A 1,153,433-nucleotide genomic window follows, 5' to 3' on the forward strand; every position below is an offset into this window, starting at 1 on the left:
AGATTCAATCACTGAGGAGTTGGAAGGTGTATCGTGGTCAGGGTTTATTAATATGGAGGTGCAAGCGGTTTTTTTGCGCCGTTCACGGCGTGCACCAGCTGCATTTGGTAATGGTTTGTTTGTTGCCTTAGAAGAGTCAGGTGTGAAGCATGTCTTATAAGCAGACTTAACGGTGTGCAGGCGACGGCGTTTATCATTTGGAGTGTAAGTAGGACAGTGTTTACGCTTACGTGCAGATTTACCAACGGTTAAAGGAGCTTCAGGCTGCACACATTCTATGAATGGAGACAAAGAAGCTGTATTGTGGGCAGAATCTATGACTGAGGACGTGGAAATATTATGTTTGCAACGTTGAGAGCGTGCAGCAGCAGCTTTATTACTTAATCGATTAGTTTTGTCCTCAAAAGACTCATTAGTCATTAGTAATGCGTTTATTGCAAGCAGCATTAACAGTGTCCAGGCGCTTCTGTCTGTCCTCTGTAGTCTCGTTAGCACGCTGTTTGCGCTTACGTGCGGCATCAGCGGCTTTTCGCTCTGCGTCATTGGTATACTTATTATCAGACCTGATGTTACGTGCGCCATCAGCAGCTTTGGGCTCTGTGTCATTAGTATACTTAACAGTGTCCAGGCGCTTGCATCTATCCTCTGTACTCTTGTTAGCACTCTGTTTGCGCTTACGTGCAGCATCGGTGTCTTTTCGCTGTGCGTCATTGGTATACTTATTATCAGACCTGATGTTACGTGCGCCATCAGCAGCTTTGGGCTCTGTGTCATTAGTATACTTAACAGTGTCCAGGCGCTTGCATCTATCCTCTGTACTCTTGTTAGCACGCTGTTTACACTTACGTGCAGCATCGGCGGCTTTTTGCTCTGCGTCATTGGTATACTTATTATCAGACCTGATGTTACGTGCGCCATCAGCAGCTTTGGGCTCTGTGTCATTAGTATACTTAACAGTGTCCAGGCGCTTGCATCTCTCCTCTGTACTCTTGTTAGCACGCTGTTTGCGCTTACGTGCAGCATCGGCGGCTTTTCGCTCTGCATCATTACCATACTTTATATCAGACCTGATCTTACGTGCGCCATCAGCAGCTTTGGACTCTGTGTCATTAGTATACTTAACAGTATCCAGGCGCTTGCATCTATCCTCTGTACTCTTGTTAACACGCTGTTTGCGCTTACGTGCGGCATCGGCGGCTTTTCGCTCTGCATCATTACCATACTTTATATCAGACCTGATCTTACGTGCGCCATTAGCAGCTTTGGACTCTGTGTCATTAGTATACTTAACAGTATCCAGGCGCTTGCATCTATCCTCTGTACTCTTGTTAACACGCTGTTTGCGCTTACGTGTGGCATCGGCGGCTTTTCGCTCTGCATCATTACCATACTTTATATCAGACCTGATCTTACGTGCGCCATCAGCAGCTTTACACTCTGTGTCATTAGTATACTTAACAGTATCCAGGCGCTTGCATCTATCCTCTGTACTCTTGTTAACACGCTGTTTGCGCTTACGTGCGGCATCGGCGGCTTTTCGCTCTGCATCATTACCATACTTTATATCACACCTGATCTTACATGCGCCATCAGCAGCTTTGGGCTCTGTGTCATTAGTATACTTAACAGTATCCAGGCACTTGCATCTATCCTCTGTACTCTTGTTAACACGCTGTTTGCGCTTACGTGTGGCATCGGCGGCTTTTCGCTCTGCATCATTACCATACTTTATATCAGACCTGATCTTACGTGCGCCATCAGCAGCTTTGGACTCTGTGTCATTACTATACTTAACAGTATCCAGGCGCTTGCATCTATCCTCTGTACTCTTGTTAACACGCTGTTTGCGCTTACGTGCGGCATCGGCGGCTTTTCGCTCTGCATCATTACCATACTTTATATCACACCTGATCTTACATGCGCCATCAGCAGCTTTGGGCTCTGTGTCATTAGTATACTTAACAGTATCCAGGCACTTGCATCTATCCTCTGTACTCTTGTTAACACGCTGTTTACGCTTACGTGCGGCATCGGCGGCTTTTCGCTCTGCATCATTACCATACTTTATATCAGACCTGATCTTACGTGCGCCATCAGCAGCTTTGGACTCTGTGTCATTACTATACTTAACAGTGTCCAGGCGCTTGCATCTATCCTCTGTACTCTTGTTAGCACGCTGTTTATGCTTACGTGCGGCATCGGCGTCTTTTTGCTCTGCATTATTAGTATACTTTATATCAGACCTAATCTTACGTGCGCCATCAGCAGCTTTGGGCTCTGTGTCATTAGTATCCTTACTATTAGAGCTCATGTTGGCTAAGCTAAACAGCTTTAAGTGTGGTGGTGGCAAACAACAGGTTAATAAGAGGCAGTGTCAGGTAGTAGGAAAATAGCCAGTTAATAATAGGCAATAGTTCTTTGCAGGAATACAGATATTAATAAATAGGCAGTTTATATTGCAGAGAAATTGCTGGGCAATAATGGACAATGTCCTTATGTGGCAAATAATAGAGCAATATACCCAGTGTGGCAAAGAAGAGGTTAATAAACGGCAGTCTCTCGGTATAACAGTCAGCGAATAATAGGCAGTATATGGAGAAAACACCAAACAAAAGTTCAAAATTGGTGTGAAAATGTCACTGAACCACTTCACAACTAAATATATATAGTTTTGGTAAATGGTATTATCATTTTTTTGACGAAATTCGGCAGGAGCTTGAAGAGCGACGTCACTGGGACCGCCTCCACGCAGTAGAAACTTGCTGTGAGGTAAAAATTCAAAAATCACACCAAAATGGCGGGCGGAGTGTGTCACAGTCTGGCACATTTCTGATTGGTCGCTCGCGGCAGGCGGCAACCAATCAGAAAAGTGCCGCGCACCACGAAGGCATATATCTTTGTCCACCCTGAGCGGGTGTAGGACGCTGGTGACGTCACTTATCTCCGGACAAAGCCACGGAAGTTGGCACAAATTGCCGGAAGTAGTATTCTAGGCAATTATATATTCGATTTTAACCCCTTAGTGACAGAGCCAATTTGGTACTTAATGACCGAGCCAATTTTTACAATTCTGACCAGTGTCACTTTATGAGGTTATAACTCTGGAACGCTTTATCGGATCCCGCTGATTCTGAGATTGTTTTTTCGTGACATGTTGTACTTCAAGTTAGTGGTAACATTTCTTCGATATTACTTGCGATTATTTATGAAAAAAATGGAAATATGGCGAAAATTTTTAAAATTTTGCAATTTTCAAACTTTGTATTTTTATGCCCTTAAATCAGAGAGATATGTCACAAAAAATAGTTAATAAATAACATTTCTCACATGTCTACTTTACATCAGCACAATTTTGGAAACAATTTTTTTTTTTGTTAGGGAGTTATAAGGGTTAAAAGTTGACCAGCAATTTCTCATTTTTACAACACCATGTTTTTTTTAGGGACCACATCACCTTTGAAGTGATTTTGAGGGGTCTATATGATAGAAAATAACCAAGTGTGACACCATTCTAAAAACTGCACCCCTCAAGCTGCTCAAAACCACATTCAAGAAGTTTATTAACCCTTTACGTACTTCACAGGAACTAAAACAATGTGGAAGAAAAAAATTAACATTTTACTTTTTTTTGCAAACATTTTACTTCAGAACCATTTTTTTTAATTTTCACAAGTGTAAAAACAGAAATTTAACCACAAATTTTGTTGTGCAATTTTTCCTGAGTACGCCGATACCCCATATGTGGAGGTAAACCACTGTTTGGGCGCACCGCAGAGCTTGGAAGTGAAGGAGCATCGTTTGACTGTTTCAATGCAGAATTGGCTGGAATTGAGATCGGACGCCATGTCGCGTTTGGAGAGCCCCTAATGTGCCTAAACAGTGGAAACCCCCCACAAGTGACACCATTTTGGAAACTAGACCCCCCAAGGAACTTATCTAGATGTGTGGTGAGCACTTTGAACCCCCAAGTGCTTCACAGAAGTTTATAACGTAGAGCCGTGAAAATAAAAAATCGCATTTGTTTTCACAAAAATGATTTTTTCGCCCACAAATTCTTATTTTCACAAGGGTAACAGGAGAAATTAGACCACAAAAGTTGTTGTGCAATTTCTCCTGAGTACGTCGATACCCCATATGTGGAGGTAAACCACTGTTTGGGCGCACCGCAGAGCTTGGAAGTGAAGGAGCACCGTTTGACTTTTTCAATGCAGAATTGGCTGGAATTGAGATCGGATGCCATGTCGCGTTTGGAGAGTCCCTGATGTGCCTAAACAGTGGAAACCCCCCACAAGTGACACCATTTTGGAAACTAGACCCCCCAAGGAACTTATCTAGATGTGTGGTGAGCACTTTGAACCCCCAAGTGCTTCACAGAAGTTTATAACGTAGAGCCGTGAAAATAAAAAATCTCATTTTTTCTACAAAAATGATCTTTTTGCCCCAAAATTTTTATTTTCACAAGGGTAACAGGAGAAATTAGACCACAAAAGTTGTTGTGCAATTTCTCCTGAGTACGTCGATACCCCATATGTGGAGGTAAACCACTGTTTGGGCGCACCGCAGAGCTTGGAAGTGAAGGAGCACCGTTTGACTTTTTCAATGCAGAATTGGCTGGAATTGAGATCGGATGCCATGTCGCGTTTGGAGAGTCCCTGATGTGCCTAAACAGTGGAAACCCCCCACAAGTGATACCATTTTGGAAACTAGACCCCCCAAGGAACTTATCTAGATGTGTGGTGAGCACTTTGAACCCCCAAGTGCTTCACAGAAGTTTATAACGTAGAGCCGTGAAAATAAAAAATCTCATTTTTTCTACAAAAATGATCTTTTTGCCCCAAAATTTTTATTTTCACAAGGGTAACAGGAGAAATTAGACCACAAAAGTTGTTGTGCAATTTCTCCTGAGTACGTCGATACCCCATATGTGGAGGTAAACCACTGTTTGGGCGCACCGCAGAGCTTGGAAGTGAAGGAGCACCGTTTGACTTTTTCAATGCAGAATTGGCTGGAATTGAGATCGGATGCCATGTCGCGTTTGGAGAGTCCCTGATGTGCCTAAACAGTGGAAACCCCCCACAAGTGATACCATTTTGGAAACTAGACCCCCCAAGGAACTTATCTAGATGTGTGGTGAGCACTTTGAACCCCCAAGTGCTTCACAGAAGTTTATAACGTAGAGCCGTGAAAATAAAAAATCTCATTTTTTCTACAAAAATGATCTTTTTGCCCCCAAATTTTTATTTTCACAAGGGTAACAGGAGAAATTAGACCACAAAAGTTGTTGTGCAATTTCTCCTGAGTACGTCGATACCCCATATATGGGGGTAAACCACTGTTTGGGCGCACCGCAGAGCTTGGAAGAGAAGGAGTGTCGTTTTACTTTTTCAATGTAGAATTGGCTGGAATTGAGATCGGACGCCATGTCACGTTTGGAGAGCCGCTGATGTGCCTAAACAGTAGAGACCCCCCACATATGACACCATTTTGGAAACTAGACCCCTTAAGGAACTTATCTAGATGTGTGGTGAGCACTTTAAACCCCCAGGTGCTTCACAGAAGTTTATAACGTAGAGCCGTGAAAATAAAAAAATCGCATTTTTTCTACAAAAATGATCTTTTTGCCTCCAAATTTTTATTTTACCAAGGGTAACAGGAGAAAATGGACCCCAGAAGCTGTTGTACAATTTGTCTTGAGTACGCCGACACCCCATATGTGGGGGTAAACCACTGTTTGGGCGCATGGCTGAGCTCGGAAGCAAAGGAGCGCCATTTGACTTTTCAATGCAAAATTGACTGGAATTGAGATCGGACGCCATGTCGCGTTTGGAGAGCCCCTGATGTTCCTAAACAGCAGAAACCCCCCAAAAGTGACCCCATTTTGGAAACTAGACCCCCCATGGAACTTATCTAGATGTGTAGTGAGAACTTTGAATGCCCAAGTGCATCACAGAAGTTTATAATGCAGAGTCGTGAAAATAAAAAATATATATTTTTTAACAATAAAGATTTTTTAGCCCCCAAGTTTTTATTTTCACAAGGGTAACAAGAGAAATTGGACCCCAAAAGTTGTTGTCCAATTTGTCCTGAGTATGCTGGTACCCCATATGTGGGGGTAAACCACTGTTTGGGCGCATGGCAGAGCTCGGAAGGGAAGGAGTGCCATTTTGGAATGCAGACTTTGATAGAATTGTCTGCGGGCGTTATGTTGCCTTTGCAGACCCCTAATGTACCTAAACAGTAGAAACCCCCAACAAGTGACCCCATTTTGGAAAATAGACCCCCCAAGGAACTTATCTAGATATGTGGTGAGAACTTTGAATGCCCAAGTGCTTCACAGAAGTTTATAATGCAGAGTAGTGAAAATAAAAAATATTTTTTTTCCCACAAAAAAGATTTTTTTAGCCCCCAAATTTTTATTTTCACAAGGGTAACAAGAGAAATTGGACCCCAAAAGTTGTTGTCCAATTTGTCCTGAGTATGCTGGTACCCCATATGTGGGGGTAAACCACTGTTTGGGCGCACGGCAGAGCTCGGAAGGGAAGGAGCGCCATTTTGCAATGCAGACTTTGATAGAATTGTCTGCGGGCGTTATGTTGCGTTTGCAGACCCCTAATGTACCTAAACAGTAGAAACCCCCACAAGTGACCAAATTTTGGAAACTAGACCCCCTAAGGAACTTATCTAGATATGTGGTGAGAACTTTGAAAGCTCAAGTGCTTCACAGAAATTTATAATGCAGAGTAGTGAAAATAAAAAAATATATTTTTTTCCAACAAAAAAGATTTTTAGCCCCCAAGTTTTTATTTTCACAAGGGTAACAGGAGAAATTGGACCCCAAAAGTTGTTGTCCAATTTATCCCGAGTACGCTGATGCCCCATATGTGGGGGTAAACCACTGTTTGGGCGCACGGCAGAGCTCAGAAGGGAGGGAGTACCATTTGACTTTTTTAGCGCAAAATTGGCTGTCGTGTTTGGAGACCCCCTGATGTACCTAAACAGTGGAAACCCCCCAATTCTAACTCCAACCCTAACCCCAACACAGCCCTAACCCTAATCTCAACCCGATCCATAATCCTAATCACAACCCTAACGATAATCACAACCCTAACCCCAAAACAGCCCTAATCTCAACCCTAACCATAACCCTAATCAAAACCCTAAATCCAACACACCCCTAACCCTAATCCTAACCCTAATCCCAACCCTAATCCCAAACGTAACACTAATCCCAACCCTAATCCAAACCCTAACCCTAATCCCAACTCTAACCCTAACTTTAGCCCCAACCCTAACTTTAGCCCCAACCCTAACCATAACTTTAGCCCCCGTCGTCACAAAAAAAGTTCAATGTAACCTTTTTTTTGTACGTCGCGTCCGCCATTTCCGCGGATGCGTGGCCGTAACTCTGCCCCCTCCTCCCCAGGACATAGACTGGGCAGCGGATGCGTTGAAAAACTGCATCCGCTGCCCACGTTGTGCACAATTTTCACAACGTGCGTCGGTACATCGGGCCGACGCATTGCGACCGCCCCGTACCGACGCAAGTGTGAAAGAAGCCTTAGGCTACTTTCAGACATAGCGCATTTCTGAGCGCTATTTTGCGGGCGCTTTTCAAAAATGCGCAATGTCATTTTCGTCTGCCGGCAAAGTGAATGAGAAATTCACTTTGCCGTTCAGACACACCGCAAAAAAACGCGGCGCTTTTGTCTGCAAACACGCCGGCGTAAAAAGAATTGACATGTCAATTCTTTACGCAGCGGCGTGTCTGCGTATCCCCCTAGGGCCCCATATTACCTTCCACACACAGCGCCTTTGTCCTGGGTGTCGGCGTCTTTGTACGGAGGGGTTGACACCCAGGACCGGACGTGACGTCGGACAGGAAGAGGGAAGCCCCCGCCCCCCAGTGAAGCAGCATGGAGTCCTTCTGTGTGTGTGTGTGTGCGTGTGTGTGCGTGTGTGTGCGTGTGTGTGTCCCCATGCGACGCTAGTGCCACCATTGTGCTAAGTCGCCGTATGGGACTACTACTCCCATCCGGTATTAGGATGGGAGAGTTGTCCCTGTGTCCGGCGACTTAGCACAATTGTAAAGTTACACAAAACACCTACACACAATACACATACATGACACACAGTACATACAACATATAACACAGAGTATATACTCACCAACAGCACACTTGTAGGCGAAGCCCTCGATCCTCCAGGAAAAAATCCAAAAATAATAAACCAAATTCATACTCCCTGTCCGCAGAATCCATAAAACGAGTTTCCCACGCCGATCGGCTGCTCTCCGGCGATACACTGCCAGGAGCGAAGCTCCTAGCAGTGTATCGCGTACTGTTCCGGAGTTCAATGACTCCGGCGTCTCGGTTAACAGCAGTACAGCTGCGTTGAACTTTCCCACGCAGCACTGCCGTTAAGCGAGAGTGCCGGGGTCAATGACCGCCGGTAAACTCGCTCGCGCATGCGCAGTGACACACCGACAGGAACTATGGCTCCTGTCAGTGTGTTGCTGCAGCCGTGGAGAGCAGACATATCTCTGGATGTGTCTGTTCTCCATGGAAAATCTTGATACGTGGCACTTAAATATGTGGCAATTAAATACGTGACACGTGGCACTTATACGTGATACGTGTCACTTAAATACGTGGCACTGAAATACGTGGCACGTGGCACTTTGATACGTGGCACGTGGCACTTTGATACGTGGCACGTGGCACGTGGCACTTTGATACGTGGCACTGAAATATGTGGCACGTGGCACTTTGATACGTGGCACGTGTCACTTAAATACGTGGCACGTGGCACTTTGATACGTGGCACGTGGCACTGAAATATGTGGCACGTGGCACTTTGATACGTGGCACGTGGCACTTTGATACGTGGCACGTGGCACTTTGATACGTGGCACGTGGCACTTTGATACGTGGCACGTGGCACTTTGATACGTGGCACTGAAATATGTGGCACGTGGCACTTTGATACGTGGCACGTGTCACTTAAATACGTGGCACGTGGCACTGAAATATGTGGGACACGTCGCACAAAAAAGTTACATGTAGTTTTTTTTGTGTCGACGGTCCGCCGAAGCACGACGCATCCGTCGCACGACGGATGCGACATGTGGCAATCCGTCGCAATGCGTCGCTAATGCAAGCCAATGGAGAAAAAACGCATCCTGCAAGCACTTTTGCAGGATGCGTTTTTTCTCCAACGACGCATTGCGACGGAAGCCAAAAAACGCTAGTGTGAAAGTAGCCTAACCCTAACCCTAGCCCTAACCCTAAATTTAGCCCCAACCCTAACCCTAACCCTAACTCTAACCCTAACCCTAACCCTAATTTTAGCCCCAACTTGTCTTCTCCTGCCGGCCGGCAGATGGCAGCAGATGGCGGGCGCACTGCGCATGCGCCCGCCATGATGAAAAAGCCGGCTGGCAGGAGAAGACAGAAGAGGACCCAGGGACCCCGGGTGAGTATGATAGGGTCCCCGAATCCCCCTATTTCTCTGTCCTCTGATGTGCGATCACATCAGAGGACAGAGAAATAACTGATCGCTTTTTTTTTTTTTTTTTTTTTTGCGGTCGCCGGTAAACTGTTAATTACCGGCGATCGCAAAGCAGGGGTCGGTGCAAATCGACCCCGATCATGTTCTTTGGGGTCTCGGCTACCCCCGGCAGCCGAGACCCCAAAGAACATCCGGGTGCCGGGCGGCGGGCGCACTACGCGTGCGCCCGCCATTTTTTCCCGGAAAAAAGATGGCGGCGCCCATGGGGAGACACGAGGAGCACCGGGGGAGGTAGGTAAGTATTGGGGGGCTATTGGGGGCCATCGGGGACCACATTTCTCTGTCCTCCGATGTGCGATCACATCGGAGGACAGAGAAATTAAACGGCAAATCGCGTTTTGTTTTTTTTTGTTGCGACCGCCGGTAAACGGTTAATTACCGGCGATCGCAACTCGGGGGTCGGTAAAAACCCCCCGAATCATGTTCTCTGGGGTCTCGGCTACCCTCGGCAACCGAGACCCCAGAGAAAATCCGACTCTGGGGGGCGCTATTCACTTTTTCCACAGCGCCGTTAATTAACGGCGCTGTGGTTTAAGTACCCTTAGCGGCCGCCGTTAAAAGGCGTATCGGCGGTCGTTAAGGGGTTAATGTTATCAGTGTTTACCTTTGAACGTTTATATTGTATTGTCCTGTCACCAGCCATGTGTACGATTATCGGCCGAAAGCCTCTCTGGAACCAATAATCACCCCATGTAAAGGTATCTTTATAAGTTAAAGATTCAGAATACTATGACTTTTATCATATCCTGAACAGTCAAGTTTTTTATGAACCGTTAAGGTTTTCTGGTTGAAGTAAAAAAAACTCTGAGTGTTTACAGTTTGAAACCATAAAATGTTGAAAAATTATGTCATTCTTGAGTATATCACTCAATGGTGCTCATAAACGTGTCAAATTTGATCTATAATATACTTTAATATACGTTACTTTAATCTTTAATATACTTAAGAACAGGGCCCCAGACATCACACAGGGGGTCTGAAACACCGCACAGTGGTCCAAAATATCGCTGTGCTCTGCCTGGGGCCCCATATGCTGCCTGGGGCCCCTGTGCTCTGCCTGGGCCCCATATGCTGCCTGGGGCCCCTGTGCTCTGCCTGGGGCCCCATGTTCTGCCTGGGGCCCCTGTGCTCTGCCTGGGGCCACTGTGCTCTGCCTGGGGCCCCATATGCTGCCTGGGGCCCCTGTGCTCTGCCTGGGGCCCCATATGCTGCCTGGGGTCCCTGTGCTCTGCCTGGGGCCCCATAGGCTGCCTGGGGCCCTGTGCTCTACCTGGGACCACTGTGCTCTGCCTGGGGCCCCATATGCTGCCTGGGGCCCCTGTGCTCTGCCTGGGGCCCCTGTGCTCTGCCTGGGGCCCTTATGTTCTGCCTGGGGCCACTGTGCTCTGCCTGGGGCCCCATAGGCTGCCTGGGGCCCCTGTGCTCTGCCTGGGACCACTGTGCTCTGCCTGGGGCCCCATATGCTGCCTGGGGCCTCTGTGCTCTGCCTGGGGCCACTGTGCTCTGCCTGGGGCCCCATATGCTGCCTGGGGCCCCTGTGCTCTGCCTGGGGCCCCATATGCTGCCTGGGGCCCCTGTGCTCTGCCTGGGGCCCCTGTGCTCTGCCTGGGGCCCCATGTTCTGCCTGGGGCCCCTGTGCTCTGCCTGGGGCCACTGTGCTCTGCCTGGGGCCCCATATGCTGCCTGGGGCCCCTGTGCTCTGCCTGGGGCCCCATATGCTGCCTGGTGCCCCTGTGCTCTGCCTGGGGCCCCTGTGCTCTGCCTGGGGCCCCATGTTCTGCCTGGGGCCACTGTGCTCTGCCTGGGGCCCCATAAGCTGCCTGGGGCCCCTGTGCTCTGCCTGGGACCACTGTGCTCTGCCTGGGGCCCCATATGCTGCCTGGGGCCCCTGTGCTCTGCCTGGGGCCACTGTGCTCTGCCTGGGGCCCCATATGCTGCCTGGGGCCCCTGTGCTCTGCCTGGGGCCCCATATGCTGCCTGGGGCCCCTGTGCTCTGCCTGGGGCCCCTGTGCTCTGCCTGGGGCCCCATGTTCTGCCTGGGGCCCCTGTGCTCTGCCTGGGGCCACTGTGCTCTGCCTGGGGCCCCATATGCTGCCTGGGGCCCCTGTGCTCTGCCTGGGGCCCCATATGCTGCCTGGGGCCCCTGTGCTCTGCCTGGGGCCCCTGTGCTCTGCCTGGGGCCCCATGTTCTGCCTGGGGCCACTGTGCTCTGCCTGGGGCCCCATAGGCTGCCTGGGGCCCCTGTGCTCTGCCTGGGGCCACTGTGCTCTGCCTGGGCATTAATCTCCGGACATTAGCTCCGGACATTAGCTCCGGACATTAGGTCCGAACATTATCTCCGAACATTAGCTCCGGACAAAGCCACGGAAGTTGGCACAAATTGCAGGAAGTAGTATTCTAGGCAATTATATATTAGATCATTTTACTTTACAATCAATTGTATTTCATAAAAATATTTTTAGCATTTGGAAAATGATTTTTGAGAAGTGAAAAATAGTTAAACTCTCAAAAATTGCTGAAATTGGATTTTTAATGGAAGTAACATAGGATATCGCTGTACTCAGTTATACAATCTCTTATACCCAAAAATGCTGATAAAAAATTAAAAAGCAATTTAAAATATTTAAAAAGTAATATTTTGCTTCCTGCTTACTATTGCTATTTTTCCTTTTACTAATGTAAGGGAGCCTATAAGACGTTAGCATCCTGAGTTACATACTGGAGTTACTGTGTACAAAGATTACATTACTGATCTTGTACTTATCCTGAGTTACATCCTTTATTATACTCCAGAGCTGCACTCACTATTCTGCTGGTGCAGTCACTGTCTACATACATTACTGATCCTGAGTTACATCCTGTATTATACCCCAGAGCTGCACTCACTATTCTGCTGGTGCAGTCACTGTTACATACATTACATTACTGATCCTGAGTTACATCCTGTATTATACTCCAGAGCTGCACTCACTATTTTGCTGGTGCAGTCACGGTGTACATACATTACATTACTGATTCTGAGTTACATCCTGTATTACACTCCAGAGCTGCACTCACTATTCTGCTGGTGCAGTCTGTGTACGTACATTACATTACTGATCCTGAGTTACATCCTGTATTATACTCCAGAGCTGCACTCACTATTCTGCTGCTGCAGTCACTGTGTACATACATTACATTACTGATCCTGAGTTACATCCTGTATTATACCCCAGAGCTGCACTCACTATTCTGCTGGTGCAGTCACTGTGTACATACATTACATTACTGATGCTGAGTTACATCCTGTATTATACTCCAGAGCTGCACTCACTATTCTGCTGGTGCAGTCACTGTGTACATACATTACATTACTGATCCTGAGTTACCTCCTGTATTATACCCCAGAGCTGCACTCACTATTCTGCTGGTGCAGTCTGTGTACGTACATTACATTACTGATCCTGAGTTACATCCTGTATTATACTCCAGAGCTGCACTCACTATTCTGCTGCTGCAGTCACTGTGTACACACATTACATTACTGATCCTGAGTTACATCCTGTATTACACTCCAGAGCTGCACTCACTATTCTGCTGGTGCAGTCACGGTGTGCATACATTACATTACTGATCCTGACTTACATCCTGCATTACACTCCAGAACTGCACTCACTATTCTGCTGGTGCAGTCACTGTGTACATACATTACATTACTGATCCTGAGTTACCTCCTGTATTATACCCCAGAGCTGCACTCACTATTCTGCTGGTGCAGTCACTGTGTACATACATTACATTACTGATCCTGAGTTACATCCTTTATTATACCCCAGAGCTGCACTCACTATTCTGCTGGTGCAGTCACTGTGTACATACATTACATTACTGATGCTGAGTTACATCCTGTATTATACTCCAGAGCTGCACTCACTATTCTGCTGGTGCAGTCACTGTGTACATACAGTGGGGCAAAAAAGTATTTAGTCAGTCAGCAATAGTGCAAGTTCCACCACTTAAAAAGATGAGAGGCGTCTGTAATTTACATCATAGGTAGACCTCAACTATGGGAGACAAACTGAGAAAAAAAAATCCAGAAAATCACATTTTCAGTTTTTTTATCATTTTATTTGCATATTATGGTGGAAAATAAGTCTTTGGTCAGAAAAAAACAATCAAGATTTCTGGCTCTCACAGACCTGTAACTTCTTCTTTAAGAGTCTCCTCTTTCCTCCACTCATTACCTGTAGTAATGGCACCTGTTTAAACTTGTTATCAGTATAAAAAGACACCTGTGCACACCCTCAAACAGTCTGACTCCAAACTCCACTATGGTGAAGACCAAAGAGCTGTCAAAGGACACCAGAAACAAAATTGTAGCCCTGCACCAGGCTGAGAAGACTGAATCTGCAATAGCCAACCAGCTTGGAGTGAAGAAATCAACAGTGGGAGCAATAATTAGAAAATGGAAGACATTCAAGACCACTGATAATCTCCTTCGATCTGGGGCTCCACGCAAAATCCCACCCCGTGGGGTCAGAATGATCACAAGAACGGTGAGCAAAAATCCCAGAACCACGCGGGGGGACCTAGTGAATGAACTGCAGAGAGCTGGGACCAATGTAACAAGGCCAACCATAAGTAACACACTACGCCACCATGGACTCAGATCCTGCAGTGCCAGACGTGTCCCACTGCTTAAGCCAGTACATGTCCGGGCCCGTCTGAAGTTTGCTAGAGAGCATTTGGATGATCCAGAGGAGTTTTGGGAGAATGTCCTATGGTCTGATGAAACCAAACTGGAACTGTTTGGTAGAAACACAACTTGTCGTGTTTGGAGGAAAAAGAATACTGAGTTGCATCCATCGAACACCATACCTACTGTAAAGCATGGTGGTGGAAACATCATGCTTTGGGGCTGTTTCTCTGCAAAGGGGCCAGGACGACTGATCCGGGTACATGAAAGAATGAATGGGGCCATGTATCGTGAGATTTTGAGTGCAAACCTCCTTCCATCAGCAAGGGCATTGAAGATGAAACGTGGCTGGGTCTTTCAACATGACAATGATCCAAAGCACACCGCCAGGGCAACAAAGGAGTGGCTTCGTAAGAAGCATTTCAAGGTCCTGGAGTGGCCTAGCCAGTCTCCAGATCTCAACCCTATAGAAAACCTTTGGAGGGAGTTGAAAGTCCGTGTTGCCAAGCGAAAAGCCAAAAACATCACTGCTCTAGAGGAGATCTGCATGGAGGAATGGGCCAACATACCAACAACAGTGTGTGGCAACCTTATGAAGACTTACAGAAAACGTTTGACCTGTCATTGCCAACAAAGGATATATTACAAAGTATTGAGATGAAATTTTGTTTCTGACCAAATACTTATTTTCTACCATAATATGCAAATAAAATGATAAAAAAACAGAAAATGTGATTTTCTGGATTTTTTTTTCTCAGTTTGTCTCCCATAGTTGAGGTCTACCTATGATGTAAATTACAGACGCCTCTCATCTTTTTAAGTGGTGGAACTTGCACTATTGCTGACTGACAAAATACTTTTTTGCCCCACTGTACATTACATTACTGATCCTGAGTTACCTCCTGTATTATACCCCAGAGCTGCACTCACTATTCTGCTGGTGCAGTCTGTGTACGTACATTACATTACTGATCCTGAGTTACATCCTGTATTATACTCCAGAGCTGCACTCACTATTCTGCTGCTGCAGTCACTGTGTACACACATTACATTACTGATCCTGAGTTACATCCTGTATTACACTCCAGAGCTGCACTCACTATTCTGCTGGTGCAGTCACGGTGTACATACATTACATTACTGATCCTGACTTACATCCTGCATTACACTCCAGAACTGCACTCACTATTCTGCTGGTGCAGTCACTGTGTACATACATTACATTACTGATCCTGAGTTACCTCCTGTATTATACCCCAGAGCTGCTCTCACTATTCTGCTGCTGCAGTCACTGTGTACATACATTACATTACTGATCCTGAGTTACAGCCTGTATTATACTCCAGAGCTGCACTCACTATTCTGCTGGTGCAGTCACTGTGTACATACATTACATTACTGATCCTGAGTTACCTCCTGTATTATACCCCAGAGCTGCACTCACTATTCTGCTGGTGCAGTCTGTGTACGTACATTACATTACTGATCCTGAGTTACATCCTGTATTATACTCCAGAGCTGCACTCACTATTCTGCTGCTGCAGTCACTGTGTACACACATTACATTACTGATCCTGAGTTACATCCTGTATTACACTCCAGAGCTGCACTCACTATTCTGCTGGTGCAGTCACGGTGTACATACATTACATTACTGATCCTGACTTACATCCTGCATTACACTCCAGAACTGCACTCACTATTCTGCTGGTGCAGTCACTGTGTACATACATTACATTACTGATCCTGAGTTACATACTGTATTATACCCCAGAGCTGCACTCACTATTCTGCTGGTGCAGTCACGGTGTACATACATTACATTACTGATCCTGAGTTACATCTTGTATTACACTCCAGAGCTGCACTCACTATTCTGCTGCTGCAGTCACTGTGTACACACATTACATTACTGATCCTGAGTTACATCCTGTATTATACTCCAGAGCTGCACTCACTATTCTGCTGGTGCAGTCACTGTGTACATACATTACATTACTGATCCTGAGTTACAGCCTGTATTATACTCCAGAGCTGCACTCACTATTCTGCTGGTGCAGTCACTGTGTACATACATTACATTACTGATCCTGAGTTACAGCCTGTATTATACTCCAGAGCTGCACTCACTATTCTGCTGGTGCAGTCACTGTGTACATACATTACATTACTGATCCTGAGTTACCTCCTGTATTATACCCCAGAGCTGCTCTCACGATTCTGCTGCTGCAGTCACTGTGTACATACATTACATTACTGATCCTGAGTTACAGCCTGTATTATACTCCAGAGCTGCACTCACTATTCTGCTGGTGCAGTCACTGTGTACATACATTACATTACTGATCCTGAGTTACCTCCTGTATTATACCCCAGAGCTGCACTCACTATTCTACTGGTGCAGTCTGTGTACGTACATTACATTACTGATCCTGAGTTACATCCTGTATTACACTCCAGAGCTGCACTCACTATTCTGCTGGTGCAGTCACGGTGTACATACATTACATTACTGATCCTGACTTACATCCTGCATTATACTCCAGAGCTGCACTCACTATTCTGCTGGTGCAGTCTGTGTACGTACATTACATTACTGATCCTGAGTTACATCCTGTATTACACTCCAGAGCTGCACTCACTATTCTGCTGGTGCAGTCACGGTGTACATACATTACATTACTGATCCTGACTTACATCCTGCATTATACTCCAGAGCTGCACTCACTATTCTGCTGGTGCAGTCACTGTGTACATACATTACATTACTGATCCTGAGTTACATCCTGTATTATACCCCAGAGCTGCTGCAGCGCCCCCACTGCCGCAGGGCCGAGGGGTACCCGGTACCGGGCCTCTGAGTCTCTGCTCTGGGGTTGTCACGATGGCTAGGCCCGGTCCGTGACCCTGCTGAGGGGCGTACAGTGAAAGATGTGAGGGATGATGGTGGTGACGCTGTAGTGGGGCGGTGCAGTAAATAACGAGGACACCAGGTTGCAGTCTCTTTACCTCTTTACTGAAGATCTCTGGGTCCTCAGTCCGGAGTCCAGATAACCAGGCTGCGCAAGTCCGGCCGGTCCGATGGCACCTCCAGAGTTCTCGTTGCAGGTGGAAATCTGTGCCTTCCTGCTTGCGCTATGTGTTGCTGTCCTTCCCTGTTGTGCTTACGGAAAGTCCCCACAACTGTTGTGTCCGTTTCTTAAGTTCCCTCACAACTCGATTAGATGATGTTCTGCTAATCCTCCGTCCCTCCCTGGTGTTCTGGTCGGGACGGCACCCGTTTGACGGGTAGGCTCGGAGCTCTTCCGGGACCCTAGAGTCGCCCCTCTCCACAAGGTGCCCCCCAAGACTGCATAGGTGATTTAGGTGAGACAGCCCGCCTTAGACTGACTGTCCTGCCGTCGGTTTGAAGTATTGCTTGAAGCTGAATATTGTAATACTCCCTCGGCGTTCCGGCCGCCGGTTGTGCGCCTCAGTAGAATGTTGCCTCGGTCTTACAGCACGACTCCTACTGGTATTCTCCTTGTCGCTTCGATCTCGTTTCTCACTCAGCACAATCTATCTCGCTTCCAATCCCTTTCTGTGCACCGCCGCTATACTGAGCAGGCACGGTCCCGTTACGTTCTCTCTAGTTGCCAAGTCTCTGTCAGGATCCCACTCCTGACAGAGACCCTACCGAATCTTCTCCCGCAACACCTTCTGCCACAAGGTGTTGCCTGGTTCCAACCCAGTCAGCTTTCTGTCTAACTTCCTGCCTGACCCCCAGTTTTACCAGTGTGTAGGGAGTGGCCTAATGAATAGAACCCTTAGCTCCCCCTGGAGGCCCGGCGGTGAAATGTATTGGTGTCTGTGATACCTGGTCAGATGAACTCCTTCAGTGCCATCAAACGTACCATAGCTCCCTTTAGTGGCGGAGCCACAGTACTGCAACGACCAGGACTCTGGGGCGCTGCACTGCACTCACTATTCTGCTGGTGCAGTAACGGTGTACATACATTACATTACTGATCCTGAGTTACATCCTGTATTACACTCCAGAGCTGCACTCACTATTCTGCTGGTGCAGTCACTGTGTACATACATTACATTACTGATCCTGAGTTACATCCTGTATTATACCCCAGAGCTGCACTCACTATTCGGCTGGTGCAGTCACTGTGTATATACATTACATTACTGATCCTGAGTTACATCCTGTATTATACCCCAGAGCTGGACTCACTATTCTGCTGGTGCAGTCACTGTGTACATACATTACATTACTGATCCTGAGTTACATCCTGTATTATACCCCAGAGCTGCACTCACTATTCGGCTGGTGCAGTCACTGTGTACACACATTACATTACTGATCCTGAGTTACATCCTGTATTACACTCCAGAGCTGCACTCACTATTCTGCTGGTGCAGTCACGGTGTACATACATGACATTACTGATCCTGACTTACATCCTGCATTACACTCCAGAGCTGCACTCACTATTCTGCTGGTGCAGTCACTGTGTACATACATTACATTACTGATCCTGAGTTACATCCAGTATTATACCCTAGAGCTGCACTCACTATTCTGCTGGTGCAGTCACTGTGTACATACATTACATTACTGATCCTGAGTTACCTCCTGTATTATACCCCAGAGCTGCACTCACTATTCTGCTGGTGCAGTCACGGTGTACATACATCACATTACTGATCCTGAGTTACATCCTGTATTATACCCCAGAGCTGCACTCACTATTCTGCTGGTGCAGTCACTGTGTACATACATTACATTACTGATCCTGAGCTACATCCTGTATTATACTCCAGAGCTGCACTCACTATTCTGCTGGTGCAGTCACTGTGTACATACATTACATTACTGATCCTGAGCTACATCCTGTATTATACTCCAGAGCTGCACTCACTATTCTGCTGGTGCAGTCACTGTGTACATACATTACATTACTGATCCTGAGTTACATCCTGTATTATACTCCAGAGCTGCACTCACTATTCTGCTGGTGCAGTCACTGTGTACATACTTTACATTACTGATCCTGAGTTACATCCTGTATTATACTCCAGAGCTGCACTCACTATTCTGCTGGTGCAGTCACTCTGTACATATATTACATTACTGATCCTGAGTTACATCCTGTATTTATACCCCAGAGCTGCACTCACTATTCTGCTGGTGCAGTCACTGTGTACATACATTACATTACTGATCCTGAGTTACATCCTGTATTATACTCCAGAGCTGCACTCACTATTCTACTGGTGCAGTCACTGTGTACATACATTACATTACTGATCCTGAGTTACCTCCTGTATTATACCCCAGAGCTGCACTCACTATTCTGCTGGTGCAGTCACTGTGTACATACATTACATTACTGATCCTGAGTTACATCCTGTATTATACCCCAGAGCTGCACTCACTATTCGGCTGGTGCAGTCACTGTGTACATACATTACATTACTGATCCTGAGTTACATCCTGTATTATACTCCAGAGCTGCACTCACTATTCTGCTGCTACAGTCACTGTGTACACACATTACATTACTGATCCTGAGTAACATCCTGTATTACACTCCAGAGCTGCACTCACTATTCTGCTGGTGCAGTCTCGGTGTACATACATGACATTTCTGATCCTGACTTACATCCTGCATTACACTCCAGAGCTGCACTCACTATTCTGCTGGTGCAGTCACTGTGTACATACATTACATTACTGATCCTGAGTTACATCCAGTATTATACCCTAGAGCTGCACTCACTATTCTGCTGGTGCAGTCACTGTGTACATACATTACATTACTGATCCTGAGTTACCTCCTGTATTATACCCCAGAGCTGCACTCACTATTCTGCTGGTGCAGTCACGGTGTACATACATCACATTACTGATCCTGAGTTACATCCTGTATTATACCCCAGAGCTGCACTCACTATTCTGCTGGTGCAGTCACTGTGTACATACATTACATTACTGATCCTGAGCTACATCCTGTATTATACTCCAGAGCTGCACTCACTATTCTGCTGGTGCAATCACTGTGTACATACATTACATTACTGATCCTGAGTTACATCCTGTATTATACTCCAGAGCTGCACTCACTATTCTGCTGGTGCAGTCACTGTGTACATACTTTACATTACTGATCCTGAGTTACATCCTGTATTATACTCCAGAGCTGCACTCACTATTCTGCTGGTGCAGTCACTGTGTACATATATTACATTACTGATCCTGAGTTACATCCTGTATTTATACCCCAGAGCTGCACTCACTATTCGGCTGGTGCAGTCACTGTGTACATACATTACATTACTGATCCTGAGTTACCTCCTGTATTATACCCTAGAGCTGCACTCACTATTCTGCTGGTGCAGTCACTGTGTACATACATTACATTACTGATCCTGAGTTACCTCCTGTATTATACCCCAGAGCTGCACTCACTATTCTGCTGGTGCAGTCACGGTGTACATACATCACATTACTGATCCTGAGTTACATCCTGTATTATACCCCAGAGCTGCACTCACTATTCTGCTGGTGCAGTCACTGTGTACATACATTACATTACTGATCCTGAGTTACATCCAGTATTATACCCTAGAGCTGCACTCACTATTCTGCTGGTGCAGTCACTGTGTACATACATTACATTACTGATCCTGAGTTACCTCCTGTATTATACCCCAGAGCTGCACTCACTATTCTGCTGGTGCAGTCACGGTGTACATACATCACATTACTGATCCTGAGTTACATCCTGTATTATACCCCAGAGCTGCACTCACTATTCTGCTGGTGCAGTCACTGTGTACATACATTACATTACTGATCCTGAGCTACATCCTGTATTATACTCCAGAGCTGCACTCACTATTCTGCTGGTGCAGTCACTGTGTACATACATTACATTACTGATCCTGAGTTACATCCTGTATTATACTCCAGAGCTGCACTCACTATTCTGCTGGTGCAGTCACTGTGTACATACTTTACATTACTGATCCTGAGTTACATCCTGTATTATACTCCAGAGCTGCACTCACTATTCTGCTGGTGCAGTCACTGTGTACATATATTACATTACTGATCCTGAGTTACATCCTGTATTTATACCCCAGAGCTGCACTCACTATTCTGCTGGTGCAGTCACTGTGTACATACATTACATTACTGATCCTGAGTTACATCCTGTATTATACTCCAGAGCTGCACTCACTATTCTGCTGGTGCAGTCACTGTGTACATACATTACATTACTGATCCTGAGTTACATCCTGTATTATACTCCAGAGCTGCACTCACTATTCTACTGGTGCAGTCACGGTGTACATACATCACATTACTGATCCTGAGTTACATCCTGTATTATACTCCAGAGCTGCACTCACTATTCTACTGGTGCAGTCACGGTGTACATACATCACATTACTGATCCTGAGTTACATCCTGTATTATACTCCAGAGCTGCACTCACTATTCTGCTGGTGCAGTCACTGTGTACATACATTACATTACTGATCCTGAGTTACCTCCTGTATTATACCCCAGAGCTGCACTCACTATTCTGCTGGTGCAGTCATGGTGTACATACATCACATTACTGATCCTGAGTTACATCCTGTATTATACCCCAGAGCTGCACTCACTATTCTGCTGGTGCAGTCACTGTGTACATACATTACATTACTGATCCTGAGCTACATCCTGTATTATACTCCAGAGCTGCACTCACTATTCTGCTGGTGCAATCACTGTGTACATACATTACATTACTGATCCTGAGTTACATCCTGTATTATACTCCAGAGCTGCACTCACTATTCTGCTGGTGCAGTCACTGTGTACATACTTTACATTACTGATCCTGAGTTACACCCTGTATTATACTCCAGAGCTGCACTCACTATTCTGCTGGTGCAGTCACTGTGTACATATATTACATTACTGATCCTGAGTTACATCCTGTATTTATACCCCAGAGCTGCACTCACTATTCGGCTGGTGCAGTCACTGTGTACATACATTACATTACTGATCCTGAGTTACCTCCTGTATTATACCCTAGAGCTGCACTCACTATTCTGCTGGTGCAGTCACTGTGTACATACATTACATTACTGATCCTGAGTTACCTCCTGTATTATACCCCAGAGCTGCACTCACTATTCTGCTGGTGCAGTCACGGTGTACATACATCACATTACTGATCCTGAGTTACATCCTGTATTATACCCCAGAGCTGCACTCACTATTCTGCTGGTGCAGTCACTGTGTACATACATTACATTACTGATCCTGAGTTACATCCAGTATTATACCCTAGAGCTGCACTCACTATTCTGCTGGTGCAGTCACTGTGTACATACATTACATTACTGATCCTGAGTTACCTCCTGTATTATACCCCAGAGCTGCACTCACTATTCTGCTGGTGCAGTCACGGTGTACATACATCACATTACTGATCCTGAGTTACATCCTGTATTATACCCCAGAGCTGCACTCACTATTCTGCTGGTGCAGTCACTGTGTACATACATTACATTACTGATCCTGAGCTACATCCTGTATTATACTCCAGAGCTGCACTCACTATTCTGCTGGTGCAGTCACTGTGTACATACATTACATTACTGATCCTGAGTTACATCCTGTATTATACTCCAGAGCTGCACTCACTATTCTGCTGGTGCAGTCACTGTGTACATACATTACATTACTGATCCTGAGCTACATCCTGTATTATACTCCAGAGCTGCACTCACTATTCTGCTGGTGCAATCACTGTGTACATACATTACATTACTGATCCTGAGCTACATCCTGTATTATACTCCAGAGCTGCACTCACTATTCTGCTGGTGCAGTCACGGTGTACATACATCACATTACTGATCCTGAGTTACATCCTGTATTATACTCCAGAGCTGCACTCACTATTCTGCTGGTGCAGTCACTGTGTACATACATTACATTACTGATCCTGAGCTACATCCTGTATTATACTCCAGAGCTGCACTCACTATTCTGCTGGTGCAATCACTGTGTACATACATTACATTACTGATCCTGAGTTACATCCTGTATTATACTCCAGAGCTGCACTCACTATTCTGCTGGTGCAGTCACTGTGTACATACTTTACATTACTGATCCTGAGTTACATCCTGTATTATACTCCAGAGCTGCACTCACTATTCTGCTGGTGCAGTCACTGTGTACATATATTACATTACTGATCCTGAGTTACATCCTGTATTTATACCCCAGAGCTGCACTCACTATTCGGCTGGTGCAGTCACTGTGTACATACATTACATTACTGATCCTGAGTTACCTCCTGTATTATACCCTAGAGCTGCACTCACTATTCTGCTGGTGCAGTCACTGTGTACATACATTACATTACTGATCCTGAGTTACCTCCTGTATTATACCCCAGAGCTGCACTCACTATTCTGCTGGTGCAGTCACGGTGTACATACATCACATTACTGATCCTGAGTTACATCCTGTATTATACCCCAGAGCTGCACTCACTATTCTGCTGGTGCAGTCACTGTGTACATACATTACATTACTGATCCTGAGTTACATCCAGTATTATACCCTAGAGCTGCACTCACTATTCTGCTGGTGCAGTCACTGTGTACATACATTACATTACTGATCCTGAGTTACCTCCTGTATTATACCCCAGAGCTGCACTCACTATTCTGCTGGTGCAGTCACGGTGTACATACATCACATTACTGATCCTGAGTTACATCCTGTATTATACCCCAGAGCTGCACTCACTATTCTGCTGGTGCAGTCACTGTGTACATACATTACATTACTGATCCTGAGCTACATCCTGTATTATACTCCAGAGCTGCACTCACTATTCTGCTGGTGCAGTCACTGTGTACATACATTACATTACTGATCCTGAGTTACATCCTGTATTATACTCCAGAGCTGCACTCACTATTCTGCTGGTGCAGTCACTGTGTACATACTTTACATTACTGATCCTGAGTTACATCCTGTATTATACTCCAGAGCTGCACTCACTATTCTGCTGGTGCAGTCACTGTGTACATATATTACATTACTGATCCTGAGTTACATCCTGTATTTATACCCCAGAGCTGCACTCACTATTCTGCTGGTGCAGTCACTGTGTACATACATTACATTACTGATCCTGAGTTACATCCTGTATTATACTCCAGAGCTGCACTCACTATTCTGCTGGTGCAGTCACTGTGTACATACATTACATTACTGATCCTGAGTTACATCCTGTATTATACTCCAGAGCTGCACTCACTATTCTACTGGTGCAGTCACTGTGTACATACATTACATTACTGATCCTGAGTTACCTCCTGTATTATACTCCAAAGCTGCACTCACTATTCTGCTTGTGCAGTCACTGTGTAAGGGATAATAGTAGCTGCATTTCGATACCTGGTAACAGTACAGAGCTTACACTCTTCTTGTGCTGATGTCTCTTTCATAAGTTATATAGATTTTGATATGTAAAATAAACGATGTGCTTGGTAATATCCAAATTAAAGAATTTTGCAGTCCAGAAGCCACAGGGGATTTAGACGAAGTGTAATGAGGGCACTTACCATTCTAACAAATCTCATTGGAGTGAGCAGCAGGATTGTGTTTCATTTGCCATCACCATTACGGGGAATTGCACGTGGGAGTTTTCCGGAGTTCAAGGAGCTTTGTGCTCTCATCAAGAAAGAGAACGTGATTGTCACTAATGCAGCCAGAAATCTGTGAGGAGGAATTATTCCAATTTGTTATGAAAATCCTTCAGATTAGAACTCACTTGGGTCGTTTCAGCATGAATCAAGCTTGCGTTCGGCCGGACTTTGCTTGGATAACTAATTGATTGCATAAACATTTCTTTTTTTTGTTTATTTACTTAAAAATTTATTAAATTTACTAAAAAAAGTTGGTGAGAAACAATATTCAAATATACAAAACCAATATACTAGTAATACGCAAAATGTATAAAAAAAGGCCAAAAATTAAGTACCAGGCGTGCGGCTTATGCTGCTAATGTTTGTCTCCTACTAGAAGGTATAAACAATGTCTCTTCTGTTCCAATGAATTCAGTTTGGATACATTTTCTATTATTTCAGATCATGATTTCCCACATGCACCTCTCCGGGAGTCTTCTTCTATGTAACCTCCAGACCACAAGTGATGTAGACAAACTAGACGCATTAACTACCAGAAAACTCCATGATCATGTTTTTATTAGATTCTAAACTTTCAGGGATATTAATAATAACACTTTAAATAAGAGCAGTATTAGTAGTAGCCCCCTAGACCACCAGGGACAGAAATACCAATACTTTAGACAAAATATACCAGTTGAATTGGATGGTGTGGTATGTAAATTGTATGGATACACTGGTGCTTTTTGGACAATGTTTCCCCCACTTCTTTTTTTCTCTCCTTCCTCCCCCTTCTCTCCCTTTTCTTGCTGTCTCTGTTTCTCATTCTTTTACTCTCTCGCATTCCCTTCTCTATCCCATAGTCTCATCTTATTCCTCTATGTTCCTCTGTTAGATATTTCTCTCAATCTCAGATCTTTGGTCTCTCTTCCCCCTATGTGTCAGTATCCCTCCCTCTCACACTTTTTTATATCTCCCTCTTCCCTCCCGCACTCTTTTCCACCTCTTTCTTTCTTTTACTCTCTTGTTTACTCCTTTAAATTGATCTTTTCATCCCTTTCTCTCTTTATTGCTCTCCTTTCTATTGCTCTGCTCTTTCTATCTCTTCAATGATCACTTGGGTATTTTTTTACTTCTCTCTGTCACATTCTATATTACCTCTCTCTCTCTTTTTCAGTCTCCTGTCACTAATGGGGTTGTGTCAGGATCCTATCTGCAGGAACGCACCACTCCCTGCTTACTTGCTGTGTTCCCAGGCTGGTGCACTCCTGAGTTCTGACGACTGACAGTTCAGACTAGCGACATGGCTGAGCCGCTGGCCGGAGCTGTACTATTAGCAGAGGCAGCTTTGGTTCTGTGGCATTGGAGAAGGGCAGGGTCACTGGAGTTTGCTTGCTGGCTAAGTTTTCAGGGAGGGTCCGACAAGCTATATAGAAAATAGTCTGCAACTGTGCTCCCTTTGCCTCAGAAACTGACCACCTCTGATGATGCTGATACGGAATAAATAATCTTTCCATTCTTGATAAAAGAGGATTTTTAAGAAGTTGCCTAAAAATAGCTTTGCTTTTCCCATTTATGATGATGAGACAATGCCTTTCTTCTATACCTGTCACGAGGGTGTCATGTCCTCCTTGAATACCTGGAGTTAGACAGTCATGTCGGGTAATGAATTGCAGGATTTCCTTAGAGATTTAGTTTCCTCTGGTGCTGAAGAGGTTAACGACCCTTTCTATCCTGGTCAGAAACATGCAGCTCCATTTCACCTGCTTCTGATCTGGTCATTTCCTATAAAAACTAGTCAGACCTTCATGTCCCTGCCAATGAAAGATTTGTCTTCCTGTGCTATGTGTTAAAGCTAAGTAGTTGGAGTACAGTTGTTATAGCAGTGTTCTGTGGTTTGCTGTAGTACTTTTGTGTTTATCTCCTGGTCCCTGTCCCTATCCTCCTCCATAGTGTTGGTTTGTGCTTTTGTATGATATAATTTTTCTGTTATCCCTGTTTGTTTTGTCTTTGTGTCTTGTTTACCTTACATTTCTGTACATTTTCTGCCTCATGGGGTGCGGGGAGGGGTCAGATCAGGGTTTAACAAGAGCATAGTAAGGTCGGAAACTCTGCCTGCTCTACCTTCAAGAGAATGCCCAAGACAGGGTAGTTAGGGTCCAAAGTCCAGAGAGAGTTTGAGGCCCCCCTTCCTTAACGAAGACCTTCACAGCGTGACAATGTTTCAATCCTCTTCTCTCCATGCATCTCCATCCTTTCCTATGTCGTCCTCTCTCATTCTGTTTACATTCGCTCCACCTTTCTCACATTGTCTTGCTCTCTTTCTCCTCTCTGCTTCTCTCTCCCTGCGTTACTCATCTCTCTCACTCCCTTTCCTTTATCCATTTCTCTGACATACTTTCTATCACTTTGCATTAAGTAGCTGTTTTTTTCCACAGTTTTACATTCTGTTTCTTTTTCTTTTTTACATTTTTGCAGAATATTAGACTATAGCTCCCGATACATCATTTTCTGGCTTTTTTAAACCACTTTTTCTAGTTCATCTTGTGATGTTCATCGCTGTTTTTAGCTCTGATTTCTTCAAAATTGTGCACACTAGTTAATTAATTATGTGGAAGATCAAAAACGCTCTGTATTTTTGCCTTCCTTTTTTTGCCCTTTTTTATGGCAAAATGTTGCATTTTCCAATAATATGTTGAATGCAACATTTACACAAAAGTTTCTGCTGTTTAAAGAAATCATTCCTGGGGGTAAGGGGTGGTGGGAGGGAGTGGGATACATTTGATACATTTACGAGAAAAAATTGTATTATTTTAAAAAAGTCACAAAAAATTGTATCGTCTGAATTACTGAAAAAACATGCCCACAATAGTGAGCAGAGAAAAAACAATAGGTATAAAATAGATTTCAAAATAGGCACAACTTAACAAAAGAATTTGGGAAAAAATAGACAAAAAATAAATGTAAATGCACCAATGAATGCACGATCTAGAAATATTTCTTCTGGTTTTCTTGGTGTTGTCTGATACAACAAATGATTGATCCCCAGTCTGATGTAATGGTTGTGTCACCTTGTGGGTCTTATAATAAGGCCATGTATTGGGTTAGATCTCATTTTTATACTTTAAGTCTTGTACTATTTGGTTGAATGTGTTTTTTGGTAAAATCTCAGCATTGTTCTACTTGTATGTGACCTGGATGACATTTGTTACTTTCCATCCTCCATAGTTAATAGGAGACACAGACACGGCCCTAAGAGCTCACAATTCATTCTTTATACAGTTCTTTAATAACTTTACTGTAGTCTACAAAGCAATCCCCATGAGACAATGCCTCGCTCCCGATACAGATGAAAGCTGCAGTGTTGTTCTTCTCATGTCGCTATTTTTCCATGGTAAAATATATGTAAAAATACTAACAATTGTGTTTTTTTATTCTGAGCCGTTTCAATTATCTGTTCCGTAGAAATCATTTTTTGACAGAAATTCTATTACTGCAGAACAACAAGTTACAGAAGGAATCTACATTACTGATTTCTGTCTCCCGCGGCTTTTATCGATAATTCTGGTGTTTTGCAGGGCGCTGAGATAAGAACAATCAGACTCTGTGCTTGATTTACTTTGTTTCTCACAGCCATGAGTTACATTTGGCAATATTGCTACATTTCCACCCAGGGGCTTAGCTTAAAGGTCCCGGAGCAAAATCAGTAACAGCGGACCCCACATATTGTGTGTGAGAGATGGGTGAAGGTTTCCGAGCACAGTCACAAAGCATGTCCATGAACTCTGTACTGGATGGTTATGCAGCGCCCCAGAGTCCTGGTCGTTGCAGTACTGTGGCTCCGCCACTATGGGGAGCTATGGTACGTCTGATTGCACTAAAGGAGTTTCTCTGACCAGGTAACACTCACACTACACTTCACACTCCGGCCACCAGGGGGGGTGGTTCTATCTAGTAGGCCACTCCTCACACTCTGGTAAAACTGGGGGTTGGACAGGAAGACAGAGAGAGAAGTAACTGGGAAGAGCTAGTGAGAGGACCTGTCAGGGATGGGATCCTGGCAGACTCCTAAGAGCAGAACTAACCAGTGAACAACGGGAATACAGTAAAGAGGAATTAGGACCAGAAGGAGTCGTGCTGTTAGACCGAGGCAACATCCTTCTGAGGCGCAAACAGTCGGTGGCCGGAACGCCGAGCAAGTAAGAGACTCTAAGTACTACTGCAAACCACGGCCGGACAGCCAATTATAGGTTGGCTGTCTCACACAAATCACCTAAGCAGACAACGGAGGCAGCTGTGGGAGAGGGGCGACTCTAGGGTCCCGGAAGAACTCCAGGCCTACCCCGTCATACGGGTGCGTCCTAGCCATATCATCTGGGGGACGGAGAGAACGAACATCAGAGACAGGCAGAATCAGTTGTGAGGACTATCCCGGGAGCTCAGCAGGGAAGGACTACAACACACAGCGCTAGAAGGTAGACACTGATTCCCACCTGTAAAGAGAACTCCTGATGTGCCTTTGGACCGGCCGGTCTCTGACAGCCCTGTTGACAGCACTCTGGACTGAGGACTCTAAAACCTTCAGTAAAGAGGTAAAGAGACTGCAACCTGGTGTCCTCGTTATTTACTACGACCTACACTGCACCGCAACATTACCATCGCATCTATCATTGTGCGCCCCTCAGCAGGGTCACGGACCAGGTCTAGCCACCGTGACCACCCCAGAGCAGAGACTCAGAGGCCCGGTACCGGGTACCCCTCGGCCCTGCGGCAGTGGGGGCGCTACAACTTGGCGTCACGAACAGGATCTACTTAAGCCTGAAAAATCAGGTCATGTGTGCCTTGGAACTGTGATTTATTGTGCTTGGACTGTGTATTGCCATTTACCGCCAAAATTCGCCATTGCCGCGCACGGAGGGAGGAGCCTTAGCTTCGTGGGCGGAACCGGCCAAAAGAAGCGCGGAATGGAAAGCGCGGTAAGGCGCAAATCCCGGAAGAGGAACTCCGACCTCCAGCAGGTTAGTGGGAGGAAGGGACAGCCATGTCCGAGTCGGGAGGAGAGGAGGTGGCGGCCGCAGCCGCGGACGCAGGGGCAGCTCCAGTCCCCGCAGCGGGCGAAGCCGCGGCCCTAATACCACCACCGGTTGCCGCAGAACCCGCTGTTCCCCTCAGCCACTCGGACACTGCCGCTAACACAAAAGCCATAATGCCCTTCTCTATGCCGTACCTGCCCGGAGCGGCCTGGCTCCCACGATACTCTGGGGAGTCGCATACATTCACTGACTTTAAGGAAGGGCTCTGCAGCCTGCTCAAGTTCTATCCCCTGACAGAGCCTCAGAAGGTTCATATGATAACCGGCCAACTCTTTGGGGCGGCTCTGAGAGAATTGAAGTCCTGGCCCGCCGAGGATAAGGGAACTGCACAGCAGATTTTTGCAAAGCTTAAAGCCACCTTTGATACTCGCACTGCTACAGAAATTAAACTGACTTTCTATGGATGCAAACAGCGACCGCAGGATAGCTTACGGGACTATGCCCTCAATCTCCAGGAGGCGATGCGGGCCATTAAGCAGAGTGACCCCGGCAGCATGCAGGATGAGGATAAACTCCTGAAGGAGCGGTTCATTGAGGGGCTCCTGTGCAGTCACCAGCAGGGCCAATTGCACTTCCTGGCCATGCAAAATCCAGACTTGACTTTTGCGCAATTCAAAGATAAAGCTATCCAGGCATTGCAGGAGCGACAGCCCAGCCGCGCAATACCACCCAGGCGCCCCGCTCTCACATACCACCAGGAGGTGGCATCGGATACCCCAGTTGCCGCGGAGGCTGATGCCCAGAGCTTCGAGGACGACTCCCCTGCAGGACTCCGTCTTCAGATGCAGGAGCTGACCAAGAGCGTTGCTGCCCTAGCCCGGACGGTGCAGTCCCTACAGGAGGCCCCCAAGGAAAAGATCCGGCTAGCCTCCAGACCAGAAGATGTCCCCTGGACGCGACAGAAGAGGACCCCACCGACCAGAGGCCGGGACAGCGATCGCTTCCATCAGGACGGACGACCCATCTGCCGCCGCTGTCACCAGGTGGGCCACCTTGCAAGGTACTGTCCTTTAAACTAGCAACCCCTGGGGCAAAGGGCCAACCCCCAGGAGTAGGACGGTCAGGCCCGCAGCATTGGAGAACCAAGTACATTGGAGGATGACCAGTTCTCCCTGTAGTGGTTGATGGAATCCCCTTGAACGCTTTGCTGGACACCGGTTCTCAAGTGACGACTATACCTTACGTGCTTTATAAACGGTATTGGGAGGACACTGATATTACTCTTGGCCCTGACGATGATTTCACCATAATAGCCAGTAATGGTCTGCCGTTGCCACAAGTGGGGTATAAGGAGGTCACCATCAAGGTGGGGCGGGTGGAATTGAAAGCCCAAGGGATTGTGATTGTTGATATTGATCGTCGAGAATGTAATCCCATGATGACTCTTGGTACTAATGTTATAGAGTACAGTGAGCAACGTGCCCTGCAGAAGGAAATCAGAGCTCTGATGCAGAGACAGCAGGTAGAGCTGACTGGTGGTGAGATTGGTCGTGTCACTGTGAGTGATTCAAACCCCATCGCGATACCCCCCAGGAGTGAAATGTTAATATGGTGTCGGGCAGCCATAGGCCTCAGGGGAAAGGACTACCAGGCCTTGGTAGAACCCGTATATTCAGACAATAGGCCTACTATTCTGACAGCCCGGGGGTTGGTCGACGTTCGTCAGGGGAGAGTGCCCGTACGTGTCCTCAATTGTGGGGAGGAAGAGGTTCACCTCACCAAGTATGCCACGCTCGCCAAATTGTTCACTGTTAATAATAGTGTGATACAGACACCTGAACCCTTGGTCCCGTCAAACGTGGCGGAGGACAATGGTTCTGCAGAGCACTCAAAAGACTGGTGTCGGGAATTGCATGTGGGCACTGACTCTACCCCATCCCATCAAAAACAGGGGGCCTACAGGGAGGTACACGAGTACGAGCAGGTATTCAGCAAACACCCCTTAGATTTTGGGCAGGTGAAAGGGATCCTACATCATATCCCCACGGGAGATCACCGACCCATAAAAGAGAGATATCGCCCTGTACCCCCAGCTCATTACCAGTGTGCCAAGGACATGTTGCGGGAAATGAAGGAGGCTGGGGTGGTGAGAGACAGCTGTAGCCCCTGGGCAGCTCCGTTAGTCCTTGTTAAAAAGAAAGATGGTACAATGAGGATGTGTGTTGATTACAGGCAGTTGAATCGCATTACACATAAGGACGCATACCCACTGCCCAGGATAGAGGAGTCTCTGGCTGCCTTAAAATCTGCTAATTACTTCTCTACCTTAGATCTCACCAGTGGGTACTGGCAGGTTCCTGTAGCGGAGGCGGACAAAGAGAAGACGGCCTTCACGACGCCAATGGGTCTCTGCGAATTCAATTACATGCCATTCGGATTGTGCAATGCTCCCGGGACGTTCCAGAGGATGATGGAGTGCTGCCTGGGGCACATGAACTTCGAAACTGTGCTGCTGTATTTGGATGATGTCATTGTCTTCTCTAAGACCTACGAAGATCATCTGAAGCACCTGGCCGAGGTGTTTGAAGCCCTGTCCAACTTTGGCTTAAAGGTGAAACCGTCCAAGTGTCATCTGCTGAAACCTAAAGTGCAATACCTGGGCCATGTGGTGAGCGCTGAAGGAGTGGCCCCAGACCCCGACAAGGTCACGGTGATCAAGGACTGGCCAAAGCCCAGTGACCTCCACGAAGTCCGGCAGTTCCTCGGGCTGGTAGGCTATTACCGGAGGTTCATTATGGACTTCACCAGGAAGGCCGCACCCTTGCAAAACCTGTTGGTAGGCCAACCAAAGAAGACCAAGGGGAAGAACACCCCCTTTGATTGGAACGAGGAGCTGGAGGGATCCTTCACTTGTTTGAAGTCGGCACTGACGGGAGAAGAGGTACTGGCTTACCCCGAATACGACCAACCGTTTGTACTGTACACAGATGCCAGCAATGTGGGATTAGGAGCCGTGCTGTCCCAGGTCCAGAAAGGCAAAGAAAGGGTGATCGCTTACGCCAGCAGGAAACTCTGTCCCACGGAAAGGAACCCTGACAACTACAGTTCCTTTAAGCTGGAATTCCTTGCCATCGTCTGGGCAGTGACAGAGAGGTTCAAACACTATCTGGCCTCCGCGAAATTCACCGTCTTTACGGATAACAATCCGCTAACGCATCTGGATACTACCAAACTCGGGGCCTTGGAACAGCGGTGGATGGCCCGGCTGTCCAACTACGATTTCACCATCAAGTACCGGGCAGGACACAAGAATGCCAATGCCGATGCCTTGTCCCGAATGCCCAATTTGCCAGAAACGGGAGAAGACCTGGAGGCACTTGAAGAGGTGGAGCTGCCTGCGTTCCATCGCCCCAAAGCCACTCAGAACTCTCATCATGTGAAGAACAGGCACAGGAACCAACCAGATGCCACGCTGAATCCCCTGCCCCATCACGGGTGGGTGGAGACCCAGGATGGTGACCCCGCGGTCCGTCGGGTGAAAGAGCTCTTGACGCAGGCAGGGTTGCATCCCGGCCCAGATGATCCACAGGAAACCCAACAGCTGTGGAAGGGGAGAAGCAAACTGTTTATCCATGATGGCAAGCTGTGCAGGAGGAGCATCGACCCACGTACTCATGAATTGGTGTGGCAGATAGTGGTGCCAAGGCGAGATGCGCCCATGGTTCTGGGAGCCTACCATGATGGAGCCGGACACTTCGGATGGAGGAAGCTAGAGAGGCTACTCCGAGGGAGGTTCTATTGGATTGGCATGAAGAGAGCCATTGAGAAGTGGTGCCGGGAGTGCGGTCCATGTAGCCTACGCAGGAAGGACCGAGGCAGCCAACGGGCTCCCCTGCAGCCTATCATCACCAAACGGCCGCTCGAACTGGTCGCGCTGGATCATGTGAAGTTGACACCTAGCCGGTCAGGCTATATCTACGCTCTTACCATCGTAGATCACTACTCCAGATTTTTGGTGGTTGTACCTGTCAAGGATCTAACGGCCAGGACTGCCGCCAAGGCCTTCCAGCAGTACTTTTGTAGGCCCCATGGCTACCCGGAGAAGGTACTGACCGATCAGGGACCAGCATTCGAAGCCGAAGTGTTCCAAGAGTTCTGCCAACTGTATGGGTGTAAGAAGATCCGAACCACGCCGTACCATCCTCAAACCAATGGGATGTGCGAAAAGATGAACCAGGTGGTGATCGACTTATTGAAGACCTTGCCCGTAGAGGAACGGAACCTGTGGCCGACGAAGTTGCCTGATTTGGTGGATATCTACAATCACATCCCAGTAAATTCCACTAACTGTACTCCAGCGTACTTAATGAGGGGAAGGCCTAGCCAGTTACCCGTTGATCTGGACATGGGGGTCCTAGTCCCCGAAGATACCTCACCGGATGCGGATTGGGATGCAGAAAGGCAGCGAAGGTACCGCAAAGTACAGGAGTGCGTGGAAAGAAGTCTCGCTCAGGCTAGGCAAAAACAAGTAAGGGACTACAACCAGCACGCTCCGGCGATTCCCCTGTCACCTGGTGAGCAAGTACTTAAACGAAAGAGGAGACTACACAAGCTCGATGACCAATGGGAAGTGGAACCGTATACCATCCTGCCATCCGATTTCGACAACACGAAGGTCTGCCTCATCAGCAAGGACAGAGGGGAGACCTCGACAGCGGTATCCAGGGATCACCTTAAGGTCTGCCCCGATAAGTTGAGAGAGAGGGACACGGCCCCAGGAATCTCCCCGCCGGTGGAAAAGGAGAAGATGATCCATACCGTCCTTGGTGACTTTCCCCAGTCCTGGACTCAGATAAATCAGGCCATCGTGGTACCCGTTCTAATGTTTCAGCAGCCGGACCCACCAGAAACAATGGTGGTACCAGATAATCCGGCCCCGCAACCTCAACAAGCCTTACCTGAAGATGCCATGCCAACCGTTGACCCGGCAAATCCTCCCTCTGCTAGCGGTGAATCTGCTGTACCCACTGTTGATAGCAGCAGCTCTGAGAACTCCAGCCTGCCAGTGCTACCCAGACTCACTAGAAGTGTAGCTAGAAGACAGTGCACTACACCAGCTGTAGCAAGCATAGCGGGCCCTGTTAGGCCAATAGCAACCCCTGCGCTGCGAAGGTCCACACGCAGCACTCAAAACCAAACTCCCCTCCGCTACAAAACTTGGAGGTATTGATAAGGGCTGCTATCTAGTTGAAAATGTTTGTGTACATATCTTTTGTTACAGGTTGTAAAATGGACAATAGAGTAATGGACGGTGAATTGCTCAAAAACTTTCCAAAGGTGGGACCCCTTTGTTTACCCGGGGTCCCCGCCGTTTCAACCACTGGACTGAGAGTCATAAATTGTGCATGACCTAACTTTCGCAACGTTCAAGAGTCCTCACCTCCCATAAAGGGAAGCACTGTTATGTTTACTTGTTTATGCTATTTCGAAATTTTGTGTGTTTTCTGTTAACATGTATTATTGTTCTTGTTTTCCCAGTCCGGGAGTACTGGATTTAACCGGGGGGGAGTGCAGCGCCCCAGAGTCCTGGTCGTTGCAGTACTGTGGCTCCGCCACTAAGGGGAGCTATGGTACGTCTGATTGCACTAAAGGAGTTTCTCTGACCAGGTAACACTCACACTACACTTCACACTCCGGCCACCAGGGGGGGGTGGTTCTATCTAGTAGGCCACTCCTCACACTCTGGTAAAACTGGGGGTTGGACAGGAAGACAGAGAGAGAAGTAACTGGGAAGAGCTAGTGAGAGGACCTGTCAGGGATGGGATCCTGGCAGACTCCTAAGAGCAGAACTAACCAGTGAACAACGGGAATACAGTAAAGAGGAATTAGGACCAGAAGGAGTCGTGCTGTTAGACCGAGGCAACATCCTTCTGAGGCGCAAACAGTCGGTGGCCGGAACGCCGAGCAAGTAAGAGACTCTAAGTACTACTGCAAACCACGGCCGGACAGCCAATTATAGGTTGGCTGTCTCACACAAATCACCTAAGCAGACAACGGAGGCAGCTGTGGGAGAGGGGCGACTCTAGGGTCCCGGAAGAACTCCAGGCCTACCCCGTCATACGGGTGCGTCCTACCATATCACCTGGGGGACGGAGAGAACGAACATCAGAGACAGGCAGAATCAGTTGTGAGGACTATCCCGGGAGCTCAGCAGGGAAGGACTACAATACACAGCGCTAGAAGGTAGACACTGATTCCCACCTGTAAAGAGAACTCCTGATGTGCCTTTGGACCGGCCGGTCTCTGACAGCCCTGTTGACAGCACTCTGGACTGAGGACTCTAAAACCTTCAGTAAAGAGGTAAAGAGACTGCAACCTGGTGTCCTCGTTATTTACTACGACCTACACTGCACCGCAACATTACCATCGCATCTATCATTGTGCGCCCCTCAGCAGGGTCACGGACCGGGTCTAGCCACCGTGACCACCCCAGAGCAGAGACTCAGAGGCCCAGTACCGGGTCCCCCTCGACCCTGCGGCAGTGGGGGCACTACAGTTACATTTCACAAAGAGGCACTGGACTTGGTCGTTGCAACTCACCATGAAGGTGCCTTAGGGGTAGAGGTTACAACTCACAAGTCACTCACTCATTGGGCCCTCATAAACCCTCACTGACCAAGGACTCCCGCCACACGCCTCTTCTGAAATACTCTGTGCTGTGGAAGATCTTCTTACTTCTATTATGCCACTCTCAGCAGTCTCAGCACACTTCTCTCCAGAAATCTCCGCTCAGGCCCCTCATAGACCCAGACTGACACAGGACTCCCACCACACTCTTCTGAAATACTCTGTGCTGTGAAAGACCTTCTAACTTGTATTATACCACTCTCTGCAATCTCAGCACACTCAGTCCCTCCACTCTCCTCTTCTGAAATACTATGTGTTGTGAAAGACCTTCTTACTTCTCTTATGCGATGCTCAGCATTCTCAGCACACTTCTCTCCAGAAATCTCAGCTCAGGCCCCTCATAGACCCAGACTGACACAGGACTGCCACCACACTCCTCTTCTGAAATACTCTGTGCTGTGAAAGACCTTCTAACTTGTATTATACCACTCTCCGCAATCTCAGCACACTCAGTCCCTCCACACTAATCTTCTGAAATACTCTGTGCTGTGAAAGACCGTCTTACTTCTATTATGCCCCTCTCAGCAGTCTCAGCACACGTCTCTCCAGAACTCTCCGCTCAGACCCCTCATAGACTCAGACTGACACAGAACTCCCTCCACACTCCTCATCTGAAATACACTGTGCTGTGGAAAACCTTCTTTCTTCTATTATGCCACTCAGCAATCTCAACACACTTCTCTCCAGAAATCTCTCACGAGTTCAGCACACTCATCTCCTGAAATACTCTGTGCTGCTGGGGTACCTTGTTCTTTTTGCTGTGCATATCTTTTTTATTAAAGGAGCATCCATTGCAAATTTTAGAGCACATAGTTGAAAGAAAAGCTCTGCAATTTATATTTATCTTCTTATCAAATCGGAAAGCACAAATATACCCCTCTGTTATAAATCATGGTACCCGGGGGGGGGGGAGGTAATGGGAGATGTACATCACATCCGTGACCACAGGGTGGCCTCCGTTATTAATGTAAACCAAGATGGAAATGTGTACAGAGCCGAAAAAAACCTTCTCAAGATCATCCAACTAATCTGCTGTAATACTCTGTGCTGCTGTAAAATTCTCAACCCCCTTCCCCTCGAGGCCGCAGGCTGTCATGTTCTTTGCTGCTTGTAACCTGGGTTGGGGACATGAAGAATGAATTATCAGAAGATTTTCTGATACATTCTCATTTTATATACATACGTTAGTAAAGAGAATGTAATAGGTCACATAAAGCAATCCCATAATAAGTGCAATTCAATAACGACACGTTCTTACGTCAATGTTTCCGTGCCTGGATGAATCAGGTCAGGGATCCAGGTTGCGATTTTCAATAGTAGATTGCACTCATATTCCATACCTGGTTGATTGGAGATCTGCCGTTCACCGACGTTAATCTCATTTTCCTCTTGAATGAAGGACGGATGTGTGCAATCATTTAATGGATGGGACGGACTCGAGGCTTCACATGGAAGTCGCCCATTATTTCCACTAGTAAATACATTATCATTCATGTAACAGCAGAAGAATGGATGGATGGATGTGAAGACTACACAGGGCTGCTTATATGCAGGACCAAGGACTCCAGAACATCTACATTATTAATGGACATTAGGAGTGAAAGTGTGATGTGCCTTAATCTCCTGATATCTCCCCAGTCCCCACACATAATCTCCAGTATATAACCTGTCCTCTCCATATATCTCTGCCCTAATCTCTTGATACCTCCACACATAATCTCCAGTATATAACCTGTCCTCTCCATACATCTCTGCCCTAATCTCCTGATATCTCCCACACATAATCTCCAGTATATAACCTGTCCTCCCCATACATGTCTGCCCTAATCTCCTGATACCTCCTACACACATAATCTCCAGTATATAACCTGTCCTCTCCATACATCTCTGCCCTAATCTCCTGATATCTCCCACACATAATCTCCAGTATATAACCTGTCCTCCCCATACATGTCTGCCCTAATCTCCTGATACCTCCTACACACATAATCTCCAGTATATAACCTGTCCTCTCCATACATCTCTGCCCTAATCTCCTGATACCTCCCCACACATAATCTCTAGTATATAACCTGTCCTCTCCATACATCTCTGCCCTAATCTCCTGATATCTCCATACATAATCTCCAGTATATAACCTGTCCTCTCCATACATCTCTGCCCTAATCTCCTCATACCTCCCCACACATAATCTCCAGTACATGACCTGTCCTCTCCATACATCTCTGCCCTAATCTCCTGATACCTCCTACACATAATCTCCAGTATATAACCTGTCTTCTCCATACATCTCTGCCCTAATCTCCTGATACCTCCCACACATAATCTCCAGTATATAACCTGTCCTCCCCATACATCTCTGCCCTAATCTCCTGATACCTCCTACACACATAATCTCCAGTATATAACCTGTCCTCTCCATACATCTCTGCCCTAATCTCCTCATACCTCCCCACACATAATCTCCAGTACATGACCTGTCCTCTCCATACATCTCTGCCCTAATCTCCTGATACCTCCTACACATAATCTCCAGTATATAACCTGTCTTCTCCATACATCTCTGCCCTAATCTCCTGATACCTCCCACACATAATCTCCAGTATATAACCTGTCCTCCCCATACATCTCTGCCCTAATCTCCTGATACCTCCTACACACATAATCTCCAGTATATAACCTGTCCTCTCCATACATCTCTGCCCTAATCTCCTGATACCTCCATACATAATCTCCAGTATATAACCTGTCCTCTCCATACATCTCTGCCCTAATCTCCTGATATCTCCCACACATAATCTCCAGTATATAACCTGTCCTCCCCATACATGTCTGCCCTAATCTCCTGATACCTCCTACACACATAATCTCCAGTATATAACCTGTCCTCTCCATACATCTCTGCCCTAATCTCCTGATACCTCCCCACACATAATCTCTAGTATATAACCTGTCCTCTCCATACATCTCTGCCCTAATCTCCTGATATCTCCATACATAATCTCCAGTATATAACCTGTCCTCTCCATACATCTCTGCCCTAATCTCCTCATACCTCCCCACACATAATCTCCAGTACATGACCTGTCCTCTCCATACATCTCTGCCCTAATCTCCTGATACCTCCTACACATAATCTCCAGTATATAACCTGTCTTCTCCATACATCTCTGCCCTAATCTCCTGATACCTCCCACACATAATCTCCAGTATATAACCTGTCCTCCCCATACATCTCTGCCCTAATCTCCTGATACCTCCTACACACATAATCTCCAGTATATAACCTGTCCTCTCCATACATCTCTGCCCTAATCTCCTCATACCTCCCCACACATAATCTCCAGTACATGACCTGTCCTCTCCATACATCTCTGCCCTAATCTCCTGATACCTCCTACACATAATCTCCAGTATATAACCTGTCTTCTCCATACATCTCTGCCCTAATCTCCTGATACCTCCCACACATAATCTCCAGTATATAACCTGTCCTCCCCATACATCTCTGCCCTAATCTCCTGATACCTCCTACACACATAATCTCCAGTATATAACCTGTCCTCTCCATACATCTCTGCCCTAATCTCCTGATACCTCCATACATAATCTCCAGTATATAACCTGTCCTCTCCATACATCTCTGCCCTAATCTCCTGATATCTCCCACACATAATCTCCAGTATATAACCTGTCCTCCCCATACATGTCTGCCCTAATCTCCTGATACCTCCTACACACATAATCTCCAGTATATAACCTGTCCTCTCCATACATCTCTGCCCTAATCTCCTGATACCTCCCCACACATAATCTCTAGTATATAACCTGTCCTCTCCATACATCTCTGCCCTAATCTCCTGATATCTCCATACATAATCTCCAGTATATAACCTGTCCTCTCCATACATCTCTGCCCTAATCTCCTCATACCTCCCCACACATAATCTCCAGTACATGACCTGTCCTATCCATACATCTCTGCCCTAATCTCCTGATACCTCCTACACATAATCTCCAGTATATAACCTGTCTTCTCCATACATCTCTGCCCTAATCTCCTGATACCTCCCACACATAATCTCCAGTATATAACCTGTCCTCTCCATACATCTCTGCCCTAATCTCCTGATACCTCCCCATACATAATCTCCAGTATATAACCTGTCCTCTCCATACATCTCTGCCCTAATCTCCTAATACCTCCCCATACATAATCTCCAGTATATAACTTGTCCTCTCCATACATCTCTGCCCTAATCTCCTGATACCTGCCACACATAATCTCCAGTATATAACCTGTCCTCTCCATACATCTCTGCCCTAATCTCCTGATACCTCCTACACACATAATCTCCAGCATATAACCTGTCCTCTCCATACATCTCTGCCCTAATCTCCTGATACCTCCTACACACATAATCCCCAGTATATAACCTGTCCACTCCATACATCTCTGCCCTAATCTCCTGATACCTCCCCACACATAATCTCTAGTATATAACCTGTCCTCTCCATACATCTCTGCCCTAATCTCCTGATATCTCCATACATAATCTCCAGTATATAACCTGTCCTCTCCATACATCTCTGCCCTAATCTTCTGATACCTCCTACACATAATCTCCAGTATATAACCTGTCTTCTCCATACATCTCTGCCCTAATCTCCTGATACCTCCCACACATAATCTCCAGTATATAACCTGTCCTCTCCATAGATCTCTGCCCTAATCTCCTGATACCTCCCCATACATAATCTCCAGTATATAACCTGTCCTCTCCATACATCTCTGCCCTAATCTCCTAATACCTCCCCATACATAATCTCCAGTATATAACTTGTCCTCTCCATACATCTCTGCCCTAATCTCCTGATACCTGCCACACATAATCTCCAGTATATAACCTGTCCTCTCCATACATCTCTGCACTTATCTCCTGATACCTCCTACACACATAATCTCCAGCATATAACCTGTCCTCTCCGTACATCTCTGCCCTAATCTCCTGATACCTCCTACACACATAATCCCCAGTATATAACCTGTCCACTCCATACATCTCTGCCCTAATCTCCTCATGCCTCCTACACATAATCTCCAGTATATAACCTGTCCCCTCCATACATCTCTGCCCTAATCTCCTGATACCTCCCCACACATAATCTCCAGTATATAACCTGTCCTCTTCATACATCTCTGCCCTAATCTCCTGATAGCTCCCACACATATTCTCCAGTATATAACCTGTCCTCTTCATACATCTCTGCCCTAATCTCCTGATACCTCCCAACGCATAATCTCCAGTATATAACTTGTCCTCACCATACATCTCTGCCCTAATCTCCTTATACCTCCACACACATATTCTCCAGTATATAACCTGTCCTCTCCATACTTCTCTGCCCTAATCTCCTAATACCTCCCCACACTTAATCTCCAGTATATAACCTGTCCTCTCCATACATCTCTGCCCTAATCTCCTGATACTTCCACACATAATCTCCAGTATATAACCTGTCCTCTCCATACATCTCTGCCCTAATCTCCTGATACCTCCCCACACATAATCTCCATAATATAACCTGTCCTCTCCATACATCTCTGCCATAATCTCCTGATACCTCCATACATAATCTCCAGTATATAACCTGTCCTCTCTATACATCCCTGTCCTAATCTCCTGATACCACCTCCACACATAATCTCCAGTATTTAACCTGTCCTCTCCATACATCTCTACCCTAATCTCCTGATACCTCCCAACACATAATCTCCAGTATATAACCTGTCCTCTCTATACATCTCTGCCCTAATCTCCTGATATCTCCCCACACATAATCTCCAGTATATAACTTGTCCTCTCCATACATCTCTGCCCTAATCTCCTGATAGCTCCTCACACATAATCTCCAGTATATAACCTGCCCTCTCCATACATCTCTGCCCTAATCTCCTGATACCTCCACACATAATCTCCAGTATATAACCTGTCCTCTCCATACATCTCTGCCCTAATCTCCTGTTACCTCCACACATAATCTCCAGTATATAACCTGTCCTCTCCTTACATCTCTGCCCTAATCTCCTGATACCTCCCACACATAATCTCCAGTATATAACCTGTCCTCTCCATACATCTCTGCCCTAATCTCCTGATACCTCCTACACACATAATCCCCAGTATATAACCTGTCCACTCCATACATCTCTGCCCTAATCTCCTGATACCTTCTACACATAATCTCCAGTATATAACCTGTCCCCTCCATACATCTCTGCCCTAATCTCCTGATACCTCCCCACACATAATCTCCAGTATATAACCTGTCCTCTCCATACATCTCTGCCCTAATCTCCTGATACCTCCCCACAGATAATCTCCAGTATATAACCTGTCCTCTTCATACATCTCTGCCCTAATCTCCTGATAGCACCCCACATTATCTCCAGTATATAACCTGTCCTCTCCATACATCTCTGCCCTAATCTCCTGATACCTCCCCACACATAATCTCCAGTATATAACCTGTCCTCTCCATACATCTCTGCCCTAATCTCCTAATACCTCCCCACATTTAATCTCCAGTATATAACCTGTCCTCTCCATAAATCTCTGCCCTAATCTCCTGATACCTCCACACATAATCTCCAGTATATAACCTGTCCTCTCCATACATCTCTGCCCTAATCTCCTGATACCTGCCACACATAATCTCCAGTATATAACCTGTCCTCTCCATACATCTCTGCCCTAATCTCCTGATACCGCCTACACACATAATCTCCAGCATATAACCTGTCCTCTCAATACATCTCTGCCCTAATCTCCTGATACCTCCTACACACATAATCCCCAGTATATAACCTGTCCACTCCATACATCTCTGCCCTAATCTCCTGATACCTTCTACACATAATCTCCAGTATATAACCTGTCCCCTCCATAAATCTCTGCCCTAATCTCCTGATACCTCCCCACACATAATCTCCAGTATATAACCTGTCCTCTCCATACATCTCTGCCCTAATCTCCTGATACCTCCCCACAGATAATCTCCAGTATATAACCTGTCCTCTTCATACATCTCTGCCCTAATCTCCTGATAGCACCCCACATTATCTCCAGTATATAACCTGTCCTCTCCATACATCTCTGCCCTAATCTCCTGATACCTCCCCACACATAATCTCCAGTATATAACCTGTCCTCTCCATACATCTCTGCCCTAATCTCCTAATACCTCTCCACACATAATCTCCAGTATATAACCTGTCCTCTCCATACATCTCTGCCCTAATCTCCTAATACCTCCCCACATTTAATCTCCAGTATATAACCTGTCCTCTCCAAAAATCTCTGCCCTAATCTCCTGATACCTCCACACATAATCTCCAGTATATAACCTGTCCTCTCCATACATCTCTGCCCTAATCTCCTGATACCTGCCACACATAATCTCCAGTATATAACCTGTCCTCTCCATACATCTCTGCCCTAATCTCCTGATACCGCCTACACACATAATCTCCAGCATATAACCTGTCCTCTCAATACATCTCTGCCCTAATCTCCTGATACCTCCTACACACATAATCCCCAGTATATAACCTGTCCACTCCATACATCTCTGCCCTAATCTCCTGATACCTCCCCACACATAATCTCCAGTATATAACCTGTGCTCTCCATACATCTCTGTCCTAATCTCCTGATACCTCCACACATAATCTCCAGTATATAACCTGTCCTCTCCATACATCTCTGCCCTAATCTCCTGTTACCTCCACACATAATCTCCAGTATATAACCTGTCCTCTCCTTACATCTCTGCCCTAATCTCCTTATACCTCCCACACATAATCTCCAGTATATAACCTGTCCTCTCCATACATCTCTGCCCTAATCTCCTGATACCTCCTACACACATAATCCCCAGTATATAACCTGTCCACTCCATACATCTCTGCCCTAATCTCCTGATACCTTCTACACATAATCTCCAGTATATAACCTGTCCCCTCCATAAATCTCTGCCCTAATCTCCTGATACCTCCCCACACATAATCTCCAGTATATAACCTGTCCTCTCCATACATCTCTGCCCTAATCTCCTGATACCTCCCCACAGATAATCTCCAGTATATAACCTGTCCTCTTCATACATCTCTGCCCTAATCTCCTGATAGCACCCCACATTATCTCCAGTATATAACCTGTCCTCTCCATACATCTCTGCCCTAATCTCCTGATACCTCCCCACACATAATCTCCAGTATATAACCTGTCCTCTCCATACATCTCTGCCCTAATCTCCTAATACCTCCCCACATTTAATCTCCAGTATATAACCTGTCCTCTCCATAAATCTCTGCCCTAATCTCCTGATACCTCCACACATAATCTCCAGTATATAACCTGTCCTCTCCATACATCTCTGCCCTAATCTCCTGATACCTGCCACACATAATCTCCAGTATATAACCTGTCCTCTCCATACATCTCTGCTCTTATCTCCTGATACCGCCTACACACATAATCTCCAGCATATAACCTGTCCTCTCAATACATCTCTGCCCTAATCTCCTGATACCTCCTACACACATAATCCCCAGTATATAACCTGTCCACTCCATACATCTCTGCCCTAATCTCCTGATACCTTCTACACATAATCTCCAGTATATAACCTGTCCCCTCCATAAATCTCTGCCCTAATCTCCTGATACCTCCCCACACATAATCTCCAGTATATAACCTGTCCTCTCCATACATCTCTGCCCTAATCTCCTGATACCTCCCCACAGATAATCTCCAGTATATAACCTGTCCTCTTCATACATCTCTGCCCTAATCTCCTGATAGCACCCCACATTATCTCCAGTATATAACCTGTCCTCTCCATACATCTCTGCCCTAATCTCCTGATACCTCCCCACACATAATCTCCAGTATATAAACTGTCCTCTCCATACATCTCTGCCGTAATCTCCTAATACCTCTCCACACATAATCTCCAGTATATAACCTGTCCTCTCCATACATCTCTGCCCTAATCTCCTAATACCTCCCCACATTTAATCTCCAGTATATAACCTGTCCTCTCCATAAATCTCTGCCCTAATCTCCTGATACCTCCACACATAATCTCCAGTATATAACCTGTCCTCTCCATACATCTCTGCCCTAATCTCCTGATACCTGCCACACATAATCTCCAGTATATAACCTGTCCTCTCAATACATCTCTGCCCTAATCTCCTGATACCTCCTACACACATAATCCCCAGTATATAACCTGTCCACTCCATACATCTCTGCCCTAATCTCCTGATACCTCCCCACACATAATCTCCAGTATATAACCTGTCCTCTCCATACATCTCTGTCCTAATCTCCTGATACCTCCCCACACATAATCTCCAGTATATAACCTGTCTTCTCCATACATCTCTGCCCTAATCTCCTAATACCTCCCCATACATAATCTCCAGTATATAACTTGTCCTCTCCATACATCTCTGCCCTAATCTCCTGATACCTGCCACACATAATCTCCAGTATATAACCTGTCCTCTCCATACATCTCTGCCCTAATCTCCTGATACCTCCTACACACATAATCTCCAGCATATAACCTGTCCTCTCCTTACATCTCTGCCCTAATCTCCTCATTCCTCCTACACATAATCTCCAGTATATAACCTGTCCCCTCCATACATCTCTGCCCTAATCTCCAGATACCTCCCCACACATAATCTCCAGTATATAACCTGTCCTCTTCATACATCTCTGCCCTAATCTCCTGATACCTCCCACACATAATCTCCAGTATATAACCTGTCCTCTTCATACATCTCTGCCCTAATCTCCTGATACCTCCCCACACATAATCTCCAGTATATAACCTGTCCTCACCATACATCTCTGCCCTAATCTCCTTATACCTCCACACACATAATCTCCAGTATATAACCTGTCCTCTCCATACATCTCTGCCCTAATCTCCTAATACCTCCCCACACTTAATCTCCAGTATATAACCTGTCCTCTCCATACATCTCTGCCCTAATCTCCTGATACTTCCACACATAATCTCCAGTATATAACCAGTCCTCTCCATACATCTCTGCCCTAATCTCCTGATACCTCCCCACACATAATCTCCAGTATATAACCTGTCCTCTCCATACATCTCTGCCATAATCTCCTGATACCTCCATACATAATCTCCAGTATATAACCTGTCCTCTCTATACATCCCTGTCCTAATCTCCTGATACCACCTCCACACATAATCTCCAGTATATAACCTGTCCTCTCCATACATCTCTGCCCTAACCTCCTGATACCTCCCAACACATAATCTCCAGTATATAACCTGTCCTCTCTATACATCTATGCCCTAATCTCCTGATATCTCCCCACACATAATCTCCAGTATATAACCTGTCCTCTCCATACATCTCTGCCCTAATCTCCTGATAGCTACTCACACATAATCTCCAGTATATAACCTGCCCTCTCCATACATCTCTGCCTTAATCTCCTGATACCTCCACACATAATCTCCAGTATATAACCTGTCCTCTCCATACATCTCTGCCCTAATCTCCTGATACCTCCACAAATAATCTCCAGTATATAACCTGTCCTCTCCTTACATCTCTGCCCTAATCTCCTTATACCTCCCACACATAATCTCCAGTATATAACCTGTCCTCTCCATACATCTCTGCCCTAATCTCCTGTTACCTCCTACACACATAATCCCCAGTATATAACCTGTCCACTCCATACATCTCTGCCCTAATCTCTTGATACCTTCTACACATAATCTCCAGTATATAACCTGTCCCCTCCATAAATCTCTGCCCTAATCTCCTGATACCTCCCCACACATAATCTCCAGTGTATAACCTGTCCTCTCCATACATCTCTGCCCTAATCTCCTGATACCTCCCCACAGATAATCTCCAGTATATAACCTGTCCTCTTCATACATCTCTGCCCTAATCTCCTGATAGCACCCCACATTATCTCCAGTATATAACCTGTCCTCTCCATACATCTCTGCCCTAATCTCCTGATACCTCCCCACACATAATCTCCAGTATATAACCTGTCCTCTCCATACATCTCTGCCCTAATCTCCTAATACCTCCCCACACATAATCTCCAGTATATAACCTGTCCTCTCCATACATCTCTGCCCTAATCTCCTAATACCTCCCCACACTTAATCTCCAGTATATAACCTGTCCTCTCCATAAATCTCTGCCCTAATCTCCTGATACCTCCACACATAATCTCCAGTATATAACCTGTCCTCTCCATACATCTCTGCCCTAATCTCCTGATACCTGCCACACATAATCTCCAGTATATAACCTGTCCTCTCCATACATCTCTGCCCTAATCTCCTGATACCTCCTACACACATAATCTCCAGCATATAACCTGTCCTCTCCATACATCTCTGCCCTAATCTCCTGATACCTCCTACACACATAATCCCCAGTATATAACCTGTCCACTCCATACATCTCTGCCCTAATCCCCTGATACCTCCCCAAACATAATCTCCAGTATATAACCTGTCCTCTCCATACATCTCTGTCCTAATCTCCTGATACCTCCCCACACATAATCTCCAGTATATAACCTGTCCTCTCCATACATCTCTGCCCTAATCTCCTAATACCTCCCCATACATAATCTCCAGTATATAACTTGTCCTCTCCATACATCTCTGCCCTAATCTCCTGATACCTGCCACACATAATCTCCAGTATATAACCTGTCCTCTCCATACATCTCTGCCCTAATCTCCTGATACCTCCTACACACATAATCTCCAGCATATAACCTGTCCTCTCCATACATCTCTGCCCTCATCTCCTGATACCTCCTACACACATAATCCCCAGTATATAACATGTCCACTCCATACATCTCAGCCCTAATCTCCTCATGCCTCCTACACATAATCTCCAGTATATAACCTGTCCCCTCCATACATCTCTGCCCTAATCTCCTGATACCTCCCCACACATAATCTCCAGTATATAACCTGTCCTCTTCATACATCTCTGCCCTAATCTCCTGATACCTCCCACACATAATCTCCAGTATATAACCTGTCCTCTTCATACATCTCTGCCCTAATCTCCTGATACCTCCCCACACATAATCTCCAGTATATAACCTGTCCTCACCATACATCTCTGCCCTAATCTCCTTATACCTCCCAACACATCATCTCTAGTATATAACCTGTCCTCTCCATACATCTCTGCCCTAATCTCCTGATACCTCCCACACATAATCTCCAGTATATAACCTGTCCTCTTCATACATCTCTGCCCTAATCTCCTGATACCTCCCCACACATAATCTCCAGTATATAACCTGTCCTCACCATACATCTCTGCCCTAATCTCCTTATACCTCCCCACACATCATCTCTAGTATATAACCTGTCCTCACCATACATCTCTGCCCTAATCTCCTTATACCTCCCCACACATCATCTCTAGTATATAACCTGTCCTCTCCATACATCTCTGCCCTAATCTCCTGATACCTCCCACACATCATCTCTAGTATATAACCTGTCCTCTCCATACATTTCTGCCCTAATCTCCTGATACCTCCCACACATAATCTCCAGTATATAACCTGTCCTCTCCATACATCTCTGCCCTAATCTCCTAATACCTCCCCACACTTAATCTCCAGTATATAACCTGTCCTCTCCATACATCTCTGCCCTAATCTCCTGATACTTCCACACATAATCTCCAGTATATAACCTGTCCTCTCCATACATCTCTGCCCTAATCTCCTGATACCTCCCCACACATAATCTCCAGTATATAACCTGTCCTCTCCATACATCTCTGCCATAATCTCCTGATACCTCCATACATAATCTCCAGTATATAACCTGTCCTCTCTATACATCCCTGTCCTAATCTCCTGATACCACCTCCACACATAATCTCCAGTATATAACCTGTCCTCTCCATACATCTCTGCCCTAATCTCCTGATACCTCCCAACACATAATCTCCAGTATATAACCTGTCCTCTCTATACATCTCTGCCCTAATCTCCTGATATCTCTCCACACATAATCTCCAGTATATAACCTGTCCTCTCCATACATCTCTGCCCTAATCTCCTGATAGCTCCTCACACATAATCTCCAGTATATAACCTGCCCTCTCCATACATCTCTGCCCTAATCTCCTGATACCTCCACACATAATCTCCAGTATATAACCTGTCCTCTCCATAAATCTCTGCCCTAATCTCCTGATACCTCCACACATAATCTCCAGTATATAACCTGTCCTCTCCTTACATCTCTGCCCTAATCTCCTTATACCTCCCACACATAATCTCCAGTATATAACCTGTCCTCTCCATACATCTCTGCCCTAATCTCCTGATACCTCCTACACACATAATCATCCCCAGTATATAACCTGTCCTCTCCATACATCTCTGCCCTAATCTCCTGATAGCACCCCACATTATCTCCAGTATATAACCTGTCCTCTCCATACATCTCTGCCCTAATCTCCTGATACCTCCTACACACATAATCATCCCCAGTATATAACCTGTCCTCTCCATACATCTCTGCCCTAATCTCCTGATACCTCCCACACATCATCTCTAGTATATAACCTGTCCTCTCCATACATTTCTGCCCTAATCTCCTGATACCTCCCACACATAATCTCCAGTATATAACCTGTCCTCTCCATACATCTCTGCCCTAATCTCCTAATACCTCCCCATACTTAATCTCCAGTATATAACCTGTCCTCTCCATACATCTCTGCCCTAATCTCCTGATACTTCCACACATAATCTCCAGTATATAACCTGTCCTCTCCATACATCTCTGCCCTAATCTCCTGATACCTCCCCACACATAATCTCCAGTATATAACCTGTCCTCTCCATACATCTCTGCCCTAATCTCCTGATACTTCCACACATAATCTCCAGTATATAACCTGTCCTCTCCATACATCTCTGCCATAATCTCCTGATACCTCCATACATAATCTCCAGTATATAACCTGTCCTCTCTATACATCCCTGTCCTAATCTCCTGATACCACCTCCACATATAATCTCCAGTATATAACCTGTCCTCTCCATACATCTCTGCCCTAATCTCCTAATACCTCCCAACACATAATCTCCAGTATATAACCTGTCCTCTCTATACATCTCTGCCCTAATCTCCTGATATCTCTCCACACATAATCTCCAGTATATAACCTGTCCTCTCCATACATCTCTGCCCTAATCTCCTGATAGCTCCTCACACATAATCTCCAGTATATAACCTGCCCTCTCCATACATCTCTGCCCTAATCTCCTGATACCTCCACACATAATCTCCAGTATATAACCTGTCCTCTCCATACATCTCTGCCCTAATCTCCTGATACCTCCACACATAATCTCCAGTATATAACCTGTCCTCTCCTTACATCTCTGCCCTAATCTCCTTATACCTCCCACACATAATCTCCAGTATATAACCTGTCCTCTCCATACATCTCTGCCCTAATCTCCTGATACCTCCTACACACATAATCATCCCCAGTATATAACCTGTCCTCTCCATACATCTCTGCCCTAATCTCCTGATAGCACCCCACATTATCTCCAGTATATAACCTGTCCTCTCCATACATCTCTGCCCTAATCTCCTGATACCTCCCCACACATAATTTCCAGTATATAACCTGTCCTCTCCATACATCTCTGCCCTAATCTCCTAATACCTCCCCACACTTAATCTCCAGTATATAACCTGTCCTCTCCAAAAATCTCTGCCCTAATCTCCTGATACCTCCACACATAATCTCCAGTATATAACCTGTCCTTTCCATACATCTCTGCCCTAATCTCCTCATCCCTCCCACACATAATCTCCAGTATATAACCTGTCCTCTCCATACATCTCTGCCCTAATCTCCTGATACCTCCCCACACATAATCTCCAGTATATAACCTGTCCTCTCCATACATCTCTGCCCTAATCTCCTGATATCTCCCCACATATAATCTCACAGTTGTTTGTTTAGCCTTTACTTGTTATTTTATGGGGAAACCCCCCCAAAAATGACGCAGCGTCCCCCCTATATTTACTAACCAGCAAAGGTTAAGCATACAGCTGTGGGCTGACATTAATAGCGTAGGAATGGGCCATGGATATTGGCCCCCCTCCCAGACTAAGAACTTCAGCTCTCAGCCACCCCAGAAATGGCACATCCATAAGAAGCGCTAATTCTGGTTCTTAGCCTCCGCTCTTCCCACTAGTCCTGGTGCAGTAATAGTTGTGGGGTTGATGTCAGCTGTTTTTTGTTTGTTCCACAACTGTTCATTTAAGAATCAACGTAGGGTTTTAATGACTTAATATACAGATTGCCGTGAGGCAAATAGACCCTAACTAAAGATTCTGTGATGTTAAAATACATCTTTTATTTCCAAAATTAATAAATTGTGCAATTTAAAATCACCGTGTCTGTATTAGTTATTAGATAATTTTCCTAGCTGCTATTTATTTACTTTTTAAAGCCTTTTTTGAAATTGTGATATTGTTAGATTCTTCCCCTCTCAATAGAAATTCTAAATATCCGTTTTCATCCACTAGCTATTATGAGACTAAATAGACTGCCACGGATTTTTAATTATTGGCACTGACCCTGTGGTCGGTCCACTGAGTACTGATTCCTCATTTAGGAATTATTCTCACATTAAAGTATGGCTATCCTGGCTGTCCTCATTTATGGGGATATCATATCTATAAATCCTGGGACACTACCTTCATATTATTCTATTCAATATCACTTGGTAAAGTGTGGCAGTGGACCACTATTTTGCATGTGTGTACCTATAGAGACTGAGTGTTTTTAAAATATATAACTAGCGGCCTCCCCAACATGTTTCACCATTGCTGGCTTCTTCAGGGGAATGAGGCTGCAGGAATGGCGAAACATGTTGGGGAGGCAGCTCTCTCCCAGATCACTCTCTCCTTGATCCTCTACAAACTGATTTCTGCTCTTTACACTCTACTGAAACCACCCTCACTAAAGTCTGTAATGATCTACTAACAGCTAAATCTAATGGTCACCACTCCATGCTGATCTCCTGGATCTCTCTGCAGTATTCGACACTGTGGATCCCCAGTTCCTTCTCACTATGCTCCTCTCCATCGGGCTCAAGGACACCGTTCTCTCCTGGTTCTCCTCCTATCTCTCTGATCGCTCCTTCACTGTATCTTTTGCTGGTTCCTCTCCTCGTACCCTTACTGTCGACTGATGTGTGAATGGGGCCTAAGGCCATGTTCACACGCTGCGGGTTCCTCTGCGGGTTAATCCCGCAGCGGAATTGAAAATCTGCAGGGCAAAACCGCTGTGGTTATCCCTGCAGATTTATCGCGGTTTGTTCCGCGGTTTCCGCTGCGGGATTACTGCTGTACTATTGATGCTGCATATGCAGCAATATGCAGCATCAATAGTAATGTAAAAAATAATAAAAATTGGCTATACTCACCCTCTGACGTCGCGATCTCCCCGGCGCTGCAAGCGGCTGTGCCGACAAGGACCTTCGTGACGTCACGGTCATGTGACCGCGGCGTCATCACGGTCATGTGACCGCGACGTCACCACAGGTCCTGTTCGGCACAGCAACTGAGACCGGACGGCCGCGGGCAGCGCTGAGAGGTGAGTATAGCTTCATTTTTTATTTTAATTCTTTTTTTTACACTATTTTATGGTTCCCAGGGCCTGGAGGAGAGTCTCCTCTCCTCCACCCCGGGTACCACCCGCACATTATCCGCTTACTTCCCGCAATGTGGGCACAATGTGGGAAGTAAGCGGTTCAATGCATTCCTATGGGTGCAGAATCGCAGCGATTCTGCACAAAGAAGTGACATGCTGCGGGTTGTAAACCGCTGCGTTTCTGCGCGGTTTTTCCCGCAGCATGTGCACTGCGGTTTGCGGTTTCCATAGGGTTTACATGTTAATGTAAACGCTATGGAAACTGCTGCGGACCCGTAGCATCAAAATCGCGGCGGTTCCGCGGTAAAAACCGCAGCGTGTGAACATGGCCTAAGAGGACTAAATAAATTAAGCAAAAAACATGTTTTTGAAAATATATAAAGAAAACAAATAAATATAAAGGTTTGATTTCTCAGTGTAAGAAGAAATAAAAAAATTAAAGAAAAAATTTGTATCGCCGTGTCTGTAAAAATCAGATATCTGAAAATGTAAAAATTGATTAACTCTTATGGTAAAGGCCCTAAAGAGACAGAAAATCAAAACATCAGGATTTCTATTTTTTGATAGTTGCATCTCCCTAAATAGTTGGAAAAAAATTGATCAAAGTGGTATCAAGAAAATTGTCATATCGCCACACAAATAAACGAAACGGGTCTTTAAACAGCTCCATTGCTGGAGAAATAAAAACGTTTTTGATCCCAGAAAAGGCCGACATAAACAAAACAATATATTTTATAAAGGTCTAAAAAGACAATTCAGAGACTAAATTAAAAAATAAAGTTTAATATCGCCATATTTGCACAAACCTGAAGAATTCTGTCTCTACAATTCTTGGTTATTTTTCACTATACAATGAAAGCTGTAAGGCTACGTTCACATTTGCGCCTTTGGGCGCAGCGTTGTCGACGCAACGCATGACGCACTGAAAACGCACACAAAACACATGTTTTGACGCATGCGTTGAACACATGCGTCGAAAAACGCAGCGTTTTGTGTGCGTTTTCGTTGCGTTTTTTAGAAAATCCTGCGTTTTTTGACACGTGTTGTCAAACAATGATTCATTCTTTTACACAATTGATGGGAAAAAAAACCCAATTTTGTGTCTAGACACTAGATAAGGACCACCAATGGATAGAGGAGGGTGGGTGTAATGGAATTTGTGTATATATACCCTTGCAGATATGAATTCCTCCCATTTTGCTTGTGTTTACAGCATCATGATGGAGCGTTCCATGGAGAGTATCTACCTGAATATGGAGTTGGAGTTTGCCTTGGCTAATGCTTATGCTATTGCCTGTTACCATCAAAGGAAAAGAGAAAAACAGAGAAGGAGTCTTCATCGGCACTTTTGGCTACACCCTATAGTGGAAGTCCAGGAGAGCCGTGGAGCCTACCATTGCTTGTTTGGCGAGCTAAATGACAACCTTGAAAAATATTTTTAATTTACCAGGATGTCTCGAGACAGCTTCTGATATCTGCTTCGTCTTGTGGAAGGAGCCATTACCAGGCAGGACACACAGCTCCGGCGATCAATTTCTGCTGAGGAACGGCTGCTGGTGACTCTACGGTACGTTATCTTGCAATGCAAAGGCTTGTCATATGTTCAGCAATGTTTTCTTTTTTTAATTCTATTTTTATATTTCAATGTACTTAATTTAATTTTTACATTTATCTTTTTGGCAGTTTCCTGGCTACCGGAGAGACCTTGAGATCCCTGCATTTCCAATTCAGGATTGGAGTCTCCACACTTTCGGGAATTATTGCTGACACATGCCGCGCTTTGTGGGACAATCTCCGGGATGAATTTTTACCCGTCCCTACCACTAAATTATGGGAGGCCAACGCCAAAAAATTTGAACAACTGTGTTCTTTCCCTAATTGTATTGGAGCAGTGGATGGGAAGCACATTAGGATTACAAAGCCTGCAAGAAGTGGATCTCTGTTTTTTAATTATAAAAAATACTTTTCCACCGTGCTCATGGCAATTGCAGGTGCGGACTGCAGGTTTCTCTCCGTGGACATTGGAGCGTTTGGCCGTGCCAATGATTCACGGACATTTAAGGAGTCTGATATGGGCCGAAGATTATATCATAACAATTTCAATTTCCCCCAGCCACGACCTCTTCCCAACACCGAAGGCCCGGCAATGCCATTTGTGGTGGTTGGGGATGAGGCATTTCAAATGTCTGCCAACCTACTGAAACCCTACTCCAGTCGGGGCTTGGACCACACAAAAAGTATTTTTAATTATAGACTGTCCAGGGCCAGAAGAACTGTGGAGTGCGCCTTTGGAATCCTTGTCTCCAAATGGCGGATTTTAGGATCCGCTATAAATCTGAAAATTGAGACAGTTGATCAGGTGGTGAAGGCTTGTGTGGTTCTCCACAATTATATTATTGCTAAAGAGTCAACGTGGAACTAGATGAACCCATATCAAACCCATTGCCCGATTACCAAGATCATCCTCTGAGGACAACTTTGGAAATTGAGCAGATGAGGGATCGATTTGCTTCCTATTTTGTTTCAGATGTTGGCCGTTTGTCATGGCAAGATCAAATAGTTTAATGTTGATACAGTACTTTATCCTGCTGTTAACTTAAAATAAATTTATTGTGATTATTAAAAATCTAAATACTGACATTTAAAGATTTAAACACTATTGAGTCCATAAAATTTTACCAGCCTAATGTAATGTTCTTTCAATGTTGTAATGTACCTAGATTTTCTACTGTGTTGTGTTTTGAATAAACGTACTTTATTGTGCCTTTCCGTTACAAAAAACTGCTGCCTTTTTTTTTTATCAATGTTGTTGTCAATAAAAAAATGTTAAAACAAACGCAATGTTCTATAACCAAATGTGTGTACCACAAAATGTAGTAATGTGAGCACCAGTTCCCAAATAGACTCTGCCAAACCACCCCACTTGTTCACATAGCCGTGTGGTCCATAGTTTTAAGCGAACATGATCGGCTCCCACCTTGTCAAGCAATTAATCCTGCAGACTAGTTGCATATGGAACCTGGCATCATGGAGCGCGTGGGCTGAAGCAGGTTTTCTGCCGCTGCAGCTGCATGTGCCGCGGCTGTGTGACAGGCACTACACATGCATGGCGAGGCCAACAAATAGGCCTGGGTTGTGCATGTGTTCTGCCTGTGTCACAGCCTCTGAACATGCGGCTGCAGATCATAATCTGCACTCCATGAAGCCGGGGCCCATATGCTACTAGTCTGCAAGTGTTTTGCTTGCCAAGGAGGAGGGAGCCGATCATGTTCGCTTAACTCTAGTGAGTTAACACTATTGAACTCAGGATGCTGGAAAACGTCCAGAGTCAAATAGTGGCGACACTTGTCCACGTGACCATTGCTACCACCTCACCTGACCCATAACCTTACAGTAGGTTTGAAAATTGTTATATTTTTGAATCCTCTTTGTGTTTGTAACACCTCATAGTACAATGAGAGACACCCAAAAAAGACAGAAAACAAAATAGATAAAATAGTGTCAGACATTGCAGATATGAGGTGTGAAAAACAAAAGATTAATGTATACGGCGCACGGTGTGAGTTGCTGCAAACTTATTTTAGAACAAGAAACTCCAATTTTGTTAGCAAAATAACAATTTTAATAAGGGGGACACAAAAAGAAAAATGGGGAAAGGTTTAAGGGGTAGGAACGTCCGCAATTAATGGCGAATGATATCCCCCGGTTTAGGAGTGGGTGGAGGGGGAGGAGGAGGAGGAGGAGGAGGAGGAGGAGGAACCGTACTGTAAAATACTAGAAGGTATCTCTGACCACCCTGTGGCCGAGGGTGGTGAGATTGCCAATGCAGGAGGGGAGGGAGGAGGCACGACCAGTCTCCTAGTGACTGCTGACTGGCTCTGGCTACTCCTGCTCCGGCTAGAACCCGGCCGAGAGCTAGGTGTTGGTATTGGAGCAGCCAGAGCCGCCATAGCTGTCCGTGTTTTTTGCGTCTTCTCCTCTCTCCCTCTGGGTGGTGTTCTGCGTGGCGTCTTCTAGAACTGGAAGGCCTGGCAGGAGCAGGACTTGGCGGCTCGTTTCGATGGTGTCGGTGGCGGCGGCCCTCAGCACGCGGACCTCTGTGTGGTTGCTCTGCAGCAGGAGTCGGAGTCATGCTAGCCAGCGATGGTACTACGGGCATTGTAGTCGCTGACTGCATGACCCGAGCCTGCTGCAGAGCACTCACGTAGGCATTGTTGCAGGCCTGCATCACCGAAATCTGGAGTTCCGGCATAAGATGTTCCACCATGCCCTTCGCAATGGCACTAAAAAAATGTTTTGCCGGCCTCATGAGCTCGGATTTCATTGTTTCAAGGCACCGGTCGATATTGGACAGAGCAGTGTCCATTCTATCGCCCAGCGCCTTGAAACAATTCTGGAAGACCGTGCTCAAATGCAAAAATTCGGGCATTAGCGGCCTGTCCGAGGCCCGCTGACGCTGTCGGGAATACCCGAAGGAAGGAGCGCCAGAGGCCTCAGGCAGGGGAACATCTGATGGACCGGCTGCCGGTTCTCCAGATGGTGGTGCAAGCCTACTGTCGCTGTTGGATGGCTGTGACGGGTCAGATGGCGATTCACGAAGGACCGCTCCAGATGGCCGAACAGGCTCGAGGGTGCTGCTGTGTGTTCTGTGAAAACATAAGGAAAAAATTAGTATACAAAATATAACATTTCACATTCGCAACCTCTTGTGTAATAAAAAGTTAACATGGCATCACACAACAGTAAAACAATTTTAAATAATTGTTAAGGGTCAGTTCCGTCTGTCAGTCTGTCTGTCCTGCAGTACCGGTTTTCATTCGCTGATTTTTCTGGCCAGCTGCCAGTCATGGCTGACGCGACCAATCAGCGACGGGCACTGTCCATAATAAAATGGCCACTCCTTACTCCCCGCAGTGAATGCCTTTCGGCCGCATACTCCCCTCTGTCACGATAAACACTTACCAGCGGTAACCGTTTCCGCCGTTACACCATGATGTCACAAACTTTTATTGACGCTGCCTCTACTGCATCAATATTTAACAATATAAACATTTTGATTTTAAAAATTACCAGGCTATACTCAACCATGGTTGCCGTTTGTGACGTCCGCCATGGTTTACGCTTATCGTCGGACCTGCCATGACGTCACGGTCATGTGACCGAGACGTCATCACAGGTCCTGCGATCAGACCAATCCTGGGAATGGAACCTCCCGCGTCCAATTTTTTTTTTACTTTTTTTTTTTGGAAAACTGTGACAAACCAGGATGGGCAATATACAACGCCACTATGAAATATTGTACGTGGCTGGGCAATATACTATGTGTCTCTGTGCTGTACTACGTCACTGGCCAAAATACTAAATGGCTAGGCAATATACTACGTGGCTGGACAATATAGTACGTGAACATGCATTTTGTACAATACCCGAAGTGTTTGAATAGGTAAATACTCTCGGCAGGCAAGGACCGGTCTCAGGAACTGGAGAAGTCTGGTATGCTTGTACGTAGATGTCCTTGCCGCAGCAGCACCACTACGAGCCTGTTCCTCCTCCTTCCGGAGGCCACGATTGAAACGGTCCTTCATGGAACGCCATCTTGTCCTCAATTTTTTGACTGTGAAAAAACAAAACCCCAAAAAATATTTTGAGAAACATTTTCATATGATAACGCAACTGTGTGCGATGCAACAAATTTGCAGGAGTTGATCGCATCACACATGGTTGTGTATCCTGGCCTGATGTGTCAGAGCGGCATTTCAGCAACACTTACCAAAGTTATCTTTGTCCGCAGATGAAGCTGTGTCAAAGCCATCCCACAGCGATTGGGCAACCTCCGTCCACATACGCCTTAAAACAACCTGGTCCACGTGCCGAGGGTCACGGCTGTCCCACAACGGGCCTCGCTCCTGGATAGAGGCGACCATTATATCTATGTCGATCTCCTCATCTTGGTCCCATTGTGAAACCTAGAATAATTGGAAAACATTAATGTTTGCAATCTAAATAAAAATAGCTCTCTCCCCCCCCCCCCACCCCCCCCAAAAAAAAAAAGAATTCGAAATTGTAAAAAAAAAAAAAAAATGATTGTTGGAAAAAATACTTACTCGCCGTCTTGCCACCACTGCTTGGCCCCAAGGTCGCTGCTCCTGCTGGCGCGCTTCCTCCTCCCCACTTGAAGAAGCCTGTAAAATACTTTTACAACAATTGAGTGACACGTCTACAAATGACACCGAATAGTAAGCAACAGTAGATCATGTACTCACCTGACTCCCCTGCGGTGTTGTGTGGCTTGACTCGCTGGCCATGGTAACAAGATAAAAATTCTGCAAGGAAAAACCAAAAAAAAATATTACATTAACAGAATGCACAATTATACACAGCCACATAGAGGAAAATATGAAAAAAACCATACATAAGCATTACGAACACAACAAACAGTGCACTCATAGTACAATGCCAACTGAGCAAGCACTGAGCAAACAACACTGTCATACATTGAAACTACAATGGCAGAGACGACACAATGCCAGAGTACAGCAAAAGCTGAATAGAACAGTCCCAGAAAAGATAACAAAACAAATAAACAACAGACCCTATGTACTAATCCAAAAAATACACATAGCTTTTTTAACAAAAATAAATAGTTTTTTTTCAGAAAGGCACAAGAAAAGGCAAAAAAAAAAAAAAAAAAAAAAGGAAAATAAAAGTCAATCCTGGATAGAACACCATACTTTACAATAAAACCAACAAGGCCGGAGACAATGAAACGCCATCATATAACTCCAGAAATATACATCACAACCAGAATAAAAAAAAACCAATGTCCATTACACAACCACAGTATAGACGGTGAAAGTGCATAACAAAAAAATACACAACTTGCTATAAATTTTAAAAAATCAAACACAAAGAAAATGCGCAGATCCATTCTATACTTACATCTCTTGAAAGCAGATGATGCAGATGATGAGGTCTGTTCTCTGTCCTATGCAGCAGCCAAGTGACAAACAATGCAAACATTTTATTTATATATGTCGGATGTTTTTTCACTGTCTAGACACCGTCTAGACACTGTTTTGTGTTATTTTATTAAACGACGCATGCGTCGCACAACGCAGTACGACGCACGCACTTGCGTCCGTTGCGTTGTCTATTGTGTTCAATGGGGATAAAAACGCAATTACGACGCACGGCCGATGCATGCGTTTTTTCCAAAATTTTCGACGCTACAAAAATGCAACATGTAGCGTCGGCCGCGCCCCCCCAGGTGCGGCCAAACGACGCATGCGTCGTGAAACGCAGCAAAACGCATGACAACGCATGTCCATGCGCCCCCAATGTTAAAGATAGGGGCGCATGACGCATGCGTCGTTATGCGTCGACGACGCTGCGCCCAAGGGCGCAAATATGAACGTAGCCTTACACTAAACCCCCAATTTTTATTTTTTTTCACTATTTGAATCCTCTTCTATTTTATTTTTTCTTCTGATTTTCAGCACATTAAAAGATATAGCTAATGAAATCATTCAAAACTCATTTTTCAAAAACTCAAGCCGTCATTTGACTATGTAGATGGAAAAGTAATAAAGTTATGACTCTTGGTTGAAGGGGATGAAAAAAAAGTGCAAGAATGGAAAATGATGAAGGGGTTACTTATTTCCCTTATTTCCGCTGTAGCTGGAGGCATAGATCACGCATTGCGCTGTCCTCCCTGGAGCTGCCGTGTCCTGCAGGAACGGAGCCGCCTCAGATCCCTAAATCTCATCTCTAAGTATCTCTAATAAAATCCACTCTATTAATTTAACAGCGAAACGGCCGGAGCTGGAACAGCATCGTCCCCTTTATTAAGTGCACGTGCATAATCAGCCGGCATTAAAGGCAGCGGCGGAGATGATTACTTCTCTTGTTCTGTGGAGAATGGGGCTGACAAAAAAAGAAAGAGTAAAAAAAGCCTGGAAATCTGCATATTAATATCCTCCCAGCCTCCGCGCCCGGCCCAGGGTGACGGCAGCAGCCATACCGATAGTCACAGCTTAATAACTTCTGCAGATTAGATATCCCAGTGCCCCCTCCCCCGCTCCGACCTCACAGGGCAGGATTCACTTCACAGCTTAATACTTTTTTTTTATAGAAATATATACGACTAATGCTATTTATTAAAGGTCATGAATAATGAGACATTTCAATATTCATAGTCTCATAGATTCCATAGTTAACCATAAAAATCCGGTATCATCGTCCAAACATCGTCCATATCATGTGGAAAGGGCACGGAAAATTATAAGACGGGTAGATGGATATATAGATAATAGATAGATAGATAATATATAGATAGATAGATAATAGATAGAGATAATAGATAGATAATAGATAAATATTAGATATATAAATAGATAGATAATATATATAGAGAGAGATAATAGATAGATAATAGATAGATAATATATAGATAGATAATATATAGATAGAAAATAGATAGAGAGATAATAGATAATATATAGATGGAGAGATGATAGATAGATAGATAGATAATAGATAGATAGACAGATAGATAGAGAAATAATAGATAGATAGATAGATAGATAGATAGATAGATAGATAGATAGATAGATAGAGTTGCAAGCTGTGGGCTGGAATCTATATCTGCACTTTTTCTTGTGTTGCTCCAAATTTTTGTTTTTCTTTAACATAGGCCGGAGTCACACTACCGTATAATACGGACGAGTACTATGTGATAAAAAATCCCATAGCACTCAGACCAATTTTAATCTATGTGGCAGCTCCTATCATCCGTTGTTTTCTCGGGGTTAAATACTTTACAACCGGGAGCACTGCTAATGCAGCCACTCCCGGCTGTAAATGACTGGGGAATGAATGAAATGCAGGGAACGGAGCTTCGGTGACTAGCGGTGCCTTCACCGAAGCTGCGCCCCCTGGCGGCATGAACTCATATGAACTCTGTAGCGTGGGAAAGTTTCTGAATATTTTCCCACACTACAGAGTTCATGTCCGGTCAGGCGAGGAGGCTGCGCAGGCAGCTTTTCATTCATTCCCCAGTCGTTTACAGCCGGGAGCGGCCGCATTAGCAGTAATCCCGGTTGTAAAGTATTTGACCCTTTGAGATGGGACTTCACTGTACGGTGGACAGGTATGGGATATTGTTGGTTTATTTTGCAATTTTTTACAGGAGAACGAGGACTTCGCTTGGATTGAGAGTGCAATAAAGATATTAAACCTGTGTGTTTCATTATTTCATTAAAATACTTTATTCTTAATGTGTGTGTAATTTTAACCCTTTCATACTATTGGAATAATAATGGATAGGTGTCTTATTGACATCTCTAAATTATTAACCTGGCTTAATGTCACCTTACAATAGCAAGGTGACATTAACCCTTTATTACCCCATATCCCACCGCTACACGGGAGTGGGAGGAGAGAGGCTAAGTGCGAGAATAGGCGCATCTTACACATGTGCCTTTTCTGGGGTGGCTGGGGGCAGATGTTTTTAGCCAGGGGGGCCAATAACCATGGTCCCTCTCTAGGCTATTAATATCTGCCCTCAGTCACTGGCTTTACTACTCTGGCAGAGAAAATTGTGCAGGAGCCCACACCATTTTTTTCCGTCAATTAATCCTTTAATTTAACACATACAGCTCCAAAATTTTACACACACACACACACTACCAACCTTATTAGTGAGGGACATATACAAATCTAACTGTTCTGCAATGGTTTACTGTATGTATACCATGTCTCATATCCTGTCGGGTTCGGTAATGATTTAACAAAACCCGACAATGGAATTACCGGCTTTTCTGCTATATAACTCTGTATGAAATATAAATATATATATATACTAGATGGTGGCCCAATTCTAACGAATCGGGTATTCTAGAATATGCATGTCCACGTAGTATTTTGCCCAGTTACGTAGTATAATGCTTCATGCAGTTATGGCCCCATAGATGTCCCATATAATGCTCCATGCAGTTATGGCCCCATAGATGCTCCATATAATGCCCCATAGACGCCCCATATAATGCTCCGAGCAGTTATGGCCCCATAGACGCTCCATATAATGCTCCATGCAGTTATGGCCCCATAGATGCCCTATATAATGCTCCATGCAGTTATGGCCCCATAGATGCTCCATATAATGCTCCATGCAGTTATGGCCCCATAGATGCTCCATATAATGCCCCATAGACGCCCCATATAATGCTCCGAGCAGTTATGGCCCCATAGACGCTCCATATAATGCTCCATGCAGTTATGGCCCCATAGACGCTCCATATAATGCTCCATGCAGTTATGGCCCCATAGATGCCCCATATAATGCTCCATGCAGTTATGGCCCCATAGATGCTCCATATAATGCTCCATGCAGTTATGGCCCCATAGATGCCCCATATAATGCTCCATGCAGTTATGGCCCCATAGATGCCCCATATAATGCTCCATGCAGTTATGGCCCCATAGATGCCCCATATAATGCTCCATGCAGTTATGGCCCCATAGATGCTCCATATAATGCTCCATGCAGTTATGGCCCCATAGATGCCCCATATAATGCTCCGAGCAGTTATGGCCCCATAGACGCTCCATATAATGCTCCATGCAGTTATGGCCCCATAGATGCCCCATATAATGCTCCGAGCAGTTATGGCCCCATAGATGCCCCATATAATGCTCCGAGCAGTTATGGCCCCATAGACGCTCCATATAATGCTCCGAGCAGTTATGGCCCCATAGACGCTCCATATAATGCTCCATGCAGTTATGGCCCCATAGATGCCCCATATAATGCTCCATGCAGTTATGGCCCCATAGATGCTCCATATAATGCTCCATGCAGTTATGGCCCCATAGATGCCCCATATAATGCTCCATGCAGTTATGGCCCCATAGATGCCCCATATAATGCTCCGAGCAGTTATGGCCCCATAGACGCTCCATATAATGCTCCATGCAGTTATGGCCCCATAGACGCTCCATATAATGCTCCATGCAGTTATGGCCCCATAGATGCCCCATATAATGCTCCATGCAGTTATGGCCCCATAGATGCTCCATATAATGCTCCATGCAGTTATGGCCCCATAGATGCCCCATATAATGCTCCATGCAGTTATGGCCCCATAGATGCCCCATATAATGCTCCATGCAGTTATGGCCCCATAGACGCTCCATATAATGCTCCATGCAGTTATGGCCCCATAGATGCCCCATATAATGCTCCATGCAGTTATGGCCCCATAGATGCTCCATATAATGCTCCATGCAGTTATGGCCCCATAGATGCCCCATATAATGCTCCATGCAGTTATGGCCCCATAGATGCCCCATATAATGCTCCATGCATTTATGGCCCCATAGACGCTCCATATAATGCTCCATGCAGTTATGGCCCCATAGATGCCCCATATAATGCTCCATGCAGTTATGGCCCCATAGATGCTCCATATAATGCTCCATGCAGTTATGGCCCCATAGATGCCCCATATAATGCTCCATGCAGTTATGGCCCCATAGATGCCCCATATAATGCTCCGAGCAGTTATGGCCCCATAGATGCTCCATATAATGCTCCATGCAGTTATGGCCCCATAGATGCCCCATATAATGCTCCATGCAGTTATGGCCCCATAGATGCCCCATATAATGCTCCATGCAGTTATGGCCCCATAGATGCTCCATATAATGCTCCATGCAGTTCTTTATGGCCCCATAGACGCTCCATACAGCATTGTGCCACATGTAATGCTGCTGCTACAATAAAAAAAAAATCACATACTCACCTCTTGTCACTGCCCGCTGCTCCTCAGCGTCCTGTCTCTCCGCACTGACTGTTCAGGCAGAGGGCGGCGCGCACACTAATACGTCATCGCGCCCTCTGACCTGCACAGTCACAGCAAGAGGACGGGAAGACGGAGCGGCACCCGGCGGATGGAACACGGACAGGTGACTATGAAATACTCACCTGGTCCCGGCGCTCCTGACGCGGTCCCTGCCTGTCCCATGGTACCGCAGCTTCTTCCTGTAATGAGCGGTCACTGGTACCGCTCATGACAGTAATGAATATGCGGCTCCACCCCTATGGGAGTGGAGTCCATATTCATTACTTTAATGAGCGGTACCACGTGACCACTGAATAGAGGAAGAGCTGCAGCGCGGGAGACCATGGGACAGGGTGGGACAGCGTTAGGAGCAGCGGGAGCAGGTGAGTATGCGATCTCCCCATCACCCGCCGACCCCGCCGCTGAACATGACTCGAGTATAAGCCGAGAGGGGCACTTTCAGCCCAAAAATTTGGGCTGAAAATCTCGGCTTATACTCGAGTATATACGGTAGTTGGGGACACACAGGGTTAATAGCAGCGGTAACGGAGTGCCTTACACCACGGCCCGTTACCGCTGCCATTAACCTTGTGTGAGCGGTGACTGGAGGGGATTATGGAGCGGGCACTGACTGTAGGGGAGGGACTAATCGGACTGTGCCCGTCGCTAATTGGTCGCGGCAGCCATGACAGGCAGCTGCCGAGACCAATCAGCGACGCGGGATTTCCGTGACGGAAGTTGATGACAGAAAGACGGAAGTACCAGTTAGACAATCTACTATATAATTGTCTAAGGGTCACTTCCGTCTGTCTGTCTGTCCTTCTGTCTGTCACGGATATTCATTGGTCGCGGCCTCTGTCTGTCATGGAATCCAAGTCTCTGATTGGTCGTGGCAAAACGCCCACGACCATTGCCACGACCAATCAGCGATGCGCACAATCCGGAAGAAAATGGCCGCTCCTTACTCCCCGCACTCACTGCCCGGCGCCCACATACACCCCTCCGGTCACCGCTCACACAGGGTTAATGACGGCGGTAACAGACCGCGTTATGCCACGGGTAACGCACTCCGTTACCGCTGCTATTAACCCTGTGTGACCACGTTTTTTACTATTGACGCAGCCTATGCAGCGTCAATAGTAAAAACATCTAATGTTAAAAATAATAAAAAAAATAAAAAATGATTATATACTCACCTACGCCGCCTTTCCCGCTCCTCGCGATGCAAGCGGAACGTTCCGGTGGCAAGGATGGTCTCTCAGAAGGACCTGCCATGATGTCACGGTCATGTGACCGCGACGTCATCACAAGTCCTACGCGCCTGCTTTGAAAGGACCTGCCGTGACGTCACGGTCATGTGACCGCAACACGGTCACGTAACCGCAACGTCATCACACCCTGGGACCAGGAGCTGCTGCCTGCACCCCACACAGGCGACAGAGCTACAACGCGCCTGCGGAAGGTGAGTATATGTTTATTTTTTATTTTTTTAACCTGTGTCATACATGGCTGGGCAATATACTACATGGGCTGTGCAATATACTACGTGGCTCTGTGCTGTATACTACGTCACTGGGCAATATACTACGTCACTGAGCAATATACTATGTGGCTCTGTGCTGTATACTACGTCACTGGGCAATATACTACGTCACTGGGAAATATACTACGTGGCTGGCCAATATACTACGTGGCTGGGCAATATACTACGTCACTGGGCAATATACTACGTCACTGGGCAATATACTACGTGGCTGGGCAATATACTACTAGGCTGGGCAATATACTACGTGACTGGGCAATATACTATGTGGCTGGGCAATAAACTACGTGGGCTGTGCAATATACTACGTGGCTGGGCAATATACTACGTGGCTGGGCAATAAACTACGTGGGCTGTGCAATATACTACGTGGACATACATATTCTAGAATACCCGATGCGTTAGAATCGGGCCACCATCTAGTTATATATATAGATATATGTCTCACTGACATATATATATATATATATATATATATATATATATATATACTGTATATATAGACTGTATATATGTTTTCACGAATATTTGAGCCCATGGATCCATTATATGTCCATTTTGCAAGCCGGCGAGAAAATCTTGGCATACCGGATGTCATATGGATACTTTTTTGAGAAAAAATCGCATCCTCGCGTTGCACACGGATGACATATGGATCAATGTTGGGGAACATTTTTGCGAATCTCGGCGGTGAAAACGGACCGTATTTTTATACGTTATGCGTGACCCCGGCCCAATATCTTGAAAATGGCAGCACTTCTGCAATGAGTGAAAAAACAAGGCGCCTTTATTACTTGGTTAGTGCAGATCCAGTAGCCACATATCATTTCCTCCTGGAACTTTTCTCAGGCTTCACAATGTGCAGGTGATCGACTATAAATAGTGGATCACAGACACCGTCACATAAAGTGATTCATCCATCTTGTCATTAACAAAGCATAAAGTCCACAGTGGTCATTTCCATAAACACGTCGTGTGAGTGCGATAATAAAACATTACATATAAATACATTACAAATCAATATAACGGATCATAAAGAACATGAACATGTGGCTGCAATCATCGGCATGTGATACATTGTAGTCATAGGGGTTGGACTCCACAGAAAATCCAGCTTTGCTGCCTCCATCTATACGTATAATATATACCGCAGATCTGCAGATTCTGTGTGATACATTCAGTGTCTGCAGTGTCAGCGCTTACAGAGGCTGCGGGATTCTATCGTTTGTGGAGGGATAATTATTTCTATGCCACCTATGAACTCTGGATTATGACTTCTGGGAGGTGAATAATGGCGACGTCTCCCACTTATGAACTCTGGATTATGACTTCTGGGAGGTGAACAATGGCGACGTCTCCCACCTATGTAACAATATAGAATACTTGGAATATTCCATTAATTCCGGTAATCATCACTTCGGATTGTGCTTCATCCTGACCGGTGGCCGGGGAGCAGGTTATGATAACTTCCATCTAAACATTTCACGTTTTCTGAAAGTGCCGGATATTCTCCTCTTCATACACCCTTCACTTCAAGAGAGTTTCCCTTCAGTGACCCCGGAGGCTGCGGAGGAATCGCCAACGTACACATGTGAACGGAACAGCAGAGCGTCGCGGCCCTACAGAGCGGGAACCACTGCCGATGTAAGAGCCATCAACTCACTGCAAAGTACAACAGGAGCTGGGAAAACCATGATTGTTTTCCTCCAGAAACAGCGCCACGTCTGTGTATAGGCTGCATGTGGTATAGCAGGTCTGCTCCACTCAAGTACCACACACAACCTGTGGACACATGTGGCGCTATGTTTGGAGGAAGCAGCCATGTCTTTCTAGTTCTGCACAACCCCCTCATTCCTCATGGTCTTTTAGGGCTTGTCTCCTCTAGGAGCCATCTGGGGAATTTCCTTGTTTAGGAGGCCGAGCTGTAGGACCCCACTAATCTAACAGTTATCACTTATTCCGTGCCCTGGAATACTCATTTAAGCCCCACAATGAGTTATAGACCTTCCCTTATACATTCTCAGAACATTATCATTTGCAAATTAGTCACTGACTAGAGGCAGACAAATTCATGAAGGGGGCTATGAATTAGCACCATGGTAGTTGTCAGGTCCAAGTCAGGGGATGGACAGAACTAGGAATAGGACACAGGATACAAAGGAACAAGAACGGGACAATGATATCCAGAAGCAAAGGCCAAAGTCACTTGTCAGGGGCAAACATTACATATATACACTGCTCAAAAAAGTAAAGAGAACACTAAAATCCCACATCCTAGGTATCACTGAATTAAATATTCCAGATGGAAATCTTTATTTGTTACATAGTGGAATGCGTTGAGAACAATAAAACATAAAAATGTTGATTAATATCCCATGGAGGTCTTTATTTGGAATGATACTCAAAATCAAAGTGGAAAATCATATTACAGGCTGATCCAACTTCAGTGGAAATGCCTCAAGACAAGGAAATGATGCTCAGTAGTGTGTGTGGCCTCCACGTGCCTGTATGACCTCCCTACTGTACAACGCCTGGGCATGCTCCTGATGAGGCGGCAGATGGTCTCCTGAGGGATCTCCTCCCAGACCTGGACTAAAGCATCCGCCAACTCCTGGACAGTCTGTGGTGCAATGTGACGTTGGTGGATGGAGCGAGACATGATGTCCCAGATGTGCTCAATCGGATTCAGGTCTGGGGAACGGGCGGGCCAGTCCATAGCTTCAATGCCTTCATCTTGCAGGAACTGCTGACACACTCCAGCCACATGAGGTCTGGCATTGTCCTGCATTAGGAGGAACCCAGGGCCAACCGCACCAGCATATGGTCTCACAAGGGGTCTGAGGATCTCATCTCGGTACCTAATGGCAGTCAGGCTACCTCTGGAGAGCACATGGAGGGCTGTGCGGCCCTCCAAAGAAATGCCACCCCACACCATTACTGACCCACTGCCAAAACCGGTCATGCTGAAGGATGTTGAAGGCAGCAGAACGTTCTCCACGACATCTCCAGACTCTCACGTCAATCACATGTGCTTAGTGTGAACCTGCTCTCATCTGTGAAGAGCACAGGGTGCCAGTGGTGAATTTGCCAATCCTGGTGTTCTGCGGCAAATGCCCATCATGCTGCACGGTGTTGGGCTGCAAGCACAACCCCCATCTGTGGACGTTTGTCCCTTATACCACCCTCATGGAGTCTTTCTGACAGTTTGTGCAGACACATGGATATTAGTGGCCTACTGGAGGTCATTTTGCAGAGTTCTGGCACTACTCCTCCTGTAACTCCTTGAAAAAAGGAGGAGGTAGCGGTATTGCTGCTGAGTTGTTGCCATCCTACGGCCCCCTCCACATCTCCTGGTGTACTGGCCTGTTGCCTGGTATCTGTTCCAAGGTCTCGACACTACGCTGACAGACACAGCAAACCTTATTTCCACAGCTCTCATTGATGTGCCATCCTGGATGAGCTGCACTACCTGAGCAACTTCTGTGGGTTGTAGACACTGCCTCATGCTACAGTACCTCTAGGGGTGAGAGCAATGATAAAATGGAAAAGTGACCAAAACAACAGCCAAAAAGGATGAGAAAAGAGAAATGGTCTGTGGTCACCCCTTGCAGAACCCCTCCTTAATAGGGGCTGTCTTCCTAATTGCCGATCATTTCTACTTGGTGTCTGTTCCATTTGCAGAACAGCAGGAGAAATTGATTCACGATTGATGTTGCTTCATAACACGACAGGTTGTTTTCACAGAAGTGATTGACTTGGAGTTACATTGTGTTGTTTAAGTCTTCCATTTATTTTCTTGAGCAATGTATGTTTATATGTAGCAAGCCCAAACATGTTCACTGGAAGCAAGCATGGTTGGAGACGATCGATAAGCCTCTAATTCTCCTGGAACTAAAACTGTCTGATCTGATACAAAGTTCTGATGTAAAGATACAAACTTCTCTGTATTAAATTGTGGAAAATAAAGTGTAATGTTGCTGGAGATCAGAATCAGCTGCTGTTGATGGATCTGTTATTCATGTTGTTATAGCGAGAGCTTCACTTTACCATGAACTATGAAGACTTGACAAACTGATGTTCTGAGGACAAATGTAGCAAAACAGAAAAAAGAAACATTTCTACATTTGCGACAAGTAACTGATATCGGAAACTTCTGCACAAGTATTTATAACCTTGTGTCCCAAGGTAAATCAGGACTGGACGCGATACATTGTATCCAGTGCCCGGGACAAAGATAAAGGATATCGGCAACATCTGGAAAATGTCAAAGATTTTGATCAATCGTTCGCACTATCTGTCTTAGATTGGCTGATAACAGAGGAAAAAGTCATGAAACCTTCAGTACAGGCAAGACCACCAGGGGGATATAATGAACATCCTACCCTACACCAATAGGGATGACAGCATTAGTACTTACTACCATAGACCACCAGGGATGTTAGAATTAACCCTTTTAGTACCCTAGACCACCATGGATGTTATAATTAACCCTTTTAGTACCCTAGACCACCAGGGATGTTATAATTAATCTTTTTTGTACCCTAGCCCACCATGCATATGTAATGAGCTGGCCGGCTGTGACTGTTCTGTTATCATTGACATAGAATCTGTGACAGACACTGCCCCCGTGTGGCCAGAAGTTATACCTATGCCGAATGTGATTACAGAGAAACAAACTGTATTGGCTAAACTTCCCCCTGTTATGTCATGTGACCAGGAAGGGAAGGGAGAAGAAGAAGAGCCCGGGAAACCAGTTGGTGCAGAGTGAAGTTTGTGTGTGCTGGCCTCCTCCTGTTGATGCGATATAGAGGATTGCCTGGATGATCTCCCTCTCTTGGAAACTGACATCCACATTGTTCCCAGCTCCCACACTGCAGAGCACTCAGCGGTGACATCTTCACAGATCCTGGAGCCCATGAACTGTAAGCGGGTCCTCTGTTGAGAGGCCGAACATTCCACCCTTATCTGCTGAACCCCAAGGATTACAGTGTGGACCTGAGAGACAGAGTTTTGTTCACTCCCTGTTGTTTTCTCCTCGGCTGGAACGTCTCCCTGCAGTGACAGACAGGCCTGCGACGTGGGAAGATAACCTCCTGGAGCAAAGGAACTGGTAACGTGTGGATAGGGACAGTGAGGGAAAGTTTGTTATTACACGTTATTTCTTTGAATAGGCATATTTCGTACTGTCTATTATTGTGTTCCGCTGTGTTAATGAAAATGTATAACAGTAAAGATATGTTTGTTAAGATGGAATCTGAGTGTGGAAGTTTTGCTGGGCCAGATCATGGATATGCATGGGCGGCCTTGCCCTCGTCCACTTCATCTGGCATAGTCGGCAGGATCTGTGCCCAGCAGGATTCCCACCCAGGCCCAGTATACAGTCAGAAACCGCCGCCGGTGTCCATTGTAAACCAGGTCAGGAAATTTGGCGGGCGAAACTACCCCGTACCAGAGTGGGTGGAACAAGTGCGGATACTGGGAGAAATGTATAATATTGACCCTAAGACCTTGGCAGAAATGGCGGTATTGACGCTAGAGGGGGAGGCATGGACGACAGTCAGACTGGAGACGGTCAGGGGGCAGCGTGTGTTGGAAGATTTGGTGCGGGTGCTGGAAAAGACCTATGGACCTACTACGTACCAGGGAACACTGCGATACCTGTTCTTTAGACGGACACAGCTTGAATGGGAAGACATTCCCCAATATGCAAATGCCCTTCAGGTACTCCTTGAACAAGTCTGTGCAAAAGGGGAACAACTGGCTACTATGGTTCCTCGTGACCTGGTACTGAGAGACCAATTCGTTATAGGGCTGAGAGACCAGTATCTTAACCGTACGCTACAGGACTTGATTCAGATGACGCCGACTCTCACCTTCGCTGAAGTCAAGCAGGAAGCCATAGAACGTTCTAGGGGACCCGTCATGGATGTGGGGACTCAGAGCGCTGCGTGCAGATCCATATTGGACAGTAAACAGCCCAACAGTGACACCGAGGAGCTGAAACAGATGGTAGCAGATTTACAGCAACAGGTGTCACAGTTAACACTAGAACGACAGAGAGACCAGCGGATACGACCTAGCCGTCCCGCGGGACCGTGTTGGTAATGTGGTGACCCTCGCCACAGGTCGAATCGTTGTCCTCAACGAACAAACCATCAGTTACCACGACGAACAGAATATCGGCTACATCCACAAGCAGAGCCACCACGCCAGGTCTCACCACAATGGCCGCCATTAAACTAGACACCCCTGCAGCTGAGGTTCGAGCAGCAGGGGGGGACAGAGAACGGGGTGTAGAAAAACAGAACCAGCAACGGAGTACTCTTGCCTCGAGTAGTCCTATACTTGAAGTTATTCTGGAGGGAGTTGCGGTGCAAGGATTGATGGACACTGGGTTGCAAGTGACCACGATCTCTGAACAGTTTTATGAAAAGTACCTCAAACCAAGAACTGCTTGTGATCCAGATACCACCATTAAGATAATTGTGGCTAATAACCTACCCATTCCAGTAACCGGAGTCGCCTGGATGGATACGAAGGCCTGTGGACAAGACCTAGGGAAACGAGGAATCGTCATTGTCAAGGAAGGCTTCGGCTCCGAGACCCCAGTAATAATCGGAATGAATATCTTGAAAGACCTGGATCTTATGCTGTTGACAAGAAAAGGGCCCAAGTACTGGCAGAAAGTTACCAAACATAAACCGACTCGTCTGGCATTCCAGCGCGTAATCCGGACCGTTGGACTTCAACAGATGGCAAAGGAACAACTACCCCTAGCAGCCATTAAAGTGCCCCGCTGTACTCGGATTACTTTGCCCGCTGAAAAAGAGACAGTCATTTCCCTGCCTCTTAACACCAACCGACAACTTGAAGGAGTTGAAGTGTTAATCGAGCCGAGGGCTCCAAGTGGGGGTAAGCTAAACCCACTGGTCGCCCGCACCCTAGCCGTCGTGAGGAACGGAAGAGTCCCTGTCAGGCTAAACAACACCGCAGACGTAGGTGTAGCTCTCGAGGCTGGCACGCAACTTGCCAGAGTATATGCCCTACCCACAGAAGTGAACCCCATGGGACCCTTACAATTCACCCCGTCTACAGAAGATGGCCGGATGGTAACTGTCTCAGCCATAAATGCTCAAGCAGATGATGAAGACATTGGGCGAAAACTACTGGAAAAAGTGCAACTGTACCCATCCCAGTACACCAAACAGGAAGTGTCTCAAGTGGAGAAACTACTGCGAGAACACCAAGACTCCTTTGCAAAGCATGACACCGACTTCGGGTACACCACTAGTATCCAACACGAGATTCCCACGGGCGATGCTGCTCCTATTCACGAGAGGTACCGACAAATACCACCTCAACAATACCAGGAAGGAGGTGAAAAGCCTCTTAGAATCTATGCTACACGCCGGAGTGGTGCGGGAGAGCCAGAGCCCATGGGCTGCACCCGTGGTGATAGTCAAAAAGAAAGATGGATCCCTGAGATTTTGCGTAGACTACCGTCGGCTGAACGCTTGCACGATCCGGGACTCCTATCCACTCCCCCGGATCGAAGAGTCACTGACCGCCCTGAAAAAGGCCAAATATTTTTCGTCTCTAGACTTGGCCAGTGGATATTGGCAGGTCCCCATGAGTGAGAAGGACAGAGAAAAGACCGCCTTCATCCTTCCTATGGGCCTGTACGAGTTTGACCGGATGCCATTCAGCTTGAGTAACGCACCAGGGACCTTTCAGAGACTGATGGAACGCTGTCTGGGAGATTTCAACTTCGAATTCACGCTGATATACCTTGATGACATCGTGGTATACTCCGCCACCTTTGAGGATCATCTTCACAAGCTTGGCAAAGTGTTCCAGCGCTTGAAGAAACACGGCTTGAAGTTGAAGCCCAGCAAGTGCCGTCTATTCCAGCAGGAGATCGATTACCTGGGACACCGGATCTCGGCCGAAGGTGTCCAACCCTCTCCAGAGAAGATAGCAGCTGTCCGAGAGTGGCCACAACCAACTACCATCAAAGAGGTCCAGGCTTTCCTGGGGCTAGCGGGCTATTACCGCCGATTTGTCAAGGACTTTGCCCGGCTTGCGGAACCACTGCATGAGACCCTCCGAGGGACCGCGAACAGTCCCAGAGGACGACGCATCAGCTGGGGGCCCGACCAAGAAAGATCCTTCCGGGCGCTTCAAGCTGCTCTGACATCACCCCCTATTCTGGCATTTGCAGACTACACCTTGCCGTTCCAGTTATACACCGACGCCAGCCTTCAAGGTCTTGGGGCGGCCCTCTCCCAAGTCCAAGATAACAAGGAACGCGTAATAGCCTATGCCTGTAGATCCCTCCGTGACACCAAAAAGAACCCCGTCAACTACAGCTCTTTCCGCCTGGAACTCCTGGCCCTGACCTGGGCTATGACAGAGAAATTTGCTGGCTACCTGACAGGGGCGGAGGTGCTGGTCGTGACAGACAACAATCCTCTTGCCCACCTAGAAAATGCCAAACTAGGGGCAATGGAACAGCGCTGGATGGCAAGGCTCTCTAGATTCCAATACAAAATTAAATACAGAGCGGGGACGGAGAATCAGAATGCTGACAGCCTTTCCAGAGTGACATCATCCCCGCCAGTGGGGGACCGGGATGAAGAGTTGGAGGAAGATGAACTGCCCAACTTTGCCCGGCTAGCTAAACAAATAGAAGATAGCTGCCAGTATGCTGTAGGTGGGATCGAAGCCGTAGTGGGGTCCCCCCTGTCCCAACAAGAATGGGCCAAGCTTCAAGATCGAGACCCTGAACACGTCTTACTGAAACAGTACGTGAAGACACAAGAGAAACCACCCTCCGAAGTAAGAGCCCGACTATCAACCGGGGCCTCTGCCCTACTTGCCCAATGGGATCGGCTGATCGTGAAGGATGGAGTCTTGTATCGCAGGGCCCTTTTATCCCATATGCTGGAAGAATGTTTGCAGATTGTCGTCCCGGTGCAGCTAGCCCATGAGATGGTGGCTGAAGCCCACAGAAGGAACGGCCACTTCGGCATAGACAAGACCCTCCGGTGGACCCAGCAATTCATTTTTTGCCCAGGACTCCGTAAGCTGGTTGAAAACGTCTGCCTAAGATGTACATGTGAACTCCACAAGTCTACTGAGCAGCGTGCACCCGTCCAGACTATTAGCACATCCAGGCCCCTCGAGTTGTTGATGGTGGACTATCTGTTGATCGGAACGGCGAATAGTGGCTACCAGTACTGTCTGGTGATGGTGGACCACTTCACGAAATTCGCCGTCGCTGTTGCTACTAAAGATCAGACTGCCGAATCAGCTGCACAGGCCATCTGTCAACACTTCGTTCGGGTCTACGGGTGTCCGGAGTGGCTGCACTCTGATCAAGGGGCGTGTTTCGAAGGGCGAGTCATTGAAGAACTTCAGCAGATGTATGGAATCAAGAAGTCCAGGACCACCCCGTATCATCCACAAGGGAATGGCGCCTGTGAATGTTTCAACCGGACCCCCTTACAACTGATCCGAACCTTAGCAGAAGACAAAAAGCCCGACTGGCCTCGATTCCTCCCAGAACTGCTGTGGGCCTATAACAATCAAGTCCATTCTGTCACCGGATACACGCCTTACACCCTCCTTTTTGGCCGCCCAGGCAAAAGCATCCATGAGCTACACCTGCCTAACCCTGATGAAGACACCTGTGGTACCTATCCTTCCTGGCTACAAGCACACCGTCAAAGGATGGAAACTGTCTACCGGCTGGTGGAACAGCAGATCCAGGACCAGGTCCACGCTGATCCACTTCCAATACAAGAAGACCTACTGAGTGTGGGTCAACTAGTCCTAGTTCGTATAAAGAAACCACAAGGAAAACTCCAGCCCAAGTGGGAGACCGAAGTTTATCGAATAGTTGGACACCCGTACCCTGGTGGTCCCGTCTACCAAGTACAAGGCGAAGACAGCGGCAGCCTCCGCACCCTGCACCGTAACATGTTGCGCCCCTGTCGTTCTCAGCCTGACTTCCCTCCTATAATGCCTAGAGAGACGGATATCACAAATACTGTGGGAGACACCGATACCGGGGATGTAGAGGTGGAAGACATCCCTACCCCTGCTCGCCTGACTGACTGACGCGTCTGAACCCCTTACCTCCTCGACTGACTTACCGACTGGGGCGGAGAGTGGAGTGACTGATCGGGGAGAGAGACTAGCACCCGTTAGGCGGACAGCGAGGACCACCGCAGGAGTGCCCCCGGGACAGTCCTACAGAGACCAATATGTGTGGCCCTTTTCACAGCCGGGTCCTACAACCTCCACAGCCATCGCCGCCCTGGAGTCAGTCGTTGACAGGGTCTGCCAACCTTCAAGTGGGGGGGGCGTGTAGTGAGCTGGCCGGCTGTGACTGTTCTGTTATCATTGACATAGAAGAATCTGTGACAGACACTGCCCCCGTGTGGCCAGAAGTTATACCTACGCCGAATGTGATTACAGAGAAACAAACTGTATTGGCTAAACTCCCCCCTGTTATGTCATGTGACCAGGAAGGGAAGGGAGAAGAAGAGCCCGGGAAACCAGTCGGTGCAGAGAGAGAAGTTTGTGTGTGCTGACCTCCTCCTGTTGATGCGATATAGAGGATTGCCTGGAGGATCTCTCTCTCTTGGAAACTGACATCCAGATTGTTCCCAGCTCCCACACTGCGGAGCACTCAGCGGTGACATCTTCACAGATCCTGGAGCCCATGAACTGTAAGCGGGTCCTCTGTTGAGAGGCCGAACATTCCACCCTTACCTGCTGAACCCCAAGGACTACAGTCTGGACCTGAGAGACAGAGTTTTGTTTAATCCCTGTTGTTTCCTCTTCGGCTGGAGCGTCTCCCTGCAGTGACAGACAGGCCTGCGACGTGGGAAGATAACCTCCTGGAGCAAAGGAACTGGTAACGTGTGGATAGGGACAGTGAGGGATAGTTTGTTATTACACGTTATTTCTGTGAATAGGCATATTTCGTACTGTCTATTATTGTGTTCCGCTGTGTTAATGAAAATGTATAACAGTAAAGATACGTTTGTTAAGATGGAATCTGAGTGTGGAAGTTTTGCTAGGCCAGATCATGGATATGCATGGGCGGCCTTGCCCTCGTCCACTTCACATAATTAACCCTTTTAGTACCCCAGACCACCAGGGTTGTTATAATTAATCCTTTTTGTACCCTAGACCACCAGGGATGTTATAATTAACCCTTTTAGTATCCTAGACCACCAGGGATGTTATAATTAACCCTTTTAGTACCGTAGACCACCGTGGATGTTGTAATTAACCATTTTAGTAACCTCGACCACCAGGGATGTTATCCATAGCACACTTACAATCCTAGACCACCAGGGATATTATCATTAATCATATTATTATCCTAGACCACAGGGCTGTGATCATTAGACCATTTACTACAATAGACCGCCAGGGATGTTATGATTAACTCTTTCATTACCCTAGACCACCATGGATGTTATAATTCTTTTACTACCTTACACCATCAGTAATGTTATAATTAGCTCTTTTATTACCCTAGACCACCAGGGATGTTAACATTAACCCTTTAACTGCCCTGGACCACCAGGGATGTTATAATGAACCCTTTAATGACTTTAGACCACCAGGGGTGTTTTAATTAACCCTTTTACAACCTTGGACCACTAGGGATGTTTTCATTATCCCTTTACTATCTTGGACCACCAGATACACTAATAGAACCCTTTTATTGCCTTGGACCACCAGTGATGTTATTATTAACTGTTCACTATCCATAGACCATCAGTAATTTAAAAACCATTTCACTGCCTCAGACTGGTAGGAAAGTTGCCCATTTCTACAAATACAAATGACTTGAAGGTTTTCCAGAAATATTTCATCCATTCAGTTATTATTCTTTTGTAGGTTGCAGAGGGCTGACATCAGGGGCCCCCACATGTTTAGTTTTCTGTGTCCCCCACTGTTTCTCTGCCAATATGGAAGCATTGTGGACTAATAATCTCTCTGATGACTTTAGAACTAGAAATGTGCAGAGTGGAGGAACCTGCGCTGTGTGTGACCCCTGTGCCCTCTGTCCCCCATTACAGGGGTCAGATTGGATATACCCATAACCAACCAGAGAAGCCCCCGATTCACGGTATTCAGCGGAAATCTGCTGCAGAGCGATGGCGCTGCGTCGGGTCACGTCTGCTTTCATGATTGACAGGTGCTACGAGAAACGTGAAGTGGAAATAGAATTTCCTTTTTAGCAGCTTGTACTTCACTCAGAAAGTGACAAGAAGGTTTGATGGGAACTCGGGTCGCGTCATCCTGCGATCACCGCAGCTCAGCACCTAAAATATAGATGGAGGAGAGAACGTGCCGTAAATATCGCTCCACACACCGCACATCTCACCAAACATTTCTTCCTCTTCTTAAAGTGACCTTGTCATCACAAAAGCCCAAAATATCCAAATTGCTCTTTCATCCCCCACAGCTGTGTCTGTAGAGCAGAGAACTGCTGCGCTGATGTTGGATCCTTCCCTCTCTGTCCCTCTGTTCTTAGTTCGCAGGGTCTTCTTTTTTTTGGAAAAAAGAGATTCTGCAGCTGCATCCCCCTCCTCCCTGACAACTCTTTACTTTATATCAGTATGTTCACAGGTTGGGCGTAAAGAATGACATTTCTGAAGTCTCATGCACACGCAGCCTTTTACTCCTGCACGTATTTTGAGCTCTGCTGCATTTTGGCTAGCACCCGGCATGTCAATTCTTCTCTGTATTTTTACATTCCGTGGGTAAACATTAACATGAATGCGTGGAAAATGCAAATTAAAACAATGCAAAAACGCAACAAACTAGCGTAGATTGTGTGCAGCATTTTACCTGACACCTCTCTGGCTTTTGGCGTGGAAAAAAATACTGCAAATACGCAATGTGTGAACATACCCCATAGGAGTTTTTTGGTGGTGATGTGGACAGGAGGGTCGGTGTTGTGGAAGGAGTCTGACATCCTCACTTGTGGAATATTGAATATTCTGCTCCAGTTTGTTGTTTGTCCTCCTTGGTGCCCAAGATTATTGCAATCTTTTTAGTTTCCCTAATTGAAAACTTACTTTAAAAAATTGGAAACTTTTATTAACAGAGAAACTCTGCATGTGCTGCATGTTCTCCACTGCTTGCTGTGTCTTTATTCTCCCGTACTACGTAACATAGAATTCCCCGAGTGGTGAATTCCTTGGGCTCAGTGATAAAAAACGATCATACTCTTGGTGGTCTAGAGTGGTTAGATCTGTAATACATAGTATTCCTATCAGTCTGGGGTGGTTAAGGGGTTAATATTGATACCTATTATCCATACTGGGTGTCTATAGGTTAAGGAAAATATCAGGGACTTTGGAAACGTCATGTAGTTGCTAACAGAGGGAACTCCCTGCTTGATGTAGCTGCTGACGATCATGGACCGCTCCTGCCAGAGATTCAGCTGCTCCCTGTCCACAGAGCAGCGGTTTCTCTTCTTGTTGACAGGGCGGGACTACTGAGGAAGAACAACACCTTATCTGAGCACATTTGCTTATGACTAGTCATCATCATTTTCCTAGTTAACCCTTTTAATACTTTTGGTGGTCCAGGGTAGTTTAGTGTGATGAATTTTCTCTTTTGTATTTTTTTTTTTAATTATTAATATTTTTTCATTACTATTTATTTATTTTTTTAATGTAAGTCAATCATTTCTGCAGAACTTTTCAGGCAAGAGTTTTTCAGGTGTCCGGGTCTCCCTCTTTTTTTCAATAGTTGTTTTTTTGACGTCCAGGACCGGAGACTGAAACAGTCCAAATCTCCTTGAAGCGTTAGCAGATCCCCCCCGCCTCTTGGGGCCGCTAACCCTACAAAGCAGATAGCGCCCCCTATGTGATACAGCAGCAGAGATGTATAGCAGCACAGTTTAGATTATATTGTCCCGGAGCATTTATTATAATGGCACAGATAATTATATCGCCAGCTGGTGCAAAACGCCAACTGTCCTCCTGCTAGAGCCCCGCGGGATGGAGACCCGATGTCTGGGAGGAAGGTATTCTCCTGGACCCTCATTAATTAGGGCCTCTTGTACATCGCCTTGTGCAGCCGGTCCCATGGGCAGACGAGATAAATGCTCGGAGCTCACGTCCGTGTTTCTCTGGAATAATGAGGAGCCGCTGTCCCAGAAGAGTTGCAATATGAATGAAATCTGTCTCTACTGCCGGCAAATGAACTGATTAGTTTATACTTAATTAATGCTTTGGCATAAAACAATTTCAACAAGTATCCTTGTAATCCTAGCAGACAGTGTGCGCGGAGGACGCACCACCGCCGTATGTTCTTCTCAGCCGCAGAACGCCAACGCGGAGGAAATGGATTAATGGTGAACTTTATAAGGATCATAATGGAATGTCATTAAATCCCATCTAGACTATTAGATTGTGGCCCCGATGACCCCACCGAGATGTTTCTGCAGCTCAATATCACTAAAAGGATTGACTTAAAAAAAGCGAAATGACCTCCCGCTATACTATGCACTAGCACGATGTGCGCTACAACACTACAGAAAGATACTTTGTTGCATCTGCGCCTTATTTTGCCTCTTTTTCGTGTTCTTCATCTGTAGCTTATTCCTCTATTAATGTGCGCCATTCTAAACTTCTATTTTATATGCTCGCCATTTTTTTATGTTCACCATCATGGGTGAGGCTTGGAGTTTCAGATGATTAATCAATAGGAACTAATTAAAAAGTCACACTATTTTTTGCACAAATGTCCTCTTGTTTCCCCCATAGAATTATTTTATGTACGCCGGCCTGGATTTTTTTTTGCACAAATTTTGGATCATTTTGGCCGAACATTTAACTTTTCTTCATAAAACAATAGTCATAAAGAAAGAAGAGTTTGTCACAAAAAAGAAATGTGACTTTGAAATATTTTTTAAAAAAATGATTAATAGGTCCTAAAATCACTCCTGGGGAACGGTGGGGTCTTGCAGAACATTTGAGCTAAAATTTGTCAATTTTTTTTTTAAATTGCAATTGATGAATCAGCAGAAAACATCTGAATAACTGGAAACCCCAAGCCCTGTTTACAATTGCTAACATAGGAAAAAATAGGAGACGACATATAAAATAAACATTAAAAAGTGAAAATTAAAAAAAGGAAAAAAGTACAAATAGAAAAAAAAACTAAAAAGAAAAATAATAAGCAACAATGAATAGTTTTTTTTTTTTAAATTTGGAACCAGAAATCATGAACCTCATGCGCAATTTTGAATAATTAAAAAACAAAATTAAATAGCACAAAGCAATAAAAAGAACTAGATGGGTATTTCCTGAAGGAACTACAGATAGTGCTTTGGAATGGTGCCCGGGTTGCCCCAGCAAGACTTTCACACTTGGCGGCGCCACTCCGGGTCCGATTTGGCGGGCGGCGTCACTCCGGGTCCGATTTGGTGGGCGGCGCCACTCCGGGTCCGATTTGGCGGGCGGCGCCACTCCGGGTCCGATTTGGCGGGCGGAGTCACTCCGGGTCCGATTTGGCGGGCGGCGCCACTCCGGGTCCGATTTGGCGGGCGGCGCCACTCCGGGTCCGATTTGGTGGGCGGCGCCACTCCGGGTCCGATTTGGTGGGCGGCGCCACTCCGGGTCCGATTTGGCGGGCGGCGCCACTCCGGGTCCGATTTGGCGGGCGGCGCCACTCCGGGTCCGATTTGGCGGGCGGCGCCACTCCGGGTCTGATTTGGCGGGCGGCGCCACCCTGGGTCCGATTTGGCGGGCGGCGCCACCCTGGGTCCGATTTGGCGGGCGGCGCCACTCTGGGTCCGATTTGGCGGGCGGCGCCACTCTGGGTCCGATTTGGCGGGCGGCGCCACTCTGGGTCCGATTTGGCGGGCGGCGCCACTCTGGATCCGATTTGGCGGGCGACGCCACTCTGGGTCCGATTTGGTGGGCCGGGTCACTCTGGGTCCGATTTGGTGGGCCGGGTCACTCTGGGTCCGATTTGGTAGGCCGGATCACTCTGGGTCCGATTTGGTGGGCCGGGTCACTCTGGGTCCGATTTGGTGGGCCGGGTCACTCTGGGTCCGATTTGGTGGGCCGGGCCACTCTGGGTCCGATTTGGTGGGCCGGGTCACTCTGGGTCCGATTTGGTGGGCCGGGTCACTCTGGGTCCGATTTGGTAGGCCGGATCACTCTGGGTCCGATTTGGTGGGCCGGGTCACTCTGGGTCCGATTTGGTGGGCCGGGTCACTCTGGGTCCGATTTGGTGGGCCGGGCCACTCTGGGTCCGATTTGGTGGGCCGGGTCACTCTGGGTCCGATTTGGTGGGCCGGGTCACTCTGGGTCCGATTTGGTGGGCCGGGTCACTCTGGGTCCGATTTGGTTGGCCGGGTCACTCTGGGTCCGATTTGGTGGGCCGGGCCACTCTGGGTCCGATTTGGCGGGCGGCGCCACTCTGGGTCCGATTTGGTGGGCCGGGTCACTCTGGGTCCGATTTGGTAGGCCGGGTCACTCTGGGTCCGATTTGGTGGGCCGGGTCACTCTGGGTCCGATTTGGTGGGCCGGGTCACTCTGGGTCCGATTTGGTGGGCCGGGCCACTCTGGGTCCGATTTGGTGGACCGGGTCACTCTGGGTCCGATTTGGTGGGCCGGGTCACTCTGGGTCCGATTTGGTGGGCCGGGTCACTCTGGGTCCGATTTGGTGGGCCGGGTCACTCTGGGTCCGATTTGGTGGGCCGGGTCACTCTGGGTCCCGATTTGGTGGGCCGGGCCACTCTGGGTCCGATTTGGTGGGCCGGGTCACTCTGGGTCCGATTTGGTGGGCCGGGCCACTCTGGGTCCGATTTGGTGGGCCGGGCCACTCTGGGTCCGATTTGGTGGGCCGGGCCACTCTGGGTCCGATTTGGTGAGGGGGGCCACTCTGGGTCCGATTTGGTGAGGGGGGCCACTCTGGGTCCGATTTGGTGGGCCGGGTCACTTTGGGTCCGATTTGGTGGGCCGGGTCATTCTGGGTCCGATTTGGTGGGCGGGGCCACTCGGGGTCCAATTTGGTGAGGGGGGCCAATCGGGGTCCGATTTGGTGAGGGGGGCCACTCGGGGTCCGATTTGGTGAGGGGGGCCAATCGGGGTCCGATTTGGTGAGGGGGGCCACTCGGGGTCCGATTTGGTGGGCTGGGCCACTCTGGATCCGATTTGGTGGGCTGCGCACCTCAGGGTCTGATTTGGTGGGCGGGTCACTTTAAGAGCTGATATTATCTGTGGTGGTGTCATGTAGAGTTCGTAGGCGTTGGCATAGTAACTGGGTCTGACTGCGCATATCAATTAGCTAATCAGCCAGGTGGCAGTTGGCAGTTATTTTCAGAAATTGCCTCAGAAATCAGGCCCATTATAAACGTATGGGAAAATTTCCCTATTGAAATGCATTTAGACACTTTTTTCAAACGCAAATTGCGCCAAAACTACAAATGCGATCGGCACGAAAAATACTTAGCACACCTCTTGGGGACGCTGGGTTCGAAATGACACCTCACTGGAGTCTGTGAGTGCAGCGGTTCGGGCCCCAGAGGAAGAGGCGTGGCTGTTGAACGGAGGGTCGGCTGTGTGCTTGGCTGTGGACCGTGTGCTCCTGGGAAGGGAGATTTTTCACCTGGGACTCTTTGCCTGCCCCTTCCCAGGAAGCAGAGACTGTTCCTGGGACTGAGCTTCGGGGCTGAGCCCCTGGCTCCCACCCCCCGGTGCAAGCCGGCTGGGGGTGGGAGGCCTGCATATCATCAGGAAGCCCCGTGTACCATCTAGCCAGTCCCGGGACCAAAAAAGCCATGGGAAAAAGTGGTAAAAGCTCGGGGGGCCGCAGGCCCCAGAAGACGGGGACCCCTAAGGCCGTGGCCGTGGCGGTTCCTCCTCCCGGAGGAAGAGAGGCGGCCAGTGGAGGTGCGGCGGTGAGCCCCCAGATATGGGGCTCTAAGGTGGCTGGGGAGCCGATCACCACCTACGGCGCGCACGTCCACGAGTACGAGGAGGCCGCCAAACAGCTGAGGATACTCCGGGAGGAGTTGAAGGGAGCCAGGGCATCTTCTAAGTGCAGGCTCCCTGCCTCAAGGAGAGCAGAGGTCGCCGCCACGGTGAAGAGGCTGAAGGGGTCCATAGCCTCCCTGGAAAATCGCAGAGCGGAGATCCTGGCGGGAAGCGGCCCCTTTGAGGAGAAGCTAAAAAACGACGACCGGTTTAGGGCCATGACCGGTGGGTCTTCTGAGGGGTCAGGAGACCCCGACCAGGTGGAGGAAGAGGAGGAGGAGGAGGATGGCGGTCCATCTGCGCCATACCCACCTGAAGGCCTGGGGAGTAACAGCACCCAGGTATCGTATAGCGGGATAGCCCCTGAGCAAGTGGCCCTCCCGTCGGACTCCAGTAACTCGGAGGAAAGCGGGAGCGAGGGGGAGGATGGTGGTGGTACTAGCAGTCAGGGGGGCTGCCTCATCCTGCAGCAAGTGCGGCAGATTGAGTCCCCAGCACGGTTTGGCGAGCTGTTGTTTGGGGACGAGGTCTGCGAGGATGGGGCAACCGGGAGGGGGAAAAAACGTAAGAAGGCGAAAGTATCCGTGGTAGATAAATTTGTCTACGTCCCCCTTCCCGGGGCTCCCCTGTCCCGTTGTACGGAATCTGCTACCCACCCCGGCTCGGGCCCTGTTGTGGGTCCGCAGCGAGGGAGCGGGGAGAGGAAAGTCTGCCCGGATCGGAGTGCCATGCCTGGTGGTGGTAGTTCTGATTCGGGCAGTGATATGGAGTGCGGTGCCGGCAGAGCCGGTGGTAGTGTTTGTGGTGGTGGTGCTCGGGCCAAGCCCTCTGTGGCAGGGGGGGCTGGCCCGGCACCTGGTGTGCAGGCAGCCGGGGCCGCATCTCCGGCGGCGAGAGCTGGGGTGTCCGGGTCCCCCACATGCGGATCCGCTCATAAGGCTGGATCTTTTTCGGGGACCCGGGGATCAGGAAAGGGCGCGACTAAGTTAAAGGCACAATGCAAGGTACTGGTCGCTCCCCTGCCGGTGTCCGTGGCCAGGTCGGGGACCCCCGTGCGTGGAGCCAGTGATGGGTCTGTGCCGGGGGCCCCGCCGCCACTGGACGCCGAGGGGGAGTGGCCTGTGCTGAGGGGTTCAGCGGTGGTGGCGGCTGGTGCGGGGGCTATGCCTCTTGGCGTCAGTCCCGTGGGGGGCCCTGGGCATACCCCGGGGTCTCCGGTGCGGGTGGCGTCGGGGGGCGTGGCTTCCCCAGCTGCGGCCCCAGTTGTCCCCTCCATGCATGTGTCTGGGGCCCGTGAGGGGGGGTGGCCTCCCCGAGTGTTGCCCGGCCCGCTGTGGTTGTGGCCGGCGGGGGGGGGCACAGCCTCGGTGGTCGCGGGACCCCCCGCTGTGATCGCGGCCAGTGGAGGGGGCGTGGCCTGTGCGGCTGCGGCCCCGCCCACTGGTGCTGTGTCCAGCGGAGGGGGCGTGGCCTCGGCGGGTCTGCCGCGAGTGGCTCCGCCCACTCAAAAAAATAACAGTGCTGCGGCAGTTACAGTTAAAGCCGGCAAAGGGGTGTCGGGGTCCCCTGCCCACTTACGGTCATCTGGTGGTGCGGGGGCTCCGGTGCCTGAAGTTATGGCTGCTCGTGGTCCCGGTGTGGAGCAGGGTCCGGAGGCAGAGTTCGGCCCTGCTCCAGGTAACAAGGAAAAAAAAATGGTTGCTGCAGAGAACTCAGGAGGTGCTGCTGCTTCTGAGCCTGGGCAGAGCGGAATGAGTGTTCGGCTCTGCTCTACGGGCCTTAAAGGGGCAGCGGCACCCCTGGGAAAAGTACACAATAAAGCTGCACCGGGAAGCGTGCAGCAGGGGCCCCCAGCAGGAGAGAAAGTTACGGGAAAAAAAAAACATACTGTTAATAATAATAATAAAAATAATACTGAGGTGAATGTGGCCGCGGCGACTGGGGATATGAATGACGGTATGGATGGTGTGCTATGTGTTGAGGATGTGGGGGTGGGTACGAATGGTGTCACAAATGTTGCTAGTATGAATGGTGCGGATGGTGGTACGGATGGTGGTGCGGATGGTGGTATGGATGTAGGCGGTGGGGGGGAGGCTGGCCCATCTGCCCCCCCAGTCGCTCCCCTCCCCCTTTCTTTTGCGAGGGTGGTGGCTGGGGCTCCAGGGGGTTCACGGGGGGCTCGGGGGGTCTCCTCGCCTCTGGGTTCCGGGGACGGCGTTTTGCAGCGCCGTTTTCTGGAAGCCCTAAAAAATGGAGAGCGGTCGATCTTGGTAGAGGGAAGAGAGGTGGACCTGTCTTTCTGGCTGGAGAGACATGGCCTGGCCGCCTTCCAAGATAGAAGGGAGGGGGAAACCGTATGGTCCCTCCCGACAGCCGGGCAGGGGGTGGCGAGGAGGAATGTAGTCCGTCTTCGCTGGAGGGGCAGTGAAGCTTGCCCACCCAGGAGTAGGGTGGTGGAGCTCCTCATGAAGATGGGCTTTGGGGCGGTTGACATCTTTGCCCTAATTCATCCTGCGGCCACCCTCTTCTTCGACATCAGTTTCGTGCGGCCAGAGGGGCTTGAGCTCTTCTGGTCAAATTACGAGCTGGTGAAGGGGGAGCCCGGCTGGCGAGACTTCGCTGTACAAGCGGTGTCTCGCCAAAATGGCATGAAGAAAGTGACCGTGGTGACCTGTAACGAGTCACTTTCTGGGGTGGACATCCTGACGTGGCTTTCCCGCTATGGGGAAGTCACGGACGTCCCCAAAAAAAATCGGGACGAATTTGGCATTTGGTCAGGGGGCTAGACCTTCATGATGAAGTTGAAGGTCTCAGGGGGTACTGTCACCCACATCCCTTCCTCGGCGTTCATTGGAAGGGACCGGATCCTGATCTTCTACCAGGGGCAGCCGAAGGTCTGTCACAGGTGCGGTGATCCCCGCCACTTCAGCGCAAGCTGCAAGGTGCAGAAATGTGCCTTGTGTGGCGGGGTAGGCCATCTCGCTGCATCCTGTAAGGATATTCGGTGTAACCTGTGTGGTGATCTTGGTCACCCGTACAGCCGCTGCCCTCGCTCTTTCTCCAATACTGCTGCTGGCCGGGTGGGGGGAGGCCGTGAGGGGGAAACCTCTGGCGGTTCAACCTCTGCCGTGGTAGGCGATGGTGGCGGGGGAGGGGCTGAGGGGCCAGTGAGGAGAGACAGAGCCCGGGGTCCTGCCCGCCAAAGGAGGCAGGAAAGGCGCCGTGGGGGTGGGGGGCAGGGAGAGCCTCAGGCAACTGGGGTAATGTCTGCTCCCCCCTCTGAGGCATCGGCTGTTGTCGCTGAGGCCCCGGGGGAGGCGGAAGTGTGCGAGGAGATCAGGAGGATGGAGAGGGAGGACAACAGGGCTGACTCCGACAACTCCTCCCAGTATGAAAGTGTGGATGAGGAGGTCACGGATCAGCTGACATTAAAACAGGGTGGTAACGCAAACCGTACCAAAAAAAGGGGGAAGAAGAAAAGGAAGGTTGTTAAGCCTTCTGGTCCTTCGCCCCCTCCCCTGACCGTGGGTGTGCCAACGGAAGGGCTCACCGGCTCCCCTCTGGTTGCCCTCTCCAACCGGTTCCAAGCCCTTGAGGACTCTGCTGAGTCGGAGGTCGAGGGTGAGGGGCCGGGGGCGGCACCTGGGGGGCTTTCGGGGGGCGGCGCAGTCTGTCCTCCGGAGGACGTTGTTTCCTCTGGGGGGGGGACTGACCCGGAACCCAGAGGCGAGGATACCAATAAAATGGATACCTCATCCTCTTTAAAGAGGAAGAATATGTCTGATCCAGTCCCTTCTTCGGGGGGGAAAAGTAAAGAGGATGGGGTGGGGAAGAAGAAGGCTGTCTAACTTAATCACCCATGATGGCTGAACTCACCCCGTTGACTCTGGCGTCGATTAATGTCGCCAGCATAAAGTCTGATGCGGCTAGATTTGCGGCCTTTGATTTTTTCACCCGAATTGAGGCTGAAATTTTGTTTTTGCAGGAGACCAGACTAACGGACATGGGGGTCATCCACAAAGCTAAAAAGGAGTGGAGGTGTGGGCCCTCATACTGGTCTCTTGCGGCCGAGCCGTATAGCGGGGTGGCGGTCCTTTTTAAGACCGCTGAGGTGGAATGCCGACGGGTTATTGAGATAGAAATGGGGAGGTGCCTGGTCTTAGACGTCTTCATGAGGGGACAGGAGCTTCGGCTCATAAACATCTACGGCCCACAGTCTAAGTGGGACCGTAAATGTCTCTTCAAGAAGATCAAGCCCTTTCTTTTTACGAGCCGGCAGGTGGTCTTCGGTGGGGATTTCAACACCATTACGAGATCCCGTGATAGGGGAGGTCCCGGAGGCCGCCTGGCTTATGATAGCATAGCCCTAAATAGTCTAGCTAGTGAAGCTCGCCTGGTGGATGTCCACATACGGCACACCCCAGGTCACGAGGGTTTCACCTTTCATAGAGGTAGCAGTAGGTCTAGAATAGACAGGTTTTTTTTGAAGGAGGACGCCATCTTTTCTGCAGTGTCCGCCGTTGAGGTGGAGTTCTCCGATCACTGTTTAATTTTCTTTTCTCTGAATGTTACAGAGACCCCCCGGATGGGAAGAGGGCTGTGGAAGCTGAATTCATCCCTTCTGGAAGAGGCGGAGGTGAGACAATCCTTTGAGGCTTTTCTTCAGAGCCAGGTACCGCTTTTGGATCTCTGTAGTACTAAGTCTGAGTGGTGGGAGATCTTCAAGAAAAGGGTGGCGGGGTTCTTCCGTCAGCTCTCGAGCCTCAGAAGTCTGAACAGGCATCGCTTGTATCAAGACCTGAGGAGGAAACTCGAGCAGCTCGTCTCGACTGGAGGTGACCGAGAGGAAATCTCCAGAGTGAAATCTTTGCTCAAGGGGTGTCAGTATGATAGGCACGCATCTTTAGTTTTTGAGAGGGATTTCGGGAAGTACCGCTCGCCCGACCCTTACAGAAACTGTAAGATGTCAGTGAATTGTAAGGTGGTGACAGGACTGATCGACAGTACGGGTTCCCTGAACAGATCCAAATCAGGGATCCTGGAGGTGGTCAGGTCCTTTTACTCACGCCTCTTGAGGAAGAGGGATCTGGATCGAGATGGGATGTCGGCTTTCCTGGCTGAAACTGTTCCTGAGCCAGGAGATGACCCCTCTCTTCATGTTTTGGCCGAGGTAATCAGGGAAGAGGAAGTGAGACTGGCCATTGATGGGCTCCGGCCCAAGAAATCGCCAGGTTCGGATGGCTTAACATCCGAGTTTTACAAGACTTTTAGGGACTCCTTGGTCCCCCTCTTGACTGAGGTGTTTAATGAGTGCCTCTCCTCGGGTGCTCTTCCCAGTTCAATGAGGAAGTCAGCCCTGATTATCTTGTCAAAGGGTAAGGACCCGTCCCGTATCGAGAATTGGCGTCCCATAGCGCTCCTCGATACGGACCGAAAGATTCTGGCAAAGGTGTTGTTTAATCGGCTGGTGAAGTTTGCACCTCGGCTCCTTTCGGGGGCTCAGCACTGTTCTGTTCCAGGCCGCAGTACTTTTAGTGCTGTGCTCGGTGTCCGAGAGGCAGTGGAGCAGGGCATTGCAGGTCGCTGGAAGGGGTACTTGCTGTCCTTAGACCAGGCAAAGGCTTTTGACCGGGTGGATCATGAGTACCTCTGGTCTGTCCTTCTGAGGTATGGTCTGCCGGGGAGGTTTGTAAATTGGTTAAAGACCTTGTATGAGGGGGCTGAGACTTTCCCACTCGTGAACGGTTGGGTTGGTCACTCTTTTGAGGTGAGCTCCGGGGTCCGTCAGGGCTGTCCTCTGAGCCCACTTTTACACGTGTTCACGATCGATCCCTTCTTAAGGAGGGTAGATCGTGGACCGTTGGTGGGAGTCGGGATGGACCGGGTGGAGCCGGGGGCCACTCTGAGGGTGGTAGCGTACGCCGATGTGGAGATCAGACTGAAAGAATCCTTTGTGTCTTTCTCCTGAGACATCTGGCTTATTGCAAGAAACTAGAGCAAAGTTGACATTTCCTTTTATGGAACTAATCACGGGTGCATTTCTTCTTGTAATTGTAACCTTTTACCTACATACCAAGCTGAACCTTATCTCTAGTATAGACTGTTTTTTTAAGGATGTGAAATATGAGCGCTTGTACGCATGTCTGTAAAATGTCTAACTCTTTTTATAAAGGAGGGGTAGAGCTCAGTGGGTCAGACGTGCTCCTGGGCTTTCCCTGTATATGATCACACAACCTTTTGTGCTGCGTGTCATTTCACTCGGATTCCTACAGTTAGGAAGCCAGGGACAGATAAGGACTCAACATTTCTCTGGCGCACCGAACAGGGACCTGAGAAAAGAGTATTTGCTCGAGATTTACCTGCGGATACGGACAACGGAGATCTGGGATAATGGACGGCAAATGAACTGAAAAACCTGGCCAGGTAAGAGACATTATTAGTTCTCTTTTATCTGCCCTGTATTATCCGAAAGATCTCTATGAGCCGTGTCACGCTGGGTTAGTCTAGTAGTGAGTAGATACCTATAAAACTCGGGTTACCATATTGTATAGACTTATGAGTCCTGTCCCTGGCAGTGTGTGAACAGTGTGAAGGTTGTGGTATGTTGTGAAAGATGAGCAAAAGTGCGTAGAAAATAAGCCGAAATAGTTGGGGTATAAGCCTTATACACGGAAGTCAGCCTAACTGGGTCATGTGGTTGCGTTCTTCTTCTCCGCCCATGCTTGACTCTCATTAAGTGCTTAATCTCCTTCATTTCTGGATAAGGTTTGATAGAATGAGCCCAGGACGCGGAATCATGAGCCTGGGACAAGTATGCTAACTGACACAGAAAGTTTTGTGATCTGTATGGTGTTGCTGGGTCTGTTTGCGTGCATAATAGCACTTAAGTACGTCCTGCATATTAGAAGAAATGGAGCAGACAAGCCCTTCAATATTTTAGCTCCCTAGGAGAGAAGGCAACGAGACATCACCATAGAGTAAGTGATTGTCCAAACGTCACCTAGGGTAGTCATAGCTAATATTGAAAAGAAAAATGGGAAATAAACAGACCAAAACTGTCTTAGGACAAGTGGAAGCAGCAGATATCATACAGGAAAGATGTGGAAAGATAGTCAGAAGGCAGATTAGAAGGGTGAGAGAAAAATTGGGAATTTCAGAAGCACTTATGTTCAGTACAGAATGGGAAAGACTGAGTAAAGAACGAGGTGGAATTATCAAAGACAATGGGTGGGAAGAAATCATACACTGTATGATAGAGGTCTCAAAAACAGCTAAAGAGGAGAATTGGAAGTACGATCCAGACACTTCCAAATGGATCATGGGGAAGGGAAAAAGTTGTGACATAATCCCGCCACCTTACCTAGATCCAAAAGCCCAATCATTTGTACCATCTGGAAGAGCAGAAGGAGGAAAACAATTTCCAGCCTTGTATCCCAATCTTGGTGGGGTAGGAGGATGGGAATGTTCACACTGTGGACAACAAAATCCAGATTGGAGAAATGATTGCCTAGCCTGTGGTACACCTAGATATGGCGCTGTACTTGCCCCTGTTAGGGTAGTACCAAGACCCTTTAGGGAACCTGGTGCTGACGGGGTAATGAACACCAGATATCACCAGACCAGACAATACTTTCCTTGGTCCCCTGCTGAGGGTATGTCCCTCCTGCATAATGCGCCTGATCCCACTCAATATCCTATCCGATTTGCGCAGTATATACAACAAATCATGCAGACTCATGCTGGGGTCTGGGCGGACGGGGAAGAATTATGTAGAATGAAAATGTCCCCCGGACTTTTTCAGGAATTATTGACACACCTACAGCCCAATAGACCAGTGGCAGAAGGGGGTGCCTTACAGACAGAAGCATCAGGTACCCAGTTCACAGAGGCATTAATAATTTTCATGAGAGGAAAACAGAGGGAAAGGGGGTCTACAGGTGTGATTATGCAGAAATTTGGGCAAAGTATTGAAGAATATAGTCAAGAACTAGAAAATAGCTTTAGGGATGAAGGATTGGATTTGACTGATGCTTCAGTAAGGAGACTTTTTACAAAACAATTAATAGAGGGGCTAGATCCGAAAATCAGAGAAAAATTTAAATCCTCTACTCCAGATTGGAGAACAATTGAACAACCAAATATTGTGAAACAACGATGTTTAGGAATAGCCATGGATATGAGAGAGAATCGTAAGCCTGTTAGAATAGCACAAGCTAATACAGGAGGAAGAGTGAGACACAATTTTCCTTGCCACTACTGTAAAAAGCCAGGTCATTTCCAAAGAGAGTGCAGGAAGAAGTTGGCAGATATAAAGTCAGGCAAATTTGTTCCCAGAAATAACCCTTCCCAAACGGACAACCAGCAGAAATCTACCATCATAGATGGTCCCATACCAGATTCAGATTGACTCGATGTGTTACAAACTTCCCTACCAGCTAGAAGACCTATGATACAGGTGAATGTGGGGGGGAGAGAGATTCCATTTTTGATAGATACAGGTGCAACTTCCTCAATTTTAAATCAAGATTTTCTTCCGAATCCGGAAGATATTTCAGAACAAACAACTTTTGCTGAGGGTTATGATGGGGTAATTCGAACACTGCCATATACTGTGCCCCTAGAGGTCTCATTAGGACCTAAATGTTTTGCATCCAGATTTTTGTATGCCAGAGGTGCCCCAACATGTCTGTTAGGAACTGATGTACTAAAGAAATTAGAAGCTAACATCAATTTTAGGGAAGATGGCACAGTTATGCTGACTATCCCTGATGATGCAGAAACATTAGAACAATATGTTAGAATTCAGGCTTTTGAGGATTATACTGAAGAAAAAGAGTACACTACAGATCTAGACCTCTCAATGATCCCAGAAACACTGTGGGCACAGGGTGACACTGATGTGGGATTATTGCATATTTCTCCTGTAAAATTATCTGTGCAACCAGGAGCTGTTCTCCCACAGCTCAGACAATACCCTGTGAGTGCCCAGCAGGAACTAGCGATTACAAAACAGATAGAGGGATATAGAGAGAAAGGAGTTTTGGTAGAGATACAATCACCTGCTAACACTCCTCTGTATCCAGTCAAGAAGAGAACTCTTGATAAGGGTTCTATGCCCAAATATCGTATGGTACATGATCTAAGAGAAATAAACAAAGTTCTAGATCCAATCACCCCAGTTGTACCCAATCCTCATACGTTACTATCACAGATACCAGCCAGTTCTCAAGTGTTTACTGTAATAGATCTTTCAAATGCATTTTTCTCGGTTCCTTTACACCAAGATAGTTGGCATTTGTTTGCATTTACATTTAAGGGCAAACAGTTGGCGTGGACACGCCTTCCACAGGGAATGATACACTCCCCTACTCTTTATTCAAATGCCCTACAAACAGTTCTTCAGAGGTTTGAACCCGAACCACAGGTAGTAATTTTGCAGTATGTGGATGACCTACTACTTTGCTGCCCAGATCTAGAAACCGCAGAAAGGTCCACTGTAAGTTTACTATGTTTTCTAGAAAAAGAAGGGTGTAAAGTGAATAGACAAAAGCTACAAGTTTGTCAGATCAAAGTGGTCTTTCTAGGTCATTGCATTTCTCAAGGTAAAAAGCATCTTACACCTCAAAGAACTGAAGCAATAAGACAGATGAATGAGCCTAGAAATCATAAACAGCTACGAGCATTTTTAGGAATAGTGTCTCATTGTAGACAATGGATTATACATGCCAGTCAACTAATGCAACCACTGTATGACTGTGTAAAAAGTGAACCTTATTTGTTGACAAAAGAAGGTCAGATTTCGTTCCAACAATTAAAAGATGCCCTTGTTTCAGCTCCAGCGTTAGGGCTACCAGACTACACCAAGCCATTTCAGCTTATGGCTGCAGAAGTTGATTCTCATGCTACAGGAGTTCTTACCCAGAAGCATGCAGGGAAACAAAGACCAATTGCATATCTTTCAGCAAGGTTAGATCCAGTAGCTAGAGCAGCGCCAACCTGTGTACGTGTAGTTGTTGCTGTCTCACTATTGTTGGACAAAGCATCAGAAATTGTCCTAGAGCATCCACTCACAGTTCAAACTACACATGATGTTTATGGGATATTAAACCAGGTCCAACCAAAACACATTTCCATGGCCAGACACTTGCGGCTGCAGTGTTCTTTGCTGCTTCCCTCTACTATCACATTTGCAAGGCTTCAGACTCTTAATTTAGCAACACTGCTACCTCTCGAGTCTGAAGGGGGGAATAAGGACACTGATCCACACGCAAATTTTTTCCCTACAGACACACATGATTGTACAGAGCTCATTTTACAAGAAACAGCAGGCTTACCCAATGTATCCGAAACACCACTTCAAAATCCAGATTTAGAGCTGTTTATAGACGGTAGTAGGTTTGCAGATGACACAGGTAACTTTCATACAGGGTATGCAGTTGTGTCAGAATCTGAAACTCTCAAAGCAGAACCACTTCCACCAAAACAGTCTGCACAAGAAGCAGAACTAACAGCATTGATTGAAGCGCTAAAAATAGCTGAGAATCAGACAGCTAATATATACACTGATTCTAGGTATGCACATGGTATTGTGTTTGACTTTGGAGTAATCTGGAGAGCTAGAGGTTACATGACAGCGTCAGGACAACCTGTAAAACATGCTTCTCTGATCAAACAGATCTTAGAGGCTGCACAAGAAACAAAAGAAGTAGCAGTAATTAAGGTAGCTGCACATGTGAGACTCGACACTAGGGAATCTAGGGGAAATGATAGGGCTGATAAAGCAGCCAAAGCAGCAGCAGTCAAACCCTTACAGCAGGTTCATACTGTAAACCCCACAGAAAATACTGAAGATAGACTGAGACAAGCACAGGAAGATGCAGGAGAAGAGGAGAGGGACAGGTGGAAAAAGGAAGGGGCAGAAGAACAAGCAGGAATTTGGAAGAAAGATGGACTAATATGTCTACCTAGAGCCTGGTACCCGATTGTAGTTGGTGGACTACACCACCCTACTCATGTGTCTGCAAATGCAATGACACTACTGGCAAAGCAAGTCTGGTTGGCTCCAGGTTTTGGCAACTACGCAAGAGACTATTGTACTGCATGCGCTATATGCCTGGCACATAATCCCGGACAGACAACAAAGACCCCTATGAAGCACCACGTCCGACCTCTCTATCCGTTTCAGCGATTACAAATAGACTTTATCCAGCTGCCAAAAAGTAATGGGTATGAGTATGTGTTGGTGTGTGTGGACATGTTCTCAGGGTGGCCAGAGGCCTATCCAGTTCGGAAGGCTTCAGCTAAAAACACTGCTGTAAAACTAGTTGCCGAACTGATACCCCGTTACGGTCTCCCTGAAGTGATCGAGTCAGATAGGGGTACTCATTTCACTGGAGAAATATTTCAAAATGTACTGAAAATGTTGAGTGTTGAAAGTCAGTTACACACTCCATACCATCCTCAAAGTTCTGGTAAGGTGGAACGCATGAATGGAACTTTAAAATTAAAAATACAGAAAGCCATGGCTGAAACAGGAAAGCCTTGGACAGAATGCCTTCCACTGGCCCTTTACTCAATACGCAATACCCCAAGGGGTAAGACTAAACTGTCTCCATATGAAATTTTGTTTGGCAGGACTGCCAATTTAGGATGTTATTTTCCACAACAACTTGTGTTAAATATTGAGTCATTGACTTCTTATGTGCAAAATCTTCAGAAACAATTAACTAAGGTGCATGCACAAGTTTTTGCTTCCCTTCCAGATCCTGACAACATTGAAGGAAGTCACAAGTTGGAACCAGGTGATCAAGTCTATGTAAAAAGACACACCAGAAAGGCTCTAGAACCAAGGTTTGACGGACCCTTCCAAGTCCTGTTGACAACACCTACATCAGTCAAGCTTGAAGGAAAGGCATCATGGATACATGCAAGCCACTGCAAAAAAGCAGTACAAAACTCATGATATTGATGTTAATAATGTTAATCTCAACGGAGGCATGGGATAGACTAAAATCTCTAGCCCCTTTGAACAATAGATTCGTACAACATCATAGAAAATTAGTGCATGACTTGTTAAATAATACACAACCCCTGGCAGATTGTTGGATCTGTACCCATTCACCGGTATCAGCCACAAGTATACCTTTTCTAGCAGTTCCCGTATCAGCAGAAGAAATATTTGCTTGGCCTAATTGTTCAGACAACCTGGCCAACAACCAAACTGGTAATGCTAGGCTGTGGAATACTACAATCGCCATACCAATTGTGGGATGGGTAGAATTTCCTTGGTGGCAGGGTAATCTCTCAGGGAGTAATACACATCTACAATATTTAGCATTCAGGGGAGGAAAATGGGTACCTAGGAATAAGACTGGATTAACTGATCTAGGACAGGTCCCCACTGAAAATCTACAGCTCAGTTTCAGTACAACCGTCCCTTCCTCTGATGCTTTCAAACCTGTAGTATTGGAAAGATACATACACAATAGAAATTGGGAACATTCTGAGTTGTTCCCTCAAGGTAATGAAAGAGATTGTACAAGCAAACTGGGGAACCTGGTTTGTAATGAATCTGATGAGTATGTCAATGGAATGCCTGTATGTGGAAATCCCGCAGCCGGGTACTGTAGCCCTTTGGGACAAAAACCCTCTTGGTGTATGCTTCAGAATGTATCTAGATTTGTGGATTTGGCTCACAGATTGGTATTGCAGCACTCAGCTTTATGGGATCTGCCTGAAGGTACATTTTGGATATGCGGAGAAGGAGCATATAAATGGCTTCCCGTAGGTATAAAGGGTACTTGTACATTAGGACGCCTAACCCCGGCTACTTTCATAATTTCGAACAAACAAGTGAATATGCAAGCCGTGCCCAAGCACACACTGTATAAAAGAGCTGCAGATAACTCACCACGTCCCTCGGGGAGACCACACATAGTGCAAATGGGTATAGCCAATAAAATTGTCAGTTCTATTTTTATTTACCCTATGATTACACAAATGTGGGATAAACTGGTTAGGGCCACAGACTATCTAGATGATCAAATTTGGGATATATTGGATATACTAAACACTAGTATAGCAGTACAGAATCAGCTTATAATAGTCATCAACCAACATACTCTGGTATTGGATTACCTAACTGCCTCACAAGGAGGTATGTGTCAAATCATCGGACCCACCTGCTGTCATTATATAGACCCGAATAGTACCATGAGTATGACATTTAAATTAAAGGACGTACAACGACTCAGAGATCAGTATGACAAAGATAATGACCAGAATAAGGATAACTGGTGGTCAGATACCTTTTCTTTTCTTAACCCAGCCAACTGGTTCAGAGGAATCGGTGGGTGGGTTGCTGGGATTATGCAGAGCATAATACATATAGTTATGATTATTGTAGTCATATACGTACTATTCCAGATTGTGCTCAAGGGTATCTCAGTATGCACAGATAAACTTTGTGTAATAGATGCAAGAGTATAAATTAATATTACCGTACTAATTTTTGTTTTTATATTTTAGTATACTGCTAAAGAAGAAAATAATTTGCAATAGAAGAATTAATACTAGATTTGATTCTCTTATTAATAATATAAGTGTGTGTATGTGTAATACCAAAAATAAAGGCTTTGTCTTTGGCCCTATGGTAATAAATAAAAGGAATATGTCAAAGGGGGGAATTGTGGAGATCAGACTGAAAGAATCCTTTGTGTCTTTCTCCTGAGACATCTGGCTTATTGCAAGAAACTAGAGCAAAGTTGACATTTCCTTTTATGGAACTAATCACGGGTGCATTTCTTCTTGTAATTGTAACCTTTTACCTACATACCAAGCTGAACCTTATCTCTAGTATAGACTGTTTTTTTAAGGATGTGAAATATGAGCGCTTGTACGCATGTCTGTAAAATGTCTAACTCTTTTTATAAAGGAGGGGTAGAGCTCAGTGGGTCAGACGTGCTCCTGGGCTTTCCCTGTATATGATCACACAACCTTTTGTGCTGCGTGTCATTTCACTCGGATTCCTACAGTTAGGAAGCCAGGGACAGATAAGGACTCAACACCGATGACGTCTCCCTTTTTGTATCCTCGAGAGAGGAGGCGGATTGGGTCATGTCTGAGGTCGTGCGCTACTCGGAGGCATCCGGGTCCATGATCAACCGGGAAAAGTGCGAGAGTCTCTGGCTGGGAGGGGGAGATCCAAGTTTTGATCTCCCGGACACCCTTCCAGGGCCCCAGTCCTCCGCTAAGATCTTAGACATCAATTTTGGCCCAGGGGACTATCCCCAACAAAATTGGGAAGGCAGGCTCAAGATTGCCGCCCAGAAGGTGGACCAGTGGAAGGGTTGGTCTTTAACCCTGAGGGAAAGGGTCAGCTTGGCCAAGGGTTATTTGCTTCCTTTGTTAATTTACCTGGGCAGCGTCTGCATCTTGCCAGAATCTCTCTGGACGCGGGTCTATAGCCTGTTCTTCCAACTGTTATGGGGGAACAGGCTTTACCTAATCAAGAGGGAGGTCACGTACCGCACGAGGAGACTAGGTGGGTTGGGTATGGTCAACCCAGTGGTGTTCTTAGTGAACACCTTTCTTAAGACCAACATTGCCAACCTCTGGACAGAGAGGGCTCCTCCGTGGGTATTCTCCTGCAGGGGATGGTTTCGGCCTTTCTTCCAGGAATGGGAGACAGGAGGGCAGGTGAAGGACCTACGAACACCACATGGACATCTCCCGGCTTATGCTACCCCGGCTCTGAAGGTGATCCGCCGGTGGGGTCTGGGAATGTGGGAAATCAGGACCATGTCGAGGAAATCCCTTGACAGTAGGGTCCTGTTGACCCATTTCCAGAAGCCCCTGGTGCTCAGAGATTGCCCGGGCCGGGATCTCGAGGGGGGGCTCGGGTTGTTAAATTCTTCACGGATCCCCTCGAAGTTTTGGGACTTGGCCTGGCGCTGCTTCCATGGGGGGCTGTATGTGAGGGACAATCTGAAGTACAGGAACTCTGATGATCGGGGTTGTCCCCGTGAAGAGTGTGGCGACATGCTGGAAAGCATGGAGCACTTCCTCCTTCAATGTCCCTTTAATACAGGGGTCTATAACCGGGTGGGTGCTTCCATAGGCTGGCCTAGGCTGGCATCCCTTTCCTATCCGGAGTGGGCTTATGGGGCATTCAGATCCCTTGGTGGCCGAGATCGGGGCACTTTATTCCTAGTTAGTGTAGTTGTTAGGTTCTACACCTGGAATGCACGGTGCCTAGTTTCAATACAGCATAAAACCCTCCCCCGGGATGAGGTGGTTAGTAACATCTTGGGTGACCTGGGTAAGGTGCGCTCTTTGGAGTTTGGGAGGCTGGGTGCGAGGAGGGCCTCTTGGCTTTGGAGGGGTCTCTCCTTTTAATACGTACCCGAGGGAAAGCTTGGCTTGAGTGATTAGGGGCTTCCAAGGAGTGTGGGAGGCTGGGTGGGAAGGGGGCCTCTTCACTTTGGAGGGGTTTCTCTTCTTACTCTAGGGATAGACTGGTTGTGTGATTGGGATAGGGAAAGATAAGGTGGTGTGGTGTGTTGAGGGACAGTAATATAGGGATAGATAGGGATAGGGAGGGACAGTTTAGGGATAGTCAGATAGTTAGCATTGTTAAGATAGGTAGAGTAGGGATAGATAGGGGCAGGTAGGGATAGTTAGGGTCAGCTTTTTGAGGGACAGTCTTAGTTAAGTAGGGACAGGGTGTTTGTGTTGGTGTTAGGGTCAGGGCCTCTTCAGACTCCTTTTTCCTGGTGGTGGGCTGGTGTGTGGCATGATTAGCTTTTTGTTTTGTATAAAAAAGTTAATGGATATTGGGCTTGCAGGTGCTGAACTTGGGCCTTGTATTTTTGTTCATGCTGTGTTATGTAGTTATGATATTGTAGTGTGTTTTGTCTTGTAATGGTAGGTTGTTAAAAAAAAGTGTATAGTATTGTTAAATTACTGTATGTATATGTGTGTATTTTGTTTTTTGTAATAATGTATATAGTCAGTATGATGGGGGGTACAGTTTAGGTTGGGAGGGGGGTGTGGTGTGCTGGGAGGGGTTTTTCTTTATATGGGCACATGGACCCAAGAACTGTGGGCATGAAACTTTCCAAAAAGCATGGACCCAGGGGTAGGTGTGATAAAAAATATATTGGGCATGAACTTACATGGACCCGTGGTATATAGATTAATAAAGGCATGAACTGACATGGACCTAAAAAAGGTGGAGGGAAAAAAAAAAAAAAAAACAACTAAAAAATAATTAAAACAAAGGGTGTGTTTTGCAGTGTAATAATGTGTTAAGCTTTATATGGCCAGGTGGGTCTTTACTTTTCTTTTTGGGCAGTATGGGCCAGTTTTTCTTTTATAGTTTTTTATGTATAACATGATATGAGTGGGGGTATGAGTGAATATGTGTGAGTGTGCTTTATTTTTTCTTTATTTTTTCTTTATTTTATTTAACATATAGTGAGGTGTGGTACTGTTCCTGCTGGGGGTTCTTTAAAACTGTAAAGTTTTAAATAAGAGACTCTGCTGGTTTGATGAAGGATTTCCTTCTGGTTGGTTGTTTTTAAAAAAAAGAAATGCTGATTTATTTTTGTTGTACAGTATGTTTTGTATTTCTCGGTTTCTTTTGTAATGTATGTGTTTTGTATTTTTATAATAAAAGAGTTCCTGAAGGAACTACAGATTCTGCTTTGGAATGGTGCCCGGGCTGCCCCTGCAAGACTTTCAAACTTGGGTGCCCCTCAGGCGCTGGTTTGGTAGTTGTAGCCCCTCAGGGTTGAGGCCACTCTGGGTCCGATTTGGTGGGCGGGGTCACTCTGGGTCCGATTTGGTGGGCGGGGTCACTCTGGGTCCGATTTGGTGGGCGGCACCACTCTGGGTCTGATTTGGCGGGCGGCGCCACTCTGGGTCCGATTTGGCGGGCGGCGCCACTCTGGGTCCGATTTGGCGGGCGGCGCCACACTGGGTCCGATTTGGCGGGCGGCGCCACTCTGGGTCCGATTTGGCGGGCGGCGCCACTCTGGGTCCGATTTGGCGGGCGGCGCCACTCTGGGTCCGATTTGGCGGGCGGCGCCACTCTGGGTCCGATTTGGCGGGCGGCGCCACTCTGGGTCCGATTTGGCGGGCGGCGCCACTCTGGGTCCGATTTGGCGGGCGGCGCCACTCTGGGTCCGATTTGGCGGGCGGCGCCACTCTGGGTAAGATTTGGCGGGCCGGGTCACTCTGGGTCCGATTTGGTGGGCCGGGTCACACTGGGTCCGATTTGGTGGGCCGGGTCACTCTGGGTCCGATTTGGTGGGCCGGGTCACTCTGGGTCCGATTTGGTGGGCCGGGTCACTCTGGGTCCGATTTGGTGGGCCGGGTCACTCTGGGTCCGATTTGGTGGGCCGGGTCACTCTGGGTCCGATTTGGTGGGCCGGGTCACTCTGGGTCCGATTTGGTGGGCCGGGTCACTCTGGGTCCGATTTGGTGGCCCGGGTCACTCTGGATCCGATTTGGTGGGCCGGGTCACTCTGGGTCCGATTTGGTGGCCCGGGTCACTCTGGGTCCGATTTGGTGGCCCGGGTCACTCTGGGTCCGATTTGGTGGCCCGGGTCACTCTGGGTCCGATTTGGTGGCCCGGGTCACTCTGGGTCCGATTTGGTGGGCCGGGTCACTCTGGGTCCGATTTGGTGGGCCGGGTCACTCTGGGTCCGATTTGGTGGGCCGGGTCACTCTGGGTCCGATTTGGTGGGCCGGGTCACTCTGGGTCCGATTTGGTGGCCCGGGTCTCTCTGGGTCCGATTTGGTGGCCCGGGTCACTCTGGGTCCGATTTGGTGGGCCGGGTCACTCTGGGTCCGATTTGGTGGGCCGGGGCACTCTGGGTCCGATTTGGTGGACCGGGTCACTCTGGGTCCGATTTGGTGGCCCGGGTCACTCTGGGTCCGATTTGGTGGCCTGGGTCTCTCTGGGTCCGATTTGGTGGCCCGGGTCACTCTGGGTCCGATTTGGCGGGCGGCGCCACTCTGGGTCCGATTTGGCGGGCGGCGCCACTCTGGGTCCGATTTGGCGGGCGGCGCCACTCTGGGTCCGATTTGGCGGGCGGCGCCACTCTGGGTCCGATTTGGCGGGCGGCGCCACTCTGGGTCCGATTTGGCGGGCGGCGCCACTCTGGGTCCGATTTGGCGGGCGGCGCCACTCTGGGTCCGATTTGGCGGGCGGCGCCACTCTGGGTCCGATTTGGTGAGCGGGGCAATAATTATAATAAGACTACAGATAGTGCTTTGAAATTGTGCTGTGCTATCACTTTAAGAGCTGATATTATCTGGCAAAACTGTGCTGGTGTGGTCATGTACAGTTCGCAGGCGTTGGCATAGTAACTGGGCCTGACTGCGCCTATCAATGAGCTAATCAGCCAGGTGGCAGGTGGCAGGTACATTTCAAATTGCCTCAGAAACCCGGCCATTATAACCTATGGGAAAATTTCCCTATTGAAATGCATTACAATGAGGGGAAAAAACATTTTCAAACGCAAATTGCGCCAAAACTACAAATCCGATCGACACGAAAAATACTTAGCACACCTCTTGGGGACGCTGGCTTCGAAATGACACCTCACTGGAGTCTGTGAGTGAAGCGGAGGCGGAGGTAGGCGGAGTCACTCTGGGTCTGGGTGTTGGCTGCTGCTGTGTGGAAGGAGCTCCTGGGAAGGGAGATTTTTTCATCTGGGACTCTTTGCCTGCCCCTTCCCAGGAAGCAGAGACTGTTCCTGGGACTGAGCTTCGGGGCTGAGCCCCTGGCTCCCACCCCCAGCCGGCTTGCATACCACCAGAGGCCCCGTGTGTCATTCAGCCAGTCCCAGGATCATGGGAAAAAATGGTAAGAACTCGGGGGGCCGCAGGCCCCAGAAGACCGGGGCCCCTAAGGCCGAAACCGTGGCGGTTCCTCCTCCTGGAGGAGAGGCGGCCAGTAGAGGTGTGGCGGTGGGCCCCCTGATATGGGGCTCTAAGGTGGCAGGGGAGCCGATCACCAACTACGGCTCCCGGATACACGCGCACCTCTACGAATACGGGGAGGCTGCCAAGAAGCTGAGGCTACTCTGGGAGGAGTTGAAGGGAGCCAGGGCAACTGCAAATTGCCGGCTCCCTGCCTCAAGAAGAGCTGAGGTCTCCGCCACGGTGGAGAGGCTGAAGGGGTCGATAAACTCCCTGGAACAGCGTAGAGCGGAGATCCTGGCGGGAAGCGGCCCCTTCGAGGAGAAGTTGCGCAACGAAGACCGGTTTAGGGCCATGACCGGTGGGTCTCCTGAGGGGTCAGGAGACCCCTACCAGGTGGAGAAAGAGGAGGAGGAGGAGGAAGATGGCGGTCCATCTGCGCCATATCCACCTGAAGGCCTGGGGAGTAACAGCACCCAGGTATCGTATAGCGGGATAGCCCCTGAGCAAGTGGCCCTCCCGTCGGACTCCAGTAACTCGGAGGAAAGCGGGAGCGAGGGGGAGGATGGTGGTGGTACCAGCAGTCAGGGGGGCTGCCTCATCCTGCAGCAAGTGCGGCAGATCGAGTCCCCTGCACGGTTTGGCGAGCTGTTGTTTGGGGTCGAGGTCTGCGAGGATGGGGCAACCGGGAGGGGGAAAAAACGGAAGAAGGCGAAGGTATCCGTGGTAGATAAATATGTCTACGTCCCCCTTCCCGGGGCTCCCCTGTCCCGTTGTGCGGAACCCGCTACCCACCCCGGCTCGGGCCCTGTTGTGAGTCCGCAGCGAGGGAGCGGGGAGAGGAAAGTCTGCCCGGATCGGAATGCCATGCCTGGTGGTGGTAGCTCTGATTCGGGCAGTGATATGGAGTGCGGTGCCGGCGGAGCCGGTGGTAGTGTTTGTGGTGGAGGTGCTCGGGCCAAGTCCCCTGTGGCAGGGGGGGCTGGCCCGGCACCTGGTGTGCAGGCAGCCGGGGCCGCATCTCCAGCGGTGAGAGCTGGGGTGTCCGGGTCCCCCACATGCGGATCCGCTCATAAGGCTGAATCTTTTTCGGGGACCCGGGGATCAGGAAAGGGCGCGACTAAGTCTAAGACACAGTGCAGGGTGCTGGTCGCTCCCCTGCCGGTGTCCGTGGCCAGGTCGGGGACCCCCGTGCGCGGAGCCAGTGATGGGTCCGTGCCGGGGGCCCCGCCGCCACTGGACGCCGAGGGGGAGTGGCCTGTGCTGAGGGGTTCAGCGGTGGTGGCGGCTGGTGCGGGGGCTATGCCTCTTGGCGTCAGTACCGTGGGGGGCCCTGGGCGTACCCCGGGGTCTCCAGTGCGGGTGGCGTCGGGGGGGCGTGGCTTCCCCAGCTGCGGTCCCAGTTGTCCCCTCCATGCATGTGTCTGGGGCCCGTGAGGGGGGCGTGGCCTCCCCGAGTGTTGCCCGACCCGCTGTGGTTGTGGCATGCGGGGGGGTGTGCCCTCCTCGGCTGCTGTCCCACCCGCCACTGTGGTTGCAGCCGGCGGGGGGGCACAGCCTCAGTGGTCGCGGGACCCCCCGCTGTGATCGCGGGCGGTGGAGGGGGCGTGGCCTGTGCGGCTGCGGCCCCGCCCACTGGTGCTGTGTCCAGCGGAGGGGGCGTGGCCTCGGCAGGTCGGCCGCGAGTGGCTCCGCCCACTCAGGGTAAACAGGTATGCGGCAATACTAAACCGGCGGTACAAGCCGGCAAGGGGGTGCCGGGGTCCCCTGCCCACTTACTGTCATCTGGTGGTGCGGGGGCTCCGGTGCCCGAAGATCCAGCTGCCTGTGGTCCCGGTATGGAGCAGGGTCCGGTGGCAGTGTCCGGCCCTGCTCCAAGTGATAAGAAAGAAAAAAAAAAAATGGAGGTGTCAGCCCAGAGCTCAGGAAGTGCTGCTGCTCCTGAGCCGGAGCAGAGCATACTGACTGGGCTCTGCTCTGTGGCTCTTAAAGGGGCAGCGGCGCTCCTGGGCAAGGACAACAGTGCTGCTGTGCAGCAGGGGCCCCTAGCAGGGGGAAAAGTTAAACAAAAAACCAAAACCAAGAACATCAATAAAACCCGTGTGAATGTGGCCGGGGTGAATGAGGATACAAATGATGGTATGGATGGTGTGCAGTGTGCTGGGGATGTGGCAGAGGGGGTGAATGGCGGTACAAATGTTGCACGTGTGAATGGTGTGGGTGTCAGTGGCGTTGGTAGCGCAGTGGTGGGTGAGGGGGAGGCTGGTCCATCTGCCCCCCCAGCTGCCCCTCCCCCCCCCTTCTTTTTCGGCGGTGGTGGCTGGGGCTCCAGGGGGTTCACGAGGGGCTCGGGGGGTCTCCTCGCCTCTGGGTTCCGGGGACGGCGTTTTGCAGCGCCGTTTTCTGGAAGCCCTAAAAAACGGAGAGCGGTCGATCCTGGTAGAGGGAAGAGAGGTGGACCTGTCTTTCTGGCTGGAGAGACATGGCCTGGCCGCCTTCCAAGATAGAAGGGAGGGGGAAACTGTATGGTCCCTCCCGACAGCCGGGCAGGGGGTGGCGAGGAGGAATGTAGTCCGTCTTCGCTGGAGGGGCAGTGAAGCTTGCCCACCCAGGAGCAGGGTGGTGGAGCTCCTCCTGAAGATGGGCTTTGGGGTAGTTGACATCTTTGCCCTGATTCATCCTGCGGCCACCCTCTTCTTTGACATCAGTTTCGTGCGGCCAGAGGGGCTTGAGCTCTTCTGGTCAAATTACGAGCTGGTGAAGGGGGAGCCCGGCTGGCGAGACTTCGCTGTACAAGCGGTGTCTCGCCAAAATGGCGTGAAGAGGGTGACCGTTGTAACATGTAACGAGTCACTCTCTGGTGTTGACATCCTGACGTGGCTTTCCCGCTATGGGGAAGTCACGGACGTCCCTAAAAAAAATCTGGACGAATTTGGCATTTGGTCAGGGGGCTGGACCTTCATGATGAAGTTGAAGGTCTCAGGGGGTACTGTCACCCACATCCCTTCCTCGGTGTTCATTGGAAGGGACCGGATCCTGATCTTCTACCAGGGGCAGCCGAAGGTCTGTCAAAGGTGCGGTGATCCCCGCCACTTCAGCGCAAGCTGCAAGGTGCAGAAATGTGCCTTGTGTGGCGGGGTAGGCCATCTCGCTGCATCCTGTAAGGATATTTGGTGTAACCTGTGTGGTGACCTAGGTCATCCGTACAGCCGCTGCCCTCGCTCTTTCTCCAATGCTGCTGCTGGCCGGGTGGGGGGAGTCCGTGAGGGGGAAACCTCTGGCGGTTCAACCTCTGCTGTGGTAGGTGGTGGCGGCGGGGGAGGGGCTGAGGGGTCAGTGAGGAGAGACAGAGCCCGGAATCCTGCCTACCAAAGGAGGCAGGAAAGGCGCCGTGGGGGTGGGGGGCAGGGAGAGCCTCAGGCAACTGGGGTAATGTCTGCTCCCCCCTCTGAGGCATCGGCTGTTGTCGCTGAGGCCCCGGGGGAGGCGGAGGTGTGCGAGGAGATCAGGAGGATGGAGAGGGAGGACAACAGGGCTGACTCCGACAACTCCTCCCAGTATGAAAGTGTGGATGAGGAGGTCACGGATCAGCCGACAGTAAAACAGGGTGAAAAACATCATACCAAAAAAAGGGGGAAGAAGAAAAAGAAGGTTGCTAAGCCTTCTGGTCCTTCGCCCCCTCCCCTGACTGTAGATGTGCCAACGGAGGGGCTCACCGGCTCCCCTCTGATTGCCCTCTCCAACCGGTTCCAAGCCCTCGAGGACTCTGCTGAGTCGGAGGTCGAGGGTGAGGGGCCGGGGGCGGCACCTGGGGGGCTTTCGGGGGGCGGCGCAGTCTGTCCTCCAGGGGACGTTGTTTCCTCGGGGGGGGGACTGACCCGGAACCCAGAGGCGAGGACACCTCCAAAATGGATACCTCATCATCCTTAAAGAGAAAAAACATGTCGGAGCCAGACCCTTCTCCGGAGGGGAAAAGTGAGGATGACGGGGTGGGGAAGAAGAAGGCCGTCTAACTTGATCACCCATGATGGCGGAACTCACCCCGTTGACTCTGGCGTCGATTAATGTCGCCAGCATAAAGTCTGATGCGGCTAGATTTGCGGCCTTCGATTTTTTCACCCGATTTGAGGCTGAAATTTTGTTTTTGCAGGAGACCAGACTAACAGACATGGGGGTCATCCACAAAGCTAAAAAGGAGTGGAGGTGTGGGCCCTCATACTGGTCTCTTGCGGCCGAGCCGTATAGCGGGGTGGCGGTCCTTTTTAAGACCGCTGAGGTGGAATGCCGACGGGTTATTGAGATAGAAATGGGGAGGTGCCTGGTCTTAGACGTCTTCATGAGGGGACAGGAGCTTCGGCTCATAAACATCTACGGCCCACAGTCTAAGTAAATAGTCTAGCTAGTGAAGCTCGCCTGGTGGATGTCCACATACGGCACACCCCAGGTCACGGGGGTTTCACCTTTCATAGAGGTAGCAGTAGGTCTAGAATAGACAGGTTTTTTTTGAAGGAGGACGCCATCTTTTCCGCAGTGTCCACCGTTGAGGTGGAGTTCTCCGATCACTGTTTAATTTTCTTTTCTCTGAATGTTACAGAGACACCCCGGATGGGAAGAGGGCTGTGGAAGCTGAATTCATCCCTTCTGGAAGAGGCGGAGGTGAGACAATCCTTTGAGGCTTTTCTTCAGAGCCAGGTACCGCTTTTGGATCTCTGTAGTACTAAGTCTGAGTGGTGGGAGATCTTCAAGAAAAGGGTGGCGGGGTTCTTCCATCAGCTCTCGAGCCTCAGAAGCCTGAACAGGCATCGCTTGTATCAGGACCTGAGGAGGAAACTCGAGCAGCTCGTCTCGACTGGAGGTGACCGAGAGGAAATCTCCAGAGTGAAATCTTTGCTCAAGGGGTGTCAGTATGATAGGCACGCATCTCTAGTTTTTGAGAGGGACTTCGGGAAGTACCGCTCGCCCGACCCTTACAGAAACTGTAAGATGTCAGTGAATTGTAAGGTGGTGACAGGACTGATCGACAGTACGGGTTCCCTGAACAGATCCAAATCAGGGATCCTGGAGGTGGTCAGGTCCTTTTACTCACGCCTCTTGAGGAAGAGGGATCTGGATCGAGATGGGATGTCGGCTTTCCTGGCTGAAACTGTTCCTGAGCCAGGAGATGACCCCTCTCTTCATGTTTTGGCCGAGGTAATCAGGGAAGAGGAAGTGAGACTGGCCATTGATGGGCTCCGGCCCAAAAAATCGCCAGGTCCGGATGGCTTAACATCCGAGTTTTACAAGACTTTTAGGGACTCCTTGGTCCCCTTCTTGACTGAGGTGTTTAATGAGTGCCTCTCCTCGGGTGCTCTTCCCAGTTCAATGAGGAAGTCAGCCCTGATTATCTTGTCAAAGGGTAAGGACCCTTCCCGTATCGAGAATTGGCGTCCCATAGCGCTCCTCGATACGGACCGAAAGATTCTGGCAAAGGTGTTGTTTAATCGGCTGGTGAAGTTTGCACCCCGGCTCCTTTCGGGGGCTCAGCACTGTTCTGTTCCAGGCCGCAGTACTTTTAGTGCTGTGCTCGGTGTCCGAGAGGCAGTGGAGCAGGGCATTGCGGGTCGCTGGAAGGGGTACTTGCTGTCCTTAGACCAGGCAAAGGCTTTTGACCGGGTGGATCATGAGTACCTCTGGTCTGTCCTTCTGAGGTATGGTCTGCCGGGGAGGTTTGTCAATTGGTTAAAGACCTTGTATGAGGGGGCTGAGACTTTCCCACTCGTGAACGGTTGGGTTGGTCACTCTTTTGAGGTGAGCTCCGGGGTCCGTCAGGGCTGTCCTCTGAGCCCACTTTTATACGTGTTCGCGATCGATCCCTTCTTAAGGAGGGTAGATCGTGGACCGTTGGTGGGAGTCGGGATGGACCGGACAGAGCCGGGGGCCACTCTGAGGGTGGTGGCATATGCCGATGACGTCTCCTGTTATGGTTCTCAATGGCAAGAGAACATAGCCCAGCAAACATAAGAACTAGCTCTTGGAAGGATGGAAACTAATCTGACCATGAACTAAACCTGTCGCACAACTAACAGTAGCCGGGTAGCGTAGCCTGCGTTTTATCCCTAGACGCCCAGCGCCGGCCGGAGGACTAACTAATCCTGGCAGAGGAAAATATAGTCCTGGCTCACCTCTAGAGAAATTTCCCCGAAAGGCAGACAGAGGCCCCCACAAATATTGGCGGTGATTTTAGATGAAATGACAAACGTAGTATGAAAATAGGTTTAGCAAAATTGAGGTCCGCTTACTAGATAGCAGGAAGACAGAAAGGGCACTTTCATGGTCAGCTGAAAACCCTATCAAAACACCATCCTGAAATTACTTTAAGACTCTAGTATTAACTCATAACATCAGAGTGGCAATTTCAGATCACAAGAGCTTTCCAGACACAGAAACGAAACTACAGCTGTGAACTGGAACAAAATGCAAAAACAAACAAGGACTAAAGTCCAACTTAGCTGGGAGTTGTCTAGCAGCAGGAACATGCACAGAAAGGCTTCTGATTACAATGTTGACCGGCATGGAAGTGACAGAGGAGCAAGGCTAAATAGCGACTCCCACATCCTGATGGAAACAGGTGAACAGAGAAGATGATGCACACCAGTTCAATTCCACCAGTGGCCACCGGGGGAGCCCAAAATCCAATTTCACAACAGTACCCCCCCCTCAAGGAGGGGGCACCGAACCCTCACCAGAACCACCAGGGCGATCAGGATGAGCCCTATGAAAGGCACGGACCAAATCGGAGGCATGAACATCAGAGGCAGTCACCCAAGAATTATCCTCCTGACCGTATCCCTTCCATTTGACCAGATACTGGAGTTTCCGTCTGGAAACACGGGAGTCCAAGATTTTTTCCACAACGTACTCCAACTCGCCCTCAACCAACACCGGAGCAGGAGGCTCAACGGAAGGCACAACCGGTACCTCATACCTGCGCAATAATGACCGATGAAAAACATTATGAATAGAAAAAGATGCAGGGAGGTCCAAACGGAAAGACACAGGGTTAAGAATCTCCAATATCTTGTACGGGCCGATAAACCGAGGCTTAAACTTGGGAGAAGAAACCCTCATAGGGACAAAACGAGAAGACAACCACACCAAGTCCCCAACACAAAGCCGAGGACCAACCCGACGCCGGCGGTTGGCAAAAAGCTGAGTCTTCTCCTGGGACAACCTCAAATTGTCCACTACCTGCCCCCAAATCTGATGCAACCTCTCCACCACAGCATCCACTCCAGGACAATCCGAAGATTCCACCTGACCAGAAGAAAATCGAGGATGAAACCCCGAATTACAGAAAAAGGGAGACACCAAGGTGGCAGAGCTGGCCCGATTATTGAGGGCAAACTCCGCTAAAGGCAAAAAAGCAACCCAATCATCCTGATCTGCAGACACAAAACACCTCAAATATGTCTCCAAGGTCTGATTCGTCCGCTCGGTCTGGCCATTAGTCTGAGGATGGAAAGCAGACGAGAAAGACAAATCTATGCCCATCCTAGCACAGAATGCTCGCCAAAATCTAGACACAAATTGGGTACCTCTGTCAGAAACGATATTCTCCGGAATACCATGCAAACGGACCACATTTTGAAAAAACAGAGGAACCAACTCGGAAGAAGAAGGCAACTTAGGCAGGGGAACCAAATGGACCATCTTAGAGAAACGATCACACACCACCCAGATGACAGACATCTTCTGAGAAACAGGAAGATCCGAAATAAAATCCATCGAGATGTGCGTCCAGGGCCTCTTCGGGATAGGCAAGGGCAACAACAATCCACTAGCCCGAGAACAACAAGGCTTGGCCCGAGCACAAACGTCACAAGACTGCACGAAGCCTCGCACATCTCGAGACAGGGAAGGCCACCAGAAGGACCTTGCCACCAAATCCCTGGTACCAAAGATTCCAGGATGACCTGCCAACGCAGAAGAATGAACCTCAGAAATGACTTTACTGGTCCAATCATCAGGAACAAACAGTCTACCAGGTGGGCAACGATCAGGTCTATCCGCCTGAAACTCCTGCAAGGCCCGCCGCAGGTCTGGAGAAACGGCAGACAATATCACTCCATCCTTAAGGGTACCTGTAGGTTCAGAATTACCAGGGGAGTCAGGCTCAAAACTCCTAGAAAGGGCATCCGACTTAACATTCTTAGAACCCGGCAGGTAGGACACCACAAAATTAAACCGAGAGAAAAACAACGACCAGCGCGCCTGTCTAGGATTCAGGCGTCTGGCGGACTCAAGATAAATTAGATTTTTGTGGTCAGTCAATACCACGACCTGATGTCTAGCCCCCTCAAGCCAATGACGCCACTCCTCAAAAGCCCACTTCATGGCCAAAAGCTCCCGATTCCCAACATCATAATTCCGCTCGGCGGGCGAAAATTTACGCGAGAAAAAAGCACAAGGTCTCATCACGGAGCAATCGGAACTTCTCTGCGACAAAACCGCCCCAGCTCCGATTTCAGAAGCGTCGACCTCAACCTGAAAAGGAAGAGCAACATCAGGCTGACGCAACACAGGGGCGGAAGAAAAGCGGCGCTTAAGCTCCTGAAAGGCCTCCACAGCAGCAGGGGACCAATCAGCAACATCAGCACCCTTCTTAGTCAAATCAGTCAATGGTTTAACAACATCAGAAAAACCAGCAATAAATCGACGATAAAAGTTAGCAAAGCCCAAAAATTTCTGAAGACTCTTAAGAGAAGAGGGTTGCGTCCAATCACAAATAGCCTGAACCTTGACAGGATCCATCTCGATGGAAGAGGGGGAAAAAATATATCCCAAAAAGGAAATCTTCTGAACCCCAAAAACGCACTTAGAACCCTTCACACACAAGGAATTAGACCGCAAAACCTGAAAAACCCTCCTGACCTGCTGGACATGAGAGTCCCAGTCATCCGAAAAAATCAAAATATCATCCAGATACACAATCATAAATTTATCCAAATAATCACGGAAAATGTCATGCATAAAGGACTGAAAGACTGAAGGGGCATTTGAAAGACCAAAAGGCATCACCAAATACTCAAAGTGGCCCTCGGGCGTATTAAATGCGGTTTTCCACTCATCCCCCTGCTTAATTCGCACCAAATTATACGCCCCACGGAGATCTATCTTAGAGAACCACTTGGCCCCCTTTATGCGAGCAAACAAATCAGTCAGCAGTGGCAACGGATATTGATATTTAACCGTGATTTTATTCAAAAGCCGATAATCAATGCACGGCCTCAAAGAGCCATCTTTCTTAGCCACAAAGAAAAAACCGGCTCCTAAGGGAGATGACGAAGGACGAATATGTCCCTTTTCCAAGGACTCCTTTATATATTCTCGCATAGCAGCATGTTCGGGCACAGACAGATTAAATAAACGACCCTTAGGGTATTTACTACCCGGAATCAAATCTATGGCACAATCGCACTCCCGGTGCGGAGGTAATGAACCAAGCTTAGGTTCTTCAAAAACGTCACGATATTCAGTCAAGAATTCAGGAATCTCAGAGGGAATAGATGATGAAATGGAAACCACAGGTACGTCCCCATGCGTCCCCTTACATCCCCAGCTTAACACAGACATAGCTTTCCAGTCAAGGACTGGGTTATGAGATTGCAGCCATGGCAATCCAAGCACCAACACATCATGTAGGTTATACAGCACAAGAAAGCGAATAATCTCCTGGTGATCCGGATTAATCCGCATAGTTACTTGTGTCCAGTATTGTGGTTTATTGCTAGCCAATGGGGTGGAGTCAATCCCCTTCAGGGGTATAGGAGTTTCAAGAGGCTCCAAATCATACCCACAGCGTTTGGCAAAGGACCAATCCATAAGACTCAAAGCGGCGCCAGAGTCGACATAGGCATCCGCGGTAATAGATGATAAAGAACAAATCAGGGTCACAGATAGAATAAACTTAGACTGTAAAGTGCCAATTGAAACAGACTTATCAAGCTTCTTAGTACGCTTAGAGCATGCTGATATAACATGAGTTGAATCACCGCAATAGAAGCACAACCCATTTTTTCGTCTAAAATTCTGCCGTTCACTTCTGGACAGAATTCTATCACATTGCATATTCTCTGGCGTCTTCTCAGTAGACACCGCCAAATGGTGCACAGGTTTGCGCTCCCGCAGACGCCTATCGATCTGGATAGCCATTGTCATGGACTCATTCAGACCCGCAGGCACAGGGAACCCCACCATAACATCCTTAATGGCATCAGAGAGACCCTCTCTGAAATTCGCCGCCAGGGCGCACTCATTCCACTGAGTAAGCACAGCCCATTTACGGAATTTCTGGCAGTATATTTCAGCTTCGTCTTGCCCCTGAGATAGGGACATCAAGGCCTTTTCCGCCTGAAGTTCTAACTGAGGTTCCTCATAAAGCAACCCCAAGGCCAGAAAAAACGCATCCACATTGAGCAACGCAGGATCCCCTGGAGCCAATGCAAAAGCCCAATCCTGAGGGTCGCCCCGGAGCAAGGAAATCACAATCCTGACCTGCTGAGCAGGATCTCCAGCAGAGCGAGATTTCAGGGACAAAAACAACTTGCAATTATTTTTGAAATTTTGAAAGCAAGATCTATTCCCCGAGAAAAATTCAGGACAAGGAATTCTAGGTTCAGATATAGGAACATGAACAACAAAATCTTGTAAATTTTGAACTTTCGTGGTGAGATTATTCAAACCTGCAGCTAAACTCTGAATATCCATTTTAAACAGGTGAACACAGAGCCATTCCAGGATTAGAAGGAGAGAGAGAGAGAGAGAAAGGCTGCAATATAGGCAGACTTGCAAGAGATTCAATTACAAGCACACTCAGAACTGAAGGAAAAAAAAAAAAAAAAATCTTCAGCAGACTTCTCTTTTCTCTCCTTTCTCTGTCAATTAATTTAACCCTTTCTGGCCGGTCAAACTGTTATGGTTCTCAATGGCAAGAGAACATAGCCCAGCAAACATAAGAACTAGCTCTTGGAAGGATGGAAACTAATCTGACCATGAACTAAACCTGTCGCACAACTAACAGTAGCCGGGTAGCGTAGCCTGCGTTTTATCCCTAGACGCCCAGCGCCGGCCGGAGGACTAACTAATCCTGGCAGAGGAAAATATAGTCCTGGCTCACCTCTAGAGAAATTTCCCCGAAAGGCAGACAGAGGCCCCCACAAATATTGGCGGTGATTTTAGATGAAATGACAAACGTAGTATGAAAATAGGTTTAGCAAAATTGAGGTCCGCTTACTAGATAGCAGGAAGACAGAAAGGGCACTTTCATGGTCAGCTGAAAACCCTATCAAAACACCATCCTGAAATTACTTTAAGACTCTAGTATTAACTCATAACATCAGAGTGGCAATTTCAGATCACAAGAGCTTTCCAGACACAGAAACGAAACTACAGCTGTGAACTGGAACAAAATGCAAAAACAAACAAGGACTAAAGTCCAACTTAGCTGGGAGTTGTCTAGCAGCAGGAACATGCACAGAAAGGCTTCTGATTACAATGTTGACCGGCATGGAAGTGACAGAGGAGCAAGGCTAAATAGCGACTCCCACATCCTGATGGAAACAGGTGAACAGAGAGGATGATGCACACCAGTTCAATTCCACCAGTGGCCACCGGGGGAGCCCAAAATCCAATTTCACAACAGTCTCCCTTTTTGTATCCTCGAGAGAGGAGGCGGATTGGGTCATGTCTGAGGTCGTGCGCTACTCGGAGGCTTCCGGGTCCATGATCAACCGGGAAAAGTGCGAGAGTCTCTGGCTGGGAGGGGGAGATCCAAGTTTTGATCTCCCGGACACCCTTCCAGGGCCCCAGTCCTCCGCTAAGATCTTAGGCATCAATTTTGGCCCAGGGGACTATCCCCAACAAAATTGGGAAGGCAGGCTCAAGATTGCCGCCCAGAAGGTGGACCAGTGGAAGGGTTGGTCTTTAACCCTGAGGGAAAGGGTCAGCTTGGCCAAGGGTTATTTGCTTCCTTTGTTAATTTACTTGGGCAGTGTCTGCATCTTGCCGGAATCTCTCTGGACGCGGGTCTATAGCCTGTTCTTCCAACTGTTATGGGGGAACAGGCTTAACCTAATCAAGAGGGAGGTCACGTACCGCATGAGGAGACTAGGTGGGTTGGGTATGGTCAACCCAGTGGTGTTCTTAGTGAACACCTTTCTTAAGACCAACATTGCCAACCTCTGGAGAGAGAGGGCTCCTCCGTGGGTATTCTCCTGCAGGGGATGGTTTCGGCCTTTCTTCCAGGAATGGGAGACAGGAGGGCAGGTGAAGGACCTACGAACACCACATGGACATCTCCCGGCTTATGCTACCCCGGCTCTGAAGGTGATCCGCCGGTGGGGTCTGGGAATGTGGGAAATCAGGACCATGTCGAGGAAATCCCTTGACAGTAGGGTCCTGTTGATCCATTTCCAGAAGCCCCTGGTGCTCAGAGATTGCCCAGGCCGGGATCAGGTTGTTAAATTCTTCACGGATCCCCTCGAAGTTTTGGGACTTGGCCTGGCGCTGCTTCCATGGGAGGCTGTATGTGAGGGACAATCTGAAGTACAGGAACTCTGATGATCGGGGTTGTCCCCGTGAAGAGTGTGGCGACATGCTGGAAAGCATGGAGCACTTCCTCCTTCAGTGTCCCTTTAATGCAGGGGTCTATAACCGGGTGGGTGCTTCCATAGGCTGGCCTAGGCTGGCATCCCTTTCCTATCCGGAGTGGGCTTATGGGGCATTCAGATCCCTTGGTGGCCGAGATCGGGGCACTTTATTCCTAGTTAGTGTAGTTGTTAGGTTCTACACCTGGAATGCACGGTGCCTAGTTTCAACACAGCATAAAACCCTCCCCCGGGATGAGGTGGTTAGTAACATCTTGGCTGACCTGGGTAAGGTGCGCTCTTTGGAGTTTGGGAGGCTGGGTGCGAGGAGGGCCTCTTGGCTTTGGAGGGGTCTCTCCTTTTAATACGTACCCGAGGGAAAGCTTGGTTTGAGTGATTAGGGGCTTCTTAGGATTCTGGGAGGCTGGATATGAGGAGGGCCTCTTCACTTTGGAGGGGTCTCTCTTCTTACTCTAGGGACAGACTGTTTGTGTGATTGGGATAGGGAAAGATAAGGTGGTGTGGGGTGTTGAGGGACAGTTGTTTAGGGATAGATAGGGACAGGGAGGGACAGTATTAGGGATAGGTAGATAGTTAGCATTGTTAAGTTAGGTAGAGTAGGGTTTAGGTAGGGGCAGGTAGGGATAGTTAGGGTCAGCTTTTTGAAGGACAGTCTTAGTTGAGTAGGGACAGGGTGTTTGTGTTGGTGTTAGGGACAGGGCCTCTTCAGACTCCTTTTCCCGGTGGTGGGCTGGTGTGTGGCACGATTAGCTTTTTGTTTTGTTTTGGGAAAAATTAATGGATATTGGGCTTACAGGCGCCGAGCTTGGGCCTTACAGGTGTGTTTATTGCATTGAAGTTGTAATGTTGTAATGTTGTTGTAATGTTGTTGTAAATTCTGGTTTGTAGGTTATTATTTGTAGTAGTTATTGTTATTATATATTTTTGTTATATTTTTTTTTATTGCAGTATGTTCAGGTATGTTTTTGGGGAAAAATGTAGTTAGTATGATGTGGGTGGGGATAGTTTAGGTTGGGAGGGGGGTGTGATGGGAGGGGTTTAAAATTCTTTAGGAAAAAAAAGGGCATATGGACCCAAAAACTAAAAAGTGGGCATGAAGAAAGAGACTCTCTCATGGACCCGGAAAAATAGTGTGTTTTAGGGCATGAACTTGCATGGACCTGTGGTGGTGTTAAAAAAGAAGGCATGAACTTACATGGACCTAAGGGTGGGGGAAAAAAATAAATAAATAAATAAATAAAAATTTAAAAAAATGTGTAAAATTTAAAAAAAAAAAAAAAAAGGTTTGTGGAGTGTTAAGTTTTGTATGGCCAGGTGGGCCTTTTCTTTTCTTTTGGGCAGCATGGGCCAAGTTTTTCTTTTTTGGTTTTCTTATGTATATATATGTAAATAGTGGGGGTGTGAGTGAATATGTGTGAATGAGTTTTTTCATTTGCTTTATTAATTTAGTATAATGGCTAGTTTCCTGCTGGGGGTTCCCTGAAGCTGCAAAGTTTTTAGGACTCTAAGGGAAGGACTTCCTAAAGAAATGCTGGTTTTTACTTTTGTTGCTAAGTATGTTGTGTATCCTTGGTTTTTGTTTGTAATGTTTGTGTTTTGTATTTTTATAATAAAAAAGAGTTCCTGAAGGAACTACAGATAGTGCTTTGGAATGGTGCCCGGGCTGCCCCTGCAAGACTTTCACACTTGGGTGCCCCTCAGGCGCTGGTTTGGTAGTTGTAGCCCCTCAGGGTTGAGGCCACTCTGGGTCCGATTTGGTGGGCCGGGTCACTCTGGGTCCGATTTGGTGGCCCGGGTCACTCTGGGTCCGACTTGGTGGCCCGGGTCACTCTGGGTCCGATTTGGTGGGCCGGGTCACTCTGGGTCCGATTTGGTGGGCCGGGTCACTCTGGGTCCGATTTGGTGGCGGCACCACTCTGGGTCCGATTTGGCGGGCGCCGCCACTCTGGGTCCGATATGGCGGGCGGCGCCACTCTGGGTCCGATTTGGCGGGCGGCACCACTCTGGGTCCGATTTGGCGGGCGGCGCCACACTGGGTCCGATTTGGCGGGCGGCGCCACTCTGGGTCCAATTTGGCGGGCGGCGCCACTCTGGGTCCGATTTGGCGGGCGGCGCCACTCTGGGTCCGATTTGGCGGGCGGCGCCACTCTGGGTCCGATTTGGTGTCCAGGGTCACTCTGGGTCCGATTTGGTGGCCCGGGTCACTCTGGGTCCGATTTGGTGGCCCAGGTCACTCTGGGTCCGATTTGGTGGCCCGGGTCACTCTGGGTCCGATTTGGTGGCCCGGGTCACTCTGGGTCCGATTTGGTGGCCCGGGTCACTCTGGGTCCGATTTGGTGGCCCGGGTCACTCTGGGTCCGATTTGGTGGCCCGGGTCACTCTGGGTCCGATTTGGTGGCCCGGGTCACTCTGGGTCCGATTTGGTGGGCCGGGTCACTCTGGGTCCGATTTGGTGGGCCGGGTCACTCTGGGTCCGATTTGGTGGGCCGGGTCACTCTGGGTACGATTTGGTGGGCCGGGTCACTCTGGGTCCGATTTGGTGGCCCGGGTCACTCTGGGTCCGATTTGGTGGCCCGGGTCACTCCGGGTCCGATTTGGTTGCCCGGGTCACTCCGGGTCCGATTTGGTGGCCCGGGTCACTCTGGGTCCGATTTGGTGAGCCGGGTCACTCTGGGTCCGATTTGGTGGCCCGGGTCACTCTGGGTCCGATTTGGTGGCCCGGGTCACTCTGGGTCCGATTTGGTGGCCCGGGTCACTCTGGGTCCGATTTGGTGGCCCGGGTCACTCTGGGTCCGATTTGGTGGCCCGGGTCACTCTGGGTCCGATTTGGTGGGCGGCGCCTGTTATGGTTCTCAATGGCAAGAGAACATAGCCCAGCATACATAGGAACTAGCTCTTGGAAGGATGGAAACTTAAACTGACCATGAACTAAACCTGCCGCACAACTAACAGTAGCCGGGTAGCGTAGCCTGCGTTTTATCCCTAGACGCCCAGCGCCGGCCGGAGGACTAACTAATCCTGGCAGAGGAAAATATAGTCCTGGCTCACCTCTAGAGAAATTTCCCCGAAAGGCAGACAGAGGCCCCCACATATATTGGCGGTGATTTAAGATGAAAATGACAAACGTAGTATGAAAATAGGTTTAGCAAAATCGAGGTCCGCTTACTAGATAGCAGGAAGACAGAAAGGGTACTTTCATGGTCAGCTGAAAACCCTATCAATACACCATCCTGAAATTACTTTAAGACTCTAGTATTAACTCATAACATCAGAGTGGCAATTTCAGATCACAAGAGCTTTCCAGACACAGAAACGAAACTGCAGCTGTGAACTGGAACAAAATGCAAAAAACAAACAAGGACAAAAGTCCGACTTAGCTGGAAGTTGTCTGGTAGCAGGAACATGCACAGAAAGGCTTCTGATTACAATGTTGACCGGCATGGAAGTGACAGAGGAGCAAGGTTAAATAGCGACTCCCACATCCTGATGGGAACAGGAGAACAGAGGGGATAATGCACACAAGTTCAATTCCACCAGTGGCCACCGGGGGAGCCCAAAATCCAATTTCACAACAGTACCCCCCCCTCAAGGAGGGGGCACCGAACCCTCACCAGAACCACCAGGGCGATCAGGATGAGCCCTATGAAAGGCACGGACCAGATCGGAGGCATGAACATCAGAGGCAGTCACCCAAGAATTATCCTCCTGACCGTATCCCTTCCATTTGACCAGATACTGGAGTTTCCGTCTGGAAACACGGGAGTCCAAGATTTTTTCCACAACGTACTCCAACTCGCCCTCAACCAACACCGGAGCAGGAGGCTCAACGGAAGGCACAACCGGTACCTCATACCTGCGCAACAATGACCGATGAAAAACATTATGAATAGAAAAAGATGCAGGGAGGTCCAAACGGAAGGACACAGGGTTAAGAATCTCCAATATCTTGTACGGGCCGATGAACCGAGGCTTAAACTTAGGAGAAGAAACCCTCATAGGGACAAAACGAGAAGACAACCACACCAAGTCCCCGACACAAAGCCGAGGACCAACCCGACGCCGGCGGTTGGCAAAAAGCTGAGTCTTCTCCTGGGACAACTTCAAATTGTCCACCACCTGCCCCCAAATCTGATGCAACCTCTCCACCACAGCATCCACTCCAGGACAATCCGAAGATTCCACCTGACCGGAGGAAAATCGAGGATGAAACCCCGAATTACAGAAAAAAGGAGACACCAAGGTGGCAGAGCTGGCCCGATTATTGAGGGCAAACTCCGCTAAAGGCAAAAAAGCAACCCAATCATCCTGATCTGCAGACACAAAACACCTCAAATATGTCTCCAAAGTCTGATTCGTCCGCTCGGTCTGGCCATTAGTCTGAGGATGGAAAGCAGACGAGAAAGACAAATCTATGCCCATCCTAGCACAGAATGCCCGCCAAAATCTAGACACGAATTGGGTTCCTCTGTCAGAAACGATATTCTCCGGAATACCATGCAAACGAACCACATTTTGAAAAAACAGAGGAACCAACTCGGAAGAAGAAGGCAACTTAGGCAGGGGAACCAAATGGACCATCTTAGAGAAACGGTCACACACCACCCAGATGACAGACATCTTCTGAGAAACAGGAAGATCCGAAATAAAATCCATCGAGATGTGCGTCCAAGGCCTCTTCGGGATAGGCAAGGGCAACAACAATCCACTAGCCCGAGAACAACAAGGCTTGGCCCGAGCACAAACGTCACAAGACTGCACAAAGCCTCGTACATCTTGTGACAGGGAAGGCCACCAGAAGGACCTTGCCACCAAATCCCTGGTACCAAAGATTCCAGGATGACCTGCCAACGCAGAAGAATGAACCTCAGAAATGACTTTACTGGTCCAATCATCAGGAACAAACAGTCTACCAGGTGGGCAACGATCAGGTCTATCCGCCTGAAAATCCTGCAAGGCCCGCCGCAGGTCTGGAGAAACGGCAGACAATATCACTCCATCCTTAAGGATACCTGTAGGTTCAGAATTACCAGGGGAGTCAGGCTCAAAACTCCTAGAAAGGGCATCCGCCTTAACATTCTTAGAACCCGGTAGGTATGACACCACAAAATTAAACCGAGAGAAAAACAACGACCAGCGCGCCTGTCTAGGATTCAGGCGTCTGGCGGACTCAAGATAAATTAAATTTTTGTGGTCGGTCAATACCACCACCTGATGTCTAGCCCCCTCAAGCCAATGACGCCACTCCTCAAAAGCCCACTTCATGGCCAAAAGCTCCCGATTCCCAATATCATAATTCCGCTCGGCGGGCGAAAATTTACGAGAAAAAAAAAGCACAAGGTTTCATCACAGAGCAGTCGGAACTTCTTTGCGACAAAACCGCCCCAGCTCCGATTTCAGAAGCGTCGACCTCAACCTGAAAAGGAAGAGCAACATCAGGCTGACGCAACACAGGGGCGGAAGAAAAGCGGCGCTTAAGCTCCCGAAAGGCCTCCACAGCAGCAGGGGACCAATCAGCAACATCAGCACCCTTCTTAGTCAAATCAGTCAATGGTTTAACAACATCAGAAAAACCAGCAATAAATCGACGATAAAAGTTAGCAAAGCCCAAAAATTTCTGAAGACTCTTAAGAGAAGAGGGTTGCGTCCAATCACAAATAGCCCGAACCTTGACAGGATCCATCTCGATGGAAGAGGGGGAAAAAATGTATCCCAAGAAGGAAATCTTTTGAACCCCAAAAACGCACTTAGAACCCTTCACACACAAGGAATTAGACCGCAAAACCTGAAAAACCCTCCTGACCTGCTGGACATGAGAGTCCCAGTCATCCGAAAAAATCAGAATATCATCCAGATACACGATCATAAATTTATCCAAATAATCACGGAAAATGTCATGCATAAAGGACTGAAAGACTGAAGGGGCATTTGAAAGGCCAAAAGGCATCACCAAATACTCAAAGTGGCCCTCGGGCGTATTAAATGCGGTTTTCCACTCATCCCCCTGCTTAATCCGCACCAAATTATACGCCCCACGGAGATCTATCTTAGAGAACCACTTGGCCCCCTTTATGCGAGCAAACAAATCAGTCAGCAGTGGCAACGGATATTGATATTTAACCGTGATTTTATTCAAAAGCCGATAATCAATACACGGCCTCAAAGAGCCATCTTTCTTAGACACAAAGAAAAAACCGGCTCCTAAGGGAGATGACGAAGGACGAATATGTCCCTTTTCCAAGGACTCCTTTATATATTCTCGCATAGCAGCATGTTCAGGCACAGACAGATTAAATAAACGACCCTTAGGGTATTTACTACCCGGAATCAAATCTATGGCACAATCGCACTCCCGGTGCGGAGGTAATGAACCAAGCTTAGGTTCTTCAAAAACGTCACGATAGTCAGACAAGAATTCAGGAATCTAAGAGGGAATAGATGACGAAATGGAAACCAAAGGTACGTCCCCATGCATCCCCTTACATCCCCAGCTTAACACAGACATAGCGTTCCAGTCGAGGACTGGGTTATGAGATTGCAGCCATGGCAATCCAAGCACCAACACATCATGTAGATTATACAGCACAAGAAAGCGAATAATCTCCTGATGATCCGGATTAATTCGCATAGTTACTTGTGTCCAGTATTGTGGTTTATTACTAGCCAATGGGGTGGAGTCAATCCCCTTCAGAGGTATAGGAGTTTCAAGAGGCTCTAAATCATACCCACAGCGTTTGGCAAAGGACCAATCCATAAGACTCAAAGCGGCGCCAGAGTCGACATAGGCATCCGCGGTAATAGATGATAAAGAACAAATCAGGGTCACAGATAGAATAAACTTAGACTGAAAAGTGCCAATTGAAACTGACTTATCAAGCTTCTTAGTACGCTTAGAGCATGCTGATATAACATGAGTTGAATCACCACAATAAAAGCACAACCCATTTTTTCGTCTAAAATTCTGCCGTTCGCTTCTGGACAGAATTCTATCACATTGCATATTCTCTGGCGTCTTCTCAGTAGACACCGCCAAATGGTGCACAGGTTTGCGCTCCCGCAGACGTCTATCGATCTGGATAGCCATTGTCATGGACTCATTCAGACCCGCAGGCACAGGGAACCCCACCATAACATCCTTAACGGCATCAGAGAGACCCTCTCTGAAATTCGCCGCCAGGGCGCACTCATTCCACTGAGTAAGCACAGACCATTTACGGAATTTTTGGCAGTATATTTCAACTTCATCTTGCCCCTGAGATAGGGACATCAAGGCTTTTTCCGCCTGAAGCTCTAAATGAGGTTCCTCATAAAGCAACCCCAAGGCCAGAAAAAACGCATCCACATTGAGCAACGCAGGATCCCCTGGAGCCAATGCAAAAGCCCAATCTTGAGGGTCGCCCCGGAGCAAGGAAATCACAATCCTGACCTGCTGAGCAGGATCTCCAGCAGAGCGAGATTTCAGGGACAAAAACAACTTGCAATTATTTTTGAAATTTTGAAAGCAAGATCTATTCCCCGAGAAAAATTCAGGCAAAGGAATTCTAGGTTCAGATATAGGAACATGAACAACAAAATCTTGTAAATTTTGAACTTTCGTGGTGAGATTATTCAAACCTGCAGCTAAACTCTGAATATCCATTTTAAACAGGTGAACACAGAGCCATTCCAGGATTAGAAGGAGAGAGAGAGAGGAAGGCTGCAATATAGGCAGACTTGCAAGTGATTCAATTGAAAGCACACTCAGAACTGAAGGAAAAAAAAAAAAAATAAATAAAATTTTTCAGCAGACTTCTTTTTTCTCTCCTTTCTCTGCCAATTAATTTAACCCTTTCTGGCCGGTCAAACTGTTATGGTTCTCAATGGCAAGAGAACATAGCCCAGCATACATAGGAACTAGCTCTTGGAAGGATGGAAACTTAAACTGACCATGAACTAAACCTGCCGCACAACTAACAGTAGCCGGGTAGCGTAGCCTGCGTTTTATCCCTAGACGCCCAGCGCCGGCCGGAGGACTAACTAATCCTGGCAGAGGAAAATATAGTCCTGGCTCACCTCTAGAGAAATTTCCCCGAAAGGCAGACAGAGGCCCCCACATATATTGGCGGTGATTTAAGATGAAAATGACAAACGTAGTATGAAAATAGGTTTAGCAAAATCGAGGTCCGCTTACTAGATAGCAGGAAGACAGAAAGGGTACTTTCATGGTCAGCTGAAAACCCTATCAATACACCATCCTGAAATTACTTTAAGACTCTAGTATTAACTCATAACATCAGAGTGGCAATTTCAGATCACAAGAGCTTTCCAGACACAGAAACGAAACTGCAGCTGTGAACTGGAACAAAATGCAAAAAACAAACAAGGACAAAAGTCCGACTTAGCTGGAAGTTGTCTGGTAGCAGGAACATGCACAGAAAGGCTTCTGATTACAATGTTGACCGGCATGGAAGTGACAGAGGAGCAAGGTTAAATAGCGACTCCCACATCCTGATGGGAACAGGAGAACAGAGGGGATAATGCACACAAGTTCAATTCCACCAGTGGCCACCGGGGGAGCCCAAAATCCAATTTCACAACAGGCGCCACTCTGGGTCCGATTTGGCGGGCGGCGCCACTCTGGGTCCGATTTGGCGGGCGGCGCCACACTGGGTCCGATTTGGCGGGCGGCGCCACTCTGGGTCCGATTTGGCGGGCGGCGCCACTCTGGGTCCGATTTGGCGGGCGGCGCCACTCTGGGTCCGATTTGGCAGGCGGCGCCATTCTGGGTCCGATTTGGCGGGCGGCGCCACTTTGGGTCCGATTTGGCGGGCGGTGCCACTCTGGGTCCGATTTGGCGTGCGGCGCCACTCTGGGTCCGATTTGGCGGGCGGCGCCACTCCGGGTCCGATTTGGCAGGCGGCGCCACTCTGAGTCCGATTTGGCGGGCGGCGCCACTCTGGGTCCGATTTGGCGGGCGGCGCCACTCCGGGTCCGATTTGGCGGGCGGCGCCACTCTGGCGGGCGGCACCACTCCAGGTCCGATTTGGCGGGCGGCGCCACTCCGGGTCCGATTTGGCGGGCGGCGCCACTCTGGGTCCGATTTGGCGGTCGGCGCCACACTGGGTCCGATTTGGCGGGCGGCGCCACACTGGGTCCGATTTGGCGGGCGGCGCCACTCTTGGTCCGATTTGGCGGGCGGCGCCACTCTGGATCCGATTTGGCGGGCGGCGCCACACTGGCTCCGATTTGGCGGGCGGTGCCACTCTGGGTCCGATTTGGCGGGCGGCGCCACACTGGGTCCGATTTGTCGGGCGGCGCCACACTGGGTCCGATTTGGCGGGCGGCGCCACTCTGGGTCCGATTTGGCGGGCGGCGCCACTCTGGATCCGATTTGGCGGGCGGCGCCACACTGGCTCCGATTTGGCGGGCGGCGCCACTCTGGGTCCGATTTGGCGGGCGGAGCCACTCTGGGTCCGATTTGGCGGGCGGCGCCACTCTGGGTCCGATTTGGCGGGCGGCGCCACTCTGGGTCCGATTTGGCGGGCGGCGCCACTCTGGGTCCGATTTGGCGGGCGGCGCCACTCTGGGTCCGATTTGGCAGGCGGCGCCACACTGGGTCCGATTTGGCGGGTGGCGCCACTCTGGGTCCGATTTGGCGGGCGGCCCCACTCGGGGTCCGATTTGGCGGGCGGCGCCACTCTGGGTCCGATTTGGCGGGCGGCGCCACTCCGGGTCCGATTTGGCGGGCGGCGCCACTCTGGGTCCGATTTGGCGGGCGGCGCCACTCTGGGTCCGATTTGGCGGGCGGCGCCACTCCGGGTCCAATTTGGCGGGCGGCGCCACTCTGGCGGGCGGCGCCACTCCGGGTCCGATTTGGCGGGCGGCGCCACTCCGGGTCCGATTTGGCGGGAGGCACCACTCTGGGTAAGATTTGGCGGGCGGCGCCACTCTGGGTCCGATTTGGCGGGCGGCGCCACTCTGGGTCCGATTTGGCGGGCGGTGCCACTCTGGGTCCGATTTTGCGGGCGGCGCCACTCTGGGTCCGATTTGGCGGGCGGCGCCAAACTGGGTCCGATTTGGCGGGCGGCGCCACTATGGGTCCGATTTGGCGGGCGGCGCCACACTGGGTCCGATTTGGCAAGCGGCGCCACTCTGGGTCCGATTTGGCGGGCGGCGCCACTCTGGGTCCGATTTGGCGGGCGGCGCCATTCTGGGTCCGATTTGGTGGGCGGCGCCACTCTGGCGGGCGGCGCCACTCCGGGTCCGATTTGGCGGGCGGCGCCACTCCGGGTCCGATTTGGCGGGAGGCACCACTCTGGGTAAGATTTGGCGGGCGGCGCCACTCTGGGTCCGATTTGGCGGGCGGCGCCACTCTGGGTCCAATTTGGCGGGCGGCGCCACTCTGGGTCCGATTTTGCGGGCGGCGCCACTCTGGGTCCGATTTGGCGGGCGGCGCCAAACTGGGTCCGATTTGGCGGGCGGCGCCACACTGGGTCCGATTTGGCGGGCGGCGCCACTCTGGGTCCGATTTGGCGGGCGGCGCCACTCTGGGTCCGATTTGGCGGGCGGCGCCACTCTGGGTCCGATTTGGCGGGCGGCGCCACTCTGGGTCCGATTTGGCGGGCGGCGCCACACTGGGTCCGATTTGGCAAGCGGCGCCACTCTGGGTCCGATTTGGCGGGCGGCGCCACTCTGGGTCCGATTTGGCGGGCGGCGCCATTCTGGGTCCGATTTGGCGGGCGGCGCCACTCTGGGTCCGATTTGGCGGGCGGCGCCACTCTGGGTCCGATTTGGCGGGCGGCGCCACTCTGGGTCCGATTTGGCGGGCGGCGCCACTCTGGGTCCGATTTGGCGGGCGGCGCCACTCTGGGTCCGATTTGGCGGGCGGCGCCACTCTGGGTCCGATTTGGCGGGCGGCGCCACTCCGGGTCCAATTTGGCGGGCGGCGCCACTCTGGCGGGCGGCGCCACTCCGGGTCCGATTTGGCGGGCGGCGCCACTCCGGGTCCGATTTGGCGGGCGGCACCACTCTGGGTAAGATTTGGCGGGCGGCGCCACTCTGGGTCCGATTTGGTGGGCGGCGCCACTCTGGGTCCGATTTGGCGGGCGGCGCCACTCTGGGTCCGATTTTGCGGGCGGCGCCACTCTGGGTCCGATTTGGCGGGCGGCGCCAAACTGGGTCCGAATTGGCGGGCGGCGCCACACTGGGTCCGATTTGGCGGGCGGCGCCACACTGGGTCCGATTTGGCGGGCGGCGCCACTCTGGGTCCGATTTGGCGGGCGGCGCCACTCTGGGTCCGATTTGGCGGGCGGCGCCACTCTGGGTCCGATTTGGCGGGCGGCGCCACTCTGGGTCCGATTTGGCGGGCGGCGCCACTCTGGGTCCGATTTGGCGGGCGGCGCCACTCTGGGTCCGATTTGGCGGGCGGCGCCACTCCGGGTCCAATTTGGCGGGCGGCGCCACTCTGGCGGGCGGCGCCACTCCGGGTCCGATTTGGCGGGCGGCGCCACTCCGGGTCCGATTTGGCGGGCGGCGCCACTCTGGGTAAGATTTGGCGGGCGGCGCCACTCTGGGTCCGATTTGGTGGGCGGCGCCACTCTGGGTCCGATTTGGCGGGCGGCGCCACTCTGGGTCCGATTTTGCGGGCGGCGCCACTCTGGGTCCGATTTGGCGGGCGGCGCCACACTGGGTCCAAATTGGCGGGCGGCGCCACACTGGGTCCGATTTGGCGGGCGGCGCCACACTGGGTCCGATTTGGCGGGCGGCGCCACTCTGGGTCCGATTTGGCGGGCGGCGCCACACTGGGTCCGATTTGGTGGGCGGCGCCACACTGGGTCCGATTTGGCGGGCGGCGCCACTCTGGGTCCGATTTGGCGGGCGGCGCCACTCTGGGTCCGATTTGGCGGGCGGCGCCACTCTGGGTCCGATTTGGCGGGCGGCGGCACTCTGGGTCCGATTTGGCGGGCGGCGCCACACTGGGTCCGATTTGGCGGGCGGCGCCACTCTGGGTCCGATTTGGCGGGCGGAGCCACTCTGGGTCCGATTTGGCGGGCGGCGCCACTCTGGGTCCGATTTGGCGGGCGGCGCCACACTGGGTCCGATTTGGCGGGCGGCGCCACTCTGGGTCCGATTTGGCGGGCGGCGCCACACTGGGTCCGATTTGGCGGGCGGCGCCACTCTGGGTCCGATTTGGCGGGCGGCGCCACTCTGGGTCCGATTTGGCGGGCGGCGCCACTCTGGGTCCGATTTGGCGGGCGGCGCCACTCTGGGTCCGATTTGGCGGGCGGCGCCACACTGGGTCCGATTTGGCGGGCGGCGCCACTCTGGGTCCGATTTGGCGGGCGGCGCCACTCTGGGTCCGATTTGGTGAGCGGGGCAATAATTACACTCACCGGCCACTTTATTAGGTACACCATGCTAGTAACGGGTTGGACCCCCTTTTGCCTTCAGAACTGCCTCAATTCTTCGTGGCATAGATTCAACAAGGTGCTGGAAGCATTCCTCAGAGATTTTGGTCCATATTGACATGATGGCATCACACAGTTGCCGCAGATTTGTCGGCTGCACAACCCAAAGATGCTCCATACAAGGCAGGATGGATCCATGCTTTCATGTTGTTTACGCCAAATTCTGACCCTACCATCCGAATGTCGCAGCAGAAATCGAGACTCATCAGACCAAGCAACGTTTTTCCAATCTTCTACTGTCCAATTTCGATGAGCTTGTACAAATTGTAGCCTCAGTTTCCTGTTCTTAGCTGAAAGGAGTGGTACCCGGTGTGGTCTTCTGCTGCTGTAGCCCATCTACCTCAAAGTTCGACGCACTGTGCGTTCAGAGATGCTCTTAGGCCTACCTTGGTTGTAACGGGTGGCGATTTGAGTCACTGTTGCCTTTCTATCAGCTCGAACCAGTCTGCCCATTCTCCTCTGACCTCTGGCATCAACAAGGCATTTCCGCCCACAGAACTGCCGCTCACTGGATTTTTTTTCTTTTTCGGACCATTCTCTGTAAACCCTAGAGATGGTTGTGCGTGAAAATCCCAGTAGATCAGCAGTTTCTGAAATACTCAGACCAGCCCTTCTGGCACCAACAACCATGCCACGTTCAAAGGCACTCAAATCACCTTTCTTCCCCATACTGATGCTCGGTTTGAACTGCAGGAGATTGTCTTGACCATGTCTACATGCCTAAATGCACTGAGTTGCCGCCATGTGATTGGCTGATTAGAAATTAAGTGTTAACAAGAAGTTGGACAGGTGTACCTAATAAAGTGGCCAGTGAGTGTATAATAAGACTACAGATAGTGCTTTGAAATTGTGCTGTGCTATCACTTTAAGAGCTGATATTATCTGGCAAAACTGTGCTGGTGTGGTCATGTACAGTTCGCAGGCGTTGGCATAGTAACTGGGCCTGACTGCGCCTATCAATGAGCTAATCAGCCAGGTGGCAGGTGGCAGGTACATTTCAAATTGCCTCAGAAACCCGGCCATTATAACCTATGGGAAAATTTCCCTATTGAAATGCATTACAATGAGGGGAAAAAACATTTTCAAACGCAAATTGCGCCAAAACTACAAATCCGATCGACACGAAAAATACTTAGCACACCTCTTGGGGACGCTGGCTTCGAAATGACACCTCACTGGAGTCTGTGAGTTTAGCGGTTCGGGCTCCAGAGGAAGAGGCGTGGCTATTGAACAGAGGGTCGGCTGTGTGCTTGGCTGTGGACCGTGTGCTCCTGGGAAGGGAGATTTTTCATCTGGGACTTTTTGCCTGCCCCTTCCCAGGAAGCAAGGACTGTTCCTGGGACTGAGCTTCGGGGCTGAGCCCCTGGCTCCCACCCCCCGGTGCAAGCCGGCTGGGGGTGGGAGGCCTTGCATATCACCAAGAAGCCCCGTGTACCATCTAGCCAGTCCCAGGACCAAAAAGCCATGGGAAAAAGTGGCAAAAGCTCGGGGGGCCGCAGGCCCCAGAAGACGGGGACCCCTAAGGCCGTGGCCGTGGCGGTTCCTCCTCCCGGAGGAGGAGAGGCGGCCAGTGGAGGTGCGGCGGTGAGCCCCCAGATATGGGGCTCTAAGGCGGCAGGGGAGCCGACTACCACCTACGGCTCCCGAATACGCGCGCACGTCCACGAATACGAGGAGGCCGCCAAACAGCTGAGGATACTCCGGGAGGAGTTGAAGGGAGCCAGGGCAACTGCTAAGTGCAAGCTCCCTGCCTCAAGGAGAGCAGAGGTCGCCGCCACGGTGAAGAGGCTGAGGGGGTCTATAGTCTCCCTGGAAGACCGTAGAGCGGAGATCCTGGCGGGAAGCGGCCCCTTTGAGGAGAAGCTAAGAAATGACGACCGGTTTAGGGCCATGACCGGTGGGTCTCCTGAGGGGTCAGGAGACCCCGACCAGGTGGAGGAAGAGGAGGAAGATGGCGGTCCATCTGCGCCATATCCACCTGAAGGCCTGGGGAATAACAGCACCCAGGTATCGTATAGCGGGATAGCCCCTGAGCAAGTGGCCCTCCCGTCGGACTCCAGTAACTCGGAGGAAAGCGGGAGCGAGGGGGAGGATGGCGGTGGTACTAGCAGTCAGGGGGGCTGCCTCATCCTGCAGCAAGTGCGGCAGATCGAGTCCCCAGCACGGTTTGGCGAGCTGTTGTTTGGGGATGAGGTCTGCGAGGATGAGGCAACCGGGAGGGGGAAAAAGCGTAAGAAGGCAAAAGCATCAGTGGTGGAGAAGTTTGTCTACGCCCCCCTTCCTGGGGCTCCCCTGTCCCGTTGTGCGGAACCCGCTACCCACCCCGGCTCGGGCCCTGTTGTGGGTCCGCAGCGAGGGAGCGGGGAGAGGAAGGTCTGCCCGGATCGGGGCACCATGCCTGGTGGTGGTGTCTCGGATTCGGGCAGTGATATGGAGTGCGGTGCCGGCAGTGCCGGGGTTAATGGTGGTGGTGCTCGGGCTAGGTCCCCTGTGGCAGGGGGGGCTGGCCCGGCACCTGGTGTGTGGGCAGCCGGGGCCGCATCTCCGGCGGCGAGAGCTGGGGTGTCCGGGTCCCCCACATGCGGATCCGCTCAAAAGGCTGGATCTTTTTTGGGGACCCGGAGACCAGGAAAGGGCGCGATTAAAGTAAAGGCACAATGCAAAGTGCTGGTCGCTCCCCTGGCGGTGTCCGTGGCCAGGTCGGGTGCCCCTGTGCGCAGATCCAGCGATGGGTCTGTGCCGGAGGTCCCGCCGCCGCTGGACGCCGAGGGGGAGTGGCCTGTGCTGAGGGGGTCAGCGGTGGTGGCGGCTGGTGCGGGTGCCGTGCCCCTTGGCGTCAGTACCGCGGGGGGCCCTGGGCGAGCCCCGGGGTCTCCGGTGCGGGTGGCGTCGGGGGGCGTGGCTTCCCCAGCTGCGGCCCCAGTTGTCCCCTCCATGCCTGTGCCTGCGGTCCGTGAGGGGGGCGTGGCCTCCCCGTGTGTTGCCCGACCCGCTGTGGTTGTGGCATGCGGGGGGGGTGTGCCCTCCTCGGCTGCTGTCCCACCCGCCGCTGTGGTTGCGGCCGGCGGGGGGGGCGCAGCCTCGGTGGTCGCGGGACCCCCCGCTGTGATCGCGGCCGGCGGTGGGGGCGTGGCCTGTGCGGCTGCGGCCCCGCCTGCTGGTGCTGTGGTCGGCGGGGGGGGCGTGGCCTCGGCGGGTCCGCCGCGAGTGGCTCCGCCCACTCGAAAAAACAACAGTACAGTGGCAGCTAAAGCCGGCAAAGGGGTGCCGGAGTCCCCTGCCCACTTACCGTCATCTGGTGGTGCGGGGGCTCCGGTGCCTGAAGATAAAAGTCCTGACTGTGGTCCCGGTATGGAGCGGGGTCCGGTGGCAGAGTCCGGCCCTGCTCCAAGTAGTAATAAAGTTAAAAAAACGGCTGCCGCAGAGCGCTCAGGGGATGCTGCTGCTCCTGGGCTCAGGCGGGGCGGTGTGACTGTTGAGCACTGCTCTGCGGGCCTTAAAGGGGCAGCGGCACCCCTGGGGACGACAGTATGTGCTGCACCAGGAAGTGTGCAGCAGGAGCCCCCAGCAGGAAGGAAGGTTAGGGAAAAAAAAAAACATCTGATTGTTAATAAAAATGATACTGGGATAAATGTGGCCGTGGCGAATGTGGAAATGAATGACGGTATGGATGGTGTGTTGTGTGCTGGGGATGTGGGGGAGGGTATGAATGGTGTCACAAGTGTTGCAAGTGCGAAAGGTGTGAATGGTGCGGATGGCGGTACGGATGTTGGTGGTATAGATGGCGGTGCGGGGGGTGGGGGGGAGGCTGGTCCATCTGCCCCCCCAGTCGCTCCCCTCCCCCTTTCTTTTGCGAGGGTGGTGGCTGGGGCTCCAGGGGGTTCACGGGGGGATCGGGGGGTCTCCTCGCCTCTGGGTTCCGGGGACGGCGTTTTGCAGCGCCGTTTTCTGGAAGCCCTAAAAAACGGAGAGCGGTCGATCATGGTAGAGGGAAGAGAGGTGGACCTGTCTTTCTGGCTGGAGAGACATGGCCTGGCCGCCTTCCAAGATAAAAGGGAAGGGGAAACTGTATGGTCCCTCCCGACAGCCGGGCAGGGGGTGGCGAGGAGGAATGTAGTCCGTCTTCGCTGGAGGGGCAGTGAGTCACTCTCTGGTGTTGACATTCTGACGTGGCTTTCCCGCTATGGGGAAGTCACGGACGTCCCAAAAAAAAATCTGGACGAATTTGGTATTTGGTCAGGGGGCTGGACCTTCATGATGAAGTTGAAGGTCTCAGGGGGTACGGTCACCCACATCCCTTCCTCTGCGTTCATTGGAAGGGACCGGATCCTGATCTTCTATCAGGGGCAGCCGAAGGTCTGTCACAGGTGCGGTGATCCCCGCCACTTCAGCGCAAGCTGCAAGGTGCAGAAATGTGCCTTGTGTGGCGGGGTAGGCCATCTCGCTGCATCCTGTAAGGATATTCGGTGTAACCTGTGTGGTGATCTGGGTCACCCGTACAGCCGCTGCCCTCGCTCTTTCTCCAATTCTGCTGCTGGCCGGGTGGGGGGAGGCCGTGAGGGGGAAACCTCTGGCGGTTCGACCTCTGCCGCGGTAGGTGGTAGCGGCGGGGGAGGGGCTGAGGGGTCGGTGAAGAGAGACAGAGCCCGGAATCCTGCCTACCAAAGGAGGCAGGAAAGGCGCCGCGGGGGTGGGGGGCAGGGAGAGCCTCAGGCAACTGGGGTAATGTCTGCTCCCCCCTCTGAGGCATCGGCTGTTGTCACTGAGGCCCCGGGGGAGGCGGAAGTGTGCGAGGAGATCAGGAGGATGGAGAGGGAGGATAACAGGGCTGACTCCGACAACTCCTCCCAGTATGAAAGTGTGGATGAGGAGGTCACGGATCAGCCGACAGTAAAACAGGGTGAGAAACATCGTACCAAAAAAGGGGGGAAGAAGAAAAGGAAGGTTACTAAGCCTTCTGGTCCTTCGCCCCCTCCCCTGACCGTGGTTGTGCCAACGGAAGGGCTCACCGGCTCCCCTCTGATTGCCCTCTCCAACCGGTTCCAAGCCCTCGAGGACTCTGCTGAGCCGGAGGTCGGGGGTGAGGGACCGGGGGCGGCACCTGGGGGGCTTTCGGGGGGCGGCGCAGTCTGTCCTCCGGAGGACGTTGTTTCCTCTGGGGGGGGGACTGACCCGGAACCCAGAGGCGAGGATACCAAAAATAAAATGGATACCTCATCCTCTTTAAAGAGGAAGAACATGTCTGACCCAGTCCCTTCTTCGGGGGGGAGAGGTAAAGAGGATGGGGTGGGGAAGAAGAAGGCTGTCTAACTCAATCACCCATGATGGCTGAACTCACCCCGTTGACTCTGGCGTCGATTAATGTCGCCAGCATAAAGTCTGATGCGGCTAGATTTGCGGCCTTTGATTTTTTCACCCGAATTGAGGCTGAAATTTTGTTTTTGCAGGAGACCAGACTAACGGACATGGGGGTCATCCACAAGGCAAAAAAGGAGTGGAGGTGTGGGCCCTCATACTGGTCTCTTGCGGCCGAGCCGTATAGCGGGGTGGCGGTCCTTTTTAAGACCGCTGAGGTGGAATGCCGACGGGTTATTGAGATAGAAATGGGGAGGTGCCTGGTCTTAGACATCTTCATGAGGGGACAGGAGCTTCGGCTCATAAACATCTATGGCCCACAATCTAAGTGGGACCGTAAATGTCTCTTCATGAAGATCAAGCCCTTTCTTTTTACGAGCCGGCAGGTGGTCTTCGGTGGGGATTTCAACACCATTACGAGATCCCGTGATAGGGGAGGTCCCGGAGGCCGCCTGGCTTATGATAGCATAGCCCTAAATAGTCTAGCTAGTGAAGCTCGCCTGGTGGATGTCCACATACGGCACACCCCAGGTCACGAGGGTTTCACCTTTCATAGAGGTAGCAGTAGGTCTAGAATAGACAGGTTTTTTTTGAAGGAGGACGCCATCTTTTCTGCAGTGTCCGCCGTTGAGGTGGAGTTCTCCGATCACTGTTTAATTTTCTTTTCTCTGAATGTTACAGAGACCCCCCGGATGGGAAGAGGGCTGTGGAAGCTGAATTCATCCCTTCTGGAAGAGGCGGAGGTGAGACAATCCTTTGAGGCTTTTCTTCAGAGCCAGGTACCGCTTTTGGATCTCTGTAGTACTAAGTCTGAGTGGTGGGAGATCTTCAAGAAAAGGGTGGCGGGGTTCTTCCGTCAGCTCTCGAGCCTCAGAAGTCTGAACAGGCATCGCTTGTATCAAGACCTGAGGAGGAAACTCGAGCAGCTCGTCTCGACTGGAGGTGACCGAGAGGAAATCTCCAGAGTGAAATCTTTGCTCAAGGGGTGTCAGTATGATAGGCACGCATCTTTGGTTTTTGAGAGGGATTTCGGGAAGTACCGCTCGCCCGACCCTTACAGAAACTGTAAGATGTCAGTGAATTGTAAGGTGGTGACAGGACTGATCGATAGTACGGGTTCCCTGAACAGATCCAAATCAGGGATCCTGGAGGTGGTCAGGTCCTTTTACTCACGCCTCTTGAGGAAGAGGGATCTGGATCGAGATGGGATGTCGGCTTTCCTGGCTGAAACTGTTCCTGAGCCAGGAGATGACCCCTCTCTTTATGTTTTGGCCGAGGTAATCAGGGAAGAGGAAGTGAGACTGGCCATTGATGGGCTCCGGCCCAAAAAATCGCCAGGTCCGGATGGCTTAACATCCGAGTTTTACAAGACTTTTAGGGACTCCTTGGTCCCCCTCTTGACTGAGGTGTTTAATGAGTGCCTCTCCTCGGGTGCTCTTCCCAGTTCAATGAGGAAGTCGGCCCTGATTATTTTGTCAAAGGGTAAGGACTCGTCCCGTATCGAGAATTGGCGTCCCATAGCGCTCCTCGATACGGACCGAAAGATTCTGGCAAAGGTGTTGTTTAATCGGCTGGTGAAGTTTGCACCCCGGCTCCTTTCGGGGGCTCAGCACTGTTCTGTTCCAGGCCGCAGTACTTTTAGTGCTGTGCTCGGTGTCCGAGAGGCAGTGGAGCAGGGCATTGCGGGTCGCTGGAAGGGGTACTTGCTGTCCTTAGACCAGGCAAAGGCTTTTGACCGGGTGGATCATGAGTACCTCTGGTCTGTCCTTCTGAGGTATGGTCTGCCGGGGAGGTTTGTCAATTGGTTAAAGACCTTGTATGAGGGGGCTGAGACTTTCCCGCTCGTGAACGGTTGGGTTGGTCACTCTTTTGAGGTGAGCTCCGGGGTCCGTCAGGGCTGTCCTCTGAGCCCACTTTTATACGTGTTCGCGATCGATCCCTTCTTAAGGAGGGTAGATCGTGGACCGTTGGTGGGAGTCGGGATGGACCGGGCGGAGCCGGGGGCCACTCTGAGGGTGGTAGCGTACGCCGATGATGTCTCCCTTTTTGTATCCTCGAGAGAGGAGGCGGATTGGGTCATGTCTGAGGTCGTGCGCTACTCGGAGGCATCCGGGTCCATGATCAACCGGGAAAAGTGCGAGAGTCTCTGGCTGGGAGGGGGAGATCCAAGTTTTGATCTCCCGGACACCCTTCCAGGGCCCCAGTCCTCCGCTAAGATCTTAGGCATCAATTTTGGCCCAGGGGACTATCCCCAACAAAATTGGGAAGGCAGGCTCAAGATTGCCGCCCAGAAGGTGGACCAGTGGAAGGGTTGGTCTTTAACCCTGAGGGAAAGGGTCAGCTTGGCCAAGGGTTATTTGCTTCCTTTGTTAATTTACTTGGGCAGTGTCTGCATCTTGCCGGAATCTCTCTGGACGCGGGTCTATAGCCTGTTCTTCCAACTGTTATGGGGGAACAGGCTTAACCTAATCAAGAGGGAGGTCACGTACCGCACGAGGAGACTAGGTGGGTTGGGTATGGTCAACCCAGTGGTGTTCTTAGTGAACACCTTTCTTAAGACCAACATTGCCAACCTCTGGACAGAGAGGGCTCCTCCGTGGGTATTCTCCTGCAGGGGATGGTTTCGGCCTTTCTTCCAGGAATGGGAGACAGGAGGGCAGGTGAAGGACCTACGAACACCACATGGACATCTCCCGGCTTATGCTACCCCGGCTCTGAAGGTGATCCGCCGGTGGGGTCTGGGAATGTGGGAAATCAGGACCATGTCGAGGAAATCCCTTGACAGTAGGGTCCTGTTGACCCATTTCCAGAAGCCCCTGGTGCTCAGAGATTGCCCAGGCCGGGATCTGGAGGGGGGGCTCGGGTTGTTAAATTCTCCACGGATCCCCTCGAAGTTTTGGGACTTGGCCTGGCGCTGCTTCCATGGGAGGCTGTATGTGAGGGACAATCTGAAGTTCAGGAACTCTGATGATCGGGGTTGTCCCCGTGAAGAGTGTGGCGACACGCTGGAAAGCATGGAGCACTTCCTCCTTCGGTGTCCCTTTAATACAGGGGTCTATAACCGGGTGGGTGCTTCCATAGGCTGGCCTAGGTTGGCATCCCTTTCCTATCCGGAGTGGGCTTATGGGGCATTCAGATCCCTTGGTGGCCGAGATCGGGGCACTTTATTCCTAGTTAGTGTAGTTGTTAGGTTCTACACCTGGAATGCGCGGTGCCTAGTTTCAATACAGCATAAAACCCTCCCCCGGGATGAGGTGGTTAGTAACATCTTGGGTGACCTGGGTAAGGTGCGCTCTTTGGAGTTCGGGAGGCTGGGTGCGAGGAGGGCCTCTTGGCTTTGGAGGGGTCTCTCCTTTTAATACGTACCCGAGGGAAAGCTTGGTTGAGTGATTAGGGGCTTCCTAGGTGTTTGGGAGGCTGGGTGGGAAGAGGGCCTCTTCACTTTTGGAGGGGTTTCTCTTCTTACTCTAGGGACAGATTGGTTGTGTGACTGGGAGAGGGAAGGATAAGGTGGTGTGGGGTGTTGAGGGACAGTTATATAGGGATAGATAGGGACAGGGAGGGACAGTCTAGGGATAGGTAGATAGTTAGTATTGTTAAGTTAGGTAGAGTAGGGATAGGTAGGGGCATGTAGGGACAGATAGGGTCAGCTTTTTGAGGGGCAGTTTTAGTTGAGTAGGGACAGGGTGTTTGTGTCGGTGTTAGGGTCAGGGCCTCTTTAGACTCCTATTCCCTGGTGGTGGGCTGATGTGTGGCACGCTTAGTCTTTTTGTTTTGTTTCTGGTAGAATTAATGGATATCGGGCTTGAAGGTGCCGAACTTGGGCCTTACAGGTTAAAGCTGTTGTTTTGGTATTGTGGTATTTTGATGTTGTGTTAGTAAAGTTATGATCTGTAAATAAAATTTTGTATGTCTGTATTTTATCTTGTGGTATGTATAGTTAGTATGTTGTGGGGGGTGTAGTTTAGGTTGGGTGGGGGGTGTTTGTTGGGGGGTTGCATAAGGGCATATGGACCCTGGAAACAATATAAGGGCATGGAAACTTTCATGGACCCGGAGGAAAAAGTGTGGTGTATTTTTCAGAGGGCATGAACTTGCATGGACCCGTGGTGGCAGTGTGGGTGGAGGGAAAAAAAAAAAAAAAAAAAAAAAAATAAAAATAAAAAATAAAATAAATTAAAAAAAAAAAAAAATTAATTGCTGTGTTTAGAGTGTTATAGACTGTTTAGAGTGTTAAGTTTGTTTAGCTAGGTTGGCTTTTTCTTTTATTTTTTGGGCAGCATGGGCCAAATTTTCTTTTCTAGTTTTATATGTATATATGTATTAAATAGTGGGGAGTGTGAGTGTATGTGTGAGTGTATGTGCGAATGAATTTTTCTTTACTTTAAATTTTGTCTATTGGATAGGAAAAATGGATGTGATGATTTTCCTGCTGGGGGTTTCCTAAAGCTGCAAAGTTAAGAGACTCTGAGGCGTGGGAAAAAGAATTCTTAAATGCTGGTTTTATTTTTGTAAGATATGTTGTGTATTTCTGTTTTTGTTTGTGTTTTGTATTTTTTATAAATAAAAGAGATCCTGAAGGAACTACAGATAGTGCTTTGGAATGGTGCCCGGGCTGCCCCTGCAAGACTTTCACACTTGGGTGCCCCTCAGATGCTGGTTTGGTAGTTGTAGCCCCTCAGGGTTGAGGATTTGGTGGGCGGGGCCACTCTGGGTCCGATTTGGGGGGTGGAGCCACTCTGGGTCCGATTTGGTGGGCTGGGTCACTCTGGGTCCGATTTGGTGGGCCGGGCCACTATGGGTCCGATTTGGTGGGCCAGGCCACTATGGGTCCGATTTGGTGGCCCGGGTCACTCTGGGTCCGATTTGGTGGCCCGGGTCACTCTGGGTCCGATTTGGTGGCCCGGGTCACTCTGGGTCCGATTTGGTGGCCCGGGTCACTCTGGGTCCGATTTGGTGGCCCGGGTCACTCTGGGTCCGATTTGGTGGCCCGGGTCACTCTGGGTCCGATTTGGTGGCCCGGGTCACTCTGGGTCCGATTTGGTGGCCCGGGTCACTCTGGGTCCGATTTGGTGGCCCGGTTCACTCTGGGTCCGATTTGGTGGCCCGGGTCACTCTGGGTCTGATTTGGTGGCCCGGGTCACTCTGGGTCCCATTTGGTGGGCCGGGTCACTCCGGGTCCGATTTGGTGGGCCAGGCCACTCTGGGTCCGATTTGGTGGCCCGGGTCACTCCGGGTCCGATTTGGTGGCCCGGGTCACTCCGGGTCCGATTTGGTGGCCCGGGTCACTCCGGGTCTGATTTGGTGGCCCAGGTCACTCCGGGTCCGATTTGGTGGGCCGGGCCACTCCGGGTCCGATTTGGTGGGCCGGGCCACTCCGGGTCCGATTTGGTGGCCCGGGCCACTCCGGGTCCGATTTGGTGGCCCGGGCCACTCCGGGTCCGATTTGGTGGCCCGGGTCACTCCGGCTCCGATTTGGTGGCCCGGGTCACTCTGGGTCCGATTTGGTGGCCCGGGTCACTCTGGGTCCGATTTGGTGGCCCGGGTCACTCTGGGTCCTATTTGGTGGCCCGGGTCACTCTGGGTCCGATTTGGTGGCCCGGGTCACTCTGGGTCCGATTTGGTGGCCCGGGTCACTCTGGGTCCGATTTGGTGGCCCGGGTCACTGGGTCCGATTTGGTGGGCCGGGTCACTCTGGGTCCGATTTGGTGGGCCGGGTCACTCTGGGTCCGATTTGGTGGGCCGGGTCACTCTGGGTCCGATTTGGTGGCCCGGGTCACTCTGGGTCCGATTTGGTGGCCCGGGTCACTCTGGGTCCGATTTGGTGGGCCGGGTCACTCTGGGTCCGATTTGGTGGGCCGGGTCACTCTGACTGACAGCAGGATAAGGGAATGGCTGATAACAGAGAATAGACTGACAGCAGGACAAGGGAATGGCTGATAACAGAGAGAATAGACTGACAGCAGGACAGGGGAATTGCTGATAACAGAGAGAAATAGACTGACAGCAGGACGGGGAATGGCTGATAACAGAGAGAATAGACTGACAGCAGGACAGGGGAATGGCTGATAACAGAGAGAATAGACTGACAGCAGGACAGGGGAATGGCTGATAACAGAGAGAATAGACTGACAGCAGGACAGGGGAATGGCTGATAACAGAGAGAATAGACTGACAGCAGGACGGGGAATGGCTGATAACAGAGAGAATAGACTGACAGCAGGACAGGGGAATGGCTGATAACAGAGAGAAATAGACTGACAGCAGTACGGGGAATGGCTGATAACAGAGAGAAATAGATGGGTATTTCCTGAAGGAACTACAGATAGTGCTTTGGAATGGTTCCCGGGTTGCCCCAGCAAGACTTTCACACTTAGGTGCCCCTCAGGCGCTGGTTTGGTAGTTGTAGCCACTCTGGGTCCGATTTTGTGGGTGGGGCCCCTCAGGGGCCGATTTGGTGGGCGCTGTATACTGCGGGGCTCTGCGCTGTATACTGCGGGGCTCTGCGCTGTATACTGCGGGGCTCTGCGCTGTATGCTGCAGGGCTCTGCGCTGTATACTGCGCGGCTCTGCGCTGTATGCTGCGGGGCTCTGCGCTGTATGCTGCGCGGCTCTGCGCTGTATACTGCGGGGCTCTGCGCTGTATGCTGCGGGGCTCTGCGCTGTATGCTGCGGGGCTCTGCGCTGTATAATGCGCGGCTCTGCGCTGTATACTGCGCGGCTCTGCGCTGTATGCTGCGCGGCTCTGCGCTGTATACTGTGGGGCTCTGCGCTGTATGCTGCGCGGCTCCGCGCTGTATGCTGCGTGGCTCCGCGCTGTATAATGCGCGGCTCTGCGCTGTGTACTGTAATAATAATAAGACTACAGATAGTGCTTTGAAATTGTGCTGTACTGTCACTTTAAGAGCTGATATTATCTGGCAAAACTGTGCTGGGGTCATGTACAGTTCGCAGGCGTTGGCATAGTAACTGGGCCTGACTGCACATATCAATGAGCTAATCAGCCAGGTGGCAGGTACATTTCAAATTGCCTCAGAAACCCGGCCATTATAACCTATGGGAAAATTTCCCTATTGAAATGCATTACAATGAGGGGAAAAAACATTTTCAAACGCAAATTGCGCCAAAACTACAAATCCGATCGACACGAAAAATACTTAGCACACCTCTTGGGGACGCTGGCTTCGAAATGACACCTCACTGGAGTCTGTGAGTGAAGCGGTTCGGGCCGCATTACGTGCGGACTGAATAATAATAATAAGAACTAGATGGGTATTTCCTGAAGGAACTACAGATAGTGCTTTGGAATGGTGCCCGGGTTGCCCCAGCAAGACTTTCACACTTGGGTGCCCCTCAGGCGCTGGTTTGGTAGTTGTAGCCCCTCAGGGTTGAGGCCACTCTGAGTCCGATTTGGCGGGCGGCGCCACTCTGGGTCCGATTTGGCGGGCGGCGCCACTCTGAGTCCGATTTGGCGGGCGGCGCCACTCTGGGTCCGATTTGGCGGGCGGCGCCACTCTGGGTCCGATTTGGTGGGCGGCGCAACCCTGGGTCCGATTTGGCGGGCGGCGCCACCCCGGGTCCCATTTGGTGGGCGGCGCCACCCCGGGTCCCATTTGGCGGGCGGCGCCACTCTGGGTCCGATTTGGCGGGTGGCGCCACTCCGGGTCCGATTTGGCGGGCGGCGCCACCCCGGGTCCGATTTGGCGGGCGGCGCCACCCCGGGTCCGATTTGGTGGCCCGGGTCACTCTGGGTCAGATTTGGTGGCCCGGGTCACTCTGGGTCCGATTTGGTGGCCCGGGTCACTCTGGGTCCGATTTGGTGGCCCGGGTCACTCTGGGTCCGATTTGGTGGCCCGGGTCACTCTGGGTCCGATTTGGTGGCCCGGGTCACTCTGGGTCCGATTTGGTGGCCCGGGTCACTCTGGGTTCGATTTGGTGGCCCGGGTCACTCTGGGTCCGATTTGGTGGCCCGGGTCACTCTGGGTCCGATTTGGTGGCCCGGGTCACTCTGGGTCCGATTTGGTGGCCCGGGTCACTCTGGGTCCGATTTGGTGGGCCGGGTCACTCTGGGTCCGATTTGGTGGGCCGGGTCACTCTGGGTCCGATTTGGTGGGCCGGGTCACTCTGGGTCCGATTTGGTGGGCCGGGTCACTCTGGGTCCGATTTGGTGGGCCGGGTCACTCTGGGTCCGATTTGGTGGGCCGGGTCACTCTGGGTCCGATTTGGTGGGCCGGGTCACTCTGGGTCCGATTTGGTGGGCCGGGTCACTCTGGGTCCGATTTGGTGGGCCGGGTCACTCTGGGTCCGGTTTGGTGGGCCGGGTCACTCTGACTGACAGCAGGATAAGGGAATGGCTGATAACAGAGAATAGACTGACAGCAGGACAAGGGAATGGCTGATAACAGAGAGAATAGACTGACAGCAGGACAGGGGAATTGCTGATAGAGAGAAATAGACTGACATCAGGACGGGGAATGGCTGATAACAGAGAAAAATAGACTGACTGCAGTACGGGGAATGGCTGATAACAGAGAGAAATAGACTGACAGCAGGACGGGGAATGGCTGGTAACAGAGAGAATAGACTGACAGCAGGACAGGGAATGGCTGATAACAGAGAGAATAGACTGACAGCAAGACGGGGAATGGCTGATAACAGAGAGAAATAGACTGACAGCAGTACGGGGAATGGCTGATAACAGAGAGAAATAGATGGGTATTTCCTGAAGGAACTACAGATAGTGCTTTGGAATGGTGCCCGGGCTGCCCCAGCAAGACTTTCACACTTGGGTGCCCCTCAGGCGCTGGTTTGGTAGTTGTAGCCACTCTGGGTCCGATTTGGTGGGTGGGGCCCCTCAGGGGCCGATTTGGTGGGCGCTGTATACTGCGCGGCTCTGCGCTGTATACTGCGGGGCTCTGCGCTGTATACTGCGGGGCTCTGCGCTGTATACTGCGCGGCTCTGCGCTGTATGCTGCGCGGCTCTGCGCTGTATGCTGCGGGGCTCTGCGCTGTATGCTGCGGGGCTCTGCGCTGTATGCTGCGGGGCTCCGCGCTGTATGCTGCGGGGCTCCGCGCTGTATGCTGCGCCGCTCCGCGCTGTATGCTTCGGGGCTCCGCGCTGTATAATGCGCGGCTCTGCGCTGTATGCTGCGGGGCTCCGCGCTGTATAATGCGCGGCTCTGCACTGTATGCTGCGGGGCTCTGCGCTGTATACTGTAATAATAATAAGACTACAGATAGTGCTTTGAAATTGTGCTGTGCTGTCACTTTAAGAGCTGATATTATCTGACAAAACTGTGGCCTGGTAGGCGTTGGCATAGTAACTGTGTCTGACTGCGCATATCAATGAGCTAATCAGCCAGGTGGCATTTGGCAGTTAAGTTATTTTTAGAAATTGCCTCAGAAACCAGCCCATTTTAAATGTATAGGAAAATTTCCCTATTGAAATGCATTACAATGAGGGGAAAAAACATTTTCAAACGCAAATTGCGCCAAAACTACGAATCCGATCGACACGAAAAATACTTAGCACACCTCTTGGGGACGCTGGCTTCGAAATGACACCTCACTGGAGTCTGTGAGTGAAGCGGTTCGGGCCCCAGAGGAAGAGGCGTGGCTGTTGAACGGAGGGTCGGCTGTGTGCTTGGCTGTGGACCGTGTGCTCCTGGGAAGGGAGATTTTTCACCTGGGACTCTTTGCCTGCCCCTTCCCAGGAAGCAAGGACTGTTCCTGGGACTGAGCTTCGGGGCTGAGCCCCTGGCTCCCACCCCCCGGTGCAAGCCGGCTGGGGGTGGGAGGCCTTGCATATCATCGGGAGGCCCCGTGTGTCATCCAGCCAGTCCCAGGAGCAGAAAGCCATGGGAAAAAATGGCAAGAGTTCGGGGGGCCGCAGGCCCCAGAAGACAGGGACCCCTAAGGCCGAGGCCGTGGCGGTTCCTCCTCCTGGAGGAGGAGAGGCGGCCAGTAGAGGTGTGGCGGTGGGCCCCCTGATATGGGGCTCTAAGGTGGCGGGAGAGCCGATCACCAACTACGGCTCCCGGATACACGCACACCTCTACGAATACGGGGAGGCCGCCAAGAAGCTGAGGCTACTCCGGGAGGAGTTGAAGGGAGCCAGGGCAACTGCAAAGTGCCGGCTCCCTGCCTCAAGAAGAGCTGAGGTCTCCGCCACGGTGGAGAGGCTGAAGGGGTCGATAAACTCCCTGGAACAGCGTAGAGCGGAGATCCTGGCGGGAAGCGGCCCCTTCGAGGAGAAATTGCGCAACGAAGACCGGTTTAGGGCCATGACCGGTGGGTCTCCTGAGGGGTCAGGAGACCCCTACCAGGTGGAGAAAGAGGAGGAGGAGGAGGAAGATGGCGGTCCATCTGCGCCATATCCACCTGAAGGCCTGGGGAGTAACAGCACCCAGGTATCGTATAGCGGGATAGCCCCTGAGCAAGTGGCCCTCCCGTCGGACTCCAGTAACTCGGAGGAAAGCGGGAGCGAGGGGGAGGATGGTGGTGGTACCAGCAGTCAGGGGGGCTGCCTCATCCTGCAGCAAGTGCGGCAGATCGAGTCCCCAGCACGGTTTGGCGAGCTGTTGTTTGGGGATGAGGTCTGCGAGGATGAGGCAACCGGGAGGGGGAAAAAACGTAAGAAGGCGAAGGAGTCAGTGGTAGACAAATACGTCTACGTCCCCCTTCCCGGGGCTCCCCTGTCCCGTTGTGCGGAACCCGCTACCCACCCCGGCTCGGGCCCTGTTGTGGGTCCGCAGCGAGGGAGCGGGGAGAGGAAAGTCTGCCCGGATCGGAATGCCATGCCTGGTGGTGGTAGTTCTGATTCGGGCAGTGATATGGAGTGCGGTGCCGGCGGAGCCGGTGGTAATGTTTGTGGTGGAGGTGCTCGGGCCAAGTCCCCTGTGGCAGGGGGGGCTGGCCTGGCACCTGGTGTGCAGTCAGCCGGGGCCGCATCTCCGGCGGCGAGAGCTGGGGTGTCCGGGTCCCCCACATGCGGATCCGCTCATAAGGCTGGATCTTTTTCGGGGACCCGGGGACCAGGAAAGGGCGCGACTAAGTTAAAGACACAATGCAAGGTACTGGTCGCTCCCCTGCCGGTGTCCGTGGCCACGTCGGGGACCCCCGTGCGTGGAGCCAGTGATGGGTCCGTGCCGGGGGCCCCGCCGCCACTGGATGCCGAGGGGGAGTGGCCTGTGCTGAGGGGTTCAGCGGTGGTGGCGGCTGGTGCGGGGGCTATGCCTCTTGGCGTCAGTACCGTGGGGGGCCCTGGGCGTACCCCGGGGTCTCCGGTGCGGGTGGCGTCGGGGGGCGTGGCTTCCCCAGCTGCGGCCCCAGTTGTCCCCTCCATGCATGTGTCTGGGGCCCGTGAGGGGGGCGTGGCCTCCCCGAGTGTTGCCCGGCCCGCTGTGGTTGTGGCATGCGGGGGGGGTCTGCCCTCCTCGGCTGCTGTCCCACCCGCCGCTGTGGTTGCGGCCGGCGGGGGGGGCGCAGCCTCGGTGGTCGCGGGACCCCCCGCTGTGATCGCGGGACCCCCCGCTGTGATCGCGGGACCCCCCGCTGTGATCGCGGCCGGCGGTGGGGGCGTGGCCTGTGCGGCTGCGACCCTGCCAGCTGGTGCTGTGTCCAGCAGAGGGGGCGTGGCCTCGGCGGGTTTACCGCGAGTGGCTCCGCCCACTCCAAAAAATGTCAGTGCTGCGGCAGTTAAAACCGGCAAGGGGGTGCCGGGGTCCCCTGCCCTCTTACCGTCATCTGGTGGTGCGGGGGCCCCGGTCCCCAAGAAGAACATACCGGGTTCCTGTGTGGGGCAGGGTCCGGTGGCAGAGTCCGGCCCTGCTCCAAGTGATAGGAAAGGAAAAAAAAAAATGGTGGTGTCAGCCGACAGCTCAGGAAGTGCTGCTGCTGCTCCTGAGCCCGGGCAGAGCATACTGACTGGGCTCTGCTCTGCGGCTCTTAAAGGGGCGGCGGCACTCCTGGGCAAGAAGAATGGTGCTGCTGCGCAGAGCACTGTGCAGCAGGGGCCCCCAGCAGGAGGAATTAAAGTAACGCAAAAAGTAAAACACACTGATAACGCCCATAATGTGAATGTGGCCGGGGCGAATGAGGCTGTGAATGATGGTATGGATGGTGTGCTGTGTGCTGGGGATGTGGCGGAGGGGGTGAATGGCGGTACAAATGTTGCGGGTGTGAATGGTGTGGGTGTCAGTGTTGTTGGTGGCGCGGTGGTGGGTGAGGGGGAGGCTGGTCCATCTGCCCCCCCAGCTGCCCCTCCCCCCCCTTCTTTTTCGGCGGTGGTGGCTGGGGCTCCAGGGGGGTCGAGGGGTGCTCAGGGGGTTCCTCGGGGGGTCTCCTCGCCTCTGGGTTCTGGGGACGGCGTTTTGCAGCGCCGTTTTCTGGAAGCCCTAAAAAACGGAGAGCGGTCGATCCTGGTAGAGGGAAGAGAGGTGGACCTGTCTTTCTGGCTGGAGAGACATGGCCTGGCCGCCTTCCAAGATAGAAGGGAGGGGGAAACCGTATGGTCCCTCCCAACAGCCGGGCAGGGGGTGGCGAGGAGGAATGTAGTCCGTCTTCGCTGGAGGGGCAGTGAAGCTTGCCCACGCAGGAGTAGGGTGGTGGAGCTCCTCATGAAGATGGGCTTTGGGGCAGTTGACATCTTTGCCCTAATTCATCCTGCGGCCACCCTCTTCTTCGACATCAGTTTCGTGCGGCCGGAGGGGCTTGAGCTCTTCTGGTCAAATTACGAGCTGGTGAAGGGGGAGCCCGGCTGGCGAGACTTCGCTGTACAAGCGGTGTCTCGCCAAAATGGCGTGAACAAAGTGACCGTGGTGACCTGTAACGAGTCACTTTCTGGGGTGGATATCCTGACGTGGCTTTCCCGCTATGGGGAAGTCACGGACGTCCCCAAAAAAAATCGGGACGAGTTTGGCATTTGGTCAGGGGGCTGGACCTTCATGATGAAGTTGAAGGTCTCAGGGGGTACTGTCACCCACATCCCTTCCTCGGCATTCATAGGAAGGGACCGGATCCTGATCTTCTACCAGGGGCAGCCGAAGGTCTGTCACAGGTGTGGTGATCCCCGCCACTTCAGCGCAAGCTGCAAGGTGCAGAAATGTGCCTTGTGTGGCGGGGTAGGCCATCTCGCTGCATCCTGTAAGGATATTCGGTGTAACCTGTGTGGTGATCTTGGTCACCCGTACAGCCGCTGCCCTCGCTCTTTCTCCAATTCTGCTGCTGGCCGGGTGGGGGGAGGCCGTGAGGGGGAAACCTCTGGCGGTTCAACCTCTGCCGTGGTAGGCGGTGGTGGCGGGGGAGGGGCTGAGGGGCCAGTGAGGAGAGACAGAGCCCGGGGTCCTGCCCGCCAAAGGAGGCAGGAAAGGCGCCACGGGGGTGGGGGGCAGGGAGAGCCTCAGGCAACTGGGGTAATGTCTGCTCCCCCCTCTGAGGCATCGGCTGTTGTCGCTGAGGCCCCGGGGGAGGCGGAAGTGTGCGAGGAGATCAGGAGGATGGAGAGGGAGGACAACAGGGCTGACTCCGACAACTCCTCCCAGTATGAAAGTGTGGATGAGGAGGTCACGGATCAGCCGACATTAAAACAGGGTGGTAACGCAAACCGTACCAAAAAAAGGGGGAAGAAGAAAAGGAAGGTTGTTAAGCCTTCTGGTCCTTCGCCCCCTCCCCTGACCGTGGGTGTGCCAACGGAAGGGCTCACCGGCTCCCCTCTGGTTGCCCTCTCCAACCGGTTCCAAGCCCTTGAGGACTCTGCTGAGTCGGAGGTCGAGGGTGAGGGGCCGGGGGCGGCACCTGGGGGGCTTTCGGGGGGCGGCGCGGTCTGTCCTCCGGAGGACGTTGTTTCCTCTGGGGGGGGGACTGACCCGGAACCCAGAGGCGAGGATACCAATAAAATGGATACCTCATCCTCTTTAAAGAGGAAGAATATGTCCGATCCAGTCCCTTCTTCGGGGGGGAAAAGTAAAGAGGATGGGGTGGGGAAGAAGAAGGCTGTCTAACTTAATCACCCATGATGGCTGAACTCACCCCGTTGACTCTGGCGTCGATTAATGTCGCCAGCATAAAGTCTGATGCGGCTAGATTTGCGGCCTTCGATTTTTTCACCCGATTTGAGGCTGAAATTTTGTTTTTGCAGGAGACCAGACTAACAGACATGGGGGTCATCCACAAAGCTAAAAAGGAGTGGAGGTGTGGGCCCTCATACTGGTCTCTTGCGGCCGAGCCGTATAGCGGGGTGGCGGTCCTTTTTAAGACCGCTGAGGTGGAATGCCGACGGGTTATTGAGATAGAAATGGGGAGGTGCCTGGTCTTAGACGTCTTCATGAGGGGACAGGAGCTTCGGCTCATAAACATCTACGGCCCACAGTCTAAGTGGGACCGTAAATGTCTCTTCATGAAGATCAAGCCCTTTCTTTTTACGAGCCGGCAGGTGGTCTTCGGTGGGGATTTCAACACCATTACGAGATCCCGTGATAGGGGAGGTCCCGGAGGCCGCCTGGCTTATGATAGCATAGCCCTAAATAGTCTAGCTAGTGAAGCTCGCCTGGTGGATGTCCACATACGGCACACCCCAGGTCACGAGGGTTTCACCTTTCATAGAGGTAGCAGTAGGTCTAGAATAGACAGGTTTTTTTTGAAGGAGGATGCCATCTTTTCTGCAGTGTCCGCCGTTGAGGTGGAGTTCTCCGATCACTGTTTAATTTTCTTTTCTCTGAATGTTACAGAGACCCCCCGGATGGGAAGAGGGCTGTGGAAGCTGAATTCATCCCTTCTGGAAGAGGCGGAGGTGAGACAATCCTTTGAGGCTTTTCTTCAGAGCCAGGTACCGCTTTTGGATCTCTGTAGTACTAAGTCTGAGTGGTGGGAGATCTTCAAGAAAAGGGTGGCGGGGTTCTTCCGTCAGCTCTCGAGCCTCAGAAGTCTGAACAGGCATCGCTTGTATCAAGACCTGAGGAGGAAACTCGAGCAGCTCGTCTCGACTGGAGGTGACCGAGAGGAAATCTCCAGAGTGAAATCTTTGCTCAAGGGGTGTCAGTATGATAGGCACGCATCTTTGGTTTTTGAGAGGGATTTCGGGAAGTACCGCTCGCCCGACCCTTACAGAAACTGTAAGATGTCAGTGAATTGTAAGGTGGTGACAGGACTGATCGACAGTACGGGTTCCCTGAACAGATCCAAATCAGGGATCCTGGAGGTGGTCAGGTCCTTTTACTCACGCCTCTTGAGGAAGAGGGATCTGGATCGAGATGGGATGTCGGCTTTCCTGGCTGAAACTGTTCCTGAGCCAGGAGATGACCCCTCTCTTCATGTTTTGGCCAAGGTAATCAGGGAAGAGGAAGTGAGACTGGCCATTGATGGGCTCCGGCCCAAGAAATCGCCAGGTCCGGATGGCTTAACATCCGAGTTTTACAAGACTTTTAGGGACTCCTTGGTCCCCCTCTTGACTGAGGTGTTTAATGAGTGCCTCTCCTTGGGTGCTCTTCCCAGTTCAATGAGGAAGTCAGCCCTGATTATCTTGTCAAAGGGTAAGGACCCGTCCCGTATCGAGAATTGGCGTCCCATAGCGCTCCTCGATACGGACCGAAAGATTCTGGCAAAGGTGTTGTTTAATCGGCTGGTGAAGTTTGCACCTCGGCTCCTTTCGGGGGCTCAGCACTGTTCTGTTCCAGGCCGCAGTACTTTTAGTGCTGTGCTCGGTGTCCGAGAGGCAGTGGAGCAGGGCATTGCGGGTCGCTGGAAGGGGTACTTGCTGTCCTTAGACCAGGCAAAGGCTTTTGACCGGGTGGATCATGAGTACCTCTGGTCTGTCCTTCTGAGGTATGGTCTGCCGGGGAGGTTTGTAAATTGGTTAAAGACCTTGTATGAGGGGGCTGAGACTTTCCCGCTCGTGAATGGTTGGGTTGGTCACTCTTTTGAGGTGAGCTCCGGGGTCCGTCAGGGCTGTCCTCTGAGCCCACTTTTATACGTGTTCGCGATCGATCCCTTCTTAAGGAGGGTAGATCGTGGACCGTTGGTGGGAGTCGGGATGGACCGGGCGGAGCCGGGGGCCACTCTGAGGGTGGTAGCGTACGCCGACGACGTCTCCTTTTTTGTATCCTCGAGAGAGGAGGCGGATTGGGTCATGTCTGAGGTCGTGCGCTACTCGGAGGCATCCGGGTCCATGATCAACCGGGAAAAGTGCGAGAGTCTCTGGCTGGGAGGGGGAGATCCAAGTTTTGATCTCCCGGACACCCTTCCAGGGCCCCAGTCCTCCGCTAAGATCTTAGGCATCAATTTTGGCCCAGGGGACTATCCCCAACAAAATTGGGAAGGCAGGCTCAAGATTGCCGCCCAGAAGGTGGACCAGTGGAAGGGTTGGTCTTTAACCCTGAGGGAAAGGGTCAGCTTGGCCAAGGGTTATTAGCTTCCTTTGTTAATTTACCTGGGCAGCGTCTGCATCTTGCCAGAGTCTCTCTGGACGCGGGTCTATAGCCTGTTCTTCCAATTGTTATGGGGGAACAGGCTTAACCTAATCAAGAGGGAGGTCACGTACCGCACGAGGAGACTAGGTGGGTTGGGTATGGTCAACCCAGTGGTGTTCTTAGTGAACACCTTTCTTAAGACCAACATTGCCAACCTCTGGACAGAGAGGGCTCCTCCGTGGGTATTCTCCTGCAGGGGATGGTTTCGGCCTTTCTTCCAGGAATGGGAGACAGGAGGGCAGGTGAAGGACCTACGAACACCACATGGACATCTCCCGGCTTATGCTACCCCGGCTCTGAAGGTGATCCGCCGGTGGGGTCTGGGAATGTGGGAAATCAGGACCATGTCGAGGAAATCCCTTGACAGTAGGGTCCTGTTGACCCATTTCCAGAAGCCCCTGGTGCTCAGAGATTGCCCAGGCCGGGATCTGGAGGGGGGGCTCGGGTTGTTAAATTCTTCACGGATCCCCTCGAAGTTTTGGGACTTGGCCTGGCGCTGCTTCCATGGGAGGCTGTATGTGAGGGACAATCTGAAGTACAGGAACTCTGATGATCGGGGTTGTCCCCGTGAAGAGTGTGGCGACATGCTGGAAAGCATGGAGCACTTCCTCCTTCAGTGTCCCTTTAATACAGGGGTCTATAACCGGGTGGGTGCTTCCATAGGCTGGCCTAGGCTGGCATCCCTTTCCTATCCGGAGTGGGCTTATGGGGCATTCAGATCCCTTGGTGGCCGAGATCGGGGCACTTTATTCCTAGTAAGTGTAGTTGTTAGGTTCTACACCTGGAATGCACGGTGCCTAGTTTCAATACAGCATAAAACCCTCCCCCGGGATGAGGTGGTTAGTAACATCTTGGGTGACCTGGGTAAGGTGCGCTCTTTGGAGTTTGGGAGGCTGGGTGCGAGGAGGGCCTCTTGGCTTTGGAGGGGTCTCTCCTTTTAATACGTACCCGAGGGAAAGCTTGGCTTGAGTGATTAGGGGCTTCCAAGGAGTGTGGGAGGCTGGGTGGGAAGGGGGCCTCTTCACTTTGGAGGGGTTTCTCTTCTTACTCTAGGGATAGACTGGTTGTGTGATTGGGATAGGGAAAGATAAGGTGGTGTGGTGTTGAGGGACAGTTATATAGGGATAGATAGGGATAGGGAGGGAAAGTTTAGGGATAGTCAGATAGTTAGCATTGTTAAGATAGGTAGAGTAGGGATAGATAGGGGCAGGTAGGGATAGTTAGGGTCAGCTTTTTGAGGGACAGTCTTAGTTAAGTAGGGACAGGGTGTTTGTGTTGGTGTTAGGGTCAGGGCCTCTTCAGACTCCTATTCCCTGGTGGTGGGCTGATGTGTGGCACGCTTAGCCTTTTTGTTTTGTTCTGGTAGAATTAATGGATATCGGGCTTGAAGGTGCCGAACTTGGGCCTTACAGGTTAAAAGCTGTTGTTTTGGTATTGTGGTATTTTGATGTTGTGTTAGTAAAGTTATGATCTGTAAATAAAATTTTTGTATGTCTGTATTTTATCTTGTGGTATGTATAGTTAGTATGTTGTGGGGGGTGTAGTTTAGGTTGGGTGGGGGGTGTTTGTTGGGGGGTTGCATAAGGGCATATGGACCCTGGAAACAATATAAGGGCATGGAAACTTTCATGGACCCGGGGGAAAAAAGTGTGGTGTATTTTTCAGAGGGCATGAACTTGCATGGACCCGTGGTGGCAGTGTGGGTGGAGGGGAAAAAAAAAAAAATAAATAAATAAAAATAAAATAAAATAAAAAAAAATAAATAAAAATAAATAAATAAAAAATAAATAAATAAATAAATAAAAAAAAGAATTTGCTGTGTTTAGAGTGTTATAGACTGTTATAGAGTGTTAAGTTTGTATAGCTAGGTTGGCCTTTTCTTTTATTTTTTGGGCAGCATGGGCCAGATTTTCTTTTCTAGTTTTATATGTATATATGTAATTAAATAGTGGGGAGTGTGAGTGTATGTGTGAGTGTATGTGCGAATGAGTTTTTTCTTTACTTTATATTTGTCTATTTGTTAGGAAAAATGGATGTGATGATTTTCCTGCTGGGGGTTTCCTAAAGCTGCGAAGTTAAGAGACTCTAAGAGGCGTGGGAAAAGAAAGACTTCTTAAATGCTGGTTTTATTTTTGTAAGATATGTTGTGTATTTCTGTTTTTGTTTGTGTTTTGTATTTTTTATAAATAAAAGAGTTCCTGAAGGAACTACAGATAGTGCTTTGGAATGGTGCCCGGGCTGCCCCTGCAAGACTTTCACACTTGGGTGCCCCTCAGGCGGTCCAATTTGGTGGGTTGGGTCAATCTGGGTCTGATTTTGTGGGCGGGGTAAATCTAGGTCCGATTCGGTGGGCGGGGTCACTTTTGGTCCGATTCTGTGGGCGCGGCCACTCTGGGTCCGATTCGGTGGGCGGAGCCACTCTGGGTCCGATTTGGTGGGCGGGGCACCTTAGGGACCAATTTGGTGGGTGGGGTCACTCGGTCCGATTTGGTGGGCTGGGCACCTCAGGGTCTGATTTGGTGGGCTGGGCACCTCAGGGTCCGATTTGGTGGGTGGGGTCACTCTGGGTCCGATTTGGTGGGCGGGGTCACTCTGGGCCCGATTTGGTGGAAGGGGTCACTCTGGGTCCGATTTGGTGGAAGGGGTCACTCTGGGTCCGATTTGGTGGAAGGGGTCACTCTGGGTCCGATTTGGTGGAAGGGGTCACTCTGGGTCCGATTTGGTGGGCGGAGCCACTCTGGGTCCGATTTGGTGGGCGGGGTCACTCTGGGTCTGATTTAGGGGGCGGGGTCACTCTGGGTCCGATTTGGTGGGCCGGGCCCCTCGGGGTCCGATTTGGTGGGTCGGGCCTCTCGGGTTCCGAATTGGTGAGCGGGGTAATCTACTATCTAATTATCTAAGGGCACTTCCGTCTTTCTGTCTCACAACACCGCTACGTCATCATCTCGTGAGACCGCAATGCACTCTTGGGACCGGAGCGCGCAACAAGCATCGGGTACCGGCCACTCCAGGTGCAACAAGCATCGTGTACCGGCCGCTCTAGGAGGTGCAACAACCATCAGATACCGGCCGCTCCAGGAGGTGAGTATGTAACTTTTTTATTTTAATTCTTTTTTTTTTTAACAGGGATATGCAGTATACTATGTGACTGGACAATATACTACATGACTGGGCAGTATAACTACGTGGCTCTGCGCTGTATACTGCGTGGCTCTGTGCTGTATACTGCGTGGCTCTGCGCTGTATACTACGCGGCTCTGCGCTGTATACTACGCGGCTCTGCGCTGTATACTGCGTGGCTCTGCGCTGTGTACTGCGCGGCTCTGCGCTGTATACTGCGTGGCTCTGCGCTGTGTACTGCGCGGCTCTGCACTGTGTACTGCGCGTTCTGCGCTGTATACTGCGCGGCTCTGCGCTGTATACTGCGCAGCTCTGCGCAGCTCTGCGCTTTGTACTGCGCGGCTCTGCGCTATATACTGCGTGGCTCTTCGCTGTATACTACGCGGCTCTGCGCTGTGTACTGCGCGGCTCTGCGCTGTGTACTGCGCGTGTCCGTGCTGTGTACTGCGCGTGTCTGCGCTGTATACTGCGGGGCTCTGCACTGTATACTGCGGGGCTCTGCGCTGTATACTACGCGGCTCAGCGCTGTATACTGCGCGGCTCTGCACCGTACTGCGTGGCTCTACGCTGCGTACTGCGCGGCTCTGCGCTGTATACTGGGTGGCTCTGCGCTGTGTACTGCGCGGCTCTGCGCTGTGTACTGTGCGGCTCTGCACTGTGTACTGCGCGGCTCTGCGCTGTGTACTGCGCGGCTCTGCGCTGTGTACTGCGCGGCTCTGCGCTTTATACTGTGCGGCTCTGCGCTCTGTACTGCGCGGCTCTGCGCTGTGTACTGCGCAGCTCTGCGCTGTATACTGCGCGGCTCTGCGCTTTATACTGCGCGGCTCTGCGCTGTGTGCTGCGCGGCTCTGCGCTATGTACTGCGCGGCTCTGCGCTGTGTACTGCGCGGCTCTGCGCTGTGTACTGCGCGGCTCTGCGCTGTGTACTGCGCGGCTCTGCGCTGTGTACTGCGCGGCTCTGCGCTGTGTACTGCACGGCTCTGCGCGGTATACTGCGCGGCTCTGCGCTTTATACTGTGCGGCTCTGCACTCTGTACTGCACGGCTCTGCGCTGTCTACTGCGCGGCTCTGCGCTGTGTACTGCTCGGCTCTGCGCTGTGTACTGCGCGGCTCTCCGCTTTATACTGCGCGGCTCTGCGCTTTATACTGCGCGGCTTTGCGCTGTGTACTGCATGGCTCTGCGCTGTGTACTGCGCGGCTCTGCGCTGTGTACTGCACGGCTCTGCGCTGTGTACTGCACGGCTCTGCGCTTTATACTGCGCGGCTCTGCGCTGTGTACTGCACGGCTCTGCGCTGTGTACTGCGCGGCTCTGCGCTGTGTACTGCACGGCTCTGCGCTTTATACTGCGCGGCTCTGCGCTGTGTACTGCACGGCTCTGCGCTGTGTACTGCGCGGCTCTGCGCTGTGTACTGCGCGGCTCTGCGCTTTATACTGCGCGGCTCTGCGCTTTATACTGCGCGGCTCTGCGCTGTGTACTGCGCGGCTCTGCGCTGTGTACTGCGCGGCTCTGCGCTGTGTACTGCACGGCTCTGCGCTTTATACTGCGCGGCTCTGCGCTGTGTACTGCACGGCTGTGCGCTGTGTACTGCACGGCTCTGCGCTTTAAACTGCGCGGCTCTGCGCTGTGTACTGCACGGCTCTGCGCTGTGTACTGCGCGGCTCTGCGCTTTATACTGCGCGGCTCTGCGCTGTGTACTGCGCGGCTCTGCGCTGTGTACTGCGCGGCTCTGCGCTGTGTACTGCACGGCTCTGCGCTTTATACTGCGCGGCTCTGCGCTGTGTACTGCACGGCTCTGCGCTGTGTACTGCGCGGCTCTGCGCTGTGTACTGCACGGCTCTGCGCTTTATACTGCGCGGCTCTGCGCTGTGTACTGCACGGCTCTGCGCTGTGTACTGCGCGGCTCTGCGCTGTGTACTGCGCGGCTCTGCGCTTTATACTGCGCGGCTCTGCGCTGTGTACTGCGCGGCTCTGCGCTGTGTACTGCGCGGCTCTGCGCTGTGTACTGCACGGCTCTGCGCTTTATACTGTGCGGCTCTGCGCTGTGTACTGCACGGCTCTGCGCTGTGTACTGCGCGGCTCTGCGCTGTGTACTGCACGGCTCTGCGCTTTATACTGCGTGGCTCTGCGCTGTGTACTGCACGGCTCTGCGCTGTGTACTGCGCGGCTCTGCGCTGTGTACTGCGCGGCTCTGCGCTTTATACTGCGCGGCTCTGCGCTGTGTACTGCGCGGCTCTGCGCTGTGTACTGCGCGGCTCTGCGCTGTGTACTGCACGGCTCTGCGCGGTATACTGCGCGGCTCTGCGCTTTATACTGTGCGGCTCTGCACTCTGTACTGCACGGCTCTGCGCTGTCTACTGCGCGGCTCTGCGCTGTGTACTGCTCGGCTCTGCGCTGTGTACTGCGCGGCTCTCCGCTTTATACTGCGCGGCTCTGCGCTTTATACTGCGCGGCTTTGCGCTGTGTACTGCATGGCTCTGCGCTGTGTACTGCGCGGCTCTGCGCTGTGTACTGCACGGCTCTGCGCTGTGTACTGCACGGCTCTGCGCTTTATACTGCGCGGCTCTGCGCTGTGTACTGCACGGCTCTGCGCTGTGTACTGCGCGGCTCTGCGCTGTGTACTGCACGGCTCTGCGCTTTATACTGCGCGGCTCTGCGCTGTGTACTGCACGGCTCTGCGCTGTGTACTGCGCGGCTCTGCGCTGTGTACTGCGCGGCTCTGCGCTTTATACTGCGCGGCTCTGCGCTTTATACTGCGCGGCTCTGCGCTGTGTACTGCGCGGCTCTGCGCTGTGTACTGCGCGGCTCTGCGCTGTGTACTGCACGGCTCTGCGCTTTATACTGCGCGGCTCTGCGCTGTGTACTGCACGGCTCTGCGCTGTGTACTGCGCGGCTCTGCGCTGTGTACTGCACGGCTCTGCGCTTTAAACTGCGCGGCTCTGCGCTGTGTACTGCACGGCTCTGCGCTGTGTACTGCGCGGCTCTGCGCTGTGTACTGCGCGGCTCTGCGCTTTATACTGCGCGGCTCTGCGCTGTGTACTGCGCGGCTCTGCGCTGTGTACTGCGCGGCTCTGCGCTGTGTACTGCACGGCTCTGCGCTTTATACTGCGCGGCTCTGCGCTGTGTACTGCACGGCTCTGCGCTGTGTACTGCGCGGCTCTGCGCTGTGTACTGCACGGCTCTGCGCTTTATACTGCGCGGCTCTGCGCTGTGTACTGCACGGCTCTGCGCTGTGTACTGCGCGGCTCTGCGCTGTGTACTGCGCGGCTCTGCGCTTTATACTGCGCGGCTCTGCGCTGTGTACTGCGCGGCTCTGCGCTGTGTACTGCGCGGCTCTGCGCTGTGTACTGCACGGCTCTGCGCTTTATACTGTGCGGCTCTGCGCTGTGTACTGCACGGCTCTGCGCTGTGTACTGCGCGGCTCTGCGCTGTGTACTGCACGGCTCTGCGCTTTATACTGCGCGGCTCTGCGCTGTGTACTGCACGGCTCTGCGCTGTGTACTGCGCGGCTCTGCGCTGTGTACTGCGCGGCTCTGCGCTTTATACTGCGCGGCTCTGCGCTGTGTACTGCGCGGCTCTGCGCTGTGTACTGCACGGCTCTGCGCTTTATACTGCGCGGCTCTGCGCTGTGTACTGCACGGCTCTGCGCTGTGTACTGCGCGGCTCTGCGCTGTGTACTGCGCGGCTCTGCGCTGTGTACTGCGCGGCTCTGCGCTGTGTACTGCGCGGCTCTGCGCTGTGTACTGCGCGGCTCTGCGCTGTGTACTGCGCGGCTCTGCACTGTATACTGCGTGGCTGTGCAATATACTACGTGGACATGCATATTCTAGAATACCCGATGAGTTAGAATCGGGCCACAGTCTAATAATCATAAGACTACGGATAGTGGTTTGGAATTGTGCTGTACTGTCACTTTAAGAGCTGATATTATCTGACAAAACTTGTGACCTGGTGAGCTGATGTAGATTTCATAGGAGTTGGCATAGTAACTGTGTCTGACTGCGCATATCAATGAGCTAATCAGCCAGGTGGCAGTTATTTTTAGAAATTGCCTCAGAAACCAGCCCATTATAAACGTATAGGAAAATTTCTCCATTGAAACGCATTGAAAGACTTTTTTCAAACACAAATTGCGCAAAAACTACAAATCCGATCGACACGAAAAATACTTAGCACACCTCTCAGGAACGCTGGCTTCGAAATGACACCTCACTGGAGTCTGTGAGTTTAGCGGTTCGGGCCGCATTACGTGCGGACTGAATAATAATAATAACTAGATGGGTATTTCCTGAAGGAACTACAGATAGTGCTTTGGAATGGTGCCCGGGCTGCCCCAGCAAGACTTTCACACTTGGGTGCCCCTCAGGCGGTCCGATTTGGTGGGTTGGGTCAATCTGGGTCTGATTTTGTGGGCGGGGTAAATCTAGGTCCGATTCGGTGGGCGGGGTCACTTTTGGTCCGATTCTGTGGGCGCGGCCACTCTGGGTCCGATTCGGTGGGCGGAGCCACTCTGGGTCCGATTTGGTGGGCGGGGCACCTTAGGGACCAATTTGGTGGGTGGGGTCACTCGGTCCGATTTGGTGGGCTGGGCACCTCAGGGTCCGATTTGGTGGGTGGGGTCACTCTGGGTCCGATTTGGTGGAAAGGGTCACTCTGGGTTTGATTTGGTGGAAGGGGTCACTCTGGGTTCGATTTGGTGGGCGGAGCCACTCTGGGTCCGATTTGGTGGGCGGGGTCACTCTGGGTCCGATTTGGTGGGCGGGGTCACTCTGGGTCCGATTTGGTGAGCCGGGCCCCTCGGGGTCCGATTTGGTGAGCGGGGTAATCTACTATATAATTGTCTAAGGGCACTTCCGTCTTTCTGTCTCACAACACCGCTACGTCATCATCTCATGAGACCGCAATGCACTCTTGGGACCGGAGCGCGCAACAAGCATCGGGTACCGGCCACTCCAGGTGCAACAAGCATCGTGTACCGGCCGCTCTAGGAGGTGCAACAACCATCAGATACCGGCCGCTCCAGGAGGTGAGTATGTAACTTTTTTATTTTAATTCTTTTTTTTTTTTTTAACAGGGATATGCAGTATACTATGTGACTGGACAATATACTACGTGACTGGGCAGTATAACTACGTGGCTCTGCGCTGTATACTGCGTGGCTCTGCGCTGTATACTGCGTGGCTCTGCGCTGTATACTACGCGGCTCTGCGCTGTATACTACGCGGCTCTGCGCTGTATACTGCGCGGCTCTGCGCTTTGTACTGCGCGGCTCTGCGCTATATACTGCGTGGCTCTTCGCTGTATACTGCGCGGCTCTGCGCTGTGTACTGCGCGGCTCTGCGCTGTGTACTGCGCGTGTCCGTGCTGTGTACTGCGTGTGTCTGCGCTGTATACTGCGCGGCTCTGCGCTGTGTACTGCGCGGCTCTGCACTGTGTACTGCACGGCTCTGCGCTGTATACTGCGGGGCTCTGCACTGTATACTGCGGGGCTCTGCGCTGTATACTACGCGGCTCTGCGCTGTATACTGCGCGGCTCTGCGCTGTATACTGTGTGGCTCTACGCTGTGTACTGCGCGGCTCTGCGCTGTATACTGCGCGGCTCTGCGCTGTATACTGGGCGGCTCTGCGCTGTGTACTGCGCGGCTCTGCGCTGTATACTGCGCGGCTCTGCGCTGTATACTGCGCGGCTCTGCGCTGTGTACTGCGCGGCTCTGCGCTGTGTACTGCGCGGCTCTGCGCTGTGTACTGCGCGGCTCTGCGCTGTGTACTGCGCGGCTCTGCGCTGTGTACTGCGCGGCTCTGCGCTGTGTACTGCGCGGCTCTGCGCTGTGTACTGCGCGGCTCTGCGCTTTATACTGCGCGGCTCTGCGCTGTGTACTGCGCGGCTCTGCGCTGTGCACTGCGCGGCTCTGCGCGGTATACTGCGCGGCTCTGCGCTTTATACTGCGCGGCTCTGCGCTGTGTACTGCGCGGCTCTGCGCTGTATACTGCGCGGCTCTGCGCTGTGTACTGCGCGGCTCTGCGCTGTGTACTGCGCGGCTCTGCGCTGTGTACTGCGCGGCTCTGCGCTGTGTACTGCGCGGCTCTCCGCTTTATACTGCGCGGCTCTGCGCTGTGTACTGCGCGGCTCTGCGCTGTGTACTGCGCGGCTCTGCACTTTATACTGCGCGGCTCTGCGATTTGTACTGCGCGGCTCTGCGCTGTGTACTGCGCGGCTCTGCGCTGTGTACTGCGCGGCTCTGCGCTGTGTACTGCGCGGCTCTGCGCTGTGTACTGCGCGGCTCTGCGCTGTATACTGCGCGGCTCTGCGCTGTGTACTGCGCGGCTCTGCGCTGTGTACTGCGCGGCTCTGCGCTGTGTACTGCGCGGCTCTGCGCTGTGTACTGCGCGGCTCTGCGCTTTATACTGCGCGACTCTGCGCTTTGTACTGCGCGGCTCTGCGCTGTGTACTGCGCGGCTCTGCGCTGTGTACTGCGCGGCTCTGCGCTGTGTACTGCGCGGCTCTGCGCTGTGTACTGCGCGGCTCTGCGCTGTATACTGCGTGGCTCTGCGCTGTGTACTGCGCGGCTCTGCGCTGTGTACTGCGTGGCTCTGCGCTTTATACTGCGCGACTCTGCGCTTTGTACTGCGCGGCTCTGCGCTGTGTACTGCGCGGCTCTGCGCTGTGTACTGCGCGGCTCTGCGCTGTGTACTGCGCGGCTCTGCGCTGTGTACTGCGCGGCTCTGCGCTTTATACTGCGCGACTCTGCGCTTTGTACTGCGTGGCTCTGCGCTGTGTACTGCGTGGCTCTGCGCTGTGTACTGCGCGGCTCTGCGCTGTGTACTGCGCGGCTCTGCGCTTTATACTGCGCGACTCTGCGCTTTGTTCTGCGCGGCTCTGCGCTGTGTACTGCGCGGCTCTGCGCTGTGTACTGCGCGGCTCTGCGCTGTGTACTGCGCGGCTCTGCGCTGTGTACTGCGCGGCTCTGCACTGTATACTGCGTGGCTGTGCAATATACTACGTGGACATGCATATTCTAGAATACCCGATGAGTTAGAATCGGGCCACAGTCTAATAATCATAAGACTAAGGATAGTGGTTTGGAATTGTGCTGTACTGTCACTTTAAGAGCTGATATTATCTGACAAAACTTGTGACCTGGTGAGCTGATGTAGATTTCATAGGAGTTGGCATAGTAACTGTGTCTGACTGCGCATATCAATGAGCTAATCAGCCAGGTGGCAGTTATTTTTAGAAATTGCCTCAGAAACCAGCCCATTATAAACGTATGGGACAATTTCCCTATTGAAACGCATTGAAAGACTTTTTTCAAACACAAATTGCGCAAAACTACAAATCCGATCGGCACGAAAAATACTTAGCACACCTCTCAGGAACGCTGGCTTCGAAATGACACCTCACTGGAGTCTGTGAGTTTAGCGGTTCGGGCCGCATTACGTGCGGACTGAATAATAAGAATAAGAAGAAGTTTACCACGGTGGAATAACAGTATAGTGCTTTGTTCCAAAGCACTATAATAAGAACTAGATGGGCATTTCCTGAAGGAAATACATGGTGCTTGAACAGCGCTGCCAGCTGCCAATGAACCTCAGGAGCAAGTCTGGCATGCAGGGCCCTGCCCCTGGGTATCCAATTTGGCCCCTTGGTAGCCACTTTGATGTGCGGGGCCCCTTGTTAGCAACTTTGGCCCCTTGGTAGAAACTTTGATGTGCGGGGCCCCTTGTTAGCAACTTTGGCCCCTTGGTAGCCATTTTGGCATGCAGGAATCCTTGGTAGCCATTTTGGCATTTAGGAATCCTAGGTAGCCACTTTAATCGGGGACCTCAGATTTTGTGGCCGGGGACCCTCGGCCTCCGATTTGGAAGCCGGGGACCCTCGGCCTCCGATTTGGAGGCCGGGGACCCTCGGCCTCCGATTCGGTGGCCGGGGACCCTCGGCCTCCGATTCGGTGGCCGGGGACCCTCGGCCTCCGATTCGGTGGCCGGGGACCCTCGGCCTCCGATTCGGTGGCCGGGGACCCTCGGCCTCCGATTCGGTGGCCGGGGACCCTCGGCCTCCGATTCGGTGGGCGGGGCCGGGGGGGGCACTTACTTTTCACACACGGGGCCGGGGGGGCACTTACTTTTCACACACGGGGCCGGGGGGGCACTTACTTTTCACACACGGGGCCGGGGGGGCACTTACTTTTCACACACGGGGCCGGGGGGGCACTTACTTTTCACACACGGGGCCGGGGGGGCACTTACTTTTCACACACGGGGCCGGGGGGCACTTACTTTTCACACACGGGGCCGGGGGGCACTTACTTTTCACACACGGGGCCGGGGGGGGGGCACTTACTTTTCACACACGGGACGAGAGGGTGTCATAGTCACTTTATTCTGATGTTTGACTTTGATAAATGATCATGTCCTAAAATGGACACCGTACATTTGCATAGCTGCCATCTTTGGAAGGTCAAGCTGGGGGTAATGGAAAGTTCGCCATTATTTCCTATGGGAAATTTTTTTTTTTAAATGCGATTTAAATAAAATCTACATATCGGATCGACTATAAAAGTCATAGCACACCTGTCCCAACCGAGGCCTTCGAAACGCCGCCTGAATGGGGTCTCTGCACCGAGCGGTTCGGGCCGCATTAATTGCGGAAAACGCGGAGAAGAAGAAGAATAAAATATAAGAAATCGGATTACAATATGGTGCTTGAACCTAGGAGGGTTCAAGCACCATAATAAGAAGAAGTTTACCACGATGGAATAACAGTATAGTGCTTTGTTCCAAAGCACTATAATAAGAAGAATAAGAAGTTATCCACGATCGGATTACAATATAGTGCTTTGTTCCAAAGCACTATAAAAATGGCTTAACCTCCCCAAATGGGGAATTGTGGCCCAGAGCGCTGTACCGGTGATTGCTAGATCTGAACATCTGTAGATTTGTATTTTCTTTTTTGCTCTTTTAGTTTTTTCTCCCTTTTTCCCAGAGCCATCAGTTTTTTATTTTTCCGTCGCCATATGAGAACTTGTTTTTTATGGGACAAGTTGTAGTTTTAAATGACGTCATTCATTTTTCCACATAACGTAATGAAAAAAGAGTAAAAAGTGCTCCCCTTGGCAGCACATATACAGAGAAGATTAGCATGGCCCCTGCGCAAGGATGACACGCAAATTTGTGAAGCGTTCCATATTTTTCTATAATTTTCTAGAGTTAAGGACTTATATTAGAAATAAATTCTCTTTACCTTCGACCCTTTCTAGAGAACTTGTTACTCTTCTAGAGAATCCTATGAATAACTCCATTTGGAATATGAAGAATATCTACTCAGTTATTAACTCTGATGTCTCTTTTGAAAAACTGAATTATATGTGGAGATGGGAGAAAAATCTAAATAATAATTTCCTCCTAGATTAATGGGAAAAAGCGGTGGAACTAGCGTACAAATAATCTTCTATTAGCGCAAACCTACGTGAAAATTATTTAAAGATGTTATCTAGGTGGTTCTACTTTCCCGCTAGACTTAATAACGCATTTCCCGATCAATTCGATTTCTGCTGGAAGAATTGTGGTCAAAGAGGTAATAATCGTCACATATTCTGGGAATGTCCCAGAGTTTCGATACTTAGGAAAGATGTATCTTTACAATGGAATAAAATAAATGCGTCTCCCGTCAAAATTTCCCCCCAATTTTCTCTCCTTTTTCTGGAAGCTGATGTCCTCCCTCCACAAATTAGACAAGTTTCTTTACACATTTCTTCTGTCATAAAAACTTGTATTGCATCAAAGTTGAAATCGATGGATACTCCCTCTATTTCTGACATAATTGATATTATGTTCTCTCTCCTTGGAAATGTCCTTCGCTTTAAGGAATACCTCTTCTTGGAACACAATTTTTTCTCCTAGCAAGAAAATCCTCTTTATATGAAGTCTTATTACTGTGCCAGAATTCTTTTAATCTATACCTTATTTTATGTTGTTTTTGCACTTGGTATTTTAATTGTTGGGTTAAGATGATCTTCATTTCCCTTCCTTTTCCTTCTCTCCTCTTCCTCCCTAACCCCTTTCCTCTTTTCCTTTCTTTGGTTGACTTCCTTTCCCTTCATTCCTTTCCTGACCCATTATCTTCTGTACTGTAAAAAACTCGCTTAATAAAGAGAATTTTGAGAGAAAAAAGGGGAAAAAAATGAAAAGTGTGTCACTCTGTGTGTCATCTCCCCTGTAAATAGTATATACCTGTATGTCATCTCCTCCTGTATGTAGTATGCACCTGTATGTCATCTCCTCCTCTATATAGTATATACCTGTGTGTCATCTCTCTTGTATATAGTATATATCTGTGTGTCATCTCCTATACATAGCATATACCTGTATGTCATCTCCTCCTGTATATACTATATACCTGTAGGTAATCTGCTCCTGTATATAGTATATACCTGTATGTCATCTCCTCCTGTATGTAGTATGTACCTGTATGTCATCTCCTCTATATAGTATATACCTGTGTGTCATCTCTCCTGTATATAGTATATATCTGTGTGTCATCTCCTCCTGTATATAGTATATACCTGTGTGTCATCTCCCCTGTAAATAGTATATACCTGTGTGTCATCTCCTCCTGTATATAGTATATATCTGTATGTCATCTCCTCCTGTATTAGCCCTCGTTCACACGTTATTTGGTCAGTATTTTTACCTCAGTATTTGTAAGCTAAATTGGCAGCCTGATAAATCCCCAGCCAACAGTAAGCCCACCCCCTGGCAGTATATATTAGCTCACACATACACATAATAGACTGGTCATGTGACTGACAGCTGCCGGATTCCTATATGGTACATTTGTTGCTCTTGTAGTTTGTCAGCTTATTAATCAGATTTTTATTTTTGAAGGATAATACCAGACTTCTGTGTTTTTTAGGGCGAGTTTCGTGTGTCAAGTTGTGTGTGTTGAGTTGCGTGTGGCGACATGCATGTAGCGACTTTTGTGAGATGAGTTTTGTGTGGCGACATGCGTGTAGCAACTTTTTGTGTGTCGAGTTGCATGTGACAGGTTAGTGTAGCAAGTTGTGTGCAGCAAGTTTTGCGCATGGCGAGTTTTGCGCGTGGCGAGTTTTATGTGTGGTGCGTTTTGAGTATGTGCAAGTTTTGTGTGAGGCAACTTTTGCATGTGTTGCAACTTTTGTGCATGTGGCAATTTTTCCACGTGTGCAAGTTTTGCGTGTGGCGAGTTTTCCATGAGGTGAGTTTTGCACGTGTGGCGAGTTTTGCATGTGGAGAGTTTTGCGCGTGGCGAGTTTTGAGCGGCGACTTTTGTGTTTCGACTTTTATGTGGCGAGGTTGGTGTATGTGTGGTGAAATGTGCGCTGAGGGTGATATATGTGTTCAAGCACGTGGTAGTGTGTGGCGCATTTTGTGTGTGTGTTCATATCCCCGTGGTGGTGTGGTGATTATCCCATGTCGGGGCCCCACCTTAGCAACTGTACAGTATATACTCTTTGGCGCCATCGCTGTCATTCTTTAAGTCCCCCTTGATCACATCTGGCAGCTGTTAATTTGCCTCCAACACTTTTCCCTTCACTTTTTCCCCATTATGTAGATAGGGGCAAAATTGTTTGGTGAATTGGAAAGCGCGGGGTTAAAATTTCGCCTCACAACATAGCCTATGACGCTCTCGGGGTCTAGACGTGTGACTGTGCAAAATTTTGTGGCTGTAGCTGCGACGGTGCAGATGCCAATCCCGGACATACATACATACATACATACACACATTCAGCTTTATATATTAGATATACAATAAAAATAGTATCTGAAGACACAAAATAATAGAGGCTCAGCCACGATGACCGTCCTGCTGGCCTCGTGCGGTTTCTAAGGGATGGCTCTTATCAGGCTGCGTTCATTAGAGTTGTCTAACAGTAAAAGTATCTTTGTTCCTCCATTAAAGCTGAGCTCCTAATTCACCAGAGCAATCGTAGCAGTAAAGCCGCCATCTCCTTCCTGCCAGTTGGTAGTTCTTTGTGGTGGGCAGTAGTGTTTTGTGTCCAGCATGTCGCCTTGTGATCGTCGATGTACACACCGGAGCAGTCGCAGAAACATAGGGATGCCCCAGTAATAAGCAGGATACATGTGCCGGTGAGGACATTGCATAATATCATATATACTTTGTATTTACACCTGTCGTTGTTGCAGACGTCCAGGAGATGATTATGAAAAGCCCCATGAAATGGACAGGAAAATAATCCTGAAGAGTACAACATGGCACCGTGTACTGATATCATGTTGGAATGCCCGTCAGGGCAGTGGGTACTCGGTACCGGGTCCGGTACTTAAAGGGATGTGTCACGGTGGTCCTGGGCGCCCATGTAAAAGGGAAGGTCTTTAAAGGGATTTGTGAGATAATAAGAGTTCGTGACGCCACCTGTGGTATTCGGTCAGGGATGACCGATGCTGCTTTAAGGGGTCTACTGGGGTGATGTTATGGCAGCAGGGATGGTATAGCTTCCCACAGGTGAAGCTGGGTCCCCAGGGCTCCCAGGGTAGTAGATGAAGTTGGTGAGTGGTGCGATAAAGAACAGAGGACACAGGTTTGCAGTCTCATTACCTAGTTTACTGATGGTAGCAGGCAGCCACAGTCCAGGGCACCAGATCACAGGGCAGGCAGGGTCTGGCTGGCTTGGAAGTGAGTTCAGAGTCCCCTTTAACCAGGTGGAGTTAAAAGCCTTCCTTTTAGCGCTGTGGTATTGTAGTCCCTTACTGCCTAAGGCTTCTGGCAAGGTCCTCTCAGTTCTCTCTGTCCCCCTTTAGGTAGGACTCAAACCCGTATGACAGGTGACTCGAGCCTTTTTACAGGGTCTCTATCACAACCTGGGCTCTATGTGTCACTGTGTCTCCTGGGTGTTAGGGTGGACAGGTTACGTGTAGTCTAGCTGTCCTACCGGTTTCTGCTGTGCCTCCTAGAGTATGACACAACCTTGGTCTTCCGGTTACCGGTATCTGCGCTCTGTCAGGGAGGTAGCCCAGTCACTGCTATTCTCCCTTGTTGTCACTCTCCTGTGCTTCACTCTCTGGCACGTTCGCTACAAGCTGTTCTTCCTTCTGTACCTCGCTATCTAGGAGCTGCAGCATTTCAGGCTACATGGCCCCTCACTCGTCCTTCTCCCTCAGACTGCTCCCATCTGCTGTCTGGCACCAACTGTCTAACTCTTCCTAACTGCCTAGCAACTGCCTACCAACTGACTCTCCCGACCAGAGAGAGCAGCTCCCCCCTAACGTCAGGTGTAGAGCTCCCCCTTCTAGCCTGGAGTCAGAATGGTGTTGTATGTGCTGATTACCTGTCAAAAGGAATCCTTCATCCCTTCCAAGCATGACATCACTCTCCCTGTGAGGAAAGCAATGCCACTGTGACAACCAGGACCCTGGGGCGTCACAATGTCACCCGCTTCCTGCTGATTGAACCTGAAACGCGTGTCGGATTGTAATTGCCTTCTAGATGTGATGATAGACGGAGATTTGCCCCGTTACATTGTGACTAGAGATGAGCGAGACCAATCGAAGTGTCCTGAAAAGACGTAAGGACTCTCCAGACCCCAACACAAAATACACGGAGGGCAGAAAAGGAGTTAAAAACAATAATTGATTGTACTCGCCTTTAGCCCCTCACTGGTTTGTCGTCACAGCTCCTCGTCTCCAGATCTTCCAGTCTTCCCATCTTTTGGTGCTAAGTCTCATCCTGTCTACGACGTGAGTCTCGAAACCCAAAAACCAGAGATATGAAGATCTCGCAGGGATCTACGACGGCGGATCCGTGATCCTGAAAGGATACAATTAAGTAAAGTTCTGCTTCTTCCCTGATAACAAAGAAACATCATCAGATCCGTGGGTTCAGTTTCGGAGAGTTGTGGAAACATTTTCAGGAGGAGACATGAAAGGGACGTGATGTTTCCTTGGCATTTGCTCGGTCTAATAAGTGGAGCTAATTTTAGGGTCTGGTTAAACCTCCGCTGATTACTGTAAGATGTACAAAATTAATGTTTGTACGTGGAGTAATTACGGCACTGACTTTTAGGTAGACTGACATATGAGGCTGCCATAGCACAAATCATGGCAGGATACTATCAGTACGGGAAGAGGTTAAATCTTTAAAGGAGAGCTCCACTCTCTATTAGTATTGGATCTATGGTGCGTCGATATCCTGTCTAGCTGTGCAGTGACTTTTTATTAATGTATCATTATTTATTTTGCTATTATTACTTCTTACAAGTTGCTTTAATAATTGGTAACCACCAACAAGCAGCTGGACCGATCTGTTCATGCTCATTTGTACCCACTTATGGACAGTAAGTATATACGTTTTCAAGTTCATGTGAAGTTCTTAGGTTTTTGCTATGTAATCTGAGAGCAGCATGATGATGTTTCCATACAATCAAGGTTTTGTCTACAGGAGATTATCACTGCAGGACAACTGACCTCATGCCTCCTAGTGCAACCACACCTCCGCCACTGATTGGCAGCTCTGTCACTATACCTTGTACACAGAAAGCTGAGGTGTGGGTTATACAGCGCCCAGCAGCTGAGCTCTGCTAGATCTGCAGCAGAGAAAACTGATTATATCACACTACTGCACCCAGTAAATCAGGGTCTCAGCCCCTACATCATGTTGCTGTCAGATTGCATAGCGATGTTAGTTAAAGGTAGAGTTTACTTAAAATATGTCCAGGAGGAATGATGAGTGCTGACACATCACAATAACAGCTGGACCACTACAAATGTAAAAAAAAACATACAGAAAACCTTCCCAGCGGCCCCCAGGGTTTACACAGCTAAATGTGGGAGGGGCTGTGTTATGATTGACAGGTCCTCTTTCCATGGTTTTTATTGTTCAAACATTTTTCCCAAAAACATAATATTCTCGTGTAATAAGTTCGGATCTCGTTCATCGGAGGAACAGAAGCCATTAAAAAAATCAGACAAACGTGTCCCCGGGGGCAGACATCAAATTATAACTGCAATGTAACAAGAAATGTTAGAGGTGGAAAAACACTGGAAGACGCCTGCCTCCCGGGGACCACCAGGACCAGCCGGACTGTTCACATTGGGGAGTCAGGTTGTTTTCTGTTCTCAGTTATTCTCTTCTGCCTCAGAGAGTTCTTAATCTAGACTGCAGAGACTGCTCCTCTCTACAGAGACTGCTGTCCTACAGAGACTGCTCCTCTCTACAGAGACTGTTGTCCTACAGAGACTGCTCCCCTCTACTGAGACTGATCTGGAGCGCCCCCACTGCCGCAGGGCCGAGGGGCACCCGGTACCGGGCCTCTGTGTCTTAGTTCTGGGGTTGTCACGGTGGCTAGGCCCGGTCCGTGACCCTGCTGAGGGGCGTCCAGTGAAAGTTGAGAATGTGAGGATGTTGTGGTGCGGTGTAGGCCGCGGTAAATAACGAGGACACCAGGTTGCAGTCTCTTTACCTCTTTACTGAAGGCTTCAGGATCCTCAGTCCGGAATACGGTTAACCGGGCTACCTGAGTCCGGCCGGTCCGATGAGGTGGAAATCTGTGCCTTCCTTCTAGCGCTTGTGTGTTGTGGTCCTCCCCTGCTGGGCTTACGGGATAGTCCTCACAACTGTTGTGTCTGTTTCTGAAGTTCCCTCACAACTGGATTATGATTTTCTTCTTCGTCCCCCCAGATGATATGGCTAGGACGCACCCGTATGACGGGTAGGCTCGGAGGTCTTCCAGGACCCTAGTGTTGCCCTCTCCAAATGTTGCCCCCTGTGTCTGCTTAGGTGATTTTGGGTGAGACAGCCTGCCTATAACTGACTGTCCTGCCGTAGGTTTGAAGTTAGGCCTGGAGCTCAATACTTCCTCGGCGTTTCCGGCCACCGGCTATGCGCCTCAGTAGGATGTTGCCTCGTCTTACAGCACGACTCCTACTGGTGTTTCTCCTTGTTGCGTTGATCTTGTTTCTCACTCAGCACAATAAACCTCGCTTCTTGTCCTTTCTTGGGGTACCGCCGCAATGAAGTGCAGGCGCGGTCCCGTAACGTTCTTCCTGTTCGCTAGGCCTCTGTCAGGATCCCACCCCTGACAGGGACCCCCCTGAATCTTCCCCTGCAACACCCTCTGCCACAGGATGTTGCCTGGTTCCAACCCAGTCAGCTTCTCCCTAACTTCCTATCCAGCCCCCAGTTTTACCAGATTGTGATGAGTGGCCTAATACATAGCGCCCTTAGCTCCCCCTGGAGGCCAGACTGTGAAGTGTATTGGTGTCTGTGATACCTGGTCAGATGAACTCCTTCAGTGCCATCAGACGTACCATAGCCCCCCTTAGCGGCAGAGCATCAGTACTGCAACGGCCAGGACTCTGGGGCGCTGCAGATCCTCTCTACAGAGACTGCTCCCCTCTCCTGAGACGATCCCCTCTACAGAGACTGCTGTCCTACAGAGACTGCTCCCCTCTACAGAGACTTCTCCCCTCTACAGAGACTGCTCCCCTCTACAGAGACTGCTGTCCTACAGAGACTTCTCCCCTCTACAGAAACTGCTCCTCTCTACAGAGTGCCCCCTTTACAGAGACTGCTGCCCTCTACACAGACTCCTGCCCTACAAAGACTGCTCCCCTCTACAGAGTGCCCCCTTTACACAGACTGCTCCCCTCTCTACAGACTGCTCCCCTCTCTACAGACTGCTCCCCTCTTTACAGACTGCTCCCCTCTTTACAGACTGCTCCCCTCTACACAGACTGCTCCCCCCTCTACACAGACTTCTCCCCTCTCATAGACTGCTCCCCTCTCTACACAGACTGCTCCCCTCTCTCACAGACTGTTCCCCTATCACAGACTGCTCCCCTCTCACAGACTGCTCCTCTCTCACAGACTGCTCTCTCTCACAGACTGCTCTCCTCTCTACACAGACTGCTCCCCTCTCTCACAGACTGCTCCCCTCTCACAGACTGCTCTCCTCTCTCACAGACTGCTCCTCTCTCACAGACTGCTCCCCTCTAACAGACTGCTCCTCTCTCACAGACTGCTTCCCTCTACACAGACTGCTCTCCTCTCTCACAGACTGCTCCCCTCTCACAGACTGCTCCCCTCTACACAGACTGCTCCCCTCTCACAGACTGCTCCCCTCTGTACACAGACTTCTCCCCTCTCACACAGACTTCTCTCTACACAGACTGCTCCCCTCTGTACACAGACTTCTCCCCTCTCACACAGACTTCTCTCTACACAGACTGCTCCCCTCTCTCACAGACTGCTCCCCTCTACAAAGACTGCTCCCCTCTCACAGACTGCTCCTCTCTACACAGACTGCTCCCCTCTCTACACAGACTGCTCCCCTCTCATAGACTGCTCCCCTCTCTACACAGACTGCTCCCCTCTCTCACAGACTGTTCCCCTCTCACAGACTGCTCCCCTCTCACAGACTGCTCCTCTCTCACAGACTGCTCCCCTCTCACAGACTGCTCTCCTCTCTCACAGACTGCTCTCCTCTCTCACACACTGCTCCCCTCTCTCACAGACTGCTCCCCTCTACACAGACTGCTCTCCTCTCTCACAGACTGCTCCCCTCTCTCACAGACTGCTCCCCTCTCACAGACTGCTCCTCTCTACACAGACTGCTCCCCTCTCTACACAGACTTCTCCCCTCTCACACAGACTTCTCTCTACACAGACTTCTCTCTACACAGACTGCTCTCCTCTCTACACAGACTGCTTTCCCCTCTCACACACAGCTCCCCTCTCTACACAGACTTCTCTCTACACAGACTTCTCTTCTCTACACAGACTGCTCTCCCCTCTCTCACAGACTGCTCTCCCCTCTCTCACAGACTGCTCTCCCCACACTACACAGACTTCTCCTCTCTACACAGACTGCTCCACTCTCTACACAGACTGCTCCCCTCTACACAGACTGCTCCTCTCTACACAGACTTCTCCTCTCTACACAGACTGCTCTCCTCTCTACACAGACTTCTCTCTACATAGACTGCTCTCCTCTCTACACAGACTGCTTTCCCCTCTCACACACAGCTCCCCTCTCTACACAGACTTCTCTCTACACAGACTTCTCTTCTCTACACAGACTGCTCTCCCCTCTCTCACAGACTGCTCTCCCCTCTCTCACAGACTGCTCTCCCCACACTACACAGACTTCTCCTCTCTACACAGACTGCTCCACTCTCTACACAGACTGCTCCCCTCTACACAGACTGCTCCTCTCTACACAGACTTCTCCTCTCTACACAGACTGCTCTCCCCTCTCTCACAGACTGCTCTCCCCTCAGTACACGGACTTTTCCTCTACATAGACTGCTCCCCTCTCTACACAGACTGCTCCTCTCTACACAAAAAGTTCAAAGTGAAGGACAGCATCCAATCCAGGTGAAGATCATAAACGCTTTATTGTGCCATAAGTGCTGCTCTCTACACAGACTGCTCACCTTTCTACAGACTTCTCTCTACACAGACTTATCCCCTCTCTACACAGACTGCTCCCCTCTCTACACAGACTGCTCAGCTCTACACAGACTTCTCCTCTCTACACAGAATTCTCCTCTCTGCACAGACTGCTCCGTTCTACACAGACTTCTCTCTACACAGACTTCTCTCTACACAGACTTCTCCCCTCTCTACTCAGACTTCTCTCTACACAGACTGCTCTCCTCTCTACACAGACTGCTCTCCCCTCTCATACACCGCTCCCCTCTCTACACAGACTTCTCTCTACACAGACTTCTCTACACAGACTGCTCTCCCCTCTCTCACAGACTGCTCTCCCCTCACTACACAGACTTCTCCTCTCTACAGACTGCTCCACTCTCTACACAGACTGCTCCTCTCTACACAGACTGCTTCCCTCTCTACACAGACTGCTCTCCCCTCTCTCACAGACTGCTCCTCTCTACACAGACTTCTCTCTACACAGACCTCTCCCCTCTCTACACAGACTTCTCTCTACACAGACTGCTCCTCTCTACACAGACTTCTCCTCTCTACACAGACTGCTCCTTTCTACACAGACTGCTCCCCTCTACACAGACTTCTCTCTACACAGACTGCTCCCCTCTCTACAGACTGCTCCCCTCTACACAGACTTCTCTCTACACAGACTGCTCCTCTCTACACAGACTTCTCTCTATACAGACTTCTCCCCTCTCTACACAGACTTCTCTCTACACAAACTTCTCTCTACACAGACTGCTCCCCTCTCTACATAGACTGCTCCTCTCTACACAGACTTCTCTCTACACAGACTTCTTCCCTCTCTACACAGACTTCTCTTTACACAGACTGCTCCCCTCTCTACAGACTGCTCCTCTCTACACAGACTGCTCCTCTCTACACAGACTTCTCTCTACACAGACTGCTCCTCTCTCTACACAGACTGCTCCCCTCTCTCACAGACTGCTCCTCTCTCACAGACTGCTCCCCTCTCACAGACTGCTCCTCTCTCACAGACTACTCTCCTGTCTCACAGACTGCTCCCCTCTCACAGACTGCTCTCCTCTCTCACAGACTGCTCCCCTCACTACACAGACTGCTCCCCTCTCTCACAGACTGCTCCCCTCTCACAGACTGCTCCTCTCTACATAGACTGATCCCCTCTCGCAGACTGCTCCCCTCTCTCACAGACTGCTCCCCTCTACACAGACTGCTCCCCTTTACACAGACTGATCCCCTCTTGCAGACTGCTCCCCTCTCTCACAGACTGCTCCCCTCTCACAGCCTGCTCCCCTCTCTCACAGACTGTTCTCCTCTCTCACAGACTGCTCCTCTCTACACAGACTGCTCTACTCTCTCACAGACTGTTCCCCTCTCTACACAGACTGCTCTCCTCTCTCACAGACTGCTCTCCTCTCTCACAGACTGCTCCCCTCTCACAGACTGCTCCTCTCTCACAGACTGTTCTCCTTTCTCTCAGACTGCTCTCCTCTCTGCACAGGCTGCTCTCCTCTCACAGACTGCTCCCCACTCTACAAAGACTGCTCTCCTCTCTCACAGACTGCTCTCTCACAGACTGCTCTCCTCTCTCACAGACTGTTCCCCTCTCTCACAGACTGCTCTCCTCTCTCACAGACTGCTCTCCTCTCTCACAGACTGTTCCCCTCTCACAGACTGCTCCCCTCTCACATACTGCTCCCCTCTCACAGACTGTTCTCCTTTCTCACAGACTGCTCCCCTCTAACAGACTGTTCTCCTTTCTCACAGACTGCTCCCCTCTCTACACAGACTTCGCCTCTCTCACAGACTGCTCCCCTCTACACATACTGCTAATATCCAAGAAGAAACTCTGAGAAACATTTTGGTTCAGGTCCATAAGTGCCCGATCTGCTTCCATTATTGCCCATCGCTTGTGCTATTTCTGCAGGTTTTTCATATTCTGACACCTACAGAACAATCCTAAGCGAAATGAACCTTGTGCCTCATAAACGGCTCCGAGCGAAAGAGAAATCGCGTAGAACGAATCCGGAGCTAATTAGTAGAACATATTAAAAGTAATTAATAACATAGTGTTCTCATGTAATGAGCTCGGATCTCGTTTATCGGAGGAGCGGACGCCGTAAAAAAAAGGTAAACTTTAAGTGTCCCCGGGGGCGGACATAAAATTATAACTACAATGTAACTAGTGATGGCGGACGAGCCGCTCGAACCGCTCGCGTTATGGAGTCAGGGTTTTTTCTTCTGTTCTCTGTCGTTTTCATTAATATTTGTGTGTTCTGGCTGTAAACTTGCACTGAGGGAAGACATTTCAGAGGTGAGCGCTGGTTCACGCTTGTTTTGCCATAGGAAATGGCTCATTCTGTCAACAGTTCAATCTGTTCCTGTCAGATGCTACATTTTTTTTAATCAAAAAAAGTTAATTTTTTATTCAGTTATGCTTTCTTGTGAATTCTTTCTTTTACTAAAAGGGTTGTGCGAAGTTATACACACATAGCTGAATTCTCCAAGGAACAGCGCCACACCTGTCTAAAGGTTATGTGTGGTATTGCAGTCCAGGCACATTCACATTAACCCCTTCCTACACGTACATCCTACGTCGGACAGGTGCCAGCTGTGTTATACAGTCGTCAGCTGCCTCTAACAGCAGCAACCACAGCGGAGCTCTGAACGCTGCTGTTTATCCATTTATATACTGCAGTCAATATCTGACAGCAGCATTTAAATGGATCTGCTGTGTACTTGGGGACCAATCGGTGGATACCATTGGGTTATCATGCCAACCAGGGACTTATTATAGGACCCCATCGCTGACATCTTTCTACTGCCATGCAGCTAGGCTTCTTTGGAGACCCTCAGTTTTGCTATATTTATACTGTGGCATTACATTATATAGTACAAGCGATCCAATGATCAAGTCTCCTTTGGCGACGAAAAAAAATAAGTGAAAGTTAATGAAAAAAAAGTTTGAAAAAATATTTGAAAATTAAAAAAGAAAAGTTTGAATCACACACAAATTTACAAAAAATAAGACATTAAAAAATGAAAAAAAAATATAGTTGGTATCTGTAGAAGTCTGATCTTTCAAAATATAACTATAAGGTAAATGAGAAAAAAAATGTAAACACCTGAATTGATCTTATTTTGTAACCTTTTATCTCCCAAAAGCCTGGAATAAAAAGCGATCAAAATACTGTGTATGAATGTCTCTGCTTGCCACGCATGAAGGAACCATCACACAGCCCCATCAATTGGAAAATTAAAGATGCAAATAACAAAAAATTGCAACGTGAACATAAGTTTTTAGTAAGTTCTAAACTTTTAATCACTAAAATAAAAATAATAATAAAAAAAGGATAAAGTACATTGTAAAAAAGAACCCAATAAACTATGACAGAACCGCATATTTTCACCACTTGGGATTTTTCTCTTCTCCCTTTCACCAGTACATTATATTGAAAAGTGAATGGGAACATTCAAAATTACAATTTGTTCCATATAATCTCCCATATGGCTATGGGGACAAAAAAATAAAAAATGTTAGGGCTCTTGGAAAAAGAAGAGAAGGAAAATTAATAATAGCTACAATAGGAAGCATTTAATGGAATTGACCTGCAATACCAGACACAACCTATGGACAAGTGTGGCGCTGTTACTGGAAGAAAGCAGCCATTTTTTTCTCTACCATTTATAAACTTGCATTTATCATTATAACAATTCCCTATCTCATCTTAGAAAGCTGTAGATGATTATTATTTATGCCGCAGACAGATGTTTTTGCATGTTTTGAGTGCTTTTTTTCCTGCACATTCCTCTCTTTGCTTGATGATTGGTTTGGCTCTTCTTTGCTCAGATCCAATCACATCCTCTTCTTCAGCTGCTCCTCCTTTCTGCCCTTCATACTGTTTCATGGAAGCTGCAGCTGCATCCCCCTCCTTCCCCTTCTCACTGCCTACTCATTTCTGTATTACACTGGATAGATATATGCTTCATGGTGGAGTCAGTACAAGGTCCTTGTGAGGTTCCTTTTACGGCGAGTAATAAAGAGTGCAGTGCCAAGAAAAAGGTTTAGGCTATGCGCACACGTTCAGGATTTTTCGGGGTTTTTTTCCGCATTTTTTCGGCCGTTTTCTGCTGAAAAAAAGCTTTAAAAATGCATACATATGCATCCCATCATTTTTAATGCATTCTGCAATTTTTGTGCACATGATGCGTTCTTTTCTGCGGATTTTTCGCGTTTTTGCCGCTATTTAATGCATTGGGAAGCTCCGGAAAAAGACAAAAAACGTGAGAAAAACGTATGCGGATTTCCTGCAGAAAAAGTCTGGTTTTGTTCAGAAAAATTCTGCAGAAAATCCTGACGTGTGCACATAGCCTTACGGGTTTGGAAACAGGCAGCTTAGGTGCAACATTGTAACAATGCAGAAATGTACCAATGAACAGATTCACTTCCTCCATATTAGAGGCGATCACTGTGGATGTTCTCGGCTAACAGCGCCCCATATCTCAGCCTTCCGGAGTGTAAAATATTGGGATTGCAACACCGGGATGAGCTGCAGCCGGCGCTTAATGAGAATTTTTATGTTTTGCGTTGGTTAATCTGAAATGGGAGCACGGAATTCGTCTCTATGTACCATGAATCTTTAGTGACTTTGCATTAATGTGGAATCATTTTTGGGGGGCACCCTACACTCGTCAGTGAGGGGGTTAATGGATGCAGCAGAGAATAATATCACATCTGGCAAAGTGCGAGTCATCTAATCAAGGAGCCGTTTGGATGCGGGGACACGTACTCCAGGAGTATCAAATCTAAGAAAAAAAAAAAAAGCTATTGAGCCCTGGACTGTGCGGTGCGTGCAGTGATCTACGCCGAGAGGAGCGGGACGGCGATGACTTAAGATGTGCAGGCGGAGAGGAAGATGCGCCAAGAACAGGAGGGTAAAACAAGGTTTTCTGGAAGAGATATGCACTTTACCGGATCGTATTAAACCTTGCAACCAACAGGAAAACAGAGAGGAGTTCAGAGCGGGCGCATCAAAAACCCAAATTCTACAGGTATCACTGTGCGGCGCGCGCTGGTAGAGCAATCACATGCCTATGTCTTCTGGATTTATACTACCACAAGGAAAAAACACATTTTTTAGTTTTCAGCTGGATTTTTTTTCAAAACTTATTTCCTATTTATTGCATGGTACAATAAGATGCTAATGAAGACGAGGGCTGTGTTGTGGGAATTTGTTACAAATTGAGACGTTAGTGCCAGATCTGTGCAAAATTGGTGCTGTTATTTAAAAAGACTGGTATAAGAAAATGTAAAAAAAAATCTGGAGTATTTCTTACTAAAGAATTCTGCTGCTCTCTCCACTTATGAGCCACTTCTCCCACACCCAACCCACCTAGCCTCTTCAACTTATCATTCATGTAGAAATATTCCTACATTCAATCTTTTTCACTGAGGGATCAGATTACAGTTGCCTATCAGAGTCTATGGAGAGGGGAGGAGGAGGAGAAGCAGAGTGAAAGATAAACATAGATCGATTTTATTGCTCTCTAGTAAGTTTTTATCTCACCACTTTTGATGGGTGTACAGCTACACTGCTCAGTACTGATGAATGATGTCCTTAATTCTGCTGCTACCACTGAAGATGTGATACATAGAGATATGGGAGCAGGAATACCTCATGTCTGTATATGCTGTGGATTGGAGACATTAGAGCAGCTAGTTTTCACCCACTAACTCAGAGACAACTGAAAAATGAGATATAGAGCCTGCGGAGGGGAAAAATTGTGAAAATGCAACATACAAGTCATATGATAGCCAGAAATTGTGTAATTCCTCATATACATGCATGATTGCTTATTCTGAAAAGTTACCTGGGATGAAAGGTACACTTTAAGACTGGAGGAGGGCAAAAGGGAATTACAAATGGTGCCTTTAAGTGGCAGAAGCCCGTGGAACTCCACCACATTGGGGACCTCTTCTTCTGTAATTACTAGTGATGAGCGAACGTGCTGGGATAAGGTGTTATGTGAGCATGCTCATGTGCTAATAGAATATCTTTGCAGTGCTGGAATAATATGTCCAAGTCCCGGCAGCTGCATGTCTTGGGACTATTTAACAGCCGCAACACTTGCAGGGATTGCCTAACAAACAGACAATCCCTGCAGGAGTTGCAGATGTCGAACAGCAACGAGACATGCAGCCGCAAAGACACAAACATATTATTTGAGCACTGGGAAGATACTCTATTAGCACATGAGCATGCTCACATAACACCTTATCCCAGCACGTTCGCTCATCGCTAGTAATTACACCATTGATAGTAACTGTTCTCATGGTTAGGGTGCGAAATGCAATGCTCGCCTCCAGTTCACAAATCTCCTTGAAGAACAGGGATATCAAAAAAGGCTACTTGGCAAATTCTATCCAGATAAGAAGAGGTAGAAACCCCTCCCTATGGCTGCCTTCTAAAGACTGAGGGGTCACTGCATTGACAACCTCCATCAACCCTGTGACTTTAATGAAGAGGACAATATGTAGGCTTGGTCAGGCCTAGTCATCTCTACTGGACATGGCAGAAATAAGGGCAGGGGTCCCATTTGTTACTGGATAACTCAACTGTCCTCCATTCTCAGAGAAGAGGACTCCAGAGCTACACAAGGGTTCATGGAAGCTCTAGAGCAAAAAGATTGGAAGTGATCCATCCCATTAATGTAACCAAGACATCTGATCTGGCTGGAGGATTCCAAGATGGGGAGATTGGTAGAGCTAACCAGTAGAGATGAGCGGTTCGTACTGGACACCTAGTGATCGGTGCTGAACTCTGAACACTGACTTCTCCTGGGTGTCCGTTTTACAGTTTAGGAGTCCGGAGAGGAGAGAAAGAGAGAGGAGAAGAGAGTAGAGAGAGAGAGAGAGGAGAGAGATAGGGGAGAGAGGTGAGATAGAGAGGAGAGAGAAATAGAGGAGAGAGAGAGGAGAGAGAGATAGAGGAGAGAGAGAGGAGAGAGAGATAGAGGAGAGAGAGAGGAGAGAGAGAGGTGAGAGATAGAGAGGAGGGGGAGAGAGAGGAGGGGGAGAGAGAGGAGAGGAGGGGGAGAGAGGAGAGGAGGGGGAGAGAGAGGAGAGGGGAGAGAGAGATAGAGAGAGGAGATGGAGAGGGAAAGAGAGGGAGAGAGAGGTGAGAGATAGAGAGGAGGGGGGAGAGAGGAGAGGGGAGATAGAGGAGAGAGATAGAGGAGAGAGAGGAGAGAGATAGAGGAGGGGATAGAGAGGAGAGAGATAGGGGAGAGAGGGAGAGAGGGGAGATAGAGAGGAGAGAGAGATAGAGGAAAGAGGAGAGGGGAGATAGAGAGATAGGGGAGAGAGAGGAGAGAGAGGAGAGAGATAGGGGAGAGAGAGGAGAGAGAGGAGAAAGATAGAGAGATAGGGGAGAGAGGAGAGAGAGGAGAGAGATATGGGAGAGAGAGATAGGAGAGAGATAGGGGAGATAGAGAGAGGCGATAGAGGAGAGAGAGAGGTGAGAGATAGCGAGGAGGGGGGAGAGAGAGGAGAGGGGAGATAGAGAGGAGAGAGATAGAGAGAGGAGAGAGATAGGGGAGAGAAAGGTGAGAGATAGAGGGGAGAGAGGAGAGAGATAGGGGAGAGAGGGGAGATAGAAAGGAGAGATAGGGGAGAGATAGAGAGGAGAGGGGAAAGAGAGGAGAGGGGAGATAGAGGGGAGGGAGAGGAGAGAGATAGAGGAGAGGAGAGAGATAGAGAGAGGGAGAGAGGGGAGAGAGAGAGGAGAGAGAGATAGGAGAGAGATAGGGGAGATAGAGAGAGGAGATAGAGAGGAGAGAGATAGAGGTGAAAGATAGCGAGGAGGGGAGAGAGAGGAGATAGCGAAGAGACAGGGGAGAGGAGAGAGAGAGGAGAGAGAGAACCAGAACCAAGGGTCCGCTCATCCCTTTTAACCAGTAGTATGCTGAGATTCCCGATCCTTATTGAAAGGTGACCAAGATCTACATTGGTGGAAGCTCCTGAAGAAGCTTTGTAGGACTTCTACCCAATATCTGGGAACCGGACCCCGCTCTGAGACACAGAACCCCTTATTGTGGCGCTCTCCATTGATACCAGTTCCTGGCTCCCCTGAGATACCAGCGGGGAAGGTGACATTCATGCGAGGCCTTTTGGGCCAGGGTTATGGGCTCCCTCTGTAACTTTTCATATTTGCCTGATTTTTCTCAACAACGATATTACTCAATCCCAAAAAAATGGAAGGCGCTTTTGGAAACTCCCCTCAAAATCAATTATTTTGAGGGTGTTCTTATATGTTTTTTTGGGGGGGACTTAGATGTGCTGATTTTGGGCTTTAAACCATGGTAATGTTGCCTTTAATGACACGTTTGCCAGGTTCATCAGAGCCAGAAATAAATATAACCTTCCACTTTACGGCGTTTTTATTATAGGGAGCGTCTCTCCAGAATCCGAGTTTTTATCTATGCAGTTTCTATCCGGCATTAATTTGTTGAATGCTTAATTTTTGTATTAAAAATGCAGCGGCGAGGATTATCTAATGAGCTAAAGTGATCTACGACCCGACGCGTCCAAACAGGAACTCGTAAAACTGCATTCTGTAATTACCCGCTAAATCTAGGTCATCGGCCGTAAATCCAGATTTTATATGGCAATTAGCTAGAAAGTGAGCCCACGCCGACCTCGGCCCAGTGACCGCTCTTCACTTTTGTCTCTTGCTTTACTATTTTTTACCTTAAAGGCAGCAGCTGGCCGATCTCGGCACGGTTTTCTGTTGAAAGCCACCAAAAATAAGGACGGGTTATAAAATGGCTTTTTGGAAAAGTTGTGCATTAAGTGGTAAATAATTACCAATTTTTTTTTTGCAATTTCTCTGTTCTTTTCTTGCTCAGTAAAATAGCGGGCGAGGCCCCTGCTGCGATCACGTTACTCACAAATGGCATGGAGGGAAGTTTACAAGGACGTTGTGGTAAATGGAGAGTTGATTTTTGCAGAATTTATGACCTCTTTTCTTTTACAGTAATTGGCTCATTGTGCAGCTGATGGATTTTACAATGGAAAGCCTGACGTGGGCCACGGGCGTATGGATGTTAATAAAAACATAGAAGGAGAAATAAAAAGATTTATGCAGTGCACAAATTTATGCAAAACCACAAAACACTTAACAGGAGTTTTCCAGGGTGAAAATATTGATGGCTCGTCCTTAGGGCTCATTCAGACACCAGGGCAAATCGGTCCAAGCACAGACTGTGTTGCAGCTTGTTATATTTCTATATGTCATGATTCTGTTGTCAGGTGTCCCCAGGACCAGGGGCTCCTTCCAAGTCCCTAACGCTAGGTGCGTCCTAGTTTGCCCTGTTCCCAGGATTACTTCTGATGGTGAAGATGCCGGGGCCACATACCTTGCCTTAGCTCTTTATCCGCCCTAAGCCTGTACCTTTTACCACTCAGGGAAGAGGGGAGTAGTAGTGTACCGTAATACAGCAATCGAACTATCAAGGTAATCTGAACAGGGATAACGAAAAAGAGCAATCATACAAATATACTCACACATACAACAGAGGAAAATGTCGGTGAGTGGAGGATGGGGAAAAACTAAAGTAGGAGAAGAAAGGGGAATTATCACAGACTCAACATCTAGCAACAGTCTCAGATAAATCCACCAAACACCTTCTCAAATAACAACCACCAACAACCTCCTCCAGCCATGCAGCATAAGCTAGCTCTGACAATGCGTGCTAGCCAGGGCCCAGATTATATAGGAGACGAGAGTGACTATCAGTGCACAGCTGAGAGCCTTAATGCAGGAAAGCTTCCAGGAGCTCTCAATTGAGCAGAATAACCCATGCACTGCTAAAAGAAACCTGAACTGTTTAATTTGAAGGTGAAGTTATTCTAAACAGTACAGAAGTACCAGAAATCAGACGCTGTAGTCTTCTGGCTCCTCTCTGTCATGATAAACCCATGCCACTATGAGGCTGTAGGCTCGAGTCAGGAGATGCTCAGCCAGTCCATGTATTGCGGTTTGATATCAGACCAAAATCCATGGACATCTGCATGAGTCTTCATTGCTGGTCATCAGTGTCAGGTCCTTGAGGGTCCGGCACCTGGTGCTGTCACAAATCAACTGTTCCTAGCTCCTTTCCAGCCAGATGTAAACAATGTATATAACAAAATATTATGGCTCCCGATACTGAGTAGTGGCCAAAACTGGGATCTGCTGCTCATCTCCGTTCACTTTAATAGGAGCTGAGATGCAGTACCTGGGAATGGCCACTACACAGTGAACGGAGCTGTTCTGCTTCACTCTGTTCATTGTCTACATCTGGCTGCAGCTGATCATTGGTGGTGACTAGAAAAGTCCTGGACAACTCTTCTAAAGCAGACCCATCACTGGCTTAAAAGCGTCCAATTTTTGCTGCTATTATATTTATGCAGCTACCCTGAGTATGGCTTTTTTTTTTTTAAATCCACCATATAGTTTCAGAAATATGAGTCTTTTTATTAATGATAATTTTTTATGGAGGTGGGGCTCACACGATCCTCTTGGGCGTGTCCTTAACATGCTTTGCATATTTAGCCAGTGAGCAACGCCCACCTGGCGCAACAATAAAATTAGCCCTCAATAAAATGGATGATTTCTCTGGAACCGTATGGGGAAATAATAAACAAACAAAATAGAATTCTCAGGGAAGTCGGAAAAATAAAATAAATGGAAAAATGGACAATTTTGATCTAGTGGCAAGTTGTTGTTATTTTTTTCTGATGAATTAATATTGAATACATAAAGAAAATAATGGAAAGTTTGGTCTTCACTGAATCTATGTTAAATGAAGACCAACTTTCCATTACTTTCTTTATGTATTAAGGTTTTACATCAGAATTGAGGATTTTGATGATGACTGATCAATTCTGACAGAGAAAGAAGTTACATTTTCTGATAAGATATATCACAAAGTTATTTATTTTCACATTTACTATTGATTTATGTAATAAAAATTAAAGCGACGGTCACTATTTAAAACCTTTTACAGTTTTGTGTATACAGTCACTATACAGCAAAACTCTCTCCTTGTTTGCAGACTACAAACTATTGCCCGTCTCCCTTGTATCAGACTGCACAGGTTTCATTTTCACTCTCTAGGAAAACTAATTCTAAATAGAATTAAAAGAAAAAAAGTGAGTTTCTACTTTTTAATACCATGTAAATTTTACTTGCTGATTAATATCTCAATATCTCTTATAATGGTTGAAGCCCAGTTTTTCTGTTGCAGGTCTCCAAATCCCCTCCATAGACATACATAAAACAGATAACAAAGCACCTGCCTGCATCCACCACTAGAGGGAGCTCCGACTCCTGCATACTGGACTAATATAAAGTCCTATGTGTAATCAGTATACAGTGAGCTCCCTCTAGTGGTGGCTGCAGGCAGTCTGAATACCATTTACAAGTGCTATTCCTACAGACTAAAAATCCAGACTAAAATCTGAGTAGAGTTTATGGTGTGTAGCCATGGAAACACAATTCTGCTGCATAGAAGCTGAATACATTAAACATTGAAAGGTTTTAAATGAACATTATCACTTTATTTCTGCATTTATTTTTAATGCGTTAGAAAATAAAAACCATGACTGCAAAATATACATAAAGGGGTTGTCTAACACGTACATATTGATGGGTTTTCTGTAGGTCAGGGGGTCCAATATTCAGCTGCGGGCAGATGTTTCTGCTGTCGGATGCATAGAGTCTATCGAGCCAGCATAGAACAGCGCCATACACAGAGTAGTGGCTGTTCCTGGTACTGCAGCTGATCTCCTCTTGAAGTGAATATGATCTGAGCTGCAGTACTATGAGTGGCCACTACGCAGTGCACGGCGCTGTGCTGTTCTGACTTTTACACTGTTCACATCTGGCTACTCCTGGATCAGAAAACTGCGGATTGTCGGGGGTGCGGATTGTCGGGGGTGCGGATTGTGGGGGGTGCGGATTGTCGGGGGTGCAGATTGTCGGGGGTGCGGATTGTTGGGGGTGCTGGGTGTCGGAACCTCACTGATCTAATACTGATGACTTAACCTAGGGACAGGCCATCAATATATAAGTATAGAACAAGCCCTTTAAGGCAGTAGTATCCTACTGAAGCAGTAGGAGAATGCTGGGAGGTCCTATATTTATGCATTGGGGGTTTATGATTTTCCCATTTCATTTCTGATGCCGAGCATTTGCGACCCTATGACAGCTCTTCCTGGAAATGTCAGGGCAGCTCAGGCTTTAATCATCTTTCTCCACACTGGGTCACACATTGACTATGAAAGCGACCGGCACCTGACTACGCCTGACCAAGGTCGCCGAGACCCCTGCCCGCAGCCGTGCCTTCGCAGTGGGCTTCCCGGTAATCAGAGCTATTTCCAGTAGCTGCGAGCGGTCTGCGGAAAGTTCTATATATAGATAAAATGATGGATGTCAATCTTTCTAACTGCCCAATCTATCAGGCGGGAACTTGAAAGTCCCAACACGTAAGAGCCCATTAAAGTAATCAGTATTTTTTTTAACACAATTACCCGGCAGCATGAGGAATAACAACAAGAAGCGGGCAGCCCTGGCCACACTCGCCTGTCAGTCCCGCTGCTGTGCCTATAATATGGTGATATCTGGATAATTAGGCAGCACCCGGGAGGAGGAGGGCGCGACGCCGTCCCTGGCGCCCATTAGAACCTAATAAAGCTGCACGATGGCCGCGCACCTCCAGATGCCGGTAATGATGGCCGCCTCAGTACCTGCACATCAGAAGCCCCTGAGCGTCAAATCACTGAGCTGTCCCAACAATGAGTAATGTCTTTATTTATTTAGAGGACCCCTGAAAGAGGCCATTAATAGCAGAACCTCCGGCGGCCGGGAACACACTTCTATGTCTGAGGCAGCGGATCCGAGAGACTGAAGCTTCTCGTGGACTCTGCAGCCGCCACTTGTGTCTGGAGATATAGAGATATGACAGCTGCATGGACTATATATATATATATATATATATATATATATATATATATATATATATGCACAGCATATACAGGTGCATCCCACAAAATTAGAATATCATCAAAAAGTGATCTATTTCACGTGTTTATTTCTGCTAATGTTGATGATTATGGCTTACAGCCAATGAAAACCCAAAAGTCATTATCTCAGTAAACTAGAATAATTAACATAAAACACCTGTAAAGGCTCCTAAGTGTTTATAAAGGTCCCTTAGTTTGTTTCAGTAGCTCCACAATCATGGGGAAGACTGCTGACCTGACAGATGTCCAGAAGGCATCACTGACACACTCCACAAGGAGGGGAAGCCACAAAAGGTCATTGCTGAAGAAGCTGCTGTTCACACAGTGCTGTATCCAAGAATATTAATGGAAAGTGGAGTGGAAGGAAAAAGTGTGGTAGAAAAAGGTGCACAAGCAACCGGGATAACCGCAGCCTGGAAAGGATTGTTAAGAAAAGGCCATTCAGTAATGTGGGGGAGACTCACAAGGAGTGGACTGCTGATGAAATTGTAAGGCGGCCAGGGTGGTAGACGTGGCCACGAGCTGTAGTGTTCTCACATCCTGGTGCCCCACAAAGGAAGCATAATGTCACTTTTTCACTTTTTGTATCGAAGAACTGAAATATATCCACTTTTTGATGATATTCTAACTTTGTGAGAAGCACCTGTATAGTGCACCATTGTATCTGCAAGAAAACAATTGGGAAAATGTATTCCACCTTCGGGGTCCCATCCTTTTACTTTTCTCTACCAACGCAGACAGTAACAGTTTATTTGCAACTCAGCGCAATTGTATGGTGGCCACATCGCAATACACTGCAAGCAAAAGAGGCAGCACACAAGGTACCAGGGCTGCAACAAGCAAGTCACAAAAAGTAGGAATCGCATGGAATTTTTTGCAAATTACTTGTTGCGATAGCTGAACTTTGCAGGTCAAAATATAAAACCCCATTCAGTTGCATTTTGGTGCAATGTTGCTGCGATTGTTGGACGCCCAACTGAATGGTGACCCGAGTCGCTAATGTAAAGGGGTGTTCCCATCAGTAAAAGTTATTATCTATGCAAAGGAGAAATGATAAATTGAGGATTGGTTGGAGTCTGACAAATGGGACATCTAACAATCCAATGGACAGGGCACTGAGATGTCCCATCAACTACACAAGTGCACTGGAACGCCCGCCAGGGCCGTGGGGTACTCGGTACCGGGTCCGGTACTTAAGGGGATCTGTCACGACGGCGGCGACCCAGTCCGTGGCCCTGGGCGCCCATTATTATTATTTATAATTATTATTTATATAGCACCATTAATTCCATGGCGCTGTACATGTTAAAGGGGAAGTCTTTAAAGGGGTTTTATGAATAAAGTTTGTTCCTGACGCCACCTGTGGTATTCGGTCAGAGGGGACTGACGCTACTTTAAGGGGTCCTCTGGGTGATGTTATGGCAGCTAAGATGGTATACCTTCCCACATGTGAAGTTAGGGCTCCCGGTGTGTAGATGGAGATGGTGAGTGATGCAATAAGAATGGAGGACCCAGGTTTGCAGTCTCTTTACCTGGTTTACTGAAGACTTCAGGCAGCCACAGTCCAGGGCACCAGATCACAGGTACAGGCAGGGTCCGGCCGGCTTGGAAGCGAGTTCAGAGTTCCCTTTACTAGGTGGAGTTAGAAGCCTTCCTACTAGCACTGTGGTGTAGTTCCTTGCTGCCTGTGGCTTCTGTTAAGGTCCTCATTGTTCTCTCTGTCCTCCTTAAAGGTGGGACACAAACCAGTATGACAGGTGGCTCGAGCCTTTTTACAGGATCTCTATCATGACCCAGGCTCTATGTGTCAGTGTGTCTCCTGGGTATTAGGGTGAACAGGTGACGTGTAGTCCAGCTGTCCTGCTGGTTTCTGCTGTGAGTCTTGAAGTTCCTCACAACCTCGGTCTTCCGGCTACCGGTGTCTGCGCTTTGCAGGGAGGTAGCTCAGTCGCAGCTATTCTCCCCAGGTATCACTCTCCTGCACTTCAATTCTCCTACATGCTCACTACAATCCATTCATCTTTCTCCAGGAGCTGCAGCACCCTCTTGGCTGCACGGCCCCTCTGCTTCCTTCTCTGCCTCACTCTGCTCCAGTCTGCTGTCTGGCACTCACTGTCTGACTTTCCCTCCAGACCAGAATATATATAGGGGAGCCACCCACAAGCTGTATCAGAGCTCCCCCTTCTGGCCTGGAGTGTGAACATGTTGTATGCTTGTGTTTACCTGATAGAGAAGATCTTCCCTCGCTTCCAAGCGTAACATCACTCTCCCCGTAAGGAAAGCAATGCTACTGTAACAACCAGGACCCTGGGGTGTCACAGCACCACCTCTACATTCACTGTCCATTGCTTAGATTTTTCCAGAATAAATGGATAGCTTTTGTGCAGGGACAGCCATCGTTTCATTCTAGCAGGGAATCTCAGAGCTCAGTTCTCGGCATTATTGGAGATCCCACTAATTAGCAAGTATCTTTTGATTAGCTGATAACTTTTAATAATGAGAATAACAAATGATGCACAAATTCTTTAGATCAAATTGAAGTTGAATTTTGAGAAAATTTTCTGGAACAGATAAATGTAAACACTTTGCACAAATGCAAAAATACCCACCATTATTTAACACAAAGTAGAACATTGCATCAATCAAAGCAGGCTCACATGAGCTCAGTCATGGCTATGTGGGCTTCCCTATAATTCCATGAAGCTATTGGCTATCATATTACATGGAATGGTACAGCAAATCAGAAGGGACTATGATAACCAGTATAAAAGCTGAGGCGAGGAATGCAGCAGCTATTTAAGGGTGTATCTGGACAGGGAGGAAGGTCACAGCTAAGCCTAGCCATAGTGGGGGAGAAAGCCATAAACTACTGAAATAACATTACAGACAGTGTTTGACAGCACCTACTTCTGGTCTAGTTAGTGTATGAGATGACATATAGAGCACAAATAGATAAAAAACAGATTTCAGCAGACAAAATAAATATATATATGTGAATAAGGCTTTCAGGTCAACTTGTTTATAAAAAAAAATACAGTATGGACTCTTGTTTATTAAACTTTCTTGTATTTAACATTTTTTACCCCACATTGTGTTTGATGACAATAATGCTTTGGACTACTTGGTATTTGGAGACATTGCCTTGTAATGTATCATTGACCACTGCCAATAATATCTGCGGCTCCAGCACAGAATAGTAAGTGGATATCCATGGTACTCATGGGGGAGTCTGGTATGGACAGAGGAGTCTGCAAAAGGACCGAGAAGTTGGTAGAGGATTGGTACAACAGAGAGGGGCCAGAAGACCTCTGTGTCTGATTTCACTTACTCTTGTGCTAATTTGAAGCATTTCACCATCATATTAAACAATGCAGGTTTCTGCTAGCAGTGCAAGGGTTAATGTGTTTAGTTGTAGCTTTTGTAGCTTTCCTGGTTTGATAATCTCAGCAGTTCAGTGTTGGCCACTCCCCTCTGCTATACATACTCTTTTTTGGCAATCAGGGATTGCCAGTGTTAGTTTCATACTTCCTGGTTCTGAATTTGGAGGTGTTGGTTGTTTGAAGAGGCGTTTGGAGTGTTATTCTGGAGAACGTGGCTTGGTAATTTGTCTGTATGCATATGCTCATCTCTCCAAGTTTGGTTTTTCCATCCGTTATTTCCCGGTGTTCCACTCTGTCATTGGAGAGTGCATATTTGTATGATTGGTATTTTCATTTATCCCTGTCCATCTTCCCTTGTTTGTATGCTTATACACTACTACTCCCCTCTTCCCTGGGTAGAGGAGGGAACTGATAAGGGCTGATATAGGAGCTCAGCAACGCATGTGACCCTGGTGTCTTCACCATCAGAAGTAATCCGGGGAGCAGGGATAACTAGAACACCCCTAGTTTTAGGAATAGGGAAGGAGCCCCTAGCCCAGGAATATCCTGCAACTGTGCTGTAACAAGGACAGAACAGACCAGAGGAGGAAATAAGAGTCTGATTAGAGAGGAAAAAAAGAGTCTTGGTGAGGATAGAAGAGTCTTGAGGGAACAGAAAAGTATGGCAAACTCTACAGATGAGTCTGCAGGGGACAGAGAAGTCTTAAGGGGATATATATAGATCTGCAGTAGGCCCGATTAGTCTGGAGGAAAAGGAGGACAGAGTAGTCCGGTGAAGGACGGAAGAGTTTGGAGGGGCAGAGGACTCTAGTGGAGGACAGAGTAGTCTAGTGGGGACAGAGTAGTTTATAGGAGCACAGAAGTGTCTTTAAGAAGACAGACAAGTCTAGAGGAGTACAGAAGAGTTTGGAGTTGGCAGTGGAGGCGGTGACTTTCTGATAATGAACAAATGAGGTGTCGACTATGCTCCTGTATATGGGAAATCGGGAGAGATACAGTAAATGTCGGTCAAATGATAATTTGTCCATCAGTTGTTTAACGTGTATGGAGGCTTTAGCTCAATCTATGTGCTACTTCCCAATAGTTCTTTATGTGGCCACATTGTGTCAGTTTTCCGTTATTTCCTCCAGACCAGACCCTGTAACTGGATCTCAGAGAGGCTGAAAATGATGACGATGCGAGTTATACTTTATCCATGTAGTTAAATATGAGAACACAAGTAACTGTGCAAGTAAAGAATATCACCTCCTATGTCCCCTAACATTCGTAGACCTCATCGCTATTACTAGAGGTTCTAAGGAGATTCCAATTTCTTAGACTTTTTCACCAAATCCCTATTAAACAGATTAACTCCAGATCTTTCAATGTAAAGTACCAAAATAAGACAAATTCTCATCTGTAAAACTATAAAAATCCATTATTACTAGTAAAAGTATTAATAGCTGAAGGGGGTGTGAAAGGGAGAAGGAGAAATTCTCAAGAACTGAAGCTGTGAAGACAAAAAAACAAACATCCTATGGAGGCAAAACCAACGATGACATTTAAAAAAAAAATAAGTTTAAGTAATTTTTCAGCCAATGTAGTTTTATGATTTTTGAGGGATGGAATGCAGCTTTTATTGCTACCATTTTGGGACACATATCATTTATTGATCAGTCACTCGCAGGTTAAATAATTAACTTTGTTTATTCAATGTGTTATACAATTACAGAGGTGCCAGGGTGAATTATTAAAGAAAATGATAAGGTTTTATTTTTCTCAGGGGGAAACTGACTTTTTTTTTTTTGTTTATTTGGGAAGTCACAAACTATTAAATAAGATTTTGCACGGACCATTAAGTTACTCTACTGGCGAGGAGAGATCAACGTAATGACAATTCTTAAAATATAACTAAACTTTTAATTTGTTTCTATATGTTTTAGCCCCTGTTGTTAATTATTGAGGATCAGTGTCCTGAGACTGACACTCATGAAGCCACTGAAGAGTGAAGAGTGACCTACAGGCTCCGTCACAGGCAGATGGACTTACCATTGGTGCAACCAGCGAAGATGCCAAGGGGCTAAGAAGAAAGGGCCATTACTGCCTCCAAAACAGGTGGAAATGTGCTTTATGATGAGTTTTTGGACTGCAAAGGGCCCATATATTGTCCCTGCACAGGGGCGTCCTCTGTCTCTGTCCGCCAGTGGGTTTCATAGAAGTCTATGGGACCATGCACCACTCTGAACGCACCGGAGCATTAGCTGAGCCCTTCTCCCCTTTGGTTTCAGATATCTTTTGGGGTGTCACTCACCGGACCTCTGATAATCAGTAGTACTTATCACAGGCTACCGCAACTTTTGCACATTCCTAGACCTCCTAATTCATGCAAATAATGGATCTTACGAAAACTCAGATTTCTGAGACTTTTCATTACATTCGTATTGATTATCCTCAGCTCCTAAACTTACAATGTAAAATATTGAAATAAAACATAATCTCCGCAGCTGAGCCCTAAAGACCCAATTATTTGCTGCCAAACTCAGAGGGGAAGTGAGGGAGGAGAAGGGGTTTGGATTTTCCAGAATTAACGCTGATGCCAGGAGGTTTGTGAAAGGTCCGGAGCATATTATAACTGGGAACTTACAATCTCCGAGTCTAGAAGATTACATGGATGGAGCTTTGGTGGAGTTTGTGAAGACCTGGGGCGTGAGATCCGTCTATCACCAGTTGGGTACCACCTAATTTTACATTTGCTCCATGTATGACACTAAATTAAAATAATTGGAGAGATTGGATCCACCAGAAAAATTTGCACTAATATCTACCCTTTGGGTCATGGACGTGGGGTCCCGTTAAGATCATTTTTCCAGATGTATCCTTCCTTCTCAACGTTCTTGACTCAACATATCATGGGAGGAAAAGAAGAAAGAAACAACATGAATTTGTGATACTCTGTCAGGAGCCGTTTATTCTATGTGTTTATATATGTGGCCACACAGGGGTCGCGATGAGTTTTGCAGCTTGTTAAGGATTGTGATAATTTGTATCAATATTGTATTAATTAGTGTTGAGTGAATCTCCTAATACTTGATTTGGGCTCATTCTCTCTACTCAGGGGGAAAATCTGATTTTCACAGAATAAATTTGATCCAAATTAGAGACATTAAAAAATCCTAAGAATGTTGTTAATTATTCATTTAATTTTGTGATTCCTTGAAGCGCTTAACTATATTTTGGGAAGGAGTGGGTACATATCAGGTTAACCCATGAGAGGGGTATGAAGCAGCAGTGCAGCCCCCATGGTAATCTATGAGCCTATAGTATGAGCCCAAAACGTGTTGTGAGGCAGTGAGGGGGGATCATATGTGAGGGTGATATATGTCCCCCCAGAATGTGGACGGAGTCTTATTAAACCCTCTGGAGTGCCTTGTGTTCACAGCAGAACGCCAGTGAGTCACAACGCAAAATAAAAGAAAGAAATGATTGGATCCAAGTAGTGACCCAGTCAGATTTTTAGGAACACCCAGTCAAGGGCTTTTATTGTTAGAGGGATTTTTGGATTAGTGGGGCAAATCCCTCTCTCCACTCGGGGTTTTAGAAGTAGCTATGGCCACAATTCCATTTAAATCTCTCAGTTTGGCCTTGGGTGTGTCAGTTTTGGAGTTTGCAAGCTGCAGAGCAGGAGGCTCTGTGCAACCCTGGTCTGTGTGGAGTGGAGCCAACACAGAGCCAGGGACTTCAAGGCGGCTGACGCACCCAAGAAACACGGCAACAGGTTTTGAACATGGACTGTATTTGTGGAAACCCGGCTGTGTTCTTGTTATGTGAGTCTGAGAATAAAGACACTGTTTATGGTGAACTTTCTGTGGTCCCTGCCTATCTGTCGCAATGCACCAACCCCGCTGCACTAGTGTCCAGAACCATTGGTCACAGTGCGGAGATCTTCCCACCAAGCATCCCGTGCCATACAGAGACGCCGTACCGTGACCTGAGGAACGTAGTGTGCTGACACTGAGTTGTCGTGCTCTTCAGTGACCAGGATGGTGAAACATTATACACCAGCATAGGTTACTGACACACCAGTGCTGACGGCCGTTCGAGGGGGTGAATGCATTGACCCTAAAATCTGCAATTACTAGAGATGAGCAAATCGAATTAATGTTGAATTCTTGAAAATTTCCTAAGTGCGGCAAAGTCAAAACAACTTGCCATTTAATTCATATAAATCTAAAAAAAAATGCTCATCTCCAATTTAGAGAAGGCTCAAATGACCTCAGGTGTGACCCATAATGCTTAGCAGCTATCACACCACAGGACATTGCACAGCCAATCGAGCGGGACAATCATAGCCTGTATAAAAGCAAAGGCAGGGAATGTAGCAGCCATTGTGTAGTGAATCTGGATCGAGCGGGACAATCATAGCCTGTATAAAAGCAAAGGCAGGGAATGTAGCAGCCATTGTGTAGTGAATCTGGATCGAGCGGGACAATCATAGCCTGTATAAAAGCAAAGGCAGGGAATGTAGCAGCCATTGTGTAGTGAATCTGGATCGAGCGGGACAATCATAGCCTGTATAAAAGCAAAGGCAGGGAATGTAGCAGCCATTGTGTAGTGAATCTGGATCGAACGGGACAATCATAGCCTGTATAAAAGCAAAGGCAGGGAATGCAGTAGCCATTGTGTAGTGAATCTGGATCGAGCGGGACAATCATAGCCTGTATAAAAGCAAAGGCAGGGAATGCAGCAGCCATTGTGTAGTGCATCTGGATAGTGAGAAAATGTCACACTTCAGCAGCAGAGATATGGAGAAAAAGCCACAAAACACTGAATAAACATTACCGATAGTATGTGACAGCACAGCAGTAAAGAAGACCTACCATCCACTTGTTTTAGCCAGTGAGGACATTTGGGTATTACTAAGGCTGTGATTCTATTGAAAAGCGAACTCTGCAGTCCTAGGATGCCTTAGAGTGTTGCAGACAGCTTTTCAGGGAAATTGGGGTACTTACGATTATTGAATTAAACTAATAGAAAAATTCAGGAAAGCTGGTGAATTTACATTAGTAACGCTTCTTTTATCTCTGCCAATTACAATAAGTTTATGTTTTTTTAGGATTATGTAACTTCTTGTGCAAGACTGATTTTTTTAAATGTACAAAAAATTCTAATATAGAATATAAAAATATAAGAAAGGAGTGAGGCCACAGTCAGTGTTGTGGTCCGTCGTCCCACTCTCCGCACAGACCGCTCCTTGTCCGCAGGAATTCCTGACATCAGGAGGGGGGATTCAGCAGACACAGAGGGTGTAAGTGTCGGAGATGGAACTTTTCCTCCCAGCTACTGTGTATAATACTAAACTCCTCACCGTCAATAAAGAGGCAGAGGAGGAATGGTTGTTATTGATAACTGAGACTTCACACGGCTATAATGGGATTTCACTCTCCTACATCCCCTTCTGTGCCCTTCACCACTCACCAGCATCAAGCGCGAGCTCTTACCCATCACAGCAGCCATTAGCTGTTCAATATCCGCGCTCGCACTGACTGGCGGTGCTTAATTATACACATAATGAGCGGCAGGTGAAAAGCATTTATCAAACCCTCTCTACATGGTAATATTGCCCCCTGGTTGTCCACTGGCTCATGCTGAGCGACCGTCACAAGACCGTGCAGCTGCAGAAATGGATTTTAGAGCCGAGGAAAAGCTACAGAGAGAAAATGGGAAGCAAAAATAATGAGCAGCAAAACAACGAGCAAAGAAAAATGTCATACAGTCATGGGCGAAAGTGTTGGCACCCCTGAAACTGCTCCAGAAAATGAAGTATTTCTCCCAGACAAAATATTGCAATTACACATGATTAGTTATACACAGGTTTAGTTCCTTTGTGTGTATCGGAACACCACACACACAAAAAAAAACAGAGGAAAAAAAAGGCAATTGGACATAATTTCACACAAAACTCCAAAAATGGGTTGGACAAAAATGTTGGCACCCTCAAATTAATATTTAGTTGCCCCTTTTGGAATAAATATCTGCAATCAGTCGCTTCCTATAACCATCCACAAGCTTCTTACACCTCTCAAATGGAGTTTTGGACGACTCTTCTTACAAACTTCTCCCGGTCTCTCATATGTGAAGACGCCTTCTCCCAACAACAATTTTATGATCTATCTAGGTGATCAACGGGATTTAGATCCAAACTCATTGCTGCCACTTCAGAACTCTCCAGCACTTTGTTTCCATCCATTTCTAGGGGCTTCTTGAAGTATGTTTGGGGTCATTGTCCTGCTGGACATGACACAAGCTGACACTTCTGACAGTGGACACTACATTGTGATCCAAATTCCTTTGGTAATCTTCACATTTCATGATGCCTTGCACACAGTCATGGCACCAGTGTAAGATGCAGCAAAACAACTCCAAAAGATCTTTGAACCTCCACCATATTTCACTGTAGGTACTGTGCTCTTATCTTCTTAGTCCTCATTCCACTTTCAGTAGACAATAGAATGATGTGCTTTATCAAAAAGATCTATCTTGGTCTCATCTGTCCACAAGATGCTTTCCCAGAATGATTTTCGTAAATATGAGATGGATAAAGAGCCCAATATTCCTATCTAGACAATGGAGACACCATGGGTGGACCCTTCCCTTCTTTTGATGGGAGCAAGAGCTACCTTGTGACAAAAGAGCCCCTGCTTCTTAAATCTGCAAATCTTAGACTGAACGATATCCTGTTTTAATCACCTGGGTATTCAAGGGAGTCTCTGATTCATGCGGGATTTTAATTAGTTTTCCTCAGTTCCTAGCAATACGTAAGTTTTCCTTTCTCCCCCCTATAATTTATTGTGAGATCTTATTTCCAAAAGGGGTTTGGATTGTCAAATCTCTCACCTTCTGGAGATGACTTATGAATTTTAATGTTTGCTATGATAGAGGCAGTATTGCAGTAGATATTTTCTTGTACATAGGGGCAGTATTATAGTAGTTATATTCTTGTACATATGAGCAGTATTATAGTAGTTATATTCTTGTACATAGGGACAGTATTATAGTAGTTATATTCTTGTACATAGGAGCAGTATTATAGTAGTTATATTCTTGTACATAGGAGCAGTATTATAGTAGTTATATTCTTGTACATAGGAGCAGTATTATAGTAGTTATATTCTTGTACATAGGGGCAGTATTATAGTAGTTATATTCTAGTACATAGGGGCAGTATTATAGTAGTTATATTCTTGCACATAGGGGCAGTATTATAGTAGTTATATTCTTGTACATAGGAGCAGTATTATAGTAGTTATATTCTTGTACATAGGGGCAGTATTATAGTAGTTATATTCTTGTACATAGGAGCAGTATTATAGTAGTTATATTCTTGTACATAGGAGCGGTATTACAGTAGTTATATTCTTGTACATAGGGGCAGTATTATAGTAGTTATATTCTTGTACATAGGAGCAGTATTATAGTAGTTATATTCTTGTACATAGGGGCAGTATTATAGTAGTTATATTCTTGTACATATGAGCAGTATTATAGTAGTTATATTCTTGTACATAGGGACAGTATTATAGTAGTTATATTCTTGTACATAGGAGCAGTATTATAGTAGTTATATTCTTGTACATAGGGGCAGTATTATAGTAGTTATATTCTAGTACATAGGGGCAGTATTATAGTAGTTATATTCTTGCACATAGGGGCAGTATTATAGTAGTTATATTCTTGTACATAGAGGCAGTATTATAGTAGTTATATTCCTGTACATAGGGGCAGTATTATAGTAGTTATATTCTTGTATATAGGGGCAGTATTATAGTAGTTATATTCTTGTACATAGGAGCAGTTATTGTAGTAGTTATATTCTTGTACATAGGAGCAGTATTATAGTAGTTATATTCTTGTACATAGGGGCAGTATTATAGTAGTTATATTCTTGTACATAGGAGCAGTATTATAGCAGTTATATTCTTGTACAGAGGAGCAGTATTCTTTCAATCCCGCGGACCTCCAATGAGCTGACGTCCTCAGCTCATTGGAGGTCCGCGGGATTGATATCTGTAATAAGACTTATTATCTGATTACAATTCGACTCATATAGAGCTACGTGGCAACTTGTAAGAGTAGTCACAACTGAGACAGTGTGGTGAGAGGTGTGTGCAGCTCCCAATACGTCATAATTATCAATATCTTTACACAAAAAATGTATCATAGTAGGAATAAATAGGATTTGTGATAGCTTTTCTCTTTACATTGGGCGCTTAGTTGTAATTTATATATCCTTTATGATTTTTTTCTTTGTTAGTTTTCAAAGCTTGTAACTTTCCATCTCAGTGTTTTATTTACATATGTACATATTTCCTTTGTTTCAGATCATGTCTGCTCCTTCTTCCTCTCGTCGTAAATGCCTAAACAACCCTGACTCCTTCTGCTATATTTGTGGTGTTTTCACCATTCTAGTTCAAAGGGCAAACATCAGTGCATTTGTCAAACAAGCATATTTTGCATATTTTAAAGTAAAACTCGGTGATCAAGATAAGCCAAAAAGATTTGAAGGTTATGGAAGACCGTTACCAGGGTAGATGGGATGTACATATGATGGCTGACTATTGCTGGAGCATCAAACGTGATTGTCCTCAAGTTAAACACTCCAGAAAAAGCTATAAATGTACATTTTTACCTTAAATACTTGTGTATATATATATATATATATATATATATATATATATCCTTTGTAAAAAAACATGATAGTGTTAAAAAACATATTTGTCATGCCTATTTCTTGTATATTTCATTTTTTGTTCATATTTGCACTATTTAAAAAAAAAAACCACTTTTTAGGTACAGTAGTTTGCATAGTTTTGAGAAGACAAAAATCCTATAGTTCAAAAACTTGACGTGATAGAGAAAAACTGAGATCATTTCTGGATTCAGCATCCAAAAATTAATTAAGAACAGTTGTCTGACCTAACTCTTAAAAAATTGTGTTCCCCAGTGTGATTTTCTACCATCTTTACCATAGTCATCCTTTGTATAATACGGACATTGTGTAGTCATATGTGTGACGACCAGGTAACCACAGGACGGTGTGGAATCAGACAACACGTACAGCTCCAGGTCTATCTTTGAGGGGATCTGTCCCTTCACAAGTGTAATATTTTGAGTAATGGATATTCGCAGTAAGAGCGTGAATTTTAATTAGAGCTTGATGCTGGGTCTGTACAATCCTCTTGTATTCTGTAAGTGGCTCCATTATTTGATTTATTTTCGCCGGCCTAATTTGTAAAATTGCTTCAAGATAAAGTCAACATCTCTCGCCTCCCGTCTTGCCTTGCTGAATATTAAACCCACGTCTTCGCGGTCGAACATTTCCCAGGAATAAAATATTTAGAAGGCTGCTTATTGTAATTCTTCACTTAAAGGTTCGTTGTAGAAACCCATAAATATTTGTGCATGCCTGGAGATGATTAGAAGTTTCACACAAAGTTTTGCTACAGTGAATTCACAAAAAAAAGAAAAAGATATTTTTCATCCGAGCGGCGGCCAGTTATCATCTCCGCCGTGTTCTGTTCTATCAGAATCTAGGCAAATTGTGCAGCTCTGTAAGTTGCAATCAGCTCTATAATATATTAGACTTGGGGTCATCCCGAGCCCGTTCTTTAATAATAGGATGAAGCCAAATGTCAGCATCATAAACTGTAAAGAAGAAGCTTTGAGCCGGAGTGGATAGAAAATGTAAAATACAAGATTGAAATATACAGTTACGGTTAAAAGTCTGGACACCCCTGTTCTTAAAAAGTGTTATCCTGCTCTTATTGGAATGTGCACATTGTAGATTCAGACTAAAGGCAGCAAAAACCACAAAGGAATACATATAAAAACAAAGAGTAAAGAAACAGGTGAAACAAACACCCTCTTGGTTTCTCTCAAGGAGCTTCATCAGGGGATCACCTTGAATGGTTTCCAGTGGACAGGTCACCTTGTTATCTTGTGGAATAACCAGCCCTCAGAAAGTGTTTGCGACAGTTCATCATCACTTCAACACACCAAAGTAAATACAGAAAATTGCTAGAACTTTAAAGGTATCCTTAAGCAAAGTCAATCAGAAAATAATAAGAGGAAACTTGTGAAAAATGCAGAATATCAGTCATATAATATCCAGAGAAAAAGTTATTTCTCTTGTGCATACATGATCGTCCTGGAAAGTTACTTGAAACATTAGATACATTTTAATTAATTGGTAAATAAATATATTATTTGCAGCCTTCTGTAATAAGACCAATAATAATTCATGTATAAATAAATCCATTTAACGCAGCAATTGCCATATATTCATTAATTATTCACACTTGGGAGAATGTAACTAATTACATGACTTTCTAGCCAGCGTCACCTATACATGTCGCAGTGAGCGGCTGCATTGTTGTGATTTTTGTGCCGTTAATAACCATTTATCCAAATAGTTGCAAATTCCCTTTAGCATTGATGTGCGCAGATTTACTATGTGCGGGATCTTTTGAAGTTAGTTTTTGCTGGAGAAAATATTACTACAGTTTATATAAAATTTCCCACAGGGATTAATAAGTTATTAATTGATAATGATGCATAAGTCTTGAGATGTTTCTTTAATTTTTATTCTGATGAAATCAAATTTGTTACAAATTCCCACAAAACTTTTGATTCTGTCGATTTTGTAAGTGCAGGTGATTGATTCTCAAGAATCCTGCGAAATGTGTGATAGAAGGGGGTGTGAATAATGAATCATGATATGTTCTCCTATCCTAGGCCGCCATTCTTTACACTGCCGCCTCTGTCTGTTCTTCTGTGACGGTCTTCGGATCTTTTGACGCTCTAAAGCCCAATGTGGGGGATCGGGGAGCGGTGTCGGTGTAAGGAGGACAGGTGAGTGTTGGAGGAGGACTGGGGAGTAAATTGTTTTTGTCATATTTTATCCCCTTTGTTTATTTGGGGTCTGGAGAGATGTCGGAGCCTAATAAATGTCTTTTCGGAGCATTTTCTACTCCAAATTTAATCTGGTGACCGAATTAAGCAAAACTGTATCAAGCAATAATTGGAAATCCGCTCACCTTAAAGTTTCCAATAAAATCAATGTCAAGCAGCAGCTGCAAAAGCAAACAATAGTTTAGTGTTTATAAGATGAGACATTAGAACTTGAGATTGAAATATTATATGGCTCCTTTACATTTCTTGTAAGGTCTCATCTGGTTTTTGGGGCAGTTGAATGCTGGAACTTATCCCGCTGCAGGTTTCCCCGGCCACCTGACTCCTTTCTAATGAAGTGTAATTTTTGTGTACACTTCCATTAGTTCAGCATCTGATAGTCCAGAAAGCCCAGTGACCTATTGTTGTTATAGTTCCTGTCCCATTCTTACATTAGGGAATAGTAAGTTGAGCGGTTGCCCTGAATACTCGGCAGCACAGGTTCACAGCTGGGCCACACGTTGGCCTCCTGATTTGTCAGTCCTGGGTGTATTTGTGCGCGGCTCTTCGCGCTGCATTATAAATCGCTTGCTGTGCAGTAATTCTGTCTTGTTAAAATATGTATTAAAACAACATGGCTTGGCAGCGGCTCTGGGCACCGGCTCACACTCCTGACACTGCTCTTCTCTGAATTCTTGGATCGGGTTCTGCTCACTCGCCTCGTCCGCACTTTGTCCCACCTGCGTCGTCCCCGGAGCCCTAATTAATGATGGGGGCGCAGCTTCAGGTCCAAGCTGTGCAGTTGGCAGAGTGGTGATTGTCCAGGAGCGCTCGCCCGTCCGGTGAAGGCTTTACTCCGCCAAGCCAAGATTAGTGCGGAGGGAGGGCAGCGAGGCGACTGTTCCCGGAGACCACCGCCGAGTGGAGAAATCAGACCTGTTCTGTCTTATTGACCTCAGCTCGTATTTAGGATGATCGTGCTGTGGATTATTCAAGGTTTATATGGTGTCTAGACTGGCGGGGCTGGTTATAGCTTGGATGGTTTCATAGCCTTTAAGGATGACGGTAGACTTATCCTCCCTAGAGGTTCAGGCACCAGGATTGTGCTCAGTGGTGAAGGCTCCAGGTCCGGGGGACGTCAGATCCAGTGGTGGCCCTTTTACAAATGACAAGAAGCATCACTCTGCACCAGGAGCCACCGGGGTATCAAGTCCGTCCATTTAAGTGGAATGAACTGCAGCAACTCAGCCACAAATTGGAGACCCCATAACGTTACAGAGCGGGGGGCCGAGTGCTGAGGAGCAGAGGGGAGGAAAGTCTCCACCGCTCTATTGACCACATAACCACAGAGTCCAGACCTCCTCTGGTATAACATCAGCACAAACACGGCCCCCCTGCTGGAAGCTTCATGGCTGAGTAGCTGCATTCAACGGACATCACCAAGCACAAGCATCAGATGGAGTGGTGTAAAGCAGCCACCACTGAACTCTGGAGGAGACGTGTTCTGTGCAGTGACGGATCGCACTTCTCTGTGACTGATGAAAGAGTCTGGGTTTGGTGATTCCAGGAGCATTGTGCCCCCTGTTGTAATAATTATAGGGGATAACTCAGGAGACTCTTTCCATGGAACAAGACAACTACAGGACACAGTTTTATAAGTGGTAAAGTCTATATTATCACACGGTGATTCAAACAGGTGCAGAGAGAAACTCAAGTCCACAACACTTGGTGCAAATAATAAACGCAGCTTAGCAGTCAATAAGAAACTTCAGAGGAGAATGCAATCACGCAGAAAGTCTATGAAGCACAGTTATTATTGAGGATACTTGACACGAATAAGTCCTTGCTTAGTCCAGGCACAGATAGCTATGCTTATAAGGCAGTTCAAATCATATCTTAGCTCAACCAGGGAGGTCTGGGTAATAGTCTCAAGTTTAAGCAGAGCAGCAAACAGCTTACATGTCCAGCAAATGCAGATGGAAGAAAACACAAGCAGCAGATGAAGGAGGATTACTGGAAACTGGTGTATGCAGCAGGAACTCAGAGCAGAGTAGCAGGATCCCTACACAGGTTCACAGGAGCAGGTATATAGCCAGGGAGTAATTAGAGTTCAGGATCTGGATGCAAGGCAGAATACTCTAGCACAGACTGAAGGCTGGGGTGGAGTTTTATAGCAGGAAGACACAGTGCACATGAGACCAAAGATGCCATCTTGGAAAAGGGCAGTAATGCACAAAAGGTAAAAAATGTTCAGAGTCCTGACATTACTCCCTCCTTAGAAGTGGCCTCAGGACGATCCTGGACCTGGTTTCTCAGGGAATCTCTGATGAAAACGAGAAATCTTCTGTTGGGCACTGATGTTTTCCACAGGTTCCCAAGAGTCTTCCTCAGGGGGATATCCCTGCCATCTTATCAGATATTCGAGCCGATTCCTGCGAATCCTGGAATCAATAATTTCCTCCACCACAAATTGTTCTTGCCCATCAATCACCACAGGCTGTGGAGGTGGCACAACACGTCCCTGGAAGGTACTAGGAGATACAGGCTTTAGTAAAGATACATGAAAAACTGGGTGTACCTTCATAGTCCTAGGCAGCTTCAGCCGGCAGGCCACAGAGCTCACAATACCGTTGATCTTGAAAGGGCCAATTAATTTCTGTCCAAGTTTTTGTGAAGGAACATTTAACTTCAGATTCTTAGTTGCTAACCACATGGAATCTCCTACCTTGAACATGGGTGCAGGTTTACGGAATCTATCAGCCGATCTCTTATAACGCTCTTCAGAACCTCCAGATTTTGCCTCATCGCAGTCAGCCTTTTCTCCACTGCCGGAACCAGAGAATTAATTGGAGACCTAGGTAAAATACACGGATGATAACCAAGATTGGCAAAGAAAGGTGTAAATTTAGTGGAGGCGCTCTGAGAATTGTTATATGAAAATTCGGCTAACGGCAGCAACTCCAACCAATCATCCTGGAGATGGCTGACATAGCATCTTAGATATTGTTCCAGCGTCTGGTTGGTACGCTCAGTGTGACCATTTGTCTGGGGATGGTAAGCAGAAAAGAGACAGACATTAATATTGAGTGCAGAGCAAAACCCCTTCCAGAATCTTGAAGTGAACTGTACTCCACGGTCAGAGATGATCTCATCCGGGACCCCATGCAACCGACAGACATTCTGTATAACCAAGTTCACTGTGTCTTTAGCTGAGGGGAGGCCGGTGCACGGAACAAAATGAGCAGCCTTAGTCAGGCGATCAACTACCACCATGATTGCGATGGTCAGTTATTACTATGATCTGTTGTGCAGCTCCTTGCAGATGATGCCTCCATTCTTTGAAAGCCGCAATAATAGCCAGCAATTCCTTGTCTCCCACATCGTAATTCTTCTCTGCTGAGGTTAGTCTACGGGAAAAGAAAGCACAAGGATGTAGCAGATACCCTTCTCTCCAGTTCTTTGGGAGAGAATAGCCCCCAAAGCATTATCAGAAGCGTCCACCTCCACAATGAAAGAAAGTGTTGGATCTGGGTGTATCAACAGCGGTACTGAGGTGAAAAAGATCTTAAGCCGATCAAAAGCTTCTTGAGCCTGTGATGACCACTTAAAGGCTTTTCCTTCTTTGTCAAGGAAGTAATGGGATGGATAACGTTGGACCTCCTTAATGTTCTTGGGTACCGGCCAGTCAAGGATAGCCTGAATCTTACCAGATTCCATGTTCAGCCCCTGGGGAGAGATGATATAACCTAAGAACTGTATCTCAGAACGATGGAACTCGCATTTCTCTGGCTTGATATACAGATGGTTCTCTTTCAGACGTCTTAAAACAGTTTTGACATGTTCTTCATGTTCCTGTAGAGAGTCAGAAAAGATTAGTATATCGTCCAAATAGATCACCACAAACTGGTCCAACAAATCTCTGAAAATGTCATTAGCAAGGTGTTGAAACATTGCAGGGGCATTACAAAGCCCGAAGGTCATCACAAGATATTCAAAGTGTCCATACTGGCATCTGAATGCTGTCTTCCACTCATCCCCTGGACAAATACGCACCAAATTATAAGCCCCACGAAGATCCAGTTTAGAGAACACCTTAGCATGGTGGACTCTTTCCAGTAATTCGGGAATCAGAGGCAAAGGGTAACGGTTTTGTATGGTTACCTTATTGAGTTCCCGATAGTCAACACAGGGTCTCAGGGTCCCATCCTTCTTTTTTACAAAAAATAGAGGTGCCCCTGCTGGTGAGAAAGAAGGATGTATGAAGCCTTTGGCCAGATTTTCATCAATATACTCCTTTAAGGCTTGAAGCTCAGGTGCCGCCAAAGGGTATGCGTTACCAAAAAGAATAGCTGCCCCAGGAAGCAGCTCAATGGGACAGTCATAATGCCTGTGTGGTGGAAGATGATCTGCATTCTTCTTGTCACAGATGTCAGAGAACTCTTTATATGCTGGAGGTAAAGTAAATACCTGTACATGTGGTTCCGTAGCCGTGGACTCAGGGACAGCTTCTGTTAACGCTGAGTTGCTCCTTGTTGGAAAGATAATCTCCTTGGTCTCCCAGTTGATAATTGGGTTCTGAGAACACAACCAAGGAATGCCTAAAATCACAGGAAAATGAGGAGAAGAAATTAGCAAGAAAGAAAGCTGCTCCTGATGATTAGGCTCCAACAAAATGTCAAGGGGTATGGTCTCCTGATCCACAGGCCCAGAAATTAAAGGTGACCCATCCACTGTTTCCATGGTAATTGGAGAGGCTCTTTGCTGAATTTCAATAGCATGTTCCTTGGCAAATGCGATATCCATGAAATTGCCACCTGCACCAGAGTCAATCATAGCTGCACTGGAAATCCACTGTCCCGAACACAGGATCCTAATAGGGAGAGAACAGTGAGAGTTCTTCTCCTTCAGCTCCTTGGGGGGTGAAGTCATAGAAAGTGAATGGAATACAGCGTTTAAAGGCAGGCTACATTCAGAGATGTCAGATTCATCATCACAGTTGTCATACTCCCCTACAGCTGCTAGCACCTTGTTAGGCCATCTAGGACACTTAGGACAATTGATTAGGGTTGAGCGACTTTTGCTTTTTTTAGGATCGAGTCGGGTTTCGTGAAACCCGACTTTCTCGAAAGTCGGATCGTGTGAAATCGGCCGATTATTGTGAAAAGTCGGGTGGCCGACCGAAACACGAAACCCAATGCAAGTCAATGGGGATTTTTTTTCTCTCTCTCTCTCTCTCTCTCTCCTCGGACACAGTGTAAATCAGTACATTCCTCGGACTGTGTAAATCGCTACATCCAAAACGGTAAGATGGCGTTTCTACCCCCACCCCCTGTGACGCCGAAGAAAGCAAGACAAGACCTATGTCATCACGCTGCCCACACTCCTTCATTGGCTGAAAAAATGGCGGTTAAAGCGTCATACGAAACGCGACTTTGGCGCGAAGATCACCGACCGCATGGCCAATCCCACTCTGGGATCGGCTCGGGTTTCACGAAACCCGACTTTGCCGAAAGTCGGCGACTTATGAAATTGACCGATCCGTTTCGCTCAACCCTACAATTGATCTGAAAGTGGTCAGACTGGCTGCAGTAGAAACATAGACTTTCACGAAGGTGATGCTCCAGGCGCTCATTAATCTCGCGCCTCTGAACGGAATCAATTTACATGGGCACCTCCTCCACCTCCCGAGATGTTTTACCTGCAGGCTCTTTGGAAGGAAGGGAAAATTTAGAGATATGGTTAAAGGCAGCAAACTTCTCCTGCCTACGCTCAGTAAGGCGAATGTCTATGCGCACACAATGCTGTATAAACGTTTCTAGCTCTTGTGGTGACTCAGAGCGAGCTAATTCATCTTTTATAATACTAGACAGACCCCTTTTAAAGATAGGCAATTGTGCATAACTGTCCCAATTGTTATCTACCGCTAATCTCCTGAATTCAGTAGCATACTCAATAACAGAACGTTTAGCCTGGCGTAAAGACAATAAAGCAGATTCAGCGGTTGCATGGCGATTAGGATCATCAAATATTAATGCCATAGCGGCCAAGAAATCATCCAAGTTATTTAACCGTGGGTCACAAGATTCAATCATCGGATTCGCCCAGGCGAGCGCTCGTGAGGTCAGCAGCATTATTACACACAATACTTTGGATCTATCAGTAGGAAAACGGTCAACATGCACATCAAAATATAGCATACATTGATTCACAAAGCCACAAATTTTTTCACGATCACCATTAAATCTGAATGGGGGCAACTTAGGTGGGCCAGCTGGTGGCGGTTGCCCAGAGAGTAAAGTCGCTTGTGCAGCTATTTGCGTGCTTATGTCCTGAAAAGCCCGTCCATACTGGGACTCTATGCCAGCAAGTTTGTTTTCCTGGGCTGCCATGCGGGTGCTTACGTCCTGCAAAGTTTGTCCAAACACTTGTTGATTTGTGTTCAAAGCTTCCAAACTTCTTTTGCAGACCTTCCACATCTTTCTGCAGTGATCTAATTATGGAAATCACCTGCTCTAATCTGCTTTTTGCAGTCATTGTTCCAGCAGTCTCCTTTTTTTTTAGGCTAGAGTATCCTGTAATAATTATAGGGGATAACTCAGGAGACTCTTTGCGTGGAACAAGACAACTAAAGGACACAGTTTTATAAGTGGTAAAGTCCATATTATCACACGGTGATTCAAACAGGTGCAGAGAGAAACTCAAGTCCACAACACTTGGTGTAAATATTAAATGCAGATTAACAGTCTATAGGGAACTTCAGTAGAAAATGCAATCACACAGAAAGTCTATGAAACACAATTATTCTTGATGATACCTGACACAAATAAGTCCTTGCTTAGTCCAAACACAGATAGATATGCTTATAAGGCAGTTCAAATAATATCTTAGCTCAACCAGGGAGGCCTGGGTAATAGTCTCAGGTTATTGCAGAGCAGCAACAGCTTACATGTCCAGCAAATGCAGATGGAAGAAAACACAAGCAGCAGATGAAGGAGGGTTACTGTAAACTGGTATAAGCAGCAGGAAACTCAGAGCAGAGTAGCAGGATCACCACACAGGTTCACAGGAGCAGGTGTACAGCCAGGGAGTCACCGGGGTCAGGAGCTGGATGCAAGGCAGAATACTCTAGCACAGACTGAAGGCTGGGGTGGAGTTTTATAGCAGGAAGACACAGTGCACATGAGACCGAAGACGCCATCTTGGAAAAGGGCAGTAATGCACAAAAGGTAATAAAAAATGTTCAGAGTCCTGGCACCTGTACAGATGGTGGAGGAGGATAATGCTATTTGTTGTGTGACAGGGTCACTGGTAAGGTACTGGAGGGGAGAAATGTGTCACTACATTTAATCCATAGAGAGGGTTGGGAGGTCGTCCACCTTATCTCCACCAGCAGAGCCGGGATCGCTGTTTTGTGACAGGACCTGAGTGATGTCACAGTCATGTGATCAGTCACATGGGGGAGGAGTCACATGGTCTGGGGTTTAAATAGCTGGGCTCCAGAGGCAGTCATTGTTCAGCCGAGTTGGAGAGAGGGACTCACCAGTGGTTTGTCAAAGATAAAGCCGTGTGCACTACTACTGGTGGTGCCCAGGTAGGTTCCCACACCATGTGATACTAAAAGAAAGAACCTGGCACTCAACTTAATGCTTGTGAGATTTTAATCGTAGTAGCCAAAACGTTTCGGTCCTATATCTGGACCTTCATCAGTTACGTACTATGATGAAAAAAGTAAATGACTGTAGTGTCATATAAGGCACAGCATGGTCTGCGTCTGGTATTTGCGCAGATAGGTTTAGGCACACAGAATGGACTTATTCACGCTGTTAGGTGCTGTGCTTGTGTCCAGACACGGAATCCCCGCTTGACAAGCACAGCACCTAACACCTCTTAGTAATACTGTTTTTGATCAAAAATAGCATGAAAGCCATCCCACCGTCGTCAAGGTGCCCTGATTGGGACGGTCCTACACTGTCTTAGGCCGGTTTCACACGTCAGTGGCTCCGGTACGTGAGGTGACAGTTTCCTCACGTACCGGAGACACTGACACACGTAGACCCATAAAAATCAATGCATCTGTGCAGATGTCATTGATTTTTTGCGGACCGTGTCTCCGTGTGCCAAACACGGAGACATGTCAGTGTTCGTGGGAGCGCACGTTTTACACGGACCCAATAGAGTCAATGGGTCCGCGTAAAACACGCACCTCACACGGACATTCTCCGTCTGGGGTCCGTGTGGCGTGCCGGAGACAGCGCTACAGTAAGCGCTGTCCCCCCCACATGGTGCTGAAGCCGGTATTCATATCTTCCCTGTAGCAGCGTTTGCTATAGAGAAAATATGAAGAATAGTGTTAAAAATAAAGATTTAGGTGTCCGCCGCCCTCCCACCCCCTGTGCGCCCCCCCGCTGGTCAGAAAATACTTATCCGGGTCCCCCGTCGGCTGTCGCTCCTTCCTGGTCTGGCCGCGCCTCCTACTGTATGCGGTCACGTGGGGCCGATCAATTACAATCATGAATAGTCGGCTCCGCCCCTATGGGAGGTGGAGCCACATATTCATGACTGTAAATGATCGGGCCCACGTGACCGCATGCAGGAGAAGCCGCGGCAAGACCAAGAAGGAGCGACAGCCGACGGGGGACCCGGGTAAGTATTTTCTGACCAGCGGGGGGGCGCACAGGGGGTGGGGGGGCGGCGGACACCTAAATCTTTATTTTTAACACTATTCTTCATATTTTCTCTGCAGCAAACGTTACTGCAGAGAGGATATGAATCGCAGCTTCAGCACCATGCAGAGTGGGTACCACACGCTCCGTGTGGTACCCACTCGCCATACGGGCGGCACACGTGTGCCGCACGTATGGCCTCCGTGAGTTCCCAGGCACACGGACACGGATAACTCCGGTACCGATTTATTCCGGTACCGGAATTATCTGGACGTGTGGGACAGCCCTTACCATGTGTCAGTGTTGACCTCAGTGTGTGAATAAGGGCAGACAAAAGGACTGGGTCCCAATCTATGGACACCAGTCTGGGGAAGCTTATTTATTATAAAAGTTAAAAAAAATGTAGAGAATAAAAGTAGAGAAAAAAAGTAGAGAAAAAAGATGAGAAAATAATAGAAGAAAAAACGTAGAGGAAAAAAGTAGAATAAAAAAGTACAGCAAAAAAGTAGAAAAAAAGGTAGAGAAAAAACTAGAGAAAAAAGTAGATGAAAAAAGTAGTGAAAAAAGTAGAGGAAAAAAGTATAAAAAAGAAGTAGAGGAAAAGAATTAGAGAAAAATAGTAGAGAAAAAAGTAGAAGAAAAAATGTAGAGGAAAAAAGTAGTGAGAAAAGTAGAGGAAAAAAGTAGAGAAAAAAGGTAGAGAAAAAAGTATTGAAAAAATAAAGTAAAAAAAGAGGAAAAAAGTCTAAAAAAGAAGTAGAGAGAAAAGAAGTAGAAGAAAAAGGTAAAGGAAAAAAGTAGAGGAAAAAAGTATTAAAAAGAAGTAGAGAGAAAAGAAGCAGAGAAAAAAGTAGAGAAAAAAGTAGTGGAAAAAAGTAGAGAAAAAATAGAGGAAAAAAGTATAAAAAAGAAGTACCGAGAAAAGAGAGAAAAGAAGTAGAGAAAAAAGTACAGAAAAAAAGTAGAGAAAAAAAATACCGAAGAAAGAAGTAGAGAAAATCAAGCAGAGCAAAAAGAGATAAAAAGAGAAAAAAAGTAAAAAGTAAAAATTAAGAAGAAACATCTAGAGGAAAAAAAATGAAAAGAAAAATCAGTAGAAGTAAAAAAAAAATTGTATAAAACAATTACAGCGGCGTTCACTACACTAATGCGCTCGCTAAGAAGCTGCTGGGCTCTAACTATTTTTTTGTGCAAAAGAAAAATGTCCGTCACTAACACTGCGACAATGTCGGCTCCCCTAACGCGCTGCCGCCCTTCCTAGGAAGCTCCTCTGTACTAACTACTATTATATTTTTCCTTTAACAAAATCGGACATCACTAACTCTGCGACATCCGCTGCTTCTAGCAATAGACGGCGTCCCCTGGCGCAGACTGTGATCATCGGCCATACTGATCAGGGCACTGCGACCGCAGGACGCACACTCGTTAGTGTTGGAAATAAAAGTGCTCCAAAAATTGAGCAGCAAGAAATACAATCGAGGCGTGCACGCAAGAAGCGCACTCGCCAAAAAAAAGCCAAAAGAAGTGCGACAAATATACAATGGGGGGTCGGGGGAGCTGAAACAGGGTTTGGAAACTTCAAAGATCGATCACACAGACAACGCACGTCTAGTTATAGCGATGCTGCCCCTTTAAGAATAAAGTCTCCGCGCTCCTAGAATCAATGTATTATAAGGAACATTAGCTGCAGAATGGGAACACAAGGCGACAAGCGGAGACTCCGCCTCGCGCAATAAACGGAGCCATGAAATGATGAAACGAGATGATACTGTGGTTACAATGTCATTTCTATTCATCAGACCAAATTTAATAATCCCTCAGCCACATGAAAGTCTGATGGAACAGGCTGATTACCGGCGCGTGGACTGGCGGCAGAAACACATTAAAACATCCATATTTACATCTGAAACAGCAGCTTTATTAAATCAGGACGGGGAGAAAAAACAGTTTAGGGGTCACGTCTACGAGCGCAGGGCGTCCTCCGGAGCGGAAGGACGGACATTTAAAGGGAGAGCGCAAATTAGACATTAACCCAGCGTAGAGGCAAATTGGAAATTATTTTCTTCAAGTTACTACCATTAGGTGGCGCTGTTTTATTTTTTTCAGTTTTTTTAATAACTGGGATAGTAGAGACGCTATAAATATTACAGTTTTATTCCAAAAATAATGCCGCACTCGTGCACAGGTTGTGTCTGGTATCGCAGCTCATTCTCATTCAATGTCATGGAACTAAGCTGTAATACCAAACATAACCTAGAGACGAGAGTGGCGCTGTTTCTGGAAAAAAGCCGCCATGTTTTCCAGGAATATCAACAATCTAAGTTGCAGTTCCAGGCACGGCCATAAGTACGAAGGTGTCGCTGTGCTTTTTTAGATTATTGGCTAGTTTTTTTTGAAAAGTTTAAGGGAGCAGCATGGAAAATAAATCAGTTATAAAATTCAATATTTTCTAGAATAGCTTCACTTTATTTTCGATGCCCTCGTCTTTTTCTTAGTGTAAAATTGTGTATAATTACTCTCTGGAAACCATCAACAAGCTGATGTTGACAGATCTGAATTTCTCATCCTTCTTGTTTTCGAGAAATTCATCAAAAAGATCATTTTTACAGGATCTTTATCAGAGATCCGCATTACATTACTGATGTTCACACCACATTCTTAGTTCAAGTCAAGGAAACCATCAGGAAGCTGCCACTGATACTTTTCATTCTTAAATGTATCACTTTACTATTTAATGATTTATTTAGTATCTTTGCTCTCAGGAAACAAACTGAACTGCTGTTGACGGATCTGCAATTATTACTGTATTTTTCTTTTTAGAATCATTAGTTTGATGACCTCTTAAAGGGACGTGCCATAAAGATCTGATAAATGCGGGTCCCATCAATTAACTGGAGAACATGGCGCCCTATAGCAATGCTGGAAATGGATGGAGAGGAGGCCGTGCGTGTTTATCTCCCCATTAATTTGCTTGGACGACGCAAAAATTACCAAGCAGATGTGTTACATTCTTGTTCTCATCCTTCACTCCTTCAAATCTAGGTGGGGTGGAAACCATCAGCAAGCTGCTCTTCACATATATCTTTTTTTTTTCTGGAAATCATTATCGAGCTGCTGTTGACGGATCTTTTTTTTACTCTTTTCGGTGTACAATGGGGTCCTGTGATGAATGGATTAGATATTAGACTATTTGGAGGGTGACATCAGTGCAGCTTTTATTCCGTGGCCCCAGCGGGGGTCTCTGTCTTTGCCCCGGCAGGCGGCGTATGCTGGAATCTGCATTATTGATCCTTGTTTTGCCATGATAGATGACAATGGTGAGAAGCCCCGGCTCCGGCAGAAGGTGATTATGACAGCGCTGCGAGCGTTGCCGGTGCCGCACTCGGTGGATGGAGCCGCTGCCGCCCGCCTGCCGGATATCACAGCCTTCTAATATCAGCAGAATAAATTTAAGGATAAAGGTATAAATCAGGGCTGACAGCGCGACCCAAGAATCCGATGTAGCGAGCGCCGTCCACAAACTCGCGCTGATCCGCTCCCCTGTACCCTGTAAAGGAAATTAACGGCGAGCCCGAGACTCATTCCTCCTCGCGGTTCGGCTCGTCCCTTCCTGACATTTTTTGCCTCCATTGCAGAAGACGCTACATAATTACCTTGATTGGTGGCCAAAGAAGTTGTAATTGGTTCCAGGGGGGATTCGGAGAGACGCAGTGTGACAAACCGCGTCGTTTACATCATGGCTTCTTATCTGCAGTCCTTAACCCTGCACATCCCAGTCAGATCCGCAGGAAGGGTCGTTCCAGATTTCCCCACTTTCGTGAACAAATTTTTCTTTAAATGTATTTTTGGACAATAATCATCTTTGCCATTGGGTTTCTTTAAAAAATTTTGCACCAGCTGTCTTCTATTGCCGCTGTGTCATCTTGTTTATTCTTGTCTGCAGAATGAGTGAACTGAGTGTCTGTCAGCGAGCTCATTCTGATGGGAAAGTTCCTAACTTTTTTATATCCATTTCTGAGCTGAATTATGACCACAGATCATCCCAAAGTTGAATGTTCAGCAAAATAAGGAGCTTGTAAAAGCAAAATGGCGCAACATTGTTATTGAAACCCAATTGCAAAAAATGATTTTTGGGACAAATACATAAATTTAAAAAAAATGTCCCCGGAGGTGGTTAGATGGGATCTTGCAGAAGTCTGCGTTATACATGGTGGCATTTTGTAAATTTGTTGCCTTCGTTCATATTTGCCATCTATTAGAAGGAACATAAGAAAGAATCCAAAGATTTGTGTTTGTGATAGTGCAACATTGTATCTCACACAGGACGCCTGCACAATCCATGGGTCTGAATCACAAATAAGGGACATGGCCCCTTCATAAGAACCCATCAGGACTAAAGACCCCAGACCTGCACCCCTAACCCAGCAGAGACCCCAGACCTAAGCCCCAAAATACAGACCCCTCATATACAAAGCCCAGACCTAATCAAATGCAAGCCACAAATTCCTGAAAAATGCAGACCCCACAGTCCGAACTCTCATAATCCAGACTCCAGCCCAAACCAGTTAACAACTGCAGACCCCAGACCACGACCCCTACATATGCAGCCTAGACCAGGCCCCCTAACAACAGACCCCAGGTCCCATAAATCAAGAGTCCAGACTAAACCCCTAAAGAAATGCAAATCACAAACTCCTTAAAGACAATGCACAAAAAAGACCCCAAGTCAGCCCCCTAAGTACAGACCGAGGGTGCCTAAATACAATGCACGGGTCCCCTTCGGACCAGAGCAGACACAACTCCAGTCTCTTCAAATCTTTTTTAATTCTTTGTACTTGACACTGAGACACATTAAAGGTGCCAGCCACCTCTGCAGTGGATCTGGTCTTCAGCCTCTTGATAATCCAGGCTTTGGTCGCAGGGTGGATTTTTGGCATGTTGTCAGAGCGCAAGTTACAGTTCAAGTGAAGGTCTGGGGTGCTGGGTTTCTTTTTATACACACACACTAATTAACCGATCATTTACTGAGCACAAGTGAGGATGTAAACTAGGATTGGGTGCATTATATGACCAGGCAACAAAACTTTTGTCTTGCCAAAATCTGACCATTCTGTGTCCATTAACTGATCAATATTTCTGCTTTGATGCCAATTTATTTTCTGATCCTAAACCACATTTTGGAGGGTTTCAGCTTTCAAAAGAATAATTTATACAACCAGTGAATGAATTTAACATCAGGTTATAAGCTTTTATTTACATAACAAGGATAAGCAACAAAACTTCTGTCAGGGAGTGTACAGACCCCAGATACCCCAAGAACAGACCCCCTGAAGAAATGCAGACCTCCTACCAGAAGCCCTAATACAGACCCCAGAAACACAATGCACAAAAATGTATTCTAAGAATGAGCTTCTTCTTGTTACCAGGTGAACCCTGGATCCTTATTCCTCCTGATCCCTAATTTAAAAGGCTAAAATATATCCATATTTCCATTATTCAACCTTTTCTCCCATTTTGGTGTATTTTCTATTAGGCTTTTTCTTCAGTGTCTTCTTCTGGGAAAGCTCGGGGACATCCTACATTGCCGCCATTACAGCCGCAGCAGAGCTGGTCATCCGGGTTTTGACCTTTTTGAGTAGCACATGTCCCTCATCTTCCCCTTTATACTTTTTCTGACTGAACTTCCCCAGACTTTTGCTGAAAAGAATAAAAAAGAAACAGTAGTTGTAACAATTCACTATGGATTCTTTTCGGTTGCTTGTTTCCTGGGGTCCATTTTAAGGATTTCACGGGTGAAGGGGACGGGGGATGTTTTGGTAAAATATAATTAAATTAAAGCTCCATAATATTAAAAAATTGCAGAACTGTGAAGGTGCTTACTTTAGGCATCAGATCATTTCTGGAGATCCTTCCCTTGTTTTCTGCACACAGCGATAAAATAATCAGACTGTTCTTAAATTTAGGTATTAGGAGACTTTTTATTATCACTTTTAATCACTTTTGTATAACTGTCTGTTAATCCAGAATATATTCATCCAGCTGTTACTGCTCTTACATCTTACCACCGGCTCCGTGTTCATCAATGCTCCGGGTCGCCATGGCAACCAGGCAGGCACCTTATAAGCCAGGTCAGGGGGCAGCTCACCATTCCCTTAGTATTCAGGTAGTTGGCATCCACCCGAATACTGTAGACACTTTTCCTGCAGTGGCTCTGCCATAGTATGCATTCTGACACACCCAGCTCTGCTACATCACTGGACTCTGATACATTTCTTTGGTGTGCCTAATGATATATCATGCTGTTCAACATCACCCAGCTCTGATACATTGCCACAGTGTAACTCCTGACATACTTAGATCTGCAACATCATTGGGTTCAGCTATGTTGCTACAGTGTATATCCTGACATTCCCAGCTCTGCTAAGTCTCTGGGCTCTGCTACATTACAACAGTGTGCCTCCTGACATACCAAGCTTTCCTTTGTCACTAAATTTTGTGGGGCCCATTATTCTGTATGGAGGACTATGTGAGACTCATTATATTGTATGGGGGACTATGTGAGGCTCATTATACTGTTTGGGGGGACTATGTGGTGCCCATTATGCTGTATGGAGGATTATGTGGGGCCCATTATACTGTATTGAGGACTATGTGGTGCCCATTATACTGTATGAGGATTATGTGGAGCCCATTATACTGTTCGAGGACTATGTAGGCCCATTATTCTGTATGAAAGACTGTATACTGGGGTGCCTACAACTTAGTTTTTCATGTGTTGCTCTGTGTGTTTGAGTTTGACATTCCTGCCGCCTTCGTTGCTCCAATGAATTCACTTTGCAGCATCGATGTCATCTGCATTACTACTGGAAGTGTAGCCCACAGGCCAGATCCCCAAAATACAGACTCCATAAATATAGACACCTCCTACTGTGAATACAGACCCCAGACCAGACCCCTAAATACAGACTCCATGCCCAATAAATAGTCAGTCCACCTACTGTAAATGCGGAACCCAAACTTTCCAAATGAATATGATGCTCATAAATATAAGATTTGTGAGTTCAGCCAATGTCCTGTCCTGCCGGGTGCGTAACAGGGAAGTCTGCAGGGGCAATTGCCCGAGTCCTGGATGTTAAAGTGAACCTGTCACGTGAAAAAACACTATTAAGCTGCAGATCTGAAGTTAATTTGCAGGTTAATAGGGTTTTGAACCTGCCCGGCGCCTGCACTGAGAGCCCCGCTGCCGGGAGGAAATGAACTTCATTCTCCACTTTCAGTTGTTGCCAACAAGTCATTCTAACGTGACTATATTATCCGGAAGATCTTACGGAAGTCTTCAGATTTCTTTTTTGCATGACTGCTCCTCCTTTGTTAGTTTCCAGTTTTCGCTCTACCATTGAATGTGCAACAGACAGCAAAGCTCTATGTGAAGAAGAGAATTGTGTAAGGTGTGTGGAGGCTTCAGTCTAGAAGATTTGCCAACTCCCCTGGGAGTTTGGAAGGTCTCCCAATAATTCCTGGAGACTCTGGGAGGGTTCTATGGCCTTGGCCAAGGTATATAAATAAGCGGCATGGCAGCAAACTGTTAACGAACATCTAGCCATGACTCTGGGTCCCTCAAACAGAAGAAGGAAGGAATTTCTCTGAACAGAAAGTCGGCATAACTTCCTCCAGTACTTTCCGTAGAGACTCGTAATGACTTCTGTCATTTTTTCTCCCTGAGCAATCTAAGAACACAGATTTTTTTTTATTTTGGCTTCTTGTGATCTCAAGACTCTGGATTCTTAAATGGTCCCATTCAAGATGGATTACATCCAGGGGACTGAGGACTCATCCATATGGAGGAGGATTATGGAGTCATGAGACGGCTCTGTCTGATATTATCAAACAATGGGATTGAATATCTGCAGATCAGAGGCCAAAAACTGTCTTATTGTCATCTTCAATGAATACATTTCACTGTCTGGAGACCTCGGGGGAGAAGGAAGAGATAATTATGAGGCATTCAGGCAAAAATTAGGAAAATGTATGAAGAACGAGGACAATAACTTGGCAGAGATTCTACCTTCTAAACCATCGCCTCAGTCCATGAAGCTACGTTTTGCTCTCCACCAGTCCCTGCGTACTTATCTCTTAGATGGTTAGCTCTTCAGATCAGGATTTTATCTGCTTCTGTCCTCCAGATTAACCTTTACCCACACCTAGATGTAAAGACACGGCAGGGTCCTGAGGAAGGAAACTTTGACATCTGGTCATAGTAGGTTTATACATCTAGGTGACCCAAGGGAATTGCCACTCAGTCCACAAGATCATCGGTGGGAGCACAGCCAACATCCCACCATAGCTGGGTGGCCAACTCCTCTGTGCCCCAGAACTCATCTGTTATCTCACCTGGAAAGATGGCTTCTCCAAGCCCTGGTCCAGAAGAGTAGCTGCTATGTGACATGGACAGATGGCGTTGGGGCAGCATGGCGGTCCAGTTATAACAATGGAAGTTGTACAATTGCAACCATAGGAGCAGAACCGGACCCATCAGGAGCTGATCAAGCAGTTCTGAAGCAGCAGCAGGAGTAGCAGAGCTGCAATCTACCGAGATGTGAGATTTAGAGCTGAGGTACTGGTGTAGTAGAGCTGAGTAGCACAGGAGATGCAAAGGCAGAGCTGGTCTTGGGATATAGCAGATTTGACTCAGCGATGTAGCAGAGCTCAGGTTGTAGAATCTTCAATATAGCAGAGTTGGCACAATGATATAGGAGAGTTGACTCAGCGATGTAGCAGAGCTTATTTTGCAGCACATTCCTATATTGCAGAGCTGGAAGCATGGATAAAGCAAAGCTGGCTCTGTGGTATAGAAGATCTGAGTTTGCAGCAGTGTCCAATCTCACGGAGCTGGTACACTGATATAGCAGAGTTGTAAAAAGATGAACTCCATAACAGTGGCATGGATGCCAGTGATATCTGATTTTCTCAGGCAGTGATCGACACCTGAGCCAAGCTACGTGGCCTGGGGGGAAGACGCCGCAGGAGGGTATCAGGTTGCCATGGCACCCCGACTCGCTACATAGAGAAGGAAGATGTAGCTATCAACGCTGGATCAAAAAGGTTGAAAAATAATCATGGATGCATCTAAATACAGTACAGACCAAAAGTTTGGACACACCTTCTCATTTTAAGATTTTTCTGTATTTTCATGATTATGAAAATTGTACATTCACACTGAAGGCATCAAAACTGTGAATTAACACATGTGGAATTATATACATAACAAAAAAGTGTGAAACAACTGAAAATATGTCTTATATTCTAGGTTCTTCAAAGTAGCCACCTTTTGCTTTGATGACTGCTTTGCACACTCTTGGCATTCTCTTGATGAGCTTCAAGAGGTAGTCGCCGATGGGATCGACACAAAAGGGCATAAAAGTTTTCACAAATTCGTTGTCTGACAGTTTTGTAACTTTTTGACACCCGAAAACTTAGAGGATGATGAATCCCCCCAATAGCGCCACATTTACCAGTGTATTTCGGCTCCTGTTACTCTGCAGTAACGATCGGCCATTGGAAACATTATGTCGCCAGAATTCTCCATGCTCATCAGCTGGTAAAACTGGAGTAAAAGCCTCGCAGTTTGGCCAGGATTCAGACACGGGTATGAAATGTGAGTCTTATTAAATGCGGGACAATATTTCCAACCACATCTGAGACAACGTGTCCCGGTGAGGGACGCCACCTCGGCCTCTGTCAAATGTGCTTTTCAGTGAAGAACATGAATACTTTATCAACCAAGCAGAAGTGGCTGCACTGTCACTAAAATCCCAGGAGATCTGCCATCTTTTACAATGAATAATACAAGTAAAGCCGAGTGAATGCTGCCCTCGCTGGTTGTCAGGAATCCTGCGGAGAACACACGGGGAATTGTATCTCTTTACCATGGTCAAACTATAGGGTGAGGTTTAGCTGAGCAGAGGGGAGAGGCTCCTGCTGCAGTAAATGGTCTTACAGCCCAACAGAGAATAGTCAGAAGGAGGATCAAGAAAAGGAGGAGAACAAGGAAGGGACTGCTGGAATGTTTTTAGGTCTCTAGCTTTATTGCTCCACTAATTAATAACTTTAGGGAATCAAGATGATTTCATTAAAAGGGAACGTCACATAAATGTATTTTTGCTACAGCATAGACACAATATGTTCCCCAAAAATTATGATGATAATCAAAGGGATGTTAAGGTGTCATGAACAAAGACCAGATATGTAAATTAGAGTTAGAACCCAGAGCCTGTTCATTCCACATAGAAGATACACAGCTTGGTGGTTCCACATCACCGAGGAGTCGCACAACAAGGCAGTGGCGCATAGCAGAGATGAAGCACACAATTGTGTGGTCATTTATCAGAGATGGAGCAGCGCAGAGCTTGGTGGTCACACATCAGGGATTAAGGAGTTGTCCAGCAAAGTGAAAATGTTATGCGAGAACTTCAACTGGGCGAGTCCAAACAGTGTGTAGTTCACCCATTGTTAGGATTCAGCTCTGCTCATTTTATTGAGAGAAGTGGATAAAAAGCTGGATTGCATGTGACCGCAAGTGTGAAAATGGTATGTTTGCAGTCAGGTGATGATCGCTTGGATTGGTAAGCACAGATGAATCCTGACAGTAAGCAGATTACACGCTGTTAGGCTTTGGAAAGCAGCAGTGCTTTGTATAAATTTGCACAGGGCTGGACAACTGCTTTAAGACGCAAAGCGTAGCAGTTACATATCACAGTTGAGGCTCAAATCTTCTCAGATACAGATCAGACTTCAGGCACAATGGATGATGGATACAGGTCAGAGTTGAGGCACAGAGCTTCATGGATAAAGGCCAGTGTTGAGGCACAGTGGTTGATGGACACAGATCAGAGTTGAGGAACAGTGGATGATAGATACAGGTCAGAGATGAGGCACAGTGGATGATGGATACAGGGCTGTGTTGAGGCACAGTGGATGATGGATACAGATCAAAGTTGAGGCACAGTGGATGATGGATACAGGTCAGAGTTGAGGCACAGTGGATGATGGATACAGGGCTGTGTTGAGGCACAGTGGATGATGGATACAGATCAAAGTTGAGGCACAGTGGATGATGGATACAGGTCAGAGTTGAGGCACAGTGGATGATGGATACAGGTCTGTGTTGAGGCACAGTGGATGATGGATACAGGTCAGAGGTCAGGCACAGTAGATGATGGATACAGATCAAAGTTGAGGCACAGTGGATGATGGATACAGGTCAGAGTTGAGGCACAGTGGATGATGGATACAGATCAAAGTTGAGGCACAGTGGATGATGGATACAGGTCAGATTTGAGGCACAGTGGATAATGGATACAGATCAGAGTTGAGGCAGAGTGGTTGATGGATACAGATCAGAGTTGAAGCACAGTGGATGATGGATACAGGTCAGAGGTCAGGCACAGTAGATGATGGATACAGGTCAGAGTTGAAGCACAGTGGTTGATGGATATGCAACTCCACAGGGGAGCAGTTGTTGCAGTGATGTTGCCTTCCTTTTGTGGAGGGCGATATCATGCTTGGAGGCAATGGGGTTCTCTTTACCAGGTAAGCATACACATGGACCACATTCTGAATCCAGGCCAGAAGGGGGAGCTCTGAACCCGGATTCAGGGGAGCTTCCCTCAGCTTTAAGTGTCCTGGTCTGGAGGAGGAGTCAGGGAGTTGGTCCAGGGAGACCAGAGAGAGCAGATGTCTAGGAGAGACGTGGAGCCAGGAGACAGCCGGAACCGTGCAGCCAGTGAAGTGCTGCAGCTCCTGAAAAGGATAGAGAACCTGAAGGGCAAAGTGCAGTGGAGCACAGAGGAAAGGAGCACGGGAGTGGAACAGGACTCATTAGGGGAACAGCGGCAGGACACCCTCAGAGCCAGAGCGCAGCAGCCGGGTACCGGGAGCCCGAGGCCTTAGTGGAACTGTAGGACACCTGGCAGAACTGGAGGACTAAGAACTTTATGTGATTGTGAAGCGCCCCCACTGCCGCAGGGCCGAGGGGTACCCGGTACCGGGCCTCTGAGTCTCTGCTTCTGGGGTTGTCACGGCGGCTAGGCCCCGGTCCGTGACCCTGCTGTGGGGCGCACAGTGAATGATCGGTGTGGATGTCGGTGCAGTTGTGGGGTGCAGGTCGCGGAAAATAACGAGGACACCAGGTTGCAGTCTCTTTACCTCTTTACTGGAGATCTCTGAGTCCTCAGTCCAGAATACGGTTCACCAGGCTGCGCAAGTCCGGCCGGTCCAAGGGCACTTCCAGAGTTCTCTTCACAGGTGGAAATCGGTGCCTTCCTTCTTAGCGCTATGTGTTGTAGTCCTCCCCTGCTGTGCTTACGGAAAGTACCCCACAACTGTTGTGTCTGTTTCTTAAGTTCCCTCACAACTCGATTAAATGATGTTCTTCTAATCGTCCGTCCCTCCCTGATGTTACGGTTAGAACGGCACCCGTTTGTCGGGTAGGCCTGGAGTTCTTCCGGGACCCTAGAGACGCCCCTCTCCCGCAATTGCCTCCCAAGACTTCATAGGTGATATGTGTTAGACAGCCCGCCTTAAACTGACTGTCCTGCCGCTGTTTGGAGTATTGCTTGAAGCTGAATGTTATTCTACTCCCTCGGCGTTCCGGCCACCAGTAATGCGCCTCAGTAGGGTGTTGCTCCGGTCTTACAGCACGACCCCTACTGGAATTCTCCTATTGCTTGATCTCGTTTCTCACTCAGCACAATCTATCTCGCTTCTAGTCCTTTCTTAGGGCACCGCCGCTATTCTGAGCAGGCACGGTCCCGTTACGTTCTTTCCAATGCCAAGCCTCTGCCAGGATCCCACCCCTGGCAGAGACCCTACTGTCTCTTCCTCCACAACACCCTCTGCCACTGAGTGTTGCTTCGTCCAATCCAGTCAGCTTTCTGATCTAACTTCCTGCCTGACCCCCGGTTTACCCACTATGGTGGGGAGTGGCCTAATGAATAGCACCCTTAGCTCCCCCCGGAGGCCCTGCGGTGAAATGTATTGGTGTCTGTGATACCTGATCAGATGAACTCCTTCAGTGCCATCAAACGCACCATGGCTCCCCATAGTGGCGGAGCCACAGTACTGCAATGACCAGGACTCTGGGGCGCTGCACTCCCCCCTGGTTAAACACAGTACTCCGGGACTGGGAAGAAAACAACAATACAAGTTAGCAAAAAGACATACAATTTTGTTGAGTGCAAAACAGTAAGTATACTTGAACAGGCTTCCCTTTATGGGAGGTGAGGACACTTTAACGTTACAAACATAATTAAATATCATAGCAACATGCTATAATTAGCTTTTCTTACCCAACCGGGTATTCTACTAAGTGCAAACATTATTGACCAATAATTTAACTTTGCCTTTAAGGATATACACTCTTAATCCGCTAAAGACCTTCCTATAATCACATTATAAGGTATTTTAACTTTTACATTCTCCTACTTTGAATCTGCAGGACCGCCTGTCCCTATGGCACCAGACCTACTGCCTCTCCTTTCTTTTACAGGACCGCCCCGTTCAGCCAGGGCCTACTGCCTTTCTCTACTATACATGGTATAGACATAACATTCCTTTCAATTAGAGAACATGGAGCCGGCTCTACTTGGCTCCTATTAGGACTCACTCACTAACCCCTACGGGTCCACTTTCTGTCCTTAGTAACACATTTCTAACTTTCTATGGGGACTCAGGGTTTACCTTCTATCCTCACCTTCATTATTACTTTCTTACTTTCACTTTAAGCAGAACTCTAAATCTACCCCTACGGGCTTTCTGCATCTTTCCTTTTAAAGAACATTATCTAGGTTTCACATCTTAAACAAATTGAACACACATAACTTTCCTATATGCAAAGCAGTTACATTTCTTCCAGAGCATCATCATCAGCATTTCTTCACATTTAACTAGTTAAAACACATACAACTTTTCTCATTCCAACATTACCATGGCATTACTGTTCTTAAAACAGTATTTCTCGTAAGTACGCTGTTGGACATCCCCTTTAAAAGAGGATCAAGTCTTTCTGAGGTAGCTCGTCTTCTCAGCCTACCAGTCTTTGTTCAGCAAAGGTTCCAGAACGGTATCTTCGCAAAGAGTCTTTAAATAAAACCAGTAGGAAGCGCCTTTAATAAGGTGCAAACTATTTACAAGAAAGTTTGGATCATGCACTGTTCATGATTTCTCAGTTTGTAAAACTTGTAGAAAAACAAACAATAAGGATCCCGGGTCAACTAAGGGATCCATAAAGAGTTAACCCTGGACGGGTTTAGCAACAACAATCAGGAACAGTAACTATTTACATTTTCATTTTTCCGAGGTTTATTCTTATTCAGGTGGCCTTGGCTCCTGGGCCCCGTCCACGGTGGCACGGATTCCAGCGGCAAGCCCCGCAGGGGCCACCAGGTCACTCGGTGTCTGGATTTGAAGATTAACCCGGCGGGCAAGCTCGGGAGCTACCACAAAGCGCACAGTGGAGACAGTAACAAGATCCGGCAACTCTGGACCAACCGTAGTTGGGGCCACAGGTGAGACTCTCTCAGACTCACATCGCTGTACCTTCCGGGCACGCCATCCTTGCGCATTCTGGTGACGGGTGTACGTCACCTGATCTCCCTCCCGTAGTGACTCGCCTTCCCGATCACAGCAGGGAGTTTCCACGTCGTAGCCAGCAACGAAGATGCCAGTAGGTAGACCCGACTCCCAAATGGAGCCCCATCCTTTCTTGGGGTGGAAGGCCGACACAATTCCTCGTCTTACCACATCCATTCCACCATATATCAACTTCTTGCTTTGCCGTTCCCGTTTTTCAACTTCGTTGCGCTGCCCCCAGTGCTGGAGCACGCATTGCTTGTACTGGTCCCAGGTAAGTATCGCAATAGTGAGACCGTCCACTGGAACCCCATCCTGCTCGACCCAGGGGGTATCCCACCGAAACATCACTCCACTTGGGTCCATTTCTATGGGCTCTCCCCACTTAGTTGGTAATGGCGGTAACAACTCCCCCATCGCGCTGGGGGTGAGGACCGCCCGCTCAATTGTGAACGAGGAGTTACTGTTGCGGGGAGGGTCGGTCACGGGAGCGGGATCGGGCATGGAGGCAGGGGTGTCTTTCATACCTGCGCCCGATGTGGTTTCACCGATGTCGATCCGTTCCGCTGACAAGGACACTGGAGGCGGCTGCAGCCCGGACCACGGTTCCTCCTCGGCAGCCTCCGGATGCGGCTTCGCTCTCCATGGCTCCTCCTCCGCTGGTTCCGAGGTCGGGTTTGGTAGGTTCAGCTCCTTCACCGGCGGTGGACGCGAGTCCGCCTCTGATGGGTAAGGGCAGGCCGGGATCACCTCGCTGTTGCTCGGGCACTTGCTGCTCATCGTCGCTATCGGGCATTCGGCGGCAACGCATGCAACTGGCTCCGCCATTTCTCCGAAGTCAGGCTCCTTCTTCACCTCGTTCCCGCCGTCGCAAGTCAGGGGGTTGCCCTCTGCTTTGGGGCAGGTCATCTCTTTGCAGCCAGAAGCGCAGGGGGCGGTATCCATTTCTCGCGCCATTCTGGTAGTCTCCTCCCATAGCACGCCCTCCTTCTTCTCCGAAGTAGCAATGGCGGCAGCTTTTGGCGGGAACTTCTCTTGGTCAATGGTAGCACACAGTCTTTGCAATAAAGTACAGTTCAAGCACAACAAATCACAGTCTCTAAGGCACACATGACCCGATTCTTCAGGCTTAAGTAGATCCTGTTCGTGACGCCAAGTTTGTAGCGCCCCCACTGCCGCAGGGCCGAGGGGTACCCGGTACCGGGCCTCTGAGTCTCTGCTTCTGGGGTTGTCACGGTGGCTAGGCCCCGGTCCGTGACCCTGCCGTGGGGCGCACAGTGGATGATCGGTGTGGATGTCGGTGCAGTTGTGGGGTGCAGGTCGCGGTAAGTAACGAGGACACCAGGTTGCAGTCTCTTTACCTCTTTACTGGAGATCTCTGAGTCCTCAGTCCAGAATACGGTTCACCAGGCTGCGCAAGTCCGGCCGGTCCAAGGGCACTTCCAGAGTTCTCTTCACAGGTGGAAATCGGTGCCTTCCTTCTTAGCGCTATGTGTTGTAGTCCTCCCCTGCTGTGCTTACGGAAAGTACCCCACAACTGTTGTGTCTGTTTCTTAAGTTCCCTCACAACTCGATTAAATGATGTTCTTCTAATCGTCCGTCCCTCCCTGATGTTACGGTTAGAACGGCACCCGTTTGTCGGGTAGGCCTGGAGTTCTTCCGGGACCCTAGAGACGCCCCTCTCCCGCAATTGCCTCCCAAGACTTCATAGGTGATATGTGTTAGATAGCCCGCCTTAAACTGACTGTCCTGCCGCTGTTTGGAGTATTGCTTGAAGCTGAATGTTATTCTACTCCCTCGGCGTTCCGGCCACCGGTAGTGCGCCTCAGTAGGGTGTTGCTTCGGTCTTACAGCACGACCCCTACTGGAATTCTCCTATTGCTTGATCTCGTTTCTCACTCAGCACAATCTATCTCGCTTCTAGTCCTTTCTTAGGGCACCGCCGCTATTCTGAGCAGGCACGGTCCCGTTACGTTCTTTCCAATGCCAAGCCTCTGCCAGGATCCCACCCCTGGCAGAGACCCTACTGTCTCTTCCTCCACAACACCCTCTGCCACTGAGTGTTGCTTCGTCCAATCCAGTCAGCTTTCTGATCTAACTTCCTGCCTGACCCCCGGTTTACCCACTATGGTGGGGAGTGGCCTAATGAATAGCACCCTTAGCTCCCCCCGGAGGCCCTGCGGTGAAATGTATTGGTGTCTGTGATACCTGATCAGATGAACTCCTTCAGTGCCATCGAACGCACCATGGCTCCCCATAGTGGCGGAGCCACAGTACTGCAACGACCAGGACTCTGGGGCGCTGCAATTGGCCCACACCACACCTGAGACCCAGCAGCACCTGAAGAGCCCGGGGCATGATAGTCCCTGTAAAATGGCTCAAGCTGCCTGCCATGCAGGTACCTGTCTTAGGACAGGGGGAAAAGAGGACTTTGCTAAACAGGTACAAGCAGCAGGGACCTCATAAGACAGCGCTAGTTGGAAAGGCTTACGGACCTCACCTGGGAGAGGGATTCACAAATCGCTTCCAAGCCGGCCGGATCCTAACTACACCTGTACCTGGTACCTTGGACTGAGGCCTGATACATCTACAGTAAACCAGGTAAAGGTTTATCATACTGTGTCCTCCACTTATTCGTCGGTATACAACAACCTTGCAACATACCTTGGGTGCCCTGGGGACCCCGCTTCACCTGTGGGAAGCGTCACCATCATTGCTGCAGCAACATCCCTTCAGAGGACCCCTTTTAAAGCAGCATCGGTCCCTCTATTGACCGAACACCACATGTCGTGTCACAACAGACTTTACCACAATTCCCCTTTAAAGACCTTTCCCCCTATAATTGGACGCCCAGGGCCATGGACTGGGTCGCAGACACCGTGACATCCCCTTTAATAGCGACTGGACCTGGTACCGAGTACCCCACGGCCCTGGCGGGCGCTCCAGATACAGATCTGAGTTGAGGCACAGTGGATGATGGATACAGATCAGAATTGAAGCACAGAGCTTGGTGGAGGCTGTATCGGTCAGTGTCTCAGGTCACACTATGGCATCTTAGTTTTTACTCCCCCACAATACACTTTTTAGCCTTTTGCTTGGCACGTAGTAATGCATGAGTACAGGATCCTTTCTGATGTGGACGGTACCATATTTCCATTATGTGCATTGATGTCTCATGGCACCGTGCAACCTCCAATATTGGCCCCATAGACTTCTATGTGGATGCACATAGGGGCTTTATTTTCTCAGACTAATAAGGAATCTGACAACCATGTTTCCCCTCGCACCGTGACATCATGGTGTGCAGTAAATGAAACCCCATAGTGTGCAATATGAAGCACGCTCAGTGATACACTGGAGACTAGAGAACTCCCTAAATGTCATATTCCAGCTGGGTCCAACTTTTTTCTAAAATGTTAAATACAAAACAATAGAAAAGTTTGAATATTTTTTCCCCCTTTTTTCCCCTACAGACTCTTCTGATCCCAATGACCAAGAACTGACAGAAAACACAATTCAGAGGAATCAACCAAGTAAAGACTCAATCTGATTGATCTCCCAGCAGAGTAACTGGTGCCAGAAGCGGAGGGGGCGATCATTGCCCGATCATTACCCTTTCCAAGCTCTATGAATGCTCAGAATACTGAGCAGCGCGGGTCATGATCTGACATCCTGCGTGCTGGTGGGAGTCGGGGGTGATGGCTGTCAGCGTGTACTGCGACACCGAGGACAACGGAGAGGCAGCCGGCGCTCCCTGATCACAGCCGCCATGTGCGTCACACAAGAGCTGTGCACGGGGGAAACACGGGGGTCTGCTGGGGTGCAAGGGCCGAAGCCAGACACATGCACATGCAAGCCATATAGCCCCACAGTGACCCGTTTTGGTGCTCATTACAACCCTCACTCTCTGCCTCATAGAAGCTTAGAAATAGCTGGAAAGTTACAATTTGTGTTATGTTATAAGTCACAAAACAATGTAACTGGTCTGAGATTGTGCTACAATGTATCGGACAGCAGACACAGTGCACCATGGTGTATGGAGGGAATAACATCTAGAAGAAATCGTCATCACTATGAAGTAGAAGTGCACAGGAGTAACAAAACCACAACTCCCAGGATTCCATGACGGCCTCTGGACCTAGATTAATAACAACTGGGGAGCCACAGGGCGTAGAATATAGCAAAATCCAATGTGTACGAAAAAGGGAGAATACAAGAAAATCAATTTACACACCTATCATTCACTAAAGACAGGATCTTATCATGTATCTCTGTATACAGGGAGCTCCCCCTAGTGGTGGCTGCAGACAGGATCTTATCATGTATTTCTGTATACAGGGATCTCCCCCTAGTGGTGAATACAGGGATCTCCCCCTAGTGGTGACTGCAGAGAGGATCTTATCATGTATCTCTGTATACAGGGAGCTCCACCTAGTGGTGGCTGCAGACAGGATCTAATCATGTATCTCTGTATACAGGGAGCTCCCCCTAGTGGTGGCTGCAGACAGGATCTTATCATGTATCTCTGTATACAGGGAACTCCCCCTAGTGGTGGCTGCAGACAGGATCTTATCATGTATCTCTGTATACAGGGAGCTCCCCCTAGTGGTGGCTGCAGACAGGATCTTATCATGTATCTCTGTATACAGGGAGCTCCCCCTAGTGGTGGCTGCAGACAGGATCTTATCATGTATGTCTGTATACAGGGAGCTCCCTCTAGTGGTGACTGCAGAGAGAATCTTATCATGTATCTCTGTATACAGGGAGCTCCCCCTAGTGGTGACTGCAGAGAGGATCTTATCATGTATCTCTGTATACAGGGAGCTCCCCCTAGTGCTGACTGCAGACAGAATCTTATCATATATCTCTGTATACAGGGAGCTCCCCCTAGTGGTGGCTGCAGACAGAATCTTATCATGTATCTCTGTATACAGGGAGCTCCCCCTAGTGGTGACTGCAGACAGGATCTTATCATGTATCTCTGTATACAGGGAGCTCCCCCTAGTGGTGACTGCAGACAGGATCTTATCATGTATCTCTGTATACAGGGAGCTCCACCTAGTGGTGGCTGCAGACAGGATCTAATCATGTATCTCTGTATACAGGGAGCTCCCCCTAGTGGTGGCTGCAGACAGGATCTTATCATGTATCTCTGTATACAGGGAACTCCCCCTAGTGGTGCCTGCAGACAGGATCTTATCATGTATCTCTGTATACAGGGAGCTCCCCCTAGTGCTGACTGCAGACAGAATCTTATCATGTATCTCTGTATACAGGGAGCTCCCCCTAGTGGTGGCTGCAGACAGAATCTTATCATGTATCTCTGTATACAGGGAGCTCCCCCTAGTGGTGACTGCAGACAGGATCTTATCATGTATCTCTGTATACAGGGAGCTCCCCCTAGTGGTGACTGCAGACAGGATCTTATCATGTATCTCTGTATACAGAGAGCTCCCCCTAGTGGTGGCTGCAGACAGGATCTTATCATGTATCTCTGTATACAGAGAGCTCCCCCTAGTGGTGACTGCAGACAGGATCTTATCATGTTTCTCTGTATACACGAAGCTGCCCCTAGTGGTAGCTGCAGACAGGATCTTATCATGTATCTCTGTACACAGAGAGCTCCCCCTAGTGGTGACTGCAGACAGGATCTTATCATGTTTCTCTGCATACAGGGAGCTCCCCCTAGTGGTGGCTGCAGACAGGATATCATCATGTATCTCTGTATACAGGGAGCTCCCCCTAGTGCTGACTGCAGACAGAATCTTATCATGTATCTCTGTATACAGGGAGCTCCCCCTAGTGGTGACTGCAGACAGGATCTTATCATGTATTTTTGTATTCAGGGAGCTCCCCCTAGTGGTGACTGCAGACAGGATCTTATCATGTATCTCTGTATACAGAGAGCTCCCCCTAGTGTTGGCTGCAGACAGGATCTTATCATGTATCTCTGTATACAGGGAGCTCCCTCTAGTGGTGGCTGCAGACAGGATCTTATCATGTATCTCTGTATACAGGGAGCTCCCCCTAGTGGTGGCTGCAGACAGGATCTTATCATGTATCTCTGTATACAGGGAGCTCCCTCTAGTGGTGGCTGCAGACAGGATCTTATCATGTATCTCTGTATACAGGGAGCTCCCCCTAGTGGTGACTGCAGACAGGATCTTATCATGTTTCTCTGCATACAGGGAGCTCCCCCTAGTGGTGGCTGCAGACAGGATATCATCATGTATCTCTGTATACAAAGAGCTCCCCCTAGTGGTGACTGCAGACAGGATCTTATCATGTATCTCTGTATACACGAAGCTCCCCCTAGTGGTGGCTGCAGACAGGATCTTATCATGTATCTCTGTATACAGGGAGCTCCCCCTAGTGGTGATTGCAGACAGGATCTTATCATGTATCTCTGTATACAGGGAGCTCCCTCTAGTGGTGGCTGCAGACAGGATCTTATCATGTATCTCTGTATACAGCGAGCTCCCTCTAGTGGTGGCTGCAGACAGGATCTTATCATGTATCTCTGTATACAGGGAGCTTCCCCTAGTGGTGACTGCAGACAGGATCTTATCATGTATCTCTGTATACAGGGAGCTCCCTCTAGTGGTGGCTGCAGACAGGATCTTATCATGTATCTCTGTATACAGCGAGCTCCCTCTAGTGGTGGCTGCAGGCAGGATCTTATCATGTATATCTGTGTACAGGGAGCTCCCCCTAGTGGTGACTGCAGACAGAATCTTATCATGTATCTCTGTATACAGGGAGCTCTCCCTAGTAGTGGCTGCAGACAGGATCTTATCATGTATCTCTGTATACAGGGAGCTCTCCCTAGTGGTGGCTGCAGACAGGATCTTATCATGTATCTCTGTATACAGGGAGCTCCCCCTAGTGGTGGCTGCAGACAGGATATTATCATGTATCTCTGTATACAGGGAGCTCTCCCTAGTGGTGGCTGCAGACAGGATCTTATCATGTATCTCTGTATACAGGGAGCTCTCCCTAGTGGTGACTGCAGACAGGATCTTATCATGTATCTCTGTATACAGGGAGCTGCCCCTAGTGGTGGCTGCAGACAGGATCTTATCATGTGTCTTTGTAAACAGGGAGCTCCCCCTAGTGGTGGCTGCAGACAGGATCTTATCATGTATCTCTGTATACAGGGAGCTCTCCCTAGTGGTGACTGCAGACAGGATTTTATCATGTTTCTCTGTATACAGGGAGCTCCCCCTAGTGGTGGCTACAGACAGGATCTTTTCATGTATCTCTGTATACAGGGAGCTCCCTAGTGCTGACTGCAGACAGGATCTTATCATGTATCTCTGTATACAGGGAGCTCCCCCTAGTGGTGACTGCAGACAGGATCTTATCATGTATCTCTGTATACAGGGAGCTCCCCCTAGTGGTGGCTGCAGACAGGATCTTATCATGTATCTCTGTATACAGGGAGCTCCCCCTAGTGGTGACTGCAGACAGGATCTTATCATGTATCTCTGTATACAGGGAGCTCCCTAGTGCTGACTGCAGACAGGATCTTATCATGTATCTCTGTATACAGGGAGCTCCCCTAGTGCTGACTGCAGACAGGATCTTATCATGTATCTCTGTATACAGGGAGCTCCCTAGTGCTGACTGCAGACAGGATCTTATCATGTATCTCTGTATACAGGGAGCTACCCCTAGTGGTGACTGCAGACAGGATCTTATCATGTATCTCTGTATACAGGGAGCTCCATCTAGTGGTGACTGCAGACAGGATCTTATCATGTATCTCTGTATACAGGAAGCTCCCCCTAGTGGTGACTGCAGACAGGATCTTATCATGTTTCTCTGTATACAGGGAGATCCCCCTAGTGGTGGATGCAGACAGGATCTTATCATGTATCTCTGTATACAGGGAGCTCCCCCTAGTGGTGACTGCAGACAGGATCTTATCACGTATCTCTGTATACAGGGAGCTCCCCCTAGTGGTGACTGCAGACAGAATCTTATCATGTATCTCTGTATACAGGGAGCTCCCCCTAGTGGTGACTGCAGACAGGATCTCATCATGTATCTCTGTATACAGGGAGCTCCCCCTAGTGGTGGCTGCAGACAGGATCTTATCATGTTTCTCTGCATACAGGGATACCCCCTAGTGGTGGCTGCAGACAGGATCTTATCATGTATCTCTGTGTACAGGGAGTTCCCCCTAGTGGTGACTGCAGACAGGATCTTATCATATATCTCTGTATACAGGGAGCTCCCCCTAGTGGTGGCTGCAGACAGGATCGTATCATGTATCTCTGTATACAGGGAGCTCCCCCTAGTGGTGACTGCAGACAGGATCTTATCATGTATCTCTGTATACAAGGAGCTCCCCCTAGTGGTGGCTGCAGACAGAATCTTATCACGTATCTCTGTATACAGGGAGCTCCCCTTAGTGGTGGCTGCAGACAGGATCTTATCATGTATCTCTGTGTACAGGGAGCTCCCCCTAGTGGTGGCTGCAGACAGAATCCTATCACGTATCTCTGTATACAGGAAGCTCCCCCTAGTGGTGGCTGCAGACAGGATCTTATCATGTATCTCTGTATACAGGGAGCTCCCCCTAGTGGTGACTGCAGACAGGATCTTATCATATATCTCTGTATACAGGAAGCTCCCCCTAGTGGTGGCTGCAGACAGAATCTTATCATGTATCTCTGTATACAAGGAGCTCCCCCTAGTGGTGGCTGCAGACAGAATCTTATCACGTATCTCTGTATACAGGGAGCTCCCCTTAGTGGTGGCTGCAGACAGGATCTTATCATGTATCTCTGTGTACAGGGAGCTCCCCCTAGTGGTGGCTGCAGACAGAATCCTATCACGTATCTCTGTATACAGGGAGCTCCCCCTAGTGGTGACTGCAGACAGGATCTTATCATGTATCTCTGTATACAGGGAGCTCTCCCTACTGGTGGCTGCAGACAGGATCTTATCATGTATCTCTGTATACAGGGAGCTCCCCCTAGTGGTGGCTGCAGACAGGATCTTATCATGTATCTCTGTATACAGGGGGCTCCCCCTAGTGGTGGCTGCACACAGGATCTTATCATGTATCTCTGTATACAGGGAGCTCCCCCTAGTTGTGGCTGCAGACAGGATCTTATCATGTATCTCTGTATACAGGGAGCTCCTTCTAGTGGTGGCTGCAGACAGGATCTTATCATGTATCTCTGTATGCAGGGAGCTCCCCCTAGTGGTGGCTGCAGACAGGATCTTATCATGTATCTCTGTATACAGGGAGCTCCCCCTAGTGGTGACTGCAGACAGAATCTTATCATGTATCTCTGTATACAGGGAGCTCCCCCTAGTGGTGGCTGCAGACAGGATCTTATCATGTATCTCTGTATACAGGGAGCTCCCCCTAGTGGTGACTGCAGACAGGATCTTATCATGTATCTCTGTATACAGGGAGCTCCCCCTAGTGGTGGCTGCAGACAGGATCTTATCATGTATCTCTGTATACAGGGAGCTCCCCCTAGTGGTGACTGCAGACAGGATATAATCCTGTATCTTTGTATACAGGGAGCTCCCCCTAGTGGTGGCTGCAGGCAGGATCTTATCATGTATCTCTGTATACAGGGGGCTCCCCCTTGTGGTGGCTGCAGACAGAATCTTATCATGTATCTCTGTATACAGGGAGCTCCCCCTAGTGGTGACTGCAGACAGGATCTTATCATGTATCTCTGTATACAGGGAGCTCCCCCTAGTGGTGACTGCAGAGAGGATCTTATCATGTAACTCTGTATACAGGGAGCTCCCCCTAGTGGTGACTGCAGACAGGATCTTATCATGTATCTCTGTATACAGGGAGCTCCCCCTAGTGGTGGCTGCAGATAGGATGTTATCATTTATCTATGAACATTTATATACAAATTACTTTTTTGCTTCCACTATGATCATAAGTGGAAACATTTTATCTTGAGATCATTTTAACAGCTCACAAATTCATAGCTCGGACCAGTTTGCTGCTCATTCATATTTTAACAATAGAGTCCATGAATCCTTTCATTGTAAAAAGGATGGAAGGACATTTTAGATTGGTCTGTTCAGGCTCCTCTATGACCTGACCCTGTTTTTAGTGTCCATCTATGAGGGGTACAGAGGGGTGTTAGCACCTTACATGCAATTGGTGCTAATTCTCCATAGCCCCTTCACCACATGAGAAGACCCTGCTGATATAGATGTCTGATTGTAGTTGAGGACCCTGTTATAGACACCCTGGAGTTTTATCCTCTGTGTCTCGGTCTCTCCTGCCCGGCCGGCCACAGACTGCGGCTCCTTGTTTTCTCGGGGTATCAGTGCAGTTTCCACAATGTAGCAACTTGTGGCAACAAATCTGTGTCAGGCTGCACCGCCTTGTTGTTTCGTATGGAAGTCAATGGAGGGGTATGTGATAGAAAAAGAAAAGAAAGAAAATGGACAATTGGAAGTGACCAATGAGGGGCCACAACTGATCATCACTGGTCTCCTTAAAGGCGGCCAGAACACTATGTGATTATGGGAGTCTGCCTCAGTAGGAGTGATACCTGAGGTTGGTGGATGATGGGTGCAGCTGTCCTTAATGTATGATCTGCATGTTGTGAGCAGAGATGGTGGAGCGTTATGTGAGGAGGGGTCACCCTGGCCGCCATGGCTGAGGATATCGTCTGAATGCATGATTTCACCGCATGATAGACAGCTGTGTGCGGAGATGTGCGGGCAGCTGGGCGCTGCAGGCATGGCGGCTGCTGCTGGAGAACTTTGCCAACCTCCCGCCTGACATTTAGCCAAAGAAAAAAAGTCACAGACGAGCAAAATGACATCTTGTCTTCACTACGACTGCACCGCCACCAGTGCCATGCCGGGAACAGCGCTGCCAACATGGAGGACGGACGTCACTGGCAGCAGGGCAAGCAGGGGTTAAGAAAGATCCAGATCTAATTACCTATATCTTATCTATTATCTATCTATTTATTGTCTATCCATCTATCTATATATATAATTGTCTAAGGGTTTTTCCGTCTGTCTGTCTGTCTGTCTGTTTTTCTGTCTGTCTGTCTGTCTGTCTGTCTGTCCTGGAAATCCCGCGTCTCTGATTGGTCGAGGCCGCCAGGCCTCGACCAATCAGAGACGGGCACAGCATGGCGACGATGATGTCATAAAGGTTGCCTCGACCAATCAGTGACGGGCACAGTCTGCCGTGAATTCGCCTCGACCAATCAGCGACGGGCACAGTATCGACGTAGATGTCATAATGGTTGCCATGGCGACGATGATGTCATAAAGGTTGCCTCGACCAATCAGCGACGGGCACAGTCTGCCGTGAATTCTGGAATCATCATTGTCCATATACTACGGGGACATGCATATTCTAGAATACCCGATGCATTAGAATCGGGCCACAGTCTAGTTATATATATATCTATCTATCTATCTATTAACTATCTATTATCTATTATTTATCATCTATATATTATCTATCTATCTATCTATCATCTATCATCTATCTATTATCTATCTATGTATTATCTATTATCTATCTGTTTATTATCTATCTATCTATTATCTATCTATTATCTATCTATCTATTGTCTATCTATTTTCTATCTATCTATTATCTATTATCTATCTATTATCTGTCTATCTATCTAGAATAGAAAGTACTGGAGCAGCACCAATTATGTTAATCAAATGAAAGGTGCACGGCCTCCCACCCAAGAATCAGATAAATGTAGTATTATAAAAGCAGGCAGCGCTCCAAAAAAAGTGAAAAAAATGAATTGTATTTGCCCACCGGGTGTGGCGACATTTGGAGCCTTTGTGTTGGTTTGAGAATACATTCAGCTTGTACGGTCTATCTGGTGACAGATTAATCTGAGCGTTGCCGGCCTCGCAGGTTGGTGACCCTGCATTCTATTACTATTTGATTGTAAATCTTCGGCCTGTAATCAGGATTCACACTCACAGATCTTAGATGGGAACTTTCACTAAACTGCAAAATGCAATAGTACAAGTCAATATAAGAAATCTTAACATACATCTTAGCATAGAAATCTGTTTCTGTCTTCACTTATGAGCCTCTTCTCCATCTCCTGCCTCCTGAACTCATCTTTCACTTGGAAGAAAAAAACAGCCAAAGTCCATCTTGTTCAAAACAAGACTGACTGTAAGATGTCAGGGTATACCTCCCATTATGCCTTATGCAGAGGGGAGTGGGGAGGATGAGAGAGCAAATAGGCAAACGGAGACATAGAAAGATTGTGCTGAGCTTTCTAACAAGTCTTTTACCTCTACTGAGAGCTGGATTCACAGTTACGTTGCTCAGTACTGCTGTATAATGCCCTACATGTTGCTTCTGCGGAGTTGCTTCTGCTTCCGCGGTTACTACATTGAGATGGGAGCACAAATTCCTTGTGTCTGTGTGCTGTGTACGGGAGACATCATGGCAGCTCATCCGCACCTGCCAGCTCAGAGTCACTTGCAAATTAAGATACAGAACCTGCAGGAGGGAAACTGGAGAACGATTGAGGATATAAGTCACTTAATGGCCAGAAACAGTGTTATTGCTAGATGAAACAGCGGATCTGTCAGGTGTACCAGTGCTGAGTTTGTCTAACCTAACAGAGTTGAGCTTTTCAATGTAGCAGAGTTGAGTTTGTCAGATGTATATAGGTTGTCAGATGTATAGAGGTTGTCAGATGTATAGAGGTTGTCAGATGCAGCAGAGCAGACAGAAAGATGTAGCAAAAATCTGCTGCATATCAAAGTATTTAATCACTTTATCAGAGAGGAGTTTGCCAGATGCCTTAGTCTCAGCTTACCATATGTAGAAGAGGGGACACTGCTAAGCATGCCAGGAGTAGAAGAGTGGAGGTTGTCAGATGCAGCACTGATATGTTGTCAGACATACAGTAACGGGGTAGGTTCTGATAGATGTAGAAAAGCTGAGATTATCACTGCAGAGAAGCTGGGTCTGTCAGATGTAGCAGAGCTGGGTCTGTCAGATGTAGCAGAGCTGGGTCTGTCAGATGTAGTGCATCTGGGTCTGTCAGATGTAACACAACTGGATCTATCAGATGCAGCAGAGCTGGGTCTGTTAGATGTAGCAGATCTATGTCAGATGTAGCAGAGCTGAATCTTTTATATGTAGCAGAGGTGGGTCTGACAGATGTAACAGAGCTGTATCAGATGTAGCAGGGTTGAGTCTGTCAAATGTAGCAAAGCTGGGTCTGTCAGATGTAGCAGGGCTGAGTCTCTCAGATGTAGCAGAGATGAGTCATTGAACACAATTCATGTATTGTTATCTGAGCTGAGCATAAAGATATAACATTTCCTCAAGTGTCGCATCGCAGCTCACAAACAGCTAAATGACAAATTCAGCACTACTACATCTGTGTTAACTGCAGACATCTTTGGCTCAGATACAGTTAATGATCACATCCAATACTGTGGAGGAGTGTTTAACCTCTGTGTTGCTGCCCCCAGTGGGTGAGAATGGGTTAAGCCATGTGGCTCTGCTCAATCTCTGACCTCTGCAGTTTCTTTCTCATGCCCTCCGTTCTCAGCACAACTTTGTCTCCCCATATGCACTGCTCCTCTCTCCTTTCTCTGGTCCTCTCTCCATCTTCTGCTCCCCTTCCTGTGCTCTTCTTCCTCCTCTCTCCTTCCTCCTCTGCTCTCCTTCCTCTGCTCTTCTTCCTCCTCTCACCTTCCTCTGCCCTCCATTCTCTTCTCTTCTTCCTCCTCTCCCCTTCCTCTGCATTTCTTCCTCCTCTCTCCTTCCTCTGCTCCTTTATCCATCTTCTACTCTCCTTCCTCTGCTCTTCTTCCTCCTCTCTCCTTCCTCCTCTGCTTTCCTTCCTCTGCTCTTCTTCCTCCTCTCACCTTCCTCTGCCCTCCATTCTCTGCTCTTCTTCCTCCTCTCCCCTTCCTCTGCTCTCCATCCTCTGCATTTCTTCCTCCTCTCTCCTTCCTCTACTCCTTTATCCATCTTCTACTCTCCTTCCTCTACTCTTCTTCCTCCTCTCTCCTTCCTCATCTGCTCTCTTTCCTCTGCTCTTCTTCCTCCTCTCCTCTTCCTCTGCTCTCCATCCTCTGCACTTCTTCATCCTCTCTCCTTCCTCTGCTCATATCTTCCTCTTCTCTCCTTCTTCCTCTCTCATTCCTCCTTCCTCTGCTCCTCTCTTCCTCCTCTCTCCTTCCTCTGCTCCTCCCTTCCTCCTCTGCTCTTCTCTCCTTTCTCCTCTCTCCTTCCTCTGATCCTCTCTTCCTCCTCTGCTCTTCTTCCTACTCTCTCCATCCTCTGCTCCTCTCTCCTTCTTCTGCTCTCCATCCTCTGCTCTTCTTCGTACTATCTCCATCCTCTGCTCCTCTCTCCTTCCTCTGCTCTCCATCCTCTGCTCTTCTTCCTCCTCTCTCCATCCTCTGCTGCTCTCTTCCTTTTCTTCTCTTCTTCCTATCTCCATCCTCTGCTCCTCTCTCCTTCCTCTGCTCTCCATCCTTTGCTCTTCCTCTTCCTCTCTCCTTCCTCTGCTCCTCTCTTTCTCCTCTGCTCTTCTTTCTCCTCTTTCCTTCCTCTGCTCTCCATCCTTTGCTTCTCTCCTTCCTTTGCACTCCTTCCTCCCTCTCTCCTTTCTCTGCTCCTCTCTCCTTCCTCTGCTCTCCATCCTTTGCTCTTCTTCCTCTCTCCTTCCTCTGCTCCTCTCTACCTCCTCTGCTCTTCTTCCTACTCTTTCCTGACCCTGCTCCTCTCCTCCTCTTCCTTTGCTATTCTTCCTCTGTTCTCCATTCTGTTTCTCTCTCCTTCCCCTGCTCTTCTTCCTCCTCTTTCCTTCCTCTGCTCCTCTCTTCCTCCTCTGTTCTTCTTCCTCCGCTCTCCATCCTCTGCTCCTCTCTTCCTCTGCTCTACTTCCTCCGCTCTCCATATTCTGCTCATCTCTTCCTCCTCTGCTCTTCTTCCTCCTCTCTCCATCCTCTTCTCCTCTCTTCCTCCTCCTCTTTCCATCCTCTGCTCCTCTCTCCTTCCTCTGCTCCTCTCTACCTCCTCTGCTCTTCTTCCCCCTCTTTCCTGACTCTGCTCCTCTCCTCCAATGCTCTTCCTCTGTTCTCCATCCTCTGCTTCTCTCTCCTTCCTCTGCTCCTATTCCTCCTCTCGCCATCCTCTGCTCCTCTCTACCTCCTCTGCTTTTCTTCATCCTCTTTCCTTCCTCTGCTCATCTCTTTCTCCTCTGCTCTTCTTCCTCCGCTCTCCATCCTCTAATCCTCTCTTCCTCTGTTCTTCTTCCTCCGCTCTCCATACTCTGCATATCTCCTCCTACTCTGCTCTTCTTCCTACTCTCTCCATCCTCTGCTCCTCTTCCTCCTCCTCTCTCCATCCTCTGCTCCTCTATCCTTCCTCTGCTCGCCATCCTTTGCTCTTATTCTTCGTCTCTCCTTCCTCTGCTTCCCTCTTCCTCCTCTGCTCTTCTTCCTCCTCCTCTCTTCTTCCTATCTCCATCCCCTGCTCTTCTTCCTCCTCTCCCTCCTCTTTCCATACTCTGCTCCCCTCTTCATCCTCTCTTCTTCCTCCTCTCCCCTTCCTCTGCTCCTCTCTTCCTCCTCTGCTCTTCACCCTCCTCTCTTCTACCTTTCCCCTTCCTCTGCTCCTCTCTTCCTCCCCCTCTCTCCATCTTCTGCTCCTCTCTCCTTCCTCTGCTCTCCATCCTTAGCTCCTCTTCCTCTCTCCTTCCTCTGCTCCTCTCTTCCTCCTCTGCTCTTCCTCCTCTCTCCATCCTCTGCTCCTCTCTCCATCCTCTCTTCCTCCTCTGCTCTCCTTCCTTTGCTCTTCTTTATCTCTCCTTCCTCTGCTCCTCTCTTCCTACTCTGCTCTCCTTCTTCTGCTCTCCATCCTATGCTCCTCTCTCCTTCCTCTGCTCTCCATCCTCTGCTCCTCTCTCCTTCCTCTGCTCTCCATCCTTTGCTCTTCTTCCTCTCTCCTTCCTCTGCTCCTCTTCCTCCTCTGTTCTTCTTCCTCCACTCTCCATCCTCTGCTCCTCTCTTCCTCTGCTCTACTTCTTCCACTCTCCATATTCTGCTCATCTCTTCCTCCTCTGCTCTTCTTCCTCCTCTCTCCATCCTCTGCTCCTCTCTTCCTCCTCCTCTCTCCATCCTCTGCTCCTCTCTCCTTCCTCTGCTCTCCATCCTTTGCTCTTATTCTTCATCTCTCCTTCCTCTGATCCCCTCTTCCTCCTCTGCTCTTCTTCCTCCTATTTCTTCCTATCTCCATCCCCTGCTCTTCTTCCTCCTCTCTCCTTCCTCCTCTCTCTATCCTCTGTTCCTCTCTTCCTCCTCTCTTCTTCCTCCTCCCCTTCCTCTGCTCCTCTCTTCCTCCTCTGCTCTTCACCCTCCTCTCTTCTACCTTTCTCCTTCCTCTGCTCCTCTCTTCCTCCCCCTCTCTCCATCTTCTTCTCCTCTCTCCTTCCTCTCCATCCTTAGCTCTTCTTCCTCTCTCCTTTCTCTGCTCCTCTCTTCCTCCTCCTATCTCCATCCTCTGCTCCTCTCTCCATCCTCTGCTCCTCTCTTCGTCCTCTGCTCTCCTTCCTTTGCTCTTCTTTCTCTCTCCTTCCTCTGCTCCTCTCTTCCTCCTCTGCTCTCTTTCCTCTGCTCTCCATCCTCTGCTCCTCTCTCCTTCCTCTGCTCTCCATCCTCTGCTCCTCTCTCCTTCCTCTGCTCTCCTTCCTCTGCTCCTCTCTTCCTCCTCCTCTCTCCATCCTCTGCTCCCCTCTTCCTCCTCTGCTCTCCTTCCTTTGCTCTTCTTCCTCTCTCCTTCCTCTGCTCCTCTCTTCCTCCTCTGCTCTTCTTCCTCCTCTCTTCTTCCTCTCTCCTTCCTCTGCTCTTCTCTTCCTCCTCTGCTCTTCCTCCTCCTCCCTCCATCCTCTGCTCCTCTCTCCATCCTCCCCTCCTCTCTTCCTCCTCTGCTCTTCTTCCTTTGCTCTGCTTCCTCTCTCCTTCCTCTGCTCCTTTCTTCCTCCTCTGCTCTCCTTCCTCTGCTCCTCTCTCCTTCTGCTCTGCATCCTTTGCTCTTCTTCCTCTCTCCTTCCTCTGCTCTGCATCCTTTGCTCTTCTTCCTCTCTCTTTCCTCTGCTCCTCTGTCCTTCCTCTGCTTGTCTCTTCCTCCTCTGCTCTTCTTCCTCCTCTCTTCTTCCTCTCTCCTGTATCTGCTCTTCTTCCTCTGCTCCTCTCTTCCTCCTCTGCTCTTCCTCCTCCTCTCTCCATTCTCTGCTCTCTTCTTCCTCTGCTCTCCTTCCTCTGCTCTCCATCCACTGCTCCTCTCTTCTTCCTCTGGTCTCCATCCTCTGCTCCTCTCTCCTTCCTCTGCTCTGCATCCTTTGCTCTTCTTCCTCTCTCCTTCCTCTTTTCTCTCTTCCTCCTCTGCTGTTCCTCCTCCTCTCCATCCTCTCTTCCTCCTCTGCTCTCCTTCGTTTGCTCTCCTTCCTCTGTTCTCCATCCTCTGCTCCTCTCTCCTTCCTCTGCTCTCCATCCTTTGCTCTTCTTCCTCTCTCCTTTCTCTGCTCTGCATCTTTTGCTCTTCTTCCTCTCTCCTTCCTCTGCTCCTCTCTCCTTCCTCTGCTCCTCTCTTCCGCCTCTGCTCTTCTTCCTCCTCTCTTCTTCCTCTCTCCTTCCTCTGCTCTCCATCCTCTGCTCCTCTCTTCCTCCTCTGCTCTTCCTCCTCCTCTCTCCATCCTCTGCTCCTCTCTTCCTCCTCCTCTCTCCTTCCTCTGCTCCTCTCTCCTTCCTCTGCTCTCCTTCCTTTGCTCTTCTTCCTCTCTTCCTGTGCTCCTCTCTTCCTCCTCTGCTTTCCTTCCTCTGCTCTCCATCCTCTGCTCCTCTCTCCTTCCTCTGCTCTCCTTCCTTTGCTCTTCTTCCTCTCTCCTTCCTCTGCTCCTCTCTTCCTCCTCCTCTCTCCTTCCTCTGCTCTCCATCCTCTGCTCCTCTCTTCCTCCTCCTCTCTCTTTCCTCTGCTCTCCATCCTCTGCTCCTCTCTCCTTCCTCTGCTCTCTATCCTTTGCTCTTCTTCCTCTCTCCTTTCTCTGCTCCTCTCTTCCTCCTCTGCTCTTCCTCCTCCTCTCTCCATCCTCTGCTCCTCTCTTTCTCCTCTGCTCTCCTTCCTTTGCTCTTCCTCCTCTGCTCTTCATCCTCTTCTTCCTCTCTACTTCCTCTTCTCCTCTTCCTCCTCCTCTCCTTCCTCTGCTCCTCTCCTCCTCCTCCTCTCTCCTTCCTTTGCTCTTCTTCCTCTCTCCTTCCTCAGCTCTCCATCCACTGCTCCTCTCTTCTTCCTCTGGTCTCCATCCTCTGCTCCTCTCTCCTTCCTCTGCTCTGCATCCTTTGCTCTTCTTCCTCTCTCCTTCCTCTTCTCCTCTCTTCCTCCTCTGCTGTTCCTCCTCCTCTCCATCCTCTCTTCCTCCTCTGCTCTCCTTCGTTTGCTCTCCTTCCTCTGTTCTCCATCCTCTGCTCATCTCTCCTTCCTCTGCTCTCCATCCTTTGCTCTTCTTCCCCTCTCCTTTCTCTGCTCTGCATCCTTTGCTCTTCTTCCTCTCTCCTTCCTCTGCTCCTCTCTCCTTCCTCTGCTCCTCTCTTCCGCCTCTGCTCTTCTTCCTCCTCTCTTCTTCCTCTCTCCTTCCTCTGCTCTCCATCCTCTGCTCCTCTCTCCTTCCTCTGCTCTCTATCCTTTGCTCTTCTTCCTCTCTCCTTTCTCTGCTCCTCTCTTCCTCCTCTGCTCTTCCTCCTCCTCTCTCCATCCTCTGCTCCTCTCTTTCTCCTCTGCTCTCCTTCCTTTGCTCTTCCTCCTCTGCTCTTCATCCTCTTCTTCCTCTCTACTTCCTCTTCTCCTCTTCCTCCTCCTCTCTCCTTCCTCTGCTCCTCTCCTCCTCCTCCTCTCTCCTTCCTTTGCTCTTCTTCCTCTCTCCTTCCTCAGCTCTCCATCCACTGCTCCTCTCTTCTTCCTCTGGTCTCCATCCTCTGCTCCTCTCTCCTTCCTCTGCTCTCCATCCTTTGCTCTTCTTCCTCTCTCCTTCCTCTTCTCCTCTCTTCCTCCTCTGCTGTTCCTCCTCCTCCTCTCCATCCTCTCTTCCTCCTCTGCTCTCCTTCGTTTGCTCTCCTTCCTCTGTTCTCCATCCTCTGCTCCTCTCTCCTTCCTCTGCTCTCCATCCTTTGCTCTTCTTCCCCTCTCCTTTCTCTGCTCTGCATCCTTTGCTCTTCTTCCTCTCTCCTTCCTCTGCTCCTCTCTCCTTCCTCTGCTCCTCTCTTCCGCCTCTGCTCTTCTTCCTCCTCTCTTCTTCCTCTCTCCTTCCTCTGCTCTCCATCCTCTGCTCCTCTCTTCCTCCTCTGCTCTTCCTCCTCCTCTCTCCATCCTCTGCTCCTCTCTTCCTCCTCTCTCCATCCTCTGCTCCTCTCTTCCTCCTCTGCTCTTCCTCCTCCTCTCTCCATCCTCTGCTCCTCTCTTCCTCCTCCTCTCTCCTTCCTCTGCTCCTCTCTCCTTCCTCTGCTCTCCTTCCTTTGCTCTTCTTCCTCTCTTCCTGTGCTCCTCTCTTCCTCCTCTGCTTTCCTTCCTCTGCTCTCCATCCTCTGCTCCTCTCTCCTTCCTCTCCTCTCCTTCCTTTGCTCTTCTTCCTCTCTCCTTCCTCTGCTCCTCTCTTCCTCCTCCTCTCTCCTTCCTCTGCTCTCCATCCTTTGCTCCTCTCTTCCTCCTCCTCTCTCCTTCCTCTGCTCTCCATCCTCTGCTCCTCTCTCCTTTCTCTGCTCTCTATCCTTTTCTCTTCTTCCTCTCTCCTTTCTCTGCTCCTCTCTTCCTCCTCTGCTCTTCCTCCTCCTCTCTCCATCCTCTGCTCCTCTCTTCCTCCTCTGCTCTTCCTCCTCCTCTCTCCAACCTCTGCTCCTCTCTTCCTCCTCTGCTCTCCTTCCTTTGCTCTTCCTCCTCTGCTCTTCATCCTCTTCTTCCTCTCTACTTCCTCTTCTCCTCTTCCTCCTCCTCTCTCCTTCCTCTGCTCCTCTCCTCCTCCTCCTCTCTCCTTCCTTTGCTCTTCTTCCTCTCTCCTTCCTCAGCTCTCCATCCACTGCTCCTCTCTTCTTCCTCTGGTCTCCATCCTCTGCTCCTCTCTCCTTCCTCTGCTCTCCATCCTTTGCTCTTCTTCCTCTCTCCTTCCTCTTCTCCTCTCTTCCTCCTCTGCTGTTCCTCCTCCTCCTCTCCATCCTCTCTTCCTCCTCTGCTCTCCTTCGTTTGCTCTCCTTCCTCTGTTCTCCATCCTCTGCTCCTCTCTCCTTCCTCTGCTCTCCATCCTTTGCTCTTCTTCCCCTCTCCTTTCTCTGCTCTGCATCCTTTGCTCTTCTTCCTCTCTCCTTCCTCTGCTCCTCTCTCCTTCCTCTGCTCCTCTCTTCCGCCTCTGCTCTTCTTCCTCCTCTCTTCTTCCTCTCTCCTTCCTCTGCTCTCCATCCTCTGCTCCTCTCTTCCTCCTCTGCTCTTCCTCCTCCTCTCTCCATCCTCTGCTCCTCTCTTCCTCCTCTCTCCATCCTCTGCTCCTCTCTTCCTCCTCTGCTCTTCCTCCTCCTCTCTCCATCCTCTGCTCCTCTCTTCCTCCTCCTCTCTCCTTCCTCTGCTCCTCTCTCCTTCCTCTGCTCTCCTTCCTTTGCTCTTCTTCCTCTCTTCCTGTGCTCCTCTCTTCCGCCTCTGCTTTCCTTCCTCTGCTCTCCATCCTCTGCTCCTCTCTCCTTCCTCTCCTCTCCTTCCTTTGCTCTTCTTCCTCTCTTCCTCTGCTCCTCTCTTCCTCCTCCTCTCTCCTTCCTCTGCTCTCCATCCTTTGCTCCTCTCTTCCTCCTCCTCTCTCCTTCCTCTGCTCTCCATCCTCTGCTCCTCTCTCCTTTCTCTGCTCTCTATCCTTTTCTCTTCTTCCTCTCTCCTTTCTCTGCTCCTCTCTTCCTCCTCTGCTCTTCCTCCTCCTCTCTCCATCCTCTGCTCCTCTCTTCCTCCTCTGCTCTTCCTCCTCCTCTCTCCAACCTCTGCTCCTCTCTTCCTCCTCCTCTCTGCTTCCTTTGCTCTTATTCCTCTCTCCTTCCTCTGCTCCTCTCTTCCTCCTCTGCTCTCCTTCCTTTGCTCTTCCTCCTCTGCTCTTCATCCTCTTCTTCCTCTCTACTTCCTCTTCTCCTCTTCCTCCTCCTCTCTCCTTCCTCTGCTCCTCTCCTCCTCCTCCTCTCTCCTTCCTTTGCTCTTCTTCCTCTCTCCTTCCTCAGCTCTCCATCCACTGCTCCTCTCTTCTTCCTCTGGTCTCCATCCTCTGCTCCTCTCTCCTTCCTCTGCTCTGCATCCTTTGCTCTTCTTCCTCTCTCCTTCCTCTTCTCCTCTCTTCCTCCTCTGCTGTTCCTCCTCCTCCTCTCCATCCTCTCTTCCTCCTCTGCTCTCCTTCGTTTGCTCTCCTTCCTCTGTTCTCCATCCTCTGCTCCTCTCTCCTTCCTCTGCTCTCCATCCTTTGCTCTTCTTCCCCTCTCCTTTCTCTGCTCTGCATCCTTTGCTCTTCTTCCTCTCTCCTTCCTCTGCTCCTCTCTCCTTCCTCTGCTCCTCTCTTCCGCCTCTGCTCTTCTTCCTCCTCTCTTCTTCCTCTCTCCTTCCTCTGCTCTCCATCCTCTGCTCCTCTCTTCCTCCTCTGCTCTTCCTCCTCCTCTCTCCATCCTCTGCTCCTCTCTTCCTCCTCCTCTCTCCTTCCTCTGCTCCTCTCTCCTTCCTCTGCTCTCCTTCCTTTGCTCTTCTTCCTCTCTTCCTGTGCTCCTCTCTTCCTCCTCTGCTTTCCTTCCTCTGCTCTCCATCCTCTGCTCCTCTCTCCTTCCTCTCCTCTCCTTCCTTTGCTCTTCTTCCTCTCTCCTTCCTCTGCTCCTCTCTTCCTCCTCCTCTCTCCTTCCTCTGCTCTCCATCCTTTGCTCCTCTCTTCCTCCTCCTCTCTCCTTCCTCTGCTCTCCATCCTCTGCTCCTCTCTCCTTTCTCTGCTCTCTATCCTTTTCTCTTCTTCCTCTCTCCTTTCTCTGCTCCTCTCTTCCTCCTCTGCTCTTCCTCCTCCTCTCTCCATCCTCTGCTCCTCTCTTCCTCCTCTGCTCTTCCTCCTCCTCTCTCCAACCTCTGCTCCTCTCTTCCTCCTCCTCTCTGCTTCCTTTGCTCTTATTCCTCTCTCCTTCCTCTGCTCCTCTCTTCCTCCTCTGCTCTCCTTCCTTTGCTCTTCCTCCTCTGCTCTTCATCCTCTTCTTCCTCTCTACTTCCTCTTCTCCTCTTCCTCCTCCTCTCTCCTTCCTCTGCTCCTCTCCTCCTCCTCCTCTCTCCTTCCTTTGCTCTTCTTCCTCTCTCCTTCCTCAGCTCTCCATCCACTGCTCCTCTCTTCTTCCTCTGGTCTCCATCCTCTGCTCCTCTCTCCTTCCTCTGCTCTGCATCCTTTGCTTTTCTTCCTCTCTCCTTCCTCTTCTCCTCTCTTCCTCCTCTGCTGTTCCTCCTCCTCCTCTCCATCCTCTCTTCCTCCTCTGCTCTCCTTCGTTTGCTCTCCTTCCTCTGTTCTCCATCCTCTGCTCCTCTCTCCTTCCTCTGCTCTCCATCCTTTGCTCTTCTTCCCCTCTCCTTTCTCTGCTCTGCATCCTTTGCTCTTCTTCCTCTCTCCTTCCTCTGCTCCTCTCTCCTTCCTCTGCTCCTCTCTTCCGCCTCTGCTCTTCTTCCTCCTCTCTTCTTCCTCTCTCCTTCCTCTGCTCTCCATCCTCTGCTCCTCTCTTCCTCCTCTGCTCTTCCTCCTCCTCTCTCCATCCTCTGCTCCTCTCTTCCTCCTCCTCTCTCCTTCCTCTGCTCCTCTCTCCTTCCTCTGCTCTCCTTCCTTTGCTCTTCTTCCTCTCTTCCTGTGCTCCTCTCTTCCTCCTCTGCTTTCCTTCCTCTGCTCTCCATCCTCTGCTCCTCTCCTTCCTCTCCTCTCCTTCCTTTGCTCTTCTTCCTCTCTCCTTCCTCTGCTCCTCTCTTCCTCCTCCTCTCTCCTTCCTCTGCTCTCCATCCTTTGCTCCTCTCTTCCTCCTCCTCTCTCCTTCCTCTGCTCTCCATCCTCTGCTCCTCTCTCCTTTCTCTGCTCTCTATCCTTTTCTCTTCTTCCTCTCTCCTTTCTCTGCTCCTCTCTTCCTCCTCTGCTCTTCCTCCTCCTCTCTCCATCCTCTGCTCCTCTCTTCCTCCTCTGCTCTTCCTCCTCCTCTCTCCAACCTCTGCTCCTCTCTTCCTCCTCCTCTCTGCTTCCTTTGCTCTTATTCCTCTCTCCTTCCTCTGCTCCTCTCTTCCTCCTCTGCTCTCCTTCCTTTGCTCTTCCTCCTCTGCTCTTCATCCTCTTCTTCCTCTCTACTTCCTCTTCTCCTCTTCCTCCTCCTCTCTCCTTCCTCTGCTCCTCTCCTCCTCCTCCTCTCTCCTTCCTTTGCTCTTCTTCCTCTCTCCTTCCTCAGCTCTCCATCCACTGCTCCTCTCTTCTTCCTCTGGTCTCCATCCTCTGCTCCTCTCTCCTTCCTCTTCTCCTCTCTTCCTCCTCTGCTGTTCCTCCTCCTCCTCTCCATCCTCTCTTCCTCCTCTGCTCTCCTTCGTTTGCTCTCCTTCCTCTGTTCTCCATCCTCTGCTCCTCTCTCCTTCCTCTGCTCTCCATCCTTTGCTCTTCTTCCCCTCTCCTTTCTCTGCTCTGCATCCTTTGCTCTTCTTCCTCTCTCCTTCCTCTGCTCCTCTCTCCTTCCTCTGCTCCTCTCTTCCGCCTCTGCTCTTCTTCCTCCTCTCTTCTTCCTCTCTCCTTCCTCTGCTCTCCATCCTCTGCTCCTCTCTTCCTCCTCTGCTCTTCCTCCTCCTCTCTCCATCCTCTGCTCCTCTCTTCCTCCTCTCTCCATCCTCTGCTCCTCTCTTCCTCCTCTGCTCTTCCTCCTCCTCTCTCCATCCTCTGCTCCTCTCTTCCTCCTCCTCTCTCCTTCCTCTGCTCCTCTCTCCTTCCTCTGCTCTCCTTCCTTTGCTCTTCTTCCTCTCTTCCTGTGCTCCTCTCTTCCTCCTCTGCTTTCCTTCCTCTGCTCTCCATCCTCTGCTCCTCTCTCCTTCCTCTCCTCTCCTTCCTTTGCTCTTCTTCCTCTCTTCCTCTGCTCCTCTCTTCCTCCTCCTCTCTCCTTCCTCTGCTCTCCATCCTTTGCTCCTCTCTTCCTCCTCCTCTCTCCTTCCTCTGCTCTCCATCCTCTGCTCCTCTCTCCTTTCTCTGCTCTCTATCCTTTTCTCTTCTTCCTCTCTCCTTTCTCTGCTCCTCTCTTCCTCCTCTGCTCTTCCTCCTCCTCTCTCCATCCTCTGCTCCTCTCTTCCTCCTCTGCTCTTCCTCCTCCTCTCTCCAACCTCTGCTCCTCTCTTCCTCCTCCTCTCTGCTTCCTTTGCTCTTATTCCTCTCTCCTTCCTCTGCTCCTCTCTTCCTCCTCTGCTCTCCTTCCTTTGCTCTTCCTCCTCTGCTCTTCATCCTCTTCTTCCTCTCTACTTCCTCTTCTCCTCTTCCTCCTCCTCTCTCCTTCCTCTGCTCCTCTCCTCCTCCTCCTCTCTCCTTCCTTTGCTCTTCTTCCTCTCTCCTTCCTCAGCTCTCCATCCACTGCTCCTCTCTTCTTCCTCTGGTCTCCATCCTCTGCTCCTCTCTCCTTCCTCTGCTCTGCATCCTTTGCTCTTCTTCCTCTCTCCTTCCTCTTCTCCTCTCTTCCTCCTCTGCTGTTCCTCCTCCTCCTCTCCATCCTCTCTTCCTCCTCTGCTCTCCTTCGTTTGCTCTCCTTCCTCTGTTCTCCATCCTCTGCTCCTCTCTCCTTCCTCTGCTCTCCATCCTTTGCTCTTCTTCCCCTCTCCTTTCTCTGCTCTGCATCCTTTGCTCTTCTTCCTCTCTCCTTCCTCTGCTCCTCTCTCCTTCCTCTGCTCCTCTCTTCCGCCTCTGCTCTTCTTCCTCCTCTCTTCTTCCTCTCTCCTTCCTCTGCTCTCCATCCTCTGCTCCTCTCTTCCTCCTCTGCTCTTCCTCCTCCTCTCTCCATCCTCTGCTCCTCTCTTCCTCCTCCTCTCTCCTTCCTCTGCTCCTCTCTCCTTCCTCTGCTCTCCTTCCTTTGCTCTTCTTCCTCTCTTCCTGTGCTCCTCTCTTCCTCCTCTGCTTTCCTTCCTCTGCTCTCCATCCTCTGCTCCTCTCTCCTTCCTCTCCTCTCCTTCCTTTGCTCTTCTTCCTCTCTCCTTCCTCTGCTCCTCTCTTCCTCCTCCTCTCTCCTTCCTCTGCTCTCCATCCTTTGCTCCTCTCTTCCTCCTCCTCTCTCCTTCCTCTGCTCTCCATCCTCTGCTCCTCTCTCCTTTCTCTGCTCTCTATCCTTTTCTCTTCTTCCTCTCTCCTTTCTCTGCTCCTCTCTTCCTCCTCTGCTCTTCCTCCTCCTCTCTCCATCCTCTGCTCCTCTCTTCCTCCTCTGCTCTTCCTCCTCCTCTCTCCAACCTCTGCTCCTCTCTTCCTCCTCCTCTCTGCTTCCTTTGCTCTTATTCCTCTCTCCTTCCTCTGCTCCTCTCTTCCTCCTCTGCTCTCCTTCCTTTGCTCTTCCTCCTCTGCTCTTCATCCTCTTCTTCCTCTCTACTTCCTCTTCTCCTCTTCCTCCTCCTCTCTCCTTCCTCTGCTCCTCTCCTCCTCCTCCTCTCTCCTTCCTTTGCTCTTCTTCCTCTCTCCTTCCTCAGCTCTCCATCCACTGCTCCTCTCTTCTTCCTCTGGTCTCCATCCTCTGCTCCTCTCTCCTTCCTCTGCTCTGCATCCTTTGCTTTTCTTCCTCTCTCCTTCCTCTTCTCCTCTCTTCCTCCTCTGCTGTTCCTCCTCCTCCTCTCCATCCTCTCTTCCTCCTCTGCTCTCCTTCGTTTGCTCTCCTTCCTCTGTTCTCCATCCTCTGCTCCTCTCTCCTTCCTCTGCTCTCCATCCTTTGCTCTTCTTCCCCTCTCCTTTCTCTGCTCTGCATCCTTTGCTCTTCTTCCTCTCTCCTTCCTCTGCTCCTCTCTCCTTCCTCTGCTCCTCTCTTCCGCCTCTGCTCTTCTTCCTCCTCTCTTCTTCCTCTCTCCTTCCTCTGCTCTCCATCCTCTGCTCCTCTCTTCCTCCTCTGCTCTTCCTCCTCCTCTCTCCATCCTCTGCTCCTCTCTTCCTCCTCCTCTCTCCTTCCTCTGCTCCTCTCTCCTTCCTCTGCTCTCCTTCCTTTGCTCTTCTTCCTCTCTTCCTGTGCTCCTCTCTTCCTCCTCTGCTTTCCTTCCTCTGCTCTCCATCCTCTGCTCCTCTCTCCTTCCTCTCCTCTCCTTCCTTTGCTCTTCTTCTTCTCTCCTTCCTCTGCTCCTCTCTTCCTCCTCCTCTCTCCTTCCTCTGCTCTCCATCCTCTGCTCCTCTCTTCCTCCTCCTCTCTCCTTCCTCTGCTCTCCATCCTCTGCTCCTCTCTCCTTTCTCTGCTCTCTATCCTTTGCTCTTCTTCCTCTTTCCTTTCTCTGCTCCTCTCTTCCTCCTCTGCTCTTCCTCCTCCTCTCTCCATCCTCTGCTCCTCTTTCTCCTCTGCTCTCCTTCCCTTGCTCTTCCTCCTCTGCTCTTCATCCTCTTCTTCCTCTCTACTTCCTCTTCTCCTCTTCCTCCTCCTCTCTCCTTCCTCTGCTCCTCTCCTCCTCCTCCTCTCTCCTTCCTTTGCTCTTCTTCCTCTCTCCTTCCTCTGCTCTCCATCCTCTGCTCCTCTCTCCTTCCTCTGCTCTCCATCCTCTGCTCCTCTCTCCTTCCTCTGCTCTCCATCCTCTGCTCCTCTCCTCCTCCTCCTCTCTCCTTCCTTTGCTCTTCTTCCTCTCTCCTTCCTCTGCTCTCCATCCTCTGCTCCTCTCTTCCTTATCTGCTCTTCCTCCTCCTCCTCTCTCCTTCCTTTGCTCTTCTTCCTCTCTCCTTCCTCTGCTCTCCATCCTCTGCTCCTCTCTCCTTCCTCTGCTCTTCCTCCTCCTCCTCCTCTCTCCTTCCTTTGCTCTTCTTCCTCTCTCCTTCCTCTGCTCTCCATCCTCTGCTCCTCTCTCCTTCCTCTGCTCCTCTCCTCCTCCTCCTCTCTCCTTCCTTTGCTCTTCTTCCTCTCTCCTTCCTCTGCTCTCCATCCTCTGCTCCTCTCTCCTTCCTCTGCTCTTCCTCCTCCTCCTCCTCTCTCCTTCCTTTGCTCTTCTTCCTCTCTCCTTCCTCTGCTCTCCATCCTCTGCTCCTCTCTCCTTCCTCTGCTCTTCCTCCTCCTCCTCCTCTCTCCTTCCTTTGCTCTTCTTCCTCTCTCCTTCCTCTGCTCTCCATCCTCTGCTCCTCTCTCCTTCCTCTGCTCCTCTCCTCCTCCTCCTCTCTCCTTCCTTTGCTCTTCTTCCTCTCTCCTTCCTCTGCTCTCCATCCTCTGCTCCTCTCTCCTTCCTCTGCTCTTCCTCCTCCTCCTCCTCTCTCCTTCCTTTGCTCTTCTTCCTCTCTCCTTCCTCTGCTCTCCATCCTCTGCTCCTCTCTCCTTCCTCTGCTCCTCTCCTCCTCCTCCTCTCTCCTTCCTTTGCTCTTCTTCCTCTCTCCTTCCTCTGCTCTCCATCCTCTGCTCCTCTCTCCTTCCTCTGCTCTCCATCCTCTGCTCCTCTCTCCTTCCTCTGCTCTCCATCCTCTGCTCCTCTCCTCCTCCTCCTCTCTCCTTCCTTTGCTCTTCTTCCTCTCTCCTTCCTCTGCTCTCCATCCTCTGCTCCTCTCTTCCTTATCTGCTCTTCCTCCTCCTCCTCTCTCCTTCCTTTGCTCTTCTTCCTCTCTCCTTCCTCTGCTCTCCATCCTCTGCTCTTCCTCCTCCTCCTCTCTCCTTCCTTTGCTCTTCTTCCTCTCTCCTTCCTCTGCTCTCCATCCTCTGCTCCTCTCTCCTTCCTCTGCCCTCCTTCCTCCCTCTCTCCCTCCATCCAGCTCCACCCCTGTCTGCCAGATCCTTCATCAAAACCCCGAGCGACACCATCAGCTCTGCACGAAGCTCCTCGTTCCTCCATCCAGACTGAGAGCGGAGAAACTTCTATGGAGTTGGAGTGAGGGGGCGCCTCTGGGAGCTGCTGGCATGGGGGGTCTGGGGGGTCTCCCGGCCTGGGGGCTGCTGCTCCTCCTGACCACGATCCTAGGGATGGCAAAAGAGGGCAAAGGAGACCTGAGCTGCTCCTCCTGTCACCCCCACCTCCGCCTGCGGGGCACAGGTGCCGGGCACAGGAGGGGGCAGGCCGGGGCACCCGGGGACCGGCCAGGGACTGTGGCGGCGAGCGGTGAGACGGAGCCCGGAGCCTGGAGCAGATATTGGGCTGCTGCCCGGGAGCTGACTGGCGGCTATGAGGGGGCTGGGGACCGGGTGCAGGGGGTCGGGGCCAGGTCCCTGGACTTGTGGATTAATCAGGACGGTGAAGTGTCCAATGAAGAGAAGAATGGGGGGCAAGGGGGCCATGTGGGTGCAGAGGAAGCCCTGACCGACCAGACTGGGGACACTGAGAGCTCCGGCCAGTCTGTGGGGGAGGCGCAGTATTGGGGTCCACAGACCGGTGACAAGATGAACACTGAACAATTTGGAGGTGACAGCTGGAGCGGAGCGATGGCCGCCGACCCCCTCACAGGTGCTGCAGTCCCGGCACAGCAGCCGGTGCCAGGTGGGCTCAGTGCCAGCGACCCCCAGGAGGTGCCCGGCAGGGCAGGGAGACGGGCCAGAGGGGCCGAGGGGCACCGGGCGGCCCGAGCACCCCCTGCTGACCCGGACCGGGGGAGCCGCTTTCGGGTGGAGGAGCTGAAGTTAAGCAGCACAACGTTCGCCCTGACCGGAGACTCCGCTCACAACCAAGCCATGGTGCACTGGTCCGGACACAACAGCAGCGTGAGTACCGGGGCCCTGGGCGGGACGGGGGCCTCTGGGTGGGACTGTGGCCCCTGGGTGGGACTGGGGCCCCTGGGTGGGACTGGGGCCCCTGGGTGTGTCTGAGCTCCCGGGTGGGTCTGAGCTCCCGGGTGTGACAGGGCCACCAGCCTGCCCGCTTCTGCTGACCCAGGACTGCTGACTCTCCTGATGGTCTGGGTCGCACTGGTCAGTGGCGGAGTCGCAGCTTCTCTGTATACTGGGGATTGTCGCGTCCTCTGAATGTCTTGTTGGGCCCCGGTGTCCCCCGTCACCCGCTGCCGTTCTGCTACATCCGATCAGGCGGTGATTAGGCGACAATCTGCTTCTTCTGGTATCTGACCAGTGTTCCTCAGAGTCCGCTCCTCTGCTGGTGTCCTCGGCGCTCTACAGTGTGGAGGCAAAATAAGACATCGGCTTCTTCTTCTTCTACCACTTTGTTTCCTTTTTTCCTACTTTCACTTCTACTCCCTTTCCTTATAATCCATTATCCTCCTTTATATATTGTTCTCTGTCCACTTCTTTCCTTCTCTCTTCATCTTTTCCCTTTTCTTCTTTTTCACTTTCTTTTTTCACATTCTACTTTCCTTCTTTCTTTTCCTCTCCTTCATTTATTTGTAATCTTGTGTCCAATTTTCAGCAATTTTACTCTTCTTCTTTTTCTTATTCTTCCTCTTCTTCCCCCTCTTCTTCTTTTTCTTATTCTTTCTCCTTTTCTATTGTTTCTTCTCTTTCTTCTTCTTCTCTTTATTCTTCTATTTCTTCTTATTATTCTTCCTCTTCTCCTTCCTCTTCTTTCTACTCTTCTTTTTCCTCTTCTTTTTCCTACTGTTCTATTTCCTCTTCTTCTTCCTCCTCTTCTTCTTCTTGTTCTTTTTTCTTCTGCTTCCTCTTGTTCTTCTTTTTCTGCTTCTCCTTATTCTTTCTCTTCTCCTTCCTCTTCTTCCTGCTCTTCTTTTTCCTCTTCTTCCTACTGTTCTATTTCCTCTTCTTCCTCCTCCTCCTCTTCTTCCCCTTGTTCTTCTTTTTCTTCTTCTTCTTCTTCTTATTCTTCCTCCTCTTCCTGCTCTTCTTTTTCCTCTTCTTCTCTTCTTTATTTTCATCCTTGTAGTTCCTCTTCTCCTTCTTCCTTCTCTTCTTCCTCCTTTCCTCTTACCTCTCCAGTCTTCTCTCCAGAGGCTGCTTCATTGCTTGTGCCCCCCGTATGTGACATAACCCCCTGCTGTCAGCGGGTGCTCCTATGTCCAGTGCCCTGTACAGTGGAGTCCAGCACTCTCCTCAGTGAATCGTCTCTTTTGAGGGGAGCCCGAGCCCCCCCGTCAGCCGTACTGTAGTCTTCTATCATTGTATAAAATCTGAGTATAATCTGTGTGTCGGGACCTCATGGTGGTAAACAGTGAGAATATTTCCTGCTCTCACATTGACTTTTCTTAATGTTTATTATTATTATGATGATGAAACATTGTATCAAACACAACACAGAGTTCCCCCTGTGCCCAGGACTTCTCTGCTGACCCCTGACCCTGCTGACGGTGGGCACAGAGCTGCTGTCCTGTGTCTGTGTAATATAATACATGGCTGCACCAGGTAAACGTCCCTGAACAGGTTTTATGCTTCTGTTCCTACAAAGTGTCATCGTGTCCACAGAGGACAGAACATGGAGTGTGGACTGCGGCTGCAATGACTGCACAGGACCCCACACTGCAGCTGCACACCATACTGTGAGATACAGAGGGGGTCTATCATGTCTAGTGACTGAGGTGTAAGGGTTAACTGCAGACTTGAACCACTATATATTGTATCTGTGACACTGGACTGACACTGTCAGAGTATCGGGGTCCTCTCCAGGGGTCTGGTCAGTGGCCTCTGTTCTTGTATGTTGTGGTTTCAGCACCTGAGCCAGCGACCCTGCAACCTGGTGTACTCTGTACTATGGGACTACAAGTGCCAGCATGCCATGCTAGAGCTACCGCGTCATATAGTCAGGGCCCTGGACAGTCGGGGGCCACTCACTGACCCTGCATCCACTGATCTGGGGTCTGCTGGAGGTCAGGGGTCTCCTGTCTGTCCTCATCCACACTGACACTGTCCTGGCCGACTCCAGTGTGGGGAGCAGAATATTCCGGCTAATATCCAACAAGACAGGCAGACATGCTGGGACTTGTGGTTGCTGACGTGTAGGTTTGATGCTTGATTTCATGTTTTCACACAAATTGATGTCTGATTCTGAGAAGTAAGAGCTGAAAACTAGTGGGAGCGAGAAACAGAACGACTTCTATCCCTAATCTCTGCTCTGTGGACAGTCAGCAGGGGGAACATAGAAATCCTGGGGAGCAACGTCACAGGGGCCCAGGAGGTCGGGGGCCACATCTACAGACAAAGCAGGAGGACACGTATCCAATCTATGTCATATCTATCTATTATCCATCTATCATATATCTATTATCTATGTATCATCTATATATTATTATCTATTATCTATCTGTTATCTATTATCTATCTATCTATGTATCTATCATCTATCTATTATCTATCTATCTATCATCTATCTATCTATCTATCTATCTATCTATCTATCTATCAGATCTATTATCTGTCTATTATCCATCTATCTATCTATTATATATCTATATCTATTCTCCGTTATCTATCTATCTACTATTATCTATCTATCTATCTATCTATCTATCTATCTATCTATCTATCTATCTATCTATCTATCTATTATCTATCTATCTATTATCTATCTATCTATCTATCTATCTATCTATCTATCTATCACTACAGGTGCTGTACTGTGTGTGGTCTGTACCTCTGGGCATCAATCATCGGTGCCCGGTCACTATATACATTATTTAGGAGCCATCTTACCATCGTCGGCCTGCGATCTTCTTCTGTTACGTTTTCCTCGGTGGATTTTGTAATTCACATTAATTCCTCTCCTGTCGGATTACAGAGGAGAGATTTTCCAATTCCACTTATTTTTGTCACTTCTGTTTAGGGGACAGATTCTATGTGACTTTATTTCTTCCTGTCCTTGATATTCATCACACTTTCATCACACCACACAGTGAGCTGCAGTTATTAGATACTTTGTTTCCACCTCTTTATATAAGATGTATCTGAAGGTTTATACATTTTGTTGTCCTTTGAGCTCTGGAGATTGGCTTCCACGTCCATCCTACTTTACACTGCAGCTCTGTTCCATGTAGTGGAGTGTGATCATGTCTACAATCCACCTCCTCGTTCATCATTAGTGTAGTTGCCGTCTGTCACTCTGTCTCTGTCCACCATGCTTTATATTGCAGCTCAGCAACTCTAGCCTAGAACATTATCTATTCAAGTCTGAGGTTATCTGAAATGCTCCCCCTTGTTTAGTCTGAAATTCATTCTCCTGATATCTAAATCTACTTTGCTTCATTGTCTTTCATTGGACTCTGAGATGGTAAAACCCACATTGTGTCTCACTTTAACGGCCCTTGCTGCTTTAATGCCTTTCCCATATGCTTTACACTGCAGCTCTGCTTGTTCAGACTGGTTACTTTGTAGCCGGCACATTGTCAGCTGATTTCTCCTTACAAAATTATGATACTTTACAAGAAACAAAACCAAAAAGCTCAAGTGTGAGTGTGAGTGGAAGAAGCCTGATTTGCCATTTAAAGGGGTTGTGTGAGAATAGAAGAATATGACCACTTTCTATCAGAAATAGTCTCACCCTGCCCGTGAGTTGTGCGTATTACTGCAGATCATCCCATAAAATCCATTAGTCCTCTTTTTCATCCTTTGAAACTATTCATGATTTGCGTTTTGCTGCAATTTTGCAAAAATTGCATCACAAACTTTGATATAACTATCAACACATATTTAATAATTATCCCAGTTTCTATAGTTTTACATTACCGCCTGCAGCCAGAAGGGGGCGGTACAGTGAAATAAGAATATCTGTGTAGAGTTATTATATGGCTATCATGTGTCCGTCACCGGAGTGACTGCAGCCATTGCATTACCGCCCGTGTGCATATCTGTTGTATTTCCAGTTTCTCCATCATGATGAGATTATCAGGGAATTATTCATGTGCTGCAGAATAACACGCTGCTCATACATATGAAACACGCGGGTACAGGACACATGTAGAGAAACATTTCATCACTAACATGTAAATCGGTCAAATCATCAATTATTGCAGCAGCACGCCTGTATGTGCTCTGCTGTGGAATAATATGGCGATGTAGCAGAGCTGAGAGTGTCAGATGTGGTGAGCTGAGTGTCAGGGATATTCACATACAATGCAGCTGAGATACAGAAGTGCTGAGGAGGTTCAGTATAGCAGAGCCGAGGATACCAGAGGTAGCAGAATAGTGCAGGATGTGGCAGAGCAGAGTGTCTGATGCAGCAGAGCTGAGAATGTCAGGCATTACAGAGCTGGGAGCCTGTTAGCTATAGAAGCACTGAGAGGGTCAAATATACCTGGACTAAAACTAGAGGTCAGTGTCAGAGGTAGCAGAGCTGAGAGCATGGGATGCAGCAGAGTTGAGTATGTCAGATGTGGCTGAGCTGAGAGTGTCAGGTATAGTCAGATATAATACAACTGAGATACAGAAGGGCTGAGGAGGTTCAATATAGCAGAACTGAGATTACCAGGGGTAGCAGAACAGTATATGATGTGGCAGAGCAGGGTTTCTGATACAGCAGAGCTGAGATTGTCAGAAATCACAGAGCTGAGAGTATGTTACCTTTTGAATCACCAAGAAGGTCAAATATTCCAGGACTAAGTCGGTGTCCGAGGTAGCAGAACAGTATCAGGTGTAGCAGAGCTGAGAGCTTGGGATGTAGCCAAACTGAGAGCTGTAGGATATAGTAGCACTGAGAGAGTACAATGTAGTTGGACAGAGATTATCAGATGTAGCAGAGCTGCCTCATGTGTAGCAGATGTATGATAGGTGAGATTGTCAGATGTTTCTGTATTAGGAGTGACAGATATAGCAGAGTTGAGAGTGTCAGGTGTATCGTGTAGAATAAGCGGTTGTATCAGGTCAAATTACGAAGTGCTTCTATAAATTAAGAACTTTGCAATGTATCTCTTATTAAATATCCTTTCTGTTCTCGGGATTTTTCATGCTGCAGTTCGTTGCTTGTTGCCTACGTTACCGGTCACTTCTTCAGTCTTCCAGAGGTGACCGGTTTCCTAGGAAAGCAGCTGTGTCCTGATCCAGTCCGGTGTTTGTTTCTTATTATTCTTTCCCCGGGATGATCATGCGGGGGTTAATCTTCCTTGCCTCGTTTTCGGATCGGCTTGGCTTTTTCAGTCCGCTGTTACCTGCTAGCAGTGTCAGTTATAGTTCCTGTCTCTGGCTTGAGCAGCTGACCTGTTATACCCCGATTTGTCCTCTGCCCGTTTACCTAGGTCCCGTTCCTGTGTTCTCCTGTGACTTTGCTCGTTGTAATACTTGCTCTCCGTGTTATGACCCCTTGGTGTTTGACTCGGCTTGTCCTCTGACCTGTTTGACTGTTTTGCGTCTCTGGCTTTCCTGCCCCCGATCAGCTCTGACTTCTTTTGGCTTGTGTCTGACCACGTGTATTGCTGTGACCTCTGGTACTTCGTTTCCTCTCTGTTGCTGACCCGGCTTTTTCTGACTACTCTTTCGCCACCTAGTGGCTTCTGCCTGCTGCTCTGTGATTTCACTGTGAGTGTACCTGTTTTCTTTTACCCGCACCCCCTGGTGGAGCTGCACTTGCAAGCTTTCAGCTTTACAGGTTGATTGGCTGGATTTGACCAGGTTCTCTGCCCCTGCGCTTCTCTGAAGCTACAGCATTGGAGAGTGCACGGTTGGGACCAGGGCACCACGAAACCGCAGACCGAGCTGTCAATCATCAAGAGCTGCTGTGTGAATTGTTACAAACACAGAGAATAAAAGTGAATGGAAGATAAACAATTAGCTTTCCCTAAAACATGCAAAGAGCCCTCATTATAGCGCATGTGTTATGGAGCAGGAGCACAGTACGAGGAGAGAAAAGTCACAATGATAGAGCACTCACAACACAAGTGATACAGATCCAGCGTCCGCCCACAAGCTGCAGATCCAGCGTCCATAAACAAGCTTCAGATCCAGCGTCCGCCCACGAGATACAGATCCAACGTCCGCCCACAAGCTACAGATCCAGCATCCACCCACGAGCTACAGATCCAACGTCCGCCCACAAGCTACAGATCCAGCATCCGCCCACAAGCTACAGATCCAGCATCCGCCCACAAGCTACAGATCCAGCGTCCGCCCACGAGCTACAGATCCAACGTCCGCCCACAAGCTACAGATCCAGCATCCGCCCACAAGCTACAGATCCAACGTCCGCCCACAAGCTAGAGATCCAGCATCCGCCCACAAGCTACAGATCCAGCGTCCGCCCACGAGCTACAGATCCAACGTCCGCCCACAAGCTACAGATCCAGCATCCACCCACGAGCTACAGATCCAGCGTCCGCCCACAAGCTACAGATCCAGCGTCCGCCCACAAGCTACAGATCCAGCATCCGCCCACAAGCTACAGATCCAGCGTCCACCCACGAGCTACAGATCCAGCGTCCGCCCACAAGCTACAGATCCAGCATCCGCAAACAAGCTACAGATCCAGTGGAGCGCCCCCAGATGCAGGGCCGCGGGGTACTCGATCCCGGGCCTCTCAGTCTCAGTCCTGGGGTTGTCACGGTGGTTAGACCCGGTCCGTGACCCTGCTAAGGGGCGTCCAATGAAAGGTGTGATGATGATGCATGGTGCAAGTGCAGTTCCCCAGAGTCCTGGTCGTTGCAGTACTGGTGCTCCGCCGCTAAGGGGGGCTATGGTACGTCTGATGGCACTGAAGGAGTTCATCTGACCAGGTATCACAGACACCAATACACTTCACAGTCTGGCCTCCAGGGGGAGCTAAGGGTTCTATGTATTAGGCCACTCCTCACAATCTGGTAAAACTGGGGGTTAGGCAGGAAGTTAGATGAGAAAGCTGACTGGGTTGGAACCAGGCAACACCTTGTGGCAGAGGGTGTTGTAGGGGAAGATTCGGAGTGGTCCCTGTCAGGGGTGGGATCCTGACAGAGGCCTAGCAACCAGAGAGATCGTTACGGGACTGCGCCTGCACGATATAGCGGCGGTACTCCAAGAAAGGATAAGAAGGGAGGTTTATTGTGCTGAGTGAGAAACGAGATCAACGCAACAAGGAGAATACCAGTAGGAGTCGTGCTGTAAGACGAGGCAACATCCTACTGAGGCGCATAACCGGTGGCCGGAATGCCGAGGAAGTATAGAGCTCCAGGCCAAACTTCAAACCTATGGCAGGACAGTCAGTTAGAGGCGGGCTGTCTCACCCAATTGACCTAGGAGACACAGGGGGGTAACAACAGGAGTGGGGCGACGCTAGAGTCCCGGAAGAGCTCCGAGCCTCCCCATCATACGGGTGCGTCCTAACCATAAGATCTGGGGGATGTGGAAGAACATCAGAATCGAGTTGTGAGGGAACACGAGAAACAGACACAACAGTTGTGGGGTACTATCCCGTAAGCACAGCAGGGGAGGACCACAACATACAAGCGCTAGAAGGTAGGCACAGATTTCCACCTGCAAAGGGAACTCTGGAGGTGCCATCGGACCGGCCGGACTTGCGTAGCCTGGTTAACCGTATTCCGGACTGAGGACCCTGAAGCCTTCAGTAAAGAGGTAAAGAGACTGCAACCTGGTGTCCTCGTTATTTACTGCGACCGGCACTTCACCGCACCATAACATCATCACCATACATTCATCTTAATTGTACGCCCCTCAGCAGGGTCACGGACCGGGTCTAGCCACCGTGATAACCCCAGACCAGAGACTCAGAGGCCCGGTACCGGGTACCCCTCGGCCCTGCGGCAGTGGGGGCGCTACAACTTGGCGTCACGAACAGGATTTACTTAAGCCTGAAGAATCGGGTCATGTGTGCCTTGGAACTGTGATTTATTATACTTGGACTGTGACTTATTGCAAAGACTGTGTAGTGCCACTTGCCGCCATTACAGCGCTAAGGAGAGCGCAGGAGAAGAAGAGGGGCGTGGAGTAGGCGTGGACCAGCTGAAGAGCGCGAAAGACAATGGCCGCCCAGTCTAAATATTTCTGCACTGTGAGGACGTGTCCGTCAGCAGCCGAGATCCGCCTCCTGATTCTTAATGGTGGGCGGAGACAGAGAAAACGAAATCGCCCACGAAGGAGAGAGCGGGAAAAGGATCAGGAAGCGACCCACGTGGAGGAAGCCATGGCCAGCAGCTCAGGACCCGAATGTGGGGTTGAAGCAGAAGTCTCCCCCAACTACCCGGACGAGCACCGCAGCCCATTCTCCATGGACAGTGCTGATGTCTTGCAAGCTGAGATGGGGGACTTGATACACCAGCTCCTTCAGCTGAACGTGAAGGCCCAGGCTCCGCACCAGGTAGCGCCAGAAGGAAGTCCTCTGGCATCGGATCCTGTACCACTACCGGAGTTGCTGCTGAGGCCCTCGCCGACACCGCCAGCGGAACCCGCCGCAGAGGAAGAGCCTGCATCGGCTGGTGAGTCCGCCGACGCCGTCCCGCTGGCAGAGGGCTTGTTAGTAGGCCCCGTTGCAGCACCCCCTCTCCCTGGGACCCATAGACTCCAGCGCCTGTTACCATGGGAGGAGGCAACGGGTATGGAACGCTTCCTGAAAGCTCCGATCCCACCAACTACCCTGCTGTGTGAGGCCCATGCGGAGCGCACGGTATGCCGCTGGGTGAACCCAGGATCCGACCTCATGGGGTTCCCCGGGGTGAAGACACGGGAAGGGGAGATGGTGCAGGCCCTGAGCTGGGAGGAAAACCAGACCCAGCTGGAACAGCAGTGGGAGGAGAAGGAAAAGGCGTACCGGGCCGGGCTGGAGACCCACCATCAAAAAGACCTGGCGGTCAAGGACCGGGCCCGCAGGGACCCCACCGCTCACCAGGCCCCGCGCAGGCAGGGCACCATTGTCGCCTTCAAGCTCCGCGGAGGCTGGGGCTTTATAAAAGAGCCGGGCCTATACGCCGAAGTATTTGTCAACCGGCGGGATGTGGAGTCGCACCTCAGAGAGGGCCACCCAGACCGGGATCTCTACCCGGGGGACGAAGTCACGTACACTAGGCACCTTGGGGAAAAGGGGTGGTTCGCCCTGAATGTCTATAAGAAGCAGAACCCCGTGACGCCCCCGACTAAGGTGCCAGTGAATCTGTCCCCCATAGCCAAGGTGCTCCCTTGTGGTCAGCCCACGGTCATCACCAAGACCACCGTGGTCACTCCAACGTGCACTATGGTCAAGACCACGACCTGCAGCATCGTCACCTCAACCACCCTTGTGGCCAAAGAGGCGCCCCTTCGGGTGGGCAGTGTCCCTGCTACTCCGGAACAGAAGACAGTGGGTACGCAGACCCCCAGCTGGGACAGTGCTCCCCTTTACGCAGTACCAGGCGGCGGGCAATATCCAAAGGGGTTGCCTCCGCCGGTGCTGCCCCCTGATTGGTTCAAATAAATGTCCTGATCTTCTGAACATGTAAATAGTTAACTGTTTGTCCTTCTGCTGTTATGCTGCTAAAACCCGTCCAGGGTTAACTCTTAAAGGGATCCCTTTGTTGACCCGGGATCCCTATTGCCTTTTGGTTGTTTCTACTTTTTGCCTCAGTTATCAAGAGACTGCCGAATCATGGACGGTGAATGATTCAAATACTGATGTTGTAAATAGTTTGCACCTTCCTAAAGGTGCTCTCTACTGGTTTTATAAAAGAAAGGACTCTTTGTGAAGAAACTGTTCCTGGAAGCAGTACCGGAGTCCTTGCTGCATACGGACTTGCAGCTTAAGAAGTTGCACTACCTCATAGAGACTTGGTCCCCTCTTAAAGGGGATGTTCATCAAAAGCACTTAAAGAATGATGATGTTTTGAAAGAAAGTACTGATAATGCTGATATGTAAAAGTTATATGTAGAAAGCTAGTTAAATTGTAAGAAATGTTTAATGATGTTGATAAAAGAATGAGGACAGAAAGTGAACCCGTACGGGGTTAGTCAGTGAGTCCTCCTAAGAGCCATACAGAGATGGCTCAATAATCCTGAACTGAAAGATGGATGATATGTTCTATACTGTGTATAGTAGTAGAAAGACAGTAGGCCCGGGCAGAAAGGGGCGGTCCTGTAACAGAAAGGAGAGGCAGTAGGCCTGGAGCAGTTAGGACAGGCGGTCCTGCAGATGTAAAGAAGGAGAATGCATAAAAGTTGATTAGCCTTATAATGTTTTATAAGAAGGTCTTTAGTGGATTTAGCGAGTACGTCCTTAAAAGGCAAAGTTAAATTATTGTTCAAAGAATTTGCACTTAGTAGAATACCCGGTTGGGTAAGAAAAGTTATTCATAGCAAGGTTATTTAAAGTATTTAACTATGTTTGTAATGTTCAAGTGTCCTTACCTCCCATAAAGGGAAGCTCTGTTAAAAAGTTTACTTGTACTTGCATTTCAAAAAAATTGTATGTCTTTTTGCTGACATGTATTGTTGTTTTCTTCCCAGTCCAGGAGTACTGGATTTAACCGGGGGGGAGTGCAGCGCCCCAGAGTCCTGGTCGTTGCAGTACTGGTGCTCCGCCGCTAAGGGGGGCTATGGTACGTCTGATGGCACTGAAGGAGTTCATCTGACCAGGTATCACAGACACCAATACACTTCACAGTCTGGCCTCCAGGGGGAGCTAAGGGTTCTATGTATTAGGCCACTCCTTACACTCTGGTAAAACTGGGGGTTAGGCAGGAAGTTAGATCAGAAAGCTGACTGGGTTGGAACCAGGCAACACCTTGTGGCAGAGGGTGTTGTAGGGGAAGATTCGGAGGGGTCCCTGTCAGGGGTGGGATCCTGACAGAGGCCTAGCAACCAGAGAGAACGTTACGGGACCGCGCCTGCACGATATAGCGGCGGTACCCCAAGAAAGGATAAGAAGCGAGGTTTATTGTGCTGAGTGAGAAACGAGATCAACGCAACAAGGAGAATACCAGTAGGAGTCGTGCTGTAAGACGAGGCAACATCCTACTGAGGCGCATAACCGGTGGCCGGAACGCCGAGGAAGTATAGAGCTCCAGGCCAAACTTCAAACCTACGGCAGGACAGTCAGTTAGAGGCGGGCTGTCTCACCCAATTGACCTAGGAAGACACAGGGGGGTAACAACAGGAGTGGGGCGACGCTAGAGTCCCGGAAGAGCTCCGAGCCTCCCCGTCATACGGGTGCGTCCTAACCATAAGATCTGGGGGACGTGGAAGAACATCAGAATCGAGTTGTGAGGGAACACGAGAAACAGACACAACAGTTGTGGGGTACTATCCCGTAAGCACAGCAGGGGAGGACCACAACATACAAGCGCTAGAAGGTAGGCACAGATTTCCACCTGCAAAGGGAACTCTGGAGGTGCCATCGGACCAGCCGGACTTGCGTAGCCTGGTTAACCGTATTCCGGACTGAGGACCCTGAAGCCTTCAGTAAAGAGGTAAAGAGACTGCAACCTGGTGTCCTCGTTATTTACTGCGACCGGCACTTCACCGCACCATAACATCATCACCATACATTCATCTTAATTGTACGCCCCTCAGCAGGGTCACGGACCGGGTCTAGCCACCGTGATAACCCCAGACCAGAGACTCAGAGGCCCGGTACCGGGTACCCCTCGGCCCTGCGGCAGTGGGGGCGCTACACAAGGTGCGATGAATAACGAGGACATAGGGTTGCAGTCTCTTTACCTCTTTACTGAAGGCTTCAGGATCCTCAATCCAGAGTACTGCTAACAGGGCTGTCTGAGACCGGCTGGTCCGAAGGCACATCCAGAGTTTCCTTTGCAGGTGGAAATCAGTGCCTACCTTCTAGCGCCTGTGTGTTGTAGTACCTCCCTGCTGAGCACCACGGGATAGTCCTCACAACTGAAAAAATGAAGAAACTGCAACAGCACTCACCGATCTTCTATACAGGTCACTTTATTAGAACGACATCTTCACGGCACGGGGGTGTATATACAAGGACATGTGCAAGCTGAACGACGGCCGTTTCACACCTAACCGGTGCTTCAACGGGTTCAATCAGTAAGCGGATGTCCGCTTAATGGTTGAAGCACCTGTTAGGTGCGAAACGGCCGTCGTTCAGCTTGCACATGTCCTTGTATATACACCCCGTGCCGTGAAGATGTCGTTCTAATAAAGTGACCTGTATAGAAGATCGGTGAGTGCTGTTGCAGTTTCTTCATTTTTTCAATGTTCATGACAGCACGTTTTTTCTGGCAATAGCACCCGAGATCTGCAGACCAGCTAGGGTTAATCAACCCGGAGGTTCACAGAAGGATTGACCGGTGGTGCGGGTCACTGTGTTTCTTCTTACTTGGACTATTATATGTAGTCCTCACAACTGTTGTGTCTGTTTCTGATGTTCTTTCTCACAACTTGTATCTGTTCTGATGTTCTTCTCCGTCCCCCAGATGATATGGCTAGGACGCACCCGTATGACGGGTAGGCCTGGAGTTCTTCTGGGACCCTAGCGTCGCCCCTCTCCCACAATTGCCCCCTATGTCTTCTTAGGTGATTTAGGTGAGGCAGCCAACCTAAAATTAACTGTCCTGCCACTGTTTGAAGTACTGCTTGGAGCCCAATACTTCCTCGGCGTTCCGGCCACCGGCTACGCGCCTCAGTAGGATGTTGCCACGATCTTAAGGCACGACTCCTACTGGTTCATCTCCTTTTTGCTGCGATCTTGTTTCTCACTTCTCCACAATAAACCACGCTTCGTTTCCTTTCTTGGGATGCCACCGCATTCAAGTGCAGGCGCGGCTCCGTAACGTTCTGTTCTTTTTGCTAGGCCACTGTCAGGATCCCACCCCTGACAGGGACCCCCCTGAATCTTCCCCTGCAACACCCCCTGCCACAGGATGTTGCCTGGATCCAACCCAGTCAGCTTCTCCCTAACTTCCTATCCAGCCCCAGTTTTACCCAAGTGTGAGGAGTGGCCTAATACATAGAACTCTTTGCTCCCCCGGGTGGCCAGAGTGTAAAGTGTAATGTGTGACTGTGATACCTGGTCAGGTGAATTCCTTTAGTGCCATCAGACGTACCATCACTCTCAGTACTGCAATGATCAGGTCTCTGGGGCGCTGCACCAGCGTCCGCCGACGAGCTACAGATCCAGTGTCCGCCCACGAGCTACAGATCCAGCGTCCGCAAACAAGCTACAGATCCAGCGTCCGCCCATGAGCTACAGATCCAGCGTCCGCCCACGAGCTACAGATCCAGCGTCCACAAACAAGCTACAGATCCAGCGTCCGCCCACGGGCTACAGATCCAGCGTCCACCCACAAGCTTCAGATTCAGCATCTGCCCACAAGCTAGAGATCCAGCATACGCCCACAAGCTACAGACCCAGCGTCTGCCCACGAGGTACAGATCCAGCGTCCACACACAATCTACAGATCCAGCTTCCGATCATGAGCTACAGATCCAGTGTCCGCCCATGAGCTACAGATCCAGCGTCCGCCCACGAGCTACAGATCCAGCGTCCACACACAGGCTACAGATCCAGCATCCGCCCACAAGCTTCAGATTCAGCATCAGCCCACAAGCTAGAGATCCAGCATACGCCCACAAGCTACAGACCCAGCGTCTGCCCACGAGCTACAGATCCAGCGTCCACACAATCTACAGATCCTGCTTCCGCCCACGAGCTACAGATCCAGTGTCCGCCTATGAGCTACAGATCCAGCATCTGCCCATGAGCTACAGATCCAGCGTCTGCCCACAAGCTACAGATCCAGTGTCCGCCCACGAGCTACAGATCCAGCGTCAACCCATGAGCTACAGATCCAGCATCCGCCCACGAGCTACGGATCCAGCGACCGCCCACAAGCTACAGATCCAGCGTCCGCCCACAAGCTACATTTCCAGCATCCGCCCACGAGCACTCAGGTGTTCTGGGGTCTCATAGATAGATGTCACCATATAGACCACCATTGGTCGGTGTCTGCTCCTCCATAATACACAGCATCCAGCCCAGTAGCACAAGGTCCATCCAGCCCCAGGGTCAGCTCCTGCTCACCGGATGTCTCCACACCACCCCCTGGAGGAAAGAAATGCTGAAATTAGGCTTTTTCTCCTTCCTTGTGATGGAGTCGGTGAGAAATGTCCCTATAATTATTCTTTAACTGGTGGCAGAGACATTTGTAGCATTGTACACAGTGTTACTGCAGGATATAGTATATATGTAGTGCCTTGAAAAAGTCTTCATACCCCCTGAACTTTTCCATTTTTTTTTTCTTGTGTTAATCTCTCAAACTTAAATGTATTTTATTGGAATTTGATGTGATAAAAACACAGAGTAGCAAGTATTTGTGATGTGTAAAGGAAATAATACTTTTAATTTTAAAAATGTAAATCTGAACATTGGGAAGTGCATTTGTAATAAGCCCCCAAGTCAGTACTTTGTAGGACCACCTTTCTTTGTAATTACTGCTATAGTCTTTTGGGGTCTGTCTCTCCTGATTTGCACATCTAGAGGTGACATTTTGCCCCTTGTTCTTTGCCCCTCGCTCTCGCTCAGTGAGATTGGATGGAGACGTCTGTGATCAGCAATTTTCACATCTTGTCTGGGGTTTGTGAAATTCTCTGGGATTTCAGTTTGGAGTGTGACTGGGCCACTTACTCACAGGAATATGATTAGATCTAAACCCTCCATTGTAGCTCTGGCAGCATTTTGAGGGTGACCCTACACCCCAGTCTCAAGTCTTTTACAACCTATAACAGGTTTTCCTCCAGGATTGCCCTGTATTTAGCTTTGTCCATCTTCCAATCCACTCTGACCAGTTTCCCTGTCCCAGCTAAAAAAAAAGCCTCCTACAGTATGCTTCTGCTACCACCATGTGTGACGGTGGGGATGGTGTTTTCAGGGTGATGTACAGTGTAAGTTTTCCATCACACATAGTGTTTTGCATTTAGATCAAAAAGTTATCCTTTGCTCTCATCTGACCAGAACACCTTCTTTCACGGTGCAATACAGAAGCTGTAGAAGGAAAGGAATGCAACATTTTTAATTAAACCCAACTTTAGCACGGTGGCTCAGTGGAGTCCAGGGTTCAAATCCCACCAAGGACAACATCCTCAAGGAGTTTGTATGTTCTCCCCGTGTTTGCGTGAGTTTCCTCTGGGTTCTCCAGTTTCTTCCTACATTCCAAAGACATACTGATAGGGAATGTAGATTGTGAGCCCCAACGGGGACAGCGATGATAATGTGTGCAAACTGTAAAGAGCTGCGAAATATGTTGGCGCTATATAAATAAAGAGATTATTGTTATAACTTCAAAAATGACTTGTAGTCCAAATTATAGGCATATAATACAATAATGTCCCTGAAGGTGGCCGGCCCCTTAAATGGCAGTGTTTCAAGCTACATTTGATATTAATGATCATTGTCACCTATCTGGTATAATTGGATACTAATAACCTGACTATAATCATACAAAATCCTGGACTGTGTGCAAGAGCCTAGAAGATGGGATTAACATTTCTCTTTTGTTCAGTCACTTTGTATTTGGTTAATTGATTAAGAAAAAATAACATTTCTATTTTTGGAAGCTTTTTACTGTGCAGCATTTTTTCCACATCTGCCTATACATTTTTACAGTACTGTATATACACCATTCAAAGATACAGTGGGAGAAATAAGTATTGAACACGACTCCAATTTTCTAAGTAAATCTTTTTCTAAAGGTGCCACTGACATGAAATTCTCCCCAGATGTCGGTAACAACCCACCTAAACCACACAGGCAAAGAAATCGCCATAGATGTCTATAAATTATGTATAATAATGAGAAATGTCACAGGGGTAAAGTATTGAACACGTTACTGAAATGTATTTAATACTTTGTACAAAAGCCTTTGTTGGGGATGAAGCGTCAAGACGCCTCCTGTATGGAGAAACTAGTCGCAGGCATTGCTCAGATGTGATTATAGTCCATTCTTCCACTCTCCACATCCTGAAGCTCCATGGTCTCCTTCTATCATCTCTGAGCTTTAGTTACTTCCATACATTTTCTCTTGGATTCAGGTCCGGTGATGGGCTCGGCCATTCTAGCAGCTTTATTTTCTCTCTCTGAAGCCAATTGAAAGTTTCCTTGGTTGTGTGTTTTGGATTGTTTGTGCGTTTGGGTGTTAGCTGAAATGTCCACCGTCATTACATCTTCATCATCCTGGTAGATGGCAGCAGAGTTTTATCAGGAATGTCTTGGTACATTTGTCCATTCATTCTTCCTTCAATCAAATGACATTTGCCAGTTCTGTATACTGAAAAACAGCCCCACAGCATGATGGTCCCACCTCCAAACTTCCCTGTTGGTATGGTGTTTTTGGGATGATATGCAGTGCCTTTTGGCCTCCAAACATGGTGTGTATTATGGCATCCAAAGAGTTCAATTTTGGTCTCATCTGACCAGACTATGTTCCCCCAGTATTTCAGACTTGTCTAAATGTTGTTGAGCAAACTGTAAACCCGCTAAAACATGCTTTTTGTTCAGCAATGGACTCTTGCGTGGTGAGCGTGCATCCAGGCCATGGAGGTTGTGTGGTGAGCGTGCATACAGGACATGGAGGTTGTGTGATGAGAGTGCATACAGGCCATGGAGGTTGTGTGGTGAGAGTGCAATACAGGCCATGGAGGTTGTGTGATGAGTGTACATACAGGCCATGGATGTTGCATGGTGAGCGTGCATTCAGGCCATGGAGGTTGTGTGGTGAGCGTGCATACAGGCCATGGAGGTTGTGTGATGAGTGTGCATACAGACCATGGACCATGGAGGTTGTGTAGTTAGCATGCATTCAGGCCATGGAGGTTCTGTGGTAAACAATAATTCCAGACATATAGGTTGAGTGGTGAGCATGAATACAGGCCATGGAGGTTGAGTGCATTACTTATAGTTTTCTGTGAAGCAATTGTACCTGCTTATTCCAGGTCTTTCTGCAGGTTTCCTTGGCTCTTGGACAACTCTTCTGATAATTATTTTTACTCCTCTTTGTGAAATCTTGTGGGGAACACCTGGTCATTGCTGGTTTATGTTGAAATCATATTCTTTCCACTTCCTCATTATGGCCATCAGCAGTACTAACTGGAACCTTCAGTAGTTTAGAAATACTTCTGTAACGAATGCCATCAGTATGTTTTGCAACAATAAGGTTGCGAAGGTCTTGAGAAAACTTACTAGTTTTCTCCATCAGGAGATGGTTCTTGTGTGGCCCCTTGGTAATGAGACGTGTTTTATAGGCCAATCAGGTGAACCAGTTGGTATTATTTGTCACTAAGTTGCAGGATTGCTTTCTAATCACTGATAGATTTCAGCTGGTCTCAGGACTCGCCAGGGCTTTTTGCTCCTCTCTTTCTTCATGTGTTCAATACTTATTTCACCCACTATACAGCTCTGGCAAAAATTAAGAGACCACCACATGAAAACCCTGTCATGGGCAGCCCAATCTCCAGGCCTGAACCCCATTGAAAACCTCTGGAATGTAATCAGGAGGAAGATGGATAGTCACAGCCATCAAACAAAGAAGAACTGCTGACATTATTGTACCAGGAGTGGCATAAGGTCACCCAGAAGCAGTGTGAGAGACTGGGGGAAAGCTGCCAAGACGCATGACAGCTGGAATTAACAATCATGGTTATTCCACAAAATATTGATTTCTGAACTCTTCCTGAGTTAAAACATTAGTATTGTTTTTTTTCTAAATGATTATGAACTTGTTTTCTTTGCATTATTTGAGGTCGGAAAGCACTGGGTTACTGCAGACATTATATATAAGTGTGTGCAGTATATACATATACTGTATATATATATATATATATATATATATATATATATATATATATATATATATATATATATATATTTGCAGTGTATGTTACTGGATTTGTGTGCACAGTGTATAAATATTTGCAGTATATATCTTGTGTGCACAGTGTATAGATACAGTATACGTGTGCTTGTATATACATCACAGTTTCTGTATGTGGGATGTTCTTGATCTTCCCCATGACTATGAGTGATAGTTGATTCCAGATGTTTTTATTCATCATCAGCTGGAGATTGATGTATCTTGATATAGTTAACTTTATGGCATGATCGTCCTCTCTTTGCACCAATGAAGTTCTGCTGTTTTGAATGTCCCTCCGCCATGACACCTGCTCAGTCCATAATCTGCATATTTCGGCCCAGTAGTTGTCACCTTTTCTGCATCAGCTGGAATTTCCGAGTCACTTTCCTATAAACGTGTTTTTGCGTCGCTGAGACTGCGGTGAGGATTTTACACATTTGTGAGATAAAATACAATCATGTCATTAAATAAACACTTAATGGAATAAGTAGCAGTGGCCTAATGGAATTATGGGATATTGTTCCTGGAGGAGCCGGTCGGAGCCGCACGCTGCAGCCAGTGCAGCTTTCCGGCGTCTTGGCACGAGGCTTCCTTCATGACCGAGCTCATCTTTAAATAATGAAGACTATTATTTTCCAGGGCATTTAATAAGTTTGCAGCAGATCCGTCCAGTCAATTATGCAGTAGTTCACAGGACATGGCGTGCACCGACTGATCAGCCACATACTGCGCGGGTCTGAGTGCAGGTGCCATCAGGGTGCCGTCACATCTGACCCCTCTGTCCTTCTGTCCATCCGCACATTACAGCAACACAATCATTTCTTTGCTATATATATATTATTTTACAGTGTCTGGTGATTGTAACACTATATAGAGTAGTAATGTTATGAATATATCATTTCTCACTGTATGGTGGTTTTATTTTCAGAACTATGTGTTGGTATTTACTACTTATCATGTACAGTATATCATTTTGCAATGAAAGGTGTGGCAGCATTATTATTAGATAACGGTATTATTATGTTTTTGGTCACTGTTGGCAGCATTATTTAGGACGTGTGTTGGCATTTACTTACACACTTTTCTATGGCAGTAGTAAGGTACTTAGGTCCTGTGTGATATATTATTTTGCAGTGAATGGTGATGGCGGCACTGTATATCATTGTTATTTAGGTAATGGAACAAATGTGTTTTTGACCACTATATTGCGATATTAATTTGGAAGGGTGTGTTGGTATTTGCTAATGCGTAGTTTGGCAGCACTACTTTTTTCCTCTATAGAGTGTTACTTTACAGTGAATAGCATAAACAGCACTGAATAGAGGTTGTTTTGGCACTGTATGGCGACATTATTTATGATATATGTTGGTATTTTCTTAGGCATAGTGTCACAGTGCTACTTACATCTTGTACTGTACATTGTGTACAGTACTGTATATCAATGTTTTCCAGGTGATGGTATAATTATGTTATTTGGCCACTGTATGACGGTATTATTTAGTAAGTGTATGTTGCCATTTATTTGTGGCATTGCTACTATGGTCATGTGCAGTGATTTTTTTTAAAACAATGTATCATATGGAAAAGGTACTTGGTGATGGCATTATTGTTAGGATAACACAGTGTGTGGCGCTTATAATTAGATATTGTAAGAGATGTTTTGTACAGTGCAGGGTGGAATACTTTGTGAAAAGGGATGTAAGAATGATACAGAATGTAATCCAGTGTATGGTTTACATGACGATCATTACAGAGCTCCAGGTAATGTCACCGGCTGATTACACGATTTTGTGCACCAGGTGGCGGCACGTCTGTCCTGTAAATATCACGGTTTTTGGACAATCTGGTTTTGTTTCTTCCATTGGATTATTGTCTGGAAGGATTATTGGAGGCTGTGGAAATGTAATGCTAAAACTGCCTGAAACACTGAGAGCAGGCGAATCCTGGAAGAGAAGGTCAGCCAAGTGCGGCAGATGGTCGGCGCGGGCAGTGGTGGTGTATATTATACACATGGTGTAAGAACCGCAATATAAGGGAAGCATAAAATACTGATGGATGCCAGGAACATGCAGAAGATCAAGGGGAAACAGTCAGGGGGTGGGGAGCACATGGGAACAGGGAACCCCATTAATACATTCACCGTAGGGAGTTATAAAAAAACATTATTAACTGGAGGAAAACAGAAATGATTTATTAAAAATGTAAAACCTTGTTTGAAACACATGGAGAATAGAAGGAAATTATTGTGATGTTTTTATTATGTATACCCCTCCTCACATGTAGAGCGCCATGGAATAAATGGCGCTATAATAATAATAAATAATAATAATAATTCATGTGATCCTGTAGGTGGATGCTGTCAGCAGGCAGGATGGTGAGTGCCAACAGATAAGCTAAGATTAGAGGGGGTCCTGCTTATGACGTCCCGTCTGCTCCTCCATGCAGGGGCTGGGGACTACAGACCGCCTGTGACATGCGGCATGCTGCTGCACAATGCACGACCTACACCCTCGCTGGCATTTTCCTTAGATCTGTCTCTCCATCATATTAGGATGATTTGTGAATCTATAGCTGGAGATAGAAGCAATTCTGATACTATAATGGTGAAAGCATCATGGGGCTTGTAGATACCAGAGCTTGTGTCCACAGATAGTGGACAGAAGCACGGCTATTCTAAAAATAAGAATTTGTAACAACTAGTTGTAATGTAGCAAAGTGAGAGATGGTGGAGAGATACTTCATGTGTATGATGGAGCGACCTGTTGTTACATTTTATACAATGTTTCCATTGTAGAATTACTGCAGAAATCGGATCATCTATTGGTGTGTTTTTTTTCCAGGTCAATGGCAGATCCTGCGTCTCGCTGAGATCCATACGAATTCTCCGTTCTCAGCTTTATTATTCATTATTCATAATTATATGAAGAAGTAAACTGATTGTTTCTCGGTGTTGGCAGACATTGAGATCATTGAACACTATCCAATTAATTCATGTTCTGGAAAGCCTACACCATAATCACATTAGCCGTACAAGGTCACCCCCTGTTTACAGATCCCTTCATACAGATGGAATCCGGGCAATTTCTCAGGACGAGTCCAACAAGGAGGGTTAATAGAGCGACTGCCGGGAATGGTCCTGTAATTAGACGGAGACCATTTGATGGCTCGGACCACCTCAATCTCTGGAGGTCAGCAGATAGGAAGTCCAAGACTTGGGGATGATTTTTCTATTTTGGTTCTTGAAATGCTTCATTAGAGTCAAGATTATAATTGATGACTAAGATTGTAAATTATTGAGTTTCATTGATGGGGTTGGATTGGATTTCCATTCTTGAGTCTCATTAGACCTGAGTGAAGATGTCTCCAGTGAGATTTACCACTAAGGACATTTTCATTCTGACAATGGTGATCGCCCTGTGGCTGTTGGAAGACTCCGTGTCTCTGCCTTTGGCTGTCGAGACATAATATGGGTAGCAAATGACAACAGCTGGAAAGCTACATGTTGAAGAAACATTTTGCTACCTGTGCATGTTGAGAGTTATAGTTTCCAAAAAAACAGAAAGATACAAGTTAAAAACCATTAAACTAGAGCATTGCAAAAATCTTTCACCTCTTCGAGTTCTAATCAAAAAGCCTCAAAGTAGATTTTCATGGAATTTTCAGGGATCTTGGAAGTATAAAAAGATTGAGGGCAAAAAAATATGAGATTTTAAGCATTTCTATTATTTCAGATGACGGTTCAGAATAAGCAGTCGTTTGTACATGACGAGTAATGCTATTTCTGGCCATTATATTACTTATATCTTGCATTTTACTAGATTTTCCCTCTGCAGGATTTATCTCTGATCTTCAGTTGTCTCTGCGTTCGTAGGTGGAGACAATCTGCTATGATGTCTCCCATACAAAGCACAAACACATGAGGGACTCCTGATCTCTTGCATCTATATATATAACACATGTTTAAATGCCATATGATCACAGAGGACATTATAAAGTGCAGTGTTGCTGTGAATCCAGCACTGGGAAAAGATAAACATTAACTAGAAAGCAGCTGAATGGAAAACATTATAAAGTGATACTGAGCAGTTTTGCTCTGATCCAGCACTTAGGTGCTATAAACATTTACTAGAAAGTAGCTCTAGCATGGGGGACATTCTGTATTGGTACTGAGCAGTGTAGCTGTGAACTTAGCAATAAGGTGAGGTAAATACTTACTAGAAAGCAGCTACATGAAGGAGCTACATGAAGGACAATATTCGTTGGTATTGAGAATTTAACTGTACCCAGCATTGAGGTGAGATAAACACTTGCTAAAAAGCAGCTGTAGCATGGAGGACATTCTACATTGGTACTGAGCAGTGTAACTGTGAACCTAGCAATGAGGTGAGATAAACACTTGCTAGCATGGAAGGCATTAAAAAGCATTTCAGAGCTCTAACTGTAAATCCAGCACTGGGTTGATATAAAACACTTAATAGAAAGCAGAAGCATGCAGGACATGATACATAGTACACAATACTGACGAGTGTAGATACTAGTTCTGTTCAGGGGTGAGATAAAACACAAGATAAAAAGCAGCATGGAGGGTAATATATAATTGCTGAGCAGTGTATGTGTGATTCCAGCTATGAAACAGAGGAGGGGGGAAATAAAAAAAACTATTAGAAATTCCAATACAAAGCCTAGAGGAGAAATCAAAAGTCATATTGCACCTGGCTGTGCATGGATTTGCCAGGTCTTCTGGAGAAAGAAACATACCGCACTTTGTGGGTGGGGAGAGAGGACAACTAAGTGAGGGACCATCGATTAAAAGAAGAGGCTCAATGGAAAACAGTTTACCAGTTAAAAAAGAAAAACAAAGTTTTGTTGCAGATTTTTTTTTTTAGTGTATATTCAATGGGGTCCTACCCTTAAGTAGACAACACCACTAGTGAAGCACCGCTGAACCATCGTCCCCCAACAAGTCAATGCCGTCTAAAACAAAAGATGCTGCCTACAGGAGTTTTCAGGCGCCATTACCTAAACGTTAGCTCTCTTGCTAATTCTGTGCTGAGACCTTACCCATCCAGAACTAATACTGGCTCCAATTTTGCTGTGAAGGTTTAATTAGTAATCTGTATATCCGCAAATCAGCAAAGAACAGATGACGAAGCCAGGATCAGCAGATCGGTGGTAAAGCAGAAGGAGATGGCGATGGTTCTCATAAGTAATGCTAGATAAGAGGTGTGAGCGCAGGGTGGATCATCTGAATTCAGGCTCGCCTGGGTGTTACTGGGACTGCCTCATGCGATTCTCAGTTTTCTTCCACCTGTTTAGGCGTTTAGGTGCTATACAGATACTGCAACTCAATCGGAACTCTCAACCCAGGCAGCATTCCAGCATGTATTAGGCTATGTGCACACATATTCTTGAGGTCTGCGGATTTTTCCGCAGCGGATTTACCGCGGTTTTTGTGCGGATTCCACTGCAGTTTTACACCTGCGGTTTTCTATTATGGTGCAGGTGTAAAACCGCTACGTATTCTGCACAAAGAATTGACATGCTGCGGAATGTAAACCGTTGCGTTTCCGCACGTTTTTTTGCAGTGCCCCAGAGTCCTGGTCGTTGCAGTAATGTCGCTCTTCCACCAGGGGGAGTGATATTACGTCTGATGGTACTAAAGGAGTTCACCTGACCAGGTATCACAGTCACACACTACACTTCACACTCCGGCCACCAGGGGGAGCAAAGGTGCTATCTACTAGGCCACTCCTCACACATGGGTAAAACTGGTGGGTTGGATAGGAAGTTAGAGAGAAGCTGACTGGGTTAGACCCAGAGAGGACCTGTCAGGCAGACAGGGAGAGAAGAAGGAACATCTGAGCTGCAGACAGAGAGTCCCTGTCAGGGGTGGGATCCTGACAGAGACATAGCAAGAGATAGAAAATTATGGAGCTGCGCCTGCACCTCATTGCGGTAGCATCCTAAGGAAGGACACGAAGCGAAGCGAATTGTGGAGAGTGAGAAACGAAGTCACAGCACAAGGAGATAACACCGGGAGGAGTTCTGCCCCAAGATCGGCAGCCTCCTGAGGCGCGTAGCCGGTGGCTGGAACACCGAGGGAGTAATTGACTCTACATATTACTTCAGAGACCGGCAGGACAGTCAATTCCAAGTTGGCTGCACGACCTTAATACCTATGAAGACACGGAGGCAAATTGTGGGAGAGGGGCGTCTCTAGGGTCCCTATAAAATAGCTCCAGGTCTACCCCGTCATACGGGTCGTCCTATCCATCCCATCTGGGGGACGGAGAGAGAACATCAGAAACATCCACGACAGTTGTGAGGACTATGCCGTGGTGCTCAGCAGGGAGGTACTACAACACACAGGCTCTAGTAGGAAGGCTACTGATTTCCACCTGGATAAGGGAACTCTGGATTTGCCTTCGGACCAGCCGGACTCTACCTGCCCTGTGAACAGTACTCTGGACTGTGGACTCTGAAGTCTTCAGTAAAAGGTAAAGAGACTGCAACCTTTGTGTCCTCGTTATTCACTGTGCCTTACATCATCCACCATCACCACCTACACATCTGGGAAGCCCTGGGGATATACTTCACCTGTGGGAAGGTATACCATCTAGCTGCCATTCCATCACCCCAGCGGACCCCTAAGCAGCGTCGGTCACCCTGACCGAATACCACAGGTGGTGTCACGAACACCGTACAAACAACTACACCTTTAAGTGGACGCCCCTCAGAAGGCCCACGGACCGGGTCGGGCCACCGTGACATCCCCAGAACCGAGAGAGATAGACCCGGTACCGAGTACCCCATTGCCCTTAACGTGGGGGCGATCCATCTTTTTCGCAGCATGTGCACTGTGGAATGCGCTTCCCATAGGTTTATATTGTACTGTAAATGCATGGGAAATTGCTGCGGACCCGCACCTGCGGAAACGCTGCGGATCCGCAGCGTGTGAACATAGCCTTACACTTGTCAATGACCAATGTATTGTTTACTCTGAAGTGAAAGCCTCACAGATCTCCATGTATGAAGGTTGTCTTTTTGCTCATGGGTTAGTGTCTGACAAAGATCCACTCTCACTTCCTATAGAGAGACAAAAACCTTCCCTCACTTCTTATAAAGAGACAATGGCCCTACCTTACTTCCTATAGAGAGACAATGGCACTACCTTCCTATAGAGAGAATGGCCCTCCCTCACTTCCTATAGAGAGACAAAGACCTTCCCACACTTCCTATAGAGAGACAATGGCCCTGCCTTACTTGCTATACAGACAATGGCCCTTCCTCACTTCCTGTAGAGAGATGACGTCCTTGACTCACTTCCTATGGACAGACAATGGCCCTCCCTCACTTCCTGTAGAGACAATGGCCCTTCATCACTACCTAGAGAGAGAATGGCCCCCTCTCACTTTCTGTTGAGGCAATGTCCCTCCCTCACTTGCTGTAGAGAGACAATGACCTTCCACTTTCTGTACAGAGACAATGGCCCTCCCTCCCTTTGTGTGGAGACAATGGCCCTCCCTCACTTCCTGCAGAGAGGCAATGGCCCTCCCTCCCCATAAAGATACAATGGCCCTCCCTCAATTCCTGTTGAGACAATGGCCCTCCATCACTTCCTGTAGAGAGAGAATGGCCCTCTCTCACTTTCTGTTGAGGCAATGGCCCTCCCTCACTTTCTGTAAAGAGACAATGCCCTCCCTCACTTCCTGTGGAGACAATGGCCCTTAATCACTTCCTGTTAAAAGACTATGATCCTTCCTCACTTTCTGCAGATAATGGCCCTCCATCACTTCCTGTAGAGAGACAATGGCCTTCCCTCACTTCCTGTTGAGACAATGGCCCTCCCTCACTTGCTGTTGAGAGACAATTGTCCTCCCTCACTTCCTGTAGAGACAATGACCCTCCTTCACTTCCTGTGGAGACAATCACCCTATCTCATTCCTGAAGAGAGACAATGGCCCTCCACTTTCTGTAGAGAGACAATGGCCCTCCCTCACTTCCCGTGGAAACAATGGACCTATCTCATTCCTGTAGAGAGACAATGGCCTGCCCTCACTTACTGTAAAGACAATGGCCCTTCATCACTTCCTGTGGAGACAATTGCCCTCACTTCCTTTAGAGAGACAGTGGCCCTCCCTCACTTTCTGTGGAAACGATGGCCCTCTATAACTTCCTATAAAGAGACAATGGCCCTCCCTCATTTCCTGTAGAGACAATGGCCCCCACTTCCTTTATAGAGACAATGGCCCTTCACTTCATGTAGAGAGACAAGGTCCCTCTCTCACTTCCCGTGGAAACAATCGCCCTATCTCATTCCTGAAGAGAGACAATGGCCCTCCACTTTTTGTATAGAGATAGTGGCCGTCCTTCACTTCCCATGGAAACAATGGCCTTATCTCATTCCTGTAGAGAGACAATGGCCCTCCTTCACTTACTGTAGAGACAATGGCCCTTCATCACTTCCTGTAGAGACAATGGTCCTCCCTCACTTCCTGTAGAGAGACAATTGCTCTCCCTCACTTCCTGTGGAGACAATAGCCCTCTATAACTTCCTGTAAAGAGACAATGGCCCTCCATCACTTCCTGTAGAGAGAGAATGGCCCACTCTCACTTTCTGTTGAGGCAAAGGCCCTCCCTCACTTGCTGTAGAGAGATAATGGCCCTCCACTTTCTGTAGAGAGACAATGGCCCTCCCTCTCTTCCTATGTATACAATGGCCCTCCCTTACTTCCTGCAGAGAGACAATGGCCCTCCCTCACTGTAGAGAGACAATGGCCCTCCCTCACTTTGTGTAGAGACAATGGCCCTCCCTCACTTCCTGTAGAGACATTGGCCTTCCATCATTTACTGTAGAGAGACAATGGCCCTCCCTCACTTCCTGTTGAGACAATGACCCTCCCTCACTTGCTGTGGAGAGATAATGGCCTTCAACTTTCTGTAAAGAGACAATGGCCCTCCCTCTCTTCCTGTGGAGACAATGGCCCTTACTTCCTGTAGAAAGACTATGAACCTCCCTCACTTCCTGTAGAGAGACAATGGCCTTCCCTCACTTCCTGTTGAGACAATGGCCCTTCCTCACTTGCTGTAGAGAGACAATTGTCCTCCCTCACTTCCTGTAGAGACAATGACCCTCCCTCACTTCCTGTACAGACAATCACCCTATCTCATTCCTGAAGAGAAACAATGACCCTCCACTTTCTGTAGAGAGACAATGGCCCTCCCTCAATTCCCATGGAAACAATGGCCCTATCTCATTCCTGTAGAGAGACAATGGCCCTTCATCACTTCCTGTAGAGAGACAATGGCCCTCCACTTTCTGTAGAGAGACAATGGCCCTCCACTTTCTGTAGAGAGATAATGGCCCTCCCTCACTTCCTGTGGAGACAATTGCCCTCTATAACTTCCTGTAAAAAGACAATGGCCCTCCCTCATTTCCTGTAAAGAGACAATGGATCCCACATCCTTTAGAGAGACAATGGCCCTCCACTTTCTGTAGAGAGACAATGTCTTGACATCACTTTCTGTAAAGAGCGTAAAATTTGTGAAATGTAAGATGGATAAATACCATTAGGAGAAGTCACCCCCTTTCAGCTACTAAGCAAATCTGGACCATTTGCAAAGTACATTAGAAGTGCATGTTGTTATTATATATGTACTTAAACAGATAGGACTGTTAGTGGGACTATACACCACACTAGGACCATGAATCATATAACAAAAGGTGCAAAGAGACCAAGTAACAAAAGTGGTGATAAAAGAATAATTCTTTATTAGATACTATTAAAAACAAACAGACCAAAAATAAAGGGCGGCATCCCCAGCAATTGATGATAAATAAATAGCAATGTGTCACTCAAAAAATGTGCACTAATAGAAGAATGTAAAGAACATTCATATCATCATAGGGGAAACAATTAGCTGAGTCCCTATGGTAATATTGGAGTACATCAAGAAGAATCCCACATAGTATGGGAATGAAAACAATAATATTGGAGTACATCAAGAAGTATCCCACATACACCATGTTCCAAATTATTATGCAAATGATATTTTTCTCGGATTTTCCTAAATGGTCAGTGCAAATGACAGTCAGTCTAATAAAAGTCATCACCCGTTAGATTATACATTGGATTTTATTGAAGAAACCTCCCAATGATAACAGTATAATCTCCACAATGAATAAAACCCCACAATGCACTGTTCCAAATTATTAGGCACAGTAGAATTTCCAAACATTTGTTTTAAAGAACTGAAAAGTCTCATTTGTGGAATTTGCAGCATTAGGAGGTCACATTCACTGAACTAAAAAGCTATTTATCTCCAGAACATCCTAACAGGCCAAGTTACATGTTACCATAGGACCCTTCTTTGATGTCACCTTCACAATTCTTGCATCCATTGAACTTGTGAGTTTTTGGAGAGTTTCTGCTTGTATTTCTTTGCATGAAGTCAGAATCGCCTCCCAGAGCTGCTGTTTTGATGTGAACGGCCTCCCACCCTCATAGATCTTTTGCTTGATGATACTCCAAAGGTTCTCCATAGGGTCTACAGGATTGATCAAGGCTTTAGGCATGAATTCAGCACCAAAATCCTCATCAAGTCTGCTGCACGCTCCAGAAAAGAATCCGTGCAGATTTGTATCTGTTCTGCAGAAATTTGCTACAAGAATGAATGACAATGGGGCTAATTCTTGTGCAGATCTCATTTACTATACATCCGCAGCAGCAGAAATACGAGAGTCGGCCTCAGATTTTTGCCGCGGGTCCCCGTGTGAGTGCATGTCACTTTTGCCATAGGCACATCCTGTAACCATGAACATACCCTGGAGTGTTTTTGGAAGTTTTCTGCTGTTTCATTTGGATTTCTCTTTCTCCAGCCCTAAAATTATTAGTTTTCCTTTTTTGAAAAAAAAAATCTCATTGTTTGAAGAAGTCTTTTTAATTAAATTGATTTGCTTGGGACGGTGCGTTCCTAGATAACCGAGCTCCATCTCCAGCTTAGTTTAATTTCTTTAATTATAAAAATCTCATTGAGTACGTTCCAGAAATCAGACGATAGAAGGACGAAGACAAGTTTGGAGCAGCCTGCAGATGTCCTAGATTGGGAATGAGAGGAAAGTTGGAGGAGTTAAGTCGGAATGTGGACAGCTGCGACTATCAATCCTCTTAATATAGGTGTTTGGAAAGCCGGGGAAATGTGTTATATAAAATGTGGAAATCTGGGGCACGAGGAGCCGTGAATCAAAAGATAAATGATCTGTCCAGGTTTTTATTAACATTTTTCAAAATACTTGACTTATAGGATGTAATATTGTTTAGCTGGTCCCACTTCCCTCACGAGAGATCACTCATAAGAGGGGCATCGCCATTAGTGAAAATCATCCTCTATCTATAGGATATGGGATAACTTACTGATTGCTGGTGGTCCGACCCCTGGGACCTCATTTATCTCAAGAACGTTGCCCTGCACAGTTCCTTCTGAATGGAGCAAAATTCTCATTTCTTTTTTTGGCCATCACAAAAAAGTGAAAGCAATGCGTGAAAGCAATGCTCCATTCAAGTGGTGCTCGCTAGTGTTGAGCGATACCTTCCGATATGCAAAGGTATCGGTAGCGGATTGGATCGGCCGATATCCAAAAAATACCGGATATCGCCGATACCGATACCCGATACCAATGCATATCAATGGGACACAAAATATCGGAATGGTTCCCAGGGTCTGAAGGAGAGGAAACTCTCCTTCAGGCCCTGGGATCCATATTCATGTATAAAATAAAGAATAAAAGTAAAAAATATTGATATACTCACCCCTCTGACGGCCCTGGCTCTCACCGGTCCAAGCTTCTGCCTCCGTTCCTAAGAATGCAGAGTGAAGGAGCTTCGATGACGTCGCGGCTTGTGATTGGTCGCGTGACCGCTCATGTGACCACTCACGCGACCAATCACAAGCCACGACGTCATCGAGGGTCCTTCACTCCCTGCATTCTTAGGAACGGAGGCACCGCTAAGAGCCAGGGGCCGTCCGAGGGTGAGTATATCAATATTTTTTATTTTTATTATTTATTTTTTACATGAATATGGATCCCAGGGCCTGAAGGAGATTCTCCTCTCCTCCAGACCCTGGGAACCATACGCACCGCACACTTCTGATTCCGATTTCCGATATCGCAAAAATATCGGAACTCGGTATCGGAATTCCGATACAGCAAATATCGGCCGATACCCGATATTTGCAGTATCGGAATGCTCAACACTAGTGCTCGCCCTATTCCCATAATTGTTGGGGGTCCTGGCAATTGGATACCCCAAAAGAAGTAATAAGTTATCCCTTTACTTATTGACTGTAATAACTCTAACTCCATAGAAAAGGATCTTGGACAGTCAGGACTTCTAGATTGCTCCTTCTGACACATGTGAGAATTTGTGGGACCATATGTGGAGCATCTTCTCTTAGCTGAAGAAGCATGGAGGACTATGGCACATAAGTTCTGGAGATGTCCAACCTTATGCTCACTTTTTCCCATGGAAAAAAAATCATTTAACACTAGAACTAACGATGGAATCATTTTGACTCCTCGCGATTTTTATTTTTCTTCTGTGACTACATTTTTCTGAATTCCGGCTTGAGACTCGGTGACTTTTACTCATTTAGGATGCAAAAAAAGATTTTGTGACAATAAATAATTTTGGAAGAAAAAAAGAGTACCTTTTTTTTCCAAAATGTACCTTTACTTACGAAAAGGAGTCATTTTGACTCCCTACTATATTATGCAAGTCTTTGTCGCTGAATGTTATTATTTCTTTTAGTTTTCATTTACTTGTATGTTAAGAATAAATGTTGGCTTTGACTTAGAATAATTAGCATTTTTGCAAATATACTTGACATAAACAGGACATATACAGGACATCCGTCAGTGAGCCAGTGAACTCTCAAGTGGACTACATAATTTCTGTAGAATATGGCCTGCAGTTTTTCTAATTGCTCATATGGCTAGAAGAACTGCGCTAAAGCCTGACGATATTCTTGCTATTTTGCATTCTATACATTCTATATACATTCTATACATTCTATAAATTAAAGTTACAACAATACCAGGAGCAAGAAACCCTAAAAATAAACGAAAACAAGCGAGGAGTTAAAATGACTCCATTCGGTAGGTCTAGGGGGGGGGTCACCAGTCCGGTAGTCCTAGTGTTAACTGGAAGCAGTTGTCACCAGAGAAATGGGTCCTCTAAAACTCCATCAGTTTGATATTAGGAAGACTTGGGTCTGTAGTCAAAGGAATCGGCACCAAAACCCTCACATGAGGTTTGGATTCTCCCAGTCATTGGTTGGTGGTAGAAATGGAGAAGAAACTGGAGTAGAGTAGGGAACGTAGCTGGGGTCGCCATCAGGGAAGCAATTGAGATGCAACGAAGATGTAATCGGATAATAGGACAAGAGTTCATACAAGAAGTAGAATAAGAAATGCCAAATCCAAGGATCAAGAATAAAATGAAATCGAGAAGACTTAGCAAAGTTGGGATTAAAGTCACAAGAGTAAGCAAGAACCAGAGCCAAGCAATGCATTTACCCAAACACAAGGAAAGTGGAGAGGTCGGAGCCACTTTTAGTTAGACTGCCATGGGGAGCATCACAATGTAGACCTGTGGAGTAGAAGGAATCTTCAATATTACCCCAAGGAGATATAGATTGTAATATGGCGACCTCACACAACCAGTGTCTGAAGATGTGACAATCAACGGGGTCCTGCTGCTGCAACTGGGTGACGTTAGAAGTAGGATTGTTCCAAAAATACGTATTTATAATATATTACTCAAAATGTGTGATCATGGACCCCATGGACAGTGAGAATAGCTGTGGTTTCTATCCATATTCTTATTGTCTTTTGGGTCATTGATCTCATAGTCTAATCGATTTGTTATAAATGCGTTTTATTGTAACAGTCGTGTCACTAATCTCCGGTTCTAATGTCAGGATCATGAGTGAACTCACGCTACAGTACTGGAGATATGGAAACAATGAAGTTCACTCCTTCCATGCCCCCGTGGATGCTCATCTGATCACTACTAAATGGGTGAGATTTGGAAGGCGCCTCATGGCTTCATCCATGGAGGACACTGTTGGAACCTAGAGCGATCTCCTTGTTACCAGCTGGTTCTCATGTTTGGGATCCTGTCTGATGACTACTTCCCCTTATTTTCAGCACTTTGATTCCCACTTTGATACAATTTGTTAAGTTGTTACATTGTAACCATGGCGGAATTGTTTCAGAATTTCCATTTTGTTCATTAAGGAGAAAACGGAAGTCGATGTCGGGTGTGATTTCTTGAAGTCTTTTCCGTCCGTCTGATGATTTCCAAAGTGCCACTGAAGTGCGGGCGTCAAGGCGTCAGGGCCCTTGTATGTGATGACTCTGCAGCATCTTTAAGTAATGTGTTTTTGAAGCCATCGTTCCTGACTTAGCAATGTGCCTGGCGGCCATCAAATCCGCTGGTCCTGTAGAATATTTTAACCTCGGTATTACGAGGGCTGATGGCATAATGTTGGGATGACAGATGCACGGCGAAATATGCAGTCTTTATGGAACTTCTTTTTTTTTTAGTTCTGCTAACTTTGAAAGTGTTTTACTTGGCTCGGAGGCGGCCGCTGCGTAAATGATTCCCTGTAGGATATGAATGAGCCACTTAAGAGGACGGGAGGCAGAATTTCTGGAAATAATAATAATTTATGTTTTATGGGGAGCCATAGATTAGTAGAACACAGGAATAAAGCCGCTCGGTTCATTTTGGTCTTTGTGTTCTCCAGACATCACACAAGTGCATTGATAAATCAGAAGTGATGGCGAGGACACCAGACAACAAGCTCAATGTCACCGCACGAGGACGAGCGCATTACTGTCATTATGGGATCTGGGCCGGGTGTAGGAGGCTGCTTGTATCCTCACTGATGCAGCAGAGAGCAACGTGATAGCATTATGTCAAATCTGTAATTTCCTATCGGAATGAAGCTAAGTTTAGGGCAATATGTTATTGGAAATGTCCAAAACATGAACATAAAGATCAAAATGCTTTATACGGATTGCACTTAAAGGTGTGCAAATTCTCAAGTTTAGAACTTATCTCTATACATGAGATAGGAAATAACTTCCTAATTATTGGGGGTCCCAGTATTTGCATCCTGATAACTTGAGCCCCTTGTGAATGGAGCGGTGGTCTATCATGCATACCTTTGCTCAATTCATTCTTACGGGAGTGCAGAAGATCAGCCTAGTGCTATACAGGTCTATATCCGGTGGTCCCTTGAAGAATGAATTGAGCATCGGCGCAGAATCGCCCTCCGCTCCATTCACACAGGACTCTTAATAACCCCAGATCAGTGGGAGACCCATCAGTCAGATCCCCAGAGATTGTGAAGCTATCTCCTGTATTGTGGATAGGAGATAACTTCCAATCTTGAGGTTACACCTTTAAATTTTAAAGAATTTAAAAAAAATTAGATTTCACAGATCTTGAACTTGTGCAGTAAATTTCATTCACATCAAGTGTATTCAATGTAAACCAAATGTATGTTACTGTACTCTGAGATCTCTCCAGACTCAAGAACATGATGAGCATAAGTTAAAAAAAACTTTAGAAAAAATACTTGCCCGGCTCTCACCTTTCCCACACAACTTCTTGCCCTGTCTTCAAAGTTCTGGTCCAGTTGAAAGACCTTATGCGTCTTCATGACACCGTGGAGTGCAGTAAGCACTAGAGGTTCTGAATACTGAATGTGACTTGTGAAAAAGGCTCAGAACTGGACTGGAACTGTGAGGACTAGACAGGAAGTTGTGCGGTGAAGGTGTGAGCGGGATGAGTCAGTTCCAAAGACGTGACTAGACCCATGAAGAAGACCGAAGACTTGCTGAGACTGAAGACCAGACAGGACCCATGAAGAAGACTGAAGAGCAGCTAAGACTGAAGACAAGACTGGACCTGTGAAGAAGACCAAAGACCAACTGTGACTGAAGACCAGACTGGACCTGTGAGGACCAAGGAGGAAACTGCTTGGGAAAGGTGAGGGATGAGAGAGTCAGTGCCGAAAATCAGACTGAAGACTGGACCGGAACTGTGAGTACTAGATGGGAAGTTGTGCCAAGAAGGTAAGAGCCAAATAAGTTAGTGCCGAAGACCAGGCTGAACCTGTGAAGCAGACCGAAGACCAACTGAGACTGAACACCAAACTGGACCTATGAAGAAGACCAAGGACCAGCTGAGACAGAAGACCAGACTGGACTTGTGAAGCAGACCGAAGACCAGCTAAGACTGAAGGCAAGACTGGGCCTGTGAAGAAGACTGAAGACCAGCTAAGACTGAAGACCAGACTGGACCTGTGAAGAAGACTGAAGACCAGCTAAGACTGAAGGCAAGACTGGGCCTGTGAAGAAGACTGAAGACCAACTGAGACTGAACACCAGACTGGACCTATGAAGAAGACTGAAGACCAGCTAAGACTGAAGACCAGACTGGACCTGTGAAGAAGACTGAAGACCAGCTAAGACTGAAGGCAAGACTGGGCCTGTGAAGAAGACTGAAGACCATCTAAAACTGCATACCAGACTGGACCTGTGAAGAAGACTGAAGACCAGCTAAGACTGAAGATAAGACTGGACCTGTGAAGCAGACCGAAGACCAACTGAGACTGAACACCAGACTGGACCTATGAAGAAGACTGAAGACCAGCTAAGACTGAAGACCAGAGTGGACATGTGAAGAAGACCAAAGACCAGCTAAGACTGAAACCAGACTGTCCCTGCGAGGACTGAAGAGGGAACTGCTTGAGGACGGTGCGGAATGGGTGACTCTTTAGGATTGAGTAAAATAGCAGCCATCTAGCCATTATTTTTGCTGAATTTGGGCAAAGTAAATTGCAAAGAACTACAATTGTGCACACATTTTTTCTGAAATTGGAGGCAAAATAATTTGTTCTAGTTGTACTGTAAATGTAAGGTATCACCTGTCCACACTCATAGGTGATAATTTGGTGCATGTTGGGGCCCCCATTAATTCTGAGTAGGATCTCAGTGGTCCCATGTGTGACCCCCGCGCTCTACTTACATAGTTACCAACATTCCTATTGGACAGAGATGTTTAAGTTCCACTTGGGACATCCTCACCTGGGCAAAGAAGAACCCTCTAAACTAAACAGAACTGACCACTTTGTATAAGACTTACTTAAACTCAGCCCCTTTTCCCCAAATTTGCTTGGATTTTATCCCTTGCAAAATCATAGCTTCCTTCAAATTGGGCTCTCCAGAGCTGCTGTACCAAGACAGGAAGCTAGATGTTTGCTATACTTTCTGGATATAGCGTCATAAGGAGTTAAATGATGCAATTCGTGCTTCCATATCCAAGGATATTGAAAGATCTTTCTGAAACCTAATGCAAATCTGCACCCAAGTTATTGCCCTTGGCAGCCGGGTAGACGTCTAAATATTTTTGTGCATCCAATACACAAGTGTCAAAGTTTATCAGCTCACAAGTAGCCCCATTGTATGTAAATCAGCAGAAGTCACTCCGATCTCTTGCTGCTTCAGTCTTGGGGAAAAAAGAAAGAAGATTGGAAATATAAACTTGCAAACAAAGTCTCGTCTTCCCTGTTTTCAGCTTCACCCGGGGCGAATGACACAGTCTGCTAGGAAGGAGAAGTTACTCAACATGCCCAAGTTATAGGAAGTCACTGAGATAAGATCTGTCTGCCCCTTCACCCATGGCCGAGAAGTGCACTACCGCTCATTGCTGCAGATTGAGGTTATGGCAGGATTGTAATAAAAATGTATAGACCTAAAATGGAATAAAATGTGTCAATCCTCTGTGACAAAGTCACTGGTAAAGTTCTGGAGGGGACATATGTTTCACTGTGCTTGATGGCATCAGTGATGTGAAACCCAGAGAGTTTCCTCCAGCACACAAGTGATGCGAGGGGTTAACAGCTAATTTACTTAATGGACTGGTTTTTTTTGGACAACCATAGAGTGGGTGGGAGGATGTCCACCTTATCTCCACCCCAGGGAGTGGTCTGGGGCTTAAATAGCTGGGCTCCAGAGGCAGTCTTTGTTCAGTAGAGATGGAGAGATGATCTCCAGTGGTTTTGTCCTGAGGAGGGAAGTCTGAACCTGTGTTGCTCTAGAGTGGGATGCTACCTGCAAATGTATGGACTGTGTACAGCATTTTGTTTCTTTTTGTTTTCCTGTTTTGCCTGAAGGGTTGTGTTTACTTTTCCTTTCATGTTGGTTTATGCCGTCCATATAATAAACCAACAGAAGATTTAAAGAGACAGTGTTCCTGTTTTCTACCTCTGTGTACCACTGAGTGAGTTGAGCTGCCACAATTCGCAACGAGATGATATTTTAATTCTAAGAATTGACACAAGTTCCACCCGGAATTTTGATTTGCATCAAATTTACTCACTGCAAATCAAATGTATCATAATATTTTCTGAGGTCTCTCCAAAGCCCCCAAATTATGCTCAACTCACCACTCACCTGTCCCTCCGTGCATCCCAACTCCGGCTCTGTATTCAGTCCTCAACCGTAATCCTGCATTGTTGGCGCCTCTGGCACTGAATAGGTTCTGCCCCATCATGATGTTGCTTGAGGCGCAGTCATTACGTGAGGGCCAGGCTGGGTGACTATAATGTTTATTATTTCATTTAGCCCTTGCCGGTCTTTTACTATCCAGCACAATGATGGCCAACTGACCGGACTCTCGCCTACGTTGCTGGATTTGCATGAAGAGATTCTCCAAAAAATTAGAATTTTGGTGAATCCAATTTTTTGGGCGAAATGTGCAGCAAATTGGTTATTTATAGGGCTCGTGCGGAGATGAGTGCAATCTGTTGTTTTGACGGATACCACTGGTCACGATGTTATGCTATGGGGCCGTGCACATGTAAGATTTTTTACTATGACACAGTCTGGCCGAAGAAAAGATCGCTGCATGCCTGAGCTTGATCTAATATTCAGATCGCACTTGACCATGCAAATCAATGAGTGCGTGGAAATCACCGGCTGCACTCGGACGACATCTGAATGTGGTCCCATTTCCACAAACTGACACAATGGAGAAGATGGAGACATTTTTTCTCCATCTTCTCATTTGAGGATGGAATCACACAATGATCATGTAAGGAGGTGGCGGGGACCCTCACGTGCCTCCTCTCTCCTATACTCCGAGCACATGTGTCACATGCAGCACCCTGATGGGTCACTAATGTTTTATATTGTTATGTCATTTAATAATGTCATTGTCATATGTTGTATCCTAAATGTGCATGTACTTGTATATATTTAGTTTAGGGACAAAATGAGTTAAACTGGGAGGAGTTAAAAGAGAGATGGTGCAAAGCCTCTGCATTTAGAGAAAGGACTTCTGGCTCGGAGAGCAGAGACTGGGCAGGCTTGCCCAGGGCAGGACATGCACCATAGCAAGGAGAAAGGATTCCTTGGACACGGGGATAAAGGCTGCCCTAGCGTGGATGGGCAGTGGCTCTGTGGGATCGACCCCAGGAGAAATACAGGGTTCGGGACAGGACAGGAGCTGGTGTCATGCAGCCCGCTGAATTCACAGGGAAAGTACAGGAAGCATTGTCTTGTTTTCACTGTGTTCAGTAAAGTTTTGCCGTTGGAACAGAACTTTGGCTTGTGGTGTGTTCTGAGACCTCGTCCCCTGCAACAGAAGTGAACGTGTGCTGAAGGTAACTGACTGTACCGCAGGACTGGGACGTCACCTGCCTTTTCATGTGTAAGGTTCTGGTTTGTTCACTGGCTGCGACTCAGTAAACTCGCCTATGACTACCACCCCGTGTCACCTTGTTACAATAACACTCTGATCCAACTCTCATCAGAATCCGATCAGAGTATGATTAGCATTATCTGCCCGATTCTCTTGGATGAGAGATTACACGGTCATCGCCTTAAAATCGATTTGCTCATCTCTAGTCAATTTAATTACATTTTGAGTTTGTCGCGTCCTTCGGGCTGTCCATGCACCAGAATGTAACATTGATTCCGGCCATGGGCAGGTGCAGATTTCAGCTGCATTTTACATCACATTTCTGACAGACGTTATAGTAAATGTGTCACGCTGTAGTTCACAATGACCCATTTTGCTGGTGGGAAAGATGCAGAAGTGCAAAGAGTGGAACCATGCTCCTTTGCAACATTTTAAGAGCAGCGGGGAAAGTTTCATCCTGTATGTTTTAGGTTGTCATTGCTTTCAAGGATGGGAAATTAGTTTACCTTTCCTCCAAGCTCGTTACATGCCGCACTGCCCGACCGCGGCTTCCGTAATCTCACATTGCAAAATTACTTTTAGGAAGCCAGGTCCAGAAAAACAGTCCCACTGATGAACACTCTTAGGCTATGTGCACACTGACTTTTTTGGAGGAGTTTTTGGAACTGAGCAGGAAACATTTCAGATCCTCGTCAAAAGCACAAAACTTGGAGTTTCTGCTCCAGAACTCATCAAAAAGTCTATGTGCACCCATCCTTACTCCTTCACCGACAATCCTCCTCCTTTATTAAAGCAGAAATATCTGTATAACGCCCGTCTGATGCGGTACGTGGCTCATAGTGTTGTGATGTCATCATGATGTCATCATTACATCATGGCCTCCGGATTTGTCCTCGTTCTCGGCAGCTGAACATTCTCATTTCTCCTCTTCCTAATATGCAGAGATTGTTTTTGCTCAATCATTCGCCTTCGTCTTCCTGAAACGCTGAACATCGCATTCATCAGGCATCTCGCGGTTTCACAGAGGCCTATTTGTTTGGAAATGTGTTGTTTCCGTGTGTTTAGTAAGCAAATTAAATATTTTGCTCATTTTTTCATATCAAATTAAATCATTTTTGATAAGACTAATTTAATTTGGCAGAGCGCGGTGAGATAATTAGCTTGTGTTACTTTGGAGCTGCCAAGGAGGCCGTTTTATCACAAAATCCAGTCGCTGTACTTTTGGGATAAACACTTTCTGTTAAGACGCCAAGATAAGGGGCAAAGTAAAGTGACTGGGTGTCGGGCGCCTCTCAAGCTTGTAGGATGAAGAAGCTGCCGTTCTTAAAGGGGTGTCCCAAGGGATCAGTATTTTTAGCAAAAAATCCTCAAACTGGTTACAAATAATAAAATAATCAATACTCAGTTCTGGCAGCGATCTCCTGCAGGTCCCAGAGATAACCAATTCTCTGCTGGTCTCATGGTCCCATCCTCAATGCACCACATTGTGGCCAGTTATTGTCTGTAAACACGTTTTTGGCTATTTATAATATTGTGGATGGGACAAGAAAACCCAGAAGACCCAGAATTGAACCTGCAGGTTGAAGTTCTAACTAGTCTGAGGATTTTAAGAAATTTTTTTTATCACCTGGATCATCCCTTTAAGAGGTCACACAAATAAGTAATAGATAAACAAAAGACCCCTGGAGAGCTGGGGAGCAGTTCTGCTACTTGTAGGAGCACGTAGGGCAGTGCATGGAGTCCTAAACGCCCATCTTTATGGAGGTTTCCTTCCCAAGAAGCGATGTGAGGCAACGCAAACAGAAAGGGCTCATATACTATTTTGTAGGAAGCGCGGTCAGAAAGTCAACAAGAAAGTCAAAAATATCAACAAGGAAAAAAAGAACAATTTGCAAAAATGACTTACTAGACTTATAATGTGTCACCGTTAGTGTCACCAGGAGGTTTTCCCAAACATCTCCCAACTGTCATGGCAGCGTCAGGGTCTGTGGACTCCACAGATTCCTATACTCCTCCTCGTGACTCCCTAGCTATGGTCCAAGAAAAAAAAAAAAGGTATACTTGATAAAGACCATCACTGGTCAGAACGTTGTATGATGGCGGAATAAAATTTTTTCTAATTTTTCACCTGGATTTGATGCTGTTCCTCATTTTACCTTCCGTAGCTATGGTCAGCACAGAGTGACTCGGGTGTCGACTTCTAGAACTGCAGCTATGGGCAGGTTAGAAGGAGTTAAATCTTTGCTGTACCCCTAGCCTATGGCCACATGCGGCAGGAGAACCAGTCCTGTCTGCTCTTGCCATACTTACGCTGTCTCCGGGTAATGCCAGCAATAGTTCTCCATCCTGATCTGGAGAGTTGGACACATCCTGGTTATTAGTGGTGATTTTTAAAGTTGATATCAGCGGTGATTGGTTAACCCTTTCCTTTCCCCATAGATTTCTTTCTATTACTTTGTTGCCTCTTGGGCTGTACACTTTATATTCCTCTGTGTATTTCCCTGAGAGAGTGTTGTGTGATGTGCTTCCGTTTCCATCTTGTCATGTATTCCCCCCATACACTGTACAGACTAGTGCTTCTTAGGAGCATAGGAAGGAACAAGACTCAGGCATTTCCACCATCAGGGGTATTCTTGGGACAAGTATATCCTGGGACCCCTAGCCTCAGGGTCAGTATAGGCGCACATCTATTATCCCACATTCATGGAGTGACAGTTAGTGATGGATGAGAGTGCTTGGTACTGCTCGATCTGCTCTCTATTCCACAAAGTAGGAATCCTCCGGAAAAGTGCTGTACTTTCCCATTCACTTCCATTATACTCAGTACTCGAGTCGAGCTCACCTGAGCATCTTACCTGCTCAATTTGAGCACTCGAGCATTTCAGTGTTTGATTATCACTAGTCACCGTGCATCGGCCGACACAATGGATATTTTACAATTCTTGAAGAAGGCTCCCATGCAGGTCGCCAATTGTTGTCTCTGTGAGTCCAAAACGTCATTTTTGCACTTTTTTTTCTAATCTTTGATGCTGGCAAATATACATATTTATTATTCTTCCTCTCAAACGGAGTCCAGTGGATCAAGCCTCCATCTGTATGGCTCAGTATGAAATCAGAGGAATACGAGGGCTCAGTAGAGGCCCAGAACTTCCATGAAAGTTGTACGACCATGTCCATGCATGCCCTATGGTTGAAGACTTGTCAACGGAGAGAGAGGCGAGAGTCAAGAATCATGTTGTGAAAGATTCACGATATGTTTTCCAAGACTAACGAGTTCATCAAGTCTTGACGAGGTTTCAGTTACATTATAGGGAACCTGAAGAACAGGAAACTCAATTTCCTTGTTTGATAGATAGGCTGTTAGGTTTTTGGGCCATGGACATGGGATGACAGTCGGCTAAAACCACAGATTTTTTCTGAAGCAGCCGACCATGTAATGTGTATGGAGGCCTCGCAACTCTACCTGATGGCAGATATAAGAGCAGGGAGGAATAGGGCATCTTGCATTTTGACATGCCCAGTCCTCCAGCACATAAGCCACCATCATTGGGGTCTGGCAGCCAATTACTTCCCTCTTCTCATTGACTAAATCAGCACTTGGTCAACAGTAATGTAGGGTGTATGGTCGGACTTAGCGCCATTTCCGGTGTGTGTTAAATATCAGGGCGTCCAGATCATTTTCCAAGGTTCCTTATGCCGACACTATTGGAAGTCACTTTAACAGAATGGGACCCCAAGAATACTGTCAGATCAAGTAAAACGGTCATTCCCAAAAGTTATTACTTATCTAATAAATTGCTAATTGCATCACAAAATATTGTGACGTCCAACTCCTGGGACCCAAAAGAGGGGCAATGAATGTTTGCAAGCGCGCACCTCTCCATTCATTGTCTATGGGATTGCAGGGGATATCTGAGTGGTAGACAGTGACACCAGTCCTATAGACAATGAACGAAGCCCCATTCTCAGGATTGTGGGGGGTCTGAGCAATCAGCAAGTTTCCATCTATCTCTATGATTAGGAGAATCTTGGCATTAACCCTTTACGTTTGTAATTCTGCAGAAATCATTGATATCACAGCCGAATGTGCAGGAAATATTTCCAGAAAGTTCTAGAAAGAGATTCATTCTGCTCTGCACATGGATAGATTGCACAGCGAGGATGATGCAGACACTTTACCGTCCGCGGAGCGATGCTGACATTATATTTATAGGAGCCTCGGTAATTGCTTCATCGCTTCTGATTCCAGGCATGGAGTCGCCCGCGTTCTCCATGAGAGGTAACTCAAATTTCCATTACAGGGATCTAGATGATTGAGATATTTTTTTTACTGTCTAGAAAAAATGGTCACAACGTTCCAAATCCATCTTGAAATGACCAGTATTATCCGACTTGAGATTACGGAGACTGATTACCTTCAAGACGGTTCCAAGTTTCATTCAAGAGCTGAAATCTGACATGAGAGGATTGGATATTAAGATGGAATACTTGACGAGAACTTCACCTTAAAGTCAAAAAATGAGAAAACTTTTTTATACTTCAGAGACCCGCCAGCTTCTTGCACCATAATGCGCTGCCAGCCAATCAGAGGCCGGCAGCTGACGACGGAGAGCCTGTCACAGGCAGCGCAGCAGCGATGTCATGTGCCGCCCATAGCAGGCACACCAGCCTCTGTACTGGGTGTAGGAGAGGACGCCGGGTGTCATGGGAGCGCGGGAAAGCGAGAAGAATCGTTTTATTTTTTAAAATGTATTAGCAGTGGCAGAACAGAGAACATTAATACAGGATGGACCCATTGTACCAGGAAGGGGCCCAGGGTGGAGGACATTATACCAGGAAGGGGCCCAGGGTGGGGGACATTATACCAGGAAGGGACCCATGATGGCGGACATTATACCAGGAAGGGACCCAGTATGGTGAAATATATTACTAAAAGGAGTCCAGGGTGGGGGATATTATACCAGGAAGGGGCCCAGGATGGGGAAATATATTACTACAATGAGCCCTTTGTGGGGGACATCATTACAAGAAGGAGCCCAGAAAGGGGGACATTTATTATTGAAAGGGTCCAGGATAGGGACACTTATACCAGGATGGGGACATTATTAGTGGAAGGGGCCCAGGGTGGGGGACATTATTATATTATAGGAAGGGACCCAGGATGGGGACATTATTACTGGAAAAGGCCCAGGATGGGGCATTACACCAGGATGGAGAACATTATTATTGGAAGGGGCCCTGTCATGATTCTCAATGGCGAGAGAACATAGCCCAGCATATATGAGAACTAGCTCTTGGAAGATGGAAACTATACTGACCATGAACTAAACCTGCCGCACAACTAGAAGTGGCCGGGTAGCATGCCTACGTTTTTTATCCCTAGATGCCCAGCGCCAGCCGGAGAACTACCTAATCCTAGCAGAGGAAAAGACAGTCCTGGCTCACCTCTAGAGAAATTTTCCCAAAAGGCAGACAGAGGCCACCACATATATTGGCGGTGATTTTAGATGAAATGACAAACGTAGTATGAAAATAGGTTTAGCAAAAATCGAGGTCCGCTTACTAGATAGCAAGAAGACAGAAAGGGCACTTTCATGGTCAGCAGAAAACCCTATCAAAACACCATCCAGAAATTACTTTAAGACTCTAGCATTAACTCATAACACCAGAGTGGCAATTTCCGCTCACAAGAGCTTTCCAGACACAGTAACGAAACAGCAGCTGTGAACAGGAACAAAATGCAAAAACACACAAGGACAAAAGTCCAACTTAGCTGGGAGTTGTCTAGTAGCAGGAACATGCACAGAAAGGCTTCTGATTACATTGTTGACCGGCATGAAACTGACAGAGGAGCAAGGTTATATAGCGACTCCCACATCCTGATAGGAGCAGGTGAACAGAGGGGATGATGCACACAAGTACAATTCCACAAGTGGCCACCGGGGGAGCCCAGAATCCAATTTCACAACAGTACCCCCCCCTCAAGGAGGGGGCACCGAACCCTCACCAGAACCACCAGGGCGATCAGGATGAGCCCTATGAAAGGCACGGACAAGATCGGAGGCATGAACATCAGAGGCAGTGACCCAAGAATTATCCTCCTGACCGTATCCCTTCCATTTGACCAGATACTGGAGTTTCCGTCTGGAAACACGAGAGTCCAAGATCTTTTCCACAACGTACTCCAACTCACCCTCAACCAACACCGGAGCAGGAGGCTCAACGGAAGGCACAGCCGGTACCTCATACCTGCGCAACAATGACCGATGAAAAACATTATGAATCGAAAAGGATGCAGGGAGGTCCAAACGGAAGGACACAGGGTTAAGAATCTCCAATATCTTGTACGGGCCGATGAACCGAGGCTTAAACTTAGGAGAAGAAACCCTCATAGGGACAAAACGAGAAGACAACCACACCAAGTCCCCAACACAAAGCCGAGGACCAACACGACGACGGCGGTTGGCAAAAAGCTGAGTCTTCTCCTGGGACAACTTCAAATTGTCCACCACCTGCCCCCAAATCTGATGCAACCTCTCCACCACAGCATCCACTCCAGGACAATCCGAAGATTCCACTTGACCGGAGGAAAATCGAGGATGAAACCCCGAATTACAGAAAAACGGGGACACCAAGGTGGCAGAGCTGGCCCGATTATTGAGGGCGAACTCCGCCAAAGGCAAAAAAGCAACCCAATCATCCTGATCCGCAGACACAAAACACCTCAAATATGTCTCCAAGGTCTGATTAGTCCGCTCGGTCTGGCCATTAGTCTGAGGATGGAAAGCAGACGAAAAAGACAAATCTATGCCCATCCTAGCACAGAATGCCCGCCAAAATCTAGACACGAACTGGGTCCCTCTGTCAGAAACGATATTCTCCGGAATACCATGCAAACGAACAACATTTTGAAAAAACAGAGGAACCAACTCGGAAGAAGAAGGCAACTTAGGCAAGGGAACCAGATGGACCATCTTAGAGAAACGGTCACACACCACCCAGATGACAGACATCTTATGAGAAACAGGCAGATCCGAAATAAAATCCATCGAGATGTGCGTCCAAGGCCTCTTCGGGATAGGCAAGGGCAACAACAATCCACTAGCCCGAGAACAACAAGGCTTGGCCCGAGCACAAACGTCACAAGACTGCACAAAGCCTCGCACATCTCGTGACAGGGAAGGCCACCAGAAGGACCTTGCCACCAAATCCCTGGTACCAAAGTTTCCAGGATGACCTGCCAACGCAGAAGAATGAACCTCAGAGATGACTCTACTGGTCCAATCATCAGGAACAAACAGTCTACCAGGTGGGCAACGATCAGGTCTATCCGCCTGAAACTCCTGCAAGGCCCGCCGCAGGTCTGGAGAAACGGCAGACAATATCACTCCATCTCTAAGGATACCTGTGGGCTCAGAATTACCAGGGGAGTCAGGCTCAAAACTCCTAGAAAGGGCATCCGCCTTAACATTCTTAGAACCCGGTAGGTAAGACACCACAAAATTAAACCGAGAGAAAAACAACGACCAGCGCGCCTGTCTAGGATTCAGGCGCCTGGCAGACTCAAGGTAAATTAAATTTTTGTGGTCAGTCAATACCACCACCTGATGTCTGGCCCCCTCAAGCCAGTGACGCCACTCCTCAAAAGCCCACTTCATGGCCAAAAGCTCCCGATTCCCAATATCATAATTCCGCTCGGCGGGCGAAAATTTACGGGAAAAAAAAGCACAAGGTCTCATCACGGAGCAGTCGGAACTTCTCTGCGACAACACCGCCCCAGCTCCGATTTCAGAAGCGTCGACCTCAACCTGAAAAGGAAGAGCAACATCAGGCTGACGCAACACTGGGGCGGAAGAAAAGCGGCGCTTGAGCTCCCGAAAGGCCTCCACAGCATCAGGGGACCAATCAGCAACATCAGCACCCTTCTTAGTCAAATCAGTCAATGGTTTTACAACATCAGAAAAACCAGCAATAAATCGACGATAAAAGTTAGCAAAGCCCAAAAATTTCTGAAGACTCTTAAGAGAAGAGGGTTGCGTCCAATCACCAATAGCCTGAACCTTGACAGGATCCATCTCGATGGAAGAGGGGGAAAAAATGTATCCCAAGAAGGAAATCTTTTGAACCCCAAAAACACACTTAGAACCCTTCACACACAAGGAATTAGACCGCAAAACCTGAAAAACCCTCCTGACCTGCTGGACATGAGAGTCCCAGTCATCCGAAAAAATCAGAATATCATCCAGATACACAATCATAAATTTGTCCAAATAATCGCGGAAAATGTCATGCATAAAGGACTGGAAGACTGAAGGGGCATTTGAAAGACCAAAAGGCATCACCAAATACTCAAAATGGCCCTCGGGCGTATTAAATGCGGTTTTCCACTCATCCCCCTGCTTGATTCGCACCAAATTATACGCCCCACGGAGATCAATCTTAGAGAACCACTTGGCCCCCTTTATACGAGCAAACAAATCAGTAAGCAGTGGTAACGGATATTGATATTTAACCGTGATTTTATTCAAAAGTCGATAATCAATACACGGCCTCAAAGAGCCGTCTTTCTTAGACACAAAGAAAAAACCGGCTCCTAAGGGAGATGACGAAGGACGAATATGTCCCTTTTCCAAGGACTCCTTTATATATTCTCGCATAGCCGCGTGTTCAGGCACAGACAGATTAAATAAACGACCCTTAGGGTATTTACTACCCGGGATCAAGTCTATGGCACAATCGCACTCCCGGTGCGGAGGTAGTGAACCAACCTTGGGTTCTTCAAAAACGTCACGAAAGTCAGACAAGAATTCAGGAATCTCAGAGGGAATAGATGATGAAATGGAAACCAAAGGTACGTCCCCATGAGTTCCTTTACATCCCCAGCTTAACACAGACATAGCTCTCCAGTCGAGGACTGGGTTATGAGATTGCAGCCATGGCAATCCCAGCACCAAAACATCATGTAGATTATACAGCACCAGAAAGCGAATAACCTCCTATCAGGATGTGGGAGTCGCTATATAACCTTGCTCCTCTGTCAGTTTCATGCCGGTCAACAATGTAATCAGAAGCCTTTCTGTGCATGTTCCTGCTACTAGACAACTCCCAGCTAAGTTGGACTTTTGTCCTTGTGTGTTTTTGCATTTTGTTACTGTTGTGAAATTGGATTCTGGGCTCCCCCGGTGGCCACTTGTGGAATTGTACTTGTGTGCATCATCCCCTCTGTTCACCTGCTCCTATCAGGATGTGGGAGTCGCTATATAACCTTGCTCCTCTGTCAGTTTCAGGCCGGTCAAACTGTCATGATTCTCAATGGCGAGAGAACATAGCCCAGCATATATGAGAACTAGCTCTTGGAAGATGGAAACTATACTGACCATGAACTAAACCTGCCGCACAACTAGAAGTGGCCGGGTAGCATGCCTACGTTTTTTATCCCTAGATGCCCAGCGCCAGCCGGAGAACTACCTAATCCTAGCAGAGGAAAAGACAGTCCTGGCTCACCTCTAGAGAAATTTTCCCAAAAGGCAGACAGAGGCCCCCACATATATTGGCGGTGATTTTAGATGAAATGACAAACGTAGTATGAAAATAGGTTTAGCAAAAATCGAGGTCCGCTTACTAGATAGCAAGAAGACAGAAAGGGCACTTTCATGGTCAGCAGAAAACCCTATCAAAACACCATCCAGAAATTACTTTAAGACTCTAGCATTAACTCATAACACCAGAGTGGCAATTTCCGCTCACAAGAGCTTTCCAGACACAGTAACGAAACAGCAGCTGTGAACAGGAACAAAATGCAAAAACACACAAGGACAAAAGTCCAACTTAGCTGGGAGTTGTCTAGTAGCAGGAACATGCACAGAAAGGCTTCTGATTACATTGTTGACCGGCATGAAACTGACAGAGGAGCAAGGTTATATAGCGACTCCCACATCCTGATAGGAGCAGGTGAACAGAGGGGATGATGCACACAAGTACAATTCCACAAGTGGCCACCGGGGGAGCCCAGAATCCAATTTCACAACAGGGCCCAGGGTGGCAGAGATTTTTACTGTTAGTGGCCCAGGATGGGGACATTATTACTGGAAAGGGCCAGGATGGGGAAATTATACAATAAGAGACCAGGATAGGGACATCTTTACAGAAAGGGGCTCAGGATGAGGAACCTTATAGCAGGCAGGGACTCAAGAAGGGGAACATTATAGCAAGATGGAATGCAGAATAGGGGCCATGATACCAGGATTCGGGATATTATTACTGGAAGGGGCACAGGATAAAGGACATTATACCAGGAAGGGTTCAGGATGGGTGACACATTATTACATTATAAGTGGTGGGGGGGTAGCATGTATGTCTTTACAAGATTTAGAATGCTTTAATGGGGGCCTAGATCCAGATTTAGCACTGGGACCCATCAGACTCCAGTTATGCCGCTGCCTGCAAACCTCCTCTCACCTGCCGGAATCTCTGGTGACGTGGTTGTCGTTGTGCTTACTAACCAGGACATGCCGGCTGGTGGGAGGAAGCCAGCAGGCTCCGCCCCAGTGACCACCGACTACTGATGTCACCGCTGCTGCCCCTGGGAGCTGCAAATCTTTTTGACCATCTCTAGACTTTCTTCACTTGTTGGAAACTCTTGAAGTATTTAATATTCTTGCAGCGCCCCCCATAGGAGGGATGAAATATCGCTCAATGCTCAACAAAAAATGAATTTTGCTGAACCTAAAATATTTTTTGTTTCTAGAATTTTCCTTACTTTTCCGGTTTTTTGGGGGGGAGGGTTGTTGTGTCTCTAAACACTTTGATTAATTACGGTAATGCTTCTGTTTCTTTAAAAAATGTAAAGAATGTATTTTTTCTTAAAGCGAGCCCTGTTAGCGCATTCTTTTCCTATTCAATCTATGCGAGGAAGGGAAATAAAATGCCCAGGACTGAGGCCTCATGCATTATTCATCACGATTGAGGCGCCCGGCCCGTTGACCTTTTTACATCTCTCTAGCCTCATTGTAGCTGCAGAAATTGCCCCTTGCGTCCCCCACCCCTGGAGTGGCGCGTCGGCCCCTGGGAGCCTTGTCTATTGTTTCCCCGCACAGCGAGGGACCCTTAACATTTCCGTCGGTTGTTAGAAAACACTGAGGTCATTCTGCGCCTTGCAGACTGCAGGACTGCACACAAGGATAATGCTGTTTATTACTTATGATAACCGCGAAGTGACTGGCGCAATGCCCTCCCTGCAGTGTGGGCCACTCCTGTGCTGCCCGCGGGGTTAACCCTTCACTGTCACACCAGCTCGCCCCCATGGACTGCGCTGATTTTTATCTTCTTGCTATATTTCCATCCAAAAATATTTTTGTAACTTTATGTATTTTATTCGTTGTTATTTGTTTATTTGATACATTGCTGTCATTACTTTATTTTGTCCTTTTGTGCAGAGTTCTGTCTTCTTTTTCTATTTCTGTAATGCAAAAACCATTCATATTGCTTTTATACTTCATTATTCATGCAGTCGTCTGTTTGTTCGTGTGGTCACAGAATATTAATGTACTGGAAAGGTGCAAACAGTAGCAGGAATCACCAATACAAGTGCGCCGTAGAGGTCATGGCTGTATCATGGCCATTTACATCCTCCAGAGGCCTTTGTGGGCACCAGGGCCCATGATTAGGGCCATAACTGCAATGGGTGCAGGGGATGCGGTCACTCCCGGGTCATAGTGCCCAAAAGGTCCCATTGGCCCATATGAAAAGATCATTACTATGAAAGACTTGCAATAATTGGGGGCCCTGTTGAAGCTTTTGCATTGGGGCTCACAAGCTTCAAGTTACACCAGAGGGGAACCTTTCACATTTCCTTATTTTTGGAAGTGTTTGTAATTAGGGATAAGCAGACCCATGGATGTTCGGGTTTGTCAGATTTGGCCAAAATTTTGTCCAAAGTTCGTTTGGGTACCAGAACTGGACCAGAATTTGACCAGAACCCCATTGAAGCCAATGGGGACCTGAATTTTGGTGCTCCAATGTAATCCACTGTGATTCCTATGAATGAAGCGTCATTCTGAGAGCTACACACCATAGGTTGCACGAGAGAATCTCTGGGCATCATGGGAACCACAATGGATTATGTTGGAGCTGCTGGAATTAATTTTTAATAATAAATAGATAAACCAGGGAATATCTGTAGGAGTCTTTATTCAAATACACTTTTTTTCCCTGTGTGTGTCTCTTTTTATTTTTAAATACAAGGTAAGTAATGGTGGTGTCTGATAAACACCTCCCTATTACTAACCGCTGAACCATTGCACAGCTGACATGAACCCCAAAAAGTATTACCCCAATAATTGGGGCCCAATTGTCACCGCACCAGGGCAACCGGGAAGAGCCGAGGCTAAGCGCCACAATTGGTGCATCTAATGGATGCACCATTTCTGGGGCAACTTAGAGCTTGTCTTATGTTGGGAAGGTTCCAGTATCCATGTCCCTTCCCAGCCTAGTAATATCAGCCCCTAGCTGTCTGCTTTGCCTTATCTGGTTATTAAAAATAGGGGGGACGCCTCATCATTTTTTTTAGGGTCACCCCATTTTAATAACCAGCAAAGACAAAGCACACAACTAGGGGCTAATATTAATAGGCTGAGAAGGTCCATGGATATTGGGCTCTTCCCAGCATAATAACACCAGCTCACAGCTGTCTGCTTTCCCTTGGTTACGGTAATTATTATAAATATGTGGGACTTCAAATCATTTTATTAAAATATTTGTTGTACACTGTCCCTCACTCAAGCAGGGTCCTGTCCCTATGCTAGTCAGAGTACAATGGCAGTGCCACCCGTGATGTGGTGGTTATACAGGCCGGATCATGGGTGGCGCCAGATCAATCACAGCCATACCAGCCTTTGTCATGACTGTTTTGGCTGCTGAAGTGCCCACAGCCTAAAGGTTTGTTGATTAACTGCGCTGCAGTCTTTCAACAAGCTTTATTAAGCATTCGGTCTCTGAACCGTAACAAGAACTTCTCACGGACACGGAAAAGTCTGTGCTTGGAGTTCACCACTGGAGACTAGGTGTCTGGTACGAACCCTGAACTTTACAGTAGAGTAAAGCCATGTTATAATAAAGCAGGTGTGAAGCATGCATTGTCTGTGGGGCTGCCTGAGATAGCTGGGGCCAGTCCTATAGTCAATGATGGGAGCATGACAACCACCCCTTTCCCTGTTCTCAGGATCAGTGGAGGTCCCACTAGTTAGACTCTTGCCGACAATACACATTAGATGGCTGTTGGCTGAATGATACTTCGACTGATCGTTCGGCAAACAGTCATCTCACCTTACCCTGCCATTTACAGATTGAGTATTCCTATGTTCTCTATAAGAAAGTCACCAGCTGACATGTTGGCTGCCGGCTAATCTTCAGGAGAACAATGCGATCGGCAGCCCAAAATTGGACATGCGCAATTGACATTTTCCCCGACCATCAGGCGACCGGTGCCTCCATACACATTAGACCGTCAGATGAACCCATCGATATTGGCCAATTCCTGTGGATTGGTTACAAATGGTTAAGAAGGAAACAATCCTTTATCGGACACCTCCGTGGACCTCACATGTTCTGTCTGGTGCTGCACCCGGCCTGGATCTTGGCTCTGTATTAAGATGGGACCAAGGATCCAATGGAAACCCATTATGAAGTCCAAGTCTTTGTTCACATTGGCCACATGGAGTACCAGATGGGGATTCTGAGATGTTATCGATCTGGATGACGACCATTGGCTTCTGATAGGGTCCATTTGGGTTCCATTAAGCGTTCCCTTGTCCTGGCAGTGAGAATAGCGATGGAGGCAGCGTTGCGGTTATTCTTATTTGTGGGGCATATTTTAGAGCCCTGTCTGCAGCTTATATTGTGGTTGAGTAGGATTTGATCTTTTCTCATATTCCACCATTCCCCAGTCCGGAGGTGTTGACGGCTTCCTGGAATTGCATTGACTAAGTGTAGATGTTGCAGAAATCACAAGGCGGCAATGAGCAGGAAGCAGAAGTAATATTTGTAGAAGGGTGTGAAGACCGAGCTTTACCCCGCGCTCCTCGCCGGTCGCCGGCTGGAAATCACCGAGCACAAGTCTCGTTTTATTACTGTTTTTCTCACTTTTCATTGAGATGACGGATAAGTGGAGGATGTTCGGAGCCGGCGCTCCGTGATTATAACATAAGGTGACCAGACCTCCCGCCTGAATCACGGCTCATAAAGTATTCATCCCGCCGGCTGTATTAATATCCGGATAATGGGGATTGTGCACTTGTGTGCCGCGTGAACGCTGTTAAGTGCGCGGTTACTCTCCTCAATCACCATTATTACATTGGCATCTGATTATTCCATTTATCACAAATTACTTGTTTTCATCCCGTTCCCTTTGACTTTTAGAGCCGAATAAACAAAAAGTGAAATATTTCCCTGATCTGCGCTCGATGGGCTGAAAGCGGAAGAACGAGCTCCTGTCCGGAGGCGATGCAGATGGCATCAATAGCGCATCGATACAGTCCGCGCTGGGCTTGTGGTAGATGTGTGCGGAGTCAGCGCATGGTCAGGGCTATGCGGCAGATCGGACTCGTATGGAGGGGTAAGGGCGGCCATAGAGGTCTGTGAGACGCTACGGATTTAGGGCCCGTGCACACAATGCAGATTTGTCGCATGTTTGATCTGCTCAGATTTGTTGCAAAACCTGAAGACTTTCCTGATGCAGAAAAGTGAATGACGTTCCTGACGCCTCGTGCACACGCTGCTTATTTGTGACTAGCAGATTTGGTGCAGATTTCACTAATGAGTGGGGAAAATCTGCACAAAAACGCATCAAAAACATGTCTACTCTATGCAGCTTTTGCCTGTAAGGAGATGCAGAAATGGTGCTGAAATCTCTGCACCAGATACGTAACAGACCCTCATCCAGGTTTCATACACAGGTTTGTCTTCGGCCTGCTCAGTCTGCATCTACAGAGATCCTGTATGAGGACTTATTGCTTCTACGTAGAGAAGTCGTCCTCCGTATACTTGTAGCCCAATGTTACCCGTGTGTCCGTGCACCGAGGCCGTACAGCTCTGTATCACATCTGCACCCAATGATCCCTCCACATCATAGGAATACACAATGGTAATTATTCACATGTCGGTGCATCACAGAAAAATAATATCTCACCCGGATATAGGACCCAGAATTCTGCTTCTACCCTGAGCTGGGATTTCATGCCATTACTCTGCTGTTCCATTCATTGTTGTTCCAGCTCTGCTACATCAGATGCTGCTACAAACACAACATTGCTACTCCGGTCATCAGGCAACAATTCAAACACAACTGTGCTACATCAGAATTCTCCATACCAGCTCTGCTACATCATTATGCATTGTACCCCAGCTCTGCTACATCAGCGTCCTCTGTAACAACTCGGCTATATCAACATTGTCTGTACCAGCTCTGCAACATCAGTATCCTCCGTACCAGTTCTGCTACATCAACATACTCTGTACCAGCTCTGCTACATTAGCATTCTCTGTATCAGCTCTACTCGTCAGTATCTTCCGTATAAGCTCGCCTACATCAGTATCCTCCTTACCACCTCTGCTGAATCAGCATTCTCTGTACCAGCTCTGCTACATCAGTATCCTCCGTACCAGCTCTGCTGCAGCAGTCTTAGTGTTTCAGCTTTTTTATACCTGTCATCACTTTTCCAGCTCTGCTACCTCAGTTTTTGCTGTTCCAGTTCTGTTACACCATTTCAGTATCTCCTCTGCAACCCACTATTTTATTGACACCACTTCACCCCCAGTCAACCATTCTCCTGCACCGACGCCATGTGTCCCTCTTGCTCAAGCACTTCTTTTCCAAACAAGGGGCTCCTAGGATCCACCCCACCCAGTGAGATGTAACCGGAGGGAAGAGAGATGTACAGAGCTGTGTACTATATGTATATACATTGTGTAACTTACAATAATCAACTAAAAAGGCACTTGTTGCTCAGAAGATCTTGGAAATTCTACAAATGGAGCCTTGTGACAGAGTAGAGGATCAGGGATCTGCTCTGGGATTTGAATCAGCTGCCGCCCACACAACTGCTGGAGCTCAGAGTTGCAGTTTGGTTCCTCCAAAAGTGGAATTAGGTTTCAGAAATGTAAGGAGCTGGATTGACTCTGGAAGCCCCAACTGGTTTGACCCTTGAATTGCCCCACATCTTTGTTTTTTTTTTTAATCTCCTGGACTCCAACTTGGCTTCACCCGACGCGTTTTGATCCAATTTTGTTCGTCTTATTTCCCTGTGGCCACTTTGGTCTGTAAGTTTTATTCCTCGGCCTCAGCATGTTCCTCTGGCAGTAGCAAGATGCAACTCAGGAGCCCCGCATCAAAGGGGTGTATAGAGGTTATTGGTGGAAAGCCAGGGAGCTACCGGACCCTGCGCCCAATGGACTGTGGACTTTGAGCTATGAGAGAACTAAGTAAGTGTTTTTCCCGCCATGTCACTACTCCAGGGGCACTGCGCACCTTGGGCTTTTACGCTACCTCTTCTAGCGGCATTGACCAGGAGTCTCCAGGTTGGGTGCAGGTAGATCATGGGCCAAGCTGCATGCACCTAGTGGTTCTGATCCTCGGACTACACACGATCACTGAGGTTCTTCTCACTATTTTTACAAACCTTTGGAGCAGGTTTGCAGAATCATTAATCGTTTCTCATCTCTAGTTAAGATTGACATCTATAAATGCCCAGCGGGATGGTGGCGGCACAAAAACCGCCAGTCATGTGACCAGAACCTGACATTTAGAACATAAAAATACATTGCAGACTTTTCTTTTCTTCGATTCTTAAGATGTCAAGTATGAAAGCATCTTCCCTGAATGTATCCCCTGCCCTGCTGAGACCGAACCCGGAGTTACAGCCGCCTCTTCTAATCTGGAGATGTCGCGTGTGAAACACGTTTGTCCAAGGCTTTGTCTTTGTGCGGTGCGGTGTCGTGGCTGCGAGGCTTCACACTGCTGCGCTTTGCAAAACTGTTCATCTTGAAGATCTACAGACAAAGGAGAAGTCTAGTAAAGAGGAGATCCTCTGTAGTGGAGGACAATGCCTAATGCTAAGCATCCAGAACTAATGGAGGCTGCGTAGATGCCGCATTGGCTTCATCATCATTTATACTCACTTTTTAGTCTTTCCATAATTCTATCCACTGCATAAAGTCACTTGAGATCACTGTTCAATATAAGCTGTCATGTGTGGACTTGAGGAATAATTTTTGCCCGTTATGTTACTTGCGTCCTGCATTTTTCCCCTCTGTTGACACTATCTTCAATTATTTGTTGCGTCTGAGCTTGTGAATGCAGTGGAAATAGGACTTTTTACTTCAGTACTGAGCACAGTAGCTGTGAATCCATCTCTGGTTGAGATAAAAAAAGTACTAGAAATTAGCAGCATGCAGGACATTATAGAGCTATACTGAGCAATGTAGTTGTGAATCCAGCACTGGGTTGAGATAAAAATTTACGAGAAAGCGGCATGGTGCAAGTGGTAAAGTAAGTGGTGCCAAGTCGGTAACTTTTCTTTGCACCATCTGATGGCTGCTGTTGATAATTTGCACCATAAATTGCACTTTTAATTGGTGCATTTTCATCGTTACTTTCATGCACATCTTCTAATAATTTGCTTAGTAATCTTCAGTATTATTTCCTCTTTTTTTTGCTCCCAAGGTCAGTACGGTGACAATAAATGAAGCAAAATGCTGCGTTTGTACCTTATATCGAGCCGTCATTTATTTCCACAGTAACGCTTCTTTGATCTACTTCCCAGAATTCTTTGCTCCCGTTTCGCCCCATTTTGAGTAATGATTCCGTCCCCAGAAAGAGTCTGATAAAACAGCAAGTGGTATAAATACAGGCGGGTGGTTTATAAGGCATTTGTTCAAGTAGCAATTGTTTCCGCTCGTATATCTGAGCGTTTATGGGGATATATCGCCGCTGCGCCTTATCGCCTCCTGTAGACTTGTTTATTGCAAACTCTGAGCCGCAACGAAAGGAATAAAACCCAAGAAGTGATAGAGAAAATATGATGCTCTGATCCCTCTGCCTGGTCTGTGATACGAGAAAGCGCCCAGGTCCCCGGAGCTGATAACTCACTCACATCCTGCAAATGTTTAGTGTCAGAAAGATGGAAGCTCCATTACTGCAATATTCAGACTGATGGATGGAGCGGCCCGGACCGGAGATTCTTTATAAGTCACAGTAATCCATCTACAGAGATTACGCAGCTTTATGTGTGAGCGAGAGTCATGGAGAGCGAGCTGGGCACACAAAATGATAGAAAAGTCAGACGTCGTCACAGTGCTGAATCCTGTGCGACCCCCAGACAAAGCCGGGAAAATGTGCGAAATATCGAATCATCAGGAAACTCGCACATTATCTGACAATAGCAACAATGTAGCATTTATAGAGCTGAATTCTGATTTTTGTTTCATGTGGGAGCCGATGAGCGGCTCGTATGTCAGATAGAGAGGGACTGAGACTGCGAGTCCACACAACTGACTGGGTGAATGGAGGACGCCGGCTCTTTACATGAGACTTCCTGCTACGAGGAGGCAAGAAAGAGCTGCCGGGTTCTGTCTGGACACAGAGACGTTCAACCAAAAGGCCAGGACTTGTAATCTGAATTCTCTAGATACAGCTGTGCTCAAAAGTTTACATACCCCGGCAGAATTTTTGCTTTCTTGGCCTTTTTTCAGAGAATATGAATGATAACACCAAATCTTTTCCTGCACTCATGGTCAGTGGTTGGGTGAAGCCATTTATTGTCAGACTACTGTGTTTTCTCTTTATAAATCATAATGACAACCCAAAACATCCAAATGACCCTGATCCAAAGTTCACATACCCTGGTGATTTTGGCCTGATAACATGCACAGAAGTTGACACAAATGGGTGTGAATGACTACTAAAGGTAACATCCTCACCTGTGACCTGTTTGCTTGTAATCAGTGTGTGTGCATAAAAGCTGAGTGAGTTTCTGGGATCCAGACAGACTCTTGCATCTTTCATCCAGCCACTGACTTTTCTAAATTGTGATTCATGGGGAAAGCAAAAGAATTGTCATCGGATCTACGGGAAAAGGTAGTTGAACTGTATAAAACAGGAAAGGGATACAAAAAGATATCCAAGGTATTGATAATGCCAGTCAGCAGCGTTCGCACTGTGATTAACAAATGGAAAATCAAGGGCTCTGTAAAAACAAAACCACGGTCAGGCAGACCAACAAAAGTGTCATCCACAACTGCCAGGAAATTTTTTTTTTGGGATGCAAAGAAAAACCCACAAATAACATCAGCTGAAATACAGGACTCTCTGAAAACGACTAAGTTGCAATATTTATCCACAAATGTTCTAATATGGGTGGAGTATGGGCGCAGCGTGAGTGGGACAGGTCGTGGCCGTACCTGCCGTCAAATTCATGAAAAGTAATGCAACTTTATTGACATAAGTTATTCCAGAAGATGTGCAGTACATTTCAGGTAGCTTACAAATACTGATGTAAAATACTGATCAAATACAGAATGTGTGAACGTGGCCTTAGTCTCATTCACCCACCAAATATTTTTCTAAAAGCCTTCGGTCTTGTCCATGGGATCGTTAGGAACCTGCATACAGGCCGCAATATTCTTTTTGAAGAGCAGTGGCTTTCTCCTTACAATCCTGCCATGCACACTGTTGTTATTCAGTGACATCCTAATTGTGGACTCACAAACATTAACAGTAACCATTGTGAGAGAGGCCTTTAGTTGCTCAGAGATTTGCTTGGGTCTCTTTGTTGCTTTGCAGACTATTTCACGACTTGCTGTTGGATGATCGTCGTTGGTTGACTTCTTGGGGAGGATAATAATGGTCTTCACTTGTACACAATCTGTCTGGCTAGATTGATGAAATTCAAGCTATTAGTGTCAGTTTTCTAACCTATTCCAGCCTGATGAGCATCGAGAATTCTGCCTCTGAGTTTCTCAGAAATCTCCTTTGTTTTTGCCATGATACAAATCCATAAATGTGTTGATAAGATCAGACTTTGATACATCTCTGCTATTTACCGTAAATGTAACAGGTTGTCCACCCCGGCTTTATTTTCACCTTTAAATGTGCTAATCCAAAAGGTTCACATACTTTTGCCACTCACAGACGTGATATTGGATAATTTTCCTCACTTAAAAACATTACAAAATCTAATATTTTTTATTGCTTTAGGACTTTTCTTTTATGTAGTTTTCGGTCAAATTTATGCAGAAATATGTAAAATTCTGAAGGGTGCACAAACTTTCAAGCACCACTGTAAGTTGCAGTGCATTGTGGGAGCTCATAGGACGATTCCATTTAGAACAGTGATCTGATGTGAAGTCACCATACTGTAGTCTGTTTCCAATAATGTAATTTTTCTGTGCAGCTTTGGATGTGACTGGAGTATAAAGCAGCCTGTAAAATGGAGTGGAGGAGATAACTTGTAATTGTATCACAATTTTTCACATCTTATTTATATTCTCATATATTACAAGTAAAAAAAAAAATTCCAAGACATTTATTCCAAGGTAGAATTGTAGATGAATCTCCTAAACATTGACAGTCCTCCTATCAAACTTCCATTTTTCAGGCTCGGCCTCCACCGCTGCAGTCATTATGGAAATGGAAGAAAAATGATGATTTCAGCGATTTTATTCTCCTTGATCAAAAAATAAATACAAAAATAATTCTCCAGCAGAAGTTTTTAGCTGCATGTGCAGAAATAAATGAGCTTGGCATCTGTTCAGGGGGCCTCAGTCACCGGGGGAGGGGAATAACACCGGGCCGGGGCACGGCAAGAGGCATCTGCGCCATTATAATCCCAGGTAGGATTATTAGCATTGTCTAAAAAGCGCTGTGGAATTATTAATGGCTCTAAATAAGTGAGAAAAAAGAAAGATATAATTTAAGAATGATATTTTTTACTTTTATCGTCCAAACCAATGATGTTGCTATCACTATGAGGGCTCGCTCACACTGGCGTACAATACAGAGGGGTGCAATGTGAGAAAACATCGCACTCATGTGAGTGTTTCCTCAGCTCGGACTGCACGCACCAATGTAAGTCAATTGGTGCAAGAAAAAAGTCACACGGCACAAATCTCAAACAAAACCCGACATTTCATCAGCCAAGTAAAGTAGATTCACAGCCCAAACTGTCAGAATAGAATAGATAGAAATATGTCAATGATATGTATATAATCAGTGTTTGCATGTGTAGTTCTCTGTACTTGTATTTAGATAAATAAAAAAACTACATGGAATCCCCTTTATTTTGAATAACCAGCTAAGAGAAAGCAGACAGCTGTGAGCAGGTCTTATTATGCTGGGAATGGGCCAATATCCATTAACCTTCCCATCCTATTAATATCAACTCACAGCTGCCTCCTCAACCTTTACTAGTTATTAAAAGGAGGATACCTTCCCTAAAAAAATGACATGCAGTCCCCCTTATTTTTAATAACCAGCTAAGGGAAAGCAGACAGCTGTCAGCTAGTCTTATTATGCTTTGAAGGGGCCAATATTCATGGACCTTCCCAGACTATTAATATCAGCTCACAGCTGTCTGCTTAGCCTTTACTGGTTATGAAAATGCAGGGACCCCATCAAAAAAATGACGTGCAGTCCCCCTTATTTTTAATAACCACCTAAGGGAAAGCAGACAACTGTGAGCAGGTCTTATTATGCTGGGAATGGGCCAATATCCATTAACCTTCCCAGCCTTTTAATATCAACTCACAGCTGCGTCCTCAGCCTTTACTGGTTATTAAAAGGAGGAGACCCCCTAAAAAAAATGAAGTGTGGTCCCTCTTATTTTTAATAACCAGCTAAGAGAAAGCAGACAGCTGTCAGCTAGTCTTATTATTTTTTTTTACATAGTTATTAAGGTTGAAGGAAGACTGTAAGTCCATCTAGTTCAACCCATAGCCTAACCTAACATGCCCTAACATGTTGATCCAGGGGAAGGCAAAAAAACCCATGTGGCAAAGAGTAACTCCACCATGGGGAAAAAAATTCCTTCCCGACTCCACATACGGCAATCAGACTAGTTCCCTGGATCAACGCCTTATCAAGGAATCTAGTGTATATACCCTGTAACATTATACTTTTCCAGAAAGGTATCCAGTCCCCTCTTAAATTTAATTAATGAATCACTCATTACAACATCATACGGCAGAGAGTTCCATAGTCTCACTGCTCTTACAGTAAAGAATCCGCGTCTGTTATTATTCTTAAACCTTCTTTCCTCCAGACGTAGAGGATGCCCCCTTGTCCCTGTCTCAGGTCTATGATTAAAAAGATCATCAGAAAGGTCTTTGTACTGTCCCCTCATATATTTATACATTAACATAAGATCACCCCTTAGTCTTCGTTTTTCCAAACTAAATAGCCCCAAGTGTAATAACCTATCTTGGTATTGAAGACCCCTCAGTCCTCTAATAACCTTGGTCGCTCTTCTCTGCACCCGCTCCAGTTCAGCTATGTCTTTCTTATACACCGGAGACCAGAACTGTGCACAGTATTCTAAGTGTGGTCGAACTAGTGACTTGTATAGAGGTAAAATTATGTTCTCCTCATGAGCATCTATGCCTCTTTTAATACATCCCATTATTTTATTTGCCTTTGTAGCAGCTGCCTGACACTGGCCACTGAATATGAGTTTGTCATCCACCCATACACCCAGGTCTTTTTCATTGACGGTTTTGCCCAGAGTTTTAGAATTAAGCACATAGTTATACATCTTATTACTTCTACCCAAGTGCATGACCTTACATTTATCCCCATTAAAGCTCATTTGCCATTTATCAGCCCAAGCTTCTAGTTTACATAAATCATCCTGTAATATAAAATTGTCCTCCCCTGTATTGATTACCCTGCAGAGTTTAGTGTCATCTGCAAATATTGAAATTCTACTCTGAATGCCCCCTACAAGGTCATTAATAAATATGTTAAAAAGAAGAGGGCCCAATACTGACCCCTGTGGTACCCCACTGCTAACCGTGACCCAGTCCGAGTGTGCTCCATTAATAACCACCCTTTGTTTCCTATCCCTGAGCCAGCTCTCAACCCACTTACACATATTTTCCCCTATCCCCATTACTCTCATTTTATGTAACAACCTTTTGTGTGGCACCGTATCAAAAGCTTTGGAAAAGTCCATATATACTACTGGGTTCCCTTGGTCCAGTCCGGAACTTACCTCTTCATAGAAGCTGATCAAATTAGTCTGACATGAACGGTCCCTAGTAAACCCGTGCTGATACTGGGTCATGAGGTTATTCCTCTTCAGATACTCCAGTATAGTATCCCTTAGAATGCCCTCCAGGATTTTACCCACAGTAGAGGTTAAACTTACTGGCCTATAATTACCGAGTTCAGTTTTTGCCCCTTTTTTGAATATTGGCACCACATTTGCTATACGCCAGTCCTGTGGTACAGACCCTGTTATTATGGAGTCTTTAAAGATTAAAAATAATGGTCTATCAATGACTGTACTTAGTTCCTGCAGTACTCGGGGGTGTATCCCATCCGGGCCCGGAGATTTGTCAATTTTAGTTATTTTTAGACGCCGCTGTACTTCCTGCTGGGTTAAGCAGGTGACATTTAATGGGGAATTATTATCACTAGTCATATTGGCTGCCATGGGATTTTCTTTTGTAAATACTGATGAAAAAAAGTCATTTAGCATATTGGCTTTTTCCTCATCCTCATCCACCATTTCACCCAGACTATTTTTAAGGGGGCCAACACTGTCATTTTTTAGTTTCTTACTATTTATATAGTTAAAGAATATTTTGGGATTATTTTTACTCTCTCTGGCAATGAGTCTCTCTGTCTCAATCTTTGCTGCCTTGATTTGCTTTTTACAGAATGTATTTAATTTTCTGTATTTCCTTCCCGACCCATGACGCCTATGCGGCGTCATGGAATGATCGCATCCCTGCAGATCGGGTGAAAGGGTTAATTCCTATTTTACCCGATCTGCCGGGAGAGGGGGAGTTGTACTTCAGCCTAGGGGGGGTGGCTTTGCCCCCACGTGGCTACGATCGCTCTGATTGGCTGTTGAAAGTGCAACAGCCAATCAGAGCAATTTGCAATATTTCACCTATGAAAATGGTGAAATATTGCAATCCAGCCATGGCCGATGCTGCAATAGCATCTGCCATGGCTGGAAATCATGTACTGGCCCCCCCCACCGCCCCCGATCTCCTCCCCAGTCGTCCGTTATGTGGCCCGGTCCTCTCCGTCCTCCTGCCCGCTCCCCCGTCCTCCTGCCCGCTCCCCCGTGCTCCTGTCCGCTCCCCCCGTCCTCCGATCCCCCCCCCTGTGCTCCGATCCACCCCCCCACCACCCCCTCATACTTACCGATCCTCCCGAAGTTGGTCCGTCTTCTCCCTGGGCGCCGCCATCTTCCAAGATGGCGGGCGCATGCTCAGTACGCCCGCCGAATCTGCAGGCTGGCAGATTCGTTACAGGTACATTTTGATCGCTGTGGTAGGTTCTACCACAGCGATCAAATTAAAAAAATAATAAATAAACCCCCCCCTTTATCACCCCCATAGGTAGGGACAATAATAAAATAAAGAAAATATTTTTTTTTCTTTTTCCACTAGGGTTAGGGTTAGAACTAGGGGTAGGGTTAGGGGTAGGGTTAGGGTTACGGGTAGGGTTAGGGTTAGGGGTAGGGTTATGGCATGTGCACACAGAGCGGCTCGGCCGCGGATCCGCAGCGGATCGGCCGCGGATCGGCCGCGGATCCGCAGCGGATCGGCAGCGGATCGGCCGCGGATCGGCCGCGGATCGGCAGCGGATCCGCAGCGGATCGGCCGCGGATCCGCAGCGGATCGGCCGCGGATCCGCAGCGGATCCGCAGCGGATTGGCCGCGGATCCGCAGCGGATTGGCCGCGGATCCGCAGCGGATCGGCAGCGGATTGGCTGCGGATCGGCAGCGGATCGGCAGCGGATTGGCCGCGGATCTGCAGCGGATTGGCAGCGGATTGGCAGCGGATCCGCAGCGGATCGGCAGCGGATCCGCAGCGGATTGGCCGCGGATCTGCAGCGGATTGGCTGCGGATCCGCAGCGGATCCGCAGCGGATTGGCCGCGGATCTGCAGCGGATTGGCCGCGGATCCCCAGCGGATTGGCAGCGGATTGGCCGCGGATCCGCAGCGGATTGGCCGCTGCGAATTCGAAGCAGTTTTCCATCAGGTTTACAGTACCATGTGCACCTAAGGAAAACCAAATCTGCTGTGCCCATGGTGCGGAAAATTCCGTGCAGAAACGCTGCATTGTATTTTCCGCAGCATGTCAATTCTTTGTGCGGATTCCGCAGCGTTTTACACCTGTTCCTCAATAGGAATCTGCAGGTGAAATCCGCACAAAAAAACACTGGAAATCTGCTGTAAATCCGCAGGCAAAACGCAGTGCCTTTTACCTGCAGATTTTTCAAAAATCGTGCGGAAAAATCTCACACGAATCCGCAACGTGGGCACATACCCTTAGGGTTAGGGTTGGAATTAGGGCTAGGGTTGGAAATAGGGTTAAGAATAGGCTTGTGGTTAGGGTTACGGATAGGGTTAGGGGTGTGTTGGGGTTACAGTTGTGGTTAGGGTTGGGATTAGGGTTACTGTTGGGATTAGGGTTAGGATTAGGGTTGGAATTAGGGTTACGGTTGTGTTGCGGTTAGGGTTGTGGTTAGGGGTGTGTTGGGGTTAGGGTTGTGATTAGGGTTATGGCTACAGTTGGGATTAGGATTAGGGGTGTGTTGGGGTTAGTGTTGAAGTTAGAATTGAGGGGTTTCCACTGTTTAGGCACATCAGGGGTCTCCAAACGCAACATGGCGCCACCATTGATTCCAGCCAATCTTGCGTTCAAAAAGTCAAATGGTGCTCCCGCCCTTCCAAGCCCCGACGTGCGCCCAAACAGTGGTTTACCCCCACATTTGGGGTACCAGCGTACTCAGGACAAACTGGGCAACAACTGTTGGGGTCCAATTTCTCCTGTTACCCTTGCAAAAATAAAAAATTACTTGCTAAAACATAATTTTTGAGGAAAGAACAATTATTTTTTATTTTCACAACTCTGCGTTATAAACTTCTGTGAAGCACTTGGGGGTTGAAAGTGCTCACCACACATCTAGATAAGTTCCTTCGGGGGTCTAGTTTCCAAAATGGGGTCACTTGTGGGGTGTTTCTACTGTTTAGGCACATCAGGGGCTCTGCAAATGCAATGTGACGCCCGCAGACCATTCCATCAAAGTCTGCATTTCAAATGTCACTACTTCCCTTCCGAGCCCTGACGTGTGCCCAAACAGTGGTTTACCCCCACATATGGGGTATCAGCGTACTCACAACAAACTGGGCAACAAATATTGGGGTCCAAATTCTCCTGTTACCCTTGTGAAAATAAAAAATTGCTTGCTAAAACATCTTTTTTGAGGAAAGAAAAATGATTTTTTATTTTCACGGCTCTGCGTTGTAAACTTCTGTGAAGCACTTGGGGGTTCAAAGTGCTCACCACACATCTAGATAAGTTCCCTTGGGGGTCTAGTTTCCAAAATGGAGTCACTCGTGGGGAGTTCCTACTGTTTAGGCACATCAGGGGCTCTGCAAACGCAACCTGATGCCCGCAGAGCATTCCATCAAAGTCTGCATTTCAAAACATCACTACTTCCCTTCCGAACCCCGACGTGTGCCAAAACAGTGGTTTACCCCCACATATGGGGTATCAGCGTACTCAGGAGAAACTGGGCAACAACTTTTGGGGTCCAATTTCTCCTGTTACTCTTGCAAAAATAAAAAAATTCTGGGCTAAAAAAATATTTTTGAGGAAAGGAAACACTTTTTATTTTCACGGCTCTGCGTTATAAACTTCTGTGAAGCACTTGGGGGTTCAAAGTGCTCACTACACATCTAGATAAGTTCCCTTGGGGGTCTAGTTTCCAAAATGGAGTCAATTGTGGGGAGTTCCTACTGTTTAGGCACATCAGGGGCTCTGCAAACGCAACCTGACGCCCGCAGAGCATTCCATCAAAGTCTGCATTTCAAAACGTCACTACTTCCCTTCCGAACCCCGACGTGTGCCAAAACAGTGGTTTACCCCCACATATGGGGTATCATCGTACTCAGGAGAAACTGGAAAACAACTTTTGGGGTCCAATTTCTCCTATTACCCTTGGGAAAATAAAAAATTGTGGGCTAAAAAATCATTTTTGAGAAAAGAAAAATTATTTTTTATTTTCATGGCTCTGCGTTATAAACTTCTGTGAAGCACTTGGGGGTTCAAAGTGCTCACCACACATCTAGATTAGTTCCTTGGGAGGTCTAGTTTCCAAAATGGGGTCACTTGTGCGGGAGCTCCAATGTTTAGGCACACAGGGGCTCTCCAAACGCGACATGGTGTCCGCTAATGATTGGAGCTAATTTTCCATTCAAAAAGCCAAATGGCGTGCCTTCCCTTCCGAGCCCTGCCGTGCGCCCAAACAGTGGTTTACCCCCACATATGGGGTATCATCGTACTCAGGACAAACTGGACAACAACATTTGGGGTCCAATTTCTCCTATTACCCTTGGGAAAATAAAAAATTCTGGGCTAAAAATCATTTTTGAGGAAAGAAAAATTATTTTTTTATTTTCATGGCTCTGCGTTATAAACTTCTGTGAAGCACCTGGGGGTTATAAGTGCTCACTATGCATCTAGATAAGTTCCTTGGGGGGTCTAGTTTCCAAAATGGGGTCACTTGTAGGGGAGCTCCAATGTTTAGGCACACAGGGGCTCTCCAAACGCGACATGGTGTCCGCTAACGATTGGAGCTAATTTTCCATTCAAAAAGTCAAATGGCACGCCTCCCCTTCCGAGCCTTGCCGTGCACCCAAACAGTGGTTTACCCCCACATATGAGGTATCGGCATACTCAGGAGAAATTGCCCAACAAATTTTAGGATCCATTTTATCCTGTTGCCCATGTGAAAATGAAAGAATTGAGGCTAAAAGAAATTCTGTGTGAAAAAAAAGTACTTTTTCATTTTTGCGGATCAATTTGTGAAGCACCTGGGGGTTTAAAGTGCTCACTATGCCTCTAGATGAGTTCCTTGGGGGGTCTAGTTTCCAAAATGGGGTCACTTGTGGAGGAGCTCCAATGTTTAGGCACACAGGGGCTTTCCAAACGCGACATGGTGTCCGCTAACGATGGAGATAATTTTTCATTCAAAAAGTCAAATGGCGCTCCTTCCCTTCCGAGCCTTACCATGTGCCCAAACAGTGGTTTACCCCCACATGTGAGGTATTGGTGTACTCAGGAGAAATCGCCCAACAAAATTTAGGATCCATTTTATCCTGTTGCCCATGTGAAAATGAAAAAATTGAGGCTAAAATAATTTTTTTGTGAAAAAAAAGTACTTTTTCATTTTTACGGATCAATTTGTGAAGCACCTGGGGGTTTAAAGTGCTCACTATGCTTCTAGATAAGTTCCTTGGGGGGTCTAGTTTCCAAAATGGGGTCACTTGTGGGGGAGCTCCAATGTTTAGGCACACGGGGGCTCTCCAAACGCGACATGGTGTCCGCTAAAGATTGGAGCCAATTTTTCATTGAAAAAGTCAAATGGCGCTCCTTCCCTTCCGAGCCCTGCCGTGCGCCCAAACAGTGGTTTACCCCCACATATGAGGTATCAGCGTACTCAGGACAAATTGGACAACAACGTCCGTGGTCCAGTTTCTCCTTTTACCCTTGGGAAAATAAAAAAATTTTCGCTAAAATATCATTTTTGTGACTAAAAAGTTAAATGTTCATTTTTTACTTCCATGTTGCTTCTGCTGCTGTGAAACACCTGAAGGGTTAATAAACTTCTTGAATGTGGTTTTGAGCACCTTGAGGGGTGCAGTTTTTAGAATGGTGTCACTTTTGGGTATTTTCAGCCATATAGAACCCTCAAACTGACTTCAAATGTGAGGTGGTCCCTAAAAAAAATGGTTTTGTAAATTTTGTTGTAAAAATGAGAAATCACTGGTCAAATTTTAACCCTTATAACTTCCTAGCAAAAAAAAAATTTGTTTCCAAAATTGTGCTGATGTAAAGTAGACATGTGGGAAATGTTATTTATTAACTATTTTGTGTCACATAACTCTCTGGTTTAACAGAATAAAAATTCAAAATGTGAAAATTGCGAAATTTTCAAAATTTTTGCCAAATTTCCGTTTTTTTCACAAATAAACTCAGAAATTATCGACCTAAATTTACCACTAACATGAAGCCCAATATGTCACGAAAAAACAATCTCAGAATCGCTAGGATCCGTTGAAGCGTTCCTGAGTTATTACCTCATAAAGGGACACTGGTCAGAATTGCAAAAAACGGCAAGGTCATGAAGGGGTTAATGCCTCCTCACTACCTACTTCCTTTAATTCTCTAAATGCTTTCTTTTTGTCCCTTATTGCGCCCCTTACAGCTCTATTTAGCCATATTGGTTTCCTCCTATTTCTAGTATGTTTATTCCCATACGGTATATACTGTGCACAGGTCCTATCCAGGATGCCAATAAACGTCTCCCATTTTCTTTGTGTATTTTTATGTCTCAGGATATCGTCCCAGTTAATTGCTCCAAGATCCTCTCTCATCCGTTGGAAATTTGCCCTCCTGAAGTTTAGTGTCCTTGTCACCCCCCTTCTACCCATCTTATTAAAGGTTACATGAAAACTTATTATTTTGTGATCACTATTCCCCAAGTGACCCCCAACCCTTATATTTGATATGCGGTCTGGCCTGTTGGTTAATATTAGGTCTAGCAGTGCCCCCCTCCTTGTTGGGTCCTGAACCAGTTGTGAAAGGTAATTGTCTCTCATAGTTGTCAAAAACCGATCACCTTTACTGGAACTGCAGGTTTCTGTTCCCCAATCTATTTCAGGGTAGTTGAAGTCCCCCATAATAATGACTTCTCCTTGAGTCGCAGCTTCATCTATTTGCTTTACGAGGATATTCTCCATTGCTTCCATTAGTTTTGGAGATTTATAACAAACCCCTATCAGTAATTTATTATTTTTTCCCCCTCCCCTTATCTCCACCCACAGGGACTCTACATTTTCATTAAATTCACCTATATTATCACGCAGGATGGGTTTTAAGGTCGATTTTACATACAGACACACCCCACCCCCTCGCTTATCTGTACGGTCATTTCTGAACAGGCTATAGCCCTGCAAGTTAACAGCCCAGTCATGGCTCTCATCCAGCCACGTCTCAGATATCCCCACCATGTCATAATTATGCTCCAACAACATTAGTTCTAATTCATCCATTTTGTTGGCGAGGCTTCTGGCATTAGTATACATGCACTTGATGTTACTCTCTGTACCTCTATTCTTTCTTAAATTACTAACTGTTCTAACCCCACCCCCCATGCCTCCGCCACCCCCAACTTCCTTATTTGTGCCCAGGTCTCTATCTGCACTATCTTCCCCTCCTATAAAATGAATACCCTCCCCCCCAATCCCTAGTTTAAACACTCCTCCAACCTTCTAACCATTTTCTCCCCCAGCACAGCTGCACCTTCCCCATTGAGGTGCAGCCCGTCCCTAGCGTAGAGCCTGTAGCCAACTGAGAAGTCGGCCCAGTTCTGCAGGAACCCAAACCCCTCCTTCCTACACCAATTCTTGAGCCACTTATTAACCTCCCTAATCTCCCGTTGCCTCTCTGGCGTGGCACGTGGTACAGGCAGTATTTCGGAAAATACCACGTTGGAGGTCCTTGCTTTCAGCTTGCAGCCTAATTCCCTGAAATCATCTTTAAGGACCTTCCACCTACCTCTAACTTTGTCATTTGTGCCAATGTGCACCATGACTGCTGGGTCCTCACCAGCCCCTCCCAGTAATCTGTCCACCCGATCAGCGATGTGTCGGACTCGAGCGCCAGGTAGGCAGCACACCGTCCGACGATCCCTGTCTTTGTGACAGATTGCCCTATCTGTTCCCCTAATAATTGAGTCATTATGCTTTGAAGGGACCAATATTCATAATATTCATAGACCTTCCCAGCCTATTAATATCAGCTCACAGCTGTCTGCTTAGCCTTTACTGGTTATGAAAGGGACCCCCCCAAAAAAATGACGTGCAATCCCCTCATTTTTAATAACCAGCAAAGGTTAAGCAGACAGTTGGAGGAGGGCTGATAATAATAGGCTGGGAAGGTCCATGGATATTGGCCCCTTCTCAGGCTAATAACATCAGCTCACAGCTGTCTGGTTTCTCTTAATTGGTTATTAAAAATAAGGGGGACCGCACATCATTTTTTTTGGCCCCAGAAATGGCGTATCCATTAGATGTGACAACTCTGGCTCTTCCCGATTTCCCTAGTGCGGTGGAAACCAGGGTAATGGTCTTGGGGCTGATTTCTGCTATTTAATGTCTGCTGACATCAAGCACAGGGGTTAGTAATGGAGAGGCATCTACAAGACAACCCAATTACTAACCCCTCAGTCCAAAGAAATAAACACACACAGAAAAGTCCATTAATTGTAAAAAGCGCTCCTCGACAATTACCCTCTTTTACCCATTTATTACAAAAAAAGGATTCCACAGGGGTCCTGCGTAATCAATAATATGCAGGTCCCACCACGATCCCTGTCTTCTTCTTCCAGTATATGGAGCCCCGATCAGAGAACCCAGCTCCATAGACTGGAGCAGCAGCCACTGCCGGTTCTCACGCTGCACTCCGCGAGAACCCGGCTGCTGTAATCCCGATTACTGAAAGAGAACGTCGCGTCAGGCGCCTCACATTCTACCAAAGGCTGGAAAGGTTCCGTCATATGGTCAAAGTGAAGCAGCACAGAGTATTTCAGGAAAGGAATCTGCTGATCCCGTGGAAGGTCACAGATTGACAGAAGATAGAAGGTGGAGGAGCAGGGTCCCCAAAAATAATAATGGACACTCGGGAGAGATGACAACTGGATGACGGATGTTCCTGCAGTTAGAGCCCTCATGGGGGATGAGTTAATCTCTGACCTGGGACATCAGTGACATTTACTGCCCCGGCCTCCATGACGGTCGCGTGGCTGCGCCGATTCTGGGAAAAGCTTGAAGTTTATAAAATCTAAATCATCGGGTTTAATCTAGAAGGAGGCCGAGCGGCACCTGCAGCCGCCTCCCCTGAGAGCCGTCACATTTACATTTTACTGCCTGACATAAGCGTCCTGGCGGAATGGTCGCACATCTGTGCCGCGTTATTGATCGCCCCGCGCTCGCCACGCATTCGCCCCACAGCTGATAATGAGATGCAGAAATGATGGATGGCATCGCAAACTTGCTTCTCGTTTGGCTTGCAATCTTACATTAGCGGAGCTGTGACACCTCTCAGGATGAATCCTGCAACGCGTTTCTGCAGGATCTGTGGTTGGGGGTCCTCGGGGCTGGTGGAAGGTCAGCTCCATGATTATAACAGGCACAGCATTAAGTCCGCTGGAGCCCCTTCCCTCTATGTAAGGCTCCTCCCATCAGACTCCTGTTATCAACCATCTCCTAATGATCTACCTTCTCTAAAGAGCTACATTTACAGTTATATGAAAAAGTTTGGGCACCCCTATTAATCTTAAGCTTAATGTTTTATAAAAATTGTTTTTTTTGCAGCAGCTATTTCAGTTTCATATATCTAATAACTGTTGGACACAGTAATGTTTCCGCCTTGAAATGAGGTTTATTGTACTAACAGAAAATGTGCAATCTGCATTCAAACAAAAGTTGACAGGTGCATAAGTATGGGCACCCTTATCATTTTCTTGTTTTAAATACTCCTACCTACTTTTTACTGACTTACTAAAGCACTTTTTGGGTTTTGTAACCTCATTGAGCTTTGAACTTCATAGCTAGGTGTATGCAATCATGAGAAAAGCTACGTAAAGTGGCCACTTGCAAGTTGTTCTCCTGTTTGAATCTCCTCTGAAGAGTGGCATCATGGGCTCCTCAAAACAACTGTCAAATGATCTGAAAACAAAGATTATTCAACATAGTTGTTCAGGGGAAGGATACAAAAAGCTGTCTCAGAGGTTTAACCTGTCAATTTCCACTGTGAGGAACATAGTAAGGAAATGGAAGAACACAGGTACAGTTCTTGTTAAGGCCAGAAGTGGCAGGCCAAGAAAAACATCAGAAAGGCAGAGAAGAAGAATGGTGAGATCAGTCAAGGACAATCCTCAGACCACCTCCAGAGAGCTCCAGCATCAACTTGCTGCAGATGGTGTCACTGTGCATCATCGGTCAACTATACATCGCACTTTGCACAAGGAGAAGCTGTATGGGAGAGTGATGCGAAAGAAGCCGTTTCTGCAAGCACGCCACAAACAGAGTCGGCTGAGGTATACAAAAGCACATTTGGAGAAGCCAATTTCTTTTTGGAAGAAGGTCCTGTGGACTGATGAAACCAAGATTGAGTTGTTTGGTCCATCAAAAAGGCGTTATGCATGGCGGCCAAAAAACACAGTGCGTTGTATAGTTGACCGATGCACAGTGACACCATCTGCAGCAAGTTGATGCTGCAGCTCTCTGGAGGTGGTCTGAGGATTGTCCTTGACTGATCTCACCATTCTTCTCTGCCTTTCTGATGTTTTTCTTGTCCTGCCACTTCTGGCCTTAACAAGAACTGTACCTGTGTTCTTCCATTTCCTTACTATGTTCCTCACAGTGGAAGTTGACAGGTTAAATCTCTGAGACAGCTTTTTGTATCCTTCCTCTGAACAACTATGTTGAATAATCTTTGTTTTCTGATCATTTGACAGTTGTTTTGAGGAGCCCATGATGCCACTCTTCAGAGGAGATTCAAACAGGAGAACAACTTGCAAGTGGCCACTCTAAGTAGCTTTTCTCATGATTGCATACACCTAGCTATGAAGTTCAAAGCTCAATGAGGTTACAAAACCAAAAAAAGTGCTTTAGTAAGTCAGTAAAAAGTAGGTAGGAGTATTTAAAACAAGAAAATGATAAGGGTGCCCATACTTATGCACCTGTCAAATTTTGTTTGAATGCAGATTGCACATTTTCTGTTAGTACAATAAACCTCATTTCAAGGCAGAAACATTACTGTGTCCAACAGTTATTAGATATATGAAACTGAAATAGCTGTTGCAAAAAAAAACAATTTTTATAAAACATTAAGCTTGAGATTAATAGGGGTGCCCAAACATTTTCATATAACTGTAGGTCACAATGTTCTGCACATGTTTAATTTGCTGACTTCCTGCTGAGTTTTTGCAGCAACTATACAGAATAGGATAAGCTGCAGTGTAAAGCATGGAGGAAGAGCAGAGCATCAGACTCAGACCTACATTCATCGATCTGTATTTTTTCCAGTGGAAACAGCTTAAAAACACAAAACTTTTGCATGACTCATAATTGCGCCTAAACTTTTTCAACTTTTTGTAAATGAGAGGAGCCCGAGAAGAGACATTAGTGTCATTCCTGCTTTGGTGCATCTTCCTCCAGTGCACAATTCTTCAAAATCGGGTTACAAATCCTCTCTTGGTGAATCAATGCCTTTATTTCTATAAAGACAGGAAGTTAATTTCAAACAAATTGTAAAGTGGATCTAAAGGCCCCGTCACACACAGCGACGCTGCAGCGATACAGACAACGATGCTGATCGCTGCAGCGTCGCTGTTTTGTCGCTGTGTGGTCGCTGGGGAGCTGTCACACAGACCGCTCTCCAGCGACCAACGATGCCGAGGTCCCCAGGTAACCAGGGTAAACATCGGCTTGCTAAGCGCAGGGCCGCGCTTAGTAACCCGATGTTTACCCTGGTTACCAGCGTAAACGTAAAAAAACCAAACAGTACATACTCACATTCCGCTGTCTGTCCCCCGGCGTTCAGCTTCTCTGCACTGTGTAAGCACAGCGGCCGGAAAGCAGAGCGGTGACGTCACCGCTGTGCTGTGTTTTCCGGCTGGCCGGCGCTCACAGTGCAGAGAAGCACAGCGCCGGGGGACAGACAGCGGAATGTGAGTATGTACTGTTTTTTTTTTTTTACTTTTACGCTGGTAACCAGGGTAAACATCGGGTTACTAAGCGCGGCCCTGCGCTTAGTAACCCGATGTTTACCCTGGTTACCAGTGAAGACATCGCTGGATCGGTGTCACACACACCGATTCAGCCATGTCAGCGGGACCTCAACGACCAAAAAAAGGTCCAGGCCATTCCGACACGACCAGCGATCTCACAGCAGGGGCCTGATCGCTGGTACGTGTCACACATAGCGAGATCGCTATGGAGGTCGCTGTTGCGTCACAAAACTAGTGACTCAGCAGCGATCTCGCTATGTGAGACGGGGCCTTAACTCTGGCCGGTGGGGCAGGTTGGCAGGAACAGTCAGGTTTTTGGGTCAATACCAAAAGGGAAGATAAAGGACAAAATCCAAAGTCAGAAGAATCTTCAGTAAATGGACCGAGGTCATAACGAGAATAAAACAGACTGAACAGAAAGAAGCTGAATGACAGAAGTTAACCAGAGCTAGTAAAACTATAACTGGCAACTCCCAAAAAGAAGCTGGGAGATTTGATAGGGTATGATTATGTCCCACTGGCCACAGTAGAGAGCTAATTACTCCAGCTGGACAGCAGATACTCAGACTGCTAAACTGAATGATAAAGGAGGGTGCAACTGTGACGCCCGTGAGACCGAGGTACCCAGCACCAGATCAATGAGGTCCGTCTCTTGAGGGGGATATCACTAGTGGCTTGACCCAGTACTGTGGCCTCAGGCGATGCACAATGTAAGGGATATCATGAAGGAACAGACACTTACTTGGTCAGCAGCAGGTCCTCTCAGCTGTGATGACCCCGATCCTGGACCGATGGCTATTGTCCAAATGAAAGACTGAGGCGCTGAAACGTTTAGCCAGTTTACTTCAACAAAAAGGGATTTGCAACCAATACTGTCACCGGAGTCTGTATAAGAACTCTGAATTACTTTGACCCTGTTAGGATTTCCACCTCTTATTATGCGCAGTTTCTGTATGGCCCTGCTGCTGTATGTGAACTGGCTGCCGACCCAATCTGTCTCTCCTGTGCTCTGGTTCGACGGACAACCCGAGTCCTTTTTGTCGGCTTACCCCCTCTGGGAGTACCGCTGAACTCTGTGTCTGTTGCTGCATCTTACCCTGGTGAAGCTGATATCACCTCACTTCCTTCCGGTTGCTGTATTATATATAATGAATATAGCCACGGATCCGGTATCTGTCTCTGCGCCTATTCTGGGTAGAGGTTATTGCTACCCGGTTCTCACAATGTCCTTTTTCTCTATTCCTCTTTTCCTACTATGGGTATTACGGGCCTATAATCCGTCATAGGGCTGTTAGGAGTTCAGTTATACGACCTCTCACTTTCAGCTCCTCAACCCAACTGCCAGTCCTTTTCTCAGACCAGAATAGATCAAGGGGAGTCTCTGGAGCTCCCCCTTCTGGTCGGAGATGGTAGTGCAGTCTTGGTATTTTAATATTAGTATTTGGTGTCATTAACTATTTTTGTGGCAAATACCCCCAGGGGCGCCACATTACCATACTAGACTCTGCAGATGGACAGCGTTTGTGCCATACCGACTGTCTGCTCCTTCACCAGTCCTGCCCACAGAATGAATACTGTTACACTTGGTGAGCAAGGCAGGATTACGTGTACATCTGACACAAGTAGAGAATGCAGTGAGGTGAATAACTCCACTAAAGGGCTTTGAAGAGCTTACTGTATAATTATGGAGGTGAATGTATAATCTGTATGCAAGGAGCTCCCCCTAGTGGTGGCTGCAGACAGGATCTTATCATGTATCTCTGTACACAGGGAGCTCCCCCTAGTGGTGTCTGCAGACAGGATCTTATCATGTATCTCTGTATACAGGGAGCTCCCCCTAGTGGTGACTGCAGACAGGATCTTATCATGTATCTCTGTATACAGGGAGCTCTCCCTAGTGGTGACTGCAGACAGGATCTTATCATGTATCTCTGTATACAGGGAGCTCCCCCTAGTGGTGGCTGCAGACAGTATCTCATCATGTATCTCTGTATACAGGAAGCTCCCCCTAGTGGTGGCTGCAGACAGGATCTTATCATGTATCTCTGTATACAGGGAGCTCCCCCTAGTGGTGGCTGCAGACAGTATCTCATCATGTATCTCTGTATACAGGGAGCTCCCCCTAGTGGTGGCTGCAGACAGGATCTTATCATGTATCTCTGTATACAGGGAGCTCCCCCTAGTGGTGACTGCAGACAGAATCTTATCATGTATCTCTGTATACAGGGAGCTCCCCCTAGTGGTGGCTGCAGACAGAATCTTATCATGTATCTCTGTATACAGGGAGCTCCCCCTAGTGGTGACTGCAGACAGGATCTTATCATGTATCTCTGTATACAGGGAGCTCCCCCTAGTGGTGACTGCAGACAGGATCTTATCATGAATCTCTGTATACAGGGAGCTCCCCCTAGTGGTGGCTGCAGACAGGATCTTATCATGTATCTCTGTATACAGGGAGCTCCCCCTAGTGGTGACTACAGACAGGATCTTATCATGTATCTCTGTATACAGGGAGCTCCCTCTAGTGGTGACTGCAGACAGGATCTTATCATGTATCTCTGTATACAGGGATGTTGTGAAATTGGATTTTGGGCTCCCCCGGTGGCCACTGGTGGAATTGAACTTGTGTGCATCATCCCCTCTGTTCACCTGTTCCCATCAGGATGTGGGAGTCGCTATTTAACCTTGCTCCTCTGTCACTTCCATGCCGGTCAACATTGTAATCAGAAGCCTTTCTGTGCATGTTCCTGCTACCAGACAACTTCCAGCTAAGTCGGACTTTTGTCCTTGTTTGTTTTTTGCATTTTGTTCCAGTTCACAGCTGCAGTTTCGTTTCTGTGTCTGGAAAGCTCTTGTGATCTGAAATTGCCACTCTGATGTTATGAGTTAATACTAGAGTCTTAAAGTAATTTCAGGATGGTGTATTGATAGGGTTTTCAGCTGACCATGAAAGTACCCTTTCTGTCTTCCTGCTATCTAGTAAGCGGACCTCGATTTTGCTAAACCTATTTTCATACTACGTTTGTCATTTTCATCTTAAATCACCGCCAATATATGTGGGGGCCTCTGTCTGCCTTTCGGGGAAATTTCTCTAGAGGTGAGCCAGGACTATATTTTCCTCTGCCAGGATTAGTTAGTCCTCCGGCCGGCGCTGGGCGTCTAGGGATAAAACGCAGGCTACGCTACCCGGCTACTGTTAGTTGTGCGGCAGGTTTAGTTCATGGTCAGTTTAAGTTTCCATCCTTCCAAGAGCTAGTTCCTATGTATGCTGGGCTATGTTCTCTTGCCATTGAGAACCATAACACAGGGAGCTCCCTCTAGTGGTGACTGCAGACAGGATCTTATCATGTATCGCTGTATACAGGGAGCTCCCCCTAGTGGTGACTGCAGACAGAATCTTATCATGTATCGCTGTATACAGGGAGCTCCCCCTAGTGGTGACTGCAGACAGGATCTTATCATGTATCTCTGTATACAGGGAGCTCCCCCTAGTGGTGGCTGCAGACAGAACCTTATCATGTATCTTTGTATACAGGGAGCTCCCCCTAGTGGTGGCTGCAGACAGGATCTTATTATGTATCTCTGTATACAGGGAGCTCCCCCTAGTGGTGGCTGCAGACAGAACCTTATCATGTATCTCTGTATACAGGGAGCTCCCCCTAGTGGTGGCTGCAGACAGGATCTTATCATGTATCTCTGTATACAGGGAGCTCCCCCTAGTGGTGGCTGTGGGCAGGATCTTACCATGTATCTCTGTATACAGGGAGCTCCCCCTAGTGGTGGCTGTGGGCAGGATCTTACCATGTATCTCTGTATACAGGGAGCTCCCCCTAGTGGTGACTGCAGACAGGATCTTATCATGTATCTCTGTATATAGGGAGCTCCCCTTAGTGGTGACTGCAGACAGGATCTTATCATGTATCGCTGTATACAGGGAGCTCCCCCTAGTGGTGACTGCAGACAGAACCTTATCATGTATCTCTGTATACAGGGAGCTCCCCCTAGTGGTGACTGCAGACAGAACCTTATCATGTATCTCTGTATACAGGGAGCTCCCCCTAGTGGTGACTGCAGACAGAATCTTATCATGTATCTCTGTATACAGGGAGCTCCCCCTAGTGGTGACTGCAGACAGAACCTTATCATGTATCTCTGTATACAGGGAGCTCCCCCTAGTGGTGACTGCAGACAGAACCTTATCATGTATCTCTGTATACAGGGAGCTCCCCCTAGTGGTGGCTGCAGACAGGATCTTATTATGTATCTCTGTATACAGGGAGCTCCCCCTAGTGGTGGCTGCAGACAGGATCTTATCATGTATCTCTGTATACAGGGAGCTCCCCCTAGTGGTGGCTGCAGACAGGATCTTATCATGTATCTCTGTATACAGGGAGCTCCCCCTAGTGGTGGCTGCAGACAGGATCTTATCATGTATCCCTGTATACAGGGAGCTCCCCCTAGTGGTGACTGCAGACAGGATCTTATCATGTATCTCTGTATACAGGGAGCTCCCCTTAGTGGTGACTGCAGACAGGATCTTATCATGTATCGCTGTATACAGGGAGCTCCCCCTAGTGGTGACTGCAGACAGGATCTTATCATGTATCTCTGTATACAGGGAGCTCCCCCTAGTGGTGACTGCAGACAGAACCTTATCATGTATCTCTGTATACAGGGAGCTCCCCCTAGTGGTGACTGCAGACAGAATCTTATCATGTATCTCTGTATACAGGGAGCTCCCCCTAGTGGTGACTGCAGACAGAACCTTATCATGTATCTCTGTATACAGGGAGCTCCCCCTAGTGGTGACTGCAGACAGAACCTTATCATGTATCTCTGTATACAGGGAGCTCCCCCTAGTGGTGGCTGCAGACAGGATCTTATTATGTATCTCTGTATACAGGGAGCTCCCCCTAGTGGTGGCTGCAGACAGGATCTTATCATGTATCTCTGTATACAGGGAGCTCCCCCTAGTGGTGGCTGCAGACAGGATCTTATCATGTATCTCTGTATACAGGGAGCTCCCCCTAGTGGTGGCTGCAGACAGGATCTTATCATGTATCCCTGTATACAGGGAGCTCCCCCTAGTGGTGACTGCAGACAGGATCTTATCATGTATCTCTGTATACAGGGAGCTCCCCTTAGTGGTGACTGCAGACAGGATCTTATCATGTATCGCTGTATACAGGGAGCTCCCCCTAGTGGTGACTGCAGACAGGATCTTATCATGTATCTCTGTATACAGGGAGCTCCCCCTAGTGGTGACTGCAGACAGAACCTTATCATGTATCTCTGTATACAGGGAGCTCCCCCTAGTGGTGACTGCAGACAGAATCTTATCATGTATCTCTGTATACAGGGAGCTCCCCCTAGTGGTGACTGCAGACAGAACCTTATCATGTATCTCTGTATACAGGGAGCTCCCCCTAGTGGTGACTGCAGACAGAACCTTTTAATGTATCTCTGTATACAGGGAGCTCCCCCTAGTGGTGGCTGCAGACAGGATCTTATTATGTATCTCTGTATACAGGGAGCTCCCCCTAGTGGTGGCTGCAGACAGAATCTTATTATATATCGCTTTATACACTGGGCTCCCCCTAGTGGAGGTTGTAAGATGATAGAATTGTGTTATGTTTGTGTCTGTATCTTTAAAGCTTTTATACTAAGCAGTGGATTTTTTGCAATAGTGGAAATGTTCTTTATGCTAATATTTGGCTAACTGGAGATGTATTGATTTGTGTGCGGTGAATGTAAGAGAACTCTGATGGGAATTAGATTTTATACCCTTAATAAATTCTATTGATGGATATCAGGGAGATTTTATATTTCTGCTTCTTTATTTATTCTACATAATATCCTGATTATTCGGATAATGTATGATCATGAATAAATCAGAATAATATATGGAAGAGCTGTTGTAAGACGTCCTAAGATTTCAAAAGACTTTCGATATTTCCTGATCTTGTTTTTTATCATGTTGCTCTTTGTTCACAGTTGACCTTTTCCTGTTCGCTTTCCCTTATTGATGGAGAGTAACCCCTCAGTCCACCATGCTGTTCACTGCAGCTCATCCTGTGCGGTGTCATGGTGCTACACACGTGTGCATGTGTAAAAGCCACACTATGACGCCCTATGCGGGGGGATCGATAAGACCCCGGTTGAGTGGCCGCAGTTTTGGGATCGGGAGCTTGTCCGCTTGTTGCTTTTGCCGCGCTCTTATTGGAACCTTCTCGGACTGATACGTTGGTTCATTAAAGGATTTTACAACAAATGCGGAGGACGTGTGTTCCCAGCACTATAGAGCCGCGCAGACCCCAGTGTACGATCAGTCAATCCAAACCCGAGCCCAGAGGCACGGCCGGGAGATTAATAGAAAACCAGCACGCCCGATATAAATCCTGCTCGTTTGGATTTCAGGGAGAATTTATCGCCCTACAGACAGGAACAATCATTTTACTCTGCAGATCCCCAATAGCCTTGACTTCAGATGACATCCTCCATAGGAACACAACAGAGGATGGAGGGCTGTCACAGGCATGGACCCAGAGACTGCTGAAATACTCTGTGCTGCTGCGCCACCTTCTGTAATATAACTCTGTCTACTTAAAGCGGTAACATTGTAAAGACAAGCAACATTGTAAAACATCCTGTTTGGATACATTTTTACCTTTATGCAGTGCTTTTCATCGCCTTGGTACCGACCACCTCTGCAGTCTATCAGCAGTGGCCGGCATCCTAGGCTGAGAAGCTGTTTGCTATGGATCTGGCAGACTCCAGCTCATTTAGTCGCCTTGCACTCCTTTGTTTCTGCGGTTCAATAATGCCGCTGGTCCAAACTGTCAATCATCAGCGTTGCCTCACATCGCTCCCCTCCCCAGAGAAGCAGGAAGTTGGGAGGTGGGGGACCCCAAAACCCATCAGCAAATGACCCCATAAAACTTTTAAAACACCAGTAAGAGTGTGAGTTTAGCCAGCAGGAAGGCTTTTTGCACACAGTGAGTTTTTGCTGTGTTTTTTCAGTGCAGATTTGTCACAAGACCTGAAGGCTTTCCTGATGAAGTGAATGAGGGTCCTGATGAAGTGAATGAGGGTCCTGAAGCCTTGTGCACACGCTGCTTATTAGTGACCTGCAGATTTGGTGCCGATTTACATATTCAACATCAGTTCTTTCAGTGTTTTTGCTGCAGATTTCACCAATACTAAAATCTGCACCAAAAAAACCCATGAAACATGTGCAGCAAAGACGCACAATTTTGCCGCTGAGTTTTTCCTGCCAAGAGATGCAGAAATGGTGCAAATACTGAACATGTGCACAGACCCTAATAGTCGGCAGAACCAGTGTCTGGGGTCCTGAACTATCCGGACTGCGGACTCGAGGATCCTCCCAGCGCACAGACTGTAGAAATCCTGCACAATTTGGCTTTTACGGGCTCTTGGTTCCCTGCACATTCCGCTCTGATACATAAATCTGCTGCCAGGAGCTCAGAATATAGAGATACAAAGTCTCCCATCAGATCATCAGAACAATCTCACTGACAGATTCCCAGTTTACTCCTTCTGCAGCCAGCAATAGACCGTGCAGCTCTACAGGCAACAGAAGTGCAAAATGTTTAATGATCCCAATAGCAAAAATGAATTTTAGCAAAAAAGGATTAAACCAGAGGAAAGTATCCAGAGCTCCACTAAAGGCAGCAGAGAGCCTGCGCCGTCCGCTGTCCACAGTCCTGAAATGCCAGAACTCGCTGTATAGGGGGGGTTGTTTGTTAGTTTCACCTGTGAACAGTCAGAAACCTTTAGCACTCCAGGTGTGAACTACAACTCCCAGCATTCATTCACAATCACATCCCATCATGGCATGTTGTGAGTTGTAATTTTTTTTGCCCCTTCATCCGGGAACATTTGGGAGATCGGACCCTGATGTTGCTGCTCTGTCATATGGTAGTAATGGCATGGGGGGCCGGGGGTTATACACTGGGGGGATGAGGGGCTGAACGTTATACACCAGGGGCAAGAGGCCAGAAGTTATATATCGGGTAAAGGGGCCAGAGGTTATACACCAAGGACGATGGGCCAGATGTTATACACCATGGGTGAGGGGCCAGAGGTTATACACTGGGTCGAGGGGCTGAAGGTTATACACGAAGGGCAAGGGGCCGGATGTAATACACCGGGGTGAGAGACCCTATGTTTTATACCAAGGGCTGGATGTTATACATTAGCGTGGGGGGCCAGAGATTATACACCAAGGGCGAAGGGCCGGATGCAATATACGGGGGTGAGGGACCAGGTGTTTTACACCAAGGGCAAGGGTCCAGATGTAATACACCGGGGTGAGGGGCCAGAGGTTCTACATCGGGGTGAGGGGCCAGAGGTTATACACCGGGGTGAGGGGCTGGATGTTATAAACTGTGGTGAGGGGCCAGAGGTTATACACCGGGGTGAGGGGCCGGAGGTTCTACATCGGGGTGAGGGGCCAGAGGTTATACACCGGGGTGAGGGGCTGGATGTTATAAACTGTGGTGAGGGGCCAGAGGTTATACACCGGGGTGAGGGGCCGGAGGTTCTACATCGGGGTGAGGGGCCGGAGGTTCTACACCGGGGTGAGGGGCTGGATGTTATAAACTGTGGTGAGGGGCCAGAGGTTCTACATCGGGGTGAGGGGCCGGAGGTTCTACATCGGGGTGAGGGGCCGGAGGTTCTACACCGGGGTGAGGGGCCGGATGTTATAAACTGTGGTGAGGGGCCAGAGGTTCTACATTGGGGTGAGGGGCCGGAGGTTCTACATCGGGGTGAGGGGCCAGAGGTTATACACCGGGGTGAGGGGCCGGAGGTTCTACATCGGGGTGAGGGGCCGGAGGTTCTACACCGGGGTGAGGGGCTGGATGTTATAAACTGTGGTGAGGGGCCAGAGGTTATACACCGGGGTGAGGGGCCGGAGGTTCTACATCGGGGTGAGGGGCCGGAGGTTCTACACCAGGGCGAGGGGCCAGATGTTATAAACTGTGGTGAGGGGCCAGAGGTTCTACATCGGGGTGAGGGGCCGGAGGTTCTACATCGGGGTGAGGGGCCAGAGGTTATACACCGGGGTGAGGGGCCGGAGGTTCTACATCGGGGTGAGGGGCCGGATGTTATAAACTGTGGTGAGGGGCCAGAGGTTATACACCGGGGTGAGGGGCCGGACGTTATACACCGGGGTGAGGGGCCGGATGTTATACACTGTGGTGAGGGGCCGGAGGTTCTACACCGGGGGAAGATAATACACTGTAGAAAACAGCCAGATTTTATACACTGGAGGCAAGGGGTGAAATGTTACACACCAGGAGAGAGGCCGGACTTTATTCACTTAGGGGCTGAGGGGAGTGAATGAGAAAGCGTCCCTCCATATGGTGAATGTTCTTGGGTGGATAATGGATTCTTTTTCTTACTGCTGCCTTTGATTTTCCTGTTTTTGATTTATAAACTTTTTTAAATCTTCAGAAATAAAAAAACAAAACCATGAAATATTAGCTATGATATGCGACATCAATAAAATCAAGAAATATCTTCCCTGCCTTTAGCTTTCAGCTATGAATTTTGCCCATAACGAGCACCCCGGCCGCAGTAACGTAATAACACCGATACAGTTCACATTACGCCTCTCCTCCACCGTGACTTCCATGTTCGGGATGTTCTGACCTTTCCAGGCCGATTACCATTCAGTTCGGCCCAAGTCATTTCCGAGAGCTGTAAAATTGACAGATCTCATTTGAACATTGGTTAATGATGGCGACGCATTAATGAGGAATGGAAGAGGCGTGATGACTGGCGGAGGCTGCTAGGTGGGTGAATAGATTTGCTTTTCTTGAAATGTCTTCCCTGGGATTCATATGCAGAAGCCCTGACATAGAAGGTAACATCTTCAGCTATGAGCCACAGCCTGCACTGTGTAAGAGGATCTTCTCTGCCTAAAAATCTAAATAGTATTCTTCTCAATTACAGGCATATTTTGCTGTTACATAGAGATACATCTCTACATGCCAATACATTTCTATATCCTTGTACATTGTGGGTAAAATAAAGTCACATTTTTTTTTCCTATAGAAATAATTAAAATCAAATGCAATAATCACATTGTTAACACACTTTTTACAAATAATCGTCCCACACCAGTAAATAAAATGGTCATATTTGGTATCCCTGTAATTAGAACAGCCCTCCCCCCAAAAAAAAAAGTGTCAGCCGATCAGAGCAGCATAGTTGGCCATTGACTGCGTTTTGGCACTGGAGAAGGGCTCCTGCTACGTCCAGCCAGACAGATCTGCGATAAGTTTATGAGACGGAGAGTGGAAAGTTGGAACCGCAATGTGGAAGAATTCTTTATATTTTCTCATAGTTCTGATGAGAAGAGTATTGCGGTATATTTCCTGCAGTGTCCGGAGGGACGTCTCCGCGTGAAGATTTGCAGCAGATTAAAGTTGCACCATTTCAATCAGCGTCGACCGCTGACTAGTGTGTACGGTATTATTGTCGTCACCTCCGTATCCGGACGGCAGTTTCTATAGATGGCGGAATAGATTTGATGTCGGCACGACACCACCGGTTCCTTGTCAGTAGCGCAGTATGACTTCCCCAGCAACCTTGTTCACTTCACAATCGTATCCAGAATATATTCACTGTAGGGCTGATATGTAGAATAATTATGTTCTGTGTGCGCCAGACTTCAAACCGCTCTCCTCCGCTACACAAGGATCTTTCTTTCTGCCTTACAGCAGCGAGCCGCAGCCTTTCATTGTATTTACAGCCTTTTCCTCGCTTTTCTGTCACTTTCAACCACAGAACAGTTTTAAACCTGAGTTTTTGACACAGCTATGAAATATTCCGGGCCCCGGAGCCCCAGCCATCTATGAACTTCACTTTTTTGTCTTTTGAGAATCAGCTCTCTACTCTCTTGGCAAAGATAAATATGAATATAAATCATGTATTTTTAGAATGTTTTATAGTTTTATTTTTTTTGTGGGATGTTCTACAATGTTTATGTACTATGGTGAGACACTGGTGAACAATGGTTCCCTGCAACTTGGAGGTCATAGGGTTAAGTCTAGCTGTGGCCAATGGCTGTAAAGAGTTGTTAAGGTCTAAAAATGCTTCTATGAGTTTCACAAAAACTTAAAGGGGTTGTCCAGGTTTTTCACGAAAGTCTGCAGTCAATGTATGTGACTGCAGACTTGTGAAACCCCACGGTACTCGCAACACGCTGTGAGTATTCTCTGGTGTCGACACCGAGACTGAGCAGTGATTTGACCACAAGTATGTGATGTGTGTACTCTTGGCCACTTTTCGACTAGACTTCAGTGAATTGAGCACCACTAGTTGCAATGTAGCTTGGTATATGCATATCACACACTTGCGGTCACATGACCGCTCAGTATTGCCGCCAGCACGGGATAATCCTCACAGCGCACACATACATAAAGAGTTATTGTACTCATGTCTCTATGTCACATATTAGGCCGTGTATTTGTGAATCCAGCTCTATGATTAAACAAAACACTTCCTAGAAATCAGAATGAGCATGCAGGACATTATACAGAAGTACTCAGCAGTGTAGCTGTTAATAAAGCTTTAGAGTGAGATGAAATATTTAATAGTAAGCAAAACGGGCTAACATGATATTATACAGTAGCATGGAGGCCATTTCACAGAAGTAGTGAGCAGAGTATCTGTGAATCTAACTTTACAGTGAGATAATACACTTAATAGAAAACAGCCTGAGCACTTAAGACATTATACAGAAGTACTATGTAGTGCAGCTTTGAATAAAGCTTCAAAGTGAGATGAAACATTTATTAGAAAGCAACAGAGGCATATATGATAACACATAGCAGTATGGAGGCCATTTCGCAGACGTATTAAGCAGAGTAACTGTGAACCTAGTGGTGAGATAATACACATACTAGAGCATGTAGGATGTTATGCAGCAGTACTAAGCTGTGTAGCTATGAGTCCAACTCTGGGGAGGGATGAACACTTGATCTATGCGTTTCTGTCTCTCCCTTTGATTCTGCTCGTTCCTCCTCTCCTCTATAGGTTTTAAAAGAAATGTTGTAATAAGATCCCTCAGTGAGATAGCAGTCTGGCTTGATTTAAGTGTATAAGTGTGCAAGAGGCAAGGGAAGGTAAATCGGAGAAAAAGGTACGATATGTTACAAAGCTTCTTTTACTATTGATTGTTAAAAGAATAGTGACCGTTTAAAACATTTCGATAGTTTTCTCTGGAGCGTTGGTGATGTCTTCATGAGTTGATTCATTCTTTCTGTCCTGATGCTGGGTGTCCTCATTTTCCTTCAACCTTTAATCTTGCTCCATGAAGTTCACAAATATCAGCCATAGAAGCCAGATCTGTATTTATTATATTTCGACAATCAACTGTTACTCCTGACTTGGGTCTCTGTTATTTGGGGATGATGCTTAAAACAAGCAAATATGTAAATATTAAATGCACAAATCTATAAATAATGTAAAAATCTAATATATACTACATATGCAAATATAAAATGGTGGTTCTGTCCTTCACATTTCCTTCCTTATAAATTTTTATCTGACTCCTCCAGTCGACCAGGAGATATAATTTTTCTATGTTGATGTATTTTTCACTATAGAAACGTCCGGATATTGATAATTTCCTTCATCTCTGTCCATTTCTAACTCTTACCTAGGAATATAGCTCCATACTGTTCTTTTGCTTCATTACCAGCTACTTGACCTTTTTATGTTCTGCGAGTCTACAATGCCCATCTCCGTAACTAAGTCTACAAACCTTCTGCTTCACGTGGTGTCCTCCTGCCTGCATCCATCAAATGGCATTAATCTGTATAATATACAGACCTGACTGTCGTGGTTACTATAAATAAATCAGACAATTTTCGAGAAAGCCGGGTAAGAAAGATTAAGCATACCCATGAAGTGAACAGGGCGGTTAGACTGCACCCATGAAGAGAACAGGGAGGTTAGACTAAACCCATAAAGAGAACAGGGTGGTTAGACTCCACCTATGAATAGAACAGGGTGGTTAGACTCCACCCATGAAGAGAACAGGGTGGTTAGACTCCACCTATGAAGAGAACAGGGAGGTTAGACTCCACCCATGAAGAGAACAGGGTGGTTAGACTCCGCCCATGAAGAGAACAGGGAGGTTAGACTCCACCCATGAAGAGAACAGGGCGGTTAGACTAAACTGATAAAGAGAACATAGCGGTTAGACTCCGCCCATGAAGAGAACAGGAAGGTTAGACTCCACCCATAAAGAGAACAGGGTGGTTAGACTCCACCTATGAAGAGAACAGGGTGGTTAGACTCCACCCATGAAGAGAACAGGGTGGTTAGACTCCACCTATGAAGAGAACAGGGCAGTTAGACTCCACCCATGAAGAGAACAGGGTGGTTAGACTCCACCCATAAAGAGAACAGGGTGGTTAGACTCCACCTATGAATAGAACAGGGTGGTTAGACTCCACCCATGAAGAGAACAGGGTGGTTAGACTCCACCTATGAAGAGAACAGGGCAGTTAGACTCCACCCATGAAGAGAACAGGGTGGTTAGACTCTGCCCATGAAGAGAACAGGGAGGTTAGACTCCACCCATGAAGAGAACAGGGCGGTTAGACTAAACTGATAAAGAGAACATAGCGGTTAGACTCCGCCCATGAAGAGAACAGGAAGGTTAGACTCCACCCATAAAGAGAACAGGGTGGTTAGACTCCACCTATGAAGAGAACAGGGTGGTTAGACTCCACCCATGAAGAAAACAGGGTGGTTAGACTCCACCTATGAAGAGAACAGGGCAGTTAGACTCCACCCATGAAGAGAACAGGGTGGTTAGACTCCGCCCATGAAGAGAACAGGGAGGTTAGACTCCACCCATGAAGAGAACAGGGCGGTTAAACTAAACTGATAAAGAGAACATAGCGGTTAGACTCCACCCATGAAGGGAACAGGAAGGTTAGACTCCACCCATAAAGAGAACAGGGTGGTTAGACTCCACCTATGAAGAGAACAGGGTGGTTAGACTCCACCCATGAAGAGAACAGGGTGGTTAGACTCCACCTATGAAGAGAACAGGGCAGTTAGACTCCACCCATGAAGAGAACAGGGTGGTTAGACTCCGCCCATGAAGAGAACAGGGAGGTTAGACTCCACCCATGAAGAGAACAGGGCGGTTAGACTAAACTGATAAAGAGAACATAGCGGTTAGACTCCGCCCATGAAGGGAACAGGAAGGTTAGACTCCACCCATAAAGAGAACAGGGTGGTTAGACTCCACCTATGAAGAGAACAGGGTGGTTAGACTCCACCCATGAAGAGAACAGGATGGTTAGACTCCACCTATGAAGAGAACAGGGCAGTTAGACTCCACCCATGAAGAGAACAGGGTGGTTAGACTCCGCCCATGAAGAGAACAGGGAGGTTAGACTCCACCCATGAAGAGAACAGGGCGGTTAGACTAAACTGATAAAGAGAACATAGCAGTTAGACTCCACCCATGAAGGGAACAGGGTGGTTAGACTCTACCAATGAAGAGAACAGGGTGGATAGAGTCTACCCATGAAGAGAACAGGGAAGTTAGACTCCACCTATGAAGAGAAAAGAGTGGTTAGACTCCACCCATGAAGAGAACAGGGTGGTTAGACTCCACCCATGAAGAGAACAGGGTGGTTAGACTCCACCCATGAAGAGAACAGGGTGGTTAGACTCCACCCATGAGGAGAATAGGGCGGTTAGACTCCACCAATGAAAAGAACAGGGTAGTTAGACTCCACCTATGAAGAGAACAAGGCAGTTAGACTCCACCCATGAAGAGAACAGGGCAGTTAGACCTCACCTATGAAGAGAACAGGGCAGGAAAGCTCTTTCCATGAAGAGAACAGGGCTCCATTACATTTATGGAACTAGGAACAAATGAGGAATAAGGAACATAAACTAGGAAAAAGGAACAAATGAGGAATAAGGAACATAAACTAGTGAGTGTAATGCAGATCACGAAGAGTTTTGAGGCAACATTAGAGATGCATTTTATTGAGTCTTAAAAGGGTTTTTCATTGATATTTTTTCATCTTTCTAGCAGGTAGGGTCCGATCTACTGCCCTATATAAAGTCTCTCCTGTCATCCTATGCACCATTCCACAGTGACCGTTGTGCTGAGCTCTTCTCTTAGAGAATAAGTCAGGTCCAATTATTCCCTGTATTACAGTGAGGAGTAAAGACAATCCTCCCGTCCCTTTTACCCGTAGCCCAATTCTTTTCCTCTGTAACCAGGAACTGGATGGAGTTATGTAGGTCGCACAATGCTGTAACCCACAGGTCACTGGAGGCCGCTCAGCACAGTGATGTAGGGGACACGCCATCCTACCGCGGACTGGGAAATGGCGGAATACCAGAGAGACCCTTTATCACTGAGTAGACGAGACAGTTCTTTATTCACTGCCTTCATCGTCTTCCATCACTGGTTCCTAAAACCTGCTTTTCACAATCGTATTGGAAATCCCAAGTCATCCAGGAAGTTCCCACATTTAGGAGATTGGTATATTATCGCTAATGGGGAGTGACAGCACTGGTCAAGGTGATACGAGGACAGACAGGCTACTGGTTCTGGTGACCACTAGTGATGGAGAAATCTATGAAGATGCAAAATCTCCAATTATTGACAGGAAATTTGATGTTCCTCAAACTGAAAGGTCCACGAGGCTTCCATGTGCCCTAAGAGATGTCTACATGTGATTGATCGCAGCGGTATTACAACCGTACTGACCAAGTAAGGAGCAGTCACCGACTATGTGTCCTTCCCTGGCTTACATACAAAATGGAGTCCTCATTTGATCAAGCGATTTTTACGAAGAGCCTTGTGATCTTAGTTCGCTCCTTGGATCTCCAGTGCTGTCAGACGTGATCTTGAGAGCTGAGAAATGGTTTATTCTGTCCCCAAGTCCTTTGTACCTCCTAAGTGACACATTGCTTGAGATTAGATGCAGGTCGTACGCTCGGTGCCAGCGGGGTACTTGACTTATTCATAGGCTCCTCGATGATTTCACCAGATGTCGGGCTAATATTGGTTTGATCAATAATCCCTAATGCCGCGGAGAATAGAACTAAATGATTGACTGTATCTGGTATGAAAGGTGCGGATCCATCTAGAAGCCGCGGTACATGCACTTTCCATCTGCTCGCTCCATAACACATCTGAGAATCCTTTAATCAAGGTTTTCAGACTTGAAAAGGCTTTTTATCTTCCAAAGGGCTAAACTATTGGGATTCCTGTTTGCAATAGAGGCTGATTCTGTGCCCGACACCGGTCTCATTCACCGGCTGTAGATATCAGCCATTATACAAGAAGTTCAATGCAATTTTCCTTCTCTTGTTCAACTTATTTCCCAGAGAAGAAAGTTGTAAACTAGATTTTTGACATTTTGTGGATACAATGAATTGAAATCTGGCCATGTCCCCGAGGGATCTGCTGGTTCCTCTACTTGCTTCTTGCCATTTGCACGAATTGTGTGTTTGGGAATTAATTGTATAGTCTTAGTCTTGAGAATTTTGCAGAACAAGATTTTCTCTTGTTCGAAAATGATGAATGTGAATGTGCGACCAGGGATGGGGTTTAGATATGCAATAAAAACGCTTTTATTTGCATAATATTCCTTTATGATGGATGTCCTGGATGACACATGTATGCCCACTCTCCTGTGATGCTTCTCTCTTCCCTGATGCTGGCAGAGACACAAGTCGCGCATGCGCAGTGGAGCCGATGGAAGTTTTTAATTAACTGACTGCTTGATGGACCAATCAGAAAGCCTGGAATAATATTTGAACTTCCTACTAAATAGTTTTGTGCCAGTTATTATATCCCTTGATACTTTGTTGCACTTTATATTGGACGGACCAGTGATATCTGCCCCATTGTTTGACTTCTCTCCTGATCTATTGACCTTGGACTATTTGATCCTTTGCAATCCTTATCATTTTGCAATCTTTTTTTGGGGGATTCTGAAATGATTTTGCTCTGAATCTTCTCTTGAAATTTTGTTTTTTTTTTTAAGTCCATCTGTCCTCTGGTTCTGCTCATGGCTCCACTTAATTCTTCTTCTTCTTCTTCGCTCGCTCCACCGGTCAGCGACTTCTCTGCTGATGCAATCTACAGGGGTCCATATTCCTGCACAGAGGGTAAAGGGTAAAAACCAGCGACCAGAGACATTTCACTGCATAAACTACACAGGATTGATAGAATATGGTTCACATCTTGGAAGGCAGACAGAAATATAATGTGGCAGTCAGCTGAGAGTGATTGGATCAAGAGCTGGGAAGGTTGACCCCTACGGAGGTGTCTGAGGTAGGTGGACCAATTACGCAGTGCTGGCTTGTAACAGGCGCCCTGCATTCTTTATTAATGGGTAGGCGGCCATCTAAGACTTCTTACGAGAAAGAATAGACTTAAGTGGGAAAGCTCAACCACCCAGCCGACAGGTGAAGTTGAAAACCAGCGTCTCAGAGTCTTTGAGATTCAGCGGCGTCAGGATAAGAGACGGTTCACGTTCCCAGAGCGGAGGGTGGGGGAATCTTGAAAAGCAGTCGGCGGAATAGGGAGAATTTTTGAAAGTTTATCTAAAGATGCCGAATGCATAAATGCATGTTATAGAGTCCGAAATATTATCGATGATAATAAATAAGCAAATGAAATGGAGCAGTATTCACTGACGGATCAGGAGGCTGGGTGAGCATTTAAAGAGGACCTATCATCATATAAAAGGAAATAATTTTTGGTCTAGTTTCATTCCCTTTGCTCTCCGAGTATTTTTTTTCCACCATAAATTCCAGAGATATGGGGACTTTTCATTTAGCACAAATTTGTATAGTTTTTACTAAAGGGGCGTGGCTCTCAGGGTTCCCTGGGGTCGTGTCTGCATAATTACCCTATGAGCCACGCCTCCTTAGTAAATAATATAAAAATTAGCACAAAAAAAGGCCCAGATCTCTTGGGGCCTTTGGTCGGATTTAAAAAAAAATAAAAAATGGAATACTCAAGAAGAAGTGGGAATAAAACAAAAGCAAAACCAGGACACTTTTGACATCTTTATGCTTCAGAAATCTGATCAAATCTCTCATGTATTGCTGTCCTACTTCTTGTATATGGTAAAAGTTTTATGATCCTATTATTCTTTTAAGTCTTGCAGAGGCCATAAGCTCAAACAGGCTATCCTGGGCAGACTTGGTGCTAGCTTCTCTGTCTAGAAGGTTCCAGGAACCCTGGACTTCACTCTTTAACAGGGGTCTGGACAAGGATCTGCACATCTAGCGGGGTCCCCTGGGTTGTGTTCACAGAGCAGTAGCTGTCTGGAGGGGCGAATCTGATGTAGAGATAACCGGACGAGCTGGGCCAGTAATAAAAGGAACAAAACCGGGGACATGATGAGAAGACAAAACCGCAACCAGGGGAAATAGCCAGAATTGGATCCCGGGAGATCAATCAAAACGTGGTGAGACAGGATGAAGTCAGGATCCAGGGGCGATCACAGAGGCAAACATAGTCAGTCACAAACTGAATTAAAGCAGCAAGTAATATCACAAGTCCAGGGAGTAGTCTGTTGTGAAATTGGATTTTGGGCTCCCCCGGTGGCCACTGGTGGAATTGAACTGGTGTGCATCATCCCCTCTGTTCACCTGTTCCCATCAGGATGTGGGAGTCACTATTTAACCTTGCTCCTCTGTCACTTCCATGCCGGTCAACATTGTAATCAGAAGCCTTTCTGTGCATGTTCCTGCTACCAGACAACTTCCAGCTAAGTCGGACTTTTGTCCTTGTTTGTTTTTTGCATTTTGTTCCAGTTCACAGCTGCAGTTTCGTTTCTGTGTCTGGAAAGCTCTTGTGATCTGAAATTGCCACTCTGATGTTATGAGTTAATACTAGAGTCTTAAAGTAATTTCAGGATGGTGTTTTGATAGGGTTTTCAGCTGACCATGAAAGTACCCTTTCTGTCTTCCTGCTATCTAGTAAGCGGACCTCGATTTTGCTAAACCTATTTTCATACTACGTTTGTCATTTTCATCTAAAATCACCGCCAATATATGTGGGGGCCTCTGTCTGCCTTTCGGGGAAATTTCTCTAGAGGTGAGCCAGGACTGTATTTTCCTCTGCCAGGATTAGTTAGTCCTCCGGCTGGCGCTGAGCGTCTAGGGATAAAACGCAGACACGCTACCCGGCTACTGTTAGTTGTGCGGCAGGTTTAGTTCATGGTCAGTTTAAGTTTCCATCCTTCCAAGAGCTAGTTCTTATGTTTGCTGGGCTATGTTCTCTTGCCATTGAGAACCATAACAGTTTGACCGGCCCAAAAAAGGGTTAAATTAATTGACAGAGAAAGGAGAGTAAGGAGAAGTCTGCTGAAGATTTTTTTTTTTTTTTTTCTCAGTTCTGAGTGTGCTTGTAATTGAATCTCTTGCAAGTCTGCCTATATTGCAGCCTTCCTCTCTCTCTCTCCTTCTAATCCTGGAATGGCTCTGTGTTCACCTGTTTAAAATGGATATTCAGAGTTTAGCTGCAGGTTTGAATAATCTCACCACGAAAGTTCAAAATTTACAAGATTTTGTTGTTCATGTTCCTATATCTGAACCTAGAATTCCTTTGCCTGAATTTTTCTCGGGGAATAGATCTTGCTTTCAAAATTTCAAAAATAATTGCAAGTTGTTTTTGTCCCTGAAATCTCGCTCTGCTGGAGATCCTGCACAGCAGGTCAGGATTGTGATTTCCTTGCTCCGGGGCGACCCTCAAGATTGGGCTTTTGCATTGGCTCCAGGGGATCCTGCGTTGCTCAATGTGGATGCGTTTTTTCTGGCCTTGGGGTTGCTTTATGAGGAACCTCATTTAGAGCTTCAGGCGGAAAAAGCCTTGATGTCCCTATCTCAGGGGCAAGATGAAGTTGAAATATACTGCCAAAAATTCCGTAAATGGTCTGTGCTTACTCAGTGGAATAAGTGCGCCCTGGCGGCGAATTTCAGAGAGGGTCTCTCTGATGCCATTAAGGATGTTATGGTGGGGTTCCCTGTGCCTGCGGGTCTGAATGAGTCCATGACAATGGCTATCCAGATCGATAGACGTCTGCGGGAGCGCAAACCTGTGCACCATTTGGCGGTGTCTACTGAGAAGACGCCAGAGAATATGCAATGTGATAGAATTCTGTCCAGAAGCGAACGGCAGAATTTTAGACGAAAAAATGGGTTGTGCTTTTATTGTGGTGATTCAACTCATGTTATATCAGCATGCTCTAAGCGTACTAAGAAGCTTGATAAGTCAGTTTCAATTGGCACTTTTCAGTCTAAGTTTATTCTATCTGTGACCCTGATTTGTTCTTTATCATCTATTACCGCGGATGCCTATGTCGACTCTGGCGCCGCTTTGAGTCTTATGGATTGGTCCTTTGCCAAACGCTGTGGGTATGATTTAGAGCCTCTTGAAACTCCTATACCTCTTAAGGGGATTGACTCCACCCCATTGGCTAGTAATAAACCACAATACTGGACACAAGTAACTATGCGAATTAATCCGGATCATCAGGAGATTATTCGCTTTCTTGTGCTGTATAATCTACATGATGTGTTGGTGCTTGGATTGCCATGGCTGCAATCTCATAACCCAGTCCTCGACTGGAAAGCTATGTCTGTGTTAAGCTGGGGATGTAAGGGGATGCATGGGGACGTACCTTTGGTTTCCATTTCGTCATCTATTCCCTCTGAGATTCCTGAATTCTTGTCTGACTATCGTGACGTTTTTGAAGAACCTAAGCTTGGTTCATTACCTCCGCACCGGGAGTGCGATTGTGCCATAGATTTGATTCCGGGTAGTAAATACCCTAAGGGTCGTTTATTTAATCTGTCTGTGCCTGAACATGCTGCTATGCGAGAATATATAAAGGAGTCCTTGGAAAAGGGACATATTCGTCCTTCGTCATCTCCCTTAGGAGCCGGTTTTTTCTTTGTGTCTAAGAAAGATGGCTCTTTGAGGCCGTGTATTGATTATCGGCTTTTGAATAAAATCACGGTTAAATATCAATATCCGTTGCCACTGCTGACTGATTTGTTTGCTCGCATAAAGGGGGCCAAGTGGTTCTCTAAGATAGATCTCCGTGGGGCGTATAATTTGGTGCGAATTAAGCAGGGGGATGAGTGGAAAACCGCATTTAATACGCCCGAGGGCCACTTTGAGTATTTGGTGATGCCTTTTGGCCTTTCAAATGCCCCTTCAGTCTTTCAGTCCTTTATGCATGACATTTTCCGTGATTATTTGGATAAATTTATGATCGTGTATCTGGATGATATTCTGATTTTTTCGGATGACTGGGACTCTCATGTCCAGCAGGTCAGGAGGGTTTTTCAGGTTTTGCGGTCTAATTCCTTGTGTGTGAAGGGTTCTAAGTGCGTTTTTGGGGTTCAAAAGATTTCCTTCTTGGGATACATTTTTTCCCCCTCTTCCATCGAGATGGATCCTGTCAAGGTTCAGGCTATTTGTGATTGGACGCAACCCTCTTCTCTTAAGAGTCTTCAGAAATTTTTGGGCTTTGCTAACTTTTATCGTCGATTTATTGCTGGTATTTCTGATGTTGTTAAACCATTGACTGATTTGACTAAGAAGGGTGCTGATGTTGCTGATTGGTCCCCTGCTGCTGTGGAGGCCTTTCGGGAGCTTAAGCGCCGCTTTTCTTCCGCCCCTGTGTTGCGTCAGCCTGATGTTGCTCTTCCTTTTCAGGTTGAGGTCGACGCTTCTGAAATCGGAGCTGGGGCGGTTTTGTCGCAAAGAAGTTCCGACTGCTCCGTGATGAAACCTTGTGCTTTTTTTTCTCGTAAATTTTCGCCCGCCGAGCGGAATTATGATATTGGGAATCGGGAGCTTTTGGCCATGAAGTGGGCTTTTGAGGAGTGGCGTCATTGGCTTGAGGGGGCTAGACATCAGGTGGTGGTATTGACCGACCACAAAAATTTAATTTATCTTGAGTCCGCCAGACGCCTGAATCCTAGACAGGCGCGCTGGTCGTTGTTTTTCTCTCGGTTTAATTTTGTGGTGTCATACCTACCGGGTTCTAAGAATGTTAAGGCGGATGCCCTTTCTAGGAGTTTTGAGCCTGACTCCCCTGGTAATTCTGAACCTACAGGTATCCTTAAGGATGGAGTGATATTGTCTGCCGTTTCTCCAGACCTGCGGCGGGCCTTGCAGGAGTTTCAGGCGGATAGACCTGATCGTTGCCCACCTGGTAGACTGTTTGTTCCTGATGATTGGACCAGTAAAGTCATTTCTGAGGTTCATTCTTCTGCGTTGGCAGGTCATCCTGGAATCTTTGGTACCAGGGATTTGGTGGCAAGGTCCTTCTGGTGGCCTTCCCTGTCACGAGATGTACGAGGCTTTGTGCAGTCTTGTGACGTTTTTGCTCGGGCCAAGCCTTGTTGTTCTCGGGCTAGTGGATTGTTGTTGCCCTTGCCTATCCCGAAGAGGCCTTGGACGCACATCTCGATGGATTTTATTTCGGATCTTCCTGTTTCTCAGAAGATGTCTGTCATCTGGGTGGTGTGTGACCGTTTCTCTAAGATGGTCCATTTGGTTCCCCTGCCTAAGTTGCCTTCTTCTTCCGAGTTGGTTCCTCTGTTTTTTCAAAATGTGGTTCGTTTGCATGGTATTCCGGAGAATATCGTTTCTGACAGAGGAACCCAATTCGTGTCTAGATTTTGGCGGGCATTCTGTGCTAGGATGGGCATAGATTTGTCTTTCTCGTCTGCTTTCCATCCTCAGACTAATGGCCAGACCGAGCGGACGAATCAGACTTTGGAGACATATTTGAGGTGTTTTGTGTCTGCAGATCAGGATGATTGGGTTGCTTTTTTGCCTTTAGCGGAGTTTGCCCTCAATAATCGGGCCAGCTCTGCCACCTTGATGTCTCCTTTTTTCTGTAATTCGGGGTTTCATCCTCGATTTTCCTCCGGTCAGGTGGAATCTTCGGATTGTCCTGGAGTGGATGCTGTGGTGGAGAGGTTGCATCAGATTTGGGGGCAGGTGGTGGACAATTTGAAGTTGTCCCAGGAGAAGACTCAGCTTTTTGCCAACCGCCGGCGTCGGGTTGGTCCTCGGCTTTGTGTCGGGGACTTGGTGTGGTTGTCTTCTCGTTTTGTCCCTATGAGGGTTTCTTCTCCTAAGTTTAAGCCTCGGTTCATCGGCCCGTACAAGATATTGGAGATTCTTAACCCTGTGTCCTTCCGTTTGGACCTCCCTGCATCTTTTTCTATTCATAATGTTTTTCATCGGTCATTGTTGCGCAGGTATGAGGTACCGGTTGTGCCTTCCGTTGAGCCTCCTGCTCCGGTGTTGGTTGAGGGCGAGTTGGAGTACGTTGTGGAAAAAATCTTGGACTCCCGTGTTTCCAGACGGAAACTCCAGTATCTGGTCAAATGGAAGGGATACGGTCAGGAGGATAATTCTTGGGTGACTGCCTCTGATGTTCATGCCTCCGATCTGGTCCGTGCCTTTCATAGGGCTCATCCTGATCGCCCTGGTGGTTCTGGTGAGGGTTCGGTGCCCCCTCCTTGAGGGGGGGGTACTGTTGTGAAATTGGATTTTGGGCTCCCCCGGTGGCCACTGGTGGAATTGAACTTGTGTGCTTCATCCCTTCTGTTCACCTGTTCCCATCAGGATGTGGGAGTCGCTATTTAACCTTGCTCCTCTGTCACTTCCATGCCGGTCAACATTGTAATCAGAAGCCTTTCTGTGCATGTTCCTGCTACCAGACAACTTCCAGCTAAGTCGGACTTTTGTCCTTGTTTGTTTTTTGCATTTTGTTCCAGTTCACAGCTGCAGTTTCGTTTCTGTGTCTGGAAAGCTCTTGTGATCTGAAATTGCCACTCTGATGTTATGAGTTAATACTAGAGTCTTAAAGTAATTTCAGGATGGTGTTTTGATAGGGTTTTCAGCTGACCATGAAAGTACCCTTTCTGTCTTCCTGCTATCTAGTAAGCGGACCTCGATTTTGCTAAACCTATTTTCATACTACGTTTGTCATTTTCATCTAAAATCACCGCCAATATATGTGGGGGCCTCTGTCTGCCTTTCGGGGAAATTTCTCTAGAGGTGAGCCAGGACTGTATTTTCCTCTGCCAGGATTAGTTAGTCCTCCGGCTGGCGCTGAGCGTCTAGGGATAAAACGCAGGCACGCTACCCGGCTACTGTTAGTTCTGCGGCAGGTTTAGTTCATGGTCAGTTTAAGTTTCCATCCTTCCAAGAGCTAGTTCTTATGTTTGCTGGGCTATGTTCTCTTGCCATTGAGAACCATAACAGTAGTCCAAGCAATCCAGATAATATCAGGCAACTCCCAGCATTACCCTGGAAGCTTAAGTAAGATGTGTTACTATCATAGTCGTGAACTGATTATACCTGCTGAGCTGATGAACAGCACACACTGATTAGCATTGAATAGTGACTTTACCGCCCAGAGGTAATGGACAAGACATCTCCACCCTCACCATGGCCGGCCGTAGAGTGAACACGGAGGCACCTGGCCAATGAAGCAGATGTCTCTGGAGCAGGTCCGAAAAGAGATGCAACAGTCATACATTGTGTCAACTTTTACCTACAGAATACTTGATCCCCATCCCAGCAAAAAGCTTCAGGATTTTGCATTATTTTGCTATTGGTAAGTCAACTGTTTCCCTTATTCACAGCCTAAACCACCAGTTCCTTGGAACCAGTGTAAACCACCAGTCCTCTGTGTCCTTTCGAATCCACTAGTCCCTTGGACCAAGTTTAAACCTCAAGTTTCTTAGGCCCAGTGTAGACCACCAGTTCCTTGGGCCCCAACTAAACCACTAGTTTGTTTTGGCACAGACTAGACCACCAGTTCTTTGGGCCAAGTCTAAACTACCAGTTTCCTGGTCCCTGTCTAAACTACTGGTTATTTGGGCCAAGTCTAGACCACCAGTTTTTGGACCCAGTTTAAACCACTAATTTCTTGGGCCCAGTGTAAACGACCAGTTCCTTGGGTCCAGCACAAATGACCAGTTCTTTGTGCCCAGTGTAAAGTATCCGATTCTAGGTCCCCGTCTAAACCATTTTTTGGGGGCTCATTCTAAACCACCAGTTTCTTGGTCCCAGTCTAAACCACCAGTTTCTTGGTCCCAGTCTAAACCACCAGTTCTTTGGGCCCAGTGTAAACAACCAGTTTTTTGGGCCTAGTCTAAACTACCAACTTATTGGTAAACCCCCCAGCTACTTGGGTTCACTCCAAACTATCAGTTTTATGAGCTCACTCCAAACCACCAGTTCTTTGGGCCCACTCGTAACCACCAGTTCCCTTGGCCAAGTGTAAACCAGCAGTTCTTTCTGCCCACTCTAAACCACCAGTCCCTTGGGCGCATTCCTGGTTTTATCCAGATGATGGAATTCTACTTTATTGAGTGAAGATTTATCGCTACATATTTGGTTTTTCTGGGTTTAAAGTTTTGACAGAAGGGGGCACAGGAGGTCCGCCATTATATAAACATTATACCGCAAGCCAATAACAAAACATAAAGCAGCATCTGCCAAGATGAATAGAAGAAAAAGTGACTTGTCTTTTGATGTCAATAATGTGTGGTGTAAGCGGAATAACAATGACATGGTATTTGGGAAATGTTTGGAAACATCGAGGTAACAGTGAAGAATAAGCAGTTAAGAGAAAAATGCTGAGGGTAGATATGAACCTGCGTGCTCCCCTGAGCCGCCCGTAGATTGACAGCTGTGCCATATTGTTCTGCCCAGATTAGATTGAGATCGCCGGAGTAATTGCACTTTGGATATGACCGGAATTTGAAGCACAGAGCTTGGGTTGGAGAAGTGAGCTGGCAGCTTTCCTCCTGCCGCTCAGAGAGCTTCAAACTTTCTGGATAATTAAAACGAGATTGTGAGAAAAATCTGCTGGAGCAAAGGGGAGAAAATGGGTTTTGGACAAGTATTTCCGTGACTTACATGTAGGCAGTGGTGTTGGAAAGGTTTTAAAAGGGCAGGGGAACTAGACCTCAGGGGCATAGCTACTCCTGTACCGAAAAATACCAATAATACGCAGGTCAAGGCAGTGACTCCACCAGATCTCTGGAGGTCAAGTGATATCTGACGTCTTAGATCCTATAAGAAGCAAGGTGCCTCATCCATGGGTCAGACATTGAACGTGAAGCCTTTCCAGAGATGCAGAACTCCAGGCCAGGAGGTGTCCTATAATAGAGACGCCATTGTAAGTGCCTGGACATCACCACTAGAGTGAAAGAACTCTGTACGGAGCAGGTGTGAACGCCATATGTGTGAACAGAAAAACTTAGAGGTTTTTTTTTTTTGAGGGGGGGGGCTTTTTGTTGTCGACTACTCATTTAATCATCCTAACAAAAAATTAAGAAAATAAAAGGGGGCATCCAGTTCAAGACCCTCTTAGTGATGGATCTTATTGGCTTTACAAGGGGACAGATACCCATTAAACAGGCAGACCATTGATTTCCGCAGGCACTGTGCAATACTTCATTTAACCTGTGGTGTCACTGTAGGGAAATTAACCACTTGTTGCCCCTAAAGATTACAGCTGATCACTGGGGTAAGATGATATACATTAGAAAATAACCTTCATGTAAACTCGTGTTGTGTCAAACTTGTCATTTTTTCAAAGTTAACCTGTTCCTCCAGACAAAAGCCTTAAAAAGCAAGGTCTTGCTGGTCTCATCATCGATAACAAGATAAATCTGCTAGTAATGTACATAGTAGTGTAGTATGTCCAGGATGTGTCTCAGTTCTTATGTTCTGAAGGAAGTGTTGATGCATGGTTCCTCTTCATCAGCATTCTGCCAGCCCAATAGGATCTGGAACTTTATTTCCCATTCCAAGCTTGCCTTAGCTGAAAGTTTACCTCTCTATACTGCCTACATGCAATATTACCAACAGGAGATGGGTAGGAGAGAGTCGACACTTGCCCCCCATTCCTCTAGGGAGACATAGACTTGTCTGTAAAAAAAGACCTATCTGATCTTCCCATAAAGAAAAAGACCAGCGCCCACTTTCTGTTGATATGCAGACCCTTCAATTTCCTGTAGAGAAGACCCATCATGAATTTCTGTAAATAGAGGAAGACCCGCACTACTTCCTATAGATGGACATAAATCCCCGCCCTTAATTCCTGTAAAGAGAAATCCCCACCCCACTTCCTGTTGAAGGACACAAATCCCCGCCCTCACTTCCTGTAGAGAGAAAACCCCACCCCACTTCCTGTTGAAGGACACAAATCCCCGCTCTCACTTCCTGTAGAGAGAAATCCCCGCCCCCCACTTCCTGCAGAGAAACTAAACCCCGCCCCCACTTCCTGTAATCTGTCTCATAGTCTCTGCAGCTATAAATGGATTACACTGGACAACAGGCAGTGGACAGAAAAGTAAAAAACGGTGACCCCTAGTGGCCGGAGGTGATTATCTAAAAGCTGTAAATCCTCTGTGCTAAGGAAAAAATTTAAACAGTCATTCCCCTTTAAGCATCATTTCCAAATATATCTAAACATTGCTTGTGCGGAGAATGACTTTTCTGTTTTCCCAGAATAGAAGTGAATAAAATTGAAGCTTTTTTTTTCATTTATGTAAACTGTGTTTGTAACAGAAAATACTGTAAAAAGATGATTGTTCTCTTTCTAAATGTGAAAATGTTAACTGGGAGCGCACGGCTCAGTTTAGCACTGGGAACCTGTCAGTGCCGCTCGTGTCCTGACTCATGCACACATAAGGGTCTTTTGTTATTTTTCTACCAATTAAGTCGTTGAACAATGTTGTGTTATTTTTTTTTAGCAATTAAGCATTTTACTGTCACAGAAAAACAAGATTCTGTAAGGGAAGGTGGCGGCTAGGTCTTATGGAGCCGCCATAATGAGCCCTGCGGTCCCCGTGATGCGCGGCTGTCGCTCATGTGCACACCCTCTCATTTCACAAGCCCACTACCAGGGGCAGAGGTGACGGGGTCATCATCATACATAATGCACACGTAGGAGAAACAGTAAGACTCATTTGTTCCCTTAAAGTGAACATCCATTTTTTTATCATCCTGTCACTTTTGCACACAGGATTCTCTTCTGATTTACTGCATAAATGCCCTGTCATATCTCATAACACAAACTACAGCAGAGGCTTGCAGCACTCATGCCATGCAACGAGTCAAAACAAGTTTTGGTTCATGTACTCTCTCATTTGGTTAGAATCTGATCCGGATATATTCTGTCCAGTCAATATCCGTGGGCAGTAACTCGAGTTCAGCCTTCTGTCAGCACTATATGTACTGAAATGTTTTCCACTTCCTGTAGAGAAATTCAGACCCATCCCATGTCTTGTAAAGAGGTAAAGACCCACTCCACTTCCTGTAGAAACACACAGACTTGCCTCAACTTTCTTGAGACACAAAGTTCTGCTTCCATTTCCCTTAAAGCCCCAAAAATATGCCTGCACTTCCAGTAGAAACACAGACACGCCCCCACTTCATGTAGAGACACAGACACCCCCCCACTTCCTGTAGAGACAGAAACACGCCCCCACTTCCTGTAGAGATCCAGACATGCTCCCACTTCCTGTAGAGATACAGACACACACACACTTCCTGTAGAGACACAGACACTATCCCACTTCCTGTAGAGACACAGACACGCCCCCACTTCCTGTAGAGACACAGATACTATCCTACTTCCTGTAGAGATACAGACACACCCCACTTCCTGTAGAGACACAAACATGCCCCCACTTCCTGTAGAGATACAGACACACTCCCACTTCCTGTAGAGACAGACACACTTCAACTTTCTGTAGAGACACAGGCATGCCCCCACTTTCTGTAGAGACACAGATATACCCCCTCTACCTGTAGAAACACAGACACTGTCCTACTTCCTGTATAGATACAGACACGCTCCAACTTCCTGTAGACACAGATGTGCCCCCACTTCCTGTAGAGACACAGACACTATCATACTTCCTGTAGAGATACAGACACGCTCCCACTTCCTGTAGAGACACAAACACGCTCCCACTTCCTATAGAGATACAGACATGCCCTCAATTCCTGTAGAAAAACAGACATGCCCCACTTACTGTAGAGACACAGACACCCTTCCACTTCTTGTAGAGACACAGACACACACCCACGTCCTGTAGAGACACAGACACCCTCCCACTTCATGTAGAGATGGACACGCCTCCACTTCCTGTAGAGACACAGGCACCCAGGCACCCTCCCACTTCCTGTAGAGACACAGGTGCGCCGCTACTTCCTGTAGAGACACAGACACCCCCCCACTTCCTGTAGAGACACAGACATGCCCCCACTTCCAGTAGAGGCACAGACACCCACTTCCTGTAGAGACACAGACACACACCCACTTTCTGTAGAGACACAGACATGCTCCCACTTCCAGTAGAGGCACAGACACCCTCCCACTTCCTGTAGAGATGCAGACACACACCCACTTTCTGTAGAGACACAGGCACCCTCCCACTTCCTGTAGAGACAAAGACACACCCACTTCCTGTAGAGATACAGACACCCTCCCAACTTCCTGTAGAGACACAGGCACCCTCCCACTTCCTGTAGAGACACAGACACACACCGACTTCCTGCAGAGGCACAGACACCCTCCCACTTCCTGTAGAGACACAGACACATACCCACTTTCTGTAGAGACACAGACACCTTCCCACTTCCTGTAGAGACACAGACACACACCCACTTCCTATAGAGATACAGACACCCTCCCACTTCCTGTAGAGACAGACACACCCCCACTTCCTGTAGAGACACAGACATGCCCCCACTTCCTGTAGAAGCACAGACACCCTCCCACTTCCTGTAGAGATACAAACACTCACCCACTTCCTGTAGAGACACAGACACACCCCCACTTCCTGTAGAGACACAAATATGCCCCCACTTCCTGTAGAGACACAGATGTACCCCCTCTACCTGTAGAGACAGACACTTTCCTACTTCCTGTATAGATACAGACACACTCCAACTTCCTGTAGAGACACAGATGCACCCCCACTTCCTGTAGAGACACACACTATCATACTTCCTGTAGAGATACAGACATGCTCTCACTTCCTATAGAGATACAGACACGCCCTCAATTCCTGTAGAGAAACAGACATGCCCCCATTTCCTGTAGAGACACAGACACCCTCCCACTTCCTGTAGAGACACAGACACCCTTCCACTTCCTGTAGAGACACATACATGCCTCCACTTCCTGTAGAGACACAGACATGCCTCCACTTCCTGTAGAAGCACAGACACCCTCCCACTTCCTGTAGAGACACAGGCACACACCCACTTTCTGTAGAGACACAGACACGCTCCCACTTCCTGTAGAGACACCGAAATCCTCCCACTTCCTGTAGAGACACAGATACACACACTTCCTGTAGAGATAAAGACACCCTCCCACTTCCTGTAGGGACACAGGCACCCTCCCACTTCCTGTAGAGACACAGACACCCTCCCACTTCCTGTAGAGACACAGACACACCCACTTCCTGTAGAGACACAGACACCCACTTCCTGTAGAAACACAGGCACCCTCCCACTTCCTGTTTTCCATTCTAACATCTATTTTGATAAAGATTAAAGAGCAAGTTAGACACAAGAGAGATGGCTAGTGGCCGACACTATGGAGGGCTGTTTTTTTCTCTGAAATTGACAGATTTTTTTGAAAATGTAGGTATTTGTATTTTGTTATTTATTGCAGTGGCTTTCAGATAAGAAATACTTGAAGCAACAATGCAAAAACCATTTCAAATATCTTTTCGTGGCAAGTGAGCTGTTTTTCTAAAAAAGCACTGCTCCAAATACACTTCATAGAAAAATGTTTAAGTTGCAAAATTTGGCACAAGCGACAGCTGTGCAAAAATTGTACTACTTTTACCTTTTTTTCTCTAGGTCTTTCAATTTTTCCAAAGTGTATGGGGCTTAGGAAATGGTTGTGATACATTTCTGTAAAAAAAAAACAAATACTATAATACATTTCTAAATAACTGGCATAAAGTAGCTGAAAGCAACTCAACTCATAGCTACCATAGCGCTGCATTCTTAAAGGGTTAAGGAACATGTTTTCCCTACAGGGTAATGATATTTATTTCCCATTTTTTAATAAAAACCCAAATGAGAGAGATCATACAATGAAATACAATAACGTTAAGCGCAGTTGTGTCAAATTTGCTTTCCATGAGTAGGAAATTACAGCCATAAATTGATAATATCCCATGATAATGACCGGCGTCCTCCCACACTGGAGCTTCCAGGTTAATGAACGTAATGACAAAAAATGACATTGACTTGTGACAAACAGATGCAGCCCGAGGCAGAGGGGTAACCTCAGAATCTATTAGGGTCTACAACCTCTTATGTGCAAAATGAATGTAATGTTACAATAGCTATTACAAAATAAACCTTACATTATGTAATATTGATTTTCCACATCTCTCTAACCTATGGACATAAGGAGAGAAAAACAGCTCCATACTACCGGAGCGGACCGACAAGGGGTGACTAGGACTACCCATGAATGCACTGTAAAAGGAGGAGTTGTCTTCTTTCCTGTAGAGGAAGAGTATGATCACTGGTATTATATATACTGGGTGTGTAATTATCATGTACAGCTGGCTGCAATGGGACTGGTCTAGAAATGGCTCCAGAACTTCATGGCCATGAGTGGTCTATAGGACACCTGCCAACCAGAGATTGATCTAATCCTCATTAGCACGATAGTAGATATGGTGAATAGCAAACTTAAATGGTGTAAGGATGCTGCTGGAAAGGTCCTGGATGGGAGATATGTGTCACCAAGATGATTAACCGCAGTGATGTGAAACTCTGAAAGAAAGCTCCCACGACAATAAGTTGTGGAAAGCATTTGTAATGGATTCAGAATTTTGGGTCCGGGTTTTAGGAGCGGCCAGAAGAACTGGGTGGGTCTGACAACTCCCTTCCTTTCCACATTTTGGTGGGGCTAGTTAAGGCAGCTCAGACGCATCAGTAAGGGTCTGTGTGGAGAGCTGGAAAGACTTGTGTGTGCTAGCCAGTCATGGTCAGTCTCTAACAAACTCTGTGAAAAGCTGTTCATTTTCCTGGAGGGGTGAGCCCGTACTGCTGTGTGGACTGTTTTTCTTTATTTCTACCTTTATGCAGGAGAAAGGCTGTCTGTTTTGTTTTATCTAGAAGTTTTATGATCTTCAATAAAACCTCCTGTTTTTCACAAGAGACCTTGCTGCCTGTGTGAACAATACATGCTGCCAAAGAGTAAAATCCCTGCAAGACGTTGTTCAAAAGAAATGGCCAAACTTATCAACAGGTTTGTGTGAGACATTGTAACACAGCCCCATTCACTTAAATAGAGCCGAGCTGTAAAAGCTATACATAACCAATGGGCAGGAGTAGAATAGGTCCTGGAATAAAGAATTAATATCGGTGGACCCATATAAAAGGCAAGTAAAGAGCACATCTCACATGATATAGCAAGCAAAAAAGAGCAGAGAAAAAACCTAGAGTACATAAACCCATAAATTAAATTTTATTGATTAAAACAAACAGAGACTATCAGAGGCGGCTAAGCGGTAATACAAAGAGAAATATACAGGTGGTGAATATATGCACATGTTTACATAAATAAATATAATATACGCCCTCATTTGTAGCAGTAATATTGGGTACACCTCTCCCAAATATATATGAAACAAGAAGAGCTAAAATACAATGTTACTCTTACATGCATATGATACCGTCTGCTGTAGTGTTTCCCACGTTTGAAGCTATAACAAAAAGAAAGTAAGTAAATAAAAACTCACTTTTTCGTTATAAACTTCATCACGCGTCTTCATAAAGATATGACGGAACCTGCGTTGGGGCTGTGGGAGCAATACAGCAGACGGTGTCATATGTATGTAAGTGTAACATTGTTTTTAAGCCATTCTTGTTTCATATACAGGTTCTTCTCACAAAATTAGAATATCATCAAAAAGTGAATTTATTTCAGTTCTTCAATACAAAAAGTGAATCTCCTATATTATATAGTAATTACACACAGAGTGATCTATTTCACGTGTTTATTTCTGTTAATGTTGATGATTATGGCTCACAGCCAATGAAAACCCAAAAGTCATTATCTCAGTAAAATAGAATACTTTATAACACCAGCTTGAAAAATGATTTTAAAATCCAAAATGTTCCCCTACTGAAGTGTATGTTCAATAAATAATGCACTCAATACTTGGTCGGTGCTCCTTGTGCATCAATTACTGCATCAGTGCGGCGTGGCATGGAGGCGATCAGCCTGTGGCGCAGCTGAGGGGTTATGGAAGCCCAGGTTGCTTTGATAGCAGCCTTCAGCTCATCTGCATTGTTGGGTCTGGTGTCTTTCATCTTCCTCTTGACAATACTCCATAGATTCTCTATGGGGTTAAGGTCAGGCGCGGTTGCTGCCAATCAAGCACAGTGATACTGTTGTTTTTACACCAGGTATTGGTACTTTTGGCAGTGTGGACAGGGGCCAAGTCCTGCTGGAGAATGACATTTCCATCTCCAGAAAGCTTGTCGGCAGAGGGAAGCATGAAGTGCTCTAACATGTCCTGGTAGACAGCTGCGCTGACTATGGTCTTGATAAAACACAGTGGACCTACACCAGCAGATGACATGGCTCCCCGAACCATCACTGATTGCGGAAACTTCACACTAGACCTCCAGCAGCTTGGATTGTGGCCTCTCCACTCTTCCTCCAGACTCTGAAATACAACATTTATTTTCATATGAACACAACACCTTGGACCACTGACAACAGTCCGGTTCTTCTTCTCCTTGGCCCAGGTAAGACGCTTCTGGCGTTATCTATTGGTCATGAGTGGCTGACACAAGGAATCCGACACTTGTAGCCCATGTCCTGGACACGTCTGTGTGTGGTGAAGCAATGACTCCAGCAGCAGTCCACTCCTTGTGAATCTCCCGCACATTACTGAATGGCCTTTTCTTAGCAATCCTTTCCAGGCTGCGGTTATCCCGGTTGCTTGTGCACGTTTTTCTACCACACTTTTTCCTTCCACTCCACTTTCCATTAATATTCTTGGATACAGCACTCTGTGAACAGCCGGCTTCTTTACCAATGACCTTTTGTGGCTTCCCCTCCTTGTGGAGTGTGTCAGTGATGCCTTCTGTACATCTGTCAGGTCAGCAGTCTTCCCCATGATTGTGGAGCTACTGAAACAGACTAAGGGACCTTTATAAACGCTTAGGAGCCTTTACAGGTGTTTTTTGTTAATTATTCTAATTTACTGAGATAATGACTTTTGGGTTTTCATTGGCTGTAAGCCATAATCATCAACATTAACAGAAATAAACACGTGAAATAGATCACTCTGTGTGTAATGACTCTATATAACAGACCTGGGCAAGATGCGGCCCGCGGGCCGCATCCGGCCCGCCTGATGATTTTAAACGGCCCGCCAGCTAGCTGTCACTTCTGACAGCCACCCCCGGCACCGCTTGGCCAGCTGCCAGCCCCGAGCTCATCCAGGATTCCACACGCTGTCAGAACTGTATGCGCTTGCAGCGCATACAGTAACTCCAGTGGCCAGGGTCAGGATGTGATTGACACAGCATCAGGAGCCATTGGCTCCCGGCTGTGTCAATCATTCTTGTGACCGGAGGCAGAATTATGCCACCAGTCACAAGAGGCAGAGCCGGGTTGATTACCTGTTTATCGTTGGCGGCGGCCATCTTCCCGAGGCCGATGGAGTGCTGTGCTTCCCGGGGCTTCAGGAAAATGGCCGCGGGAGGCCGCACGTGCGCATATGGACATCGCGGCGGCCATTTTCCTGAAGCTGAATTTGCAGATTTAGAGCTCGGCTTCAGGAAAATGGCCACCGCGATCTCCATCTGCTTACGCGCAGCCTCCCGCGGCCATTTTCCTGAAGCCCCCCTCGAGAAGATGGCCGCCACCACCGATATTCAACCCGGCTCTGCTGCTCACAGTGCATTCCGGGCCGCTGCGTCACCTCAACGGTGGAAGGGACCCTGCGGACGCCATACCGCACCTCTGCCGTCGCCACACCACTGCTGCAACCCCCCCCATGGACACCAGGCCGTGGCGTCGCCCACCTAAGCAGGAAGGGACCCTGCTCAGGTGCACGCCACACCGCATCACCCCACCTCTGCCGACACCTTGCCTCCTGTGACCCTGCTCTGCCACCGCCAGCCTTCAGGTAAGGCCTCTTTCACACTAGCGTCGTGCACTGCACGTCGCAATGCGTCGTTCTGTAGAAAAAACGCATCCTGCAAAATTGCTTGCAGGATGCGTTTTTTCTCCATAGACTTAAATTAGCGATGCAGTGCGACTGTTGCGTCGGACCGTCGGCACAAAAAAAGTTACATGTAACTTTTTTTGTGCGTCGTGAGCGTCGTGAACTCCGCCTCCCCGCACCTCACAATGGGGCAGCGGATGCGATGTAAAACAGCATCCGCTGCCCCCACTGTGCGGCGCTCCCACACTATGCATCGGTGCACTGCAACGTCGCATAGCGACGTGCAGTGCACGACGCTAGTGTGAAAGTAGCCTAAGATACTGTAAATTCGGACAATAAGACGGACCCCCATCTTATAAAAAATATTTTTTTCTGCAATTTTCACCCTAAATTTGGGGTGCACCTTATGGTCCGGTGCGTCTTATAGTCCGAAAAATACGGTAATTATATTAGTCCGGCCCTCTAAAACCATCCCAATTTCTCATGCGGCCCCATGGCAAAATTAGTTGCCCACCCCTGCTATAGAATATATGAGGTTCACTATTTGTATTGAAGAACTGAAATAAATTCACGACATTCTAATTTAGTGAGAAGCTCCTGTATATTTGGGAGAGGTGTATCCAATATTACTGCTACACATGAGGGCGTATGTTTTATTTATTTACTTAAACCTGTGCATATATTCACCCCCTGTATATGTTGGTGTCGTTTTGTATTAGCGCTTAGCTGCCTCTGATTTATTGTATAGTCTGTAATTCTTTATGTTTCAATCAATAACATTTATTTTATGTTTTTATATACTCTGTAGGTTTCTCCCTGCTCTTTTTTTGCTTCCTGGATTAAAGAAGCCATGTTTTTTTTTTCTAATCCTGGAGAATCCCTTTAATTTTGATGTTCACAACATACACTCCTAATGGTCTACCCTTCCTACTTCCAGACCACTCTCTGGCTGGGAGGCATCTGATTCCTCCCCTACCAGAAACCTTTCTCCGCTGGTTTGATGAATGCTGGATGTAATTTTTTCTTTAAAAAAAATGCAGAAATATTTTTCCATTTTTCTTTCTTCTGATGGTCTACCCCTTGATACTTATAGATTTGAGATTAGTTCCTGCTCTATCAGAAACCTTCCTTCATTTCCCACCCAATCATAGACTTAGTCGTGCCCCAGAGACCAAACTTTACTCCTTTACTCCTTTTCGGAGCGGATGGATCGCGGTGATTAGGGGCGCTCCTGCTTTCCGCCTTCCTCTCTATTCGCTGTATTATTTTTGATATTCCTGGAAGGTGTTAAATAAACCATAAACTTCATTTTCCGGAGTTCTTCCGATTTAATTATTACTGTCAACCTGAAAAAAAAAGGAAAGGTTTTCTCACTCTCCCAATTTTCAATAAAGGCAATGAAGAAGAATTATGAAAGGTTCATCAGCGGGGGCAATTAGATTGTCAGCTCTTGGGCCATTAATCTTTCGGAAAGTGGAAGTGATCCGGATGAAATATGAGCTTACCATACACTTCCTATACTTCCAGATTCTGGGTAAGTGGCGTCTGAAGGTAATAACTGTTAATGGGAGCATTCACCTATATTTAATTAAAACTGTGGATAGCCCGGTAATTAAAGGTAATTGAGAACTCGGTGTATTAAAGAAAAAAAAATCAATGAAAGATTGGCAAAGATAAGCGGCGAAGAGAGAGAATGATTGTGGCTTCATCAAATCTGACCTTGGGGAGCACCACGATGAGAGGCTTGGAGAGAGAAGAGCTTCTGCGTTCATTGTGAAGGTGGTAATGGACACGAAAGTCTTCAAAGGAACTGGATGACCTCAATAAAGTATTATACTCTGCATATACTAATCACAAATGGGATCTGACCAAAAGTGGAGGTCTGAAGGGCGTGTGAAGGAGCCTTCACCATGCTGATCCCAAGGGAAGTAGTGAACAAGTCCTCAAAGTTCTTGAAATCTCCTTAAAGAGATGTAGCAGTCACAGTTGGGTAGGTGTTTTTTTTTTTGTAGATTACTTATTATGTTGGTGTATCAAGCTGTGTAAAACTTTTTCTTTTAATTTAATTATTCTCTAAGTTAGTGCAAAGTTAGGATGTTACTATTTTGCTTCCTTCTCTCTTAAACACTATGTTGCTGTACTGTTTCATTATCCAGTTTGCGCTCCTTTAGAAGCTGCTTTCATCTGCTACTCAGTAAAATCTGTACACTGTCTGTGTATGGGACATTCCCTGTCTGAGGTTCTCAGCTCCCATCCCCCATGCTGAGACAGAGGAATGCTTGTACGAAGATTAATGGTATGCAATGTATAGATCTTGCTGAGCAGCATCTGAAAGCAGCCTATAAAGGAGCATGAAACACCACTACAGCATGGTCTTTGGTAGAAAAGGAAGAAAAATAAGTGAATGAAGTGTATTACAACTTTGAAATGCCAGTAGAATAATAAAATTTAAAAAAATGTGGAGTTACTCTTGAACTTTTAGCTCTGTCCCTTAATGGAGTACCAAGTAAGACACCCAATCCTGACTTTTGGGATCAGTGGGGACCGAGCACTTGAACCCCCCAGAGATTAGCATATTATTATTACATGAGTTGAGAAATTTGCATGTTGCAATATTATTTACTAAGTTTAGGAAACTTTTATAATCCGCCAATATACAGTATGTAGGGTGTATACGGCATTATTCTTTGTGCGTTGTGTTGTTGGGGATGCAGCTTTGTTACCTCTGTACACTGGTATTTCAGAAGTATTATGTGCCACCTCTATTTCATCTGCTCATGGCATTGTCATTGGAAGCGGTTTGGCAGTATTATTTCACAATGCGTTAAACTGTTATTTGGGCACATTTTACCCTTTAGGGAACTATTATCTGGCAACTAGATGTCAAAAGAAAAGAGCACAATTGGCAACTGTTTAACACTATTATTACATGGTTGTTTCAGGTGAACACTGCAGCACTATTATTACAGATTGTAAGACAGAGTATAGCACCGTTATGGAGAAAGTGGAAGCACTATTAGGCAGTGACTTGTAATATTGATGATATTTCTCAGCCCTGTATAGAACTATTATTCCAAACTGTTGGAAATTAATATTTAGTTGCATTATTTAACGATGGAGAAAAATAGGAAGAAGTTGTTGCCAGGTTGTTTTGGATACTATGTAATCTTTTTCTTAACATCTTGTATCTCTTATTTCCAGCACTGCATGCCTTTACTTATGTGCCCACGTCTTCTGTATGAACAGCTATAAGCTTTCGTTTATTTATGAAGTCGCCTCATTCTTACTTCTTGCAAAATGCCATAATTGAGGTTTCCTGGTGCAATGAATCTGTGACTAAATGACAATGAAATGAGGTTCCCGCAGGCTCATAATTAGATATATGGGTGTTTGGAGTGTCAGGTGGAATTAGCCCACAAAGATAAAGATGCCTTCATTATGGAGGAGATTGTACGACCAACAGAGACAGCTTCATCATCTGGGAAAGCGACGAGCATGGGATTGCCTTCAAGAATCAGAACGTTCCCCGAGGCTGTTAGATCCCGGTGTAACATCGCTTAGATCGGTGGGCTCCAAACTGCGGCTCAGCGGGCGGCCGGGCCGTACTGGGAGCTGTAACATCGCAACAGTTGGAAATAACTGCACAGCGTGGGTGTACGCCCCGTGAGTGGTTCTTCGGCCATGAAGACAGTCAGCCAATGTGCGCCAAACATTGTGAGCACCACTGCAGAACATTGCCATTACTAGTGATTCACCGAATCTTGGTGGCATCAAGACACACAAGGTGCAACAGTCACTGATCAAACTGTGAAGAAAGGTGTAACCTTCTATACCTGGTCCTGGGTCTCCCTAATGGCCGTCCCACTTCACACGGGCCTTTAACTGTCAATCATCTGCTCTATCTTGAGTGGTCTGTCTTCGCTTGGTCCAGGTCCTGTCCTATAAATCCCCATTTTTGCATCCCATCCTCCATCCCTGCTTCTCTGACACAACTCTACCTACAAGGGTCCCAAGTGTCCACAACCAAGGGTCCCAATGGCCCTAACCTCCTCCAGGCCACCATTCTTCATCCTGAACTCCTATTCCTATTTGTTTGGACCCCAACATCAAGGCTCCTAGTTCATACAGTCTCATACCCTTCTCTCTTTATTGTTATTTGTCCAGACCTTAACCTCACAAGCTTCTCTCGCTCCACCCAAATGGTGTCTCTAAGAGCTTTACTCCTAATTCGTTAGACCCTGTGCCAAAACCGTGCTTTGCCAAACCAGAATACTTAGGAACCTGGGCCCTTACTACTACAGCTTCACTTTCTCACATATGTGGTCTTTATCACTGACACAGCTGTAACCTCCCTCGAATTTGAGACCAGCACCAATAACCTCTTCCTTGTACCCTCCAGGAGGACATTATCTCTACATCCATGGCAAACATCCTTCCAGGGCTAACACCATCCAGGATGATAGAACTTTTCAGTGGCAACCTGCATTGAATCAAATATTAACTACAGGATAACGTGTTGGACCTGATGAAGGAAACTTATTGTTCTCCTGGAACAAATATCTGATGCACCTTACTTTACCCGGACGCTTCGGACTCTGCTGGCAGCGCATCTTACTGATTTTATGTTGCGCAAATTTGATTGACTGAGAACTGGAGGATTGTGGCACTCCTACCACACACCCGTACTAGTGTTGTGCCTAATTATGGACAAGACGTACTGATGAGCAGACACCTCTCCACTATGAACATTCTCTACTCTTCCTACCGCACTGCCCAATGGCGCACCTTGTGTCTTCTCTACAGAGATTATATCCATCTTTCCAATTACCTACGTAGATTTATCACCTTCATTGACATTGGAAAAATCCAATACCAGGAGATGAGCAAATTAAATTTGTGTTGAATTGTTAGAAATTTGCTGAACTCGTCAAAATGTAACAATTTACGATTCAATTAGTTAAAATTGACTAAAATGATCATCTTCATTGTACATGTTTGTATCAGCTAGAGAAGGATGGCAGGACCTCGTGCATGACCGGTTGGGCTACTCCATAATGCCTTTCAGCTATTACATCACATGGAATAGCATAGCCAATCAAAAGTGACTTTTATAGTCTCAATAAAAGCCGGGGCAGGGAATGCAGCAGCCATTATTTGGTGAATGTGGAAAATGAGAAGACGTCACAGCTCACAGCTTATCAATAGAGGTAGAGAGAGACTAAAACACTAAATAAACATTACGGATAGTGTGTGACAGCTCAGCAGTGAAGAACATGTACCCTTTATTTACCCACAGCCATATCAGATTAAATTTAGGCAGAGAATTAATCTTAAACTGTTAAAGGGGTTGTCCACTGCTAGGACAACCTCGTCTTGATCTATGTTTGGTTCAGATAAAATCCAAAAGTTTATACTCTGCTCCAGCGCCATTCCAGCCGTGTCAGCACTCGTGGTCCTGGGGCTGCCGTGTGGTTGTTGTGACACGTAACACGAGGAAGTCGGAGATCAGACCGAATTTCCACGTCATGTTCAAAATGTCTGAAGGCGGAGTCAGTGACGCCAGTGCTGATTGGGTGTCGGGGTCACATGTCACAACACTGCGCGAAAGCCCCAATAATGCGAGTGCTGACACCGATGGAATGGCGCCTTCACAGGAGGGGAGGATAGGCTTTTTCATTTTATCAGGTCAAACATTTAGATTAGGAAGGGGCTGTCCTACTAGTGGACAACCCCTTTACCACAAGAATATTCCAATTGTTACTTATAGTTCTTTATGTATTCTTGCTGTTGCTGCTTTAGTAGTTATAGTTTTGGTTTATTTGGTTTTATTTCATGCTCACTTTTCGCTGCCCTGTGGGGGTTTACACATTTGTTATCTTTAAGGAGGTCCCTGACTCCTGAGCACTTTTTTCATATAATTATGCATGGGAATGGAATTTGGAAAAAGGGTGAATACTAATTAAACATTTATAACTTTGTACCAAGAACATGTTGATGGGAAGTTGGGGATGATGATTTGTACAGCTGTATTCTCCTTTAACACTTTTTAACATCTCTAAACAAACGCTGGACTTAAAGAAGCATGTGCGGGAGCTGGACCGAAACTTATACTGTATATTTAGCTAGGCAGCAATATTCACTGTAAATTAGAGGTGAATTGTAAGGCCCTGTACAGGAAATGCATAAAAATGATGTAATGATTAATGTATTAGCTTACAATTCTGCTTTAAACACTAGTTTTATGCTGATTGTTGGCATAAATATATTCCCATTACTACAAGACATAAGTCCTCTAAAAACAGAGTTCTGAATCCTCTCTATAAAAAATGAAGTTTACTGATAGAAATCTGATTGCTTTCTGTCACCACTAGGGGGAGCACAGGAGCTAACTGCATACTGTTTATGATCACAGTTTACAGTGAGCTCCCTCTAGTGGTGGCTGTAGGGAGACAGAACGTTATAAAAAAAAACTAATATATTGGAAATTTGAGACTGTATGAAAAAACAGTGAAAAACAGTGCTGATGCCTATCACTATATCAATAAATCAATCAATATATATACATATTTTAGAGGATATATAACCAAATCCATTTATAATGAAATATAATATTTATGCTTAAAATATATATTTGAGTGAGTTCTTGCAGGAAAGGACTCATTATACATTTTTAAAAAAGAAAGTTTTAGATTCGGGGATTCTTTATTGGTAAACACAAAATGAAAATGTGCATGAGGCGATGTCTGGTACACGGCTCCTCTGAGACTGGACAAGAAACACAAGCGTTATCATATTTATTCCCGTGTCTGGCTGCTCATTTATTCAGGTCAGATCGTCAGGTTGATAGATGCGACACTTTGTGCTGTGAATGAAAAAGGGGAATTCATTATAAGATATTATTATTTTCATTTAAGCTTCATATAATTTACATATCACCATCCAGCAGCAGGTGTCACATAGATCGCTGATCTCTAATGCTGTCTCGTACAGAAGGAGGATCAAATTAGAGAATTGTCATGAGAAAATTCATGGAGATTATCTAAGACAGAAGATTCAGAATATTGTATGGTGCTTTCACTGAAGAAAAACTACTATAAGACCGTCCCTAAACACACAAAAATAGACATTTACAAGACAATCTCCTATTGCATATACAAAAATATAGCTAAAAGATTATAATAACCATGTTACTGAATACTAAGTAAAAGAATATAAATACTATAATACTGCCCCTAAGTATAAGAATATAACTACTATAATACTGCTCCTATGTACAAGAATATAACTACTATAATACTGCTCCTATGTACAAGAATATAACTACTATAATACTGCCCCTATGAACAAGAATATAACTACTATAATACTGCTCCTGTGTACAAGAATATAACTACTATAATACTGCTCATATGTACAAGAATATAACTACTATAATACTGCTCCTATGTACAAGAATATAACTACTATAATACTGCTCCTGTGTACAAGAATATAACTACTATAATACTGCTCCTATGTACAAGAATATAACTACTATAATACTGCCCCTATGAACAAGAATATAACTACTATAATACTGCTCCCTATATACAAGAATATAACTACTATAATACTGCTCCTATGTACAAGAATATAACTACTATAACACTGCCCCCAATGTACAAGAATACAACTACTATAATACTGTCCATATGTACAAGAATATCACTACTATAATACTGCCCCCTATGTACAAGAATACAACTACTATAATACTGCTCCTATGTACAAGAATATAACTACTATAATACTGCTCCTATGTACAAGAATATAACTACTATAATACTGCTCCTATGTACAAGAATATAACTACTATAATACTGTCCATATGTACAAGAATATAACTACTATAATACTGTCCCTATGTACAAGAATATAACTACTATAATACAACTCCTATGTATAAGAATATAACTAGTATAATACTGCACCTATGTACAAGAATATAACTACTATAATACTGCTCCTATGTACTATAAGACCGTCCCTAAACACACAAAAATAGACATTTACAAGACAATCTCCTATTGCATATACAAAAATATAGCTAAAAGATTATAATAACCATGTTACTGAATACTAAGTAAAAGAATATAAATACTATAATACTGCCCCTATGTGTAAGAATATAACTAGTATAATACTGCACCTATGTATAAGAATGTAACTAGTATAATACTGCACCTATGTACTAGAATATAACTACTATAATACTGCTCCTATGTACAAGAATATAACTACTATAATACTGTCCCTATGTACAAGAATATAACTACTATAATACTGCTCCTATGTACAGGAATATAACTACTATAATACTGCCCCTATGTACAAGAATATAACTACTATAATACTGCTCCTATGTACAAGAATATAACTACTATAATATTGCTCCTATGTACAAGAATATAACTACTATAATACTGCCCCTATGTACAAGAATATAACTACTATAATACTGCTCCTATGTACAAGAATATAACTACTATAATACTGCCTCTATGTACAAGAATATAACTGCTATAATACTGCTCCTATGTACAAGACTATAACTGCTATAATACTGCTCCTATGTACAAGAATATAACTACTATAATACTGCTTCTATGTACAAGAATATAACTACTATAATACTGCTCTTACATACAAGAACATAAGTTCTCCTGTACTAAAGTTGGTACTATACATACATTAAACTCTGCTACTGTATATATACCATTTCCAATATGACATTCAACAAGACGGATTATATATGATGTTATTGAGGAATAAATTAAAATCCATAAAGATATGTTCAGGGAGGGGACATATCACCCTCACATATGGGATTAATTATAACTGGGGAAGTGAGAGAGCTGACACTTCATCCTCCATTAAAGGGCACCTGTCACCCCATTTTTTTCGGTATGAGATAAAAATACTGTTAAATAGGGCCTGAGCTGTGCATTACAATAGTGTAGTTTGTGGACCCCGATTCCCCACCTATGCTGCCGAAATACGTTACCAAAGTAGTCGTTTTCGCCTGTCAATCAGGCTGGTCAGGTCAGATGGGCGTGGTGTCTTCCCCCAGATATTGCGTAGTTTTCCGTTGGTGGCGTAGTGGTGTGCGCATGTCCAAGGTCCCGAATCCTGCACAGGGGTGTGAAAATAGCAGCGATGTCCGTTATTCCATTGGTGGTCGGTGGGCGCGGCCATCTTGCTTTGACCGCGCGTGCGCAGAAGCGGCGCTCTGCTGGCCGCGGCTTCACGAAAATGGCCGCGGGCATCCGCGCGTGCGCAGATGGCTATCGCGGCGGCCATTTTCGTGAAGCCGCGGCCAGCAGAGCGCCGCTTCTGCGCACGCGCGGTCAAAGCAAGATGGCCGCGCCCACCGACCACCAATGGAATAACGGACATCGCTGCTATTTTCACACCCCTGTGCAGGATTCGGGACCTTGGACATGCGCACACCACTACGCCACCAACGGAAAACATCGCAATATCTGGGGGAAGACACCACGCCCATCTGACCTGACCAGCCTGATTGACAGGCGAAAACGACTACTTTGGTAACGTATTTCGGCAGCATAGGTGGGGAATCCGGGTCCACAAACTACACTATTGTAATGCACAGCTCAGGCCATATTTAACAGTATTGTTATCTCATACCGAAAAAAACGGGGTGATAGGTTCCCTTTAAAGTATGACTTCCTGCAGTGACAGGGGAATTACAACAGGAAATCTGCTCAAAGAACAAGACACCAATGATTTGTATACTCAGAGGTGGAGAAGTACACTTCCCAGGCAAGAGCTTCCTCTGTTCAAAGGACTGGTCGCATACTTTCTGGATCCACTGGTATGTGATGAATATTGAGGTTTGCACTGCTCCGATATTTAGGAGAGATATATTTTCGGCATTATACTGAAGGGACAACATAATGCATTCACTCACAGCACTCAAAGGCCAGTAAAATGCCTACAACTTAATATCTTCAGATGGATGATGCTATCCATGCCATGTTTCGTCTCAATAGAGAAGTAAAATTGTGACAGGAAACATGACAACAATATCTCCAGCCTGGGACCTCCAGGGGCAAAGATATCCTGAATGTTGTGGATCTCATAAACTATTAAAAGACATAGCACATCCCACAACCAGCCCCCATATGTACTCACCAAGGGGAGGTATGTTGGTGTAACCCTGATCTAACAAAAATCAGAGATTGTGTTTTAGTCTTTTGTCAGTCTTGGAAGGTTGTATCTGGCGATTACATGCAGCAGAGTTGTGTCCCCAGATGAATTGGTAGCAGCGGTAGGATCTGCGCGATTCCCACGGCTGTTATCCGTGACACATTATATCAATACAATCTTTCTTTGAGAGACTTTGTTGAACAATAGTTATTTAGCAATGATAAGAATTTGTTTTCTTGGCTGGAGCCGTGATAATGGAGACATAGTTTCCTTTGTCCACCATTAATAAGATGTCAGTGTGGTGCAGTGATGCAGGGCACAGGATTATTTTGGGTCGATTCACATGGATTCAGCACTCAGAGATGACAAGAGCTTCATGCAGAGCACAATTTTATCATTAACTTAAAGTTGAATATGAAAAATGGATGTGGTCATCCCGGATCTGTCACAAAATCTCATGTATCATTTGAAGATTACTGACAATGTTATCATCTAGACATTGAAGACTAAAAGGAGTTCAGAATGTAAAGTAAAAAATAAGGTCACAAATTCATCAACGCTAACATTATTATGTACACTGTGTTCCAAATTATTATGCAACTGACATTTTTATCGGATTTTCCTAAATGGTCAGTGCAAATGACAGTCAGTCTAATAAAAGTCATCACCCGTTAGAGTATACATCGAATTTTATTGAAGAAACCTCCCAATGATAACAGTATAATCTCCAAAATAAATAAAACCCCACAATGCACTGTTCCAAATTATTAGGCACAGTAGAATTTCTAAACATTTGATATGTTTTAAAGAACTGAAAATGCTCATTTGTGGAATTTGCAGCATTAGGAGGTCACATTCACTGAACTAAAAAGCTATTTATCTCCAGAACATCCTAACAGGCCAAGTTACATGTTAACATAGGACCCTTCATTGATGTCACCTTCACAATTCTTGCATCCATTGAACTTGTGAGTTTTTGGAGAGTTTCTGCTTGTATTTCTTTGCCTCCCAGAGCTGCTGTTTTGATGTGAACGGCCTCCCACCCTCATAGATCTTTTGATTGATGATACTCCAAAGGTTCTCTATAGGGTTGAGGTCAGGGGAAGATGGTGGCCACACCATGAGTTTATCTCCTTTTATGCCCATAGCAGCCAATGACTCAGAGGTTTTCTTTGCAGCATGAGATGGGGCATTGTCAGCATGAAGATGATTTTGTTCCTGAAGGCACATTTCTGTTTTTTATACCATGTAGGAAAGTTGTCAGTCAGAAACTCTATATACTTTGCAGAGGTCATTTTCACACCTTTGGGAACCTTAAAGGGCCCTACCATGATTCCGGCCCAAAACATGACTCCTCCACCTCCTCCCTGACGTTGCAGCCTTGTTGGGACATGGTGGCCATCCACCAACCATCCACTACTCCATCCATCTGGACCATCCAGGGTTGCTCAACGCTTATCAGTAAACAAGACTGTTTGGAAATTAGTCTTCATGTATGTGTGGGCCCAATGCAACCATTTCTGTTTGTGAACACTGTTTAAGGGTGGCCGAATAGTAGGTTTATGCACCACAGCAAGCCTTTGAAGGATCCTACACCTTGAGGTTCGAGGGACTCCAGAGGCATCAGCAGCTTCAAATATCTGGTTGCTGCTTTGTAATGGCTTTTTAGCAGCTGCTCTCTTAATCCGATGAACTTGCCTTGCAGAAATCTTCCTCATTATGCCTTTATCAGCATAAACACATCTGTGCTCAGATACAGCCACAAATCTCTTAACACTACGATGATCACACTTAAGTTTTCGGGAAATTTCTAATGTTTTCATCCCTTCACCAAGACATTGCACTATTTGATGCTTTTCGGCAGCAGAGAGATCATTTTTCTTTCCCATGTTACTTGAAAACTGTGACCTGCTTAATAATGTGGAACATCATTTTTAAGTAGTTTTCCTTTAATTAGAATCATCTGGAAAAGCAATTATCCCATGTGTTTAAGATTGATTTCTGTGATACATTGAGCCCTGAGACACAATACCATCCACGAGTTTATTTGAAAAACAAAACAATTAAATCTTTATGACACTTAAATCCAATTTGCATAATAATTTGGAACACAGTGTAATTATAGAGAAGATGCCCAGGTTATACCAGCTGTACATATATAATTATATACAGGAGATGCCCAGGTTATACCGGCTGTACATATATAATTATATACAGGAGATGCCCAGGTTATGCCAGCTGTACATATATAATTATATGCAAGAGATGCCCAGGTTATACCAGCTGTACATATATAATTATATACTGGAGATGCCCAGGTTATACCGGCTGTACATATATAATTATATGCAGGAGATGCCCAGGTTATACCAGCTGTACATATATAATTATATACTGGAGATGCCCAGGTTATACCGGCTGTACATATATAATTATATACAGGAGATGCCCAGGTTATACCGGCTGTACATAGATAATTATATACAGGAGATGCCCAGGTTATACCAGCTGTACATATATAATTATGTACAGGAGATGCCAAGGTTACACCAGCTGTACATATATAATTATATACAGGAGAGACCCAGGTTATACCAGCTGTACATATATAATTATACCATATATATTATACCAGCTGTACACTGTAATGCCGGTGGGTTTATACCTTGATACTTCGGCGTTACTCTGCATGTCTCTGCTTTAACCCTTTCTCCTCTCCCCCTAATGTGCAGGGATACTGTTGTCTGTTACCTGTATGGATGCGGCTCAGTTTCCTGCTCTGCTGCGTAGCTGCACATGTGCTGTGATATCTTTGCTCTGCTGCATGACCATCCGCATGTTCGGTCCCTGGCTGCCGCTGTGGAAGCTATCCGCTATCCGCGGGTTTAGAGGTCCTCTGCAGCTGGTGCACGACTTTCCACGTGTGTTCAGGCTAGCAGTCGCTGCTAGGTGCCCTAAGTCACAGTTCCTGTGCTGTCTGTGCTCTGTCTGGTTTGTGTGAGCACTTCAACGGTTCCCTAAAACAGATGCTACACATGCTGGATGAGACCCAACGTCGTGACTGGGAGCAGTACCTCCCACACCTGCTATTTGCTTACCGAGAGGTTCTGCAGGAATCGACGGGGTTCTCCCCCTTCGAGCTCCTGTATGGCAGGTGAGTCCTGGGACCCCTTGAGTTGGTAAGGCAATCCTGGGAAGAAGAGCCCAACCCTTCTGAAGTGTCCATAGTGGAGTATGTCATGTGTTTCCGTGACAAAATGCAGACCTTGATGCAGTTGGTGCATGACAACATGGCGCAGGCCCAGGCTGATCAGAAGCACTGGTACGACCAGAATGCCTGGGAGCGGACCTACCAGGTGGGTCAAAAGGTGTGGGTGCTGGTCCCCATACCAAAGGATAAGCTTTTGGCAGCCTGGAAAGGCCCGTACGTCATCCACCAACAGCTCGACCCAGTCAACTACGTGGTCACGCTTGACCACGCTCAGCGTAGACGAAAGGCCTTTCAAGTCAGTGTGATGAAGGCTCATCACGAACGTGACACCTGCATCCTACCGGTCTGCAACCTGCCCTAAGACGGGGAGGAAGACTCTCTCCTGGACATGCTGGCTCAAGTCAAAGCCGGTGGGTCCACCGAGGACGTAGAGGTAAGTGCTTTACTAACTGAACCCCAGCGGTCGCAGCTGCGAACCAGGCTGGCACCCTACCGGGCCGTGTTCTCCAACCAATTTGGAAGGACTGAGTTAGTGGTCCACTGAGGTGGACACCGGGAATTATGCCCCACTATGTCAAACACCTTATCGGATCTCTGACGAGGTGCAGCAGGTTATGCGCCAGGAGATCAATGAGATGTTACAGCTGGGAGTGATTCAACAGTCCAAAAGTGCATGGGCCTCACCTGTAGTACTCATGCCAAAGAAGGATCGGACCACCTCGTTCTGCATGGACTACAGGGGGCTCAAAGCCATCACAGCCTCTGACGCGCACCCAATGCCGCGCATGGAGGAGCTGTTTGAGCAGTTAGCTGGTGCAGAATATCTGTCCATTATGGATTTGAGTCAGGGATACTGGCAGATTCCCCTGAGCCCCGAGGGGCAGGAGAAGTCAACCTTTATCACACCCTTCGGACTGTACGAATCCACAGTCATGCCATTCGGCATGAAGAATGCCCCTGCCACTTTCCAGTGGTTGGTCAACCACCTGCTTCAGGGACTGGAGAAGTATGCGGTGGCTTACTTGGATGACTCCTAGGAGGAACACCTGCAGCATCTACAGGAGGTGCTCAGGCAAATTTACCAAGCAGGCCTGACCGTCAAGCCAGGAAAGTGCCAGATGGGCATGAGTGAGGTACACTACCTGGGGCACCGGGTAGGCAGGGTCTCTATAAGGCCATAACCTGGGAAATTGGACGCAATCACGTCCTGACCCACCCCAGGACCAAAAAACAGTTGATGTCCTTCCTGGGCACTGCAGGGTACTATAGGCGCTTCGTACAGCACTATAGTAGTCTGGAAAAACCCTTGACAAACCTCACGAGGAAGAGGCTACCCCAAACAGTCTACTGGACAGATGGCTGTGAGGTGGCTTTCCAGGCTTTGAAAACAGCCCTGAGCAGTTCTCCGGTGCTAAAAGCTGTCAACAGCAGCCAGCCGATCCCGGTACAGATCGACGCCATCGAGTTTGGCCTCGGTGCTGTGCTCAGCCACGTCATCTCGGAACCAAGAGCACCCCGTGTTGTACCTGAGCCGGAAACATCTGCCGAGGGAAGTGGCCTATTCCGCCATCGAGAAGGAGTGCCTGGCCATGGTCTGGGCCCTGTAATGGTTTCAACCATACCTGTATGGTTGCACCATCACTGTGGTGACTGACCACAACCCTCTGCGCTGGCTACAATCTGTATCTGGTACCAATGGAAGGTTTCTGCGCTGGAGCCTTGCCCTCCAGCAGTATGACTTTACAGTCAAACACAAAGCAGGCAGCAAACATGTCAATGCAGATGGGTTGTCCTGCCAGGGCGATCCTGCCAAGGTGCGCATGGAGGAGTACCGAGAGGACCTGCCTCTGTAGCGCAATCCAAAAGGGGGAGGTGTCATGAATATACACCGCTATACTATATCCATTAGGTACAAAAACACGCTGTGGGCTTTTCACCCCCCTCCCAGCTCCTTCTCCCTGCTGAAAATACAGCTGTAACATTAAACTCCAGTGTGTGACTCTGTTCCCCCCCTCAAGAATGCGGGAGCGAGCAGAAAACCAGTTCTTTTGTCTGCAGCCATGCACTTTCTGGTTTGTGTGAGAGTTATTCAAGATGAATAATTCATCCCCAAGTGGTGATAGAGATATAAAAAGTTACATATTCCGAATGTCCACGGACAGATCTATAACCCACTGTAATCTCTAGGATCCAGGCCCAATGAAATCCTAGGAATGGATTTCTCCATAAGCAGGTCAGGTATCTACTTTGTGTTTATACTTAAATGAACCCCCGTGTCATGCTGAGCAAAATAAGTGTGTCGTTCTTCGAGGTTTATACGGCGAGATATGTCTAGAGATGGTCTTTCATATCTTTAAGAAAAGGGAGTATTCAGCCACCCAATGAGGTCACCACAGGGGAGGTGCCTTGGTTTTGGGCACAAGTATAAGATAGTGAGACCTCATTTTGCTCTAATCTTTGTCCAGTTAGTCAACTGAGAGAGAGGCTCTGCAAATCTGCCTGATGCATTGGGAAATATGCTCCCCTTCCCCCAGCCGCATGGTCAGCCATGATATGAAGCAACTGTAAGTGTTTTTCTTCCTTTAATCCCTTTTTATTTTGTAATTTGCTGCATATACATAATTGTTTCATTTTTATAATATCTTTTGATACTTTTGTAAACACTGCCTACCTTTTGGAGTAAAATATATAAAATTACTAGCTTCGTTTCTCCTTGCTCTATAACGTACTTTCACGTCCTTTGAAGTAAATTACACTACTAATTTGATTGGCTCCTGACCCGTTATTAATTAAGGAATAGGAGCTGGTGGCAGCAGACCGTACTGAGCTTGTTGGGTAAAGCTGGCGGCGACGGAACAGGTTTTATAAGTGTATTGCTCGGCTGAGGCTGGGAATAATTATATCACCCTCACCTCAAGTGTTTGGCCAATAGCCAGTACATAACAGGCAACCTTTCTGGCAACTAATTATCCTAGGTGCAGTTCCCTGTCTGACCTGAGGGTAAAGGGGGGCACCAGAGAGCTGCAAATTCCAAACCGGAACCGGGAAGTGGGATATAGATAGAGAAAAGAACCGGGGGCAACCAAACAACCCCGGTTCATGACACCCAGGTTATACCAGCTCTACAGATATAATTATATGCAGCAGATGCCCAGGTTATACCAGCTGTACATATATAGTTATATACAGGAGATGCCCAGGTTATACCAGCTGTACATATATAGTTATATACAGGAGATACCCAGGTTATACCAGCTGTATATATATATAATTATATACAGGATATGCCCAGGTTATACCAGCACTCTTCATATCACTGTATACAAGAAGTTATTTCAGTTTTTGATGAGAGGTGTTTATATTTGGTCACAGTTATTATAATGTATCATGGATTTGTAATAAAACGTAATAAAACATTTACATGGACTTTGATACAAGTTTTGTGTATTCTCTGCAGAGTATTTTGCTCCCGGCTGGCTGAGTTAATAATTTTGGAGCCAGGAATGTCCTAATAAAGCGCTGCTCAGAGGCGATCCCTATGTTATACCATTTCTTAATCTTTATGTTTCATATATTTGGATGTGGACATTTGTTGTTACCCAGGACCGCATATGAGTCACGTTATTGAATTAAGTCTCCTCATCCGTCTACATTCGCGTCAAATGTAATTGTTTTATCGTCCACAATAATGACTCCTTGCAATGTTTAACGTCTTCCTTGGATAATAACCGCCACGCAGATCCATTCTGCCGCATAATAAAACAATAGCGACCTAGATATCTGCGCCCTTAAAAGCTTGTAGCTTAATTCTACTGCAGGAGTCAATAAGTGGCCCAAAGACACAGGCGCCGAATATTGAGAAAATTCTCATGAAATAAAGGAAATCTCGAAACAGCAATTTCCGATACTTCCCAGTAGTATTCTGCAGAAAATGTTACATGGCTTTTTACCTAATTCCTTGCTTTTCTGACCTAAAGTTATGCTTTCTATTCTACACGCAGAGCTGCACTCAGAATTCTGCCTGTTTATTTTACCACAGATCATCGCCTCAAGTGACAGAGCTCAGTTTTTAAGGTCACATGTCTGTCAATGGGTTAACGCATTTTTCTAAGGGCAGCAGAAGAATTTTGAAAGTAGTTTTGGATAGAAATTGAAATTTGCAATGTTACATGTCCTTCTTCACACTAAAAAATGCAGAGTAGACATCCAATATCAAACTCCTAAACAAACACGTTCTCTAGACCAAACATCCTAATTACACACCCAGACTCGATCCCCTAAAGACACACCAAGACCCTTTAATAGATACCAACCCCAGATCGGACAGCACTAGATTTCTAAAACCAATACATGCCCTTTATATATAGTATATAGATGGGTAGGTCCAGAAATATTTGGCCAGTGACGAGTCCTCGTGATTTCAGCTCTGCAGGCTGAAACATTTAGGAATTTTTTTACAAAGCCTCCTCATTTCAGAGGCTCAAAAGTAATTGGACAAATTAAGTTTCCCATAAATAAAATGGTAATTTTTAACCGTTTATATAGAATCCTTTGCAGCCATGATGGCCTGAACTCTGGAGGCCATGGATGCCACCATCGCTGGTCTCCTCCTTTGTGAGGCTGTGTAGCAATGACAGCCTGCAGTCTGGAGGCCATGGATGCCACTGCTGCTTGCTAGTGAGTGTTATAACTCACTCCAGAGCTGGATTAACAGCATCATTGCCCAGTACTATATATTATGTTATCCATACATCTGCTACTTTCTAGTAAGTGTTATATCGTTCTAAAAGATCTGGATTAACATCTGCACTGCTCAGTACTGCTGGATAATATAATACATGCTGCTTCTGAATCTAAACAGTGTTACATGGTGATAAGAAAGTAAGAATGTGTGCGGAGTATGGGAAAACCCATAGCAGCTATTTTCGACTCACTAGCTCAGAGGAAACTAGAAATTAGAGATGGAGCCCAAGGAGTAGAAAAATGGTGAAACACTGCAGGATGCTAGTTACATAATGTCCAGAAATAATGTTATTCCTTATATAACAAACATCAGCTTATTGTAAAAGTCACCTGAGATGATATCACATGCCTCGACATCTTCAACAATAACATTTGCAATTACTTCCTGCCCCGTATAAAAGAGCAGTTCACTTCTTACTTTCTTGGGCCGGATCATACCCACGCCAATTTACATTTAGTTTAATGCAATTACTTCTGAATATTTTTTCACCTCTCTTTGGGGTCTTCTCAGGACCCTCCATGCATTGTGCCTTTTTGCTTTGCCCATTGTGACCCATAAGTTAAAATCAGATCCCAGGAGTGAGTGCTGATGAAGAAGTGGAGGACCGAGGTCAATGTAAATGACCCCTATGAGGGGAAGGGGCAGATAATTAATGCTGCGTGGATGACTAACGGTAACTGTGGTTAAAGAAGCTGCATGGAAGGTGAGGAGCGGAGGAGACTGTGACATTTATGGCGGCCATGGCGCTCAGCAGCCGCACGCATTTTCAATCAATAACTTTACACATCATTGATCCAGTGAAATGCACAATAAAATTCCACCAAGATTGTCTTCAATCTCCTCTCCCGGCTGCTCAATAGCTGGAGAGAAGAAGAGTGACAACCATCCGCCATGCCATAAAGCATAACGAGAGGCGCTGCTGCAGACATTACGTTGCGGTGGATGACTTCGCTATTCACACCGACACTTGTTTAAATTAATGTCTCCTTTACAGAAGCATTAAATGCACATAACAGGCGACACTGACGACCGTAAGGCTATCATAGGTAGATCCCGCCATGGCTCGGCTTAGCCTTATGTACCGTTATGGAAGGCGGGTATTTTGGGTTATTGTCGGATGATTCAGGCAGTTTGGCAAAGTTTCGACTCCGTCAATGCAAAGGGAGAAGATAAAACTAGTGGATAAGGTTTTTGCATTTTGCAGTGTTTAGTCCATCGAATATAACATTGGCTTCCCCTTCAGATAGGCAAAGTGCGGTCACGAACTAAACGCCCCCCATACACTTCTGATCCATTTTGTTGGAACCCCTAAGTATGACCATCTATTGTGTACCGAGACCTTGGGGTCAAACATGGGTATCGTCAACCCTCCATCATGGGAGATAAGAGGCGCCTACTAGCAGCTTGTATCATGCTCCCCATTAAAAACACAACAAATTGAGTGCACTGTCAATCAAACTATTTGGGGTCAAAGTAATTTGTATGTGGACCTCCTGACCAAGTCTCTGCTTACGACGATATGCATGAAAACTTCATTTGATAAGTCTTCGAAAGGTAATGAGAACTCTAGAGGCCATGACACTTTTTGGGGGAGCTGAGACTCCACAGCACCATCCATGTCTATGTGGCTGTGTCTGGTACTGCACCTAAAAGACAGGAAAAGTTCTTATGGTCCAAATGAATTTCCAGAACGCACTAACTAGACCCTGCTGCTTACTACAAATTTAGCACCTTGGTCAGAGTCTTCCCATACAGGATGGAAGCTGAGCCTGCAACTTTGCTGGAAGATGATGGCTGTGATAATCAGCCATCATCTGCCTCTAACAGCCTCTGGAGTAGCGGACCTCCATCGCTGTTAACCTTTGCAAGGCCTGTGTCAATCTGTGACAGTTGGAATTACATTGCGCAGGTTTAAGGAGCGCCGTGTGGTGTGATCACGGGGTGCTGAATGGTTGCCGGTCATGATCGTACTCCTGTGAAAGCCAGGCAATAGCAGGTTCAAGTCCCAAAGTGACGTCAGCGCAGGGCGCAAAAAATAAGCCTTCACAAGGCGCACGGCTCCGTATCCCTAAAATTGAAAACGTTACGTCTGTCGGACGATGGAGTCACAAAGAGTTTTCTTTACAAGTTCTGAATTTTTTTTCACAACTTAAATAAAACAAAACCTATGCACGTTTGGTATCTCCGTAGTCGTACTGAGCTAGAGAATCATATTGACGGGTCATTTTTACCATTAAATTAACGCCATAAATTTAAAAAAAAAACAATTGCGGACTTTTGTTGGGTTTTTTTGCTATTATTTATACACATGGATTTTTTTTCCCACTTTCCAGTACATTACATGATAAAATGCATTGCGCCATTCAAAAGTCATTCAAACTCGTCCTCAAAAAACAAGAGACAGGAGAATTAAAAAAAAGTTACAACCCTTGGAGTAATAGGAGGAAAAAACAAAAGTGCAAAACGAAAAAAAAAAAACATCCGGTCATTAAGATGTTCATCTTTGCACTACGGCCAAGTTTTCTTTTTAATAACAATACCTCAAATTGAATGACTTTTTGATTTGTGACAATTTAATCAAGCAATTTGCACCTCTTTCAAAGTTGTTATTTAGTTAGTTTTCAATGTGGTTTTTCAAGATATTTTATGCTTCATCATCATCATCAATTGAAAATCTTTTAAGAAGTGTCAAAACAGGGACCAAATGTAATCCAGTTTACCCCTTGGAGTGATCTTATGTTCACCAGTTATTTTGGCGCAACTTTTGCACCTTTTTGCTAAAATTATGACTTTTGCAGTAATCCGCAAAAAAAAATCAGAGACAAAAAATTGAGCACTTTTGATTCTGTGCAAAATTTGTGACGCATGTGCACAATATTGAAGACTTTAGCAGAAAAAAGATGGAAACGAGTACCACAAGACAAAAAAGAAATGTGACTTAAAAGTTAAAATTTCCCGCAAATGATGAAATGGGGCCGTACGAGTAATGTGGTTTTTTTTCTTTCATTTTTGGAGTTTAAAAAAAAATTCCTCTGCATTGTGTCTATTTTACGGCAGAGCGGGCAGCAGTGGCGCTCGTCACATGCGCTCGTTCCATACGTTTTGGCTGACGTGGCTTTGTGCCTGACTCCCTTCTCCATATACAATAGAGGGATGATTAATTAATCATTACTTCTCTGTAAATAATTGATACAGGATGACCGCCAGAAAACTTAATGGAAAAAACTCTCTAACCTACTTTTATGTATTTAGAACGGCGTTCTGTCTGAGTTTATAACTTCCTGGGGACTTCGTGATGAGATTTATCATTTTATTTTAAATTACATTATTTTAACCAGCTCATGTTCAGGCACATTTTTTTGCATATCTGTTTTTAGGAGTACTACATTTTTTCAAATAATGTTTGCCTCTTTTTTTAATACTTGGGTCTTACTTTTTAAAGGATAAAAGTGTCTATTTTTAAAAAAAGATAATATGTTTCTATTTATACAGTGCAAAGTGTCTTCAATATGCACTTTAAATTGTGTTCACCTTTCATTAAAATTACTTTTAAGTATACAATATATGTTTATGTTTCACAGCAAAGAGACTAGAAACAACAGAGGGGGTGACTTTAGCTTCCTTCCCTTCCTGTCCCTTCCCTTTCCTTGCCCTCCCGCTCCATCCTTAATTCCTTCCCTCCCTTCTGTTCCATCCTTCATTCCCTTCCCTTTCCATCCCCTCCTGTTCCATCCTTTATTCCTTCACTCCTCCCGTTCCATCCTTCATTCCTTCCCTCGCTTTCCATCCTTCATTCCTTCCCTTCCATTTCTTTCCTTTCCCTTTCCTTCCCTTCCTTTCCATCCTTCCCTCCCTCCCTTTCCATCCTTTATTCCTTCCCTTTTCTTCCCTTCCCTTCCCTCCCTCCCTTTCTATCCTTCATTCCTTCCTTCCCTTCCCTTTCTTTCCTTTCCCTTCCATTTCCTTCCCTTTTCTTTCCTTCCCTTCCCTCCCTTCCTTTCCATCCTTCTCTTCCTCCCTCCCTCCCTTTCCACCCTTCATTCCTTCCCTCCCTCCCTTTCCATCCTTTATTCCGTCCCTTTTCTTCCCTTCCCTCCCTCCCTCCCTTTCTATCCTTCATTCCTTCCTTCCCTTTCTTTCCTTTCCCTTCCCTTTCCTTCCCTTTTCTTTCCTTCCCTTCCGTCCCTTCCTTTCCATCCTTCTCTTCCTCCCTCCCTCCCTTTCCACCCTTCATTCCTTCCCTTCCCTCCCTTTCCATCCTTCATTCCTTCCTTTCCTTCCCTTTCTTTCCTTTCCCTTCCCTTTCCTTCCCTTTTCTTTCCTTCCCTTCCCTCCCTTCCTTTCCATCCTTCTCTCCTTCCCTCCCTCCCTTCCTTTCCATCCTTCATTCCTTCCCTTCCTTTTCCTCCTCTTTCCTTCCCTTTCTTTCCCTTTCCTTCCATCCTTCATTCCTTCCCCATTAGCTCCTGCTCCCAGCGCCCGGCAATCACACAATTGCTTGTACAGGAGGAGGAAGCCCTTTTCTTGCTCCCTGAGATGTATGTACAGGACTCATTCAGCTCTGTGTATACAGCAATTAGGAAGGCAGAGACGGCTTCAACAATGTCTGCCTTCTGTACGGAGAGTCCAGCCATCTCTGCTGCTGGCACAACACCCCTGCTGCTTCATGATGCAGCCGCTGACTTTCTGTGAATATTTATAAAGTACTTGCAGAGTTGTGTGCGGATCAGACTGACATTTTTAGTTTGCTGTGCAATCTGCAATTAGTTAGATTTAATAAACAAAAAACAGCTCTAAACACGTATCTCACTTCTCCAAAGTGGACCTCGCCTCTAATTTAAAGGGCCAGCAGCCAAGCAGCTGATCAGTGTTTCCTTTATGGGAATATTGCACAATTTCTCTGCAGCGCCTCCACAGGACAAATAAAGCATTTTCACAGCTCCCATTGAAATCAAAAGGTTCTTTGTATATTTTACTGATGTGTCCTGTCCTCCGGAGTGAAAGATTCTCCTTTTAACTGCTCTTCAATCTAGCTGATATATGGCATCCATACATACATACTTACTGTACATAATGCATGGGGATCCCCTCTAATATATGGGAACTAGGAGCAGAACTGAACTATTACCCCCTCCTCCAATTAGGTCATGTCCAGAACAATGCCAGCTTGTGTTTGTTATTACAGCTTAGCATCATTAGATTGATAGGGCTAAGCTGCAGTGCCACACATAACCTGTGGACAGATGTGGCGCTGTTTAACAAAAAACAGCCAAGTTTTTCTGTTTCTCCAATATTAGTCTTTCAAAAGCAGCATGGGACTAACAGGCAAAATCAGAAAGCCTCTAATTCTCCGAAAACCAAAGAACAGTCCAAGGAGCTCAACACTCCAACGACCATTTCTGCCCCTTGTTTTAGCAGTTGATAAAGTCCTTGTTCTTGGTTCTCTACCTATGAAAAAGAAGTTTTCCAAAATGATATTCAACTCTTAATATTGGAGATGTGCCAGTTCCCAAATCTAGCAGCTGTCCGTTTTGAACCATTCCCACCGATGGCTCCAGGTACGAGAGTCCAACCTTAGTGGGAAGATTGTCTTGCTGTGATTGACAGCCAGGAACAAACCTTCTGGAAGACTGGATGACCAAAGAAGAGAAGCCAACATGGCCGACAATCCTATACGTCATAGAGCAGCTTCCTGTCCCAGATACTGAGGAGAAAGGAAGTTTGGGACTTATTTCTCCGAGCTTAGACGAGGAGACTTCATATAAGGATACAGGAGCTCAGGCAAGTTTTCATTTTTAGCCAGAGGTGCGTGCCAAGTTTAATCTTCTTTATTCCCTCCCGTGTTCTCTCGATTCCTAATTAATTGGAGAAGTGTTCTCGTCATGTACCTGTCAGTCACAGCTTCTGTGTGGGACTTTGTAATTTGCTGCTGGAAATAGGAAAAACATTTTATTGACGGCTTCTTCAAAGGTTAATGAGAAAATTGCAGATCTTTTTGATCCAGTTGAATCCGTGTAAACAGCTTGTTCTGCAGCTGCTGTTGAACTCTGCTCGGAGGGGGCTTCCTCATATCGGCGAGGTGGAAAAAGAAGAAGTAAAACAACTTTGCCCTCTTTGAGGATAACAGGATGAAAGACATAATGTATCGGTATTCTGTGAGATTGGACTTCAATGGCGGCTGGTTGTAGGGCAGTAAGACTTGTGCTTGTCATCCCTCGCTTTGTCTTCTCTAGGATGACTATAAAATTATTCTTACCCACTAATAGGGCTCCTTCAGACATCCATTATCACCGGTCCAATCTCGGATCACAACATTCAGACTGTCCACGCGACCTGTGCACTCATTGCAAGATTGGACTGATGGTCACGGACATCTGAAGGAGCTCTCATGAAAAACCACCTTGTCCCTTTTCAGAATTGGACTCCTTACAGATGCCTGTAGGTTAATTTGTGTCTTAAAAAGAGCCACTGATGGGCACATACAGATGTGTCCTTATTTACCTTTTATCTTCTCTCCACAAATCGCCATTTTTAGAAAAAAATAACAACCTAATTTTGTGATACTCTGTTGGGAGATGTTTATGCTCTATGCGTCCATAGATTTCTCCACCAAGTGGTTGTTACATCAGCAATATTAGTAGAGTTGAGTTTATCTCTGAACACTTGATTCAGGCAGATTCATTCAATTCAAGGGATGGTTTGATTTGCGTCAAGTAAATTTGACAGGGAAGGGGTTAAAAAAGGAGTTATTCTGCCCTCTTCTCAGTCTTTATTATACCTGTCCCATCTCCACCTGGTCCTCCGATGGACTGCTCTTCATCTTTCTTCTCCTTCCAGCCACTTCAGGGTCGTCTCTCTTCTAGAGCTGCCGTTGACTTGATCCCTGGCGGTCATATATCTTTAATGTCAATGACATGTGACTACATGGGGCAATGATAATGACTGCCAGAAAAAATGGAAAGACAAGAAGGCAGAAGAGCAGGAATCAAATGATTTGGTAATCGGAAGACTTGGTGATTAATGGAGGCAAAATTCTGACACTCAGAATCCAGCAAAATGACGTCTATCATTTGTTTGCTGGAAATGCAAATGTAATTTCCCCCAAAAATTGAATTAACTAAAATCTGAATTTTGGGGGAAAGTTCATTGAAAAAAACGATTTGACAAGAATCAATCTCTAAGCAGGAAATATTGGGGTGTTTAGTTACCTATGTAAGCATGGCCAACATGTTTCTGTACGCAAAGCCCCTAATTCTCTGCAATAGTGGAGGTCCCAGATTTGGAAAAAAAAACCTATAAGTGATGACCTTGCATTATATATAGTAAATTTGGTCCCAGGATATATAATTCTCTGGAACAGTTTAGTCATTTAGTGACCATGTTCCTTCAACAGGTGATTTGCTAAAAAAAAAAGGAAATTATGGAGACTGTCCAAAATCAGGAAAACATGGCTGCGTCAGAAACAGTCCATGAACTGTGTCTGACATTGACATGTAGGCTGAGCTGCAATACCCTACACAAGCTGTGGACAGGGGTGGCGCTATTCCTGGAAGAAAGCAGCCATGTTTTTATAATGTAGACAATGTAACACAGAAGAGGTTGCAAATATAAGGAAAAACCAGAAACAGTGTTTTTTATTTTCTCCTTTGAGTCACATTGTAACTTGAATGTCAATGACCTGCATTAATGTGAGGTTGTCGTCGCCGCCGCTTTCGCCGCAGCGATTCGAGATGAGATAGATATTTACCATGTAAACTATAGGTTTGTGTAGGCTGAGGATGGCAAACAAAGGACGCATTAGAATTGCAAAGCTTCCTATTGTAATATGGAGACGAGTCCCGGGCAATCATCTGCTCGATGCCGTTCATGGGATGAGACAATCTGATCAAATCAAGGTGACTACGTGTCCCGCTCTCATCAGATGGGACGCAATCATCCCACTGACTCTTGTTTATTTGATTTTCTCAGCGCTCGGCGGCTCAATAACATGAGACCTCCGTCTGGAGGAGGAGGAGGACTGCTGGGGACGCACACTTATTATAATTACTGTATATTGTCTATGCAGACTGCATTCAAGGCTAGTATGTGCGGCATGTGTCAGGAAAATGACTCCGATCTATGCTGCTACCAGGCATTCCGGGGCACACAGAATGATCATAATGAATACTTACATTACCTGGTATATCATTCCTTGGGCAATGGCCAACAGAAAAAGTCTGCTGTGCTTTCCTCCAGAGTAAAAAAAAACATACTGAATTGACGGCCAAAACGCAACACTTAACATTGTTTTATCAACCAAGGCAACGTTTCCAGTCGTTCATCTGGTTGTTGTCATCACTGATGGCCTCATCTAACGTGGTGACAAGGTGTAAATCATGGCACTCATCTTCAGCCTCGTGGTATCAGCCATGGCAATATCTAACGTTAGATGTCAACCGTGGCACAATTCTTCAGCCTCATGGTATCAGCTATGGCAATATCTAACGTTAGATGTCAACCGTGGCACAATTCTTCAGCCTCATGGTATCAGCCATGGCAATATCTAATGCTAGATGTCAACCATGGCACTATTCTTCAGCCTCATGGTATCAGCCATGGCAGTATCTAACGTTAGATGTCAACCGTGGCACTATTCTTCAGCCTCATGGTATCAGCCATGGCAATATCTAATGCTAGATGTCAACCGTGGCACTATTCTTCAGCCTCATGGTATCAGCCATGGCAATATCTAACGTTAGATGTCAACCGTGGCACTATTCTTCAGCCTCATGGTATCAGCCATGGCAATATCTAACGTTAGATGTCAACCGTGGCACAATTCTTCAGCCTCATGGTATCAGCTATGGCAATATCTAACGTTAGATGTCAACCGTGGCACAATTATTCAGCCTCATGGTATCAGCTATGGCAATATCTAACGTTAGATGTCAACCGTGGCACAATTCTTCAGCCTCATGGTATCAGCCATGGCAATATCTAATGCTAGATGTCAACTGTGGCACTATTCTTCAGCCTCATGGTATCAGCCATGGCAATATCTAACGTTATATGTCAACCGAGGCACAATTCTTCAACATTATGGTATCAGCTATGGCAATATCTAACGTTAGATGTCAACCGAGGCACAATTCTTCAACATTATGGTATCAGCTATGGCAATATCTAACGTTAGATGTCAACCGTGGCACAAGTCTTCAGCCTCATGGTATCAGCCATGGCAATATCTAACGTTAGATGTCAACCGTGGCACAATTCTTCAGCCTCATGGTATCAGCTATGGCAATATCTAACATTAGATGTCAACCGTGGCATAATTCTTCAGCCTCATGGTATCAGCCATGGCAATATCTAATGCTAGATGTCAACCATGGCACTATTCTTCAGCCTCATGGTATCAGCCATGGCAATATCTAACGTTAGATGTCAACCGTGGCACTATTCTTCAGCCTCATGGTATCAGCTATGTCAATATCTAACGTTAGATGTCAACTGTGGCACTATTCTTCAGCCTCATGGTATCAGCCATGGCAATATCTAACGTTATATGTCAACCGAGGCACAATTCTTCAACATTATGGTATCAGCTATGGCAATATCTAACGTTAGATGTCAACCGTGGCACAAGTCTTCAGCCTCATGGTATCAGCCATGGCAATATCTAACGTTAGATGTCAACCGTGGCACAATTCTTCAGCCTCATGGTATCAGCTATGGCAATATCTAACGTTAGATGTCAACCGTGGCACAATTTTTCAGCCTCATGGTATCAGCCATGGCAATATCTAATGCTAGATGTCAACCATGGCACTATTCTTCAGCCTCATGGTATCAGCCATGGCAATATCTAACGTTAGATGTCAACCGTGGCACTATTCTTCAGCCTCATGGTATCAGCCATGGCAATATCTAATGCTAGATGTCAACTGTGGCACTATTCTTCAGCCTCATGGTATCAGCTATGGCAATATCTAACGTTAGATGTCAACCATGGCACTATTCTTCAGCCTCATGGTATCAGCTATGTCAATATCTAACGTTAGATGTCAACTGTGGCACTAGTCTTCAGCCTCATGGTATCAGCTATGGCAATATCTAACGTTAGATGTCAACCATGGCACTATTCTTCAGCTTCATGGTATCAGCCATGGCAATATCTAACATTAGAAGTCAACCGTGGCACTATTCTTCAGCCTCGTGGTATCATCCATGGCAATATCTAACATTAGATGTCAACCGTGGCACTATTCTTCAGCTTCGTGGTATCAGCCATGGCAATATTTAACATTAGATGTCAACCGTGGCAATAGTCTTCAGCCTCATGGTATCAGCCATGGCAATATCTAATGTTAGAAGTCAACCATGACACTCATCTTCATCCTCCTGGTTTCAGCCATGGCAATATCTAACGTTAGATGTCAACCGTGGCACTCATCTTCAGCCTCATGGTATCAGCCATGGCAATATCTAACGTTAGATGTAAACCGTGGCACTATTCTTCAGCCTCATGGTATCAGCCATGGCAATATCTAATGTTAGGTGTCAACCATGGCACTATTCTTCAGCCTCATGATATCAGCCATGGCAATATCTAACGTTAGATGTCAACCATGGCACTAGTCTTCAGCCTCATGATATCAGCCATGGCAATATCTAACGTTAGATGTCAACCATGGCACTAGTCTTCAGCCTCATGATATCAGCCATGGCAATATCTAACGTTAGATGTCAACCATGGTACTAGTCTTCAGCCTCATGGTATCAGCCATGGCAATATCTAATGTTAGGTGTCAACCATGGCACTAGTCTTCAGCCTCATGGTATCAGCCATGGCAATATCTAACGTTAGATGTCAACCATGGCACTAGTCTTCAGCCTCATAATATCAGCTATGGCAATATGTAACGTTAGATGTCAACCGTGGCACAATTCTTCAGCCTCATGGTATCAGCCATGGCAATATCTAACATTACATGTCAACCGTGGCACAATTCTTCAGCCCCGTGGTATCAGCCATGGCAATATCTAACGTTATTAGTCAACCGTGGCACTATTCTTCAACCTCGTGGTATCAGCCATGGCAATATCTAATGTTAGATGTCAACCGTGGCACTAGTCTTCAGCCTCATGGTATCAGCCATGGCAATATCTAACGTTAGATGACTAATCTTCAGTGTTACCCTTGGTTTACGGTATGAGCCATGGCACTCCTCTGACTAGATACTTAGATGTCATCTGTGGCTTTCAGGTCCAGTTTTTTTCCTTGTGCTGATGGCAATATCTAACCTTGTACTACGATGTCAATCAGTTTTTGCTTTGTTAGATGATATCCACCATGGCACTCATCAGACTTGATACTTTAGATGATAATCATGACACTCCTGTCCAGTTGTTCCTTTGGCAGATGCTTTTTTATACATGCAGCTGTAAGAGCTCTAAAGTTTTCTTCTTGTTCTCTTATTAACATCATTTTTACACTCGTCTCTCATGGTACTTAGCTGTCACATCACGGCACTAATGATCTGATTACTCAGGGCACCATCTAACATTGTACTTACGTGTCAATTATGGCACTTATGTTCAGTTTCTAGTCTCAATCTTTCCTCATTTTATCATCCATGGCAATCACATAATTTTGGTATTAGTTGTCATCCAGGACAAAAATGCAGAGAACATAAAACTCATTTCTCATTTTTCCTTTCTTCCGTGGCAGCAAATATCTCATGTGGTACTTAGGTGTCAGCCATGGCACTCATGTCCACTGTTTCTTCTGGTTGATGATATCATCAATGGCACCTTCCTTCCTTGTTACTTAGGTGTCAGCCATGGCACTCATGTCCACTGTTTTTTCTGGTTAATGACATCACCAGTGGCACCTATCTTTCTTTCTACTTAGGTGTCAGCCATGGCACTCATGTCCACTTTTTCTTCGGGTTGATGACATCATCCATGGTGCCTATCTTCCTTGTTACTTAGGTGTCAGCCATGGCACTCATGTCCACTTTTTCTTCGGGTTGATGACATCATCCATGGCGCCTATCTTCCTTGTTACTTAGGCGTCAACCATGGCACCACTCATGTTCAATTTTTCCTTTCGTTAATACCTGGCACTCATGTTACTTGGTACTCAGACGGCAATCATGACACTCATGCCCGTTTTTTTCCTTCGGATGATCATATTAATCATAGCACTCACCTTATTTGATACTTAGGTGTCCACCATGGCACTCATGTCCAGTTTTTTTGCTTTCTTGTTAGGTATAAACCATGGCAATTATGTCTAGTTTTTTGTTTGGTTTTTCGTGTCATCAATGGCACCATTCTCTCTTGGCATGTAAATACCAACCATATCACTCATGTCTAATTTTTCCTTTGTCTGTTGGTATCATCCATGGCACCCATTCCTCTTGGTAAGTAAGTTAATACCAACCATGCCATTCATGTCCAGTTTTTCTTATTGCTGATGGTATCATCTACGGGGTAATATTTAGTCAACCATGGCAATCTTGTCCAGTCCTTTTGTGCTCTTGTATCATGGTATCAGCCATGGCAGCCGTTTCACTAGATACTTAGGAGTAAACCATGGCACTTGTCATGGGGATACCACAACAGAGTGGAGTCAGATGATAGAACGGCTTCCCCATCCCATTAGCAGTTCTGGCTTTCTTTGCTCTGGTGCTGCAAGGGTTAAATTGCTTAGATGAACTCCTGGAGTTCTCTGTCTTGGATGGTATCAGCTGTTCTGAGTTGGTTACTCCTAGCAGGTATAAGAGCCCTCCAACTTGCTTCTGACCTTGCCAGTGATAGTTACCACTACCTGGTCTGGACTTCAAGGAGAGAGTTCAGTGTTTGGAAGTTGGAGAGTTTTTCAGGAGATTGCTGAGTGGTATTGTTTTGCATGTTTATCCTTATACTCATCTATTTGGTTTATTATTTCCTATTCCTCCCCCGTTTCCTACTCTGTTGTTTTGTGAGTGTATTTATATGATTATAGTTTTCTGTTTACCCCTGTCTGTCTGGTTAGTCTAATCCTATAAACTTTGGCCTCACACCACCGTGGGTGGGGGAGGGGACAGATATGGGTAAGATAGGAACATAGCAAGGTATGAGACCCTGGCATCTCCACCATCCGGGGTAATTCAGGGACAGGGATAGCGTAGGGCACCCCTAGTTCAAGGGAGCAGGTAGGTGCACACAGTCCCTTGTCGCCACGTGACATTATCACTGGCCAGGTCAGAAGCAAGAAAGAGGGTTCTTATACTTTCTGGGAGTAATGAACTCAGAACAGTTGACACAACCCAAGACACAGAACTCCAGGAGTCCAAGTAAGCGATTTAACCCGGGCAGCACCAGAGCAAAGAAATCCAGAATTGCTAAAAGGAAGGTGAAGCTGTTCCAACTATCGCAGGTGTAAGTGTCAGACACTATATTGTGGTATCCCCGGACAGTACTCGTCTAGTTTTCCCTTTGGCTGTTGATATCATCCATAGCATTAATCTCTTTTGTTTGGTAGATGCCAACTATGGCACTTATGTCCGTTTTTTTGTTTTTGCTTTCTTGTCTCACGGTATCAGCCATTTCACTTGATACTTGGGTGACAAGTGCCATAATCATGTCCAGTTTTTCTTTAGCTGCTGGTATCATCCATGTCACCCATCTCTCTTAATAGGTAGATGCCAACCATGGCACTCATGTCTAGTTTTCATTTGGTTGTTGGTATCATCCATGGCATTCATCTCTCTTAATAGGTAGATGCCAACCATGGCAATCATGTCTAGTTTTCATTTGGCTTTTGGTATCACGCATGGCACTCATCTCTCTTGGTAGGTAGATGCCAACCATGGCACTCATGTCCAGTTTTCATTTGGTGTTGGTATCATCCATGGCATCCATCTCTCTTGTTAGGTAGCTGCCAACCATGGCACTCATGTCTAGTTTTCATTTGGCTTTTGGTATCACGCATGGCACTCATCTCTCTTGGTAGGTAGATGCCAACCATGGCACTCATGTCTAGTTTTCATTTGGTTGTTGGTATCATCCATGGAATCCATCTCTCTTGGTAGGTAGATGCCAACCATGGCACCTATGTCTAGTTTTCATTTGGCTGTTGGTATCATCCATGGCATCCATCTCTATTGGTAGGTAGATGCCAACCATGTCACTAATGTCTAGTTTTCATTTGGCTGTTGGTATCATCCATGGCATCCATCTCTCTTGGTAGGTAGATGCCAACCATGGCACCTATGTCTAGTTTTCATTTGGCTTTTGGTATCACGCATGGCACTCATCTCTCTTGGTAGGTAGATGCCAACCATGGCACTCATGTCTTGTTTTTTCTTTGATTGATGATATTGGCCAATAGAATCCAATGGATTAATCAAATTCTCTGTTTTTGCTTTATAACATAGTAGTTGACCTTGAGTTTGTTCCTCAAATAGTGCAATGTCCGGACGTGTTGTGTATGACCTAGTCCTCGCCTGGAGCACAATATGAGGCAGGTAGCTTTCATTAATAAATAAGTCCCTCAATCCATTTCTGGGAAGTTTCTTATTCTAAATCTCTTCTATTTGAGGTGAAACAATGACCTCTGAAAAGTCAATTTGTCACATCGCGAATTCTATACACAACTAAGCATGACACCGCTTGACAGACCGAAGACCAAACCCAGACGGCTACATAAAGGAAGCAAACACAACTCTCAAGAGTGCGGCTGCAAACAAACATACAAGTTGAAATCATGCCCAAAAACTATTTAATTGCTCGCTGAAAAGGTTAAACGCATCTCCTTGACCTTTCCGGTTGCAGCTTTCTGTTGGCGGCTTAACTTCTGCTGCGTATGTCAAACGCTAGAGCCTTGTTCTTAAAAGGGCCTCAGAATAGCCAATATCTTGATAAAACTCAAAGAGCAATCAATGGCCAGTCAGTCAGTTCACCTTCAGCATTATATTAACCAGGAACAAAGGCCATCCATTGACTTTTATAATGGGATGAAAGATGCTTGAGAGCATCGATGGCGGAGATTCTGGGGTCACACTTTGGAACGTGAGAAATTCTAAGACTCACATTGAAGTTGTTTATTCACTGACCTTCTATCTGGAATAGAAATGTATCAAGTATTAACAGTTTAACACTTTTTTTTAACCAAATGTACGACTATTAGATAGATGGCCTCTGTTGGTACAATGTGGCTCATGTTGGCCTTCATTCTCCTTCATCATTGTGGTGGGCACTAATTCCGAGCTTTCCTCTTCAACAAAGGAAAAAAAGATAATGAAATCCAACAACGGGGGTATTAGTGGTCTGTTCTGCCATAAATGTAGGGAGCAACCCTCCGCTCTTCAGTCCCAAAGCAGGATTGCACCAGTGACTTTATGTATGACCTTGCCCTTAACCCGTTAATGACCACCAAGCCTGAGATATAAGAGAATACCCTCCCCTGATAACCCCTTAGATGCTGCTGTCAATGGTGACTACGGCATCTAGATGGCTAACAGAGTATTGGGGCTCCCTCTTGAACCCTATCGGCACTCTGAGTTCACGATTGAGCGGTAAGGTGGTAAAAATAATCTTTTTCTTTCCAGTCATGCCTATTTCCATCAATTCCTAAAAAGCACAAAATATCTCACATATGTTGAGGGGTGCTGTTTTTAATATGGTATCACTTTTGTTTTTTTTTCCAATATATAGGTTCCCCAAAGTCAAACTGAATAGGTTCCCAAAAACCAAAAAATAAGTTTTGTAAACTTCCTTGGAAAAATGAAAAATCACAACTTTCAAACCTCTAAAATTCTAAAAAATAAATAAGAACATTTTACAGATGATGTAAATCAGAGATGAGGGAAATGTAATTTATTAACTATTTTACTCTATGGGCTATGACTATCTGGTAGAAAAGAAATCATTCAAAATGTGAAAATTGCTGATTTTTAGAAATTGTCAAATTTCTGATAATTTTATAAATAAATGTTAACATATCATCCTAAATTTACCATGGACATAAGGTGTAATGTGTCACAAAAAACAATCTCAAAATCACTGGAATATAATGAAACATTCCACAGTTATTGCCACATAAAGTGATACATGTCAGATAGAATGTAAGTCCGCAAGGACAGGGTCCGCTCCCCTCTGTACCAGTCTGTCACTGTAAATTTGTTTTCTGTAAATGATATCTATAACCCTGTATGTAACCTCTTTCTTATGTACAGCACCATGGAATTAATGGTGCTATATAAATAAATCATAATAATAATAATAATTTGAAACATTTGGCAAAGTCAGTAAGGGGTAAAAACAATTTCACTGTGTCCATGTGCAGACACGGTATAGGTATAGGTATATACCCTGTAGATGTCACAGGTCTCAGCTCATGTAAGGATAAAGGTACCTTCACACTCAGCAACTTTCCAACGAGAACGACAACGATCCGTGACGTTGCAGCGTCCTGGATAGCGATCTCGTTGTGTTTGATACGCAGCAGCGATCTGGATCCCGCTGTGATATCGCTGGTCAGAGCTAGAAGTCCAGAACTTTATTTGATCGTCAGATCGGCGTGTATCGTCGTGTTTGACAGCAAAAGCAACGATGCCAGCAATGTTTTACATGGAGCTAACGACCTGTGACAACGATAAGTGAGTCTCCGTTACGTCACAGGATCGCTCCTGCATCGTTCTGGAGCTGCTGTGTTTGACGTCTCTACAGCGACCTAAACAGCGACGCTGCAGGGATCGGCTCGTTGTCTATATCGCTGCAGCGTCGCTGAGTGTGACGGTGCCTTAAGACGTAAGATGCTCACTGACAGATTCTTTGGTAAGGGGTCTTTGTACCGTGATACATAGAGGATGTAGAAGACAAGTTCTGTAAAAGCTTTCATTTATCAAACCATCCTGCAATTTTTTTTAAAGCAAAAATACATGCATTTAGGTGAAAAAAAAGTTTCCATATTCTTTAATGTTATTTATTTATTTTTTTTTTAAATGTAAAAGATTATTTTCGGAAGAACAATGTAGGAGGCCATAGACAGAGGAGAACAATTCTAATTGTCCATCTTCGGTAGTATAAATACAAAACGCATTGTGTTCGAGCATTGATTCCCCTTAAGGTTGGTCTTTTCAATTTATCCATTTAATCACCAATTGACCAATAATTAAATCTTATTTGTTGCTGATTTTTATTTCTGCCATATAAATGAGATTTGAATCTCATATTTACCATAATTAACAGAAATGGGAGCTCAGCTGCAGTACCAAGAGCGGCCACTAGGCAGGGTGCACAGTGTGATTCTAGGGCTATTGATTCACAGTGAGTTGTATACAGTATATATATATATATACAGTGGGGCAAAAAAGTATTTAGTCAGTCAGCAATAGTGCAAGTTCCACCACTTAAAAAGATGAGAGGCGTCTGTAATTTACATCATAGGTAGACCTCAACTATGGGAGACAAACTGAAAAAAAAAATCCAGAAAATCACACTGTCTGTTTTTTTATCATTTTATTTGCATATTCTGGTGGAAAATAAGTATTTGGTCAGAAACAAAATTTCATCTCAATACTTTGTAATATATCCTTTGTTGGCAATGACAGAGGTCAAACGTTTTCTGTAAGTCTTCACAAGGTTGCCACACACTGTTGTTGGTATGTTGGCCCATTCCTCCATGCAGATCTCCTCTAGAGCAGTGATGTTTTTGGCTTTTTGCTTGGCAACACGGACTTTCAACTCCCTCCAAAGGTTTTCTATAGGGTTGAGATCTGGAGACTGGCTAGGCCACTCCAGGACCTTGAAATGCTTCTTACGAAGCCACTCCTTCGTTGCCCTGGCGGTGTGCTTTGGATCATTGTCATGTTGAAAGACCCAGCCACGTTTCATCTTCAATGCCCTTGCTGATGGAAGGAGGTTTGCACTCAAAATCTCACGATACATGGCCCCATTCATTCTTTCATGTACCCGGATCAGTCGTCCTGGCCCCTTTGCAGAGAAACAGCCCCAAAGCATGATGTTTCCACCACCATGCTTTACAGTAGGTATGGTGTTTGATGGATGCAACTCAGTATTCTTTTTCCTCCAAACACGACAAGTTGTGTTTCTACCAAACTGTTCCAGTTTGGTTTCATCAGACCATAGGACATTCTCCCAAAACTCCTCTGGATCATCCAAATGCTCTCTAGCAAACTTCAGACGGGCCCAGACATGCACTGGCTTAAGCAGTGGGACACGTCTGGCACTGCAGGATCTGAGTCCATGGTGGCGTAGTGTGTTACTTATGGTAGGCCTTGTTACATTGGTCCCAGCTCTCTGCAGTTCATTCACTAGGTCCCCCCGCGTGGTTCTGGGATTTTTGCTCACCGTTCTTGTGATCATTCTGACCCCATGAGGTGGGATTTTGCGTGGAGCCCCAGATCGAGGGAGATTATCAGTGGTCTTGAATGTCTTCCATTTTCTAATTATTGCTCCCACTGTTGATTTCTTCACTCCAAGCTGGTTGGCTATTGCAGATTCAGTCTTCCCAGCCTGGTGCAGGGCTACAGTTTTGTTTCTGGTGTCCTTTGACAGCTCTTTGGTCTTCACCATAGTGGAGTTTGGAGTCAGACTGTTTGAGGGTGTGCACAGGTGTCTTTTTATACTGATAACAAGTTTAAACAGGTGCCATTACTACAGGTAATGAGTGGAGGACAGAGGAGCCTCTTAAAGAAGAAGTTACAGGTCTGTGAGAGACAGAAATCTTGATTGTTTGTTTCTGACCAAATACTTATTTTCCACCATAATATGCAAATAAAATGATAAAAAAACAGACAATGTGATTTTCTGGATTTTTTTTTCTCAGTTTGTCTCCCATAGTTGAGGTCTACCTATGATGTAAATTACAGACGCCTCTCATCTTTTTAAGTGGTGGAACTTGCACTATTGCTGACTGACTAAATACTTTTTTGCCCCACTGTATATATATATATATATATATATATATATATATATATATATATATATATAATGATACTCTCCTTGCTCTGGCCCACACCTGTCCCGGGGTATAGAGTCTGTATAAAATACACTTTTACGGCTTCCATTTTGCAGTAACTAAATAGGGTGTTCAGTGCCCCCTGAGTGTCATCAAGAGGCTCAGTGCACCGTTCTGCCCATTGGCTTTGCACGCTCCGCCCTCCTCGCTGTTGATTGACAGTGCTTTCCCGCCTGTAGTATGCACTGCCTGCAGAGAAAGCTCAGGCAGCCAGCCCTGTCAATCACCAGTTAGGGAGGAGGGACATGTAAAGCCAAGTGGGTGGGACAGAGCACCGAACCTCTTGGTCACACCCAGGGGGCACCGAGCACCGGGGCATAGCCAATTAAATTTCAGGTTCTGTAAAATTGAAGCGGCGATTAGAACAGTATGGTGGATGAAGAGTTACTCCAAGAAGTCCACTGGTTACAGGAGACTGCTCTGAGTCCTTAATATTCCCGTCAGTTCTTGCATCGGTCGTCTTTCTTGGTAACTGATGATAAATTGGGTGGGAGATAAATTATATAAAATTGCCTTAATCCATCAATGAGCACAAAGCGACCTCCGAATATCAGGAGCGAAATTGTATCATCGTCAGCACAGATAACATCTATGCGCCAGGCGGGGGGGCGGGGGGCATTGTGCACATGAAAGGGGTCCCGTCCCCATCGAGGATGACCCCGATTATGTGATGTCCTGTGCGACAATTGCATTACAATCAGCTGGAAAATAATGCGGTTATAGGTAATAATAAACCGGCGGCGATTGATAAGGCTGATCATCATTCCTGCTTGGTGTGCACGTTCTGCAATGCTCACCGCCGTTGTTTTCTAACTCCAGATGGAAACGTTGTAATTACTGAGATTGATGGGTTCATGTTAAAAGGGTTTCACAGATTTAGAAAAACATGGCTGCGTCCTTCCAAAATACAGCACCGCATGTGTCTATGTACACCAGGACACAGGTGTGACGCTGTAACTAGAAGAAAGCTTATTCTGTACCATCTGTTTAAAAGTGGTATTGCAATGTTAGTCATCTATAGCATATACACATGAATCTAATAAATATATCACAGGAGTCTATAGCGCTCACTTCTGCGTATCATTCTCCATGCATCTGCTTTAGTAAATGTTTTATCTCACGTCAGAGCTGGATTCACAGCTGTACTGCTCAGTGCTGCTTTATAATGTTCTGCATTCTCCATCATTCTAGTGTTTGTCTAACCTAGAGCTGGATTTATGGCTACACTGTTTAGTACTGCTATATAACATCCTCCGTGCCGCATCATTCTAATGCTTGTATCAACTAGAGCTGGATTTAGAGCTGCACTGTTCAGTAGTGCTATATAACATCCTCCATGGTGCAGCATTTTAGTAGGTATTTTATATTACCCCAAATAGTGTTTTCACATTTTCACTGCTCAGATTTGTGCATAATGTCTTCCTTGCTGCTTCATTCTAGTAAGTGTTTTATCTCACTCTGGAGCTGGATTCACAGCTGCACTGCTCAGTGTAATTTTATAATGCTCTACATAATTCCAGTGTTTATCTTACCTAGAGCTTGATCTTTAGCAGCACTCTTTGGTACTTCTATATGAAAAAATGCAATATATAACATCCTCCATACTGCTGCTTTCTAGTAGGTGTTTTATAATATTACAGCGATGGATTCACAGTTTCACTGCTCAGTATTGCTGAATGTGCTCCTTGCAGCGTCATTCTAGTAAGAGTTTTGTAACCCTAGAGTTGCATTCAAAACTGCACTGCTCAGTGATGCTTTATAATGCTCTGCAAGCTGCATCATTCTTGATTTATACCTGCACTGTTCAATACTGCTATATAACATCTTCCATGCTGCATCATTCTAGTATTTGTCTCACCTAGAACTAGATCTATAGCTGCACTGTTCAGGACTGCTATATAATATCATCCACGCTACTGCATCCTAGTAGGTGTTTTATATTACCCCAGTGCTGGATTTGCAGTTTCACTGCTCGGTATTGCTACATAATTCCTGCAGCATCATTCTACCAAGAGTTTTATCTCACTCCAGTGCTGGATGCACAGCTACACTACACTGCTCAGTACTGATGTATTATTGTCCTCCATTCAGTTGATTTCTAGCAAGTGCTTTATTTCACTCCAGAGCTGGATTCACAGCTACTGTGTTCTACTCTAATGTACTGTTGCTGGTTTTGAACATTTGTGTGTGTGTGTGTGTGCAGTTTTATGCAAATTGTCTCTTCAGAGAGGAAGAGAACTAGAACTCTAGTGCCAACTATTAGAAGTAGCACACCTTAAAGTCAATGTTGACCCTTTAACGAGCCTTGTCACATGACTTAGGATAAAAGCCAAACCAGAATCTCAATTTGCAGACACTGTGTTTCAGGGTACTGCCCCTCATCAGTGCAGTTTTATGGCATGCATCATAGCAGTTAGCTTATCCTCACTAGTTCAAAAACAACTAAAAATTAGAGCTAGAGCCTGGTTAAAGGAAAAAACTGGTGATAAATTCTGGTGCAAGATACAAGTCGTACAAAGATGAGAAATAGTGTTATTTTCCATAGACACACAATAGATTATTCTGAACGGACACCTGAAGATACATACACTTATAATGGGAAATAAATACATTTTCTACTTATTCACCGATTTATTTAGTCCATATACTCCCCGGCTATACAGGTCATGACGATACGATGCAATGTGTTCTCTGGAATTGTAGGAAACACTCGGATAGAAACTGATACAATTCAATTGCAGAAGTAAATGTATTAAATGCGCTGAATAATTTGTTACATTTCGGATGATGAGGAGGTTTTAAAACTAACCGAACCGGCAATAGGGTAATTGAACAAATGGCGGCGGAAAGAGGTTTTGTGTGGCCGCCTGCCGATAGGGGGGGAGAGATGATTGACATCTGGGTGATTTTAATGATAAGGTTTTATGCACTGAGGATCGTCCTCGATGCCCGCTCATCCACACGCACTCACATGTGTGCGTCTGTGGAGATGGAAGACGCGTCAGGCCGTCGCCTATTTCAGGATCCGCGTTTAATGAACAGTTTGGATGAAATGAGTCGCGCAATTTAAATTCCATTTTAGTACGAAACAAAGTAGCGGAGAACTGGGATGAAATCATCTGGAAGGACAGATGCCGCTCAGATGAATGTCACGCTGCCATTTGCCGAGAGAAAAGGAAAGGCAGGAGGCTGCGTTTTATGTTAAGAGATCTCATAATTATTCGGCGCAATTGATTTTTTTCTTCTCTGTCTTTTTCCTTCCGTAAGAACAGAAGTTTGAGGTTTTGTTGGTTTATTCACCAGATGTGGAGAACAGGAGCAGCTGCATTTATTAGAAATCCTACATGTATGTGAGCAGGTTGCGGGATGTAGTAAAGGACCGGAGGCAGAGCAAGGGTTAACAGGTTTAATAACAGGGGAATACGCTGCGCAGGGAGGTAAAGGGTTAAACAGTGAATTAAACAGTATAGATGGCAAAGGATATTGGGAGGTAATGAATAACGGTTCTAGTAACGGCAGTTTCTGTGAAGAACTTGTGTCAGAAGTTCCTTAAACTGTAACCCCTGCTGGGAACTCAATAGCGCCGGCAACGGCTGACGCGGTGTCTTCTCCAGGAAGGTCCTGTGGGCATCAATGTTTCGTCTTCTGTCTCCGGTACCTTCCGCTGAGCCTAGTCCATATACTACAGTGGCTGACAAGGGTACGGGCCACAGTCCTGTACGAGCCCAGCGTGGCTCAGTAAATATACACTTGTTAGGCTGTGTGCACACGTCGCCTTTTTTTCGCGTTTTTTTGCTGTAAAAACGCTATAAAACGCTCACATTAAGCATCTTATTTAATAGAATGCAATCCGCATTTTTTGTGCACATGCTGCGTTGTTTTCCTGAGCGGAAAGGCATTCCAGAAAAAAACGCAGCATGTTCATTAATTTGAACATCTAGGAATGCATTGATCCGCTTACTTCCCACATGTGGCTGTGCCCACCATGCGGGAAGTAAGCAGATCATGTGCGGTTGGCACCCAGGGTGGAGGAGAGGAGACTCTCCTCCACGGACTGGGCACCATATAATTCGAAAAAAAAAGAATTAAAATAAAAAATAGTGATATACTCACCTTCTGTTGGCCCCCGGAGTCTTCCCGCCTCTCAGCGGTGCACGCGGCCGCTTTCGTTCCCTTGGATGCTTTGTGTGAATGACCTGCGACGACGTCGCGGTCACGTGACCGTGATGCCATCGCAGGTTCTGAACACAAAGCATCCAAGGGAACGGAAGCCCCCGCGTGCACCGCTGAGGAGATTGGGGGCCTTCGGAAGGTGAGAATAACCATTTTTTTATTATTTTTAACATTATATCTTTTTACTATTGATGCTGCATAGGCAGCATCAGTAGTAAAAAGTTGGTAACACTTGTCAAACACTATGTTTGACAAGTGTGACCAACCTGTCAATCAGTTTTCCAAGCGATGCTACAGATCGCTTGGAAAACGCTACCATTCTGCAAGCTAATTAGCTTTTAGCAGGAATATGCATGCCAATTCCGCATGCGATATACCCGCGGCAGGAGTTGCAGAATTGCCGCAGATATTTCCGCGGCAGTTCTGCGATGTGTGCACTTAGTCTTACAGTCAGGGTCTCCCGTGAGCGGGAAAGTATGAGCTGGAAAGGTGGGTTACACAAGCCTATCCAGTACTCGGTTCTCTGCGCTTTACTCACGGTCATGAAGCACACGGCACCACGATCTGTCAGCTATGGGGCACGCTGCACTCCTCTCTCTATGCTGCGTGCTGCCTGCTCCTGCCAAGACTGAAGCGCCGACAACCACTGGTGCGCTGCTTCTCCGGCGGGGTGCTGCACATGATCTCTCTGGCAGCACGCACTCAGTTCTCACCTCGCTCCGTGGTGACCAACAGACACCCTGCACGTGTCTCCTCACAGTCTCTGTCAGTGGTGGTGGTGCTTGGGCGCGCGCCTGCGCTGTACGGATGCTCTGGGGCCACAGCACTCACTGGTTCTAGCTGCGCACTACCTGGCTCTGCACTCTCTGCAGCAGTCCCTCGCTCTGGATTGCTGCTGAGCACACTGCTCCCCTCAGCGCGGCGGTCCTTTTCAGACAAAGGGGCCCTGCCGCAGCGCCAGTACTCTGTGGTGGGGAGGAGAAGTGGAGCGCGCCACTCGCCTCACTGCGTGCTGCCCTCCGTTCGCGCCAAACTGCTCTGCTACATGCGCTTTCCCCTTATATATCCCTGCCCCCTTGGTCAGGTGGCAGGTCCCGCTTGCTATTGCCTCCCCTCGGGAACAGAGGACGCAGCCTCAACACTTCCTGACCCGGCTTAATACAGGTACTTGCAGCCTGGTTTTCCTCTTCCTTACATGCACATAAGGTAGAGCCATAGCTGCAGGTGAGAGGGAGTGTGCAGATGTAGCTGCAAATCAGAATGACTAATTCCAGCCCCATCTTTGGGATATTTCATCATTTTATAATTAATTGGCCCCCACCCTTCTGGAGAACGAAGGGAGTGTAGTCCTGATTCAGAACTGTTTCCTCGTTACTCTCTTTCCTCATAGGGGACATTGTCCTGGCCCTCGCTAAGCATGGGAGCCGCTGCCCGCCTAAATTCAAGAGAATTGGGCCCAGCAACAGTCTGTTCCTTTAGGACATGGAAATAACACTTTAAAGCCAAAGTCACCACAAAACTTCCTTTTTCAGTTGTAGCACTGCTTATCATGGCATAAAAGGACAGGCGTTCCTTATGTCCTCTGCCGAGCGTTCCTGCCAGACTCCTCTGACCTCCTCCTCCAGACACTTGGGTTCTCTTTCTCCAGACCCCTCAGTCCTCTTTTCTCCAGACCCCTCTGTCCTCCTCCAGAATCTTCTGTCCTCCTCCAGAATCTTCTGTCCTCCTCCTCCAGACTCTTGTGTATTCCTGCTTCAGACTCCTCTATCCTCCTCCTCCAGACTCCTCTGTCCTCCTCCTCCAGACCCCTCTTTACTCCTGCTTCAGACTCCTCTGTCCTCCTCCTCCAGACTACTCTGTCCTCCTCCACACTCCTCTGTCCTCCTTCCTCCAGTCTTTTCTGTCCTTCTCCAGATTCCTCTGATAGATTAAAGATAATAGATAATATAGAGATAATAGATAGGTACGGTATATAATACGGTTTCGCCCGTAATTAATTCTGATCACATCCGGTGATAATTGCTCTGTGATTCATATTCGCTGTCGCTATAAATGAAATTTATTTGACCGTTAGAAATTTCCATCACCCGCCCCTTATACTAGAAACCTAATAATAAATGGCGGTACCCCGACCCTCCATGCCCATGTAAACCAATCTGTGGAAGATTGTGAGCGATCATCCAGATAAATGACGCTAAGCTCTGCTGACATAAGGGCATCTCTCATACCGCCTGCTGCCGTCCGGCGTCCCCCCCGCCCGCTCCAACCTTTGCCCTTTAATTACAAACACTATCGACTCTTTAACAAGAATATTGACGTCTCCGTGTAATTCATAGCAATTTACAGAACGTCCTAGAATAAGAGCCCTGCCGCGTGATGGAGAATGCCGGGGTCATACAGAGACATCCACCACCTGTAATAGGCTCTTAGAGGGATTGCAAGCTCTTGGGTCCGTCCTACATTATCAGAGAGGTGGCCGAGTGCCATACGGCGGTCCGATCCCCCCGACTAGGGAGTTATCGCCAGTGGATATGTGATATTCCTCAGTGCCGGCCATAATGTGCTCACAGGTGGTAGAGATACATGGATTATATACCAGTCATAATGATCTATTATTGTCCACAAGGTGGCCACATCCGGCATAAACGTCTCCCGGCAGAGTATCACAAAATCAGGATTTTTTTTAAATCTCGGGATATTTTAAGTCAGGACCAGAGAAATTCATTTTGGACAGGACCAATCGGGTCTGGTTAAATTCAGTCCAAATCAAAAGTGCTCCAAAAAGTTGATTATTGTGCTCTGAGGTCTCTAAGGATCACAAATCACTCCCCTGTCCTGGCTCGTTTCTCGCCTGATTTGGTGCCGAACTCTGCTCAATCTTTCAGCTCTTTGGAGGAGAGGAGCACTGGGAGGGAGTGCTGGGAAACACATGAAGAATCTGATTAGCTCCCAATCGATGTGCTCTTCTCTAGCCGGGAGCACAGGTAGGGGAGGACGCATCTCTACCTCCTAACGTCAGCGGCTGTGCCTCCGCCATAGCTCTAGATGTAGTTTATGGCACTGATATTGGGTGGATGGTCCTGATAATGAGGGTGTTCTTTCTGCTATTAAAAGGACTTTCCCTATTTATATAAAGTTTTCCAAAAGTGGTTTTAGAACGTTGCTAAATGGGATGGAGCACAATGGCCCCATTCTCAGGATTGGTGTTTGGACCCCCAGCAATCAGCCTGGTCTTCTTTATTTACTTGCTCATATAGCGCCATGAATTCCACCATGCTTTACCGTATGTGGAAACCAGAGAACTCGGAGTAAACCCATGCAAACACAGGGAGAACATACAAACGCCTTGCAGATGTTGTCCTTGGTGGGATTAGAACCCAGGACCCCAGCTCTGCAAGGCTAACCACTGAGCCACCGTATTGCCCTGGGTGTTTTGCTATGATTGCAGATGATGATGGCAGGTGTCCAGGTCATCGGTCAGCCTTTAGTACACGTGTGGGTTATTCTGCCACCATGCATAGTTGGTGATTGAGGCACCTGGAGAAAAGGTGGTGGATCTAGAACATGAGTTGGATCAGAGGAGGAGAATGGAGCTGTCGAGCAAAGCAGGGCATAAAAAGGCAGGACTGGATGCAAGCTACAGTATTACTTAGATAGTGAGTGCCTTGAGACACTGACCATCCCTTGTGTCCCACGTCTAGACCACCGGTATCCACCTTCTCGGGGTCCCATAGTGTCATTGACTTTTGATCAATGATGGTGCATAACAGTGAAAGCTAAAAGTGAGAGAGGGCCGTTGTAAAGTTCTGTTTTATCAGCAAGAGTAACAAAAAAAACAGCACGCACCCGATCCTTCTTTCAGGATGTGGTTTTAATCCATAAAATTGGCAACATTGATATTTTGTGGAAGTGCAGGTGTCAGGGGAGTTTTTCCGTGAAAAGTGAGACCTGCCGTACCGGCACCTGACACCTGCACCTTCGCAAATATCAATGTAACCAATTTTATGGATTAAAACCACATCTTAAAAGAAAGGTCGGGTGCGTGCTGTTTTTCTTCTTGCTTTTGCTGGTATAATATATGCACCACCCAGAAGAGATCCGTCAAGGCTATTTATGAGGATTTGGGTGAAACAACACACAGAATAAAGTGACTTGGTGCCTGGAATAAGCCTTCTTTCTTTAAGTAAGTGAAGTTGTGTTTGTTGCCACCGTCCGGCTACTGTTTTGCTTGTGACACCATCACCTCGATGGATCACGGCTCTCCTCCTCCTCCCGGTGATCGTGGGCGACCCCAGATCAGTAAAGCTTTCCCAGTCTGGAGAATAGAGTGAGTTCCCTTCTCAGGATTGATTTCTCGTCTTCAGTGTGAAATATCAGCGAACGTAAAATAGCGTTTTTTAGATAAATGCGGACATTTATTTTTAAAGACCTTGAAAAGTAAAGTAAAAGAGCATTATTTAATAGTAAGAGAGTCAAACGAGGGTTTTACGCTTCTCGCAGACTCCTTTACATAATTCACCGCTCGGTGCAGAGTGCTGACAGCTCATAAACCTGCAGTCAATTTGCAGATGGAGCAGAATCGCTGGAAGTTCGGAGCCGGCAGATGTTCCCTTATATTTTTTAGTGAATTCAGCCTTGTCCTCGAAAATAATAGCAATTATAAAAAAGGATCTTAGAATACGAGCTCCGGCCCCAATACGCCATAAAGTCCCCGGTGACATCCACGGGCAGCGCTCTGTATGTGGGTAATAATCAGGACTATGGGCGACACAGGGTCAGGGCAGGATGTCGCCCAGGGGCTTCTGTTCTCCGTCCGTACAGACCCTGACGTCCATACTGTTAATTCTCCTGGTACAGGTACGGTGACCAACTATGGGCTGGCATCAGTGCAAACCAACCTTGAGGGCATCCGTCGCATGGTCCATGGTGGCTGCTCTCTCAGCTTTTATAGACTTCAATGGGACACGCCAAGACTTTATAGGAGATGAATCAACTTCAATCAAAGACTCACAACTGCAGTGCTAGAAGGGGTTAATAATCAATGGCTTCCCCTGTCCTATACTTGCCCCTCACCTGTCCTGCTGCAGCTCCATGCTTTCCTCCACTTGCTTCTTTTCTTCTGAACAGCCGGCCGACATTTTGCTGGATTGATAACCGATCGATTCCCGGTCACACAGTTATGTCCCATATCATCAGTGTCAGACTGAAGGACATTGGGCCCACCAGAAGATTTGACTCTGAGGACTCAACTTTCTCCCCCACTGAAGAGACCCTTAGCAACTGCAATGTTTGCACTGTGAACTCTCCTGAAGGAGAAGCCAGGGCCCACCGGAGGATTCTCCGCTTCTCTGGTGGGCCAGTCCAACCCTGCATATCATCATATATGGCCTATCTCCAACCGGTTACACTAAATAAGGGCAGAATGAGAAGACAGGTTTCCATGTTGATAGATGCCAGTGGGGTAAATTTATGAAAACTGGCTTATATTTAGAAAGCATAAACTTAGGCTAAGACAGTGTTGCTATTTTTTTCCGTAAGTTTCATCTTTAGTCTGACTAGGGCAACTTTCTACAGCACCGCCTATTCGTTGGCTCACCTTGTGCCTAAACTTTGAGCCAAAATCTTGGAGCGTTTTTTGAAGGAAAGTGTTGCCTAGTAGACCGTCTACCTTGTCCACAAAGTCGTCCCCCTTGCTGCAAAGCCATGTCCCTTGTCCGGCAAGGCATAGAAGGTGTCCAACACATGGAGGTGGAGGATGGATTCTCGGAATTGTTGCCCCTGGAGGTTCAAAGAAACGGCAGTCCAATACAAAAGAAGGGAAAAGCAAAAGAGTCGGAGGACAGCAGCTGAAAAATCATTCTAAAGACAATATGAGGGATGCAAAGAAACAATCCCAAGACAGGAAAAAACAAGAAGCTGAGTCCCCTCTTGTACATCCGCCGCCATTTATTTTGCTGGTTATCTCATAATAGAGGATCCGTTTATTGGAACAATGGGTGTTCAGACCGGGCTCATCGAATTGGTGCAAACATTTACATTGTTGGAGAGAGAAAATGGTAAGAAGGAAGAATGCCGAGACTCCCTGTGATCAGCTTGGAAGAGGGGGAAATCTGCAAAATAAGAAGTTGTCCAAACTTTTCCAAGCATCAGCTGAAGAGCTGGGTGCATAACGACCCTCAGTACTTGTTACACTTTATGCTTCTCCTGCAAATTTGCAAACTATTTAATTATGACAATGTAACAAATTGTATCTGATGCTCCTAACAAGGACAATGATCCCACAGTCTTCATTCCTTCAGAAGGGTCTCGGTAGATACATCGGGGGAGTCCTGCGTTGTGTTCGGACCCTCAGCGTGGACTGTGCAGATATAACACAAAGCGCTTGACGATTGCTTCACTGTAAAGTGCTGAGCAAAATGTGCCTGTAATGGACATCAAGGGAGGAAAGGGAGAAGATACAGATTAGACATTAGAAAAAACATTTTGACAATGAGGGTGATCAATGAGTGGTGGTGAGTTCTCCATCAATGGAAGGCTGGACAGACATCTGTCTGAGATGGTTTAGTGACTCCTGCATTGAGCAGGGGGTTGGACATGACGACCCAGGCGGTCTCTTCTAAGCCTAACATTCTAGAATTCTATGATTCCATGATCAAATCTAATTGTCGATCGTTTAAAGGGAAATTTACCAAGCTTTCATTTTTATGTCTACTTTGTTATCGATGTGTAATATGGAGGGGGATCGGATGAAAAATTGACCTCTGCACCATCTGTGGGGTTCAGAGCCGCTGTCATTCCATAACAAGTGAATATATTAGAAATCACATTGGACCTTTAAAGAGTTTACAGAGCTCAGCCACAATTAAAGGAGCACTGACAAACCGGAGGTCCCTTAATAATTAATTATCATTGGGGGTCCTCCAGTTTGGACAGAGCTATACAATTACTAAATAATGTAGTATTACAATTGTTGGTCATGAGCCTCAGGTCATAAGTGGAGCCCCTCTGGATGGACACCCCTGGGCTCAGCGCTGGGTATGAGCACTTAACAGATGCTTCATTCTTCTTGGGCCTCGTGTCGTACACTTTAGTATTTCACGTTAATGACTATGTAAGGAATGTTCTCAGCATTTCTGTAGAATAACCTTAATAATATAATCCTATAGCAATTATCTCCGTATACAGCCAGGTATAAGCTTCTTATGGAAGCACTCGCTCTATAGATCAGACGATGGCGTTCATTACCACTATTGTGTTTGCGCTGAAAATATCCAAGTCTATGAGAATAAAGGTTCAATCTTGAGATCGCCGCGTTGTTACCATCATATATGACCTTAGTGGTAGAAGTATCCATAAACTCATGCAGAAATCTGATAGAGGAAAAATAGAAAAAGCATCTCTGGCATAGTCTTTTTAGGAGGTTTTTAGCCCATTAAGTACATTAATTCCACCATATTTCTAGCTTATTAGCTACTTTTTCCTACACAAAAGCTCATTGGCTGAGGCACAGTCATGTGACCATTAAGTCCCTCCCATGAGGGGAAAATACATCAAAGCTTTTCTATACATTGGAGCAATTTGTGATTTTTGCATCAATGTTAGTTTGGTTAATGCATTGTAACAGTCAATATCTGGTCATGCAAAAGTCAAACTGCCAATCTTAGGGCGAACAGCTGCTGGGGTGGGGGCTCCGATCATTATACGTGTCCATCAGGAAGCTGTGTGATAGGAAGATACTTCTGGAGGAAAGGCCTCCAGACAAAATAAAATGGGATCCACCTCTTTGTGTCGGCTTTTGGACAGTCACATCAATATCCCAAAGCTTTTCTCTCCTAAGTTATTATTTCATCCATGGGTGGTAATGTAACATTTATAACAGTATCCCCATTTTAAAATATACAATTTTTTATATTTTGCTGACACCGGTTGAAAATTGAAAGAAAAGGACATTTTTTATGACCACAAAGGGATATTAAAATACATTTCAAATAGCGTTATCTTTTTGTAGCAATTGTTTTTGTGTATAGGATACATGTTCTTTTCGATGTTGGCATGGCTAGAAACAGCAGTTCGCTATGACCACAGCTTTCTTTTTTTAATTTTCAAAATTGTGTTTATTTTTTATTGCTTTTCTTTATTTATTTTGGGTGGGTTGTATATCAATATTTAAATACATTTTTTATTATTAATGATTTTCCCTGTAACTTGGGATGCTATATTAGCCCCAGTTACAGAGTAAATTCAACCTCCTGGCTGTATAGCAGACATAATCTGGGGCTGTATAGCAGACATGATCTGGGGCTGTATAGCAGACGTGATCTGGGGCTGTATAGCAGACATGATCTGGGGCTGTATAGCAGACATGATCTGGGGCTGTATAGCAGACATGATCTGGGGCTGTATAGCAGACATGATCTGGGGCTGTATAGCAGACATGATCTGGGGCTGTATAGCAGACGTGATCTGGGGCTGTATAGCAGACGTGATCTGGGGCTGTATAGCAGACATGATCTGGGGCTGTATAGCAGACATGATCTGGGGCTGTATAGCAGACGTGATCTGGGGCTGTATAGCAGACGTGATCTGGGGCTGTATAGCAGACGTGATCTGGGGCTGTATAGCAGACGTGATCTGGGGCTGTATAGCAGACGTGATCTGGGGCTGTATAGCAGACGTGATCTGGGGCTGTATAGCAGACGTGATCTGGGGCTGTATAGCAGATGTGATCTGGGGCTGTATAGCAGACATGATCTGGGGCTGTATAGCAGACATGATCTGGGTCTGCTATGACCCTGCAGCTTTTGCTCCCTCTTAACACCAGGAATTGGGAGGATAAAGTGATATTCCTCTTCCTGGACTGTATACACAGCGATCATTCAGCACTGTGTATACAGCAATCAAGAAGATAGAGATGGTGGACTATCTCAACTCCCAGCTCCGTGCAGCTGCTGACTCTGCAGAGACGCTCTAAAGCATCACTACAGAGACACTCTAAAGCATCACAGCAGAGACACTCTAAAGCATCACTGCAGAGACACTCTAAAGCATCACTGCAGACACTCTAAAGCATCACAGCAGAGACACTCTAAAGCATCACTACAGACACTCTAAAGCATCACAGCAGAGACACTCTAAAGCATCACTGCTGAGACACTCTAAAGCATCACTACAGACACTCTAAAGCATCACAGCAGAGACACTCTAAAGCATCACTGCTGAGACACTCTAAAGCATCAGTGCAGAGACACTCTAAAGCATCACTGCAGACACTCTAAAGCATCACTACAGAGACACTCTAAAGCATCACTGCAGAGACACTCTAAAGCATCACTGCAGACACTCTAAAGCATCACAGCAGAGACACTCTAAAGCATCACTGCAGAGACACTCTAAAGCATCACTACAGAGACACTCTAAAGCATCACTGCCGAGACACTCTAAAGCATCACTGCAGACACTCTAAAGCATCACAGCAGAGACACTCTAAAGCATCACTGCTGAGACACTCTAAAGCATCACTGCTGAGACACTCTAAAGCATCACTGCTGAGACACTCTAAAGCATCACTGCTGAGACACTCTAAAGCATCACTACAGAGACACTCTAAAGCATCACTGCTGAGACACTCTAAAGCATCACTGCTGAAACACTCTAAAGCATCACTACAGAGACACTCTAAAGCATCACTGCTGAGACACTCTAAAGCATCACTACAGAGACACTCTAAAGCATCACTACAGAGACACTCTAAAGCATCACTGCAGAGACACTCTAAAGCATCACTGCTGAGACACTCTAAAGCATCACTGCTGAGACACTCTAAAGCATCACTACAGAGACACTCTAAAGCATCACTGCTGAGACACTCTAAAGCATCACTGCAGAGACACTCTAAAGCATCACTACAGAGACACTCTAAAGCATCACTGCAGAGACACTCTAAAGCATCACTGCTGAGACACTCTAAAGCATCACTGCAGAGACACTCTAAAGCATCACTGCTGAGACACTCTAAAGCATCACTGCAGAGACACTCTAAAGCATCACTACAGAGACACTCTAAAGCATCACTACAGAGACACTCTAAAGCATCACTGCAGAGACACTCTAAAGCATCACTGCTGAGACACTCTAAAGCATCACTGCTGAGACACTCTAAAGCATCACTACAGAGACACTCTAAAGCATCACTGCAGAGACACTCTAAAGCATCACTGCAGAGACACTCTAAAGCATCACTGCAGAGACACTCTAAAGCATCACTGCTGAGACACTCTAAAGCATCACTGCTGAGACACTCTAAAGCATCACTGCTGAGACACTCTAAAGCATCACTACAGAGACACTCTAAAGCATCACTGCTGAGACACTCTAAAGCATCACTACAGAGACACTCTAAAGCATCACTACAGAGACACTCTAAATCATCACTACAGAGACACTCTAAAGTATCACTGCAGAGACACTCTAAAGCATCACTGCTGAGACACTCTAAAGCATCACTACAGAGACACTCTAAAGCATCACTGCTGAGACACTCTAAAGCATCACTACAGAGACACTCTAAAGCATCACTACAGAGACACTCTAAAGCATCACTGCAGAGACACTCTAAAGCATCACTGCTGAGACACTCTAAAGCATCACTGCAGAGACACTCTAAAGCATCACTGCTGAGACACTCTAAAGCATCACTGCAGAGACACTCTAAAGCATCACTCCAGAGACACTCTAAAGCATCACTGCTGAGACACTCTAAAGCATCACTACAGAGACACTCTAAAGCATCACTACAGAGACACTCTAAAGCATCACAGCAGAGACACTCTAAAGCATCACTGCAGAGACACTCTAAAGCATCACTGCAGACACTCTAAAGCATCACTACAGAGACACTCTAAAGCATCACTACTGAGACACTCTAAAGCATCACTGCCCAGACACTCTAAAGCATCACTGTCATGATCCGTTCCAGGGTTTTTGTCCTGTCTGCCCTTTTTCTGGGCGGATCATGTCAAGGGTTAACTTTGCTCTGCCTCGTTCTGGGTTCAGGTTTGCTATTTAGCTCCGATTCATCCTGCTGACGGTGTCAGCTATAGTTCTGCCTTCAGCATGTGTACCTGACTCTGGTGGATCTTGATTTGTCCTGCTATGATCCCTGACTTGCCCCGTGTCTGTTGACTCCCTCTGTCTGTTCTTTCCCAGTGTTTCCCTGTTGGTTGGTTTGATTCTCTGGTTTTTGGCTTGGCTTGTATTTGGACTCGCTTCTGCCTTCTGTCTTTGCATTTTCCACGTTCTACTGTTGCTGAACCCCCTGGCTTGTTCCTGACCACGTGTACTGCTGCACCTTCTGGTACTTCTGCTTCTGTTTTTTGACTCGGCTTGTCTGACCACTCTCTCGCCACTTGGTGGCACCTGTGCTGCTGCTCTGCTGATTGCAAACTAGCCAATGTTTTAAGTCATAGAGCGGTCCACAAGCAAATAAAATGACTTAGACATTGATAACCTATGGTCATTAATAGCAGATGGGTTTGGGATTTGCCACCCAAAACTGTTGCTATGTAGTTGATACCTGGAGCAAAGGCTGATTAAAATATCCGGAACACCACAACTCCATCCAGAATGTAGAGGCCGTTCTCGGTTACTGTAAGTCAGATCACAATAACTTCAATGGAAGCTGAGCTGCAGTACCTGGGAACGGCCACTACACTGTGCATGGAGCTGTGGCACTCTGACTTTTTCCATTGGCCCCTGCTCCAGGTATCAACTAAGTGGGGAGTTCTAGGTGACAGACCCCCACTAATCCTATATCTCCTAGAGATAAGGTCACCAACTTTGTCCAGGAAAACCCTATTAGATGTTTGTGATAGCACCATGCACTATGGAGCAGCAGATGTATTGTTCCTTACGTTTCCTCTTAACTTGACATATCCCAAGATGATGACGCTTTAAAAATAAATTTTGCGATACTCTGATGGGAGATGTTTATTCTATAAGTGTCTCTATGAGGACACCCAAAGGTTATGATGTGTATTACAGGCTGTCGTAGGGCTTTTCCTTCCCGTTGAGATATTGAATTGCATTTGTTCTGCAAAACAGTGGAGTCCTTAACAAAATTCACTGGAACTAAAGGTGGGGGATGGTCATATCTTGCTGGATATATCCCAATGCAGTGTAATTCTAGTGCCACCTATTGGATGCATCAATCCTAAAAGTCAATATCGATCCTTTAAGGAGCCTGGCCACATGACTCTGGAAACAAATCCAAACCAGAAACTCCATTTGCAGACACATGTTTTGGGGCGTTTGTCCATCATTAGTTCAAAGGTGGGGATTTCATTTTGCTGGGTGAGAGGCTTCAGACAAGGATCTAAGGGATAACATTTAGGTATGTGCACACGTCCGGATTTCTTGCAGAAATTTCCTGAAGAAAACCGGAAATTTTCTGCAAGAAATCCGCATTTTTTTTTGCGGTTTTTTTCCGTTTTTTTCGCGGTTTTTTTAGCATTCTGCAAGCGTAATTAGCTTGCAGAATGCTAAAGTTTTCCAAGCGATCTGTAGCATCGCTTGGAAAACTGACTGACAGGTTGGTCACACTTGTCAAACATAGCGTTTGACAAGTGTGACCAACTTTTTACTATAGATGCAGCTTATGCAGCATCTATAGTAAAAGATAGAATGTTTAAAAAAAATAAAAAAAATGCTTATACTCACCCGCAGACAGCTGATCTCCTCACCGGCGTCCGTTCCGTATAGATGGTGTGCGCGCAGGACCTTCCATGACGTCACGGTCACGTGAGCGGTCACATGACCGGTCTCGACCAATCACAGGACCGTGACGTCATCGGCAGGGTCCTTCACCGCACACCAGCTACAGGAACCGAACGGCAGCGTGCAGCTGAGAGGCGGGAAGACATCGAGGGTGAGTATAGGACTATTTTTTATTTTAATTCTTTTATTTTTGACCAATTATATGGTGCCCAGTCCGTGGAGGAGAGTCTCCTCTCCTCCACCCTGGGTACCAACCGCACATAATCTGCTTACTTCCCGCATGGTGTGCACAGCCCCGTGCGGGAAGTAAGCAGATCAATGGACTCCCAGGTGTGCGGAATCCCTGCAATTCCGCATTTTTAATGAACATGTTGCTTTTTTTTCCGCAATGCGATTTTTTCGCGGAAAAAATCGCAACATTTGCACAAAAAATGCGGAATACACTGTAAATAATAGGAGGCATATGTTAGCGTTTTTTTCGCGTTTTTATCACGTTTTTATAGCGAAAAAACGTGAAAAAAACGCTAAAAATCCTGAACGTGTGCACATGGCCTAAAGTTGGCGTAAGGAGACTTACAGGCCATGTCACACTCCTCTGTGAACTTAAATATGCAAGTAGCAAACATGAAATGTAATATTGACCCCTTACTGAGCTTTGCCACATGACTTAGGATAAGAAGCCAAACCAGACACTCCATTTGCAGTCAAGGTGTTTGTGGGTGTTTGCTGCTCATCAGTGCAAATCAAGATATCTGATTTGGTTGGATGAGAGACCTCTGATAGGTGATCCAAGGGGTAACAAGGGGTTTCTTTGTAGAGTGTCAAGTTGGGATAACGAGACTTATAGGCCATGCAATGCTACTCTGTGAATTTGAATATTCAAATTGTCTGGAGGGCTGGAACTCTAGTGCCGCCTATTGCCACTTTAGTAGCAATCATGAAATTTAATATCAACCCATTATTGAGCTTAGATACGTGACTTAGGATAAGATTACAAAGCAGACACTCCATTTTCAGACACATGTTCCTGAGTGTCTGCCGCTCATCAGTGCAAAGCAAGAGAATTGATTTAGCTGGGTGAGAGACATCGGATATGGAATCAAGGGGGAACGGTTCTCCTTGTGGAGGGTGCCAAGCAGCATACGGTGGCACTAGAGTTCCAGTCCTCAATTTTCACAGAGGAGCATGCCATGGTCTATATGTCTCCTTACACTGACTTGGCACTCTCTTACACCCCCTGTAAATATCCACAAAATTGAGTATTCACATTCGGTTCTGCTATTCTCATATGTAGCACGGAGGTCCCATGGTTTCACCAGTAGTAAGAGCTTGATTGCGACGTCTTACTTGTGTCTACACCAGCGACAGCCTTCAGCTCGGGGGTGACGGCGCTCTGCACTGCAGCGCTGATACGCTTCATGTATTTGTACTGGGAATGGGATCCCATAGGGTGAAAATCGGGAATGATAAAGGAGTTGAATGGCAGCTACCGTGGAGATAAGGGAACCCAGAGCCCGGTCCTCCAACTATAACTGATGCCATTAATTATGTTTCTAATACGCTATGATTAGAGCCCCTCGCTGTTCCCGGTGTCAGCGTGACTTCCAGTGGGGAAGGATTAAGCCTCTTACAGTCGCGGTAATCATGAGCCATGTGGGTGTTGAATAACATTTTGTATGAATGCCGAGCTGCCTACATCGCCTTATGTTCTCCCAGATAATGTCTTACACTGTATGGAAATACGGAACGAGGAGCCGTCACTTAACAAACGCCCCTTCATGGATTGACATCCGAGATCCAAAACACAAGATGCTCAGTATCGTCTCGTGCGAGAATATGAAGGATTTAGTCTGGTGACATCGATTATCCCACCGGGGGCCGAAGGGCGAGAAATTCCTGCAACGGCCGTAGTCACGCACCAATATTCTCATGTTATAGAAAACAATTGAAATATATCCAATCACAAAACATATTTTATTCTCATTTACCCTTCTTACTACTAGAAGTAATTAAAGGGATCTGCAGACAGAAAGCTCAATTGGTGATAAAGAGCGTCTCTTGCTCTGGAGGACCTGTCCTGTCCTGCAATACAGCGGCAACCCACTGATTTCTATGGACATTGTGTTATACTTAATCTCTCCTGTGGGGGCGCTGCAGAGGAATTGAACACTCTCTGTCAGATTCCATCGCAGATTGTAGCTGATTGATGGAGGTCTGAGTAGGGGGACACTATATGATTTGCTTATCGTCAGAGGATCCTTCTAATAAGTAGGGATTGTCCAAGTGCCCTTGATGATTGGGAAATGCACAGTGTAGGAAAGGCTAAGTGCAACACGAAGGGATAAGGAGAAAAGAATCCAATACTAGGGAAGGGGAAGTGGAGACCCCTAGGCAGATCTAGCGTCACCCTGTCTGCCCTATCGTCCCTATATAGGTTCCGCACCTATCGCCGAGCAGAATTCCTAATCCCTGCCTGACCCCGGAGAGAATGTTACAGTAGAATGATGGAGCTGGAATCCATGTTGTATACGATGGAAGAGAGGTGGAAGTAGAGTTCAGGGTGGACATGTTGCTACTTGAGTGTTTAGTGAAAGGTTAAAAAATGGGTTTGGGTTGCAACAAACACATTATTAAATATGGAGATGAGGTTGGAATGTGTTTGGTTCAAGTGAACAAGTAGTCAGGTGATGAAGAGCTTCCAGTCAGTAATGGTGGAGATAGAAGTCACGGGTGGAGATGACTTAGCAGTTACAAAAAGGTGAGGTCCACCTGTGGGGTAGCGTGGGTTGGGTTATTAGGAAACGGTCCAAAGCAAGTATATTGCACCCTGTAGACTGCAAACCATTAACACTCCATGAATCCCTTCCACCAGTATCTAAACTTGCTGGGGTATGCCATCACTGTATGACCAGTGCAGGTCTGATTTTTGGAAGAGAAGGGGGGGGGGGTGATGCTTTGATTTTCCAGTTCATTTAGACTCCCGAAAGCTGAACGATAAAGTGGTGATATATCCTACTAATAGGACATGCCCTCATAATGCCCCTTTAAGATCAAGAGGATCCCTTTTAGAAATGATGTTTTCATGCCGGCCAAAAATCTAGTTATTGACCCGTTACAGAGGTGACAGTGTAGCGCTTCCCAAAAGCCTCGTGCACGGACCCCTGACCCCTCGTACAGAGGGCACCGGTTGGGGACAGAGGGGCAGGACTTTCTGTCTGTCCTTTCTGCAGCGCTACGCTAAGTGCTTCACCAGCATTATTATCCCGCTGGGCTATTCTGCTGACTCTCCGAATATTATCTCTGCAGGTCACATACTGGCGGAGCCAATAAACTGATTATCTTGGCGCGGGATTGATTGTAAACACGGCCATTTATGCACAGATTTTTATTTTTTTTTTGCAGATTGGAAAACCTGACAGACTGGGCTCCAGTACAAAAAAACACAGAAATAAAATCTGATTTATGAAATATTTAGAACTGATGACTAATTGATTTTACTTTGAAGGTTGAATGAAGAGAAATTACAAGCTCCCTTCTCCGGCTCTCGTACAATATGAAAGACTAATGGCACTTAAACTTTGATAATACTTAGTCAAATAATTCATCTTGTTTACCCGGAGCTGTCGCTCCTGCCGTACGGGGCTGCAGAAAAGAAGCGGCTGATTATTGTAAGTCTCTGTAATGGAGCTCTTAGGGGAGGTTTTGTCATTACTCAAGTTCTTATAATTATCACCTAAGATGAAAATGATTTCTAATCTGCAAAGTTTTCTTTTGATGATTGCACTTTAGGAATGAATGTGACACTGACTGAACACATATGCTTAGTTCCATCCATTCAGCTCCCCCACAGATCGACTGATTAAATGGGGCCAGCGAGTGTCTTGGAATATTCATTAAAACACCACATTTCATTTTGTATTAAAGTCATTGATTATATAATCAATATTTACTAATACAAAAGTATAGACAGGTACAGCGCCATGCTTTTACTAGTGGCTGTTACTGGTATTACAGCTCATTTCCATTCTAGTGTATGAGACTAAGCTGTAATACCAGGATCTGCCACTATCAAACGTATGGCGCTGTGCCTGATACAGAATGAAACTGATGGAAGGTGCAGCTCCCAAAAGTTGGAAACTAAGGATGGCCATAAAATTTTGTAGTCTTGAGAACCCTTTTAAAGAAAAACTCTATCCGTGACATCTCCTAACCGTAGTTTCTGACACTTATCACCCCCACCAATTAGCAGATTGGAGGGGCAATGGCCACTTAGTGAGTTCCCACGGTCTTGATTGAAGTGAACAATGAAGATGACGGATGTTATGATCTGGTGGTTTAGGAGCAACATGGGACGTGCTCTGGAGGAGGTGGTACCTGTACTGACCGCAGTTCCTGAGCTTAACACAACACTAGAAGTAGCCGTGGGATGTTCCTGTCACTCCCTAGACACCTCGTCACAGCCGGAGGACTAACTACCCCTAAAGATAGAAACAGGAAAGCTATCTTGCCTCAGAGAAAATCCCCAAAGGATAGGACAGCCCCCCACAAATATTGACTGTGAGTGGAGAGGGAAATGACATACGCAGAATGAAACCAGGATGTAGCAAAGAAGGCCACTCTAGCTAGATAAATAGAACAGGAAAGAACACTGTGCGGTCAGTATTAAAAACTAGAAAAATCCACCACAGAGTTTACAAAAATCTCCACACCTGACTAAAGGTGTGGAGGGTGCATCTGCTTCCCAGAGCTTCCAGCTTAACTGAATAAATCCATACTGACAAGCTGGACTAGAAAAAACATAGAAAGTGCAGAAAGATTAAGTCCACAACAAGTGGACTGCAAAAGAACAAAGCAAGGACTTATCTTTGCTGAACTGGTCAGAATATCAGGGAAATCCAAGCAGAAATGTGAATCCAACAAGGAACCATTGACAACTGGCACAGGCTGAAGGATAGAACCAGGCTAAATAGCCGAGCCAGAAAGACAATCAGTGGAAGCAGCTGCTGACTACTAAATCCAAGGAGCAGCAGTACCACTTAAAACCACCGGAGGGAGCCCAAGAGCAGAACTCGCAAAAGTGCCACTTACAACCACCGGAGGGAGCCCAAGAGCGGAATTCACAACAGACGGAATAATGAAGCTGACGGAACAATGAAGATGATGACAGAACAATGAAGATGACGGAACAATGAAGATGACGGAACAATGAAGATGACGGAACAAAGAAGATGGCGGAACAATGAAGATGACGGAGGAATGAAGATGACGGAACCATGAAGATGACGGAACCATGAAGATGACGGAACCGTGAAGATGACGGAACCATGAAGATGACGGAACAGTGAAGATGACGGAACAATGAAGATGACGGAAGAATGAAGATGACGGAACCATGAAGATGACGGAACCATGAAGATGACGGAACCGTGAAGATGACGTAACCATGAAGATGAGGGAACAGTGAAGATGACGGAACCATGAAGATGACGGAACCATGAAGATGACGGAACCATGAAGATAGCGGAACCATGAAGATGACGGAACAATGAAGATGTCGGAACAATGAAGATGATGATACTTTTGTTCCACTGCCCCCTCGGTCGGCGATATGGTTGCAAACTAAGGATAGGACGTGAATTTTTTAGTTCTAGAGAACTCCGATAAAAAAGAACTGCACCTATGAAATCTGATAATCGGTGACCATTGATAATAGTGGTTAAAAAGTGCAAAATGGAAACCAAGTTAATCAATCCCCTAAGTGTGGCAAATGCCCAGGAAGAGTGTCATCATTACATTGTATCAGGTTGATGATGAGCCACCTGATGATGAAGGGTCTTGGTCGGGTTGATGATGCGACGCTCCTGCGCGGAGACAAGTTTGTAGCGTCCAGACAAGCTTTACTTTGACTCTGAGAGGCATTTAGACGTGATGGTTCCTCTTCAGTGAGGCTCATACATTGCATTACTCACGGGGAGGCTCTGCGCTTCAACCGTCTCAGTAGGAACTTCCTGTACAAGAGCAAATAACTGAAGTGCCCATTTGTTTCCTCTTTCTTTACAGCAGTCAGATGGTTAATTCCAATCTCAAGATCAAATCTTGGGGATGCTTGAAGCCCCATGTCTTAGGCTGTGTGCACACATGGAGCATTTGCAGCAGATTTTTCTGCACCAAGAACCTGAATAATGCCAGGAAAAATACAGGTTTTTTTTTACACACTTTTGATGTACTTTACATCCGTTTTTTATGTATTTTACATCCGTTTTTGATGTACTTTACATCCGTTTTTGCCCAGTTTTTTGAATGGGTGAACAACTGCAAAATCTGAAAAAATTGTCATGCTGTGGATTTGAAAAAAAAAAAGACTCATGGAGAAAATGCACAAGGATGTGTATGGGATTTCAGAAATCTCATTCACTTTGCTGGTATCGTAAAGTGCAGTGTTTCATTAAAAAAGCACAGAAAACTGCAGTGTGTGAACAAGCCCTTATGGCACGAGTAGACGCCTATCTCCTCCGGTCTGGCCTCTCTATGTGGGTGCACGGAGACTCCCCTCTCTACCTGCCAGGACTGCGCCCACCGGGAGCCACTTGTTCCTGACCTGCTCCTTCTAGTTATAATGTCTAAGTCACCATTGTTGTCGGGTTTTGCAGTGAGGAGTTGATCCCTCTGATCCATTTGATCTACTCTTTTCAGCAAAACTATAGGAAATCTCCTGTTAGTTGGGTAAAATGTCTCTCTGGGAAGGGCGGCACAGACCCCATGTCGCTGGAAGCTGCTGTCGGAGTCGTGGCGGCGCCATCTTAGTGGACGGTTGGGTTTACAATGAGCCTCAGCGGCCACAGAAAACGTGGGTCAGAAATTCCGAAATGTGAGACGTTTTCTTTGAAGGCGACATCTCATCGTCACGTGTAAATCAGAATGTGACAACGCGGGTGGCATCCTTGAAGGTTCTCCAGAAATAGAAGGCCAGCATCCCTGAGTGTGTCACACCGGTGAAGTCTCATTATTTATATCTTTCTGATGACTCATTTGCGGGCGGCCTTGACTCTGCGCGGTCGCGTTGAGCATTAGCAGCTTTTATTGAAGCTCCTTTTTATAAGAATAGAGCGGAGGACGGAGATTCTGCCGGTGTCGGCTCCATGAATGAGATGTTCCGAGCCTCGGGATGACCCCATAATGTAGAAACGTGACCCCGACTTTTGTATTGTCACCGGGTGCATGCTGAGGGATGTGACCCTGTAATATGAGCGGAGAGGCGTTCAGCCGGGGAGGCGACACTCTGCGTTTCCAGGGAATTTCATCATAAAGATATGATTGCTGAAAACCACGGCTGTAAGCTTCTCCCCAGGGTAGAAATTAACTCCTTAACCACCTAGCGAGCCTCGAGAAGTAACCCCTCAATCACCGCAGGTTACCTGGCAGAGGGCACGAGAGGGGTAATAGGAAGCGACTGCGCAGAGACGAGGTTGGGCTCCTGCTTTCTGCGCGATGTACAGAGGATTTGGAATGGTGCTCAGAACTCAAGAGTAAATATGTTTCTTTGCAAGGGAAAAAAAAAGTTAATTTCTGCCTTAAATGTTTTTACCACTGGGGGGCGCTGTATAGAACTGCAGTCAGTGCCTATAACTGATCTCCTACGTCACAGCGCACCGTGTGGTCGCGAAAGGGATTGCAAGTAAAATTCCTCGAAGATTTTAATTCCATTTTTTAGATGATTTTTCTTCTGTTCTTCTGCAGCTATTCTCTTGATTGTGTTAATGCATCTAAAATAAAAATGAAACTACTTTGATTAAAAATGTTCTATGATTTATTTGTAGCAAATCTTGGCATCCTCATGGTAACAGACAAAAAAAAACAATCCCTGCATAATTCTCCTTTTGTAAAAATGTATTTGTCGGCCATGTTTACAGTCATATATCTGTCTCCTTGAAGTTTGTCATCACGAGATTGTGTACGGCTTTCCTGAGGGGTAATAATGGGTCAACTGGGAACCCGACAGCAACATTTGTATTTCCTCAGATCGGTTTATAAAAATAAGAGAAGTGATACCCGTGTCGTTTCTTGCTCCTTGTCCCATCTCAGAACATAACAAATGCCTGTTCAGCCAATCCTGGTCTGAGGCGGGACATTGGCGCAGTCTGTGATTGGCTGACTGACCGCTTCCTGGCATTTCCTGTGTGTTTAGACACAAACAGGAAGAAGAGAGAAAAGGATCAGCGGTGGACCTGGTAAGAGTCAGAAAAGGATCAGCGGTGGACCTGGCAAGAGTCAGAAAAGGATCAGCGGTGGACCTGGTAAGAGTCAGAAAAGGATCAGCGGTGGACCTGGTAAGAGTCAGAAAAGGATCAGCAGTGGACCTGGTAAGAGTCAGAAAAGGATCAGCGGTGGACCTGGTAAGAGTCAGAAAAGGATCAGCGGTGGACCTGGTAAGAGTCAGAAAAGGATCAGCAGTGGACCTGGTAAGAGTCAGAAAAGGATCAGCGGTGGACCTGGTAAGAGTCAGAAAAGGATCAGCGGTGGACCTGGTAAGAGTCAGAAAAGGATCAGCGGTGGACCTGGTAAGAGTCAGAAAAGGATCAGCGGTGGACCTGGTAAGAGTCAGAAAAGGATCAGCGGTGGACCTGGTAAGAGTCAGAAAAGGATCAGCGGTGGACCTGGTAAGAGTCAGAAAAGGATCAGCAGTGGATCGGTGATCGGGAGAATAATCACTTATTTTTATTATTTAAGCCACTCTGATCCTTTTACATTAAAATATGTCTGTGATGGTGAATCCCTTTAATTTAACCTTCTTATTGTCAAGACTATCAATCCGCATTGTCAAAAGCACAGAAAAAATAATTAAATTGTTGAAGTGTCAGATCCCTTCCCTGACGTGTGGCCTGTCGGGCTGTTTCATGGTGGGCCTCCCTCTGATGGGCAGAACAATGCCGCACGCTGTGCTATTCCCATCAAAAGTGATATAGTTTGCTAAACAAGCTCAAATAGTGCCTGAAAAGGGCTATCCCTAAAAAATCTTACTCTCTGAACCAATGGGACCTGCTTTGAGGACGAGATGGGGATTCTGGAACCACAACAATGGAGATCTGAATGTGGGGCGCTGCGGCTATATCTGCCGATGCACCCCTAACCGCCGGGCCTGTTCTGGTCATGCTGGGGTTAACTCATTGTAGTGACGTGTGTGTGTGTGTGTGTGTGCCTGGTGTGCTTCCCCTTCCCAGTATGGGACCCTCCCCTTCCTTGTAAAGGTGCGGCAACCTGGCTTCCGGTCTTTCTCGTCATCTGAAATCTGGAGCAGGTTCAACCACCCTCCCATCCTAGTTGTTCCTTTGTTTGCATAAGTTAAACGTCACATCAGGTTGATGGTGCCAAGTATCCTTTCGAAGGCAATCTTGCCCCCAGGGGCCAAAGTGCTTCATGGTTGTGTCAGTCATTGAATGGGAGCTTCTAGTAGTTGGTTCGAGTCTTGGCGGTCTGGAGCGGAAAAACACCCGTGTGTTGTACTCAGCAGTCCCATAGACAATGAATGGAGCAGAGCTGTGCATTCTTGGCCTCCAATCCATTCATAATCTATGAGACTGCTGGAAATACCCATGTGTTGTACTCAGCAGTCCCATAGACAATGAATGGAGCGGAGGTGTGCATTCTTGGCCTCCGATCCATTCATAATCTGTGAGACTGCTGGAAATACCCATATGTTGTACTCAGCAGTCCCATAGACAATGAATGGAGAGGAGGTGTGCATTCTTGGCCTCCGATCCATTCATAATCTGTGAGACTGCTGGAAATACCCATATGTTGTACTCAGCAGTCCCATACACAATGAGTGGAGAGGAGGTGTGCATTCTTGGCCTCCGATCCATTCATAATCTGTGAGACTGCTGGAAATACCCATGTGTTGTACTCAGCAGTCCCATAGACAATGAATGGAGAGGAGGTGTGCATTCTTGGCCTCCAATCCATTCATAATCTGTGAGACTGCTGGAAATACCCATGTGTTGTACTCAGCAGTCCCATAGACAATGAATGGAGCGAGGCTGAGCATGTGCACCCCTCCTACATTCTAGACAGGGCTGCAGAGCCCCAATCTCAGGATGACAAGAGGTCCCAGAGATTAGCACACTATTCTTCACCCAACAGATGGGAGATAACTTGATTTTTTGGGAATACGGTTAGTTTAAAGGACTCAAAGCAAAGTTCATAGTAGCAAATAGTATCAATTAGTGAAAAGATACTTTTGCGACAATTCACAGCGAGTCGTGGAAATATCCCGGAGCTTCGCTGACATTTCGCTTCAAGAAGCTTCTTGCTCTTATTTATCAGATCTTCCTTCTGAATAATGCACTGTTATTACGGGCGGATAATTACACGCGGACCCTGAGCACACAGATGACAATTATTTATGTGGTTTCCACCCCGAGGCTGTGGATAACCCATTCTGCCCCACGTTTTATTCAGAGATTGATTTCATCCGTCCCTGAGTTTAATAGTTTACTCACCATAAATACTTCATGATCACCTTGATCTCCTGACACCATCATCGTGTGATGAGCCGGAGACAAGAAGTGCGGGAATGGCTGCACTCTGCAGGTGCGAGGGTCTCCGCAGCGGAGGTGATGGGGCCAAAAACTCTCAATACACAGTTACCTGTTAGGCTCTGTACACACAGAGGCAGCAAAAAGCGAGGAGCTTGTAAGGGGGTCATAAAAACGGTCTTGTGCCCCAAACACATCCTGGTTAACTGTACGTATATTGTTGCCTTATAATGCCGTTAAACAGTATATTTATTGTTGTATATAATGTTCCTAATTCTCCTATGTACATATAATTTATATGTTGTGTAGATAGGGAAAGTGCAGTACCTCTAGGTGGACACTAGATGGGGTACAACAGTGTATATAGTTTACATAGGAAGCAGCCAACCATGGATAAGATAGAGGGTTTTCCTGTTCCTTGTCAGTAGGGGCCATAGAGCCCAGTCAAGGCAGTCAGCTCCATAATGTTATAAGGAAAGAGCCCAGCCGTCCAGGGCCAGTGGGTCAGAAGTGCAGCAGAATAAGTGAGCAGGGCGCTCCAAAATGCAAAATGTGGCAGCTTTCTACATGGGCAGATGCCCTCATGTCTGGTGCAAAACGGACAGGGGAATCCTGATTGTAGTGAAGTTGAACAGGGAGGACGCTGCAGTACCGGTCGAGACGGTACGACCCGGGTACTAACTGAAGGACATAGGGAAGAGCACAGGGAAAGCGAAGGATGTGAACTGTGCAGAACTCTGTGTTGATGCTGTAACTGCTGTGGACGTGCTGCGAATGAAAACGAGTAAAGTTCTAAGTTTAAAGTTGGAATTGGACTCTGTCTCTTTATGTGCCAGATCAAAGGAAGGAGCGTCTCTGTGTCTAAAGGAGGCTTTGGAGAACCAGGCAAGTGAGACAGTGGGACTGTATATATGTGATGCCGGTGGTCAGGGCAACACCTGTGAGGGCCATGACTACACCCCTGGCTGCCGCTCACAAGCTTTCTAGTGGAAACCTCTTCAGGAATCGCTACTTATCTGTGGAGTTTTTGGAGGAGTGTTTCATTTTCTGACAGATTTTTCCTGGTGCGTTTTTTTACGGTCCTTTTTGGATACCACCTTGTCTGGAGTGGATTCAATCAGGAAATATTTCAAAGCAGTGACGTGCACTTTTTTCTTTTTTTTTTACTCACCAGGGATTTTTCAAAATCAGAAGAGGAAAAAAAATGCTCAGAAGACTGAAAATAAGAACAGTAAAATGGTTTTAAAAATGAATAGAAAGAGTCTCAAGAGCCTTTGAGTTATATTTCAGATGGAGTTCCTCAAAAAAACTCCTCAGAAAACTGTGTGAGCAAAACTCTTTTGGGTGTGTTCATGTCAAGTCTGAGTTTTTGGAGCAAAAAATTCCAACTTTTTTAGGACTTTTGAGCTTCTGAGGAAGATGGTAGAGAGTTTCCATTCCAGAAACTTAGCGAATAGACTGAATGTGAAGAGACCCAATGTGTCTCTTTAACAGTAGAACCACAAACTGAATAATGGAGCTGATGCGTTTTGGCATTTTTAAAGAGCGACCCCAGACCAATAAGTGGCTCACTAACTCCACAGTCTCTTAGGGAAAATCAGCCTTCTTTGATGTTGCAGGAACCGTATACCTAGAATGTGCATGGTCTTTGTCGTCACCTCTGCTTCTTCTGTCTTAACCCAAGGACGACTCTTACTCTCTCTGAACTCAGAACTGAACTTGACTTGGGCTAAAAGTTGTTCCCCTGGTTCTGTGCATCCACCGACTTCACTCTCAGTCGCTCTCACTCTGGTAATCCCATCAGGTTCCTCAGTTTCATAGGCTCCGTCTTGGTCTCTAGATCCATCCACCACCTCGTATGGCAGTTACAAGGGCATCTCTCTCAGTCTTGATCATTTTTGGACCTCACCACAGCTTACTGTTTCTCTTCCTTGGATGGGACTGGTGTAAGAATGGAAAAATTCACAACATAAAAGTAAGGAGAGGGAAAAAGGAAAGTGAGCTCACCGAATTGTTGTGCACCTTGTTTGTAGGAATCATCTGCACGGAGACACCATGATTAAAGCTTGTTACTGAAGCGCGTCGGTTTCATTTATGTGGACTATCTGTACTGTTGCCTACACTGGTTATATGATTTTAATGGAATCATTAAAACTTAAGTTTTTTTATTCTGCCTTTGAAGTTGAGCTATTCATCGCTGGAAACCACCTTTTTTCTTTGCTTTGCAAATTCACAAAAATGTTGCAACATTTTAAGTAGTTTTACTTTGGAATGAGGAGGAAAATCTGAACCTGTCTATCTGAATGCAACATACATATAATTTATCTGGACATTATCTGGATGTTATATACCTCTTGAATCACTATTTATCTGAACATTATTGATCTGGATGTTATATACCTCATCATGTATCTGAACACAATGTACATTAGTCACAGTAACTAGACTTTAAATACAAATACCTTAATTACCTGGATGCTATAAATACTATCTAGACACTTAATATCTGAACATTATTTAGCTGAATGCTACATGTGTTATTTTTCACAATGTTGCATACATTATTTATCTGGACCTTACTTATCTGGATGTTATATACATCATTTATCTGGATACTGCATACACTATATACTGTATCTGGACACTATTTATCTGGACAGTGGTAAACTATTTATTTGGACATTTTTCAGGATACTATTTATCTGGACATCACGTATCTGGATGTGGTATACATGATCTGGACACATATACACTATTTAACTATGCATTATTTATCTGGACTTTATTAATCTGGACACATACAATATTCATCTAGACATTATTTATCTCAATAATATTAATCTGGACATTATTATTATGGATATTATTTATCTGGACACTTGACTTGTACACTATCTGGACATTTATAGAATATTTATCTGGACATTATTTATGTGGATCCTGTACAGTTCATTTATCGGGACACTATTACACTACTTATCTGGATGCTGTGTATGTTCTTTATCTGGACATTATTTATCTGGACACTTGTAGACTATTATCTGGACACTTGTAGAATATTAATCTGGACATTATTTATCTGTATCCTGTACAGTTTATTTATCTGGACGCTATCACACTATTTATCTGGACGCTGTATATGTTCTTTATCTGGACATTATTTATCTGGACACTTGTACACTATTTATCTGGACACTTGTAGAATATTAATCTGGATATTATTTATCTGTATCCTGTACAGTTTATTTATCTGAAAGCTGTCACACTATTTATCTGGACACAGTATATGTTCTTTATCTGGACATCATTAATCTAGATATTATAAACTTCCTTTTTCTGGTTGCGGTACACACTATTTATATGGGTGGTCTATAATACTTTTTAACAGGGCACCAAGTGGTTTTGCTTGTTTGTGTCCTGACATTCCACCATTTGTTATTTTTGCGTCCTTTTGTACTGTACATTTATTGGACTTTGAAAATGATAGACGTGCCTGAATGTAAGCGGAGCGTCTAATCCTTGTGAGATGCCAGTCAGTAATTGTGTGGTGTCTGGTACTACGAGCTCACTAAATAAAGACTCTGATCCTTTACGTTTAGCACAATTATCCCCTCCGCACCGCACCGCTGCTAATTTGCAGAGACGAGCCGCATTCTTGACACTTGATCTTTAAATCCAGTGGCGGACGACAGGTAGCTTTATATGTAGATGCGCTGGTAACGTTCAGCACTTATACATGACCGGACCCTCTGGACGTCATTTACATTCCTGGCATCCGGCAGAGACACTCGTGTGCATTAATGGAGCCAGGACTAAATGTAAACTCAAACATATGACTGTGGATAGATGGGATCAATATGTACGGTGCAAATTCTCCACAGATTCAATGAAACATTCAGCTTTATCCAACCTTACAATAAGTGCTATTGATTTGAGGCGACCTGTGACGGAGCCGATCACGACTTTGTGGCGAGTCGTTGACTTTGGGAATTGTTTGCCCGCTATTTACAGGATGATTTCCAGCCTCGATCAGTGACTCCAGCTGAACTCTGTTTTCGGGCTCCCTCTTGTGGTCACAGGTGGTATTGTGTGAGTTTTGTTTTTGGGCTCCCCCTGGTGGCTTTGTTTGTTATCCTGCGGGTCTGTGGCTGGATCAGCTGCCTCGTTATTCACTAGGGAGGTTCCTATTTAGCTCTGCTTCACCTCCACTTGTTGCCGGCTGTCGATGTATTCAGTGCTATTCTGATTACTCCTGACTATCTTCGTTTTCTGTCTCTTCATGAGAAGCTAAGTTCTGTTTGATTATTTTTTTGCTCATCTGTCTGCAATATGATTTCTGTGTATGATGAGTTTAGTCCAGCTTGCTAATATTTGATTTCTTGCTGCTGGTAAGCTCTGGGGTACGGAGTTGCTTCCCCCGCACCGTTAGTTGGTGCGGGGGCTCGAGCAATCTCTGCGTGGATATTTTGAATAGGGTTTTTAATTGACCGCACAGTCCCCTTCCTATTTTTCTGCTATCTAGTGTTAGCGGGCCTCATTTGCTAAATCTATTTCATCTCTGCGTTTGTGCTTTCCCCTTAACTCACCGTTAATATTTGTGGGGGGCTTTTCTATATCTTTGGGGTCATTTCTCTGAGGCAAGTGAGGACTTACTTTCCCTCTAGGAATAGTCAGTTTCTCAGGCCGTGAAGAGACGTCTAGGATTTCCAGGTAACGTTCCACGGCTACCTATAGTTGTGTGCGGATAGGATCAGGTTGCGGTCAATCCAGTTACCACTTCCCCAGAGCTAGTCGTCGGTTTAGTTTCTTAGCTAGTCAGATTTGCGATCCTTGCCACTAGGATCATAACAGGCTGCATTGTCTGTTGGTGGTGTCTTTGGTAGTCTGAAATCTCCTTTCTGGTTCATCATTCTGCTTCTGGCATCTACTCCATTCTTTACACTGCAGCACAGCTTCTTTAGGTAAACCGGTGTGAGTAAGCACAAACGCATCATTAAATCTGTGCACAGAGAGCAGATTTCTGTAGTAAAAGTGGGCTCCGAAATTGGCCAACATTTTAAGGCCCGGTCGTGTAAACGTCAGCACCAATAAATTAGATCACACCCAAATTTAAAGGGGAAATCCAATCGCAATCTACCTTCATTAAACCAGGACTAAGATATTTATGAAATAGTAATACACCCCCGACCACTAGCAATTACACTATGTTCCAAATTATTATGCAAATTACATTTTTATCAGATTTTCCTAAATGTTTAGTGCAAATGACAGTCAGTCTAATAAAAGTCATCACCCGTTAGATTATACATCGAATTTTATTGAAGAAACCTCCCAATGATAACAGTATAATCTCCAAAATGAATAAAACCCCACAATGCACTGTTCCAAATTATTAGGCACAGTAGAATTTCTAAACATTTGATATGTTTTAAAGAACTGAAAATGCTCATTTGTGGAATTTGCAGCATTAGGAGGTCACATTCACTGAACAAAAAAGCTATTTAATGCCAAAACATCCCAACAGGCCAAGTTACATGTTAACATAGGACCCTTTCTTTGATATCACCTTCACAATTCTTGCATCCATTGAACTTGTGAGTTTTTGGAGAGTTTCTGCTTGTATTTCTTTGCATGAAGTCATAATAGCCTCCCAGAGCTGCTGTTTGGATGTGAACTGCCTCCCACCCTCATAGATCTTTTGCTTGATGATAATCCAAAGGTTCTCTATAGGGTTGAGGTCAGGGGAAGATGGTGGCCACACCATGAGTTTATCTCCTTTTATGCCCATAACAGCCAATGAATCAGAGGTTTTCTTTGCAGCATGAGATGGTGCATTGTCATGTATGAAGATGATTTTGCTCCTGAAGGCACGTTTCTGCTTTTTAGACCATAGAAGAAAGTTGTCATTCAGAAACTCAATATACTTTGCAGAGGTCATTTTCACACCTTCAGGAACCTTAAAGGGCCTTACCAGCTGTTTCCCATGATTCTGGCCCAAAACATGACTCCTCCACCTCCTTGCTGACGTTGCAGCCGTGTTGGGACATGGTGGCCATCCACCAACCATCCACTACTCCATCCATCTGGACCATCCAGGGTTGCTCAACACTTATCAGTAAACAAGACTGTTTGGAAATTAGTCTTCATGTATGTGTGTGCCCAATACAACCATTTCTGCTTGTGAACACTGTTTAGGGGTGGCCGAATAGTAGGTTTATGCACCACAGCAAGCCTTTGAAGGAGCCTACACCTTGAGGTTCGAGGGACTCCAGAGGCACCAGCAGCTTCAAATATCTGGTTGCTGCTTTGTAATGGCTTTTTAGTAGCTGCTCTCTTAATCCGATGAACTTGCCTGGCAGAAATCTTCCTCATTATGCCTTTATCAGCATAAACACATCTGTGCTCAGATACAGCCACAAATCTCTTAACAGTACGATGATCACGCTTATGTTTTTGGAAAATTTCTAATGTTTTCATTCCTTCACCAAGGCAGTGCACTATTTGATGCTTTTCAGCAGCAGAGAGATCCTTTTTCTTTCCCATGTTACTTGAAAACTGTGACCTGCTTAATAATGTGGAACATCATTTTTAAGTAGTTTTCCTTTAATTAGAATCACCTGGAAAACCAATTATCCCATGTGTTTAAGATTGATTTCAGTGATCCATTGAGCCCTGAGACACAATACCATCCACGAGTTTATTTGAAAAACAAAACAATTAAATCTTTATGACACTTAAATCCAATTTGCATAATAATTTGGAACACAGTGTATATGTTACCAGTAAAGTAATCGAAGTCATTGAGAATTTGCCAAAATGTTTGGATTTAGAAAAACTGAATTTTGGGTGTTTAACTTCTCTTAAATCCAGCAAATTGGTAGCCGGCGAAAATGTCGATGGATTCTAAAGGGCCTGGAAGGGAAAAAAGAAAATGTAAAAAAATATTATACTGACCTCATCCTTGCCCTCACATGTACAGCCGGGAATTCCTTTTCTGCTCCGGTCCATGTTCGGCTTCTGTCTTCTGTCATGACAAGGCCCTCTGTGGTCTCTTGACATCCAGTCAGCACAAGTCACGATGTCGCGGGGAAACGCCATGTCATTTGGAGATATAGTCAGGAATCAGGATATATAGGGCTAAAGCTGCCAGAAGAGCAGAGTAGATCACGCACCAGAGCAGAGCGCGAACCAGTGCAGAGCACACACCAGAGAAGAGCGCTGGCCAGAGGTAGTGATGAGCGAGTGTACTCATTGCTCAGGTTTTCCGGAGCATACTCGGGTGATCTCCGAGTATTTGTTAGTGTTCGGAGATTTAGTTTTCTTGCCACAGCTGAATGATTTACAGCTATTAGCCAGCTTGAGTACATGTGGAGGTTGCCTGGTTGCTAGGGAATCCCCACATGTAATCAAGCTGTCTAGTAGCTGTAAATCATTCAGCTGAGGCGATGAAAACTAAATCTCCGAACACTAACAAATACTCAGAGACCACCCGAGCGTGCTCTGGAAAACCCGAGCAATGAGTACACTCGCTCATCACTAGCCAGAGCAGAGCATGGACCAGAGCAGAGCACGAACCAGAGGAGAGCACGAACCAGAGGAGAGCACAGACCAGAGGAGAGCATGAACCAGAGGAGAGCACAGATCAGAGGAGAGCACGAACCAGAGGAGAGCATGAACCAGAGGAGAGCACAGATCAGAGGAGAGCACGGACCAAAGCGAAGACCAGAACAAAGCACGGACCAGAGCAGAGCACGAACTAGAGGAGAGCATGAACCAGAGTAGAGCATGGACCAGAGAGCACGAGCCAGAGTATGGCATGGACCAGAGAAGAGCACGAACCAGAGGAGAGCACGGACCAGAGGAGAGCACGGACCAGAGGAGAGCACGGACCAGAGGAGAGCACAAACCAGAGGAGAGCATGGACCAGAGGAGAGCACGAACCAGAGGAGAGCACGGACCAGAGAAGAGCACGGACCAGAGGAGAGCACGGACCAGAGGAGAGCACGGACCAGAGGAGAGCACGAACCAGAGGAGAGCATGGACCAGAGGAGAGGAAGAACCAGAGGAGAGCACGGACCAGAGGAGAGCACGGACCAGAGGAGAGCACGGACCAGAGGAGAGCACGGACCAGAGGAGAGCACGAACCAGAGGAGAGCACGGACCAGAGGAGAGGAAGAACCAGAGGAGAGCACGGGCCAGAGCAGAGCGCGGACCAGAGAAGAGCATGAGGGTCGAGGTAATGTGAGTTAAAATTATTTGATCTTGCATTCATGATGATTTGGGGGCCGTAGAGACCTCAGACAATATTGAGGCTCATTGTAAAGAGAAAAATGGAGTTGGAGTTTACGGCGCTTGTGGAATTAGGATCCATGGGAGGTATGTCTCGATAGGAGGGTTCCAGGTCTCCAGATGGTGTAGCACAGCGACAGTAGAAGAAGATTCTACATTGAGGCTGAGTCCAAGTGTAATGAATATATTGGACACGTCCAATATTGTGGCCAAATTTGAGTGAAAATGCAGATTCAAATGTCAACAGGTTCAGTCATTACTAGATCCCAGATCCCACTGGTGCCAGAAGTGCACGATGTAAGAAGCTCCATACTTAAGTATCTGTTCTCGGATCAGCTGCCATTCACTTTAGGAGGAGCGGTGCTGCCGTACCCAACATCGACCACTTCACAGTGTTTGGTGTACCCCCATCCGCAGGACTTGGAGACAGCTGATCGGTGGGGTGGCAGGTGGCAGACTTGCACTAATCTGATACTAATGACCTATCCGTAGGATAGCTGAGCAATATCTAAGTCCTGGACGGCTTTCTTTACATAAGGATCTATCAGGAATAAACCCTGTGATTCTCAAAATAAGAGGTCTCCAATTCTGAAGGAAAGGAGGTGGAAATTTTCAAGAATTAGTAGGTGGAAATTTCCAAAATGATTCACTAATATTGGACTTCAGAAAAATGTTGTAACATGAGAACCTTATCTGAGATTTTCAGTGAAGTTCTGGAAGGGTTAAAGGTTGTCCACACCTGGTGAGGGGTGAAATCTTTGGCAGCATTTCCCAAATCAAAACGGTGAACAGTGCACACAACTTTAGGATTTGTTTGATCTTGCCGATTTGCGTCATGATGAATTCTGCAAGTTGAATACTTGTGGTCAAAGGACGACCATTGGAACCAGCAAACAGAGCTGAATCTTAGCGGTGTGTGTATTACACAACATTAGGATCTGGTAAACTGCAGTGCTTACCAAAGATTTCACCAGGGGTGGACAACCCCTTTAATGCACTAGATTACAAATCCTGATGGTCCTCACCCTTCCTGCTCCATATTGTCTCCTTATACTAAAGAAACAACAGCATGGTGCTTCCACAGCCTGAATGTGTGTTAATAACCCCGCTTTGTACTTTCGGCTGATGAGCGGATGCCATGAATGCGACCCTGTGAGAAGCATTTAAAACATTTATTTATACATATTAATATTTTACCTCTTTCCATTGATGAAAGATTAATGATATTCACTGGAACATCCCCTCTCACAGCGGGAAATCCCAGCACGTTCCCAAGAAGCGAGCAGCAGGCGCAGGATAACAGCCAGTAATTATCAGCAGCCTCTGAACAAAGCCTTCTGTCTGTGAAGCCGAGGAATCCCCTCCTAATATATTAGACCCTCGTCTCCTGCAATAATCAATTCGCAGAAGACAGAACAAATGCTCAGCAGATCTTTTTCTTGTTTTTGTTTCGTCATCTGCTGAGAGTCAAAATCTTATTTTAAGAAGTCCTCAATACTAAAAAAGTTATTCTAGAAGCATTTTCAAAATTCATTCCTATTAATTGAACATTTACACTGATAGGTCTTCTAGTGACTGGTCTAGGGACCGCCGCATAAATGGAGATACGTCTTCTACTGACTGGTCTAGGGACCGCCGCATAAATGAAGATAGGTCGACTGACTGGTCTAGGGACCGTCGCATAAATGGACATACATCTTCTACTGACTGGTCTAGGGACCGCCACATAAATGGAGATAGGTCTTCTACTGACTGGTCTAGGGACCGTCGCATAAATGGACATACATCTTCTACTGACTGGTCTAGGGACCGCCGCATAAATGGAGATACGTCTTCTACTGACTGGTCTGGGGACCGCCGCATAAATGGAGATACATCTTCTACTGACTGGTCTAGGGACTCTGCATATATGGAGATAGGTCTTCTACGGACTAGTCTAGGGACCACCGCATAAATGGAGACAGGTCTTCTACTGACTGGTCTAGGGACCCCTGCATAAATGGAGATACGTCTTCTACTGACTGGTCTAGGGACCCTGCATAAATTGAGATACGTCTTCTACTGACTGGTCTAGGAACCCCCGCATAAATGGAGATAGGTCTTCTACGGACTAGTCTAGGGACCACCGCATAAATGGAGACAGGTCTTCTACTGACTGGTCTAGGGACCGCCGCATAAATGGAGATGGGTCTTATACTGACTGGTCCAGGGACACCTGCATAAATCGAGATAGGTCTTCTACTGACTGGTCTAGGGACCACTGCATAAATGGAGAGAAGTCTTCTACTGACTAGTCTAGGGACCCCTGCATAAATGGAGATAGGTCTTCTACTGACTAGTCTAGGGACCACCGCATAAATGGAGATGGGTCTTATACTGACTGGTCCAGGGACCCCTGCATAAATCGAGATAGGTCTTCTACTGACTGGTCTAGGGACCACCGCATAAATGGAGATAGGTCTTCTACTGACTAGTCCAGGGACCCCCCACATAAATCGAGATAGGTCTTCTACTGACTGGTCTAGGGACCGCCACACAAATGGAGACAGGTCTTCTACTGACTGGTCTAGGGACCCCTGCATAAATGGAGATACGTCTTCTACTGACTGGTCTAGGGACCCTGCATAAATTGAGATACGTCTTCTACTGACTGGTCTAGGAACCCCCGCATAAATGGAGATAGGTCTTCTACGGACTAGTCTAGGGACCACAGCATAAATGGAGACAGGTCTTCTACTGACTGGTCTAGGGACCGCCGCATAAATGGAGATGGGTCTTATACTGACTGGTCCAGGGACACCTGCATAAATCGAGATAGGTCTTCTACTGACTGGTCTAGGGACCACTGCATAAATGGAGAGAAGTCTTCTACTGACTAGTCTAGGGACCCCTGCATAAATGGAGATAGGTCTTCTACTGACTAGTCTAGGGACCACCGCATAAATGGAGATGGGTCTTATACTGACTGGTCCAGGGACCCCTGCATAAATCGAGATAGGTCTTCTACTGACTGGTCTAGGGACCACCGCATAAATGGAGATAGGTCTTCTACTGACTAGTCCAGGGACCCCCCACATAAATCGAGATAGGTCTTCTAGGGACCGCCACACAAATGGAGATAGGTCTTATACTGACTGGTCTAGGGACCACCGCATAAATGGAGATAGGTCTCATACTAACTGGTCTAGGGACCACATAAATGGAGATAGATCTTCTACTGACTGGTTCAGGAACCCCCACATAAATCGAGATAAGTCTTCTACTGACTGTTCTAAGGACCACCGCATAAATGGAGATAGGTCTTCTACTGACTGGTCTAAGGACCCCTGCATAAATGGAGATAGGTCTTCTACTGACTGGTCTAGGGACCACCACATAAATGGAGACAGGTCTTCTACTGACTGGTCTAGGGACCCTGTATAAATGGAGATAGGTCTTATACTGACTGGTCTATGGACCACCGCATAAATGGAGATGGGTCTTATACTGACTGGTCTAGGGACCACCACATAAATGGAGACAGGTCTTCTACTGACTGGTCTAGGGACCCTGTATAAATGGAGATAGGTCTCATACTAACTGGTCTATGGACCACCTTATAAATGGAGATGGGTCTTATACTGACTGGTCCAGGGACCCCTGGATAAATCGAGATAGGTCTTCTACTGACTGGTCTAGGGACCCCCCACATAAATCGAGATAGGTCTTATACTGACTGGTCTATGGACCACCGCATAAATGGAGATAGGTCTCATACTAACTGGTCTATGGACCACCTTATAAATGGAGATAGGTCTCATACTAACTGGTCTATGGACCACCTTATAAATGGAGATAGGTCTCATACTAACTGGTCTAGGGACCACATAAATGGAGATAGATCTTCTACTGACTGGTCCAGGAACCCCCACATAAATCGAGATAAGTCTTCTACTGACTGGTCTAGGGACCACCGCATAAATGGACATAGGTCTTCTACTGACTGGTCTAGGGACCACCGCATAAATGGACATAGGTCTTCTACTGACTGGTCTAAGGACCCCCTGCATAAATGGAGATAGGTCTTCTACTGACTGGTCCAGGGATGTCATACATGGAGGAGATCTCATTCCAAGGTGTAAGCTTTTAGTGGGCAACGTTCGATTTGAAGGACCCCCACTGACCATGTCCTATTTATAACACTGCTGTGGCTAAGAAGAATAGATTTATATATAGAGAAGATAGGACTATATCTCAGGAATGGTGAGGCAGAGGAACAGAAGAAAATTAAGAACTAGGAGAAGAGCGGTATTTATACCAGGTAAAAAAAAATGTATGGCAAGAGACAGATCCTTGTTACTTCTACACTCCGTATAGATACACCCATCACCATTCATGGGGGATCCATGTTTAAAGTGACCTGTCAGCAGGATTGTGCTCAGTAACTACAGACAGTGTCAGCTCGGCGCCGTTATACTGATTACAATGATAACTGGTGGTGAAATCCGTCTTGTGGTTGTTGTTTAATCTATATTTTCAGTTTTGCGTTAATGATATGCTTGTGCTGCGGGGCGGCCTGTGGGGGGGTCTTCATGTGCTGCTCTGATTATATATTCATAATGCAGACTGCTGACAGGTCACCGATCCCTCAGTGACCTGCCCCTTAGTTTACATAATGAAAATTATATGTTCACATAACTGTTATGGTTGAGGTTATCCTGATATTAAAAAACAAAATCTTGGAGGAGGATTTTTTTTTTCTCCAGCAGATGGCTCCGCCGGCGCATGTGCAGTAGCAGCTATTGGATCACCTCTATATACACCGATAGCGGGCGCCATTTTCAAATGGATTTGTTTATTTTTATTATCAGGATAACCTCAACCGCTCACCTCTGCGCACGTTCCCAGCAGCCACAGCACACCCTGACAGCTTCCTCTCTGAAACAGCCACGCTGACTGATGACGTCATCCAACCACGCTGAGTCAGACAGGAAGTTCTGGGCAGGCGGGCAGGAAGGAGGACGGCGTCAGATCCCTGCAGCTCCGCTCCGGTCCCAAGCTGCAGGGATCGCAGGGGATCCCCACCTCTTGGGCCCCGATTCAGCAGCAGCGGCGGTCAGTGTTAGCCTCAGCGTGCTGCTATTGCTGCCCGCTATTAAAGTGAAATGGTATTCACTGCTCTCCACGCCCATAGGGGGAAGCGTGAATATTCATTTCTCTTTAGTGGGGACAGGCTCCTGTCTCCAGCTGCTGCTCTCTGGCACCGGGAGGGCCCCCCTTGACTCAGGGGCCCCATAGCAGCTGGGTGTGCCGCTATTAGCGACACACCACTGGCTGGGGGGCCCCTGGAGCTGTGGGGCCCTAGGCAGCCGCTGACCAATATGCCAGCAGGTGTCAGTGCCTGGGCCCACCAGAGAATCCTCCGGTTCTCCAGTGGGCCAGTCCGACCCTGCCCTCATTATACTGGTTTGGTTAGAATGTTATTAGGTTAAATAATGTGATACATTTCTATAAACACAGAAACAAATAGATACAAATCTCTGTTTATATAAATTGTGAAGTCGTTTCTGTTAGATGTCCCAGTTATCCATCTGGAAGGAATCTATGGGTTGTGATGTGATAGCACAACGGCTTCCCCCGCGGCCGGGTCACTTACCAACTGCACCCTCCATCAGCACGGACCCTCGCTGGTCACCAAGGGTCTCAGCTGCAGCTCTCAGACTTCTCGGGACAGATGTAGAAGGGTCTCCAGACCCTGTGATCAGAGATGGAGGAAGGAAGGCTTGCACCAATGAGGGGCACGTGGAACATGGAGGGTGCGGATGGGTGTTACTATATCAGCAATATGACACATGGTGGATAACCTGGGTGTGACACAATTGTATCCAATCTAGACAATTCTATATAAGAAGAATAGGCTGGAGATGGGATTCTGCCACCGGAAATATCTCAGTCAGCACATAAAATGTCGCACCAGATGGAGAGTCCAAAAATAATAAAACTCATCAATTACACTTTAGATGTGACCCAGATGCCATCAAGACCAGAGATCAGCTGCTATTGGGGGTCTTGGAAAGTCAGATTAAAGTTTTATGCAACAGGGTCTTTCCTCATGGTGGGGCTGATTCTGAGGGTTGTCCTCCATCTATGCATGGAGATCATCTAGTAAGTGATTGTGAACGATCCTGTAAGCAATAGATCCTAGGGATATGTGATTGCCTCTAGAGTGACCTTCACGTGAGGCTGACTTCTGCTGCAACTTTGGGATCCTTTAAGTAGGGAAGTAGACCCCTTAAATCACTAACGGACACAGACAGAAGAGGACGCCTGTAAAAGAGCAGTAGATGGGCTGTTTGCAGTTGAAGAGCTCATCATAATGTACAATTCCGCCTCCTTTGGAGGTAGAGTGGCCCCTTTACCTCTCGGGCCCCTGTTTGGCCACACTGTATGTATAAATGATCCTCTGGTTTTTGGAAGGGCAAGGCTGCACAGTTACTTGCTCTTTCTTACTGATGATCCTGTGTAAGTCTATGCTGGGGTGGAGAAAAACACTTACTAGAAAGCAGCAGCATGGAGGACATTATGCAGTTGCACTGAGCAATGTTGCTGTGAATCCAGCCCCAGTTTAAGTTAAAACATAATATAAAATAGCAACATTTAGAAGAACATACAAAATTACTGTGCAGTCGATCTGTGAATCAGGTACTGGAATGATATAAACATTTACTAGGAAGTGGAAACAATATAGAGGACATTGCACAACAGTACTAAGCGGTTTAGCTGTGAGTCCAGCTCAGGAGGGAAATAAACATGTATTGGAAATCCCTAGAACTGCCAAGGTGTACTAATGACACTCTGACTCTCTCACTTTGCTTCCCCATAGTTTCAATTGGTAGCTGTAATCTGATCTCTCAGTGAGTAAGATGAATTAATTGTGGCAGTTTTTCAGAGGGATGGATGAGTCCAGGAGGTAGAAGGGGCGAGCAGAGGATTGTAAGTGGAGGAAGAAGCCGATATCTCTGATTAGATATATTAGGACTGTATTTGTACTGAGATTTCTGCAAATTTTGCAGAAATGAGAGTGAGCATATACATTTCAGGGCCTCCTGATGATGTGCACTCTGACGTGACACTTTGTATATACCGTATGATGCTGTTCTGATCCTTCTGTGATGTTACCTATATTGGATGCACGAAGAGCTACAGGTTCAGCTATTTCATATATTTCTTCTATATAAACTTCTTCCCTCTTCTTATTCCGAGAATCAATCCAGTTTCTTACAGCTCGAGGCAAATAACAATAAAACTACAGACCGAAGAATCAGGTTCCGAGCTGTCAATCACAGCAATCTCATCACTGTCAGGGCAATGTTGTATTATTGATTGCGGAGCGTCTCGGGGGAGATATTACTATTAATATATCAGGAGAATACACTTCAGCTCTGAGCGGCCGGTGCGGAACGGATCCAAGTGGAGCCGCGTCCAAAATCAGACTCTCAGCTGAAGTGAAGAAGCGCAAAGTACTGTGAAAAAGTTCTAGGCAGGTGAGAAAAATAGGGCAGTATTAGAATCCTGTAAAAAGTAGAAGTGTTAGTAGTTTATTTTTATGAAATAATAAAATGCAAAGAGAATGAACCAAAGAGAAATGTAAATCCCAACAGTATCTGGTGACTGCCCATCTCCTCCATCATTAGTATCTGGTGACTGCCCATCTCCTCCATCATTAGTATCTGGTGACTGCCCATCTCCTCCATCATCAGTATCTCGTGACCGCCTGTCGCCTCCATCATTAGTATCTGGTGACTGCCCATCTCCTCCATCATCAGTATCTGGTGACTGCCCATCACCTCCATCATCAGTATCTGGTGACAGCCCATCTCCTCCATCATCAGTATCTGGTGACTGCCCATCTCCTCCATCATCAGTATCTGGTGACTGCCCATCTCCTCCATCATCAGTATCTGGTGACCGCCCATCTCCTCCATCATCAGTATTTGGTGACCGCCTGTCACCTCCATCATCAGGCGATGGGCGGTCTCCAGATACTGATGATGGAGGTGACGGGCGGTCACCAGATACTGATGATGGAGCTGACGGGCGGTCACCAGATGCTGATGATGGAGGTGACGGGCGATCACCAGATACTGATGATGGAGGTGACGGGCGGTCACCAGATACTGATGATGGAGGTGACGGGCGGTCACCAGATACTGATGATGGAGCTGATGGGCGGTCATCAGATACTGATGATGGAGGTGACGGGCAGTCACCAGATACTGATGATGGAGGTGACGGGCAGTCACCAGATACTGATGATGGAGGTGACAGGGGGTCACCAGATACTGATGATGGAGGCGACGGGCGGTCACCAGATATTGATAGGATTTACATTTCTCTTTTGTTCATCCACTGAAATCTTATAAATCCTTCTTACATCGCAGCATAGTTTCTGCACCTGCCTACAACTTTAGCACAGCACTGTATGCAGTAATGGACGTTGAGGAGGAGAGGACCTGAGACTTGTTGCTCGTCTAATGGACTCAGATAATGAGCTCCGCACACAATAGGAGCAGCTCAGAAAATGTCTCCCAAACAAAAGTGAAGAGTTGTAAAAAGTGAGGACGAGAGTTGAGAGTGTGAGGTCAGGGCCCGAGCGAAGAACTTGAGCAGTTCAAAGATGAGACTGATGAACTTTCTAGACTAGAGTGCTGAATATCGAAGACACAAAAGAGCACAGTAAAACCAAAAACACTCCGATGCAAAAAAATCACAGTAATCAGCAAGTGCTAGTAAAAAGATGTAAAAAACAGGGTATTTGGTTGATAAGTTTTTTGCAAAAAATGTATACTAAGCTGCTCCACCAAACGTCAAGGTATAGACGTCCTGAATATCATTGTGCAAGAAAAAAAGAACCAATATTACAGAGTAGTGGAGATCAGCGGCGTCAGTAACCAGTGTGATAAGTGATAGAGATCAGCGGCGTCAGTAACCAGTGTGATAAGTGATAGAGATCAGCGGTGTCAGTAACCACTGTGATAAGTGATAGAGATCAGCGGCGTCAGTAATCAGTGTGATAAGTGATAGAGATCAGCGGTGTCAGTAATCAGTGTGATAAGTGATAGAGATCAGCAGTGTCAGTAACCAGTGTGATCAGTGATAGAGATCAGCGGTGTCAGTAACCAGTGTGATAAGTGATAGAGATCAGCGGTGTCAGTAACCAGTGTGATAAGTGATAGAGATCAGCGGCGTCAGTAACCAATGTGATAAGTGATAGAGATCAGCGGCGTCAGTAACCAGTGTGATGAGTGATAGAGATCAGCGGCGTCAGTAACCAGTGTGATGAGTGACAGCGATCAGCGGCGTCAGTAATCAGTGTAATTAATGACGTCAGACAAGGGAAGCCTTCACACATACAAGTCCTTGAACGATGATGCTCATCCTCTGTGTGTCTGGTGTCAGACATTATGGCCCCTATTACAGCTTTGCACTTTGCTTTTCCGCTGTTTATGGTGGTAACATTTTCCCACGGTGCTCACACTGACGTCAGAAAGGTGAAGTGAGTTCATTGGCTGTGAAATCGCAGACCTGTCAGACGGCACCGCTATCAGGAGAACTTTCTCGCGCCCCCGGTGCCCTCAGACAGGTGATAGTAATTCACAGGCAGACACTGAGCACACGGTGTCTCCTGGAGGACAGGCTGTATGGTCGCATCATACAACCATGCAGCCTGCCGTCTAGATGTAGCAGAGCTGGACCCGTTGTGGGACAAATGGATTAGCAGCATCTCTGCAGAAAGGTGAGGAATACTGTTGTTTGTTTCTTTTACCTCTTTTGCAGATGACGAGGGCATCGGCGGAATGGGCGAGGTCGTAAGTATGGTTTAATTAAGATTTATTAAAGGAACCTGTGTCATTCTTTCAATTAAAGGACTTTTTTCTGGGTGTCTGTGTTTTCTTACAATGTGACTATGGGGTTAGTAATGGGGGTGTCTTATTGACACATTTCCATTACTAACCTCAGGGTTTGATGTCCCCTGACAATACAATGGTGACATCAACCCCCCAACTATCACCCCACTTGCCACCGCTACAGGGCAAGTGGGAAGAGCAAGGCTAAGTGCCAGAAATGACGCATCTTAGAGATGCGCCTTTTCTGGGGTGGCTGAGAGCTGATGTTTTTAGCCTCTGGGACTAATATCCATGGTCCCTTTCCTAGGCTATTAATATCAGCCAGCAGCTGTCTGCATAGCCTTTGCTGGTTATTAATTATAAGGGGACCCTACGTCATTTTTAATAGCCAGTGAAGGCTAATTATCCAGCTGTGAGCTGATATTTATAGCTTGGGAATCTCCATGATATTACCCCCTTCCCAAGCTATAAATATCTGCCACAGCCGTCGGCTTTCCCTCTGCTGGTAACAAAAATTGTGCGGGAGCTCACTACATTTTTTTCCGAAAAATAATCTTTTATTTAAATACATGTACAGTAAGCTGCTTGCACACTGTACTAATTGTACTCGTCACTGACATCTGTATATCTACCGATTCTGTGTTTTTACTGTATGTAACCCATCACTTCTATCCTGTCGGCTCCTGCTGTGATTTTACAGTACGTGGCAGATGAATTGCTGGCTTTTCTTCTATCTATGTAATATAAATACACATATATGTGTGTGTGTCACTGACATCTATATATCTATGTATTCTACATGTATGTATCTATTCTATCTATTCTATTCTAACCTGTCAGGGTGATTTTACTGAACGCGGCACGTGAATTACCAGCTTTTATTCTATCTTTTACCGAATGTTACCCACTTATTCCAATTTTAAGTACCATATGTACCATATTTGTGCCGAATTTATGTTTGTCAATTGTTTTCCAAACATATTCGCTCATCTCTGATCGTTAGATTCATTTCTCTACACATTAAAAAAAAAAACCCAGACAAATAAAAAAGGCAAAAAATAAACAAAAACATAAATCCCATTCCCGCGTTGTGCGCAGAATTCCCCGGCCTCTTGTTATGGAGTTACATGAAGTGACCACCTGAGCTCAGCGCTGCGAACAAATGAAACCTTCTCCCTTCAAAGTTCAGCCAGTCATAGAGGAATGATACAAGCCCCCCGGCCACATGGGACCCCGAGCTCCTGCAGAAGGCTCCGAACAGCTGTGTTCCAGCTTTCAATTATCCACAATGTGCAACATCCAAATCCTACAAATTGCAACATATAAAAAAACATTATAAAACATGACCTTTCCCGAACCCCTAATTAATCCCCAGTCACTGGTGACTGATGCGGAACGGCTGTGTAACAAGTGTGGAGGATGTCAGGGATGCTCTGCGGACCCGATGCTCTGCGGAACCGCTCCACTGCTGCTCTGTCATTACAGCCTGTTGTGTTCTGGAGACAATGCTCTTTCACAATGGATCTTTTTTTTACATCTTTTATTTTTATTGTATCTGCTTTTTCTTTTTAGTTTAATTTTCTTACAGGATAACTATACATTCAGGAGACGTTTCAGAATGAGCCGTCCTGTGTGTACATGAGGAATAACACTATGTCTGGCTGTTACATGACTTGAATTCTGCATTTTCATCAGTTTCCCCCTCGCCTGGCTCTATCTCTAATCTTCAGTTTTCTCTGAACTGCTGAATGTACATAGGCTGCTGTGATATTAGTAGTTATATTCTTGTACATAGGAGCAGTATTATAGTAGTTATATTCTTGTATATAGAGGCAGTATTATAGTAGTTATATTCTTGTACATAGGGGCAGTATTATAGTAGTTATATCCTAGTACATAGGGGCAGTATTATAGTAGTTATATCCTAGTACATAGGGGCAGTATTATAGTAGTTATATTCTTGTACATAGGGGGCAGTATTATAGTAGTTATATCCTAGTACATAGGGGCAGTATTATAGTAGTTATATCCTAGTACATAGGGGCAGTATTATAGTAGTTATATTCTTGTACATAGGGGGCAGTATTATAGTAGTTATATTCTTGTACATAGGGGGCAGTATTATAGTAGTTATATCCTAGTACATAGGGGCAGTATTATAGTAGTTATATTCTTGTACATAGGGGGCAGTATTATAGTAGTTATATTCTTGTACATAGAGGCAGTATTATAGTAGTTATATTCTTGCACATAGGGAGCAGTATTATAGTAGTTATATTCTTGTACATAGGAGCAGTATTATAGTAGTTATATTCTTGTACATAGGAGCAGTATTATAGTAGTTATATTCTTGTACATAGGAGCAGTATTATAGTAGTTATATTCTTGTATATAGAGGCAGTATTATAGTAGTTATATTCTTGTACATAGGGGCAGTATTATAGTAGTTATATCCTAGTACATAGGGGCAGTATTATAGTAGTTATATCCTAGTACATAGGGGCAGTATTATAGTAGTTATATTCTTGTACATAGGGGGCAGTATTATAGTAGTTATATCCTAGTACATAGGGGCAGTATTATAGTAGTTATATCCTAGTACATAGGGGCAGTATTATAGTAGTTATATTCTTGTACATAGGGGGCAGTATTATAGTAGTTATATTCTTGTACATAGGGGGCAGTATTATAGTAGTTATATCCTAGTACATAGGGGCAGTATTATAGTAGTTATATTCTTGTACATAGGGGGCAGTATTATAGTAGTTATATTCTTGTACATAGAGGCAGTATTATAGTAGTTATATTCTTGCACATAGGGAGCAGTATTATAGTAGTTATATTCTTGTACATAGGAGCAGTATTATAGTAGTTATATTCTTGTACATAGGAGCAGTATTATAGTAGTTATATTCTTGTACATAGGAGCAGTATTATAGTAGTTATATTCTTGTACATAGGGGCAGTATTATAGTAGTTATATTCTTGTACATAGGGGCAGTATTATAGTAGTTATATTCTTGTACATAGGGGCAGTATTAAAGTAGTTATATTCTTGTACATAGGGGCAGTATTATAGTAGTTATATTCTTGTACATAGGGGCAGTATTATAGTAGTTATATTCTTGTACATAGGAGCAGTATTATAGTAGTTATATTCTTGTACATAGGGGCAGTATTATAGTAGTTATATTCTTGTACATAGGGGCAGTATTATAGTAGTTATATTCTTGTACATATGAGAAGTATTATAGTAGATATATTCTTGTACATAGGAGCAGTATTAAAGTAGTTATATTCTTGTACATAGGGGCAGTATTATAGTAGTTATATTCTTGTACATATGAGAAGTATTATAGTAGATATATTCTTGTACATAGGAGACAGTATTATAGTAGTTATATTCTTGTACATAGGGGCAGTATTATAGTAGTTATATTCTTGTACATAGGAGCAGTATTATAGTACTTATATTCTTGTACATAGGGGCAGTATTATAGTAGTTATATTCTTGTACATAGGGGCAGTATTATAGTAGTTATATTCTTGTACATAGGGGCAGTATTATAGTAGTTATATTCTTGTACATAGGGGCAGTATTATAGTAGTTATATTCTTGTACATAGGAGCAGTATTATAGTAGTTATATTCTTGTACATAAGGGCAGTATTATAGTAGTTATATTCTTGTACATAGGAGACAGTATTATAGTAGTTATATTCTTGTACATAGGGGCAGTATTATAGTAGTTATATTCTTGTACATAGGGGCAGTATTATAGTAGTTATATTCTTGTACATAGGAGACAGTATTATAGTAGTTATATTCCTCTACATAGGAGCAGTATTATAGTAGTTATATTATTGTACATAGGGGCAGTATTATAGTAGTTATATTCTTGTACATAGGAGACAGTATTATAGTAGTTATATTCTTGTACATAGGGGCAGTATTATAGTAGTTGTATTCTTGTACATTGGAACAATATTATAGTAGTTATATTCTTGTACATAGGAGGCAGTATTATAGTAGTTATAGTCTTGTACATAGGAGCAGTATTATAGTAGTTATATTCTTATACGTAGGAGCAGTATTATAGTAGTTATATTATTGTACATAGGAGCAGTATTATAGTAGCTATATTCTTGTACATAGGGGCAGTATTAAAGTAGTCATATTCTTGTACATAGGAGCAGTATTATAGTAGTTATATTCTTGTACATAGGGGCAGTATTATAGTAGTTATATTCTTGTACATAGGGGCAGTATTAAAGTAGTTATATTCTTGTACATAGGGGCAGTATTATAGTAGTTATATTCTTGTACATAGGAGAAGTATTATAGTAGATATATTCTTGTACATAGGAGCAGTATTAAAGTAGTTATATTCTTGTACATAGGGGCAGTATTATAGTAGTTATATTCTTGTACATAGGGGCAGTATTATAGTAGTTATATTCTTGTACATTGGAGCAATATTATAGTAGTTATATTCTTGTACATAGGGGCAGTATTATAGTAGTTATATTCTTGTACATAGAGGCAGTATTATAGTAGTTATATTCTTGTATATAGGGGCAGTATTATAGTAGTTATATTCTTGTATATAGGGGCAGTATTATAGTAGTTATATTCTTGTACATAGGAGCAGTATTATAGTAGTTATATTCTTGTACATAGGGGCAGTATTATAGTAGTTATATTCTTGTACATAGGGGCAGTATTATAGTAGTTATATTCTTGTACATAGGGGCAGTATTATAGTAGTTATATTCTTGTACATAGGGGCAGTATTATAGTAGTTATATTCTTGTACATAGGGGCAGTATTATAGTAGTTATATTCTTGTACATATGAGAAGTATTATAGTAGATATATTCTTGTACATAGGAGCAGTATTAAAGTAGTTATATTCTTGTACATAGGGGCAGTATTATCAGTATTATAGTAGTTATATTCTTGTACATATGAGAAGTATTATAGTAGATATATTCTTGTACATAGGAGACAGTATTATAGTAGTTATATTCTTGTACATAGGGGCAGTATTATAGTAGTTATATTCTTGTACATAGGAGCAGTATTATAGTAGTTATATTCTTGTACATAGGGGCAGTATTATAGTAGTTATATTCTTGTACATAGGGGCAGTATTATAGTAGTTATATTCTTGTACATAGGGGCAGTATTATAGTAGTTATATTCTTGTACATAGGGGCAGTATTATAGTAGTTATATTCTTGTACATAGGAGCAGTATTATAGTAGTTATATTCTTGTACATAAGGGCAGTATTATAGTAGTTATATTCTTGTACATAGGAGACAGTATTATAGTAGTTATATTCTTGTACATAGGGGCAGTATTATAGTAGTTATATTCTTGTACATAGGGGCAGTATTATAGTAGTTATATTCTTGTACATAGGGGCAGTATTATAGTAGTTATATTCTTGTACATAGGAGACAGTATTATAGTAGTTATATTCTTGTACATAGGGGCAGTATTATAGTAGTTATATTCTTGTACATAGGGACAGTATTATAGTAGTTATATTCTTGTACATAGGAGACAGTATTATAGTAGTTATATTCTTGTACATAGGGGCAGTATTATAGTAGTTGTATTCTTGTACATTGGAACAATATTATAGTAGTTATATTCTTGTACATAGGGGCAGTATTATAGTAGTTATATTCTTGTACATAGGAGGCAGTATTATAGTAGTAATAGTCTTGTACATAGGAGCAGTATTATAGTAGTTATATTCTTATACGTAGGAGCAGTATTATAGTAGTTATATTATTGTACATAGTAGCTATATTCTTGTACATAGGGGCAGTATTAAAGTAGTTATATTCTTGTACATAGGAGCAGTATTATAGTAGTTATATTCTTGTACATAGGGGCAGTATTATAGTAGTTATATTCTTGTACATAGGGGCAGTATTAAAGTAGTTATATTCTTGTACATAGGGGCAGTATTATAGTAGTTATATTCTTGTACATAGGAGAAGTATTATAGTAGATATATTCTTGTACATAGGAGCAGTATTAAAGTAGTTATATTCTTGTACATAGGGGCAGTATTATAGTAGTTATATTCTTGTACATAGGGGCAGTATTATAGTAGTTATATTCTTGTGCATTGGAGCAATATTATAGTAGTTATATTCTTGTACATAGGGGCAGTATTATAGTAGTTATATTCTTGTACATAGAGGCAGTATTATAGTAGTTATATTCTTGTATATAGGGGCAGTATTATAGTAGTTATATTCTTGTATATAGGGGCAGTATTATAGTAGTTATATTCTTGTACATAGGAGCAGTATTATAGTAGTTATATTCTTGTACATAGGGGCAGTATTATAGTAGTTATATTCTTGTACATAGGGGCAGTATTATAGTAGTTATATTCTTGTACATAGGGGCAGTATTATAGTAGTTATATTCTTGTACATAGGAGCAGTATTATAGTAGTTATATTCTTGTACATAGGGGCAGTATTATAGTAGTTATATTCTTGTACATAGGGGCAGTATTATAGTAGTTATATTCTTGTACATATGAGAAGTATTATAGTAGATATATTCTTGTACATAGGAGCAGTATTAAAGTAGTTATATTCTTGTACATAGGGGCAGTATTATCAGTATTATAGTAGTTATATTCTTGTACATATGAGAAGTATTATAGTAGATATATTCTTGTACATAGGAGACAGTATTATAGTAGTTATATTCTTGTACATAGGGGCAGTATTATAGTAGTTATATTCTTGTACATAGGAGCAGTATTATAGTAGTTATATTCTTGTACATAGGGGCAGTATTATAGTAGTTATATTCTTGTACATAGGGGCAGTATTATAGTAGTTATATTCTTGTACATAGGGGCAGTATTATAGTAGTTATATTCTTGTACATAGGGGCAGTATTATAGTAGTTATATTCTTGTACATAGGAGCAGTATTATAGTAGTTATATTCTTGTACATAAGGGCAGTATTATAGTAGTTATATTCTTGTACATAGGAGACAGTATTATAGTAGTTATATTCTTGTACATAGGGGCAGTATTATAGTAGTTATATTCTTGTACATAGGGGCAGTATTATAGTAGTTATATTCTTGTACATAGGAGACAGTATTATAGTAGTTATATTCCTCTACATAGGAGCAGTATTATAGTAGTTATATTCTTGTACATAGGGACAGTATTATAGTAGTTATATTCTTGTACATAGGAGACAGTATTATAGTAGTTATATTCTTGTACATAGGGGCAGTATTATAGTAGTTGTATTCTTGTACATTGGAACAATATTATAGTAGTTATATTCTTGTACATAGGGGCAGTATTATAGTAGTTATATTCTTGTACATAGGAGGCAGTATTATAGTAGTTATAGTGTTGTACATAGGAGCAGTATTATAGTAGTTATATTCTTATACGTAGGAGCAGTATTATAGTAGTTATATTATTGTACATAGGAGCAGTATTATAGTAGCTATATTCTTGTACATAGGGGCAGTATTAAAGTAGTTATATTCTTGTACATAGGAGCAGTATTATAGTAGTTATATTCTTGTACATAGGGGCAGTATTATAGTAGTTATATTCTTGTACATAGGGGCAGTATTAAAGTAGTTATATTCTTGTACATAGGGGCAGTATTATAGTAGTTATATTCTTGTACATAGGAGAAGTATTATAGTAGATATATTCTTGTACATAGGAGCAGTATTAAAGTAGTTATATTCTTGTACATAGGGGCAGTATTATAGTAGTTATATTCTTGTACATAGGGGCAGTATTATAGTAGTTATATTCTTGTACATTGGAGCAATATTATAGTAGTTATATTCTTGTACATAGGGGCAGTATTATAGTAGTTATATTCTTGTACATAGAGGCAGTATTATAGTAGTTATATTCTTGTATATAGGGGCAGTATTATAGTAGTTATATTCTTGTATATAGGGGCAGTATTATAGTAGTTATATTCTTGTACATAGGAGCAGTATTATAGTAGTTATATTCTTGTACATAGGGGCAGTATTATAGTAGTTATATTCTTGTACATAGGGGCAGTATTATAGTAGTTATATTCTTGTACATAGGGGCAGTATTATAGTAGTTATATTCTTGTACATAGGAGCAGTATTATAGTAGTTATATTCTTGTACATAAGGGCAGTATTATAGTAGTTATATTCTTGTACATAGGAGACAGTATTATAGTAGTTATATTCTTGTACATAGGGGCAGTATTATAGTAGTTATATTCTTGTACATAGGGGCAGTATTATAGTAGTTATATTCTTGTACATAGGGGCAGTATTATAGTAGTTATATTCTTGTACATAGGAGCAGTATTATAGTAGTTATATTCTTGTACATAGGGGCAGTATTATAGTAGTTATATTCTTGTACATAGAGGCAGTATTATAGTAGTTATATTCTTGTATATAGGGGCAGTATTATAGTAGTTATATTCTTGTATATAGGGGCAGTATTATAGTAGTTATATTCTTGTACATAGGAGCAGTATTATAGTAGTTATATTCTTGTACATAGGGGCAGTATTATAGTAGTTATATTCTTGTACATAGGGGCAGTATTATAGTAGTTATATTCTTGTACATAGGGGCAGTATTATAGTAGTTATATTCTTGTACATAGGGGCAGTATTATAGTAGTTATATTCTTGTACATAGGAGACAGTATTATAGTAGTTATATTCCTCTACATAGGAGCAGTATTATAGTAGTTATATTCTTGTACATAGGGGCAGTATTATAGTAGTTATATTCTTGTACATAGGGGACAGTATTATAGTAGTTATATTCTTGTACATAGGGGCAGTATTATAGTAGTTGTATTCTTGTACATTGGAACAATATTATAGTAGTTATATTCTTGTACATAGGGGCAGTATGATAGTAGTTATATTCTTGTACATAGGAGGCAGTATTATAGTAGTTATAGTCTTGTACGTAGGAGCAGTATTATAGTAGTTATATTCTTATACGTAGGAACAGTATTATAGTAGTTATATTATTGTACATAGGAGCAGTATTATAGTAGCTATATTCTTGTACATAGGGGCAGTATTAAAGTAGTTATATTCTTGTACATAGGAGCAGTATTATAGTAGTTATATTCTTGTACATAGGGGCAGTATTATAGTAGTTATATTCTTGTACATAGGGGCAGTATTAAAGTAGTTATATTCTTGTACATAGGGGCAGTATTATAGTAGTTATATTCTTGTACATAGGGGCAGTATTATAGTAGATATATTCTTGTACATAGGAGCAGTATTAAAGTAGTTATATTCTTGTACATAGGGGCAGTATTATAGTAGTTATATTCTTGTACATAGGGGCAGTATTATAGTAGTTATATTCTTGTACATTGGAGCAATATTATAGTAGTTATATTCTTGTACATAGGGGCAGTATTATAGTAGTTATATTCTTGTACATAGAGGCAGTATTATAGTAGTTATATTCTTGTATATAGGGGCAGTATTATAGTAGTTATATTCTTGTATATAGGGGCAGTATTATAGTCGTTATATTCTTGTACATAAGGGCAGTATTATAGTAGTTATATTCTTATACATAGGAGACAGTATTATAGTAGTTATATTCTTGTACATAGGGGCAGTATTATAGTAGTTATATTCTTGTAAATAGGAGACAGTATTATAGTAGTTATATTACTCTACATAGGAGCAGTATTATAGCAGTTATATTCTTGTACATAGGGGCAGTATTATAGTAGTTATATTCTTGTACATAGGAGACAGTATTATAGTAGTTATATTCTTGTACATAGGGGCAGTATTATAGTAGTTATATTCTTGTACATAGAGGCAGTATTATAGTAGTTATATTCTTGTACATAGGAGCAATATTATAGTAGTTATATTCTTGTATATAGGGGCAGTATTATAGTAGTTATATTCTTGTACATAGAGGCAGTATTATAGTAGTTATATTCTTGTACATAGGAGCAATATTATAGTAGTTATATTCTTGTACATAGGAGCAGTATTATAGTAGTTATATTCTTGTACATAGGGGGCAGTATTATAGTAGTTATATTCTTGTACATAGGAGACAGTATTATAGTAGTTATATTCTTGTACATAGGGGCAGTATTATAGTAGTTATATTCTTGTACATAGGAGACAGTATTATAGTAGTTATAGTCCTCTACATAGGAGCAGTATTATAGCAGTTATATTCTTGTACATAGGGGCAGTATTATAGTAGTTATATTCTTGTACATAGGAGACAGTATTATAGTAGTTATATTCTTGTACATAGGGGCAGTATTATAGTAGTTATATTCTTGTACATAGAGGCAGTATTATAGAAGTTATATTCTTGTACATAGGAGCAATATTATAGTAGTGATATTCTTGTATATAGGGGCAGTATTATAGTAGTTATATTCTTGTACATAGAGGCAGTATTATAGTAGTTATATTCTTGTACATAGGGGCAGTATTATAGTAGTTATATTCTTGTACATAGGGGCAGTATTATAGTAGTTATATTCTTGTACATAGGAGACAGTATTATAGTAGTTATATTCTTGTACATAGGGGCAGTATTATAGTAGTTATATTCTTGTACATAGAGGAAGTATTATAGAAGTTATATTCTTGTACATAGGAGCAATATTATAGTAGTTATATTCTTGTATATAGGGGCAGTATTATAGTAGTTATATTCTTGTACATAGAGGCAGTATTATAGTAGTTATATTCTTGTACATAGGGGCAGTATTATAGTAGTTATATTCTTGTACATAGGAGCAGTATTATAGTAGTTATATTCTTGTACATAAGAGCAGTATTATAGTAGTTATATTCTTGTACATAGGAGGCAGTATTATAGTAGTTATATTCTTGTACATAGGGGGCAGTATTATAGTAGTTAGGCCATGTGCACACGTTCAGGATTTTTAGCGTTTTTTCGCGTTTTTTCGCTATAAAAACGTGATAAAAACGCGAAAAAAACGCATACATATGCCTCCCATTATTTTCAGTGTATTCCGCATTTTTTGTGCAAATGTTGCGATTTTTTCCGCGAAAAAATCGCATAGCGGAAAAAAAAGCAACATGTTCATTAAAAATGCGGAATTGCAGGGATTCCGCACACCTAGGGGTCCATTGATCTGCTTACGTCCCGCACGGGGCTGTGCACACCATGCGGGAAGTAAGCAGATTATGTGCGGTTGGTACCCAGGGTGGAGGAGAGGAGACTCTCCTCCACGCACTGGGCACCATATAAGTGGTCAAAAAATAAGAAATAAAATAAAAAATAGTCCTATACTCACCCTCGATGTCCCGCGCAGTGTTCCCGCCTCACCGCTGCACGCTGCCGTTCGGTTCCTGTAGCTGGTGTGCGGCGAAGGACCTTGCCGATGACGTCACTGTCCTGTGATTGGTCGTGAGCGGTCATGTGACCGCTCACGTGACCGTGACGTCACGGAAGGCCCTGTGCGCACAGACCAGCTATAGGAAGACGAACGGACGCCGGTGAGGAGATGTCTGGGTGAGTATAAGCATTTTTTTATTTTTTTATTATTTTTAAACATTCTATCTTTTACTATAGATGCTGCATAAGCTGCATCTATAGTAAAAAGTTGGTCACACTTGTCAAACAGTATGTTTGACAAGTGTGACCAACTTGTCAGTCAGTTTTCCAAGCGATGCTACAGATCGCTTGGAAAACTTTAGCATTCTGCAAGCTAATTACGCTTGCAGAATGCTAAAAAAACGCGAAAAAAACGGAAAAAAACCGCAAAAAAAAAAAATGCGGATTTCTTGCAGAAAATTTCCGGTTTTCTTCAGGAAATTTCTGCAAGAAATCCGCAACGTGTGCACATGGCCTTATATTCTTGTACATAGGGGCAGTATTATAGTCTTTATATTCTTGTACATAGGGGCAGTATTATAGAAGTTATATTCTTGTACATAGGGGCAGTATTATAGTAGTTATATTCCTGTACATAGGGGGCAGTATTATAGTAGTTATATTCTTGTACATAGGGGCAGTATTATAGTAGTTATATTCTTGTACATAGGGGCAGTATTATAGTAGTTATATTCTTGTACATAGGAGCAGTATTATAGTAGTTATATTCTTGTACATAGGGGCAGTATTATAGAAGTTATATTCTTGTACATAGGGGCAGTATTATAGTAGTTATATTCCTGTACATAGGAGCAGTATTATAGCAGTTATATTTTTGTACATGGGGGCAGTATTATTATACTTGGATCATTGTTGAGATGCAGCATTCACAGTATGTTAGTGGTACCAGACACACTCATTATATATAGTGAATGTGCCTTATATATCTACACCAGTATTTTTTAGTAGTTAGATATAGTCCATGCCTCCCGCTTGTTCTTTTTTCCGCGGATTTGACATGTCTCATTTGCTGTGTTTTTCCTCCTGCATGTTTCTTCTTGCTTGGGTTGGCAGTGAGGTGGTTGAGCGCTCTGAGCACGTACTTCGGATGTTTTCTGATCTCAAACTTGCTCCTTCTTCGCTTTTCTCTTCCGCTGGTTTTGAAAACATCAAATTTAAACCCACATCAACCATCGCTCTGACACAGACACAAACTCTCGCTCTCATATATTGGCTCTTTAACCCTCTCTGTTCTCCCTGAGAAAGCAAAAAAGAGAATTTTTCATGAAAGGTGTGAAATATAGAAGATCATTCGGCAGCGCTTACTTTTCAGCAGTGTGTACCTGGTGGCGGTAATAAAATGGCTCTATAATGATTGCTCTTTTTTACCTCCTTATGTCTCTGACAACCACAATTGGGTGACAATAGTTCATCATTAATGCACTCGGCTTTGACACTTTCATTGTCACAAGAAATGACATGTCCCATCACTAATAGTAGAGTAATGTCCTATCTCTATTGTCAGCCTTAGGGCTTGTTTCCACATGCGAGAAACACGTCCGTGTCTCGCATGTGGGAACCAAGTTCTGGCGTCGGCACATTGGAGCGGAGCTGTGCACCTCCATGTGTTCCTATGCGGCCGCACGCTCCGCTCTGGAGTGCCGACGCCAGAACTTGGTTCCCACATGCGAGACACGGACGTGTTTCTCGCATGTGGAAACAAGCCCTTATACTTTCACTCTGCAAGGAGGATTTTATCTTTTCCTATGCTTTATCCATAATATGTATCTGACAACTCCAGCGATTTCATAGGGCTGGGGGTAGATGACTTTTATCTCATAGTTATGGCGGGCCTTATAATCACACAGTTTTGATGTCATTAAACAGTTTAACAAACATTTCCCAATTTGCCCTATAAAGTTCAAGGAATGTGATTATTTTTGGTTCTCTTACTAATCCAGGACAATAATCATTAGTACTGAGCAGTGTAGCTGTGAATCCAGCTCTGCGGGTGAGATACACAATTACTAGAAAGTAGCGCCACTGTTTGTGTTTGTCTCTGATAGACTTTTGATAGGTTTGAGCAGATGATGAGTTTGGGAGGCGGGGAGAGGAACGAGTGAGTAAGATTGATTAGATATTGATAAAATGTATTACAAAATGTGTTATGCTTTATGGGATATTCAATGAATTGATATAAAAGGTGCTGAAATGACGGTGACCATTGCAGAATGGCTGCCATGTAAACGAGGTCTGCAAAAATCTGCCGTAGCCCACAATCTACAAAGGGTCCTCAGATTATAGACAGGGAGGATTCTCCAGGAGACGTCTGTGCACCTCCAGGTTGTGGGAAGGATTCACATCTTGCCTTAGGGTCAAATAATTATTAATTGGAGCCCGGCTGCTTATATCCAGAGAAGACGTCATCATCTCCAGTACATAGTTCCATCTTCCACGCCGCACACATTTCCTGAAAGTTTTTGGAAGAATTGTCTTACTTTTCCCTTAAATTCCGTAGAGTTGTCTTAAATTGGGTCGTTTCTTCCTCAGCCGCTCAACGTCTCAGACTTCAGGGTCTTTATGGGATTGAGGTTACTGAGCTCCGTCCTCATCTCCAAATCTTACCACCATGGTCCCATTTTTTTTTTGACAGGGGCTCACAGGAGAGGAAGACAATCAGTTACCCGCCATTAATCTCCGCTGATTGGATCGTTAATGTTACGGTCCACAGATGCTTTAAAGAGGCTGATACCAGAACAAGAAAGTGGGAAACAGAGCAAATCGGAGTGTATCCCAATCGTCTGCTTCTTAAAGGCACCCATGTGCCCACCACCTACGTCTCTCTGAATGGGGGGGGGTCTCTGAGCGGGTAATGAATGGATATCTGCTGTGTATCTATTGTAAGATATCGGAGCAGGAGTGTAATGTCATTATTATGTACTAGTCCCTCGGGGGCGGGGTAAATACTCAGACAGGCGTGGCCAGTGCGTTCCTCTCCTCACCATTGCCCACCATTGTCTCCTTAGCTGCTCAACCCTATAATTGCCGTCTGACCTCGTGGACTGAGAATTCAGCAGACTTCGCCTTAGCACATAGAATGGGGGGACTACCTGCATTAGTTATAAGGTACAGGTGTGCAGAACTTTAACACTTTAAGGTGCGGTCACATTTAATTTTTGTCTTTTTTGCATCTTCATTTTTAACTTTTAACTCCATTTATTTCACCTTATCATCGATTGGAAAAATGGGAACAAAACTCCCAAGTGCAAATAAATATATAAAAAAAAAACTACACAATTCCTCCAATGTTTTTTAGATGCAATGTTTATGACATTCACTATGAAGTAAGAACAACCTGACGATATAATTACGATTGTGGCGACACTACATTTATAAAGCTTTTATTACATTTTAGTGGTTAAAGAAAATCAGAACTTTTAAAAATAAAAAAAAGTTTTGTGTCGATATCTTCTGTCATTTGTAACTTTATTTTTCCATAAGTGGAGCCAATTCAGGGCTCGTTGTTTGTGCGCCGAAGTGACGACTTTTGTTTATACCATCTTGGGGTACATACAGTTTCCTATTTTTTGCATGTTTGTCATTTAACTCTTTCCGATCAGCAAACAAATGTAAATATTAGACAAAGATAACACAAGAAATCACAAAATGCGATTTATAAATGAAGGTCTTTATTATTAAGGAAAAAAGAAATCCAAACCTCCAGGGTCCTGCGTGAAAAAGCTTGCTGAGATACTTTGTGTTTACCTATGTACATGGCCGGCGGCCGCGGTGCACGGCTCGTCCTGCTCTATGAGACGTGGATACAATTGTATCAGTTTGAGGCTTCCACAATGTATCAGTCCTGGTTGCGGCTCCTGTAGGATCCTGTGCAGACGTTGCTCCATAACTCAGCGCCCGCACTCTTATCTCTGCTGTACCGGTTTGGCGGTCGTGCTCTCGATTCTATCATCCTGTCAGGCGCTACCTGTGGCCGTGGACGGGGCTGGGACCTGATTTATGACGCCGCACACTTCGCTTTCAGAGCAGCAATTGGTTTTTACAATATAAAAGTCCTGGAATAAATGATGGGTCCTGCGTAAGTGAAGGATTTTATGTGGTCACAGGAGGACGCGGGGGCCAGGGACGCAGAAATCCCACCTCATATAAAAGCTCCGGGGTATAATGTATCACCATAACCTGAGCTCTGCCACATGGTACCCCACAGGGTGAAAAGGGATCACATCTGTGTATCTAAGCCTGTCATATGTGATACTGTCTTCTGAGCTGCTGTATCTAAGCCTATCATGTATGATACTGACTGCGGAGCTGCTGTATCTAATCCTCTCCTGTGTGATACTGACTGCGGAGCTGTGTATCTAATCCTGTCCTGTGTGATACTGACTGCGGAGCTGTGTATCTAATCCTGTCCTGTGTGATACTGACTGCGGAGCTGTGTATCTAATCCTCTCCTGTGATACTGTCTGCTGAGCTGTGTATCTAAGCCTATCTTGTATGATACTGACTGCGGAGCTGTGTATCTAATCCTGTCCTGTGTGATAGTCTGCTGAGCTGTGTATCTAATCCTGTCCTGTGTGATACTGTCTGCTGAGCTGTGTATCTAACCCTATCCTGTGTGATACTGACTGCTGAGCTGTGCATCTAATCCTAACCTGTGTCATCTGCTGAGCTGCTGTATCTAAGCTTGTGATATGTGATACGTGATACTGAAATGTGTATCTAATCTTACCCTATGTAATACTGTCTGCTCAACTGCTGTATCTCATACTGGCATGGTTGATACTGTCAGCTGAGATCCTGTATCTAATCATATCACGTGTGACACTATCTGCTCAGCTCACGTATCTAATTCAATTATGTGGGATACTGACTATTGAGTTACTGTATCTAAGGTGATCATATCATGTGTGATACCTTTTGTTGGACTTTCACATCTGAGTCACTTTGGCTTCCATAGCTAAGCCTGCCTTGTATGATACTGCCTTCTGGACTGCTGTATCTAAGCCATGTATAATATTGTTTGCTAAATTTGCTGTAGCTAAGCCAGTCACATAGGATACTGTTTTAATGACCTCTGTATCTAAGTCTATGATGTTTGATATTGTCTCCTGGACTGTCCCACCTGCTGTAACTCTATATGCTGAGCTGATGTATCTAAGCCAATCAGGTGTGATACTGTCTTCTTGGCAGCTGTATTTAAGTCTATCATACATTATACTGTCTGATGATTTAGTGTATCTCAGCATGTGTGATTCTGTCTGCTGAATCTCAGCCGGAATCTCCCCGTCCTTTATACACTGCTCACTAAAATAAAGGGAACACTTAAACAACACAATGTAAGTCCAAGTCAATCACTCCTGTGAAATCAACCTGTCCAGTTATGAAGCAACACCAGGTAGAAATGATCGGCAATTAGCAAGACGACAAATATATAGGAGAGGTTCTGCAGGGGGTGACCACAGACCATTTCTCTGCTCTTATACTTTTTGGCTGTTGTTTTGGTCACTTTTGCATTTTGTCATTGCTCTCACCCTAGAGGTAGTGTAAAGTCACATGAGGCAGTGTCTACAACCAACAGAGGTTACTCAGGTAGTGCAGCTCATCCAGGATGGCACATCAATGCGAGCTGTGGCAAGAAAGTTTGCTGTGTCTGTCAGCGTAGTGTCCAGAGGCTGGAGGTGCTACCAGGAGACATGCCAGTACACCAGGAGACGTGGAGAGGGACGTAGGAGGGCAAGAACCCAGCAGCAGGACCGCTACATCAGCCTTTGTGTAAGGAGGAACAGGAGGAGCACTGCCAGAGCCCTGCAAAATGACCTCCAGCAGGCCACAAATGTGCATGTGTCTGCACAAACGGTTAGAAACCGACTCCATGAGGATGGTCTGATGGTCCGACGTCCACAGATGAGGGTTGTGCTCACAGCCCAACACCATGCAGGATGCTTGACATTTGCCACAGAACACCAGAATTGACAAATTCACCACTGGCGCCCTGTGCTCTTCACAGATGAAAGCAGGTTCACACTGAGCACATGTGACAGACGTGACAGAGTCTGGAGATGCCGTGGAGAGCGATCTGCTGCCTGCAACATCCTTCAGCATGACCGGTTTGGCAGTGGGTCAGTAATGGTGTGGGGTGGCATTTCTTTGAATGGCCGCACAGCCCTCCATGTGCTCGCCAGAGGTAGCCTGACTGCCATTAGGTACCGAGATGAGATTCTCAGACCCCTTGTGAGACCATATGCTGGTGCAGTTGGCCCTGGGTTCCTCCTAATGCAGGACAATGCCAGACCTCATGTGGCTGGAGTGTGTCAGCAGTTCCTGCAAGATGAAGGCATTGAAGCTATGGACTGGCCTGCCTATTCCCCAGACCTGAATCCGATTGAACACATCTGGGACATCATGTCTCGCACCATCCACCAACGTCACGTTGCACCACAGACTGTCCAGGAGTTGGCAGATGCCTTAGTCCAGATCTGGGAGGAGAACCCTCAGTAGACCATCCGCCACCTTATCAGGAGAATGCCCAAGCATTGTAGAGAGGTCATACAGACACGTGGAGGCCACACACACTACTGAGCATCTTTTCCTTGTCATGTGGCATTTCCACTGAAGTTGGATCAGCCTGTAATATTTTCCACTTTGATGTTCAGTATCATTCCAACTCCAGACCTCCGTGGGATATTATTTTTAATTTACATTGATCATTTTTATGTTTTATTGTTCTCAACACATTCCACTATATAATGAATAAAGATTTACAACTGGAATATTTCATTCAGTGCTATCTAGGATGTGGTATAGAACTGATCCCTTTTTTGGAACAGTTTATCTTGGTTCTGATTCTGTCCTGGGCCGGTTCTTTCTTCCCTTGGACTCTGAGAATTTTTAAATCAGCACCAGGATTATAATCCATCAGCAGATGATATATCTGTAGAGCAAAGACCTGATCTCCAGCCGCCAGGATTGTAAAGTCAAGCTGCTAATGGGCTGCGTCTGGCACAAGGCTGGCACATGGTGCCCGGGCATGAGACACAACACCAGGGGATGAGATGATGGATGTAGACAATGCGGAAATACAGACTCTCACCCTGTTAATAAATCAATTACTCCATAGTTGCCAAAGAATCATAGATTGTAATTGTGTCCTGAGCTCAAATGTCCATCCACAGGAACCCGGAGCACCAGCATCACCTGCAACCCTACACATAGAAAGATAGATAGATAGATAGATAGATAGATAGATAGATACATAGATAGATAGATACATAGATAATAGATAGATAATAGATAGATAGATAGATAATCGATACATAGATACATAGACAATAGATAATAGATAGATAATAGATAGTTTATATAGTCTAACATATAAGGAAGGAACCATTCGTAGCGACATCTCTACACGTCTGAACCCTCTGACAACCACTCCTGTCATTTAGGCACAGTGCTGTTTCGGGTTACCTTCCATGGAGCACGTACACTGTACCCGTCTTCTCTCTTTTATTGCCCTGCTGTCAAAATGTAAAAAATAAGGAAGTTTGAGCCAAATCCAATTCATTATTTATTCCTGGCTCCGGCGCCGTGTTGCGGAGATCCTGAGTACACAAGACATAGATCAAGCTGTCCGATTTTACGGGTGCTGTTTCTCATCTCATCCGAAATATCATAGAGATAATAAATATCATCAACTTATAATGAGTAAAAGTAAACGGAGGAGAATGGCCGCTGTGTGGATTGTATGTATTATTGGTGTATATAGCTGCGAACACATGGATGAAATATGCTTTTTCTATCTTTTATTTATTTGCTTCTCTGTAGTCTTATTAAGGTACAATGGGTAATGAGCAAGCGACAGATTGTATGGTGACCATGGGTAATGAGCAAGTGACAGATTGTGTGGTGACCATGGGTAATGAGCAAGTGACAGATTGTGTGGTGACCTTCCAGTGGGGCAGCCCCTATTATGAGCAAGTGACAGATGCGCAGTTTATTAATGATACCTGAAAAATACTGGCTGTGAGATAAAGTAGCAGTTTCTGTTGATTTGTAACAGTGACAATCTCTGTAGTAATATATGTATCTGATGTGACGCTGCTGCTTCCCGCTAGACCGGAGTATTTCTAGGAAATGTGACAAATGTCTCTTTCACACAATGGAGAATTAGACTCTTTTCATGTGTAAAATTTCCACAATGTCCCTTAAATCGGTCACAATGGGAAGTTTGTATCATTTATTTCACCTGAATGTTCAATGCAGGAAATCAGTGTTAAACCCGCCACTAATCAGGTCTGTATTCACCTCTGACATTGAGGGGCATTTAGCGGGAAATTCCTTTTCTCAAAGTATTTGATACCATTAAAGTGGCTGAGGAGCTGCTGGAAGGTCCGGTCCTCACTGAGGTCCTGGTGTAATGTCAGCAGGTCCTCAGAAATGGAGGAGGAGGAAGTCCGGACACAAGACTGAGGCGGCCGATCTGTAGAGGACTAGCCGAGTCTCTGACGAAATATAGAGAAGTTTGATGTTAACAATTCTCCAAGTTTGGTAAAATCTCAAGCAGCGAAACAAATCTCCTCAGTATCAGAGTCTGCAGAGAGACCGCAGGACGGGAGCAGAATACGAGACGCTCATTGGGGCATAGGACAATGGGCCTCCACCACCCTTCCCACTTGCCTTCAAAATTTGTTTTCTTATTATTTCTTCACTCTTTCCTTCCATTTAGTCTTCAATTTTTCTAAAAGTTTCCTTTCCATTCTCCCTATTTCATTAATTTCCATTTTTTCTTTACTTCCTTCTTTCATCCTTCCTTTCTCCCTTCTTTCTTTCCTTCCTATTACTTCCTTCTTTTTCCATTCTTCCTTTCTTCCTTACATTTCCATTCTTGCTTCCTTCCTTTTTCTTGTCATTCCTTCGTTTTCCTTCTTTCCTTCCTTTCTCCATTCTTTTCTCTTCCTTCTTTGATTCCTTCTGCTCTTTCTCTCTTCTTTCCTTCCGTTTCCATTCTTTCCTCCTCCCTTCCTTCCTTCCTTACTCCCTTCCTTCCTCCCTTGTTTTTTTTCTAGGTTCCTTCAATGCTTTCTTCTTTTTCCATTCTTCCTTCCTTACTCCTGCCTCTGTCCTTCCTCCCTTCTTTTTCCTTCCTTCTTTCCCCCCTCTCTCTTTCTTTCTTTCATTTCCTCCTTCTTTCTTTTTTCCTTCCTTACTCCCTTCATTCCTTCCTTCATTTTACCACCTCCTTTTCCTTTTCTGTTTCCTTCCTAAGTTCCTTCATCCCTTCTGTCTTTTTCCATTTTTTCTTCCTTCCTTACTCCTTTATTTTCCTCCTTTCTTTTTCTTCCTCCCTTCTTTTTCCTTCATTCTTTCTTCTTTCTTCCCTTCCTTCCTTCCTTTCTTTATTTCTTTTTCCTTCATTCCATGGTACCTTCCTTTCTTACTCCCCTCTTTCCTTGGCCTTCCTTCACATTCCTACCTTTTTTCTTTCTTTCTTTCTTTCTTTCTTTCTTTCTTTCTTTCTTTCTATCCTTCCTTTCATACTCCCCTCTTTCCTTGCCCTTCTTTCGCATTTCTACCTTCCTGCTTACCTTCCTTCTTTCTCTCTGGCCCAGGGATCTCATAGAAAGCTCTGTCTGCTATACAATGTACTGCCTCTCATACTACACACTATTCCACACAAGGAAAGGCCGGAATATTGGAGCACAGGGTAAACTTCAGCTACGGATCTTTTCTAGAAGGGTCATGTCAATCCCACCATCTCTCTTGTACCTCTACTCGAGGAGGCGGCTACAATCATACGACAAAGCGTAATAATCATATGTAAAGGATAAATAATGCTAATGATTGTCACTCGCCCGTCATCCATTCTCCGGTGTGGCCCCCTTCTCGCCTGGTCTTCGCTGAACCTTCTTTGGCGTCCTCTGCGCTGATGTGACGGGACGTGTGTTATGGCGCAGGAGGCGCCGGAGATGGCGCAGTGGAAACCACACTGGTGATTGGACCAAATCAGGTGACCGCCGGCTGCCGTTTTACTTCAATCATACCAATTAAATCAAAATTCCGATTTTAGAGAATATTATTTTTTGGGCACATTTGGATACAAAGTATTTTGCCTCAAAGCGATTCACTTGAATAATTAGCCATTGTTACTTTACTGATCATTTTTGGTATTCATGAAATCCATCCGTTTTGCATATTATTTTACTTCTCTACCCATAATGCCGCTGCGTTCTTGCGGTTGCTCCCGGCTTTTGGAGCCTTTGCATGATTCGTGCTCGGTATCTGACACCTCCACGTTGACAGTTGCCCGGCAGAGGCGCAGCGCCGGCTCCCTGCGAACTTCCCCGTCGCTCTCTGTTAGCTTTATAAGTCCTATTCATTTGTATTACGCGCCCATTATAACAAATGCTAACGCTCCCCTGGGGTCGGCTCCATTTTGCTCTTACCAGACGGTAATTGTTTCAGACTAAACTGAGCTTGTCTTTCCCTCTCTGTCTCCTTCTCGCCTGCAGGTGATACTAATTCTGACAAAGCTGTATGACTACAATCTGGGAAGCATCACGGAGAGCTCTCTCTGGAGGTACGTGCATACGCCCCGCTTCTAATTGCTGAGATACTTACACATGGATTTGGAGGTCTTTATACTCGGAGTAATTGGACATGTGGGATTTCCGATGACAGATGTCCCCAGGCTATACTCATTGTCTTTTCTCATATTTTCAATGGGTTCACCCAGCAATGAGATCTTTCATAACCAGATATGTCATTACAGGAAACGCTGATCTCGTTTCATTTCCTTTCGTTAGTTTGTAGCGACTTGACGGCATTTGATACAAAAGTTCTCATCAATTTTATAGGAGTATCTTTATCTTCATAGGACACCAAGCTCTAAATTTCTGAAACACAGCTCGAAATCGTCTGCCTTTCCTTTATAGTGGCAAAAAGTTACATAGATACCCCACTAATAAGCCATGGGGCCTATTGAATGTAGATTTTAAGGGAAACCTATGAGAATGATTTTAGTGCCGTGGCTGTATAGTTCTGGGAATAACAATAAAAATGACACCTCACTTGTAGAAATCCGATGTGCCAGTGCTGAGAAATTAAGCTTTAAAACAACAGGCAAATTAACCAGGAAGTGCTATGGCTTGGGCATGCCCATGCACTGCAAATGACACGCCCACGAGGAGCTCAAATACTACATGTACATTCAAACCTTGATTTCTCAGCACTGGCTCATCAGATTGCTACAAGACCTATATCATTTTCATTCTCGTTCCATGGCCTATACAGCCACACCAATAATTTAAGTAATACAAGCACTCTTACAGGTTTAAAGGATTTTTTCTTGAAGTTGAGAAACCCCAACCAAAATGTAACATAATTGTTTTAAAAAACTATCACATGCTTGTGTGAGTCGACCTATACTAAGTTCCCAATATTGCCTTGCATCTGTTCTTTTAGGATATACACTATAAATAACTATGTAATTAATCAGCACATAAAGTAAAAAGGTCACATGATTAAAATGATATTCAGCGGGTTAACATTGACTTCAAGGAGTAAAATGGGAGCAAACAAAAATCATCATGTTCACCTTAGCAAATCAGGCCGTACCCTGTTCTTTTCAGAGGACGCAAGACTGGATGTCAACTGCTTCCTCTGAGACTGGTGTGCACAGGAACGTAAAATGCAATATTCCACTTACCGTATATACCCGAGTATAAGCCGACCCGAGTATAAGCCGACCCCCCTAATTTGGCCACAAAAAACTGGGAAAACTTATTGACTCGAGTATAAGCCTAGGGTGGAAAATGCAGCAGGTACCGGTGAATTTCAAAATTAAAAATAGATACTCCATACCGTTCATTATGGCCCCATAGATGCTCCACATAAAGCTGTGCCACATATAATGCTCTGCACCGTTCATTATGGCCCCATAGATGCTCCACATAAAGCTGTGCCATATATACAATGCTCTGCACCATTGCCCCATAGATACTCCACATAAAGCTGTGCCATATATATATAATGCTCTGCACCGTTGCCCCATAGCTGTGCCATATAGTGCTCTGCACCATTGCCCCATAGCTGTGCCATATAGTGCTCTGCACCATTGCCCCATAGCTGTGCCATACAATGCTCTGCACCATTGCCCCATAGCTGTGCCATATAGTGCTCTGCACCATTGCCCCATAGCTGTGCCATATAGTGCTCTGCACCGTTGCCCCATAGCTGTGCCATACAGTGCTCTGCACCATTATTGCCCAATAGCTGTGCCATATAGTGCTCTGCACCATTGCCCCATAGCTGTGCCATACAGTGCTCTGCACCGTTGCCCCATAGCTGTGCCATATAGTGCTCTGCACCATTGCCCCATAGCTGTGCCATATAGTGCTCTGCACCATTGCCCCATAGCTGTGCCATATAGTGCTCTGCACCATTGCCCCATAGCTGTGCCATATAGTGCTCTGCACCATTGCCCCATAGCTGTGCCATATAGTGCTCTGCACCGTTGCCCCATAGCTGTGCCATATAGTGCTCTGCACCATTGCCCCATAGCTGTGCCATATAGTGCTCTGCACCGTTGCCCCATAGCTGTGCCATATAGTGCTCTGCACCATTGCCCCATAGCTCTGCCATATAGTGCTCTGCACCATTGCCCCATAGCTCTGCCATATAGTGCTCTGCACCGTTGCCCCATAACTGTGCCATATAGTGCTCTGCACCATTGCCCCATAGCTGTGCCATATAGTGCTCTGCACCATTGCCCCATAGCTGTGCCATATAGTGCTCTGCACCATTACCCCATAGCTGTGCCATATAGTGCTCTGAACCGTTGCCCCATAGCTGTGCCATATAGTGCTCTGCACCATTGCCCCATAGCTGTGCCATATAGTGCTCTGCACCATTGCCCCATAGCTGTGCCATATAGTGCTCTGCACCGTTGCCCCATAACTGTGCCATATAGTGCTCTGCACCGTTGCCCCATAGCTGTGCCATATAGTGCTCTGCACCATTGCCCCATAGCTGTGCCATATAGTGCTCTGCACCATTACCCCATAGCTGTGCCATATAGTGCTCTGCACCGTTGCCCCATAGCTGTGCCATATAGTGCTCTGCACCATTGCCCCATAGCTGTGCCATATAGTGCTCTGCACCATTGCCCCATAGCTGTGCCATATAGTGCTCTGCACCATTGCCCCATAGCTGTGCCATATAGTGCTCTGAACCGTTGCCCCATAGCTGTGCCATATAGTGCTCTGCACCATTGCCCCATAGCTGTGCCATATAGTGCTCTGCACCGTTGCCCCATAACTGTGCCATATAGTGCTCTGTACCATTGCCCCATAGCTGTGCCATATAGTGCTCTGCACCGTCCATTATTGCCCCATAGCTGCTGCTGCTGCAATAAAAAAAAAAACACACATACTCACCTGTCTTGCCGCAGCTCCTCGGCGCCATCTTCCCGGCGTCTCTCCACACTGACTGATCAGGCAGAGGGCGGCGCGCACACTATATGCGTCATCGCGCCCTCTGCCTGCACAGTCAGTGCAGAGAGAGAGACGCCGGGAAGATGGCGCGGCGCCCGGAACGCGGACAGGTGAATATGTCATACTTACCTGCTCCCGGCGTCCCGCTCCTTCCCCCTGCCTGTCTTCGGTGCCGCAGCCTCTTCCTCTGTCAGCGGTCACCGGCACCGCTGATTAGAGAAATGAATAGGCGGCTCCGCCCCTATGGGAGGTGGAGCAGCCTATTCATTTCTCTAATGAGCGGTCCCACGTGACCGTTCAGGGGAAGAGGCTGTGGCACCGAAGACAGTGTGACTGCAGGGACAGCGCCAGGAGCCCCGGAAGCAGGTAAGTATATGACAGTGCTCACCCGCCGACCCCACCACCGATCATGACTCGAGTATAAGCCGAGAGGGGCACTTTCAGCCCAAAAATTTGGGCTGAAAATCTCGGCTTATACTCGAGTATATACGGTAGTTTTTTTGTTTTATTAGATGAAGTGGGAACATGATGAGAGTTGCACAGAGCAAAGCCATAGTCATGTGTCAGGTCCATCACTCAACGGATAAAATGGCGCCTGATGGCTGATGTTTCCCTTTCACTCATAATGAGGTCCATTGGGGTTCTGTTGTGGTTTCCGCCATTGAGAAAGCAAGAATAGTGCTGTATGCTGTGCTATTCCAGTAAAAAATGATGGAGACTCCGATGGGGCAGCCCAAATAACAGGCTAACCGCCCATCCTGCCCTCCTGATACTTTCCTCTCTAAACTTCTATCAAGTGGCTTTGGTAAAATAAGACCTATCAATAATACTATCAGATGGCGGAATTATTTAGCTATTATTGCTGTTGTTTTGGCAAAACCTGGCCATGGCATTATGTGTTTATTATACATGTGCTAATTACACGGCACTATTATTTACGTACAATATGGCGGTATTATTTACCTATAACTTGGGTAAAATGTGACCATTCGATAACACTATTATATCAGGTTTATTTTACATGGCGCAGTAATTTAGACACTGTATGGCAGCATTATTGAGCTATGAAAGCTGTAGCTTTGGTAAAATACGGACATGCAATAATACTATTATATGGAAATGATACTGCTGATATACAGCAGTATCATGTACATGTGGCGGCACTATTTAGTTATGATAACTGTGGTTTTAGTATAAGAAGGCCATGCAGTGGCACTAGGTGTTTAGTCTATAGGATTAATATGTGTACAGTATATGGTACTATTATTTGTGCATTGTATGGCGACATTATTTTTCAATTTTAGACTATATTTCTTTTCTTTTTTGTTCTCTTCCATAAATTAATTTTCCGGCGACTCCACAGTCTTTCATCCAGTCCTGGGGATGGCTCCATACAACTAGCGCTGCATTAACTAATTTGCACAGTCTCATAAAGCATGGCTGTAGATATTGCTGACGATCCGTTCTCCGCGATGCTGGAAGTACTAATGACACTTAGGTGACCGATATCCCGCGCAGTCCTATATATAGCAGGATATGTTATCAGGAGGTAATTACATCGCCACTACCTGGCGGATAATGAGAGTCTGTAATTAAATCTGCCGCTTTTTAAGGCAGAGAAAATAATCCTTGAGAGTGTAAATCCACTCAGTGCAGCTGTCGAGGGTGAACCTCACACATCGGAGCTGAAGAGGAGTCTTGTAAGAAGTCGTATCAGCAGATTACAGCTCATACAGGGGGTATAATGGAGAGGGGTGTGATGGGGGGCCGGGGGCAGTGCCCATAGGAGCACAATTAGCACCTCGTCCATTAAGGACTAGTGAGAGGGGAAGTTTCTAATCCTGACCAGCAGGACCCCACTTATCCTGTAATGTCAGGTCCCCTGATTTATTATGGGACACGACCTTGATCTGAGATGAGTGAACGTCCCAAAATTTGATCAAATTTAGACAACAGATATGAAGATTTGATCTGAATAAATTTTGCCCAAATGGTCGTGTGGAAGGGGTTAAAATGTTAAGTAATATCTCTTTCTACTCACTGTACTTCACCTGTTCTCATGCTGCCTCCATTGCTTGTCCATCTCCTGCGCCATCCTCCTGGTCTTGTAGGAGGAAAAAGGGAATCCCGGAGCGGAGGGTCGAGGACCTGTGTAGGGTCGAGGACCTGAGGAGGGTCAAGTACCTGTGGAGGGTCGAGGACTTGTGGAGGGTCGAGGACCTGTGTAGGGTCGAGGACCTGTGTAGGGTCGAGGACCTGAGGAGGGTCGAGTACCTGTGGAGGGTCGAGGACTTGTGGAGGGTCGAGGACCTGTGGAGGGTCGAGGACCTGAGGAGGGTCGAGGACCTGTGGAGGGTCGAGGACCTGTGGAGGGTCGAGGACCTGAGGAGGGTGGAGGACCTGTGAAGGGTCGAGGACCTGTGTAGGGTCGAGGACCTGTGTAGGGTCGAGGACCTGTTGAGGGTTGAGGACCTGTGGAGGGTCGAGAACCTGTGGAGGGTCGAGGACCTGTGGTGGCAGCAGAGGCGGCAGAACAGGAGATGAGAAGATGAACAGAAAGTTTTTGTTTTATTTTAACCTTTTTCCAGTCAAAAACAGTTAGAGCGAATTGATTTCCAAAAATTTGAGATTCACCAGAAATTAACATTTCTTGGAATATCCCAGAAAAATCTATTTATTTATAATCAATTCACTCCTCTCTAATTGGCCCTTTAAGTAATCACTGCCCTCATAATTTGTTTTCCTTATAATGGGGAGTAGGAGGGGGTCTCTACTTTTGACAATTACTACTTTTCAGAACAGTTCACAATAAGCAGATCACAAAGTTTCCTCATTGCTTGGATCCCCAGAGATGATTTCTTATCCATTGGGAAATCTAGTTCAATTTTCCTGCAGCTCACCCACAGGGGAATTGAAGTACTACATGATGCCAATCACATCAGTAAGCTGTGTCTGTAATGTGGGTCAGGACTGGTCCTCCAGGCAGAGAGGTTCTCTTTATAACTGCTCCCCACAATGGCCAAGAGATGATGAACCTAAATAGAAGACCCTCTAACAACCCGGAATTATCTAAGATGTTACATAAAAATGGGTTTTCCTACAGTCAACATTTATCACCTATGGACAGAAAAAGGGATAAATGAGTGATCGCTGGAGGTCCTAACCATAACTAGAATTGAGATTCCTTGCCACTAGATCTTGGGACCCCCATAATGTGCCCGACCGGTTCTCGGGGCCGGTGGGGTGATGTCATGATGAGGGTCAAGGCCTCCAGTTCTGGAGCTTATGGAGCAAGTGAAGAACCAGCGCGCAGCTGTGCCCATAGGAACAGATGAGGAGATAAGTGAGTAAAGCATTATTGTTGTATCAACCCCTTTCATAAATCATCCATTTATTTGGGGAACTGCCGGGTATAATTAGGACAATCAGAGCACATTCCATTAATTCAATATGAGTCAAATTTCCGTGCCAAATTTGAGCAAATCTGCTGAATGTGAATTACGGCTGTTTTCATCATCTCTACCCAGCAGTGATCAGATCGCTAGTTACAGATTTAGCAATTCCCAACCTAATCTCTATGGCACACGATGGCGTTACCCTGCTCCCTGCTAAATATAAGTCATAGACAGAGAAAACACGTGAGGATTAGACGCTGCACCAAAAAGGACGCAGGATCAGTTTTGCATCAGTATTTTTGGGGGTCCCGATTAGATGTAGAAAGAGCAGAATAATGTGAGCAGTGACCAGGAATGTAGCAAGCGGAGGAAGCCGTGCAAACGGTGTGATTCTACTAGGCACCAATTGCTTTGGCGACTGAAAATGTCTGCCTTAGTGCTAGGGATAGGGCTGGAGCTAGAATTAGCGTTATATTTATTTCTAGGGTAATATAATAGTTACATAAAAAACACAAAAAATTGAAAAGAAAAATCAAAAGATATATCAATGTATAAATTGTCATTTTATTAACGTTATGTTCAAAATGCAACAAAAACACTAGAGGGGTAAAGAGAAAATTATAATTATAAGTATTTTTTTAAAATACAAAACATGTTTATGGAATAAGGGGTTCAATGCCGGACTAGTGGAAGGAACTCAGAGAGAGCTGATGGTTAATGATGGAGGTCACAAACTAAATGTGTAACCCACGCTCCACAGCGACATCACAAATATTCCCTAAGGAATCCATGAAAAGTTCATTCCTCTATTCCAGCAGAATTGATGATGAGTTAGTATAAAACAACAATAATTCAATTTTATTCAATTTTATTGACTACAATCAAATTTCTTGCCCGAATGTCAATTTTCCATTTCCCAAAAAGATTCGGCTAAGATTCGTCTCTTGTAAATCTGCGCTCCCTGTGTAATCAGGTTTATGTCGCTGATGGATTTGGTGCAGTTTGCTCTGCAATATTTGTTTAACATCCGGCAGTAAAACTCTGAACCAAACTCCGGTCACCGGGAATCTCCTGCGATTCTGTTCATGAAATATAGATAGAGCGGAGGGCGAGTGATCCTGACCAGAGGAAACAGCCGGGAAAGAAAGGAGCCGACGGAGGAGGAAATGTAACCATCCACTGAGTCTACAGATACATCTAATATATAAAGCTGAATGTATGTATGTATGTGTGTATGTCCGGGATTGGCATCTGAACCGTCGCAGCTACAGCCACAAAATTTTGCACAGTCACACGTCTGGACCCCGAGAGCGTCATAGGCTATGTTGTGAGGTGAAATTTTAACCCCGCGCTTTCCAATTCACCAAACTATTTTGCCCCTATCTACACAATGGGGAAAAAATGAAAGGAAAAGTGTTGGAGGCAAATTAACAGCTGCCAGATGTGAACAAGGGGGACTTAAAGAATGAGAGCGATGGCGCCAAAGAGTATATACTGTACAGTTGCTAAGGTGGGGCCCCGACATGGGATACTCACCACACACGGGGATATGAACACACACACAAAATGCGCCACACACTACCACGTGCTCGAACACATATACCACCCTCAGCGCACATTTCACCACACATACACCAACCTCGCCACAGAAAAGTTGAAACACAAAAGTCGCCGCTCAAAACTCGCCACGCGCAAAACTCTCCACATGCAAAACTCGCCACACGTGCAAAACTCACCTCATGGAAAACTCGCCACACGCAAAACTTACACACGTGGAAAAATTGCCACATGCACAAAAGTTGCAACACATGCAAAAGTTGCCTCACACAAAACTTGCACATACTCAAAAGGCACCACACATAAAACTCGCCACGCGCAAAACTCGCCATGCGCAAAACTTGCTGCACACAACTTGCTACACTAACCTGTCACATGCAACTCGACACACAAAAAGTTGCTACACGCATGTCGCCACACAAAACTCATCTCACAAAAGTCGCTACATGCATGTCGCCACACGCAACTCAACACACACAACTTGACACACGAAACTCGCCCTAAAACACACACAAGTCTGGTATTATCCTTCAAAAATAAAAATCTGATTAATAAGCAGACAAACTACAAGAGCAACAAATGTACCATATAGGAATCCGGCAGCTGTCAGTCACATGACCAGTCTATTATGTGTATGTGTGAGCTAATATATACTGCCAGGGGGTGGGCTTACTGTTGGCTGGGGATTTATCAGGCCGCCAATTTAGCTTACAAATACTGAGGTAAAAATACTGACCAAATAACGTGTGAACGAGGTCTAATACAGGAGGAGATGACATACAGATATATACTATATACAGGAGGAGATGACACACAGGTATATACTATTTACAGGGGAGATGACACACAGGTATATACTATATACAGGAGGAGATGACACACAGATATATACTATATACAGGAGAGATGACACACAGGTATATACTATATACAGGGGAGATGACATACAGGTATATACTATATACAGGAGGAGATGACATACAGGTATATACTATATACAGGAGGAGATGACACACAGGTATATACTATATCCAGGAGGAGATGACACACAGATATATACTATATACAGGAGAGATGACACACAGGTATATACTATATAGAGGAGGAGATGACATACAGGTACATACTACATACAGCAGGAGATGACACACAGATATATACTATATACAGGAGGAGATGACACACAGATATATACTATATACAGGAGGAGATGACACACAGGTATATACTATATAGAGGAGGAGATGACACACAGGTATATACTATATACAGAAGGAGATGACACACAGGTATATACTATATACAGGAGCAGATTACCTACAGGTATATAGTATATACAGGAGGAGATGACATACAGGTATATGCTATGTATAGGAGGAGATGACATACAGGTATATACTATATACAGGAGGAGATTACACAGAGATATATACTATATATAGGTGAGATGACACAGGTATATACTATATACAGGAGAAGATTAAATACAGGTATATACTATATATAGGAGGAGATGACATACAGGTATATACTATATACAGGGGAGATGACACACAGCAGGTATATACTATATACAGGGGAGATGACATACAGGTATATACTATATACAGGAGATGACATACAGGTGTATACTATATATAAGGGAGATGACAAACGTATATACTGAGGTGAAAATGAGAGGTGTGAGGTGAAAATGAAAAGGTGTGAGTGCAAAATTAGAGGAGTGAGGGAAAATAGTGGAGTGATCGGAAAATGACAGATGTGAGGTCGAAATGACAAGTGTTAGGGGGGAATGAGAGGAGTGAGGGGAAAAATAAGAGGAGTGAGGGGAAAATGAGAGGTGTGAGGGAGAAAATGAGAGATGTGAGGGGGAAAATGAAAGATGTGATGGGGAAAATGAGAGGCGTGATGAGAGAATAAGAGAAGTGAGGTGCTATAACTAACCACAGATATTTACTATGCCCAGGCAACGCCGGGATCTTCAGCTAGCTTAGATTTACAATCTCCATGCTTTTCTCATGGTCAACTTTATGTGGCCTGTTCAAGAGTTGGAACAGCCAAAAATCTGTTTGTCTTTGCACCTGAAGGAAAAACTAAGAATGTCGTTTATCAAAAGGCTCTCGAATAAGTAATAGAAGATTACTTCACATTACTTGGCCAATTTAGTTAAATCTGTGTGGAATATCTCTGGTGTTGAAATATATGTTGTAAAATGCTTCTATTAGCTTAGTTTTTGCCTTTTAATAATTACATTTCTATCTATTTGTTTTGTGTTTTTTTTGTGCAGAATAAATTTTTGTTAACACATTCTATTTTGCTAACAGCAGTTATTACCCCGGGCGAAGCCGGGTAGTACAGCTAGTTGTATATAAAAGTAATGGATCATGTCTGCTGGATGTGAACCATGCTGGAATAACCTGTGTATCTCCTGTATATAATTATATATGTACAGCCGTTATAACCTGGGCATCTCCTGTATATAATTATATATGTACAGCCGGTAAAACCTGGGCATCTCCTGTATATAATTATATATGTACAGCCGGAATAACCTGGGCATCTCCTGTATATAATTATATATGTACAGCCGGTATAACCTGGGTATCTCCTATATATAATTATATATGTACAGCTGGTATAACCTGGGCATCTCCTGTATATAATTATATATGTACAGCTGGTATAACCTGGGTATCTCCTGTATATAATTATATATGTACAGCTGGTATAACCTGGGCATCTCCTGTATATAATTATATATGTACAGCTGGTATAACCTGGGTATCTCCTGTATATAATTATTTATGTACAGCTGGTATAACCTGGGCATCTCCTGTATATAATTATATATGTACAGCTGGAATAACCTGGGCATCTCCTGTATATAATTATATATGTACAGCTGGTATAACCTTGGTATCTCCTGTATATAATTACGGTATATATGCACAGCTGGAATAACCTGGGCATCTCCTGTATATAATTGTATATGTACAGCTTGTATAACCTGGGTATCTCCTGTATATAATTTTATATGTACAGCTGGAATAACCTGTGTATCTCCTGTATATAATTATATATGTACAGCCGGTATAACCTGGGCATCTCCTGTATATAATTATATATGTACAGCTGACATAACCTGAGCATCTCCTGTATATAATTATATATGTACAGCCGGTATAACCTGGGTATCTCCTGTATATAATTATATATGCACAGCTAGTATAACTTGGGCATCTCCTGTATATAATTATATATGTACAGCTGGTATAACCTGGGCATCTCCTGTATATAATTATATATGTACAGCCGGTATAACCTGGGCATCTCCTGTATATAATTATATATGTACAGCTGGTATAATCTGGGCATCTCCTGTATATAATTATATATGTACAGCTGGTATAACCTTGACTTCTCTTGTATATAATTATATATGTACAGCTGGTATAACCTGGGCATCTCCGGCATATAGTGATATATGCACAGCTAGTATAACCTGGGCATCTCTTGTATATAACGATATATGTACAGCTGGTATAATCTGGGCATCTCCTGTATATAATTATATATGTACAGCTGGTATAACCTGGGCATCTCCTGTATATAATTATATATGTACAGCTGGTATAACCTGGGCATCTCCTGTATATAATTATATATGTACAGCTGGTATAACCTGGGCATCTTCTCTATATAATTATATATGTACAGCCGGTATAACCTGGGCATCTCCTGTATATAATTATATATGTACAGCTGACATAACCTGAGCATCTCCTGTATATAATTATATATGTACAGCCGGTATAACCTGGGTATCTCCTGTATATAATTATATATGCACAGCTAGTATAACTTGGGCATCTCCTGTATATAATTATATATGTACAGCTGGTATAACCTGGGCATCTCCTGTATATAATTATATATGTACAGCCGGTATAACCTGGGCATCTCCTGTATATAATTATATATGTACAGCTGGTATAATCTGGGCATCTCCTGTATATAATTATATATGTACAGCTGGTATAACCTTGACTTCTCTTGTATATAATTATATATGTACAGCTGGTATAACCTGGGCATCTCCGGCATATAGTGATATATGCACAGCTAGTATAACCTGGGCATCTCTTGTATATAACGATATATGTACAGCTGGTATAATCTGGGCATCTCCTGTATATAATTATATATGTACAGCTGGTATAACCTGGGCATCTCCTGTATATAATTATATATGTACAGCTGGTATAACCTGGGCATCTCCTGTATATAATTATATATGTACAGCTGGTATAACCTGGGCATCTTCTCTATATAATTATATATGTACAGCCGGTATAACCTGGGCATCTCCTGTATATAATTATATATGTACAGCTGGTATAACCTTAACTTCTCTTGTATATAATTACATATGTACAGCTGGTATAACCTGGGCATCTCCTGTATATAACTATATATGTACAGCTGGTATAACCTGGGCATCTCCTGTATATAATTATATATGTACAGCTGGTATAACCTGGGCATCTCCTGTATATAATTATATATGTACAGCTGGTATAACCTTAACTTCTCTTGTATATAATTACATATGTACAGCTGGTATAACCTGGGCATCTCCTGTATATAACTATATATGTACAGCTGGTATAACCTGGGCATCTCCTGTATATAATTATATATGTACAGCTGGTATAACCTGGGCATCTCCTGTATATAATTATATATGTGCAGCTGGTATAACCTGGGCATCTCCTATATATAATTATATATGTACAGCTGGTATAACCTTGACTTCTCTTGTATATAATTATATATGTACAGCTTGTATAACCTGGGCATCTCCTGTCTAAAATTATATATGTACAGCTGGTATAACCTGGGTATCTCCTGTGTATAATTATATATGTACAGCTGGTATAACCTGGGCTTCTCCTGTATATAATTATATATGTACAACTGGTATAACCTGGGCGTCTCCTGTATATAATTATATATGTACAGCTGGAATAACCTGGGTATCTCCTGTTTATAATTATATACGTACAGCTGGTATAACCTGGGTATCTCCTGTATATAATTATATATGTACAGCTGGTATAACCTGGGCATCTCCTGTATATAATTATATATGTACAGCTGGTATAACCTGGACATCTCCTGTATATAATTATATATGTACAGCTGGTATAACCTGGGTATCTCCTGTATATAATAAGATATGTACGTACAGCTGGTATAACCTGGGCATCTCCTGTATATAATTATATATGTACAGCTGGTATAACCTGGGCATCTCCTGTAAATAATTATATATGTACAGCTGGTATAACCTGGGTATCTCCTGTATATAATTATATATGTACAGCCGGTATAACCTGGGCATATCCTGTATATAATTATATATGTACAGCAGGTATAACCTGGGCATCTCCTGTATATAATTATATATGTACATCTGGAATAACCTGGGCATCTTTTGTCTATGATTATATATGTACAGCTGGTATAACCTGGGTATCTCCTGTATATACTGTAATTATATATGTACTAGATGGTGGCCCGATTCTAACGCATCGGGTATTCTAGAATATGTATGTATGTATATAGCAGCCACATAGTATATAGCACAGGCCACGTAGTATATAGGAGCCATGTAGTATATAGTAGACAAATACTATGTGGCCTGTGCTATATACTATGTGGCTGCTATATACATACATACATATTCTAGAATACCCGATGCGTTAATGCAGGCCACGCAGTATATAACACAGCCCACGTACTATATAACACAGCCCACGCAGTATATAGCAGCCACGCAGTATATAACACAGGTGACGTAGTATATAACACTGGCCACGTAATATATAGCACAGCCCAGGCAGTATATAGCAGCCACGCAGTATATAGCACAGCCCCCGCAGTATATAACACTGGCCATATATTATATAGCACAGCCCACGCAGTACATAGCAGCCACGCAGTATATAGCACAGCCCCCGCAGTATATAACACTGGCCACGTAATATATATCACAACCCATGCAGTATATAGCAGCCACGCAGTATATAGCACAGCCCCCACAGTATATAACATAGCCACGTTAGTATATAGCACAGAGCTGTAGTATATAACAGAGCCCTCGTAGTATGTAACCCAGCCCACGTAGTATATAGCAATGTGGGCACTATATTCGTGGTTAAAAAAGACTTTAAATAAAAAATAAACATATACTCACCTTCCGAAGGCCCCTTGAAGTCCTGGCGCCTGTGTGCGGTGCACGCGGCAGCTTCCGGTCCCAGGGTTGGTATGAGCGCAGGACCTGTGATGACGTCGCAGTCACATGGCCGTGACGTCATGGAAGGTCCTTCTCGCATAGCATCCTTGGCACCGACACCTGCCGCTTGCAGTGCCGAGGACAGCGTGCGACGTCAGAGGGTGAAAATAACCTTTTTTTTAATTCTTATTTGTAACATTAGATCTTTTTACTATTGATGCTGCGTATGTTGGTCACACAGTTTCACACAGGGTTAATAGCTGCGTAACCGGAGTGCGTTACACCGCGCTCTGGTAACGCTGGCATTAACCCTGTTTGAGCGCTGACTGGAGGGGTGTATGGAGCGGGCACTGACTGCGGGGAGGAAAGAGCGGCCATTTTGCCGCCGGACTGTGCCCGTCGCTGATTGGTCATGGCAATGGTCGTGGGCGTTTTGCCAAGACCAATCAGCGACTTGGATTCCATGACAGACAGAGGCCGCGACCAATGAATATCCGTGACAGACAGAAAGACAGACAGAAGGACAGACAGACGGAAGTGACCCTTAGACAATTATATAGTAGACAGCTGGTATAACCTGGGCATCTCCTGTATATACTGTAATTATATATGTACAGCTGGTATAACCTGGGGATCTCCTGTATATAATTATATATGTACAGCTGGTATAACCTGGGCATCTCCTGTATATAATTATATATGTAAAGCTGGTATAACCTGGGGATCTCCTGTATATAATTATATATGTACAGCTGGTATAACCTGGGTATCTCCTGTGTATAATTATATATGTACAGCTGGTATAACCTGGGTATCTCCTATATATAATTATATATGTACAGCTGGTATAACCTGGGCATCTCCTGTATATAATTATATATGTACAGCTGGTATAACCTGGGCATCTCCTGTATATAATTATATATGTACAGCTGGTATAACCTGGGTATCTCCTATATATAATTATATATGTACAGCTGGTATAACCTGGGCATCTCCTGTATATAATTATATATGTACAGCTGGTATAACCTGGGCATCTCCTGTGTATAATATTATTTTTACGCTTCAGTTGCACTTGTGTTTCTTCTGACTGGTGAGATACATATTACTTTAGAGATACATATATTCTAATTCTCTACAGTCTCTAGCAGCGCCAAATTATTCTGTTTTGAGAGTGAATCTGAAAGAAGAAGTATCTGCTATAAGTCAGGGATTATCGGCTGCAGCTTTATTACTAGAATATCTCAGATATAGTCGGCTTTAGGACGAAGAAAGGAAGGTTAGCGCAGATTGGGTCTTTATTGCATAAGTAAGATTAGCTGAAGGTTATAGTACATGAAATACCACGCTGATAACTCTAATAGAATCCATCTATATTTCTACTGTTTGAGAACTTCACAGCGGCTCAAATATGGATGCTGAACAGCAAAACAGAGGTCAGAGTCACGGGCTAAGCTGGTAATTCTCTGAAGAACTAGGAAAAGTCTATCTATTATCTATCTATCTATTAATTATCTATTATCAATATATTATCTATCTCTCTATTATATATTATTTATCTATTATCTATTATCTATCTATTATTTATTATCTATCTATTATTTATCTATCTATTATTTATCTATCTATCTATCTATTATCTATCTATCTATCTATTATTATCATTATTATTATTATTTATTTATATAGCACCATTAATTCCATGGTGCTGTACATGAGAAAGAGGTTACATACAGAGTTATAGATATCGTTTACAGTAAATGAATTTACAATGACAGACTGGTACAGAGGGGAGAGGACCCTGTCCTTATCGACTTATATTCTATGGGATAAAGGGAAAGAGACAGAAGGTCGGGGGTGCAGCAGCTCTGGTGGTGGTGAGGCAGCAGTTCTGGTGGTGGTGAGGTGGCAGCACTGGTGGTGGTGAGGCGGTAGCTCGGGTGGTGGTGAGGCGGCAGCTCTGGTAGTGGTGAGGTGGCAGCTCTCATGGTGGTGAGGCAGCAGCTCTGGTGGTGGTGAGGTGGCAGCTCTGGTGATGGTGAGGCGGTAGCTCGGGTGGTGTTGAGGTGGCAGCTTGGGTGGTGGTGAGGCGGCAGCTCTGGTAGTGGTGAGGTGGCAGCTCTGGTGATGGTGAGGCAGCAGCTCAGGTGGTGGTGAGGCAGCAGCTCTGGTGGTGGTGAGGCGGTAGCTCGGGTGGTGTTGAGGTGGCAGCTTGGGTGGTGGTGAGGCGGCAGCTCTGGTGGTGAAGCGGCATCTCGAGTGGTGGTGAGGCAGCAGCTCTGGTGGTCGGGTGGTGGTGAGGCGGCAGAATGTTTATTGCAGGCTATAGGCTTTCCTGAAGAGATGGGTTTTCAGGTTCCGTATGAAGGATCCAAGGGTGGTGGATAATAGGACGTGTTGCAGCGTGGAATTCCAGAAGATGAAGGATATTCGTGAGAAATCTTGGCGGCAGTTGTGTGAGGAACGAATAAGTGTGGAGGAGAGTAGGAGGTCTTGGGAGAATCGGAGATTACATGAGGGAAGATAGTGGGAGATTAGTTCAGAGATATAGGGAGGGGACAGGTTGTGGATGGCTTTGTAGATGAGTGTTAGTAGTTTGAACTGGATTCGTTGGGGAATTGGGAGCCAGTGGAGGGATTTGCAGAGGGGAGAAGCAGGGGAGTAGCGAAGAGAGAGGTGGATTAGCCGGGCGGCAGAGTTGAGGACAGACTGGAGTGGTGCAAGGGAGTTAGCGGGGAGTCCACAGAGGAGGGTGTTGCAGTAATCGAGGCGGGAGATGATGAGAGCATGCACAAGAGTTTTGGTAGATTGTGGGGTGAGGAAGGGACGGATTCTGGCAATATTTTTGAGTTGGAGGTGGCAAGAGTTTGGACGTGCGGTTTGAAGGACAAGGCAGGGTCGAGAGTTACCCCGAGGCAGCGGATTTCAGGTGCGGGAGAGAGCGTGATGCTGTTTACCATAATAGATAGATCGTGTAGGGGAGATACGCATGATGGGGAAAGATGAGTTTGGTTTTGTGTACATTGAGTTTTAGGAAGCGAGAGGTGAAGAAGGAGGATATGGCTGACAGACACTCCGGGATTCTGATCAGCAGAGAGGTGACATCTGGGCCAGAGAGGTAGATCTGAGTGTCATCCGCATATAGGTGGTACTGGAAGCCATGGGACTTTATGAGCTGTCCTAGGCCAAGGGTATAGATGGAAAAAAGTAGGGGCCCTAGGACAGAGCCTTGAGGGACTTCAACAGAGAGAGAGCGGGATGAGGAGGTGGTGTGGGAGTGGGAAACGCTAAATGTGCGGTTGGAAAGGTGTGAGGCAATCCAGGACAGGGCGAGGTCTTTGATGCTGTCATGCGGGTACTGGGTAGACTACCGCTGATTACCCGGGCCCCTGTGATATCCCTCAGACTAGGGAAAACTACACAAAAGCACAGACAGGGAAAACTAAAAATGCACCACGCCGCAGACACACAGGAAAACACTATAATGTGCATAAGGGCAAAACAAATACAAATAAGAAGGAGAAATATGACAAAGGATAATACACCACCAGATACGATATTTCTTCTCCTAGACCACCACTCCAGACCGGAATCACTAGGCACGAGGCACAAGCTATAATCGGCGACGCCCAAAGTCCAGAATGACTATTTAAAGGCCACGGGCATGACCCAGCCTCCAACCCGATTACCAGCTAGATTAACCCCGGACAGCCTGGATAAAGTCTAGCCGGCGCCACTGAGTGTATAGTGGACGAATGCGGAATTACCGCTGTCTGTCGGATGCCCTAGTGTGAATAGCGTCCGACATGACAGTACCCCGCCCCAGGGCCCTCACGACTTATAGGACCCGGCTTGTCAGGATGGCGGCGCTGAAACATGCTGACCAGCCGGTCCGCATGTATGTCCGAAGTTGGTACCCAAGACCTCTCCTCCGGCCCATAACTACGCCAGTGTACAAGGTACTGTAATGTGCGGTGCACTATACGAGAGTCAACCACCTTGGAGACTTCAAACTCCAAATTGCCATCCACCAAGACTGGAGGTGGCATCGGCGCCGTGTCCATGGAACCCACCACCTTCTTTAAAAGAGACCTGTGAAACACGTTGTGTATCTTATATACCGTAGGAAGCTCCAATCGGTAGGCTACCGGGTTAATGATGGCTGCGATTCTAAATGGACCAATAAACCTTGGACCCAATTTCAGGGATGGTACTTTGATTTTTATTTTTTTTGTGGACAACCCTACCCAATCACCCACACTCAGGTCCGGACCTGGCATACGTCTACTGTCAGCCACTCGTTTGTACCTTGCACCCACGCTCAGCAAGCGCTGTTTCACTCTCCTCCAAACGGATGACAGTTGTGCTCCTCCGGGACGCCAGCAGAGCCACCCTGACGCAGAGTACTTAATTGAGGATGGTACCTGTAAACGCAAAAGAATGGGGACTCCCCAGACGATTCCTGGCGGTGATTATTAATGGCAAACTCAGCCAAAAGAAGGAACGTCGACAACTCCTCCTGGTTGTCAACTTTGCCACAAACTGAGTACCCCTATCCGACACTATGTCAGATGGGACCCCGTGAAGTCTGACCACCTCCTGCACAAAAACCTGAGCCAGAGTCTTCACGTTAAGCAACGAAGGCAAGGACACAAAGTGCAACATCCTTGAGAACCGATCAACAACCACCAAGATGACGGTGTTCCCAGCTGAGGAGGGTAGGTCTGTAATAAAATCCATGGAGATCTCCGTCCATGGCCTACTGGGTACCCCTAGAGCCAGCAGGATGGGAGTGAGGCATTTTAGCCCTAGCACACGTGGTACATGCTGATACGTACGAGACCACGTCCTGTCGGATTTTGGGCCACCAAAACCGATGTGACACCAACTCCAAGGTACCCCTAACCCCTGGATGGCCAGCCAGGACAGCATCATGATGCTCACCCAACACCTTTAGGTGAAGATGGAGCGGTACAAATGATTTGTTAATGGGAAGCTCTGGTGGTACTTCCTCCTGAGCCTTGGCAATCTCAGCCTCAACCTCTGTCGTGAGAGCCGAGACCACTACACCCTTTTGGAGGATGGGTACCGGATCTTCCCGAGGTCCTCCCCCCCCCGGAAAACACCTGGATAAAGCATCTGCCTTAGTGTTCTTAGACCCCGGTCGGTACGTAACAAAAAAGTTGAATCGCGTGAAAAACAATGCCCAGCGAGCCTGCCTAGGGGACAGAGGCTTGGCTGACTCTAAATAAAGTAGATTTTTATGGTCGGTGATAACTGTAACCTGGTGGACCGACCCCTCCAAGAAGTGTCGCCATTCCTCAAAAGCCAACTTGATAGCCAACAACTCCCTGTTGCCGATATTGTAGTTACGTTCGGTGGGCGACAGCTTCTTGAAAAAGAAGGCGCAAGGACGCAACTCACCCAAGGATGAGCCTTGTGACAGCACCGCCCCCACTCCAACCTCAGATGCATCGACTTCCACGGTAAATGGTTTTGATACGTCCGGTTGCACCAGAATGGGGGCTGAAGCAAAACTGTACTGAACTGAAATTCGAATGCGCGCACAGCAGCCTGAGGCCAGGCAGAGAAATGGGTACCCTTTTTCGTCATGTCAGTAAGCGGTTTAGCAATGGTAGAAAAATCTTTGATAAATTTTCTATAATAGTTAGAAAACCCAAGGAACCGCTGAAGTGCTTTCAGGTTATCAGGACGTTCCCAATGCAGCACCGCTTGCACCTTAGCGGCGTCCATTTTAAACCCTGAAGTGGACACAATATAACCCAAGAAAGGCAACTCCTGAACCGAAAAAACACATTTCTCCAGTTTTGCATACAGCTTATTCTCTCTAAATGAGAATGTAATCTAGGTACACAATAACGAATTTCCCCAGTACATGCGAGAACACATCATTTATGAAATGTTTAAATACAGCAGGTGCGTTTGTCAACCCAAATGGCATCACCAAATTTTCAAAATGACCCTCAGGAGTATTAAAAGCCGTCTTCCACTCATCACCTTGACGGACTCTTATGAGGTTGTACGCCCCCCTGAGGTCAAGCTTGGTAAACCACTTAGCACCAGCCACCTGGTTGAACAAATCAGGTATCAGAGGCATAGGGTATGGATCACGAACCGTAATCTGGTTTAACTCCCTGAAATCCAGACACGGGCGTAGTCCGCCATCTTTCTTCTTAAAGCTTGCCTCTCAGGACCAGAGATGTTAAACATCCTAGCTTTCGGCAATTTGGCCCCTGGTTTTAACCTAATAGTACAGTCATAGGGGCGATGTGGTGGCAATTCTGAGCAACCCTTCCTAGAGAACACATCTGCGAAATCCAGCAGTGACTCAGGAATGCTAGGAGTCACAGCGGACACACACGTGGCCAGGCAATTCTCCTGGCAGAATCCGCTCCACTGAATTGTCCTGAGTTTTCCAGTCAATCACCGGGTTGTGCATAGACAAACATGGAAAACCCAGAACCATTTGTGCAGGAAGATTACTGAGCACCCTACATGTAACTTGCTCAGAATGTAGGACCCCAATGTGGAGTTTAACCTCAGCCACAAACTCAGTAATCTCCCCCTGTGGGAGTGGAGAAGCATTGATGGTGACCACCCGGATAGGATGAGGCAGTTTTTTGACCGTGAACCCGGCCGTGCGCGTAAACTCCTCATCAATGAGATTAGTGTCCGACCCACTATCCACAAAAACAGTGATTGGCAGCTCTCTGCCATCGACCATAACTCTGTCAGGAAGCATACATTGAGAGACCACCATGGAGGATATGCATAAGCTCAGATTGGCCTCCTCCACACCCTCTGAGCTTAGTAGTTTACCGCCGTTGCGTTTTTCTTAGAAAACAGAGGACAAGCATTAACATAATGCCCTTTTTCACCACAGCAAAAACAGGCTCCTTGCTTCCTGAGTGAGGGGGCTCAATGATGTGACACCCCTGCGATTTGCATAGGCTCCGTGGGCTCACCTGCAGCAACCTCACGTGCACCTACGCCCTCTCCCATAGGCGGCGACTCTTGCACCCCCTGACGCAATCGGCGATCAATGCGGACAACAAGACTCATGGCAGACTCTAGAGAAGCAGGAGTCTCATACATCAGGAGGGCTTGTTTAACCCTTCTCGCTCGAAACCCCATGTACAAACTGACTCCGCAGCGCCGGGTCATTCCATTGTGTGTCCACCGCCCAGCGGCGAAATTCAGAACAGTAATCCTCCGCCATTCGCTCCCTCTGGCGGAGAGCGCGTATTTTAGATTCTGCTAGAGCCAATCTGTCAGGATCATCATATATGAGCCCAAGAGCAGAAAAAAAAATCTCAACTGAGTTAAATGCAGCTGAATCAGATGATAATGAAAACGCCCATGCTTGGGGGTCTCTGTTCAGTAATGACAATACCAGGTCCACACGCTGAGCCTCATTACCTGAGGAAATCGGGCGCATACGAAAATATAATTTGCAAGCTTCACGAAAAACATCAAATTTACTGCGTTCCCCAGCAAACCTCTCAGGTAAAGGGATCTTTGGCTCTGCAACTCTACCTGCAGTTTCAGCTTGCACATTAGATACTACAAGACCTTGTTGCTGAACTGCCCCCTTCAACTCAGTGACCTGTAAAGACAGCGCCTCCAACTGGCGGGTTATGGAAGTCATGGGATCTATGGCATCCAAAATTTATTTAGGCCGATTATAATATCTGCGATATCCCTCAGACTAGGGAAAACCCTGTCTGTCCCACTCCCAGAATTTACACTGATGGTGTGCTTGTCTGGGCCCCCAGGCCTGACCCTGACTCCTGTTTCAGTCCTAAGCTGAAACCTCCACCCGCCACCCAGTGATAAGACCACACACCAACCCCTACAGAAAGCACAGACAGGGAAAACTAAAAACGCACCACGCCGCAGACACACAGGAAAACACTATAATGTGCACAGGGCAAAACAAATACAAATATAGGAAGGAGAAACATGACAAAGGATAATACACCACCAGATACGATATTTCTTCTCCTAGACCACCACTCCAGACCGAGATCACCAGACACAAGCTATAATCGGTGACGCCCGAATTACCGCTGTCTGTCGGACGCCCTAGTGTGAATAGCGTCCGACATGACAGATGCCAGGGGAAGAAAGAGTCTGTAGCAGTAGAGAGTGGTCGACTATGTCTAAGGCAGAGGACAGGTCGAGAAGGAGGAGGATGGAGAACTGTCTGTTAGCTTTGGCTGTAAGTCATTAGTAATTTTGGCCAGGGCAGTTTCGGTGGAGTGGTGGGGGCGGGAGCCAGATTGGAGATTGTCAAGGAGAGAGTTAGATGAGAGGTGGGAGGAAAGTTGAGCATGGACATGCTGCTCAAGGAGTTTTGAAGGAAGCGGGAACAGTGATATGGGGCGATAGCTGGGCATAGCAGTTGGGTCAAGGTTAGGTTTTTTGAGGATGGGTGTGATGGTGGCATGTTTAAAGGCAGAGGGGAAGGTACCAGAACATAGCGATAGGTTGAAGAGATGGGTTAGGGCTGAAATGAGCATGTTAGTGAGGTTGGGGAGCAGGTGGGAGGGGATGGGGTCAAGTGCACAGGTGGTGAGGTGTGATTTGGAAAGGAGGCTAGTAAGCTCTCCTTCAGTGATGTTGGAGAGGGAGGTTATTAGGGAAGGGCAGAGGTCTGATATATGGAGTGGTTGGGGTGGTGGAACAGTAAGGGTTTGCCTTGTTTGGTCGATCTTATCTATCTATTATCTATATATTATCTGTCTATTATCCATCTATTATTTATTATCTTTCAATCAATCAATTAATCTATCTATCTATTTATCTATCTATTTATGTATCTATCTATCTATTATCTATTAATTATCTATTATTTATCTATGTATTATCTATCTATCTATCTATCTATCTATTATCTATATATTATTTATCTATTATCTATTATCTATTATCTATTATCTATTATCTATCTATATCTATCTATTATTTATCTATCTACTATCTATCTATTATCTATCTATCTATCTATCTATCTGTTATCTATCTATCCATCATTTTTCCCTCTGATATCTAAACATGTTTTCTATCAATCTTATATCTGTCTGTCCATCTGAAGACTTTTCCTTGTTTTAGAAGAATGATGCTCATTAACTCTTAATGTTCTACACCTTTTTAGCAGACTTTATACATAAATCCCTCAAGATATTTTTAGAATTGACTCATTGGCAGCAGTTGCATTAATCTCTTCTCTAATTTGCTACATTGGGGGAGATTTAACATTTGTTGTCTATCTTTTAGGCAGTGTAAACTTAAACTAGACAGTGATTTGTAAATGTGGTGGATTACTAGACTTTGTTTTCATAACTTATCAGTTGGCTTAGTTTTTGCCAGGAGAGTATGTTTTGATGCACAGTTTCACATATTAGGACATGATCCTTCCCAATATAATACATTAATTTCATAACTGTTGATTTGCTCCATGGATCTTTCTTTTGCTGCAATCTCTGGTGCAGCAGAAGAACTGGATCCGTAATTGCTTGTTCTCCTCTTGTTCTGTGTCACATTTTTAAGTTACATTTGGGTAATTTGCAATTGTGTTTGTATAGACAGTGACCACTGCTAAGGAGTGAGTGACCACACAATAAAAAGATATTAAGAAGCCCAGACATATCTGGATACAATTGTATCCAGTCCTCACCACCAGCGTTCTCATTCACTGACACCAAATCGATATATTCGTAGGTTTCACGCGGTTCTGTGGTCTCTTCAAGTTTCTAGCATTTTCAGTCCTGTTAAGAACCAAACTATAGTAGGAAAATGTTGCCTGTTTTGCTTCCGCGCTGCCACTAGTCATTAGCTCAGACATTTTTATTCCTAAGTGGATGTTTTTCCTATTGCAACCCTATTGATGTAATGGATATTTCAGCAAGCAAGGCAGTGGTTACAATGTTGCAGGACGTTTCCCACTTTATTAATAAACAGTGAATCTGAGACGTGTGATGCCACAGTGATATTGTCTTCTCCATCTGACACATTGTAGCACATCTGCAGATTCTGATACATCAGCTCCCATGATCCGCTCTCCCCACTACAGACACATATCCCCTTTTCCTGTCCCTGAATGTTAGACTGTGTGCGCTCTCCATCCTCTCCACACTCTGATACAATGTCCTCTGCTATGTTATCTGCTTTTCTTCTGCAACTATCTGAAACACTATGAGGACCCAGAGGTAGAACAGTAAGAGCAGACTCTCTCTTCATTAGATAGATGTTGTCAGCCCTGAGCTGATGGGAGTCAGGAGAAATCTGCTGCTACATCTACACCTGAAGAAGCCGTGCAGCCGGCTATGTATAAGAGCTGCACAGACCCTACATCACAAGATGTTGTTGTTGTGCAATTTTAAATAAACACTTAGAATTTTTGCATTTAGAGAAAAAAACATATCTGTGATTGGTGTTGTTAGATCCTAAGATCTATGTACTATCGTTGTTTTATCCCGAAGCATTGTATCCACCTTGCTCTTCTTGTTGACCATGCCTGATCATTGCTCAACCACACATCAGTTTCTCTTTGTTTAACTCCTCATTGGATGGTCTGATACTTTTTATCTGTACCTTCCCTTTGGTCCGACTCTCCTCCAGGTGGGCATTGTCCTGGTTATTGATCACCAGACCAGATAAAGGCATGTGGAGCAAGACGTGCACCATGATCATGGTAAAATAGGGGACTGAGGGTGCAATAGGTGAAATTGGTTGGTTGGTTCTTTCCCAAGATGTTCCCTAAAATCAGATGAGAATGCCAACCAAAGACTTGCACAACATGGCCCTGATTATGTAATCGGGCACTCCATCCACATTAATAGCAACACACGAACAATTCATGGACTCTTCTAGACTATACATTTTAGCTTCTGGAGTTGGCGATGTGTCTTATAGGGGAGGACTAGAGTAAGTCTACGACTGTGTTTTCAGAACTTCTATGTTTTGTTCGGTGTTCTTTCTCGGTTTTCTCAGCCATAACTCTGGAGCCTCACCACCGGGGAGATGAGCCGGTGGCACGTCTCCTACCTGCTGTTATGCATTTAGCTATCGTACTCTTTGACATCACAATCTGCCTCTGCAGAGGATTAAAGCTTCCGAGCCTCAATGGGCAGAAGATAGAAAATTAGATCAGCCGGCAGAGACATTTACACATCTTAAATAGCAATTTGTAAAAAGAGAAAATGTGTTGAAAGACACCGACGATTTACAAAGATGAATTCTGAAAGGTTACATGGCTGAGGATAAATGTAAGCCCGAGAGGTCACAAAAGAAGAGGAGAAGATGACCCCACAGAACCGAGAAACAGCCCAGAGGATTTTATATAAGCTGAGGAAATCTAGTCAAAGTTAACTTTAGGAAGTGCAGAATCTCATATCTCCACCACATGCGGGGTCTTTCTTTAAGATCAATATATAAATTTGTAGGAAAGACATTAAAGGAACTGGAAGCTTAAAATACAATATGAATGACTCTGAAAAGCCAGGAGAAGGTTGGGGAGATATCCGAGCAGAGATTAGGCTGAGCGAGGGGTGAAAACAAACTTAGCAAAACTTTTACAAGAGATAAAACTTTTCTTGAGTTCATTTTGGGAAGGAAGATTCCAGCTGAGATGGGAAGTTACTTCTATTGTTGCCCAACCAGGAGACCGAATGTTGGCCAACCCAACCAGGAGACCAGTAACAGTGGACATTTCCCTTCGTTTCTCTCCATTGCTGTCCATGGGTACATTGCTCCTATGGTCATCATGGCATGACATCTTCTGTGTTTGCCAAGGCACTTCCTCTATAAAGAAGAATTGACAGAAAACGAGCAAAGTGTCAACAAGTAGTACAAACTCTCCCCAATTATTTCACTCGACTTTACAACCAAAGACAAGACCTATAAAAGCTATGAATTCGCAACGCAAACTCTACCGATTAGTGTTTCCATTAATTACCCACCCTTTAATGAGGCAGGTGTAAAGCTACAAGAAAAATCAATTAACCTCCAGTACAAGGATAAACCATTGGTGTAACTTGCGTAGCCGCTCCGGGGGCCACTTCCGCCTCCAAAGGAGCACATAAAGGGACACATTATGATGAACTATTGGACTGTAAAGGGCCCACATGCGTTTTTGCAAAGGAAACCCTTCTTTCTGTTTCTTCCCTCGCCCCAATACATCCTCCACTTGTCTTCTATTCACCTTTTCCTAAGTTTTCCTTAGTTTTATCCAAGGTGATGACCCGCATGGAGGTGACTGCCTGTAAACGTTCCCAGATACCAGACTGGTGTATGTGCCCCGGTTATTGGATGATAGACAAGGTTTCGCCATCATGGGTTTATCATTTAGTAGGGACGCTTGGCTTGGGCAGGACGGTGACTCAGTGGTCAGCGCTACATGTAGCTTCACAGCGCTGGGGTCCTGGGTTCTATTCCCACCATGGATGACAACTGCAAGGAGTTTGCATGTTATCCCCTTGTTTGTGTTGATTTCTTCTGGTGTCTTCCCAAACTTCAAAGCCATACTGATAGGGAACTTAGGCCTGTTTTACATGAAAAAATGATACCGGAGATATCAGTGTCCGTGTGTGTAATACTTGCAGCACACATGTTGCAACCGTGTGTCGCCCGTGTGCAGCATCAGTACCACACACACCGGTGCCTGAGAAGCAGCGGTACAGTCAGCGCTGTTCCCCGGGGCTGGGTGCTGAAGACGCTCTCATCATTCTCCCCTGCTCTGCAGGCAATCAGCGCAAGCAGGAGAGAATGATGTTGTATTCAACTGATAACAGCGACAGCAGGCGGCAGCTGATGGGTCTATTACTCCTGTCAGTGTCCTCCTGCTGCTGCTAATACCAGTGAAAGCAGGCGGCTGATGTATTCATCACCCACCGCCTGCGTTATAAATAAATAAATAATCCATCGTGGGTTCCCCTGTATTTTCTATAACCAGCCAGACAAAACTGACAGCAGTGGGCTGCAACCCTCAGTTGTCAGCTTCAACAAGACTGGTTATCAAGAATAGAGGGGTCCCCACGATTTTTTTTAAATTATTTAAATAAATACAAAATAATGGCATGGGGGTTCCCATTTACCAGCCTGAGAATACCAGCCCCGAGCTGTCCGCTTTAGCTTGGCTGGTTGTCAAAAATGGGGGGAACTCCACTGTTTTTTTTAAATTATATATTTAAATAATTTAAAAAACAGCATGGAGACCCCTCTATTCTTGATCACCAGCCTTGCTAACGTAGACAGCTGAGGCTGTCAGTTTTGCCTGCCTTGTTATAGAAAATACAGGGGAACCCATGCTGAATATTTTATTAATTTATTTAGAGCATTGGAGGCGGGTGATGAATACTCCCATCAGCCTCCATCTGCTCTCACTGTTATTAGTGGCAGGAGGTGTAGGCTGATGGGAGTAATAGTCCCATCAGCTGTTGCTGTTATCGGTTGAATATAACCCTCCTCACGCCGATCGCCTGCAGAGCAAGGGATAATGATGAGAGCCGTCTTCAGCGCACGACGCCGGGGAACAGCGCTTACTGTACGGCTGCTTCTCAGGCGCTGGTACGTGTCACATGCATGACATCTCTGTGTGCACTTGTGCAGGACATTTTGTGGCCCGTGCTGCTGTTAAAAAACAGACATGACAGCGTATTTTGCCCACGGAAAACATGGTCCATGGAAACGCAATGACATGCACAGGCCCATTACCTTGAATTGATCTACATGTGTAAGTGTCTACGGTATGTGTGAAAACTGTCACCACACGTACCGGAGACACTGACTTGTGAAAGAGGCTTTAGATTGTGAGCCCCAATGGGGACAGCGTCTGTAATGCTCTGTGGAATATGATGGCGCTATACAAACAAGGCATAATAATAATGAACCCTACGAGGGCAACATGACTTCTCCCTTTGTTTAGGCCATTGCCCATCTTGGACTAGGACAAAGTTTTTTGCAACACTCATTAACTGGACTAATTGCCTGTAAGTTGTCTGGATGTAATGAGCTACCCCCCCCCCCCCCCACAGTGAGAACTTTTCCATACTCTCCCTGTGTAGATATCATTAGCGGCTCTTTTGTACGAGCGTAACTTGCATTAAAGGTTTACTGATCCTTTAATGACTATTTACTTAATACCCAAGTTCGGATTTTTAATTTTTTTTCCAATGTTTTTCTTGCCCATGTTCAAAGTCTCCGGTAAGTTGGTGCAGGGTCTCGTTTATGGGCATCGTTTGCTAATGAGGATGCAGATTTTTAAGCTTTAACAACACGAATATAACGAGTTTCAGTTGCACAGTTCCGGGAGCTAATGAACCTGCCATGTAAATCACCCATTCATTCCTTTAACATCTTAAAGCAAATATGTAAATGAGGCCTGCGCATTTTAATGCTGATTAATATTATCAATATTTGCTGCTGTAACTACTGGATAATACGGGCTGCGCAGAAAGCGGGGTAATTATTCAATAAATCAAAAGTGCAAGCTTTGTCGTTACTTTCCGCCTGTGAAAGGGGAAAAAAATGACTTTATAATTTCCCATTAAAAATGTATCTGTTTTCCTCAGTTTATAATCAGAAGACACGCACGTGAGCAAGCGTGCGCCGGCTTTTCTTATCAATATTAAAGGGCGAGCGAGCAGCTTAGAGCTGGAACCAGTATAATGGCTTCTTTCTTCGCTTGCTCGAGCGTGACGACTTATCTGGGTAGGTGCATGTTAGTAACTGAACAGTGCAGCTAAAATAGGAAATGTAGCAACTTTGCAAGTAGTTTTGTTTCATAATGTCCAGCCGTTCTGTGTATGCAGCTCCTGTGCAGACTGATGTGTCTCAATGGTTAGAGACTATAGCCAGCTCCTGCAGTCAGGTGCCCCCTATTCTACCATCTGTAAGAAAAGGATGGAGCGACATAACACATGACCACGGGAGGTCCTGACTACACAGGCTTTGTTTGTAGTCTGTTACCATAGAAACACATAGGTTACATAGGTGCTGTATACAAGGGCACAACTGTCTCACTGTGATTCCACCAGAGGCAGATGAAGTTACAGAAAGTGACCATCTTCTGCCTGCAGAACTGAGAATGGTAAGACTCTGCGGCACTGGATTTGGTGTCTCTCTCTGGTTATGGCATCATCAGCAGATTTGGCTTTCAGTACCATCTTTATGCTGATGACACACAACTATACACGTCAGCCCCTGACATTACCCCTGCTGTGCTACAGAACGGCACTGACTGTCCACAGTCTCCGACATCATGTCCGCCCTCTATCTGAAACTCAACCTCTCCAAAAATGAACTTCTTCTGCTCCCGCCATCTACCATCCTCCCTAAATCTGACGTTTCCATCTCCGTGGGTGGCATCATAATAACACCCCGGCAGCAGGCGCGCTGTCTGGGTGTTATGTTTTACTCCGATCTCTCCTTCACCAATCCGCCCTTTTCTCACCATGGAAACAACAAAAACTCTCACTGTCGCCCTGATCCACTCCCACCTGGACTACTGCAACGCTCTATTAATTGGCCTCCCCCTCACGCGACTTTCCCCTCTCCAGTCCATCCTTAATGCAGCAGCCAGGGTTGTCTATCTAGCTAATCGTTACTCAGATGCATCTGCTCTTCGCCAGTCGTTACACTGGCTGCCCATTCATTACAGGATACAATTCAAAGTACTTGTTCTCACCCACAAAGCTCTCCACAGTGCGGCACCCCCTTACATCTCCTCCCTCATTTCTGTCTATCGGCCTAGCCGACCGCTGCGCTCTGCAAACGACTTTCGACTAACCTCTGCACTAATCCGTACCTCCCACTCCCGACTCCAAGACTTCTCCCGTGCTGCGCCAATCCTCTGGAATGCTCTACCCCAAGATATTAGGACCATCCACAACTTGCATAGTTTTAGGCGCTCGCTCAAAATACATTTGTTCAGAGCAGCGTATCACGTTCCCTAATAAGTCATTTTATATTTGTGTGTGTGTGTAGACCATTCACTATCTCCATCTACCCCCCACTCCCTGAAGATGGCTGGACCATCATTGTAAAGACATCATTGTAAATACACACCTGTACTTTGTATCTCCCCCACCTCATTGTAGATTGTAAGCTCTCACGAGCAGGGTCGTCTTATTGTGCTTTATTATTGTATTGTTAACGTTGCTACTTGTGACTGTTGTGTTTGATACTGTTAAACTGTAAAGCGCTGCGGAATATGTTGGCGCAATATAAACAGTGTATCAGGTATCGGCCGATATTTGCTGTATCGGAATTCCGATACCGAGTTCCGATATTTTTGTGATATCGGAAAATGGCAATCGGAAGTTCCCAGTGTATGGTTCCCAGGGTCTGGAGGAGAGGAGACTCTCCTTCAGGCCCTGGGATCCATATTCATTTAAAAAATAAAGAATTAAAATAAAAAATATGGATATACTCACCCGTCCGGCGGCCCCTGGACCTTACCGATGTAACCGGCAGCCTCCGTTCCTAAGAATGCAGTGAGTTTAGGACCTGCGATGACGTCGCGGCTTGTGATTGGTCGCGTGAGCGGTCACATGAGCGGTCATGCGACCAATCACAAGCCGCGACGTCATGGAAGGTCCTTCACTGCTCATTCTTAGGAACGGAGGGTGCCGGTTACATCGGTAAGGTCCAGGGGCCGCCGGAGGGGTGAGTATATCCATATTTTTTATTTTAATTCTTTATTTTTTACATGAATATGGATCCCAGGGCCTGAAGGAGAGTTTCCTCTCCTTCAGACCCTGGGAACCATCCAGGATACCTTCCCATACTTGTGTCCCATTGACTTGCATTGGTATCGGGTATCGGTATCGGCGATATCCGATATTTTTTGGATATTGGCCGATACCATCCGATACCTTTGAGTATCGGAAGGTATCGCTCAACACTATATATAAATAAAGATTATTATCATTATTATTATTATAGATTATTATTATGGTACTGTATCCGGAGGCACACTCCAGTTAGAGCACTTCATAGTTTCTGGCTGTGGTCCTGTTTATTGCAATTCTCTGAAACTTGGGCTCTATATGTGAGGGCACTCTCTGGTTAGGGCCCTATATGTGAGGGCACTCTCTGGTTAGGGCTCTATATGTGAGGGCACTCTCTGGTTAGGGCCCCATATGTGAGGGCACTCTCTGGTTAGGGCCCTATATGTGAGGGCACTCTCTGGTTAGGGCACTATATGTGAGGGCACTCTCTGGTTAGGGCACTATATGTGAGGGCACTCTCTGCTTAGGGTACTATATGTGAGGGCACTCTCTCGTTAGGGCACTATATGTGAGGGCGCTCTCTGGTTAGGGCACTATATGTGAGGGCACTCTCTGCTTAGGGCACTATATGTGAGGGCACTCTCTAGTTAGGGCACTATATGTGAGGACACTCTCTGGTTAGGGCACTATATATGAGGGCGCTCTCTGGTTAGGGCACTATATGTGAGGGCACTCTCTGCTTAGGGCACTCTCTAGTTAGGGCACTATATGTGAGGACACTCTCTGGTTAGGGCACTATATGTGAGGGCGCTCTCTGGATAGGGCCTTATATGTGAGGGCACTCTCTGGTTAGGGCACTATATTTAAGGGCACACTCTGGTTAGGGCACTATATGTGAGGGCGCTCTCTGGTTAGGGCCTTATATGTGAGGGCACTCTCTGGTTAGGGCACTATATTTAAGGGCACACTCTGGTTAGGGCCCTATATGTGAGGGCACTCTCTGGTTAGGGCCCCATATGTGAGGGCACTCTCTGGTTAGGGCCCTATATGTGAGGGCACTCTCTGGTTAGGGCACTATATGTGAGGGCACACTCTAGTTAGGGCCCTATATGTGAGGGCACTCTCTGGTTAGGGCACTATATGTGAGGGCACTCTCTGGTTAGGGAACTATATGTGAGGGCACACACTGGTTAGGGCCCTATATGTGAGGGCACTCTCTGGTTAGGGCACTATATGTGATGGCACTCTCTGGTTAGGGCACTATAAGTGAGGGCAGTCTCTGGTTAGGGCACTATATGTGAGGGCAGTCTCTGGTTAGGACACTATATGTGAGGGCAGTCTCTGGTTAGGGCCCTATATGTGAGGGCACTCTCTAGTTAGGGCCCTATATGTGAGGGCACTCTCTGGTTAGGGCACTATATGTGAGGGCAATCTCTAGTTAGGGCCCTATATGTGAGGGCAGCCTCTGGTTTGAACACTATATGTGAGGGCACTCTCTGGTTAGAGTACTATATGTGAGGGCACTCTCTGGTTAGGGCACTATATGTGATGGCAGTCTTTAATTAGGGCACTATATGTGAGGGAAATCTCTGGTTAGGGCACTATATGTGAGTGCACTCTCTGGTTAGGGCTCTATATGTGAGGGCACTCTGGTTAAGGCACTATATGTGAGGGCACTCTCTGGTTAGGGCACTATATGTGAGGGCAGTCTCTGGTTAGGGCACTTTATGTGAGGGCACTCTCTGGTTAGGGCTCTATATGTGAGGGCACTCTCTGGTTAGGGCACTATATGTGAGGGCACTCTCTGGTTAGGGTACTATATGTGAGGGCACTCTCTGGTTAGGGTACTATATGTGAGGGCACTCTCTGGTTAGGGCACTATATGTGAGGACAGTCTCTGGTTAGGGCACTATATGTAAGGGCACTCTCTGGTTAGGGCTCTATATGTAAGGGCACACTCTGGTTAGGGCACTATATGTGAGGGCACACTCTGGTTAGGGCCCTATATGTGAGGGCACTCTCTGGTTAGGGCACTATATGTGAGGGCACTCTCTGGTTAGGGCACTATATGTGAGGGCACTCTCTGGTTAGGGCACTATATGTGAGGGCACTCTCTGCTTAGGGTACTATATGTGAGGGCACTCTCTCGTTAGGGCACTATATGTGAGGGCGCTCTCTGGTTAGGGCACTATATGTGAGGGCACTCTCTGCTTAGGGCACTATATGTGAGGGCACTCTCTAGTTAGGGCACTATATGTGAGGACACTCTCTGGTTAGGGCACTATATATGAGGGCGCTCTCTGGTTAGGGCACTATATGTGAGGGCACTCTCTGCTTAGGGCACTCTCTAGTTAGGGCACTATATGTGAGGACACTCTGGTTAGGGCACTATATGTGAGGGCGCTCTCTGGTTAGGGCCTTATATGTGAGGGCGCTCTCTGGTTAGGGCACTATATGTGAGGGCACACTCTGGTTAGGGCACTATATGTGAGGGCACACTCTGGTTAGGGCACTATATGTGAGGACACTCTCTGGTTAGGGCACTATATGTGAGGGCGCTCTCTGGTTAGGGCACTATATGTGAGGGCACTCTCTGCTTAGGGCACTATATGTGAGGGCACTCTCTAGTTAGGGCACTATATGTGAGGACACTCTCTGGTTAGGGCACTATATATGAGGGCGCTCTCTGGTTAGGGCACTATATGTGAGGGCACTCTCTGCTTAGGGCACTCTCTAGTTAGGGCACTATATGTGAGGACACTCTCTGGTTAGGGCACTATATGTGAGGGCGCTCTCTGGTTAGGGCCTTATATGTGAGGGCACTCTCTGGTTAGGGCACTATATTTAAGGGCACACTCTGGTTAGGGCACTATATGTGAGGGCACACTCTGGTTAGGGCACTATGTAAGGGCACACTCTGGTTAGGGCACTATATGTGAGGGCACTCTCTGCTTAGGGCACTATATGTGAGGGCACTCTCTAGTTAGGGCACTATATGTGAGGACACTCTGGTTAGGGCACTATATGTGAGGGCGCTCTCTGGTTCGGGCACTATATGTGAGGGCACTATCTGGTTAGGGCACTATATGTGAGGGCACTCTCTGCTTAGGGCACTATATGTGAGGGCACTCTCTAGTTAGGGCACTATATGTGAGGACACTCTCTGGTTAGGGCACTATATGTGAGGGCACTCTCTGGTTTAGGCACTATATGTGAGGGCGCTCTCTGGTTAGGGCACTGTGTGTGGAGGCGGAATCTATTTGGGGAATTTTCTGGGTGGAGACTATATATCAAGGCACTCTTTGGTTGGGGCACTGAAGACACACTCTTGTTGAACATTCTATATTCAGATACAGTGCCTTGCGAAAGTATTTGGCCCCCTGGAACTTTTCAACCTTTTCCCACATATCATGCTTCAAACATAAAGATACCAAATGTAAATTTTTTGTGAAGAATCAACAACAAGTGGAACACAATTGTGAAGCTGAACGAAATTTATTGGTTATTTTTCATTTTTGTGGAAATTCAAAAACTGAAAAGTGAGGCGTGCAATAGTATTCGGCCCCTGTAACTTAATACTTTGTTGCCCACATTTTGCTGCGATTACAAGTCCCTTGGGGTCTGTCTCTATCAGTTTTGTACATGGAGAGACTGAAATTCTCGCCCATTCTTCCTTGGCAAACAGCTCGAGCTCAGTGAGGTTTGATGGAGATCGTTTGTGAACAGCAGTTTTCAGCTCTTTCCACAGATTCTCGATTGGATTGAGGTCTGGACTATGACTTGGCCATTCTAACACCTGGATACGTTTATTTGTGAACCATTCCATTGTAGATTTTGCTTTCTGTTTGGGATCATTGTCTTGTTGGAAGACAAATCTCCGTCCCAGTCTCAGGTCTTTTGCAGACTCCAACAGGTTTTCTTCAAGAATAGTCCTGTATTTGGCTCCATCCATCTTCCATGTCCCTGCTGAAGAAAAGCAGGCCCAAACCATGATGCTGCCACTACCATGTTTGACAGTGGGGATGGTGTTCAGGGTGATGAGCTGTGTTGCCTTTACGCCAAACATATTGTTTGGTATTGTTGCCAAAACGTTCGATTTTGGTTTCATCTGACCAGAGCACCTTCTTCCACATGTTTGGTGTCTCCCAGGTGGCTTGTTGGAAATTTTAAACAACACTTTTTATGGATATCTTTGAGAAATGGTTTTCTTCTTGCCACTCTTCCATAAAGGCCAGATTTGTGCAGTGTACGACTGATTATGGACAAACTATCCCACCTCAGCTGTAGATCTCTGCAGTTCATCCAGAGTGATCATGGGCCTCTTGGCTGCATATCTGATCAGTCTTCTCCTTGTTTGAGATGAAAGTTTAGAGGGACGGCCGGGTCTTGGTAGATTTGCAGTGGTATGATACTCCTTCCATTTCAATATGATCGCTTGCACAGTGCTCCTTGGGATGTTTAAAGCTTTGGAAATCATTTTGTATCCAAATCCGGCTTTAAACTTCTCCACAACAGTATCACGGACCTGCCTGTTGTGTTCCTTGGTCCTCATGATGCTCTCTGTGCTTCAAACAGAACCCTGAGACTATCACAGAGCAGGTGCATTTATACGGAGACTTGATTACACACAGGTGGATTATATTTATGATCATTAGGCATTTAGGACAACCATGGATCATTCAGAGATCCACAATGAACTTCTGGAGGGAGTTTGCTGCACTGAAAGTAAAGGGGCCGAATAATATAATATTGCACGCCCCACTTTTCAGTTTATGAATTTCCACAAAAATTTAAAATAACCATAAATTTCATTCAACTTCACAATTGTGTTCCACTTGTTGTTGATTCTTCACCAAAAATTTACATTTGGTATCTTTATGTTTGAAGCATGATATGTGGGAAAAGGCTGAAAAGTTCCAGGGGGCCGAATACTTTCACAAGGCAGTGCACTTTCTGGCTGGTGGACTGTTTTTGGTAATATTCAGAGGTTAGGGCACTATATGTGAGGGCACTAGATCCCAATGTGTCTGTTACATTTGCACCCACAGTAGCTACATCACTGGCTGTTGCCCTAATTATGTTCTGGAAGAAAATGAACGGAGAGGAAAGAACTTAAAGGGGTGGCTCAGTGGTTAGCACTGTGGTCTTGGAGTCCCGGGATGAAAAGCAACATCTTCAAGGAGTTTTCTGGGTTTCCTCCTAGTTCTCCGTTTTCCTCCCAAATACTGATGGGGAATTTAGATTGTGAGCCCCAATGGGGACAGAGAGTATAGAATATGATAGGGTTATATAAATAAGCAGAAATAAATCCTGACAATCTACGTAGTCAGGTATAAGATTACTTGGCCGACTTCTTGGCGCCTCTCACTGCTGGCAGCCATTGATGTCCTCGTAAGACGCACAACTTTTTTGCAGCCTCTATTCATTTCTTGTGATTTTTCAATCTGCCGTTCTGTTAACTGAAACGTTGATTTCTGCAGCTTTATTTTGAAAGTTTTTGAGACATTTGCATTTTTTTCACTCGATGTTACAGACAACCTGTTCGCGGAGACTCATCGGGTCGATTAGCGCCGCTCAACCTGACAAGGAGTCTCCGAAAGCTCGTCTGTAAATGATCTGTTACCGGAAGAGAAATAAAGCTGCAAAAAATGTAAATGACGTGGGGAGTAAAAATGCAAAGAGTGATTTAACTGCGTCGTTAGTAATTTAACACCCGCCTCCGTGATAAACGCAGCCGCTCCGGCTCTGTTCATACAAGGTCAGTACAATGGATTGCAGTCATTAATATGCACACCGAGGTTTAATTACACTCATGATTCTAAACTACCTAAAATGTCTTCATTACTGTTCAGGCGACTCTGCCTCCACCCTCAAATTTATGGGAAATATAGATCAAGTTGTAAAGAGTTCAGCCGAGATGGATGAGGACAGAAATGGCCGCTGACTCCTGAAGGATGAATTGGATTAACCCTTGCATTACTGTATGTAAACAGTATGCGACCGGCTCCTCAGCTCCCCCTGGTGGCTGCGCTCTGTATAGGGATAACAGACTTGTGGCCCCTGTGGACAATATATGACCACAATATAATAAGACATCATACGAGATTCACAGATGTGTCCATCGGGGAACGATCCTGAACTTGTTTACGTTGCTACAACATTTACCATGATATCGGCCCCACACAATAATCCCGACATCCAGTAAAGTGAATGGTTTACTGTGGTCTCCATGTGAGTTTTCCTGAAGAAGAAGTTATATACTTCGAAACGCGTTGAAATAAACCCCCACCTTACTGCACCATGCTGGGGTAGACGTCTCAATTCTGTCGGCCACCGACTCCCTTTACGGTCTGAGCTACTGTACATAGTGGTGTTGTCAGTCACTAAGAAGGTTAATATGAAAAAAAAAAATGCTAAAGATTTTTTAATAGCTACATGTAACACATACAAAACATGTAAACAATCTGTTGGTGACTTCTCCATGTTAGTAGAGGGTGACGTGATGTCGTAGTGCTCCTCATTCCCATTCGGAGCTTTCTTGAAGGCTATGGATCTACTAGATGAGGTTTAAGGAAATGCCTACTACACGGTCAATGCTTATCCTGGACTTATCCTCATTATTAGTGGAAATCTCCTTATTTCTCTGTTTTCTTTATCAGTAATCTGCTTCTAGTTGCAGATTCTTCTTTGTAAAGTTTTCGAGAACTTCTCCAAGCTTGACGCATTTCTGTGCTCAGCAGCAAAGTTCCCCGTAAAGTTCTTTATTCAGCAATTGGTAACGTTGTAAAATTGTAACGTGAAGACAATTAGAGCCGGTGGGTATCCGTCCCGCTCCAGAACTATAACCAGCCATTGATATCCAGTGCCCAGGATCAGCATTATCAGTGATCCCTCTCTGGGAAGTCACCAGCCAGCAGATAGACTTTGATCATTTAATGGGAGAAGATGAAGCCTGAAAAGTAAGAACCTTGTAGTAAAAAGACCCTCGCAGTCATCACGGCAGATCAGACCTCTACTGGAGAGGAGGAGGAGGTCAGGACAAGCCTTCATATTGTCCAAGTCTAAGGACCTCTGGCCCCTGCACAGAGGACAATCATCTCTATTATATCGGAAATGCAGCACGAAACCCAGAAAACCCAGAAAATCATCAGCCACTGATGAAGGGGTTGTCCACTACTATAATTTATTTTACCTGTGGGTCCGTGGTGGTTCTAAAATGCAAAAAGAACCTCACCTACTGGACCTGTATCATTCCTCTGCATGTCCCCAACTGATTTCCTTTATTCTACTTCTGGCATGACTACTGCAGCCAATCAGTGGCCACTGATTGGCTGCAGCAGTAACTTTCCATCTGAGCTGGAAGAAAGAGCTAGGAGACCAATAAAATTTGCTGATTGGCTGCAGTGGTCTCATAACCTCCCCTGCCAAAATAAGAAGCCAGCAATGTAAATGTACATTGGGTCACAGGTACTGCATTTTCTAATTTAAAGGCATTGTCCTGGAGAAACTTATTTTAATTGAAGAAGTCTCCAAAATGCAAAATAAAAGTATCATGTACCCAACTCCAATACTAGTATCGTTTTAGTGATGTCGGTGGTGGGTCTCCAGTACTTGCTTGATATTATTATGTCATGTGAGCCCTGCAGCCAATCAGCGGGCTGCTGAACTCTCCCTTTAAACGAACCCACAAACAAGTGAAATAAGTGAGCAGAGTAGCCTAATAGTGACCACTGAATGGCTGCAGGGCTCTCATATCATAATAATGTCATGTGAGCCCTGGAAGACCCAGACCTGTGTGTGAGGTGAGTATATGGTATCTTTATTTTATAAGTGGTACTACTTTCTTTAAAAAAGAGGTAGTGTACAACCCCTTTAAGGACCAAAATGGGCCCATTAAGAAAATAGAATAAATATATATATATATATATATATATATATATATATATATATATATATATATATATATATATATATATATATATATATATATAATTAGGCAATTTTGCTGGTGGATTAGGAAGGTGTCTAGTCTGCCTAACCCTTTCTGCCCTGGAGGGGCCCCAGCCCTGATTAGTCCAATCTCATTAGCAGTTTGAATGCCAAAATTGCATTGTTGAAAAGCAAAGGTTGTAGCAATTTTTCTTAAAAAAAAAAAATCTCAAGTATCTGACAAAAAGAATAAAAAAACGAAAAAAAGTGATTGGATGATTTTTATTGTTTCAGACATTTTGTTACATTTATCATTTTATCTAATTCTTTTATCTTCATTTTTTTTCTTTACATAAGAAATTCTCGGCCGGTAATGTAAAAAATAAATGTTGCAACCAAATATTAAAATCTCTGCCCTGGGAGAAATAACATTTTGCTTGTCACCTGCGGAGTTCATAAACAGGAGCCTTTAAACCTGGGGTTTATGTTTCAGCAGTGACTTTTCTACACTGTCAGCGCCCAATTACAGAACTCTCTGTACACTGCGATCATCTGCGCCGTGCATCGTTATACCGTATCCACTCACAGCGTGTTTTCGCTTTAGTTTATTTTTTTTTCGAACACTTTGCTAAAAACTTCATTGAATTTCTATTTTTTTTTTAGTGGCTTTTACCCGATAAGCAGAATTACATTTCAAACGTTCTCCTCCATCTGTATTTTTTTTCCTGGGTTCAGGAGATTTCTGCATATTTTATCAGAGGAATGATCTCGGTTCCAAGTCACACTTCAAATAGATTGTTATAATGACGTTTTATGTGTGAACTTTTTATTTTCTAATCCCAAAGGGTACGTACGTGTTCTGGGCGAGCGTGAAAGAGAATAGCTGATATAAACAGAGGTTGGGAGAGTTTGTATCAGAACGACGGAAAATCCCAGCACAAAAATAATAAAAAAAAGTTACTTATGTTTCCCAAAATGCATTTAACTCCCTGAAGGTAATTTTTGTTTTTTGCGCTTTCATCTTTTATTCCTCTTCTCCTAAGAGCCACATTTTTTCTCACCATTTTTCTGCCTGTTATGTACCTTTTTTTTTTTTTTTTTATTGTTGCTTAAAAAATTTTTTAAATTCTTGAAAAAACTTTGTAACTTTTTTACTTTTTTAAAATAATGTTTCTGTCAGTGGAGCAGTAGAGGCTTGTTTTTTTTTATTGCTGACCTTTGCTTGTTACCATTTTTACGATTACTCTAGTTGCACCATTTTGGGGTACAACTTTGAATTGTATTTCTTGTTGGGCATTATGGGTGTTTTTCTTTATGGCGTTAACCTTCTAGGTTAAATCATTTGATAGATTGCACTTTTACGGTTACTATACCGGATATTATTTTGTTTATTTTATTTTTTTGATAAGGAAAACTTATTGATTTATTTTTTCATTTTATAAAAACTGTATTTTTAATGAATTAATATTTTTTTCTTTATATTTTATTTTTTAATCTCTTCGCTTTTGATAGTTTGTTGTCTGGTATACTGCAGTACCCCAGCACTGCACTTTTATAGTAAAAATCACGGTCTCCTGTGAAGCCTGGACTGTGGCTTAGCTTCACCGGAACAGCAGCGGCCAGGCAGAACATTCAGTCCTGATGGCCTGAAAGTATGGAACTATATTCACCCAATATTCCCTGTGGTGTCTGTGTACCGCACCATATCAATGAGAATTTATGACTAGTAAAAGAATTGTATTTCAATCAGGTTTTATTATAAACATTTATTTTATTGAGTGTCTACTTTGCTGTGTAGACTGGGGCAGAACAAGCAAAGTCAATTTGTGATTATTGAAGAGTGGGGCGATAATATAATAATAATAATAATAATAATTTTTATTTATATAGTGCCAACATATTCCGCAGCGCTTTACAACTTATAGAGGGGACTTGTACAGACAATAGACATTACAGCATAACAGAAATCACAGTTCAAAACAGATACCAGGAGGAATGAGGGCCCTGCTGCTCGCAAGCTTACAACCTATGAGGAAAAGGGGAGACACGAGAGGTGGATGGTAACAATTGCTTTAGTTATTTGGACCAGCCATAGTGTAAGGCTCGGGTGTTCATGTAAAGCTGCATGATCCAGTTAACTGCCTAAGTATGTAGCAGTACAGACACAGAGGGCTATTAACTGCATAAAGTGTATGAGAACATGATGCGAGGAACCTGATTGTTTTTTTTTTCTATTTTTAATAGGGCACACAGGGATAGTTAGGTTAATGCGTTGAGGCGGTAGGCCAATCTGAACAGATGAGTTTTTAGGGCACGCTTAAAACTGTGGGGATTGGGGATTAATCATATTAACCTAGGTAATGCATTCCATAGAATCGGCGCAGCACGTGTAAAGTCTTGGAGATGGGAGTGGGAGGTTCTGATTATTGAGGATGCTAACCTGAGGTCATTAGCGGAGCGGAGGGCACGGGTAGGGTGGTAGACTGAGACCAGAGAGGAGATGTAGGGTGGTGCTGAGCCATGGAGTGCTTTGTGGATGAGGGTAGTAGTTTTGTACTGGATTCTGGAGCGGATGGGTAGCCAGTGCAATGACTGGCACAAGGTAGAGGCATCGGTGTAACGGTTGGTGAGGAATATGATCCTGGCTGCAGCATTCAGGACAGATTGGAGCGGGGAGAGTTTGGTAAGAGGGAGGCCGATTAGTAGAGAGTTACAATAGTCCAGACGAGAATGAATAAGTGAGACAGTAAGAGTTTCTGCAGAGTCGAAAGTAAGAAAAGGGCGAATTCTAGAAATGTTTTTGAGATGCAGATAAGAAGAGCGAGCCAGTGATCGGATGTGGGGGGTGAATGAAAGCTCGGAATCAAGGATGACCCCAAGGCAGCGGGCATGTTGCTTTGGAGTAATGATTGAACCGCACACGGAGATGGCAATGTCAGGCAAAGGTAGGTTAGTAGAGGGAGAGAACACGAGGAGTTCAGTTTTTGACAGGTTCAGTTTCAGATAGAGGGAGGACATGATGTTAGAGACAGCGGTAAGACAATCACTGGTGTTTTCTAAGAAGGTCGGCGTGAGAACAGGAGAAGAGGTGTATAATTGGGTGTCGTCAGCATAGAAATGGTACTGGAAACCAAATCTACTGATTGTTTGTCCAATAGGGGCAGTATACAAAGAGAAGAGGAGGGGGCCTAGGACTGATCCATGAGGAACCACAACAGTAAGGGGAAGGTGAGAGGAGGAGGAACCAGCAAAACATACAGTGAAGGATCGGTCAGAGAGATAGGAGAACCAAGAGAGAACGGTGTCCTTGAGGCCGATGGTGCGAAGCATAGTGAGGAGGAGCTGATGATCCACAGTGTCGAATGCTGCGGAGAGATCCAAGAGAATTAGCATGGAATAGTGACCATTAGATTTAGCTGTTAGTAGGTCATTAGAGACTTTAGTGAGGGCAGTTTCAGTAGAGTGTAAAGAGCGGAAGCCAGATTGAAGAGGGTCGAGAAGTGAGTTATCTGAGAGATAGCGGGTAAGACGGGAGTGGACCAGGCATTCCAGGAGTTCAGAGATGAAGGGAAGGTTAGAGACAGGTCTATAATTAGCGGTTCAGTTTTAGTCGAGGGAGGGTTTTTTAAAGTAATGGATGTAGGATGGCATGCTTAAATGAGGAGGGAAAAATACCGGAAGTGAGGGAAAGGTTGAATATTTTTGTTATGTGAGAGGTGACAGCCGGGGAAAGGGACTGGAGGAGATGTGACGGAATGGGGTCACTGGTGCAAGTGGTCGGGCGAGAAGATGCAAGGAGCCTGCTTACTTCTTCTTCAGTAACTGGTTCAAAGTCAGAGAGTGAACTAGATGCAGTGGGGGAGGGAGGACAGTGCCTGGTATGAAGAGATTGGGAGATGATTTCCTGTCGAATGTGGTCAATTTTTTCTTTGAAGTAATTGGCCAGATCGTCAGCGTGGAGATCTGTGGTTGGGGCCTGCACTCTTGGGTTGAGTAGGGACTGGAAAGTGTGAAAGACGTTTAGGGTTATTGGACAGTGAGGTGATGAGGGTGTTGAAATAGGTTTGTTTGGAGAGGTGAAGGGCAGAGTTGTATGTTTTTAGCATGAACTTATAATGGATGAAATCTTCGGGTAGATTAGATTTTCTCCACAGACATTCGGCGCACCTGGAGCACCACTGCAGGAAACATGTTTGCAGCGTGTGCTACGGCTGTCGCCGTCTGTGTCGAGTTGCTCTATGTGTAGGAGGAGCAGCTTCATCCAGGGCACGTTGCAGGGTTTCATTGTAATGGTTCAGAGCAGAATCAGGACATGAGATGGAGGAGATAGGGGCCAATGAGGACTGCAAGTTCTTCATAAGTTTCTGGGTGTTAATGGCCTGTATGTTTCTATAAGTGTGGAAAGTGCGGGTGACCTGAGCGGGATGGCAGTTCTTGATAGAGAATGAAAGAAGGTTGTGGTCAGAGAGCGGGAGAGGGGTGTTTGTGAAATCATCCACTGAGCAAAGTCGGGAGAAGACCAAGTCAAGGGAGTTTCCATCTTCATGCATTGGAGAGTTAGTATGCTGCGAGAGGCCGAAAGAGGAGGTTAGAGATAAAAGGTGAGAAGCAGACGGGGAGAGGGGAGAAGCAATGGGGATGTTGAAATCACTTATGATAAGGGTGGGGGTGTCACAGGAGAGAAAGTGTGGAAGCCAGGTGGCAAAATGATCCAGGAACTGATGAGAGGGGCCAGGAGGACGATACACCACCGCCACTCGCATGGAGAAGGTGACGTAGAGTCTGACAGCATGGACCTCAAAGGAAGGGAATACAGGTGAGGGTACATGGGGGATAACTTGGAAGGTACATTTGGGTGAAAGGAGCAGCCCAACGCCTCCACCTGCTCTGTTGTCTGATCTTGGGGTATGAGAAAAGTGTAGTCCACCATAGGAGAGAGCAGCAGCAGCGGTGGTGTCTGACTGCTGGATCCAGGTTTCAGTAAGAGCCAGGAGATTAAGAGCCTTAGAAAGGAAGTAATCATGGATGAAGGAGAGTTTATTACACACAGAGCGAGAATTCCAAAGAGCACAAATGAAAGAGACAGGAGGAATGCATGGAATATTAATAAGGTTAGAGGGGTTTCTGGGTGTAGCAGTTGGGAGGTTTGACTGGCTATAACATGGTGGGCCGGGGTTGGGAGAGATGTCTCCAGCGACTAGGAGAAGGAGGATAGAAAGAGTGAGCAGATGGTTAAGTGATTTGTGAGAGCGTCTCTTGTGTTGGATGGTGGGACTGAATGGATCTGCGCTGTTAAGCAATGTGAACAGAGCATGAGTGCTATACATAGGAGAGGCAAGAACAGAGGGGCCGATATGGATGGAGTTTAAAGAGTTTATGCAAGGGTGGTGAGTGAATGCAGCAGCCAGGATATAGATTATACAGATACATATGGTGAGTATTTGTTCTGTTTCAAGTGAATAGGGAATTGTTTTAGATTGTCTTACCTGTCTCCTGCCCTGTCTAACTGCCATGTTATAACTGCCGCATACTTAGAAAAAAAAAAATACTTTGAAAAAAACTACACGAATAATAGTGCACGAATGCACCCCTGCATGAATGCATCCCCAAGCTATGTCTACATTTATAGAAGGCTGGCTCTTAGATCTCACTTTTTTTTTTTGGAAAAGGGTGTTTCTCCCCCTCTTGTTACCAATCAATCTAAAGGTACCGTCACACAGTGGCATTTTTATCGCTACGACGGCACGATTCGTGACGTTCTAGCGATATCGTTACGATCTCGCAGTGTCTGACACGCTACTGCGATCAGACACCCTGCTGAGAATCGTACGTCGTAGCAGATCGTTTGAAACTTTCTTTCGTCGCTGGATCTCCCGCTGTCATCGCTGGATCGTTGTGTGTGACAGCGATCCAGCGATGCGATCGCTTGTAACCAGGGTAAACATCGGGTTACTAAGCGCAGGGCCGCGCTTAGTAACCCGATGTTTACCCTGGTTACCAGCGTAAAAGTAAAAAAAACAAACAGTACATACTGACCATCTGATGTCCGTCAGGTCCCTTGCCATCTGCTTCCCGCTCTGTCTGTCTGCCGGCCGGAAAGTGAGAGCAGATCACAGCGGTGACGTCACTGCTGCGCTCTGCTCTCACTGTACGGCTGCACTCAGTCAGAGCGGGAAGCGGACGGCAAGGGACCTGACGGACATCAGATGGTCAGTATGTACTGTTTGTTTTTTTTTACTTTTACGCTGGTAACCACGGTAAACATCGGGTTACTAAGCGCAGCCCTGCGCTTAGTAACCCAATGTTTACCCTGGTTACCAGCGAACCTCGGCATCGTTGGTCGCTGGAGAGTGGTCTGTGTGACAGCTCTCCAGCGACCACACAACGACTTACCAACGATCACGGCCAGGTCGTATCGCAGGTCGTGATCGTTGGTAAATCGTATAGTGAGACGGTACCCTAACTCATTTGAGACAGCAGGACACAATAAATGTAGTGATCAGATAAACAAATGTCCAGGTCAGGGCTGCCACTACAGATTTCGGGGCCCCATACTGGCAACATTTTCAGGGCCCCCTTAAGACTCCGCCCAGGCTCCACCCCAGCCCCGCCTCCAACCCTCGAACTGTCTACAGCACCACCGCTGACTCTTGGAAAAACTCCACTTCTCACCAATCACACATTAACAGTTCCCATCACCAGATCACACACATAGCCAGCAGATTTTGTTTTGGCCAAAAGGTTTTTTTAATCTGCCATGATGACAAGGTAGACTCTTTTGGCCGGGCCCTACTCTACTCTAACTTATTAAACATTTGTTAAAATATGCAATACAATTTAGGTATATTTTTATTTATTTTTCAATTTTTCAAATGACCAATAATTCCACATACAAGGGACAAATAACACAACACCATGACCAGACACCACATTATCACCACATAGTGACCTATAATACTATCTACAAGGAATAAATACTGCCACACCATGTGCAGATCACATATTACCACCACAGTGACCGAAGAATATCGCATACAAAGGACAAATACCACAGCAGCATGTACAGACCACATATTACCACCACATGGTGACCAACTACATACAAGGAACAAATACCACCACACCATGACCAGACCACATATTACCACCACAAAGTGACCAAATAATAGCACATACAAGGAACAAATACCTTGAAAGAAAGAGTACCAGCAGAGCCAAAGAGTAATGCAAAAAATATATATAAGTGTTTATTAATTTACAAGCAAAAAGATGCATAAATACATAATATACAAAATAGAAAAGGGAAGGTTGAAACAGAGTGAGTCACTTGCCCAGATCACACCGCAAAGACCCCGCACATGTAATGTTGCTAGGGAAGCACATAAATATGCAGGCCGTGTCACCACTGTGGGAGACAGATGCACACACCACGCTAAATTTATAAAGGTAACAAGACACAGCTTACCACTAAAATGCAGGGGAGCGGTGTGGACCAGGCAGGGACCGATCTGTGGAGGACCCCAACGCGCGTTTCGCAACGCGAATGTTTGGCTTTCTCAAGGGGAGGTGCCCCAACGCCAATCAGCACTCTTCATATAGTGCACAATCTTACCCATGTGATGATATCACATGGGATACCTGGACCAATAACCGCCGGTGATGCGGCGCATGCGCACCCGCGGCGCCCCATCCCACGTCAGAGCTGGCGTCAGGCGTCACCACAGACATCGCCGGAGGACCCAGCGGCGCCTGCGTGAGACCAAGGAGACGCCGCTCCGAACAGGAACAGTGGAGCCGCAAGCAGCGCATGCGCACCGCGGCGGTGCCGGGCCATATTGGGAGAATGTAAGCGGTACCTGTACATACATATACATGCATCTACAGACCCGTGTGCATCTGCAACATAAAGCGCCAGACATAATACTGTACATACAAGAACAAGACAGAACCAATGTGTTATACAAATGTACAGGTGTCCAAGCAGCGAGACACAGGAAGTTTTTCTGTATAATACGTAAATGCCCATATCACATTAATGTCAAGAATGCTTGCAAAGATAGTAGCGCATATATATGTTGCCACGTATGATGAAATTCCCATAAACGAGATGTCCTGAGAGCCGAAATGGGACAGAGTACAGGGACAGAGTACAGGGTAAACTAAAAAGTAAAAAGTAACAAAAGAAGAAATACAAAAATTAAAAACAATTTAAAAAAACACAGAAATGGTCCCAAATAAGAGACCCACATTATTGGGAACCCAGATATATAGGCTGGGCAGGGGCACAACAGGAAATAATAAAACCACAGATAATCTAGGGGGGAACAGTAACAAAGCTGAGATAAAATACCTAACCCAGGAAAGAAGAAAAGCTGAGGGATTCGTTGAGTCCATTAGGGGTCAGTGTATTTAGGCGGACAATCCAGGCCGCCTCCCGTTGTGCTAGTACTTTCTTATAATTGCCACCTCTGACCCCGAGATGGACACACTCAATCCCTCTAACCTGAAGGGACCCCGCATCACAATTGTGGAATTGTTTGAAATGGCAGGGAAGTGTCTTTAGGTCAGAATCATCATCAGTGGTCCGTGCCGCACCTATTTCTCTAACATGTTCACGTACACGTATGCGGAGCTCTCTGGATGTGAGTCCCACATAAATCAGAGAGCATCCGCACGTAGCATAGTACACGACATTAGACGTACCACATGTAATGTGTTGTCTGATGTCGTATACCTTAGATCCATCAGAGGATTTAAAGGATGCAATTCTTATCATATTGGCACATGCAAGGCAATGGCCGCACTTAAAAGATCCCAACAGTGGGCCCCTGGTGCCAAATGGATTCGAAGGCGGGGGGATATAATGACTCCGAACTAAAGAATTCCCAAGGTTAGGGGATCTTCTGGCGGTCATTGATGGAAACTCTCCCAAAGCGGAAACCAGTGCCGGTTCTGTCAACAGAACAGGCCAGTGCTTATTTAAAATTTGTCGGACGTTTGACCATTCATGGTTGTACGTCGTGATGAAACGGACTCGATCTACTTTAGTACACATACCCCGTGTACCCCGTGAACAAATACTGCCACACCATGGCCGGACAACATATTACCACCACATTGTGACTGAATAGTACAATACTGATCATTAATAAAAAAAAAATACTATCACCATAAGTGCTATTATACATAGGAGATCTGTACTTAGTATGCAGTGTCTGTGTACAGGTAATACAGTGGTCACCGATGCCATTATACACAGTAGCTCTATATATAGTGTCAGTGTACAGGTAATACAGGGATCACCAGTGACATTATACACAGGAGCTCTATATATAGTGTCAGTGTACATGTAATACAGTGATCACTAGTGACATTATACACAGGAGCTCTGTATATAGTGTTTAGTGTACAGATAATATAGTGATCACCGGTGACATTATACACAGGAGCTCTGTATACAGTATACAGTGTATGGTGTCAGTGTATAGGTAATACAGGGATCACTAGTGACATGATACACAGGAGCTCTGTATACAGTATATAGTGTATGGTGTCAGTGTACAGGTAACATACTGACTCGCCAGTGATCTCTCGAGCTGAAGTCCTTCATCTTTGCGTTTCTTTTTAATCCAGCGCAGACCGCCATCACTTCTTTCAGCCAGGACTCGTCTCTGCATAAAATAACACAGTTATCTAGAGCACCGCTTTCACATTCCCCACTTTTTTCCTTTCTTCTACACTACACATCTGAATACAGACATTCACCCACCATTAATATATACTGTAATTGGTTATTGTGCAACCCACCATTCCAAATATAAATTATAATCTGCCACTGAGCCCCTTCTAGCTATACATAGCCACTTTCCCCATTTAATATATATTAATTAGCACCTGTACTCTTTCTCCCAATTTATTTCCAGTCACTTTATCCTCAACGATCCCACTATGCACCTCTCGCTCTAACCCTAACTCCGATTCATTATAGCTACATGCCCCTTCTGCCTCAATTCATTGTCATGTCTTCTCTCTCTCCCACCCTCTATTCATTATCAACTGCTCTTCCCCACCCTCAAAATTCATTATTTGCTCTCCCTACCTTCAATATACCATTGGCTCTCCCCACCCCCACCTACAATTCAATTGCTGTCCACCGTCCCTCACACTCATGCACAGTGCCCTCTCAAACACACTTCATCATCTGCAGCCCCCGATCATTTCATCATGCGCAGTGCCCCCTCAACCACACTTCATCATCTGCAGCCCCCTATCATTTCATCATGCGCAGTGCCCCCTTAAACACACTTCAACTGCAGCCCACTATCATTTCATCATGCGCAGTGCCCCCTCAAGCACACTTCATCATCTGCAGCCCCCTATCATTTCATCATGCGCAGTGCCCCCTCAACCACACTTCATCATCTGCAGCCCCCTATCATTTCATCATGCGCAGTGCCCCCTCAACCACACTTCATCATCTGCAGCCCACTATCATTTCATCATGCGCAGTGCACCCTCAACCACACTTCATCATCTGCAGCCCCCTATCATTTCATCATGCGCAGTGCCCCCTCAACCACACTTCATCATCTGCAGCCCCCTATCATTTCATCATGCGCAGCGCCCCCTCAACCACACTTCATCATCTGCAGCCCCCTATCATTTCATCATGCGCAGTGCCCCCTCAAACACACTTCATCATCTGCAGCCCCCTATCATTTCATCATGCACAGTGCCCTCTCAATCACACTTCATCATCTGCAGCCCCCTATCATTTCATCATGCGCAGCGCCCCCTCAACCACACTTCATCATCTGCAGCCCCCTATCACTTCATCATGTGCAGTGCACCCTCAACCACACTTCATCATCTGCAGCCCCCTATCATTTCATCATGTGCAGTGCACCCTCAACCACACTTCATCATCTGCAGCCCCCTATCATTTCATCATGCGCAGTGCCCCCTCAACCACACTTCATCATCTGCAGCCCCCTATCATTTCATCATGTGCAGTGCCCCCTCAACCACACTTCATCATCTGCAGCCCCCTATCATTTCATCATGCGCAGTGCCCCCTCAACCACACTTCTTCATCTGCAGCCCCCCATCATTTCATCATGCGCAGCGCCCTCTCAACCACACTTCATCATCTGCAGCCCCGTATCATTTCATCATGCGCAGTGCCCCCTCAACCACACTTCATCATCTGCAGCCCACTATCATTTCATCATGCGCAGTGCCCCCTCAACCACACATCATCATCTGCAGTCTCACTCTCACCCACATCACCCATTTAAAAAAACAAAAATAAAAATGTTTTTTATACTTATCTCAGTCGTTCCGGGGCGTCTAGTGTTTCCAGCAGTGAAGCAGCAGCTAGAATGGATGGGCTGCTGAGAGGACCTGACAGGAGCCCATACATTCTAGCACATTCACTACTGAGACTGCTAGAATCACAGGCGTAGCTAGGGTTTCAACTTAGGGGGGGGGCGAAACATCTGAGTGGGCCCCTAACCAGCTAACCCTGATTACAGCGACGGTTGCGCACTCTAATTGTGAATATAGGGGAACCTCAGAATATGACCCTACTGTTATTGAAAATAAATCTATATACAAAAACAAACATTGACTTTACCGCCATATTGTGTCCATATGCAACTTTGATGGTCACAATACTCTGAGTGCCCCTATAACAATGATGCTTAAGTGCCCACTTAACATTTAATAATGTCCCCTAAGTTCCCCCATGTACTGCACCATTATACACAGTATAAGGCCCCCACAGCTCCCCCTATACACAGTATGATGATTCTATAACTCCCCGATACACTGTATGATGTTCTCACTGCTCCCCTATAGATAATGAGCCCAATGCTCCCCTATAGATAATGAGCCCAATGCTCCCCTATAGATAATGAGCCCAATGCTCCCCTATACACAGTATAATGCTGACAGAACTCCACTATAGAAAGTATAATGCCCCCCAGAGCTCCCCTATATACGGTGTAATGGGCCAACAGCTCCCATATGCACAATATGTCTTCACAGTTTTCTATACCCAGTATGATGGGCCGGCAGCTCCCGTCAAACAGTATGATGTCCCTCACAGTTTCCCTGTACACAGTATGATGGGCCCACAGCTTCCTTATACACAGTATGATGGGCCCACAGCTTCCTTATACACAGTATGATGGGCCCGCAGCTCCCTTATACACAGTATGATGGACCCGCAGCTCCCGCATACACAGTATGATGTGTGCACAGCTCCCTTATACACAGTATGATGGACCCGCAGCTCCCTTATACACAGTATGATGGACCCGCAGCTCCCGTATACACAGTATGATGGGCCCGCAGCTCCCTTATATATAGTGTGATGGGCCCGCAGCTCCCTTAACCACAGTATGATGGGCCCGCAGCTCCCGTATACACAGTATGATGTGTGCACAGTTCCCTTATACACAGTATGATGGACCCGCAGCTCCCTTATACACAGTATGATGGACCCGCAGCTCCCTTATACACAGTATGATGGATTCACAGCTCCCGTATACACAGTACGATGGACCCCCAGCTCCCTTATACACAGTATGATGTCCCCGCAGCTCCCTTATACACAGTATGATGTGTGCACAGCTACCTTATACACAGTATGATGGACCCGCAGCTCCCTTATACACAGTATGATGTGTGCACAGCTACCTTATACACAGTATGATGGACCCGCAGCTCCCTTATACACAGCATGATGGGCCCGCAGCTCCCTTATACACAGTATGATGGACCCGCAGCTCCCGTATACACAGTATGATGGACCCGCAGCTCCCTTATGCACAGTATGATGGACCCGCAGCTCCCTTATACACAGTATGATGGACCCGCAGCTCCCGTATACACAGTATGATGGACCCGCAGCTCCCTTATACATAGTATGATGGACCCGCAGCTCCCTTATACACAGTATGATGGGCCCACAGCTCCCGTATACACAGTATGATGTCCCCGCAGCTCCCTTATACACAGTATGATGAGCCCGCAGCTCCCTTATACACAGTATGATGGGCCCGCAGCTCCCTTATACACAGTATGATGAGCCCGCAGCTCCCTTATACACAGTATGATGGGCCCGCAGCTTCCTTATACACAGTATGATGGGCCCGCAGCTCCCGTATACACAGTATGATGTGTGCACAGCTCCCTTATACACAGTATGATGGGCCCGCAGCTCCCTTATACACAGTATGATTGGCCCGCAGCTCCTTATACACAGTATGATGGGCCCGCAGCTCCCTTATACACAGTATGATGGGCCCGCAGCTCCCTTATACACAGTATGATGGGCCCGCAGCTCCCTTATACACAGTATGATGGACTCACAGCTCCCGTATACACAGTGTGATGGACTCACAGCTCCCTTATACACAGTATGATGGACCCGCAGCTCCCTTATACACAGTATGATGGACCCGCAGCTCCCGTATACACAGTATGATGGACATTTATTCATCCTCCGGGGTATTCAGTATTTTGGGGCACTGCTGCAGTGCCGCTGCTCAAACTTGTGAGCGCAGCTTCTGACAGGCCAGAAGTTAGAAGCTATGTCACAAGCGCTCAATGTAAGACTATGAGGCTATGTGCACTTTGTTGCGGATTTACTGCGGATTTCCTGTGTTTTTTGTGCAGATTTCACCTGCGTTTTACCACCTGCGGAATCCTATACAGGAGAAGGTGTAAAATGCTGCGGAATCTGCAAATAGAATTGACATGCTACGGAAAATACAATGCAGTGTTTCCGCACCATGTGCACTGTGGATTTGGTCTTCCATAGGTTTAAATGGTACTGTAAACCAGATGGAAAACTGCTGCAGATCCGCAGCGGCCAATCCGCACCGTGTGCACACAGCCTGAGAGTGAGGAAGAGGCTCCCAGAGACTCGCACTGATTAGTGACCTCTGCGCTGCTCCGTGAAACACTGGAGCCTCGGACAGGCCACAAACTGCAGGAGACGGAGCCAAGCAGAGACTAAGGCTACGTTCACATTTGCGTTTGGCGCCGTAGCGTCGCCGCATGCGTCATGCGCCCCTATATTTAAAATGGGGGCGCATGGACATGCGTTGCACTTGCGTTTTGTGACGCATGCATCGCTGTGGTGCATGTGTCAGGGCGCAGAGGACGCAGCAAGTTGCAGTTTTTTCTGCGCCCAAAACCATGCAAAAGTGGACGCATGCGTCACAAAATGCTGCGTTGTGCATGCGTTCACATTTGCGTTGTGCGTTGCGTCGCCGACGCTGCGGCGCACAACGCAAATGTGAACGTAGCCTAAAACAGATGAAGACGCCAGAAGGTATCAGACAGAGGGCAGGGGACGGGGATTGTCAGCACCTGGAAGTGGTGCTGTAAATGTGAGGCAGCTCTTGGTTACTGTATGCCGGCTCCTTATACCAACACTCATAAAATACCCAGGTGGTTCGTATCAAAGGCCCCCGACCCCCATCTCCAGCCTCCCCGTACATATACTATCATAACATTATAATATTCAGCCCCCAGTGACCTGTCCCCCTCCCCCACAATACCCTCATCGTCTCACATCCACCCCTCAGTGCCGTCTCCCCTCACTCGCTTTCAGCCCCCACAATACCCCAAGGGTCTCACAGTGACATCCCTGAATTTAATAAACCTAATAAGTCCCATCCCCAGCACTTACTGATGAAGTTTGCAGGCAGGACCAGGAAGTGTGAGTGAAATGCAAGGTGTGGGCACTAGGACCCCGCGTGCCTGAGCCAATCCCAGCGTGCACAGAGTGAGGAAATAAAACTGCAGCCGGGAAAAGCTTCATGATCAGGTCAGACGGGCGAAACCATTCACTGCAGGGGGGAGACTGCAGCCGGCCACTGTGCTGCTAATAGCCAGCGTGCAGCTTGTCAGACGGGAGCAGACATTATACTGCTCCCCTCCTATGCGGTGTTCTGCCTCCTCACAGAAGTGGCCCTGCCCTGGATCCCGGGGGGCCCCTTCATGTGACAGGGCCCGGGGCGATGGCCCCCTCTGCCCCCCACGCTACTGGCTAGAATGGATGGGCTGTAGTTAGGACCTGCAGGGAGCCCATACATTCTAGCTAGCTACAGCCGAGCAGGAGCTGTGCAGCCGACTAGGTAAGACGCCGTGCACTAGTGATGGGCAGTCCGGCTCTTTTTGGTGATCCGGCTCTTTCGGCTCCGCTCACTATAAAGAGCCGGCTCTTTTTTTAAATAAAACTAGATTTCACTCTGTCATCGTTCCCGCCCAGTCTTTGCCTGTAAAGTGACGGCCTCATGATACACCTGTATATGTATCTAGTGAAGCAGTAAAGACTGTTTTTTAGCGTTGCTGTTTCTGCAGATTGTTGGCTCTTGTGAACAGAGCCCGCGCTACTCGGTTGTAGTCCTAAGGCCGGGTTCACACTGCGTTAGCAGCAGCCCGCTCAGCACATACGGTAACGGGCTGCTGTTAATGCAAGTGCCGACGTTACATCGCGCTAGCGCAGATAGAGCATCTTCTAGCTCTATCTGCGATAGCAGTGACGGACCCGGAAACGCTGCAGCCCGCGGCTCCGGGTCCGTCACTCAATGATGGCATATCCCTAGCGCTCGCCCATTGTGGGTGTGCGCTACTGATGCGTCCGACAATGGAGTCAATGGTGGCCGTAACGGACTGCGTTACACCGCGTTTATGCCGCTCTGTAACGTAGTCCGTCTAACAGACGCCACTAACGCAATGTGAACCCAGCCTAACCTGTATTACTGTGTAATATGTGCCGTTTTTTGAACACGTCCTTTCTGAATTAGTAAGTGCTGTGCTATATGTTGGTGCTGTATAAGATTGTAATTCATAAAAATAAGGGCATGCTGCAAGCACTGTGCTAAGGCTACTTTCACACTAGCGTCGGTACGGGGCCATCGCTATGCGTCAGCCCGATGTACCGACGCACGTTGTGAAAGAAATGAACAACGGGGGCAGCGGATGCAGTTTTTCAACGCATCCGCTGCCCCATTGTAAGGTCCGGGGAGGAGGGGGCGCAGTCGAAAATGGCAGACGTGACGCACAAAAAAAGTTACATGGAACTTTTTTTGTGCCGTCGGTCCACCAAAACACAACGCATCCGTCGCACGACCATACATCGCAATGCGTCGCTAATGAAAGTCTATGGAGAAAAAAAGCATCATGCAGATAATTCTGCAGGATGTTTTTTCTCCAAAACAACGCATTGCGACGTACACCAAACGCTAGTGTGAAAGTAGCCTTACAAGCACACTGTATACGCACACTGTACACACACATACACAATGTATACACTGTACACACACACACACACACACACTGTGCAAAGCATACGGAATAGTAAACTCAGTTTATTTCAACACAACGTGGAACAGAAATGTATAAATGCTACTATACCATGGTATCAACTTCTCCTGCTGGTGGTGCACAGCACTACAAATCCCAGCAAGTCAAACAGAATATGGCACTGCAACCCTAGTTACATACCAACTTTATTAACAGTTAAGTTACAGTAAATATGATTGAGGTAGTATTACAGATAGAACAAGTTTAAAGAGATTGTCCATGACTAACATTGATGGCCTGGCCTTAGGGTACCGTTACACTAAACGATTTACCAACGATCACGACCAGCGATACGACCTGGCCGTGATCGTTGGTAAGTCGTTGTGTGGTCGCTGGAGAGCTGTCACACAGACAGCTCTCCAGCGACCAACGATGCCGAAGGCCCCGGGTAACCAGGGTAAACATCGGGTTACTAAGCGCAGGGCCGTGCTTAGTAACCCGATATTTACCCTGGTTACCATCGTAAAAGTAAAAAAAAACCAAATACTACATACTCACATTCTGATGTCTGTCACGTCCCCCGCCGGCGGCTTCCCGCACTGACTGTGTCAGTGCCAGCCGTAAAGCACAGCAGTGACGTCACCGCTGTGCTCTGCTTTTACTTTACGGCCGGCGCTCACAGTCAGTGCGGGAAGCCGCCAGCGGGGGATGTGACAGACATCAGAATGTGAGTATGTGGTATTTGTTTTTTTTACATTTACAATGGTAACCAGGGTAAACATCGGGTTACTAAGCGCGGCCCTGTGCTTAGTAACCCGATGTTTACCCTGGTTACAAGCGAACACATCGCTGGATCGGTGTCACACACGCCGATCCAGCGATGACAGCGGGAGATCCAGCGACGAAAGAAAGTTTCAAATGATCTGCTACGATGTATGATTCTCAGCGGGGTCCCTGATCGCTGCTGCGTGTCAGACACAGCGATATCGTATGGATATCGCTGGAACGTTACGGATCGTGCCGTCGTAGCGACCAAAGTGCCACTGTGAGACGGTACCCTTACTGTAGGTGATCAATGTGGCGAGACGCTGCAGAGAAGCGAGTGCAGCCCCAGCCTCCTGTGATGCCACGTGTGAGACCACCTCAAATGAAACCGTGCACTCTGAACTACGCAAAACAAATCCCCCAAACTATACGGTGGAATTGCTTCCCCACCTTCATTTTACCTCACTGTGAACTTTTTTTTTCCTGGTTTTTCAGGATATTATATGGTAAAATGGGCTCATTCAGAACTAAAACTTGTCCTGCAAAAAAAGAAACACAAAACCCCAAGCCCTTACAAAGGCTCCTGAAAGGTGTGGCAGAAAAAGAACAATAGCTGCAACATGAAGGGGTTAATCACCATGGTTTGCAGATATTTTGGGTGCATTAAAAAGGTTGCAAAAGTGTAAAGACAAGAAGAGCTGCAGAGTGTCAGATAATTGGAGATGGCACAGAACCGCAGCCCTTATTAGAGGGAGCTGATAATAACAGCATGGCCACCTCTCCAGCACAAGCCTGGCCTGATGGGAGGCTGCAGGCTGCACAGCTGCGGTACCTGTGTGAGGGGAATGCCCGGGTGCTGAGGGGAACAATACAGCGACACTTCAACCGCACCGGCTGTGCCTTCCTGGGGACTGATTCTGTGATCACATCACTGGACTCCCATGCATTTCTTTACAGTCCACAGACTCACATCTCCCTCTCTGCTGTCTGCTCCTCCCACATGAGTCACAGTCACACTCACTGAGCTCGCTGAATCTGATAGGCTGCAGGCGCCAGACAAGGAAGGAAAAAAAAAAAAAGAGTCGGTTCACTCACGCTGCAGAGCCGGCTCCCATCGTTCACAGCAGGGGGCCGGCTCTTTGTGTCGGCTCGTTCACGAACGACACATCACTACCGTGCACAGCTCCAAGACGGCTCCCGGGCCCCAGCACCGACATGTGCGCCGCAGTGCACAGTATTTTACTGCACGATGGGGCCCGATCAGTAGAAGCACAACAGTGGGGCCCCGGATCTGCGGGCCCCTCTGTGCACTGCTGCTGACCGGGCCCCATACAGCAGTAATGGCTGTAATGCCCTGATGGCGGCCCTGGTCCAGGTCTGCATGGATCATAAACCCCTTTGAAAAAGTTATGTGATCTCTCTGCATAGGGACAAGCAAAACACCAAGGTTACTTACGGGTAGCCGGTTTTTCCGGAGCCCATGACGGCACACCTGAGAGAGGGGATCCACCCAGTCAGGACAGGAACCCTACTGAAAATAAAAGGGCGGTACCTCTCCCTCGCTTCAGTTGGTTTTCAGAGCATGAGAGGCCCCCCTGGTTAGTATACATGGCAATCCAACACCACATTATATTAACTAAACACACCCAAAACAATAGTGCACACCGAAAGGGTGAAAAAAAGGGGGGGAATATACGGGTGCCGTCATGGGCTCCGGAAAAACCGGCTACCCGTAAGTAACCTTGGTGTTTTCCCTTCCCCCATGACGGCACACCTGAGAGAATTTTGTAGAATGAAACCTTAGGGAGGGACCACCGCTTGGAGCACCCTTCTACCAAAGGTTAGGTCAGCAGAGGAGGAAAGGTCTAGCCGGTAGTGTTTGAAAAAAGTTGAGGGTGAGGACCAGGTAGCGGCCTTGCAAATTTGGTCAATTGATACCTCAGCTTTCTCTGCCCAGGAGGTAGCCACGGCTCTGGTGGAGTGAGCCTTGATGCCGTCAGGAACCGGAGTGCCACTTGCAGAATAGGATAAACTAATGGCCTCCCTGATCCATCTAGCAATGGTACTTTTAGCTACCCCGCACCCTCTTTTGCTACCCTGAAAGGCTACGAATAGGGTTTGGTCTTTCCTCCACTGATTAGTCACAGACATGTATTGTAACATAGATCTTCTCACATCTAACATGTGGAACCTTTGTTCCCCTGGATTTTTAGGATTACTACAGAAAGATGGTAAAGTAATCTCCTGACTCCTATGGAACTTTTGAACCACCTTGGGGAGATAAGCCGGGTCTGGTCTTAGAACAATCCTGTCATCAAAAACCTGAGTATAAGGAGGGCATATTGACAGGGCCTGTAAATCACTTACCCTACGTGCCGATGTTAAGGCTACTAGTAAAACTGTTTTAAGGGTAAGTAACTTAGGTGATAACTCCTGCAAAGGCTCAAAGGGCTGTTTAGTCAGGGCTTCTAAGACCAAATTTAGATCCCAAGGAGGGATTTTTGGGATAATAACTGGCCGAGATCTACTACAAGATTTTATGAATCGTGAGACCCATTTATTTGAGGCAAGATTACAATTATATAGGGCCCCCAAGGCAGAAACCTGAACTTTAAGGGTGCTGGTTGCTAACCCAAGATGTAATCCTGCTTGCAGAAACTCTAGGATAGGACCTATTGGAGCCACCTCCCCCAATGGTTCCCCCAGGAAGTCGAGAAATTTTTTCCATGTCCTACCATAGATTCTAGAGGTTATGGGTTTTCTGCTTTTCAACAGGGTGGAGACTAACCCTGGAGAGAATCCTTGGCGACTTAGTAACGCCTTCTCAAATTCCAGGCTGCGAGATGGAAGCCCTTCACCTGAGAGTGGGTCACTGGGCCCTGGGTTAGCAGGTCCGGAACCTCTGGCAGGATCCATGGGTCTGTTACCGACATCTGCCTTAGAAGGGAGAACCAAGGTCTCCTTGGCCAAAAAGGAGCTATGAAGATGATATTCGCCTGATCCTCTCTGATCTTCCGGATCACAGCTGGAATCATCACTATCGGGGGGAATGCATAGGCCAGAGAAAACTTCCAAGGTATCAGTAGGGCATCTACTGCGAAGGGATGTTCTCTCGGATTCAAGGAGCAGAACCTCCTGACTTTTCTGTTGTGGGAGTTGGCGAACAAGTCTATCTCTGGTGTGCCCCAGGCTTGGACTATTTGTTGAAATATCTGGGGGTTTAATGACCATTCCCCCTGCCTTAAGCCTCTGCGACTCAGGAAGTCCGCTTGAGTGTTTTCTGTGCCTTTGATGTGCAATGCCGACAGAGATGACAGGTGTTGTTCTGCTAGTTGAAAGAGTATGTTTGATGCCTGCATGAGGCCTTTGGACCTCGTTCCCCCCTGATGATTGACATACGCCACCACTGCTCGATTGTCCGTCAGGATTCGAGTATGGCGACCCCGGAGTAAAGGAAGAAAATGTCTTAGGGATTTCTCCACTGCCCACAGCTCTTTTTCGTTTGATCCATAGTTCTTTTCTCGTATGGACCAGGTCCCTTGTACAAAGTGAGACCTCAGGTGAGCCCCCCAACCTGTACCGCTTGCGTCGGTCGTGATAATGTCTATGACCAGATTTTGCCACCGGACCCCCATTGTCAGGTGGTTTCTCACAGTCCACCAAACTAGGGAATCCCTTACGCCCAGGGAGAGACATAGATTTCCTTCTAAATGCCCTTTTAGCAGTCTTTGGGCTGAGAGAACTTCCCACTGTAGTTGTCTTAGGTGGAATTGTGCCCATTCTACTGCCGGAATACACGATGTTAACGAGCCTAGAAGGGACATTGCCTTTCTCAGAGTCATTGTCGGCTGGCGTATTGCTGTACCGGTCAGATTTATTATTTTGTCTACCTTGTTTTCTGGAAGAAGGCAGAGCTGACGTTCGGAGTCCAGTATTAACCCCAGGAAGGACTGTAATTTTACTGGCAGCAGTCTGGACTTGGGGATATTTATTATCCAACCCAGCTCCCTTAGAGTTGATGTTACCACTGATACTTGATGAGTGCAGTGGGACTCTGATCTTCCTATTACCAGGAAATCGTCCAGATATGGGACAATGACTACATCCCGGGACCGGAGGTATGACATTACTTCCACCATCACCTTGGTGAACACCCTGGGAGCTGTAGACAAACCGAACGGAAGGGCTGTGTATTGATAATGTTTCATCTGGTTCTGGACATAGAGAGCTACTCTCAAGTATTTCTGATATTCCGGATGCATTGGTATATGATAATACGCATCTTTCAAGTCTATTACTGCCATGAAGCAGTGTTGGAAAAGGAGTTTTATGGTCGTATTTATAGACTCCATCTTGAAAGAGTAGTTCTCTATGGATTGGTTGAGTTTTTTTAAGTTTATAATAGTTCTCCAAGAACCATCCGGTTTTTGGATTAAGAAGAGGGGGGAGTAAAACCCGTCTCCCTCCTCCTGAACCGGAACCTCCAGAAGAACCTTTTTGTGGATAAGTCCCAGGACTTCGGCTTCTAGGGCAGATTGTTCCTGCTGGGACTTTCTTCGGGGAGTTATAATAAAGTTTCGTCTGGGTGGACAGGTGAATTTTATTTTGAGGCCGTCTCTGATTATATTTATGACCCAGGTACTGGGGGAGATGTTTACCCAGGCCGGAAAGAAGAGGGAGAGTCTTCCTCCCACTTCTGGCGTAATGTCATTGGGGGGATTTCTTTGCCGATGTAGAGGGCCCTTTGAACATGTAGCCTGAGCCTCTCTTATCCCTAAAGTCCCAGTTTTTTCTTTCTCCTGGGGGGCGACCTCTATTAAATCTTCTCCTCCGAAAAAAGGGTTTTTTGGACTCTTTAGGGATATTGGGAAAGCCTTTCTTTTTATCTCCTGCATGTTCCAGGATTTCTTCAAGTTTTTTCCCAAAGAGGAGTTGGCCATCACATGGGATGGAGCACAGCTTGTGTTTAGATGGTAAATCCCCCGGACAACCTTTGAGCCAGAGGGCTCTTCTTGCCGCATTAGACAAGCTCGCTGCTCTGGCCGTTAGTCTTGCGGAATCCGCAGAAGAGTCTGCTAAAAAGGCTGCTGCCCCTTGCACCAAGGATATATTGGCAAGGATGTCGGATCTGGGTACCTTGTCCCTTAGCTGATCCTCTATCTGCTGTAGCCAGACCATCAGAGCGCGGGCCGTACAAGTTCCAGCGATTGCTGGCTTCAGGCCCCCCGCTGAGGCTTCCCAGATATGTCTGAGAAAACCATCTGCTTTTTTGTCAAGCGGGTCTTTAAGAACACCCGAGTCTTCTAATGGAAGGGATGATTTTTTTAAGCATTTGGCTACCGCTCCGTCAATTTTGGGGATCTTTTCCCAAGGTTCAGAGTCTTTATTTTCAAAGGGATATCTCCTTTTGGATGAAGAGGGCAAAGAACCCATTTTTTCAGGTCTTTTCCACTCTTTCTCAATTAATGCTTTTATTTTTGCATTAACTGGAAACGTGCGTTTCCTCCTCTCTTCTAAGCCACCAAACATGACATCCTCTAGTGACCTAGGTGTCTTCTCCTCTTTAAGGCCCATTGCAGACCTAACTGCTTTGACTAATTTGTCCACGTCCTCCGTGGGAAGGCACGGACGACCTCCTGAATCACTGTCCGAGGAGGAATCTGAAGAGTGGACCGAGGCTGGGGAAGTAGAGGGAGATCGGGATGTTTTATGACTCCCTTGTCTCTGAGAGGTATCCGACTCTGTAGATGCCCTACGGCTTCCCCCTCTTGGTTCGCTAAGGGCCAATTTTAAGGAGTCTTTTATTTCAGCCTGTATTATGGCTTTAAGGCTAGTGGTGAAATTAGGGGTTTCTTCTTGAATAGTCTTATTTATGCAGTCAGCACAGAGATCCTTCCGATACTGCACTGCGAGCGGGTTTTTACAAAGGGCACACTCTCGGTTCTTTGTTTTACCGGTAGCTTTCCTGGACCCCTAGTGATCAAAACAGAAAAATGGACCCTGTTACCATAAGGGATACATTCACGTAGATCACTCACCACCGCCGACAATCAAGGGTACCGATTTTTGAGGCTGGACAGATGCACGTGAAGCGTCCCTCCTGGACGTTGACGAATCTTGCCGGACGGAACGACCACTGTTTTTACCACTTGAGCGGCTGCTCCTGGTATGTTGGTGGCTCGGCAAGGCATCTGGTGAGAGCTCCGGCTGCTGCTGCTGTGAAGAAGACTGCTGCAGCTGCTCTTGTTGTCCTACCTCCATGGCGAAGTTTTTGGACATGAGCGCGTCTTCTGTGGTCCAGCACCCTTTTATGGGGCGACCACTGCACTCCCCGCCTCTCCGGTGCCCAATAGTGATCCCTCCCCCTCTCTGCCATGCCGCCGGAGTCTTCATTCACCGGCCGGCGTTTTCTTCATGGGCGCCGCCATCTTGGATCCGGCGCCTGCCTCCGACGTCACACGGGCACGCCCATTCACAGCGGGCCTGACGTGCGACGTCAGAAGAGCGACCCGGAAGCGGCCGCCGCGCCGGCAGAGAGGGGTGGGCGGCGTGGCAGCCATGGAAGGAACCCGGTCCTCCAACCATGCTGCACAACGCCCGCACGGACGCAGTGACCCGGGGGGACCTGCGGACGGCGCCTCCAGGACCCGAACCTCCGACGCACAGGCGCTGCCTGTTCTTCCACGCCGGGACGGGACCTGGGTAAGTCGAACCGCCGTGTTCAGCACAAGGGTCCCTGTCAGGACAGGAAACCCAACTGAAGCGAGGGAGAGGTACCGCCCTTTTATTTTCAGTAGGGTTCCTGTCCTGACTGGGCGGATCCCCTCTCTCAGGTGTGCCGTCATGGGGGAAGGGAAAAGTGAGTTAAATATCTATAAACACAAACAAATGCATAATAAGATGACTAACCTATATAGATATATACAGGATTCAATGCCGAAGATAGAATGACTCAGATACCATCCAAGCCGCTTGCTGTCAGGGAATGGAGCAATAGACATGCAGGATAGTTCAGTTCATAACAGCTCTCTGTTACTAACTAAAGATACAGTAGTGCCGCCAAATAACTGATACTGGCAGGTTTGTCCAACCTGTATCTAATGTGTAGGGGGGTCTTATCCTGGACGCTGTCCCTGATCCTGAACACTGCTCCTGTCCATTATTTTTTCAGCAAGTTGGCTTGTGTTTAACCCAGTTTCGGTCTTTACCTTCCATTTTGTCCCTTGGATTTTTACCTTTCTCCTCTGTTCCTCCTGACTAGTCTTTTGTATATACATTTATGTATTGTTAATTCCCAACAGTGACTGTGTGAAGAGCATGAACTGGGGATCCAAATAGTAAAGTCAACACTTGTGGGAGTCACTGGTGAAAAATGAGAGAATATGCTTGACTTTTCATCTCACTTTGCTCAGGGTGAGACCCAAGGATAAGTGATGAGGGACATGCTCGGATAAGATGTTATCTGAGCATGCTCGAAAGATTGTTTGAGTCCCCGCGTCTGCATGTTTTGTGGTTGTTGGGCAATCCCTTCATGTCTTGTGGCTGTTGAACAGCCGCAGGGACTGGAACATATTTTACGATCACGCCGATGTCACTCAGCACCGTAGCATGCATCTTGTCTGAGCCCATTCGCTCATCACTACCAATGATCCGTTTCTCACCATCAATAATTAATTCTAGGTGTCCAATATTTGGAAAGTCCGCCAATCAGCACAATGAACGGTGCGAGCTGTAGTACCAGGCCCAGCCGCTAGGATGGCTGAACTGCCGCGCCATGGATACAATGAAGAGCAGGACATAATGGCGAGAGCTCCTTCAGGGGCTTACACAATGCAGAATATACAAAGCCAAATATAGGTTTCGCCCATAACACCTCATAATGTGTTATCTGAGATGAGAAATAAAAGGAGAAATCTCTTCACCTCCCACTTCTTTTCAGATTAATTTTTGCTAAAGCTTTTCAGAAGTTACTTTGTATCAATCAATGATCTTCTTACAAATAGCCATAATCGAGGGAATATCAGTGTCCGCCCTTTATTAATAAGATTTCGGGAGTTTTGTGCCCCGAGCACTTACAGAAATAGCAGCCGAGACCGGAGATGTGGCCCGAGCCCTTCTGTAGGGATTTTTTTACCGTCCTGTATTCCAGCTCTTCAGGGACACATCTCTGCCATACCGACGACGTGAAGGTTTAGGTCAGGCACCGTTACTCAGCTCATTAATGGCGGCTGATTGGAAGTGTTCAGACAGCAGAGAAGCTCATTAACCCCTTGGCTGTCTATGCGGAAGGCAATTAAGCCTCAAAAATTAGTCACCGTGACATCAAGACAGGGTGAATCTGCCATACACTTTAAGAGGGAGAGAAAGACGACGGAATATCAAGGAAAGTAAGACTTTCCAGCCAAGTCGTGACGGTCTCCAGACCCCTGAACAATAGGAACATATGGTGATTCGTTACATTGTATGTGAAGCAATGTTTAAATAAGAGATACATTAATAATAAAAAATAAAAAGATACATATTAAATAAAAGACAAAAAAAGAAACACTTTTAAGTCCACGTTTATTAGTTTTACTTGCAGTACTCCGCCTCACCACTTGGTGTGCTGTTCCAAAAGTCAGTGATCAAAGGATTTTCCAGCAGATGTCCTAAAGCTCCAACTAGTGGCAGGAATAGGTAGCACAGCCGTGCAGACTTTTCGGCCATATAAAGCATTAATGGCACAGTGTGAAGTGTTCTCTGATGTGTCACCAAGCAGAAAATAAGAACATCCAGTCAGATGACGGCTTGTCAGTGAAGAAGAATGTTTGTGCATCTCAGCCTCCTACCGCAGCGGGCAGTGAAGTTATAAAAGTGAGATCCATAATAATCTTGTCTACATGTGACAATTCCATTATACTACTGGGAAGAGCTGTGAGTGACCGTATATACAGTATGTGTATATATATATATATATATATATATATATATATATATATATATATATATATATACAGTTGGTACGGAAAGTATTCAGACCCCTTTACGTTTTTCACTCTTTGTTTCATTGCAGCCATTTGGTAAATTCTAAAAAAGTTCATTTTTTTCTCATTAATGTACACTCTGCACCCCATCTTGGCTGAAAAAAGCAGAAATGTAGAAATTTTTGCAAATTTATTAAAAAAGAAAAACTGAAATCTCCCATGGTCATAAGTCTTCAGACCCTTTGCTCAGTATTGAGGAGAAGCACCCTTTGAGCTAGTACAGCCATGAGTCTTCTTGGGAATGATGATACAAGTTCCCCCCCTGGATTTGGGGATCCTCGGCCATTCTTCCTTGCAGATCCTCTCCAGTTCCATCAGGTTGGATGGTGAACGTTATCAGTCAGGATGTGGTGCAGAGTGAACATTAATGAGAAAAAAATGAACTTTTTAGAATTTACCAAATGGCTGCAATGAAACAAAGAGTGAAAAATGTGAGGGTATGTGTCCACTTTCAGGATGGCCGGCGGTTTGGACGGAGCTGCAAACCCGCCTCGCCCCAATCTCTGCCCCCTTCTGTGACGCGATGATGCCGATGTGTTCATTGCACACATCCGGCATCATCGCACCCCACACATAGGGCCCTGTGATTTACCTTGCAGCGGCGCCGAAAGGTACACGGACATGCTGCGATCTAAAAAGACGCGCCACATGTCCGGAATCGCAGGGCTGCCGGGTGCGTGTTACCACGCATAGTGGAGATGGGATTTAATAAAATCCCCTCCACTATGCTGTAACATCTGGACGCTGCGTGTTTGACACTGCGGCTCTGCACAGCGTCAAACACGCAGCATTTCCTGCACGGGTTCTATTCATTAGGCCACTCCCTACACACTGGTAAAACTGGGGGTCAGGCAGGAAGTTAGACAGAAAGCTGACTGGGTTGGAACCAGGCAACACCTTGTGGCAGAAGGTGTTGCGGGAGAAGATTCGGTAGGGTCCCTGTCAGGGGTGGGATCCTGACAGAGGCTTGGCAACTTGAGCGAACGTAACGGGACCGTGCCTGCTCAGGATAGCGGCGGTGCCCTAAGAAAGGATCAGAAGCGAGATAGATTGTGCTGAGTGAGAAACGAGATCAAAGCAACAAGGAGAATACCAGTAGGGGTCGTGCTGTAAGACCGAGGCAACATCCTACTGAGGCGCACAACCGGCGGCCGGAACGCCGAGGGAGCATTACAATATCTAGCTTCAAGCAATACTCTAAACCAACGGCAGGACAGTCAGTCTAAGGCGGGCTGTCTCATCAAAATCACCTATGCAGTCTTGGGGGGCAATTTGTGGAGAGGGGCGACTCTAGGGTCCCGGAAGAGCTCCGAGCCTACCCGTCAAACGGGTGCCGTCCCAACCGTAACATCAGGGAGGGACGGAGGATTAGCAGAACATCATCTAATCGAGTTGTGAGGGAACTTAAGAAATGGACACAACAGTTGTGGGGACTTTCCGTAAGCACAGCAGGGAAGGACCGCAACACATAGCGCTAGAAGGAAGGCACAGATTTCCACCTGTTAAGAGAACTCTGGAGGTGCCATTGGACCGGCCGGACTTGCGCAGCCTGGTTATCCGGATTCCGGACTGAGGACCCAGAGATCTTCAGTAAAGAGGTAAAGAGACTGCAACCTGGTGTCCTCGTTATTTACTGCACCGCACCACCACAGCCTCACCATCACCATCATTCATCATATCTATCACTGTACGCCCCTCAGCAGGGTCACGGACCAGGCCTAGCCACCGTGACAACCCCAGAGCAGAGACTCAGAGGCTCGGTACCGGGTACCCCTCGGCCCTGCGGCAGTGGGGGCGCTACAACTTGGCGTCACGAACAGGATCTACTTAAGCCTGAAGAATCAGGTCATGTGTGCCTTGGAACCGTGATTTATTGTGCTTGGACTGTACTTTGTTGTAAAGACTGTGCTGCGCCATTTACCGCCAAAATCCGCCGCCATTACAGCGCTGAGGAGAGCGCAGGAAGAGAAGAGGGGCGTGGAATAGGCGTAGACAAACTAAAGAGCGAAGGACAATGGCCGCCCAGTCTAAGTATTGTTGCATCCTAAGGGCGGGCCCGTCGACAGGAGAGATCCGCCTCTTGATCTTCTATGGCGGGCGGAGACCGAAGAAACGAAACTATGACTCAGATGAGGTGGGACTGGAGACCAGGGCAGGCCTGCAGAAAAGAATGGCCCCGCATCGACCCCCGTCACCAGTGGATTATTCCGATATGCCCCCGCTGGAAGACTTGTATCCTTGGGAGCTGCCGATGGGGCATCCCGTGCCTGAACGGTCCCCGGTTCATACGCCTTCCACAGGAGAGGGGAGCGGCGCAGGAGGAGCTACCGCAAGTGAAGGTACCCAGTGCCGCGATCCCCGGGGCGGCTACTTCACCCCTGCCCACGACCCGGCCACCGCTGCGACCAGTGACGCCCCGGTGTCCCCGCTGTCTGGCACCAATGCACCGGGGGGGCATGACCTCGGGCCCTTCCCCTGGGGGGAATATCGAAACCACCTGATCGCAGAGTTCCAGCGAGAAGTGGAGCGGGAGGCGCGCAGAGAGCTGCTGGAGGGCTCCCTGCCGAAGTGGGGCGTCGTGATCGTTTACCTGCCCCAGACGGGAAAGGGCTTCGTGCAGGAGATCGGGACAACCCTGAGAGTCCGCCTCACCCAAGATGAAGTGGAGCCCTGCCTGTGCGGAGACGGCACCAAGTCCTTCCTGAAGCCGGGGGATGTGGTCACGTACCGCCGGCACCTAAAAGGGAGCAGCTGGTGGGCCCGGGATATGCAGCGCTGCACGGCTGTTCTGGCGGTATCCCGAACCGAGGGGGAGGAGCTGGCTGCTGAAGCCGCTGCTGCTGCTGCCGCCGCTGCCAGCATCATCCATCGACCCACGCAGACACTCATTGCAGCGCACGACCTGGTCGTGCAGGAGACCCGAACCCACGGGGTGCACCTGGCCGCGGGAGTGAACTTGGAGTCCGACCTGCCTGAGCCGCAGAGGGCCACCTGCCAGGTGAAGCCTCGGTGGGGTCTACCGAAAAATGAGTAAGATACTGCATTATTTGTAAATAGTTTTTCAAACTGTTTGTTTCTGCTATGCTGCTGCTAAACCCATCCAGGGTTAACTCTTAAAGGGATCCCTTTGTTGACATGGGGTCCCTATTGTTTTGTTTGTTTTTTTTTCTAAGTTTTGCACAAGTTTCCAGAACTGCCGCAATCATGAACAGTGCATGATACAAACGCTCTGTAAATAGTTTGCACCTTCTTAAAGGTGCTCCCTACTGGTTTTACTTAAAGAAGGACTCTTTGTGAAGATACCGCACCGGAGCCTTTGCTGAGTACGGACTGGTAGCTGGAGAAGATGTGCTACCTCATAAAGACTTGGTCCTCTCTTAAAGGGGATGTTCACTTGTTGCATTTAAAGAATGGTATTGCTTTAAGACTGAGAGATAGCGATAATGTCTTGACAAAAAGAAAGTGATGATGATGCTTACATGTAAAAGTTATGTGTATTTAACAAGTTAATTGTGAAAAATGTTTAATAATGTTGATGGAAGAACGAGGGCAGAAAGTGAACCCGTCTGGGGTTAGTTAGTGAGTCCTCCTAAGAGCCATATAGAGATGGCCCATTGGTTCTCAACAGAAGGGAAAATGTTATGTTCTATACTGTTTATAGTAGTTGAAAAGACAGAAGGCTCGGGCTGAAAGGAGCGGTCCTGTAAGAAAGGAGAGGCAGTAGGTCTGGTGCCGTTAGGACAGGCGGTCCTGCAGATTTAAAGAAGGAGAATGTAAAAGTTAAATTGCCTTATAATGTGATTATAAGAAGGTCTTTAGCGGATTCAGAGTGTACGTCCTTAAAGGCAATGTTAAATTATTGTTCAAGAATTTGTACTAAGTAGAATACCCGGTTGGGTAAGAAAAGTTACTTATAGCATGTTGCTATGATATTTAACCATGTTTGTAACGTTCAAGTGTCCTCACCTCCCATAAAGGGAAGCTCTGTTTAAATATGCTTATTGTTATTGCACTCAACAAATTGTATGTCTTTTTGCTAACCTGTATTGTTGTTTTCTTCCCAGTCCCGGAGTACTGGATTTAACCGGGGGGGAGTGCAGCGCCCCAGAGTCCTGGTCGTTGCAGTACTGTGGCTCCGCCACTAAGGGGAGCTATGGTACGTCTGATGGCACTGAAGGAGTTCATCTGACCAGGTATCACAGACACCAATACATTTCACCGCCGGGCCTCCAGGGGGAGCTAAGGGTTCTATTCATTAGGCCACTCCCTACACACTGGTAAAACTGGTGGTCAGGCAGGAAGTTAGACAGAAAGCTGACTGGGTTGGAACCAGGCAACACCTTGTGGCAGAGGGTGTTGCGGGAGAAGATTCGGTAGGGTCCCTGTCAGGGGTGGGATCCTGACAGAGGCTTGGCAACTTGAGCGAACGTAACGGGACCGTGCCTGCTCAGTATAGCGGCGGTGCCCAAGGAGGGATTGGAAGCGAGATAGATTGTGCTGAGTGAGAAACGAGATCAAAGCAACAAGGAGAATACCAGTAGGGGTCGTGCTGTAAGACCGAGGCAACATCCTACTGAGGCGCACAACCGGCGGCCGGAACTCCGAGGGAGTATTACAATATCTAGCTTCAAGCAATACTCTAAACCAACGGCAGGACAGTCAGTCAAAGGCGGGCTGTCTCATCAAAATCACCTATGCAGTCTTGGGGGGCAACTTGTGGAGAGGGGCGACTCTAGGGTCCCGGAAGAGCTCCGAGCCTACCCGTCAAACGGGTGCCGTCCCAACCGTAACATCAGGGAGGGACGGAGGATTAGCAGAACATCATCTAATCGAGTTGTGAGGGAACTTAAGAAACAGACACAACAGTTGTGGGGACTTTCCGTAAGCACAGCAGGGAAGGACCGCAACACATAGCGCTAGAAGGAAGGCACAGATTTCCACCTGCTAAGAGAACTCTGGAGGTGCCATTGGACCGGCCGGACTTGCGCAGCCTGGTTATCCGGATTCCGGACTGAGGACCCAGAGATCTTCAGTAAAGAGGTAAAGAGACTGCAACCTGGTGTCCTCGTTATTTACTGCACCGCACCACTACAGCATCACCACCACCATCACCCATCATATCTATCACTGTACGCCCCTCAGCAGGGTCACGGACCGGGCCTAGCCACCGTGACAACCCCAGAGCAGAGACTCAGAGGCCCGGTACCGGGTACCCCTCGGCCCTGCGGCAGTGGGGGCGCTATATGGACACATACCCTAAAGAGTCTGAATACTTTCTGTACCCACTGTATGTGCCCATCATGAGCAACACAACTGGAGGACACAGTGGGAAACATCCGAACCGCTGCTATAGGGGGCTCCAGACTGCAAACTGCTGCTATAGGGGGCTCCAGACTACACATCCAGACGGCTGTTATAGGGGGCTCCAGACGGCTGTTATAGGGGGCTCCAGACTGCTGTTATAGGAGGGCTCCAGACTTCACATCCAGACTTCTATTAGGGTATGTGTCCATGTTCAGGAAACGCTGTGTTTTTGACGCAGCGCTGAGCCACAGCGTCAAAAACGCAGCGTCCAGATGTTACAGCATAGTGGAGGTGATTTAATGAAATCTCGTCTCCACTGTGCATTAAAAAACGCATGCGTTTTTCCCGCAAAAACGCACATGCGTTGCGTTTTTTTCAGAACGCAGCATGTTGCTACAATGAGCAAAACACGCAGGAACACCGCAGGTGACCTGCCAGTGACCTCAGGGGCATTTTTGGTCAGGATTTTACCTGCATAAAATCCTGACCAAAGCCTGAAGCAAACCTGAACGTGGACACATACCCTTATAGGGGGCTGCAGACTTCTGATCCTGCAGTGGTGCAGGGGTTAAACCTTGGGCTTTCCCTCCATTACTCCTATTGCTAGCTCTCAGTAATAATATTTTGTCTGCTCGGCCTGTACGTCGGATGTGTCTGCTCGTCTGTAAGGCTTCGTGGTGTTCTCGCTGTGATTTGCTCACCACTGTAATTAATTAGCGCTGTGAGCTACAAAGGCGTGATATTAATTTCATCATTAGATTCGCTCTTCCGTGAAATTTCCGCTTGGGTGAAGTGTTTTATTGAACACATAATTTGCGGCCTTCTTTCTCTGGGTCTTTGCGCTAAACGTTTCTTATTCGCTGACTAATGGAGTAAAGTTGCTGACGCTCCCTGGAACGTCCCCAAATCTGAGCAGGTTCCTCTTCCTCGCACCTCTCGTCTCTTCTGATGTCTTACACTCTTGTTTCCGCTCATAGTGGGCCGTGTACGGGGTCCCGACCCATCGCTTGGTGCCACTCATTGATGGCAGTTATGGGCAGTGCCCGGGTTAATCTTCTGTATGGGGCGCGATGGACGCGGTCAGATTAACGTAACTTCTGCCGCTCACAGGAGTTTGTCTAAATTAATACATCAATGCTTCATTTCATCTACATCGGCACATATCTGGGAAAATGAGCCATGGGAACGGGCAATTACACGTGAATGGACCTCATTTATTAATCCTCCTCATATACAGAAGATTCAGCCTGCTGCAAGTGCAGACGCTTCCCATAGATCTACAGAGCTGCGAGAGAGATCCACAAAATCCAGTGATCACATAATGCCAAAATCATGACACCCCCATCACCCAAAGAAGACAAATAGAAGCTGGGACTGGAAATTGCAAAGTGGAAAACTAAAATACAGCGGGGGGAAATAAGTATTTGACCCCTTGCTGATTTTGGAAGTTTGCCCACTGACAAAGACATGAACAGTCTACAATTTTAACATTGAGAGATGGAATATCCAAAATAAAATCCAGAAAATCACATTGTATAAATTATATAAAAACGTAACTCTGGCGTTTTGAATTTTTTTGACTTTTTTTTTATCACTACGCCATTTAGCGATCAGGTTAATTCTTTTTATATATTGATAGATCGGGCGATTCTGAACGCGGCTATACCAAATATGTGTAGGCTTGATTTTTTTTATAGTTTTATTTTGAATGGGGCGAATGGGGGGTGATTTGAACTTTTACATATTTTTTATATTTTTAAAAACTTGTTTTTTTACTTTTAGCATGATTCAATAGTGTCCATGGGAGGCTAGAACCTGCCGTAACCCGATCGGCTCTGCTACATAGAGTACGTTTTTCTGGTCGCCGCGACATTGCATTAAAATGAAATAGCGGGCGATCAAAAGAACGTATCTGCACCAAAATGGTATCATTAAAAACGTCAGCTCACCACGCAAAAAATAAGCCCTCACCCAACCCGAGATCATGAAAATGGAGACGCTACGGATATCGGAAAATGGCACCATTTTTTTTTTTTAACAAAATTTGGAATTTTTTTTCACCACTTAGATAAAAGAGAACCTAGCCATGTTAGGTGTCTATGAACTCATAATGACCTGGAGAATCAAAATAGCAGGTCAGTTGTAGCATTTAGTGAACCTAGTAATAAAGCCAAACAAAAAACAAGTATGCAATTGCACTTTGTTTTACAATTTCACCACACTTGGAATTTTTTTCCCATTTTCTAGTACAAAACATGGCAAAACCAACTCGTCCTGCAAATAACAAGCCCTCACATGGCCATATCGATGGAAAAATAAAAAAAAAGTTATGGCTCTGAGAAGGAGGGCAAGAAACGAAACCACAAAATCGAAAAAAGCTCTGGGGGTTGAGGGGTTAACAATCCTTTCCAGGCTGCGGTTATCCCGGTTGCTTGTGCACCTTTTTCTACCACACTGTTTCCTTCCTCTCCACTTTCCATTAATATGCTTGGATACAGCACTGTGTGAACAGCCGGCTTCTTTAGCAATGACCTTTTGTGGCTTCCCCTCCTTGTGGAGTGTGTCAGTGATGCCTTCTGGACATCTGTCAGGTCAGGAGTCTTCCCCATGATTGTGGAGCTACTGAAACAAACTAAGGGACCTTTACAAATGCTTAGGAGCCTTTGCAGGAGTTTCTTGTTAATTATTCTAATTTACTGAGATAATGACTTTTGGGTTTTCATTGGCTGTAAGCCATAATCATCAACATTAACTGAAATAAACACGTGAAATAGATCACTGTGTGTGTAATGACTCTATAGAATATATGAGATTCAGTTTTTGTATTGAAGAACTGAAATAAATTAACTTTTTGATGATATTCTAATTTTGTGAGAAGCACCTGTATGTAATAATTGTGTGGCACTATTTATCTGAGTCATGAATTGCACTTCTTATCTGATGTCTGTGTGGGACTAAATATCTAGGCAGGGTTTTGCAATAATAATTTATAGACCTGTGTGATACTGTTTATCTTGTGTTATGATCCGGTGGTAGGATCACCAAACTGACCTGATAGGTAAACCAGAATAATAGGACGAGCTCTGGGGATGTGGAAACTATACTGACCGCAACACTGAACCTATCCAATACACACTAAAGGCAGCCGTGGAGCGTAACCTAAAAACCTAGACGCCTCGTCACAGCCTGAGAAACTGACTACCCCTAGAGAGAAAGCCAAGCCTCACTTGCCTCAGAGAAATGACCCCAAAGTTTAGACAGCCCCCACAAATAATAACGGTGAGTTAAGGGGAAAATACAAACGTAGTAATGAAAAACAGGTTTAAGCAAATGAGGCCCGCTAATGCTAAATAGACAGAAGATAGCAGGGATCTGTGCGGTCAGTACAAAAACTATCAAAAACTATCCACGCAGAAAATACAAGAACCCCCACACCGACTCACGATGTGAGGGGCGCACTCTGCACCCCAGAACTTCCAGCAAGCAAAAAATCACATATAAGCAAGCTGGACTGAACTCATCATATAATGAAACATATTTCCAAGAGAAAAATGAGCAAACATGAACTAGCAAGACTTAGCTTCTCCGGATGGAGACAGGTCACAAGGAAGTCCAGAGAGATCAGAACCAGTACTGAATACAACGACAGCAGGCAACAAACAAAGGTGCAGGTGGAGTTAAATAGGACCCAGCAAAGCAGGAAATGAGGCAGCTGAGTCCATCTCCAGACCCGCAGTATCGCTAAAGGCCACCAGAGGGAGCCCAGACGGAATTCACAACAATCTTGGCAATGTATGACGGACTTATCTGGCAATTGTCTGACACTAGTTATCTGGTAATTGGACTGTATGGCACTAGTTATCTAGTTATTGGCCTGCATGTTACTTAATATTTTCTAACTGTATGGAAATATTTATCTGTGAAATGTATGACACACGTGTCTGATGTCTGTATGAGACTATTTATCTGGGAAATATATTGCACTTCTTATCTGGTGACTGTCTATCACTATTTACCTGGGCAATGTATGACACACGTATCTGGTGTCTGTATGGGATTATTTATCTGGGAAATATATTGCACTACTTATCTGGTGACTGTCTACCACTATTTATCTGGGCAATGTGTGACACACTTATCTAGTGTCTGTATGGGACTATTTATTTGGGAAATATATTGCAATCTATGGCACTACTTATCTCGTGGCTGTATGTCGCTATTTTCTTGTGAGTGAATGGCAATATTCTTCTGTCCATAGTTTGATACAATTTATCTGGACACTTTATATCTCCACCTATGTATTTCTTACTTTGTTAAGTTGCTGTTTATTTGTGAATATGTGATGTACACTCACCCGCCACTTTATTAGGTACACCATGCTAGTAACGGGTTGGACCCCCTTTTGCCTTCAGAACTGCCTCAATTCTTCGTGGCATAGATTCAACAAGGTGCTGGAAGCATTCCTCAGAGATTTTGGTCCATATTGACATGATGGCATCACACAGTTGCCGCAGATTTGTCGGCTGCACATCCCAAAGATGCTCCATACAAGGCAGGATGGATCCATGCTTTCATGTTGTTTACGCCAAATTCTGACCCTACCATCCGAATGTTGCAGCAGAAATCGAGACTCATCAGACCAAGCAACGTTTTTCCAATCTTCTACTGTCCAATTTCGATGAGCTTGTACAAATTGTAGCCTCAGTTTCCTGTTCTTAGCTGAAAGGAGTGGTACCCGGTGTGGTCTTCTGCTGCTGTAGCCCATCTGCCTCAAAGTTCGACGCACTGTGCGTTCAGAGATGCTCTTAGGCCTACCTTGGTTGTAACGGGTGGCGATTTGAGTCACTGTTGCCTTTCTATCAGCTCGAACCAGTCTGCCCATTCTCCTCTGACCTCTGGCATCAACAAGGCATTTCCGCCCACAGAACTGCCGCTCACTGGATTTTTTTTCTTTTTCGGACCATTCTCTGTAAACCCTAGAGATGGTTGTGCGTGAAAATCCCAGTAGATCAGCAGTTTCTGAAATACTCAGACCAGCCCTTCTGGCACCAACAACCATGCCACGTTCAAAGGCACTCAAATCACCTTTCTTCCCCATACTGATGCTCGGTTTGAACTGCAGGAGATTGTCTTGACCATGTCTACATGCCTAAATGCACTGAGTTGCCGCCATGTGATTGGCTGATTAGAAATTAAGTGTTAACAAGAAGTTGGACAGGTGTACCTAATAAAGTGGCCAGTGAGTGTATTTATGTGTCTGTTGGCTGGAGACTGTATCCTTATATTCTCTGCTACCGTGATTAAGGAGCCCCCCATTTTCTAGCTATGCATGTGCCGTTACACTTCTCCTTTTACAGCTCGTTTTTGGCGCTTTTCAGCAAATTTCATTCATTTTCATTACCTAAGTAAAATGTATATTGAACAACTGAAAGACAGAAGATGTCATCGCCGGCACTTGACACCTTCTTGAGTATATGAGACGTCTCCCCCATCTCCACACTTGCCAAGTAATATTGAAACAATTCATCTTTTTTGCAGAAATTAAGTGCAGCGACGCTCCTTACGGAGCCCTCCCATAAAGTCAGCATCACTAATTTACAGATTATGCTTCCCCAAAGAATACATTGATTTTCCGTTTTAAGATTTAAAAAGCAACTCGAAATTACAAGTGTAACATATTCCCTTTCACACATTGTTCTGGCTGGAGGACGGCTCGCTAATGTGTAAGATACCCATATCATTGACATTTAACACTCTCCGCAGTAATGGAATTTGCTGCAAACCAAAGTAAAGTACCGAGATTAGAATGTCTGATCCAAAGTGCGATGAGAGAGGAGCGCGGAGAGTCTCAGTCTAATGGTCAAATATTGAAGGACACGGCGCTGAGTGACGAGGCGCCATAGATAACGCTGGGGAAAACTCATTACGGTCCAGTCCTGATATACAAAGCACAGAGCTGCGGACTCCAGCCAATACGGCTATGCCATGGAACAAATGGATTATTTTTCGATAAACCAGCTTTTGCTATGCGGAATTAAATGAGACCATTAAATATAATATCGATTTTTCCCGCTGGGTTCTCTTCTTCCATCTGGCAGATGGGAGGACACATGACCAGAATTTGGGTTTAAAGGGAACCATTATATACCTTCGGCTACAGGGTTATTAAGCTCATAATATTGTTATAATTCTGCCCACTGCTGTATTAAAAGTGCGACTACTGGGAGAAAATTATCTTTTTTATTCCCGCGAACCGCCGGCTTTCAGTCATGGAGTCGTACACGCAACGGCTACAGTTGCACTGCCCGCTATACTATGAGCAGTAGCCATAACCATGCTCCAGCACTTTGATTAACAGCTCTCTTTGCACAGACCTGCTGACTGGTACTTGTAGTTGCTCCTTGCAAGGCCCCCACGACTGAAAGCCGGCGGCTCCCAGGAGGAAGAAAGTTCATGTTATACCAGCAGCTGCACTTTTAGTAATATGGCCGGATAGCATTGTAAAGCTGTAAACCAGCAGTTGAACCCTAAATTCTCAGGATTTAGTGTTTTCCAAGGAGACAGGTTTCCTTTAAATAAAAATGATGGACAAAAAGTTTATAAAGTTGTTCAATGATTCTTCTACAGAAAACTATGGGTGCCATAAGCAGAGTCATGATTGTGTTGGAGGCTGGAGTCGTTCTGTTACAGACAGTTTTAGGATATTTGACAAAGGGTTTTTAGGTTGACTGTCTACAGTCCAAAACATTCATTTTTCTGCACTCCCTGTGAATGCGGAGCATTCCTTCGTTTGTGCTGAGATTTCTCGCTTTTTTGTGCGGAAAATCCGCTACATTTAACCGTTGAAGCAAAGTGGAAGTGATTTCATGAAGACTCCTGCCCGCTGTGCGTTCCAAGATGATGTTGCTCTGTGCATTTTTCTTTTTAAGGGCAGAATCCCAGCATTTATACACTAACAATATATCAAGAACAAGCAGCGTCAACTGTGCACTAAAAACGCATAAAAGGAGGGAAAATGTATCAAAAACTCAATAATCTGAGCCTATTGCTATTGTGGGCTTTCGTACTGACAGCTGCAAAAAATAAAACACAATACGAAAAAAAGTAGCACTTGGGAAAATTGCCTAAAAGTTTAGTTTAAAGAGAAAAACCAGGGGACAAGAAAAACGCAATAGGGTGTTATCCAAAATGATGTGACGATGGAATGGCAGCTCCGCTCAGCTGTCAGGGATCTGCGAGACTCAACTTTGATATGGTAATAAATCAGGTTCCAGCTGCTGCAGCCCCTCGGGTTGGTAAATCCAACGTAGTAATGTAGGAAAGGAGATAGCGGGTGTTTGGCAGTGCTGGGGGGAAATCAGTAGGGGGGTCGGAATAAAGATGTTGACAGTGCGCTCTTTAATCTCGATACATTTTGGAATGTTACACCTTCTTCTCCAGAAGATCTTTGCAGACCAGCAGCGCAGAATACCCGCTATCTCCTGTCCTATGTTTATAAAGGAGCATTTTTTTGCCTAAATCCTCCACCTACTTGGACACTGTTCACACCCAGATGTAGCGTTTTTTATTAGTACGGACATACCACAGCACCGCAGGATATCTAGATGACAAAAAAATGGAGCTCCACACCTAACCTCACATGTTCAGTGGCTTGTGGTAAATTAGGGCTTATTTAGCCGGATCAAACTCGTACCCACTATAGTCTATGGGACCACTCCTGGTTTCGACATGAAGTATCATCAACCAATGGTCCAACATTTGGTGAATCAATGGTTATAAATCAGGTGGAAGAAGGAAAGTAACATCTGGACTGATGGGAAACTTTTACTTATTCCACAAGTGATACTCAACAGAGACTATAATTCATGAGTTTATTGGATACATTGATATTAAAAGGAAAGTAACTTATTCTGCGTCTTCACAGACATCTCTGAGACTTTCCAAATTTTTGCTCTTCAGATTATTCCCCTGCCGTCGCTTATCCGCACTCTCGGCTCTCGTCTTCCGCACACTTATTAGACGGTAGCTGCAGCTCTGTGGGTTTTTATAGAAGCCATTTCCTATAATTGACCATTGTCAGACTCCTTCGTGTTTAATAGATGATTGTGGCTGATGTTGGGGAGTCTCAGAGCCGGTTATTAAGTCATCAGTAATATATAACGGTCACCTCCTCCGTCCGGCCTCTCATTAACCCACCGGCAGCAGGTTGTCGGGTAATTAGATGTAATTTCCTCGAGAGCGGACTCATAATCCATAGTAGTAATTGTATTACCATGGTCTTCCCACCTATGAAAAAAAATTCAGAAATAAGTCACCAAGTCATCCAGTACTTGTGGGATAGAAGAGGAGGAAACATCAGAGCTCCAGGGACACAGGGACACACTTGCCACGTGCCTTCTAGAATCCTGGAGTCTTCAGAAGAGCCAGCAGGGTCTCTGGGTCTTGTGCCCCTTCAATAGATAAGACTATGAGCAAAATTAACCTATAAAAGGTCCCTCATCATCACACGACTCACAGTAAAGGAGGCAACAGAGCTGGACGCAAATCAAGCTGCCTGGTGTACGGATTGTTATCAATGGATACAGTAGAATTTCTTTCTAAAGTTCAGAAGAGGAAATAACTCAGTTCATTTTTTTTTTACTTGTTCCTTCTTTTGTGGCAAATTGCCAATCAGGGACCAACCGAAGAAGAGGGGAACATGACCAAGTGTAAAGGCATCCTCCTCTCCTAGATTTGGGGAAGGGAACACAAGAAGCTCGGAACAAAAAGCCATTGTTATTCTTGATATTGACAGCCTAAGGTTTATGTATTGTCATAGAAAAAAATAAAATCCATAAGACATCTCCAGAGAAGGGAGAAGAGCTTATAATTCAAACTCCTATTGGCAGCAGGACCTCACATTCAACATGTGGGGAAGAAGGAAAAACAATTAAAATATAGGAAGCGCAAGTTTCAAGCTTCTTTGAAGCAGTGATCCCCTGCAGTGTCTAGGTAATTAAATTGGAAATATCTTTTCTGGGAGCCCGATATCAAAATGAGATCTGTTTTCACAGAGGTAACTTTTGTTCTCATCAAAGCATCTTTCACAGATGCTCCATCTGTGGGGTGCAGATAGGAATATCTGGGTTTGTATTGATCCGATATTTATGGAGTATAGAATTTTGGCGTTGTAAAGAAGGGATGGATGAGATACATTCACTCACATCACCTAGGGGCCATTAGAAACCCTCCAACTTAGTATCGATCTAATTGATGAGGAGAACCAGGTCATATTTGGTCTCTATATAAAGGTAAAATCACAATAGAAAATATTACGTCAATATCTAATTCCTGGGACCTTCAGAGGTGAAGATATCTTGTAAGTTGGGGATCTCATAAAATCCTGAAGGGCTGAGAACGTTCCACAATCCACCCCCACATGCAGTCATCAAGGGGAGGTGTGTGGGTATAACTTAGAGATGATAAAAAGCAGCATCTGGGTTTGGATCATTGTCAGCCCTTGGAAGACATAGTTCCCTGTGGAGGTTCTGTCCATTTTCTCAATTGAAGAGCCTCCCTTCACTAAGCTCTGAGACATTTCTGTGACCACAGTTTGTAAGTTTCTTTCGTTATTCCTTTTTATTTTATATAGATGTATATATCGTGTTGTTTTGTTCCGATTCTCTATCATCTTGTACATTTTTTATAAACCCTGCCTATCTTTCTGGATTAAATATATGCTCGCTGTGAGTTCCCCAATAACCGGCCTAGTAGTGGAAGCAGCTGCGGCCGCGTCCATCACTCGTCAGTCAATTACCTAATTGTCTTAATGATTGGAGGCAGCGGAGTTGCGGTCCCTAGACAACTGGTGGCAGTGGTGGGATCTGTGGGATTTCTCAGGTGTCATCTGTGACACTGTAACAGTGGTGGGTTCAGCCTGACCCCAGGGCTGTAAATCTGTGACACCTGATCTTATTTCTTTTTCTCGAATCTGATTTTTTTTTTCTAACACACCATATATTTGGCAGGAAGTCGGGTGATACATAAGTGCAGAGTTCTGCCCTGTTAAAGTAACACTGCAAACAGAAGAAAAGTAAAAATACTCTATCTTGAATGTGGTGGAATATGGTGGCCCCTCAGAGGAGCAGGACTTGTTCCCTCAGCATCCTTGGTATCTGCTAATTTGACACTATGCCCTAAAGACCCTCTCTATTATAACATCATATTTTTACATCACTCCTTGGACATGACCTTTTTTCAACACTACACCCTTAGCAAGCCACTTTTTTTTTACATCATACCCTACAGTAGTCTAATTGCTTTTACTTTTCTGTGAAACAATTGTACCTGCTTGTCGGGACCACACTCAGTCGGAGCAGCCTTTGGAAGTGGGGAATCACCAGAAATAATACACAAGACACGTCTCGTATAGTACATCACTGGGAAGCCTCTGAAGCACGCCTGCCTTCAAGGTGCTATCCCCTCTTTATATAGTTGTACAGGTAGTTTCAGTGGTTATACAAGTTTTGCTTGTTTAAACAAAGAGAGAAAAGAGAAGACAAAAAAACAGTTTCGGCTATGTGATAGTTTCACAACAAACAAAACAGTACAGTTTCGCCTAAGTGGCAGTTTCACAAACAAAAAATAGGATTTCACACTATAGCTAAAATGTCCTTGAATGGACAGGTCAATATTGATCACAAATTCTTTTTGGTTCATTGAGGTAACCATTTTTGTTCCGCTCTTCACACTGCTGATTCCAGGTCTTTCTGTAGCTCTACCCAGGTGGTCCTTGGCTCTTGGACAACTCTTTTGATAATTATTTTCACTCTTCTGTCTGACATCTTGCGGGGAGCACCTGGTCATGGCCGGTTTATGGTGAAATGATGTTCTTTCCACTTCCTGATTATGGCCCCAACAGTGCTTACTGGAACCCTCAGTACTTTAGAAATTCTTCTGCATCCAATGCCATCAGTATGTTTTGCAACAATAAGGTTGCAAAGGTTTTGAGACAAGATGTTTCTTGTGTGACACCGTGGTAATGAGACACCTTTTTAAAGGCCATCAATTGAACTAGCTGATATTATTTACCACTAACTGGCAGGATTGCTTTCTAATTACTGATAGATCTCAACCGGTGTCAGGACATTCCAGATCTTTTTCCCCCACTCTTTCTTCATGTGTTCAATATTTTTTCCCTGTACCATTTCTCATTATTACACATAATTTCTGGACATCTATGGTGATTTCTTTGCCTGCGTGGATTGGATGGGTTGTTACCTACATCTGGTGAGAATTTCATGTCAATAGCACCTTTACTTAGAAAATTGGTGACGTGTTCAATACTTATTTCACACACTGCATGTCTTTATATAATAGCTTATTACTAGTGCGTTAGGAGATTTACTAAGTATCACATAATTACTGGAGCATATGGAGAACCTTGAAGCTGTACAGTTCCTGCTTGTGAGTACTAAGTGATAAGAAGTGATGTCACCAGGTCGTGTGATGTCACACTACGAAAAATAATACAAAATAGTTATTTTGTGGATGACACAGTTCCTGCAACTTCTGCGTTCCCTCCATATTTCCCAATAGAGGAAAAAGTTGGCGGCAAGAATTTTGGCCGTGTTGTCATTTTTGTGATTGGCTTTAATTTCCGTAACAAAAGGGGTAATTAGTATCAGCAATAAGGGGCGCAGAGGCAGCAGGTGGGAGGCCGCTCGTCCATGTAATTTGGGCTGTGGTGCAAATTTTACATTGATGTCCAGGACCTTCTGGGCATTTGCTCCTTTGGACCCATGATGTATTACCAGATACCTACTGAGGACCTGCTGATGAATTTAGTGAATTTTTAATATTTTGATCACTATTACGCCATGGCCATAAATACAGGAATGGAATATGATATGAAATCATTACCTTCTCATTAAGAACGCGCTGGTTTGTGTAATTAGTGCTTAAACTTCAATTAGCCGAGCTCAACTTCACGGCGCCATAAAGAATGTGAACATCGCGTGGAAATCCGGAGCCATAGCCGTCAGACGATGCCAGGATTTATCATGGAGAGGGCGTTTTTAGGACACAATTTACAACATGTAAAGGAATAGAAGGACATTGTCCTTAAAGGGCCAGTAACCCTACAGTTCAGAGAAAGATAATTGTACTGAAGTGTTATAAGAGGAGCGTCTCAGCCATGGAGATATATGATGTAAAGTAGGCAGTGGGTGGGCGCGAAAGTTTTCTGCACTTTGTCACTCATCCTATTTTTTGAGCACAACATTTAGGCACTACCTAATATAAAACGGCTGATAACAGGTAACAACAGATTGAATTTTATTAGCGTGAATTACTTTATATCAGATGGCAATAAATCACTCTACTGTACAGCAGAATTCACAGTCAAGATCCAGCAGGGCGGCATTGCTACATTAACCCTTTAGAAACCATGGTTAATAGCAGCCATGGCATCTGGTTTTCTCGGTCACCCTATTGGCAATCAGGCAAAAAAAAAAAAACACGTAAAAATTACTGGGGGGAACAAAAAAATCCTTCAAAACCATACAAAGCAAAAATTAAATAGTCATGGCTTTCTATATGCAGTCACACAAAAAAAATGAATAAAGGAGGGTTAATCATCTGGTACTGAAATAGTTAATAATGCTGGCTATATGTGAATGGGAGAGCGTTGCAGTACCATTTATGGCCACTATGTGGTGTTCAGAGTCATACCTCTTCAAGTGCAGAGGACCCCTTGTGATTGGACCGGACCCCACAACTACTAATGGCCTTTATTACATTAATTAAAAAATAAATTAAATAATTAACTTCTCATTAAAAATGCAATACTATGTATTAAAGTCTACAGAGAAAACTATTTTCTGCCTTGAATGTAAACAAGTGTGTTCCTATTAATTGATAACAAGCAAAGTAGAACCCTGGGTCTTGACTGTGAGCTCCAAAACCTGGACTGGAAAATGATACATTGTAGCAAAGTAGCAGAGGTTTGTTTGGCTCACAGAGCACGGGCTGCACTGGATACAATTGTGCAGGGTTCTCTCCTTTCCTGGCAACAAACAGATCTGAAAAATGGGCAGAAATTGTAAGAAAAAGCAGATTAGAAAGTTAGAGAACTTTTTCTTTCCAGAAGTGTGGAAGGCCCCTGTAAAGTCCCCATCCATCCTACCCCAGACGGAGCTGAGCTGTGCTGTTTGTGCACATGTCATGGACATCAAGCGTCTGGAGAGTGATGTGGAGCGATGAGGACGGATCACTAATGATTAGATTACAATCCAGCTCTCTTAAAGTTAATTAAATCTGTCAAATGCCCATTGAATAAGCAAAACGCTGCGGCGCACCGATAGCGAGGATCCTGAGTATCAGACATTGAAGGGAAGGACAGAGTGCCAGCCGCCAGGTGACAGCGCCATTAATCACAGCCTGTTTACTTTGCTACAAGTAAGCAGAAAAAGAAAAAAGACATGGCTTCAACTTTTCCAGCTTTAAAGAAAGAACAAAGTTGTAAAACAAAATTTTTGACTCGGCGACGTAAATCAGTCACATTCTCCCAGTGATATATATATACATATAATGCCAATGAATCTGGCGGAGCGGAATCTGGCAGAGATCATGTATTGTCTTTGGAAGGAAATTCTGTGTCAGAAGAGAATTAATCTTCCCAGGTTTAGCTTCATGCCTATTAGTCAGATTAGTCTAACTATTAGGGTCCCTTTCCACTTGCGAGGAAAACGGACGCGTGCAATCCGATAAAAAATCGGATTGCACTCGGACCAATGTTAGTTAATAGGTGTCTTTTGATTTGCGATTTTTTTCTCAGCCGAAATCGGACTGAGAAAAATCTGGATCGGCTGAGAAAAAAATCGCAGCATGCTGCGTATTGCTGCGATTCTCGGACGAGACTCGCCAATGCAAGTCAATGGGTGCGAGAAAAAAATCGCACAGCACTCGCACCATGCGAGTTCTGTCCGATTTTTACGCACCGGTGTCCTTTGAAAAGCCGGTAATTCAGCGCGGTGTACAGTAAAATCACACTGACAGGTTAGAATAGAGTAGATATATACACATAGAATGTGTATATATACATATATATATGTCAGTGAGACACCTATATATGTATATTTATATTTAATGCAGCACTAGATAGCATTAAAGCCGCTAATTCAATTGCCGGCTTCTCATTTCTCCTGCACAAACCCGACAGGATATGAGACATGGTTTACATACAGTAAACCATCTCATATCCCCCTTTTTTTTGCATATTCCACACTACTAATGTTAGTAGTGTGTATGTGCAAAATTTCAGCGCTGTAGCTGCTGAAATAAAGGGTTAAATGGCGGAAAAAATTGGCGTGGGCTCCCGCGCAATTTTCTCCGCCAGAGCGGTAAAGCCAGTGACTGAGGGCAGATATTAATAGCCAGGAGAGGGTCCATGGTTATTGCCCCCCCCCCCCTGGCTACAAACATCTGCCCCCAGCCACCCCAGAAAAGGCACATCTGGAAGATGCGCCTATTCTGGCACTTGGCCACTCTCTTCCCACTCCCTGTAGCGGTGGGATATGGGGTAATGAAGGGTTAATGCCACCTTGCTATTGGAAGGTGACATTAAGCCAGATTAATAATGGAGAGGCGTCAATTATTACACCTATCCATTATTAATCCAATTGTTGGAAAGGGTTAAAAAACACACACACACATGATTAAAAAGTATTTTAATGAAATAAACACAGCGGTTGTTTTAATAATTTATTGCTCTCTCATTCCATTTTCATACCCTCGCTTGGCAAAACAATAAACACACAAGATACATACCCTCTCTGATGAACTGTCACGTCCCACGAAGTAATCCATCTGAAGGGGTTAACTAATATTACAGGCAGAGCTGCGATAATCCACTCGCTCGTACCTGTAATCCCCGGGTGCTGAAAGGAAAGCAGTGATCTGTACTTACATTCAGTCGCGGTGATGCGCCCCTGCTGGATGTTCTCATGAACTGCAGCCTGGGAACTTTTTCCCACGCTCCAGGTCATATGAGGACATCCACCAGGGGGCGCATCACCGCGATTGAAGGTAACTATAGGTCATTGACCTACATTTCCTTCAGTCGCGTTGATGCGCCCCCTGGTGGATGTCCTCATATGACCTGGAGCGTGGGAAAAAGTTCCCAGGCTGCAGTTCATGAGAACATCCAGCAGGGGCGCATCACCGCGACTGAATGTAAGTACAGATCACTGCTTTCCTTTCAGCACCCGGGGGATTACAGGTACGAGCGAGTGGATTATCGCAGCTCTGCCTGTAATATTAGTTAACCCCTTCAGATGGATTACATCGTTGGACCTGACAGTACATCAGAATGTATGTATCTTGTGTGTTTATTGTTTTGCCAAGCGAGGGTATGAAAATGGAATGAGAGAGCAATAAATTATTAAAACAACCGCTGTGTTTATTTCATTAAAATACTTTTTAATCATGTGTGTGTGTGTGTGTGTGTGTTTTTTTACCCTTTCAAACAATTGGATTAATAATGGATAGGTGTAATAATTGACGCCTCTCCATTATTAATCTGGCTTAATGTCACCTTCCAATAGCAAGGTGGCATTAACCCTTCATTACCCCATATCCCACCGCTACAGGGAGTGGGAAGAGAGTGGCCAAGTGCCAGAATAGGCGCATCTTCCAGATGTGCCTTTTCTGGGGTGGCTGGGGGCAGATGTTTTTAGCCACGGGGGGGCCAATAACCATGGACCCTCTCCTGGCTATTAATATCTGCCCTCAGTCACTGGCTTTACCATTCTGGCGGAGAAAATTGCGCGGGAGCCCACGCCAATTTTTCCCGCCATTTAACCCTTTATTTTAGCAGCTACAGCGGCCAAATTTTGCACATACACACTACTAACATTAGTAGTGTGGAATATGCAAAAAAAATGGGGATATGAGAAGGTTTACTGTATGTAAACCATGTCTCATATCCTGTCGGGTTTGTGAAGGAGAAGGAAAAAGCCGGCAATTGAATTAGAGGCTTTTATGCTATCTAGCGCTGCATTAAATATAAATATACATATATAGGTGTCTCACTGACATGTATATATGTATATATACACATTCTATGTGCATATATCTACTCTATTCTAACCTGTCAGTGTGATTTTACTGTACACAGCGCTGAATTGCCGGCTTTTCAAAGGACACTGGTGCGTAAAAATCGGACAGCAATACGGATGTCATACTGATGTCATACGGATGGTGCGATTAAAAAATCGCATGGCACTCGCATAACACTCGCATGACACTCGCATGACAATCGCATACGTTCCATCCGTTTTTTCGGTCCAGATTACGGACCGTTTTTTATCTCGCAAGTGGAAAGGGACCCTTAGGGTCCCTTTCCACTTGCGAGGAAAACGGACGCGTGCAATCCGATAAAAAATCGGATTGCACTCGGACCAATGTTAGTTAATAGGTGTCTTTTGATTTGCGATTTTTTTCTCAGCCGAAATCGGACTGAGAAAAATCTGGATCGGCTGAGAAAAAAATCGCAGCATGCTGCGTATTGCTGCGATTCTCGGACGAGACTCGCCAATGCAAGTCAATGGGTGCAAGAAAAAAATCGCACAGCACTCGCACCATGCGAGTTCTGTCCGATTTTTACGCACCGGTGACCTTTGAAAAGCCGGTAATTCAGCGCGGTGTACAGTAAAATCACACTGACAGGTTAGAATAGACTAGATATATACACATAGAATGTGTCTATATACATATATATATGTCAGTGAGACATCTATATATGTATATTTATATTTAATGCAGCACTAGATAGCATTAAAGCCGCTAATTCAATTGCCGGCTTCTCATTTCTCCTGCACAAACCCGACAGGATATGAGACATGATTACATACAGTAAACCATCTCATATCCCCCTTTTTTTTGCATATTCCACACTACTAATGTTAGTAGTGTGTATGTGCAAAATTTCAGCGCTGTAGCTGCTGAAATAAAGGGTTAAATGGCGGAAAAAATTGGCGTGGGCTCCCGCGCAATTTTCTCCGCCAGAGTGGTAAAGCCAGTGACTGACGGCAGATATTAATAGCCAGGAGAGGGTCCATGGTTATTGGCCCCCCCGTGGCTAAAAACATCTGCCCCCAGCCACCCCAGAAAAGGCACATCTGGAAGATGCGCCAATTCTGGCACTTGGCCACTGTCTTCCCACTCCCTGTAGCGGTGGGATATGGGGTAATGAAGGGTTAATGCCACCTTGGTATTGTAAGGTGACATTAAGCCAGATTAATAATGGAGAGGCGTCAATTATGACATCTATCCATTATTAATCCAATTGTAGGAAAGGGTTAAAAAACACACACACATGATTTAAAAGTAGTTTAATGAAATAAACACAACGGTTGTTGTAATAATTTATTGTTCTCTCAATCCATCAGGAAACCCTCGCTTGGCAAAATAATAACCGCACAATATACATACCCTCAGATGTCAGATCACGTCCCACGAGGTAATCCATCTGAAGGGGTTAACTAATATTACAGGCACGAGCTGCGATAAACCACTCGCTGGTGCCTGTAATCCCCCGGGTGCTGAAAGGAAAGCAGGATCTGTACTTACATTGAGTCGCGGTGATGCGCCCTCTGGTGGATGTTCTCATAAACTGCAGCCTGGGAACTTTTTCCCACGCTCCAGGTCATATGAGGACATCCACCAGGGGGCGCATCACCGCGACTGAGGGAAATGTAGGTCAATGACCTACATTTCATTCATTCGCAGGGGAATTACAAGCACGGAGCACAGCTGCATTTGCAGGGCTCCTGCCTGTAATATTAGTTAACCCCTTCAGATGGATTACATCGTGGGACATGATCGGACATCTGAGGGTATGTATCTTGTGCGTTTATTATGTTGCCAAGCGAGGGTGTTCCTGATGGATTGAGAGAGCAATAAATTATTACAACAACCGCTGTCTTTATTTCATTAAACTACTTTGTAATCATGTGTGTGTGTGTTTTTTAACCCTTTCCTACAATTGGATTAATAATGGATAGGTGTCATAATTGACGCCTCTCCATTATTAATCTGGCTTAATGTCACCTTCCAATAGCAAGGTGGCATTAACCCTTCATTACCCCATATCCCACCGCTACAGGGAGTGGGAAGAGAGTGGCCAAGTGCCAGAATAGGCGCATCTTCCAGATGTGCCTTTTCTGGGGTGGCTGGGGGCAGATGTTTTTAGCCACGGGGGGGCCAATAACCATGGACCCTCTCCTGGCTATTAATATCTGCCCTCAGTCACTGGCTTTACCGCTCTGGCGGAGAAAATTGCGCGGGAGCCCACGCCAATTTTTTCCGCGAGTTAACCCTTAAATTTAATAGCTACAGCGCTGAAATTTTGCACATACACACTACTAACATTAGTAGTGTGGAATATGCAAAAAAAAGGGGGATATGAGATGGTTTACTGTATGTAAACCATGTCTCATATCCTGTCGGGTTTGGGAAGGAGAAATTAAAAGCCGGCAATTGAATTAGCGGCTTTTATGCTATCTTGCGCTGCATTAAATATAAATATACATATATAGGTGTCTCACTGACATATATATATGTATATATACCTATTCTATGTGTATATATCTAGTCTATTCTAACCTGTCAGTGTGATTTTACTGTACACTGCGCTGAATTGCCGGCTTTTCAAAGGACACCGGTGCGTACAAATCGGACAGTAATACGGATGTCATACGGATGATGCGATTATAAAAAACGGATGATGCGATTAAAAATCGCATTGTACTCGCATGACACTCGCATGAAAATCGCATACGTTCCATCCGTTTTTTCGGTCCAGATTACGGACCGTTTTTTATCTCGCAAGTGGAAAGGGACCCTTAGTCTAACTATCTCTCTATTATCTATCTATCTATCTATCTATCTATCTATCTATCTATCTATCATCTATTATCTAACTATATGTGTATCTATCTATTCTATTATGTATCTACTATCTATCTATTATCTATTATCTGTGTATCTATCTATTATCTATCTATTATCTATCTATCTATCTATCCATACTTGCCAACATATAGTAGTAAAAAATGGAAGGCAGCACTCCAAAAAGTAGTTTCAAAATAAGGTGGACTTTATTAGGTCCACAAGACGTGGCGACATTTCGGCTATAAGCCTTTTTCAAGGCTTGAAAATGGCTTATAGCCGAAACCTCATCACGCCTTGTGGACCTACTAAAGTCCACCTTATTTTGAATCTACTTTTTGGAGTGCTGCCTTCCGTTTTTCACTACTATCTATTTATCTATCTATTATCTATCTATCTATTATCTATCTATCATCTATCTATTATCTATCTATCTTTCTATCTATCTAGGAAAAACAAGATAAAGAACAGCATCTGAAAAATGGCAAAAAGTTGGGTGCAGAACTTCATAGGTACATATCAGTCCTTATAGTACAGTAAAAAAATAAGGAAGCAGCACACCATAAATTTAGTGCAAAAAAGCTGGTTTAATGGCCCATTTATGCAACATTTCAGCTCTGTGTGAGCCTTCTTCAAGCCTAACTATCTATTTATGTGTATCATCTATCTATTATCTATCTATTATCTATGTATTGTCTATCTATTATCTATGTATTGTTTATCTATTATCTATCTATTATTTATCTAATAGATATATTATCTATATATTATATATCTATTATCTACTGTATCTATTATCTATCATTTATTATCCATTATATATCTATCTATTATCTATATATTATATATCTATTATATGTCATTTATTATCTAACTATTATCTATCTATCACACTGATTAGCTGCAGTGCTGATGACGTAACATCAGCACTGCAGACAATACCAGACACCAGGGGCAGTGGTAGGATCCTGGAAAGGGGTGTAATGAACTTTGGACTGACTCCAATGGCCGATGCAGATAAGTTGGATCATAGTTGGGGTGATTTATAGAAAGTTGAGGAAAGTGCACTTTTTCTTTAAAATGATCACTGAGCAGATCCGATCCGACCTGCCTTACACTGACAGCTTTACAGGGCGACTGCCGAACAGTAAACGCTGTAAAATAATGCAGGGGGTGTAGGGCCTCCCAGAGCGAAACAATCTGTGCTGTAGATCAGCGCACGTCTTACATGTTCTTGTACTTCTGAAAGATTTATAAATGAAACAGTTTCAGAAACCAGAACTCAAAAGCTGTCAGAAATATCCAGAGTCAAAGCAATAGTGTGCTGCCCGTCCCTGGAGATGGTGGGGAGGACGATGAGGTGTTCACGTGGGGGGTAACTATGAACGTGTCAACTTTGATTACCTTGAAAAAAAAAAATCTGTATATAAATATATCTATTATTCGAATATGCGGTCGTGGAGGCAACAGTCTGTCATTGTCAGGTTCACAATGACTTCTTACGTAAATTATGTGCATCAAGGTCAAGAAAAGAGTTTTTGAGGACCCTCCGATATGAGGTTCACTGTGACCTTATTGAGCAGCAAGGCAAAACATTGCATTTAGATAAGCAGGTAACATAGTCAGGAATAGCCAGAGGTCGGTACACGGAGCCACAGTATAGTCGGGAGGATAAGCAGGTTGCAAAGTCAGAATAGAGCCATAGGTTGGTACACTGAGCAGCAGTATAGTTGGGAAGATAAGCAGGTAACGTAGTCAGGAATAGCCAGAGGTCGGTACACGAAGCAACAGGGAAGATAAGCAGGTAACATAGTCAGGAATATCCAGAGGTCGGTACATGGAGCAGCAGGGAAGATGAGCAGGTAACGTAGTCAGGAATATCCAGAGGTCGGTACACGGAGCAGCAGGGAAGATAAGCAGGTAACGTAGTCAGGAATATCCAGAGGTCGGTACACGGTGAAGCAGTATAGGTTGGAGGATAAACAGGAATTATAGTCAGGATATAGCTAGAGGTTGCTACACGGAGCAGCAATATAGTTGGGAGGATAAGGAGGATCGTAGTCAGGAACAGCCAGAGGTCGGTACACGGAGCCGCAGTATAGTTGGGAAGATAAGCAGGTAACGTAGTCAGGAATTGCCAGAGGTCGGTACACGGAGCAGCAGGGAGGATAAGCAGGTAACGTAGTCAGGAATAGCCAGAGGTCAGTACACGGTGAAGCAGTATAGGTTGGAGGATAAACAGGAATCATAGTCAGGATATAGCCAGAGGTCGGTACACGGAGCAGCAGTATAGTTGGGAGGATAAGGAGGATCGTAGTCAGGAATAGCCAGAGGTCAGTACACGGAGCAGCAGTATAGTTGGGAGGATAAGCAGGAATCGTAGTCAGGAATAGCCAGAGGTCGGTACACGGAGCAGCAGTATAGTTAGGAGGATAAGCAGGAATCGTAGTCAGGAATAGCCAGAGGTCAGTACGGGGAGCAGCAGCAGTATAGTTGGGAGGATAAGCAGAAATCGTAGTCAGGAATAGCCAGAGGTCAGTACACGGAGCAGCAGTATAGTTGGGAGGATAAGCAGGTAACGTAGTTGGGAATATCCAGAGGTCGGTACACGGTAAAGCAGTATAGGTTGGAGGATAAACAGGAATCATAGTCAGGATATAGCCAGAGGTCGGTACACGGAGCAGCAGTATAGTTGGGAAGATAAGCAGGAATCGTAGTCAGAATATAGCCAGGGGTCGGTACATGAAGCAGCAGTAGAATCTTGAGGATAAACAGCAGGTGAAAAGAAGATAGACTAAAGGCTGGGAGCTCAATATTGTTGCAAGGTGTTCAATCAGGAATTCGGGGTGGAGACCATCAGGAACAACACAGGTACTAGTATCTGGTTTAGCAAGGAACTCTCCAGCAAGCTAAATAGCTCAGAGGGAAGAGCTGCCAGGATTGAGTCCTGACACTGTGTTCCTGGAGCTCGTCAGTTCTATGTTAGAGGATGATTTCTATGTTATCTTGTTCTATCTGTGGCTTACCTGTTTGTAGAGCTCCAAGTTCTGACATTACTGGATGTTTCCTGATTGAGGAGATGCAGATTGTGAGGAGTTTACTGGATGTTTCTACCTGTGAAGCTGTAGGTTCTAGGCTTACTGGGTGTTTTCTGCCTGAAAAGCTGCAGGTTGTGACTTTAGTCAGTGCTATCTACTTATTGAGCTGCAGGTTCAGAGCTCAGTGGGTGTTTCCTGCTTGTGGAGTTGCAAGTTTTTAGTTTAGTGGGTGTTTTCTGTCTATGGAGCTGTAAGTTCAGAGCTCAGTTGGTATTTCTTGTCCATGAAGCTGTAGGTTTTGAGCTTACTGAGTGTTTTCTGCTTGTGGAGTTTCAATTTCAGAGCTCAGTGTTTGTTTTCTATTTGTGGAATTGCAGGTTGTGAACGTAATTGATCCTACAGCACCACAGGCAGAAAACACCAATTACATTCATAACCTGCAATCCTACAAACAAGAAACACCCACTGAGCTCTGAACTTGCAGCCCCACAAGCAGGAAACACTGAGTAACTTCAGAAAGCACAGCTCCATAGATATAAAACACCCACTAAGGTCAGAACCTACAGCTCCGTAGGCATAAAACACCAATCTTGAGTGGGTGTTTTATGCTTTTAGACCTGCAGGTTCAGAGCTTAGTTGGTGTTTCCTGCTTGTGAAACTGCAAGTTCAGAGCGTACTGGGTGTTTCTTGCCTGTGCAGCTGCAGGTTTGAAGTTTAGTGGTTTACTCTTGTGAAGGTGAACTCTTTCCCCTCTCTCAATGAACTAATTTTTGTTCTTGTGTATACCTCCCACTCTCCCCAAAATTTATATTTTGGGTAAAAGTTAAGCTTCTATGGTGTGGCTTACGGAAAAGCCAGATCACTAGAAGAAGTTAAAAGGTATCATACAAGATTTAAGTACATACATTGGTTAAACAGTTAAAGGAACATAAAAAATGATAGGATTTCCCAAAGATCAATTCATCTGATGGGGCTTTCAATCAGGGTCACCCAATGGAACAATTTGTCCATACAGAAGGACCCCTCAAAGTCGCTTGTTGTGAACGGACCGGCTGCATCCTGTGTATTACACAATGTTGGTTAGGGGCATAATTATTAGGGTACAGAGGTAACATCCACTGTCACATGAAAAGACCCCAGTATTGTAAATAGCACTTGGTATGTGGGGTCCTGTTTTACTTTTTGCGTTGGAGCTTCGGAGTTATAAATACAAAGCGTTCCTCACGATACATGGACTCTGTGCTATTAAGTGCAGGGAATACATCAGCGCTCGTTTGTGCCGCGAACATCATAGTAATTAAAATGTGATTATAAACGCATTTGTCATGCAGCCGCCTGGAGAAGTTGCGCTACCTTTTATTTCTCAGGGTCCCGCTGAGCAAGTCAGCCCCAAAGAAAAGCAAACAGTAGACTCAAGATTAATTATTTCAAGTTGTTGCAGACTTTTCCTGTTGTTTAATTATTACTGTGCAGCATTCGGCGCTGACAGAAGAAAAATAATTAAGGGAGAACACAGGGACGCTTGTGGTTTAGAAACGGCAGGGAGGCGACTATTAGCTCCAGAGTTGGTTGTATTTCAGCAAGAAAGTGGAACATGGCCATTGCCAGGCGGACACACATTGTGCAATGGAAGACTGAAAATCCTGCTGTCAGGAAAGAATGGAAAGTTACGGTGGAGGCCATGGTCTACTTCTAGTGTCTGCCACCATGCTCCACTGGAGGTCTAATGACTCTGCTTCTGAAGGGGACGCATGGGCGGACAAACCATGAATGCAACTTATGCAGCCGCACAGGGGCCCAAGAGGTAAGGGGGCCCCTTCCACCTCCAAAGTAGCAAGCAGCTTCTGTCATAGACACGTTTCTGGACAAATGGCCCAGATACTGGTGTTACACAGGTGCGCTCTCCTCTCTGTGTCCGCCCTATACATATCGGTCAGAGTTTGTATGCACATGGTCATAATAAACACTCATAATCAGGTAGCAGAGTTGGGCTGACATGGCGATTTAGCAAAGCTGGGTCTATAAAGAAGTCTAATAGCAGAGCCCCACGCAGTGATGTAGTAGAGCAGGTTTTGCATTGAATTCTAATAGCAGAGCTGGGTCAATGATGTAGCAGAGCTGGTTTTGTAATGAAATCCACTAGCAGTGATGTAACAGAGCTGGAACAGTGATGTAGTAGAGCTGATTTTATAATAAAAACCAATAGCAGTGCTACCAGTGATATAACAAAGCTGAAACAGTGATGTAGCAGAACAGGTTTTGTTTTAAAATCCAATAGCAGTGCTAGCATTTATGTATAAGAGAAGGAACAGTGATGTGGCAGAGTTGGTTTTGTAATGAAGTCCAATAGCGGTGCTAACATTGATGTAACAGAGCCTGGAACAGTTGTGTAGCAGAGCAGGTTATGTAATAAAATCCATCAGCAGATCTAGCAGCGATGTAGCAGAGCTGGCACAGTAAGGTAGCAGAGTTGGTTTTGTAACAAAATCCAATAGCTGAGCTAGCAGTGATGTATCAGATGTGAGTTTGTAAAAAATTCCACAGATGAACAGTGAGGGAAGTATTTGATCCCTCGCTGATTTTGTAAGTTTGCCAACTGACAAAGACATGAACAGTCTATAATTTTAAGTGTAGGCTCATTTTAATATTGAGAGATAGAATATCAAAAATAAAATCCAGAAAATCACATTGTATAAATTATATAAATTTATTTGCATTTTCAGTTAGAAATAAGTATCTGATCTGCAGCGCCCCAGAGTCCTGGTCATTGCAGTAATGTCGCTTTTCCACCAGGGGGAGTGATATTACGTCTGATGGTACTAAAGGAGTTCACCTGATCAGGTATCACAGTCACACACTACACCTCACACTCCAGTCCACCAGGGGGAGCCTGGCTTCTATCTATTAGGCCACTCCTCACGCACGGGTAAAACTGGTGGGTTGGATAGGAAGTTAGTGAGAAGCTACCTGGGTTTGACCCAGAGAGGACCTGTCAGGCAGACAGGGGGAGAAGGAGGAACATCTGAGCTGCAGATAGAGGGTCTCTGTCAGGGGTGGGATCCTGGCAGAGGGCAAGCACGAGATAGAACGTTACGGAGCTGCGCCTGCACCTCATTGCGGCAGCATCCTAAGAAAGGACACGAAGCGAAGCGTATGGTGGAGAGTGAGAAACAAAGTCACAGCACAAGGAGATAATACCGGGAGGAGTTCTGCCCCAAGATCGGCAGCCTCCTTCTGAGGCGCGTAGCCGGTGGCCGGAACACCGAGGGAGTAATTGACTCTACATATTACTTCAGAGACCGGCAGGACAGTCAATTCCAAGTTGGTTGCCCGACCTTAATACCTATGAAGACACGGACGCAAATTGTGGGAGAGGGGCGTCTCTAGGGTCCCTATAAATATGCTCCAGGCCTACCCCGTCATACGGGTTGTCCTATCCATATCATCTGGGGGACGGAGAGAGAGAAATAGAAACATACATAACAGTTGTGAGGACTATCCCGTGGTGCTCAGCAGGGAAGTACTACAACACACAGGCGCTAGTAGGAAGGCTACTGATTTCCACCTGCAAAGGGAACTCTGGATGTGCCTTCGGACCGGCTGGACTCTGCCTGTCCTGTGAACGGTACTCTGGACTGTGGACGCTGAAGTCCTCAGTAAAAGGTAAAGAGACTGCAACCTTTGTGTCCTCGTTAATCATTGTGCCTTACGACGTCCGCCATCACCACCTACACATCAGGGAAGCCCTGGGGATACACTTCACCTGTGGGAAGGTATACCATCTAGCTGCCATTCCATCACCCCAGCGGACCCCTAGCAGCGTCGGTCACCCTGACCGAGTACCACAGGTGGCATCACGAACACCGTACAAACAACTACACCTTTAATTGGGCGCCCCTCAGAAGGGCCACGGACCGGGTCGGGCCACTGTGACATTCCCAGAACCGAGAGAGATAGACCCGGTACCGAGTACCCCACTGCCCTACACGTGGGGGCGCTCCAAATCCCTCCGGCAAACAAGACATAATACTTGATGGCAAAACCCTCGTTGGCAAGCACAGCAGTCAGACATTTCTTGTAGTTGATGATGAGGTTTGCGCCCATGTCAGGAGGAATTTTGCTCCACTCCTCTTTGCAGATCATCTCTAAATCATTAAGATTTTGGGGCTGTCACTTCGCAACTCGGAGCTTTTACTCCCTCCATAAGTTTTCTATGGGATTAGGGTCTGGAGACTGGCTAGGCCACTCCATGACCTTAATGTGCTCCTTTTTGAGCCTCTCCTTGTTGCCTTGGCTGTATGTTTTGGGTCATTGTCTTGCTGGAAGATCCAGCCACGACCCATTTTTAATGTCCTGGCGGAGGGAAGGAGGTTGTCACTCAGGATTTTATGGTACATGGCATTAATCCATTCTCCCAGTGATGTGGTGAAGTAGTCCTGTACCCTTAGCAGAGAAACACCCCCAAAACATAATGTTTCCACCTCCATGCTTGACAGTGTGGATGGTGTTCTTTGAGTCATTTCACTTCCTCCAAACACGGTGAGTTGAGTTACTGCCAAAGACCTCAATTTTGGTCTCATCTGACCACAGCACCTTCTCCCAATCACTCACAGAATCATCCAGGTGTCCTGGTGACATTTCTGTGGTTGCGCTTCGATCTCTCTGCAGCTTCCCCCGATGCCTCCGGTGACGACACAGATGACACGAGCCATGCATTGCTCCTGACCACATACAACACGGGTTTATTACTGATGCTTGACGCATCTCTGCTTTTCTTTTTTGCCACCTTTTAACCCAGCATGAAAAACCAGACTCGGAGATAGCGGAGGCGAGGAGATTCATTGTGAACTGTAAATCAAGTTTTTATGTCTCCGATCCTCCTCTGCTTACCGGATAGGAAATGCAAAAGCAGCACGAGGCAGAAGAACAGCTGGGATTTAATGAAATTTACATGGTTCTGCCGGAGCCGCAGAGCAGCAGATGCTCCATAACTGGATCTAAGATACCGAATATTTCTACTGATTTCAATTTAAAGAGAAACTTGAAGAGAATCCATTGTAATCATCACCGAGTCGTCTAGATTTGCAATCATTTCTTTTGCTTTCTGTTAAGCGGAGGCCGGCCTACGGCAGGAATTACAATATAGACACAAGTTCACATTCATTCACTAACGTGTGTGAACACCGCCATGTGACGGCCCCAATTCCGCTCCATTACGTGAGGATCTTGGTATCTTTAGACCATGACTGAGGGCCAGAAATACGTCTATTTTACTAACTGAATCGATCCGTATTCACAAACATTTTTGCAAGAATAAAGAACACTATATATTTTCTTCACATTTGGAAACACTGTTTCAACTCGTTCCTATACTTATCATAGTTGCACATGGTAGGGGGTGGTCTATCACAGATTTTGCCTTGGGGTCCAGCCCAGGGTCTTCACGTTACCCCTCAGCTTTGCCAGTTTGTTGCTACTTGTCACATTTCTTGAAGACATGAACATTTCTTTAAAGTGACTCCAAGCAGGATCCCTCCTATAAAATCCCCCTTTTAATTCCCCTTTTTGTATACACTGAAGCCCAACATGCTTCTTACGTAAATACATGATAAGAGCGCGGCAGAGCGTAGGACGCACATGTGCAATATTCTTTGTGTCAATTAACCTAATTTTTGCTCAATTTCTCTCCTTTCAAGATGTCAAAAAAATTGAAACAGATGAAATGTTAGAAAGGTTCGATCACTTCTCTTGACATCCGCCTGAAAGACGATATTAAAATACTCTGAGCGGAGGCGGAATGAGTCTCTCACGATGGTACAAACTCCGCTCTCATCCTTCCAAGACTTAAGACTACAGAATTGCTTTACTTAAGATGAGACGGAGTAAATTGGGCCGGGATGAATTGCAGAGTGAAATGTTAGAAGATGACATTTTCTGCAGAACTCTGAGTGAGGCGGCGTCTCGAGCCGGCGCTGTCCGTAAGACGTGATTAAATTCACTTAAATGCGCATCAGCGGCAGTTAGTATTAATGAAAATTGAAATTGGACATAATGGGGCTCGTAAATCTGAGAAAAGGGAGAAAAAAAAAGCAGGAGAAGGATAAGGTGCCTTATATCCTCAACGTGAGAGCCTCGGGAGAGGGGAGCAGAAGAATCGGTTTGTTTTACGCCTTAACCCTTTACACTCTACAAATCTTGAGATATTGCAAAAGCAAAATTCTCTTCTTCCGACACTTTATGGTCCGAGAATCCAAATGTTCCATCATGTAGCATCGCCTACGCTGGTTACTCGGGAGCTTGTCCGACAGTCCAGTACTTGGTGGTTCCACTACAGGTCTAGAACTTTCCAAGATGTCCTCCTGATGGCTCCTCAAGAAGAGGATGAAGTCTATATAGTGTAGGATGGGATGCCAGTGCCCAGGCAAGGCGAGTATTGTGCCCATAAGCCATCATCTTCTTTGAGTTCCTTGATTAGAGTTCTTTATTGATTACTTAGCTCCCCTTCGTACTTTATTAGTGCCCCCCCTTCAAAAGTAATAATGCCAGCTCCATTTCACCCCCTGCAAAAAAGAGTAATGTAAAGAATTGTCTGGTGAGAAGCTATTATGTATCGACAGGTAAGGTGATGCCTTCTTGATTACTGGGGGAGCCGACCAGTGGGATCTGCAGGACTTTTATCTCCATCAGAATGGAGCGGCACCGCACAGGCTACATTCATTCTGTATGAGGCTACCGAGCGCTGAGCTCCAATTTTTCTGGCAGCCACACAGTAAATGGCGTTATGTTCGCCACTTCATTACCACGCCAGAAAAAATGCCTCCCATAAGACCCTCACTACTCACAAAAACTCCAATATTCACAACTGGAATCTGGTGCTATCCCATCCGCCTGTAATTAAAGACAGGAAGAATTATCTCCACACGATGAATAAAATCACAGCTCCCAACCTCCTGCACAGATTTGTGTCTGCTCTCCATCAGATAACCCACTTCAATCACCTGTTCACAGTGGGGGGAGTTGTAGCCGAACAGGGGTCAGATGGGGTGTCGGAGTGCGAGCTCTTGTTCCCTCTACGAGGTATGATTAAGTCATGCTTTAGCCAGAACTTGCTTTCACTGGACAACCCCTTTGTGTCTAGACTTATTAGAAACTCACCTAATCCAAGCAATGGAGTCCTCTTCTCCAAGTGTCCCTCTCCATAAATTTGGGAAAATTAAGCCAGAAGTGTGGGTCATGTGCACTGCCCTGGATCTTTGGCAATGCCAATGCCACTTAGGGGCGCAAAATGAAAATAAAAATTCAGCACTTTTTTTCCTCTTTAAATTTTGCTCCTCTAAGAATGTAACATATAGAGCAACTACCCCTGTGCCCTCTATTCCGTCCCCATGCTATGCCCCTTCATCACACTTTTCTATTTCTTGAGGTTTCAAGCACTTCTTTTAAGGTTATGGGCTCAGCGCTCCCACTCCCTTGCTTGCCATCCTGTCCTTCAGCAAACCTCTGCACAGTCTCCCTCAGTCACAGCTTCTGCTACCCTTCTGCAGGCACTTGACAACGTTTTTGTGGGACTCCTTCACCTTTCATCAAGCTCATAGGGTGGCAATAATTCTCCACTCAATGGTGGCCAGTCTCTCCGCCAGTGATGTAGCCTAAGGCAGCACACTGCTCTTACATTAGTCCATCACCTACACGTCGCAGTGTCAGTATTCAAACCCAGCAGCTCCTGTGCACCAGGCGGCAGCTCTTCCCCCTGAGCTATTCAGCTCGCTGGACAGTTCCCTGCTAACCCAAATACTTGTACCTATGTTGTTGCTGATGTCTCCACCCTGAGTTCCTGTTGGTCACCACTCTGAGTTTCTGATTGGCTCCATCCTGATTGAAAACCCTATTTAGACCTAGCCTTGCTCACCTTTCCTTGCGTGATTGAGCTACCAGCCTCTAGTCAAGCTTCCTGCCACCTGCTGCTTCAAACTACATTGCTGCTCCTGGTAACGACCTCAGGCTTTGCTAACTATGATCCCTGCTTATTCCTTCAAACTACATTGCTGTTCCTGTGTACCGGCTCCTTCGCTATCCTTGATTACGCTACCCACCGCTGCTGCCCCTAGTGGTTGCAATATCACTACTCCAAACCAGGTCAGTCCATAACACGCAGGCTACATCAGGCAGCTTAACTGCTATCTGCTTTATGTGTTCTCTGCAACTGACTCCGTATGATGGGAAACAAACTGGGAGTCTTCTAACACTTCCGAAATGTGCAGCGCTCTGCAATTGACCCTAGCTCGTGGGAAACAGAGGCCTATATACCCCCTGGCACATTGATGCTTCCGGCATGCACAGTCCTTGGCAACTGACCCCGACTAGTGAGAAACTGAACTTACGCTTTGGCACGCTGTTAGTGTACTGACGCTTCCCATCTTGTGCAGCCATGTGCAACTGACCCCAGCTTGGTGGGAGACAGAGGTCTATAAACCTTCAGGCACACTGGAAGTCTACTGATGATTCCCCACATGCGAGGCAACTGACCCCGACTGGTGGTAAACAGGGGTCTTTATACCCTCTGGCTCACTGGAGTGTAATGACGCTTTACCATATGCACAGTCCTCTGCAACTGACCCCCACTGCCCCACTGTTGGGAAACAGAGGCCTCTGGCACACTGGGAGTCTACTGATACTTCTCAACATGCGAGGCAATTGACCCTAGCTGGTGGGAAACAGAGGCCTATATATCCTCTGGCACACTGGAAGTGTACTGACGCTTCCCCCATTGTACAACCCTCAACAACTGACCCCCACTAGTGGGAAACAGAGGCCTGTATTCTCTCCTGCACACTGGCAGTGCACTGATGCTTCCCGACACGCGCAGTCTTACCCATCCTAGGCACTTTCAAGCCATACAAGCATCCCATAACTACAACCCCCTGGGGTACTACTTCGGACGTACACAGAGTTACTTTTGCACTCACACAGGAACATGGGGGTAGCTGAGTGACGACCAGCGTAAGCTGCCGACTCTGTAACCGCCCAGTAAAGTCTCAGTTCTGTGGTTGCTTCCCCGGTGTCGTTTCCTCCTGTGTGGTACCTTTATGTGACCGTTGACACCAGACCTCTTACCTTCACCCCTATCCGCTGCTCAGTGACATTACATGGCAGACTATCAGGATTTCCAGATTACTGGATGTATACAGAGGTGTCCTTTGATCTCACGTGATGAGTTTCCGTTCAGCCCTTTTTTGGTGTTTGTACCTTAAGTCCACGGTCACATATTGCGCCCCCTTCGCTGCTCCCTCCACGACACGTGACCTGAGGTCAAACGTCAGAGGAACAAATGACCGGATCTCACGGTTATTGTGGATACAGTATAAATCGGTTATTTTATGGTGGCGAGATCCCCAGATGTGCGGTGATAAATACATCTCTTTCGCGCGGGTGCACGGCGGCGCAGAGTTCTCTGCTTCCATTGATATGAAAAAGCGATGAAACGACGTTCTGCTGAATTATTCATCTGAAGATCCTGAAATGCCACAGGTACGGGGTGCGAGGCTGCAGCACCGGATTATCCCTCATTTTAAGCCGCTGACAGTTAATTTGTTTCCAGTAGTAAAACTGCTGCTGTCGGCAATGGGGAAGGTGACTGCAGCAGAGCTGGATCCTGACACAATGTAACGATGCACCGATGAGGAGGGGGGCCTTTAGAATCCTTACAGCCTTTAGTTTATGGGGTAGACAGCTTCTGCTGTAGTTTGGTAAAGATGTAGCACAGCCGAATTTGTCATTAAACGCTTTACGCATATACGGTATATACAGTTGTGTGAAAAAGTGTTCACCCCCTTCCTGATTTCCTATTCTTTTGCATGTTTGTCACACTTACATGTTTCCGATCACCAAACAAATGTAAATATTAGACAAAGATAACACAAGTAATCACAAAATGCAGTTTATAAATGAAGATCTTTATTATTAAGGGAAAAAGAAATCCAAACCTACAGGGCCCTGTGTGAAAAGTGATTGCCCCCTAAGCCTAATAACTGGTTGGAAGACCCTTACCAGCAACAACTGCAATCACTGCCTGTGATAACTGGCAATGAGTCTACTACAACTCACCGGAGGAATTTTGGCCACTCATCTTTGCAGAATTGTTGTAATTCAGCCACATTGGAGGTTTCCGAGCATGAACCGCCTTTTTACGGTCCTGCCAACAGCATCGCAATCCGATTAATGTCAGGACTTTGACTAGGACTCTCCGAAGTCTTAATTTTGTTTTCCTTAAGCCATCCAGAGGTGGACTTGCTGGTGTTTTTTGGATCATTGTCCTGCTGCATAACCCAAGTGCACTTCTGCTTGAGGTCACAAACAGATGGCCAGACATTCTCCTTCAGGATTATTTGGTGGACAGCAGAATTCATGGTTGCATTTACCACAGCAAGTCTTCCAGGTCCTGAAGCAGTAAAACAGCCCCAGACCATCACAATACCACCACCATATTTTACTGTTGGTATGATGTTCCTTTTCTGAAAGGATGTGTTACTTCTACACCAAATGTAATGGGACATGCACCATACACCAACTTTTGCCTCATCAGTCCAGTTTTGTGGCAAGACCGAGATGAGCCCTTATTGCTGAGCAGTAGTGTTGAGCGATACCGTCCGATACTTGAAAGTATCGGTATCGGAAAGTATCGGCCGATACCGGCAAAGTATCGGATCCAATCCGATACCGATACCCGATACCAATACAAGTCAATGGGACTCAGGTATCGGACGGTATTCCTGATGGTTCCCAGGGTCTGAAGGAGAGGAAACTCTCCTTCAGGCCCTGGGAACCATATTAATGTGTAAAAGAAAGAATTAAAATAAAAAATATCGCTATACTCACCTGTCCGACGCAGCCGGGACCTCAGCGAGGGAACCGGCAGCGTTGTTTGTTTAAAATTCGCGCTTTTACTTGGTTACGTGAGGTCCCGGCTTGTGATTGGTCAGGGCGGCCATGTTGCCGGGACGCGGACCAATCACAGCAAGCCGTGACGAAATTACGTCACGGCTTGCTGTGATTGGTCCGCGTCCCGGCAACATGGCCGCCATTAACCAATCACAAGCCGTGACGTCACGGGAGGCTGGACATGCGCGCATTTTGAAAAGCGCGCGTGTCCAGCCTCCAGTGACGTCCCGGCTTATGATTGGTCACGGCGCCATGTTGCCGGGACGCGGACCAATCACAGCAAGCCGTGACGAAATTACGTCACGGCTTGCTGTGATTGGTCCGCGTCCCGGCAACATGGCCGCCATTAACCAATCACAAGCCGTGACGTCACGGGAGGCTGGACACGCGCGCTTTTCAAAATACGCGCATGTCCAGCCTCCCGTGACGTCCCGGCTTGTGATTGGTTAATGGCGGCCATGTTGCCGGGACGTCACGGGAGGCTGGACACGCGCGCTTTTCAAAATACGCGCATGTCCAGCCTCCCGTGACGTCACGGCTTGTGATTGGTTAATGGCGGCCATGTTGCCGGGACGCAGACCAATCACAGCAAGCCGTGACGTAATTTCGTCACGGCTTGCTGTGATTGGTCCGCGTCCCGGCAACATGGCCGCCCTGACCAATCACAAGCCGGGACTTCACGTAATCAAGTAAAAGCGCGAAATTTAAACAAACAACGCTGCCGGTTCCCTCGCTGAGATCCCGGCTGCGTCGGACAGGTGAGTATAGCGATATTTTTTATTTTAATTCTCTTTTTTACACATTATTACATTAATGTTGTTGCGATACCCGATACCCGATACCACAAAAGTATCGGATCTCGGTATCGGAAATTCCGATACAGCAAGTATCGGCCGATACCCGATACTTGCAGTATCGGAATGCTCAACACTACTGAGCAGTTGTTTTCATCTTGGAAATTTGCCGTGAATGCGATTTTTGCCCAGTCTCTTTCTTTTGGTTGAGTCATGAAGGCTGACCTTAACTGAGGCAAATGAGACCTGCAGTTCTTTGGATGTTGTGGGGTCTTTTGGGACCTCTTGGATGAGTCATCCCTGCGCTCTTGGGGTAATTTTTGTTGTCCAGCCACTCTTGGGGAGATTCACCACTGTTCCATGCTTTCGACATTTGTGAATAACGTTTCTTACTGTGGTTCGCTGGAGTCCCAAAGCTTTAGAAATGGCCGTATAACCTTTTCCAGAGTGACAGATCTCAATTACTTTGTTTCTCATTTCTTCCAGAATTTCTTTGATGGCTAGCTTTTGAGGAGCTTTTGGTCTACTTCACTTTGTCAGGCAGGTCCTATTTAAGTGATTTCTTGATGGAGAACAGGTGTGGCAGCAATCCGGCCTGGATGTGGCTAGGGAATATGAACTCAGCTACCCAAAGATGTGATAAACCACAGTTAATTTGTTTTAAGGGGGTACACTCACTTTTTCACACAAGGGCCAGTAGGTTTGGTTTCTTTTTCCCTTAATAATAAAGACCTTCATTTAAAAACTTCACTTTGTGTTACTTGTGTTATCTTTGTCTAATATTTACATTTGTTTGGTGATGTGAAACATTTACGTGTGACAAACACGCAAAAGAATAGGAAATCAGGAAGGGGGCAAACACTTTTTCACACCACTGTATGTATAATAAACATAAAGCAAGACGCAATAGAGACATGACATGACAAATAATACTAAGCAATGTATTAACGGTAAGATGTTTGTACTGCTGGCACAAATAAATAAGCGATGTAAGTATGTAGAGGGTAAGGCATATGAAGGAGACAGATGAGGAACACCCCATGTGTTTCGCCACTAAAGATGCGGCTTCATCAGGGGCAACAATGCAAATGCCTATGGCCTGTAAAGTCATAGAAATATGTTCATAAATTACCTGGAGTGATATCAGCCATGGGAGGCGGCACTTTATATCGCGTGTATATGGGATAAATCACATATGCGCGTCCACATTTCGGAAGTAATGGCAAGACACCAATAATGAGTGCAACGCAAGTGCAAGCCCTGCGGTCTGACCCGGGTATCGAGTGGCTTAGTGCTTGCAGGCAGCAATCCAGAAATAAATTGCACAAGCGTGGGACAGCACAATGATTGATCACACACATGCGTGTAAGAAGTGTAGCATGGGAAGGGCAGCAGCTATGACCGCGCCTGCGCAGACAAAGTGGGTCTAAATAACGCGTCATTGTAAAGGCCCAGTGTACAAGTAGAGAGCGGAGCAATGGTCCGCAAAATGAAAATGACGTGCACAGATATAACTCCGCGTATACACCGAACGTTACAAAACATGGCAAGTAAGTGTGCAGGACTTTAATATCTTATACTTCTGAGCTCCTGCCAAGCAGAAGTGCGATGATGTGAGTAAACCAAGAAATATAAAACATGCAACATACAAAAATAAAACAAAAGCAAAAATGAAAAGAATGTCAGCAAACCTGATAGCACCAGCGCTAATAAAAAAAGTTATCAAGAACAATAGAACAATATATGGACCCTTTAAAGTCCAATAGCTCCTCATAATGCAGAATTGTACCTGCTTCGGGGCTGACTGCGGCCCCCCGACCTCCCCAGGTTGCTCCAGTGATACGTCCGCCCCTGGTATGGAGCAATGCATCTTGGTATCTTTAGGCACTGAGTACTCGGATTATTTGGGCAGATATTTGGCGCCTGTGTTAGTATTATGTGGCCATTGTACATTATATGGACACTATGTATCAGCATTTTGCGAGCTCTGTATATTGGTACTTTGTGGACACTATGTATTGGTATTATTATTGGCTCTATATTGGTATTACATGGGCAGGATAGTTTGGTATAATACATTTGGAAACGTACGGTTGTTATATTCGGGCTCTGTATGTTGATATATTTACAATATGCGGCATTAATTAATGTTTACATGGTCATTGCATTAATTGCATTTGGCCAATATATAGCACTGTTATCTGGGCACCATCCTGTGTGGTGGTCCGTATCGCTGGACACCACAGTTTATAGATGCCATACACTATATAGGGGGCATCGGCAGAACATCCTGCAGGGGGCATCATCCAGTATGAGGCTGATGGACATATAAGATTGGTTGCAGGACTTTATAAAACTGTGATTTAGCCGTAAATTGCCTTCGATGAATGATTGGGCTGAGCGGCTCTACTAGTATTGGAATCAGCATTCATCTGTGCACAGGTGGGGCAGAGCGAAATATGGTGTTGATCTGAACCACTTTTGGGCGCTTTGACCTCACACTTGCTGAGAGTCAAGAACTGTGCAAAAGCCTCATAAATAGTTGGTGCAAATACAGGTCCTTCTCAACAAATTAGCATATAGTGTTAAATTTCATTATTTACCATAATGTAATGATTACAATTAAACTTTCATATATTATAGATTCATTATCCACCAACTGAAATTTGTCAGGTCTTTTATTGTTTTAATACTGATGATTTTGGCATACAACTCCTGATAACCCAAAAAACCTGTCTCAATAAATTAGCATATTTCACCCGTCCAATCAAATAAAAGTGTTTTTTAATAACAAACAAAAAAACCATCAAATAATAATGTTCAGTTATGCACTCAATACTTGGTCGGGAATCCTTTGGCAGAAATGACTGCTTCAATGCGGCGTGGCATGGAGGCAATCAGCCTGTGACACTGCTGAGATGTTATGGAGGCCCAGGATGCTTCAATAGCGGCCTTAAGCTCATCCAGAGTGTTGGGTCTTGCGTCTCTCAACTTTCTCTTCACAATATCCCACAGATTCTCTATGGGGTTCAGGTCAGGAGAGTTGGCAGGCCAATTGAGCACAGTAATACCATGGTCAGTAAACCATTTACCAGTGGTTTTGGCACTGTGAGCAGGTGCCAGGTCGTGCTGAAAAATGAAATCTTCATCTCCATAAAGCATTTCAGCCGATGGAAGCATGAAGTGCTCCAAAATCTCCTGATAGCTAGCTGCATTGACCCTGCCCTTGATGAAACACAGTGGACCAACACCAGCAGCTGACATGGCACCCCACACCATCACTGACTGTGGGTACTTGACACTGGACTTCAGGCATTTTGGCATTTCCTTCTCCCCAGTCTTCCTCCAGACTCTGGCACCTTGATTTCCGAATGACATGCAAAATTTGCTTTCATCAGAAAAAAGTACTTGGGACCACTTAGCAACAGTCCAGTGCTGCTTCTCTGTAGCCCAGGTCAGGCGCTTCTGCCGCTGTTTACCTGGGGAATGCGGCACCTGTAGCCCATTTCCTGCACACGCCTGTGCACGGTGGCTCTGGATGTTTCCACACCAGACTCAGTCCACTGCTTCCTCAGGTTCCCCAAGGTCTGGAATCGGTCCTTCTCCACAATCTTCCTCAGGTTCCGGTCACCTCTTCTCGTTGTACAGCGTTTTCTGCCACATTGTTTCCTTCCAACAGACTTACCATTGAGGTGCCTTGATACAGCACTCTGGGAACAGCCTATTTGTTGAGAAATTTCTTTCTGGGTCTTACCCTCTTGCTTGAGGGTGTCAATGATGGCCTTCTTGACATCTGTCAGGTCGCTAGTCTTAGGGTACTGTCACACAGTACCATTTTGATCGCTACGACGGCACGATCCGTGACTTCGCAGCGATCGTATGAATATCGCTCCAGCGTCGTAGACTGCGGTCACACGTTGCAATCACGGCGCTGGAGCGATGCCGAAGTCCCCGGTAACCAGGGTAAACATCGGGTAACTAAGCGCAGGGCCGCGCTTAGTAACCCGATGTTTACCCTGGTTACCAGCGTAAAAGTAATAAAAAAAACAAACAGTACATACTTACATTCCGGTGTCTGTCCCCGGCGTTCTGCTTCTCTCCACTGTGTAAGCGCCATAGCCGGCAAGCACAGCGGTGACGTCAGACGTCACCGCTGTGCTCGCTTTCCGGCTGGCAGACGCTCACACAGTGGAGAGAAGCTGAGACGCTGGAGGACAGACACCGGAATGTGAGTATGTACTGTTTGTTTTTTTTACGTTTACGCTGGTAACCACGGTAAACATCGGGTTACTAAGCGCGGCCCTGCGCTTAGTTACCCGATGTTTACCCTGGTTACAAGCGAACACATCGCTGGATCGCTGTCACACACAACGATCCAGCGATGTCAGCGGGTGATCAAGCGACGAAAGAAAGTTCCACACGATCTGCTACGACGTACGATTCTCAGCAGGATCCCTGATCGCTGCTGCGTGTCAGACACTGCGATATCGTAACGATATCGCTAGAACGTCACGAATCGTAACGTCGTAGCGATCAAAATGGTACTGTGTGACAGTACCCTTACCCATGATGGGGGTTTTGAGTAATGAACCAGGCAGGGAGTTTTTAAAAGCCTCAGGTATCTTTTGCATGTGTTTAGAGTTAATTAGTTGATTCAGAAGATTAGGGTAATAGGTCATTTAGAGAACCTTTTCTTGATATGCTAATTTATTGAGACAGGTTTTTTGGGTTTTCAGGAGTTGTAGGCCAAAATCATCAGTATTAAAACAATAAAAGACCTGACAAATTTCAGTTGGTGGATAATGAATCTATAATATATGAAAGTTTAATTGTAATCATTACATTATGGTAAATAATGAAATTTAACACTATATGCTAATTTTTTGAGAAGGACCTGTAGCTGCACAAGGTATAGACTGCACCTGAGTCACAGATTTATTTAGACCAATTAATGACAAAGCAAATTAATAAACTTGGATGATATCAGTGGTCTGTACCCTGCGGCTCCCCCGCTACTGGATGACTACAACTCCCAGCCTGGCCCAATCTGTCTCCATGCTTGTTTCTTGGATAATACTTCTGAGTATTGTTGTATGACCTATTTTTCATGACAGTTGAAAATATTGTGATAGTTCAGGTAATAAAATATTAATAAACCCCGAACAATAGAGGAAGGAAATGCTCTCAGCGTTCGGAGAAGCAGGAAATCTTCCCATTGAGCCGATGATATGATCCATCCAGATTACAGACGCTCAGGACTAATCAGGACTAATCAAGGCTTTGGAAAGGAGTTTTCTGGTTTTATGCAAATAAAACTTAATCACTTTAAAGACAGAAACTTCTACAATGTTCTAATATCCATCATATCCAATTGTTCTACATTTTCAAGATCTCTGCTTGCTGTCAGATAAGGTGTAACCTTTGCGTATGTGGTCCTGCTCTTACTGAGGAGCGGATACATCTGTATCAAGTGTCTACAATGTTCAGGGATCTTTCATACATATACAGGTTTGATACACCCCCAGGAAGAGGCAGCACGCGAAACGCGCGTCGGGGCTTGCGAGCACAGCACGCCATTTGGCTGAGCACGTTGGGAGAGACACGGAGCAGGTAATGTATGTGGGGCACAGGGTATACCACTAAATATGCCAGGATTGTGTAAATGTTGCTGGCATTAGAGTACAAACAGTGGAGCACCCTATAATTGTTTCTCGTGATTGGTGCATATGCAGTGGGAATATTGCAATGAACTATATGTATGACCTGACAATTTCAGACCCAACCACACCCCTACTCCTGCTTTAAAAATGAAAAGTGTCCTGCTCATGCTGACTGCATTTATTTTTGTTGGTTGTATGGAGGCACCTTATTGTCTGTTCATATTTGCGTTTGTATTTTAACTATTTTGTAAATAAAGTGAGTTTGTTTTAAATATATTTTTGTGACACTTCTTGGAACACAGTTCATTTATCTGTGTTTTCAGTATGTTCTAGGTTTGATACATTGTATCAAACTAGCAGAGACATTGAAGAAGCTGCTGCTATGTTTAGCTCACAGAGCATTGTATCCACTCCACCTTGAAACATCTGCTGCTGTGTTTAGCTCACAGAGCATTGTATCCACTCCACCTCGAAGCAGCTGCGGCTGTGTTTAGCTCACAGAGCATTGTATCCACTCCACCTCGAAGCAGCTGCGGCTGTGTTTAGCTCACAGAGCATTGTATCCACTCCACCTCGAAGCAGCTGCGGCTGTGTTTAGCTCACAGAGCATTGTATCCACTCCACCTCGAAGCAGCTGCGGCTGTGTTTAGCTCACAGAGCATTGTATCCACTCCACCTCGAAGCAGCTGCGGCTGTGTTTAGCTCACAGAGCATTGTATCCACTCCACCTCGAAGCATATGCGGCTGTGTTTAGCTCACAGAGCATTGTATTTACTCCACTTAAGGCCTTATTTCAATGTCCGTGTTGCACGTACATGTTCTGTCTGTATTTTTGATGGCTACAACATGTACCCATTATAATCTATGGTGCTATCCTCATGTCTGTTTTTTCATGGGCAGTGTGTCTGTGTCTGTTTATCTCTAGTATCACAGATTAAAAGTGCACATACAAGTTTGTGCCATCCATATTTAACATTGCAAAGGACAGAAGAAGCTTTGTCATTTATTTAGCCATCCGTTAAAAACACTGACGACTGATGGTAAAAACTGACACTAGGACCAAACACTGATCCAAACCACTAATGTCACTGGCATCTGTGGAGACACAGGGGTCAGCGGATGCATTAGTCCACTAACTGAAACCGCATGCATCAAGGATCGTCCCATCAAACGCCCGCTCTCCTTTCCCTGTGGGCATAATACTACTCAGACAACACAGGGTGAGGGTAGAACAGTGTGGCAATACTTTATTGAACCACAAAATCAGGCAAATAACACACAGAACAGTCCCCACAAATACCCAAGAAGGTGCACATTACAGAGTCTCACCCTTCCACTCACCCACCAGGATATGAGCAGCTGTGACTTCAGAGCTTTCAGGGTGGACTACCCCACATGTGGCACACACAAAGAGAGGAGGTAATGACAAGCTTAGAAAGATGACAGTCCATTAAGGTACAAGGCCAGTTGACCGGAGGGTCACAACTTGGCTTCTCCGAACATCTCCTTGGAGCCAGGTGACTGGTGGGTCCCATTCCTTGCTTTCACAAACGTATACATGGGGCTCAGGTGACTGGTGGGTCCAAATCCCAACTGCCCTAAACGTATCCATGGTTCAGCAATGATCTACTTATACAGATCTGTCTTCTTTCAGCTGGGTCCATGGTCCCCTAAGCTGACATCCTGTAGAATGTCAAATCTGTGTCCCTCGTGATGGAGCCATGATGTCTTGGCTGCTGTCTTGTAAAGAGTCTCTGGTTCTTTTGATGTTTGGATGTCTGGATGTATATCTGTATATGGAGGTATCTCTTACAGAGGTACATATATATCCTCTTTTTATAGGTAACAACTGTCCTTCAAACCAGCATTCAGAGGTAAAGTTAAAGAATGGTGATGATATCAACTTGCATTGTTTAATTATTTAATCTATTTGCATAGCTTTTCCTCCTCTGTTTTGCAAGTCAACAAGCTAGCTGATGTGGACAATGTGTAATACTAATCAACATATCAGCAAACATAATTGTTCAATTATCCTGCGACTCTAGTCAACCAAGATAACAGTACAATATATTACATCAAATGTCAACTTAATAGTCAATATTAAAGGCTTGTATAAACAAAAGTCTGTATTTTCTTGACCAAGCAGAAAGAAATCCATAAATTCAAAAGTCAACATATAGATAACAGTCTATTCCTCAAGGTTTATTGTAAATAGACGTCTGGTTAATTAAGATAAAATGCTATGCCGTCACAGTAAAATTTTTCACATAATGTGTGAATGAGGCCCACGGGTAAGTGCACACATTAACAAGTATCTACAGAATAGTCCTCAGAGCCATACATAAAATTATCAATTTTTTAAGAAAGTGTCATTACCGGAGGCCAGGAAGAACTGAGACCTGCGAGAAAGCTCAAATGTCATCAGTGAGTTTTATCAGAGTTTGATCAGTTTTTTTCACTAATGAGAAGAAAAAAACCTTACACCTTCTATCAGTGAGTGAAAAAGGAACAGCAGGCGGATGTCATCCAAGGGCCATCTGAATGTTTTCTTTGACCCATAGACATTCATTGCCAAAATTAATCCACTATCGGACAATTTTGCATGCACCAGTGCAATAAATCACTGACATATGAAGAGCCCCAAAGACGATCATAGGTACAAGTTCGATCCGTGAAAAACATGGGCATAACACGTATGTGAAAAACTTATGTCTGAATGAGCCCTATGGCTGTTTAGGTGACAAGTGTTTAAAAAAAAAAAAAGTTGCAATACTTTTCCAATACTTTGACTTCCGTACACCTCCACCCTCACACTCCTCCAATCCTCTCCTCCTCCTTCTTCACAGCTTCACACCGTTCATTTTGAGCTCAATGACTCGATCATGGTGATTTCTAATCAACATTCTGAAGATCTCACACAGAAACAACGTTAAACAGGTTATTGAAAAAAACTCACCACTGAAGTTTTCCGTATACTGCGGGGGGAAGGGAGAGGAGAAATTAATAGGATTCCTTGACTTTGCCTGAGCAGAACAAGTAAGATTACCGTCTTAGAAATGTCATTTACACCAGGAATAGTAAGAGCTGTCAGCGTCTCATAATGAAGTAATTTAAATACCGGCGGGTCTTACAAACATTTGATAAAATTGTGTCTCTGGCGGCTGTAATGTTACATATGCCAGCGTTATCCGGAAGGTTAGCCTCGGCGAGGTTTCCGCTCTGGCATTAATAGAAGATTTTATTCACAAAAGAACTCCCATTAATGATTTTCTAATAAAAGTTTGTGTTTTGGGCTCTCGCTAATACCTTCCACGCTTAATACGGTCGGATTCTTTCTGGCTTTGAATTATACGCTCGAGTTATACACCTTGGACTTAGCGAGGACATTTTAATAAAGGTGTTATGAAGTTGTGAGAACATCGATAAGTTATATACAGGGCCATAAAAGTGAATTTGTTTCAAGAAGTTTCTGGACCCGATTGATTACTGTTTTTGTAGAGTTTTTGATGTTTTGTGCCTTTTTTAATTAATCTTTCTATTTGCGCCTTTTCCAAAGTTTATTTTATGAGAGTTCACCATTTGCATTTTTTTTTTTTTAGTTCGTCACCGTGGCGGTAGTTTAAGGTTTTCTAGACTTTCATTTGATTCACCCTTTGCCACTTTTAGAAAAATCACACAATTTGTTGCAAATGTAACGCCAGTCCTACCGTCGAGTCATTTCACGTACACCAGAAATGTTTGCTACTCTTTGTGAAAAAAATGGCTGACAATAGAAAAAGAACAAACAGTTTTGACTTCACGCGAAATTCATAAAACATGCGCCATTTTGGGGATTATAGAGCTAAGAAAGTCAACAATACCATAAAAAAAGACAAGTGACTTCAACAATCCTCGAATGATGAATCGGTTCTTACATTCCCAAAACTTGTTTAAAAGTAACAAATAAAAAGTCATAAACTTTCAAAAAGAATAAGATTAAATTTCCAAACTATTTCATAGTCCGAGTTCACACTAGCATGCTCCGCTTTCACTCAATGGTTCTTGTACTTTTAGCAGCAAAAGTAAATCAGTTTGTAGCAATGTTTGCACCATCCAAAATGCTAGAACCTTACAGAAAACTGACAAAAAAAATATTTTAGAAATCAGATTTCAATAAATATTTAGCATTATTTGCTTTTAGAGGTTTCTTTGTTTTCTGCACATTTCGAGCTGCAGAATGAGTTAATGGAGATCTGTCAGTGAACACACCTCCATCACACGTCTATTTAATTATGTCCATATGTGGTCCCTTCTTTAAGGACCACAAATACGGACATACGCGCACCCATTGTATTTAATGTTGGTGCACATGTCCGGTTTTTCACATTTACTGTGTGTCCATGTGAAAAACCCGCAGACTTTTTTTAAACGCAGCATGGACAAAATGCGCGCTGCGCACATGCACACTGATGACACATGGAGGACACATATAGGTGCCAGGCAAAAAGTGGTACAGTTCGCACTGTTCCCAGGCGCCGAGTACTGAATCCTACTGTCATCACTGTCACCTGGTCTCCCTGCGATCAGCGAGACCAGGCAAGTCTGATGACAGTTGTAGTCAGCTGCCGCTGTGTAGCACATATTAAATAAATATTTAAATTAAAAAAAGGCGTGGGGTCCCCCCCTAATTTTCATAACCAGCTGAGGAAAAGCCGATAGCTGGGGGCTGATCTTAATGTTCTGGAAGGGGCCAATAGCCATGAAGGTTCCCAGGCTATTAATATCAGCTCACAGCTGTTTGTTTAGCCTTTACTGGTTATTACAGGGGAGACCCCCCAAAAAATGACATAGGTTCCCCCCTATAATTACTAATCGGCAAAGGCTAAACAAAACCACTGCGGGCTAATATTAATAGCCTGGAAAGGGGCCATGGATATTGGCCCCCTCCCAGACTATGAACATCATCCCTCAGCTGCCCCAGAAATGGTACATCAATAAGAGTCACCAGTAGGGTTGAGCGACTTTCATTTTTTTAAGATCGAGTAGGGTTTTGGGAAACCCGATTTTGTCCAGAGTCGAGTCGAGTGCAGTCGGCCGATTATCGCTAAAAGTCGGGGATCGACCGAAACACGAAACCCAATGCAAGTCAATGGGGAAGCATAGTCGGCAGTGAGTGGAGGCCAGGAAAACACCTACAGTGCCCATTTTAATGCCAAAAACATCCATTCTTGTTTCTGAAGCTTGCCAATCTTAATTAACTGTATAATAATAGTTGGGCATAGGGAATTGGGGGAAAGTTGTGGGGGGAGTAGGGCTGGCTCAAGTTTTTCGTGGGCCCAGGAAATGCGGACTACGTCACGGCGGTGTTGCAGGGAAAGGTAAGTATTTAAAAGTTGCAAGTGCTGTGATCCTGAGCAAGCAGGGGGGGCCCACTCGTTCGCATTGCCACTGGCACAGGGCCCCTCAAAGTACGGCGGTGTGTTTGCATGGCGGGGGCGCCTCCCACCAGCAGCGACACTTTTGCGTACTCTGAGGGGCCCTGTGCCAGTGACGTCGCCAACGAGTATGCCCCCCCACCTGATGAAGGAACCTGCACTTTCATCTGCACCTTCCTCTTTGTCCCTGTGTAAGGTGGTATAACATGCGGGAAGGGGAACCTTACTTTCAGCAGGGACAGATTCTGGCTGTGTAGAGTACAAGGGGAATGTAGTGGTCTAGGTCAATGTACCAGCAGACTCATTTAGCAGTGGCTGGGCAATGGGCAGGATGAGGAGGAAACAGATATAGGGCCAAAGAATAAAGTAGGCTACATGCAGTTCAAAATTGGTAACAGGACTAAACAGGCGGCATTGCTTTGTTCAGTGGAGTAGCAAACCCAAGAGCAGCAGACACTGTTTCAAGGGCCTAACCACACTAGTAGGCCAAATGCAGTTTAATATCTGATAGTATAGGGCGAAAGCCAGAATGTGGAAGCTCAGCTTTGTTCAGTTGAGGACAACACCAGGGAGGGGCAGACACCTTTAGTAGGCCGGAAAAGCCTATTGCATTTTTTAAAATGGTAATTTGGAGCAGAAGGTTGAAGCTCAGCTTTATTTAGTTGAGGGCAACACCAGGGAGGGGCAGAAGCCGTTAGTAGGCCCTAACCACCATTTTTTTTTTTTTTAAAACCACTTAATGAGAGCCGGAAGGTTGAAGCTCAGCTTTATTTAGTTGAGGACAACACCAGGGAGGGGCAGAAGCCGTTAGTAGGCCCTAACCACCATTTTTTTTTTAAAACCACATAATGAGAGCCGGAAGGTTGAAGCTCAGCTTTATTTAGTTGAGGACAACACCAGGGAGGGGCAGAAGCCGTTAGTAGGCCCTAACCACCATTTTTTTTTTAAAACCACTTAATGAGAGCCGGAAGGTTGAAGCTCAGCTTTATTTAGTTGAGGACAACACCAGGGAGGGGCAGAAGCCGTTAGTAGGCCCTAACCACCATTTTTTTTTTTTTTAAAACCACATAATGAGAGCCGGAAGGTTGAAGCTCAGCTTTATTTAGTTGAGGACAACACCAGGGAGGGGCAGAAGCCGTTAGTAGGCCCTAACCACCATTTTTTTTTTTAAAACCACATAATGAGAGCCGGAAGGTTGAAGCTCAGCTTTATTTAGTTGAGGACAACACCAGGGAGGGGCAGAAGCCGTTAGTAGGCCCTAACCACCATTTTTTTTTTAAAACCACATAATGAGAGCCGGAAGGTTGAAGCTCAGCTTTATTTAGTTGAGGACAACACCAGGGAGGGGCAGAAGCCGTTAGTAGGCCCTAACCACCATTTTTTTTTTAAAACCACTTAATGAGAGCCGGAAGGTTGAAGCTCAGCTTTATTTAGTTGAGGACAACACCAGGGAGGGGCAGAAGCCGTTAGTAGGCCCTAACCACCATTTTTTTTTTTTTTAAAACCACATAATGAGAGCCGGAAGGTTGAAGCTCAGCTTTATTTAGTTGAGGACAACACCAGGGAGGGGCAGAAGCCGTTAGTAGGCCCTAACCACCATTTTTTTTTTTAAAACCACATAATGAGAGCCGGAAGGTTGAAGCTCAGCTTTATTTAGTTGAGGACAACACCAGGGAGGGGCAGAAGCCGTTAGTAGGCCCTAACCACCATTTTTTTTTTTAAAACCACATAATGAGAGCCGGAAGGTTGAAGCTCAGCTTTATTTAGTTGAGGACAACACCAGGGAGGGGCAGAAGCCGTTAGTAGGCCCTAACCACCATTTTTTTTTTAAAACCACTTAATGAGAGCCGGAAGGTTGAAGCTCAGCTTTATTTAGTTGAGGACAACACCAGGGAGGGGCAGAAGCCGTTAGTAGGCCCTAACCACCATTTTTTTTTTTAAAACCACATAATGAGAGCCGGAAGGTTGAAGCTCAGCTTTATTTAGTTGAGGACAACACCAGGGAGGGGCAGAAGCCGTTAGTAGGCCCTAACCACCATTTTTTTTTTTAAAACCACATAATGAGAGCCGGAAGGTTGAAGCTCAGCTTTATTTAGTTGAGGACAACACCAGGGAGGGGCAGAAGCCGTTAGTAGGCCCTAACCACCATTTTTTTTTTTAAAACCACATAATGAGAGCCGGAAGGTTGAAGCTCAGCTTTATTTAGTTGAGGGCAACACCAGGGAGGGGCAGAAGCCGTTAGTAGGCCCTAACCACCATTTTTTTTTTTAAAACCACATAATGAGAGCCGGAAGGTTGAAGCTCAGCTTTATTTAGTTGAGGGCAACACCAGGGAGGGGCAGAAGCCGTTAGTAGGCCCTAACCAAAGTTGAAGGCCAAATGCAGTTTAATTTCTGATACTATAGGCCGAAAGCCAGAAGGTGGAAGTTCCGATTTAGACAGTGGAGGACAATTTGAATTAGGGACTGCAGACAGACTTAGTAGGCTGTCCCCTGTGGACCATGCATCCACCACATTAACCCATTGCGCCGTAATGGACACGTAATCTTCCGTGGCCATGCCTACAGGTCCATGCGTCTGTTGTCAGGTGCACCTTTGTACTCACAGATTGCCAGAGTGCATGGACAATGCGGTCTTCTACATGCTGGTGGAGGGTTGGGATGGCTTTTCTCGCAAAAGAAGTGTCGACTGGTTAGCTTGTAGCGTGGTACAGCGTAGTCCATCATGGCCTTATTAATAGTAAATAAAATATATAACTAGGCTCTATGAACTTTTAAATAGGTTCCAGGGGTACACGGGCAGCATTGGTGTGGTCAGTGGAGGAGTATTGCAAGTAGGGGCTGCAGACAGGCTATCAAAGGCCTAAAATAACAAACAGTAGGCAGTCATGGCAGTTTTACATCGGTTACATGGATACACAGGCAGGCACTCCAGGCAGCATTGTGCTCAGTGGAGGAGTATTGCAAGTAGGGGCCGCAGACAGGCTATCAAAGGCCTAAAATAACAAACAGTAGGCAGTCATGGCAGTTTTACATCGGTTACATGGATACACAGGCAGGCACTCCAGGCAGCATTGTGGTCAGTGGAGGAGTATTGCAAGTAGGGGCCGCAGACAGGCTATCAAAGGCCTAAAATAACAAACAGTAGGCAGTCATGGCAGTTTTACATCGGTTACATGGATACACAGGCAGCTAGGTGGTGAGTGGAGGAGTATTTAAAGTAAGGACCGCAGACAGGCTATCAAAGGCCTAACATAACAAACAATAGGCTCATGGCAGTTTTACAGCGGTTACATGGATACACGGGCAGGCAGCTTGGTGGTGAGTGGAGGAGTATTTAAAGTATGGACCGCAGACAGGCTTCGAAGGCCTAACACAATAAAATGGGCTGGCTGTAGGCACTTTAAAATTGGTTCCAGGGGTACACGGGCAGCAGTGGTCTGGTCAGTGGAGGCCTAGTGGAAGTATGGACCGCAGACAGGCTTCGAAGGCCTAACACAATAAAATGGGCTGGCTGTAGGCACTTTAAAATTGGTTCCAGGGGTACACGGGCAGCAGTGGTCTGGTCAGTGGAGGCCTAGTGGAAGTATGGACCGCAGACAGGCTTCGAAGGCCTAACACAATAAAATGGGCTGGCTGTAGGCACTTTAAAATTGGTTCCAGGGGTACACGGGCAGCAGTGGTCTGGTCAGTGGAGGACTAGTGGAAGTATGGACCGCAGACAGGCTTCGAAGGCCTAACACAATAAAATGGGCTGGCTGTAGGCACTTTAAAATTGGTTCCAGGGGTACACGGGCAGCAGTGGTCTGGTCAGTGGAGGCCTAGTGGAAGTATGGACCGCAGACAGGCTTCGAAGGCCTAACACAATAAAATGGGCTGGCTGTAGGCACTTTAAAATTGGTTCCAGGGGTACACGGGCAGCAGTGGTCTGGTCAGTGGAGGACTAGTGGAAGTATGGACCGCAGACAGGCTTCGAAGGCCTAACACAATAAAATGGGCTGGCTGTAGGCACTTTAAAATTGGTTCCAGGGGTACACGGGCAGCAGTGGTCTGGTCAGTGGAGGCCTAGTGGAAGTATGGACCGCAGACAGGCTTCGAAGGCCTAACACAATAAAATGGGCTGGCTGTAGGCACTTTAAAATTGGTTCCAGGGGTACACGGGCAGCAGTGGTCTGGTCAGTGGAGGACTAGTGGAAGTATGGACCGCAGACAGGCTTCGAAGGCCTAACACAATAAAATGGGCTGGCTGTAGGCACTTTAAAATTGGTTCCAGGGGTACACGGGCAGCAGTGGTCTGGTCAGTGGAGGCCTAGTGGAAGGAGGGACCGCAGACAGGCTTCGAAGGCCTAACACAATAAAATGGGCTGGCTGTAGGCACTTTAAAATTGGTTCCAGGGGTACACGGGCAGCAGTGGTCTGGTCAGTGGAGGCCTAGTGGAAGTATGGACCGCAGACAGGCTTCGAAGGCCTAACACAATAAAATGGGCTGGCTGTAGGCACTTTAAAATTGGTTCCAGGGGTACACGGGCAGCAGTGGTCTGGTCAGTGGAGGACTAGTGGAAGTATGGACCGCAGACAGGCTTCGAAGGCCTAACACAATAAAATGGGCTGGCTGTAGGCACTTTAAAATTGGTTCCAGGGGTACACGGGCAGCAGTGGTCTGGTCAGTGGAGGCCTAGTGGAAGTATGGACCGCAGACAGGCTTCGAAGGCCTAACACAATAAAATGGGCTGGCTGTAGGCACTTTAAAATTGGTTCCAGGGGTACACGGGCAGCAGTGGTCTGGTCAGTGGAGGACTAGTGGAAGTATGGACCGCAGACAGGCTTCGAAGGCCTAACACAATAAAATGGGCTGGCTGTAGGCACTTTAAAATTGGTTCCAGGGGTACACGGGCAGCAGTGGTCTGGTCAGTGGAGGCCTAGTGGAAGGAGGGACCGCAGACAGGCTTCGAAGGCCTAACACAATAAAATGGGCTGGCTGTAGGCACTTTAAAATTGGTTCCAGGGGTACACGGGCAGCAGTGGTCTGGTCAGTGGAGGACTAGTGGAAGGAGGGAGCGCAGAAAGGCTTCAAAGGCCTAAAATAACAAACAATAGGCTCATGGCAGTTTTACAGCGGTTACATGGATACACGGGCAGGCAGCTTGGTGGTCAGTGGAGGAGTAGGGACCGCAGACAGGCTATCAAAGGCCTAAAATAACAAACAATAGGCTCATGGCAGTTTTACAGCGGTTACATGGATACACGGGCAGGCAGCTTGGTGCTGAGTGGAGGAGTAGTGCAAGGAGTGTCTGTCCCAGTACTCCCAAAATATAAATAGATGTTAATGTCTCGCAAAACAACCAAAACAAAAAAAAAGATGGCATACTTAGGTACAGGGGTGGGCTCATCTGCTGTGTTTCTGACATAGTAATTTGGCAGTAACTATTTAATGGTGCCAATATAGGACACAGACACAGACTACTTTAAGTTGCATCATAGATGTCTACAAATTTGTATTGTCAGTGCCAGACATTGAATGATGTCAGCGAATAGACTAAAGATTGGTGGAGCTGTGCGACATAATTTTGCACGTAGTAGAGCCCAGTTTGAGCTGGGGTAGGGGGGAACTCTCTTGAGGCCGGCGGGACCGCCCCAGGGCCACTCATGTTACAACGGTGTGTCTGACGTTGGGTGCGCACCACCACCGCCAGAGACACTACATTGTACTATGAGGGACCCAGTAGCAATGCCGTCAACCAAAAGCGAGCACACCCACCTCTTCAGACAAACAGCAGTCTCACGGGTGCTTGCGCCAAGTCGCGATACCACGGCCCCGTGTGGGGAGTTTGGCCATTTAGGGAGGTGTAAACATGTCGTATGCTGTACAATCTGCAGCAGCAAATTAGACATTAGAAAAGTAATTCACAGGCAAGAGCTTTTCATAGGAAAGCTAGGTGTCGGCCGGGCAAGGTGGGGCAAAAGATTTTGAAATCCAGTTGTGGTTCATTTTAATGAATGTTAGATCGTCAACATTTTGGGTAGCCAGACGAGTCCTTTTTTCGGTTAATATTGACCCTGCAGCACTGAATACTCTTTCTGATAGGACACTTGCTGCCGGGCAAGCAAGCTCCTGCAATGCATATTCTGCCAATTCTGGCCAGGTGTCTAATTTGGAGGCCCAGTAATCAAATGGGAATGACGGTTGAGGGAGAACATCGATAAGGGATGAAAAATAGTTAGTAACCATACTGGACAAATGTTGTCTCCTGTCACTTTCAATTGATGCAGCAGTACCTGTCCTGTCTGCGGTCATAGCAAAATCACTCCACAACCTGGTCAGAAAACCCCTCTGTCCAACGCCACTTCTGATGTGTGCACCCCTAACACTCCTAGTCTGCTGCCCCCTGGAGCTCGTGTGAGAACGATCACGTGCGCTGTGTGCTGGGAATGCCTGAAGCAAACGGTCAACAAGAGTTGATTGTTTGGTTGCTAATATTAGTTCCAAGTTCTCATGTGGCATAATATTTTGCAATTTGCCTTTATAGCGTGGATCAAGGAGGCAGGCCAACCAGTAATCGTCATCGTTCATCATTTTCGTAATGCGTGTGTCCCTTTGTAGGATACGTAAGGCATAATCCGCCATGTGGGCCAAAGTTCCACTTGTCAAATCTCCGGTTGTGATTGGTTGAGGGGCAGTTGCAGGCAAATCTACGTCACTTGTGTCCCTCAAAAAACCAGAACCCGGCCGTGACACGCAACCAATTTCCTGTGCCCCCGTGAAAGTTTCCGCATTAAAAATATACTCATCCCCATCATCCTCCTCGTCCTCCACCTCCTCTTCGCCCGCTACCTCGTCCTGTACACTGCCCTGACCAGACAATGGCTGACTGTCATCAAGGCTTCCCTCTTCCTCTGGTGCAGACGCCTGCTCCTTTATGTGCGTCAAACTTTGCATCAGCAGACGCATTAGGGGGATGCTCATGCTTATTACGGCGTTGTCTGCACTAACCAGCCGTGTGCATTCCTCAAAACACTGAAGGACTTGACACATGTCTTGTATCTTCGACCACTGCACACCTGACAACTCCATGTCTGCCATCCTACTGCCTGCCCGTGTATCCTCCCACAAATAAATAACAGCACGCCTCTGTTCGCACAGTCTCTGAAGCATGTGCAGTGTTGAGTTCCACCTTGTTGCAACGTCTATGATTAGGCGATGCTGGGGAAGGTTCAAAGACCGCTGATAGGTCTGCATACGGCTGGCGTGTACAGGCGAACGTCGGATATGTGAGCAAAGTGCACGCACTTTGAGGAGCAGGTCGGAGAACCCAGGATAAGTTTTCAATAAGCACTGCACCACCAGGTTTAAGGTGTGAGCCAGGCAAGGAATGTGTTTCAGTTGGGAAAGGGAGATGGCAGCCATGAAATTCCTTCCGTTATCACTCACTACCTTGCCTGCCTCAAGATCTACTGTGCCCAGCCACGACTGCGTTTCTTGTTGCAAGAACTCGGACAGAACTTCCGCGGTGTGTCTGTTGTCGCCCAAACACTTCATAGCCAATACAGCCTGCTGACGCTTGGCAGTAGCTGGCCCATAATGGGACAACTGGTGTGCAACAGTGTCATCTGCCGATGGAGTGGTTGGCCGACTGCGTTCTGTGGAAGAGCTGTAGCTTCTGCAGGAGGACGAGGAGGAGGAGGAGGGGGTGCGAACGCCTACAGCCAACTGTTTCCTAGACCGTGGGCTAGGCACAACTGTCCCTAAATTGATGTCGCCTGTGGACCCTGCATCCACCACATTCACCCAGTGTGCCGTGATGGACACATAACGTCCCTGGCCATGCCTACTGGTCCATGCATCTGTAGTCAGGTGCACCTTTGTACTCACAGATTGCCTGAGTGCATGGACGATGCGCTGTTTAACATGCTGGTGCAGGGCTGGGATGGCTTTTCTGGAAAAAAAGTGTCGACTGGGTAGCTCGTATCGTGGTTCAGCGTACTCCATCAGGGCTTTGAAAGCTTCGCTTTCAACTAACCGGTAGGGCATCATCTCTAACGAGATTAGTCTAGCTATGTGGGCGTTAAAACCCTGTGTACGCGGATGCGAGGATAAGTACTTCCTTTTTCTAACCAGAGTCTCATGTAGGGTGAGCTGGACTGGAGAGCTGTAGATCGTGGAACTTTCGGGTGTGCCGGTGGACATGGCAGACTGAGAGACGGTTGGAGACGGTATTGTTTCCGCCGGTGCCCTACATGCAATATTTCCTCCTACAAAACTGGTGATTCCCTGACCCTGACTGCTTTTGGCTGGCAAAGAAACCTGCACAGATACTGCCGGTGGTGCGGAAAATGGTGGCCTTACAGTGACGGAAGGGATGTTGCGTTGCTGACTAGCTTCATTGGCCGAGGGTGCTACAACCTTGAGGGACGTTTGGTAGTTAGTCCAGGCTTGAGAATGCATGGTGGTTAAGTGTCTATGCATGCAACTAGTATTTAGACTTTTCAGATTCTGACCTCTGCTTAAGCTAGTTGAACATTTTTGACAGATGACTTTGCGCTGATCAGTTGGATGTTGTTTAAAAAAATGCCAGACTGCACTCTTCCTAGACTCTGATCCCTTTTCAGGGATTGCAGACTGAGCTTTAACCGGATGGCAACGCTGTGCTCCAACAGGTTTTGGCTTTGACACGCGTTTTGGTCCAGATACGGGCCCGGCAGATGGAACCTGTTGCGATGTTGATGCCTGCTGCGGCCCCTCCTCCACCTCCGCTTCTGAACTACTGCCGCCTGCACCCTGTTCCCCCAATGGCTGCCAATCGGGGTCAATAACTGGGTCATCTATTACCTCCTCTTCGAGCTCGTGTGCAACTTCGTCTGTGTCACTGTGTCGGTCGGTGGTATAGCGTTCGTGGCGGGGCAACATAGTCTCATCAGGGTCTGATTGTGGATCTGTACCCTGAGAGGGCAATGTGGTGGTCTGAGTCAAAGGAGCAGCATAGTACTCTGGCTGTGGCTGTGCATCAGTGCACTCCATGTCAGAATATACTTGTAATGGGCATGGCCTGTTAAATGTTTCACTTTCTAAGCCAGGGACGGTATGTGTAAAGAGCTCCATGGAGTGACCCGTTGTGTCGCCTGCTGCATCCTTCTCTCTTGTTGTAGTTTTTGCTGAGGAGGACAAGGAAGCGACTTGTCCCTGACCGTGAACATCCACAAGCGACGCGCTGCTTTTACATTTACCAGTTTCGGAAGAGGAGGCAAAAGAGCTAGAGGCTGAGTCTGCAATGTAAGCCAAAACTTGCTGTTGCTGCTCCGCCTTTAAAAGCGGTTTTCCTACTCCCAGAAAAGAGAGCGTTCGAGGCCTTGTGTAGCCTGACGACGAAACTGGCTCCACAGCTCCAGACTTAGGTGGAATATTTTTATCCCCACGACCACCTGATGCTCCACTACCACTACCATCATTACCAGCTGACAATGAACGCCCACGACGACCTCTTGCACCAGACTTCCTCATTGTTTTAAAATCTTAACCAAAGTAACTTTATTTGTTGCTATCAAACAACTTACACGGTGAGCTATAACTTCAGTATGATTTCAATATCCCTTAACAGGTTGGTGAGACCACAAGGAAAATCAGGCACAATGTTACACACTCTGTTTTCTGTGGCACAAAATCACAGAGATGACACACACGCAGGACTGTCACTCAAGCACTAATGTCAATATTAATCTCCCACCTAATTTATTTATTTTTTTTTCTCAGGGAGACTTTAGAAACCAAATAATATTAAAAAAAAAAAAAAAAAAAGGCTTTCTATGGCCCACAATTAGAGAGAGAGAGGTGGCACAACCAGGAGTCAAGACTGGCGCACAAGCTGAAAGGGCAATATTACTCTCCCACTGTTTTTTATGTTTTTTTTGTTTTTTTCAGGGAGACTTTAGAAACCAAATAATATTAAAAAAACCAAAAAAAAAAAAAGGCTTTCTATGGCCCACTGAATGAGAGGGAGAGAGGTGGCACACCCAGGAGTCAAGACTGGCACACAAGCTGAAAGGGCAATATTACTCTCCCACTGTTTTTTTATGTATTTTTTGTTTTTTCAGGGAGACTTTAGAAACCCAATAATATTTAAAAAAAAAAATAAATAGGCTTTCTATGGCCCACTGAATGAGAGGGAGAGAGGTGACACACCCAGGAGTCAAGACTGGCACACAAGCTGAAAGGGCAATATTACTCTCCCACTGTTTTTTTATGTATTTTTTGTTTTTTCAGGGAGACTTTAGAAACCCAATAATATTTAAAAAAAAAAATAAATAGGCTTTCTATGGCCCACTGAATGAGAGGGAGAGAGGTGACACACCCAGGAGTCAAGACTGGCACACAAGCTGAAAGGGCAATATTACTCTCCCACTGTTTTTTTAGGTTTTTTTTTTTTTTTCAGGGAGAATTAGAAACCAAATAATATTAAAAAAAAAAAAAAAATAGGCTTTCTATGGCCCACTGAATGAAAGGGAGAGAGGTGGCACACCCAGGAGTCAAGACTGGCACACAAGCTGAAAGGGCAATATTACTCTCCCACTGTTTTTTTATGTATTTTTTGTTTTTTCAGGGAGACTTTAGAAACCCAATAATATTTAAAAAAAAAAATAAATAGGCTTTCTATGGCCCACTGAATGAGAGGGAGAGAGGTGGCACACCCAGGAGTCAAGACTGGCACACAAGCTGAAAGGGCAATATTACTCTCCCACTGTTTTTTTAGGTTTTTTTTTTTTTTTCAGGGAGAATTAGAAACCAAATAATATTAAAAAAAAAAAAAATAGGCTTTCTATGGCCCACTGAATGAAAGGGAGAGAGGTGGCACACCCAGGAGTCAAGACTGGCACACAAGCTGAAAGGGCAATATTACTCTCCCACTGTTTTTTTATGTATTTTTTGTTTTTTCAGGGAGACTTTAGAAACCCAATAATATTTAAAAAAAAAAATAAATAGGCTTTCTATGGCCCACTGAATGAGAGGGAGAGAGGTGGCACACCCAGGAGTCAAGACTGGCACACAAGCTGAAAGGGCAATATTACTCTCCCACTGTTTTTTTAGGTTTTTTTTTTTTTTCAGGGAGACTTTAGAAACCAAATAATATTAAAAAAAAAAAAAAAAAAAAAAAAATAGGCTTGCTATAGCCCACTGAATGAGAGATAGCACACACAGCAGTGGCACACAAGCCCTGACTGAGGCCAATATTTTTCTCCCACTGATTGATGTAGTGTTTTTGTGTTGAGGTAGAATTTAGAACACAAATCACGGAAAAAATAAATAGGCTTTCTATGGCCCACTGAATGAAAGGGAGAGAGGTGGCACACCCAGGAGTCAAGACTGGCACACAAGCTGAAAGGGCAATATTACTCTCCCACTGTTTTTTTATGTATTTTTTGTTTTTTCAGGGAGACTTTAGAAACCCAATAATATTTAAAAAAAAAAAAAAGGCTTTCTATGGCCCACAATTAGAGAGAGAGAGGTGGCACAACCAGGAGTCAAGACTGGCGCACAAGCTGAAAGGGCAATATTACTCTCCCACTGTTTTTTATGTTTTTTTTGTTTTTTTCAGGGAGACTTTAGAAACCAAATAATATTAAAAAAACCAAAAAAAAAAAAGGCTTTCTATGGCCCACTGAATGAGAGGGAGAGAGGTGGCACACCCAGGAGTCAAGACTGGCACACAAGCTGAAAGGGCAATATTACTCTCCCACTGTTTTTTTATGTATTTTTTGTTTTTTTCAGGGAGACTTTAGAAACCCAATAATATTTAAAAAAAAAAATAAATAGGCTTTCTATGGCCCACTGAATGAGAGGGAGAGAGGTGGCACACCCAGGAGTCAAGACTGGCACACAAGCTGAAAGGGCAATATTACTCTCCCACTGTTTTTTTAGGTTTTTTTTTTTTTTCAGGGAGACTTTTGAAACCAAATAATATTAAAAAAAAAAAAAAAAAAAAAATATAGGCTTGCTATAGCCCACTGAATGAGAGATAGCGCACACACAGCAGTGGCACACAAGCCCTGACTGAGGCCAATATTTTTCTCCCACTGATTGATGTAGTGTTTCTGTGTTGAGGTAGATTTTAGAACACAAATCACGGAAAAAATAAATAGGCTTTCTATGGCCCACTCAGTGAGAGATGGCACACACAGGGATGGCACTGTAGCAGAAATGCCAATCTTAATCTCCCACAAAAAACAAACAAAAAAAAAAAAAAAACTGTCCTACAATTACTATCTCCCTGCAGTAATGTAAGCCAGGTATGGCAGGCAGCAATAGGAGTGGACTGATGCACAAATTAAATAAAAAGTGTGGACAAACAAAAAAGATAGCTGTGCAGAAAGGAAGGAACAAGAGGATATGTGCTTTGAAAAAAGCAGTTGGTTTCCACAGTGGCGTACACACAGCAATACAGCTATCACGGAGCCTTCTAGGGCAGCCCAATGAGCTACAGCGCTGAGGGGAAAAAAAAAAAAAAATAGCTTCCACTGTTCCTGCACACCGAAGGTGGTGTTGGACAGTGGAAATCGCTGCAGCACAAGCGGTTTGGTGGTTAGTGGACCCTGCCTAACGCTCTCCCTGCTTCTGATGAAGCGGCAGCAACCTGTCCCTAAGCTCAGATCAGCAGCAGTAAGATGGCGGTCGGCGGGAACGCCCCTTTATAGCCCCTGTGACGCCGCAGACAGCAAGCCAATCACTGCAATGCCCTTCTCTAAGATGGTGGGGACCAGGATCTATGTCATCACGCTGCCCACACTCTGCGTTCACCTTCATTGGCTGAGAAATGGCGCTTTTCGCGTCATTGAAACGCGACTTTGGCGCGAAAGTCGCGTACCGCATGGCCGACAAGCACAGGGGTCGGATCGGGTTTCATGAGACGCCGACTTAGCCAAAAGTCGGCGACTTTTGAAAATGATCGACCCGTTTCGCTCAACCCTAGTCACCAGTTCTGGCACTTAGCCTCACTCTTCCCACTTGCCCTGGTGCGGTGGCAAGTGGCATAATAGTTGTGGAGTTAATCTCACCTGTTTTATGGCCACAGACATCAAGCCCACAGGTTAGTAATGGAGAGGTCTATAAGACACCCCCATTACTGACCCCATTGTCAAATGTAATAGAGACAGAGATAAAGTTCTTTATTTAAAATAAAAACTCCCTGACCCTCTTTCCACCTATTCCTAAAAAATAAAAAAGCCAAGTTATATTCACCTGTCTGTCTAGAATCCATTAATGACCATGTCCCACAAGGATCTGGATGGTTTGGTGAGCGGTAACATAACATTAGTGATGCGACCTCTCACCACGCCAGTTAGATCACACTGAGCAGAGCGTGAGAAGCTTTGCCTGTGACCAGCGGTAACCTTGATGACATCATCGCCGGTCACACGCAGCTGCGTCCTCACGCTCTGCTCAGTGTGAGCCGGCTGGCGTGGTGAGAACTCGCATCACTGATGTGACAGCTCACCAAACCATCCGGAACATTGTGGGACATCGTCACTAATGGATTATCGACAGAGAGGTTAGTATAACTTTGCTTTTTTATTATTATTATTATTATTATTATTATTATTATTACTTTTGTGAAATAAATGGCTAAAATAAGGTCAGGGATTTTTTTATTTACTTTGCAACCTGTGACATCCTGTGACAGTCTCAAATGTTTCCAAATGAGTGTGGTTTTCTTTTCAAAGTCACAAGTCATTCATTCTCCATAGACTTTAATGCAAGTTGCAAATAGCATGTGACAAGTTGAAAGTGACATGTGGCTTGTTGCTTCTTCGCTGCTTTTTTTTTTAGTAAAATCAGAGCTCTAAAACACTTTTCTGAGAATTACTGTCATAGAGCAAATGGCACCATTTAACCCTATCATAAAAAAAGCTTTTATTAAGGTTCTGTTACTGCAGTGCAACTCAGAAGAATGAATTCATAGTCACACTGACTCTGCAGGGCCAATTACCTCCCTACTCATCATCACACTGACTCCGCAGGTTCAGCACCACCTTATTCACCTTCACATTGACTCCGTATGTTCAGCACCTTCCTATTCTCCTTATTCAGCATCACACTAACTCTGCAGGTTCAGCCCCTCTTTATTCATTTACACACTGACTCTGAATGTTAATCACCTCCCTATTCTCAATATTTACTGTCACACTGACTCTGCAGGTTAAAAACCTCCCTATACCCTCTGCAGGGCCAGAACTTCCTTAAGGTACCTTCACATGAAACGACGCTGCAGCGATAGCGACAACGATGCCGATCGCTGCAGCGTCGCTGTTTGATCGCTGGAGAGCTGTCACACAGACCGCTCTCCAGCAACCAACGATGCCGAGGTCCCCGGGTAACCAGGGTAAACATCGGGTTACTAAGCGCAGGGCCGCGCTTAGTAACCCGATGTTTACCCTGGTTACCGGTGTAAAATGTAAAAAAAACAAACAGCACATACTTACATTCGCGTCCCCCGGCGTCTGCTTCCTGCACTGACTGACTGACTGAGCGCCGTCAGTAGCAGGGCACAGCGGTGACGTCACCGCTGTGCTGTGCTTTCACTTTCACTTTGCGGCGCTCAGTCAGTGTGGGAAGCAGACGGCGGGGGATGCGAATGTGAGTATGTACTGTTTGTTTTTTTTACATTTTACACTGGTAACCAGGGTAAACATCGGGTTACTAAGCGCGGCCCTGCGCTTAGTAACCCGATGTTTACCCTGGTTACCAGTGTAAAATATCGCTGGTATCGTTGCTTTTGCTGTCAAACACAACGATACACGGCGATCGGACGACCAAATAAAGTTCTGAACTTTATTCAGCGACCAGCGACATCACAGCAGGATCCTGATCGCTGCTGCGTGTCAAACACAACGATATCGCTAGCCAGGACGCTGCAACGTCACGGATCGCTAGCGATATCGTTACAAAGTCGTTTCGTGTGAAGGTACCTTTATTCACCTTCATACTGACTCTGCAGGTTCCGTACTTCCCTATTCAATATCACACTGAATCTGCACATCTTGGCACCTCCCTGTTTGCCTTCTCACTGACTCTGCAGGGTCAGCACTTCCTTATTTACCTTTATACTGACTCTAAATCTGCCCCCTATGTACAAGAATATAACTACTATAATACTGCCCCTATGTGCAAGAATATAACTAATATAATTCTGCCCCCTATGTACAAGAATATAACTACTATAATACTGCCCCTATGTACAAGAATATATCTACTATAATACTGCTCCTATGTACAAGAATATAACTACTATAATAATGCCCCTATGTACAAGAATATAACTACTATAATACTGCTCCTATGTACAAGAATATAACTACTATAATACTGCTCCTATGTACAGGAATATAAGTACTATAATACTGCTCCTACGTACAAGAATATAACTACTATAATACTGCCCCTACGTACAAGAATATAACTACTATAATACTGCCCCTATGTACAAGAATATAACTACTATAATGCTGTCACTATGTACAAGAATATAACTACTATAATACTGCCCCTATGTACAAGAATATAACTACTATAATACTGCCCATATGTACAGGAATATAACTACTATAATACTGCTCCTATGTACAAGAATATAATTACTATAATACTGCCCCCTATGTACAAGAATATAACTACTATAATACTGCCCCTATGTATAAGAATATAACTAATATAATACTGCTCCTATGTACAAGAATATAACTACTATAATACTGCTCCTATATGCAAGAATAGAACTACTATAATACTGTCCCTATGTATAAGAATGTAACTAATATAATACTGCTCCTATGTACAAGAATATAACTACTATAATACTGCTCCTATATGCAAGAATATAACTACTATAATACTGCCCCTATGTACAAGAATATATCTACTATAATAATGCCCCTATGTACAAGAATATAACTACTATAATAATGCCCCTATGTACAAGAATATAACTACTATAATACTGCTCCTATGTACAAGAATATAACTACTATAATACTGCTCCTATGTACAGGAATATAAGTACTATAATACTGCTCCTACGTACAAGAATATAACTACTATAATACTGCCCCTACGTACAAGAATATAACTACTATAATACTGCCCCTATGTACAAGAATATAACTACTATAATGCTGTCACTATGTACAAGAATATAACTACTATAATACTGCCCCTATGTACAAGAATATAACTACTATAATACTGCCCCTACGTACAAGAATATAACTACTATAATACTGCCCCTATATACAAGAATATAAGTACTATAATACTGCCCCTATATACAAGAATATAACTACTATAATACTGCCCCTACGTACAAGAATATAACTACTATAATACTGCCCCTATATACAAGAATATAACTACTATAATACTGCCCCTATGTACAAGAATATAACTACTATAATGCTGTCACTATGTACAAGAATATAGCTACTATAATACTGCCCCTACGTACAAGAATATAACTACTATAATACTGCCCCTATATACAAGATTATAACTACTATAATACTGCCCCTATATACAAGAATATAACTACTATAATACTGCCCCTACGTACAAGAATATAACTACTATAATACTGCCCCTATATACAAGAATATAACTACTATAATACTGCCCCTATATACAAGAATATAACTACTATAATACTGCCCCTACGTACAAGAATATAACTACTATAATACTGCCCCTATATACAAGAATATAACTACTATAATACTGCCCCTATGTACAAGAATATAACTACTATAATACTGCACCCAATGTACAAGAATATAACTACTATAATACTGCCCCTACGTACAAGAATATAACTACTATAATACTGCCCCTATGTACAGGAATATAACTACTATAATACTGCCCCTATGTACAAGAATATAACTACTATAATACTGCTCCTATGTACAAGAATATAACTACTATAATACTGCCCCTATATACAAGAATATAACTACTATAATACTGCCCCCTATGTACAAGAATATAACTACTATAATACTGCCTCTATGTACAAGAATATAACTACTATAATACTGCTCCTATGTACAAGAATATAACTACTATAATACTGCCTCTATGTACAAGAATATAACTACTATAATACTGCCCCTATGTACAAGAATATAACTACTATAATACTGCCCCTATGTACAAGAATATAACTACTATAATACTGCTCCTATGTACAAGAATATAACTACTATAATACTGCTCCTACGTACAAGAATATAACTACTATAATACTGCCCCTATATACAAGAATATAAGTACTATAATACTGCCCCTATATACAAGAATATAACTACTATAATACTGCCCCTACGTACAAGAATATAACTACTATAATACTGCCCCTATATACAAGAATATAACTACTATAATACTGCCCCTATGTACAAGAATATAACTACTATAATGCTGTCACTATGTACAAGAATATAGCTACTATAATACTGCCCCTACGTACAAGAATATAACTACTATAATACTGCCCCTATATACAAGAATATAACTACTATAATACTGCCCCTATATACAAGAATATAACTACTATAATACTGCCCCTACGTACAAGAATATAACTACTATAATACTGCCCCTATATACAAGAATATAACTACTATAATACTGCCCCTATATACAAGAATATAACTACTATAATACTGCCCCTACGTACAAGAATATAACTACTATAATACTGCCCCTATATACAAGAATATAACTACTATAATACTGCCCCTATGTACAAGAATATAACTACTATAATACTGCACCCAATGTACAAGAATATAACTACTATAATACTGCCCCTACGTACAAGAATATAACCACTATAATACTGCCCCTATGTACAGGAATATAACTACTATAATACTGCCCCTATGTACAAGAATATAACTACTATAATACTGCTCCTATGTACAAGAATATAACTACTATAATACTGCCCCTATATACAAGAATATAACTACTATAATACTGCCCCCTATGTACAAGAATATAACTACTATAATACTGCCTCTATGTACAAGAATATAACTACTATAATACTGCTCCTATGTACAAGAATATAACTACTATAATACTGCTCCTATGTACAAGAATATAACTACTATAATACTGCTCCTATGTACAAGAATATAACTACTATAATACTGCCCCTATATACAAGAATATAACTACTATAATACTGCCCCTACGTACAAGAATATAACTACTATAATACTGCCCCTATATACAAGAATATAACTACTATAATACTGCCCCTATATACAAGAATATAACTACTATAATACTGCCCCTACGTACAAGAATATAACTACTATAATACTGCCCCTATATACAAGAATATAACTACTATAATACTGCCCCTATATACAAGAATATAACTACTATAATACTGCCCCTACGTACAAGAATATAACTACTATAATACTGCCCCTATATACAAGAATATAACTACTATAATACTGCCCCTATGTACAAGAATATAACTACTATAATACTGCACCCAATGTACAAGAATATAACTACTATAATACTGCCCCTACGTACAAGAATATAACTACTATAATACTGCCCCTATGTACAGGAATATAACTACTATAATACTGCCCCTATGTACAAGAATATAACTACTATAATACTGCTCCTATGTACAAGAATATAACTACTATAATACTGCCCCTATATACAAGAATATAACTACTATAATACTGCCCCCTATGTACAAGAATATAACTACTATAATACTGCCTCTATGTACAAGAATATAACTACTATAATACTGCTCCTATGTACAAGAATATAACTACTATAATACTGCTCCTATGTACAAGAATATAACTACTATAATACTGCCTCTATGTACAAGAATATAACTACTATAATACTGCCCCTATGTACAATAATATAACTACTATAATACTGCTCCTATGTACAGGAATATAACTACTATAATACTGCCCCTATGTACAAGAATATAACTACTATAATACTGCTCCTATGTACAAGAATATAACTACTATAATACTGCCCCCTATGTACAAGAATATAACTACTATAACACGTGTTCCTATTGACCGCAGTGTGAATATAATCCAGTGGAATGCTTTATATTCTGAGTTTTTCATCTATAGAATAATGTGCAAGTCAATTATGTTTTCTGATTTCTCAGCTCCTTGAACACATTTTCGGTAACACTTTCGCTGGTTGTAATTTCCTTGTGCTTTTGGTTTCAGGTCGACAGACTACGGGACGACTTATGAGAAGTTGAATGATAAAGTCGGATTAAAGACCATTCTGAGCTATCTTTATGTCTGCCCTACAAACAAGCGTAAGGTGAGAATATCCCTTAAATATCCCGTTATTTAGGGTGACTTTGCTTGAATAACCTTCTCTGCTCACAGAGTCTATTACTGTTGACACAAACCTTATGACTGCAGGGAAAAAACAGGCTGTAGAAAAAAACAAATGGAGGTGGAAGTAATTCTCCGTGCGCCCAGCCACTGCTGATGGAACGGCTCGTTAAGGTTTCGGAAGCGGTGCCATAAATAGATGTTTCCGGAGGTTTACGCATTTACTCTGACACTCTATTACCGGGAAAATGGCCCTTTAGGTTTTCCTTTTGATGAAAATGTTACTTTGTTTCTTCTTTTATTCTTCTTGCAGTTTCCTTAATATTAGTTCGATGATACGAGCCTCGCTCCACTTCTGATTGGTTTTGATACTAAATCTCCAGTTTCTGATTGTTACTACCTCGGATTTTCATGTTTTGTGATACTTAGTTTACATTTAAAGACTTTGTTATACTGTATCAAAAATCTAAGCCCCCGATTAGTTAAGACTGAGCGTATTAATGAAGGGTCCGCTGGAGTAAGAAGTGCCAAATTCATTAATATGCCATGTGCCACCGCCAGAAATGTTGTTCCAGTCCTGTCTTAATTTTGCCACTTTTGTGGCTCAGATTGTGCCAATTTTCTCGCTTGATTGGTCACACCCTGCCTCGCTCAATTTTTGCAATCTTTTCAAAAGTGATGGCGCTGGCCGAGAGTCTGGTGTAAAAGCAGCAAAAGTTGCAAAATTTTTGCGTTTCTTTAATTTGGAGGAAAAATTAGAAACAACTCAAGTTGTTTTATGCTAATTTTCTAGCGAAAAACGACATAACGAATCCACGCCTAAGAATCTAAAAGGAAACTAACGTCAAGTAGAGTAGCTGCCACTGTCAGTCCAGATTTCGGCTCGGGTAAGAATTGACTTTAAAGGAGTTTTCTCATCATCATAAATGGGTAAAATTGCAGAGTGTTTATAATAGTGTAATAAAAGCAACTTTGCAATCTACCGCTTATTAAAAGTTCTTTCCTTTCTCAAAAACAAAGTTCTAAATTCTAAAGTTTTCTTCCCGTTGTCTAAGTTACCGGCCACTTTTGCAGTCTGGCAGTGGTGGCCGGTCTCCTCGCCAAGGCGTGCATTGCATACACAGTTTTTGCTATACAGCTTGTAAGTAATGATATGAAGTTGCCTGGATCTGCTAGCAACTTTGGACGACGCACATTTTGGGCAGCGGTGTGACAATATTGGTGGTCCCAGTATGGTTTGTCAATCAGGAGCACCCAGCCTCAGCCCGAGGATGGGGAGCGACGCACTTCTGAAAAACACTCACGAGAACAACTCTTTAAACAGCAATAGAAGCGGTAAAAAAAATTGATGAAATGAAGCCCATAGTGTATCCACAGTGGCCAGATATTAGGGATCAAAGGTCCAGGTGGTGGGATTCCTCTATAAAGGAGGGGAACGCCATGTTGTCTAATTTCAAAATGACTCGTATAAGAACTGTAATATCTTTCTGAAAGAAGGAAACTTGTAAATATTTTTAAAACTTAGCTTTTAATTAAGCCATATAAAAAGCTCCATTTAAGAACCAGTAGACAGTACAAAGAAGGAGGTCACAGACCTATGCGTTTCCACAGAGTGTCTTAATATTTTACAAACAGCCCCCCCCAAAAAAAAACAGGTATTCACACAATATATAACACACAAAATAAAAATAATAAAATAAATAACAATGAAATTCTATATATGTAAAAAAAAGATAGCTATTGACGAATCAGATCCTGTCTCAAATTTAACCCCTTAGGGGATCTAGTTTCCAACATAAAAATCCAAAATGCCTCTCTATTGAGTAACTTACATTTGTTACCTCCCCCCCATTAGGGTTTGTAAACTTTTTTGATCCCCATGAATTTTAAACCAGAGACATCTCCGCCATGGAACCGGCAGAAGTGTTTAGATTATCCTTCCAATCTGTTGGGGATCTCCTATGAGTGGTGGCATATCATTAACAGGCATGTAAAATGTTGCCCCCATTAACGAGCAGAACCCCCTTCCCGTGTCTGACAACTCACAGATAGTGTCTAACTAAAAAAAAAAATAAGAATATTAGCTACTTTTTTTATCATCATATTAATATGTCGGGGACTCCCAATTTCCTCAAAATGTGACCACATTTCCTTGGTGATTTTTATAATTTTTTTTTATTATTTTTTTTTTTTACTAAATTTGAAATGATTTTTGGGATTGGAACATTTCAAGTTACTTTAGCTAACATTCTGCAGAGTGTAATAATATATGACCACTTATAATGGGGATTTAGGGTACATTTGGATCATATGGAATCCTTAGGGGTTCCGAGTCACACAGTCATGTATCCATTTGAAGTCTTCCCTAACTTTTGAGGATTTTTTTGCATTTTCTTATGAAAATGTGATCACCACAAAAAGTTTTGACTTGGAAGCTCCCCAAATCCTTCTTGGTGATCTGGTTATGACAATTAAAGCTGGTGCAGGTGCAACTTTAATTTACCTCTAGAATGGCCAAAGAAATGTAGCAACAATCTTTATCTTTCTTTACCGCCACCCTGCGCTGTACAAGCACGTTGCCACTAGACCCTCAACCACGATACCAACCTTACTGGTGCATCACGACCTTTCTTACTGGTAATGGGGAGGTATTTCTGGTGCAGGGGCTTCAAGGATAAAATGTCACCACCATTGAAAGCCGACGTCCTTGATCTCCTTGATCTGTGTGGAATGACCTCCATCACAAACGTGCACTTCGCCAAAAAAAAAAAAAAAAAAAAAAGGAAAAATCAGCTTTACCTTTTATTGCTGAACGTTGTGTCCTCCAGCGAAGAAAAAGCCAACAGTATAAAAGGACGCTAAAAGCAAATAAATTAAAGCAGAAGCCTCTGAAGCTGCAGAGTCAATCAACAAGGAGGAAATATAAAGAGCAACATTTATTATAAAGATGAGAACATCTGACAGCGAACGTCTGCCTCCGGGTGTAAAGAGCGAAAACGCATCTCCGTAAATTCTCCATGTATCGGTCTGCTAGAGAAAAACACATATCTGTCACCATGATACATAGGACAATATCCGGCCAATACCTGTCTGTTCATACTGTCAATATTTATCCATTTAGATACAATTGTATCGACCTGTGACATTCAAATTAAGAGAAACTTTATCGGCAATTAGGGGATCGGAGACCTGGAATCTAGGTATCTATTACATAACTGATGTCTATCTATTGGATATCCTTCTACTATTTATCTACCTCTCGATTCAGTCTCCTATTTAGTGGACAAGGAGCAGGAACCCAATCATGGATTTTACCTAAAGATCTAATCCAACCATTATCCAGTCCTTGCCTTAAAAAAATATCATTATAGAGTCTGGCAAGTTTATTTGGGATAGGCCAATAATGAGTAATGGACTTTCCAAAAGTCAAAGAGTGTGGTACAGGGGTCCTGACTTCTTGCATTGGCACAGCTGCTTCTCCATAAGGGCCACTGTACCTGGTGCTGATGCTTAGTCTCATACAAGTCCTGGAGACCCCATTAAGGAAAAATAACATCCATACGCTATTAATGTTACATATCAGTCATCAAAGTGCAGAGAAATCAGTTTGTTTCTAACAAAAAATAAAAATTAAATGCTGCTTTGGATGGGACTAGAGTAGAAGGAAAGATGTATCTGGAGAGTAAATAAGTGAAGCGAAGTGTCTGCGAAGTATCAAAACGTGTCGGTAGCATCAACCTGTGAATGTCAACCAGAAATGTCTTAAGAAAAATTTCTGAATGCAGCTTTGGATGTGACCAGAGCATAGGGTAAGATGTATTTGGCGAGCAAATACAGTACAGACCAAAAGTTTGGACACACCTTCTCATTTAAAGATTTTTCTGTATTTTCATGACTATGAAAATTGTACATTCACACTGAAGGCATCAAAACTATGAATTAACACATGTGGAATTATATACTTAACAAAAAAGTGTGAAACAACTGAAAATATGTCTTATATTCTAGGTTCTTCAAAGTAGCCACCTTTTGCTTTGATGCCTGCTTTGCACACTCTTGGCATTCTCTTGATGAGCTTCAAGAGGTAGTCACCGGGAATGGTCTTCCAACAATCTTGAAGGAGTTCCCAGAGATGCTTCGCACTTGTTGGCTCTTTTGCCTTCACTCTGCTGTCCAGCTCACCCCAAACCATCTCGACTGGGTTCAGGTCTGGTGACTGTGGAGGCCAGGTCATCTGGCGTAGCACCCCATCACTCTCTTTCTTGGTCAAATAGCCCTTACACAGCCTGGAGGTGTGTTTGGGGTCATTGTCCTGTTGAAAAATAAATGATGGTCCAACTAAACGCAAACCGGATGGAATAGCATGCCGCTGCAAGATGCTGTGGTAGCCATGCTGGTTCAGTATGCCTGCAATTTTGAATAAATCCCCAACAGTGTCACCAGCAAAGCCCCCCCACACCATCACACCTCCTCCTCCATGCTTCATGGTGGGAACCAGGCATGTAGAGTCCATCCATTCACCTTTTCTGCATTGCACAAAGACACGGTGGTTGGAACCAAAGATCTCAGATTTGGACTCATCAGACCAAAGCACAGATTTCCACTGGTCTAATGTCCATTCCTTGTGTTCTTTAGCCCAAACACGTCTCTTCTGCTTGTTGCCTGTCCTTAGCAGTGGTTTCCTAGCAGCTCTTTTACCATGAAGGCCTGCTGCACAATGTCTCCTCTTAACAGTTGTTATAGAGATGTGTCTGCTGCTAGAACTCTGTGTGGCATTGACCTGGTCTCTAATCTGAGCTGCTGTTAACCTGCGATTTCTGAGGCTGGTGACTCGGATAAACAGATCCTCAGAAGCAGATGTGACTCTTGGTCTTCCTTTCCTGGGGCGGTCCTCATGTGAGCCAGTTTCTTTGTAGCGCTTGATGGTTTTTGCTCTTGGGGACACTTTCAAAGTTTTCCCAATTTTTTGGACTGACTGACCTTCATTTCTTAAAGTAATGATGGCCACTCATTTTTCTTTACTTAGCTGCTTTTGGTCCCAACCCCATTTATTAGGCAAGAAATCCCACTTATTAAACCTGACAGGGCAGAACTGTGAAGTGAAAACCATTCCCGGTGACTACCTCTTGAAGCTCATCAAGAGAATGCCAAGAGTGTGCAAAGCAGTCATCAAAACAAAAGGTGGCTACTTTAAGGAACCTAGAATATAAGACATAATTTCAGCTGTTTCACACTTTTTTGTTAAGCATATAATTCCACGTGTGTTAATTCATAGTTTTGATGCCTTCAGTGTGATTGTACAATTTTCATAGTCATGAAAATACAGAAAAATCTTTAAATGAGAAGGTGTGTCCAAACTTTTGGTCTGTACTGTAAGTGACGTAAAAGTAACTGAACATTAACCTGTGAATGTCGTTCATAAATGCAGATAAACTAGTGTTTTCTCAAGATAAAAATGTAAATTGCAGCTCTGGATGTGACTAGAGCATATAGGGTAAGCTGTGTCTGGATAGTTTAAGTAAAGGAAAGTAACTCAACATTTTACCTAAGATTAACTTGTGAATGTTGTTCAGATATGCGGATAAACTAGTGTTTTCTTAAGCAAAACATCTGAATGCAGCTTTAGATGTGGCTAGAGCATAGGGTAGGATGTGCTTGGCTACTAGTTAATAAGTGAAGTAAAAGTAACTGAACAATCTGTGTAACGTAGGTTAATGTTCCTAATGTTGTGAAGTGTGGCTCAAAGATGCAGATAAAGTAGAGTTTCCATAAGAATTTTTTTTAATGCAGCTCTTGATGTGACCAGAGCATAGCGTAAGATGTGTCTGGAGAGTAAATATAGAGTAGTTATAAGTAACTGAACATTCTATGTAAAATTAACCTGTGAAGAGTCCTAGAAAAATCCAGATAAATTAGTGTTTATTTCATAAAAAATGTTGAATGCAGCTCTGGATGTGACTAGAGCATAGATTAAGATGTGTCTGGAGAGTAGTAAATAAGTGAAGCAAAGTAACTGAACATTTTACGTAACATTAATTACCGGTGAATGTCACTCAAAAATTCAGATAAATTAGTGTCTTCATAGGGAATAAAAATCTAATAACAGCTTTGGTTGTGACTAGAGTAAAATGCGAGATGTATCTGAGAAGTAAATAAGTAAAGCTAAGTAAGTTTACGTTTTAGTTTTTCTTCTCTAGGTCTTTGCGCTCCGTAACCTTTAATGCAGAAATGTCAGCGTCCGCCTCTGTTCTCCTGCACATTTAGTGACGATGGCGCCGAGGACGACACTTTTATTCTCTGTAAATCACCATTTTCAGCCTCATTGCCAGCGGACGAGGACAATTAAGCCCAGAGATGTGTCGGCACGGCGGGATGACCACGCAGCGCCATTGTTTTCGCGCGGCGTCTCTCAGATGTGCAGATGAATGGACCTATAAAGGTCGTCTCTAAAATGCCGCTTGACAGCGAAATTCCAAACTTCACTTCAAAATGCAGCATGACAGGAGAGCGAGCGTCCCGCAAATGTTACATCCTGCAATAATCCAATCACGCCGGGCGATCGGCCATTAGCGCGGAGCGCGGCTGATCCTCAGACCGAAAGGTCACATCATCACAATGGAGGGGGGAGGAGAGATTTATTTTTTTTGTAAATGGTGAATGTTAAGCAGAATCTCGTTATTCTGGGAATTATTGGATTAAGTGGCACCACAAATACTAATGACACGCGGGGAATGTCGTGGCTTATTCACAGGTAGCGATGGCGCAGCGCTCAGTGGCTCGTGTACCATTTACTGTGTAAACTTAAAGGGTCTTTAGCAGGTCAAGATCGTTCCACTTGATAAGCTCAGATGCATTGCTCAACCTTGCAATGGCCGAGCCAGTGGCGTAACTAGAGTGCCATGGGCCCTGGCCCAAAATTTGGGCCTGGGCCCCACCTCCATGTTGGTCAGATGCAGCATTCTAGATCTTATAAAGATATATGTGCAATAGTGTCCCCATACTGGCACTTTCAGTAATAACATCTTCCATCCTGTGTCCCTTCCTGGTATAATGTCCCCTATCCTAGTGTAATGTCCTCCATCCTGGGCTCCTTCCTGGTATAATGTCCCCTATCCTAGTGTAATGTCCTCCATCCTGGGCTCCTTCCTGCTCTAATGTCCTCCATCCTGGGCCCCTTCCTGGTATAATGGCCCCTGTTCTGGTATAATATCCTCCATCCTGGGCCCCTTCCTGGTATAATGTCCCCTATGCTGGTATAATATCCTCAATCCTGGGCCCCTTCCTGGTATAATGTCCCCTATTCTGGTATAATATCCTCCATCCTGGGCCCCTTCATGGTATAATGTCCCCTATGCTGGTGTAATGTCCTCCATCCTGGGCTCTTTCCTGGTATAATGTCCCCTGTTCTACGCCCCTTCCTGGTATAATGTCCCCTATCCTGATGTAGTGTCCTCCATCATGGTTTCCTTCCTGGTATAATGTCCCCTATCCTGGTGTAATGTCCTCCATCCTGGGCTCCTTCCTGGTGTAATGTCCTCCATCCGGTGCCCTTTCCTGGTATAATGTCCTCCATCCGGAACCCCTTCCTGGTATAATGTCCCCTATCCTGTTATATTGTCCTCCATCCTGAGCCCCTTCCTGGTATAATGTCCCCAATCCTGGTATAATGTCCTCCATCCTGAGCCCCTTCCTGGTATAATGTCCCCTATCCTGTTATATTGTCCTCCATCCTGAACCCCTTCCTGGTATAATGTCCCCAATCCTGGTATAATGTCCTCCATCCTGAGCCCCTTCCTGGTATAATGTCCCCTATCCTGTTATATTGTCCTCCATCCTGAGCCCCTTCCTGGTATAATGTCCCCAATCCTGGTATAATGTCCTCCATCCTGAGCCCCTTCCTGGTATAATGTCCCCTATCCTGGTGTAATGTCCTCCATCCTGAGCCCCTTCCTGGTATAATGTCCCCTATCCTGGTGTATTGTCCTCCATCCTGAGCCCATACCTGGTATAATGTCCTCTATCTTGGTGTAATGTCCTCCATCCTGAGCCCCTTCCTGGTATATTGTCCTCTATCCTGGTGTAATGTCCTCCATCCTGAGCCCATACCTGGTATAATGTCCCCTATCTTGGTGTAATGTCCTCCATCCTTGGCTCCTTCCTGATATAATGTTCGCTATCCTGGTATAATGTCCTCCATCCTGAGTCCCTTCCTGGTATAATGTTCTCCATCCTGGGCTCCTTCCTGGTATAATGTCCCCTATCCTGCTGTAATGTCTGTTCTGTTTTCCAAAAAATACAAATAATGAAACAATTCTTCTTCTCACCTTCCTCTGTTCCCACAATGTGCAGTGTCCTCTTCTGTAGCCGGTAGCTGACGTCAGTGTGTCGGCACGGGCAATTCATGAGGTTGCTGGCATTCGCCTCTTGTGACTGACACATCGACGTCAACTGCTGACGATGTCAAAAAAGGACTCGTATAAATTAGATACAGGAAAGATACATATCTTGGTACCGTGTTAGCCAGTAGATAGAAAAATATTTAGAATTGAGAGTCCTCAGTGGTTGATACCTTTTAATGGCTAACTGAAAAGATGGTAACAAATTGCAGCTTTCGAGACTACACAGGTCCCTTCATCAGGCAAAGACTAAAACAAATTCTGAAGAATCACATATTTATGCACAACATAGTATTGGAAAAAAAAAAAAGGAAAAAACCATGGATAAGACAGGTGACATGAAGCAGAATTACCATGAGTGATAAACAGTTATGTCCATAAATATTGGGACAGTTCTTAGATAAGGAATGTTTTATTGTCCTCTGACTGGGGTCTGGTTCTGTTGTGATGATCCCACATGGTCTGAGGGGCAAGTTCATTAGTTGATGTAAAAAGACATAAATCCATGCGACACATTCATTCCTGCAGTGAGTATCAAAGGTCGTCATCAGTTTATATTCCCAGACTCTTCTGTCTCTCTTAGATTTGAAGCTAACGCTTCGCAGCTGAATGTACCTGGTATCTTGTAGTGGTGATGTGAATTGGGGATCTTTATCTTCTCCGTGGTCATTATAAATGGACAGGTTTTACATTTTTTCTGATTGCAAGGAAAGGTTCCTGCAGCTGTTGGAGAGGACAGGGGGCTTCTGACAATGATGCTTTTTAGATTTGGGGGCTGCCTAAAACACAGTAGTGGGGGGACTGGAAAAATGGATTGTAATCGGGCATCTTTTGCAGTAAAGGTTGGAATTTCCGTGCAGCTCCCCTTAGCGCCTCCAGATTTGGATTGTAGGTGACTACTAGAGGTACCCGGTTATTTTCTTCTTTAGCCTTGTAATGTAGCAGGTGATTCCTTGATATTCTGGTGGCTCTTGTGATCTGGTTTTCAATTGTTCTTGGATGGTAGCCCTGATTCAAAAAGATCTTTCTGAGGCGACCAAGGTGTTCATCTCTATCCATTGGGTTGGAACATATACGATTGTATCTGATTTCCTGGCTGTAGACAATGGATTTTTTTATGTGTTTTGGATGCAAACTGTCCCATTTAAGGTATGTTGGACGGTCGATTGGCTTCTGATACAGGGATGTCTCTATTTTATTGTTCTGCAGCTTAATGATGGTGTCCAGAAAGTTAATTTCAGTACAGGAGTAGATGAGTGTTAAGTTGATGGTTGGCAGCCCCCAAATCTAAGAAGCATCACTGTCAAGAGCTCCCTGTCCTCTCCAACAGCTGCAGGAACCTTTCCTTGCAATCAGAAAAAATGTAAAACCTGTCCATTTATAATGACCACGGACAAGATAAGGATTCCCAACTCACATCACCACTACAAGATCCCAGGTACCTTCAGCGGTAGCTTTAAATCTAAGAGAGACAGAAGAGTATGGGAATATAAACTGATGACGACCTTTGACTGTCTCACTGCAGGAATGAATGTGTCGCATGGATTTATGTCTTTTTACATCAACTAAGGAACTTGCCCCTCAGACCATTTGAGGTCATCACAACAGAACTAGACCCCAATCAGAGGACAATAAAACATTCCTTATCTAAGAACTGGCCCTATATTTATGGACATAACTGTTTATCACTCATGGTAATTCTGCTTCATGTCACCTGGCTTATCCATGGTTTTTCCTTTTTTTTCTTCCCTATACTATGTTGTGCATAAATATGTGATTCTTCAGAATTTCTCTTAGTCTTTGCCTGATGAAGAGACCTGTGTAGTCTCGAAAGCTTGCAATTTGTTACCATCTTTTCAGTTAGCCATTAAAAGGTATCAACCACTAAGGACTCTCAATTCTAAATATTTTCCTATAAATTAGTAAATTCTTAGGTTATGAGGATGTGTGAAGATTGGTGTGATGCCCCAAATAATACTTTCAGGATGGGCTAAGACCCCCAACCTTTGCCCAACTCTTCAGATTTATTTGAGATATGACATAATCAGGTCATTATAGTCAAGACTACTACAAGTCTAAAATCTCCGACCAATAGGAAGAACCCGGAGGGAAAAAGAAAGGACGTTCTTACCGCAAACTAGCAGCAAACGTTCATGAAGACGTTGTGTTCTCCTCTTCTTAAAACTACTCTGCATCGCGGTTACATTTGCCTTGTCAGTGTATAATCCTTCCTGCAGTCCCTGTATCTGCCTCCTCCTGAGATCAGAATATCTAAGCAGTAAATCTTGGAGAAAGAAACCAAACCTCAGACTTTAGTGCTGTCACTCAGTCCATCCTCAGCTCTGACTGTAATTGTTAGTCCTGGGTCTGTAACGAAAAATAAAATATCTGCGCTTCCTTCCATTATAATCTAGAACAAGGTCACGCATCTTTTTAGGACAAGAATACCTAAACCACTTATAGAAACCTCAACATAAAGGCACATAACAGACCGTAGGGCCAGCCCTGGTGGCATCGCGCTGGGGGCATCGCACTGGAGCATCGCACTGGGGGCATCGCACTGGTGGCATCGCACTGGTGGCATCGCACTGGGGGCATCGCACTGGGGGCATCGCACTGGAGCATCACACTGGAGCATCGCACTGGGGGCATCGCACTGGGGGCATCGCACTGGAGCATCGCACTGGGGGCATCGCACTGGTGGCATCGCACTGGTGGCATCGCACTGGGGGCATCGCACTGGGGGCATCGCACTGGAGCATCACACTGGAGCATCGCACTGGGGGCATCGCACTGGGGGCATCGCACTGGGGGCATCGCACTGGGGCATCACACTGGAGCATCACACTGGAGCATCGCACTGGGGGCATCGCACTGGGGGCATCGCACTGGAGCATCGCACTGGGGGCATCGCACTGGGGGCATCGCACTGGGGGTATTGCACTGGGGGCATCGCACTGGGGGCATCACACTGGGGGCATCACACTGGGGGCTACAATTGGCCAAGTATAAATTACACCACAATCGAATGCACTAGTTATGTTCATATCCTTCCATGAGCCCCTCAGACACACTCATAAGACCACTACATTAATTCCGACCTTAGCTAAATCCTTAAAAAAAAATAAGACACCAAAATGTATTCTGGCCCCAAACTGCATATCCCAAAACAGACCTCAACAGAAGGAAGTACAGAGCTGCATGAGCTGGAGAAACACCTACACATCTACCTTTCTTCAGTCCATCGCTCCCTGTCTTTCCCATCCCTTCCATTTACTTCTACCCTTCCCTCGTTCCTCATTCTCATCTATATTTCCACCCTTCCTTCCACTTCTTCCTTCTTTTCTTTCCTTCCATCTTTGTTTTTACTTGCCCCTCCATTTCCCTTCCTTCTTTGTTTTTACTTCTCCCTCCCTTTTCTTTCCTTTCTTCCTCTTCTTAGTGCTTTTCCTTCCATCCTTCTTTGCTTCCTCTTCCTCCTTTTCCTTCCTTCCTCTTCTTCCTCCTTTTTCTTCCTACCTTTGCTTCCTTCCTTTCTTCATCCTGTTCCTTCCCCTTCTTCCTCTGTCTTCTTCCTCCCTCTTCTTCCTCATTTTCCTTCCTTCCTCCATTTGCTTCCTTCCTTCCTCTTCTTCCTCCTCCTTTTCCATCTTTCCTTCCTCCTTTTCCTTCGTTCCTTCTTTTCCTTCCTCTTCTTTTTTGATTCCTTCCTTTCTTCCTTCCTGCCTCCCTTCCTCATTCCTTTCTTATCTTTCTCCTTTCCTTCCTTGCCTCCATCCTTCCTCGTCTTCCTCCTTTTCTTTCCTTCCTCCTTTTGCTTCTGTCCTCCTCTTCCTCCTTTCCTTTTCTTCGTTCCTTCTTTTTCTTACTTCCTTTTTTCTTCCTTCCTTCCTCCCTTCCTCATTCCTTTCTTATCTTACTACCTTACCCTTTTGCTTCCTTCCACTTCATCCTTTTTTTCCTTCCTTCCTTCTTTTCCTTCCTTCCTTCTTTTCCTTCCTTGCTTCCTTGTTCCCTTCCTCATTCCTTCTTTATCTTACTAGCTTCCTCCCTCCCTTTTTTCTTTCCTCATTACCTTTTTTCTTTCTTTCTTTCCTTTTTTCCTTCCTTCCTTTCATCCTCCCCTCCCTGGACAATATCTACTAGTTAGAATACAATTTGCTTATCCAGGAGCCAAAGATTTTCCAGTGGGATCATCTGTGATAACCTGTAACCTATGGAGAAACCTTCATCTTCTCTGCAGCGCCCCCACAGGGGGTATTAGGTATTACACAGTGTCCATTCACTTTGCTGGGTCCTCCTGTATGAGAGATGCCCTTTGTTTCCATTTCTTGGCTGCTACAGGACAATCGGCCATTTTTAGCTGTCCCTTGCCCCCCTGGTCTCCCTATACAATGAATAGAAGCATCAGGTTGTAATATAATGTGGATTATCCGGGGAGCTCGATCCTCCACAATATGAAGCCCCCAATACTATTCTTCTCTCAGTTAATGGCCCCTGATGCTGCGCTGCGCAGCGACACGTCACACAATAATTCCCATCTGAGTTAATGGGGTAAAACCTTCGGCGGCAGCCGTCTCTCCCATAGTCTACGCTCCTCTCACACCTGATGGGAGACGATCAATTTACTGGTGCAGCTAATGGGACATAAAAATTCATTTGAGCGATGGAAGCGAATAGATTGATCTCGCTTTAAATGAAATGACACAGATGAATGGCCGCCGGCTGCACTCAATGAGGCCGCACAAAGCACTTACATAACTTTACCTAAGGCTGAAAATCAAATATTCCCCGAGGCGTCCCGGCAGCGCACACACTCTGATCACAGGAGTTTCAAGGGACCCTTCTAATAAAACAAAACAAAACACGGAGAATAGTTAAAAAGATTTATCATAAGCCTGCACTGAAGCTGCATACACAAAACGGTGGAGAAATGATCAAGGGTTCAGGCAAAGTGGCTTCATCGTTGTTTTGTTCTGTTGCAAAAGTCGTTACAAAGTTGGAACATTTTTTACAAAGGGAAATAATCCACTCATTTGCCGCCGCAGGTTCTTTGTGGATGTGATGTAACCAGAAATTGTACAATATGTGTAAACTGAAGTTTGTTTTTTGTTCTCTGATATGTATAAATGTCCAGTTTCTCTCCCAATCCCTCTAATCTTGGGTAGTGTGACCGTTGCCCCCTCCCATGCAGTTCTCAGTGATTATCTGCAGCTGCATCCCCCTCCTGCATCCCCATCCCCCTCCTCTCTCTAATGTGACCGTTGCCCCCTCCCATGCAGTTCTGAGTGATAATCTGCAGCTGCATCCCCCTCCTCTCCCTAAACTATATGCAGCTTTACATTAGATGGATTTTTTGAGACTGAGGTTTCAGAGCATTTAAAGGAATCTTGCTGGCAGAGAAAGGTGATCTTCATGCTGTTGGAAGGTAAGAGTGGTGTCACTTTCCCTTAAAGGGATTTTTATCTTTCTTTTAAAGTTTATAGACTAGGGTCTTTGTCGCACTAAGTGGTTAAATTCCTCCTCATCTTTAGCTTTTAAGCAGAGGCCGGAAGGTTTTGATGCAAAATTAACTGATATTTGGCCTGTTCATAATTCTTTCCCCTTGATTAAAGCCCAAGTTCCAGCTTCAAAAAAGAGCCCCAGAGCACAGTGCTGCCCCCATCATGCCGCACTGTGTGTATGGTAATTGTCTGGGAATGAGCAGTGTCGACATTGCGACATTTGGAAATATTGCCAAAAAGTTCCCCCCAATCTCATCTGACATAACTCGTTCCCCTCAATGATTAAGCCTGTTGGAAATTTGCTTCTCCTTATTGATATACAGGAAGGCAATAAGAAAAAAGTGACAAGACATATTACAAGTCTGCATTGTGTCATGAGAAGAGATGAGCAAATTGTTTTGTTACAAATCTAATTCGATACAAATTTCCAAAAACTCAGGATTCTATTGAAATAAATCCGACTTCTACTCTCCAACAAGTCTTCATGATGTGGTTACATGGGGAGTGACACACAGGTGGACGTGCCTCTCCCCTCCACACGGGACCGGGCCGCGAGGACCAAAGACCAGAAACAAGCGGGGGGCTACAGGATCAGGACACGGTCATTGGACAAAGTCAAAGTTGTTCTCTGATGTGAATAAATCTGCCTGGAACAATTTTGTGGAAATTTGCTCATTTTTAATCATTACCTTCTCTTTTCAGGAATCTTTAAGACAGACCAGGAGAGCTCAGCTTTCCGTGCCACCCTTTCCGTTGTTCACCATGATAAAATAACCAAGCACTTAGCAGTACAATGGAAAAAAAAATTCTGATATTTCTGGACTCCAATTTCTCACAAAATTCAATACATTCTAACAAAATCTGGGACAGGCTGCAATTCCCATCACAGCCACTGGGTGGCCACATAGAGACACTTGTAGCAGAAACATCTCCCAACAGAGTATCACAAACTCATTTTTTTCTCCAAAATTGTCCATGTCGCGCCACATCTATGCTATAAGCTATACAGCTTGATAACTCATGTAACAGAGCTCAGACATGGCCTCCACAACATGTTATTGCTGTAACGCTTAGTGTGAACAGGACCAACAACCCATTCACCCCCTTACAATATCTTTTACGGTAAAATATGACAGCCAGGTTGCTATAGTGCTGTAATAAGGGCACAGTGTCTGGAACAGATTTGTTGTTTCTTTTTGCTCATTATTGTTGTAATTTACTTTATATAAATAATTACTTTTATTATTTCTTTGTGCAAAATAAGTTCAGAGAAGAGAACGCTCGGGATTTTATATTCCTTATCTGCAGGTGCTGGAATATAATATATTGGTTCAAACGTCTTGGACAAATGTTAGTATGAAGATAATTAAGTCAACAAAAGCGAGCGGTAATGCATTCGTTACCCGGCCCGGGCTCAGATCTCGCAGGAATCAGATCTATAAGAGCCGGACGCATTGAAGGTTAATTAAAGCAACATTGTATCCGTGAGGTTTAAGTCCCATTTCTTAACCGTGTGGTTTCTGCAAATGTTGACAGATTGCGTTCATGCCGAGATTACGCCGCTTTCCGCATCCCATCAGCCGGGCTTAACTCACTCTTCCCCTCCGAGTGTTTTGCTTATATCCATAGAGATGGAAAATTATTCTGCGGCACCGTGACTTCCAATCTTCCGAAAATACAGAGAGAACGATACAAAGTCATCGAGAGCGGAGGATGGGAAAGTTGTAAAACAATTACCTAAGAGATCATCTGCGTTCTGCTACTTTCCGCACATGTGATGTGGAACTAATTCAGATGAATAAGGGACAAAAGACAATGGGAACCATACAGATCAGGATACATATTGGGGTGGAGTATCCAGAGACCAGGGATGAGCCCTTCTCATAAAGACCACCACCTCCGTCTCTCTCTGGAGGACCCGACATGTTCATGCAGATGTGATGCCCGGGAGACCGAGGTACCCAGCACTAGACCAATGAAATCTGTCTCTTGAGGGGGATGTCACGAATGGCTTGACCCAGTGCTGTGGTCTCAGGCAATGCACAGTGTAAGGGATATCGTGAAGGAACAGGCACTTACTTGATCAGCAGCAGATCCTCCCAGTAGTGATGATCCCGATCTTGAGTAGATGATTATTGTCCAAATGAAAGACTAAGGCGTTGAAACGTTTATCCAGTTTACTTCAACATGAAGGGATTTGCAGTCAGTACTGTCACCGGAGTCTGTATGAGCACTCTGAATTACTCTGACCTTGTCAAGATTTCTATCTCTTATTATGCGCAGTTTCCATGTGGCCCTGCTGCTGTATGTGAACTGGCTGCCGACTCAATCTGTCCCTCCCGGGTCCTGGTTCGACGGGCAACCCCGAGTCCTTTTTGTCAGTTTATCCCCTCTGGGAGTACCGCTGAACTCTGTGTCTATTGCTGCGCCTGACCCTAGTGAGGCTGATATCACCTCACGTCTTTCCGGTTGCTGTATTATATATAATGAATATAGCCGCGGATCCGGTATCCGTCTCTGCGCCTATTCTGGGTAGACGTTATTGCTACCCGGTTCTCACAATGTCCTGTCCTTTTTACTTGGACTCCCATGACAGCACGACGAGAGAGGGGATCCGCCCATTAGGAACAGGAAACCTACAGATACAAAAGGGCGGCACCTCTCCCCTGCATCAGTTGGTTTCCTGTTCCTAAAGGGACGGGTGCCTACAGATTGACTAAAGGAGCCCAGGCCGGCCGGACCGAATCTGGTAGCGGGGGGGTCTCCTACCTCGGCCGGTGCGGAGAACCCTGGAGACGCCACGGTGGTCCTGGCTGGACTGCACGCGGTGGCATTCGCAGCAGGGAGCGGAGTCCGGAGGATTTTCCTGCCTCCATCAGCGCCGGTAAGTATATCCCATTGGTGGTGCAGCGGTGCGGCGAATATGGGGTGCCGGCGCCAGGACTGTGTGGGTGAACACCCGGAGCGCTGTGGTCCGTCCCCGGCGTCCTGCACCGCTCTCAGCATGTGCTGGAGCATTTCCGGGTGCGGTGACGTGAGGGGGCGGAGTTAGTAGCCGCTTTCGGGTCGCCGGGTGTCTGCGCATGCGCAGTCAATCCAAGATGGCGGCGCCCATCGCATCCTGAATGCCGGTTTTTCCCACATGGTTTCCTGCCCTCCCTGCTGTATCCTGAGCCAATAGGGTGACGCTGGCCTATCTGCTGACCGGATCCAAGGGGGATTTAAGCAGGCAGAGCCCTGCTTTTGGTCGCAAGTCATCATGGAGAGTGGTGGTGAGCAGCAGCAGCAGCAGCAGCAACAGCTACTGGATGAGGTGCGTCAGAAGCCCAAGGACAAGGACAGAAGCGACCAGTCCAGTCGAAGAAGCTCATCCGCAAAAGGATCCAGAGCTTCGGCTAGGAAAGAACCCCCTCGTATTCCGGTATTTACTTTGGCGCACGGGTAAGTGATCTACGTGAAAGTTCACTCTGTGACGCAGGTCCCCTAAACTTTATCATTCTAGGGGAAGAAAAGCACAGACAAGTCAAGGAATGTGCCCTCTGTGGGGTCCCCTTACCTGATTCTTGTCCCAAAAAATTATGTGCCCCCTGTATACAACAGACGGTGAGGTCTACAGGAGTGGTTGGGTGGAAGTGACATTAGGCAGATAGTAGTTATCACCTATATTGTCCTCCCCTAGGTAGCGGAAGAATCTGTGAGTGCGGCTAACCTGAAGGAAATGATCCGTTTGGAAGTAAGGGAATCCCTACGGTCCCTATCCCAAGCGGGAGGTTCAAAACATAGGACCCCCCTGGACTCTAATTCTTCGGAGGAAGAAACAGAAGAGGGTGCCTATCACTCAAGTCCTTCCTCCTCTTCTTCAGATGAGGAGTCTGGACGATTCTGTCTACCCCTGGATAGAATTGACAAAGTCGTCAAGTCTGTTAGAGGCACAATGGGTATAGAAGAGCCCAAGCCGCAGCCCTCAAAACAGGATATGATGTTCAGCGGATTGGATCGTAAAAAACATAGATCTTTTCCGGTGAACGAAAAGATCCAAGACTTGATTCTCCGAGAATGGAAGAAACCCGAGAAAAAGGGTTCCTTACCACCAGCATTGAAACGCAGGTACCCTTTTGATGATCCGGTTGTGGAAACATGGGATAAAGCCCCTAAGCTGGATGCGGCGGTGGCAAAAGCGTCAAAGAAAGCCTCATTGCCATTTGAGGATATAGGGACCCTCAAGGACCCCCTTGACAGAAAGGCAGATACTTTCCTTAAAGGAACCTGGGAGACGGCGGCGGGATCTCTAAGACCAGCAGATGCCGCGACATGTACAGCCAGGTCTTTAATGGTCTGGCTGGATCAGTTAGAGTCCCAGCTCAAGGACGGCGCTTCCAGAGATTCCATTCTGAAGGCTTTACCAACAATGCAGAATGCTGCGGCCTTTCTGTCAGACGCATCTGTGGACTCAGTCAGGATGGCGGCTAGAGCGGCAGGACTCTCCAACGCGGCTCGTAGGGCTTTATGGTTGAAGTGCTGGTCAGGCGACATTTAATCCAGAACTAAGCTCTGCGCCATCCCGTGTAAAGGAGAATATCTCTTTGGACCAACTCTGGATGAGTTGCTGGAAAAGGCGGGGGATGATAAGAAGAAATTTCCTAATCCGTCTTCAGCATCCTACCGCCGGCCCTTCAATAAGAGGAGATTTGGTCGCGGGAAAAGACGCGGATCCTCACCCTCTAGAGAGAGTTTTAGATGGGAGGATAGACGCGGAAGAGGTACGGGCTATATGTTTCGCCGTTCCTCGAAAGAACAGAAAAAACCGGACCAATGACTAGCAATCCCTGTGGGGGGTAGACTGTCAGCATTCTCCTCAACTTGGTTTGACATTACGAACAGTAAATGGGTCCGAGGCATCATAGCAAAAGGTCTAAGACTTGACTTCGATCACTGGCCTCGAGATAAATTTAAATTAACCCCTTTACGTTCCTCCCCCCTTGAGCAAGCAGCCTTGGAAGCAGAGGTCACGAACTTATGCTCAAAGAATGTTTTGATTGAAATCCCAGTATCAGAAAGAGGGAGGGGATTTTACTTTCCTCTTTTTCTGATCAAGAAGCCAGACGGATCATTTAGAACGATCATAAATCTTAAAGGCCTTAATAATTTTCTGACCAATGAATCGTTCAAAATGGAATCAATTGGTTCAGCAATAAAAATGTTGTTTAAACACTGCTTCATGGTAGTTGTAGATCTAAAGGACGTGTACTATCATGTCCCAATACATGAAGACTTCCAGAGATTCCTGAGGGTAGCTGTGTCAATGGGGGGACAAATTCGTCATTTCCAGTGTAGAGTTCTTCCCTTTGGCTTATCAGCGGATCCTAGGGTGTTTACCAAGTTAGTGGCCGAAGTCATGGCGCACTTACGAGAGTCTGACATCTTGATTGTCCCCTATTTGGATGATTTCCTTATAGTTGGGAGTTCGGCAGACCATTGCCTCTCTCAGCTAAAGGTAACCACAACCAAACTTGAGCTTCTGGGGTGGATTGTAAATTATGAAAAATCCCGATTACAGCCCCAGAAGATACAGAGATTCTTAGGGCTGTTGCTAAATTCAGAAACCCAACAGTGTTGTCTTCTGCCCGACAAGTTGTTACACATCCAACAACAGGTGTCTAGAGCAACTGATAATCCATCCATGACACTTAGACGGGCTATGTCACTGTTAGGATCTCTAACCTCGTGCATTCCTGCTGTCCGGTGGGCCCAATTTCACACCAGACCTTTACAATCCGAGGTACTGGTTAATGATAGAATCTTACAAGGGTCCTTGCAAAGTCAGATTACTTTGGGTCCAGAAGCACTAACATCTCTTAGATGGTGGCTAATCAATGACAATTTATTGGCAGGAGTTCCCTGGGTGACACAGGCGACACGTATTGTAATGACAGACGCTAGCCCTTCAGGTTGGGGAGCACACATGGATGACATGATAGTTCAGGGTCTATGGGACCCCCTAACATCAGCCTCCTCCAACCAAAAAGAGTTAATGGCAATTGAACTTTCGGTTAAAAAATTACTCATATATCTGCAGGGTCACCACGTCAAGATCCTCTCGGACAACCAGGTGGCGGTCGCATACATAAATCACCAGGGTGGAACTCATTCCGAATCACTGATGAGAGTGACAGATCGTCTATTCCAGACTGCGGAAAACCATTTTCTATCTTTAACCGCACTGCATATATGAGGAAAAGAAAATGTGAAAGCGGACTTTCTAAGCCGCAACACCCTGAGACAAGGGGAGTGGTCTCTAAACGGTCTCGTGTTCAACCAGATTGTCCACAAATGGGGACATCCAGAGGTGGATTTATTTGCCACCAGGGACAATCGAAAGACAATAAAATTCTGTTCCCTAAATCCCAGGGAGAATCCTCTGGCGGTAGACGCCTTTCTGATCAGTTGGAACTTTCGGCTGGCTTATGCGTTCCCCCCCGCTAGCCCTGATACCTCTGGTAATCAGGAAGATAAGAGAGGATCGGGCAAGAGTTATTTTGATTGCCCCATTCTGGCCCAGAAGGGCCTGGTTCACCTGGCTCAGGATCATGTCAGTGGAGGACCCCTGGGTGCTTCCGGACAGTCCAGATTTACTCTACCAGGGTCCGATCAGCCATCCTCAAGTAAAGAATCTCCATTTAACGGCATGGAGTTTGAGAGGGCGTTACTGAGGGACAAAGGGTTCTCCCCAAATTTGATTGAAACCCTTATGAAAAGTAGAAAGCAGATTACGACAACAATCTACGCTAGAACCTGGCGGAAATTCCTGACCTCTTCTGACTTTAATTTAGAAGAGGGAATTCCTATAAAACAGATCTTAGAATTCCTGCAAAGGGGCTTAGAGCTAGATCTATCCACTAGTACCCTAAAGGTACAAGTCTCGGCCCTAGGGGCCTTGTTTTCCTGTAACATTGCCAATAATTATTGGATCTCAAGGTTCATTAAAGATTCTAGTAGGGCTAGACCCAGACATAAGGATAGATCTATGCCTTGGGATTTTAATCTAGTCCTGTCAGCATTGACTAGAGAGCCGTTTGAACCATTACAATCAGCTTCAATTAAGGCATTATCCCTTAAGACAGCATTTCTGGTAGCGATAACATCTGCCCGTAGGGTAGGAGACATACAAGCTCTCTCCAGAATTTCCCCTTATACAGAGTTTCTGCCAGATAGGGTAGTCCTCAGACCGGACCCGGCCTATTTACCAAAAGTATCATCTCGGTTTCACAGGTCACAGGAGATAGTGTTACCATCTTTCCTTCCTAATCCCTCCAACCCTAAAGAAGAGCTACTCCATACACTAGACGTTAGGAGATGCCTGTTAGAATACATCTCTGTTACTGATACATGGAAGAAAGATAATGCCTTATTTTTATCTTTCCAAAATCCTAGAAAGGGACTCAGGGTATCAAAGTACACACTAGCGAAGTGGATTAGGGAGGCTATCTCTTTGGCTTATACTGCAGGTGGGGGTCCGACTCCGCAGAATCTGAGGGCGCATTCCACCAGAGCCATGGCTACATCCTGGGTGGAAAAATCTGGAGTATCAATCGACCAGATATGTAAGGCGGCCACATGGTCATCCCCGTCCACCTTCTTTAAACACTATAGGTTGGATTTAGGGGCCTCCTCTGATCTCACCTTCGGGTTATGGGTGCTGCAAGCTATAGTCCCTCCCTAAGGTAGTGTTACATCTCTGTAAATCTCTCGTCGTGCTGTCATGGGAGTCCGAGTAAAGCATTAAGCTACTTACGGGTAGCGGCATTTCTCGGAGGCCCATGACAGCACCCTTAGTTCCCTCCCTATTTCACGTGGGGGTTGCACCTCCTATAATGTATATACGGTATCTCACGTATGATACCCAGTTCCAATATATTGGCTAAAATTTTGTATATAAACTGTATATAATGTATATTTTTGTGTGCCACTAACCGCGGTAGTCCTCTCAAGGCTCTGAAATACAACTGATGCAAGGGAGAGGTGCCGCCCTTTTGTATCTGTAGGTTTCCTGTTCCTAATGGGCGGATCCCCTCTCTCGTCGTGCTGTCATGGGCCTCCGAGAAATGCCGCTACCCGTAAGTAGCTTAATGCTTTCTCTATTCCTCTTTTCCTACTATGGGTATTAAGGGCCTATAATCCGTCATAGGGCTGTTAGGAGTTCAGTTATACGACCTCTCACTTTCAGCTCCTCAACCCAACTGCCCGTCCTTTTCTCAGACCAGAATAGATCAAGGGGAGTCTCTGGAGCTCCCCCTTCTGGCCGGAGATGGTAGTGCAGTCTTGCTATTTTAATATTTGTATTTGGTGTCAATAACTATTTTTGTAGCAAATACCCCCAGGGGCGCCACATTCCCCCTTAGTTAAGAACAGTACTCCGGGACTGTGGGACGATAACATTTTGAAATAACAATTGATATGTACAGAGTCTTAAAAATTTAAAGTTACAAAAACCACTCAAAGAAACAAAAAAAAATGGAATTCTGTAAAAAGTCGCTTCAAATAGCGTCCATTAATACAGTTCTATCCTTGAAGGCACTAGGAAGCAAAGTTCACAAAGCAGTCTTTCTGGAGCTTTGATTTAGTGTTTCCGGGCTGATAAAAAGTTCAAGAATATGCAAGAAGTTCATACAGGTAAGTCTCTGTAGGTACTGGGCTTAAACGTTACAGAATGATAACAATGACTATAGTCTTATAGTTGGTAATCCGCATACCTGGCCGGTAATTGACCCTGGGTACTACGCTGGGATCTACGTAATAGCGGTGTCTCTTTATGTGGTGTACTTCTGTCTACTGCGGATATAGTATCTGCCCTCTCTGCTAAAGATAATTCCACCACTAAGGGGTTGGCAAGTCCACCGTGAATGGGATCACTCTGATCAGGAATCTGTTCTTCCTGACCTGGAACCTCTTGTAGTACGGGGTCAGCCTCTTCCTGTCTTGGGACTTCTAATATTGGATTCGGTGTTGGATAAAAGGCCACCATGGGAACCACTACTGCACCATGGTATGTTAGTAGTGTTTTGGGAAAGTCTCCTATACAGGTGTGATGCATTTCCTCCTCTTTTTCCTTTACTGGTTGAACCTGTATAGGTTGAATAACTTCTGATTCTGGCTGGACAACTTCTGGCTCTTTCAACGTTTCCGGACATAATTTAAGATTGTCTCTTGACACTAGTACAGATGTTAAACCTCCGTTTTTGCTAATGAGACACATTTTAGGATTATCCATTCTTGTTGGTAAAACTGTGTAGGGTACGGCTTCCCATTGATTATCCAGTTTATTGGTTCGACGATTCCTCTTGAGTACTTGGTCACCCGGTCTTAATGGAGTTGCTAGAGCATTCTGGTTGAAAGTTCGCTCTTGTCTTTCTCTGGTTTGCTGGAGGCTTCTTTCCACACTCTCTTGTACTTGGCGATACTGCTTTTGCCGTACGACATCCCAATTGGAGTCTTGAACTTCTGCGTCTGGTTTCAGAATTCCCATTTCTAGATCGATTGGCAATTGGCCGGGTCTTGCACGCATAAGATAAGCTGGGGTACAGTTGGTAGAGCTCACCGGGACATGATTATACAGATCCACCAAGTCAGGCAATTTCTCTGGCCATTGATTCCTTTCTGTTTCAGGTAAAGTCTTTAGTAGGTCTATCACAATATGGTTCATCTTCTCACATAAGCCGTTTGTTTGCGGATGATAGGCCGTCGTCCGGATCTTTTTGCAACCATACATATTACAGAATTCTCTGAAGATCTCTGATTCAAAGGCTGTACCCTGGTCAGTGAGAACCTGTTCCGGATATCCATGGGGTCTACAAAAGTACGTTTGGAACGCTTTGGCCGCTGTTTTTGCAGTCAGATCTTTTACAGGTACTACTACCAAGAAGCGCAAATAATGGTCCACGATGGTCAAGGCATAGACATAACCGGACCGGCTCGGTGTCAACTTCACGTGGTCCATGGCTACAAGTTCAAGTGGTTGTGTGGTGATTATGGGCTGCAGTGGTGCTCTTTGGCTCTTTTGATCGTTCCTTCTGAGGTTGCACGGGCCACAGTTTCTACACCACTGTTCGATTGATTTTCTCATCCCGACCCAATAAAATCTCTCTCTCAGAAGTACTTCTAGCTTTTTCCAGCCAAAGTGACCAGCACCATTGTGGTAAGCCTCGAGGACCATCCTCACATCTTGTTTAGGCACGATAATCTGCCAGACCAATTCATGTGTCTTCGGATTGGTGTATCTTCTACAGAGTTTCCCTTGATACAGGAACATTTTGCCTCTCTCTTTCCAGAGTTGATGCGTCTCTTCTGGGGCATCCTCATCGGGATATGCACTTTGCTCAATCAATAGTTCCTTCACTATCTTCACAGCCGGATTGCTATCTTGGGTGTCAGCCCATCTATGGTGTGCTAACGGATTAAAATTCACTTCTTGTTGTTTCTGATAGGTATTTGACTGACAATGTTTTGTCTTGGGCTGATGAAAGGCTGGTAGTTCAATTTCTTCAAGCTCCCCCGTTTCTTCTTCTACATCTCTCAAGTGTGGCATCCGGGATAGGGCATCGGCATTTCCATTCTTGCGACCTGCTCGATACTTGATCACGAAGTTGTAATTAGATAACCAGGCTATCCATCGCTGTTCTAACGCACCTAATTTAGCCGTGTCTAGATGGGTCAACGGATTGTTGTCAGTATAGACAATAAATTCAGCATCGGTCAAATAGTGTTTGAAATGTTCAGTCACAGCCCAAACTACTGCCAGTAGCTCCAATTTGAAGGAGCTATAATTTTCTGAATTTCTTTCAGTAGGCCGGAGTTTTCTACTTGCAAAGGCGATGACTTTCTCCCGACCTTCTTGCTTTTGTGACAGCACCGCTCCCAATCCTACATTACTGGCATCGGTGTAGAGGATGAAAGGTTGATGGTAATCCGGGTACGCCAGAACTTCTTCTCCGGTTAGTGCCTTCTTTAGTTGCTCAAAGGAGTCTTCTCTTTCGTCGCCCCACTGAAAAGGAGGGTTTCGGTTCGAAGGTTTCTTTGTCTGCCCTACCAAAGCGTCTTGCAAGGGTGCTGCCAACTTGGTAAATCCTTTTATAAATCTGCGATAGTAACCCACCAATCCCAAGAATTGCCTCACTTCTTTTGCGTAGGTAGGTCTTGGCCAATCCCTTATGGCAGTTATTTTCTCGGGATCCGGTGCTACTCCCTCCGAACTCACGATGTGCCCTAAGTATTGTACCTTTGGCTTGAGAAGGTGACATTTGGATGGTTTGATTTTCATACCATACTTGGATAAGGCTTCGAACACCTCTGCCAGGTCTATTAAGTGCTGTTCGTAAGTCTTTGAGTAGACGATCACATCATCTAGGTACAGGAAGACGGTCTCGAAGTTCTTGTGTCCGAGGCAACATTCCATCAGTCGCTGGAAAGTACCGGATGCGTTACAGAGTCCGAACGGCATGCGATTAAATTCGCTTAGACCCATTGGTGTGGTGAATGCCGTTTTTTCTTTATCCCTCTCAGCCACAGGGACTTGCCAATACCCGCTTGTTAAGTCTAAGGTGGAAAAATAGTTAGCAGATTTCAAAGCAGTCAAGGACTCTTCTATCCTAGGCAAGGGATAGGCATCTTTATGGGTGATGTTATTAATCCGCCGGTAGTCTACGCACATTCTCATGGTTCCATCCTTTTTTTTGACAATCACCAGAGGGGCCGCCCAAGGGCTACAACTATCTCTTATTACCCCGGCCTGTTTCATTTCTCTCAGCATGTCCTTTGCGCATTGATAGTGAGCGGGCGGTATGGGCCTATATCTTTCTTTTATTGGGGGATGGTCACCGGTGGGGATTGTATGTTCCACCCCTTCTATCCGTCCGAAGTCCAATGGGTGTTTACTGAAGACCGGTTCATATTCCGTCACTAATCTATACACCCCTTGTCTTTGATGGGTAGGTGTTGAATCTACGCCCACGTCTAGCTGTTGGCACCAATCCTCCGATTCTCCATCTGAGCCGTTATTTTCCACCTGACAGGTCGATTCTAAGGGCTCAACGGTTGTGATGGCATTGTTGTCAACAGTATATAACTTTGCCACTGTAGCGTACCTTGGCAAAGTGACCTCTTCCTCTCCACAGTTCAAAAGTCGTACCGGCACCCGTCCCCGGTGTACCTCGACCACCCCTCGTGCCGTGAGTATAGTGGGCCTGCTGTCGGTGTACGCTGGTTCTATTAAGGCTTGATAGTCTCGTCCTTTAGTACCAATGGCCGCTCTACACCATACCAGCATTTCTGTTTTTGGTGGGATTACAATAGACGTTGGATCACTCACCCTCACACTGCCTATTTCTCCACCTGCAACTTCTACCTGTTGCCTTAACATTAATATTTTTATTTCCCTCCGGAGAACTCTCTGCTGGCAGGATCGGGCCGTTTCAGCAATTTGTTGTAAGACAGAAATAACTTCGGAAAAGCAGTTCTCTAACACATTCATTCCTATCAATACAGTTGGTTCACAGTTCTGCCGGTCAACATCAACGACAATTATACCCTGTTTCTTCAATTCTGCTTTACCAATCTTTATGGTCATCTCCCTGAACCCTAGTTTGGGTACCAACTTACCATTACTGGCCCATATATCTAGTTCAACATCAGAGGGCCCTTTATCAATATCTACCTCAGCCCAGTACCTCTTATAAAGGATATATGGTATAGATGAAATCTGGGAACCTGTATCCAGCAAAGCGTTGAGGGGAATTCCGTCCAGCACGATAGGGATGATGGGTTGTCCTCCGATGTACCTGTCGTGCCAGGGTGTTGGGCCTTGAAAATTCATTCCTGCGAAGCGGCCCGCATTCCCAGGGGATTCCCGTTTAAACCACAATCTCGTGCAAAGTGGCCTGGCTGCTGGCAACGGCGGCAAATAGGCTGTCCATCCGGTTGGAAACGGTCGCGGGGTCGCCCTCTCCAAGTCGGGTATCTCCGGGGTCTCATCCATGGGACATCCTCTCTACGGTTTGCCAACTCTATCTTGAGTCCTCTCATCTCCTGCATGGTTTTAGCCATTGAAGCAACAACATCAGTTAAAGAGTCAAGCTTTTGTTGAAGAGTCTCATTAGTACTAGGCCCCAGGGGCTTAGCAATGGCCCCAGATATAGCTGATGTCACTGGCACTTCCTGTTGTTGAGATGCACCTGCCATGGGTTGCGCAAAATCCTGATCCCGAGGTGCCTCTGCCAGCTGGAGACTTATAGCGCTCTCTTTTAATTGGGCAAATGTCAATTCAGGGTTCTTAAAAACAAGCATACTCACATGCCCCCGGTGAGAAGGGGTGTAGAGTCCCTCAATAAATTGATCTCTTAGCAGTTTATCGGCTCCTGTGTTAAAAATGGGTTCAGCCAGTGTAAGTGATTTAAGGGCTTCCTGCAGGTTTAAGGCAAAATCTCTCACGCCCTCATTAGCTTTTTGTTTGCAATTAAAGAATCGTACTTTAGCTTTGCTGCTGGCAGTGGTTTCAAATGTAGCTTTTAATCCAGCAAATATGCGTTCAACAGTACCTTTTAGATCAGTTGCCCATGCCGTGACTTCTCGCTTAGCATGGCCACTTATCTGCATCATCAGGAGACTAACACGCTGAGCTTCACCCACGGGGAACATATCAAAATGAGCCAGCATCTTTTCCCTGAAACCGTCAAGGGTATTAGGTTCACCTCCATACATTGGAAGCCACGGGCCACCCGGGGTATATGGCATCAACACCGGCATGATGGGCACCACTCCTTGCACTGCTGCGCTGCCAGGCTCTCTATCGACACTCTGTCTTTCAGCTGCATTAGCGTCGCCGGGTGCTGCGGCGTCTCCGTGCTGCGACATACTGTACCCCCTTAGTTAATCCAGACCCCTCCGGTCCCAGCTTCCGTCTAGATAATGTAGATTCGTTCCTCTGTGCAGCAGGATGACAATGACATGCCCCCTGCTGCCTCTAACTGCCGCACGCTCTGTGATGGTGGATTTTGAAGTTTTTCAGTTAGACTGGGGCTTGGGTAATGACGTAGCTCGATTAACAGTTTTGTGCCTAACGGTTATGAGATGATTACATCAGGGGATGGCGGCCATTTTTACCCCATTATAACCAATGGAGAAAAGTCACTTTCAATAGTTTTCAATGGGGAACGGGATTTTCTTTAATAAAGTCAATTTTCAAAACTTTTCATCCAAGTTTTCACAGTTTTAGGCTCCAATACCCGGTGTACGGGCTGGCCCAATCCTGTTCGTGATGCCAGTTGTGACGCCCAGGAGACCGAGGTACCCAGCACCAGATCAATGAGGTCCGTCTCTTGAGGGGGATGTCACTAGTGGCTTGACCCGGTGCTGTGGCCTCAGGCGATGCACAATGTAAGGGATATCATGAAGGAACAGACACTTACTTGATCAGCAGCAGGTCCTCCCAGCTGTGATGATCCCGATCTTGAGTAGATGATTATTGTCCAAATGAAAGACTGAGGCGCTGAAACGTTTAACCAGTTTACTTCAACATGAAGGGATTTGCAATCAGTACTGTCACCGGAGTCTGTTTAAGAACTCTGAATTACTTTGACCCTGTCAGGATTTCCACCTCTTATTATGCGCAGTTTCTGTATGGCCCTGCTGCTGTATGTGAACTGGCTGCCGACTCAATCTGTCCCTCCCGGGTCCTGGTTCGACGGACAACCCGAGTCCTTTTTTCGTCGGCTTACCCCCTCTGGGAGTACCGCTCAACTCTGTGTCTGTTGCTGCGTCTTACCCTGGTGAAGCTGATATCACCTCACTTCCTTCCGGTTGCTGTATTATATATAATGAATATAGCCACGGATCCGGTATCCGTCTCTGCGCCTGTTCTGGGTAGAGGTTATTGCTACCCGGTTCTCACAATGTCCTTTTTCTCTATTCCTCTTTTCCTACTATGGGTATTACGGGCCTATAATCCGTCATAGGGCTGTTAGGAGTTCAGTTATACGACCTCTCACTTTCAGCTCCTTGACCCAACTGCCAGTCCTTTTCTCAGACTAGAATAGATCAAGGGGAGTCTCTGGAGCTCCCCCTTCTGGCCGGAGATGGTAGTGCAGTCTTGCTATTTTAATATTTGTATTTGGTGTCAATAACTATTTTTGTGGCAAATACCCCCAGGGGCGTCACACAATCAACAGAAAATGCTGTAACACTTCATTCCCCCTGCGGGAGCACTGCAGGAAATTCCACCCAAATTCCTCCACATATTGCAGTTAATTCGCTGGGGGTCCTAACAAAGAAACATTTGGCACAAAGGCAAAGTGGCGCAAATGCAGGATTTGTGCAAAAGCTAATGGGAAGGCTTAGGCCTTTGTGGTATTCTTCCTTTAGAATCCCTGGTGGTCTGGAGCGGCTTAGCAGTTAGTATCTAGGATTGCTGGTGGTCTGTAGAGATGAAGGGGTTAATATAGATATCCAAAATTCATTATTGATTATTATTTCTTACCCCTGGAAGTCTAAGGGACAAAGATGTCAGGGACTGAGAGCTACGTAGGTGGAGGAGCAGGGTCTCCAGCAGCACAGAGTATTTCAGCAGGGTGCGCACAGGCTGCCGTAGTACTCAGCAGTGCAAGTTTCATTTATACAGGACAATGTGCTGCCGAGAACAATGTTCTTTTGTGCTGCAGAAAAGATTATTTCACTCAATGAACGAGCGGTTTGCTCTATAATCTTTCAGTGCAAATGCATCTTAAATAATTGAAGCAAGGTGGCTCAGTGGATAGCACTACATAGTGACTCATTGGTTAGCACTGTACAATGGCTAAGTGGTAAGCAGTGTATTGTGGCTCAGTGGTTAGCACTATACAGTGGCTAAATGGTTAACACTACAGCGACTCAGTGGTTAGCACTTTAAAGTTGGTCAGTGGTTAGCCCTGTACAGTGGCTCAGTGGTAAACTCTGTACAGTGGCTCAGTAGTTAGCACTGTACAGGGCTCAGTGGTTAGAGTGCACAGTGCATTGATTGTTAACATTGTACAGTGGCTCAGTAATTAGCACTGTACAGTGGCTCAGTGATTTGCACTCTACAGTGGCTCAGTGGGTAGCACTATATGATGGCTCAATGGTTAGCACTGTACAGTGGCTCTGGTTAGCAGTGGTTAGTGACTCAGTGATTATCACTGTACAGTGGCTCAGTGGTTAGCACTGTATGGTGGCTCAGTGATCAGCACTGTACAGTGGCTCAGTGGTTAGCACTGTTTCTTTGCAGCACTGTGGTCCTGGGTTCAAATCCCTCCATGGACAGCATCTACAAGGACATGGCATGTTCTCCCAGTATTTGTGTGGGTTTCCTGTAAAGCTGTGGTATATGATGGCGCTATATGAGCGAGTAAAATACATACTGAGTAAGACAGATTCTCATCGGCACAGAGTATTTCAGGGAGGGATTGTGTTAATTTGGTAAAAATTCAAAGACAGATTTAAGAAGTGATTGAAAAGGTGTTTGAGGAGGATAATTTGAGGAGGATAATTTGTTTGAGGAGGATAATTTGCATATTCCAGGTGCCTTCTGGGAAAAGCAAAGAGTCTCCCTCAGCAAGAAGATCGTTGGGTACAGCCGGGACCAGCTGCTTGGAAAGCATCACCAAACCAGGGATTCAAGCTTGAGGAGGATAATTTGCATATTCCAGGTGCCTTCTGGGAAAAGCAAAGAGTCTCCCTCAGCAAGAAGATCGTTGGGTACAGCCGGGACCAGCTGCTTGGAAAGCATCACCAAACCAGGGATTCAAGCTTGAGGAGGATAATTTGCATATTCCAGGTGCCTTCTGGGAAAAGCAAAGAGTCTCCCTCAGCAAGAAGATCGTTGGGTACAGCCGGGACCAGCTGCTTGGAAAGCATCACCAAACCAGGGATTCAAGCTTGAGGAGGATAATTTGCATATTCCAGGTGCCTTCTGGGAAAAGCAAAGAGTCTCCCTCAGCAAGAAGATCGTTGGGTACAGCCGGGACCAGCTGCTTGGAAAGCATCACCAAACCGCGCGCCTTACGGCGCGCAAATTTTTGCCTGTAGGACATTATTGCAAGAAAGCTTGGCTGAGTAGATTACACAAGAAGGAAAACACACAGCAAGTCAGCAGGATCTAGGAGCAACATGGCAGATGTGACAACCTACATGGTGAGCTGCAGCATGTGCTACATGTTCACAGATCGACCAGAAGAAGAATCCAATTTCACCTGTCAGAAGTGTAGACTAGTGGCCCTTTTAGAAGAAAAGGTGCGAGGTCTGGAAGAAAGAATAGCAACTTTGAAACTCATCAAAGAGAATGAAGACTTCCTAGACAGAACAGAAGCATCTCCACTGGTCACAGAAGGTGAAAAAAGTGTCAGAGAACCTCCAAAAGCAGATGAGTGGAAGCATGTGACCAAAAGAAGCAAGAAGACCATGGAGAAATCACCAACCACACAACTGAAGAACCGATATCAAATCTTTGTAGAGGATGAAGATGGCACACCTAAGGATGAAGCACTACCAGCAAGCAAAAAAGAAAAGGGTACGCAGCAACAAGTGACAGCAAAAAGTACAGCCAAGAAGCAACGAAGAGTGGTGGTGGTGGGAGACTCACTTCTGAGAGGCACAGAAGCAGCCATCTGCAGACCGGACATAACCGCAAGAGACGTATGCTGTCTTCCAGGTGCGATGATCAAGGATGTGACCGATAGGATACCAAAGCTCTTCAGCTCCAAGGACGTCCACCCATTTCTGCTGATACATGTTGGCACCAATGACACGGCAAGGAAGGACCTACCGACAATCTGCAAGGACTTTGAAGAGTTGGGGAAGAAAGTAAAGGAACTGGATGCACAGGTAGTTTTTTCTTCTATCCTTCCAGTAGACGGGCATGGCACCAGGAGATGGAACAGGATCCTTGATGCGAACAACTGGCTAAGACGATGGTGCAGACAACAAGGATTCGGATTCCTGGACCACGGTGTAAATTACTTGTACGATGGACTCCTCGCCAGAGACGGACTACACCTCAACAAACCTGGGAAACACACATTCACCAGAAGACTCGCTACACTCATCAGGAGGGCGTTAAACTAGAAGAAGAGGGGACAGGAAGAAAAACATTAGACTCGAACAAAGAAGACCCAGGAAAACATACTCAGAAGGGAGGTAAGAACATTTCTAAAACAATCCACAGCGAGGAGATTGGAACAAAACAAAATCCTCTAAACTGCATACTCGCAAACGCCAGAAGCCTGACAAACAAGATGGAAGAACTAGAAGCAGAAATATCTACAGGTAACTTTGACATAGTGGGAATAACCGAGACATGGTTAGATGAAAGCTATGACTGGGCAGTTAACTTACAGGGTTACAGTCTGTTTAGAAAGGATCGTAACAATCGGAGAGGGGGAGGGGTTTGTCTCTATGTAAAGTCTTGTCTAAAGTCCACTTTAATGGAGGATATTAGCGAAGGGAATGAGGATGTCGAGTCCATATGGGTCGAAATTCATGGAGGGAAAAATGGTAACAAAATTCTCATTGGGGTCTGCTACAAACCCCCAAATATAACAGAAATCATGGAAAGTCTACTTCTAAAGCAGATAGATGAAGCTGCAACCCATAATGAGGTCCTGGTTATGGGGGATTTTAACTACCCGGATAATTAACTGGGAAACAGAAACCTGTGAAACCCATAAAGGCAACAGGTTTCTGCTAATAACCAAGAAAAATGATCTTTCACAAATGGTGCAGAATCCAACCAGAGGAGCAGCACTTTTACACCTAATACTATCTAATAGACCTGACAGAATAACAAATCTGCATTTGGTCGGGCATCTAGGAAATAGCGACCACAATATTGTACAGTTTCACCTGTCTTTCACTAGGGGGACTTGTCAGGGAGTCACAAAAACACTGAACTTTAGGAAGGCAAAGTTTGACCGGCTTAGAGATGCCCTTAATCTGGTAGACTGGGACAATATCCTCAGAAATAAGAATACAGATAATAAATGGAAAATGTTTAAGAACATCCTAAATAGGCACTGTAAGCGGTTTATACCTTGTGGGAATAAAAGGACTAGAAATAGGAAAAACCCAATGTGGCTAAACAAAGAAGTAAGACAGGCAATTAACAGTAAAAAGAAAGCATTTGCACTACTAAAGCAGGATGGCACCATTGAAGCTCTAAAAAACTATAGGGAGAAAAATACTTTATCTAAAAAACTAATTAAAGCTGCCAAAAAGGAAACAGAGAAGCACATTGCTAAGGAGAGCAAAACTAATCCCAAACTCTTCTTCAACTATATCAATAGTAAAAGAATAAAAACTGAAAATGTAGGCCCCTTAAAAAATAGTGAGGAAAGAATGGTTGTAGATGACGAGGAAAAGGCTAACATATTAAACACCTTCTTCTCCACGGTATTCACGGTGGAAAATGAAATGCTAGGTGAAATCCCAAGAAACAATGAAAACCCTATATTAAGGGTCACCAATCTAACCCAAGAAGAGGTGCGAAACCGGCTAAATAAGATTAAAATAGATAAATCTCCGGGTCCGGATGGCATACACCCACGAGTACTAAGAGAACTAAGTAATGTAATAGATAAGCCATTATTTCTTACTTTTAGGGACTCTATAGCGATGGGGTCTGTTCCGCAGGACTGGCGCATAGCAAATGTGGTGCCAATATTCAAAAAGGGCTCTAAAAGTGAACCTGGAAATTATAGGCCAGTAAGTCTAACCTCTACTGTTGGTAAAATATTTGAAGGGTTTCTGAAGGATGTTATTCTGGATTATCTCAATGAGAATAACTGTTTAACTCCATATCAGCATGGGTTTATGAGAAATCGCTCCTGTCAAACCAATCTAATCAGTTTTTATGAAGAGGTAATCTATAGGCTGGACCACGGTGAGTCATTGGACGAGGTATACCTCGATTTTTCCAAAGCGTTTGATACCGTGCCGCACAAGAGGTTGGTACACCAAATGAGAATGCTTGGTCTGGGGGAAAATGTGTGTAAATGGGTAAGTAACTGGCTTAGTGATAGAAAGCAGAGGGTGGTTATAAATGGTATAGTCTCTAACTGGGTCGCTGTGACCAGTGGGGACCGCAGGGGTCGGTGTTGGGACCTGTTCTCTTCAACATATTCATTAATGATCTGGTAGAAGGTTTACACAGTAAAATATTGATATTTGCAGATGATACAAAACTATGTAAAGCAGTCAATACAAGAGACGATAGTATTCTGCTACAGATGGATCTGGATAAGTTGGAAACTTGGGCTGAAAGGTGGCAGATGAGGTTTAACAATGATAAATGTAAGGTTATACACATGGGAAGAAGGAATCAATATCACCATTACACACTGAACGGGAAACCACTGGGTAAATCTGACAGGGAGAAGGACTTGGGGATCCTAGCTAATGATAAACTTACCTGGAGCAGCCAGTGCCAGGCAGCAGCTGCCAAGGCAAACAGGATCATGGGGTGCATTAACATAGGTCTGGATACACATGATGAGAGCATTATACTGCCTCTGTACAAATCCCTAGTTAGACCGCACATGGCGTACTGTGTCCAGTTTTGGGCACCGGTGCTCAAGAAGGATATAATGGAACTAGAGAGAGTACAAAGGAGGGCAACAAAATTAATAAAGGGGATGGGAGAACTACAATACCCAGATAGATTAGCGAAATTAGGATTATTTAGTCTAGAAAAAAGACGACTGAGGGGCGATCTAATAACCATGTATAAGTATATAAGGGGACAATACAAATATCTCGCTGAGGATCTGTTTATACCAAGGAAGGTGACGGGCACAAGGGGGCATTCTTTGCGTCTGGAGGAGAGAAGGTTTTTCCACCAACATAGAAGAGGATTCTTTACTGTTAGGGCAGTGAGAATCTGGAATTGCTGCCTGAGGAGGTGGTGATGGCGAACTCAGTTGAGGGGTTCAAGAGAGGCCTGGATGTCTTCCTGGAGCAGAACAATATTGTATCATACAATTATTAGGTTCTGTAGAAGGACGTAGATCTGGGGATTTATTATGATGGAATATAGGCTGAACTGGATGGACAAATGTCTTTTTTCGGCCTTACTAACTATGTGTTTCTAGCAGCACAGAGTATTTCAGGGGAGATGTGGACTATTCTGGTGGGAGGTCACAGACTAAGGGTATGTGTCCACGTTCAGGATTGCATCAGGATTTGGTCAGGATTTTTCATCCGTATTTGTAAGCCAAAACCAGGAGTGGAACAATTAGAGGAAAAGTATAATAGAAACATATGCTCCACTTCTGCATTTATCACCCACTCCTGGTTTTGGCTACAAATACTGATGAAAAATCCTGACCAAATCCTGATGCAATCCTGAACGTGGACACATACCCTAAGAGTGTAATAACTGAAGCCCCCAGCAGCGCAGAGTGTTTCAGCACAATACTGTTGTACATTGTCACAGGCCGAGCAGCACGTCTCGCTCAGATGAACATATTAATCGTCCGTGTGTGACACTGAGATCAGACGGACGGAGGCGAGTGAATGGGAGACTTCACGTGATCCTTTCTACACAAATAATCGCAGTGAGCGCCAATGACACCGGATTTTGGATCAGACCCATCGCGGACCTGATACAAGTTACCGTCCAAGTATAAAGCCTTTTTCACGGATACAATATATCCATAAACATAACCAAGATCAAATGCAGTTTCTGTAAAAAATGTTCTATGGACCCATGGATGATAAATCGTCAGTTTCCTCTGGATGGGTTTGCAGATGCTTCGTGGACCCAGCTGTGCAGAGTATTTCAGGACAGGATTGCGCTGATCTTCTCATGTGATTAGTCAGCGAGGACAGGGCAGAGCACGGAAAGTGTCGAGAAGTCACTGACGGAAAAGTTAAAAAAAAACTGCCAAAAATCGATATGTTTGTATCTGGTCATATATAAGCAAAAATGCCAAAAACTGTTAATTGTGTGGAATAGCAGCCCGAGTGTTGGGGCGCTGACGTACGTCTGACATTGGGCTGTGCGCTTCCTCCCCTCCCCCGCGGGATGATTCAGAGGTGGGGAGCGGCAGCCTGACCCCTGCATTCGTGCCGGCGTGTAGTCCTCCTGTTGTCAGGACGATTCATCGAGGAAAATGAAGTGATTGCATGCAGCTCCACGCCACGTATTAGCGCTAATGCACCGGCCGCATACACGGCGGCGCCTTCTCCAGCCATCCCGAGCCCAAAGCAAATACCTGAGATTCTCCCACCTGAATATTAATATTATCATCCCGGCTTGTGAGTCGTGGACTCGTGGAACTTTCTCTTCTCCTGGTAAAAACTTCCCCTCCAATTAATGAGGACGGCGGTCGTGGTCCGCAGCAGATTACTGATATAATTGGGGCCAAAAGTCAAAGATCAACGTTGGAAGAGCAAAGACGTCTTTAGAAGGAATTGACTTAAATGTCTGCAGGGAGATTATAAATGTCAGGGAGCCGCTTCTATCGCTCCACTGCACATAATAATAGCGCTCCAGTCTGTTAGGAAATATATGGGGGATGCAGGTAGAGAAGAGGCGTCATACGTTCCCCCTCACAGGCGATGCTCATGTGCACGATGCTCAGAGGGATCCTGTCCATAGACGGCTCATGTGCACGATGATCCAAGGGATCCTGTCCATAGACAGCTCATGTGCACGATGATCCAAGGGATCCTGTCCATAGACGACTCATGTACAAGATGCTCAGAGGGATCCTGTCCATAGACGGCTCATGTGCACGATTCTCCGAGGGATCCTGTCCATAGACGGCTCATGTGCACGATGCTCAGAGGGATCCTGTCCATAGACGGCTCATGTGCACAATGCTCCGAGGGATCCTGTCCATAGACGGCTCATGTGCACGATGATCCAAGTGATCCTGTCCATAGACGGCTCATGTGCACGATGATCCAAGGGATCCTGTCCATAGACGACTCATGTACAAGATGCTCAGAGGGATCCTGTCCATAGACGGCTCATGTGCACGATTCTCCGAGGGATCCTGTCCATAGACGGCTCATGTGCACGATGCTCCGAGGGATCCTGTCCATAGACAGCTCATGTGCACGATGCTCCGAGGGATCCTGTCCATAGACAGCTCATGTGCACGATGCTCCGAGGGATCCTATCCATAGACGGCTCATGTGCACGATGATCCAAGGGATCCTGTCCATAGATGGCTCATGTGCACGATGATCCAAGGGATCCTGTCCATAGACGACTCATGTACAAGATGCTCAGAGGGATCCTGTCCATAGACGGCTCATGTGCACGATTCTCCGAGGGATCCTGTCCATAGACGGCTCATGTGCACGATGCTCAGAGGGATCCTGTCCATAGACAGCTCATGTGCACAATGCTCCGAGGGATCCTGTCCATAGACGGCTCATGTGCACGATGCTCAGAGGGATCCTGTCCATAGACAGCTCATGTGCACGATGCTCAGAGGGATCCTGTCCATAGACGGCTCATGTGCTTGATGCTCAGAGGGATCCTGTCCATAGACAGCTCATGTGCACGATGTTCCGAGGGATCCTGTCCATAGACGGTTCATGTGCACGATGCTCAGAGGGATCCGGTCCATAGACGGCTCATGTGTACAATGCTCAAAGGGATCCTGTCCATAGACGGCTCATGTATACGATTCTCTGAGGGATCCTGTCCATAGACGGCTCATGTGTACGATGCTCTGAGGGATCCTGTCCATAGACGGCTCATGTGTACGATGCTCAGAGGGATCCGGTCCATACACGGCTCATGTATACGATGATCCAAGGGATCCTGTCCATAGACGGCTCATGTGCACGATGCTCTGAGGGATCCTGTCCATAGACATCTCGTGTGTACGATGCTCAGAGGGATCCGGTCCATACACGGCTCATGTATACGATGCTCCGAGGGATCCTGTCCATAGATGGCTCATGTGCACGATGATCCGAGGGATGCTGTCCATAGACGGCTCATGTGTTCGATAATCCGAGGGATCCGGTCCATAGACGGCTCATGTGCACGATGCTCAGAGGGATCCTGTCCATAGACGGCTAATGTGCACGATGCTTAGAGGGATCCTGTCCATAGACGGCTCATGTGCACGATGCTCTGAGGGATCCTGTCCATAGATGGCTCATGTGTACGATGCTCTGAGGGATCCTGTCCATAGATGGCTCATGTGTACGATGCTCTGAGGGATCCTGTCCATAGATGGCTCATGTGTACGATGCTCAAAGGGATCCTGTCCATAGACGGCTCATGTGCATGGTGCTCTGAGGGATCCTGTCCATAGACGGCTCATGTATACGATTCTCTGAGGGATCCTGTCCATAGATGGCTCATGTGTACGATGCTCAGAGGGATCCTGTCCATAGACGGCTCATGTGTACGATGCTCAGAGGGATCCTGTCCATAGACAGCGCATGTGCACGATGCTCTGAAGGATCCTGTCCATAGACGGCTCATGTATACGATGCTCTGAGGGATCCTGTCCATAGACGGCTCATGTGCACGATGCTCAGAGGGATCTTGTTAATAGATGGCTCATGTACACGATGATCCGAGGGATCCTGTCCATAGATGGCTCATGTGCATGATGCTCAGAGGGATCCTGTCCATAGACGGCTCATTTTTGCATCATGCTCTGAGGGATCCTGTCCAAAGACGGCTCATGTGCATGATGCTCAGAGGGATCCTGTCCATAGGCGGCTCATGTGCAAAATGCTCAGAGGGATCCTGTCCATAGAAGGCTCATTTGCACGATGTTCCTAGGGATCCTGTCCATAGATGGCTCATGTGCATGGTGCTTAGAGGGATCCTGTCCATAGACGGCTTATGTGCAAGATGCTCCGAGGGATCCTGTCCATAGACGGCTCATGTGCACGATGCTCTGAGGGATCCTGTCCATAGACGGCTCATGTGCACGATGCTCAGAGGGATCCTGTCCATAGACGGCTCATGTGCACGATGCTCCGAGGGATCCTGTCCATAGACGGCTCATGTGCATGATGCTCCGAGGGATCCTGTCCATAGACGGCTCATGTGCACGATGCTCAGAGGGATCCTGTCCATAGACGGCTCATGTGCACGATGCTCCGAGGGAGCCTATCCATAGACGGCTTATGTGCAAGATGCTCTGAGGGATCCTGTCCATAGACGGCTCATGTGCACGATGCTCTGAGGGATCCTGTCCATAGATGGCTCATGTGCACGATGCTCAGAGGGATCCTGCCCATAGACAGCTCATGTGCACGATGCTCAGAGGGATCCTGTCCATAGACAGCTCATGTGCACGATGCTCCGAGGGATCCTGTCCATAGACGGGTCATGTGCACGATGCTCTGAGGGATCCTGTCCATAGACGGCTCATGTGCACGATGCTCAGAGGGATCCTGGCCATAGACGGCTCTTGTGTACGATGCTCAGAGGGATCCTGTCCATAGACGGATCATGTGCACGATGCTCCGAGGGATCCTGTCCATAGACGGCTCATGTGCTCGATGCTCTGAGGGATCCTGTCCATAGACAGCTCATGTGCACGATGCTCTGAGGGATCCTGTCCATAGACGGCTCATGTGCACGATGCTCAGAGGGATCCTGCCCATAGACAGCTCATGTGCACAATGCTCTGAGGGATCCTGTCCATAGACGGCTCATATGCTCGATGCTCTAAGGGATCCTGTCCATAGACAGCTCATGTGCACGATGCTCCGAGGGATCCTGTCCATAGACAGCTCATGTGCACGATGCTCAGAGGGATCCTGTCCATAGACAGCTCATGTGCACGATGCTCCGAGGGATCCTGTCCATAGACGGGTCATGTGCACGATGCTCTGAGGGATCCTGTCCATAGACGGCTCATGTGTACGATGCTCAGAGGGATCCTGGCCATAGACGGCTCTTGTGTACGATGCTCAGAGGGATCCTGTCCATAGACGGATCATGTGCACGATGCTCCGAGGGATCCTGTCCATAGACGGCTCATGTGCTCGATGCTCCGAGGGATCCTGTCCATAGACAGCTCATGTGCACGATGCTCCGAGGGATCCTGTCCATAGACGGCTCATGTGCACGATGCTCAGAGGGATCCTGTCCATAGACATCTCATGTGCACGTTGCTCAGAGGGATCCTGTCCATAGACGGCCCATATGCTCGATGCTCTGGGGGATCCTGCCCATAGACGGCTCATGTGCACGATGCTCCGAGGGATCCTGTCCATAGACGGCTCATGTGCACGATGCTCAGAGGGATCCTGTCCATAGACATCTCATGTGCACGTTGCTCAGAGGGATCCTGTCCATAGACGGCTCATATGCTCGATGCTCTGAGGGATCCTGTCCATAGACGGCTCATGTGCACGATGCTCCGAGGGATCCTGTCCATAGACAGCTCATGTGCACGATGCTCCGAGGGATCCTGTACATAGATGGCTCATGTGCATGATGCTCCAAGGGATCCTGTACATAGAGGCGGCTGCCCGCAGTTAGCAGTAGAAATACCGGCTAGTTCAATCCTTACACAGAATCATGTCATATTCTGATACACCAGAGAAACCACAAAGCGGACGTGTCACCGGGTCACCAGTGTGGGCTCTGATTCTATTCCTAAAGGTTTGTTCACACTGAGTCTCCAAGAACTCTCCAAAATCCTCCTCAAAATGTTGGATTTTTTGCTCTAAAAACTCAGTAAATAGACTGAATGCAAACACAGCCTAATGCCCCCTGTAACTCTGCAACCATATAGGAAAGGCCGGAGCAGGGCCGATCTCCTCACGGCGTGGGATGGAGGGGGTGGGGGCATCAGTCAGTGGGGTGGTACTGTGTGGGGGTCATGGGAGGGGCCCCCTCAGTTCCCGCTCACAGGGGTGAAGATCAGTCCCGCTCGCTCGCCCTTTGTGGTTATTTGATATGTTTCGGTGCAGATTTTAGGGAATTATTGGGTCATGATGGCTCTTTTTAGGTTGTGGGGATCCTTGAAGTTGGTTATAAGGTGATCTGGGGGATCCATTGGGATATGAATTCCTCTATTTGGAATTATAATATGGTTCTGGATCTGGTGAATTTTTGGGGGATTTGCAGCAAGGGATTGTCGGATCCCTAGGTAGCTCAAGTGAACAATGGAACCCTCGTGGTTGTGGTGCTCCCGGCCCAGTGGGGGAACGGCTGGGAGCCATTGATGGTATATTTTATGTTCACATTTTATGTTTGGTAATCGCCAGATTTTGAGAGCTTCACGGACCCCTCCCAGCGTGTTATACAGTATATATTATTTTGTGTTTTATCATTGTATGTTTTGTTTAAATAAAGGCTGCAGTGGCCAAAGAATTTATGGTGTCACTGTTTTATGTTAAGGGGTAGTAAGTAGAGAGGTATAGCTAATTGGTATAAACGAATACGGGTTATCCCACTGGAGAAACACTGACAATACCAATGTCAGGCCCAAGCCCATGCTGGCTGCGTGGCCTGCCACTACTACACCTCTGCTTTCACAACATGCCTGATCTACTGTAGAACTACAAATCCCAGCACACCACATGTCAGCACAGGTCCAAAGCTGCTGCAACATGGACCCCGTACCTAAAGATCAGGGCAAAAGGGCCAATATAAGTTATATACATTTATATCTAAAGTTGCTGCAGGTTTTTATTTTCCTAGAAAACCTTAATGTTCTGTGTATGGGAGATTTATATGTCTGCGTCACAGAGACGACACTCCAACCTCGCGGCATTAGGGGCGAACATCGTCAGTCAGGAGCACTGGACTATATTGGAAGCACTTCTCAGTAGGTCCCAGGATCTGATCACATCATTTGTTGAGTGTTTCCCTTTTGCAATGCTCCATATTGTTACCTTGTATCTACCGCCATATTGTTACCTTGTATCTGGAGCTCTCCCAAGGGCTAGGTACCGGGCCCTTTGGTTCTCAGGGGGATGTCACGGTGGCTGACCCGGTCCGTGGCCCACGGGATGTCTGTGGTTAAAGGGTAAGGTCTTTAAAGGGGAAATGTTCGTGACGTCACCTGTGGTATTCGGTCAGGGTGACCGACTCTGCTTAGGGGTCCGCTGGGGTGATGTTATGGCAGAGAGATGGTATACCTTCCCACAGGTGAAGTATGACCCCAGGGCTTCCCGGTGTGTAGATGGTGGATGGTAAGAGGCGCAGTGAAGAACGAGGACACAAGGTTGCAGTCTCTTTACCTTTACTGAAGACTTCGGCATCCACAGTCCAGAGCACCAGATCACAGGGCAGGCAGAGTCCGGCCGGTCCGAAGGCAAATCCAGAGTCCCCTTATCCAGGTGTAAATCAGTAGCCTTCCTCTAGCGCCTGGTGTTGTAGTACCTCCCTGCTGAGCTTCTCATAAGGTCCTCACAACTGTGGTAGATGTTCTAGATGTTATGTCTCTCTCTGTCCCCCAGATGGATAGGAACAAACCCGTATGACTGATGGCCTGAGGCTTTTTACAGGGACTCTATCATGCCCCGGCCCCCACAAGTTGCCACCGTGCCTCCTGGGTATAGGGCAGGCAGGTAATATGGAATTAGCTGTCCTGTTGGTCTCTGGAGCAAGGCATAAAGGACTGTTGCTCCCTCGGTGTTCCGGCTACCGGATCCTGCGCCTCATAAGGAGGCAGCCTGTGCAGGGCAGAACTCTTTGGTCTAAGCTGCACTCCGTACTCACTTGCCGGGGGTTACGGTCACGTGACGATCGCGTCACTTAGGTCCTGCGCACCGCTCTAACACACCGCCGCGGCGGCTCACAGCGGCGACTCTAAAGGATCCCGTTTCCACCTGGAGAACTTTTTGGGGGGGCTTGCCGCCGGCCGGGGCAGCCACCCATCTATTCTACATCTTGCTTGCCGAAAAACTTCTGGCGGAACTAACCTGGAAAACTGATATCCAGCAACGGAGGGAATAAGGTACTTTCTAACGTCTATTTCGTTTACTGAAACGTATGCATTGCACCTCCATTAGGACCTATTTGTATGTGAGATCTATCTCAGGGATATGTGGCATTCCTAGTGATTTTAGATAATAGTTTCTTAATTTTAACCTTTCCACAACACCATTTTAGACTTTACCAGCAGTCTCGTTATCTGTACCAGCGCATACCCATACACGAGTTTGTGTATATACAATTATATTAGAACTCTTTCTGGTATCCACTCCTTTGCTATGACTTCTTCACCCTCTCTACAATACAATTCTCTTTTCGTGTCCTTTCTTAGGAACTGCCACACTTAGGGCAGGCACAGCTCCGTATCCTTCTGTCTAGGCCTCTGATAGGCTCCCACCCCTGTCAGGGACCAACTACCTGAGCCAAGCCCAGCCAACAGCTGCCTAAATTCCTCTCCAGGCCACCAGTTTTACCTAATTGTGAAGAGTGCCCTAATAAATAGGAGCATAGCTCCCCCTTGTGGACTGGAGTATGAAATGTGTTGTATGTTTGTGATACCTGGTAAAGAGATCTCCTTTATTGCCTCCAAACGTAACATCACTCCCCCCTAGAGGAAAATGACATTACTGCAACGACCAGGACCCTGGGGCGCTGCTTATCTACTGCCATATTGTTACCTTGTATCTGCCGTGGAGCTGACACTGAGGATGATGGAGGATGATGGAGGCTGAGCACCTGGCACATCAGGTGGCCACGTCGTCCAAGGTCCAACAATGAGATACAATGTGACGATAGACTAGTGAGGATGAAGCCTGATTTCTCATCACTATTGTGCCGTGAGTCATCCTACAGCATCCTACAGGCAGCGCCAACCCCGATGATTACCCACGCAGATTACACCCAGAGCCTCAGTATATAATGTCACAGACGGACAGTGATCACAGATGGATGTAATTAATATACTAAAACAAAAGGACAGCAAAACACCATAATAAATTAACTAAAAATTTGGGGTTGGATACTTTTACTCACGTATTTACTGTATATGTATGATGCATCAACATAAAAAGGAAAATTGACTCAAACTCAGTCCTCTGCGGATCGATCTGCTCATCTCCAGCTTCCATTATCGGGGAGGCCATGGGCAGTAGTGGACCCCTGTCAGTGGCAGACAGACAAGGGCCCCTGTGCAAGAACAGTATAGGGGCCCCTCTTTGTGGCTGTTCCTCGTTCCCACCATGAGATTTTGTTGAGTTTTTCATGTTGCTGATTTTCTGTAAGCAATAAGTTACTTGCATGTTTTTATATAAGCAGTGTAAAAAACTCACCAAAATCTCATTGTGGGAACCGAGCCTGAACCCCCCTCCTCAGTATAATAATAATAATAATAATTTTATTTATATAGCGCCAACATATTCCGCAGCGCTTTACAACTTATAGAGGGGACTTGTACAGACAATAGACATTACAGCATAACGGAAATCACAGTTCAAAACAGATACCAGGAGGAATGAGGGCCCTGCTGCTCGCAAGCTTACAAACTATAGGAAAAGAGGAGACACGAGAGGTGGATGGTAACAATTGCTTTAGTTATTTGGACCAGCCATAGTGTAAGGCTCGGGTGTTCATGTAAAGCTGCATGAACCAGGTAACAGCCTAAGTATGTAGCAGTACAGACACAGAGGCTATTAACTGCATAAAGTGTATGAGAACACGATGCGAGGAACCTGATTATGTTTTTTTTTTTTTTATTAGGCCACACAGGGATAGTTAGATTAATGCGTTGAGGCGGTAGGCCAATCTGAACAAATGAGTTTTTAGGGCGCGCTTAAAACTGTGGGGATTGGGGATTAATCGTATTAACCTAGGTAGTGCATTCCAAAGAATCGGCGCAGCACGTGTAAAGTCTTGGAGACGGGAATGGGAGGTTCTGATTATTGAGGATGCTAACTTGAGGTCATTAGCGGAGCGGAGGGCACGGGTAGGGTGGTAGACTGAGACCAGAGAGGAGATGTAGGGTGGTGCTGAGCCATGGAGTGCTTTGTGGATGAGGGTAGTAGTTTTGTACTGGATTCTGGAGTGGATGGGTAGCCAGTGTAATGACTGGCACAAGGTAGAGGCATCGGTGTAACGGTTGGTGAGGAATATGATCCTGGCTGCAGCATTCAGGACAGATTGGAGCGGGGAGAGTTTGGTAAGAGGGAGGCCGATTAGTAGAGAGTTACAATAGTCCAGACGAGAATGAATAAGTGAGACAGTAAGAGTTTTTGCAGAGTTGAAAGTAAGAAAAGGGCGAATTCTAGAAATATTTTTGAGATGCAGATAAGAAGAGCGAGCCAGTGATCGGATGTGGGGGGTGAATGAAAGCTCGGAATCAAGGATGACCCCAAGGCAGCGGGCATGTTGCTTTGGAGTAATGGTGGAACCGCACACGGAGATGGCAATGTCAGGCAAAGGTAGGTTAGTAGAGGGAGAGAACACGAGGAGTTCAGTTTTTGACAGGTTCAGTTTCAGATAGAGGGAGGACATGATGTTAGAGACAGCGGTAAGACAATCACTGGTGTTTTCTAAGAAGGTCGGAGTGAAAGCAGGAGAAGAGGTGTATAATTGGGTGTCGTCAGCATAGAGATGGTACTGGAAACCAAATCTGCTGATTGTTTGTCCAATAGGGGCGGTATACAAAGAGAAGAGGAGGGGGCCTAGGACTGATCCTTGAGGAACCCCAACAGTAAGGGGAAGGTGAGAGGAGGAGGAACCAGCAAAACAAACAGTGAAGGATCGGCCAGAGAGATAGGAGGAGAACCAAGAGAGAACGGTGTACTTGATGCCGATGGAGCGGAGCATAGTGAGGAGGAGCTGATGATCCACAGTGTCGAATGCTGCGGAGAGATCCAAGAGAATTAGCATGGAGTAGTGACCATTAGATTTAGCTGTTAGTAGGTCATTAGAGACTTTAGTGAGGGCAGTTTCAGTAGAGTGTAAAGAGCGGAAGCCAGATTGAAGAGGGTCGAGAAGAGAGTTATCTGAGAGATAGCGGGTAAGACGGGAGTGGACCAGGTGTTCCAGGAGTTTAGAGATGAAGGGAAGATTAGAGACAGGTCTATAATTAGCGGCACAGTTTTGGTCGAGGGAGGGTTTTTTAAGTAATGGATGTATGATGGCATGCTTAAATGAGGAGGGAAAAATACCGGAAGTGAGGGAAAGGTTGAATATTTTTGTTATGTGAGAGGTGACAGCCGGGGAAAGGGACTGGAGGAGATGTGACGGAATGGGGTCACTGGTGCAAGTGGTCGGACGAGAAGATGCAAGGAGCCTGCTTACTTCTTCTTCAGTAACTGGTTCAAAGTCAGAGAGTGAACTAGATGCAGTGGGAGAGGGAGGACAGTGCCTGGTATGAAGAGATTGGGAGATGATTTCCTGTCGAATGTGGTCAATTTTTTCTTTGAAGTAATTGGCCAGATCGTCAGCGTGGAGATCCGTGGTGGGGGCCTCCTCTCTTGGGTTGAGTAGGGACTGGAAAGTGTCAAAGACGTTTAGGGTTATTGGACAGCGAGGTGATGAGGGTGTTGAAATAGGTTTGTTTGGAGAGGTGAAGGGCAGAGTTGTATGTTTTTAGCATGAACTTATAATGGATGAAATCTTCGGGTAGATTAGATTTTCTCCACAGACGTTCGGCGCACCTGAAGCACCGCTGCAGGAAACGTGTTTGCAGTGTGTGCCACGGCTGTCGCCGTCTGTGTCGAGTTGCTCTATGTATAGGAGGAGCAGCTTCATCCAGGGCACTTTGCAGGGTTTCATTGTAATGCTTCAGAGCAGAATCAGGACATGAGATGGAGGAGATTGGGGCCAATGAGGACTGCAAGTTCGTCATAAGTTTCTGGGTGTTAATGGCCTGTATGTTTCTATAAGTGTGGAAAGTGGGGGTGACCTGAGCGGGATGGCAGTTCTTGATAGAGAATGAAAGAAGGTTATGGTCAGAGAGCGGGAGAGGGGTGTTTGTGAAATCATCCACTGAGCAGAGTCGGGAGAAGACCAAGTCAAGGGAGTTTCCATCTTCATGCGTTGGAGAGTTAGTATGCTGCGAGAGGCCGAAAGTGGAGGTTAGAGATAAAAGGTGAGAAGCAGATGGGGAGAGGGGAGAAGCAATGGGGATGTTGAAATCACCCATGATAAGGGTGGGGGTGTCACAGGAGAGAAAGTGTGGAAGCCAGGTGGCAAAATGATCCAGGAACTGATGAGAGGGGCCAGGAGGACGATACACCACCGCCACTCGCATGGAGAAGGGGACGTAGAGTCTGACAGCATGGACTTCAAAGGAAGGGAATACAAGTGAGGGTACTTGGGGGATAACTTGGAAGGTACATTTGGGTGAAAGGAGCAGACCAACGCCTCCACCTGCTCTGTTGTCTGATCTTGGGGTATGAGAAAAGTGTAGTCCACCATATGAGAGAGCAGCAGCAGCGGTTGTGTCTGACTGCTGGATCCAGGTTTCAGTAAGAGCCAGGAGATTAAGAGAATTAGAAAGGAAGAAGTCATGAATGAAGGAGAGTTTATTACACACAGAGCGAGAATTCCAAAGAGCACAATTGAAAGAGTATATATATGGACCCCATTATCTGCGGGGCCCCTTTGCAGTTTGCTAATATGAGATTTTTCATCACCATGTCTGTAGCAGTACAAGGATTAATGGAGGTGAGCACTTACCCTCTCCCATAGCGAGGCCAGCACAGCGCAGGTTTACGGCTGGAGGTCTGGAGGTTTTAGTGGAAGTGACATTATGTGAGGAGGGCGATGTCTGTAAGTTGTTGGCTGCCTGGAAAGCTAATGAGCCAGAAATGACGTCTCCTAATGGAACGGTGGATGACTCCGCTCCGCCGGGGGCTCCGGGATGAACCGCGGCAATGTCTGGTTATACTGATTAACTCGATGTTAGTAGGGTAACGACTGAGGGACGTATCGGAAACCTCCAGTGATTCCCCGCGTCCCACTATTATTGTATCTGTTATTTACTATCACTGTATAATGTAACAATGCTGAACGCTATGATACACTGATACTATTGTATCCGGCGGCTGCCCAGCATTATATGAGTACAACCCACAGGGACAGACACCCCAGGGACAGACACCCCACAGGGACAGACACCGCAGAGACAGACACCCCACAGGGACAGACACCGCAGAGACAGACACCCCCACAGGGACAGACACCTGAGGGACAGACACCTGAGGGACAGACACCCCACAGGGACAGACACCCCACAGGGACAGACACCCCAGGGACAAACACCCCACAGGGACAGACACCCCAGGGACAGACACCCCACAGGGACAGACACCGCAGAGACAGACACACCGCAGGGACAGACACCCCACAGGGACAGACACCCCACAGGGACAGACACCCCACAGGGACAGACACCCCACAGACAGACACCCCACAGGGACAGCGAAACACCCCACAGACAGACACCCCACAGGGACAGCCAAACACCCCACAGGGACAGACACCCCAGGGACAAACACCCCACAGACAGACACCCCAGGGACAGACACCCCAGGGATACACACCCCACAGGGACAGACACCCCAGGGACCGACACCCCACAGGGACAGACACCCCAGGGACAGACACCCCACAGGGACAGACACCCCACAGGGACAGACACCCCACAGGGACAGACACCCCACAGGGACAGACACCCCAGGGACAGACAACCCAGGGACAGACACCCCACAGGGACAGACACCACAGGGACAGACACCGCAGGGGCAGACACCCCACAGGGACAGACACCCCACAGGGACAGACACCTCAGGGGCAAACACCCCACAGGACAGACACCCCTCGGACAGACACCTCACAGGGACAGACACTAGACACTCCAGGATTTATTTCCTTTTCAGTGAATTGCTTTTAATTTGAGTGTAGGGACTCGGAAGACAAAAAAAGATCCCTGAATGGCTGCTCATTGTATTGTGAGTCACTACAATGAAATTCGACTCTAGACCACCAGGGATGTATGCGGTCATTAACCATACTACTACTCTAGACCACCAGGGGAGTATATGGTCATTAACCATACTACTACTCTAGACCACCAGGGGAGTATATGGTCATTAACCATACTACTACTCTAGACCACCAGGGGAGTATATGGTCATTAACCCCACTACTACTCTAGGCCACCAGGGATGTATATGGTTATCATCCCCACTATTACTCTAACCCACCAGGGATGTATATGGTTATCATCCCCACTATTACTCTAACCCACCAGAGATCACATCCAAGGATCTGATTTTGCAATTAAACCGAGGGACAGCCTTGGATTTCACCCAGGAAATTACATGTTGGATTGTAATTTTGGATATAATGTCAATGTGATCTCTAAATGTAATTTACATCAAACAAAATGGAGATACAAATAAAGAAGGTTTACTGGCCACATTACTGGGCCATAATGCCCTCGATGGCGCAGCAAAGCTCATCTGTTCTACAAAGGGAAATCATGTCCGCCCTAAATTCTGCCATCTATATCTGCTCAGCAAGAGCTGTAGTGGAGCGGCACGCGTGACGGCTGAGGAAACGGCCATTCCGCCTGAATTATGGCTCCTAATTTGTCCACAGTTATCTGGAAACCATGAAACCTGTGTCTCCCTGGCAGAAATATATGGAGTGTTTAGTGCGAGATGAGTTTAATGGGGTTTTTATAACCTTCCATTTACTAAGTTTAGGAATTGTCTTCCATGAAGCAGGAGATAACAGGAGGTATTAAAGACCGGAACGAGGGCGTTCTTCATCATTTACTGATGGCTGGCTGCCCCTATACTCCAGTGCCTGTCGGTGGAGCGAGCTTCCGGCCAACAACGTTTCCTCCCGGACCCCCATGAGGACCAAGCTTGTCTGAGCTACACGTGTTTACCGATGGAGAGAGGAATAAGCCGTTCCCACCACCGCTCATCTCCTCCGGGGATTAAGGATTAGCCATGGTGACCTCCAGAATGGCCGATCCTTGTTTCCCCAGATGTGACGTTCCGCTCAATGGGGTCAGTCATGATGGAGCCAAACAATAGGGTGACTACTTACACCGAACTTATACATACAGTGTGTCGGGCTTTAGGACAGGTAGTTTGGGAAATATTCCTCTTGGACTCAAGAAAGCCCATGATCCAAAGGGCAGCTGCAAAGTCGGGGTGATCCACGGCTAATGTCCCATTGAGTGGCTCATTATGTGTAATATCATCCATCGGTCCCTGTCTGACCTTAGGTCTGTAGGTGTCACTTTAACCGAAAATATCTATTAAAACCGCATATTCCCCGGAGTGTAACTGTCATGGGTGCAGGGTATCCAGTCGCTTCCGAGCCGGGTCACTTTTACCCGTATGAGAAGACCAGTGCTACACTCCCCAAGTCAAGGAGCTATGGAAATCACAGGATCAATAGAATTTTATCAATAGAAGTTAATTATGTAAATGATGAAAAAATGGGGGGAAAAAATTGAAAACAACTTGATTTATTAAATCTGGAATATGATGCCACATGCGGAAATCTCAGCGTGTCCGATCTTTAATAGATCATTGGAGATCGCGTAAAAATGATTAACGTAATTTGTTACACATGAGTTTTAGTTTTTGGATACAGTAAAACTTTTTGGATAAAGGGAGAAAAAACTTGCAAAATAGAAAAGAAAACATAGAAATGTAGAAAAGCTTCATCTTGAATATAAAAGTGTTTTTTGACTAAAACAACCAATCAGGAAGAATCTTCTATTGTTTAACCTTCCATGGAAAATGGACACGGACTCTAATTGGTGGATAAGGAAAGATCCCCGATCCCAGGGCTGAACTCACATCGATGCAGATATACATGCAATCAGTCTGATTTGGGTAATAATAATAATAGCAAAAATAACTAAAAAAACAATGAAAATAAAATATCTATTTTGTATATTTAATTTGTTTTAAACTTGAAACATTTTAAAAATGTATAAAGAAAGAACAAAAAAAAATCTCTTCCTGGGAAGAGGAAATTCTCTTCCCAACAATGTTCAGTCACCAGTGCCATCCACCATCTGCGGCGGGCACTTGTGCTGCGGATCTGCCGGGCAGCAGTGACAACAATGAGAGATGACAGCCTGGTAGACATGCGGGTCTCCTGCCGGGGCCGGTAGACAAGGGGCTGAACATTAGTGTCATTGAGTTCCCGGAATGAGCCGAGACCTTCTGTGCAATGAATGTGACTCTTACCTGTCCCTCATGTGAAATAAAGGCCAATATTTGGGCAGTTTTGGAAAATGCATTTTGGTTACAAATAATATAAATATTTCCTTTCCCATCATTTCACATGACACTTCGATGCCTTTTCTCCATTTATCCCATTTCAAATACAGTCCTTGTATTTCATCCTTTTTTTTAAACAATTGAGCCGTCCTAACCACTACTTGGTAAAGCTGGAGGAGTAGAATTTTTAGAGAATCCCATTGACTTTAAGGCCGGCTGCAGACATGCTCATGAGAAAACTTGGCCAATTTCTTTCTAATTGTCATCTGATTTTCATCCCTGTGCAATTTGTGTGCCCGTTTTGCCATCCTTGTGCAATCCATTCTCCTACATCTACACTAATAGATATAAATGATCACATACAGTTTCCAAGGATTATAATAGAAATGTATATGTAAAAATCCATACGAAACAGTATTATAGTAGTTATATTCTTGTACATAGGAGCAGTATTATAGTAGTTATATTCTTGTATATAGGGGGCAGTATTATAGTAGTTATATTCTTGTACATAGGAGCAGTATTATAGTAGTTATATTCTTGTATATAGGGGGCAGTATTATAGTAGTTATATTCTTGTACATAGGAGTAGTATTATAGTAGTTATATTCTTGTACATAGGGACAGTATTATAGTAGTTATATTCTTGTACATAGGAGCAGTATTATAGTAGTTATATTCTTGTATATAGGGGGCAGTATTATAGTAGTTATATTCTTGTACATAGGAGCAGTATTATAGTAGTTATATTCTTGTATATAGGGGGCAGTATTATAGTAGTTATATTCTTGTACATAGGAGTAGTATTATAGTAGTTATATTCTTGTACATAGGGACAGTATTATAGTAGTTATATTCTTGTACATAGGAGCAGTATTATAGTAGTTATATTCTTGTACATAGGGGGCAGTATTATAGTAGTTATATTCTTGTAAATGGGAGCAGTATTATAGTAGTTATATTCTTGTACATAGGAGCAGTATTATAGTAGTTATATTCCTGTACATAGGGGCAGTATTATAGTAGTTATATTCTTGTACATAGGGGCAGTATTATAGTAGTTATATTCTTGTACATAGGAGCAGTATTATAGTAGATATATTCCTGTACATAGGGGGAAGTATTATAGTAGTTATATTCTTGTACATAGGAGCAGTATTATAGTAGTTATATTCTTGTACATAGGAGCAGTATTATAGTAGTTATATTCTTGTACACAGGAGCAGTATTATAGTAGTTATATTCTTGTACATAGGGGCAGTATTATAGTAGTTATATTCTTGTACATAGGAGCAGTATTATAGTAGATATATTCCTGTACATAGGGGGAAGTATTATAGTAGTTATATTCTTGTACATAGGAGCAGTATTATAGTAGTTATATTCTTGTACATAGGAGCAGTATTATAGTAGTTATATTCTTGTATATAGGGGCAGTATTATAGTAGTTATATTCTTGTATATAGGAGTAGTATTATAGTAGTTATATTCTTGTATATAGGGGCAGTATTATAGTAGTTATATTCTTGTATATAGGAGCAGTATTATAGTAGATATATTCCTGTACATAGGGGGAAGTATTATAGTAGTTATATTCTTGTACATAGGAGCAGTATTATAGTAGTTATATTCTTGTATATAGGGGGCAGTATTATAGTAGTTATATTCTTGTACATAGGAGTAGTATTATAGTAGTTATATTCTTGTACATAGGGACAGTATTATAGTAGTTATATTCTTGTACATAGGAGCAGTATTATAGTAGTTATATTCTTGTACATAGGGGGCAGTATTATAGTAGTTATATTCTTGTAAATGGGAGCAGTATTATAGTAGTTATATTCTTGTACATAGGAGCAGTATTATAGTAGTTATATTCCTGTACATAGGGGCAGTATTATAGTAGTTATATTCTTGTACATAGGGGCAGTATTATAGTAGTTATATTCTTGTACATAGGAGCAGTATTATAGTAGATATATTCCTGTACATAGGGGGAAGTATTATAGTAGTTATATTCTTGTACATAGGAGCAGTATTATAGTAGTTATATTCTTGTACATAGGAGCAGTATTATAGTAGTTATATTCTTGTACACAGGAGCAGTATTATAGTAGTTATATTCTTGTACATAGGGGCAGTATTATAGTAGTTATATTCTTGTACATAGGAGCAGTATTATAGTAGATATATTCCTGTACATAGGGGGAAGTATTATAGTAGTTATATTCTTGTACATAGGAGCAGTATTATAGTAGTTATATTCTTGTACATAGGAGCAGTATTATAGTAGTTATATTCTTGTATATAGGGGCAGTATTATAGTAGTTATATTCTTGTATATAGGAGTAGTATTATAGTAGTTATATTCTTGTATATAGGGGCAGTATTATAGTAGTTATATTCTTGTATATAGGAGCAGTATTATAGTAGATATATTCCTGTACATAGGGGGAAGTATTATAGTAGTTATATTCTTGTACATAGGAGCAGTATTATAGTAGTTATATTCTTGTACATAGGAGCAGTATTATTGTAGTTATATTCTTGTATATAGGGGCAGTATTATAGTAGTTATATTCTTGTATATAGGAGTAGTATTATAGTAGTTATATTCTTGTATATAGGGGCAGTATTATAGTAGTTATATTCTTGTATATAGGAGCAGTATTATAGTAGATATATTCCTGTACATAGGGGGAAGTATTATAGTAGTTATATTCTTGTACATAGGAGCAGTATTATAGTAGTTATATTCTTGTACATAGGAGCAGTATTATAGTAGTTATATTCTTGTATATAGGAGTAGTATTATAGTAGTTATATTCTTGTACATAGGGGCAGTATTATAGTAGTTATATTCTTGTACATAGGAGCAGTATTATAGTAGATATATTCCTGTACATAGGGGGAAGTATTATAGTAGTTATATTCTTGTACATAGGAGCAGTATTATAGTAGTTATATTCTTGTACATAGGAGCAGTATTATAGTAGTTATATTCTTGTACATAGGAGCAGTATTATAGTAGTTATATTCTTGTACATAGGGCCATATTATAGTAGTTATATTCTTGTACAAAGGGCAGTATTATAGTAGTGATATTCTTGTACATAGGAGCAGTATTATACTAGTTATTTTCTTGTACATAGGGGCAGTATTATAGTACGGTAGTTATATGCTTGTACATAGGAGCAGTATTATAGTAGTTATATTCTTGTACATAGGGGCAGTATTATAGTAGTTATATTCTTGTACATAGGAGCAGTATTATAGTAGTTATATTCTTGTACATAGGGGCAGTATTATAGTAGTTATATTCTTGTACATAGGGGCAGTATTATAGTAGTTATATTCTTGTACATAGGAGCAGTATTATAGTAGTTATATTCTTGTACATAGGGGCAGTATTATAGTAGTTATATTCTTGTACATAGGAGCAGTATTATAGTAGTTATATTCTTGTACATAGGGGCAGTATTATAGTAGTTATATTCTTGTACATAGGAGCAGTATTATAGTAGTTATATTCTTGTACATAGGAGCAGTATTATAGTAGTTATATTCTTTTACATAGGAGCAGTATTATAGTAGTTATATTCTTGTACATAGGGGCAGTATTATAGTAGTTTTATTATTGGACTGCTCAGTATTATAGTATTGACTCAGTGGTTAGCACTGTAACTTTGCAGCGCTGCGGTCCTGGATTCAAATTCCACCAAGCACAACATCTGCAAAAAGTCTCTATGTTCTGTTGGTTTCCTGCGGTTTTATTAATTTCTTCCCAATGCTCCAAAGACATACTGATAGATAATCTTCATTGTGAGCCCCAATGGGGATAGTGATGTTGTCTGTAAACTTCCTTAGAGTTTATGATGCTAGAAAGTGAGTAAAATAACAAAATAGTAGTTATATTATTGTGTGTATATGGTCAGTATTTTAGTAGTTTCTGTATAGTAAAGCAGCTCTGTGTTTCCCTTCTTGTCCATGCTGCAGATACAGCACATTGTACAGTAAGATGTCACAAAACAAACAGGAAAGCTTTTTTCATTTTAAAATTAGGAATATACTACCTAGGATGGAAATAGACATATTATGCATTCTATATGTTTACCCTTGATCTATTATTGATTATTGCTCAGGTTTAGTTTGTCAGGTTGGTGCTGATCTTACAACTTTTCACTTTAAAAAGTTTCTAAAAGTTTATCCTTCTTTTAAATACATTTTTTGCTACATTTCGGAAGCACTATGGGGAATAACACAATTCCGTCTTCTGTGGATCAACATTTAAAACCTATCATTTTTTCTGTCTCATAACATGCAGAAAATACATTGTTTTTGCGCCTCGTCTTTGCTGAAGAAACATTGTGTGACAGTTTTGCTTCTAACCACCTACTCTAAGTGTCAGTTTGATGCACGCCATTGTCTTCAGATATCTTGATTTACAAGGATTTTGTGAAGTATTTCAGAGTAAACACAGTTCCAAAACCGCCAGTCTTGTAGCCAATGAATATACTTGCTGCAGAAGATTACGGAATATCGAAGTCCCCAGAAGACCAGTAGTGAAAACGCTGATCCAGGCCCAACATCAGCAGAAGGAATTGCTGATGACCGTAACGGAATTGCTAATGACTGATCCCTGGCGGCAGATCCTGGGACAGCTGCCTCTGCCGACACCTTGACTCCGACGCTGAATCTCAAAGCTTGGCATTGCACTTTGCCATAAAAAATGGAAATCTTATTGAAAGTCACAGTGAATAAATATCGTTGTGACCGTGGCATTAGACAGTGATGTAGTTTTCTTTAGTCTGATTTATATTTTAGCTCTCCGTTAGATCAAGATTCCGCCAGTTGAGCGAGAATTTTATCATCAACAGAAAATAAAATAAATATTTTCCCTAAAGTGGTTCCTCTGAAAATTAACATTGATTGTTTGGGGTTCAACTTTAAGGGACCTTGTTTTTTTGTTTTGTGCTGGGCAGGGTTAAAATTCTCATACAGCATTTTATAGCAGCACTGAGAATTGTAACTGTGACTCCAGCTCTAGGTGACTAGAGGACATTACACAGAAGTACTGAGCAACGTAACTGTGAATCCTGCACTGGGGATAAGATTAGTTACTTTGAAGTAGCAACATAGAGGATATTATTACTCCTAAAAAGCCCAAATAAAGCATTAATCACTTCCTATAAAGGATTAGATTAAATGATGACATGTCACTGTAAGAATCAGAGCGGTGAAGATTAATGTCAATTACTTATGGTGTAATACAAATCTTATTATCTTAATTCAATATTTAAATACATACGCAATAGATAAAGGCAACAACTGAATCCTGCTCAGTACTGCTGTTTATGGTAAGTGTTTTATCTCAACCCAGAGCTGCTTTCACTGCTTCACTGCTCAATATTGCCATATAATGTCCTCCATACTTATGGTTTCTAGTAAGTAACTAACAAAATTTTGAAGAAGCTGTGTGCCGTCACCATCTGCTGCAATTCTCTTGTGAGTAATGGATCGTAGGAGAGCCAGACATCCGGGGTCCTTCGCTGTTGATGCGCTTTTAAGGGATGATGAATGTGATTTTTCCTTCTACTCCCGCTTTCTAGTAAGTGTTTAATCTCACTCTATCCCTGGCTCCACAGTTAAACTGTTCGGTACTGTTATATCATGCCTTCCATACTTCTCTTTTCACACTCTGGTATAAAAGATAGAACCATTGTACTCTGCTTGTCAGAAGAGGGTTGAGGTGGGTTCCCAGTCCCGTGTTTAATGCAATGCTCTGTGTATTCAGCTAAAATTGATCATCATTCTTTTATTCACAAATGACTGCATGGGAATTGTAAATAATAAAAATACTGAGTGATGAAAATAAAAGGATATAGATGCATTGTATATTATCTCTCCCAAGGGCTGGATTCACATCTACACTGCTTATTGCTGCTGCATAATATCTGATATGCTGCAGCTGCTTCTGAATATGTGCTAGCGACAAGAAAACAGGATCTCAATTTTCTGTATGTGCTGTCTATTTGGGACATCATCTAGTTTCCACCCAGGAGCTCAGAGGCAACTGAAAATTAGAGAAAGAATTTAAGGTGGGGAGATAGACACTGGTGAAAATTGAGGACACGAGTCATATAACGGCCAAAAATAGCGTTATCCCTCATGTACACATGCACGACAGCTTATACTGAACAGTTAGCAGAAATAACCGATACTTTAATATTACGGCATAATGAGCATAGACCGTCCCTTTAAGCAGCTGTCTAAAGTCGCAAGCAACAAATAAGAATATTAATGTTCTTTTTTTCTGTCTTATGACTTTCTCCATCTGACCTCCAGGATAACACAGAAAGCAGCGCGGAGTCGGATCCGTGACAGGACTTACTTAATAACCACGGCCGTGGGTAATGGCCAAGCAGGACTCGGTGCTACTGGTCGCGCTCGGTAAACCCTATTAACTAGAAACATCGCAGCGGAGAGCAGTGAATCTCCATTTCCCATTGATTTGTAGTTCTGCATTCGGCGTTCCTATAAAACGGTATAAAAAAGCAGCATAGATATCAGCGTCAGATAAATAAGACGGTAATTGAAGGAAAATGCAACGGCTCGCAATTAAAAATAAATCAGGCGGCCGTCACACCCCGCTATGGATTATGCAATGCTCAGTGAATTCCTCCGAGACTTAATTGCATTTATTTCCCTGCGTGGAGGCAGTTTGTCAAAAGAGCTAATATCCATTTAGATGAAATACAATATGGAGCCTTATCCGTGACATGTACGGAGCCGCCATTGTATCTATTGCGTCGGAACAAGGACGGCACCAGAGATGACTCTATTAATGGGGGTGCATGAATTAGCCAGTTCTATCCGGCCGCCGCTCTGCAGATTGATACTGGTATTCCTTGGGAAATAAGTATATATATTTATTATCTCCTATACAGTATTTATCAGTGTCTCACAAATGAAGGGGTTTCTATTACTAGTTTTCAGGTCATGTGGGCACTCTATAGCCCTGATTCCGCAAGACTATTGTTTAAAATGCCAGTCTGGATAGAGATGGGCAAACTCAAATGGTAAAGTTCGGGGCCCATGCGTGGACCCCAAACATGGACTTCTATTGAAAGTCTGTGCTATTGTTCAGGTTCTGCAGCCCGAACAAAGCTTGTTGAAAGGTTGAAGAGTAGCCAATCAACAAACTTCCTGTGTGGGCACTTGCGACCCCATCACAGCCATATCAAGTATTGGCATGCCTGTGCCTGGCCGGTGCACCGTTTTAAAAAATAAATAAATAAATAAATAAAAAATAAATAAAATATATGTAGAGTCCCATCTCTTCTTAATAACTTGCGCAGGTAAAGCTGACAGATGGGGCTGCAGCCCTCAGCTTTACCTTAGCTGGTTATCAAAAATAGAGGGGTTAATTATTTAAATAAATAATATTAAAAAAAAAACGGTGGATCCCCGTTGCTTTTCTCAAATAATTTCCAATAATTGCAAATAAATAACCATTTAGATTCTGCCACCAATAACTGACAGCAGCCTTTAAATGGCATGGTCACTCTCTCCGAACACCACCACCCATGCCATGTGATTGCAGGGGCTGCTAAGGACCTCCGTCACTGCCATCCTAGTCCTCCTGCAAAGCTCAGCCAGAGGCAATTACATTATATACCTCTAGATGACTAATTCAAGTATCCTAGATAGGCTGAAAAATAAAGTGCAAATAAAAAAAGGTTGGAAAACTTATTGAAAGTTTGAAAAAGTTCTAAGCACTCAGTGTCTCACAATGTTAAAATAAAGAAAATGTAATTGTAAATACATTGTGATTTGTGCCACCTATTGGGTGTAAAGTAAGTTGAATTTGGTAGGCGCACTCACCCATGTCATATCCTGCCTAAGCTTTGCCCACTTTTCAAAAAGCTGTCAGGATTTGCCGGAACTGGAGTAAGAACAACTTTTCCATAAGCATGCTGCCGATTGCTTATCTCACAATGATATCTGATCCTTTTCTATCCAGTGTGGGTGCCAGCTGTGATACACAGCTTACAACTGCCTCCACCTGCAGTGACCGGAGCTAGTTCTGATCTCTTCCTTTTAATCATGATGTTACTGCCAGTCTCTGACTGCGTCACTCAAATGATGGCAAAGTTCAGGAGCCCCTTGTCGTCTTTCACATTATTGGATTTTCACACCATGACAGGTTCAGTTGCCTGAGGGGGATTTAAAAAAATAGCCAAATCTAATAGAAAATTTGTTTTTAAAAATCTAAACAAAAATAAGTTTGAAACATCATCTTTTTTACCCAACCAAAGTAAATAAACAAACAAAACATATTTAGTGTCACTGAGTCCATAAATCTCTATTGATGGAATTATATAATGTTGAACATTTATTTGCCGATTATTATCATTGAGATATAATTAGTGATGACGAGTGAATATACTCGTTACTCGAGATTTCCCGAGCATGCTTGGGTGTCCTCCGAGTATTTTTTAGTGCTCAGAGATTTAGTTTTCCTCACCGCAGCTGATTGATTTACATCTGTTAGCCAGCATAAGTACATGTGGGGGTTGCCTTGTTGCTAGTGAATCCCCACATGTAATCAAGCTGGCTAACAGATGTAAATTATTCAGCTGCGGCGAGGAAGACTAAATCTCCGAGCACTAGAAAATACTCGGAGGTCACCCAAGCATGCTCGGGAAATCTCGAGTAACGAGTATATTCGCTCATCACTAGTTATAATAGATATCTACAAGAAAATGACATGACAGGCTCTGGGTTACCAAATTGTCCTAACAAATTCTAGATATTGGAGAAAATTACAAGAAGATGTTCTACAATAATAGATAAAAACAACACATTTCAAAATTAAGAGTTTCACTTTGTGCATATTGCCCAATATATTCACCGCCATTTCACACACTGCAGGAGATTGCCTGAGTCAGAGAAGGCTGACATGACCTCTGGAACAGCTGTGCGGGCTTACCCATAATGACCTGAAGCCACCACATGACATACTCCTGCACAGCCGATCAGGAGTGACTATCATAGCCTGTATAAAAGCAGAGGCTGGGAATGCAGCAGCCCTTTGGCTCGAACGTGGATAGTAGGGGACGTCATATCTCACAGTTTATCCATAGTGAGAAAAGCCATAAAACACTGAAAAAACTGTACAGGTAGTGTGTCTCGGTGAGGCAGGAAAGTCACTGTGTCGGCGAGGCAGGAGAGTCATTGTAACTGTGAGGCAGGAGAGTATCTGTATCTCTGAGAAAGGAGAGTTACTGTATCTGTAAGGCAGGAGAGTCGCTGTGTCTGTGAGTCAGGAGATTCACAGTGTCTGTGAGGCAGTAGAGTCACTGTATCTGTGAGGCAGGAGATGAACTGTGTCTGTGAGGAAGAAAATTCACAGTGTCTGTGAGACAGGAGAGTCACTGTGTTTGAGGCAGGAGATTAACTTTGTCTGTGAGGCAGGAGAGTCACTGTACCTGTGTGGCAGGAGAGTTGCTGTGTCTGTGAGGCAGGAGATTCACAGTGTCTGTGAGGCAGGTGAGTCACTGTATCTGTGAGGCAGGAGAGTTGCTGTGCCTGTGAGGCAGGAGAGTCACTGTGTCTGTTAGGCAGGAGATTCACTGTGTCTGTGAGGCAGGAGATTCACAGTGTCTGTGAGGCATGAGAGTCATTGTATCTGTGAGGCAAGAGAGTCACTTTATCTGTGCAGCAGGAGATTCACTGTGCCTGTGAGGCAAGAGAGTCACTATATCTGTGTGACAGGAGAGTTGCTGTGCCTGTGAGGCAGGAGAGTCACTGTGTCTGTGAGGCAGGAGAGTAACAGTGTCTGTGAGGCATGAGAGTCGTTGTATCTGTGAGGCAAGAGAGTCACTTTATCTGTGCAGCAGGAGATTAACTGTGTCTGAGGCAAGAGAGTCACTATATCTGTGTGACAGGAGAGTTGCTGTGTCTGTGAGGCAGGAGATTCACAGTGTCCGTGAAGCAGGAGAGTCACTGTATCTGTGAGGCAGGAGAGTCATTGTGTCGGTGAGTCAGAAGAGTCGCTGTGTCTGTGAGGCATGGAAGTTCACTGAGTCTTTGAGGCAGGAGAGTCACTGTATCTCTGAGGCAGGAGATTCACTGTGTCTGTGAGGCAGGAGATTCACTGTGTCTTTGAGGCAGGAGATTCACAGTGTCTGTGAGGCAGGATAGTCACTGTATCTGTGAGGCAAGAGAGTCACTGTATCTGTGTGGCAGAAAATTCACTGTATCAGTGAGGCAAGAGAGTCAATGTATCTGTGAGGCAAGAGAGGCTCTATGTCGGTGAGGCAGGAGAGTAATTGTCTGTGAGGCAGGAGATTCACTGTGCCTGTGAGGCAATAGAGTCACTGTCTCCATGAAGCAGGAGAGTCACTGTATCTGTGAGGCAGGAGATTCACTGTATCTGTGAGGCAGAAGATTCACTGTGTCAGTGAGGCAAGAGAGTCAATGTATCTGTGAGGCAGGAGAGTCACTCTGTCAGTGAGGCAGGAGAGTAACTACGTCTGTGAGGCAGGAGAATCACTGTGCCTGTGAGGCAAGAGAGTCACTGTGTCCATGAAGCAGGAGAGTCACTGTATCTGTGAGGCAAGAGAGTCACTGTCCGTGAAGCAGAAGAGTCACTGTATCTGTGAGGCAAGAGAGTCACTGTGTCGGTGAGACAGGAGAGTCACTGTATCTCTGAGGCAGAAGATTCACTGTGTCAGTGAGGCAAGAGAGTCAATGTATCTGTGAGGCAGGAGAGTCACTCTGTCAGTGAGGCAGGAGAGAAACTATGTCTGTGAGGCAGGAGATTCACTGTGCCTGTGAGGCAAGAGAGTCACTGTGTCCGTGAAGCAGGAGAGTCACTGTATCTGTGAGGCAGGAGAGTCACTGTATCTGTGAGGCAAGAGAGTCACTGTGTCTGTGAGGCAGGAGAGTCACTGTATCTGTGAGGCAAGAGAGTCACTGTGTCGGTGAGACAGGAGAGTCACTATCTCTGAGGCAGAAGATTCACTGTGTCAGTGAGGCAAGAGAGTCACTGTATCTGTGAGGCAGGAGATTCACTGCTTCTGTGAGGCAGGAGAGTCACTGTATCTGTCAGGCAGGAGAGTCACTGTCTCTCAGAGGCAGGAGATTCACTGTATCTGTCAGGCAGGAGGGTTACTGTGTCTGTGAGGCAGGAGAGTCACTGTGTCTGTGAGGCAGGAGAGTCACTGTATCTGTGAGGCAGGAGAGTCATTGTGTCTGTGAGGCAGGAGAGTGACTGTGAGGCAGGAGAGTCACTGTATCTGTGAGGCAAGAGATTCACTGTATCTGTGAGGCAGGAGAGTCACTGTGTCTGTGAGGCAGGAGAGTCACTGTATCTGTGAGGCAAGAGAGTCACTATCTCTGAGGCAGAAGATTCACTGTGTCTGTGAGGCAGGAGAGTCACTGTATCTCTGAGGCAGGAGAGTCACTGTGTCTGTGAGGCAGGAGAGTCACTGTGTCTGTGAGGCAGGAGAGTCACTGTATCTGTGAGGCAGGAGAGTCACTGTGTTGTGAGGCAGGAGAGTCACTGTGTCCGTGAGGTAGGAGAGTCACTGTATCTCTGAAGCATTAGAGTCGCTGTGTCTGTGTGGCAGGTCTCGGTGAAGCGTAGCTGGCAGCTGCTGCAGGTTGTGTGATCAGTGCAGCTATTTTGATGCTGCCATTCAATCGGATGTACATGTGTTTTCAAGGCAATTGGAGAATTTGGACAATTTTTTTTATTCAAAGCAAATCTATTTGCTGTAAATTGAATTTCTTGGCAAAATTTGTGAAAGCTTTTGAATTTGATTTTGAAAAGATTGGCTAATTACGAGTGCTGAACGACAGGATGATGGATTAAAGAAATGTCTCTCAATATCACCCAATGCTCCTGTCTAAGAGAAACAGACAAAATATAAAAATCAGTAACCCACATTTGATCGGTAATTGATCTCCAATAATATCTCATAAATGTTGTTACAGGATTGATCGATTGTGGCTCGCTGGTGGTTGAGATGAAATGTTAATCACGTGTATAGGTTGTGTGTGGTGCAGAGATCAGGAGTTATGGCAGCTCAGAGAACCTCACCCCGGTGGGTAATGAGAAGCTGGAAACCGAAATCCATGGTGCTGCAGAGTCAGAACGTGATCCTCTTTCTGATTATTTAGTTTACTCACATATATAGCGCCATGAATTCTCAGCTTTATAGACATCATCGCTGTCCCAATTGGGGCTCACAATGTAAATTCCCCATCAATGTGTTTTGCAAGGAGGTGAAAGGCAAACAAAACCCAGGTCCTTCATCTGTGTTATATGTAACATTACATAGGACTGCAGTTGATATCTACTACATTATTTGTACTCAGAGTTATCACTGTCGTACATAGGACTGCAGGCGACATCTACCAGTGGCGTAACTAGACATTGATGGGCCATGGTGCAAAATTTTTATCTGAGCCCCTGCCTGCATGTTGGTCAGATGTTAGAGCCCTTGTAACTTTTTGGAGCCTATAAAATCATTTACATTGGCCCCCTACAGTAATAATGTCCCCCTCCTGACACCTTCATGAATAATTGTCCCTGTACTGAGCCCGTTCCTGTAATAATGTCCCCCCATCCTATAACAATATTCCCAATTCTGGGCCCCTTCCCGCCCTAATGTCCTCCATCCTTGGACACTTCCAGTAATAATGTCCAAAGACTTGGTTATACTAATAGATCACAGACTGCACATGAGTCAACCGTGTGATGCAGCAGCAAAGAAGGCAAACACCGTTCTAGGATGTATTAAGAGAAGCATAGAGTCTCGATCACGTGGAGTAATTATATCCTCTACTCCTCCTTGGTCAGGCCTCATCTAGAATACTGGCTCCAGTTCTGGGCACCACATATTAGAAAAGACATTGAAAAACTGGAAAAGAGCGACCAGGATGGTGAGAGGACTGCAAAGTATGTCCTACGAGGAACGGTTAAAGGATCTGGGAATGTTTAGCTGCAAAAAAGAAGACTAAGAGGAGAGTTAATAGCTGTCTACAAATATCTGAGGGGCTGTCACAGTGTAGAGGGATCATCATTATTCTCATTTACACATGGAAACACGAGAAGCAATGGGATGAAACTGAAAGGGAAAAGATACAGATTAGATAGTAGAAAAAACTTTTTGACAGTGAGGGTGATCAATGAGTGGAACAGGCGACCACGAGAGGTGGAGAGTTAAATATAAGAAAAGACAGATAATATTGTAATAGACAGGAGCACGATTGTACCATATAGAATTGGATCATATCAGTATTACAATATACGTCAATCCAATGCATAGTTGCATAAGTGTCCATAATAGTGGTATAATCCTCAGGCGAAGTAGATAGTCCAACGAAAAGTTAATCTGTCGTTCAGATACCAATTGCAGACAGAAAAAGACCACAATAAGTGTCCTTCTGTAAAGATTAGAAAGATAAAAAAAAATAAAAAATTAAGAATTAAAAAACAATAAAAACATAAATAATAAAAACAAACACCCAGACAAAGGGGTGTGGGGAGATAGCAAGAACACTACAAAAAACAGGGACGCATTATATATACAGACAAAAGGACACTACGCCAAGTAAATCACAAGAAGGATAAAAAGGACAGTGATTCGTTTAAACCCCTAGGGGTATTAGTATCTAACGTCACATTCCAATTTGCTTCTACTTGGGCCAAAGTCTTTTTGTAATCACGCCCTCTAATCCCTTAGTGAATAATATCAATGCCTCTCACCATAAAAGAAGAGGGTTCACTACCATGGTATTGTTTAAAATGGCGCGGGATTGTTTTGAGAAGGGAAAGATCAGTCACTGTCTTGGCCGCATAAATGTCCCGCACATGCTCCCGTATGCGCATTCTCAATTCTCTCGACGTCAAGCCTATATAGATTTTGGAACAGCCACATGTGGCGTAATAGATAACATTCGCGCTACTGCATGATGGCCAATGTCTAATGTCAAATTGTTTTTTGCCATCGGAAGAGCAGAATGTGGTGCAGGCAAGACAGTGACTGCATGGTGTAGAACCAGGTGTGGGGCCTCTAGAGCCAAACGGGTTATTAAGAGTGGGAATATAGTGACTGTTCACCAGGAGATCCTTAAGATTTTTAGATCTCCTGGAGTTCATGGAAGGACAGTCACCGAGGGTTTTTCCCAGGGAGGGCTCAGCACCCAGAATAGACCATTGTTTTTTAAGGATCTGCCTCATATCCTCCCATTCATGGTTGAACGTGGAAATTAATCTTATGGGCCCATTATTGGCAGTACATGGTTGATCCGTGGATGGTTTAAGGAGATCACTGTGTGGAGTAGCCCTGGCTCTCTGATATCCCTGCCTAATGCAACGGTTGGAATAGCATTAAGCTACTTACGGGTAGCGGCATTTTTCGGAGGCCCATGACAGCACCACGAGAGAGGGGATCCGCCCTTAAGGAACAGGAAACCTACAGATACAAAAGGGCGGCACCTCTCCCATGCATCAGTTGTATTTCAGAGCCTTGAGAGGACTACCGCGGTTAGTGGCATACAAATATACATTATATACATTTTGAAACAGAAATATTTTATTAACTTTATAACTAGACACCATACGTGAGATCTATATATCACACTATATACATATCAGGAAGTGCAACCCCCAAGTGAATAGGGCGGGAACTAAGGGTGCTGTCATGGGCCTCCGAAAAATGCCGCTACCCATAAGTAGCTTAATGCTTTATTCGGACTCCCATGACAGCACCACGAGAGATTTACAGAGATGTAAGCTACCTTAGGGAGGGACTATAGCCTGCAGCACCCTTAACCCGAAGGTGAGATCAGAGGAGGACCCCAAATCCAACCGATAGTGCTTAAAGAACGTGGAAGGGGATGACCAAGTGGCCGCCTTACATATTTGTTCCACCGACACTCCAGATCTTTCTGCCCAGGATGACGCCATGGCTCGGGTGGAATGTGCCTTTAGATTCTGCGGAGCTGGTCCCCCACCCGCCCTTGCCGCAGCTGTGGGGGACCCTCCGGCGTTCTGAGGGAGAGCGGCATGAAATCCCGGTGGGCGCCGCCATCTTGGAGCCCCCGCGCATGCGCAGGAGCTCCGCGACCCGGAAGTCGTCGTTGGCTCCGCCTACCGACGTCACCACAGCTTACAGCGCTTCCTGTCAGCGCTGCAGCCATCGTGGGACACCGAGGCCGGCCAGCTGAACTCCGGTCAGCGCCTCCAGGACACTGCCCCCGCCCCCACACGCAGGGAGACCCACAGCACACGAGGGGATTTATACTTACCATATGCTGGCACCTGGAGCCCGGACACCCCCTGGCGACCGCTTCCCTGCTGTTTTAGTCACTGCCGTGCCGCCCTGCCAGGGCCACCGTGACCACATCAGGTACTCGCACCGGCCGAGGTAGGAGACCCCCTCGCTACCAGATTCGGTCCGGCCGGCCTGGAAACCGTAGAAAAAACTTCTGTAGGAATCCAGTCCCTTCAGGAACAGGAAACCAACTGATGCATGGGAGAGGTGCCGCCCTTTTGTATCTGTAGGTTTCCTGTTCCTTAAGGGCGGATCCCCTCTCTCGTGGTGCTGTCATGGGAGTCCGAATAAAACCGCGTTCAGCAAATCAGGATTTTAAATCAGAGGCCTTTATTTCAAATTTGGCATCGGATGAGCAGATCCGCCTCATCCGTAGGAACTGTCCAACCGGGACAGCCCTAACTGTAGATGGATTGTGAGCAGAGGACTCAAGATTATATGTATATGTGAGATGAATATTTAAGAAATTCTGATTCAGCGTCCCCATAAAATCCTCGAGCTGCTGCACCGTCCCGTCCCACAAGAAGAAAATATCGTCTATGTATCTATGCCAGCACAGCACATGGGAAGTGGCCGGTGGGCCCTCGTCGCCAAAGAGGGATCTCTCCCAAGACCCCAGGAAGAGATTAGCATATGATGGCGCACAGGCCGCGTCCATGGCTGTCCGCGTTTCTGTAGATAAAAATGATAAGGGGCCATCGTGGTCGGAAACCCCCAGGAAGAGGCGGACCACATCAATACCATGGCGATGATCGATGCAGGTATAAAGGCTCTCCACGTCAGCTGTCACCAACAATGTATCACGATCCACAAGAATGCCATCGACCCTAGCCAGGGAGTCCGTAGTGTCACGGACATAAGATGGTAGAGTTTCTACCATGGGTTTTAAATAAAAGTTAATAAATTGGCAAATTGGGTCACAGAGGCCCCCAGTGCCAGACACAATAGGGCACCCAGGAGGGTCGAGGGCATTCTTGTGCATCTCGGGCAACAGATAGAAAGTCGGAATCCTAGGAGATTTTGTAGTAAAACCATCAAGAACCTGTTTAGTGATCACACCATTATCCAGAGCTCTGACCAGAATGCTTTGGAGATCGAGAGAGAAAGAAGTCAAAGGATTAAAGGACAGTCTACAATATGTGTCAGGATCTTTATACCATGTGCCTTACCACATGACCATAAAAGGTCCTTACTGCTGTATTCTCACATTCCCCTTGAGAAAGCGGTGCATTAGACACGAGAAACGCGCGTCAGGTTCATCCACACCTGGCCCAGGGTCCTTCAATTTCTGCCCGTGGTAAGTTTTTGTCCCTCCTTTGGCTCCACTTTGGACTAAATTACCTGACATTCATCCTGTGAGGGTCGGGCTTACCATTCTTACAGACTATTGCACTGGCACTTTATGCTATATACCTTTCTATGCACAGTCGGGCAGTGACAATTGCTGGTTCCATGGTTTCTCTGTTTCTTCCCTGCATATGTTTTATTGTATACAATTTTGGTGGTGATTTGTGGTACATACGTTTTACTTTGAACTATCAATAAAATATATATTTTTAACTTGCTATACCTGAACGCTCTTGTTTCTCCTTTCATATATCTGTCTGAGATGGTTTAGTGACTCCTGCATTGAGCTGGTGGTTGGACTCGAAGATCCTGGAGGTCCCTTCCAACTCTAGTATTCTAGTATTCTATGATCTGTGGGGTTACATAGGACTGCAGCTGGCATCTACTACATTGCTTGTACTCAGATTGTTATCACTGTTATCTGTGGTGTTACATAGGACTGCAGGTGACTTTTACTACATTATTTTCACGGTTATGTCAGAAGCTGCAGACAGTCGCACTGCATCTGGCTGCAGAAGGTCTCTGAGTTTGACTTTGCAGACACCTTCTTAACCCTTCTGACTCTATGACCTAGTGGCAACCTTTCTCTGGCTCTAACTGACACACTTGGACCTGGGATGTTTTACTCCTGCTGCTGGGAGTTGCCGGTACTATTTCCATTTCCCCCTGTTGATGCTTGGAGCTATAGCAGTCGGCTATCTTCCTCTTTGGTGTTGCATTGGTAGTGGGGATCGACTAGTGCTCACCCCGTCATTCCCTAAGTAGGGATTATTGCCAGGGTAAGGCAGGGATTTGGTTCCTGATCGGCGATAGGTGCAGAACCTATATAGGGACGTTTAGGGCAGACAGGGTCTGCCCTAGGGGTCTCCGCTCACCCCTTCCCTAGGGGCTCCCTTCCCCTCATCCCTTCATGTTGCACTTAGTGTTTCCTAAACTATGCATAACAATTATCTGTACTCAGTAGTGATGAGCGAGTGTACTCGTTGCTCGAGTTTTCCGGGTGACCTCCGAGTATTTATGACTGCTCGGAGATTTAGTTTTCATCATGGCAGCTGAATGATTTACAGCTACTAGCCAGGCTGAGTAGATGTGGGAGTTGCCTGGTTGCTAGGGAATCCCCACATGTAATCAAGCAGGCTACTAGCTGTAAATCATTCAGCTGCCGGGATGAAAACTAAATCTCCGAGCAGTCATAAATATTCGGAGGTCACCCGAGCATGCTTGGAAAACCCGAGCAACGAGTACACTCGCTCATCACTAGTACTCAGATTGTTATCTGTGGTGTTACATAGGACTGCAGGCGACATCTACTACATTACTTGCACTCAGAGCATTCATGTATTATCTGTGGTGTTATATAGGACTGCAGGTGACTTCTACTACATTATCTGAAGGTTTATCTATACTTTTTCTTTAGACGTTGTGACATCTTTTCCATCACCCTCTTGTTATGTTATCAGTTTTCTTGTAACAGTGTAACAGTAAAGAATCATCCGCGTGTACGGTAGATTCTGGGTAGTCGGCCGCTCACTGTTTTCTATGCCCTGAGACATTGCTCAGACTGACATGTGCGGTGGCAGAGTGAGTTATCACAGGTTTAGAAGGGACGGAGACAAATAGAGAAAGAACTGCGGGGCCGAAGCTCTTGTCATCCGATAGAGAACCTTCTTCACCGAGAACGCTGCAGTGAAAAATGAATGCGAAGACGATACTATGTCGAGCGGGAAAGATTTACAAAAAGGAGTTTTATCTCTGCTGCGTTTGTAACTTCACTTGTATATGAGGGATTTGCATAAATAGCAATTCCCTATTGTCCTTGTTTAGTTGCTTTCTTCAGCAACTAACATAGAGCGATCACATCCATCAGGGCTATAGAGGCCTGCAGAGAGCAGCAGCTACAGGAGAGATGCAGATTTGTGACTTCTGTCTCTCAGTGTTTTTCCTGCAGAAGCTGCAATATATAACACCTCTTTAAAATATGGTTCATCGCCAAAGATTATACCAGTTCTTTCCCCTCACACTACTTATTGGAGTCACTGGAGGCTGTACAGGAATAGTAGAGATGACACTAACATGCAGTTATTGGAAAAGAGGGTGATGGCATAAAGTAAAGTTCCTGTATAGATCCCTGGAGATACTGGAAGGCTCTATAGGAACAGAAGTAAGAGTAAAGGACTATCATTAGTAAGTGGGTTGATAACTGTTATGGACTGGTAATTTAGGAGCGACAAGCGACTAGCTCTGAGCAGGTGGTAACTATACAGACCGCAGTTCCTGATCTTAACACAACACTAGCAGTAGCCGTGGGATGTTCCTGTCACTCCCTGGACACCTCGTCACAGCCGGAGAACTAGCTACCCCTAAAGGTAGGAATAGGAAAGCTATCTTGCCTCAGAGAAGATCCCCAAAGGATAGGACAGGCCCCCAAAAATATTGACTGTGAGAGGAGAAGGAAATGACATACGTAGTATGAAACAAGATTTAGCAAAGGAGGCCACTTCTAGCTAGATAGATAGTACAGGAAAGAACACTGTGCGGTCAGTAATAAAAACTAGAAAAAGTCCACCGCAGAGATATGCAAAAATCTCCACACCTGACTAAAGGTGTGGAGGGCAAAATCTGCAGCCCAGAGCTTCCAGCTTAGCTGAATAGATCCATACTGATAAGCTGGACAAATGAGCAAAACATAGAATGTGCTGAACAATAAAGTCCACAACAAGTGGACTGCAAAAGGACAAGCAAGGACTTATCTTTGCTGAACTGGACAGAGTGTCAGGGAAATCCAAAAGAGCAGTGGCTCCAAGCAGGAACAATTGACAACTGGCATTGATTGAGGGATAAGGCCAGACTAAAATAGCAGAGCCAGAAAGACGATCAGTGGAAGCAGCTGCTGATGCTAAATCCAAGAAGCAGCTATACCACTCAAAACCACAGGAGGGAGCCCAAGAGCAGAATTCACAAAAGTGCTACTTACAACCACCGGAGGGAGCCCAAGAGCGGAATTCACAACAGATAACATGATGAAAAGTATCTTAATGTGTCCACTTTGGGGTCACTAGAAGGCAATTCAGTGGGAATGACAATAACCAAAAGTAAAAAGGATGATAACATGAAGAAAAGTTCTTGTCTCCTCCCCTGGAGTCACTGGAGGCTGACATTAACATGGAGTCATTGGAAAGGAGGGTGATAGTATAAAGTAAAGTTCCTGAATCCATCCCTGGAGTTACTGGCAGGCTCTACAGGAATAGAAGTAACAGTAAAGGACTGTCATTAGTAAGTGGGATGATAACATGAAGAAAAGCTCCTGAATCCACTCCTGGGGGTCAGTGAAGGACTGTATATATTAAGATACAGTTGTTCTCAAAAGTTTACATACCCTGGAGGAATTTTTGCTTTCTTGGCCTTTTTTCAGAGAATATGAATGATAACACCAAACCTTTTCCTCCACTCATGGTCAGTGGTTGGGTGAAGCCATTTATTGTCAAACTACTGTGTTTTCTCTTTTTAACTCATAATGACAACCCAAAACATCCAAATGATCCTGATCAAAAGTTCACATACCCCATTTCTTAATACCGTATATTGCCCCCTCTAACATCAATGACAGCTTGAAGTCTTTTGTGGTAGTTGTGGATGAGGTTCTTTATTTTCTCAGATGGTAAAGCTGCTCATTCTTCTTGGCAAAAAGCCTCCAGTTCCTGTAAATGCCTGGGCTGTCTAGCATGAACTGTGCAGTTGAGATCTCCCCAGAGTGGCTCAATGATATTGAGGTCAGGAGACTGAGATGGCCACTCCAGAACCTTCACTTTGTTCTGCTGTAGCCAATGACTGGTTGACTTGGCCTTGTGTTTTGGATTGTTGTCATGTTGGATCGTCCAAGTACATCCCATGCGCAGCTTCCGGACTGATGATTACAAATTTGCCTCCAGTATTTGCTAATAATGTGCTGCATTCATCTTTCTTTCAAGTTTGACCAAGTTTCCTATTCTTTTGTAGCTCACACATCCCCAAAGCATCAACGATCCACCTCCGTGCTTTACAGTAGGAATGGTGTTCCTTTCATCATTGACCTCTCACCAAATGTTCTTGTGAAAAGTGCCTCCTTATTGTGCATCTTGAAACAGCCACAACGCTAGAGTCCTGTATTTCAGCTGATGTTATCTGTGGGTTTTTCTTTGCATCCCGAACAATTTTCCTAGCAGTTGTGGATGACATTTTTGTTGGTCTACCTGACCTTGGTTTTGTTTTTACAGAGCCCTGATTTTCCATTTGTTAATTACAGGTTGAACGCTGCTGACTGGCATTATTAATTTCTTGGATATCTTTTTGTATCCCTTTCCTGTTTTATGCAGTTCAACTACCTCTTCCCGTAGATCCCTTGACAATTCTTTTGCTTTCCCCATGACTCACAATCCAGAAACGTCAGTGGCTGGATGAAAGATGCAAAAGTCTGTCTGGATCCCAGAACCTCACTCAGCTTTTATGCACACACTGATTACAAGCAAACAGGTCACAGGTGAGGATGTTACCTTTAGTAGCCATTTAAACCCATTTATGTCAACTTCTGTGCATGTCATGAGGCCAAAATCACCAGGGGATGTGAACTTTTGATCAGGGTCATTTGGATGTTTTGGGTTGTCATTATGATTTAAAAAGAGAAAACACAGTAGTCTGACAATAAATGGCTTCACCCAACCACTAACCATGAGTGGAGGAAAAGTTTTGGTGTTATTATTCATATTTTCTGAAAAAAGGACAAGAAAGCAAAAATTCTGCCGGGGTATGTAAACTTTTGAGCACAACTGTATTACAGTAAAAGGCTGATATTTGTAAGAGGAATTATAACATGAAGAAAAGCTCATGTAATTCACCCTGTGGAAGACTGTAAAGTGAGAAAAATGATGACAACAGGCTGAGCTTATTAAAAAGGTGATAACTCAAAGACATTTTCCTAAATACCGCTGTAAGGCTATTCAGTGGGGAGAGGATAGTAACAGGGGTTGAATGGTAAGGGGGTGATAACCAGAAGAAATGTATCAGTATTCCTTTTGTAGTCACTGCTGGAGAGATGATAGGAACAGGTTGTGTTCCAATATATCCCGCACTGGGGACATAGCCAGGGCCGGTGTTAGGGGCAAGCAGACTAGGCAGCTGCCTAGGGCTCCCGCACCCTCAGGGACCCCCAGTCAGTGACATGCCACTACACAGATGCTATGGGGCCCCATAGGAAGGCTGTACACCTGGAAGATTATAGTAACAGGCTGTGATTGGTAAATATATATTCCTACTCGCAATGACTGGTGGAAACACAGCTCCATAAAAAAGAGTTGTCTTATCAGTAGAAGCAATGACCATATAATCCCTGCTAGGACATGTCGGTGTCACACTGGAAGATGCGCCTATTCTGGCACTTGGCCACTCTCTTCCCACTCCCGTGTAGCGGTGGGATATGGGGTAATGAAGGGTTAATGTCACCTTGCTATTGTAAGGTGACATTAAGCCAGATTAATAATGGAGAGGCGTCAATTATTCATCCAATAGTACGAAATGGTTAATAAAACACACACACATTTTTTACAAGTATTTTAATGAAATAAAGACACATGGTGTTGTAATATTTTATTATACTGGTAATCCACCTGATGACCCTCGTCCTGTAACAAAGGAAAAATAAAAACTCAACAATATCTCATACCTTCCGATGCTCAGGTTAAGTCCCACGAAGTAAATCCATCTGAAGGGGTTAAATCATTTTACAGCCAGGAGCTGTGCTAAATCAGTGCTCCTGGCTGTAAAACCCCCGGGAATGAATGGATTGCAGGGGAATGACCTGTAGTTACCTTGAGTTGTGGTGAGGCGTCCTCTGCTGGATGTCCTCATGAACTGAAGCCTGGTAAAAGTTCCCACGCTTGATTTCATATGAGGACATCCAGCAGAGGGCGCATCTCCGCAACTCAAGGTAACTACAGGTCACCCTGCTTTCCATTCATTCCCGGGGTTTTTACGGGCACGAGCACTGCTTTAGCACAGCTCCTGGCTGTAAAATGATTTAACCCCTTCAGATGGATTTACTTCGTGGGACTTGACCTGAGCGTCGGAAGGTATGGGATATTGTTGATTTTTAATTTTTCCTTTGTTACAGAACGAGGGTCATCAGGTGGATTACCAGTATAATAAAATATTACAACACCCTGTGTCTTTATTTCATTAAAATACTTGTAAAAAATGTGTGTGTGTTTTATTAACCATTTCGTACTATTGGATTAATAATGGATAGGTGTCATAATTGACGCCTCTCCATTATTAATCTGGCTTAATGTCACCTTACAATAGCAAGGTGGCATTAACCCTTCATTACCCCATATCCCACCGCTACAGGGAGTGGGAAGAGAGTGGCCAAGTGCCAGAATAGGCGCATCTTCCAGATGTGCCTTTTCTGGGGTGGCTGGGGGCAGATGTTTGTAGCCAGGGGGGGCCAATAACCATGGACCCTCTCCTGGCTATTAATATCTGCCCTCAGTCACTGGCTTTACCACTCTGGCAGAGAAAATTGCGCGGGAGCCCACGCCAATTTTTTCCGCGATTTAACCCTTTATTTTACAAGCTACAGTGCCCACATTTTGCACATACACACTACTAACATTAGTAGTGTGGAATATGCAAAAAAAAAAAAGGGATATGAGATGGTTTACTGTATGTAATCATGTGTCATATCCTGTCGGGTTTGTGAAGGAGAAATGAGAAGCCGGCAATTGAATTACCGACTTTTCACTAACACCGCTGCGTATTTCTCGCAAGTCACACTGCTGGTCCGTGTGGAATCCGTATTTTTCTCGCCCCCATAGACTTTCATTGGCGATTTTTTTGCGCATTACGGTGACAAACGCAGCATGCTGCCATTTTGTACGGCCGTAGAAGACCGTATAATACGGATCCGTAAAATACGGCTGATAGGAGCTGGGCCATAGAGAATCATTGGGCCGTGTGTTATGCGTATTTTACGGGTGTATTTTCTGCGCTCATACGTCCGTAAAACTCGCCAGTGTGACGCCGGCCTTATACTGAATGGTCCCTGACGTTGCCATATTGTTGCTAACTGAAGCACTAATTGCATGTGATTACAATTACCTTCTATTAATCTAGTGGCCGGTGTGAATGAGGTGGAGGTGAGGGCGCTGCTGTTAGGACAAGTCTCTAATATGGCAGCCGGGCGGCCCCAGCTGGTAGGACGGGCGCGCTGGATACATAAATTGAGTTCTGTGCTCGTTTATCAAAAAGAGGCAAAGCAAATAAAGTTTCTTCCTCTTCCTGAAGCGGATGATGAATGGCCGCCTGCAGTTGGGTTTCAGGGGTCTGTGTCGAATTTATTGACTTGCTATGAAAAGCGATTAATCAATGGCACATAGCGTGCATGCCAGGATAGCGGCAGTGTGTACACGACGTGGACGGCCCTGGAAGGATAGAAATGCTCCCTGCATAACATTTATAGTCAAGAGCTGTTGTATTACAGTCCTGGCTCCGAGCTGCCACAGAATGTGCAGTAATATGTGGCGGAAAGAGACAATGGATCGGTTTATAAAGGGTCAACGTAGGGGAGGGTGGTCCGCCCTGGGGGTCAACCTGTCTCAGCATGAAGGCCGCTGACACAGAGCCCCACTTTACACACAGCAAGGGTGTAGACAAGTTACATAAAATAATCTATATGTGTGTGCAAAGGCCAATTGGATCATAAGCATGGTGGCTCAGTAGTTAGCACAGTGGCTCACTCAGTCACTGGTTAACCTGGTGGCTCACTGGTTAGCACGGTGGCTCACTGAGTCACTGGTTAGCCTGGTGGATGACTGGTTAGCACAATGGATCACTGGTTAGCATGGTGGCTCACTGACTCACTGGTTAGCCTGGTGGATGACTGGTTAGCACGGTGAATCACTGGTTATTATTGTGGCTCACTGGTTAGCACAGTGGCTCACTGAGTCACTGGTTAGCCTGGAGGCTGTCTGGTTAGCACAATGGATCACTGGTTAGCATGCTGGCTCACTGAGTCACTGGTTAGCCTGGTGGATGACTGGTTAGCACGATGAATCACTGGTTATTATGGTGGCTCACTGGTTAGCACGGTGGCTCACTGAGTCACTGGTTAACCTGGTGGCTGACTGGTTAGCACAATTGATCACTGGTTAGCATGCTGGCTCACTGAGTCACTGGTTAGGCTGGTGGATGACTGGTTAGCACGGTGGATCACTGGTTATCATGGTGGCTCACTGGTTAGCATGGTGGCTCACTGAGTCACTGGTTAGCCTGGTGGCTGACTGGTTAGCACGATGGATCACTGGTTAGCATAGTGGCTCACTGAGTCACTGGTTAGCCTGGTGGATGACTGATTAGCATGGTAGCTCATTGGTTATAACTGTGGCTCAGTGGTTAGCACTTTGCCTCAATGGTTAGCACGGCAGCTCAGTGGGTAGCATGGTGGCTCCTTGGTTAGCATGTAGCCTTGCAGCGCTGGGGTACTGGGCTAAAATCCCACTAAGGACATAGTCTGCAAAGAGTTTGTATTTTCTCCCTGTGTTTCAGTGGGTTTCCTTTGTTTTCCTCTCACATGAAAAAGGGTCCTTCCACACTGTGTTCTGGCACCCGTACGGTGGTCTCGTCAGGGCTTATGTCTGAACCATCTGCAAAATGGGATTTGGACCTATGAACCGACGGGCCCATAGACTATAATGGTGTCGGAAGAGCAAACATGCGTTCTGGAGGCGGACACTCGGACCCAGGCTACTATGTCTGAGTGTCCGTCTTCAGTAGACGTGCACATTCGAATATTATTCACCCATCGGCGCATACGGTATACTAAACGGGGTGCAGGAATGCAATCTGAAAGCACCTAAAGACATACTGATAGGAAATATAGATTGTGAGCCCCAATGGGGACAGTGATGATGTCTGTAAACAAATAAAGCAGCCATAGTTGCTTCATAATAGATGCAGGTGTAGCGCCCCCAGAGTATGGGGGGAGTCATTACATACCATATAACTGACTCAGCCAGAGACCACCAGACTGATAAAATCAGCCTTCTGCAGTCGCCATTGCACTGGGCAGTCTGCTTAGCAAAGTCTTTCCTCTACGGGGATCTGGACATCACTCCAGAGGTTTCTAGAATAGGCGCTGACTGGGGGAGAGAGCTGCGGGAAAAAAAAAGACTTTCCAGGGTCAGAAATAGAGAGTAACAAACTAGGAAAGAAACAGATCTAGAGATCAGTCAGTCTGCCAAAATTGGTTTTAGGTGAATGCTCTGGAGTCAGCCATTATATGCGATGTGGTTCCAACAGGTCCAAATCAAAATTGACCATTTAACATATATAGTAGACCAAGATGAAATCAGAATGGTCATCCAGGGGTTAAGTAAGGAGAATAGTCCATAGATAGCTGGGTCAGAGCACTAATTAGTCTGAATATGGCACGAGGTTTTATGGCAAAGTGCTGCACACTGGACGTTAGATGAGACATTTGGACCTTAAATTGGCCTTCAAACCCATCATATGATTGATCCACTGACCAGTTTTTCCTATAAGATAAAATATAAGTGCAGGAGGCAGATGTGATGCTCGTCTCTGCTCGGTCTCTCCACACACTAGCTGATGGCTCTTTCAAATTCTGTATAGAGCAGCTCCTCGGGGGCGTGGCACTGCATGCAAATTATAGGCAGTTCTTATTGCCAGTGACAATTCTAGTGGCCACATTTAAAGCTATGAAGCTAGGCAGTCAATGATTATTGATTTGGTGGTCAAAAAGAAATAAGCTACTCAGCTTTGGTTGCATATTTGTAGTTAGAAAATCTGGTATTATTGGATGAGATATTCATAACAATTCTTCGTCATTCCATTGATCATTTGCCGCCTCCGAGGACCGCTGGCTGCCTTGTCAGAGCTGACTTCCTCATGTAGAATGAAGCGTGACGATGTAACAACGGGTTTACAGCTGTGTTCATTCCCGGACTCCGCACTGTACATCATCTTGACTTCCAATTTCTTGTTTATTGTGGTGCTCACCGGTTGAGCGTTGGCAGCTCTTCTCAGCAGTCCTGGCCGCCACGCTTGTCATGCTACAGTACTCCGGCTAAAAGGTATTTTTATCACCCTGCTAAAAGCTCTTGAAAGTTTTAATGAAGCCCTGTGTGTATACAGACAATGTAACCTGCGAGGCATGGGTTGCCCAGCACATAATGAACGGCGGTTTTAATGCACTCAGACGAGTCGCTTTCTTCTGGTTTATGGCCGGGGCATTGAGAAGCAGCGGAATAGCGTACCCAGCGAGGATCATTTGGGGATATAACAACCTTTGGCCCATCCCTTGTGTATACATTTATAGAGGTTTTTGCTTGACGCCTGTGAAATAGAGGAAGTGAAAGATCTGGATTAGGTATATTTCACCGGAGTTAATTCTGAGTTTATTGAGTTGGGTCACCTGTTCAGGATCTTGCAGAGAGTGGTTACAAAGACTTGTCCTGTACCGGGAGGACTTGTCCTTTATCGGGAAGATGTGTCCTGTATCGGTATAACTTGTCCTGTATCGGGGGAACTTGTTCTGTATCAGGAGCACTTGTCCTGTATTGGGAGGACTTGTCATGTATCGGGAGCACTTGTCCTGTATCGGGGGAACTTGTCCTGTATCGGGAAGACTTGTCCTGTATCAGGAGCACTTGTCCTGTATCGGGAGGACTTGTTCTGTATCGGGAGCACTTGTCTTGTATCGGGGCTCGGGAGCACTTGTCCTGTATGAGGAGGAGTTGTCCTGTATGAGGAGAACTTGTCTTGTATCAGGAGCACTTGCCCTGTATCAGGAGCACTTGTCCGGTATCGGGAACACTTGTCTTGTATCGGGAGCACTTGTCCTGTATCCGGAGGACTTGTTCTGTATCGAGAGGACTTGTCCTGTATCGGGAGGACTTGTCTTGTATCGGGAGGACTTGTCTTGTATCGAGAGGGCTTGTCCTGTAATGGAAATACTTGTCCTGTATCAGGAGTACTTGTCCTGTATCGGGAGGACTTGTCCTGTATTGGGAGCACTTGTCCTGTATCGGGAGCACTTGTCCTGTATCGGAAGCACTTATCCTGTATCAGAAGCGCTTGTCCTGTATTGGGAGCACTTGTCCTGTATCGGGAGCACTTGTCCTGTATCGGAAGCACTTATCCTGTATCGGGAGGACTTGTCCTGTATCAGGAGAACATTTCCTGTATCAAGAGGACTTGTCCTGTATCGGGAGCACTTGTCCTGTATCAGGGGGACTTGCCCTGTATCGGGAGGACTTGTCCAGTATCAGGAGCACTTGCCCTGTATTGGGGGGACTTGTCCTGTATCGGGAGGACTTGTCCTGTATCGTAAGCACTTGCCCTGTATCAGGGGGACTTTCCCTGTATCGGGAGGACTTGTCCTGTATCGGGAGCACTTGTCCTCTATCGAGAGAGCTTGTCCTGAATTGGGAGGACTTGTCCTGTATCGGGAGCACTTGCCCTGTATCAGGGGGACTTGTCCTGTATCGGGAGCACTTGCCCTGTATCAGGGGGACTTGTCCTGTATCGGGAGCACTTGCCCTCTATCAGGGGGACTTGTCCTGTATCGGGAGCACTTGCCCTGTATCAGGAGGACTTGTCCTGTATCGGGAGCACTTGCCCTGTATCAGGGGGACTTGCCCTGTGTCTGGAGGACTTGTCCTGTATCGGGAGCACTTGCCCTGTATCGGGGGGACTTTCCCTGTATCAGGAGGACTTGTCCTGTATCGGGAGCACTTGTCCTGTATCGAGAGAGCTTGTCCTGAATCGGGAGGACGTGTCCTGTACTGCACGGATAACCCATTCATATGCATGAGCACTAGAGAGGAGAGGATCTGCTGAAACTGTATTGGTTGGATTTGCTCGAATGCAGCCAAGAAATTCAATTTACTTTGATTTTATTCTTCGTCAGTGGAATTGCTGGTAAAAAACATTTACTACACACCCTGAGAGGTCTCTCCAGAGCCAAGGGCATAATAAATGAAGCTATAAAAAAAATTAAGTTAAAAAAAAAACCAACTTGCTGCTCAACTACTTGTCCTTACAGCTCCCCCCAGTCCTTCTCCACTGGATTGTTTCTGATCTCCCTTCTGTTTTCAGTCTTTTTCACTCTTCAGAGCGCACAGTGCTCATTAGGTCTCACGCAATGTCATGGCTCGTTCTCCCATGCAACGTCATGGCACCACTTGAGGCTTAGTAAATGCTGGAGGTGCTGAAGGGTAAAAATGGAAGAGAAGAGACTGGGAAAGGAAAAGAGCCAGCGGAGGTCCAGGTGTGGGTGAAGGATGGGCCTTCAAATATTTTTGATTTTGATTTGTAAAACCGATTTTCGCCCTAAAAAAAGATTTAAGCAAAATCGTCCTCTTTTTTGCTTGAGCAAATCAAATTGCAAAATTTTGTTAAGGTTCGATTTACTCATTCCTTATGGGCACCACAGTGTTATACCTAACTTCCCCTGTAGGAGTGCTGCTTGGAAATGAGACACCACCAAATTTCTCTACAGATGACAGCTAATCGCTGGGGTCTCAGTAGGGGGACACTTTGTGTTTCGGTTATTATCAAGGATCATCATTACAAGTGGATTTATAAAGCAGAGAGGACTCTATACCCACAACGTGTAAAGCTCTGAGCGATAGATACATGGTCACAGACGCAGACATAAGACATTAGCGTTCTCCTTCCTCCCTCCCGTTCACTATTCCTCTGCCCCTGTCATCAGAGTCTCTGACGTCCGCACATCCTCCTGTCCTTGGTCTTTCGCTCTTTGATGTGGAAGATCAAATAACATTGACTTCTATGGAGGCCCCACCAAACAGAGCAGCCATGAGGCACAGTGCTGTGGGCAGCTGCTGTGACTACAAGTCTCAGCATGTTCTTGTCTGATCTCTTCTTGATATTAAAGATGAAATGGTGGCGACTTCTGTAGTCTCATGAGGGACCGGACGTGGCATCACCTATGCTTATATTTAGTCTGCCTATTTTGGGGGGAATGCTTGTATTTTTTGAAGGTGCCATTTTTGGGTATGTATCACTTAGAGAAAAACTTTCATTAACTTTTTTATTTAGAGAGTGTTCTGTAGGTTTTGCGGGATAAGTGACGCGTTTCTGTAACTGGTCGGTACAATCACAGAAAAAAAGAAATGTCAGTTTCCTTATTTTTTTCAATAAAATCCATTCTTTAAGAAAAATGAATAAATAAATGTATACACCTCTGTCTCCATATTCAGAGAGTCAGAACTTTATCTCTCCTTCGTCTGTGTAAGAGATTGTTTATTGTGGGACGAGTTGTCGTGTTTATTTTCACTAATTTGAGATCAGTTTTTTGTTCCCTTTTAATTGCAGTTTTTGGGAGATGGATGAATAAAAGAGCCGCTAATTTTTTTCCTTTAAGACCAACATGGCAGCCATGGGGGCATTGTTAGGCGCTCGGCTGGCTGCTATCACAGCGCCTCGACTCTCCTGCCGGCCGGGTTTAAACAAAGTGGAGCCCTGGACAAAAGTTTAACGTGAGGCTTAAATGCTCACTTATTGCACTATCACACAGAAACATTTCGGTTGCATCTACATTCAGTTCAGACGGTTAAATGAGCGTGATCGACAATAGTGAGGTCGTCTGAACTCTTGTTCTCACTGACAACATTTATAAATGTGGATTTTACACACACGCCGTATGTGACACATATATATGTATACACATATAGCACACACATGTATACACACATATATGTATACACAGAGCAGATACATGCAAACACAGAGCACATACATACTGATATATGCATACACAGAGCACATACTGTATATATATATATATATATACATACACAGAGCACATACATACTGATATATGCATACACGGAGCACATTCATAGATGCATGCATAGGCTAAGCACCTACATACAGACCCATGCATACACAGAGCACATACATACAGGCTCATGCATACACAGAGCACATACATACAGATATATGCATACACGGAGCACATTCATAGATGCATGCATAGGCTAAGCACCTACATATAGATGCATGCATACACAGAGCACCTACATACAGACGCATGCATACACAGAGCACATACATACAGATGCATGCATACACAGAGCACATACATACAGATGCATGCATACACAGAGCACATACATACAGACCCATGTATACACAGAACACATACATACAGGCTCATGCATACACAGAGCACATACATACAGATATATGCATACACGGAGCACATTCATAGATGCATGCATAGGCTAAGCACCTACATAAAGATGCATGCATACACAGAGCACCTACATACAGACGCATGCATACACAGAGCACATACATACAGACGCATGCATACACAGAGCACATACATACAGACTCATGCAAAAACACAGAGCACATACATACAGATATGCATACACGGAGCACATTCATAGATGCATGCATAGACTAAGCACCTACATATAGACGCATGCATACACAGAACACATACATACAGGCACATGCATACACAGAGCACATACATACAGATGCATGCATACACAGAGCTGATAACCCGGGCCCCTGCAATTTCCCTCAGACTAGGGAAACCCTGACTGACCCTCTCCCAGAGTTTACACTGATGGTGTGCATGTCTGGGCCTCCACCCTCGCCCTATCTCCTGTTTCAACCCGAGGCTGAAACCACCACCCCCCCACCAGTGAAGAGACCACACTCCAATACCCACAGTTAGCACAGACAAGGATAACGGAAAAATAAGCACCACGCCGCAGTCACTCAGGAATACACTATAAATGCAAAGGGCAAAACAAATACAAATATGAGAAGGAGAAAATAAGACAAAGGGAAATACACCACCAGCAACGAATCTCCAACTACTTAGCTCACCACTCCAGACCGAGATAACAACGCACAAGACAGAAGCTATAATCGGCGACACCCAATGTTCAGGAGAACTATTTAAAGGCAGTAGGTGTGGCCCAGCTTCCAATCCGAGCACCAGGTAAATTAACCCCGGACCAGCTAGATAAAATCTAGCCGACGCCAATGAGCGCATAGTGGACAAAAGCGGAATTACCGCTGTCTGTCGGACGACCTGGTCTGAACAGCGTCCGACATGACAGTACCCCGCCTTCTACGAAGGACCCCAGGGCCCTCACGGCTTATAGGACCCGGCTTGTCTGGATGGCGGCGGTGAAACAACCTGACCAGCCGATCCGCATGAACGTCCGAGGCTGGTACCCAGGACCTCTCCTCAGACCCATAACCACGCCAGTGTACCAAGTACTGTAAAGTGCGGCACACTACACGAGAGTCAACCACCTTGGAGACTTCAAATTCCAAATTACCATCCACCAAGACTGGAGAAGGCATTGGTGTCGCGTCCACAAGACCCACAACCTTCTTTAACAATGATCTGTGGAACACGTTGTGTATTTTATACACCGTAGGAAGCTCCAACCGGTACGCTACTGGGTTAATGACGGCGGTGACCCTAAATGGACCAATAAACCGTGGACCCAATTTAAGGGACGGTATTTTGAGTCTTATGTTTTTTGTGGATAACCACACCCAGTCATCCACACTCAGGTCCGGACCTGGCACACGCCTACTGTCAGCCACACGTTTGTACCTAGCACCCACACTCAACAGGCGTTGTTTAACTCTCCTCCAGACTGATGATAATTGTGCTCCTATCTGGTCTTCCTCCGGGACGCCGGAAGAGCCCCCCTGACTCAAAGTACAAAATTGAGGATGTAGCCCGTAAACACAAAAAAACGGAGACTCCCCAGACGACTCCTGACGGTGTTTATTGATGGCAAACTCAGCCAAGGGAAGGAACGTTGACCACTCCTCCTGGTTATCCGAAACAAAGCAGCGTAAGTACTGTTCCAAATTTTGGTTCATACGCTCGGTCTGACCATTTGACTGAGGATGAAACGCAGACGAATGAGACAACTTGATCCCCAGCCGTGAACAAAATGCTTTCCAAAATTTTGCCACAAACTGAGACCCCCTATCAGAAACGATGTCAGACGGAACCCCATGAAGTCTGACCACCTCCTGCACAAATACCTGAGCCAGAGTCTTAGCGTTAGGCAACGAAGGCAAAGACACAAAGTGCGACATTTTTGAGAACCGATCAACAATCACCAAGATGACCGTGTTCCCAGCTGATGAGGGCAAATCAGTGATGAAATCCATGGAGATTTCCGTCCATGGTTTACTAGGTACCTCAAGAGGAAGTAGAGTGCCAACAGGACGGGAGCGGGGCGTCTTAGTCCTAGCGCACGTGGTGCAAGCTGACACGTATGAGACCACGTCCAGTCAGATCTTGGGCCACCAAAACTGACGTGACACCAACTCCAAGGTACCTCTAACACCTGGGTGACCAGCCAGGACAGCATCATGATGCTCCGCCAAAACCTTTAAGCGGAGATGAAGCGGTACAAACGTTTTGTTAATGGGAAGCTCTGGTGGTACCTCCTCCTGGGCCTCGGCAATCTCAGCCTCAACCTCGGTAGTGAGAGCCGAAACCACAACACCCTTTTGGAGGATGGGTACTGGATCTTCCCGAGGCTCTCCCCCCGGAAAACACCTGGACAAAGCATCCGCCTTAGTGTTTTTAGAACCAGGTCTGTAAGTGACAACAAAGTTGAACCGCGTGAAAAACAATGCCCAGCGAGCCTGCCTGGGAGACAGACGCTTGGCTGACTCCAAATACAGAAGATTCTTATGATCGGTAATAACAGTAACCCGATGTACCGACGCCTCCAAGAAGTGTCGCCATTCCTCAAAGGCCAATTTGATTGCCAACGACTCTCTGTTGCCGATATCGTAGTTACGTTCGGCGGGCGACAGTTTCTTGGAAAAATAGGCGCATGGACGCAAACCGCTCAAGGATGAGCCTTGTGACAGCACCGCCCCCACACTAACCTCAGATGCATCGACTTCTACAAAAAAAGGTTTCGATACATCTGGCTGCACAAGAATGGGGGCTGAAACAAAACTGTTCTTAAGAAATTCAAATGCGCGCACAGCAGCCTCAGGCCAAACGGAGAAATTGGTACCCTTTTTAGTCATGTCAGTTAGCGGTTTAGCAATGATAGAAAAATCCTTGATAAATTTCCTATAGTAGTTAGAAAACCCAAGGAACCGCTGAAGTGCTTTTAGGTTATCAGGACGTTCCCAATGCAACACTGCTTGCACCTTAGCGGCGTCCATTTTAAAACCAGAAGCAGACACAATATAGCCCAAGAAAGGCAACTCCTGTACCGAAAACACACATTTCTCCAGTTTTGCATATAGCTTATTCTCTCTGAGAAGCTGTAACACCTGCCTGACATGATCTAAATGAGTATCACGGTCGCAAGAATATATGAGGATGTCATCTAGGTACACGATAACGAATTTCCCCATAACATGCGAGAACACATCATTTATGAAATGTTGAAACACTGCAGGTGCGTTAGTCAACCCAAATGGCATCATCAAAATGACCCTCAGGGGTATTAAAAGCCGTCTTCCACTCATCACCTTGACGGACTCTTATGAGGTTGTACGCCCCCCTGAGGTCAAGCTTGGTAAACCACTTAGCACCTGCCACCTGGTTGAACAAATCCGGTATCAATGGCATAGGGTATGGATCATGAACCGTAATCTGGTTCAACTCCCTGAAATCCAGACACGGCCGTAGTCCACCATCTTTCTTCTTCACGAAGAAGAACCCTGCTGCCACCGGCGAGGATGACAGCCTGATGTGCCCTTTGCTCAAACTTTCAGCAATGTAATCCTTTAGCGCTTGTCTCTCCGGACCGGAGATGTTAAACATCCTTGCTATAGGCAATTTGGCCCCTGGTTTAAACCTGATAGAACAGTCATAGGAGCGATGTGGTGGTAACTCCGAACAACCTTTCTCAGAGAACACATCCACAAAATCCAGAAGTGACTCAGGAACGCTTGAAGTCACAGCAGAGACACATGTGGCCAAGCAATTCTCCTGACAGAAATCACTCCACTGAATTATGTCCTGAGTTTTCCAGTCAATAACCGGGTTGTGTGTAGACAACCATGGAAAACCCAGAACCAATTGTGCCGGAAGACTCTTGAGCACCTTACATGTAACCTGCTCAAAATGAAGAACCCCAATGTGGAGTTTAACCTCAGCCACGAACTCAGTAATCTCCCCCTGTGGGAGAGGGGCAGAATTGATGGTGATCACGCGGATAGGATGGGGCAGTTTTTCGATCCTAAAACCAGCAGTGCGTGCAAACTCCTCATCAATGAGATTTGTGGGGGAACCACTATCCACAAAAATAGTGATTGGTATCTCTCTGCCGGCGACAACAACTTTGGCAGGGAGCATGCACTGAGAAACCATCATGGAGGATATACATAAGCTCAGATTGGACTCCTCCACACCCTCTGAGCTTAGAAGTTTTCCGCTGTTGCGTTTTTCTTTGACAGCAGAGGACAGATATTAATAAAATGACCAGTTTTACCGCAGTAAAAACAGGCTCCCTGCTTCCTGAGTACAGGGGCTCGATGCTTAACATGTGACACCCCTGCGATTTGCATAGGTTCCGTGAGCTCACCTGCAGCAACCTCACGTGAACCTACACCTTCTCCCACAGGCGGCGTCTCATGATCCCCCTGATGCAAACGGCGATCAATGCGGACAACAAGACTCATAGCGGAATCTAGTGAAGCAGGAGTCTTGTACACCAGGAGGGCTTTTTTAACCCTAACAGAAACTCCATGAATAAAGTGACTCCGCAGCGGGGAATCATTCCACTGAGTGTTGACCGCCCAGTGACGAAATTCAGAACAGTAATCCTCTGCAACACGCTCCCCCTAGCGAATAGTGTGTATCTTAGATTCTGCTAGAGCCATTCTGTCAGGATCATCGTAAATGTTTCCAAGAACAGAAAAAAAACTCTCCACAGAGTTAAATGCAGCAGAATCAGATGGCAAAGAAAACGCCCATGCTTGGGGATCCCCGCTTAATAATGACAACACCAGACCCACACGCTGAGCCTCATTACCGGAGGAGATCGGGCACATACGGAAATACAGTTTGCAAGCTTCATGAAAAGAAACAAATTTACTGCGTTCCCCAGCAAACTTTTCAGGCAAAGGAAACTTAGGCTCAGCAATTTTACCTGTAACTCTGGCTTGCACATTAGATACTGATAGTCCCTGTTGCTGCACTGCCCCCCTCATCTCAGTGACCTGTAGGGACAGCGCCTCCAACTGGCGGGTTATGGAAATCATGGGATCCATGGAAATAATGTTGGCCGATTATAATGTCATGGGAGACCTAGGTAGGAAATAGCTAATAACCCGGGCCCCTGCGATTTCCCTCAGACTAGGGAAACCCTGACTGACCCTCTCCCAGAGTTTACACTGATGGTGTGCATGTCTGGGAATCCACCCTCGCCAAATCTCCTGTTTCAACCCTAGGCTGAAACCACCCCCCACCACCAGTGAAGAGACCACACTCCAATACCCACAGTTAGCACAGACAAAGATAACGGAAAAATAAGCACCACGCCGCAGTCACTCAGGAGTACACTATAAATGCAAAGGGCAAAACAAATACAAATATGGGAAGGAGAAAATAAGACAAAGGGAAATACACCACCAGATACGATACTCCAACTACTAGCTCACCACTCCAGACCGAGATAACCAAGCACAAGACAGAAGCTATAATCGGCGACGCCCAATGTTCAGGAGAACTATTTAAAGGCAGTGGGCATGGCCCAGCTTCCAATCTGAGCACCAGGTAAATTAACCCCAGACCAGCTAGATAAAATCTAGCCAACGCCAATGAGCGCATAGTGGACAAAAGCGGAATTACCGCTGTCTGTCGGACGACCTGGTCTGAACAGCGTCCGACATGACAAATACTTACCTTTTCTTTAGTTCTTCCATACTCCCACACGGTACAGGGCCTTTGGTGACATCTCGGACACATGATCATGATGCCACCAAAGGTTCTGAAGCCCCACAGCGTACAAGACCTGTGGTGACATCATGGTCACTTGAGTTTCTCAACATTGTGAACTAGATGCAGAGCTATCATCAATGTAAGGCCGGCGTCACACTGGCGAGTTTTACGGACGTAAGAGCGCAGAAACTACGTCCGTAAAACTCGCATAACATACGGCACAATTATTCTCAATGGGGCTGCTCCTATCAGCCGTATATTACGGTTCAGTATTATACGGCTTTCTACGGCCGTACAAAATTGCAGCATGCTGCGTTTGTCAGCGTATTGCGCAAAAAAATCGCCAATGAAAGTCTATGGGTGCGAGAAAAATACGGATTCCACACGGACCAGCAGTGTGACTTGCGAGAAATACGCAGCGGTGTTATTGAAAAGCCGGTAATTCAATTGCCGGCTTTTCATTTCTCCTGCACAAACCCCACATGATATGAGACATGATTACATACAGTAAACCATCTCATATCCCCCTTTTTTTTGCATATTCCACACTATTAATGTTAGTAGTGTGTATGTGCAAAATTTCAGCGCTGTAGCTGCTGAAATAAAGGGTTAAATGGCGGAAAAAATTGGCGTGGGCTCCCGCGCAATTTTCTCCGCCAGAATGGTAAAGCCAGTGACTGAGGGCAGATATTAATAGCCAGGAGAGGGTCCATGGTTATTGGCCCCCCCGTGGCTAAAAACATCTGCCCCCAGCCACCCCAGAAAAGGCACATCTGGAAGATGCGCCTATTCTGGCACTTGGCCACTCTCTTCCCACTCCCTGTAGCAGTGGGATATGGGGTAATGAAGGGTTAATGCCACCTTGCTATTGTAAGGTGACATTAAGCCGGATTAATAGTGGAGAGGCGTCAATTATGTCACCTATCCATTATTAATCCAATTGTTTGAAATGGTTAAAAAACACACACACACATGATTTTAAAGTATTTTAATGAAATAAACACAGCGGTTGTTGTAATAATTTATTGCTCTCGCAATCCATTTCCAGGCCCTCGCTTGGCAAAATAATAAACGCACAAGATACATACCTTCTGATGTCCGATCACGTCCCACGATGTAATCCATCTGAAGGGGTTAAAATAATTTACAAGCAGGAGCCCTGCTAATGCAGCGGTGTGCTCGTGCTTGTAATTCCCCGGCGAATGAATGAAATGTAGGTCATTGACCTACATTTCCTTCAGTCGCGGTGATGCGCCCCCTGGTGGATGTCCTCATATGACCTGGAGCGTGGGAAAAAGTTCCCAGGCTGCAGTTCATGAGAACATCCAGCAGGGGCGCATCACCGCGACTCAATGTAAGTACAGATCCAGCTTTCCTTTCAGCACCCGGGGATTACAGGCACGAGCGAGTGGTTTATCGCAGCTCTGCCTGTAATATTAGTTAACCCCTTCAGATGGATTACCTCGTGGGACGTGATCTGACATCAGAAGGTATGTATATTGTGTGTTTATTATTTTGCCAAGCGAAGGCCTGGAAATGGATTGAGAGAGCAATAAATTATTACAACAACCGCTGTGTTTATTTCATTAAAATAATTTTTAATAATGTGTGTGTGTGTGTTTTAACCCTTTCAAACAATTGGATTAATAATGGATAGGTGACATAATTGACGCCTCTCCATTATTAATCTGGCTTAATGTCACCTTACAATAGCAAGGTGACATTAACCCTTCATTACCCCATATCCCACCGCTACAGGGAGTGGGAAGAGAGTGGCCAAGTGCCAGAATAGGCGCATCTTCCAGATGTGCCTTTTCTGGGGTGGCTGGGGGCAGATGTTTTTAGCCACGGGGGGGGCCAATAACCATGGACCCTCTCCTGGCTATTAATATCTGCCCTCAGTCACTGGCTTTACCATTCTTGTGGAGAAAATTGCGCGGGAGCCCACGCCAATTTTTTCCGCCATTTAACCCTTTATTTTAGTAGCTACAGCGCTGAAATTTTGCACATACACACTACTAACATTAGTAGTGTGGAATATGCAAAAAAAAAAGGGATATGAGATGGTTTACTGTATGTAATCATGTCTCATATCCTGTCGGCTTTGTGCAGGAGAAATGAAAAGCCGGCGATTAAATTACCAGCTGTTCACAGATATCGCGCTGAATGAAATCTAAAAACAGAATATATATATATGTGTCTCAATGACATATATATATATATATATATATATATATATATATATATATATATATATATACTGTATATATGTTTTCCCGAACATTTGAGCACATAAATCCATTAGATGTCGGTTTTGCAAGCCTGCGCGAAAATCTCGCAGTACGGATGCCATACGGATTACATACGGAGGATGCCATGCGCAAAATACGCTGACACACCCTGACTACGGATCAATATTTTGGGAACATTTCTCCGTATTACGGCCGTAGTACGGACGTATAATACGTGGCGTATTGTCTTATGCCAAGTGTGACGCCGGCCTAATGCTGTGGACACTGGAGCCCAGAGGGGGAGCGGAGACTCTGGGCAATTGCCCCTTCTGCCCTCCCAATAACACTGCCCTGGTTGTAGGAAGTGGAGGGGGGTGATTTACTACGTGCCACCTCTCTCCGTGTAACCCCTTAGATGCCACTGTCAATATGCATTAGACAGTGATCCTTTGGATTATATGAGCACAACCTAAACTCTTGCGCTTGAACACACGGGTACAATGGCCGCCCCCCGACATTACAGATGTAAAGACAGCGAAACCCGGAGCATGTTTCCCCTTCTGGGTCAGTGATAGGGGTCCGGGGCCCCCAGCACAGCACTCTTTCATTGCATTAGTCATCCTTGTGTGTCACCCAGCTTTTCTAGGAACATGCTGGGACTTTTAGTTCTCCAAGCCCGATTTTGCTGTGAATGGTTCCATTTGTTTATTTTCTGGTTGCTTTGCCCCCTGTATAAGATAATTAATTGCCTGATTAGTCCTGTGCGACTGCTGTGTGCAGCCATTAATATCCGCTATTGACTTCTCACCGCTTCTCACTTTCCCTCCAGCCTTTATTTGCTGCACACTTTTCTAGCGAGCGTCTTGGGACAGGTTACATTGTCGTTAGCAGCAATGAACTCACCCGATCGTTAAAATGACGATGACCACAAAAAATTTAAAGCGACGGCGCACAATATCGCCAAGTTAAGTAGCGCCTACCCCGACGGAGCAGAAATGGGTGAGATTTCATTAATATGCGCAATCTGAATTGGACTTAGAGGCTAATTCTCTTTTATTACTTTTTCTATTCTTAACACAATACAAAAGGCAAACTGCGGAGCACAATGCCATAAATAATGCAGCGCCAGATTATCCCGTAATTCTCGCTCGGCTCTGATTAGAATTTTAATGTTAGGAACAGTCGCTATAAATTAGTTATTGTGTCGCTAGGTCTTTGGAGAAGGGATAGAAACATTGTATCAGCGGTTTACAATGAGGGAACTGGCTCGAAAAAAAATAACTATAGAAGTGGAAAAATTTACAATCCAACTAAACATGGAAAATATTAGGAAATCTCCTTCCGTTTTGTGTACACAGCTCCTATGCAGACCTATGTGTCTACACAATAACTCTCTGAATGCCAGTGACAGACTGAAGGACGCATGTATTTGACTACGTAGGGTTTGTCGTAGTCTGTTGCCAGGAGAACACATAAAGCTGCATTGGAGCTGTATACATTAAATATTAAGAAACTTTCATTGTGTATCAGACCATTGAAAAACACGTACAATGTTGTATACGCCATCTTCTTCTTCTTCCTTTCTGCAGATCATGCTCCTGACTGACCCAGAGATTGAGAGCAGTCTGATGATCAGCTCGGATGAAGGGGCCACCTATCAGAAATACAGACTCAACTTCTACATCCAGAGCCTGCTGTTTCATCCCAAGCAGGAGGACTGGATCCTAGCCTACAGCCAAGACCAGAAGGTAATGGAGTCCAAGACTGAAAGCACAAGAAACCTTCGATGATTTCCCATTGAGAGTTATGCATTGAAAGGGTCAAAGTTTGCCGAAGCACAGAGTATTTCAGGAAAGCAGCGCTTCGATCTTGTGGGAGATCCGGTTAAGTAGCTGAAGGAGTAAGGACCCCGGAGTCACAGAGTAATTCAGGACAGGAATGAGTCAGAGTTATAGTTACAATGTACAAGTCGCAGGGAACACAGCAGCACAGAGTATTTCAGTGCCCAGATCCTCAGATGTGCAGCGATCATCTGTCCATACAAGTTTACCAGCGGCTGCTGTGTCAAATGTGAGAATGCTAATGGAGGTAAAATATCATGTAATGCTTCATTTCCCCTGTGGTGGCACTGTGGAAGAATTGAACACTTATTGGCAGGGATCCACTAGCGATCACATGTGATCTCTGGGAGTTTTAGCTGCAAGACACCAGGTGATCATCTGCTGATCATCATTTTGGGATATTCCAGTCCAGGAGGACCGTCCTGGACCCCTTCTCAGCGTTGAGGCCACGTAGAGCAGAGACGTCCTCTGCTGCGGTGAGACTTGTCAGCCATAATTGGCTAATTATGACTTTTTTCCTCTTTTTCTCCCCCAGTTGTACAGCTCATCAGAGTTTGGAAGACGTTGGCTGCTTCTAAGTGAATCGGTGGCGCCAAATCGATTTTATTGGTAAGATCTTGATACATAGAATTTTAGCTTTGCTTTGGTTGGGTCTCCTGGTCTCTGTATTCCAGGAGGGTTTTGGAAACACTCATAGATGTAAATGGTAGTCATTGCTGATAATGTCACTTTAAATTACCTGTTAACATTTTCAACGCTTTATTTTTTTTCTGGTGCCAATTTTAGCTACAAATCTACTGAAAAGACATAAAGCAAAAGAAGAAATACTGTCTTCCTACAGCCGCCACTAGGGGGAGCTCAGTAGCTTTCTGCATACAACCTATACATCGAACTCAATGATAAATCTGTATGCAGTGAGCTCCCTCTAGTGGTGACTGCATGAATTTTATCATTTATTTTTTATGCAGCAGATTTGGAGCTCTGTACCATTAAAATATCTGCATCTGATTATGTAAAAAAAGAAAGGATGCTATAAGGTGGACATTCCCTGTAAAGTTCTAATTACCCAATTCATCAAGTAATAATTGCACTGGGCCCCACAGACAATTTTCCAATCTAAGGTAGTAATAAATTTGGGGTAAATTTCCCTAGACTCCTCCTGCATAACATATGGTTTTCTAGTCCTGAGGGTTACGTCTCATTATGTGACTACAGGGAATCCATTTAGTGTTTGGAAAAGGCTTTTAGATTATTAATCCAATATAAAAGCCAGAAACGCAGACTATTCATATCAGTGTTTACTAGAACGCGTGGCCCCCAGTGACGAGCGGCGTGGGCAGCCCCTAATTAATGTACGCCGCCAGTGAGAGTGAGCATTGTGCCGCAGAATGGGAACGTGCTGATTACTGACGCGCTATTGATTCACATTGTATGTGTATACATTGTAGTCAGAAAAGAATACAATGTAACGTTTCATTGTTATTATATGGGGAAAGTTTTAGAAAGGGAACTAAGGTTTCGCCCCCGCGTTCGATGGCGAGATTGTAATTATGGAAATATGGAGAAGAGAAAGGCGTATTCTCTCCAGGAAGAAATGTAAATGATCTGTCGGAAAAAAAATTAAAAAATTCGCCATCGTATCAATATACGGTAAATAGAACGGCGTGAGAATATCAATGTGTGGGATCCGTTTTCTGATGGTCAGAAAATGCTTTAATCCTTGGCGTTTTATAAACCTGAAGCATTTTTTTAGTGTTTTTGGCTAATTCCTGAGCACTTTTTTTTTTTCAATGTTTTTCCAGTAAATTTGTAGAGCATTTTTTTACAGGCATTTTCTGGAAGTTTTTTTTTTTTTTTTAAAGTTTTTCAAAGGTTATGTTCACACTGAGTATTTTGAGACTGTCAAAAACGATGAGTAATTAGATGGAAACAGCTTCAGAAAATGTTTTTTTTTTCTTTGGGGAGTATTTTGTTTCTTGAAGTGGCTGGGAAGAATTTTGAAGAGTTTTTTTTTGTTCCTAAATTGTTTTTTTTTTTTTTTTTGCAGCATTTTTTTTAGTCAATAAATAGTTTGGAGTGGATTCTATCAGAAGAAACGTCCGCAGAGTAACCTGCATTTTTTTTTTTCTTTGCATCAGTCATTTTTTAGAACCTGCATGTTTTTTTTGTTTTGTTTTTTTTAAAACACCGGGCATTTTTTAGAACCTGTAGCAGAAAAAAAATGTTCAAAAGTCTGAACATGTGATCAGCAAAGCGGATGTACAATACAAATGACTAAGAAGAGTTTTCTAAGTATTTTTTTTAGCAGCCATGTTTCAGAATTTTTTTTTAGCCAAACCTTCCCCAAAAATATTCTTATAAAAACAGACATGATTGACTGAGAGAATTCCGCACCTGGAATGCAGAGCAAATTGTGATACATTTTGTAGGAAATGTAGCAGAAAATTTCCGCAATGTAAAATGAGCCGTCATGATGGCGGCCGCTCCACGTTAATAGCATAGTCCTCCTCGACATGTTGTGTTGTCTTCATAGCGCTGGCCTTCTCCTGTAATAACCGGAGGGCTATCCTGTCACCGATGTGTGCTGCAGGTCTGCGGTGGACATATTCAGCCGTGGTCAGACGGCCTTGCTCACTCCTGTCCTTTCCAGCATCCATCCCACGGTTGCAGCTTCTCTACTTTGAGACCCCATTAGGTCAGCACAATATCAGGCGCACTCTGATGACGTTATGTCCGGTGACATATCTCGGTGGTTACATGGCCTCGCACCACTTTTTGAGTAACTAGTTTTTTTGGCTCCAGATCTACTGGGTGGGGCAGAATTTAAGAGTCCTGCAAGATGGGAAGTTGAAGTGCAGAAATGAGTTTCCACCTTTAACTCAGGCAAAGCGTCTAGACTTCACTGGTCGGATTCCCAAGTCGTGGTCCACAGAGTAGTCACTGAATGTGGTGGGAACACTGCAAGAAAAGTCTGTAGTAAAGGAAAAGTAAGGAGCAAAGAACCAAACCATCACTGGTAGAACGGTCAGCATCCGAGAAATCATAACATAAGGCAGAGCTCAAATCGGAAGACGAGCAAGGGATCAAAATCAGGAGGTCGGACTACAAGTACCAGGCGAGAAGACCTTGCTTCTGGATTCTGCCAAAGTTTTGTTCAAGATTTACAATAAGTCAGCAACCACCTCTCCTGCTTACAAACTCTTGATAAATATGTGGAGGTTCGTTACGGCACATAGCTAGATATTGAGAGGGATAGAGCGGGTCACGTAAAATCAGAACGGTCAAGTGTTTCCCTTCAATCCCTCCCCAGAAACAAACAAGACCAGACAAGAACATTCTCGGCTCAGAACATTGGGATTGTTGGGAAAAAACATGACCCTCCTGCCAAATTTGGGACTGTTGTTAATTATTAGATGGTTCTTTTATAGTGATTGACTGCCGGGGAGAACTAACGTAGGAATTGGCGAAAGCCTACAGATGACCACGGGCCAGAAAGCAGCTTTGTGGGCGATAACATGGAAGATAATGGTAAAGAGCTGCTCAGAAGAAATCTTACCAACAAAGACAGCCCACAGCACCCGGATGTTGGAGTCAGGACCAGCCATGCCTCGGAAAGGGGATGTCCAACACCTTCCATTGCTACCTCGAGAGCTGAGAGATGCAGCTGACTGACGCTTTGTCTGGTATTGGGCATGATGAGTAGGTGTCACATATGTGCCCTGTCCTGATGAGAAGGAGAGGTGCGTGATACCTGGACAACCATCCAAGTAGCAGCACATCTCCAGCACCTCTTTGCTACCTCATAGCTGGCAGGTATTGTGCATGATACGTGGTGAACATGCATGCTGCAACATGTAGCAACTGATGAGTTCCTACTTCACCCTCCCATAAGTTAAATGAATGATACCTGACCCAAGTGTCCATCAGGTGCCCCATCACCAGCACCTTTCAGCTGTCCAGCAACTATTGTGCATGAAACTTGCTGGGTGTGCACACCACCTGGTCAAACATCTGATGGGCCACATCACCAGCATCTCCCAACTACCCAACAGGCATTGCTCACACTACCTTCTGGGCATGCACGCTGCCCCATCATGCACCCGATGAGTGCCACAGCAGGGTCTCTCAGCTACCTGGAAATTATTGGGCAAAAAACGTTCTGACAAGTGTCTGATGGACATTCAGCTACCTGGCCGGTATTGGACACCAATGTTCTTAATAGGAAAAAGAAATGTGTGCAATACCTGCTGGGGGTGCATAGTACTTGACCAAGCTTCTGACTGGTGCTATAACATCAGCGCTTCTCGGATATTGTGCAGGTCTTATATATGACACCTACTGGGTGTGCACAATACCTGGCCGAGCATCCGATGGACGACGCATCCTCAGCGCCTCACAGATACCTTGGTGGTCTTATATATGATATCTGCTGGGTGTGCACAATACCTGGCCGAGCATCCGATGGACGACGCATCCTCAGCGCCTCTCAGGTACCTTGGTGGTTTTACATATGATACCTGTTGGGTGCACAATACCTGGCCGAGCAACCGATGGACGCCGCATCCTCAGCGCCTCTCAGGTACCTTGGTGGTCTTATATATGATACTTGCTGGGTGTGCACAGTACCTGGCCGAGCATCTGATGGACGACGCATCCTCAGCGCCTCACAGATACCTTGGTGGTCTTATATATGATATCTGCTGGGTGTGCACAATACCTGGCCGAGCATCCGATGGACGTCGCATCCTCAGCGCCTCTCAGGTACCTTGGTGGTTTTACATATGATACCTGTTGGGTGCACAATACCTGGCCGAGCAACCGATGGACGCCGCATCCTCAGCGCCTCTCAGGTACCTTGGTGGTCTTATATATGATACTTGCTGGGTGTGCACAATACCTGGCCGAGCATCCAATGGACGACGCATCCTCAGCGCCTCACAGATACCTTGGTGGTCTTATATATGATACTTGCTGGGTGTGCACAGTACCTGGCCGAGCATCCGATGGACGACGCATCCTCAGCGCCTCACAGATACCTTGGTGGTTTTATATATGACACCTGCTGGGTGCACAGTACCTGGCCGAGCATCCGATGGACGGCGCATCCTCAGAGCCTCACAGATACCTTGGTCGTTTTATATATGATACCTGCTGGGTGCACAATACCTGGCCGAGCATCCGATGGACGACGCATCCTCAGCGCCTCACAGATGCCTTGGTGGTCTTATATATGATACCTGCTGGGTGTGCACAATACCTGGCCGAGCATCCGATGGACCCATCCTCAGCGCCTCTCAGGTACCTTGGTGGTCTTATATATGATACCTGCTGGGTGTGCACAATACCTGGCCGAGCATCCGATGGACGACGCATCCTCAGCGCCTCTCAGGTACCTTGGTGGTCTTATATATGACACCTTTTGGGTGCGCACAGTACCTGGCCGAGCATCCGATGGACGACGCATCCTCAGCGCCTCTCAGGTACCTTGGTGGTCTTATATGTGATACCTGTTGGGTGCGCACAATACCTGGCCAAGCATCCGATGGACGACGCATCCTCAGCGCCTCTCAGGTACCTTGGTGGTCTTATATATGATACCTGCTGGGTGTGCACAATACCTGGCCGAGCATCCGATGGATGACGCATCCTCAGCGCCTCTCAGGTACCTTGGTGGTCTTATATGTGATACCTGTTGGGTGCGCACAATACCTGGCCGAGCATCCGATGGACGACGCATCCTCAGCGCCTCTCAGGTACCTTGGTGGTCTTATATATGATACCTGCTGGGTGCGCACAATACCTGGCCGAGCATCCGATGGACGACGCATCCTCAGCGCCTTCCAGATACCTTGGTGGTCTTATATATGATACCTGCTGGGTGTGCACAATACCTGGCCGAGCATCCGATGGACGACGCATCCTCAGCGCCTCTCAGGTACCTTGGTGGTTTTATATATGATACCTGCTGGGTGTGCACAATACCTGGCCGAGCATCCGATGGACGACGCATCCTCAGTGCCTCTCAGGTACCTTGGTGGTCTTATATATCATACTTTTTGGGTGCGCACAGTACCTGGCCGAGCATCCGATGGACGACGCATCCTCAGCGCCTCTCAGGTACCTTGGTGGTTTTATATATGATACCTGCTGGGTGTGCACAATACCTGGCCGAGCATCCGATGGACGACGCATCCTCAGAGCCTCTCAGGTACCTTGGTGGTTTTATATATGATACCTGCTGGGTGTGCACAATACCTGGCCGAGCATCCGATGGACGACGCATCCTCAGCGCCTCTCAGGTACCTTGGTGGTCTTATATGTGATACCTGTTGGGTGCGCACAATACCTGGCCGAGAATCCGATGGACGACGCATCCTCAGCGCCTCTCAGGTACCTTGGTGGTCTTATATATGATACCTGCTGGGTGTGCACAATACCTGGCCGAGCATCCGATGGACGACGCATCCTCAGCGCCTCTCAGGTACCTTGGTGGTCTTATATGTGATACCTGTTGGGTGCGCACAATACCTGGCCGAGCATCCGATGGACGACGCATCCTCAGCGCCTCTCAGGTACCTTGGTGGTCTTATATATGATACCTGCTGGGTGTGCACAGTACCTGGCCGAGCATCCGATGGACGACGCATCCTCAGTGCCTCTCAGGTACCTTGGTGGTCTTATATATCATACCTGTTGGGTGCGCACAGTACCTGGCCGAGCATCCGATGGACGACGCATCCTCAGCGCCTCTCAGGTACCTTGGTGGTTTTATATATGATACCTGCTGGGTGTGCACAATACCTGGCCGAGCATCCGATGGACGACGCATCCTCAGCGCCTCTCAGGTACCTTGGTGGTCTTATGTATCATACCTGTTGGGTGCGCACAATACCTGGCCGAGCATCCGATGGACGACGCATCCTCAGCGCCTCTCAGGTACCTTGGTGGTCTTATATATGATACCTGCTGGGTGCGCACAATACCTGGCCGAGCATCCGATGGACGATGCATCCTCAGCGCTTCTCAGGTACCTTGGTGGTCTTATATATGATACCTACTGCGTGTGCACAGTACCTGGCCGAGCATCCGATGGACGACGCATCCTCAGCGCCTCTCAGGTACCTTGGTGGTTTTATATATGATACCTACTGCGTGTGCACAGTACCTGGCCGAGCATCCGATGGACGACGCATCCTCAGAGCCTCTCAGGTACCTTGGTGGTTTTATATATGATACCTGCTGGGTGTGCACAATACCTGGCCGAGCATCCGATGGACGACGCATCCTCAGAGCCTCTCAGGTACCTTGGTGGTTTTATATATGATACCTGCTGGGTGTGCACAATACCTGGCCGAGCATCCGATGGACGACGCATCCTCAGCGCCTCTCAGGTACCTTGGTGGTCTTATATATCATACCTGTTGGGTGGGCACAGCACTTTTCCAAGCGTCCGGTGGATGCCACATCCTCAGCGCCTCTCAGCTTCTGGTGCAGCATTATTAGTACTGGTTTTATGGCTTGTTTCGAATCTCTGGATCTGTTGTCATAGAATCACGTAAGTCTTTGATTTTAAATGATCTTGCCTAAGCATCTCAGCTCAGCATCTTCTTATCGTGCCCGATAATGCCGCCACATCCTCCTCTCCGCTATGGCTTATATGAACTTATACACCTCACAACTAAGAATATTGTGCTGGGACGCCGTAGGGCCATTCATCTGCTGAAACAACCCTATAATGGCTCTTCTAAAACTTTCCAAATGTGGGAAATGTTTTTCTCCTAAAACTTGCAAGCTCCCCGGAGCTCGGGCCTTGTAGCCATTCTGTCAGTTCCCTTCATTTGTAGGACGGTTCGATTACCCCGAGCCGCTCCGTATACATTATGACAGAAGAGTGCGGCTACTAACTGGAACGTTCAGCGGAATAATCTCGTTCGGCGCTGAAGATTTATGGTCGCAGATTCGCACCAATGCAGATATTTGCAGAAGATAAATCCCTCAATACAAATAGCAGCTATAATTGAATTACAAAGCCATTATCATGTGCGGAGTGGAGAGACGTAATGGCTGTATTTTGACAAGATAATGTTTGCTAAAGTATTTCTGCTCATCCAGTCATCCCGCTGTAGGTACCTAGCAAAACATGTTCTCATTCCGCTTATTTTTATGGGATATTACCTCTGTAGATAGTGTCAGGCACTGCCTAAATGATGGCGGCTTCGGCAGTTTTGGTTTCTCTCTTCAGGTTGATTTCCGCATTATGTAGAAAGTAGAAAATAAACTTTAAAAGGGTTATATGAGATAAGAAAAACTCAGCTGCTCTTTACAGGAATGGGCAAGAGCTGCAATACCAGGTGCAGCCACAGGAACCGGAGTGGCACTGTTTGTTCGGAAACTGGTAGACCATTGTCTTTTCTGATATCCACATTATAGTGTGAAGGTAAAATAAATGAAACACCAACCCTAAATGCTGGAGCAAATGTGCCAAGACCACGAAGTACTGCCCTACTAAGATTCTACAACCACCAGGCACTGCCTTAATAAGGCTAATGCACTGTACTAGCCAACAATAGGCCCTGATACACGAGGCTCCGCACTACTGAAATCTATCCCTCTGCATTACTAAAAGTGCTACACTGAGCCACCTCCATGAGTCACCGAAATGCTAAGATGTCTCCATTGTACCACATTCACCAGCCACTTCCCAACTGAGACTGCATGAAGACTCCCAGGCACTGCCCCGCTGAGACTGCACGAAGACTCCCAGGCACTGCTCCGCTGAGACTGCACGAAGACTCCCAGGCACTGCCCCGCTGAGACTGCACAAAGACTCCCAGGCACTGCCCCGCTGAGACTGCACAAAGACTCCCAGGCACTGCCCCGCTGAGACTGCACGAAGACTCCCAGGCACTGCCCCGCTGAGACTGCACAAAGACTCCCAGGCACTGCCCCGCTGAGACTGCACGAAGACTCCCAGGCACTGCCCCGCTGAGACTGCACGAAGACTCCCAGGCACTGCCCCATTGAGACTGCACAAAGACTCCCAGGCACTGCCCCGCTGAGACTGCACGAAGATTCCCAGGCACTGCCCCGCTAAGACTGCATGAAATCTCCCAGGCACTGCCCTGCTGAGACTGCACGAAGACTCCCAGGCACTGCCCAACTGAGACTGCATGAAGATTCCCAGGCACTGCCCCGCTGAGACTGCACGAAGATTCCCAAGCACTGCCCCGCTGAGACTGCACAAAGACTCCCAGGCACTGCCCTGCTGAAACTGCACAAAGTCTCTCAGGCACTGCCCAACTGAGACTGCACGAAGATTCCCAGGCACTGCCCAACTGAGACTGCATGAAGATTCCCAGGCACTGCCCCGCTGAGACTGCATGAAGATTCCCAGGCACTGCCCCGCTGAGACTGCATGAAGATTCCCAGGCACTGCCCAACTGAGACTGCACAAAGACTCCCAGGCACTGCCCTGCTGAGACTGCATGAAGATTCCCAGGCACTGCCCAACTGAGACTGCACAAAGACTCCCAGGTACTGCCCCGCTGAAACTGCACTTATATTCCCAGGTACTGCCCCGCTGAGATTGCAAGAAGACTCCCAGGCACTGCCCTGCTAAGACTGCACTATACTTCAAAACGTGATCATAGGACTGACCAGGAAATGATAAGTGCAGCAGTCCCACACGAAAGAGGACACACAAAACAATGGTGACAGCAGAGTGGAATAAAAGGATTTTCTTAATTATCCTCTACCATAACAAACTCCGCTATAACAAACTCTGCTGTAAAAACCTCTGCGATAATAACTTTCACAGTACAACCATCTCAGTAGCAATCTCAGCTGTAACAATCTCCGCTATAATGACCTCTGCTATAATAACATTCATTGTAAAACCATTGCAGTAACAACCTCCTCTGCAGTAACTTCTGCTGTAACAACCTCCGCTGTAACAACCTCCGCTGTAACAACCTCTGCTGTAACAACTTCTGTTGTAACCACCTCCAATGTACCAACTCCTGCTGTAACAACCTCCTCTGTAGCAACCTCCGCTGTAGTAATCTCCATTGTAACAACTTGCAATGTAACAACCTTCACTGTTACAATCTTTGTTGTAATAACCTCCAATGTACCAGCCCTGCTGTAACAACCTCCTCTATAGTAACCTCCACTGCAGTAACCTTCACTGTACAACCATCTCAGTAACAATCTCAGCTGTAGCAACTTGCACTATAATGACCTCTGCTATAATAGCCACTTCTGTAACAAGTTCCACAATACAAACGTCTCAGTAACAAACTTCTCTGTAGTAACCTCTGCTGTAACAACCTCCACTATAACAACCTCCACTGTAGTAACCTCTGATGTAACAACCTCCACTGTACAGCCATCTCAGTAACATCCTTCGTTGTATTCTCCACCACTGTACTACCACATTTGTAACATTTCCTGATTTTTCCATTATAAATCATTTACAAACACGCAGTTTCTGATCTTTTCATCCACAAAACGTCTTGCGGCTCATACCCAAAGAATTATTTCTCTTCGGTCAAGTAAATGATTTTTCCAGCAATGAAACGACTTTCTATTTGAAAGCGATTTTTGTAATTTTTTGCATTGTATTGTGGTGCCCCCCCCCCCCTGTTGTTCTATTTGAATATTCCAGTACTTAGTGCCGCAATCAAACACAAATCCGCTTCTCTGCTCGTGATTTTCTCTGTGGGAGATACTTGTTCTAAGCGAAGTGCACAATCTGCAGCGGAGATAATAGCGAATGTCTTATTAATGACACATGTTGCGTAGTGTGTCTGCTGCAATTACCAGGACTGGGTCCTGGGTCTTCACTGTCCTGGAGGATTCCTGCGCCACTTAATGTCATTCATAAGAAAGCCCAAGAAATGAATAACAAGATGGGATTTCTGGCCACCTTTGTGGTTCTTGACAGCGCTGTCCACGGTGCTGAAATGGGTGATGGGACTACTGCCAAGGATTTGCACAACTCTTATACTTTAATATTAATGGTGACAGTTTTTGTCAGCCCACAGACATAGGAAAAATATTCTGAGACTTGTAGTCCCACATAATGTAACATACAGCAATGAGTAACAAACCCAAGATCTATAAAACATCCTTATCATATCATCCACAAAGCATCATCAATCCCTCGAATATCTAAGAAGCAGCAAAATATCTTCCTTCCTTATAGAAGTTAGAAAAGGAAGTTTGTACAAATATCCCCATGATAACACTTCCTGATCTCAGGCAGTTTAGCTCTTTTTTTAGAGACATCGTATCTGATTGCAATTAGTTTGACCACATTTTTTTCTCTGTGATTGAGACAAATGCTATATTTTAATTGGAAGTATTTCACACCCAGAAATCCGATTATATAATGTATATGGCACTGTATCGGGAAGTGTTATCATAGGGACATTAACATCGGAGCTACTTTTTTGTTCTCTTAATTAAGTAAAACAGTACTAACACTCCATGGTGAAAGTGACAGACTGCTGTGCCTGGAAGTGTAATCTTATGGACACAGGTGCAGAAACTTTTTTTTGTTAAATCAGTCTGTAATTTTGAATTGTATTTCAAAAGTAAACAATGATATTTTGTAATTTGCACAAAAATGTTGCAGTCATGACGGGAGAGTCTCCGTGACACTCATGGCACAAGCGGTGGATCAGATGATCTGGTGTCTCCTCCAGCAATTGTTGCAAATTATCAGGCAAAGCGGTGATACATTGTAACTTGGAAGAGAAGGCGCAGGCAATAAGTAGGGAATGGTGTGACCATGGCCAAATAATTGAAAAGTGCCGTGCCGCCTGCTGACTGACCCCTGTAAGTCGATGTCCAACCATTGGAAAGAGAACTTGGAATTTCGGTCAAACCATGAGCCCCCCATCTATAGACCATCAGATTGGGGATCGATGCTCCTCAGTATAAAGTAGGGTTGCCACCGGCAGATGTCAGGGCCACGGGGATTAGGTGGCCGTTAGTGATCTGTAGAAAGACTCTCAAGCCCAATGTAGGGTAGATTGACCCCACTTTCATCTACTGACTTTAGCTATGAACTTAACGTCGACCAATTTTGTCCTTTCTTCCCTCAAATTTCAGACGAATTAACTGCATCTCAAGTAGAAATGTTAATTTTCTGCAATTTTCCGACTGACCTTTTAGCATTTTGTAAGAATAAAGTGAACCGCTTTCAGCATCCAGATGAATCAGCACCAGCCCATGTCTCCTGGGGATAGGAGTCGGCGCTGCCCAGCTGTGCCGTGCCAGAGCCAGCTGGATTCTTGTACGGAGGAGAGAAGCATCTGCGGCTCCGTCTGCACTCGCCAAATAGCGTCACACACAACTCGCGCCTCACACTCTCCCAATACCCAGGAGACGAGGGCTTCGTCTGGTGCAGATCTGGACCCGCTCATTCCGGGAGCTCCCAGCTCGGATTTCTGTCTCTGCTCCTCTGCTTGTTGTACGACATCTCCTCCGGGCTGTAATATTAATCACACCGTAATCTGATTTATGGACGTGCAATGCAGACAGATGTGCCCACATGGAAAGAGATGGGGAACACAGTGAAGAGGATTGTGTTTTTATTTCGCTTTTATCTTCATTATAACGTCTTTGGTTATTTCAAGTGATTGGTAAAGCGCATGTTGCAATAGTATTAGCACCCCGTTACTAGATCCTCATGCACAGGACTGTACTATGGCTATGACTATAAGCAAAAAGAACAGCAACGCAATGTTACAGTAGTAGGTTTCCATATCTGTGTATACACCATAGAAAAGCACATGGACCTCTTGTGGCACCCATACCACGGAATACCACGGAAAAATAGATGGGTCTCATGTGACACCCATGCAGGAAACCATGGAAAAGTACATGGGACTCATGTGGCACCCATACAGGACACCATGTAAAAGTAGATGGGACTCATGTGGCACCCATACAGGACATCATGTAAAACTTGATGGGACTCATGTGGCACCCATACAGGACACCATGTACAAGTTGATGGGACTCATGTGGCACCCATACAGGACACCATGTAAAAGTAAATTGAATTAGTGTGATACCCAAATTGGACATCATGTAAAAGTAGATGGGACTCATGTGGCACCCATACAGGACACCATGTAAAAGTATATGGGACTTATGTGGCACCCATACAGGACATCATGTAAAACTTGATGGGACTCATGTGGCACCCATACAGGACACCATGTAAAAGTAGATGGGACTCATGGGGCACCCATACAGAACATCATGAAAAGCAGATGTAATTAGTGTGGCACCCATACAGGACACGACGAAAAAGTAGATGGGACTCAGGTTTAGAGATAAGCGAATGGGTTCGAAAAACGTTCACCAATCTCAAATTCGGCACAAATGTTGCACATTATGATTCGTGTCTGGATTCCCAAGCTTTTTCCCTAAAAGTCGGCCAATGTTTGGTAAATGATCGTGTTCACTAAGGGCTCTTTCAGCCGTCAGTGTTTCCGGTAGCAGCATGGGCCGCAAAACGTCACCTTTGTGACATCAAGGCCGAGGCTTAGTAATGGAGAGACGTCTATAACACACCAATCCATTACTAATCCTATAGTTATATGGCAAAAAAACACACACCCAGAATAAAGTACTTTAATTGAAAGAAAGACACAGACTCCTTTAGCGCATCTAAATGTAACAATATTCACGACATCGCCCATTCCAGTGAAGCCATAGTCTCCTGTAACAGAATTAAAATAATAAACAACAATATTCCTCACCTTTCCGCAGAGAAGATAATCCATTTGTCCCACGACGGTTCTAGCTCTGCTACATCTTGATGGCAGGTGCATGATGCGTATATACAGCCTGCCATCCAACAGCATGTGCTAGCATTGCTCAGTATCTTGCAGACCTGTCTGACGTCTCCGTGAGCGTGAGAAAGATATTACGCTCACGGTGCCATCAGAAAGGACCTGGGAGTTCACAGCCAATTACATTAACAGGTGACGCATGATTGACAGCTCTCAGTAGACATGACATCACTGACCCTGCTGTAATACCCCCTCCAGCCACAGGAGGCAGGCTTGTTTTCCAGTTCTGTTATGTAGCCTTTTGCCCTGTTGCTTGGTAATGCTGTGGTGTACAGTATGGGGATAGAGACGGCCAAAGATTTAATTAGTGCTGCAGATAGTGTGCGTCACTCATTGTCAGGCACCAGTGAGGTTCCAGTCCATAATATAGCAATATGAAAGAACTCTGCACTGCAAGGTATGCCGGTAAAAAGACAAAAGTTTATGCGCGCAATCCAAAAATGTGCAAAGCAATATTCACATTTCGGTCCAACACCCGGACCTTGGTTGCAGATTGCTGAGAGATAGGTATGAAGGAGACGCTATGGGGCATGTGACGACCACGGCTCGAGAGCCACGCCATCAGCGACCAAGCACCTCCATCATACTTCTGATGAAGGTCCGAGTGTTGGACCGAAACGTGAATATGGCTTTGCACATTTTTGGATGGCATTGTTTTCTTACTTGGAATGCTAAGTTCTTTCACGACGTATTTTGTGCCATGATGTGAAATTGGTGAATTTGTTTGTAGGAAGAATAAACTGGTCTTGAATGATAACTCACTAAGTTCTTAGTGTGCGAATCAACTAACCGGAAGAAGGTGATCCCGAGAGCCAATTAATCCCAAGTTACGCCAATACCTTCAGTGCTGCTTTTATCATCTCCAGCACATGTGCCGCTCATTATCGGCAGACCTGCAGTATCGCAGCTCGCTCCGCTCTTGGGACCTTGGACTACTCGACCATTGCTCATTCCACCCTTGAGCGCCAGCATTGCTCGCCCCGTACTCCTAAAATTCAGGTGATTACCTTCTCGCTACACATTCTCGACCCTATACATGTGCATTTGTGACATTATTGGGTCTCTATATGGCATATCTATGGCTGCACACACGGTCAGTTCATACAGCGCATGCGCTATAAGACCTTTATGTCAGCACTGACATGTAAGAAACAAGGAAAGATCATATATCGGATGCATAGAATGTGATCTGCGGTACATTAGGAAACGAATAAATGAGGTCACCAATCGCCGGATGTGAAAGTTTACTAAAAAAGTTGTATAAAAGTGAAATAAAAGGTGCTTTGTGCAAAAAAAAAAAAAAAAGTTCCGCAAAACTTTTTTAAGATTCGGACGACCCTTTTAATAGAGTGTGGCTACGCGGGGGTTAATGAGATTTAGCGAGCCTGCGGAGGGCTGTATAATGAATGAACAGAGATGCTGTATATAATACAAGCTTTAGATTTGGCTCCAGTCGTTCGAATGGTTTCCACTAGTCAGATGAAAATGCCGGCTGGTGAGGCACTCCAGGGATCTTCCCGCTGCCAAGAGAAGTCGTTCTGTTCGGATGCCGAAATACATCTGTAATCTTGTCTTTTGTGATCAACAATGGGCATGTGAGTCTGACGAGCTCCTTATTATTTATTGTGTATCTCCAACCTCAGTGGGGACCGAGCCTGAGAAAGAACAGAGCTCGATGCTCCGCCGCACCGCGCAGAACTGCCACAACTGCATTTTTAAAGAACTTGCAACTCACAGACTAAGTGCAGATTTACAGACATGGGGGAGGGGGGAATTGGGTCATAAGAAGTAAGAATCAAGATGTAAATTGTGTGCCCAGTACTGAGGAAAAAAATAAAAAACTCATCAAAGTGCGGAATTAGCTGCAGAGAGAAGAGCGGAAGCGGTGGAATGTGTGAACTGCGCCGAAGAGGTTAGAAGATTGACACTCATTATATTATTATCAGGCAATATCAGAGAATTGTGATACAATAAAACAATGTAACTGCAGATAAATGACAAGTAATAAAAGTCTGGAGGGTTATACGGGTGCGAGGAGAGGGGAGCCGAGAGGTCTGTGCTCAGTAACGGAAGATACAACGCCTCTCGCTACAGAAGGCCGCCATGGGAGAAAGTCGTATACAGCATGTGTGGGCATGGGGCTGTGCTTGTTGTTTTTTCGCCTGTGACTTTTCTTTGTTTTTCTTTTGTGCCTTTAGGACTGTGACGGTGTCTAACAGAGACGCTGACCTTGTCCACCTAGAGACTAAGACTCCAGAAGGACGTAAGTGTCAACGGCATTAAACACTATTACATGTGCGGCATATGGCTTTTCTGTATTCTGCATAACCCATATTACCCCTCCTACTACTAGCCCTCCTACTACTAGCCCTCCTACTACTAGCCCTCCTACTACTATCCCTCCTACTACTATCCCTCCTACTACTAACCCTCCTACTACTAACCCTCATACTACTAACCCTCATACTACTAGCCCTCATACTACTAACCCTCCTACTACTAACCCTCCTACTACTAACCCTCCTACTACTAACCCTCATACTACTAACCCTCCTACTACTAACCCTCCTACTACTAACCCTCCTACTACTAACCCTCCTACTACTAACCCTCCTACTACTAACCCTCATACTACTAACCCTCATACTACTAACCCTCCTACTACTAACCCTCATACTACTAAGCCTCCTACTACTAGCTCTCCTACTACTAACCCTCATACTACTAACCCTCCTACTACTAACCCTCATACTACTAACCCTCCTACTACTAACCCTCCTACTACTAACCCTCATACTACTAACCCTCATACTACTAACCCTCCTACTACTAACCCTCATACTACTAACCCTCCTACTACTAACCCTCCTACTACTAACCCTCATACTACTAACCCTCATACTACTAACCCTCCTACTACTATCCCTCATACTACTAAGCCTCCTATTACTAACCCTCCTACTACTAACCCTCCTACCACTAACCCTCCTACCACTAACCCTCATACTACTAACCCTCCTACTACTAACCCTCCTACTACTAACCCTCATACTACTAACCCTCATACTACTAACCCTCCTACTACTAACCCTCATACTACTAACCCTCATACTACTAACCCTCATACTACTAACCCTCCTACTACTAACCCTCCTACTACTAACCCTCCTACTACTAACCCTCCTACTACTAACCCTCATACTACTAACCCTCATACTACTAACCCTCCTACTACTAACCCTCATACTACTAAGCCTCCTACTACTAGCTCTCCTACTACTAACCCTCATACTACTAACCCTCCTACTACTAACCCTCCTACTACTAACCCTCATACTACTAACCCTCCTACTACTAACCCTCCTACTACTAACCCTCCTACTACTAACCCTCCTACTACTAACCCTCATACTACTAACCCTCATACTACTAACCCTCCTACTACTAACCCTCATACTACTAAGCCTCCTACTACTAGCTCTCCTACTACTAACCCTCATACTACTAACCCTCCTACTACTAACCCTCATACTACTAACCCTCCTACTACTAACCCTCCTACTACTAACCCTCATACTACTAACCCTCATACTACTAACCCTCCTACTACTAACCCTCATACTACTAACCCTCCTACTACTAACCCTCCTACTACTAACCCTCATACTACTAACCCTCATACTACTAACCCTCCTACTACTATCCCTCATACTACTAAGCCTCCTATTACTAACCCTCCTACTACTAACCCTCCTACCACTAACCCTCCTACCACTAACCCTCATACTACTAACCCTCCTACTACTAACCCTCCTACTACTAACCCTCATACTACTAACCCTCATACTACTAACCCTCCTACTACTAACCCTCATACTACTAACCCTCCTACTACTAACCCTCCTACTACTAACCCTCATACTACTAACCCTCCTACTACTAACCCTCCTACTACTATCCCTCATACTACTAAGCCTCCTATTACTAACCCTCCTACTACTAACCCTCCTACCACTAACCCTCCTACCACTAACCCTCATACTACTAACCCTCATACTACTAACCCTCCTACTACAAGCCCTCCTACTACTAACCCTCATACTACTAAGCCTCCTACTACTAACCCTCCTACTACTAACCCTCCTACTACTAACCCTCATACTACTAACCCTCATACTACTAACCCTCATACTACTAACCCTCCTACTACTAACCCTCCTACTACTAACCCTCCTACTACTAACCCTCATACTACTAACCCTCATACTACTAACCCTCATACTACTAACCCTCCTACTACTATCCCTCATACTACTAAGCCTCCTATTACTAGCCCTCCTACTACTTACCCTCCTACTACTAACCCTCCTACCACTAACCCTCATACTACTAACCCTCATACTACTAACCCTCCTACTACAAGCCCTCCTACTACTAACCCTCATACTACTAAGCCTCCTACTACTAACCCTCCTACTACTATCCCTCATACTACTAAGCCTCCTACTACTCTCTAATACTACTTTTTTACGCTGTGATGGTCTTTGGTAAGGAAGTGAGGCCTCCACTGTCCTTGGAACTGGGACCCTAACTATCCCTATCCCGTGGGTGCTCTTGAAGGTAGAGAGGCTCGAGTCTCCGACTTTACAATGCTGCTGTTAAACCCTGATCTGTCCGCTCCCCACACCCGCAAGGTAAACAAGAAACAAAGACAAAACAGGGTTAACAGAAAACCTCTGTCATACAAAAGCACTAACCATCAATTGGGAGGAGGATAGGGACAGGGCAAAATAAATTAAATGGGAACAGGGACCAGCAGATAAACACACAAATACTACAGCAAACCACAGAACACCACAACAACTCTACTCCAACTGCTTAGCTTTAGCACACTGCACAGGAAGACAAATCTTTCACCTGCAGGGACAAGCGGTTTGAACAGTTTTTATAGGAAGAAGTAATGACCAGATCAGAAGCAGCTGAAATGGAGCTGCATGTTTCTGACCAGCATAGTAAGAGTCATTAACGTCTTCAGCACCAGAGGACACTAAATCCATTTAATATGGGACACAAATCACACATCTCTAAAGAAGACTCATTCCAGCTCTTCCAGAGGGATCTGACACACTTGTGACAACGATATCTCATACTATTATCCCTCATACTACTATCTTTCATAATACTAACCCTCATACGACTATCTCTCATACTGTTAACCCTCATACTAGTAACCCTTGCTCTACTAAGACTCAATCTGCCAACCCAACTAACCTTCATACACAGTGGCGTAACTACAAAGTTATGGGCCCCGGTGCGAACTTCCAAATGGGGCCCCCCCCCCTACCTCCGTGACGCCCCCCCACCCCCTTCCCCTAGATACGCCTCGGACTGTTGCAGGAATCTCCTGCACTGCAACATGGTGTTGGGTGCCAGCACAGCCCGCACAGTGGTATATCCAGCACAGCCCGCACAGTGGTATATCCAGCACAGCCCGCACAGTGGTATATCCAGCACAGCCCGCACAGTGGTATATCCAGCACAGCCCGCACAGTGGTATATCCAGCACAGCCCGCACAGTGGTATATACAGCACAGCCCGCACAGTGGTATGTACAGCACAGCCCGCACAGTGGTATATACAGCACAGCCCGCACAGTGGTATATACAGCACAGCCCGCACAGGGGTAAATACAGCACAGCCCGCACAGGGGTATATACAGCACAGCCCGCACAGGGGTATATACAGCACAGCCCGCACAGGGGTATATACAGCACAGCCCGCACAGGGGTATATACAGCACAGCCCGCACAGGGGTATATACAGCACAGCCCGCACAGGTGTATATACAGCACAGCCCGCACAGGGGTATATACAGCAGAGCCCGCACAGTGGTATATACAGCACAGCCCGCACACTGGTATATCCAGCACAGCCCGCACAGGGGTATATACAGCAGAGCCCGCACAGGGGTATATACAGCACAGCCCGCACAGGGGTATATACAGCACAGCCCGCACAGGGGTATATACAGCACAGCCCGCACAGGGGTATATACAGCAGAGCCAGCACAGGGGTATATAGAGCACAGCCCGCACAGGGGTATATACAGCACAGCCCGCACAGGGGTATATACAGCACAGCCCGCACAGTGGTATATACAGCACAGCCCGCACAGGGGTATATGCAGCACAGCCAGCACAGGGGTATATGCAGCACAGCCAGCACAGGGGTATATAGAGCACAGCCAGCACAGGGGTATATAGAGCACAGCCCGCACAGGGGTATATAGAGCACAGCCAGCACAGGGGTATATAGAGCACAGCCAGCACAGGGGTATATAGAGCACAGCCCGCATCTCATCCCCCCCCCCCCGATAATGGCCCCACAGTCCGGTGAAAAAGAAAAAAAAAACTCTCCTCACCTTTCCTTTTGCCCGCGCTGCTCCTGGCGGCTGCAGTCTGCCCAGGACACTGCAGGTGCGCGATGATATGACATCATCGCGCACCCGCAGTGTACTGTCAGAGGCAGAGCGGGGAATGATGGGAGAGGAAGCGTCAGGTGACGCTCTCCTCCATCATTGCATTGAACTATACCGGTGTCATAGACGCCGGTATAGTTAAATGCGGCGGCGGCGGCGGCGGAACAGTGCAGCGGCCCACTACTGGCATCGGCTCTTCTGGCATTTGCCAGAAGTGCCCGATGTCCAGCCCGGCCCTGCCCTGACCTGCCGGCCCGGGGCCCCTGACCTGCGGGGCCCGGTCGCAATGGCGACCGCTGCGACCGCGGTCGTTACGCCCCTGTTCATACAACTAACCATCAAACTACTATCATACTACTGTCCCTCATGCTACTATCATACTACTATCCATCGTACTACTAACCCTCATATGAGTGTGAGTGCAGGTACATGGTAGAAATGTATACTTACTACCTGAATACTCTGATGGTGCCATGCTGTGGGGCCTCAAACTGTCCCTAGAAACTAGGACCTTAACTATCCCTGTCCCGGGGGTACTCTTGATGGTAGAGAGGCCCAAGTCTCTGACCTTACTAGGCTCCTGATATGCCCTAAGCTGTCATCCCCCAGGAGACCTGGGACAGATATGTTAGTATATAAACACGCAAAACAAACGCGGATAAGAAAAAGCAACTTACATACAAAAAACTCTCACCTAGGGTATAGAGGAATATAGGGAAGGAAAGGCAGTTACTAACCAAATGGGAATATGATAATGGAGACAGCATGCATCAATGTCCAGCAGCTACTGCGTACTCCAACTTCAGCAAGCCAGGAAGTAAACTTTCCCAGGTAGGGATGAGAAGGTCTGGCCAGGTTTTATAGAAGGGAGAAAATGAGCAGATTAGGAGCAGCTGTGAGATGGAGCTGCATGTCTGGTTGGACTACCTGGCAGCAGGTTTACCAGTCATCTAATAATCTCCTGCTGATAAAACTACAGCAAGCAGCCCAGTAAGTGATACATAGCGGGAATCAGGGTCTCTGTCTCTACCTTGTGCTGCTCCTAGATTAGGTGGCAAAAATCTGGTGATAGATTCCCTTTAAACTCTTTTATGGTGATTTACATATGACCAGGTATCACTATGTTAGCCTAGCCCCAAAATCACAGAGGTTCTACAGCTATAAAATCCTCTTTCTGAACCAGGAGGCTCAGGATGAAAGTAACATGTCATCCTCCAATATGGGAATCTAGCAGATTGTTACATTATGGCACAATAGTTCACAGAATATTTTCCACCTTGCATTTGGGTCTTTCTCTAGAGTCTTCATGGTTTCATTGATCGTCTACATTAATTTTCTTGGCGGTCTTCCTCTTCCCCTTCCTTCTTCCAATGAGCTGTGTCTCCCGACAATATGTCTAGGATTGTATCAAATAAAATAGAAAAGAAGAAGAACATCCTCAGGTGTAAAGTACCTGGAATGAACCAGGAAGGAGGAATTTACCAAATCCTTTAAATTAATGTCAAAGAATAAATTTTGTGCAGAGGAATCACCACCAGTGAAGAGGAGGAAGGAGGATGAAACGAGCTTCCAACCATAGAGAATTTAGATCAATCCTTCTAAATCAGAAAGACATCAACAAGTCAAAGCGTATTTGGAGGGTGATGCTTTAGAATCAAGAGGGAAAAGTCAAGATGTTCTCCCATTAGTGCAAATTTTACAAATATGTCTTATTGAAGAAATAATCCCTTACAAAACGAGGAGATGTCATAAAGTCTAGCTCTTAGTGACCCATAAGTGGCCATTACTGGAAAAATGTGGGGTAATTAATGTCGTCTACCAGCTGATCACCGGTAAATTTAATTTTTGCAGAGAAGATGTAGAGGAAAACCACAAGAAGTTTCATCTACTTCATCTGAAGTCCTGGGTTCAGAAAGGTCGGACAAGGCTCCCAAACGGTCACTTGTTCTTTGTAACGTAAAGCTTTATTATTGGAGATGAGCGGATCTTTTGAATCTCGAATTTGCTGTCTCGAATTGCTCGTATAATACACATGTGGAGAGGAGAGAGGAAGAGGACACCGCTAATCATAAGAGCTTACACTCTACAGGGAAGAGAGAGAGGACCTCACTGACCATAAGAGCTTACACTATACAGGAGAGAGAGGACCTCACTGACCATAAGAGCTTACACTCTACAGGAGAGAGAGGACCCCACTGACCATAAGAGCTTACACTCTACAGGAGAGAGAGAGGACCCTACTGACCATAAGAGCGTACACTCTACAGGAGAGGACCCCGCTGACCATAAGAGCTTACACTCTACAGGAGAGAGAGGACCCCACTGACCATAAGAGCTTACACTCTACAGGAGTGAGAGAGGACCTCACTGACCATAAGAGCTTACACTCTACAGGAGAGAGAGGACCCCACTGACCATAAGAGCTTACACTCTACAGGAGTGAGAGAGGACCTCACTGACCATAAGAGCTTACACTCTACAGGAGAGAGAGGACCCCACTGACCATAAGAGCTTACACTCTACAGGAGAGAGAGGACCCCACTGACCATAAGAGCTTACACTCTACAGGAGAGAGGACCCCACAGACCATAAGAGCTTACACTCTACAGGAGTGAGAGAGGACCTCACTGACCATAAGAGCTTACACTCTACAGGAGAGAGAAGACCCCACTGATCATAAGAGCTTACACTCTACAGGAGAGAGAGGACCTCACTGACCATAAGAGCTTACACTCTACAGGAGAGAGAGGACCCCACTGATCATAAGAGCTTACACTCTACAGGAGAGAGAGAGGACCCCACTGACCATAAGAGCTTACACTCTACAGGAGAGAGAGGACCCCACTGACCATAAGAGCTTACACTCTACAGGAGAGAGAGGACCCCACTGACCATAAGAGCTTACACTCTACAGGAGAGAGAGAGAACCCCACTGACCATAAGAGCTTACACTCTACAGGAGAGAGAGGACCCCACTAACCATAAGAGCTTACACTCTACAGGAGAGAGAGGACCCCACTGACCATAAGAGCTTACACTCTACAGGAGAGAGAGGACCCCACTTACCATAAGAGCTTACACTCTACAGGAGAGAGAGGACCCCACTGACCATAAGAGCTTACACTCTACAGGAGAGAGAGGACCCCACTGATCATAAGAACTTACACTCTACAGGAGAGAGAGGACCCCACTGACCATAAGAGCTTACACTCTACAGGAGAGAGAGAGGACCACACTGACCATAAGAGCTTACACTCTACAGGAGTGAGAGGACCTCACTGACCATAAGAGCTTACACTCTACAGGAGAGAGAGGACCCTACTGACCATAAGAGCGGACACTCTACAGGAGAGAGAGAGGACCCCACTGACCATAAGAGCTTACACTCTACAGGAGAGAGAGAGGACCCCACTGACCATAAGAGCTTACACTCTACAGGAGAGAGGACCCCACTGACCATAAGAGCTTACACTCTACAGGAGAGAGAGGACCCCACTGACCATAAGAGCTTACACTCTACAGGAGAGAGAGAGGACCCCACTGACCATAAGAGCTTACACTCTACAGGAGAGAGAGAGGACCCTACTGACCATAAGAGCGGACACTCTACAGGAGAGAGAGAGGACCCCACTGACCATAAGAGCTTACACTCTACAGGAGAGAGAGGACCCCACTGAACATAAGAGCTTACACTCTACAGGAGAGAGAGGACCCCACTGACCATAAGAGCTTACACTCTACAGGAGAGAGAGAGAACCCCACTGACCATAAGAGCTTACACTCTACAGGAGAGAGAGGACCCCACTAACCATAAGAGCTTACACTCTACAGGAGAGAGAGGACCCCACTGACCATAAGAGCTTACACTCTACAGGAGAGAGAGGACCCCACTTACCATAAGAGCTTACACTCTACAGGAGAGAGGACCCCACTGACCATAAGAGCTTACACTCTACAGGAGAGAGAGGACCCCACTGACCATAAGAGCTTACACTCTATAGGAGAGAGAGGACCCCACTGACCATAAGAGCTTACACTCTACAGGAGAGAGAGGACCCCACTGACCATAAGAGCTTACACTCTACAGGAGAGAGAGGACCCCACTGACCATAAGAGTTTACACTCTACAGGAGAGAGAGAACCCCACTGACCATAAGAGCTTACACTCTACAGGAGAGAGAGGACCCCACTGACCATAAGAGCTTACACTCTACAGGAGAGAGAGGACCCCACTAACCATAAGAGCTTACACTCTACAGGAGAGAGAGGACCCCACTGACCATAAGAGCTTACACTCTACAGGAGAGAGAGGACCCCACTTACCATAAGAGCTTACACTCTACAGGAGATAGGACCCCACTGACCATAAGAGCTTACACTCTACAGGAGAGAGAGGACCCCACTGACCATAAGAGCTTACACTCTACAGGAGAGAGAGGACCCCACTGACCATAAGAGCTTACACTCTACAGGAGAGAGAGGACCCCACTGACCATAAGAGCTTACAATCTACAGAAGAGAGAAGACCCCACTGACCATAAGAGCTTACACTCTACAGGAGAGGGAGGACCCCACTGACCATAAGAGCTTACACTCTACAGGAGAGAGAGAGGACCCCACTGACCATAAGAGCTTACACTCTACAGGAGAGAGAGAGGACGCCACTGACCATAAGAGCTTACACTCTACAGGAGAGAGAGGACCCCACTGACTATAAGAGCTTACACTCTACAGGAGAGAGAGGACCTCACTGACCATAAGAGCTTACACTCTACAGGAGAGAGAGGACCCCACTGACCATAAGAGCTTACACTCTAAAGGAGAGAGAGGACCCCACTGACCATAAGAGCTTACACTCTACAGGAGAGAGAGGACCCCACTGACCATAAGAGCTTACACTCTATAGGAGAGAGAGGACCCCACTGACCATAAGAGCTTACACTCTACAGGAGAGAGAGAGAACCCCACTGACCATAAGAGCTTACACTCTACAGGAGAGAGAGGACCCCACTGACCATAAGAGCTTACACTCTACAGGAGAGAGAGAGAACCCCACTGACCATAAGAGCTTACACTCTACAGGAGAGAGAGGACCCCACTAACCATAAGAGCTTACACTCTACAGGAGAGAGAGGACCCCACTGACCATAAGAGCTTACACTCTACAGGAGAGAGAGGACCCCACTTACCATAAGAGCTTACACTCTACAGGAGAGAGGACCCCACTGACCATAAGAGCTTACACTCTACAGGAGAGAGAGGACCCCACTGACCATAAGAACTTACACTCTACAGGAGAGAGAGGACCCCACTGACCATAAGAGCTTACACTCTACAGGAGAGAGAGGACCCCACTGACCATAAGAACTTACACTCTACAGGAGAGAGAGGACCCCACTGACCATAAGAGCTTACACTCTACAGGAGATAGGACCCCACTGACCATAAGAGCTTACACTCTACAGGAGAGAGAGGACCCCACTGATCATAAGAGCTTACACTCTACAGGAGAGAGAGGACCCCACTGACCATAAGAGCTTACACTCTACAGGAGAGAGAGGACCCCACTGACCATAAGAGCTTACACTCTACAGGAGAGAGAGGACCCCACTGACCATAAGAGCTTACACTCTACAGGAGAGAGAGGACCCCACTGACCATAAGAGCTTACACTCTACAGGAGAGAGAGGACCCCACTGACCATAAGAGCTTACACTCTACAGGAGAGAGAGAACCCCACTGACCATAAGAGCTTACACTCTACAGGAGAGAGGACAAAACTGACAATAAGAGCTTACACTCTACAGGAGAGAGAGGACCCCACTGATCATAAGAGCTTACACTCTACAGGAGAGAGGACAAAACTGACCATAAGAGCTTACACTCTACAGGAGAGAGAGGACCCCACTGACCATAAGAGCTTACACTCTACAGGAGAGGACCCCGCTGACCATAAGAGCTTACACTCTACAGGAGAGAGAGGACCCCGCTGACCATAAGAGCTCACACTTTACAGGAGATATAGACTTACCCAGTAACTCTGTAGATGGAAAATGACTGCTGTACAAACTATGATCCACTGAGAACCGCTGATCTGTGATGGCCCCGGTATTGACCACCACTGTACACGGTGTGATAATGTCACCTCGCTTGATGTAAGAGCTTCAGAGCATTGTGGTGACGCCGTGCAGCAACGTTAAATTACATTTCCCCGTGGTCTGATGCTTCAACAGTGTGGGAAATAGTGTTGGCGAAGATTTGTGAATCAAATGTCAAAATGTTTGAGTTCACTTGAAACCGCAAATTTCAGGAAATTCGACTCAAACACGATCCTCGATGAATCCGTCCAGTGATTTTTACTAATTATAGTTCCATGCAGACAAGACGCAGGAGACAAGTTGGTGTCTACTATATTTGTACTGTATATGAGGACAATAATTCAGCACTTTATGACTCAGAAACCCGTATGCAACAAAATTACCGTACTCCCACTGAAGAACCAATCTTACAATTCATCACTTGGTGGCTGCACAACAGAAGGGTCATGGTAACTCAGTGGTGGAACCAGGGCATCTTCTACGAGGATCGGGCTAATGTAGCAATGATCACTGATGTGCCAACTCTGATATGTTATCATCAATTGTCTTGTTACCTTCGGTCTTGATTGATAACACTTCACGGCAAACCTTGACCTGCCGAAATACCAAGATATGACTTGGATGTAACGTTGAGCAAAAATGCAGTAATCCGGTACCTCAATGGTCCTAAAATCTATAGAGTATGGGAATTATGATACCTAGTTGGATATGATGGAAGAAAGTTGCTGCTCTCACCTCCTGACCCACGTGAGCCACATCTAATTGGATTTAACTGTGGAAATGCCTTCAGTTATGGAACACCGAAACTGACACTAATGAGGCTCAAATGTAATAAATGAGGCAAAGGGATAAGTGAATTTATCTCGTGTGCCTCAGCATCTCATAAAATGATTATGATTCTGCTGTCTACCGTTCCTTCTTTGCCGATGGCTGCAAATGAGGCAAGAATGGAGGGGCAGCCGGAGTAAGGAATCAGCAGACACCTACAGACAATTAGCGCTCATAGGCAGCAGTGTCGAGATGCCAGCCACTGCCACACTGAATTGTCGTATCTTGTCTCGCTCACTCGCAGATTCCTCCATGACACAAGCCGTTTTGTTTCATCTCCCCCGGAAATTGACTGATTTGGTTAATATACATGATCGCTGTCATTTCCACGTCAATTACCTGGATGAAGATCTTAGCATGTTTGCAAATGTCACATCATGAGGAAAGTTACTGGGAAAAGTTTTGTCACTTTTTTCTATTAAATAATTTTTTTCCTATTCTAGGTCACTTTTTTTGTTTCAGACACACAATTTAAGTCTCGGAAACAGATGGTGCGGAGCTGGTGACGATGCTGTGCTGAGTGAAGCTCGAAATAGCGAAAAAACGCACTTTAAATAAACTAAAGTCAATAGAAATGTGTAATACGGAATTAATTGAAAAAAAGTTATTAAAAGTTTGGATATTTGTTTTTTTAAATCAATTGCCTCAATTAGTTTCCACTGTTACTATCCATAGCCACAATGAACATTATTGATCTCCGGGGGCTGAAACTAGTTCTTATTTCACAATTTGCAAAAGTCATTCACAAATGAAGTTATGGTACTTTTTTTACAACCCGGAGCTGGACACTTTATGGGTCTACAGAAATTTGCCAATTTTTGATTTTTGGTTCGTTCACCAGATTAATAAATGTCATTGTCAGGAATGGAGACCAATTCATTGGTGCAACCGATGCAGACACATAGGGGCCCAGGAATAAAGGGGGCCACTGCTATATCCAAACCAGGATGGGATTGTTTATTATGGTGAGCTGTTGGACTACAAAGGGCCCATATACTGTTTTTGTACAGGGGACCTTTTCTGTTTGTGTTCACCAGCGGACTTAGTCATTTGGAGATTTTGCAGTCTCCAAAGAATCCTAGAATGTTAGAGTTGGAAGAGACCTCAAGGTTCATCATGTCCAACCTGCTCAATGCAGGATTCACTGAACCATTTCAAACCGATGTCTGTCCAGCCTCTGTGTGAAGACTTCCATTGAAGGAGAACTCACCACCTCTCGTGGCAGCCTGTTCCACTCATTGATCACCCTCACTGTCAAAAAGTCTTTTCTAATATCTAATCTGTGTCTCCTCCCATTCAGTTTCCTCCCATTGCTTCTCGTGTTTCCATGTGCAAATGAGAATAACGATGATCCCTCTACACTGTGACAGCCCTTCAGATATTTGTAGAGGGCTATTGTCTCCTCTTAGTCTTCTTTTTTGCAAGCTAAACATTCCCAGATTCTGTAACCGTTCCTCGTAGGACATACTTTGCAGCCCAGTCACCATCCTGGTAGCTCTTCTCTGAACTTGCTCCAGTTTTTCAATGTCTTTTTTAAAATGTTCCCAGGACTGGACCCAGTATTCCAGATGAGGTCTGACAAAGGAAGAGTAGAGGGTAATAATTACTACATGTGACTGTATGCTTCTCTTAATACATCCTAGAACTGTGTTTGCCTTTTTTGCTGCTGCATCACACTGTTGACTCACGTGCGTCTGTGATCTATTACTATACCCGTCTCTTTCACACGTGCTGTTGCTTAGTTCTATTCCTCCAATTCTGTAGATGTAATTTTCACTTTTCTTGACCAGATGTAGAATCTTGCATTTTTCCCTGTGAAATACCATTCTACCATTCTCAGTCTCTGCCCATTGTTCAAGCTTATCTAGATCCTTCTGAATACTTTCTCTGTCTTCTCTAGTGTAAAGGTACCGTCACATTAAGCGACGCTGCAGCGATGGCGACAGCGATACCGATCGCTGCAGCGTCGCTGTTTGGTCGCTGGAGAGCTGTCACACAGACCGCTCTCCAGCGACCAACGATGCCGAGGTCCCCGGGTAACCAGGGTAAGCATCGGGTTGCTAAGCGCAGGGCCGCGCTTAGTAACCCGATGTTTACCCTGGTTACCAGCGTAAAAGTTAAAAAAACAAACAGCACATACTCACCAGCGCGTCCCCCAGCGTCTGCTTCCTGACACTGACTGAGCTCCGGCCCTAACAGCAGAGCGGTGACGTCACCGCTGTGCTTTCACTTTCAGTTTAGGGCCGGCGCTCAGTCAGTGTCAGGAAGCAGAGGCTGGGGGACGCGCTGGTGAGTATGTGCTGTTTGTTTTTTTAACTTTTACGCTGGTAACCAGGGTAAACATCGGGTTACTAAGCGCGGCCCTGCGCTTAGTAACCCGATGTTTACCCTGGTTACCAGTGTAAAATATCGCTGGTATCCTTGCTTTTGCTGTCAAACACGGCGATACACGGCGACCTAGCGACCAAATAAAGTGCAGACCTTCTAGCAGCGACCAGCAATTTCACAGCGGGATCCAGATCGCTGCTGCGTGTCAAATACAGCGATATCGCTATCCAGGTCGCTGCAACGTCACGGATCGCTGGCGATATCGCCTAGTGTGACGGTACCTTTAGCTATCCCTTCTAGCTTTGCATCGTCTGCAAATTTGATTAGTTTACCTTCAGTTCCCTTATCTAGATCATTTACAAAAATGTTGAACAACACTGGAGCCAGCACAGAGCCTTGTGATACCCCACTTGTAACACTCTTCCAATTGGATGGGCAACCATTTATTACCACTCTGAGTACAGTCACGGAGCCAGTTATGTTCCATCTTGAATTGCTTTTCATGGGTGCATGAACTTTTGTTCATGAAATCAACGGGTCCCACCAGAAGAAAATGCTGGGAGAGGATAGGAGGAGCCAAACAAAACTTATTGTTTTGTTATTGAGATCCTTTCCTGGATCTCATCATATCTGACAGATCGGACATTCAGTGTCTCCCTCCGCCACACCACCTCCTCACCTCGCCCCTTGTCAGTCGGTGTTCCTCAAGGCTCTGTTCTAGGACCCCTACTCTTCTCCATCTACACCTTCGGTCTGGGACAGCTCATAGAATCCCACGGTATGCAGTACCATCTCTATGCTGATGACACGCAGATCTACCTATCCGGACCTGACCTCACCTCCTTACTTACCAAAATCCCGCACTGTCTGTCTGCTATTTCAGCCTTCTTTTCTGCTCGCTTTCTACAACTGAACATGGACAAAACAGAATTCATCATCTTTCCCCCATCTCACTCTACCCCTCCACCAGACCTATCCATCAATGTCAATGGCTGCTCACTTTCCCCAGTCCCACACGCCCGGTGCCTCGGGGTGATCCTCGACTCTGCCCTCTCTTTCAAGCCACATATCCAAGCCCTTGCCTCCTCCTGCCGCCTCAAACTCAAAAACATTTCCCGGATCCGCGCATTCCTTGACCGTGACACCACAAAAACACTAGTGCATGCCCTTATCATCTCCCGCCTCGACTACTGCAACATCCTATTCTCTGGACTCCCCTCTAGCACTCTGGCACCACTCCAATCCATCCTACACTCTGCTGCTCGACTAATATACCTGTCTCCCCGCTATTCCCCAGCCTCTCCCCTATGCCAAGCCCTTCACTGGCTTCCTATTGCCCAGAGACTCCAGTTCAAAACCCTCACAATGACCTACAAAGCCATCCACAACCTATCTCCTCCATACATCTGTGACATGATCAACCGGTACCTACCAACACGCAACCTCCGATCCTCTCAAGATCTCCTTCTCTACTCCCCTCTCATCTCTTCTTCCCACAACCGCATCCAAGACTTCTCCCGTGCTTCCCCCATACTCTGGAACTCTCTACCCCAGCACATCAGACTCTCGCCTACCATAGAAACTTTCAAAAAGAACCTGAAGACTCACCTCTTCCGACAAGCCTACAGCCTGCAGTGATCCTCAACCTACTGAACCGCCGCACAACCAGCTCTGCCCTCTCCTAGTGTATCATCACCCATCCCCTGCAGATTGTGAGCCCTCGCGGGCAGGGTCCTCCCTCCTTATGTACCCGTGTGCCTTGTTTTTTTTTTTTGCTCATGTCTAATGTATTTGTCTATATTTGCCCCGTATTTCACATGTAAAGCGCCATGGAATAAATGGCGCTATAAAAATGAATAATAATAATAATAATAATAAATAATTCCCACCTACTACTCAGCCAAATGGACCAATTTGGAGGGTTTTTTTTAGCAAAATCTGGAAATTCAATTACAGTAACTACATTTATTTTGGTTTTAGCTTTGTTTGGACTTTACGGAAGACAAATTAGGAATCGCCAAACAACCTCTGAAAGTAAAGTGTCCTCAGCTGTGGAACTTCAGATACATTTTCGCCGTAACTTTACAAATTATTATTGGACACTGTTCATCTTCTGATTTATCAGAGAAGCATTTTTTGACAGTCATCATTTTAGCGTTATTTCTCACCTGGTGAGGTGGATCCTCGAAGCCCTTGGTCCGTATGAGCAGATATTGTTCAGCCTGGGCAGATGATGGTGGTAAAGCTGGGAAATCCAGATGGAAAATTAGAACATCGATGGCAGAAAACTGGACTCACGGAATGAAATGCAACTGAACTGAGTGACACAGGAGGATCTATTGATGGGCTGGGCTAGCGGCGTAGCAGAGTTACTGTGGGTCAGTGGTGAAACGGACCTGACACCAGATCTCCAAGGAAATGGGCCACCAGGGAAATAAGCGTTCACCTCTCCACTACCAAAGACCATCATGGAAGCATTAATTCACCCTCCTCCATCCTACACCACTATGGAATCACCATGAATGGTCCATTGCTCGAGACAAAGGAGAAGAAACATTTCCTTGGGCATTGTTTCCTTTCTGTATGTTTTCCCTGTTACCAATGGTCTTTATTGCACCGTGGAACTACAGGAAAGAACCAACGAACCAAACTAGCAGAGCGGTCATACAGCACAGTGTAGGGAAACGACGGCCGTTAACACCGCGCCATCTGCCGTCCCCCGCATAAGCCTGCAGCTGTTGTCTACCCCAACATACCCTAAACCTCAATGATATTTTTACCCCTTTTTTTTATAATCCTACGACTCATTATCTAAGGTCATTACTTATAGCAAATAGAATGAGCAAATCTCATGAAAAATAGTTAGGTCTCCACAATGTTTAATCTGAGTTTAGCAGCCGGAGTAATAGATGACTGGAATTTTAGAAAGGTCTTAATTTGTCGTGACATTTTCATGCTGATGACATTTTTGAAGCTCGGTTATTATTGTATATTCTGAGTTCTTGCTCAAACAATGTACACTGATGTCAACTTCCATCATTATTGATGGCAAAAAAAGAGAAAGGTTCATCAGCCTGCTATTCATCTAAGATGACATCAGTCCAGGGGATAAGGAGCCGATGACATCAGATTTAAAGGGGTTTTACAGGATTAGAAAAACAGATCTACTTTATCCAAAAAATAATAGCGCCACCCCTGTCTGCAGGTTTAGTGTGGTATTGCAGCTCAGTGCTCTTTACTCTTAAGTCTCAATTTTGAAACCGCCTCTGTGCAACACCTTAAAACACAGAAACATCTTCTTTTTGAATGCACCTTATAGTCTAATTTACAAGGGACAAATGTAAATTATGTAATATGTGTCCTTTCAAAACCTTGCAGAAAAGCATGACCTCGCCGTCCTCCATAACAAGTTGAAACTGCTTTTATGTTCACCTGCCAATCTGAACTGTCCAGATACTTATTCTCTGTAATGTGCCATCTAGGGTGGGTGGTTCTTCTTTATCATAATTCTACCAGCACTATAGGTGCTGGAAATTCATCTGTGTCACATCACGCCATGCATTGCTCCTATCACTGTGCAGTGGCTTACATCGAACTAACCTGATGATCTAACCCTATTTCTGATCTACCACCCCGTGGAATTTCTTCTACTTCCCATTTTTTGTCACTTTTAGTTTGCCAACTTTTTGCAGATTCGTTTTTGTAGCTACCAACCAGACTGTCCGATATGTGTGATCAGAAGAATCGGATTGGGCAGTGTCGGCAGAGCTCGCCTCATCCCCAGCCGTCGAGAGATCTCCATTGGGAAGTTTCTAAATTCTGCAACTGTTGCAACTTTGGCATCAAGCCGTTCCAAGCTCGCACCACGATGCATCCGCTTCTTTTACCTTCTTCACGCCGTACTGATCTTTCACACGTTTTGGCCCCACTATATTCACAAACTAACAGACATGAAGGGTAATCAATGATGACGATCACCTTCCACAAAACCTTTTCCATTCACTCTGCGCAGAGTTAGACCCAAGAGCGAAAACATTGTCGCCTGAATCGAGGGAAGTCCGCATCATTTTGGGTCATCTTTTCCCCATCAATCGAATCTTTGATACAAATAATGATTCCAGCCACACAGATGTTACTTTCCCCAGGTTGGGGATTCTTGTGGATTCTGTAGTCAGATTAGACCCTTAATTTCCTCTTCCAGTTGGCTTTGGGTTCGATGGTCTTATCTCTCCGTTACCGCGACTATAAAGTGCAGAATTTATAGTAACATTTGTGTCTAGTGATTTGGTTGTGGAGCTGCGAGGCTCGAGCCTTGTGTTTTCTGCCGGAGTAGAACACCGAGGTGTTAGCGGGTCTGTCTGCAGCAGATGCTAGAACATTTGTCTTGTCTGCATCCCTAGCTGGGAGGTCGTGGCTTGAATCTCTCCATCTGTCTCCGGAGCTGATCCCAGATTTAGTTCTTTAAGGAGCCATTGGCACCTGGACTGCAGAACAACTGAGCGCCAGTTCACCTGCAATGATTGCTCCTTTATGCAGAGAACGCTCTTTGTTCTGTTGATGGAAGGGAGTGTGAGGGGAATTCTGGTAGTAGCTGTTTTACCGTTTGATTCATTTCTTGAGTCCTCTGATTGATATCTTGAAGTGTACAGAGTCTGGGAATTCACTATGTACCAGCATTAGTATGGGGGCAGATTGGCTTTTCTTAAAGCGCACCTGTCATCCCAGTGACCAATCATAAAAAGCTCTTGTGTGGACATGAGAAATGACACTAGTTCATGCCCTTCTGCAACTTGTATCCTGTGTTTTTCACCACTCCCACCCTCCCTGCAGGCTCTATCTCTAGTTTTCAGCTTAGCCTGAGATACTGTCTGCCAGCATACACCGACATGAGGGATTCCTGCTCTCATATTTCTATGTAGCTCATGTTCAGAGACATTAGCAGCATGGGGGTATTATACAGCAGTACTGAGCAGTGTAACTGTGAATCCAGTGCTCCAATGAGATAAAATACTTACTAGAAAGCAACAAGGAGGAAATTATACATCAGTGCTGGGCAGTGTAACTGCGAACCTAGTAATCTAATGAGTTAAAACATTTACTAGAAAGCAACATGAAGGAAATTATACAGCAGTACTGAGCAGTGTAACTGTGAATCCAGTATTCTAATGAGATAAAGCACTTACTAGAAAGTAACATGGAGGAAATTATCCATCATGGCTGAGTAGTATAACTGTGAATCTAGTACTTCAGTGAGATAAAATACTTACTAGCAAGCAACTTGAAGTAAATTATACATCAGTACTGAGCAGTGAAACTGTGAATGTAGTACTCCAAAGAGATAAAATTCTTACTAGAAAGCAACATTAAGGAAATTATACAGTAGTACTGAGAAGTGTAACTGTAATTCTGGTACTCTAATGAGGTAAAATATTTACTAGAAAGCAACTTGTAGGAATTTATACATCAGAGATGAGCAGCAAAACTGTGAATCGAGATCTACAATGAGATAAAACACTTACTAGAAAGCAACATGAAAGAAATTATGCATCAAGACTGAGCAGCGTAACTGTGAATCTAGCACTGGATTGAGAAGTCTGGGTTATGTGCTTGGTTCTCCAGAATGGGACATGCTCAGTTTGACCAGTAGATGAGGATCCAGAAGTGGTGACCTACAATTACTCCTCATTATTAACTCTAACTCTCTGATAATATAAGTAAAATAAGTTTTTATACAAGATAGTTGTTTTAGCCCTGCAATAAGAGTTGTATTTTGCGGTTTCTATATAATGAAGACACGGTAACAGCAGAATGGTGGGTGTACAGTAGTTCTGAGAGTATCGGGGTCATGATGGGGAACCAATAGAGACTGTTTGGACGTGCAAAGTTAGAGAAATAGCCAGAAAGTGGGTATGTGGAGATGCCAGAAGATATAGTAATAACCCAGAGGTCTGACTGGTATGAAACCAGTAATCCCATGATACATTGAAGAACCAGCAGTCAAAAGAATTTCTGGAGTAAATTGTAACGGAGGAGTCATAGACCTTATATAAAGTAGCTGTCTGCCTAATGCTCGCTTAGCTGCAAACTATTCCTCCTTAGCCCCCATTCACAAGAACAATGGCTGGAAAAGGGAATATATCGATCGAAGACACCTCCCTTAAAAAAAAAAAGAAAAGATAATCGACATTTGAAATCCAACGTACCCAACTCTTCCTTCTTTCCCCTGACATCTGCCTTCAGGTGAGAGACACATTAGGTGGTCTTCCACAAATTGGTCGGTTGTCCATGTTTCATCATGGAGACCTCTATGGGTCTCTAGGGTGTTTCTACAGCACAGATACTTTTCATTTATTATTTTTTATTCTGATTTTTTCTGTAAATCTTGCCTTTTAAATGTAACAATTTCACAACTTTTTTTTATCTAGTTCTAAATTCTTTCAGAACTCGATGACACTCAGCAAGCGGTATTGATAATTCTGCCAGCAGGGATAATAATAGCATCTGAATGATACCTTGTGCCAGGATTGACTGTATGAGGCAGGATGTATATTCTGGGGGCGATGGCAGAGACTCTTACATGCGGAACGCACTTCTGTACTCTGATTTCGTCTTGCACAGTGATGTGTTTGACAATTTAACTCATTTTCAGCAACAGTAAAATGCTTTGATTGCAACAAAATGTAATGACGGCAAAGAAATGTGGTGTTCGATTGACTCTTGTTCTGGATTTCAGATGCTCAGTACATCGTCTGTAAGATGAACAATTGCTCGGAGACGGTGAGGATGAAACCCTTCGCAGGATACATTGACACCAACTCCCTCATCGTCCAAGATGAATATGTCTTTGTCCAGGTAAGTCAATACCAGCCTTCCCTACAGGATGTCTCCTTCTTCATATAAGCTACAAAAGATCTCTCAAAATATTGAAAAGTCGCCTTATTATTTGAGCAAAAAGTCATATTTTCTTACTGGTGATTTATAGTTTGTGTTGGACTTGTGGAAATATTCAGAAACTCCTCAGTATCGGCAGAGGTTCGGTATAAGGCTCGAGAAATGGGCTGAGGAACCTAATTCTTCTCTCCCTAATTCGGGAGACAAGGTGGATCTGTAGACTACAGGAGACCCCAATGGACAATCCAGATGATCAGAACTGAGCCCCGATAAGACAAAGCTAAAATACATCCCAGCCTCCAAAAATGGAGGAATGCACTGCACGATTAGTCCGGTGCCGCACAATACGGCGGTTTTACCGCAGAATGCAGTCATGGCGGCTTTACGTAGACGGCATGGTCGTCCCAGCACTACGCAACGGTGAGCTTGGACTTTTAAAGATTTCTCTAGTCCTTGTCCAACTACACCATGACCCAACCGTAGCCATGATATGTTGGCTATGTCTACACAGCGACAAGTAGCCATGCAAAACTAAGATTGTCGAGCTTCCAGTAGCAACTAATTATAGTGAATGTAGTTGCACAGAAATCCAGTAGGGTTGGATTTGTTAGGTCGCAGGTCTCAATGTAGCATTTGTAGCTCTAGTCTAAACTGGCCCTATCAATTAGATAGATGTTGGCCGGGCTATCATTTGGCTGACTGCCAGTATCAAACTGGGGAGGTAGGAGCCGTCCAGTAACTGATTCAGCTACATGTAATATTACCTGTCCCTCATTCACAAATTCTCCTATGGGTCTATATAATAGGAAACTAGTTAGGTTTGTTAAATTAATGTGGAACATATGCTCATATAGACTGGTGGTGGCCCAATCCAGTACAGCGGCCCACCAGGAGATTCTCCTGCTCTCCCGTCGGCCAGTCCATGCCGGCTGACAGCTGCCTCTCCTGACTCACCCATACAGGAGTGTTTGACTCTGTGTCCTCTATAAGAGACTGTCTGACTTATCTCCCCACTGAGCAAAAGCATCAGGGCAATTGTCTGCATTCCTCCCATAGGTGAATATAGAGTAATATGCTACCTTACAGCCTATTCGATCAAACAGACTGCTATTTTTTTTTTTTTTTTGGCCAAAATACTTAAAATCATCGTTACTATGCTTACTCATATTTTAGGGAGTCACATGAAACCCATTTATTTTTGTGATTTTTGCAGGTTTACCATCTTGTCTAGGTCACCTGAGATGGCAGTTTGGATTAGTACAGTTTAATTACAATAGTGTACAAAGTAAACATTGGCCAACAAAGGTGTGAAATTGAACAATGCCTGTGGCTAACCAAGGTGTGAGATTGCACAATGCCTGTGGCCAACCAAGGTGTGAGATTGCACAATGCCTGTGGCTGACCAAGGTGTGAAGGTGCACAATGCATGAGCAACTCAATGGCTGACCAAAGTGTGAAAGTTAAACATTGTCCTACAACCTCAATGCACTACCAATGTCTTTAGTAAATTATTCCAGACCAATTCACCTCCCTCATCTTTTACATGCACAGTATGTGTATTTTTTGATGAACCTATCCCTTGTATTGGTGACCTGTGTTCATGCTTCTGTGGTGGAAACCAAGCTGAGCTTTGGGATTCTAAAAAAAGCACCAAAAAATGCACCAAAACATACGTTTTTATATGCTGCTTCTTTTCTGCCAAGAGTGCAGGTTTTGCTGCAGAAAACAATGCAGCAAAAATGCCTAATGTGAACTTAACCTAAGGTGTCACAGGAGGGAACACTATTACTGAGGGCTTGTATGCTTTAAAAAGTGCCAGGACTGAATTTGAGTCCCTGTCCAGCTTTGCTTTAGGATATATGGCTATGGGCAAATGAAGTTAAGGACTTTTATTAAGCGGGTCCATGAAAAAATAGCTTGAAAAATCACTGAAAAAAATGCTTCAAAGACTCTCCTTATTATATGGTCTTATCTCCATTGTAAAACCACTTTGCTGTTCATAAGTTCAGTTTTGAGAAGCTTTTCAGCACCAGAGTTTGAAGAAAAACCTATTGGGAATGAATGAGAACGGCCATCACTTCTTTGTATCTGCTCCTGATGGAATCCGCTCCAAACAAGGCTGCACAATAAGCTTCAGGGGGAAAAACTTGGCCAAAATGCTTCAGGAAATGAAAAACTCTAAGTTTATGTTCACCCATGGCTTTTTTAGCAGTGCTGGAACTTCTCGCGGCACCAAACTCTGCCGGACCCCGCTCTTCATAGGAGGTTAGTTAGTGGTGGCTTGCTGCCGGCCGGGGCAGCCACCTGTTCTCACTACGATATCTGCTGGACTCTGGAACGAAAGCAGAAACACTACGGACCTTCATCCATCCATGGAGGTAGGAAGATTCTGCTATTAACTAAAAAGGTCAAGCCTGTTTTATCATTGTGCTATTCTTTGCGCGTACCTGTATACACGTGGTATACTATTACGTTTATTTTACAGTAACAGCAAAAGCCCCAAGATATTTTTTTCTTTTCCCTGCAGTGTTATGAAATCTGTATCATGTCAATAGTTTCATCCTTTTTGCAAAGTTTTCACCCATAGAGAGTTCAAAAGCAATGCAAAAAATGCAGTAAACAGCACAGTTTTTTGTTGTTTTTTGATGATTAATACTAACTTTTTAAAACATTTCCTCCACTCTCAAAATTTTTTTTCTTTTAAACATGTACTCTTGGCAAATCACACATGTAAAATGCAGTAACAATGCAGTAAATAGTGAGGATTTAGATTAAGCATTTTTCAGATCAAGAGGAAAGGATTTGGTTGCAGAAAACAAATGCTGCAAAAACACAATGTGTGAACACAGCCTATAACTCCCCAAAGAAGGAGTGGGATTCACCAGAAAACTCATCACAAAAAGTCTCAGTGTGCACAAAGCCTAAGACGTACAGATCTGTGCCGCAGAAGGGAAGTACTGAGTGATGAAGACGATATTGTGGTGAAACAGTCACATAATATCGGTTCACTTTGTAGCATTTTACCATCTTGGGGCCACATTTGTAACACAAAGGACAACATTGTCTAAAATCCAGAAACTCCTCCTCCATTATCTTATGGGAGGGAAACACAACTCCGTAGTATCAGCTTTACTTCTTCTTAGCTCAGGAATGTATCAAGCGAATCGATTGTAAACAAACTGAATTTGTTTAGAATTTCACCAGAATTTGTAAATTGTAACAAATCTGAATTCCGGGGAATTCTATTAGCATTAATCCATTAATCCAGCATTATCATTTTCTTAGGCACCTGATCCGGATGTGCCCTGTTGAGCCATATTGATCTTTCAGCTCGGAGATTACTTCCTATTGTTTTGCACTATTTATTTTCCAATGTATTACCCATTTGTATCTGATTCCTGCAGATTGCATCCATTGCTTACATATCCACTAGGGGCCACTTGCAGGTTTCTGACTGCTCTTCCCAAGTCTTTCCCCAGCAGCCGCAGTGGGCTCCTTCCCTTTGTCTTGCCTCTCTGTAGACACTTGATTGGCATATGGCCTATCCGTCTGAATGCCGCCTGATCATGCACCGACCTGGATCCTCGGCAGTGTGATAATTCACTGAAGGGTTCTCAGGCTCGATCCATGACTTGGTTTCTCAATGTCGCCTACACCAAGTAATTAGGTTTTCTTGCAGTAAATGAGCAATATGCTTATCTCTTCTCTTCTAATTGTATCCCCTGAGCTTAATTGTTTGCTTCACGCTGGAGAATGTTTTGGAAGGCGCTTTTGGCTGCGGAATGATTGGATCCATCAGAAACCATTCATTCCTGAGTTTTCATGGTGTTTCTTTCCTTTAAGTCTCAGCGAACAGATGTACGAGGCTTTAAATAGCTTGAAGGCATCAATATTAGGTCACTTTGTGTTATTTATTAATGACGACATTTATAATCAATGGCTCCTATTTATCAAAACTATGCACAAATGTTGCAACTTTTGTGTTTTTCATGACATTTTTTCCCAACTCTGCCAATGTGTACAGAGCCTTGATGAAACGGGTTGTGATGAGGCATGGAGACCCCAGCTCTTCAAAACCAGGATGAGCGGTGGCATTACCGGTTGGAGTAAGATTTGTGGTTAGGCGCACGCCAGATTGCACATCGCCTGATTCATTAAGATTTTTAAAAAAATGAGCTAAACATGGTTACATTTTTGTATATTTCTATTACATCTGAGTATTTTTATTATCCTGGTTATTAAAGTTCACCCTAACCCTAGTAGCTCTTCAGCCTCTGTCATCTTGGTTGTTGCCTATGCAGAGCACAGCAGTCGAGAGGATTTTGTTATCGGCTGCTTTGCTCTGCATGGATGACAAAGATCTTTCCATTATACTGAGGGTTCTGATGACAAACTCATCTCAACGGCAAACCAAGATGACGAAGCAGCTGTAATGCAGGAAATGGGATGCAGCGACACAGATACACAGAGCAAGGGCTAACACAGGTTTGATTTAATGATTACAGGAAGGAATCTCATGAAAGGGAGCAACAGTGGGGTAAATCAGATTTAAGCTAAAATCACAAAAGAACTGAGTAACTTAAGGCGACAGTTTGAGTATTTCTGTTCCACTTATCGTGAATCTGATGCTTGTCATGTGTTCAGGTGTCAAAGCTGGTACTGAAGTCTTTAGGCTTTCCCACCTAAAAGATTAGTCTTTCCTCTTTTGGCCGCAATGGGCGGTCACCGGTTCGACCCGTTGAGCCCCTAACCCATCACAATTCTCTGCACCCGGGAGCTTCTCACAACAATCACTGTTGTGAATTCCGTTCTCGAACTCCCTCCTGTGGTCATGAATGGTACTTCGGTGAGTTCTGTCTGTGAACTTCCTCTGGTGGCTGTGAGGGGAGCTGCTGGTTCTGAGATTCCTTCCCCAGCAGCCCTCGTTTAGGGCTAGGCTGGATTCTCTATTTAACTCCACTCAGATCGTTACTCCATGCCAGCTGTCAATGTTCTAGTACTGGTTCAGATCTCTCCTGGATCTTTCTGAGGACCTGTCTACTCCAGCAAAAGCTAAGTTCCGGCTTGTTCATTTGTTACTTATGGTTTTTCTTGCTAAGTTCTAGTCCAGCTTGCTATCATGAAACTGCCTGGCTAGCTGGAAGCTCTGGGGGTGCAGAGTGGCACCACCGCACCGTGAGTCGGTGCGGGGGTATTTTTTGCACACTCTGCGTGGTTTTTGTAGTTTGTTGTGTTGACCGCAAAGATCCCTTTTCTATCCTCAATCTGTTTAGTTAGACTGGCCTTTCTTTGCTAAAGCCTATTTCATCCTGTGTTTGTGATTTCCTCTTAACTCACAGTCAATACTTGTGGGGGGCTGCTTTTACCTTTGGGGAAATTTCTCTGAGGCAAGTGAGGCTTTGTTTCCTTTCTTTAGGGGTAGTTAGCTCTTAGGCTGTGAAGAGGCGTCTAGGCAGAGTCAGGCACGCTCCACGGCTGTTTCTAGTTGTGTTGATAGGAGTAGGGTTTGCGGTCAGCAGAGTTCCCATTTCCCCAGAGCTCGTCCCGATTCCGTGTTTAACTATCAGGTCATTCCTGGTGCACCTAACCACCAGGTCCATAACAGTACAGCTGGCCCACAAAGTGTTAATGCATCTAAATAGAGGGAAAAGAGAAGTTCTGAGACCATTTTTTTTTTCTCTGCAGTGTGTTTTGCCTTTCTTTTCCCCTTAAACTCTGGGTGGTTCAGAACTCAGGTGTGGATATGGACATTCAAGGTCTGTCCTCTAGTGTAGATCAACTCGCTGCAAGAGTACAAAACATTCAAGATTATGTAGTTCCGAATTCTATGTTAGAGCCTAGAATTCCAATTCCTGATTTGTTTTCTGGGGATAGATCTAAATTTCTGAATTTCAAAAACAATTGTAAACTGTTTCTTGCTCTGAAACCCCGCTCTTCTGGTCACCCTATTCAGCAAGTGAGAATCATTATTTCTTTGTTGCGTGGCGACCCTCAAGACTGGGCATTCGCCCTGGCGCCAGGAGATCCTGCATTGCGTAATGTAGATGCGTTTTTTCTGGCGCTGGGATTGCTTTATGATGAACTGAATTCTGTGGATCAGGCAGAGAAAATTTTGCTGGCTTTGTGGCAGGGTCAGGATGAAGCGGAGGTATATTGCCAGAAGTTCAGAAAGTGGTCTGTGCTTACTCAGTGGAATGAGTGTGCCCTGGCAGCAATTTTCAGAAAGGGTCTTTCTGAAGCCCTTAAGGATGTTATGGTGGGGTTCCCCACGCCTGCTGGTCTGAATGAATCAATGTCTTTGGCCATACAGATCGATCGGCGCTTACGTGAGCGCAAAACTGTGCACCATTTGGCGGTATCCTCTGAGCAGAGGCCTGAGCCTATGCAATGTGATAGGACTTTGACCAGAGCTGAACGGCAAGAACACAGACGTCAGAATGGGCTGTGTTTTTACTGTGGTGACTCCACTCATGCTATCTCTGATTGTCCTAAGCACACTAAGCGGTTCGCTAGGTCCGTCACCATTGGCACTGTACAGCCTAAATTTCTTCTGTCCGTTACTCTGATTTGCTCGTTGTCATCCTATTCTGTTATGGCATTTGTGGATTCAGGCGCTGCCCTGAATTTGATGGACTTAGAGTTTGCCAGGCGCTGTGGTTTTTTCTTGGAGCCCTTGCAGCATCCCATTCCTTTGAGGGGAATTGATGCTACGCCTTTGGCCAAGAATAAGCCTCAGTACTGGACCCAGTTGACCATGTGCATGGCTCCTGCGCATCAGGAGGATATTCGCTTTTTGGTGTTGCATAATCTGCATGATGTGGTCGTGTTGGGTTTGCCATGGCTGCAGGTCCATAATCCAGTATTGGATTGGAAATCAATGTCGGTGTCCAGTTGGGGCTGTCAAGGGGTACATGGGGATGTTTCATTGTTGTCAATTTCTTCCTCCACTCCTTCTGAAGTCCCTGAGTTTTTGTCGGATTACCGGGATGTATTTGATGAGCCCAAATCCAGTGCCCTACCTCCTCATAGGGATTGCGATTGTGCTATTAATTTGATTCCTGGTAGTAAGTTCCCTAAGGGACGACTTTTCAATTCGTCTGTGCCAGAACACGCCGCTATGCGGAGTTATATAAATGAGTCCTTGGAGAAAGGGCATATCCGCCCGTCGTCATCACCATTGGGAGCAGGGTTCTTTTTCGTGGCCAAGAAGGATGGTTCTCTGAGACCTTGTATAGATTACCGCCTTCTTAATAAAATCACGGTCAAATTTCAGTACCCTTTGCCTCTGCTGTCTGATTTATTTGCTCGGATTAAGGGGGCTAGTTGGTTTACCAAGATAGACCTTCGAGGGGCGTATAATCTCGTGCGTATTAAACAGGGCGATGAATGGAAAACAGCATTTAATACGCTCGAGGGCCATTTTGAGTACCTGGTGATGCCATTCGGCCTTTCTAATGCTCCCTCTGTGTTTCAGTCCTTTATGCATGACATCTTCCGAAAGTACCTGGATAGATTCATGATCGTATATTTGGATGATATTTTGGTCTTTTCGGATGATTGGGAGTCTCATGTGAAGCAGGTCAGAATGGTATTCCAGGTCCTTCGTGCTAATTCCTTGTTTGTGAAGGGATCTAAGTGTCTCTTTGGAGTTCAGAAGGTTTCCTTTTTGGGCTTCATTTTTTCCCCTTCTACTATCGAGATGGATCCTGTTAAAGTCCAAGCTATTTATGATTGGACTCGGCCTACATCTGTGAAGAGCCTTCAGAAATTTCTGGGCTTTGCCAATTTTTACCGTCGCTTCATCTCTAATTTTTCTAGTGTTGTTAAACCATTGACTGATTTGATCAAGAAGGGTGCTGATGTGAATTGGTCCTCTGCGGCCGTTGAGGCTTTTCAGGAGTTGAAAAGTCGTTTCTCTTCGGCTCCTGTATTGTGTCAGCCAGATGTTCATGAAACTGCCTGGTTAGCTGGAAGCTCTGGGGGTGCAGAGTGGCACCACCGCACCGTGAGTCGGTGAGGGGGTATTTTTTGCACACTCTGCGTGGTTTTTGTAGTTTGTTGTGTTGACCGCAAAGATCCCTTTTCTATCCTCAATCTGTTTAGTTAGACTGGCCTCTCTTTGCTAAAGCCTATTTCATCCTGTGTTTGTGATTTCCTCTTAACTCACAGTCAATACTTGTGGGGGGCTGCTTTTACCTTTGGGGAAATTTCTCTGAGGCAAGTGAGGCTTTGTTTCCTTTCTTTAGGGGTAGTTAGCTCTTAGGCTGTGAAGAGGCGTCTAGGCAGAGTCAGGCACGCTCCACGGCTGTTTCTAGTTGTGTTGATAGGAGTAGGGTTTGCGGTCAGCAGAGTTCCCATTTCCCCAGAGCTCGTCCCGATTCCGTGTTTAACTATCAGGTCATTCCTGGTGCACCTAACCACCAGGTCCATAACAAATCACCTGTTCAGCGCACTCTGTGGTCAGGAGCCTTGCACAAAAATCTTCCACTCAACGTGCTCTGCAATCGGGAGTCTCGCACAACAATCTTCCACTCAACGTGCTCTGCAATCGGGAGTCTCGCACAACAACCTTCCACTCAACGTGCTCTGCAATCGGGAGTCTCACACAACAACCTCCCGCTCAATGTGCTCTGTAATCGGGAGTCTCACACAACAACCTCCCGCTCAATGTGCTCTGTAATCGGGAGTCTCGCACAACAACCTCCCGCTCAATGTGCTCTGCAATCGGGAGTCTCGCACAACAACCTCCCGCTCAATGTGCTCTGTAATCGGGAGTCTCGCACAACAACCTCCCGCTCAACGTGCTCTGCAATCGGGAGTCTCGCACAACAACCTCCCGCTCAACGTGCTCTGTAATCGAGAGTCTCGCACAACAATCTTCCACTCAACGTGCTCAGCAATCGGGAATCTCGCACAACAACCTCCCGCTCAACGTGCTCTGCAATCGGGAGTCTCGCACAACAACCTCCCGCTCAACGTGCTCTGCAATCGGGAGTCTCGCACAACAACCTCCCGCTCAATGTGCTCTGTAATCGGGAGTCTCGCACAACAACCTCCAGCTCAACGCGCTCTGCAATCGGGAGTCTCGCACAGCAATCTCCCGCTCAACGTGCTCTGCAATCGGGAGTCTCACACAACAACCTCCCGCTCAACGTGCTTTGCAAGCGGGAGTTTCACACAATTCCATGCTCGGTCTTCTCTGCCCTCGTGTCCTCTCACTGCCACGTGGACTATTTCTCCCCGCAGCGTGCCACAGGTCTGCCCTCTGAATTCCCTCCCTCTGTCTTCCCGAGCATAGCTCCTGGTCCCTGCTACTCTTACCACGACCCCTCTCCGCAGGTCATGTGTCCCCTCCATCTCAAATTTCTTTCCCCCCTGCAACAATGGGCGCAGCTCAGGCAGTTCCAGACCTGGTGCTCTGTCGGGACCCGGTGCTCTGTCGGCACCCGCAGCCCGGTCTTCTTCCTTACACAGCTACCGGCTTCTTTACACATCGAGCTTACGAGACGGGAAGACAAACTAGTGATGGGCGAACGGGATAACGTCTTATCCGATCATGCTTGAGTGTTTTCTTCAACGTGCTCGTATATTATATTCAAGTTCCCACAGCTGCATGTCTCTAAGCTGTTAGACAGCCTGAACACATGCGAGGAATGCCAGTTTGTTAAGGAATCCCCACGTGTTGTGTCTGTCTAACAGCCGCAAATCATGCAGCCGCAGGGACTCGAACATAATATACGAGCGCGCCCAGATACTCGGATAACACTCGAGCATGATTGGATAAGAGCACGTTCGCTCATCACTAGACGACATCCATAGAGCTTGGCACCGGAGACGACTTTCCATGTGTTTCCCCCTCGCTACTCAATGGAACCACCAATCCAGAAATCAGCACCATGTCCCTGAATTCACTGCAGCGTCTGCACCTTCTATTGCTGAACTCTTACAGTAATCTACGTGGTCATTCCCATTGCAGGCTGCGCTCATCTTCACCCCCATGTTTTGTGTTGCATTACTTTTGCGAGCTGTATTTCTAGCGTCCACTGGCCAGAGCGAGCTTCTCCGCACTAATGGCCGATACATCTGTATGCGGCTTGTGTCCTGTACAGCAGCAGTTAGCGGTTCACTAGAGATGACTTGTTTCGGGGAATTGGTGCTAAGCTCGGTCCTGACATCTGTCTCCACATTTCCTGCATCCTTGTATTAAGATATCAACATTTCTTTGCATATTCTTTCATTTCTCTAATTGTTTTTATTATTAATATTTAACCATTTGTCTTCCTAAGTGAATTACAACTAGAGATGAGAAAAAAATTGTTTTGAATTCAATTCATCCGAATCATCTATAAAGTTTGACTCGTCATGAATCAATTCATTGCAAGTTCAGAGTGCCCCCCAAAAAGATGCTTCAATGTCTCTCCACACCCTAAAGCATAATAATCAGGGGACTGTGGAGGGGTTATTAGATAGTGAAGGATGATAGTCACCTGCTCCGGTCTTGAGTTAGGATCCTCCTGCCTCCAGTTTTCAGATCTTTTGTCCTCCTCTGTATTTGGATCTTTTGGCTCTGACTGGACCTCACATGGTCACATAGAGCTCGGCACATGCATTGGTGTCCGCTGCATCCTACAAATGCTGGAAGATGCGAAGACTAGAGGATCGGACAGGAAGCTGCAGGACAGGTGAAGGGTGAGCCTAGGACAGGTGACTAGGATTCATTATTTTTTCTTAACCTCTTCCCAGAACGCAAAAGATTCAGAAATCCCTCTAGCTAGGTGGGGCTGGAAGCCTTCCTCTCTGCACTGTGTTGTAGTCCCTTGCAGCCTTAGACCTCTCACAAGGTCCTCACTTTCTCTCTGCCCCCCTTTAGGTAGGACACTAACCTGCATGACCGGTAACTCGAGCCTTTCTACAGGATCTCAATCACGACCCAGGCTCTATGCGTTGCTGTGCCTTCAGGTGTTTATGGTGGACAGGTGACTTGAAATCCAGCTGTCCCGCCGGTTTCTGCCGTGGGGCATGAAGTTACTCCCACAACCTTGGTCTTCCGGCTACCGGTATCTGCGCTTCAGCATGGAGGAAGCCCAGTCACAGCTCCTCTCCGGCTCGTTACTCTCCTTTGCTTCTTTTCCTCCTTCACGCTCTCTACAACTTGTTCCGTTCTTTCCCTTTGCAGGAGCTGCAGCACCTCACATGGATGCACATCCCCACTCCTCCGTACTTTCCTTTCCGTCTGCCTCCACTCTGTTCTGTCCCTCTGTCAGACTCCTCTCTCACTCATCGACTACTTTCCCTCCAGCTAGAATATATATAGGGGAGCCACCAAGAACTTGTTCCATACAACTTCTTCCATTCTTTCCTTTTGCAGGAGCTGCAGCACCTCACGTGGCTGCACAGCCCCACTCCTCCTTACTTTCTTTTCCAAGTGCCTCCACTCTGCTCTGTCCCTCTGACAGACTCCTCTCTCACTCATCGACTACTTTCCCTCCAGCCAGAATATATATAGGGAAGCCACCCACAAACTGGATCAGAGCTCCCCCTTCTGGCCTGGAGTAAGAACATGTTGCATGTGTATGAACACCTGATAAAGGGATCCTTCCTCACTTCCAAGCATGGCATCACCTCCCCATGAGGAAAGCAATGCCACTGTAACAACCAGGAACCTGGGGTATTACATTATTTGATCTGTTATGATCAGGATTGAGCTTACATTATGTTCAGGAGATTTTTGAGGTTGACACTGAACAGCATTGAGCAGCTTGCAATGTTGTAATACATATAATCTGCAGAAGCCAAACAGTTAAATATTTCTAACTAAACCAGTTAATGGAACGTCTTTTTCATTTTCACATAATACGTGCAGCGCAATAAATAGATATAAAGGACTCAACGTTTTCACCAAGACAACATATTAATAAAGACATGCAGCAAGCGTGGAGACAGGTGTCAGGACTAAGCGAAGTGCAAATGCCCTTAAACAAGTCGTCTCTCGTGAACCGCTAACTGCTTTACTACAGAAAATAAGCAGCATACATATGTATGAGCACATTAATACAGAGGCGCACGATCCGTCCAGTGCGCACAGCTCTGCTAGGCATACAGCTTTTCAACAAGACAAATCTTGCACTTCTTACAGCTTTATATGAAGGAACACTATTTTTCTTCTGGCTTGTGGAAAGTCCTGAAGATTGAGCCATTAGCCATCAATATTCACTAACTAGCTGCAAGTGACTGTGCTCTTCTCCTAACATCACATCCTTCATGGACGAGCGGGGGAGCCAGAGATCTCCCAACTCAAAGCAACTTCTGCAAGTGGACCCCATCAACCATGACCATTCATAATACTTGTGTATGCAGCAGAGGGTCTGTGGACCCAGGTTCCTGCCCCCTAAACACCCCCCTATACCTACACACCTACTGTCAAATACTTATTTTCCCCACTGTATACACCACCCCACCTGCAGTACATTGCTCCTCTACTGTATATTCAGTTTCATAAGTTTCATACTTAAGTATATCACTCCTTTCTTCTATATATATAGTCCCATTCTGCAATATATAACTCCTCTCAGCTCCTCTATATACAGCCCCATCCTACAGTACATCACTGCTTTCATCTATATACTTTCCCATCTTGCAGTACATCACTTCTCTGCTATATATACAGCCCCATCCTACAGTACATCACTAGTCTCCTCTATATACAGCCCCACCCTTCAGTACATCACTCCTTTCTATATACAACCCTATCCTACAGTAAATTATTCCTCTCCTCTATATACAGCCCCATCCTATAGTACATAACGTTTCTTCTGTATATACAGCCCCATCCTACACTGTATCACTCCTCTCTATATACAGCCCCATCCTTCTCTCTTCTATATACAGCCCCATCCTAGAATACATCACTTCTCTCCTCAATACAGCCCCATTATACAATGCATCACTCCTCTCCTCTATGTACAGCCCCATCACACAGTACATTACTTCTTGCCTCTATACACAGCTCCATCCTGCAATAGTTCCCTTCTATCATGTTTATATATCCTCATTGTGCAATATATCAATCCTTATACATTCATCCCCATCCTGCAGTATATCATCAACCCCTCTATATACAGCTCCTTCCTTCATCTCTGCTCTACTTTATATACAATCTCATTATGCAGTACATCACTTCTTTCATTTATAATTCCTTTCCTCTGTATACAGCTTCTTCCTGCAGTATTTTGTTCCCCTATACACGGCCACATTCTGCACTCCACCACTCCTTCACCCCCTTCATATGCAGCCCCATCCGGTAGTTAATTTCTCCTCTATATACAGCCCCATTCTGCAGTACAGCACTCCTTTGTACACAGACTCTTTCCAAACATCACTGTTCACAGACGCAGTGACCATGCACCATCAGCATCCCAGCGCAGGCAGCATGGCTCGGTGATATCATTGCGATACTTGTGCCGGAGTGTTGTTGTCTTGTGTGTTACCCTACCCTTCTGTAGGCCGTCAGCCTAAATTGTCCTGTGGCCTACTGAGCAAGCAGTGTTATAGCAGGGAAGCCATGGATTCTGGCTCTTCTGCAAAGGTTGGATGATATCACGATATATAATATGTCAATATATTTAAGGGTGGCAGTCGCTTCAGGGTGGCCCCACCATATGAGTTGGCTCTTAGTGACCACCACCTCTGCCCCCCAGTAGCAATAGGTACTGATTGTGGGGCACTGCAGATGTAGTGCTTGCACCAGGCGCTATGACATGATCTGTGGTACAGCACCGAGTCATCACTGGCGTTTTCTGAAACCACTTTACTTTTATTTCTGTGCTATTAGTTGCCATTTTTGCAGACAAATTTTCAGGAAATTAGCACAAAGTCAAAAATGGTCTTTCTTTCTGTCTTTAAACTGTTTTTGCAATTTTTGACTCCAAAAGTCACAAACATTGCTCCAAAACGTACTAAAAAAACACTAGAAGGAACTGCAATTAAGTTGCGCCAAGTTTTGCGACTTTGTAAAAAGTCACAGTTGAATCAGGCAAAAATATCTGGAATTGCTTGACTCTGCCCATGACTAGTAAAAAGAAATAAGAAAACAGGCGAACAGCTATAAGTTAGACTTCATAAAAGGCGCAAGTAAAATAATCAATTTTGTGCAAAAAAGAGTAAAAAAAAACAGGGGAAGAAACAATGATGAATCGGCCGTAGTGTTTATAGGAGGCGAGATAGAACATATTGTAATGGGTGCTGAGGATAATCCCATTACATCGCCAAAAGAAACATGTCAAAAACAAACTCGGCTCTGCTACTTCCGTATGCAGCTTTAGGCCCCTTCACACATCCTGGTGATTCCTGTACTGTAAAAACCAGTACTGGTGAGATCTGTGGTCCGTGTCATCCATATGTACGTATGTGACATCCGTGTGACATCCGTGTATCCATTTGCCCTTTGTGTCCATGAGCCTGCAAGACGTATGCCGGCACCTTGGAAAAGCAATACAGTTAGCTGTTCCCAGGTGCTGGATGCTGAAGGCAGCTCTCATGATTGTCGCCTGGACAAGATGACAATGATAGGAGTCATATTCAATACCTGCTGTGTACATCGTGTATAATGCTAATAAAAAAAAATAACGTAGGCTTCCGCATAATTTTTTGAAACAGCAGAGGGAAAGCAGACAGCCGGGGGCTCTTGTTAATATTTTAGGAAAAGGGCCAATAGCCATAAATCTACCCAGGGTCTCAATATCAGCTCATAGCTGTTTGTTTAGCCTTTACTGGTTATTATAGAAGAGACACAAAAAAAATGATGTAGGGTCCCCACGATAATTAAAAACCAGCAAAGACTAAACAGACAGCTGTCGACTGATATTAATAGCCTGGAAAGAGGCTAGGGTTATTGGCCCCCTCCCAGACTAAAAACATCAGCTCTCAGCCACCACAAAATTAGCACATTCATAAGGTATGCCAATTCTGGTGCTGGGCCTCCTTTTTTCCCACTTGTCCTGTGGCGGTAGGAAGTGGGGTAATAGAGTTGCGGTTGATGTCAGCTTTGCAGTGTCAGCTGACATCAAGCCCAGTAGTTATTAATGGAGAGGCATCTATAAGATGCCCCCGTCACTAACCCCATAGTAGGTATTAAAGTAGATACACAACAAGAATAAAATTCTTTATTTGAAATAAATACTCCGACCCTCTTTTTCCCATTTATTACAGTGTAAATTAAAAATAAAAAAACACCATATTCCTCACCTGTTCGACGGTAATCCATCTGTCCCATGCCGTAATCCACCTCTGCTTCATCTGGATACCTTGCTGAATGGTGACATGATTCAACCTGACATGCAGGAGACACGGAGCGTCTCAGCGCAGCTATAGTGACCTGGGGTGACGTCATTGATGTTACTGCAGGTCACTGAAGCTGCGGTTCCCACGGACAGCTCATTGTGAGCGGCCTGATGAACTGCGGTGACCTCAATGAGAATTTTCTCATGGTGCTAGCAGTGATGTCATGAAGGTCACCGCAGTTCATCGGCCGCCTCACACTGAACTGAGCGTGGCAACAGCTGGCAGTGACTGGCGGTAACCTATGACGTTATCGCTCATCAATGAAGCTGCGTCCTAAGCTCAGCTCAGTGTCTACTGGGTTCATGGCTGAGTGGTCGCATCATGCCACTGGTCAGCCATATAAACCAGATGCAGCAGAGATGGAGTTCTTTGTGGGACAAATGGATTGTTGTCAGACAAGTGAGGATTGGGAATATGTTTTTTTTATTTTTACACTAATAAATGTGAAATTGAGGGTTAGAGTGTGTTTATTTCAATTAAAGGACTTTATTCTGGAGGTGTATTTTTTACAATATGACTATGGGGTTAGTAACGGGGATGTCTTATAGACACCTCTCCATTACTAACCTCTGGGCTTGATGTCGGCTGACATCAACCCCAACCCTATTACCGCACTTGCCAATGCACCAGGACAAGTGGGAAGAGTGGAGGCTAAGTGCCAGACTTGGCGGGCTTATTTCTTGGGCGGTGAACAGTGAAGAGCGTGAACTGTACCGCTTCTTCTCAGACGCCGCTGCGGGTCTCGCTGATGACACACAGATGTCATCCATATGTCATTAGTGTGCATGTGTGCAGCACACATTTTGTCCATGGTGCATGTTAAAAACCTGACATGTGGGCACCACCATAGAATATAATGGGTGTCTGTGTGTCTGTATTCGCGGTCCTGAAAAAATGGACCCATACAGACACAAAAACCAAACGTGTAAAAGTGCCTAATTCTACAACCTGATGCCGTTCACACAAATATCACTGTTGTTTTAATTCTCAAGTTGCCGGTGATGATTTACAGGAAATGATTCTTAAAATACACGGCCCAGTTTCATAGGTTGATATTGCAACGTCTTCCCGCTGGGAGTTCAAGCATCTTTTAAATAATTACCGGATAGAGATAATCCCGTAATCTCCCGATTTAGAGATTGTGGAAATATATTGCTGTCTAATCTAATGGTTCTATGTTGCTCACCTCTTACTGGCTGCTAATCTACGGTAATTCTGAGTAATCCTCAAACCTGCCGGTCTAGCAGAGCCGGTGACCTGGTTTATTGGAGACTGAGATCGCCATGAACTACTTCTCCAAGGCACATGAAGCCCGAGATTATCTGCAGTCTTCTGTGACCTCCAATTCAGCTCGATGACATTTACTGATGTGTGCAACACTGGACTGTTTCCTAGTGATACAGATGTAGCAGAGCTGAGTTTGTCACTACACTGCTACTCTTACATACTGCCTCAATCAAGCAGGACATTTGTCTATGTAAAGCCTCATTCTTACACTGTGTCTCGCTCTACATTGCAGCTCACTTCCGGAGGACGTCCGCATTATTATGTTTCTTACAGACGAGAACCATTTGCACAAATGAAGCTGCCAAAATACGCATTACCCAAGGTACAGTTTCCTTAGATCATTTCAATAATGACTGCTTAAATTAATTGTTTATTTGGTGCAAAGTCTTTCCATTTTTAAAGATTTCTATACTGACTAGCTCCTCGGGGGCGGAGCCAGCAGATGGACCACCCCTGATTATCTTTTATTGATGAAGCCACCACTCTTTATTAATAGATATTCATTGTAAGCCTGAGGATTTTTTATTAAATTCTTCTTTCCAGGGGTGGTGGTCATGGTATGAAGCAGGGCCCTCACACTGTGATTTATTCTAAGGGGCCCCTGTGATGTACGATTTTTCTTACTGTATCATGTGATGGAGGCATGACATTACTTATGTATAGGCGAGTTTTTCATCTTCATCTATAATAAGGTTATATGATCTTACCCATAGCACCTGCGGGGATGAGTCACATGTAATAATCTCATTTCCACCGCCTCGCACCTGCCGGGTCGCGGCTCGCCGCTCCGTGTGACCTCCTTGTTCTGTCATTTATCAGAAGCAGAACCTGCATCTGTGTCTGCATCATTTATCACTAAACATCATAGTAAAATATTTTCAGATTCAGCTATTTTTCTAAAGCCTTTTTCTCCAGGGATCGAGACGTGTGATTATTCTCCCTCTTAAAGCGACACGAGACTGAGAGGTTCGTAGGTAGGAAATTCCCAACTCACAATGTTATCTTCACATCTTATATTTTGCATATTACGGCTGTTTTCTGCCTGGTTGCGTCCTCCATTGCAATGAATGGACATACTAGAAGGATACATTTTCATTGCTTACACATAGGGGACATCTAGCTATCATGTGGGTTGTCATGTGGACTGGCCCCACTGTATTAGACACAGATGCCAAAAATGAAGCGACCCTAACTTCCAGAACAACATGCGCACTATTACATTTCATACAGATGTAAAATGAGGCTGCCAGTATGCGCTACACAAAGTACATGTCCTCCAATTATTTCAGTAATGGCTACTTAAATTATTTGTTCATCTTGCACCAACATTGTCCATAGAAAAGATTTTCACAATAAATAGGTCCTCGGAGGTGGAGCCAGCAGTGCGACCACCCCTGATTAGCTATCACTGGTGGAGGCGCCTTTCTATAACAATGGATATTCGTACGTTCAGAACGGTCACATAACATGCATGTAAGTCACTGGCCACAGAAAAAGGTCTCAGTTAGTGCCCATAAACTTATTGCCATGATTACAACAGTATCTAAATGACATATAAATCTGTAAAGTTCTCCTCCTTTACTTCTTTTTCTTTGTTTCTCAGTCTTTTCTTTGGTAGTTCTTAATCAGGAGAATTCAGAAACAATGTTGCAACAAATATAATATTAATATATATAATTATATACCCAAGAGGCTCAGAATCATACAGTAAGTTATATTATGCAATAATACAGTGGCATGGAAAAGTTTGTGCACCCCTGGTCAAAACAACTTATTGTGAAAAGTTAAGCAAGTATCACAGCTTGTAAACACTTTTAGTAGCCCGACAAGAGTCTTTCAATTCTTGTTTGAAAGATTTTCATCCAGTTCTGTGAGATTCCTGGATCGTCTTGCATCCTCTGCTATTTTGAGGTCTAGCCACAGATTTTCAATGATGTTCAGGTCAGGGGACTGTGAGGGCCATTGTAAAATCTTCAGCTTGCGCCTTTTGAGGTCGTCTATTGTGGATTGGGACGTGTGTTTAGGGTCATTATCGATTTGTAGAGGCCATCTTCTTCCTCTTTTCACCTTCAACGTTTTACAGATGGTGTTATGCTTGCATCAAGAATTTGTTGAAATTTCATTGTATCTATTCTTCCCTCTACCCGTGAAATTTTCCACATGCCATTGGCTGAAAAACAACCCCAAAGCATGATTGATCCATACCCAACTTAATGGATGTTGAGATGTTATTTTCCTGAAATTCTGTGCCCTTTTATCTCCACACATACCTTGATCATTATAGTCAAAGAGTTCTATTTTAACCTCATCGGTCCACAGGACTTGTTTTCGAAATGCATCAGACCTGTTTACATGTTATTTTGCATACTTCTGACACTGAGTTTTATGGTGAAGACGCAGGAGAGGTTTTCTTCTGATGACTCTTCTATGAAGGCCATATCTGTCCAGGTGTCTCTGAATAGTAGAATAATGTACCACAACTCCAGAGTCTGCTAGATCTTTCTGAAGATCTTTTGCAATCAAGTGGAGGTTCTGATTTGCCTCTCTAGCAATCCTACGAGCAGCTCTCACTGAAAGTTTGCTTGGTCTTCCAGACTTTGTCTTGACCTCCACTGTTCCTGGTAACCGTCAGTTCTTAATTACATTTCGAACTGATAAAAGGGAAACTTGAAAATGCTTTGCTTATAGTCTTCTCCTGCTTTGTGGGCCTCCACCATTTTAATTTTCAGGGTGCTAGGCAGCTGCTTAGAAGAACCCATGGCTGCTATTTTTGGCTCAAGGATAAAGGAGGCTGGATTTTTAGAAAGATGGGAAATTTGCATCACCTGGCCTTTCCTAATGATGATGGTGAACAAGCCTTAACACTAACAGGCTAATTAAGGTTTGAAACTTTGGTCATGTTATCTGAGCACACAAATCTCCAAGGGTGCCCATACTTTTGCATCACCCCATTTTTGTTTTTGGAATTTTTAAAATGTAAAAAATGAGGATATATATGTTTGCCTAAAATACAAAGGAAATGTGTCATTTGAACTTTAACCCTTTTAGAGATCATTTCATCTTCAACTTGCTTAACTGTTCACAATAGAAGTGATTTTCACTTGGGGTGCCCAAACTTCTACATGCCACTGTATATACAGTACAGACCAAAAGTTTGGACACACCTTCTCATTTAAAGATTTTTCTGTATTTTCATGACTGTGAAAATTGTACATTCACACTGAAGGCATCAAAACTATGAATTAACACATGTGGAATTATATACATAACAAAAAAGTGTGAAACAACTGAAATTATGTCTTATATTCTAGGGTCTTCAAAGTAGCCACCTTTTGCTTTGATGACTGCTTTGCACACTCTTGGCATTCTCTTGATGCCAAGAGGTAGTCACCAGCAATGGTTTTCATATCACAGGGGTGCCCTGTCAGGTTTAATAAGTGGGATTTCTTGCGTTATAAATGGGGTTGGGACCATCAGTTGTGTTCAGCTGAAGTCTGGTGGATACACAGCTGAAAGTCCTACTGAATAGACTGTTAGAATTTGTATTATGGCAAGAAAAAGCAGCTAAGTAAAGAAAAACGAGTGGCCATCATTACTTTAAGAAATGAAGGTCAGTCAGTCCGAAAAATTGGGAAAACTTTGAGAGTGTCCCCAAGTGCAGTGGCAAAAACCATCAAGTGCTACAAAGAAACTGGCCACATGAGGACCGCCCCAGGAAAGGAAGACCAAGAGTCACCTCTGCTTCTGAGGATAAGTTTATCCGAGTCACCAGCCTCAGAAATCGCAGGTTAACAGCAGCTCAGATTAGAGACCAGGTCAATGCCACACAGAGTTCTAGCAGCAGACACATCTCTACAACAACTGTTAAGAGGAGACTTTGTGCAGCAGGCCTTCATGGTAAAATAGCTGCTAGGAAACCACTGCTAATGACAAGCAACAAGCAGAAGAGACTTGTTTGGGCTAAAGAACACAAGGAATGGACATTAGACCAGTGGAAATCTGTGCTTTGGTCTGATGAGTCCAAATTTGAGTTCTTTGGTTCCAACCACCGTGTCTTTGTGCAACGCAGAAAAGGTGAACGGATGGACTCTACATGCCTGGTTCCCACCGTGAAGCATGGAGGAGGAGGTGTGATGGTGTGCGGATGCTTTGCTGGTGACACTGTTGGGGATTTATTCAAAATTGAAGGCATACTGAACCAGCATCTTGCAGCGGCATGCTATTCCATCCGGTTTGCGTTTAGTTGGACCATCATTTATTTTTCAACAGGACAATGACCCCAAACACACCTCCAGGCTGTGTAAGCGCTATGTGACCAAGAAGGAGAGTGATGGGGTGCTACGCCAGATGACCTGGCCTCCACAGTCACCAGACCTGAACCCAATCGAGATGGTTTGGGGGGAGCTGGACCGCAGAGTGAAGGCAAAAGGGCCAACAAGTGCTAAGCATCTCTGGGAACTCCTTCAAGATTGTTAGAAGACCATTCCCGGTGACTACCTCTTGGAGCTCATCAAGAGAACGCCAAGAGTGTGCAAAGCAGTCATGAAAGCAAAAGGTGGCTACTTTGAAGAACCTAGAATAAAAGACATAATTTCAGTTGTTTCACACTTTTTTGTTAAGTATATAATTCCACATGTGATAATTCATAGTTTTGATGCCTTCAGTGTGAATGTACAATTTTCATAGTCATGAAAATACACAAAAATCTTTAAATGAGAAGGTGTGTCCAAACTTTTGGTCTGTACTGTACATATAAATATAGAAATGCAACTTTGAAACATTATTAATATTATTATTATCTTTATGTGTTTTCAGTTTTTGGACCGCTCAGAATTCAGTAATGAATTTGTCTTGAGAGCTTGCACTTGTGCAGATTCCCGTAGCCGGTCATCTCCTTTTTCTGAGGAATCGTCCGGGAAGTAACACCATCTTCATGTCCCATTTGTTTCCTATTTATTTTGAGAAGCCCAGCTTGATACTTGTGAATTTATAGAAGCCGACACAATTATTTGCTCATTTCTGCTCCTTGTAGAATCCGAGCACCTGAATTTCATTACATCTCTCCGAGTGTTTGTATAATTTCACCTTCAAGGAATCTCGCTAATGTTCTGGGATCGGAGCCAACATTCGCCGATACAAAATATATTGATATATTTACTTTAATTGTATTTCATCTTGGGGGATCGGGGAACAGGAGATGTACATATAAAGTAAGTATGGGTGTACGTATGTGAGCGCCGCCATAAATGGGATAGACAAGGCTAAAAACTACAACATTAGGGATGAACTAAAATATCATAGTATATATAAAATGATGAAAGGTGTGCAGCTAATACCGAGTCAACTAAAGGAATTCTCAACAGAAAATCTCTGGTTTATGAGCAGGTTTAGAATGGAATACAGCAATGTAATCCTGTCTGCAACTAGCCACCACTAGAGGGAGCTGTCTGCAGTAATCAGTATGCAGTAAGCTCCGGAGCGCCCCCTAGTGGTGGCAGCAGGTAACCAGAATTGTATAGTTTTACTGTTTGTCTATGCAGAAAGTTTGGATCTCTATTAGAAAAATGAAGTTCTTACTACTAGAAATAGTGCCATGAATATTTAAGAATAATCTAAATTAATTGTCAAAGAGTTTAACAGTGAAGATTATTTGTAGACTTAAAGCAGAATAGAAAATGCTTTCTGACAAACTTAATAAAAAAGCTCTGCTAATTTGGCAAAACTTAAGATTAAAGCCAAACCAGAATCTTAATTTGTAGACACGTGTTTCGGGGTCTTGCTCCTCTTCAGTGCAAAGCATGATATCTTATTTGGCTGCACCAAAGACCTCTGACTGGGGTCCAAGGAGTCACGTTTATCCTTGTGGAGAGTGATATGCCAGTGTAAGGAGACGTATAGGACATGCAATGCTCTCCTGGGAAATAAAATATGCATATTACTGCTTACAATAGATGGCACTAGAGTTCAAGTTTTCTTCCTTTCTAAAGAGATAGTTTTAATATTTAATTTCCCAGAGATGCATTGCGTGGCTTATAAGTCTCCTTACACTGACAAATCAGGAATGTCAGTCTCCACAAGGAGAGACGTTAGCCCTTCAGAGGCCTCTCTTGTATCCATATCAGATCTCATGCTTTGTGCTGAGGAGGAACAAAACCCAGGAACATGTTTCTGCTATTTAAGCTTCTGGTTTGGCTTTTATCTAAAATTATTAATGGATAGAAAGTGACTTTTCGGCTATGTTCCCACCATGAGCTTTTGATGTTGTAGATTTTCTTGCATTTTTTCAAAAATACGCAGCGTAAACCCTGGGAACCCTGACCTTTTTTGGTAGTCAGAGAACGACTCTCCTTAAACAATCTGTGTTACTGGAGACCTTTGCAGGCAGCTTTTATATAGTAATCGGTTTACAATATCCAAAATGGGTAACTAACTCTTCTACTTAAACACTCTGCACTGCTTAAAATGAAAGAACAATAATAAATGCAGTAAACAATAACCCTGGATATAGGAGTTCCCATTGTCAGGCGTGGCGTGCAATGAGGGGGTTATTCACTGTATTTCCCCCAGTGTACAGCGCTCAGACTCTGCCAGCAGTGAAACGCTGCAGCAAGAGAAGTTAATTGCTCCAAAATAACGAAAAAAAATAGGTTTTTTTCAACTCTTAAAATAAACCAGGTCTCATAATGAGCGGCCGGATGCGTCGTTCTCGCGGTTTTCAGCTGGGCTTGATACATGGGAGATGTGAGAGAGCGCAGCCAAAAACAAATTTAATTGCGTTGCTGACATTTACATGCGTTGTCAAGAAAATGAGTTCTGCTCGTACAGGAAATGGCTCGTGATTGATGTCTCGTTAATCTATAAACAGATTACCATAAGGTTACATTATTATCCCCGTTCCCACTGAGTGATGTGCCGCGCTCCGCAATGTGACTGCGCATTAATAGAAACCTCCAGTAATCATTTATAATCAACTCCATGCAAATCTAACAGGTAATAATAACATTTCCACCTTTAAGGAGAAGTCCCGCAACTATTTCACTTACGTCCTACAGTGGATAACGAGGCGTCTGCAGGAAGCTGAGATACAAGGAGCTGAATGCAGAGATCGCACTCTGAATGGCTGAGATACTTCCCTCCTGTATCTGAATTGATGGGCTGCGAAGAAAAGAGCAGAAAGGAAGAGCGACTGCAAGAAAAAGAATATAACTACTATAATACTGCCCCTATGTACAAGAATATAACTACTATAATACTACTCCTATGTACAAGAATATAACTACTATAATACTGCCTCTATGTACAAGAATATAACTACTATAATACTGCTCCTATGTACAAGAATATAACTACTATAATACTGTCCCTATGTACAAGAATATAACTACTATAATACTGCTCCTATGTACAAGAATATAACTACTATAATACTGCTCCTATGTACAAGAATATAACTACTATAATACTGCTCCTATGTACAAGAATATAACTACTATAATACTGCCCCCTATGTACAAGACTATAACTACTATAATACTGCCACTATGTACAAGAATATAACTACTATAATACTGCTCCTATGTACAAGAATATAACTACTATAATACTGCTCCTATGTACAAGAATATAACTACCTTAATACTGCCCCTATATATAAGAATATAACTACTATAATACTGCCCCTATGTACAAGAATATAACTACTATAATACTGCCCCTATGTAAAAGAATATAACTACTATAATACTGCCCTTATGTATAAGAATATAACTACTATAATACTGCTCCTATGTACAAGAATATAACTACTATAATACTGCCCCTATGTACAAGAATATAACTACTATAATACTGCTCCTATGTACAAGAATATAACTACTATAATACTGCCCCCTATGTACAAGAATATAACTACTATAATACTGCTCCCTGTGTGCAAGAATATAACTACTATAATACTGCGCCTATGTACAAGAATATAACTACTATAATACTGCTCCCTATGTACAAGAATATAACTATGATAATACTGCTCCCTATGTGCAAGAATATAACTACTATAATACTAACTCCTATGTACAAGAATATAACTATTATAATACTGCTCCCTATGTGCAAGAATATAACTACTATAATACTGCTCCTATGTACAAGAATATCACTACTATAATACTGCTCCTATGTACAAGAATATAACTACTATAATACTGCCCCCTATGTACACGGATATAACTACTATAATGCTGCTCATATGTACAAGAATATAACTACTATAATACTGCTCCTATGTACAAGAATATAACTATTACAATACTGCTCCTATGTACAAGAATATAACTATTATAATACTGCTCCCTATGTGCAAGAATATAACTACTATAATACTGCTCCTATGTACAAGAATATAACTACTATAATACTGACCGCTATGTACACGGATATAACTACTATAATGCTGCTCCTATGTACAAGAATATAACTACTATAATACTGCCCCTATGTACAAGAATATAACTACTATAATACTGCTCCTATGTACAAGAATATAACTACTATAATACTGCTCCTATTTACAAGAATATAACTGCTATAATACTGCCCCTTTGTACAGGAATATAAGTACAGTAATACTGCTTCAATGTACAAGAATATAACTACTATAATACTGCTCCTATGTACAAGAATATAACTACTATAATACTGACCGCTATGTACACGGATATAACTACTATAATACTGCTCCTATGTACAAGAATATAACTATTATAATACTGCTCCTATGTACAAGAATATAACTATTATAATACTGCTCCCTATGTGCGAGAATATAACTACTATAATACTGCTCCTATGTACAAGAATATAACTATTATAATACTGCTCCTATGTACAAGAATATAACTATTATAATACTGCTCCCTATGTGCAAGAATATAACTACTATAATACTGCTCCTATGTACAAGAATATAACTACTATAATACTGCCCCCTATGTACACAGATATAACTACTATAATGCTGCTCCTATGTACAAGAATATAACTACTATAATACTGCTCCTATGTACAATAATATAACTACTATAATACTGCTCATATGTACAAGAATATAACTACTATAATACTGCTCCTATTTACAAGAATATAACTACTGTAATACTGCCCCCATGTACAAAAATATAACTACTATAATACTGCCCCTTTGTACAGGAATATAAGTACAGTAATACTGCTTCAATGTACAAGAATATAACTAATATAATACCGCCCCTATGTACAAGAATATAACTACTATAATACTGCTCCTATGTAGAAGTATATAACTACTATAATACTGCCCCATATGTACAAGAATATAACTACTATAATACTGCCCCCTATGTACAAGAATATAAGTACTATAATGCTGCTCCTATGTTCAACAATGTAACTACTATAATACTGCCCTCTATGTACAAGGATATAACTACTATAATGCTGCTCCTATGTACAAGAATATAACTACTTTAATACTGCTCCTATGTATAAGAATATAACTACTATAATACTGCCCCCTATGTACAAGAATATAACTGCTATAATACTGCTCCTATGTACAATATTATTACTACTGTAATACTGTCCCTATGTACAAGAATATAACTGCTATAATACTGCCCCTATGTACAAGAATAATAACTACTATAATACTGCTCCTATTTACAAGAATATAACTGCTATAATACTGCCACTTTGTACAGGAATATAAGAACAGTAATACTGCTTCAATGTACAAGAATATAACTACTATAATACTGCTCTATGTACAAGAATATAACTATTATAATACTGCCCCTATGTATAAGAATAATAACTACTATAATACTGCTCCTATTTACAAGAATATAACTGCTATAATACTGCCCCTTTGTACAGGAATATAAGCACAGTAATACTGCTTCAATGTATAAGAATATAACTACTATAATACTGCTCTATGTACAAGAATATAACTATTATAATACTGCTCCTATGTACAAGAATATAACTATTATAATACTGCTCCCTATATACAAGAATATAACTACTATAATACTGCTCATATGTACAAGAATATAACTACTATAATACTGCCCCCTATGTACACAGATATAACTACTATAATACTGCTCCTATGTACAAGAATATAACTACTATAATACTGCTCCTATTTACAAGAATATAACTGCTATAATACTGCCCCTTTGTACAGGAATATAAGTACAGTAATACTGCTTCAATGTTCAAGAATATAACTACTATAATACTGCTCCTATGTACAAAAATATAACTATTATAATACTGCTCCCTATGTGCGAGAATATAACTACTATAATACTGCTCCTATGTACAAGAATATAACTACTTTAATACTGCTCCTATGTACAAGAATATAACTACTATAATTCTGTCCCTATGTACAAGAATATAACTACTATAATACTGCTCCTATGTACAAGAATATAACTACTATAATACTGCACCTATGTACAAGAATATAACTACTATAATACTGCCCCTATGTACAAGAATATAACTACTATAATACTGCCCCCTATGTACACAGATATAACTACTATAATGCTGCTCCTATGTACAAGAATATAACTACTATAATACTGCTCCTATGTACAATAATATAACTACAATACTGCTCATATGTACAAGAATATAACTACTATAATACTGCCCCTATGTACAAGAATATAACTACTATAATACTGCTTCTATGTACAAGAATATAACTACTGTAATACTGCCCCCATGTACAAGAATATAACTACTATAATACTGCCCCTTTGTACAGGAATATAAGTACAGTAATACTGCTTCAATGTACAAGAATATAACTAATATAATACCGCCCCTATGTACAAGAATATAACTACTATAATACTGCTCCTATGTAGAAGTATATAACTACTATAATACTGCCCCATATGTACAAGAATATAACTACTATAATACTGCCCCCTATGTACAAGAATATAAGTACTATAATGCTGCTCCTATGTTCAACAATGTAACTACTATAATACTGCCCCTATGTACAAGAATATAACTACTATAATACTGTCCCCTATGTACAAGAATATAACTACTATAATACTGCCCCTATGTCCAAGAATATAACTACTATAATAATCCCCTCTATGTACAAGGATATAACTACTATAATGCTGCTCCTATGTACAAGAATATAACTACTTTAATACTGCTCCTATGTATAAGAATATAACTACTATAATACTGCCCCCTGTGTACAAGAATATAACTGCTATAATACTGCTCCTATGTACAATATTATTACTACTGTAATACTGTCCCTATGTACAAGAATATAACTGCTATAATGCTGCCCCTATGTACAAGAATAATAACTACTATAATACTGCTCCTATTTACAAGAATATAACTGCTATAATACTGCCCCTTTGTACAGGAATATAAGTACAGTAATACTGCTTCAATGTACAAGAATATAACTACTATAATACTGCTCTATGTACAAGAATATAACTACTATAATACGCCCCTATGTACAAGAATAATAACTACTATAATACTGCTCCTATTTACAAGAATATAACTGCTATAATACTGCCCCTTTGTACAGGAATATAAGTACAGTAATACTGCTTCAATGTACAAGAATATAACTACTATAATACTGCTCTATGTACAAGAATATAACTATTATAATACTGCTCCTATGTACAAGAATATAACTATTATAATACTGCTCCCTATATACAAGAATATAACTACTATAATGCTGCTCATATGTACAAGAATATAACTACTATAATACTGCTCCTATGTACAAGAATATAACTATTACAATACTGCTCCTATGTACAAGAATATAACTATTATAATACTGCTCCCTATGTGCAAGAATATAACTACTATAATACTGCTCCTATGTACAAGAATATAACTACTATAATACTGACCGCTATGTACACGGATATAACTACTATAATGCTGCTCCTATGTACAAGAATATAACTACTATAATACTGCCCCTATGTACAAGAATATAACTACTATAATACTGCTCCTATGTACAAGAATATAACTACTATAATACTGCTCCTATTTACAAGAATATAACTGCTATAATACTGCCCCTTTGTACAGGAATATAAGTACAGTAATACTGCTTCAATGTACAAGAATATAACTACTATAATACTGCTCCTATGTACAAGAATATAACTACTATAATACTGACCGCTATGTACACGGATATAACTACTATAATACTGCTCCTATGTACAAGAATATAACTATTATAATACTGCTCCTATGTACAAGAATATAACTATTATAATACTGCTCCCTATGTGCGAGAATATAACTACTATAATACTGCTCCTATGTACAAGAATATAACTATTATAATACTGCTCCTATGTACAAGAATATAACTATTATAATACTGCTCCCTATGTGCAAGAATATAACTACTATAATACTGCTCCTATGTACAAGAATATAACTACTATAATACTGCCCCCTATGTACACAGATATAACTACTATAATGCTGCTCCTATGTACAAGAATATAACTACTATAATACTGCTCCTATGTACAATAATATAACTACTATAATACTGCTCATATGTACAAGAATATAACTACTATAATACTGCTCCTATTTACAAGAATATAACTACTGTAATACTGCCCCCATGTACAAAAATATAACTACTATAATACTGCCCCTTTGTACAGGAATATAAGTACAGTAATACTGCTTCAATGTACAAGAATATAACTAATATAATACCGCCCCTATGTACAAGAATATAACTACTATAATACTGCTCCTATGTAGAAGTATATAACTACTATAATACTGCCCCATATGTACAAGAATATAACTACTATAATACTGCCCCCTATGTACAAGAATATAAGTACTATAATGCTGCTCCTATGTTCAACAATGTAACTACTATAATACTGCCCTCTATGTACAAGGATATAACTACTATAATGCTGCTCCTATGTACAAGAATATAACTACTTTAATACTGCTCCTATGTATAAGAATATAACTACTATAATACTGCCCCCTATGTACAAGAATATAACTGCTATAATACTGCTCCTATGTACAATATTATTACTACTGTAATACTGTCCCTATGTACAAGAATATAACTGCTATAATACTGCCCCTATGTACAAGAATAATAACTACTATAATACTGCTCCTATTTACAAGAATATAACTGCTATAATACTGCCACTTTGTACAGGAATATAAGTACAGTAATACTGCTTCAATGTACAAGAATATAACTACTATAATACTGCTCTATGTACAAGAATATAACTACTATAATACGCCCCTATGTACAAGAATAATAACTACTATAATACTGCTCCTATTTACAAGAATATAACTGCTATAATACTGCCCCTTTGTACAGGAATATAAGTACAGTAATACTGCTTCAATGTACAAGAATATAACTACTATAATACTGCTATATGTACAAGAATATAACTATTATAATACTGCTCCTATGTACAAGAATATAACTATTATAATACTGCTCCCTATATACAAGAATATAACTACTATAATGCTGCTCATATGTACAAGAATATAACTACTATAATACTGCTCCTATGTACAAGAATATAACTATTACAATACTGCTCCTATGTACAAGAATATAACTATTATAATACTGCTCCCTATGTGCAAGAATATAACTACTATAATACTGCTCCTATGTACAAGAATATAACTACTATAATACTGACCGCTATGTACACGGATATAACTACTATAATGCTGCTCCTATGTACAAGAATATAACTACTATAATACTGCCCCTATGTACAAGAATATAACTACTATAATACTGCTCCTATGTACAAGAATATAACTACTATAATACTGCTCCTATTTACAAGAATATAACTGCTATAATACTGCCCCTTTGTACAGGAATATAAGTACAGTAATACTGCTTCAATGTACAAGAATATAACTACTATAATACTGCTCCTATGTACAAGAATATAACTACTATAATACTGACCGCTATGTACACGGATATAACTACTATAATACTGCTCCTATGTACAAGAATATAACTATTATAATACTGCTCCTATGTACAAGAATATAACTACTATAATACTGCTCTATGTACAAGAATATAACTACTATAATACGCCCCTATGTACAAGAATAATAACTACTATAATACTGCTCCTATTTACAAGAATATAACTGCTATAATACTGCCCCTTTGTACAGGAATATAAGTACAGTAATACTGCTTCAATGTACAAGAATATAACTACTATAATACTGCTCTATGTACAAGAATATAACTATTATAATACTGCTCCTATGTACAAGAATATAACTATTATAATACTGCTCCCTATATACAAGAATATAACTACTATAATGCTGCTCATATGTACAAGAATATAACTACTATAATACTGCTCCTATGTACAAGAATATAACTATTACAATACTGCTCCTATGTACAAGAATATAACTATTATAATACTGCTCCCTATGTGCAAGAATATAACTACTATAATACTGCTCCTATGTACAAGAATATAACTACTATAATACTGACCGCTATGTACACGGATATAACTACTATAATGCTGCTCCTATGTACAAGAATATAACTACTATAATACTGCCCCTATGTACAAGAATATAACTACTATAATACTGCTCCTATGTACAAGAATATAACTACTATAATACTGCTCCTATTTACAAGAATATAACTGCTATAATACTGCCCCTTTGTACAGGAATATAAGTACAGTAATACTGCTTCAATGTACAAGAATATAACTACTATAACACTGCTCCTATGTACAAGAATATAACTACTATAATACTGACCGCTATGTACACGGATATAACTACTATAATACTGCTCCTATGTACAAGAATATAACTATTATAATACTGCTCCTATGTACAAGAATATAACTATTATAATACTGCTCCCTATGTGCGAGAATATAACTACTATAATACTGCTCCTATGTACAAGAATATAACTATTATAATACTGCTCCTATGTACAAGAATATAACTATTATAATACTGCTCCCTATGTGCAAGAATATAACTACTATAATACTGCTCCTATGTACAAGAATATAACTACTATAATACTGCCCCCTATGTACACAGATATAACTACTATAATGCTGCTCCTATGTACAAGAATATAACTACTATAATACTGCTCCTATGTACAATAATATAACTACAATACTGCTCATATGTACAAGAATATAACTACTATAATACTGCCCCTATGTACAAGAATATAACTACTATAATACTGCTTCTATGTACAAGAATATAACTACTGTAATACTGCCCCCATGTACAAGAATATAACTACTATAATACTGCCCCTTTGTACAGGAATATAAGTACAGTAATACTGCTTCAATGTACAAGAATATAACTAATATAATACCGCCCCTATGTACAAGAATATAACTACTATAATACTGCTCCTATGTAGAAGTATATAACTACTATAATACTGCCCCATATGTACAAGAATATAACTACTATAATACTGCCCCCTATGTACAAGAATATAAGTACTATAATGCTGCTCCTATGTTCAACAATGTAACTACTATAATACTGCCCCTATGTACAAGAATATAACTACTATAATACTGTCCCCTATGTACAAGAATATAACTACTATAATACTGCCCCTATGTCCAAGAATATAACTACTATAATAATCCCCTCTATGTACAAGGATATAACTACTATAATGCTGCTCCTATGTACAAGAATATAACTACTTTAATACTGCTCCTATGTATAAGAATATAACTACTATAATACTGCCCCCTGTGTACAAGAATATAACTGCTATAATACTGCTCCTATGTACAATATTATTACTACTGTAATACTGTCCCTATGTACAAGAATATAACTGCTATAATGCTGCCCCTATGTACAAGAATAATAACTACTATAATACTGCTCCTATTTACAAGAATATAACTGCTATAATACTGCCCCTTTGTACAGGAATATAAGTACAGTAATACTGCTTCAATGTACAAGAATATAACTACTATAATACTGCTCTATGTACAAGAATATAACTACTATAATACGCCCCTATGTACAAGAATAATAACTACTATAATACTGCTCCTATGTACAAGAATATAACTATTATAATACTGCTCCCTATGTGCGAGAATATAACTACTATAATACTGCTCCTATGTACAAGAATATAACTATTATAATACTGCTCCTATGTACAAGAATATAACTATTATAATACTGCTCCCTATGTGCAAGAATATAACTACTATAATACTGCTCCTATGTACAAGAATATAACTACTATAATACTGCCCCCTATGTACACAGATATAACTACTATAATGCTGCTCCTATGTACAAGAATATAACTACTATAATACTGCTCCTATGTACAATAATATAACTACAATACTGCTCATATGTACAAGAATATAACTACTATAATACTGCCCCTATGTACAAGAATATAACTACTATAATACTGCTTCTATGTACAAGAATATAACTACTGTAATACTGCCCCCATGTACAAGAATATAACTACTATAATACTGCCCCTTTGTACAGGAATATAAGTACAGTAATACTGCTTCAATGTACAAGAATATAACTAATATAATACCGCCCCTATGTACAAGAATATAACTACTATAATACTGCTCCTATGTAGAAGTATATAACTACTATAATACTGCCCCATATGTACAAGAATATAACTACTATAATACTGCCCCCTATGTACAAGAATATAAGTACTATAATGCTGCTCCTATGTTCAACAATGTAACTACTATAATACTGCCCCTATGTACAAGAATATAACTACTATAATACTGTCCCCTATGTACAAGAATATAACTACTATAATACTGCCCCTATGTCCAAGAATATAACTACTATAATAATCCCCTCTATGTACAAGGATATAACTACTATAATGCTGCTCCTATGTACAAGAATATAACTACTTTAATACTGCTCCTATGTATAAGAATATAACTACTATAATACTGCCCCCTGTGTACAAGAATATAACTGCTATAATACTGCTCCTATGTACAATATTATTACTACTGTAATACTGTCCCTATGTACAAGAATATAACTGCTATAATGCTGCCCCTATGTACAAGAATAATAACTACTATAATACTGCTCCTATTTACAAGAATATAACTGCTATAATACTGCCCCTTTGTACAGGAATATAAGTACAGTAATACTGCTTCAATGTACAAGAATATAACTACTATAATACTGCTCTATGTACAAGAATATAACTACTATAATACGCCCCTATGTACAAGAATAATAACTACTATAATACTGCTCCTATTTACAAGAATATAACTGCTATAATACTGCCCCTTTGTACAGGAATATAAGTACAGTAATACTGCTTCAATGTACAAGAATATAACTACTATAATACTGCTCTATGTACAAGAATATAACTATTATAATACTGCTCCTATGTACAAGAATATAACTATTATAATACTGCTCCCTATATACAAGAATATAACTACTATAATGCTGCTCATATGTACAAGAATATAACTACTATAATACTGCTCCTATGTACAAGAATATAACTATTACAATACTGCTCCTATGTACAAGAATATAACTATTATAATACTGCTCCCTATGTGCAAGAATATAACTACTATAATACTGCTCCTATGTACAAGAATATAACTACTATAATACTGACCGCTATGTACACGGATATAACTACTATAATGCTGCTCCTATGTACAAGAATATAACTACTATAATACTGCCCCTATGTACAAGAATATAACTACTATAATACTGCTCCTATGTACAAGAATATAACTACTATAATACTGCTCCTATTTACAAGAATATAACTGCTATAATACTGCCCCTTTGTACAGGAATATAAGTACAGTAATACTGCTTCAATGTACAAGAATATAACTACTATAATACTGCTCCTATGTACAAGAATATAACTACTATAATACTGACCGCTATGTACACGGATATAACTACTATAATACTGCTCCTATGTACAAGAATATAACTATTATAATACTGCTCCTATGTACAAGAATATAACTATTATAATACTGCTCCCTATGTGCGAGAATATAACTACTATAATACTGCTCCTATGTACAAGAATATAACTATTATAATACTGCTCCTATGTACAAGAATATAACTATTATAATACTGCTCCCTATGTGCAAGAATATAACTACTATAATACTGCTCCTATGTACAAGAATATAACTACTATAATACTGCCCCCTATGTACACAGATATAACTACTATAATGCTGCTCCTATGTACAAGAATATAACTACTATAATACTGCTCCTATGTACAATAATATAACTACTATAATACTGCTCATATGTACAAGAATATAACTACTATAATACTGCTCCTATTTACAAGAATATAACTACTGTAATACTGCCCCCATGTACAAAAATATAACTACTATAATACTGCCCCTTTGTACAGGAATATAAGTACAGTAATACTGCTTCAATGTACAAGAATATAACTAATATAATACCGCCCCTATGTACAAGAATATAACTACTATAATACTGCTCCTATGTAGAAGTATATAACTACTATAATACTGCCCCATATGTACAAGAATATAACTACTATAATACTGCCCCCTATGTACAAGAATATAAGTACTATAATGCTGCTCCTATGTTCAACAATGTAACTACTATTATACTGCCCTCTATGTACAAGGATATAACTACTATAATGCTGCTCCTATGTACAAGAATATAACTACTTTAATACTGCTCCTATGTATAAGAATATAACTACTATAATACTGCCCCCTATGTACAAGAATATAACTGCTATAATACTGCTCCTATGTACAATATTATTACTACTGTAATACTGTCCCTATGTACAAGAATATAACTGCTATAATACTGCCCCTATGTACAAGAATAATAACTACTATAATACTGCTCCTATTTACAAGAATATAACTGCTATAATACTGCCACTTTGTACAGGAATATAAGAACAGTAATACTGCTTCAATGTACAAGAATATAACTACTATAATACTGCTCTATGTACAAGAATATAACTATTATAATACTGCCCCTATGTATAAGAATAATAACTACTATAATACTGCTCCTATTTACAAGAATATAACTGCTATAATACTGCCCCTTTGTACAGGAATATAAGTACAGTAATACTGCTTCAATGTATAAGAATATAACTACTATAATACTGCTCTATGTACAAGAATATAACTATTATAATACTGCTCCTATGTACAAGAATATAACTATTATAATACTGCTCCCTATATACAAGAATATAACTACTATAATACTGCTCATATGTACAAGAATATAACTACTATAATACTGCCCCCTATGTACACAGATATAACTACTATAATACTGCTCCTATGTACAAGAATATAACTACTATAATACTGCTCCTATTTACAAGAATATAACTGCTATAATACTGCCCCTTTGTACAGGAATATAAGTACAGTAATACTGCTTCAATGTTCAAGAATATAACTACTATAATACTGCTCCTATGTACAAAAATATAACTATTATAATACTGCTCCCTATGTGCGAGAATATAACTACTATAATACTGCTCCTATGTACAAGAATATAACTACTTTAATACTGCTCCTATGTACAAGAATATAACTACTATAATTCTGTCCCTATGTACAAGAATATAACTACTATAATACTGCTCCTATGTACAAGAATATAACTACTATAATACTGCACCTATGTACAAGAATATAACTACTATAATACTGCCCCTATGTACAAGAATATAACTACTATAATACTGCCCCCTATGTACACAGATATAACTACTATAATGCTGCTCCTATGTACAAGAATATAACTACTATAATACTGCTCCTATGTACAATAATATAACTACAATACTGCTCATATGTACAAGAATATAACTACTATAATACTGCCCCTATGTACAAGAATATAACTACTATAATACTGCTTCTATGTACAAGAATATAACTACTGTAATACTGCCCCCATGTACAAGAATATAACTACTATAATACTGCCCCTTTGTACAGGAATATAAGTACAGTAATACTGCTTCAATGTACAAGAATATAACTAATATAATACCGCCCCTATGTACAAGAATATAACTACTATAATACTGCTCCTATGTAGAAGTATATAACTACTATAATACTGCCCCATATGTACAAGAATATAACTACTATAATACTGCCCCCTATGTACAAGAATATAAGTACTATAATGCTGCTCCTATGTTCAACAATGTAACTACTATAATACTGCCCCTATGTACAAGAATATAACTACTATAATACTGTCCCCTATGTACAAGAATATAACTACTATAATACTGCCCCTATGTCCAAGAATATAACTACTATAATAATCCCCTCTATGTACAAGGATATAACTACTATAATGCTGCTCCTATGTACAAGAATATAACTACTTTAATACTGCTCCTATGTATAAGAATATAACTACTATAATACTGCCCCCTGTGTACAAGAATATAACTGCTATAATACTGCTCCTATGTACAATATTATTACTACTGTAATACTGTCCCTATGTACAAGAATATAACTGCTATAATGCTGCCCCTATGTACAAGAATAATAACTACTATAATACTGCTCCTATTTACAAGAATATAACTGCTATAATACTGCCCCTTTGTACAGGAATATAAGTACAGTAATACTGCTTCAATGTACAAGAATATAACTACTATAATACTGCTCTATGTACAAGAATATAACTACTATAATACGCCCCTATGTACAAGAATAATAACTACTATAATACTGCTCCTATTTACAAGAATATAACTGCTATAATACTGCCCCTTTGTACAGGAATATAAGTACAGTAATACTGCTTCAATGTACAAGAATATAACTACTATAATACTGCTCTATGTACAAGAATATAACTATTATAATACTGCTCCTATGTACAAGAATATAACTATTATAATACTGCTCCCTATATACAAGAATATAACTACTATAATGCTGCTCATATGTACAAGAATATAACTACTATAATACTGCTCCTATGTACAAGAATATAACTACTATAATACTGCTCCTATGTACACGAATATAACTACTATAATACTGCTCCTATGTACAAGAATATAACTACTATAATACTGCTCATATGTACAAGAATATAACTACTATAATACTGCCCCCTATGTACAAGAATATAACTACTATAATATTGCCCTCTATGTACAAGGATATAACTACTATAATGCTGCTCCTATGTACAAGAATATAACTACTTTAATACTGCTCATATGTACAAGAATATAACTACTATAATACTGCCCCCTATGTACACAGATATAACCACTATAATGCTGCTCCTATGTACAAGAATAATAACTACTATAATACTGCCCCGTTGTACAGCAATATAAGTACAGTAATACTGCTTCAATGTACAAGAATATAACTACAATAATACTGCTCCTATGGACAAGAATATAACTACTATAATACTGCCCCCTATGTACAAGAATATAACTACTATAATACTGCTCCTATGGACAAGAATATAACTACTATAATACTGCCCCTATGTACAAGAATATAACTGCTATAATACTGCCTCTATGTACAAGAATATAACTACTATAATACTGCTCCTATGTACAAGAATATAACTACTATAATACTGCCCCTATGTACAAGAATATAACTACTATAATTCTGTCCCTGTGTACAAGAATATAACTACTATAATACTGCTCCTATGTACAAGAATATAACTACTATAATACTGCACCTATGTACAAGAATATAACTACTATAATACTGCCCCTATGTACAAGAATATATCTACTATAATACTGCCCCCTATGTACACAGATATAACTACTATAATGCTGCTCCTATGTACAAGAATATAACTACTATAATACTGCTCCTATGGACAAGAATATAACTACTATAATACTGCCCCTATGTACAAGAATATAACTACCATAATACTGCTCCTATGTACAAGAATATAACTACTATAATACTGCTCCTATGTACAAGAATATAACTACTATAATACTGCCCCTATGTACAAGAATATAACTACTATAATACTGCTCCCTATGTACAAGAATATAACAACTATAATACTGCCCCTATGTACAAGAATATAACTACTATAATACTGCTCCTATGTACAAGAATATAACTACTATAATACTGCCCCCTATGTACAAGAATATAACTACTATAATACTGCTCCTATGTACAAGAATATAACTACTATAATACTGCTCCTATGTACAAGAATATAACTACTATAATACTGCTCCTATGGACAAGAATATAACTACTATAATACTGCCCCTATGTACAAGAATATAACTACCATAATACTGCTCCTATGTACAAGAATATAACTACTATAATACTGCTCCTATGTACAAGAATATAACTACTATAATACTGCCCCTATGTACAAGAATATAACTACTATAATACTGCTCCTATGTACAAGAATATAACTACTATAATACTGCCCCCTATGTACAAGAATATAACTACTATAATACTGCTCCTATGTACAAGAATATAACTACTATAATGCTGCTCCTATGTACAAGAATATAACTACTATAATACTGCCCCTATGTACAAGAATATAACTACTATAATACTGCTTCTATATATAAGAATATAACTACTATAATACTGCTCCTATGTACAAGAATATAACTACTATAATACTGCCCCTATGTACAAGAATATAACTACTATAATACTGCTCCCTATGTACAAGAATATAACTACTATAATACTGCCCCTATGTACAAGAATATAACTACTATAATACTGCTCCTATGTACAAGAATATAACTACTATAATACTGCCCCCTATGTACAAGAATATAACTACTATAATACTGCTCCTATGTACAAGAATATAACTACTATAATACTGCTCCTATGTACAAGAATATAACTACTATAATACTGCTCCTATGGACAAGAATATAACTACTATAATACTGCCCCTATGTACAAGAATATAACTACCATAATACTGCTCCTATGTACAAGAATATAACTACTATAATACTGCTCCTATGTACAAGAATATAACTACTATAATACTGCCCCTATGTACAAGAGTATAACTACTATAATACTGCCCCTATGTACAAGAATATAACTACTATAATACTGCTCCTATATACAAGAATATAACTACTATAATACTGCCCCCTATGTACAAGAATATAACTACTATAGTACTGCTCCTATATACAAGAATATAACTACTATAATACTGCCCCTATGTACAAGAATATAACTACTATAATACTGCTCCTATGTACAAGAATATAACTACTATAATACTGCCCCCTATGTACAAGAATATAACTACTATAATACTGCTCCTATATACAATAATATAACTACTATAATACTGCCTCTATGTACAAGAATATAACTACTATAATACTGCCTATGTACAATAATATAACTACTATAATACTGCTCCTATATACAATAATATAACTACTATAATACTGCTCCTATGTACAAGAATATAACTACTATAATACTGCTCCTATGTACAAGAATATAACTACTATAATACTGCCCCTATGTACAAGAATATAACTACTATAATACTGCCCATTATTTCTACAAGTCATTACTTTTATACCACATCCACCTGTTTATGTAATAATAAAAGTGCAAAGTACTTGTAATTATAAGATGGAAATTAATATTGAATATTTTTAAATTATTTCTTTATTCCTTTAATTGTCACAAGACAAACAACCTTAAATTAAAACATCCAAAAGTTTCTGCTCAGCGCCATATAGTACTGTGAGAGTTAAGCTGTTAGGACTCACATGGGGGAGGGGTGATGGAATTACATTTATATCTATCACTTTGTTAATCCTGTTTTGAATTTCGTAAACTTTTCTTTTTAGAGACATTACACAGATTCTCTGATTACATAGTGTTTGTTTCCCTTTAAGGAATATGTAATATATGAAGGCAGGATTTCTATGTATGTGGTGGAATTTGTAAGATTCTTGTTTTCTTTTTTTTCACTCTTCTGATAAATCTTTTGATGCTCTTCAGATATTTTTCTTGAAAGAATTTAATATGACAAAAGAATTCGGTGTCGGAAGAAAGTTGTCTAAAGCTGTTTCATCCTATTAGAGGAGGAGAGGATCGGCTGTAAATGAAGTCGCAGCATCTACCAACAATTCTCTTTAATCTGTCTCCACTGAAGCCACGCCGGCGCTCGCCTAACAGTCGTGTCAGAAATAAATTGTAACACAAGAGACAAACATTGATTGCAGAAGAAGCGGAGGACGTGAAAAGAAATAGGTCACAGGGAAAACAAGGCTAAAATTAAAGATCTCATTAGTATTTGCTTATAAATCAAATATCGATACAATGTTTCAGCCGAACTTACATGAACTATGGAATCTTGAAGACCCCAATGCATGGGCTGTATTAATGACCTAAATTTGCAATTGTGATATTGCTGTCCCTCTATGATGTAGAGGGGTATACCAAAACCAGAACCTAGATAAAACCTGCTCGTAAAGATAGCAACCAAATGTAACAAAATCTAACTTTTGAAAAGTCACAGCATTAACTGTTGAATCGAGAACACTTCACAACTTTGGCCCTGGATTTGCTGCTGGAAACATGGACATTTTTTAGAAATCAGGATCTTGGGTAGACAAGTTGTGCCCCTCCGTTTAGCAAATTTGAAAAAGTTTTTAACATTATTTCAATAGTTCAGAACATATCTTTTCGACTCCCAAGACCCTCAGAACATGGTCAGAGATGAAAGGACAACTGGACTGGCAGTGAACGTTGTGTATTAGTGGCACTTTAAGGTGCCCTAGTTTTGAAGTAAGGTGCTTCTCACAAAATTAGAATATTCATCAACAAGTGAATTTATTTCAGTTCTTCAATTCAAAAAGTGAATCTCATATATTCTATAGAGTCATTACACACAGAGTGATCTATTTCACGTGTTTATTTCTGTTAATGTTGATGATTATGGCTTACAGCCAGTGAAAACCCAAAAGTCATTATCTCAGTAAATTAGAATAATTAACATAAAACACCTGCAAAAGCATCCTAAGTGTTTATAAAGGTCCCATAGTCTGTTTCAGTAGCTCCGTAATCATGGGGAAGACTGCTGACCTGACAGATGTACAGAAGGCATCACTGACACACTCCACAAGGAGGGGAAGCCACAAAAGGTCATTGGTAAAGAAGCCGGCTGTTCACACAGACATATCCAAGAATATTAATGGAAAGTGGAGAGGAAGGAAAAAGTGTGGTAGAAAAAGCTGCACAAGCAACCGGCATAACCACAGACTTGAAAGGATTGTTAAGAAAAGGACATTCAAAAATTTGGGGAGACTCACAAGGAGCGGACTGCTGCTGGAGTCATTGCTTCACCACACACAGACGTGTCCAGGACATGGGCTACAAGTGTCACATTCCTTGTGTCAGCCACTCATGACCAATAGACAAGGTCAGAAGCGTCTTACCTGGGCCAAGGAGAAGAAGAACTGGACTGTTGTCAGTGGTCCAAGGTGTTGTGTTCAGATGAAGGTAAATTTTGCATTTAATTTGGAAATCAAGGTCTCAGAGTCTGGAGGAAGAGTGGAGGCCACAATCCAAGCTGCTTGAGGTCTAGTGTGAAGTCTCCACAATCAGTGATGGTTTGGGGAGCCATGTCATCTGCTGGTGTAGGTCCACTGTGTGTTATCAAGACCAAAGTCAGCGCAGCCATCTACCAAAAATCACTGTGCTTGATTGGCAGCAAACTCGCCTGACCTTAACCCCATAGAGAATTTATGGAGTATTGTCAAGATGAAGATGGGAGACACCAGACCCAACAATGCAGACGAGCTGAAGGCTGCTATCAAAGCAACCTGGGCTTCCATAACCCCTCAGCAGTGCCACAGGCTGATCGCCTCCATGCCACGCCGCATTGATGCAGTAATTGATGCTAAAGGAGTCCCGACCAAGTACTGAGTGCATTTACTGAACATACATTTCAGTAGGCCAACATTTTGGATATTAAAATAATTTTTTCAAGCTGGTGTTATAAAGTATTCTAATTTACTGAGATAATGACTTTTGGGTTTTTATTTGCTGTAAGCCATAATCATCAACATTAACAGAAATAAACACATGAAATAGATCACTCTGTGTGTAATGACTCTATAGAATATAGGAGATTCACTTTTTGTATTGAAGAACTGAAATAAATTCACTTTTGGATGATATTCTAATTTTGTTGGAAGCACATGTATGTTCACTAATGAATATTATTTTGAGTTCTTTAATGCTAATGTTCAAAATTCTGTGTTAATTGCCTTCTTAATATACTCCACAACATTGTAAATGGAACACCAAGAAGGAAAGTCATGGAATATTGGAAATCACAGGATGAATAGACATGGTAATGGAAAGAAAATGATCAAAACATATTTCCAAAATATCTTGATTTATTCAGTCTGGAGTATGAGCGTCAGGAGTGCATCAAGATCCGCTGCTGACAGCTCCTTTGTAATCACCAAGTATTGAGGTTTCAGATAACTTGATTTTGGGGAGTAATCCTCTAGAAAGATTGGACTGCGGTAACTTCAGAATAGTTAAAGTTTTTAAAGAAAATAACCAATATTTTCCCGTTCAATCCCCATCAATATTACTCCGGTGGTCTCCAATGGTCTGTTTTTTTTCCTGTATTAATCATATATACATATAATGCATGCACTGACCTCAGTGGTGGTGCTAGCATGTCCAGAATTTGAACAGTGAGGCTAGTGATTGGCTGCAGCGGTCAAGTGGATGCAGTAACGACTTTTCTTCAAGAAAGTATTCAGAACTGGTGAGAACTACAGGAGCATTAGTGCTAGGACTGCAGGGGTATGAACTGGGAGGGTTTTTAATTTATTTTTTTCCTTTAAGTTATATTATGTAAAGTTTTCTTCTGTTGCCTTTTGTTTAAATCTGGACAAACTCTTTACATTTAGGGACCTCTTGCAAGCCACAGATGTTTTGCTATATAGGGGGACGCGCTCTATGCGGCCCCTATAAATACGCACCAGCACTGGCTACAAATAATTTTAATACCTGATCTTTTGCTTTATTCTCCATGCTTAGAAATAAAATCCTCTGAACCTCGAGTCTCTTTGTAATCTTAAATGCAAATTAAATGGAAATGAAACATAATTGCTCACTTAATATTCTGACTAAACGGGGGGAAAGAAACCACTGAAAGATTTGCTTTAAAGCTGCTAAATAATGAATCCGGTCGCCCAGAAGGTGATGTGGTTTTTGCTTGTTTTGTTTTACAAGCTACAATTTAAAAAGAAATGTTTAATTCAAAAACTAATCATCAAAGCCACTGTGTGAACCCCAAAAGTCTTCATTGTGTTACGACCCGTAATTAGACGCCATTAATAACCCCCGCCGATCCTGGATATTCACTGGATGAAACATTCAGCACCTGGATACAGTTCGATTAGGCTCTTTCCCTGTGCCGCTCCTCATACAAATCAGATCAATTTGGAAACACGTTGCTGCCTTTTAATGTTCGTTGTTTTTCTACTTCGTCTCATTCTTGTCTTTATTATCGTAGTGCAACCTGTTGGTTTTTTGCCTCGCAATTGCTCTTCATAAGGAGCCACTGATCAGCCGCACGTTACTGGACACATGGCGGTTATCCGAGCTCAGAGGTATTATAGGATAATTTAAAGGTGTTTCTCCCCTTTTTTGTACTTTAAATAAAGCCCTCAATAGCGAATACCTACCTTCTTATTCACTACCCCTACTCCAACTCATTGACCCCCGAGGGTCTTCTCCTCTGGCACAGCTGGCACTTAAAAAAATGCGTCCAAAAATTGTGGCCACTGACTGGCTATTTCATGTATTTACCGTAGATACATTGTATCCATTTATATTGTATCTTTGTAATGGGTACATCGGTATATGCACATCTTCAGGCCGTAGGACCCATCCCTGTCACGGGGTCCACCTCCGGTACCACACAATCAACAGAGCAAGAGAATAGTGAACAATTCCAGAACCTTTATTTTGGCAAAAACACGAAAGGTCCATATAATCCACCACACAAAGGATAAAATAGTCCAGAACACAAATGCAGTTCAGTAACAGGATAAAACTCCAACAATCCAGCAGACAGAGGATAAAAAATGCCAGAAAAAAGTGATGAAGGACAGCATCCAATCCAGGTGAAAAAAACTTCTTTTATTGTGCCAAGTGCAACGTTTCAACCATCAAAGGTCTTTTTCAAGCTTCATCACTTTTTTGGGTATGTACACTTCCACTTTGGTCCGTGGGACTAGGACGGGCATCCCATTGCCATTGGTGCTGTCAGCTACTCTCTGAATTTCAAGAGGATAAAAAATGGTCCATATGCTTTCCCTTCTCTCTGACGTGCTGTGTTCACCTCATTCCACACAAAAACTGATCTGTGTCTCACCTCCCTGATATTTACAAGTCCCTCTCATTCACAGGTCAGGAGGGGGAAGGTCTCAGGGGCTCATTGTTTCATCAAGCTAGGTCAACATGTCATTAGCATATTAGCAAACAACATTATTCACTGACCCTGTGGAGATATAACAATACAGAACTGTGGGGAGAATATCAGATGGCAAATAACAACTCATCCTACAAGAGAACACCATGAAAATAAGTAAAATAGAAAAATACACAAAATGATACCCACATAACATATCCCACCATCACAATCCCCAAATACCTAATGATATCTCTGATATTGCCAGTTGACATTATGGTATTTCACATTGCTCAAAATCTGGTAACTAAGCAGCTGGAGGACATTGAGGTCCTGTTTTTAGAACCAGCTTGCAATGATGTTTGCAAACAATAAGAAGACGGGGAGACTGTAGTCAACACTAATGGCTGTAACATTTTCAGGATGGCCATGTGGTATCAAGAGGCTTAATGTGCATCAGAAATGTATGTTCTGCCATGATCCTGAGCAATTAAAACAAGGCAGGTTGGGTCCATAAGTTCTTGGGGTCTTTGACAAACTCTTACCCTGCAATTTAAAATTCACCAAACTGCATGAGGTTCTTCTACTCCTCAGTTTGCTAGTTTGGGTCACTGCATGGCACTCTAGTCTGGGTTTCTCCTTTCTTAGCCAACACGAGTGGAACCAATGTGGACATTTTTTACCATAACCCATTATCCTCCAAGTTTCAGCTCCGTTGCATCTGACGTTTCATAAAAACATGGCATTTTTTTCTCAATATATGCCACATTTTTGTTCATTCCCCCTCCCTCTATAATGTTGCACCTTCCTGTGAAATATGCAGTGTCCCAATGAATCCCTCTCATGTCACCATATAAATTGGCCTACTTGGTAAAATGCATTGGGGTTCCAAGGTCATAATGGTCCCAATGTCTTTATTTATTTGTTTCGCCAATCGTGTCCACAGTCATAGGATAAGGGATTATTCTCTGTCCTGCACTAATCCAATTGGTCTTAACATTTGCGTACATTTTTGGATAATTTTTGGTTAATATCTGTGAAAATGTTATTGTTGGCCACAGAAGAAATTCTAACCGGGACGGTAAGTATCGAGTGAACATCAAGACTGCTCTTCTATGTTACAATCGAATTCACCAGCGTAACCTAGAGTAGGACACATGGGGTACATGCAAAGAACTGATGAAGCAAGTGGTGTTAAAGCCATTGGGGGCATTTCATAAAACTACTTGGGATTCACCAGAAAACAGTAAGAAATACCGATATTTAGAAATGTTTCCACCGGTGGACTATCCGGTTCTTTCCCCTAAGATTTTTAACCTTGGGTTTCATGGGTGTTCGCTAATACACCATCTTATTTGTGACCTTGCTCGGCTTAATGGATTTCCATATAAACCATTGATATTTTAACATTTTTGCAATTATTTCCAGTTTTATATAAGTGATAACTTTTTTCAAATTACACCAAAAACTAATTCCAGAAATATTTTACAAGCCTTCTGCTTCGCCTTTCCCCTTTCAAGTCATCTTCATAGTAAATAACACACTGAGACAAAAGCTGTTTCAGTTTTTGAAGTTGAGACTTTGATAAATGTGAGACCTTTTCCTATGGATTAAAATGAAGACAACATGGACCGTGGCGACTTCAAATTACCGTTCGCGCTTTCATCAAGGCGGGAAAAAAAAAGCTTCTCTCCATTGCCCTCTGACCCAGACTATGATTATGGGGGTCAGCGCCTCTGTGTTCCGTCTTACCAAACATTTCATCAAGAAACTTAGGTCTCACCCACCAGCTCATTAATTTCCCAACCGATTAGAATGACTGGCGGCTCATTTATACTTCACAGATCCGCGGCCCATTAACCTGCTGCCAAGTCAGAGCTATGATCACTGGTTATAAAGAAATAGGATTCGGCATAGAAATGGTCATAACACAAGAAATCCGCACTTTGCTCACTATATGCTGTAAGGCGCTTCCATAATATGAGATGGATGGTAAATATAAAAAAAATGAACATGACGGATGGATCAATATCAGCATTTAAGGCATATAACTGATATAACAGAAGCCCTCCACACACTACCCCCTCTGTAACCGGGGTGTCCTATTTATCTTCTATAGGACTGCCAGTCACCCACAAGAGTTGTGACTTCTCCAAAGTAACTTTACCGAGAACTTCACAAGTTATTAGTCTTAATTACACTATAAAGGGACTGACCTAGCAAAGGCTGAGTGTCATAAATGTAGATCAGAATGTAAAAATTGTATACTAGTTATATCCTAGTACATAGGTGCAGTATTATAGTAGTTATATTCCTGTACATAGGGGCAGTATTATAGTAGTTATATTCCTGTACATAGGGGCAGTATTATAGTAGTTATATTCTTGTACATAGGAGCAGTATTATAGTAGTTATATTCTTGTACATAGGAGCAGTATTATAGTAGTTATATTCTTGTACATAGGAGCAGTATTATAGTAGTTATATTCCTGTACATAGGGGCAGTATTATAGTAGTTATATTCCTGTACATAGGGGCAGTATTATAGTAGTTATATTCTTGTACATAGGAGCAGTATTATAGTAGTTATATTCTTGTACATAGGAGCAGTATTATAGTAGTTATATTCTTGTACATAGGAGCAGTATTATAGTAGTTATATTCTTGTACATAGGGGCAGTATTATAGTAGTTATATTCTTGTACATAGGGGACAGTATTATAGTAGTTATATTCTTGTACATAGGGGCAGTATTATAGTAGTTATATTCTTGTACATATGAGCAGTATTATAGTAGCTATATTCTTGTACATAGGGGCGTATTATAGTAGTTATATTCTTGTACATAGGGGCAGTATTATAGTAGTTATATTCTTGTCCATGGGGGCAGTATTATAGTAGTTATATTCTTGTACATAGGGGACAGTATTATAGTAGTTATATTCTTGTACATAGGAGCAGTATTATAGTAGTTATATTCTTGTACATAGGGGCAGTATTATAGTAGTTATATTCTTGTCCATGGGGGCAGTATTATAGTAGTTATATTCTTGTACATAGGGGCAGTATTATAGTAGTTATATTCTTGTACATAGGGGCAGTATTATAGTAGTTATATTCTTGCACATAGGAGCAGTATTATAGTAGTTATATTCTTGTACATAGGGGCAGTATTATAGTAGTTATATTCTTGTCCATGGGGGCAGTATTATAGTAGTTATATTCTTGTACATAGGAGCAATATTATAGTAGTTATATTCTTGTACATAGGAGCAGTATTATAGTAGTTATATTCTTGTACATAGGGGCAGTATTATAGTAGTTATATTCTTGTACATAGGAGCAGTATTATAGTAGTTATTTTCTTGTACATAGGGGCAGTATTATATTAGTTATATTCTTGTACATAGGAGCAGTATTATAGTAGTTATATTCTTGTCCATGGGGGCAGTATTATAGTAGTTATATTCTTGTACATAGGGGCAGTATTATAGTAGTTATATTCTTGTCCATGGGGGCAGTATTATAGTAGTTATATTCTTGTCCATGGGGGCAGTATTATAGTAGTTATATTCTTGTACATAGGGGCAGTATTATAGTAGTTATATTCTTGTCCATGGGGGCAGTATTATAGTAGTTATATTCTTGTACATAGGAGCAATATTATAGTAGTTATATTCTTGTACATAGGAGCAGTATTATAGTAGTTATATTCTTGTACATAGGGGCAGTATTATAGTAGTTATATTCTTGTACATAGGAGCAGTATTATAGTAGTTATTTTCTTGTACATAGGGGCAGTATTATATTAGTTATATTCTTGTACATAGGAGCAGTATTATAGTAGTTATATTCTTGTACATAGGAGCAGTATTATAGTAGTTATATTCTTGTACATAGGAGGCAGTATTATAGTAGTTATATTCTTATACATAAGGGCAGTATTATAGTAGTTGTATTCTTGTCCATAGGGGCAGTATTATACTAGTTATATTCTTGTCCATAGGGGCAGTATTACAGTAGTTATATTCTTGTACATAGGGACAGTATTATAGTAGTTATATTCTTGTACATAGGAGCAGTATTATAGTAGTTATATTCTTGTACATAGGGAGCAGTATTATAGTAGTTATATTCTTGTACATAGGGGCAGTATTATAGTAGTTATATTCCTGTACATAGGGGCAGTATTATAGTAGTTCAATTCTTGTACATAGGGAGCAGTATTATAGTAGTTATATTCTTGTACATAGGGAGCAGTATTATAGTAGTTATATTCTTGTACATAGGAGCAGTATTATAGTAGTTATATTCTTATACATAGGGGCAGTATTATAGTAGTTATATTCTTGTACATAGGGAGCAGTATTATAGTAGTTATATTCTTGTACATAGGAGCAGTATTATAGTAGTTATATTCTTGTACATAGGGAGCAGTATTATAGTAGTTATATTCTTGTACATAGGAGCAGTATTATAGTAGTTATATTCTTATACATAGCGGCAGTATTATAGTAATTATATTCTTGTCCATAGGGGCAGTATTATAGTAATTATATTCTTTTCCATAGGGGCAGTATTATAGTAGTTATATTCTTGTCCATTGGGGCAGTATTACAGTAGTTATATTCTTGTACATAGGAGCAGTATTATAGTAGTTATATTCTTGTACATAGGTGCAGTATTATAGTAGTTATATTCCTGTACATAGGGGCAGTATTATAGTAGTTATATTCTTGTACATAGGAGCAGTATTATAGTAGTTATATTCTTATACATAGGGGCAGTATTATAGTAGTTATATTCTTGTACATAGAGGGCAGTATTATAGCAGTTATATTCTTGTACATATGGACAGTATTATGGTAGTTATATTCTTATACAAAGGAGCAGTATTATAGTAGTTATATTCTTACACATAGGGGCAGTGTTATAGTAGTTATATTCTTGTACATAGGGGCAGTATTGTAGTAGTTATATTCTTGTCCATGGGGGCAGTATTATAATAGTTATATTCTTTTCCATAGGGGCAGTATTATAGTAGTTATATTCTTGTCCATAGGGGCAGTATTACAGTAGTTATATTCTTGTACATAGGAGCAGTATTATAGTAGTTATATTCTTGTACATAGGTGCAGTATTATAGTAGTTATATTCCTGTACATAGGGGCAGTATTATAGTAGTTATATTCTTGTACATAGGAGCAGTATTATAGTAGTTATATTCTTATACATAGGGGCAGTATTATAGTAGTTATATTCTTGTACATAGAGGGCAGTATTATAGCAGTTATATTCTTGTACATATGGACAGTATTATGGTAGTTATATTCTTATACAAAGGAGCAGTATTATAGTAGTTATATTCTTACACATAGGGGCAGTGTTATAGTAGTTATATTCTTGTACATAGGGGCAGTATTGTAGTAGTTATATTCTTGTCCATGGGGGCAGTATTATAATAGTTATATTCTTTTCCATAGGGGCAGTATTATAGTAGTTATATTCTTGTCCATAGGGGCAGTATTACAGTAGTTATATTCTTGTACATAGGAGCAGTATTATAGTAATTATATTCTTGTACATAGGGGCAGTATTGTAGCATTTATATTCTTGAACATAGGGGCAGTATTATAGTAGTTATATTCTTGTACATAGGAGCAGTATTATAGTAGTTATATTCCTCTACATAGGAGCAGTATTATAGTAGTCATATTCTTGTACATAGGAGCAGTATTATAGTAGTTATATTCTTGTACATAGGAGCAGTATTATAGTAGTTCTATTCTGGTACATAGGAGCAGTATTATAGTAGTTATATTCCTCTACATAGGAGCAGTATTATAGTAGTTCTATTCTTGTACATAGGAGCAGTATTATAGTACGGTAGTTATATTCTTGTACATAGGGGCAGTTTTATAGTAATTATATTATTGTACATAGGGGCAGTATTATAGTAGTTATATTCTTGTACATAGGAACAGTATTATAATAGTTATATTCTTGTACATAGGAGCAGTATTATAGTAGTTATATTCTTGTACATAGGAGCAGTATTATAGTAGTTATATTCTTGTACATAGGAGCAGTATTATAGTAGTTATATTCTTGTACATAGGGGCAGTATTATAGTAATTATATTCTTGTCCATAGGGGCAGTATTATAGTAATTATATTCTTTTCCATAGGGGCAGTATTATAGTAGTTATATTCTTGTCCATAGGGGCAGTATTACAGTAGTTATATTCTTGTACATAGGAGCAGTATTATAGTAGTTATATTCTTGTACATAGGTGCAGTATTATAGTAGTTATATTCCTGTACATAGGGGCAGTATTATAGTAGTTATATTCTTGTACATAGGAGCAGTATTATAGTAGTTATATTCTTATACATAGGGGCAGTATTATAGTAGTTCTATTCTTGTACATAGAGGGCAGTATTATAGCAGTTATATTCTTGTACATAGGAGCAGTATTATAGTAGTTATATTCTTGTACATAGGGCAGTATTATAGTAATTATATTCTTGTCCATAGGGGCAGTATTATAGTAATTATATTCTTTTCCATAGGGGCAGTATTATAGTAGTTATATTCTTGTCCATAGGGGCAGTATTACAGTAGTTATATTCTTGTACATAGGAGCAGTATTATAGTAGTTATATTCTTGTACATAGGAGCAGTATTATAGTAGTTATATTCTTGTACATAGCAGTATTATAGTAGTTATATTCTTGTACATAGGGGCAGTATTATAGTAGTTATATTCTTGTACATAGGAGCAGTATTATAGTAGTTATATTCCTCTACATAGGAGCAGTATTATAGTAGTTCTATTCTTGTACATAGGAGCAGTATTATAGTAGTTATATTCTTGTACATAGGAGCAGTATTATAGTAGTTATATTCTTGTACATGGGGGTAGTATTATAGTAGATATATTCTTGTACATAGGAGCAGTATTATAGTAGTTATATTCTTGTACATAGGAGCAGTATTATAGTAGTTATATTCTTGTACATAGGAACAGTATTATAATAGTTATATTCTTGTACATAGGGGCAGTATTATAGTAGTTATATTCTTGTACATAGGGGCAGTATTATAGTAGATGTATTCTTGTCCATAGGAGCAGTATTACAGTAGTTATATTCTTGTACATAGGAGCAGTATTATAGTAGTTATATTCTTGTACATAAGGGCAGTATTATAGTAGTTATATTCTTGTACATAGGGGCAGTATTGTAGTAGTTATATTCTTGTACATAGGAGCAGTATTATAGTAGTTATATTCTTGTACATAGGGGCAGTATTATAGTAGTTCTATTCTTGTACATAGGAGCAGTATTATAGTAGTTCTATTCTTGTACATAGGAGCAGTATTATAGTAGTTCTATTCTTGTACATAGGAGCAGTATTATAGTAGTTATATTCTTGTACATAGGGGCAGTATTATAGTAGTTATATTCTTGTACATAGGGGCAGTATTATAGTAGTTATATTCTTGTCCATAGGGGCAGTATTACAGAAGTTATATTCTTGTCCATAGGGGCAGTATTATAGTAGTTATATTCTTGTCCATAGGGGCAGTATTACAGTAGTTATATTCTTGTACATAGGAGCAGTATTATAGTAGTTATATTCTTGTACATAGGGGCAGTATTATAGTAGTTATATTCTTGTACATAGGGGCAGTATTGTAGTAGTATATTCTTGTACATAGGAGCAGTATTATAGTAGTTATATTCTTGTACATAGGGGCAGTATTATAGTAGTTCTATTCTTGTACATAGGAGCAGTATTATAGTAGTTATATTCTTGTACAAAGGAGCAGTATTATAGTAGTTCTATTCTTGTACATAGGAGCAGTATTATAGTAGTTATATTCTTGTACATAGGGGCAGTATTATAGTAGTTATATTCTTGTACATAGGGGCAGTATTATAGTAGTTATATTCTTGTCCATTGGGGCAGTATTACAGTAGTTATATTCTTGTCCATAGGGGCAGTATTACAGTAGTTATATTCGTGTACATAGGGTCAGTATTATGGTAGCTATATTCTTATACATAGGAGCAGTATTATAGTAGTTATATTCTTGTACATAGAGGGCAGTATTATAGTAGTTATACTCTTGTACATAGGGGCAGTATTATAGTAGTTATACTCTTGTACATAGGGGCAGTATTATAGTAGTTATATTCTTGTCCATGGGGGCAGTATTATAGTAGTTATATTCTTGTCCATAGGGGCAGTATTATAGTAGTTATATTCTTGTCCATAGGGGCAGTATTATAGTAGTTATATTCTTGTCCATAGGGGCAGTATTACAGTAGTTATATTCTTGTACATACGAGCAGTATTATAGTAGTTATATTCTTGTACATAGGGGCAGTATTGTAGTAGTTATATTCTTGTACATAGGGGCAGTATTGTAGCAGTTATATTCTTGTACATAGGAGCAGTATTATAGTAGTTCTATTCTTGTACATAGGAGCAGTATTATAGTAGTTCTATTCTTGTACATAGGAGCAGTATTATAGTAGTTATATTCTTGTACATAGCAGTATTATAGTAGTTATATTCTTGTACATAGGGGCAGTATTATAGTAGTTATATTCTTGTACATAGGAGCAGTATTATAGTAGTTCTATTCTTGTACATAGGAGCAGTATTATAGTAGTTATATTCTTGTACATAGGAGCAGTATTATAGTAGTTATATTCTTGTACATAGGAGCAGTATTATAGTAGTTATATTCTTGTACATATGGACAGTATTGTAGTAGTTATATTCTTGTACATAGGGAGAAGTATTATAGTAGTTATATTCTTGTACATAGGAGCAGTATTATAGTAGTTATATTCTTGTACATATGGGGCAGTATTATAGTAGATATATTCTTGTACATAGGAGCAGTATTATAGTAGTTATATTCTTGTACATAGGAGCAGTATTATAGTAGTTATATTCTTGTACATAGGGGCAGTATTATAGTAGTTATATTCTTGTACATAGGGACAGTATTGTAGTAGTTATATTCTTGTACATAGGGGCAGTATTATAGTACTTATAATCTTGTACATAGAGGCAGTATTATAGTAGTTATATTCTTGTACGTAGGGGCAGTATTATAGTAGTTATATTCTTGTACATAGGAGTCAGTATTATAGTAGTTATATTCTTGTACGTAGGGGCAGTATTATAGTAGTTATATTCTTGTACATAGGGGCAGTACTATAGTAGTTATATTCTTGTACATAGGGGCAGTATTATAGTAGTTATATTCTTGTACATAGAGGGCAGTATTATAGTAGTTATACTCTTGTACATAGGGGCAGTATTATAGTAGTTATATTCTTGCCCATGGGGGCAGTATTGTAGTAGTTATATTCTTGTACATAGGATCAGTATTATAGTAGTTATATTCTTGTACATAGGAACAGTATTATAGTAGTTATATTCTTGTACATAGGAGCAGTATTATAGTAGTTATATTCTTGTACATAGGAGCAGTATTATAGTAGTTATATTCTTGTACATAGGAGCAGTATTATAGTAGTTATATTCTTGTACATAGGAACAGTATTATAGTAGTTATATTCTTGTAGATAGGGGCAGTATTATAGTAGTTATATTCATGTACATAGGGGCAGTATTATAGTAGTTATATTCTTGTCCATAGGGGCAGTATTACAGTAGTTATATTCTTGTACATAGGAGCAGTATTATAGTAGTTATATTCTTGTACATAGGGGCAGTATTATAGTAGTTATATTCTTGTACATAGGGACAGTATTGTAGTAGTTATATTCTTGTACATAGGGGCAGTATTATAGTACTTATAATCTTGTACATAGAGGCAGTATTATAGTAGTTATATTCTTGTACGTAGGGGCAGGATTATAGTAGTTATATTCTTGTACATAGGAGTCAGTATTATAGTAGTTATATTCTTGTACATAGGGAGCAGTATTATAGTAGTTATATTCTTGTACATAGGAGCAGTATTATAGTAGTTATATTCTTGTACATAGGGGCAGTATTGTAGCAGTTATATTCTTGTACATAGGAGCGGTATTATAGTGGTTATATTCTTGTACATAGGAGCAGTATTATAGTAGTTATATTCTTGTACATAGGGGCAGTATTATAGTAGTTATATTCTTGTATATAGGAGCAGTATTATAGTAGTTATATTCTTGTGCACAGGAGCAGTATTATAGTAGTTATATTCTTGTGCACAGGAGCAGTATTATAGTAGTTATATTCTTGTACATAGGGGCAGTATTGTAGTTGTTATATTCTTGTACATAGGAGCAGTATTATAGTAGTTATATTCTTTTACATAGGGGCAGTATTGTAGTAGTTATATTCTTTTACATAGGGGCAGTATTGTAGTAGTTATATTCTTGTACATAGGATCAGTATTATAGTAGTTATATTCTTGTACATAGGAGCAGTATTATAGTAGTTATATTCTTGTACATGGGGACAGTATTATAGTAGTTAAATTCTTTTTTATAGTGTGAAGAATAAAGTAATATGTTCCATCCAATTCTTTGTGTTACGTTATTACATGGCTGCGTAGATTCATTTCTGGATCTTATGTAACATTCTTGGTGTCTTTTTTATCTTTACAATCTGTTACTGTCATAGTTGTTTCCCTCTTTCTGGTGGGTGGGAAATTGATGAATACACCTCGCTGATTCAGCCTCCTCTTGTAAAGGTTACTCTTTTGCTGATTTTGCTCTCTGTTATTGTCTTGGCCCCATGAATGTTCTGTCACTGATGAGAATGTGAAGGGATCATAAGTATCAATGCTGCATCACACATCAAATACCGGAGTCCACAGACATACTGTAATTTCATCCCTCCTTTCTCCCATTGTGTTGCCATTGGGGAAGATACAATGTATCAGATGTTTCCGGAGTATTCCTTTAATCAACAGTTTAATGAACTTCATTCCAATTGTTCATCACTGAGAATAATCCCACCTTATGATACGCAGCTTATATTAATTCCGCCGGCCTCTCTCCGCAGGACATGCACGTGATCAGCACTGATGAAAACCAAGTGTTTGTTGCTATTCAAGAATGGAACCAAAACGAGACGTATAACCTCTACATCTCCGACACTCGGGGGATTTTCTTCACGCTCGCTCTGGAAAATGTGAAGAGCATCAAGGGTCCGGAGGGAAATGTCATGATCGACCTCTATGAGGTATGTCACCGTGGCTCATAGATAAGTCTCCCTTGTTTTGGAATTGATTGGGAAATTCCACAGGTAGAGATGGAGACCTTAAAATAAGAGGACACCCCTGTTCATGCAGTAATTTTACTTGTTAGGGTATGTGTCCACGTTCAGGATTGCATCAGGATTTGGTCAGGATTTTTCATCAGTATTTGTAAGCCAAAACCAGGAGTGGGTGATAAATACAGAAGTGGAGCATATGTTTCTATTATACTTATCCTCTAATTGTTCCACTCCTGGTTTTGGCTTACAAATACTGATGGAAAATCCTGACCAAATCCTGATGCAATCCTGAACGTGGACACATACCCTTACTGTTAGTATATGTATTGTATTGCGAAGGTGTTCACACCGTGCTATAATGAGGCAGTGACCCAGTAAAGTTCAACGCAAATGTCTTTATTTTCCAAAACTCACAAATTAAAGGCAAACGGTATCCTCTGCATCGCAGCCGGGGCGTCAAAGCAGTCTGTCTCCGAAACCCGTTACCGTGGGCGACTGCAGCACCGTGTAACGCTGAGGGAGCGCCAGGCATTTTGCTTCACTTGGCTCTGTGTTAGCTTCACACAAGCTGTATGTTCCAGAGTCACCTGCTCTGCAGCTTGCAAACAAAACAATGACACACCCAACCCTTTGCTGCAGCTTTTTAATGGAATCTGTGGCCATGATCCACTGGTAAGATGCAGCTGGAGGGAGTGATCCGCCTCACTACTATCCTGTAGTTCACTCCAAAAACAAAAGCCCATGCAGGGTTTTCTGAAATCTGCCTTGGTCAAATAGCGTGACCAAGTCCAAACTTACTTTTATTCTGCACTGCAATCACAGCTATACCTGTGACTGCAATGCACTCCAGAGGCCTCAATACACTTCTATGCGCATCCTGGGGGACAGAAACCATCCCTCCAATATAAATTTCCCTCACTGCCTCACAGTATATTGTAGATCCAGGCTGAAGGTAGCAAAACCACGAAAGAAGGAAGGAACACCTATGAAAAGAAGACGGAAAGTTACACCTGTGAAACAAACCAGAATATGCGTTACATTTTAGGCTAACCCTCTTCCTACTCTGATGACAGCTGAACACCCCCCTTGGCATTATCTCACCTCCTCCATCATTTTTCAACTGAAATTATCTTCTACTGAGCAGTTATGCCTCAAGTGGTCGTATATCGAATAATTTGCCTTCAGAAAGGTGTGATTTACAAAGTTAGTGTTGGTACACAGCTCCATGCAGTACTGAGCCCTATTCCACAATTGTTCTAACCCAGAATATGGCAAGAACCACCCAACTAAGTAAGGAGAAACCATGGTCCATCATTACTTAAAGACATGAAGGTCAATTAATCCGAAAAATTGCTAGAACCTTGAAGGCATCCTCAAGTGCTGTCATGAAAATAATCAAACACTATGGTTAAACTAGCTCTCACGAGGACTGCTTAAGGAAAGAAAGACCTAGAATTACTTCTGCTGCAGACGATAAGTTCATCAAAGTTGCCAGCCGTGGAAAAGCAAATTAACAGCTCCTGAGATAACGTCCCCATAAATCATGATCAGACATCAAGTAGTAGACACAACTCAACATCAACTGTCAAGAGCACACTGTGAGTAGATGCTTTTAGAGTAGAATTGCTACAAAGAAGCCACTACTGAGAACTGTAAATAAGAAGAGACATGTTTGGGCCAACCAACACAAGGACTGGACACAAAGTTAGTGGAATTTGAAATTTCTTGTACCAACTGCCTTCTCCTTATAAGGTGAGAAGATTGTTTCTACATGTGTGATGCCCACTGTGAAGCATGAAGGGAAGGCGTGATGGTGGTGGGACTCTACTGGTGAAAGTGATTTTTCTAAATTTAAGGCACTTTTCCAGCATGGCTACCACAGCGTTCTGCAGCGATCACCATCCCATCTGGTCTATACTTAACGGGACCATCATTTGTTTTACAGCACTGCAATGATCCAAAACTCATCCAAACTATGTATGGACTTTGTGACCAAGAAGAAAAGGGACGGAGGCTGTGTCAGATGACATGGCCTCCACTATCACCGACCTCAACCCAGTTGTGATGGTTTGGAATGAGTAGGACGCAGAGTGAAGGCAAAGCAGCCAACAAGTGCTCTGCACCTCTGGAATCTCCTATATGTTTGTTGTAAGCCATTCCAGGTGAGGACCTGATGAAACGTCAGAGAGCAGCCCAGGAGGTGTAAAGGCATCATCAGAGTGAATGAGGAGAAACGTGCGGACTCTAATGTGGAGCACACCTTCTGGCTTGTTACATATGTATTTCTGCACTCATTCTTTCCTCACGTGTTTCATTCTTTCCTTACGTGTTCCTTTACGGTTTTGCTGCTTTCAGTCTGAATCTACGATGTGCACGTTCCAATAAGAAGAAGGAAAATCACTGCAGGAACAGATTTTTCAGAACTTTTGACTGGGACAAAGTTCTCGGGAGATTGATGTCTGACATTATTTTTCTGCTGTTATTTGAAGGATGTGATCTTCAAGCTCATACCCACATGATGCAAAAAAAGAGAGGGAAGGAGCAAAGCGAGAAAGAAAAAGACACACAAACATTCTCACACAAATATGTAACCAAAAAGGAAAGTTCTGATCCGATACAATCACAATAAATAGTGAGATACTAATAGATAAAAATATGTAACCAATCGGACAGAAAAAGGGAAACCCAGAAAGAGTAAGGAGTGTTTAGAAAGAATGAAAGTGTTTTATTAATATAAACATTATGATAATATACGAAAGAGTAATAACATGGACAAGGAAGAGAAGTACGAGAAAAAAGTGGGAAAGAAAGGAACAGTCCCTCATGAGATGTTCATGAAAGATACAAGGCTCAACTTAAATTCTAGGAGAAATCCTAATAATCAGTATGTGTAAATATAATGATGAAATCTACTGCTTGAAATAAGTAACCAAAGTTTTTTTTACTATGAGTATATACACAGTAGATAATAGGGCATTGTGTCTGCAGATCAATAGGGCTCAGTATAAATATATATACAAAGTATGCACACTTAGTATAATAACCGATAGACAAGGGGGTCATACATTAGAGACTGGTGCAGGTCCTCAAAGATCAGATAATCGCACCACCTCAACCCACCAAGTAATACACAGATCCCAGTAATGCCGCATCATTAAAAAAGGAAATTACCTTGAGATATGATGTTTGGCAGCACAGGAGCACACAAGGGAGTGTATCGGAAGCTTCAACGTGCGTTTCACCTGCACGACTTCCTCACAAGTACTGCAGCTTTTTTGTAAGTGTTTTATCTCACCCCATAGCTGGATTCACAGCTGTATTATTCAGTACTGATATATAATGTTCTCTATGCTGCTTTCTCATTAGTGCTCATCTAACCCCATATTTGGATACATTTCTAGTAACTGCTGTATAATGTCCTCCATGTTGCTGCTTATTTCTAGTAGAGATTTTATCTCACCTCAGAGCTGGATTCACAGCTGTCCTGTTCAGTAATGATATATACTGTTCTCCATGATGCTGCTTTCTAGTAAGTCTTCATCTCACCCCAGAGCTGGCTTCACAGCTACATTTCTCATTACTGCCGTATAATGTCCTCCATGATGTTGCTTCTTTCTAGTAAGTGTTTATATAACGCCAAAGGTGGATTCACAGAAACACTTCTCATTACCGCTACATAATGTCCTCCATGCTGCTGCTGCATGTGTTTTGTAGAGACAGGAGAGTAGGAATCCTTTGAGTCTTTGTGTGCTGTGTATGGGAGACATCAAAGTTGCTAAATTGTATCCACTAGCTAAGAGGCAACTGAAAATCAATTATTGAGCCTGCAGAGGATGAAGTGTTGAAAATGCAGGATACAAGTGATATAATGGCCCCAAATAATATTGTTCCTCGTGTACACACGGCAGCCAATTCTGTGGTAATTAGTAATGCTACTGTCGTGCAGTATTTATTTACAAATCACGATCATGTGTCGGATTTTGATAAAATATTTACAAATATTGCAAAAAAAAAAGAAAGACAAATAGATGAACGTTCTCCTGATAAAATCGTGTTCTCGGCATCTTCCACATTACACGGTGAGCAGTCTGCGTGTCTGTAGGCAGCATGAACTTTCCTTCTCGTCCTCTGGCATTCATCGCGTCCACACTCTGCTGCTATATTGACATCCGACCAATTCTTCCAGAACAGCCTCCCCGCCGGCCTGACGAGCTTAAAAGCCTGTCTCAGATTGATCTGTTTTTCAGCTGCATCAATTTTTCCTAGGTAGCAGGGATAAAGGGGATGTTCCTGGCAAACAAGAAGACTGACAGCCAGGTAAAGACTTTCATCACGTACAATAAAGGGAGAGACTGGCACCTGCTGCAGGCACCGGACGCTGATCTGCGAGGAAACCCCGTCAACTGCCTACTGGTGAGTGTTACCGGATCAGGGCAGAAGCAAACATCATCATTTGCCTAATTGTGCATGAAACACAAATTGCAATAAAATAAATCTCAAATTATAGGGCTTAAATAATACCGTTATATGGTGCCCAGATGACACTGCTTTCAGATGTCAATGAGGCACCTACTGTACATATTGGTGACTACATAAGATGCTTACATAACTGTAAAATACAAGACATATAATACCACCATATAGTGCCCATATACGACTGCTATTAGATACTTATATAATAGTACAATACAGTGCCTACATAATGCCACCATATAGTGCCCATATAACACTTCTATTAGACACTTACCTAATAGTACAATACAGTGCCTACATAATGCCACCATATAGTGCCCATATATGACTGCTATTACTTATATATCAGTACAATACAGTGCCTACATAATGCCACCATATAGTGCCCATATATGACTGCTATTACTTATATATTAGTACAATACAGTGCCTACATAATGCCACCATATAATGCCCACATAATACTGCTATTGGACACTTACCTAATAGTACAATACAGTGCCTACATAATGCCACCATATAGTGCCCATATATGACTGATATTACTTATATATTAGTACAATACAGTGAATACATAATGCCACCATATAATGCCCATATATGACTGCTATTAGATGCTTAAATAATAGTACAATACAGTGCCTACATAATACCACCATATAGTGCCCATATAACACTTGTATTAGACACTAACCTATTGGACACTTACATAATAGTATAATACAGTGCATACATAATGCCGCCATGCATTGCTGACATTAGATACCTACCTAATACCAACATATAGTGCCCATATAACACTGATATTAGACGCTTACCTAATAGTACAATACATTGCCTACTTAATGCTGCCATCCAGTGCTCATATAAGACTGCTTTTTGATGCTTACACATAATTGTGCCAGCACATTGCCTACATAAAACCACCATGTAGTGCCCACATTAGATGGCTTCCTATTACCACCATATAGTGCCCATATACGACCGCTATTAGACGCTTACATAATAGTACAATACAGTACCTACATAATGCTGCCATGTAGTGCTCATATAAGAGGTCTTCCAAATACCACCTTATAGTGTTCACATAAGTCCTTCTCTTCTGTGTTTTGCATTCTCGGGCCGGCATCCTGGGCGTCTCTTGTGCTTTCCATACCCTGTGACGTCATGCGGTTGCAGGGTCTAGTAGTAAACATAATTGTACAATACCAATCACAACTTACTACAACCATACAGTGTCCTTATAGAACGGCTATAAGATGCTGACATAGTTGTACATTATAGCACTGATATAACAGCATCATAAAGTGGCCGCGTGAGACTACTATAAGAAGCCTACATAGTTGCCTTATAATACACCATATGCCAATAGATGACATAACATGTCATAATGATATAATACCTCCATATAGCATCCATATAGCGCCACTATACTGCACCATGATGTTTGTTCATGACAAGCCACTAAGGAAGAGATTGAGATCCGCGTATGATTGCGGGTGATGTAATGGCAGAGATCCGTACACGCTGGCAGACATTTGCCCCTTTCCCCCCGAGCTATAACCTCTCTCCAAACACCAAAGTGACTTCTTCTGTAAAACTTCTGCTGTCCTTTGCTAATTATCTGTCTGTCTGCAGACTAATGAGGCATTTACAAATGATGTATTCTGCACAAATTACAAGTATCCTTACAAATATCTTATCAAACTGAGAGATGGAGTGTTGTGCTGTTACAGGTCTGGATGGTAATTCTAGGGATTATCTTTACAATTCATCTCCATTTTCCAAAATTTCCAAAATTCTGTCATAATAAATGTCTTATTATTATTTCATTATAACGTTCTGAACTCTGTCTATCTGATGCACAGATCCATATCTCCTGCATAGGCATAAAAGAAATCACACAATTCTGTCTGCCTCCACTAGGTCGCACAGGACCCACCATTGACAATAAGGGATGTCACAGCTCACCTCCTCCTCCTGTACATGATAATAGCTCTATATACAGTAGATAACATAGGATCCACCATTCACAATAGGTGATGTCACAGCTCACCTCCTCCTCCTGTACAATGACTAATAACACCTCTATATACAGTAGATAACACAGGATCCACCATTCACAATAGGTGATATCACAGCTCTCCTCCTCCTCCTGTACAATGACTAATAACACCTCTATATACAGTAGATAACACAGGATCCACCATTCACAATAGGTGATGTCACAGCTCACCTCCTCCTCCTGTACAATGACTAATAACACCTCTATATACAGTAGATAACACAGGATCCACCATTCACAATAGGTGATATCACAGCTCACCTCCTCCTCCTCTCTTCTCAATGAATTTCATCACGAGTAAGGGCGGTTTCCCCATAAATGCATCTTTTTTTTCCATGCTTTCCATGTGTCCTTTCATGTTTTAATGGATTTCCAATAAAAATAACATGTTTTAGACAATTTCCGTATGATGTGATGTATTTTCCTTTTTTCTATGAATTATCTTGTTTCACACATGGCCACTAGATGGCGCAGGGGAGCTGCAGATGATGCCAGCGCGTTAATAGGCCGCTATGATGGCTGCGCTGGTATTACTATTTTTACTATTTTTAGTCTAATGATGAAAATGAAATCCAGGTCATAAAGGTAACTTCCCACTGAGAAAATAATAACAAAAAGCAGAAACGGCTTCAAAAACGACTTTCTGCTTAATAGTAAATATACACAAAGCCGAGAAAAAAATTAAAAAAAAATCACTGTAGATAATTTAGAAATTGTCTCATTATATAGGAAGAGCAAAAGCAAAGGCCGAGTCTGGAAATGCAAAACTGGAATATAGAGGAAAATACTGGGACAGTAAGCACAGACGATGCACGGGCACAGCGCCCCCTCTTATTATATTTCCCTGCAGCTGACCCGTGGCACAGCGCCCCCTCTCATTATATGGCTCTACAGCTGACCCATGGCACAGCGCCCCCTCTTATTATATTTCCCTGCAGCTGACCCGTGGCACAGCGCCCCCTCTCATTATATGGCCCTACAGCTGACCCATGGCACAGCGCCCCCTCTTATTATATTTCCCTGCAGCTGACCCATGGCACAGCGCCCCCTCTCATTAACCCTAGAACGCGCAACCATAGAAATCTACACTTTCACGTACCTGGGGCCTTTTAGGCCTGTGTGCAAATAACATGGAATAACTCAAATAAAAATACTTTTCAAAGTTTATTTGAAATTGCAAAGTAAGGATGCATTCCCACTAGCGGTGCTGGGGTCCGCCAGGAGGGGATCCGTAATGGATCTGACCTCCTGGTGACCCCAGCTAAGGAGCGTACAGATACACTCAGATTTCCTTTCCTGGACAAATATAACAACGCTTTATTTTTTTTTCTCTTGGCTCTGGATGTTCCTGAAAATCTATACCACATCGGATCATAGCTTCCGTAGTTTGCCTTGGCAAGCATTTTGTGTTGCTTCGCTCCATCATGGTAGGCATTAAAAGTACATAGCAAAGTTCCATCAAGAATAGACATCTCTTGTCCTTCCTGTTGGCATGGAATTCTGTATGAGTTTCACTATAAGGGCAATATAAGTATACAGTTCCTCGTTTGTTATATTTTTCCATGTTTTTTTATTTTACTGAAGCGATACGTTTTCCTTCTAAGCTAGTACACAAAACTACCTCATCTACAATATAATTTAAAAAAATATTTACAGAAACCATTTCTTGTAATCACATGTAAACCTAGTACAGGCCTAAAAGGCCCCAGGTATGTGAATATGGGGTATTCCCAAAAAAGAGTTGTTATACCGAAATGCCTGTAACATAAAAATATATGAACAACTGGAAATTACTAACAACTATATACCTGAGGAATACCGAGAGTTTCAGAATTCTAACTAAAGTAATCTTCCAGAAAATAGGAATCAATTAACCTAGCAGGCCTGCGAGGTCCCAGGTACGCGTTCTAGGGTTAAATAGCCCTGCAGCTGACCCATGGCACAGAGCCCCCTCTCATTAAATAGCCCTGCAGCTGACCCATGGCACAGAGCCCCCTCTCATTAAATAGCCCTGCAGCTGACCCATGGCACAGAGCCCCCTCTCATTAAATAACCCTGCAGCTGACCCATGGCACAGAGTCCCCTCTCATTAAATAACCCTGCAGCTGACCCATGGCACAGAGCCCCCTCTCATTAAATAACCCTGCAGCTGACCCATGGCACAGAGCCCCCTCTCATTAGATAGCCCTGCAGCTGACCCATGGCACAGAGCCCCCTCTCATTAGATAGCCCTGCAGCTGACCCATGGCACAGAGCCCCCTCTCATTAAATAGCCCTGCAGCTGACCCATGGCACAGAGCCCCCTCTCATTAAATAGCCCTGCAGCTGACCCATGGCACAGAGCCCCCTCTCATTAAATAACCCTGCAGCTGACCCATGGCACAGCGTCCCCTCTCATTAAATAACCCTGCAGCTGACCCATGGCACAGCGTCCCCTCTCATTAAATAACCCTGCAGCTGACCCATGGCACAGAGCCCCCTCTCATTAAATAGCCCTGCAGCTGACCCATGGCACAGCGTCCCTCTTATTAAATGGCCTGCAGCTGACCCATGGCACAGCGCCCCTCGTGTCCCTTCTGTAGACTCCCACTGTCTGTATACAGTGCAGGCAGCTGGATGTCAGACAGCGCTCTCTTATTTGTCTTACTGGAGCTAAGCTGCCATCTCACACACAATCTATGGATCGCTCCTCTCTTCTACATTAGCAAACACTGGTGCCATAGGCAGACCCCCTTTCCATCACTGTAAACCTAGCCCACCTAATAATAAGTCTTTTTCTTCGTATCACAAAGTAAGTATAAAATAATGCCGCAACACAGTGCACAGTAATAGAAGTGATTCATCTGTCATTACTAGACATTAATATTTCAGGCCACTAGATGGTGCTGTGCCGAGGAGGCAGCTCAGTGGTAGGTTCTGTGCGGCACAAGTTACCGCTATGATGGCTTCTTTTCAGGGAAATCTCTGCGCAGTGATACTTTGTCATTATGGCATCACTTATGTTTGTGTTCTTACCGCATAGTTCTGAATCTCAATGATTTCTGCATAAAACAATATGATGCCACTCATCGGTGATGTCAGAGAGCTTGTAAATGTTGGGAGTTCTGAGTATTCTTATACATGTGATACAGGACAAGTCTTATGTATCATGTGATTAAAAATGGAAATCTGCGCGGCTGATATAATTCTTCCAAGATGGCCGTATATGTCAACTATCGGAGCGCCACCTAGTGGCCGAATCTATACATGACCCTAGTCCAGGATTGCTCATTTTCATGTCTGATATTCTGCATTTTGCTTCTTTTCAGCCATATTGTTCTTTACACCTACACCTGAAGGTGTCCGAGAATCCCTACACCACGGGTAACATCGCCAGCCGAGACACCGCTCCAGGCATCATCGTGGCTTCAGGTACCTGTCACATAGGAATATACTGCAGCAGAGCTGAGTTTGCATTGGGCGCAGTTCATAAACCTCCTGCCTTGTTTCAATCATTTCGCTCCACGCACAAATGAACCTCTTATCCCGATAAATTGTAATTCAGCCGGTGAGGAGGAGTCGCTAAGTCATAGAACAGCAGAGCCGAGTTATGAGACAGGCACCTAAATACAGCAGAGCCGAGCAGGATTTTTAGGAGCACAATTTGGAGGATGTATAGCAGAGCTTAGTGATTAAGCAGAGCTCGGTTAGCCTTGTGTCGATAGAATGTAGCAACCTGCAAGGATGAGAAACGTCCTGAATATTGATGTTCCATTTCTTCACCTGACCTGGCCAAAAAAGGGTGAGGGAAATAGCATCAGTGGAGAAGTCTTGGTGCTAAGGAAGGAGGAAGCAGAGCCCAGCGCTGGAGTCGGGACAGGGGGGAAATATACACACATATACTTCATATCCATTATAAATCTTTGTCTTGGGTGCTAGTATGTTAATTACGATCACAATAATGTCTGTAAAGCGCTGTGGAATTAATGGCGCTATATAAATGAGTAAAATAAATAAAATAAATACAAAAATAAATTATGCATTATTATATCATTCTGGGTGCTGATAGCATTAATGATGCCTACATCCTTTCACACAGAAATAGAAGCACATAAAAAACAACTATCTACGGCCACCACTAGGGGGAGCTCCCTGTATAGAGAGATACATGATAAGATCCTGTCTGCAGCCACCACTAGGGGGAGCTCCCTGTATACAGAGATACATGATAAGATTCTGTCTGCAGCCACCACTAGGGGGAGCTCCCTGTATACAGAGATACATGATAAGATCCTGTCTGCAGCCACCACTAGGGGGAGCTCCCTGTATACAGAGATACATGATAAGATCCTGTCTGCAGACACCACTAGGGGGAGCTCCCTGTATACAGAGATACATGATAAGATCCTGTCTGCAGTCACCACTAGGGAGAGCTCCCTGTATACAGAGAAACATGATAAGATCCTGTCTGCAGCCACCACTAGGGGGAGCTCCCTGTATACAGAGATACATCATAAGATCCTGTCTGCAGCCACCACTAGGGGGAGCTCCCTGTACACAGAGATACATGATAAGATTCTGTCTGCAGTCACCACTAGGGGGAGCTCCCTGTATACAGAGATACATGATAAGATTCTGTCTGCAGCCACCAGTAGGAGGAGCTCCCTGTATACAGAGATACATGATAAGATCCTGTCTGCAGACACCACTAGGGGGAGCTCCCTGTATACAGAGATACATGATAAGCTCCTGTCTGCAGCCACCACTAGGGAGAGCTCCCTGTATACAGAGATACATGATAAGATCCTGTCTGCAGCCACCACTAGGGGGAGCTCCCTGTATACAGAGATACATGATAAGATCCTGTCTGCAGTCACCACTAGGGGGAGCTCCCTGTATACAGAGATACATGATAAGATCTGTTGTGAGTTCCGTTCTCGAACTCCCTCCTGTGGTCATGAATGGTACTTCGGCGAGTTCTGTCTGTGAACTCCCTCTGGTGGCTGTGAGTGGAGCTACCAGCCATTGAGGTGCCTTCCTCACCTGCTCCTCATTTGTTGCTAGACTGGCTGCTCTATTTAACTCCACTCAGATCGTTAGTGTATGCCAGCTGTCGATGTCTTAGAATTGGTTCAGATCTCTCTGGGACCTTTCTGAGGACCTGTCTATTCCAGCAGAAGCTAAGTTCCTGCTAGTTTATTAGTTTCTTATTGTTTTCTTGCTAAATTTCTAATCCAGCTTGTTACCATGATATTGTCTTGCTAGCTGGAAGCTCTGGGGGTGCAAAGTGGCACCACCGCACCGTGAGTCGGTGCGGGGGTCTTTTTGCACACTCTGTGTGGTTATTTGTAGTTTTTTGTGTTGACCGCAAAGATTCCTTTTCTGTCCTCAATCTGTTTAGTTAGACTGGCCTCCTTTGCTGAAACTTATTTCATTCCTGTGTTTGTGTATTCCTCTTAACTCACAGTCAATACTTGTGGAGGGCTGCCTTTACATTTGGGGAATTTCTCTGAGGCAAGGTGAGGCTTTGTTTCCTATCTTTAGGGGTAGTTACCTCTTAGGCTGTGAAGAGACATCTAGGCAGAGTCAGGCACGCTCCACGGCTATTTCTAGTGTGTGTGATAGGAGTAGGGTTTGCGGCCAGCAGAGTTCCCACTTCCCCAGAGCTAGTCCCGATTCCATGTATAACTATCAGGTCATTCCGGGTGCACCTAACCACCAGGTCCATAACAAAGATCCTGTCTGCAGTCACCACTAGGAGGAGCTCCCTGTATACAGAGATACATGATAAGATCCTGTCTGCAGCTATCACTAGGGGGAGCTCCCTGTATACAGAGATACATTATAAGATCCTGTCTGCAGCTATCACTAGGGGGAGCTCCCTGTATACAGAGATACATGATAAGATCCTGTCTGCAGTCACCACTAGGGGGAGCTCCCTGTATACAGAGATACATGATAAGATTCTGTCTGCAGCCACCAGTAGGGGGAGCTCCCTGTATACAGAGATACATGATAAGATCCTGTCTGCAGCCACCAATAGGGGGAGCTCCCTGTATACAGAGATACATGATAAGATCCTGTCTGCAGCCACCACTAGGGGGAGCTCCCTGTATACAGAGATACATGATAAGATTCTGTCTGCAGCCACCACTAGGGGAGCTCCCTGTATACAGAGATACATGATAAGATTCTGTTTGCAGCCACCACTAGGGGGAGCTCCCTGTATACAGAGATACATGATAAGATTCTGTCTGCAGCCACTACTAGGGGGAGCTCCCTGTATACAGAGATACATGGTAAGATTCTGTCTGCAGTCACCACTAGGGGGAGCTCCCTGTATACAGAGATACATGATATAATTCTGTCTGCAGCCACCACTAGGGGGAGCTCCCTGTATACAGAGATTCATGATAAGATCCTGTCTGCAGCCACCACTAGGGGAGCTCCCTGTATACAAAGATACATGATAAGATCCTGTCTGCAGCCACCACTAGGAGGAGCTCCCTGTATACAGAGATACATGATAAGATCCTGACTGCAGTCACCACTAGGGGGAGGTCCCTGTATACAGAGATGCATGATAAGATCCTGTCTGCAGTCACCACTAGGGGGAGCTCCCTGTATACAGAGATACATGATAACATCCTGTCTGCAGTCACCACTAGGGGAAGCTCCCTGCATACAGAGATACATGATAAGATCCTGTCTGCAGTCACCACTAGAGGGAGCTCCCTGTATTCAGCGATACATGATAAGATTCTCTCTGCAGACACCACTAGGGGGAGTTCCCTGCATACAGAGATACATGATAAGATCCTGTCTGCAGCCACCACTAGGGGGAGCTCCCTGTATACAGAGATACATGATAAGATCCTGTCTACAGCCACCACTAGGGGGAGCACCCTGTATACAGAGATACATGATAAGATTCTGTCTGCAGCCACCACTAGGGGGAGCTCCCTGTATACAGAGATACATGATAAGATTCTGTCTGCAGCCACCACTAGGGGGAGCTCCCTGTATTCAGAGATACATGATAAGATCCTGTCTGCAGTCACCACTAGGGGGAGCTCCCTGTATACATAGATACATGATTAGATCCTGTCTGCAGCCACCACTAGGTTGAGCTCCCTGTATACAGAGATACATGATAAGATCCTGTCTGCAGCCACCACTAGGGGAGATCCCTGTATACAGCGATACATGATAAGATCCTCTCTGCAGACACCACTAGGGGGAGCTCCCTGTATACAGAGATACATGATGAGATCCTATCTGCAGACACCACTAGGGGAGCTCCCTGTATACAGAGATACATAAGATCCTGTCTGCAGCCACCACTAGGGGGAGCTCCCTGTATATAGAGATACATGATAAGATTCTGTCTGCAGCCACCACTAGGGGGAGCTCCCTGTATACAGAGATACATTATAAGATCCTGTCTGCAGCCACCACTAGGGGGTGCTCCCTGTATACAGAGATACATGATAAGATCCTGTCTGCAGACACCACTAGGGGAGCTCCCTGTATACAGAGATACATAAGATCCTGTCTGCAGCCACCACTAGGGGGAGCTCCCTGTATACAGAGATACATTATAAGATCCTGTCTGCAGCCACCACTAGGGGGTGCTCCCTGTATACAGAGATACATGATAAGATTCTGTCTGCAGCCACCACTAGGGGGAGCTCCCTGTATACAGAGATACATGATAAGATTCTGTCTGCAGCCACCACTAGGGGGAGCTCCCTGTACACAGAGATACATGATAAGATCCTGTCTGCAGCCACCAATAGGGGGAGCTCCCTGTATACAGAGATACATGATAAGATCCTGTCTGCAGTCACCACTAGGGGGAGCTCCCTGTATACAGAGATACATGATAAGATCCTGTCTGCAGCCACCAATAGGGGGAGCTCCCTGTATACAGAGATACATGATAAGATCCTGTCTGCAGTCACCACTAGGGGGAGCTCCCTGTATACAGAGATACATGATAAGACCCTGCCTGCAGCCACCACTAGGGGGAGCTCCTTGTATACAGAGATACATGATAAGATTCTGTCTGCAGTCACCACTAGGGGGAGCTCCCTGTATACAGAGATACATGATAAGACCCTGCCTGCAGCCACCACTAGGGGGAGCTCCCTGTATACAGAGATACATGATAAGATTCTGTCTGCAGTCACCACTAGGGGGAGCTCCCTGTATACAGAGATACATGATGGGATCCTGTCTGCAGCCACCACTAGGGGGAGTTCCCTGTATGCAGAGATACATGATAAGATCCTGTCTGCAGTCACCACTAGGGGGAGCTCCCTGTATACAGAGATACATGATAAGATTCTGTCTGCAGCCACCACTAGGGGGAGCTCCCTGTATGCAGAGATACATGATAAGATCCTGTCTGCAGTCACCACTAGGGTGAGCTCCCTGTATACAGAGATACATGATAAGATCCTGTCTGCAGTCACCACTAGGGGGAGCTCCCTGTATACAGAGATACATGATAAGATCCTGTCTGCAGTCACCACTAGGGGGAGCTCCCTGTATACAAAGATACATGATAAGATCCTATCTGCAGTCTGAACTAGCGGGAGCTCCCTGTATACAGAGATACATGATAAGATTCTGTCTGCAGTCACCACTAGGGGGAGCTCCCTGTATACAGAGATACATGATAAGATTCTGTCTGCAGTCACCACTAGGGGGAGCTCCCTGTATACAGAGATACATGATAAGATCCTGTCTGCAGCCACCAATAGGGGGAGCTCCCTGTATACAGAGATACATGATAAGATCCTGTCTGCAGTCACCACTAGGGGGAGCTCCCTGTATACAGAGATACATGATAAGACCCTGCCTGCAGCCACCACTAGGGGGAGCTCCCTGTATACAGAGATACATGATAAGATTCTGTCTGCAGTCACCACTAGGGGGAGCTCCCTGTATACAGAGATACATGATAAGACCCTGCCTGCAGCCACCACTAGGGGGAGCTCCCTGTATACAGAGATACATGATAAGATTCTGTCTGCAGTCACCACTAGGGGGAGCTCCCTGTATACAGAGATACATGATGGGATCCTGTCTGCAGCCACCACTAGGGGGAGTTCCCTGTATGCAGAGATACATGATAAGATCCTGTCTGCAGTCACCACTAGGGGGAGCTCCCTGTATACAGAGATACATGATAAGATTCTGTCTGCAGCCACCACTAGGGGGAGCTCCCTGTATACAGAGATACATGATAAGATTCTGTCTGCAGCCACCACTAGGGGAGCTCCCTGTATACAGAGATACATGATAAGATCCTGTCTGCAGTCACCACTAGGGGGAGCTCCCTGTATACAGAGATACATGATAAGATTCTGTCTGCAGTCACCACTAGGGGGAGCTCCCTGTATACAGAGATACATGATAAGATTCTGTCTGCAGCCACCACTAGGGGAGCTCCCTGTATACAGAGATACATGATAAGATCCTGTCTGCAGTCACCACTAGGGGGAGCTCCCTGTATACAGAGATACATGATAAGATTCTGTCTGCAGCCACCACTAGGGGGAGCTCCCTGTATACAGAGATACATGATAATATTCTGTCTGCAGCCACCACTAGGGGGAGCTCCCTGTATACAGAGATACATGATAAGATCCTGTCTGCAGCCACCACTAGGGGGAGCTCCCTGTATACAGAGATACATGATAATATTCTGTCTGCAGCCACCACTAGGGGGAGCTCCCTGTATACAGAGATACATGATAAGATCCTGTCTGCAGCCACCACTAGGGGGAGCTCCCTGTATACAGAGATACATGATAATATTCTGTCTGCAGCCACCACTAGGGGGAGCTCCCTGTATACAGAGATACATGATAAGATCCTGTCTGCAGCCACCACTAGGGGGAGCTCCCTGTATACAGAGACACATGATAAGATCCTGTCTGCAGTCACCACTAGGGGGAGCTCCCTGTATACAGAGATACATGATAAGATCCTGTCTGCAGTCACCACTAGGGGGAGCTCCCTGTATACAGAGACACATGATAAGATCCTGTCTGCAGTCACCACTAGGGGGAGCTCCCTTTACAGGGATTCGATCTGTATTCTGAATTTATATGTGGTGGATATTAATAGTTATACAAATAATCTGCGGTTTGTTTCAGAGAGGCTCAGTATTTGCACTTTTTCAGAGTTAACCTATAATCCATATACGTCCTATCCACATATTCAGATTTACCATGGGATAATATAGTTGTATCTGATGTTGTGGTCCTCTCTTTGTCACACACCGCTCCTTCTCCTAAAATCTTCATGTCTTGTCTCTCCAGGGAACATTGGATCAGAGTTAACCGAGAGTGATGTCAGCATGTTTATTTCCTCGGATGCCGGCAATACGTGGAGACAGGTAAATATAATTGTGACATATGTTGTCTGTAACAAACAGTTCTCCTGTGCTGACCCGGTGAATGACAAGAACTCCGCAGGGCAAGTGATGGCTGTCACCAGCTCCAGACGGAAGCCGCAGAATAATGCCGGGCTGGCGGAAAACTAAACCTAATGAAGACATAGCTGATGTGCAGCCGGGGAATACCAGGGGAAGCGGGGCGGCACTGCGGGGCATCTGTGCATAATATAAGATAACCGAATATATAGAATCCCAACACAATGAGGAGAAAGATGTGACAATCCGAAACTGTTAGTGGGGAAATCACAAATAAATTCTAGGAAAGGTGGAGATAGAAGATAGATAGATAGATAGATAGATAGATAGATAGATAGATAGATAGATAGATAGATAGATAGATAGATAGATAGATAGATAGATAGATAATAGATGGATACAGTTGTGCTCAAAAGTTTACATACCCCGGCAGAATTTTTGCTTTCTTGGCCTTTTTTCAGAGAATATGAATGATAACAACAAAACTTTTCCTGCACTTATGGTTAGTGGTTGGGTGAAGCCATTTATTGTCAAACTACTGTGTTTTATCTTTTTAAATCATAATGACAACTCAAAACATCCAAATGACCCTGATCAAAAGTTCACATCCCCTGGTGATTTTGGCCTGATAACATGCACAGAAGTTGACACTAATGGGTGTGAATGGCTACTAAAGGTAACGTCCTCACCGGTGACCTGTCTGCTTGTAATCAGTGTGTGCATAAAAGCTGAGTGAGTTTCTGGGATCCAGACAGACTCTTGCATCTTTCATCCAGCCACTATTGTTTCTGGATTGTGAGTCATGGAGAAAGCAAAACAATTGTCAGCGGATCTACGGGAAAAGGTAGTTGAAATGTATAAAACAGGAAAGGGATACAAAAAGATATCCAAGGAATTGATAATGCCAGTCAGCAGTGTTCACACTGTGATTAACAAATGGAAAATCAGGGGCTCTGTAAAAACAAAACCACGGTCAGGTAGACTAACAAAAAGTTGTGTCGTCCACAACTGCCAGGAAAATTGTCCGGGATGCAAAGAAAAACCCACAAATAACATCAGCTGAAATACAGGACTCTCTGATAACTAACGGTGTGGCTGTTTCAAGATGCACATTAAGGAGGCACTTGAAGAAAAATGGGCTGCATGGTCAAGTCGCCAGAAGAAAGCCATTACTGCACAAATGCCACAAAGTATCTCGCCTACACTACACAAAACAGCACAGAGACAAGCCTCAAAACTTCTGGAACAAGGTAATTTAGACTGATGAGACCAAAATTGAACTTTTTGGCCACAACCATAAATGTTACATTTGGAGAGAGGTCAACAAGGCCTATGATAAAAGGAACACCATTCCTACTGTAAAGCACAGAGGTGGATCACTGATGTTTTAGGGATGTGTGAGCTACAAGGCACAGGAAACTTGGTCAAAGTTGAAGGAATGATGAATGCAGCACATTATCAGCAAATACTGGAGGCAAATTTACACTCATCAGCCCAGAAGCTGCGCATGGGACGTACTTGGACGTTCCAAAATGATAATGATCCAAAACACAAGGACAAGTCGACCTGTCATTGGCTACAGCAGAACAAAGTGAAGGTTCTGGAGTGGCCATCACAGTCTCCTGACCTCAATATCATTGAGCCCCTCTGGGGAGATTTCAAGCGCGCAGTTCATGCTAGACAGCCCAGGAATTTACAGGAACTGGAGGCTTTTTGCCAAGAAAAGTGGGCAGCTTTACCATCCGAGAAAATAAGGAACCTCATCCATAACTACCACAAAAGACTTCAAGCTGTCATTGATGTTAGAGAGGGCAATACACGGTATTAAGAAATGGGGTATGTGAACTTTTGATCAGGGTCATTTGGATGTTTTGGGTTGTCATTATGATTTAAAAAGATAAAACACAGTAGTTTGACAATAAATGGCTTCACCCAACCACTGACCATGAGTGGTGAAAAAGTTTTGGTGTTATCATTCATATTCTCTGAAAAAAGGCCAAGAAAGCCAAAATTCTGCCGGGGTATGTAAACTTTTGAGCAGAACTGTAGATAGATAGATAAATAGATAATAGATAAATGATAGATGGGTAGATAATTGATAGATAGATAGATAAATACTCTTCCATATTTCATCTCAATTACTTAGGGTCCTCAGCAGAGGATCGTACACTGATTTGCCATAAATGGTTTTTTATTTTTCCACTTTTTTGCCTGCGGCTTCTCCCAGATTCCACCTGATAGTCTTCTGAGCGTCTGCAGATCACATGAACGGTGAAGCCTCGCGCTGCGTCTCTTTGAACTTTGCAGAGAACATGAATTGTTTGATATCGATGCTGTCTGCTACAATGTATCTCCTCTGTTTACTCTTTTTGAAACTTATTGTATCATTTAGATCTTTGAAGAGGAGCACAGTGTCTTGTACCTGGATCAAGGAGGAGTTCTGGTGGCCATGAAGCACACCTCTCTCCCCATCCGCCATCTCTGGTAGGGAGAAATGTGGGAAATCTAATGTCAAAATAGTGATGAGTAACTCCGCTGCCAGACACCTATGTGCATACAACATGACCTATGTTACAAATACTGCAAGTTATGTATCTTGCATTGATATTCAGTTACATTGTGGCTCCGATCACTTCCAAAGCTGCATCCCCAATACCACTATTTGCAATACCCCTCAGAGTTTTGCTGAGCAATATTCCGTTTAGAGGGTTATCGAGTTACCACAATGCAATATACTCATTTTCATAAACGTTTGCAGAAGTTCCATTTGCAGGATCGTCATATACAATACTGAACTGGTGGAAGTTTTGCGCTCATGTCATAATGAGATTCATCTCTTCTGTTCTACATAAAGGAAATAAACCATCATTTTAATATTTTAAATTCTGCACCTTTCCAAATACTTTGCCTGACTTTTCTTGATCCCAGCTCGATACCTTGCACAATAACTGATCGTTTCCAGAACTGCATTAATCACTGCTTTAAGATTCACTGTTTGTACTTAACATTTGACTAAAACAAAATATGAAAAACAATGTGCAAAATCTGCAAATTATAAACTTACCTACAGATCAGGATTGTTTAGCATTGTACTGATAGATTTACAGTCACTAAACATGCCAGTCCTCCTCTGACCAGTTACTGTGGCCAGCTGATCCGCTGTGCATGATGTGGGTGCCCAGTGTTTCAGCTCCCCTGGCTGCTTGGCTCCTCTTGTCTGTGTTGCTTCACACAGGAGTTCTGCAGAGCCAACTGCTCTGCCCCCTAGCATACACCAGACTGATACTGACTCTGACCCTGACACACCCAAACCCTATACTGCAAGAATTTTAACTGGGATCTGTGGCCTTCAACCACATGGCATCAAACGGACTGCACGACTACCATCCTGCAGTCTGTTTCAAAATACAAAAACCCCAGAGCAGGTTTTCCCAACCCTGCCTTGGACACTAACATGCCCAAAACTAACACTTATTTTTAGTCTGCATTGCCATCACAGCTACGCCTGTGTCTGCAAAGCACTCTCATGGTGTCCATACTCCTCTGTGCACATCCTGGGGGGGAACACACAGCGACCCCTACCTGTGACAATGCACCCCCAAGGCCTCAATACACCTCCGTGCGCATCCTGGAGAGAACATACAGCGACCCCTACCTGTAACACCGGTAAGTGGCTCACACATGGTACTAATAAGAGTGGAGCCACTGCCTGATCCAGGAGGGCTATGGCAGAGCACAGGAGGCTTTGTAGAAGCTGGAGCGGCATCTTATTGACTATTGGACAGGGCCAAAAGATGGGGCCACGACTCAACATTGGAACTTGAAGAGGAAGGTAACCGAGGCCTTTATAATCAAAGTTATACTTAGTCTTTCCTTCGCCCAGGGCAAAGATTAATTTTTCTTGCATAGTCCTGTTTCTAAATACTGTGACCAAGGCAGAGTGACTTGTTGGGACCTTTGCCGGCACATAACTCAGACGCCCATAGTTATGCCATGCGCTATTGAATTCTTGTCAACAGATGTGACCTGTAGAAATGGAGAAGTCCGCACTGCAGAACGCCGTGCAACATGTCAATTGTCTGCAGGTGGCAGGTGCAAGTTAAACTTTTAATTAGTTAGGAGACCTAAGACTCCATCATCCGTTTCCTTTCTTTTCGGTTAAGCATTCAACACAAAAGTGTCAATCAAACCATGCAGAAAAGTTCTGGTAGGAGCTCTCATCTTCTTCCGCCCGCTCCTCTTTGTGCCGAGTTCCTCGACTACCTTATGTTTGGAAAGAAACCTTATTAGTTTTTTTTATTTCTGGCATAAAAGAAAAGCAATACAGATCTCGTAGGGAGACGAGAGAAGCCTCCAGGGTTCTTGTACGCACCACGTAATCTAATCAAATACCTCATCCATTATATGCACATAATAAGGCGAGGACTTGCCGCTTGATGTAGTTTTTGCTTTTTTTTCATATTTGACACCAGGAGAATTTTCTGAACGTGTTGGCACAAAACTCAAGAAGCCGTCACTTTTAGAGTAGGTCAACAGTCAACTTTTTCAATAAAATCCTTCCGTGCCTTTCATCAATCATTTCTCTCGGAGGCTCCTAACTTTTTGTAGGAAGAAGCATCTTTAATAGTGAGGAACTAGAAACTTCTTTACAAAGTATGTGACTCACTTACTAAAAGAGGACAGAGTCATGGTGAGATTAAGGGGAGGGTGCACTCATTTTTCCACTGGGTTGATGTAGTCATTGAAAAAAAGCAATTATGTGTATTAGCGACTGTTGTGTACATACCAGTCTGGCATGGTTAGCAACAGATGAGATACAATGTATTCGTCCTCCTGTAAAACATGAGTTTGGGGTGGACTAGGGGGCTTCCTAATGAGTGCCACATGCCAGCGCTTTGGTCGCCCCATTCTCCTACACTGGTATTTTCACCAGGTGGTACATAGTCTGTAGATAGTAGATGGGGGCTCAATTCTGTCCTGGGTGTCCAACAGCAGCTCCAAGAAACAACCGTCAGTTACAACCAGATGGTCGGCCTGACCTGAGGACCAGGAACCGCATCCAGCCCTCCAAGGGAAGAGTCACAAAAACTGCAAATATTGTAGAGGAGGCAGAGGATGCTTGAAGGTAGGGAAGACTTGTCATAGAGCAGGCAGAATAGGACAGAGGGAAGCACATTGGGGGAAGAAGGTGACACTTGGTCATGATTGTAGTGAAACGTTGTTCAAGATGTGGAGTAAAGACCCAAAGGATTGGAAGAGCAAAAAGATCGAGGGATTGTAGAAAAATGCTGAAAAATGGTGCAAGAAAGCAGAGCTGTTGCAGAGATTCTAGATTTTCATGGATTGCTGAGGAGCCAGAGTAGACATAAGACCTCCAAGAAGGTGCAGATAAATACTTAAAGATACTGAGGGTCTCGTGGCTGGTGGGCTTTCACAGTTACCAAACCTACTGAGCTAACATGGCTAGAGAACTGGTGGAGGAGCCACTGCTGAAAATTGGAAGGAGGAAGAAACACAACTGGAGAGACGGGAAGATGGAGATTATAGAAGGTCACTTGGGGCAGTGGGTCAGGTGGATGCTTCCCAGTCCAAGATTTGAACAGATATACATCTGCAACTTCTCCATGTGGAGCTGAGGAATCAGTGGAAACCCCAAGGATGGGATTGTCATCCATAAAGTCGTCAGATCACTTTGGTGTCCTGGTCAATTGATCCTGATTAACGGCTGGTTAGTCTTGAGTTGTCAGATAATGTACGGAGGGACATCTACATCCTGAGTACTCAGTAGCTGCTCTGTTTATTAAGCAACATGCAGGTAGACATAAGTATTAAGGTAAAAAACAGGTGTCTGAGTGTTTTACCTCCACAACATCCATGGGCCGCAAGTGCTTTCCACTGAGGGACACACCGCACTGCAACATGTTAGTTAGCCATAACATTAAAACCACCTACCTAGTGTGTAGGTCCATTCATGCCCCCAAAACAGCTCTGAACTTTCAAAGCCTGGATTCAACAAGCCCTCTGAAGGTGGATGATTGAAGCCCTTAAAGTTGTTGGTTCGGCATCAATGGATCGCTTTGAAACCTGGGGAATTTGGAGACAAGTCATTGCCCTTGCACCAACACTGTAATGGTGCCTGTCATTACCATCAAAAACATAACAAGCCATTGAAAAGTCTACAATACGAAACATACCCAAGATCCATAAAGCCCTAAAGTAGGGCGACTTACAGAAGCGTAATACCTGAGAAAGCCTCATGTTTACAGCAGAAGTAATAAAGACCAGACTACGGTTCTCGATACGGCCGAAAAGCCCTTCTGACAGATAAGTAGTCACCAGTATTATAACTGGCACATGGTTGGAGGCGGTCAGAGATGATGATGGATCCACCATCGGTTACCGTCATCTGCATGTATAGTAGATAACCGTAGGCCACTGGTGCTAGATGTCCAACCGGATTTTAGATTTTAGAAAAAACTTTTTGACAATGAAGGTGATGAATGAGTGGAACAGGCAGCCACAAGAGGTAGTTTTAATTTTCAGAGTGCTAGGCAGCTGTTTAGAAGAACCCATGGCTGCATTTTTTGCACAAGTTTACAGGAGGCTGAGCTTTTCTAAATCTGGGAAATTTGCATCACCTGGCCTTTCCTAATGATGATGGTGAATAAGCCATAACCCTAACAGACTAATTTAGGTCTGAAACCTTGGTCAAAGTTATCTGAGCACATAAAAAATATTTATATACAGTATGTACAGTATATTGTAAGAAGGCCACATAGGCGATGGGAGGTATGTGTCACAGGCTGCTCTCGGTGATATAACCCGGAGTATTTTCTCTGGTGCATGAAAACACTAAGAGGTTCGTTTGGTGCACCTGGGACTGGGACATACCTCACTTCTGGGTGTGGTTAACAGCCTACGTAATGGAGGCTGTTGTTTGGCACATGGTTTGTGTGTTGGGAGGGAGAAGGCCTCCTGTGAGTTTTTCTAGTACTGGACACTAACCAAGCCTGTGTGCCCACAGGCCAGGCGGAACAGAGCCCTGCTATGGACAAATGTATTTTGTTTGTCTGGCTGTTTATTTTCTGTTTTGCTACTGGGTTTATGAAGTAATAAACCCACATGAACTTTTAAAGAAACAAGCCTCCCGTTTTCCAAAGTGAGTAAAACCCGTATAATATATATATACAGCTCTGGCAAAAAATTAAGACACCACCACATCCAAACCCTGTCATGGGCAGCCCAATCTCCAGACCTGAACCCCATTGAAAACCTCCGGAATGTAGTCAAGAGGATGATGGATAGTCACAAGCCATCAAACAAAGAGGAACGGCTGACATTTTTGCGCCAGGAGCGGTGTGAAAGACTGGTGGAAAGCATGCCAAGAAAGCATGAAAGCTGTGATTAAAAATCATGGTTATTCCACAAAATATTGATTTCTGAACTCTTCCTGAGTTACAACATTAGTATTGTTTCTAAATGATTATGAACTTGTTTTCTTTGCATTATTTGAGATCAGAAAGCACTGTTTTGTTTTGTTTTATTTTGACCATTTTTCTTTGTCATACAAAAAAACTAATTATATTGCTTGGAAATCCAGAGACATGTTGTCAGAAGTTTATAGAACTAAAGAACAATTTACATTTTACTATAAAGAGAACAATCAGACAAACTGGACATTTTGCAGTGGTCTCTTATTTTGTGCCAGAGCTGTATATTGTAGGGGGTTTACTCAATTTGGGTGCAATGGGAGGAAAACAGGAGGCTTGTTCCTTTTAAAAAAAGAAAATATACAGTGCTCAAAAAAATAAAGGGAACACTTAAAGAACAGAATATAACTCCAAGTAAATCAAACTTCTGTGAAATCAAACTGTCCACTTAGGAAGCAACACTGACTGACAATCAATCTCACATGCTGTTGAGCAAATGGAATAGAAAACAGATGGAAATTATTGGCAATTATCAAGACCCCCTCAATAAAGGAGTGGTTCTGCAGGTGGGGACCACAGACCACATCTCAGTACCAATGCTTTCTGGCTGATGTTTTGGTCACCTTTGAATGTTGGTTGTGCTTTCACAGTCATGGTAGTATGAGACGGACTCTACAACCCACACAAGTGGCTCAGGTAGTGCAGCTCATCCAGGATGGCACATCAATGCGAGCTGTGGCAAGAAGGTTTGCTGTGTCTGTCAGTGTAGTGTCCAGAGGCTGGAGGCGCTACCAGGAGACAGGCCAGTACACCAGGAGACGTGGAGGGGGCCGTAGGAGGGCAACAACCCAGCAGCAGGACCGCTACCTCAGCCTTAGTGCAAGGAGGAACAGGAGGAGCACTGCCAGAGCCCTGCAAAATGACCTCCAGCAGGCCACAAATGTGCATGTGTCTGCACAAATGGTTAGAAACTGACTCCATGAGGATGGTCTGAGTGCCCGACGTCCACAGATGGGGGTTGTGCTCACAGCCCAACACCGTGCAGGATGCTTGGCATTTGCCACAGAACACCAGGATTGGCAGATTCGCCACTGGCACCCTGTGCTCTTCACAGATGAAAGCAGGTTCACACTGAGCACATGTGACAGACGTGACAGAGTCTGGAGACTCCGTGGAGAGCGATCTGCTGCCTGCAACATCCTTCAGCATGACCGGTTTGGCAGTGGGTCAGTAATGGTGTGGGGAGGCATTTCTTTGGAGGGCCGCACAGCCCTCCATGTGCTCGCCAGAGGTAGCCTGACTGCCATTAGGTACCGAGATGAGATCCTCAGACCCCTTGTGAGACCATATGCTGGTGCGGTTGGCCCTGGGTTCCTCCTAATGCAGGACAATGCCAGACCTCATGTTGCTGGAGAATGTCAGCAGTTCCTGCAGGATGAAGACATTGAAGCTATGGACTGGCCGCCCGTTGGCGGATGCTTTAGTCCAGGTCTGGGAGGAGATCCCTCAGGAGACCATCCGCCGCCTCATCAGAAGCATGCCCAGGCATTGTAGGGAGGTCATACAGGCATGTGAATGTCACACACACTACTGAGAATCTTTTCCTTGTCAAGAGGCATTTCCACTGAAGTTGGATCAGCCTGTAATTTGATTTTCCACTTTGATTTTGAGTATCATTCCAAATCCAGACCTCCATGGGATATTCATTTTGATTTTCATTGAAAATTGTTATGTTTTATTGTTCTGATCACATTCCACTATGCAATGAAAAAAAATTTGCAACTGGAATATTTCATTCAGAGATACCTAGGATGTGGTATTTTAGTGTTCCCTTTATTTGTTTGAGCAGTGTATATATAATTTCTTAAAATGCAAATAAATTCTGCAATTTGTAACTTCCTTAAGTGTTCATAATAACAGTAATTTTGACCAGAGGTCCCCACACTTTTACATGCCACTGTATATACTTTACATCTGGTTATTATGTTACATATTGATATATTACATCCTTCATATTACTTATACTCTGTCCTGAAAGTTGAACAATACTTTTCAAAATGCAAAAACATTGGACATCACATCACCAAGTTTTTTTTTACCACTTTCGGGTTTAGCGCTTATACAGAAATATCTATTTTGATGACGTAACGCCATGTTTCCTTTTAAACCTTAAACCGATATTTTAGATTCTTTGTTTTGCTTGTTTCCTATTTCAGGCTAAGTTTTGATGAAGGTAGATCCTGGAGTAAATATACCTTCACATCCAATCCTCTGTTTGTGGACGGTGTTCTGGGAGAACCGGGAGAAGAGACATTAATTATGACGTATGTTTAGAATTTCAAGTAGATTTTTTTTTTATTCTATTTTCATGGTATCACTGTTTTTTGTTTTTTTTTAATCTCCATGTTGAGTGCACAAAGATCCTTTCTGTATTATCTGCACAGACTGCGAGTTTCACGGCAGCTGCAGTGATTTAATGGGCAGTAAAGTGTCCATAAACTATTGCAGTCTCTAGTAATAAACGGAACACAGTGCCCTCCAAACACCTGGAAATGAGAAGAGAGCAGCATGCAGAGCCTGATGTGTGAATGTATTATAAGTGTATGTATTACTATCCGGACTTATCTAAATCTCCAGCATTTCACCAGACCAGTCATTAGCATCTAACAATAGTGAGGTGACTCTGTGCATTCTGCCCCAGGATGCACAGCAAAGTTGGCAAGTGACCTACAGAAAGCAGGAAGCAGTCTAGTGTGTGTCCTCTAGTGGCCAGTATGAAAACTGCATTATCTATTGATTGTTATATGGAAACAAGTTCCGCATAAATAAAATGAAAAATAAAAATCTTTAAAAGAATATATAATTTTCTGATTGTTATGGTGGCTGTAACCTGGATCCAAAAAGGGGCCCAATTTTTATTTATTCTATATTTGAAAAAATAAATAAAAATTGGGCCCCTTATTTGATCGAGGTTACAACCACCATAACAATTAGAAAATTATATATTCTTTTAATGTTTATAAAGATTTTTATTTTTCATTCTATTTATACTTGTTTCCACATAAAAATCAATACATAATGTAGTTTTCATACTGTCTACTAGAGGACACACACTAGACTGCTTCCTGCTTTCTGTAGGCCACTTGCCAACTTTGCTGTGTATCCTGGGGCAGAATGCACAGAGTCACCTCACTATCGTTAGATGCTAATACTGGTCTGGTGAAGTGCTGGAGATTTAGATAAGTCCGGATAGTAATACATACACTAATAATACATTCACACATCAGGCTCTGTATGCTGCTCTCTTCTCATTTCCAGGTGTTATTAGGTTCATACTAAGAAATTCCAAGAATCTAATAATGTCTATACTATGTTAGTGCCTTTGATAAGGGTGGATCTTTCCTGAGCTACACAATATGTATTACTATAAATTACAAGAAAAATATTTGGAATTGTGAGTCCTCAGTGGTTGATACCTTTTAATGGCTAACTGAAAAGATGGTAACAAATTGCAAGCTTTCGAGACTACTCAGGCCTCTTCATCAGGCATAGACTAAAGCAAATTCTGAATAATCACATATGTATACACAACACAGCACATAACTGTCACTATGGGAGAGTGATAAACAGTTGTGTCCATAAATATTGGAACAGTTCGTAGATAAGGAGTGAATGTTTTATTGTCCTCTGATTGGGGTCTGGTTCTGTGTTGTGATGCCCCCACAAGATCTAAAGTGCAAATTCCTTAATTGATGTAAAAAGACATAAATCCATGAGACACATTCATTCCTGCACTGAGAGTGTCAAAGGTTGTCATAAGTTTATGCTCCCAGATTCTCCTATAAAGTTTTAAGTAGCATAATAACAGAGTGGACTATGAGTTCCTTTAAAAGGAAATCCAGTAATTTCACCACCCCTGAAAATGCCTTTTTTCATGGGGGAAACAATTTAACTTGATCACAGACTCATTTCACATAGGAATAGACAACCCCAAGTCCAAAAAAGTTGGCCCATCTGTGTAAAATATAAAGAAAACTAGAATACAATGGTCTTATCGCCATATTTTATTCACAGCGTAATACTGAACAGATCAGAAGTTGAATTTTGGCCTTTTTTAATTTGTTAAAAATTAACTTTTAATTTAAAATTAAATTTAAATTTAAAAAAACTTTTGTCATCAGCTCCTGTCAAAACATTTGCTATCAAGATGAGGATGGACATGTAAGTGTTATTAATTAAAAAGAGCTGGAGGATCGGTTTTCAGCTAAGTCACATGACTAAATAAAAAAGAATGTGTGAGAGAGAGGCAGAGTCTCAGATGTAAAGACGTAAAGATGGTAAAAATCATCTGTGATCACAGGTCTCCATGCAATTCACAAATGTAAGTGACAAATCTATCATGTAAAGAAGAAGCCAAATATCAACACAATCCAGAAATGCTGCTGTTTTCTCTGGGCCAAAGATCACTGCAAATGGAAGGGAGCAAAATGGAGAACTGTCCTGTGGTCGGATGATCGAAAATGTGATTTTTTTTTAATGGAAACCATGGATGCTGTGTCCTGTAGACTCAAGAACAAAGGGACCATCCCACTTGTTATCAAGGAGAGGGACCATCCAGCTTGTTACCAGCGCACAGTTCTGCATCTCTGATGTATGGGGGCAGATGACACATGAAAGTCGCCATCAATGCAGCTCATTATATAGAGGTGTTACAACAACATCTGCTCCATGCAGACAAAGTCTATTTTAGGGAAGGCTGTAAATATTTCAGCAAGACAATGGTAAACCACAGCCTGCATCCATCACAGTAGCACAGAAAAAAAGTTCAGGTGATGAAGTAGCTATCTGCAGTGGGCTTACCCGTGGAGGAGAATGGCTAAGTGGCCACCTGGTTTCCGCTAGAGCTCTTGATGGTGGAGTCGAGCTTGAGCTGCCAGGTACCACTACAATGGTAGTCTTCAGTACTTCGGCAGCTGACAGTCAGTATTGCAGACACAGACTTGGAGAACAATGTAGGAATGGATATTAATGCAGGTTCATACAGTGCGAATCCTGGAACACTTGAAAGGATGGTCACTGGTTCAGGCTCAGACACTGCCGGAGCGGCTTCAGGCTCAGACAGCGCCGGAGCGGCTTCAGGCTCAGACACCGCCGGAGTGGCTTCAGGCTCAGACATCGCCGGAGCGGCTTCAGGCTCAGACACCGCCGGAGCGGCTTCAGGCTCAGACATCGCCGGAGCGGCTTCAGGCATAGACATCGCCGGAGCGGCTTCAGGCATAGACACCGCCGGAGTGGCTTCAGGCATAGACATCGCCGGAGCGGCTTCAGGCATAGACACCGCCGGAGCGGCTTCAGGCTCAGACTATAACCAAAGTGGTTTCAAGCTCAGGTAACGCCGAAGCGGTTTCAGGTTTCGGTAACATGAATATCAGAAACAGGTTTGGGTTCAGACTAGGCGAGTTCAGCAACAGGTTCAGCTTCTAACAGAATAGGTTCAGGAACAGGATCATCAGGAATAGGTTTAGGGACCTGATAACTAACTAGGAAGGACCAACTTTAACTAACACTAAAGATGGAGTTGTAAAGGCACCTCCCTCCAGGGAAGCTTTCCTTAAATTCCGCCAGGGACTTGTGCAAGAGCTGAAAACTGCAACAGAACAAAGAGACACAGCCGTGGCAGGGGGTATGTCGACGTCCCTGCTGGAAGAAGGTAGAGGGAACATGCAGGGACGCCGGCATCAGCGTTACAGGTGTACTCGGGCACAAATTTTTTAAGATTTGTTGCTGCCAATTTCTAAACAATTTAATATTTTTAAATGAAATGGAAAAATGTCCAACGTTCAACTTTTGCTCTCTGTCCTATGTTCTGTGTGAGTAAAATGTAGAAGTTTTCCTGATTATTGCATTCTTCCTTTCTTTACACAACGGCCCTACGTTTTGGGAATTGAGTTTGTAGATAATTTTCAAACAAGAACAAAAAAGCCACTACCAATGGTTTAAAAAATAGAAGTGCATATGTAGCTGCCCTTTAGGAAGATTTGATCATGTCAATATCTATAGGTTTGTCCTAGTGAGAGTTTCCCTTTAAGTTTAGATATGTTTTTTGTGCTTTACACTTGATGTGTTTTCGCTCTTTCCTCTTTTTAGCTCCAGTATTTCTGTTCCTGTCACTCGTTCCTTACATCACCCATCATCCTATTTTAGTAGGATAAATGAATGTGTCACAAGGAGAAAGAACTTATTGTCTCCTCTGTAAATATTTCTCCAGCTTTACATTACATATTGTATACTTTTATTTTCCTTTTCCGCAGAGTCTTTGGGCATTTTGGTCACAGGTCGGAGTGGCAGCTTGTAAAAGTGGACTACAAGTCAATATTCGACAGACGTTGTAACCCTGAAGATTATCTTCCCTGGCAACTCCACAGTCAGGTATGGAAAATCCTTATGGACCGGATATATGGGTGTAGCCTTAGGGGGTGTGGAGGTAGCGGTCACACTGGGCCCCGGTGCCTGAGTGGGGCCAAACGATCCTCTGTCTAAACTTGGAGGAGTTAAAGGTGTTGCCTGATAAGGACAACCCCAGTTCATGGTCCTAGAGGATTCTCTGCCCAGGACCCCTAATTTTGAGCCAAACTGAGAAGCTTCTGCAGAAAGGACCAGTTATGGGGGCCTCGAGACAACTTTGCATTACACGGTGACCATTCATCTAAGAGCTGCCATATGACATTACATTTTTCCATCATTCCTCGGGGTTTGTCAAGGGGGCTGGGAATAGGACCAGGAGCAATCAACCATCTTATTACTCCAGTGTTTTTTCTATTGAGACAAGTGTCCTAAATATCGCTATATTTGGTACCATTTGTGGTAGAGTTTAGCTTCATGGTGGTCTTTGGTGGAAGAGTGTATATATAAGTTTTCTCTAGTGGTCCTTGGTAGAAGATAGAGTTAAGACATGTTGGTCCTGTTGAGGAGATGAAAGTCAATGTTTATTTCTGAATGGTCTAACATAACAGTAGAGTATTATATCTGGTGGTCTAGGGTGAAGTTTGGAAGGCGTCTATAATCTTCCCTGGTGGGTACGTGTTAAAGAGGCTTATTGATAATGATTTTGGATATTTTAAGGAATTTTTTTAAGATTGGGTGTGTTAAGAAGTTATTATTTGTGTAGTAATCCCTGGTGGTCCAGAGTAAATGCACGGTTTATACCTGGGGGGCTTCTTAAAGTCCAATGCAATGTGCACTTCATCTTCAGCTTCCTCTCCTGCCCTTCAGTGATCATTCGGATCAGTGCCAGGAAGGAAGAACAGACAATGTGACTGTAAATTATTAATTTTGATGATATTTTTCCCCCAAAACTATGATTTATAGTCTGGAAAGCACAATAATTGTAATTTTAGTGTCTTAAAACAGTTTCATCTCTCGCTGCCTCCATGAGTTGAGTCTTCATCATTCTAATAGTGTAATAGTCTAATAATCCCCCATTCTCTCTCCTCACCCACTAACTACCTGCATTAATGGTGCCGGAGTCTCTACCAATCCTCCGGGGAGGTAGACGCATCGCCGAAGAGGAGGAATCCAGGAGAATATAGCAATAGTGTCATGATGAGAAATACTAACCCTACAGGAGGACTCCCGGAGGAGGCAGAAGATTAAACCACTCCGATTAGGGCCTTCAGGTGTAGTTACGGGGGTTAGCAAAAGATCCCATAGGACTGTGGCTGCGGAAAGTAAACCAGCTAGTGTACTGAACTGGTAATGGAGAAGTGATCCCTGCTGGAATGTGATCATGAGCTGTGATTGACAGCCACCCCGTGAAGTGAGGATCAGAGAAAACTCTGATCCCGACAGTTTATTCCCCAATTCACATGGTATGGGGATATTCCTTGTAATGGGTCTGTGGGATGACAAAGAAATAAGAAAAACGCCATTCACAGCCAGATAGATTCACCTCTCAGTGAATGAGAAAACATGCATGCTCGACTGAGATGAGCATGCATGTTTATGGAGGAATCCTTAGGAGAACAGTTCTCCTAAAGGGATTTTCCAGGATGATGACCCCAGCCAATATGTTAATATACAGTAGGCCATGCATTTTGCAGCTGGAAAGTTTATGGTCACTCTCTTCAGATACCTCGTATGGTTGCCATTTGTCTTCCATCCATTACATATGTATATACAGATGTATATACAGTGGGTACGGAAAGGATTCAGACCCCTTTACATTTTTCACTCTTGGTTTCATTGCAGCCATTTGGTAAATTCAAAAAAGTTCATTTTTTTTTCTCATTAATGTTTACTCTGCACCCCATCTTGAGTGGAAAATTTAGAAAGTTAGAAATTTTTGCAAATTTATTAGAAAAGAAAAACTGAAATATCCCATGGTCATAAGTCTTCAGCCCCTTTGCTCAGTATTGAGTAGAAGCAGCTTTTGAGCTAGTACAGCCATGAGTCTTCTTGGGAATGATGCAACAAGTTTTTCACCCCTGGATTTGGGATCCTCGGCCAATCTTCCTCGCAGATCCTCTCCAGTTCCGTCAGGTTGGATGGTGAACATTGGTATGATCTATTTCAAGTCTATATTTCTGTTAATGTTGATGATTCTGGCTTACAGCCAATGAAAACCCGAAAGTCATTATCTCAGTAAATTAGAATAATTAACAAAAAACACCTGTAAAGGCTTCCTAAGCATTTATAAAGGTCCCTTAGTCTGTTTCAGTAGCTCCACAATCATGGGGAAGACTGCTGAATTGACAGATGTCTAGAAGGTGTCACTGACACACTCCACAAGGAGGGGAAGCCACAAAAGGTCATTGGTAAAGAAGTTGGCTGTTCACAGAGTGCTGTATCCAAGCAGATTAACAGAAAGCTGAGTGGAAGGAAAAGTGTGGTAGAGAAAGGTGCACAAGCAACCGGGATAACCGCAGCCTGGAAAGGATTGTTAAGAAAAGGCCATTCAGTAATGTGGGGAGATTCACACGGAGAGGACTGCTGCTGGAGTCATTGCTTCACCACACACAGACGTCTCCAGGACATGGGCTACAAGTGTCACATTCCTTGTGTCAGCCGCTCATGACCAATAAACAACACCAGAAGCCTCTTACCTGGGCCAAGGAGAAGAAGAACTGGACTGTTGTCAGTGGTCCAAGGTGTTGTGTTCAGATGAAGGTAAATTTTGCATTTCATTTGGAAATCAAGGTCCCAGAGTCTGGAGGAAGTGGAGAGGCCACAATCCAAGCTGCTGGAGGTCTAGTGTGAAGTCTCCACCATCAGTGATGGTTTGGGGAGCCATGTCATCTGCTGGTGTAGGTCCACTGTGTTTTATCAAGACCAAAGTCAGCGCAGCCGTCTACCAAGAGATTTTAGAGCACTTCATGCTTCCCTCTGCCGACGAGGTTTATGCAGATGGAAATGTCATTCTCCAGCAGGACTTGGCCCCTGTCCACACTGCCAAAAGTACCAATACCTGGTGTACAAACAACAGTATCACTGTGCTTGATTGGCCGCAACCTCGCCTGACCTTAACCCTATAGAGAATCTATGGAGTATTGTCAAGAGGAAGATGAGAGACACCAGACCCAACAATGCAGACGAGCTGAAGGCTGCTATCAAAGCAACCTGGGCTTCCATAACCCCTCAGCAGCGCCACTGGCTGATCGCCTCCATGCCACGCGGCATTGATGCAGTAATTGATGCAAAATGAGCTCCGACCAAGTATTGAGAGCATTTACTGACCATACATTTCAGTAGGGAACATTTCTGATGTTAAAATTATTTTTCAAGCTGGTGTTATAAAGTATTCTAATTTACTGAAAATCAATGGAAACAATCACATAGTTACAATGTGAAATTAAGAAATAAAGTTTGACAAAACTTAGAATTTGATAACATTAAAAACAAACAAACAAAAAAAAAACAAGTCAAGAATGTGCACACGATACTTGTCTGCTGAGGAGTTACTTCACTAAAGTCTGTGGATTCATTGCAGCTTGTACTTTTTATATTGTAAAGGGTAAAATTTGCAATGGAAATCCGTAACGTAAATTGACATGTTGCGGATATCAAATCCACAGTCCATCAGCTCATGCTGCGATACCCACGATGTCGCCACTGTATTAAAATAGATAACGTGTATTACATGTATTATTAGAAAAATCCATGGCATATCAGCCCCTTATGAATTAATTTGTGAAAAAAAATCCACAAAAAGTGTTTTTATTTTGTAAAAGTCATAGAAAAATGCTCAGATACAGAACTGCTGCATTTGTAACAATCAGTAAAAAAGACCAATAAAATAAAGCCGAATCGCCAATGACATAAAAATGCAAAAAAACATCTGAATTACATTGTTTTCCCCAGATATAAAATAACATTTACACAATAATCTATATGTAATCAAAAAATAATTCCATAAAAAAAATATGATGCATCCTGCAAAAATCAAACCCTCATATAGCTAGATCGACGGGAACATAAAAAAGTTATAGCTCTTGTAGTGTAGCCCAATAAATGAATTAATATTATGTAAAAGTAGGAAGCAAACAAACATATTCTGTATCTCCAAAATTATATTAACTCATCGAGTAAAGCCTGCAAATTATTCATTTTTACACAATGAAGAGCAAAAGCGGAAAAAAAGATGATTGATTCCAGTGTTTTTAAAAAAAATTAAATAAGTAAAATATAATTAATAAATAGTAATAATAAAAAAAGATGATTCTGTCCTAAAAAGAAGTTAATAAAAGTTATGCAGAAAAGAGCTTGTTACAGGCTCCTATGTAGCCCCCAATAATTATCTGGGGTGGCACACCAATTGACAAGTGTTGCTCACCTCTTTACTTGCTAGATTTCTATCTAGGTCTTTGTAAACTTCAAGTGGTACTTGACAAATATACTAATACTAATACTACACTGCCCAAGACTCAGCATTTAGCACAGCAGCTCAGTGTGGTAACTCTTTATGCCCTGTATCCATCACTCATGCTGATCAGTGGCTCATCTCTTGGCATCACTGACTTGGCCCTATCCTGGATCTCATCATATCTGACAGTCCGGACATTCAGTGTCTCCCTCCGCCACACCACCTCTTCACCTCGCCCCTTGTCAGTCGGTGTTCCTCAAGGCTCTGTTCTAGGACCGCTACTCTTCTCCATCTACACCTTCGGCCTTCGGACAGCTCATAGAATCCCACGGTATGCAGTATCATCTCTACACCGATGACACGCAGATCTACCTATCCCGGTCTGACCTCACCTCCTTACTTACCAAAATCCCACACTGTCTGTCTACTATTTCAGCCTTCTTTTCTGCTCGCTTTCTACAACTGAACATGGACAAAACAGAATTCATCATCTTTCCCCATCTCACTCTACCCCTCAACCAGACTTATCCATCGATGTCAATAGCTGCTCACTTTCCCCAGTCCCACACGCCCGGTGCCTCGGGGTGATCCTCGACTCTGCTCTCTCTTTCAAGCCACATATCCAAGCCCTTGCCTCTTCCTGCCGTCTCAAACTCAAAAATATTTCCCGGATCCGCGCATTCCTTGACTGCGACACCACAAAAACACTAGTGCATGCCCTTATCATCTCCCGCCTTGACTACTGCAATCTCCTACTCTCTGGATTCCCCTCTAGCACTCTGGCACCACTCCAATCCATCCTACACTCTGCTGCCCGACTAATCCACCTGCCTCACCGTTATTCCCCGGCCTCTCCCCTATGCCAAGCCCTTCACTGGCTTCCTATCGCCCAGAGACTCCAGTTCAAAACCCTCACAATGACCTACAAAGCCATCCACAACCTATCTCCTCCATACATCTGTGACATGGTCTCCTGGTACCTACACGCAACCTTCGATCCTCTCAAGACCTCCTTCTCTACTCCCCTCTCATCTCTTCCTCCCACAACTGCATCCAAGACTTCTCCCGTGCTTCCCCCATACTCTGGAACTCTCTACCACAACACATCAGACTCTCGCCTACCATAGAAACCTTCAAAAAGAACCTGAAGTCCTACCTCTTCTGACAAGCCTACAACCTGCAGTGATCCTCAACCTACTGAACCGCTGCACAACCAGCTCTACCCTCTCCTAGTGTATCCTCCCCATCCCCTGCAGAGTGTGAGCCCTCGCGGGCAGGGTCCTCCCTCCATATGTACCTGTGTGCCTTGTTTTTTGCTCATGTTTAATGTATTTGTCTATATTTGCCCTGTATTCACATGTAAATGGTGCTATAAAGATGTATAATAATAATAATTCACGGGTTCGCTCATCCCTAGTAATGACCAAGGTCACGTTTACTTTTATTTACCGTAGTGTTCATGTTGAGTACAATGGATTCTAATGTTTATCCGATACTATTGACTTAGTGGTTGGCCACCGGGCAGAACATGTTCATGTCTTTAAAAATGAAATGGGAACCTAATTGTATGAAACTCTGCTAACTCAGATATTTCCAAAAATATCGTATAACAAACCAACAAAACATGCACAGTAAACTTCACGTGGCTCTTCAAAAATGTGCTAACAACAACATTCTTCACATGGCTTAGCATTTCACACAGCAGCTCAGTGTGGTAACTTTTTATGCGCTCTATTCATCTATTCATCCCCTCTTCTACTCAGAAGTAACACTGCATGATCGTGTTACACATGGGGCATTTTCGTTTATATTGATACACAAGAACATAACTTGCATCGTGGCATTGATGCCAAATCCACCTTCTGAAGGACGCCATTGAACCTCAGTGTATCCAATTGACTTTAATGTAGTTCATCTGGGTTTCATCAATGTCATTGCGCTTTTGACAACAAAAGTTATTGTGGATTATTGTGATAAAGAAATAACAAAAAGAACAAGACTACCCTCAAGTAGTTGCATAAATTACATGAACAAAGCCATTCCGGCACCGTTTTGAGCTTTCTTGGGGCAGCCTTCATTCACTTTTATCTTCCCAAATGTTAAACCCATCATTATTATTGCCCTGCACCAATTCTCAACTTCCCGCATACGATAAAATCCAGCACGCACTGGTTTTTTTTTACCTTATTTCCCATTTCATTTTATGTCCCAGGATTGTAACCAGTACAACGAGCGCCCAAATGATCATCCTTTATGGCTCTATAAAAGCTATAACAAGAGGAAGAAATTGCAAAAACAAAAAAAAAGAAGAATATATTAAAGTTATACAGATACTAAACCTACGGGTGTATCCCCGTCGTCGACATGTAAACCAGTTGGGTTCCCTTTGATTACGCTTAGTGACGTTCTATTTTTACGGTCAGTGATAAAGTTTAAAAAGTTTGTGGCCTCGTCGATGCTGTTGATGGCGGCGGATTTTAGGCTCCCAACATTCGCTCTGATTATTGTATTTTGTATCTCTTCATGGAAGCCGGGAGAAGATGATTTCTCTTCTCCCTCGCGTCCTATTTTTGCCTCGTGTTCGCTCTAGCAATCGCTGACATGAACATGCTGAAGAGGAGCAGGACTCGTCAGCGTTTGATTGCGAGTTGTCAGCTGCCAGAGGCTAGCGTCAGAGCGAATATTGTAGCGGCTGGCATTGATGGATTGGAGCCGCGTCTTATAAATAACAAAGTGGATTCATGTCACATTTTGAAGATTTTTTAATGGGAAACTTTTACATGTAAAATTGTGTCTAACTCACCGGGGGCTCGGCGGTGCACCGGATCGCCTGTCTCGTTAACCTCAACTATTTAAAAAAAAAAAAAAAAAAAAGTTGAAAGTTATTTACAGTTTTTAAAAGTCCAAACAAGTGAGAGGAGTCTGCGGATATTGCAGCTTTTCGCGGACAGTCGGGGAGGAGAATATGGGGCGTAAATCAGTCCTGCACAAAAATCACGGTAATTTCAAAGACAAATTCCAGCTGGGAAGGACGAGGAGGAAATATGAGGCGGGTGGCAATTCAGATCCTGCAAGAATTATTGCGCCAAGCTGAAGTCCATTATTGCACGGCTGGTAGAATCGGTGAACTATGGCGTCCTGATCAGTGGCTGCCCGCGTGATTTACGGTCAGTGTATGCACAACGCAGCCTCCATTGCTGCAATAAATCACGCTCCATCTGATTAACTCATCTAATGAATGGGGGAACTTAAAAACAAGGACATCGTCTGTCCATCAGAAGATGCTCACAGCTTCATTCTCAGACTGCACAGTATGCTGCTAAGCTCTTATAGTTGGGGGTGTAGTTGTGGGGTCTCCCGGGGGAGTTTGCCCAAACCGGGGCACGAACAAACTGAGCCTTCGCCCTGGGTAAAAGAAAACCGATCTACAACTCTGCTCAAGGCAACCAACTAAACTGGTCAGGTCACAATAAAGAAATGTTCATACCTGGCCAAAAAGAAGCAAGCCCCTCCTACCAGACTCTTGAGAAATAGGACTAGTCCTAGGTGTCTGGATAGTACATTTATAATGTGACCCCCTCATTGCTCCACTGTAAGGCTAAAAGAGGTGATGAAGGGTCTTGGAGGATATTCTCGTGCTCTTCCATACACCATTTTAGGGAAGCAATAGCGCCCTCTAGTTTAGAGCTTTAATAACATCTATAAAATGTATTAAATTCTTTCTTTCAGCCCTCTGACGAGTTTAGTAATATTGTCATTGTACATAAACCTGCAATACTCGGGCTTCATTTAATCTCTGCATTGTGTTTTTCTTCTATAATAACACTAGCGCCACTTCTATCCACAGGTTGTGTCTGGTATTGCAGCTTTAGTCTGAGCATAAGTTGCAATACCACTCACAACCTGTGGACAACTGTGGCGCTGTTTTTGGAAGAAAGCAGCCATGTTGTTCCGATATTTTACAACCCCTTTAAGTACAAATACTGGCCATCATTTATCATGTTGGCCCGATAATGGCTTTAGCGATTATATCTATTATTTATAGAGTTAAGATGTGGTCATCATAACTTAGCAACATGGCGGAACAATACAGTATGTGTGAAATTATGAGGTGGCGCTTTTCCAATCTGACATTCTATTTCCTCCTCCAGGGTGAGGCCTGTATCATGGGAGCTAAGAGAACCTACATGAAACGAAGATCAGAAAGGAAATGCATGCAGGGGAGATACGCCGGGGCCATGTCATCCGAGCCCTGTGTCTGCACGGAGGCCGACTTCGAATGGTGAGTAGACACAGAAAATGGGAAGAGGGGACAACACCGGGGGAAGACGTGACTCACAACCGCAGCACCGCAGGACAAAAACGTCAACCATTGAGCCAACAGAAAATATTATTTCTCACATTTACTGCTAAAAACTGATCATTTACTGATGAAAGTGTAGAATCCACCAATTATACTGTATCTAAATGATGCTGCTACACTGCGCCATTTATTGTCTGGATACTACTGCGTGTCTACATAGAAGTGTAGTGTTCCTATAGTACTTGTATACAATATATACAAACTAGCCCAATATAGTGCCAACATACTACCGTTATACAAAGTATTATACTGCTCCCCTAATATTTTTATGCAATGCCTACATACTAGAACCATATACTGCCTACTTCTATACAGTGCTTTTTTAGTAGTGCAATATGGTGCTCCCATAATGTTTTATATACAATGCATACACACTAGTACCATAATGTGACCACATAATACTTCCATATAGTGGTTACATCTATATAGTGACTACACAAAAGTCTCATAATGCGCCCACCTACTACTGATATACAATAATAGTACCATACATTATAGATATAATACTGATATACAGTGACTATATGGTAGCACCACAAAGTGCTCCCATATAATACTGTTACTATACAATTTCTACATACTATTACCATGTGTTGTCCACATTCTACAGCTAAATAATGCCCGAAGTCGTACCGTACAGTGCACACATGCTACTTCTTATAATGACTATATAATACCACCATGCAGTGCCCTCATAGTACTTCCATATAATGGTTATATGAAAAAGTTTGATAATGTGACTAAGTAAAGGTCTCATGCAGTACTCAAATACTACTGCTATACAAAGCCTATACATAATACCGTCATTAGTGCCTATTTATTAGTGATAAACTGAAAATACTTGAAAGTATGATGTATTCAGTGATAGACATAACAATGCAATATAGTGCCAACATGGTGGTGCCATGCATGTGGGGCGGTGGAGACCATTGGAGCCTCGTCTAATTTTGCCCCTCTTCAAACTCTTGGATGGAGGAAAATCTGTCCCGGTCACTGACTACCGAAGTCCGTAATCCTTCATTGTGAGTAGACCAACTGCTGTACCTTCATTTACCTATTGGTGGCGCTACAGGATACGTACGATTAAGAAGTATCCATCATCCAAGTGGAGAAGTTGGAGACAGAGGATTTGTGTGTGATATATGTCGGGATACAGACTGTTCGATTCTGGAGATGAATGGCCCCCGAGCCTCGGTCCCATCCGCCGGGCCAGTCTCTGACTATGCTCCACATATAACACTGCGGTATAAATCTCTGCAGGAAGAGTAAAACAAGAACACGAGCTCCAAAAGTGTCTATAAATCCCACCATGACGCCATGTCTGGCCATCTCCTGTTTCTATCTGCTCTGATAAATCCCCCTAAATCAAAGCCGTAGAGCGGAGATCTCATCCAGACCAAACACCAGATGCAGCAGGAAAGTGATGGACGTTCAGGGCATTCGATACAAGAAAGAAGAGACTTGTTTCAGCGCGGAGCATCTCGCCCGTGTGTCAGGAGATGTCGTCCTTAAAGAAGAGGAACTGGACTGGAAGCTGGAGGGCGCCGCTCAGATGTATGGGGGGTAAGTAATGTACAGTCTTCACTCTTCAGAATGCAGTCTGCTCAGGAAAGAGGCTCGCCATTACCAAAACTGATTGATGGAGTCAAACTCTACACCTGAAGGCACGGGCACATGTGTAAATCCTGAAGGCACGGGCTCATGTGTAAATCCTGAAGGCACGGGCATATGTGTAAATCCTGAAGGCATGGGCTCATGTGTAAATCCTGAAGGCACGGGCACATGTGTAAATCATGAAGGCACGGGCACATGTGTAAATCCTGAAGGTACGGGCACATGTGTAAATCCTGAAGGCGCGGGCTCATGTGTAAATCCTGAAGGCACGGGCACATGTGTAAATCCTGAAGGCACGGGCACATGTGTAAATCCTGAAGGCACGGGCACATGTGTAAATCCTGAAGGCGCAGGCATATGTGTAAATCCTGAAGGCATGGGCTCATGTGTAAATCCTGAAGGCACGGGCACATGTGTAAATCCTGAAGGCACGGGCACATGTGTAAATCCTGAAGGCGCAGGCATATGTGTAAATCCTGAAGGCATGGGCTCATGTGTAAATCCTGAAGGCACGGGCACATGTGTAAATCATGAAGGCACGGGCTCATGTGTAAATCCTGAAGGCACGGGCACATGTGTAAATCATGAAGGCACGGGCACATGTGTAAATCCTGAAGGTACGGGCACATGTGTAAATCCTGAAGGCACGGGCACATGTGTAAATCCTGAAGGTACGGGCACATGTGTAAATCCTGAAGGCACGGGCACATGTGTAAATCCTGAAGGTACGGGCACATGTGTAAATCCTGAAGGCACGGGCACATGTGTAAATCCTGAAGGCACGGGCATATGTGTAAATCCTGAAGGCACGGGCATATGTGTAAATCCTGAAGGCACGGGCACATGTGTAAGTACTGAAGTCACGGGCACATGTGTAAATCCTGAAGGCACGGGGTCATGTGTAAATCATGAACAGTATCTAGGTTAAGCAATGGAGAGGATGTGAATCTCAATCTTTTGTATGTCGTCTTGGACCTAACCAGTATTATGGACGTCCAGGTGCCATTTCCATGGACTGCAGGAGGCTCTCGCGTCAGTTGAGGGAATCTGCCTGAATCAAATTGGGAAATTAACCCAACTCTAGAGTTTGAATGCTGGATGTCCTGCGCTGTTGGCTTCTCCAGTGCTCACTTGACCAATGTTTGTTGGTTACTCCAACCCCAAATACCGATGGCTTAGTCCAAAAGATTGAACACTGAAGTTACAATACTGCGTCCAATGCCATTGTGTCCCTGGCACTCACTGGCCCCTACACACGGTTCCACTGTGGTCGTCTTCAGCAGCCTATAAACTGGAGACTACCACAGCCAAGGTGTGTGTAATATATAATGAGGGTGCAACATCAGTAAAGACATCTGACCAAAGAGAAAAAAAGAAAGAAAAACAAGACTTAAGCGATGTGTACATGTAAAAAGATATGTTTATTAGGATAAAAAATCCATAAAATCAAATAAAATCCTAAAACATTCCCAATGCTGATATCCAGACATACAAATACCCATATATAAATATAACAGTATATACATTCCAGACTTGAAAACACCAGCAAAATGTAAAGGGATATAAACCTTGAAAAATATGAGTATATGTAGCAATTTATATAAAGACGTAGATCATATGCATAAATATGCACCAAATGTGCAAAAATTGAATAAAGTGCAATAGTGTATGAAAATATAAGTATACGAGCGGCCAATATAAATGCAATAAAAAGAACTAAGAAACGGCAATATATTTAGTGTACAAAACACCGATATTGACACAATAAAAACAGTAATAATAAAGAACCCGGTTAATGATCAATAATATAATAATATAATGCTATATACTCTGCAGGGTAAAGTATAACTTTGCTATTAAATATATAAAACCCATAATGTGGGATCCTAGTCAGTATAAGAGAATGCCAATCTCGTTACTCGAGATTTCCTGAGAATGCTCGGCGGTCCTCCGAGTATTTTTTATTGCTCGGAGATTTCGTTTTCCTCACCTCAGCTGAATGATTTACATCTGTTAGCCAGCTTGATTGCATGTGGGGATTCCCCTAGCAACCAGGCAACCCCCACATGTACTGATGCTGCTAGAAGATGTAAATCATTCAGCTGCGGCGATGAAAACTAAATCTCCGAGTACTAAAAACACTCGGAGACCACCCGAGCGTGCTCGGGAAATCTCGAGTACCGAGTATATTCGCTCATCACTAATCATCATACGTATCGCTGGTAAAGTCAGCTTCATCAGGGGAGAATCTTCTTCCATCTGTAGCTGTCATGGGCTGCACTGGGCCATCTGCAGCCAGGGCATTCACAGCATCTCCTGACTCCCTGCAGTTTTAATGTCTTTAACTCTGCCTAGTCTGTGACGTTGTGATATCACATGATGCTCCTCTTGATGTCACACAATGTTCCTCTTGATGTCACACAATGCTGCTCTTGATGTCACACGATGCTCATCCTGATGTCACACGATACTTCCCTTGAAGTCACATGATGCTCCTCTTGATGTCACACGATGTTTCTCTTGATGTCACACCATGCTCCTCTTGATGTCACACCATGCTCCTCTTGATGTCACACCATGCTCCTCTTGATGTTACATGATGCTTCTCTTGATGTCACACGATGTTCCTCTTGATGTCACACGATGCTCCTCTTGATGTCACACGATGCTCCTCTTGATGTCACACGATGCTCCTCTTGATGTCACACGATGCTCCTCTTGATGTCACACGATGCTCATCCTGATGTCACACGATGCTCCTCTCGATGTCACACGATGCTCATCCTGATGTCACACCATGCTCCTCTTGATGTCACATAATGCTCCTCTTGATGTTACACGATGCTTCTCTTGATGTCACACAATGTTGCTCTTGATGTCACACAATGTTGCTCTTGATGTCACACGATGCTCCTCTTGATGTCACACGATGCTCCTCTTGATGTCACACGATGCTCCTCTTGATGTCACACGATGCTCCTCTTGATGGTGGCGGAGCATGTGCTGTGGCATGATAACATGGCTAATGTGCATCTATGCATTTATGATTTAGTCAAATTGTATTGTGGGGAGAAAAATAAATATTATCTTGATCAAAATGGTGCAGGCGGTGGTGCCTGTGCAGTAGCATCTATTGCATCTATTGCATTCCTTTTCTGGAGAAAAAAAAAATTGGATCCATCAAAATTATGCCAGCAGCGGCACCTGTGCAGAAGCATCTATTGTTGATGGATAGTAATGTACAGGCGCTGCCGCTGGCACCATTTTGATGGAGTCAATTATTTTTTTCTCCAGAAAAATGTTTTAATGAACATAATTTTTATTTATTTTTCCCCACAATAGTATAGGACTAAATCATTAATGCATATATGCATATTAGCCATTTCATCATGCTACAGCCCAGGCACCAGTGGGGCCATTTCGATGAATATTATTTATTTTTGTTTCAGCACAATATTCTATGCAGTATTTAAAATAGGGGGCAGGTCAATGAGGGATCAGTCACCTGTCATAAGACCAGAAGAATCAATATGTAACCAGAGCATAAAGCCACGCCCATAGCCCTGGCCGCATACCACCCACAGCCACGCCCACAGGCCACCCACAGCCCTGCCCAGAGGCTGCCCCAGAGCATGAGAATCTCATTAACTGAAAACTACCAATAAAGATTAAACAACAACCACAAGACGGATTTCATCACCAGGTAGCTGTTATGATCCCAGTGGCTGGGGATCACAGAAATACTAGCTAAGTAACTAAGCAAAGGACAAGCTCTAGGGAGGTGGTAACTGGACTGACCGCAAACCTGATCCTAACCAAACACACTAAAGGTAGCCGGTGAACGTGCCTAAAATCCTGGACGTCTTGACGCAGCCTGAGGAACTAACTACCCCTAAAGAGAAAGCAAAACCTCACTTGCCTCAAGAGAAATAACCCCAAAGATATAGGAAGCCCCCAACAAATAATAACGGTGAGGTAAGGGGAAAAGACACACGTAGAAATGAAAACAGGTTCAGCAAATGAGGCCCGCTAAAACTAGATAGCAGAAGACAGATAGAGAACTGTGCGGTCAGCAGAAAACCCTACAAAAATATCCACGCTGAGAATTCAAGAACCCCCACACCAACTAATGGTGTGGGGGGAGAAACTCAGCCCCCTAGAGCTACCAGCAAGCAAGGAATCACATATTAGCAAGCTGGACAAGAAACATATTGAACACTGAAGATCAAAAAATGCACAAACGGAATCTTAGCATCTCTTGAAGAGACTGGGAGCAAGGTAGTCAGAAGGAATCAGAATAGCACTGAATACATTGACAGCAGGCATTGAACTGAGAGTTCCAGTGAGTTAAATAGGAAACCAACCCACATATAACGAGACAGCTGAAGCCAGCCACAAACCTGCAGAAAGACAGCACTCACACAGTACCACCTGTGACCACAAGAGGGAGCCCAGAAATAGAGTTCACAACAGGTAGCATTGTAATCAGTATAGCGACGCCGACCGGACACTGTCTGTAGTCACTGTGCACAATCCTGCTGACTGGTCACTATGACGTTCTCAAGGCTGCACACAGATGTGTCTTCCCTAACTTCTCTCTACAGATCGGTTCACATAGAAAACAAAAGGGTTGAATCAAAGAAAATAGGGGTATCCACATGTCAAAAATGACAATCTAATTAAACCAAGTGGTACCTCAACCTATTTTAACCATTTAATGGACATAGTAATAGTTCAGTACAAAATAACATGAAAATCCGATGAAAAAAATGTACTCAAGAACCCAATATATAAAAAACAATTTTTATTAAAGAAAAACAAAGACATAATACCAAAATTACAAAAACATGATAAGCATTAAAAAGTGGGAAACCAAAATGCGGCATAAGAACCCACCATGTTGTAAAGAGGCACTACAAAAAAGCCTAAATAGCCCAATGGGATGCACATAGTAAATCTACACTCAATTACAAAGCATGTCAAAACCTTAAAGGTTCTAAAAGCAGATTATTAATAACGATGTGCAAGTAGTTACCTCTGGTGGGTGCTAATCGCCTGCCCCATGTATGTGCATCCCATTGGGCTATTTAGGCTTTTTTGTAGTGCCTCTTTACAACATGGTGGGTTCTTATGCCGCATTTTGGTTTCCCACTTTTTAATGCTTATCATGTTTTTGTAATTTTGGTATTATGTCTTTGTTTTTCTTTAATAAAAATTGTTTTTTATATATTGGGTTCTTGAGTACATTTTTTTCATCGGATTTTCAGATCGGTTCACATCTATAGAAACAATTCTGTTTCTCGTCTACTTAATTGGAACAGAAAAATGGAATTCATGCAAGTGACGGATCCTTCACGTAGATGGCACAAATGGTGGCTGGTGGTCCCCCACATTGCATATGACCTTCCTGTGATGTACTTTTAAATGGAATGTGTAATCACAAAATGACGTATTATTTAAATAAGGTTTTTGTGCTTAATGTATTTTTTAGATTTTTTTGCCATTTTTTCACAATAGGTGATGTCACAGCTCACCTCCTCCTGTACAATGACTGATAACACCTCTATATACAGTAGATAACACAGGATCCACCATTCACAATAGGTGATGTCACAGCTCACCTCCTCCTGTACAATGACTGATAACACCTCTTTATACAGTAGATAACACAGGATCCACCATTCACAATAGGTGATGTCACAGCTCACCTCCTCCTCCTGTACAATGACTGATAACACCTCTATATACAGTAGATAACACAGGATCCACCATTCACAATAGGTGATGTCACAGCTCACCTCCTCCTGTACAATGACTGATAACACCTCTATATACAGTAGATAACTCAGGATCCACCATTCACAATAGGTGATGTCACAGCTCACCTCCTCCTCCTGTACAATGACTAATAACACCTTTATATACAGTAGATAACACAGGATCCACCATTCACAATAGGTGATGTCACAGCTCACCTCCTCCTCCTGTACAATGACTAATAACACCTTTATATACAGTAGATAACACAGGATCCACCATTCACAATAGGTGATGTCACAGCTCACCTCCTCCTCCTGTACAATGAATGATAACACCTCTATATACAGTAGATAACACAGGATCCACCATTCACAATAGGTGATGTCACAGCTCACCTCCTCCTCCTGTACAATGACTGATAACTCCTCTATACACAGTAGATAACACAGGATCCACCATACACAATAGGTGATGTCACAGCTCACCTCCTCCTGTACAATGACTGATAACACCTCTTTATACAGTAGATAACACAGGATCCACCATTCACAATAGGTGATGTCACAGCTCTCATCCTCCTCCTGTACAATGACTGATAACACCTCTATATACAGTACATAACAGGATCCACCATACACAATAGGTGATGTCACAGCTCACCTCCTCCTGTACAATGACTGATAACACCTCTATATACAGTAGATAACACAGGATCCACCATTCACAATAGGTGATGTCACAGCTCACCTCCTCCTCCTGTACAATGACTGATAACACCTCTTTATACAGTAGATAACACAGGATCCACCATTCACAATAGGTGATGTCACAGCTCACCTCCTGTACAATGACTGATAACACCTCTATATACAGTAGATAACACAGGATCCACCATTCACAATAGGTGATGTCACAGCTCACCTCCTCCTCCTGTACAATGACTGATAACACCTCTATATACAGTAGATAACACAGGATCCACCATTCACATTAGGTGATGTCACAGCTCACCTCCTCCTGTACAATGACTGATAACACTCCTATATACAGCTGATAACACAGGATCACCATTCACAATAGGTGATGTCACAGCTCACCTCCTCCTCCTGTACAATGACAGATAACACCTCTATATACAGTAGATAACACAGGATCCACCATTCACAATAGGTGATGTCACAGCTCACCTCCTCCTCCTGTACAATGACTGATAACACCTCTATATACAGTAGATAACACAGGATCCACCATACACAATAGGTGATGTCACAGCTCACCTCCTCCTCCTGTACAATGACTGATAACACCTTTATATACAGTAGATAACACAGGATCCACCATACACAATAGGTGATGTCACAGCTCACCTCCTCCTCCTCTTGTACCTTTACATATGTTCTTAGATTTTTTAGTACGTTACATGGGGTCTAATTGAGTCTTTTGATACTAATATATATGTGGATTTCCTGAAACACCAGGAAGTTTGAGTCTAGAATAAGCCCCAGTGTCCAGTGTGAGAATGCAAGATTTCCAAATGTATTTATTTTTTTATATAAATTTTCTGATTGGAGTATAAAAATGTTGGTAAAATTTTCTAAAAATTAATTTAACACAAAATTCATATTTGAGCAATAATTCATTTTCGATGACACATTTCCTTTGATGATGAGTCTGTAAAGTGAAATATGAAGAGGCGACGTTTAGCATAAGTCGCTTCCGTTCCATTGTTTCTCCATCATCTGCAGTCGATCTAATCAATGCTGAATTAGAGTCATCCTGAATGCGCCGCTCTCTGGTGCTGAATGTAATTTAAGAAATAAAATATTATGTTAGGATCCCTCCAGCGGTCCGCAGACGGTTCCTAGTAAAAAGCTCTTTTACAATGAGATTATTAAGCCCCCCGGGCTCCGTGTTACTGAGCGCGAGATTCCTGCCTTAGTAATTTGTCGATAAATGCTATTATGCCGACTGAGGAGCTGAACGCTTGGATTCACTCGGCCTCACAACTTTAAGGCACACTAGAAAAACTTTTGTGCAAGTTTTGTCAGAAGATTGAATCTTAAAGGTTATATATAAGTTGTATATAAAAATCCGACGCCGGGATCCCGGACAGCGGAGGGCAGCGCTAACACCGAACCCGGGGTGATCGTGATTAGAGGAGGCAGCGGAGGTCAGCGCTAAAACCCAACCTGGGGTGATCGTGATTGGAGGAGACAGCGGAGGTCAGCTCTAAAACCCATCCTGTGGTGATCGTGATTTGAGGAGGCAGCGAAGGTCAGCGCTAACACCCAACCCGAGGTGATCATGATTGGAGGAGGCAGCGGAGGTCAGCTCTAACACCCAACCCGGGGTGATCCTGATTGGAGGAAACAGCAGAGACAGCGGAGGGCAGCGCTAACACCCAACCCAGGGTGATCCTGATTGGAGGAGACAGCGGAGGGCAGCGCTAACACCCAACCCAGGGTGATCCTGATTGGAGGAGACAGCGGAGGGCAGCGCTAACACCCAACTCTGGGCGGTCTTGATTGGAGGAGACAGCGGAGGTCAGCGCTAACACCCAACCCGGGGTGGTCTTGATTGGAGGAGACAGCGGAGGTCAGCGCTAACACCCAACCTGGGGTGGTCTTGATTGGAGGAGACAGTGGAGGTCAGCGCTAACACCCAACCCAGGGTGATCGTGATTGGAGGAGGCAGCGAAGGTCAGCTCTAACACCCAACCCGGGGTGATCGTGATTGGAGGAGACAGCAGCAACAGCGGAGGGCAGCGCTAACACCCAACCCAGGGTGATCCTGATTGGAGGAGATAGCAGAGACAGCAGAGGGCAGTGCTAACACCCAACCCGAGGTGATCATGACTGGAGGAGGCAGCGGAGGTCAGCTCTAACACCCAACCTGGGGTGATCATGTTTGGAGGAAACAGCAGAGACAGCGGAGGGCAGCACTAACACCCAACCCGGGGTGGTCCTGATTGGAAGAGACAGCAGAGACAGCGGAGGTCAGTGCTAACACCCAACCCGGGGTGGTCCTGATTGGAGGAGACAGCAGAGACAGCGGAGGTCAGTGCTAACACCCAACCCGGGGTGGTCCTGATTGGAGGAGACAGCAGAGACAGCGGAGGTCAGTGCTAACACCCAACTCGGGGCGGTCTTGATTGGAGGAGACAGCGGAGGTCAGCGCTAACACCCAACCCGGGTTGGTCTTGATTGGAGGAGACAGTGGAGGTCAGCGCTAACACCCAACCCGGGGTGGTCTTGATTGGAGGAGACAGTGGAGGTCAGCGCTAACACCCAACCCGGGGTGGTCTTGATTGGAGGAGACAGTGGAGGTCAGCGCTAACACCCAACCCGGGGTGATCCTGATTAGAGGAAACCTCTACATGTCCAACTTGATCCCACATTTAGATATTCGGAAGCCTCCAGTACAGATCTGGCTGTAGCGTAATGCGACTCATTGAGCCACAGGGATCACAGGACTGACTAGAAGGCAACAGTGTTTTGAGGAGGACCCGAATAATGGCGTGTCCTTATGTTCTGAAAGCTAGGTCTTTGTCTCTTCCTACAGATGAGCCGTTCCTCTCCGGCATTTCCAATTTACTGACATTAACAGAATGGCTCCAACTTCACTCTTCTCTGTTTTTCCATGTACTGGTTCCCGATTACTGAGAGAATATAATTGAAAATAGTCTACTGGTCGGGTCCCAGTGATCTACTGGGAAAGAAGAAAAGGGATTGCACAATGAACTAATAGGCCTTCATTTCCCCATGGGTTTGATTAGATTGGATCATAATTTGGTAAGTGATTCCCTGAACAATGTTTAGGAGGAGAGGGATCGGAAGTAATGGAGATGGGAAATGGAGACAGAAAGCCATTATTAGTAGATAATAGTTGGGGAACAACGATAGCCGGATGAGCGGAGTGTAGCTCACAGGTTGGGGGTAATGGAGTGCAAGCAAAATGGGCTTTGGAACAGTCATGGAGTTATCCGGGGAAGTTGGGTCCCAAAGCATTTGGTTAATATTTTGTATCAAGTCAGTGTGTAACCTGAAGCTCATGGGCCCTAATGTCATATCTCCCCCAGGGCCCCCAATAATCATAGGTCTTAAAAGTATTGGGGTTTCCATATGGACCAATGAGATCTTTAAAGCCCCCATTAGGCTCCAGGGTGCGACAGCAAGCCCTGCACCCACTATACTTACATCCTGCATAAAGGTACAAGTATGTAGTTCTACAATATTTAGTTACTCAGCCCCGTTTCCACCATCTTTTACTGTCAGTGACTAAAAATGCAGAAACAATCTATATCATACGGTTTTCTAATGGGGGCACCTGGTTCTTACCTCTTGTTTGATCCAGTTACCCCATGTGAGAGCCTGATGAAGGGTCATTCATGCGAAACGTTGACCAACTCCGAGCTATGGTTAATGACATCACTTTTGTTTGCAGCGTTTATATTTGCATTTAGAATATTACTAAGGCTCAATAAAGTCCTACTAACCATCCTGTACTGGAGTGCTAATCCTTCTCTCTATACATCTGGACGATATTGGAGGAGCAAGTGGTCGGCTCCCTAGGAAAGCACACATATACCGTACATACACACACACACACACACATACCGTACATACACACAAATACACACACACACACATATATACAGAACACACACACATGCACACATACACACACACATGCAGACACACGCATACATACAGAACACACACATGCACACACAGTCACACGCATACATACAAAACACACACATGCAGACACAGTCATGCATACATACAGAACACACACACATACACACACACACACACATGCAGACACACGCATACATACAGAACACACACACATGCACACACTTACACACACACACACACACATCCATACACACATACAGACAGACATACAGACACACACACACACACACGCATACATACAGAACGCACACACATGCACACATACACACACATGCAGACAGACATACAGACACACACATGCACACCACACATACACACACACATACAGACACATCCATACACACACATACAGACAAACACACACATGCACACACACACACATACATACAGAACACACACACATGCACACACATACACACACACACACACACACACACATGCAGACACATCCATACACACATACAGACAGACATACAGACACACACACACGCATACATACAGAACGCACACACATGCACACATACACACACATACACACACATATACATACAGAACACACACACATGCACACACATACACACACACATACACACGCAGACACATCCATACACACACATACAGACAGACATACAGACACACACACATGCACACACACACATACATACAGAACACACACATACACACACCCCACTTTATGGGATCAAAGGTGCCTGAAATGTTGCACACCACAGTGAGCTGAACACACCAGCTACTGCTGCACGAGTCTCTTGACTGTTACAACTTCTGAGCTCACAGAGCATTGTCTACACTGGATACAATTGTGTCCACTTCTCAGCAGAGAGCAGAGCCAGATTACTGACAGAATACTAATATCTTACACTTTGTTTTTCCATTCCTCATCATTACCATTGGAAAGTTGCAGAACGTTTTCATTTATACAGAGATTAAGCTTCATTTACATAAAACCAGAAAACTGATTAAATTGATGCACATCAATCCAGACTCATCAATTAAAGAGATCAACCTGGGAATGTGCAGTACGAATATCATAAAAATGAAAGAAAATGATTAATATTATAAAATCAATAAAAGTTAAAATTGGATTATTATTATTAACCATCACTTTGTCCTAATGATCTCCGCTCTCCCCTTAGTGATTATGGCTACGAGCGACACAGTAACGGTCAGTGCCTGCCTGCGTTTTGGTACAACCCTTCATCCTTGTCCAAAGATTGCAGCCTGGGGCAAAGTTACCTGAACAGCACCGGGTAGGTGACACGCTCCACATACACCTGATCCCAGATATATTCAATGGGTGGGGTATTGTTTCCTTTTTTTTTTTTTTTTTAAGTTTATGGATAATTAATCTAGCAGAAATACCTTAACCCTTCAGACCCTGGTGATTATTATCATTAATGTTTTACATTCATGTAAACCTACCCAGGAGCTCTGTAATCACTGATAACTCTGGTGATGTTTATGTTTATTAAAATTAAGTTATTAAATGGCATTTTGTCCAAGTACAGTTGTGCTCAGAAGTTTACATACTCCAGCAGAATTTTTGCTTTCTTGGCCTTTTTTCAGAGAATATGAATGATAACACCAACACTTTTTCGCCACTCATGGTCAGTGGTTGGGTGAAGCCATCTATTGTCAGACTACTGTGTTTTATCTTTTTAAATCATAATGACAACCCAAAACATCCAAATGACCCTGATCAAAAGTTGACATACCCCATTTCTAAGTACTGTGTGTTGCCCCCTCTAACACCAATGACAGCTTGAAGTCTTTCTCCCCAGAGTGGCTCAATGATATTGAGGTCAGGAGACTGAGATGGCAACTCCAGAACCTTCACTTTGTTCTGCTGTAGCCAATGACAGGTCGACTTGGCCTTGAGTTTTGGATCATTGTGATGTTGGAACGTCCAAGTACATCCCATGCGCAGCTTCCGTGCTGATGATTGAACATTTGCCTCCAGTATTTGCTGATAACGTGCTGCATTCATCTTTCCTTCAACTTTGACCAAGTTTACTGTGCCTTTGTAGCTCACACATCCCCAAAACATCAGCGATCTACCTCTGTGCTTTACAATAGGAATGTTGTTCCCTTCGTCATAGAGAATTACGTCACGGCTTGTGATTGGTCGCTGAGCGGTCACGTGGGCCGCTGCGACCAATCACAAAGCCGTGACATCTTCTAAGGCCCTGAACGCGCTCATTCTTAGGAACGGAAGATGCCGATTACTACCAGGGCTCGTCGGAGAGGTGAGTATAGCAATATTTTTTATTTTAATTCTTTATTTTACACTTAAATATGGATCCCAGGGCCTGAAGGAGAGGAACCATAGTATCCCATTGCACTGCATTGGGTTTCGAGTTTCGGCCGACCCCGACTTTTTTATAGGATCGACCGATTTCACTCGACCCGACTTTTGAGAAAGTCGGGTTTCGTGAAACCCGACCCGATCCTATAAAACTAAAAGTCGCTCAACCCTATTTAGTAGCCATTCACACCCATTTGTGTCAACTTCTGTGCATGTCATCAGGCCAAAATCTCCAGGGGATATGAACTTTTGATCAGGGTCATTTGGATGCTTTGGGTTGTCATTATGATTTACAAAGAGAAAACACAGTAGTCTGACAATAAATTGCTTCACCCAACCACTAACCATGAGTGGAGAAATGTTTTGGTGTTATCATTCATATTCTCTGAAAAAAAGGCCAAGAAAGCAAAAATTCTGCCAGGGTATGTCAACTTTTGAGCACAACTGTACATAGGATACAATGCTGATGGACGAGCAATCAATCGGTCATCAGCTATTTCTTCCAACATCACCAAACATATGAACGTTGGGCTCGGCAGAGCGTTCATCTAAGGGAATAGTGCACTCTGACAGCAGCTTATCTCCTAAAGAACAAAATGGCAGGAATTAAAATCCAGATTAAGGGGTCTTCATACACATTAGACTGTCGGCCGATCCCTCTGATATTAGCAGGTACGGCCAGACTTTGTCTAATGTATATGGAGACCTTTAGGTATTTATGACGTATCGTCTTTATCAGATGGGCGCGAGTACACCCCCTGCAATCTCATTGGTCAGCTATTGTAGCTCCGGCTGTGTTTAGATGTGCACGTTATAGAATCTTTACATTGTGCAGACACGCAGATCGTATTCTACACGTCATGCAGCTATTTAGGGTGCACTGCAGCGTCCTAGAGTAAAAATCAACATTACTGAAGTCTGTGCACTATCCCAATGTGTCCAAAATAGTAAATGTAACTACTTTGCAGTAGCTGCTGATTGTCTCCATGGTAACAGACTACAAACAAACTCTGAGTAGTCGGATTCTGTAGTCAGATTCCAATGTGTCTTAATTTCTCCGGGAAAATCTCCTCTATATATAAAAGATTTTTTCATGTTTGGGACATTGTAGAGAGTCTTCTTCTCTGCTCAATAGATGGAAATGTATTGTGAGTTTCTTCACGTATCATTCCGTACTGTATGGATCTTCTTGTGTCGTTCTGCATGGAATTTATACAGATAATATCTCAGTTATAGAAAGGTTGTATCCAACAACTGCACGGACGGTGTAAGAGAACAGTACACGGCCAAACCTCAGCAGTGTCCGGGGAAAGCTCCGCACGGGCTCCGAGTCACTACGATGGACGGGAAGCTGACTGCAGAACAAGGACACAATGTCACATTTGTACTGCAGTTAGAGGAGGTATGGGTTCACATGTACACTGCTGAGTATACTGTGTGTCTCCACCACAACAGCGCCACTCATGTCCGTGTGGCTGTCTCTGGTACTGCGTGCGGCTCATACACATTCGTTTTATTATTAGACAAGTCTATGGGGCAAGGTTTGCCCCTTTAATTGGGATTCAGAGAGGTAGAGATTTTATTCTACAGTCGATTTCCCAGGATGCTTTGCATTTTTCGCAGCGTTCTACTGATTACAATTTAATAATGCCAGTGTCCCTGCAATTATTAACCATTACCGGCCGATGACGGAGAGTTCATTTACAGCAGTTTATCGTCGTGGTCATCGGCAATATAAAAATGGATGGATCCAGAATTGCATGAGACAAGTGAAATAAGGCGCTGAGCCCGGCGGTCCGTGCTGTGCCGAGAGGGGGCTTCATTGTCCTCACAGCTGTTATTTATGCCGCCAGACTCACTAATCAATGACCAATTACTGTACCGAGAAATAGTAGTCTGAGATAACCAATTATGTAGCGGAGGGAATGAAGATTAATGGGAATACAGAAACAGATTAATATTTGTGTAAGGAGCGCTGAGTCCGCAGTGTCCAAAAGAGAAAAATTAGGACACATAAGGCGGAAATATGCAGGCCAGCTGCAGATTCGGTTGCTGTATACATTATCAGATAGATCTCTTAGACCTGATGGGGCAGATGTACTTACTGTAAAAATCCATGTCAGAATGGCTGAATAATCCTGATATTAGAGGGCAGCGTCGGACTGGGGCACCTTGGGCCCACCAGAGAAAATCATTCTTGGGGCCCACTATGTAGCTACATAGAAATAGATACAAGACCACCAATTGTGCGGTAAAAAGCGCTAATATCAGGGTATAATATAAGGTAGTTCACGTCTTAATTATGTAGCAAGGGTTGGGGTAGCCCCCTCACAGAATATAATGTAGCCCCCTCATAAAATATAATGCGGTCCCCTCTCATAGAATATAATGCAGCACCCCACAAAATATAATGCAACCCCCTATGACGCAGTCCCCACCATAGAATATAATGTAGCACCCCCATAGGGTATAATGCAGCCCCCCTCATATAGTATAATGCAACCCACCACAGAATATAATGTAGTCCCCTGAGAGAATGCAGTTCCACCACAGAATATAAGGCAGCCCACCCATAGAGTATACTGTAGCCCCCTGATATAGTATGATGTAGCCCCCCATAATATAATGTAGTACCCTGAGTATAATACAGTCCCCCCACAGAATATAATGTAGCCCCCCCAGGGCCGTATTTAGAGTTTCTGCTGCCCTAGGCACTTTTAGTGCTTCCTGAGTATGACACTATCGGCAGTGACTTTGGCAAGAATCGCTGATGTGAAAGTCGCCTTTTGCAGCAGATCCGGCAGTTTTTCTGCATGTGCCGCGTAACGGATCTCTTACAGCAACACTGCGTTCGGCCTCATTCATTCCCTATGGGATTTGTGGCACTTGCTGTGATCTGGCAAATGCGGTACCATACCTCCCAACTTTTGAAGGGAAGGAGGTATAAAGTTTGCGCGCGCGTAGTGCGCCGTGGCAAATTTTAGGCCACGCCTCTGACCACACCCATTTCACAACTAGTCACATCCATATCCACGTCCCAACCACACCCATTTAGCACTGCTGATCACACTGTTTTATATACAATAATTATAAACAAAAAAAAAGTGGCCACACAGTGCTCCATACTGTATAATGGCCACACATGATACTCAATACTGTATAACGGCCACCACACATGATGCTCCATACTGTATAATGGCCACACACAGTTCTCCATACTGTATAATGGCCACACATAGTGCCCCATACTGTATAACGGCCACACATGATGCTCCATAATGTATAATGATCCCAAATGATGCTCAATACTGTATAATGGCCACAAGAAATGCTCCATACTGCATACCGGCCACACATGATGCTCCATACTGTATGATGTCCATTGGCCACACTGTTGTGAATTCTGCTTTTGGGCTCCCTCCGGTGGTTGTAGGTGGTAATGCAGTTGTCCCTGAGTTGCAGTCCTGGTCAGGTGTATCTGCTGATTGCAGTTCTGACTGGGGTATTTAGGCGTGCAGGATTCATTAGTCCTTGCCAGTTGTCCATGGTTGTTGGGAGGTTTTGTGTTATGGACTGGTGATTTAGGAGCGACATGCGACGAGCTCTGAGCAGGTGGTAACTATACTGACCGCAGTTCCTGATCTCAACACAACACTAGAAGTAACCGTGGGATGTTCCTGTCACTCCCTAGACACCTCGTCACAGCCTAAGAGCTAACTACCCCTAAAAGGTAGAAACAGGAAAGCTATCTTGCCTCAGAGAAAATCCCCAAAGGATAGGACAGCCCCCCACAAATAATGACTGTGAGTGGAGAGGGAAATGACATACGTAGAATGAAACAAGATGTAGCAAAGGAGGCCACTTCTAGCTAGATAGATAGTACAGGACAGAACACTGTGCGGTCAGTAATAAAAACTAGAAAAAGTCCACCACAGAGAATGTAAAAATCTCCACACCTGACTAAAGGTGTGGAGGGCAAAATCTGCTGCCCAGAGCTTCCAGCTTAGCTGAATACATACATACTGATAAGCTGGACTAAAGAGAAAAAACATACAATGTGCTGAACAATAAGTCCACAACAAGTGGACTGCAAAAGGACAAGCAAGGACTTATCTTTGCTGAACTGGTCAGAGTGTCAAAGAATTCCAAAAGAGCTGTGACTCCAAGCAGGAACAATTGGCAACTGGCATTGACTGAGGGATAAGGCCAGACTAAAATAGCCGAGCCAGAAAGACGATCAGTGGAAGCAGCTGCTGATGCTAAATCCAAGAAGCAGCCATTCCACTCAAAACCACTGGAGGGAGCCCAAGAGCAGAACTCACAAAAGTGCCACTTACAACCACCGGAGGGAGCCCAAGAGCGGAATTCACAACAGTTTTGGTCCTGGTTTGGTTCCTTCTGCCTTCTGCCAAATCAGCAAAGATAAGTGTCTGGTTTTGTTTCTGTGGCACACATGCTGTGTGCTTAATAATTCTGTACTATTCAGTGTTTTTTTGTCCAGCTTAGATTGTGTCAGTATTTTCTCAGTCTTGTTGGATTCTCTGGAGTGGCAGATATACATTCCATGTCTTTAGTTAGATTGTGGAACTTTTTGTATTATCTGCTGTGGATATTTTTGGAAGGGTTTTAATACTGACCGCTTAGTATTCTGTCCTATCTTTCCCTATTTAGCTAGAGTGGCCTCTTTTGCTGAATCCTGTTTTCTGCCTGCGTGTGTCTTTCCTCTCCTACTCACAGTCAATATTCGTGGGGAGCTGCCTATCCTTTGGGGTTCTGCTGTGAGGCAAGGTAGTATTCCTATTTCCATCTATAGGGGTATTTAGTCTTCCGGCTGTGTAGAGGTGTCTAGGGTTTGTTAAGCACACCCCACGGCTACTTCTAGTTGCGGTGTTAGTTCAGGTTTTGCGGTCAGTACAGTTTCCACCTACTCCAGAGAAAGTTCATGTGGCTCCAAAGTCACCGGATCATAACAGTACAACTGGCCAAACCGAGCGAACTAATCAGACCTTGGAGACTTATTTGAGATGCTTTGTGTCTGCTGATCAGGATGATTGGGTGGCCTTTTTGCCATTGGCCGAGTTTGCCCTTAATAATCGGGCTAGTTCGGCTACTTTGGTTTCGCCTTTTTTTTGTAATTTTGGTTTTCATCCTCGTTTTTCTTCTGGGCAGGTTGAGCCTTCTGACTGTCCTGGTGTGGATTCGGTGGTTGACAGGTTGCAGCAGATTTGGGCTCATGTGGTGGACAATTTGGTGTTGTCTCAGGAGGAGGCTCAACGTTTTGCTAACCGTCGTCGGTGTGTTGGTTCCCGGCTTCAGGTTGGGGATCTGGTCTGGTTGTCTTCCCGTCATGTTCCTATGAAGGTTTCTTCTCCTAAGTTTAAGCCTCGGTTTATTGGTCCTTATAGGATTTCTGGGATTATTAATCCGGTGTCTTTTCGATTGGGGCTTCCGGCCTCTTTTGCTATCCATAATGTCTTCCATAGATCTTTATTGCGGAAATATGTAGTACCCGTTGTTCCCTCTGTTGATCCTCCGGCCCCTGTGTTGGTTGATGGGGAGTTGGAGTATGTGGTTGAGAAGATTTTGGATTCTCGTTTTTGGAGGCGGAGGCTTCAGTATCTTGTCAAATGGAAGGGTTATGGCCAGGAGGATAATTCTTGGGTTTTTGCCTCTGATGTCCATGCTGCTGATTTGGTTCATGCTTTTCATCTGGCTCGTCCTGATCGGCCTGGGGGCTCTGGTGAGGGTTCAGTGACCCCTCCTCAAGAGGGGGGGGTACTGTTGTGAATTCTGCTTTTGGGCTCCCTCCGGTGGTTGTAGGTGGTAATGCAGTTGTCCCTGAGTTGCAGTCCTGGTCAGGTGTATATGCTGATTGCAGTTCTGACTGGGGTATTTAGGCGTGCAGGATTCATTAGTCCTTGCCAGTTGTCCATGGTTGTTGGGAGGTTTTGGTCCTGGTTTGGTTCCTTCTGCCTTCTGCCAAATCAGCAAAGATAAGTGTCTGGTTTTGTTTCTGTGGCACACATGCTGTGTGCTTAATAATTCTGTACTATTCAGTGTTTTTTTTGTCCAGCTTAGATTGTGTCAGTATTTTCTCAGTCTTGTTGGATTCTCTGGAGTGGCAGATATACATTCCATGTCTTTAGTTAGATTGTGGAACTTTTTGTATTATCTGCTGTGGATATTTTTGGAAGGGTTTTAATACTGACCGCTTAGTATTCTGTCCTATCTTTCCCTATTTAGCTAGAGTGGCCTCTTTTGCTGAATCCTGTTTTCTGCCTGCGTGTGTCTTTCCTCTCCTACTCACAGTCAATATTCATGGGGGGCTGCCTATCCTTTGGGGTTCTGCTCTGAGGCAAGGTAGTATTCCTATTTCCATCTATAGGGATATTTAGTCCTCCGGCTGTGTCGAGGTGTCTAGGGTTTGTTAGGCACACCCCACGGCTACTTCTAGTTGCGGTGTTAGTTCAGGTTTTGCGGTCAGTACAGTTTCCACCTACTCCAGAGAAAGTTCATGCGGCTCCAAAGTCACCGGATCATAACACCACACATGATGCTCCATACTGTATAATGGCCACACAGTTCTCCATACTGTATAATGCCCCTCCCCCTCCTGTATGCATGGCTCATCTCCCTTCCATCCCATATGCACGGCTCATATTCCCCCTTGCATGCATGGCTCATATTCCCCCTTGTATGCATGGCTCATATTCCCCCTCCTGTATGCATGGCTCATATTCCCCCTCCTGTATGCATGGCTCATAGTCCCATCCCATATGCATGGCTCATAGTCCCCCCTGTATGCATGGCTCATCTCTCCACCCCCGCCCCCACTCCTGCTCCCATCTTGCATGGCGCGCCAGCTTAAGTCCTCCTTCATCCCCCCCTGTCCCCCATACTCACCTGTCCCACACTGCACGGCCTCGCCGACATCCCTCGCGCTATGTCCCGACTCCCGGCGCAGCACCTTCTTCCTGCCTGAGCGGTCCTGTGATGCCGCTCATTAAGGTCATGAATATGCGCATATTCATGACCTTAATGAACGGTACCACGTGACCGATTCAGGACGAGCTGCAGACGCCGAGACCATCGCTGGACCAGGGCAAGTATCATCTTCAAGGAGGGTGGGAGCCAGTCTGAGCCTGTTAGAGGGCATCTGCCAGCAGGTTTTTTCTGTGTATTATACCACCATGATGTGGGAGCTGAGACTCTGATCCCAACGTTGCTTTGCTTACTGGGTTATTTGTTGCAGCTTCAATTAAATCAGTGTTTTATCAGCAGGGGATTATCACTCCAGGACTAGGTATCACGAGCCTCATAGTGAACTGCTTTGTATAATTCTCTAATCCCTCCCACAACAAGTGCAGCTTTCTGCCTATGCACAGTGTACAATGAAAGCTGCCAATCAGGGGTATGGACAGAGTTATACACAGCTCAGCATTCAGAGAACTGAAGATAAAACAGGAATCAAAAATGCAGCAAGCATCACAGTAAGTTACACATTGCTGGAATCAGTGTCTCTGCCCTATATCATGCTGCGGTAAAATTGTATAGTAAAAATCTGCTGACAGATTCAAACATTAAACAGTGACACTTGGGGTACAGGATAATGACACTGACACTCGGGGTACAGGATGATGACGCTGACACTCGGGGTACAGGATAATGACGCTGACACTGGGGGTACAGGATAATGACGCTGACACTCGGGGTACAGGATAATGACGCTGACACTCGGGGTACAGGATAATGACGCTGACACTCGGGGTACAGGATAATGACGCTGACACTCGGGGTACAGGATAATAACACTGACACTCGGGGTACAGGATAATGACACTGACACTCGGGGTACAGGATAATGACGCTGACACTGGGGGTACAGGATAATGACACTGACACTCGGGGTACAGGATAATGACACTGACACTGGAGGTACAGGATAATGACACTGACACTGGGGGTACAGGATAATGACACTGACACTGGGGGTACAGGATAATGACACTGACGCTGGGGGTACAGGATAATGACACTGACACTGGGGGTACAGGATAATGACAGTGACACTCGGGGTACAGGATAATGACACTGACACTGGGGGTACAGGACAATGACACTGACGCTGGGGTGCAGGATAATGACACTGACACTCGGGGTACAGGATAATGACACTGACACTGGGGGTACAGGATAATGACACTGACACTGGGGGTACAGGATAATGACACTGACACTTGGGGTACAGGATAATGACACTGACACTCGGGGTACAGGATAATGACACTGACACTGGGGGTACAGGATAATGACACTGACGCTGGGGTGCAGGATAATGACACTGACACTCGGGGTACAGGATAATGACACTGACGCTGGGGTGCAGGATAATGACACTGACACTCGGGGTACAGGATAATGACACTGACACTGGGGGTACAGGATAATGACACTGACACTGGGGGTACAGGATAATGACACTGACACTTGGGGTACAGGATAATGACACTGGGGGTACAGGATAATGACACTGACACTGGGGTACAGGATAATGACACTGACACTGGGGGTACAGGATAATGACACTGACACTGGGGGTACAGGATAATGACACTGACACTGGGGGTACAGGATAATGACACTGACACTGGGGGTACAGGATAATGACACTGACACTCGGGGTACAGGATAATGACACTGACACTGGGGGTACAGGATAATGACACTGACACTGGGGGTACAGGATAATGACACTGACACTGGGGGTACAGGATAATGACACTGACACTGGGGGTACAGGATAATGACACTGACACTCGGGGTACAGGGTGATGACACTGACACTCGGGGTACAGGGTGATGACACTGACACTGGGGGTACAGGATAATGACGCTGACACTCGGGGTACAGGATAATGACACTGACACTGGGGGTACAGGATAATGACACTGACACTGGGGGTACAGGATGATGACACTGACACTTGGGGTACAGGATAATGACGCTGACACTGGGGGTACAGGATAATGACACTGACACTCGGGGTACAGGATAATGACACTGACACTGGGGGTACAGGATAATGACACTGACACTGGGGGTACAGGATAATGACACTGACAGTTGGGGTACAGGATAATGACACTGACGCTGGGGTACAGGATAATGACACTGACGCTGGGGTACAGGATAATGACACTGACACTCGGGGTACAGGATAATGACACTGACACTGGGGGTACAGGATAATGACACTGACACTGGGGGTACAGGATAATGACACTGACACTGGGGGTACAGGATAATGACACTGACAGTTGGGGGTACAGGATAATGACACTGACACTCGGGGTACAGGATAATGACGCTGACACTGGGGGTACAGGATGATGACACTGACACTCGGGGTACAGGATAATGACACTGACACTGGGGGTACAGGATAATAACACTGACACTGGGGGTACAGGATAATAACACTGACACTGGGGGTACAGGATAATGACACTGACACTCGGGGAACAGGATAATGACACTGACACTTGGGGTACAGGATAATGACACTCGGGGTACAGGATAATGACACTGACACTGGGGGTACAGGATGATGACACTGACACTGGGGGTACAGGATAATGACACTGACACTGGGGTACAGGATAATGACACTGACACTCGGGGTACAGGATAATAACACTGACACTGGGGGTACAGGATAATGACACTGACACTTGGGGTACAGGATAATGGCACTGACACTCGGGGTACAGGATAATAACACTGACACTGGGGGTACAGGATAATGACACTGACACTCGGGGTACAGGATAATAACACTGACACTGGGGGTACAGGATAATGACACTGACACTGGGGGTACAGGATAATGACACTGACACTGGGGGTACAGGATAATGACACTGACACTCGGGGTACAGGATAATGACACTGACGCTGGGGTACAGGATAATGACACTGACACTGGGGGTACAGGATAATGACACTGACAGTTGGGGGTACAGGATAATGACACTGACACTCGGGGTACAGGATAATGACGCTGACACTGGGGGTACAGGATGATGACACTGACACTCGGGGTACAGGATAATGACACTGACACTGGGGGTACAGGATAATAACACTGACACTGGGGGTACAGGATAATAACACTGACACTGGGGGTACAGGATAATGACACTGACACTCGGGGAACAGGATAATGACACTGACACTTGGGGTACAGGATAATGACACTCGGGGTACAGGATAATGACACTGACACTGGGGGTACAGGATGATGACACTGACACTGGGGGTACAGGATAATGACACTGACACTGGGGTACAGGATAATGACACTGACACTCGGGGTACAGGATAATGACACTGACACTGGGGGTACAGGATAATGACACTGACACTGGGGGTACAGGATAATGACACTGAGGGTACAGGATAATGACACTGACACTGGGGGTACAGGATAATGACACTGACACTCGGGGTACAGGGTGATGACACTGACACTGGTTGTACAGGATAATGACACTGACACTCGGGGTACAGGATAATGACACTGACACTGGGGGTACAGGATAATGACACTGACACTCGGGGTACAGGATAATGACACTGACACTCGGGGTACAGGATAATGACACTGACACTGGGGGTAGAGGATAATGACGCTGACACTCAGACAGCATTATATTGTGATGAGTGTCTCCCATTACTGTTAGTGTATAGCGGGGATTGTCCATGTGTAGTGGAGATTGTTGGTGTGTAGCTGGGATTGTCGATGTGTAGCGGGGATTGTTTGTGTGTAATGGGGATTGTCAGTGTGTAGAGGGGATTGTCGGTGTGTAACGGAGATTGTCTCTGTGTAGCAGGGATTGTCAGTGTGTTGCAGGGTTTGTTATGTGTTGCGGGGATTATCGGTGTGTAACGGGAATTGTTGTTGTGTAAGGAGAACTGTCTCTGTGTAGCGGGGATTTTCGGTAAGTAGCGGAGATTGTCAGTGTGTAGCGGAGATTGACGTGTGTAGCGGGGATGGTCGGTGTGTAGCGGGGATTGTCTGTGTATAGCGGGGATTATTGGTGTGTAGTGGAGATTGTCGTGTGTAGCAGGGATTGTCGGTAAGTAGTGGAGATTGTCGGTGTGTGTGTAGTGGGGATTGTCTGTTTGCAGTACAGGTGTCACGGAGTGACTGACTCGGTATAAAATGACCCAACTGTAGGTCTGTCACGAACAGCACAACACAAGGGAACACCGGGGACACAATTACAACGGTGGGCCCTGTCTGTAGGGACTGGGGGAATGGGCACCTCCTGCACTGGCCTGCAGATGTGCCCTGATCTTGCTACTGTCCCTATATGGGTTCTTTCAACCCGTCGCCGACCAGGATACCTAGTCCCTCACTTGCCCTGCACCTATCCCTAAGTAGGGAACTGGCAGGTGACAGTACTGGTCCCACCGCTGCACTAATACAACACGGGGTAAGGAAATACAGACAAGGTAAAGGAAAACCACACTTAGCTTAATGCTGCAAGGCACCACAGGAAGAAACACCAGATTCACTGGACACAGCGGTAGAACAACAGTTCCCAGCAAGCTCCTACTCCCAGCTTGGTCGCTGAAGAATGAACTAACACCAACAGTCAGCTGATGAACCAGGTGACCTCTTAAAGGATGGAGGGAGTGGTCACCACAAACATCAGCTGACCCAGCAGCAATGCAATAACACCAGCGGCCACGGGAGGGGGAAAACTGCATTAACCCCTGATGACCAAAAAGGAAAAAAGATCTTAAACTGAGGTAAACCAGATCTGCCACAAATCCAAGATTGGATCGTGACAGTACCCCCCTTTCAATGAGGGGCCTCTGAACCCTCAAGCTCACAACCTACAATGAGAACGTCTCGATTCACCAGAGTTCACCTCCTCAGTCACCTGACACTCAGGTTTACGTTTGACACAGCACAATAGAGATGACAACGTAGGCAGCACAAATCTCCAGAGCGCCACCCTGTGGAATGAGTTGTGTATGGGCATTACTGAGGGTAACTCCAACTGGTGTTAGGGGTCAAGTTCCCTCCTCTGCACAGGGGGAATCTCAGGCAATCTCTGCTGCGGTCTCCCATTCTTCTCCTGCCGCAGTGGAGCCTGCTCAGCAGAGACATCGGTCCCAGCGTCTCGCTCAGTCTGACTCTGTGCTAAGAGTTACTGCTGCCTTTCCTGCTTCTGCCATTGAAGTCGGTGTTGGGCAGCGGCGAGCAGACGCTTCTGGGTCTAAGTCCTGCTTTGCTCATTCTGAGCATGCCCAGAGTAAGATCTCTCAGTGGAGATCGCGGGTCACATGATCAGATACTGCAGCTGGGGCCATTGGTCCTTCAGGAAGGTCCTGTAGGTGCTCACGCTCTGGTGTAGCTTCTCATTGGTCCTTCTAGGAAGGTCCTGTACGTGCTGCAGCTATTTAAGGTTCGCATGACTGCACGGCCATGCGCTAGTATTGTTCTTTGTTAAGTGCTTTGCGCCAGTGTGGTCACGTGAGAGTGTGTTCAGGGACCCGGCTGAAATAAGCCCCTAGAATGCTGGCACCTCCGGCGAGGAGTTTGTGTTTGAATGTGTTCAGGGACCCGGCTGAAATAAGCCCCTAGAATGCTGGCACCTCCGGCGAGGAGTTTTGTGTGCATGCGTGACCACTGACTGCTCTCTGTGTGGGCAGTTAGCCTGTGCCTCTGTGAGAGTCTAACAGGGCACAGTGCTTTTCTTTCATGACTACTCGGTGAAGTAACTGAGTTAGTCCATACCGCCATATCGTGCCGCCGTTGCTAGCAGCAGGTACTCCTGCACGGTGGACCCCGAGCTGCGAACGCACCAATATCAATAAAACATCTCTATTTATTCGATGCGTTCCGCTAGCCCTAACATTAAGTCTTCGGACTGACAATGGCTGACACCCGATATGGCCCGATTACCCTTGAACTCCAGATTCCAGTTCCACACTTCCACCTGATATTTTTGGTGGACACCCACATGTAATCATTCACACACAGGTCCGGACCTGAACGTTTATTTTCATGCATGCGTCTGCCACAAGATGGTGAACTCTTTACAGAACCGACAACAGAGGCGTCCCCCTGTGTCACCAAACTCACTTCCCCACTAAGCATCGAGGGACCCACCACCCTCCTCTGACCCCTCCTCCTAAGAGGTCTCTGACATACTGGGTTAGAATGTAGTGAGGGTAGAGTCTTGCCCCTACTCCCTTCAAGCACCTCTACTGCCCCCACTGGAGAAGAAGGGGTAGGTTGTAGAAGGACGGCAGAGATCGTAGTTCCGGGCCAGCAGTCCTCACACGACTGACCCCAGCTGACTACTTCTCTGGACTGCCAGTCTATGACCGGGTTGTGTCTTTTCAACCAAGGGAGACCTAAGACCTTGGGAGTTGGTATGCCCTCCAAGACGTAGCATGACAGGGACTCTTCATGACAAGCCCCTATACGCAGATGTATATTGTCTACGACTTGGGTAATGCTCCCCTGGCTGAGCGGGGCAGAGTCAATGGCCTGGACGTTTAGGGGTCTAGCTAGCGACCTACTCATCAGGCCATGGGTCTGGACAAAATGAGCATCCACCAAATTGACTCCTGCTCCACTGTCCACAAGAACCGGAACATTCTCAGTTACCCCACCAACAACCACCTCAGCAGGTAAGGTACCCTGAGACGAGAAAATGGAGGAAATATACACTCCCTGGTCGCTTCCTTCCACACATCCAGGGGGACGCGGCTTTTTAGATGGAACAGGAATTTTGGCGTGAGCTGGGCAGACATTGATAAAATGACCAGTCTGCCCACAGTAAAAACATGCCCCCACACCACGGCGAACCTCAGACAACCCCGTTTGGGAACCAACTCCTCCCACCTGCATGGGTTCGTCCGCCTGGTCAGGTGTGTCCTCCTCCATAGCAAGGACTACAGGGGGCACATTTGGTGTATGCCTCTCCCTCAAGCGTCTATCCACCCAGATGGCAAGGGACATGGCGGCCTTCAACGACTTGGGGGCGGCGTACTGCACAAGAGTATCCTGCAACCTAGGGGACAGACCCTGCACAAAATGGCTCCTAAGGGCCGGGTCATTCCACTGTGTGTCAGTGGCCCACCTCCTGAACTCTGAACAGTACTCCTCAGCCAGCCGACCCCCCTGCTTGATCTTACGGAGTCGGGATTCCGCCAAGGAGACGCCGTCTGGGTCACCATACACCAGCGCCAGAGCTGCAAAAAACTCGTCCACTGACCGTAGAGATGGCGAAGCAGTCGGCAGGGAGAAGGCCCAGGATTGGGGATCACCTTTAAGAAGGGAAACGATGATTCCCACCCGTTGTTCCTCACTCCCTGATGAACGAGGGCGGAGCCTGAAGTATAACTTGCAGGCCTCCTTAAAAAACAAAAATGTATCTCTCCCTCCAGAAAACCTGTCAGGGAGAGATATCTTGGGTTCTGGTAGAGCCTGTACCTGAGCCGAGGCCCAGAATCCCAAAAAGTGCTGCAGCTGCTGCACCACCTCACCACGCAGCACCTTACACTCATCGGTGAGAGTCTGCAGTAATTGGGCAAAGGCCTGCATTTGGGCCATGGCTCACCAGAAAAAATGTGACGGTCGGTGTTAATGTCACTGAGTGACTGACCCGGTATAAAACGACCCAACCGTAGGTCTGTCACGAACAGCACAACACACAAGGGAACACCAGGGACACAATTACAACGGTGGGCCCTGTCGGTAGGGACTGGGGGAATGGGCACCTCCTGCACTGGCCTGCAGATGTGCCCTGATCTCGCTACCGTCCCTATACGGGTTCTTTCAACCCGTCGCCGACCAGGATACCTAGTCCCTCACTTGCCCTGCACCTATTCCTAGGTAGGGAACTGGCAGGTGAGAGCACTGGTCCCACCGCTGCACTAATGCAACACGGGGTAAGGAAATACAGACAAGGTAAAGGTAAACAACACTTAGCTTAATGCTGCAAGGTACCGCGCAGCAGGAAGAAACACCAGATTCACTGGACACAGCAGTAGAACAACAGTTCCCAGCAAGCTCCTACTCCCAGCTTGGTCGCTGAAGAATGAACTAACACCGAGAGTCAGCTGATGAACCAGGTGACCTCTTAAAAGATGGAGGGAGTGGTCACTACAAGCATCAGCTGACCTAGCAGCAATGCAATAACACCAGCGGCCACTGGAGGGGGAAAACTGCATTAAAGGGCACCTGTCACCCCGTTTTTTCGGTATGAGATAAAAATACCGTTAAATAGGGCCTGAGCTGTGCATTACAATAGTGTATTTTGTGGACCCCGATTCCCCACCTATGCTGCCGAAATACATTACCGAAGTAGTCGTTTTCGCCTGTCAATCAGGATGGTCAGGTCAAAAAGGTGTGGTGTCCTCCCCCAGATCTTGCGTAGTGTTCCGTTGGTGGCGTAGTGGTGTGCGCATGCCCAAGGTCCCGAATCCTCTGCCAGGGGTGTGAAAACAACAGCGATGTCCGTTATTCCATTGGTGGTCGGTGGGCGCGGCCATCTTGCTTTGGCCGCAGAATCGGCGCTCTGCTGGCCGCGGCTTCAGGAAAATGGCCGCGGGCATCCGCGCGTGCGCAGATGGCTATCGCGGCGGCCATTTTCGTGAAGCTGAGATGCGAATTCTGCTTCACGAAAATGGCCGCCGCGATAGCCATCTGCGCACGCGCGGATGCCCGCGGCCATTTTCCTGAAGCCGCGGCCAGCAGAGCGCCGATTCTGCGGCCAAAGCAAGATGGCCGCGCCCACCGACCACCAATGGAATAACGGACATCGCTGTTGTTTTCACACACCTGGCAGTGGCAGATGATTCGGGACCTTGGGCATGCGCACACCACTACGCCACCAACGGAACACTACGCAAGATCTGGGGGAGGACACCACACCCTTTTGACCTGACCAGCCTGATTGACAGGCGAAAACGACTACTTCGGTAACGTATTTCGGCAGCATAGGTGGGGAATCGGGGTCCACAAAATACACTATTGTAATGCACAGCTCAGGCCCTATTTAACGGTATTTTTATCTCATACCGAAAAAATGGGGTGACAGGTGCCATTTAACCTCCGATGACCAAAAAGGAAAAAAGGTCTAATTAAACTGAGGAAAACCAGATCTGCCACAAATCCAAAATTATAATAGATGAATGTGGATAAAATCTGCGCTGCTGTGACAAATAATGGATCCAGATATAGTTGTAAGGTGTTCGGGTGGTTTATTCAACGCGTTTCGAAGCTCATGGCTTCTTCTTCAGGAAGTTTCCACACAAAGATATGCCTTTGTGTGGAAACTTCCTGAAGAAGAAGCCATGAGCTTCGAAACGCGTTGAATAAACCACCCGAACACCTTACAACTATATCTGGATCCATTATTTGTCACAGCAGCGCGGATTTTATCCACACTCATCTATTATAACGTCTCTAAGAGGTCGCAGCGCCGACCTGTGGATCTGCAGCAGCTGACAACTACACGCTTTTACTGTGTACCACCAGGTGAGCAGTTCTCTCATAATTGATTAGAAGCAATCCTGGGGATAAGACCCTATTTGCGCTTTTTTTGTCTCCTACTTTTCTATACTAACAAATCCAAAATTGGATCGTGACAACAGGTAGGAGTTATAGGGGGAGGCCAGAAATAAAGAAGATGGGTGGGAGTCATAGGTGGTGGCCGGAAACAAAGAAGAGGGGTTGGAGTCATGGGGGATGGCCAGAAATAAAGAAGATTGCCTGTGTGTAGCAGAGATTGTCAGTGTGTAGCAGGGATTGTCGGTGTGTACCGGAGGTTGTCGGTGTGTAGCGGGGATTGTCAGTGTGTAGTGGGGATTGTCAGGGAACACTATTTCAGTACCTCATGCTCTCGTGTCCCGGTTCTCGGAATATTACATGGATTTTACTCCCCGGTTCATGGAATATTACATGGATTTTACTCCCCGCTATGAACGTTTTCTGACCTTTCACGATTTTAAGATTTGGCTCTTTTAAGACTAAAGAAACATAAAGGTTAGTTCCGAAAATATGATTTGGCTTTTTCACGGATATTTCAGGTGCTGCGATAATCAATGATGTTCCCGGAGAAGAAATCCATAATTTTTATTATCAATAAAGATTTCTTTTTCCCATATCTGCTCTCCAATTAATATACGCGGCGCCGGGGGAAGAATAGTCAGTTTTATTCTTGGCAACTCGTGTGCATAACCAATAATAAAAGCGGGAACTTCTTATTTCACATTGACATTCATGCACAGAAATCCTTTATTATTTCTGCTGCAAACATATAAAATGTCTCTCTGCATTGCTGCAACATTAACATAGCTGGGTCCAGGCGTGACAACGTATCTGTGCAACACTGTATCCTGGGTGCAACATAGCACGATAATAAAGAAGAGGGGTGGGAGTCATAAAGGAGTAGCCGGAAATAAAGAAGAGGGGTGGGAGTCATAAAGGAGTAGCTGGAAATAAAGAAGAGGGGTGGGAGTCATAAAGGAGTGGCCGGAAATAAAGAAGAGGGGTGGGAGTCATAAAGGAATGGCCGGAAATAAAGAAGAGGGGTGGGAGTCATAAAGGAGTAGCTGGAAATAAAGAAGAGGGGTGGGAATCATGGGGAGTGTCCGGAAATAAAGAAGAGGGGTGGGAGTCATAAAGGAGTGGCCGGAAATAAAGAAGAGCGATGGGAATCATGGGGAGTGTCCGGAAATAAAGAAGAGGGGTGGGAGTCATGAGGGGTGACCAGAAATAAATAAGAGGGGTAGGAGTCATAGGGGGGTGGCCAGAAATAAATAAGAGGGGTGGGAGTCATGGGGGGTGGCCAGAAATAAATAAGAGGGGTGGTAGCCATAGTTGGGTGGCTGGAAATAAAGAAGAGGGATGGGAGTCATAGGGGGGTTGCCAGAAATAAAGAAGGCGGGGTCACATGACGCCTGAAAATTTAATCCATCTATTTTCTAAAGTAAATACGCAAAGAAGAAAAAAGAGCAAACCCAGATAAAAAAATGTCAAAAGTTTATTCACAAAATATATTTTTAACACAAAAAAATTGCAAAAATCACATTAAAGGACAAAGTGGATGGTGGAATTACACCGGTGTAAAGCATAAGGTCCACAGTTAATATAGTGGATGGGAAGACCAAAAAATAGCAGCAAATCTCATCAGGTGCCAGCGCCTATGAAGTTGATGCTCCCATAAGGAAAAAAGAATTCTTGTTGAAAAACATGTGAAAGAGATCAACATTAAGGCTATGTGCACACGTCAGGATTCTTTGCAGAAATTTCCTGAACAAAACCAGACTTTTTCTGCAGGAAATCCGCATGTGTTTTTTTCGTGGAAAAAAACGCAACATGTGCACAAAAATTGCAGATTGCATTCTATTAATAGGATTCTTAATGGATGCGTTTTTTTCTCGGTTTTATAGCGAAAAAACGCGAAAAATCCAGAAGGTGTGCACACAGCCTAAAGAGGTGTATGTCACTAACTTAGTAATAAGGTGTATACCGCTTTAAGAGAGCCAAAACTACATTAAACAGTGCTCTCACCCATAGTTTCCACCTGGGACCAAATGCTGTCGGCCCCAACGCGCGTTTTCTAAACTAATCCTGCCCCTGACTGCATTGATTGCAGCGCTGGCTTCCTTTCGGTCACTGCTGCCCCCTTAGAAATCCTGCGCATGTCGCATTCTCTTTGAGAAGACCACCGTCGCCTCTTGTCTTCTTTCTTAATCCTTTCTCTGTTTATAGGGAGACATCCAGAGAACTAACATTCAGGTAGACTTTGGTGATGGCATAGCGGCTTCCTATGCCAACCTCAGTGCCACAGAAGACGGGGTCAAGCATATCTATCAGAGCGTGGGCATCTTCAGAGTTCTGGTGCAAGTAGACAACAGCCTGGGCTCGGAGAGTTCTGTGCTTTATCTGCATATAACAGGTAAGTGCTCAGTCATGTGCGGGAGCAATCAGAAGGACTGACTCCATTCTAAATTCCCTGTTATTTGAAAAATGTAGAAACGTTCTGCTGTTTGCAACAAACTAGTCCAACAAGAACCGTATAGGAAGCCAACATGGCAACACAGCAAGTGGTGAGCTGAGCACAAAATGCCACTTGTCTGACTCCAGCTGTCTCAGGATTCTTCACCCCTTCATCACCAGTGTGTTAGCGCCCAATGAAGCCCCTCTGGCTGTTATGACCTGCTGTACATGTGATGGTGGATAGTCAGACACCAGATTCTGGCAGTGTTCCTCAGGAATCTCAGCCTAAGGCTGAAGGATACAAGTTATAGGAGGTGACGAGTGCACGGGGCAGCGGCGGCCCTTGTGTGGTGCGAGGAGTCGCCCGATTGCCCTGCTTTCATATTACAGGACACGAGTATTTGGAATATTACATAGTGAAGATATGACGCGCGGATACACTGTAAGACTGGTGGGGAAGCTATTTCCTCCGAAAGGCCATTTGGATATTTCTACCGTCCTGCAGAGGCCGTACAGACGGCACAATAATTCCACCCACAAAGTCCTGACGCTGGACCTGGTGTCAGGACTAACATGTTTCATTACACGAGTCTCAGAGTTCAATAGTGAACACTGCTCATAGAGCAAGAGGAAGTCAATGGGCCAGCGGCCATCAAAATACAGCCACCAGCCCAAGTACCACAGTCAGGGCCGTATTTTGAGTTTCTGCTGCCCTAGGCACTTTTAGTGCTGCTTCCCCCATTGGTGAGTATGACACTATCGGCAGTGACTTAAGCAAGAATCGCTGTTGTGAAAGTCGCCTTTTGCAGCAGATCCGTCAGTTTTTCTGCATCTGCCGCGTAACGGATCACTTATGGCCCACCCATATCCACGCTCCAACCACACCCATTTAGCACTGCTGATCACACTGTTTGATAAACAATAATTATAAGCAAAAAAAATATATGGCCACACAGTGCTCCATACTGTATAATGGCCACACAGTGCTCCATACTGTATAACGACCCCACATGATGCTGCGTACAGTATAATGGCCACACATGATGCTCCATACTGTATAATGGCCACACATGATGCTCCATACTCTATAATGGGCCCACATGATGCTCAATACTGCATAATGGCCACACAGTGCTCCATACTGTATAACGACCCCACATGATGCTGCGTACAGTATAATGGCCACACAGTGCTCTATACTGTATAATGGCCACACATGATGCTCCATACTGTATAATGGCCACACATGATGCTCCATACTCTATAATGGGCCCACATGATGCTCAATACTGCATAATGGCCACACAGTGCTCCATACTGTATAATGGCCACACAGTGCTCCATACTGTATAATGGCCCCACATGATGCTCAATACTGTATAATGGCCACACAGTGCTCTATACTGTATAATGGCCACACAGTGCTCCATACTGTATAATGGCCACACATGATGCTCCATACTCTATAATGGGCCCACATGATGCTCAATACTGCATAATGGCCACACAGTGCTCTATACTGTATAATGGCCACAAATGATGCTCCATACTGTATAATGGCCACACAGTGCATTTTACTGTTATACTGTATAATGGCCACACATGATGCTCCATACTGTATAATGCCCCCCCCTCCCATCTTGTATGCATTGCTCATCTCCCCCCTCCCATCTTGTATGCATGGCTCATCTCCCCCCTCCCATCTTGTATGCATGGCTCATGTCTGTTGTGGATTCTATTTTTGGGCTCCCTCTGGTGGTTACGGCTGGTACTGGGTGACTTTGGTGGGTTGCGGTCTCTGGTTTCCACCTGTCCATCAGAGGCTGGGTGTTTCCTATTTAACCTGGCTTTCCTGTCATTCCCTTGCCGGCTATCAATGTACTCAGATGTGCTCTGTTTGGTTCCTGACTACCTGCTCCCAGATCTCTCAGGATAAGCTAAGTTTTGTTTTTCAGTTGTTTGGTTTTTTGTCCAGCTTGCTAATTATGACTCTATGCTAGCTGGTAGCTCTAGTGGACTGAGGTTCTCCCCATGTGCCATGAGTTGGCACATGGGTTCTTGTAATCTCAGGATGGTTTTTGATTAGGGTTTTTTGCTGACCGCTCAGACCCCTTTTGTATCATTCTGCTTTCTAGTTATAGCGGGCCTCATTTTGCTAAAATCTATTTTCATCTCTATGTGCGTGCCTTCCTCTCATTTCACCGTCAATACATGTGGGGGGCAACTATACCTTTTGGGGTTCATTCCTCTGGAGGCAAGCTAGGTCTTTATTTCCTCTGCAGTGCTAGTTAGCTCTTAGGCTGGCGCGTGGCGTCTAGAATCAATGTAGGCACGCTCCCTGGCTATTTCTAGTTGTGTTTGTCAGGAGTAGGGCAGCGGTCAGCCCAGGTTCCATCACCCTAGAGCTCGTCCGTTATTTATGTTATTTTGCTTGTCCAGTGTGATCCCCAGCCATTGGGATCCATGACACATCTCCCCCCCTCCCATCCTGTATGCATGGCTCATCTCACCCCCTCCCATCCTGCATGCATGGCTCATCTCACCCCCCCATCCTGTATGCACAGCTCATCTCCCACCCATACTGTATGCATGGCTCATCTCACCGCCCTCCCATCCTGTATGCATGACTCATCTCACCCCCCATCCTATATGCATGGCTCATCTCACCCCCCTCCCATCCTGTATGCATGGCTCATCTCACCCCCCTCCCATCCTGTATGCATGGCTCATCAGCCCCCCTCCCATCCTGTATGCATGGCTCATCAGCCCCCCTCCCATCCTTTATGCATGGCTTATCTCACCCCCCCATCCTGTATGCATGGCTCATCTCACCCCCCTCCCATCCTGTATGCATGGCTCATCTCACCCCCCCTCCCATCCTGTATGCATGGCTCATCAGCCCCCCTCCCATCCTTTATGCATGGCTCATCTCACCCCCCTCCCATCCTATATGCATGGCTCATCTCACCCCCCTCCCATCCTGTATGCATGGCTCATCTCACCCCCCTCCCATCCTGTATGCATGGCTCATCAGCCCCCCTCCCATCCTGTATGCATGGCTCATCAGCCCCCCTCCCATCCTGTATGCATGGCTCATCTCACCCCCCTCCCATCCTGTATGCATGGCTCATCTCACCCCCCCTCCCATCCTGTATGCATGGCTCATCTCACCACCCCTCCCATCCTGTATGCATGGCTCATCTTCCCTCCTGTATGCATGGCTCGGCTCCCTGCTCCCATCTTGCATGGCTTAGCTCCCCGTCCTCCTTCATCCTCCCCCCGTCCTCCCTGGCTGTCATACTCACCTTTCCCACACCGCGCCGACCATCCCTCCATATCTGTCCCGGCGCAGCACCTTCTTCCTGCGTGAGCGGTCACGTGGTATCGCTCATTAAGGCCATGAATATGTGTCCATATTCATCACCTTAATGAGTGGTACCATGTGACTGCTCACACAGGATGAGATGCCGGCGCTGAGACCAAGCATCGCTGGAGTAGGGTGAGTATGAAGTTTTCAAGGAAGTGGGCAGGCGGCAGGTGGGCGGGCGGCCGGGGGGGGGGGGTGGTCGGTCGGGAGGTGACCCCGGACTTTAATTAAAAAAACAAAACGGAAAAAATCGCTTGTTAAGGGAAGACCCCCCCCCCCCATCGTCCCGCCCTAGGCACGTACCCTCAAGTGCCTAGTGGCAAATACGGCCCCACAGTCCCTGGAAAAAGTCCAGTAAGAGACATAAACAGCCCATGGACCTGAGGTTCCCCTCCCCTGCTGTAAGATAAAGATCGGCATGTATGTTGTGAAATAGAGCACGCTGGAATAACCTAGGCTGGTCTACTACAGCCAGTATAACCTGGGCATCTCCTGTATATAATTATATATGTACAGCTGGTATAACATGGGCATCTCCTGTATATAATTATATATGTACAACTGGTATAACCCAGGTATCTCCTGTATATAATTATATATGTACAGCTAGTATAACCTGGGCATCTCCTGTATATAATTATATATGTACAGCTGGAATAGCCTGGGCATCTCTTATATATAATTATATATGTACAGCTGGTATAACCTGGGTATCTCCTGTATATAATTATATATGTACAGCTGGTATAACCTGGACATCTCCTGTATATATTTATATATGTACAGCTGGTATAACCTGGGTATCTCCTGTATATAATTATATATGTACAGCTGGTATAACCTGGGTATCTCCTGTATATAATTATATATGTACAGCTGGTATAACCTGGGTATCTTCTGTATATAATTATATATGTACAGCTGGTATAACCTGGACATCTCCTGTATATATTTATATATGTACAGCTGGTATAACCTGGGTATCTCCTGTATATAATTATATATGTACAGCTGGTATAACCTGGGTATCTCCTGTATATAATTATATATGTACAGCTGCTATAACCTGGGCATCTCTTATATATAATTATATATGTACAGCTGGTATAACCTGGGCATCTCCTGTATATAATTATATATGTGCAGCTGGTATAACCTGAGCATCTCCTGTATATAATTATATATGTACAGCTGGTATAACATGGGCATCTTCTGTATATAATTATATATGTACAGCTGGTATAACCTGGACATCTCCTGTATGTAATTATATATGTACAGCTGGTATAACCCGGGTATCTCCTGTATATAATTATATATGTACAGCTGGTATAACCCGGGCATCTCCTGTATATAATTATATATCTACAGCTGGTATAACCCGGGTATCTCCTGTATATAATTATATATGTACAGCCGGTATAACCTGACTATCTCCTGTATATAATTATATATGTACAGCTGGTATAACCTGGGTATCTCCTGTATATAATTATATATGTACAGCCGGTATAACCTGGGCATCTCCTGTATATAATTATATATGTACAGCTGGTATAACCCGGGCATCTCCTGTATATAATTATATATGTACAGCTGGTATAACCTGGGCATCTCCTGTATATAATTATATATGTACAACTGGTATAACCCAGGTATCTCCTGTATATAATTATATATGTACAGCTAGTATAACCTGGGCATCTCCTGTATATAATTATATATGTACAGCTGGAATAGCCTGGGCATCTCTTATATATAATTATATATGTACAGCTGGTATAACCTGGGTATCTCCTGTATATAATTATATATGTACAGCTGGTATAACCTGGACATCTCCTGTATATATTTATATATGTACAGCTGGTATAACCTGGGTATCTCCTGTATATAATTATATATGTACAGCTGGTATAACCTGGGTATCTCCTGTATATAATTATATATGTACAGCTGGTATAACCTGGGTATCTTCTGTATATAATTATATATGTACAGCTGGTATAACCTGGACATCTCCTGTATATATTTATATATGTACAGCTGGTATAACCTGGGTATCTCCTGTATATAATTATATATGTACAGCTGGTATAACCTGGGTATCTCCTGTATATAATTATATATGTACAGCTGCTATAACCTGGGCATCTCTTATATATAATTATATATGTACAGCTGGTATAACCTGGGCATCTCCTGTATATAATTATATATGTGCAGCTGGTATAACCTGAGCATCTCCTGTATATAATTATATATGTACAGCTGGTATAACATGGGCATCTTCTGTATATAATTATATATGTACAGCTGGTATAACCTGGACATCTCCTGTATGTAATTATATATGTACAGCTGGTATAACCCGGGTATCTCCTGTATATAATTATATATGTACAGCTGGTATAACCCGGGCATCTCCTGTATATAATTATATATCTACAGCTGGTATAACCCGGGTATCTCCTGTATATAATTATATATGTACAGCCGGTATAACCTGACTATCTCCTGTATATAATTATATATGTACAGCTGGTATAACCTGGGTATCTCCTGTATATAATTATATATGTACAGCTGGTATAACCCGGGCATCTCCTGTATATAATTATATATGTACAGCTGGTATAACCTGGGCATCTCCTGTATATAATTATATATGTACAGCTGGTATAACCCGGGCATCTCCTGTATATAATTATATATGTACAGCTGGTATAACCTGGGTATCTCCTGTATATAATTATATATGTACAGCTGGTATAACCTGGGCATCTCCTGTATATAATTATATATGTACAGCTGGTATAACCTGGCCATCTCCTGTATATAATTATATATGTATAGCCGGTATAACCTGGGTATCTCCTGTATATAATTATATATGTACAGCTGGTATAACCTGGGCATCTCCTGTATATAATTATATATGTACAGCCGGTATAACCTGGGTATCTCCTGTATATAATTATATATGTACAGCCGGAATAACCTGGGCATCTCCTGTATATAATTATATATGTACAGCCGGTATAACCTGGGCATCTCCTGTATATAATTATATATGTACAGCTGGTATAACCCGGGCATGTCCTGTATATAATTATATATGTACAGCTGGTATAACCTGGGCATCTCCTGTATATAATTATATATGTACAGCTGGTATAACCTGGGCATCTCCTGTATATAATTATATACGTACAGCTGGTATAACCTGGGCATCTCCTGTATATAATTATATATGGACAGCTGGTATAACCTGGGCATCTCCTGTATATAATTATATATGTACAGCCGGAATAACCTGGGCATCTCCTGTATATAATTATATATGTACAGCTGGTATAACCCGGGCATGTCCTGTATATAATTATATATGTACAGCTGGTATAACCTGGGCATCTCCTGTATATAATTATATATGTACAGCTGGTATAACCTGGTCATCTCCTGTATATAATTATATACGTACAGCTGGTATAACCTGGCCATCTCCTGTATATAATTATATATGGACAGCTGGTATAACCTGGGCATCTCCTGTATATAATTATATATGTACAGCCGGAACAACCTGGGCATCTCCTGTATATAATTATATATGTACAGCTGGTATAACCCGGGCATGTCCTGTATATAATTATATATGTACAGCTGGTATAACCTGGGCATCTCCTGTATATAATTATATATGTACAGCTGGTATAACCTGGTCATCTCCTGTATATAATTATATACGTACAGCTGGTATAACCTGGGCATCTCCTGTATATAATTATATATGGACAGCTGGTATAACCTGGGCATCTCCTGTATATAATTATATATGTACAGCCGGAATAACCTGGGCATCTCCTGTATATAATTATATATGTACAGCTGGTATAACCCGGGCATGTCCTGTACATAATTATATATGTACAGCTGGTATAACCTGGGCATCTCCTGTATATAATTATATATGTACAGCTGGTATAACCTGGTCATCTCCTGTATATAATTATATACGTACAGCTGGTATAACCTGGGCATCTCCTGTATATAATTATATATGGACAGCTGGTATAACCTGGGCATCTCCTGTATATAATTATATATGTACAGCCGGAATAACCTGGGCATCTCCTGTATATAATTATATATGTACAGCCGGTATAACCTGGGCATCTCCTGTATATAATTATATATGTACAGCTGGTATAACCCAGGCATGTCCTGTATATAATTATATATGTACAGCTGGTATAACCTGGTCATCTCCTGTATATAATTATATACGTACAGCTGGTATAACCTGGGCATCTCCTGTATATAATTATATATGGACAGCTGGTATAACCTGGGCATCTCCTGTATATAATTATATATGTACAGCCGGAATAACCTGGGCATCTCCTGTATATAATTATATATGTACAGCCGGTATAACCTGGGCATCTCCTGTATATAATTATATATGTACAGCTGGTATAACCCGGGCATGTCCTGTATATAATTATATATGTACAGCTGGTATAACCTGGGCATCTCCTGTATATAATTATATATGTACAGCTGGTATAACCCGGGCATCTCCTGTATATAATTATATATGTACAGCTGGTATAACCCGGGCATGTCCTGTATATAATTATATATGTACAGCTGGTATAACCTGGGCATCTCCTGTATATAAGTATATATGTACAGCTGGTATAACCTGGGCATCTCCTGTATATAATTATATATGTACAGCCGGTATAACCTGGGCATCTCCTGTATATAATTATATATGTACAGCTGGTATAACCCGGGCATCTCCTGTATATAATTATATATGTACAGCCGGTAAAACCTGGGCATCTCCTGTATATAATTATATATGTACAGCTGGTATAACCTGGGCATCTCCTGTATATAATTATATATGTACAGCCGGTATAACCTGGGCATCTCCTGTATATAATTATATATGTACAGCCGGTATAACCTGGGCATCTCCTGTATATAATTATATATGTACAGCTGGTATAACCCGGGCATGTCCTGTATATAATTATATATGTACAGCTGGTATAACCTGGGCATCTCCTGTATATAATTATATATGTACAGCTGGTATAACCTGGGCATCTCCTGTATATAATTATTTATGTACAGCCGGAATAACCTGGGCATCTCCTGTATATAATTATATATGTACAGCCGGTATAATCTGGGCATCTCCTGTATATAATTATATATGTACAGCCGGTATAACCCGGGCATGTCCTGTATATAATTATATATGTACAGCTGGTATAACCTGGGCATCTCCTGTATATAATTATATATGTACAGCTGGTATAACCTGGGTATCTCCTATATATAATTATATATGTACAGCTGGTATAACCTGGGTATCTCCTGTATATAATTATATATGTACAGCTGGTATAACCTGGGCATCTCCTGTATATAATTATATATGTACAGCCGGTATAACCCGGGCATGTCCTGTATATAATTATATATGTACAGCTGGTATAACCTGGGCATCTCCTGTATATAATTATATATGTACAGCTGGTATAACCTGGGTATCTCCTATATATAATTATATATGTACAGCTGGTATAACCTGGGCATCTCCTGTATATAATTATATATGTAGAGCTGGTATAACCTGGGCATCTCCTGTATATAATTATATATGTACAGCTGGTATAACCTGGGTATCTCCTGTATATAATGATATATGTACAGCTGGTATAACCTGGGCATCTCCTGTATATAATTATATATGTAGAGCTGGTATAACCTGGGCATCTCCTGTATATAATTATATATGTACAGCTGGTATAACCTGGGCATCTCCTGTATATAATTATATATGTACAGCTGGTATAACCTGGGCATCTCCTGTATATAATTATATATGTAGAGCTGGTATAACCTGGGCATCTCCTGTATATAATTATATATGTACAGCCGGTATAACCTGGTCATCTCCTGTACATAGTTATATATGTACAGCTGGTATAACCTGGGCATCTCCTGTATATAATTATATATGTAGAGCTGGTATAACCTGGGCATCTCCTGTATATAATTATATATGTACAGCCGGTATAACCTGGGTATCTCCTGTATATAATGATATATGTACAGCTGGTATAACCTGGGCATCTCCGGTGTTATTATGGTATAGGTTGTGCCTCTCCCTCAGATCTCACCATATTCCGCATTATTCGTGTATTCGGAGCGAGGCAGCGCCACCTACTGTTGAATGAATAATTCATCTCGTGCTCCAGTCCTGACATGCTCTTGCACTGAGCGCTTTGTGTGCTTGGCTGTGTTAATCGGAGCACTGTGGGGGTCTCTGCCATTCACTGCGGGGTCTTTGCTGCTCACTGCGGGGGTCTCTGCCGTTCATCCTTTAATACCCTGATGCGCCACGCTTTTCTGAGGTTTATAAATGCCGAGAGACGCTACAGTTCACTGCGGTGACGTTTTTCTCTTTCGCTGGTTCAGCTTCTGATTGGCAATCACAGATCTGACTGCAGCAGTAAGTAACTTTACTGACAGCTTCACAAAGCCCCATTCATTCTCCCTGATGATGGCAATGGACAGGCGGAGTAAGTCATTGTTAGCGGATGCCCCGTCTGACATATTGGAGGGTCCGAAGCGCCGACTGATCCTCTGTGATAGTATGAACTGTGCGATAAAGACAGTAAATACTCAATATCAGCCATACCCGGCCCAGGTAAGTAGCGCCCCCTAATGCCCATCAGGTGACACAGGCCCAAGTCAAACATTTTACTCACAAGTAATTGTATATGTGTCCAATATTTTCACACACTTTTTTTTATATTTTGCAAAACGGGCAACTTTATTTGCTGGATGTGTGGCATCATTCATATGGACCGGATGTGTGGCATCATTCATGTGGACCGGATGTGTGGCATCATTCATGTGGACCGGATGTGTGGCATCATTCATATGGACCGGATGTGTGGCATCATTCATGTGGACCGGATGTGTGGCATCATTCATGTGGACCGGATGTGTGGCATCATTCATATGGATCGGATGTGTGGCATCATTCATGTGGACCGGATGTGTGGCATCATTCATGTGGACCGGATGTGTGGCATCATTCATATGGACCGGATGTGTGGCATCATTCATATGGACCGGATGTGTTGCATCATTCATATGGACCGTTTGTGTGGCATCATTCATATGGACCGGATGTGTGGCATCATTCATATGGACCGGATGTGTTGCATCATTCATATGGACCGTTTGTGTGGCATCATTCATATGGACCGGATGTGTGGCATCATTCATGTGGACCGGATGTGTGGCATCATTCATATGGACCGTTTGTGTGGCATCATTCATATGGATCGGATGTGTGGCATCATTCATATGGATCGGATGTGTGGCATCATTCATATGGATCGGATGTGTGGCATCATTCATATGGATCGGATGTGTGGCATCATTCATATGGACCGGATGTGTGGCATCATTCATATGGACCGGATGTGTGGCATCATTCATATCGGTCGGATGTGTGGCATCATTCATATGGATCGGATGTGTGGCATCATTCATGTGGACCGGATGTGTGGCATCATTCATATGGATCGGATGTGTGGCATCATTCATATGGACTGGATGTGTGGCATCATTCATATGGACCGTTTGTGTGGCATCATTCATATCGGTCGGATGTGGGGCATCATTCATGTGGACCGGATGTGTGGCATCATTCATATGGATCGGATGTGTGGCATCATTCATATGGACTGGATGTGTGGCATCATTCATATGGACCGTTTGTGTGGCATCATTCATATGGATCGGATGTGTGGCATCATTCATATGGATCGGATGTGTGGCATCATTCATATGGATCGGATGTGTGGCATCATATCGATCGGATGTGTGGCATCATTCATATGGACCGTTTGTGTGGCATCATTCATATCGGTCAGATGTGTGGCATCATTCATATGGACCGGATGTGGGGCATCATTCATGTGGACCGGATGTGTGGCATCATTCATATGGATCGGATGTGTGGCATCATTCATATGGACCGGATGTGTGGCATCATTCATATGGATCGGATGTGTGGCATCATTCATATGGATCGGATGTGTGGCATCATTCATATGGATCGGATGTGTGGCATCATTCATATGGATCGGATGTGTGGCATCATTCATATGGATCGGATGTGTGGCATCATTCATATGGACCGGATGTGTGGCATCATTCATATGGATCGGATGTGTGGCATCAATCATATGGACCGGATGTGTGGCATCATTCATATGGACCGGATGTGTGGCATCATTCATATGGACTGGATGTGTGGCATCATTCATATGGACCGGATGTGTGGCATCATTCATATGGACCGGATGTGTGGCATCATTCATATGGATCGGATGTGTGGCATCATTCATGTGGACCGGATGTGTGGCATCAATCATATGGACCGTTTGTGTGGCATCATTCATATGGACTGGATGTGTGGCATCATTCATATGGACCGGATGTGTGGCATCATTCATATGGACCGGATGTGTGGCATCATTCATATGGACCGGATGTGTGGCATCATTCATATGGATCGGATGTGTGGCATCATTCATATGGATCGGATGTGTGGCATCATTCATATGGCCTGGATGTGTGGCATCATTCTTATGGCCTGGATGTGTGGCATCATTCATATGGACTGGATGTGTGGCATCAATCATATGGACCGGATGTGTGGCATCATTCATATGGACTGGATGTGTGGCATCATTCATATCGATCGGATGTGTGGCATAATTCATATGGACCGGATGTGTGGCATCATTCATATCGATCGGATGTGTGGCATCATTCATATGGACCGGATGTGTGGCATCATTCATATGGACCGGATGTGTGGCATCATTCATATCGATCGGATGTGTGGCATCATTCATATGGACTGGATGTGTGGCATCATTCATATGGACCGCGTGTGTGGCATCATTCATATGGACCGCGTGTGTGGCATCATTCATATGGATCGGATGTGTGGCATCATTCACATGGACCGGATGTGTGGCATCATTCATATGGGTCGGATGTGTGGCATCATTCATATGGACCGGATGTGTGGCATCATTCATATGGACTGGATGTGTGGCATCATTCATATGGACCGGATGTGTGGCATCATTCATATGGACCGGATGTGGGGCATCATTCATATGGACCGAATGTGTGGCATCATTCATATCGATCGGATGTGTGGCATAATTCATATGGACCGGATGTGTGGCATCATTCATATCGATCGGATGTGTGGCATCATTCATATGGACCGGATGTGTGGCATCATTCATATGGACCGGATGTGTGGCATCATTCATATGGACTGGATGTGTGGCATCATTCATATGGACCGCATGTGTGGCATCATTCATATGGACCGCGTGTGTGGCATCATTCATATGGATCGGATGTGTGGCATCATTCACATGGACCGGATGTGTGGCATCATTCATATGGATCGGATGTGTGGCATCATTCATATGGATCGGATGTGTGGCATCATTCATATGGATCGGATGTGTGGCATCATTCATATGGCCTGGATGTGTGGCATCATTCTTATGGCCTGGATGTGTGGCATCATTCATATGGCCTGGATGTGTGGCATCATTCTTATGGCCTGGATGTGTGGCATCATTCATATGGACTGGATGTGTGGCATCATTCATATGGACTGGATGTGTGGCATCATTCATATCGATCGGATGTGTGGCATAATTCATATGGACCGGATGTGTGGCATCATTCATATCGATCGGATGTGTGGCATCATTCATATGGACCGGATGTGTGGCATCATTCATATGGACCGGATGTGTGGCATCATTCATATCGATCGGATGTGTGGCATCATTCATATGGACTGGATGTGTGGCATCATTCATATGGACCGCGTGTGTGGCATCATTCATATGGACCGCGTGTGTGGCATCATTCATATGGATCGGATGTGTGGCATCATTCACATGGACCGGATGTGTGGCATCATTCATATGGGTCGGATGTGTGGCATCATTCATATGGACCGGATGTGTGGCATCATTCATATGGACTTTATGTGTGGCATCATTCATATGGCCACTGTATAGGACTAGTCATATGGGTGAGTCGCCCGCCAGGGCCATGGGGTACCCGGTACCGGGTCCGGTGTTCACAGGGGGATGTCACGGTGGCGGCGACCCGGTCCGTGGCCCTGGGCGCCTATGTAAATGGGGAAAGACTTTAAAGGGATTTGGTGAAAAGAGTTTATGTTTGTGACGCCACCTGTGGTATTTGGTCCTCTGGGGTGATGTTATGGCAGCTAGATGGTATAACTTCCACAGGTGAAGTGTAGCCCCAGGGCTCCCGGTGTGTAGATGGAAGATGGTGAGGAGTGCAGTAAAGAACGAGGACACAGGTTTGCAGTCTCTTTACCTGGTTTACTGAAGACTTCAGGCAGCCACAGTCCAGGGCACCAGATCACAGGGCAGGCAGGGTCCGGGCGGCTTGGAAGCAAATCCAGAGTCCCTGCTACAGAACCCCACAGCACCCAGAATATGTTGTGCAGTTATATGTAGGTTTAATAGGTTCCATGTGAGATGCATGTCCCTAATGCGTCAGCCCACAGGCTGCGCCCCTGGGCAGAGGGGACAAGATATCCCCCTTCTGACCTCCCCCACCTTTGTAATTCCCACAGTAAATATCGGCAGGCTCCGGCCACCTGCGGCTATTGTAATGTATGTCTGGCCTGCCGCTTTTCAATTGGCCTGCCCTCTGTATCTGTGTGATATATTTTGTGTCCTGTGAGTAAAGTGTTGTCACACTGGAAATACGTGGAGAAGCAGTGATCTTTTATATGCGCCCATGTAATCAAGCAATTCCAGCCAGTGTCCTTCATTCAGACTGCAGCCAAAGCAGAGTGGACCTCCTGAAACACGGGGTGGTACTGAAAGAGGTACTCCAGCACGGTAGTACCCGTTACACTGGTGGCAGACAGCGGGATGTGATACCCCGTCTACAGGAGGAAAGGAATGAATGGAAAACAACTACCAGAAGTTAAAGAGGACTACATTAAAAGATCTGGTGGAAGCCCGAGGGTTAATCGGCAGCAACAAAACAAATGCGGATTTGATAGCAGCCATCATGGATCGCGACAGTGCAGCACCCCCCAATGTGAACGTGGAGGAGACTGAATTCCAGAGGGAGGTAAAGAACAGACTGGCGTTCTATGGCCCAAACCCTGCAGTAGAGTTCATACGAGAGGTGGTGGCTGATGTGCGTACTGATCTGAAGGAAAAGATGGCCGAGCGGACCAGGATAGAGCTAGCCAAGATGGAGATGGCAGAGCGGACCAAAGTGGAGCTGGCCAAGATGGAGATGGCAGAGCGGAGAGAGAGGAGAGTCAGCGAGCAGGGGGAGCTCTGGCCTCCTACCAGGTACCTTCAACAGTAAGCCACAAAAAGATCCAGTATAATGCCTTCCGACAGTTGGGGGAGGCAGAGGAAGACATTGATGGCTTTCTGCAGGACTTTGAGCGGCAGTGTGCCCTTCATCAAGTGAAGCCAGATGAACGGGTTCAGATTCTGGCCAGCAAGCTGACAGGCCGGGCAGCGGACGCCTATCGCACGGTACCTGATGAGGACTGTATGGACTATGAGTGGATCAAAGAAGTGATCTTGGCCCGGTATGCGCTGACACCAGAGGCATACCGCCAAAAGTTCCGCGGACTTATAAAACGCGTAACCGATACCCACGCTGAATGGGCCTGTAAATTACGGCGGTCACTGCTACAGTGGGTACAAGGGAGCCAAGCAACCACTCCAGCTGTTCTTGTTAGAACGATTCTTTAATGGACTAACCCCCGAGACACAGAAATGGCTTCGGGACAGGTGGCCAACGACTCTTGAGGAGGCCGCTTGTCTGGCCGAGGCCGCTTGTCTGGCCGATGAACATCATGATGCCAGGAGACCTTAGTTGTCCGGATCAAAGATGGTCACTAGGGGTCCGCCCATGGACCTGGAGGCCCCCAAACCACAGAAGATGGTAGGGGGACCAGCTAAAAACCCGGCCTACCACAGTCCCCTTGGGGCGCGATGCCACACCTGCCATCAGCTGGGCCACCTGCAAAGACAATGTCCCAACCGGACTCAGCATACCCTGTGGCCAGAGGCGGGAACAGCTACCTTCAGCCAGGCCGCTGTACACTGCTACCAAGGCGAAGCTGACCCGACATTGGGGGCTACGACTAACCAGGGGGTGGAAGAGATGGAGGAAGTGCTGCATGAAGTAGACCCCATGCAGGCAGCCCGGGCAGATAATCGACAACACCATTGACAGGTTGTGTGGGTTAATGGGAAACGTATGCAGGGACTAAGAGATTCCAGGGCAACTTTGACCCTTGTGAAGCCACATCTCGTCCGGGACCAAGAGAAGACGGACCGGACAGTGGCAGTCTGTGTAGCAGGGGAAGCCATACATCGACTGCCCACTGCCAGGATTCACCTGAACTGGGGAGTCGGGGATGGCGTTGTTGAGGTCGGCTTGATGATTTGCCTGCAGACGTCTTGCTGGGAAATGACTTGGGGCCCATGTTGTCTGCCTTCTCGGTTGCCCCTCTGGCTGAGACATATCCTGTGACCACGCGGAGACAAGCTCGAGCTGCGGAGGCGGAATCACACTCAGAGGAGGCCCAGGTAAGACATCCCAGCCCTACACGTATTCCCATAGCCAGACACATTTCTTGGGCCACCCCAGCTGAATTTAAGAGGGAGTTACTTGAGGATCCTTCATTGGAGGGATATCGTGGGAAGGCACAGGAGGGGAGAGGAGTAATGGAAGGGGAGCAGTTTGTATGGAAGCAGGGACTCCTCTACCGGATCACAGAGCAGCACCACACAGGGACGAGCCCCACTATAAAACGACAGCTGGTAGTTCCCAAGAAGTATAGGCAGGAGTTACTGCGAATCTCTCATGACATACCCTTGGCTGGGCACTTCGGCGTCAGTCGCACCAGGCATCGTCTGACACAAAACTTCTTTTGGCCGGGGGTAACCTATGATGTTCGTCAGTACTGCCAGACCTGTGACAGTTGCCAACGCATTGGCAAGAGGGGAGATCGATGCAAAGCCAAATTACGCCCCCTCCCGATTGTGGAGGAACCATTTAGCCGAGTAGCGGTCGATCTGATAGGGCCGTTAGCCAAACCCAGTCCGTCAGGGAAAAGGTATATATTGACAGTGGTAGATTATGTCACACGGTATCCAGAGGCGGTTGCGTTACCTGACATATTGGCAGAGACGGTGGCAGCTGCCCTGCTCCAGGTTTTCTCATGGGTTGGATTTCCCCAGGAGATTATCTCGGACCAGGGTACCCAGTTTACAGCTGAGGTGACCAACCAACTGTGGAAGCTGTGCGGCGTAAAGTCCATTAGAAGTGCCCCGTACCACCCGCAAACCAATGGGTTGTGTGAACGCTTTAACGGGACGTTAAAACAACTCATTGGGACTTTTACCAGGACCTACAGGGACTGGGAGAAATTCTTGCCACACCTCCTGTTTGCCTATCGGGAGGTGCCCCAAGAATCCACGGGGTTCTCCCCGTTCGAACTGGTATTCGGGAGGCGGGTAAGGGGACCCCTAGACTTAGTGCTAGAACACTGGGAAGGGGAGGGCATCATAGAAGGGGTACTTATTGTACCCTATGTGCTGGAATTCCGGGACTGCCTACAGGAGATGACCCAGGCTGTACGTGGGAACATGCAGGTGGCTCAGCGGCGCCAGCGCGTATGGTGCGATCAGAAGGCCAGAGAACGCACCTTTGAGGTAGGACAGAAGGTCCTGGTGTTAGAGCCCACTAGGCAGAACAAGTTCCAAGCTGCATGGCAGGGGCCCTACCAGGTAGTGGGGAAAATAGCCGACACCACCTATAATGTCGCCGATTGTGACGACCCCAGGGTTATCCGCACGTTCCACGTGAATATGCTGAAGCCCTACCAGGAGCGCCCTGAAACAGTAGTGGCCATCTGTGCACCTGAAGCAGAGGATTTAGCCGGACTTCCCTTGCCTGATGTCTTAGGGGAAAGGACTCAGTCTAAAACATGGGACCAGGTACACTTGGTTGAAGACCTAGGTCCCCGGGAGAGACAGCAGGCGGAGGCGTTGTTGAGGCAGTGACAGAGGATGTTTTCGGGGAGACCAGGGTACATTCGCCTGGCACAACACAAGGTTGAGACCCAGGATCAGACCCCCCTGCGACAACCCCCCTTCCGCGTCCCTGAGTCTGTACGAGAAGGGATGCGACAAGAGATACAAGAGATGTTGCGTTTAGAGGTCATTCAAGAGTCAGATAGTCTTTGGGCATCCCCCGTAGTGTTAGTGCCCAAGAAGGATGGGACTACACGGTTTGGTTTTGTGTAGACTATCGTAAGCTCAATGAGAAAACGGTGACGGATGCGTATCCCATGCCGCGTGTGGATGAGTTGTTAGACCGGCTGGCGGGGGCAAAGTATTTGACCACCATCGATCTATGCAAAGGCTACTGGCAGATTCCCCTTAGTCCTGACGCTATTCCCAAGTTGGCATTTGTCACCCCGTTCGGCTTATTCCAGTTTTGAGTTATGCCATTCAGGATGAAGACTGCCCGGCGACCTTCCAGAGGCTGGCTGACCGGCTTCTGGATGGTCTCCAGGACTATGCGTGTGCCTACCTGGATGACATCGCCATCTACAGTGTGACATGGGAAGAGCATCTAAATCACCAAGAGACAGTATTAGACAAGATCCACAAGGCCGGAATCACCCTGAACCCAAACAAGTGTCACGTGGGCAAAGCAGAGGTTCAGTATTTAGGGCATTGGGTGGGAAGTGGGAAACAGCAACCAGAACCAGCCAAGATTGAGGCCATAGCCAAATGGCCCACCCCACGCACTAAAACCCAGGTCATGGCGTTTCTAGGTACAGCGGGGTATTACAGTAAATTTGTTCCTAATTACAGCAGCGTAGCCAAGCCCCTCACTGATCTGAGCCGTAAGAACCAACCCTGCCAGGTAACCTGGACCCCAGAGTGTGAGGAAGCCTTCCGCCAGGCTAAAGGACGCCCTCACCAATACCCCTGTATTGGCCGCACCTGGTCCAACTAAACATTTCCTTGTTCACACAGACGCTTCTATGTTTGGATTGGTGGCAGTACTGAGCCAAGTCAGACCGGATGGCCAAGAACACCCGGTAGCTTACCTGAGTCGGAAACTACTGCCCCGTGAAGTAAGCTATGCGGCCATCGAGAAGGAGTGCCTGGCGGTAGTCTGGGCACTCAAAAAGTTGCAACCATATTTGTATGGACGACAGTTTTCCCTCCTAACGGACCATAATCCCCTAGTCTGGCTTAATCGGGTTTCCGGAGACAACGCCAGATTACTGCGGTGGAGTTTAGCCCTACAACCTCTGGACTTCACCATCCACTACAGACCCGGCAAACAAAACGGTAATGCCGATGGACCAAGTCGACAAACGGAACTTGTACCAACCCCATAAACTTCGGTCATCCCCAAACCGATCCGTTAAGGATCAGACTGTGTATGCCGATCGCGTCGCTGAAAAGGGGAGCTGTGTTACGGAACCCCCCAGCACCCAGAATGTGTTGTGCAGTTATATGTATGTATAATAGGTTCCATGTGAGATGCATGTCCCTAATGCATCAGCCCACAGGCTGCGCCCCTGGGCAGAGGGGACAAGATATCCCCCTTCTGACCTCCCCCACCTTTGTAATTCCCACAGTAAATATCGGCAGGCTCCAGCCACCTGCGGCTATTGTAATGTATGTGTGGCCTGCCGCTTTTCAATTGGCCTGCTCTCTGTATCTGTGTCATATATTCTGTGTCCTGTGAGGAAAGTGTTGTCACACTGGAAATATGTGGAGAAGCAGTGATCTTTTATATGTGCCCATGTAACCAAGCAATTCCAGCCAGCGTCCTTCATTCAGACTCCAGCCAAAGCAGAGTGGACTTCCTGAAACACGGGGTGGTACTGCCACCAAGTGTAACAGGGTCTACTGTGCTGGAGTACCTCTTTCAGTACCACCCTGTGTTTCAGGAGGTCCACTCTGCTTTGGCAGGAGTCTGTCCTGCCGGTCTCTGATGTAAGTCGTAGAGTCTGTTACAACCTTGGTGTTCGGGCTACCGGTTATCTGCCTCAGAGGGAGGCAGCTTGCTCTTAGCTGGTCTCCCCTGATGTTACTCTCCTGTGCTTCGCTCCCCTTCACGCTCACTGAACAATGTTCGGCTTTCTGTATGCCTCTTCCCAGGAGCTGTAGTACTTCAGACTACACGGCCCCTTCAGACCTTCTGCTCTATGTTGGTCTGCTCTCTCCTCTGTCTCTGTAACTTTCTAATCTCCCTTTCCCTCCAAACCACAATATATATAGGGGAGTCACCTAGTAAATAGGATCAAAAGCTCCCCCTTGTGGCCTGTGGTGTGAACATGTTGTGTGTATGGTGATTACTTGATAAAAGACATCCTTCATTGCTTCCAAACGTAACATCACCCTCCCCGTGAGGAAAGCAATGCTACTGTGCCGACCGGGACCCTGGGGCGCCACATGGGCATTGCGTGGCACCATTCATTTTAGCACTATACATAAGTAAATATTTAGACCCATGTATTTCCTTGACACTGTTGGTATTAACTATATTGACAAGTGCAGCACTTTTTAAATGGATGATATGTGCACTATGTGGCATCATTTGGGCACTATATGTCACTTCTCACCAGGGCACAGTCTCATACTATTCATATTAGAATTGTATTAAATGTTTATCAAGGCAGTCTGTATTTTTTTTCTTTGGGCTCATACTCACTTGTGAGAAACTCGGATGAGTCTCGCATGGCAATACCCGGCTCTGCTGCCGGCACTCAGATCGGAGCTTGCGGCCGCATAGGAATGCATGCAGCCGTAGGCTCCACTCCTGAGTGCCGGGTGCAGTGCCGAATATTGCCGTGCGAGACTCATCCGAGTTTCTCGCAAGTGAGTATGAGGCACTATCCGCCAGAGTCAGGGTATATGCACACGTTGCGGATTTTGCTGCAGATCCGCAGCGGTTATGACGCTGCGGATTGGCAGCAGCTTTCCCTGAGTTTACAGTACAATGTAACCCTATGGAAAACAAAATCCGCAGTGCACATGCTGCAGAAAAAAACGTGCGGAAACGCTGCATTGTTTATTCCCCAGCATGTCAATTCGTTGTGTGGATTCCGTAGCAGTTTACACCTGCTCCATAATAGGAATCAGCAGGTGTAAAACCACAGGTGGAATCCGCACAAAAACCACGGTAAATCTGCAGTAAATCTGCAGGTAAAATGCAGTGCTTTTTTACCTGCGGATTTCTAAAAACAGGTGCGGAAAAATCTGCAGAGGTTCCATCTACGTGTGCACATACCCTCAGAGGTACAGCAGGCGATACAGGGTCCCTACACTGAGCATTTAGGTGGTCCGAGGTATCCACGTGCTGCTGCTCTCATGTGTTATCATTTTGTTACAATGTATTGACATAAAGAGACAACATGTACCTGTCACATTGTATCCAGCGGTTCTGTACCGTGACCCTAATCCTAACCTTCATCCTGAAATAGAATCCTAATCTTAGACCCCACCATAACCACTGTAATCCTAGTCCTACCTCTCGCACCTTCCACATAATTGTGCCCAATAATATCAACCATCCATCAACTAAAAAATCCGCAGTCTTTGTCCTGAACAATAAAACTTGTAACAAGCCCTAAGCCTAATGCTAACCCTAGAAGCTGTAATCCTCTAAGCCCTAATTCTGGCCTTAACCTTAACCCTAGTAGGTGTGACCCTATCCTCATTCCACCCCCTATGATCAGCTCTGACCCTGCTATACCATTAACCCCTTCATTCTAAGCCTAGCTCTGATATATTGTGCTGTCACTTCACGGTGATGGCTCGTTATCAGCACAGATGTGTATAAAGCACTGAGGAATGGTCACATGGGATGTTTGGTTAACCAGTATCACTTTATAAATTGGATTAAATGGCCACATCAGCCCCACTACATCTGGCGACTCACTGGCGGGCTGCAGTTTCCCATACTTTCAGCAGAGGGCAGCATTGCTTCACCCTAGTGCTGGCGGCTGGATTATTTCTTGTGGTGCTGCTCATTCCCTCATACTTCTGCAGATTCGTTGCTTTCCCTCTTCTCCTCCTCAGCTGAGATCTCTTTCCTTTTAATCATGTCCAGATCACTTTGATGAATGCGATGTCTTCTTTTCCTCCACAGCTCCCCTGGAGCACATACACTTGATTTTACCTTTTGTCACCACAAAGAACAAGGAGGTCAACGCTTCGGTGGTCCTGTGGCCAAGTAACGTGGGGACCCTCACCTACGTCTGGTGGCTGGGAAATAACAGCGAGGTGACCGCAGAATGCTGGTGCTGGAGAATTAACATAAATGCTGCAAACTGATCAAAAATAAGGTCGACTAATGATCTAATGTCATTGTCAGCCCCATCCAATAATGGCAATTCTGACATTAGTCTATCTATTATCTATCTATGATATATTATCTATCTATCTATCATTTATCTATTATCTATCTATCTATCTATCTATTATCTATTTATTATCTATCTATCTATCTATCTATCTATCTATCTATCTATCTATCTATCTATTATCTATCTATCTATCTATCTATCTATCTATCTATCTATTATCTATCTATTATCTGTCTATTATCTATCTATCTATCTATTATCTATCTATGATATATTATCTATCTATCTATCATCTATCTATTATCTATCTATCTATCTATCTATGTATCTATCTATCTATCTATCTATCTATCTATCTATCTATCTATCTATCTATCTATTATCTGTCTATTATCTATTATCTATCTATTATCTATCTATGATATATTATCTATCTATTATCTATCTATCTATCTATCTATCTATCTATCTATCTATTATCTATTTATTATCTATCTATCTATCTATCTATTATCTATCTATCTATCTATCTATCTATCTATCTATCTATCTATCTATCTATTATCTATCTATTATCTGTCTATTATCTATTATCTATCTATTATCTATCTATGATATATTATCTATCTATCTATCATCTATCTATTATCTATCTATCTATCTATGTATCTATCTATCTATCTATCTATCTATCTATCTATCTATCTATCTATCTATTATCTGTCTATTATCTATTATCTATCTATTATCTATCTATGATATATTATCTATCTATTATCTATCTATCTATCTATCTATCTATCTATCTATCTATTATCTATTTATTATCTATCTATCTATCTATCTATCTATCTATCTATTATCTATTTATTATCTATCTATCTATCTATCTATCTATCTATCTATCTATCTATCTATCTATCATCTATCTATTATTTATCTATTATCTATCTACCTATCATTTATCTATCTATTATCTATCTATTATCTGTCTATTATCTATTATCTATCATTTATCTATCTATCTATCTATCTATTTATTATCTATCTATCTATCTATCTATCTATCTACCTATCATTTATCTATCTATTATCTATCTATTATCTGTCTATTATCTATCATTTATCTATCTATCTATCTATCTATCTATTATTTATCAATCTATTATCTATCTATCTATCTATCTATCTATCTATCTATCTATCTATTATCTATCTATCATTTATCTATTATCTATCTATCTATCATGTATCTATTATCTATCATTTATCTATTATCTATCTATTATCTATCTATCTATTATCTATCATCTATTATCTATCTATCTATTATCATCTATCTATTATCTATCTATCTATTATCTATCTATTATCTATCTATTATCTACCTATCTATTATCTATTATCTATCTATTATCTATCTATTATCTATCTATCTATTATCTATCTACCTATCTATCTATCTATCATCTATCTATCTATTATCTATTATCTATCTATTATCTATCTATTATCTGTCTATTAACCATTTATCTGTATTATCTGTATTTCTATTATTTATGTGTTTTTCATCAGATTTATTGCATGGTTTTGACACTTTTTGTGTCCTATTAGAAAGTTTCGTAAAAAAATGTTTTTGTAAAGGTCAGCGGCTGAGACAAGTGGTAAATGATGCACATGTGCAGATTGTAGATGATAGCAGATATTTGGCGCAGCACGGTGCTGTGACGTCAGACACCGAGAGGTGATGGAAAGAGAAGTGTCCGCCCCGTCTGCGGTGCTGCAGTGACTGTATCGCGGGCCACACCACCGCTCGTCTCCGCACCACCGCTCGTCTCCGCACCACCGCTCGTCTCCGCACCACCGCTCGTCTCTGCACCACCGCTCGTCTCTGCACCACCGCTCGTCTCCGCACCACCGCTCGTCTCTGCACCACCGCTCATCTCCGCACCACCGCTCGTCTCCGCACCACCGCTCGTCTCCGCACCACCGCTAGTCTCCGCACCACCGCTCCTCTCCGCACCACCGCTCGTCTCCGCACCACCGCTCGTCTCCGCACCACCGCTCGTCTCTGCACCACCGCTCGTCTCTGCACCACCGCTCGTCTCCGCACCACCGCTCGTCTCCGCACCACCGCTCGTCTCCGCACCACCGCTCGTCTCTGCACCACCGCTCGTCTCCGCACCACCGCTCGTCTCCGCACCACCGCTCGTCTCCGCACCACCGCTCGTCTCCGCACCACCGCTCGTCTCCGCACCACCGCTCGTCTCATCCAGCTTTATTCTCTCTATAATTGGGACCAGGATAATAAATCCACCCCACAGACATTTTGTTCTGGGCATCAGGACCTAAATCACCTCTGATCAGGAGAGGAGTAAAACTTACTAAATTTACTAATATTTATTTTGTCCGTTTTTCATCACTTTTTCGTACAGTTTTCGTCAGCTAGCTTTGACGTTTGACTTGTTGCCTCCCTCTAATCTCTGCTTTCATCCTCTTGCCCTCATTGCTCCGCTCTGAACCCCGGGGAGGCAAATGCTCAAACTAAAACTGATTAGGATTAAAAAGTAACATTAAAAAAAATCTATCTAAATAATTCCACATTTTCATTTCTGTGAGGTCCCAGATTGCGATCCTTTATTTTCTGGAGATGGATCCGGCTGCTCGTTATCTCTGCCATGATGAGCGGCAAATCCTCCCTCCAACAAACAGGCCCAGGCCGGACTCTGCCAAAAAGACAAGTCTGCAGCATCACTTCTTCTCCTCAGTCCAATGTTTTTATGGAACATAAGAGCAGACGTCCCTGCAGGCGATCCTCCGAGCCTCGGCAGGAGATGCCTGTGAGGACAATGTCATCCTCAGCTTCTCTTCTTCTTCCCTCCCGCAGCCGCTCATCACTCTGGACAGGAGCATCTCCTTCACCTTTGCCGTGGAAGGAATGAACAGTATCACGGTGCAGGTGTCTGCAGGGAGCAGCATCCTGCAGGACACGAAGACCATAGCGGTGTACGGTAAGTGCTGCTGTCGGCTCGCCCCATGGACAAGACATGACCAAGCTTCCAGTGCTAACATACACATCAATCACCTTCAACCTATAACCTAACATGTGGCTCCAGGGGTAAACTAAAACCCCATGGGGCAGATGCTAATTGCCCCATACTAGTGGGAAAATTCCTTCCCGACTCCACAAAGGACTAACATCCCATAACCTATAATATCAATATGTTATTTTTAGAAGCAGTGAGACTATGGATTCTTTACTGTGCGAGCAGTGAGATTATGGAATTCTCCTACACAGAATGGATAGTTTCCCTACTCGCACAGTAAAGAATTAAGTCTTAATGCTAATAAAGTAAAGAATCCATAGTCTCACAGCTTGTATAGTAAAGAATCCATAGTCTCAATGCTCACACAGTAAAGAATCCATAGTTTCACTGCTCGCACAGTAAAGAATCCATAGTTTCACTGCTCGCACAGTAAAGAATCCATAGTTTCACTGCTCGCACAGTAAAGAATCCACAGTCTCACAGCTTTTATAGTAAAGAATGCATAGTCTGACTGCTCGCACAGCAAATAATCCATAGTCTCACTGCTCGCACAGTAATGAATCCACAGTCTCACTGCTTGTATAGTAAAGAATCAATAGTCTCACTGCTCGTACAGAAAAGAATCCACAGTCTCACTGCTCACACAGTAAAGAATCCATAGTCTCACTGCTCGTACAGAAAAGAATCCACAGTCTCACTGCTCACACAGTAAAGAATCCATAGTCTCACTGCTCACACAGTAAAGAATCCATAGTCTCACAGCTTTTATAGTAAAGAATCGATAGTCTCACTGCTCGTACAGTAAAGAATCCATAGTCGCACTGCTTGCACAGTAAAACATCTGTAGTCTCACTGCTCACACAGTAAAGAATCCATAGTCTCACTGCTCACACAGTAAAGAATCCATAGTCTCACTGCTCACACAGTAAAGAATCCATAGTCTCACTGCTCACACAGTAAAGAACCCATAGTCTCACTGCTCAGACAGTAAAGAATCCACAGTCTCACTGCTCATACAGTAAGGAATCCATAGTCTCACTGCTCACACAGTAAAGAATCCATAGTCTCTCTGCTCGCACAGTAAAGAATCCACAGTCTCACTGCTCGTACAGTAAAGAATCAATAGTCTCACTGCTCATACTGTAAAGAATCCATAGTCTCACTGCTCACACAGTAAATAATCCATAGTCTCACTGCTCATACAGAAAAGAATCCATAGTCTCACTGCTCGTACAGTAAAGAATACACAGTCTCACTGCTCACACAGGAAAGAATCCATAGTCTCACTGCTCGCACAGGAAAGAATCCATAGTCTCACTGCTCGCACAGAAAAGAATCCATAGTCTCACTGCTCACACAGGAAAGAATACACAGTCTCACTGCTCACACAGGAAAGAATACACAGTCTCACTGCTCACACAGGAAAGAATCCATAGTCTCACTGCTCGTACAGTAAAGAATCCATAGTCTCACTGCTCGCACAGTAAAGAATCCATAGTCTCACTGCTTGTATAGTAAAGAATCCCTAATCTCGCTGCTCATATAGTAAAGAATTTGTAATCTCACTGCTTGCACAGTACGTAATCCCTAATCTCACTGCTCATGTAGTATATAATCCATAGTCTCACTGCTCGTACAGTGAAAAATCCATAATCTCACTGCTTGCAGAGTAAAGAATCCATAGTCTCACTTCTGCAATAAAGAATCGTCGTCTATTTTGGCAATGACTCCTTCTTTCCTCTAGACGTAGCGGAGGCCTCCTCTCTGTATCGTCCCCTTATATATTTGTACATTGTTAGAAGCTCGCCCCTAAACCTGCTTTTTTCCAAACTGAATAACCCCCAGTTTAATATCAGGTCTCCTGCAGTCATTCCTTCCCTTAGTCTCCTTGGTCGCTCTTCTTCACCCGCTTTAGTTCTGCTCTGTCCTTCACTGGAGCCAGACACCATACCCAGGATCTACATGTGGCCGCACTAGTGACCTCTGCACATGAGCGGCTGCCTCCTTTAATGCACCCATTATGTATTTGCCTCGGCAGCAGCCGCCTGGCACTGGGCACCACAGTGGAGTTTGTCGTCCACACACTCGCGTCTCATTTCCTCCAGTGTTTTACCATTTAGTACATAATTTTACATTTCATCTCCTCCGTGTGCTCGGCCTCACATTTATCACTTATCCTGTCCCATCCCAGGACTCCGGTCTGCACAAGTCCCTGTAATAATAAGTGATCCTCGCTGTGATCACTACTAGGGTTGAGCGAAACGGGTCGATCATTTTCAAAAGTCGCCGACTTTTGGCTAAGTCGGCGTCTCATGAAACCCGATCCGACCCCTGTGCTTGTCGGCCATGCGGTACGCGACTTTCGCGCCAAAGTCGCGTTTCAATGACGCGAAAAGCGCCATTTCTCAGCCAATGAAGGTGAACGCAGAGTGTGGGCAGCGTGATGACATAGATCCTGGTCCCCACCATCTTAGAGAAGGGCATTGCAGTGATTGGCTTGCTGTCTGCGGCGTCACAGGGGCTATAAAGGGGCGTTCCCGCCGACCGCCATCTTACTGCTGCTGATCTGAGCTTAGGGACAGGTTGCTGCCGCTTCATCAGAAGCAGGGAGAGCGTTAGGCAGGGTCCACTAACCACCAAACCGCTTGTGCTGCAGCGATTTCCACTGTCCAACACCACCTTCGGTGTGCAGGAACAGTGGAAGCTATTTTTTTTTTTTTTTCCCCTCAGCGCTGTAGCTCATTGGGCTGCCCTAGAAGGCTCCGTGATAGCTGTATTGCTGTGTGTACGCCACTGTGGAAACCAACTGCTTTTTTCAAAGCACATATCCTCTTGTTCCTTCCTTTCTGCACAGCTATCTTTTTTGTTTGTCCACACTTTTTATTTAATTTGTGCATCAGTCCACTCCTATTGCTGCCTGCCATACCTGGCTTACATTACTGCAGGGAGATAGTAATTGTAGGACAGTTTTTTTTTTTTTTTTGTTTTTTTTTTGTGGGAGATTAAGATTGGCATTTCTGCTACAGTGCCATCCCTGTGTGTGCCATCTCTCACTGAGTGGGCCATAGAAAGCCTATTTATTTTTTCCGTGATTTGTGTTCTAAAATCTACCTCAACACAGAAACACTACATCAATCAGTGGGAGAAAAATATTGGCCTCAGTCAGGGCTTGTGTGCCACTGCTGTGTGTGCGCTATCTCTCATTCAGTGGGCTATAGCAAGCCTATATTTTTTTTTTTTTTTTTTTTTAATATTATTTGGTTTCTAATTCTCCCTGAAAAAAAAAAAAAAACCTAAAAAAACAGTGGGAGAGTAATATTGCCCTTTCAGCTTGTGTGCCAGTCTTGACTCCTGGGTGTGCCACCTCTCTCCCTCTCATTCAGTGGGCCATAGAAAGCCTATTTATTTTTTTTTTTAAATATTATTGGGTTTCTAAAGTCTCCCTGAAAAAAACAAAAAATACATAAAAAAACAGTGGGAGAGTAATATTGCCCTTTCAGCTTGTGTGCCAGTCTTGACTCCTGGGTGTGCCACCTCTCTCCCTTTCATTCAGTGGGCCATAGAAAGCCTATTTATTTTTTTTTTTAAATATTATTGGGTTTCTAAAGTCTCCCTGAAAAAACAAAAAAAACCTAAAAAAACAGTGGGAGAGTAATATTGCCCTTTCAGCTTGTGTGCCAGTCTTGACTCCTGGGTGTGCCACCTCTCTCCCTCTCATTCAGTGGGCCATAGAAAGCCTATTTATTTTTTTTTTTAAATATTATTGGGTTTCTAAAGTCTCCCTGAAAAAAACAAAAAATACATAAAAAAACAGTGGGAGAGTAATATTGCCCTTTCAGCTTGTGTGCCAGTCTTGACTCCTGGGTGTGCCACCTCTCTCCCTCTCATTCAGTGGGCCATAGAAAGCCTTTTTTTTTTTTGGTTTTTTTAATATTATTTGGTTTCTAAAGTCTCCCTGAAAAAAACAAAAAAAACATAAAAAACAGTGGGAGAGTAATATTGCCCTTTCAGCTTGTGCGCCAGTCTTGACTCCTGGTTGTGCCACCTCTCTCTCTCTAATTGTGGGCCATAGAAAGCCTTTTTTTTTTTTTAAAATATTATTGGGTTTCTAAAGTCTCCCTGAAAAAACAAAAAATACATAAAAAAACAGTGGGAGAGTAATATTGCCCTTTCAGCTTGTGTGCCAGGCTTGACTCCTGGGTGTGCCACCTCTCTCTCTCATTCAGTGGGCCATAGAAAGCCTTTTTTTTTTTTGGTTTTTTTAATATTATTTGGTTTCTAAAGTCTCCCTGAAAAAAACAAAAAAAACATAAAAAACAGTGGGAGAGTAATATTGCCCTTTCAGCTTGTGCGCCAGTCTTGACTCCTGGTTGTGCCACCTCTCTCTCTCTAATTGTGGGCCATAGAAAGCCTTTTTTTTTTTTTTTTTTAATATTATTTGGTTTCTAAAGTCTCCCTGAGAAAAAAAAATAAATAAATTAGGTGGGAGATTAATATTGACATTAGTGCTTGAGTGACAGTCCTGCGTGTGTGTCATCTCTGTGATTTTGTGCCACAGAAAACAGAGTGTGTAACATTGTGCCTGATTTTCCTTGTGGTCTCACCAACCTGTTAAGGGATATTGAAATCATACTGAAGTTATAGCTCACCGTGTAAGTTGTTTGATAGCAACAAATAAAGTTACTTTGGTTAAGATTTTAAAACAATGAGGAAGTCTGGTGCAAGAGGTCGTCGTGGGCGTTCATTGTCAGCTGGTAATGATGGTAGTGGTAGTGGAGCATCAGGTGGTCGTGGGGATAAAAATATTCCACCTAAGTCTGGAGCTGTGGAGCCAGTTTCGTCGTCAGGCTACACAAGGCCTCGAACGCTCTCTTTTCTGGGAGTAGGAAAACCGCTTTTAAAGGCGGAGCAGCAACAGCAAGTTTTGGCTTACATTGCAGACTCAGCCTCTAGCTCTTTTGCCTCCTCTTCCGAAACTGGTAAATGTAAAAGCAGCGCGTCGCTTGTGGATGTTCACGGTCAGGGACAAGTCGCTTCCTTGTCCTCCTCAGCAAAAACTACAACAAGAGAGAAGGATGCAGCAGGCGACACAACGGGTCACTCCATGGAGCTCTTTACACATACCGTCCCTGGCTTAGAAAGTGAAACATTTAACAGGCCATGCCCATTACAAGTATATTCTGACATGGAGTGCACTGATGCACAGCCACAGCCAGAGTACTATGCTGCTCCTTTGACTCAGACCACCACATTGCCCTCTCAGGGTACAGATCCACAATCAGACCCTGATGAGACTATGTTGCCCCGCCACGAACGCTATACCACCGACCGACACAGTGACACAGACGAAGTTGCACACGAGCTCGAAGAGGAGGTAATAGATGACCCAGTTATTGACCCCGATTGGCAGCCATTGGGGGAACAGGGTGCAGGCGGCAGTAGTTCAGAAGCGGAGGTGGAGGAGGGGCCGCAGCAGGCATCAACATCGCAACAGGTTCCATCTGCCGGGCCCGTATCTGGACCAAAACGCGTGTCAAAGCCAAAACCTGTTGGAGCACAGCGTTGCCATCCGGTTAAAGCTCAGTCTGCAATCCCTGAAAAGGGATCAGAGTCTAGGAAGAGTGCAGTCTGGCATTTTTTTAAACAACATCCAACTGATCAGCGCAAAGTCATCTGTCAAAAATGTTCAACTAGCTTAAGCAGAGGTCAGAATCTGAAAAGTCTAAATACTAGTTGCATGCATAGACACTTAACCACCATGCATTCTCAAGCCTGGACTAACTACCAAACGTCCCTCAAGGTTGTAGCACCCTCGGCCAATGAAGCTAGTCAGCAACGCAACATCCCTTCCGTCACTGTAAGGCCACCATTTTCCGCACCACCGGCAGTATCTGTGCAGGTTTCTTTGCCAGCCAAAAGCAGTCAGGGTCAGGGAATCACCAGTTTTGTAGGAGGAAATATTGCATGTAGGGCACCGGCGGAAACAATACCGTCTCCAACCGTCTCTCAGTCTGCCATGTCCACCGGCACACCCGAAAGTTCCACGATCTACAGCTCTCCAGTCCAGCTCACCCTACATGAGACTCTGGTTAGAAAAAGGAAGTACTTATCCTCGCATCCGCGTACACAGGGTTTTAACGCCCACATAGCTAGACTAATCTCGTTAGAGATGATGCCCTACCGGTTAGTTGAAAGCGAAGCTTTCAAAGCCCTGATGGAGTACGCTGAACCACGATACGAGCTACCCAGTCGACACTTTTTTTCCAGAAAAGCCATCCCAGCCCTGCACCAGCATGTTAAACAGCGCATCGTCCATGCACTCAGGCAATCTGTGAGTACAAAGGTGCACCTGACTACAGATGCATGGACCAGTAGGCATGGCCAGGGACGTTATGTGTCCATCACGGCACACTGGGTGAATGTGGTGGATGCAGGGTCCACAGGCGACATCAATTTAGGGACAGTTGTGCCTAGCCCACGGTCTAGGAAACAGTTGGCTGTAGGCGTTCGCACCCCCTCCTCCTCCTCCTCGTCCTCCTGCAGAAGCTACAGCTCTTCCACAGAACGCAGTCGGCCAACCACTCCATCGGCAGATGACACTGTTGCACACCAGTTGTCCCATTATGGGCCAGCTACTGCCAAGCGTCAGCAGGCTGTATTGGCTATGAAGTGTTTGGGCGACAACAGACACACCGCGGAAGTTCTGTCCGAGTTCTTGCAACAAGAAACGCAGTCGTGGCTGGGCACAGTAGATCTTGAGGCAGGCAAGGTAGTGAGTGATAACGGAAGGAATTTCATGGCTGCCATCTCCCTTTCCCAACTGAAACACATTCCTTGCCTGGCTCACACCTTAAACCTGGTGGTGCAGTGCTTATTGAAAACTTATCCTGGGTTCTCCGACCTGCTCCTCAAAGTGCGTGCACTTTGCTCACATATCCGACGTTCGCCTGTACACGCCAGCCGTATGCAGACCTATCAGCGGTCTTTGAACCTTCCCCAGCATCGCCTAATCATAGACGTTGCAACAAGGTGGAACTCAACACTGCACATGCTTCAGAGACTGTGCGAACAGAGGCGTGCTGTTATTTATTTGTGGGAGGATACACGGGCAGGCAGTAGGATGGCAGACATGGAGTTGTCAGGTGTGCAGTGGTCGAAGATACAAGACATGTGTCAAGTCCTTCAGTGTTTTGAGGAATGCACACGGCTGGTTAGTGCAGACAACGCCGTAATAAGCATGAGCATCCCCCTAATGCGTCTGCTGATGCAAAGTTTGACGCACATAAAGGAGCAGGCGTCTGCACCAGAGGAAGAGGGAAGCCTTGATGACAGTCAGCCATTGTCTGGTCAGGGCAGTGTACAGGACGAGGTAGCGGGCGAAGAGGAGGTGGAGGACGAGGAGGATGATGGGGATGAGTATATTTTTAATGCGGAAACTTTCACGGGGGCACAGGAAATTGGTTGCGTGTCACGGCCGGGTTCTGGTTTTTTGAGGGACACAAGTGACGTAGATTTGCCTGCAACTGCCCCTCAACCAATCACAACCGGAGATTTGACAAGTGGAACTTTGGCCCACATGGCGGATTATGCCTTACGTATCCTACAAAGGGACACACGCATTACGAAAATGATGAACGATGACGATTACTGGTTGGCCTGCCTCCTTGATCCACGCTATAAAGGCAAATTGCAAAATATTATGCCACATGAGAACTTGGAACTAATATTAGCAACCAAACAATCAACTCTTGTTGACCGTTTGCTTCAGGCATTCCCAGCACACAGCGCACGTGATCGTTCTCACACGAGCTCCAGGGGGCAGCAGACTAGGAGTGTTAGGGGTGCACACATCAGAAGTGGCGTTGGACAGAGGGGTTTTCTGACCAGGTTGTGGAGTGATTTTGCTATGACCGCAGACAGGACAGGTACTGCTGCATCAATTGAAAGTGACAGGAGACAACATTTGTCCAGTATGGTTACTAACTATTTTTCATCCCTTATCGATGTTCTCCCTCAACCGTCATTCCCATTTGATTACTGGGCCTCCAAATTAGACACCTGGCCAGAATTGGCAGAATATGCATTGCAGGAGCTTGCTTGCCCGGCAGCAAGTGTCCTATCAGAAAGAGTATTCAGTGCTGCAGGGTCAATATTAACCGAAAAAAGGACTCGTCTGGCTACCCAAAATGTTGACGATCTAACATTCATTAAAATGAACCACAACTGGATTTCAAAATCTTTTGCCCCACCTTGCCCGGCCGACACCTAGCTTTCCTATGAAAAGCTCTTGCCTGTGAATTACTTTTCTAATGTCTAATTTGCTGCTGCAGATTGTACAGCATACGACATGTTTACACCTCCCTAAATGGCCAAACTCCCCACACGGGGCCGTGGTATCGCGACTTGGCGCAAGCACCCGTGAGACTGCTGTTTGTCTGAAGAGGTGGGTGTGCTCGCTTTTGGTTGACGGCATTGCTACTGGGTCCCTCATAGTACAATGTAGTGTCTCTGGCGGTGGTGGTGCGCACCCAACGTCAGACACACCGTTGTAACATGAGTGGCCCTGGGGCGGTCCCGCCGGCCTCAAGAGAGTTCCCCCCTACCCCAGCTCAAACTGGGCTCTACTACGTGCAAAATTATGTCGCACAGCTCCACCAATCTTTAGTCTATTCGCTGACATCATTCAATGTCTGGCACTGACAATACAAATTTGTAGACATCTATGATGCAACTTAAAGTAGTCTGTGTCTGTGTCCTATATTGGCACCATTAAATAGTTACTGCCAAATTACTATGTCAGAAACACAGCAGATGAGCCCACCCCTGTACCTAAGTATGCCATCTTTTTTTTTGTTTTGGTTGTTTTGCGAGACATTAACATCTATTTATATTTTGGGAGTACTGGGACAGACACTCCTTGCACTACTCCTCCACTCAGCACCAAGCTGCCTGCCCGTGTATCCATGTAACCGCTGTAAAACTGCCATGAGCCTATTGTTTGTTATTTTAGGCCTTTGATAGCCTGTCTGCGGTCCCTACTCCTCCACTGACCACCAAGCTGCCTGCCCGTGTATCCATGTAACCGCTGTAAAACTGCCATGAGCCTATTGTTTGTTATTTTAGGCCTTTGAAGCCTTTCTGCGCTCCCTCCTTCCACTAGTCCTCCACTGACCAGACCACTGCTGCCCGTGTACCCCTGGAACCAATTTTAAAGTGCCTACAGCCAGCCCATTTTATTGTGTTAGGCCTTCGAAGCCTGTCTGCGGTCCCTCCTTCCACTAGGCCTCCACTGACCAGACCACTGCTGCCCGTGTACCCCTGGAACCAATTTTAAAGTGCCTACAGCCAGCCCATTTTATTGTGTTAGGCCTTCGAAGCCTGTCTGCGGTCCATACTTCCACTAGTCCTCCACTGACCAGACCACTGCTGCCCGTGTACCCCTGGAACCAATTTTAAAGTGCCTACAGCCAGCCCATTTTATTGTGTTAGGCCTTCGAAGCCTGTCTGCGGTCCATACTTCCACTAGGCCTCCACTGACCAGACCACTGCTGCCCGTGTACCCCTGGAACCAATTTTAAAGTGCCTACAGCCAGCCCATTTTATTGTGTTAGGCCTTCGAAGCCTGTCTGCGGTCCCTCCTTCCACTAGGCCTCCACTGACCAGACCACTGCTGCCCGTGTACCCCTGGAACCAATTTTAAAGTGCCTACAGCCAGCCCATTTTATTGTGTTAGGCCTTCGAAGCCTGTCTGCGGTCCCTCCTTCCACTAGGCCTCCACTGACCAGACCACTGCTGCCCGTGTACCCCTGGAACCAATTTTAAAGTGCCTACAGCCAGCCCATTTTATTGTGTTAGGCCTTCGAAGCCTGTCTGCGGTCCATACTTCCACTAGTCCTCCACTGACCAGACCACTGCTGCCCGTGTACCCCTGGAACCAATTTTAAAGTGCCTACAGCCAGCCCATTTTATTGTGTTAGGCCTTCGAAGCCTGTCTGCGGTCCATACTTCCACTAGGCCTCCACTGACCAGACCACTGCTGCCCGTGTACCCCTGGAACCAATTTTAAAGTGCCTACAGCCAGCCCATTTTATTGTGTTAGGCCTTCGAAGCCTGTCTGCGGTCCCTCCTTCCACTAGGCCTCCACTGACCAGACCACTGCTGCCCGTGTACCCCTGGAACCAATTTTAAAGTGCCTACAGCCAGCCCATTTTATTGTGTTAGGCCTTCGAAGCCTGTCTGCGGTCCCTCCTTCCACTAGGCCTCCACTGACCAGACCACTGCTGCCCGTGTACCCCTGGAACCAATTTTAAAGTGCCTACAGCCAGCCCATTTTATTGTGTTAGGCCTTCGAAGCCTGTCTGCGGTCCATACTTCCACTAGTCCTCCACTGACCAGACCACTGCTGCCCGTGTACCCCTGGAACCAATTTTAAAGTGCCTACAGCCAGCCCATTTTATTGTGTTAGGCCTTCGAAGCCTGTCTGCGGTCCATACTTCCACTAGGCCTCCACTGACCAGACCACTGCTGCCCGTGTACCCCTGGAACCAATTTTAAAGTGCCTACAGCCAGCCCATTTTATTGTGTTAGGCCTTCGAAGCCTGTCTGCGGTCCCTCCTTCCACTAGGCCTCCACTGACCAGACCACTGCTGCCCGTGTACCCCTGGAACCAATTTTAAAGTGCCTACAGCCAGCCCATTTTATTGTGTTAGGCCTTCGAAGCCTGTCTGCGGTCCATACTTTAAATACTCCTCCACTCAGCACCAAGCTGCCTGCCCGTGTATCCATGTAACCGCTGTAAAACTGCCATGAGCCTATTGTTTGTTATGTTAGGCCTTTGATAGCCTGTCTGCGGTCCCTACTTTAAATACTCCTCCACTCACCACCACCAAGCTGCCTGCCCGTGTATCCATGTAACCGCTGTGAAACTGCCATGAGCCTATTGTTTTTTTATGTTAGGCCTTTGATAGCCTGTCTGCGGTCCCTACTTTAAATACTCCTCCACTCACCACCACCAAGCTGCCTGCCCGTGTATCCATGTAACCGCTGTAAAACTGCCATGAGCCTATTGTTTGTTATGTTAGGCCTTTGAAGCCTTTCTGCGCTCCCTCCTTCCACTAGTCCTCCACTGACCAGACCACTGCTGCCCGTGTACCCCTGGAACCAATTTTAAAGTGCCTACAGCCAGCCCATTTTATTGTGTTAGGCCTTCGAAGCCTGTCTGCGGTCCATACTTCCACTAGTCCTCCACTGACCAGACCACTGCTGCCCGTGTACCCCTGGAACCAATTTTAAAGTGCCTACAGTCAGCCCATTTTATTGTGTTAGGCCTTCGAAGCCTGTCTGCGGTCCATACTTCCACTAGGCCTCCACTGACCAGACCACTGCTGCCCGTGTACCCCTGGAACCAATTTTAAAGTGCCTACAGCCAGCCCATTTTATTGTGTTAGGCCTTCGAAGCCTGTCTGCGGTCCATACTTCCACTAGTCCTCCACTGACCAGACCACTGCTGCCCGTGTACCCCTGGAACCAATTTTAAAGTGCCTACAGCCAGCCCATTTTATTGTGTTAGGCCTTCGAAGCCTGTCTGCGGTCCATACTTCCACTAGGCCTCCACTGACCAGACCACTGCTGCCCGTGTACCCCTGGAACCAATTTTAAAGTGCCTACAGCCAGCCCATTTTATTGTGTTAGGCCTTCGAAGCCTGTCTGCGGTCCATACTTCCACTAGGCCTCCACTGACCAGACCACTGCTGCCCGTGTACCCCTGGAACCAATTTTAAAGTGCCTACAGCCAGCCCATTTTATTGTGTTAGGCCTTCGAAGCCTGTCTGCGGTCCATACTTTAAATACTCCTCCACTCACCACCAAGCTGCCTGCCCGTGTATCCATGTAACCGCTGTAAAACTGCCATGAGCCTATTGTTTGTTATGTTAGGCCTTTGATAGCCTGTCTGCGGTCCTTACTTTAAATACTCCTCCACTCACCACCTAGCTGCCTGTGTATCCATGTAACCGATGTAAAACTGCCATGACTGCCTACTGTTTGTTATTTTAGGCCTTTGATAGCCTGTCTGCGGCCCCTACTTGCAATACTCCTCCACTGACCACAATGCTGCCTGGAGTGCCTGCCTGTGTATCCATGTAACCGATGTAAAACTGCCATGACTGCCTACTGTTTGTTATTTTAGGCCTTTGATAGCCTGTCTGCGGCCCCTACTTGCAATACTCCTCCACTGAGCACAATGCTGCCTGGAGTGCCTGCCTGTGTATCCATGTAACCGATGTAAAACTGCCATGACTGCCTACTGTTTGTTATTTTAGGCCTTTGATAGCCTGTCTGCAGCCCCTACTTGCAATACTCCTCCACTGACCACACCAATGCTGCCCGTGTACCCCTGGAACCTATTTAAAAGTTCATAGAGCCTAGTTATATATTTTATTTACTATTAATAAGGCCATGATGGACTACGCTGTACCACGCTACAAGCTAACCAGTCGACACTTCTTTTGCGAGAAAAGCCATCCCAACCCTCCACCAGCATGTAGAAGACCGCATTGTCCATGCACTCTGGCAATCTGTGAGTACAAAGGTGCACCTGACAACAGACGCATGGACCTGTAGGCATGGCCACGGAAGATTACGTGTCCATTACGGCGCAATGGGTTAATGTGGTGGATGCATGGTCCACAGGGGACAGCCTACTAAGTCTGTCTGCAGTCCCTAATTCAAATTGTCCTCCACTGTCTAAATCGGAACTTCCACCTTCTGGCTTTCGGCCTATAGTATCAGAAATTAAACTGCATTTGGCCTTCAACTTTGGTTAGGGCCTACTAACGGCTTCTGCCCCTCCCTGGTGTTGCCCTCAACTAAATAAAGCTGAGCTTCAACCTTCCGGCTCTCATTATGTGGTTTTAAAAAAAAAAATGGTGGTTAGGGCCTACTAACGGCTTCTGCCCCTCCCTGGTGTTGTCCTCAACTAAATAAAGCTGAGCTTCAACCTTCCGGCTCTCATTATGTGGTTTAAAAAAAAAAAATGGTGGTTAGGGCCTACTAACGGCTTCTGCCCCTCCCTGGTGTTGTCCTCAACTAAATAAAGCTGAGCTTCAACCTTCCGGCTCTCATTAAGTGGTTTTAAAAAAAAAATGGTGGTTAGGGCCTACTAACGGCTTCTGCCCCTCCCTGGTGTTGTCCTCAACTAAATAAAGCTGAGCTTCAACCTTCCGGCTCTCATTAAGTGGTTTTAAAAAAAAAATGGTGGTTAGGGCCTACTAACGGCTTCTGCCCCTCCCTGGTGTTGTCCTCAACTAAATAAAGCTGAGCTTCAACCTTCCGGCTCTCATTAAGTGGTTTTAAAAAAAAAATGGTGGTTAGGGCCTACTAACGGCTTCTGCCCCTCCCTGGTGTTGTCCTCAACTAAATAAAGCTGAGCTTCAACCTTCCGGCTCTCATTAAGTGGTTTTAAAAAAAAAATGGTGGTTAGGGCCTACTAACGGCTTCTGCCCCTCCCTGGTGTTGTCCTCAACTAAATAAAGCTGAGCTTCAACCTTCCGGCTCTCATTAAGTGGTTTTAAAAAAAAAATGGTGGTTAGGGCCTACTAACGGCTTCTGCCCCTCCCTGGTGTTGTCCTCAACTAAATAAAGCTGAGCTTCAACCTTCCGGCTCTCATTAAGTGGTTTTAAAAAAAAAATGGTGGTTAGGGCCTACTAACGGCTTCTGCCCCTCCCTGGTGTTGTCCTCAACTAAATAAAGCTGAGCTTCAACCTTCCGGCTCTCATTAAGTGGTTTTAAAAAAAAAATGGTGGTTAGGGCCTACTAACGGCTTCTGCCCCTCCCTGGTGTTGTCCTCAACTAAATAAAGCTGAGCTTCAACCTTCCGGCTCTCATTAAGTGGTTTTAAAAAAAAAATGGTGGTTAGGGCCTACTAACGGCTTCTGCCCCTCCCTGGTGTTGTCCTCAACTAAATAAAGCTGAGCTTCAACCTTCCGGCTCTCATTAAGTGGTTTTAAAAAAAAAATGGTGGTTAGGGCCTACTAACGGCTTCTGCCCCTCCCTGGTGTTGTCCTCAACTAAATAAAGCTGAGCTTCAACCTTCCGGCTCTCATTAAGTGGTTTTAAAAAAAAAAAAAATGGTGGTTTGGGCCTACTAACGGCTTCTGCCCCTCCCTGGTGTTGTCCTCAACTAAATAAAGCTGAGCTTCAACCTTCCGGCTCTCATTAAGTGGTTTTAAAAAAAAAATGGTGGTTAGGGCCTACTAACGGCTTCTGCCCCTCCCTGGTGTTGTCCTCAACTAAATAAAGCTGAGCTTCAACCTTCCGGCTCTCATTAAGTGGTTTTAAAAAAAAAAAAAATGGTGGTTAGGGCCTACTAACGGCTTCTGCCCCTCCCTGGTGTTGCCCTCAACTAAATAAAGCTGAGCTTCAACCTTCTGCTCCAAATTACCATTTTAAAAAATGCAATAGGCTTTTCCGGCCTACTAAAGGTGTCTGCCCCTCCCTGGTGTTGTCCTCAACTGAACAAAGCTGAGCTTCCACATTCTGGCTTTCGCCCTATACTATCAGATATTAAACTGCATTTGGCCTACTAGTGTGGTTAGGCCCTTGAAACAGTGTCTGCTGCTCTTGGGTTTGCTACTCCACTGAACAAAGCAATGCCGCCTGTTTAGTCCTGTTACCAATTTTGAACTGCATGTAGCCTACTTTATTCTTTGGCCCTATATCTGTTTCCTCCTCATCCTGCCCATTGCCCAGCCACTGCTAAATGAGTCTGCTGGTACATTGACCTAGACCACTACATTCCCCTTGTACTCTACACAGCCAGAATCTGTCCCTGCTGAAAGTAAGGTTCCCCTTCCCGCATGTTATACCACCTTACACAGGGACAAAGAGGAAGGTGCAGATGAAAGTGCAGGTTCCTTCATCAGGTGGGGGGGCATACTCGTTGGCGACGTCACTGGCACAGGGCCCCTCAGAGTACGCAAAAGTGTCGCTGCTGGTGGGAGGCGCCCCCGCCATGCAAACACACCGCCGTACTTTGAGGGGCCCTGTGCCAGTGGCAATGCGAACGAGTGGGCCCCCCCTGCTTGCTCAGGATCACAGCACTTGCAACTTTTAAATACTTACCTTTCCCTGCAACACCGCCGTGACGTAGTCCGCATTTCCTGGGCCCACGAAAAACTTGAGCCAGCCCTACTCCCCCCACAACTTTCCCCCAATTCCCTATGCCCAACTATTATTATACAGTTAATTAAGATTGGCAAGCTTCAGAAACAAGAATGGATGTTTTTGGCATTAAAATGGGCACTGTAGGTGTTTTCCTGGCCTCCACTCACTGCCGACTATGCTTCCCCATTGACTTGCATTGGGTTTCGTGTTTCGGTCGATCCCCGACTTTTAGCGATAATCGGCCGACTGCACTCGACTCGACTCTGGACAAAATCGGGTTTCCCAAAACCCTACTCGATCTTAAAAAAATGAAAGTCGCTCAACCCTAATCACTACTTTAGAGATAAGTTGTCCTAAAAACAGATCAGAATCAGTATTCATCTTCTGCCTCTTATTTTCTCCTCTTCTTCTTTCATTTTTTCATCTTTCATTCTCCCATAACTTTTTCTACTTCTCCTAATTTCTCCTTCTTCTCCCTTTTTTCTCGTCCTTTTCTCCATTTTTCTCCCTTGCCTCTACATCCTCTTCTTTTTGCACTACTTCTTCCCCTTTCTCTCCTTCTTTTTTCTTCTTCTTCTTACTCCTCTTCCTTTTAGAGTAATCATTCCTATTCCTTCTTTTCTTCCTATTCCTCTTCCTCTTTCTCTCTTTTTATATACGTATTTCTCTTCTTTCACTTCTTTATCTTCTATCTCTTCATCTTCTTATTTATTTTCTTCTTATACTACATCCTCTTTCTCTTCTTTTATCTCTTACTTCTTATTCCTCTCCACTTTATCTTCATAGTTTACATCTTCCTTTTCTCCTTCTTCTTTTTTCCTTTCTTCTTCTTCCTCCACTTCTTTTTACCTCTTCTGTTTTCTTATCCTTTGTTTCTGTTTCTATATTTTCATTTTCCATTTCTCATTTTCCCTTTCACTTCTACTTCCTTTCCTTGACTCATTCTTCTTCCTCCTCCCATCCCTCTTCTTTTGCTTCTTTTCTTTGACTTCCTCTTGTCCCTATTCCTATTCCTTATCTTTTTTTCCTTTCACCCTTTATTCCTTTCCTTCATTTTTTTCTTGCACTTCTTCATTATCTTATTCGTCTTTTTCGACTTCTTTTTACAATGTCTTCTACATTTTCTTCTTCTTTACATGAAATTTCTTTTTGTTTTGTTCTCTGTCTTCTTTATCTTTCTTTCTTTATCTTCTCCCACTTTCTCCTTTCCTTATTCTCATTTTTCGTCTTTCACTTCTACTTTTCCTCTGCTTCCCAATAGTTTGACCTTGCTTCTCCATCTATCCATTCATCTTTTCCTTCTTCCTTTTCTCCTTCTACCTTTTTTTCTTCCTTATTATTTTTTTATTTTCCCATCTCCTTCCTTCTTTGACTTCCTATTATCTGTTTTCTGTATTCTCCTTTTTTTCTCCACTACCCACTTTTCTTTCTCTTCCCTTCAATATCATCTTCATTTTCTACTCCTCATGGATATGTCTTCATCTTTCCATTGTATATATAAATATATATATTTTTTTTACTTCACAGATTAAAAAATATTTAAAGAAAATAAAAATGTGAGCATTGTCCAGTCTTCTCCACACTATTTTAGTGCAGTTTTGGTTAGAAAGCTATTTTTTGTACAAAGTTCCAAATTTCCTGCACCAGCAGACTGATCCACAATTATGTCTACCTGCAGCCACCACTAGAGGGAGCTCACACCTTACTGTCTATGAATTGCACTCAGTAATAGCAATGTATGCAGTTTGCACCTGAGCTCCCCCTAGTGGTAGAAGCAGACAGACATTATTTTATCATTCAATTCTTTATCAGTGAAGGGGTTTTGGTGCTCTGTATCAGAAAACAAAGCTGTGACTGATAATAAAGATACAAAATTGGTACAAAATTTCTGAACTAAAATTGATATGATGACAAAAGATGAACAATTACTCATGCTGTAACTTTTCTTCTTTTTTCCTTCTCCAGTCACACTTATTTTTCATAAAGCTATTATGAAATGTAACAAGTTTTTTAAAGGGTAATTACAGCATATATCCTGAAATTAACTACTACCTTACAATAACTGTACCAGGATCCGCACCTGCTTCCAAAACAACCACAGCGCTCCATCTGCTCTTCTTTGTTTGTCTGTTCACTTAAACCCAACATTACCTCCTTAATAATAATAATTGTAGTAAACTCAGTGCACATTCCCGGAAGATGCTAATTTTACAAACCAACTTTCCATTAAATGTGACTGCATCTACAATTTACCCTATTTGCCTGACTAATTGGATAATTATCTACCTGCAGAGAATAATACCACAGAGCGGGAGAGTTGGGGCTGAAATTACTTGTTTTATGTCAAATCTCCATTTACAGGCAGAAAATAATTCACTTTGTTTAAAGTTGGGTTCACATTATGTCGAGATGCATCCAAAGCCCAAAACCTCAGCGATCTGTAGATCCGCAGGTTGCACATGACTGTAGCTGTACGGGAAACTGTCGTATCAGTGCAGAATTGTGTCTCTTTCCTCCTTTATTTCTTCCATACATATACAATTCTTAATATAATTATAGCAGTGAACTGAAGATAAAACCATAGAAAGATGTCAACGTACATAGATGCTGTATATTGCTGATTTGTTTGCATTTTTCCTTCTTTCTTTCCTCCTCTGCTTTCGTGCTTTCATTACCTTCCCTTTCCATTTCCCTCCCTTCCTTCCTTTCATTTTTTTCTTTCTTTTGCTTCGTTCCTATCCTTTTCCTTCCTTCTGTCCTTCCTTCTTTCTTTCCTTTTTCCTTCATTCCCTTTCTTTTCCTTTTCATTCTGTCTGTCCGTCATCTCCTTTCTTTTTCTTTCCATCCTTCCTCCCTCCCTTCCTTTCCTTCTTTTTGCTTCCTTCCTTGTTTCCTTTCCTTCCTTCTTTACTTGCATACTTTCCTTACCTTCCCTTTCCCTTTTCCCTCCCTTCCTTTTTTCTTTTTTTATTCCTTTCATTTCCCTTCTTCCTTCTTTCCTTTCCTTTTCATTTATTCATCTTCCATCCTTCCTTTTCCTTCCTTCCATCCTTCCTTGCTTCATTCCTTCCTAACTCCCTCCCTTCCTTTACTTCTTTTCCTTTCCTTCCTTGTTTGCTTGCATGCTTTCTTTACATTCCCTTTCCTTTTTACCTCCCTCCCTTGCTTTCTTTTTTCTTTCCTTTTCTTCCTTTCATATTCCTTTCCTTTCCTTTCTCTTCCATCCTTCATTTCCTCTTTCTTCCTTACTTCATTCCCTTCTCTTTCTTTTCCTTTCCCTTCCTTTCCCTTCATTCCTTTCCTTCCTTTCTAACTCCCTCCCTTCCTTCCTTAATTCCTTTCCTTCCTTCCTCCCTCTCTTCCTTTTTCTTCCTTCCATGCTTGCTTTCCTTCCTTTCCCTACCTTCCTTCTTTTGTTCCTTCCCGTTGCTTTGTTCCTTTCCTTCCTTCCTCTCTCCATACCTTCCTTTCTTCCTTGTTTACTTTCCTTCATTTCCTTTTCCTTCCTCCCTTCCCCTCCTTCTTCTTTCTTTCCCCTTTATGAGAGGGGATGAGATGTAATTTCTGTATTTCTTGTATTATTTCTTTCTTCTGTTTCAGAGCATTTATTCACCTACAATCCACAATGTTATGCACACTTTCCTTTTACTTCCTTTCCTTTCTCTTCCATCCTTCATTTCCTGTTTCTTCCTTCCTTCAGTCCCTTCCCTTTCTTTTCCTTTACCTTCGTTCCATTCCTTTCTATTCCTTCATTCCTTTCCTCCCTCTCTTCCTTTTTCTTCCTTCCATGTTTCCTTTCCTTCCTTTCCCTCTCCTCCTTCCTTTGTTCCTTACCTTCACTTCCCCTCCTTCCTTTGTTCCTTCCCTTCGCTTCCCTTCCTTCCTTTGTTCCTTTCTTTTCCTTCCTTCCTTTCCTTTCCCTTCCCTCCCTCCCTTCCTTCCTTGTTTCCTTTCCTTCTATTCCTCTTCCTTCATTTCCTCTTCCTTCTTTCTTCTTCTTTCCCCTTTATGAGAGGGGATGAGATGACAACAGGATGTCATTTTTGTATTTCTTGTGTTATTTGTTTCTGTTGTTTTAGAGCGTTTATTCACATACAATCCACAATATTATGCACACTTTCGTTTTCCTTCCTTTCCTTTCTCTTCCATCCTTCATTTCCTCTTTCTTCTTTCCTTCAATCCCTTCCCATTCTTTTCCTTTCCCTTCCTTCCCTTCCTTTCTCTTCCTTCCTTCATTCCTTTCCTTCCTTCCTAATTCCCTCCTATCCTTCCTTAATTCCTTTCCTTCCTTCCTCCCTCTCTTCCTTCCATGTTTCCTTTCCTTCCTTTCCCTCCCTTCCTTCCTTTGTTCCTTCCCTTCGCTTCCCTTCCTTCCTTTCTTTGTTCCTTTCCTTCCTTCTCTTTCCCTTCCTTCCCTCCCTCTCTCCTTTCCTTCATATGCTTTTCCTTCCTCCCTTCTTCCTTCTTTCTTCCCCCTTTATGAGAGGGGATGAGATGACACCAGGTTGTTGTCGCTGTCTTTCTTGTATTATCTCTTTCTGTTGTTTTATTCACCCACAGTCCACACTATTGCGCACACTTTCCCATGCCTCCTCTCGTCAGCACTATTAACCCTTACTGTTCACTGATTACAGAGCAGTTTCAGTCTCTGCGATTGTCGTTTTCACCGAACCTTGACGATTTTAACCCCGACATTCCGGAGTGGAGGCGAGACATCAGCCGTGTGATTAAGAGAGCGCTCATGTATGTAAGTGACACCATCATTTCCTCCGTCACCCCCCGGGTTTATGCCCTGTAGGTACAGAGCCCCCCGTACAGTATGTGCCCACCTGCAGAGCAGGCATGTGTCCGGTCTGGCCTCCAGATGGCGATGCGGATCATGAAAGTGTCCCACCTGGCGGTACAAACATTGCAAACAAAACGGTAAGGAAGAGCGATATGTCTATACATGAATGCGGATCAGTGCCAGTAATCCGGAGTCTGACAGACCGGAGCGTGATTCCAGCTAAGAAGTGAGACAAAATGGAAAATATTACTGATCAAAGATAACTAAAAGGAAATTACCGAACAACTAGGAAACTAAATAAAAAATACATGTGTTGGATGATATGATGAATAATTCGGGGTTTTCTTAGGATGAGTTCACACATTGCAGATTCGCTAAATAAATAGCTAGATAAGTAATAGATAATAGAAAGATAGAAAGATAATAGATGATAGATAGATAATAGATAGATAATAGATAATAGATAGATAATAGATAGATAACAGATAGATAGATAATAGATAGATAATAGATATATAATAGATAGATAGATAATAGACAGATGATAGATAGATAATAGATAGATAGATAATAGATAATAGATAGATAGATAATAGATAGATAATAGATACATGATAGATAATAGAGAGATAATAGACAGATGATAGATAGATAATAGATAGATAATAGATAATAGATAGATAATAGATAGATATCAGATAGATAGATAATAGATAGATAGATAATAGATAATAGATGATAGGTAAAATAGATAGATAATAGATATATAATAGATAGATGATAGATAATAGATAGATAATAGACAGATGATAGATAGATAATAGATAATAGATAGATAATAGATAGATAGATGATAGATAATAGATAGATAATAGATAGATAATAGATAGATAATAGATAGATAATAGATTGGTTATAGATAGAAAGATGAGGTAGATGATGGATGGATAGATGGAAATAAGGATAGATAACAGATGACACGTTGCCCTCGGTGGTCCCGGTGACATAACCTTACGGCTCCTCTAGGGATCAGGTCGCCCCTCTCTCGCTGTCTGCCGGTTACAGCCGCACATCACGTGTCTCTTGGTTCCGGACGGTTTGGGTCTCACTTCTCTTTACACATTTTTTTTTTTTGTGACCACTTTGCTGTTCGGATTGACCACAAACCTCCGGTCCCAGGGGACGTTCTAATCTTCGGTGTCAGGTCCCTTCCTGCCACCGTCCACCTGTCACCCGCTGATTTGCACTTTTCACAATGTTTTTGTTTGTTGTTTTCTACATTATTAAACACTTGTGGGATTAGTTTCTGGAGCAGAATGTCGCTTTCTCAGTGCTGAGTTTTTCTTTAATTTTCTTGCAATTACTAAAGAGCCATGGAGTCACCAGCCCCAGAGCCGGGAGCTACGGAGCCTGTTCTGCAGCGATGCCCGGAGGCGGCCGGATGCTCAGCCCAGCTAGCAATGGCAATTAATCAAGCAGTGCCAGGCAAAGTCTGCAGCGAGCGCCCGGCTCCTGCCCCCAGCGAGGCTCCTCGGGGGCCAGGCTCTCCGCATGGCGCGGCGCTGCCAGCTGTGTCTGTACCTGGATCCTGGCTGTAATTATACCAGTGAAGGTTTAATCCTGCAGTCAGCACATGGCGCAGTCAGGAGGCTGCTGATTCCCAGCTGATTCTTCACTGCCTCCACCTGCAGAAAAGTGCTGTACAATGTTCTCTAGTGCTCTCTGTTATCCCCCAGGTCAGCCTGGACAGCGCATGACTTAATGAGATGATTAACAGAAAAAACAGAAAACTCTCAGCCCCCAAATCACTACTCTATGTCACATATCTAAGACCCTTCAGAAAATAAAATGTCACTATTTATTTTTTGTATATGCCATGTTCTATATAATTAACAATTAATTTATTAATAAATATAAATAATTACTTATTTTTAATTAATGAATTACTTAATTTGAACATGTGCAAAATATTTTTTTTTACATTTTCAGATTCTTTAGAATTCTATTTTTATCTGATACAAGGTCACAAATCCTCATATTAGAAATAGAGATTAATGATAAAATCCTGGCTGCTTGTAGCCACCACTAGGGGGAGCTCAAGAGCTTACGGTATATGTCTCCCATCCATCAGAGCTCCCCCTAGTGGTGGTTGAAGGCAGTCAGAATTTTATCATGTAAATTTCTGCCTGTGTGGAAGGAATGCTTTGGTTTTGGAGCTCTGTATCAGAAAAGCAGAACTGCGATTGTTAAGAAAGATAAATTAAGAATCAGCTTCTTGTTTTTTGGGGGCATAATACTTGAATCTATCAGCTTTCCTAATAAAAATGGCTAAGTAAAGGCCTGCATGGTGGGGGTCCAACTACTAGGATCATGTGGAGCCATCTGGAGGCAAAGTGACAATGTTTTTTTGCGAGTGCAGTCCATTGGGGGGTCACAGTGGTCAGACCCCCATTACTGGACATTGATGACCTAAGTGCAGAACCCAAGTTACGATGCATGAGTCAGTGCTCCAGGACCCCAAGCTAACATTTAAGATGAAGTCCAGCAAATATCAGGTGCCATGTCCAGCCTGCAACCGGGCATGCAGGTGTATGGGAGGGGTCTTCATGGAATAGTGCGGTGCACCTCTACACCATCTACAAGCTGTCATAAGTATTTTCCCGAGTTATTTTTCCATGTCTGGATTATTTGAGGCTAAACCTGTTATGTGTCCACACAGGCCACGGGCGTGAGCAGCAGACAGATCTTAGTGGCGGTTCTCCCCGGACTCCCAACATCCGCCGAGCTCTTCATTCTCCCCTATCAGGATGGCACCGAGGAGAATAAGAAGAAAACAGAAGATCTATCCCAGGTAATAGACATGTCCTGGAGAATTAGGCTGAGAAGCTTTAGATTACCCCCGAGAACAGACAGCGCAGTAGAAGGACGCAGCAGAGCTGAATTTGTTGCAGAACTGTTTCTTGTCTTCACTGGTTTCACCCTACGGAGCATTTATTGGCTCATAGTCACGTCATCGTGATGGAGAGTCTAGGGCGTCCATTCTCCGGGGGAAAGGTATTGATTGCCCTGGAATCTGCCCAAGGGAACATTGATTTGTATTTGTCACCCCGCTCTCTACTATGTTTGTGCTATTTGCATTTACTTTTCATGATGAACGCCCACACTCCAAGAACTGCAGGCACCGGTGCATGATGATGGAGTAGCGCCATCTGTGTAGGCAATATACAGTCCTGGCCAAAAGTGCCGGCACCAATGCACGATGATCGAGTAGTGCCATCTGTGTAGGCAATATACCATCATGGCTGAAAGTGCTGTCACCGGTCCACGATTATCGAGTAGCGTCTGCTGTGTAGGCAATATACCATCATGGCTGAAAGTGCCGGCACCAATGCATGATTATCGAGTAGCGTCTGCTGTGTAGGCAATATACAGTCATGGCTGAAAGTGCCAGCACCGGTGCACGATTATCGAGTAGCGTCTGCTGTGTAGGCAATATACCATCATGGCTGAAAGTGCCGGCACCAATGCATGATTATCGAGTAGCATCTGCTGTGTAGGCAATATACAGTCATGGCTGAAAGTGCCGGCACCAATGCATGATTATCGAGTAGCGTCTGCTGTGTAGGCAATATACAGTCATGGCTGAAAGTGCCGGCACCGATGCATGATTATCGAGTAGCGTCTGCTGTGTAGGCAATATACAGTCATGGCTGAAAGTGCCGGCACCAATGCATGATTATCGAGTAGCGTCTGCTGTGTAGGCAATATACAGTCATGGCTGAAAGTGCCGGCACCGATGCATGATTATCGAGTAGCATCTGCTGTGTAGGCAATATACAGTCATGGCTGAAAGTGCCAGCACCGGTGCACGATTATCGAGTAGCGTCTGCTGTGTAGGCAATATACCATCATGGCTGAAAGTGCCGGCACCAATGCATGATTATCGAGTAGCATCTGCTGTGTAGGCAATATACAGTCATGGCTGAAAGTGCCGGCACCAATGCATGATTATCGAGTAGCGTCTGCTGTGTAGGCAATATACAGTCATGGCTGAAAGTGCCGGCACCGATGCATGATTATCGAGTAGCGTCTGCTGTGTAGGCAATATACAGTCATGGCTGAAAGTGCCGGCACCTATGCATGATTATCGAGTAGCGTCTGCTGTGTAGGCAATATACAGTCATGGCTGAAAGTGCCGGCACCGATGCATGATTATCGAGTAGCGTCTGCTGTGTAGGCAATATACAGTCATGGCTGAAAGTGCCGGCACCAATGCATGATTATCGAGTAGCGTCTGCTGTGTAGGCAATATACAGTCATGGCTGAAAGTGCCGGCACCGATGCATGATTATCGAGTAGCGTCTGCTGTGTAGGCAATATACAGTCATGGCTGAAAGTGCCGGCACCAATGCATGATTATCGAGTAGCGTCTGCTGTGTAGGCAATATACAGTCATGGCTGAAAGTGCCGGCACCGATGCATGATTATCGAGTAGCGTCTGCTGTGTAGGCAATATACAGTCATAGCTGAAAGTGCCGGCACTGGTGCACAATTATCGAGTAGCGTCTGCTGTGTAGGCAATATACAGTCATGGCTGAAAGTGCCAGCACCGGTGCACGATTATCGAGTAGCATCTGCTGTGTAGGCAATATACCATCATGGCTGAAAGTGCCGGCACCAATGCATGATTATCGAGTAGCGTCTGCTGTGTAGGCAATATACAGTCATAGCTGAAAGTGCCGGCACCGGTGCACGATTATCGAGTAGCGTCTGCTGTGTAGGCAATATACAGTCATGGCTGAAAGTGCCGGCACCGGTGCACGATTATCGAGTAGCGTCTGCTGTGTAGGCAATATACAGTCATGGCTGAAAGTGCCGGCACCGGTCCACGATTATCGAGTAGCGCCATCTGTGTAGGCAATATACAGTCATGGCTGAAAGTGCCGGCACCGGTCCACGATTATTGAGTAGCGCCATCTGTGTGGGCAATATACCATCATGGCTGAAAGTGCCGGCACCAATGCATGATTATCGAGTAGCGTCTGCTGTGTAGGCAATATACAGTCATGGCTGAAAGTGCCGGCACCAGTGCACGATTATCGAGTAGCGTCTGCTGTGTAGGCAATATACAGTCATGGCTGAAAGTGCCGGCACCGGTGCACGATTATCGAGTAGCGGCTCCTTCTGTCACTATAGAGCAGCACATATGTGACTTCATGATCCCATCAATGACATGTCGGCCCCGACACCAGCAGTTCATGAGCCACCACATAAGGAGACTGCAACCACCAGGTCTCACTGGAGGCACCAGGCAGTTTTCTTTGTAGTCCTCAACTTTTTGACACCATCCCTCCAGAGTACAGGGTCCCAGTATCTTCATATTTTCAGCTTGGGCCCTGACACATTATAGGCGGCTTTTTTTATCCATGAGCTTTAGGAGCAGCTTCCTATGTGGATGACCCCATTCTGCCGTTCCTCTGCAGTGCGCCCTGGATTGTGTCCCCGGTTCACCTTTCTACTTTTGTAGATAACTACAGGATACTTACATGTGGATTTTCTTCCCCCTTCTCATCAGTAGACGTTCCTCCTTAGGTGGTCACTTCCATGGTTACTGGACGACTCTATGATATACTGCAGCTCCATCTTTGTTACATTTTTGTATCACTTTTGCTCCAGACCGATGAGAAAAGCTTTGCTGATCTTCTTGTGGCCTTCACCTTTCTGGTGTAAAGAAATTATTATCTTTCTGAGATTTTGTGACATTTCTCTTCCATGTGGTGCCATTGCTGACAACATGAAAAGTGAATGGGTTTTCTTTGCTAAGTATCACCCTTTATTAGTCACACTACTGTACACTGGTGTAATGATTAATTAGACTTACCAGTAGCTGAATAATTGTTAGAATTTTGTAGTCTAAGTTTCAGTTTTGCTCCTAAGACTTCCATTGGGGTGTACTCATTTTGCACCATGGTCTTGAAAGAATTTGATAGGAACATTTCTTTATTGGGTGAGCAAAATAACAAACCTTGTTTGCAATCAATGGCCGGCATTTTGTAGTATGGTATCCAATAGAAAATGTGAATTCTATTTCATTATTTTTCTGCAAAGTTGTTCATCTTGTGCTGCTGTTCTCCGGATATGTTGCTCTCTTTAGTGACTGCTTCCTCGGAGACATCATTTGATGTCCCTTTTTTGATGTGTATAACCCCAAGAATGTAAATTAGAAGTCTAACCTTCGTTCCTTTGAAAAAAAAAACAGCTGACATGTCAATATAGTATTCCAAATTGAGATATTCCATCTGACACCATCAGTGTCGCCTTCCATAAGGTCTTGTTGCTAAAGCTTCATGAGCACGCGTCCCTTATGTGGAGCTGTGATGACTTGGGTCGGTCACGTTAGTTCCTGATGTCTCTTGTTCTTCGTGTAACAGAAGGTTTTATGATCCCTAAGTTGCTGACTTGCTGCTGTCATCCTCCTTACCTGCAGCAAACGCCATCCTCCTTAACTAAGATCTCGGCCTCGACTGTATTTTAAATCAGGTCTTGAGAAATAATTGATAAGACTTTTCACTGGAAGATCAAAACATAGCTTGCATTTTCGTGATGACTAGGGCTGAGGTGCCATGTTCTCTGATGGATGTGCCGGGGGAACGGTGCTAACTCCACAGATTTGAAAATATTGTGGCCATAGGTGCACAACAAAGAGGCGAATTCCTGGAAATGAAGCACAGTTGTTCACAGGCATAAAGTCCTTCTCGGGCATTATGGACACCGGATCTTATCACGGAAATGTTTTTTACTGAACTGGCAAAAGTAATTATAATTCTTAAGGTGCCAACAAACATTACATAAATGTCAGCTAAACCTGCTGATTTTAAAGAAAAATGTCAACCCTCCAGACACTAGGTATTGGGCGCTTACCTCCTCTATTCCCCTCTGGACTTCTCTGTACTTTCTAGCCACTTCTGTCCACTCTAGACACCTCTCTCTTCTTCCAGACCCCTCTGTCTCCTCCAGACTCTTCAATCATCCTCCACATTCCTCTATCCCTTTTCAGACTCCTATGTTCTTCACTAGACGGTTCTGTCCTCTCCAGACTCCTCCAAATTCCTCCTCCAGACTCCTCTGATCTCCTCCAGACCCATCTGTCCTTCTCTAGACCCCTCAATCCTCCTACATATCCATCTGTCCTTCACTAGACCCCTCTGTTCTCTTCCAGACCCCTCTGTCCTCCTCTAAACCCCTCTGTCCTCCTCCAAACCCCTCTATTCTCCTTCTGGCCCATCTGTATTCTTCGAGACTCCTTTTTCCTCTAAACCCTTCTGTCCACCAGAACCCTTTCTCCTCCTCCAGACTGTTCCGTCCTTCCCTAGACCCTTCTGTCCTCTTCCAGACCCTTCTGTCCTCTTCCAGGCCCTTCTGTCCTCTTCCAGACCCCTCTGTCCTTTTCCAGACCATTCTGTCCTCCTCCAGACTCCTCTGTCATCTTCCAGAATCCTCTTTTGCCTCCATACCCCTCTGTCTTACCCTAGACCCATCTGTCTTCTTTTAGACTTGTCTGTCCTCCTCCAGACTCCTCTGTCATTTTCCAGACTCTTCTGTTGCCTCCAGACCCCTCTGTCCTTCTCTAAACCCCTCTGTCCCCCTCCAGACCCCTCTGTCCTCCTTAAAGGGAACCTGTCACCTGAATTTGGCAGGACCAGTTTTGGGTCATATGGGCGGGGTTTTCGGGTGTTTGATTCACCCTTTCCTTACCCGCTGGCTGCATGCTGGCCGCAATATTGGATTGAAGTTCATTCCCTGTCCTCCGGAGTACACGCCAGCGCAAGGCAATATTGCCTTGTGCAGGTGTGTACTACGGAGGACACAGCATGAACTTCAATCCAATATTGCGGCCAGCATGGAGCCAGCGGGTAAGGAAAGGGTGAATCAAACACCCGAAAACCCCGCCCATATGACCCAAAACTGGTCCCGCCAAATTCAGGTGACAGGTTCCCTTTAACACCCCTCCTCCAGACCCGTTTCCCCACACGCCTCCTCCAGACCCATTTCTCCTCCTCCAGACTCCTTTATCTTTCTTTTGATCCCTGATTCCTGTATCCTTCTCTAGACCCCTCTATCCTCCTCCAGGTTGCTCTCCCCTTCTCTAGATCCCTCTGTTCTCCTCCATACCCCTTTCTCCTCCTCCACACACCTCCTCCAGACCCCTTTTTCCTCCTCCAGACTCCTTTATCCTATTGATCCCTGTATCCTTCTCTAGACCCCTCTGTCCTCCTCTAGGCTGCTCTCACCTTCTCTAGACCTCTCTGTCCTCCTCCACACCCCTCCTCCAGACCCCTATCTCCTCCTCCACACCCCTCCTCCAGACCCCTTTTTCCTCCTCCAGACTCCTTTATCCTTCTATGACCCTCCAATATATTCTGATGCAGAATAAAAGAATGTTATCAATGAATTATAACTGAGGTAGTGCCATAATTAAACATTTTTATAAGGACATTTTGGGCCTCTCAGGACTTGGCAGTAGTTATTCTACACAGGCTCCTGCAGTTGCTTCTGAAGCTTGAGCTCTTTCGCCTCCTTTGCTCTGGTTCCCTGCACGCCGCCTATAGAGCTGAATATCAACTGTAGGGTTTCATGCTTTCAAGTAGGCATTATTTAGTGTTCAGAAATGCAATGTGGTTTGGTCCAAACAGGTGCAGTTTTATTACCTGGGCACAAAAGTATAATAGCAAATAAATGGTTCATTAAGCAGGCGCATATATGTCAGTGCAGGGTCACCCAAACAGATTACAGTACTTTCTCTTGGAGCAAACTTTATTCAAATAAGAGGTATAATCCCACCATATCTCGGTTCCACCTTCAGCCTGAGTTCCAGCGCCAATCCAATCAGAAGTGTTCAACTCCAGGCACAATTCACACTGAACAGGCTGCCACTTCCACACAATTCTCTGCAGCTCCAACACACAGACTGCTCAGCTTTCCTAGCTAACCCATGCAGTCTCCATTCAGAGAGACTCTGGCTTGTCTCTCTCCTAGCTATAGCTCACATTTTGGCTGGTCACTCACCAGCAGCACACTCGATTCTGCTCAACATCCAGCAGACCGACAAACCTCTAGTGAACACAGGCCCTGGTTCTTAGTCAAAGCTAGTCAGGTGCATCTAGCCAAGACCTGGAGTGCTACGATTTAACCCTAGCCTATCTGGCTTTGCTACATGTCCTATTCATTTCAATACAACCAGGCAGCTATACCCAACACAAACTGCACAACCCTTTCAACGCTCTGTATAATCTAGAAATTATCATCTTATCGTCCAGTGCATTCTGCAGGATTAGCCCCCATACGATCACACTGCCTCCGCACCTCGGTTCCTCCAGAATGAATAGTCTGAATTCTCAGGACGATCGGCTCAGACGTCAACGTGGCAGTGATTATTTTCCAGCATCTTATCGCTTTGGTAAAATGCAATTCTGAACTCCAGACATTTGGAGGAGGACGGTCCCTCCTGGCTCCAGCTTGAATATTATGTTCCGAGAGAAGTCTTTTCCTTATGTGATCCCCAAGTCTCAGTTGTCATAAAGCGAGAACAGATAGCGAGGGAGGAAACAGAGACAGAAAATACTCAAATGTGTTGTCTGGCCATCGACTCCACTCAGTCGTCTCTTTAGTGCTGCAGAATTCATGGATGCTGTCATATAACAGATCTGTGCACTAATATGGCGGTTGTAGAATTATTAGGGCTCCTGCTGTATCTGAGACTCCTCACATTTAGTTGCACTTTGAATTTTTCTTACAATGCTTTCCTAAAAAAAAACGTTTGGCATGACCAACATTCTCATCTGATCACATTCCGTGTTTTCGAGCAAAGTGGTAATGTGTTGCTCCTAATCACCAAAACTGTTACAAGGGACCTTTAGGCTCCAGATCTCAGATGATTGCAAACTCTGTGCCCCCAATAGCTGCACTCATGTAGCCTGACTGCCGGTCCATTCATTCCAGGGCAGAAGAGACCTTCCTGTGTCATTGCACATGCAGTCTGATTTGTGGACATCACGATATAGAAGAGACGCTGTGCAGAGTGATGTACGAGTTTATTGGAAATATTCAGCATACGTTGTAATTTATTCCTTGAAGTCCCAGGTGTTTGTATGTATATGAGTTCAGTGGGCGGTCCTTCTAGGGATTGACAGCTACCCGTGCATGCCGTCATAAAGGGAGAACTGTCAATCACTGGACTCGTATACCTACAAGTAACAGGGAATTCAATGAATAAAATGCAAGTTTTACTGAAAATTTTCCCAGAAAGTGTTGATCAATCTGATCGTCCTAGTGTGGCCAGTCCTGTATCTGTAGTCTCCTGGTTCTGGTGTGGTCAGTCCTATATCATTGTCCCCTGGTCCCGGAGTGGCCAGTGCCTGAACCTCGTATCCCGGTCCCAGAGCGGCCAGTGCCTCATCCATGTCCCCTGGTCCTGGAGCAGCCAGGGCCTGAACTTCGTCCCCTGGTCCCAGAGCTGCTAGTGCCTGAACCTCATCCCCTGGTCTCATAGTGACCAGTGCCTGAACCTTGTCCTTTGGTTCCGGAACAACCAGTGCCTGAACTTCATCCCCTGCTCCCAGAGCGGCCAGTGTCTGAACCTCATCCTCTGGTCCCTGAGCGGCCATGCCTGAACCTCATCCCCTAGTCCCAGAGTGGCCACTGCTTGGACTCTGTCCCTGGTCCGTGAGTGGTCAGTGCCTGAACCTCATCCTCTGGTCCCGGAGCGGCCATGCCTGAACCTCATCCCCTAGTCCCAGAGTGGCCACTGCTTGGACTCTGTCCCTGGTCCGTGATTGGTCAGTGCCTGAACCTCTTTCTCTGGTCCCAGAGCAGCCATGCCTGAACCTCATCCCCTAGTCCCAAAGTGGCCACTGCTTGGACTCTGTCCCCTGTTCCCTGAGTGATCAGTGCCTGAACCTCATCCTCTGGTTTCGGAGCAGCCATTGCCTTAACTTCATCCCATGGTTCCTGAGCAGCCAGTGCCTGGTCCTCGTCACCTGGTCCCGGAACGACCAATGCCTGGACCCAGGAGTAGTCAGTGCCTAAACATTGTCCCCTGGTCCTAGTGCGCCCAGTGCTGTTCCCAAAATCCCTTAGTCCCAGTGTGGCCAGTGTATGAACATTATTTCCCGGTCCATGAGTGGCCTAACCCTGATCCAGTATCTTAGAGCGGCATGTCTGAACTAAGCCCTAATCAGTGTCAGTGTACCTGACCCCTGGGGACAGCAGCTGCAGTACCGGGTTCTGCCCTGGACTGGTATCTGGCGGCAACCTGCCGCACAAGCCTGACCTCACCACTAGAGGCTCCAGTGAACACCAAGGTAGCTGCTTAGTTATGTCCCTTCCTGGGTAGGTCTGGCCCTGAGGGACAGTGGGTCCACAAATCCATGTGGGCCATGGCTTGGCGTAACATTCGTCTCCTCCTGCCCTATAACATCCTGCCTGCAGATCAGATACCATTTTCCACATGACAGGTTCCTTTTAATGACTGATTTTTCGGGAATGTTGACAAGTATGTGCTCTAATATGAATCCATATTCTCCATGTGCCATTATCAGGGGTCTGTCCGTTGCTCTGATGCTACATAATACAGCAGACATACGAGCCTTTAATCCCATGGGAAACCATCCATAGCAGATTAGGAGGTATGTCTTCTATGGATTGGGGACCTTTGAGCTTCCTTGGCCTATAGGATTCGGGTGCGACTTTCCCCAATAGCTACAACCCGTACTAATCATTCTGTAAAGCAGCAAATTTACCTTTTCTATATGTAAAAAATGCAGCGCAAGAAGCTCTTTCCCCCTCGAAATAGGTACTTGCGATGAAGGACAAATCTTGGATGGTTTCTCCGAGCTCTGAAATAATTACTCCCGAAATTGGACACGTTCCACCTCTGCAATAAAACATTATCTAATTTGTTATGCTGCTTTTAATATCTTCGACCTAGATCCTGCTTAATAAGAAAATCCAAATGCACTAGTGAGTCAGGTGTGGGACCGTGGATTAGGGTCTCTCTGGGCCCGTTCTGCAAAAATCACCGAAGGTTTAAATGCTGAGTTGGCTTCTGTAAGTTGACTCCGCTGCAACCACTGACCTAAATCAAACTCTTAAGTGTCTATCACTAATCACAGGAATATTAATCTTTCTGGCTAATTAGATGTTTCTATTCATTTCTTGTCCTTGGTGAAAAATGACTCATGAAAAATGAGCCCCATTACAGGATTATTCCTTCTCCTGACAACACATTTAATTCTGAAGATGAAGAAGAGTTAGCGGTGGAACCAAAAATAGTCCCAAGCGCTAATTATTTTTATAGGACTTCAACTGTAAGAGAAGATCCAAAGTTCAAGTGCGGAGCCGAGCGGGTTTTTTTTTCTGCCTAATGGTTCCTATAAAATGTTCACTGGGTGGAAAACCAAAAAGAGAATAAGGATTACGAGGCAAGTCAGGAAATAAAAACTTTTTAGCTTCAGAGAATAAAAGCTCTTTCAATATATTTTTTTTTATCAAGACAGTCAAAAAAATGTACCCCACCCTCGATCTCAACCCACACCTCTTTCTGCCCCTTATAAAAAAAATAGTTCTAGTACATTATCTAGACATCACTCATCGCTTTTACACTCTTTCACCTTGGACCCTTGGACACATCTCTAGATGCCCCCAATAACCCCCGAGGGGATAGGAAATATCAGCGCCTTCCATCTGGACATGAGGAAACACAGCCAGAGGCTATTGAGGTGGGACAAGAACTGGCAATGCGGCTGACGTACTGGTAGCCAGAGCAGTGTGGACTGGAGATGTAGTGCTATAGACTGGAGATGTAGTGCCATAGACTGGTGATATAGTGCCATAGGCTGGAGATGTAGTGCTATAGACTGGAGATGTAGTGCCATAGACTGGAGATGTAGTGCCATAGACTGGAGATGTAGTGCTATAGACTGGAGATGTAGTGCTATAGACTGGAGATGTAGTGCTATAGACTGGAGATGTAGTGCTATAGACTGGAGATGTAGTGCCATAGACTGGAGATGTAGTGCTATAGACTGGAGATGTAGTGCTATAGACTGGAGATGTAGTGCCATAGACTGGAGATGTAGTGCTATAGACTGGAGATGTAGTGCTATAGACTGGAGATGTAGTGCTATAGACTGGAGATGTAGTGCCATAGACTGGAGATGTAGTGCTATAGACTGGAGATGTAGTGCTATAGACTGGAGATGCAGTGCTATAGACTGGAGATGTAGTGCTATAGACTGGAGATGTAGTGCTATACACTGGAGATGTAGTGCCATAGACTGGAGATGCAGTGCCATAGACTGGAGATGTAGTGCCATAGACTGGAGATGTAGTGCTATAGACTGGAGATGTAGTGCTATAGACTGGAGATGTAGTGCCATAGACTGGAGATGTAGTTCTATAGACTGGAGATGTAGTGCTATAGACTGGAGATGTAGTTCCATAGACTGGAGATGTAGTGCCATAGACTGGAGATGTAGTGCTATAGACTGGAGATGTAGTGCTATAGACTGGAGATGTAGTGCTATAGACTGGAGATGTAGTTCCATAGACTGGAGATGTAGTGCCATAGACTGGAGATGTAGTGCCATAGACTGGAGATGTAGTGCTATAGACTGGAGATGTAGTGCTATAGACTGGAGATGTGGTGCCATAGACTGGAGATGTAGTGCCATAGACTGGAGATGTAGTGCTATAGACTGGAGATGTAGTGCTATAGACTGGAGATGTAGTGCCATAGACTGGAGATGTAGTGCCATAGACTGGAGATGTAGTGCTATAGACTGGAGATGCAGTGCCATAGACTGGTGATATAGTGCTATAGACTGGAGATGTAGTGCCATAGACTGGTGATATAGTGCTATAGACTGGAGATGTAGTGCCATAGACTGGAGATGTAGTGCCATAGACTGGAGATGTAGTGCCAAAGACTGGAGATGTAGTGCTATAGACTGGAGATGTAGTGCCATAGACTGGAGATGTAGTGCTATAGACTGGAGATGTAGTGCCATAGACTGGAGATGTAGTGCCATAGACTGGAGATGTAGTGCCATAGACTGGAGATGTAGTGTTATAGACTGGAGATGTAGTGCCATAGAATGGAGATGTAGTGCTATAGACTGGAGATGTAGTGCCATAGACTGGAGATGTAGTGCTATAGACTGGAGATGTAGTGCTATAGACTGGAGATGTAGTGCCATAGACTGGAGATGTAGTGCTATAGACTGGAGATGTAGTGCCATAGACTGGAGATGTAGTGCCATAGACTGGAGATGTAGTGCTATAAACTGGAGATGTAGTGCCATAGACTGGAGATGTAGTGCTATACACTGGAAATGTAGTGCCATAGACTGGAGATGTAGTGCTATAGACTGGTGATATAGTGCTATAGACTGGAGATGTAGTGCCATAGACTGGAGATGTAGTGCCATAGACTGGTGATATAGTGCTATAGACTGGAGATGTAGTGCCATAGACTGGTGATATAGTGCTATAGACTGGAGATGTAGTGCCATAGACTGGAGATGTAGTGCCATAGACTGGAGATGTAGTGCTATACACTGGAAATGTAGTGCCATAGACTGTAGATGTAGTGCCATAGACTGGAGATGTAGTGCCATAGACTGGAGATGTAGTGCCATAGACTGGAGATGTAGTGCCATAGACTGGAGATGTAGTGCCATAGAATGGAGATGTAGTGCTATAGACTGAAGATGTAGTGCCATAGACTGGAGATGTAGTGCCATAGACTGGAGATGTAGTGCTATACACTGGAGATGTAGTGCTATAGACTGGAGATGTAGTGCTATACACTGGAGATGTAGTGCTATAGACTGGAGATGTAGTGCTATAGACTGGAGATGTAGTGCCATAGACTGGAGATGTAGTGCTATACACTGGAGATGTAGTGCTATAGACTGGAGATGTAGTGCTATACTCTGGAGATGTAGTGCTATAGACTGGAGATGTAGTGCTATAGACTGGAGATGTAGTGCCATAGACTGTAGATGTAGTGCCATAGACTGGAGATGTAGTGCTATACACTGGAGATGTAGTGCCATAGACTGGAGATGCAGTGCCATAGACTGGAGATGTAGTGCCAAAGACTGGAGATGTAGTGCTATAGAATGGAGATGTAGTGCCATAGACTGGAGATGTAGTGCTATAGACTGGAGATGTAGTGCCATAGGCTGGAGATGTAGTGCTATAGACTGGAGATGTAGTGCCATAGACTGGAGATGTAGTGCTATAGACTGGAGATGTAGTGCCATAGAATGGAGATGTAGTGCCATAGACTGGAGATGTAGTGCCATAGGCTGGAGATGTAGTGCTAGAGATTGGAGATGTAGTGCCATAGACTGGAGATGTAGTGCCATAGACTGGAGATGTAGTGCCATAGAATGGAGATGTAGTGCCATAGAATGGAGATGTAGTGCCATAGACTGGAGATGTGGTGCCATAGACTGGAGATGTAGTGTTATAGACTGGAGATGTAGTGCCATAGAATGGAGATGTAGTGCCATAGACTGGAGATGTAGTGCTATAGACTGGAGATGTGGTGCCATAGACTGGAGATGTAGTGCTATACACTGGAGATGTAGTGCTATAGACTGGAGATGTAGTGCTATAGACTGGAGATGTAGTGCTAGAGATTGGAGATGTAGTGCCATAGAATGGAGATGTAGTGCCATAGACTGGAGATGTAGTGCCATAGAATGGAGATGTAGTGCCATAGACTGGAGATGTGGTGCCATAGACTGGAGATGTAGTGTTATAGACTGGAGATGTAGTGCCATAGAATGGAGATGTAGTGCTAGAGATTGGAGATGTAGTGCCATAGAATGGAGATGTAGTGCCATAGACTGGAGATGTAGTGCCATAGAATGGAGATGTAGTGCCATAGACTGGAGATGTAGTGCTATAGACTGGAGATGTGGTGCCATAGACTGGAGATGTAGTGCTATACACTGGAGATGTAGTGCTATAGACTGGAGATGTGGTGCCATAGACTGGAGATGTAGTGCTCTAGACTGGAGATGTAGTGCTATAGACTGGAGATGTAGTGCTCTAGACTGGAGATGTAGTGCTATAGACTGGAGATGTAGTGCTAGAGATTGGAGATGTAGTGCCATAGACTGGAGATGTAGTGCCATAGACTGGAGATGTGGTGCCATAGACTGGAGATGTGGTGCCATAGACTGGAGATGTAGTGCCATAGAATGGAGATGTAGTGCCATAGACTGGAGATGTGGTGCCATAGACTGGAGATGTAGTGCTATACACTGGAGATGTAGTGCCATAGACTGGAGATGTGGTGCCATAGACTGGAGATGTAGTGCTATACACTGGAGATGTAGTGCCATAGAATGGAGATGTAGTGCCATAGACTGGAGATGTAGTGCCATAGGCTGGAGATGTAGTGCTAGAGATTGGAGATGTAGTGCCATAGAATGGAGATGTAGTGCCATAGACTGGAGATGTAGTGCCATAGACTGGAGATGTAGTGCTATAGACTGGAGATGTGGTGCCATAGACTGGAGATGTAGTGCTGTACACTGGAGATGTAGTGCTATAGACTGGAGATGTGGTGCCATAGACTGGAGATGTAGTGCTATACACTGGAGATGTAGTGCTATAGACTGGAGATGTAGTGCTATAGACTGGAGATGTAGTGCTATAGACTGGAGATGTGGTGCTAGAGATTGGAGATGTAGTGCCATAGACTGGAGATGTAGTGCCATAGACTGGAGATGTGGTGCCATAGACTGGAGATGTAGTGCCATAGAATGGAGATGTAGTGCCATAGACTGGAGATGTGGTGCCATAGACTGGAGATGTAGTGCCATAGACTGGAGATGTGGTGCCATAGAATGGAGATGTAGTGCCATAGACTGGAGATGTGGTGCCATAGACTGGAGATGTGGTGCCATAGACTGGAGATGTAGTGCCATAGAATGGAGATGTAGTGCCATAGACTGGAGATGTAGTGCCATAGACTGGAGATGTGGTGCCATAGAATGGAGATGTAGTGCCATAGACTGGAGATGTGGTGCCATAGACTGGAGATGTGGTGCCATAGACTGGAGATGTAGTGCTATAGACTGGAGATGTGGTGCCATAGACTGGAGATGTAGTGCTATAGATTGGAGATGTAGTGCCATAGACTGGAGATGTAGTGCCATAGACTGGAGATGTGGTGCCATAGACTGGAGATGTGGTGCCATAGACTGGAGATGTAGTGCCATAGACTGGAGATGTGGTGCCATAGACTGGAGATGTAGTGTTATAGACTGGAGATGTAGTGCCATAGACTGGAGATGTGGTGCCATAGAATGGAGATGTAGTGCCATAGACTGGAGATGTGGTGCCATAGACTGGAGATGTGGTGCCATAGACTGGAGATGTGGTGCCATAGACTGGAGATGTAGTGCCATAGACTGGAGATGTAGTGCCATAGACTGGAGATGTGGTGCCATAGACTGGAGATGTAGTGCCATAGACTGGAGATGTGGTGCCATAGAATGGAGATGTAGTGCCATAGACTGGAGATGTGGTGCCATAGACTGGAGATGTGGTGCCATAGACTGGAGATGTAGTGCCATAGACTGGAGATGTAGTGCCATAGACTGGAGATGTAGTGCCATAGACTGGAGATGCTGTTCCGTAGACTGGAGATGAAGCTGACCAAGTAGCGAGAGGAGGAGATTCTGTGATTTGCGGCTGAGGACGACCAGCAACCGGAGAATTAACATTTTCCAACAATTGTGAGAGTTTTCAAGGTTGTGTGGGGCTTTTTGAGTGAGGGGCCCAGTCCTTGTTGGTTTTATACCCTTCACCATTGGTGGGTGAGAAGCTAACCAGGATTCTCATCTACAGAGTAAGATTGTTCACAACCTAAGGGATGAGAAATTTGCCCCCAAGGAATAGACGGACAGACGAATGACAGAATGTTCTCACTGGAAGGCAAGACCTGACACCAGAGTAAATTCTGTGTTATTTTGTCTCATGCCCCAGGATGGAGCACATGTCATTGTCTCCTTACCTCCACAGTAGCTTTCTCATGGTGCCCCCTGCTGGGTAATACCCTTTGCTATAGGGGAATTTGCATTTCTAGTTTACAAAATCGTATGTCATTTTTTAAGCTCGTTAAGTCGTTATATGGATATACCACCAATCTAAGCACAAGTGTCCTCCCCAGCAGTCCTGTAATGCTGCCCCCTGTGTGGAAGAGGGACTGCTGTAATTCTGCAGTTTTGAAGACAATTTTTTTGTCCCAAGTTGATGACCTTTTAATTGGTTTAGTTCTCTTAAATAATGAGGTATCAGAAAAACTCAATGCTGGCTCCCCACTCCCATCCTCATCGCTGCTAACCAAAATATTCATAGGGGTCCACCTGGCAGAGAACCCCTCCAATGTAAAAGGCGAAGCGATTCATGAGATCCCTGGTAAAGAACCGACTGGGGGAACACTCAGTCGGCCTCTGATTATATCAACAGAACAAATGTATCACTGGATGGAAGATGGGGTCAACAGGAGGATGGGGCTGCTGCTCATCAATGGGCCTCATAGGGGAAGGTTCATAATGTGAGACCCCCCTCTACAGTGCCCGTATACCCCCTCCACAATGCTGTATACCCCCTCCACAATACCCATATACTCCCCTCCACAATGCCCATATACCACCTGTCACGGGGTCCTTCTCCGGTACCACACAATCAACAGAGCTAGAGTATAGTAAACAATTCCAAGACCTTTATTTAGGCAAAAATACAAAAGGTCCATATATGATCCACCACACAAAGGATAAAATAGTCCAGAACACGAATGCAGTTCAGTAACAGGATAAAAGTTCAAAAATCCAGCAGAGGATAGCATAGTCCATATACTCTTCTTTCTCTCTGAGGTGCTGTGAACTCATCATCATTCCACACAGGGCTGATCTGTGTCTCTCCTCCCTGATATTTACAAGTCTCCCTCCTCATTCACAGGTCATGAGGGGGAAGGTCTCAGGGGCTCATTGTTTCAACAAGCTAGGTCAACATGTCATTAGCATATTAGCAAACAATACAGTGCTGTGGGGACTGATATCAGATGGCAGCAACAGCCATTCATCATTTAGCAAATAATTCATCCTACAAGAGAACACCATGAAAATAAGTAAAATAGAAATATACACAAAAATTATACCCACATAGCATATCACACCATCACACCCCCCTCCACAATGCCCGTATACCCCTCTCCACAATACCCGTACACCCCCCTCCACAATGCCCGTATACCCCTCTCCACAATACCCGTACACCCCCCTCCACAATGCCTATATACCCCTCCACAATACCCATATACCCCCCTCCACAATGCCCATATACCCCCCTCTACAATGCCCGTATACCCCCTCCACAATGCCCGTATACCCCCTCCACAATGCCCGTATACCTCCTCCACAATGCCCGTATACCCCCCTCCAGAATGCCCATATACCCCCTCCGCAATGCCCGTATACCCCCCACAATGCCCGTATACCCCCCTCCACAATGCCCGTATACCCCCTCCACAATGCCCGTATACCCCCCTCCACAATGCCCGTATACCCCCCTCCACAATGCCCGTATACCCTCTCCACAATACCCGTATACCCCCCTCCACAATGCCCGTATACCCCCCTACACAATGCCCGTATACCCCCCTCCACAATGCCCGTATACCCCCCTCCACAATGCCCGTATACCCTCTCCACAATACCCGTATACCCCCCTCCACAATGCCCCTATACCCCCCTCCACAATGCCCGTATACCCCCCTCCACAATGCCCATATACCCCTCCACAATGCCCGTATGCTGTGTCTCATAGTAAGTCCGTAAACCCCCTGATGCAATTACCCCGTCTCCATTTCTAGAGGTTGGCAGCCATCATGCTACGTGTCTTGGAATTATCCTTTAGCTGCTACAATGTGGAAACCTTACTGTGACACAGAATACAGGAGGCACAGAGCCTTTGTGATGTGCAGGAAAGGGATATTAGCAAAGTCTCTATTTTTTCTTAGCTTTTTTCATATTTTACAGGTACTTTCCTAGTTACTTGGATTTGCACTTTTCTCCACAATTTATTTTACTGAATTTTCTAAAAAAATAAATAAATAAATAAAAGAAAAGCTGAAACTGCTGTCGTTCTTCCTCCAATTCCCCATGGATGTGTTCAGGCAGATGGATGGATTTGTCTCACACAAGACAAATAAAATCATGCTTGTGAGTTTGCATAATCACATTTAACATTTCATGCCATTTGCAGAACATCGTAATCCTCGGATGTCATAGAACAACTCTGCTTCATGTTAGACAGATGTTCTGCAAACCCCCTCAACCTGCAGGAACGCTCAGGTCAAGGTTCCCATTGTATTTCCTTTAATCTGTTTATTCAGGAGGTCAAAGGTTTTATCGAGGTCGGCATCTCCAGTGGATTACTCTCTTCTGCTCACTTGTAAGCTTTACTGTATAGACTGTGACAAAATGAGCAGAGTCATTTCACTGTCATTTAGGCATATGTGACTTCTGTTGTACTGCTGGAGTCCTATATAGGCAGGATAGTAATACTATAAACTATATATACACAGGTAAGGCTCCTAAGTCTCTTATTTTTCCATTTTGAAACATTTTTTGTATTTTTTTCTCATTTTCATCACATAATAAAATTAATAAAGTTGATAATCTTCCCCACTGTTCGGTCCTTACTCGATTTGCCAATAAACCTCAAGTGTATTGAAAAATAAAATTAGTAGCTTAAATTAGTCCAAAACTCTGTTTAGTGTTCAGTCTCTGTTTCTCTGATACATAGCGCCAAAGCTCCTGCATAGAAGAAAAAGGTAATTGATACAATTCTGTCTACCTGCTGCCACCACTAGAGGGAGCTCTGGAGCTTGCTAGATACTGTTTATACAGGTTACTGTATGCTGTAGGCTCCCAAGCTCCCCCTAGTGGAGGCAGGAGGTAGTCATTAATTTATTTCTACATATCATTTTATTTTATCTGCATTATTTATAGAATCCACTGCTTTTAGGACAGATATAATATGACAAATAGTATGTATAGGGAAAATAATATCGGACTATGCAGTAAAGGAAAAAGAAAAAGTTGGACAATGTTTCTAAAGGTCATTAGTTATTTGAAACTAAAAATTGCATATTCAATTTCCTGGAAGAAAAAGGAGTTTTACCTTCCGGTCTCATCGGATCTTATTATAATATTTTCATAGATCTGTGATGTTTTCATCAGCAAGCTCAATCAAGAGATGGTTCATTTCGAGCTGAAGCCCGGAGTCCGCGTTATGGTTCACGCCGCTCATCTAACAGCAGGTAACAGGAAAGTGTCGAGAAGAAGCTTTTAATCATAAAGATTATTATTATTACGTGAGGAATAAAATGTAATTATATTATCTTATCATTTATGTATCTCCGTATTGTGTAATGAGCTATTATGGCCGACTGCATAGTGATAGATCACTTTTATTAATAGTTTTAGAGGGAAATTTAGAAAAAAACAGCAATTTGACATTTATTTTTATTCATTTATTCCTGGCTCTCATGTTGTGGTATGATCATGTATATAGTTAAATATAACTGGTGACATACTTGCCAGGACTCCCGGACTCTATCGCCTGTATGTTTTATATTGCTATCATTTTTAGGGAGACTCGTTAATAAAGATTTCTGTACCTGCATCATTTAAAGGAAGAGACAGGGAGGCAGCACTATCTGTGCCGGCATCAGTCACAGGGATTTCCACTTGTCTACATGTCTGAAGATATTCTGGCCAAGTTTGTCATCGACTTTTGCTAAGGACAAGTAGGACCGTGAGAAATGTTTTCCTGACATTGAAAGCGGCGTGCGTCTCCCCATGGAAATCCTCGGTCTGCAGCGAAGCCTCGATGCTTAGATTTCTGCTTTCATGTGTGTTTAATGGCGATACACAATGCCGTCCGCCATGCTACGTGCTGCGGGAACCGGCGGTATTCAGCCCGGAGCAGCGCTCGGTATTCTACCATTCTCAGGTCAAGGGCAGGGGACGGCAGACTGGCGGTTTGTTGGATGCATTATTTTCCAGATGTAAAGGTTATTATCTGAAATGTCATGAAATAGAGATATCATAAATCCACACAGATGTGTCGTGGCCGCAGACGGACGGGATCGTGACTAATGGTGTAAAAGGGAATAAGGCAGCGAGGAGGCTGAGGTTCATGACTGCGTACATGTGTATTAGCGCCTCGCCCAGAACATTGCCGTATATAATCATAACACAGCAGACGCCTCCAGACCCCAAATATCCACTGTACTGCAGTGCCCACTACACATGCCCCTATACAGCCCTCAGCCTTAGATACTAACTACAGATGCATTATATGAACAAAGAATATCATACCGAAAAAGATCACCAAGTAGAAACACAAGAATATCAGAGGTAACGGAGGGGCAGCTCCTAAATACAAACCTACAGAGAACACCCCCGATACAGTCAATATACGTACTCAAATAACTAGCTAAATAAACTAGACAGCACTGTATAGAAACATATCAAAAAAGTTTATTGATTACAAAAATGGACATGGACATGTAACACACTTAAAAAGTTCCTCTAGATGGGTAAGTGAAATGACAAAGACGATGCCGGAGTACTGAGCCTCAAAAGGATCGCTCTTGGTATGCACAATAGGATGTGCTAATATAAAAGGAAGAATCATGCTATCCCTTGCAGCCAGACATATCAAAAAGTGCATGGAAACATTCCTAATCAAACACCATACCTTCCAGATATAGTTAATCTATTAGTCCTAAAGTGCCGCAAACAGTGCTCCCAATTGCAAAGTGCTTACCCATGTGGGGACGAAGTACCTTCCTGCCGTCGCCCCGACATGCATTTCGCGTGATGGGCTTCCTCGGGGTGTCGGTGCCTTATACTGTATCTCAGCCACAGACACCCATAGCGTGTCCCCTACAGATGCCCTTATACTGTTTCTCAGTCACAGATACCCGTAGCGTACCTCCTACTATGCCTTATACTGTATGACTTCCAAAGATCCCCATAGCGTGCCTCCTACAGATGTTTCCCATAGTAAAGGAATTGTTCCATCCACTGGCCCCCTCCCAAAGCGTCATCCACTGCCCATACACATTGTGCCATCCACTGGCCCCCTCCCAAAGCGTCATCCACTGCCCATACACATTGTGCCATCCACTGGCCCCCTCCCAAAACGTCATCCACTGCCCATACACATTGTGCCATCCACTGGCCCCCTCCCAAAATGTCATCCACTACCCATACACATTGTGCCATCCACTGGCCCCCTCCCAAAGCGTCATCCACTGCCCATACACATTGTGCCATCCTTTGGCCCCCTCCCAAAGCATCATCCACTGCTCATACACATTGTGCCATCCACTGGCCCCCTCCCAAAATGTCATCCACTGCCCATATACATTGTGCCATCCACTGGCCCCCTCCCAAAGCATCATCCACTGCTCATACACATTGTGCCATCCACTGGCCCCCTCCCAAAGCGTCATCCACTGTCCATACACATTGTGCCATCCACTGGCCCCCTCCCAAAGCGTCATTCACTGCCCATACACATTGTGCCATCCACTGGCACCCTCCCAAAGCATCATCCACTGCCCATACATATTGTGCCATTCACTGGCCCCCTCCCAAAGCATCATCCACTGTCCATACACATTGTGCCATCCACTGGCCCCCTCCCAAAGCATCATCCACTGCCCATACACATTGTGCCATCCACTGGCCCCCTCCCAAAGCGTCATCCACTGCCCATACATATTGTGCCATCCACTGGCCCCCTCCCAAAGCATCATCCACTGCCCATACACATTGTGCCATCCACTGGCCCCCTCCCAAAGCGTCATCCACTGCCCATACATATTGTGCCATCCACTGGCCCCCTCCCAAAGCATCATCCACTGCCAATACACATTGTGCCATCCACTGGCCCCCTCCCAAAGTGTCATCCGCTGCACCTACATATTGTGCCATCCACTGGCCCCCTCCCAAAATGTCATCCACTACCCCTTCACATTGTGCCATCCATCGGCCCCCTCCCAAAGCATCATCCACTGCCCATACACATTGTGCCATCCACTGGCCCACTCCCAAAGCGTCATCCACTGCCCATACATATTGTGCCATCCACTGGCCCCCTCCCAAAGCATCATCCACTGCCCATACACATTGTGCCATCCACTGGCCCCCTCCCAAAGTGTCATCGACTGCACCTACACATTGTGCCATCCACTGGCCCTCTCCCAAAATGTCATCCACTACCCCTTCACATTGTGCCATCCCCTGCCCCCCGCCCACATTGTGCCATCCAATGCTCCTTCTTAGAATGTCATGCACTGCACCCTCCCAGAGTGCGATCCACTTCCCAATTTCCAGAGTGTCACCCACTGCTCCGTCCACAGCTCCACCCACTGCCCCTATCCCAGAGTGCTATTCATTGCTATCCCCCTCACTGCCATCCACTGCCCCCGTCCCAGAGTGCCAGAAAAGTTACTGTATAAAAATATTTACCAAAATTGAAGTTACTCTTTAAATGTTTAATATTGCTACTGCCTGTATCTCATCTGTACCGTGATTCCTGCATGGCCGTAGTCTGATGATCTCTGGTAACAATAACACCAGTAATCTCCTTACCATTTTTAAGGTCATAGTGGGAGTTGCATTTTTATGCAGTACAATTGTACACTGGGGGAAATAATTATTTGATCCCTTGCTGAATTTCGGTCAGTTAATTTTAACATCGAGAGATAGAATATCAAAAATAAATCCAGAAAATCACATTGTAAAAATTATATAAATGTATTTGCATTTTACAGTGAGAAATAAGTATTTGATCCCTCTGGCAAACAAGACTTAATACTTGGTGGCAAAACCCTTGTTGGCAAGCCTAGCAGTCAGACGTTTGTTGTAGTTTAATGATGAGGTTTGCGCACATGTCAGGAGGAATTTTGGTCCACTCCTCTTTGCAGATCATCTCTAAATCATTAAGATTTTGAGGCTGTCGCTTGTCAACTCGGAGCTACAACTCCCTCCATAAGTTTTCTATGGGATTAGGGTCTGGAGACTGACTCGGCCACTCCATGACCTTAATGTGCTTCTGTTTGAGCCACTCCTTTGTTGCCTTGGCTGTATGTTTTGGGTCATTGTCTTGCTGGAAAACCCAGCCATTACCCATTTTTAATGTTCTGGTGGAGGGAACATTACGGTACATGGCTCCATCCATTCTCCCATTGATGCGGTGAAGTGGTCCTGGGCCCTTAGCAGAGAAACACCCCAAAACATAATGTTTCCACCTCCATGCTTAACAGTGGGGATGGTGTTCTTTGGGTGATAGGCAGCATTTCTCTTTCTCCAAGCACGGCGAGTTGAGTTAATGCCAAAAACCTAATTTTTTGTCTCATCTGACTACAGCACCTTCTCACAATCATTCACAGAATCATCCAGGTGTTCATTGACAAACTTCAGATGGGCCTGCTAATGTGCCTTCTTGAGCAGAGAGACCTTGTGGGCACTGCAGGATTTTAAACCTTTACGGTGTAATGTGTTACCAATGGTTTTCTTGGTGACTGTGGTCCCAGCTGCCTTGATATCATTAACAAGTTCCCCCCGTGTAGTTTTAGGCTGATGTCTCACCTTCCTCATGATCAAGGATACCCCACGAGGTGCGATTTTGCATGGTGCCCCAGATCGATGTCGATTGACAGTCATTTTGTATTTCTTCCATTTTCTTACTATTGCATCAACAGTTGCCTCCTTCTCACCCAGCGTCTTACTTCTGGTTTTGTAGCCCATTCCAGCATTGCGCAGGTCTATGATCTTGTCCTTAACATCTTTATAAAGCTCTTTGGTCTTGCCCATGGTGTAGAGGTTAGAGTCTGACTGATTAATTGAGTCTGTGGACAGGAGTCTTTTATAAAGGTGACTATGTAAGACAGCTGTCTGCAGGTCATGAGTTGATTAGGAGCGTCTAACTGGTCTGTAGGAGCCGGATCTCTTAATGGTTGGTAGGGGATCAAACACTTATTTCTCACTGCAAAACGCACATAAATTTATATAATGTATACAAGATGATTTTCGGGATTTTATTTTTGATAATATATCTCTCAATGTTAAAATTAACCTACCCTTAAAATTATAGACTGTTCATGTCTTTGTCAGTGGGCTAACTTACAAAATCAGCAAGGGATCAAATAATTATTTCCCCCCTTGTTAATGGCAATTATTGACCAGACATTGCAATTGATCGCTGTTTTAGGCTTGGTGATTAGTGATGAGCGAGTAGACACGTTGCTCGGGTTTTCCTGAGCACGCTCGGGTGGTCTCCGAGTATTTGGTAGTGCTCGGAGATTTAGTTTTTGCCAAAGCAGCAGCATGATTTACGGCTGTTAGACAGCTTGAATACATGTGGGGATTCCCTAGCAACCAGGCAACCCTCACATGTACTCAGGCTGGCTAGCAGCCATAAATCATGCAGCTGTGCCAACAAAAACTTTATCTCCGAGCACTAACAAATACTCGAAGACCACCCGAGCGTGCTCGGAAAAACCCGAGCAACGAGTATACTCGCTTATCACTATTAGTGATGTATTTATGAACTGATGGCTAATGGAGTGATGTATTCATGTACTGATAGTTACTGGAGTGATGTATTCATGTACTGATGGTTACTGGGGTGATGTATTCATGTACTATTGGTACTGGAGTGATGTATTCTTGTTCTGATGGTTACTGAAGTGATGTATTCATGTAATGATGTTACTGGGTTGATGTATTAATGCACTGATTGGTACTGAGGTGATGTATTCATGTACTGATAGTTACTGGGGTGATGTATTCATGTTCTGCTGGTTACTGGAGTGATGTATTCATGTTCTAATGGTTTCTGTGCTGATGTATTCATGTACTGATTGGTACTGGAGTGATGTATTCATGTACTGATGGCTACAGGGGGATGTATTCATGTAATGAGGTGATGTATTCATGTACTGATAGTTACAGGGGTGATATATTCATGTACTGATGGTTACTGGGGTGATGTATTCATGTCCTGATGGTTACTGGATTGATCTATTCATCTACTGATGGTTACTGGAGTGATGTATTCATGTGTTGATGGTTACTGGAGTGATGTATTTATGTAATGATGGTTACTGGGGTGATGTATTCATGTACTGAGGTGATGTAGTCATGTACTGACAGTTACAGGGGGTGATGTATTCATGTACTGATTATCACTGGGGTGATGTATTCATGTGTTGATAGTTACTGGAGTGATGTATTCATATAACGATGCTTAGGTCATGTACACTGCTCAAAAAATAAAGGGAACACTTAAACAACAGAATATAACTCCAAGTAAATCAAACTTCTGTGAAATCAAACTGTTCACTTAGGAAGCAACACTGTTTGACAATCTATTTTACATGCTATTGTGCAAATGAAATAGACAACAGATGGAAATTATTGGCAATTATCAAGACCCCCTCAATAAAGGAGTGTTTCTGCAGTTGGGGACCACAGACCACATCTCAGTACCAATGCTTTCTGGCTGATGTTTTGGTCACTTTTGAATGTTGGTTGTGCTTTCACACTCGTAGTAGCATGAGACAACTCTACAACCCACACAAGTGGCTCAGGTAGTGCAGCTCATCCAGGATGGCACAGCTGTGGCAAGAAGGTTTGCTGTGTCTGTCAGTGTAGTGTCCAGAGGCTGGAGGTGCTACCAGTAGACAGGCCAGTACACCAGGAGACGTGGAGAGGGACGTAGGATGGCAACAACCCAGCAGCAGGACTGCTACCTCAGCCTTTGTGCAAGGAGGAACAGGAGGAGCAGTGCCAGAGCCCTGCAAAATGACCTCCAGCAGGCCACAAACGTGCATGTGTCTGCACAAACGGTTAGAAACCGACTCCATGAGGATGGTCTGAGTGCCCAACGTCCACAGATGGGGGTTGTGCTCACAGCCCAACACCGTGCAGGATGCTTGGCATTTGCCACAGAACACCAGGATTGGAAAATTTGCCACTGGCGTCCTGTGCTCTTCACAGATGAAAGCAGGTTCACACTGAGCACATGTGACAGACGTGACAGAGTCTGGAGATGCCGTGGAGAGCGATCTGCCTGCAACATCCTTCAGCATGACCGGTTTGGCAGTGGATCAGTAATGGTGTGGGGTGGCATTTCTTTGGAGGGCCGCACAGCCCTCCATGTGCTCTCCAGAGGTAGCCTGACTGCCATTAGGTACCGAGATGAGATCCTCAGACCCCTTGTGAGACCATATGCTGGTGCGGTTGGCCCTGGGTTCCTCCTAATGCAGGACAATGCCAGACCTAATGTGGCTGGAGTGTGTCAGCAGTTCCTGCAAGATGAAGTCATTGAAGCTATGGACTGGCCAGCCGTTCCCCAGACCTGAATCCGATTGAGCACATCTGGGACATCATGTCTCTCTCCATCCACCAACGTCATGTTGCACCACAGACTGTCCAGGAGTTGGCGGATGCTTTAGTCCAGGTCTGTGAGGAGATCCCTCAGGAGACCATCCGCCTCCTCATCAGGAGTATGCACAGGTATTGTAGGGAGGTCATACAGGCACGTGGAGGCCACACACACTACTGAGCATCATTTCCTTGTTTTGAGGCATTTCCACTGAAGTTGGAACAGCCTGTAATTTGATTTTCCACTTTGATTTTGAGTATCGTTCCAAATCCAGACCTCCATTGGTTAATAAATTTGATTTCCATTGATGATTTTTGTGTGATTTTGTTGTCAGCACATTCATCTTTGTACAGCACAAAGTATTCAATGAGAATATTTCATTCATTCTGATCTAGGATGTGTTATTTGAGTGTTCCCTTTATTTTTTTGAGCAGTGTATTTTTGTACTGATGATAACTGGGTAATGTATTCATGTTCTTTAATGGCTTCATAGCTCAGAGGTTAGAGCACTGGTCTTGTAAACCAAGGGTCGTGAGTTTGACTGTCACTGAAGCCTGAGAAACTCTTTGAGTCTCTCATATGAAAAATACATATCTGTTTTGTCAGTGGTATAAAGTTGGCGTGATTCAATATTGACTTAATGGTTATTTTTTCGGCCTTGCTAACTATGTTACTATCAGTTATTAGGTTCTTTAGAAGGACTTAGATCTGGGGTTACTATGATGGTTACTGTAGTGATATATTCATGTACTGATTAGTACTGGGGTGATATATTCATGTACTGATTAGTACTGAGGTGATGTATTCATGTACCGATAGTTACAGGGGTGATGTATTCATGTACTGATAGTTACAGGGGTGATGTATTCATGTACTGATGGTTACTGGAGTGATGTATTCATGCACTGATGCTTACTGGAGTGATGTATTAATGTATTGATGGTTACTGGAGTGATATATTTATATACTGATGCTTACTGGGGTAATGTATTCATGTACTGATGGTGGTTCTGATCCTTAATTTTTCAGATCCTTAATTTGTCAGACTTGACAATAGATTATATTTATTATAAGATCAGTGTGCTGTCTGTTGTACAAGGACAAAATAAAGACTAAAATGACAGTTGTGTGAACAAGGCCATATGCAGTATGAGAACATGTGTCAGACTAAAGCCCCATACACTTTAGAAAGCTGACAGACGAATGATGGTTCACCCACCTGTCTCGCCCGAGTCTCCCATACACAGGAGCGATGGCTTCTCCGAGTTCTTCTGTGTTCTGTATGAGAGACCCGCTGTCAGACATCTCTGGTGATGGCTTATCTCTTAGACAACAAAAGCATCAGCAGCCTGATAGTAGACATGCCAGGTCCTTACCTCCCCTGACAATCATCTTCTAGGGGCCCCTTACATTTTAGGCTAGGTTCCTCAGGTGAGCATTTGATGTATGGGACTTACAGAAATCTCAGCCTAATGTGCTATTTTTACTTTACTGAAACTGAAGTGTGGTAAAATTTTGAAATCTGCAAAATGTCAATTTTTCTTGCAGTAAATATCTTTTATTGCAGATTTTACCCATAGAATTGAATGCTTTTCTGGTTTTCCATAGCAGAAAAAATAAATAATAAAAAAAAAATAAACAAAAAAATAAAAGCGTACATAATCCGCACAGGACTTTATCAATGAAGTCTTAGCAAAGCTAAGTAGCAAGAAGTTTCCAAAACAAAGTAGTTTTATTTTTAACATGACATATGAAAAAGAGACAAAAACCGCAGCTCAAAAAATGCAAAAATGGTCGGTTTTTCTTGGAATTTAACACTCAGACGGATGTGTGAATGTTACCTTAGGGCTCATGCGGACGAGCGTTTACATCGTCCATGTGTTGTCTGATTTTTGATCACATAGCACACGGACAACGCACTGATCAGTCTTATTCAGTAGGGCTGTTCAAGTGGCATTCGATTTTTACGGATGGATTTCTATTATAAACAATGTCTAAAGTAGTTGTATGAATACGGATCGCACGCGGATGAAAATCAGATGAAAATGAGAAAAACATACCTCCAATTAAAAATGTAGTATAGTTCTTCTGATAAGCTATGTCGCTTTCCCCATGTGCAGGTCATTGCAGTAGCTTAGGTATCCATGGTTATGACCACTATCAGATAACTGTCACTATATGAGTGGTCATAACTATGGATACCTAAGCTACTGCAATGCCCTGCACATGTGGTAAGCAACATAGCGAATCAGAAGAACTATACTACATTTCTAATTGGAGGTATTTTCCAATATTGTTATCAACACCTACAACATATTGGGATAGGATCTTGGAGAAGGGAATACCCTTTTAACGACTATCTAGAGTGTATGGGCACTTTTAGTCTGACTTACCAGTAGGGGGCGTCACCACATAGAGTGCCTATGTCAGTATGAAGACGTATTACGGTTTTATACTGTATCTCTGCCTCAGATTCTCACTGTCCTCCACAGATATCTGCAGGCAGTATTTGTTGCCCAGTAGACAGAGTGCCTGCCACAGGTCTTCTCATTGGGCCACTAGAGTGCCATCCATGGTTCCCCCAAAGTGGAAGCTAGAGATGCCACCATACAGTGCACCTCCCTCACTACTGTGCTATCTCCCTGAGATACCGTTACGGATACCCACATATTGGGCTTCAGCCATTGATTCCCACCTAAGAATGTGGACATGTTGGAAAGCAGGACCATCCATGGCTCCGACACCAGCTAAACCTCCATCCACTTCTCCTCGTAACCGGAGCGAGCAGGGAACGTCTGATTCCTCATCTGTAAGAGAATCTGATCCTGATCCATGTCAGATATGTCCACGCCTCGGCGTTATTTACTACGATTGTGCTGCCTTTGATCAGATGAGGGCTCCTTGATGGTATAACAGATGTGGTGGAGTCTACAAATAAGAGGAGTATTGCCCAGGGACGTCGTCTCTGAAGAAGGACGGATGCTGATAAGAAGGTCCTCCGTGTGTAGCTGCTTCTGTGCTACCAGCTCGCTTCTTAATAAGATCCTAGGGAATAGCAATTCATGTTTTTGCATCCCATTAGCTGCTGAGCAGATGTTCCGCTCGCCCTGTTTGCACATGTGCTCTACATGCCAATTGAGTTTTCCTCGGGCTACTGTGGGATCTATTAGTCGGCAGGTAAATGTTTCTGAAGCTTAATTAATGAACTCCTCTTCATCATTCTCACTTCCAACAATAGTTTCCACTGAGGACAAAACATTCATGTGACTGGTTTTCAGAGATCTGGTCAATTTTTCACTTTTAATTGGGTTCTCAGACCTCTAACGGGGTTGTCTCGAATTCTTGTGAGGTTAAAATTGCAAAGTTCGGGGAAAAACTATCAATTTAGCAATTTATTTCTTATTAAATATCTTGTATGTTCTCAAGAATGGAAAGATTTTTAATTCCATAGTGTACATCTCGTTGGCTAGGTTACCAGCCACCCTGGCGTCTCAGAGTAGCCGGTTCCCTAGGTGAGAGCTTGTTCCGCTAGAAAGCTCTGATTTAAAGCCTGCAGAATCGCTGTGGAGCAGGCAGCAAGAAGTGACCAGCTCCAGGGGGCCAGGGGCTATGTTCTTCTCCCATTATGCACTTGCAATGCTGCCTCCATTAGCAGTCTGGACCAGCGACACAACTGGTCAGAGCTGTCAATCATCAGGAATGCACAATCACCTGCAGAGCAGGAAGCCTTTGGCCATGAGTGGTGGAGTCCTGAAGAAGAGAAGGTGAGACAATCCCTTTGACTCCATGCACCATTAAGTGTTATTAATGGGGCACTTTCCTCCGACACCACTACTGAGGCAGCAGGACCATGGACAGTCCCTTACTGAGCACTGATCATAGTAGGTTCTGGAGGATAGATCACTAATGATCAAAAACTGATGACTTGTGCCAATTTTCCACATCTAAAGGAGTTCTCCTGAGCTAGGATAGACTATCAATGTTCGATTGTTAGATGTCTGACCTGGTTTGTCTATACCGATGGCCTCCTATATGGGTGAAGCTTGGAATAATTGCATCCATGGTATGTCACCAATCTAATCGCTAGTCCTGACAAGGCAGGAACCACAGTCCTGATTAAAAATGTTGTCCACATCTAAGTGTTTTCTGGACAGTGGTGGTCCCCCAGTGGTGCAGTTCTCTCCACATTGGTTGAATAGTAATAATGGAGAGATTCCTCAACCGATGTAGTGGTCAATGGCTGGATTTTCGATAATTATTGGTGGTACATCCAAAATATAAGCCATCAATGTAAATTCTCAGAGAACTCCATTATATCTGAGTTATTTCTGTCCAAAGGATAAATGATAACTGGATAATTGCTGGGAGCCTAACTGATCTTGAGGACGGGGCTCTGAAGTGCTCAGTGTGCCCACCATTGCTCCATTTATTGCCGAAGGGACTCCCTGAGGTGGCCGAATACTGCACTCCACTATCTCCGGCAATCACTTGGACAATGGATGGAGTGCAGACGTGGATGCTCGGCCACAGCTTCATTCTAATGGTAATTTCCAAGCCTCCTACTTGAGATTAGTAAGGGACCCTTCTGGTGGTTGGACCCCCATCGATCAGCAAGGGTTGGACACTTGGACCCCCATCGATCAGCAAATTATCACTTATTCACCATGTAGTAATAATAACCTTTTACATTTTCACTTCTTTTTTTATATCTAGGTGAGTTCTTTAGTGTTTTATACTAATGGCGTAATTTGAAACTCCAAAAGACAGTACATCTCTTATTATGGAGATACCATATGGACCCACCGACCTCTATGGATTCTGTAACATTGCTTTCTATAAATCTGTAATATGCATGTATAGATCCCTGGAAAAGTAACTTCCATATATTGAGATACTGATTTGGCTTTTATCCTAAGTCATATTGCACGACTCGTTAAAGGGTTGATTGTGACTTGTAGGATCGCTACTTCCAATAGATGGCGCTATAGAGTTTAAGTCCTCTTTTTCTCAGAAGAGGCAATTTGCATATTTAACTTCCATATAGTCATTGAAGACATCTTATGATTAGTAAACGAAATGATAAAGCGTCATCAGAGAATCCAATGACCTGGAGGAAACCAAAAATAATAATCCAGATCAGTTGTCTTCCATGAAGTCTCCAAATGGTCATGTTTCCAAGGTTCTCCTAGTAAAGCCCAGCTGTTATTTTCAGCAGAAGGTGTCCCTCCTGGTGTCCTCTCTATGGGATATCCTCAAATAATGACTTACTTGGGGACACTTGATGGCTGAATGTCTAGGACCTGAACTTTTATGATCTGATGGTTTTGAGAACCTCAACACTTTGTGGACAATTTGCGATGTGTCTCAGTTCTGTGTTGCACTCACTAGATAGATAATCTCCGCTCCTTTGATCTTTCCAGCTCCCTTGGTGGACCTGACTCCGAGTCACAGCGGCTCCGCCATGCTGATGCTCTTATCGGTGGTCTTCGTCGGACTTGCTGTCTTCGTCATCTATAAATTTAAAAGGTAACCCCAGTCCTGTTCCTCATCAGCGGTGTTTACAACAATGGCCGCCCAAAGCAATGACGTCTCTGTTAATGTTTTTAGGAAAATTCCTGGAATTAATGTATATGCACAGATGCAGAATGAGAAAGAGCGAGAGATGGTCAGTCCAGGCAGTCAAAATGAGAGCTTGTCACCTAATGACCCTCACTCTCAGCCGATGGGCCCTGAGCAGCTGTTAGAGGGCAAGTTGGAAACACAGCCCATAGGTAAATAAGTAGCTAGTTCTAACTGGCTGTCCGGGAACCCAAGTGACCAGTCTTGCCTGTCTGAATGACCGAGCACTCTGTATAACCCTTCCTTCCGCTCTGAGACATTGTGTCATCTTTATTACTTATTCCTTCTGTCGTATCCCTGTCTTCCGTAACTAACCCTGAGAAGTGCAGGTGATTGATCCTCCCGGCACCTCCACTGCTGGGTGCACCTGAAGAAGGAGATGAACTCCTAACCGGGGCTGATGGTCATAATTCCAGCAGTCACTACTGATCCTGAATTAATGAATGAATCACATTAAACAGAATCAGCAGCGGGAGGTGCCGGCGCCGGCTACATGAAAGGGCTTAATAAAGGTTCATTCCACATTCCCTTTCAATACTTGGAGCTAAAATACCTGGTTTTGCCTTTTGTACTTTCTGTGCAAGACGAAGATTGGATTTTGAGCTAGAAAGCAATTTCAGAGCAGAATGAGGGGAACGTTAATAATAAAATGATCAGGAGGAAAAACAGATAATAAATCACAATATGTATAAGGCTCTGTTCATATAGGTCAAAACTGTGCCTGCTGCGCAGGATGCCAGGAAAGAAGACCCCACATGACGAGGATGGGGATCAGACTGGATCACGTGGAATCACATTAGATCTTATAGATACATGAATGTATCCATGTAACCCAGGTGCGGACTGGGGCTGAAATTCAGTCCTGGCATTTGAAACCACACAGGTCCATGTTGTCCCCGTCCCCATGAACCAGGTGGGATATATCACTAATATTACCCTGAATGGAGGAAAGGAAGATTTTCTACAAGACCAATATTTCTAATAATGCCCGTGGCTGCTGGGGTAAGTGACGGAGTCAGCGACTTTGCGCTCCATCACAACTCTTAACAGTATGGGGGTCTTGAGCACACCGGTTCTGTTAACAACGTAGCAGACAAGGCTGCCCATGACCAGACAGGCCCTTCTGGCATTTGCCAGAGTTGCCAGATGGCCAGTCCGGCCCTGATGTAACCTCATAAATCACACGTCTCCTATAACACCACCTCCTGCAATATATCATCAAGGGATAGAAATATACAAAGTAACAAAAAAAGTCCAAGCAAAAGTATCCGATAACAGGCAAGAAATTGGTAACGACATACACATTGCAGATATGGATTCTTCTTCTCCGATTCTCCAGATCCTCATACTTCAGTGCTAGATAAATTTACATTATTAATAGCAAAGAGTAAAAGAGCTAAAAATACAAACAAATCTGAAAGGGCACATCCATCTTATAAGACAGGAGATGGAGTTACATTGTAAACAATTGGATTAGGTATTTAATAACTATGCAATATAATTCAGAGCTGTAAAATTAAGTGTCCATAATACTACCTGAGGTTTGTTCTGTCTGCACCAGCAGAATAGTGAGTGCAGCTCTGGGGTATAATACAGGAGGTAACTCAGGATCAGTAATGTAATGTATGTACACAGTGACTGCACCAGCAGAATAGTGAGTGCAGCTCTGGAGGATAATACAGGATGTAACTCAGGATCAGTAATGTAATGTATGTACACAGTGACTGCAGCAGCAGAATAGTGAGTGCAGCTCTGGGGTATAATACAGGATGTAACTCAGGATCAGTAATGTATGTACACAGTGACTGCACCAGCAGAATAGTGAGTGCAGCTCTGGGGTATAATACAGGATGTAACTCAGGAACAGTAATGTAATGTATGTACACAATAACTGCACCAGCAGAATAGTGAGTGCAGCTCTGGAGTATAATACAGGATGTAACTCCAGATCAGTAATGTATGTACACAGTGACTGCACCAGCAGAATAGTGAGTGCAGCTCTGGAGTATAATACAGGATGTAACTCCGGATCAGTAATGTATGTACACAGTGACTGCACCAGCAGAATAGTGAGTGCAGCTCTGGAGTATAATACAGGAGGTAACTCAGGATCAGTAATGTAATGTATGTACACAGTGACTGCACCAGCAGAATAGTGAGTGCAGCTCTGGGGTATAATACAGGATGTAACTCAGGATCAGTAATATAATGTATGTACACAGTGACTGCACCAGCAGAATAGTGAGTGCAGCTCTGGAGTATATTACAGGATGTAACTCAGGATCAGTAATGTAATGTATGTACACAGTGACTGCACCAGCAGAATAGTGAGTGCAGCTCTGGGGTATAATACAGGATGTAACTCAGGATCAGTAATGTAATGTATGTACACAGTGACTGCACCAGCAGAATAGTGAGTGCAGCTCTGGAGTATATTACAGGATGTAACTCAGGATCAGTAATGTAATGTATGTACACAGTTACTGCACCAGCAGAATAGTGAGTGCAGCTCTGGGGTATAATACAGGATGTAACTCAGGATCAGTAATGTAATGTATGTACACAGTGACCGTATCAACAGAGCAGTGAGTGCAGCTCTGGAGCATAATACAGGGTGTAACTCAGGATCAGTAATGTAATGTATGTACACAGTGACTGCACCAGCAGAATAGTGAGTGCAGCTCTGGAGTATAATACAGGATGTAACTCAGGATCAGTAATGTAATGTATGTACACAGTGACTGCACCAGCAGAATTGTGAGCGCAGCTCTGGAGTACAATACAGGGTGTAACTCAGGATCAGTAATGTAATGTATGTACACAGTGACTGCACCAGCAAAATAGTGAGTGCAGCTCTGGGGTATAATACAGGATGTAACTCAGGATCAGTAATGTAATGTATGTACACAGTGACTGCACCAGCAAAATAGTGAGTGCAACTCTGGAGTATAATACAGGATGTAACTCAGGATCAGTAATGTAATGTATGTACACAGTGACTGCACCAGCAGAATAGTGAGTGCAGCTCTGGGGTATAATACAGGATGTAACTCAGGATCAGTAATGTAACGTATGTACACAGTGACTGCACCAGCAGAATAGTGAGTGCAGCTCTGGGGTATAATACAGGATGTAACTCAGGATCAGTAATGTATGTACACAGTGACTGCACCAGCAGAATAGTGAGTGCAGCTCTGGGGTATAATACAGGATGTAACTCAGGATCAGTAATGTAACGTATGTACACAGTGACTGCACCAGCAGAATAGTGAGTGCAGCTCTGGGGTATAATACAGGATGTAACTCAGGATCAGTAATGTAACGTATGTACACAGTGACTGCTCCAGCAGAATAGTGAGTGCAGCTCTGGGGTATAGTATGAAATGTAACTCATATATAGAAGAAGACTCGTGTTCAGTATAATATAAGTAATGTAGTGTGTGTTGCTCCTCTGAAGGATGTGTGATACCGTTGTAGATACTGTACGGCTTTTTAGATCTTGATCTTTTTTTAGCTGAATATTACGCTGAGCTCAGTCTGGCCGCTGCTATTTGTCCTTTATGATGTCCACACTTTTGACAATGTTAACGCCTTGGATTGATATAAAATGTAATATTCTCACCGTTTCAAAGTTACAATGTTCTCTGCGTTGCACATTTAAACCCTTTTTAAGCCTTTTCAGCAAGAAATTAGAGGATCAGCACCACGGACAGCAGCTGAAACAGCCAAATGCAGACTCATTCCTTCTGAATTTTATGAGGCTGAGATTAAAGGACTCTTTAATAGGATGGCAAGTAAAACAGACTACAAAAGGATGGCTGGAGAGGGGGCTCATCACAGGAAGACTGAGTAACCTGACAATGGCCAGAAGCCTCGGACCTCTGATAGAAGAGGAAGACGTCTGATGGGAAGACTGTGCGCATCCCATGCTCGCGACCGGGCACCGACCCTCTGCCATGGCCCCAGAGCTGGGAGAGTGACCTGGCACCGACCCTCTGACATGGCCCCAGAGCTGGGAGAGTGACCGGGCACCGACCCTCTGCCATGGCCCCAGAGCTGGGAGAGTGACCGGGCACCGACCCTCTGCCATGGCCCCAGAGCTGGGAAGGCAACCGGGCACCGACCCTCTGCCATGGCCCCAGAGCTGGGAGAGTGACCGGGCACCGACCCTCTGCCATGGCCCCAGAGCTGGGAGGGCAACCGGGCACCGACCCTCTGCCATGGCCCCAGAGCTGGGAGAGTGACCGGGCACCGACCCTCTGCCATGGCCCCAGAGCTGGGAGGGCAACCGGGCACCGACCCTCTGCCATGGCCCCAGAGCTGGGAGAGTGACCGGGCACCGACCCTCTGCAATGGCCGCAGAGCTGGGAGGGCGACCGGGCACCGACCCTCTGCCATGGCCCCAGAGCTGGGAAGGTGACCGGGCACCGACCCTCTGCCATGGCCCCAGAGCTGGGAAGGTGACCGGGCACCGACCCTCTGCCATGGCCCCAGAACTGGGAGGGTGACCGGGCACCGACCCTCTGCCATGGCCCCAGAGCTGGGAGGGCGACTGGGCACCGACCCTCTGCCATGGCCCCCGAGCTGGGAGAGTGACCGGGCACCGACCCTCTGCCATGGCCCCCGAGCTGGGAGGGCGACCGTGCACCGACCCTCTGCCATGGCCCCAGAACTGGGAGGGTGACCGGGCACCGACCCTCTGCCATGGCCCCCGAGCTGGGAGGGCGACCGTGCACCGACCCTCTGCCATGGCCCCCGAGCTGGGAGGGCGACCGTGCACTGACCCTCTGCAATGGCCGCAGAGCTGGGAGGGTGACCGGGCACTGAGCCTCTGCCATGGCCCCAGAGCTGGGAGGGTGACCGGGCACCGACCCTCTGCCATGGCCCCCGAGCTGGAAGGGTGACCGGGCACCGACCCTCTGCCATGGCCCCCGAGCTGGGAGAGTGACCGGGCACCGACCCTCTGCCATGGCCCCCGAGCTGGGAGGGCGACCGTGCACCGACCCTCTGCCATGGCCCCAGAACTGGGAGGGTGACCGGGCACCGACCCTCTGCCATGGCCCCCGAGCTGGGAGGGCGACCGTGCACCGACCCTCTGCCATGGCCCCCGAGCTGGGAGGGCGGCCGTGCACTGACCCTCTGCAATGGCCGCAGAGCTGGGAGGGTGACCGGGCACTGAGCCTCTGCCATGGCCCCAGAGCTGGGAGGGTGACCGGGCACCGACCCTCTGCCATGGCCCCCGAGCTGGAAGGGTGACCGGGCACCGACCCTCTGCCATGGCCCCAGAGCTGGGAGGGTGACTGGGCACCGACCCTCTGCCATGGCCCCAGAGCTGGGAGGGCGACCGGGCACTGACCCTCTGCCATGGCCCCAGAGCTAGGAGGGCGACCAGGCACCGACCCTCTGCCATGGCCCCAGAGCTGGGAGGGTGACTGGGCACCGACCCTCTGCCATGGCCCCCGAGCTGAGAGGGCGACCGTGCACTGACCCTCTGCCATGGCCCCAGAGCTAGGAGGGCGACCGGGCACTGACCCTCTGCCATGGCCCCAGAGCTGGGAGGGCGACCGGGCACCGACCTTCTGCCTCGGCCCCAGAGCTGGGAGGGCGACATCACACCGATCCTCTGCAATGGCCCCAGAGCTGGGAGGGCAACCGGGCACTGACCCTCTGCCATGGCCCCAGAGCTGGGAGGGCGACCGGGCACTGACCCTCTGCCATGGCCCCAGAGCTGGGGTGGGTGTGTTGTCAGGACAGTGGAAAGTACAGCAATGGGTTACACATTGGGGGGTGAAGAATGTTAATGGACGGCCAGATGGAGAGGGAAGGGCTGGATCAAGTAAAGACTTTATTAAAACTAATTTTTGTAGTTTTGGAATTTTTACCAAGGACAGAAGCAGCGGATGGATCTTCTACTACTCCTGTAATAACACTCTGTGTTAACATCAGTTCAAACATAAAGATTCAAAATGGAGATTGTTTTTTAGTGACAAAACCAAAGAACATTACATCTTGTGTTTTTCTGTGAGCTTGAAAGATGATGGTCATGGGCCAAATGGAAGTAGGGAATGTAAGAAGATAAAGAAGTACCCATGACACATTCAATCCACTCCCGATCCAGCGCTGCCAGTCCTGTGCTCCTTACGGTGTAGGTCCTCCGTCCTCAGCCGTCATGTGCTGTCCATAGACATGTCAGAACTAAGACGAGTGATTGGCAGCAGCGGTCACTTAAATAATAGATAGGGAGTCATTATTATAAAACCTCAAGCATCAAAGTGATGACATTGGAGTTTCATAGTGTGACGGATCTTACAATAAAAATTCTTCTAGATGTCTGTATTTGATGACATATCTGTTTATCTATTGTCTATATATTATCTATTATCCATCTATTATCTATCTCTCCATTATCTATCTATTATCTATCTATCTATTATCTATCTATCCATTATCTATCTGTTTAACTATTATCTATCTATTATCTATTATCTATCTAACATCTATCTATTATCTATCTATCCATTATCTATCTGTTTAGCTATTATCTATCTATTATCTATTATCTATCTAACATCTATCCATTATCTATCTGTTTAGCTATTATCTATGCTTTATCTATTATCTGTTTATCACTCTCATGATTATCCATCTACCTAATGTACTCTTGATATCACAGTTCAAGAAAATTCTTAAGGCTATGTTCACACTGGACTTTTTTGCTGTGTTTTTTTTAATGCTAATTTTCAGCTGCTTTTTTCAGCACCAGCAAAGCCTATGAGGTTTCAGAAATCTCATGCACACTCATTGGTTTTTTGTTTCATCAGGATTTTGTGCTTTGCTGCTTTTTTTGGACATAGAGCATGTCACTTCTTTCAGCGTTTTTGCAGATCCGCACCAAAAGCTCACCTAAACCTGAGTTTTTGCCGCAGCTTCTTTCCTGCCAAGAAATCAGGTTTTTCTGCAGAAAAAAAAGCAAAAACACCCCGGGTGAAGTTACCCTAAAGGGAATCTGTCAGCAGGCTTTTGCTCCCCACACATTTGAGAGTACCATAATATAGGTGCAGAGACCCTGATTCTGGCGATGTGTCACTTACTGGGCTGTTTGCCGTAGTTTTGATACATTCACTGTTTTCTCTGCTGCAGATGTAGCCTCTGATTGCTGAGCTGTGTATAACCCCGCCCACACAGCTGATTGGCAACTTTCTGTGTACACTGTGCATAGGCAAAAAGCAGCCAATCAGCGGTGGGGCGGGGTTGGATTACCAAGAAGCAGGTTTACTAGTCCTCTTATGATGATCTCCTGCTGAAAAACAGTGATTTTATGAAAACTACAGCAAGCAGCCGAGTAAGTGACACATCGCTGGAATCAGGATATCGGCCTGTACATTATGCTGTTCCCAGTTTAGGTGGCAAAAAAACTAGTGAGAAATTCCCTTTTACAGCCAATAGCACAGTGTATGTTATAAAAAAAGAGAATTTTTGAATATTACAACTACCTAACAGTGAGCCAAACCCCCCCCCCCCGCTGCGATAATCTCCTGGTTTTATGCTCATTGAAACACCCAAAATGTAAAATATCTGCCCAGAATTATGCATCAAAAACTCAAGTAGTGCAGGTCCTGCTCGACTTCTTGGATAATTAGTATGGAGGGGTGAGAAGAAGGCAATTACCTCACACGGGGAAAGAGTTTGCCATAAACCAAGAGAAGGAGCGCGGAGGGGAACGGCAGCCATGCCAAGTACTCACGTGATTAACAGAACAGTTCGTGCCTCGCTGTAGTGTAACGGCGGAAAACCTCGAGCCGCACGAGATCGGAAAGACGATAATTACTGCACTGAAATCCTCCACCTCCTCGATAGCAAGGAAGAAGAAGAACCATAGTACCGCCACGTCTGAAGACCAAGTCCTTAGCATTGGAACAAGTTTTTTGAAGGCTACATAGTTACATAGGTTGAAAAAAGCCCCCGGTCCATCAAGTTCAACCTTTCCCCACCAATTGTACTTTTAGTCACTAGTCTTCCTATAACCCGTAATGTTCTGTGCAATGAGGAAATCATCCAGCACTTGTACAAAGGCTGTTCTAGTGTCGGCCATTACTGCCTCCTGTGGTCGCCATTACACAGTCTGACGGCTCTAACTGTAAAGAACCCTTTCCTGTACAGCTCCCGGAATCACCTCTCTTCCACTGGTAATGAGTGGTCCTCAGTATGGTCCTTGGAAGGAATAAGTCATGTTCCGTCCTCTGTACTGACCACACATATTTATAATGAGATCTCCTCTGAGACGCCTTTTTTCTAAGATAAATAAGCCCAAGCTTTCATCATATGAGAGGTCTCCACCCCATATAATATGGATGAGGCCTCCACCCCGTGTAATATAGTAGTTCCAGACTCGGTGATGCACTGGAAACAGACTTCACATGAATCAGTAAGGACCAGGATAGCAGGGTGTTCAGGATGGCAAGCAATGCAGGAGGCAGTACATGCAGCTGGAGGGAAGTTACATACAGGAACTTGTAGCAGGGAAACAGTTAACCACAGGTTTCCTAGAAACATATATATGCAACCATTAACTTGTGTCAGGGAGACCACTGAGTTATTAGAGACGTATAAAGGGAATCAAGAACTTGCCGTAATCAAATAGTTAACCACTGGGTTATTATAGACATTTAAAATCAATCAGGAACTTTCAGTACAAGAATAGTTAACCACTGGGTTATTATAGACATTTAAAATCGATCAGGAACTTTCAGTACAAGAATGGTTAACCACTGGGTTATTATAGACATTTAAAATAAATCAGGAACTTTCAGTACAAGAATGGTTAACCACTGGGTTATTATAGACATTTAAAATCATTCAGGAACTTTCAGTACAAGAATGGTTAACCACTGGGTTATTGTAGACATTTAAAATCATTCAGGAACTTTCAGTACAAGAATGGTTAACCACTGGGTTATTATAGACATTTAAAATCGATCAGGAACTTTCAGTACAAGAATGGTTAACCACTGGGTTATTGTAGACATTTAGAATCATTCAGGAACTTTCAGTACAAGAATGGTTAACCACTGGGTTATTATAGACATTTAAAATCAATCAGGAACTTTCAGTACAAGAATGGTTAACCACTGGGTTATTGTAGACATTTAAAATTAATCAGGAACTTTCAGTACAAGAATGGTTAACCACTGGGTTATTATAGACATTTAAAATTAATCAGGAACTTTCAGTACTAGAATGGTTAACCACTGGGTTATTGTAGACATTTAAAATCATTCAGGAACTTTCAGTACAAGAATGGTTAACCACTGGGTTATTATAGACATTTAAAATCGATCAGGAACTTTCAGTACAAGAATGGTTAACCACTGGGCTGTTAGAGAAGTATATAGGCAATCAGGAACTTGCAGTAGGGAGATGGTCAACCACAGGGTTAGTAGAGAGGTTTATATACAATGAAGAATTTGCAGCATGGAAATGGTTAACAACTGGATTATTATAAACTTGTATATGCAATCAAGTACTTCCAGCATGGACATGGTTAACCACAGAATAAGCAGAGACTTATATGCAATCAGGTCAATCTTGCCACAGGATTCACTGGACAGAATGTAGAATGCTGGAAAACAGAGGAAAGTTGTAAGAAGGATAATTAGACATCTGGATGGAGCAAAGTCTGGAGGGAGCTGAGGTTAAATCCTGCAAAATCATGCGGTAGAAAAGTGTTCTATTATTCCGAATACTCAGGCATTTATGGATATGCGAGGCATCCTTAAAGGACCTTGGATGATGATGATGTCAGAGATGCTTGGAGGGTTACCAGATTAATACCAGACTAGAAGAGAGCAAGGTCCGGCACTGGAGCCGGGACAGATGAGTATCAAGTAGATCTGGTCTACCATTAATCAATGGATTGGTGGTGCATTATCTGCTAGGATAGAAGTAAACCCCTTCATAACCGGGTCTTTTTGCATTTTTATTATTTCCTCTTTTTCCAAGAGTAATAGCTTTTTTTTTATTTTTGCATCATACAGAGGCTTAGACTTTTGTGGAAAGAGTTGTTGTTTTAGAATAACTCCATTTACTTTACTGTAAAACGTCTTGGAAAATAGAAAAAAAAATCCAAGTGCAGTGAATTGGTGTATAAAATTCTGCCAATGTGTCATAGTCTTGAGTTTTGTTTTGTGCGAGTTTTCATTGTACAATAACCATGCACTGATAACGTGATTCCTCAAGTCAGTATGATTATCGCAATACTAAACTTGATGCTCAATGCAAATCTGGTTGTTTTTAATTGTATGGGTTATTATATTATTATTATTTGATGGATCAGATATTTTTGGGCGCAGTCAAAAATTGACTCATTTTTTAAAGCTTTTTTTTAATTTTTTATTCTACTTTTTAGTTCCGTTAGGGGCCTTAAACCTTATGACGCCCAGCCACATAATTCATAGGGAGACTCAGACTGTGACCAAACGTTACCTTTTTGTCACATTTTTTTGCATAGATTTGTTACAAAGCCTTAAGGATCTCCTAGTGCCAGCTAAGTGAATGAGATTCCAGTGGGTATGTGCAAACATTAAAGAAGCACTCGTCCTCCTCCTCATCTTCCTCTTCCTCCTATCCAAGTTTTATCCTCCTAATATATTGCAATCATAATTTTATTTAGCACTGTGCAATTACAATTGCTCATTCTGCCTTTCTTCCCAGCTAATTCTTCTCTTGTCTCTGCTTTATGTAGAAACAGGAAGTTTTGTGTCCCTGCATTTATCATTCCCCGCTTCACCTCCTGACCCATCTGCTCCCTCCTCCCACTGCCAGGAACTTTTGCAGCGATTCATGACTCATGCAGGAAAAATTGACCTCCTGTTTCTACATAGAGCTTAGAAGGATTCAGCTAGTCAGTTTTTAATCACGTGATGTCATAGACCTAATGGAAAAGAGAAGAATTATCTGGGTAGAAAGGCAAAATGAGCAATTGTAAGTACACAGTGCTGTATAATATAAAGACTGCAATATATTAAGAGAATAAAATTGATAGCAAGTAGGAGGAGGGTTTCTTTAAGATCCGTAGCAGACTTTTTTTTTTCACCAAAGTATGTTGCTTGGCAGGAAAAACGCTACATAAGCTATGGGGGATTTTTCATTAGTTTTTGATGTTTTTATTTTTTTCTCTTTTATTTGATTGTTTTAAAAATTTCGCAGAAACAAAGAGTTGACATGCTGCAGATCTTTAAAATTCTTCCAATCTGCAAGGAAAAAATAAGCAGCATGCGCATGACACTTGAGAAATCTCATTCACTTTTCATGGTGAAAAAAAAACACGTGGAAAAAAAAAAGGCAACATGTGAACAAGCCCTAAGGTGGCCGTGATGGGTATTCTCATTTCTGCAGTATTTGGGCACAGCACAATGAAAAGAGCTACGAAGTGCGGCTTCCTTGAGTATTTACAACTGGCTGCCCCTAGATCGGTGGGGGCGCCATTAGTCGAATCCCGACTGATCTGAGCTAACATGGGGCAAGTTCTAGTTGTTCTTAAAGGAGTTCTCGGGGCACTTGATGTTAATGAATATCCATAGGATAGGTCAACAATGTCATATGCTCAGGGAACTCCTTAGGGTTAGAGTTAGGGTTAAGGAGAACCAGTATGGAGAACCAGGGTTAGGGTTAAGAAGAACCAATATGGAGAACCAGGGTTAGGGTTAAGGAGAACCAGTATAAAGAACCAGGGTTAGGGTTAAGGAGAACAAGTATGGAGAACCAGGGTTAGGGTAAGGTTTAAGTAGAACCAGTATGGAGAACTAGGGTTAAGGAGAACAAATATGGAGAACCAGGATAAGTTTAATGGAGAGCTAGGGTTAGTGTTAAGGAGAACCAATATGGAGAACCAGGGTTAGGGTTAGGGTTAAGGAGAACCAGTATAAAGAACCAGGGTTAGGGTAAGGTTTAAGTAGAACCAGTATGGGGAACTAGGGTTAGGGTTAAGGAGAACGAATATGGAGAACCAGGGTTAGGGTTAAGGAGAACCAGTAAGGAGAACCAGGGTTAGGGTTAAGGAGAACCAGTACTTTACCATGTTGCATCACGGGCATTGCAGTCAGTCAGCTAAACTCTACTCTGATGAAGAGCAAAGACCCCAAAGCAGGTCATGTCACATGTATATGAATTTCTGGCTTATCATCTATCTCTGGCCATGTTGCAAAACTCAACAAAGGCTCAGACTTTGAGAGATAGAGTAGGCACCTCTCCTAGGCTAATTTGTATCTCTTGGGTTCATGGTCCCGGTCTCTTGCTTTGAGCAGGCAGTGATCATTGCTGAGGGGGTTTTTGGGTTTGGATCTATGTTCCGGTATATGTTTTGATGAGCAGTTTAACTTGAGCCTTCAAGACTCCTCCGAGAAGTGGGTGACACAGCCTCGCTTTCATTAAAATGGTGGCACATATCAGCCACAACTTCAGCTCCATTTCCAAAAAGACGAACTGGAGCAAACTTCTTGGTAAGTATAAGTATCCATTTTCCTTACCTTGATGGTAACCTGGAAGAAAACTTATCTTCCTGCCAAAGTTCCTCCTTGACCCAAGAAAGTCTGAGAACATGAGAATATTATGTCATTACCGCTACATAAAGGTCTCCATAGCCACTAACCAAACTTCTGACCTGACAAAATGTTGCCGAGAGATAAGTAATGATGTGTTAGATGGAAGCCTCTCCCCATCCTACAACTTCTCTCCGTGTGGTCTTTGGTGTCATCTCCTTGTGGTCCTCATGTCTGTTTTCAGTGTCGGCAGTAATAACGTTCTAGATATATGAAATCCAAGTTCATTGTTTTCTTGCAACATTTTGCAAAAATAAAAAAATGAAATGTGTAACATTTTCTTTCCATTCCTCCCAGGAAGTATTTCAATGGTTGCTGAAAATCAAAGCACAAACGAAAACCCGACTTATGTTAACGTGTGAAGGAAGAAAGGAGGGCGAGAAAGAACGAAGGACAGAAGCCCACCGGGGATCGGACTGCTCCCAAATTCTGAATAAATCTGAGGTTTTTAGCTTTATCGCCGATGAAGAGGACGAGTCGTCACCTCGTGTAAAGACTACGAACTGTGGGACACATCTACCCTCTTTTAAACTCACTCGTGTTTGTACATGATCAATGAACTGACGTACACCAGAAATTTGCATGCTTTAACCCTTTCGCTGATCGAGAGGACTTGCAAAAATATCACCTGTCTTTAAGCAGTGAACGGGTTAAGAGAGCATTTCCCCCTAAAATAATAACTAAAAGGTAAATATAAATCCTTAAAGGGGCTGTCCAGGACTGTCAGGGTTGTCTGGCATTGCAGCTCATCACTTGTTACTTGAATTGGATGAGTTGCAATACCAGACATGACCTGTGATGCAGAGCGGCACTGTTCCATGTTTTGTACAATTCCTTTAACTTGTCTTCTTTTGTAATGAGACATTCTGCAAAAGCTGGGGGACGACTATTTTGCCATCATTACAACTCCTGCAGGGGCTTCTCATCTGCCATTTCCAGACAGTAGGGCTGCCAATCCAATAGGGAGATAGGGCACAATAATGAAATCCCTGCCACGCGGGCATTAGTATCAGTTACAATGTTGTGGGGCATTAAAGTGAATGAAGAGGGCCATGCCACACAAGCCGCGCCTTGGTATTAATATATCGTGGAAGCCATCAAGTTAGTGGTTGCTACATCTGTAACAGATTTGTACACCGGCTGTGCTCTGCCCTACAGGGTCGTCCCTGTGCACCACATACCCAACTCTGCTACATCGCAGTTACTCAGCCTTGGCTTATCTGACTACCCGGTGGACTACATCCACTATACCGCATACTGAACTCATAGCAACTGTACCAAAAACTTTCTCCTGTTTTTGGTCTAGTTCAATTTATCTCTGGGAACTAGTCAGGAAAATCCGGGAAGATAATGTAAAAAAAAGGGAGACCTCCTGACATGGAGGGAAAGCGCGTAAGCATGGAGGGCAGGGAATAAATCTTGAGGGCTCAGATTGTGCAATGATGATGGAGAATCAGCACAGAGGGTGGAGAATCAGCATGGAGGGCGGAGAATCAGCAGTGAGGCTGGAGAATCAGCATGGAGGCTGGAGAATCAGCATGGGCAGTGAGGCTGGAGAATCAGCATGGAGGCTGGAGAATCAGCAGTGACGATGGAGAATCAGCACAGAGGGTGGAGAATCAGCATGGAGGCTGGAGAATCAGCAGTGACGATGGAGAATCAGCATAGAGGGTGGACTGTTATGACCCCAATGGCGAGGGTCTCAGAGGAACGTGGAAGTCTGCAGAATACAAAAATCCAGCTCATAGGGCAGTGGTAACTGGGTTGACCATATATCTACTCCTAACGCCAACACTAGAAGTAGCCGGGGATCATTCCTACGTTGATTCTAGATGACACGCGCCAGCCGGAGAATCTAGCTACCCCTAGTAGAGGAAAACAAAGACCTTTCTTGCCTCCAGAGAAGGGGACCCCAAAGCTGGATAGAAGCCCCCCACAAATAATGACGGTGAGGTAAGAGGAAATGACAAACACAGAAATGAACCAGGTTTAGCACAGAGAGGCCCGCTTACTGATAGCAGAATAAAGAAAGGTAACTTATATGGTCAACAAAAACCCTATCAAAATCCACACTGGAAATTCAAGAACCCCCGAACCGTCTAACGGTCCGGGGGGAGAACACCAGCCCCTCTAGAGCTTCCAGCAAAGGTCAGGATATAGTTTTGGAACAAGCTGGACAAAAATACAAAACCAAAACAAATAGCAAAAAGCAAAAGGCAGACTTAGCTGATATAACTGGAACCAGGATCAGTAGACAAGAGCACAGCAGACTAGCTCTGATAACTACGTTGCCAGGCATTGAACTGAAGGTCCAGGGAGCTTATATAGCAACACCCCTAACTAACGACCCAGGTGCGGATAAAAGGAATGACAGAAAAAACAGAGTATAAAAAACTAGTAACCACTAGAGGGAGCAAAAAGCAAATTCACAACAGTGGACCCGATGCAGTGAGGGTGGAGAATCAGAGTGGAGAATCAGCAGTGAGGATGGAGAATCAGCACAGAGGATGAAGAATCAGCACAGAGGGTGGACATTGTGCAGTGAGTGTGGAGAATCAGCACAGAGGGGGTGGAGAATCAGCATGGAGGCTGGAGAATCAGCATGGAGGCTGGAGAATCAGCAGTGACGATGGAGAATCAGCATGGAGGGTGGACCCGGTGCAGTGAGGGTGGAGAATCAGAGTGGAGAATCAGCAATGAGGGTGGAGATTCAGCACAGAGGGTGGAGATTCAGCACAGAGGGTGGAGATTCAGCACAGAGGGTGGAGATTCAGCACAGAGGGTGGATATTGTGCAATGAGGGTGGAGAATCAACAGTGATGGTGGAGCCTGTGCAGTGAGGGTGGAGAATCAGCATGGAGGGTGGAGAATCAGCACGGAGGGTGGAGAATCAGCACGGAGGGTGGAGAATCAGCACGGAGGGTGGAGAATCAGCATGGAGGGTGGAGAATCAGCATGGAGGGAGGGTGGAGATTGAGCAATGATGGATGTGTCCTCAAATGGCCTGGTTTATTGCAGAAAAACATTTCCGATGCCGTGCTCTGCAGCTAGAGAATCGCCTACTTCCGGATGCCAAACTCTTAACAATTGGCAAAAAAGTTTTATCTAATAAAATCCAGAAAATTAATCATCGGACAGGCGGGAAAGGAATAAGTCCTGGCACCCGCTTAGTACCTAACCAAAGTAATTGGAAGAGAGGTGCTATAGATCAAATTGTGCTGTCCGGTTCACCATTTTCTCGACAATCAGCTACACTGTATCACTGCGGCAGAATTGTGTTTTCTAGTGGATCTCTACATTGGGCAGATCCTCCGCTAGGAGTCTGGAATCAGCGGGTGATAAATCCCAGGAGCGCTGTAGTGGCGGCCATGTTTGCAGCCGTTACCCAATTTTTCCAGCTGACTGAAGAGGACGACGTCAGGGATTTACACTTACATGTGACCTTTTTTCTTTCTTTTTTTTAATTTTTGGGGTAAATGCTCTTTGAATATTTTTTTAAAACTTTCCATCGGATAAACTTTGCTGTAATTTAACAAGACGATTATGTAAATAAGGGCGATTAAAGGAGAACTATCATTCTTTTTAACGATATGTATTGTATTTTACTTCAGTTCTTTCCAATCAATCGACATCGCTCCGAAACATTGCATCACCCAAAAGTTATGCACAAAACTAGAAGTACTCTTTTTTTAATTTTATTTGGTGCAGGAAGTTCTTGTCATCTATTGTTATATCAGTGGAGCGTCGGCGACCTTAACCTCTTGATGACAGTGAAGAATACTTCAGAGCCGTCCATCCGGTCACATTATATTTCCTATGTATCCTATATAAATTATTCTCGGACATCCTTTTATATGAAATGATAGTTCGTCTTTGAACCGTGAACCTTGGAATGTTCTTTATCCTTTCGCAGGGAAGAATCGTTACATACAGTAATGTCCAACTTATCTGGTGATCTTTGTTTACTCCCCGCGTGGGGAGAGGACAGACGAAACTTGTATATAATCCTTTATAAATAAAGTCTACAAAACTTTTAGACGATTCTGTTCATTTGTTGGTCCAGGATGATATCAAAGGTTCTAGTTCGAGAAAGTGAAATGAATAAATGGATTACTAATGAAAAACTGTTGCTGAGATGTTTAGCATCATATTAAGCACAATCCATTCACATCCAGAGCTGAACTCAAAATTCTGCTGATTTCTACATGGCTTTGAATATTAATGCTTCTTTCTCATATAGCGCTTTCACTGCGGGAGATGTGATCAGCGCGATCATTATGCTCACCATCGATCAGTCTGGTTTCCATCAAATTTGATTGTTTTTTAGAGACCGACTTTATAAATCGGTGAAATGTTTTGGGCTTCGGGCAAAGTCTTTCCCTGATTTCGCAGGGCAGCGTCTGCCATTTGTTTAGCGCTTGTTCTTTCCAGCAGGACGTTGTTTTCTTGTGGCGTGGTTTGGCTATCGGTCACATGTGAATTCCTGGTTATAGGGATTGGTAAGTGTGTTGCGGTTTACTAAAGAAGCGTCCGTGGTGGTGACTGTGGGACTGGACGAGCTGCTGGAAGACGACCAGGATTGTCCTTAGAAATATTCATGATACATTGTATTTCTGTTGTATCTTTATGGATGCCTTTATCTGAAACTGCATATGCAAAAACGTGTGTGCAGTAATACGGGAGCATATGGCGCAATCCTTATATGTAAGTGAGGCTACGGCCGGCGGGGCGACAAGTCGGGGAGACCACACGGCGGGAGGATGGTTCTAGTCGCCGCCGCTGAGGTTCATTACACTCTCATTTCTCATCAATCAAAGTATGTACAGTCCAAATTTCAGTTTGGTCGACGGTCTCTTTTAGAAGTTACAGCAATTTTACCGTATAAAATAGTGAGTGAATCATTCTTTATAATCCCTTCAGATTAAAAAGTGCGCAACCAACTGTAAGTGTTTTTTTTTTGTTAGAACCACCCACACCTTCCCGACAGAGTGACTATACCGCCCCTTTAAGTGATACAATATTGTGTCCACATGGAGCGTCCTAATACATTCTATTCAGTTTTTTCACAGAATCGCCTCCAGGATCTTCTCCGGAATGCTGAAATAATTGATCTTCCTAATCTGTTACTTGATTTCCCATCCTCCGTCTGCCTCTTGTACCGGTAGCAGCGATCGCACTGATGTCATTTACTCTTCTTCATCCCTTCATCTCTGTATTTGTAACAGAAGATCCTAATTGTGCAGTTTGGGTGTCAGTCTTGGAGATAAGTGGCTGGTAGCTCGCTCCAGAGTCTATCACGCAGCAGGACAACATTTAAAAGGGATAGAAAATAATTTAATCATATAAAAATTAGTTTTCTCTTTTGTTAAATGTTTCTCATCTGGGGCTATAAGGTGATGTGTGATCTCCCATGAGCTGCAGTAAAATTGCTGCATTACAACAACCATGGTGCAGTTGCAGATTTAGGGCGAATTCCCACATTGTAGATTTTGTTGCAGATACACAACACAAATAACTTGAACTTTTAATTTCCATATTATCTTATTTATTCCTCTCTATAGCCCAGTTCTGCAGTAGTACCTGTGCCTTCACCTGCTCAATGTAGTTGTCACTCTGCAGCTATGCAGGTAGCTGCAAGCTGCACTAGATGGCAGTGGAGTGGAGGGAGGACAGCACGTCTGCAAGAGCAGACCTGCAGTGAGGCTACCACCAGGTGGCAGCAGAATAGTCAAACAAGCCGAGTCAAAACCTAGACTAAACCGTCACGCGGTACAAAGGGAAAAAACAAACACAGAGTCAGAGGAGAGCCAGAGGGTCAAAACCAGTTCAAAGCAACAGCACCAGAAACAAGAGGCAAAGTCAGGTCAATGTCAAGGCCGAGTAAAAAACACCAGAAAATCCAAAAACAAGGGGAAACACTAAGACAGAAGGAACAGACATGGTCAGAAGTCAGAAAACACAGCAGGACAAATCAGGGTACTACCAGAGTAAGATACTCACGCCACAGGCACAAAATATAACTGACATCATCTGCAGGACGAAGCAGGAAGAAATAGCAGACCTAAACCCAAAACGAGGCCAGGCAAAGTTAACTCTTGCCATGATCAGACCAGGAAAGGGCATACAGGGCTCAAACCCTGGACTGGATCATGACCGTAGTCTTCTTCCTATGCTTCCAGGACCAGTTCACACGTTGCCTCTTCAGCCCCACTCCTCACTAGCTGCCTTGGGCCCACAGCTCACATTTCTGCTGCACTGACTACAGCAGGCTCCCTTCTGTCAGGCTCACCGCTCAGTCTCCATGATCTTCATGCCATGTCTCTACCACTTCTTTTCCAGTGAAGTTACTTTCAGGGCTCGGTATCTCAGCACTCTTCCTATTACCAACACCCCAGTAATGTGACCCACATCCTTCTCCTACCAGAGCTACTCTCTAACTGCTGACTCATTGTAACCAGAAAGTAACTCTACTAACTCCTAAATACTCCTCCCATCTGCCGGACAGCTGTATATACTTCTGTGTATATCTATATATCACCGTTGTATCTTCCTCTGCCATACTCTTACATGGCCACAGATTTTTCCATCGCAGATTAGAAACATTGAAGCCATTTCATTGTGGATTCCGCCCAGAATCCATGGAGGATAGACACAATGATGACAGGTGGACCAGCGTCTGCTCGAATAGCAATCTACAATAAGTATCTGATCCAGCTCTGGATTCTAGTGTGAACATCCTCCAAGACGAGAGATGTGGAGACCTCAGCTGAAGAAATCTTTCCTCCCTTTCATCTTCCTTCCTATTGTTTTTTTTTCTGGTACATTTCGATTTTGAGACATTTCTGGAGATGGGATCTTTGGATTAATTACCATGAGTTACATTTACAGCGTTTATTGCAGCAGCTTCAATTATGAAGCGATAATGTTTGGAATATATGTAATAACGATGTAATTGGCGCCGAGTGGTTTATACTCGTTGTTCTATGAAAAGCTCAAGGAGCAGAAAATGTGTAACATGGAGGTTATCAGGTTTTCTTAAAGGGAACCTGTCACCCCGTTTTTTCAGTATGAGATAAAAATACAGTTAAATAGGGCCTGAGCTGTGCATTACAATAGTGTATTTTTTGTCCCCTGATTCCCCACCTATGCTGCCGAAATACCTTACAAAAGGCGCCGTTTTCGCCTGTCAATCACGCTGGTCTGGTTAAAAGGGCGTGGTGAAATGGCTGTTTCTCCCCCACCTCTTGCTTATCTTCCCGGCGTTGGCGTAGTGGTTCTCGCATGCGCAACAGCCGAAAAAGAGCGCGATCTGTGCTATTCCCCTGGTTATCAGTGGCGGTGGCCATCTTCCTGAGGCCGCACGTGCGCAGATGGAGTGCTCTGCTTGCCGGGGCTTCAGGAAAATGGCCGCGGGATGCCGCGCGTGCGCAGATGGAGATCGCGGCGGCCATTTTCCTGAAGCCGAGTTCAGCACAAGTGTTATTTCCTTATAGAAACCAACAACTATCATTTTATGGGCTACAGATAACCACAAAGTGACATAACGAGAACTTCCAGAAGGAGAAACTGTAGGGACTCACATGGGTATAACGTAGGGACTCACATGGGTGTAATGTAGGGACTCACATGGGTGTAATGTAGGGACTCACATGGGTATAACGTAGGGACTCACATGGGTATAATGTAGGGACTCACATGGGTATAATGTAGGGACTCACATGGGTGTAATGTAGGGACTCACATGGGTATAATGTAGGGACTCACATGGGTGTAATGTAGGGACTCACATGGGTATAATGTAGGGACTCACATGGGTGTAATGTAGGGACTCACATGGGTGTAATGTAGGGACTCACATGGTATAATGTAGGGACTCACATGGGTATAATGTAGGGACTCACATGGGTGTAACGTAGGGACTCATATGGGTATAAAGTAGGGACTCACATGGTATAATGTAGGGACTCACATGGGTGTAATGTAGGGACTCACATGGGTATAATGTAGGGACTCACATGGGTGTAACGTAGGGACTCATATGGGTATAAAGTAGGGACTCACATGGTATAATGTAGGGACTCACATGGGTGTAATGTAGGGACTCACATGGGTGTAATGTAGGGACTCACATGGGTGTAATGTAGGGACTCACATGGGTATAATGTAGGGACTCGCATGGGTATAATGTAGGGACTCACATAGGTGTAATGTAGGGACTCGCATGGGTGTAATGTAGGGACTCGCATGGGTGTAATGTAGGGACTCACATGGGTGTAACGTAGGGACTCACATGGGTGTAACGTAGGGACTCACATGGGTGTAACGTAGGGACTCACATGGGTGTAACGTAGGGACTCACATGGGTGTAACGTAGGGACTCACATGGGTGTAATGTAGGGACTCACATGGGTATAATGTAGGGACTCACATGGGTATAATGTAGGGACTCGCATGGGTATAATGTAGGGACTCACATAGGTGTAATGTAGGGACTCGCATGGGTGTAATGTATGGACTCACATGGGTGTAATGTAGGGACTCACACGGGTGTAATGTATGGACTCGCATGGGTATAATGTAGGGACTCACATAGGTGTAATGTAGGGACTCGCATGGGTGTAATGTAGGGACTCGCATGGGTGTAATGTAGGGACTCACATGGGTGTAACGTAGGGACTCACATGGGTGTAACGTAGGGACTCACATGGGTGTAACGTAGGGACTCACATGGGTGTAACGTAGGGACTCACTCTGGGTGTAACGTAGGGACTCACATGGGTGTAATGTAGGGACTCACATGGGTATAATGTAGGGACTCACATGGGTATAATGTAGGGACTCGCATGGGTATAATGTAGGGACTCACATGGGTGTAATGTAGGGACTCGCATGGGTGTAATGTAGGGACTCGCATGGGTATAATGTAGGGACTCACATGGGTGTAATGTAGGGACTCACATGGTATAATGTAGGGACTCACATGGGTGTAACGTAGGGACTCACATGGTATAATGTAGGGACTCACATGGGTATAATGTAGGGGCTCACATGGTATAATGTAGGGACTCACATGGGTGTAATGTAGGGACTCATATGGGTATAAAGTAGGGACTCACATGGTATAATGTAGGGACTCACATGGGTGTAATGTAGGGACTCATATGGGTATAAAGTAGGGACTCACATGGTATAATGTAGGGACTCACATGGGTGTAATGTAGGGACTCACATGGGTGTAATGTAGGGACTCACATGGGTGTAATGTAGGGACTCACATGGGTATAATGTAGGGACTCACATGGGTATAATGTAGGGACTCACATGGGTGTAATGTAGGGACTCACATGGGTATAATGTAGGGACTCACATGGGTATAAAGTAGGGACTCACATGGTATAATGTAGGGACTCACATGGGTGTAATGTAGGGACTCACATGGGTATAATGTAGGGACTCACATGGGTATAATGTAGGGACTCACATGGGTGTAATGTAGGGACTCACATGGGTGTAACGTAGGGACTCATATGGGTATAAAGTAGGGACTCATATGGGTATAAAGTAGGGACTCACATGGTATAATGTAGGGACTCACATGGGTATAATGTAGGGGCTCACATGGGTATAATGTAGGGACTCACATGGGTGTAATGTAGGGACTCACATGGGTGTAATGTAGGGACTCACATGGGTGTAATGTAGGGACTCACATGGGTGTAATGTAGGGACTCATATGGGTATAATGTAGGGACTCACATGGGTATAATGTAGGGACTCACATGGGTGTAATGTAGGGACTCACATGGGTGTAACGTAGCGACTCACATGGGTATAAAGTAGGGACTCACATGGTATAATGTAGGGACTCACATGGGTATAAAGTAGGGACTCACATGGTATAATGTAGGGACTCACATGGGTGTAATGTAGGGACTCACATGGGTATAAAGTAGGGACTCACATGGTATAATGTAGGGACTCACATGGGTGTAATGTAGGGACTCACATGGGTATAAAGTAGGGACTCACATGGTATAATGTAGGGACTCACATGGGTATAATGTAGGGACTCACATGTGTGTAATGTAGGGACTCACATGGGTGTAATGTAGGGACTCACATGGGTATAATGTAGGGACTCACATGGGTGTAATGTAGGGACTCACATGTGTATAATGTAGGGACTCACATGGGTGTAATGTACGGACTCACATGGGTGTAATGTAGGGACTCACATGTGTGTAATGTAGGGACTCACATGGGTGTAATGTAGGGACTCACATGGGTATAATGTAGGGACTCACATGGGTATAATGTAGGGACTCACATGGGTATAATGTAGGGACTCACATGGGTATAATGTAGGGACTCACATGGGTATAATGTAGGGACTCACATGGGTATAATGTAGGGACTCACATGGGTGTAATGTAGGGACTCACATGGGTTTAATGTAGGGACTCACATGGGTGTAATGTAGGGACTCACATGGGTGTAATGTAGGGACTCACATGGGTGTAATGTAGGGACTCACACGGGTGTAACGTAGGGACTCACATGTGTATAATGTATGGACTCACATGGGTATAATGTAGGGACTCACATGGGTGTAATGTATGGACTCACATGGGTGTAATGTATGGACTCACATGGGTGTAATGTATGGACTCACATGGGTATAATGTAGGGACTCACATGGGTGTAATGTAGGGACTCACATGGGTATAATGTAGGGACTCACATGGGTGTAATGTAGGGACTCACATGGGTGTAATGTAGGGACTCACATGGGTGTAATGTATGGACTCACATGGGTGTAATGTATGGACTCACATGGGTGTAATGTATGGACTCACATGGGTATAATGTAGGGACTCACATGGGTGTAATGTAGGGACTCACATGGGTGTAATGTAGGGACTCACATGGGTGTAATGTAGGGACTCACATGGGTGTAATGTAGGGACTCACATGGGTGTAATGTAGGGACTCACATGGGTATAATGTAGGGACTCACATGGGTGTAATGTATGGACTCACATGGGTGTAATGTATGGACTCACATGGGTGTAATGTATGGACTCACATGGGTGTAATGTAGGGACTCACATGGGTGTAATGTATGGACTCACACGGGTGTAATGTAGGGACTCACATGGGTGTAATGTATGGACTCACATGGGTGTAATGTATGGACTCACATGGGTGTAATGTATGGACTCACATGGGTATAATGTAGGGACTCACATGGGTGTAATGTAGGGACTCACACGGGTGTAATGTATGGACTCACATGGGTGTAATGAAGGGACTCACATGGGTATTATGTAGGGACTCACATGGGTGTAATGTAGGGACTCACATGGGTATAATGTAGGGACTCACATGGGTGTAATGTAGGGACTCACATGGGTGTAATGTATGGACTCACATGGGTGTAATGAAGGGACTCACATGGGTATTATGTAGGGACTCACATGGGTGTAATGTAGGGACTCACATGTGTATAATGTATGGACTCACATGGGTGTAATGTAGGGACTCACATGGGTGTAATGTATGGACTCACATGGGTGTAATGTAGGGACTCACATGGGTATAATGTAGGGACTCACACGGGTATAATGTAGGGACTCCCATGGGTGTAATGTAGGGACTCACACGGGTATAATGTATGGACTCACATGTGTATAATGTAGGGACTCACACGGGTATAATGTAGGGACTCCCATGGGTGTAATGTAGGGACTCACACGGGTATAATGTAGGGACTCCCATGGGTATAATGTAGGGACTCCCATGGGTGTAATGTAGGGACTCACATGGGTATAATGTACGGACTCCCATGGGTGTAATGTATGGACTCACATGTGTATAATGTAGGGACTCACACGGGTATAATGTAGGGACTCCCATGGGTGTAATGTAGGGACTCACACGGGTATAATGTAGGGACTCCCATGGGTGTAATGTAGGGACTCACATGGGTGTAATGTATGGACTCACATGGGTGTAATGTATGGACTCACATGGGTGTAATGTAGGGACTCACATGGGTATAATGTAGGGACTCACACGGGTATAATGTAGGGACTCCCATGGGTGTAATGTAGGGACTCACATGGGTATAATGTAGGGACTCACACGGGTATAATGTAGGGACTCCCATGGGTGTAATGTAGGGACTCACATGGGTGTAATGTATGGACTCACATGGGTGTAATGTAGGGACTCACATGGGTATAATGTAGGGACTCACACGGGTATAATGTAGGGACTCCCATGGGTGTAATGTAGGGACTCACACGGGTATAATGTAGGGACTCCCATGGGTGTAATGTAGGGACTCACACGGGTATAATGTAGGGACTCACACGGGTATAATGTAGGGACTCACACGGGTATAATGTAGGGACTCCCATTGGTGTAGCCTGGTGACCTACATCTGTAGAGCATAGGAATCAGTGTAATGTAGTAACCCACAAGTGTATAACATAGGGGCTCATATGTGTTTAACCCAGGGATTCAAATGGGTATAAAATACATACATGGATGTAACATTGGGACTGAGATGGATATAACCAAATAAGTAATATGGGTGTAGCCTGGTGACCTACTTGGACAGAGTATAGGGACTCACATGGGCATAACCTAGGAACCCACATGGGTATAGCATAGGGACTCACATGGGCATACCCTAGGGCAACTCACATGGGTATAACATAGGGACTCACATGGGTATAACCTAGGAACCCACATAGGTATAGCATAGGGACTCACATGGGCATAACCTAGGGGAACTCACATGGGCATAACCTAGGGGAATCGCATGGGTATAACATAAGGATTAACATGGGTATAACCTAGGGGAATCGCATGGGTATAGTATAGGGATTCACATGAGTATAACCGAGGAACCTATGTTTGCTAATTTACTGAGACAATGACTTTTGGGTTTTCATTGGCAGTAAGCCATAATCATCAACATTAACAGAAATAAACACGTGAAATAGATCACTCTGTGTGTTTCACTTTTTGTATTGAAGAACTGAAATAAATTCACTTTTTTATGATATTCTAATTTTCTGAGATGCTCCTGTATATCGAATTTCAAATCTTAATTCAACCCCATTTCCCTATAGAGAAAAAAACAACCCTGAACTATCCTTTGAGGACCAAAGGTTTGATATAACTGTCTTTAATCAACACATCTTAATAAATTCAATAAAGCTGTAATAAGAAGCGGTTATGACAAAAAAAAAATACAGTATACCCCAAAGTGTTGAGAATAAAAACTACAATATGCATTTGCCCCACACAGAAGAAGCCTTTACAGAGCTTGATTAATAGTAATAATAATAATAGTAATAATAGTAAGTTCCATCTCAGAAATGGCAACACAAACCAAATATTTCTTCCAAAGTTCTGAAAAGTTTTAAAACTAATAATAAGTAAAAATGGATTATTGGTATTGCCACTCACGTTGCCAGGTTACACTACATGCTGCTAAAGGAAAACTGAAAAAGCCGTAGAAGAATTGTTTTTTCCCCCCATTTTCAATATGTTATAGTAAAATGAATGCTGTCCTGCAGAACGTCATCTCATCCCACACAAAAATAAGCTCTGATGAAAAGTTATGGCTGCTAAATAAAGAAGAGGGAAAAAAAATCTAAAAATGACACCTGGCCGCGGAGCGAAGAGGTCGATCTGTGTACGACCACGAGATTCCGGTAACGCTCCCCTATCTGCGCTGACTTCAGCTCCAGGTACATGTTACTTTCCTATTATTTCGCCTTTTTTCCTTTTATCACAAATCTATTCCAGCGAATTAACCTGGTTTTAATCACATAATTGATGTTGGAAATGCTTTTGAAATCAATTATTTAATTAAGCCCAAGTTAATTACATTTTAGAGTATCTCGGAAAAAAGGAGCAGCTTAAAAAGCAGAGGTTTGTAATGTGAGTTTATGGCTTGGGTTAGAAAAGTCGTACTATCTGTGCTGTTCTCATCTTAAAGGGAATGTGAGGCTTAGAAAAACATAGCTTAAATATCTTTCAGGAAATCCTCTCTACTTAACAGAGCGGCGAGTGGCTCCCTCCCTGGAAAACACTACAAACGGTTGACTTCTATGTTAACGTTGCAATACTAAATTTTTCCTGCGGGAGTGCTGTAAGGAAATGAAACACTTACTGCCACGATCTGTGATTGTCTTGCTGTTTCTAATGTTTCACCATTCTATTGTCATGCTGCAGCTATGCATGGTGGTGCAAGCTCCACTAGATGGCAAAAGGGTGGAGGGAGGACAGCAAGTCTGCCAGAACAGACCTGCAGCACTGCAGCGAGGCTACCACCAGGTGGCAGCAGAGAAGTCAAACAAGCCGGGTCAAAACCTAGAGAGTAACGCAATACAAAGGGAGAACACAAAATACAGAGTCAGAGAGGAGCCAGGGGGTCAATACCAGTAAGAAGCCGAAGTATCAGAAGCAAGAGATGAAATCAGGTCAGAATCAAAGCTGAGACAAACACCGGGAAATCCAAATACTAAGGAGAACACTAAATCAGGACGGGTTGGGAGGAGGGTACAGACACAAGCAAAGTCATCTAAAACATGACCTGGGCTTAAATGTGCAATCTCAGCCCTGGTCTTAATGCTGGTAGCTCCTGGCTGTCCCTCCCTCCCTCCCTTCCTTCCTTCCTGCCATGCATTTAGTATATTATGATACAAAAAATAAATGACTGCCACTATAAGTAATTAATCCGACGGCTTGATTAATTATTGCCAAGTCCAATTAGCGGCAGTGACAGCCATTAAAGATGTGAGACTCTATCAAGCAAATAACAAATGACACAAGATAAATTATTGGCTGCTCTGCTTAAATCTCCTGTCCAGATTCAAGACCCACAAACCCGCAGACTGATGCTCCCAGAGATCTGTGCTCTGCCACCCATGGACGCGACGCAGCACTCACTGCCAGCGTTTTGTTTTCTTTTTGCTCTTTTCTGGAATATCACTCACCAGACAGGATCCTTAGGAAGATAACGCTCACTAAATCTGGGAGCACGAACACTTTTCATACACTTCAAGAAATGCTCAGAGACCAAAGGACTCCTTCCCCTTTTTATACATTTACACTCTTAGATCTCATCAGACCTCATCCCTGTTGGATACTGTGAATAAATACATTGATTCTATTGGTTACATACTGTGTGCACGGTTCCCGACTCTTTAATGGAAAACATGTGGTTACAGCTATTATTTTGGCCACTGCACAAACTTTCTTTGTCTTTTCAAAATGAATATGTACATATTGGCTTCTTGCTTAAAAGATCCTCCTCCACTTTTGCTATATGCCAGAGCCTTATACCCTATACCTTGAGAAAGTGGTCTTATGGCAGCACAAGCGGCATAGAATCTGACTCTCTACTTTAGCTCTCTTACTCTTTTTATATGAAAATTGCACAATACCATGTCCAGTGATGTCTGTGCTGATAGTTACGCTGAACCTGTGCCATATATATATTTATACATATATATGCCCTCCACCTTGGTTTATAAGTCCCCCATCCTGGCCCCCAGTGTATAACATAGAAGTCATGGGGCCCCATAGTGGAAGTATAAAGCTCAAACCATGGTCCTCCATAAAGTATAATGCACAGTCCATAGTCATTGCAGCTAAGTGAGTACAAATCTCTACAATACGAACATTGCCCAGTGCAGTACCAATCACCCCTATCTCATTGCTTGATTCAAATTTCACCACTGATATTCTGTGACAGCAGTTTTATAGTAGTTATACTCTTGTACATAGGGGCAGTATTATAGTAGTTATATTCTTGTACATAGGGGCAGTATTATAGTAGGTATATTCTTGTACATAGGAGCAGTATTATAGTAGTTATATTCTTGTACATAGGAGCAGTATTATAGTAGTTATATTCTTGTACATAGGAGCAGTATTATAGTAGTTATATTCTTCTACATAGGGGCAGTATTATAGTAGTTATATTCTTCTACATAGGGGCAGTATTATAGTAGTTATATTCTTGTACATAGGGGGCAGTATTATAGTAGTTATATTCTTGTACATAGGAGGCAGTATTATAGTAGTTATATTCTTGTACATAGGGGCAGTATTATAGTAGTTATATTCTTCTACATAGGGGCAGTATTATAGTAGTTATATTCTTGTATATAGGGGCAGTATTATAGTAGTTATATTCTTATACATAGGGGCAGTATTATAGTAGTTATATTCTTGTACATAGGGGCAGTGTTATAGTAGTTATATTCTTGTACATAGGGGCAGTATTATAGTAGTTATATTCTTGTACATAGGAGCAGTATTATAGTAGTTATATTCTTGTACATAGGGGCAGTATTATAGTAGTTATATTCTTGTACATAGGGGGAAGTAATATAGTAGTTATATTCTTTTACATAGGAGCAGTATTATAGTAGTTATATTCTTGTACATAGGAGCAGTATTATAGAAGTTATATTCTTGTACATAGGGGGCAGTATTATAGTAGTTATATTCTTGTACATAGGATCAGTATTATAGTAGTTATATTCTTGTAAATAGGGGCAGTATTATAGTAGTTATATTCTTGTACATAGAGGCAGTACTATAGTAGTTATATTCTTGTACATAGGAGCAGAATTATAGTAGTTATATTCTTGTACATCAGAGCAGTATTATAGTAGTTATATTCTTGTACATTAGAGCAGTATTATAGTAGTTATATTCTTGTACATAGGGACAGTATTATAGTAGTTATATTCTTGTACATAGGAGCAGTATTATAGTAGTTATATTATTGTACATAGGAGCAGTATTATAGTAGTTATATTATTGTACATAGGAGTACATAGGAGCAGTATTATAGTAGTTATATTCTTGTACATAGGAGCAGTATTATAGTAGTTATATTCTTGTACATAGGGGCAGTATTATAGTAGTTATATTGTACATAGGGACAGTATTATAGTAGTTATATTCTTGTACATAGAAGCAGTATTATAGTAGTTATATTCTTGTACATAGGGGCAGTATTATAGTAGTTATATTCTTGTACATAGGAGCAGTATTATAGTAGTTATATTCTTGTACATATGGGGCAGTATTATAGTAGGTATATTCTTGCACATAGGGACAGTATTATAGTAGTTATATTCTGGTACATAGGAGCAGTATTATAGTAGATATACTCTTGTACATAGGAGCAGTATTATAGTAGTTATATTCCTGTACATAGGAGCAGTATTATAGTAGTTATATTCTTGTAAATAAGAGCAGTATTATAGTAGTTATATTCTTGTACATAGGAGCAGTATTATAGTAGTTATATTCTTATACATAGGGGTAGTATTATAGTAGTTATATTCTTGTATATAGGGGCAGTAATATAGTAGTTATATTCTTGTACATAGGTGCAGTATAATAGTAGTTATATTCTTGTACAAAGGAGCAGTATTATAGTAGTTATATTCTTGTATATAGGGGTCAGTATTTTAGTAGTTATATTCTTGTACATAGGAGCAGTATTATAGTAGTTATATTCTTGTACATAGGTGCAGTATTATAGTAGTTATATTCTTGTACATAGGGGGCAGTATTATAGTAGTTATATTCTTGTACATAGGAGCAGTATTATAGTAGTTATATTCTTGTACATAGGAGCAGTATTATAGTAGTTATATTCTTGTACATATGGGGCAGTATTATAGTAGTTATATTCTTGTACATAAGAGCAGTATTATAGTAGTTATATTCTTGTACATAGGAGCAGTATTATAGTAGTTATATTCTTGTACATAAGAGCAGTATTATAGTAGTTATATTCTTGTACATAGAGGGGGCAGTATTATAGTAGTTATATTCTTGTACATAACAGCAGTATTATAGTAGTTATATTCTTGTACATCAGAGCAGTATTATAGTAGTTATATTCTTGTACATTAGAGCAGTATTATAGTAGTTATATTCTTGTACATTAAAGCAGTATTATAGTAGTTATATTCTTGTACATTAGAGCAGTATTATACTAGTTATATTCTTGTACATAGGGGCAGTATTATAGTAATTATATTCTTGTACATAGGTGCAGTATTATAGTAGTTATATTCTTGTACATAGGGGCAGTATTATAGTACTTTTATTCTTGTACATAGGGACAGTATTATAGTAGTAATATTCTTGTACATAGGAGCAGTATTATAGTAGTTATATTCTTGTACATAGGGGCAGTATTATAGTAGTTATATTCCTGTACATAGGAGCATTATTATAGTAGTTATATTCTTGTACATAGGAGCAGTATTATAGTAGTTATATTCTTGTACATAGGGACAGTATTATAGTAGTTATATTCTTGTACATAGGGGCAGTATTATAGTAGTTATATTATTGTACATAGGAGTACATAGGAGCAGTATTATAGTAGTTTTATTCTTGTACATAGGAGCAGTATTATAGTAGTTATATTCTTGTACATAGGGGCAGTATTATAGTAGTTATATTGTACATAGGGACAGTATTATAGTAGTTATATTCTTGTACATAGAAGCAGTATTATAGTAGTTATATTCTTGTACATAGGGGCAGTATTATAGTAGTTATATTCTTGTACATAGGAGCAGTATTATAGTAGTTATATTCTTGTACATATGGGGCAGTATTATAGTAGGTATATTCTTGCACATAGGGGCAGTATTATAGTAGTTATATTCTGGTACATAGGAGCAGTATTATAGTAGATATACACTTGTACATAGGAGCAGTATTATAGTAGTTATATTCTTGTACATAGGAGCAGTATTATAGTAGTTATATTCTTGTAAATAAGAGAAGTATTATAGTAGTTATATTCTTGTACATAGGAGCAGTATTATATTAGTTATATTCTTATACATAGGGGTAGTATTATAGTAGTTATATTCTTGTATATAGGGGCAGTAATATAGTAGTTATATTCTTGTACATAGGTGCAGTATTATAGTAGTTATATTCTTGTACATAGGGGCAGTATTATAGTAGTTATATTCTTGTACATAGGTGCAGTATTATAGTAGTTATATTCTTGTACATAGGAGCAGTATTATAGTAGTTATATTCTTGTATATAGGGGTCAGTATTTTAGTAGTTATATTCTTGTACATAGGAGCAGTATTATAGTAGTTATATTCTTGTACATAGGTGCAGTATTATAGTAGTTATATTCTTGTACATAGGGGGCAGTATTATAGTAGTTATATTCTGGTACATAGGAGCAGTATTATAGTAGTTATATTCTTGTACAAGGAGCAGTATTATAGTAGTTATATTCTTGTACATATGGGGCAGTATTATAGTAGTTATATTCTTGTACATAAGAGCAGTATTATAGTAGTTATATTCTTGTACATAGGAGCAGTATTATAGTAGTTATATTCTTCTACATAGGAGCAGTATTACAGTAGTTATATTCTTATACATAAGAGCAGTATTATAGTAGTTATATTCTTGTACATAGAGGGGGCAGTATTATAGTAGTTATATTCTTGTACATAAGAGCAGTATTATAGTAGTTATATTCTTGTACATAGGAGCAGTATTATAGTAGTTATATTCTTGTACATAGGGAGCAGTATGATAGTAGTTATATTCTTGTACATAGGGGCAGTATTATAGTAGTTTTATTCTTGTACATAGGGACAGTATTACAGTAGTAATATTCTTGTACATAGGAGCAGTATTATAGTAGTTATATTCTTGTACATAGGGGCAGTATTATAGTAGTTATATTCCTGTACATAGGAGCATTATTATAGTAGTTATATTCTTGTACATAGGAGCAGTATTATAGTAGTTATATTCTTGTACATAGGGACAGTATTATAGTAGTTATATTCTTGTACATCAGAGCAGTATTATAGTAGTTATATTCTTGTACATTAGAGCAGTATTATAGTAGTTATATTCTTGTACATAGGAGCAGTATTATAGTAGTTATATTCTTGTACATAGGGACAGTATTATAGTAGTTATATTCTTGTACATTAGAGCAGTATTATAGTAGTTATATTCTTGTACATTAGAGCAGTATTATAGTAGTTATATTCTTGTACATAGGGGCAGTATTATAGTAATTATATTCTTGTACATAGGAGCAGTATTATAGTAGTTATATTCTTGTACATAGGGGCAGTATTATAGTAGTTTTATTCTTGTACATATGGACAGTATTATAGTAGTAATATTCTTGTACATAGGAGCAGTATTATAGTAGTTATATTCTTGTACATAGGGGCAGTATTATAGTAGTTATATTCCTGTACATAGGAGCGTTATTATAGTAGTTATATTCTTGTACATAGGAGCAGTATTATAGTAGTTATATTCTTGTACATAGGGACAGTATTATAGTAGTTATATTCTTGTACATCAGAGCAGTATTATAGTAGTTATATTCTTGTACATTAGAGCAGTATTATAGTAGTTATATTCTTGTACAGAGGGACAGTATTATAGTAGTTATATTCTTTTACATAGGAGCAGTATTATAGTAGTTATATTCTTGTACATAGGGGCAGTATTATAGTAGTTATATTCTTGTACATAGGAGCAGTATTATAGTAGTTATATTCTTGAACATAGGGGCAGTATTATAGTAGTTATATTCTTGTACATAGGGACAGTATTATAGTAGTAATATTCTTGTACATAGGAGCAGTATTATAGTAGTTATATTCTTGTACATAGGGGCAGTATTATAGTAGTTATATTCCTGTACATAGGAGCAGTATTAAAGTAGTTATATTCTTGTACATAGGAGCAGTATTATAGTAGTTATATTCTTGTACATAGGGACAGTATTATAGTAGTTACATTCTTGTACATTAGAGCAGTATTATAGTAGTTATATTCTTGTACATTAGAGCAGTATTATAGTAGTTATATTCTTGTACATAGGGACAGTATTATAGTAGTTATATTCTTGTACATAGGAGCAGTATTATAATAGTTATATTATTGTACATAGGGGCAATATTATAGTAGTTATTTTCTTGTACATAGGGACAGTATTATAGTAGTAATATTCTTGTACATAGGAGCAGTATTATAGTAGTTATATTCTTGTACATAAGAGCAGTATTATAGTAGTTATATTCTTGTACATAGGGACAGTATTATAGTAGTTATATTCTTGTACATAGGAGCAGTATTATAATAGTTATATTCTTGTACATAGGGGCAGTATTATAGTAGTTATATTCTTGTACATAGGGACAGTATTATAGTAGTAATATTCTTGAACATAGGAGCAGTATTATAGTAGTTATATTCTTGTACATGGGAGCAGTATTATAGTAGTTATATTATTGTACATAGGAGCAGTATTATAGTAGTTATATTATTGTACATAGGAGTACATAGGAGCAGTATTATAGTAGTTATATTCTTGTACATAGGAGCAGTATTATAGTAGTTATATTCTTGTACATAGGGGCAGTATTATAGTAGTTATATTGTACATAGGGACAGTATTATAGTAGTTATATTCTTGTACATAGAAGCAGTATTATAGTAGTTATATTCTTGTACATATGGGGCAGTATTATAGTAGGTATATTCTTGCACATAGGGGCAGTATTATAGTAGTTATATACTGGTACATAGGAGCAGTATTATAGTAGATATACTCTTGTACATAGGAGCAGTATTATAGTAGTTATATTCTTGTACATAGGAGCAGTATTATAGTAGTTATATTCTTGTAAATAAGAGCAGTATTATAGTAGTTATATTCTTGTACATAGGAGCAGTATTATAGTAGTTATATTCTTATACATAGGGGTAGTATTATAGTAGTTATATTCTTGTATATAGGGGCAGTAATATAGTAGTTATATTCTTGTACATAGGTGCAGTATTATAGTAGTTATATTCTTGTACATATGGGGCAGTATTATAGTAGGTGTATTCTTGCACATAGGGGCAGTATTATAGTAGTTATATTCTGGTACATAGGAGCAGTATTATAGTAGATATACTCTTGTACATAGGAGCAGTATTATAGTAGTTATATTCTTGTACATAGGAGCAGTATTATAGTAGTTATACTCTTGTAAATAAGAGCAGTATTGTAGTAGTTATATTCTTGTACATAGGAGCAGTTTTATAGTAGTTATATTCTTATAAATAGGGGTAGTATTATAGTAGTTATATTCTTGTATATAGGGGCAGTAATAAAGTAGTTATATTCTTGTACATAGGTGCAGTATTATAGTAGTTATATTCTTGTACATAGGGGCAGTATTATAGTAGTTATATTCTTGTACATAGGTGCAGTATTATAGTAGATATACTCTTGTACATAGGAGCAGTATTATAGTAGTTATATTCTTGTACATAGGAGCAGTATTATAGTAGTTATATTCTTGTAAATAAGAGCAGTATTATAGTAGTTATATTCTTGTACATAGGAGCAGTATTATAGTAGTTATATTCTTATACATAGGGGTAGTATTATAGTAGTTATATTCTTGTATATAGGGGCAGTAATATAGTAGTTATATTCTTGTACATAGGTGCAGTATTATAGTAGTTATATTCTTGTACATATGGGGCAGTATTATAGTAGGTATATTCTTGCACATAGGGGCAGTATTATAGTAGTTATATTCTGGTACATAGGAGCAGTATTATAGTAGATATACTCTTGTACATAGGAGCAGTATTATAGTAGTTATATTCTTGTACATAGGAGCAGTATTATAGTAGTTATATTCTTGTAAATAAGAGCAGTATTATAGTAGTTATATTCTTGTACATAGGAGCAGTATTATAGTAGTTATATTCTTATACATAGGGGTAGTATTATAGTAGTTATATTCTTGTATATAGGGGCAGTAATATAGTAGTTATATTCTTGTACATAGGTGCAGTATTATAGTAGTTATATTCTTGTACATAGGGGCAGTATTATAGTAGTTATATTCTTGTACATAGGTGCAGTATTTTAGTAGTTATATTCTTGTACATAGGAGCAGTATTATAGTAGTTATATTCTTGTATATAGGGGTCAGTATTTTAGTAGTTATATTCTTGTACATAGGAGCAGTATTATAGTAGTTATATTCTTGTACATAGGTGCAGTATTATAGTAGTTATATTCTTGTACATAGGGGGCAGTATTATAGTAGTTATATTCTTGTACATAGGAGCAGTATTATAGTAGTTATATTCTTGTACATAGGAGCAGTACTATAGTAGTAATATTCTTGTACATATGGGGCAGTATTATAGTAGTTATATTCTTGTACATAAGAGCAGTATTATAGTAGTTATATTCTTGTACATAGGAGCAGTATTATAGTAGTTATATTCTTGTACATAGGAGCAGTATTATAGTAGTTATATTCTTGTACATAAGAGCAGTATTATAGTAGTTATATTCTTATACATAGAGGGGGCAGTATTATAGTAGTTATATTCTTGTACATAAGAGCAGTATTATAGTAGTTATATTCTTGTACATAGGAGCAGTATTATAGTAGTTATATTCTTGTACATAGGGAGCAGTATTATAGTAGTTATATTCTTGTACATAGGAGCAGTATTATAGTAGTTATATTCTTGTACATAGGAGCAGTATTATAGTAGTTATATTCTTGTACATAGGAGCAGTATTATAGTAGTTATATTCTTGTACATAGGGAGCAGTATTATAGTAGTTATATTCTTGTACATAGGAGCAGTATTATAGTAGTTATATTCTTGTACATAGGAGCAGTATTATAGTAGTTATATTCTTGTACATAGTGGCAGTATTATAGTTGTTATATTCTTGTACATAGGAGCAGTATTATAGTAGTTATATTCTTGTACATAGGGGCAGTATTATAGTAGATTTATTCTTGTACATAGGGACAGTATTACAGTAGTAATATTCTTGTACATAGGAGCAGTATTATAGTAGTTATATTCTTGTACATAGGAGCAGTATTATAGTAGTTATATTCTTGTACATAGGGACAGTATTATAGTAGTTATATTCTTGTACATTAAAGCAGTATTATAGTAGTTATATTCTTGTACATTAGAGCAGTATTATAGTAGTTATATTCTTGTACATTAGAGCAGTATTATAGTAGTTATATTCTTGTACATAGGAGCAGTATTATAGTAGTTATATTCTTGTACATAGGGACAGTATTATCGTAGTTATATTCTTGTACATTAAAGCAGTATTATAGTAGTTATATTCTTGTACATTAGAGCAGTATTATAGTAGTTATATTCTTGTACATAGGGGCAGTATTATAGTAATTATATTCTTGTACATAGGAGCAGTATTATAGTAGTTATATTCTTGTACATAGGGGCAGTATTATAGTACTTTTATTCTTGTACATAGGGACAGTATTATAGTAGTAATATTCTTGTACATAGGAGCAGTATTATAGTAGTTATATTCTTGTACATAGGGGCAGTATTATAGTAGTTATATTCCTGTAAATAGGAGCGTTATTATAGTAGTTATATTCTTGTACATAGGAGCAGTATTATAGTAGTTATATTCTTGTACATAGGGACAGTATTATAGTAGTTATATTCTTGTACATAGGAGCAGTATTATAGTAGTTATATTCTTGTACATAGGAGCAGTATTATAGTAGTTATATTCTTGTACATAGGTGCAGTATTATAGTAGTTATATTCTTGTACATAGGGGGCAGTATTATAGTAGTTATATTCTTGTACATAGGAGCAGTATTATAGTAGTTATATTCTTGTACATAGGAGCAGTACTATAGTAGTAATATTCTTGTACATATGGGGCAGTATTATAGTAGTTATATTCTTGTACATAAGAGCAGTATTATAGTAGTTATATTCTTGTACATAGGAGCAGTATTATAGTAGTTATATTCTTGTACATAGGAGCAGTATTATAGTAGTTATATTCTTGTACATAAGAGCAGTATTATAGTAGTTATATTCTTGTACATAGGAGCAGTATTATAGTAGTTATATTCTTGTACATAGGGAGCAGTATTATAGTAGTTATATTCTTGTACATAGGAGCAGTATTATAGTAGTTATATTCTTGTATATAGGAGCAGTATTATAGTAGTTATATTCTTGTACATAGGAGCAGTATTATAGTAGTTATATTCTTGTACATAGGGAGCAGTATTATAGTAGTTATATTCTTGTACATAGGAGCAGTATTATAGTAGTTATATTCTTGTACATAGGAGCAGTATTATAGTAGTTATATTCTTGTACATAGTGGCAGTATTATAGTAGTTATATTCTTGTACATAGGAGCAGTATTATAGTAGTTATATTCTTGTACATAGGGGCAGTATTATAGTAGATTTATTCTTGTACATAGGGACAGTATTACAGTAGTAATATTCTTGTACATAGGAGCAGTATTATAGTAGTTATATTCTTGTACATAGGAGCAGTATTATAGTAGTTATATTCTTGTACATAGGGACAGTATTATAGTAGTTATATTCTTGTACATTAAAGCAGTATTATAGTAGTTATATTCTTGTACATTAGAGCAGTATTATAGTAGTTATATTCTTGTACATAGGGGCAGTATTATAGTAATTATATTCTTGTACATAGGAGCAGTATTATAGTAGTTATATTCTTGTACATAGGGGCAGTATTATAGTACTTTTATTCTTGTACATAGGGACAGTATTATAGTAGTAATATTCTTGTACATAGGAGCAGTATTATAGTAGTTATATTCTTGTACATAGGGGCAGTATTATAGTAGTTATATTCCTGTACATAGGAGCGTTATTATAGTAGTTATATTCTTGTACATAGGAGCAGTATTATAGTAGTTATATTCTTGTACATAGGGACAGTATTATAGTAGTTATATTCTTGTACATAGGGGCAGTATTATAGTAGTTATATTATTGTACATAGGAGTACATAGGAGCAGTATTATAGTAGTTATATTCTTGTACATAGGAGCAGTATTATAGTAGTTATATTCTTGTACATAGGGGCAGTATTATAGTAGTTATATTGTACATAGGGACAGTATTATAATAGTTATTTTCTTGTACATAGAAGCAGTATTATAGTAGTTATATTCTTGTACATAGGGGCAGTATTATAGTAGTTATATTCTTGTACATAGGAGCAGTATTATAGTAGTTATATTCTTGTAAATATGGGGCAGTATTATAGTAGGTATATTCTTGCACATAGGGGCAGTATTATAGTAGTTATATTCTGGTACATAGGAGCAGTATTATAGTAGATATACACTTGTACATAGGAGCAGTATTATAGTAGTTATATTCTTGTACATAGGAGCAGTATTATAGTAGTTATATTCTTGTAAATAAGAGAAGTATTATAGTAGTTATATTCTTCTACATAGGAGCAGTATTATATTAGTTATATTCTTGTACATAGGTGCAGTATTATAGTAGTTATATTCTTGTACATAGGGGCAGTATTATAGTAGTTATATTCTTGTACATAGGTGCAGTATTATAGTAGTTATATTCTTGTACATAGGAGCAGTATTATAGTAGTTATATTCTTGTATATAGGGGTCAGTATTTTAGTAGTTATATTCTTGTACATAGGAGCAGTATTATAGTAGTTATATTCTTGTACATAGGTGCAGTATTATAGTAGTTATATTCTTGTACATAGGGGGCAGTATTATAGTAGTTATATTCTTGTACATAGGAGCAGTATTATAGTAGTTATATTCTTGTACAAGGAGCAGTATTATAGTAGTTATATTCTTGTACATATGGGGCAGTATTATAGTAGTTATATTCTTGTACATAAGAGCAGTATTATAGTAGTTATATTCTTGTACATAGGAGCAGTATTATAGTAGTTATATTCTTGTACATAGGAGCAGTATTACAGTAGTTATATTCTTATACATAAGAGCAGTATTATAGTAGTTATATTCTTGTACATAAGAGCAGTATTATAGTAGTTATATTCTTGTACATAGAGGGGGCAGTATTATAGTAGTTATATTCTTGTACATAGGAGCAGTATTATAGTAGTTATATTCTTGTACATAGGGGCAGTATTATAGTAGTTATATTCTTGTACATAGGAGCAGTATTATAGTAATATTCTTGTACATAGGGGCAGTATTATAGTAGTTTTATTCTTGTACATAGGGACAGTATTACAGTAGTAATATTCTTGTACATAGGAGCAGTATTATAGTAGTTATATTCTTGTACATAGGGGCAGTATTATAGTAGTTATATTCCTGTACATAGGAGCATTATTATAGTAGTTATATTCTTGTACATAGGAGCAGTATTATAGTAGTTATATTCTTGTACATAGGGACAGTATTATAGTAGTTATATTCTTGTACATCAGAGCAGTATTATAGTAGTTATATTCTTGTACATTAGAGCAGTATTATAGTAGTTATATTCTTGTACATAGGAGCAGTATTATAGTAGTTATATTCTTGTACATAGGGACAGTATTATAGTAGTTATATTCTTGTACATTAGAGCAGTATTATAGTAGTTATATTCTTGTACATTAGAGCAGTATTATAGTAGTTATATTCTTGTACATAGGGGCAGTATTATAGTAATTATATTCTTGTACATAGGAGCAGTATTATAGTAGTTATATTCTTGTACATAGGGGCAGTATTATAGTAGTTTTATTCTTGTACATATGGACAGTATTATAGTAGTAATATTCTTGTACATAGGAGCAGTATTATAGTAGTTATATTCTTGTACATAGGGGCAGTATTATAGTAGTTATATTCCTGTACATAGGAGCGTTATTATAGTAGTTATATTCTTGAACATAGGAGCAGTATTATAGTAGTTATATTCTTGTACAAGGGGACAGTATTATAGTAGTTATATTCTTGTACATCAGAGCAGTATTATAGTAGTTATATTCTTGTACATTAGAGCAGTATTATAGTAGTTATATTCTTGTACAGAGGGACAGTATTATAGTAGTTATATTCTTTTACATAGGAGCAGTATTATAGTAGTTATATTCTTGTACATAGGGGCAGTATTATAGTAGTTATATTCTTGTACATAGGAGCAGTATTATAGTAGTTATATTCTTGAACATAGGGGCAGTATTATAGTAGTTATATTCTTGTACATAGGGACAGTATTATAGTAGTAATATTCTTGTACATAGGAGCAGTATTATAGTAGTTATATTCTTGTACATAGGGGCAGTATTATAGTAGTTATATTCCTGTACATAGGAGCAGTATTAAAGTAGTTATATTCTTGTACATAGGAGCAGTATTATAGTAGTTATATTCTTGTACATAGGGACAGTATTATAGTAGTTACATTCTTGTACATTAGAGCAGTATTATAGTAGTTATATTCTTGTACATTAGAGCAGTATTATAGTAGTTATATTCTTGTACATAGGGACAGTATTATAGTAGTTATATTCTTGTACATAGGAGCAGTATTATAATAGTTATATTATTGTACATAGGGGCAATATTATAGTAGTTATTTTCTTGTACATAGGGACAGTATTATAGTAGTAATATTCTTGTACATAGGAGCAGTATTATAGTAGTTATATTCTTGTACATAAGAGCAGTATTATAGTAGTTATATTCTTGTACATAGGGACAGTATTATAGTAGTTATATTCTTGTACATAGGAGCAGTATTATAATAGTTATATTCTTGTACATAGGGGCAGTATTATAGTAGTTATATTCTTGTACATAGGGACAGTATTATAGTAGTAATATTCTTGAACATAGGAGCAGTATTATAGTAGTTATATTCTTGTACATGGGAGCAGTATTATAGTAGTTATATTATTGTACATAGGAGCAGTATTATAGTAGTTATATTATTGTACATAGGAGTACATAGGAGCAGTATTATAGTAGTTATATTCTTGTACATAGGAGCAGTATTATAGTAGTTATATTCTTGTACATAGGGGCAGTATTATAGTAGTTATATTGTACATAGGGACAGTATTATAGTAGTTATATTCTTGTACATAGAAGCAGTATTATAGTAGTTATATTCTTGTACATATGGGGCAGTATTATAGTAGGTATATTCTTGCACATAGGGGCAGTATTATAGTAGTTATATACTGGTACATAGGAGCAGTATTATAGTAGATATACTCTTGTACATAGGAGCAGTATTATAGTAGTTATATTCTTGTACATAGGAGCAGTATTATAGTAGTTATATTCTTGTAAATAAGAGCAGTATTATAGTAGTTATATTCTTGTACATAGGAGCAGTATTATAGTAGTTATATTCTTATACATAGGGGTAGTATTATAGTAGTTATATTCTTGTATATAGGGGCAGTAATATAGTAGTTATATTCTTGTACATAGGTGCAGTATTATAGTAGTTATATTCTTGTACATATGGGGCAGTATTATAGTAGGTGTATTCTTGCACATAGGGGCAGTATTATAGTAGTTATATTCTGGTACATAGGAGCAGTATTATAGTAGATATACTCTTGTACATAGGAGCAGTATTATAGTAGTTATATTCTTGTACATAGGAGCAGTATTATAGTAGTTATACTCTTGTAAATAAGAGCAGTATTGTAGTAGTTATATTCTTGTACATAGGAGCAGTATTATAGTAGTTATATTCTTATAAATAGGGGTAGTATTATAGTAGTTATATTCTTGTATATAGGGGCAGTAATAAAGTAGTTATATTCTTGTACATAGGTGCAGTATTATAGTAGTTATATTCTTGTACATAGGGGCAGTATTATAGTAGTTATATTCTTGTACATAGGTGCAGTATTATAGTAGATATACTCTTGTACATAGGAGCAGTATTATAGTAGTTATATTCTTGTACATAGGAGCAGTATTATAGTAGTTATATTCTTGTAAATAAGAGCAGTATTATAGTAGTTATATTCTTGTACATAGGAGCAGTATTATAGTAGTTATATTCTTATACATAGGGGTAGTATTATAGTAGTTATATTCTTGTATATAGGGGCAGTAATATAGTAGTTATATTCTTGTACATAGGTGCAGTATTATAGTAGTTATATTCTTGTACATATGGGGCAGTATTATAGTAGGTATATTCTTGCACATAGGGGCAGTATTATAGTAGTTATATTCTGGTACATAGGAGCAGTATTATAGTAGATATACTCTTGTACATAGGAGCAGTATTATAGTAGTTATATTCTTGTACATAGGAGCAGTATTATAGTAGTTATATTCTTGTAAATAAGAGCAGTATTATAGTAGTTATATTCTTGTACATAGGAGCAGTATTATAGTAGTTATATTCTTATACATAGGGGTAGTATTATAGTAGTTATATTCTTGTATATAGGGGCAGTAATATAGTAGTTATATTCTTGTACATAGGTGCAGTATTATAGTAGTTATATTCTTGTACATAGGGGCAGTATTATAGTAGTTATATTCTTGTACATAGGTGCAGTATTTTAGTAGTTATATTCTTGTACATAGGAGCAGTATTATAGTAGTTATATTCTTGTATATAGGTGTCAGTATTTTAGTAGTTATATTCTTGTACATAGGAGCAGTATTATAGTAGTTACATTCTTGTACATAGGTGCAGTATTATAGTAGTTATACTCTTGTACATAGGGGGCAGTATTATAGTAGTTATATTCTTGTACATAGGAGCAGTATTATAGTAGTTATATTCTTGTACATAGGAGCAGTACTATAGTAGTAATATTCTTGTACATATGGGGCAGTATTATAGTAGTTATATTCTTGTACATAAGAGCAGTATTATAGTAGTTATATTCTTGTACATAGGAGCAGTATTATAGTAGTTATATTCTTGTACATAGGAGCAGTATTATAGTAGTTATATTCTTGTACATAGGAGCTGTATTATAGTAGTTATATTCTTGTACATAGAGGGGGCAGTATTATAGTAGTTATATTCTTGTACATAAGAGCAGTATTATAGTAGTTATATTCTTGTACATAGGAGCAGTATTATAGTAGTTATATTCTTATACATAGGGGTAGTATTATAGTAGTTATATTCTTGTATATAGGGGCAGTAATATAGTAGTTATATTCTTGTACATAGGTGCAGTATTATAGTAGTTATATTCTTGTACATATGGGGCAGTATTATAGTAGGTATATTCTTGCACATAGGGGCAGTATTATAGTAGTTATATTCTGGTACATAGGAGCAGTATTATAGTAGATATACTCTTGTACATAGGAGCAGTATTATAGTAGTTATATTCTTGTACATAGGAGCAGTATTATAGTAGTTATATTCTTGTAAATAAGAGCAGTATTATAGTAGTTATATTCTTGTACATAGGAGCAGTATTATAGTAGTTATATTCTTATACATAGGGGTAGTATTATAGTAGTTATATTCTTGTATATAGGGGCAGTAATAAAGTAGTTATATTCTTGTACATAGGTGCAGTATTATAGTAGTTATATTCTTGTACATAGGGGCAGTATTATAGTAGTTATATTCTTGTACATAGGTGCAGTATTATAGTAGATATACTCTTGTACATAGGAGCAGTATTATAGTAGTTATATTCTTGTACATAGGAGCAGTATTATAGTAGTTATATTCTTGTAAATAAGAGCAGTATTATAGTAGTTATATTCTTGTACATAGGAGCAGTATTATAGTAGTTATATTCTTATACATAGGGGTAGTATTATAGTAGTTATATTCTTGTATATAGGGGCAGTAATATAGTAGTTATATTCTTGTACATAGGTGCAGTATTATAGTAGTTATATTCTTGTACATATGGGGCAGTATTATAGTAGGTATATTCTTGCACATAGGGGCAGTATTATAGTAGTTATATTCTGGTACATAGGAGCAGTATTATAGTAGATATACTCTTGTACATAGGAGCAGTATTATAGTAGTTATATTCTTGTACATAGGAGCAGTATTATAGTAGTTATATTCTTGTAAATAAGAGCAGTATTATAGTAGTTATATTCTTGTACATAGGAGCAGTATTATAGTAGTTATATTCTTATACATAGGGGTAGTATTATAGTAGTTATATTCTTGTATATAGGGGCAGTAATATAGTAGTTATATTCTTGTACATAGGTGCAGTATTATAGTAGTTATATTCTTGTACATAGGGGCAGTATTATAGTAGTTATATTCTTGTACATAGGTGCAGTATTTTAGTAGTTATATTCTTGTACATAGGAGCAGTATTATAGTAGTTATATTCTTGTATATAGGTGTCAGTATTTTAGTAGTTATATTCTTGTACATAGGAGCAGTATTATAGTAGTTACATTCTTGTACATAGGTGCAGTATTATAGTAGTTATACTCTTGTACATAGGGGGCAGTATTATAGTAGTTATATTCTTGTACATAGGAGCAGTATTATAGTAGTTATATTCTTGTACATAGGAGCAGTACTATAGTAGTAATATTCTTGTACATATGGGGCAGTATTATAGTAGTTATATTCTTGTACATAAGAGCAGTATTATAGTAGTTATATTCTTGTACATAGGAGCAGTATTATAGTAGTTATATTCTTGTACATAGGAGCAGTATTATAGTAGTTATATTCTTGTACATAGGAGCAGTATTATAGTAGTTATATTCTTGTACATAGAGGGGGCAGTATTATAGTAGTTATATTCTTGTACATAAGAGCAGTATTATAGTAGTTATATTCTTGTACATAGGAGCAGTATTATAGTAGTTATATTCTTGTACATAGGGAGCAGTATTATAGTAGTTATATTCTTGTACATAGGAGCAGTATTATAGTAGTTATATTCTTGTACATAGGAGCAGTATTATAGTAGTTATATTCTTGTACATAGGAGCAGTATTATAGTAGTTATATTCTTGTACATAGGGAGCAGTATTATAGTAGTTATATTCTTGTACATAGGAGCAGTATTATAGTAGTTATATTCTTGTACATAGGAGCAGTATTATAGTAGTTATATTCTTGTACATAGTGGCAGTATTATAGTAGTTATATTCTTGTACATAGGAGCAGTATTATAGTAGTTATATTCTTGTACATAGGGGCAGTATTATAGTAGATTTATTCTTGTACATAGGGACAGTATTACAGTAGTAATATTCTTGTACATAGGAGCAGTATTATAGTAGTTATATTCTTGTACATAGGGGCAGTATTATAGTAGTTATATTCCTGTACATAGGAGCATTATTATAGTAGTTATATTCTTGTACATAGGAGCAGTATTATAGTAGTTATATTCTTGTACATAGGTGCAGTATTATAGTAGTTATATTCTTGTACATTAGAGCAGTATTATAGTAGTTATATTCTTGTACAGAGGGACAGTATTATAGTAGTTATATTCTTGTACATAGGAGCAGTATTATAGTAGTTATATTCTTGTACATAGGGGCAGTATTATAGTAGTTATATTCCTGTACATAGGAGCGTTATTATAGTAGTTATATTCTTGTACATAGGAGCAGTATTATAGTAGTTATATTCTTGTACATAGGGGCAGTATTATAGTAGTTATATTCCTGTACATAGGAGCGTTATTATAGTAGTTATATTCTTGTACATAGGAGCAGTATTATAGTAGTTATATTCTTGTAGATAGGGACAGTATTATAGTAGTTATATTCTTGTACATCAGAACAGTATTATAGTAGTTATATTCTTGTACATTAGAGCAGTATTATAGTAGTTATATTCTTGTACAGAGGGACAGTATTATAGTAGTTATATTCTTGTACATAGGAGCAGTATTATAGTAGTTATATTCTTGTACATAGGGGCAGTATTATAGTAGTTATATTCTTGTACATAGGAGCAGTATTATAGTAGTTATATTCTTGAACATAGGGGCAGTATTATAGTAGTTATTTTCTTGTACATAGGGACAGTATTATAGTAGTAATATTCTTGTACATAGGAGCAGTATTATAGTAGTTATATTCTTGTACATAGGGGCAGTATTATAGTAGTTATATTCCTGTACATAGGAGCAGTATTATAGTAGTTATATTCTTGTACATAGGAGCAGTATTATAGTAGTTATATTCTTGTACATAGGGACAGTATTATAGTAGTTACATTCTTGTACATTAGAGCAGTATTATAGTAGTTATATTCTTGTACATTAGAGCAGTATTATAGTAGTTATATTCTTGTACATAGGGACAGTATTATAGTAGTTATATTCTTGTACATAGGAGCAGTATTATAATAGTTATATTCTTGTACATAGGGGCAATATTATAGTAGTTATTTTCTTGTACATAGGGACAGTATTATAGTAGTAATATTCTTGTACATAGGAGCAGTATTATAGTAGTTATATTCTTGTACATAGGAGCAGTTATGTCACGATTCACACCGTGACTGTCACCAATTGTCAAGATCCCTTAGCCGCTGCCTACAATATGTCACGGATTGGGGTGACTTTAGACCAACAGACGGCTATCACATGTGCAGGGGGGTTATCCTAGTTATCCCTCCACTGCCACAATGTGATGAAAAAAAAACACACACGAGGTTATTGCCCTCTTAGTTTACAGCAGGGGCTTATTTTAGGTATCCCACTGCTCTTCAGTATACCATGAACTGCAGGGATTTGTGTCTATCCCGCTTACAGTTCCACTTAACACTTGCAGCTCTCTGGCGCCCCCCTTACCTCAGGTCAGATTAGGTACTGCACCTGGGGTAATTAGTCGCCAGAAAGGCTGCCTGCTATGTACTGGCTATTGGGCGCACTGCAGCATCGCGATAACTACTCCCACTCAGGCAGGAACAATAATTATCAAGCCGCAGTCGCTACAGTGACCCCCCCAAAAGCCGGCACACGGTCGCTGCCACCAGCTCCAATTGAACGGGTCTGGAGCAAACCCCAAAAAAACAGTAGCGTAATTCCCTTCAGAGACAGGGTACGGTTTAGGGCAGGAAGAACGAACTAGTATTAAATAATATACCCCATAAATGATTTTTAGGCAGTGTTTATAAAAATATTTTACAAAGATGTTACAAATGAGACAATTGCAAATATGTACAAGGTAATTATGAAAATAAAAGGATTAAAGGAAGAAAAAGATAACTCACATGTTCTCAGATCATTGCATTGCAGGCAACCACACGTCCCAGCTCATTGGGTGTGCTCAGGTCTGTCCAGGAAAAACTCCAAATCTGCCTCCTGAAAGTCTCCCAGCAACTTAAAACCTGCAGGCTGTGACCTCACAGAAAGGGCTGGCTCTTCCAACCCCTCCTACCTCTTCAGTATCACTCACTGGGCATTAAATATATCTGATGCCCGTAACTTCGCCACAGAACATAAAATAATCGCACCATACCCATCACTCATCTCGCAGTACCGTGGGCACTCCGACGAGACCAAACAAGTGTCACGCACACTGACTGAGAAATCCCTACTTCTTCACCAGATGGAGCTACATGCCTGTGATTATAGTGATGCGTAGATCCTCCGAGTGTGATTATGACGATATATTTTGGTGTTCGTAACTTAAACGGTTTGCATAATATCTTTCAAAAACAGAACAAAGGATTTTCATGATTCTAGAAGTTTCTCTAACAGTTCCTGCTAACGCAAATTTCTCTTGCAGCTATGCTAGTCGTAAATACCTTTCGTCAATAAAACTCCCCCACAAGGCAAGCTCTTCTACACAGACAGATAGAAACACAGGGAAGGAAAGAGAACCAGAGAGAGGGGGGGGGGGGGGTTTAGCCCCCGCATGCTAGCAAGAAAACTAACTTATGATATTTCATACCATATCGTGACACCTCCCCCTTTTGGCGTGCGCTACGGCGGCAGGACCTCTCGGTATGCCTCCATGCGCACCTCCGTGGGTTCACCCTGGCGGGAGAGTCCATCTGCATTACCATGCTCTTTGCCCGCTTTGTGTTTAACGGTGAAGTCAAATTGCTGAAGGGCAAGGCTCCAGCGTAGCAACCTGCCATTGGTTCCACACATGGTGCTTAGCCAGCGCAGAGGGTTGTGGTCGGTCACCACGGTGAAGGTGCGACCGTACAAGTAGGGCTGCAAACGCTGCAGGGCCCAGACTATGGCCAGGCACTCCTTCTCGATGGTGGAGTAGGCCACTTCCCTCGGCAAAAGTTTCCGGCTCAGGTACAACACGGGGTGCTCTTGGTCCTCCGAGTCAACCTGGCTGAGCACAGCACCAAGGCCAAACTCACTGGCGTCAGTCTGTACCAAGAACGGTCGACTGCTGTCGACGGCTTTCAACACAGGGGCGTTGCACAGTGCTGTTTTCAACGCCTGGAAGGCCCCCTCACAGCCATCTGTCCAGTTGACGATGTGGGGTAGCTTCTTCCTGGTGAGGTCCGTCAAAGGTTTTGCCAGGCTACTATAGTGCTGCACGAAGCGCCTATAGTACCCTGCAGTGCCCAGGAAGGACATCACCTGTTTCTTGTTCCTGGGAGTGGGCCAGTTCACGATCACGCCCACTTTGTCAGGCTCCGGTTTTAGGGTGTTTCCGCCTACCCGGTGCCCCAGGTAGTGAACCTCCCTCATGCCCATCTGGCACTTTCCCGGCTTGATAGTCAGGCCTGCTTGGTGAATTCGCCCGAGCACCTCCTCGAGATGCTGCAGGTGTTCATCCCAGGAGGGACTGAAGATGTCAATGTCATCTAAGTACGCCACTGCGTACTTCTCCAGTCCCTGAAGCAGGAGATTGACCATCCGCTGGAAAGTGGCAGGGGCATTCTTCATGCCGAAGGGCATGACCGTGGACTCGTACAGTCCAAAGGGTGTGATAAAGGCGGACTTCTCCTGCGCCTCGGGGCTCAGGGGAATCTGCCAGTATCCGCGACTCAGATCCATTATTGTCAGGTATTCTGCGCCAGCTAACTTCTCAAGCAGTTCCTCGATGCGCGGCATTGGGTGCGCGTCAGAGGCTGTAATGGCGTTGAGCCCCCTGTAGTCCACACAGAACCGGGTGGTCCGGTCCTTCTTTGGCACGAGAACTACAGGTGAGGCCCACGCGCTCTTTGACCGTCGAATCACCCCGAGCTGTAACATCTCATCGATCTCCTGGCGCATAATCTGCTGCACCTGGTCAGAGATTCGATAGGGTGTTCGCCGTAGTGGGGCGTGATTCCCGGTGTCCACCTCGTGGACGGCTAACTCAGTCCTTCCAGGCCGGTTGGAGAACACGACCCGGAAGGGTTCCAGTGTGGTTTGCAACTGCAACCGCTGTGGTTCATCTAGTGAGGCGCTTACCTCCACGTCCTCAATGGACCCACGGGCCTTGGCTTGGGCCAGCATGTCCAGGAGGGTGTCCTCCTCCCCGTCTTCGGGTGCGCTGCAGACCGGTAGGACGAAAGGTTCACGTTCGTGATGAGCTTTCATCATGTTGACGTGAAAGGCCTTTCGCCTACCCCGAGTGTGGTCAAGCGTGACCACATAGGTGACCGGGTTGAGCTGTTGGTGGACGACGTACGGGCCCTCCCAGGCTGCCTGAAGCTTATCCGTTGGTACAGGAACCAGCACCCACACCTTTTGACCCACGTGGTAGGTCCGCTCCCGGGCGTTCTGGTCATACCAGTGCTTCTGATCAGCCTGAGCCTGCGTCATGTTGTCATGCACCAACTGCGTCAAGGTCTGCATCTTGTCACGGAAGCGCATGACATACTCCACTATGGACACTTCCGAAGGGTTCGGCTCCTCTTCCCAGGATTCTCTTACCAACCCAAGGGGTCCCCGGACTCGCCTGCCGTACAGGAGCTCGAAGGGGGAGAACCCCGTCGAGGCCTGCGGAACCTCTCTGTAAGCGAATAGCAGGTGTGGGAGGTACCGCTCCCAGTCGCGCCCTTGTGTCTCAACCAGCATGCGTAGCATCTGTTTGAGGGTACCATTGAAGCGTTCACACAAGCCATTGGTCTGTGGGTGATACGCACTCGATACCAGGTGCTTCACCTGCATTTTCTTACAGAGAGCCTCCATTAGGTGAGACATAAATTGGGTCCCTCGATCAGTAAGCATTTCCCTGGGAAATCCTACACGTGAAAAGATGGCCAACAGGGCATCCGCCACCTTATCTGCCCTAATTGACGACAGAGCTACTGCCTCTGGGTACCGGGTAGCGTAGTCTACCACAGTAAGAATATATTGCTTTCCAGAGCTGCTGGTGACGGCCAGTGGGCCCACAATGTCCACCGCAATCCTCTGGAAAGGCTCCTCTATCACTGGCAAAGGGATCAGGGGAGCCTTAAGAGCAGGCCCCGCCTTCCCCACTCTTTGACAGGTGACACAGGAGCGGCAGTAGTTTGACACATCTGTCCCCATCTTAGGCCAATAGAAGTGTTGAGACAGCCGGGCCTTAGTTTTGCTGATCCCCAAGTGTCCAGCTAGTGGGATCTCATGGGCAATCCGCAACAACTCACCCCGGAATTGCTGCGGGACGACCAGCTGTCTTTCCCTCAACCACTCCTTTTGTGATTCTCCGGGTACTGTCTCCCGGTACAACCTTCCTCCTTCCCAGAACACCTTCTCCTTATCAGTCTCGGAGAATGACGTCCCGGCGAGTTGTCTCAAACTCTCTAGGCTCGCATCTGTGTGCAGAGCGGCCTGAAACTCCTGGCTAGGGGAAGCCAGAAGCGACGTCAGGGTCCCTTGCCCACGGGAGCCCTCTGGGACCTGCACTGGTCCACCTCTGGTTCAGTCACACTGATGACTGAGGAGGGTCCGGAAGGCAGACAGGTATCTGCGTTCCGGGCACTCTGACTGCGGGTGACAGCAGCTACGTAGGCTGTCTCCCCGGGGGTTTCTACAGACCCATCAGCTGACGCTGCTATGGGCTCTACCTCCCCATCCTCCCCCATTACCTCAGGAGCATTGCTACTTAGGGGCCAGTTACCTTCCTCGGTGGCACTGGTCAATTTCATGGCGTCACCTGTCTCACAGTTCCCATGTATCTCCCCATTTCTTGTAGCACCGACACTTGCCCCTGCTAGGGGTTCCTCAGCCGTCTCACTCCGCAGAGCAACGTGGCTGAGCACTCCTGTACCTATGGACACATCAACTTTTACAGAAACATCATTATCAGATACAGTTGGCACAGGTACAACATTTTCACCATCAATCCTAGGGAAAAATTGGTTAGCAGATGCATCACTACAAGATAAAGCATGGTCAGGTAACACATGCGATTTCCCATCATCATCATCATCATCATCATCATCAGGGTTAACGTTACCCTTATTAGCAGATTGGGGAGGGGTGTCAGGGACGTAGTATGCAAACAACCTCCCCAAATCAGTCCCCAACAAAACATCAGTGGGCAAATTATCGGACAGCCCCACTTCTTTCACCCCGCTCCCGGCACCCCAATCAATAAAAACCCGGGCCATCGGTAAGGGACAGCTGATGCCCCCAATCCCAGTGACAGTTAGGGTTTTCCCCGGAATGATTTCTTCAGGGGCCGCCAGTTCGGGTCGGATGAGGGTTCGTTCAGCCCCGGTGTCCTTGAGGCCGGTAGCAACACGACCTCCCACAGTGACGGGCTGTACGTTGTCACACACCCTCCCAACCACACCACCCACCAAAAGAACGGCTGCATTAGGCCCTGGGGCCTGGGATGAGGGGTTCTTCTGCTTGGCTTGACATTGGTGACTGAGGTGTCCAGTCTGCCTGCAGTGGTAACACTGGCGAAGTTCGGTGGTAGGCCTGGTGCTGTTGGCCACGGGGACAGGACCTCTGGTGTGTTGGCTGGCAGGCGTACCGGCGTTGGCTGCAGGCTTACCCCCTCTCCAGCTGGTGGTGACTGGCTTCCGCACTTCCGATCTACGGTTGGCCTCATAGGCATCGGCAATCTGCGCTGCTTTCGTCACATCGTTGGGTTCTCTGTCCATCACGAACTGTCGCACTTCAGTTGGGCAAAGACGGAAGAACTGGTCTTTGATCATCAGGTCTCGCAGCTGTGCAAAGGTGGTCACTGACAGTCCTTGGGTCCACTGGTCAAAGTGGGTCCCCAGTCTATGCACCACATCACTGTAACTGTCGTGTGGGCCACGTAGGAGGGTCCGAAACTTTTTACGGTACACCTCGGGTGTAAGCTGGTACTTGGCTATCAGAGCCTGCTTGATGGCCTCATAGTCACCATCTTGTTCTTGAGGGAGGACAGCAAACGCCTCCAGAGCTTTTCCTCTCAGCCCTGGTGTCAGGTACCGTGCCCATTCTTGTGTAGGCAGCTGGTACTGTCTGCAGGCCTTCTCAAAGGCCCGCAGAAACGTGTCCAAGTCCCCATCCTTTTCCATAACAGGAAAGTGGTCGGGCCGGGGCTTTGGTGTCTGAGCGCTGCTGGATTCACGGCTCTGGGACGACCCCTGCATTTGCAGTTGGGCCATCTGCAGCTGGTACTCCCGCTGCGCTTGGGCCTCTCGCTCGGCTCGCTGGGCCTGGGCCTCTCGCTCGGCTCTCTCAGCCTCTCGCTCGGCTCTCTCTTGGTATTGCTGGATCAGCTGCAGACGTCGGTCCAGGTCATCTGCGGGGCATTGTTGCAGAGCCAGCTGCAGGAGGAGGTCTGCACCCCCCTGGTTGCCAGTAGGGCCCGTATTCAGTGGTTGGACCTCTGCTGCAGCACCATGTTCGCTTGTGCCGGCTTCTGCGGCCTCTGGGCTCTGTGGCCTGGCTTGGTCTGCTTCACATTGCACCAGTTCAGCGACCATTTGAGCCTTGGTTTTGTTTGTACAGTCAATCTGCTGTGACATGCACAACGCCATAAGAGTGTCCTTGGACTGCTTCTTATAAAAGGTTTCTCCCAGCACAACCATGGTTGCCAAATAAAAGATAGGATAGAAAAACGAAGAAAAAGGGAGGGGATAATTACCAGTACACAATTGTCTCACAACTAATAAACACTGAGTTCGTTCTCCAAACTTATTTGCGCAGAGTTCTCGCAAGAAGTTTCTGCAAGTTTTTAGTGAGAGGAATGATTGCTCAAACCAAATCACTAATGCTCTAATATCCCACCGCCTTGCCACCAATATGTCACGATTCACACCGTGACTGTCACCAATTGTCAAGATCCCTTAGCCGCTGCCTACAATATGTCACGGATTGGGGTGACTTTAGACCAACAGACGGCTATCACATGTGCAGGGGGGTTATCCTAGTTATCCCTCCACTGCCACAATGTGATGAAAAAAAAACACACACGAGGTTATTGCCCTCTTAGTTTACAGCAGGGGCTTATTTTAGGTATCCCACTGCTCTTCAGTATACCATGAACTGCAGGGATTTGTGTCTATCCCGCTTACAGTTCCACTTAACACTTGCAGCTCTCTGGCGCCCCCCTTACCTCAGGTCAGATTAGGTACTGCACCTGGGGTAATTAGTCGCCAGAAAGGCTGCCTGCTATGTACTGGCTATTGGGCGCACTGCAGCAACGCGATAACTACTCCCACTCAGGCAGGAACAATAATTATCAAGCCGCAGTCGCTACAGTGACCCCCCCAAAAGCCGGCACACGGTCGCTGCCACCAGCTCCAATTGAACGGGTCTGGAGCAAACCCCAAAAAAACAGTAGCGTAATTCCCTTCAGAGACAGGGTACGGTTTAGGGCAGGAAGAACGAACTAGTATTAAATAATATACCCCATAAATGATTTTTAGGCAGTGTTTATAAAAATATTTTACAAAGATGTTACAAATGAGACAATTGCAAATATGTACAAGGTAATTATGAAAATAAAAGGATTAAAGGAAGAAAAAGATAACTCACATGTTCTCAGATCATTGCATTGCAGGCAACCACACGTCCCAGCTCATTGGGTGTGCTCAGGTCTGTCCAGGAAAAACTCCAAATCTGCCTCCTGAAAGTCTCCCAGCAACTTAAAACCTGCAGGCTGTGACCTCACAGAAAGGGCTGGCTCTTCCAACCCCTCCTACCTCTTCAGTATCACTCACTGGGCATTAAATATATCTGATGCCCGTAACTTCGCCACAGAACATAAAATAATCGCACCATACCCATCACTCATCTCGCAGTACCGTGGGCACTCCGACGAGACCAAACAAGTGTCACGCACACTGACTGAGAAATCCCTACTTCTTCACCAGATGGAGCTACATGCCTGTGATTATAGTGATGCGTAGATCCTCCGAGTGTGATTATGACGATATATTTTGGTGTTCGTAACTTAAACGGTTTGCATAATATCTTTCAAAAACAGAACAAAGGATTTTCATGATTCTAGAAGTTTCTCTAACAGTTCCTGCTAACACAAATTTCTCTTGCAGCTATGCTAGTCGTAAATACCTTTCGTCAATAAAACTCCCCCACAAGGCAAGCTCTTCTACACAGACAGATAGAAACACAGGGAAGGAAAGAGAACCAGAGAGAGGGGGGGGGGGTTTTTAGCCCCCGCATGCTAGCAAGAAAACTAACTTATGATATTTCATACCATATCGTGACAAGTATTATAGTAGTTATATTCTTGTACATAGGGACAGTATTATAGTAGTTATATTCTTGTACATAGGAGCAGTATTATAATAGTTATATTCTTGTACATAGGGGCAGTATTATAGTAGTTATATTCTTGTACATAGGGACAGTATTATAGTAGTAATATTCTTGAACATAGGAGCAGTATTATAGTAGTTATATTCTTGTACATGGGGGCAGTATTATAGTAGTTACATTCTTGTACATTAGAGCAGTATTGTAGTAGTTATATTCTTGTACATAAGAGCAGTATTATAGTAGTTATATTCTTGTACATAGGGACAGTATTATAGTACTTATATTCTTGTACATAAGGGCAGTATTATAGTAGTCATATTCTTGTACATAGGGGCAGTATTATAGTAGTTATATTCTTGTACATAGGGGCAGTATTATAGTAGTTATATTCTTGTACATAAGGGCAGTATTATAGTAGTCATATTCTTGTACATAGGGGCAGTATTATAGTAGTTATATTCTTGTACATAGGAGCAGTATTATAATAGTTATATTCTTGAACATAGGGGCAATATTATAGTAGTTATATTCTTGTACATGGGGGCAGTATTATAGTAGGTATATTCTTGCACATAGGGGCAGTATTATAGTAGTTATATTCTGGTACATAGGAGCAGTATTATAGTAGATATACTCTTGTACATAGGAGCAGTATTATAGTAGTTATATTCTTGTACATAGGAGCAGTATTATAGTAGTTATATTCTTGTACATAGGAGCAGTATTATAGTATGTATAACAGTTATCTTTTTCTACCTAGTGGGTGGCGACATAGTAATTTTTCTTTCTGCTTTGTGTTGACATGCCTTGAAGCCACATACTTTGTACATTCACCAGCACTCTCATTATATTGTCATGAGCTGTTCTGGTCTGGGTTTAGCTTGACACCGCTGTCCAATTGTTCAACACCCATCTGTTGAAAAAAAGAAAAGAAAAAAGAGCTATTTGTTTTACTGTTTGAAAATACACGTATCAATTTCCATCATGAAAATCCATTACCCACCAAGCTGTTTGCGCTGCTGCAGAAAATGTGGAGGGAAACCTGTCATTCTCCCTACGTGTTTTGACAGCATAATTTGAATTTTCCTATCGCATTGGCGGCATCTTGTGGAATAGTGAGAGTCGCGTCTCCCAAGAATTCTATTAAAAATGTAACAGAACCTTCAGTCGCCACTTTGTAAGCTGAACTGAGAAGAGCACTCCCCTAGGGACGTGAAGTCGGCAATAAACAATTCATACTGTACCCTGGAGAACCACTGAGTCTATCAGTAATGGCAGCTTCTCCATTCACCACGAGCCTCGGTAATGATCAGGATGCAGGAGACGCCTTTCATTGGGTCGTAAACAGTAAACCTTAATGTTCTCAACCTATATAATACTCAGTGACCTGGGTAAACCCTCAGGAGGCAGAGAAGCCTTAGTCCCACTCATCAGCGGACAGAAGATTCTTCAGGAGCAAATCGTTTAAGGAAAAATAATGGAGAATAATTAGTCAATGGGAATGAGAATTTCCATCTAGAGCAATAAATTGAAGCTCGGGGGCCGTCAACTTGTCTAATTGGTTGTATTTCTAAGAAATATCAATAACAGCCAATAAGGGAACCCGAACATTCCCCACAGAGGCTCCTGCTCCTTTCTGTCCCAAACTCCTGGTCTCCAATTCATCCAAATAAGAGTTGATGCCAATTAATGTTTCCTATTTTTGTTTTTCACATTTTTTATTTTAGAAAATCTTCCAGACAACCTTTCATCCACAAGAATCTCAAAATTAGTTATCGATAGTGTTGACCAAAACATTGACATCTCGATAGAAAAATTAGATTTTTTGGCCATTATTAGGATGTTTAGGTCTACAGAATTTTGGCACTGGTAATATTCCAATAATACGGCACTCTACGGGAGAACCAGGGTGCAAGGTGAATTCAGGACTTTCCCAACGTCAGTTGATCATGTCGCTACTCCATGGCCAAAGCTGATGATCCCACCCAATACTAACTCTCACCTCAGTGGCCGGGTTTGGGTTCTAAATTGGAATCATCCACCAATTTTTTTAATAAAAAATGAGATTAAGGGGTTTTGTCGAAAGATGTCTCTTAAAATGGGAGATGCTTTGTGTAACATAGTTTACTTATGACTGTATAATGCTGTGTAATACTGCCACATCTGCTCACAGGTTGTCTGTGGTATTGCAGCTCCATCTCATTAGCCTAAAGGTACCTTCACACGAAGCGACGCTGCAGCGATAGCGACAACGATGTCGATCGCTGCAGCGTCGCTGTTTGGTCGCTGGAGAGCTGTCACACAGACCGCTCTCCAGCGATCAACTATGCCGAGGTCCCCTGGTAACCAGGGTAAACATCGGGTAACTAAGCGCAGGGCCGCGCTTAGTAACCCGATGTTTACCCTGGTTACCAGCGTAAAATCTAAAAAAAACAAACAGCACATACTTACATTCACGTCCCCCTGCGTCCACTTCCTGACTGACTGAGCGCCGTACAGTGAGAGCAGAGCGGTGACGTCACCGCTGTGCTGCTTTCACTTTCACTTTGCGGCGCTGAGTCAGAGGAGGAAGCAGACTGCAGGGGACGCAATGTGAGTATGTGCTGTTTGTTTTTTTTACATTTTACGCTAGTAACCAGGGTAAACATCGGGTAACTAAGCGCGGCCCTGCGCTTAGTAACCCGATGTTTACCCTGGTTACCAGTGTAAAATATCGCTGGTATCGTTGCTTTTGCTTTCAAACACAACGATACACAGCGATCGGACGACCAAATAAAGTTCTGGACTTTATTCAGCGACCAGCGACATCACAGCAGGATCCTGATCGCTGCTGCGTGTCAAACGAAACGATATCGCTAGCGAGGACGCTGCAACGTCACGGATTGCTAGCGATATCGTTATAATGTCGTTTCGTGTGAAGGTACCTTTAGTGAAGCTGCAGAACCTGACACAAGGTTCAACCCATGGATCGGTGTGTTGCTACATTTTAAAGACAGCAATCATGTGTTTCTAATTCTTCACAACTCCTTTAAGTCAACTCTTTATTCTGAAAGTAAAGTCCAATGAAAAAGGCTATTTTTTTTTTTATTATTGGTCATTCATTAGTGATGCTTAAGGATGCTCTGCAAGGAAAAAAGGCACAGTTTCCCAGAAATTAGGATGTTTTTGAATTCTGGAACATATCCCATAGATAGAAATTTGACCAAATAGGAAAATTTGTCAAAAGTCTTAAAAAAAAAGAAAAGTAAATATATATATATATATATATATATATATATATATATATATATATATATATATATATATATATATATATATATACAAATTAATAACTCTCTGGGAAGAAGTTCATTTGACTTTTTTTTCCTCCTCTCAACTATAACGAATGGCAACGCTGTGCGATCTATCAGGAAAGAACAGCGGAATTGATTTTTTTACTAAAATCAAAACCAATCCTCAGTATTAAAAGAAGAATTACGGTAATCTTTTAAGGATTTGTGAAATGAGAAATAACCTAAAGTTCTGATAATGCAATTATAGTTCTACTTTTTGAATCCCAAAAAACTATTGACTTATTGAAATAAATATATTTAGATATCTACATCTTGAAGGGGTTTTTACACTTTAGGACAAGTGGTCCCCAAGAGCTTTTGTACTTGTAAAATAACATAAGGTCGTGAGGACCACCCTGTTAAGGCTTCTTAGGAATTAGATTACAGTTGGCCGAACTTGCCCATTTTATGGTACCAGACGCTATCTGATGTGTATGAGGGTCTCCCAACTCTACCCTGTCAAACAATGTTGCAAAAGATTTGAATTGGGTGGTTTTGTGGCCAAATATCGGAATCTTTTGTTTTCCTGACTCCGTTGGAAACATTTAAGTGCTTGTGGGAGCCTCGATTTAGTCATAATCCTCATCTTCTGCTGCATCCTACCTACCTGCGGTCTGATTTCCATCCTCTATCATTACTAAGTTCCCAAAATGCTCTGGGGTGTAAATGTGTAAGGATTTTTCCAAGGCTCAAAAATGCTACCACGGTCAGCCTGGACATGAGCCACTCCAGGGTCAGGCATGTGTGTTATAGCATGGACACTTGGACAGTGAAGAAATATGGTGATTTATCTTAAGGAAGGAAACACTGGAGTAACATGTACCAGATCCATTAGACTTGCCCCGTTTAATGAATTCGTTCCACCTGTCAGCTGTGTTCCGGTACCAGAAATGTACATTACTCAGTGGCTGGCGTACACTTCTGCTGTTATTTACGCCACCTTTGTGTTTTTAAATTATGATGACTTTGTCCCAAGATACACCCACATTATAAAAATGTTGCTGGTACTGGAGTAAAAGTGGCAAAAGTTGCAATTTTGTTTGCGGAAAGTTTTGCTCTCCTTCAAGAAATTTTATACTAGAAAACTGTTGAAAATGGCATGATGAATTGGGAACCATAATGTCAGACATGTCTCATCTAACAGTTATCCAGAATTTCTGTAAGTCCTTTTACATTTCAATAAAGATTCTTAGACCCTACACGTTTTCTTTTGCTGGGAGGTTTGGGTGCATTGCTGTACAGGCTTGGCTGCCTGTACAGGCTTGAAGCTCAAATCCCCACTCTGCATATTTCCAGGGATTAATGGTGTCCAGTGGTTCTGATTTTATTGATGTGTAAAAATAGCTCCAGTCCAATGTTGTTCTACAACTAAATCACATTGAGACATAAAGGTCCTTTACTGGGAGTTCATCACTTTTATTAGCATATCAACCACCATGTAAAAAATTATGGAGAAAACTCAACGTAGGAAGCCTTGGTGACCCCACATAGTCATGCACTTCAGACCTAATGTTGGGAACAGCAAAACTACCCTAGGTCAGAGCATGGATATTTTGGGGCAAGAAGCCTCACATTTTCCTACCTCAGTTCATGCTCACTGGCATTACCAGATACAGAACATTTGTATTTGTAGAGCCTCGGTACCAGAATATCTTCAATAAAATTTGGGTTGTCTGCGACAAACTGTCAAACTTGTTCCTAAGCCACAGTGGATCTTGGCCATTCTTAAATTATGTTCCTTCCATTATCTCAAGATTTGGAGTTTGTGAAATTCTCCACTCTTTGGAATTCTTCTCTTTGGGAATCTCCCTCTATTTTAGGCTCCCAGTTCCTATATGTCTCCAAAACCATTGAAAGAGCTTTTAAGCCTGATATACTTTATATATTTTACAACAGTTCTGCTCAGTTCTAGGAGATTGCTCTGCTCAGTTATTCAGATTATCGGACACACAAAGTTTTCACAAATGTTCTTCAGATAAAAAACGTATCTTCTGCTCCGATAAATGCAGGACATCTCACACTATACCACTTTGATGGTGGCATCTGATAATTAGACAAGCAATGTTGAAGTATATAATTCAGATGACGGAGAGTCGGCAGACGTCACTGCTCCTGTCCGGCTCGTCTGTCATCTCTAATCCCGCAGTTATTGAGAACCATGCGAATGTCCGGACGTTTGTCACATTTGAGTCTGATGAATGCATGGATAACACAGTGATATTGGAGGGGTGTTAGGGTCCATACAAAGAGGGTAAGACTTTCGCACAGTAAGTGGTCAATCAGGGGTGAAAGCTCAACCCCATACATTTTAATGCCATTTTTATTAATAGATTTAAAATTCCAAGGCAAAGAATCCAGAAAAGTGACCAGAAATGGATGAAAAACCATAGTAAACCCTGGTAGTTCAGCGCTACAACAACAAGGTCCGTGTGGTCGGCCCAGCTCTGTATTCTGAGAAGTGGCATTACTAGAATTTGGCATCGGGGTACAATATTGTGTCTGTGACTGGTTACTTGTATGACAGCAGAATAACCCAATTGTTATGATTCAGAACTTGGTATAGGTGTAAAACATGTAGTTCACGTGTTTCTAGATCCTGCAAACTATTTTTAATTCTGCTGTATGTTTATAAACAGCTTTAATTAAAAATTAGGATAGAAAAACAAGGGTTCTTGTTGGCGGACGATGGAACTCTTACACTTACCTGCTGTATGTACTGCTTGAAACGCACCTGGGAATCAAAATTAATCAGATTCAGACACTGATGAGCTGGTAAACTCTATTCTGTTACTTTTCGTAACATTCAATCGTATGTGTGTCTTTCCCCTCTACCAGCGCCCGAGGTTTCTTCAAAGTCCATAAGGAACCCAATTCTGAGCACAGGCTGGCATAGAAAGCTATGGAAACTGCCAACTAGAAGTCTGGGCATAAACAAATGGATACAAAATGCTCAAAAGCTGAAAAGATATTTATTTTATGTATTTATTTTTTGGGGTAAATAGAAAGAGTCAATTTTCTGCTAATTAAAACCATCAGTCATGGAATAGTCTCAGGCCGGAGCTGTGTGCATGGTACGTGCAGTCTCTATGGCTTTACATCATGGAGCCTCCATACGGCATTGTGCTTCATATATTCTCCTCTAGAAGCAAAGTTTGGATTGAAAAATGCATGTGAAATTAAGGATCCAATGGAACGCAGCCAGATTATTAGAATCACAAAAAAGAAACAGCAAACACACGACACGGATGTGCCCCTTTTTTCATCTTTGCTCAACATTTTCCAAAATAAAAGATGAGATGACCAATTTTGGGGAAAAAAAAACCTGCTAAAATGTGTGTTGGTCCAAAACAAAACTCAATGTGGGTTCACTGAGGGATCAGATTACAGCGGTGTCTTGAAGTCTATAAAGTTGTTATCAAGGGGTAGGAGAGTGGAGAAGGACAAGACAAAGATTCAGAAACACAGATGATGTCGGTTTTTAGTAAGTGTTCTTGTTTCATACCACTGCTGCTACACTGCTCAGTACTGTTGTATAAGGTCCTCCATCCTACTGCTTCTTTATTGTCGGTGTTCTGTCTCATCTTAATGCTGGATTAACAGCTACACTGCACAGTAGTGCAGTATAATGTCCTCCATGCTGCTCCCTTCTAAATGTTATTTCTCATCCTAATGCTGATTTCATAGATACTGCTCAGTACTGTTGTATAATGTCATTCATGCTGCTGCTTCCTTGTAAATTTTTTGTCTCACGTCTACAGTATTGTGGGATAATGTCCTCAGTGCTGCTATTGCTTGCTTTTAAGTCTTTCTCTTCATCCCAGTGCTGGATTCACAGTTACACTGCTGAATACTGCTACATAATTTCCTCCATCCTGCTACTGCTTCCTTTTAATTGTTTTGTCTCATCCTAATACTAGATTCATAGCTACACTGCTCAGTTTTGCAGAATAATATTTTCCATACTGCTGTTGTGTCCTTGTAAGTGTTATGTTTCAACATAGTGCTGGATTCACAGCTACATTGCTAATTTCTGCTGTCAAATTTTCTCTATGCATCCACTGCTTCCTTGTGTTATGTTGTATGCTAATGCTGGATTCACAGTTACACTGCTCAGTATTATGGAATAATGTCCTCCATGTTGCTGTTGCTTCCTTGTAAGTGTTATGTTTCATTCTTGTTCTGGATTCACAGCTATATTGCTCAGTACTGCTGTATAATTTTCTCCATGCTGCTACTGCTTCCATGTACATGTTCTTTCTCATTCTAGTTCTGGATTCACAGTTACATTGCTCAGTACTGCTGTATAATTTTCTCCATGCTGTTCCTGCTTCCATTTAAGTGTTCTTTTTTCTTTCTAGTGCTGGATTCACAGCTATATTGCCAAGTACTGCAGTATAGTATCTTCCATGCTACTGCTGTTTCTGAACATGCGCTACATAGAGACAGGCGAGCAGGAATTTCTCATGTCTGTGTGCTGTGTATGGGAGATATTATAGCAGCAGATCTCTGCCCTGTGCTTCAGAGACCACTGGAAATTAAAGATCAAACCTGTAGAGGATAAAGTGAAAATAATGACTGTGAGAAATGTTATTATTCCTCGGGTAAATGCAGGACAGTTAATTCTGAACAGTCACCTAAAATGACAGGTACACTTTAAATATTTTTCCTTTTTTCATTTTTTAAGGTATAATTTGTTTTCACAGTTTACTTTTACTGCAGGTGCATCGATTGCGCTAATACTGTCCAGACTGGATAGTCTAATTAATTACAGCAGTACACCCGGAGCCGACGCGCGGCGGCCCCTGATTTACAGCACAATTTGATGCAGATAGGAAGTTTTTCTTGATCAGAGTTTGGTTGGAAGGCATGTACGCTAAAAGCTGAAATATAAAATATAAAAGGGCGATAAATTCTGCTTTAAAATCAAGACACATTTCTAAAACCTCCAGAATGAATTCAGACCTCTCTCTGCAAATTTGAATTTGCGCCAACCTTTATCTTTATTAACCTGCAGGTATTTTAATTAACATTGGAAATGTCTGCAGGTTAATGCTGGAGCGTTGCCAGCGAGAATACAGTCGGTAATTAAATTTCACTGAATATTCCCCTCACATGAAGATCTGCAGTACAAATAGATTTTGATTCGTCAAATCCCTTTCAGCCAAATGGCCACTTAACTAATCTCACTCGGAATTTTTTATATTCCTGATTATAAAATATAGATTCTGTATAATTTTCAAGTACTTTCAGAAAAAAAAAGTGGTGTTCAAGGGGATATGAGACATCTGTCGTCCGGATAACCCCCTGGATGCGCTTTCCAGAAGACCCCTCCCCCACTTTTGCAGCAAGCGACTATGCATTCACTTTCATGGTGTCCGTTTGGCTTCTATTTGGTTTTCCATCAACGTCGATGGTAAGAATGTATCTATACGCAAAACAACCGTATTCCGGCACTCAAGAGTGATGGAAACCTCTACAAGGGTAAATTCTTTTCGAGACCCTTTCCCCCAGGTTATCACAGCCGGACACATTACTGCTTCTTCTCCCACTTTCCAATCTCTTAGGTTCTATGAAGTTTGCAAAAGAATAACCTTTCTGTAATTTGCACAGATTTCCTTCTTGGGGACAGTTTGTCAGACATTGTAGTCCCCGGCCCGGGACAAGATCAGCGCCCGTCATGCTGTTCGGCACCGGCTGCAGAATACCCGTCCTTGGATACAGTATCATTCTGTAGATGAGATTCTCGTCTTTTCCTTTTTGTACTTCTGTATATATTTTGCAATCAGTCTTGAAATTGGATTTTCAGTGTACGAATCCGGACATAATCCTTCATTCTTGTCTTATTATTCCAAATTTGGACCCTTTATCTCCAACTCCAACATAGTCCCAGCTCTAAAGCTGAGTCCTGATAATATGTTCAATCCCTGACTGGGGAATCCACATGGTAACGTTCACACCTCGTTATGGGGGATAAAGCTAAGGATTGTGTAAAGCGCGCCCCACCGCAGACCAGCCCATATTATCCCCATACCCACCACCTTTCTCTACTCTAGGTTAGAGGCCCCACTGATACTTTGCCTCGGGACCCTTCCTCCTTTTTTGTAATCTCATATTGTCTTGGTTGATTTAGGATTCCGCCATTGTCACATTTTTGCGTTTTTATTTCCAGATGTACGTAAAAGATTATTATTAACGTGTGCAGGAAGTAAAACCTGATTATGAGTTTGCTACAATGATGCCAATTTTCTGCAATCACTGCAGCAATAGGGGCTTCAATACACCCCCCATACTGGAATGAAAAATGGGCAATGGGTGTAATTATCACAAACAGACCGGCCCTGTGCAGTAAATAACAGCATGGAGGGATGGACGGCGGCCATGTAAGAGCAGATGCCGGGAACAGACTAAATGCAAATACTGCCAGATAGTGTATACTTATGGTTTCTAATGTAGGATACTAAACTGTCCGTATAATATGTAGAGTGACTGATTTATTATCTATTATCCATAATCTATCTATTATCTGTTTATTATTGATCTATTATCTATTATCTATCATCTATCTATTATCTATCTATTATCTGTCTATCTATCTATCTATTATCTATCTATCTATTATCTATCATCTATCTATTATCTATCTATTATCTGTCTATCTATCATCTATCTATCTATCTATCTATCTATCTATCTATTATCTATCTATCTATTATCCATAACACAGGTCAACAAAAAAAAATTTTTTTTCTGGTGTCCAAAATATTTTAATGAATTTGGGGTATTTTTGGGGTGCTGATTCTGAATATGTCATCAGTTTTGCCAGATTGGCTCAAGTTTTTGACATTTTTGGTATCTTATTTATAGCACTTGTTGGTAAATGCGACTCATCATCTCATTAATTTCTTTGGATTAGTACTTGAACTGAGCAGTTCTCAATATAGTTTTGTGTTAATTAGTGTTCTAAAAGTTTGTTCATAGCTTGATTTTTGCACTAACTTTATGTTGTTGTCTGTTTTCCAGTGAAAAGCATGAACTCATCAAGAAGAAGTTGTCTTAACGATCCAGACTCATTCTGTTACATTTGTGGTGAATACACACTGCCAAAACATAGAAGAAACATAACAGACTTCGTAAAAAAAGTGTATTTTGCCTATTTTGGGGTTATGCTTGGGGACCAAGACAAGTTTTGGGCACCACACATAGTGTGCAAAGCATGTATCGAATTATTACGAAAATGGAGCAAAGGACAAAGAAAAGGCTTCAAATTTGGTGTTCCAATGGTGTGGAGAGAGCCAAAAAATCATCATGATGACTGTTATTTCTGTGCAGTGCAAGTGCAAGGATTCAATAAGCATAAGAAACGAAAATGGGAGTAAAATGGAATCTGCAAGAAGGCCTGTCCCTCATTGTGAAGATGTGCCTGTACCTGTGTTTACCATAAATAACAGTCATCATGATGATTTTTTGGCTCTCTCCACACCATTGGAACACCAAATTTGAAGCTTTTTCTTTGTCCTTTGCTCCATTTTCGTAATAATTCGATACATACTTTGCACACTATGTGTGGTGCCCAAAACTTGTCTTGGTCCCCAAGCATAACCCCAAAATAGGCAAAATACACTTTTTTTTACGAAGTCTGTTATGTTTCTTCTATGTTTTGGCAGTGTGTATTCACCACAAATATAACAGAATGAGTCTGGATCGTTAAGACAACTTCTTCTTGATGAGTTCATGCTTTTCACTGGAAAACAGACAACAACATAAAGTTAGTGCAAAAATCAAGCTATGAACAAACTTTTTGAACACTAATTAACACAAAACTATATTGAGAGCTGCTCAGTTCAAGTACTAATCCAAAGAAATTAATGAGATGATGCGTCGCATTTACCAACAAGTGCTATAAATAAGATACCAAAAATCTCAAAAACTTGAGCCAATCTGGCAAAACTGATGACATATTCAGAATCAGCACCCCAAAAATACCCTAAATTCGATGAAATATCTTTGGCACCAAAAATGCTGTTGACCAGTGTAATCTATCTATTATCTATTATCTATCTATTATCTATTATCTATATATACAGTTAGGTCCATATATATTTGGACAGAGACAACATTTTTCTAATTTTGGTTATAGACATTACCACAATGAATTTTAAACATAACAGTTCAGATGCAGTTGAAGTTCAGACTTTCAGCTTTCATTTGAGGGGATCCACATTAAAATCGGATGAAGGGTTTAGGAGTTTCAACTCCTTAACATGTGCCACCCTGTTTTTAAAGGGACCAAAAGTAATTGGACAATTGACTCCAAGGCTATTTCATGGACAGGTGTGGGCAATCCCTTCATTATGTCATTCTCAATTAAGCAGATAAAAGGCCTGGAGATGATTTGAGGTGTGGTGCTTGCATTTGGAAGGTTTTGCTGTGAAGTAAACATGTGGTCAAAGGAGCTCTCCATGCAGGTGAAACAAGCCATCCTTAAGCTGCGAAAACAGAAAAAAACCCATCCGAGAAATTGCTACAATATTAGAAGTGGCAAAATCTACAGTTTGGTACATCCTGAGAAAGAAAGAAAGCACTGGTGACTCCCCCGGAAGAAGGCACGCACGCCGAAACGCGCGTAGGGGTGGCGCCGCAGGTCGGAGGTTTCTATGCTTCATTTTCGTAAGTTATTCCCTTATATTTAATGAGTTTGTGCTGAACTGGATATTCGTTACCAGCCGGGCTCTTTATATCCCGTGTTACATCAGCACATATGTCTCTTTTTGGTATGATTCTTATCATTGTAGTTTACTAGCATATCCTCTGGCCTGCGGCCAAGGTGCAGCGTCACCTTCATAGCATCCTTTTCTATAGATTTTCCTTGTTTGTTGTTGGTATTTTAAATTTCAATAAAGATGATCATTTGATAGAATAGTTGTCCAATTGTGCATAATTTTCTTTGTAGGTTCTAAATATTAGAAGTGGCAAAATCTACAGTTTGGTCCATCGTGAGAAAGAAAGAAAGCACTGGTGAACTCAACAATGCAAAAAGACCTGGGCACCCACGGAAGACAACAGTGGTGGATGATCGCAGAATAATCTCCATGGTGAAGAGAAACCCCTTCACAACAGCCAACCAAGTGACCAACACTCTCCAGGAGGTCGGCGTATCAATATCCAAATCTACCATAAAGAGAAGACTGCATGAAAGTAACTACAGAGGGTTCACTGCACGGTGCAAGCCACTCATAAGCATCAAGAATAAAAAGGCTAGACTGGACTTTGCTAAAAAACGTCTAAAAAAGCCAGCACAGTTCTGGAAGAACATTCTTTGGACAGATGAAACCATGATCAACCTCTACCAGAATGATGGAAAGAGAAAAGTATGGCGAAGGCTTGGTACAGCTCATGATCCAAAGCATACCGCATCATCTGTAAAACACGGCGGAGGCAGTGTGATGGCTTGGGCATGCATGGCTGCCAGTGGCACTGGGTCACTAGTGTTTATGGATGATGTGACACAGGAATGAATTCTCAGGTCTTCAGAGCCGCCATACTGTGTGCTCAGATCCAGCCAAATGCAGCCAAACTGATTGGTCGTCGTTTCATACTACAGATGGACAATGACCCAAAACATAAAGACAAAGCAACCCAGGAGTTTATTAAAGCAAAGAAGTGGAATATTCTTGAATGGCCAAGTCAGTCACCTGATCTCAACCCAATTGAGCAGCATTTCACTTGTTAAAGACTAAACTTCAGACAGAAAGGCCACAAACAAACAGCAACTGAAAACCACCGCAGTGAAGGCCTGGCCGAGCATCAACAAGGAGGAAACACAGCGTCTGGTGATGTCCGTGAGTTCAAGACTTCAGGCAGTCATTGCCAACAAAGGGTTTTCAACCAAGTACTAGAAATGAACATTTTATTTAAAATTATTGAATCTGTCCAATTACTTTTGGTCCCTTTAAAAACAGGGTGGCACATTTTAAGGAGCTGAAACTCCTAAACCCTTCATCCAATTTTAATGTGGATACCCTCAAATGAAAGCTGAAAGTCTGAACTTCAACTGCATCTGAATTGTTTTGTTTAAAATTCATTGTGGTAATGTCTATAACCAAAATTAGAAAAATGTTGTCTCTGTCCAAATATATATGGACCTAACTGTATCTATCATCTATCTATCTATCTATCTATTATCTGTCTATCTATCTATCTTCTGTCTATTATCTATCATCTATTATCTATCTATCTATCTATTAATTACATATCTATGATCTATTATCTTTCTATCAATCTATTATCTACCTATCGACCTATTATCTATTAATTATCTATCTATTATCCATCTATTATCTATTTATCTATCTATCATCTATCTATCTATCATCTATATATTATCTATCTATTTATTTATCTATTATCTATCTATCTATCTTCTATCCATTATCTATCATCTATTATCTATCTATCGTCTATCTATCTATTATCTATTATCTACCTATCTACCTATTACCTATTAATTATCTATCTATTATCTATCTACAGTTAGCTCCATATATATTTGGACAGAGACAACATTTTTCTAATTTTGGTTATAGATATTACGACAATGAATTTTAAACAAAACAATTCCGATGCAGTTGAAGTTCAGACTTTCAGCTTTCATTTGAGGGTTTCCACATTAACATTGGATGAAGGGTTTAGGAGTTTCAGTGTTATGACCCCAATGGCAGAGGGTCTCAGGAATCAATACCAAGTCTGCAAACACAAAAAACCAGCTCATAGGGCAGTGGTAACTGGGCTGACCATATATCTAATCCTAGCACCACAAATAGAAGTAGCCGGGGAACGTGCCTACGTTGGTTCTAGATGTCCCGCGCCAGCCGGAGAACTAACTAACCCTAGAAGGGAAAAGAAAGACCTTTCTTGCCTCCAGAGAAAAGACCCCAAAAGTTGGATACAAGCCCCCAACAAATAATAACGGTGAGGTAAGAGGAAAAGACAAACATAAGAATGAGCTAAGTATTTAGCAAAGAGAGGCCCACTAGCTAATAGCAGAATAAGTAAGATGACTTATATGGTCAGCAAAAACCCTATTAAAATATCCACGCTGGATATTCAAGAACACCCGAACCGTCTAACAGCCGGGGGGAGAACACCAGCCCCCTAGAGCTTCCAGCAAGGTCAGAAATCACATTTAGTACAAGCTGGACAAAAATAGTAGCAAAGCAAGTAACTCAAAAAACAAAGAAGCAAGACTTAGCTTAATTTTGCAAGAGCCAGGACCAGCAGACAGGAGCAACAGAAGGATCTGATTACAACGATGCCAGGCACTGGACTAAGGATCCAGGAAGTTAATATAGCGACACCCCTGGACTAACGACCCAGGTGAGTGCCAAACAGAAAAAAGACAATCCCAGAGTCATATCACTAGTGACCACAAGAGGGAGCCAAAAAGTCTAATTCTCAACAGTACCCCCCCCTTAAGGAGGGGTCACCGAACCCTCACCAAGACCACCAGGGCGATCAGGATGAGCAGCGTGAAAGGCACGAACTAAATCGGCCGCATGCACATCAGAGGCAACCACCCAGGAATTATCCTCCTGACCATAGCCCTTCCACTTGACCAGATACTGAAGCCTCCGCCTGGAGAGACGAGAATCCAAGATCTTCTCCACCACGTACTCCAACTCGCCCTCAACCAACACCGGAGCAGGAGGCTCAACAGAAGGAACCACAGGTACAACGTACCGCCGCAACAAAGACCTATGGAACACGTTGTGAATGGCAAACGACACAGGAAGATCCAAGCGAAAGGACACAGGATTAAGGATTTCCAATATCTTGTAAGGACCGATGAAGCGAGGCTTAAATTTAGGAGAGGAGACCTTCATAGGAACAAATCGAGAAGACAGCCATACCAAATCTCCAACACGAAGTCGGGGACGCACACCGCGGCGGCGGTTGGCAAAGCGCTGAGCCTTCTCTTGTGACAACTTTAAGTTGTCCACCACATGATTCCAGATCTGCTGCAACCTATCCACCACAGAATCTACCCCAGGACAGTCAGAAGGCTCCACATGTCCCGAGGAAAAACGAGGATGGAAACCAGAGTTGCAGAAAAATGGCGAAACCAATGTAGCGGAACTAGCCCGATTATTAAGGGCAAACTCAGCCAACGGCAAGAAGGTCACCCAATCATCCTGATCCGCAGAAACAAAACACCTCAAATAAGCCTCCAGAGTCTGATTAGTTCGCTCCGTTTGTCCATTAGTCTGAGGATGAAAGGCAGACGAAAACGACAACTCAATGCCCATCCTAGCACAAAAGGATCGCCAGAACCTGGAAACAAACTGGGATCCTCTGTCAGACACAATATTCTCAGGAATGCCGTGTAAACGAACCACATTCTGAAAGAACACAGGAACCAGATCGGAAGAGGAAGGCAGCTTAGGCAAAGGTACCAAATGAACCATCTTAGAAAAGCGATCACATACCACCCAGATGACAGACATGCCCTGAGACACCGGGAGATCTGAAATGAAATCCATGGAAATGTGTGTCCAAGGCCTCTTCGGGACAGGCAAGGGCAAGAGCAACCCGCTGGCACGCGAACAGCAAGGCTTAGCTCGAGCACAAGTCCCACAGGACTGCACAAACGACCGCACATCCCGTGACAAGGAAGGCCACCAAAAGGACCTAGCCACCAGATCTCTGGTGCCAAAAATTCCCGGATGCCCTGCCAACACCGAGGAATGAACCTCGGAAATGACTCTGCTGGTCCACTTATCAGGAACAAACAGTCTGTCAGGTGGACAAGAGTCAGGTCTACCAGCCTGAAATCTCTGCAACACACGTCGCAAATCCGGAGAAATGGCTGACAAGATAACTCCCTCTTTAAGAATACCAACTGGTTCTGCGACTCCCGGAGAGTCAGGCACAAAGCTCCTTGAAAGAGCATCCGCCTTCACATTCTTTGAACCTGGTAAATACGAGACCACAAAGTCAAAACGGGAGAAAAACAATGACCAGCAGGCCTGTCTAGGATTCAGGCGTTTAGCAGACTCGAGATACATCAAATTTTTGTGATCAGTCAAGACCACCACACGATGCTTAGCACCCTCGAGCCAATGACGCCACTCCTCAAATGCCCACTTCATGGCCAACAACTCCCGATTGCCAACATCATAATTCCGCTCAGCAGGCGAAAACTTCCTCGAGAAAAAGGCACAAGGTCTCATCACAGAGCAACCAGGGCCTCTCTGCGACAAAACGGCCCCTGCCCCAATCTCAGAAGCATCCACTTCAACCTGAAAGGGAAGTGAGACATCAGGCTGGCACAAAACAGGCGCCGAAGTAAACCGGCGCTTCAACTCCTGGAAAGCCTCCACGGCTGCAGGAGCCCAGTTAGCAACATCAGAACCTTTCTTGGTCATATCCGTCAAAGGTTTAGCAATGCTAGAAAAATTAGCAATAAAACGACGGTAGAAGTTAGCAAAACCCAAGAACTTCTGAAGACTCTTAACTGACGTGGGTTGAGTTCAATCATGAATAGCACGGACCTTGACTGGGTCCATCTCCACGGCAGAAGGGGAAAAAATAAACCCCAAAAAGGGAACCTTCTGTACTCCAAAGAGACACTTTGAGCCCTTAACAAATAAGAAAAAAACAGAATATCATCCAGATAAACGAACATAAATTTATCCAGATACTTCCGGAAAATATCATGCATTAAGGACTGAAACACTGAAGGAGCATTAGAGAGCCCAAAAGGCATCACCAAGTACTCAAAATGACCTTCGGGCGTATTAAACGCGGTTTATTTTCCGCCAATGGCGTAGCATCAATACCCCTCAGAGGGATAGGATTAACCAACGGCTCAAGAACAAAACCACAGCGCTTGGCAAATGACAGATCCATAAGACTCAGGGCAGCACCTGAATCCACAAACGCCATAACAGGGTAAGAGGACAATGAGCAAATTAAAGTCACAGACAAAATAAATTTAGGTTGCAAATTACCAATGGCGACAGGACTAACAACCCTTGTTAGGCGTTTAGAGCATGCTGATATAACATGTGTAGAATCACCACAGTAAAAACACAACCCATTCTGACGTCTATGATTTTTCCGCTCATTTCTAGTCTGAATTCTATCACATTGCATCAAATCAGGTGTTTGTCTAGACAACACCACCAGAGGATTAGCGGTTTTGCGCTCCCGCAAACGCCAGTCAATTTGAATAGCCAGCGCCATGGAATCATTCAGACTTGTAGGAATGGAGAAACCCACCATCACATTCTTAATGGCTTCAGAAAGGCCATTTCTGAAGTTTGCGGCCAGAGCACACTCATTCCACTGAGTAAGCACGGACCATTTCCGAAATTTTTGGCAATACACTTCAGCTTCATTCTGGCCCTGAGAAATAGCCAGCAAGGCTTTTTCTGCCTGAACCTCAAGATTGGGTTCCTCGTAAAGCAATCCGAGCGCCAGAAAAAACGCATCAATATTTGCCAATGCCGGATCTCCTGGCGCTAGCGAGAAAGCCCAATCCTGAGGGTCGCCGCGTAAAAAAGAGATAACAATTTTAACTTGCTGAGCTGAGTCTCCAGATGAACGGGGTCTCAGAGATAGAAACAATTTACAATTATCCCTGAAATTCCTAAACTTAAATCGGTCTCCAGAAAACTGTTCAGGAATAGGTATTTTAGGTTCAGACATAGGACTACTGGTAACAAAATCTTGTATGCTTTGCACACGAGCAGCAAGCTGGTCCACACTTGTAATCAAGGTCTGGACATTCATGTCTGCAGCAAGCACAAGCCACTCAGAGGTAAAGGGGAGGAAGAAAGAGAGGGAAAAAAAAAATTCAGAATTTCCTTTCTTATAATCCCACTTCAGCAATGCATTAAACATTCAATGTTGGCCTGGCATACTGTTATGACCCCAATGGCAGAGGGTCTCAGGAATCAATACCAAGTCTGCAAACACAAAAAACCAGCTCATAGGGCAGTGGTAACTGGGCTGACCATATATCTAATCCTAGCACCACAAATAGAAGTAGCCGGGGAACGTGCCTACGTTGGTTCTAGACGTCTCGCGCCAGCCAGGGAACTAACTAACCCTAGAAGGGAAAAGAAAGACCTTTCTTGCCTCCAGAGAAAAGACCCCAAAAGTTGGATACAAGCCCCCAACAAATAATAACGGTGAGGTAAGAGGAAAAGACAAACATAAGAATGAGCTAGGTATTTAGCAAAGAGAGGCCCACTAGCTAATAGCAGAATAAGTAAGATGACTTATATGGTCAGCAAAAACCCTATTAAAATATCCACGCTGGATATTCAAGAACCCCCGAACCGGCCGGGGGGAGAACACCAGCCCCCTAGAGCTTCCAGCAAGGTCAGAAATCACATTTAGTACAAGCTGGACAAAAATAGTAGCAAAGCAAGTAACTCAAAAAACAAAGAAGCAAGACTTAGCTTAATTTTGCAAGAGCCAGGACCAGCAGACAGGAGCAACAGAAGGATCTGATTACAACGATGCCAGGCACTGGACTAAGGATCCAGGAAGTTAATATAGCGACACCCCCGGACTAACAACCCAGGTGAGTGCCAAACAGAAAAAAGACAATCCCAGAGTCATACCACTAGTGACCACAAGAGGGAGCCAAAAAGTCTAATTCACAACATTCAGCTCCTTAACATGTGCCACCCTGTTTTTGAAGGGACCACAAATAATTGGACAATTGACTCCAAGGCTATTTCATGGACAGGTGTGGGCAATCCCTTCGTTATGTCATTCCCAATTAAGCAGATAAAAGTCCTGGAGTTGATTTGAGGTGTGGTGCTGCATTTGGAAGGTTTTGCTGTGAAGTAAACATGCGGTAAAGGAGCTCTCCATGCAGGTGAAACAAGCCATCCTTAAGCTGCAAAAACAGAAAAAACCCATCCGAGAAAATGCTACAATATTAGGAGTGGCAAAATCTACAGTTTGGTACATCCTGAGAAAGAAAGAAAGCACTGGTGAACTCATCAATGCAAAAAGACCTGGGCGCCCACGGAAGACAACAGTGGTGGATGATCGCAGAATAATCTCCATGGTGAAGAGAAACCCCTTCATAACAGCCAACCAAGTGACCAACACTCTCCAGGAGGTCGGCGTATCAATATCCAAATCTACCATAGAGAGAAGACTGCATGAAAGTAAATACAGAGGGTTCACTGCACGGTGCAAGACACTCATAAGCATCAAGAATAAAAAGGCTAAAAACATCTAAAAAAGCCGGCACAGTTCTGGAAGAACATTCTTTGGACAGATGAAACCAAGATCAACCTCTACCAGAATGATGGAAAGAGAAAAGTATGGCGAAGGCTTGGTACAGCTCATGATCCAAAGCATACCACATCATCTGTAAGACACGGCGGAGGCAGTGTGATGGCTTGGGCATGCATGGCTGCCAGTGGCACTGGGTCACTAGTGTTTATTGATGATGTGACACAGGAATGAATTCTGAGGTCTTCAGAGCCGCCATACTGTGTGCTCAGATCCAGCCACATGCAGCCAAACTGATTGGTCGTCGTTTCATACTACAGATGGACAATGACCCAAAACATAAAGCCAAAGCAACCCAGGAGTTTATTAAAGCAAAGAAGTGGAATATTCCTGAATGGCCAAGTCAGTCACCTGATCTCAACCCAACTGAGCAGCATTTCACTTGTTAAAGACTAAACTTCAGACAGAAAGGCCCACAAACAAACAGCAACTGAAAACCACCGCAGTGAAGGCCTGGCCGAGCATCAAAAAGGAGGAAACACAGCGTCTGGTGATGTCCATGAGTTCAAGACTTCAGGCAGTCATTGCCAACAAAGGGTTTTCAACCAAGTACTAGAAATGAACATTTTATTTAAAATTATTGAATCTGTCCAATTACTTTTGGTCCCTTTAAAAACAGGGTCGCACATGTTAAGGAGCTGAAACTCCTAAACCCTTCATCCAATGTTAATGTGGATACCCTCAAATGAAAGCTGAAAGTCTGAACTTCAACTGCATCTGAAGTGTTTTGTTTAAAATTCATGTTGTCTCTGTCCAAATATATATGGTTTATGATGGCAAAAACACAGGTGCAAAAAATACCGATGAAACAACCACTTTCAATCCAGTATTGGTTGTTTGGCATTAGTGCACAAAAAGATAAGAGATAATAGTCTGCATGTGGCATTGTTCACACAGCTAATGCAGAGCATCTGGTTTACAGCCTATTACTGACGCACATATATGCGGGACGCCCAGTGGCACAAAATGCATGCTGTGTGAACAGAGGCCTACAGTTTAAATGGCAGTAAATGGCAGTTTTTTTGGCAGCCGCAACATTACAATAATATGCAATAAAAGGTGATCAAAACATTGTATCTTCCCCAAAATAATATCAGTAAAAATATCAGCTCAGGGCACAAAAAATAAACGCTCGCCAGCCCCTGAAAAATGAAAACGTTATGGCTCTCAGAAAATGGCGACTCAAGCAAAGGTTTTATTTCTTACAAATGTACCAATATTTTTTCGCTACTAATGAAAAAAAGCTCTACGTTTGGTATCTGTGTTCTCATAGTGACCTGGACAATCATAATGGCAGGTGAGTTTTACCTTTTTAATTGTGAAATTGCCCTTATTTTGCAATCTCAACACACTTGGAACTTTTTTCCTGCTTTCCAGTACGTGACATGATAATCAAATGGTGTTATTCAAAAGCAAAAAAATGAAAACAGAAAAATGGAAAATCGAGTGAGTATAAGGAGTTAAAAAAGAAAAAAAAAAAGAGGAGAAAAAGTAAAGTTGGTTTGTGTAATTCCCGTACAATCCCTGTAGGGGGAGCTGTAGTGTGAGTCAGATCATTTCTACTGCCGGCAGACGAGGGAACGGTTAATGTGGGAGATTGGACTGTTGAGAAGCAGCGCAGTGCCGGTGAAAGCCTTTGATCCGCGTTCTGCACTCCTGCTTCCATCACCAGTAAAGCGTTCACCCTGACACAGGATTTACAGAGCGCTGGAATATGCAGATACCGGAGGCAGCGGGCGGAGGCGAGCACAGATCTATGGCACCCGCTGTATTGGCGGCTTACACTGTATATGCCTCTAATAGCCGCGCTGACACTTACTCTGCCGCCTCCATGTGACGAGAGCTGCCAGGGTGATCTGCCGGTGCCGGGACCAGGGTGTGGTAGAGATCGGTGCGTCCGGGCAGATCGGGAGCAGGAATAGCAGAACATTGTTGGCACAGTCACCCACATTGGTGCCAGCTATACAGGGTCCATATTCATTGTTAAGCTCAGGCCATGCACACGATATAGAGAAATCCACTACTGGGATTTGCTTCTTTAAATGTCTGGTCAGAAAATGAAATATTGTTTACATCTGATTTATTTTACATTTATTTAAAAAAAAAAAAAAAAATACAACAAAAGGTATAAACTGAGATACCATCTGGTGGTATACAGCGTGTAAGCGCACGTTCACACCGGCCACTGAACAGAAAAAAAAAACAAAGAGACATAATGATTATAAACCTGCAATAAATAACTAACTAAAGTAACTAGCATAGTGCTGTTGATCAAAAAACATGTTCACTAAGTACCATATATAACACAGAACAGACACACAATTCACAAGAGGTGATGTCACAGCTCACCTCCTCCTCCTGTACAATGACTGATAACACCTCTACATACAGTAGATAACACAGGATCCACCATTCACAATAGATGATGTCACAGCTCACCTCCTCCTCCTGTACAATGACTGATAACACCTCTATATACAGTAGATAACACAGGATCCATCATTCACAATAGGTAATGTCACAGCTCACCTCCTCCTCCTGTACAATGACTGATAACACCTCTACATACAGTAGATAACACAGGATCCACCATTCACAATAGATGATGTCACAGCTCACCTCCTCCTCCTGTACAATGACTGATAACAGCTCTATATACAGTAGATAACACAGGATTAGTGTTGAGCATTCCGATACCGCAAGTATCGGGTATCGGCCGATATTTGCTGTATCGGAATTCCGATACCGAGATCCGATACTTTTGTGGTATCGGGAATCGGAATCGGAAGTTCCCAGTGTATGGTTCCCAGGGTCTGAAGGAGAGGAAACTCTCCTTCAGGCCCTGGGATCCATATCCATGTAAAAAATAAAGAATTAAAATAAAAAATAGGGATATACTCACCCTCGGACGCGCCCTGGTAGTAACCGGCAGCCTTCTTTGTTTAAAATGAGCGCGTTCAGCACCTTCTATGACGTCACGGCTTCTGATTGGTCGCGTGCCGCTCATGTGACCGCCACGCGACCAATCACAAGCCGCGACGTCATCCCTCAGGTCCTAAATTCCCTTCTAGGAATTTAGGACCTGAGGGATGACGTCACAGCTTCTGATTGGTCGCGTGGCGGTCACATGAGCGGCACGCGACCAATCAGAAGCCGTGACGTCATGGAAGGTACTGAACGCGCTCATTTTAAGCAAAGAAGGCTGCCGGTTCACAGCGGTAAGGTCCAGGCTGCGTCAGAGAGGTGAGTATATCAATATTTTGTATTTTAATTCTTTATTTTACACATTAATATGGATCCCAGGGCCTGAAGGAGAGTTTCCTCTCCTTCAGACCCTGGGAACCATCAGGGATACCTTCCGATACTTGTGTCCCATTGACTTGTATTGGTATCGGGTATCGGTATCGGCGATATCCGATACTTTTCGGGTATCGGCCGATACTATCCGATACCGATACTTTCAAGTATCGGACGGTATCGCTCAACACTACACAGGATCCACCATTCACAATAGGTGATGTCACAGCTCACCCCCTCCTCCTGTATAAAGACTGATAACATCTCTGTGTACAGTAGATAACACAGGATCCACCATTCACAATAGAATCATAGAATCATAGAATAGTAGAGTTGGAAGGGACCTCCTGGGTCATCTGGTCCAACCCCCTGCTCAATACAGGATTCACTAAATCATCCCAGACAGATGTCTGTCCAGCCTCTGTTTGAAGACTTCCATTGAAGGATAATTCACCACCTCTCGTGGCCGCCTGTTCCACTCATTGATCACCCTAACTATCAAAAACTTTTTCCTAATATCTAATCTGTATCTTCTCCCTTTCAGTTTCATCCCATTGCTTCTAGTCTCCTTGTGCAAAGGAGAATAATGATGATCCCTCTACACTGTGACAGACCCTCAGATATTTGTAGACAGCTATTATGTCTCCTCTCAGTCTTCTATTTTGCAAGCTAAACATTCCTCAATCCTGTAACTGTTCCTCATAGGACATGGCTTGCAGACCGGTCACCATTCTGGTCGCTCTTCTCTGAACTTGCTCCAGTTTGTTGATGTCTTTTTTATTAATGTGCCCAAAACTAGACCCAGTATTCCAGGTGACGTCTGACCAAAGAGGAGTAGAGGGCAATAATGACTTCATGTGATCTAGACTGTATGCTTCTGTTAATACATCCCAGACTTGCATTTACCTTTTTTGCTGCTGCATCACACTGTTGACTCATGTTCAGTCTGTGATCTATTAGTGTCGGGGTCGTAAACGACAATTTACCCTCATTCACCAGTCATTCCAAATTAATATGTGTGCAAGGCATCTGGTACCGGATAAGAATGAGTCAGACAGGTAGCTGGTTCAATCTTAGTGCATGCTCGTGGATCCACACACATGTGTGTAACGGTCACAGCAACTGGCTTTATTCTAAAAAATACACAATACTATATTGAGTGTTAGGGGAAGGCGTGCATTAGGCGGGGTTTGAGCTAACATTCAGTCTTTCTGATTTGTTCTGACATCTTCTGGTGGATCCTCCTTTTCTTCACATTCCTTAAGTTTCGTTTCTAAAGAAATGAATCTTATGCCTTCGGACACTAAAGGGAAACGAAACTGAACACTGGCAGCCATCTTTAAATACAATTACATTTGCATTAGCAGGGGAAAACTTATTGTTTCACAGTATAAGATATATAAAAGTACAAAGGTATAAAGATATATATTTTCACCTTGACATTAGTATACCTGAGTCTTTTTCACATGTGCTGTTGCTTACCCCTATTCCTCCCATTCTGTATATGCTTTTTTCATTTTTATTGCCCAGATGTAGTACTTTGCATTTTTACTTGTTAAACACCAGTCTGTTAGTTGCTGCCCACTGCTCCAGTTTATTTATATATTTTTGTATCCTCTCTCTCTTCTCTAGTATTAGCTATCCCTCCTAGCTTTGTGTCATCAGCAAATTTAATCAGTCTACCCTCAATTGCTTCATCTAAATCATTGATAAAGATGTTGAACAACACAGGGCCCAGGACAGAACCCTGTGGTACCCCACTTGAGACATTCTTCCAACTGGATGTGCAGCCATTTGGGTCCACTCTTTGGGTCCGATCACTAAGCCAGTTATGAATTCACCTAACAGTTGCCTTGTCCATTCCATGCTTAGTCATTTTTTCAATAAGGATTGTGTGAGACACGTTGTCAAATGCTTTGCTGAAGTCAAGATATACTATATCTACAGCATTTCCCTGATCCACCCAGTCAGTGATTCTGTCATAGAAGGAAATTAAGTTAGTCTGACATGACTTATTAGTTACAAACCCATGCTGACTCTGGTTAATCACTTCATTCTTATCCAGGTACTTACATACATGTTATTTAATAATTTGTTCAAAGATCTTTCCTGGTATAGATGTCAGACTCACCTGCCTATAGTTCCCTGGGTCCACTTTCTTCCCCTTTTTGAAGATAGGAACAACATTTGCTCTTCTCCAGTCTTCTTGGACTTCTCCTGTTCTCCAAGAATTTTTAGGTGATGTCACAGCTCACCTCCTCCTCCTGTACAATGACTGATAACACCTCTATATACAGTAGATAACACAGGATCCACCATTCACAATAGGTGATGTCACAGCTCACCTCCTCCTCCTGTACAATGACTGACAACACCTCTATATACAGTAGATAACACAGGATCCAACATTCACAATAGGTGATGTCACAGCTCACCTCCTCCTGTACAATGACTGATAACACCTCTATATACAGTAGATAACACAGGATCCAACATTCACAATAGGTGATGTCACAGCTCACCTCCTCCTCCTGTACAATGACTGATAACATCTCTATTTACAGTAGATAACACAGGATTGAGTTTTCAGCAGCCTGATTATCAGCAGAGGCAGAACTACACTCAAAGGTAACCTCTATACATAGCATAACACATGATCCACCAATCACAATAGGATATGTCAAAAATAATCTCACCACACTCCCTTGCACATGCACTTTAGATGTATCAATGCAATATTGCTGTAAAGTACATGTGTTATTTCCTGAAACTCCTGAAAAGTTAAAAGAAAGCCCAAGTGTCAAGAGAGAAAATGTCAAAATTTGTATTTTTAATAAAGATTATGATATGGAAAAAAACACTGTATATTCTAATAATAGTATCGATAATTTTCTAATGACTATAATGCATATGAGATAATCGTTGATACTTTATTTCATTCTTCGTTTACACTTTCATACTGTTCCTCCATAACAAGGAAGAGGTTAATTCATCGCCTCTCTGACTCTCAATTTAAATTTCATTCACCGGGGACACATCATAATACGACTGCAATTAAAATTCTAACGTGGAGTAAAGTCATTAATAACATATTGGATTAATAATGTCATACTAAACTTCATTAGCAGACGCCATCGGTTACAGAATTCGCTTTTAATGTCACACAAATGTATCATTAGACAATGCTACACTCAGCCGCCGGCATATAAACTACTTTATCTTCTAGTGTCTACATTATGCATCACTGGAGGAAAGCTACAGTGATTTCAGACCCCAGAGTAACTGATACTTTACTTACGTGATAGCGAGCTCAGTTCTGTTCTCGTAGGCTCCTTAAACGGGTTGTTGACACTAAAACAATTTTACGGGGCATAAATGGTTTTTGAATAATAAATGATGGCCCGAGGATCCAGTAAAGGCCGCTCTGAAGTTCTGCAATGAACTTTATAGGTCTAGTCTGTACAGCAGGAATGAAGATTACTATAACTCATGTACTCAGTGGTTACATATGTCTTGACGCACACAGTGGCTGCTTTATTTTTTGATGTGCAGGAATATGGAGCACCCGCCAGGACCGTGGGGTACTCGGGCCGGGTCCGACGGTTCTTCGGGGGTTGACACGGCAGCAGTCACACGGTCCGTGGCCCTGGGCGTCCAATAAAATGGGAATGAAGGGGGAATAAAGTTTATAGGGGATTAGTTTGTGATGCCACCCGTGGTGTTCGGCAATAAGGAAATGGCCGTCTCTGCGGTTCAGGTCCACAGGGGCAGTTGGTGATGCAGCATAGATGTTACAGCTCTCCACGGGCAGAGCTAGGCCCCAGGGCAGTTAAAGTCAATGATGGTGAAAGTTGTGGTGCACAGCAGGTGACACAGTAAATAATTCTGAGGACACAGCCGGGTGCAGTTTCCACACTTTATTCACAGTTCTTAGGTACAGTCCGCAGCCGGGTGATGTGTCCTTCGGGTCTGTGGTCCAGCCAGCTCTCAGGTAAATTAGGTGCACTTGTCCGAGTCTCCCTTCCTTGTGTACCTTCCCTGGCCATCTCTCTGTGCTGGCTTCACCCTCCTGCCCCGCGCCTCACACACAGTGTCCCAAGCCAGCAGCCTTGGATCCTGTTGGGCGACATCCTCCTGGTCCCCTTGATCCTATGTGGCTGCCTTTTTGGTGAATATGTGTGGATGTGACTGTGGCACATACAGATACCACAGCCAGTTTGTTAGCTGAGTCTTGTAGTTCCTCCACTAGTCTGGGGGCTGGTCCCCCCCCCCCCACTGCAACCTGGTCCTTCCACCTGACTCCAGTTAGCGTGGATTCGGCGCCCCGGCTGGATTCCTCACTTCCCTGGCCTCTAGGACCCCTTCTCTCAGGAGCTCCCTCCTTCATGTCTGCTCTCCTCAAATTCTCCTCACCAACTCCCTACTGACTCACTAACTCCTTTCTCTTGTTTCCATGAAAGCTCCTCAAACTGTCACTCTCTCCACCCACACCCTCTACCTAGTTCCCCCCTCCAGCCTGAGATGGGGCCCTCTCTCAATAGAGTCCGCCAAGATCCCCTGGCCTGGAGTGGTGTGGTGGATGCTAGTTCGGGTCTCAGTTAGTGCCCCCTCCTTACCCGAGAGCAGAGTACCACACCTCTGGCTAAGTTGCAGTACCTCTGTGGCGACTGGACCCTCAGGGGCGCCACATATACAGCATGTAAACATGTCAAAAGCTGAAAAGAAACATTGTGAAAGAAACATTACACATATGTCCGAGTCTAACCTAACTCAGTGTCCCTCCTCCCTGCTGCTGATTCTTCACCTTCACTTTGATTGACAAGTTCCTTAGTGATTCCCCTCCCTGATGCTTCTAAATTTCTGCTCAACTAACCTGATTGCAGCTTCTCAGTTACCTTCCTCTGTCACAGTTGCTTAATTCGCTTAATTAAAAAAAAATCCTCAGTGTCATGCTTCCCTGCTGCCGTCCCTCCTCCCTGCGGCTCACCAACCTGATTGACAGCTTCTCAGTGTTTCTCCTCTGTGTTATTGCTGAAATCTCTTCCCATGTAGTTTGATTGTCAGCTCCTCAGTGTCCCTCCTTCCTACTGCTGTAGAATCTCTGTTTGCCTATTCTGACATACATGATCTTCAGGGTCCCTCCTTCCTGCTGCTGTGGCATCTCTGTTTGCCTAGTCCGATAGACATGATCCTCAGTGTTATTCCTTCCTGCTGCTGTAGCATCTCGGTTCACCTAGTCCAATGGACAGGATCCTCAGTGTCCCTCCTTCCTGCTGCTGTAGCATCTCTGTTCACCTAGTCCAATGGACAGGATCCTCAGTGTTCCTCCTTCCTGCTGCGGCATCTCTGTTCACCTAGTCCAATGGACAGGATCTTCAGGGTCCCTCCTTCCTGCTGCTGTAGCATCTCTGATCACCTAGTCCAATGGACAGGATCCTCAGTGTACCTCCTTCCTGCTGCTGCAGCATCTCTGTTCACCTAGTCCAATGGACATGATCCTCAGTGTTCCCCCTCCCTGCTGCGTCATCTCTGTTCACCTAGTCCAATGGACAGGATCCTCAGTGTTCCTCCTTCCTGCTGCTGTATCATCTCTGTTCACCTAGTGCAATGGACAGGATCTTCAGGGTCCCTCCCTCCTGCTGCTGTAGCATCTCTGTTCACCTAGTCCAATGGACAGGATCCTCAGTGTACCTCCTTCCTGCTGCTGCGGCATCTCCGTTCACCTAGTCCAATGGACATGATCCTCAGTGTTCGTCCTTCCTGCTGCTGCGGCATCTCTGTTCGCCTAGTCCAATGGAGAGGATCCTCAGTGTTCCTCCTTCCTGCTGCGGCATCTCTGTTCACCTAGTCCAATGGACAGGGTCCTCAGTGTACCTCCTTCCTGCTGCTGCGGCATCTCTGTTCACCTAGTCCAATGGACATGATCCTCAGTGTTCCTCCTTCCTGCTGCTGTGGTATCTCTGTTCACCAAGTCCAATGGACAGGATTCTCAGTGTACCTCCTTCCTGGTGCTGTGGCATCTCTGTTTGCCTCGTCCAATGGACAGGATCCTCAGTGTCCCTCCTTCCTGCTGCTGTAGCATCTCTGTTCACCTAGTCCAATGGACAGGATCCTCAGTGTCCCTCCTTCCTGCTGCTGCGGCATCTCTGTTCACCTAGTCCAATGGACAAGATCCTCAGGTTCCCTCCTTCCTGCTGCTGCAGCATCTCTTTTCCTAGTCCAACATACATGATCCTCAGTGTACCTCCTTCCTACTGCTGTAGCATCTCTGTTTGCCTAGTCCGATAGATATGATCTTCAGGGTCCCTCCTTCCTGCTGCTGTAGCATCTCTGTTCACCTAGTCCAATGGACAGAATCCCCAGTGTTCCTCCTTCCTGCTGCTGTAGCATCTCTCTTTGCCTAGTCCAATGGACAGGATCCTCAGTGTACCTCTTTCCTGGTGCTGTGGCATCTCTGTTCACCTAGTCCAATGGACAGGATCCTCAGTGTCCCTCCTTCCTGCTGCTGCGGCATCTCTGTTCACCTAGTCCAATGGACAGGATCCTCATTGTTCCTCCTTCCTTCTGCTGTAGCATCTCTGTTCACCTAGTCCAATGGACAGGATCCTCAGTGTTCCTCCTTCCTGCTGCTGTAGCATCTCTGTTCACCTAGTCCAATGGCAGGATCCTCAGTGTTCCTCCTTCCTGCTGCTGTAGCATCTCTGTTCACCTAGTCCAATGGACAGGATCCTCAGTGTTCCTCCTTCCTGCTGCTGTAGCATCTCTGTTCACCCAGTCCAATGGACAGGATCCTCAGTGTTCCTCCTTCCTGCTGCTGCAGCATCTCTGTTTGCCTAGTCCGTCATACATGATCCTCAGTGTACCTCCTTCCTACTGCTGTAGCATCTCTGTTTGCCTAGTCCGATAGACATGATCTTCAGGGTCCCTCCTTCCTGTTGCTGTAGCATCTCTGTTCACCTAGTCCAATGGACAGGATACTCAGTGTACCTCCTTCCTGCTGCTGCAACATCTCTGTCCACCTAGTCCAATGGACAGGATCCTCAGTGTTCCTCCTTCCTGCTGCTGCAGCATCTCTGTTTGCCTAGTCCGTCATACATGATCCTCAGTGTACCTCCTTCCTACTGCTGTAGCATCTCTGTTTGCCTAGTCCGATAGACATGATCTTCAGGGTCCCTCCTTCCTGTTGCTGTAGCATCTCTGTTCACCTAGTCCAATGGACAGGATACTCAGTGTACCTCCTTCCTGCTGCTGCAACATCTCTGTCCACCTAGTCTAATGTACAGGATCCTCAGTGTTCCTCCTTCCTGCTGCTGTGGCATCTCTCTTCACCTAGTCCAATGGACAAGATCCTCAGGGTCCCTCCTTCCTGTTGCTATAGCATCTCTGTTCACCTAGTCCAATGGACAAGATCCTCAGGTTCCCTCCTTCCTGCTGCTGTAGCATCTCTGTTTTCCTAGTCCAACATACATGATCCTCAGTGTACCTCCTTCCTACTGCTGTAGAATCTCTGTTTGCCTAGTCTGATAGATATGATCTTCAGGGTCCCTCCTTCCTGCTGCTGTAGCATCTCTGTTTGCCTACTCCAATGGACAGGATCCTCAGTGTACCTCTTTCCTGGTGCTGTGGCATCTCTGTTCACCTAGTCCAATGGACAGGATCCTCAGTGTTCCTCCTTCCTGGTGCTGTGGCATCTCTGTTCACCTAGTCCAATGGACAGGATCCTCAGTGTCCCTCCTTCCTGCTGCTGCGGCATCTCTGTTCACCTAGTCCAATGGACAGGATCCTCATTGTTCCTCCTTCCTTCTGCTGTAGCATCTCTGTTCACCTAGTCCAATGGACAGGATCCTCAGTGTTCCTCCTTCCTGCTGCTGTAGCATCTCTGTTCACCTAGTCCAATGGACAGGATCCTCAGTGTTCCTCCTTCCTGCTGCTGTAGCATCTCTGTTCACCTAGTCCAATGGACAGGATCCTCAGTGTTCCTCCTTCCTGCTGCTGTAGCATCTCTGTTTGCCTAGTCCGACATACATGATCCTCAGTGTACCTCCTTCCTACTGCTGTAGCATCTCTGTTTGCCTAATCGGATAGACATGATCTTCAGGGTCCCTCCTTCCTGTTGCTGTAGCATCTCTGTTCACCTAGTCCAATGGACAGGATACTCAGTGTACCTCCTTTCTGGTGCTGTGACATCTCTGTCCACCTAGTCCAATGGACAGGATCCTCAGTGTTCCTCCTTCCTGCTGCTGCGGCATCTCTGTTCACCTAGTCCAATGGACAGGATCCTCAGTGTTCCTCCTTCCTGCTGCTGCGGCATCTCTGTTCACCTAGTCCAATGGACAGGATCCTCAGTGTTCCTCCTTCCTGCTGCTGCAGCATCTCTGTTCACCTAGTCCAATGGACAGGATCCTCAGTGTTCCTCCTTCCTGCTGCTGTAGCATCTCTGTTCACCTAGTCCAATGGACAGGATACTCAGTGTACCTCCTTTCTGGTGCTGTGACATCTCTGTCCACCTAGTCCAATGGACAGGATCCTCAGTGTTCCTCCTTCCTGCTGCTGCGGCATCTCTGTTCACCTAGTCCAATGGACAAGATCCTCAGGGTCCCTCCACCCTGAACAGAACTAAATATATGCACGGTTATTTCCTCTGAGAGTTGTCTCTTCTCATATCTCCTGTGAAATTAATGCCCAGACTGCAGACATTTCCATTCTACAGCACTTACCAGAATCACGTTGTCTGGAGGCGAAGGTTCGGCTAAAACAAGCTGTGCTTTACGTACTCTTCCATTTTTCAGACACCTGTGTCTCTGATCAGCTGCAGCGCTGCTGACGTGACAAAGATGATCAAAGACCAGAGATTGACGAGAAAGTGAAGTAAAAAGTTTTTTACACTGACCTGTGCCTGGAAGAATAGTTTATTGAAGCCAGAAAACCCCTGTAAGATTTATTTATATAAATTGGGAAGACGACGCTTTAGGAATTTTACCGTATTTTAAGTATACATTTTCTTTTTTGAGCGTTCTCCAACCAATGGTTAATTCCGCCTAGATGTCTGGTAAACCCCGCTCCTGACCTTACGGTGTACAGTTTGCCCCCCCCGTCCGTGCATTAATATCCCGCGTATGTGCAGGATTCTCTACCTGCAGGATGGAAGCGCGGCGGCAGCAGATAATCCCGGATCTTTATCCCCTGGAATTGATTATCCTCTACACTCCGAATTCTGTCCTTGCATAAATCCCGGTAAGAACATGACACTGTTACCGCTGCTTCCTCCGCCATCCCGCTCCATAAACAAGCACCAGTACTGTTAATTTACAGAGGATAATAGATCCCTTGAAATTGGTTGATACTTAGAAGACATCATAACTCAGCCCTAATCCACCTCATTAACATGGAGCTCCGGCTTTATGAAGCCGCGCTAATTAATCCTGCAGAAATATTCCCGGGATTCGCTCTTAAGCTCATAGGAAAGAAATTGTCAGATCTGTTATCTAGAAATGCAACTTCTGTGACTAGATAGAAGCGGAAAATTGGAACCTTTAGCGCCACCCTATAGTGTAGGTTGTATGTGGTACTGCAGATGCAGCACAGGCGTGCCCATATTGTCGAACGTCGATACTTAGCCCCTCTATGACCTAAGATGGATGTATCAGTCCTACTGATATAAAGAGGCTACAACTAATACCCATGAGACTCGCTGAGAAATTTGCTTTGTGTCGCCGTTTTCTGATTCCTTTCTCTTTTGTATTTTTCCATTGATGGAGCAATGTGATATCTTGTATCCGCGTGATCTGTCATTTTTTTGTTTTGGAGTATATATACCATGTTTTCATTGCATTTTTTGAGAGAGGTGCATTGACGAAAAACTAGAATTATAGCTCTTCGTCTTAGAGTCTGTGCACATGTTGCGTTTTTGGTGCGTTTTTTTTTTTTCCACACAGATTTGTCACAAAACTTGAAGGATTTCCTAGTCCCGGCAAAGTGAATGAGATTCCTGACGTCTTATGCACACGTTGCTTATTTTTTCTTTTTAAAATCTGCGTTTTTGCTGCAGATTTCACTAGAGAATGTGAAAAACAAATGCAAAAAAAAGTTGCAAAACTACATGTATTTTGTAGTGTGTTTTTTCTTCCAACGCATCCGTTTTTGCAGCAGATTTTTCAGAATGTGCGCACACACACTTACAGCAGTTGCAATCACAGGCCGTAAGGAAGACTAAAACGTCACTGTCAGCAATAGACAGCGGAATATAAATGGTTAACCAGCAGCGATCGGCACAGGCTCCAGTCGCTGCTGATAGAGGCAGGTGCCAGCTGTATAGCACGGTGCACATCGTCCTCACCCTGCCTGTCGTACTTGCATGTCAGGTTGAGGCAGTGGGTTAAAAGGTTTTTTTTACTTGGATTCATGTATTTTAGGGCTAAAAAAGTAATTGTTACAATGGATTTAATTAAACATTTTGCACCATTCACCTTCTCCAGTCTCAGTTTACTTCTCATTATGATGGTTCAATAGGAGCAAATGTAACTCGCCTATCTGTTTTTTTTTCTGACCTGCTCTCAGATGATTTATGACCATCATAGCATAAAAATCGAATGTTTAGGAAAACAAAAAGCCTGTAGAAGACAAATGGTGCAAAAATGTTATCAGCTAAGAACCTGTAGACTGAGGAGTGTATAGAGCAGGCTCAGGACCTGAGATGTGCTACAGATCCAGCACCTGTAACCACAGTGGCTGGAGATTGCTCTGATTGCTGCTGTCAACCATTTAGATGCTGCTGTGAATCACAGCCGGGGGCTTATGAAGGTCACAGTATTGCAGGATCAAATCATCTGGTGGGACTGAAAAATAAATCAAAAATTGTTAAAATAAAGATGGAAATATATATATTAAGTTTTAAATGACTTCCTCTTTCCAATTTAAATATAAAAAATATATTAAACTTAAATATAAAAAAAGAACACAACACAACACGGTGGATAGAAAAATAAAGCTGCAGTACAAACCACTATTTTTTGGATGGTCTGGAATCTATGTTAACCATTAATATATTTATTAATATATTTATAAACATAAAAACCTTATAGGGTTGATATATTATTGCACTGACTGGGAGAATTTTGTTGCCAGGTCACTTTGTACTGCACAGTAAGTTCTGTTAACATAAACCCCACAAAAAAACTGAAAAATAAGAGCGGAGTTACATTGCTTTCTCACTGTTTCTTTTTGCAAATTTTAATATTTTTAGTATAATATTTAATAAATCCCATCCCGCGAGATATACAACACAACATACGGCTATATCAATAGCAAAATAAAAAAAGTTTGTACAAAGATGAGGATTAAAAAAAAAAGTGCAAAACAAAAAAAAAGTGGCAGGGTTCTTAAGGGGGTAGAGAAACCTTACATGGGTTTAAGTAAGAGAGAAAGTCTCCAAAGATGGATAATCCCTTTAAAGTTGCAGATAACATGCTGGCAGTGTGCACGGTCTTTTTTCTTTTTTGCGCATAGCGCACTTCAGTCTCTATGCTACCCCAGATCTGCACCGCACACGCTCACCACAGTGACCCCTCTGCACGCTTCGTCCGTACAGCCAGGTTTGTCTTCTCCTTCTTAAAGGTCACAGTTGCTCCAGAATTGGTGCTTCTGTTGTATCTCTATGACCTCTTTGGCCTCACAGGTATGGCACTATCCTCGCTTCATCAGGTGCTCTGTGTTTTGCTTGCTTCCCCTTCATCAGGTGCTCTGTGTTTCGCTTGCTTCCCCTTGATCAGGTGCTCTGTGTTTCGCTGGCTTACCCTTCATCAGATGCTCTGTGTTTTGCTTGCTTCCCCTTCATCAGGTGCTCTGTGTTTCGCTTGCTTCCTTTTCATCAGGTGCTCTGTGTTTCGCTTGCTTCCTCTTCTGGAGGTAAAGGCGCATTCACTTCTTATGGAGCAGGTCACATCACTCTCATCCGCATGGACACACTATTCGGTGGGATGTCTATGACCTACGACCTCGTCTGTGGGCGATCTGCCCCCTGCAACATGTGCCAACCCTCCACAACAAGAAGTGAGACTGTCCCCATTTATTAGTGGCAGGCTGTTTCGGGTAGGGTCAGGGGTGGAGATACAGTTAGGTCCATTTATATTTGGACAGAGACAACATTTTTCTAATTTTGGTTATAGACATTACCACAATGAAATTTAAACAAAACAATTCAGATGCAGTTGAAGTTCAGACTTTCAGCTTTCATTTGAGGGTATCCACATTAAAATTGGATGAAGGGTTTAGGCACTGGAACTATCAAGCGGAGCGCTGCGTGGACAAGGAGAGGGAAGGGGAGAGGGGAGTACTATATGTATCTTTTTAATTGCATCTATGAAAACACATGGGAATCTAATCTCCTAACCAAATTTGAGTAAATATTGACAGATTCCACCATCACTACTTACTGGCTTCATTTGGAGAGCGCAGTGGGCATGCTTGGGACCTGTGCAGAGGTCACAGTGCTGAGAGGGAGGAGGAGCTGAGCCGTCCCTGTTATTTATATCTGGGCTCTCTCTGTGTATTTAGACATTTTGACATAAAATCCTCACTTTCCAACTCCTCCGTACTCACACACTCCAACAGCACAATATTGCGCCCATGCTCAGGCCCCGGCTGGGAGGCATAAAAGCGTTTAATGGCAAATATTGATGCAAAAATCTACTTTTTAGGTAAGAAAAAAATACCTTTATTTTGTAAAACAATGAAGTTAGGCAAAGCGATACAAATAATTTCGGAACTAAAATCTTGTTTCTGAGTCATTTGGGTGTGGTCTGGTCAAATAGGTGTGGCCTGGTAGACATATGGGTGTGGTCTTAAGGTGCAGAGGTGGTTTCAGAGAGTTACATTTGGAGATATGCAAAAAAAAAAAAATCGCTAAAAATCTAAGTCTTTTCCCTTTTGCAGAGAACTTTTTGTGTGTTTGATCGCAGCGCGGTTAATGCCCCATGAGTGATTTTCACCCCGGTCAATGGTCTATAAATCTGAGCCGACGCTGCAGCTACGCCGTACATTCCTCATCCGCTTGTGTATGTTTTGGAATTTGCTTTCTTTCCAGTCTTTAGCCTAACATATTGGACAGAGCGAGACAGAGCGGAGTGCAGTTTACTTTGTGTCAACAGCGATTTCATTTAACACAGTTAATGTTGCAGGAACTTTCTACGTAACTGCGCGGAAGTCGCCGCCTTATTAAACATTTCAGCAAACTGATAAAGAGCTTGCATATATAACATAAATCATTCTGCTCCGCCGGCAGCGCCTGCATCAGATAGCGCGGCCTCAGACTTAAATATACACAAAATCTCTCTTTACAGGGAATGTATCGCCTTCTTATTTACTAGTAATTGAAGTCTGTGATGAAACATTTCTCCATTTTTTGTACATTCTATTTCTATTGGTGCAAGAGCAGCTCCTGGAAATAAGGAAGGTAAGACATAAAGGACTGATTGGTTTTCTTGGGTGAGTGTAGTGGGCATGCTCTGTGATATGTGCAGGGGTTACAGCGCAGGGACATGGAGGAGGGAGCGGAAGCTAAATGGGGCTCATTACAGATGGGCCAATCGGTTGTACATGAATCAAATTTGCAATTAATTTTTCCTATAATGCAGATTCAAACAAATCAAAAATTTGGGATGGTTTGATTTGCATGGACGGTCCCGTAGACAATCAGCTGCAAATAATACACAATACAACTGGAATTACTTTCCAACAATAAACCGCCAATAAAGACGGAAATATTCCTTTAGAGTTACATCATTGCACAAACAGAAGAAATAAGAATCTTCTTATGTCTAAAAAATATACCAAGGAGGAGCACCGACCCTCTAATGCTGTGTGCCAACCATGCCTTACTACCGTACAAGCAGGAGTCGCAATCTTATCCTTTGCCCAATTTTGTTAAATGCTCGCTCTAATTTCAAGAAAATGTTACAATATATCTTAGCAAAGAAATCCACTCTTCTCTCTAATTATAGGCCACGTCTTCTCCTCCCTCTGCCTCCTCACCTCATCATTCATCTCAAGACATAAAATATGCTCAAGACATTATAAACTGCCGGCACACTGAAAGAGCTGATTGCAACTGCCTATTAAAGTCTAAGGAGCAGAGGGACAGAGAGACACAAAGACATCCTGCTTTCCTGTTTCAGCTTTCCAGCCACAGAGCTGGATTCACATATACACTGTTCAGTATCTATGTGGTTGTCACACTTCGGTCAGGAGAGCCGCCGTCCAGTCCAAACATTGTGATGAGATCGTCATCCGTGTTATACGGCCATCTGACTGCGCCCTCAAGGTCGTTGACCTCAATTCTAAATATGTAATAAGACCCCCTTTCTACTAATGAGTGTCATTTATACCTAAGTCTTGTCAGGTTGCAAGAAGCCAGGTTCATCCATTGTGATGCCCTGGATCCCCGATATGTACATCATTGCAGAGTTTAACCAAAAATTCTGGAATAAACTTTTACCAAGTTTTTTTGTTAAATTCCTTGAAAATGACAAGTCACTTAGCCACCACATTACATAACAATTGTTCTGTTTTAACGCAATTGTAATCTGACAGTATAATTGCCAAAAGGTGTCCAATTAAAGCGCCAATTAAAACATCATCGCTAAGTGAATCACTTCTTGTGGGACTAAAAAAAGACTAAAAGCCGATGAATAATGTTCCAAAAGACAAAAATTAAATTAGTAAAAAATATCAGTTTTTAAATATATTTCACACTAGTTTTCTCTATGAGTGAAGGAAGGGTTAACGCCGTGCGAAGAGCAAATGATAAGATCGCTAATGGAAGCTGCTATTCCCTTCTTCTCAAAACAGAAGCCTCATCCCTGACATTTCATGGTATTTAATGAACATCGCTAATGGAAATCTAATTAAACCTCCCAGTCCTTTGGGTGGGGGGGGAGAATTTTTTTTAAATAATGTTTTCATGGTTTTCCACCCTGTATTTGTGTAATTCTGGCTAAAGCTTTGCGTCTTTATTTCCTGGAGACAAGAACTCATTTAACAGAGGGTGACGTCAAGCGTTTGCACCTGGGGACGCAGCGCCAGAGCGAGCCAAGAAAAAAAAAAAGTGAAAAAATGCCGGTGTTTTGAGATATCTCGCCCCCTGTTTACAGAGCAGCGCACTTCGAAGTGTTGTTGAGTGGAAAGTCTTGAAGAACAGATTGTCCGTATTGCCTAACGTGCTCCTCCTTCCCTCCCTTTACCAATTAACTCCGTCCCGCAGTGTTTACAAACATAATTAGACCATCTTTCATAACTGGATCAGATCCATTTTCTGCTAAATGTTGGGAATTTTTTATTTTTTTTTAATGAGGGAAATAAAAAGTTTTGTTGCGCTTGCGACAATGTGGCTGAAGTTCACGGTGAAGAGAAGAGGAAGCCATTAAATGATAGCAATTAAGTCCTGCTGCGGACAATGGAGAGGACAATGATGACCCTTGTATTAGTAGAATGAACCCTCGTGTGAGGAAACACCAACATATGATTAGTGTTTTCAGCATTTATTTCTCTTCTTCCACTTAGATCAAGGCGTCTGAAATCTTCACCTCTCCCGAAAACATAAACACCTGTCCATGGGTGGCATTGCTGATCAGCCTAAGGGTATGTGCACACGTAGTTTTGAGGGCTGTGGATTTTTCCGCAGCGGATTTCACAAATCGGCAGGTAAAAGGCACTGCGTTTTACCTGCGGATTTACTGCGGATTTTGTGCGGATTCCACCTGCGGTTTTACACCTGTGGATTCCTGTTATGGAGCAGGTGTAAACAGCTGCGGAATCCGCACAAAGAATTGACATGCTGCGGTTCCGCGCGTTTTTTTCCGCAGCATAGGCACTGCGGATTGCATTTTCCATAGGTTTACAGCAAAATCCGCAACGTGTGCACATAGCCTTAGGATACGCGCACACAATGTCCTTTAGGCGCAGGCGTACCTGTTGAATTTTTGAAGCAGAAGACACTTCCAAAAACGCTGGTGATGTTTTTCTTGGAGTGACTTCTTAGATGTCTTTTTGGCCACTATTCGGCCTGGCTTTTTTTTTTTTTTAAACCCTATATTTATAAATTAGTGAGTGGAAGCTGCCATAAGAATGCTCGGTGTTACACATGTGTCCCAGATCTGTGCCATGTTTCCCTCTCCCCGATCTGCTGGACTTTGCTGTGCTCAACATTAGACTTTGCAGATGGCCCAGCATGGTCCCATGCAAGCATCAGCCCGGGCCTATATAAGACTCCCTGAGACACAACACTTGCTCCTTGCTATTACATTAAGACTTCTTTGTTGTTAAAACCTTGGTTTGCTACACACTTTTTTTTGCACTCCAACTACCTGCCTATGATCTTCTGACATCCTCCCCCTGCCTGTGGTTTCCTGCTCTCCACCTGCCTGCCTGCCTGCGGTCTCCTAACATCTTCCACCTGCCTGCGGTTTCCTGCACTCTTCCTGCCTGCAGTTTCCTGCACTCCACCTACCTGCCTGCAGTCTGCTAACATTCTACACCTGCCTGTGGTTTCCTGCACTCTGCCTGCCTGTGATTTCCTGCACTCCGCCAGTCTGCGGTTTCCTGCTCTCCACCTGCCTACCATCTTCTGATGTCTTTCGCCTGCCTGCGGTTTCCTGCACTCTTCATGCCTGCAGTTTCTTGCACTCCACCTACCTGCCTGCAGCCTGCTAACATTCTACACCTGCCTGTGGTTTCCTGCACTCTGCCTGCCTGTGATTTCCTGCACTCTGCCAGTCTGCGGTTTCCTGCTTTCCACCTGCCTACCATCTTCTGATGTCTTTCGCCTGCCTGCGGTTTCCTGCACTCTTCCTGCCTGCAGTTTCCTGCACTCCACCTACCTGCCTGCAGTCTGCTAACATTCTGCACCTACCTGTGGTTTTAGGCACTCTGCCTGCCTGTGATTTCCTACACTCCACCAGTCTGCGGTTTCCTGCTCTCCACCTGCCTACCATCTTCTGATGTATTTTGCCTGCCTGCGGTTTCCTGCACTCTGCCTGCATGTTGTTTCCTGCGCTTCACCTGCCTACGGTTTCCCGATGCCCTCCACCTGCCTGCGGTTTCCTCATGCCTGCTGCTTCCTGACATCCTCTGCCTGCCTGCGGATTCCTGACATCTTCCGCCTGTCTGCGGTGTCCTGCACTCAACCTGCCTGCAGTTTTCTGATGTCCTCAACCTACCTGCGGTGTCCTGCACTCAACCTGCCTGCAGTTTTCTGATGTCCTCCACCTACCTGCGGTGTACTGCACTCAACCTGCCTGCCTGAAGTTTTTTGATGTTTCCACCTGCCTGCAGTTTCCCGCACACCGCCTGCCTGCAAGTTCCTGACATTGTCCACCTACAGTATCTTCGGTTTCCAAATACAATAATGTGGCCCTTCTAAGGAGATGTGGAATGTCTTTTTTTGCTGAAGATAGACTTCTTCTTAATGCCGCACAGACTTGTTTTAGGTCGATGCAAATCAGATGTATCGTCACACAACTTTAGGATGGAAAACAAGATGAGTAGGAAAAATTAAATATGTTTTCTGCTTAGTTAAGGAGAGGTGTGAGACAACCAATGTGTATGTATCCAGAATGTGACCACTTTTACCTTTTCATGAATTTTATTAAAAAATCCAAATAATCAATACAATTCAACACATTATGTTAGCAAAATCCTCGACAGGCCGCAGCGCACATCACAACCATGGGTGGCCATAGATGACACATAAACATCGCCCGATAGAGTATCTCAATGTCCAGGTTTTTCCCATCCGGTCGTCTCAGCTCGGGATCAAAGGCAGCCAAGTTGGAAGTAATTGCTGCCATCAGACACACTGGGAAACGTCTGAGGAGCATATTACGAGGCATCGGGTATTTTGTAATTTTTTTTAATGCACATTATTAGTGTTTCTCGTGTTCTCTGCAGACTCAGGTTCTGCTGGCCTGACAATGTCTCAGCATTAGGCAGCTTTATAACAAGTCCTCTTCTGAAAGCAAAGTCTTCCCTTTGGTCTCGTTAAATGTCATGTTGTTCCCCGGTAAATGCCTTCTCGTACCCTGCGGAGAAGATCCCGATATGCACAAGATTTTTTTTTCTCTCTGTTAAGAATAAGGAGCAATTTCTAAGTACATGTGAGAGCATTAATGTCTGTCCCAGGTGAGCGCACTAAGTCTCCACATCAAATGTATCCTCAGAAGGCAAATTATCCCGTCCTCCTGCTCCAGGAGGCAGTAAAAGCCACGGTTGACCTATTTTCTCCAGATTCTCAAATTGCAGTTAAATTAGTTCGTATCGAGTCGTCCTCCTGCCGGAGCCACATGTGGCATTGTAACAGTCCCGGCGCTAATTACTATTATTTTACAACTGGGCCGGAACGCGAACATTAGAGCCGCGGATATATTAGTAGCACATATTCACTTCTACCGATGTCGCGGAGATCAGGTGCCATGATATTATGGTGGGTTTCCTATAGACTTGTCATGGTCAGCGGTGTATGGCCAATGGCGGCACTCCATGCAGCTGCTCTGTGGCACAGAATGTGCCGAATCTCCCCTCTCTACCTTCCATCCACCCATTTTACCCATCACCTCCTGCGTATGTGCGGTACACGTCAGATATTGTATAGAGGGGACGTTTGCTCTCCGTACTCAACGGATGATGGCTCTTTTGCACAACAGACCTGGTAATTTCTGCAATATAAGCTTGTTCTCATTGCAGCAGATGCTTAGATGCTAAGATGAACAGAGACCGCTGCATCTAACTGGTTGGAAAAAGGGAGTCTCCACTTTGTCCTCACCATTGGGCCATTGCAAAACTGTGGTAGAAACCCAGTTTATTGTCATTGCAGCTGGGGCTCTTAGGGGGGTCCGAATCGAATCAGACCTTAATCATGGGGGCTCGAGATTTCTAGATATCCACCTGGTCACAGCACAGGAAAATTCAGCTCCAATACACATCTGTGTAGGTCTACAAGAACACGTAAAGCATTGATAAATTCTCTTTGATGAAACTCCATGGATTTCACCACTCTCAATGTAGCAGCAAAATCCCCACATGGACTTTCTCCAAATCTCCAAACCCTCATTCACATGTTTGTTAATGTTGTATAAATTTTTTTTAATGGACACACTATAATCTGTTTCTTTTGATATATCCTCAAATAAAAATAAAAAGGCACGTCTGCATCTGGTCCCATTTCCAGATGAAATTTGCCCATTCAAGTAAATGAGTCCTCAAAAGAAATTGTGCATGGTTGCAAAGAGAAACTCGAAAAACCCTCGATTTTTTTTGTATACAAGAAAATCAGATGGTAAAAATAATCACACGGATGTGAAAAGCGGATCCAGCACGCTGATGAAAATTATTCCATTTTTTTATATGATAAAAATCAGTGATGTGAATCCAACCTAACGGCCAGTTGTAATTTTGGTTTCACCGAAAGCCCAATGACCAATGGAAGTCAGTTTGCTGGTGCCCAGGAGCAACTTTTGGCATTGACCATGATAGGACTTGCTTCTATGGTACCAATGGCCCAAAAATGTTAATCTGAACTGTGTCGTGTGCCATTTATTGTGCGCACAGACAAAACGCAAACATTCGTCTGAAATAAGCTTATGAGAGTGGAAAAGTTGGCCTTTTGAGGATGAAGAGTCCATCTACCACAACTTACTATAACTACATAGTAACCGGCACACCATCCGAGACGTAGGGGCAGAATATGCAGATGGAGGGGGATCCATTATTCCTACACCTCCATATACGTCTACGCATGTGGTTTTCCTCAGTGCCACTATAAAGCTCCCTCATGATTCGCGCTCTCATTGTGTTACCAGCTTGGTGACATAGATTTAGACTTTATGTTCCTTGAAAACTAATTTTATGGGCTGTTAATTAGAACTGGATGTGGAAGATTAAAATTCAGCAGGTAAACAGCGACAGAAATAAATCGGTCAATGGAACCTAAATGACTAACGACAAGGTCTACCGGGTCTTAATTTATATGATATCTCACAGTTATAGAGCCCAAATCAGGAGAAGATTCTGGAGGAGTTTTCTCCATTAACAATATAATGTACAGAAGATGCAAGGCCGGTGTGAGGTGGAGGGTAAAAAGCACTTGATCCAAGAAGAAGCCTACCCTTACTAGCAAAGATTTGGTCTCCATCGTTGGCGTTGAAAGCCATACCTCGAAGCTTCTGAAAATCCATATTAAAGTAACCACCATCAATAATTCTACTGTATTTCTGGGGCACAGGACCTTTTTTTTTACTGTAAAATACCTTTGTATCTCCTCATTTACATGGGTCATGTTACTATTGCTATCTGTAGCTAATTCCAAGGATAACTTGGTTTTTTTTTTAAGTCTTAATGCAGATGTATAAGGGTAGAATTCTACCTATAGCAAGTATTAATTGATGTAACCAAGTCGTTCATGCAAATGTTACACAATGAAGACTGGATTAGTATAGTGAAGTTTGACCCACATACAGTTTGCAAGTGAAGACAAGATGATGGAGGACAATTACAGAGGAAGGAGACGTCAAGTTCATCATCACGTGGTTTAATTTGGATTAAATGTAGCAAGAGTCAAAGAGAAATGTTCAATCCAACCGAAGTGTCAGACTAAGAATAGCAGAAAAGTGGAGTCAACAAAGGCAAGATGCGGAGCCTATAGGAAGCAAGAACTTATTATACACATATTTAGAAGATGATGATATTACTTGATCAGAAGACATATGCAGTGTCAATAAATCCATTGCCATGTCACTCACCAGTCCTGGGCTTTGCTTTTTATGGCTTGTTCACTTTGATGTACAATATACGAAAAAGGTTGCACTCAATCGTGTTAAAGCATGTCAATATGAAATATATGAAATGTGAATGGCAAAATGGCTAGTGAATATTCTAAAAAAATATGAGACGCTTTGCACAAAATTTGGCCAAATAATGTCTGCCCTTCAACCAACGTCAATGTGGCCTCAAAAACTGATGGGTCCCTTTCCAGTTTCTCTTTTTTAAAATGTGGTGCCCAAAACTGGACCCGGTATTCCAGATGAGGCCTGACCAAGGAGGAGTAGAGGGGGATAATGACTTCACGTGATCTAGATTCTATGCTTCTCTTAATACATCCTAGAACTGTGTTTGCCTTTTTTGCTGCTGCATCACACTGTTGACTCCTGTGCAGTCTGTGATCTCTTCATATACACAATCTTGTTCACACATCTGAATGTGCTAACAAAAGAAAGTACACCTTGTTCTTACGCTTGTAGCAGATTACTCTGAGGAAGCACCTCTCAGTTCCTCCAGAAGTAACTACATCAGTCCCTTACACACAATTTACTAAACAGTTGGAGCAGATTTTATTGTGCCCCTTTCCATAATGACCAGGTTGTGCATTTGCACCTTACAAGAAAACAGTAGACTATGATAGCGATAAAGGGGTTGATCCAACTGTATTAAGGACACGTTTCAAGACAGTTTAATGATTTTTTTTTTCTGAATCGAAAGTAGAAACTTTGAAAGAAAGTTAGTGAAATGGGAGCACCGTCTGCCTTCAGCTCTCGCTGCTGACTGTTCATTCCTGTAACTGAATTATTAATCCAAGCAGAATGTGTGACGGAGCGTGCAGTCATGTTTCCCAATTCACAAATCTGAAATGACAAATAGGTGCACTTACAAAGAATGCTACCTCAGCCGGGATTTCACCGGGGGCTAAATATATCTCACCAAATCAGGCAGCATCAGAAAGTCATCTATTTCTTCTGCTGCAGAATCATCTTTGTGATGCAGAAATTCCCTCGGGGGCGTAACAGGAGGAGCTGGGGGGAATGATCGACTGTTTCTTGCAGGCAAGAAAAAAAAAAACATCTTGGAGCTCATTGATGCTTCTCTTCTGCAGTTTATTCTCGATAGTTCTTCTCTGGGATAATCACACCCGAGAGTAACAAGTCCACGAGTGTCACTTATGGTGATGGTGTCTGCTCGGCACACAAGCTGTGTGGCCAATATGGCACCAGGACCTGGGTGTGACTCTGCACCCTCTATAGAAAGATACCTATATCCACTGCTTAAAGGGGTTGTCCAAGATTAGAAACACAAGGGAAACACAGGCTGCTCAGCCTCGTTCAAAACCATCTGGCTCAGCTGCAACCTCACAAAACATTTTTGGCAGAGAGCAGCCATCTCAAAGAGCAGTTGGGTAGACCAGCCATCTATAGGTTCCCAACGTCCACATTTCTGATACACAAAGAGCTTGCTGCTTTCTTTACATATAGAAATAGGTAACAACTCTGGAAATGAGGCGGAGTTACATCCAAAATGTATCAGGAGTCCAGGGCTCAGATATGAAGATTTTGGTAACGGAGATCCATGCCATGCCAAAGGGTCCAAAGACCCATCAGCTACATTTGAAAGATTCGAGTGCTTGTGGATCAGATGCAGCGGTGACATCGCATTGATGCTCTGCGGCTCAATCATTGTATATGGCATGTGCCACTGTGCTCAGTGATTGCCTGCAGTGCTGGTGATGTGATGTCATTGCTGCAGCTGATCAACAAAGACTTAAAGGTGGATCAGGACCCCGGGAGGGTGAGTAACGGTTTAGTTTGTTTTGTTTTCTTGGCTTTTTGAGCCTTTGGAGCAATAGCTGAACTGTATTGTGGTGCAAAGACCTGTCCAGTCCGTGCGCAGCAATCCATGCTGCCGGCCAATCAGAGGCCAGCAGCTGACGTTGCTGGATTCAGAAGAGGACACCACACTGTAGGAGAGCGGCGGGAAGGTGAGTATAATGTTTTGTTTTGAGACAGAATGAAGACTTATATACCAGGATGGTGAACATATATACCAGGATAGGGAACATATATGCCAGGAAGGAACCCAATATGAGGGACATTACTACATAATGGGGGAGGGTGTGCAACTTGTATGTCCTTATATGATTTAGAACACTACAAGGGCTCATACATCTGACCAACATGCGGGGTAGTTGGAGCCCAGGTCCAAATCTTGCACCGGGGCCGATCGGACTGCAGTTGACAGGCTAAGCACCATAAGACATTATCATTTGGCGTTTATGCTCCATTTCCCAGGGGTCAATTTCCGACCCCTTTGATTGATTTCCTTGGGAAATAAGAGGGATAAGAAGTTTGACAAGGACCTTTTGTTCCTGTTGTAAATCTGTATGACGGCTTTCACCCATCATGCGCCATTAATTATGGTGGTAAATGAATCCTTGGATCCTCCGGGCACCAAGCGGCTCCCTCTGCACCCATAGGTCACAGTACAGAGAGGAAGGGGCGTGAATACTTTCTGTAGGTGATATATATATATACATGTCTTAGATCGGGTAATACGTCGGACTTGTCAGCAGGGACCAGTGATACGCGGAGAAATGAGACAATATCCTGCTGAATACTGTTATCTACGTACAGAAGCTTCATATGTATGAGGGCTGCACTCGGAGGACGGGCGCTTATCCCACCGCTGGATCTCGCCAGCATCCCTGCGCCTCCTTTATCCTTCTCCATCTCCTTGAGAAGGAGCTAGTCCAGTAAATTGAATTGTAATGACGTGCAATCTATTTCAATTTAAAAGCAATATAACAAAATGGGAAGCATTATCTTACATGGAGGAGCAGCGCCTGGGCCTTCTGAGGAGGGAGCAGGAGGCCGGTCACCAAGCAGACGTCTCCTCATCTCCATTTATCTCCCTCACAGACTGGTTTGTGACATGAGGAAATACTACAAACTCCTTAATAATTCACGGCGGGAGCAATGATTCTCAGCATTTTATACGCCGGTTGTCTGGAGGAGCCGGCGGACACAACCACGGTGACACTCAGGGTCCACGACGACTCCACACAGGGAGCTGACAAGGAATGGAGGTCACGGCAGTCATCATCTCGGAAGGTCTCCATGCTCAGGCCGGAGAGGTCAATGCAACCAAATCTGACTTATGGTCACTTCTCCCAAAGTAAAGAGCGGGGACGCAAACCGGGATTGACTAAATAGTGTCAAAAATACTTGTCATTATTGTCCCCAGACGGGATTGTCATAGTATATTTTGTCTGAAATGATAGTGTAAACCATACACGGCTACTGTCAGGATCCCTTTAAGTTGGCCATATAGTCCCCACGCACATGCATGTGCAGCACCCCAGAGTCCTGGTTGTTGCAGTGCTGTGGCTCCGCCACTACGGGGAGCTATGGTGCGTCTGATTGCACTAGGGAGCTTCTCTGATCAGGTACACTCACACCACACTTCACACTCCGGCCACCAGGGGGGGTGGTCCTATCTAGTAGGCCACTCCTCACAACTCTGGTAAAACTGGGGGTTGGACAGGAAGACAGGGAGAAGTAGCTGGGAAGAGCTAGTGAGAGGACCTGTCAGGGATGGGATCCTGGCAGACTCCTCAGAGCAGAACTAACCAGTAAACAACGGGAATACAGAAAAGGAGAAATACCAGAAGGGGTCCTGCTGTTAGACCGAGGCAACATCCTTCTGAGGCGCAAATAGTCGGTGGCCGAAACGCCGAGCAAGTAAGAGACTTTAAGTACATTGCAAACCACGGCCGGACAGCTAATTACAGGTTGGCTGTCTCACTTAACACCTAAGCAGACAACGGAGGCAGCTGTGGGAGAGGGGCGACTCTAGGGTCCCGGAAGAACTCCAGGCCTACCCCGTCATACGGGTGCGTCCTACCATATCATCTGGAGGACGGAGAAAGAACAGTAGAGACAGAAAGAAACAGTTGTGAGGACTATCCCGGGAGCTCAGCAGGGAAGAACTACAACACACAGCGCTAGAAGGTAGATACTGATTCCCACCTGTAAGGAGGAACTCCTGATGTGTCGTTGGACCGGCCGGTCTCTGAAAACCCAGTTAACAGCGCTCTGGACTGAGGTCTCCAACATCTTCAGTAAAGAGGTAAAGAGACTGCAACCTGGTGTCCTCATTATTTACCGCGACCTGCACCGTTACAACACCACTTATTGCACCGGACGTCCCCCACTGACAGACAGGGCCACGGACCGGGTCTAGCCACCGTGACAACCCCAGGACTGAGATCTCAGAGGCCCGGCTCCGGGTACCCCTCGGCCCTGCGGCGGTGTGGGGGCGCGCCGCAGACTTGGCGTCACGAACAGGATCTACTTAAGCCTGAAGAATCAGGTCATGTGTGCCTTGGAACTGTGATTTATCGTGCTTGGACTGTACTTTATTGAGAGAACTGTGTGCTACTGCTTGCCGCGGAGAGTTACCGCCAAAATTCGCCATTGCCGCGCGCGGAGGGAGGCGCCTTAGCTACGTGGGCGGGATCAGCCAAAAGAAGCGCGGAACGGAAAGCGCGGTAAGGCGCCAATCCCGGAAGAGGAACTCCGACCCCCAGCAGGTTAGTGGGAGGAAGGGACAGCCATGTCTGAGTCGGGAGGAGAGGAGGTGGCGGTCGCAGCCGCGGATGCAGGGGCAGCTCCGGTCCCCGCAGCGGGCGAAGCCGCAGCCCTAATACCGCCACTGGCTGCCGCAGAGCCCGCTGCCCCCATCAGCCAGTCGGACACCGCCGCTAACGCAAAAGCCATAATGCCCTTCTCCATGCCCTACCTGCCCGGAGCGACCTGGCTCCCACGATACTCTGGGGAGGCGCATACATTCACTGACTTTAAAGAAGGGCTCTGCAGCCTGCTCGAGTTCTATCCCCTAACCGAGCCCCAGAAAGTCCATATGATAACCGGCCAACTCTTTGGGGCGGCTCTTAGAGAATTGAAATCCTGGCCCGCTGAGGATAAAGGAACTGCACAACAGATTTTTGCCAAGCTTAAAGCCACCTTTGATACTCGCACTGCTACAGAAATTAAACTGATTTTTTATGGATGCAAACAAAGGTCACAGGATAGCTTGCGGGACTATGCCCTTAATCTCCAGGAAGCGATGCGGGCCATTAAGCAGAGTGACCCCGGCAGCATGCAGGATGAAGATAAAATCCTGAAGGAGCGGTTCATTGAGGGGCTCCTGTGCAGTCACCAGCGGGGCCAATTGCACTTCCTGGCTATGCAAAATCCAGACTTGACTTTTGTGCAGTTTAAAGATAAAGCTATCCAGGCATTGCAGGAGCGACAGCCCAGCCGCGCAGTAACACCCAGGCGCCCCGCTCTCACCTACCACCAGGAGGTGGCATCGGATACCCCAGTTGCCGCAGAGGCCGACGCCCAGAGCTTCGAGGACGACTCCCCCGCAGGACTTCGGCTCCAGATGCAAGAGCTAACTAAGAGCGTCGCTGCCCTGGCCCGGACAGTGCAGTCCCTACAGGAGGCCCCCAAAGAGAAGATCCAGTTGGCTTCCAGCCCGGAGGATGTCCCTTGGATGCGACAGAGGAGGACTCCGCCGACCAGGAGCCGGCCCGACGACCGCTTCCACCAGGATGGACGACCCATCTGCCGCCGCTGTCATCAGGTGGGCCATCTTGCAAGGTACTGTCCTTTAAACGAGCAACCCCTGGGGCAAAGGGCCAACCCCCAGGAGTAGGACGGTCAGGCCCGCAGCATTGGAGAACCAAGTATATTGGAGGACGACCAGTTCTCCCTGTAGTGATTGATGGAATCCCCTTGAATGCTTTGCTGGACACCGGTTCTCAGGTGACGACTATACCTTACGTGCTCTACAAACGGTATTGGGAGGACGCTGATATTACTCGTGGCCCTGACGATGATTTCACCATAATCGCCAGTAATGGTCAGCCGTTGCCACAAGTGGGGTATAAGGAGGTCACCATCAAAGTGGGGCGGGTGGAATTGAAAGCCCAAGGGATTGTGATTGTAGATATTGATCGTCGAGAATGTAATCCCATGATGACTCTTGGTACTAATGTTATAGAAAATTGTCTTGCAGAAGTGATTGTTTTGTTGCAACAGGTGGCAGAAAACGCTGGCCACAGTGAGCAACGTGCCCTGCAGAAGGAAATCAGAGCTCTGATGCAGAGACAGCAGGTAGAGCTGACTGGTGGTGAGATTGGTCGTGTCACTGTAAGTGATTCAAACCCCATCGCGATACCTCCCAAGAGTGAAATGTTAATATGGTGTCGAGCAGCCATAGGCCTCAGGGGTAAGGACTACCAGGCCTTGGTGGAACCTGTATATTCAGACAATAGGCCTACTGTTCTGACATCCCGGGGGGTGGTTGACGTCCGACAGGGGAGAGTGCCCGTACGTGTCCTCAATTGTGGGGAGGAAGAGGTCCACCTAACCAAGTATACCACGCTCGCCAAATTGTTCACTGTCAATAATAGTGTAATACAGACACCTGAACCCTTGGTCCCATCAAACGTGGCGGAGAACAAAGGTTCTGCAGAGCACTCGAAAGACTGGTGTCGGGAACTGCATGTGGGCACTGACTCCACCCCGTCTCATCAAATACAGGGGGCTTACAGGGTGGTACACGAGTACGAGCAGGTATTCAGCAAACACCCCTCAGATTTTGGGCAGGTGAAAGGGATCCAACATCACATCCCCACGGGAGATCATCGACCCATAAAAGAGAGATATCGCCCTGTACCCCCAGCTCATTACCAGTGTGCCAAGGACATGTTGCGGGAAATGAAGGAGGCTGGGGTGGTGAGAGACAGCTGTAGCCCCTGGGCAGCTCCGTTAGTCCTCGTTAAAAAGAAAGATGGTACAATGAGGATGTGTGTTGATTACAGGCAGTTGAATCGCATTACACATAAGGACGCATACCCACTGCCCAGGATAGAGGAATCTCTGGCTGCTTTAAAATCTGCTAACTACTTCTCTACCTTAGATCTCACCAGTGGGTACTGGCAGGTTCCTGTAGCGGAGGCGGACAAGGAGAAGACGGCCTTCACGACACCAATGGGTCTCTGCGAGTTCAACTACATGCCCTTCGGACTGTGCAATGCTCCAGGAACGTTCCAGAGGATGATGGAGTGCTGCCTAGGACACATGAACTTTGAAACTGTGCTGCTGTATTTGGATGATGTCATTGTCTTCTCTAAGACCTACGAAGACCATCTGAAGCACCTGGCCGAGGTGTTCGAAGCCCTGTCCAAATTCGGCTTAAAGGTGAAACCGTCCAAGTGTCATCTGCTCAAACCTAAAGTGCAGTACCTGGGCCATGTGGTGAGCGCTGAAGGAGTGGCCCCAGACCCCGACAAGGTCACAGTGATCAAGGACTGGCCAAAGCCTAGTGACCTCCACGAAGTCCGGCAGTTCCTCGGGTTGGTAGGTTACTATCGGAGATTCATTAAGGATTTCACCAAGAAGGCCGCACCCTTGCAAAATCTGCTGGTGGGCCAACCAAAGAAGACCAAGGGGAGGAAAACCACCTTTGATTGGAATGAAGAGCTGGAGGAATCCTTCACCTGTTTGAAGTCGGCACTGACGGGAGAAGAGATACTGGCTTACCCCGAATACGATCAACCGTTTGTGCTGTACACAGATGCCAGTAATGTGGGATTAGGAGCCGTGCTGTCCCAGGTTCAGAACGGCAAAGAAAGGGTGATCGCTTACGCCAGCAGGAAACTCCGTCCCACGGAAAGGAACCCTGACAACTATAGTTCCTTTAAGCTGGAATTCCTGGCCCTCGTCTGGGCAGTGACAGAGAGGTTTAAGCACTACCTGGCCTCCGCGAAATTCACCGTCTTCACGGACAACAATCCGCTAACGCATCTGGGTACTGCCAAACTCGGGGCTTTGGAACAGCGGTGGATGGCCCGGCTGTCCAACTATGATTTCACCATCAAATATCGGGCAGGACACCAGAATGCCAATGCCGATGCTCTGTCCCGAATGCCCAATCTACCAGAAGTGGGAGAAGACCCGGAGGCACTTGAAGAGGTGGAGCTGCCTGCCTTCCATCGCCCCAAAGCCACTCAGAACTCTCACCATGTGAAGAACAGGCACAAGAACCAACCGGATGCCACGCTGAATCCCCTGCCCCACCACGGATGGGCAGAAACCCAGGATAGTGACCCCGCGGTCCGTCAGGTGAAGGAACTCTTGACGCAGGCTGGGTTGCACCCTGGCCCAGATGATCCACAAGTGTTGTGAATTTGGATTCTGGGCTCCCCCGGTGGCCGCTTGTGGAATTGGACTTGTCATCCTCTTTCCTGTTTCACCTGGTTCCATCAGTAGTGGGTGTCGCTATTTAAGCTCATTTCTCTGGTGGTTTCTTGCCGGTCAACAATGTTATCTGATGCCTCTCAGTGCTTGTTCCTGCTTCTAGACAACTACTAGATAAGTTGGACTTTTGTCCATGTTTCGTTTTGCCTATTTGTTCCAGTTCACAGCTGAAGTTTTGTTACTGTGTCTGGAAAGCTCTCGTTGATCAGGGATTGCTACTCTGGCGTTATGAGTTAATGCCAGAGTTTAAGGTAATCTCTGGATGGTGTTTTGTTAGTGTTTTTCTGCTGACCATGAAAGTATACTATCTGTCTTCTGCTATCTAGTAAGCGGACCTCAAATTTGCTAAGACTATTTTCCTGCTGCGTTTGTTGTTTCATCTGAACTCACCGTCATTATATGTGGGGGGCTACTGTCTTCTTTGGAATATTTCTCTAGAGGTGAGCCAGGTCTTATATTTCCCTCTGCTAGCTATTTAGGTCTTAGGCCAGAGCTGGGCATCTAGCGATAAATAGGAAATGCTACCTGGCTATTTCTAGTTGCGCGGCAGGCTTAGTTCATGGTCAGTATAGTTCCATCTTCCGAGAGCTTGTCCCTCTATAGGCTTGCTATGATCTCTGCCTGCAGAGATCATGACAGTTTGACCGGCCAATAAAGTGTTAAAGACCCAGGTTGAGAAAGGAGAGTTATAAGAAGTCTGCTGGAAATTTTTTTTTTTTTTTTTTTTTCCCTCCAGTCTGCCTTGCTGCAGTCTTTTTTCTCTCTCTCCTCCTAATCTCTGTATGGCTCTGTGTGCACCTGACAATAATGGATCTCCAGAGTGTAACTGCGGGTTTGAATAATCTCATCACGAAAGTACAAAATTTACAAGATTTTGTGGTACATGCTCCGGTATCTGACCCGAGAATTCCTTTGCCGGAGTTCTTCACAGGGAATAGAGCTAGCTTCCAGAATTTCCGAAATAATTGTAAGCTTTATTTGTCCCTGAAGTCTCGTTCAGCTGGAGACCCTGCTCAGCAGGTTAGGATTGTGATTTCCTTGCTCAGGGGTGACCCTCAAGATTGGGCCTTCTCATTGCCAGCAGGGGATCCTGCGTTACGCGATGTGGATGCGTTTTTTCTGGCCTTGGGCTTGCTTTATGAGGAACCTCATTTGGAACTTCAGGCAGAAAAAACTTTGATGGCACTATCTCAGGGGCAAGACGAAGCTGAAGTTTTCTGCCAAAAATTCCGTAAATGGTCTGTGCTTACTCAGTGGAATGAGTGCGCCTTGGCGGCAACTTTCAGAGAAGGTCTCTCTGATGCCGTTAAGGATGTTATGGTGGGGTTCCCTGTGCCTGCAGGTCTGAATGAGTCCATGACAATGGCTATTCAGATTGATAGGCGTCTGCGGGAGCGCAAACCGGTGCACCATCTGGCGGTGTCTATGGAAAAGACGCCAGAAAGTATGCAGTGTGATAGAATTCTGTCCAGGAGCGAGCGACAGAATTTTAGACGGAAGAATGGATTGTGTTTCTATTGTGGGGATTCTACTCATGTTATATCAGCATGCTCTAGGCGTACAAAGAAGCTTGATAAGTCTGTTTCCATTGGCACCATTCAGTCTAAGTTTATTTTGTCTGTAACCCTGATTTGCTCTTTGTCATCCATTGCCACGGACGCCTATGTTGACTCTGGCGCCGCTCTGAGTCTTATGGATTGGTCCTTTGCCAATCGTTGTGGTTTTGATTTAGAGCCTTTGGAGACTCTTATTCCTCTGAAGGGGATTGACTCCACCCCATTGGCTAATAATAAACCACAATACTGGACACAAGTAACCATGCGTATCAATCCGGATCACCAGGAGATTATTCGTTTCCTGGTGCTGTATAATTTACATGACGATTTGGTACTGGGATTGCCATGGTTGCAGTCTCACAACCCAGTCTTGGACTGGAGAGCAATGTCTGTGTTGAGCTGGGGATGTAAGGGTATTCATGGGGACTTACCTTTGGTTTCTATTTCGTCGTCCATTCCCTCTGAAGTCCCTGAGTTCCTCTCTGATTATCAAGACGTCTTTGACGAACCCAAGCTTGGGTCGTTACCTCCGCACCGTGAGTGCGATTGTGCCATAGATTTGATACCGGGTTGTAAATATCCAAAGGGTCGTTTGTTTAATCTGTCTGTGCCGGAACATGCTGCTATGCGGGAATATATAAAGGAGTCTTTGGAAAAGGGACATATTCGTCCATCTTCTTCTCCCTTGGGAGCTGGGTTTTTCTTTGTCTCAAAAAAAGACGGCTCTTTGAGACCATGTATTGATTATCGGCTTCTGAATAAGATCACTGTTAAGTATCAATACCCATTGCCATTGCTTACTGATTTGTTTGCTCGTATAGAGGGTGCTAAGTGGTTCTCTAAAATTGATCTTCGTGGGGCGTATAATTTGGTGCGGATCAGGCAGGGGGATGAGTGGAAGACCGCATTTAATACGCCCGAGGGCCACTTTGAGTATTTGGTCATGCCTTTTGGTCTTTCTAATGCCCCTTCAGTTTTCCAGTCTTTTATGCATGATATTTTCCGCGATTTTCTGGATAAATTTATGATAATATATCTGGATGATATTCTGATTTTTTCTGATGACTGGGACTCTCATGTCCAGCAGGTCAGGAGAGTTTTTCAGGTTCTGCGGTCTAATTCTTTATGTGTGAAGGGGTCTAAGTGCGTTTTTGGGGTCCAGAAAATTTCCTTTTTGGGGTATATTTTTTCTCCCTCTTCCATTGAGATGGATCCCGTCAAGGTGCAAGCTATTTGTGACTGGACTCAGCCCTCCTCTCTTAAGGGTCTTCAGAGATTTTTGGGCTTTGCCAACTTTTACCGCCGATTTATTGCTGGTTTTTCGGATGTCGTTAAACCACTGACTGATTTGACCAGACAAGGCGCTGATGTTGCTAATTGGTCCCCTCATGCTGTGGAGGCCTTTCAGGAGCTTAAGCGCCGTTTTGCCTCTGCCCCTGTGTTGCGTCAGCCTGATGTGAATCTGCCTTTTCAGGTTGAGGTTGACGCTTCGGAGATCGGAGCTGGGGCAGTGTTGTCGCAGAAAGGTTCCGACTGCTCCGTCATTAGGCCTTGTGCCTTCTTTTCTCGCAAATTTTCGCCCGCAGAGCGGAATTATGATGTTGGGAATCGGGAGCTTTTGGCCATGAAGTGGGCGTTTGAGGAGTGGCGCCATTGGCTCGAGGGGGCTAGGCATCAGGTGGTGGTATTGACTGACCACAAAAATTTGATTTATCTTGAGACTGCCAGACGCCTGAATCCTAGACAGGCGCGCTGGTCTTTATTTTTTTCTCGCTTTAATTTTGTGGTGTCATACCTACCGGGTTCTAAGAATGTTAAGGCAGATGCCCTTTCTAGGAGTTTTGACCCGGACTCTCCTGGTAATTCTGAACCCACAGGTATCCTTAGGGAGGGAGTAATTTTGTCGGCCGTTTCTCCTGATCTGCGGCGGTCCTTGCAAGAGTTTCAGGCGGATAGACCGGATCGTTGTCCGCCTGATAGACTGTTTGTTCCGGATGATTGGACCAGCAGAGTCATCTCTGAGGTACATTCTTCTGCATTGGCAGGTCATCCCGGAATTTTTGGTACCAGGGATTTGGTGGCAAGATCCTTCTGGTGGCCTTCCCTGTCACGAGATGTGCGAGTCTTTGTGCAGTCATGTGACGTTTGTGCTCGGGCCAAGTCTTGTAGTTCTCGGGCTAGCGGACTGCTGTTGCCCTTGCCTATTCCTAAGAGGCCTTGGACACACATCTCGATGGATTTTATTTCAGATCTGCCTGTTTCCCAGAAGATGTCTGTCATCTGGGTGGTCTGTGACCGTTTCTCTAAAATGGTCCATTTGGTTCCTCTGCCCAAGTTGCCTTCTTCTTCTGAGTTGGTTCCTCTGTTTTTTCAGAATGTTGTCCGATTGCACGGTATTCCTGAGAATATTGTTTCTGACAGAGGTACCCAATTTGTGTCTAGATTTTGGCGGGCATTCTGTGCTAGGATGGGCATAGATTTGTCTTTTTCATCTGCTTTTCACCCTCAGACTAATGGCCAGACCGAGCGGACTAATCAGACCCTGGAGACATATCTGAGGTGTTTTGTCTCTGCTGACCAGGATGATTGGGTTGCTTTTTTGCCATTGGCAGAGTTCGCCCTCAATAATCGGGCCAGCTCTTCCACCTTGGTGTCCCCGTTTTTCTGTAATTCGGGGTTTCACCCTCGATTTTCCTCCGGTCAGGTGGAATCCTCGGATTGTCCTGGAGTGGATGCGGTGGTGGAGAGATTGCATCACATCTGGGGGCAGGTTATGGACAATTTGAAGTTGTCCCAGGAGAAGACTCAGCGTTTTGCCAACCGTCATCGTCGTGTTGGTTCTCGGCTTTGTGTTGGAGATTTGGTGTGGTTGTCTTCTCGTTTTGTCCCTATGAGGGTCTCTTCTCCTAAGTTTAAACCTCGGTTCATCGGCCCTTATAGAATATTGGAGATTCTTAATCCTGTTTCTTTCCGTTTGGACCTCCCTGCGTCCTTTTCCATTCATAACGTTTTTCATCGGTCGTTATTGCGCAGGTATGAGGTACCTGTTGTGCCTTCAGTTGAGCCTCCTGCTCCGGTGTTGGTTGAGGGTGAGTTGGAGTACGTTGTGGAGAAAATTTTGGACTCTCGTGTTTCCAGACGGAGACTCCAGTATCTGGTCAACTGGAAGGGTTACGGCCAGGAGGATAATTCTTGGGTCAATGCATCTGATGTTCATGCTTCTGATCTTGTTCGTGCCTTCCATAGGGCTCATCCTGGTCGCCCTGGTGGATCTGGTGAGGGTTCGGTGCCCCCTCCTTGAGGGGGGGGTACTGTTGTGAATTTGGATTCTGGGCTCCCCCGGTGGCCGCTTGTGGAATTGGACTTGTCATCCTCTTTCCTGTTTCACCTGGTTCCATCAGTAGTGGGTGTCGCTATTTAAGCTCATTTCTCTGGTGGTTTCTTGCCGGTCAACAATGTTATCTGATGCCTCTCAGTGCTTGTTCCTGCTTCTAGACAACTACTAGATAAGTTGGACTTTTGTCCATGTTTCGTTTTGCCTATTTGTTCCAGTTCACAGCTGAAGTTTTGTTACTGTGTCTGGAAAGCTCTCGTTGATCAGGGATTGCTACTCTGGCGTTATGAGTTAATGCCAGAGTTTAAGGTAATCTCTGGATGGTGTTTTGTTAGTGTTTTTCTGCTGACCATGAAAGTATACTATCTGTCTTCTGCTATCTAGTAAGCGGACCTCAAATTTGCTAAGACTATTTTCCTGCTGCGTTTGTTGTTTCATCTGAACTCACCGTCATTATATGTGGGGGGCTACTGTCTTCTTTGGAATATTTCTCTAGAGGTGAGCCAGGTCTTATATTTCCCTCTGCTAGCTATTTAGGTCTTAGGCCAGAGCTGGGCATCTAGCGATAAATAGGAAATGCTACCTGGCTATTTCTAGTTGCGCGGCAGGCTTAGTTCATGGTCAGTATAGTTCCATCTTCCGAGAGCTTGTCCCTCTATAGGCTTGCTATGATCTCTGCCTGCAGAGATCATGACACACAAGAAACTCAACAGCTGTGGAAGGGGAGAAGCAAACTGTTTATCCATGATGGCAAGTTGTGCAGGAGGAGCATCGACCCACGTACTCATGAATTGGTGTGGCAGATAGTGGTGCCAAGGCGAGATGCGCCCATGGTTCTGGGAGCCTACCATGATGGAGCCGGACACTTCGGATGGAGGAAGCTGGAGAAGCTGCTCCGAGGGAGGTTCTATTGGATTGGCATGAAGAGAACCATTGAGAAGTGGTGTCGAGAGTGTGGTCCGTGTAGTCTGCGAAGGAAGGACCGTGACAGTCAACGGGCTCCCCTGCGGCCTATCATCACCAAACGGCCGCTCGAACTGGTCGCGCTGGATCATGTGAAGCTGACGCCTAGCCGGTCGGGCTACATCTACGCCCTTACCATCGTGGACCACTACTCCAGGTTTTTGGTGGTTGTGCCTGTCAAGGATCTAACAGCTAGGACTGCCGCCAGGGCCTTCCAGCAGCACTTTTGTAGACCCCATGGCTACCCAGAGAAAGTACTGACCGATCAGGGGCCTGCATTCGAAGCGGAAGTGTTCCAAGAATTCTGCCAGTTGTACGGGTGTAAGAAGATCAGAACTACACCGTACCACCCCCAAACCAACGGGATGTGCGAGAAGATGAACCAGGTAGTAATCGATTTATTGAAGACCTTGCCTGTGGAGGAACGGAACCTGTGGCCGACAAAGTTGCCTGACTTGGTGGATATGTACAACCACATCCCAGTAAGTTCCACCAACTGTACTCCAGCGTACCTGATGCGAGGAAGGTCTAGTCGGTTACCCGTTGATCTGGACATGGGGGTCCTAGTACCCGAAGATACCTCGCCGGAGGCAGATTGGGATACAGAAAGGCAGCGAAGATACCGCGAAGTACAGGAGTGTGTGGAGAGAAGTCTCGCCCAGGCTAGGCAGAAACAAGAAAGGGACTACAATCAACACGCTCCTGCAATTCCCCTGTCACCTGGTGAGCAAGTGCTTAAACGAAAGAGGAGGTTACACAAGCTTGATGACCAATGGGAAGCGGAACCGTATACCATCTTGCCATCCGACTTCGACAACACTAAGGTCTGTCTCATCAGCAAGGACAGAGGGGAGACCTCGACAGCGGTATCCAGGGATCACCTTAAGGTCTGCCCCGATAAGTTGAAAGAGAGGGGCACGGCCCCAGAAATCTCCCCGCCGGTGGAAAAGGAGAAGATGTTCCATACTGTCCTTGGTGACTTTCCCCAGTCCTGGACTCAGATAAATCAGGCCATCGCGGTACCTGTTCTAACGTTTCCACAGCCGGACCCACCAGAAACAATGGTGGTACCAGATCATCCGGTCCCGCAACCTCAACAAGCCTTGCCTGAAGAAGCCATGCCAACCGTTGAACCGGCAAATCCTCCCTCTGCTATCAGTGAGCCTGCCGTACCCACTGTTGATAGCAGCAGCTCTGAGAGCCCCAACCTGCCAGTGCTACCCAGACTCACTAGAAGTGTAGTTAGAAAACAGCGCACTACACCAGCGGTAGCAAGCATAGCGGGCCCTGTTAGACCAATTGCAACCCCTGCGCTGCGAAGGTCCACACGCAGCACTCAAAATCAAACTCCCCTCCGCTACAAAACTTGGAGGTATTGATAGGGCTGCTATGTAATTGAAAATGTTTGTATGCATATCCTTTTGTTACAGGTTTTTAAATGGACACTAGAGTAATGGACGGTGAATTGCTCAAAAAACTTCCACAAGGGGGGCCCCTTTGTTTACCCGGGGTCCCCGCTGTTTCAACCACTGAACTGAGAGTCATAAACTGTGCATGACCAAACTTTCGCAACGTTCAAGAATCCTCACCTCCCGTAAAGGGAAGCTCTGTTATGTTCAATTGTTATGCTATTTCAAAAAAATTTGTGTGTTTTCTGTTAACATGTATTATTGTTCTTGTTTTCCCAGTCCCGGAGTACTGGATTTAACCGGGGGGGAGTGCAGCACCCCAGAGTCCTGGTTGTTGCAGTGCTGTGGCTCCGCCACTACGGGGAGCTATGGTGCGTCTGATTGCACTAGGGAGTTTCTCTGATCAGGTACACTCACACCACACTTCACACTCCGGCCACCAGGGGGGGTGGTCCTATCTAGTAGGCCACTCCTCACAACTCTGGTAAAACTGGGGGTTGGACAGGAAGACAGGGAGAAGTAGCTGGGAAGAGCTAGTGAGAGGACCTGTCAGGGATGGGATCCTGGCAGACTCCTCAGAGCAGAACTAACCAGTAAACAACGGGAATACAGAAAAGGAGAAATACCAGAAGGGGTCCTGCTGTTAGACCGAGGCAACATCCTTCTGAGGCGCAAATAGTCGGTGGCCGGAACGCCGAGCAAGTAAGAGACTTTAAGTACATTGCAAACCACGGCCGGACAGCTAATTACAGGTTGGCTGTCTCACTTAACACCTAAGCAGACAACGGAGGCAGCTGTGGGAGAGGGGCGACTCTAGGGTCCCGGAAGAACTCCAGGCCTACCCCGTCATACGGGTGCGTCCTACCATATCATCTGGAGGACGGAGAAAGAACAGTAGAGACAGAAAGAAACAGTTGTGAGGACTATCCCGGGAGCTCAGCAGGGAAGAACTACAACACACAGCGCTAGAAGGTAGATACTGATTCCCACCTGTAAGGAGGAACTCCTGATGTGTCGTTGGACCGGCCGGTCTCTGAAAACCCAGTTAACAGCGCTCTGGACTGAGGTCTCCAACATCTTCAGTAAAGAGGTAAAGAGACTGCAACCTGGTGTCCTCATTATTTACCGCGACCTGCACCGTTACAACACCACTTATTGCACCGGACGTCCCCCACTGACAGACAGGGCCACGGACCGGGTCTAGCCACCGTGACAACCCCAGGACTGAGATCTCAGAGGCCCGGCTCCGGGTACCCCTCGGCCCTGCGGCGGTGTGGGGGCGCGCCGCACATGCTCATTTCAGCCAAGTGTGCATGTTATGGCGCCTCTGGAAGAAGCTTACTGGTGTAGTGATATGGAGCAGTGTGAGAGCTTTTTATGTGGTTTGTGTATCTCTTTTTTTTACATATTTTGGGGGATGTCTGACTACCGAAAAACAGGGCAATATAACTCTTCGATTCTTTTTCTTTACGAGTTTATTTTTTTATTGGACTTGGTTTGCTTTACTAAATAAGTGTATTTTTTATTCATTCTTTTAACCCTGCTGTTCTGTTCGCATTTACTATACACTAGTTCTGTTCGGGTCACTATGACCCGGCTTATTAAACCTTGATTTTAGACACTCTAACTCATTTTATTTTATAACTTTTTGCTTACTAGACTGTTTGTGAACATGTTTGGTAGTAAAAAAAAGAAAAATGAAACAGAAATCTTTTTTTTTTGTTTTTATTCTGAAAAAACAGATCAATGAGCAAAACGAAAATAGAAAAATACACATTTTTGTAAAAAAAAAAAAAAATCAAAACAATCAAATCAAACATTTTGAAAACTTCTGAAAACAAGCAGATAAGCCAGGAAGACAGACTTACTTAGCCAAAAAAATTATTTGCAAGACTTTACAGCTCAGATTTACAAACAAAAACCGTCTTAGACAGCGCGTTCTGAGCAGTCCGTTCTGCGCAAAATATACATGTGTAGTGCACACCTAGTGATCTCTCCGGATGCACTCTACATTTTAGAATAGACTGCGCACCAAAAATAATCAATATAAAGCCATTTTTATGGTGCGCAGATCTCAATGCATACCCCCGGTAGAGCGCGCGTACGACCCCATTGAAATAATTTAGGAAAAAAATCAATTGATATACAATAGTAGATGCAATAAATAGACCCAACTGAGGTTATAAGTCCTTTATTTCACTGAAAATATGGCCTCACAGCTGTAAAAAACGATGCCGGGTCACTATGACCCGAACAGAACTAGTGTAACTTTTTTCGTGTAGCAAAAAGTAAACGAAAAAAAAAATATATATATATACTCATATATAGGTCCCCCCAAATGAGGAAAAGTCAAGGAGTCTCAAGTTTTAGAGACTTACAGAAAAAAATCTACAGGGCCGCAAAAAGTCTGTTCGGGTCACTATGACCCGAACAGAACAGCAGGGTTAATCATTTAAAACGGGGTGTTTGGATCTTTTTTTTTAGATTTTTTTTAGGATTTTTAAAACATTTTATTTTTCAATTTTTCATTTCTTTTAGTATCTTTAGACAACTTGAACCTGCGATTATTTTATTGCTTGCAGTTATTTTTTACATTGCATGCTGCCCTATGAAGCCTGGTCCATGGCTGAGCTTCATAGGAGTGCAAAGATGGCAGCAACCGTTACTTTCAGCAGGTCATTGAATGCCAGGACATCCCAGTGACAGCCTGCCTACTAATATGTCATGTAGCTGGAAGGCTTTAATATAAGTTTGTTCCTGGACATCCCCTCTAACAAGCCAACTGTAAAGGGAATATGTCAGCAGATTTTTGCTATGTAATCTGATGTAGGGGCTGAAACCCTGATTCCAGCGATGTGTCAGTTTACTGGCTGCAGCAGTTGTTTTAAAATAACAGTTTTCTCTGCTGCAGATCTAGCAGGGCTCGGAATGTTGAGCTGTACATAGCCCCGCCCACATCACTGATTGGCTGCTTCCTTGTTACAATGTATATTGATGGAAAACTGCCAATCAGTGGTGGAGATGTGGTTTGACCAGGTGGCTCGAGACACCTAGTCCCCTAGTGATAATCTCTTGCTGATAAAACACTGCTTCAATATTTCGGTATCTGAAAATGTAACTTGTGACCTGTTTGTACGTGGAAAGGTAAAAGATAAAATATACAGATTTTGACCAACATTTAACATAGAGCAAGGATCTTTATAATGGGGGCAAATCTGCCGCTCTCCATTGTCCTGAAATTTTTCCGTGAGCTTTCAATAATTGTCGGCTGCACTTTATCATAAAAAGCAATTGAGAAGCTGGGAAAGAAACCTCCCAGGATCCTCCATTGTGCAGCGGAATAATGAAGCTGCAGAAATCCCCAATTGAAAGCATTTTTATCCTTTTTCAGAAACTCCCATTTCCAGGCTGTAATTGCTTTTCGGCCGAGCTCCCTGCTTGGTGGGAAGAAAGAGGAGCGGGAAATGACAAGTCGGTGGGACGCAGGGTTTGTATGTCAGCACAAATGCAGCTACACAGCTAAAAGGATTTTCTTATGTACTTAGCATCTGGATTCTGCTGAGTCCGAGGCGAAACTGAGACCGCGGCTCCTCGACATCAACCGCTACGTCCTAGATCAATGGAAAGATGGGGAGGCGAAACCTTTCTGGGCAATAAAAGCTCATCCTGCATTTTACACATGAGCGAATTATTTGTCAGAAGTGATTATAAATGTGGGATGTAAGCTTTGTCATAATCTACAATTAACGGCCAATTAGAATGTGCTCCTCAGCTTCTGCAGAACCTCTTTGAGAAATGGAGACGAGCACTGATATCAATCGATGCTCCACTGCACGAAGAGGACAAGAAGCGCAGCTTCTGTAAAACAAAAAATCTGAGTATACAATGGTTCTGTACACGACACGGCTTCTGCAGAACCTCTTTATAAAGTACTTGTTATTTAAGGACACTTTGCAGAAAACGCTGTTTTGTGGATATGAGGAATAACACTATATCTGACCATGATATAACTTGTATCCTGTATTTTTTTATCTCTTTTTCACTCTCTTATTTCTTACACGCAGTTGTCTCTGAGCTAGTGGCTGCAGAACAGCGGCTATTTTGTCTCCTATACGGAGCACACACAGACGTGAGGGAATCCTGCTCTCCATGTTCTTTGTAGCAGACGTTCAGGAGCAGCATATATAAAGTATATCTATATATATTATAGAGGGCATTATGCAGCAGAGATGAGCAGTGTAGATGTGAATCCAGCTCTGGAGTGAGATAAAGCAGTTACTAAAATGTAGCACCTTCAGTGTATGTCTGTATCATTTACTCTTCTTTCTCTTCCTCTTTCCCTACATAGATTTCAATAGGCAGCTGTTATCTGGCATCATAATGAGTTGGAAGTCTTTCTTATTTAGACTATTATTATTTAATGAATAAACAGTGAGAAAAGAAGTGGCTCATAAGTGCAGAGAGCAAACATTTATTTGATAAAAAAAAAACAATATGTCTAGGTTGTTTTTTATTTACCATATATACTTGAGTATAAGCTGAGATTTTCAGCCCAAATTTTTGGGCTGAAAGTGCCCCTCTCGGCTTATACTCGAGTCACGGTCGGCGGTGGGGTCGGCGGGTGAGGGGGAGAGGGCGCTGAGGTATACTCACCTAGTCCCGGCGCTCCTGGCGCTCCCCCAGCCTGTCACACTGTCTTCGGGTGCTGCAGCTCTTCCCCTGTTCAGCGGTCACGTGGGACCGCTCATTAGAGAAATGATTATGGACTCCACTCCCATAGGGGTGGAGCCGCATATTCATTTCTCTAATCAGTGGTGCCAGTGACCGCTGACAGAGGATGAGCTGCGGCACCCGGAGACAGTGTGACAGGCTGGGGGAGCGTCAGGAGCGCCGGGACTAGGTGAGTATTTTATATTCACCTGTCCACGTTCCAACCGCCGGGCGCCGCTCTGTCTTCCCGTACTCTGGCTCTGACTGTTCAGGTCAGAGGGCGCGATGACGCATATAGTGCGCGCCGCCCTCTGCCTGATCAGTCAGTGCGGAGAGACGCCGGGACCGGATGCTGAGGAGCTGCAAGCAAGAGAGGTGAGTATGTGTTTGTTTTTTTTATTGCAGCAGCAGCGTTATATATGGCACAGCTTTATATGGCACATCTATGAGGCAATGGTGCAGAGCATTATATATATGGCACAGCTTTATAAGGAGCATCTATGGGGCCATAATGAACGGTGCAGAGCATATATGGCACTGCTTTATATGGAGCATCTATGGGGCCATAATGAACGGTGCAGAGCATATATGGCACAGCTTTATATGGAGCATCTATGGGGCCATAATGAACGGTGCAGAGCATATAGGGCACAGCTTTATAAGGAGCATCTATGGGGCCATAATGAACGGTGCAGAGCATATATGGCACAGCTTTATATGGAGCATCTATGGGGCCATAATGAACGGTGCAGAGCATATAGGGCACAGCTTTATAAGGAGCATCTATGGGGCCATAATGAACGGTGCAGAGCATATATGGCACTGCTTTATATGGAGCATCTATGGGGCCATAATGAACGGTGCAGAGCATATATGGCACAGCTTTATATGGAGCATCTATGGGGCCATAATGAACGGTGCAGAGCATATAGGGCACAGCTTTATAAGGAGCATCTATGGGGCCATAATGAACGGTGCAGAGCATATATGGCACAGCTTTATATGGAGCATCTATGGGGCCATAATGAACGGTGCAGAGCATATAGGGCACAGCTTTATAAGGAGCATCTATGGGGCCATAATGAACGGTGCAGAGCATATATGGCACTGCTTTATATGGAGCATCTATGGGGCCATAATGAACGGTGCAGAGCATATATGGCACAGCTTTATATGGAGCATCTATGGGGCCATAATGAACGGTGCAGAGCATATAGGGCACAGCTTTATATGGAGCATCTATGGGGCCATAATGAATGGTGCAGAGCATTGTATATGGCACAGCTATATATGGAGCATCTATGGGGCAATAATCAACGGTATGGAGCATTATATATGGCACAGCTTTATATGGAACCTCCTTTGGGGCAATAATGAACGGTATGGAGCATCTATTTTTATTTTTGAAATTCACCGGTAGCTGCTGTATTTTCCATCCTAGGCTTATACTCGAGTCAATAAGTTTTCCCAGTTTTTTGTGGCAAAATTAGGGGGGTCGGCTTATACTCGGGTCGGCTTATACTCGAGTATATACGGTAAGTGGTGAAAAAAAAATCCAAAGTTTGTTTAAAAAATAAAAAGTTGCATCATTTTCCTAGACCCATAGTGTCTCCATTTTTTGTGATCTCGGGTTGGGTGAGGGCTTATTTTTTGCATGCTGAGGTGATATTTTTAATTATATAATTTTCCTGTGGATACGATCTTTTGATCACCCGTTATTGCATTTTAATGCAATGTTGTGGCCAAAAAAAAACACATAATTCTGGCTTTTTTACTTTATTTTCGCTACAATGTTTACCAGTGAATGGGGGGTGATTTGAACTTTTATTTATTTTTTTATATTTTTAAAACATTTTTTTTTAACTTTTTGCATGCTTCAATGGTCTCCATGGGAGCTTAGAAGCTGCAGTTGTCCGATCGGCTCTGCTACATAGAGGCGATGTTCAGATCACCTGTATGTAGCAGAAAAGCTCCCTTGCTATGAGCACAGACCGCTGGGTGGCGCTCATAGCAATCCGGCACTGTGAACCCATCGGTGTTCTGCAGTCATGTGACACATGTGCCGATGAGCGGGATTAGTGACGCGCTTCCGGTGCGATCACATTAAATGCCGCTGTCAGAGATTGACAGCGGCATTTAACAGTTTAACAGCCATGGGTGGATCGTGATTCCACCCGCGGCTGTTAGGGGCACATGCCAGTTGTTCAGAACAGCTGACATGTGCCAGGAAAAATGTCAGCTCAGTGCCAGAGCCCACATCAAAGGGAGAGACATGACATACACTGTACACGTACACTGCATGTTGTGAAGGGGTTAATATATATATTTTTTTAATTTTAATAATAATTATTTTAATCTTAGCAGCACTTTGGTCCCATTTTAAAAAGTATGTTTAAAGATGCAGCTGTGATCTTTAACTTGTGGAAAAACGTGTACTCCAACAACTATATGTAACTATGGCTGTACGTGCTGCCCTGCCCCCCACCAGTGTTTTATTCTAAAAATATTACAGATGTGTCCACTTCTATTCTACTTCTTATGTTACTAAATTCATAAATGATTGTGACATACTGGAACAACAAAACACATACAGTCATGGTGGAAAGTGTTGGCACCCCTGAAATTGTTCCAGAAAATGAAGTATTTCTCCCAGATAATTTTTGCAATTATTCCACAATTTTCAATGTTCAACAATTTTGGTTCTAAAGTTCTCAGACCGTTCTCTTCTCCTCTCTCCGTCCTCCATGCTTAGCGTGGCACACACAGACACACAATGCAAAGATTATATCAACTTCCCTCCTTTTTTTTCTGGTGTGAGGTGTGATTGTCATATTGCCCACACCTGTTTCTTGCCACAGGTGAGTTTGAACCAGCATCACAGGCTAGAAACAAAGTTGTTTATCCCTCACATTTTTACATGAAATTATATCCAATTTGCCTTTTTTTAACCTGTTTTTATTCTGTTGTTCCAATGAACACAAAAGGAAATAAACATGTCTATAACAAAACATGCAATTGCAATATTTTTCAGGGAGAAATACTTCATTTTTTGGAACAATTTCAAGGGCGCCAACACTTTCAGCCATGGAGGAGAAATTGGTGTGCACTAAGGTGTAATAGGGCGAGGTGCAGGTGTAGAGGACTGGAATGTCCTGATACACTAGAATTAAATTAAATACACCGCACACTCTGCGTGTATCATTTGTGAAAAACTTGAAATTTATTGAAGTGCTATGAAGTGCTAAGGATTGACACCTTCACCCATAGGATGGGGATATTTTCTCTAATTTTTTCCTTTGCGAGACAGGATCAAGTACCTGTACTATGCTATGTCTTATATGTATATTTGTATATATTATGTTTTTTTCTTTCTCGGGTTGCTATGTGCTACCACTTTGTATGTAAATTATGTATATATTTGATGTACAGTCACTTACATTTGTTCTATTCCTTCCAGCGACCATTTTGATAAAGACTCGGGAAGAGTCGAAACGTTGTCAGTTTGACTTCTGGTCGCATTCTGCATTGTTGAATGATATGTCTATAGCACTTCAATAAATTTCAAGTTTTTCACAAATGATACACGCAGAGTGTGCGGTGTATTTAATTTAATTCTAACACTTTCAGCCATGACTGTATATAACCAAAACATCTCTCAGCAGAGTATCACAAAATAATGCTTTTATTTGCAGCTTGTCATTCCGCAACACTCGTCTCGGGAAACAAGACGACACGCTGTGCGTAAAATGGAACCATGACTTCTTTAAAAATATTACTATCTAGACCCAAGGAGCCTCCCAGGTCGTCCGCTAACCGTGGTGATCGTCCAGCAAAAAGAAAAAAGAGAAAAAGCTTGTTTTTTCTTCAATTTGAGCTCATTTTTTATTATAAGATTATAAAATCTGACAAATAACGAGAAGGACGCGGCCTCGCTTTCCAGATTCAAACAACTCGTTATTGACTGGAGCTCCAAATGTGGCGACCACAGCGAGTGGCCGTAATACATGACGTACAATGGCTGGCGGGACTGAGCCTTTCTTCTAAAAATCTCTCTGACCTTCCTGACTTGTTTCCTGTGGTTCTTTTTATCCAAATTAAAAAATGTACATTTTATGTCTGCAACATTCAGAACATCTATAGATGAGCACCAACTATAGTAGCTGCAATACCAAAGTGTATATGCAGGAAGGAATCTGCCAACATTTTATGCATGAGCTCTACTATTGTGTGTGTGAACCGATCTGCCAGTGATCACTTCTAGATGGGATACTAAACCCTCTATGGGGGGAACATATCAAGGCTGGGCTTTTTTTAAAATTTGTTTAAACAGTTAGAAATGTTGATTAGATCTGTTTTTGTGCAAAAAAAAGTGCAATGTTTTGCTATTAAATTAATGATAAATTGCACCTTTTCTTTTAAGTTGCAAACTCACTTATGTAGGAGGATGAGTAAAAACGTAGAACTCAGCTGCACAAGGAGGGGTTATATTTAAAGATGCACTAAATGTACCAAACATCCTGCAACACTTTTGGTGCAAATAAAGGCAACAAAGCCAAAAGTAAAGCCAAAGACTTAAAAAAATGTCCTCATTATGAATCTATAATATTTCTGCAGAGGTCGGAAGCATCACATTCTAGAGTCAACGGACACCAAATATAACACATACAGTGGTGTGAAAAAGTGTTCGCCCCCTTCCCGATTTCCTATTCTTTTGCATGTTTGTCACACTTACATGTTTCCGATCAAACTAATGTAAATATTAGACAAAGATAACACAAGTAATCACAAAATGCAGTTTATAAATGACTAGATGGTGGCCCGGTTCTAAAGCATCGGTATTGTAGAATATGTATGTACGTCGCGCTGCGAGTGGGGGTTAAATTCCGCCCCAATATCGCTGATTGGTCGCGGGCAGCCGGGCGCGACCAATCAGCGAAGCGTGGTTGAAATCCCGCGGCAATATCGCTGATTGGTCGCGGCCGGCCGCGTAGTATATAGCACAGCCACGTAGTATATTTCAGCCAGGTAGTATATAGCACAGCCATGTAGTATATAGCAGCCACGTAATATATAGCACAGCCACATAGTATATAGCAGCCACGTAGTATATAGCACAGCCAAGTAGTATATAACACAGCCATGTAGTATATAGCACAGCCCCATAGTATATAGCACAGCCACGTAGTATATAGCACAGCCACATAGTATATAGCAGCCACGTAGTATATAGCACAGCCAAGTAGTATATAACACAGCCATGTAGTATATAGCACAGCCCCATAGTATATAGCACAGCCCATGTAGTATATAGCACAGCCACGTAGTATATAGCACAGCCACGTAGTATATAGCACAGCCCACGTAGTATATAGCACAGCCACGTAGTATATAGCACAGCCACATAGTATATAGCACAGCCACGTAGCATATAACACAGCCCACGCAGTAGGTAGCACAGCCATGTAGTATATAGCACAGCTAAGTAGTATATAGCACAGCCATGTAGTATATAGCACAGCCACGTAGTATATAGCACAGCCATGTAGTATATAGCACAGCCGTGTAGTGAATAGCACAGCGATGTAGTATATAGCAGCCACGTAGTAAATGACACAGCCCACGTAGTATATAGCACAGCCACGTAGTATATAGCACAGCGATGTAGTATACAACACAGCCCATGCAGTAGATAGCACAGCCATGTAGTATATAGCACAGCCAAGAAGTATATAGCACAGCCATGTAGTATATAGCACAGCCACGTAGTATATAGCACAGCCACGTAGTAAATAGCACAGCAATGTAGTATATAACACAGCCCACGCAGTAGATAGCACAGCCATGTAGTATATAGCACAGCCCACGAAGTATATAGCAGCTACATAGTATATAGCAGCCACATAGTATATAGCACAGCCCACGTATATAGCAGCCACATAGTATATAGCAAAGCCCACATGATATATAGCACAGCCACATAGTATATAACAGCCATGTAGTATATAGCACAGCCCACGTAAAATATAGCACAGCCCATGCAGTATATAACACAGGCCACGTAGTATATAACACAGCCCAACGCAGTATATAGCACAGCCCACGTAAAATATAGCACAGCCCACGCAGTATATAACACAGGCCACGTAGTATATAACACAGCCCAATGCAGTATATAGCACAGCCCACGTAGTCTATAACATAGGCCACATAGTATATAGTACAGCTCACACAGTATATAACACAGGCCACATAGTATATAACACAACCCACGCAGTATATAACACAGCCCACATAGTATATAGCAGTGTGGGCACCATATTCCGGTTAAAAAAAGAATTAAAACAAAAAATAGTTATATACTCACCCTCCGGCGTCCAGCAAAGCTGTCCCGACGCGCGCGATGCGGCCGCCAGCTTCCGTTCCCAGAGATGCATTGCTAAATTACCACATGACTTAGCGGTTTCGCGAGACCGCTAAGTCATCTGGGTAACTTTGCAATGCATCTCTGGGAACGATAGCTGGCGGCCGCATCGCACGCATCGGTGGACGTCGGAAGGTGAGAATAGCACATTTTTTATTTTTTAAATTATTTTTAACATTATATCTTTTCACTATTGATGCTGCATGTGCAGCATCAATAGTAAAAAGTTGGTCCGGGATGGGGCGACACTGGCACCGACTGGAGGGGAGTAGGGAGGGGGCACTGACTGGAGGAGAGTAGGGAGGGGCCAATTCACGGCCGGACTAAGCCTGTCGCTGATTGTTTGTGGCCTGCCAGCAGGATGCGGGATTTCCGTTACAGACAGACAAACAGACAGACAGACAAACAGATGGAAGTACCCCTTAGACGATTATATAGATAGAAGGTCTTTAATATTAAGGGGAAAAGAAATCCAAACCTACAGGATCCTGTGTGAAAATGCATTTGCCCCCTCTTAAAACATAAATTAACTGTGGTCTATCACATCTTTGGGAAGCAGAGTTCACATTCCCTAGCCACACCCAGGCCTGATTACTGCCACACCTGTTCTCAATCAAGAAATCACTTAAATAGAACCTGCCAGACAAAGTGAAGTAGACCAGAATATCCTCAAAAGCTAGACAGCATGCCACGATCTAAATAAATTCTGAAACAAAGTAATTGAGATCTATCAAACCCTGCATGTGTTGCGGCTGTTGAACATGCTATTGAGACATGCAACCGCGAGGACTCAAACATATTTTTTGAGCCCTCGGTTAGCAGCACCCAAGCAAGCTTGGATAATACCTTATCTGAGCATATTCGCTCATTACTACTGTATATGTGTTTATACTGCAGTGTTAGTGTGGTAATATCCTCACCTACCGCTGCTTTCTCCGGCGCCGTTCTGCTCCTCTTCTTAGTGACATCACCGCTCTGCAGACTCTGCGGCTCACGCTGCGCTCTGTGTAAGCCAGAAGCGACTGTTACAATATAAGTCTGTGGGGCATCAGAACGAGGCTCAGGACGAGGCTCCATAGACTCACATTGTAAAGGAGACTTTTCGGCTCATGCGTAGAGCATAGAGTGAGCTGGAGAGTCGGAAGAGTGGTGACGTCACAGAGAAGAGGAGCTGAAGAGCGCTGGACACTGGGGAAGATGGTGAGTGTATTAACACACGACAGTACATGCACATATACAGATTTATGGGGAAAACGTTCATGGGAGGCTTCTTAGATTTCATAGTGTCTAACGCCTTCAGCTTTTACAAATGGATGAGAAAAAATGGGAGAAGAGACAAATGACACATGAGAGAGATATGGTCCGTTCCCACAGATATAGAACTAGAGACTAAGGCTCTGTGCACACAAAGGAGTAGTGACTGATGACCTGTGGAAGTCCAGGTTCCAAAGTATTCCAGAACTGGCCCTGAATGTGATCCAGGACCTGAACCCCATAGAGAACTCCGGGAGAAGTCCGTGTTCGTCATTTCGCACCGGTACGAACCCCAGACTTTTAAGTTCAGGTTTGCTCACCTCTACACAGGAGGTAAACAAAGGAGTTTTCAAGCTGAAATAACTTCAAGAAATTGAGTTTTTTAGAGGAGTTTTCTTGCTTCCTGATTTTCAAGCATTTTTTTTGAGAGATTTTATTTTTCCTAAACTTTTTTTTTGCAGCCTTTTGATTGGTCACTGACTAGAGCGAATTCCATCAGGAGTCACTGGAAAGAAATGAAGAGCGCTTTCTATTCTTCCATCAACCTGAAGAAAGAAAAATACTCAAAGACCGAACAGATGAGCAGCAAATTGTTTTACAGCAGAAATGAAGAGAAACAATGTTTTGTGTATTTTATTTTTTGAGCGTCCTGTTCCAAGAGACTCCTCAGAAAACCTCAGTGTGCACAAACCCTTGGGAGATTCCCTTCTTGGCCAATATTGGGTTGTGTGCTGATTTCGGCCCCTTCACCAGTACCACGTTCCGCTGCTGATATTAGCCGTACAGGATTTGTTCTGTAATCAGTTCACATTTATGATCACCGCCTTAAGCTGATGAAACCCGTGTAGCGCCCACCATCTATAATGCATGGCTCCGAAATCAATTATAGAGCTCAATACGGAGATTTATTAGAGGAGGAACCGGCGAGCTGATGAGACCCGCGCAGCCTTTCACCTTCACAGTCCAATCTGGAAGAAAACAACATTACTATTCCATGTCCATCCGGACGGGAGGGAGGAGGGCGGTGTCGGTGCTCAGCGCTGGCGGAATTGTCAGATATTACTGCCGTTAATAAATAAAACATCCGTATGGATCGCTGAATCATCGGCTTTTACCAGAGATTAGGAAAGCCTCACTCCGGACAGGGATGTAATTAGTAATGCCGCCATCAGTAGTGTCTCATCACTGACCAGTCCGGAGTATTCATGCTTGTTTCCAGTAATGCCCCATCTCATGCAGCAGTAATGCCCCATCTAATGTAGCAGTTATGCCCCATCTCATGCAGCAGTAATGCCCCATCTCATGTAGCAGTAATGCCCCATCTCATGCAGCAGTAATGCCCCATCTCATGTAGCAGTAATGCCCCATCTCATGTAGCAGAAATGCCCCATCTCATATAGCAGTAATGCCCCATCTCATGCAGCAGCAATGTCCCATCTCATGTAGCAGTAATGCCCCATCTCATGTAGTAGTAATGCCCCATCTCATGTAGCAGTAATGTCCCATCTCATGTAGCAGTAATGCCCCATCTCATGCAGCAGTAATGCCCCATCTCATGCAGCAGTAATGCCCCATCTCATGCAGCAGTAATGCCCCATCTCATGTAGCAGTAATGCCCCATCTCATGTAGCAGAAATGCCCCATCTCATGTAGCAGTAATGCCCCATCTCATGTAGCAGTAATGCCCCATCTCATGCAGCAGTAATGCCCCATCTCATGCAGCAGTAATGCCCCATCTCATGTAGCAGTAATGCCCCATCTTATGTAGCAGAAATGCCCCATCTCACATAGCAGTAATGTCCCATCTCATGTAGCAGTAATGCCCCATCTCATGTAGCAGTTATGCCCCATCTCGTGTAGCAGTAATGCCTCATCACATGCAGCAGTAATGCCCAATCTCATGCAGCAGTGATGCCCCATCGCATGTAGCAGTAATACCCCATCTCTTGTAGCAGTTATGCCGCATCTCATGTAGCAGTAATGACCCATCTCATGCAGCGGTAATGCCCCATCTCATGTAGCGGTAATGCCCCATCTCATGTAGCAGTAATGCCCCATCTCATGTAGCAGTAATGCCCCATCTCATGTAGCAGTAATGACCCATCTCATGCAGCGGTAATGCCCCATCTCATGTAGCGGTAATGCCCCATCTCATGTAGCAGTAATGCCCCATCTCATGTAGCAGTAATGCCCCATCTCATGCAGCAGTAATGCCCCATCTCATGTTGCAGTAATGCCCCATCTCATGCAGCAGTAATGCCCCATCTCATGTAGCACTAATACCCCATCTCATGTAGCAGTAATGCCCCATCTCATGTAGCAGTAATGCCTCATCACATCACTTAGTTTTCCATATATTGCATAGCACAAGTCTGCATGACTTAGTCTGCTGTGCGATTTCTAGAAGTGTGTTCTAAAAGTGTGGATTACATTAGAATTAAAACCTGAAAGATGTATACAGACTGTGCCCTGCTACCTGCCACCATCGCACTCTAACAAGCATCTCTATTCTTCCAACAGGTATGTTCATCCACCCAGCTCTCCTGCTATGAAGTGCACATAGTACATCACCCAGCTTTGCACATAGACTTTCCTCTGCTCCTAGCATTCTCATGGTATGCCTTTCAGCTAACCCCAGCTTATCCTGTGATATTTATGACCTTGTTTACTTAGGCCTGATTGTATGCATCTGGTCCACCCTTAATTCTCTGACCAAGATGAGCAGAGACCACTCCTCTCTGCTTCACACCTGAACGCACTTAGTTTTACATATATTGCATAGTACAAGTCTGCATGACTTAGTCTGCAGTGTGATTTCTAGAAGTGTGTTCTAAAAGTGTGGATTACATTAGAATTAAAACCTGAATTGGAACTGAAGGTAACTGGCCAGTCACGGTAAACAATGTTTCTGTTTATTTTCACTCTCACCCCTATAATCCGTCACTTTATGCTACCTCCCCCAATCCCCACACCAAGTAAGGAACTGTTCATCTCCTCTTCAATCCTCCCCATCCATCTCACCTCCTCCTCAGAACTGTTCCTCAACATACAATCCTCAGTCTCCAAACACAGACAGCCACCTCATGCCCTCTCCTGCTCCCACCTGCTAACACTTTCTCTGCTCCTTCTCACTGCTGGTGATATCTCTCCAAATCCTGGTCCTCCTCACCACATCCCCACAGTCATTTCTACCTCCCATCCACGCTCTATCACAAACTTCCGTAACCTCTCTAACCTTATACCCATTCACCCAGCCCCCGCTTCCCCAGTCCCACTAACAGGAGCTCTGTGGAACGCTCGCTCTGTCTGCAACAAGCTTTCCTACATCCATGATCTTTTTGTTACTACCAAACTTTCCTTCCTCGCCATCACCGAAACCTGGCTCACCCCTTCTGACACAGCCTCCCCTGCTGCACTCTCTTACGGTGGCTTCCACCTTTCTCACACACCCCGCCCCAGCAGCAAGGATGGCGGAGGAGTTGGTTTTCTCCTGTCAGATAACTGCTCCTTCACCCCAATCCCACTGCCACCCTCTATTACCCTCCCTTCCTTTGAGGTGCACTCTGTGCGCATCTACTCCCCCTCCAACCTCCAACTGGCTGCCATTTACTGCCCCCCAGGGCCAGCCACCACCTTCTTTGACCACTTCACCACCTGGCTACTTCATTTCCTTTCTGCGGACATCCCCACTATCATCATGGGCGATTTCAACATCCCCATTGACACTTCCCTCTCAGCTGCCACTAAACTTCTATCTCTCACTTCCTCCTTTGGCCTCACTCAATGGTCTTCTGCAGCCACTCACAAAGATGGTCACACACACTGGACCTCATCTTCACCCGCCTCTGCTCCCTATCTAACCTCTCTAACTCACCTCTTCCACTCTCTGACCACAACCTTCTCACATTCTCATCTCTCTCCACTCCATGTCTACAATCCCCACCCCACAAACTTTCACACCCTCGCAGAAATCTTAAACATCTTGACCTACATTCATTCTCTGAATCCCTCCTCCCTCTCACAGACATAAGTTCCATACACAATGCGGATGACGCTGCCGCTCTATATAACACCACAATAGCTGTAGCTTTGGAATCTGCTGCCCCACTTACACATACCAAAGCTCGCAAAATCAACAGACAGCCCTGGCACACCAGCCTGACCAAAGAACTGAGGCGAGCTTCCAAGGCTGCTGAGCGCAGATGGAAAAGATTCCACTCCAACGACCACTTAATCGCATTCAAACAGTCCCTCACTACTTTCAAGACCGCACTCGCCACAGCTAAACAAACCTACTTCTCATCTCTCATATCCTCCCTGTCTCACAACCCTAAACAGTTATTCAGCACCTTCAATTCTCTCCTCCGTCCCCCAGCACCTCCTCCCTCCCCACTTATCTCCGCTGAAGACTTTGCCTCATTCTTCAAGCAGAAGATTGATAGCATCAGAGACAGTTTTGGTCAACAAGCCCCAGAGCCCTTCCTCCCAACTTCCCTGCCCTCCACCTCCAAAACCAACTTCTCCACCATTACAGAAGATCAACTCTCCACTCTACTCTCAAGATCGCATCTCACCACCTGTGTGCTTGACCTGCTCCCATCCCACCTCATCCCAAACCTCACCACAGTCTTCATCCCAACCCTAACCCATCTCTTCAACCTATCACTAACAACTGGTGTTTTCCCCTCAAGCTTTAAACATGCCTCCATCACACCTATCCTCAAAAAGCCCTCTCTTGACCCATCCTCTGTATCTAGCTATCGCCCTATATCACTTCTCCCTTATGCCTCCAAACTACTGGAACAACACGTCTACCTTGAACTGTCCTCCCATCTCTCTTCTTGCTCCCTCTTTGACCGCTTACAATCTGGCTTCCGGTCACACCATTCCACTGAAACTGCCCTAACTAAGGTCACCAACGACCTCTTAACCGCCAAGAGCAAGCGACACTACTCTGTTCTCCTCCTCCTCGACCTGTCGGCTGCCTTTGACACAGTGGACCATTCCCTATTATTACAGATCCTCTCATCCCTTGGCATCACAGACTTGGCCCTATCCTGGATCTCCTCATACCTAACAGACCGGACATTCAGCGTCTCCCACTCACACACCACCTCCTCACCTCGCCCCCTATCTGTCGGAGTCCCACAAGGGTCAGTTCTTGGGCCCCTGCTCTTCTCCATTTACACCTTTGGCCTGGGACAGCTCATAGAATCTCATGGCTTTCAGTATCACCTCTATGCTGATGACACACAGATCTACATCTCTGGACCAGATATCACCTCCCTACTAACCAGAATCCCTCAATGTCTGTCCACTATTTCATCCTTCTTCTCCACTAGATTTCTGAAACTTAACATGGACAAAACAGAACTCATCATCTTTCCCCCATCTCACGCGACCCCCCCAACGAACCTATCCATTACAGTAAATGGCTGCCCACTCTCCCCAGTCCCACAAGCTCGCTGCCTCAGGGTAATCCTTGACGCTGATCTCTCCTTCAAACCACATATCCAAGCCCTTTCCACTTCCTGCCGACTTCAACTCAAAAATATTTCACGAATCCGTTCATTCCTCAACCAAGAATCTGCAAAAACCCTAGTCCATGCCCTCATCATCTCCCGCCTTGACTACTGCAACCTCTTGCTCTGTGGCCTCCCCTCTAACACTCTCGCACCCCTCCAATCTATTCTAAACTCTGCTGCCCGACTAATCCACCTGTCCCCCCGCTATTCCCCTGCCTCTCCCCTCTGTCAATCCCTTCATTGGCTCCCCATTACCCAGAGACTCCAGTACAAAACCCTAACCATGACGTACAAAGCCATCCACAACCTGTCTCCTCCATACATCTGTGACCTCGTCTCCCGGTACTTACCTACACGCAACCTCCGATCCTCACAAGATCTCCTTCTCTACTCCCCTCTTATCTCCTCTTCCCACAATCGCATACAAGATTTCTCTCGCGTATCACCCCTACTCTGGAACCCTCTACCGCAACATATCAGACTCTCACCTACCATCGAAACCTTCAAAAAGAATCTGAAGACCCACCTCTTCCGACAAGCCTACAACCTGCAGTAACCACCGATCCACCAAACCGCTGCACGACCAGCTCTATCCTCACCTACTGTATTCTCACCCATCCCTTGTAGATTGTGAGCCTTCGCGGGCAGGGTCCTCTCTCCTCCTGTACCAGTTATAACTTGTATTGTTTAAGGTTATTGTACTTGTTTTTATTATGTATACCCCTCCTCACATGTAAAGCGCCATGGAAAAAATGGCGCTATAACAATAAATAATAATAAATAATAATAATCACATGCAGCAGTAATGCCCAATCTCCTGCAGCAGTAATGCCCCATCGCATGTAGCAGTTATGCCCCATCTCATGTAGCAGTAATGCCCCATCTCATGTAGCAGTAATGGGGAACAGCCCCTTTATTCGCATATACGTCAAAAGTCGTGTCGCTGTCTTTGATGCATGCGTGTCTGCTTCTTTCCCGGCATATGATGGCTGATTTAATTAACCATCACCTGCCTCTAACATCCAAGGGTGGATCCGTGCTCCATCCGCTACTGTTATATGCCACTGTCATACTCTGACAGAGGCATGTAGCATACGACAGTGGGGGTGCATGTCATTCCACAATCACATCGGCAGGCCCGGGAGCATGTGACGTGATCACGGGGCACCGATGGGTTACGACGACAGCAAAGGGTCTGCTGATGACCCCTGTGACTGTCATTACATGCCTCCTGTGAGGCTTCATAAGAGATCGTGTTTTTCACTATAATATCAGTGCTGAAGCCCTGCTGTGTACAGTACAAGCGATCAGACAATCGTGGCTTCAAGTCCCCTAACGGGACTATTAAAAACAGTAAAAAAGTGAAAAAAAAGGTCTAAAAATAATTTAAAAAACACACAAAAATTCAAATCATCCCTATGTTGTCCCATTAAAATAAAACAATAAAAAATTTGTTATCACTGTGTTCAGAAAATCTAGCAAAATCTAAAGTTCATTAATCAGTAAACGGTGTAACGAGAAAAAAATAAAACTGCATGAATTACCGTGCAATAAAATGTGATCAAAACATCATCAGTAAAATCATCGGCTCAGGTAAAAAAAAAAAAAAAAAAAAAAAAAAGTCCTCTCCCAGCACCAGATAACGAAAAATTACAAAGTTACGGTATTGGAAACTGGCGACAAAAGCAAATTTCCAATTTTTTTTTTCACCAGTTAAATAAAAATATTATACATGTTTGGTATCTGCGTACTCATACTGACCTGGAGAAGCATAATGCGGGGTCAGCTGTACTATATAATGAACATGGTAAACAAAAAATAAAAAAATAGTTGTGGAATTGGACTCTTTTTGAAATTTCACAGCATTTAGTATTATTTTTCTGCTCCCTAGTGCATCACATGATAAAATGAATGTCTATACCGACAAAAAAATGAAATAGTTATGGCTCTTGGAAGAAGGGGAGGAAAAAAATGGAAAATCGCCCAATGTTAAAAAATGGTGGTAGAGCAGGTCGGCGAAATTCTGCATATCGGACTTTACCAGGAAGTCGGTCTCTTTTTGTCAGTGAACCAAGAGGTTTCAAGTAGAAAGTGAATCCTTGCCCAGAATAAAGGAAAAGAGATCTTCTGAGATCAGAGGAGGACAGAGACAATTAGGAAGCTATTCCGTCCCCTGATACAAAAATTACAGCCTGTGGAATGTCCAGCAACGTCTGTAAGTTTTTCTTGGACCCAAAACTGACTTTTATGTTTGAACAAGAAGCAACAAAATGTCATGTTAATTAGTCTCCTGTATATTATGCATCTGCTCTGCAGAAACTGTCTAGAGACATACGGTGGCAGTAATAGTGGATCTCAGGTCAGTAGATCTTCCTGGAGTGGCACCACTGTAGACTTTATACTAGTAGTATACGTGTGTTACTATTAGCTTTAGGGTAGGTGCAGAAAAGTGTATATTCTCTCACAAGAGAACAGACCACAATCTGGTCGCACTTGGACCAAAAATATAGTTTTTTGCACCTGCCTTTATATTGTTAGTTTATAGTGTTGAGCATTCCGATACCGCAAGTATCGAGTATCGGCCGATACTTGAGGGTATCGGAATTCCGATACCGAGATCCGATACTTTTGTGGTATTTTAAAATGCGCGCGTCTCCTGTCTCCCGTGACGTCCCGGCTTGTGATTGGTCGCGTCGCCCATGTGACCGCGACGCGACCAATCACAAGCCAGAACGTAATTTTAAAATCCTGAAGGACCTAAAATTACGTCACGGCTTGCTGTGATTGGTCGCGTGCGGCCACATGGGCGGCACGCGACCAATCACAAGCCGGGACTTCACGTAAGGAAGGAAAAGCGCGAATTTTAAGCAAACAACGCTGCCGGTTCCCTCGGAGAGGTGAGTATAGCAATATTTTTTATTTTAATTCTTTCTTTTACACATTAATATGGATCCCAGGGCCTGAAGGAGAGTTTCCTCTCCTTCAGACCCTGGGAACCATACAGGATACCGTCCGATACTTGGTGTCCCATTGACTTGTATTGGTATCGGGTATCGGTATCGGATTAGATCCGATACTTTGCCGGTATCGGCCGATACTTTCCGATACCGATACTTTCAAGTATCGGACGGTATCGCTCAACACTATTAGTTTATCTTAACTGTTATTTTAGATGACTGTTGAGAATAAGATGTCCCCTGATTACATGACAGATAACACTATTGCCAGCCATTACAGTACTTGTATTCTAATTCCCCACTCCCAGTTTTTCTGTCTGCATGCGCTAGCTCTGATTTTCAGTTGTCTCTGAGCACTAAGTGCTGACTAACTGCTATGATGTGTTCCTCACATAGCACACACAGACATTAGAGATTCCTGCACTCCTGTATCTTAGTAATACCTTTTCAGATGCAGCATCAGTATGAAGGAAATTATACAGCTGTACCAACCAACGTAGCTGTGAATCCAGCTCTGCTGATAATATGCAACAGCATGGATGCTATTATACAGCAGTACTGAGGAGTGTAGCTATGAATCCAGCTCTACTGACAACATAGAACAGCACGGAGGACATTATACAGCAGTACTGAGCAGTGTAACTGTGAATCCAGCTCTACTGATCACATGCAACAGTGTGGCGGATGTTATACAGCAGTACTGAGCAGTGTAGCTATGAATCCAGCTCTACTGATAACATACAACAGCACGGAGGACATTATACAGCAGTACTGAACAATGTAGCTGTGAATCCAGCTCTACTGATAAGATTCAACAGCACAGAGGATATTATACAGCAGTACAGAGCTATGTAGCTGAGAAAAAAGCTCTGCAGTGAGGAAAAACAACTTACTAGAACGTACCTATACAAGGCATGATGCTATAAATCAGTGCCGAGCAGTGGAACTGTGAATTTCGCTATATGTGACATAAATTACTTACTAGAAAGGTGCAACAGCATGGAGAATATAAAACAGCAATACTAACCTGTGAATCCAGCTCTAGAGTGAGAGAATACAGCTCGCTAGAAAGTATTCATGAAGTGCATAACATTATATAGAGGCTAACATACTCAGCAGTGCAACTGTGAGTACAGCTCTGTGGTTAGCTAAAATACTTACTAGAAAGCATCCACAGAATCCATGGTAATATGCAACATTACTGTGCAGTGTGGCAGTGAATCCAGCTCTGTTGTGAAATAACATACTTTCTAGATAATTGGTATGTTTGCATTATTGATCAGGTCAGGATATTTGAGAGGATTGCAATGATTATTACTGTAACACATGGGTACTCTTAACAAATGGGAAGAAAAATGGCTTAATGTATGTGATCAAAAATCAAAGTTGGAAAATCCTCAGGAAAAAAACCTCTCCAGTGATATTATTAGAATGGATGGAAGGTGGTCATTCTAGGCCGAAGATGAAAAAAAGCTGAAAAGCCTGGGAAGCTTTAATTAAGGTTATGATGAGACAGCTGAAAGGTTTGCTGAGCGTGCACACTGTGCCTTGTCTACAAGCCCATTACATAGATGGATAATTCTGCATAAGGCGAGATTCTAATAGATCAGAAGGTGAAGCGGGAACGAGGGTCTCCGAGTTCCCTTATCTGTTTCCTGCCTTCTTTTTCCATTTGTTTCCCCCCAGGTAAAGAACACGTTGGTGGAAGGATCATTGTGATTTCATCATTGAGGGTTATTTCAGATTGCAATTCTTCTTTAATGCCCCGGATCGCTCTGCCGGGTGCCTCTGCCCTTTTCATATTGCTTCAATGTTCCACTTGACATGAGTTAATAAAATAACACTTTAATGCCCGAGGTTCTCTTCTTCCATCCTCAGATGTCTGAGTCACTGTTGCATCAAACTTTAGCTGAAAAATGGAAAAGAAAGAAATCTATACCTGACATGATGGAAGGACGTGCAAAGCACCAGGATGGTCCGACAATAGCATAAACCAGAGGAAAAATGATCATATAATGATAATGACAAAATATTAACTTTTCCTTAGAGACTAGAGAGGATAAGGAGAGAGAAATCTGTGCAAAACATCGTATTTACTACATGAAATGCACTAAACTATTGTCTACAGGGAGCAGTATTATAGCAGTTATATTCTTGTACATAGGAGCAGTATTATAGCAGTTATATTCTTGTACATAGGAGGCAGTATTATAGTAGTTATATTCTTGTACATAGGAGCAGTATTATAGTAGTTATATTCTTGTACATAGGGAGCAGTATTATAGTAGTTATATTCTTGTACATAGGAGCAGTATTAAAGTAGTAATATTCTTGTACATAGGGAGCAGTATTATAGTAGTTATAGTCTTGTACATAGGTGGCAGTATTATAGCAGTTATATTCTTGTACATAGGGGCAGTATTATAGTAGTTATATTCTTTTATATATGATCAGTATTATAGTACTTATATTCTTGTACATAGTTGCTGTATTATAGTAGTTATATTCTTGTACATAGCGGCAGTATTATAGCAGTTATATTCTTGTACATAGGGGCAGTATTATAGTAGTTATATTCTTGTACATAGGGGCAGTATTATAGTAGTTATATTCTTGTACATAGGGGCAGTATTATAGTAGTTATATTCTTGTACATAGGGGGCAGTATTATAGTAGTTATATCTTGTACGTAGGGGCAGTATTATAGTAGTTATATTCTTGTACATAGGAGCAGTATTATAGTAGTTATATTCTTGTACATAGGGGCAGTATTATAGTAGCTATATTCTTGTACATAGAGGCAGTATTATAGTAGTTATATTCTTGTACATAGGGGGCAGTATTATAGTAGTTATATTCTTGTACATAGGGGGCAGTATTATAGTAGTTATATACTTGTACATAGGGGCAGTATTATAGTAGTTATATTCTTGTACATAGGGGGCAGCATTATAGTAGTTATATCTTGTACGTAGGGGCAGTATTATAGTAGTTATATTCTTGTACATAGGAGCAGTATTATAGTAGTTATATTCTTGTACTTAGGAGCAGTATTATAGTAGCTATATTCTTGTACATAGAGGCAGTATTATAGTAGTTATATTCTTGTACATAGGTGCAGTATTATAGTAGTTATATGCTTGTACATAGAGGCAGTATTATAGTAGTTATATTCTTATACATAGAGGCAGTATTATAGTAGTTATATTCTTGTACATAGGGGCAGTATTATAGTAGTTATATTCTTGTACATAGGGAGCAGTATTATAGTAGTTATATTCTTGTACATAGGGGCAGTATTATAGTAGTTATATTCTTGTACATAGGAGCAGTATTATAGTAGTTATATTCTTGTACATAGGAGCAGTATTATAGTAGTTATATTCTTGTACATAGAGGCAGTATTATAGTAGTTATATTCTTATACATAGAGGCAGTATTATAGTAGTTATATTCTTGTACATAGGGGCAGTATTATAGTAGTTATATGGATATCCGATGAGGCTGAATTATTAAAAGACAGGGAGGCTTATTCATAAAGTAATGGTGGATAATGTTAATGATCATCCTGGTGGCAAATTTGGGTAAAAAGAAAAAGACATGGTTAGATGAAGTTGTCTGGTCCTCACTGTCATGGCTGCAGCAGATTTATGAGTTTTGTCGGTTTTGCTCCTTTTGATTAGTTTTTACCCTTTTCCATGTAGATATTCTGTATGATTCTCAGTAACAGATGGAGACCTGTCTCCTCCGCACGGATGATGGATGCACTAGCCGCACACTTCCATTCACTTATCCGGCCTCTTCATTTGTAACTATGTAACAAGTGTCCTATCCAGGAGTAATATGAAGGATGATGTTTTTCTGAAAAAAAAATTACTTACATTTCTTCATCCTTCTGGCTCAATCTATTCGCCTTTGCATTTTGCAGTCTTCATTATGAAATAAATGAAGGTTATTGTGTTTCTCCCCCCATAAGGCTGCCTATATTGCGGGATCTCTTTATTTCCTTCTCCTATGACTGTATGAAGATTGAGTTAATGTAGCGGAATAATTGGAAAGATCTGTCAGGAGAGCTGCACCGTATAGCAATTTTGCTTTATCTAAAAGAAAATTCTACAATTGCATAAAAAGAAAGGCGCATACGCTGATTCAGTAATACGCGGCTCTAGGATTAGGTGTGATAACTGCATTCCGGCTCTTCACCTCTCATTGTTTGTGTTTTATCAGAGAATGCAGATTTCAGCTCTTACCCCCAATACAATGAACTGGATACATTATATGTACAAACCAAAGGTTCATTTATAAGAGTTATTTGTAAATATTTATCAGGAATGTATCTGCATATGAGATGTTAGCAATCACCCTTAAGTTGTAGCCGTCGGGACTACTGGTGTCATGTTGATTGACAGCCTGTTCTCTGCTGCCTAATTGGGGGAGGCCGTCTGTCAATCAGCATAACGCCAGTAGTCCCGCCCTTTCAACAGGAAGAGAAACTTCTGCTCTGCTGACAGGGAGTAGCTGAATCTCTGGCAGGAGCGGTCAATGATTGTCAGCAGCGGTCAATGAATGTCAGCAGGTACATCAAGCAGGGAGTTCCCTCTGTTAGAAACTACATGCCTTTTTTATTTAAAGTCTCGAATGTCCCCTTTAAGTTGCACCAAATTTAGGAAAGATTGTGCAGTAAAAAATGGAAGCACAAGAACAAATTACTACAAAAATGATACCGGCCCATTGAGACTTTACAACATTTATTTTGATCGTTCTCTTGTTCACCTTCTTAGTTGCTATAACTCAGGGGTCAGGAACCTTAACTGATGTTGACATCAACTTCATCTCTGCTCTAGACCACCAGGAATGTTATTATTATCCATCAATTTATCTACATGACCATGGATGTTATTATTCGCCCATTGCGCTCGACCACCAGAAATGTTATTATTTACCCATTGCGCTAGACCACCAGGGATGTTACTAGTATCCACTGATTGACCTGGGCTTCCAGAAAAGTTACTATTATCAACTCATTGACCCACACCACTATGGATTTTATTATTATCTATCCATTGTCCTAGACCACCATGGATGTTATTATTATACACATGACAAGCCCACCAGGGCCGTGGGGTACTCAGAAGCCGGTAGGACAGTTCTTTGGGGAAGTCACGGGGCCATGATCCGACTCCGTGGCCCTGGCTGTGCCGTAAAATGGGGAATATGTATATGGGATTTAACGTGATGCCACTTGTGGTGTTCGGCAACAGATGGCCGACGCTGCTAAAGGAGACCGCTGGGGCTGTCAGTGACGCAGCTGGGATGGTTCTGCTCCCCACAGGTGGAGCGGGGCCCCAGGGATACCGGTTCTGTTTATGTTAGGTTTCGTTTGCCTTGTGGTGCAGGACTCAAGGCGCAAGAGATCACTGGAGGACACAAAGGCTGTAATTTGCTTTTCCTTTACTTGATGGTAGATAGTACAGACGGGGGCACTGGTAACAGATCATAATGGAGAGCCGGGCAGCCTGGAAGCAATTTTTGGATACACCTGGCCAGATAGGTATGGAGGCCTTCCTTCTGCGCTGTCCCCCTTTTGCTGCCTCACAGCTCACGCCCCTGCTGCTAACTGTCTCTCTCTGGTTTTAAAAGCTCACCGTTGCCCACATGGCAGGCAGCTCGAGCCTATCACAGGTGCAGCTCCTATGTGTCGGCTCCAGACTCTGGCATGTTGCTGTGCTGCTGGGTATTAGATTGGGCCAGGAGACCTGCAGTTCCCTGCCCTCCGGATTTAACTGGCGGGACTTCAGTACCCACCCAACCACCGGTATCCGGTTTCTAGCGCTCAGCTCTGGGGCGAGTTTAATCACAGCTGCACTCCCCAGTTTCTGGTCTACTTCTCTCCTACTGACACCTGGTAAAGGGACCCCTCCTTGCTTCCAGGCATGACATTACTCCCTGTGAGGGAGGCAATGCCTTGGTGGCAACTGGACTCCTGGGGTGCCACACACCCATTGCCCATTGTTGGTCAGAGAAGAAGCTGGACTCCAATTCATCATTTTTACCCCCCCCTTCATTTTTATAAATGATATCTACTTTTGGTAAAGAGGCATTTTGGACCCCGTGGGCTCCTGTCCTTGGGTGTTACTACTCCAATACACCTGCAATCATGACATGAGAGTTTGCTTACTTTTTTCTGCACTTTAGTCAAAGCAGATTTGTCGGCGCTCTCTCATTTTTTGCTCGCCATAATTGTTTTCAAGGGCATCAGTGTAGCACCAAGAGAAAATATCTACCTGCTGTATACACCAGCGAGTGCATGATCACCACATTGCAAAGGTATCCAAGAGTCAAGTGATTGCTGATGGAGATCGTTCTAATGAGTCGTCCTCCTAATGAGGGAGACACCTCCGACCTATCGGGACACCTTGTCCTAATAAATAATCTGCTCAGGGAGGATTGTATGGAGAGGCTGTGGGTCTGAATCAGTAATAAGCTGGTGTAAGTCAGGGACGCCAGGTTCCCAGAGCTGAATACATGGGAAAACAAGTCATTATCTCCACGGTCAGCGCTGACTTTGAAGCAGAAGGCTGTGTATGTAATTCATCAAGAATTCATTAGTGCACAGGTCTCCGCACTGGGATGCTGCAATGTAACACTGCGGAGGCTGTACAAACCTCCAGGTACGGAAGCAATGCACGGCCTACAGATTACCCTGCATGTTCACATATGTCCACATGAGCGAGCAATGAAATCTGCTGGAAACACAATTTGCTACACCAGACATGTCATAAGGGTTCTTTTAAAGAGACAATCCATATTTACAAAAGTTACTGTATGTTCAATGCAACTGGCAACATTGTATCACTGCAGAGATTAAAAAGAAAAACTTACTATATATTCTTGCAAATGGGAGACTTCTATCTAGCTTAAGTTAGAGGGTGGTCTGGCTTACTAAATCCTGAATAAATTAAGGGGATGTACTATCAAGAACAGAGAAAAGCTGTATAATGAATCCGGAGGACCCAACACACCCAAGTGTGGCACAGACAGCCCATTGATTGCAATTAACAATGTGTAATACTTCATTTCCCCTGTGGAGGTGCTGCAGGGAAATCAATCACTTCACTCCAGATTAAAGCGGAGCTTCCGGGGCGACACTTTACAGTCTATATTTCTCACTCATTAAAACCAGATATTGATAAATATTAATTTTTCTAATAACCTTAATAGAAGAGTGTTACAGAAGAAAAGGACGTAAGAAGCTATAGACAGTAAATTTCATAGAATCATAGAATGTTAGAGTTGGAAGGGACCTCCGTGGTCCTTGTATCCAACCTGCTCAATGGAGAATAGCCACACAGATAAAATATCATTTAAAGGGGAGGTGCTACAAAGGTGTGAGATACTTAGATCTCCTAGAGTGAACCCGCAGATCCACGGCAACAAACCTCCCATGGGTGAGCTAGCCAGATAGACCACCCCCTATACAGGGAGTGTTAGGGGCAGGCCCGAGGGAAACTATCGCCACGGAAGCTGGCACCTGGGGACAAGCAGTACGAGATCCCAAAGAAAGGAACGATGGGTAAGACAGACTAGAGGTAACAGGACGCAGGATGGATTGGTATGGTAGAGACACGAGGAAAACAGGAGAAGCAGGGAGGAAAGCGATAACGGGGTAGGAAGGCAACACTAGATAGAGAAGGGATGGAGTGGTAACAGGACGGACTGAGCAGGATGGCGAGGCAAGGAAAGCTAGGAACGGAGAGGAAGCTAGGCTGGCTGGGCTGAAAGAGACACAGGACAGACCGAGCAGAGACAAAGGAGGACCTGGGTCAAAAGAGCACAAATGACAGACAGGCAGGGGATAGAGGAAGGAGTAACCTTAAATACCAGATGTGCAAGGGGACTTCCGGGTCAGGATCCAGGTGTGGAGGCACGGAACGCCTGTAAAACAAAAGGAGGAAGTGCGCGTGCGCAGAGGGAGCAGGAGCATGAGGTGCTCACACGCATCCGACATGAACCAGGAAGAAGCGGGTACTCAGGAAGAGGGAGGATGCGAGGCTGCAGGGAGAGTGTGACAGATCCAGTGAGTATACCAGCGAGCGGAGACAGAAGCGACAGGCATGGCGGCAGATACAGCGGACGTGACAGTACCCCTCCCCTTACTCCCCTTCTTTCGAAGACCAGAAAGAAACCTAGCTAAGATCTTAGGAGCCTGTATATTCTCACGGGGCTCCCAAGACATCTCCTCGGGACCAAAACCCTTCCAATCAACCATAAAGAGAGTTTTACCGCTAGATTTTTTCATGGCAAGAATATCTTTAATCTCAAAGACATCCGAATCGGAAACAGGTAAAGGAGTTTGAGCGGGAGAAACATGGTACTGATTGAAAATGACAGGTTTTAGAAAGGAGACATGAAAAGAGTTGGGAATGCGAAGTGAGGCGGGCAATTTCAATTTGTAGGCAACATCATTGATACGAGACAAAACCTCGAAAGGACCTACGTAGCATGGACCCAGTTTATACGAGGGGATTTTAAGACGAATAAACTTGGAAGACAACCACACCTTATCACCTGGCTGAAATAACGGAGGATCCAAACGTCTCCTATCGCCATATCTCTTAATCCTGACCTGTGCCAGTTCTAACGTGATTTTGGTCTCCCACCAGACCCTGGAGAACTCCTCGGACAGAAGATCAGCCGTCGGCACACCCGAGACAGGAAGTACCAGCAGAGGAATACCAGGATGTTATCCGTAGACGATAAAGAAGGGAGACTTGGAAGAAGAAACATTGAGATGGTTATTGCACGCGAACTCGGCCCATGGAAGCAAACCTGAACAGTCATTTTAATGACCGTTGGAAAAATGCCGAAGATAAGTCATTAGAATTTGGTTTGTACGCTCTGCTTGTTCGTTGGTCTGTGGATGGTAAGCTGTAGAGAAATCTAGAGTAACATTCATTAGTTTGCAAAGAGCCTGCCAGAATCGAGAGGTGAACAGGACTCCTCTATCAGAGACAATGTGTAGCGGGAAACCGTGAATCCGGAAGATATGAGCAAAGAAGATTCTTGCCAATTCTGGAGCAGAAGGTAAGCCTGGTAAAGGGACGAAGTGAGCCATCTTGGAGAATCGATCTACGACTAGAAATATGACTGTATGACCAGAAGACCGAGGTAAATCGGTAATGAAATCCATTGCAATATGTTTCCAGGGGGCCGAGGGAACTGGAAGCGGACGCAGGAGACCGGAGGGCAGACGTCTAGGAACCTTGCTGCTTGCACAAGAGGGGCATGCAGCGACAAAACCTCAGACTTCAGGAGGAAGAGATGGCCACCAATAGTAGCGCGAGATGAGAGCGAGTATCTTCTTGTATCCCACATAGCCTGCCAGTTTAGAGGCATGACCCCAGCGAAGAACTTGAGTCCTCTTGTTCTCCTGGACAAAGGTTTTACCAGGGGGCAAGGAAGACGTACTAACCAGAGCCACAAGAATTACTTTACTTGGATCCACGATGTGTGAAGGAAGGCTCTTCCTCCACATCGGATGCGAAAAAAGACCTGGATAAAGCATCAGCCTTGAGGTTCTTGTCGTCGGGACGGAAATGTAATTCAAAGTCAAAGCGGGCAAAGAATAACGACCATCTGGCTTCTCGGGGGTTTAGTCTTTGCGCTGAGCGGATATATTCCAGATTCTTGTGGTCAGTATAGATCTTGAAAGGATGAACAGCTCCTTCTAACAGATACTGTCACTCCTCCAACACCAACTTGATGGCCAATAGTTCCTTGTCGCCAATGGCGTAATTTCTCTCTGAGATGGAGAAGATCTTGGAAAAGAAACCACAGGTAGCCATTTGTCTGACAGAAGATCTCTGGGAAAGTACTGCGCCGGCGCCAATGGCAGAGGCATCTACTTCTAAAATGAAGGGCTTATTGACCTCAGGACGATGGAGTACAGGAGCCGAGGCAAAGGCTTGTTTTAGAGAGCGAAAAGCATCTTCAGCTTCCGAAGACCAAAAGTGAGGGTTGGATCCTTTACTAGTCAAGGCTGAAATTGAGGCGACCAGAGAGGAAAAATGTGGGATAAACTGCCGATAATAATTTGCAAATCCGAGGAAGCGTTGAATTTCCTTTACTCCCTGCGGACGCGTCCAGTTAAGCACAGCAGACACTTTATCCAGGTCCATCCGCAAACCAGAATCAGAAATGATATAGCCAAGAAAAGTTAGCGAAGTTTGTTCAAAAATGCACTTTTCGAGTTTGGCGTAAAGATGGTTTTGTCTTAGTCGTGACAGGACTTGGCGGACGTGTCTTCGGTGGGAAGCTAGATCCGAAGAAAACACAAGAATGTCATCCAAATATACCGCCACACTGGAGTAGAGTAAATCCCGGAAAACATCATTCACAAACTCTTGAAACACCGCTGGAGCATTACACAGGCCGAAAGGCATTACTAAATATTCATAGTTGCTAACTCGAGTGTTGAAGGCGGTTTTCCATTCGTCACCAGAGCGAATATGGATGAGGTTGTAGACTCCACGAAGATCCAGTTTCGTAAAAATACGCGCTCCCCTAAGATGATCAAACAACTCAGGAATGTGTGGAAGTGGATACTTGCTCTTGATCGTGAGATTGTTGAGACATCGGTAGTCTACACAAGGACGGAGGGTTCCATCCTTCTTAGCGAAGAAAAAACCTGCGCCTGCAGGGGAGGAGGATTTGCAGATAAAGCCTTTAGCTAGATTCTCCTGAACATATTCAGTCATGGCTTGTGTGCTTGTTTCTCGGTAGGCAACAATGGGTAGATTCGACCTCGAGGTGGAGTAGAGCCTGGAACAAGATCGATTGAGCAGTCGTATGGTCGATGCGGAGGCAAGGTCTCTGCTTCTCTTATTGAAGACATCCAAAAAAGCCTGATATGAGAAAGGTAAATTAGAGGACTCAGAAATAGGACGAGAAGGTTTTCTTGGCTGAACCGGAAGAAGACAGTTCTTCTGACAGAAGAGACCCCAACGCATATTTTCACCACACCGCCAGTCAAGAGTAGGCTCATGGATCCTCAACCAAGGAAGACCAAGCAAAACAGTATGGGACAAGGAAGGCAGCACTAGAAGGCGATCTTTTCCCGGTGCAGAATTCCAATTTGGAGCTCCAATTCTTTGGTTACTAAAGTAATGGACTCCCGCAGAGGTTGACTGTTGACCGACAAAATCTGTTGAGGAGTCTCCAGGGATCTGACCAGAATCCGCAATCTCCTAACAGCCTCAAGATGGATGAAATTCCCAGCGACCCAAGAATCTATATAGGCAAAATCAGAAAAATGCTTATCACCCAAATGCAAAAGAACAGAAAGAGTAAGGGGGTGAGAGGGTTCAGAGATACCTAGGGAGACCACTCTTACCTGCCCTAGGTGGAGGCGTTTCGCGGCCTGACTGGACAAGAACTCAAAAGATGTGACGCACTGCCCCAATAGAAACAAAGACCTTGGGTTAGCCTTTCCTTCGGACGCTGTTCTACAGGCTTTAGGCAATCCACCTGCATAGGTTCCAGAGCAGTACTAGCAGAAGTCAAATCTGAACGAGGACGGGAAGAACTAGGAGTAGCCGGAAGAAGACGAGGAGACCTTCTCTCTCTAGTGGATTCCCGAGAATGTTCTTGAAAACGTAAATCGATGTGGATCGCCAAAGAAATAAGATCCTCCAGGGAGATCGGATTATCATTACCCGCTAACTCGTCCTTGATCCGAGGAGAAAGCCCCCCCCAAGAAAGCTCCCACCAAAGCCTCATTATTCCATCCTAATTCGGATGAAAGAGTGCGAAACCGAATGGCGTATTGACCCACCGAAAGCGTACCTTGATGGAGGTTAAAAAGAGACTCGGTGGTAGAGGCCAAATGACCCGGTTCGTCAAATAACTTGTGGAAAGTATCAAGAAAGATGGAAAGTTGAGAAACAAGAGGATCATCCCACTCCCAGAGTTGAGAAACAAGAGGATCATCCCGCTCCCAGAGAGGATTAACCCACACCAAAGCCTCACCCTCCAGGTGTGAGATTACAAAAGCTACCTTAGCACGGTCAGTGGGATACTGCAAGGGAAGTAACTCAAAGTGGAGCTGGCATTGGTTTAAAAACTCTCTACATAATTTGGGATCCCCACTATAGCGAGGAGGTTTAGCCAGACGAGGAGGTGGGTGAGGGACCGAGGCCGGAGAGGAAACGGGAGCAGAAGCCTGAAGAGCATGAAGGCGATTGTCCACTGAAGCCATAAAATTAAGTATATGGCTTGAGTGTCTCGCTGTTGAGCTAGCTCCTGTTGGAGAGTTGCCAACTGCGAAGCACTACCTGGATCAGAAGCCTGTGGTGCCGAGAGACGGGACACCATGGACTTCAAAAAGGACAAAATCCTGGACTGGTTCTCCTGTAGGAACAATAACTCCTTCTGAGTTGGAGTCGAGGTACCAGTGGGGTCCATGGCCTGTCTGTACTGTGAGATACTTAGAACTCCCAGAGTGAACCCGCAGAACCACGGCAAAGAACCTCCCACGGGTGAGCTAGCCAGATAGACCACCCCCTATACAGGGAGCGTTAGGGGCAGGCCCGAGGGAGACTATCGCCACGGAAGCTGGCACATGGGGACAAGCAGTAGGAGATCCCAAAGAAAGGAGCGATGGTTGTGACAGACTAGAGGTAACAGGACGCAGGATGGATTGGTATGGTAGAGACACGAGGAAAACAGGAGAAGCAGGGAGGAAAGCGATAACGGGATAGGAAGGCGACACTAGATAGAGACGGGATGGAGTGGTAACAGGACGGACTGAGCAGGACGGGGAGGCAAGGAAAGCTAGGAACGGAGAGGAAGCTAGGCTGTCTGGGCTGAAAGAGACACAGGACAGACCGAGCAGAGACAAAGGAGGACCTGGGTCAAAAGAGCACAAGTGACAGACAGGCAAGGGATAAAGGAAGGAGTAACCTTAAATACCAGACGTGCAAGGGGACTTCCGGGTCAGGATCCAGGAGTGGAGGCATGGAACACCTGTAAAACAAAAGGAAGACGTGCGCATGCGCAGAGGGAGCCGGAGCATGAGGTGTGCACGTGCACCTGAAGTGAACCAGGAAGAAGCGGGTTCTCAGGAAAAGGGAGGACGCGAGGCTGCAGGGAGAGTGCGACGGAGTCAGTGAGTATACCGGCGAGCACACACAGAAGCAACAGGCACGGCGTCAGGTACAGCGGACGTGACAAAAGGTAGTAAAAATAGTCCATGAAGGCAAGGAGGCAAGGAGAAAAAGACTACCCAATGGGAGTGCACACTCCAGTATAAAGAGATAACACTTTTTATTAATACTTAATAACACACAAGCGAATTAAAAGCAGTTGAAAGTAACAAAAGCAGTGGGGTCCCAGAACCGGATAACCAGAAAGTACAGCATATCACTTACATAATAAGCAAGCAAAATCTTACAAGTAAAGCAGTACCAAGCAATATAGACATCATTCTACAGACATCAGTATACAATATAGCAGCTCAATCTGAAAACAGACAAAAAATGTCCCGTGTACTGAAATCCAGCGAGTAAGGATGCATAGGTCAAGGCTCTATACCATTATGGGTTAAACAAATGCAAAATAATTTATTACCAGTGTCCCAAGAGTGGGGAAATACAGTAGATGATACTGCGATCTATGTATCTCAGGCTGCACCCAGATGGACTAGGCGGATGGTACAAAAATTTTTTACTGCCACCAAATAAAAGGATCTATAATAAGGACTGTAGACATGCCTGCGCATGAGAACTGTTGCTGGCAGTGATCACAAAGGTTAATGTACCTAAAAAGCAGGATGTATGCTGCCCAGAGAGGTGCGCCTAAGGGCCTCAGGGTGCAGGCATGGAATAACAAAAAGTTTTGAAACCGATCAAGGGACCCACCTCACGCGTATCACCGCGTAACTTGCAGCTTCATCAAAGCTGTGTTTTTTCATTTTTTCAATAAAGATAGTATGAGACATTTTATCAAATACTTTGCTGAAGTTGAGATACTATATCTACCGCATTTCCCTGATCAACCCAGTCAGTGATTCCATCATAGAAGGAAATTAGATTAGTCTGGCATGACTTGTTTGCTACAAACCTGCTGGCTCTAGTTAATAACTGTATTGTTGTCCAAGTACTTACATGCATGCTGTTTAATAGTTTGTTCAAATATCTTTCCTGGTATGGAAGTAAGGTTTACTGCCTTGTAATTTCCTGGCTCCGTCTTCTTTTTTGCTTTTTTGAAGATAGGGACAACATTTTGCCCTTCTCCAATTTTCAGGGACTTCTGTTCTCCAGGATTTTTCAAAGATTCTGGCCTGTGGTTCTGCAATTTCCTCAACTATCTCTTTCAGTACCCTACGATGTTATTCATCTGGACCAAGAGATGTAAAATCATGGAAATTATCTCAGTGTTCCTTCACCATCTCTCTGTTCATAGGTAGAGTGGATTATTTTATTTACTTTCTGAGAGAACACAGATGCAAAACAGGAATTTAGTTCGGGCTTCTCAACATCATTTTTGAACAGTTCACCCTTTTCATCCTGTAAAAATCCTATAGCATCTTTGACTTTTCTTTAACTTTTGACATATCCCTAAAATCCTTTTCTGACACTTTTGGTTTTCCTTGCAAGCCTCACTTCATTACTGGCTTTAGCTCTTCTAACTCTTGCCCTGCATTCCCTGCAGACAGCATTACATTCTTATTCAGATATACCCCCTCTTTCCATTTATTATATATTTTCCTTTTTAGCAAGTGATTATGTTATGTGTTCATCTGTACTGGTCTCTTTAAATGCTTCCAATTCTTCCTTTATTCGGGATTGTTACCGATTGTGTGGTGAGAATTTAATTTAGAGAGAAATTCTCATCCTTCTTGGACATTTCTGTCCTTTAGAACATCCAGCCATTGGACTTTTCCTACTGTCTTTCTGAGCCCATTAAAATCTTCCTTTCTGAAGTACAACCTTAAAGTCTGAGTCCTCGCTGGTCTTCCTCCTCTTGTAATACAAAATTTGAGGATGGCGTGACTGCTGCCTCCTAAATTCCCAGCCATGTTTACTTCCTCAACCATTTCCCCCCTGTTGGTAAGAATTAGGTCCAATATTACAGATCCTCTTGTTCTGTCTTCTACCTTTTGAAAGATAAAGTTATCAGTGAGAGAAGATAAGAATTTTCTTGACCCATTACTTTTTCCTGAGAGAAATTCCCAACAAATATCTGGATAGATAAAATCTCCCACTCTCACTATGTTGTACTTTTTTGAGAACAGAGACATCTCATGTAAAAAGAGTTCATCCATATCTTCAGTCTGTCCAGGTGGCTGATAGTAAGCACCTACAATAGTGTCCTCCATGTTCTTCTCTCCTTGTATTTTTACCCAAACAGTTTCTGCAGAGCTACACTTAAGTGTGGGAGAGTGTTGTGGGCATGCTCTAATATATGCAGTCATCAATGTGCAGGGAGGGGGAGGACTATTGTAACAATCTTTAATTAAACTGATAGGGCTTGATTTGGAAAGGCTCACACCTGTCTATATAAGACCTCACAGCTCACAGTGCATGTCAGACCAAATGAGAATCATGAGGTCAAAGGAACTGGCCAAGGAGCTCAGAGACAGAATTGTGGCAAGGCACAGATCTGGCCAAGGTTACAACAGAATGTCTGCAGTACTCAAGATTCCTAAGAGCACAGTGGCCTCCATAATCCTTAAATGGAAGAAGTTTAGGACCACCGGAAGTCTTCCTAGACCTGGCCGTCCAGCCAAACTGAGCAATCGTGGGAGAAGAGCCTTGGTGAGAGAGGTAAAGGAGAACCCCACAATCACTGTGGCTAAGCTCCAGAGATACAGTAGGGAGATGGGAGAAAGTTCCACAAAGTCACCTATCACTGCAGCCCTCCACCAGTCAGGCCTTTATGGCAGAGTGGCCCGACGGAAGCCTCTTCCCAGTGCAAGACATATGAAAGCCCGCATAGAGTTTGCTAACAAATGGATGAAGGACTCCCAGACTATGAGAAATAAGATTCTCTGGTCTGAAGAGACGAAGATAGACCTTTTTGGTGATAATTCTAAGCAGTATGTGAGGAGAAAACCAGGCACTGCTCATCACCTGCCCAATACAATTCCAACAGTAAAACATGGTGGTGGCAGCATCATGCTATGGGGGTGTTTTCAGCTGCAAGGACAGGATGACTGGTTGTCATTGAAGGAAACATGAATGCGGCCAAGTACAGAGATATCCTGGATGAAAACCTCTTCCAGAGTGCTCTGGACCTCAGACTTGGCCAAAGGTTCACCTTCCAACAAGACAGTAACCCTAAGCACACAGCTAAAATATCAAAGGAGCGGCTTCAGAACAACTCTGTTACCATTATTGACTGGCCCAGCCAGAGCCCTGACCTAAACCCAATGGAGCATCTCTGGAGAGACCTGAAAATGGCATCCACCAACGTTCACCATCCAACCTGACGGAACTGGAGAGGATCTGCAAGGAAGAATGGCCGAGGATCCCCAAATCCAGGGGTGAAAAACTTGTTACATCATTCCCAAGAAGACTCATGGCTGCACTAGCTCAAAAGGTGCTTCTACTCAATACTGAGCCAAGGGTCTGAAGACTTATGACCATGTGATATTTCAGGTTTTCTTTTTAAAAAATTTGCAAAAATTACTACATTTCTGTTTTTTTAATCAGCCAAGATAAGGTGCAGAGTGTACATTAATGAAAAAAAAAGAACTTCACAGAATTCACCAAATGGCTGCAATGAAACAAAGAGTGAAAAATTTAAAGGAGTATGAACACTTTCTGTACCCACTGTATACACTGCTTTGGGCATCCTATATTAACAGTGTAGAATTTTTTGTGAAGGGAGGAGGAGGATGTGAGCTGTGACATCACCTCTTGTGAATGGAGGATCCTGTGTTATCTACTGTATATAGAGGTGTTATCAGTCATTGAACAGGAGGAGGAGGTGAGCTGTGACATCACCTCTTGTAAATTGTGGATCCTGTGTTATCTGCTTTATATAGAGATGCTATCAGTCATTGTACAGGAGGAGGAGGTGAGCTGTGACATCACCTATTGTGAATGGTGGATCCTGTGTTATCTACTGTTCATAGAGGTGTTATCAGTAATTGTACAGGAGGAGGAGGTGAGCTGTGACATCACCTCTTGTAAATTGTGGATCCTGTGTTATCTGCTTTATATAGAGATGTTATCAGTCATTGTACAGGAGGAGGAGGAGGTGAGCTGTGACATCACCTATTGTGAATGGTGGGTCCTGTGTTATCTACTGTATATAGAGGTGTTATCAGTCATTGTACAGGAGGAGGAAGTGAGCTGTGACATCACCTATTATGAATGGTGGATCCTGTGTTACCTACTGTATATAGAGGTGTTATCAGTCATTGTACAGGAGGAGGAGGAGGTGAGCTGTGACATCACCTATTGTGAATGGTGGATCCTGTGTTATCTACTGTATATAGAGGTGTTATCAGTCATTGTACAGGAGGGGGAGGAGGTGAGCTGTGACATCACCTCTTGTGAATTGTGGATCCTGTGTTATCTACTGTATATAGAGGTGTTATCAGTCATTGTACAGGAGGGGGAGGAGGTGAGCTGTGACATCACCTATTGTGAATAGTGGATCCTGTGTTATCTACTGTATATAGAGGTGTTATCAGTCATTGTACAGGAGGAGGAGGTGAGCTGTAACATCAAATGGGAAGATTTTAAATTTTTTGGTGTGGAGCTTATTGCCTAGATAACCGACCACCCTGCAGTTTGTGACGCTCTCAGTCCTTATGCGCTTTACCCATGTTGCAGCGGTAAAGCCACCTCTGTGAGCTTCACTGGAGAGTGCACAGTTTGGGCCAGCGGTGCGACTGTAGCGTGGGCCAAATTGTCAATCTTCATGAGCACATCATCCCTTGCAAATCAGGAAGCTGTGAGGCTTTTCCTGAGGAAAAAATAACAATCCTTTAAGAAAGAGAACAGGAGCACAGTGTAACTCCAATTTTTAGTGAATTACACTCCTCCAGCAGACACTCTCTAGAGATTAGAGGCCCTTTATGGGTTACTGTTCTTCTTTTGTATCCCCCCTGATCTTATACATTTGTATCCTCTGCTAATTGTCCTTTTGTTTCGCTCCCATCTCCCATCTCACTTAACACTATATAATAACACTATATAATAATGTGGCACCCCAGGAGTTTGAGTACCACGGTAATGCTGCCTTCCTCTCGGGGAAGGCAGCATCACTATTAACATATTCTAACTCCAGGGAAGAAGGGGAGCTCAAAACCCTGTTTTAGGGAAACTTCCCTGATATCCATCCTGGTCTAGAGGAGGAATCAGTTCAGTCTTGAGCAGACAGTAAAGGGAGAGGAGTGATTAGGAGCTCAGGGAGGCTGCGATGGGGCCTCCTGTGAGCCAGAGCGCAGAAACTGGGCACCGGGAGCCCGAGATTGTGGATAACTGCAAGGTCCACAGTAGAACTGGAGGACATAGGACTGTATGTTAATTGCCTGTACCATACCTGAGGTTCAGCAGCAGATAGAGCCTGGAGTCACCGTGTCAGAGACCCCCAAGAGAACAGCTCAAGCTGCCTGCCATGCAGGTACTGTCCCAGGACAGGAGCGAGAAAGGGGTACCTTGCCAGCGAACTACAGGTAGCAAGGGACCAGAAAACCAGCGCAAAGAGGAAGGCTCCCAACCTGACCTGCCAAGGGAGTTACTACTTGTTTTCAGGCTGCCAGGACTCCTTCTGCACCTGTTGCCGATACCCTGGACTGAGGCCTGTTACCATCAGTAAACCAGGTAAAGACTGCAACTCTGTGTCATCCGCTATTTACCGGCAACCCAACATCCGTGCCATATGCAGCGCCCCAGAGTCCTGGTCGTTGCAGTAATGTCGCTCTGCCACTAAGGAGAGTGATGTTGCGACTGATTGCACTAAAGGAGTTTCTCTGACCAGGTATCACAGACACACAGTACACTCCCCACTCCGGCCACCAGGGGGGGTTGTTCTATCTATTAGGCCACTCCTCACACTCTGGTAAAACTGGGGGTTGGACAGGAAGTTAGGGAGAAAGTAGCTGGGGAGAGCTGGAGAGAGGACCTGTCAGGGGTGGGATCCTGGCAGAGCCCTAGGACAGACAGAACGTTACGGAGCCGTGCTTCAGTGTTACAGCGGCAGACTCCTAAGAAAGGACACGAAAGCAGAGTATATTGCGGAGAAGTGAGAAGCGAGATCACAGCGCAGAGGAGATAGAACCAGAAGGAGTCGTGCCCTTAAGACCGTGGCAAAATCCTTCTGAGGTGCGTAGCTGGTGGCCGGAGCACCGAGGAAGTAAGAGACTTTACGTACGACTTCAAACAGCGGCAGGACAGTTAATTATACGTTGGCTGTCTCACCTTAAACACCTAACAAAGACAAAGGAGGCAATTGTGGGAGAGGGGCGTCTCTAGGGTCCCAGAATAACTCCAGGCCTACCCCGTCATACGGGTGCGTCCTATCCATATCATCTGGGGGACGGAGAGAGAGAAATAGAAACATACATACATGACAGTTGTGAGGACTATCCCGTGGTGCTCAGCAGGGAAGTACTACAACACACAGGCGCTAGAAGGAAGGCACTGATTTCCACCTGCAAAGGGAACTCTGGTGGTGCCTTCGGACCGGCCGGTCTCAGCCAGCCCTGTTAGCAGTGCTCTGGAATGTGGATCCTGAAGCCTTCAGTAAAAGGTAAAGAGACTGCAACCTGGTGTCCTCGTTATTCATCGTGACGTGCACCACGCATCATCATCTAATCTTTCATTGGACGCCCCTTAGCAGGGTCACGGACCGGGTCTGGCCACCGTGACATCCCCAGGACCGAGACAGAGAGGCCCGGTACCGAGTACCCCGCGGCCCTGCATCTTGGGGCGCTCCACATACACCTTGGGAGCCCTGGGGACCCCGCTTCACCTGTGGGATGCATCACCATCTTGCTGCAACAACATCACCCCAGAGGACCCTTTTAAGCAGCGTCGGTCCCTCTGACCGAGAGCCACAGGTGGCGTCATGAATAGACTCTATTACCAAATTCCCTTTATGGACTTTTTTCCCCGTGTTATTGAGTGCCCAGGGCCACGGACCAGGTCGCAGCCACGTGACATCCCCTTTAAGAGCGACCGGACCCGGTGCTGATTATCCCCATTGCCCTGGTGGGCGACTCAATAACAGTATATAATAACACTATAGACTTACAGTATATAACACAATGGACCCCAGATAATCTCCTACAGGACCCGGCTGTATTCTTTTACTATTTAGGGATCGATAGGAGTTTTTACAATCATTAGACACATTCATAAAGTGATCAATAGAAATATAATAACCCGGGCGTACATATTTATTGGAGGACGGCCTAGGAGACGTGGAATTTACAGAGTTGTCTAGTAAATTAGATTTCACTTTAAACGATCTTTTCTGATTCACTTCCCTGGAAATCTTATATCTTTATTTTGCTTCTGAAAGTGAAGTTTTATTATAAAAACTAGAGAATTTCAGGAGTCCCGAGGATTGCGGGGCCGGACTGATATTAAAATTCATTTATTTATATAACATTTTTTTTTTTTCTCCTTCTAATGTTTTTCTCTGCTGAGCACTGATAGCAAGTCATATCGAAGCATAAAATAATAACAATCCCTAATTTACCAGTGTATGAGAGGATGATACAATGGCCCAGACGCTAACACAGTAATGCCCCCTCAGTACAAAAGGGCCCCCAAGGACGATTTTACTTGGAGGTGAGTTTGGAGCAACCACTTGACTGTAGGGACATAACACATAATGTAGATTACTATGGATCTCACTGATGAGATGTCCGCTGTGTGTAATGATTATGCAGCACGGCGCAGGGTGGTTGCGAGGCAATCGTCTTCTCTAGAGATGGGCACACCGGAACAATAAAGTTCGGTGTCCGTACTGAACACCTACTATTCAGGAATGGACCCCGAACACAGACTTCTCCAGGAAGTCCATGTTATTATTTGGGTTTGGCACTCCGAACACCTGCTGTTTCCCACACTTTCATCTGCATGACAATGCGAGAAACACCGGCGGCTCTGATCAGAGCTAAGATCATTACCGGCGGTCAGAGATTAGCTGTGACTGGTGGTAACAAGCATCGACTGATGAGAGAGTACTACTCTCATCAGCCTATGCCTGCTGTTGCTGATAACAGCGAGGGTAGATGCTAGCTGCTATTTCTAGGCTGGGTACGGCCAATATCCATGGCCCCTTACCAGTTTGAAAATACCAGACCCCAGCTCTCAGCTTCATCATGGCCGGTTGTTAAGAAGAGAGGGGTCCAACTCTGTTTTTTTTTAATTGTTTAAATAATTTAAAAAAACGGCATGGGTTCCCCCCCCCTCATTTTTGACAACCAGCCAAGCTAAAGCAAACAGCTGGTGGCTTGTATTCTCAGACTGGTAAGGGACCATGGATTTTGCCCTCTCCCAGCCTAGACATAGCAGCTGCCTCAGAAAATATGCATCTTGAGCTCATGGTGTGGGCTGGCCAGGTCCACGAATTTCACAGATTAATAAAGGAGACTTCCATTACAACATGGGGACTTTACTGAATTTGATAAGGGTTATGTAAAAGGGATAGTGGGTACACAGCCTTAAGCACATTTCCTTCACAGTAATAAGCCTTTTCATTATCACTCTATCCATCTTCTGTAGGCTACTACAGGGCTCTGTAACTTGTCTGTTTCATCTCTAGGTCAACATAATTCATCTTCTAAAACACAGTCCTGATTGGCAGATTTCTGTACACTCGCTCAGCAGTTCCGCATCCTATCACTATGGACACCCTGGATCTACTGCTTTGGACCCCCCACTATTTTCCCATGCTCTCAGTCCTCTTTAGGTCCCTTACCTTCGACACTATCAAGCTCTCCAGCTTCTCATGACTTGTTGTCTTATATGACATCTGCTGGTAGGTCTAACTGTCTCGTCCGTAACTCTCTTTAGGATTATGCTATCCCTTGCTTCAGTCTTTTCTAGCTGTGGATCACCCCTTAGCAGCATTGCACACTTGTTACTCTCCAAAAGCTATCTAACTCTATCCACCAGGACACACAGTCCTGTCCTTATCATTAAGCCTTCCCCTGTGGGCTAGTCCCAACACTTAACTACTTCTGACTCTGCTGTGTGTTGCTGGGCAGAACTTCCTTACACTACACACTATGGATATTATACTAACGATACTTATCACACTCTTTACATCACATGGGAAAACACCACAATGCAATACAATTCACATGACACAATATATGCAAAGACACATGACATAATACACATGACACGATTGATGTCTTCAGGGACAGGATTGCAATAGCATGGTCCACCACCCTGACATATACAGCAAAGTTTATCATGCACATAAAAGTGGATGAAACATATTCTATATGGACGCAGGGAGACCCTTAGAGTAATTCCCACTGATGAGTGCAGGGGGCTCCCACTGATATTACACTTATGAAAGTACAATTTTTGTATAATGAAATTCTGCACATTTTTTTTAATAGAATTTGTGTTTTAATTTTTTGCATTATGTCAAATCTTTGCTTGCTGTCCGTAGACGAAAACATTCTGAATCCTGTTCTTGACTCCTGCTCACAGTTTAGTATTGGATACAATTATTGAGACATTCCTCTATTACAGCAGCCGAAACGCGCGTCGGGGTGGACGTATCCGGGAACAGTTCTACATCCCTTATCCCACAGTTAATTGTAGTTTTTGCACATTTATCCTTACTTGGCCATTTATATATGGGGCTCATGCATACCACTCGGTTATCATTTGTATCAATTGGCCCATATAGACATATATTCATATGTATATGCACTTTGCATAGGATATCCTCTTATATGGGGCATCTGCATACCACTAGGTTACCCTTTCTATCAACTAGCCCATAGAAATATATCTGCTTATGCACATGCACTGTACATTGGATACTTACTTACATGGGACTCGAGCATACCACTTGGTTATTTTTTATTATTTTTTTTTTATTAATTAGCCCAATTTTGCAGTAGCAGCAAAATAAATGAGATTTCTAAAATCTCATCCACAGTGCCTTTTTTTCCTTGTGTTCTTTGAGTTCCTGTATGTTTTTTTCTACCATAACATGTCAAATCTTTCAGCATTTTTGCTGCATTTTTTAATCCTTTCAAATGCATAAATGCATAAAAAAACACATCAAAATAAAAAACGCAATCAATATATCCAGCATTTTCCCTGTCTACATTCTGTGCTTTTAATGCAGAAAAAAATGCTGTAAAAACGCACTGTGTGAACATACACACAGGACAGAAATGCTTTTCAGTCTCTAGATGTAAACACAAATGTTAATGACAGCAATAATACATGGAAACATAAAGGGCCTGATTAATTACTGCATTTGTCCCTATATTTCCTCCATTTTCTCCTGTTTAAAGGCTGTTTTTGTTTTGGGCCATAATCTTCTTTCAACTCGTGCCTATTCGGAAGTCTATTTTCTACTTATTTCTCTGCTTTTTCCGCTATTCGCCATAGTGGGCATGGTTTTTTGGAAACTAGATGTTTTCGGACAATTCATTATTCGCAACTTTATAAAAAGTCACCATTTTCTGTGTTCCATTTGTCCCCTGGAGTGATTTTATACACAACACTTTTGCTTGGGTGCTACATTTTAATGAATTATGCAATTTATTTTTTTTTTGCTCTAAAAAGGCACAAGTAGGGAATAGATGAACTATTGATATATTTTTTTTAATTTTGTGCAAAGTTCATGATCCTGTGTGTGTCATATTTTAAGGATTTATGTGCAAATTATGGTATTAAATAAAGGCAAAAATGAAGTGACATAAAAGAGCTGCAGATGATGAATCGGAACCTCGGTAGTTTATAAAGTTGCAGACTTTTTTTTTAATAAAAACTGAAAATCTCCATTAACAAGAAGGAAAAATCTAAAATGTTACTACTTTGTAGTGGAATTCAAACAATAGTTATCAGCCCTTTCTAGGCTACGGGAAGATAACTGTAACAGTATTACTGCTACGTGCATGATAACATTAATAAATATCATTTTCAGTCCTGATAAACTCCTGAGCTTGTTACATTAGATGCAGATTGTGATTAAAACCTCTTATAAAAGCCAAATGTATCATATTGATTCTTTGTAGCGAGTTGCGTTCTCTCTTCCCGAGCATTCCTATCATTCCGTTCTCTTCTCCTTTCATCATCGACGCTTTGTTAAAAGATGGAAGATACATAATTATACAGGATGACTTTTTGATCTCCGCTCGGTCAATGTACCCAGTCCAGAGAAGAAAGTGATATCTGCATCTCAAGGCGACCAGGGAAGAGCAGACACAAAGGGGACATCTGCCACAAACATCTTCATACTGATAAGACGTAGAATCCTTTCAAGGAGGGAACCCAAAGTATTAATGGAAGTGTGTCCTCAGGAGCAGCCTCTTGGCTTGGTAAGGAATGTAGAAAGCGACTCATCCCGATAATGTTTTGCTTCCTTAATGGAACGTTTATGAAAGTCAAACATCAAGGCCGAGCGAGTCTGTCCGGTGCGGCCCTTTACAGCAAGCGGTTTGTGCACTGACCTTTCAAAAATCAGCCAAGTCTGGCGACGACTTACTGAATGGAGTCATGGAAACATCGACACATTATTTCGCAACCTTGGAAGCATCTGCTTCAAAGCCGAGACCCTGGCAAAAGGTTAAGGGCACAAGGCCCCCTGAAGAGCGCTGGTCTTCGCATCGGAGGCTCAGTGGGAGATAGTGGAGCCCAGAAGCTCATTTCTAAACCTTCTTTCTTCAACCTTATCATTGGCTTGAAAGGCTCCAAGACAAGCTCTGCCCGGCTTTCATATGAATCTTTCTTCTCCCTCTTCTCAGATGTTCCCTCGTTCTCAGCAAATGACTTTTGGTCTCAATTTTATTTTTGTGCATAAAGGAAATATATATTTTTATGCAAAGCATCTTTTTTTTTTCTCTTTCTGTTTTTTTTTATATTTAGTTCACAGTTTGCAAGAAAAACGGAGCAATTAAAACTTTGTTTCCATAGATACTGCCGGGTCTGTGGTGCCATGGATGGTTGTAGTGCAAAGTCTTGTAAATGCAGAATAAACTCCTGATCTGAGCTCATCAAGCTTTACCTTTGGGTGGGAGACTAGTCCATATTCACAGGGCAGCTGATAAATGTAAAATCTCTGGGAGACCCCAGTAGAGCCTAGAATGATGGTCTCCTATATGAATGGAGCCATAGTGGAAGACCACAACCCTATAGACATAAAAAGGAACTTTGGTCTCACATGCTCACTATTTATTAATTCCTATATGGGGCTTTGGGACTCCCATTCTTGTAATCTTTCAGAAAAACATATGAGACAACCTCTTTAATCACATTTGGAGGTTAGTACTAGTACTGTGTGGAGCATATAGGGAGGCACTAGTACTGTGTGGAGTATGTAGGGAGGCACTAGTACTGTGTGGAGCACATAGGGAGGCACTATGTCATGGTTCCCAATGGCAAGGGAACGTCAGAGAACATAAATAACAGAACAGCTCTTGGGTGATGGAATCTCGAGCTGACCGTGAGCTAAACCTATCACACAACTAACAGTGGCCGGGTGGCGTACCTACGTTTTATCCCTAGACGCCTAGCGCCAGCCGGAGGACTAACTAACCCTAATAGAGGAAAAGACAGACCTGGCTTACCTCTAGGGAAATTCCCCCAAAAAGGAGACAGAAGCCCCCCACATATATTGACGGTGAGTTCAGAGGAAAAGACATACGCAGTATGAAGGTAGGTTCAGCAAAGCGAGGTCCGCTTACTAGATAGCAAGAAGATACAATAGGGAACTTCACGGTCAGCTGAAAACCCTATTAAAATACCATCCCGAAATTACTTTAAGACTCATGTGTCAACTCATGACACCGGAGTGGCAATTTCGGCCCACAAGAGCTTCCAGCTACAGAAAAATAACATAACTGTGAACTGGAACAAAAATGCAAAACAAACTTAGGACTAAGAGTCCAACTTAGCTGATAGTAGTCTAGAAGCAGGAACATGCAACAGAAAGGCTCTGGTTACATTGATGGCCGGCACTAGAATAACTGAGCAGCAAGGCTAAATAGGATACACCCATATCCAGATGGAAACAGGTGAACAGAGAAAGTGAAGCACACAAGTCCAGTACCACCAGTGACCACAGGGGGAGCCCAAAAACCAAATTCACAACAGTACCCCCCCCTCAAGGAGGGGGCACCGAACCCTCACAAGAACCACCAGGGCGATCCGGATGAGCCCTATGAAAGGCACGGACCAAATCAGAGGCATGAACATCAGAGGCTGTCACCCAAGAATTATCCTCTTGACCGTAGCCCTTCCACTTGACCAGATACTGAAGTTTCCGTCTGGAAACACGGGAGTTCAAGATCTTCTCCACAACGTACTCCAATTCACCCTCAACCAACACCGGAGCGGGAGGCTCAACGGAAGGCACAACCGGTACCTCATACCTGCGCAATAATGACCGATGGAAGACATTATGGATAGAAAAAGATGCTGGGAGGTCCAATCGAAAGGACACGGGGTTAAGAATCTCCAAAATCTTATACGGGCCGATGAACCGAGGCTTAAACTTAGGAGAAGAAACCCCCATAGGGACAAAACGAGAAGACAACCACACCAAGTCCCCAAGACGAAGACGAGGACCAACACGACGACGGCGGTTAGCAAAATGCCGAGTCTTCTCCTGGGACAACTCCAAACTGTCCACCACATGTCCCCAAATCCAATGCAACCTATCCACCACAGTATCCACTCCAGGACAATCCGAAGACTCCACCTGACCGGAAGAAAAACGAGGATGAAACCCCGCATTGCAAAAGAAAGGAGAAACCAAAGTGGCAGAACTAGCCTGATTATTGAGGGCAAACTCCGCCAACGGCAAAAAGGCAACCCAGTCATCCTGATCCGCAGACACAAAACACCTCAAATAAGTCTCCAAGGTCTGATTAGTTCGCTCAGTCTGGCCATTAGTCTGAGGATGGAACGCAGACGAAAAAGACAAATCAATGCCCATCCTAGCACAGAACGCCCGCCAAAATCTAGACACGAACTGGGTCCCCCTGTCAGAAACGATATTCTCCGGAATACCATGCAAGCGAACCACATTCTGAAAAAACAGAGGAACCAACTCGGATGAGGAAGGCAACTTAGGCAAGGGCACCAAATGGACCATCTTTGAAACACGGTCACACACCACCCAGATGACAGACATTTTCTGAGAAACAGGGAGATCAGAAATAAAATCCATAGAGATGTGAGTCCAAGGCCTCTTCGGAATAGGCAAAGATAACAACAATCCGCTGGCCCGAGAACAACAAGGTTTGGCCCGAGCACAAACATCACAAGACTGCACAAAAACTCGCACATCTCGAGACAGGGAAGGCCACCAGAAGGACCTAGCCACCAAATCCCTGGTACCAAAGATCCCGGGATGACCTGCCAACACAGAAGAATGAACCTCCGAGATGACTCTACTGGTCCAATCATCAGGAACAAACAGTCTACCAGGCGGGCAACGATCAGGTCTATCCGCCTGAAACTCCTGCAAAGCCCGTCGCAGGTCTGGGGAAACAGCAGATAATATCACCCCATCCTTAAGGATACCTGTAGGTTCAGAATCACCAGGGGAATCAGGCTCAAAACTCCTAGAAAGGGCATCCGCCTTCACATTTTTAGAACCTGGTAAGTATGAGACCACAAAATTAAACCGAGAGAAAAACAACGACCAGCGCGCCTGTCTAGGATTCAGGCGCCTGGCAGACTCAAGATAAATCAAATTCTTGTGATCGGTCAATACCACCACTTGATGTCTAGCCCCCTCAAGCCAATGACGCCACTCCTCAAAAGCCCACTTTATAGCCAAAAGCTCCCGATTACCAATATCATAATTTCGCTCGGCGGGCGAAAATTTTCGAGAAAAGAACGCACAAGGTCTCATCACGGAGCAGTCGGAACTTTTCGGCGACAAGACCGCCCCAGCTCCGATCTCGGAAGCATCGACCTCAACCTGAAAAGGAAGAGTAACATCAGGCTGACGCAACACAGGGGCGGAAGAAAAGCGGCGCTTAAGCTCCTGAAAGGCCTCCACAGCAGCAGGGGACCAATCAGCAACATCAGCACCCTTTTTGGTCAAATCAGTCAAAGGTTTAGCAACATCAGAAAAAACAGTTAAAAAATCGACGATAAAAATTAGCAAAGCCCAAAAATTTCTGAAGGCTCTTAAGAGAAGAAGGCTGCGTCCAATCACAAATAGCACGAACCTTGACAGGATCCATCTCAATGGAAGAGGGGGAAAAAATGTACCCCAAAAAAGAAATCTTTTGAACCCCAAAAATACACTTAAAACCCTTCACACACAAGGAATTAGCCCGCAAAACCTGAAAAACCCTCCTGACCTGTTGGACATGAGAATCCCAGTCATCCGAAAAAATCAAAATATCATCCAGATACACGATCATAAATTTATCCAAATATTCACGGAAAATGTCATGCATAAAGGACTGAAAGACTGAAGGGGCATTTGAAAGACCAAAAGGCATTACTAAATACTCAAAATGGCCCTCAGGCGTATTAAATGCGGTTTTCCACTCATCCCCCTGCTTAATTCGCACCAAATTATACGCCCCACGGAGATCAATCTTAGAGAACCACTTAGCCCCCTTTATTCGAGCAAACAAATCAGTCAGCAGTGGCAGAGGATACTGATATTTGACTGTAATTTTATTCAAGAGTCGATAATCAATACACGGCCTCAAAGAGCCATCTTTTTTAGATACAAAGAAAAAAACGGCTCCTAAGGGAGATGAAGAAGGACGAATATGTCCCTTTTCCAGGGACTCCTTAATATATTCTCGCATAGCAGCATGATCAGGTACAGATAGATTAAATAAACGACCCTTTGGAAATTTACTGCCCGGAATCAGATCTATGGTACAATCGCAATCTCTGTGAGGAGGTAGTGAACCAAGCTTAGGCTCCTCAAAAACATCACGATAATCAGACAAAAATTCCGGAATCTCAGAGGGAATAGATGACGAAATGGAAACCAAAGGTACGTCCCCATGAGCCCCCTGACATCCCCAGCTTAACACAGACATAGCTTTCCAGTCAAGGACTGGGTTATGAGATTGTAACCATGGTAATCCGAGCACCAAAACGTCATGTAGATTGTACAACACAAGGAAGCGAATCATCTCCTGATGGTCTGGATTCATACGCATAGTCACTTGTGTCCAGTATTGTGGTTTATTACTAGCCAATGGTGTAGAGTCAATACCCTTCAGAGGTATAGGAACTTCCAGAGGCTCTAGATCAAACCCACAGCGCCTGGCAAAGGACCAATCCATTAGACTCAAAGCGGCGCCAGAGTCGACATAGGCATCCGCGGTAATTGACGATAATGAACAAATCAAGGTCACAGACAGAATAAACTTAGACTGTAAAGTGCAAATTGAAATAGACTTATCAACCTTTTTTGTACGTTTAGAGCATGCTGATATAACATGAGTTGAATCACCACAATAGAAGCACAACCCATTCTTTCGCCTAAAATTCTGCCGTTCGCTTCTGGACAGAATTCTATCACATTGCATATTTTCTGGAGCCTTCTCAGAAGACACCGCCAAATGGTGCACAGGTTTGCGCTCCCGCAAACGCCGATCAATCCGAATAGCCATTGTCATGGACTCATTCAGACCTGTAGGTGCAGGGAACCCCACCATAACATCTTTAATGGCATCAGAGAGACCCTCTCTGAAATTCGCCGCCAGGGCGCACTCATTCCACTGAGTAAGCACAGACCATTTACGAAATTTTTGGCAGTATATTTCAGCTTCATCTTGCCCTTGAGATAGGGCCATCAAGGCTTTTTCAGCCTGAATCTCTAAGTTAGGTTCCTCATAAAGCAACCCCAAAGCCAGAAAAAACGCATCCACATTGAGCAACGCAGGATCCCCGGGTGCCAATGCAAATGCCCAGTTTTGAGGGTCACCCCGCAGCAAGGAAATTACTATCTTAACCTGCTGTGCGGGATCTCCAGCGGAGCGAGATCTCAGGGAAAGAAATAATTTACAATTATTTTTGAAATTCAGGAAACGAGATCTATCCCCGGAGAAAAATTCTGGTATAGGAATTCTAGGTTCAGATATAGGAGCATGAATAACAAAATCCTGTAAATTTTGAACCTTCATAGCAAGATTATTCAAACCTGTAGCCAAACTCTGAGGATCCATTTTAATCAGGTGAGATCAGAGCCATTCAAGGATTAGAAGGAGAGAGAGAGAGACAAAGGCTGCAATTAGAGCAGAAATGCAACTGAGTCAACTAAAAAGCAAGCTCAGGAGAAAAAAAAATAAAAAATCTGCAGACTTCTTTTTCTCTCCTTTCTTCTGCCAACGGTTTTAACCCTTGGCCGGCCATACTGTCATGGTTCCCAATGGCAAGGAAACGTCAGAGAACTTAAACTACAGACTAGCTCCTGGGTGATGGAATCTCGAGCTGACCGTGAGCTAAACCTATCACACAACTAACAGTGGCCGGGTGGCGTACCTACGTTTTATCCCTAGACGCCTAGCGCCAGCCGGAGGACTAACTAACCCTAATAGAGGAAAAGACAGACCTGGCTTACCTCTAGGGAAATTCCCCCAAAAAGGAGACAGAAGCCCCCCACATATATTGACGGTGAGTTCAGAGGAAAAGACATACGCAGTATGAAGGTAGGTTCAGCAAAGCGAGGTCCGCTTACTAGATAGCAAGAAGATACAATAGGGAACTTCATGGTCAGCTGAAAACCCTATTAAAATACCATCCCGAAATTACTTTAAGACTCATGTGTCAACTCATGACACCGGAGTGGCAATTTCGGCCCACAAGAGCTTCCAGCTACAGAAAAATAACATAACTGTGAACTGGAACAAAAATGCAAAACAAACTTAGGACTAAGAGTCCAACTTAGCTGATAGTAGTCTAGAAGCAGGAACATGCAACAGAAAGGCTCTGGTTACATTGATGGCCGGCACTAGAATAACTGAGCAGCAAGGCTAAATAGGATACACCCATATCCTGATGGAAACAGGTGAACAGAGAAAGTGAAGCATACAAGTCCAGTACCACCAGTGACCACAGGGGGAGCCCAAAAACCAAATTCACAACAGCACTAGTACTTTGTGGAGCACATAGGGAAGCAAAATACTGTGTAGAGCACATAGGGAGACACTAGTACTGTGTGGAGCACATAGGGAGGCACTAGTACTGTGTGGAGAACATAGGGACTCACTAGTACTGTGTAGAGCACATAGGGAGGCACTAATACTGTGTGGAGAACATAGGGAGGCACTAGTACTGTGTGGAGCATATAGGGATGCACTAGTACTGTGTGGAGCACATAGGGAGGCAAATGTACTGTGTAGAGCACATAGGGAGGCACTAGTACTGTGTGGGGCACATAGGGAGGCACTAATACTGTGTGGAGCACATAGGGAGGCACTATTACTGTGTGGAGCACATAGGGATGCACTAGTACTGAGTGGGGCACATAGGGATGCACTAGTACTGTGTGGAGCACATAGGGAGGCAAATTTACTGTGTAGAGCACATAGGGAGGCACTATTACTGTGTGGAGTATATAGGGAGGCACTAGTACTGTGTGGAGCATATAGGGAGGCACTAGTACTGTGTGGAGCATATAGGGAGGCAGTAGTACTTTGGGGAGCACATAGGGAGGCACTAGTATTGTGTGGAGCACATAGAGAGGCACTAGTACTGTGTGGAGCACATAGGGAGGCACTAGTACTGTGTGGAGCACATAGGGAGGCACTAGTTCTGTGTGGAGCACATAAGGAGGCGCTAGTACTGTGTGGAGAACATAGGGACTCACTAGAACTGTGTAGAGCACATAGGGAGGCACTAATACTGTGTGGAGCATATAGGGATGCACTAGTACTGTGTGGAGAACATAGGGACTCACTAGTACTGTGTAGAGCACATAGGGAGGCACTAGTCCTGTGTAGAGCACATAGGGAGGCACTAGTGCTGTGTGGAGCACATAGGGAGGCACTAGTACTGTGTGGAGCACATAAGGAGGTGCTAGTACTGTGTGGAGAACATACGGACTCACTAGAACTGTGTGGAGCACATAGGGAGGCATTAGTACTGTGTGGAGCATATAGGGAGGCACTAGTACTGTGTGGAGCACATAGGGAGGCACTAGTACTGTGTGGAGCACATAAGGAGGCACTAGTACTGTGTGGAGCACATAAGGAGGCACTAGTACTGTGTGGAGCACATAGGGAGGCACTAGTACTGTGTGGGGAACATAGGGAGGCACTAGTACTGTGTAGAGCACATAGGGAGGCACTAGTACTGTGTGGAGTACATAGGGATGCACTAGTACTGTGTAGAGCACATAAGGAGGCACTAGTACTGTGTGGAGAACATAGGGACTCACTAGTACTGTGTAGAGCACATAGGGAGGCACTAGAACTGTGTGGAGCACATAGGGATGCACTAGTACTGTGTGGAGCACATAGAGAGGCACTATTACTGTGTGGCGTACATAGGGATGGACTAGTACTGTGTGGGGCACATAGGGAGGCACTAGTACTGTGTGGAGCATATAGAGATGCACTAGTACTGTGTTGAGCACATAGGGATGCACTAGTACTGTGTGGAGCACATAGGGAGGCATTAGTACTGTGTGGGGCACATAGGGATGCACTAGTACTGTGTTGAGCACATAGGGATGCACTAGTACTGTGTGGAGCACATAGGGAGGCACTATTACTGTGTGGAGTGTTATGATCCTATTGGCTGAGGATCACAAAACGGACTAGCTAAGTATATGAACATAGACACGAGCTCTAGGGAGGTGGTAACTGGACTGACCGCAAACCTGATCCTAACCAACACACTAAAGGCAGCCGGTGAACGTGCCTAAAATCCTGGACATCTCGACGCAGCCTGAGAAACTATCTACTCCTGGAGGGAAAGTAAGACCTCACTTGCCTCAAGAGAAATCACCCCAAAGATATAGGAAGCCCCCAACAAATAATAACGGTGAGGTGAGGGGAAAACACAAACGTAGAAATGAAAACAGATTCAGCAAATGAGGCCCGCTAATACTAGATAGCAGAAGACAGATAGGGAACTGTGCGGTCAGTAAAAAACCCTATGCAAAATATCCACGCTGAGAATATAAGAACCCTCACACCAACTAACGGTGTGAGGGGAGAAACTCAGCCCCCTAGAGCTACCAGCAAGCAAGGAAATCACATATTTAGCAAGCTGGACAAGAAACATAAATAAACCAAGAAACATATGACCACTGATGGTCAAAAAATGAACCAAGCAAAACTTAGCTTCTCTTGAAGAGACAGATAACGAAGGACTGCAGGAGAGCTCCAAAATAGCACTGAAGACATTGACAGCAGGCAACAACTGAGAGTCCAGGTGAACTAAATAGGAACCAGCTAACAGATAACGAGACAGCTGATCAGCCTCAGACCTGCAGAATGACCCAAAGAACCACCAGAGGGAGCCCAAAGACAGCACTCACACAGTACCAGTTGTGACCACAAGAGGGAGCCCAAAAACAGAGTTCACAACAGTACCCCCCCTTGAGGAGGGGTCACCGAACCCTCATCAAAACCTCCAGGGCGATCAGGATGAGCCACATGGAAGGCATGAACCAAATCGGCCGCATGAACATCAGAGGCGACTACCCAGGAATTATCCTCCTGACCATAGCCCTTCCACTTAACCAAATACTGAAGCCTCCGTCTAGAAATACGAGAATCCAAGATCTTCTCCACCACGTACTCCAATTCGCCCTCAACCAGCACCGGAGCAGGAGGTTCAACAGAAGGAACCACAGGCACCACATACCTCCGCAACAAAGACCTATGGAACACGTTATGAATGGCAAACGACGCTGGGAGGTCCAAACGAAATGACACCGGGTTAAGGATTTCCAAAACCTTATAAGGACCGATGAAGCGAGGCTTGAATTTAGCAGAGGAAACCTTCATAGGAACATACCGAGAAGACAGCCATACCAAATCCCCAACAAGAAGTCGGGGACCCACACCGTGACGGCGGTTGGCAAAGCGCTGAGCCTTCTCCTGTGACAACTTCAAATTGTCCACCACATGGTTCCAAATCTGTTGCAACCTATCCACCACAGAATCCACCCCAGGACAGTCAGAAGGCTCAACCTGACCCGAGGAAAAACGAGGATGAAAACCAGAATTGCAGAAAAAAGGCGAAACCAAAGGAGCCGAACTAGCCCGATTATTAAGGGCAAACTCGGCCAATGGCAAAAAAGTTACCCAATCATCCTGATCAGCAGAAACAAAACATCTTAAATAAGTTTCCAAGGTCTGATTAGTTTGCTCGGTTTGGCCATTCGTCTGAGGATGGAAGGCCGACGAAAAAGACAAATCAATGCCCATCTTAGCACAAAAGATCCGCCAAAATCTGGACACAAACTGGGATCCTCTGTCAGACACAATATTTTCAGGGATGCCGTGCAAGCGAACCACATTCTGAAAGAGTAGAGGAACCAAATCGGAGGAGGAAGGCAACTTAGGCAAGGGCACCAAATGGACCATTTTGGAAAAACGATCACACACCACCCAGATGACAGACATTCTCTGAGAGACTGGAAGATCCAAAATAAAATCCATGGAAATGTGCGTCCAAGGCCTCTTCGGGACAGGCAAAGGCAAAAGCAAACCGCTGGCACGAGAACAGCAAGGCTTAGCTCGAGCACAAATCCCACAGGACTGCACAAAGGAACGCACATCCCGCGACAAGGAAGGCCACCAGAAGGACCTAGCCACCAAATCTCTGGTACCAAAAATCCCAGGATGGCCTGCCAACACCGAAGAATGAACCTCGGAAATAACTCTGCTGGTCCATCTATCTGGGACAAACAGTCTCTCTGGTGGGCAACGGTCAGGTCTATCCGCTGGAAATTTCTGCAGCACTCGTCGCTAGAGTTGAGCGACTTTCATTTTTTTAAGATCGAGTCGGGTTTTGTGAAACCCGATTTTGTCCAGAGTCGAGTCGAGTGCAGTCGGCCGATTATCGCTAAGAGTCGGGGATCGACCGAAACACGAAACCCAATGCAAGTCAATGGGGAAGCATAGTCGGCAGTGAGTGGAGGCCAGGAAAACATCTACAGTGCCCATTTTAATGCCAAAAACATCCATTCTTGTTTCTGAAGCTTGTCAATCTTAATTAACTTTATAATAATAGTTGGGCATAGGGAATTGGGGGTCATTTGGCAAAAGTTGTGGGGGGAGTAGGGCTGGCTCAAGTTTTTCGTGGGCCCAGGAAATGCGGACTACGTCATGGCGGTGTTGCAGGGAAAGGTAAGTATTTCAACGTTGCAAGTGCTGTGATCCTGAGCAAGCAGGGGGGGCCCACTCGTTCGCATTGGCACTGGCACAGGGCCCCTCAAAGTACAGCGGTGTGTTTGCATGGCGGGGGCGCCTCCCACCAGCAGCGACACTTTTGCGTACTCTGAGGGGCCCTGTGCCAGTGACGTCGCCAACGAGTATGCCCCCCCACCTGATGAAGGAACCTGCACTTTCATCTGCACCTTCCTCTCTGTCCCTGTGTAAGGTGGTATAACATGCGGGAAGGGGAACCTTACTTTCAGCAGGGTCAGATTCTGGCTGTGTAGAGTATAAGGGGAATGTAGTGGTCTAGGTCAATGTACCAGCAGACTCATCTAGCAGTGGCTGGGCAATGGGCAGGATGAGGAGGAAACAGATATAGGGCCAAAGAATAAAGTAGGCTAAATGCAGTTCAAAATTGGTAACAGGACTAAACAGGCGGCATTGCTTTGTTCAGTGGAGTAGCAAACCCAAGAGCAGCAGACACTGTTTCAAGGGCCTAACCACACTAGTAGGCCAAATGCAGTTTAATATCTGATAGTATAGGGCGAAAGCCAGAATGTGGAAGCTCAGCTTTGTTCAGTTGAGGACAACACCAGGCAGGGGCAGACAGACACCTTTAGTAGGCCGGAACAGCCAATTTTTTAAAAAAACAGCAGTTAGTAAGAGGCAGAAGGTAGAAGCTCAGCTTTATTCAGTTGAGGACAACACCAGGCAGGGGCAGACCCCTTTAGTAGGCCGGAACAGCCAATTGCATTTTTAAAAATGGTAATTTGGAACTGAAGGTTGAAGCTCAGCTTTATTCAGTTGAGGACAACACCAGGCAGGGGCAGACAGACACCTTTAGTAGGCCGGAACAGCCAATTGCATTTTTAAAAATGGTAATTTGGAACTGAAGGTTGAAGCTCAGCTTTATTCAGTTGAGGACAACACCAGGCAGGGGCAGACAGACACCTTTAGTAGGCCGGAACAGCCAATGGCATTTTTAAAAATGGTAATTTGGAACAGAAGGTTGAAGCACAGCTTTGTTCAGTTGAGGACAACACCAGGCAGGGGCAGACAGACACCTTTAGTAGGCCGGAACAGCCAATGGCATTTTTAAAAATGGTAATTTGGAACAGAAGGTTGAAGCACAGCTTTGTTCAGTTGAGGACAACACCAGGCAGGGGCAGGCAGACACCTTTAGTAGGCCGGAACAGCCAATTGCATTTTTAAAAATGGTAATTTGGAACTGAAGGTTGAAGCACAGCTTTATTCAGTTGAGGACAACACCAGGCAGGGGCAGACAGACACCTTTAGTAGGCCGGAACAGCCAATGGCATTTTTAAAAATGGTAATTTGGAACAGAAGGTTGAAGCACAGCTTTGTTCAGTTGAGGACAACACCAGGCAGGGGCAGACAGACACCTTTAGTAGGCCGGAACAGCCAATTTTTTTTAAAAAACAGCAGTTAGTAAGAGGCAGAAGGTAGAAGCTCAGCTTTATTCAGTTGAGGACAACACCAGGCAGGGGCAGACATTCACCTTTAGTAGGCCGGAACAGCCAATGGCATTTTTAAAAATGGTAATTTGGAACTGAAGGTTGAAGCTCAGCTTTATTCAGTTGCAGCTTCTTGGCAATAATATAAAGAAGACGAGACAGGACAACACTCGTTGGATGCCATATCTGTGTTTTCACTGGAAAAAAAACTGTCATTTAACTACTTGTAGGAGAAAGTTTTTGTAGCTGGAGGCCACTTTTTGTATTGTACCAGTTTTTGGTTGTATGTTTGGAACTGAAGGTTGAAGCTCAGCTTTATTCAGTTGAGGACAACACCAGGCAGGGGCAGACAGACACCTTTAGTAGGCCGGAACAGCCAATTGCATTTTTAAAAATGGTAATTTGGAACTGAAGGTTGAAGCTCAGCTTTATTCAGTTGAGGACAACACCAGGCAGGGGCAGACAGACACCTTTAGTAGGCCGGAACAGCCAATGGCATTTTTAAAAATGGTAATTTGGAACAGAAGGTTGAAGCACAGCTTTGTTCAGTTGAGGACAACACCAGGCAGGGGCAGACAGACACCTTTAGTAGGCCGGAACAGCCAATGGCATTTTTAAAAATGGTAATTTGGAACAGAAGGTTGAAGCACAGCTTTGTTCAGTTGAGGACAACACCAGGCAGGGGCAGACATTCACCTTTAGTAGGCCGGAACAGCCAATTGCATTTTTAAAAATGGTAATTTGGAACTGAAGGTTGAAGCTCAGCTTTATTCAGTTGCAGCTTCTTGGCAATAATATAAAGAAGACGAGACAGGACAACACTCGTTGGATGCCATATCTGTGTTTTCACTGGAAAAAAAACTGTCATTTAACTACTTGTAGGAGAAAGTTTTTGTAGCTGGAGGCCACTTTTTGTATTGTACCAGTTTTTGGTTGTATGTTTGGAACTGAAGGTTGAAGCTCAGCTTTATTCAGTTGAGGACAACACCAGGCAGGGGCAGACAGACACCTTTAGTAGGCCGGAACAGCCAATTGCATTTTTAAAATTCGTAATTTGGAACAGAAGGTTGAAGCTCAGCTTTATTCAGTTGCAGCTTCTTGGCAATAATATAAAGAAGACGCGACAGGACAACACTCGGTGGATGCCATATCTGTGTTTTCAATGGAAAAAAACCTTTCAGTTAACTACTTGCAGGAGAAAGTTTTTGTAGCTGGTGGCCAATTTTTGTACTGTACCAGTTTTTTGTTGTACGTGTTTTTGTTTTTAATGTTAAAATGTCTGCATTTGATATCTCTCCAGTATTTTCTTTTTTATAAGCAAAATACTGCAGTTTTACATCGGTTACATGGATACACGGGCAGGCAGCTTGGTGGTCAGTGGAGGAGTATTTAAAGTAGGGACGGCAGACAGGCTATCAAAGGCCTAAAATAACAAACAATAGGCTCATGGCTGTTTTACATCGGTTACATGGATACACAGGCAGCTTGGTGGTCAGTGGAGGAGTATTTAAAGTAGGGACCGCAGACAGGCTATCAAAGGCCTAAAATAACAAACAATAGGCTCATGGCTGGTTTACATCGGTTACATGGATACACGGGCAGGCAGCTTGGTGGTCAGTGGAGGAGTATTTAAAGTAGGGACCGCAGACAGGCTATCAAAGGCCTAAAATAACAAACAATAGGCTCATGGCAGTTTTACATCGGTTACATGGATACACAGGCAGCTTGGTGGTCAGTGGAGGAGTATTTAAAGTAGGGACCGCAGACAGGCTATAAAAGGCCTAAAATAACAAACAATAGGCTCATGGCTGTTTTACATCGGTTACATGGATACACGGGCAGGCAGCTTGGTGGTCAGTGGAGGAGTATTTAAAGTAGGGACCGCAGACAGGCTATCAAAGGCCTAAAATAACAAACAATAGGCTCATGGCTGTTTTACATCGGTTACATGGATACACGGGCAGGCAGCTTGGTGGTCAGTGGAGGAGTATTTAAAGTAGGGACCGCAGACAGGCTATCAAAGGCCTAAAATAACAAACAATAGGCTCATGGCTGGTTTACATTGGTTACATGGATACACGGGCAGGCAGACAGGTGGTCAGTGGAGGAGTATTTAAAGTAGGGACCGCAGACAGGCTATCAAAGGCCTAAAATAACAAACAATAGGCTCATGGCTGGTTTACATTGGTTACATGGATACACGGGCAGGCAGACAGGTGGTCAGTGGAGGAGTATTTAAAGTAGGGACCGCAGACAGGCTATCAAAGGCCTAAAATAACAAACAATAGGCTCATGGCAGTTTTACATCGGTTATATGGATACACAGGCAGCTTGGTGGTCAGTGGAGGAGTATTTAAAGTAGGGACCGCAGACAGGCTATCAAAGGCCTAAAATAACAAACAATAGGCTCATGGCTGTTTTACATCGGTTACATGGATACACGGGCAGGCAGCTTGGTGGTCAGTAGAGGAGTATTTAAAGTAGGGACCGCAGACAGGCTATCAAAGGCCTAAAATAACAAACAATAGGCTTATGGCAGTTTTACATCGGTTACATGGATACACAGGCAGCTTGGTGGTCAGTGGAGGAGTATTGCAAGGAGTGTCTGTCCCAGTACTCCCAAAATATAAATAGATGTTAATGTCTCGCAAAACAACCAAAAAAAAAAAAAAGGTGGCATACTTAGGTACAGGGGTGGGCTCATCTGCTGAGTTTCTGACATAGTAATTTGGCAGTAACTATTTAATGGTGCCAATATAGGACACAGACACAGACTACTTTAAGTTGCATCATAGATGTCTACAAATTTGTATTGTCAGTGCCAGACATTGAATGATGTCAGCGAATAGACTAAAGATTGGTGGAGCTGTGCGACATAATTTTGCACGTGGTAGAGCACAGTTTGAGCTGGGGGAGGGGGGAACTCTCTTGAGGCCGGCGGGACCGCCCCAGGGCCCCTCATGTTACAACGGTGTGTCTGACGTTGGGTGCGCACCACCACCGCCAGAGACACTACATTGTACTATGAGGGACCCAGTAGCAATGCCGTCAACCAAAAGCGAGCACACCCACCTCTTCAGACAAGCAGCAGTCTCACGGGTGCTTGCGCCAAGTCGCGATACCACGGCCCCGTGTGGGGAGTTTGGCCATTTAGGGAGGTGTAAACATGTCGTATGCTGTACAATCAGCTGCAGCAAATTAGACATTAGAAAAGTAATTCACAGGCAAGAGCTTTTCATAGGAAAGCTAGGTGTCGGCCGGGCAAGGTGGGGCAAAAGATTTCGAAATCCAGTTGTGGTTCATTTTAATGAATGTTAGATCGTCAACATTTTGGGTAGCCAGACGAGTCCTTTTTTCGGTTAATATTGAACCTGCAGCACTGAATACTCTTTCTGATAGGACACTTGCTGCCGGGCAAGCAAGCTCCTGCAATGCATATTCTGCCAATTCTGGCCAGGTGTCTAATTTTGATGCCCAGTAATCAAATGGGAATGACGGTTGAGGGAGAACATCGATAAGGGATGAAAAATAGTTAGTAACCATACTGGACAAATGTTGTCTCCTGTCACTTTCAATTGATGCAGCAGTACCTGTCCTGTCTGCGGTCATAGCAAAATCACTCCACAACCTTGTCAGAAAACCCCTCTGTCCAACGCCACTTCTGATGTGTGCACCCCTAACACTCCTAGTCTGTTGCCCCCTTGAGCTCGTGTGAGAACGATCACGTGCGCTGTGTGCTGGGAATGCCTGAAGCAAACGGTCAACAAGAGTTGATTGTTTGGTTGCTAATATTAGTTCCAAGTTCTCATGTGGCATAATATTTTGCAATTTGCCTTTATAGCGTGGATCAAGGAGGCAGGCCAACCAGTAATCGTCATCGTTCATCATTTTCGTAATGCGTGTGTCCATTTTTAGGATACGTAAGGCATAATCCGCCATGTGGGCCAAAGTTCCAGTTGTCAAATCTCCGGTTGTGATTGGGTGAGGGGCAGTTGCAGGCAAATCTACATCACTTGTGTCCCTCAAAAAACCAGAACCCGGCCTTGACACGCAACCAATTTCCAGTGCCCCCGGGAAAGGTTCCGCATTAAAAATATACTCATCCCTATCATCCTCCTCGTCCTCCACCTCCTCTTCGCCCGCTACCTCGTCCTGTACACTGCCCTGACCAGACAATGGCTGACTGTCATCAAGGCTTTCCTCTTCCTCTGGTGCAGACGCCTGCTCCTTTATGTGCGTCAAACTTTGCATCAGCAGACGCATTAGGGGGATGCTCATGCTTATTACGGCGTTGTCTGCACTAACCAGCCGTGTGCATTCCTCAAAACACTGAAGGACTTGACACATGTCTTGTATCTTCGACCACTGCACACCTGACAACTCCATGTCTGCCATCCTACTGCCTGCCCGTGTATGTGTATCCTCCCACAAAAACATAACAGCCCGCCTCTGTTGGCACAGTCTCTGAAGCATGTGCAGTGTTGAGTTCCACCTTGTTGCAACGTCTATGATTAGGCGATGCTGGGGAAGGTTCAAAGACCGCTGATAGGTCTGCATACGGCTGGCGTGTACAGGCGAACGTCGGATATGTGAGCAAAGTCCACGCACTTTGAGGAGCAGGTCGGAGAACCCAGGATAAGTTTTCAATAAGCACTGCACCACCAGGTTTAAGGTGTGAGCCAGGCAAGGAATGTGTTTCAGTTGGGAAAGGGAGATGGCAGCCATGAAATTCCTTCCGTTATCACTAACAACCTTGCCTGCCTCAAGATCTACTGTGCCCAGCCACGACTGCGTTTTTTTGTTGCAAGAACTCGGACAGAACTTCCGCGGTGTGTCTGTTGTCGCCCAAACACTTCATAGCCAATACAGCCTGCTGACGCTTGCCAGTAGCTGGCCCATAATGGGACAACTGGTGTGCAACAGTGTCATCTGCCGATGGAGTGGTTGGCCGACTGCGGTCTGTGGAAGAGCTGTAGCTTCTGCAGGAGGACGAGGAGGAGGAGGAGGAGGGGGTGCGAACGCCTACAGCCAACTGTTTCCTAGACCGTGGGCTAGGCACAACTGTCCCGAAATTGATGTCCCCTGAGGACCCTGCATCCACCACATTCACCCAGTGTGCCGTGATGGACACATAACGTCCCTGGCCATGCCTACTGGTCCATGCATCTGTAGTCAGGTGCACCTTTGTACTCACAGATTGCCTGAGTGCATGGACGATGCGCTGTTTAACATGCTGGTGCAGGGCCGGGATGGCTTTTCTGGAAAAAAAGTGTCGACTGGGTAGCTCGTATCGTGGTTCAGCGTACTCCATCAGGGCTTTGAAAGCTTCGCTTTCAACTAACCGGTAGGGCATCATCTCTAACGATATTAGTCTAGCTATGTGGGCGTTAAAACCCTGTGTACGCGGATGCGAGGATAAGTACTTCCTTTTTCTAACCAGAGTCTCATGTAGTGTGAGCTGAACTGGAGAGATGGAGATCGTGGAACTTGCGGGTGTGCCGGTGGACATGGCAGACTGCGAGACGGTTGGAGATGGTATTGTTTCCGCCGGTGACCTAGATGCAATATTTCCTCCTACAAAACTGGTGATTCCCTGACCCTGAGTGCTTTTGGCTGGCAAAGAAACCTGCACAGATACTGCCGGTGGTGCGGAAAATGGTGGCCTTACAGTGACGGAAGGGATGTTGCGTTGCTGACTAGCTTCATTGGCCGAGGGTGCTACAACCTTAAGGGACGTTTGGTAGTTAGTCCAGGCTTGAAAATGCATGGTGGTTAAGTGTCTATGCATGCAACTAGTATTGAGACTTTTCAGATTCTGACCTCTGCTTAAGCTAGTTGAACATTTTTGACAGATGACTTTGCGCTGATCAATTGGATGTTGTTTAAAAAAATGCCAGACTGCACTCTTCCTAGCATCGGATCCCTTTTCAGGGATTGCAGACTGAGCTTTAACCGGATGGCCACGCTGTCCTCCAACAGGTTTTGGCTTTGACACGCGTTTTGGGCCAGATACGGGCCCGGCAGATGGAACCTGTTGCGATGTTGATGCCTGCTGTGGCCCCTCCTCCACCTCCGCTTCTGAACTACTGCCGCCTGCACCCTGTTCCCCCAATGGCTGCCAATCGGGGTCAATAACTGGTCATCTATTAACTCCTCTTCGAGCTCGTGTGCAACTTCGTCTGTGTCACTGTGTCGGTCGGTGGTATAGCGTTCGTGGCGGGGCAACATAGTCTCATCAGAGTCTGATTGTGGATCAGTACCCTGAGAGGGCAATGTGGTGGTCTGAGTCAAAGGAGCAGCATAGTACTCTGGCTGTGGCTGTGCATCAGTGCACTCCATGTCAGAATCAACTTGTAATGGGCATGGCCTGTTAAGTGTTTCACTTTGTAAGCCAGGGACGGTATGTGTAAAGAGCTCCATGGAGTAACCCGTTGTGTCGCCTGCTGCATCCTTCTCTCTTGTTGTAGTTTTTGCTGAAGAGGACAAGGAAGCGACTTGTCCCTGACCGTGGACATCCACAAGTGACGCGCTGCTTTTACATTTACCAGTTTCAGAAGAGGAGGCAAAAGAGCTAGAGGCTGAGTCTGCAATGTAAGCCAAAACTTGCTGTTGCTGCTCCGCCTTTAAAAGCGGTTTTCCTACTCCCAGAAAAGAGAGCGTTCGAGGCCTTGTGTAGCCAGACGACGAAACTGGCTCCACAGCTCCAGACTTAGGTGGAATATTTTTATCCCCACGACCACCTGATGCTCCACTACCACTACCATCATTACCAGCTGACAATGAACGCCCACGACGACCTCTTGCACCAGACTTCCTCATTGTTTTAAAAACTTAACCAAAGTAACTTTATTTGTTGCTGTCAAACAACTTACACGGTGCGCTATAACTTCAGTATGATTTCAATATCCCTTAACAGGTTGGTGAGACCACAAGGAAAATCAGGCACAATGTTACACACTCTGTTTTCTGTGGCACCAAATTACAGAGATGCCACACACGCAGGAATGTCACTCAAACACAAATGTCAATATTAATCTCCCACCTATTTTTTTTTTTTTTCCCTCAGGGAGACTTTAGAAACCAAATAAGATAAATTGTTTTTTTCAGGGACAATTTAGAAACCAAATAATAATAATAAAAAAAAAAAAGCTTTCTATGGCCCAGTGCCCACTGAGTGAGAGATGGCGCGCACAGGAGTCAGGATCAGGAGTGGCACACAAGCCCTGAGGACAGTATTAATCTCCCACTGATGGATGTAGTGTTTTTTTTTTCAGGTAGATTTTAGAACCCAAATCAAGCAAAAAAATAAATATGCTTTCTATGGCCCACTGAGTGAGAGATGGCGCGCACAGGAGTCAGGATCAGGAGTGGCACACAAGCCCTGAGGACAGTATTAATCTCCCACTGATGGATGTAGTGTTTTTATTTTCAGGTAGATTTTAGAACCCAAATCAAGCAAAAAAATAAATAGGCTTTCTATGGCCCACTGAGTGAGAGATGGCGCGCACAGGAGTCAGGATCAGGAGTGGCACACAAGCCCTGAGGACAGTATTAATCTCCCACTGATGGATGTAGTGTTTTTTTTTTCAGGTAGATTTTAGAACCCAAATCAAGCAAAAAAATAAATAGGCTTTCTATGGCCCACTGAGTGAGAGATGGCGCTCACAGGAGTCAGGATCAGGAGTGGCACACAAGCCCTGAGGACAGTATTAATCTCCCACTGATGGATGTAGTGATTTTTTTTTCAGTTAGATTTTAGAACCCAAATCAAGCAAAAAAATAAATAGGCTTTCTATGGCCCACTGAGTGAGAGATGGCGCTCACAGGAGTCAGGATCAGGAGTGGCACACAAGCCCTGAGGACAGCATTAATCTCCCACTGATTGATGTAGTGTTTTTTTTTCAGGTAGATTTTAGAACCCAAATCAAGCAAAAAAATAAATAGGCTTTCTATGGCCCACTGAGTGAGAGATGGCGCGCACAGGAGTCAGGATCAGGAGTGGCACACAAGCCCTGAGGACAGCATTAATCTCCCACTGATGGATGTAGTGTTTTTTTTTCAGGTAGATTTTAGAACCCAAATCAAGCAAAAAAATAAATAGGCTTTCTATGGCCCACTGAGTGAGAGATGGCGCTCACAGGAGTCAGGATCAGGAGTGGCACACAAGCCCTGAGGACAGTATTAATCTCCCACTGATGGATGTAGTGTTTTTTTTTCAGGTAGATTTTGGAACCCAAATCAAGCAAAAAAATAAATAGGCTTTCTATGGCCCACTGAGTGAGAGATGGCGCGCACAGGAGTCAGGATCAGGAGTGGCACCCAAGCCCTGAGGACAGTATTAATCTCCCACTGATGGATGTAGTGATTTTTTTTTCAGTTAGATTTTAGAACCCAAATCAAGCAAAAAAATAAATAGGCTTTCTATGGCCCACTGAGTGAGAGATGGCGCGCACAGGAGTCAGGATCAGGAGTGGCACACAAGCCCTGAGGACAGCATTAATCTCCCACTGATGGATGTAGTGTTTTTTTTTTCAGGTAGATTTTAGAACCCAAATCAAGCAAAAAAATAAATAGGCTTTCTATGGCCCACTGAGTGAGAGATGGCGCGCACAGGAGTCAGGATCAGGAGTGGCACACAAGCCCTGAGGACAGTATTAATCTCCCACTGATGGATGTAGTGATTTTTTTTTCAGTTAGATTTTAGAACCCAAATCAAGCAAAAAAATAAATAGGCTTTCTATGGCCCACTGAGTGAGAGATGGCGCGCACAGGAGTCAGGATCAGGAGTGGCACACAAGCCCTGAGGACAGCATTAATCTCCCACTGATGGATGTAGTGTTTTTTTTTTCAGGTAGATTTTAGAACCCAAATCAAGCAAAAAAATAAATAGGCTTTCTATGGCCCACTGAGTGAGAGATGGCGCTCACAGGAGTCAGGATCAGGAGTGGCACACAAGCCCTGAGGACAGTATTAATCTCCCACTGATGGATGTAGTGTTTTTTTTTCAGGTAGATTTTAGAACCCAAATCAAGCAAAAAAATAAATAGGCTTTCTATGGCCCACTGAGTGAGAGATGGCGCTCACAGGAGTCAGGATCAGGAGTGGCACACAAGCCCTGAGGACAGTATTAATCTCCCACTGATGGATGTAGTGATTTTTTTTTCAGTTAGATTTTAGAACCCAAATCAAGCAAAAAAATAAATAGGCTTTCTATGGCCCACTGAGTGAGAGATGGCGCGCACAGGAGTCAGGATCAGGAGTGGCACACAAGCCCTGAGGACAGTATTAATCTCCCACTGATGGATGTAGTGTTTTTTTTTCAGGTAGATTTTAGAACCCAAATCAAGCAAAAAAATAAATAGGCTTTCTATGGCCCACTGAGTGAGAGATGGCGCTCACAGGAGTCAGGATCAGGAGTGGCACACAAGCCCTGAGGACAGTATTAATCTCCCACTGATGGATGTAGTGATTTTTTTTTCAGGTAGATTTTAGAACCCAAATCAAGCAAAAAAATAAATAGGCTTTCTATGGCCCACTGAGTGAGAGATGGCGCTCACAGGAGTCAGGATCAGGAGTGGCACACAAGCCCTGAGGACAGTATTAATCTCCCACTGATGGATGTAGTGATTTTTTTTTCAGGTAGATTTTAGAACCCAAATCAAGCAAAAAAATAAATAGGCTTTCTATGGCCCACTGAGTGAGAGATGGCGCGCACAGGAGTCAGGATCAGGAGTGGCACACAAGCCCTAAGGACAGTATTAATCTCCCACTGATGGATGTAGTGATTTTTTTTTCAGTTAGATTTTAGAACCCAAATCAAGCAAAAAAATAAATAGGCTTTCTATGGCCCACTGAGTGAGAGATGGCGCTCACAGGAGTCAGGATCAGGAGTGGCACACAAGCCCTGAGGACAGTATTAATCTCCCACTGATGGATGTAGTGTTTTTTTTTCAGGTAGATTTTAGAACCCAAATCAAGCAAAAAAATAAATAGGCTTTCTATGGCCCACTGAGTGAGAGATGGCGCGCACAGGAGTCAGGATCAGGAGTGGCACACAAGCCCTGAGGACAGTATTAATCTCCCACTGATGGATGTAGTGTTTTTATTTTCAGGTAGATTTTAGAACCCAAATCAAGCAAAAAAATAAATAGGCTTTCTATGGCCCACTGAGTGAGAGATGGCGCGCACAGGAGTCAGGATCAGGAGTGGCACACAAGCCCTGAGGACAGTATTAATCTCCCACTGATGGATGTAGTGTTTTTTTTTCAGGTAGATTTTAGAACCCAAATCAAGCAAAAAAATAAATAGGCTTTCTATGGCCCACTGAGTGAGAGATGGCGCGCACAGGAGTCAGGATCAGGAGTGGCACACAAGCCCTGAGGACAGTATTAATCTCCCACTGATGGATGTAGTGTTTTTTTTTTCAGGTAGATTTTAGAACCCAAATCAAGCAAAAAAATAAATAGGCTTTCTATGGCCCACTGAGTGAGAGATGGCGCTCACAGTAGTCAGGATCAGGAGTGGCACACAAGCCCTGAGGACAGTATTAATCTCCCACTGATGGATGTAGTGATTTTTTTTTCAGTTAGATTTTAGAACCCAAATCAAGCAAAAAAATAAATAGGCTTTCTATGGCCCACTGAGTGAGAGATGGCGCGCACAGGAGTCAGGATCAGGAGTGGCACACAAGCCCTGAGGACAGCATTAATCTCCCACTGATTGATGTAGTGTTTTTTTTTCAGGTAGATTTTAGAACCCAAATCAAGCAAAAAAATAAATAGGCTTTCTATGGCCCACTGAGTGAGAGATGGCGCGCACAGGAGTCAGGATCAGGAGTGGCACACAAGCCCTGAGGACAGCATTAATCTCCCACTGATGGATGTAGTGTTTTTTTTTTCAGGTAGATTTTAGAACCCAAATCAAGCAAAAAAATAAATAGGCTTTCTATGGCCCACTGAGTGAGAGATGGCGCTCACAGGAGTCAGGATCAGGAGTGGCACACAAGCCCTGAGGACAGTATTAATCTCCCACTGATGGATGTAGTGTTTTTTTTTCAGGTAGATTTTGGAACCCAAATCAAGCAAAAAAATAAATAGGCTTTCTATGGCCCACTGAGTGAGAGATGGCGCGCACAGGAGTCAGGATCAGGAGTGGCACACAAGCCCTGAGGACAGTATTAATCTCCCACTGATGGATGTAGTGATTTTTTTTTCAGTTAGATTTTAGAACCCAAATCAAGCAAAAAAATAAATAGGCTTTCTATGGCCCACTGAGTGAGAGATGGCGCGCACAGGAGTCAGGATCAGGAGTGGCACACAAGCCCTGAGGACAGCATTAATCTCCCACTGATGGATGTAGTGTTTTTTTTTTCAGGTAGATTTTAGAACCCAAATCAAGCAAAAAAATAAATAGGCTTTCTATGGCCCACTGAGTGAGAGATGGCGCTCACAGGAGTCAGGATCAGGAGTGGCACACAAGCCCTGAGGACAGTATTAATCTCCCACTGATGGATGTAGTGTTTTTTTTTCAGGTAGATTTTAGAACCCAAATCAAGCAAAAAAATAAATAGGCTTTCTATGGCCCACTGAGTGAGAGATGGCGCTCACAGGAGTCAGGATCAGGAGTGGCACACAAGCCCTGAGGACAGTATTAATCTCCCACTGATGGATGTAGTGATTTTTTTTTTCAGTTAGATTTTAGAACCCAAATCAAGCAAAAAAATAAATAGGCTTTCTATGGCCCACTGAGTGAGAGATGGCGCGCACAGGAGTCAGGATCAGGAGTGGCACACAAGCCCTGAGGACAGTATTAATCTCCCACTGATGGATGTAGTGTTTTTTTTTCAGGTAGATTTTAGAACCCAAATCAAGCAAAAAAATAAATAGGCTTTCTATGGCCCACTGAGTGAGAGATGGCGCTCACAGGAGTTAGGATCAGGAGTGGCACACAAGCCCTGAGGACAGTATTAATCTCCCACTGATGGATGTAGTGATTTTTTTTTCAGGTAGATTTTAGAACCCAAATCAAGCAAAAAAATAAATAGGCTTTCTATGGCCCACTGAGTGAGAGATGGCGCTCACAGGAGTCAGGATCAGGAGTGGCACACAAGCCCTGAGGACAGTATTAATCTCCCACTGATGGATGTAGTGATTTTTTTTTCAGGTAGATTTTAGAACCCAAATCAAGCAAAAAAATAAATAGGCTTTCTATGGCCCACTGAGTGAGAGATGGCGCGCACAGGAGTCAGGATCAGGAGTGGCACACAAGCCCTAAGGACAGTATTAATCTCCCACTGATGGATGTAGTGATTTTTTTTTCAGTTAGATTTTAGAACCCAAATCAAGCAAAAAAATAAATAGGCTTTCTATGGCCCACTGAGTGAGAGATGGCGCTCACAGGAGTCAGGATCAGGAGTGGCACACAAGCCCTGAGGACAGTATTAATCTCCCACTGATGGATGTAGTGTTTTTTTTTCAGGTAGATTTTAGAACCCAAATCAAGCAAAAAAATAAATAGGCTTTCTATGGCCCACTGAGTGAGAGATGGCGCTCACAGGAGTCAGGATCAGGAGTGGCACACAAGCCCTGAGGACAGTATTAATCTCCCACTGATGGATGTAGTGATTTTTTTTTCAGTTAGATTTTAGAACCCAAATCAAGCAAAAAAATAAATAGGCTTTCTATGGCCCACTGAGTGAGAGATGGCGCGCACAGGAGTCAGGATCAGGAGTGGCACACAAGCCCTGAGGACAGTATTAATCTCCCACTGATGGATGTAGTGTTTTTTTTTCAGGTAGATTTTAGAACCCAAATCAAGCAAAAAAATAAATAGGCTTTCTATGGCCCACTGAGTGAGAGATGGCGCTCACAGGAGTCAGGATCAGGAGTGGCACACAAGCCCTGAGGACAGTATTAATCTCCCACTGATGGATGTAGTGTTTTTTTTTTCAGGTAGATTTTAGAACCCAAATCAAGCAAAAAAATAAATAGGCTTTCTATGGCCCACTGAGTGAGAGATGGCGCTCACAGGAGTCAGGATCAGGAGTGGCACACAAGCCCTGAGGACAGTATTAATCTCCCACTGATGGATGTAGTGATTTTTTTTTCAGGTAGATTTTAGAACCCAAATCAAGCAAAAAAATAAATAGGCTTTCTATGGCCCACTGAGTGAGAGATGGCGCTCACAGGAGTCAGGAGTGGCACACAAGCCCTGAGGACAGTATTAATCTCCCACTGATGGATGTAGTGTTTTTTTTTTCAGGTAGATTTTAGAACCCAAATCAAGCAAAAAAATAAATAGGCTTTCTATGGCCCACAATTAGAGAGAGAGAGGTGGCACACCCAGGAGTCAAGACTGGCACACAAGCTGAAAGGGCAATATTACTCTCCCACTGTTTTTTTATGTATTTTTTTTTTTTCAGGGAGACTTTAGAAACCAAATAATATTAAAAAAAGCAAAAAAATAAATAGGCTTTCTATGGCCCACAATTAGAGAGAGAGAGGTGGCACACCCAGGAGTCAAGACTGGCACACAAGCTGAAAGGGCAATATTACTCTCCCACTGTTTTTTTATGTATTTTTTTTTTTCAGGGAGACTTTAGAAACCAAATAATATTAAACAAAGCAAAAAAATAAATAGGCTTTCTATGGCCCACAATTAGAGAGAGAGAGGTGGCACACCCAGGAGTCAAGACTGGCACACAAGCTGAAAGAGCAATATTACTCTCCCACTGTTTTTTTATGTATTTTTTTTTTTTCAGGGAGACTTTAGAAACCAAATAATATTAAAAAAAGCAAAAAAATAAATAGGCTTTCTATGGCCCACAATTAGAGAGAGAGAGGTGGCACACCCAGGAGTCAAGACTGGCACACAAGCTGAAAGGGCAATATTACTCTCCCACTGTTTTTTTATGTATTTTTTTTTTTTCAGGGAGACTTTAGAAACCAAATAATATTAAACAAAGCAAAAAAATAAATAGGCTTTCTATGGCCCACAATTAGAGAGAGAGAGAGGTGGCACACCCAGGAGTCAAGACTGGCACACAAGCTGAAAGGGCAATATTACTCTCCCACTGTTTTTTTATGTATTTTTTTTTTTTCAGGGAGACTTTAGAAACCAAATAATATTAAACAAAGCAAAAAAATAAATAGGCTTTCTATGGCCCACAATTAGAGAGAGAGAGGTGGCACACCCAGGAGTCAAGACTGGCACACAAGCTGAAAGGGCAATATTACTCTCCCACTGTTTTTTTATGTACTTTTTTTTTTTTCAGGGAGACTTTAGAAACCAAATAATATTAAAAAAAGCAAAAAAATAAATAGGCTTTCTATGGCCCACAATTAGAGAGAGAGAGGTGGCACACCCAGGAGTCAAGACTGGCACACAAGCTGAAAGGGCAATATTACTCTCCCACTGTTTTTTTATGTATTTTTTTTTTTCACGGAGACTTTAGAAACCCAATAATATTAAAAAAACAAAAAAATAAATAGGCTTTGTATGGCCCACTGAATGAGAGATGGCACACACAGGAGTGGCACACAAGCCCTGACTGAGGCCAATATTTTTCTCCCACTGATTGATGTAGTGTTTTTGTGTTGAGGTAGATTTTAGAACACAAATCAAGAAAAAAAATAAATAGGCTTTCTATGGCCCACTCAGTGAGAGATGGCACACACAGGGATGGCACTGTAGCAGAAATGCCAATCTTAATCTTCCACAAAAAAAACAAAACAGGGACTGTCCTACAATTACTATCTCCCTGCAGTAATGTAAGCCAGGTATGGCAGGCAGCAATAGGAGTGGACTGATGCACAAATTAAATAAAAAGTGTGGACAAACAAAAAAGATAGCTGTGCAGAAAGGAAGGAACAAGAGGATATGTGCTTTGAAAAAAGCAGTTGGTTTGCACAGTGGCGTACACACAGCAATACAGCTATCACGGAGCCTTCTAGGGCAGCCCAATGAGCTACAGCGCTGAGGGAAAAAAAAAAAATGTAGCTTCCAGTGTCCCTGCACACCGAAGGTGGTGTTGGACAGTGGAAATCGCTACAGCACAAGCGGTTTGGTGGTTAGTGGACCCTGCCTAACGCTATCCCTGCTTCTGACGAAGCGGCAGCAACCTCTCCCTAAGCTCAGATCAGCAGCAGTAAGATGGCGGTCGGCGGGAACGCCCCTTTATAGCCCCTGTGACGCCGCAGACAGCAAGCCAATCACTGCAATGCCCTTCTCTAAGATGGTGGGGACCAGGACCTATGTCATCACGCTGCCCACACTCTGCGTTCACCTTCATTGGCTGAGAAATGGCGCTTTTCGCGTCATTGAAACGCGACTTTGGCGCGAAAGTCGCGTACCGCATGGCCGACAAGCACAGGGGTCGGATCGGGTTTCATGAGACGCCGACTTAGCCAAAAGTCGGCGACTTTTGAAAATGAACGACCCGTTTCGCTCAACCCTACTCGTCGCAAATCTGGGGAAATGGCAGACAAAATCACTCCCTCTCTGAGGATACCAGCCGGCTCTGAAACTCCCGGAGAGTCAGGCACAAAACTCCTAGAAAGAGCATCAGCCTTCACGTTCTTTGAACCAGGCAGGTACGAGACCACAAAATCGAAACGGGAGAAAAATAACGACCAACGAGCCTGTCTAGGATTCAGCCGCTTGGCAGACTCGAGATAAATCAGATTTTTGTGATCAGTTAAGACCACTACACGATGCTTAGCTCCCTCGAGCCAATGTCGCCACTCCTCAAATGCCCACTTCATAGCCCACAACTCCCAATTCCCAACATCATAATTCCGCTCGGCAGGTGAAAACTTTCTTGAAAAGAAAGCACAAGGCTTCCTCACAGAGCAATCAGAGCTTCTCTGCGACAAAACAGCCCCTGCTCCAATCTCAGAAGCATCAACCTCGACCTGAAAAGGAAGAGAGACATCAGGCTGACACAAAACTGGAGCCGAAGAAAAACGGCGCTTCAGCTCCCGAAAGGCTTCCACAGCCGCAGGAGACCAATTAGTCACATCAGAACCCTTCTTGGTCAAATCCGTCAAGGGTTTAACCACGCCAGAAAAATTAGCAATGAAGTGACGGTAAAAATTAGCAAAACCCAAGAACTTCTGAAGACTCTTAACAGATGTAGGCTGAGTCCAGTCATGAATAGCCTGGACCTTGACTGGGTCCATCTCAATAGTAGAAGGAGAAAAAATAAAACCCAAAAAGGAAACCTTCTGTACTCCGAAGAGACATTTTGAGCCCTTCACAAATAAGGCATTAGCACGCAGGACTTGAAATACCATCCTGACCTGCTTCACATGGGACTCCCAGTCCTCAGAAAAGACCAAAATGTCATCCAGATACACAATCATAAATTTATCCAGATATTCTCGGAAGATGTCATGCATGAAGGACTGGAACACAGAAGGAGCATTAGAGAGTCCAAAAGGCATCACCAAGTACTCAAAATGGCCTTCGGGCGTATTAAATGCTGTTTTCCATTCATCCCCCTGCTTAATGCGCACAAGGTTATACGCACCACGAAGATCTATCTTGGTGAACTAACTGGACCCTTTAATCCGAGCAAACAGATCAGACAACAATGGCAAAGGATACTGAAATTTGACCGTGATTTTATTTAGAAGACAATAATCTATACAAGGTCTCAGAGACCCATCCTTCTTGGCCACAAAAAAGAATCCTGCACCAAGAGGGGAGGAGGACGGACGAATATGTCCCTTCTCCAAAGACTCCTTTATATAGCTCTGCATTGCGGCATGCTCTGGTACAGACAAATTAAAAAGTCGTCCCTTAGGGAACTTACTACCAGGAATCAAATTTATAGCACAATCACAATCCCTGTGAGGAGGCAGGGCACCGGATCTGGGCTCATCAAATACATCCTGGTAGTCCGACAAAAACTCAGGGACCTCAGAAGGAGTGGAAGAAGCAATTGATACCAAAGGAGCATCGCCATGAATCCCCTGGCAACCCCAACTTGACACAGACATAGCTTTCCAATCCAGAACTGGATTATGGGCCTGCAGCCATGGCAGACCCAACACGACAACATCATGCAAATTATGCAGCACAAGAAAGCGGATCACCTCCTGATGCACAGGAGTCATGCACATGGTCACTTGAGTCCAATATTGAGGCTTATTCTCAGCCAATGGTGTAGCATCAATTCCCCTCAGTGGAATAGGGAATTCCAAAGGCTCCAGGACAAAACCACAGCGCCTGGCAAACGACAAATCCATCAGATTCAGGGCAGCACCTGAATCCACAAAAGCCATAACCGAGTAGGACGACAAAGAACAAATTAAAGTAACAGACAAAATGGATTTAGGCTGTATAGTACCAATGGTGACAGGTTTAGCGATTTTTTTAACGCGCTTAGAGCATGCTGAGATAACATGAGTTGAATCACTACAGTAAAAGCACAACCCATTTTGACGTCTATGATTTTGCCGCTCAACTCTGGTCAGAACTCGGTCACATTGCATAGACTCAGGTCTCTGTTCAGAAAACACCGCCAGATGGTGCGCAGATTTGCGCTCCCGCAAACGCCGATCAATCTGAATGGCCAAAGCCATTGAGTCATTCAGACTTGCAGGCGTGGGGAACCCCACCATAACATTCTTAATGGCTTCAGAAAGACTTTCTCTGAAATTTGCAGCCAGTGCACACTCATTCCATTGAGTAAGCACCGACCATTTCCGAAATTTTTGACAATACACCTCAGCTTCATCCTGGCCCTGAGAAAGAGCCAGCAAGGCCTTTTCTGCCTGGTTCTCAAGATTAGGTTCCTCATAAAGCAGTCCAAGCGCCAGAAAAAACGCATCCACATTCAGCAATGCAGGATCTCCTGGCACCAGAGAGAAAGCCCAATCTTGAGGGTCGCCACGTAACAAGGAGATAACAATTTTAACTTGCTGAGCGGAATCACCAGAGGAACGAGGTCTCAAAGATAGAAATAATTTACATTTATTCTTAAAATTCAGAAATCTAGATCTATCTCCAGAAAACAACTCAGGAATAGGTATTTTTGGCTCTGACATAGGGCTATGAACAAAATCCTGAATGCTTTGCACCCTTGCAGCAAGATGATCCACACTAGAAGTCAGACTCTGAATATCCATGTCTGCAGCTGAACACAAAACCACCCAGAGATTAAGGGGATGAGAGAAACTGGACAGACTGCAGCAAAGATAGAGAGGAAAAAAAAAAAAATTGTACTCAGGGCTTCTCTTATCCCACTTCTGCGATGCATTAAACACTTTTTTGGCCTGCTGTACTGTTATGATCCTAGTGGCTGAGGATCACAAAACGGACTAGCTAAGTTTATGAACATAGACACGAGCTCTAGGGAGGTGGTAACTGGACTGACCGCAAACCTGATCCTAACCAACACACTAAAGGAAGCCGGTGAACGTGCCTAAAATCCTGGACGTCTCGACGCAGCCTGAGACACTATCTACTCCTGGAGGGAAAGTAAGACCTCATTTGCCTCAAGAGAAATCACCCCAAAGATATAGGAAGCCCCCAACAAATAATAACGGTGAGGTAAGGGGAAAACACAAACGTAGAAATGAAAATAGATTAAGCAATTGAGTCCCGCTAATACTAGATAGCAGAAGACAGATAGGGAACTGTGCGGTCAGTAAAAAACCCTATGCAAAATATCCACGCTGAGAATACAAGAACCCTCACACCAACTAATGGTGTGGGGGGAGAAACTCAGCCCCCTAGAGCTACCAGCAAGCAAGGAAATCACATATTAGCAAGCTGGACAAGAAAACAAAAATAAACCAAGAAACATATGACCACTGATGGTCAAAAAATGAACCAAGCAAAACTTAGCTTCTCTTGAAGAGACTGATAATGAAGGACTGCAGAGAGCTCCAAAATAGCACTGAAGACATTGACAGCAGGCAACAACTGAGAGTCCAGGTGAACTAAATAGGAAACCAGCTAAGAGATAATGAGACAGCTGATCCTGCCTCAGACCTGCAGAATGACCCAAAGAACCACCAGAGGGAGCCCAAAGACAGCACTCACACAGTACCAGTTGTGACCACAAGAGGGAGCCCAAAAACAGAGTTCACAACAGTGGAGTACATAGGGATGGACTAGTACTGTGTGGGGCACATAGGGATGCACTAGTACTGTGTTAAGCACATATGGAGGCACTATTACTGTGTGGAGCACATAGGGAGGCACTATTGCTGTATGGCGCACATAGGGAGGGACTGCTACTGTGTGGAGCAGAAAGGGAGGCACTATTACTGTGTGGAGCATATAGGGAGGCAATATTACTGTGTTTATCACAAAGGGAAGAATTATTACTGTGTGGAGCACATAGGGAGGCATTATTACTGAGTGGAGCACATAGGGAGGCGTGCCCTGAAGATGTGTAGACGAAACGCGCGTCGGGGCTGAGGGACACAGGACAAACCCCTGTACTCTGTTAGTTTATTATACTTATTCTTTGCATTCTATTGACACCTTGTGGCTTTTTATTGATCCTTGGCAAAAAATTCATACTTACCCTCACCAGCATAGCTCAACAATCCTTTGGCACGCCAACATTTTTCTTATACTACTCATGATTACTCATGTGACTTGTCAAGCACTTTTATTCTATGCACTGGCACTTTAGATTACTATACAGTGACTTTAATACAGTAACTGATTAATCATAGTAACTTAGATTCCATCATTACTTTTTCTATTATCTTGAGCTATGAAGGCACATACATTTTTATGAATGTTTCTATGACATTTCCCCCATTTATTTATTTATGATTGAGTGCTTAATATTACTAATGTAATTACAGGGGGGGGGGAGGAGGGGGGCCTTGGTTTGTACCATTCAAGTGTCCCTCACACTAGAGTCATCTGGTTTTTAATATTTTGTTTCATGTTTAATTTGTTATATTAAATTGATTGAATATGATTGGTGGGTCACCGACCTCCACCAATTTCATACTGATGATCTTACAGAGAGCTCGTCATCACCAATGTATAAGTCATGGACAATCTTAATAATAAACTTAATAAGAGTTTTCTAATGTCAGGCACCTATATGAAGATCTTCCCACATCTTCAGAGAAGTCAGATCTCCGTGAAGTGTAAAACATTTCCAAAAGCTAGAAGATAATGTCTGTTTCTTGCCAACACTGAAAACTATGACCGGGAGCATCTGAGACGTCGGGACGTATCAAGAGGCCACTTGAAGAAGTTTTTGTGAACGATGTAGCGGTGTTTTAGACAAGTGCACTTAAGTTGGCGATGGATTTGATATTCAGAGCAAGGGGTCATTTTCTGGAGTAGTTTCTAAGGTTCTTGTACTTTTGTATAAATAACTCACTTAACCATTTAATCACCAGACACTATATCAATGCTGAGACAACCAAGATGTTTATTCCAGTCTTTTCAAATAATTTGTTTTCTATCTTGGATGTTTAAGAAATATTCCCATCTTAGTAAGTGGTGGCATGATACTAGGATACTCTATCAATTAATGAGTGGCGGGAGTTCAGACTATGCACCTCGAATGATCCTGATAATGAGGAGACCTTAATAGGAGCCTTCCAGAACATCTTGCATGTAGTGATGTGATGCTGAAGTGTTTGTTTTTAAAAAGCCATGATGATCGCGGTTCTTGACTCCTGGAAGCCATGTTGATGGTGCTACTTGACTCCAGGAAGTCATGACAGAAGTAGTTCTTGACTTTAGGTAGCCATGATAATGCAACCTCTTAAATGTAACAAGCCATGTTGATGTAGTTTCTTGACCTAGAAAAGTCAAAATGATTGAATTTGTTGACTTAAAAAAATCCATATTTATGGAGCTCTTGCAGCAGTTGACTCTAGGAAACAATGGCCAAGGCTACCCTTGATCTCAGGAAACCATGATGAAGGAATCTCTTGACTTTAGGAAATGATAATGATGAAACTTCAAAAACTGCTCAGCTTCAAGAATCCATGATCATAGACGTTCGTAAAGGACATGGCTTTAGAAAGTAATAATAATGCAAACTTTTGAAGCACTTGGCCCAAAGAAGCCATGAGGGATGCAGCCCTTGACTGTAGGCAACCTTGACTGTAGAAACCTATGATGATGGAAACTCTTGAAGCAGATGATTCTCAGAGGACATTGTAAAAGCAGACCTTGATTTTAGGGATCAATGATCGTGGAAGCTCACAAATCTTTTTATCTTATGAAAGTATAATCATGGAAGCTCTTGATGAATTTGACAATAGATAGTCATAATTATGGAAACTTTTGAAGCAGTTGATTCTTGGAAGCCACAAGGGATTCAGCTGTTGAGTATAGAAAGCCATAATAATGGAAAGTTTGGGAATTGTTGAACCTAAGAAACCATGAGGAACTTTAGGAAGTCATGGTAGTGAAAGGTATTAATTGCAGGAACCCATTAGTTTTGAAACACTTGAAGAACTTAACTGTAAATAGGCATAATATGGGCAGGCCTTGATTGCAGGAAATCATAATTATAGAATATCATAACCCTCTTGATCAGAGCAAACCATAGTTGCGGGAAATGTTGAAGAACTTGACAATAGAAAGCAATGATAATGGAAACTTTTTAAGCAGTTGACCCTGTGATGCTATAAGTGATGCAGCTCTTTTCTTTAGGAAGCCTTGATAATGGAAGCTCTTTACTGTAAGAAGCCATTAGAGTGCAAACTCTTGAAGCATTTACTCTAGGAAGCCATGGTAAAGGCAGACCTTCACTTTAGGAAGCCATGATGATTGAAGATCATAAACTTCTTAGCCATAGCAAGCCATAATAATGGAAGCTCTTGAGTGATTTCACTATAGAAAGCCATGATAATGGGAACTTTTGAAGCAATAGACCTTAGGAAGCCATAATGTATGCATCTCTTAAATTTAGGAAGCCATGATGATGGAAGCTTTTGAAGTTGTTGAATATAGGAAGAAATTATGGTGAAAAGTATTAAACCACTTGACTAGCATACAAGGTAGACCATGGCTCAAGGAATCTGTGGTGAAGGCAATCCTTGACTACAGGAAGCAACTATAGTCAAAACTCTTGAAGCACTCGATTCAAGGAAGCCATGATCAATCTGGACCTTGACTATAGCAATTCATGATGAGGAAACCTCTTGAACCTTCTGTCTCCTGGAAGCAATAACAATGTCCGCTTTTGACTCTAAGAAGCCATGATATAAGCAGCTGCCGTATAGCTAATAGCGGTGCATCCCAAGAAAGGAATCTCTATTAGCTTTCAAACGATGACCATACGGGGAGCAAGATATAAATTGGACACGACCCTTGAGAGTACACCTATAATTTGTCATCACCGTCTCATTCTGTCACACATGAAAATCTATTTTCCTTGGCATCTCATAATTTAAAATATTAAGATTGCAATTTTTGAGGCCAATTACTATGTACAATTTTAAAAGGCAGAGCTGGGAACAACGTCCTTGTCCCTGTGACAGAAATAGCCGCTCTGGTTTCCAGACAGAGACGGCAGCATTAGTGTGTAGCCTGGGGAGTATAGCTGTTATATGTAATGTTCTCAGCTGTCTGCTGGTCCTGATACGACTCCCCTCCGGTGTCACCGGTGGAGCAGCCCCCTCCAATAAACTCTACGGTGCCTGAGTCCTATGATCTGTGATAGGATTTCCCATCCGGCGGGCAGCGGGAGCAAATCACAAACCACCGTGTAGTGTTGGGGAAATGGACGTTACGGGCGTCTTCTGATCACAAATAATTGCATAATTCATTAAATACCGCTTTTCATTCAATTTCCACTTCTCATCCTCAAATAATTGCTGAAGGCTGAGAATTATAAAATATGAAACATTCACGTGACTTGTCATATTTACGAGCTAATATGATGTCTACGAAACATCACTTTCTTTAGCATCGACATAGAGCATCCATACCTGAATCCATCGTCCGCATCTATATCTGAACCTATACACAGTATCCATGCACAGCATCCATACCTGATCCATACACAACATTCATACCTGCATCCATACCCAGTATTCATACTCAGTATCCATACCTACATCTATACTCAGCATCCATACTCAGCATCCATGCCTGAATCCATCGTCCGCATCTATATCTGAACCTATACACAGTATCCATACACAGCATCCATACCTGATCCATATTCACCATCCACACCTGCATCCATACACAGTATCCATACTCAGCATCCACACCTGCGCCTATACCTGAATACATACTGGAATCCATATTCAGCATCCATACTCCCAACCTTTGAAGATGGGAAAGAGTGACAGAGTTTGCGGCGCGCGAAGCGCGCCGTGGCAAATTTTAGGCCACGCCTCTGACCACACCCATTCATAATTAGTCACAGCCATATCCACGTCCCAACCACACCCATTTAGCACTGCTGATCACACTGTTTCATATACAATAATTATAAACAAAAAAATATGGCCACACAGTGCTCCATACTGTATAATGACCACACATGATGTCCCATACTGTATAATGGCCACACATGACACTCCATACTGTATAATGACCGCATGCATACTGTATAATGGCTGCACATGATGCTCCATACTGTTTAATGACCACACATGATGCCCCATACTGTATAATGGCCACACATGACGCTCCACACTGTATAATGACCGCATGCATACTGTATAATGGCCGCACATGATGCTCCATACTGTATAATGACCACACATGATGCTCCATACTGTATAATGACCGCACATGAGGCTGCATACTGTATAATGACCGCATATGATGCTCCATACTGAATAATGGCCCCACATGATTCTTCATACTGTATAATGACCACACATGATTCTCCATACTGTATAATGACCGCACATGATGCTCCATACTGTATAATGACCACACATGATGCCCCATACTGTATAATGGCCACACATGACGCTCCATACTGTATAATGACCGCATGCATACTGTATAATGGCCGCACATGATGCTCCATACTGTATAATGACCGCACATGATGCTCCATACTGTATAATGACCGCACATGAGGCTGCATACTGTATAATGACCGCACATGATGCTCAATACTGTATAATGACCGCACATGATGCTCCATACTGTATAATGGCCCCACATGATTCTTCATACTGTCTAATGACCGCACATGATGCTCCATACTGTCTAATGACCGCACATGATGCTCCATACTGTATAATGACCGCACATGATGCTCCATACTGTATAATGACCGCACATGATGCTCCATACTGTATACTGGCCGCACATGATGCTCCATACTGTATAATGGCCGCACATGATGCTGCATACTGTATAATGACAGCACATGATGCTGCATACTGTATACTGGCTGCACATGATGCTCCATACTGTATAATGACCGCACATGATGCTCCATACTGTATAATGACCGCACATGATGCTGCATACTGTATACTGGCTGCACATGATGCTCCATACTGTATAATGACTGCACATGATGCTCCATACTGTATAATGGCCGCACATGATGCTGCATACTGTATAATGACCGCACATGATGCTGCATACTGTATACTGGCTGCACATGATGCTCCATACTGTATAATGACTGCACATGATGCTCCATACTGTATAATGACTGCACATGATGCTCCATACTGTATAATGACTGCACATGATGCTCCATGCTGTATAATGGCCACAGTTCTCCATACTGTATAATGACATACAGGCAAGCAGCTCACACACACGCTCACACACACGCACACAGCTCACACACACAGCTCACACACACCTCACACACATGCAGCATCATACACACACACGCAGCATCACACACACACACGCAGTATCACACATACACACGCAGCATCACAAACGCAGCTCACAAACACATGCAGCTTTGACACAAATGCATCACACACGCAGCTATCACACACATGCAGCCATCACACACACACACGCAGCTATCACACACACACGCAGCCATCACACACACACGCAGCCATCACACACACGCACCCATCACATACACACCAGATACCTCATACACACATGACACACACACACACACATGCAGCATCTCACACACACATGCAGCAAAAGACCACACATACACACACACAGCATCAGACACACACACATGCAGCATCTCACACACACACACACACACACACACACATGTGATAACGTGCAGGTACTGAGTATGTCACCACGGAACAGACAGACCAACAGTTGAGGGGTTTAATAACAGGAATTAGGTTCTCCTCGCAGGGAGGAAGCAATGGAAAATAACTAGCAATAAAACAATGCAAGAATACGGGAGTTAAACAATAACACAGAATTAAGCAGGATTTCTTGAGAAAAGAACACTGATCAGTCTCATGAGGACTTGCTTGGAGGGTCGTCTTCTCCAACGTAGGTGCCGAAAATCAGTGGCACTTGTCGTCCCTCTGTGGTCCGTGAGCAGAGTAGTCTCTGAGAGCCTGCTGCCTGGGGTTTCGGGAGTTAATGTGGTATGCACAGGCTCTGAGTCTTTAACTTTTATAGCACAGCCAGAAAATCAGGGCTCCGCACGGTTGTCTCTGTACCAGGAAAACAAGGGGCTCTACACTGTTAAGTCTCTGTACCAGGAGTCAGGGGCCAGGGTGTAGTAGTCTCTCAACGGGCCTCAAAGTGCCCCCCTAAAGTCACAGCAGAGGCCGCTTTAAGTACTCACTGGATGCAGTCTTTCTGGGCAGTCTCTACAAGATGCAGTCTTTCTGGGCAGTCTCTACAAGATGCAGTCTTTCTGGGCAGTCTCTTTCTCTCTCTCTTCTGGAGCGCAGCTGCACCCGGCTCTGCACGCTGCTCTGCAAGCTGCTCTCTCCCCTGCATGCGTCCCTTTCCCGCTCTCAGGCTGCTTCTTTCCTCCTGTCCCAGTCTACACGTCTCTCCCCTAGGGAACCTGCGGCACAGCTCAAAGGTTCCGGGCACAGAGCCGAGAAGGTAACCGCCCCCAGACTCTTCTGGTGCTTTTAACTCCTTACATTCCCCCCCTCTTTCTGCTCACCATTCCACGGGCGAGATCTTCAGGAGCTCCTGTTGGCAATCTTCTAGTCCTTGCACAATCTGCTGCCAGATGAACTCATCCTGATTGTAGCGAACAGGGGGTACACCAGCCGTTGAACATTCAGAGCATCTAAAACCAGCAGGAGCGGTGGTGTCAGCTGCTGTGGGAGGAGTCGAGGCTTCCTCCGATACGTTGGTAGAATCTGGCACCAGCCCTGTTCCTGGGTTCACTGGAGGAGATTCGAAGTCTTCCTCATCTTCCACATCTACATTGATCACTGGCGCAGCCGGTGGGGGTGCTGGAGCCAATTGGACTGATTCAGGATCTCGAGACAAACATGGACGCAACATATTCCTGTGCAGCGTGTGGGTGGGAGTCCCTTCTTCCGTTTCGGGCTGGACCTCATAAACGGGACCCCCGTTGCCGAGCCGCCGCTTCACTCGGTACGGCCTTTTCTCCCATCGGTACTCCAGTTTGTTGTGTGGGCGCTTTTCCCTCACTAAGACTCAGTCTCCAGGCCACAGGGCTGTCCCCTTTTTAGGAGCTACCTGGGGATGCTTCAATTCTTGTAGCCAGTCCTGCACTAGACGTTGAATTGTCCGCAGCCGACGACGATGTTCTTGAACCCAGGAGTACACCCCCGTCCGTGGGTAGTCCTCCTCGGGTTCCAGCGCCAGCTCTGCCAGTTCCTTCCCGGGTCGGCCAAAGAACAGAGAGTAGGGGGTGAATCCGGTAGTGCTGTGTTTACGATTGTTATATGCCCACACCAATTCAGGGACGGACTCAGTCCACTTTGCCTTCTGGTCCTCCTCCAGAGTCCTCAGCATTTGAATCAGAGTGCGGTTAAATCTTTCACAAGCCCCATTCCCCTGTGGATGATAAGGGGTGGTCCGGGACTTATCTATTTTGTACAGCTGGTGCAGCTCCTCCATCACTCTTCCGAGGAAGCAGGCCCCTTGATCAGAATGGATGCGCTTGGGACACCCGTACACCTGAATGAAGTGTTTGCAGATTGCGTGAGCCGCAGACTCGGCAGTTTGGTCCCGCGTGGGCGTCACTACGGCAAATTTAGTAAAGTGGTCTATCATCACTAAACAATGCTCATAGCCTTGATGTGCTGGTCCAATTGTCAAGTAATCTATTGCCAGTAGGTCCATGGGGCCAGAAGACCTCACCGTCTCTGTGGGAGCTCTTTGTTCTGGTGGTTTGACCAGCTCACAACTTCTGCATTGCCGACATACTTTATCCACAGTGTTCCTTAAGTGGGGGTGATAAAATAGGCGCTGTAACCACTGGAAAGTCTTTTCTGGCCCAAAGTGTGGGTTCTTTTCTCATGTGCTTCCTTAGCCACCTGGTCTATCATGGACGAGGGAATCACTGTCTGCCATACAAGACTGAGTTCTGTTTGCAGGAATACCTTCCGGTACAGGATACCATCCCGCAACTCGAGCCTCTCCCACTGGCGTAGCATCTTCAGTACTTCAGGTGACATGGACCTCCTCTCACGTCGATTGGGCATTTGTTCAGACACGACCCACCTTCTCAACTGAGCTAGCTCCGGATCCTCCTGTTGTACTCGGACCCACTCATCGCGGGGCTGCTCCAAATTCACACAGGCCTCTTCCTGTTCAATTTCCTGCGCCACTGCCACCGTCCTGGCAGTCTTTCCAAAACCTGGAACCTCTACATCTTCCAGTTCTTCATCCTGGCTGGGTGCTGGTTTGCGATAGTTTACTTGAGAGAGGGCATCCGCATGTACATTCTCAGCTCCTCTTTTATACGAAATTCTGTATCGGAACTTGGCCATTCGGGCTACCCAACGTTGTTCTAGGGCGCCTAACTTGGCATTCTCGAGATGGGCCAACGGATTGTTATCGGTGCGTACATGAACTTCTGAGCCAGCCAGATATTCCGCGAACTTCTCAGTCATTGCCCACACCAGCGCCAACAACTCCAGCTTGAATGAACTGTAATTTTCTGGATTCCTTTCTGAGTCATGCAGAGACCGACTGGCGTATGCGATGACGCGCTCTTTCCCGTCCTGCATCTGCGACAGTACAGCCCCGAGGCCCTGCAGGCTCCCGTCAGTGTGCAAGATGAACGGTTGTGTGAAGTCAGCGTAGGCCAGCACGGGGGCCTCCGTCAATGCCTTCTTCAAAGCCAAGAATGCCTCCTCCTGATGCTTCCCCCACTGTATGTTCCTGTTTTTGGCGCAAGAGGGCACTCCCCTCAACAACTCCTGGAGTGGATTAGCAAGGCGGGTAAAGTCTTTTACAAAGCGTCTGAAGTATCCCGTGAGTCCCAGGAATGCACGCACATCTTTCACCGTTTTTGGAGTTGGCCACTCTTGTACCGCAGCGATCTTCTCCTGGGAAGGCCTCACCACTTCAGCGGAGACAACATGTCCCAAGTATTCAATCTCGGTACGGAAGAGGTGACATTTCTGGGGTTTCACTTTCAAGCCATACTTCTGTAGCCGACTCAGAACTTGCTCTAATCTCTGCAGATGCTCCTCAAAGGTGGGGGCAAAGACGATGATATCATCCAAGTAGATCAAAGTGGCTTCAAAGTTCAGGTCTCCCAGACATCTCTCCATGAGTCGCTGAAATGTTCCTGGGGCGTTTGCTAGGCCGAAGGGCATCCGGTCAAACTCATACAGTCCCATCGGAAGGATGAAGGCCGTCTTGGCTCGGTCTTGCTCAGACATGGGCACCTGCCAGTAGCCGCTGGCCAAGTCTAACGTGGAGAAATATCTGGCATTCCCTAGTGCCGTCAGGGACTCCTCTGTTGTGAATTTGGATTCTGGGCTCCCCCGGTGGCTACTGGTGGAATTGAACTGGTGTTGTCATCTTCTCTGTTCACCTGTTCCCATCAAGATGTGGGAGTCGCTATATAACCTTGCTGCTCTGTTAGTTGCTTGCCGGTCAACAATGTTATCAGAAGCCTCTCTGTGCTTGTTCCTGCTCCTAGACAACTACTAGATAAGTTGGACTCTTGTCCATGTTTGTTTTTGCATTTTTGTTCCAGTTCACAGCTGAAGTTTCGTTACTGTGTCTGGAAAGCTCTTGTGAACAGGAATTGCCACTCTGGTGTTATGAGTTAATGCCAGAGTTTTAAAGTAATTTCTGGATGGTGTTTTGATAGGGTTTTCAGCTGACCATGAAAGTGTCCTTTCTGTCTTCTGCTATGTAGTAAGTGGACCTCAAATTTGCTAAACCTATTTTCATACTACGTTTGTTATTTCATCTTAATTCACCGCCAATACATGTGGGGGGCCTCTGTCTCCTTTCGGGGTATTTCTCTAGAGGTGAGCTAGGACTAATATTTTCCTCTGCTAGCATTATTTAGTCCTCCGGCTGGTGCTGGGCATCTAGAATCAACGTAGGCATGCTACCCGGCCACTGCTAGTTGTGTGTTAGGTTTAGTTCATGGTCAGCTTAGTTCCCATCTTCCAAGAGCTAGTTCCTATATATGCTTATGCTATGTTCTCTTGCCATTGAGAACATGACAGTTTGACCGGCCCACTAAAGGGTTAAAATCCTTGGCTGAGAAAGGAGAGAAATAAGAAGTCTGCTGAGAATTTTTTTTTTTTTTCTCCTTCTAATCTTTGAATGGCTCTGTGTCCACCTGTTTGTAATGGATCTTCAGAGTGTAACTGCAGGTTTGAATAATCTCGCCACGAAGGTACAAAATTTGCAAGACTTTGTTTGTCATGCACCTGTATCTGAGCCGAGAATTCCTTTGCCGGAATTTTTCTCGGGGAATAGATCTGGGTTTCAGAATTTTCGAAATAATTGCAAATTATTTTTGTCCCTGAAATTTCGCTCTGCCGGAGACCCTGCACAGCAGGTCAGGATTGTGATTTCCTTGCTCCGGGGCGAACCTCAAGACTGGGCTTTTTCATTGACACCAGGGGATCCTGCGTTGCTCAATGTGGATGCGTTTTTTCTGGCCTTGGGGTTGCTTTATGACAAACCTCATTTGGAGCTTCAGGCAGAAAAAACTTTGATGTCCCTATCTCAGGGGCAAGATGAAGCGGAAATTTACTGTCAAAGATTCCGTAAATGGTCTGTGCTTACTCAGTGGAATGAGTGCGCCCTGGCGGCGACTTTCAGAGAGGGTCTCTCTGATGCCATTAAGGATGTTATGGTGGGGTTCCCTGTGCCTGCGGGTCTGAATGAGTCCATGACAATGGCTATTCAGATCGATAGGCGTTTGCGGGAGCGCAAACCAGTGCACCATCTGGCGGTGTCCACTGAGAAGTCGCCAGAGAGTATGCAGTGTGATAGAATTCTGTCCCGAAGCGAGCGGCAGAATTTTAGACGGAAAAATGGGTTGTGTTTCTATTGTGGTGATTCTACTCATGTTATATCAGCATGCTCTAAGCGCACTAAAAAGCTTGATAAATCTGTTTCCATTTGCACCTTACCATCTAAGTTTATTCTAACTGTGACCCTGATTTGCTCTTTGTCATCTATTACCACGGACGCCTATGTCGACTCTGGCGCCGCTTTGAGTCTTATGGATTGGTCCTTTGCCAAACGCTGTGGGTATGATTTAGAGCCTTTGGAGACTCTTATTCCTCTGAAGGGGATTGACTCCACCCCATTGGCTAATAATAAACCACAATACTGGACACAAGTAACTATGCGTATTAATCCGAATCACCAGGAGATTATTCGCTTTCTGGTGCTGCATAATCTACATGATGATTTGGTGCTAGGATTGCCTTGGCTGCAATCTCACAACCCAGTCCTCGACTGGAAAGCTATGTCTGTGTTGAGCTGGGGATGTAAGGGGGCTCATGGGGATGTACCTGTGGTTTCCATTTCATCATCTATTCCCTCAGAAATTCCTGAGTTCCTGTCTGACTATCGTGACGTCTTTGAGGAATCCAAGCTTGGTTCATTACCTCCGCACCGAGAGTGCGATTGTGCCATAGATTTAATCCCGGGTAGTAAATACCCAAAGGGTCGTTTATTTAATCTGTCTGTGCCTGAACATGCTGCTATGCGAGAATATATAAAGGAGTCCTTGGAAAAGGGACATATTCGTCCATCATCATCTCCCTTAGGAGCCGGTTTTTTCTTTGTGTCAAAAAAAGACGGCTCTTTGAGACCATGTATCGATTATCGGCTTTTGAATAAAATCACTGTAAAATATCAATACCCATTGCCGTTGCTGACTGATTTGTTTGCTCGCATAAAGGGGGCCAAGTGGTTCTCTAAGATTGACCTTCGTGGGGCGTATAATTTGGTGCGAATCAGGCAGGGGGATGAGTGGAAAACCGCATTTAATACGCCCGAGGGCCACTTTGAGTATTTAGTGATGCCTTTTGGTCTTTCAAATGCTCCGTCAGTTTTCCAGTCCTTTATGCATGATATTTTTCGCGATTATTTGGATAAATTTATGATTGTGTATCTGGATGATATTCTGATTTTTTCGGATGACTGGGACTCTCATGTCCAGCAAGTCAGGAGGGTTTTCCAGGTTTTGCGGTCTAATTCTTTGTGTGTGAAGGGTTCTAAGTGTGTTTTTGGGGTACAGAGGATTTCCTTTTTGGGATATATTTTTTCTCCCTCTTCCATTGAAATGGATCCTGTCAAGGTTCAAGCTATTTGTGATTGGACGCAGCCCTCTTCTCTTAAGAGTCTTCAGAAATTTTTGGGCTTTGCTAACTTTTATCGTCGATTTATTGCTGGTTTTTCGGATATTGCTAAGCCATTGACCGATTTGACTAAGAAGGGTGCTGATGTTGCTGATTGGTCCCCTGACGCTGTGGAGGCCTTTCGGGAGCTTAAGCGCCGTTTTTCCTCTGCCCCTGTGTTGCGTCAGCCTGATGTTGCTCTACCTTTTCAGGTTGAGGTCGACGCTTCTGAGATCGGAGCTGGGGCAGTGTTGTCGCAGAAAAGTTCTGACTGCTCCGTGATGAGGCCTTGTGCCTTCTTTTCCCGTAAATTTTCGCCCGCTGAGCGGAATTATGATGTTGGGAATCGGGAGCTTTTGGCCATGAAGTGGGCTTTTGAGGAGTGGCGCCATTGGCTTGAGGGGGCCAGACATCAGGTGGTGGTATTGACTGACCACAAAAACTTGATTTATCTTGAGACCGCCAGGCGCCTGAATCCTAGACAGGCGCGCTGGTCATTATTTTTCTCTCGGTTTAATTTTGTGGTGTCATACCTACCGGGTTCTAAGAATGTTAAGGCGGATGCCCTTTCTAGGAGTTTTGAGCCTGTCTCGCCTGGTAACTCTGAGCCCACAGGTATCCTTAAGGATGGAGTGGTATTGTCAGCCGTTTCTCCAGACCTGCGGCGGGCCTTGCAGGAGTTTCAGGCGGATAGACCGGATCGTTGCCCACCTGATAAACTGTTTGTTCCTGATGATTGGACCAGTAGAGTCATCTCTGAGGTTCATTCTTCTGCGTTGGCAGGTCATCCTGGCATTTTTGGTACCAGGGATTTGGTGGCAAGGTCCTTCTGGTGGCCTTCCCTGTCACGAGATGTGCGAGGCTTTGTGCAGTCTTGTGACGTTTGTGCTCGGGCCAAGCCTTGTTGCTCTCGGGCTAGTGGATTATTGTTGCCCTTGCCTATTCCTAAGAGGCCTTGGACGCACATCTCGATGGATTTTATTTCAGATCTGCCTGTTTCTCAGAAGATGTCTGTCATCTGGGTGGTGTGTGACCGTTTCTCTAAGATGGTCCATTTGGTTCCTCTGCCCAAGTTGCCTTCTTCTTCCGAGTTGGTTCCTCTGTTTTTTCAAAATGTTGTTCGTTTGCATGGTATTCCTGAGAATATCATTTCTGACAGAGGGACCCAATTCGTGTCTAGATTTTGGCGGGCATTCTGTGCTAGGATGGGCATAGATTTATCTTTTTCGTCCGCTTTCCATCCTCAGACGAATGGCCAGACCGAGCGGACTAATCAGACCCTGGAGACATATCTGAGGTGTTTTGTGTCTGCTGACCAGGATGATTGGGTTGCTTTTTTGCCATTGGCGGAGTTCGCTCTCAATAATCGGGCCAGCTCTGCCACTTTGGTGTCCCCGTTTTTCTGTAATTCGGGGTTTCATCCTCGATTTTCCTCTGGTCAGGTGGAAACTTCGGATTGTCCTGGAGTGGATGCTGTGGTGGAGAGATTGCATCAGATCTGGGGGCAGGTGGTGGACAATTTGAGGTTGTCCCAGGAGAAGACTCAGCTTTTTGCCAACCGCCACCGTCGTGTTGGTCCTCGGCTTTGTGTTGGGGATTTGGTGTGGTTGTCTTCTCGTTTTGTCCCTATGAGGGTCTCTTCTCCTAAGTTTAAGCCTCGGTTCATCGGCCCGTATAAGATATTGGAGATTCTTAACCCTGTTTCCTTCCGTTTGGACCTCCCTGCATCCTTTTCTATTCATAACGTTTTTCATCGGTCATTATTGCGCAGGTATGAGGTACCGGTTGTGCCTTCCGTTGAGCCTCCTGCTCCGGTGTTGGTTGAGGGTGAGTTGGAGTACGTTGTGGAGAAAATCTTAGACTCTCGTGTTTCCAGACGGAGACTCCAGTATCTGGTCAAGTGGAAGGGATACGGCCAGGAGGATAATTCTTGGGTGAATGCATCTGATGTTCATGCCTCTGATCTGGTTCGTGCCTTTCATAGGGCCCATCCTGATCGCCCTGGTGGTTCTGGTGAGGGTTCGGTGCCCCCTCCTTGAGGGGGGGGTACTGTTGTGAATTTGGATTCTGGGCTCCCCCGGTGGCTACTGGTGGAATTGAACTGGTGTTGTCATCTTCTCTGTTCACCTGTTCCCATCAAGATGTGGGAGTCGCTATATAACCTTGCTGCTCTGTTAGTTGCTTGCCGGTCAACAATGTTATCAGAAGCCTCTCTGTGCTTGTTCCTGCTCCTAGACAACTACTAGATAAGTTGGACTCTTGTCCATGTTTGTTTTTGCATTTTTGTTCCAGTTCACAGCTGAAGTTTCGTTACTGTGTCTGGAAAGCTCTTGTGAACAGGAATTGCCACTCTGGTGTTATGAGTTAATGCCAGAGTTTTAAAGTAATTTCTGGATGGTGTTTTGATAGGGTTTTCAGCTGACCATGAAAGTGTCCTTTCTGTCTTCTGCTATGTAGTAAGTGGACCTCAAATTTGCTAAACCTATTTTCATACTACGTTTGTTATTTCATCTTAATTCACCGCCAATACATGTGGGGGGCCTCTGTCTCCTTTCGGGGTATTTCTCTAGAGGTGAGCTAGGACTAATATTTTCCTCTGCTAGCATTATTTAGTCCTCCGGCTGGTGCTGGGCATCTAGAATCAACGTAGGCATGCTACCCGGCCACTGCTAGTTGTGTGTTAGGTTTAGTTCATGGTCAGCTTAGTTCCCATCTTCCAAGAGCTAGTTCCTATATATGCTTATGCTATGTTCTCTTGCCATTGAGAACATGACACTCCTCTATCCTGGGCAGTGGGTACAAGTCCCGCACTGTGCAAGCATTGAGCCGCCGATAGTCCACACAGAACCGCAGGGACCCGTCTTTCTTTCTCACCAAGACGATAGGGGCAGCCCACGGGCTCTGACTCTCACGTATAACTCCCTTCTTCAGCATGTGTGACAGCATTCCCTTCACCTCCTGGTACATCTGTGGAGGTATTTGGCGGTACCATTCCCGGATTGGCGCCGCATCCCCGGTGGGTATCTCATGGGTAATGGCCGTGGTACGTCCAAAGTCATCTTCATCTTTGGCGAACGCATCCTGAAATTTCCCCAATACAGCTTCTACCTGAGGTACCTGCTGCGGAGTAAGTTCCGAGAGCTCCGCCCTCATGCGTTCCAGTATCTGGCGCCCTTCTTGCATTAACCTGGGGTCCGGAGCTGCCTCCGCCTTGACGGTCACCAGCCACGGATCTTCTGGCCTTGCTGTAAGCTGTACCGCCTCAGTGGGGACCAATTCATCTGGAAGGCCCAGGACTTGAGCGACTTTGCTTCTAGGGGGCAAAGTTATATCTGTCTCCCCCAAATTGATGCAGCGCACAAGGACAGTTCCATCCTGCATGGTAGCCAGGGACCGTGCGACCAATAATCCTGACGGCAGCTGGTCGGCTCTGCTGGGCTCAATTTGGACTTCGACTCCCTCCAGCGGGATGCCAGCTCGTACAGGCAGGGGAAGCACTGTCTGTCCAGGGGGCAACACTCGATTGACTGAGGCGGGGACGACGACTTTGCCGAGTTCCTTTCCGTCGCTGTATGCTTCCCGGACCTGGGCGGTCCATATCAGTTGTTGGAAGACCCTTCTCTGGGGAGTTTGGTCGCTCCATTGTTGTAGGAACTGTTCCGGGGACTCGTTGAAAACAAGGCTTCCGAGGTCTTTTAACACATTCATGCCCAGGGTCACGGTATGGTCTTTAGCTACCTCTCCATCCACCAATACCACTCCTCTCCTCCCGAGGTCTTTTCTGCAGACCTCTATGTTCATCCATACCACCCCTGCGACCGGGATGGGCAAGTGATTGGCCGCCATAAGTTTGATCACAGGACCCCATTTGGGCCGTAGCGCCTCTGTGAAGTGATGGTGGAAATATCTCTCAGGCATGGTGGTCACTTGCGAGCCGGTGTCTATCAAGCATCGCACTGCTCTTCCATTGATTTCTGCCCAGACCAGAGGGCACGTGGAAACAAGGCTGTGGGGACTTTTACTAACGTGGATACAGTCACCAGCAGGGCTTGAGATTCTGGTCTTTTCTGTGTCTCCTGGAAAGTCCGGGGTTAAGTCTCTGCAGCCTGTTCTTCTCAAAGTGGAACTGGAACCAGGAAATAGCACAGTCTTTCCTTCACTGCTGCAGGAGTCTCCGTAAGTCTGGCAGCTTCTCTGTAATAACGATGTCACACACACTGGACAGTTACTAATCTCACTCAGGGATCTTTGCTTGTCACTGCGGTCACCAGGGCTGCACTGAGTCACTGTCTTGCACTGTCAGGGGAAGAGTCTTCTCAGATTATGGAGGCTTCCAAGTCCCCACTCTCACCCTAGCCTTAGTGCCCTCACGGGGAGCACTCTGTCATGGGGAGCGCGGCGCTGCAGCCTTTCTCTCTGGCACGCTGTCCCCTCTCTGGCGCGCTCTCTCCCGCACTTTTCTGACCACTCCCCTCTCTTCTCCCTGCAGTCACCACGTCCCCTCTGTCCAGGGCAGAAAGTCTTCCCCCCAACAACCCAGCTGTCTGACTAAGTGGTTCCAGGCAAGGAGCAGGGAAAGCAACCTCCTTACATTCCCCCTCTCTTAAAGCTCGCCATTCCACGGGCGAGGACTCTTCGTGCTTCTCTTTGTTCTTTGGAGGGGAGTCAGATACCTGCGATTCTCGCATCTCCTTCTGCCTTTCTTCTTGTACATACTCCCAGACTAAATGGTTTAGGAGCTGCTCATCAGTCAGGTTGAGATATGCTTTCTCTGCTTCATCAACAACTGCTGACTTCTTCTTTTTCTTCTTCTTCTTAGCGTTGCCGCTAGCAGATGTCTGCGTAGAGGATTCATCCTCCTCCTTGTCGTTATCGGAAACTTTAGGGACTTCTTGTTCAGGCTCCTCAGTTTGGGGGCTTAGTACAAGCAATTCTTCTCCATAGCTCCCCCTCTCTTTGACAGGAGCATTCTCGTCAAAGCTTGAGTCAGATGAATTAAGACCATGCAGGCCGGACTCTTTGTCATCTGCGCCGGGCTCTGCGGACATCACTTCCCAGGGCTTCTCAACCACACGCCCTGTCTCACACAGCTGTTCCATTTCCAATGTCCAATCAGGAACTGGTGAGCTGACAGCCAGCACATTCTTCACCTCAGGGGACGACATCAGTGGTTCCTCCTTCTCATCGGCTCGGACCTTGAAAACGAGTGTCGCAGGAACACTTGGCACTTTCTCTCCTTCTTCAGGATCTCGTGCTGGGCAGGGTAGTAAAGCACTTTGGTGGTCCTCTCGAGTGAACGTCACTTTCTTCCTGCCGGACTGAGTCTCACCAACAAAACCTTCAGACCCAGGCTGTAGATCCACCAGGTTCGCCTTTACGTGTTGGGACAGCGCAGTCATTTCACCAGAGATTCTTGACACCTTCTCCACCTCTCCTTGGCGTCCGACATTGTGGTACTGTCTTGTCCTAGGTGGAACTCTTCTCTTCCTGCTGTACCATTCCCTCCAGGGGCGATGTTCCCTCCAGTTAGCAGGACCCTCAGAGGGGTGAGCGGATCTCTGCCACCGCTCTTCTCGGGTAGGGCAATTTCTGGACATGTGTCCCACCTTTCTGCACGTCCAGCACTCACGTCTACGTCTGTCTGGAGGGCGCTTCAGTTTGGATCGTCGACCTCGGCAGGGGACATCTCTCATCTGCGGTTGCTCTTCATCCCAGGATACGGAGTTACACTCTGGGGCCGCCACCGAAGCCTTCTTTATGTGGCGCACCTCTCCTATATCTCTTTCTGGTGGCTTCCGCACGTTACCTCGGGATATGCCGCTGGTCCCCAAAACAGCAGTAAGGGCTTTCCCCAGACTCTCAATCTCCTCCCAGATTCTTCTTATCTTCAGGTGGGAATCCCGGGTCCACATCGCCTCCTCTTCATTTTGACTGGGTGCTCCGCAGTTGTAGCATCTAGGCAGTCTTCTTCGCCGAGCGGCACTAGTCTCACTTTGGAGGGCGGTCTCTGCAGCAGGGATCTTCTTATATTCAGCCACCTCCTCACGGACTCGCTTAAGCTCCTTCTTCAAGTCTTCTACCCATTGAGGGGCTGTTACCTCCCTGCTCCATACCTTTCCCACTGGCACTACCACCCCTTGCTCTTGCTCACGTGTGCGTGCCTCACTCCCGACCTCAGAGAAAGTCATATCTAGCTTTACACGCATGCGCTCTCGCAGGGCCTGTTTCATCAATACATCTCGCAAGCCTGTCACCAGTTGGTCTCGCAGTACAACGTCAATTGACCCCACACCTATGCCGTCCTTCCGTATAATGGCAGTATGAAGCTCCTGAAGTGCGTTCATATATTGCGTCACGGTCTCCCCCTCCCGTTGTACCCTGTGAAACAGTCGCATGCGAAGTTCCCCTACGTCAGTGGGGTCCCCATGCGTTTCCTCAAGTATGCGCAGCACTTTGTCCAGGGTATCTCTCTCCCGGGGGGACCTATGCATGACAGAATCCCGCGCCTCCCCCTCCAGAGCCATCAATGCAATTTCTGCCTCCAGGGCTGGTGTCATGGGGTGCATCCGCATCATTCCCCGGATACGCTCTGTCCAACTCCACAACATTACATTGTTCCCAGTGAACCTTGGCAAATTATTCAACATGGCTCCCAGGGAAATGCTAGACCTGGGAACTTCCCCCGCTGCTTGGTCTGCCCTATCCGCACTACCGTGTGACATCCTGCCGACTACGCCAAATGTAATAACGTGCAGGTACTGAGTATGTCACCACGGAACAGACAGACCAACAGTTGAGGGGTTTAATAACAGGAATTAGGTTCTCCTCGCAGGGAGGAAGCAATGGAAAATAACTAGCAATAAAACAATGCAAGAATACGGGAGTTAAACAATAACACAGAATTAAGCAGGATTTCTTGAGAAAAGAACACTTATCAGTCTCATGAGGACTTGCTTGGAGGGTCATCTTCTCCAACGTAGGCGCCGAGAATCAGTGGCACTTGTCGTCCCTCTGTGGTCCGTGAGCAGAGTAGTCTCTGAGAGCCTGCTGCCTGGGGTTTCGGGGGTTAATGTGGTATGCACAGGCTCTGAGTCTTTAACTTTTATAGCACAGCCAGAAAATCAGGGCTCCGCACGGTTGTCTCTGTACCAGGAAAACAAGGGGCTCTGCACTGTTAAGTCTCTGTACCAGGAGTCAGGGGCCAGGGTGTAGTAGTCTCTCAACGGGTCTCAAAGCGCCCCCCTAAAGTCACAGCAGAGTCCGCTTTAAGTACTCACTGGATGCAGTCTTTCTGGGCAGTCTCTACAAGATGCAGTCTTTCTGGGCAGTCTCTTTCTCTCTCTCTTCTGGAGCGCAGCTGCACCCGGCTCTGCACGCTGCTCTGCAAGCTGCTCTCTCCCCTGCATGCGTCCCTTTCCCGCTCTCAGGCTGCTTCTTCCCTCCTGTCCCAGTCTACAAGTCTCTCCCCTAGGGAACCTGCGGCACAACTCAAAGGTTCCGGGCACAGAGCCGAGAAGGTAACCGCCCCCAGACTCTTCTGGTGCTTTTAACTCCTTACACACATATGCAGCATCGCACACATCACACACACACACACACACACACACACACACACACACACCACACACACACACACACACACACACACACACTCCTCTGTGTTGCAGGGGCGGCTGATCTGTCCATGTGCACTGCAGCTCTTCAGTTTCTCCGGCTGCTCACAGCTCTGCACTGTCCCGGCACCTCCCCCGTCTCTCCTTCTCTGCCGGGATACCAGATAAGAGCAGGAAAAGCCGGAGCTCCGTGCACACACAGGAGGTAGTGAGTCGCTGACCTCTCATCTTGATCGCTGCTGGCTCTCAGCCTCTCTCCCTCAGCGTGGCAGGCAGCGCAGTGCCGCACAGGGGGCAGGGGGGGGCGGGGTCGGTGAGGAGGTGACCCAGCTTTTAGAAAAAAAAAAAAAAAACAGCCACAAACCTAAGCTACTCAGGTGCCGCCCCCTGCATTGTCCCCGCCCTAGGCACGTAGTGCGGGACATTAGTGTCCCGCCCAGGATCCCGGGGCTGACTGTCAAAATCAGGACAGTCCCGCGGGATCCGGGACGGTTGGGAGGTATGCCTCAATATATACTGTACATGCAATACATACTCAGCATCAGCAGCCATACCCCATTACTGTACATATATGTCATGTATAGCAAAATAAATATGCTTCCCCTCCTCCATACAGACACAACACCCACTATATACACAGAATCTGTACAATACCCTCCCAATAAAATGCCTACATTACTCACCACCCATATATAACTGGCACCCGTATAACCTACACTGCCCCTATACATACACTGTACACTGTACACAGCAAACAGGTGTGGACATTGTATGCTGCTTTTTCTATCCTTTTAGATCTGCTGAAAAAACAATAGCTGGCATCCACATGTACCGGAATCCTATAAATAATAAAATAGATCCCGCACATGTCTGCATCCCTACTGATGAAAGACATGCAAACTATCAGGGATGAGGCAAGCTTTTATGAGGATCTATATCCTGTGGAAAAAGGAGCTGTAAAGATTAAAAAAAAATGCATATTCTAAAAACAGCTCCACTCCTATGCAAAGGTTGTCTTTGGTATTACAACTTGGCTACATTCACTTAACAGATGTTACCTTCTCCCAGCTGCCTTGGAAAAAGAATGAGATCATAAAAAGAAATCGCACCAGTAATTGTCATTGTTAGGAATGCCGCCCTCACCCCAATATAATTGACATATTAGTGATGTCAGTGTTAATATTAATGATAACTACAGATATAATTGTAATCTAATATATAGTAATCTAATATATATACTAATCTAATATATAGTAACAGTTATTATCCCATAAACAGGCTCATATCCGGTGTGTATAATTATAGCATTGTCTGGAAGAGTAAGAAACTGCTACATTTCTATGTAGTAACTGATACAATGTATCACAGGCATCATTGTTGTCAATGTCGGCATGCAGTAATAATATCACGTCTATAAACTAGAGATGGGTATATCTCCCAAAATTCGATTTGCATGCAATATATTTGCTGCAAAATCAAACTGCTGGGTAAAGTAATTTATTATGTGGTCAGGTCTCTACAGAGTATAATAAATGGAGGGGTTAAAAATGTTAAATATTATACTCACCTCGCCCTACACCTGTCCAGGCTCCACTGTTCCCAAACCCGTCCTCCGGCTCCAGCCTTCTCGTCCATCTTCATCCTTTCTTGCCCTTTGGCGCCTCCAGCTCTCGGTAGCCCTCACGTGACTTGCCTCATCTTGTGACAAAGGATGAAAATTCGGGTTCTGGTTCCCGACCCGAACTTTAGTCTAAAGTTCGGTTTGGGTACCAGAACTGTAGCCAAACTTGAACTAGAACCCGAACCCCAGTGTAAGCAATGAAGACTCGAACTTTGAATCTGGCAAAAAATCTCTCTCTCTCTGCAATGGACTTCATCCAGAACACTGAACATTACAAGAAACTTCCCCCGGAATGCCAAACATTACATTGGACTTTCCCCAGAATTCCACACATTAGAGTGGACTTCCCCCTTAACTCTAAACATTACAGCGAACTTCACCCCTAACTCCAAACATTACAAAGGACCTCTCCTGGAACATCGAACATTACAGCGGACTTCCCCCGGAACTCCGAACATTACAGCGAACTTTCCCTGGAACTCCGAACATTACAGCGGACTTTCCCAGGAACTTCAAGGATTACAGCGGACTTCCCCTGGTACTCCAAACATTACAAACAACTTCTCCCGTAACTCTGAACATTACAAACGACTTCCCCCGTACCTCTGAACATTACAAAGGACTTCCCCTGGAACTCCAAAAATTGCAAAGGACTTCCCCTGGAACTCCGAACATTGCAACCAACTTCCCCTGGAACTCTGAACATTACAGCAGACTTCACCCGGAACTCCGAACATAGCAGCGGACTTCCCCCGGAGCTCCAAACATTACATTGGACTTCCGGGAGAAGTTCATGTTCAGTGTTTAGCACCAGTCACTAACAGTCTGGTACTAACCCCAAACTTTTAAGTTCGGGTTCTTTCATCTCTACTTGCGAGGTCATGACGTCACATAAAGCTCGGTGAGCGCTTAGAGGCAACGAAAACTAAACAATGATGAAAATGGAGAAGGAAGTGGGACAGGTGAAGGACGAGGAGAGTAGAATGTTTTTTTGATTTATTTATTTATTTAACTCCTTCCAGGCCCAAAAAGAATAAAGTGAAATGTCTGTCGAGCTGCCATTTAGCTTGATTCGAGCAAATTGAATTGCAAACAATCCAAATTGTGAACTTCTGAGATGGATTTTATTGTCTGTAGTGTATACTGTTATCACAATTCTGGTCCCGAGAAGTCTTCAGTCTTCACAGGTCCCCTAGACCTTAAATCCTGAGGCATTACAGATGCCACCTGTGACAGGTAGGGGGAGCTGTGGACACAGTATAGTGAATCAGGGGGATACACAGCATTAAAAAGTAATGAAGGTCTCCTGCTTCAGAAGGGTTTGTCCTGTCGGCCTGCATTTCGTTGTCTTTTGTGCCAGCGTTCAGTCTAAATTTGGTGGAGCATGTTCTACGTATCGATTGTTCAACTGTCAAATCTACCGATCGCAGAGTCATTGTAGCAGTTAGATCTCGGGCCTTGTGTTATACAGAACAATATGAAACAGAGCAGACTTATATAGAAAAGCTCAGAAACTTTCTATAGGTTAAATATGAATAATATTAAAATATAGTCCATTCTCTGCAGGACTGTTACATTGTAACTCTGGGGACTCGTTACATACAAGCCCCGGCACTGGGCAGTGCACAGATTCAGGTCAGGATGTGAGGGAGGGCCAGGGCCGTTCTACTGCACGGTGGACCCCCGGGCTGCGAACACATCAATTATAATAAAACCTCTATATTTACTCGGTGCGTTCCGCTAGCCCTAACAATGTACCGTGTTAGCCAGTAGATAGAGAAATATTAAGATTTGAGAGTCCTCAGTGGTTGATACCTTTTAAAGGCTAAGTGAAAAGATGATATCAAATTTCAGCTTTTGAGACTTCTCAGGTCTCTTCATCAGGCAAGAATATTACAAAATCTATAGAATCACATATTTATATACAACAGGGCACATGAATAATGAAATGGATAACACAAGTGACGTGAAGCAGAACTATCACTATGGGAGAGAGAAAAGCAGTTGGAATATTGGAACTGTTCATAGATATGCAACATGAAAGTTTTATTGTCCTGCGATTGAGCTCTGGTCTGGGGTTGCGATGCCCCCACAAGGTCTGAAATGACTAATATTAAAAGGTAACCTCAAATCTCAGAGACACAGAAGAGTCTGGGAATAGAAGCTGATGATGACTTTTGACCCACTCAGTGCAGGAATGAATGTGTCTCCTGGATTTATACATTTCTATATCAACTAAGGAATGTGCTCCTCAGACCTTGCATCAAAATGATGGACCAGACCTCAATTGCAGGACAATAAAACTTTCACACTCCTTATCTATGAAATGTTCCAATATTTATGGCCACAACTGTTTATTCCTCTCCCAATATGATAGTTCTGCTTCACATCACTTGTCTTATCCATTTCACTATTCATGTGAACTCTTTTGTATAAATATGTGATTCTTCAGATTTTATGTTGCTCTAGGCCTTATCAAGAGATCGGAGGAGTCTCGAAAGCTTGCAATTTGTTACCATCTTCTCCATTAACAGGTATCAACCACTGGGGATTCTCACATTTTAATATAATTCTTATATTAAGGTACATTAAGTGCAATACTCTAGAGCTCCAACTAGTGGTGAAAACATGCAGTCCTCCAACTTCTACTTTACATTGCACAATCAATTCTGACGCACAGGAGTAAATCTTTAATGGAAAGAGACCTGCAATGGAAGAATACTATTAAAGAAGGCAGCAATCACATTGTGGAGAATAAAGGACAGGAGATGTGGTCGGGGAAGGAATGGACAAGAATTAATGATGAGCAAATCTGCCAAAAATTCCATTCTGCAGATCCACATCATATTTGGTCATGAAATTTTATTTGCATGTCATTTATCCACAGCAAATTAACTGTGCCATATTATGGTGTGAGGTTTCCCCAAGCGCCAGTGCATAATACAGATTAAACTCCCCTTTCCCCGGCCCCCAAAAGTCCAACCACTCAGCACTGCTCAGGTCTGGTTTGCCATGTCCCAGTTTCTTCAGCTCCCCCTGCTTTACGAGGCCTTGAAACACCATAATGTCACCCTAGTGATTGGCCAAGTCATGACTCACGTTATGACATTCCACTGCAACATCATTTAAGGCCAAGTCTAGCACAGAGGGTCCGAAGATGTTGGGAGGTAACAGAAAAGGCCAGGGTGGGTGCTTGAAGGAAAACCAAAGTAGACAGGGCACCCTTGGGTGAACAGGTGAGCAAAGTGAGTATAGGTTTATTTTAGACTCTTTACAGCTAAATGGTCGCCCTCCATTTTGCTGGATTCAAGAGTAGCGAAATCCACAAAATTTGGATTTCCCTCCATCTATCAATTTGGGAAAATTCTAAAGAAAATGTATCAATTTAAAATTAATTTGCTCATCTCTAACTATCAGACAAAATCCAATACAGAAGCAAAATGAACATATACCTAACTGTAAGTAAATAAGGAAAATCAATAGTGCATATAAATAACACAGGGGCTTAGTAAACACCATTTTTTATTTAAAAGAAGGCATAAAAGCCATCCCAGCAACGTCAGGGTGCACCACTATCGGGATGGTCCTAACCTCTAGTGTTAAACCTTACCATGTGTTAAAGTGATGTCGATGGTAATAAGTGCTGAGCAGGATTTGTGCCCAACTATGGACACCCAGCAATGGGAAGCTATATGAACATTATGTCCAGCTCCTGACACATGGCAAAGAATTAAT

The 1,153,433-nt window shown here is 45.1% G+C and overlaps 1 protein-coding gene and 1 pseudogene across 3 annotated transcripts; both read left to right on the forward strand.

Moving 5' to 3' along the window:
• The first annotated feature begins 162,952 nt into the window (after nucleotides 1-162,952).
• Nucleotides 162,953-163,042, forward strand: LOC143770840 (U6 spliceosomal RNA; annotated as a pseudogene).
• An 87,873-nt stretch (nucleotides 163,043-250,915) lies between these two features.
• SORCS1 (sortilin related VPS10 domain containing receptor 1) lies at nucleotides 250,916-953,048 on the forward strand. Of its 3 annotated transcripts, XM_077258071.1 has the most exons (28): nucleotides 250,916-251,840; nucleotides 464,769-464,836; nucleotides 599,150-599,249; nucleotides 690,886-691,044; nucleotides 691,673-691,746; nucleotides 707,207-707,271; nucleotides 727,474-727,592; nucleotides 744,490-744,579; nucleotides 784,054-784,233; nucleotides 788,533-788,679; nucleotides 794,113-794,215; nucleotides 801,118-801,194; nucleotides 803,623-803,714; nucleotides 810,877-810,984; nucleotides 814,972-815,089; nucleotides 823,670-823,800; nucleotides 837,110-837,223; nucleotides 839,509-839,680; nucleotides 857,085-857,271; nucleotides 879,028-879,161; nucleotides 882,132-882,255; nucleotides 902,089-902,201; nucleotides 904,960-905,091; nucleotides 923,550-923,649; nucleotides 936,218-936,323; nucleotides 936,405-936,568; nucleotides 949,314-950,683; nucleotides 951,448-953,048. In XM_077258071.1, the coding sequence occupies exons 1-27, from the start codon at nucleotides 251,046-251,048 to the stop codon at nucleotides 949,562-949,564; spliced, it is 4,023 nt and encodes a 1,340-aa protein (XP_077114186.1). In that variant the 5' UTR covers nucleotides 250,916-251,045; the 3' UTR covers nucleotides 949,565-950,683; nucleotides 951,448-953,048. The 3 variants fall into 3 exon arrangements, with proteins under 3 accessions (XP_077114186.1, XP_077114187.1, XP_077114188.1); XM_077258072.1 differs by lacking the exon at nucleotides 951,448-953,048 and having other exon boundaries at nucleotides 949,310-949,521; XM_077258073.1 differs by lacking the exons at nucleotides 936,405-936,568; nucleotides 951,448-953,048 and having other exon boundaries at nucleotides 949,314-949,521.
• The last annotated feature ends 200,385 nt before the right edge of the window (nucleotides 953,049-1,153,433 follow it).

This window comes from Ranitomeya variabilis, chromosome 4 (assembly GCF_051348905.1).
Source record: "Ranitomeya variabilis isolate aRanVar5 chromosome 4, aRanVar5.hap1, whole genome shotgun sequence".
In the NCBI taxonomy this organism is placed as follows: Eukaryota; Metazoa; Chordata; class Amphibia; order Anura; family Dendrobatidae; genus Ranitomeya; species Ranitomeya variabilis.

Coding starts and splice junctions, on each gene's coding strand:
- SORCS1 (XM_077258071.1), top strand. CDS start 251,046: ATGGGGGGTCTGGGGGGTCTCCCGGCCTGGGGGCTGCTGCTCCTCCTG. Junction 464,837..599,149: donor ACGGAGAGCTCTCTCTGGAG/GTACGTGCATAC, acceptor TTTTGGTTTCAG/GTCGACAGACTACGGGACGA. Junction 784,234..788,532: donor TCATGATCGACCTCTATGAG/GTATGTCACCGT, acceptor AATTTTTCCTAG/GTAGCAGGGATAAAGGGGAT.